This window comes from Narcine bancroftii, chromosome 1, assembly GCF_036971445.1.
Source record: "Narcine bancroftii isolate sNarBan1 chromosome 1, sNarBan1.hap1, whole genome shotgun sequence".
Classification (NCBI taxonomy): Eukaryota; Metazoa; Chordata; class Chondrichthyes; order Torpediniformes; family Narcinidae; genus Narcine; species Narcine bancroftii.
The window spans coordinates 293,984,853-294,945,501 of NC_091469.1; the positions used below are offsets into that span (position 1 = coordinate 293,984,853).

General features: G+C 41.5%; 4 protein-coding genes, 4 long non-coding RNA genes and 1 other non-coding gene across 23 annotated transcripts; 6 read left to right on the forward strand and 3 right to left on the reverse strand.

The window, feature by feature from the left end:
* Window positions 1–5,103: 5,103 nt before the first annotated feature.
* LOC138746542 (uncharacterized) lies at window positions 5,104–38,718 on the reverse strand. 2 transcript variants are annotated; one of them, XR_011347015.1, is made up of 5 exons: window positions 38,627–38,718; window positions 18,566–18,643; window positions 13,415–13,615; window positions 8,108–8,515; window positions 5,104–7,203 (listed from the first exon to the last, which is right to left on the reverse strand). It is a non-coding gene; the product is annotated as an uncharacterized lncRNA (long non-coding RNA). The 2 variants fall into 2 exon arrangements; XR_011347019.1 differs by lacking the exon at window positions 13,415–13,615.
* A 15,073-nt stretch (window positions 38,719–53,791) lies between these two features.
* LOC138751805 (uncharacterized) lies at window positions 53,792–72,466 on the forward strand. The gene is made up of 4 exons (XR_011350199.1): window positions 53,792–53,932; window positions 61,009–61,138; window positions 69,556–69,660; window positions 72,324–72,466. It is a non-coding gene; the product is annotated as an uncharacterized lncRNA (long non-coding RNA).
* A 32,550-nt stretch (window positions 72,467–105,016) lies between these two features.
* nav2a (neuron navigator 2a) lies at window positions 105,017–516,478 on the forward strand. Of its 10 annotated transcripts, XM_069904879.1 has the most exons (40): window positions 105,017–105,446; window positions 200,876–200,993; window positions 212,142–212,194; window positions 233,347–233,419; window positions 239,056–239,278; window positions 241,105–241,173; window positions 243,118–243,266; window positions 270,659–271,736; window positions 283,214–283,326; window positions 296,539–296,647; window positions 299,254–299,643; window positions 325,113–325,235; window positions 398,888–399,026; window positions 403,091–403,376; window positions 406,021–406,714; window positions 416,070–416,528; window positions 419,678–419,743; window positions 423,561–423,607; window positions 425,294–425,330; window positions 430,942–431,102; window positions 432,899–433,087; window positions 439,719–439,771; window positions 448,866–448,889; window positions 451,335–451,409; window positions 472,251–472,334; window positions 473,989–474,100; window positions 476,542–476,687; window positions 481,125–481,303; window positions 483,820–483,973; window positions 487,519–487,678; window positions 489,290–489,387; window positions 491,380–491,475; window positions 493,757–493,925; window positions 495,044–495,279; window positions 501,764–501,918; window positions 503,030–503,101; window positions 505,709–505,905; window positions 508,342–508,460; window positions 511,094–511,297; window positions 513,887–516,478. In XM_069904879.1, the coding sequence occupies exons 1-40, from the start codon at window positions 105,192–105,194 to the stop codon at window positions 514,010–514,012; spliced, it is 7,290 nt and encodes a 2,429-aa protein (XP_069760980.1). In that variant the 5' UTR covers window positions 105,017–105,191; the 3' UTR covers window positions 514,013–516,478. The 10 variants fall into 10 exon arrangements, with proteins under 10 accessions (XP_069760980.1, XP_069760925.1, XP_069760947.1 ...); XM_069904824.1 differs by lacking the exons at window positions 419,678–419,743; window positions 423,561–423,607 and having other exon boundaries at window positions 425,286–425,330; XM_069904846.1 differs by lacking the exons at window positions 419,678–419,743; window positions 423,561–423,607 and having other exon boundaries at window positions 425,286–425,330; window positions 511,094–511,316; window positions 513,887–513,976.
* Window positions 516,479–530,134: 13,656 nt separating this feature from the next.
* Window positions 530,135–541,481, reverse strand: LOC138751808 (homeobox protein DBX1-like). 2 transcript variants are annotated; one of them, XM_069914635.1, is made up of 5 exons: window positions 541,175–541,481; window positions 534,324–534,698; window positions 533,368–533,466; window positions 531,422–531,624; window positions 530,135–530,815 (listed from the first exon to the last, which is right to left on the reverse strand). In XM_069914635.1, the coding sequence occupies exons 2-5, from the start codon at window positions 534,694–534,696 to the stop codon at window positions 530,495–530,497; spliced, it is 996 nt and encodes a 331-aa protein (XP_069770736.1). In that variant the 5' UTR covers window positions 534,697–534,698; window positions 541,175–541,481; the 3' UTR covers window positions 530,135–530,494. The 2 variants fall into 2 exon arrangements, with proteins under 2 accessions (XP_069770736.1, XP_069770727.1); XM_069914626.1 differs by lacking the exon at window positions 541,175–541,481 and having other exon boundaries at window positions 534,324–534,921.
* LOC138751814 (uncharacterized) lies at window positions 541,171–607,911 on the forward strand. Its single transcript, XR_011350202.1, has 3 exons — window positions 541,171–541,859; window positions 543,640–543,732; window positions 607,657–607,911. It is a non-coding gene; the product is annotated as an uncharacterized lncRNA (long non-coding RNA).
* A 105,357-nt stretch (window positions 607,912–713,268) lies between these two features.
* htatip2 (HIV-1 Tat interactive protein 2) lies at window positions 713,269–730,241 on the forward strand. Its single transcript, XM_069904913.1, has 6 exons — window positions 713,269–713,445; window positions 715,565–715,754; window positions 717,045–717,152; window positions 724,693–724,830; window positions 726,917–726,978; window positions 728,970–730,241. Exons 1-6 carry the CDS (start codon window positions 713,312–713,314, stop codon window positions 729,193–729,195), a joined length of 858 nt encoding a protein of 285 aa, XP_069761014.1. The 5' UTR covers window positions 713,269–713,311; the 3' UTR covers window positions 729,196–730,241.
* A 1,214-nt stretch (window positions 730,242–731,455) lies between these two features.
* Window positions 731,456–927,004, forward strand: prmt3 (protein arginine methyltransferase 3). Of its 3 annotated transcripts, none has more exons than XM_069904895.1 (17): window positions 731,456–731,548; window positions 735,362–735,485; window positions 749,137–749,219; window positions 749,356–749,405; window positions 751,649–751,751; window positions 754,749–754,920; window positions 757,854–757,998; window positions 765,042–765,107; window positions 789,972–790,093; window positions 793,865–793,964; window positions 844,633–844,711; window positions 856,390–856,577; window positions 871,127–871,213; window positions 897,440–897,490; window positions 900,102–900,189; window positions 924,094–924,159; window positions 926,747–927,004. In XM_069904895.1, the coding sequence occupies exons 1-17, from the start codon at window positions 731,491–731,493 to the stop codon at window positions 926,854–926,856; spliced, it is 1,692 nt and encodes a 563-aa protein (XP_069760996.1). In that variant the 5' UTR covers window positions 731,456–731,490; the 3' UTR covers window positions 926,857–927,004. The 3 variants fall into 3 exon arrangements, with proteins under 3 accessions (XP_069760996.1, XP_069761001.1, XP_069761006.1); XM_069904905.1 differs by lacking the exon at window positions 731,456–731,548 and adding an exon at window positions 734,243–734,319; XM_069904900.1 differs by lacking the exon at window positions 924,094–924,159 and having other exon boundaries at window positions 731,457–731,548.
* On the forward strand, window positions 739,869–739,975 carry LOC138752082 (U6 spliceosomal RNA). Its single transcript, XR_011350354.1, has one exon. It is a non-coding gene; the product is annotated as a U6 spliceosomal RNA (small nuclear RNA).
* LOC138746630 (uncharacterized) lies at window positions 772,730–813,661 on the reverse strand. 2 transcript variants are annotated; one of them, XR_011347036.1, is made up of 4 exons: window positions 813,442–813,661; window positions 796,866–796,938; window positions 784,596–784,742; window positions 772,730–773,523 (listed from the first exon to the last, which is right to left on the reverse strand). It is a non-coding gene; the product is annotated as an uncharacterized lncRNA (long non-coding RNA). The 2 variants fall into 2 exon arrangements; XR_011347037.1 differs by lacking the exon at window positions 796,866–796,938.
* Window positions 927,005–960,649: the final 33,645 nt, after the last annotated feature.

Genomic DNA, 960,649 nt, shown 5'->3' on the forward strand with positions numbered 1-960,649 from the left:
TATTATTTACCCTTATCCTATTCATACTGGCTTTATTCATTACACATATATCCATACTAGCTTTCTTCATCTCTCATATTTTCTTATTAGTTTTACTCATCTCTCACACAGGTAAAACCCTCCCCACCATTGAGAACATCTACAGGGAATGCTGCCATTGGAGAGCAGCAGCAATCCTCAAGGATACATATCAGGAAAGAGGTCTCAGTGCCAGAAGACTTGTAGCGCCAGGTTCAGAGACAGCTGGTCCCCTCCACCATCAAACTCCTTAACAACAAATTCAATCAGAGACTCATTTAAGGACTCTTACTTGTGCACTTTATTGATTTTTCTCCCCTCTGTATTGTACAATCAGTTGTTTATATTTCTTTATACAATGCAGATGGTCTGCATCCCAGAATGCTAAAGGAAGTAGCCCATGAAATAGTGGATGCATTGTTGATAATTTTTCAAAACTCTTTAGATTCTGGAGTAGTTCCTGAGGACTGGAGGGTGGCTAATGTAACTTCACTTTTTAAAAAGGGAGGGAAAGAGAAATCAGGGAATTATAGACCGTTTAGCTTGACGTCGGTAGTGGGGAAAATGTTAGAGTCAGTTATTAAAGATGTGATTGCGGTACATCTGGAAAGTGGTGAATTCATTGGTCAGGGCCAGCATGGTTTTATGAAGGGAAAATCGTGTCTGACTCATCTTATTGAATTTTTTGAGGATGTAACTAGTAGAGTGGATAGGGGAGAACCAGTAGATGTGGTTTACCTGGATTTTCAGAAGGCTTTTGATAAGGTCCCACAAAGGAGATTACTATACAAACTTAAGGCACATGGTATAGGGGATATGGTATTGAGGTAGATAGAGAATTGGTTGACAGATAGGAAGCAAAGAGTAGGAATAAACGGGTACTTTTCGGAATAGCAGTCAGTTACTAGGGGGTACCACAAGGCTCAGTGCTGGGACCCCAGTTATTTATGATATATATTAATGATTTAGATGAGGAAATAGAAAACTTCCAAGTTTGCAGACGACACAAAGCTGGGTGGGATTGTAAGCTGTGTAGAGGCTGTTAAGGGTGAGCAGGGTGACTTGGACAGATTGGGTGAGTGGGCAAATGCATGGCAGATGCAATATAATGTGGATATGTGTGTGGTTATCCACTTTGGAGGAAAGAATGGGAGGGCTGAGTACTATCTTAATGGTATCCAATTAGGAAAAGGGGAGATGCAAAGAGACTTGGGTGTCGCTGTGCATCCGTTATTAAAAGTGGGCAGGCAGGTGCAGCAAGTAGTTACAAAAAGCGAATGGTATGTTGGCGTTCATATCAAGAGGATTCGAGTTCAGGAGTAGAGAGGTATTGATGCAGTTGTATAGGGCCTTGGTGAGACCTCACCTGGAGTATTGTGTTCCGTTTTGGTCTCATTATCTGAGGAAGGACATCATTGCCATGGAGAGAGTACCAGATTGATACCAGGGATGGCGGGTCTTGCATATGAAAAAAGGCTAGAACGACTGGGCTTGTACTCGCTGGAGTTTAGACGATTAAAAGGAGATTTAATAGAAACGTTCAAAATTCTTAAGGCATTTGACAGGCTAGATGCAGGAAGATTGTTCCCAATGTTGAGCAAGTCTAGAACCAGGGGTCACAGTTTAAGGATAAAGGGGAAGTCCTTTAGGACTGAGATGAGGAAGAATTTTTCCACTCAGAGGGTGGTGAATTTATGGAATTCTCTGCCACAGGAAGTGATTGAGGCCGATTCCATAGCTATATTTAAGAGAGAGTTAGATTTAGTACTTGTGACTAGGGGGATCAGGGGGTATGGAGAGAGAGCTGGAACAGGGTACTGAGTGGATGATCAGCAATCATCAAAATGAATGGCAGTGTAGGCTTGAAGGGCCAAATGGCCTACTCCTACACCTATTTTCTATGTTTCTATGTTTACACGTAAATGTAATTCCTTGAGTACCAATAAGTGTAATTCTGCCTCTCCTGCAGAAGAATCTCAAGGTTGTATGTGATGTCATGTTTGAATTCTGATAATAGGTTTCTTTTTCTATCTCAATGTTTCCTGGAAGACCTTGTGCTAATCTTGCTATTGGGAGGAGCTTGTGCTCTAAATGCACAATGTTCTGATTTCAGGAGCTGGGCAGTGAATTGTAACATTTTGTTATCACAAAAATTCGCAGATCAGATTTCCGAATCGTCTGTATATTGCTTAACAGCTGCAGCTCCTGATGAACTTGAGAACCATTTATTGTTGAAAACTGGTTGCTCAAATTGAATTTAATTTTGAATGTAGTTCGTATTCTCTTATATTTCTTTGGTCTTCATTATTTATTCTTCATAGAGTTTTGCACAGAAGCAGATCCTTTGGCCAAACTTGTCGGTGCCACCAGTAAATTAATTAGGAATGAAATAAGAGGCATTCTTCCAAATAATTGAGAAAGCTTCAGCAGACAATAAGGTACATTGTTCAAGTTCAAATTCAAGCTTATTATCATCTGATTGCAAAGGGCACCCCGATTAAATGGCGTTCTCTGATCCTCGGTGCAAAACATGCAGGCACTCATCCAGACATAACACACCTTCAAACAATACATTTGCAGGACAAATATACATCATAAAAATAGATAAATGATATTTAGGTGTATCTTGGAGTCTCGAATGATTAGGGTGAGCAGTTTCTTTGGTTGTTCGGCATTCTCACTGCCCGTGGGAAGAAGCCATTCCTCAGCCTGGTGGTGCTGGCTCCGATCCTCCTGTATCTCTTTCCCAATGGGTGTTGCTGATAGATGCTGTGTGCACAGTGGAAAAATACCTCATTGATTTTGTGCGCCCTCTTCAGACAACAGTCACGTCGATTGGTTTGGGGGGGCAAGGGAGGGAGACCCCACTGATCTCTCTACCACTCTTGTCATTTAAAAATTAGTCAAAGATGAGATTTTCCATTCCCAATGTTATGCTTAGCTCACTTTGCTTCTTTCATTGCATTTTCTACTGCTGCATGTTATCAGGCATCCATGAGATTACAGATCTCCATTGAAATCTGTAGCTGCAGCCTCTCAGGGAGACTATTGTGTCATACTAGGAACACCAGGTGCTGTAGGTTTCTGTGAGGGGCGCTGGACAAAGTCGTGACTCTCTGTCTGCCTTACAGTAGACAAAAGAATTACATGTACGTTACATTCTAAAAGTAGTATTATATGATAATAATGGAACCTTCAGCTTTACTCTTGAACTTCAAGCAAACCATAAGGGGGCATCTAACTTGAGCACAAACTCAAGGATCTGTTCAAAATTATTCAGTGCTGAACGTCCTGCCTATCAGAGGGAATCATCTTCTTTCACACTGTGATACGAACACACAGACTGGTTTAACTTTGGAAGCATCTGTGAGGATGTTGCTTCATTTTAATTGGATGTTGTAATGCAGCCAGAGTAGAATGGAAAACATTTCCGAGAGGTTCACTTAATCACATTTAAATTGGTGGGAATTATCTCCTATAATTATGATCCCGACTGCCTCAGTATTGTTGCTGATGTCCTTCCTCACCAGTTGCTTGCTGCCTCCGAACATTTGCCTTATGATGGTGGTTGTTATGTGCCAAGTCTATTCAGCTGTTTGTGGAGTGAGGGTCTTTGGATGTTTGTAGTTGAAAGAAGCTTTCAAGTACATACAGTAAAACCCCTGGTATCTGGAAATCAAACAGCTAGCAGCCTCAAGCAACTGGCAAAAATATTGGGGAAAATAAATTTAAAAATTAAAATAAATAAGAATGAAATAGGTAAAAATATGTACATTTAAAATTGTAAAAGTCTATGTTCTTTGAAGTAACACAAACCTTTGGTGAAGATGGGAACAAATATCCAGCCAGCGCAGTGCCTTGGTTGTGCTTTGCTCGTAGCAGCTGCTTGAATAAAGTTGGGTGAAACAGTAATGGCGTCGCCCAGGATAAAGGGCTGGTTGATGCCGCTCACCATTGGAGTGGCTCTCTTAAAGTGTCTCCTTATTCTTGATTAGTAAGAGTTGTCCCCAGTCTATAAACTTGGGGGGGGGGGGGGGGGGGTAATTATCTGTAATGTTACCAAGGATTTTATTGCATTATTGTTCAGTTACGGCTGCCCTCTTCTCTTTCTTCTCTCACTCTCATGCTCTCTTGATTCAAATGAACCATAAGCTGGTCTGTTTCTTCACTATGAGGCCAGACAGTGCTTTTATTCATTCCATTGCGGGCCCTCCATTATGAGAACTGTAATAGAGATACAACATAGCCTTCCATTAAGTTTCTCTGTTCATATCTGAACTTGAGTTCCAGGATAATGATTTTTTTGACAGAACTGATAATCTTGCTCTGCTATTGCATTTCTTTGCCAAATTTTTCAATTTTATTTCAACCCTCTGCATATTTCATGTGACAATGTCATGTGGCCAGATGCCAAAGAATAATTAAGCTAAACACGAAATTCTGCAGGTGCTGTGATTGCAGTTCACACAAAACTGCTGGAGAAACTCAGCGAGTCATGCAACAAAAAATACGTAGCTAACGTTTCAGGCCTGAGCCCTTCCTCGAAGTATGAACAAAAAGCAGGCGGGTGCCCGAATTAAATGGTGAAGGGAGGGGTCCGGGGCCACGGGCAGGAGGTCACAGGTGGATGAGGGTGGGAGGGCACAAGAGGGGAAAAAAATGCTGAGAAGTAATAGGAGGAGGATGTAGCTCTCTGAATGGAGAAAGGAGGTGTAGGTGGGGAATGGAAGGTTGGGGAGATCAGAGTGGGGAGCCGGAGAGTTGGCGAGGTCAGAGGGTGGAATTTGCAGATAGGGGAGGTCAGAGGAGGGGAGGTGGAGGTCAGAGGGGAGTTAAAGGGGAGATGAGAAGGACTGAGGACAAAGAATAATTACTTGATTTGACATGTGATATTCTTCCTTGTCCTGTGTGCAATTCACATTTTGCCAGCATTGGTTATGGCTGAAAGGAAATACTGGGTATGCTAAATGTTTAGTGATCACATGAATATATAAGGCAGTGAACAAATCTATTTGCAAATATTTTGCTGACTATAAAATTAGCATTTGCTGTCTCTTTAAAAAATTGCAACATTTATCATAAGCTTATACTTGTTTTAATTAAAACATTTTTTTACACAGCCGCTGTGTTCCAGGAACATTTTCCCAGAATGCATGCAGTGTACAGAGCTCGGAACGGGAATGAGGGTGCCATTCCCGTTCTGACACTTCACCTCCTTGACCCTTGTCAATTTCCCAGAATGCCTGCAGCCATTGTTGTCGAGTTGTCGGGTAAAATCACCCAAAGAATTTATTCTCATGAACACATCACAAAATTCATTGTTTTCCCGTATTGTTACAGTGCAAACATTCATCTAAACCACCTGACAAAATAAATGATAAAAAATAGTGCAAGAGCAAGTCAAAGTAAGGCAGTGTCTATGGTTCGTTGTTCATTCACAAACCTGATAGCAGAGGGAAGAAGTGCAGATGTTATTAAGACAGTTTTGAGGTTAGCCATTGAAAAAAAAATCAAAAGTTTCAATGATTCATTGTTCAATCAAAAAGATATTTGAGTGTGAATTATGTATTAATTAGCTTTTTTTTTAATAGGGTGGAAGGAAGTTCATCCCACTCAAATTTGGGGAAATGGACAAGTTGCAGATCAATACATTTCAGTGATGTAGCATGTACCCAGTAAGCCATATAAAAGTCACACGTATTTTTATTTGACAACTGCATTGAAACAGACTGTTGTGATTATAAAAGTGAAATTAAATGAGAGAAAATCAAAAGAACTGTCGCTTTGAAATATCCTAAAAGAACGTCTTCAGTTGGGAGATGAGGTGGGAAGTTTTAAACAGCATTCCATTCAAAGGGGCATCATCGTTGAATAACAGTGCTTTTCTTCTAGAAGGAGAAGCACTTTCCAGCTTAAAGCATAATTTAAATGTAATTGTTAAATCATTTGAGAAATGCTATTTAGCTTGACTACTAATTATCCTGGAAAACCATTGTGCATCATTAATGAATTTGAAAACAGATTCTAAACTACAGAACTAATAAATCCATAACAGGTTTGTCTTCATCGTGAAAAATAATTAAACTCTCAACAGGATATTTGATTTGAATTCTACAGCACACATTTGGTCAGACGTGTTTTATGAGTGATGGCAATTTGAAGAGCAACAAGTAACTACTTTCAACTGAGACAAAATAGGTATTTTATGCAGCGTTAGCCAATATTTACCTGTAAAACTGTCAAATATTGAAGGTATAAATAGATGACGTTCATAATTGTTCTTGATGTTACAGTGTTTCTTGAATCATCCTTTATCATTTTCAATTTAATAAAAAAGCACAATTTCTCAATTACTTTATCTATTGCAACTTAAGCTCAACTTCAAATACTAATTAATCGGCAATGACTAATTTCCTCAATCAGACAATCATTTTTCTGTTGAAACACTTGATTTGCCACCAGCTGTGTTGTTTAACAAGTTCTTAATGTCTACCCTATCCTCGCTGACAATTCACCAATATCTGCATTAACATTCGTAGAAAATGGAATGCCTCTGTGCAGAGTATGTGCAGAAAATGTCCAATACCTAATGCTGACCTTTCAAACTCGCACCCATGTCTCAAGGCATTTACTTCTATTGTTTCTTTTCATGGTTGCATGGAACATTTGGCTCCTAGAACACGTTCAAATTTACTGTCGGACATCACATACATCTTTGTACAACAGTGCGACGCTACAGTCGTGACATGGTTAGCACAACGCTATTACAGCGCCAGCCACCCGGGTTCGAACCTGTGAGAAATGCGTTCTTTCAGCCCGTGACCTGCGTCGGGTTCTTCCGGGTGCTCCGGTTTCTTCCTGCCTTCCAAAATGAATGGAATTTGTAAGTTCATTGGTGTATTAGGACAGCACAGACTCATTGGCCGGAAGGGCCTGGGATGATAAAATTAAAAATCGGGGGCATCAGGCAAGGAAGAAAATGTAGGTTCACTCTCTGTACTGAAAGATCTGCTAGCATTGACCTGACTCCTAACTTACGACATGTCCCGAACTCCTTTGAGCTCTGCGATGTTGTCAGATTTTCAATTGAGTGCTGGAGGAGCCCCATCTTCAAAATGTTGCTTTTGATAGCGGGCACACTTTGCTGCCAGTCAAAGCTGTCAGGTTTTTAAATGCTTCTGAATGCTATAACATTTGGAAACATAGGCAAACTGGTAAAACTGATGTAAAAGATTTGAAAGAAAAAAATTGTTCAAATTCAATTGATTGAAGCACTTTAACGTTAACATTAGTAAGACACGAAAGTCTGCAGACACCATGGTTGAAGTAAAAGCACAATGCTGGAGAAACTCAGCAGTTCAAACAATATACTTGGCGTAGCAGAGATAAAGATACATAACCAACATTTTGGGCTTGAGCCCATCATCAAGGTATGGAAAAATGTGGGCAGGCACCCAAACAAAATGGTGGCCTCCACCCCTTACCCACACCTTCACCATCTCCACTATTTTGTTCAAACCTTAATGAAGGGCTCAGGCTCAAAACGTTGGTTACAAAGTACGCTGAGTTTCTCTAGCATTGCGTTATAAAGCGTTTCGAGTTCCTCATGAAGACTAAATGTGCAGAGCCGATTTAATCTGGTATAATGAGGACAGGCTGGGAGAGGTTGGCCAGCTGCCAGTGAACCAGGGAGGGGTGAAGCATGACAGACAGATGCTGTTGATTGGCAGGTGCCAGGCAAATTGAGAGAGAGGCAAGTGGACCAAGAAGGGAGACAGGTGGGGGACGATGATTCAGACAAGCTGCTGTGGCTGAGAAGTTGAGATGAAAGCTGCTCTTATGAGAAGGAAAGGTATATGAGAGCGATTAGGGGGGAGGTAAAGGACAGATGGGACCAGATCAAAAGAAAGAGGGGGAATAATCCTGTTGAGGAAATGTGCACAGAAGATGGATCCAGGTAGGAAAAGGGTGAATATGGGTGGGGGTGGATGGGAAAGGGGACAAAAGTGGGGGAGAGGGAAATAACTCAGAAGAAAATTAAGTTATTGCTTGAAATTAGAAAATTCAATGTTTTGAAAACAAAATGTACCTTCTTGTTTTGCTTTCTTCTCTGTGGCCCTGCAATTGAAATAATTGGAGTTGTGGACCCAGTTCCAGTTCTAACCAGGCGAGGATTCTGAGAGCTGATTCCTCCCCGGTAAATAGTGGGGAACCTCGGCAAGGTGGGCAGTCTAGTGGTGAAGTTTCTTGACCAACATGGTGCCAGTTACCACCCAAGGAACTTCAACATGTGCACTGGAAGTCTAGATAGTTGACTTTGGGCCACAAAATCTGACTTTCTGGCTTTGTCCCAATAATCAATGTGGTTGAGAACTGACCAAGAAACTCAGCTGGAGAAATCAGCATGCTGTTTGATGGATGTTGCATCGCCAAACTTGCGGTGTTTTCCTCTCCAGATCTTCGAAGAAGTGCCATTTCCCTCCTCGTGAGATGCTCTCTGTGAAAATGATGGAGGAGTTAGTTGAGTGCTACAACAGGTTTGTATTGTAGTCAAAGGAATCCTTTTTATTGAAAATGGGCCACCCACTTCCTTCCATCTCCCTGTCCTTTCAAGAGGATGTCAATGTTTTAATCCGTCATGGGTTCCCAGTGGTTGTCATCATTCTGCAGTGGTCTGAAATTAACTGAACCAGTTTCAAGTTCTCGTTTGCAGCGAATAAGCACGTAGAAAAATCAGCTTTGTGAAATAAAGGGCAACTATTCTTGCATTGTTAATGTTGAAGACTTGCGAGAATGAAGGGGGAGTTACTTGACTTCCAGATGTCAAGCAAATGGATCTGAGCTGTGATAATATATCACATTCCCTTACACCTGTACCCATTGCGTTTTTGGATAGGAAGTTAGGTGAACAGAAAAGCAGTTTTCCCTGAATATTTCTCAGTTTACATCAGTGTGATTTTTGATATGAGTTTCTATATATTCTTCCAAGGAATAGATCACGTCAGCAATTCTCAAATCATCAACAAATACATCGTCACCTTAAAATTAATTTACAGCTAAGAATTGTTGACTTTTTTTCTGCTTATTTCATGCAAGATGATAGCTGCAATTTACACCATGTTTTGAGAAGATAAACATATTACTTGTCTTGATTAATTTGCCCCACTTGTATAAGGCAGCAAATCAAGCAGAAATGCTTAACTTTGAGATGCTTGCAGTTCAGAATGAAACATCTGGTTCCTTTCTCTTTTATCAGATGTCGGGGAAGAAAATGGAAAAATAACAGCGTTGAACACAGAAAGGCATTTTGGCATATTAAACTGATTTCTTCCAACAATGGCCCTCGATTTCAAACATGAAGCAAACCATTACATTTCCTCAGGAAATGATTTTTGGGTTTCCTGCAGCCCTTTCCCTGGATGTGGTTTTAGTAGATAGCAATTTTCCCTCTGTCTTAAGTACTTGGATTGAAGTCTGACTCCCGAGACTTGTGCATATAAATCGATGCTGACAACTCAGTTGTATTGAAGAAGTGCAACATTCTTGGTCATGGCGTCATTTCAGGAGATATTAAACCAAGCTCCCATCTGCTCGCTCAAGAGATTCATAAGAATCCCAAGACACTTTCAAAAATAATGGGAGGTATTCCCCATGTGATTTTCAATTGGAATGTTTAGCCCTGGCTGTGGGATCGCAGTCTCAGGATAAGAGACAGGACATTTGGGACTAAAATAAGGAGGAGAAGTTTCTTCATTCACAGAATGGTAAACGTGTGGAATTCACCCCTGCACAAAAGGCCTATATTTAGGAAGGAGATTTCTGGATACTAAAGGCACCAAGGTGCCTAGGACAAGGCTGGAGTATTCTATCAAATATTTTATTTATTAATTTTAAACCACCATATGAATTGCATTGCACAAGTTCAAAAATTTTATATAAAAAAAGTTACGAGGTATATGTAAAAAGAAAAACCCCTTCACCTAAGCCATCCACCCCCTCCCACCTCCCTCCCCTTCCCCATCAAAACCCTTGTGAAATAAAAAAAGCAATAGAGGAAAAGATTAGAAAGAGAGAATTAAAAAAAAGAAACAGAGAATACCAAGAGGATAAACATTTATAACCTAAATTCTGATAGGAGGTTAGCAAGAAGTGGGGCCTTCAGAGAGCTTTAAACATAGATACCCACATTTTGTAAATAAGGGTGCCATATTTTCCAGAACAGATGAAATTTTATTTCGCAGACTACAGGTAATACAACGGAATACAACCACTAAGTTCTGTGTGCCATCCTCCCATACCTAAATCTATATGGGACTTCCATGATATTGCTATACTTTTCCTCGAGAGAGAGGGAATCAGCCATGACTTCACTGAATGATGAAGCAGGCCTGACAGGCTGATGAGCCTGCTCCGGATTCTGGGTTTCTCTGTCAAACTTGTTGCCTGGAATACTTGAGGCAAGTTGTACAATGTATTCAAACGGAAATTAGACATTTTTGCAGGAGCATACTGTTTAGAGTTTCCCTGTAAAGTCTCAATTCCTTGTCAAGTACAGGTTTATTGTCATCTGATTGCGCAAGTACAACCCGACGAAACAGAGTTCCTCGGTCCTCTGTGCAAAACATGCAGACACACAACTAGACGTAACACACATACAATCAATACAATGCAGGGCAAGAGGACAAGTATTTCACCTGTACAAATACATTTTGTTTTTTGAGAGGCTCGGATAGTTAGTGTGAGTAGTTCCTTTGGTCGTTCAACATTCTCAAAGCCTGTAGGAAGAAGCTGTTCCTCAGCCTGGTGGTGTTGGCTCTGATAACTCCTGTATCTCTTCCCCAATGGGAGCAGCTAAAAGATGCTGTGTGCAGGCAGGAAGGGATCCCCAGACAACGATCCTGGTAGATCACCTCGTTGAGGAGGAGGGAGACTCCAGTGATCCTCTCAGCCACTCTTATAGTCCTTTGGATTGACCTCCGATCCATTTCTTTACACCAACCGTCCCACACCAAAGCCCTGGAGAAACTCAACGTTTTGGGTTGCTGATGGATCTTTACCTTTGCTACATAAAGGCACTGTTTGACCCGCTGAGTTTCTCCAGCACTTGTGTGGTTTTTTTCTTCACTGAACCACGGTGTCAACAGAATCCTGTGTTTTATCATGATTAGTGCAGCTCTGCTACAACGCCGGCAACCCGGTTTTGATTCCAAAGCTGTCTTTGAGGAGTTTGTGCATTCTCCCAATGTCCGTGTGGGTTTTCACTAAATGCTCAAGTTCCCTTCCACGTTCCAAAGGCGGATGGAGTGAGAAGATTAATTGGTCACGAGGCCATTGGGGCAGCATGGGCTGGGATGGCTGTCACTCTGCTGTATCCTTAAAATAATTTTTGAAAAATTAAAACTCATGGGAATTAACCACAATGTATTTTTTTGAATATTTTATTTTTGATTTTCCAAAGACTCATGCAAATCCAATAAACAAAGTATTTCATTCTCTTTCCATGTAATATGATATACAGAGTCCTTATTTCCTCTCCTTCCACCCTCCCCTCCCTATCCCTTAAATTATACAAACACCAAAATATAAAAATACAGACAGAAAAAAAACAAGCCACAATGTATTTTAAAATAATATTAGATCATAAGATATAGGAGCAGAAGTAGGCCATTTGGCCCATCGAGCCTGCCATTGCCATTTTATCATGAGCTAATTCATTCTCCCACTCAGCCCCACTCCCCTGCCTTCGCCCCATAACCTTTGATACCCAGACTTCGTGCATGCAAGGAAGCTGAAACAAATCCTTGTCCATCCTGCTGTTACCTCATGAACCCGGTGGTGGGATCCTAGCACTTCTCCTCGCAGTCCCTTCTTGCTGCTTTCGGAACCTGGTTACGAGGAACCTGTCTGACATCCCTGCCTTCTGGAGCCCAATGTGAATCGCTGCCTTCTCCTTGGGAACCTGGTGTTAATCATCGACCTCCTACCCATCAGGAACCTGGTGTAAATCACTGCTCCTCCTCCCATCACTGGGAAGCTTGCTCATCATCCTGCCATTCTCCTTCCCCTCTCAGCTTTAACCTATCTTCTCTAATTTTTAAATTTTATTCCTGGGAAAAAGGTTGACTGTTCGCCTTATTACTGCTCTTCATTATTTTCTGCACCTCAATCATTTATGATTTGGAGGAGGGGACCTTATTTATAACAATACATTTTCTGCCCTAGTTAACTGATAAAACTGTGTGGTACAGTTGCTGTAGAGAATTGGATCGGAGGTCAATCCACAGGACCATGAGGATAGCTGAGAGGATCACTGCAGTCTGCCTCCCCCCACCATCGACGTGATCTACCAGGATTGTTGTCTGAAGAGGGCACACAAAATCATTGAGGACCCCTTCCATCCTGCACACTGCATCTTTCAGCTCTTCCCGTCGGGGAAGGAGAAACAGGAGGATCAGGGCCATCACCACCAGCCTGAGAACCAGCTTCTTTCCTCGGGCAGTGAGAATGCTGAACAACCAAAGGAACTGCTTGCGTGAACCATCCGATACTTCCAATATTTGAATATTTGCTAGACAATAAATGTGTGTGTGTGTGTTCGTGTGTGCGTATGTACAGTCTGTGTACATATTTGACAAAAGACAAAGGAGGAAAAACCCAACACCCAACCCCAACCAACAAATTTTCCCCTGCAACCGCTGCAACCGTGTCTGCCTGTCCCGCATCAGACTTGTCAGCCACAAACAAGCCTGCAGCTGACGTGGACATTTACCCCTCCATAAATCTTCGTCCGCGAAGCCAAGCCAAAGATATTTGTCCTATGTATTGTCTGTCTGTATGCGTGTTTTGTCTGGTTGTGTGTCTGCATGTTCTGCACTGAGGACTGGAGAACACTCTTTCATTGGGTTATAGATTTCAGATTTGTTTTCAGAGTAAATACTTGATATCAATACAACCCTGAGATTCCTTTATCCAGCAGGCGAGACAGAATTACTACTTATTGGTAGTACAAAAAACTGTACTCAACATACATAAGTAAAAAATAAATGTAAATAATTGGACTGTGAAGTACGGAGAGCAAAAAAATTAATAAAGTGCAAAAGTAAAAGTACTTGTGGAAGCAGATGACAATAAACTTGAACCTGAAGTACCCACCAACTCGAAAGCTGGCTTGGTACTGGCTTTCAGCCCGTGCCGGTGATAACCCACCCCACTGATTTAGTATTGTCTTCTCCATCCTTATCTCTGATAGGTCTGTAACACTGAGTGAAACCACTTTCTGCTGCTTGGAAGGCAGGGAATGGAACATTTAAGTGGTTCTGACCACTTGGCTTTTGTGCAACTGTGGAGTGGTGGGAGTGGAATCCAGATTTCGGTGGTTAATTCCACATCCACTTACAGTTCATATTTGTACATTTTCTTTGCTTGGTTTAAAAGTACAGGCAAATGGTGAAGAGGATCGGAGGTCAATCTTCAGGACCTTGAGAGTGGCAGAGAGGATTAATGGAGTCTCCATCGACGAGATCTGCTGGGGTCATTGTCTGAAGTGGGTGTGCAAAATCATTGAGGACCCCTTCCACCCTACATCTTTCAGTTGCTCCTGTCAGGAAAGAGATACAGGAGGATCAGAGCCAGCACCACTAGGGTAATTTTTTTTTTGAATATTCATTTCACTTTCTGATGAATCTGGCCAGAGATTGGACTGTTGTGCAAAGTGTCATAGGAAAGCTTTGAAAACCACAAAAAATAATACATGACTTACTTTGTGAAGCATCTTTTGCATTCACAAAATAACTTTTCAAAGAGTTTAGCAGGTTGTGTGTCGTACTTTTAAAATTTAGACATTGTTAAAATGCACTCAGGAAACTTCCACAAAACTGGTAGGCCACTTGAGAGATAAATACCAACCAGGATGGCAGGGATAATCCTCTTTTTTTTCTTGTAAATCTGACACACTTAGCACAGGTTAGCAAAATGCTGTAACAGTGCCAGTGACCAGGGTTTGCATCCAGCACTGTCTGTGAGGAGTTTATACGTTCTCCCTGTGTCTGCATGGGTTTTCCCAACATGCTCTGGTTTCTTCCCACTCTTGAAAATATATGGGCATCTCTAAGGGTTTGAATGGGCAGCTCACTTTCCATTCAGCAGTGTTACTGCATGTGGAAAGAAGCTGTTTCTCATTTTAGCATTTGAGAAAAATTTGGACAGATAGGAGGGATATGGAATGGGTGCAGGTCAGTGGGAAGAGGCAGAACAACACACTGGAAGGGCCAAAGGGCCTATTTTCTATGCTTTTATGTTCTATAGTTCTCCTTACATTCACTACAATTGTTTTTCCTTCTTATTTCTCGACTGCAATGCTATTGGAATTACAACTGTTAAATTATACTCTGCGCTTTTGATTTATCTTGCACCACAGTCTGAACTGCAGTTGGCTTGCCTGGATAGCATGCAAAATAAAGTTTCTCACTGCATCCAGGTGCATGTGGCGATAAGCCATTCATTTCAATGAATGCTGACCTGAGAGAGGGAGAACCACATCTGAAGATGCCTTTCTCTCATACATTCCTCCAGGTCGAGTTGTTTCATGCAGCCTGGCCTTGAATAAGAGCAAGTGAAGGTGGACCACTTATTTGGCCGTTGTTATTCTCAAGAGAACATTGGCAAAGATTTGGCAAATGGTGTCACCTCTCTCTGATAAATTGGTGGTAGAAAGGAATTTTCAAGTTTGTTATAATGTAAGCACTTTTTTTATATATATATCTATATATATAGATATATATATAGATATATATATATAAAGTTGCTTGAAAGGGGCAGAGGTGAAATTGTAGGAAAGATGTGAAATATTACACCTGCTTCTCTGTGAAGAGTTTAGGGGATAGTCAAGCTTGTTTAGTCAGGTCCCTGTCCAAGGTTGTTTGTTTAGAGTTGTAAGCCTTTGAATTTGATTCTCAAAATCCATGTTGATAATTTAATTTCAGCCACCCAATGTGGCTCTGGCAAACATGCAGCATACTTCTGGCTGACTGACTTGTCTAAAGAGACTCCTGGCAGAGCATTAGGTCTGGGATTTGCACGCTTTTTCCATCCCTATTGAAATGCTTAAGATGCTTAACCATACATAGAAAATTAAATGAGCATTGTCCTTTAACCATTAAAGGATGAAGCTCACCATACTTTTGATACCCATGATAAAGTATTGATTTCTAAAGCTTGGCTCTGTTCGCACATCCAGAAATCTTCACAAATACCTGTCATGCAATAGTCCTTAATCTCAACTAAAATGTTTGGGGGAAAAAAATGTTATTTGCTAAAGTTTTCCGTGAAGTACAGTTCTGCATACCTCTGCGTGACCTTTTGAAGGAATTCCTATGAAAACAAGAGCAATTTGTTTTTGTTCATCGTGAGTCTCCATTAAATAATACACTTTTTCTTTTAACTGTTCACCATACTGGAAACAATTAGTTCTATTGGGTTGGGATGCTGCTTTCATGCATGGTGTTTCATCATTAGGAACTTTTTTCCTAAACTTTTGATGACTCTGGAAACTTTTCTCAAGCATCTTACACTTGATGATTTGAAAAAAAAATGAGCAAATGGGAATTATAAAATTAATGATTTGGATTGGGGAATAAATGGCTTTATGGCTAAATTTGTGGATGATACAAAGGTAGGTGAAGGGGCAGGTAGTTGTGAGGAAATGGAGAGACCGTGAGACTTGGATAGATTAGGAAAATGGGCCAAGAAGTTGCAAATGAAAATCAGTGTTGGAAAGTGTATGGTTATGCACTTTGGTAGCAGGAATGAAAGGACAGACTATTATTTGGATGGAGAGAAAATTCAGAAGGGCAAAAGGACTTGGGAGTCCTTGTACAGGATATGTGAAGGTTAAACTTTAGGTTTTGGTGGTGAAGAAGGAGAATGCAGTGTTGGCATTCATATCGAGATGAATAGGACTCAAGAGCATGGATGTGATGTTGGGCCATTATAAGCCATGGGTGATGCCTCATTTGGAGTATGGGATACAGTTTTTGGGTTCCTTATTTAAGAAAGGATGTGCTGGCATTGGAGCGAACTCAGGGAAGATTTACGAGAATGATTCCTGGAATGAAAGGATTAGCATATGAGGAATGTTTGATGACTCTTACAGTGTACTCTGTGGAGTTCAGAAGAATGAAGGGGGACCTCAAAGAAACAGTTTGAATGTTGAAAGGCCTGGACAGAATATTTGTAGCCAAGTTGCTTCCCATAGTAGGAGAGTCTAGTACAAGAGTGCACAACTTCAGGATTGAAAGGTGCCAATTTAAAGCAGAGATTTGATGAAATTGCTTCAGCCATAGAGCAGTGAACCTCTGGAATTTACTGCTACGGGCAGCTGTGAAGGCCAGGTCATTGGCTGTATTTAAATTTAAGGCAGAGATTAATAGCTATGTAAATAGTCAGGGTATCAAAGGTTATGGGAAGAAGGCCAGGGTGCGTGGCTGAGTTGGAGAATGTATCAACTCGTAATGGAATGGCAGAGGAGACTGAATAGCCTGGATAGCGCCTAAAATTTTATGGTCTCTTGAAATTAGCTGGCAAAATGCTACTTATTTCTTGGAACAAGTTGCAGGATTGAGGAAGTGATGCATTGTCAGAAGTATCTTTGTTGTATCTTCAGTCATGTTTCTCAATGAAGGTCATTTATTTCAGATCAAACATTTTAATTGTCTGCAGAATGCACTGCTAACACTCAGCAGGCCAGGCAGCATCTGTGGAAAGACAAACAGAATGAACTTTGCAAGGTTATGGTCCTTCATTGGATGAAGTTGACAAGCTCATCGCGGGTGCATGAGGCAGCCCCGAGGAAGAGTTGAGGGGTCTTGCAGCATGGATTGCTCCACAAAGCGAACACACAGGCAGGCATAGCTGGTACCCATCCGGGTACCCATGGCTACTCCTTTGATTTGGAGGAAGTGAGATGAGTTGAATAAGAAGTTGTTTAAGCTGAGGACAAGTTCAGCCAGGTGGAGGAGGGTGGTGATAGGGGGTGACTGGTCAGGTCTATGGTCCAGAAAGAAGTGAAGTGCTTTAAGACCTTCTGTATGGGGGATAGAGGTATAAAGGGAATGAACATCTATCGTGAAGATGAGGTGATCTAGTTTGGGGAATCTGAAGTCATTAAAGAGATGGAGGGCATGTGAAGTATCTTGGATGTAGGTGGGGAGGGATTGGACCAGGGGAGAAAAGATGAAACTAGTTTGGTGGGACATGAACAGGCAGAAACAATGGGTCTACTCGGGTAGTTGTGTTTGTGTATCTTGGGTAGGTGGTAGAAACAAGCATTTTAGGGATGGGGGACAATGAAGTTGGCAACCTTGGGGGGAGGTGACCAGAGATGATGAGGTTGGAGATGGTGTCCAGTGGGAGGGTTAGATAGGAGGAGATGTCTGAGAGCTGTCATCTGGCCTCAGCATGGTAGAGGTCAGTGCACCAGACCACCTTAGCACCACCCTTGTCTGCAGTTCTGCTGGTGAGGTTGGGATTGTTTCAGAGAGAGAGGAGGGCAAAGATTGGAATACGAGAGGGGGATGGTGAAGTTAAAACAGCTGATGTCTCATCGGCAGTTGTAAATAAAAAGGTCCAGAATAGGCAGCTGGCCTGAACGAGGTGTCCATGAGGAGGAAGGCTTAAAGTGAGTGAAGGGATCTGGAGTGAGGGAGTGGGGAGTCATGGTCATGGAAGTAAGTCCAGAGGTGGAGGAGATGGAACTCATTGTGGATAGAGAGGGATGAAGGAGAGGCCTCTGCTGAGAACTCAGCACTCCGTCTCAGAAAGGAGAAGGTCAGAGGGGATAGTAAAGACCAACCAGGAGTCTACCATCTCTGAGACCCAGTTAAATACTTTTACCCTTCCAATAGTCAGAATTTTAAAAAAATAATTGTCTTTGGTATTTTAAGTTTTAACCTGCCAAAAGGTCTTTGCTTCTGTAATGAGTAACCTTCGACATTGCAATATTTAAGGCATATATTTTTTGCTGCTTGCAGTTGTCTGATTTAGTCACCTTGGGGAATGCTGATGGTCATCTTTCTGATTCTTTAATCTTGACAAACAAAGATGTAGTCATCATGGCCAATGAAAGAGAAATGTTTAATCCAGAATCTCCATGTGTTCCAATGTAATCCTGCTTGGGAAGCTTGTCATTAAAATTATTTCAAATCCAAAGGGGCCTTTATTAATCTGTGAACCTCATTCAATGTGCCACTGTTATGCTGAAGATAGTTAGTTGTGACTCAGGTCATCAGAATGCAGCCTACTGAGGTTTTTTTTCCCCTTTTTATTAAATTTGTCTTTAATTTGAAATTTAGTCTCAAATTTATTACCATTATGAATGTGTGCTCTAAGTTATCATTTCAAATAATAGTGTGAGTTGGCAGTAAATAAGTGGTGTTCAATTAGCTTTCAGTGAGATAAAATTGGAAATATCATCCACTATTAAAAATACAAGAGCTCAGTGCCGCAATGGTAATAGATCAATAGCTAACATCAAATCAATTGTAAAACATACTGGAAGTCTTAAAGGTAGGTCTTTAACTGCAGCAGATTAGATCCACTCAGTTGAATGTATTTCCATTCTGTTCAGGGCCTGGGGAGAGAAGACAAGCAATAGGTACTCATGGCTAATTCAATAATTTGCTTGCTTATGGATCTAAATCAAACCGTGTTGGTAATGAGGACAGGGAGCTTCACTGATTAAGATGAATTAATTGGGCTGAATTTATGGGGCAGCAGACATTCCTGGAATACGAGCCCAAGGAAAACGTGTTGTTCTTTGCAATTTGGGATTGCATTCTTTCTGGACGAGATGTTAAAATGAAGTTTCCTCTGCTCTGTTCTTCTGTACCCACTTAAAGGTTCCCATGGCATGATTTTTATCATCGAATATTTGATTTTAAAACATTTATCACCAATCAATGTTATGAGAATAGACACTTTGATTTTTTATTAAAGCTGAGTGCATGAGCCTGAAGTGTGCAAATTGGATTCTGGTCTTTCCCACATTATCATATTGATGACACGTTTGTCGTTTTCCGAGAGCTGGAAGAGATGAGTCAGGGTGGGGCAATGAAAACCTGCGTTGCCCTTTCTACAAAGTGCAGAATTTTGATTTTTTTTCCTCAAATAGGCTAATCTTGGAGCAATTTTCTCATCGTGAACCCGGAGAAACATCCTGCTGAGACCCTTGCACGGAACAAGACTGCTCCATGTTGGCTGTGGATGATTTTTGTGTCAAAATGCCAAGCTGTTTGATCCAAATTCAAAGTGGTTTAACATTTCCCATCATTAGAAAGATTATGCTATAACTCTTCCAGAGCAATTATCCTGCTAATGTAGATTCTGTTTGTATTGATTTAAATCAAATTCAGCAGGGCATTGAGGGTCTCTTAAAACGGTGGTGGACATTTTACAGCCATTTCTCAGCGTAAAATTGTACATCATTTAATCACTCCTGAATGTAATAAACAATGGATCTTCTTTCATGAATCATTTAATCCTAATCTAATATCATAATGGTTTGCTCCCCAAAGCCCCTTCCCCAATGACAGGAAAATAGGAGCGTGAAGGTCCTGGAAATGGCAGTATTCTTCATGATGCTGCAATGACCATCCGTGGACGATTGATGAACAGTTTCCGTAAACCCAGCCCTTGGTTGCCAAGATACACATGAGGGTTAAACTGCTTAATCAGACATTAGATCAGCAGGCAAGTGAGAGAATTCTCTGTATTTCATTCCTTAAAAAGAGACTATTTATAAGCAATTATAATAATTATCACCCATTGTAAATCTCCTGCAATGAGCTGAATAATGTTATTTAAGAAAATAATTTTGACACATTGTTGGCTGAAATTTCAACTGAGGAAACTTTAAGTTCTGACTGCTTTGCTTGATGGTATTGGGAAAAAAAATATTTTAAACATACAGCACAGGAACAGGGCCCTCCGGCCGATAAACCCATATAACCCAAATACACCAATTACAGCCTCTCCCTGACTTATGACCTATACGACTTACAACCATCTGTACATACGACTGGAAAAAAAATACTGTATAAATAATGATAAATTAGCATCACCACCATCTATTGTTGAGAACTGGTGACGGGCTGTTGGGAGACTCTCGTAGCAGCCTACTGTCAGTCCCCACATTGGTCCCGCTGCCCCACTCTCTCCCGGTGGCCCACTGTCGATCCCCACACCGATCCCACCATCCTGCTCCTCTTGACAGCCCGCCTCCAGCCCCCACACTGGCCCCACCACGCTGCTCCCTCCCGACAGCCCACCACCAGCCCCTACACCGATGCCACAGCCCCCACATTGAATCCACCACCCCGTTCCCTCCCAGCACCAGCCCCTACACTGATGCCACCAGCCCGCTCCCTCCCGACAGCCCACCACCAGCCCCTACACCAATGCCACCAGCCTGCTCCTGCCTGGCACCAGCCCCTACATCAATGCCACAGCCCCTACACTGATCCCACCACCCCGTTCCCAATGGATGAATGATAAAACGGATACAGTGAATTTCCAACTCAAGTCATGTCGTGATATGACATGTCAGTCAGAATGGAACTAGGACGTATGTCAGGGAGTATCTGTAATCTACAAACTCCATGCAGTTTTGAAGGATGGGAGGTAACCAGAACACCTGGAGGAAGCCCATGCTGATATGAGTGGAAACTACAAGCTCCTTACAGACAACGCCATTTTGAACCAATGTCATTGGCGCTGCAGGAGTGTGCTAATCGCTCCACGAACCATGCCACCCTTTTTGAAGAATATTATTTTGATAATCATAGGACCATACAGCTGGCCCACGAGCTCCTGTTGCCCAATTACAACCAATTAACCTGCAACCCCCATACGTTTTGAAGGGTGGGAGCAAACCAACGCATACACATAGAGAGAATATACAGAGAGCACTGTTTCGAACGCAGATTGCTAGTGCTGTTAATAGGGTTGCGCTAACTGCTACGCTAACTGTTCCACAGTTGATTGTTGTAATATTTGTTGTAATAAATTGTAATAGTTGGTCATTTATTCTCTTTTTTTTGTGGGATCTGCTCACATGCTCTAAGTGTATTAAACACTTCCCATAAACATGAAAGAAAGTAATGATAAATGAAGCACTAATTCACTGCTATTGATCAGCAGCAAAACTCATTTCAAGACGTAGGAATCCAAAAACATAGAAATGCTGGAGGAACTCAGCAGGTCTCACCGTGTCCAAAGGAGGAAAAGATAATTGGATATGGATAGGTCAAAGGAGAGAGGAAATGTGAGAATTGACTGGGGTTGGGTTGTTTGGGGCTCTGTGGAAGCAGAGCTAAGGGACAGCAGGCAGGGAGAAAAGGGAAGAGATAGAGGGAAACTGCTGGAGGAATGGAGACATTGGAAAAGATGGTGGCGGGGGGAGGCCTTTAACAGAAACCGGAGACGTCGATGTTAATGCCATCTAGTTGGAGAATGATTATGAGGTGTTGTTCCTCCAATTTGCAGGTGGTCTCAGTCTGGGAGTGCATGAGGCCATGGACAGACATGTCGGCAAGTGAATAGCCCAGGGAATTGAAGTGGGGACCTACTGGGAGGTCGGCACGATTGCGGCAGACAGATCTGAGGTGCTTAATGAAGCGATCTCCCACTCTGTGCCCTGTCTCTCTGATGTAGAGACCACCACAGGAGCACTGAATGCAGAGGATGACCCCTGCAGATTCAAAAGTGCTTCACTTAGAAGGTCGGTTTGGGGCCCTGAATGGTGGTGAGGGAGGAGATGTGGCACAAGTGGAGCATCTCCTGTGGACGCAAGGGTAGGTGACAAGGAGGTATTTGGTGGGGAGAGAGGAGTGGACAAGGGACTCGGTGGGGGGGGGGGGGGGGGAGTGTGGTGCACTGGTCCCTGCAGAAGAAGGAGAGGGGAAGATGTGTTTGGTTGTGGGTAGGTGGCGGAAATGCCAGAGGTGATATGTTGGACACAGAAACTGGTGAGATGGTAGGTGAGGACAAGGGGAATCCTGTCCTTGTTATGTGTGGGGGCAGAGGGTCCCAGGGCAGATGGAGGATGTGTGGGTGAGGGTTGAGTTGATGGTAGTATAGGGAAAGCCATGTTGTTTGAAGAATGAGGACATCTCTGATGATCTGGCATGGAAGACCTTGACCTGGGAGCAGATGAGACAGAGGAATTGAGAGAAAGGAATGAAATACTTACAGGGGGCAGGGCGTGACGAGGTGTGTCGAAGTAGCTGTGGTAGTTCGTGGGTCTGCAGAAGATATCTGTCGAGAGTTTGTCTCCTGAGATGGAAACAGAGAAATCAAGGAAAGGGAGAGTGTTGCTAGATATGGACCAAGTAATTTTGAGGTTGGAGAGGAAGTTGGCAGCACTGTGGATAAAGTTGATGAGCTTATCATGGGTGCATGAGGTAGCACCAAAAGAGTCATTGATGTGGCAGAGGAAGAGTTGAGGGACCTTGCCTGTGTAGGCTTGTAGCATGGATTGCTCGACACAGCCAACAAAAGGGCATGCATAGTTGAAGCCTATACAGGTACCGATGGCAACTCCTTTGGCTTGGTCCTTGACAATATTACCCTTGTCCTTGCCTTCCACCCCACCAGCTTCAACATACCATCCTCTGCCATTTCCACAACCTACTACAAGATCCCACCACTAGACACATCTTCCCTGCTCCACCCCTCTCTGCCTTCTGCAGTGACCACTCCCTCGTCCACTCTTCCTTTACCTCAAATTGTCCTTTTGGCATCTATCCCTGCACCCGCACCTCCTTCTTCACCAACATTCACTTGTGAACCTGGAGGAGTCATCTGCTGCATTTGTGATCTCTATGTCAGAGAGACAGGGTGCAAACTGGGAGATCGCTTCGTTAAGCACCTCAACTCTCTCTGCCACAGTAGTGTGGATCTTCCAGTAGCCACCCATTTCAATTCCCCACTCCATTCCCTTGCTGACATGTCTGTCCATGGTCTCACCCACTGCCAAAATGAGACCACCTGCAAATTGGAGGAATAGCACCTCATATTCCATCTGGGCATCCTTCAACTGGATGGCATTAACACTGACTTCTCCAGTTTTTGTTTGACTTGCCCCCACCCTCATCTTACTTTATGTCTCTTTTCTTCTAGCACACACACCCTCTCTCTCTTCCCTTTCCCTTTTCCCTCTATCTCATTTCCCTCAGCTCTCTTTCCACCCTGAGCTTCGAAATTGAATGGTGTCTTCGGAGTCATGTTGATGCACAGCAGGTGAGGGCCAGTCAATTTTCACTTCTCTCCTGTGTCCCAACCATATCCAGTCAATGCCTTTTATCTTTTGGTCTCTTCTTCCCTCCTAGCCATTTAATTTGGGCACCTGCCTGGGTTTTACCAACCTTGAAGAAGGGCTGAGGCCCATAAAATGCTGTGAGACCTACTGAGTTCCTCCAGCATTTCTGCGATTTTTACTAAAATCACAGCGTCTGCAGACTTTCACTCTGTGATGTATGAATGACTGGCCTTTATATAAGGGTATACTATATCTTGTTGCCTGCTTTGAACAGTGTCATCTGTAAAGCACCCCAAATTGTGTCCACAGTGAAGGCATCTCAATGTGCAACACAGCTATCAACCAAACTCTTCACGATTTAACATCATGTGCAGAAGCTTTCAGGGTGTCACTGTTTTGAACCACTGAAACATGAACAAACCCGTTTCTCTTGGTTGCAAGGGAGAATAGAACGATTTATCACTCAGAGTAACTCAATCCAGTCTTGAAATATCGAGCTTTCAACATATTGCTTTTTTTCATTTGATTGCACTGACTAAATGAATAGATGTGTTATGAAACATCACCACAAGCATTTCAATTATATAAACCCAAGACTTGAAAGCAAGCCATCTCAAGAAAAGTGAAGAAATTAAACTCATGTTCAATTTTTGTAACATGTTCTCCTTCGAGCTGTTTCTGGTGCAGAAATGGAGTTCACCACATTTTATTGAGCTTATAAGTTTTGAGCTTCACAAATAAGTTTAACTGAATATTTTTATTATGGGTAATTTCTTCATTGAAGGTGAAGATTAACTAAAATAGTTAAGCAGTCATTAGAATCGATAAAAAGGGGATTAATCTCGTGTTTGCTTCGTGCCTCTTTGATTGGAGTGCTGGGCCCTCAACAAAGTTGTTCCTTCACCTTCTGTGCATCAACACACCTCCGAAAGCAATGGCCCATTTCAAAGCTCAGGATGTTTCCATACTTCACCAATTGTGTTAAGCCAGCGACCTCTTGTAATGTTATGATGAAAGGCGAATTGTCAAGATATGGGTTTCAAATGTAACTCTGCTCCTCCCTGCATCAAACAGATTTTGGATCAGATTTTCCATGCAGACTGCATATACTTGTGTAAAGTCCATACAATGTAAAAATCTACCTCCTATTGTTGGCCAATAAACATTTGGAATTTTCCATATATCTTGTGTAAAAGTTGACCCCAATCTCTCGCCTCGGCCATGGCTGCCCACAGGCCGGACCTTACGACACCTTGGTCGGGAACTTGTGCCTCAGCCCCAGTCCCGCCCCCTCCCCCCAACCCTTGGGAACTCCTTATCGCCTCAAATGCCAGTTTCCCACCCAGTCCCAGCCGCCCGCCCATTGGAGCTCACAGCGCCTCGAACGTGGACTTGCACCTCGGCGCCCACCCATAGGAACTCCCGACAGCTCTGATGTTTCTGATAATAGTGGACCCCATATATTTAACATCAAAAATGGTTACAAGATTTCGCTTTTACACAAGTATTTATGATCATTCACCATTTCTGAACCTCGTGCTGGTGAAGTATTTGTGCATCTTCTGATGCATTCTTTTGATTGGTGTGAGAGTAAAGGTGGAGTCCGTTGGCTGGGGCTTGCTAGAATGTGGTAGTAATCAGATTGTCATTTACATTGTATTGTGTACATATGCACTGAAATTATTTCTTGCTACAGTCTAACAGGTAATCTGCAAAGAAAATAGATCAACTACAGTAAATTGCAAAGAGATTGTAAACACAAGAAGATTGAGATAATATTTACCAGAGTGCAAAAAAAAGTGGTGCTACGATAGTGTAGCCAGTCCTAATGTGGTGCTGGAGCGGTCCATGATTAGTGTGACAGACAGAGGTTCAAGAGTCTGATAACTGTTGGAAAAAAGCTGTTTTTGAACCAGCAGGTGCTGGTTTTCAGGCTTCCGTCCCTCTGCCGAAGTTAGCAGCAAGCAGAAATTATGAGTGAAGGGAGAGAGACCTTTATGATGTTGGCTGCCTTCTTGCCTCACCTTGATATCTGATGGACCTGGATTTGTTTGCTGCTTCCTCCAGTCTTCTGTGCTCCTGGGCATTTGAATTCCCAAACCAGGGTGTGATGCAACCAGTCAGTTTTCTTTTCATAGTGCATCTGCAAAGGTTTGATGGACTACTTTGTTAAATCAAGTCTCCTCAGACTCCTTTCAAATTTGATGAGCCTCGATGTGATTCTGAAGTATGGGTTCCCAGGGATCGAAGGTACTCACCATCACCACCTTCGTCTCCTTTGAATGACTAAAATGTATTAATTCTGAGTTTGTAATTGGTACCTTGATGACTGGAAATTGATTCAGCATAAAATGTGCAATATTACCAGAACATGTAAACTTCACTTCTGAATATTCAATCATTTTTTTTAAATTAAATGCCAGAGTTTAGTGCATTGTTTAAGAATCACAGGTTTGAGAAACATTTTTTTTCCTGCTGATTTTGGGCAAGTTAAGATTCCAAGCATTAGCGATTCAGCACGATTTCATACTGTGATCACGAACCATGTTGAACAGATGAACTTAAGCATTCGTAAGTGGACGTCTCAATGTGAAACATTCATTCAGACTTGATTGGTTCAGATCATGGCAAACATGCCATTGTGAGGCAAATGTGAAAGGGAGATAAATCTCTGTGGGCAGCTCAATTTAAAAAGAGCTATTCTGTAGACCCTCCATGGAGCTTAAGGTTGGAATTAGATTGAGGAGGACCATGTGTGGTGGCTGCTTCCTTTTTTTTTTTTTTAAATTTTTTATTTTTCACACCATAAATCACAATAGCCATGATATACACTTTTTCTTTTCCACACATTTACAGTGACTTTTTTCTCCCTCCCCCCTCCCTCCTCCCAAGCCACCCCCCCACCCCCCCCCCCTCTCATCCATTTTAGGTATACAATCTAGGTTGCATTAATTCAGTTAGACAATGTTGTCATTCAACAAAAATACACCAGAAATTCTACTGAGTCCATTCTTTTCTTTTCTTCTCCTTCCATCAACTTAGGTAATGTTTGTTCCCGGTAGGTTTTCGCTATTGTATTTAATGTAAGGCTCCCATACTTGTTCGAATATTTCAATATTATTTCTTAAACTATATGTTATTTTTTCTAATGGAATACATTTATTCATTTCTATATACCATTGTTGTATTTTCAAATTATCTTCCAATTTCCAGGTTGACATAATACATTTTTTTGCTACGGCTAGGGCTATCTTGACAAATCTTTTTTGTGCATCTTCCAAGTCAATTCCAAATTCTTTATTTTTTATGTTACTTAGGAGAAAGATCTCTGGATTCTTTGGTATATTGTTTTCTGTTATTTTATTTAATATCTGATTGAGATCATCCCAAAATTTTTCTACTCTCTCACATGTCCAGATTGCATGAATTGTTGTTCCCCTTTCTTTTTTACATCGAAAACATCTATCAGATACTGTTGGGTCCCATTTATTTAACTTTTGCGGTGTAATGTATAGTCTGTGTAACCAATTATATTGTATCATACACAGCCTCGTATTTATTGTATTTCTCATCGTTCCAGAGCATAACTTCTCCCATGTTTCCTTTTTTATCTTTATATTTAAATCTTGTTCCCATTTTTGTTTAGTTTTACCATTTGTTTCCTCATTCTCCTTTTCTTGCAGTTTAATATACATATTTTTTATAAATCTTTTGATTAACATTGTATCTGTAATCACATATTCAAGGTTACTTCCCTCTGGTAAACTCAAGTTGCTTCCTAATTTATCTTTCAAGTAGGATCTCAGTTGGTAATATGCCAGCGCTGTATCTCCAGTTATATTGTACTTATCTCTCATTTGTTCAAAGGATAAGAATCTACTTCCTGAAAAACAATTTTCTATTCTTTTAATCCCTTTTTTTTCCCATTTTCTAAAGGCAAGGTTGTCTATTGTAAAAGGGAGTAGCTTATTTTGCGTCAATATTAGTTTTGGTATTTGGTAATTTATTTTATTTCTTTCTACATGAATCTTCTTCCATATATTGAGGAGATGGTGTAATACTGGAGAAGTTCTATGTTGTACCAATTTTTTGTCCCATTTATATAATATGTGTTCAGGTATCTTTTCCCCTATTTTATCTAATTCTAGTCTCGTCCAGTCTGGTTTTTCCCTTGTTTGATAAAAATCTGATAGGTACCTTAATTGTGCGGCTCTATAATAATTTTTGAAGTTTGGCAATTGTAAGCCTCCTTGTTTATACCATTCTGTTAATTTATCTAGTGCTATCCTCGGTTTCCCCCCTCTCCATAAAAATCTCCTTATTATTTTCTTTAACTCTTTGAAGAATTTTTCTGTCAGTTGTATTGGCAATGCCTGAAATAAGTATAGTATCCTTGGAAAAATGTTCATTTTAATACAGTTTATCCTTCCTATCAGTGTTAGTGGTAGCTCTTTCCAATGCTCTAAATCGTCCTGTAATTTTTTCATTAGTGGATTGTAATTGAGTTTATATAATTGGCCTAGATTTTTGTTTATTTGCACACCTAGGTATCTTATTGCCTGCGTTTGCCATCTGAATGGGGATTCCTCCTTAAATTTTGAGAAATCCGCGTTATTCATAGGCATTGCTTCACTTTTATTTACGTTTATCTTGTATCCCGACACTTCTCCATATTCCTTCAATTTCTTATATAGTTCTTTTATTGATAGTTCTGGTTCTGTTAAGTACACTATCACATCATCCGCAAACAGACTGATTTTATATTCCCTGTCTTTTATTTTTATTCCTTTTATATTATTATCTCTTCTTATCGATTCTGCTAGTGGTTCTATAGCTAGTGCAAACAATAATGGTGATAGTGGGCATCCCTGCCGCGTTGACCTGCTTAAGTTAAATTGCTTTGATACATGTCCATTTACTGTCACTTTCGCTAACGGTCCCTTATATAATGCTTTAATCCAATTAATATACTTCTCCGGTAAACTGAATTTTTGCAATACTTTGAACAAGTAATTCCATTCTACTCTGTCGAAGGCCTTCTCTGCGTCTAAAGCAACTGCTACTGCCGGTGCTTTATTTCCTTCTACTGCATGAATTAAGTTAATAAATTTACAAATATTGTCTGTTGTGCGTCTTTTTTTGATAAATCCAGTTTGGTCTAAATTTACCATTTTCGGTACCTGTTCTGCTAATCTGTTCGCTAATAGTTTAGCTATTATCTTATAATCTGTGTTTAGCAGAGATATTGGTCTATATGACGCTGGTGAGAGTGGATCTTTCCCTTGTTTTAGTATCACTGTAATTATTGCTGTTTTACATGAATCTGGTAAGTTTTGTGTCTCATCAATCTGGTTGATTACATCCAGGAGGGGCGGTATTATTAGGTCTTTAAATGTTTTTTAGAATTCTATTGGGAGTCCATCCTCTCCTGGTGTCTTATTATTTGGTAAATTTTTTATTATCTCTTGTATTTCTACTGTTCCAAATGGTTCTGTTAATTTATTTTGTTCCTCTATTTGTAGTTTTGGTAGTTCAATTTTAGTCAAAAATTCATCTATTTTCCCTTCTTTCCCTTCGTTTTCGGTTCGGTATAATTGTTCATAGAATTCTCTGAAGTTTTCCTTAATTTCTTTTGGATTATATGTAATTTGTTTGTCTTTTTTCCTTGTTGCCAATACCATTTTCTTAGTTTGCTCTGTCTTAAGCTGCCATGCTAAGATTTTGTGTGTTTTTTCACCTAGTTCATAATATTTCTGTTTTGTCTTCATTATATTCTTCTCCACCTTATATGTTTGTAATGTTTCATATTTTATTTTTTTATCCGCCAATTCTCTTCTTTTGGTTGTATCTTCCTTTATTGCTAATTTTTTTTTCTATGTTTATTATTTCCCTTTCCAACTGCTCTGTTTCCTGGTTATAGTCCTTCTTCATCTTGGTTGCATAACTTATTATTTGCCCTCTAATGAATGCTTTCATTGCGTCCCATAGTATAAACTTATCTTCCACTGATTCCGTATTTACTTCAAAGTACATTTTTAATTGTTTTTCAATAAATTCTCTAAAATCCTGTCTTTTAAGTAGCATGGGGTTTAATCTCCATCTATACATTCTTGGAGGGATGTCCTCTAGCTCTATTGCCAATAACAGGGGTGAGTGGTCCGATAATAGTCTAGCTTTATATTCCGTTTTCCTAACTCTCCCTTGAATGTGGGCTGATAACAGGAATAGGTCTATCCTTGAGTATGTTTTATGTCTAGTCGAGTAGTATGAGTATTCCTTTTCTTTTGGGTTTTGTTTCCTCCATATGTCCACAAGTTTCATTTCTTGCATTGATTTAATTATAAATTTGGTTACTTTGTTCTTCCTGTTAATTTTTTTCCCCGTTTTATCCATATTTGGATCCAAATTCAGATTGAAATCCCCTCCTATTAGTATGTTCCCTTGCGTATTAGCTACCTTCAAAAAGATATCTTGCATAAACTTTTGATCTTCTTCGTTAGGTGAATATATATTAAGTAGATTCCAAAGCTCTGAATATATCTGACATTTTATCATAACATATCTCCCTGCTGGATCTATTATTTCCTCTTCTATTTTAAATGGCACATTTTTGCTTATTAATATAGCCACTCCTCTTGCTTTTGAATTATACGATGCTGCTGTTACATGTCCTACCCAATCTCTCTTTAATTTCTTGTGCTCCAATTCAGTTAAGTGTGTTTCTTGGACAAATGCTATATCTATTTTTTCCTTTTTCAGTAAATTTAGTAGTTTCTTCCTTTTAATTTGGTTATGTATTCCATTAATATTTAGAGTCATATAGTTCAGCGTAGCCATTTTATATTTTGTTTATCTTCTCTTTCCATTTTTCCATCATTACCTTTCCTCCTTTTCCATTTCTGTTTTCTTATTTTCAACTCTTTACCAGACAACATTCCTACAACATCCAACATTTTCCTTATTCTCCTATTTCTATCTTCTTTATCCCCAATCTCCCCTTCCCCTCCTGAGTTGTCCTTTATCCCTTGTCGGACAACCACATCTCCCCTCTCCATTTGGATTTGCGAATCCACTCGCAAGCGTCAACTGATTTTGCAGTGACCGCTCTTTTCCCCCACCCAGCCCCCCCCAGAAAAGATTTCTTTTTATATGTCACAAAGGTCACTCTTTTAATTCCCTCCTTATTCTCTCTATTCCATTACCTTCTCTTATTAATTCTTGTCTATACTCTCTATGTTTTCCTCTAATTACAGATACTTTCACATATGCCCATTGTCTCTATTCACTCTTATACCTCTTTACCCGCATACATATCAATCGTGGTCATTTTTACCCTCCTTACCCTTCTTCATCCCTCAGTCTATTTTTGTCTTTACCCACATACATATCAATCGTGATAATTTTTGCTCTCATTACCCGTCTTCATCCCTCAGTCTATTTTTGTAATTGTTCTGCAAATTTTCGTGCTTCTTCTGGATCCGAGAATAGTCTGTTTTGTTGTCCTGGAATAAATATTTTCAATACCGCAGGATGCTTCAGTGTAAATTTATATCCTTTCTTCCATAAAATCGCTTTTGCTGTATTGAACTCTTTTCTCTTCTTTAGGAGTTCAAAGCTTATATCTGGATAAATGAAGATTTTTTGCCCTTTATACTCCAGTGGTTTGTTGCCCTCTCTTACTTTTTCCATTGTCTTCTCCAGTACCTTTTCTCTTGTAGTATATCTTAGGAATTTTACTACAATAGATCTTGGTTTTTGTTGTGGTTGTGGTTTAGGGGCCAATGCTCTATGTGCCCTTTCTATTTCCATTTCTTGCTGTAGTTCTGGACATCCTAGGGCCTTAGGGATCCACTCTTTTATAAACTCCCTCATATTCTTGCCTTCTTCATCTTCCTTAAGGCCCACTATCTTTATGTTATTTCTTCTGTTATAATTTTCCATTATATCTATTTTTTGGGCTAGTAATTCTTGTGTCTCTTTAGTTTTTTTATTAGATTCCTCCAATTTCTTTTTTAAGTCTTCTACCTCCATTTCTGCTGCTATTGCCCGTTCTTCCATCTTGTCCATTTTTTTCCCCATTTCTGTTAAGGTCATATCCATTTTATTTATTTTCTCTTCTGTGTTGTTTATTCTTCTTCTTAAATCATTGAATTCCTGTGTTTGCCATTCTTTAAATGACTCCATGTATCCTCTAACAAGAGCAAGTATATCCTTTACCTTGCCTTTCCCTTTATCTATTTCACTGTACTCTTCCTCTTCTTCTTCCTCTGGGTTGACCATCTGTTGTTTCTTTGCTGCCCTTTCCTCCTCTTCTTTCTTGTTTCCATTGTCTTCTGTGGTCTCTTCTTGCTGCAGGTGTTCTGCAGCTGTCGTTGCCAGCTGTGGAGATCGACTCCCCAGCTGGACCCCCCTCCCGTCGGTGTGTTTTTTTGCATGCGCATCGCGCATGCGCGACTCCTCGCGCATGCGCGGTTGCGCACTTTTACTCGGCTCTGTGAGCCATTGTTGTAGTTCTTTTTCTACCGACCTGAGGTAGTGGGGCCCTCTCTCCACAGCGGGCCTCTTCGGACAGGTAAGGCCTTCACCTTTTTCCTCCGTTGTCTTCTCTTCCTCTCTTCTTTCCGTTGATTTTGAATTTTCTCCTTTTGTCTCCATCTTCTTTCCACCTTTATACTCACTTTTCTTTAACTTGTATTTCTGTGCCTTTGTATTTTCTCTTGTTTTTCCCGACTTTTCTGGAGAGGGCTGGAGTTCACCGTCCGGCCACTACTCCATCACGTGACTCCTCCTTGGTGGCTGCTTCCTTAGGGTTGTTGGGCAGTAAGGATCATATCCGTTGTGTCTCTGAAATTGCCACTGTTACTTGGGAAGCAGATCTTTAGCGACTGGATGAAGGAGGTTGAGAATGACTTGACAATGGCTTTGAACCTATCTCTCAATCTCACACCTAAAGTCGACAATTGGCCAACCATGATCTGCTATTTGGTGAAGAGTTTCTCATTAAATCCAGCCAATATTAAATGTAAATTTTTTTAATATATATAGTGATTGCACATTATAATATACTTTCACCATTACATGTTTGTTAATTCTTTCAGACAGTCACCAAGCTGAGCTGTACATTAAGATCAGCCTCCGATGAACTGCACTGCGTATGTACCCAGTTAGGAATGAATATGCAATGAGGATTGTTTTCATTAGCTTTTACAGTCATCTCAGTCTCACAGAGATCTGGTCAGACAAGAAATGTTTATTTTCACTGTTACTCCTTCAAGACCCCTTTAACACAATTTAACACGAATAAAGTGACATTGGGATGTGGCCATGATTGCATGACTGGTTGGTTCCCTCCACATCACTTAAAACTTCAATGACACCATTTTTTGCCAAACACTAGGAAGTGATAGGTATAATCATAGAAGAAAAACATAGAACCTGACCGAATGTAACCCCTTGTTGTGCTGAAGCTCCTGTATTTCCTTTAATAAGCTGCTGGCTCAGACTTTTACCATCATGCTCCCAACAGCCACAAAGCCGAACTTGCATTGCTTGACAGATCAAAACAGGCGCAGTGCAGTTCATCGGAGGCTGAGCTTAATGTGCAGCTCAGCTGATTTAAAAATTTTATTTCAAACTATTAACATGATTTATCACACATTTTATTGGCTTTCTGTAGTGTTCAGCCTCAGTGTCAGCGATCTATTCTTCTCAGATCTCGCACTGCCGATTTCTTTACCTTATCCTGCTTATTTCAATGTTGATCTGAGATAGCTCTGAAAATAAGAATCACTACAGAATGAAAGAACCCTGTCTGGATTTAATATTTAAAATTTTTATATTAATTTTTTAAAAATTAATTTAGAGAGACAGCACAGTTGCAGTCTCTACTGCCCCACTCGTCCACGCTGCCCAAATACCCCAATTAACCTACAAACCTCTCTACATTTTTGGAGGGTGGGAGGAAACCAGAGCGCTGAGGGCAAACCCACGCAGACTAAGGGAGAATGTCCAAACAGTGCCAGATTTGAACCCAGGTCGCTGGAGCTGCAATCGTGTTGCGCTAACCATGCCGCCGTACCTAGTATGTACCCAGTTAGGAATGAATATGCAATGAGGATTGTTTTCATTAGCTTTTACAGTCATCATTGCTGATGAAACCAGTTGACATCACCACAGATGTGAAATGGACCACGTGCTCCCCCCTCATCCCCCGAGGAGCGTGAAATTAGTTTACGATCCACTTTTGATGATTACATTTGCAAGAATTTGAAATTCAATTAGTTACAAATTTCGTAATAATCTTAACAGATGTAGACATTTGGGGATTCTGTGACTGGGTAGGCTGTTGAATGACAAAGTTAAAACTAAAATTGGAGAGTAAGTCAGTTTTGAATTGACCAGTTAATGGTCGGCGGGCGCTGATAGAGTTGGTCCAACAGTCCAGGGTTTGTAAGTTGTGTCAAATTGTGACAGTGAATTTGGCAAACCTGGTCATTTCCTTGTCGGATATAAAAATAAAGATGCTGAAAACTGATAATGGCTTGAATTGTGACTCCCCTCCCTCCATTGTTGTGGTGGCTAGGAATGGGCAATAAATGATTGACTATCTGCATCAGCTAAATTTTGACGTACAGCACGGTAACAGGCCCTAGGCTGTGCCACCCAATTACACCTAATTGACCTACACCCCCCCCCCCGCCCCCACCCCAGTACATTTTTTAATGGTGGGATGAAACCAAAGCACGCAGGGAAAACCCATACACATGTGGGGAGAACATATAAACTCCTTACAGACATCAATGGATTTGAACCTGCTTCTGGTCGCTGGCACTTTAACAGCGTAGAGCTAATTGCTACGCTAACTGTGCCACCTTAGATTTTAAATTACAGTATATGAATATACATTGGAGCATACAAATTAGAAGCAGGAATAGACAATACGGGTCCTTGAGGCTGCTCAGGCATTCAATAAGATAATGACTTACTGCAATGTAATGACAACTCCACGTTTATGCATGGAACGGGTCAGAAAAGGAACAGCTTTCTGGCTGACAATATCCATACCAACCATGATATCACCTCAGATATCATACCACTGATCAGAACTGCTTGCATGTGGCCTGTGTCCCTCTGTTCTCCACCTTGTCATGTGCTCATTGAAAGTGCCTCTTAAATGTTGCTGTCATATCTGCTTCCAGCACCTCCTCTGGCAGTCCTTTCCAGCCACCAACCACACTCCATGGAAAGCAAAAATAAATGTGCCTTGCACATCTTTCAACTTTCAACCTCTCACCTATGCCCTCGAGTATTGACATGTCTAACCAAGGACAAAGACTATCTTCCCTACCTGTGCCTTGCATAACTTTTCAAACCTCTTAGGTTGTTCCACTGCCTCCGTTGCTCCAGAGAAAACAATCCTACTTAATCCGACCTCTCCTTTATATTGATGGCACTCCAATCCAGGCAGCATCCTAGTGAACCTCTTCGGTACCCTCTCCTTCGAAGCCACTGCATCCTTCCCACAATGCAAGGACCAGAGCTGCACTCAATGTGGCCAAGCTAAAACTTTACACAGCTGGACTTCTGCGTTCAATGTCCCATTTATTAAAGACAAACTTGTCTGAAATCTTCTTCATCTCTCTATCCACGTGTTGAGAGTTTCAAGGATTTGCACCCCAAAATTCCTCCGTACATCACTGCTGCTAAAGCCTTTACTATGTACTTTCTTGTATTTGACCTCCAAAAATGCAACATCTCACACTTGTCCAGATAGAGATAAGTTGGAAATTTAGATGGAGGTGGCCATTTGCCTGGCTATCTTTTACTCTGAGCTTATACAAATATATCTAATTTTGCTGAAGAAATATTTGATTTTCCTTTCAGTGGCCTTGGGGGCGAGAAAAAAAAATGACTACATTTGTGTGTAACTAGATGAAGTTTTAGTTTTTAACAGTGGCCCTTCATTCTCGATTCTTTCCCAAGAGGAATCATTCTCTCGACCCCTCAAAACATTTCAACAATGAATTGTCTAAAGTCCATTTAATACAAGCTTGATCTTCTTCATGAGACCATTTTGCCTGCCTCAATGTTGGTTCAGGAAATGCTTGAAATGTATTTATCAAAAAAAAGTGAACTATGTGTACCTACAATAACCACACCAGCAGTGCGAGTATAAGACAGCATTAATAAACTAATATGTACACTAAAAGGATTTGTCTCTCTGCAAGAAGAACCTGGAAGGCGAGACTGTAGCTCTGGACTGCAGCGCTGGACTGCTTTATAGACAAGGTCACCGGGATGACCCCTGGTGACCTAGTGATGTAATTACATATTGCCACACTATGTACAAGACCAGTTTTTAAATTTCATGTTATGTAAGTTTAATAATTAACAGCTGTAATGATCCTGAGTTATAAATTATTTTTCAGGCGGGTCATTAACATTTAATGAAGAAATGAATAGCACTTAATTCTTTTAGTTTGGATGCTGAATTAAAGTTTTCATTTTGTTTTGTTTCAAGCTTTGTTGAAAGTGGATTTTGTGTGGTGCTATTTGATTGTGGTGGTGAAATATACCACATTAATATTGCTTGTTCTGCAAATTGCAGAGGGCTGGTAAACCTCTGAAATCTGTTTTGGTTGTGAAATATTTAGAGACCTTCTTCCAATTTGTTTTTTTTCCTTATGCACTTGCAAAGCACGATGCCCTAGAGCAGGGGTGTCAAACTCAAATTCACGGAGGGCCAAAATTAAAAACTTGGACTAAGTCGAGGGCCGAACTAAATATTTATTGAAAATTTTCAACAACATCTGCATGTTTTCTCTTCTTTCAACATATGTAATGTTAAACTTTTTCTTATTAAAATAAATGTTTAATAATAGTTTTGGATAAACTCTTTCCAGAAGCATTAACAAATGAGAAATAAAATATTCAATAAATAATATTTCTCTATAGAGAATTTGTCAAATGTTGCTAGTGTGCTGTCGAATAGTAAAATCTGAGGGCTATTGAGAATGTGGGAGAATAACATGATTCCTGAAACAATCAAATGGGTGACTGATTGTGGGCATGAACTCTAGCAGGGTTATTTGCCATGCCCTTTTTCTATTGGTACAGATATCCTTTGATTTACACACTTTTCAAGTTTTATGCCTAATGAGCTTGTATCCAGGTGCAGGACCATTTTTAACCAGGAATATATTTATCACTGTGACATGAAACTATTGGAAGATCGTTTTATCCTGAGATTAAAGTTCATAATCCTTACTCAGGCCTGTGTGCGGGAGGGCGGGGTTTGCGGGCGATCGGGTTGGACAACGGCAGTGCGGGGGCATCGGCTCTCGCTGCAGGGTGGAATCTCGGCGGATCAGCGGCCCCGTCACCGTGAGTCGCGGGTTGGCCTGTGGCAGGGAGTGGGAGTGGGCAACGGTCCTGGCGAGGTCAGGCCCGAGGCCTCCGGTTCCGGGCGCTGGGAAGCGGCCTTGGCTTCCCCTGACACTGGCCAGGCCCCAAAACCAGAGTCCACGGTGAGACCCTGCAACGTAAACAGAGGAGGTGGGGGCGATTAGCGGGCTGACGCCAATGCATTCTGGGATTTATAGTATTAGCTGTGCATGCGCTATACTGGCGCAGCGGCCAGCGGGCCACCTCTAATACATTTTTGAAATGATCTTGCGGGCCAAATATAATTATATCACGGACCTAATTTGGCCTGCGGGCCAGAGTTTGACATGTGTGCCCTAGAGCATCACAGAATATTAATTTTAGTTATTGGCAATAGATGTGTGGTTTCAAACTTTGCTTCTGGGTCTAATTAAAAGATTAGATGCAAAGGATTTAGAACAGAGATCAGAAAGGTAATGATACTATGGAATGCTCTACCAGAATTGATAACTGCTGGAATGACTTTGTCATCTTTTAAGAGTAGATTACATGGGTTTTGATGGGAAAAGGGATAAGGTGATGTGGGAACAGTGCAGGCATTTGGGATTATTTTGGATTAGATTTACTCTTTATATGGAGGATAAACATGAACATAGATATATTGGCCGATGTGGTCTGTGCATTGTAATTTTTATTTGGTTTGTGTTAAAATTTACAGAACCTTCTGGCCTTTAGGCCATCAACAACAACATTGATACAGTAAAACCCCTAGTATCCGGCACCTATGTAAGATGCTGTATAAATGAATTTTCCAGTTGCCTGAGATTGCGAACTAACTGTGAGGGGGTGCCAATTTTAAACTTTCATCTTTTTTTACCTTTTTTTGTCATTGCCAGTTGTTTGAATCTTAGATAACTGGGATTTTACTGTGCTTTAGTAGATCTCTGGAGATGAGTTTCCTCGCCCTATATTGGATGACGAGGGGAAGAGTGAAATTGGAGGGTAACAGGCCTGAGTATTTAAGAGTTTCTTCTCGTACAGTGTTGCAGTATCACATGACTCCCTTAGATTAGGAGAGCAGAGAACTATGTAAACATATTGTGAAGCCAAGTTTTAAACAGAATTGCATTAACACAGGAGGCCCGATTAGACTGGCAAATGTACTCTATTCACAATCACAGCAACAGATTGATACAAATATGACTTCACGCAAATACATTTTTAAAGAATTTTTCAAGACAGGAAAGTTAATTACAGAAATGCAGGGGTTATGCAGTAGCCAGTTCATTCAAGAGATTATCATTCCTTAAAAAAATGTTAACATACATACCCACTACAAACTGGTACACTATCGTTGAGAATGCAGCTCCAGGTTCATAGCGGGGGTGGAGGGGGGGTAGGGAGTGCATTGAAGAGATTTGCTTTGATGTAACATTTATTGATGACACCATCAGACCAAAGACCATAAAAGTGAAGAGCCCAAATAAGCCATTCAGCCCATCAAGTCTGTCTTGCCATTTAATCATGAGTTGATCCATTTCCCCACTCAGCCCCACTGCCCGGCCTTCTCCCCATAACCTTTGATGCCCTGGCTTATCAAGAACCAGTCAATCTCTGCCTCTGCAGTGCCCTGGGGCATCAAATTCCACAGATTTACCACACTCTGGCTGAAGAAATTCCTCCACATCTCTGTTCTAAGTGGATGCCCTTCAATCCTGAAGTTGTGCCCACTTGTCCCAGACTCTCCCACCATGGAAAACAACCTTTCTACATCTACCCTGTCTATGCCTTTCAACATTCAAAAAGTTTCAATGAGATTCCCCCCCCCCAACCCCCATTCTCCTAAATTGCAAGTGTGATGACTTTGAAAAAAAGGACCACTCGACAACTTCAAGGTCAAAAGAACAACTTTACCTGGGGCAGCAAAACCATATATATTTGCAGAGGCTTGTTTTCTTCCTCTGTTGTTTTTCCTCTGCAACACACAGCATGGTCTCTAAGCTATATACAAGTCACACCGGAAGTAAAGATGACAAGAAGTCAAACCCTTCCCTTACTCCAGAACCAGCCTCACTTTCAAAACAGCTCACATTACAACACCAAGAGCTGTCAAAATGATCTTCACATGATACTGCCTTCATTTCCCAAATCATCCTTGTGAATCTCCTTAAGACTATCGACACTAGCCATTTGACAAGGGACATTTTGATTCTGCCCATTGTAATTTCACAGGGAAAAGCAATAATAGATCTGTCATTTGGTCCTCATTGAACTCACTGCGTAGACATTAAGTTATGGACAATTCTCAGGACATCCTGCTTCTGTTTTATCAACGAGAGTGAAACATGAAAAGTCTGTAGATGCTGTGATTGTAGTAAAACAAAAATGCTGGAGGAACTCAGCAATGTTGCAATTTGTTCCTTGACATTTTCTCCAGTTTTCTCCTTGTTTTTGTCTGGAAGAACAGATTTTTCTGTCCTTGTTGCCACTGAAAGCCCTCTGAATTTTATCACAAGGACTGAGGGATCCATTGTACCTTGTTCTTATCGACATTATCCGTTTTGTGCTGCCAAAACAGTGTTGCAGGACTTGAGCTTTCAGCATGTCTTCACATTTACTTTGTTTTGGCATTTGCAGACTTGCTTGGTCTTTCATGCTTTAATTTCACTCCAGAATTAGTGCTTTTGAAATTGAGCACTGATATAACTTTATAATAGGTTGTAAATGGAGCTTCTTGCACACTTACCCTCTCTCTGTCCACCGTCTGGGTCAGAATTGGCATCAATAAACCTGGGGGTCGCTTCTGGCAGCTGCAATTCTCTGAACTTTTTCCCTGCAACTTCCACAGAGTTTTAGACATACAGCACGGTAACAAGACCTTTCATCCCACAAGCCCATGCTGCCCAATTACACCCTATCGACCTACAACCACGCACATTTTTTTGAAGGTTGTAGTAAACGCGAGCACTCGGAGAAAACCCACGTGGACACGGGGAGAATTGTCCAAACTCCTTGCAGTCAGTGTGGGATTCGAATCCCGGTCCCGATCGCTGGCGCTGTAACAGTGTTGCCCTCACCTCAATACTAACCATGCTGCCCTTTTTTGACGGGTGTCACAACATTGATAACTGAGGATCAGCACTTTGAAGGTCGAAAAATAATTTGTTTTGACCCAATTGTTCCCATGGTATTTCCATTTGTGTTCCAAAATTCAAACAGGGCTGGCCACCAAGGTCGTGTATCAGGTTTTCCACATGTGCTGTGCTCTGTTATCACCTCACTCTCTCAAATCTGGAGAGTAGGAAAACATTGATATATTGTGGTCAAGGCTTAATCTGAGCAACAAACGTGGTATAAGCAGCTTAACAATGTGTCATATGACAGTCATTTAAGGTACTAGAAACACACCAACCTTCAGGTTGTCTTTTCCTAAGCAGTTAAACAGACGTATATCTTCCAAAATCTTGGCCTTAATTCTTCCTGAGTGAAATGCAGATGTCTGTTGTCGTAAAAACACAAAAATGCTGGAGGAACTCAGCAGGTCTCGTAGATTTATAACTGACGTTTTGGGCCTGAGCCCTTCTTCAAGGTGTGAGTAAAAAGCAGGCAGGTGTCTGAATTAAAAGGCTGGAGAGAAGGAAAGGAAGGGCACGGGGGAGGAGCCCAGACCAGCAGACAAAGGGTGATAATTGGACATAGATAGGAGGAAAGGTGAGAATTGATTGAGAGGGCTGGCTGGAGGAAAGGAGAAATCGGGAAAGGAGGAGTTGTGGGGGGGGGTGGTGGTATGGAAACCAGAGAAGTTGATGTTAGTGCCATCTGGGTGGAGGGTGCCCAGACAGAACACAAGGTGTTGTTCCTCCAATCTGCGGGTGGCCTCAGTCCAGCAGGCCATGAGACACGGACGGACACAAGGTTTCAATGTGGTTTGAGGTAAAGCTATGCCTGCAACTTGCTGATCCTGCAAGGACTCCAAAGGGCAATGCAAATCTGTGGAAAGGTGCATGGAATAAACAGTCCTGCGTTCTCACAATCGTAACGTCAATATGCGGTCACAGATTGAATGTGGAAGATTGAGAATTTCCACCATCCTTTCAAAATAGAAACTCTTATTCAATACAGTTGAGGATCATGAGGATCAGAGCCAGCACCACGTGGCTGAGAAACAGCTTCTTTCCACGGGCAGTGAGAATGCAGAACGACCAAAGGATCTGCTCACACTAACCATCTGAGACCCTCATATTTACGAAGCAATATTTAGTTATTTATTTATGTGTACATATAAATACATATATATGTGCATTTGTATTCTTTGTCTGTATGTGTGATATGTCTGGTTGTCTGTATGTGTGATATGTCTACAAGGGCGTGTTCAGAACCGGAGAACGCTGTTTCGTCTGGTTGTATTTGTGCAATCAGATGACAATAAACTTGGCTTGATGATTGTGTGCATTTTATCAGATCAGAGAGGAATCTTAAACTGGCAGCCTGCACTTGGATGCACACCACTGTGCACTAATCCCTACTTATGCTCATCTATCTGATTATTTCTAATAATATCCTTAGTCATTTTTTTTTCATCGTTATGGGATTTCAATGAGAGTTGATTGCCTGCAATTACTTCTCATGGAAACTTTCTCTCTGTCTGTCTGTCTGTCTGTCTGTCTGTCTCTCTCTCTCTCTGTTATATAACCATAAAACCATTTACGGTGCGGAAACAGGCCATGTCGGCCTTTTGAGTCCATACCGGTTCACTAGAACAACTCCACTAGCTCAAACCTCCCGCTCACCGCCAATTACTCTCCAACCTCTTCACCTCCATGTACACATCCAACCTTCTCTTAAATGACAGAAGGGACCCTGCCACAACTATCTCATTTGGTTGTGTGTTTCTCTTTCTTTCTCTCTCTCTCTCTCTCTCTCTCTCTCTCTCTCTCTCTCTCTCTCTCTCTCTCTCCTGAAATTAATTTTATTGTGATACACATTTTGCTTATCATCATCCATTTATTTATTTATCATTGATAAGAAATAAGATTTCCAGTGTTTATTTATTTTGCTGGACCTTTGTGATTAAAATTGCTTTCTACGTGCTGAAAGTGACACAGCATTTCATTTAGCTCACTCAGTGATGTCTTGGCATAAAGCTGCATAGCTGCACTCAATACTGAATGAATCAATATTGCTTATGGATTCAAAATTTTATGTGTGAATCTAAGGTCTAATTTAACATAAGCAAAACAGAGTGGGTCTCTCTGAAGGAAGTTATCTCTTACTCTTAACACTTGCCAGTACGGGAATAATAAATCCAGTATGGTGGCAATCCAAGGTTCTAAATTGGTCTTGAGGGATCCGTTGAGTTTATAATCCCACCTGACCTTCCACATGCTGCTTATCTGTGCATGTTATTTCCTGATAGCCTGTGGACTTGTGGGCAGGTTTGGAAAATCAGAAAATGCATTTGGCGTAGTGACTTTGACAACATCCCAAAGTGCTCACTCCAAATGAAATAGTTAAAGCCTGGACACCATTTGAATCTCAGGGATCTCTGTGTCCTCCTTCACTGTTCTCAACATCCTGCTCCAGGAATTGATTTTAACTGTTTGTGGCTCTCTTGTCTAAGGGTTACCCTCTTAGAATTATGGTTGTGGACACACCAATCAGGTTACCTTCCCAAACTGCAGTGGACTTGGGTCAAGTACACACTGTTCAACTTACGTCTGTGAGGTGAGGTGGATAAGTGGTCATTCTTGCAGTTCCTAAAATGATACCAGTTACGATTAATGATGAGCTGTTGATGACCTGATTTGGGGACTTCAGTACAAAGGTGTAGTGAACTGGGATTCACGAGACGTGTGCTGTACTAACGACTGGTCCTGCCTCCCGGCTCCTCCCCTGGGGGCCTGTATATAACCCTGGTTTCCCGCCTAAACCCAGAACCCCTCTGAAGCCTGTTCATGAACCCTACCTGTGTTGTAAACTAATCAAAGCGTTTGTTGTCCCTCCAGTCGAATGTGAGCTTTTATCTACGCTACAAAGGGCAGAGGCATTGTGATCATTGAGGCTTTCAAAATCCTGTCCGTGTGTCTATCACTCAACATTGCGACAGATGCTAAATCAAGATGTTCTCAAGCCTTCCCTCTTCTAATGAAGTCATTGAACTCGGCATTGAAGCCGTATCCTTAATATTCTTGTTGTCTTGCCGCTTCCTGTCATATGAACTGGGACTGTTTTAATTCTTTCTTTCTTACCTCTGTTTAAATTCTGCAAAAAATAACTCCAGAAAGTCTGCAGACTTTGTGATTGCAGATCAATACATGAAAATGTGAAAGAAACTCAGCAAGACAGGCAGCATTCCTGATGCGTCAAAGATATGAAACCAATGTTTCGTGCCTGAGCCCTCCTGCATAAAATGGTGAAGGGGGAGGAAAACAGGCCCACAGGCAAGAGGTCAGAGGTGGATATGGTTGGGAGGGCAGAAGAAAAAAAACGCTGGGAAGTGATAGGGGGAGGGGGGATAGAGCTCTCTGAATGGTAGGGGGTTGGGAGCTGGAGGAAAGGAGGCAGGGAGATCGGGAAAACGAGAGGCGGAGAGGGAGGGGCCTTTTACAGAAACCGGAGAGGTTGATGTTGATGCCATCTGGTTGGAGAGGGCCCAAATGGAATGTTAGGTGGTGTTCTTCCACTTTGTGAGTAGTCCAAAAGCAGGAGTCTTACCTTGATGTGTTTTTTTTTCATACGAGGGAAATAATTTTGCAGAACTCGTCAAAAAAAAACTCATGTGATGCTCAAAAAGAAAAAAACCTCCATATTCACTGTTTCCATCATGCATGGAATATCAGCACAGTCTTAGAAGGCCTGAAGGTGCTGCGAGGCAGGGAAAGATTGATGGGGGCAGAGGGAACGACTCCATCAGAATGTGGAAAGTGGAGGGAAGGGAAAGATACACCTGGTTGTCACATTGGGTTCAAGGCGTCAAGAAATATGGATCTGGTGAATTGGAAAGTATGACTGGGGTGAACTTTGCCTCGTTGGGAGAAGAGGAGGCGAGAACAGAAATTACTGCTGGAAGTGGATTGTTTGAGAGCCAATCATCTATATTTTCTGTGGATTGCTTGAGAGCCAGTGGGGCAATACCCTCTGTATTGTTTGCAGTTTGCAAGACATTTGGTTCAAATCAAACTAATAAAATAATATTGAGAATAAATAATGAATTAATGACTTTTAAAAAAATTTACACATACAGTAACAGGCTCTTCCAACCCATGCCCCCCAAATACACCACTTAACGTACAACTCCAGTATGTTTTGAAGGGTGGAGGAAATTGGAGCACCCAGGGGAAACCCACCCAGACACAGAGACACAAAGAATAATTATGTTATCAAATCTGATTATAATATACAGTATATTTCAGCGTATACCAGTACGTCGACTGACACATCGGTAGACCCCCTTTTTTAGCCTAATTTTAATGGATTTATGTTATATTCATTGTATAAGTCGACCTCCATTTTTCAGGCTGTCCGAGCCTCCCAGGAACAACCCCCAAAATTTTAAAATCGCAAGTAACAAAGCTGTAAATTAAGTAAGTAAAAAGCAACCCTCAGCCTACCAGGCAGCAGCGGCAACAGCAAGCTCGGGGTCCGAGGTAGGAGCGGTTAGGAAGGCGCCTAGCGGTGGGGAGGTGTCAGGTAGCGTCGGCAGTGCGGAGGTCGTTCCGGCATCGACTTACAGGCCGAATCGACGTCAATCTAGTTTTTTTTGTTGCTGAATTTAAGGTCTCAAAAGACCCCCTCAATTGAGAAATTTTTTAGGTTTTCACGACTCGACTTATATGCTGAAATATACGGTTCTTGCATTTAGATAGTCGCTTATTTTAAAATGGCACCAAAATTCTCCGTATCTCATAAGATCAGTTTTACTCTTCCCTTCTCAATTCCCCTTTTTAAATTTTCAACATTATCTGACTTGAAGAAAAAGCTATATTTAGGATAGAAAAAAAATGCAGAATATTTTTAGAGAAGGATAACTTTCCCATTTGTCATATTTAAATAACATTTTCAGTGAATAGTTTCTATTTGATCTTTAAGATTGTGTCATTGTGAGAAGTATTTATGGTAATATACCAACTCTGAATCAGTGAAGACAGCTAGTTTTAAACAGGAATATTCCTTGGAAATAAATGGATGCAATATTAGTGGAAGTTTTTGATTAAGTTGTGCTTTCATAATTGATTCCTGTGATTTATCTTAGCCAGTGAATTATCAAGAAGATCATTTTCCATTGAGATATAATGATGACCCCATTAGAGCTCAGATAATTTACCATTGTCTACCTTAATGCAATGACTACTTTTCATAGTCAAGTTCAACAAGCAACAGTTATTCTCTGGTATTGTACTTAACGATGAGTAATGGCCAACACATTGAGACACGAGGTATCATATCGAAACCCGATTACATCATCCCCTTTATTTCAATCTGCAGATTTCCCTCCACACCAATTAGGTTTTGGCGGAATAGAAGTTACAAAAATGAGTTGGTGTCCAGAGACTTGGACTATATCATCGGGAGGTAAAGTGACCATGAAGCCTACCAATTGAATCCTACCATTGACTGATCTAGCATGCACATGCCCCTAAGATCCACCAATATGTAGATGAGCGAGCCTCTCAATTGAAGAACAATTCAGGAGGAACAATGAATACTGACCTTGCATCCAGTAAATGAATAAATAAAATATCCGAGGCTGGGACCTGTGTCTGACATTTCTCTTTCCTAATCCAGGTGTGCCAACATTAACGAAAGGCTTATCTGTTCTTATCCTGGCTCAGGTCAGTTAAATAAGCACCATCTTGGATTCAAAGTTGGGCTGACTATTGATTTGGACAGCTCTGTTTTTCAAGTGGGTACAATCAGGGTGCTGCCTTGGGGAATTTTTCTTGGCTGTTTTGCCAGGTTTATTGTTTCCTTGACTGCAGACAAGTTCCACAGTTATGAATCCCACATGGCTGCTAGCAACTTGAGAAAGAACCATGGTTAATCTTTTTTCCGAGCAAGGCAATTTGGTGAAGTGATGATTCATTATATAAAAAAAAACACTAATGCAGTTCCTTTTCGTGTGAAAATGTGCAAGTTGCTGTAAAAAAATACTTCACGGTTTTCTTGTGTTTGTTGTACTGGAGCAAGTGAAAGCAGTAAAGGCGCAGATCAAAGCTGGGTGTTGAGGTTTGATTGCCACTTGATGATATCCAGGCTCACTGAATGGATTGTTTCAGTTCCTCTGTGATGTGCAAGGTTGGGAATAGAATTTGTAGAATGGTTCATTGATTGAACCACACCTTCGACCCAGCCCAAAAAGCCCATGATGCCCATTTTACCCAAGAAATAAACACGGCCTTCAAATATTTAAGTTGCCCTTAGAAAGCCAGATGCTGAATCATCAAACTCAAAAACTGCAGATGCAGAAATACTCAATATTAAGACACATTTATTTTGGGAACAGATGCTGTGGCCCATCATTCAACCATCTGCTCCAGTCTTTCTTGATGAAAGTTTCGCTGCTTACCAAATGGTATAAATGGGCCTTTGGAAGGAACCTTCCATGGTCATGCACAAACAGGTCCAGATTTCTGACAGTTTAATAGCAACAGAAATCATTGGTAAACACCCAGGAGTATTGAGACCTTGGGCTTCATGGGGGATAATACCGAGTAATAGGATTGCACATTTCATCAATCATCTTCAATATAAGAATATGTGATGCAAAGAAATAAGTAATAATAGGAATTATTTGCATTTTGTAGTGCCTGGCCAAATCAGACAGAGAATTGACGATGAGCACGGTTAGTGCAGTGAATAGCACAACGCTATTACAATAGACAATAGGAGCTGGAGTAGGCCCTTCGGCCCATCGAGCCAGCACCGCCATTTTACAGATCATGGCTGATCACTACCATCAGTACCCCTTTCCAGCCTTATCCCCATAACCCTTAACTCCTTTGCACTAATGACCCAGGTTCGAATCCGGCACTGTCTGTAAGGAGTTAGTACCTTCTCCTGTGTCACTGTGGGTTACCTCTGGGTGCTTTGGTTTCCTTCCACATTCCAAAGACATATGGGGTTAGTAGGGTAATTGGTCACATGGGTGTATTTGGGAAGCATGGGCTTGTGGGTCAGAAGGTTCTGTTACTGTGATGCATCTCTAAATTAAAAATAAAATTTAATTTTTTTTTAAATTAAGATATTTGAAGTAGAAGGACAGTGGAGGAAGACAAATCCTTGATGCTTGGGAGATTGAAGGACTTAGGATTTTGGAAGGTCCAGTCGATGGTAGGCAGTAAACAAGTGGATGATAATTTTCAATTTGTGGGGGGGGGGGGGGCGGGTATAAAGGGGCCCAATTCAGAATGCATCGATGCATGGACCATTCAGGGGTAGATATCTGATTGAAGAGATTTTAGCATGGGTTGAAGGGAGATAGACACCAATCTGGATGGTGAAGTATGGGCTTTCGCAAGGTGGCTGGTGACAGAATGATAATTCGTAAAGATGATGGGATGTTGGGCCTGCATTATGGTTATATAACCATATAACCATTTACGAAGCGGAAACAGGCCATGTTGGCCTTTCGAGTCCACACCGGTTCACTGATTTTGTGCGCCCTCTTCAGGCATTGGTCCCGGTAGATCTTCATTCAATAACGATGGACGAATTCACTGCAGGTGGAATCAGTCGTAGAAATGTTTGTGAAACGTGCGGTTCAATACTTCATAGCTCCTCTTCGAAAATTGAATATTCTGGTGCTTCCCCCATTTCACCCGCCACCTGGCTCCCCAACCCTGACATACCCTTGCAATCTCTTCTACATTGCATTGATCTTTTACTCTCTTCCTGAGAGTGCAGATTATTGCTGCACGTTAGGGTTAGGGTTTTACCCTTCACCCCATCCCACCCAAACCTCGAGTCCTTTTCCAAATACATTTGGGGCATGAAGATAAAATGTTAATGATTTCGAAGTACAAGGTACAGGTATATCCAACTTTATGAAAATAAAGTGTTGCTTCGGAACCTTTCGTAAGCCAAAATGGCATAAAGCAAAGAAGTGATTACCATTGATTTCTTTGGAAAAATTTTTTGAGCATTCCCAGACCCAAAAAATAGACCACCAAATCATACCAAATAGCACATGAAACCTAAAATAACATTAAAATATAGTAAAAGCATGAATAACATGATAAATACACAGCCTATATAAAGTAGAAATAATGTATGTATAGTGTAGATTCAATTCCCAGAATCGGGAAGACAGCGAGTTTTGACAACCCTGCCGGCTGCACACTGATAGCCCTATTGGCCGCTCTGTGACTGCACCACTGGCCACCCGCTGTCAGCCCGCCGGCCATCCTGTGATCATCCCCGCCAGCCACATGTTGATAGTACTGATGGCCGTGTGCTAATAGCCCTGACAGCCACCCTGTGACTGCCCCTGCCGGCCACATGCTGACAGCTCCACCGGCCGCTTTTTCGTAAAAGCGAAAATCCTTTTGTAAAAGCGAACACAGGTTTCTTCGTAAAAGCGAATTTACGTAAAGTGAGCATACCTGTACCATAAATCTCCCAGAAATATAAAATAATGATTAAATACCATTGCCATCAGTGAAGAAGTAGTACTGAACAAACTAATTTGGTTAAAAGCTGAGAAGGGCCTAGCCTGGATGGCTTGCATCCAAGGACCTAAAAAGTGGCTTCCACAATGGGGGATAAATTGTTAGTAATATTTCAAAAATCCATAAATTCTGGAGAGGTGTTTGAGGTTCTGAAAACAGCAAATGTAAACCCCCTTCCACTTCAATTCAAAAAAAAGGGGAGGCAAAGAATGGACAGCTCGCTGTTGACCAAATCGCCAATTTTAATGAAGTAAAGGCAGCACATTTGAAAAGCCATACCTAAATGGGCAAAGTCAGAATGGGTTCATTGAGGTGATATTATCAAACCGTGCATCTTGGCGCCTCACAGTTTGGCGGGCAGCAACCTCCTTTGAAGAAGACCGCAGAGCTCACCTCACTGACAAAAGGCAAAGGAGGAAAAACCCAACACCCAACCCCAACCCACCAATTTTCCCCTGCAACCGCTGCAACCGTGTCTGCCTGTCCCGCATCGGACTTGTCAGCCACCAACGAGCCTGCAGCTGACGTGGACATTTACCCCCTCCATAAATCTTCGTCCGCGAAGCCAAGCCAAAGAAGAATTAGATGGACAAAACTGGCAAATGGAATAATGTGTTGAAAATGAAAAGTTGTTCAGTTAAATGGAGAAAGGAACATTCGGAAGACTTGCGTACAAACTACAGAAAGCTGGCACACAAGCACAGCAGCTCAAAGGGGAGACTAATGAAACACTTGCCCAAACTTCAATGGGGTGGAGGTATAAATTTAAAAAATCAAACTGCAACATTTGTGATCACATATTGAGTACGATGAACAATGCATGAATTGTTAATATATTGAAAACGTTCAGGATCAAACTGCACATTTTGCATACTTATGAGAAGGACTTGAGAAATATATTTACATTTCTTATGATATTCCAGAATATTCCACTGTGTAGGAAATTGAATTCAGAGTCATATTGTGCAGATGTCATTTTGTATACAGTAAAGCCTCGTGAACGGCAATGGAGGAGCGTGGGCTTCCTTTCGAGAGGGCTTTTGATTTATCTCTTTTAAACAGTGCCATACAAATGTTTGCATTCACCCGAGAGAACAGATGGGACCTCAGTTAATTCCTCATCAAAAGATTGCAGCCTAGCTTGGAATATGTGGTCGAGTCTCCGAAGTGAAGCTTGAACCCTAAACCATTGGACTGAGGCGAGGGAGCTTGCAATAACACTATTATGTTGAACATTTAATGGTATTCATTATCTTTCCTCTGCATAAAGGCGACCTTAAGTCAGGAGTGCTTGGAGGTGTCTGCACTCTACCTGGAAATGGAGAAGGAGATTTTTAGCTTTGAATCTCAAGATCTCCAGTGTAGCATATAAGTGAGAGATGTGCAAAAATCTGTCAAATGTTCAGTTACTTCAGAGACTCTGTGACCTAAAGTTTGAAAAGGTGTTCCAGTAATATGAACACATTTGCTTTCACATAGTTCTGAATATTATTCTTGGGTGTTCTTTAAGCAATTCTGGTGGCTGAATTAGATGCTGTTGGGCTATTCACAGGAGGCACGTGCAACTACACCCATTTTTTTTGCACCAGTTGTGTAAAGGTTCTACTTCACTTTCTCTTTTTTTAAATTAAATTTTAACGTTTAAAAATTAAACGGACATGCAGCACAGTAAATAGGCCTTTTTGGCCCATGAGCCCATGCCACCCAATTACACCCTACACCATTGGTTCTCAATCTTTTTCTTTCCATTCATAGACCACTTTAAGTAATCCCTGTGCCATAAGTGCTCTGTAAGGGATTGCTTAAGGTGTTCTGTGAGTGGGAAGGGAAGGTTGAGAACCACTGCTCTTAGACCCAATTGTTTCTGAAATATTTTGCTTGAGAAAATTTGTCATTGGCCCAATTCCTTTGGAGTTATGATGCCATGCACATAATGAGTCAATTAGGTATGATTTCCCCCCCCCCCCACCCCCTAAAGCAATCCCTTACTAATCAAAGAGCACCTACGGCATAGGGAATACTTCAAGTGGTTTGTGCGTAGAAAGAAAAAGGTTAAGAACCACTGCCCGACACTCTGCAACCTACACCCCTGGCACCATTTGAACAGTGGGAGGAAACCAGAGCCCCCACAGGGAGAACGGACAAACTCCATAGAGTCATCGCAAGATTCGAACCCAGGTCTCGATCGCTGGTGCTGTAAAGGTGTTGCGCTAACAGTTCTGCCCATTTTCTCCCCGTGTACATAGTCCCTTCCATATTTTGCGCCAAAGTTTGTTGCTTCACAAATTCAAGCATCCCTCACATTGGTGATAGTTTTCTTAAAGCTCTGGTCCCGCAACTTTTGATGTCGAGCCAAATTGAGTACAGTGACTCATGTATCGATGGGAAGGGTCCAGAAGGGTGTGGGCCAAATCCAAGCAAATGGGACTAGCCCAGAATGCCAATTTGAGCATGGATGAGTTAAGATGAAGAGCGTGTTCCATGCTGTATGGCTCAATGAATAGTTATTTTTGAATATTTTATTTAAATTTCCATACAGACATCGCTATCCAGATACAGAAAAAAATGCCTCGTATATCTCAAATCAGAAATACATGGTATTATATACCCCCAAACCCTCCCTCCACTTCCATCCAAATAATAATAGCCCCAAAGAACGTTTAAAAAAAGAAAAAACAGAAAAAGATACAAGAAAAAGAAAGAAACACATCCAGTCATTAAAGTTTCAATGCATTTTACCTTTACAATATTGAACACATTCTAATTCCAAGGAGATCTTGTTCTTTGAGGTTTAGGAGATAGTTTTCGTAATGTGATGCTTCCAATATGAATAGTTAATTTTGTTGCATGATCCTTGTGGTGTTGCAAAGTTATTTCTAATAGTAAATGACAGGAACCTGATAAGATGAGCAGTGAACTAGCCTCGTGTACACTGCTGAACACTTCTGTTCACATGGATCCAAAGGCACAAGAGGTTAACAGAGTGCAGTTTAATCCACTGACATTTCCCCCTAATCACAAATGTGCAGCTGCCACTTATTCCTTGAGAGAGTTATGCCAGTGATTTTTTTTTCAGTGATAAATTACAGGGAAATCTGGAGGGGAAAAAAGCATTTTCGTTTTTGTTTTAACTCATAAACTTGATAAATGCAACACATGAACATCTGGATGTAGAAATAGTGCAGCAGGCTTGAAGCATGTTCCTTTCAAGACCTGTGGTGCTCGGCACTGATGGAGATTATGAAGGAGATGTTAACATACGACAGCACAGTACAAGCCCTTTGGTCCTCGATGTTGTGATGACCCATTTGTTCCTTGAAAAATTACTAAACCCTCCCCACCCTGTAACCCTCTATTTTTCTTCCATCCTTGTGGCCTGTCAAGGAATCTCTTAAATTTCCCTAATGTTTCAGCCGCCACTACTATCCCTGGCAAGAAAATCCAGGACTCACAACTCCGTGTGTACAAAACTTATCCCTGATGTCTCCCCTAAACTTCCCTTCCTTCACTTTGTTCACATGTCCTCTGGTGTTTGTTAATCCTGCCCTGGGAAAAAGATGCTGGCTGTCCACCCTGTCAATGCCTCTTATAATCTTGTAGACCTCTATTAAGTCTCCTCTCATCCTTCTACACTCCAAAGAGAAAAGTCCCATCTCTACTAACCTTGCCTCATAAAACTGGTTTCCCAAGCCAGGCAACATCCTGGTAAATCTCCTCTGCACCCTCTCCATAGCTTCTACATGTAATGAGGTGACCAGAACAGAACACATTACCCTAAGTGTGGTCTCACCAGAGGTTTGTAGAGTTTCAGCATACCTCTCCACTCCAGAATTGAATCCCCCATTAATGAAGCCCAGCATCCCATAGGCCATCTTATCTATCCTATCAATCTGTGCGGTGACCTTGAGGGATGTATGAATTTGGAACTTAAGGTAACCTCTGTTCATCCATACTCTTAAGTAATCGACCATTAACTCTGTACTCAGCCTTCTGGTTTGTCCTTCCAAAATTATTACGAAATTATTGAAATCAATGAATGAAAGAAAGTTAATATTTTCCCCCCTGCTTGCTGACCAATTTAAAGAAATGCCATAAATACAAAAAAATATGTATTTTGTAAATATGTGACTTATCTCTACATTTATAGTTTTTTGTCACATCTGTGAAGTTCGTTAGTGGTTTATTATTCAACAGAGATTACTTCATAGCAGACAGCTGCCAGTGAAACTGTTTTCATCTCCTATGCAATTGATTTTGAGATTTTATCGAAAATATCTTCTGTAAAATAATTTTGGAAATTTAACCACCATTTCAGAGGTTTAGCTGAGATCAAGACACATATTGGCAAAGCCATCCTTTTCAAAAGTTTTTTTATTCAAATCAGATTGTTTTCTGCAGATTGCACAATTTTTTTTTATGTTTGGTCATTCCTTGTGATCTGGGTGTTGACTCATTAATGATCAGTGCTTGGATTTTTTGGTGATAGACATACATGCAGACATACTGCATGGTAACAGGCCCTTCCATCCCACAACCCCATGCTGCCCAATTGAAGGATGGGAGGTAACCAGAGCATCCAGAGGAAATCCACACAGATGTGGCCAGAATGTACAAACTCCTTACAGACAACACCAGATTTGAACCCGGGTCATTGGCACCGTAATAGCATTGCACTAGCCACTACGCTAGCCGTGCCACCCCAGCTTTAACCCAGCGTAAACCAATAAAACATCCCCCGATTGTTTACTTAAGAAAAAAAATTGTTTTCTTCTATTATAGTGGTAAAATGCCAGCAGAATTTACATATTCATTCATTTTTCTTCAAGAAAACTCAGTTACAGATGACTGATTCTGTTTTGTTGGTTCGATATCTAGATCAATGACGGTCAGTGACAAACTTGTAGATGGTGTTAAAAATGAATGAGTTATGACTTTAAATATCTCTACATGTAGTTGCATGTATCTCTTCACTGAATGAAAATGCAATGATCAAAATATGTCAAATTTTGCCAAACACTAACAAAAATTGAACCAAGCATATAAACCCAGAAGTTGAAGGCCCCCGCCCAAAAAAATGGAGAATGTGAAAAAACTATCAATGTGAACATGACTCGGTCTTGCCTAGTTTTTGAGCCCAGATTGCATTTGTCTCAGTGGCCGAGATATCCAGTCCTCTCCCATCGCTCAAGCTGTTCTTCTCAGATGCTGAACTGAGCAGTTAGCGGAGAAAGACCGTGTTATGGGAGAGTTGTTCCGATTGTAAAGTAATGAATGTGCTGTTTTGTGATGAACTTTTAATGCTTGCATTCAATTTCCATGTTCTGTAAACCAATAACTGGATCTGCACTCTACAACATTGCAATGATTTCTGTTCCAGCACCCTTTGTGGTAAAATTAGTGGCACCCTGGTTTTGTGATTTTGGACCGAGATCCAAGATCGGAAGGGAATAAGCCGCTGGATTAATGATGCATGGAAAATGTGATTTGATACTTCCTTTGAAATTCCCTTGGACATCATTTGAAAGAGAAACTAAATGGTATTAAATAGCTTAAAGTAAGTTTTGTGCTTGCTTCAACATTGCCTCTTCTGACATATTGGTTTTCTTTTGAATTTGTGGTCAAATATAGTGGAAATTTCAACGTTTCCTCCAGACATTTTGTGAATGGGTACACTGTAGGCAGTTGATGTGTGGTTTTAAGAACATCTGTCTAAAAGCACATAAATATAGAAAACATTGCAGTAAATGTCCTCTTGAGGGTGACTAGACCCTTGAAGAAACTTTGGAATTTCTCCAGGATGTATTCTCAGAGGTACTGATGCACTTCTATCAAGGCCGGCTAATGCAGTATGGTTTATGCACTTCATTTTATCAGTCCATTAACCTCAAACATTCACTTAACAGACGGGGTTCGTCCTTATTACTTTCACATTTGAAGTTAGCAATAAAAACCGCCCTTTGACAATTGATACTTCTGGAACTGGCTTCACTCAATCCATTCTGTTTGCTGTTGTGCTTTCAAAGGGTAGGATGTCTTAACCCTTTCACTGATCAAAACTCCACATAGAAGAACAGAAGAACTAGAAGCAGAAGTTCCTTGAGCTTTCTCTGCCTTTGGTTCTCCATCTCACCTACCTTTCCATTGATTCATCCTTAAATTGGATATAGTTTATCCCACTTCTTGTCTTGCTACTCTGAAAAATATTTCTCAGTGTGTACTCTGTTAATCCATCTTAAAGCCTGGCATTTCAAAGAAATCTCCTCTCCCTTTTTAAAATTTCTTTATGGAATGCAGTTAGCAATGACATTATTTATTGTCCATCAGTAACGACACCAGAGGTGACTCAACTACCTTAAGTTCTATCTCCTAACTTAACCTGGTCTTAAATAAAATTATAGTTTATCCTCCTTTCAGACTTCTTTTTGTCCAAGATGAAATATTTTAAACTTTATCCGATGATCAAAGCTTATGTGTGTCTTGCTATATTTGTTAGTCTTTCGTCAAATGCTTCTTTTCAAAATGGCAGCAGGTAAAGTTGGACCATCGTTTTGAGAATACTATGGCTCTTTAGTGCTGGTGTCAACATCTTGGGTAAATGCTGTTGAGGAGCTAAATCTGTTAGCTTTGATGTCCATTGGTAGTTGATGCGATCCGTCATCTTTGCTGATTTTCTGGTGATGGTTCTTCATATCAACACTAATTATGGGCTTCACAGGTGGTGCCTGGGGATCTGCCTCATTATGATGCAAGGGGTCAATATCTGCTCATTTCGAAGCTCTGGCCAAGTTGACTATTTGCCAGCTCATCATCTTCGCTAGTTAGTGGCAATAAATTGCTCGGAATGTCAATGTTTTCCGTCATTATTTTGACCTTTGGATCTCTCCAGAAGAAACTATTGATAATAGCCTTCAGTTGCCTTTGGACTCACGTCCAAAGTATCAAGGACCTGAAGTCAATTGTTTCTCTCCCCACAGTTGCTACCTGACAAATATGCCAATAATTTTCAGATTTTATTTCAGATTTTTAGCATCCACGGTATGCAACCTAACAAGTTTTGTGTTAAGATTCTTGGTATAACAAAAAAATGACACTTAATCTCCTTTACTGCTTTCTATGAATTTGTTAGTTTTACACTATCTTTGAGAGATAATTAACATTGTGGGCACATTCAGAAATAACGAACACACTGTCCTGTAAATATCTTGTGCCTCATTCATATAGCCACAAAATTCCCTCTGTTACTCAAAGCATGTACTCACTCTTGTGATCTGAGCACAGGATTTCTGCATGGATTGTGCCAATGTGTAATGAATAGGATAAGCCATCCTGATGGAAGACTCTAGCTACAATACTGGCAATTAACTTTTCAAACAAAAAGAATTCAGGCAATTTCTTTTTTTTCATGCAGATGCTGCTTCTAATAAAGTCCAAGTTCAATTTAATATAAAAGAGAAATTGGCTGTATTTGAATTGATTTTATTTTGGAAAAGGGCAATGGACTCGGCTGATTTAATTTTTGACGTATGGCAAATATATTTGTGGTCTACTGTGAAACATCCCTTATGCTTTCAATAAATTCCAAATCCATTTACAGTGTATCTTAATTAATGCCCAGCTAAATTTCATTTATTTTTAGCATATATTGGTGATGCAAATTACATACGCATTAACACATCCTTCCTGTTTACTGAGGGAACAAAACACAAAATGTTCCAAATTCAACAGAATAAAAGCCAGAAAATGGATCGGATAAATTTGCATCTGTTGTTAAAAACAATTAAGTTTGGCAAATATGGAAAGCTGTTTTTAAGGAACCTAAAATGTTGATTTCATCCTGAGGTGAACACAATGACTGTGATTACTGGGGCGGCATGTTTAGCGGAGTGGTCAGCACAACTCTATTACAGCACCAGTGACCCAAGTTCGAACCTGGCACTGCCTTTAAGGACTTTGTATGTTCTTCCTGTGTCTGCATGGGTCTTTCCTGGGTGCTCTAGTTTCCTCCCACCCTTCAAAGCGTAGGTAACTTCGGGTGCAATGGGGAGGGATGAATTCAAATAGACAGAATTGGCTTCTACCATGCTGTAAATAAAAATAAAATCATGCATTTTTTTTCCCCAGTAATGTGACTTGAGATATCAGCTCCAAAATATTCTCCCAGCACTTGGAGAAGCTCTTTTATTGTTCAAAGAGCTACCTTCTTTTCCCCACACAGTGGTGTTTGTAAGAGTCTCCCACTAGGAACCTGGCTCCCAGCCTTTCTCTGAAGCCTGGGATTATCTCAACAGGTAGCTGGCTGCAGCAACCGAAGAGCCTTAGCAGCTGGTAAGGTCTTTCCCCAAGGTTCATGCCTATCAAATCTGTCTGCGTGTTTGGAACTACTAAATATTTCTGAATGTGTTTGTCACTCAGCAAGTGCAAAACAAAAGCACAAAGTTTAAAAATAGATGTTTTAATAACAAGAATATAAAGCAAATTAGCACATTAAAACTAAAATCAATTAAATCAAATAGATCATAAACAGCACTACTGACCTCCTTCCCAGGAGCCAATGTGAACCATTCATTTTGATATAAAAGTAGAAAATGCCAACAGTGCTCGGCGAGGCAGCTGTGAAAAGGGAAACAAGAGTTAACATTTCATCATGAAGACCCTCTCATCAGTACTGGGAAAGAGAGAAAAGAATCTGCAGGGAGGGGGGCGGGGGGGAGGGGAAATGTCTCTGCTCAGGTAATGCCAGTGGGACAATGGGGATACGCTGGAAATAAGGTTATCTGGGCAACGAGTGAGAATGTGGACAAAAAAGAGGAAGGCAGAGCAGGAAGACTTTCCCAGTTGGTCAAGTGAGACATGTTCTTCGATTCCAGAGATAAATGTACACAGAGGGATAAGTTAGAGTGAGATGGAGGATTAAAGTCAACTCTGCAATCTGAACACAGGTGTTCTGCAAAGTTGTTGCTCCAAGCAAACCCTATTGGTTTGTGGATCCCTGCATTGAAGGAGAGAACCTCATCTTCTGACTGGGCATGTTGCAGCCTTCTACACTCCATATTGAATCAACTTAGGGTAACCTGGTTTCTCTGCCTGTATCAGACGTCCAAAGCATGTGTTGTACAGCACAGGAGAAGACTCTTTGGCCCAAGCTGCCTGCACCAATCATGGTGCCAATCTAAGAGAATCCCACCTGACTACACAAGGCTCATGTCCCTGTACTCCAAACCTGTTCATGTTTCTGTTTAAATGCTTCATAAACTTGGGTATCATATCTGTTTCCTCCACCTCTCTTGGCAATGTATTCCAGCTACCTATCACTCTCTGTGATTAAAAAAAAACATCACAAATCTCCTTTAATTTTTTTCCCCCTTCTCACCTTAAATCAAAACCCTCTCATATTTGACATTACTGCCATGGGAAAAAAGACCTCTGACTATTTACAGCCATTCTCAACCATTATTCTGGCAATGGCCCCCTTAGGACTCTGCTCAAAGTTTATGGGCCCCCTTCCATAAAGCTCAGGTTTAGCTGGTTCATTCCATACTTTTCCCTTACCGATGACGTAAAAGAAATAAAAATGATTTTATGGTGCTGCAGCCCCCAGCGGAGCCACATGGTCCCTATCACAAATGGCTGATCTACACTATATTCCGCTCCTAATGTAAAACACATCGATTAGCCTCAGCCTCTGACACTCCACAAAACATCCAATCCAAGCACAGTGGGTCCAACCTCTGTCTTACTCTGTAATCCAGCCAACATCTTGGTGAACCTTTTCTGTCCCCTTCAGAGCTTTTAAATCCTTCCTGTAATGAAGTGATCAGAATTGAACCTACTACACTCGATGTGACCAAACCAAAATTTTGTCCAATTTCAATGCAACTTCCAACTTTTTTTCTTTTACAAATATTTTTATTGAATTTAACATATAAATCTGACATTTAAATTCTTCTAATAAAACAGATAACAGGTCATATCATATACATATCACAAATTAAATATAAATTGAATTGAAAACCTATCCATAATTATTTATTTAACAATATTTCTTTAAAAATAATTTTGGAGAGAAATTAAGTAAAACTACATTAGACCATCCCTTCATCTAAACAAAGGGTAAGGTCTGTCTAATATAATGATATGATCTATGACAACCATACACTAAAACTAACTTTAACCTATCCCCTCCCTCGAACCAAGGTTACCTTTGTAAAAAGTTGCAAAGAAACTAGACAGAGAATCTCAAGAACATCCAAATTTCTTAAAATTTCCAATCATGATTGTATTCTATGAATGGCCCCTACATCTTTATAAATTGAAATTTTCTATCTAATTTTCTCCAAGCTTAAATAGGACATTCCATCATGTAGCCACTGCGTATGAATAGGTGAAGAGTCATCTTTCCATTCATTAAAATTGTTCGTCTGGCTATCAACATAATAAATCTAAAACTTTCTCCTGGGTTGAAGAGAGACGTATATCCGGTTTACAAAATCAAATAAAGCCATTCAAGGGCATGGTTCTATTTTGATCTTAAAAATGGTTGATAAAGTTTGGAAAATATTTTCCAAAAATCTTCCTAAATTGAGACACTCCCAAAACATATGAATCAGTTTTATACTCAGCTTTTTATACTCAACTTTTATTCTCAGTGCCCTGACCAATGAAGGCAGATGCACAGTTCTTCACCACTTAATCCACATGCTTTTAGAAAGCAATGGGCTTGCACTCCTCAATCCCTCTGTATATTAGAGCCATCTACTCTATGCTACTTGTATTTGACCTCCCAAAGTGCAACACCTCACATTCATTTGGATAAAAATTCCATCTGCCATTTCTCCGCCCACGTTTGCAATTGGCCCACATCCTGCTGAATCCTTAGAAAACTATTCTCACAATCCACAACTCTTACCAATCTTTTGTCTTGCCTGCAAACTTATTCATCAGACCACCTACATTTTCATCCAAATCATTTATTTACATATATCCCAATTGGCACTGATCCGTGATGAACACAACTGGTCACAAACCTCCAATTGGAGATGCACCCCATCATCATTACATCCCAACATCTAAGATCATGCTAATTTTGAATCCAACCTATCAACTCATCGTGGATACAAAAGTTTTAATTTTTTGGATCAGCCTACCAAGAGGGACCTTGTCAAATGCTTTATGGAAGTCCATGTGGATAACGTCCATCTCGGTCATCATCTTTGTTAACTGCTCAAAAGAAACCTTTATCAAATTTGTGGGACATGATTTACCAAAGTCAACACTAAGAAGCAAATGTTACTTAATGGGTAAGCAGCATTCTTTTTTTTTTAATTTTTTATTTTTCATACCATAAATCACAGGTAAGCAGCATTCTCCAATCGACCTTTTTTCAGGACCCTCGTGTACCAGCCAATTTAACTATCCTGAATAAGTCCATAGCTTTCCAAATGTGTGTAAATCCCGACTCTGAGAGACCTCTCCCAATACTTTCCCAACCATTGATGCAAGATTCATCAGCCCCTAATTTCCTATATTATCCTGATTGCATTACTTCAACAAAGCAACATTGGCTATTGTTCAGTCTTAAACAACCCGTGGTGAAAAAGGGTTTAAAAATCTCTGCCAAGGCCCCAGCAATCTTTTTTTTTACAACGTGGTAGAACTTAATTCCCACTGTTGAAACTTTCGCTTCCCAATTAACCTACAACCCCAGTACTTTTTGCAGGGTGGAAGGAATACCAGCATTCCTAGAGGAAACCCACACAGACGTGGGGTGAACTTACAGACAGCGCCAGATTCAAATCTGGTTCACTGGTGCTGTAGTAGCTTAGCCCTAACTATTACGTGAACCATGCCTCCCAAGGTATCCTGAGGTAGATCTTATCCGGTCCTTTCATTCTATTCACCCATTGGGCTGCAGCATGCATGGGGAGTGGCTGGGTAGAAGATGCCACTGTAAACATGCCAGTGTTGGAAACCAGAATTTCCACAAGATGAACATTAGCATTGGGCTGGAAGAGTACCCCATTATAATGCTAACATATGCAAAAGACTTGGTCACAGAGTCAGTTTCAGAGTATGGAAGAGAGACCATATCCAAGCTCAGCCCATTATCCTGTGTTTGGCACATATCCCTCTAATCATGTACCTGTTTGAATATCTTTGCAAATTACAATTGTACCCACCTCTACCACTTCTACTGGCAGCTTGTTCCAAATGCCCAACAATGTCTGTGTGCAAAATATGCCCTTCAGGGCTCCTCTAAATCTTTCCCCTTGCACTGTATATCTATGCCCCATAGATTCTCCTACATTGTAAAACAGACTCATAAAGGGCACTGCATCTGTGCCCCTTATGATTTGATATCTCTTTAAGGACCTCCGCCTCCTTCACTTCAGTTGTGTACATTATTTGAAGAAGGAAACCTGCTGTTTCAAGCTCCAACCAGCAGGAAGGAATCCAGATCAGACTTTCCCCAGGTAGCTGCTTCACTGTATCTGCTGGGTAATTGTGCACTGGGTTCTCTCAGCTGCCTGCGGGCAATCTACATTTCTTGTGACATTGTTTAATCTTGTTTGATGGTTAAGCTGCACTGAAAAATGAGCAACTTTCTTGGATATTTTATTTTGTTTAATTTAGACAGACAATACAGTAACAGGCCCTTTCAGCTCATAAGCCTGTGCCGCCCAATTACAACCAACTACGATCCCTGTATGTTTTGAACGGTGGGAGGAAACCTGAGCACCAAGAGGAAATCCACGCAGATACGGTGAGAACGTACAAACTCCTTACAGACAGCGCCGGATTCGAGCCCCGGTTACTGGCCCTGTAAAAGCGTTGCATGAACCGCTAACCTAATTTTAATCTAATAAATATGAATATTAAAAATTTATCGATTTTAACTTCCCATGTGGTAAATTGGATCAGCAAGTTTGCAGATGACACTAAGATTGGAGATGCTGTGGACAGCGAAGAAGGGTTTTCAAAACATGCAGAGGGATCTGAACCAGCTGGAAAAATTGACTGAAAATTAGCAGATGGAATTTAATGCAGACAAACATGAAATGTTGCATTTTAGAAGGACAGACCAAAAAAAGGACACGGTAAATGGTAGGGCACCGAGGAGAGTGGTAGAACAGAGGGATCTTGGAATACAGATACATAATTCCCTAAAATTGGCATCACAATTAGATAGGGTTGTAAAGAGACCTTTTGACACATTGACCTTCATAAATCCAAGTATTGACTATGGGAGTTGGGATCGTATGGTAAAGTTCTAAAAGACATTGGCAAGGCCATATTTGGAGTATTCCGTGCAGTTTTGATCACCTAACTACAGGAAAGGTATCAATAAGATTGGAAAAAGTGCAGAGAAGATTTATTAGAATGTTGCCCAGACTTCAGGAACTGAGTTACAGGGAAAGGTTAAACAGGTTAGGACTTTATTCCATGGAGCATAGAAGAATACAGGGAAATTGATAGAGGGGATAGACAGTAAATGTAGGTAGGCTTTTTCCACTGAGGGTAAGTGAGATACAAACCAGAGGACATGGGTTAAGAGTGAAAGGGGAAAAGTTTAGGGGGAACACGTGGGGGAAGTTCTTCACACTGGGTGGAGTGTGGAATGAGCTGCCAGCTGAAGTGATGAATGCGGGCTCAGTTTTAACATTTAAGAAGAATTTGGACAAGAACATGGATGGGAGGGCTACGGACTGGCTGCAGGTCAGTGGGTTTAGGAACAAAAATGGTTTGGCACAGACTAGAAGGGCCGAAGAGGCCTGCTTCTCTGGTTCCCTGTGTTTAACAATTTTCTAACTGGAAAAACTATTTTTTTGTGGTTCCACTACCTTGGTCAGACACATTGTAATTCTTCCATAATTCACCTCTTTTAAAGACCAGAAGATAAATAAAACATTTTGTTTCAAAAACCAACCAAGGTCATTATTTTCCACCTTTTTAATGGTTTATTTGACAGCATTTGGAGTCATGGTTTTAATGGAAGTTGCTCTGGCAATGTCAAAGACAAAGGAAGCATTCTCAGCACTTTAATTATAAAGCTGGATAATAATTATATTTAGCAAACAGCATATCTCTGCTATGTTATTTCAAGCATAAGAGGACTGTAACCATCACAATGACTGGAGGAAGTATAGCGGGTAAAGAGGTGAATTTTTTTTTAATTTGCAGATTTGATTTTCAAATATATTTGACTCTGTGGGACAGTCAGAAGGATATATGATTCATGCAAGCTGCATGCTGTGCTATTTGAAGATTTCAATATTCTGATTTTCATTTTTAAAATCTATTTAATCTGCTTTGGTCCCTGTCTTACAATTCTGCAAAGCTCCTTAGCATGTAGTGTAAAGGCTATAGTTTGCTACTGAAAGTGGTAGATATATTCTGAATAATGAGAGAGCACTTGAGGCAAAGAAGGAGTCCGGAATGTGATACGTGGGTCATTTAATGTAGATTCTGGCAGCATTGGAGTGAACATTGATAAAACACACATGTAGCTTCCTAAGTATGAACAGCAAATACGTCGTTACAGGCTGAGTGTGTTTATCCTGTGAATGTGTAACAAGATTTTGCACATAGAAATGAAGAAACATTGGACCTTGTCACCAAAAATAAAGCGGGCCCAATAAAATCTTGGATGCATTTCGTGATGTCAACACTTGATTGGAGAAGAAGAGCATCATATTTACATGATCTGACTGTTTTGCATAGCAGCCGTACTAGCATTTCTGCCTTAAAGCACTCTCTTTACTTCAGTAACGTCAATTAAAGAGCTTAGTGTTACACCAGTCCCAATAAGAATTATCATGCACAACCTGAAGTAAATGTATCACCTTTAGAACCAATTAGCACACAACATGCTTTCTCTATATCCAGCAATTATTGTGTTGCATATTGGATATTGTCAAATCTTGGCTGCACCAGGCCACTGACTCTTTCTTGCTTCTGGGCTCAATTACCGCAGCTGTCTTAAAATGAAACAAATGGAGAGGGTGAAATCTGTGTCTGCCGGATTCAGGATTTTAAGGCACTGAAGTTGCATTGAAGGATTTTAAGGCTCTGAAGTTGCATTGAAGTCATTAGGTGAGAGGTCAGTGATGAGCAGGGAGTGTAACCTGCATTGTGCAGGCTGGTAATTGGTTATTTTAAGTTTGTCCATTTGACATGAACTTGTGTTGGAATACATTCTGAAACAATTGTGGTTTGATTGATGGAGCAATAAACAAACTGCTGGAGAACCACATCTGTGGAGGCAAAAGGAGAGCTGCTGTTTCGGATGGAGACCTGATGAAATGTTGACCATCATTTTGCCTCCTCCGATGCTGCTTGACTCGTGTTTCTCCCAGAAGTTAACTCTGGATTCTAGCATCTGCAGTCCCTTGTGACTGAAGTTGATGCTGCTTTCCATGGTAGACTATTCCGTTGCTTCTCAACCCAACTAAAATATTCCTGATCATATCTGTACTGAGGCAAGTTTGCCCTCTTTCCTTAGACTGGCTTGAACCTTTTGCCAAGTTAATTGAGAAAGATTTGGTTATAAGAGAAACGGCTATACCAGCAAGTGATGCCTCTCAGGCCAAAGCTTCCTTTCCAACACCACATAAAACTCCTTTCTCTTTCTTTGACAATAAGGGGTGCTTCAGGCAATTTCTACTGATGGCAAATCTGTCTGCCATAAGCAAATTCCGTGCAATTTTGCACTCTTTTTATTACATGACAATAAATGGATCTTGAATCTCAAAAGATTTTATAAAAATCATTCACTTAAAATATCTGTTTGCCATTTTTTTGTGAAAAGTGCATCATTTTCTGATTTTGAATTGCCAACCAACTACTTAATGGTTTAAAATACTTTTATTTTCTTGACCTTATTCATCTTGCTGTTCTGAAGTTTGTTAACATTCAATCGAATGCATTTCTGGATCTGGCCTTTGGCCTGGAATCACTGCCCGAGCTCTCTACCTGCCTGCATTCACCTGGGACAATGCAAAAGGGAGGCCACGCTTACCTGCCATGACTTAGAGTTGGAAGGAAAGCTCCAAATGAGACAGAGTGTTCTTGAGTTCTCGTACTGGCAGTGGGGGTCACAATCCAGGTCCATCGAATGCCTATGCATTTACTGCCTGATTCAGAACTGATGACCACAGTCAGGAAAGTTTGTCTCGTTATGTTCTATTCCATCACTGAGTCAATTAAAGACTTGTGAGTGACTGTGGAATTATACATTCAAGGGATGTTAAAGTTTGCATGAAATAAATTGATTTGCATTGCAAATTTACTAAATCGTAATCTCTGAATGTGAATTGTATCAATAAAGCAAACTATTGTTATGTTTAACATGTGGAACCAGAAACAGTTGAGGCCATTCATTTAAACATCATTCACATTGCATCGACTTTCCTTAGGTAAGATTGTCCTGTTGAAAAACTTTCAGTCCACCACATCATGGTCTTTGGCTCAAATTAAATCTTGCTCTGTGCTGATCATTTCCCTGCTCTGCTCTCTGAAACTTTGCTCCCATCATGCCGTTAAATTTGTAGGTATACCATTGCTCTGTAAATGTGAGCAGATTACAAAGTTAAGGGATTCACCGGATGCCAGAAAGAAGCATGCTGGCGGGAAAAATAATTACAGCAGATCCTGTTAATTGGAACTGAAAATAAGATGCTGGAAATAGTAAGCAAGTCAAGTAGTGGCTGTGGAGAAATAAACAAGTTACCAGCAGCTCGGTTAGTGTAGTGTTCAGAATAATGCTGTTACAGCGCCCAAGACCGGGACTGGAGTCCGAATCCCATGCTATCTGTGAGGTATTGGTAGGTCTACAGGGCTTTCTTCCAAGTGCTCCAGTTTCCTCGCACTGTTCAAAAACATATGGGGGGGCGGCAGGAAATTAAAGGTAAATTGGATGTAATTAGATGGCGTGGGCCAAAAGGGCCTGTTACCTTGTTGCATGGCGAAATTTAAAATGTTTCACATTGATGACCTTTCATGAGAATGGTTTGCCATAAAAAAAAAGCTACTATCAACATGAAAACATTTACTGTTCCTCTCTCCACAATTTCAACCTGACCTTTTGAGTAATTCTAGGGTCTTCTGTTTTTCTGCCCAAATGGAAGTCGATCTTTTCAGAGGCTCCCACAATGCAGTGGGGTCAGGGGTCAAAGGATTTTGAAGCAAATGTAATGAAGAAAAAGAACAACATGCTTATTAAGGCATTTCCTGTTAGCCATAAATTTAAAATTGAATTTAAAAAATGTTGACAATGATTTCCCGCTTTCTTGGTCATTATTATAGATTTAGTTCTTTTGTTAAAAGTGTTAACTCCCTAACTTGGTCATCTATCAGTTTTTGGGCCAATGGTCCTCTTCGATTTCTTTTCTTCCATTCTGAAGAGTGCCTCAACTTCAAGCACACTTTTGACATTCAATTCTTCAAGGCATCTTCCCAGCTGTGTGGGAATTCTTGCCCTTAGCATCTGTGAATGTCAGGAGCATGGTGGAATACTTTCCTGGACAAATGTGGCTCAAAAAGCTCGACATCCTCCAGGAAAATGCAGCCAGCTTGATTAATGCCCCAGTTGTTACTCCAGACCTTGACACCCTCCACCACTTGTGGTCGCAGTGTGTGCCATTTTCAAAATACACCTCACCAATACCGCTCCAGGAGCAATTCCCCAGAGTTGTTGCCCCTGTCACTAAAAAGGTTGCATTCTGCTCCGCTCCCTTCCTGCCTGAAGTGTAGATACATTGTGGTTCCTTCATCAAAGTTGGTCCTCCAACACTGGATGTGCCCTCAACATATGGATGTGCCATAGTTCATGAAGGTGACTCTCAACCACCTCCTCAAGAGAACTTTAAAGATAGAAACTGATACTGTGACCTTACAGGGGCACCCAGAACATAATATATGTCTGTGTATCCAACAATTTCAGTTCCTATGCATTCCCTGCCATTTCAGTTCATTTTTCTAGCATCTGTGATCTTTGTTTTTCATTCTTGACAATTGTTTTTGAAGGTTACTGATCAAAAAGTTAATAGCTTTTTGTGCTGTAGTTTGAAGCCACATTTTCCCCTTTCAAAGATATTTGGTTCTTGTAAATTTATCATAATAACTTGTCAATTTTTTACCAATTCCATAACCTACTGTTTGTTTAACATGTAAATTCATGATTGAAACAGCACGTTTTTGCACTATTGTAACTGTATAGATATTTATCTTTCCTTTTATATTTATCAATTTTCTTGCATGTGGTGCATTTTTTTAACTTATTTGTTTGTTGATGGGTTTTATTTATTTGTGCCTCATGTTGATGCTCTGTCCAGGCTTTAAATGGCCTGTTAAAAGAGCCAACGGTGTTTTTAATTAAAATCCTTCAATTGAGGGGTTTGCGCCGAAGATGGTGGCGCCTGTGCTGGGCATCGGCCACGAGGGGTTGCAGCCTCTGAGGGAACAGCGAACTAGCGCTGGGCACCAGAGATGGGGAGACCACTTCCCCTCCCCCCCACCCCAATTGAAAAAGAAAAAGAGAAGCATAGGAGGACGGCGACCATGGCAGTGGACCAGCGGGGGGGCGGGGTGCTCAGAGACTGAAGGGCCCCATGCAGGCTGTGGGCTACTGGCAACCTGCAGCCGAAGGACCCACACAGACTGGCTCGTGGGATTCTGATATCAGAATGGGGATTCAAGATGGGGCTGAGAGTAAGTAGGGCTCCCCAAGGTGCTTGAAGACTTTCCTGATTTTACTGGAGGTTTGGTTCTGGACTTTGGGTTGCCAATGCATCCAACAGCGGTCTGTGCAGCTGAAGATGCTGTGGGAGGGGTGGAGGCAAAGCTACTGGCATCAGTGTCTCTGAAGGATCTCTTTTTTTGCCTCTCTTTCCCTTATTGTATTTAAAGGGGCGACAACTAATACTATTAACCTTGAGGCAGGCAAAAATAATGTCGTCTAATATTACATTTTTTTTATTATTACATGACAATAAAGGAACCTAGAATCTTGGATCTTATTGCAGCAAGCAAGAATTTCATTCCATTTGTCCATTGTACTGATGAGATAAACCCTCCATCATCATCATTTTGTAATTGTATTTAATGTAGGATATTTATATGTCTGTATAACATGGTTCCACGTACAATATAAATTTACAACCATCATGCAATAATGGAAGTAGGATGCAGAAAGGTTAAGAAGAGTGTGGCACACCTGTGGCATCGGACACTGTATATATTGACCATTTTCCCATGTCCATGTTGATAGGCACAGTGAAAATCTCCCAGGTTACCTTGAACAGTCCTTCAGCAATGATGTGCCTCTTGTCACAAAAAGCAGATCTCACCTCTTGCAGCAGAAAAGAGATTGAATTGCGATAGTAGGGTTTCTAATTACAATTGTGTATTGATCCCACTACATCAGCCGGTAATCTTGGCTGGGAGGATCATTTGACTAGATTTGCAGCCAAGAACCTATTTCTTTGCAAAGTTTTGATTCAGAAGCGTATCGCTCCACATCGTATCCCACCACAGCCATCGGGGAAAACAAACTCAAGTAATTAAATAAATCTGGATCAGAAGCTTGTCTCAGCGACAGTAACCATCAAATTACAAACTTCTTATAAAAAAGACCCTTCTCGTTCATTCGTGTTTTTCAAGGGAGGACACCTGCCCTCCTAACCTGACCGACAGAGCCATCTCTCTGTTAACTCGGAACTGGTTCTTCAGTTTGGGGATACTGATGGCATTTCTACCAATTCTCATACTTTGCAGATGAATGAAAAGAAGATTAAGGTCATTCCACTTGCAAACTCCCGTAGGTAGCAATTTAATTTTTGAAGCAGTCTTTGGATCATTTGATTTTCTTCTACTTGGGACGTGATTGTGTTTTTGCTGCACTGCTTATAGTTTGAGGGCAAAATGATCTGATTTTATGTTTAATCTTAATACCTTTTTAAATGATTGTATGATACAACTTGCTGTCATTTAGTTGATTTTCAGAGAGGACTGCAAGTTATTGCATTTTGAATTGCTCAGCTAAATGATCTCTTTCTTTTCCATTTTAAATGCTTTAGGCTATATGAACAGTGCAATTTTGATGTTTTTATACAGGCCACATTGATTGCCACGTTTGCTTCTTAAACAAGTGACTGCACCCTGGAATAATTGGTTGTGCTTCACCCTGAGTTATCCTCAGTATGCCACACGCCATGAAAATGAATGGAGTCTTATCAGTCTTCCTGAAACCCTGCCAATATCATTGTCAATGATGTGGAGGAACAAAAAGAATCTTTTCAAACAGGAATAATTAACATGGACTGGCAGATTGCAATATATCCCATTTATCTTGCTCTCAAATGCCAGAGTGGCAACAACTCTTGTAGGAGAACACAGCATTGTGCAGTTGACAGACACTGTGAAAGGGCCCAGTGTTTCTCAGTCCCAAGACTGTTGAAATGCCTGCGATCCGTTGGCAAATCCAAAATGTTAAGAAACATGCATTAACGTCAGTGTTTGTGACTAAAGTTCTGAGTTCACTTAAACATTGTGAGGTTTTACTTTTTTTTCCTTTGTGTTTGCGATGATGTAATGCTGAGCATTTGATTTGTAGATGGCAATGTTACACATCTACAAATCCTTAGAAGGGACTTGTGGAAAACTGTCTGGGCGCAAACCTTGCATCTCATTCGTTTGATTGAAATTTCCAAGCCATTTTTGTGATATCTCCTTTTTTCCTCCTTATTATCCTCTCCAAGGATTGCTAATTGAGAGGAGAGGAAGTTTGGGTTTTCTCGATGTCCCTGGGCAAATCTTGTGAAGGAGTTGTCCAAAATTAATTGCTTTTTTGCATCCTGATCAGGTATAGTAAATGAACTTTCTCCATCAGTGGTTGGGTTCATTTTTGATTATTTTGATCTGGGTCCTTATTTGCACATTGTTGAGAGCCCATAACGCCAGTACTGAAGAAGTAAACATCGTCTAAACTTGGGGGATTTTTTTTTTCCCCTAGATCATGCCTTCAAAATGAGCACTGTTCAACCTGCTGTTTTCTCTGTTCCAAAACAAATTTGCCAAGTAGGATGTTTTGTTCAGTGCATCGATCTATTTCTCTGTTCTTCATTAGGCTTTGCTAAATGGAGATTAAGAATGACACCTGTTTCATTCCGTGTCTTATCAAAGGCATCTCATTGCTGTTTGGAAAACTCTGGCTATCATCAGCCTGCCTGATCGGAACATTAAATTGGAACCTTCTGATTTGCGCGTCTGACCTACAAGAATTGGAAGGTAATTTAGTGCATCATAGGGTTATTCTTTTTCAATATTTGTATTGAAATTCCACATTAAAAAAAGAGTATATAAGAATACATATTAAAAGTCAAAAAATAAAAAAAATACAGAAGACACTACATTCAGATCATACTATTTCATCCACAGTACCCCGCATTCTCAATCAAGCAGATTATATTCAGTTTTGTTTTATTCCCAAATGAAAATCTAATCCCACTCCCGCATTACCTGGGAGTTAAGACTAAAATGCCAGTGTCCCTTCATTCGTGAAACTAACTAATGATTCCAACATGATACCCCCACCCCTTCATTCTTTAACTTTTCAAGTAACCAATTCTCTTTGGAAAGTTACTGCTTCCATTCTCAAAGACAGAACACAATATCTTTTTGACTGAAGAGTATTTATTTAAATTTTTTTTCTGCTTGTCTTATTTTGCTCTTCGCCACGATCTAAGTCTGTCATCTGCCCAGGTATTGGGGGTGGATGGGAAAGGTTTTCAACCTTCTGATTCTTGACAAGATGGACCAGCTTTAATGTATCATTTTAGACAGTGAGTATTGATCAAGTACTTGCCCTCAAGGCAAAGGTAATTATAAGTCTCCTGTCATTGCACCTCGTCAAGGAAGGGAAAACAACCAGAGGCTTGTCACCTTCTACTTCCCAAAATATTTATCACCCTTAGTGTTGAGTGATTGGAAAGAAATGAGGAAAAGGGGAGAAAAATATCAGTTGTGTAATCATTTAGAGCACACATGTCAAACTCAGGCCCGCGTGCCATATTTGGCCCGTGATATAATTATATTTGGCCCGCAAGATCATATCAAATATGAATTAGAGCTGGCCCGCTGACCGCCACGCCAGTATAGCGCATGCACAGCTAATACTACAAATCCCAGAATGCTTTGCAAATGCATTGGCGCCGGCCCGTCAGCCCGCTAATCGCCCCCACCTCCTCTCTTTACTGTCATTAGCACCTGCGACCTGTCGCCCAACTCACATGTAATAAACCCCTTACGACAAATGGCCAAACGAAAGACAGAAAACAGAACCTTTCAAGACAGGTGGGAGGGAGACTATATGTTCATCATTTTAAAAGACAAACCTGTTTGTCGTTGAAGCAAGTTGTTATTTTTTTGACTTGTTGGCTTGTGAAAAAAAAAACATTGAAAAGGAGCTTAAAGGCTATAGAGAAATATTATTTATTTAATATTTTATTTCTCATTTGTTAATGCTTCTTCTGGAAAGTGTTTAACCAAAACTATTATTAAACATTTATTTTAATAAGAAAAAGTTTAACATTACATATGTTGAAAGAAGAGAAAACATGCAGATGTTGTTGAAAAATTTCAATAAATATTTAGTTTGGCCCACGGCTTAGTCCAAGTTTTTAATTTTGGCTCTCTATGAATCTGAGTTTGACACCCCTGATTTAGAGCTTTGAGAAGAGAGGAAATATCCTCCCTTGTATTTGTCCTCATTTCTTTGTTTGCCATTCAGTGTCATCTAAGGGTGAAATTAGATTGACTACCTCTGATATCAGGTCAGAGGATAGAATCCAGGTACCTGATCATCATTTTTGACAGTGGCCATCAAGAGAGAAATTGAAGTTTCTGGTTGCTTAGTCATGGACTTGCACCAGGCTGCAGACTGCTGGTGACTGGCTCCAAACTGGCTGAAGGGGTACCAGGTGTCAGAACTGGGATGCGAGAGGGTGCCGAGGACGCTGAAGGGTTCCTATTCGTATCGGACGTTCGGATTGGGAGCTTGGGTTGCCAGTGGTTTGGACTGGACTCTGTTTGTCTGAGGAGGGTGCAGGAGCACTTGGAAAATTCCACGGATGCTTGGTGATTCTGGGGAACTCTCTTTTGCTTCTCTTTCTCGGACTTTAAGAGGCACTTCAGGCAATTTCTGCTGATGCGCATCTGTCTGCCTTACAGCGGGCAAAAGCAATTTCATGCAATATGACACTATTTTTATTACATGACAATAAATTGAATCTTGAATCGATTTCCTCAACCACAGAGTATAAATCAGGGCAATGATTGGCTCAACCATATTCAGCTGCTTCAGTAATGACCTGCCCTCTGTCAAGATTGAGGATGTTGCTTGATGACTGCACAAAGCACAATTTTATTCTTGGGCAATTCATCAGACCATGTCATCATGCAACAAGACCCAAACTGTGACCCACCAGGTGTGACATGTATAAAAGGTGATTGTGACACATGATACCGGTCAATAATGATTTCCAGGAAAAGCTTGTCATCCTCCGCTCATGACATTCAACCACCATGACCAAATTTCTTATTATCAAAGTTTTACCAACAGGAATAAGGCAGTGGCTGCTTATCACCCAGTGACCACTCTTGAGATTCCATAGAGCCTTGATACTTCATTCTGTCTAATCAGTGCCATTGAAAACTCTTCACTCCCTGGATAAATACAATTCAAACAACACTCAGAGCTGATCTGGCATCTTTCTCTCCACCTTTATCTATTGGCACACCACTACTGAGTTGTGTGCACCATCCACAGTAATTTATGCCCAACCATTTGCTCCTCTCGGTCGCAAAGTTCAAAAAAAGTTAAAAGTTCAGATTAATTGTCAGAGTACGTAACATGACATCACATATAACCCTGAGATTCTTTTTTCCTGCAGTTGAGGCAGAATTACAGTTATTACGAGTGCAAAAAAATCTACACTCCAGAAAATACATGTGCCTGAAACCAAATAAAAGTGAACAACCTGACTGTGCAATACCGAGAGAAAAGGACATCAATAAAGCACATAAGATTCCTTAACTGAGTCCCTGAGTTTGTCGTTGGGGGTTCTGATGGTAGAGGGGCAGCAGCTGTTCCTGAACCTGCTGGTGTGAGTCTTGTGGCACCTATTTCCTGATGGTCGCAGCAAGAACAGAGTGTGCCGGGTGATGTGGATCCTTGATGATTGCAGCTCCTCTCCGACGGCAGTGTTCCCCATAGATGTTCTCGACGATAGGAGGGTTTTGCAAGGCTTTCCACTCAGGAATATTGGTGTCCACATACCAGACTGTGATGCAGCTGATCAGCACACTTTCCACCACACCTCTGTAGAAATTTGCCAGCATTTCCGATGTCATACTGAAGGTCCGCAAACTCCTGAGGAAGTAGAGATGCCGACGTGCTTTAGTCACGATGTCATTAGTGTGTTGGATCCTGGAAAGATCCTCCAAGATAGTAACTCCCAATTTCCTCTCCACTTCTGATTCTCCCAATGATTACTGGATCGTACACCTTTGGTTTTCCCTTCCTGAAGTTAACCTCCATGCTTTTGGTGACATTGAGTGTGAGGTTATTGTAGGTGCACCATTCAGCCAAGTTTTCAGTTTCCCTCCTGTATGTTGACTTGTCGCCCCTTTTTATATAACCCTCTACTGTGGCATGGTCAACAATTTTGTCAATGAAGTTTCCACCTCCCAAGCCCTCAGCCTCTGCCACGATGAAGGGCGTGGAAGCAGGTGCACAGGGACGTCCTCCAGGTTCCAAGCCCTGACAAGAATAGTTTCACCGTTTCTTCATTGGCACCTGATTTAAATTCTGACCACCTTTACTGGAAGGACTGCAGCTTTACAGAGGGAGGCTTTCCACCTCTTACTCAAAAGCAATTAGGGGATGGAGCTTACCTTACCCCTTCTACTCATAATAATCAGGAGTAAACCTCTGCAAATTGAGTAAGATTGAATCTACCTTCTTCCCACTTTCTTGTTGAGATCAGGAAATCACAGTGTTGGTTGTGAATTATGCTTCAAAATGTCCTGTCACATTTATTTACTCTCTGGAGTTTGATTTATTTATTTTCTACTCTCTACTTTCTAGAGAAATTATGTTGCATTCTCTGATTTATTATGGTGTGCATGTTTGCTTAAATTCTCCATTCCTGTCAACACATTCCATTTATTTACCTGATATTGCCATTTTAAACAATGATTGTTCTATGATTTGATATTAGTGCCTTCTGTTTACATTGCACATCCATGAAAAACGTCTTAAATGATGGGTTCTCCAGATGCAGTACTGAATGGAGTAAGACGGGTTTCATATTTCTGAATGTGCTGCAGCCCCATTGACTGCGGAGGATATCAGAACGTGGTTTGATTCTCAATGATCCTCAGTGAAAGGCAAGCCAGTGCAACAAGAGATAAGCTCTGTCAGCTTCCTCTTGAATACGTTGTCGCTTCATTTGTTTAGTTCATGGGGATGACGTGTTCATCAGAAAGGAAAGGCTGAGTATTTTGTATCATTTAAGAGCAATGCTCCTTTGGTGATGATTCAGCTGGCAAAAGGTGGCCACAGCTCGTATGAAATTGATGACTCAGTTATTCCGCAGGGCAGTAACATTAAATCTAATCTTGGCGATTACACACTGTGGTGGTTATTTTAATTTAGATCGCGAGTCGCTCTTACTGTCTGTGTAGCATTCTGACCAAACAATCAAATGACGTTTTTTCCGACAATTTCAAGTGAATGGATATTCAATATGTTATATTGAATGAGAAGCTATTGTCAACAAACCTATCAATTATTTGATGTTTTATAGTCATTCACAAAATTGACGATTGGATTTATGCTGAGTCATGATTAATTGCTCTTTCCCGTTAAATATCGAAATTAATAAAACAACAAAGTTGTTAAGTTGAAGAGGATGGTGAGTAAAGCTTGTTGAAAATAATTGAGAGGGGCAAAATTAAAAACAAAGGAAAACATGAGAAGGGCTAAATTGTCTTGTGCTTTCTCCTAACTGTGGAACACACGTTTTTATGAAGAGCAAAAATGTTCTAGGGTATTTTTTGATCCATTGAGATAACACTGCATTGATCCACACATTTATCTTGATGACAGGATATGGTCTGAAATACGAAGGCACAGGCTTTTTTTTATGCCCCTGCCCCACCTCACCTTCCAGGCTACCTTCACACGAGTGAATCTTCAGACTGGGAGCACTGGTTGCTTTACACGTGGCATGAAGCAATTTGTTACTGTGATACTCTTGAGCAGAAAAGCAGACACAAAACATAAAGGCTGTTCAACAGGCTTTATTCCACACAAACTTCCACAGAGCTGGCTGTGAAAGAAGCTGTACTGTCTCTGAGACTGACCTTGAGGGGCTGGATGTAGCTTATGTCCCGGAGGGTGATTGGCAGCCAACCAGGTGGGGCTTGGTCCATTCAGGTCGGCTGATTGACAGCCGGCCAGGTGTTGCCTTGTCCTCCGGTGCTTTTCCTGCAGGTACACAGGTTTTTCCCTGCAGTAGGCTAGTGGTGTATCACAACAGATACAATGACCTTTCCAAGCCAACCCTCCTTCCCACAGGGAAACATTAATCTTTCAGTGTGATTCGAGATCTCAGTGGAATAAGCAAAAGAATAAGTAAAAAGCAGGAAAGCTCAAAATGGAGGCAGTGCTGGCAGGGAGAGGAGTCCAGGGCAATGTTACAAGCCCAGAGGACCCCAAAACCCAGCAGCAATAGATAGACATCAAGACAAATGGTTACTTAAATAAAAGTTGCTTTTAATTATCTTTAAACATGAAAATATAATCACACTTTAACTTACCACTATTGACTTAACCTAATTTAACACCTTTCTAATTCTAAGTGCACGTGTATGTAATGTGTGTGTAAGTTCAGAAAAGTTCTTTGGTTCACGGTCCAATCTCACTTCTTATTCCTCCAAGTTCACTAGCTGCAGGCAATTCTTATACTGTGCACAGAACTTAACATTTATAAAGTTCACCCGGTTTTGGTGCTTGAAAGGTAAATGGTTACCACTCAGGAAGGTTCTTGTCGGTTTTCAGAGAGAAAGTTGTTGTTCATTTTTAATCAGCCACTTCAGTCCCTTGCTGACGAAACTTGCCCCTTCAGGGTTCTCCAGATGATAACCTCTTTCTTTTAAGTCAACACAGAGTTCCTTTTTGTTTCACTTATTCCAAATAAAACATTAGACAACCAGTCCTCTCCTCTTGCATGAACCACAAGGGCTCTGATCAAGCCATCTTCCAAATGAGCTTTCCACAAGCTTGCCAGCTTGTCCTGTTCCAGTCCCAGCTACTGTTACTGTAACACTGTAGAACTGGTCTGTGTGTGTGTCTCTCTCTTAGAGAGAAAGACTAGTTGACTCTCTCTGCTTGCAAAACCACATGACCCTCTTAGAACAGAAAGCTGTACTCCAGACAGAAGGCGGCTCCAACAAGATCTTTCATCTGTTGCCTTTTGTAAACAACAATCCATTAGTAATGTCTCTTGGACATTCTCCAAAGCACTTGCAAAAGCTGTGGAGCCCCAACATGTCTAGCATGGGGCAGAGCTCCAGTAACTTAAATAAGATCTGTTTTAAAGTGTTTGTATGCAACCTACACTAACAAACCTTTCCCAATTTATCTCCCAAAAACATATCTATATACTCTGTCACACCAACAAAAAGTGTTAATTTGATATGATAAGAGGAGAGGTGAGAATTAATTTTCGCTGTGTGAAAGGAGACAGAGGGGAAAAGGGAAAGGGCTAGTTGGGGAAAGGTGATGGGGTAAGAAGTAGGGGGTGGGGGGGTTTAACAAAAGCCAGTGAAGTTGTTGTTAATGGCATCCATTCGGAGGGTTCCCAGATGGAAGATGAAGTGTTGTTCCTCCAATTTGAGGCTGGTCTCAATTATGTATGAAACCACGAACAGACATGTCAGCAACGGGATGGAGAATTAAAATGTGTGGCCACTGGGAGATCCCCGCTATTGCGGCGGACAGAGCCGAGGTGCCGAACAAAGCAGTCTCCCAGTCTATTAAAGAACCAGCTGAACTCTGCAGTGTGCAATTAAATGCGGTCCCCATCAATGCCAATTCATTGTAGATGTTGGTTCATCATGCCTCTATTTTCATCAGCCCCCATTTCTGCTTGTGTGGACGCATGGCATTTAAAATTAAAACACACATTTTCTCCATTGAAATTGTGGCTTAGACTTACACAGTGATACCCTGCAGAACAAAGCATCTTCATTATCTCGAGAGACACCACTTGAATTCCGGATAACCGGGGTTTTACTGTATTTGTTTAAAGAGATGTCTTGTGAATCATTGTTGAGAATACTTGTTGAATCCTGAGGTCTTCCACTATGCACTGCTCGCCACTCAGAACAGAATGCACCCGTACATAGATAGCAGACTGGCTTCCACTGAAAGCTCAAAAGAGAACAAAATTAACAGAATAAAATGTGCCCTTCAGAGAACCCAAGTATTTGTCATAAATTGAAGCCATGTTCCTGAACCATAAATAACAAGGAATGTTAAAATGTAACATTTGTTTGGCATTAGAAAGACAAGAGCCACTGGCTTCGGGCAGTCAGGAGGAAGTACTGATGTTCATTGCTAGGGATCAGTAGAGTTGTCCTCTCTGTCAGGAAACAGTGAAATGACTATGAGCATCCAGGATTTCGCTCTGTATGGGTTTTATTGCAAGATACAGCATGCAACCAAACCCTTTGTCCCAGCAAGTCTTTGACAACTTACACCCATCCTATTTTTTAATCTTGCCACAATGTCATCAATTTCCCCTGTGGTTTCACCAAAGAATAGAGATATTTACATCACTTACTTGCATCACATTCAGCTAATCCCCAAGCACTTTTACAGTTGTTGAAGCATTTCAATTTGCCGACATTATAACAGTAAGTTCCCACAGCCTCAAGTCAAGTTTATTGTGATCTGATTGTACAAGTACAACCCGATGAAACAGCGTTCTTCGGTCCTCAGTGCAAAACACGCAGGCACACAACCAGACATAACACACCTCCAGACAAGTATTTCATCTATACAAATAAATATTGCCTCATGAATTTGAGAGTCTCAGATGGTTAGTGTGAGCAGTCCCTTTGGTCGTTCAGCATTCTCACTGGCTGTGGGAAGAAGCTGTTCCTCAACCTGGTGGTGCTGGCTCTGATCCTCCTGTATCTCTTTCCCAATGGGAGCAGCTGAAAGCTGCTGTGTGCAGGGTGGAAAAGGGCCTCCATGATTTTGTGCACCCTCTTCAGGCAACGATTCAATGTGGGGGGAGGATTGTGGTGGGGGGGAATAGAGATGGGGCTCCAGTGATCTGAGATGCGATCTTGACCCCCTGCTTTTCTTTAGTTTTGATAGCTAAGTATTGATCAGAGTGCTGGTGATAATTCCTTGGCTCTGAGGAAGGGTGAAGATGCTGCACTTTGGGCAACAAAATGATGCAGCTGGTAGTGCTGTGGTTTTACAGTTTCAATGACCTGGATTAAATCCAGGCCTCCAGTGTTGTCTGTGTGGAGTTCGTATGTTCTCCCTACGATGGTGTGGATTCCCACTGGGTGCTTCAATTTCCTTCAATGCCCAAAGACAAGCTGGTTCCTGGGTTAAATGGCCACTGTAGATTGCCCCTAGTATGTATTGAGTGGAAGAATCTGGGAGAAAATGTTTGAAAGAATAAAATATGGTCAGAGTAAGATAAGTGAAAATAGATGCCTTATGGTTGGCATGGACTCCATGGGCTGAATGGCCTGTTTCTGTCTGAATCTCATTTTGACACTAAATTATTTTAATCCAAGAGTTGTTACTTATGTTCTGTTCCTGTTGAACGTTAAGTGAGTGGATAAGGGTCTTACAGGCGGAGTACAATATTAGTAAATGTGAGATTATCGACTTTGGAAGGAAGAATGGAAGACCAGATTATTATTTAAATGGCAAGCAATTGCAGCAAGCTGCATTGCGGAAAGACTTGGGAGTGCTTATGCATGAATCATAAAAGGATGGTTTGCAGGTGCAGCAGGCTATCCAAAGAAGGGAAATGGAATGTTGGCCTTCATTACGAGGGGGATTGAATTTAGGAGCAGAGAGGTTATGCTGGAACTGTACAAGGTACTGGTGAAGCCACATCTGGAGTACCGCGTGCATTTGTGGTCTCCTTACTTCATGAAGGAGGCAGTACTGACGAGGTTCACCGGGTTGATTCCAGAGTTGAGTGGTTTAGGCTAAGAGAAGAGAATGAGTTCTTGGTGACTGTACCCACTTGAATTTGGGATTTTATCGAAACATAAAATCATAAACGGCATGGATAAGACAGAGGTAGGTAGCTTTCCTATTGGTGGGGGAGACTAGAACTAGGAGACATAGCCTCAAGATCCAGGGTAGTAGATTTAGGACAGAGATGAGGAGGAACTGCTTTTCCTAGAGGGTGGTGAATCTAAAGAATTCACTGCCCATTGAAGCAGTGGAGGTGATCTCTAAATATATTGAAGATAAGATTGGATAGATGTTTACAAAGTAAGGGAACTAAGAGGCAAGAAAGTGGAGATGAGCCTATCATCAGATCAGCCATGATCTCATTGAATGGCGGAGCAGGATTGATGGGTCAGATGGCCTGCTCTTATTCTTATTTCTTATGTTCTTTTGTTCTTATGAACTGATCTGATGGAGATACAGAAATTGAATGCTACTATGGGAAAAGTGCTTGAGGAGGGGTTGGCTCCCCTGAAATTGACCCAGCTCATTAGATCCTGCACCTGGCCTCATTGCCATCTGCATGGTTTCTACAGATGAATAAGATATGACTTGGTACCGATGAAGGGCAAGATGATCTGCCCTTCTGATATTCAGTGATTTTATGCTCCCGTAGAACTGGGGAGGAGGCAAAGAATGCACCAAGATTACACATCAATATCTGTACATTCTTGTGTAATTGTCAATTTGTTTGGACAAATTTAAAATTTGTGGTGGGGGGGGGGTTGAAGTTTACACAGGTCAAACTTTTTTGACTGCGGTAAGGACCAGTGACGTTCAAGACGTCAGGAACTTGGATGGCTGGGATTGTACTATAAGTCCATGCTTGGGGGCTCAGGAGCTCAGATGGGTGGGCGACTGGGGCCTCGGTGAGAGTCTGTGGCCAGGGCATCGGGAGCTTGAATGGGTGGGTAGTCATGGGAAGGGTTTGCGGTCAGCACCATGGGGGCTTGGGAGGGCAGGCAGCTGAGGTGAGGATCTGCGGTCAGGCATTGGGCGCTCCAGTGGGCGGGAAACCGGGTGAGGGTCCACGGTCGAGGTGTCGAGTCCTCAGTTGGTGCCAAAAAAAAGGGAGAGGGTGTTGACTTTTACACAGATCATACGAAACTGCGCAAATTTTGGGCCAAAAGATGGGGGAGTCGACTATTACTTGGTATTAACGATGGGCAAGGTGTGGAAGGATATGGGCTAAACACAAACAAATGGGACGAGCTTTGATGGACAACTTATTCGATGTGGATATTGGGCTGAAGTGCCTGTTTCTGTGATGTTAAACGTGATGACTCAAATGGTGCGTTTCATTCACATTGCGAATTGTCTTTTAACCAATGAAGTATTTTTAAAGTGTATGCACGATGGTGGTACAGTGAAACAGTCAGTAAATACAGAGCGATGTCTTGAAGCAGTGTGTGATTCATGCTTTCATAATTGCTTGTTTATTACTGATATTAATGCTGGGAATAATCAGATTTATTTTCAGAGTACCTGCATGACATCACAAATAGCCCTGAGATTCCTTTATCCTGCGAGCATAGCAGAGTTACCCCTAATTGATAGTGCAACAAAATAAATAGTATACTGCGTAAACAAATAAAAGAACATAAAACAGATAACGAATGTAAACAAGCTGACTAATGAACCAGCTTTCCTTCTTTCCATCTAATTATGGACTTCAGAAAGTGGAGGCTGAGAAACTATTGAGTTCCTGGGCTTCCACATATCAGAGGACCTTTCCTGGTGCCAGCACAAGGTAACTATTGTTACAAGCCCAAAGGACTCAAAACCAGCAGCAAAAGAAATGCAACAAAATTGGTTTTATTTTTTTAACACAGAATAATAAAATCAATTTCAAACATATCACATTAGGTGTGTGTGTGTGTGTGTGTGTGTGTGTGTGTGTGTGTGTGTGTGTGTGTGTGTGTGTGTGTGTGTGTGTGTGTGTGTGTGTGTGTGTGTGTGTTCAAGATGGATCTTGTCCAGTCATTTACTGTTCACTTCTCCAAGTTCACTGGAGTCAGGTAGCTTTCAGTATTGTGCACAGAATTAAACAGTCATTACATTCAACAGACTCTGGTGCCTTAGCCTAAGTTATTACCAGACAGAAATGTCTTTGGTGGGTGCAGAAAGATGTTAATTGGACACGTAAACTGATTTCCTTCAATATCAAGCAGTACGATACTCTTGGCAACCAGAAAGATTGCTTTTTCGATGGTCTTTAAAGGATTTCAATCAAGATTATTGTTTACCATTTTCAAAAAGTCGCATACCTTACACCAGTTGATTCTTTTCATTCTGAGAATTAACTTCATTAAGATTTTCCACTTTACAGGAAGAAGTGAATCTGTTGCATTGTTCAAGTGAACTGGCGTGGACTTGAAGGGCCGACGTGGCCTGTTTCCACGTCGTAAACAGTTATATGGTTATATGGTTATAAGAACTCTTGAGTTAACCTCTCATTAGGAATGTGTTGCCTCCTGACAATGAGGGGCTGCCCCAGTACTGTATTAAAGTACGAACCTCCAATAACGCAAAGCAACACTGCTGGATAGGTTTAATATTGCAAAGAAATATAGAGAATGGGTGAGCACTTTGTTACTTTAATTCATATTTGATTGAAGTGAACATTGATATTTGCAGTTCAGTGCAATTTCATGTTTGGATGGTGTAATCCATTAACCTAATGTTCATTCACATGCAGAGAGGTGTCAGTGATACTCGTATACTGTCAAAATGCATATTTCACCAGACCTGCAATGACCATCTAAATCACAATCATCTCTAATTCCAGCAGTGCTCCCTGTGCCATATTATACCTTGCTGCGTTCATCTTGTCCTTAATTTGCTCTTCAGAAAGTCACAAGTTCAGGTCCGGCTGCAGGACTTGTGGGCCCAGATCTTGGCTGACACAAATGTAATAGGGAGAGGGCTCTTTGTTCATTAAGGTGCAGACACTGCAGGTTTGTGCTGAAGTTGTTAAAGGGGTTAGCCTTGTCAATGCAAACCGCACCTTCACAGATTCCTGTCCTTTCATATTTAAATAAAACATAATTGTGAATGGCCTCATCTCCCCATGAATGGTGGGTGGGGAGATTTCTGTCTCATAAAACCATAACATTCATCTGTTGAAATCCAACAGTTTTCTTTGGGCGTACAACGTGGTAATAGGTCCTTCTGGCCCAAGAGCCCATGCTGCCCAATTACACCGAATTGACCTTCAACCCCTGTACATTTTGAAAGTTGGGAGGAACCGAAGCGCCTGGAGGAAATCCACCCAGATTTTGGGAGAACGTACCATCTCCTTACAGACAGCCCCAGATTCAAACCCCGGTCGCTGTAACAGCATTACACTAACCTCTATGTTAACTATGCCACCCATAATTTATTTTTGAATTAAGACATAGAGCATGGTAATCAGCCTTTCCGGCCCGAAACACTAATTAACCTACAGCCCCCGTAGATTTTGAAGGGTGGGAAGAAACCGGAGAACCTGGAGACAGAAGGAGAATAACAAACTCCTTAAAGACAGCACCATATTCGAACCCAGGTCGCTGGCACTGTAATAGCATTGTGCTAACTGTGCTGTCCTGGGTATCTCATTGCAAGCCAGGTCAAGAGATCAGTGCCTCACGAGTTGTTAATGAAGACAATGGGTTGGAGGAAATTTCTACTCATCCACTGTTGACTTTTGGCAAGGGGAGAGGTGTCGATGAGAAAAAGGATCAACCTCTTCAACAGATATGCAATAATTCGACAGGAGACTGTGTTGATTCCTCATTTACCTCATTGCAACGGAGGCACAACATCCAATAGCTCAGTCAAAGCTGACCGAGAGCCAGAGCTTGTGTTTGTCAATTATAACATGCAAGAAGGTTACACATGCAACTTCAGATTCAAAGACCACAATATCGCTCAAGGAAAATGAGGACCTAATGCTTTGACTGACAATAATGCTGCAAGTTTAAGGTTTTAATTTACTGACTGCATGGCTGCAAATAAATGGAATTAAGCCACTAAAATCAGGATGACAATAGAATTAATCATTATTGGAGAAATCTCCATCCTTCTATTAGGTCATGAGGCAAATGGCAGATGTTAGCTGACGAAGTCTTTCAGGAAGCAAAATCTGTTGCACTCATTCAATGAATCTGAAAGTGGTATATTTGGAGAACATGGCTAAAAAGAAAACTCTACCTATCAGCAACTTGAAAGATATTCTGGATTTACAAATTGTTCCCAGCATTGATTAGATTATGATAGTCATAGTCATGACTCAGTTATTTTCCATTTGAAGGAAGGAACGTAAGTGAGCTTGTTTGATAACACTATTGCTCTATCATCGGTCGGCAGTCAAGTACTGAAGTGTAGTGCAGATGAAATCCAGGTTTTGTGCATTAATGTCTCATGGAAGGTGAACAAAATGCAGCTGTTTCCTTTTTTTGTCAGTGGCTTATCTTTGAGGTTTTTATATTGCGATTCAAATTTTTTGCATATATCAGGGGATACATAGAAAATGGAACAGCTTCCGAGCACGAAGCAGTCCTGGGTCATGTGCAGCAGGAAGGTTTCCTCTAATCTGCACCAATAATGTGTCATATCAATTCCAGAAAGTCCACTTGACATTTCTTTTTCCTACCAGCTATCCTTGATAGTTCTTTCATCTGTATAATGAGCAACAAAATAAATGTGGAGAATTTTTGTGCTCTGGGCCCACACTTTAAAAAAAATAAATGGTTGATCATTTCAATGGAGACATCTACACAACAAAAATAGATTGTAGAATTTGCTGAACTCCAGCAACCGAAAACCAGAATAAAATGCCCTTCCCATTTCTTTGGGCTTGATGGAAACCAAATGTTATCGCTGCTTTTTTGACGTTGATGCTATCCGTTTACATTGCTGTGAACAACTGCCTTCCTAGTTTCTTAGCTAAAGTACTCCGGAGGTGAGGCTGTATCTGCAGAGCAAGCTAGAGATGAGGAAATGTGTTGAGTTATAAAATAGAAATGCCCAGGGTGCTCATGGGAATTTTATGCAAGCCAATCAAGGCATGTCATTTGTTCATCAAGGATTTTCAAGGCTTCTCCATGTAAAGGGTAAATTCCCAAACATTTAACTTGGTTCTGCATAGAAAACTTCAGAATTTAATGTTTGACTTCAGTCGCTTTCAGTTTGGCCTATTTTAAGAAGCAGAGTACAAATCATGGGATGTAGACACAAATCATGAGACATGGACACAAATCATGTGAGGCAGGCATCCTTGAAAATTAAGCCATCAGAATGATGAACCATTCTTACTTCTCCCAAATTAAGACAGAAATGATGAATCAATCAGTGGATCTCGAGTCATTCAAACTGGACAAAGGAAACAGATTTCTTTTCCTGAACCAGATGGATTTTTATGACTATCTGGCAGTTTCGCCATCATTGAAACTTCACTTAATTATTTAAATGTAAATTCTTGTGATGCTGCATTGATTTAAGCTGATGCGTCTGGATGAATCATCAAGCTTTTGCCATTCTTACCTATTGTCTTGACTGCTTTGTTTTAAGATTCAGGATTTCTTTGTCATCATGTACTCATGCACAAAATATAATAATGCACAAAATTTGGCTGCTGTAAAGAGACACAAAGAGGTGCCACTCACACAGACCAGTGCTTCTGACAATAAGAGGCGGAGAAGGGAAAGAGAGTCCCTTCAGGGACACCGAGTGCCTGTGACCTAGGAGCACGTGCTGCAGCTATCCCCTTTTATTGCAACTGATAGACTATGGATGCACATAACAAGTGGGTGTGTGGAGCCGTGATCGCCTGAACAAATTACTCCAAAAATGAGTTAAATCCTGTGCAGGCTTGCTAATGTAAATTTCAAATAAAACAAGGGTTGGAGCTCGGACATTTGTGAGCTTCTTGGATTGTGCAGGATCTGTGAAATACATGTGCTCATTACAGCTGAAGTCTGAAAATCCGGACTGCTCGGGGATTGGGTCAGGCCAGATTTTTGGATTTTCTGGATTCTTGGGCAGTACTTCCAAAATTCAAATTTAAGGAGGGATAGGTTAGACCTGAACAGATAAATGTTTATAGTTTATTCATTAGCAAATACAGCAGGCTTCATTTATCAAAACGAGCAGTTTTAAAGAAAAATAAAGTCAATACTTGACAAAAAACATGGCTGCTTGTGGCCGCTGTGATGTTTACAAAACCCGTGAATTTTAAAAAGTTTGAGGGTTTTCGAAAAGTCTGGATTCTCGTGTGTTCCAGATTCTGGCATCTGAATTTTTGGACTTCTACTGTTGTTGGCACTTCAAGTTTATGAGATGCTACAGAATTATTGGTGTCCTTGGCTTCACAGACTGCGTGGCTCATACAAAAGCCACAGGACCTTGGAAAAGCAGACAATGAAATGACAAACTGGTGACTTTTTCCCTTCCTGGTCAAATGTCACTCGTAACTGGAAAATTGCTACGTGTATTGACAGTTGTAACTTTTACACAAACAAAACATATAATTGCGTATTTTGTGATCTGGTAGTATATTTAATTTCATATCCATTTTGATCTTTTGTCAATTGTCTATTTAGTGTCTTCTAAATTTATGCTTGCACTTGAATGTGATGGACACCTTTACAAATGAAGTTTAGTTGCGACCTTAAAGACTTGATGTTTTTGTGCTTACAACTAGTATTTCAAACCAGAAGGCACCCACAGTTGAGAGGTCGGCCTTTGCTGCTCAAGCTGCGGATGTCTGTATTGTTTTAACGACATTTTAGCATGCTGCGCTGATTTGCCAGTCTTGACCACTTTCCCTGCAAGGTAACCTGTAGGGTTCAAATTCCAGTGCTGATGCCTCCTTGCTTCTTCAATGAATGCTTCAGAGCAATTGTGCAAATGTAGATGATGTGGTTTGAGATGGTGAGTCAGATGGATTTAATTAAATTGATTTTGAAAGCGCCTGTGGTTGACTTGGGGTGGAGTTGGGCTAGCTGTCGATCCAAGTTTATCAGTTTGCAGGAGAACTGAGCTCTGGAATGGAAATTGGATTGCAGTATAGTACTGTATTATGAATTCTAGCCCAGAAACAAAATATGACCTTTCCTTTATGTGACACATTTTTAACTTGAAAGCAGCCAATATTTCCCACAACTGTGTTGTTAAAATTGAAACATGGATCAGAAAATGAAAGCACTGAACAAATTATATTATTGCTACATATTTTAATATTGTTCAAGGTTTGAACCAGCATGCATGTATTGTTAATTTTGTTAAGTGTTATTGAAAGTTCAAAGTAAACACAAGTATCCCACTTGCATAAGAGAAAAATAATAATAAAATGAGATGGAATTCATGCATTTAGTGAGCCAATAAGATCCCTTCAGTCTCATTTCTTTGCTCTTTGCCCAGAATCTGGAAAATGATTCTCTCTGTAGTACCTTTCCAGTTCCCACTTGAAGGCTCTTATTGACTCTTTTTAATCCCCTCATAAGCAGTGAATTCTGTGTCATGGCTGCATTCTGCATTTTGTTTAAAAAAAACAATTCCATGTATCTTCTGCCCACAGTGTTAAATACATTACCCCTAAACCACCTCAATGGTGAATGGTGTTTTCTTCTTTCAGGTGAAAACTACAGTTCTCCCTCATCCCCTGTCTCCAGCACTATTTAGGCTCAGCTAGATAGACAATGGACGAGCAGTGCCAAGTTCAAGATCATGTGATCAATCTCCGGTAGACTTTTATCAGCTGACTCCAACTGTGTTCTCGACCTAAATACCGAGAAGATTTTGCAAGAATATGATTGACTGTTCTTACATTTGATTGTTCTTGTTAGGTCATACTATCTCTGGATCCCTTGTGGAAACATGATGGGGTTTAATGCTCATAACCACTTCATTTATGTCACCTCAAAAGCATTGAGGTGACATAAATGACTTTTGCCTGCAGATTACAATGGCACTCTCAACTTGAATCGTCATTGACCCTTTTCTGATTGTAGAATTCAGTGTTTACACGAAATTAAATAATTTTGAAGCCAACCTGTTGTGGGAATGTAAAAAATGTGGCACCCCATTCAAACAGATCAATATTGCACACGCAACCGTGTCAGAAAGTCTAAATAACATGATTTGTGGAAGTGGAATAAATATAGGTCAAGGTACATCTCCACTGCTCTTCTCAGTAATAGCATTTAGACTCAAGGAGACCAGGCTTGGAGTCACCATATACAAAAGGGAACCCATCCAGCCACGGGGCATAGTTTAGAGCTACGCTTGGAATGTCAAATTTGATTGTTGTATTGAAGTTTTTGGAGTTGGATCTCGAATCCTCCATCTCCAAGCCTAATTGAAGCAAGCCAAATCTGGGATGTACTGCGGGATGATGGAATCAGGATTTGTAATAAGTGAGGAGGTGTACATAGAAGTATTAATGCACAATGTAAATGTAAATGTTCTGACCTCTTTAGTGTTGTTCGTCACTATGAATTCTCAACAGCAATTATATATCAAACACTAAGAATTAACATCATCCATTATTGCCACTCCATCTATTTGCAGTACATTAAAAATCATAAGTATGAATTTAAAATAAAATCCTCTACAATCAAGAGACTTTCCCATAAAACCCCATCTAGCATTCCACACCAATAGGAGGTCCCACGTATTCATGAACAGAGGAGTCATAAATCAAGGTGGTCAAAACTTAATAATGCAAAAGAAAATACCGTGTCATTTAAAGTGTAAAATGCTACCCCATTATTACTCCCTGCAATTGGTTCTTTTGTTTTACATCTCCCAATTTTTTAGTTCCCACTTTTTCCATGTGTTGTGAGGGAAAATCACCTGTTTTATGAGCTCTGTGTATCTCCTCTTGCACAAATTGTGTTCGATTCTATGGCATAACTAAGTGATTCTTAACCTTTTTCTTCCCACTCACGTACCACTTTAAGTATTCCCTATGCCATAAGTGCTCTGTGATTAGTAAAGGATTGCTTAAGGTGGTATGTGGGTGGGATGGGAAGGTTGAGAATCACTGCTCTAGACCTAATTGTTACTGAAATATCTTGCTTGAGAAAAATTGTCATTGGCCCATGGAACCGTGCACATAACGAGTCAATTAGGTACGATTAAAACAGTGGTTTTCAACCTTTTTCTTTCCACTCATACCACCTTAAGCAATCCCTTACTCATCACAGAGCACCTATGGCACAGGGAATACTTAAGGTATGTGAGTGGAAAGAAAAAGGTTGAGAACCACTGGCGTAACTCGAAACTGAATCACATCAAAGGCTTTTGTAAAATGTGACGGCAGAATGTAATTCATTTAACTTCCCACCTTCTTCTGCTAATTCATCCAAAGCCTCCAATAATCTTGTCAATCATCAGGGGAACCCAAGGATGGCCGGGACGGAACTGCTGAAGATTGAAATTCACATAAATGGCATGTTCATGACAGATCAATCATGTCACCTAAACTGGCATGCCTGGAAGCTAAGATTTGTATTCTCATTTATAATGTGCTATAATGTTGCTTGTGACCTTGTGCGAGAAGGTTGAGCTTTCAGACTGTGTGGGGTTAATTGTGATGAAATGGCTGGGTATTTCATAAAATGGTCGGTGACTCCAAGGTTTACACTCATTCCTAATCAAACAGAGCCATCAAGAATTCATTGTTGTTCAAACACTTTAACTGACACTGTATTTTGTTTTGTATTAATTAGCTTTGTCCACCTTGATTTGTTACAATAAAACCCCTGAATCCGGCATCCATGTAGATTAGTAGATGGCAGATAAGTGAATTTGCTGGTTGCTTGAGATTGCATGTTATGTGATTGGCGAACTGAACAGCAGGGGTGCCAATTTTAAACATTCTTAATTTTATCTGATTTCTTTTCCACAATTTTTTTGCCGCTTGCTTGAGGCTGCCAATGCTTGAATTCCGGACAATGGGGATTTTAGTGTATATGAGTATGTGGGACCTCCTATTGGTGTGGATCATTGGATGGGGTTTTGTGGAAAAGTCTCTTGAATTTAACTGGTATGTAGATGCACCAATGAGAATTACTGAATTGAAAACAATCTGAAATGGATTAATTTTGTTACCCACCTTGTTGTCCACACCTGCGTACACAGTTTCCTGCTTTTCCACTTGATTCCCTGTCCTCTCTCATCTTTGCCTGCCTGCTTTCTGCCTCTCCAGCCAAGCTGCAAGGCACATTCACAGATCAGTAACCAATAATCATCATCTCTTCCAGAATGTCAGGAACACTCTTCCCTCCAGATAACAGACAAGAAGCATGAATAGGTCTATCGTAGCTTTGTCCCATTATTACTTGCTTAGCTCGAAATGCATTGAAGCACAAGGTTCTGAGCTCCGTTGATGGAGCAGATGGTGTGTGGGTTTCTTTTGCAGAGTGGGTGAATCTGTTAGTATCATTTTAGAATAGGGCACCTCCTATTTACAATGATGGTGAAGAGGAACTTCTCCAGCCAAGAGAGCTGTGGTGTCTGGGTCAGAATAGAAGGACATCCTTCCAGTACAGAGGTGGCCGTGGCAATGAATTCTGCAGATTCCCCACCTGAAGAAATTTCTCTTCACCACTCTTCTGGAAGGATGTCATTAAAGGTTGAGTAAGGGCGTCAAAGGTTGTGGGGAGAAGGCCGGAGAATGGAGTTGAGAGGAAAAATACCTCAGCCATGATTTGAATGGCAGAGCGATGGGCCAAATGACCAATTTCGGTTCCTCTGTCTTCTGGCCTCATGGTGTTGCTCCACCTGTTGATTTTAATTATGACATGTTTAAATTGGAGGGTTGCATTTTTAAATGACATCTTGAAATAAAATTGGGTTTGATTGTGTTCAGCTGAAATTGTTGCAAATCTGAATATCTTGGATTCATTATAAATGTTCCATTATGGATCATGGTTTATTTTAACAAGCCAGATTTTTTTTTGTGAAACTCAATAATGAGGAAGAATGAATAAAAAAAGACCAAACACTGCTATTTTTTTTATATACTGCCAATTTCCTAATGTTTTAGAGCAGGGGTGTCAAACTCAAATTCACGGAGGGCCAAAATTAAAAACTTGGACTAAGTCGAGGGCCGAACTAAATATTTATTGAAAATTTTCAACAACATCTGCATGTTTTCTCTTCTTTCAACATATGTAATGTTAAACTTTTTCTTATTAAAATAAGTGTTTAATAATAGTTTTGGATAAACTCTTTCCAGAAGCATTATATTCAATAAATAATATTTCTCTATAGAGGATTTGTCAAATGTTGCTAGTGTGCTGTCGAATAGTAAAATCTGAGGGCTATTGAGAATGTGGGAGAATAACATGATTCCTGAAACAATCAAATGGATGACTGATTGTGGGCATGAACTCTAGCAGGGTTATTTGCCATGCCCTTTTTCCATTGGTACAGATATCCTTTGATTTACACACTTTTCAAGTTTTATGCCTAATGAGCTTGTATCCAGGTGCAGGACCATTTTTAACCAGGAATATATTTATCACTGTGACATGAAACTATTGGAAGATCGTTTTATCCTGAGATTAAAGTTCATAATACTGACTCAGGCCTGTGTGCGGGAGGGCGGGGTTTGTGGGCGATCGGGTTGGACAACGACAGTGCGGGGGCATCGGCTCTCGCTGCAGGGCGGCATCTCGGCGGATCAGCGGCCCCGTCACCGTGAGTCGCAGGTCAGCCTGCGGCAGGGAGGGGGGTGGGCAACGGTCCTGGCGAGGTCAGGCCCAAGGCCTCCGGTTCCGGGCGCTGGGAAGCGGCCTTGGCTTCCCCTGACACCGGCCAGGCCCCAAAACCAGAGTCCACGGTGAGACCCTGCAACGTAAACAGAGGAGGTGGGGGCGATTAACGGGCTGATGCCAATGCATTCTGGGATTTATAGTATTAGCTGTGCATGCGCTATACTGGCGCGGCGGCCAGCGGGCCACCTCTAATACATTTTTGAAATGATCTTGCGGGCCAAATATAATTATATCGCGGACCAAATTTGGCCTGCGGGCCAGAGTTTGACATATGTGTTTTAGAGTGATTTATGTTGTAACTTTCTTCATCACATGTGTCGGCCAGAAATGAACGGAATACGGTGCATTTTCAATTTGTCTGAATTTTCCTCAAGATTTAGAAACTTGGAGAGGGTAACACTGCCTTGAGACTCTCACGCAGGATTAAAAATCCAATCATGCCGACAAGAATATGCAATATCGACTTCGTTCCTTCAAGCTGAAAGGGATTTTGTCTGTCCTTGAGGTCTCAAAACTGGACTGCCAGGCTGGGAAATAGTTCCTTCCCACTGGGTGTGGAATGTAATCCAGTATATTGTTATAATTGTTCTATTTTATTATTAGTTATTGTTATTTCAATAACTAACAAGTCTTCCCCTCTAAACACCCTGTCTTGGGTCATCAAGTGACTCCTATCCTCTGAGAAGGACACTGGGGGAGCCCAGGTCAGACACACACTCGCACCCGCCCTCCAACCAGCCACCTGACCTGTTCAAAACTCAGCACGCTGCGCTCTTCTCCCGCGGCTGGCCTTCAGCTCTCCTGATTGGTGGAGAGACCACGGCACCCTCTCCAAGAGCCGACCAGCATCCAGCGCATGGCCCTCGCGCTTCTGACACCTGTCCGTTTCCCAGTGCTGTTTCAGCGCTTCCCATGCAACGGGCAGTTTTCCCAGCGCTACACCCCGGCCTGAATATAAAACGGTCCCGCCTCCAGAACAACACACGTGCGCACTCACCCCCCCTGCCCGCCCCAGTGGACGCCTGAAACCACGGATAATACCGAAATCGATACACTATGAATTTTCCTATCCATACACATCTATGATAAAGTTTAATTAATAAATTAGGCACAATAAAAGATGAACAACAATAACTAATAATAAAATAGAACAATTATAACAATATACTGTATTACATTCTATAAATGTGTAAGAGTTCCTTGAACACAAGCCCTGCGCTACCACGACAGCTGAACTGAAAACCGAAACTAAGTGACTAATGGGTAGGTGGGTAGTATAGACAGCGTGGATCCACTGGACAAAGGGATGATTCACGTCCCAGGTGGATGAGTTCATCATGCAACTCAGAACAATTTAACATGTATGAATTGTTTATTTCTGGAACTTTTCATTTATTATTTTTGGACTACAGTTGACTGTGGGGGACAGAAACGGAGAAAAGCGAAGCCACAGTGTTGTGCGTGTGTATTATACACAGACGTACATACAAATATGTCTTGTGCGTGCATGTGGGTGCACCATGGTCTGGAGACATTCTGTTTCATCTGGTTGTGAATCTACAGTCCGAAGGATAATAAACTTAAACTTGAGCAAAGTGTCCGTTTTTCAGGTGCATCATCAAAAATATCCTGCCCAAAGGCCTCACAGCTTGGTACAGAAACTGCCCCAGACTGCAAGCATATTAAACGACTCATCTCACCTCAATGCACATTCTTCTTTCACCTCCCACCCCGCCACTTCATTGCACAAGCTTGAAAACACGGAGCTCCAAATTCAAGGACTGTTTCTTTGCTGCTACTACCCGACCTTTAAATGGATTTATTGTTCATAAAAGTTAACCATTTGCACTGCTCTCTCCATATCCTGCCTTGTGATTTTGGGACCTCCTCTCTTTGACTGACTGCAGCAGAGCACCCTGCATCTTTGCTTTGTTTTTTGCGATTTGCTGCACTTCAATATGGATGGATGGTAACTGGATAGCACGCAAAACAACATTTTTTCCCTGAATCTTGGTGCACATGAAAATAGATAATTCAATTCAAGCAGTGGTGTTCCCACACGACAAGCTCAGAAAGGCACCAGGCCTGGTTAGAGTGGGCTATTTGTATGACTGAAGCACCAGATCAGGGACCTTTTACCATAATTTTGTTGTCAATGCGTCTACTTTCCACCACTTGGTAAGCCCTTCTCTTACAGGTGTCCCAATGATGAGCTCTGTGGTTGCTCAATGACACAGAAGAAACGCTTGGAAGATAGGTCACTCAAACAGATGGACTCAGAGTAACACCAAAGTAGAAACAATAATCTTCAAGATGTTGGGTGAACTTTGGCCAAGGACATTGGGTCAAAGAGTTGGGCACTATGCCCCTGTGTGTCACAGCAGTTGGTCGAAATGGGTGAAATGGCAATGGATCAGCAACCAGTATATCTTCTGGTCATCTCTTTGAAGTTTGAGTCTCTGGTTACCACAGTAACAAAACAATCTTTTTATCATGTTCCTTCATTCAGTGATTTCTATTACCTGCCAGCTTGCGTGATCTCAGTGCAGTAAAACAAAGTTTACAATTTCTGCTCCATTTCCCTCATTTGCAGTTTGCGAAGCACAAGTGAATCACTTTGCTCAAGTTCAGGTTTATTATCATCTGACTGTACGTACACAACCAGACAAAGATTTCTCCAGAACATGGTGCACACACAATATACAGCACATAATTAACACATATATTTTGAGTGTGTGTGTGTGTGTGTGTGTGTGTGTGTGTGTGTGTGTGCACATTATTCTGGCTCTCCCTCATGGTTGAGGATGATAGTCTTCATTCCATTGATCTATTTATGAGCTCTCAAGTGGCTTATGAGTCCAATCTTGGAAAGTGGCCCACCGAGCGAGGCACCTGTGAGTATTTTTTTAATGAATGCTTCACGTTGTACTGCACAAAACACACAATACTTCACAAATCAACCAACTAATTCCAATCGTGTGAAAACCACAATGATTGGAGTTGATGGATTTGTTGCAGCCTTTGCAGCCAGTGTTCCCCTGCTCCACCATTGAGGTCTTGGTTGCATTGTTCTTTGTCAGGGACCTCACCTTTGACCTTACTACCACGGGTGGCCCTACCAGGAACATAGGTCCAGATGGCATCGATCTCAGGACCACACAAGCTTCTCTACCATGTATGTATATACACACACACATACATGCACGTATATAAATTATTTATTTGTTTCATTTGAAAAAGACCTGAGGTTACAGGACACTGTTCATCAATGTCATAGCCTGTGGGAAGAAGCTATTTCCCAGCCTGGCTGACCTGATTTTGATGCTCATGTGTCTTTTTCCTGAGGGCAGTAGGTAAAGATACTGTGTGATGGATGGAAAGGGTCCTCAATAATTCTTTGAGCCCCCTTTAAGCAATGCTCCTCAAATTCATCTCTGGAGAACAATGGCACCTCCAGCATTATGTTTATGAAAATGAATGTGCAAACCAGTCTGAACATCATGAAGATTTGGCCTGATATTCCACCACAAGATCATCTGAATTCCTTTAATGCTTTAAGCAATTAAGCAATTAATTGATGCATACACTCAATATTTTACTTGATACTTGAACAATTTTAGCTTGAATTTTCAGAATTCATGCTCCTTTGGCCTCTGAATTGTTGCTATCTCCAGTGGACAGGATTTACTCTGGTAACCAATATTTTTTAATGAATGATTCCCTGAACATTAACTTTTAATCCAGTTGAAGTGACTACTTCCATGAGCATACCTGATATTTGGTACTTGCCTTAAAATGTTGACGTTTGGTTGTGTGGTGCCATTTTGTTTATTTTTTGTGCAGTCCATTTTCAAGGAAAAAAATATGAAGTGAAGGAAAATTGGAGACAATGAAATTGGCAAACAAGGTCTGTGATTTTGCTTTTGGATCTGCCATGTATCGGCCCCACTTAGAAATTTTTATTCTTTTTTTTAAAGTATGGACATACAGAACAGAAACAGGCCCTTCTGCCCCTCAAGCTCTGAAGTGCCAGTTGATGAAGTAGACAAAGACAATGTGGTCAAACAATAATCATGGCTTTTATTAGCAGAAACTCATGGTACAATAATGAAAGACAATAGATGCATATACAGTTATATCCAAGGGGAGTGTCCTTAACAGTAGAGATAATGCACAGCCAATGTTAGAACAGCAAGGCTCGCTTGGCAGACATTCACCACAAGCTCGTGCCACCCAGTTACACCCGATTGACTTACAACCCTCCATACATTTTTCTGAAGGGTGGGAGGAAGGCGGAGCACCTGGAGGAGACCCACACAGTCACGGGGAGATTGTACAAACTCCTCACAGACAGTGCCAGATTTGAACCCAGGTCGCTGGCGCTGTGACAGAGTTGTGCTAACTGTGCAGCCCCAAAAGATGGAGCATTTGCTTTAAGACAAGACATCACGCGTGATGTTTGACCAAGCTTGCAGGGCTGTTCCATTCGTGTGCCACTCAGGGAGAAACAGCCTTTCATCTCATGTCTGGGGTCTCTTAATGCATCACTTGGAGAAGAGCTGCATGAACAAATCCCAGGTTTACTCTGGGAACCTGGTTCAGGTTTCTCCCCTTTAAGAAAGGTTCGTATCTGTTTCTTCCCTATTCTCAACCCCAGTTAGTGGAACTGTTATCTATTTTGTTGTGGATGCGTTGTGTAACCATTGGTTCAAGTCCCACACCCAGTCTAGGCTAGAAGTCTGAATCTGAAGTTCCAGCAAAGCATAAAAGAAGTGTGTGAGAATCAAAAAGCTGAAGACACTGGAAATCTGAAAAAAAAAGCAAAATGCAAGAATTGATGCACTGTTCAAGGTCTCTTTCTTTGCACGTTATTGCAATTTCAAGAAATATTAAGTATGTTGCACATTGCTTGACAGTTTTGTTGTTCTGGCTATCAATCCTTTTCAAACTCATGCAACCAAAAATGCATTGGTTTCTGCAGTGTATCACTTAGCTTTAAATTGCAGGCAACATTCAATAGCATAAAACTTCAAAGCAAATAAGTCATTTGTGGATGGAATGCCGTTGCTTTTTCAGAAATACACATCCTTTCATTTTTACATCTTGGAAGGTTGACTGACAGGTTTCTCCACGAATGGATTATATCAAAATCCTGGTGGGGAGGAAAGTGCATGTTGAAAGGAGGTTGAAGAAAAGCCCATGGAAGGAATTCAGATGATCTTGTGGTGGAATATCAGGCCAAATCTTCATGATGTTCAGACTGCTTTGCACATTCATTTTCATAAACATAATGCTGGAGGTGCCATTGTTCTCCAGAGATGATGTTCAGTGACACTGAAGCAGCACAAAGCTGTTTGGAAAATAATTTAGAATCTTGTCAACTGCATTGAACAGGCTGGTGAACATACATCACCAGGAAAATGCCTCGTCTCAATGGAAGAATGTATTCAGTGGTATGCTATTGGTGCTCTGTCATTAGTAAGAGATTACTTAAGGTGGTATGTGAGTGGAAAGAATAAGTTTGAAAACTACTGATCTATGCATGTTAATAATTGAAGACTACAAAGCTATTCCACAGCTTATGAAAGAAGGCAAACATTTATGTTCTTTGTAGTTCCAGCTTTGATTGTTTCCAACATTCTGCTGCTCTGATCCTGACATGAAGTGATTCAGACTGGCTCTTGATCTGGTGAAGACATCATCTGGTCTTGCCCCTCTGCATCTCCATAATCTCCTTCACCGCTGCATCCATTCAAAGCATCTGCCCTCATTGAATTCTTAGGCATAAATGTTTTGTTCTATCTTCAGCTGTCCCGTTCCTAATTTCTGGAATTAGTATTCTGTCTCTTTTTCATCCTTGCAGATCTCTGAAAATCAGTGTCTTTAACCAAGCTTTTTGTCGATTGAGGTTTTTACATAGAGCAGCCACCTTATTGCCCAACTCATGATCTATGTAAGAGGGGAACCGGAAAGGTGGATTCACAGTTCACGCCGAAAGTGGATCACTGAGTCCTTTTGCATAACGAGCAGACTACCCAGGGAAAAGGGGCGGGACGTCAAGCATAGCAGCGCTGCCCTCTACTGTGATCTAAAACATGCGCGCCGGGAAGTGAAGTCACTCTGAACACAATAACAGAGGCTGAACAGCAGGTACGAATGCTATCAGCCCAATTTGCAGACATGCTGGATGTGCCTTGCTCGTAAGAACCAGTTTGTTCCCGGGCTCGCAATTGGTTAAGTGCCGAGTTCGCAGATGGATAATTTTAAAATTTGCGAGCTTTGGTTGCAGGCTGAGGACGTTATTGTGACATCATCAGCCACAAGATTAACATCATCACCCTTTCGAGCCAGTTTCAGCACTCGTCAATTTATGCAGGAGGAGGTGCCACTTCGCTCCACCTCCGACATTAGGTCCCTAGGCGGAGAAAACACAGAGCAAAATGGACCCACAGATCCACCTTTTCTGCGTTCATGCAGGTAAGTGAAGGATATAAAAGCCAGAGGAAAGCTGGCTTGAGGGCTCGATGTAAAAGGGACTGATATCTCCAGGATCTCTTGATGTGGTTCAGTACAAATTTGATTTTTAAACCTCTCCTGTGCAATGCTTAAGAACCACTCCAACAACTTTTAGATCTACTGGGGGAATAAGACCAAAGAATGGTAGATGGAATTTAAATGTGAATGGATACATTTGGAAATCAAACCAGGGCAGGATTTCCATTGTAAATGTTAGCGCAGCAGTTAGCGAGACACAATTAAGTTGCCAGCAACCCAGGTTTGAATCCGGCGCTGTCCACAAGGAATTTGTATCTTCTCCCTATGTCTGCATGGGTTTCCTCCGGGTGCTCTGGATTCCTCTCGCCCTTCAAAATATACTGGGTTATAGGTTAATTGGGTGTAATTTGGCGGTGTGGGTTTTAAAGGCCAGAATTGGCTTCTGCTGTGTTGTAAATTTTTTTTATTAAAAATATATATATTTTTTAAAAGAATGGTTGGATCCTAAAGAATGTTTTGACCAGAAAGGCCCAGTTCCCGGAAAGTGATGAGACAGACAGTGTGAAGAGAAAAAGCCTTTGAGCATTTACCTTGCTCTGTTAGAGCATTGAGTGCAAGAGTGTGGATGTCAAGTTACAGCTGTACTTGATGTTCATGAGACCACATTTGGAGTGTTTCATGCAGTTTTGGCAGCCCAATTATCAGAAGGATGTCATTAAGCTGGGAAGAGTTCAGAAAAGATTCTCAAGTTGTTGCTGAGACTGGAGGGCTTGAGTTGTAAGGATAGGCTGGCACTTTTCTCCTTTGAGTCTAGGAGGGTGAGCTGTTACTTTATTGAGGTATATGATGATGAGCATAGATAAGTTAAAGTCAGAATCCTTTTCCCAGAGTCTAAAATAGATTTAAGGCGAAAGGAGAAAGATTAATTGGGACCCAAGGGGTACTTTTTACACAGTAGAGGATGGTAGGTATGTGGAATGAACTGTCAGAAAATGGAGAGCCAGTTACAATTGCAATGTTCAGGACATGCATGGGAAAGATTTAGAGTGCTATGGGCCAAATGCAGGCAAATGTGATTTAATTGGTAAACATGTTGGGCTCAAGAGGCTGTTCTTGTGCTCTTTAACTCTATGAATCTACAAAAAAAAAAGTTGTTTTTTTTTAAATTTAGAGGTACAGCACGGTAACTGGCCCTTCTGGCCTGTGCTGTCCAAACACAAACCCTTTACATTTTTGAGGTTTGAATTCAGGGTATCAATCAATAGTTGTAAATTTGACATGGTGTGTTTTGCCTCAAACAGGCATCTTTCATTATAGATGGGAAAGCAAGATTAACAGAAGATGTAATACGATTAAAAAGAAATGAGTTACTTGTGTGTTTCTCATGGATCCTGATCCAGAGGTGAAGTGCCATGGGCTGGATGTTCCTTTCCAGCCATTCTCATCCTTGCATGTCATATTAAATAGAAGATATCCTTGTGAATGTTATAACCACTGTCAGTTTGGGGCTATCTGCATTGCTGTTCACAGTTACTACTGCTGGCTTGTGAAACTATTTATTGTACTTGGTGATGCATGTGGGCTTGCGGGCTGTATTTATCTTGGAAGGCAGTCCTGCAGGTTCACTGTCCGCTGAAGGAGAGGTGGAAGATTGTGTCTGGCAGTTCCCGCCTGGCTCATTTTGACACAGACACTTTTATCCTTTGAGTCTATTTTCCACTATGCCATTTATTTTGGCTCACCTCAACTTTGGAATCAGGCTACAGAATTACACCTGCACTGTTAACATCAGAGTGAAGGCCAACTCTGCAGTACAAAGCAATATATTGTGTGGGCATGTCCTGATCTACAGTACCTGGAGAATTTTAACAATGCTACTGTTGTCAGGATGGTTTCCAATGAAGTTAAGTGTGGTCACCATTAACAATAATTGTCTGTACTCATGAGTATCAGTTTTTTAACCCTGAGTGGTCATGCAAGATAAAAGAGACAAATCATTTGATTTTTAACTCCATTTCCTTCAGAGATTGAAGAATGGACAGGTTGGCTGCTTTTATTTAAATTTCTTGAGTTAAGGTTTATTTATGTTCAAAGAAAAAACTGCAGACTTTGCCATAGGAGCAGAAAACCTGCAAAGCCAAGAAAATCCAATCACTCACTTCACTAAGAAAGCAGGGCGCTGCCTTGAACTATTTCATAATGAGTTGAGGGATTTGCATCTTGTACCTTTTAATTCCATCTCGATGGCATGATTCATCCGCAGCCCTGCCTCAGCCGAACTGCTGCTGGAACCCTCATTCGTTCCATTGCTAATTCTAAACTATTCCGATTCTTAGCCAGCTGCACCTGCCAGCAACTCGATTTGGTCCAAAACTCTTCTCCTCAGTCACCCTTCAATCGCTGGCAGTCCAGTAATGTTAACCAAAATGATAGTTCTTATTTTTGAATCAGCCCTCCGATATTACCTTTCTCCACCTCATAACTCAAAAAGATCTCAGTGTTCCTTCCATTCTGAAACCCTGATTTTAATCCCTCGTCTCTGAGTCCTCCAGGTTTTCTTATCAAGGTCCGAGCTATCATTTTCTTCCTAAATCTCTCAGCTGCCCTGACTTTCTCTTAATGGACGAATCTCCTTCAAACCCCAGTTTTTGAACAAACCTTTGGGCCAATGTCTGATGGCTTGGTGTCACACTTTGTTTCACAACTCTCCTGTCAAGTACTTTGGGATGTTGCCCTGTAGTAATGTTTTTTTTCAATGCAAGTTTTATTTGTTTTTGCCCACAGCCAGTAAGATCTGTGAGCAACTCTTGAAGTAAATGCACTCAGTGAAATTCAATAATATGGCACCGCCCCATTGGTTTGAAGGAAAATCAGTCAATCACTCACATTGCGGGAATGAAGTTTGAAGAATGATGTCATTGAGATTTACTTTTCCATTGGCTATTCTTTGCTATTGTGGAAGTTATATTTGTATCATACATTCTAACAACCAGACGAAAGAGATAGGAATTGTTGAAAGAAGAATGAGTAGCAACTACATCTGTTGGATGAGGGAGGAATGTTGGATAGCATTCCCAAAGAATTCTCTGCTGCTCTAAACTCTGTTGTTAGAATTCCTGCTTAACATTCAAAATCTCTTTGAAAGATCTGCCTCTCCCTCTATTTTTTTTTCATTGGTAACAGAAATTTAAAACATTTAAATGTGTGGTTAGTGTAGCGGTTAGCACAGCGCTGTTATAGCGCCAGCGATTGGGATTGGGGTTCAAATCCCTTGCACTCTGCAATAAGTTTATACTTTCTCTCCGTGTTCGTGTGGGCTTCCTCTGGTTTCCTCCAATAGTTCAAAAAGTACCGATGATGGAGATTAATTAGGTGTGATTGGGAGACACGGGCTCATGGGCCAAAAGGGCCTGTTATCATACTATAGGTTGAAATTTAAATTTAATTAAAAATTTTAATTCAAATGTATTTTATCATAAAAAGTTTGTAGAATGATATTTCCTTCATTAATCTCTTACTTCGCATTACTGAAGTAAAACATGGTAAATGTTGGAAGCTGAAATTAACTGGAAATCCATGTCAAGGAGCACATGTTTGAACTGACTGATAAGAAAGGACAATTGCTAAAAGAAGAAGAAGGAAAAGTAGTTCTGCTCAAAACACAGTAAATACTGGAGGATCTCAGCAAATTTCACAGCGTCCATAGGAGGTAAAGATATATTACTGATGTTTCAGGCCTGAACCCTTCCTTAAGGCATGAGTGAAAAAGACAGGCATCTGAATGAAAGGCTAGGGTAAAAAAAGAGGGAAGAATTGGTGGGGGGGAGGGGGCATCAAGACCAACGGACAAAGGTGTTAATCGTATATGATAAGAGGAAAGGTGAGAATTGATTTTGGCTCTGTGAAAAGAAACAGAGTGAAAAGGGAAAAGAGAGAGAGCGCGCACTAGAAGAAATTAGACAGGGGGAAGAAGATGTGGGGGGAGAGGGTGGTGGGGATTCTAACAGAAATCAGAAAAGTCGAGGTTAATGCCATCTGGATGGAGGGTGCCAGACGGAATATGAGGAGGTGTTCCTCCATTTTCTGGGTGGTCTCAGTCTGGCAGTGCATGAGACCATGGACAGACATGTTATCACAGTGCCTGAAGACCTTTGTACTTCACTCCAAAAGTAGTTCTGCTATTAGAAGGGATGAACTTATGTATGTACATCAGTCTTTTGACTTTAATAATATTACAAGAGCTCAATTGTATGTAGAGGTGTCCATAAGTCAGACGTTTGTAACCAGGGATGGCCTCTACTGAGTTTCTTGTGTGTTGTCCGATTCCCTTCGGCAGGTGAAGGGCTTTCCATCGTACTTCTGGTTTCGCTCTGAAAGTCAGAAGGTGCGCCCATTACTGAAAAATGCTCAACCTTTAACCAGCTCTGGGAGCCAGATTCGCATTGCATGTAAACAGTCCTCTTGGCCCATCAAGTCCTTGCCATCAAGCTTCACTTTGCACTGGTCCTATTTTATTTTGTCCACATCCCCATCAGCTCCCTCCTACAACCTACTTATAAGTACAGGTCAATTTGCAGTGGCCAGTTAACTATCAGCCTGTACGTCTTTACGATGTTGGAGAAAAGCAGAACAATTGAGGTAATCCACTGCAGTGACAGGGAGGACAGGCAAACTCCATGCAGACAGCATGATGTCAGGGTTGTGGAGCTGGCCCATATGTTTCTGGTCAGTGATGACCTTCAGGATGTTCATGCTCCTCAATGCCCAAGGAGGTCGTCAGACTCTTGATGGCAAGCATCATTGGATGGAGCAACTGTAATTTATTGCTTTTCAACATTTATTTCTTTTGATCTTGTACTGTATTGGCTTACAACATATTGGGCTGAATGTGGAATCTTCAGTGAACAGCCTTACTTTTGACCTCGTGATTGAAATAAGGTAATTGGAAGATTAATTCCCTGAACTGCTCCTACATTTGATGTGGTTGAGCTGAGATGATGGACTTCAAAATATCACTCCATCTTCCTTTACAGTGGAAAGTTTCCTCCTTGACTCAAAATGGGACCATGAAGTGTCCACAATGTCATTCACCTGATATGTAGGATAGTCCTCCTTACCTGCAATTCCCATGTTTTACTCATTCTAGAATGAATCTTTGACTTGTACAGCGCAGAAAGAGGACCTTTGACCCAACATGTCCATGCAGACTAGTTATCTGTGTTAAGGTTCAAAGGTGGAATTTATTGTCAGAGTACATGCATGACATCACATACAACCCCGAGATTCTTTTACTGCAGGTAAAGCAGAGTTTCTGATTATCAGTAACTGTAAATGTACTCAAGAAGGAAAAAAAATGCATGAAAAGGAAAGATTGTAAACAAAATAAAGAAATGCGATATCCTTTTGCAGGTATGGTGCTGAATGGACCCCAAACCAATTAATGCTGCATAAGTTATTAATAATAATAGTTAATAGTTCTCTAGCCTCGCTATATGTTGAGCAGTAAGTTGCTGGATTGGATTTGCCCTCATTTACACTGAACTGAGGCAAATTCCTACTTTTGTCAGGGAAACCAATGTTGGAGTTGTTTGGAACAGCCTCATTTGAGGTGTTATTCTTTCTGGAGCACAGACTTCAGCACCAAGTCTGGGAGGTTGTCAGGAGCAAATGAGCTTCCCTGCATCCCATGCTCTCAGCAGTTTCTTTATCACTTGAGCATGTTTGGTTGCCAGCTTGCCTTTTGCTCTCTCAGTCAATAGTCTTCCCCTTTAACAAAGAATGGGGAATCTCACAGAGCCGCCACCTTTTGTAAATTGTTTTTATTCTTTGGCCCCACCCATAATTCTGAGGGGTGGATGTACTGGTTAGTCGGCCAGAGTCCTGGGATCTCCTGTGCTCACCAGGTCTTGGAAGGACACAGAGTCCTTGCGCCCATGAGAGAAGCCATAAGTTCGACCCACTGGTTGAGAGAGTCCACAATCTCCACGTCGACCCCCAATATGCCTTTGTGGCATATCCGGATGGATGCAAGGACACTGCATCCATCCAGGACCTGGCGTGCGCAGGAGACCCCGGGGCTCCGGCCGACCAACCAGTACATCCATCCCCCACGATCATCCACCAGATACCATGTCACCCTACCCTAGGCTGCGCCCCAAATGTCTCAGTTCAGTTGCCAGACACCCCACCCACTGACAATGACCAGACTGTCCAGGAGTCAACAGCTGAGCAACAGCCGGAGTGATGGACAGGGAACCCACTTCACCCTGCCGGACTTCTTTTTAAAGGAGGGGGTGAATGTGGTGGAAGCACTGTTTGTACGTGCATGACTGGCCCACCCCCTGCTGATGGCACCTGTGGCTCCTCCCCCTTGAATGCCTTATTAAAGGCAGCAACCCCATAACCCCTCCCCAGGACAAGCTCGGGACAGCAACATGAGGCGTGCCTTCTGCTTATGGTAATAAAGGCCTATCAGTCAGGTAACTTTAGTCTTTGGAGTCATTGATAGTGCATCAGGGGAAACTTGCAGAGACGTCTGCTGCAAAATACAATGAGACCAATGAAAAAGTGCTCTTTGAGTTGAAGAATCACCGAGCTGAAGCATTTTCAAAATTGAAGGTAGATTCCTTGAACACTGAGAATAAACAGGAATAAGAAGAAATTTAGAGTTTGTTTTATGGTGATGCAGTTGGAATACTGTACAAGTTCAACAGTCTATTTATATAAAAGGACTGAAATGCCAAATAAGAGCAAGTCCAAAGCTATATTTGTCATAAAAATAACTTGGGCATCCAGTTCTAAATGAGTATCAAGTTGGGCCCACTGAAAGCTGCATCGGATTTTATCTGGTCACATTTTAATACAACTTGCTAAGCAGTTCCAGCTGATAACCCAAATGTCCTTTGTCAGACTGATCTGGGCATTTCCTTTTCACTGACACCCATTCAGAACGGATGATCGGCTGTCTGAATTCTGGAGCTAGAGTTGGTGGGTTGGATTGAGGCATTTCCATTTCACTTTCAATGCAGCATCCTCACCTCTTGTCTGGCTGATCAGTCTTGCCTTGATAGATGGATTGCCCCGTTCAGACTCCGTAATTATTCTCCCCTGCCACCCACTGAAGCTACGACTCGTCTAGGTTGTTGGGTTCATGCCAGAGTCTGAAGGCATCTGTGCCTGTGGCTAATATTGGTGCCATTATTTGTGTTGGCCTCAAGAAAAGAATGCCATCTTTAGCCAGGAATATTTAGCCCCTCCCTTCTTGCAGTGAAATTTTGTAGTCCTGATTTGAGAGAGCTGGGCCAATGAAAAGCTCCCGCTGCACCACTCAGACCCTTTGCTTTCTCCTGGACCCAACTGCAGCTTCACCAGCGCACTCACCAGAATGTGCTGATGTCAATGGATGAGCTCTCCCGGCTGGGCGTCCTCGCTTGACTCTCATTTCAAATCCCCGGACAGGAATCGGGCTGCGGCAGGCATTTGCCCCCCCCCCCCCCCCCACCCCCAACCGCTGCGCAGCTGTGCCTGCCTTTCAGGTGAGCTCCATCCACCGAAGTTCAGGTGTGCGGACCCCGGGAACGCAGCGAGACCCACTGCTTGCTCTCCGACGTGACTTGCAGCTGGTGTCCAGGCGGAGGAGATTCTTGTCGTGTGTCCCCCCCCCCCCCCCCCCCTCCATGCACTTTTCCAAGGGCATCGGTCATGAACATATCTGCATCCGGGCTGAGGCATTGAGGAGACCAGGCGTTCTGACCCGCACACTCGCACTCTGTACTTGATGCACCCGTGTGCTGAAGGGTCGCCGATAGCAGGATGTCTGTTGGACTGCAGTGATCCCCCCACCACCCCACAAGAAGGCGGAATGACTGGACAGTGATTGCAAAAAGAGAAACTGGGCGATCTCTCGGACTGGGCTTCTCTCCCCGTGGAAAATTACAGTGTGCAGTCTCTTCCTGCAGCCAGCAGCTAAAACACAGACATGTGCTGGAAAAAAAGGGAGGAGTGGATCTGACGGACCAACAGAAGGGGGGGGGGGGGAGAAAATAAAGTCCTGTTTGACAGAACGGTGGGGGAGACCATCCAACGTCCAGCACTGGAGGCTTGAGCGTTCTTTGCCCACTGTGCGGGCTGCTGGTCGATGAACGGCTTCCAGAGCACGTCGCTGCGCTGCCGCTGCCGGACCGAGTAAGGGCGAAGGCGCATCGAGGAGGGGAACAGAAAAGATGCCAGCGATTCTCGTGGCCTCGAAAATGAAGTCGGGACTGCCAAAGCCCGTTCACAGTGCCCCCCCGATCCCTCACGCCGCAGCCAGGGCTTCTCCGCAGCCTTGCCACCTGAAGCTTGGGGCCAGGGCGGAGGTGGCCAAGCCAGCCCATTGCAGCCAGGTGCCCCTCAAGCCTTCACGCGGACTGGACGCGGAATGGGAAGGGATCGTGCACGGGAAGCTGGTCTCTGTTGAAAACGGCTTTGACACTCAGGTCAGCATCGCTCTGACACCCCTCGGAGAAGCGCACTTGACAGGGAGGAGAACGTTGCGTTAAAATGCGTCGATACAGAGGGACATGCAATGTTGCCCGTCTTAATTTTGCAAATAGGGAAGCAGTGGTATCGCACCATCGGTCACATTTGGCCAGGTGCCTCACACTTCACTGTCAGTGGCACATTGTGAGATGACTGCTGGCTGGTCAGTGTGACATGTGGAGCTATGGTATGCAGGGTAGGTTGCTGGGCTCATGCCAGAGTCTGAAGGCATTTGTGCCTGTGGCTAATATTGGTGTTGGAATCTTCTTTCCAGATTCCCCCCCACTTCCCAAACAGGACTCGAACCAACCACTATTGAGACACGCTGTCACATTGAGAAAATGAATGTTCACTGTGACAGCAGGTTCGGTGAATGTGGACGAGACCAGTTAATGCTGCAAACAGCTTTAATGCTGCCTGGTTTAAATAAGAGCATGTCTTGAAATTTTGGCTGCGTTTATGCAATGCTGTCCCCTGAAATTGTTTAAGCTGAAATTGAGATCTTGTCAGATTTGTTCTGCAGTTTTATGTCGCCTTCTGCGGCTTTTCAAGGAAAGCTAAATTAGGTAATGTTTCATTTGGGTCTCGGAATAGTATCCAGCTAATGAGTGAGGTTGCTATGAGCTTTCATTTGTTGTAAAGCAGCATTGCCTATTTTGGGCAAATAATATTGAGAGAATGTTATATGATATGGAAAAGAAAACGAAGCTTTCTGTGTCTTTTAATCCACAAAATAAACTAGTGCAAGCTCAAAATCAAAAGAGCTTTTATGTTTCTCTCAAGTTTTAAAGACTAAAGGTACAAAACTGTTAATGCTGAGGAGAAAGTGTCTCCTTTGAAAATGTCCATTCCAAATTCCATTTTAAGATCATTTTGAGCTCTGTATATATTTAGACGAGGAATTGACAGATGCTTTTGCTGGGTTAAACCAGCCAATGGTGGAGGGGCATTAGGCTGTGCTGCGAAGAGCGAGTTCAAGGCTGGCACTTAGTCCAAAAGGAAGATAGCTGGTGGAGCTCACTGCAGTTGAAAGACAGCAGTTGAAATGTCTTCATTCTGGTGTGGGATGGATTGGGTGTCAAAAAAAAATGACTGAAGGTTGAAGATGCTAAATGAGCACAAAATATGGTGGAATTGTATGTGAGGAAATGGAAAATATATTTCAGAAAAAGCAGGCCCCTTCTCATTCAAACAGAATAGGGTGAAGAGGTGATGCGGTAGCATTCAGATACCCCTGTAAAGAAATCGAGAGGACTCTGTTGAAATTAATTTGCTTCAACTGGCAGAGAGGTTATAAATAAACCAGGGAACAAAGAACAAGATTACTGGAAAGAGATTTGTGACATTTGGATTTGTGAAATAGCTTTAGACCGTGAGGCCACAACATAAGCTGTCAGATGAAGTGGAAATTTACAAAAAATTTGGAATGGGTGGTTAAAAGAAAGATGAACAAAGGGATTTGGGATGAGAGGGAGAAAATAGAAGGATAGGCACCAAAACGGATTGACCGGGCCAAATGGCCTTTTTTCCGTTATAATTTCTTTGCAACATTTCTGTCCTGTGGCATGTACCCCAGCTGCAAAGCCACCCATCTGGTGTTTGCTACGTGGTTTCTGCGCATTGTAGGATCTGGACCATGCGGACCACCACTATGCAAGTTACAAGGTTGTTTAGGCAACTTGCCATCCTGTGCATGTAGCCAATTTATGGAATGTGTAGTTACAGTGGTTGAGTGTGTATTGCTTTGAACAATTCCGTTGGTTTATTCGACAGAAGCTTTTGCTTCTTGTGTTACTGGAGCCAGTTAGAATCACAGACTTGCTATGGCATAAAATAGAGGCCATTCGGCCCATTGTGGCTCTGGAAGCTCCAGACAGAGCAATCCTGTCATTCCATTTACCTGTTTTTTTTTCCACAGAGCCCTGAAAATTATTCTCTCTCTAGCACCTATGCAATTTTCTTTTGTAGATATAAATCGATTCTGTTTTCACCACTTCTACTAGTAGTCAATTTCAGATCACAACTCTTCTCTGATCATGTTTTAATGCACACCCTCTTTATATTTTATATCACAAATTTTACATCAGTCAATAGTTTTTGAACCCCACCTGTTTTCCCTCCATAAATCATTCATGATGTTGTTTTTCACCCATCTCTTTTTAGCTCCAAAGACATCTACCCTGCTTCTTCAGTCTATCCTTGCCCCAGAACCATTATCATAAAGCTATTCTGGAACTTTTCCAGTGCAATGCTCCTGGTCCACGTTGATGCTTTGGCTTTGGACACGGACCAGAGGAGGTTCAGCAGGTTGATTCCAGAGATGAGGGGGCTTAGCCTAAGAGGAGAGATTGAGTCGTCTGGGACTGTACTCACTGGAATATAGAAGAATGAGAGAGGATCTTATAGAAACGCATAAAATTAGGAAAGGCACAGGTAGATAGAGGTAGGTAAGTTGTTCCCAATGTTGTGGGGGAGACTAGAATTATGGGACATGGCCTCAAGATCCAGGGGAGTAAATCTACTTAGGATGAAGATGAAGAAAAACTGCTTTTCCCAGAGGGTGGTGAATCTGTGGAATTTTCTGCCCAGTGGAGGCGACCTCAGTAAATATATTGAAGATAAGGTTGGATGGATTTTTACAAAGTAAGGGAACTAAGGGATTATAGAGAAAAGGCAGGCAGGTAGATATGAGCCTATCATCAGATCAGTCCTGATCTCATTGAATGGCAGTGCAGAATTGATGGGCCGAATAACCTACTCTTGCTCTTATTTCTCATGTTCTTAGGCTAATAAAACACACTAATCCCTTTACCTCCTCAGAGGTTTGAGGAAATTTGGCATATTCACAATGTCCCTTATCAATTTTTACCGATGTACCATAAAAACTACCCTGTCAGGGTGTTTAACAGCTTGATATGGGAACTGCTCTGCCCAAGACCACAAGGAACGGCAGAGTCATGTGTGGTGATATGCTATTACACCACTAGGTCACCAGGGGCCACCACCTGACGACCTTGTATATATAAGCCGATCGGAGCTCATGCTCCTCCATTCTGACCAAGGCTTGCACAGAGGCAAGACCTCGCTGTATATATTAGTCAATTAAAACTAGCGTTTAACTTGCACTCTGTCTAGTGTGATTGATGCTAGTCGCCATCATCATGAACACAGTGGACAAACCAACCTTCCCTCTCCTCTATTGTCACCTCCCCCTTCCTCGGGAAAGCAACCAACAGACAGATGCAGATAATATTTATTGACATGCAATAAAACAGAAATGTAATATTACACAAAATTGACTTTAGTCTGCCATAAGGCAGATAAAGATTTGTCATAAGCATTAGCATTGCCCGGTGCCCCTTACAGTCAGAAAAAGATAAGCAAAAGAGAATCCCACCCCCAGAATTATTGAGTGTCCGTGGATTCTCCTCCATCGCTCCCATAGCCTCTGCAGCGGCACACGACTCTGGTTCAGTTCAAACCATTGGCAACCCAAGCTAGTATAGCTGAACATGTTCCAAAGCAGTCACCTTAATCTTCTCCTCTTCAGGCAGCAGGTATATGAATTGAAAACATGCGCCTCCTAGACAGTTTCTTTTATGCTGCTGTCAGACTTTTAAATGGATCTCTCACTTGTTAAAGATGATGGAGGTGCCCAGGAGACTGCAGATGCTGGAATCTGACACTAAACACAATATTGAAGGATTTCGGCCCAAAATCTTGGCCATTCTTTCTCTCTCACTGATGTTACTGAGTTCCCCCTGATGACTGTGTTGGAGTAAAAGATTATGTCTCATGCGACACTATATCCTGCATCTTCATGTCACCTGCACCTTTGTTTTCATTCTTGTCCTCCCTTTTATACCACTCACCTGGATAGCATGCAGTCCAAAGTCTTTCACTTGACGATAAACATTTCAATTCATCCATGTCCTTTCTAAATGTTGGTGTCCTGAGTTGGATGCAATATTCATTTTGTGGCTCATTCAGTGTTTCGTGTTGTTTTTTTTTTAATTTTTTATTTTTCACACCATAAATCACATTAACCATGGTACACACTTTTTCCTTTTCACACATATACAGTGCCATTTTCTCCCCCCCTCCCTCCTCCCATCCCACCCTCTCTACCTCCCCCCTCCCGTCCATTTAAGGTATAAAATCTAGGATACATTAAACCAGTCAGACAATGTTGTCATTCAATAAAAATACACCAGAAATTCTACTGAGTCCATTCTTTTCATTTCCTTTTCCTTCCGTTAACTTAGGTAATGATTGTCCCCGGTAGGTTTTCGCTATTGTATTTAATGTAAGGCTCCCATATTTGTTCAAATATTTCAATATTATTTCTTAAACTATATGTTATTTTTTCTAATGGAATACATTTATTCATTTCTATATACCATTGTTGTATTTTCAAATTATCTTCCAATTTCCAGGTTGACATAATACATTTTTTTGCTACGGCTAGAGCTATCTTAACAAATCTTTTTTGTGCATCCTCCAAATCAATTCCAAATTCTTTGTTTTTTATGTTACTTAGGAGGAAGATCTTTGGTATATTGTTTTCTGTTATTTTATTTAATATCTGATTTAGATCTTCCCAAAATTTTTCTACTTTCTCACATGTCCAGATTGCATGAATTGTTGTTCCCATTTCTTTTTTACATCGAAAACATCTATCAGATACTGTTGGGTCCCATTTATTTAACTTTTGAGGTGTAATGTATAGCCTGTGTATCCAGTTATATTGTATCATACGTAACCTTGTATTTATTGTATTTCTCATCGTTCCGGAGCATAACTTCTCCCATGTTTCCTTTTTTATCTTTATATTTAAATCTTGTTCCCATTTTTGTTTAGTTTTACCATTTGTTTCCTCATTCTCCTTTTCTTGCAGTTTAATATACATATTTGTTATAAATCTTTTGATTATCATTGTATCTGTAATCACATATTCAAGGTTACTTCCCTCTGGCAAACTCAAACTGCTTCCTAATTTATCCTTCAAGTAGGATCTCAATTGGTAATATGCCAGCGCTGTATCTTGAGTTATATTGTACTTATCTTTCATTTGTTCAAAGGATAAGAATCTATTTCCTGAAAAACAATTTTCTATTTTTTTAATCCCTTTTTTTTCCCATTCTCTAAAGGATAGGTTATCTATTGTAAAAGGGAGTAACTTGTTTTGTGTCAATATTAGTTTTGGTAATTGATAATTTGTTTTATTTCTTTCTACATGAATCTTCTTCCAAATATTGAGGAGATGATGTAATACTGGAGAACTTCTATGTTGTACCAATTTTTCATCCCATTTATATAATATGTATTCAGGTATCTTTTTCCCTATTTTATCTAATTCTAAACTCGTCCAATCTGGCTTTTCCCTTGTTTGATAAAAATCTGATAGGTATCTTAATTGTGCAGCTCTATAATAATTTTTAAAGTTTGGCAGTTGTAAGCCTCCTTGTTTATACCATTCTGTTAATTTATCTAGTGCTATCCTCGGTTTCCCCCCTCTCCATAAAAATTTCCTTATTATTTTCTTTAACTCCTTGAAGAATTTCTCTGTCAGTTGTATTGGCAATGCCTGAAATAAGTATAATATCCTTGGAAAAATGTTAATTTTAATACAGTTTATCCTTCCTATTAGTGTTAGTGGTAAATCTTTCCAATGCTCTAAATCGTCCTGTAATTTTTTCATTAGTGGATAATAATTGAGTTTATATAGTTGACCGAGATTTTTGTTTATTTGTACACCTAGGTATCTTATTGCTTGCATTTGCCATCTAAATGGTGATTCCTTCTTAAATTTTGAGAAATCCGCATTATTCATAGGCATTGCTTCACTTTTATTTACGTTTATCTTGTAACCCGACACTTCTCCATATTCCTTCAATTTCTTATATAATTCTTTTATTGATAGTTCTGGTTCTGTTAAGTATACTATAACATCATCCGCAAATAAACTGATTTTATATTCCTTGTCTTTTATTTTTATTCCTTTTATATTATTTTCTGTTCTTATCAATTCTGCTAGTAGTTCTATAGCTAACGCAAACAATAAAGGTGATAGTGGGCATCCCTGCCGTGTTGACCTGCTTAAGTTAAATTGCTTTGATACATGTCCATTTACTGTCACTTTCGCTAACGGTCCCTTATATAATGCTTTAATCCAATTAATATACTTCTCCGGTAAACTGAATTTTTGCAATACTTTGAACAAATAATTCCATTCTACTCTGTCAAAGGCCTTCTCTGCGTCTAAAGCAACTGCTACTGTAGGTGCTTTATTCCCTTCTACTGCATGAATTAAGTTAATAAATTTACAAATATTGTCTGTTGTGCGTCTTTTTTTGATAAATCCAGTTTGGTCTAAATTTACCATTTTCGGTACATACTCTGCTAATCTGTTTGCTAATAGTTTAGCTATTATCTTATAATCTGTGTTAAGTAAAGATATTGGTCTATATGACGCTGGTGAGAGTGGATCTTTCCCTTGCTTTAGTATTACTGTAGTTATTGCTGTTTTACATGAATCTGGTAAGCTTTGTGTTTTATCAATCTGGTTGATTACTTCCAGGAGGGGCGGAATTAATAAGTCCTTAAATGTTTTGTAGAATTCTATTGGGAATCCATCCTCTCCTGGTGTCTTATTATTTGGTAATTTTTTTATTATCTCTTGTATTTCTACTATTCCAAATGGCTCTGTTAAATTATTTTGTTCCTCTATTTGTAGTTTTGGTAGTTCAATTTTAGTCAGAAATTCATCTATTTTCCCTTCTTTCCCTTCGTTTTCAGTTCGGTATAATTGTTCATAGAATTCTCTAAAGTTTTCCTTAATTTCTTTTGGATTATATGTAATTTGTTTGTCTCTTTTCCTTGATGCCAATACCATTTTCTTAGCTTGTTCTGTCTTAAGCTGCCATACTAGGATTTTGTGCATTTTTTCACCTAGTTCCTAATATTAGTTGTATCTTCCTTCATTGCTAATTCTTTTTCTAAATTTACTATTTCCCTTTCCAACTGCTCTGTTTCCTGATTATAGTCCTTCTTCATCTTGGTTACATAACTTATTATTTGCCCTCTAATGAATGCTTTCATTGCATCCCATAGTATAAACTTATCTTCCACTGATTCCGTATTTATTTCAAAATACATTTTTATTTTTTTTTCAATAAATTCTCTAAAATCCTGCCTTTTAAGTAACATGGGGTTTAACCTCCATCTATACATTCTTGGAGGGATGTCCTCTAACTTTACAGTCAATATTAAGGGTGAATGGTCCGATAGTATTCTAGCTTTATATTCTGTTTTTCTTACTCTATCTTGCATACGACTGATAACAAAAATAGGTCTATTCTTGAGTATGTTTTATGTCTAGCCGAGTAATATGAATATTCCTTTTCCTTTGGGTGTTGTTTCCTCCATATATCCAAAAGTTGCATTTCTTCCATCGATTTAATTATAAATTTGGTTACTTTGTTCTTTCTGTTAATTTTTTTCCCAGTTTTGTCCATATTTGAATCCAAATTCAGGTTGAAATCCCCTCCTATTAATATGTTCCCTTGCGTATCTGCTACCTTCAAAAAGATATCTTGCAAAAACTTTTGATCTTCTTCGTTAGGTGAATATATATTGAGTAGATTCCAAAACACCGAATATATCCTACATTTTATCATTACATATCTCCCTGCTGGATCTATTATTTCCTCTTCTATTTTAAATGGCACATTTTTACTAATTAATATAGCTACTCCTCTTGCTTTTGAATTATACGATGCTGCTGTTACGTGTCCTACCCAATCTCTCTTTAATTTCTTGTGCTCCAATTCAGTTAAATGTGTTTCTTGCTCAAATGCAATATCAATTTTTTCTTTTTTTCAGTAAATTTAGCAGTTTCTTCCTTTTAATTTGGTTATGTATTCCATTAATATTTAAAGTCATATAGTTCAACGTAGCCATTTTATACTTTGTTTATCTTCCCTTTCCGTTTCTCCATCATTACCTTTCCTTCTTATCCATTTCTGTTTTCTTGTTTTGAACCCTTTATAAGACAACATTCCTAAAACATCAAACATTTTCCTTATTCTCCTATTTAAAACTTCTTTAGCCCCAATCTCCCCTTCCCCTCCTGAGTTGTCCTTTATCCCTTGTCGGACAACCACATCTCCCCTCTCCATTTGGATTTGCGAATTCACTCGCAAGCGTCAGCTGATTTTGCAGTGACCGCAACTCCTCCCCATCCAGCCCCCCCAGAAAAGATTTCACTTTTCATATGTAACAAAGGTCACTCTTTTAGTTCCCTCCTTATTCCCTCTATTCCATTTCCTTCCCTTATTAATTCTTGTCTATACTATCTATATTTTCCTCTAAATACGGATACATTCATGTATGCACATTATACATATACACACATATACCTCTTTACCCACATACATATAAATCGTGGTCATTTTTACTCATTACATATCTTCATCTCTCTGGTTGTTTTGTAGTTGTTCTGCAAATTTCCTTGCTTCCTCTGGATCCGAGAATAGTTTTTTTTTCCATAAGATCGTTTTCGATGTATTGAACTCCTTTCTCTTCTTCAGGAGTTCAAAACTTATGTGTCTTTTTAGTTCGCAGTCTTTTGTACTCTCGTTACACGTCTTCATCCCTCAGTCTATTTTGTAATTGTTCTGCAAATTTTCGTGCTTCCTCTGGATCCGAGAATAGTCTGTTTTGTTGTCCTGGAATAAATATTTTCAATACCACTGGATGCTTTAGCATAAATTTATACTTTCTTCCATAAAACCGCCTTTGCTGTATTGAACTCCTTTCTCTTCTTCAGGAGTTCAAAACTTATATCTGGATAAATGAAGATTTTTTGCCCTTTGTACTCCAGTGGCTTGTTGCCCTCTCTTACTTTTTCCATTGTCTTCTCCAGTACCTTTTCTCTTGTAGTATATCTTAGGAATTTTACTAAAATAGATCTTGGCTTTTGTTGTGGTTGTGGTTTAAAGGCCACTGCTCTATGTGCCCTTTCTATTTCCATTTCTTGCTGTAGTTCTGGACATCCTAGGATCCTGGGGATCCAATCTTTTATAAACTCTCTCATATTCTTGCCTTCTTCATCTTCCTTAAGGCCCACTATCTTTATGTTATTTCTTCTGTTATAATTTTCCATTATATCTATTTTCTGAGCTAACAGTTCTTGTGTCTCTATAACTTTTTTATTAGATTCCTCTAATTTCTTTTTTAAGTCCTCTACCTCAATTTCTACTGCTGCTTCCCGCTCTTCCATCTTGTCCATTCTCTTTCCCATTTCTGTTAAGGTCATATCTATTTTATTCATTTTCTCTTCAGTATTGTTTATTCTTCTTCTTAAATCATTAAATTCTTGCGCTTGCCATTCTTTAAATGACTCCATGTATTCTTTAATAAGAGAAAGTATATCCTTTATCTTGCCTTTCCCTTCTTCTTCTATTTCACTGTACTCTTCCTCTTCCTCTTCTTCTTCCTCTGGGTTGGCCATCTGTTGTTTCTTTGTTGCCCTTTTCTTCTCTTCTTTCTTGTTTTCGTTGTCTTCTATGTTCTCCTCTTGCTGCAGGTGTTCTGCAGCTGTCATTGCCGGCTGTGGAGATCGACTCCCCAGCTGGTCACCCCTCCCGTCGGTGTGTTTTTTTGCATGCGCGGTTGCGCACTTTTACTCGGCTCAGCGAGCCATTTTTGTAGTCCACTTTCTACCGACCTGAGGGAGCGGGTTTCTCTCTCCACCGCGGGCCTCTTCTCCTTCTTCTTCCGTTGTCTTCTCTTCCTCTCTTCTTACCGTTGATTTCGATTTTTCTTTTTTCGTCGCCATCTTCTTTCCACCTTTATACTCACTTTTCTTTAATTTTTATTTTTGTGCCTTTGTGTTTTCCTTTGTTTTTTCCGACTTTTCTGGAGAGGGCTGGAGTTCACCGTCCGGCCACTACTCCATCACGTGACTCCCCTCAGTGTTTCGTGTTGTTCAATCACATTCTACCAGCTATTTCAAGATCTCATCTGCTTGACCAAGCACTCTTTGAAAACACTTTGCCACTTCTGAAGATTTCTGCATGCAAACAACCAAACAGAATTGCTGCTCACATGGTGCACATGCATAATAAATGTACAATTTTAAAACGTAAGATTGTTGGTGCATTGTGGCGAAAGCTGCTTTTGCCTAATATGGGTAACAAGAAAACATCTTCAAAACCATTACTTGCTTGAGTTTTCTCCCATTGTATCAAAATGTTGTGACCATAAGAGTGGCAGAGAGGATCACTGGGGTCTCCCTCCACCCCCCACCCCCCACCCCATCAACGTGATCTACCAGGATCGTTGTCCGAAGAGGGCGCGCAGAATCATTGAGGACCCCTTTCAACCCACATACAGCGCTTTTCAGCTGCTCCTATCAGGGAAGAGGTACAGGAGGATTAGAGCCAGCACCACCAGGCTGAGGAATAGCTTCTTCCCACAGGGAGTGAGAATGCTGAACGACCAAAGGAACTGCTCACCCTAACCATCCGAGACTCTCGTATCTATAAAGCAATATTTCTTTATTTATTCGTGGATATGAATGTGTGTTATGTCTGGTTATGTCAGACAACAATAAACGTGACTTGACTTGCTACCTTTTACGTCACACTGGTGAATTTTAAACATGTATTTGCAAATGTGGTAACAGCAGTACATAAAACTGTAGATGTTGAGGCCATTTATGTGATAACTGGCCAGGGATCTTGCCTTCCAATATCAGTTTATTTGACTCTAGGTTCTCTGTTCCACCAACAAAAAGCAGGGTTTTTTTTTTAGAATTAGAATTAGATTTGTTCTTTCAGTGGAACATGTGAGGCTGAGGATGTTGCTCAGGATACTATTTTGTGTATCAGTTGCTGGTGAGTGCAGCTTGGATGAAACTTCCCCTAATCCTGCTCGCTGTGGACTTGTTTGCATGTCAAGCTGGTGGGGGTAGGTATTTTACTCATTCCTCTCACATGTTCTCTATCTTTCGAAAACCAGCATCTTTTATCTATCCGTAAGTTCCATCAGGTTGAACCATTTTTGCTTGTGTTAATTTGGGTAATGAATTATGGGATTTTAATCCAGAAATTAGGAAGCAGGGAGGTGCTCCACTTTGAAGACCATTTGAGTATATAACCATATAACAATTACAGTACGGAAACAGGCCATCTTGGCCCCTCTAGTCAGCACCGATCTAAGTGATCTCTTCTAGTCCCACCTATCCGCTCCCCATCCATAACCCTCCAATCCCCTCACATCCATGCACTTATCTAACCTTCTCTTAAATGACAAAACTGACCCTGCTGCAGTCACCTCTTCCGGAAGGTCATTCCACTCCGCCACCACTCTCTGAGTGAAGAAGCTTCCTCTCATGTTACTTCGAAACTCCTTAACATGACCCCTCGTTCCAATCTCACCTACCCTCAAGGGGAAGAGCCTATCACATCTACTCTGTCCACCCCCCTCATAATTTTAAATACCTCAATCAAATCCCCCCTCAACCTTCTACGCTCCAATGAATAAAGACCCAGTCTACTCAATCTTTCTTTGTATTCTAGATACTGCAATCCAGGCGGAGTTCCTCCTTTGCATTGCTACCTTTGGTTAAAAGTCATTGGTTTGGGAGTTAATTTCCAAAATGCTTTGGTGGGTTGATGCAGTGAACCTTGAATTGGACACACAGCAACCACGTGCAGGAAGTTAATGGAAAGTAATCCATTACTTTCCAGACTTGTGTGGAAGGGCTTGAGGGAATCACATCACACAGTATGAAGCCTCAGTCCTAACTCTTGCAATGAAGTATTTATTTGTCTGCTACAGCCTTGTTTTTAATTGATGGTGATTTGATATCCATGGTGCTGATGGGTCGGGGGGGTGGGGGGGGGGTGCGCGGTGTATGGTGTTGGACGGAGACTGGAAAGATGTGCAATGGTAATGACACTGAATGTTGAGATGGATGATTTTGGCAATGGTCATCGCCTGGTGCAGGCACAGCATCAGATGTAGTTATCACTTAGAGCAAAGATCGATTTTGCATTCATGCAAATTCAGAGCAAAATAAATATTTGTATGTCAAAAATTCTTTAATTGATTTGTAATTATGATCTCACAAGTTGCTTCCTGAAGCAGATTGGAAATTTCAAAATTGTTGCTAAAAATTGCACATTTTTGGATTTTTATACTGTGTGTAATTCTTCAATTATGATATTTCCTCAAAGGATGGGACATTGCAACTTGGAACTGTTTGGTAGAACAAGAATTTGCACTGGGCGTTAATGCACAATGAGAGTTTGTTGTAGACTTAGTTGAGAATGATGCCCAGAAGTGAATGCAGAATCCATGAACTGTGTTGTTTCCTCAAGCCAGCCACAAGGAATCAGAATAGATGTAGAATCAGAATATGTGTTGGGGATAGCTGTTTTTCGTGGATGAACAGAACTCCTGAGAAAAAGCAAACTCATTTTTTCTGATCCCTGTGACCTGTTGGGTAGTTTACATCAGTCCTGTCTGAGAAAGAGGATTGAACATACCTGTAACTGAAATCACAATTTTTAATGCCTCCACTTCCCTTTCAAATTAAACTTTTAAAGGTGTTTTTTAGCATTGTGATGAGTTTCCAAAGTGCTAGATTTCCTCTGTGCTGAATGAGACAGGGGTCAGTCAAGGCTGATTGCACATTTGATTGGAAACTAAGGACAGGACACTCTTGTTGTTAATAGCTTAAATCCATAAGTACAGATTGATCATTTTACAGATGGATAGTTTGCATCTCCTTTATATGGGCTCCCTCACATTTGTCATGTCAAAACTATTGTCTCAGAATTCAAACTCAGGAGGTAAAATTAGCCAAGGAATAAAGACATAACCATCTTTACAAATTTTCTGGCAATATCATGTTGTATAGAAAGGGTGGTGAATCAGCATTCAAGAGAGAGAAAACTTGGCTGAATGATGCACCACCAAAAACCTCACACTCAATGTCACCAAAACCCAGGAGCTGATTGATGACTTTAGGAAGGGAAAGCCAGAGGTGTACGATCGAGTGATCATTGGGGGGGATAAGAAGTGGAGAGGGGGAGAGCAAATTTAAGTGCCTGGGAGCCACTGTATAAGACGGTGGTTTTTCAAATTCCTCCCCTAAACCTCTCCCGCAACTATTCAGTAGATATCCAGGGGATGTTTTATATTCGCTGATGAAAGAACCCAAGACCTGAACTTAATGACTCAGTGGAAATATGGGACTTTCAGCAGTGGAGGTACCCCTCAGCACAGCCCCAAAATGTCAGCTGTTGTTTCTCCCTCAGATCCCTGAAATGGTATTCAATCTGCTGTCTTTTGTCTCTAAGACTGTCTGTGACGAAGCAACAGCTGATTCTTTGCCTCCAAACTCTCCTTTGATTGATTGCAAGTGGGTCAGAAGCAAGATCATAGACTGAAGGGAGCTTGTAGAATGGAGTCATGTGAACTAAGGTTTCAAGTCCATAATTCCCCGAAATTGCTGATGTAAGATGTTGAGCCTTGGTTAAAAAAGATAACGGTGTGCTTTTCAGGTTTCAATGGGATGCAAAAGAGAAAAAAGCTTGCTAAATCCAAAGTAAAGCAAGAAAGTCTGCAGACACCATGGTTGAAGTAAAAACACAGTGCTGGAGAAACTCAGCAGGTCAAACCGTGTACTTTATAGAGCAAAGATTAAGAGACATCACCAACATGTTGGGCTTGAGCCCTTCATCAAGGTATGAAAAATGTCAGCAGGCGACCAAACTAAAAGATAAGGAGGAGTGGGGAGGAGCACGGTCCCAAAGGCAGGAGCTAATAGGTGAAGGGAGGGAGGGCACAGCAGCAAGCAAGGGGAGGAGGGATGACTGGGTGAGTAGAGAAGGAAGTGGGGGTGGAGAGCTGAGGGAAAGAAGACGGGGAAAGAGAAGGGAGGTAGAAAGTAGACTAGGTTAACAGAAACCAGAGAAGTCTATGTTAATGCCTTCTGGATAGGGGGTTCCCAGTAGCAGAAAATCAGGTGTTCTTCCAATTTACAGGTGGTACATGAGGCTATGGACAAACGTGAGTCCGGGAGTGGGACACAAATGAAATGGTTTGCCACTGGGAGGTCCCTGTCACTGATGTGAATAGATCAAAGGTGCACAGTGAAGTGATCTCACAGTCTCCAATGTAGAGAAGGCCACAAAGAGAGCACCGAATGTGTAGATCACTTCTGCAGATATACAAATGAAGTATTTCTTCATTTGAAAGGCCTTTTTAGGGCCCCAGACTGTGGTGAGGGAGGAGGTGTGGGCACATATGGCATCTACTGCCATTTAGCAAGCAAAACCTGTTTTTACTTGCTAAATCAACGCAGTCATTGGTATTCCAAAACATTGAGTGTTTTGGTGGCACCAGAAAAGAATGGACATTGAAGCCATATGTGCTGCCTTTGTTCATTGTTCACTGGTTCATCATTTTAATTTTCCAGTGAAATGGAGCCAAGGTGTTGCCTGGATTGGAAATTATGCCCTATGATGCAAGGATAGCAGACTTTTCTCTTTAGAACAAAGAAGGATGAGAGGTGACTCAGTAGAGGTCTACAAGATTCTGAAAGGTCTAGATAAGCTAGACAGACCACTCCTTTTTTCCCAGGGCACCAGAGGTCATCTGTACAGTGATGGAGCAAAGTTTAGAGGGGACATTAGGGGTAAGTTTTTTAACAGAGAGAGTTGTGTGTGCCTGGAATGTATTGCCTGGGGTGGCAGTGGAGGCTGGAACAACAGAGGCATTTAAGAGACTCTTAGACAGTCAGAAGGATGAAAGAAAAATAGAGGTAGGAAGCGTTTTGGTTTTCTTTGGTTGGTACACGAAAACCAACAAGGTCGGGTCAGATACAGCAACGAGCTCTCTGAACCCTTCTCCATTAACAATGGCATGAAGCAAGGCTGTGTTCTCGCACCAACCCTCTTTTCAATCTTCTTCAGCATGATGCTGAACCAAGCCATGAAAGACCTCAACAATGAAGACGCTGTTTACATCCGGTACCGCACGGATGGCAGTCTCTTCAATCTGAGGCGCCTGCAAGCTCACACCAAGACACAAGAGAAACTTGTCCGTGAATTACTCTTTGCAGACGATGCCGCTTTAGTTGCCCATTCAGAGCCAGCTCTTCAGCGCTTGATGTCCTGTTTTGCGGAAACTGCCAAAATGTTTGGCCTGGAAGTCAGCCTGAAGAAAACGGAGGTCCTCCATCAGCCAGCTCCCCACCATGACTACCAGCCCCCCCACATCTCCATCGGGCACACAAAACTCAAAACGGTCAAGCAGTTTACCTATCTCAGCTGCTCCATTTCATCAGATGCAAGGATCGACAATGAGATAGACAACAGACTCTCCAAGGCAAATAGCACCTTTGGAAGACTACACAAAAGAGTTTGGAAAAACAACCAACTGAAAAACCTCACAAAGATTAGCGTATACAGAGCCGTTGTCATACCCACACTCCTGTTCGGCTCCGAATCATGGGTCCTCTACTGGCATCACCTACGGCTCCTAGAACGCTTCCACCAGCGTTGTCTCCGCTCCATCCTCAAAATTCATTGGAGCGACTTCATCCCTATCATCGAAGTACTCGAGATGGCAGAGGCCGACAGCATCGAGTCCACGCTGCTGAAGATCCAGCTGCGCTGGGTGGGTCACGTCTCCAGAATGGAGGACCATCGTCTTCCCAAGATCGTGTTATATGGCGAGCTCTCCACTGGCCACCGTGACAGAGGTGCACCAAAGAAGAGGTACAAGGACTGCCTAAAGAAATCTCTTGGTGCCTGCCACATTGACCAGGCTGATATCGCCTCAAACCGTGCATCTTGGAGTTCACAGTTTGGCGGGCAGCAACCTCCTTTGAAGAAGACCGCAGAGCCCACCTCACTGACAAAAGACAAAGGAGGAAAAACCCAACACCCAACCCCAACCAACCAATTTTCCCCTGCAACCGCTGCAACCGTGTCTGCCTGTCCCGCATCGGACTTGTCAGCCACAATCGAGCCTGCAGCTGACGTGGACTTTTACCCCCTCCATAAATCTTCGTCCGCGAAGCCAAGCCAAAGAAAGACATATGGGTTGGCACAACATCAAGGGGTGATGGGCCTGTACTGTGCTGTATTGTCCTATGTTCTGGCAGCATCTTTACCCTGAGTGACTTTAGAGCTTTGCCTCGAGGATTGGCTGATACAGAAGGTGTCATGCCCTCAAAAAGAACTGCAGACTTAATATCAATCATGGGCAAGTTACTGTAGGGGATTCTTAGAGATAAAATTTACTGATCAAGGAGAGTCAACATGGCTTTACTCATGGCAAATCCTGTCGCACAAACTTGATTAAGACGTTTCGGGAGGTGACCAAGAAGACGAATGATGGCAGGGTGGTAGACAATGACTGCGTGGACTTCAGGAAGATCTTTGACAAGATCCTGCATGGTAGACAAGACTGTAAGGCCAGATTGCATGGTACCCAGGATGAGATGGTCAATTAGATGCAGGATTGACTTGATAGTCGGAGACAGAGGGTTATCATGTAGAGTTGTTACTCAGATTGGAGACCCGTGACCTGCGGTGTACCTCTGGGATTGTCATCTAAATTAATATCTCAGATGACAATATAGTTAGCATGGTTGACAAGTTTGGGGATGACATTAAAATTGGTGTAATTGTGGACAATGAGGGAAGTTATCTAAGATTACAACAGTATCTTGATGAAATGGGAATGTGCAGCAAGGAATGGCAGATGGAATTTAACTTGGACAAATGTGTGGTATTGCACTAGTAGGTTAAATCAGGGCAGGGTTTCGGGTGAATGCTGAATCCCTGGGGAATGTTGTCGAACAAAGAGACTTGTGGGTACAGGTACATAATTCCATGATGAAGATGGATAGGCTGGTGAAGAAGGCATTTAGCTCGACTGCTTTCATGTCAGGGCATTGAATGCAGAAGTAGAAACGTCATGTTATAGGTCATTGGTGAGACCACACATGGAGTATTGTGTGCAGTTTGGTCTCCCAGCTGTATGGGAGATGTCTTGAAGCTGGAAAGGGTGCAGAAAAGATCAATAAAAATGCTGCCAGTTGGGGCAATAGGTGGGGACTTTTCTCCCTGCAGCGTGGGAGGCTAACAGGGGACCAAAGAGAGGTTATAAAGTCATGAGAGGCATAGAAAAGGTGAACAATTATGTTTTTTTTTCTCTCAGAGTGGGTGAACCCAAAACTAGAGAGGATAGATGTATGATGAGAGGGGAAAGATTTAAAAGGGACCTCAGAGGCACTTTCTTCACACTGAGGGTGGTGTGCAAATAGAACGAGCTGCTGGAGGAAGTGGTAATGGCAGAGATATTGTAACACATATAATAGTTTATGGTGGTAAATGGAGAGGAAAGATTTAGAGCGATATGGGCCAAACACACACATATGAGACTAGTATGGTTGACATGGACAAGAGGGGCCTGTTTCCATGCTGCAGAATGATGTCATTTTGAATGTGGGAAGAGATTAAGCAGGTTGAATTTTTTTTTGGATTTCTCTCTCAAAGAATTGAGACGGAAGATTTTGGAGACTCTGTGCTGAAAATTATATTTGCTAAAATGCATTCACCTCCATGTCCATTTCCACCTTATAACCAACTTACAGTGCATTCAAATAAATGGGTGAGTGTTGTATACTTGTCTCAATGTAATTTCACTCCACTATTGTTTGAGCATTGCAACACAACGAGAAAGACCATCTATTGTGATCCACATCGAGAGCTCCAGAGTGATTTCAGTTTGCATGTAACTTGATAACATATGTCTGCACAGTAACTCTCTGCCAGTGTTGCCTTGTACAATTCATTGGTTCATGAGCTTCGGCTCATCAGAGTACACATTTGCTCGATTATAAATAGCTTTAAATAATTTAACTTTAGGAATAGGATATTTTAATTAAATAAATCTTCTAGTTCCAAAGATGATTACATTTCTTTTGTCATTTGGATTTTGGTTATGTTGAAATACAACTTATCACTTTTACTGTTGGAACACTGAACCTCAGGTACTGTGGACTGAATAAAAGTGACAGAAGCGACATTGTTCAATTTGTATTCTTCATTGTTGAGCATTTCAATGGTGCATTTTTACATGTATTATTTTCTTCTGTATTTAATCCACTTTATTCATCAGAGAATTTACCCTCTTAGTTTTAATGTCTTATTTTACAGTATTTCTTTCCCATTGCTAATATCTTCCAGTATTTGCTGGGACACCCTTTGTAGCTTTTGCTTGTGGTACAGTTGAGGATCTGTTCACAATGTTGACTGGTCCTTTGACTTCTTCACTTCATCTACCTCAGGTTTAAATTCTGCCTTCCGTTTTGCTAAGTATTTGGAATTTTCAATTTGATTTTTCTTTAAAAACAGAGAACATCTGCTCATTTGACTACATTTTCAGCTGGGAACCAGTGGTTGGTAATTATGAAATGGAAGCTTGCTTAATCAACTCTGCAATGCCACACGTGGGTGTTCACTGCTACATCTTATCAAAGATAATTCAATTTTCCACTTCCAAAATTTCTGCTTTAATTATATTTGGAATTGAAGTGGACTGGCCAGATAAATACTGTGCCCACAAGAGAAGAATAGAGGCCGCGGGTCCTCTGATAAGGAGACAAACTATCTACAGACACTTCTTTGAACACACAGTTAGCTTGATGGAACCTCTTCCTACCCTTTCTCCTGTCAGGATTCTCTCAATTCTTCCATCTCCAACCCATCTCTTTTGCCTCTTTTTTGCCCTGATTGTGAAGGGCACTGGGCAATTTCTGTTGATGGCGAATGTTTATCTGCCTTTCAGCAGATTAAATGGAATTTTGTGTATATTACCTCTGTTTTATTTCATGCCAATAAAAGAATCTTTCATCTTGAATCTTCTCCCAGAATGAGGTCTTCCATTCCAGGACATCTTGCATGTTCTCCTTTTTCAGAAAATGTGGCTCCTGCTCTACTACTAATAACTCAGTCCTCATCTCCTCTACTTGCCACTTAGTAGCATTGGCCCCCCACCCCCAACAGATGCAACAAGGACAAGAGTTCATCTCGCCCAAACTTCCCGCTCCCTGTCATTCTCTGTAATTTCTCCCACTAAATCGCAATCCCATCACCAGATAGATTTTCCCTTCTCTGTTTTCCACAGGGATCACTCCCTCATCCACTCATATCTGCCAATTGCTCACTTGGTACTTAAAGGGGCAGAAAGATTCACTGATGGGCAGATGGTGAAAAAGACTCAAGGAATATAAACAGTGAGCAGTTATTACTTGTGGAATTTAAACCTAATCACAAAATAAATGTAGGGTAGATAATAAACATTAAGCATTTAAAATTATTGTAGAAACCTAGTGATTGGAAAATCTAAGCAGGAATATTAATAAAAGTTGCACAAGAAAGAAACATGCTTTTGTCAGTACATTAATTGCAAGGTATTTTTCTCCCAAAGCTAAACTTCGTTCATGGTAAGTTATTAACAAACTAAGTTCAATCTTTTCACATCCTCCTTGTTATAACCATACATTTCCATTGTTACATTTGTATCTATTTAGCACCAGGGTCACTTTCATGGCACCTTTTAGTTATTCCCCCTTCTGTTGTTTGAGGGACTTCCCCTTGGTCTCAGCCCCTCAATGTTCAGTAATGGAAGGGCTCTAAACTGTGGTCCTCCCCCTCTGTGCCCTTGTTTTGGTTGCACCAAGCTTCAGTGCGCCCGCAGTACGTATTTAATATAGGTACAATGCCATAAAGGAAATGGACTTGGAGTGGACAGTCATAGATTGTGTGACAGAGGAGGTACTGAGTTACAGAACTCTGGTTGACGCCCAACAGCTAAAGAAAGGTTTCATCAAACGTGTAAGTGACAAAATTACACAAAATCAGGGTTAACAAATCAATTTTACTAGTGAGAACCTTGAAAATAAATAAGAGATGCTTTGACAATGTTTTGAAAATTGCATAAAAAAGAAATTAGTCTCGGAAGACAGGAAGGTGGTGAATGTGACCTCCCTTTAGATAAGCCAGAACATCATGGAGCACTTAATTTTCACTCAGTAATCTTCACTCTGTTTTCACTGCTACTATCAGTAAAGAAGTCTAGGTGCCACAAAACTCATTCCACCAGGATTAGGAACAGTTGCTCCCCCTCCACCATCAGACTCTGAAACAAACTCAACCAGAGACTCATTTAAGGGCTCTTACTTTGCACATTATTTATTACTGAATTTTTTTTTCTGTAATGCACTGTTTGTCTCTCTTCTACGTGTATCTTTTTTTGACTACAGTTTTTGCACTATTGATGCATTACGTAGAAATTCTACCAGACCTGCAGGAAAAAAAAATCTCAGGGTTGTATGTGATTTCATGTATGTACTCTGACAATAAATCTGAACTTTGAACTTTGATAAGCTATGGGTCAGTAAGGTGAAATGGTTTTTCATTCAAAGAACATAGATTTCAGGCCTGCAATTCTATTGAAGGGTACCCAACCTTTTCATTCTTAATTTAGACATACAGGATGGTAACAGGCCATTTTGGCCCATGAGTCCATGCTGCCCAATTAACCTACATCCCCGGTATGTACTCATGGACCGAAATGGCCTGTTTCCATGTTGTATGTCTAAATTAAAAATTTTAAGTTTGGCCACCCCACATAATAATCTGACTTGAATGTAATTATCTGAAAAAAAACAATGAAATCTGATTGTCCACTATGTGATCATGTAACATAGTTTCAGAAACTCATTTGTGGTACTTGGTGCTCATGGTGTGTTTCGGTCAGAGGAGTTGTGTGTTATGTGTAACTGATGTCACTCTTGGATATTGCTATGATGAATAAGAAATGATACTGAATCAACACCAAGAGTTGGATTCAGCCTGTTTCTGCATGACTGAAAGAAGAGAACCACAAATGGGTACGGCATTAAATCTGTGAATTAAATTACCCCTTTTTACTTGGGTCCTGGGGGAAGGGGGTTTCAGTCCTCATAGTCACAAACTTTGTGTCAGTTCCAATGGCCAGTATCTCGTTGGTCATCGAAGTAGCAAGATACCTGGGCCATTGCCCTACCCCCTTCATTGCTTATCAATATGGCCACACTTTGTGAACAAAGTGTCCATTGGAGCCAATGCACCAACAGCAAAGTTGTGGTCTGAACAAGATTTCAGGCCTCTTGTTCATTTTGTGGGCAGAAATCCTGAGATTGCTAATCCACGATCTTTTGTATACTTGAAGGTTATGCTCCAAATTATCACAGAAACATTGCATGAAGATTCTTGGAAATGTTTTCATGCCTTGAGAAATTTCTAGGTGCTTGTAATGAGTCACTGTGGAGAACGATTTGAAGGATTAATAAAATAAAATGTAGCTGTGATACTTGTCAGGGTTTTCAAAAGTCTGTCTGACAAGACTCTCCAGATGTAAAAAAATAACCATTTTGGAGCAAATTGGGATTTCAACACATGGATAGAAAGTGAGAGCGGATGGGTGAGAGAAGAAAGCCAAAGTTTGGGTAAAAGTCCCAATTGTAGATTTAATACAAAATATGACAAGCAACATTCTCCCGTCCAAAATTTGATTGTGCCTAAAAATAGAAAGTTATCGAATTATCCAATAATTTAAATTGAGAAAGAACAACACAACTAGCAAACTACTAAAAGAGTTAAATTATCAAACAAAAATTAATAGATATCTAAATGATGATGACAAGAATTTAAGGAAAATGTGTGATTAATTGAAATTGTAGGTTAATTGCTAATTGAGATAAGGACTGTAAATGCGTGAAGGATGGCAAAGGTTGGCCAGTTTAACCAGATGTGTATAGTTTAGTTTCATTATACAGTGCAATTGTAAGATATATGATTTAAAATGTAAGGATATTCAAAAACTGAAAGGCAAGAAAAGCTGCAAAGCTGCAGAAGTCGTGTTGCCTGTGAAATACTTGTTACCAATGTAAAGTTGATTGCACATACAGTAAAACCCCTGGTATCCTTCACCTATGGGGATTGGTCGATGCTGGATAAGTGAATTTTCTGGTTGCTTGAGATTGTCAGGGGTTGTGATATAAAAAAAATGAAAATGCTGGAAACTGTCAGGAAGCCGCTTTAGAAAGAGAAACGATTAACATTTGAACTCAAAACATTTCTTCAGATCTCGGAGAGAGAAAATGTCACATAAAAGCAAGTGATGTTTGAGAAAGTATATAAATGCTGTCTGATTTGCTGAATATTTCCAGCAATTTGTGGTTTTATCTCAAAAACCTTTGAATGTTGGGGCAGATTTGAATCTGGGTCACTGGCGCTATGCTAACGATGCCGGTCCCTATCCAAGGATCTATTCATCTCTGGTGAAGTATTTGCCAAATAGTTCTGGAGCATTGTTACTATCTGCAACGATGTTAAATGAGATGTGGTTCAAAACGTGGTTGTTGAAGGAAGAACCAGCTGTGATTGCAGAAAGCATCAAACAGTAACAAGTTACATTTCTAATGCTGCTTTAACTTGGGCCAAAATGTAATTCAGTGCAGACTTCGAGTCTGATCCAACCAAATTGAAATAAAACTGTTTTCCCAGTTCTCCCACTTTTTGCCATTAATTATATCAACACTGCTGAGTAATTTTTTGGACTTTTCCAAAAGGCATTTAGTCACTAATCAATGATTTATGATGTATTGAGGGAACGGATTCCATTTTGAGTCGTGTGTTTGACAGAAATGTCCATCCGTTGTCTGATTGGCAGCAGGAAGAAGCTCATTATGCTGTAGGTGGATCCCAGTGTGACTGTTAGGAAGATGCAATGGGAGCATTGCAGTGTGTGATTCAGTGTATATTTAGCTCACAGGTTCCCCTGGCAACTCGTTTGTAGTGCTGGCAGTGTGTGAGCAGGCACGCCCTCTCCGTTATGTTTGTTGCTTATTAAAATTGTTGAGTGGGTCATTATGTTCTGCAAATGGTGCTGTTTAGTTGCAGTGCCGGTTGCTGTGGAGTTGGGGTCATGTATTGCAGCCAAATCTCTGGCCATTCAAATGAGCGACACGCAGAGCAAAGAGAACATCAGTGGCCTGCAGAAAAAGTAATGCTGAAAATCCTGGAGGCATGAAATCTCTTTCTGTATTGGACCTTGGGAATCATTCCAGAAAAACTGAGACCTGAGTGCTTGCTAAGTGAGGCCCTTCATTCCCTCCCACACCAACCACCCCAGCCTCCCACCTCCTTCAACAATTTGAGCACAGAATTTACTGAGAACCTGTCACTGCCATCCAAAGAGAATGCCGCGCTGTCAAGGCTGCTATTCTTCAATAAAATTTCTAACCAAGGCTCCATCTGCTCTCAGGTGAACGGAAAACGTGCCACTGTTTTTTTTTAAGCAGAGCTGCAGTTGGTATCATTTGTGTCATGACGAAAATCTGTCCCGAAGGCAGCATCATTAAAAATAAATACTTCCTGATTATCACATAGGTCCTGTGGGAGCTTGCTGTCAACAAATTGGTTGCCATTCTTCCATGTAACTTGAACACCTTCTTTGATGTGAAGCATTGGAGTCCTGAAAGAAATATTATGCCAATCAATTTTTTTTTAACTGATATTTTTCCACCATAAATAACTTCCTGCTTTATCCCTCATTTCTCTATCTTTCCCATTGTCTTTCCTCCCTCCTTTTCTAAACTCATCTCCTCTCCCTCTCCTTCTGCTTTAACGCCCCATGTCCCCTTGTGTTCATTATCTTTTCAGATGGATGATCGTTTAGTTAACCTCGATCCTTCAGCAGATGAACTGCATTTTCATGTTTTCAATCCCCCCCCCCCATTTAACCCTTAACATTTGTGAAGAGATGAAGAAATGCCTTGTCTCAATGGTTCCCAACATTATTGAATGAGTTGCTTATTTGCTCACACTCTGTAAAATGTGCCCCTTCCATAAATATCCATTAATATCACAGCCTCTTTTTAAGGACTTGGGGCTGTGATTGGAACTATTGAGATCACTTGAACTCCTAGTTTTAAAACTTTAATTTATTTTTTATGCTTAATTTTATATTTTAATATTTTTTTTGTGAATTTTTGAACTACATTAACTCAATTTCACTGAAGTGTTCTGGGCCCCTTTGACCTTCTGCATCAATAACCCTCACACCCAAGGATGGGATGCACAGAGCTGGTGCTGATGGTAGGACAGACCAGTCTATTCAGGGCACATGGTGATTGTGTAACAGAAGGTGAGGCAGAAAGCTGCCCTCTGCTTTCGTTTTGGTGCCATCGGGATACAGCTTGTAGAGTTCCAGTGACCTAGGTTCATTTCTGATCTCCAGTACTCTCCACGTGGAATTTTCACGTTCACCCTGTCATCGTGTAAGTTTCCTCTGGGTGCTCTGATCTATTCCCTCCTCCCAAAGACTTGTGGATCACTAAGTTAATTTAAAATTTTGAATTCAAATTTGAGTTTCACTTTGGTGTGCAGATGGGAGACGGAACCTAGTGATAACTGATGAGTATCTGGGGTGCATAAAATGGAATGAATGTAGATTGAATATAGCGTTTGTGCAAAGTCTGTGGAGACTCAGAAGGAGGTAGGGCCTGCTTCTGTGCTGTATGCTGTGGATGTAAATGTTTCAACTCACACAATTCTTTTAATATCCACTGTAAATTTTTATATCAACTTGAACTTGAACATACCTTGCCCTGAACATTTTACCAAAAGACAGGATCCCCAACAATATCACACTCCTTATCTACTGAAATTTCATGGCTTTGCTTTGCGATTGAAGATTTATGAAGGATCGTAGACACGGGCATGTCCTTCGTGCCTGCACAGTGGATTTTTTAGGTGGAGTTCAGGGTTCGCATTACTGGCCCCACCCTTTACACTCGGGATTTATCTGCCACGGCCTAGTAAGTTAGGGCGGTGACAGCCAGGTCCTCAGGACGTAGGTGTTACGTCAGAGTGTCCTTCTCCTAGATGAATGGCCTGACAAGGCTGACGAGCCCCTTCTGCCCGGGTTTGAAATCGACTGCAATAGAGCACTGGCAACAGCATATCTTTGCTGCCCTTGTTTAATGATTGGAAAATGTCCTGCCTTCTTCACAGTAACTGTGCAAAAAAATTGATAACCGCCCAGAGAATGAGTTGGCAAATGACCTCAGAGTTTGGCAGGTATTTGGAAAGAAGGGCACCTCAAATCATGAGATAGGGATAGGGGAATGGGAGAGTTCAGGGAGGAAATTTCGGGCATGATGCCCAAAGCCTTTAGTTCACTCCTTGACCCATAATATTCAAAAGCAGAGAGGCCATGATAGAATTGCATAAAATACAAATTAAACGACACCTTGAGTTTTCTGTACACTTCTGATCACTGGACTACAGGAAGGTTCAGATTTCAGTTTTATTATCACAGTACATACATGACACCACATACAATCCTGAGATCTTTTTCTTGCAAGCCAGCCGTAATTACATAATTGGAATACAGGGAGAGAGAAATCAATAAAGTGCAAAAGTAAGAGTTGTTAATTAAGTCCCTGATTGAGTTTATTGTTGAGGAGTCTGATGGTGGAGGGGTAGCAGTTGTTCCTGAACCTGGTGGTGAGTGTCTTGTGGCACCTAGGCCTCTTTCCTGATGGTAGCAGCGAGAACAGAGTGTGTGGTGGGTGGTGTGGAACCTTGATGATCGCTGCTGCTCTCTGATTGCAGCGTTCCCTGCAGATGTTCTCGATGGTGAGGAGGGGTTTGCCTGTGATGTCCTGGGCTGTGTCCACCACCTGGTTACCAGTAGAAATAGAACAATGGGGATTGATGCAGATGTTACTTGGGCTGGAATATTATAGTTAATGGAAGAGACTTCGTGCTGAATGTTTTATCCTCTGAAACAAGGAAGACAAAAGGGAAACTTAATTGAAGAATATAGTTTCAAAGATGTTTGACAGGAGCCTCTTGCTGGAGAAGCTTAGAGCCACAGGCAGTGACTTAAATCAGTGGTTCTCAACCTTTTTCTTTCCAGTCACATACCACTTTAAGAATTCCCTAAGCCATCGGTGCTCTCTGATTAGTAAGGGATTGCTTAAGGTGGGATGAGAGTGGAAAGAAAAAGTTTGAAAACCACTGTTTTAATCATACCTCATTGACTCGTTATGTGCACGGTTTCACAACTCCAAAGGAAATGAGCCAATGACAATATTTCTCCAGCAAAATATTTCAGTAACAATTGGGTCGAGAGCAGTGGTTCTCAACCTTCCCTTCCCACTCACATCCCTTACTAATCACAGAGGACCGATGGCATAGGGATTACTTAAAGTGGTGTGAGTGGAAACACTGACTTAAATGAGGAGGATTTGAGGAAAATTGAGGAATTTTTTTGCTCAGTAAGTGCTGATGGTCTGGAGTTCTCAATTGATGTTAGGGGGGAAATTCTCATCAAATTCAACAAGGAACTTGAGCATTTGTAGAGACACAATGTCAATTCAGAACTCATCATTGCTAACAATATCATTTATTGCCCATCCCTTATTGCCCTTAATAAGAAAGCAATGAACCTCTAGCTGAACTGCTATGATCCTGCTAGTGAATGTATTCCCCAGAATTGATGCAGCTGGTGTTTCATGTCTTAGAACCAGCAATGGCAATACCATATATATTTGTGTAAAAGTTAATAGCATGTATATGTTGTCCCCCTGATTTTTGACCCAGAAATTTGGTATTTTTCATATAATGAGTGTAAAAGTCAACCCAAATCTTTCAACTTCGCCCTTTGACACTTGCGACGCCTCAAACGTGGACTTCCCACCTGGTCCCGGCTACACACAGGCTGCCTCGAGCATGGCCCACCACCTATCAGAAAACCTCCCGATGCCTCCAACGATGCCGATATTTACACGGTCAAAAGAAGGATCCATGTAAATGATCAACCCCTTAAATTTAATGTTAAAAAATGGTCTACAAAATGTGACTTACAGAAGTATATATGGTATATTTATGAGTCATTTGACAGAGAAATGGGATGTGAAGAGCAGCTGGTTCACTTTTGGCTGATAGCAGTATGATGGGCTGAATGTGCTCCTCCTTTAATATGGATCACTATGGTTCTAACATGGAGTGAAAAGTTGAGCTTGGAATCCCTGGAGAAAGGCAAAGAGCTCCAGGAAGTTCCAAAGATCGAGAGGGAGTGGTGACATGGAAGGATCTGAGCATGTATGTTAGGATATTTTTCACTTTTCATTTTGACATAGAAGGAGGCCATTTAGTCTCCATCACATTCCTCCCATCAAATTTCCCTTTCATCTCTCCACACTCCCATCAATTCTAAGATCATCCACCCAACGGGCAATTCATACCTGACCTGTAGCACTCTGAGAACATCCATGTTGCAACAGGGAGAGCATACAAACTAAATACAGGCAACAGTGGAAGTGGGGATTGGCCCTCTGCTAGTGGAGCTGAAAGAGATTGCCGCTCGACCAGCTTGGCCACTGTTGTGTCTTGTAGGATTTTGATGCTTCTTTTCAAACTGTCAAGTGCTACACAAGACCAGCTTTTGACTTCAGTGGTGGAGGAGGAATTGTCGAGTCAAGTTTATTGTCATTTGATTGCACAAATACAATGTGATGAAACAGCATTCTCCGGTCCTAGGTACAAAACATGCAGACACACAACCAGACATAACACACGTCCAGATAAACAATATACATGCAGGACAAGTATTCATAGATACAAATCAATAAATAGAATTTCCAGAATATGAGTGTCTCAAATGGTCAGTCTGAGCAGTTCCTTTGGACGTTCAGCATTCCCCCCACCTGTGGGAAGAAGCTGTTCCTCAGCCTGGTGGTGTTGGCTCTAATACTCCTCTTTCTCTTTCCTGATGTAAGCAGCTGAAAGATGCTGTGTGCAGGGTGGAAAAGGTCCTCAGTGATTTTGCACGGCCTCTTCAGGCAATGATCCCGGTGGATCACCTTGATGGGAGAGAGGAAGTCTGCAGTGATCTTCTCTCACATTCTTATGGTCCAGTGGATTGTCCTCTGATCCATTTCTCTGCAGCAACCGTACCACACTGTGATGCAGGTAGCCAGGACACTCTCAATAGAGCTCCTGTAGAAGATTAATAGATTGTAGAAGGTCGGTAGGCTTGCCCACTTCAATCTTCTTAGAAAGTACAGTTGCTGTTGTGCCTTCTTGACAATTGGATGGCAATAAAACAATTCCTGGCAACATGGTCAGCGAACCAAACCATCAGCTGCTTTGCGATTACAAAGGAGGAATCTCAGACACTTGCATCTCTGACGAACTCCTTTTTAATATTCTATTTACATTTTTAAAACCAAACATGCAATCAATGAGAAAGTAAGAAAATATTTCAAATACGGAAAAGAGCTAGAATCCCTCATCCCACTCACCCCACCCTTCCAAAGAAAGGAAAAGAAAGAATTCGTAAAGAAAGAAGAAATCTGAAGAAAAAAGAAAGAAGGAAAGAAAGCAAAAGAGGGGTTGGTGGGGATCCGTCATCTATCCCACAGACTTCAAATTTCCATGACTTACCTAGATCTCGAGGGAACATTGATGCAGGTCTCGAGGGTGAGGGGGGGACAGCTAAGGATTTGCACCCACATATGGCTGCCATATTTTTAAAAACAGGTCATTCCTATTTCTTAGGTTGTAGGTAATCTTCTCAAGGGGAACATAACTATGCACCTCTGCATTCCAAGGAGCTAAACCTAAATGCGAATCAGACTTCCAAGTAACTGCTATGCATTTCTTGGCCACTGCCAATGCGACCTTGACAAATTCTGTTTGATATTTGGACAGCCTCACTTTAGGTCTTACACCCACTATATTTCCCCATTAAAAAACAATTCTGGGTTCTGTGAAAATTTAATTCATATAATTCGCTCCAGGAAATTCCTTAGATCCACCCAAAAGGGTGGGACATGACCAGGTTGAATGTAAAATGGTAGAATCATTGTTGGGCCCAGTTTGTCCCTTAAATAGGCTCTTTACTGAAAATAATTCATAAGATTGTATTATTAACAATACCACATTTAGTTTTTAATGGATCAAATTACATAAGTTTCCCCTGCTCATAACAGTCCAAAATCTTATTATCCATTGTTAAAAGTACAAACCTATTCTGAGTCAGGGGTGTTGTAGCTGTGGCCCTGGATGCAGAAAAATCATTTGATAGATTGGAATAGGATTTTTTTATTTAAAGTGCTGGAAAGATTTGGACTTGGGCAAATTTTTATAAATTGGATTTGGGCATTATACTATGAACCTAAAGCCAAGGCTGTGACTAATGGACAAATTTCTCCAGCATTCTCATTAACTAAATCTAGTCGACAAGGATGTCCATTATCTCTGGCTCAGATCAGGACTAAGTGGGGGGTGGGGGGGTGGGGGAAAGAGAGTGTTATCCCCAAAGACAAAGAGCTCCTTGAAACAGGTCTGTCTGAAGGAGAAAATATCAGCAGTGAGAATAACATCCCTTCACTCACATATAACAATCATAAACTGGGTTTTAGTTTATCTGACCTATAATATTTTGCAGTAATGTGCAAATTATTACTTCTACATGTTGTGGTGACTTGAAGTTTTGTCATAAGCAGATTAAAGCCTGTCAAATCTGCATGAGGTATCATATTTTGAAAATCCCTGAGCATTAAAGTGAAGTGTATTTTTTTTAAACCAGTGATCTGTCATTTCCTCAATGTGAAATCGACATGTGTGCCCACATTTAGATCTCTCTCCCGGCAATGACCATACCAATGGAAACCTTTTGGTATGTAGCAATTTAATTATGTGTCATGAGGAGAATAAATTTGCAAGTGATTGGATTAGAATTGTTCAAAGATATACAAGTATTCAAATCCATCTGAACAAGGACATCAGCTACATACTTATTATGGAAGAGAGAAGCAACCCTTTTTAATCCCCATCAAACAGAGCAGCTAGAAAGCTACTAAATCACATTCGGTGGCTGATGTTTTGGGGATAGCATTTAATGGATGGCAATTTTCCATTTTTCGTTCATCCAAATATCAACACCTCTTCGATGATGCACATCAATCAACTAAAAAAAATTTAAAATCATTAAAATCCACCTTGAGATGAATGGTTGTGGAAAACTATAAATGTGCGTGGACAGAAATTCAAGTTTATTATCATCTGACTGTACATGTACAACCCAACAGAAGAGTGTTTCTCTGAACCACAGTGTACACATAGTAATCACATATATACAGAAATATATAATTTAAAAATAACTATTAATATATTGGGATGATTTACTCAGTACGTCAATCTCACAGCCAGTGGGAAGAAAGTATTTCCTAGCATAGCAGTTCTGATTTGATACTCCTGGACATTCTCCTTGATGATAGTGGGTCAAGAATGCTGTGAACTGGATGGAAAGCATCCTCTATAATTCTTTGAGCCCAATTAAAGCAATGCATCCAGTAAATGACATCAATAGAGGTAAAGGATATCCCTGAAATCATCTTGGCTTTTTGATGATCCTCTGTATGGATGCTGGGCAGCTGCCATCCCATGCAGTGATGCAGCCAGACATGACACTCCAAATTGTGCTCCTCTAAAGTGTTGTCGAGATGGTGGGGGTGGGAGGGGGGGAGCCTTGCCTTGCCTTGCTCAACCTCCTTAGGAAGTGTAGGCACTGCTGTGCCTTTCTGTCTAACGAGGAGGTGTTGTGGGTCCAGGATATGTCATCCTTTACATACACACCAAGGAGCTTTGTGCTCTCACTCTCTTCCCAACAGAACTGTTGATGTGTAATGGAAAAGGTGACAAGGAAAGAGACAAACCATGACTGCAAGATTTTAATCATGTTCAGCATTGAATTTAACTCATGATTAAATAATAACTTCCTTCAGTTCTACATTTTGAGAATAGATTGTAATATATTAAAATAAAATTATGGAACTTATTACATTTGCTATCTTGGAAGCTACTAGTGTTGGACATACCCCAGGATATGATAACGGTACCACATTTTATATCAATCAGCTGCACCCGTGCTTGATACATTCTCAAGGAAATGATACTCTGGTTGTGAACTCAGGAATCCAATGACCAGTGAGGAAACCCTATCCTAAAACTCTTCTTATGGCCTTTGCTGGCCCATGCTGAGCTTTGTCGGCTGTCGTACAGGTTCGATGCCTCTGAATGCTTAGAAAGAGGGCAAAAAGCAATCAGTAATGGAAAACATCCAGAGTAGAACTTAAAACACGGTAAATAGATAGTGTTATAAATCAGAGAGACCTGGGCGTTCAGTTACGTAGTTCCAGGAAAATGGCAAATTGACTAGACAGGATGGTGAGAAAGGCATTAGAGATGCCTACATTCATTAGTGAGGTCCTGAGTTTAAAAGTTAGGACCTCGTGACACATAATGCCGCATAATGCTGGGCCAGTGTGTCATTTTACACAGCAAACTGGCATTCAGGGAACAAAAGAGGCGGGACTTGTGGCGTCAAGTGTGACATATAACATACACATCCTTTCCCGTCCTGATCCCGGCCTGCCGGCTCACCTTTTTGCACAGACGTTGATTCGGCGCTGGGGCTACCTCCACTGCTGGCTTAAAGGCAGGACTACAGTGATCTCCCCACCCCCACCCCCGATCGTGGCTTCTACACAGAAGGCGCGGCGCAATAAAGGCGCAATATTCCCGCTTCGAAGTGGCTGTGTAAAAGGGGCTAGTGGTTGAAGTAGTGTCACTGACTGCATTTAAGAGGAACCTTGATGAGTATTCGAATGACCTCAGCACAGAAGGCTAGAGGTCCAGTGCTGGCCTGTTTTTATGCCTTTTGACTTCATGACATTCAACTAAGATGGGTTTTTTTTAAAAAAGAATATGCCTTCTTTTGTATCCTCTTCCCCAATGCTCTATCCTCTCTGGTGAAATCAGCAAGAGTTCTGATGAGACTTGATGCAAGATCCAAAGGTCAATTCTCCAGTGTAAATTCAAGGGAATCTCCGCAGGATTGAGCTGTGCCACTCTCTTTGACAAGGACTCTAGCAATAGAGTGACTTAATAGGAATTATGTCCAGTATCATTGAGTAAGTTCCGGCTTTTTTATGTTCCACAATATATATGTTCGTACACTTGTTAGAAAATTGCTGCATTTAAATAGATAAATTAAAGCTAAATTTACCAAGTCAAAACCTGGCTCTCACTCTTTCCTCAGTTTCTTTTCAAAAATACCGGTTTCACTTCTGCAAACTCTCTGATGGGGTGTGTGACTGTACAGTATTGTGGAGCTTAGATGTAGCATTACTGCTAATTTATTTAAGCGCTCAAGTACTTGCCAAGTGTTGATTAATATTTCATAGTGGAATGAACTGGGACCCACGCAACTCCAAGTGCTTCAGTTATTAGATTCCATTGTTTCATGGATATTGACCCAGAAAGCTATTTATTGTCCGTTCTGGTGATTGTTGTCAGGATTAGTAACTGGTTGTAATTGTTGCTACTTGAGTGGATTCGTTTTTGGAGGAAGTCATTAAATAAAGCTGCCGCATAGCTTCATACGTAACCGTGAATTCTGCTGAGAATGACCCTTTATTTGCTCAGCTCCCTTGGGTATTGGCTGATGCCATCAGCAATTCCCCTCTTTTTTTCAGCCCATTTACCATATTACCATTTATAGGTTTCCCTTCAGAACACAGTGTTGTTTGAGAAAGGTAACTCCATAAAGGGACAGTGGTAATTTTAAGAACTTGAAGCATGGGCTGACGATACCGGTTCTTGAATTCAAATTGACATTGACTGATCCCTTGATCCATTCTCTTTGTGGTCAGGTCCCCATAAACTCAGGGCCTCTCTGTGTCCTGTGGTTGTCTTCAATGTTGATTTTCTTCTTGAGGCATCATCTCACACAGATGGGAGCCTATGATGGGTTTGGCTTGGTCTGCAGCCTTCTGCATTCCAGGGTACTTGAATTTCCAAATCAAGCAGTATGAGTGTCAGAGTTTATTTTCATATCCACAAATACAATGTTCAGATGCACCAATATTTTTACTTGTTGCATCCACATAGGTATGGAAGATACATGAGATTCAAGAGCCTGATAGCAGCTAAAAAAAATCTCTCTTGTATCTTTTTCTGTTCTTTTGTGAAATGCAGAACACAAAAAAAGTTGCTCGAATTCACTGATACTGTGGAGATCACAGAATAAACCATCCACATTCATTTTGTTGGGCTTTTGTATTCCAAAAGTGCATATGATTGAGGATATGCTCAAAGTCTCCTTGAGGACATCCTCATTAATGAGGAATCTCTGACCCCTTTTACACAGAAATTCCAGTAAATTGCTGTGTCAACAACCTGTTTTTAAGGACGGATTGGGTCAGAGTGTTTGCAATGAACCAAGAAAAAACAGTTCAGTGTGACCTTTTACATAGGGACCCAGCCTCCCGGTGCAAAAGGAGGCGGGACTTGCAGAGTTACATTGTTGGCGTCCTGGGAAGGCGGGTAAGCCTTTCACACAGGATACTACCTACCTACAATATTTATTTATTTACTTGCATGTATGAATATTTGTCCTGCGTATGTATTATTTGTTTGCATGTGTGCAATGGCTGGATGTGCTTCTCTGTGTTTTTGCACTGAGGACCGGAGAACGCTGTTTCATCAGGTAAGACCCTACCCCGACCCCATCCAGTGTTCGTCGCATTCATGCAGGTTAGTGAAGCGGTAAATAGGCAGTTAAGTACCGTATTTCAAGATAGTGTAAAAGGGCCTTCTGGCCCGGTGTCTGTTCAAAGTGGGGAAGGAGTTTTGGTATAGTATTGAGAACTTTGAAAGCATAGCACAGGACCGCACAGAAACACTGTGTCAGTGGTGGAAAGAGTAGACCACCTCACTAAATATCTGACATCCAGCACATCCTGCCTGCTCCATCTATGGTGATAATCTCAGCCACCTCAAAAATCACAGAATTGAAGTTGAAACAATCACGTTCAATTTTTGAAAGAACATTGTCAAGAAGAAACATATAAGGGCATCATAAGGGCTCAAGCTTTGCTGATTTGGATTGATGCAAACTTAAAATGTGATTACCACACTAGGAAGCTTCTCAATGAAAACTCACAGCTCATTCACGGCAGAGTGAATGACGACCTTGCCTGCCCAATGGTCAATTCTATCACCCTTTTCCTGCAGTGCGTCATTCACTGCTTATCTTGTAACGAGGGAGTAACGGCTCTGCAAGAGACTTGTGTTGTCAGCAGTGGGAGCAAAGCCATTTCAGCCAACACCTGCTGAGCCACCGCTGAAAAGGGCATGTTCGTGTCAAAGATTTACAAATGCAAGAAACATAAAGGTACAAATGGTGGCCGAATGAAACCTGGATCAAAGAGAGGAATCCAGATGAGGATAGCTTTTCCTGACTTTCAAGTGGACCCTAGAAGTTTGCTTTTAGTCTGAGATGAGTGCATTAAACTAGCTTTTAACTACACCCCATTTATAACTAATATTTTGGAGTAGCAAGAAGCATCACATGTAAAATTGACTTCCCATTCATGTCTTCGGGGAATTCATTCGAAATGTCAATGCACTGGACCAGAAAAGTGGCAGAGAGGATCACCTTACACCTCCCCACCCCATCCCGCCCCCACCCCCCTCACCACTGACATAATCAACGTCTGAAGAGGGCGCACAAAATCATTGGGGACTCCTTCCACCCCGCACACAGTATCTTTCAGCCACTCCCGTCAGGCTGAGGAATAGCTTTTTCCCGCGGGCAGTGAGAATGCTGAACGACCAAAGGAACTGCTCACACTGACCCTCTGGGATTCCCATATACATGAAACAATACTTATTTACTTGTGTGTATGAATATTTGTCCTGCGTATGTATTATTTATTTGCATGTGTGCAATGGCTGGATGTGTATCTGCGTGTTTTTGCACTGAGGACCAGAGAACGCTGTTTCATCAGGTTGGACTTTTGTGCAATCAGATGACAACAAACTTGGCTTGTGATCAATCTGAGGCTTCTGAGCTGCATCATGTTCAAAGCAGTACTCTGCTACTGTTATACTTTGACAGTGTTGTGGGTAGTGAATGTCCTCGACTCTGCTGCCTGTGTTCTGGCATCTCACTATATTGTCAGCAACCCCCTTATGCTCCACCTTGGTAGCTTGAGCGTAATGGTCACTGCCAGGTGACTTCAGAGGAACATCACCATTCCAACCTTAATATAAATCTATTTAGTAAAAACACAATGCTGGAGAAACCCAGGAGATCAAACGGTGTACTTTCTATAGCAAAGATAAAGCTGCATAGCTAACATTTCCGCCTTGACCCCTTCACCAGCCAGAATGCTTCTATACAAGTTTACACCTATACAAGTTTACAAGAGTCTTCGGTGATATACCAAATTGCATCAAACCCCTCACAAATATAGCCGCTGGCATGCCTGCTTCATGATTGCATCAACATGGAGGTTCCCCAGGTCAGATCCTCAGATATGTTGACACCCTGGAACTTGAAGCACTTTACCCTTTCCACTGCTGACCCCTCGATGAAGACAGTTTGTGATTTTCTGCTCTCCCCTTCCTGAAGCCCGCAATCATCTCCTTGATTTAGCTAACGTTGAGTTCAAGGTTGTTGTGGCAACCCTCATCTACCTGATGTATCTCCCTCCTATTTGCCGTCTGTGATTCTGCCAATGACCTGTGGTGTCATCGGCAAATTTGTAGGTGGCATTTGTATTTATGCCTTAGCCACATGGTCATGAGTGTGTGTTAATTAGCCAAGTTTCAAATTTAGTGTCTGCAAAAAATGTAAACATTCATTTTATATAAATGCTGACTTGGGGGACAGCCAATTTTGAGGCGTGTGATGTTACATAATTTTTCCAAAGTACGTCACTGTCTCCTTGCAAGGATATGCATTGGTCTGAACATATATGCATTGGTCCATGATTTGTCCATTGGTCTCAGATATGCATTGGTCTGAACATATATGCATTGGTCCATGATTTGTCCATTGGTCTCAGATATGCATTGGTCTGAACATATATTCATTGGTCCATGATTTGTCTTTTGGTCTCAGATATGCATTGGTCTGAACATATATTCATTGGTCCATGATTTGTCCATTGGTCTCAGATATGCATTGGTCTGAACATATATTCATTGGTCCATGATTTGTCCATTGGTCTCAGATATGCATTGGTCTGAACATATATTCATTGGTCCATGATTTGTCCATTGGTCTCAGATATGCATTGGTCTGATCCATGAACATATAAGAACACAAGAAAATTGGAGTAGGAACAAGCAACCAGGTACGTTGGGCCTGCCCTGCCCATGCTGGTCTGAACTCTTCTATTCCAGTTCCCCATTGTCTTTAATGACTCATTGTTCCAGAAACACTGAATCATTCCAGTGTTCCTCCTCCTATAAATATATCTAATGATCTGGCCTTCACCACTCACAGGAGACAAAAATTTTGCCACCTCACTTTTAAACGACCATCCTCTTATTTCACATCTGTGTCTTTTGTCTCCTGACAGTCCTACTGGTGGCATATCTCAACATCTACCCTGTTAAACCCCGTGAGGGTCTTGTATGTTTGGATAAGGTTGCCCTCCTTCTTCTGAACTCCGACAAATAGAAATGTATAAACGGTATTTGAAATTGTTGGCTCGCCATGAGGGGAGGGGGATCCATTTTGCAGTAATTACTGTTCTGCACCATTACAGTTAACCTAAATTGCACATCCAACTGTAAATCAAGATTTAATTCTGTGCAGCATGGTGGTTGGGGGAAGAGCTGACTGATGTGCAGTTCAGTTAGGTCAGTGCACACTTTTTTCTTCTTCTGCGCACTGGAAATTTTATATTTGTAGAACAGATTTTCCTTTTTTTTTCAGTATCTCAAGTCTGTAGACCTTAATTAGCGTGCTTTCCAGTATCGTCCATCATGGTCTTGCATGTTTTATATATAAATATATGCTATGGCAATGTAAAGTGTCAGCCAAAGGTCAATAAATTATGGTCAGTGTATAGGGATTTACGCTTGCAACTATGGGCTGCATGTTTCGGAAATTCTCCCTGCTTCAGAATCCTTGCGCTTTACAATGCCAGCAGAAATGTTCCAGCCACATGTGAAAGGTGCCACTGTCTCATCAGTGGATGTTCTAATCATCCGCCTGGATTCTCAAGGCCAATTCCTATGTCTCCCACATGAGAAACAAACAAAAAATTCCCTCTTCTTTACATTGCCAAGTTTGATATCTTGGTTAAAGTGGAAGAGTTAACAAGTCATGTGAAACAAATGAGCTTCTGTTCCCAAAGCTATTGCAAATGGCGTAAAGTTGGTGATGTTTTATTTAATCATTTTATACTCAATGTTAATTTTAAAGCTTGAGAAAAACTTTTGATCAGAAATGACAATTGGAACACTGCTTCCTACATTCTGCTTTCATGTGTTGAAAGATATTTTACACTTGAGCATGGCTTCAAAGCAAAGATTTTTGGTTTTCTATCCATAATATCAGGGAATTCTAATGTCAAGTGCTGGGTCATTGATCAGACAGTTGGCTAATGAAATGGTCATGGTGAAGTCGCATTAGACCTGATTTCTAGAACAGTGGACGTCATTTAGACTTTTTTTTGTGGAACCAATCTCATTTTATTTTAAGTGAGGTTTCCCAGTGCATAAGACATCTCAAGTAGAATAGTGGTATTCTTTAACAGAATTTTGTGATTTGTTCTGCTTCTTAATTGGAGGAAACAGAGGGACATTTAATTTTTTTCCAAATCTGTGTCTTGTACAAGATTTCAAAAGCACTCCTGGTTATAAAGTTCCTTGTAATGGCAACTAATTAAATTTACATTTTAAAGTTCGACATACCGCCCAAATACACCCACGTGGTCAATTAACTACTAACCCCTGTAGTTCTTTGGAACATGGGAGAAAACTGGAGCACCCGGAAGAAACCAATGCAGACACGGGGAGAACGTGCAAACTCCCTACAGACAGCGCCGGAGTTTAACCTATGTCACAAGCGCTGTAATAGCGTCGCGCTAACCGCTGCATGCCACCGCCTATACTAACCGTGCACTCCCAACGCTAACTGTGCCGGTAATTCAGAACAGAGTGGATATAAAAATGTCAGTGAATGATTTTCCTTTTTGTTTCATGCTCTCTGTGTGTTTAACACAATCCACTTCTCCAAGAAAAGGGGAGCTGATTTAAAAATAATTTTGTTTTTACTGCAAATAAGGCAGTAGGATTTGAAATAATTTCACACCATGGAAACACAAGAAATGCAGATTCTTTAAATTTAAATTTTAAAATTTAGACATGCAGCACTTTGGTCCATGAGCCCATACCGCCCAATTGCACCTGTTTGACCCACAACCCCCGGTACTTTTGGAATGGTGGGAGAAAACTGGAGCCCCCCCAGAAGAAACCCACATAGACACAGGGAGGATGTACAAACTCCTTACAGCCAGCATGGGATTTGAACCCTAGTCCCAATCACTGGTGCTGTAACAGTGTGGTAACTGCTACCCTAACCATGCTGCCCTGGAACTTTGTGCCAACAGAGAAAAGCTGAAGGAACTCACTGGTGCAGGTAGCATCCATGGAAAGAAATGGACAGTCACTACTTCAGGTTGGGACCCTTTTCTAACCCTTTATCTTGATGAATGGTAAAATCCTGCAACCTCCATGGATGTGGTCTGACCTGCTGTGTCCTCTTGTTTTTCTTCACTGATGTCAAACCTTCTCTGTCAAAATAGCAGCACTTTGTTTCACATAACCTCATAAGTGCTAATTACAGCCAGTGATGTAAATTAATTTAGCTTGTGTGAAATATCATTCCTTCTGCTTTAAAAATGAATATTATTTTTGCCTTTCCTATCAGGAACAATTCTCTAAATGGCTTCACTCTGGTGAGTTGTTGATGTTACCAGTTTTCAAGGTGGAAACTGGTGACCTCTTCCAGTTCGCCTGATACTTCCTGGAAGCTGCCTTTCTCTTCTGTGACTCACACAAAATAGTCCCTGCCTCACGGAGGTGTTCTGCTGCAGTAACTCTCGGACACGGTTTATATCTTGATCAGGATTTGGGCCCTGAGTATGACAGACTGAATACAGCAGTTGCTTGGGAGTTCACAAGCTTGGTTAAACCTGCATGGAGTAAAACACAAAAGTTTGCAGAAGTGGTGATTGTTGTAAAAACACAGAAATGCTGGAGGAACTCAGCCGGTCTCACAGTATCCATAGGAGGTTAAGATGATAGGTACTACCAGTAACCACAGAGACTAGGCTGAGGGAACAATAGGCTTTAATATACAGAAAAACCTTGCTGGCCTGGATCCAAGTATAGGAATGGAGGGAAGGGTGAGGTGGCTCGACCTTTATAGCCCAGGACCACGGGAGAGGAGTCATAGGGTATGAGTCATCAGTGGGCGGGCCAGTTCCATATATACATTAGTCAACAATAACTATATACAATGGAGGAAACATATCACTACAGCAGATATGTTGGGCCTGAGCCCTGTGCCCACTCCCATTCTGCCTCCTTTCTCTACCTAGTCTTTAATTCTGATGCCTGGCTGCTTTTTGATTATACCTTGAAGATGGGCTCGGTAATATATCTTTACCTTCTATGGACGCTGTGAGACTGGCTGAGTTCCATCAGCTTTTCTGTGTTTTTCAAATTGCATGGAAAAGATTTTAAAATGTGACACTGAAATATCAACAACTACTTTAGAGGCTATTTTTGTTGCCCATCATTGATGTGTATTTATACAATGGGAATTTGTTATGAGAAGTGTTGCAGATATGCTTTTGTGGCCAGGAAGATATAATTATCCCCCAGTAATTCACAGTGTATCTTTATCCTTTCTTCTTCAAAGGTAGCATGGGGGAAACTAATTCACAGTTGTCAGTTCCATGGGATTGAAATCATGAAGGAATTAGACACTTAAGGGAAAACAACATGTTTGACTCTGGGAAAAGAGTTCGGGAATGAGATTACAGGATGTTTTACGTGGGAGTTGGCTCAAACAGAATGGGTCAAATGCCTCCATCAAAGTCTCATAGTGATTCTATGATATTAATTATATGCTGCTATGGTCCATAAATAAGACCATAAGACATAGGAGCAGAAATAGGTTATTCAGCCCATTGAGTCTGCCCTGCCATTTAATCATGAGCTGATCCATTTCCTTACTTAGCTCCACTGCCCACCCTTCTCCCCAGAACCTGTGATGCCCTGGCTAAACAAGAACCTATCAATCTCTGCCTTAAATACACCCAATGGCCTGACCTCCACAACCACCTGTGACAACAAATTCCACAGATTTACCCCCCTCTGCTGAAGAGATTCCACTGCATTTTTAATCCTGAATCTGTTCCCTTTTGTCCTTGACTCTCTCTCCATGGGAAACAACCTTTCTACACCTCATCTGTCCACACCATTCAACATTTAAAAGGTTTCAACAAGATTTCCCCCTCATTCTCCTAAATTCCAACATGTGCAAGCCAAGAGCTGTCAAATGCTCCTCGTATGATCACTTTTTCATTCCCATAATCATCCTAGTGAACCTCCACTGAATGCTTTCCAATGTCAGCACATCCTTTCTGAAATGAGGAGCCTGCAACTGCTCTTAATACTCCATGAGGTCTGGCCAGTGCCTTATAAAGCCTCAACATCACATCCCAGCTCTTATGTTCTATTCCACTTTGAAATGCACACCAGCATTGCATTGCATTTACCTTCTTCACCACCGATTCAACCTGCAAGTTTACCTTCAGGCCATCCTGCACGAGGACTCCCAGGCCCATTTATTAATAAGTGTGCTATTATTTTCCTATTGACAATAGGTTTGGAAACAAAAGTGGTTGCATCACGAAGACAAATGAATTGCTCTGTTTGCTGGAGTGCAAACTCCAAGTTAAGCTCTGACTTCATGTGGCAATGGGGCAAATGGAGCTGATTATCAGTGCCAGGAGTACATTGCCCATCCTCACCACAAAACAATGAGCCAGACAGAAAAACGGTTTTGTTTCATTACATTTTATCATCCATCTGCAATAGTGCAACTTACATAACAGCCCAAGCAGAGCCCATAGCACTGCTCTGCAGGGTCCTACTGTCCAGTCCTGATGCCACTGTCTCCGTACAGGCATTAAATGGCCTGTTAAAGGAGCGGATGCAACCACTGAGGTCTTTTCCCAAGATGGTAGCACCTGTGCTGGGCAGTGTACCATGAGGGATTGCAGACTCCGGGGGAGCTGTGGACCAGCGCAGGACACCAGATATGGGGCAAACATACCCTGTTGAGAAGAGAGGCAAGGGAGATGACCCTATAGGGAAGGTGACCATGGCCGTGGACCAACAAGGGGCTCAGCAGTTGAAGGGCCCACACAGTCTGCATGCTGCTGGAGACCAGCTCGTGGGAACCAGATATCTGAACCGGAATTCAAGAAGGTGCTGAAGGTAAGAACGGCTCCAAAAGAGTCTCTGGCACTGAAGGCTTCCTGATTGTACTATAGGTTTGGATCTGGAGCTCTGGAGGTGAATCCATGGACACTCAGAACTCTCTTTTGCTTCTCTTTCTTCTATTCCCAGGAAATTCTCAGTGACTCTTTGTCTTACAGCAGGCAAAAGTTAAAGTACATCATGTGTATTACATTTTTATTTATTATTGTGTGATAATAAACATGGAAACATAGAAAATAGGTGTAGGAGTGGGCCATTTGGCCCTTCAAGCCTGATCATGGCTGATCAGTACCCATTTCCTGCTTTCACCCCAAACTCCCTAATCCCCTTGGCCACAAGGGCCAAATCTAACCTACACTTAAATATTGACAGGGAACCAGCCTCAACTACTTCCTGTGGCAAAGAATTCCACACATTTACCACTCTCTGAGAGAAGAAATTTTTCCTCATCTCAGTCCTAAAAAACTTCCCCCTTATCCTTAAACTATGGCCCCTGGTTCTGGTTTTTCCCAGCATTGGAAACAACCTTCCTGTGTCTAGTCTATCTTTCTTTTCTTTGGCTTGGCTTCGCGGACGAAGATTTATGGAGGGGGTAAAAGTCCACGTCAGCTGCAGGCTCGTTTGTGGCTGACAAGTCCGATGCGGGACAGGCAGACACGGTTGCAGCGGCTGCAGGGGAAAATTGGTTGGTTGGGGTTGGGTGTTGGGTTTTTCCTCCTTTGCCTTTTGTCAGTGAGGTGGGCTCTGCGGTCTTCTTCAAAGGAGGTTGCTGTCCGCCAAACTGTGAGGCGCCAAGATGCACGGTTTGAGGCGATATCAGCCCACTGGCGGTGGTCAATGTGGCAGGCACCAAGGCAGTCCTTGTACCTTTTCTTTGGTGCACCTCTGTCACGGTGGCCAGTGGAGAGCTCGCCATATAACACGATCTTGGGAAGGCGATGGTCCTCCATTCTGGAGACGTGACCCACCCAGCGCAGCTGGATCTTCAGCAGTGTGGACTCGACGCTGTCGACCTCTGCCATCTCGAGTACTTCGACGTTAGGGATGAAAGTGCTCCAATGGATGTTGAGGATGGAGCGGAGACAACGCTGGTGGAAGCGTTCTAGGAGCCGTAGGTGATGCCGGTAGAGGACCCATGATTCGGAGCCGAACAGGAGTGTGGGTATGACAACGGCTCTGTATACGCTTATCTTTGTGAGGATTTTCAGTTGGTTGTTTTTCCAGACTCTTTTGTGTAGTCTTCCAAAGGCGCTATTTGCCTTGGCGAGTCTGTTGTCTATCTCATTGTCGATCCTTGCATCTGATGAAATGGTGCAGCCGAGATAGGTAAACTGGTTGACCGTTTTGAATTTTGTGTGCCCGATGGAGATGTGGGGGGTAGTCATGGTGGGGAGCTGGCTGATGGAGGACCTCAGTCTTCTTCAGGCTGACTTCTAGGCCAAACATTTTGGCAGTTTCCGCAAAGCAGGACGTCAAGCGCTGAAGAGCTGGCTCTGAATGGGCAACTAAAGCGGCATCGTCTGCAAAGAGTAGTTCACGGACAAGTTTCTCTTGTGTCTTGGTGTGAGCTTGCAGGCGCCTCAAATTGAAGAGACTGCCATCCGTGCGGTACCGGATGTAAACAGCGTCTTCATTGTTGGGGTCTTTCATGGTCTATCTAAACCCTTAAGAATTTTATAAGTTTCTATAAGATCCCCCCTCAATCTTCTAAATTCCAGAGAATATAAGCCTAGTCTATCCAATCTTTCTTCATATGTGAGTCCCTCCATCCCCGATATCAGCTTAGTGAACCTTATCTGCACCCCCTCCATTGCGAGGATGTCCTTCCTCAGACCAAAACTGCATGCAGTACTTCAGGTGTGGTCTCACCAAGGCCCTGTACAGCTGCAGCAGGATCTCCTTACTCCTGTACTCAAATCCTCTTGCTATGAATGCCAACATACCATTCGCCTTCCTCACCGCCTGCTGCACCTGCTCACCCACCTTTGATGACTGATGCCCAGCAACAACCAAGTCTCTCTGCATCTCCCCTTTTCCTAAACAGTTACCATTTAAATAATAATCCTCTTTCCTGTTCTTACCTCCAAAATGGATAACCTCGCATTGATCCACATTATACTGCATCTGCCACGTCTTGGCCCACTCGCCTAACTTGTCCAAATCATCCTGCACTCTCTTAGCATCCTCCGCACAGCTAACCCTGCCACCCGACTTCGTATCATCTGCAAATTTCGAGATACTGCTATTTATTCCAACATCTAAGTCGTTGATATATATCGTAAACAACTGCGGCCACAGCACTGAGCCCTGCGGTACCCCACTAGTCAAGGAACCTTGAAACCTGATGTTCACAATATGTGGCAATGGATTGCAGATATTGTGAACAGTTGCGAGTCAAACTCAACATAATTGGTGCAGTCTCAGAACTTTAGCAAAACTTCATTTAAAATGAAAGGGATTGGATAATGTCTGCATTCTTTAGTTGCATAGTTATCTTTTTCAGATGCTTTTTGTCCTGCTTCTGTTCCTGTGACAGTAGACAAAAACAATTTAAATCAACCCTGCTCTTCACCTTTCACCACGTTCAGCAATGTAGTTTCTTTTTTCCGTAACTCATATGAACTCTACAGCCAATCTCTCAATTACTGTATGTTTTTTACATATAACTAATTTTTTTTTCTGTTGTCAATTGTCACACTTACCATCTGGAGTGGCCATTCACACAGCAATGACCAAAACTCCAAAATTCTAAATTTCGCCACGAGTTTAGACTAAATACCTGAGGAGCAGTATTTGCGTAGGCTGGACATGGGACACCACTGGGTCGACATCAACCGTGATATATAACCTACGTGCGACGTACAGCGTCACTGCGTCGACCCGAATCAACTGCGTCTGAAATATCCAGCAGACAGAAAAGCAAAATGGCTCTTGCTCCCCAGATGCTTTTTTTGCTAGCAGTGCGTATGTATAGCAGTATAGAAGCACACCTGAATTTCATGTATTCCATGCATGCCTTCATGTAGTGCAGACATTAGTCTGCAGGCAGCACATTGAAAAATCCCGCATTGCAACATCGTGCGCCTGACACATCACTGCCATTCATTAGCCCGTTGCTGCCGATCACCTGCAGTTGTGTTTAGACTGCAGGTGTTCTGCAATAATTTCTAGAGGGCCTGGAGGTAAAATGCCGGAATGGTGATGAGTCCTTATTCCCGTTCCGATCTTTTTACATAGACTGTGTTCTGGAATTTTGGACATAATTTTCTGGAGCATGGCGGCCTTGTAAAAAATCATTAATGATATATCACTGCTATCCACTGCACATGGCATGCACTCCCTTTGATGCTGCATCAAGATGCTTTCTTTCATTGCAATATTGCTTTCCCCTCCTGCAAAATTCAAAGGACAGAAAATCCTTGTGACAATAGGATTTTCAGGAACACCTTGATTAATAATGGCTTGCAGGGAGTGGAGTCAAGCATCAGGTTGAAAAGGCTGTGAATTAACGAGGGAGACAGATTAGTACTCATAATTCCCATGTTGGTCCTGATCTCTGTTGACCCATTGGGAAAGAAGCAGGTTAGCTGGTTATTGAGGCAAACCCAATGAACTGAATGTAGTACATCCACTTAAGCGATCTCACTGATGGAGAGTGGGTTGCTGGGAACTGACTTTGGTTAACCTGCGCCACCTGGTGTCTCATGTCATAAATGCAGCCAAATCAGATGTCCACTGATGTTACATGTTCCCCAGTTTATGGAAGATCTGACCAAAAGAAATCTGGCTTTAAGATAATTTTCCCATCAATATTTAAAGGATTTTTTTCAAGACAGGAAAATTAACTATACAAATGCAAACTGGTATCCATTAACAAATGGATACAGTACATGTTCCACGAGCTTAAATATAAATTTTTTACAGCACAGTAACAGCCCCTTTCAGCGTACGAGCCCATGCCGCCCAAATGCACCGAATTGACCTCTACCTCTGGTACTATTTTGAATGGTGGGAGGAAACTGGAGCACCTGGAGGAAACCCATGCAGACACAGGAAGAACATTCAAACTCCTTACAGACAGTGGTGGATTTGAACCACGGTCCCAGTCACTGGTGCTGTCATAGTTAACTGTGTCACCCTTTCCGGACAAGGTGAACAGAGAAGAGACTCAATGCAATGAAAGAATTATAGGAAGTATGGACAGGGTGAAACCTTAGGTGTAGCTCTGTAATCTAACAAATGAATACTATTTAATGACATGGGAGAATTTCATTTGATACTAGTTTCCAGACACCATGGCAAATGTAGAGAAGACTGTACAGAGATGGTTTGGGTAGGGCAGAAGAGTGGCTTTGAGGCTGACTGGAGTTAGTAGACTGGGCCACATTCAGGGACTCTGCAATGCACAGGAGACTGCAGATTCTGGAGTGAAACACAATCTTCTTGGGGTCAGGCAATATCATTAGGAGAAAAAGTACCAGTGATGACTGGTTGCATCATGGTTTGGTATGGGGACACCAATACCCCTGAGATGAAAGCCCTGCAAATGGTAATGAACACTGCCCAGGACAACACAGGCAAAACCCTCCCCACCATTGAGAACATCTACAGCTTATGTTGCCGTCAGAGAGCCCCAACAATGATCACCCAGCACACATTCTATTCTTACTACTGCCATCAGGAAAGAGGTGTAGGTGCCACAAGACTCGCACCATCAGGTTTAGGAACAGCTGCAACCCCTCCACTGTCAGACTCCTCAACAACAAACTCAATCAGGGATTTTTTAAGGAATCTTACTTGTGCACTTTATAGATTTTTTTCTCTCTGCATTGCACAGTCAGGGTGTTTACATTTCTTTATTTGTTTATATGTATACTTATCTTCTTGAATACAGTTTTTTTGCTCTACTAACAAGTGGTAATTCTGCCTTGCCCACAGGATAAAGAATCTCAAGGTTGCATGTGATGTAATATATGTACTCTGACAATAAATCTGTACTTTGAACTTTAGAAAAATAATGATCAACTTTACAAGCTTGAAACATTGACCATCTTTGTTCTCCCACTGATACTGCTTGACCTGCTGAGTTCCTGTAACAGATTGTGTTCAAGGAATTAGGGATGGATTGAATGAATGCGCCATAGATGTGACCAACTTCATGAGGAAATGTATGCATGAGTGTGTTTGTACAAGGCTATCCAGATGTATTTTATCCAGAAGCCATGGATTAACTAAATTATGTCTAATTTTTAAAAAAAATATAATTTTTAGATAGACTTTGCCAATCTGAAGAATGTCCAACCTCTTGGCATTGGTCGTTCACACATGAACGACAGAAACTCCAAATCTCCATTTCTTTATGCAAGTTTAGACAGCATGCAGGAAGTGCGTTAAGCAAAGAGGCGGGATTTGCAACGCCACTGCAGCAATGTCCTATTCATTACTCCGTTGTTCACAGTGCCTGCAGTTCACTTTAGACTGCAGGCGTTCAGGGAAATTGACAAGGGGACTAGGAGGTTAAATGTCAGAACGGAAATGGTACCCTCATTCCTGTTCTGAGCTTTTTACAAAGCACGCGTTCAGGGAAAATGAGAATATTTTCCTGGAACGCAGCGGCTGTGTAAATAACATCTAAGAGACAAGCCTTTACTTTCTGAGTGTGAGGAGACTTTGGCGTGTTGTTGAACACGGCATCAAAATTCCACAGGCGCACAGTAGAAAATATATGGACGGTTGCATCAGCGCCTGCTGTGGAATACAGAAAGTAGCAAACATAGCCAAGAACATCCTGGGCTCCAAGTTCCCAACCATTGAACACAAAGGCAGCCTACATTTCAAGCAACTTGGATGAAGGGCTCAAGCCCAAACATCAGTTCTGTATCTCTGCCTTTGCTACATAAAGGACACTGTTTGACCTGCTGAGTCTCTCCAGCATTGTGTGTTTTTATTACAAAAAACTCTCATCACCTCTGCTAATTGCTACCTTTGGGAAGAAGGTGCAAGAAACTGAAGTTCATCACGTTTAAGAACAGTTCTCTTTCTAATGGCTATCATGTTCTGTCTACCCTAATCATAAACTACTCTGGGACCACAAAAAGTCCTGTCTGCCTTATTGCACAGTTTCGTTTACTGAACATTTTCTCTTACACAATATGTAACTCTGAATATTCATTATCTCTTACATATTGGGATAATTTAAACAACCATTGGAGTTGTATTTCTTTAAAGAAGTTCCTGTTTGGCTGCAGTGTAAGAATTTCAATGAATATGTGCATTGTACTTGCGTGTTTGACAATAAACTAATTATGCATCTTGGCGCCTCACAGTTTGGCGGGCAGCAACCTCCTTTGAAGAAGACCGCAGAGCCCACCTCACTGACAAAAGGCAAAGGAGGAAAAACCCAACACCCAACCCCAACCAACCAATTTTCCCCTGCAACCGCTGCAATCGTGTCTGCCTGTCCCGCATCGGACTTGTCAGCCACAAACGAGCCTGCAGCTGACGTGGACTTTTTACCCCCTCCATAAATCTTCGTCCGCGAAGCCAAGCCAAAGAATTATCAACATCAGTTCCCAAACCCATTTCATTTGATTTTTTTTTTGTGAAACCTGGTGTTATGGATGAATCATTTGATGTGCTTGTAAAAACTGACAACATTAATATGAACAACAGGTCATTTTTTTATTATGTTAATAGTTAATGAATAGATTGGCAGTAGCTGGATACACCCACAGACATTTAACATAATTAAATATGGATTAAGAACACAATATTGCTGTGGGATTGAGGTAAGCAAAATCCTGCAGTCTGCATCTCAGTCACACCAAAGTCCCTGCTCTAATCACTACTGAACTCACTGATCTGCACTGACGGAGAAAAAAATTGCTTTATGGAGCGTTTTTAGGAACAGAACCCGGTCATAACCTGGGGACTGCCTATATGTGTTATGAATGAAGTATATTTTGAAATTAAAAATTGGAATCCAGATTACTCTAATTCTGCTCCACCCAGGATTTGTGAAAATTATGAAGTCATTTCAGGGGTGCATTGCAAAGTTTTACATTGAAAATTAATGCAGTTTTAAAAAATATTTTTGATTTTTCCATCCAAGTAATTACTGATCCAAGGTGGTGAATTGAAATATTGACTATTCCTTGGACCCTCCCCCCCCCCCCCCCCCACTGATAATTGCTTGATCTATTGGGTTCCTCCTGTCTTTAGGGTTATGCTCCAGATTTCAGCGTCTGCAGCTCTTGTGTCTTGCTGCTTCGATCAGATGGACTTCAGCTGATTTGTCAGAACAGGGTCACCTGCACAGCAGTTAGCACAATGTTGTTACGGTACCAGCAACCGGGTTTGAATCCGACACTGGCTGAATGGAGTTTGTTATGTTCTCCCTCGTGTCTGTGTGAGTTTGCTCCTATTTCCTCACAGCCTTCAAAAATGTGCCAGGGTTGTAGATCAATTGAGTGTAGCTGGGCAGCATGGGCTCATGGGGCAGCATGGGTTCGTGGGCCAGAAGGGTCTGTTACTTTGCTGTATGTCTAAAATATAGGAACAGAAGACTTCTAAAGCTTTTAATTAGATAATAGCTGGTGAAACTTAACTGTCTTCATAAACTTGTCCAACAGGAATCCATTCTTGAAATTTTCAATTATCTTCCGTTCAATTATATTTTGGTGGGAAGGATTTAAGATTTTCCAAACAGCATCACTTATTGGCTTGGTCTAATTTTTCATTGTGCACTGACTTACTAGACAAAATAATTTCCTGCAACCTGTTTCCAAGGTCTAAGGATATTTTTATCACCATCTACATAAATAAATAAAACTTGTTTCCTTCAGTTTGCCCATGAAGACACACAAAGAGTCTTGAATTGTCCAAAAGTGCTGACAATCCAGTACAAAACTGAAATCATGCCTCATCATCAGGGAAGAGTTGAAACAGAGCCCTGGCTCCTTTTCAGTTGGATGTTAAAGATCCAAGATGTTATTTAGTTGGTCAGGAAAGACTTCCTCTGTCCTGTGGCAATATTTAACATTCGAACCTGATTATCTCAAGCATACATGCATTGGTAGGACTGGATTCCGCCTTGCGATTATGTCCACATCTCAGCTGTAATCAATGGATTGTGATACCCTGATACTGGCTGTTTCTGTCAATTTGATCAGGAAACATTTTGGCTTTGACAAGTTATTGACCCCAACAAAGTTAAAATAATATCCAGGATTGAAAAGGCAAGCTTAATTGAGCCTGTAATTTAATTTTACTGATATTATTTCAGCCCATTAATGTGGTCAACCTCCCCCTCCATCACTTTTGTATAACAGTCAAGGAACGTTTGAGTTTTAACTTAGACACATGCAAGTTATTTCACCTTGGTAAGTTAAACAAAAGCAAGACTTAAGCAGTAAATGATAGGGCCTTTGGGAGGCATGGGTTAGCTTAGCGGTGAGTGCAATGTTATTAGAGCGCCAGCGACCCTTGTTCGAACCTAGCGGTGCCTGTAATGAGTTTGTATGTTCTCTCTATGACCTGTGTTGGTTTCTCCCAGGTGCTCCAGTTCCCTCCCACCCTCCAAAAACATACGGGGTTATTGTTGAACCCGTGGGCTAGTATCAATTAAAAGAGAGTATTACAGATCAGAGGGGGACAGCGACATCATTCCCCAAAAGTAGTGACATGGGTTAGATAGATTGGTGAGGAAGGCACTTGGGACACTTGTCTTCACCACTAAGGACACTGAGTGCAGGAGTAGGGACATCGTGTTACAACTGTACTAAACGTTGATGAAGCCACTCATTGTAAATATTTCTGATAACTGAATGCCAGGAAAGATGTTATTGAGCTGGAAAGGGTGCAGAAAAGATGAATGAATCTACAAACCCACAAAACCAGGTTTCACAAAACTCAAATGAAATTGGGACTGGTAGGTGGGAGAAGCTTGGACTTTCCTCTCTGGAGTGAAGGAGGCTGACCAGCGATCTTATCGAGGTGGATAACTTGTTATAGAAGTAGAGAACATGGATAAGGGAAATATCCATTGTCCTTGGAAGGGAAGTCTAAAATTATAGGCATAGATTTGTGGTGAGAATGGAAGGATTTACAGAAAGATGATAAGTGGGTGTGTAAAATGAGCTGTCAAAGGAAGTGGGTACAGTTGCAACTTGAAAAGACATTGAGACCATAATGTGGTGAAGGAAGGTTTAGTGGGACATTGGCCAAATGTGGTCCAATGGGACTGGCTGCAGCACACAACTTGGTCAGTATGGGCTGAGGTTCCAGGGTCTGTGCTGTGAAACTCTTTGACTCTGAGAGTGTTCATGTGTCATGCCAATTCACTGAAAATGGAAGTAAGAAAATGAGACAAGAAAGAGACGTTATTTTCCACCGAGTAAACCCCCAGTATCTGCACCTATGGGGATTGAGAGGTGCTGGATAAGTAAATTTTCTGGTTGCTTGAAATTGTGTGTTGCGCGATTGGTGAACTAACAGCTAGGGGGCACTGGTTTCATATTTTTTACTGATTTACTTTCCGCAATTTTTTTTGTCGGTTGATTGAATTCCGGATAATGGTGATTTTACTGTGCTACTACTTTTCCTGTTGTTCATTTGTGTGTTCTCTCATAAATACCACATCATCTTTGATAATGAGAATGTATCTGACAATACACAAATATGATTGTACAATGTACATTGCACATTGTCCACTGTCATGGATTTTGTGATAATGAAGGAATGGCAATATATTTCTGAGTGTAGCTTGCTGGGCAACTTCCATGCAGTGGTGTGCCCATGCTTTTGCTGCCTTCGCCCTTCTTGCTGGTCAGAGTGGTGGGCTTGCAAGGTGTTGACTGAGGCCTCTGAGTGAGACTATTCTCCAAGGACCAGAGGAGACGAAGAAGGGATATAACTGAGGTCTTAAAAATTATGAGGGGTCTTGCTGTGGTAGACTGCAGGAAACTTTCTCCATTTTAGATACCGGTATAACAAAAAGATGCAAATTTAGTGTAAGGGATAAGAGGTACTGAGGGGGCGATCTTTAGCCAGTGAGTACTGAGTACCTGGAATGAACTGCCTGAGCAACTGGATAAAGCTGGGTCACTGACCATATTTCAGAAGTGCCAAGATGAGCCTGGGCATAGAAGACATATGGCTGAATGTGAGGAGATGGGATTAAAATGGATCTGATGGGCTAAAAGGGTCATATCTTTGATGTACAATTCTGTGCCTCAGTTTATGGGAGACATCAGAGAGGTCAGGACAAACCCCCAGCCCATTCAAAGAAAGAAGACAACACCAATGTTTTCTGTCTCTGCAAGTTGCTGTTGTCTCTCTCTGAGTAAAGTTGAGCCATGTGCAGAGGGTCTTGGATTTAAAGTAGGGATGGCTTAAAAAAAAGTGGCCGCATTGCGTTTTGTTCTTTTAAGTGACATTAATGTCTCATTTACGCTCTTTAAACAGGACTGGCAGTATTCAGGCCTAACATGTCCTTGAAGCAGACTGTGTCAGGTCAGCAACAGGTTAACTGAAGCATACATTCCACCCAGTAACAACATACAGAAAGAAAAGAAGGAAAGCCAGCCCAGCCTCCATCCTGGCTGGCTGGATTGGTGATTGTTCCGTGAAGTGAGGAAGTGACTTGGCAACTCCTTCCCCAAGTCCTGAGGGTATTGGGGCGAGCTGATTATGCATCACCCACTCGTCGGGTAGAGTTTCGTCCAACAGATTGTTTCAACAACACAAAACACCTGTTCTTGTTTTCTTTTTGAAAACAATGGAAGCGTGCGAATTAGGAGTTTTCCACACCGAGTAATAATAAGGTAACTGTTGCCACATTTTCAGAGCCGGGGCTGCAACAAAGTGAATAAAAAAGGAGTTCCAAATTATACTTCCAAAACAAAGTTCAAAGTTGGAATACATAATGGCATCATATACAACCCTGAGGTTATTTTTCCTGCGGGCCAGGCAGAGTTTCGACATATCAGTGGTGCTAAACACTGTACTCAAGGAAAATATTCATTATGCAAGAGAGAAATGTAAACAAGGAAAGAATTGCAAACTCTGCAATACAGAAAATAAATATTCAAAAATCAATAATGTGCAAGGTAAGAGCCCTTAAATGAGTCCCTGATTGAGTTTGTGGTTGAGGAGTCTGATGATGGAGGGGTAGCAGCTGTTCCTAAACCTGGCGGTGAGAGTCTTATGGCACCTAGACCTCTTTCCTGATGGTAGTAACAAGAAGAGAGCGTGTGCTGGGTGATGTGGATCTTTAATGATCGCTGCTGCTCTCCGTCGGCAGTGTTCCCTGTAGATGTTCTCGATGGTGGGGAAAGTTTTGCCTGTGATGTCCTGTGCTGTGTCCACTACTTTTTGCAGAGCTTTCCGCTCAAAGATACCTGTACCCATGTACCGGGCCGTGATGCAGCCGGTCAGCACACTTTCCACAACACGTCTGTAGAAGTTTGCCAAGGTTTTTGATGCCAAACCATTCCTCTGAAAGTGGAGGTGTTGATGTGCTTTCTTCACGATGTGATTTGCTTGTGGGTTCAGGAAATAACCAAAGTGATTCCAAGGAATTAGAATTTGCTCACCCTGTCAACCTCTGAATCCAATGATCACTGGATTACACACCTCTGGTTTGTCGCTCCTACAGTCCACAACCAGCTCCTTGGTTTGGTGACATTGAGGGCGAGGTTGTTGTTATTAAAGAGGGAGAAATTCCATTTACTCTTTGACCATTGGTCACAGACTCAGCAGCAAAATACAGAAATGCTGGAGGAAGTCGGCCGGTCTCACATCATCCATCAGAGGTTAAAACATATTAATGACGCTTCAGGCCTGAGCCCTTCTTCAAGATAAAAACAAAAAGCAGCCATACATCTGAATTAAAGACTGAGGAGAGGAAAGGGAGAAGAATGGGAGGGGAAGGAGTCCAGACCAACAGATAAAAGGTGTCAATTGGATATGATAAGAGGAGAGATGAGAATTGATTTTGGCTATGTAAAAGGAGATAGAAAGAAAAGGGGGGGGGGGGAGAGAGATAGACAGACAGACAGAATAGAGGGAAGGAGACATGGGTAAGAAGATGGGGGGTGAGGGGGGTTTTAATGGAAACTGGAGAAGTCGATGTTAATGCCATCAGGTTGGGATGTATCATTGTGCACCAGAACCAGTCCCTCAGGCACACTAACTCCATGCGAATCATCTTTCAACTCATCCAAAACTGATTCCATTTTATTCTCCCCACATTCCCATGAACTCCTCCCAGATTCTACTGTTCCCCGACACATTACTTGTTTCGGTCAATTCACCCTTGCCAGCCTTCTTGGCTTTGGGGTGTGGGAGGAAACTGCAAGAGACTCTGCCGCAGATAAAAAGCAGAGAACATTGCCAGAAGAGGCAACGTCGGTGGGAAGAGCAACTGAGTTAATGTTTCAGGTTAAAGATCTTTCATCAGAATTGTCACAAGGGTAATATTTAGAGCTACACCAATAATGCGGCAGAGACCCAGATTTGAATTAGACACTGTCTGTAAGGAGTTTGTACATTCTCCCAATGTCTGCGTGGGTTTCCTCCGAGTATTCCGGTTTCCACCCACTTTCCAAAGACATATGAGGCTCGCAGGTTAATTGGTCACATGGGTATATTTGGGCAGCGTGGGCTTGTGGGCCAGAAGGGCCTGTTATCTCTAAATTAAATTTTAAAAATGAATTGACAGACGAGTTTGATATTGTGGCCATTCATTGGATCTCTGAGTAAAATGTAGAGGGAAATGGGTAGAGCTCATTTCCTGTAGATTTCAATGTCATAACACAGGCCTCGTGGTCACCGAAGGAAATATTGGAGGTGGCACAAGAGGTGACAAGCCAATCTTTTGCACATCAGTTGGCTGCTTTATCTCTCCCTCCTCCTGCCCAAGATGTTGCCTGAGGTCCAACTTGATCCAAAAGCCAACCGGAATATGATCGTGTGGCAGATATCTTCCTGCTTGTTGGGCGTCTGGAAAGAATGCTACAGGTTGGATTAGATCTGTGGAGAAACAAGAGTTAATATTCAAGGTCAGTGACTCTTCATCAGAATTACAAAAAAGTCCGTGATAATCATTCTGGTAATGTTGACAGATGGTCATTTGTCCTTCAGTGTCTCTTGCCTTCAATCTTCACAACAATTTTCCTCTTCCCATTGCTGACTTCCCAACTCTGAACAACTCTTTTTACACCTCTGATTCTTGCCTTAACTCTAATAATTTTCCTGTCCTCACTGTTGTCTTTGTCTGGTTCAATTCTTTCCGATATCCACAGTCTGTATTTCTGTACCTCACGGCTTCTCGTTGACCCCATTAGAAGACATGCTGGGTGTGTACATACATTAAATCATTTATATGGAGATGGGTTCAGTCCCTGTCTCAATGTTTTTATATGTGTTTCTGAAGATATTGGTGAATAGCTTGTCATCTCAATGAATAAAGGTACTGTTTTTATGAAATAACTTACAAATGACCAAAGAAACTGCTCACACTAACCATCTGAGACTCTCAGTTGTACAAAACAATATCTATTTATTTATCTATCTATTTATTTATTGTAATAGATAAAATACTTGATCTGCATATGTATTATTTGTCTGTATTTGTGTTATGTCTGTTTGTGTGTCTGCAGGTTTTTCACTGAGGACCGGAGAATGCTGTTTCGTCGGGTTGTACTTGTGCAATCAGATGACAATAAACTTGACTTGAACTTACAGTGTACAAAGCAGCATTTCTTGTCGTGGAAGTCACACTCACAGTTGGCATGTACGTTCTGGCCAAAGATTTGCAGAATGAATTCGAGGTTAAGATTTTAGAAGATTGTAGTGAGCCAGGGGAGAAGGAAATGTCATTTTTCCTCAAAAGGTTGGCTGCAGAAATCTGGTTGAAGTAGAAACTTTCTGAGACTGCAGACTGGTGAGTTGTGTCTTGACTCTTCTACATATCTAGGTTAGCTGCCTTGATTGTTTCAACTTCTGCTGAGACCCAATATCATGGCACTTTGGCTTCTCTGCAGAATTCTGAAATTCCCACACTGAACCCTGCAGACCATTGTTGGCTGAAAGGCGAGAACCATTGATATTTTGGGGTCAGAAGTCAATATACTTGACTTTACTGTGAGTGGCATATTTAGGAGTAACCTGCATTGTTGTATTTATATGCACTTGTGCTTGAATTAAGACAACAACTTGGGTTGAATTTGGCAAATCTAGTCAAGTTGCATGATGGCCCTTCTTACACTGCTCAGATCCTGTTTTCACTTGCATTGTCAAAATGCAGCTGACTCCGTCTGATTGGGAGTGAAACATGAAAGTCTTCAGACGCTGCGGTTGTCGTTAAAAACACAGAAATGCTGGAGGAACTCAGCAGGTCTCACAGCATCTAAGGGAGGTAAAGATAGGCAACCGACGTTTCGGGCCTGAGCCCTTCTTCAAGCTATGAGGAGAATTTCTTCAGGGCAGGCATTCCTTGAGGAGATTTTGCAGTGGAGCAACTGAATGGAGCGCAATACGTAAGTCTGCAGACACTGTGGCTGTAGTAAAAACACAGAAATGCTGGAGGAACTCGACAGGTCTCAGCTGTTTGGTGGGGAACTTGTAATGAGGTGCTGTGAGCATGTGCCTGCTTCCCTCCTCTTTCTGGGTGAGGGAGGATGTTTGCATGGTTGACTGCACTGTGACAGCTGTGCACTCCATCTAATTTTATCCTTTTTCTATTTTAACTGATGGATTGTGTTACAGCTGAGTGGCTTGCTAGGTCAATTCAGAGTTGCAAATATGGAGACAATATTGGCCGGACCCTCAGACTTTTTAAACAAAAACATTCAGTTATTTACAATATTACTAAATTCATATTCTTCCATCTCTTCTTCCTTGATGTAGGAATAGTTTCAAATTTTACATTCTCTTTCTTCAACACCAGCAATATTAGGCAGCTGATCCCAGCTTTTACATGTTACATTCCCCTCAAGTAAGAGAGCTTCGGTAGAGGAAATAAGCCCTTATTCCTGCTGATTCAATAAGCTTTGGTTTCCAAAGCAGGGTGTCCACTCTCACAAACTCCCATGAGCTAAGGTAATCATCTTCCATTGACTTGGAGCAGCGAAGATGCTAGGATGAAATTCTAAAACCATCCATCAATTTTTTGTTGTTGTTGTTCATCTCCTTTATAACTAAATACTCTGAAATCCAGACAATGTCCTGGTGGACCTCTTCTGCACCCACTCCAAAGCCTCCACATCCTTTCTGTAATGCGGTCACCTGAATACTACACCATACTTGTATAAAACCAAAATATATTCATCCCAAATACAAAGTTTTAACCAGTTGCTACATGAATTCTATGCTCAGGGCTCTGTCTGATGAAGGCAAACATTCCATGCTGCTTCTTTACTGCCTGACCTACTTGTGAAGCCAGTTTCAAAAAGCTATGGCAGCCCAAGATCCCTTTGGACAACAATGTTCCAAAAGATCCTTTTACTGAATACTTCCCTCTTCCATTTGACCTCCCAAAGTGCGTCACCTCACAGTTGTCCGGATTAAACTCCATCCGCCATTTTCTGCCCAGATCTGTGACTGTTCGATACCCTTTTGTATCCTTGGACCATATTCTTCACAATCCACCATCCGACAATTTTCATGTTAACAGCAAACTTCTAAATCAACCCACCAACACTTTTCTCCATGTCATGTATTGTAGAGCTCGTCGAAAGAACCAAAGACTTGTTGATCCAAACCAAAGCTTTTATTAGCAAAAGACAGGAGCTCTTCACAGGTGGCCGACCAGTCCGGAATGATCCTACCTGGCTAGGGACACAACCCTTTAAGGCCCAGACAGTAGGCGTGGCTAAGCTCTCAGCCAATCGCTGTAAGCACAGTCATTACACTCTAGATACTGTAACTAAATACATTGGTGATAGGTCTGTACTATCACATGTATATCGAGTCAGGTCAAGTTCATTGTCACCTGATTGCACAACTACAACCCGACGAAACAGCGTTCTCTGGATCTTGGTGCAAGACACGAAGACACACAACCAGGCAGAACACACAACCAGGCAGAACACACATACAGATAAACAATACATATGCAGAACAAGTATTCATATATGCAAATAAATAAGTAAATATTGTTTTGTAAAAATTAGAGTCTCCATTGGTCAGCATGAGCAGTTCCTTTGGTCGTTCAGCATTCTCACTGCCCGTGGGAAGAAGCTGTTCATCAGCCTGGTGGTGCTGGCTCTGATCCTCCTGTATCTCTTTCTCAATTGGAGCAGCTGAAAGATGCTGTGTGCAAGGTGGAAGGGATCCTCAATGATTTTCCATTTCTTTTCAGACAACATTCCTAGTAGATCACGAAGGGTATGAAGGGAGACTGCAGCGATCCTCTCTGCCACTCTTATGGTCCTGTGGATTGACCTCCAATCCACTTCTCTGCAGCAACTGTGCCACACTGTGATGCAGCCACTCAGGATCTTCTCGGAGCTCCTGTAGTACGTTGACATGATTGTGGTCGTTACCCTTGCCTGCTTCAGTCTTCTCAGGAAGTGCAGTGGCTGTTGAGCTTTCCTGACAAATGAGGAGATGTGTGTCCACAATAGGTCACTATTTTAATTGTAACAGTTGTAATATATACTAGTAATAATATTTGTTACTTGAGATAGTCAACATAGTTGCAACACATAAGAATTACAGTGCATGTGTTCATTGTACTTAGGTATATGACAGTAAATTCTCATCTGTATATCACAAACAACATAAAGCCTTCCACTACTTGTGATCCAAACTCTTGTGAACAGGTGATCAGTCCAGTCTTCTTAACATTGTATGTCTTTGAACTCACTCGGCACAATACAATGGGAGATCCGAGAATAAATCTTAAATCTTCAAGATTTTATTTCTGAAGAGCAATTTACTCAATGATTTTTTTTCTGAGTCAATCTTAAGAAACTAAGAAATTGCATGGATACCTTTAATGGTGCTAAATTGCAAGATTGTCTTTTAATTGTTTCTAACTTTGATCTTGAATTTTACACAGATGTGCAAGGCTGCAGGTCTCACTAAGGAGACAGAATGCAGTGTAAGTGGTGGTCCTTTAAATTACCCAGCATCATAGGAAATTGACTCAGTAAAAGCTGGTTGTCCCATGAGTCATTTTACAGACCACTGAAGATTAATTTCATGTGTCGCATTCCTGTTGACAATTGGTGCAGTTTTATGTTGGAAAAAGGATGGTCAGGCAAGCAAAGTTCCTGTCAAAAGTTGGCATCAAGTTTACTGTCATGCTTAAAGACTCACAGATATGGACTCAATGTTGCTGTCCTCTGGTCAATTTTAACATGCATGTTTTAAGAGTTGTGAGAGGGAATTTCTGGAGTATTAAATATTGCAAGTTACCTCTCCCCAGTTCCTCGCAGGGTGGGAAATAAGACTTTTACTCTATTAAAATCTTGGTTGGATGAACACATCCATCATTTGCTAATGCTGTCAAACAAAACTTAAACTGTGGTTGAGATAAACGGTATGAGGATTTGTGGTTTCCTACTGTATTTATAAATCGTAGTGAACGAGACTAAACAGGACTGCAGCAATACTGAAGGTTATGAATGTTCCGCTGTAATGCTTTCTCATCTCTAAAGCACAGTTCATGGTCAAAATTTCTTTCATAGTTTATTCAGGTAATGAAATACCAAGGCTAATTGACAATTTGCCAATCTCCGTGTCTGGCTAAACCATGTATTTAATCAAAGGGTGTATTTATGAATTATCCAAAGATGCATACCTTTGACAGCTTTAATACTTCCTACAGTACAAGTCGTGATATCTAAAAAGCCTCTTTTAAAGATTCTGCATTGTGCACTAGTATTTGTGTGCAATCTTCATGCTGGTGGCCAGATAACTCCAAAGAATTGTTCTTCCACCAGGTATAAAGGTAAATAGAGTCTCCAGTTTGGATTAGATTTATGGTGAGGATATTTCCAACCCAAAACTGGGTTCGTTAAGATGATATTTATTTACTCGAATTTCTTCTCACACTTACTTGCTTGTTCCTTCACATACAATCTGTGATGCATATGTTGAATTTTTGAATGTGGCCTTTTTTAACAATTCTGCTAGAAGAATATTTCTCGATATATTCATGAGTGGTAACTTGGCTCCAGGTTCAAGGGTAGGTGTGGTGAACTGGAAGAGGTGCAGCACCTTCCCCACTCTCCTTGCCAATAACAAGTTACCACGTAACCAGTGAAAGACCAAAGGCCTAGCTGAAGTGCCCTTCCAAAAGATAAGGTTGTATCCCTCCCTGCCACCATTTGAATAGTTATAGTGCCTGGTATACAAAACTATGAGGGACAGAGATACATTTAATGCAACTAGGCTTTTTCCACTGAGATTAGGTGAGATACAAACCAGAGGATGAAAGTTTAGGGGCAACATTAGGCAAAATCTTCTTCACACAAAAATAGTGGGAGTGTGGGAAATGCAGCCAGCTGGAGTGGCAAATTTGGGCTCAATTTTAACATTTAAGAAATTTTTTTACAGATATATTGATGGAAGGGCTATGGAGGGATATGGTCCAGTGGGTCTGAGCAGACTAGAAGGTCCAAAGGACTTCTTGTAATGTTCCATAGTTTATGGATGCTGTTTTACCCAATTTAAAATAATGACTTTAAGAAAACTGTAGGCTAAATATATTGATTGGCTTCTTGGGGGAAAAAAATTATATTCAAGAAACTTTAAAAAGTGTTAGTCAAGGTCTATGCAGCTGGAGTTGCTGGTCACTGTAAGTAGCATCTCATATTGATGTCTGATATGATGTGGGAACAGCTTAACTCTTGCACAATGTATTTTAAAATGAACAGTAACGATCATGAACACTTGATTTATTCTGAGTGGAACTTTGCGTTAAAAGGAATAACCACAAACAAATGGGGTTTAAATGCTGGTGAATAGGACAAGCCTAGAATAAAAACTTGTTGGGCATGGATGGGTTGAGTCAGAGGGCTTATTCTGTGATGTGTGACTCTAGGACTCTAAAGGCCCTTTTACACTGCCTTTGAAAGACGGTAATTAACCACCTTTTTACCGCTTCACTAACCTGTGTGAATGCGACGAACACTAGATGGGAGGTGGGGTCATCTTCATCCCTGTACTTACCCACCAAGGTAGGTAGTATCAGAGGTAGTATCCTGTGCGAAAGGCTTACCCGCCTTCTCGGGACGCCAACGCTGTAACGCTGCAGGTCCCACCTCCTTTTGCTCCGGGATGCTGGGTCCCTATGTAAAAGGTTACGCTGACCCAGGTTTTCCTGGTTCATTGTGAGCGACCCAATCTGACCTGGCTTTGAACACGGGCCGTTCACATGCTGATTTAGTGGGATCTCGGTATAAAAGGGGCTGAAATTAAGTAATCCTTTGTGCTGGTTCTGCTAATTGTGGCATTGGAGAAAACAAGGAAACTGAACTGGGTGGCACTGTTGGTGGTTGGCACAACACTGTGAGAGCACCAGTGATCGGACAGGGCTTTGAATCCCATGCTGACTGTTAAGGAGTTTTTACGTTCTCCCTGCATCTGCGCAAGCTTTGTGTCAATTGGGCGACACAGGCTCAATTTAAAAAATGTAAAAAAAGAACAGGAATTTCAGCCCATTACATCTCATTTTAATGTTTTTGTTCCAGGATTTGTACTCAGTCATCAGAAGCTTGTCACATTCCTAACTAAGTACATAATGATGCATGGCTTGAGTTAATTCAGGTGTTGATGTGCAATATGTTTAAATTTTTTTAAAATTTTAAATAAACAGACATACAGCATGGTAACTGGCCCTTCTGGCCCATGACCCCGTGCTGCCCAGTTACTTCCAATTAACCTGCAACCCCTGTATGTTTTGAAGGGTGGGAGGAAACTGGAGCACTCAGAGGAAACCCACACAGATATGGGGAGAACGTACAAACTCCTTACAGACAGCGCCAGATTTTAACCTGGATCTCTGTTGCTGTAACAGCGTTGCTCTAACTGCTCCAGTAACTACACCGCCTTGTATGGTACTTAAACTTACGATGTTTGAGCAATTTTTTAAATCCCTCTTTGACCATCATTGTTGCATTGCTCATTGTAAAAAGAGTGCATTGGGACAGAAATCAGGTTGGGTCTCCTGTACCAGAACCATGCAAAAATATTGAGTGCTTGTTCTACTTATTTTTGTAAATTATCTACTGAGGTCCAGATGTCATAAGCTTATTTTAAAAGGTTGTCTGTTTTTCACTTGGCCACACTTTTGCCAGTGAATGGTAAATTTGGTTGAGACACTATTCCATTCACAATCCATAGGCTCCTATTGAAGCGAATGCAACTAAAAAAAACACTGAAAATACTCAGCAGGTCAGGCAGCATCTGTAGTGAGCTTCAGGTTGATCCCTTTCATTGTAATGCAGAAACATTGCCAATAAAAAATGTTTTAAAGTGCAAAGAAAGGGACGAGAGGAGAGAACAAAAGAAAAAGTTGGTGTTCTGGGAGAGGGTTGGAGGGATGAAATAGCCAGAGGTCGGATAGTTTGACAGGAAGCAGGATGGTAATGGGGCAAGCAAGGAGCCAAGGGTCAGTCTGGAGAATGTATAGACGGCAGAGAAGCAATGTTGTGTGAGCAACCATTCCATCAAGTGATCTTCATCCAGTGCAGAGCGGACGGAGCACTGCATTGTTGGAAATTCCTGGTGTTTCATTGAGACAGAACGAGCTGCTTTACTCATTGAGCATAAAATATTTAAAATCACAATTATGAAGAAGAGATTGCATTTTCCCTGGTATTTTGTCTATTTACTTTTAAATTTTAAAAAATTTAGATGTACAGCATGGTAACAGGCCATTTCAGCCCACAAGACTGTGGTGCCGAATTTAAACCCAATTACCCTACACCTCCTGTGCATTTGAAACGGTGGGGGGAAACCAGAGGCCCCGGGGAAATCCCACGCAGACATGGGGAGGACACACAAACACCTTACAGACAACGTGAGATTCGAACCCCGGTCCCAATCGCTGGCACTGCAAAGGCATTGTGTTCACCACTACACCAACTGAGCCACCCAGCAGAGATTTTCTGATCATTATTATATTAACTCTTATGGAATCTCTCTATGTGCAATTTAGTTTGTTATTCTACTATGGTAATTATAACTTTGAAATATTTCATTTACTGTAAAGTATTTTGGGGTGCAGAGAGATAATGAAAGGTGCTGGACAAGTGCAAATGCATTGCATATCACAAGCACTTTACAATCTGTCAACAGCAGGTTGTAAGATTTTTAATTCTGAGAAAAATGTATAGATGTAGAAAATCAATTTCTTTCATCAGCTACCTCCATAAATGTTTGGTTGAATGAGTTAGCATGTATGTTAGATACTCTCTAACAAAATCGAATCCACGCTGCTGAAGATCAAACTGCGCTGGGTAGGTCACGTCTCCAGAATGGAGGACCATCGCCTTCCCAAGATCGTGTTATATGGCAAGCTCTCCACTGGCCACCGAGACAGAGGTGCACCAAAGAAGAGGTACAAGGACTGCCTAAAGAAAGCTCTTGGTGCCTGCCACATTGACCATCGCCAGTGGGCTGATATCGCCTCAAACCGTGCATCTTGGCGCCTCACAGTTCGGCGGGCAGCAACCTCCTTTGAAGAAGACCGCAGAGCCCACCTCACTGTCAAAAGACAAAGGAGGAAAAACCCAACATCCAACCCCAACCAACCAATTTTCCCTTGCAACCGCTGCAACCGTGTCTGCCTGTCCCGCATCGGACTTGTCAGCCACAAACGAGCCTGCAGCTGACTTGGACATTACCCCTCCATAAATCTTCGTCCGCGAAGCCAAGCCAAAGGAGAAGAACAAAATATGTAGTGTTAAAAGGAAAAGCAAGGATTAAATAAACTATTGCCAATCAAACCCTTTATTTTCAGATTTGATGCCTGTTTTTCTTCCACAGCCTCTTTCCTGCAGTTGATCAAGCAGCTGTTTGACACTGATTTTGTGATTCGAGAGATTTTCTTTCTCCCTCCTTCAAGTTGCAACTCTTGTTGGAATGTTCCATTGAAGTTTGAGTCATTCTATAACTTCACAAATGTGGCCTTTCTTAATTTTTAAGCCTGGGCAGTGAGTATGATCAGAGTCTTTGACCCTGAAAGTATCCAAATCTTTGCTACCTTTTCCCAAATTGAATTTATTCCCATTCACGCATCAACCCTGTGCGTGGGTTTTCTCCTGGGGCTCTAGTTTCCTCCCACCATTCAAAAAATGTACTGGCGTGTAGGTTAATTGGGTGTAAATTGGGCGCCATGGACTCAACGGCCGAAATGGCCTGTACCAAGCTGTATGTCTAAATTTTAAATTCTATAAAATTTGAAGTCATTTGCTTCTAATTTCACAACCTGAAATCTAAACAGATAATTTCTACACAAGGATACTGCCTGACCTGTTGAGTTCCTCAAGCATCTTATTTTTTGCTTAGCATCAATATTGCTAATATTCCATTAAAGGTTCCACAGCACGTTGTTCAGCAAGGGGCCATTTTTCAAAGCTTTTTAGACAGGTGGATGATGACAAGTTGAAGTTCATGACTGAGGAGTGATTTTGCTTTGATAGCCTTCATTCACTTTTTGAAAGCCCAGAGCATCACTGATGACCTTAATTCTGAATCTAACTGCAGAGATCCTGGAAGATGCAGCATGTTATAAGGAAGATAAATGGCAGGTGTTGACAGCTTTGCTGCTATTTCCAGGCCTAAATATCCTTTCTGTACGAAAATAAAAGTTGAGAATGTTGTTTTCCATTATGAAGGAACAGTGCAGTCAACAGCATAGGTCTGTCCTGAGATATTTCCCCATTGAATTGGTATGGATCCACAGATGGTGAGAAAAAAAATTTTGAGGTGCTAAGGGACATAGGAGTCCTCATGCAGGGTACCCTAAAGGTAGACCTCAAGGTTGAGTTGGTGGTGAAGGTGAATGCAATGTGGGCATTCATTTCTAGAGACATCACATACAAAGGCAGGGATGTAATGATGAGACTCTATAAAGCACCGGTGAAACCTCACTTGGAGTACTGTGGTACAGTCTTGGGTGCCATATTTGAAGTAAGGCATGCTGGCATAGGAGAGGGTTCAGAGATTTACTAGAATGATACCGGGAATAAAAGGTTAGTATTTGAGGAACGATTATCGGCTCTTGGATTGTACTCTTTGGATGGGGAACACAGAGGGATTTCGAATGCTGAAAGGCCTGGACAGAGTAGATGTAGCAAGGATGTTTCCCATGGATTCAGGGACAAGAGGGCATAATTTCAGGATAAAAGGGCATCAATTTAAAACAGAGATGCAGAAAACTTTCTTTAGCCGAAGTTTGTGGAACTTGCTGCTGCAGGCAGCTGTGGAAATGATGTTGTTGGGTGTATTTAAGGCAGAGATTGACAGGAATTTGATTGGTCAGGGGACGAGGGAGAAGGCTAGGGAGTGGGCCTGAGTGGGAAGATGGATCAGCTCATGATAGAATTGTGGAACAGACTCAATGGGCCTACTTCTGCTCCTATATCTTGTGATAAATAACAAACTGCTACAAACTATGTGTCAAAATAGACAATCAGCTCTGTCAGAAGACTAAGAGATCTCTCTGAATTAAATATTATTTCCTAGTTATATTTACTGACGCGCAGTAAATAACTCGAGAGTCACTGATTTACAGGCTTTTATTCACAATGGCCAGGGACCTCGTCCTGTGCCGTGACCCGGGCTTTCTGGGGAAGGGTCAAGGTGTTTGAGGCTTAATACAAGGTCAAAAGAAGGAGGGGCCACAGGTACAGTCATAGAACTGGGAAAGGGTCAAGGTGTTTGAGGCTTTATACAAGGTCAAAAGAGGGAGGGGCCACAGGTACAGTCATAGAATAGGGTGGAACCAGGTCATCAGGAATACAGCAGTTCACCACAGTGTCCAGTTGTGAATGAATTCTTAAATTACAATTGTGCAAAATTTTGTTTTTAATAACATGTGAATAATGATAGCTTAAAAAGTGGTTTGGATACTGATTCTTCAATGTAACCAAAATAATCGTGTCCTACTTTTACATCATGAACCCAGTGTGGTGGGGGTGGGGGGTGGGGGGGGGGCGGAGGGAAGGCTACACTCGAACTGTCCAGGAGCAGAAAGCCGGCTGCTTTCCCATGAAAACAATGAACTGCTACCAAACGGACATCCTTCTCAGTTTGCTGTTAATGGCCTTTGTGAAACAATGACTGTGCGGCTTGGATTCATTCATACAATTCAACCATCTGTTTCCCGTCACTTTTTTTTGTTGGCACTTTTGCTCTGTCATCTGACCACTGTTGACACGGGAATGCTATCCCATCAGGACACTGCAGCTCTGATGTTACATGCACCTCATGCATTAAATGATAGAATAAGTAAATAATGTGAATGCTAATCACTATTGATGACTAATTATGACACATTGAAGCAACTAATCCTCCTTGTCTAACTTCCTTTATCCAGCATTTTTTGTCAATGAATAAAATTTACATCATTCCACCATGAGTCTTTTGGAATGGAAAGGGATGAGAGGGGATATTAAATTTCACCCTCACACAAGTAACTTGAAATGACTAAAGCACAAAAGTCTGCAGACACCGTGATTGAAGTAGAAACACAATGCTGGAGAAATTCAGCAGGTCAAACAGTGTCCTTTATAATAGCAATAAATAACTCTATAAAGGTGCCTGGAAACTGTAATTTTTGGTCTCTGCACAGGTCTCCTTCTCTTTCACATATAAAGTCCTCACAATCCTGTAACTGCAGGGACATATTGATTGATGCTGCCTTTATCCTTCAAAGTCTTCAAGAGGCTTTGCCCTTTGTTTTTAAAACACTGGCTCTAATCTGTGCACAACAACTTTTTGACAGGGTGCCTGCTTGCATTGAGATAGCTCGTGCAAAATCTATTTTTTCCACTGTGTTCGTGCCTTCTGAACATTGGACAGCAGAACTAGGATTCTTGTATTCCTCAGGGAGAGGAATTGGCTGTGCGCCCTTTTCAAGCAATGAATTATTTTTATACCTTGAAGGGAATCTCATCGCTCTTTTCCAATTGTTCAGCACATGCTGTTTGGACAAGATTCTGTGCCATGGCAGTTGAAACTGAAAGGGAGTTTCCTCGATCTGCTGCAAAGCCAGATCCTCTGAAAAGACCGACAGCCCTAATGAGCTGGGGACACCAAATCTCAAAAAGGCTTTGTGCTCACTGGGGGAGGGGAAAGCTCCTTGACTTGGCTTCCCTCCTGCATCTCAGCAGCTGTCCTGCCATTGCTTCCCTGTAGGTTGTTCAGATTGGTAGCTCGTTCCTTTCACCCAGCAGCACCCCTCTCGGAGAATGACCCTCTGTGTGGAACAGTATGAATGGAAGGGAACGCCATTCTGCACATTTGGATGATGCCCGCGATTTGGAGCGACTCCGGATTTTAAATGGCGACCTTTGCCAGTCCCGGAGATCTGGGATCTGACACGTTAGGAAGCGAGCTGTGGTGTGCAGATGATGTCCGTGATGCTGTGGCGTTGGGAGCAGAATAATTTCACGATGAAACTGGTACATAGTTGTCAAACATTTGTGCAATGTTCTTAAATTGTCCAACATGCACCAAGGTGGTAACTTTTTTTTCTGTGTTGGGAAAATGTGTTTGATTTAAATTCAGGAACTCTAATGGCAATGCAACAGAGTTATGAATGAAAGAGCATTGTATTGTTGTAATATGCATCTAGCGAAAGATTTAGTGGTTGATTCACAAGAAAGTAAAATGAAGAATGGCTGTGTTTGAACAATTATAGAGAGGATCTTACCAAATGTTAAATGTGTTTCAAAGTTCTTTTCAACAAGTAAATAATAGTGGTTAAAAAAATCAGGTGTAATCCCAGCGCAGTATTATTCCAACTCAGAATCAGTGATCAGTAATACTTTTGAAATTACAATGATGTTCACAAATTGCAATTTTTCCCCCCCGCAATTGTTTGAAAATGCATCGAAGGTCGTAAAATGAAAGTGGTCACAAAGCGGAAGGTTACTCGGTTATCTGATTAGGCAATCATCTCCAGCTTTGTCAGGTCCCCCAGCTGACATCATCACAAAACGAGAAATCCCCTGCAGTTTCTCCACACTGAGAGTGTAGCAGTTTTGAAATGCGATGATTAGCCATTATTTACAATGGTAGTGCCAGCAATTGTGCCTAATTTTACTCGATAATGCTCAGTAAACTTTATATGGATAATCTTTTACTAAATAATTCTGATTTATTTGGGGAATTTCAATAAAAATAATCTTTATAATCAACTTTCAAATTCCTTTTGCTTATTCCTTGAAGAAGGGCTCAGGCCCGAAACGCCAGTAATATTTCTTTACCCCTTATGGACGCGGCTGTGTTCTTCCAGCATTTCTGTGTTTTTACCTCAATTGCAGGATCTGCAGACTTTCGAGTTTCACTCCAGTTCCTTCTAATTGCAATTGTTTTTTGAGCAGCTTCGCTTGTTTCCAGAAACCAGTCAAGTTTTGTTAGTAAAAACACAAAGCGGGGGGGGGGAAATTCCGCAGTGTACTTTACATTGCAAAGTTACATAACCAACCCTCCAGGCTTGAATTAAAAAGTCTTGCTCAGGTCGATCAGAATAAGTAGTGAACCATATTTGACTGAAGAACGTTGCATCAAATGCCAGGAAAAATATTCTTCCTTTATCCATCTCTCAGCCCTTTCACACTTGCATTCCACTAAATCGGCCGTTCAGTGTCCCGGGATAGGAATGACAGTTCAGCTTTTCACACTTGTCCACCCTTAACTGGGACACTGCATGTGTTCACACTTGCAAGGAGCCATCCCCAGGGTTAGGATGGTTTTACCTTCGACTGGTGACGTCATGATGCATCGAGCGATGGTGGACCTGGCCTAAATCCTGATCAATGTATTATGATCTTATATTCGAACAAAATTAATCATGCCTAATTATAACATAATTAAGCTTTATGTACAGCACACTATGAGCCCTTCAGCCCTTGTTATTGTGCCGATTTATATAAACTTTTATAAGGTACCAGGGGAAAGTACTAGCAATAAATAGCAATAGCGAACAATTTTTAAACCGGGTGGGAAAGTTGGTAGCACTGTCCCGTACAATTTATACAGTGTGGGAAAGTTGGTAGTGCTACAGTGCACAATATAGAAATACCATGGGAAAAAGCGATGACGAACCTGTGCACTATAGCGCTACCAACTTTCCCACACGGTTTAAAAATTGTCCGCTATTGCTATTTATTTCCTCTCTTTCTCTCTCTCTCTCTCCCGCTGCGACTTTCCCACAGCAAAATTTATACCTTCATTTTAATCTTTTCTTCCTTTACATTCCTGCACTCACGCAAAAACTTGGGTCATTTCTATCCCAAAATGCAAATGTCCATTCTGCACTTGCCCGATTGCAACGACGGCGTCTGCAGATTGTACTAGGGGTTGAGGCCGTCTATCCTCGGCGTGAGATGACTTCATCTCAAGCCAGCGTTGAGAAGATTTTGCTTTCACACCATATCCTTTTTAGGCCAATTGGCTGTTAATTCCTGGGACCACTTGCAAGTGTGAAAGGAGTTTATGTTTTTGGGAGCGCTGTGGCTTAAATTGCAGAAATGCAGGAACACACAAAACACTGCAGGTCAGGCAACAGCCGTGGAAGGCAAAAGATAGTCGAGGTTTCAAGCTAAAACCTTTCATCGGGAATAGCAGGAAATGGGCAAATGCCCAAACAACAAAAGGGTAGGGGGATTGAGGGGCCACAATTTTCAAACCCTTTCTGTATATTTTTTGCTTTCCTGCTCTTTGTAGGTGGTATCCCCGAGTGGAAACCCTGAAAAGAAGCTGTCATTAATTATTTCACTGAGGTGATCCTTTGCAATACTCCTTGCCGCTCTAATTCAGTGAAAATTGATGCATGAAATTACACTTCTTTTCGCATGACATTTGTATAATATTGTAAATTAAGTTTAAAAACTGGTCTGTTTAATTTTCCCAATTCCATGGATCGGATACCAGAAAGCAAGATTAAATGCAGGAATTAAAATGTATTTGATTTTGGAGAGGCCCTTTGCCCAACCAATTTATGCACAAACATGTCTGGCCTTAGTGATGATGATGGCTGTTTTTGGAGTATTGGGAGGAATGGGTTGGTTATAGTGAGCTTGTCCATTCTGCCCACTGCCAGACAGCCTTGCCTATAAATAAAGGACAAATCTACAAGTTATGCTTTTCCTTGGGTGATTCTGTTGAGCAGTAGTTGAATGAGCTATCTACTCACATTATAGGGAAAGGCTGGATAATCTGGATTTTTATTCCCACAAGTGTAGGAGACTGAGGGGGTGACCTTAGAGATGCTCATAAAGTCAAGAGGGGCATGGATAAAGAGAATGCTCAGAACAAAGGAAATGTATTCCTTCTAGATCCCTCAGAATTTATACACTTGCCATCTCTGCTTCACGATATCTGTTGCCATGGAAATATGCCCAGCCTTTCCATTCTTCCTTACAGCAGTTTTCCAGGACAGGCGTTATCCTCACTCATTTCCACTTTGGGGTGGGGGGTGGGGAGTGCATGGATATAAAATGTATTTTTTAATGCAGTCAGTAGGAGAAGTATGGAAGAAACCAACTAAATTTAACTGGTTCACAGGAAAAGGTGCACCCATAAACTTTGAGCAGAGTCTAAGTAAAAGGTTGAGAATGGCTGCAATACAGATTATCCTTTGTTAACCTGGAGACATCATCCAAAGGTTGCTCTCCTTTCCTTTTCACTTCTTAATATCCTTCCATTTATTTGAATATCTCTTTCCCTTTTTACGCCATCTTAAATGAATTACCTAACTCTTCTCCAATTCTCTGCCTAGCCAATCAGGCAATCCTGTTCCTTTTAAAGTCCAAAGCTTTCCTCCTCAGCTGTGTCTTGTTTACTTCTGGGTATGGCTGTGCCAGTAAATTCTTAGTTGGCCTTCCAGCTTTTACCCACTCGTACAAAAATTGTTTACTCCTGTAAGGACTCACACCTGGTCCCTTGTTTGCCTGCGTTGGCTTCTGGTATCCCATAATGCTGTTTGCATCATCCTTCCTCGTCTCTCTTTCTTTATTAAAGGTTCACCTCATAGCCTGAATACGCTTGAGATTGTCTGATCTCGGAAGCTAAGCAGGCTTAGGCCTGGTCAGTTCTTGGAGGGGAGACCACCGAGGAATACCAGGTGTTGTAGGTTTCTGCGAGGAGTGCTGGACAAAGAGAGCTCTCTGACAAAGTTAAAGAATTTCATGTATGTGAACCTTTACATTCAATCAGGCTTTGTGTATTCTTCATGTCTTCAGGTATATGATCCAAACCCTAGAATTCACTTTGCCTTTGTGATAGTACAGATTCTATCATCAACGTGTATATGTATTGATTGTAGTGTCGGATGACTGTGATTGGCTGAGAGCGTAGCCACACCTACTGGCAGGTCTTAAAGGGTTCCATTCTGGAATGGTCAACCTACATGTGATACGCTCCAGTCTTCTAGTTAATAAAAGCCTTGGTTTGGATCAACAAGCCTTTGATTCTTTCGTGCTCTACAGTCATTGCTTAATCAGAATCAGAATTTATTGCGATGAACATGTCATGAAATTCATGATTTTGTGGCAGCATGACAGTGCAAACATTTATATTAACCACCTTACAAAATAAATAAAATAGTGCAAGAAAAAAAATCAAAGTAAGGCCGTGTCTGTGGTTCATTGATCATTCAGGAATCCGACAGCAGAGGGGAGGAAGCTGTCCTTGTGCCGCTGAGTGCTTGTCTTCAGGCTCCTGTACCTTTTTCCACGATGGTAGCAGAGTGAAGAGGGCATGGCCTGGGTGGTGAGGGTCCTTGAGGATAGAGATTGCATTCTTAAGACATTGTTTCTTGTAGATGTCCTTGATGAATTGAAGACAAGGCCACTGATCTTAGAAGGTCCATCTTTAGACCCTCCCTTTGTGGGGAAGAATAGAAAAGGGGAGGAAAAAAAGAGAATACCAACATGTCAAGGCAACTGGCAGTTCTTGCACATAAAGCATAGAAATTTAGATGTAGCTACAGCAAGTAGTTGGGAAGGCAGTGAGATTGCTGACTCAATTTAATGGGGTTGGAACATAGAATTCTGTAGAGGGTGTTGGGGAGACCAAACTTGGAGTGTTATATTTGTTCTCTATTTGGAAAGATATCTTTGTGTTTGTGGCAACTTCGGCAGTTTGGAGAAGACTTGTGACTTGAGTTGGGACTGGAGACGTGGCTTGTGTGAAGCTTGGACGAATGAGAGATGATCAGTCTGAAAGTCGTAAGCCTTTAAAGGGCACATGCTGAGAAGGTGTTTCCCTTCATAGAGAAATACGTAAGTGGAAGACATAGGTTCAGAATAGAACTGTTCAAGATGAGGATGGTGTTGTTTCTTCCCTCATGCATTTTGAAGTTTTCTATCCCAGGGAGAGGTGTGTGTGTGTGTGTGTGTGTGTGTGTGTGTGTGTGTGTGTGTGTGTGTGTGTGTGTGTGTGTGTGTGTGTGTGTGTGTGTGTGTGTGTGTGTGTGTGTGTGTGTGTGTGTGTGTGTGCTATGTTATAAATAACCTAAATTCACATCAAACCGAAGCTTATTAATTGGCCCAAAATACTGGTTATTTCTCTTTGTCTTCTATGGACCTAACAAATTCCTCTAGCCCTTGTGTGTTTTTAGTGCAATCACAGTGTCTATCGACTTTCTAGTTTTTCTCTGTTCACAAAAATGCTATGTTGGCTGTCACACACTCGCACGCTTCATTCCTTTTGGTAGCTAACTCGAGAGGCGCTCTTCCCATTGTTTTGATGGTTGAGAAAATTCATAATTGATTTTCATCAGTGAAAATGTTTATATATATTTTGCTTTCATTAATACAGTTTTTAAAAAAACCCATATCCAGCACCTGTGGGTAGACAGCGAGTAAGTGAATTTTCCAGTCTGCGTGATTGGCAAACTGACCTCTAGGGGGTGCCAGCTTTAAACGTTCAGATTATTTATCTATTTTATTTCTTCTTCCAATGTTTTTGCCGGTTGCTTGAATGCTCGATAATGGAGATTTTACTGTATTCCTTCTTTTATCCACACTTGGTACTGTAAAAATGTCATTGAACACTACTGTGACCATTTTTTTAATAGTTGACCTTGCTTTGCATAAAAAGGGTAATATTTTGCATGTGCATGCATGTATTAACGTATGAGAACAGGAATACACGAGGAAAGTGCTCCCTTTACCAGCTGTCTCCTACCACACTGAAAAGGGTAACACGATGAAGATTGACAGAGCCCAATAAGGCTTTTGTGTCAAAATGATCCCAAATGAATTGTATGATCAGAGAATAACTACGTCCCACATGGGTTCCATGGACTAACAAGCAATTTTTCTCAGCAGATTACAAAACCAGGCCGAACAGATAGCAAAAGTATTTGAATGTAACTTAATTATAATTTTATTGTTTGGTTATGCGGAACAGATGTCTTATCTGGTTAGCAGTAAGAGGAGTCATGGTAATTGCCACTAATCTCTGCTCCAAGCCACTGTTTCCGTCGTTTGCCACCAGCGACGTTGCTGCAAAGAAAAGAAAACCTTTTCTTTTGCCTTTTTAAAATTTTCACATGGAGCATCTTTGAACATCTGCTCAGTTGCAAGTGAGAATTAGCAATAATTTAAATAAATTCAGGACTTGCGGCTGTGAAGTCAGTCAAGCGGCCTGGTAATCTGGAATGTTTATAATTTTATTTTAATTCTTCACTCTCAGTTTTTGTAATTATGTTTTCTTCCTTCTCTTTTACTCCATTTCCGGCTCCCCAAAACCTGCACCCAGCTTCACTGTGTGGACTCGGATCAAAATTAAAATCATTTTTTAACTTTCTTGTGGCCAGTAGCCTGCGATGGTTCACAACTGAATCAAATGTTGCACTTGGATGGGAAAAGGAAAATTTGCAGAAGCTGTAAGTCTGAAATGAAATGAAGAGGTTGAAAATGCTCAGTAGTTTTTATTAAGTTTAAATGTATCGCACGGTAAAAGTCCCTTTCAGCCCATGAGCTCATGCCACCCAATTGGCCGACAACTCCAGTATGTCTTGGAGGGTGGAGTAAACCGGAGCACCCAGAGGAAACCCAGGCAGACATGGGAAGAACATACAAACTCCTTACAGACAGCGCCAAATTCGAACCCTGGTCGCTGGTGCTGTAACAGCGTTGTGCTAACCATACCACATTAGTGAAGAGAAAAACACCATTAACTCTTTGGGTCAAAAGTGAGAAAAGTTGTGATAATGAAGTTGAAACGTATTTTAAAGGGGTGACGAGACCAGGTTAGCAACATTTCATCAGAACCTTCTGATTTTTGTCAGAAGCACCCATTTGTTAAATCCGTGTGGCTGGCACAATTCGCATGGCCATCTACCAATTTGCTGATGACACCATGGTTGACGGCAGAATCACAGACGGCAATGAAGAAGCGGAGAGGAGGGGTGCCACAACAACCTTGCACTCAACGTTAGCAACTGATTGTGGACCTCAGGAAGGGGAAACCAAGAGAACACAAACCAGTCCTCATCGAGGGGTCAGCAGGTGGAAAGGGGTCAAGAACTTCAAATACCCGGGTGTCAACATCTCTGAAGGTCTATCCTGGCACCTTCATGTTGATGCAGTGAGGAAGTAGGCTCGCCAGTGGCTAAACTTTGTGAGGAATTTGAGGAGATTCGGTACGTGATAAAAGACTCTTGCAAATTTGTACAGTGGAGACCATTCTGACTGGTTGCATCACTCTCTGCTATGGAGGTACCAATGCACAAGACAGGAAAAAGCAACCAAGGGTTGTGAACTCACCCAGTGCTATTATGGGCTATGCTCTCCATTCCATTAAGGACATTAACAAGAGGCAGTGTCTCAAGAAAGCAGCCTTTATCATCAAGGACTCTCACCACCCAGGCCATGCTCTCTTTTTAATGCTACCATCAGGAGGGAGGTACTGAATCCTCAAGAAGAAAACCAAACAGAACTAAAACAGCTTCTTCCCCTCCGCCATCAGACTCCTGAATGGACAATGAACCACACAGACGACCTCACTTTTTCTCTTCATTTGCACTTTTTTAATGTAATTTTTAGCAATATTTGTACCTGTAATGTGGCCGCAAAACAACAAATTTCACGACACATTCTCATGGCAATAAATTCTGATTCTGAATCTCTGAATCTTAAACTTTAGATAAGCCCTTCTCAATTTCTCCCAACTTTCACCATCTTGTCTCTCCTTCTCTTTAGATATTTTTCTGCTTCTATTCTTCATCTGCTAGCAGTTAATTTCCAGCCAGCATCCTTCTCCCTTCCTGTCTTCCTGGATAAAGCTAGTAACTCCCTGAGCTTCTGGCCGCTCCCTGCTAGCCAATATGTTCATCTCATTCATTTCCTATTACCTCATGTTCCTCTGCTCTCTGTAACATCAATTACACTCCTAACTGTGAACTGTTGCCCATGGAAATGATCTACCCTCAGTGCAATACTAATGTAGCTCCTCATCATGGCTATCTCTTAAGGTCAAGGATGATGGTCTTCGTTCCTCAAGTGGCTTATGAATCCAGTCTTTGAAAGTGGCCCACCGAGCGAAGACAACCTGTGCATGTTTAACGTGTACTTAATGTTTCACACCAAGAAGCACATGATACTTCATAAATCAACCAACTAGTTCCAATGGGATGAAAACCACAATGATTGCAGCTGATGGATTTGTTGCAGCCGTTGAGTTCGAAGTAACTTTGTCCGCCTTTTCCACCGTTGAGGTCTGGGTTGGGTTGTGCTTTGTCAGGGACCTCACCCTCGACCTCACCACCATGGGTGGCCCTACTAGGAGCATAGCTCCTGATGGCAATGCTCTCACGATCTCAGGGCCACACAATCTTCTCCACCATGACAAGGTGAGAATTCACGTAGCACCAGTGACAGGGGTTCGAATCTGCCACTGTCTGTACAGTGTTTGTATGTTCTCCCTGTATTCAATTGGACATGCTGTTGGTGCTCTGATTTCCTCCCATGTTCCAAAGACGTATGGAGTTAGTAAATCATTTGGATGTATTCGGGCAATGTGGGCTTGTGCGGTACAGTGCAGTATCTCTGAAAAAAAAACAATTTCTCTCGAATGGTATTAACCTCACTTCAGTCTTCACTGGGAACCATCTAAAACCCTGACAAACTGAAATGCAAATTGTTGGTGTTTTAGCCAATAGGATCCTTGCCCAGACTAGAAATGCTTTGACAAAGTAGTGGCCTTCTCAAGGCTTCCTCTAGCTCTGTTCATCTCTTGTAGTTGCTGATGAGGGCAGGACATGATTGAGATTTACAATGATATGCTACTCCTGGGCTAAATCTGCCAATCTTGCCCCCACTTCCATGCTTCTCACCAAATGCTCACTGGGTTCAGTTCCCCAATGAGGGGGTGTTCCCTTGTGTCGCTCACAGAGCCAGCAGTGTTCCTAAACCTTGGAAGTTCACCCAGCCCACTCTTCCATCATCTTAGAGGATCTGCTTCTCCTTCCATCCATACTCCCTCAGGGGCTCCTGTTGATTTCCAGAACCCTGCTGCCAAACCATTGTCTATAAGCATTCTTGTCCAGGAGAAAATGAGGTGATTTCTGAATTGTGAAAATGATGGTGTAACTAAACTTATGTCACATTTTATTTAAGAATCATGAGTCCAATTTCTCGGAACGCTTCAACAGTGTATCTCATTGCGATCTTTTTTTTAACCCAAAAATTGGGAGAATCTCTTTCCTTACTGGTTAAATAACTAAAGGAAGTAGTTTTTAAATAAATAATTAGCAGAGGAACTGAGGAGCAATTATTTCACAGAATGACTGTTGTAACCTGGAATGTTTTGCCTGACGAGGTGGTGGAAAAAGACTTGTTGGCAGTTTTAAAAGATGCAATTTGCAAGGATGTGGAAGATGGACATCGTTTTCAGGGTGCTGGTCCAAACACAATGGACAAAATGGCAAAATATAACTAATTAAATTGAACTTTTCCCATGTAGGGATGCCGCACGGGAATAGGCCTTCCTGGCCCATGCAAATTCACCATTCAAGTTACAAATTCTGTAGGTTCATAGAGGGTGGGAGAAAGCCGGACAACCCATTGAAAGCCCACACTGACACGGTGAGAATGTACCAGTTCCTCACAGGCAGCGCCGGATTCGAACCCGGGTGGCCAGCTTTGAAGTAGCATCGTGCTAACTGCCACACTAACTGTCATTAAACAAGAGTCTGCAGTCCTCTCAATTTAATCTGCACTTTTCATTAATTTTACTTTTAAATCGTTAGATTTCTGACAGAAAGCTTTGAAGCCCATTTGGTTTTGATCCATGCATAACTGCAGAATGTTTCAGCAATTACTTCTAACCACTGTTCACAGTTAGAACTTTGCATGGTAAAGGTAATTATCTGTAGAGAAATGTCATGGTTAATTGAGGTTTAGCTCCAAGCAATTCTTTGGTTGACTGCCCTCTTGCTGCACGAACTTTACCTTCACCATTTTCTTCAAATTACTTTGCAGAATAAATTACATCAATTTGTTATGTCGAGTGGCATCTTTTAATAGAAGTAACGTAAGCAAAGCCTAATCTGCGGACCAGTTGTTTGATTCTCCCCATGTCTGTGTGTATTTGTTTTGGGGTGTTCTGGTCCTCACCCCCCCACCATGTTACAAAGTCGATGGGTGGAATAAGATGTTTGAAATATTGAAAGATCATCTTAGTCTGTGTTTATCATACAGGGGCTGGATTTTGTGGTCAATGACAAAACAACAGGGCTCACCATTGACTCAAAGAAGAAAGCCCTTCGAAATCTTAATAGCATGGTAGCAGGCCCTTCCGTCCCGTGAGCTGTAATAGCACGATGTGAACCACTACACTAACCTTGCTGTCGTGAATTTCACCCTTGTTGATTCAGAATATCCCTAGGATGTTAATGCCATTGGCAAGGCCAGCTTTTATTGTCCATGGTTAAATGACTTTGAAATGACCATTTCAAAAGATAAATATTAGCCACATTACTGAGATGCAGTTTGATCAACTCAGGTAAGAATGGCAAATTTGCTTCTTATCAAGACATTAAGAAAACAGTTGGGAGTTTGCAACAATCTAATAATAAGGTAATGGTCCTAGCTGCATAATCCCAGATTTATTTAATTGAATTCATTTAAATTCTCCAGCTGCCATGGTGGGATTGGAACTCATAACTTTTAGTCATGGAATACTTACCTGTTGAATTGGGCAGAAAAGTTTCACATGAAGTGAGTAGTGATTGAGCCAAATGGTCAACAGGCAATAGTGGAAAAAAATGTGAGTGTGAACCAATGAGAGAAAAAAATAACATTGACAATTAGAAAACATTGTATCAAATTCACATTTTGAATTTGGATATACAGCACGGTAACAGGCTATTTTGGCCCACAAGCCCGTGCCGCCCAATTACACCCAATTAACCAACAACTCTCAGTACATTTCGAATGGTGGAAGGAAACTGGAGCCCCCAGGGAAAACCCACGCAGACGTGGGGAGAATGCACAAACTCCTTACAGACAGCGCGGGATTTGAACCCCATCCTGAACACTGGTGCTGTAACGGCATTTCATTAAATACTTCGCCAACCATGCCACCCTTGCCAATTCAGCCTTGTAAAAGGCATAAGAAAAAATTAGTTTCATACTTTGTGTTCAGAACAGTGATAGAGTCATCCAGCCTGGAAACAGGGCCAATGGCTCAGCTTGTCCATTCAGGCCATGTGTCCTACTTCTCCCCGCATTAGACCCATAACCCTCCAATCCCCTCCCATCCATGTAATTATCCAAGGATTTCTAAAAGGAACCTGCACCACTTTGTCTGGCAGCTTGTTCCATGTGCTCACCACCCTCTGAGTGAAGAATTGTCTCCTTGTGCACCTTCTAAATCCACCTCTCTCACCTTATATCATGTCCACTTGTCTTAGATTCTTCTGCTACAGAAGACAGACTGAATATTTTATTGTAATTTTTCCTAGACTCATATAGAACATTATTATATACATCATATGAATTGTATTTTAAAATTACAGAGTTTCATATGATTGCCCAAATCTCACCCCACCCCCACCCCCCACCCCCCAATTGCTAACATAAGAAAAGAAGGGATGTTTGAGCATGCCTTTGTTAATTAGACCATACCTTGATCTTTAGGAATTTCACATTATTAACTGACTATGTTATTTAAACTTTTTTGGGGAAGTTAATTATATCCTTTAAACCAGTATGTTTCAAATAAAGTTGATATAGTTTAACAAACACATCCTATGTCTTTCTAAGATTAGAAGTTATCTTTCCCAGGGGGGGTCACAACTTTGCTTTTCCATATTCTAGTGAGTAATAAGTAGGGGGGAGTTGGACTTCCATGTAACAGCGATACCTCTCCTGGCTACAATCCTCACGAATTTTATTTGATATTTTGATAGTTTTGTTCCAGTTACCATAAGATGCTCAATAAATGCAATTCTTGTTCTAATGGAAAATCCACTTCTATAACTTTTCTCAAAATTTCTGCCAAGTCATACCAAAAGGATTTTACTTTCACGCATAGCCAGGTTGAATGTATAAACGTTTCAAGCTCTACACCACACCTAAAACACAAGTCCAGAATTTCAGATTTTAAACTGTGCAATTTTTGTGGTGTAAGGTATAATTGGTGCATAAAATTGTATTGTACAAGTCTATACCTGACATTAGTAAATGATGTCATATTATCAGGGCACAATTTTGACCCATATTGTTCTTGAATCCTTTTCCTCGAGTGCGTCTCCCACCTTTCCCTCGGTTTGTGCAGGCCCAGTTTTGGGCTATTGCTCTACAATAGGAAATACATCTTAGATATAAATGTACTTTGGAAGAAGAGCCTGCAGGTCACTACACATTGGCAGGATCATGGCTGGTCCTAAACTCTCTCTTCAAAAATGATCTTAATTGAAGAGAACAGAAGAAAGTTCGAGTTGACAAATCACTTCTATTTTTTAGCTGTTCAAATGTCATAAATTGTCTTTGTTCATAACAATCCTTGATACACTTAATCCCTTTACACCATCAAGTGTCCAGGATTTTATTTCCTAATGTCATTGGTATTAATTTTGATGCAAGGGTGTTCAAACTATCACTATTCACCAGATCTATGTCCCTCATGATTTTATGGAGCTCAATAAGATCGTCTCTCAACTTCTAGGGAAAACTGGCCTAGATTTTCCAGTCTCTCATGATAACTCAAACTTTCTTTTTTTTTAAATTTAGACATACAACACGGTAACAGGCCATTTTGGCCCTCGAGCCCATGCTGCCCAATTACACCCAATTGATCTCCAACCATCACCCAGTACATTTTGAAGGGTAGAAGGAAACCAGAGTGCCTGGAGGAAACTCATGCAGATACGGGGAGAAAGCACAGACTCCTTACAGACAGCACCGGACTCCAAACCTGGTTCAGATTGCTGGCACTGTAATGGCATTGCACGAACTGCTATGTGAACTGTGCCTCCTGCCAACAACTTCCTAAACATCTGTATCCATTCCAACTTTTTACTTCAAAGCTCAAAGAATTGTGGTCACTGGAGCCAAAGTGTTCCCCCATGATACCTCAGTGACCTGACCAGCTTCACTCCCCAGTGCAAGGTGCAATATTGTCCCTTCTCTCATAGGCCTATGCACATTTCTGTTGAATGTTCACCTCGACATATTAAACAAAGTTGACTCCTTCCAATAGCTGAACACTTGGGTATTCCCAGTCAATGATGAGGAGGATGTTCTTTTGGCCAGATGTATTCTTTGACATCAACTGATGACTTGGAATTCTGTTGGAATATCAAATGTGAAAACTCCAGGAGATGGAGGACTCTTCACCTGTTGCAACCAAACTGCAGTGAAAACCATTAAAATGTCAACATTAAACAAGTTAACAAGTCTGGCTGTTGCGTTTTGAAATGTTGGCAGAGAGCCAACAAGGCAATCATTTGTATATGAACATTTAAAAAATCAAAAGGGTTTTGATGTCATAGAGTGGATTTCTGCACGTGAATTGAATTATGTGTGCAGTGTGTTGGGAATGATGTGGAGCCAGCTGTGTAATTTGGTGATGTTGACTCACACTGTAACGGAGCAAAGACAAAAGCCAAATTCAGAAACTTTGAAATAATATACTTAAATTTCAGAAGCGGTGTCTTATCAGGGTGTAGGTTTGTGGAAAATGTGATGATTTCCTCATGGCCAGAACAGAAATACAGATGGCATCACTTAATTTATATTATTAGACAGGGCACTGTATATATAAAGTCAAAGTCCCCTGTTGCCCTGGCATGCCTGTAGCTCCTCGTGTTATGGTTCTCAACAACCGGCACTAAGTGGAAACAGGGAACACGGGTTGGATGCAAAGCTTTGAAGCACCAGGCACTATTAGTTTCATGGACGAAATTAAGATCATAACTACTGTATATCCTGGCAAAACTATGTGCCATCTTGCAAAAGACTAGATGCCTGAAATTGATGTCAGCTGGCGCAGAGTCGGCACTCCATGTGCAGACCACCTGAACAATTGCAACATGGTTTTTGAAGGGCAATAAATGGAAAATATCCACTGTATTTTTCACTTACCCCCTTGTCATCCCTTTCTCTTTACATGTCCCAAAGGAAAATGGACATGTAACAATCTGGGATCTTTCATACTCTCAAGAAGCTCCTTGGCATTCTAAAATAAATTTACGCTGGAAGGGCAGTCCAAATTGTAAAGGAAGCAAAGGAGCAAGGAGATGGTAGAACAACAAATAAGTTACTGGACCAGCACCTGGAGTTTTCGATCACTGATCCCGGATCTGAGTTCAAATCTCATGACAGCTGTTGAGGAATTTAAAATCAATGAAATAAAACTGTAATTAAAAAAAAAGTCTGTCCTCATTGTGATACCAATTAATCTATTCGACTTCTAAAAATATTTTATTTTTTAATTTCAAAGACTCATATAAATCCAACAATAGGAGTATGTGAACATATGGAGTCTATTTTATCCCCTACTCTAATACAAAAAAGAAAAGATTATATAAATTAAACAAAAACAAAGAATAAAATATTATTAAAGTCAAGGGAATTTAAGAATATCCCAAAGAAACCTAAATTAAAAGGATAAGGAACTAAATGCAAGGGCCCATCTCCTGCGCCACGACCCAATTCACTGATCTCAAGCGTCACACTTCTGGCACGGTGAATCTATTAGATTTTAAATGAAAAGAATTATTCACACACAGTGGGTTACATGATGTAATGACCTATTTAAGCTTGGATAAAATGAGATATAACATTAAAGATAGAAAGTTTCAATTTGAAAAGATGTGGGGCCCATTCATAGAATATGATTATGATGGAAGATTTAAGAAATTCGAATGCTCCAGTGATTCTGACAGGCAGTCCTAGCTTCCAATCCCCACCTCACCCCCCCCCCACCCCTCCACCCCATTGACAGGTAGGTTCTGACACCCAATAGCACCCTCACATCCCTCCCCCCACCTTTGTCAGGTAGATCCTGGCATCCAATAGCCTCCGCCCCACCCCACAAACATTCTAATGCTCTGGAACTATGAGGAATATAATAAACACGAGGTTACGCATGATACAATATAATTGGTTACACAGGGTATAGACCACGCCCCAAAAGTTAAATAAATGGGATCCAACATTATCAAATAGATGTTTTCGCTGTAAGAAGGAAACGGGAATAACAATACATGCAACTTGGGCATGTGAGAAAGTGAAAAAGTTTTGGGAAGATCTAAATCAGGTAATAAAATCACAAAAAGTAACATGCCAAAAAATGCAGAGATCTTTATTCTAAGAAGTAAAGAATTAGGCCTCAAACTGGATGAAGCGCAAAAAAGATTTATTATGATAGCCTTAGCTGTAGCAAAAAAATGTATAATGTCAACTTGGAAATCAGAAGAGAGCCTGAGAGTACAGCAATGGTACATAGAAATGAATAAATGTATCTCACTGGAAAAAATAAAAAATAATTTAAAAAATAAAGTCACATTATTTGGGAACCGTACATGGAACACAACAGAGAGGGCCTACCGCAGACCTCCACCCCCTAAAATGATAAAATGATAAGAAGACAAAATGACTTGGTCCAGTGTGCAAAAGTAGATGTCACAATTTTCTTGTTTATTTTCATTGTGTGATGACATTGTTTAATGGGTTTATTGTATTGTATATATTGAACGTTTAATGGGTTTGGAGGGGGGTGGGAAGGGGGGAGGGAAGGTAGGGGGGGAAAAAAGGGAAGAAAATGCCACTGTGTATATTTAAGAGGAAAATGTTTGTATGTATTTTGATTGATATGGTTCACAGTGTGAAAAATTTAAAAAAAATTTAAAACATGCTAATACGCTCCTCTAACATTTGTTCTGGTGACGACCCTGGTTTCATCAACAGAGAGGAGGCCACATTGAAAGCACTAAATGCAGGATATGATCTTGGAAGAGGAGATTGTGAATCGTGGAAGGAGGAGATTTTGGAGTAGTTGTTGCACCTGCAATGGACACAGTGGGAAGTGCCTTGGACAGCAGGATGGGCGGGAAGGTAAAAGCAAATCAGTGAGTCATGCAAAGAATGGTCCCCGTGAAAATGAAAAATGGATGGAATGGGGAAGATGTGGCTGGTGGTGGGATTACATTACAGCATGGGCAATAAGGAATAGACAATAAATGCTGGCCTGTGACTGATATTCACATCCCATGAATGAATAAAAAAACAAAATCACATAAATTTTGGAAATACCAGATCAATGACTGATATTGCTTGAGCGAAGCTTTCCGATACCTCTTGATTTATATCTATCAGTCTTAAATGTCCACCTAAGAGAACATGCTGAACCTCAGATCATGCAAGTTTACGTAGCTGTATCAGGGTGGATTTGTCTTGCTGCGGAACTGTCTCAGTGCAGAGCTGTTTTGAAGTGGAGCTGTCTCAGAGCAGCGCTGTCCCATTACTGAGCAGTCCAAGTGCAGATCTCGCTCTGTGCAGAGCTATCTCTGTGTGGAACTATCTCAGTGCGGAGCTGTTTAAGTTTGGAGCTGATTCAGTGTGAGGTGTCTCAGTGCAGAGATGTCTCCATCACCAAGTATCTAAGCTTATATCTTGGAAAAGAAATTCAAAGATCCTGCCTTCAAGTTCAGAGGTGGCATGGCTACCCAGTGAACCACAGCAGGCACACTCATTTGTTCTGTCATCGCTTGCCCACTTTCTCCTTTGTTTGCTGCCCCCATGGGTCAGAGTATGGTCTTTGATTATCGGAGGGCATCACAGAAAAATCCATTGCTGTCCATGAGGTTGCATTTCATTGTGTTCAAACTATCTGAAAATCCATTAGGCTTGAACGACAATTCTAGTCACCATTTTACAGGAAGCATATAAGAGCATAATTGGAGGCACTGAAGGATCAATGGGGATGTTAGCATCATTAGATTTATTTTATGGAGAGATTAGTTGCACTACCTGATTTTCTTTAAAACAGAGGTGGTTGAGGTGATGCTTCATTAAGTTACCTATTTTCTAAAGTAAGAAAATTAACCAGGGCACATAGATTTAAAATAATTTGTGAAAGGAGAGATGCAGAGGGTCAGAGAGGCATAAACCATCATTGCATTTAAAATGTATTTGGGTTTTCACTTCCTGAGATATATTGTCAGCTGGGAAATCATGCCCAATTCAAATAGAAAGATAAAGAAGGAGGAAAAGCTATTTAAACAGAAGATGAAATGCTTATTTCACCTCAAATGCTTGAAAATAATGCACATCAGTTATACTGAAAAAAAACTATTAAAAGAAGCTCCATTATATGGCATTGATCCAGATCTATATTCAATTTGTTTGTGGGTTATAAATTCTCTCACAATGAAAATGAGGAATATGCTTAAAAATATACTGAAAGGTTGCCGCTGGGTTTGTTCTATGGCATACAGTTCTCTGTTATTTCTGCAACTCCTGAAGCAGACCGGTGCTTGTGCATGCCATGGTCTTGTAAAAACACACAGAAATGCTGGAGGAACTCAGCCAGTCTCGCAGCGTCCCCAGGAGGTAAAGGTTTATTACCGATGCTTTGGGCCTGAGCCCTTCCTCAAGGTAGAAGCGAAAACGGGAAGGCATCTGAATAAAGGCTGAAGACTGGCAGGGGGAGGAGTCCAGACCAACAGCTGCAAGGTGTTACTTGATTGTGTCTGACTTCTCATTGGATAAATGCATTGACCTCTTGGAGAGGCTTTGAAAAATATCTGAGATCATTCAAAGTAACCAAGTTGCTTTTTTTTATATTGTTGAGAATTCAGCAATACATTTTTATCACAATGTAATATCAAGGACAAACATTGAAAATTTAATTTCAACCTGGGATAATATTGCAGTTGGAAAACTTCACTAAAATAGCAAACTGAAATTAGACATGCTCAAATATGGCAATGATTTTATTCTGTAGCTTTTCAAAACTGACATTCTTTCACAAGTACTTCTTGGTCGATAAAAATGTGGTCTGTATCACGTTGGCTGGTAGCTGTTCAGGCCTCAATGAGTCTCGCGTGCGGTTAAACATGGAAGTCTGCGGTTCACTGGAGGTCAGATGGTGGGACTAATGTTTGTACACTGTGCTGCTGGGTCAACCATTGAGTCCTTTGACGCTTGAATGTGTTAGACTGCAGCACTTGATCGTGGAATCACCTTGCTCTGAAATTCATGGCAGACCAGAGAGGGTCTTTCAGTGAATTGATAGTTTCCCACAGTGGTGGTATTTCTCAGTGGTGCTCTGTACTGTTTGGAATGAACGTCTGCAGTCATCCCAGACCTTCTTGGCAAAGATGCATTCTTAAAGGACATAGGCAGCAGTGCAGCCGTGACTCCCTGAACAGAGGGTACAGACACACTTTGCACTAGTGGCCCCTAGCTTTGCCTTAGGGAGCATTGAAATAGTGGCCGATTCAATTCAATGCAGACATTAACTGTATGGATAAAGAAGAGAGCTTAGCACATGTACTTTAATATTTTTTACTACTTGTATTGCGGATCCAGTTAAACAGCTAAAAATGGTTTGAATCCTATTAAAGCAGTAAGATGTGTATAATGTTTAAGCAAATCAGTTGAAACAAGCACTTTTTCTATTGGTTTTCCTTTGCATTGTTTTCTCTACTGTTCTCGCCTGAGAATTGGCTGCCACTAATGTTGAGATTGTCCTTCAGAAGAACCTCAGAAATGCAGTGTGGTGGAAACCACAGGTCATTTAGTGTTCATGTGATAGTGTTCCCAAACATCAGACTGCTCTAGATTTCCAGGAACAGATTTCAGAAACATCAGCAAATTCGGTTAATTAGGAAATGGCTTTTCATGTGTGTGTTTTTTTTTAACAGGATCCTTTGTTTGCAATAGTGTTTATCAGAAAACGAGCGTTTTAATACATGTGAATACTTCAGAATGGATTATGTTGAACCGAGTTTACCAACCTCTCTCACGGCACATGGTTCATACTCAACCAGACTTGACTTCTTTCAAGGTGGAGGGTATAATGAACTGATTGGGAGACAATTAGCCCTTAGGCTTCAAGAAGTATTTCTGGCAATAAAGCACTTCCTGTTGGCCTCGGCGCTGTCATAGTGCAGGAATTGTAATTCACAGGTTGTGAACAAAGAACATGGACTTACTGTGGCCTGGACCTTTGTGAATCCATTCCCAACTTTCCCCACCGCAGGTGATTAATACCTTACCAAGCTCTGACATTTTGTCCCTGTTCACGTCCACTGATAAAACTGCTAGTCAACCTCAACCAATCAGGATTGGCAAATTTCCTCAAGACATTTTTTTCTACATTAGAATGCAAGAATTAGTTTCCAAAATTTAAATTTTGCAGTATGACACACTCACTTGCTTATCTTTTGTAACTGCTGTTTCAGTGACATGTTCAGGTTGTCGTGTGACATTTTGACAGGTGACTAATGTTTCTGGCCTGACTGAACAGAGTAGTTTCAATTACTTTCATCTTTGCATTTTTGATTCCTTGCATTGCACACTATATCTTAAAGTGTTTGTTTGATGATGGACAATCCTTTGATAATGCAAATAATTTATCATACAGTTATAGTTGATTGTTTTCCTGACTTAAAACTACAGTGGGATATTTTTCCCATATTTGCCAAGTTCATCACAACCTAGAAAGAGGGTATTTAGCCCAGTGAGTCCATGCTGCCTCGCAGAGCAATCCCGTTCACTCATTAATTTCCGCTGTAGTCGGTTCCCCCAACAAATTTCTCATCCACCTGAAATTAGGCGCAATTTTTCTGCAGCCAGTGAACCTACCATTCCTTGCATCTTTAGGAACCTGAGCGCCAGGAGGAAACTTGCTAGAGGTAGAACATACCAAGTTCACACAGATCCAGATGTCAGGATTGAACCTGGATCACTGGATCTCTAAGGCTCAAGGACTGCCAGCTAAATGGCAGTGCAACAATTTATCAAGCTATTCGTTCACTCTGCTGTTGCTTTAACTAAACTGTAGTACTGGGATTACACAGAATATTTGAATCTGTGGCTGGAAGGTAATGGATCTCTTTCTGAACTTTTGTGTGTTGTTGGAAACCTTGTGAATATTAGTGTACAAAGTGCAGTGGCAACTTCACTATGAGGTTGTTCCAAGGCTAGGTTTATGACTTGGAATACTCTTTAGTTGGTGTCTTGTTTTCCAAAGACCCACATTTTCACTTTGATGTGTTTAAATTGGCATTTGGCAAAGCTGAATTGTTTTTTTTAGAGCTTGTGTGAATGTACTTCACATGTTAATGTACCATGCTGGACTGTAAATTTTAGAAATGGACTTTCCAACAAAGCTGTGCAAAATTAAAGTTGTTTTCAGGTGCCAAAAGTGGGCTGAGATCAAATGAGGTGCACCTGGTGATTAGCTGAAGGGCTACCTTGGGGCGGGGTTTCTGTGTGCAGTGGATATTAATTTGAAAAGGCGATGTAGTGTTATGATGGAGAACTGTTCGGCTGTGTGGAAGGATTGTTCTGCGCTCTGTTTGGCTCCAGACTCCTGTGCCATTATAAATCACCAGATGTGCTGTAATAATAATATTATTATCTCCAGCAGTATCGGTTGAGCCTAACAATATTTAATGGCAGCAGATGAAACACCAGGGCTTCCAGCTTGCGACAGGAACATCTATTCTGTTGAAGATTATAAAATGGTAGGAGATTAAAACAAGTGATTTACATGCATTATTTAATAGATATAAATCAGTAGTGAGAAACAGGAAAGAGTGGAGGAAAGCAGCAAATGGCTGGATTTTTATGGAGCGAAGGGTCGTTTGAAAGATTGTGCCACAAATTTTCATTTGCACCATTGGAATTGGCACAGGTGCACACATAAAGCAATAAGATGCCCACCTGTTCAGGCCAGACCTGACCTTGGCAGAAGAGTGTGTGTTTTTTGTTTTCTTTGGGAAGGGAAGTGAGATTTTGAGCAGATGTTGCCAATGAGAAGGGATGGGAATGGCTGGCCCTCTTGTTTCTCTGCCAGCATTGGAAACGAACTCTCTTTGAAACGTCACCGATGTTTGGACTGAGGGAGGAGATCCTGGCTGCCCCTTCTAGTTGATGAAACTCTCGTGTTATTTCTGTTATTGTTTACACTGCAAGCAGCCAGATTGTCCTTTGAATGTTTGCAAGAAAATGAGGAAGGGGTGCAGTTTTACCCATTCTGTTAGGTGCTAAAAATGCTGTGAATCACCCTTCATCGAGATGGACCAGTTTCCTTCAATTAACTGCTTTGATTGACAAATTACGCTACATGCATAGAGTGCATATTGATAGCAGGAACTGAGGACTGAATACCATAAGAATGCATGAAATAAAATCCCTGTTTGCAATTCAATAAGATTTTTTGTCCAAAAATAGACTTTATTCATGATAAGTTATTTTGTAAAGAAACCTGTTCAAAGATTTTTCACATCCTTAATACATTGTTATATTTGCCCTCTATTTAGTGCTGTTGACCTTGTAGTCACTTCCCCCTCCGATATTTGAGGGACTTCCCCTCCGGTCACAGACTCTCAATGTCTGGTGGCAGAAGGACCCCAGACTGTGGTCCTCACTGAACAAAGCCCTTGCATTGGCTGCGCCAAGACTTGGTGCATCCCTCAGCACACGCTCCTGTAGCCTAGAGTGTGCCAGTCAGCAGCAATTCCGCACTGACATCAACTATCCAGAAAGATAATAACTTTTCTTTTATTTCTGTGCATCGATTCCCTTCATATCTAACATTCTACCATTCACAAGGCACAATCAGGGTGTGGGTCTGTGGCATAGCAAGTACCTAGCTACTTGTTTTATGCTCAGTGTGGATAAGTTTTGATGAGAATTTTACCCACTCACTGATTTCCCTCATACTCTGAAAGTGTAGTCAATGCAGAGAGAACAGCCGTGTGTGTTTGCCTTTAAAAGAACTTTAATTGTTTTCATGTCTTGTTGGCCTATTTAGGCTAAAATGTTTAACCTTCAATGGAACAAAAGCTAAGTGTAAAATTAGAAGCATTGATGGTGTTTTTAAAGAAATTCTGCAGCTCATGCTTGCATATTTTATTGAGGACAGTCAAATAGACTGGTCTTTGTAATATGAGATTTGTGGTATCAGTTGGCCAGTATGAGTAATGCCAGTAGAGTAATTGTAAATGAAAATGCTTTGTTCACAGCAAGTTATGATACAGAGAACACAACAGATTGTTTCAGAGTTTTGGCTGAGCACATCTTGTCCGCTTTACCATGCACTGATATGATTTGTGTTGAATCCTGCTTGCCATTTGGATGAGGGGCAAAAAAACTAATTTCCAGAGACGGGGCCTGCCACCTAAGATCAGATTGGTCTTTTGAGCTGGTAAGTGGCTTTTGAAACTCCCTCATGCTGGTTTCTAAACCTGCAGTGGCAAGGATGAGGTATATTACTCTGAACTGTCGCCCATTTATTTTTGATTCTCCTCAACCCTAGCTCTGTAAATTTTTCAAAAGAGATTAGGTTCCCTTCTCTCTGCCAGATCTAAAGATTATGCAAGGGAGGGCCGGCATCAGTCTGCTTTACTTTAAAACCTCCAAAAAAAAATCAACGTCTTGCAGATATGGTAGAATGAGGCAGCAGTTGTTTCATGGACGATATGCAGGCCAGGCATTTGATTAAGTTATACAGTATAGGCTTTATATGTATCATATAAGGAAATGTTCATCATTTAGAATCAGAATTTATTGTCATGAACGTGTCACGAAGTTCATTGTTTTGCGGCAGCGAATATCGGTAAAAAAAGATTACGTCAATTAATGAAAAAAAAATGAGAGAAAGTGAGGTAGTGTGTGTGGTTCATTGTCTGACGAAATCTGATGGCAGAAGGAAGAAACTGTCCTTGTGTTCATCTTCAGGCTCCTGTACCTCCTTCCCAATGGTAGAAATATGAAGAGGGCACAACCTGGGTGATGGGATTCCTTGGGGACAGAGGCTGCTTTCTTAAGACACCACCTTTTATAGATGTCCTCGATGAAGTGGAGCCTGATGCCTGTGATGGCTCTAGCCAAGTTCACAACTCTCGATAGTTTTTTTCTTGTTTAATGCCTTGGCGCCTCCATCCCAGACGGTGACTCAACCAGTTCGAACGCTCTCCACGGTACAGCATTAGAAGTATGGAAAAATCTTTGTTGACATACCAAATTTCCTTAAACTCTTCACAAAGTGTAGCAGCTTGCGAGCCTTCATCATGATTTAGAATATCACTGCCTATGGTTTTCCAATACCTTTTCCATGTTTTTTTTCACAATGTGGCTGAGGTATCACATGCAAATTGCAAAGCTGGATTTACAATATGTTCTTATCTTTGTTGAAAAGAGGAATGCTTATTTATGTACAGAATGAGATATTTTCCTAATGTTACAAAACTCCCTGTACAATTGAATTATTAGAGAAATATTTTTACTGTTGTGGAGTTGGGACATGGCGTCGTCAGTTTACATTGGCACCATCTCAAAAAACACAAATGCGATGAATGAAAAGTTTTTTAAAAAGCCAGATGGTGAAAATTTGAAGTAAAAACAGAAAATGTTCGAAACACTTAACAGGTCAGGTCGCATCTATGGAAAGAAAAAAACAGAAGTTAATAATTCTGACCAAAAATCAATGGATATGAATGGCTTGTTTGTCTGTTTATTTTCTGAATTGGGAATATGCTAACCAGCAGCTGAAGATGTGGGGCTTCCAAGCCCATATGACCAATTAACCCACTAACCCCCTTCGTCTTTCAACTTGAGATTCAGCACAGGACAACCCAGTCACCTTGACTAGTGCTGACAGATGAAGACCTTGCTCTACGGGTTATTTGCATCTGTGGGAGTGAGATTTCAACTCCAAGCCTCCAGAAGGTTTCCTCTTTATCAGTTCCTTCAATCTGCATTAAGATCTAAATCTGAGATTTCATCCCAGTCTGCATCTACCAATAAATCATTGGGAAACCTGGAATTACTCTATTAAAGGTTAAACACACATAGTTAAAATTTAGCTTGCTTCCAACCAAATGTGAACTCCTCTCTTCATCTCATTTTATAAAACTGTTAATAATGTAACATAGTCCTTGATCTAAACTGACAAAACAAGTGTTCTGTATTTAGTAAAGTTGTTCACAGTTCAGTCAGAAGATAAATAATCTTTCCGTTCATTGCCAGCTGTATTAGTTACACCAGGAGACTGATTTCAGAGGTAATCACAAATTTGTTAAATTGAGTGAAAAAGATACATTTCTAAAGCAATGGTGTTCTGATTGGATGAATAAGACTGACAAACTACTGCTCACCCAGCTGAAACAATGCGTTGTTACAATGTGTAGGAATGCTCTTCAGAAAACCGCAGATAATTGTGGTGCTGGAATGGCTTCAGGTTTACATTAGCAGGGGACTTCCATGGTTTCCAGAATAAATATAGGTGATGAATTACAAACCAGAGGAAGTGTATAGAGCTGATGCCAGGATTGAGGGAATGCCTCTGCAGCGAGCTTGGAGAAATTGGGATTCTCTCATTATCTTGTGGATGCAGAAATGGCAAAGGGAAGGTTTGGAGAAGGTGCTTGGAATGAGAAAATATTTTGATAAATTAGAAAGTTCCAAAGTCAGAAGGTCAGTTTAGGTCAACAGCAAAAGAACCAAAGTGAATATGAGAATGGATTATTTTGGATGCGGTGAGTTGATGAAGCATTAAATGAGAAGGAATTAACTCGCAAGTATCAAAGGGCAGTTATTTTGATGAAAGACCAATTTGCAGATGATTGTGCAGTGATGAACTCGCAGGATGATGGGACCAATTGAATTGCTACTGCAAGGAGCAATGTATCTCATGGCCTCTTATTGGACGCCACAGTTAGCATAGCAGTTAGCGCAACGCTGAGTTTGAATCCGGTGTGGTCAGTAAGAGGTTTGTACATTCTCCTCATGTCTGCATGGGTTTCCTCCCACCCTCCAAAAAACATATGGATAAATATATAGATTAATTTGGGTGTAATTGGGCTGCACGGGTTTAAATGGCTGGAATTGGCTTTTACCATGTTGTAATTAAATAAATGCGTGTCTTTCCTCCGGGTGCTCTGGTTTCCTCCCACCCTCCAAGGATCTACAGGGTTAGTAGGTTAATTGGTGCATTTGGGTGGCACAGGATCATGGTCCAGAAGGCCTGTTACAATGCTTTATCGCTAAATTAATTAAAAGATAAATTGTGTTTCAGATTCCATCATTGAGAAGTCTGACCTTTTGTTGGCAGTGCAGAACCGATGGGCAGATTATGCTAAAGACTCCAGCTACCTGTCCTAACCTCGGCCAGGTGCAGAAAGCCAACCTCATTAACTTGCCCCAATCCAGGAGTGAGGGAATGAGACAAAGCGAGATCCTAGTGGCATGCTGGCAGTGCCCCAACTCCTGTCAACGCCTTGCCACATTTTGTTTACAGTCAGAAAGTTAGAAAGTAAGTCTGGAACTGAATAGTGTGGGAGGTCCTGCATGCTGGCAATGGCCTCGGAGCTCCCATTCCAGTGCCAGCAGCTTCCAACCGAGGATGGTGGTGTGTCAGCACTGATTTCAAATTTTGCTTCCTTTGAGTTAAACAACATCATGTGCTGGCAGTCCAAATCTCATGGCCAATGAATCTCCCTCTGAAGCCAATAGGAGAGCAATCCACTTACTCCCACTGTACTGAACCTACTGATTATTCTGCAAACTCTTCCTTTTCAAAGGTATTAATTCCGTACTGAATCAGCTCTCAATGCCCTCTTATTCATGGTCACATGGATTGTGCACATTCACTGCATCACAAAAATCTTTTTGTCACTCATTCATGTAACTGTAAGTTAATATTATCTTGTTATTGACCTTTTTTACCTTTGCAAACGGTTGATTTTTATTTTTATCAAAGTCCTACGTAATCCCAAGCAACTTCTTTTGAATTCTGTCCTCACTGTTTTCGGCAGAAAAATATTTCCTGGATGTTCTTGGCATCTCTCTTTGGCATGCAGGTTAGTTTAGCTTATTGTCACATGTTCAGAGAAATGGCAAAAATGTACTTTTTGTATGCTGACTTGCAAAAACTTTGGCACTCTCCAGCGTCACATTGAATTTTAAAAACAGAAAGGGATCAAGGGTGTGGAGAGAAAGCAGGAATAGAAATCAGAGGTCAAATGATCAGCCATGACTGTATTGAATGATGGTGGAACAGGCTCCAAGGGTTGAATAGCCTTCTCCTGTTCCAAATTCTCCTCCTCCTTCTGTTTCTTAGCAAAAAGATGAATTAGGACACTGTTTTTGCACTTTAACATTGCAGCATGTCAGTATAATTTATGTTTTTTTTCCTAGAGCTCGCATGATTTTTCCGTTCTGAAGTGCCTCCCCACCTTCAAGGAGTAGCCAAAACTCCAAATACCCGTAACGCACCGTGTGTTTAGACAGAAGACCTGAAGTGTGGTATTTAAGGAGGCTGGACATCCTATTCCTTAGCCCGTTGTTCACAGATGACCTGCAGTTCAGTTTAGACTGCAGGTCATCTGTGAAAATAGCTAGAGATCGAGGAGGTAAAGTATCGGAACGGGAAGGAGTCCTTATTCCCGTTCCAATCTTTTTACGCAGACTGCGTCCCGGGAAATTGGGAATTATTTCCTTGTGTAAAAAACATGTACAGGTGAGAATTGCAGTGGCTAACAAGGCCCACGATTTGATTTTGAGCTGAGTTGTACAACGTGCTCAACTGTCACATTCACCTTTAGAATCCTATTGTGGTTTCGTCAGATGGCACTCTAGCACCCCACCTGATCAAAGCCCACTGTAAGAAAATGTGTTTTTTCGAGCGTCAGGGAAGAACAGCAATAAGATGGTGATGAAGTGAAATAGGAAGGGATGCTGTGACCTCAGTGTAAGACACAAAATCCTACGTCTGGCCCTTCTTCCCCCATATCTCCTCCCCCACCTTTTTGATTCAGGAGCCTGCCAGCTTTTTGCATATACCTTGACGAAGGGCTCAGGCCCGAAAGGTTGGTTATATCCGTTTGCTTCCTATAAACACTGTGTGACCTGCTGAGTTTCTCCAGCACCTGTGTGTATTGCACATAGTTGTGCGCCTTCCACGATGGAAAACTCGTTCTCGTGATAACATCACCAAGGTGTGCAATGAACACAGTAAACCCTGGAACATGTGGACTGCAACTCAGCTGCTCTCCACTCCTGACTTAAACTTATCACACATGAGCATTCTTTTTGAATGACAGACAAGTTATATAAAATGCCTGAAATAAAGCAAAACAGCCAGTTTGCACTTAAAATTTCCTCAGCCAACATTGCAAAAATGACAAGCGTGGCAGATTTCCAGATTGATTGAATGCATGTGGCCTGATGTAAAGTGCAAAATATTAATGATGCCAAAACATGAAATGATCTTGAATACAGAGAAAGCTCATTACTGCAAGCCCAAAAAGTCATTGTTGGAAAGAATTTATAACATGTTAATGAGACCCTCCTGCACATAAATGGGTGGGTGGTTTTTCAAAAGGCTGTGTGTGTGTGTGTGTGTGTGTGTGTGTGTGTGTGTGTGTGTGTGTGTGTGTGTGTGTGTGTGTGTGTGTGTGTGTGTGTGTGTGTGTGTGTGTGTGTGTGTGTGTGTGTGTGTTGTGTGTTGTGTGTGCCATCATCAAAGAATAAATAAGGTCTCAAATGAAACCTGAATAAATTTGACTGGAGTTATTGCGATAACATTTGCAGTTTTAATACGTGTACCATTTTCTGCAAAATAGGTTAAATCTGAGGTCGGGAAGTTGCGTATGGCCATTGTTTTCCCCATTGTATCAATGAGTAATCTCCATGTCTCAATTTGCCACCACTTTTTAAAGACTTCCTTTGGTTCTCTCACTGTTCTCAGAAGGCTGAGTGTGGTCACAGTGGTCGATGATCATGCAACATAATGATCGGAATGCGATGGGTTCACAATTTAAGTGCATTTCGGATAAATGTTCTGAAAATTCCACTTGGAGTTCAAGCTTTTAATTGAACCCTATTCATTACTTGTACATTTTTTTTTATTATTGAGCACACAATGTATTGAATTATTGAAAGAATGAAACATTGAACCTGATTTTGTTACAGATTTACACCGACTGGGCCAATCATTACCTGGCAAAATCTGGCCACAAGCGACTCATCAGAGACCTACAGCAGGACGTGACAGATGGGGTGCTGCTGGCTGAGATCATCCAGGTTGTGGGTATGTGCTGCCTTGTCTTTCGATTGGAAAGAAAATATAATTTTTACGTTTTGAAATTCAGCAAAGTGGCGCATCTTGTTTCACATGCTGCAGGGCTAAAAATGGAGTAAAAAGAGTGGTCCTACATGATGGGGCACTTTCAATGCGCAGGTTACAGAAGAAACTTTGGATCTTGCACTTTCCCACAAGCAAGAAAGGGATTTCCTGGCAGAGCTACTCGTCACACCAAGTCATAGCCTGACAGTAAACCAAATACTCTCCCCAAACTTCAGTCATTGCCACAAACATAAAACACCAATAGTAAGATGGGAGCCCGGATTATGATCTAAAACTTTTACATCCTTCTTTTCTGGTCCACAAATGAATAAATCTCTGTTCCAATACCTAATTACCTTGACACATCTCTGTGCATCCTTATAACTGGGGCAGTAGACCTCTGGATAAAATTCCAAGTCAAGTTTATTGTCACCTGATTGTACAAGTACCTCATTTACAAAAATCAAAGGGAGATGGAGGTATGGCCCTACCTAATTTTAGATTTTATTACTGGGCTGTTAATATTCATTATCTGACTTACTGGCTTTTTTTCATTCTGTCAAATTGGATCGTCCATTTTGGACAGATATAGAATTGAGATCGAGACAGCAGTTTTCAGTGGCCTCTTTATTGGTTACCTCTCTTCCATTTAGTTTTTCCAAAATCAATAAGGGTATATCTAATCCAAAACTTAAACACATATTGCAAAACTGGTTCCAATTTAGGAAATTTTTTAATAAAAAAAAACTTTGTTTTATCTATGCTATCTCTCATAATTATTTTTTTATGGCAAATATTCATTTTTTTAGATATTTACAGATTAGAAATTTCCTAAATACCATATTATCAGACTTTCTATTTGTATATCCACCAGATCCACTTGATAATATTTTTCAATCCTTCTCAGAAAGGATTAATTGGAATTATATATGATAGATTATTGAAATTACATCCAATACTTCATAATCATATTAAAAAGGCTTGGGAATTGGAATGTGCAAGATCCTTATCAAAGGATCTATGGGACAAGTTTCCTCAACATGTGCCCGACATTCATTAATCCAATTCAAAGTGGTGCATCATATTCACATGTCCAAAGTTAGAAGATAAGCTGCCTTGTATCTTTACAAATATTAATCTTTGGTTGTGACAGATGCAAATCTCATATTGCTACATTGACGCATATGTTTTGGTCTTGCCCTTCCTTAGAAATCTATTGGAAAGGAATGTTTAATATCTTTTGAATTGCATTTCAGATGGAGCCACGACCCAGTCCAATAACCGTTCTTTTTGTGGTTATTGAACCAGACATGGGGAGTTTTTTCTGTACCTGCGCAACAGGCTGTGACCTGCTCCACATAGTTGGCGAGAAGAGCCAAACAGAAAGACTCTAGACCTCCAATAGTGTTTCAGTGTTCTCTCATATTATTTTAGAAAAAAATTAGATATGTATTTGATTCATCGGTGAAATTTGAAGATACATGGCAATCTTTTATGTCTTATTTTCATTTGATATAAATGTTTTTAATGTGATTAGATGTACTCACTCTTCCAGATGAGATATAGTCCCATCTTTGTTTGTAGATTCACGGTATGAATCAAAAGCTACAAAATATATGTAACCCTCAGAATAAGATGCTTAGAAAATATTTTTGATATCTATTCTGTTTTCATCCAGTGTAGTGGAGGGTGGACTGAGTTTATACTGTTTGAAGTTTTTTCAGTTTTGTTCCCTTTTCTTCGTTGCACTGTATTTATTATAAAAACCAATGAAAAGGATTGAAAAAGAAAGATTGCACAAGTACAACCTGATGAAACAGCGTTCTCCGGTCCTCGGTGCAAAAACATGCAGACACACAACCAGATATAACACGCACACAAACAAATAATACATATGCAGGACAAGTATTATATCTATAAAAGTACAAATGAGAGTTTCAGATGGTTAGTGCGATCAGTTCCTTTGGTTGCTCAGCATTCTCACTGACCGTGGGGAAAAAGCTGTTCCTCAGCCTGGTGGAGCTGACGGGAGCAGCTGAAAGATGCTGTGTACAGAGTGGAAGGGGTCCTCAATGATTTTGCACGCCCTCTTCAGACAATGATCCTGGTAGATCACGTCGATGGGGGAAGGGAAACTCCAGTGATTCTCTCTGCTGCTCTTCTGGTCCTGTAGATTGACCTCTGATCCATTTCTTTTCAGCAACTGTACCACACTGTGATGCAGCCAGCCAGGATGCCCACTGTAGAGCTCCTATAGATATAATGATGGCTGGAGGCCTTGCCCACTTCAGTCTTTTCGGGAAGTGTAGTCACTGTTGCGCCTTCCTGACGAGTGAGATTCTGAGTGTCCACGATAGATCACAAATTAAGTGAACTTCAAGGAACTTGGTGCTTTCCACTCACTCTACTACAGAGCTGTTGATGTGTAGTGGAGGGTGGTCATTCCTGGACTTCCTGAAGACCACAATCATTTCCATCGTCTTGTCCTCGTTGATACTCAGGTAGTTATTCTCGCACCATTTCACAAGATTTTCTATCTCTTCTCTGTCGTGCGACTCATTGTTGTTGCTGATGAGGCCAATGACTGTTGCGTCAGCTACAAACTTGACACTGTTGGAGCTGGTGCTGGTAATGCAGTCGTGGATCAGTAGAGTGAAAAAGAGCACATAACCCTGAGGTGTGCCAGTGCTCAGCGTAAAAATGCTCAATATTCTGATACCGACTCAGACAGACTGTGGTCTTTCCACTAGGAAGTCCAGGATTCAATTACAGAGAAGGATATTGAGTCCCAGTAGGCCCTTTCAAGCTGCCCGGTTAGCATCCCACTCACATGGCAACTTGAAAGGGTCCAACCTGGTCAGCGTGGTCCAAATCCAACTGGGTCCCTGACCAACCTCAGAGGTAGTCTAAACCTAAATAGGTCGCGTCCACTGACTGCTTGAAAACAAAAATGGCCGACCCGGTTGCTCCGGTGATGTCAGCACACGCATATGTGTGTCACCAGGCTGCATCAACTGAAATGCACAGTCCTTACATCCTGCTGCTCCTCCAATGACTGCAGCATTCGCCTGACAGTGGAGGTCACAACAGTTCCCTGCTGTACTGCAGCACAGCAGAGTTGCTTAGCCAGCATCTGAAGATCGTCCCTGTTCCCGTTCACCATTTGGACTTTGATTCATCACTTCTGGTTGTACTTCTGGTAAGTGCGTGGCGCGCCATTTAACGCTTCATTGCGGGGGCGGGATCCCCCTTAAATCGCTGGGTTGGCGATTTAATGGGTCCATCCCCCTGTAGCTTAAAAGGTGCTGGAAGCACCTTTTGTCCCACTAATCACACCTGGGTCCCAGGAAGGCTCCCCAGGTGCTGCAGCTTAGAAGGACAACTTCTAGACCAGCCTCTGGGGAATGATCGTATTAAATGCTGAGCTGAAGTCAGTGAACAGCAGCCTGGCACATGAGGTGTGTATTTTCTCAATATTGAAAAGGATACAGCAAAAATCAGAAAAGCTGGCTGTGTAGCTTCAGAACTGACTGCAGGCTGCTGAGAGACCAATTCCTTGTGCGTCTCAGGAGTAAGACAGGGCAGCACTCCATGACTGAAGGCACAATTACATATGGCCGGTCTAAATGTGGTAATGAAATTGACTTGAAACCTTTCTTGATATTGGAATAGACTTTATTAAGAGTCCTATTTGCCCCCCAAGTCACACAATAGTAAGAGCAGAGCCAAGACAATGGACAAAAACTCTTACATCCTTCTTTTCGGATCCACAAGTGAATTCATTCCTGTCCAATACCTTACTGGCTTGCCACAACATCTCCTGATGGAAGGTGCAGTTGACCTCTATATAAAATTCACTTTATGGTGAGATTTCAGTGGCACAGTTGGTGTAGCGGTGAGGACTGTGCCTTTCCAGTGCCAGCAATTAGGACTGGTCTGGGGTTCGAATCCTGCGTTGTCTGTAAGGAGTTTGTACGTTCTCCCCGTGTCTGTGTGGGTTTACTCCAGGGGCCTCCGGTTTCCTCCCACCCTTCAAAAACATACCGGGGTGTAAGTTAATGGAGTGTAAATTGGGTGGCGCGGACTCGTAGGGCTGAATTGGCCTGTTACAGTGCTAACTTTCCGCTCACCTGGTGTAAATAGTCTTCATCTTGATCAGCCTTGTCTGTCTTCCACATTGCTCGATGGCGTTGTGATCTTAGGACCTGATGCCCTTTGATTGTGTGAAACAAAATGATGCAACATTGACTTTGGTCCCATCAGGAGTTCTACAACTTCGCTTTTGTTTCTTGGTGTAAAGCACCCAAACAGTCTTTCCTACTGGACTTAAGCCAAAATTTTTTCATGAGAATGTCATGTGACATCAATGCTAAATGCACGGATTCTTACCATATTGAAAATAATGCAATCTAAATTCTACCTCATATGTGCAACCATACAGAAGATCAAGAATTGCACTGCTTACCACTGGATATGTCAAAAATGTGTGAATGAAACAAGCTATCACAGTTTTCCCACACAATGTTTTAGCACTTTTTTGTTACCCACCAACTTTCTATCTCGTGATTTGGACTGTTTGCTTTGATGCCACAGTTCCTCCAACTTGAAGATAATATCAGAGTTCACTTGTTAAATGACTTACAGACAGTCAATTGTAACATACAGTAGTTTTGATCTTTAGACTTGTGACTTTGTCTTTTGAGAAAATATTTTGAAAGCAAGCAAATGCTGGAAGCTCTACACAAATACAAAATCGCAATTTCCCCTCAAATCTTTAAGAATTCAATTATCATTGAAAATGTGTTTATTGTCATGCGCATAAGTACAGTGCCCTCCGTAATATTTACGACAAAGGTATTATTTTTCTTTATTTGCCCTTGTGGTCCACAGTTTTAAATTTGTAATCAAACAATTCACATGCGATTAAAGTGCACATTCCAGATTTTATTCAAGGTTTTTTTTTTGTAAACATTTTGGTTTGACCATATAGCAATTACAACACTTGTTATACATCTTTCCCCCCCATTTCAGGGCACAATGATGTTTGGGACATTTGGCTTCACAGGTATTCCTCTGATATGTTTAATTGCTTCATTGGTGGATGTATAAGAGAGCTAGGCTTGCTTCTAAGCTTTTGATCACCTTTGGAGCCTGTTATTGCCCTCTTTCAACATGAACGCCATCCAGGTGCAAATGAAAGTCAAAAAAAAGCCATTATGAGGCTGAAAAACAAGAATAGAACAGTTAAGAGATTTCACCCAAACCTTAGGATTACCAAAATCAACTGTTTGGAACATCATTAACACTTTGGACTCCAGCTATTTTAAATTTTCCATAATATATATTCCGGACTGAGTCCATTGGTAAACTGGTAAACATAATATTGGTATATTATGAACACCAGTACGAAGCAACTGGTGGTTCAGTAGAAAACTAGTCCCAGAAAACGGGGTCTTGGAATATATGCACTTGTTTGTAGTCCCTGAAACCCCAGGACATGGAGTAAATGTGGTTGTTGGTCATCCCTGAAAACAGGGACATGGGGGTCCAAAGGGTTAAGAAAGAGAGCATACTGGAGAGCTCAGTGATGATGGGAAAGGGACTGGTCGGCCAAGGAAGACCCTCCACTGCTGATTTCAGAAGATTTCTCGTCATAATGAAGAAAAATCCCAGAATGTATGTCCGACATCAGAAATACTCTTCAGGAGGGAGGTGTGGATGTAGCAGTGACTACTGTCCACAAAACATAAATACAGAGGCTACACTGCAAGATGTAAACCACTAGTTAGCCACAGAAACAGGATGGCCAGATTACATTTTGCCAAGAAGTATTTAAAAGAGCCTGAAGAATTCTGGAAAAAGATCTTGTGGACAGATGAGACCAAGATTAACCTGTATCAGAGTGATGGCAAGAGCAAAATGCGGAGGCATAAAGGAACTGCCCAAGATCCAAAGTGTACCACCTCATCTGTGAAGCATGGTGGAGGGAATGTTATGGCCTGACCATGTATGGCGGCCATAGGTATTGGTGCATTTATCTTCATTGACGATGTAACTGCTGATGGCAGGAGCAAAATGAATTCTGAGCTGTATAGAATCATCTTATCTGCTCAAGTTTGAGCAAATGCCTCCAAACACATTGGACAGTGCTTCATTCTACAGCAGGACAATGTTTCCAAATATACTGCTAAAGCATTAAAGGAGTTTTTCAAAGCTAAAGAATTCAAAATTCTTGAATGGCTTAGTCAATCAGCCGATTTCAATCCAATTGTGTGTGCCTTCCACATTTTGAAGACAATACTGAAGGGGACAAGTCCCCAAAACAAGCAGGAGCTGAAGATGGCTGCAGTGGAGGCCTGACAGAGCAACACCAGAGAAGATACTCAGCACCTGGTGATGTCTATGAATCATAGACTTCAAGCAGACATTCCATGCAAGGGATATGGAACAAAGTGCTAAACAAGATTACATTAATATACTATGTTATATATATGTTATATACATCACTATGTCCCAAATATTATGGGGTCTTGAAATGAGGGGACTATGTCTATAATTTGCTGTAACTTCTACATGCTCAAAGTAAAATGATCAATTTAATCACATGTGAATTGTTTGATTACAATTTAAAACTGTGGAGCACAGGGGCAAATAAAGTTTTTTAAAAACTGTCTTTGTCCCAAATATTATGGAGGAAAACATTCTTGGTAATGATGCACTGAAATTCTTACTCATTGTGGCCAAACTGGTACTTTTTGTAAAACTAGTACCAACTATAATAGTAGACATCATATAATGGTCTTCTTTGGCTTGGCTTCGCGGACGAAGATTTATGGAGGGGTAATGTCCACGTCAGCTGCAGGCTCGTTTGTGGCTGACAAGTCCGATGCGGGACAGGCAGACACGGTTGCAGCGGTTGCAGGGGAAAATTGGTGGGTTGGGGTTGGGTGTTGGGTTTTTCCTCCTTTGTCTTTTGTCAGTGAGGTGGGATCTGCAGTCTTCTTCAAAGGAGGTTGCTGCCCGGCGAACTGTGAGACGCCAAGATGCACGGTTTGAGGTGATATCAGCCCACTGGCGGTGGTCAATGTGGCAGGCACCAAGAGATTTCTTTAGGCAGTCCTTGTACCTCTTCTTTGGTGCACCTCTGTCTCGGTGGCCAGTGGAGAGCTCGCCATATAACACGATCTTGGGAAGACGATGGTCCTCCATTCTGGAGACGTGACCTACCCAACGCAGTTGGATCTTCAGCAGCGTGGATTCGATGCTGTCGGCCTCTGCCATCTCGAGTTCTTCGATGTTGGTGATGAAGTTGCTCCACTGAATGTTGAGGATGGAGCAGAGACAACGCTGGTGGAAGCGTTCTAGGAGCCGTAGGTGATGCCGGTAGAGGACCCATGATTCGGAGCCGAACAGGAGTGTGGGTATGACAACGGCTCTGTATACGCTAATCTTTGTGAGGTTTTTCAGTTGGTTGTTTTTCAGACTCTTTTGTGTAGCCTTCCAAAGGCACTATTTGCCTTGGAGAGTCTGTTGTCTATCTCGTTGTCGATCCTTGCATCCGATGAAATGGTGCAGCCGAGATAGGTAAACTGGTTGACCGTTTTGAGTTTTGTGTGCCCGATGGAGATGTGGGGGGCTGGTAGTCATGGTGGGGAGCTGGCTGATGGAGGACCTCAGTTTTCTTCAGGCTGACTTCCAGGCCAAACATTTTGGCAGTTTCGGCAAAACAGGACATCAAGCGCTGAAGAGCTGGCTCTGAATGGGCAACTAAAGCAGCATCGTCTGCAAAGTGTAGTTCACGGATAAGTTGCTCGTGTCTTGGTGTGAGCTTGCAGGCGCCTCAGATTGAAGAGAATGCCATCCATGCGGTACCGGATGTAAACAGCGTCTTAGACATCATATAATGGTATTCATTAGGGAAAGCACTCTCCAAATGTGACAATACATTGAGACAATGCCAGCTCTCAGGGAACCAATCTCATTTACTGTATATCTTCTTCATTTCTTGAATCCCTGCAAAATATTCTCTCTCACACACTCCCAAGAACTGTCCCTGAGCCTCTTTGCCACATGCTTGAACTTTACAGCAGCCAATTAACCGACTAGAACACCTTTGGGATGTAAGAGGAAACCAGAGCCATTGAGGGAAGCACAGGCAGAGCATGCAGACTCTGCACGGAAAGTACCCAAGGAGTAAAGGCAAACTCTTTGAGCTGATGTTTACTGAAACCCACAAGCTCTTCAGCTCGGCATTTCCCACCATGCAGGCAGCACATTCAGCGTAGCAGTTAGCGCAACACTGTTACAGCGCGAACGATCCGTGTTGGAATCTGGCGCTGTCTGTAAGGAGTCTGTACATTCTCCCTATGTCTGCATGGATTTCCTGCGGGTGTTTCGGTTTCCTTCCATCTTTCAAAACGTATGGGGGGTTGTGGGTTAATTGGGTATAATTTTGTGGCCCAGCTCATGGACTGGAAGGGCCTGCTACCTTGCTGTAGGTCAAAAAAGATATTTACAGCCCTGACAGAACAACTAACAATAATAAATAACTGTTCACATCTTCTTGATTCTTCCTGAGAAGTGCTAACCGATGTCCAAAATAGCAGCCAGTTAGTTCTCATGTGATGTAGACCACAAAGCACATTTTAATGATGTTGCTTGAGCCCTGAGCACTGGAAAACCTCAGAGGGGTGTTCCCTGTTCCTAAGATGTTTTACATAGCACTTGAGGCACAGCTTAATGCAGAAGGACAGCATTTCTGAGATATTGTACTCCGACACTGGGATATAAATCAACATTATTTTGCTCAGGTCATTTGAGACTTGAAACCACAAATATGTGACACAAGAGGCAAGGATACCACCCACGAATACACAGCTGACACCTGTAAAATACATCAACAAGAGGATAAAATTGGTGTGTAGCCAATGGGTCAGCCTCACTCGTGCAGGGAGAGGGGGAAAAAAGGTGTAAAGTGAAAGCCTGACATCGTGAGGATGAGAGAATGGAAAAGAGAAACTAGGAAACTGATTTTATTGCAATACACAAAGTGCTGGAGAAGAAACTGAGCAGGTCACGCAGCGTCCACAGGAAGCAAAGGGATATAACTATCGTTTTGGGCCTGAGGCCTTCGTCAAAGATGTGAGCGAAAAGCAGGCGGCACATAAATAAAAAGACGAGGGATGGAGAGGAGAGGAGGGGGGAAAGGTGCAGGCCAACAGGCAAGAATTAAGAGGTCATAGATGGAGAGGGGTGGGAGGGCAGGAGAAAAAAGCCGAGAAATGATAGTTGGAGGGGGTAGGTCTCTGAATGGAGAGGGAAGGGGGTGGGGTGCTGGAGTGAAGTAAATAGAGGGATCAGGAAAGAAAAGCCACTTTCACACTTGCCAGTGATCCCAGGAATCAAACACCAATCGGCCTTAAAAGTGGCAAGTGTGAAAGCAAAATCTGCACATTGCTGGTGTCAGATGATGTCATCTCATGCCAGGGATTGCCAGCCTTGACCCCTAGTATCATGCCCGGAGTCTGCAAATGCCGGCGTTGAAATCAGGCAATCACTTCTCTCTTTTGCGTGCTGCGTCATCCAGGCACTTCCGATTAAAGGTAGAACAGACCAAACGCCGGGGATAGACCCTTGCAAGTGACCCGGTTGGGAGTGGTCTAGTGTGAAAGGTCAAACCCCCATTCCTATCCCTATGGCCGATTTAATGGGACACAAGTGTGAAAGGGGCTAGAGAGAGACAACTGAGGGGCCTTAATGCTGTCTGGAGAATGCCCAGATAGAATACTAGGTGATGTTCCTCCAATTTACATTTTTAAAATTTTATTTTATGTCTATACCCCTGCACATCATACGCAAAAAGGCAAAATGCTCTTGTTCTGAACGAATGCAACTAATGACTTACTACAAATAGGATGATAACTTGAATCTATCTTACAAAATTCCTGCAGCAGGGAATTCACTTTAGGAATTTCCACCATATTTTTCAATGTTAAGAAAATTAGAAGCACAAAGAAGTGATATTGCTAACCATTAAAAAGGAGTGTCATCATAAACATATTTTCTCTTCTTTGTGCTTTGAGAAACTCTTGGTAGCATTACTTTGCTCGAGGTGAAGTACACTGAGGTCATCATCCAGCTTCTACAAGCTCAGGGTACTGCAGCCCTCAGCCTTGTTCCTTAAATTTAAATTTTTAAAATGTAGACATACAGGCCTAGAGGAAACCCACACAGACACTGGGAAAATGCACAAACTCTTTACAGACAGCTCTGGATTCGAACCCCTGTCACTGATACTGTAACAGCATAGCGTTAACCCTGCCGCCTGTTATTAAATGTATGCAGAACTTCGCGTTTTACTTTAAAAAAAATAATTGTTAGGTGAGGTGAAAAGAAAACAAGGCTTTTACTTAAATATGGTGTGTCCCCTGGGGGTGGGTGGCTGCAATGCCCTGTTGAGAATGACTGCTTTATACGTTAAGCAGTTTTGTGGACTGTCAGTGGGCTGGATCATTATGGATAAGCGAGTGACAATGCAATGGGAAAAGAGTCAATAATTCTAATGATCCTTGAAATGACTAACAATGGGCAGTAGGTAAAAGTACAAAAGAAACTGCAAAGAGGAGAGAGAATGCAGCACTTTAACTCCAGCAGATAACTGGACTTACTACAGACATTTAATTTTATTTCTGTCTGGTCTCCGGAACTTGCTGCAGTTTTCTCTCTCTCTCTTTCTGGAGTGGTCGTGAAACTTGATCCTGCTCACGTCATCACGGTCAGCTTCACTCACCACTGACAGCAGTCGTGTGTTAGCAGACTGTCCTGAAAGAGCGAGAGAGAAGTGAGTGCAGAAAGGGTTAAAGAAGGCTGCCATACAAGTAGTCTGCTTTCAGAGAATGACCTTTCTCCTCAGCTGCTGTCGGGTGGGTAGGTACTCCCCAGCAGAAAGTTGTGCATGTTCCTGATGAGTGTTCTTTGCTGTGCTGCAGTTACTTGCTAATTGTTTGACACATTTCCAAGAGAAATTACTCAGCCGTTCCTTCAGACTGCTTGTAATTGGATGACTTATCTGCACTCAATATGCTACAAGTGTTATTTTCCTTATTATTTCAGCAAATGAAAAGATTGAAGATATCAATGGCTGTCCGAAGAATCGATCACAGATGGTAAGTAACCCGTTTTCCTCTTGAATTTCAGACATTGCACTCCAGGAGGGTTTATTTTCAGAATTAATTGACTGGAATGAGTTTCAAAATTATCCAACATTATTCAAAATAGGTGACAATCCACAAATGTGCTGGAGTGTTCAAAAGTGATGAATTGAGGTACTTAACACAGATAAAACAATTAGTTTTATGATTTGTTTGGATTATCATATGAATACTGCTAAGCACAGATTAAAATATCTTCTTGCGACCAGCACAAATACAGCACAGTGTGGCTGTCCTGGAGTAAAGCACAGAAAAAATGCTGGTGAGAAACAATAAAGTCTGCAGATGCTGTGATTATAGTACACAAAAGTGCTGGAGAAACTCAAGAGGTCCCGCAGTATCTATAGGAGGCAAAGATATGTAACCAATGCTTCGGGCCTGAGCCCTTTGACATGTGATTTACCAAAAGGACCAAATTATTGTGAAATTCTGCACAGGAAAGAATAACTCAGGGTTGTATGTGATGTCACTTTGAACTTTGAAGCAAAAATATAGTCACCTTCAATATAATTTTAAAGTTACAGCTATGGGTGGGTGATCATTGGTCAGTATAGATTCAGTGGGCCAAAGAGCCTGTTTCAGTGCTATATGACTCCACAATTCTTTTGTGGAGAACTCCAGTTCTTGACATGATGACTGGACCTTCCCTTGAAGCTGTCTTTCAGTACATTTGTTGAACCTTACATCCCAGAAAATGGCCAAATGAGCCTTCATGCCCATTCAGGTGAGAAAATTATGGCTTCAATCAACCCATTCATTCTGGGGCCCCAAGGGTTGTGGCAGATGAGATGTTCAATCCATTGAATTTTTAGTACAAGAGAAGCATCTGATCCAATCACACTGGAAGTCCACGAGCTCCATATTATAACTATATCCACGCTTGGCTTAAAATACTTTTCCAAACCGCCCCCCCCCCCCCCCCCCACCCATCCTGATGGTTCTACCTCTTCACCTTCTGATATCCGATTAAGTGTCCCTTTAACCTACTCTGTTGCAGAGTAAACAACCTCAGTCTCACCAACTCCAGCAACATTAGCACAGTATGTTGGATAATTACTCTCTTCCATAAGCATCTGATCAGTCTGCACTGCTAATTGGGAACTCACCTGCTGACTGCCCCTAGGTTATTCACCAGGCATTTTCAAGGAGTGAGTTATTTAAGGAAGAAGGAAAGAATTAAAATTCATCTCACACCTCTGGATGCAATTTCGATCAGTGCTTCAGAATTGAATCATTTGGTCCCCAAGCCACTCTCAGCTGATGATGAAGAAACCCCCATGATTCAGCATGGCCCAATCATTGTTCAGAACTCCTCATGATAGGACATGTCTGCACATTGGAAAAGGGCAAGATTAGGGGCTTTCCAAGCTGGTGCTGGAGTGACAGGGAACTGACAGGGTGAGCTGAGCTCCATTTTGTACTGGCTGAAACAAACGTGGAAAGGTTTCCTCTGAAACTATGTGATAGAGTCAGGGTGAGTACACGATAATTTCATGTTGGTGAACTGAGTAATGACAAAAGAAATTAAATAAATCAAGAATTTTTAAAAAGAGCACTTTAAATTTAATTTTTTAAAATGAAAATTTAGACATACAGCATAGTAACAGGCCCTTCCAGCTCACAAGCCTGTGCCGCCCAAATATCCCACATAGATGAAGAGAGATTTGAACCCGGCTCGCTGGCGCTGTATCAGCATTGCGCTAACCATGCTGTACACTTAAAATGCATTTATGGGATTGGAATAAACATGAATTACAAAGTGTCACATTTACTTAATTTTTGAGAATGTAACTAGAAAGTACCTGTTTGGCTGCAGCAAGTAAGAATTTTTGGTGCATCTGTACATTGTTCAATGAATATGACCAGAAACTGATTATCATCATCCAGTAAAATAGAAAATGAATAACCAAAGGATACACTATATCTGGACTTTCAGATTGCTTTGATAGAATCTCATATTGAAGGATAATGTGCAGAATTAAAGCAGATGAATTTGGGAGTAATATGCTAGAATTGGCAGCAGGCAATAAATGGAGTCTTGCTGAACGATCAGTGCTTGGGCCCAATTATTCACAACACACACCAATGATTTGGAGGAGGAACAAATAATAACATTTACAATGTTGCAGGAAGAGTCAAAGGTAATGGTGGTGGGGTGGGGAATATGGTTGGAGAAGGATGAAAAGGGGCTCCAGGGTGGTTCACATAAGGCGGATGTGGGAACTTTGGTTCCCAAGCAGAAAGACAGATTGTTCACCAAATTCTGACAGATTGGCAGAAGGGAAAATACAATGGGATGTTTGTAACTGAAAAACAAACAATCAGGTTTACAGTCAAGGAGTTAAGAAGGTAAATTCTATGTTTGGACTTTACTGGAAGAGGATTTAAGTCCAACAAGAGCAGAGATGCAGTAGTGTAGAGTCTTGGTGAGACCACACCTGGTGGTTTTTTTTTATTATGTGATTCTGATCTCTTCATCTAAGGAAGAATGTTCTTGGTGTGGAGGGCATGCCTTGAAGGTTTATTACACATATACTTGCATATAAGGAGCGAATAGATTGAGTTAGACTGTTTTCATGGGAGTTTAGAAGAATGAGAGAGGAATTTAATAACTACTTTTAAAATTCTACCAGACTGTGGAGTCAATGCAAGGCATAAAACATGAATGTTTGCAGACACCATGAATGAAATAAAAGCACAATGGTGGAGCAGCTCACCAGGTCAAATGGTGTTCCTTATATAGCAAAATAAAGAAATATATCCAATGTTTCAGACTTCAGCCCTTCATCCACTTATATTGATATATAACGTTGATATGTCTCTTTATCGGTGCTATATAAAGTACATGGGTGTAAAGGGTGGGGCCAGTACTGCACACACTGCACTCCACCTAAAAGCTCCTTTGCGCAGGCCTGAGGACAGGTCCACGTCCTCCCCCTCAAAAGATGCACACAAACTCAAGCTAGCATGTTGGAACATCAGAACCATGCTAGACAAGGCTGACAGCCACCGACCTGAACGTCGGTCTGCCCTTATCACACATGAACTCCTCAGACTCGACATCGGCATAGCCGCTCTCAGCGAAGTCCGCCTTGCAGATGTAGGCGGCCTCCAAGAACACGGCGCGGGCTTCACACTCTACTGGTCTGGCAAGCCTCAGGCTGAACGATGCCTATCTGGTGTTGGCTTCATGGTCAAGAATTCCATTGCCTCCAAACTTGAAAACCTCCCGACAGGCCACTCTGACCGGATCATGTCCATGCGACTCCCCCTTCAAAACAAGCGACGTATCACTCTCATCAGTGTCTATGCTCCAACCCTTCAGGCGGAACCAGCAGAAAAGGACAAGTTCTACACTGATCTGCACAACCTCATCCAACGCACCCCTACAGCCGACAAGGTTGTCATCCTTGGCGATTTCAACGCTCACGTCGGCAAAGACTCAGAAATCTGGCCAGGAATCCTTGGCAAGCATGGTGTCAGCAAGTGCAATGACAACGGACGCCTCCTGTTGGAACTCTGCGCAGAACAGCGGCTTGTCATTACTAACACCCTTTTCCAGCAGAGAGACAGCCTGAAGACTACCTGGATGTATCCCCGATCCAAACACTGGCACCTCCTGGACTACGTTCTGGTGCGAGGAAGAGACAAACGAGATGTGCTCCACACCAGGGTCATGCCCAGCGTGGAATGCCACACTGACCACCGGCTTGTTCGCTGCAAGCTCAACCTTCACTTCAAGCCAAAGTTCAAGAACAGTGGTGCCCCCAGAAAGAGGTTCAATGTTGGAAACTTGCAGTCAGATGTAGTGAGAGGAAACTTCCAGGCAAACCTCCAAGCAAGGCTCGAGGATGCAAACTGCCTCATGGACACGTCTCCTGAAACCCTCTGGGATCAGCTGAAAACGGCCATACTGCAATCCACTGAAGAGATACTGGGCTTCTCTTCCAGGAAAAACAAGGACTGGTTTGACGAAAACAACCAGGAAATCAAGGGGCTGCTGGCAAAGAAGCGAGCTGCCCACCAGGCTCACCTTGCAAAGCCTTCCTGGCCAGAGAAAAAAAAGAGCCTTCCGTCTCGCATGCAGCCACCTTCAGTGCAAACTCCGGGAGATCCAAAATGAGTGGTGGACTAGCCTCGCCAAACGAACCCAGCTCAGCGCGGACATTGGCGACTTCAGGGGTTTTTATGAGACACTAAAGGCTGTGTACGGCCCCTCACCCCAAGTCCAAAGCCCTCTGCACAGCTCAGACGGCGAAGTCCTCCTCAGCGACAAGATCTCCATCCTCAACCGATGGTCAGAACACTTCCAATCCTTTTTCAGTGCCAACTGCTCAGTCCAATAAAGTACACTCTTAGACAATGCAAAGCTGTTCCTGGTGGCTGGCAAGTCCAAGGCCAAGGTTGTGTCTTTAGGTTATCGAATACACTGTTGAGAACTGAGATTGGGAGAAATTTCTTCACCCATGAACCTGCATACTTCTCAACTGCAGGGCGCAGTGGGTGCTACGTTATTGAATACATTCACGAATCTGCAAGATATAGTTCTTGAAGCTAACTGGATTCCTGGGCATGGGCAGAAGGCAGGAGCCAAGTTCGTGTTGACTGATGCCGGGACCCATTTAATATTTTCCAAGTCATGTCAGAAGCAAAATAGTAGAGATGCTAGAAATCTGAAATAAAATAGAAAGTGCTTGAAAAGCTCTGCAGGTCAGGCAGCATCTGCAGAGAGAGAAATATTGTTAACATTTCAGGGAGGATGATCAGAGCTGATGGAAGGACATGGACCTGGACCTGAATTTGTTTCTGAGTCTAGAAGGTTATAAAATGCCGAATAGAAAGATGAAGCTTTAATGGAAGAGTGCAGGAGCTTGACAATAGAAGAGTGGGTTGGAAGAGCACAGCACATGGAACAGTGCAACATAGTACAGGTTCTTTGGCCCACAACATTGTGATGACCTAGGGAGCAGGTATTTAGGGGAAATCTACAAGTCTTTTTGTTTCAATGATGTTTGTAAAACAGTCTTGCAGAAACTACCCCCTCTTCATTTTTCAGAAAAGAATATATTGGTGCCATTCCCTACTCTAACTGATAGCTTGAAATTTCAATGGTCTTTGCTTCAAGTTCATTCCAGATCAAGTTCAAATTTATTGTCATACACGACATCACATACAACCCTGAGATTCTTGCAGGCCAGGCAGAGTTTGGTGGGTAGTCTATACTCAAGAAAAAAAGATACATATGCAAAGAAGAGAAATGTAAAAAAAAATGTAAACAAACTGCCTTCAAATACAGAAAAAAAATCAGAAATAAGTTGCGTTCAAAGTTAGAGCCCTTAAATGATTGATGGTTGTTTCAGAGTCTGATGGTGAAGGGGTAGCAACTGTTCCCGAACCTGGTGGCATGAGTCTTATCCCATTTTCCTGATGGGAGGAGTGAGAACAAAACATGTCTTGAGTGGTGTGGGTCCTTGATGATTGCTGCTGCTGTCAACTGGACCAGTAGATTGCCTCGATGGTGCGGGAGGGTTTTGCCTGTGATGTTCTGGGCTATGTGCACAATGTTTTGCAGGGCAGGGATATTGCTGGCCCCATTTCCAGGGCACAATGCAGCTGGTCCGCAGCTTAAAAGAACGACGGGAGATTTGATAGAGGTATACAGAATTATGAGCAGGCTTTTCCACCAAGGTTAGGTGAGACAAAAGCTTGAGTACATTTGTTGAGAGTGAAAGGTGAAATGTTTAAAAGGAACATTCGAGAGAGCTTCTTCAGGTGGAGAGTGGTGAGTGAATGGAATGAGCTGACTGCTGAAGTGAACGTGGGCTCAATTTTGATATTTAAGAAAAAATTGGAGAGGTACATGAATGGGAGGGGTATGGGGGGTCAGTGGTCCAGATGCAGGTCAATGAGATGAGACAGGCTAATTGTTCAGCACAGGCTAGATGGGAGAAAGGGCCTTTTTCTGTGCTGTCATGTTCTAAGGTTCTCACCCCCACAATCTACAGCTTATCTAGGTCAGTTCTTTCATGTGATACACTTCATCCCTTGCTTGCTAGTATAGCAAAGGGATGATTGCCTCTGCAGTACATGTGAAACATATGCATGCCCTCTCTCTTTTCTTCCTCTCTTATTTTCACTCTCCCTCATTCAAACATAAGCACACTCCATTTCTCTTTACTTATTCCTCCCTTGTCTCTTCCTTTCCCTTTATTTCTCCAGGCTGTTTCAGGTGGCCAGAATACCCCGATGTAAAGCCACGTATTCTACCCCTATACAACTCTCAGGGTACCCACCTGAAAGAGCAGGAAGCACCTCCGAGGCACACTTTCTAACCCTCCTCCGGGAGGGATATTTGCTGGAGCACTGAAGTCCCCCTAGGTACCTGAATGCAGCCGCCTGAAACTGGCTGCTAAGGGGCGGGCTGATGACGTCACAGTGACATTGTCAGCCCGAGACGCTTGGCGTGAATTTGGAAACACGATGTGCAGACAGGGTATCTCGTTCTGAACACTGAGAAAGGCTGAAACCATCATCAGTATATCTTGCCTGCTCTTGGTCCGCCATAATCCTGTGTTCCTTCTGCTTCTCCTTCGTCGTGCTTCAAATGACGTCACGTCAGTGGGCGGGAGTACAGCTACAGTGGACAGGAGCTGGAGTGCGTTCCGAGGTGCCTCCCATGCAGCTGTCCCTTTCAGCTGCCACCTGAACGACAATTACAAAGCTCTGCATCCGCTTCTGCAGGTGCTTTCTTGGCAGAGAATGCACCTGAAAGCAGCTTCTCTCTCATCTCTTTCACCTCTCACCTGATTCATTCTTTTCTGCCTCGTTGCAAACTGAACTGTTCCAAATTCAACATCTTTGCCAATGCCACCAGTGCATGGCTAACCTTTTTTTGAGATACCCATCAGTGACGCAGGCCATTTCGTTCAGACAAACTATTGGTACGTTCATAGTTCAGATCCTCACTGGTTATGCCACCCACATTAAACACTTCGGTGCCAGTTCAGTTGACTCATGAGCAGTAGATTAGAAATTTTGGAATGTTTCCTTAAAAGGCGCAAATGCCATTGGCTCGGTGGAATTTAACGTGGGTGGCATTTGCAGTTGTAGTATTTTTGAATGACTGTCTATAATTAAATTTTCTGAAATTTAATCCCTGCATTTGTGCTTATTTGAACAGTCAAGCTTTTGTAAACTGGAATGGAACTGCAGTTACTTGACTCCATTGCAGCGAAAGTGTGTGCTCATGCCTTGTGTGTTATTTAAAAACTCCATAATTGCCAGGGGCATGTTGAAGTATTTGATATAACACAATCAAGCACAAAAGTTTTTGCTTCCTATAACGTTCTTTCGAACAGCTGTAGAATGTGCAGCGAGGGAACGTTTTACCTAATTGCGATCAAATATTAGCAGAACATTCTAATCCTCCACAAGCAATGTGGAGCTGACACATCCTTCCTGGATGTAGGGTCTGTTCATTTCACTAATCACTGTTATTCACAACATTCTTTTAGCAAGCATTGCTCAATGTTTCTTGTATTAATTACGCTATGCGCCCATTGAGGAAATGCTTTAGAAAGCATTTTGTCACAGTAGAAATGTTAATGAAGTTAGTGTCAGAGAGGCCAAGGTTTAAAAATGCTAGGGTGACTTGCAGGTTTTTTTTTACATTTACACTGAGCACTATCCTCAATCCATTAACAAATAACGTAATGAAAATCTGCCATAATAAAAAGCATCACAGATCTTGCTTAATGCTGAATTGCTCTTCGGTGCTACAAGGTATCAGTCTGCGAATGGAGCTCATGTTTGGCCACAAACAAAAGAGGTAAAATATCCACTCTAACGGGGTTTATGACCTCTGCATAAACCCAAGACTGACTAGAAGGACAAGGGATGAAAAAAGTTTCAGAAGATTAAGTAAAAATGAATGTCAGAAGATGTAGAATTCACAAAGAACGAGCGTAATCATATTGTAAAGAGTTCAACAATTAGAAAGAATTAAAAGGCAAACCGAAACTTCAAATTATTGGAAGGAATTGTGAGGTTTGTTTGTCATAGATTGAAGAAGCCACACTGCAAAATAGTGAATTTAAAGGCTGAACAATGTTTCTCAAATTTCTAAGTTGTTTAATTCACTTTTTGGGATCTGGGCGTGGTACAAGGTCAGGATGTTCAGCCCATCTCAAATTATCCTTGATGTGAGTTGCTTGCTGGACCTGTACCATTACACTCAATCAGAGACTTTTGAAGGACTCTTACTTTTGCACTTGATTGATTGTTTTTTTGTACAGTCAGTTTGTTTACATTTCTTTCTTTATTTAGATGTGTATGTTGAAGTCAGGTTTTTTTTTACACTAGCAATTTATTAATTCTGCGAGGAAAAATAATATCAGGAATGTATATATAATGTCTTGTAAGTAATCTGACAATATTATCTGAAATCTGATCATTTCAGAGGACATTGCAGTCATTAGTCACTTTCAGGTGGCCAGAATACCCCAACGTCAAGCCACCTAAAATACCCAAATCCATCTGTTGGGAGGCCACCTGAAAGCAGAGAACTCTGACCAGAGGAGTACTTACCCAACCCTCCTTGGGCAGGTGTATTCTTCACTTTGGAGCACTCCCCCTAGGCACCTGAAAGCAGGCGGGACTACGGCCACAGTCGACAGGAGCCAGCGTTTGCTCCGCAGCGCCTCTCCCCACCGCGGACCTTTCAGGTGCCAGGACAGCACCTTCAGTGCTGTCACCTGAATGTCGCTTCGCACACACCCACAGCTGGCTCCGGAGCTGCATTCTCCCAGCTATTCCACCTGAAAGTGGCTACTCATGTTTTTTGCTCTGTTGTTTGAGGGACTTCCCCTCGGTCTCATTTGACCTCACCACAGCAATGATAGTGGGAAGGAGAGTTGAAACTTGGTCATTTTTTTTCTTAAGGAAACACAAGAAGGTGATGGAGCAGAATAATAACTGCAACATCCCCCTGAGAATACATATCTTTGATGAAAATGCAGTCATTTTGACAATTCTGTGAATTATGAGCTACTTTCGGGGAAGTTAGAGTCTGTCTCCAAAATTGCTTCTGCTAAAAGCTGGCATGAACTTGATGGATCAGAGTGTTGTCTTCTGTAGTGTAACAGTTCTATTAAATGTAATATAATGGCCATCCTTTCAAAGTATATTTGAAATCAGTGTTGTGGGAAAAATATTTGAAGGGGGTTTATGGAATTATTGTTAATAATTTTTAAATAAGCCTTCAGAAGGCATTAAAATGTAAACAGGAACAATGAAACATTGCTTTGCTATTTCCTACCGAAAATGCCTTTGCTGGCATCAAATTGATGTGGTAGAAAGGTTGTTTGAGCAGCTATTTGTCATCAGGCATTCTGCTTTATTTGTAATAGCACCAACAGAAGCCTATTTATAGGAGAGTAATGAGTTGCTGGTCACAGTTACATGACTCAGCCACAATGGTTAATGGCTTGTATCCCTTTTGCTGCTTGATTATCCTAATTCCTTCATTTCCACTGGCACTTGCAAATTATTCTGATTTACCAAGATACCGTATATGCCGGTGTATAACATAGTCCTGAATGTTAAAAACACTACACCAAAACCAGTGGTCATCTTATACGCCAAGTATAAAATCCAAACCTCAGCAAAAAAGTCTCAGTGCTCCCCCACACCTGGTATAAAATAGAAACCTTAAAAGTGAAGTCCCCAGTGCCAAGTTTAAAATCCAAATTTAACAGCAAAGTCTCAGCGCTTCCCTGCAGGGTCCATCTGCCCAGTCCGACTTCCGTCAGCTCTGTACCGGCTATAAATGGCCTGTTAAAGGAGCTGACAGTGGTTTAATTTAAAATATGCTAAAACAATTTAAACCTTTACTGGGTAATTTGATTTTAAAGTTTTGTGAAGTAATATATTAAATTACTCCACTGATCAGTGGTAAATGCCAGACATGGGGTGGTCTTATACAATGAGTTTACCTCAAAACCTACATTTCAGCTCGAAATTTGGGGGTCATCTTATACCGAGTCATCTTATATGCCGGCATATACGATAGATATATAAATATATAGATATATATCCATATATATAGATATAGATATAAATCTATATATGAAGCAGGTTGTATATAGATATACAACCTGCTCCAGGAGAATTCATTTGTAGGATTTTGAAGACTAGGGTAAATAATATTTAATGTGAATGGTGAATTAGCTGATGTGGCTGGTGTCATGTAACCATGAATACAGCAAACGAATAAGAAACACAAAAACAGCAGATGCTGGAATCTTTAGTGAACAAACAGAAGCTGGAGGGACTCCACAGATCAGATCAGGGAAATGATCAGTCTCATCAACAAAGGGTCCCAAGCTGAAGGATGAGTGCCTATTCTATCCATGGATGCTGCTTGACCTTTTGAGAGTCCTTCCATCTTCTCTCTCTTCAGAGCAAACCAATGCTTTGGTGTGGTGGGACTAACCCAGTAAAATTTCCATCTCAAATAAATTGGTCACTGTATACCTGGATGTTTTGAACAGATTTTTTTCTGAACCCTTTTTCCTCAGGGTGAACGAGAAAATATATACATTTACATGGAAGTTTAGCTAACAAAATCTGTCAATCATTCATCAAAGATTGCTGGTGAATATTGCATTTAAATTTTAATTTTGGAACTTTTATTTCATGCTTTTAGTATGTATTTTTGTGATTATCAGAGAATTTTGCTGTCCTCTCATTTATTTTCATTTGTGGCTTACCTGTTCAAAGATTAGCACCCTCAGAAACTATACTTTGGTAACAACGTAACAATAAATATTGAAAATCTTGACATTTGTAAATCAATGTGAGGCTAGAAATCCTCATGTGATTAAAAACATGCACTAATATAAAGAAGATCATAAGGATTTACTGAAAACACATCTTACCTACAAAGAAACTGTGAATTTATAGCACAGTCTTCCACCTCTGTAGCAATTCTTGGGAATAGTGACTTCAGTTCATGGAGCTGATTTATGTTTGAGTGTGCACAGCATGACTCTGATGGCCAGCGGAACATCTCTCAACAATGGTGGTGGGCAGCTGCCACAGGGAATGAGAGAGCATTCACCCATCTACCCCCTCCCTTGTTTGTGAAGTCATAGAATCAGGATCATTTCAGGACTTGTTTCACCAGTGGACATCTTGATAGTAATTCAATGATCGCAAACCCTTCAGATTTCTATTTGGGTGTGCATTGGGAATCCCACCATTTCTTTGGGTGAGGCAGTAGCGCTGTCAAATACAAGTTACACGCCAATTGCCATCACAGCTCCATTTTCAGAAATGTTCACATGTAAATTCGTCGTCTGCAGAGAGGACCAGGATTGAACTTACCAGCAAAGAATGACAATTGCTTTTAACAATTATTTTTGCCACTGAATTTTTGCACAGTGCTCTTCATCCTAGCATTTCTCGACATTCTTTGTTTAAACACCAGACCAAGTAGGGGGCAAATTTTTTTTCTTCGACTTCACCTTTAATGGTTTCTGAGATGTTGAGCAGGAGAGCAGGTGCATTTCTCAAAGCGTTTTTGCTGGTTCATGTGTCGGGCAACAGCTGAGATAGTAAACCCATCTCTAAATGCAATTACTGTTTAAGTTTTTATTTCCTTTGGAACCCACAGTGTCAATCACTTGTTCACTTGTGTGTGCACCTTACTTTCTGCCACTTTTGGCAGCTTCAAGATTGACTAGAAATCTTCATCTCTTTCTAATTTGGAAATGCAAAGTTTTTTTTTAATCATGGAAGAAAAAGGGAATTTTCTTTCCTATTTCATTGTTTGTGTTGTATTGGAACTTAGAACGGCCAATGAACATTTTTGAGTTAAGTTAATTGGGATATTTGGGCGGCACAGGCTTGTGGCCAAGAAGGGCCTGTGTTCATGCAGTATGTCCAAATTTAAAAAAAAATAAACAGCAGCGAACCAAATACAGTAAAACTTCTGGTATCTAGCACCATTGGAGATTGGTAAATGCTGGTTAAGTTTATTTTCTGATTGTTTGAGACTTATTTATACAATGCCTAACTAACACACCTGCCTTAAGAATAAACAGTTTAAAACATAAAGTATAAAATACTATACAATACTTATATTGAACAAACTTCACTTGCATGAATATATAAATCTTAAAGCATCTTATTGTATTTTCAGTCACTTTCTTTAAAACATTTAACCATCTTTGCTCCCCCTCCATGAAGCTACCTGCAAGACAAACAAATGAACAATAATATTATAGATAATTAATTAACACCCCCCCCCCTCCAATTTTACAGATAAATCTCTGACCAGGGCCACTCTTACTAAGCAGGGATAAGGAGCCACTTTATGACAGTCACCCCAACGGCGAGCGGCATCAACCAGCTCTTCGTTCTGGGCGACATCATTTGCTATTTCATACAACTTTATTCAAACAGCTGCTCCGAGCAAAGCCTAACCAAGGCCCTCCACTGGCTGAATAGTTGCTTCCATCTTCACCAAAGGTTTACGTGTTACTTCAGAGAACATTAACAAATTTAAACTAAGCATTTTTTACCTTTTATTTTATTCTTATTTATTTCAATTTTTAAAAATTTATTTTCCTCAATTTTTTTGCCAGTTGCTTGAGGTTGCCGGTTGCTTGAATTCTGGACAGTAGGGATTGTACTGGAGAAACTAAATGCATTTCAGAAATGTAGCTTTCATGAGCCCTCAAATATACCAGAAGAACTCCCATGCTGCACTTTGATCTTTGAGGCAATGCACAACCAACTGAGGGCAGATGGATTGAACAATCCAGACCTGATGTTGTCCCGATGAAGGTATTTGGCTCAAAATGTCAGTTATTCCTTTTCTCCCATGATACTGGTTGACTCACTGAGATCCTGTAGCAGATTGTGTTTGGCTTCAGAGTTAAATTTAGACATGTAGCATAATAACAGGCCCATTCAGCCCAATTACACCCAAATGACCCATATTTTGAACGGTTGGAGGAAACCGAAGCACATGAGGGAAACCCACGCAGACACGGGGAGGATGTACAGACTCCTCACAGACAGTGCCGGATTCAGACCCGGGTTGCTGGCTCTGTCTGGCATAGCGTTGTGCTAACCGTTACCCTAACCGTGTTGCCGCCATCGTCTCGAGCCATTTGCCTTGCTTAATTTGCAGTTGCTGTTGGCTGCTCAGGTGCACAGAAGGTAACCAGGATTACATCATGATTATGGCACTCAGTGTTGCCAGGAGACAAGTGCACAAATGGGAGGCTAAAACTTATGCATTGGTATCAAGCTTAGATTTATGCTGCAGTGCCTTGATGGTTTGATTTCTATAGCTGGTAAGTTTATTTATCCATTTATTTCCCAAGTGCTGTCCTTGAAATGCACCTGTACCAGTGCATGGCTCGAAATTCCAGCATTGAATAATTCTTCTTTCAGCCTTGGCATTCCACCAGAATAATTGTCCAATTCATGCACTGAAGCAATGACGTGCTGCAACTGACTGACCTGTGAAATGACGTGTGATACATTGCTTTGTTCTGGGCGGTCACTTGTAGATTGTGCCCTTTTTTTTCTCTATTGTGCCCTCACAGTGAATGATTCATGAAATTTGTTTGGGAACGTAGAGTAAATTGTATCTTTTGCTGACTGTTGTTTTCATGGCGGTGTCTGTTCTCAGCAAGTTCAAAGAGCAGCTGACCCTTCCACTCAATGGTTAGTATGGAGGTGGGGCAAAGGATCCATTCACGCGGGGAAAGAACCAGGTCAGACTTTCTTTAAGTGAGCTGAATGCAGCCTGTGTGACAGTGTGAATACTGTAAATGGGTTAGGAAGAACTGATGGGCTGGTGTTTCTCATCACTGTTTTGAGGCTTACAAAATGCCAACAACTCCAATGAAACAGTTGATGTAGCGGTTAGCACAACACCTTAACAGGACCAGCGATTGGGAATGGGGTTCAAATCCCATACTGTCTGTAAGGAGTTTGTACGTTCTCCCCGTGTCTGCGTGGGTTTTTCCCCAGGGACTCCGGTTTCCTCCCGCTGTTTGAAAATGTACTGGGGGTGTAGGTCAATCAGGTGTAATTAGGTGGCATGGACTCCTGGGCCGAAATGGCCTGTATCCGTGCTTTTGTCTAAGAAAAAAAGCCATTGAGCTGCGTTCTTTGATGCCATTATTTCAATCGAGTCTCATCCCTCCGGCTGGGATTAAGTCATGCGGGATAGAATCAGATCGTTTGGCCCTCCAGGCTGTCTTGGGTAAACTTATACCTCTCATTTTTGTTCGTTTTAGATTGGTCACAGTGTTTGAGCTACCGAAAGAAAAAGAGCAGTTCAGTTTGTACAAGTCTTTATTACTAAATCTAAAGCTGAATTCACACTACAACATGCAAGCCCTTCCCAATTATACTTATCAATGCCTGGACTGGTCCCAACTGCCAAAGCGAGGCGATGACTGTACACTTGTAGTAGGTTGTCTGGGCGCTGGTAGCAGCTTCTCCACCTCCCCGGTCCGGGACATTGGTTAGAATCTTGAAGTTCTTCTTCTTGCTGAGAAATGTTGCCACCTCTTGGAGAGTCTCAAACTTCAGCAGTGGGACCATGGCTTATATTACCCAAAAGTTGTTTACATCACATCTTATCTCTTTGAACAAATGATTTAATTATCTTCAAGGTCTCCTGACAGTCTGCAACCAACAAAAGACAACTGCATTTCTGGGCCTCATGGATAGTGTCTACTGATTCATATGCATCCCTGGGCCCCATATAGTGTAAATTTAGGTGTGTCCATTAATTCATATGCAACAAGCAGGTTCTCAGCCTTGCAGAAGCAAAGGCTGCAAAAGTAAGAAATACGGTTTAAATCTTCCATTACACAGGCCCATATATTCATTGCTTCATTTTAATGGCTGTTCCTTCAAAAGGCATGACTTCCCATGGTAATCAAGAGGTCCAGAAATGCTGGAAAACTGGAACAAGGTACAAGGTGCTGAAGGAATTCAACAGGTCAGGCAGCATCCAGGTAAGGAAATGGACGCATTACCATGGATGCGGCCTGATCTGCTGAGCTCCTCCAGCACTTTGTACCTTGTTCCCACCTTTTCTCGGTTCCACACTTCCCTGTGCCTTGGATCTATTCATTAGGAGACTGGATCACTGAGATTGCAGTATTTGTTTCAGCTGGAGACAATGGGTGCGGAGGGGGTGGTGAGGAGAAGTAACGTACGAGAGTACGGATTTTGTGTCTGAGGACAAAGGTCATGGCTTTGCTCTTGCTCTTGAATCCATCCAATATTAGAGTAATTGTCAACAGCTACCATTGAAAACCTTGTCCTTAGAATCATCAATGAAATCTAATATCAGGCAACGGATTTTCTTTATAAATTGAAAATTTCCATCAGAGTGCACTGTAAGATAGATTTTCAGATTTAGTCAGATGATTTTGAGCTTAAGACCATTGGCCAGAATTCTTTTTCTTTGGCTTGGCTTTGCGGACGAAGATTTATGGAGGGGGTAAAAAGTCCACGTCAGCTGCAGACTCGTTTGTGGCTGACAAGTCCGATGCGGGACAGGCAGACACGATTGCAGCGGTTGCAGGGGAAAATTGGTTGGTTGGGGATGGGTGTTGGGTTTTTCCTCCTTTGCCTTTTGTCAGTGAGGTAGGCTCTGCGGTCTTCTTCAAAGGAGTTTGCTGCCCGCCAAACTGTGAGGCGCCAAGATGCACGGTTTGAGGCGATATCAGCCCACTGGCGGTGGTCAATGTGGCAGGCACCAAGAGATTTCTTTAGGCAGTCCTTGTACCTTTTCTTTGGTGCACCTCTGTCACGGTGGCCGGTGGAGAGCTCGCCATATAACACGATCTTGGGAAGGCGATGGTCCTCCATTCTGGAGACGTGACCCATCCAGCGCAGCTGGATCTTCAGCAGCGTGGACTCGATGCTGTCGACCTCTGCCATCTCGAGTACTTCGACGTTAGGGATGTAAGCGCTCCAATGGATGTTGAGGATGGAGCGGAGACAACGCTGGTGGAAGCGTTCTAGGAGCCGTAGGTGGTGCCAGTAGAGGACCCATGATTCGGAGCCGAACAGGAGTGTGGGTATGACAACGGCTCTGTATACGCTTATCTTTGTGAGGTTTTTCAGTTGGTTGTTTTTCCAGACTCTTTTGTGTAGTCTTCCAAAGGCGCTATTTGCCTTGGCGAGTCTGTTGTCTATCTCATTGTCGATCCTTGCATCTGATGAAATGGTGCAGCCGAGATAGGTAAACTGGTTGACCGTTTTGAGTTTTGTGTGCCTGATGGAGATGTGGGGGGGCTGGTAATCATGGTGGGGAGCTGGCTGATGGAGGACCTCAGTTTTCTTCAGGCTGACTTCCAGGCCAAACATTTTGGCAGTTTCCGCAAAACAGGACGTCAAGCGCAGAATAGACAATAGACAATAGACAATAGGAGCTGGAGTAGGCCCTTCAGCCCGTCGAGCCAGCACCGCCATTTTACAGATCATGGCTGATCACTACCATCAGTACCCCTTTCCAGCCTTATCCCCATAACCCTTAACTCCTGAGTTCAAGCTCCACCTCGGGATTTGAATGCATTGGCCTGAGTTTTGGAGTTTTAATGACAGGGAATCAGGCAACTGTGCCCTGTGAAGTGGTAACTTCAAAGGTGGAGCAATCCCAAAGTCCTGCGGGTAATTCCCCTCTCTGGCATGTTCTTTCACAGCCTTCTCCAGCATAACATTCAGCTAGTATTCATTTCACAGGAATTTCAGCTGCTTCAGGGCTATAAAATTGTCCGAAGTGCTCGTTAAGTGAACTGCAAATGACTTTTCACTGGTTTAATGATGTGTTTATCATTTCCATTTAACATTTGATTTAGTCCTTATAAATCACTTTGTAATTTTGTGGATTAGAATTCCCATCGATGATTAATGATTAGATGAAAAGAAAGGATTTGTTAAAAGCATAATACATTTGTTTTGTGAGTTGTAGACTCGTCACTATGCAAAATCTTAAAATTGTTTTTAAGAATGTTCCTCTAACTTTATTTATTGATGATGAGAATTATTCAGTGTGATTAAGAACACACAGGAATGCTGGAGCAACTCAACCAGTCTCGCAGTTTCCACAAGAGGTAAAGATAGATTCCCGATGATTCAGGCCTGAGACCTTCTTCAAGGTATAAGCAAAAAGTTTTCAAGATTTAGTTTATTGTCATGTAATAAACCAGTGTCATTTTACACAAAATTGCTTTTACCTGATTAAAGGCGGACAGATTCACCATCGGCACAAATTGCCTGGTGCTTCTTACAGTCAGAGAAAGAGAAGCAAAAGAGAGTCCATCCAGAGTCACCGAGTGTCCGTAGATTCGCCTCCAGCGCTCCCGCAGCCTCCGCAGCCCTACAGAGTCCATTCCAAATCATTGGCAGTTCGAGCTCCTAATCCAAACCTCCGACACGGTCAGGAACCCTTCAGCACCTTTGGCACCTCCGCATCCCGGTTCCGATACCTGGTACCCCTTCAGCCAATTTCGAGCCAGTCTCCAGTAGTTTGCAGCCCCACACGAGCATCTCGAGAGCAGTCTCCATCAGCCCACAGCCCCCCATGGTGGGTTCCTCGCCTCGAGTCGCCAGCAGCCCACCTCATGTGGGGGGTCATTCAGTCTCAGAGCCCCCTCACTGGTCCGCCGCCGTGTCAACTGTCTTGTGGGACATATTCTCTGCTTTTCCTTCTCAGATGGGGGTGGGGGAGGGCGGGGTGGGGGGGTGGTTTCCACGTTTTCTGCAGCCCTGCATAGACGATGCTTTCCAAGTTCTAATATTTCCTAATTTCAAAACGTGTCGTCTTCAAAGAAACATAAGCGACGATATTTCGAATGACCATCTTATTTAATTCAATAAATCAAACTTCGTAGTTGCAGCTGTAAGTTGCTTTAATTTGTTGATATAATGAATAAACATTTTGCAAAACTTTGCAGATTTTTGTAACAATGAGTAAACAAAGCGTACTGCATATTGATAATGATATTCAACTTTAAACAAAATAAAATGGTTAAGATGAATTCAGAGAAAAGTATCTTGAGAACTCACAGCTCTGTCATGATTCATATATTATGACATAAGACCTCATAGTAACAATGGTAACACTATAAACAATTCTTTTCCTTCAAGGGATAGTCATAAAATTAATTACAAATCAAAAACACAAAATTTTAACCTTTATACCCCATGCTCCACTCCCCTGGAGTCAGCAATCCCTTGGGAATGCTGTCAATCATAGGTGCCGCCATCTAGGGCGCAGGCCCCGAGGTCATGGGGTTTTAAATAAAACTACCGTCGGCTCCTTTAACGGGCCGTTCAAAGCCTGTGCGGAGCTGACTGCAGTTCATTGGGTGGTTGGACCCCATGGTAGCACGATATCTCTGCTCCTTGCTCCCCTAACACCCTGGTGTTAATTGGATATGATAAGATGAAAGGAGAGAATTGTTTTTGGCTCTGTGAATGTATGCAGAGGGAAAAGGGAAGGGAGAGAGAGAGAGAAAATGAATTAGATGAAAGGAGACGGGGAATGAAGATGAGGGGGTTGTTTTAATGGAAATTGAAGTCAATGTTAATGCCATCTGATTGGCGGATTCCCAGAAGGAAGATGAGGTTTTGTTCCTCCAATTTTTGGGTGGTCTCAGTCTGGCAGTGCATGAGACCATGGACAGACATGACAGCAAGAGATTGGGATGGGGAATTGAAATGGGTGGCCACTGGAAGATTCATGCTACTGCGGCAGACAAAGCCGAGTTGCTCAATGAAGCCATCTCCCAGTCTGTGCCCAGTCTCTCTGGTGTAGAGGAGATCACAACGGGAACACTGGATTCAGTAGATGACCCCTGCGAAATCATAGTGAAGTGTTGGTTCACCTGGAAGGACGGGTGAGGGAGGAGCTCTTATTCAGTGTGATCAACCACTCAGATATTGATGATGTTGCCACTGCTCAATGCCAATCTTCCTTTGATTTTTCACCTGACTCCAATTGACATAGTCCCTGCCCCAGAGATCCCTGCGCCTCTCTGGGCTGCCCTGTCTGAGGTCAGCAGCAAGAGCTTTCACTTTGTCGCCGATCAAAAATCATGTCAATGATCCAGGCAGACCTTTCTGTAGAGTAATATGGAGTTCTGCATTGTGTCCTCTTTCATTTGGACTTTTTAAGCAATAACTCTGACTCGATGCTTGACAAAAGATCAGTTCATGATTGTCGGACACTGCTATACATGAATTAGCATCAATATATAGTCACTGTGTAACAATGACAATATTTCATATATAGGTGTGTAACAGTTGGATTTTGTGGACCAACTTTTAGGGTAAAATTTAGGGGGTCAACTATTACACACATACTACTTTTGACCATCGGAAGTACCTTCATCATTCGGGGCAACAGGAGCTTGGATGGGTGGGTAGGCGGTCGGAACCAGGCAATAAGTCTGCGTTCGAGGCATCAGGAGCTCAGATGTGCGAGTGGCTGGCCGGAACCTGGCGGCAAGTCTGAGCTTGTGTTTTTCCGGAACTTGGATGGGTGAGCCAGTGGCATTGGGGGTGGGAAGTCTGCATTGGGGCCATCAGCAGCTCGGATGGATGGGCGGCCGGAGAGATGGCATCGGGAGCTTAGATGGGGAGGTGGCCGGGGTGACGGGAACTTGGAAGGGAAATCGGCTGAGGCCAAGGCGAGAGAGGGCAGTTTTGGCGTTGGGAACTTGGGTGGACGGGTGGCCGAGACCAAAAATAGTGGGGGGAGGGGCGGGGTGGAAACTTTTACATGCGACATATGGAAAACCAGATTTTTGGGCTGCAATAGAGGGTCGACTTTTACACTGTTCTGACCATTACACGCATAGTTAATTCTGAAGTGTTGTGGGACGTTCTGACCACTAAAATTTATTATCATGTTATACCTGGTGCAGTGTAAAGGGTTCTTCTGCAAGCATTCCAACAGATCAACTGTGGCATTTATACAGCGCTTTAAAATGGAAGGATAGAAGCATAATTACAGAGCATGGTGTAATAATGAAACAAAAGATCAACTGGTACAAAGCAACAAGGTCCAGAATGGGCAACATGGTAAAATGTCAAAGCATGGGACTAATTAAAGGATAATTCAATTCAATCTCTGACTGCCCATTGCAGCCATGCCTACATTAAATAAATCATCCACAGGCATCTTCCTCACCTGAGAATTGGCCTGAAACAAATCACAGGGGACGGCCTGAGAAGATGATCACGTTATTGCCTGATCCAAATGGATTTGTGCTTTTGGTACAGAGGGATAAAATAGAGTGCATGTTTGACAGTGATTTTATCTGTCAAAGTTCCAACTACATCAGGCATTCCAAACTTCAAGTTGACATTAATTTCAAACATTTCTCTGATAGAATAGAGGAGCCCTGCTTTGGTTTTGAATGTGATGCAAGTATGTGTAAAAACAATTAAATGTTCAGATTTCCTTCAGGCAAATTTAGAATTACCAGTCATTTCAACATCCACACTTCAATTTGCTTCCTTGTGTTTCTTTTTTAAGAGTGGTGACTCCAGTTTTCCACTTCTATATTTCTGAGTGATCATCATTTACAGCTTCATGGAAGAAGGAAGAAGAATTGTGGGTAATAATGGGGAAAACCGCAGCAGTCCCTGAAACACCAAAGTGCTGGAGAATCTCAGCAGGTCACTTGTCGGCCATCAGAAGAAAAGGGTAACCAACATCTTGAGCCTGAGCCCTCCGACAGGAATCAGTAAAAACGGGTAGTCAGGCCTGCAACGTTTACCTTTGGATGCTGCGTGACATGTGGAGTTTCTGCAGTACTTTTTTTTTTGTTTTGCACTCGACCCAGCGTGTGGAGATTTTCTTGTTTAACAGCAGTACCTAAGGACATTTTCCCCCTTTTTGCTCGGTCGGTCATTTGTATGTGGAGAAAAATAGACATCTAATGAAGCAAATATTCAATTGTTATGGAAGGCCAAAATATGATTTGAAATGAATAAACTTGTTCAGTAAAACGGGATTTAAATGGTCATTTCTTTGTTTGTTTATATTTCTCTAGATTGAAAATATAGATGTGTGCCTGAGTTTCTTGGCTGCCAAAGGAGTGAATATACAGGGTCTTTCAGCAGAAGGTAAGAAATGATTCTCCATAATGGTCTCTGAGATGAATTATTAAGCAAAAGTTTGCTTCTGAATCTCGAGAATCCGCCCATTTCTTGCACTTGAAATTTTTCTTTACAATAACCTCAAGACTTGTGACAAGGCAGCAAGTGCGGTCCACGCAGCAGGTCTCAGTGGTTGGTTTAGCTCTCTTCCACAGCAAATGTTCAACACTCTCAGTAAAAACACAAAGCTGAGGAAACTCAGCAGGCCAAAAAGTACACTTTATATGGCAAAGATAAAGTTACATAACTAACATTTCCGGCTTAAGCCCTTCATCAAGGTATAAGCAAAATGCAGCCAGGCACCTGAACACATTGGTGGGGGGTGTTGGGTCAGGAAGAACAGCACAGAATGAGCAGGAGGTATAGATGGTCAAGGGAGGGAGGGCACACCAGCAAACAGGGGTGGGGGGGGAAGAGGGTGGCTCTGTGGATGGAGAGGGAAGGAGTTGAAGAGTTAGAGGAAAGGAGCGAGGGATAGGGAAGAGAGGAAGAACTGGGAGGTGTCCTATAGAAACTGGAGAAGTCAATGTTAATGCCATCTGGATGGAGAGTGTACAGACAGAATATTAGGTGTTGCTCCGCCAATTTACAGGGGGCTTTGGTTTGGCAGAACAGGAGGCCATGTCAGTGTGGGAGTGGGGCGCAGAATTGAAATGGTCGGCCACTGGGAGATCCCGGTCATTGTTGCAGACAGAGCGAAGGTGCTCAGTGAAGTGATCACCCAGTCTGCGTCCAGTCTCTCCGATGTAGAGAAGGCCACAAGTGGAGGACTGGATGCCATAGCTGTCTCCCATAGATTCATGAGGGAGCTCTTAGCTAACTATCCAAAATGCAACTGTTACTTTAAAAAAAAATTGACAACTCTCTACGGCAAGAACACCTCCGATGTAGAGAAGGCCACAAGTGGAGGACTGGATGCCATAGCTGTCTCCCATAGATTCATGAGGGAGCTCTTAGCTAACTATCCAAAATGCAACTGTTACTTTAAAAAAAAATTGACAACTCTCTACGGCAAGAACATAAACAAAATCGTAAATTTAACCAAACTTCAGGAGGCACGGTCAACATAGCAGCACAACGCTGATACTGCACCAACTATCCAGATTGTGTTTCGAATCCCGCACTGTCTAAGGAGTTTGTATGTTCTCACTGTGTCTGCGTGGGTTTTTGCCGAGGGCTCCGGTTTCCTCCCACCCTTCAAAACATACTGGGGGTTGTAGGTTAATTTGGGTGTAATTTGGTGGCCTCTTCTTTGAAAAGGTACAAGGACTGCTTAAAGAAATCTCTTGGTGTCTGCCACATTGACCACCGCCAGTGGGCTGATATCGCCTCCAACCGTGCATCTTGGCGCCTCACAGTTCGGTGGGCAGCATCCTCCTTTGAAGAAGACCGCAGAGCTCACCTCACTGACAAAAGACAAAGGAGGAAAAACCCAACACCCAACCCCAACCCACCAATTTTTTCTTGCAACCGCTGCAACCGTGCCTGCCTGTCCCGCATCAGACTTGTCAGTCACCAACTGACAGCAGACGTGGACTTACCCCTCCATAAATCTTCATCTGCAAAGCCAAGCCAAAGAAGAAGAAAAAGAATTTGGTGGCATTGGCTCATGGGTCGAAAGGGCCTGTTATTGTGCTGTATGTCTAAATGAAATTAAATTCCTAAATGCGACCTTATTAGTGCTGACTGATAACAGTAAAACCACTCCAGCCCATTGCACTATGCATTTTTCAATACCCCAGTGATTGAACAATGCTCGAAGTTTGTTTCCAATCCCAAATAACTATCTGGCAACAACAGCCATAGTTTGATGGAACCTTAGTTTTTCTCAAGTCAACGTCCAGCACCTTTACCCAGCAATGAATGATGTGCCACAATAAATCAGCGTAAACCTTGTCAGAACCTTTTCCAGTGTGGCACTGGAGGAGTCTGGAGAGATTTCCAACCCACTTGCTATTGAGAAAGCAGTAATTTGTACGATGATTTCTTGATTTAGAAACATTTGATTTGTGAACTTGTACTATTGAAACTGGAAGGTTCATTTGTAGTGCTTTTTTTTGGTATAATTAATAGTGTGTCACCCTCAGTGAACAAGTAAACACAGTATTGAGGTGCCCATCATACATTTCATTTTTTGATTCACAGCATTTCATTTTGAAAATGTGTTCCTGGAGTGTGCGTTTCGGTAAATCAAGGTTTGCCTGTAATTGCCACAGATTGAGAAATTCAAGATTCTTTTATTGTCAGGTTACAAAACAGGTATAATGTTACACAAAATTAACTTCAGTCTGCAAAAGATTCACCATCAGCTGAGATTGCCAAGCACCTGTTATAGTCAAAAAAAGAGAAGCCAAATAGAATCCTCGCGGTGTCACCGAGTGTCCATTGATTCGCAGCCTCCTCACCCACACCGACTGCAGTCCAAACTATCGGCATTTCAAGCTCCAGATCCGAACCTCTAACATGATCAGGAAGCCTTCAGCGCCCTTGGCACTCTCTTGAATCCCGGTTCCTGTTCAACTAGTCTCAGCCTGCTGCGAATCCTTTGACTGTAGTCGTCAGCAGCCCACAGCCTGCGTGGGTTCATTGCCTCAAGTTCCCAACGGCCCGCTACCTGTGTGTTCTTCCGCGGCAAAGGCCCTCACTGGTCCGCCTCATTGGTCACCATATCATAGGGTCGTCTCCTCTGCTTCTCCTTTTCAAAGTGGGGTGGGGGGGGGTTGGATGGTTTCCCTGTTACTGGTGCCCTGTTCCATCGTCTCCTTCCCAGACTCTGCAACCCCTCGAGGCCGCTACTGAATGTAGGCTCTGCCCAGACTCTGCGGTCACAGGATTTTAAAATGAACTGCTGCCAGCTTTTTTAACATGCCATTTAAAGTCTGTAGGGAGCCGTCAGTAGTTAGATGGGGCAGTAGAGCCCCGTGGAGGAGCGCTGTGACTCCTCACTTCCCTCAGGCCGCACCAGCAACAGCGTTGCCACTGCAGTACCTCTTACAACCTACTATTTTTTTTCAATTGTGATAGGTGAAAGGAGAACTTCGTGTGGAGAGTGGTGGGAGTGTGGAATGAGCTGCCAGATGAATTGGTAAATGCAGGCTCAATTTTGACATTTAAGATAAATTTGGACATGCACATGAATATAAAGGGTGCAGGTCAGTGGAACCATGCTGAATAATAGTTTGGTGCAGACGAGAAAGGCTGAGGGGCCTCTTTCTGTGCTGTGTGGTGGAAGGATAATTGGCCAATTTAAATTTCTTTGCATAGGTGGGTAGGAGGAAAACTTGGAATGGAGTGAAGTGTGTGAAGTGTAAGGTGGGAGGAGTTGATGGGTGTTTGAGAGAGAATAGAATAGGGGAGAGAATATATTCCAAGAACTGGTACAGACTTGGTCCAAATAGCTCTTTCTGTGATTTAAGGGAGGAGTTCATGGCAAATTTCCAATCTGTTGATTCTAGGAAAAGTATTCCATTTACCAGAGTTAAGAACCTCCACTTGGCCGATGGACTGTTCAGTCTCAGCTTGTGTGAGTTGCTTAATTTTGGTTAGCCTTGAACTGGTTTGAAAATAAAATATGCTTGAAATCTGAAATTGAGACGGAGATGACTAGAAAACTTGTGGTTGGTCAGAGAACCTGAACTTTATTTGTTGTTCCTGAATTCTTCTGTCAACCACTCGTGTTCCTTCAGGAAGCAATTATAAGTGGATAGGACCATGGAGATGGGTTGGCTGGTGGGGGGTGGGTGGGGGAATGGGGCGAGGTGACATGCTTAGTGCACTGGGGTAAAAAGAAATTATGGAAAGCGAGTCTTGCTTGTCATGTGCTGTATGTCTAAATTTAGAATTAAATTTTAAAAATTCAAATGATCACGCCCTTCTGGCCCATGAACGTGTACTGCCCAAATACATTAACCCAATTAACCTACTACCCCCCCACCCCCATATGTTTTGAAAGTCGATTGGTTCTCTTTTTTGTTCCAGTCGAGGGACGAAAACAAATGAACATTAAGGACACCTTTTGAGTGTGCATGTGGAGAATTATTTTAATAATTAAAGTTCAATTTTATCTGTTAAACAAAAAAATGCATGAAGTGTTTCCTGGGTATAAACCTGAGAAGCTGATGTGTCTTCAGGATAGATAACGGCTACAAATGGAAATAAGCAACTTCTGCTGTGAAATCTGTAAAACCACATGTCTTCATATACGTATGTAACCAATAATGCTAACTCTGAGTCCGGGTGGTTAATTTAAAACATGTCGTGCAAGTGGCACCCCCCACCCCCCCTCCCCGCCACGTCTCCTGAAGTAATATGGATTGTGAGTCTAATGTTTCCCAAAGAAAATGTTCTGCCCCATATTGCTAGACTCCCAAAAGCTTTTGTTATAATTTCTAATATTAAATATTATTCTGAATAAACAATTTTCACAATCTCTCAGAGTGCATAGATGAAGAAGCTGAACGAACTACTCCAGAAAATATATTCATTACCATATATATCAGATATATTAAGTATAATTTGAGTTAACTGACATAGTATCAGAAAATATCTGCTATAATTCCAGATGTGTTAAATAATAAGTTGTTTGATATATCAGAAAGATGAATTGCAGATATATCATAATTATCATTACCATCTGTGCCATTAATGGAAAGGTGTGTGTGGCAGAAAGTTAATGACTAGGTAAAGACACTGAATGAGGAAGGTACAGTGTGTTTTGTTTCATGTTTTAATTTTTCAATATCTGAGCATTGTTATCAAGTCCAGTATTTATCGTCCATATGGAAAAAAAATCAAACCATGTGAATAACAATTTATTTTCTCTTCATGTCATCTTGAATTGGGGCAGCAGAGTTTGAAAAATGGTGCAACATGATGCTTGTATCCAAGACTTCAAATCCACCTCCGAGTCAATTCAGATGGTGGAACGTATACACTCTGGGGCTCGTGGAGGTGACTGGGGAATAAAAAATATTGCTGAATTAAGAACTTGCGCCATCATTTATTTTCTGCTCGCGCAAGATTTTTGTTAGGGAACGTAGTATATGGATGGATGGATGTTTGAGAGAGATGACCAAAGGAACTGTTCACACGAACCATCTGAGATGCTCATAGTCCCGAAACAATATTTATTTATTTACATATTTGCAGCTAATAGTATTCATAGTTGCAAATGTATTGCTTGTCTGTATGTGTACGATGTCCAGTTGTGTGTCTGCTTGTATTGTGCCGAGGACGAGAGAACGCTGTTTCGTTACGTTATACTTGTGCACTCAGATGACAATAAACTTAACTTGGCTTGAAAATTTAGAGCAACTTCATTGACCAAAAAATGTGACAACTATATTGCTGTATCAGATAGAGAAATAAAATATAGAACCTCTGATTTGGAGAGACATTAAGTAAAAGAATAAAACTGTCATCTTACCCAAATAAGTAGGGGTTGATGACTTAACTGATATGGGTTGACTTGCAAACCAAATTTTTTAAAAGCTGCATCTCGGAGCATGTGACACACACACACACAAAAAATCTATTCAATTTTAACTAAAACAAAGGAGAGAATGAAGCTTGTGGGTGATGTGGCATATGGTGATCTGTTTCAGAAATCCGGAATGGAAATCTGAAGGCCATCTTGGGTCTCTTCTTTAACCTTTCCCGATACAAGCAACAACAACAGCAGGCACAGAAGCAGCAGCACCAGATTTCAGTTGGATGTCAGCAACAGGTGCTACAGCAGCATCAGGCACAGGGCTCTCCTTACACCCAACCTCACCACCAGGTGCAACAGCAGAGCCAGCAGAAGGCACAGTTGGAAATGCAATCAAGGTTTGCTTTGACTTTTTTACATTCATAAATAACAGCACTTCCGATGTAAAGTGTTACCGTTAAAGAAAAAAAACTGGGTGGGGGGGAGGAATTTCCAAGGAATGATCATGGCAGTCATGTTCACGCCAGTGTTTTTCCCAATTTTAGCTCATTTTCCAATAAACTCGGAATTCAGGAAACAAAAATAGTTTATATGTTGGACCTGAGCAGCATTTCACACTCAGAAATTTTGGATCTTTGCCAAGTCTATTGGTCAGAGTTGATTAACAACATCTGTGTTGCACTATCCCAGTGGAAGTTTTAAACGCACAGAACAGAGCACTGCACAAGAGAGAGGGCGATATTTGTTATTGTTGTGGGTGGTGAACTTGAAACGTGGCATCTCAGTGGGGTCTTGGTGATCTCTCTGGATCAACTTTGTATTAATGTGGTTTATTTTCTCAAGAAGTCGCAAAGGGAGGCATTGTACTGAAGTAATTTTCGTTCTTCCCTTATTGCTTTCAGGCTTGTTATGTGCAATAACAATTGCCTGGTGACCTGTTGCAGAACGGTCCCTCTAGTCATTTGGTGGGAGATGCACAAGCAAGATTTTAAAAATAATTTAATTTTCCAGATGTTTTCCAGCTCTGGGTCTACACCCATCTGTTCATGGGCATGTCCCTAATTGGGATCTCTTTTGGCCAAGCAAGGCTCCTGAGGAGTGAGGGCTTCTTAATTTGATTGGAGAGAAAATGGTATTAAAAACCAATTTGCTAACTCATGCTACAATCTGACAGTTTTGCTGTACATCTTTTCCGAATTTGCACCAGAATTTAACTCAAATGTGAACTCCGACTCATTCATGGGAGGATGTGTAATAGTCCAACACATTGTTATTAATTTTTGCCCTCAGAGCCTGTTGCTGGTACGTAAGGCAGCTTGTTTTGGATTTGACTTGATTTCCTTTATCGATGTATCTCAGCAATTGGGTCTCTTTGATTCGAAAGCAACATCGTAAATTTAATTTGAAAAAAACAGGCTCACTTGCCAGCAACCCGGATTTGAATCCAGCACTGTCTGTAAGGTTTGTACATTCTTCCCTTGTCTACATGAGTTTCCTACAGGTTTCCTCTCATGTTCCAAAGAAGTATGCGGTTAGTAAGTTAATTGGCCACATGGGTGGTTGCGGGTCACAGAACCATGTAAATCTATTATCCACATATGTTCCATTGTTTTCCTGACAACTTCTAATCTATTCATCTTCCAAAATAGTTATCCATTGTCCTGTGTAAATCTCCAACATTCTCTGTTTCCACTGTTTCTATGTGTAAACTATTCCACTATTTACTTATCTTATACCTCAGGAAGTTTTTATCTTATTATCTTTTACCTGAGGAAGTTTTAGCTTCATAGTGTAGTTACCATTACTTCTCTAAATTTGAATGACTTCAGCTTTATTTCAAATATGTTCTTAATATTGAAGATCATTTGGAATCACAGTTTTGCATTCCTTAGAAGAATTATATCCTAGTAATCCAACATAAATATCCCTGTATCATTGATCTTTCCTCTTGACCAATAACCAACATATATTTCCATCAAGATCGGACAGACTACTTCGTTCAAACTATGTTGAGAATTGAACTTGGTATTCTAATAGTAGTTGGATTTACGTTGACATTTTCTTCATCGCTTCTGAAGTCTTTCGAAGAGTTAGAAGAACTTGGAACTTTGGTGCATGGGAGTTCTACAAAGACTCATGTTGCATGTTCTCTGCTGTGACTGTGCTATCATGCTCTATCCTTTATTCATGATCATATTTTTCCTTCTTCTTCTCTGTCATACAGTGTATCATCCAGGTTACCATCCCAAAGCAAAAGCACAAGAATTGCGCCCACTCAGAGAAAGACCTCTAGGTCAGCTGGTCTTGCTTGTTTTTAGCCCACTGATCGCTTTTAACATTTGAGGTATCTTATGTGTCTGTAACTGCATGGCCAAGCCTTTGTGAGCTTCCTCAGTGGCAAGCGCACCTTAACCGCAGTGCTTGCTGGAATACAAACAGATATCCCTGCATCAACTCAACAGGTTGGGTAGCATTTGTGGAGGGAGAAACAGAATTAGCATTTGGGATGCTAGATCATTGACCTGAAATGTTAACCTGGTTCCTCTTTCTACAGACGCTGCCTGACTTGTGAACGTTTTCCTGCTTTTCTTGTTTTCTTGTTCAAATTTGTGGAATCTGCAATGTTTTGCTTTTGTCACAAAGCTTTATTGAGTCTGGCAATGAATATTCAGCTTTGCATTTTTTTTCATTAAGATCAAATTCCTTTCTTTTAATGTGTGTGGGATTTCTTTATTGTTTCTGCTGATAATCTTCACTGATTCTTTTCCAGCAATTGGTTCCTTGCTGGTGACCCTCCGGTACTTTAGCCAAGAAGCCATCTTTGCTAATTAATCCCCCAAGTGCATTTCACCCAGTTATCAGCTCAGGTTGTTATGTCCTCCACTGATGGTGAAACATTTAGCTGAGCAATTTAGTTAATTTGCTTTTGGAATGCAAAGTTGGTAAATTTGCAGAAATCTGAAAATGTCTCACAACAGGGATTAGAACAGTGTTTAATGCATGACTTGGCTCAGTAGGGTTTCGTTTTTGAATAGCAGTAAAACACTGTTCCAAAATATTCTCCTAATCCTTGATAGAGTCATGTTTCATGTTTTAATCCTGTTCTTAAAAAAATGAATATAAATGTTGAATTGGAAAAGTCTAGAAAAATGTCAGCATTAGCTGTTCTGCAAACAGAACCAAGAGCTTAAATGATTTGCCCTAAATTGGAGATTTGTAACCAACTACAATAGCCTGAAGAATATTAAAGAGTGGTGTTTTACAGTAGATCTCCAGTTGAAATTTTTGGGAGTATGCTGACCCGAACCTTTCACACTGGTTTTTTTGTAACTTTTAACCATCAAACTGTATGAAACATTTGAAAAATAAATTGCAGTAAAACTCCTATTATCCAGAATTCATGCAGTTGGCAGCCTCAAGCAACTGGCAACAAAATCTCAGAAAAATAAATAGGTAAAAAAAATACAGAAGTTTTACATTGGTGTGCCTTGCTGTTAGTTCGCCAATCACACAGCACACAATCTCAAGCAACCAGAAAATTCACTTAGCTGGCATCTACCAATCCCCTTAGGTGTTGGATACTAAGGGGTTTTACTATATTTATTGCATTTACCCAAATATGTGGGAGACAGATGTGAGTGTAAGTGACAATCCACTTTGGCTAGAATTCTGAAGTTAATGTGTGCTTGTTTTTTGCTGGATTTTGGACAATGGATAGAAGGACTGGAAATCTCCCATACAATATTTTGGTCAATAAAAGTTCTTTGGGACAATTAAATTAACGTTGGCATTTTGTAGATTCAACCCATTGATTCATTTGTATCGTTGGTCCACGAATGCCAAAAGGGTGGGTGGAGGGGACTTCCTTCATCTTATTTTCCATTGCGAGGATAGTGTGATCCAATAAAGATTCACCATTCACTGTAATGTGTTCACTTGATGAATTATTAATTAGACAGCGAATTGAGCAAGTTTTCAGAGCTAGGTTTGCATTCACAGTCCACATATGTGTCTCCTCAAACCTTTTAATTCCTTAATTTTAAAAGCTTATTTATCTCAATCAGTGTTCATGGCACTATGTGGATTTGCAACCTTTGAAATTTGTCTGACTTAAGAACAGGGAGCTCTGTGGTGTTGCCGTGTGTCATTTGTTGCCAAATCTTGTTTCTTGTCCTTCAGTCCAAAGTCAATGATTTTCATTTTGATTGGTTATCTCCTTCTATCTGCTTGGCTGCAGGCTTCCAGCACCCACCACGAGATTGTCAGCTGCAGGCAGTGAGACCAAGACTCGTGTGTCCACCAATGCCAACAACAGGCGCAGTCAGAGCTTCAACACCTTCGATAAATCCAAATCTGGTCACAACCCAGCAGCAAGCAATGAGAAAGGTATTGTCACAAGCTTCCTGATGTTCTCGGTGAAAATTTGACTTCATTTGCAGAAACCTCACTTCCTTTCAAGCTCCCAAATAGGAGGAAATCCGGGCAGATGCAGACGCTGATCTCTGCTGCTGAAGGTGTGTGCCTGAGTCTAAGGAAGGGTGTATAGGATAAATGAATGTCAAATCATAGAGGTGCATAACATATATAAAGGCCACTCAACCCCCATTGAGTATCTGCTAACCATTCATTATCAGCCCTGACATTCCCAAATTCTCCAATTTTTGCCACTCAGTCACATAAGAAGGTTCAATTCACATGGATATTTTTGAAAATGGGAGGAAGCTGGCACCCTCATATACCCAAAGGAGAACATGCAAACTCCACACAGACAGCAGCAGAGGTCATTAATACCCCTGGGTCACTGGAGCAGCCCACCCAGCTTCACCACAGTGACACCCATCATCCCAGCAAATGTAAATGCTTCTGTGCATGACTCGAAGATGAGTCTCAATCCTTCCCAATCACTTGGTCAGTGGAAGCCCCTCAACCAATGTTAATAATAATGTATTAGCTGGGTTAATTCTGTCTGTGGGATTCGATGGATCACTTGTCTGAAAATTGGTGGTGAATGAATGCTGAACTCCTCATCACCAATATTTCATTCCCTTTACACTGGACAGCAAGTTTTTCAAAAGGTTTTCTTCCTGAAATAAAATTGGGAATAACAATAGACAACTTCAAGCTGAACACAAAAAGCATTTCACATTCGCTGTGAGAAGATGGAGAAACATTGTGTTAGTTCAACTGACCTAAATATGTTTTGCGCTGAATTTCGTTTGAACTCAGCATCTGTTGCCTCTTGTGTCATTGTTCAAAAATAATTAGTCACACTGTCCTGGTGTAAATTTTCACCGTGTTTGTCACTGACTGCACTGAGATCAGCAGTGAAGACGTCCAAGTGCGAATGCAGAAAAGCACTTTTCAATGTCTTCTTGCACTTCATGGGTTTGTCTGCTTGAAGTAGACTTAGAATATGACAGGAAATCACAAAAAATAAGGTTATATCTAAAAACACGGTAGGTGATAGGAAAATTTTAAGGTGATTTTCGTGACCAGCAGCCCAAAATCCATAAAATACACCCAAAAGTGTTCAGGAAGCAAAATCTTTGTTGACAAGTGTTATTTGCATATTGGTGATCATTTATGAAAACTTTGGGGTGCTTTGAGGTTATAAAAGATTACTATCGTAATGAACCATGATGGATTTATGTCAGGGACACAGAAAAAACTGTGTTCCTTTGAGTACCAGGGAGTGATAGCAATGTGAGCTTGACAACATTCTGTTGTCAGATAATTTGCAAAACCCCAGCATTATCTGAATTATAGATATTTGGTTAAAGTCTCCAAGAATCCCCAATAATTAACTTTAAGAAGAGGTCCAGGGCTTCAGGAGAACAGGGGATATGTTTTGCATGAGCTGTTTTAAGGAAACAATTTGTAAGACTGCAATGAGCTGGATTTTTTTTTTAAATGCAGTGAGTTTTTTTTTTTAAAATTCAACATTCTTTGAAATTTTGGAGTTTAATTTTTTTCCAGTGAGAACTTACAGCAATGCACGTTCTGAACTTTGGACGTCTAAGTGGTAATCACTGATTTGTATCAATGGTTTCTCACAGATGAGGTTTCCATTTCACTGACACCAGCAGAGGGAGGTAGCGTGTGGAAAAACATAAATTCAGTCCATTCACTCAAACTGCTGAGTTTTCGTTTTGTTCCATCCCTTAATCTTCAGTCTTGGCGCAGCAGTCATCCATAAGACGGGGCTAGGACTCTTTTGCAAAAAATTCCCTTCAAATACAGAAGGACCTGCCTACTTGCCTTCTGAGAGTTAGCTTCCACCATCCTGTCATTGCCATCCAACCACCCCCCCCGCCCCCAATCACCCCACTGATTCTTTTATCCATTATTTAGATCTTTGACAATACTAACCTTCCTTTGCGACTGGTATAGGCAGTCTGTTGCAAAAGGTCAGAAAGAGAACTCTGGACAACAAACTTTTTCAAAAGGTTTGCTTCCTGAAAAAAAAATGGGGATTACAATAGACAACTTCAAGGTGAACACAAAGATAATTTCAGACTTGCTGTTTCATGTCGGAAGTTGGAGAAACATTAAATTTACTTTTATCAAATTTAGTTTGTTTAACTGTGTAATGATGTTGACACATTGCGTTAGTTCAATTGACCTAAAAATGTTTTTCTGCTGATTTCCGTTTGTGCTCAGTAACTGATGCCTCTCATGTCAGTGTCAAACAATAGTCAGATAGCACTGATGGATTCCAGTTGCCCTGATACCACTTTTACATGGTCACACTGTCCTGGTGAAACCTTTTACCATGTTCATCACTGACTGCACCAAGATCAGCAGGGAAGAAATCCAAGTGCAAATGTAGAAAATGAGTTTTCAATGTCGTGTTGCACTACATGGTTTTGTTTGCTTGAGGCATGTTAAGATTTTAAATTTTAAAATTAAATTATAAATTTAGACATGCAGAACAATTACAAGCCTTTTCAGCCCACAAGCCCGTTCCGCCCAATTTACACCCAATTAACCTACAACTGCCGTATGGTTCAAACGGTGGGAGGAAAATGGAGCCCCTGGGGAAAATCTATGCAGCCATGGAGAGAACATTCAAATGCCTTACGGACAATGTGGGATGGGAACCCTCTGTCTCAATTGCTGGTGCCGCCACAGCATTTTGCTAACCGCTAACCTTGCCGCCCTATGACAGGAAGTCACAAACATAGGTTAGATATAAAAACCGGTACGTGCTAGGAATCTTTTATGGTAATTTTCGTGATCAGCAGCCCCAAATCCATAAAATGCACCCAAAAGTATTCAGGAAGCAAAATTTTTGTTGTCCAATGTAATTACTGTCAATTCTTCTAAAAGAGGCAATCTTATATGAAAAGAAATTGTCGCATAGTGATGTGAAAGAAGGAGGTGTGACTATCCCTAAGAGAATCTTCTGTTCATTTAGTATCTCGGAATTGAGATGATCCTGGAACATTAAGATTGGAAGTTTTAAAGGTTGAAATTTTGGTGTGCAGTTTTGGAATGTGGTTGATGAGGCTGACGAGACCAAATCAGGAGTGCAGAACTACATCTGTGAGCGATGTTTCAGTGTACTAGAACAGCCTTTGAGCTTGTTCAAAAGGATGGTGGGTGCACATTCGATATATTTTTAAAAATCTGAAGCATGCTTCCTCCCATTCCTAAGTCCCAAAGTACTTCAACTTCAATCTTCATCCTTGGTAGAAGAAATAGATGGGCAGACTATTATTTGGATGGGGAGAAAGTTCAAAATTCCAAAGTTCAGAGAGACTTGGGAGTCCTCATGCGAGATACCCTAGAGCTTGACCTCCAGGTTGAAGAAGCCGAATGCAATGTTGGCATTCTTTTCTAGAGGAAAAGCAGGGGTGTAATATTGAGACTCTATAAAGCACTGGTGAGACCTCACTTGGAGTACTGTGTACAGTTTGGGCACCTTATTTGAAAAAATATGTGCTGCCATTGGAGTAGATTCAGAGAAGATTTACGAAAATGATACCAGGAATGAAATGGTTAGCACAAGAGGAATGTTTGTCTGCTCTTGGACTGTACTTGGAGTACAGAAGGATTGGGGGGGGACCTCATAGAGACATTTTGTATGTTGAAAGGCTTGGAGAGAGTAAATGTGGCCACCCCATGGTAGGGGAGTCTAGGACAAGAGGGCACAACTTTAGGATAAAAGGGCATCAACTTAAAACAGAGATGTGGAAAAAACCTTTTCATCAGAGGGTCTTGAGTCAGTGGAACTTGTTGCCACAGGCAGCCGTGGGTGTATTTAAGGCAGAGATTGACAGGTATTTTTGATTAGTCAGGACATCAAGGTTACGGGGAGAAAGCCGGAAAGTGGGGCTGAGTGGGAGGAAGGATTACAATGGCGGAGCAGACTCGATGGGCCAATGGGCCTCCTTCTTCTGCTCCTCCATCTTGTGATCTTGGCTAATTTCTTCTCCAAGGTTTCTGCTTATCAGATATGTTTGCTCAAACACTCATTAATTACTCATAAAGCCCGAGCAAAGCAGTTTGATCAATTGCGTTAATTATGTCGCCATTTTAATCTCATGCTACTTGATGGTTAAAATTGTACCATTGGGTACAAAGCCACATCTTCTGTTCACTTCAGTGAGAAATAATGCTGGCCGACATTGCTTGACGTGTTGAATGATTTCAGAAATTTTGGGGTTTTTTTCAAAGATTTTCAGAATTTTCTGTTTTTTTTTAATTCTCATTTTATATCAGTGAGAAGACTGCTTTGAAATTTAGATTTTTAAGCATTGTATTGATTTCTGCAATTTAGATCAACTTGTTTTTGTCTCAAGGTAAAGCAAATTTTGCAGCTGAAACATCAAGGCATTTTAATATTTCCCCTGAATAAAATGCTGGAGAAAATGTCCAACAACAGCTGGTTGGAGTTTTCTCATTCTTGGAACATGAACCTTCCAGAGTCAGCGGTGTACCTGACATATGAGCCGTGTGTTTGCCCATCGTCTTTTGGCTTTAATGAGATGAAACTGTTTTGTTATTGAAGCTTAATATTGCTGGCAACAGATGACATGATGGTTTATTGAGAAATGAAAGATTTATGTCAGCAGATTACCAAATATAACGTGATATGCAGACAAGTTTATATGATATACATGGAGAAAATTTTATCCCGTTAGAATAAATTGTTTGATCCCTGAGTTGCTTTTTTTTCAGCTAGAAGGATGACTCTATGGAGATTTATTCCTAAACATAAGGCCATAAGATCTTTTGAGGTGTAAAATGGTTGGGCCATTGAATCTTGGCTGTGTTCAGTTAATAATAAGTGCATGAATCAGATTTTACTCTCTGGAAATGAAGACAGAGCTTGCATTTTTTTCCTATCTCACATTTATTGAAATAATTATGAAGTGCAGTGTCAGAAGCAGAGCAGCCAATTAAGATTTCACTTTGACCTCAAATACACCAGCTCGGACGCCTCCGATCCTCTCTCCCTCCTCCTCTTCTTCAGTCTCCTTGCAGGTTTTGACAAGACAAATGGCAACATCTGGCTCCACTCTGGAGGACCCAAAGTAATTCACATGCAGTGAAATGGTATTTAGGTGTTGGCCACTGTTTTAAAAAAGGAGAAGCGGCTTCTAAATTACTCATTGCCTGTTCGAGGCGGATCAATGTCCAAATAATTAATCTTCACGATGATTATTAGGAATCAATATTGGTCAGGCCATAAGGGAAATCAACTGTGGTCTTCCTTAAAATACCAGGTACCAAAAGGGTGATCCATCCAGGAAGTATTCGTTCCAAAACCCCCTCAGAAGTACACTGGATGACAAGGCAGTGGTTTCTGGATCACAGTGCAATCTCACACCCTCTCATTCAAAAGTGCACTGTCCTATAATTTCTTGGAGGAGATTGAAGCATTGATCAAAATATGGGAAAATTGGGAAGGATAGCATGTTATTGTTTTAAACTCTATATCTGGACATAATAAAATTATTACATCATGAATATATTATGTTAGGCATCTGGCAAAAATAACCAGGTAAGTGCAAGAATCTCAATGACAGATATGTGGTGATGGAAGATTCATAAATCCCATTGGAAAACTGTGTCCAGTGATTTGAAAGGCACAGTTATGTGAATTTTGCTCCTCATTTCTGATGATTAAGGTTGTTAATTTGGGGTTTGTTAAATGGTTCAGAAAATCGCTCAATTTTCCAGCAAGATTTTAATCCCCTTGTCTCTTGGGAGTCCAACTGTAGCCTCCCCATTGCCTTTCAAACTAAAATTTTGTATTAACCAGAGGCAGAATCTAGTATCCAACTCAGTGACATGCCATACATTGTTCTTACACATTGAGGGTAGGCGAGAACTTCACTCCTTTATGCAAGATTCCTTCCCATTTTCTTGGAGATTTTGGCACAGAAGGTTATTTGAATGTTATCATTTATTATAGTAAAGCTCAAGTTCGCTAATAACCAATAAATCTCCCAATTTAAATGTTTGTTCATCTAATGAAAATGAAATCTCCATATTCATTGACCAATAGAAGTAATAGTTGATGTTGATCTCTTCAAACATAATTTTAATTTTACCATCCTTAATAAGGGGCGGCATGGTTAGCATGTTACAGCGCCGACAACCGAGACTGGGTTTCAAATCCCGTCTGTAAGGAGTTTGTACGTTCTCCCCATGTCTGTGTGGTTTTCCTCCGGGTGCTCTGGTTTCCTCCCACCATTCAAAATTTACCAGGGGATTATAAGTCAATTGGGAGTAATTGGGTGACACGGGCTCATGGACCGAAAGGGCCTGTTACTGTTCTGTATGTCTTTCTCAATAGTACTCTATCCTGGACTGGGTCTAATAAGTTTTTTTCATAACTTACCATGGTTTTAAATGGGTAGGAAATTCCATTCTGGCTTTGCCTGTAACATTCGCGATTTCTTGGGAACATGAGGTGAATCGACGGCAGATCTGAAATATCTGAGATATGTAATTCAGTGGATGATTACAATTGATGAAACAGGCAATTTAATCTCTCCCAGTGCACACATTAAATGTGACAGTTTTCAACGTCTCCACATTGTAAAGAAGCCAAGTGTTAAACAGATAAAGTGGGATGTTTAAGGTCACAAAATGTAAATTTTCTACTTCTAATGGATTGAGTCTTATCATAAACCAAGCATGGTCAGTGTGCTTTATGCTAATACAGGTTTCGGTGCTGCCATGAGTCCTGGCAGTCCGTTCCAGGCACCTACTGCTCTGTGTAAAAAAAAAATTACACCGCACATCTTCTCTCAATTTTCCCCTCTTGCATGTCCTCTATGATGTAATTCTTTGACCCCAGAAAATAGATTCTGACTGTTTGCCCTTTCAGTACCTCTCATAATTTTATAATCTTCTTTCAGGTTTCCTTTCAGCCTCTGATAATCCAGTGAAAACAACCCATTTTTGTCCACTGCAGAATTATCTTTGGATTATCTTTATATTTTGATAGCACCTTGTGGTTCGATGTTTGAAATATAAAAAAATCACGCACAGAAACACAAGTCAAATGTTATGCTGCGTTTTGAGATTTTGGCACTCTCAAAATTGTCCCTTATTCTTCAGGATTCTAATTGACCCACAATGAGTTTTGGTATTGTGTGCAATTCTTCAAGCATTATGTAGAGAGTAGGGTTTCCTCTCCGTTTTGTTCTTATTATGAATTCAGTTTGATGCGGAGAAAATTGCAATGATGGAAATTGAAATTCAACTGAGCTACAAAAAGAAAGAAAAAAAAAGCATTATGTAGAACACAGAACAGCTTAGATGCTGACACTTTGGCCCACTTTACAATGCAGAACATGATGCCCAAATTAAACTAAAAACTCTGCTGTCCTGCTCATGATACATATTCCTGTAAAACCCTGCAAATCATGTGTCTATCTCAAGATCAATAAAATGCTGCCATTGAATCTGCTTCTGCCATGAGTCCTGGCAGTCCGTTCCAGGCACCTACTGCTCTGTGTAAAAAAAAAATTACACCGCACATCTTCTCTCAATTTTCCCCTCTTGCATGTCCTCTATGATGTAATTCTTTGACCCCAGAAAATAGATTCTGACTGTTTGCCCTTTCAGTACCTCTCATAATTTTATAATCTTCTTTCAGGTTTCCTTTCAGCCTCTGATAATCCAGTGAAAACAACCCATTTTTGTCCAACCTCCCTCCAAAACTCATACCTTTCAATCCAGGCAAAGTCCTGATAAATCTCTTTTGCACCCCTTTCAAAGCCTGTACATCCATCTACCAATGGGTAACCAGAATTGCAAACAATGCAGTGTGGCTGTACCAGAGCAACATAACTTCCTTATTTTTATGCTCAGTGCCTCATCCAATGAAGGCACATATCATGTGCCTTTTTTTCAAACTACCCTATCAACTTGCAAGGAGCAACAGACCTGAACTCCCCAGGTCCTTCTCCACATCAATGCTTTCAAGAGTCCTGCCATTAACTGAATAGATTCCCTTTACACTTGGACAGGTATATGGATGGGAGGAGTAGGGAGGAATACAGTTCAGTTTCAGGTCACTGGGACGAGGTATAATAATAGTTCAGCATAGTCTAGATAGACTGAGGGGCCTGTTTCGGTGCTGTAAAGTTCTGTGGTTCTATTTTACCGCCCAAAGTGCATCACTCACACTTGTCTTGGTTAACATCCATCTGCCATTTCTCTGCCCATATCTGTAATTGATCCATACTCTTTTATTTTCTTTGATAACCCCAGCAATCATTATTTCATTTGCAATGTTACTAATTCACCCACCTGCTTTTTATGTTATGTTACTGCATTTGAAAGATCCTTTATCTGTGCTTGGTTAAAGAGTAAAACTGCTTCGTAAAGTGCTAGGGCAAATTGATGAAAAGTAAAGGGAAAGGTGTGCTCTCAAGTACAAGTCTTGAAGGTTTCATATTGACTAAACGAACCTTTACTGTGACGTCAGTTGTACACATTTCTGATCAAGTGTCAACAATAAATAAACCACAGAGAGATGAAATTTCATGGATTTGGAATTTACATCTCAATAATGAAAAAGACCTCAAACCCCCTAAGTGCTGAAATGAAGTATATTAAGGTGAGCCCTGAGGTAGCCCTTGGATTACATCTCTCCATCATCATGAAAGTTGCTTATTTCCCTCTTTGCCTTCTTTAAGACCAAATTAATTTTCCTGTTTAATTTTGCCACATTCCATAAAACCAAGCTTTAGAGCACCCCTCAATATTTCCTTTCACCCAGTGATCCAATTTTGATTTCCAGCTTTGTTACATTTGACTAAATTTGAGATGCTTTATAATTGCAAAAAGCTTACCTGTAACATCGAGAATTGTATGTCTTCCTCAAATTTAGCATGCATTTTGTTATATATTTTCTTTATAAAGTTTTACGACCTGAAAAAAATGTTTAACAATTGTGTATTAACAGATCTTTCATCAAGCTTTTTGGCAATAAACTGACAATGGAATTTCAAAGTAGAAATTTTATCTTTTTTATTCACGTATTTGCTATTTGTGGACCAGGGTCCTTAATCTAACTATAAAAATTTAATGAAGTGCATGAGAACTTTTATTTATAACCAGCTACATCCATTAAGATTTGTAATAGCCACAGCACATTATTTTATGTTTGATCTTGTACAAATAAAATATGAAGTGGTTCAGGTAGGGCAGCATGTTTAGTGCAGTGTTTAGCGCAACACTATTAGAGCTCCTGCGATTGGGACTAGGGCTCAAATTCTGCGCTGTTGTCAGGAGTTTGTACGTTCTCCCTATGTCTGCATGGGTTTCCTCTGGGCACTCCAGTTTTCTCCCACCCCTCAAAATGTACTGGGTGTGGGAGGTCAATTGGGTGTAATTGGGCGACACAGCCTCATGGGCCGAAAGGGCCTGTTAGTGTGCTGTGTCTAATTTTTAAAAAGAATTAAAGGTTTGAGCAAGTTAGCCCCACACTTGATGAAATATGGATGATCTTTTTGAAATGCAGGAGATTATGAGAGGGATTGGCAGGATGGATACTGAGAGGTTGACGCTCCTGATGGGATAAGTAATTGCAGAGTTTTAGATTAATCGATTCCCATTCATATCTGAGATGATGAAATTCTTCTCAAGCAGATTCATGAATCTTTGTTTCATGGAAACTCTTCATTTCCATTTGATTGGAGTCATAATGGTAGAAACATTTTTTGTTTATGTAACTTGTTTAGATTGTTATGAGCTGTTCTGATTTTAGGGTGTTTTCATCACCATGACAGATCCGTGTTAAACCGATATTATTGATGGAAAGGAAGGATACTGTGTGGTGAGGAAGATTTCTTTTCCATTCACCCATTCCCAAAGACTTTCAATGAAATACCTCTTGCCTCTGTCAAAGAGAAAGCTACTGATGGGTCTGTTTGAACAGCTGCATGCTTAATAAAATCATCACCTGCACTGATTGGCTGTCAGCAGAATAATGGCCTTTCACTCACAGAAGAGAGATTCTAAGCTGATCCAGTATTTAAATACTATATTTATAAGCAAGTAACGTGCGCACTATGTGTAAAAAGATGGTATTTAAATACTAGATCCCCAGGTACCCCCCTCCCCACATATTATATATGTGTGCGCACCGTGCAAGTACATTTTTACATGTTGAAAGAAGGCGCACAGCAGGCGTGGGAAATTCTCCCATTTTTGTTCATTGCTCATTCTCAAGTAGACAAGGAAATTCAGTCTTTAGAGCGGCGATATGTGGAAAGCTGGTCCTCTCAGAGACACTTTTTTCTGCAATGCTCCCACAACCTCAGCACCACCCAAATCCCTGTTCGATCCATCAGCAAACCGAGCTCCAGTTCCAAAGCTCTGACATGATCAGGAAGACTTCCACGTTCGAGGCACTTTTGGGAGCCTTCTTGCCCTTGGCACCCTTATGAGTCCTAGTTCTGTGAGTCCCTCGACCACACATAGCTGTCCACCTGCGTGGGCCTTTCATCTGCTGAGCCCCTCGCCGATCTGCTGCAGAGGTCACCATCCTGCAGGGTCCTCGAGCCACTGAGCCCCTCAGTGGTCCGGTGCCATAGTCACCGTCCTGTGGGGTCATCTCCACTGCTTCTCCTTCTCATGGAGGGGCCGGGGGAGTGTTTTCCTCATTTCTGGTGCCCTGTGCTGGTCTCCTGGAGAATACAACCCCTTGTTGGCTCCTGTCACGCACATCTTGGGCACAGATTATAAGATTCTGGGCACAGATTGCAGTATTTTAGTTTAAAAAAAACACACCGTTGGCTCATTTCATAGGCCATTTGAATCCTGTATGGAGCCATTGGCTTTAAGATCAGGCGGTTTCAGCGCTGCCGTTTTTTTTAAAATCATCCTTGCTTTTTTAATTCTATCCCCCTCAATATGAATGCTAGCATTGCATTTGCCTTCCTTATCACCAACTCTACATGCAAGTTAACATTTAGGGTAACTTGCATGAGGACACCCAAATCCCTTCGCACCCCCGATTTCTGAACTCATTGCTGTAATTCACATCGAAAGAACCAAAGACTTGTTGATCCAAACCAAGGCTTTTATTAACTAAAAGTCTGGAGCATATCACAAGTAGGTCGACCAGTCCAGAATGACTGGACCTGCCAGTAAATGTGGCTACACTCTCAGCCAATCACAGTCATCCTACACTACCATCTGAACATATGTACACATACACATTGGTGATAGAATCTGTACTATCACAATTGCCCATTCAGAAAATAATCTATGCTTTTATTCCTTCCATCAGCGGGCATGATCATACCCTTCACTGTATTCAATATGCCGTTTCACCGAGGGAAGCATTTAGAAGTGACCAAAATAAAAAAGCCTGTTATTTTGAAAAAAAATCTTGACTGCAAGTTGAAAAAGTAAAACTTTTTAAATATGTAACAATATTTTGAGGATTAGAATTTGTTGAAGGGGAAAGGATTTCCTCAATTTTACACCATCCAATGATCTTGCTGGAAACTAATCATCTCACCTGCTGGCATTCACTGTTTCAGCTCATGGAGTGAGCATTTATTCAGCTTCTTGGCCTTGCCAGAATTCAATTACTTTGACTTTCAAGCAGCACAATGGGGCTTTTAGCCTTGCTGCTACTAGAATTGCCTACATATGGTAAGATTTTCTTCAGGAAAGCAACTTGTTAAAAAAAAAAACCATTGTTCCTCCATCAATGCTGACAACTCCGGCTGTTTATGGCAGCACTCCATTCTTTCTCAAGTCTTCGCCAGAGTGTTTTCTACGTGTACCAGCAGGGGGCAAGTTTTAACGCAAATCCTGAATCTGGCTCAGGAAAAACTTTGAACAAAGGAGTTGTTAAACTATTCTTTCCCTCTTCTCCTGACTGCTGAACTGCAGTTCTTGAGAGCATTTTGTCTTGCCTCACCGATGATCTGTGAGCCCATAGGGTCAGCATACCATTCAGTTCTTTTCAACACATTTTCCTCAGGAATCATCAGAAAGGAGTCTTCCTTTTTTTCCCCACATTTCCCAGCTGAGGGTTTATGTGTAACCGCAGTGCCTCCTTTGTTATGTCCCGCCACTAACCGCAAATTCAGTTGGGATCCGGCATCTCTCTGTCATGCTACTTCATACCCTGAGGACAATAATTTCCTCCTCCTCAAGAAAGTTTGCATAGTTAAAAGTTTACACAAAAATGCTGGAGAAACTCAGCGAGTCACGCAGCGCTCTTCATGCAGCAAAGGGTTAAAGCTACATAACCACCATTTCGGCCCTGAGCCCTTCATCAGACTTTCTTGCTTAACCATGTAGTCGAAAGGTCTTTTGACGAAACCCCAGACCAACGTCCTTTCTGACCTCTCTCGTGCCACCATTTGGAAATCTCCAACCTACGATTCGCAATGGTTATCCATCTGGAGATGTAAATATATCCACTGAATCTGTGAGGTAGCTTTGTGCATTCAACGCCACTGAATTTTATTTGTAACAACATTGATCACACACTCCAGGAAATGAATTTTACCCCTGTTCTTTTAATCTAGTGCAGCAAGTGGATCAGAAGCAAACTGCTGGGGGATATCAGATCAGGAAGCAATTGTGGCAATAGAGGGATAGTCCACTTTTTGGGACAAGACCCCGGACCAGAAACATCGACGACCTCTCTGTCTCCTGTCTGACCCACTGAGCACCTCCAGCAGGTTGTTTTTGCTCCAGATTCCACCATCTGCAGCCTCTTGTGTGCCCATGTTACATCTTGAGGGAGTTTGGTGTGCTCAAACTGATGGTCTTTCCTTCTGCACCACGCCGTTGACTATGTTTCAAGCGCGTTGCAAGAAACTGCACATGCTGGATACCTGAACTCAGAAAATGCAGCAGACAATATCTGGAGAGGAAAAGAAAAGAGTTAAAGTTTCAGTTTGATGACCAAAATCAACAGCTCTAAGAATTTGAATATTTAAGCCACATCAGAGATAAGAGATCCACAAATCTGTTGCAAGGAATCCCACATAGACATGAGATGAACATATAAACTCCTTACAGACACCGCGGGTTCCGAATCCGAGTCGCTGGTGTTGTAACAGCGTCGCACTAATCACTATGCTAACCATGGTGTCCTCTTGAGTGGCTCAAAGGTGGCATGGTGGGGTTGATGTAGGATTGGTTGAAATAGGTCCGTGTGAACTCTGAGGGCTGAATGACCTGTTTCCATGCTATACCTTACCACGATCTTTGAACCTACTTTTCGATATTTTTTTGCCAGTTCCTGTTCTGTGGGGTAACCCCTGCCCTTTGCTTTCTATTTTCTCCTCACAGGACCGGTGAACTTCAAGCCTGTTGTGTTGAGGAACTGTGAAAAGGAGCCCAACCACTGTTGCCACTTGTTTGTGAATGAAAATATTACCAATGGCAATCCATGCCATTACACCGTTACAGGTTCAAATATTGCTATAAATTACAATTAAAAATAAATAAATTCTTGCAAAAAGAAGAGAAAGTGCAGTAGTGTCTGCCGTTCATTGTCCATTCAGAAATGTGATGGCAGAGGGGAAGAAGTTGTCCTTGAGCCACTGGGTATTCATCTTCAGGCTCCTGTACCTCCTTCCTGATGGTAGCAATGTGAAGAGGGTATGGCCAAGTTGGTGAGGGCTCTTGAGGATAGAGGCTGCTTTCTTAAGATACTGCTTCTTGTAGATGACCTTAATAGAATGAATACTAATGCTCATAATCGTGGTGGCCAAGTTCACAACTCTCTGTAGCCTTTTTCTGTCCTGTGCATTGGCACCTCCATACGACAGTGATGCAACCAGTCTGAATGGTCTCCCCCGTTCACCTGTAGAACTTTGTAAGAGTCTTTGGTGACATACCAAATCTCCTCAAACTCCTCATGAAGTACAGCCGTCACCAAGCCTTCCTCATGATTGCATCAACATGGAGGCCCCAGGACAGATCTTCAGAGATGCTGACAACCAGGAATTTGAAGTTCTTAACTCTTTTAAATGACACTTACATTCTCCCCAGTTTATAGAATGTAAATATTATTTCTCCTGAACTGCTTTCTGACCTCACTTCTGAATGACCAAATCACGAATTGCATCCTGAGGTTAAACAAGAAAATGTGCAGATGCTGGGTCGAGCGCAGTGCAGTGCACAAAAGCACTGGAGAAACTCAGCAGGTCACACTGCATCCAGGGGAAGTTGAAGGCTGTCAACATTTTGAGCCTGAGCCCATCTTTGGTGGATGGCTCTCACTCCAGTTATTCTGATATCTTCATTTAAAGGAAGTAAATGTGCACTTTTATGCTATTTTTCACCACTTTCATACGGGGATGCATTGTAGGAGAGGGAGGCCGTTGTCAGCTTTGCCCATTGAAGTAAAAGAAGTCAAGAAGAGGTGGCACATCATTGTTACAGTCCCAACACTTGAAGTGCTTTCGTGATGTTGACACTTTTCTAATGTAGGGATGCCTGGGGATATCGAACTCTCCACATGGACAAACTGTCAGCACCTTCCATCTCCTTTAGCCTTCTGATATAGCGCAGTATTCTCCAACACTAGTTGAATGCAAGGGCCAGCGTAACATTTCAAAGTGGCTTCTCTCCTTGGATATTGAAGCCTTTCTTTTCAAAACTAATTATTGCCCTTGCAAACTACCTTCTCACTGAAACAGCCTTGTTTTCCTCTCCGCAGGCACTGAATGAGCTGTTGCCTCTCAGATTTGAGCCCATTTCCCACGCTGCAGAATTTTTACAGATCAGATTTCTGTCCCTCCAAGTGATTAAAACAAATCCCATCCAAAGCTTTTTTAAACAATATTAAATTACATTATTTTACGTTTGCATAAAAATAATGAAAAGATTGGAATTACAGCTACCATTGAACCAATGAATGTGCTACGATATCCCATGAGCTCCCTTCTAAAGTAATGTATGGTAAAAATGATTTAATGGTGATGTTTCATGAAACCTTAAACCAGAACCATGGTGCAGAATTACCCCTCATCTTCCTCGACCTCTTGGGAGAACTTCTCATGGCTGATTGTATTGTCCTTTTACAGCACAGATTCTAAAACACTGCACATTTGTTGACGTTCCATTGAGATGCAGAGATGTAAGAAACAAGACACCAGTTTGTGCAGAATGCCACCCACCAAAAACAATCATGGCTCTGAGTAATGTTGAAGGAGTGAAATGTTGATATATTCTCAAGACTTGTGACGTGAGGCCTTCAGTGTCCGAAAGGCAGCTTCATAACTCCTTATTATCTGGCACATTTGGCAGGGCAACATTCCACCAACAATGCTTTGCATTACATGTGCATAAATCTCTGGAGTAAACCATAATATTAAGACACAAAAGGACGAATAGTGTCGGCGACCTAAGACTGATATTCTTGCTTTAAAGCAAGAGTGAATGTTAAACCTGCCAAGAGCAAGGATAAGGCAGAGAGGAGTTTTCAGGGTATGTTCCCACTTCAGAAGAATGCTAGGAGTCCAAGAGAAGACCAAGCATAGGGCCTGGCATTGGTCAGATGGCTGTTCTGGTGTGGTTGAACTCATGTCCCCAAAGTGCATTTAATCCTCCTGAACCAGCAGCAACTATTCTGCAAAACCACAATGCTGTAATAAACTCAGCATACGACTCCTCAACAATAAACTCAGTCAGGGACTCTTTTAAGGACTGTTACTTTTGCACTTCCTTGATTTTTTTCCTCTCTGTATTGCACAGTCGGTTTGTTTACATTTATTTATCTGTTTACATCTGTACAGTTTTTTTTGCACCATCAATAAGTGTTAATTCTGCCACAGAACAAAGAATCTCAGGGTTGTATATGATGTCATGCATGTACTCTGACAATAAATCTGAAATCTGAATCCTCGGATGAGGGGAAAGTTGGCCAGGGCATTTGCTCCCTTTCTATAGGTATCCTTTTGTATTCTTGAGATAAAGGTTAACATTCCAACCAACATTAGACTGTGAAATAAAGATTTGCATTATTTAATGTCTTCAAGAGATCCCAATGATCATAATTCTACAAATGGTGAAGTTTCATAAAGTGTTGTAGCATCATGAATAGTATCAGCTCTTTTAATTACTCTTTATAACTCTTCCGATATTTAAGTGTTTTCTATATCTGGAATGCTCATGCTGACCCAAGGATTTCTTCATGTAACAAAATACTCCAATCAACTATATTTTTATTCTGAAATGGAATACTTAAAGTTTTCCACATCAGGCTCCATCTACCACAGCCTTTTCCTCGCATTAAGTCTCTCAATGTACGCTGCAGTTATCACCTTCCATTCACATGATTTACGATTCCACCCATATCTTTAAAAAAACTCTTTCAAATCTTCCCAATTCAATTTAATTTGAGATGCAGTGAGAAGGTGGAACTCCACATGGTTAGCGTAGCAGTTTGTTCAATGCTGTTACAATGTCAGGACTAGGGTTTGACTAGCCATCTGTAAGGAGTTGTACATTCTTCATGTCTGCATGGCTTTCCTCTGAATGCTCTGGTTTCCTCCCACCCTTCAAAATGTATCAGGGTTGTAGGTTAATTGGGTGTAATTGGCAGCATTGGCATGTGCGCTCGTAAATCCAATGGAAGCCCCTTGAATATTACAGGTCACATTACCCGCTGATTAAGAATCCAATCACCTTAGCAATTCCCTACTCCAGCCAATAAGCTTTCTTCACTTCTGCTCTTTATTAATTTTGTTATTAGCCATTTGCTTATTGAATGTTTTCTGGAGGTCGATGCACATGACATCCATTGGCACTCCTATTGATACATTTTGTTGCCCAGATGATACTTCAAAGGAACTTTATTGGCTTTGATGCTGTTTGGAGTATTCTCTGACAAAAAGTCACCTCGATTAGTTAGACATGGATTACAACCTTGTGTTTATATCCCTAAACTAAATGCTTAATTAGTTACCCTCTTCCCAATAGATGCAAACATTCTTGTTTAACTTTTTATTCCCAACAGCTTCTTTTCATGACCCTCCTGTACAATCCCATTGGAACAATAGCCTGGTCGTTTACTAGCTTATCGCTCCTCCTTTTCAAATAATGGAAAGATAGTCTGTAGCAACCCATGGTTAAAGAGTACTTTGGAAGATCTTAATTAAGATATGAAACGTTTGCTCACTTGTTTCTTTTGGCTAAGTAACTCCAAGATCATTCTTATAGCAGTGATCAGAATCAGGGCATTTCACAATAGAAACGGTATTCGATAAAGATTGTGGAAGGAAAGTAAATTATTTACATAATTGGTTAGCATGGGGCCAAGAAAGAGTGTTGACAAATAAATCATGTTGAAGAGTTTATTTAAGTTAGTCAGAGATGATGATGATGAAGAGTTGGGGGTTCATGTGGGTGTGACAGACAAGGGAAAGGATGAGAGGTATTTGTCTCTCGTGCAGAAGTTAGATGGTGAAGCAATGTTTTTTTTTATCATTGCAACATGGTTAACGTGATAATGCACATTTCCAGTTTAAAGAGGGGTTGTCTCATGAAAACAGCCTCAATCTTCAAGGACCCCCACCACCCAGGCCATGCCCTCTTCACTCTGTAACCATTAGGATAAAGGTACAGGAGCCTGAAGACGAGCACTCAGCAGCACAGGGACAGCTTCTTCCCCTCTGCCTTCAGATTCTTGAATGAACAATGAACCACAGACACTGCCTCACTTGGACTTTTTCCTTTTCTTGGACTATTTTTGATCATTTTGTAAGGTGGTTTATATAATGTTTCCCCTGTGACGCTGCTGCAAAACAACAACTTTTGTGACATGTTCATGACAATAAATTCTGATTCTGAAAGTTGGTCCAGCATTTCCTAGTGTGACTGGCATTTGTGCATTTGGCATGAATTCCACATTGTTTAATTTCCTTTCCAAAGGAGGACTTCATGGGGATTAATGTAATGTTATGTGCTGTGCTGTTTGTGAAGCATTGCAGGGATTTTAAATTAAGTGATCCCAGGAAAGACCATAATTGGTTACACTGAAGACAAACAAATCTTCAGAACATAATTAGATTAGGAACATAATGGACCATCACTCTCATCATTAACTTCAAGCCTCCATCCCAGTCTCCCACCCCTCCACACATACAGATCTAGCCACAGTTCTCTGATCTCAGGAGCCCTGAAATCACCCCAGCCCAGCCTTCCCCAGCCCCGACTCTCCAAGGTCATCAATGGAACCCCAAATGTGGCAGCACTGAGGCACAACTAGTTGAGTGACTGGGTTAAAACCCTGACTTTGAATGTCATCCATATGGAGTTCCCATATTCTTCCTGTGGCAACATGGATTTCCCTGACGTAATCTAGTTTTGTCCCACATCCCAAAGCTGAATGGGTTGGCCAATATAAATTGCCCCGGAAAGGTTACAGCACTGTTACAGCACCAGCGATCGGGATCGGAGTTAGAATCCCGCGCTGTCTGGAAGGAGATGGTATGTTTTCTCTGTCTGCGTGGGTTTTCTCCGGGGGCTTGTTCCACCCTTCAAAAATGTACCGGGGTGATAGGGTGGTTGTAATTGGATGGCGTGGGCCGAAAAGGCCTGTTACTATGCTGTAAGAGAGTGGTATAATGTAGGAATGTTATTAGAAATTAGGGCAAATTGATTACAGGGAAAATAGTGGGAAAATTGGAATCTCCTTCATTAATGTTGTGGCTGAATTGAAATTGATTGCCATAAAGTTTGATTGCATTCTCTAGGCCCTTTTATAAGGTAAAAAAATCCAAATGTAAAGGTGGAGGTTCTCGGCCCTTGCGTCACAAACTTTACCTTCTTAAATGGTCCGTGAGCGCCTCCGAGGCGCCAATTCCGATACTTCTGCAGGCTTGTGTCAGAGGTGGAGCGAAGCGATCCACCTCTTTCCATAAACGGCCAACCACTGCAAGCAGCTGGGTAGGGGCGGCCTGAAAGATGTCGTGATGATCCCGTCAGCCCCGCGACCCAGAACTGTTTAGTGAACATATTGTGCCAGAGTATCGTAAAAATAGTATGGCCACTGCCACTATCCAATGCTGCACCTTCGGAGCCCCAGACTTGCTGCTCTGCTCCCATGTCCTCAATCTCGCAGTCGTGGCGGGTCAAGATCATGAAGCCTGGGCCGCAAAGGGATGGTGGCAGCAGCGGCACCACTGATGATGACTATTTTCACTGATGACTTGATATATCCAGAACCAAGAACTCACAAGTGAGTGAGAATAAAATATAAACTCTGTGAAAGTGGTTAATGGCTGACTTCTTTACCCATAATCCCACACGCAGCTGGAACCGCTCTGTGTTTCCCAGAGCAGTTTCAGCTGTGTGGGGGATTATTGGTAACAAAGTTGGCCATTGCTTGCCACGTATTTATGATGGGTGGCGCCACAGCAACAGTCATCCCTGGAGGATGCACCAAGGTGTTGTTCCTCACAAAAGTGATGCTGGAGCAGCCTTTTAGGGCTGCTTTATATAAAGGTAAATTAAAATTTTACTCCGAGGATGAAACCAGCCTTGAAGCCCTCCATAAAAAAACACCTTCTGATTATTTTATTAAATAAAACTTATTCCCCATTTTAACAATAAAAAATTACACTGGACAAATTTTTTTTTCAATCCGTTTGCTTCCTGAAATTTCAGATTTGCTGTATCATGTCGGAAGTTGGAGAAACATTAAATGAACTTTTATTGAATTTAGCATGTTCAATCGCATAATGATGCTGACACATTACGTTCGTTCCACTGACCAAAAAATGTTTTGCCGCTGATTTTCATTTGTACTCAGCATCTGATGCCTCTCACGTCAGTGTCCAAATATAGTCAGCCAGCATTGATGGATTCCTGTTGCTCTGATATTGCTTTTCCATGGTCTCAATGTCCTGGTGAAACCTTTTGCCATGCTTGTCACTGGCTGCACCAAGATCAGCAGGGAAGACGTCCAAGCGCGGACGCAGATAATGAATTTTCAATGACATGTTGCACTTCATCATTTTATATCCTTGAAGTCGACTTAAAATATGACAGGAAATCACAAAAATAGGTTATATCTAAAAAACTGCATGTGATATGAAAAATTTTGATGATTTTTGTGATCAGCAGCCCAAAATCCATAAAATACACCCAAAAGTGCTCGACCAAATCTTCATCGTGCAGTTATTACAGTGAATTGAGTCAGCAATATGGTTGATTTGACAGGTAACGTGAAATATAAATGGAGTACAATTTTTATATCCCATTAGTTATGGAAGAGGCCTCTTTCCATACCTTAAGGGAATATGAAACATGGAACTTCCACACCCACCTCCATCTTCCACTCTCGGAATCAGGGGTGTTAACGATCCACACACCAAACTTGAGCACATAATCTAAGGTGACACTTAGTGGGAGTGCTATTGAAAATGCTGTCATTGGGATGAAATATAAAGCTGAAGGTACTTCAATCGGATAAAAAGGATCCAGTAGAGCTATTTCAAGTTTTGTGAACCTGTTTGATCTTCTGTCAAGCTTTCTTCCTTCAAAGTAGCATCATCAGATTCAGATTATCTGTTTTTTTTAAAATTCATTTCTTGTCTGTGAGTTCTTTTGAAATTGGCTTCCACAAAAGTTTACATAACATTAATCACTGTACTTTGAAAGTAATTGGGTTTAAATGTTAAGTATATAAGAAGTCAGACCCATTGCTGCCAAATGGAGTGCTTCTGTTCTGAAAACATCATATAAAAAAACTTTAAATTTTTATATTTTTGTTTAATTTAGACAGGTAACATGGTAAGAGGCCCTTTCAGCCCATGTGCCTGTGTTGCCCAATGACACCCAATTGACCAACAGCCCCAGTACGTTTTGAACGATGGGAGGAAACTGGAACCCCTGGGGAAAACATACACAGACATGTGGATAACAATCAAACTCACAGTGCAGGGTACGAACTCCGGTCCCAATCACTGGCACTGCCACAGCATTGCGTGAACTGTGCCACCTTGTGTACGTCCAGGATTAGAGGAGAAAAATATCAGCTATTTTCCTCATTTCTTTGCACTGAAATTCACACGGATTGTGGATTTTCAGAGCAAGGAATTATTTGTGTCAACTGGACAGGAACATGGATGGAAGGGGATATGGAGGACTATGATCTGGGTGCAAGTCTGTGGGACTAAGTAGAATAATAGTTCGGCACAGGCTAGAAGGGCCAAAGGCCTGTTTCTGTGCTATAGCGTTCTATGGTTCCAGTAAAGACGGAAGCATTGTGTTGCGATGGCAATTTTACTACATCCACACTCAATCTCAGTTGCATCAGTTTGTTTGCCTTTTAGTGATTTAAAACATAAAAAGACATGTATATGGCTTCTTTTCGTTATTCTTGCATCTTCTTTTTAATCTCTCACAGCATTGGCTGAACCAACAATCCCTGCTGATTCACCAGCTAAAACATGCAAGCAAATTGTCACTTTCCTCAACCTGGGCTGCACATTGAAATGGCACCTAGGGATGACCATGAATATTCTTTCTTAAGGATATAAACCTTGTTGGGCCTCATTAAGAAGCCTTCTCCCAAACCCACAATAAACCTCCTTTTTTCCTCTCTTCACTTTGCTCTTTAATGTTGTGGCTCTTTTGAATTTGATTGCCTTGAAACCTTATTTATCAAGTTTGTTTGCATTCTCTAATTATCTCGTCAAATAAAGCTTGTTCCTCTGTTTTAAATAAATTCTTGTTACTTTCACTAAAATCAGCAAGGCAGAGCAGGTTTTCTCAGTATTATCAATTTCATTCACACAATTTTTATTAGCCATTAGTTAAAGCTTCATGATAAACATGCTGGATTAGCATGCCTATTGATTTGCACTCTGCAGGAATAGTGATTCCAACTGGGAGGGTACTCTGAGGGTGGAGTATCCAGTAAACAGGCAAGGCTGGAAGGGAATTAAGACTTGAATTTTCATTGTTTTTGAAGTTGAAGGAAGGTCTCAATTGACTTCTGTTGCCCAGTGACTGAAGGGAGGAATGAAATTGCAGCTGTAACATTTCCAAACTGGAACCTTGCACTTTGACCATTATGCTCAAACTCCTTCTCTTTTATGATGTCAATTTTACCCTTGAGTAACAAGATCAAAGATTTCAGCTTCTTAAAGAGGTTGGTACGGCAAAACGGCTTGAGCTTTCGGTTTGTTGCCAGTAATCACAAAGTATTTAGTTCTGTAGACGTAGCAAATTTTGTTGATGGAGACAATTCCTTTGTCCAAATGACCTTGTTCTGAATTCTCCACTTGTACCATCGGGATCAGCCAGTAACTGTCTCGTTCACTTAAAAGGACACAATGCCTGAAACCCACTATGTATCTTTGCGGAATTTGTTGAGGCAGCCTTGATTGTTGGAAGCTGATGAAGCGATCATCAATTTTCCCACAACTTCTGTTTGTGAGAGCTGGAAAGTTTTTTTTTTCTTAATTTATTATAGAGAAATCTTTGTCTCCAATGTGTCCTGTTCCTTGTTAATCCAGTTGGAGGCTTCATTCTAAAGCCATTTATGATCCTGCGCATTGATACCTTGAACATTGATTGTTCTAATTTTATGAGCTTGATTAGAAGTTTGAATTAGTCACCAGATGTTTTTGTACCCTAAATCTGGGTTCTTTATAAAAAAAATATTGCCCCATTTTGATGTTCTCAATAAAATTCATGATATTGAATACCTTGCAAGTCTGTTGAAATGAATTGGGAAACTGAACAGGCCACATCCTATTCAGCATTTGGGCTAAAGGACAAAATGGGAGGATTCAGTGAATTTCAGTTGTTTCAGGTGAAAATGTTAAATGTTTCCTCAATCTCCATTAGCAAAGTTAATTTGCTTCTGACCCTTGGGGACAAACCACTACTTTGTTACTTGAGAATTAGGATTTTGCTTTTTAACCCTGTAAGTGCCTGATATTTTTACCATGCTGTTTGTTTGATGTGATTTGTTTCTTTTTAGCTCCATTTGAAAGCGACCCAGAGTAAGTACTTCATAGGATCATGGAATAGTTGCAGCACAAAAGGCCATTCATCCCATTAAGTCCCTGTTGGCTCTTTGCATGATTAAAAGTTTCCATCACCCAGCCCCTTCTCTGTAGTTCTGAATTTCTCTTTCTATATGTTTATTTATTTCCCTCTTGCAGGCAGCATATTCCAGGTTTGAACCACATGTTGCATGATAAAGACCTTTCTCCTGTCACTTTTAATTCTCTTCTCTCTATTTTGTATCTGTGGTCTCCACTCCTTGATCCTGCCACCAACAGGAAACTCACACCCCTCATCATTTCATGCGTCAGCCTTCTCTTCAATAAAGAAAACAGTTCCAGCCTCTCCGATCTATCCTTTTAACCATAGTCCCTTGTCCTGTAAACTATTCCTATAAATCTCCTCTGGACTCTCTCGACTGCTTCCACATCCTATCAATAAAGAGGCAACCAGAACTGAACACATCCTCCAGCTAGACCAATGTCCTCCTATAAGAGTTCACAATGACCTCACTGTTAACACATTCTATGCTTGCATTAATATAGAATTATCTGTGGCTCGTGAACCAAATTCCACCTTTGTCCCCACATAAGCATAACGTCTACCTAAGTCCAGGTAAAGCATTGAGTGAGCAGTCTTCTGACTGTCACTGTGTTGAAGAGGTAATTAAGAGTTGACAATATTGGTGGTTCTGGAGATGTGTTATGTCCATACTGAGAAAGCATGGCAGATGTGCTTCCCTATGAATGGACATCAGTGAGCCAGGTGACACCTCAATCTGATAGCTTCATGCTGACAATCACTGATGTCAGCTTCTTTCAGATTTCTGTAATTATTTAAATGCGAGTGTTCCTTTTGCTATTTTAGGATTTGTTCTGATGAGTTTGGATGCTGGTCAAGTTTAATTTAACCAGTGCATCCCTGCTCATCAAGGAGCACTGAATTAGTGAAATTTCTGATTTCCTTGTCTGAAACATCTATTGCACTATTTCAGTATATTATTTCCAATCTGTGGATGAAATGATTATAACTTCCAAGAAAAATTATTCCTTCAATGTTGTTTTGGCAATTTGGTTTTCATGCACCCTTACATTTTTGTAGTAACTGGTATAATTTCTGAAGCCCGCTGTAATTAGTTTTGCACACCCTGCCTGCAGAATTTGATGTTGCCTTTCGTGGTTTCACCCCATCATATAATGATGTCATTAAGCAAGCATGGAATTTGGCCAGTGATCCCGTTGTTGTCGTTCAGTAAATTGTATCTACATAGGGGGGGGGGGGGGGGGGGGGGGGGTGGAGAGAGCGTCATACTATTTGGAACATCAGAGAACTCTGGCTTGGATCAAACAGCCCAGATTCATAATAAATGGCCACACAAGGTTTTGGCAGAGAAGCAGATCCTTCCCCATGGGCTTCTGTCAGTGCTGGAGACGCACAACTTGAGCTGCTGTTTCTTTTTGATTTGGGGAAGCTGTAAAAGCAGCCATTAGCCCAATTGTATGACTGCAAACTGAAACTATGAAGCAGTCCAAAATATTCCTCAACCTTCGCCCAATTCATAAAGAACAGGGCACAGCACCTGAGGCATGTGACTGTGACTGTACAAAATTCCATGATCATATGTGCTGCATGCTTCCAATAGTTCCTGGAAGAAATTTCATTCAAATATGACACCTCAAGTAAGTAAAAAGCTTGTATTAACGTTCGTTGCCTAACAATAGATGTATGATTTATGAAGCATATAATCCAGTAATTAGCCCCAGATTAAGTCATGATGTGTGCACAATATTTTCTTTAAATGGCTGTATAATCACTCAGTGTTACTTACTATTCCAGTAGTGACGAGTCTCACTGTTCTGAAATAGTTTTCAGTGCAAGTGGGTCAATTGTTTTTTGTGTGTGCATGATTGTAGGTTGTATTGACATAGCAGTAGCCGTTCAATATTAAGGAAGGTACCATTTATTATGGTGTGTTGTTACAGGATTTTGTGCGAGAGAGTAGGTGAGCAAAAAGCTGCAACTTGAAGTCCCCTCAAATTCTGGGGCCGAACCTGGACAAGTGGGGGTGGGGTGGGGGGGAACTCCAGACCCGTTGTACGTGTAGTCATGCCCAACACTTCATTATGATTTATCAAAGTGGTTTGCAAAGAGAGACGATGGTAATCATTCTTACTCTGAGAATTAAACTACTCCCAATTAACTTGGGGGAAATTGCAAATAATTGTATGAATCACTCTAAAAACATGATGCCTTATTGTCTCCTCTTCCAGTACGTGCCTGCTGTTTCATGAGACAATTTTTATCTTGAGGAAAATCTTCAGATAAAAATGTAGTTACAATATCTTGGCAACACAAGCAGGCTATAAGTGCTTCACAAAAGAAAGAGCTGCCTTTATATAGCACCTTTTCATACAGCTAGTGAGGTACTTCTGAAAACGTCTCATCTCTTGAAAACCAACAGTTTGGCACAGATCTGGAATAATCCAATTGAGTAAATGACAAATTCCCATCCCTGAAGATCATTGAGAACCAGATGGGGTTTTGCAGCAATCTGGAATTTATGTGGTTATTGTCACAGACTTAGAAGCCCCCCAAAAAGAGATCCTTGTTAATTGTAGACCTGCTTCAAACAATAAGACACTGGAAGAACTCAGCAGGTCAGGCAGCATCCATGAAGAGAAATGGAGAGTTAAGACCAGAATAGAAAAAGGAAATGTCAAACCTCAATGTGTTGGGGGAAGAGCTGGGAAGGGGCCAAGAGGTGAAAGGATACTGAAGTAAAGAAGATAGAGAGATAAGGGTGGGGAGGTGGGGGGAGGTCATTGGGAGGCAAAAGGTGTAGTTTGAGAGAAAAGTGAGAACGGGCACTGGTACACGGGACAGAGAGAAACCTGAAAGAGAGATGGTCAGTGTGAGACCTACTTCCTATTTGAAGATAGGCCACGAACTACCTCAAAGACTATTGAATTGGAACGGATGTCATTCCCAACCATGATATAACAAAAGAATAAAAGAATGTTTGTGGTCCCTCTAAAGGAGGGCATATTTAAAGTGATCCTGAATTTCAAATTGCCACAATTAAAAATGTGAGAATGATGAGATAATCTGATTTAAGAATGTTAATTGAGAGATTAAAGGCAGAGGGATAGTTAAGTGGGATAAATTTAGGAGAAAAGTGAGTCTGGGAGTGGATTAAGGACAGATGGAATCTGGAATACGTATCCAGAAATGTTGTTCCTCAAGTTTACGTTCAGCTTCAATCTGAGAATGGCCAAAGGATTTGAAATGGCTGGCAACAGGGAGTTCCATATGCCCTGCGGATGGAGAGCAAAGGCAGTCTTGTGATATTTTGGGTGTTCAATTCCCAATGTAATTGCTCATCCTCTTTCTACAGATGCTGTCAGACCAACTGCTGAGTATTTATCTGTCGGATATTAATCTTCCCAACAAGTCACCTCATCCTGAAGTGACCCAGATCCCAAACCTTTGGTGAATGCTCTTATCCTCGCAAATCCCATTTCCTGAATCTCGTGCAGTGACGACTCCATTCCCAACTCCTGCTCCCTCTCCCCCCCCCCACCACCCCAAAAAGATTCCGAACACCACCTTTGCGCCTTCCACAGGACCCTGAAACAGGCTTGTGTCAATTCCACTCACAGTTCTCCCACTTCAGCAGCCAAATCCATTCCAGAAGTGAAACCATTCTCACCACCTGACCCCTATGAGGACTTTTAACAGCCTGCTCACTCCCCCTACCCCCCCCCCCCACCCCACGCTGATCGATCATCTCCCCACCCCCTGGACTTGCTCTTCATTTGACAGCACGTTGGTAGGCTAACTCAGTTATGGCAAAGATTTAATCCGTGGGCACTGTAAAGTATGCAGCCGCTGAATATCATATGTCGTGCACTTGTAATGACATTGTAAACTCAGACTGCTTTGTCTAATGCCCAAAATGGTTAGAGTCACGCATTCATAAAGAGTGATATTTTAATTATTCTGCCTTTTCTTTGTGTGACCTCCTCATTAATAAACTAATCAAAAGCAATCTTGCAATAAATCTCAATTGTTGGTCAGCTTTCAAAGTGGTGTAATTATATAATTTAAAAACATTTTAAAAAAGCATTTTTTCATTCTTGAAAACTCTAGTGCCTCCAATCAGATGCAAGACTGTTGTATCCCGGATAAAACAAATGAAGAACATCAACTAAGTGCATTGCCTGTGTGTTTAAATACATGCAGCCTTACGTGAAGGGCACTGAAAGTTCAGTCGACTTGCTTCATTTATGGTTTTTCTGTTTCAGTTCCAGAACCAGCAGACAACACAGCTCAGCAGCCAGCAATGAATGAGAGTGCACAGTCTTCTGCAAGCAATTGTGCCAGCAGTATTGGCGGAGGTCCATCTGCCATTCCCCAGCCCAACTCTGCCAAGCCTTGGCGCAGCAAATCCCTCAATGCCAAGCACACTGCCACGTCTTCCATGTTATCCGTGAAGCAGCCCCAACAGGAGCCACCAAAACCGCCCGTTGAATCTCCTGCCAAGAACAGTGCCAATAACCAGAAGTCCATGCTGGAGAAATTGAAGTTGTTCAACAGCAAAGGTGGCTCCAAGGCTGGCGGAGCCAGCCTGGAGAACTCAGGTGCTCGCGATGGTAGCTGCGAGAGACTGGAACCCATTTCCAACTGCGCAGAACTTGCAGATGCAGAAGGGTCGGCCAAAAGCGTCGGTAGTGCTGCCCCTTCCTCGAACAGCCCAAAAATTGCACTAAAAGGCATTGCACAAAGGACCATCAGTCGAGCGCTGAGCAACAAGAAAAACTCGCCCAAGGGCAGTGAGAAGGATAAAGAGAAGCAGAAGGAGAAGGATAAAACGAAGGAGGTCTCCAAAAGGGCATCTGTGTCAGAGAAAATTGAGGCGGAAAAGGAGATCAAAGAGGAGGCACAGGTCACTGCTTCGGAAATGCCAAAAAAGTCCTCCAAGATCTCGAGCTTTATCCCAAAAGGAGGGAAGTTGAGCGGGGCCAAAAAAGAACTGGGCACACCTCAGCAGAGCGGTATACCAAAACCAGGGCCAAAAACCTCGACAGGGAAATCTACAAGTGCCCAAGCTCCTGTAAAGGATGGTGAAAGACCTCGCAGTGGAAAACTGGGGTCTGGAGTCGCACTGCAGAAGTCGCATTTGGATAGCAAGAATTCCAGTTCCAGTAGTTTAGCTTCCTCTGAAGGAAAGGGGGCTGGGGGGATACTCCCAGTGAACAGTACCAATGGACAGGCTGCCACTACAGCCAGCACAACCCAAACTACAGTCAGTGTCCAGCTACCTCACCCTCAGCAGCAATACAACCACCCCAACACTGCCACTGTCGCTCCCTTCATGTACAGGTACGTCTAATGGAATTTTGCCAGGTATGAGTCACTTCTTGTTTGATTTAAGCTGTTGTAGGCTACTGTCTGAGTTTTTAAGAGTAGTGTTGGACAATAAAAATCCTCACTCTAATGAGAGGACAGAAGGTATTTCGGAGTCACCATTAATGCAAAGTTTTTTTCAAATACTGGTAAATGTGCTGCGATTCAGATCCACAGTGTCTCATGGGTTCAGAGACCAAGATCCAATTCTTACCTCGAATGCTAACTCTATGGAGTTTTTGCATGTTCTCACCTGGATTACCTGCAGATTCTTCAGTTTCCTCCCTTCAGGTCTCAAAGAAGTGCAGTTTGGTTAATGGGTCACTCTAAACAGCCCTTGCATGGAATCTGGGGTGAATAAAATGGGGTGAGCATAGGTTAGTACAGATGGGTGATCAGTCCATAGTGCACATCAGTTTCTGTGCTATGTGACCCTGTGGCAAGTGAACAGAAATATAAAAGGCTCCTGGTGTGATGTGCACCATCACTTTGTTGGGTAAATGTATCTCACCCATCCTTTTAGCTTCAAGGAAGATTGCAATCAGTGGAATCAGGGAGAAGTGAAGGGGGCTCTCGAGCTGAAAATGTCAGTGAACTTTGAGCTTGTGGTGTGATTGAACGTGCTAGACAACGTGTGGGTGGGAGTGGAGGGTAATGAAACATTTGGAGGTTTGACTTTGCATGGTAACACTGTTGTTAATTTTGCAACCGCGTGGAATTTCTCCAGGGCAGAGGCCAGGCCAACTGGGAATTTTGCAGGCAAATTGGTCAATTCTCTTGTTTACAAAAATAAAAAACTTAAAGTTCAACTTGAATCAAATTTACAGTGAATATTTCATTTACAAGGTCAGAGAATTGTCAGAGACCGAAAATGACAGTGGCTTGATACTACTAAAGAGAAGGAACTGTGTAATGCTACAAATTCTCTGTGCTCAATTCTTCCTTGTATGGGATGGAACATGTTCTATTTAAATCAAAAAGCAGCAAATTTTTGCATAATGTTAACAATTGTTTATTCAGATCCTCAGTGGCATGAAATATATGATTAGTTTGGAACTACATTTCCTTAACTAACAGTGGCTCCTTGATATCATCTCTGTTGGTCAAGAAGAGTCAAGTAGACTCCAGACTATGCACAGGGTGAATGCAGCCAAGGTCACATTTACAGTGAGCTTGGGACAAAAAGACACTTTTTTTTTTCCTCATTATTTGCCCCTGTGCTCCACAGTTCTAAATTTTGATCAAACATTTCATGTGTGATTACAGTGCAACATTCCAGATTTTATTCAGGGTTATTTATGTAAATTTTGGTTTGACCATGTAGAAATTACAGCATTTTTTATGCATAGTTTTATCATTTCAGGGCACCATAATATTTGGGACATAGCAATGGTATGTTTAGTACCTTGTTGCAGATACCTTGCATGCAACGACTGGTTGATTCATAAACGTCACCAAGTGCTGAGTATCTTCACTGGTGATGCTCTGCCAGGCCTCCACTGAAGCCATCTTCAGCTCCTGCTTGTTTCCGGGGCTTTTTCTCTTCAGCATACGGATTTAAATCGGGTGACTGACTTGGCCATTCAAGAATTTTCCAGTTTTTAGCTTTGAAAAACTCCTTTGTTGCTTTATCAGTATGTTTGGGATCATTGTCTTACTGTAGGGTGAATTTCCATCCAATGAGTTTGGAGTTTGGAGGCATTTTCTTGAACTTGAACAGATAAGATGTTTCTAATTTTGCTTCTGCCATCAGCAGTTATATCATCAATGAAAATAAGTGCACCAGTGCCTGTGGCAGCCATACACCCCCACCACCATGTTTCACAGATGAGGTACCACGCTTTGGCTCTTGGACAGTTCCTTTATGCCTCCACACTTTGCTCTTGCCACCATTCTGATACAGGTTAATCTTGGTCTCATCTGTCCACAAAACCTTTCTCAAGAACTCTGCAGGCTCTTTTAAATACTTATTGGCGAAGGGTAATCTGGCCGTCCTGTTTCTGTGACTAACTAGTGATTTGCATCTTGCATTGTGGCCTCTGTATTTCTGTTTATGAAGTCTTCTGCAGAGAGTAGTCATTGACACGTCCACATCTGTCTCCTGAATTGTTTCTGATCCATCAGACTGACGTTTAGGGATTTTTCTTCATCAGCAGTGGAGATCTTCCTTATCCTACCACTCCCCTTGCAATTACTGAGCTCACTAGTATGCACTTTCTTCTTGATGATGTTCCACATGGTTGATTTTGGTAATCCTAAGATTTGGACTTTTTATTTCTTTTTTTTTCAGCCTCGTAATGACTTATTTGACTTTCTTTAGCACAGCTCTGGTGCTCCTGTTGAAAAATGGCAAATGCAAAGTGATCAAAAGCTTAGAACCAAGCCTAGCCCTTTTCTACCAGCATCAATGAAGCAATTTAACATATCTGAGTACTCACAAAAACCTGTGAAGCCAAATGTCCCAAACATTATGGTGCCCTGAAATGGAGAACTATGCAAAAAGTGCTGTAATTTCAAACCAAAATATATACAAATGACCTTGAAAAAAATCTGGAATGTGGACTTTGATCACATGTGAATTGTTTGATTACAAATTTAAACTATGGATCACAAGGACAAATAAAGGATTAAAAATTTTAGACATGCAGAATGGTAACAGGCCATTTCAGCCCACGAATCTTTGCCACCCAATTTACACCCAATTAAACTACAAACAGTGGGAGGAAACTGAAGCCCCCAGGAAAAACCCATGCAGAGGAGGAGAATGTATAAACTCCTGACAGTGTGGGATTCGAGCCCCGGTCACGTTCGCTGACACAGTAAAGGCATTGTGCTAGCCGCTACACCCATTGTGCCGTCAAGTGCCTGCTCTTGTCTCAAACATTCTAGAGGACACTGTATCTATTTGCTTCCAGCCAACATTTATAAGATTCTACTTCAACCTGGATGAGGTGGCTCGGTCAGCTTTTTTGGAAGGTAGTTGAGGGGGTGTGTCAACCTCCAAAAGGCACTGTCAGATGTGTGATGGAATATTCTCCTCTTGGTTGGATGGCTGCAACATCAGCAACACTCAAGAAGCTCGATGCCATCCAGAAAAATGCAACCTGCTTTATTGGAACAACCATTTTAAACGTTTGTTTCTTCTGGTGTACAGCAGGTGCAGGGCGTACCATCTCTTTTTTTTAATTTTTTAAATTTTTTATTTTTCACACCATAAATCACATTAACCATGATACACACTTTTTCCTTTTCACACATATACAGTGCCATTTTCTCCCCACCCCCTCCCTCCTCCCATCCCACCCTCCCTACCTCCCCCCTCCCGTCCATTTAAAGTACAAAATCTAGGATACATTAAACCAGTCAAACAATGTTGTCATTCAATAAAAATACACAAGAAATTCCACTGAGTCCATTCTTTTCATTTCCTTTTCCTTCCGTTAACTTAGGTAGTGATTGTCCCCGGTAGGTTTTCGCTATTGTGTTTCATGTAAGGCTCCCATATTTGTTCAAATATTTCAATATTATTTCTTAAACTATATGTTATTTTTTTCTAATGGAATACATTTATTCATTTCTATATACCATTGTTGTATTTTCAAATTATCTTCCAATTTCCAGGTTGACATAATACATTTTTTTGCTACGGCTAGAGCTATCTTAACAAATCATTTTTGTGCATCCTCCAAATCATTTCCAAATTCTTTGTTTTTTTATGTTACTTAGGAGGAAGATCTCTGGATTCTTTGGTATATTGTTTTCTGTTATTTTATTTAATATCTGATTTAGATCTTCCCAAAATTTTTCTACTTTCTCACATGTCCAGATTGCATGAATTGTTGTTCCCATTTCTTTTTTACATCGAAAACATCTATCAGATACTGTTGGGTCCCATTTATTCAACTTTTGAGGTGTAATGTATAGCCTGTGTATCCAGTTATATTGTATCATACGTAACCTCGTATTTATTATATTTCTCATCATTCCAGAACATAACTTCTCCCATGTTTCCTTTTTTATCTTTATATTTAAATCTTGTTCCCATTTTTGTTTAGTTTTACCATTTGTTTCCTCATTCTCCTTTTCTTGCAGTTTAATATACATATTTGTTATAAATCTTTTGATTATCATTGTATCTGTAATCACATATTCAAAGTTACTTCCCTCTGGCAAACTCAAACTGCTTCCTAATTTATCCTTCAAGTAGGATCTCAATTGGTAATATGCCAGCGCTGTATCTTGAGTTACAAAAACCCAACACCCAACCCCAATCAACCAATTTTCCCCTGCAACCGCTGCAACCGTGTCTGCCTGTCCCGCATCGGACTTGTCAGCCACAAACGAGCCTGCAGCTGACGTGGACATTTACCCCCTCCATAAATCTTCGTCCGCGAATCCAAGCCAAAGAAGAAAGAAGATCTTGAGTTATATTGTATTTATCTTTCATTTGTTCAAAGGATAATAATCTACTTCCAGAAAAACAATTTTCTATTCTTTTAATCCCTTTTTTCTCCCATTCTCTAAAGGAAAGGTTATCTATTGTAAAAGGGAGTAACTTGTTTTGCGTCAGTATTAGTGTTGGTAATTGATAATTTGTTTTATTCCTTTCTTCATGAATCTTCTTCCAAATATTGAGGAGATGATGTAATACTGGAGAACTTCTATGTTGTACCAATTTTTCATCCCATTTATATAATATGTGTTCAGGTATCTTTTCCCCTATTTTATCTAATTCTAATCTGGTCCAATCTGGCTTTTCCCTTGTTTGATAAAAATCTGATAGGTATCTTAATTGTGCGGCTCTATAATAATTTTTAAAGTTTGGCAGTTGTAAGCCTCCTTGTTTATACCATTCTGTTAATTTATCTAATGCCATCCTCGGTTTCCCCCCTTTCCATAAAAATTTCCTTATTATTTTCTTTAACTCCTTGAAGAATTTCTCTGTCAGTTGTATTGGCAATGCCTGAAATAGGTATAATATCCTTGGAAAAATGTTAATTTTAATACAGTTTATCCTTCCTATTAGTGTTAGTGGTAAATCTTTCCAATGCTCTAAATCGTCCTGTAATTTTTTCATTAGTGGATAATAATTGTGTTTATATAGTTGGCCGAGATTTTTATTTATTTGTACACCTAGGTATCTTATTGCTTGCATTTGCCATCTAAATGGTGATTCCTTCTTAAATTTTGAGAAATCCGCATTATTCATAGGCATTGCTTCACTTTTATTTACGTTGATCTTGTAACCCGACACTTCTCCATATTCCTTCAATTTCTTATATAATTCTTTCATTGATAGTTCTGGTTCTGTTAAGTATACTATAACATCATCCGCAAATAAACTGATTTTATATTCCTTGTCTTTTATTTTTATCCCTTTTATATTATTTTCTGTTCTTATCAATTCTGCTAGTGGTTCTATAGCTAACGCGAACAATAAAGGTGATAGTGGGCATCCCTGCCGTGTTGACCTGCTTAAGTTAAATTGCTTTGATACATGTCCATTTACTGTCACTTTCGCTAACGGTCCCTTATATAATGCTTTAATCCAATTAATATACTTCTTCGGTAAACTGAATTTTTGCAATACTTTGAACAAATAATTCCATTCCACTCTGTCAAAGGCCTTCTCTGCGGCTAAAGCAACTGCTACTGTTGGCGCTTTATTCCCTTCTACTGCATGAATTAAGTTAATAAATTTACAAATATTGTCTGCTGTGCATCTTTTTTTGATAAATCCAGTTTGGTCTAGATTTACCATTTTCGGTACATACTCTGCTAATCTGTTTGCTAATAGTTTAGCTATTATCTTATAATCTGTGTTAAGTAAAGATATTGGTCTATATGACGCTGGTGTGAGTGGATCTTTCCCTTGCTTTAGTATTACTGTAATTATTGCTGTTTTACATGAATCTGGTAAGCTTTGTGTTTTATCAATCTGGTTGATTACTTCCAGGAGGGGTGGAATTAATAAATCTTTAAATGTTTTATAGAATTCTATTGGAAATCCATCCTCTCCTGGTGTCTTATTATTTGGTAATTTTTTTATTATCTCTTGTATTTCTACTATTCCAAATGGCTCTGTTAATTTATTTTGTTCCTCTATTTGTAGTTTTGGTAGTTCAATTTTAGTTAGAAATTCATCTATTTTCCCTTCTTTCCCTTCGTTTTCAGTTCGGTATAATTGTTCATAGAATTCTCTAAAGTTTTCCTTAATTTCTTTTGGATTATATGTAATTTGTTTGTCTTTTTTCCTTGATGCCAATACCATTTTCTTAGCTTGTTCTGTCTTAAGCTGCCATGCTAGGATTTTGTGCGTTTTTTCACCTAGTTCCTAATATTTCTGTTTTGTCTTCATTATATTCTTCTCCACCTTATATGTTTGTAATGTTTCATATTTTAGTTTTTTATCCGCCAATTCTCTTCTTTTAGTTGTATCTTCCTTCATTGCTAATTCTTTTTCTATATTTACTATTTCCCTTTCCAACTGCTCTGTTTCCTGATTATAGTCCTTTTTCATCTTGGTTACATAACTTATTATTTGCCCTCTAATGAATGCTTTCATTGCATCCCATAGTATAAACTTATCTTTCACTGATTTCGTATTTATTTCAAAATACATTTTAATTTGTTTTTCAATAAATTCTCTAAAATCCTGCCTTTTAAGTAACATGGGGTTTAATCTCCATCTATACATTCTTGGAGGGATGTCCTCTAACTTTATTGTCAATATTAAGGGTGAATGGTCCGATAGTATTCTAGCTTTATATTCTGTTTTTCTTACTCTATCTTGCATACGAGCTGATAACAAAAATAGGTCTATTCTTGAGTGTGTTTTATGTCTAGCCGAGTAATATGAATATTCCTTTTCCTTTGGGTGTTGTTTCCTCCATATATCCAAAAGTTGCATTTCTTCCATCGATTTAATTATAAATTTGGTTACTTTGTTCTTTCTGTTAATTTTTTTCCCAGTTTTGTCCATATTTGAATCCAAATTCAGGTTGAAATCCCCTCCTATTAATATGTTCCCTTGTGTATCTGCTATCTTCAAAAAGATATCTTGCATAAACTTTTGATCTTCTTCGTTAGGTGAATATACATTGAGTAGATTCCAAAACTCCGAATATATCTGACATTTTATCATTACATATCTCCCTGCTGGATCTATTATTTCCTCTTCTATTTTAAATGGCACATTTTTACTAATTAATATAGCTTCTCCTCTTGCTTTTGAATTATGCGATGCTGCTGTTACGTGTCCTACCCAATCTCTCTTTAATTTCTTGTGCTCCAATTCAGTTAAATGTGTTTCTTGCACAAATGCTATATCAATTTTTTCTTTTTTCAGTAAATTTAGCAGTTTCTTCCTTTTAATTTGGTTATGTATTCCATTAATATTTAAAGTCATATAGTTCAACATAGCCATTTTATACTTTGTTTATCTTCCCTTTCCGTTTCTCCATCATTACCTTTCCTTCTTATCCATTTCTGTTTTCTTGTTTTGAACACTTTATAAGACAACATTCCTAAAACATCAAACATTTTCCTTATTCTCCTATTTAAAACTTCTTTAGCCCCTATCTCCCCTTCCCCTCCTGAGTTGTCCTTTATCCCTTGTTGGACAACCACATCTCCCCTCTCCATTTGGATTTGCGAATTCACTCGCAAGCGTCAGCTGATTTTGCAGTGACCGTAACTCCTCCCCACCCAGCCCCCCCAGAAAAGATTTCACTTTTCATATGTAACAAAGGTCACTCTTTTAATTCCCTCCTTATTCCCTCTATTCCATTTCCTTCCCTTATTAATTCTTGTCTATACTCTCTATATTTTCCTCTAAATATGGATACATTCATGTATGCACACTATACATATACACACATATACCTCTTTACCCACATACATATAAATCGTGGTCATTTTTACTCTTATTACATGTCTTCATCTCTCTGCTTGTTTTGTAGTTGTTCTGCAAATTTCCTTGCTTCCTCTGGATCCGAGAATAGTTTTTTTCCATAAGATCGTTTTCGCTGTATTGAACTCCTTCCTCTTCTTCAGGAGTTCAAAACTTATGTGTCTTTTTAGTTCGCAGTCTTTTGTACTCTCGTTACATGTCTTCATCTCTCAGTCTATTTTGTAATTGTTCTGCAAATTTTCATGCTTCCTCTGGATCCGAGAATAGTCTGTTTTGCTGTCCTGGAATAAATATTTTCAATACCGCTGGATGCTTTAGTATAAATTTATACCCTTTCTTCCATAAAATCGCCTTTGCTGTATTGAACTCCTTTCTCTTCTTCAGGAGTTCAAAACTTATATCTGGATAAATGAAGATTTTTCGCCCTTTGTACTCCAGTGGCTTGTTGTCCTCTCTTACTTTCTCCATTGTTTTCTCCAGTACCTTTTCTCTTGTAGTATATCTTAGGAATTTTACTAAAATAGATCTTGGCTTTTGTTGTGGTTGTGGTTTAAAGGCCAATGCTCTATGTGCCCTTTCTATTTCCATTTCTTGCTGTAGTTCTGGACATCCTAAGATCCTGGGGATCCAATCTTTTATAAACTCTCTCATATTCTTGCCTTCTTCATCTTCCTTAAGGCCCACTATCTTTATGTTATTTCTTCTTTTATAATTTTCCATTATATCTATTTTCTGAGCTAACAGTTCTTGTGTCTCTATAACTTTTTTATTAGATTCCTCTAATTTCTTTTTTAAGTCCTCTACCTCTATTTCTACTGCTGCTTCTCGTTCTTCCACCTTGTCCATTCTTTTTCCCATTTCTGATAAGGTCATATCTATTTTATTCACTTTCTCTTCTGTACTGTTTATTCTTCTTCTTAAATCATTAAATTCTTGTGCTTGCCATTCTTTAAATGACTCCATGTATTCTTTGATAAAAGAAAGTATATCCTTTATCTTGCCTTTCCCTCCTTCTTCTATTTCACTGTACTCTTCCTCTTCCTCTTCTTCTTCCTCTGGGTTGGCCATCTGTTGTTTCTTTGTTGTCCTTTTCTTCTCTTCTTTCTTGTTTTCGTTGTCTTCTATGTTCTCCTCTTGCTGCTGCTGTTCTGTAGCTGTCATTGCCGGCTGTGGAGATCGACTACCCAGCTGGTCACCCCTCCCGTCGGTATGTTTTTTTGCATGCGCGGTTGCGCACTTTTACTAGGCTCAGCGAGCCATTTTTGTAGTCCACTTTCTACCGACCTGAGGGAGCGGGTTTCTCTCTCCACCGCGGGCCTCTTCGAACAGGTAAGGCCTTCTCCTTCTTCTTCCGTTGTCTTCTTTTCCTTTCTTCTTACCGTTGGTTTTGATTTTTCTTTTTTCGTCGCCATCTTCTTTCCACCTTTATACTCACTTTACTTTAATTTTTATTTTTGTGCCTTTGTGTTTTCCTTTGTTTTTTCCGACTTTTCTGGAGAGGGCTGGAGTTCACCGTCCGGCCACTACTCCATCACGTGACTCCTGTACCCAGGGCGTACCATCTCAACTGCACTGCAGTTCCTCAACCAGCCTGCTCCACAAGCCCACACCCTTATCAGCAGGAAGGATAATGGCACGTTACCACCTCCATGTTATGCACCATTCTGACTTAGAAATACAGTTAAAAAAAATCCCTGTATCCGGAACCATTGGGGGATTGACAGATGCTGGATCAGTGAATTTGCCAGTTGCTTGAGATGGTGTGTGGCACGATTGGCAAACTGACCGCTAAGAAAAGCCAATTTTAAACTTTAGTATTTTTTAACCTGTATATTTTCCGCTATTTTTAAAATCGTTTGCTTGAGGCTTGTGGTTGCTTGAATCCAGATAATGGGAATTTTACTGTCTATCTCTGGTCCTGCTTCATTGTTGGGTCTGTATTCTGTAACTCCCTGTCTAACATCACCCAGGAAGGACTACAGAAGTATTGCAGTGGCTCAGGGTGGCATCCAACATGACCTGCTCAAAGACGATTAACCATGGCAAATAAATGTTGGCTTTGCCAACAATGAGCAGATTCTAAACATATATAATCTGAAGAGACAACCATGTAAGACTGAACAATGATAGCAGATTTCTCTCCCTTGAGGCCACAGTGAACCAGGTGGGTCTTTATGAGACCAAGAAGCTAGCTTTTCATTCCTGATCTCTTTGATTAATTCCCCACTGTCATATGACATGGAACAGGCCCTTCGGTTTTTCTCGTCCATTCCAACCAAGTTGGCATTTTAGTCTTGTCCCATTTGCTTGAACTTCCCCCATATACTTCCAAGCTCTTTCTGTCCATATCTGGTAATGGCAGTCCTTGATGTTTGGTTTCACAATTGAACATTGGGAACTTACAAGGTTAGGCAGCATCAAGCACAGTTCTCTGAGGTGAGCTACCTCAATTATTCGGGTGGGGTACTGGAGGAGAGCCATAATTGTAGCTGAAATTAGCCCAAATGGAATGAATTCAATTTTTACCTCAAAATGAAGTTGTCTTGCACTGAAGAATGCAGACTTGGCCAGTCAGGTTCAGCATTTATTGCCCATTCTAGAAATGTTGGTGGTGAGCCCCCCACCCCCCCTTCTCCAGCCACTGTAGTCCGAATGGTGAAAATGCTCCCAAATATTCTTGCCTAGGGAATTCCAGGATTTAGACCCAGTGTGATGAAAGAGCAATAATACTTATCTGCATCAGGGTGCTGTATGACATGGAAAGGAACCTCATGGGAGTAGGTTTCCATAAGCCTGCTGCCTTTGTCCTTCCACAGGTGATGGAAGTTATGATCTGGGAAGACAATGCTTTCAAGACATTATACCATGAAGCTGGCTGCAATCTCTTTTGTGCTGTGATGTGAGTGACTGGAGAAAGTACCCTTCCTCTCCAAGCCATTCTGCGAAGACTGTGGGCTGCACCAATGGTTCTCACGCAGGGAATAACCAGTTTGGAGTGGCTCCCAGTCCTCCCTGCAGCTGGCTGTCCTGACCTCATTATTTTCCTTTCATTGGTAAAGACAGAGAAAGGGACAGACTGTCCATGAGAGAACAGAGAAACAGTGCAAGAAACCTTGAGAAATTGTGGGTAAGGACCAACGGACAATTTGGGAAGAGTCACAATTGTCATATCATTCCACATACACAGAAACAAATTATGATGAAAGAGGAAGTGGATGGACCAAAGGAATAGTAACTGGAATAGAAATGTAATCAACTTGTGTTCACAAAGGTCAAATACCCTGTGTATTAGATGTTACTTTAAAATTGTTTCAGTTTAACTTATCTGCTGGTGACTATTAAAACTATTCAATCGATGGAATGTAGAAATATGAATTGTACTGTGTTGAAAGATTTTGCGTGCAAGCCACAGATTTACCGATGGTTCAGTGAATTTTTCTGTTTCGGTAAAATTCCTTCATGAGGGACCAATCAATTATGCAGACTCTCCGCTCTTCACTCCATTAAAGTAGGTTTATATTTGCAGTGCCTTGTTTTTTAGGTCACAGACAGACAATGAAGGAAATGTACTGACTGAATCTGGTACAGGGGGAGTGAACATGGAGACTGTTCTGTACAGTAAAAATGAACAAACCTGCATAGAAGATCTGCCTGGTAAGTAAACCCAGCTTTTACATCAACTGAAAAGGTGCAGTGTTAAATGGGGGAAAATAAAACAATAAAGCTTGTTGACTTGCAATTTCACTGTTGTATCCTTGTGTTTGCAAGCATCACCTTTGAAATTTTGACTCTTCAGTGCCATATATTAGAATCAGATTGTTTTTGAGAAGAGACGGACTTTTGTTTAAAAAAAAAACTTGACAAATTCAGCTTGATCGATGGTGTTTTTTTTTTAAAAAACATTTTTCTTGTTTGGCTAACCATGTTCATCAGAATATTGTCGAGTATGAAATTTTGCAATTTACCTCAGTCCGGACTGCATGTGTTTCACAACTCAAGCCCAATATTGAGAGAATTTTTAGAGATACTTTTTTTTCCAATTTTTGTTTCTTCCTGTTTTATTTGTATTTCTCAACATTAATTCAAAAAGAAACTCCTTTTCTAATTTTCCCCAGAGCTATTCTTCTTTGGCCACCTGCCCCAATCCTTTGGGAAAGAAGTAGAGTTGTGGGGAGAGTATCAATATTTGTGAAGCTCCTCGGGAGTGTACTGATATTTGGGACAACCAGCACCCCAAACAAAAATCTTCCCAAGACAAAAGCCAAAAGCTTTCTCACAGCAACAGATTTTGCCGTCGTATCTCCTGTTGCGCTTTCATTAAGCTGTGTAATTGTTGATTTTTGCCACTGGTTTGTTCTGAAAGGTTTGTTGGCCAGTTTTGGTGTCGTACAAAACTGAGTTTTATTCTAGAAATCATTGTAGAATGACTAACTAAAATTATGTCTGGCCTTACAATCTCTTTTTTATCATTTTCTGCCTTTCTATTGCCTGTGCAAGGCATTGGGTATTTGGATCCATTATAGACCACACTTTCCAAGTTCTTGTGTTTCCCAATTTCAAAACCTGCCATCTTCTAGGAAATGTGAGTGATGATGTTCCGAATTACTATCTTATTAATGCAATAAATCAAACTTTGTAGGTGAACCTTTAAGTAACTTTAATTCATTGATTAAAAAATAAATATTTTGCAACTTTGCATTGAGATTTTCATAACAATATTCAACTTTAAACTGATATAAAAAGAAATAGACAAAATAAGATTAATTAGGACTAATTCAAAGAAAAGTCTCCTCCATAATTCTTCGAAGAATGAGACGCAAACTTCCTGCACACCCGGATATTATGACATATGATGTCATAGCAACTATGGAAACACTACAAACAACAATTTCTTAAAGGGATAGGCACAAAATTAACTACGAATCAAAATCACAAGGTTTAACCTTGACATCCATTTCCTGGATCTCCATTGGTTTTCCCAGGATGTACATGTGCTCTGTAAGTTCAGAAGCATTGTTCTTACTTGAGCCTGGATATTCAGTTCTCAGTAGATATTTGCGTGTGGAGTATTCAATCTTTCTTTTAGAATCTTTCAAGAAATAAGGTTGTTCTGCGAAGATGATAGTGAACCTTCTTCTCAATCAACAAGACTACGGATTTCAGAATTAACCATTTTAGTGAAAATGAAAGACCGATTTCCTTCACCAAAAGCTGTGATGAACCAGATGGACTTTAACCAGATGATGCTGCACCATCACCTTGCTGACTTCACTTTTTAATTCCATATTAAGCTAATGATTTAAATGTAAATTCTTCCTATAAAAGTTCCTCAGGTGTCACGGTGGGTTGGACAAGTTTTCAGATGATTCGGTCAGGCCTTTGGATTACAAATTTAAATAACCACTACAATACTGTTCCTGCTGAACTCTCAGATTGAGGCTGGGATTGGCATGTTTACTTTCTTCCATGGGTCTCACTTCATCTCTCATTCTGAGCCACTGACGTTAATTGTGAGCCTTCCACTGACTCCGATGTGGATATCAGCTAACATGGAGCAGGCAGTGCCAGAACTGGCTGCTCTTCCAGCTTTGAATTCCAGCTGGTTATTGTCCATTTTTAATTATATTCTGGGATCATATTCATTAAAACAAAATTCACACGATTGAGCATTGTGATGGATGAGAAATAAGGTCAGACTTCATGGTGTAACTATGTATTGTGCTTCCCTTGTCTGCAGCCAAGTCAAGATAGCAGATCAAAGACACCTTTGACTGAACCAAATAGCTTTTAACTCCATTATATTTGTATATATATTCAATGTTTGAAGTAAATTATTAATGGATGGAACCATTGCATTAACAATATAAGCTTACAGCTCAATGTTAGAGTTGGTAAATGAAGGATCCAAAGGAAACCTCAGGATATTTTATGAGTACGTCCAATGTTTTTGCTAACTTTTTAAAAAAAAAAGAAATCCCATCGTGTTTATGAATTACTGCTGATCTGGCAACATTTTGTCACATTTGATCACTTCAAACTGAAATCCATCTGTGGAGAGAAATGAACTGTCAACATTTGGGACAGGTCATTTTTTTTTTAGAGCTAGCACCTTGACCCCCAATTTCGGTGCAGGTGTTCCTGCAATTCTAATCCATGAGAGGTTCCACGATGATAAAGGGACTGATGATATAATTCAAAGTAAGTATGGTGTGTGTCTGAGGGGAAACTGCAGGAGGTAGTCTTCCTATGTACCTGCTGCACTTGTTTGGTTTGGTCATGGATTGGAGTCAATATAGCAGAATAACAAACCACTGGTGAAGGGATCCCATGATGTGTAAATTGGCTGCTATGTTATCTATTTCTGCCACAGGCTGGGACCAATGTTACAGTAGGAATGTGAGCACTGTTATTGGTTGCTTCAGCTCGAAGTAAGGATATGGAATTCTTAATTAGCTCATGTTGCAGCAATGGCTCAAATGTGGTGGATAACCTAGTCTCCCTCTGGACTGCGAGGAACTCTGGTTTCATCACAGGCTGGGTTGCCCTGAATCCAGCACTTTGATGCTTTTTCACCCCCAACTTGTTTTGGGTACGGAAGGCCAACTTGGCTAACTGTCCTTCCCTTCCATTTGACCCACAAGAAGGTGTGCGTCACCCTCAACAACTTGGCCTTGAAGGGTGGTCACATCCTGTCTACGGCTGAACAGGGACTGGACCACGCTGATGATCTTGCACCAGTTCATTCTGGTCAAAGGTTTTTGATCTGTAATAATCATCTTGAAAATCAGAGATATTAATCACAGGGCAAATAAGGTGGCAAGGTTAGCGTAGTAGTTAGAGCAACACTATGCGGAAACTGCCAAAATGTTTGGCCTGGAAGTCAGCCTGAAGAAAACTGAGGTCCTCCATCAGCCAGCTCCCCACCATGACTACCAGCCCCCCCACATCTCCATCGGGCACACAAAACTCAAAACGGTCAACCAGTTTACCTATCTCGGCTGCACCATTTCATCGGATGCAAGGATCGACAATGAGATAGACAACAGACTCGCCAAGGCAAATAGCGCCTTTGGAAGACTACACAAAAGAGTCTGGAAAAACAACCAACTGAAAAACCTCACAAAGATAAGCGTATACAGAGCCGTTGTCATACCCACACTCCTGTTCGGCTCCGAATCATGGGTCCTCTACCGGCACCACCTACGGCTCCTAGAACGCTTCCACCAGCGTTGTCTCCGCTCCATCCTCAACATCCATTGGAGCGCTCACACCCCTAACGTCGAGGTACTCGAGATGGCAGAGGTCGACAGCATCGAGTCCACGCTGCTGAAGATCCAGCTGCGCTGGATGGGTCACGTCTCCAGAATGGAGGACCATCGCCTTCCCAAGATCGTATTATATGGCGAGCTCTCCACTGGCCACCGTGACAGAGGTGCACCAAAGAAAAGGTACAAGGACTGCCTAAAGAAATCTCTTGGTGCCTGCCACATTGACCACCGCCAGTGGGCTGATAACGCCTCAAACCGTGCATCTTGGCGCCTCACAGTTTGGCGGGCAGCAGCCTCCTTTGAAGAAGACCGCAGAGCCCACCTCACTGACAAAAGGCAAAGGAGGAAAAACCCAACACCCAACCCCAACCAACCAATTTTCCCTTGCAACCGCTGCAATCGTGTCTGCCTGTCCCGCATCGGACTGGTCAGCCACAAACGAACCTGCAGCTGACGTGGACTTTTTACCCCCTCCATAAATCTTCGTCCGCGAAGCCAAGCCAAAGAAAGATTACAGCACCGGCGACTGAGGTTTGAATTCGCAGCTGTCCGCGATGAGCTTGCATCTTCTCCCCGTGTATTCCTGGGTTTCCTCTGGGTGCTCCGGTTTTCTCCCACATTCCAAAATGGAAGGGGGTTGGAGGTTAATTGGGGTATTTGAGTGGCATGGACTTGTGGGCCAAAAGGACCTGTTACCGTGCTGTATGTCTAAATTTAAATTTAATTTTTTTTAAATTGTCTTAAACTCTTGGGAAAAGGTACAATCGTTCATTGAAAAGGTAAAAATCAAAAAAGTTCAAGACACCCCAATATACTAAAAGTATATTGAGGACATTAAGATAAAATAAAGAAAAATGAACAAACTACTTCACTGTATTTATCATTTCATTCAAGGATGATGATCTCATTTGAAATGATCAGAAGATGTGTACTACTAGATTTAAGGATAATTTCTGGACTTGTCAGCCACAAACGAGCCTGCAGCTGACATGGACATTTACCCCCTCCATAAATCTTCGTCCGCGAAGCCAAGCCAAAGAATATCAGACTATTAAACTGGCCATTCAATCATGAAATGATTTTGCCCTTGCACTAGTTTAACTGAACTTTTTTCTCTGTAACATTAAACTCTGCTCTTCAGTTTATTTTACACTACCTGTTGCATTCAAGACTAGATTGGCTTGCTTGCCTGGATAGCATGCAACAAAACCATTACGATGTAACACAGTGTAGACTATGGATGTTGGAGAGCAGAAGGGTGTATCAAGTCCCTTGGCTCAATAAACCGATGATCATCGATCAACCCAGGTACAGAGGTTTATGTGTGAAACACTACTATCTAACAGCAGTTTGTCTCTAACTTGAGCATTGAAATGTTTAGCCCTGGAAGTCGGAGAAGAGTTGATCTCACCCAGCATATATAACTCATACAATTTAAAATATGTTGGTGAACACCTGGGAAATAATTTCTGGAATCATATCCATGCTAGGCTTTTGAAAGTCTTACTAAAATAGAAGAAACGTCACTTGAATCATAAATTTGTTGAAGGCTATAAATCATGTGTAGTGAATGGGATTGGCACGAAAAGGTGCTTGATGGTAGGCATGGATAGTATGGGCCAAAAGGTCTGTTTCATCAGTCCATAACCCAATGATTCTTATCCCACAATTTCACTTGTGCCCCATTGGAAACAGAGGCAGGATTCACCCATACAGATCCTCCGACCTTGCTCCGCCGTTCGTTCAATAAGATCAGGTCTGATCCCGAGCCCATACTTCAATCCACTTCCGTTTTTGTCCAGAATACTGTTTTTTAATTCCATGTTTGTTCATTTGTGTCACTGAATTACTTAATTGAATTCCACAATTGTGCCCTTTAATTTGTTTATCCTATAGCTTTTTGAGTGTTACCATTCTTTGCCTTTCCAGACAGGGAATTTGGGGTTATTTTTTTTAAAGAGTACTTGACGAGCCCTTCAGATTTTGAGTCGTGTTTTGTTTTCTCCTGATGCCTTGGTTGATTCAGATTCAATGGGAATCCCTTCCCCCTCTTCAGCTTGGCTTTCACAACAATTGAACACTCTCAAGTTGGGATAGAGGAAGGCTCCAGCAGCAGGCTAGTGCCTCATGTCAAAAAAAAACTAACAATACCCTGTTCAGGCCAAGGTTTAGTGTCTGGAAACCTCACCTTTCACATTCAGTAATAAAAGCTGAATTCATGACAATTCATTGTGTAACTGAATTTTATTTGTGTAAAGTTGTGTTTGGATTTTGTCAAATATGACGTCAAACAGGGAAAATTGCAAACACAAAAGTCTGCAGACACCACGGTTGAAGTAAAAACAACACTGGAGAAACTCAGCAGGTCAAACGGTGTACTATATGTAGCAAAGATAAAAGATGCATAACCAACGTTTCGGGATTGAGCCCTTAATCACGGTGTGGAAAAATGTTGGCAAGCGTCCGAACAAAATGGTAGTGGGGGAAGGCAGGAGGTTAAAGGTAGATAAAGGGCACATCAGCAAAGGGGGGAGGAGGGATGGCTCTGTGGTTAGAGAAGGGTGGAGGAAAGAAGACGAAGGGAAAGGGAAGGGAACGAGAATAGAGAGAAAGCTAGCAGAAACTAAAGGTCGATGTTAATCCCTTCCATTTGGAGAGTGCCCAGATGGAAAATCAAGTCTTGTTCCTTCAATTCAAGGTGGGATCACACATGAGGACATGACAAACATATGAGCGTGGGAGTGGGACGCAGAATTGAAGTAGTTGGCCAATGGGAGATCCCAGACACTGATGCAGTCAGAGCGAAGGGTGCTCAGCAATCTTCCATTCTGTGCCCAGTCTCTCCGATGTAAAGAGCAGCATCAAAAGAGCACCAGACGCAGTAGATAACTCCCACGGATATATGTGAAGTGTCGCTTCATTTGAAAGGACTGTTGGGGCTCCGAATGGTGCTGAGGGAGGAGGTGTGGGCACAAGTGGGGCACTTCCTGCAGCTACAGTGGAGGGTGGGGAGGGATGAGTGGTTGAGGGTGTCATGGAGCGAGCAGTCCCGATGGAAGGCACAGGGGAGGAGAGGAGATTTGTCTAGTATAGGGATTTGTCTAGTATGTAGGTAGTGGAAATTGTGAAAGATGATGTGTGGATGTGGAGGCTGGTGGGGTAGTAGGTAAGGACAAGGGGAATCCTGTGCTTGTCACACCTGGGGGCAGAGGGGGCCAGGGCAGGTAATTTGGATATCTACTCTGTCCACTTTCCATGACTCATCACAGAATCACCTCTGTATTTGGGTTCATTGGTCACCTGGGTATATTTGGTAAAGATGGGAGCAAATATGCAGCCAGCGGAGTGCCTTTGCACATAGCAGCTTTTTGAATAAAGTTGTGTGAAACTTTATTCAAACAGTGTCGCCCAGGATGAAGAACTGGTTGATGCCACTTCCCGTTGGGGTGACTCTCTTAAAGTATCTAATTTGCCCTGCTTAGTAAGAGTTGCCCTGGTCAGCGGCTTAATCTGTAATCTTGGTGGTGGTGGGGGGGGGGGGGGGGTGGGTTGTTTAACTATAATGTTATTGATCGTCTTTCGGGCAGCTCTGAGGAGGTGGAGGAACTGACAGATGCCTTAATGTCGGTTAAATGTTTTCAAAGAATGTGTCTGAAGATAAAGTAAAATGCTTTAAGGTTTATGTATTCATGAGGCAAAGTTTGTTCAGAGTTAGTACAGTATTTTTGTCTTTTAAAATGTTTATTCTTAATGTAGGTGTATTAGTTGGGCATTGTCAAAATAAGTCTCAAGCAACCGGAGAATACACAAATCAGGCATCTACAAATTCCCATAGCTGCTGATACTAGAGGTTTTACAGGGGAATTGTAGCACTCGAGAATGTCTTTGTATTTACTTTGGTTCTTAAATATTGAAGAAATCCTGAAAGGATTTAATGGACGAGCATTTAGTAAGTTGTTAAAAGCAAATAATGGTGTTTTTTTTCGAAACCTTGCATAGATTTTACTTTTATTTCTGTTAATCTTCTCTGACTTTCTCCAATGAAGGCAAAATTGGCAATTTCCTCCACTTTCTGTGGCTTTCCTGATTTTTAGTCGGGACCTCTCCAGCCTAAATTAATGCATGGCGAGCCTTGATATTTTTAAAATTCTAGGCAGGTTAATATTCCCCAGAATCAAAAGAGTCTTAACTCTGAAACATACCCAATAAATTCACAGATCAAGTTTAATTGAGGAAACAAAGTGATTTACAGCCTGTTGCTGGAATCCAATTCTATGATCAAGGAGGAAAAAAAATAGTTTCTCTGGTGGGGGTTGGGGCTGGAGAAAGTGGGGAAGATACAATAAAAGCTGTGGTCATAGAATCTTCAATAGAGCAGGATTCAGTGCATCAAAGGTAGTGAATGGGTGTTTTGTAGTCTGGGCTTTAGCCAGCCCTTATTGTGTCGTTTCTAGCTGTTTATGCCATGGCAGTCTTTAGAGGAAGACAAATAAAAGTATGATAAAGAGAAACACCAGATGAATATTAAGAGGCTGAGGACTCAAAGTAGCCTTCAGTAATGACCAAAGTTTTGTCAATAAGTTGTCCTCTTGTGTGTCTGATCCAAGAGCACAACAGGCATCTTTCTGCCATCAGTCATTTTAAGTACCAGCCGAAAAAAAAAGAGAAAGGGAAACCAATCACTTCCAAGCAAAGTCTTCAGACCCAGCTGAAAAGTTGCTGCCGTCTTTAGCTGGAACCGGAGGCTGCAGAGAAAGATTGTACTTAGTCCAGTTGCAACCAGAAAAGCACGACAGGATAGGACTCCTTCTGAGGACAGAGGCACATTCAGTGCGAGTTGTTTGGTATTCAGCTGTTTTAAGGATCAACCTCAAGTTGCAGTAACCAGCCTTTGACCTGGACAAGTGTTCAGGAGAAAGAAGAAGAAGGCATATTGTTCTTCTGAGAATGGATCAACCCAATGACACAAATCGTTTTTCTACGTCAAAGCATCCAGGGGCTTACGGGATGAAATCCAGAACTAGCTCTCTGCTCTCATGGAGTTACAGCCATCCCAAGAAAGAATCAGAGCTGTATTATAAGCCAACTGGAGGAGTAAATGGGAACTCAGCAAGGTCTTCCATGGAGGTGAACCCATCCAAGGTTTCAAGAAGGACACTTGGTTCCGAGAACCGATATTTGGGCCGAGGCAAACCCGGATCCCGAGTGAGCAAGATTCCTGCATTCTGCGCAGTGAAAAGCATGACTCAAGACCAACGGACTAAACCAGGATTATGCCGGGCTACTCGAGAAAGAAGCTTGCCACTGGGTAGAAGTAATGAGTTGTGTCAGGTCCATGTACAGCATACATGTGTGTGGGAAAGCATCGCTCAGGTCAATGAGCAGACTCTACTGACAATGCTGGGCGTTTATCAGAACCTGAACAGTAAGTATATAACTGCTGGAAATCAAAGCTGGAACTTTAATTATCGATGAGCAACAAATGTTTGATCACATCTTATCAGCATTTAGTTCTGCAATGGGGTTTATGAACACAATTAATTTTTTTGAGGAGTAGGAGACATTGGGGCTCATTGGTGTCCAAGGACAGGTACATAAAGTTGGCCAAAAGGGAGGCTGGGCTTTACCTACAGAAGACTGAAGCATAATAAAACAATGCTCTAGCCACAAAGCACATTTTCAAACCACATACCAATCAACCTGAACATTTAAGGGCAGCTCCCTGTTATGTGGTCTAAGAGGGAGTGCAGGATAGATTTATCAGTTATGATACCCGGATTCCAAGGGTTAAATTATGGGAAGCAAGTGGTACAAACTTCAGTTATATTAAGCACAGTTATATTTGAAGGATAACTGGGAGATATGATCGAAAGAGAAAAGAAAGTTAATATGCTAGGATTGGCTCCCTCAGCAGCAATCAGGGATAAAACCTGGAACTTTGAGGAGAGAAGGGAGAAAAACAAAATGGGTGAATCCTGTCCAAATAATGTATGCACCATTTTTCTGTTAACTGGGGTTGAGGGATGCAGGACGGTCAGAACCTTGCAGTATAAAATCAGGAGGTAGACATGTGTAAGTTCGCAAACGGAATTCTGATGACTGCTTCCTCATTTAAAAAAAGATGTGTACATGCAGTCCAAGCAGGATACTGTAGGGTGTTTGTTCCTTTTCTTTTTCCCTTTGTTTCCAGCGAACATGAGAAATACAAGAAAAAGTAGATGATTTCACCCCGAGTGTTTTGCCATTCAATAAAATCCCAGCTGTTCTTTTACCTCTTTGCCACATCCCTGCATTAACCTTGATTCCTCCCATCTCTAAAAATCTATTAACCTCTATTTTCAATATTCTCAGTGCTGAGCCTCTGTTGTCTTGTTTAATGAACTCCCGACTCACTACATTCTGCCTGAAGGCATGCTTGTTCCTCTTTGGTCTTGATTGGCCAAACCTTTACTTCAAGTTCAAGAAACACCCCCAGGTGAAGGATCAGCTGCACATTTACGTTGACAAACCACATAAAATTGTATGTCACAGTACGATTGCATCTTATTCTTCTGAACTCAAGAAAATTATTGCCCCAATCCACTTCACCTCTATTCATGAAGCATCTCTGCCACCTCAAGGATCAATATCATGTACCTTCACTGCAATCTATCACAGGTTGGGAAGCTAGATCTAACCCACCGAATTTCAGATAGAGTCTCACAAAGGCACTACACAATTAGAACACCCCCACCTTTTACTCAAACATTCTTGTAATAGTGATCAGTCAATATTCACCTTCCCAACTATTTATGATGAACATGGTCATGAATTCAAACTTCATTGATCATCGTTCACCATCAAATCCTTGAATAGATATTTTGAAATATATTGCTCTATCAGTGTGATCATTAGGGCTCTTTCTTGCCGTTGATTTGATTTGACCTCCGTTGGAAAATGCATGCAGTTATGCAGAAAGGTGTGAACCTGATAGTAAAAGGTCCTTTGTTCGAATAGCATGTCTTGTCCCAGTTTCTTGGGAGTGACACATGAAATTTTGCTGACACTGTGACTGTAGTAAAAACACAGAAATGCTGGAGGAACCATGGGAAATAAAGATATATTTCCGACATTTTGGGCTTGAGTGCTTCTTCATGGCATAAGCAAAGAACAGGAAGGCGTCAGAATAAAAACAAGAGGGGTGGAGTCCAAGCCAAAGAAAGGCGTTAATTTGATACGATGAGAGGAGAGGTGAGAATTGATTCTGGCTCTGTGAAAGGGGCAGAGAGATCAGAGAGAGTGCACGCACGCATGAGTGGAAAGGCGACAGAGAGGAGAAGAGTGGGGGTGGGGTTTGATGGAAACCAGAGAAGTTGATGTTAATTCCATTCGGTAGAAGGGAGCCCAGATGGAAGATGAGTTGTTGTTCCTCCAATTTGCAGATGGTCTCAGTCTGGCAGTTTCTTTGGTCACATGTTAAAAATCGTCATTGCTGAGGTATTCGGTAACCATGTTGTATCGATGACAAATTACCCAGCAAGAGTTCTGAGCTTCATGAGGACAGAAACAAAATTTGTGGGTAATAAATATATTTCAATAATATTTAGCCATTCTTTGATGAACTAATAGAATACCAGTGTTTTTTTTAATATCTACAAATGCTGGAAATCTGAAATAAAAATGGAAATGCAGGAAACACTCAGCATCCATCCTCCCATGCAACCCCACTCCCCAGCTTTCTCCCCATATCCCATGATGCCCTGACTTATCAAATACCCATCAATCTCTGCATTAAATACACCAAATGACCTCACTTCCACAGCTGCCTGTGCCAACAAGTTCCACACACCATCTGACTACATTTTTTTTCCCTGCATCTCTCTTTAAAATTGATGCCTTTTATCCTGAAGTTGTGCCCTCTTGTCCTAGAATCCCCTACCATGGGGAAACATCCTTGCCACATCTACTCTAACCAGGCCTTTCAGCATTCGAAATGCCTCTGAGGTCCTCCCTTATCATTCTGTAATCCAACGGGTACAATCCAAGAGCCTTTCAATAGCTCCTCATATCCTAATCCTTTCATTCCTGGTGTCATGTTACTAGGAAAAGATTACAGAGAAAAGTGCAGGGAATAGTGAAATAGGTTGGGACTTTATTCCCTGGAGTGTAGAAGAATGAGGAGATATTTGGCAGAAGTATTTTAAATTCTGGGGGGGGGGGGGGGGTATAGACGAGTAAATGCAGGTAGGCTTTTTCAACTGTGAGTAGGTGAGATACATAGCAGAAGACATGGGTTAAGGGTGAAAGGGAAAAAGTTTAGAGGAAACATTGGTGGGGAATTTCTTCACCCAGAGAGTGGTGGAAGTGTGGAACCAGCTGCCAGATGAAGTGGTGAATGCAGGCTCAATTTTAACACTCAGGAAGAATTTGGACAGGTACATGGATGGGAAAGGTATGGAGGGCTGTGGACTGGGTCAGTGGGACAAGGCAGAAAAATAGTTTGGCACAGAGTAAAGGCCTGTTTCTGTTCTGTAATGTTCTAAGGTTAGGCAGAATCTGTGGATCAAGAAGTAGGTCCCATTTCAGGTCTGGGACTTTTCATCAGAACTGAGAAAGAGGGTGATTTAGTCCCTGAGTTTGTCTTGATGAAGATTACCAAGCATCCAGTTAACTGTCAATTTTGGTTAATTAACACGCTGCATGTTAGCAATAAGTCTGTGACTGAAACCAGAGGAGCGGTCAGATCACAAAGTCATGGAAAAGTCAGAAGAGGCTATTTGGCCCACTGAATCAGTATCAGTCCTGTGTGAGCAACCCCATTAGTTCCACTACCCCACCCTCTCCACGCAGCCCTGCCAATCATGAGGATACTTCTTCAACTGAATCTGCCTCCAATTAAGTCTTGCGACAGGGCCCTAACCTGGAACAGTGACTGACCATTTCTCTCCATGGATGCTCACTGACCTGCCGAGTCCAACAGTTTCTCATTGTTTACTCAAGATCCCAACATCCGCGTTTCTTGTGTTTCCCTTCACTGCAAACTTTTGTCAAGGGACGGCCACTTTGAAGAGGTTTTCCTCCAACCTCATGAAAATGACCAGACCCAAACTGTTGACTGACCATTTCTCTCCATGGACCTACTGAGTCCCTCCAGCTTCTCTTTGTTGAGGACCTCAGAGGCATTTCGAATGCTGAAAGGCCAGCATCTGTATCTGTTGTGTTTCTCCCATATTAAACCTGGTTGCATTCCAGACTTGATTCAAATGATGTGCAGTTTCACATGGGAACATCCCGTGAAGGGTGCTAATGCATTTTTGGAAGGTACTACAACACCAAGAAACAAAATAGTTTCTATTTGGTGTTTGTGTCTGTCTGTGTATAAAAATAAAATTCTGAAAATAATTTTCCAGGTGAGATGCTGTTGATTGAGATTCCATTTTGGAAGCCAACAGCTATCATCTTGCAAGCCTGCAGGTTCTTTTTAACTATAGAATTTTGAAAAACACAACCAGAGTTGATCTCAAGAAAATATAAAGTGAATTTCTCTCGAGTCCTGTGGAATTTCTATTTTCAGTGGGCTAGAGGGACTAAAAGTCAAATGTCATTTCTGATTCTGCAGCGGAGGACCCAGAGACTCGAAGATTGCGAACAGTGAAGAACATTGCCGACCTTCGCCAGAACCTGGAAGAGACCATGTCCAGTTTACGAGGGACACAGATCACACACAGGTATGAAATCTCTCTGTGAAAGGATTTGATCAAAGGCACGTGCCTCTCTTGGCTTCCCACGGTGTGGAGGCGCAGAGCAGGCAGCGAGCACAGAGTTCCGACTGTGAATCTTGATTACATCAGCAGTGCTTTGCTGGAATATTGCTGCAGACAGATCAAAAGCAGCTCTTTTCTCTCTGGCAAGGGAAGTAATTGAAAAGCTGCACATGCTCAAGAGCTTAGACATGGTGAGACTAAATTGTTAATAGGCATTTTAAATAAAATATAAGCATTTGACATGAATCATATGAGAACATAGGTTGTTCGAGGAAAAGGCAAATTACATCTTATCGCAGTAAGCACAGCAATTTGAGGGAGCTATCTTTAGAGATGGTTAAAATAAAGTGGAACAGGAAGAAAGAATTAGCATCTTGATGGTGCCTCTACATCCTCAGGATATTCCCAAGGATCTGACAGTTTTCAAATGTGGCCACCATTTTTACATTTGCAAGAGTTGTAGTCAGTGGCTTGCTGTTCCGACTTGTTGACTGAGGCATCATTATTGATTGATATTTGAGGGAGAACTGCACCACTTTTTTTTTCCAGATCCTTCCCCGGAATATATTACAGGCAAGCAGGAGTTTAATGCAGCATTTTATCCCAGGAATAAACCTCTGAACCGATGCTTGAACCCGCAGCTCCCTGACTTGTAGGCGAGGCCGAGTCAATTCCAGAGGCTAAATAGAATGTGACTGTTTAGGACATTGAGAGCTTCTGAACAGGGATTAATTTCCAAGCACAGTAAAACCTCTGCTGTCTGGAATTCAAGCAACTGGCAGCCTCAGCCAAAAGAAAATCGCAGAAAATAAATGGGTAAAAGGTACAGAAGTTTAAAGTTGGTGTGCCCCTCTGTTAGTTTGCCAATCATGCAACATGCAATCTCAAGCAACCGGAAAATTCACATATTCACCAACTACCAATCCCTATAGGTGATGGATACCAGGGGTTTTACTGTACTTGGGCTGTGTTCTGATTAAATTGGTCATGGTCAATAACCCTTCTATATAAAATCTAGACTAGATTGAGTCATTATTCAGAATATGATTTGGATTTGAACAATTTTCAAGTAAATCCATGAAATCGAAAGCAAACAATGAGCTGCTAGAACCCTCTAAATACATTTTTAAATTTTAGACATACATCGCAGTAACAGACCATTTCGGCCCACGAGCCGGTGGCACCCAATTACACTCAATTGACCTAAAACCCCGGTACAATTTTGAATGGTGGGAGGAAACCAGAGCCCCCGGGGAAAATCCAGGCAGACACCGGGAGAATGTGCAAACTCCTTACAGACAGCGCGGGATTCAAACCCCAGTCCCGGACGTTCTGTAACAGCGTTGCGCTGACTCTGCTGTCCAAACGTCAGATTGAAGGAACTGACCAAAGCTAGAAATTAAAATAGGAAATGATGGAAGCACTGAGCTGCTCAGGCAAAATCCATGGAAAGTGAATCATTAACATTTCAGATCTTGAGATCATTTTATCAGAACACAGATGCCGCTTGACCTTTTAAGTGTGTTCATTATTTTCTGTTTTTATATCCAATTTCCAGCATCAACAGATTTTTGATGTTCAAAAGTGAGATGTGTCTTTTTTCTCTTGGCTGAACTTCAGAAATGGTCACTCAATAAATAAAAATAAACTGTTCAATGCAGAAGGGTTTTTTTTTAGAGACACCTTCATTGACCTAAAACCAGAATGTGTGTCTCTCCTGGACTTTGATGTGTTTCTGCTGTCTTCTGTGGATAGCTCTAATGTAGTGATTTTTTTCAATTCTTTCCACTCACATCCCACCTTAAGTACTCCCTATGCCATAGGTGTTCTGGGATTATTAAGGTGGGATGTGAGTGGGAAGAAAAAGCTTGAAAACCTCTGTTTTAATTGTACCTCATTGACTCGTTATGTGTATGGTTTCAGAACTCCAAAGGAAATGGGCCAATGACAATTTTTCTCAAGCAAAATATTTCAGCAACAATTGGGTTGAGAGCAGTGGTTTTTAACCATTTTTTCCCCCCAACTCACAAACCACAGAGCACTGATGGCATAGGGATTGCTTAAGGTGGTATGGGAGTGGAAAGAAAAAGGTTGAGAACCACTGCTCTAACGGAATGCCTGTTTCTTCCTAATAATTAATGATTTATCATGTTTCAAGCAGGTTGTTCAACCACAAAGTCCAGGTTTTAGACCAATTTTGTTTTGTCTTCTTGCTTCTGGTGACACGACCCTTGCGAGCATCAAATGCTCTGCCAGATTCGGACCTGCGGACTCAGCCTTCCATGTGGAGCATTGTTCCCTGAATTATGCATTTGCTTTTCCTGAAATGGTCCTGCTGTGCTCTCTTTAATAGCAAGCTGGATTCTTTGTGCCTGTGGACTTCTTAGAGAGTCTGTGAGTTGGACTGTGAATCACTGTTAGCAAGTCAGCAGATGAAACAAACGTGTCTCTCTTGCACTTTCTGATGAACTTAAAATGTTTGTGAAGCTGCCCTTTTGACAGCAGCTTCTTTTTGCTCCAATTAAGTTTCATTGAATGGGTTTTTGTTGCTTTCACCTTTTTCTTTTTAGCACACTGGAAACGACATTCGATAGCAGTGTTACCACGGAGATCAGTGGCCGCAGTATACTCAGCATGACGGGCAGGCAAGCACCGTTGTCCTGGCGACTGGGCCAATCCAGTCCACGCCTGCAGGCAGGAGATGCACCGTCAATGGGAAATGGATATCCTCCGAGGGCCAACGCCAGCCGTTACATCCATCCCGAGTCGGGCCGCTACATGTACACCACACCTCTCAGGAGGCAGCTGGCATCGCGCAGCAGCAGCATGTGTCACTCCGATGTCCCCGACAAGAGTGGCGACGAGATGGATCTTGAGGGTGTGAACCTGGACGTTGCCGGGTATATGAGCGATGGCGACGTTCTGGGCAAGAACCTGCGGACGGATGAGATTGCGAGCGGGTAAGGAGGTCTGAGTGATCGATACATTTTCCCATGTTTTAGCTCATTTACAAATGAGCTGGGCAAAAGAGGATTTGTGTTCCCAAAGTCCTATTTGTGGCCTGCACAGACATTGTGGGCTGAATAGCCTTCTGCTTAGGCGTAAACTTATATTGATGGTCAAGAAGATGATTGGGGTTGCCTGCAATGAGAAGCTGAAGGGACTCAGTGTATCTGGCAGTGTCCTTGGATGGAAATAGCCAGTCAGCGTTTTGAGTTAGGACCCTTTATTGACACTAAGGAGACCCTTTATTGACACTAAGGAGATACCATAAATAAAGTTGGGGGGGGGTAGAGGAGAGGTAGGGAGGGGTTAAGAAGAAGGCGTGCGAGGGAGAAGGGGGTAGAGGGTTAGTGAAAGAGAATAGGAAAGAAGAGACGGAACAAAGTGTTCATCCCTTTGGGTTTATGTAGTGATTAAGAAGGAACAATTGCAACAGAATTAGAATATTCACAGCTTTTTTGTGAATGGCAATGGATTTCCTGTCAATCTTGTATTGTTTCCTGTATCGTCTTGACAAATTTCCTGAATTCTTAATGCTCAGTGATTTTTTTTCTCTATCAAACAGTTTTATAGAAACAATTGTCTTTTTGCAATCAGTGGCATCTGCTGGCCTAAAGTTTATAAATTCCAGATGCTGGGAAAATTATTCCATTTGATGTTTCAGTGAGCCACTGAACGTGCAAACACATTTATGTATTGCCCTCAATCCCAGCATCTGCAGGCTTTCTTGTTTAATAAAGATTAATTGGTCATTTGTTTTCCTGCTGTTTTCTCCATTCTACCAGTCATTTTTGTGTGCAGAATGAGGCAAGGTCTTTGAATGTGGCTGGAAGTGGAGTGTGGTTTTAGATCAGGTTGGTAAGAGCCAACCGACGCGTGGAATGTATTCAAGGCTGCCACCTCCTGGTAGGTAGTGCAAAGTTCTGTTGCATGACTGGCATCTCAGTCAGTTGTACCTGGACTATTCTCGTGGATTGTGAGCACAAATTCCTGCCGACTCTTTTGAAATTATACTGCCCACACAACTGGCTGAAAATGTGGCCGTCACTGCAATATGGAAAAAGTCATTCATTGGGAATAACCAGTGGGGGCTAAACTTTTCATTTTTTTATTACTGGTGGTTAAAATGAAAAAAAAACTTTTAATTTCCTTTCACTGTCATCATTCTATCAGAGGGGATGGGGAACAGACAAAAGGTCATTGTCATACAGTTGGTGTAGAGGTTAGTGCAATGCCTTAAAAGCGCCAGTGATTGGGAATGGACCTCGGTTCGAATCCCGCGCTGTCTGTAAAGCATTTGTACGTTCTCCCTGTGCCTGCATGGGACCGTGGGCCAAAATAGCCTGTTACTGTGATGCATGTCTAACAAAAAAAAAATGACATGAAGCAAAATTAAGAGATTGTTGAAGAAATAATTATGGTAAAGGCTGAACTTGGCTATATTTGTTATGATTACCAATTTCAATATCTAAAGAGTGAAAATTGATGCATCATATGAATGTTTTTACTGGTTGAAAATATCAATTTGGCTGAACACAAATAAAACTTTTAAAAAATACAAAGAGAAGCAGAACCAAGGAAAATAAAGCATTCAAGTCCAAATGTTTCAGTAATCCAAGAGTTCATTGGAATTATTGGATGAGGATAGTTCTAGAATTCATTGGAGAACATTAATTCTTGATGTAATGTCTTTTTGAAGTGAACTGACTGATATTGGCAATTCTTCTGGTGGATTGTTTGCAAACAACTACAATGCCAATTCAGCAAGTATTTAAGAGAACTAAAATAATGTTTTCATTTATTGGTAGGGAAATTGAGTACAAAAGTCCGAGATTAAGCTGCAGTTATGTCAGGCATTGGTTAGTCTTATGTACACTGTTGGTCTCCTTGTGCAAGGTAACATGGAGATGTTATGGACAACGTTTATTAGATTAATACCTGGAATGGGAGTTATGAAGAAAGATTGGATACGCTGGGCTTGTATACACTTGAATTCGGACATGACAGAGGGGACTTGGTTGAAGCATATATGATCCCAGGCATTAAAGAGGAGTTTTGATAGGATGGGTGTCGAGAGGATATTTATTCACGTGGAAAATCCAGAATCATCACTGTTAAAAATAAAGGGTTCCATGAGATAAAAATGCTTTCTCTCAGAGAGCTGGCAGTCTAGTTCCTTGAAGAGCTATTGGAGTGGAGTTTGACTATTTTAAAGGCATAAGTAGAGAGTGAACTATTATGAATATGTGCATTGATTGTCATACACATGAGTACATTGTACAGATACAGCAGAGACATTGTTACTGTGGATGGATGGGAATTTGGACTTTGCAGTCAGATCAGCCTTGGTCAAGTTTTTGTTTCTAATTATGTATAAAGACTAGTTTTGATTTGGATATCTAGCGTAGCCTCTGCATTTGCTTTGAAAAGCTGATCATATGAATTGAATCTTGCTCGCAATCTTGAAAATTTACCCTTAACAAAAGCCAGTAATTTCGAGATTAATACATGCATGTCTGCAATTATTTGAGTGCTTTGCTTCAGATTCTTTTAGTTTTAAAAAATGTTCTGAATTTTTTGTGGCTCGATTAAGTTTTAATAATGGTGGTGCTCTTTCATTGTCGGAAACATTCAAATATTTTGATACTTGTGTCGGTCAACTAAGTCCAGGATGGAACTCAGCTGTACATCCAAGTTTAGTTGGATAGTTTAATTTGACCTCCCCAAGGGGATTAACATGCAGGCAACCGGGGGAACAACCTGTGACAAGATAGTACTTTGCCACAGAGGACAAGGTGCTTTCTCCCAGCAAGCTCACACTGTGGGATACAAACTCATTCTAATGATCAGTGAGAAGCCCAGGCAATTTAAATTGAACAGCAGCTGATAAAATGTCACAGCTAAATGTTTAATTGACAAGCCAACCAATGGCATCAGTAGATGCTTTTGATATCTTTAAAATGAAAGAGCACCCCATTCACAAATTGAAACCGTAGCATTTCAGTCCCATTGATTTCTGGAAACTCAAGAACTCTGCCACATTTCATTCCGTCCTTACATATTCTCATTCTCATTCTCTTCATTTGATCTTTTCACCTCTGAATTTAAATACCAACCTCTGCGCATCAGCACATTCCTTTCCCTTGACCTCGTGCTCCATCCTAAAATATAGAGAATACTTTAAATGACTATGATTGCACAAACAGGTAACTTCACGTTGCCCAATATTGGAATGAAACATGGAGCTTCATTCTGAATTTACTTCTTTATCTCATTTCACCAAAGAATCACTCTGTAAGACAGCTTGCACTAACATGAGCTGAAAGTGTTAGAACCCAAAAAAAGTAGGGTTTATTTATTATTCAGCAATGTTGTTCCAGGTCATGGGAACATAAACTTGGCAGCCCCAGGTCACCTCTTCAAAGCAGTACTTTCCTGTCAAGAGCAGTGAATCACAGGTTGGATCCAGCAAAGCTATGCCATCAGCACTGCACTTTTACTGCAATACTATAAGGGGAAAATTGGTTTTATTCTGTGCTTGAATTAACCAGTCCTCTGAAGAAACATATTAATTTAATGCTTGACAACATGTGTTGCTGGATCAGTAAGGTTGAGCCAATACGAAGAGATAGAGCCAAGACTCGACTGCAGACACATTCTGAGCCCTCCTATATCCACAGGGTGGTTTTTATGATGGTCTCTTTTATGGACCTTGTCCAACACCACTGAAAGTGTCGTGCAGTTTGCTGTTTGTCTCAGGGATATTCAGTTGTTGTCCCAGTAATTTGCTGAAGGAGCCATTCTTCTGTGTGAACCTCCACTGTGTTACACGGTCTGTTGCACACAGTTGCAGCTCGATCAATGGGCTGTGATCAGAGGAGCAGAAAGTGTGGCCAATATTCAGCCTCCTGCCCTACCGCTGCTCTGTCTGAATATGATTAATTGACTAGAGCTATGTGATCAAACCTGGACCTCAGTGAACCATGTAAAACCACATCACTTGATATACTGAACTGCTCAGTTATTTAGGATAGGACCTTTGTACTGAATCAAAGCATTGTTCCAGCACAGGAGGCCGCTCAACTCATTGTGCTATTATAAGGACGGCAAACCTGTTAGTCCCAATTCCCCGTCCAATTTTTTTCTAAAAGCATTGTCATCTTCCAGCCCTCTTACAGACATTTTTCAATCATAACAACTGTCTGAGTGGAAAATGTTTGTTCACTCCCTTTTTCTGTTCAGCCCAGTCATTTATATTTGTATCCCCAGTCTTTGTACAAGACTCATATCTACCCTGTCTAACCCTGTTGTATCCTTGACCATCCCTATTAAATCTCCTCTCTGCCTCCACTGCCCCAAGGAAAACAACGCTAAACTCACCAGATGATATTTCCATCCCTGGTTCTTTTCTGCACCCTCTCCGACTCCTTTATTTGTGTTCCTTAAAATGGGGCAATCTGACCTGGATGCTATTCTCCTCTTGCAGCCAAAGCAGTAGTTTGTACAGACCCGACATGACTTCTTGTTGGGCTTCGTGCCTCCATAAATGACTCACCACGTCAACGTGTCCTTTCCCCTTCCGAGGATTGGTGCACGTACATCCTGCAAACACTTCTGTGGATTCATTCAGTGAAGAGAAAACCAAAAAGAATATAAAGGGCATTGTGGCAGAGTGCATTATTAGAAGCGGAATAGAAACACAGTATGTAATTGGCAAATATTCTGGAAATTCAATACTCATTGAATTGATTTAACAATGAAGGCAACATAGAGAGGTTTCCCAAGGGATCTGATAATTAATATTCCTTCATGGGAGATTTACAGCTAATGTAAAAGCTTCTGGGATTATTTAGGAAGTTGTAAATTGCACAGTAAATTGTCATGTTAAAAGGAAATAGGATAGATGTAGATATGAATCTGAGCACGCTGAGTGGACATCTGTAATGATCATGCTCTGAGTTCAGTTCCAAAGACAATGCCATGCACCAGAAAATCAGTGTACTTTTATCCCACCCACGAGCAGAGGTTGCAATCACTTTCAACCACCCTCTTCCATCATAGTTTATATGACCTTTCTCTTTCACATATTATCTAACCCAAAGAGATATCACTCTAGTTCCAGTCATGAATGCTGTAATGCCGCTTCATTCAAGAACCCTTAATCAGTGTAATCGGTTTCTCTAAAATTGCTTCACTCATTTGTAACTTTAAACATTCTTTAAATTTAGTTTGTTGCGGAAACAAAAAGATTTTTTTACGTCTTGCATTTTTTTATGTCACCCATTCCAATCTGCACCCAAGTCAAATATCCTGAGCCCCTTTTGCCAATCCAGCCTGTGTTGCAACCTGTCAGTATACTTTCCACAGTGCACCTGCAGAAGTTTGACAGAGTATTCAAGGACATGCCAAATCTCTTCAGACTCCTTGGAAAGTTGAGGCCTCGGTCAGCCATCTTCACCCTTGCCTCAATGTGCTGACTCCAGGAAAGGTCTTCTGATTTGTGTGTCCCAGGAACTTGAAGGCTCTGCCCCTTTTCACTTCTGACCCATCAATGCCGACGGGTGTGTGGTCTCTCAGCTTCTCCTTCCTAAAATCATCAGTAAACTCCCTGTTCTTGTTAATGGAATGCAGATGAGAAACGCAGCAGTTATTATAAAACTGGGGTGGAGGCAGTGAGGGAGCGAGAGTAATCGGCCAAGGCTTCAACTCTGAAGTATAATTCTTTTTTCCATTTTGGACACAATTTAATTTTCTGGAACATGGAGAATAAGCTTACACTTTTTTGTAAAGAAAAAAGACCGAAGATGGGATTTCCTTCATTTGCATCAAAGACACTGTGAACCAGACTTGAATTAGAGCATTGGTACTGAGACTAATTGTCTCCCTCTGGTGTCATCCTTTACCCAGCAGGCAACGTGAAAAACAGACCTCATTAGAGGGAAAAAAGGGATCAGTTACAGGGCAGGGCTACAGAGTAAATCAGACAGACACACTGGTTCAGTATTCTGCTTTACCCTGAAACATTCAAAAGCAGTTCACACTTTATTCTCCATTTAATCAGAAAACTTGCAACTGATCTCAGAAGATTTTCTTGTTTACTTGATCTCCAAGTGATTATACCCTGTTACATTTTAAAGCCATTAGTATGGTCAGCTTTTGGCTTGAGAAGCACCACAGATATTGGCCTTGGGAAAGATTTGGCAAAAGGTCATTCTTTGCTCCCACCATTTAATAATTGATTGATAACATTCTTGACAATACAGGGGCTGATTACTGAAGAGTTAAACAGAGGTGATGAGATATCGTAGAAACTAGAGGTGAGGGAGGGGGGCATGCAGTTGGGATTTATTTGGGAAGGGGGCTGGAATGTTCAATTCAAGCATTGATAACCCCTCACAAAGCAATGTGGAGCAAGGGAGCACCTGAGGGGCTTTTCTAGTTTAATTTGGTTGGAGAGTTGTATCCAAGGACAGAGGCATGAAATGAGCTTCTTTGGCAGTGATTTGTTACAGTAGCAGCGGGAAGTAAAGGAATATTTTGAGCATGTAGCTTTCGTATTACTGCGTTTGTCCAACAGCTATTAAGGTAACCTGTAATTGATTCATTGTTGGTTTTCGTGCAGTTGGATAATCATGTTGAGGAACTTTGGGGGACATCCGATGCGCTCTAGTATTTGCCAAAGCCCTTTCCTGCTCACGGTGTCGAAGGCTTTGGTGAGGTCAACAAAGGTGATGTAGAGTCCTTTGTTTTGTTCTCTACACTTTTCTTGGAGCTGTCTGAGGGCAAAGACCATGTCAGTGGTTCCTCTGTTAGCGCGAAAGCCGCACTGTGATTCTGGGAGAATATTCTCAGCGACACTAGGTATTATTCTATTTAGTAGAATCCTAGCGAAGATTTTGCCTGCAATGGAGAGCAACGTGATTCCCCTGCACGAAAACCAACAAGGTCGGGTCAGATACAGCAATGAGCTCTCTGAACCCTTCTCCATTAACAATGGCGTGAAGCAAGGCTGTGTTCTCGCACCAACCCTCTTTTCAATCTTCTTCAGCATGATGCTGAACCAAGCCATGAAAGACCCCAACAATGAAGACGCTGTTTACATCCGGTACCGCACGGATGGCAGTCTCTTCAATCTGAGGCGCCTGCAAGCTCACACCAAGACACAAGAGAAACTTGTCCGTGAACTACTCTTTGCAGATGATGCCGCTTTAGTTGCCCATTCAGAGCCAGCTCTTCAGCGCTTGACGTCCTGCTTTGCGGAAACTGCCAAAATGTTTGGCCTGGAAGTCAGCCTGAAGAAAACTGAGGTCCTCCATCAGCCAGCTCCCCACCATGACTTCCAGCCCCCCCACATCTCCATCGGGCACACAAAACTCAAAACGGTCAACCAGTTTACCTATCTCGGCTGCACCATTTCATCAGATGCAAGGATCGACAATGAGATAGACAACAGACTCGCCAAGGCAAATAGCGCCTTTGGAAGACTACACAAAAGAGTCTGGAAAAACAACCAACTGAAAAACCTCACAAAGATAAGCGTATACAGAGCCGTTGTCATACCCACACTCCTGTTCGGCTCCGAATCATGGGTCCTCTACCGGCACCACCTACGGCTCCTAGAACGCTTCCACCAGCGTTGTCTCCGCTCCATCCTCAACATCCATTGGAGCGCTCACACCCCTAACGTCGAGGTACTCGAGATGGCAGAGGTCGACAGCATCGAGTCCACGCTGCTGAAGATCCAGCTGCGCTGGATGGGTCACGTCTCCAGAATGGAGGACCATCGCCTTCCCAAGATCGTATTATATGGCGAGCTCTCCACTGGCCACCGTGACAGAGGTGCACCAAAGAAAAGGTACAAGGACTGCCTAAAGAAATCTCTTGGTGCCTGCCACATTGACCACCGCCAGTGGGCTGATAACGCCTCAAACCGTGCATCTTGGCGCCTCACAGTTTGGCGGGCAGCAGCCTCCTTTGAAGAAGACCGCAGAGCCCACCTCACTGACAAAAGGCAAAGGAGGAAAAACCCAACACCCAACCCCAACCAACCAATTTTCCCTTGCAACCGCTGCAATCGTGTCTGCCTGTCCCGCATCGGACTGGTCAGCCACAAACGAGCCTGCAGCTGACGTGGACTTTTTACCCCCTCCATAAATCTTCGTCCGCGAAGCCAAGCCAAAGAAAAGAATTGATTCATACGTTTTAGCTCAAACAAACTTTGAGAGTTTTATTTTTGAAAAAAAAATTTTGTTTTAAAATGTAATGTCATTTTAAAATTTGAGAAGCTATTTTTATGTGTTCCAATGCAGTATTTATGCTTGCATGATATTCCAAGTTTTTGTCGATGTAGAAGTTCGTCTTTAGTCAGATGTCTTGCAATCACCACAACTCTCTTGCACAAAAGTGGTTTTAGAAACAAAAAAAATGTCAGATGTGCTCATGATTTTGTATAGCTATTAAATGTCTATGTCTGCTCGCTTTTAACGGAGAAAGGGAATGATTTAGATTGCAACTTTCTTTGAAAAACAATACTGATGATTGCACATGTACACCCCTCCCTGAGGTCACCTGCCTCTGCGTGTGATTACAGATAGAAACTTGCTTCTCAATCCACTGGGAACAGTCTGTCAGGCACGAAAGGCAGTGTGCCTGTGAAGTTGGGGAAGTCAGGCTTGTGGCATTGTCAGAGGGAGGCCTTTAGTCACAGGGAGCTGCATCCCAGCTATGCGTGGATTCCAGCACTCATTAACTCGATTTAGTCAGCTCATTTCCGAGATAACCAATTGCTGGAGTCAATGCTCACAACTGCTCTTCAGTGACGGAAGTCGGTGTTCTGTGGCCACCTCATGAATGAATTCACCACCCGAGGTATGTCGCCGTAAACTTTACGGTTCTCTTTGAAGCTTTGCACATGAGGCTGAAAGATCAGGCTTGTGCCATTAACAAGTTAGGTTTGTGCTGTGTACTACTGCACACTCTGATTGGCAGTACTGCTGGAGGATAATTAAAGCCAAGATAGCAGAGCTGAGCATAACTGCATCTCTGAATCTTGTTCATTATGAGAGGCTTTCAAGCTTGTGGTGCACGTCTCAAAATATCTCACTGTGATGATTTCCACATGATTGTTCATGTAATTATTTGCTTCTCTGAATCTGGAAAGTTTGCCAAATTTTTTTTATTTGTTTTATTCCTAATTTTCTCCCCAGGCAATGAATAGCACTGTGGTATGCCTTCAATTGCCCTGCCTTGTCCCCAAGTGAAAAAAAGAACTTGTGTCTCTCAAGGACATTTAAATCCCTGCTAAGTTCCAAGTACTTCACAGGGAGTGAATTACCTTTCAACTTGCAGTTCCACAGAGAATAGCAGCTTGCTAATATACAGCAAGATCCCAAAAATGTGAAGGAAATTTAGTCTTGAATATTATGTTTCTGGAAATGGGGTTGAGACTGGAATTTTAGTCAGGACTCTGGGATAGCCACGAAGCCACTTCCTGTTATAACTACAGGAAATGCAAAACTTGACCCCACATCTCCCCCCTCATCTCCATCCAGGGCCTCAAACAGACCTTACAGGTGAGGCAAGAGCTTTAAAGGTTCAAAGTTCCTCTTGTTTAGAAATACATCCCAATAATGGGCCATTTTGGCCCATGAGCCCGTGCCGCGCAATTACACCCAATTAGCCGACAACCCCCTGTACGTTTCGAATGGTGGGAGGAAATCGGAGCACCTGGAAGAAACCCACACTAACACGGGAGAATGTACCAGCTCCTTATAGCCAGCGTGGGATTCGATCGCCGGCGCTGTAATGGCGTTGCACTAATCACTGTGCCAATAATGCTGCTCACATATTTCATGTAATTATACATAAAAATGTAATATACATGATATACTCCAACTTTTGTCTGCCATAAGGCAAACAAAGAGACATCATGAGCATTGTCTGGCAAGCAAAAGAAAGTCTCTTCAGAGACACTAGGTGTTTTTAATGGAGGGGATCGCTTTGAGGCACTTGCCTTTAGATAGAGAGGCCTAAAAGGCTGCTGCATCATCACTTTTAAGAAGAGCGGCGCCTGGTTGTGTCCTCCAGAGCTGACGGAGGCAGGGCGACATGCCGAGGCGTCGCCCGTCAAAATGATAGCATATATATGCGGTGAGCAAAGGCCGTCTTCGTTACCTACTGCATGGGGGGGGGGGGGTTATGGGTAACGAAGATGGCCATTGATCCTCCTTCTGCCCGGCGCTGCCCCTCCGGCAAGCCGAGGGACTCTGACCTCCAGCACTTAGGTGGTGTTACTGCTGCAATGACTGGGTCCTGGATCGCTGCCGTTTGCAGCGGCAGTACACTTATGGAGTGAAGCGAAGCGCTCCGCTCCATTGTGCGAACGGCCTGACGAAGGATCGGATTCGGCGTCTTGGAGCCATGCGCGGAGGATTTATGGAGGTAGATTCAATGATGTGAGGGCAGAGAATATCCACCTTTACGGTCACAATTTTTTTTCTCTATAAAAGGGCCTACTGAGTGTCCATTGATTTGCCTCCAGCTCTCCTGCAGTCTCTGCAGTTGCACAGACTCCTGTTCAAACCATTGGCAGCCTGCTCTCCAGATCCAAACTACCAATACGATCAGGACACCTTCAGCATCCAACGCCCTTCTTGCCATCAGCCCCCTTTCGAATCCCAGTTTCGATACCTGGTTCCCATGAGCCAGTCTCCAGCAGTCCGCAGCCTGTGTGAGTTCTTCAGCCGCATTGCCAACTGCCTGTAGACTCTGTAGGTTCTTCAGCCCCCTGAGTCCCTTGCTAGTCCATGGCCATGATTACTGTCCTGTAGATTCGTCTCCTATGCTTCTCCTTCTCACTGGGGGTGGGGGTGGGGGGGAGATCCGGTCCACTATTCCCCCAGAGTCTACAACCCCTCTGTCACCATTTTGAGTACAGACTCTGTGGTTTCAGGGTTTGTTTTAAAAAAAAGTCAGTTCCTTTAACAGGCAGTTTAAAGCCTGTACAGAGTAGTCAGGCAGTAAGATCTTGTGGAGCAGTGCTGTATCTCTGCTCTCCGCTCTCCTGGGTCCACACCAGTAGCAGCACTGCTGTTACAATAGCTCCGGCAGTGCCGCCTTTTTCACACATGCACATCATCGAACATAATCTATTGTTTTCAGTGTACTTGATGTATCCTCTGAATCAGTGAGACCAAACATTGATTGGGTGACCACTGCACCAAACACCTATGCTCTGCTTGTGGGTCTAAGCTCGAACTTCCTGCAGCCGACCATTTCAACACTCCCCCAACCATTCTGACACAGAATGTCTGTCCTTGCCCTCAACCGTCATCAGGGGTGAGATCGAACGTAAACTTGAAGAACAACATATCATATTTCTCCTGGACAGCCTGGAACCTAAGTTCATGATCATTATTCTTTCTAATTTTAGGTAACCCTATCTTCACCTGAGTCCACTTTTCCATCTTTATACTTTTCTTTCTAACCTTCCCTCTGGTCTCTCCCTCTAACCCTCTCCCACCTGTCCAGTGCCCTATCGCCTCTTGCCACCTCCACAGCTTCTTTTCTCCTTCATATACATAACATCATCACCTTTTTACTTAAGTCTTGAAAGAAGGTCCAGACTGGAAGCTGTCTGCCCATGGATGCTGCCTGATCCACTGACCTCTTTGTTTACTGAAGACTCCAGTATCTGGAACAGTGGTTCACAACCCTTTTCTTTCCACTCACATACCACTTCAAGTACTCCCTCTGCCATAGGTGCTCTGTGATTAGTAAGGGATTGCTTAAGGTGGGATGTGGGTGTAAAGAAAAAGTTTGAAAACCACTGTTTTAATTGCACCTCATTGACTCGTTATGTGCATGGTTTCATAACTCCAAAGGAAATGGGCCAATGACAAGTTTTCTCAAGCAAAATATTTCAGTAACTATTGGGTCTAGAGCAGTGGTTCTCAACCTTCCCTTCCAACTCCCATCCCACTTTAAGCAATCCCTTACTAATCACAGAGCACCAATGGCATAGGGATTACTTAAAGTGGGATGGGAGTGGAAAGAAAAAGATTGAGAACCACTGAATAGAGACTTCTTGTTTCTAGCATCTGGCATTTTTGTTACTGCCTTTCCATTTCATGTGCGTTTCACATTCAGATTTGTTTTAATTAATTTATGGAATATGAATGTCATGGGAAGACTATGACATTCATATTCCATAAATTAATTTTTAAACATCTGAATGTAATTAACTCTTGGCTTTGGCCATTTCACGTTGGATTGCTACAATGCCTGGGATCAAATGGGTGAGGAGTACCAGTACTTAAACCATTTCTGGTCCTCCCTGGTGGTAGAAATTGAGGAATTAGAAATTGCTGTTGTTGAAGCCTTGGCTGTGCACTTTGTAGATAGCACACATAATTCAACCACCGTACTATTGATGGAGGCAGTGATAGATTAGAGTTGAGCACAATATTCAAGGGGGCTACTTTATGCTGGATGGTATCATGTTTCTGAGTGTTGTCAGAGCTGCAGGGAAGCAGAGTATTCTATTGCATCCTGGACCATTGCCCTGCAGATAGTGCAAAGGGTTTGTGAGTCACAGAGGAGAGTCACTGGTCATAGGATATCCAGCCTTTCACCCATTCAAGAAATCGTCACTGACAATGCTCAAAAATCATCTCTTGTTCAGAACCTCGTGTAAAGCTGATGAGAATTTGGAGATGTGAGAGGGAAAAATAGAAAAGGAATTGTGAAATAGCCTAGTTTCCTGCTTTAAGTGTAGAAGAAAAGTGTTCCTGGTGGTTCTACCTCCACGTGCATGTTCCTGCATGATTCGTGCCTGGTGATTTGAGCAATGAGTAATTGATACAATTGTGCAATATTCTTCTGCACACACCTTCAGGCAGGGTAAATTCCGTCAGTACAAGTAGATCCCTGAAGCTACAGGCTGTGGAGCACATTTAGATGAGCAGGATGCAGAGGGAGTGTCCACTGAGTCAGTGTGAGTGGAAGTCAGAAGGGAGCAATCTATGGGCTCCAAAATGGCTCTCAGGACACCAAGGAGCAGATAAGCAGGTAGATTTGGGAATGGTGCGGGGAATACAGAGTTATAATTATGGGTAATTTCATCTTCCCTAATATTGATGGCACCTCCTGACTGCAAGAGGGATGGATGGGGCTGAATTTGTCAAGTATGTTCAAGGAAGATTTCTGACTCTGCATGTAGACTGGCCAATGAGAGGAGAGGCCGTACTGGATCTAGTTCTGGGTAATGAACCTGGTCAGGTGGCAGACCTCTCGGTGGGGCAGCATTTTGTTGAGAGTGACCACAGCTCCCTGAGCTACAACATAACTATGGAAAAGGATAAAAAACAAACAAAATGTGAAAATGCTTCACTGAGGGAAGGGCTAATTATGAATGGATGAGGCAGGAGCTACCGAGAGTAAATTGGAAACAGATGTTCATGGGTGAAAGTATAGAAGTAATATGGAAGAAGTTTTGGGACCACTTGTACTGTGTTTAGGATAGGTTTGTCCCATTGGGACAGGGAAAAGATGGTAGGAAAAGAGAATCGTGGCTGATGAAACAGTTAAGGCAACTGGTCAAGAGGAAGAAAGAAGTATACAGTGTATTAGATCTAGGAAGCAGGAAACAGGGAGAGCTCTTGAGAAGTTTATGGTAGCCAGGAAGGATCTTAAAAAAGAACTTGGGAGAGCTCGAAGGGGGCATGAGAAGGCCTTGGAATGTTGGATGAAGGAGAACCCCAAGGCGTTCTATGCATATATGAAGAACAGAAGGATGACAAGAATGAAGGTGGGGCTGCTAAGGGATAAAGGAGGCAACTTGTGCCTGGAGGCAGAGGAGTTTGGGGAGATCTTAACTGAATGCTTCAGTATTTACATGAGGAGAAGACCTTGATCAGAGTGAGGTTGGAATAGAATAGGCTTGTGTGCTGGCAAGAAGAAGTGTTGGATCTTCTTAAAAACATCAAGATTGGTAAATCCCCTAGGCCGAACACAATATACCCCAGATTGCTGTGGGAAGTGAGAGAAGAGATAGCTGGGGCAGTAGCTACAATCTTTGAGTCTTATTCAGCCGCAGAGGAGGTGCCAGAGGATTGAAAAATGGCAGATATAGTCCCCTTGTTTAAAAAAGGTAATAGGGAAAATCCTGGGAATTCTAGACCAGTGAGTCTTATGTCAATGGTGTGCAAACTGGGGGAGTCACGTGATGGAGTAGTGGCCGGTCAGGGAATTCCAGCCCTCTCCAGAAAAGTTTAAAAAAAACACACAAAGCACAAAGGTACAAGATTAAAATTTATAATAAAGTAAAAATAAAGGTGAGAAGAAAATGACAGCGAAGAGAGAAAAGTCGAAAACAATGGGAAGAAAAGAGGAAGAAAGAATGTCGGAAGAAGAAGGTGAAGGCCTTACCTGTCTGAAGAGGCCCGCCGCGGAGAGAGAAGCCCGCTCCCTCAGGTCAGTGGAAGTCCCGGGCTCGGGACTATAAAAAATGGCTCGCAGAGCCGAGTAAAAGTGCGCATGAAAAAAAACACACTGACGGGAGGGGGGAACAGCTGCGGAGTCGTTCTCCACAGCTGAGAGAGACACCTGCAGCACAGCAGCAGGTGCAGAACACAGACAATAACGACAACAAGAAAGAAGAGGGTAAAAAGAAAACAAGGAAACAACAGATGGTCAATCCAGAGGAAGAAGAAGAAGAAGAAGAAGAACAGAAAGAAGTGGAAGAAGAAGAGAAAGGCAAGACAATGGATGTATCTTTTTTTAAAGAATATATGGAATCAGTGAAAGAATGGCAATTACAAGAATTTAATGAGATAAAAAGAAGAATTAAGAATGCAGAAGAAAAAATGAATAAAATAGAAATGGCCATGTCAGAGATAGGAAAAAGAGTGGAAAATATGGAAGAATGAGAAACAATTGTAGAAATGGAAGTAGAGGAATTAAAAGAGAAATTAGAAGAATCTAATAAAAAAGTTAAAGAGGCACATGAGCTGTTAGCTCAGAAGATAGATATAATAGAAAACTATAATATAAGAAATAATATAAAGATAGTGGGCCTTAAGGAAGATGAAGAAGACAAGAATATGAGAGAATTTATAAAAAAATTGGATCCCCAGGGTCCTAGGAAGACCAGAATTACAGGAAGAAATGGAAATAGAGAGGGCACATAGAACTTTAGCCCCGAAACCACAACCGCAGCAAAAACCAAGATTCATTTTAGTAAAATTCTTAAGATATACAACAAGAGAAAATATATTGGAGAAAGCAATGAAGAAAGTAAGAGAAGACAAAAAGCCACTGGAATATAAAGGTCAAAAAAAAATTTTCTATCCAGACATAAGTTTTGAACTCCTGAAGAAGAGGAAGGAGTTCAATACACCAAAAACGATCTTATGGAAAAAAGGATACAAATTTATGTTAAAGTACCCAGCGGTACTTAAAATAGTTATTCCAGGGCAACAAAACAGACTATTCTCAGATCCAGAGGAAGCAAGGAAATTTGCACTACAACTACAAAACAAGCAGAGAGATGAAGACATGTAATGAGAGTAAAAATGACCACGAACTATATGTATGTGTGTAAAGGGGTATATGTGTGTATATATATAGTGTGTATACATGAATGTATCCGTATTTAGAGGAAAATATATAGAGTATAGACAAGAATTAATAAGGGAGGGAAAGGGAATAAGGGAAGAGGGAATTAAAAGAGTGACCTTTGTTACATATGAAAATTGAAATCTTTTCTGGGGGGGGCTGGGTGGGGAGGAGTTATGGTCACTACAAAATCAGTTGACGTTTGCGAGTGAATTCGCAAATCCAAATGGAGAGGGGAGATGTGGTTGCCCGACAAGGGATAAAGGGCAACTCAGGAAGGGGAGGGGAGAATGGGGTTAATGAAGTTTTAAATAGGAGAATAAGGAAAATGTTTGATGTTTTAGAAATGTTGTCTTATAAAGTGTTCAAAACAAGAAAGCAGAAATGGATAAGAAGGAAAGGTGATGATGGAGAAACGGAAAGGGAAGATAAACAAAGCATGAAATGGCTACGCTGAACTATATGACTGTAAATATTAACGGAATACATAACCAAATTAAAAGGAAGAAACTGCTAAATTTACTGAAAAAAGAAAAAATTGATATAGCATTTGAGCAAGAAACACATTTAACTGAATTGGAGCACAAGAAATTAAAGAGAGATTGGGTAGGACACGTAACAGCAGCGTCGTATAATTCAAAAGCAAGAGGAGTAGCTATATTAATTAGTAAAAATGTGCCAATTAAAATAGAAAAGGAAATAATAGATCCAGCAGGGAGATATGTAATGATAAAATGTCAGATATATTCAGAGTTTTGGAATCTACTCAATGTATATTCACCTAACGAAGAAGATCAAAAGTTTATGCAAGATATCTTTTTGAAGATAGCAGATACACAAGGGAACATATTAATAGGAGGGGATTTCAACCTGAATTTGGATTCAAATATGGACAAAACTGGGAAAAAAATTAACAGAAAGAACAAAGTAACCAAATTTATAATTAAATCGATGGAAGAAATGCAACTTTTGGATATATGGAGGAAACAACACCCAAATGAAAAAGAATATTCATATTACTCGGGTAGACATAAAACATACTCAAGAATAGACCTATTTTTGTTATCAGCTCGTATGCAAGATAGAGTAAGAAAAACAGAATATAAAGCTAGAATATAATCGGACCACTCACCCTTGACATTGACAATAGAGTTAGAGGACATCCCTCCAAGAATGTATAGATGGAGATTAAACTCCATGCTACTTAAAAGGCAGGATTTTAGAGAATTCATTGAAAGACAAATTAAAATGTATTTTGAAATAAATACGGAATCAGTGAAAGATAAGTTTATACTATGGGATGCAATGAAAGCGTTCATTAGAGGGCAAATAATAAGTTATGTAACCAAGATGAAGAAGGACTATAATCAGGAAACAGAGCAGTTGGAAAGGGAAATAGTAAATATAGAAAAAGAATTAGCAATGAAGGAAGATACAACTAAAAGAAGAGAATTGGCAGATAAAAAATAAAATATGAAACACTACAAACATATAAGGTGGAGAAGAATATAATGAAGACAAATGGTGTGCAAACTATTGGAAAGGATTCTTAAGGATAGGATCTATGACCATTTGAAGTACAGTCAACTCAAGGATAGTCAGCATGGCTTTGTGAAAGGAAGATTGTGCCTCACAATCCTAATTAAGTTTTTGAGGAGGTAACAAAAGAAATTGATGAGGGTAGGGCTGTTGATGTGGTCCACATGAATTTTAATCGGGCTATTGACAATTTGCCCCATAAGAAATTCATCCGGAAAGTCATGAGGCACGGGATCAGTGGAACCTTGGCGTGTGTATAAAAAAAATGGCTTGCAGGTAGAAAGCAGAGAATAGTAGTGGAAGGAAAGTATTCTTCCTGGAGGTCAGTGCCTAGTGGAGTAATGCAAGGATCTGTTCTGGGACCCCTGCTCTTTGTGATTGTTTTTAAATAAATGACCTGGATGAAGAGGTGGATGGATGGACCAGTAAGTTTGCAGAGTTGTGGATAGAGTTGAAGGTTGTCGAAGGTTACAAAAGGATATAGACAGGATGCAGAGTTAGGCAGAAAAGTGGCAGATGGAGTTCAATCCAGATAAGTGTGAGGTGATGCATTTTGGAAGGACAAACCAGACGGCTGAGTACAGTGTTAATGGTCAATTACAAGAGTGTGGATGAACAGAGAGACCTTGGGGTCCAAATCCATACATCCCTCAAGGTCACCACACAGGTAGATAGGATAGTTAAGAAGGCCTATGGGATGCTGAGCTTCTTTAATGAGGGATTGAGTTCAAGAGTAGAGAGGTCATGTTGCAACTCTACAAATCTCTGGTTAGACCACACTAAGAGTATTGTGTTCAATTTTGGTCACCTCATTATAGAAAGGATGTGTATGCTATGGAGAGGGTGCAGAGGAGATTTACCAGGATGTTGCCTGGATTGGAAAACAAGTCTAATGAGGCAGAGCTGGAACTTTTCTCTTTGGAGAATAGAAGGATGAGAGAAGACTTAATAGTGGTCTATAAGATTATGAGAGGCAGAAAAAGGGTGGACAGCCAGCACCTGTTTCCTAGGGCAGGATCAGTAACAGGATATATGTACAAAGCGAAGGGAGGGAAGTTTAGGGGAGACATCAGGAGTATGTGTTTTTTACACAGAGAGTTGGTGGGTACCTGGAATGCCTTGCCATGGATAGTGGTTGAAGCTGAAACATTAGGGACATTTCAGAGAATCTTAGATAGGCACATGGATGGACAGAAAATGGAGAGCTTAGTACTATTTTGAGGAATATATGGGTCAGCATAACATCGAGTGCCGAAGGGCCTGTACCGTGCTGCAGTGTTCTATGTTTTAGGATCGAGACTTTTTAGAATGAATAATAATTACTTTATCATGCAATATTGTATTCCTCTTCTTGAAGACTTTGAATTACTTGTGAATTTCTTCATGCACAATATGAGTGTACAGTTATTTAGCTAAACCTTTTTTTGATAGCACCGTTGAATAAGGTTGATGAAGCAATTGGACCCATTTTCAAGTATAACTCTATACAGTACTTGCATTCTGTGTGTTGTTGTCAACTGAACCTACTGAAATTAACCATGCAGAAGTATTGGTGCCAGAATCATGGTTGTGGGTACAATCATATCCTGATGAGTGATTTTAGTCAGGGGAGTTATTGCACAATGTAAACTATTCAGCTATTCAGGTTCCCAGGTTTAACCCTTTGAGTGTGGCATTGTTTATAGATCAAGAATGGTCCATTGGATTCCTTTGCCCTGTGTTCAGCCACATTGCAAATTAAGAACTATATCATGTAGTATCCCATTATTTAATTTCAATAGGAATAGAGAAGAAAGATAATTATTCTATCTGGCATTTTTCATTTAAAAGTTGGACATGGTCTTTTGAAGATGACTGATAATCACCAAGTTATCCATTGACCAGGTGGAGCTGATTGTGGATGTAGAGCAACCTATGGAAACATATCGAGGCAGCAAATAGTATTTTATTTCAGGGAGCTCTGTGTGGGTGTTAATTTCCTTATTACATCTGCTGCATCTATGCAAGCCCACAAGATATCCATTTGGAAACTCAGAGATTCAATTTTTGATGTTGGAAGTTAAGATCGGAAGGGTCAGGCATTTATTCCCTTGAGCCTGTTTCAGCCTTTGGTGAAATGAGGAGTGATCTGTGAGCTTGCTCCAAAGATCTCTGCTTTCATCTCCCCTCACCTCCACCCCATAGATCCTTGGTGATCTGGAATTGACAGAAATCTAATGACCTCAGATATAGAATTAACATTGGACCAAGCATCAATTGCCATGTGGGAAGAGTTCTAAATGTCAGCACTCTCCACAGGATTCCTTTCTATTTTTTCTTCTGAAAAGCCTGGCTCCAATTATTAGAGCATGGCCCCTTGTCTTAGACATAACAACCTATCAGTTTATGTTAATATCTTAAAACTTTTAACTCATCCCTTAAACCAATCATATTTAAGAGGAAACTATCTTTTGCGAAACAGCCTTGGAGTTCAGGTATCATTGAGGTAAATATCTGCAGTTCATCATTCAGGTAAATCTTTACAGTTCTCACTCAAAAGCCAATGTACCCTCCTTCAGATGTGGTGCTTGAAGCTTCTGCAGTTAACCAGACTTTGAGCTAATGCTCAGGCACAGAAGAGTGTGGAGGAACAAATTATTCTGGGAATTCAGATACAGAATTCCCTAAATGTGGCGTTACAGGTAAACAAGGTTGTGAAGAATACTTTTAGCATCTTGGCTTGCATAAATCAAAGTATTGAATGCAGGAATTGTGATGTTATGGTGAGGTTTTTCAAAGTGTTGGTGAGGCCAAATTTGGAGTATTGTGTGCAGTTCTGGTCACCTAGCTACAGTAAGATTGAAAGAGTGCAGAGAAGATTTACTAGGTTGCTGCCAGGTCTTCAGGAGTTGAATTACAAGAAAAGATTAAACAGGTTGGAACTTTATTCCTTGGAGCATAGAAGAATGAGGAGAGATTTGATAGAGGTTTACAAAATTATGAGGGGAATCGACAGAGTAAACGCGAGTAGGCTCTTTCCACTTATGTTGGGAAGGATAAATATGAAAGGACATGGATTTAGGGTGAAAGGTTTAGGGGAAACATTAGGAGGACCTACAACACAGTAACAGGCCATTTCGACCCACAGGCCTGTGTTGCTCAATTACACCCTATTGAGCTGCACCCCTGGTACATTTCAAACGATGGGAGGAAACTGGAGTCCCTGGGGAAAACCCACATAGACACAGGGAGATTGTAAAAGCTCCTTACAGACAGCGCAGAATTCGAACACTGGTCCCAGTCGCTGGTGCGATAAGACCGTTGCGCTAATCGCTACGCCAACTGTACTGCATGATTAGAATCTCTGATGATGCTAAAGGTTCTGATTTTTTTTAATGGATCAGTAATTTTAAAGTTATCAGTTGCCTTGGTGGAATTTGGACTCTGGCTCCCAGTTAAGCAGTCCAGGCATCTGGATTATCCACCTCATTGGATAACGTCTTTGTTGCCACATTGTTATCCAGAAAATGTGGCACCATCCAACAATGTATAAAAGAAACTTGATATTGACCAAATGATCTGGTAGTATAGGTTGTTGATCTACAGATAACCACCGCTAACTCCTGAGTAAGTAGAGGCACTGACCTGCTTTCTTCACAATGCTATTAGTATGTGGGTCCTGTAAAGATCATCCGAAATAGTGACTCCCAAGAACTTAAATTTGCTCACCTTATCCATCTCTGATCCCCCCAATGATGACCTGATTTGCGACGTTGGTGGGCAAAGGTTCAAGCCTACACTTAGTGGTTCTTCAGTCTACAGTAGATGACCATCTGACTGGAGAGGTAACATTAGTTCCAATGGGAAATGCATGGTGACTGTTCAGGCAAGCCTGCAAAACTCCAGATTATTCCTGCTTGATGTATTGATGTGGGGTCTGCAATTGCTTCTGAGTAACTAGAATGTAATCTTTAGACAAGCTGAGGCAAAGTTGCTAAGATTTGATGATGCTAAGTTGGCACTTTTGATTGTTTTTGTTTACTGTTTGAATTCCAGCAGTGGTTATTGCCATCCTGATTTTAGGTATAATAATCCTGTACCCATTTAAATCTTTTTTTCAATGCACAAAAGTGCTCAAGAAACTCAGCAAGTCGTGTGACATTCCTTATATAGCAAAAATATGTAACCAATATTTTGGCCTGAGTCCTTAATCAAGATATGAGCAAAAATCAGAGAGAATAAAATGGTGGGGGGAGAGGGGCAGGGGAGGAGTACCAGCTCACAGGCAAGAAGCAGTAGGTGGATATGGGTAAGGGCAGAAAAGAACAAGGCTGAGAATTGATTGGGGAGGGGATATTTCTCTGAATGGAGGGGGAAAGCAGTTGGGAAAGGAGATAGAAGGATAGAAAAAGAAAGAGAGTGAGGAGCCTGATGGAAACCAGAGTCGATGTTGATGCCATCTGGTTGAAGGTTGCCCAGAAAGAATATTAGGTGGTGTTTCTCCATTATGCATTTGGCCTCAGTTCAGCATGCGGCCATGGTCAGTCATGTCAGCATGAGAGTGGGGCGTGGAATTGAAATGATTGTACAGTATCCCATATCCGAAATGCTTGGGACCAGACATTCTTTGGTTTTTGGAACAAAAATTAAAAAAAACAAAAACAACACAGTCACATCAGCAGAATACTTGCATCAGTTCATATGTGTAACCAGAAATAATATTTAATACAAACCCAAAAAAAACCCTTGGTCTCTGCCGCTGGTCTCCGACTCTTCCCAACCACTGCCGATGGCCCCCACTCCTGCCGGGGAGCCCAAGGTGACTTCTTTGATGCAGACGGCACTGCACCCGATATTGAGAATGTAGTTGCCGTGGCCAACTCCGGCTGTAGCCGATGCTGAAAACTTGGACCCAGATCAGTTTGGCATCTTCTCAGCCAGAAGCAAAGATTTTGCTTATTTAAAAAAAATAACTGTTATAGTAATCAAACTGGCACCAACAGAGCGATAGAGCCCCTCATAGGGAAGTCAAGTGTTGAATTTTTTTTACACTTGTGACATAACGTTGGCGCTAAAAAAATGTTTGGTTTTTGGATATTTTTGGTTTTTGGAACTTTAGATATGGGGTACTCGACCTGTATTTGAAATTTTATGTATCATGGCTTCTGCTGACTCTCTTGTTTAACTCCATCTAAGTCTGACTTGAATGATGTTTGGAACTAAAGTATAAAGGTTAGTGACAGTGAAAACCCTCTATTCCTCTCTGGAGCCTGCAGGGAGTGTAGTCGGAGCAAAGATGTCGTCTTTGAGCACTTTTTCACATCGAGGAGTGACAGCAAATAACATATAGTTTAAGAAATAATATTGAAATATTCGAACAAGCATGGGAGCCTTACATTAAATACAATAGCGAAAACCTACCGGGGACAAACATTACCTAAGTTGATGGAAGGAGAAGGAAAGAAAAGAATGGACTCAGTAGAATTTCTGGAGTATTTTTGTTGAATGACAACATTGTCTGACTGGCTTAATGCAACCTAGATTGTATACCTAAAATGGATGAGAGTGGGGGGTGGGGGGGTGGCTTGGGAGGAGGGAGGGGGGGGGGAGAAAAAGTCACTGTATATATGTGAAAAAGAAAAAGTGTATATCATGGCTAATGTGATTTATGGTGTGAAAAAAAAAAGAGGAGTGACAGCATGAGGGCTAGGATTCCAAAACAATTCTCACAGATTATTCAAAGAAGGGGGAAGCGAGCTCGTGCTCACCAGGAACTACAGTCCAGTGATCCTGACAGCAAAACGAGAGAAAATTATTAAATCTATTGTTAAGGACGTGGTAATAGGGCACTTTGAAAATAATAATAGGATTGTGCAGAGATGACATGGACATCTGAGCAAGCAATCAAGTAAGACAAATCTTTTGTAATTTGTTTTGCAATTGCAGCCAGCAGAATAAATAAGGGCAAACCTGTGGATGTAGTACACTTGGAGTTTAAAAAGGTTTTTTTAAAAAGATGCCACTCAGTAGATTTGTTGTCAGAAGTGGAGGGCCCAGATTTTGTAATAATATACAAGTATCGACAGAAGATTGGTAAGGAATAGAGATCAGAGAGGAGGAGCCTTTGTGAAGGGTGCTTTGGAGAGAAAGATCTTTTTTTTAATTGAGTATTTCTACTTGACAGACCCTTGGATGCTGAAAAACCCTTGTCCCTTTGGGTTCTGTGAGATTATAAATGGCACTCCATCTCCATTGCCACATGAAAACTGAATTATTTGCCAGCTTTATGAGGCTGCCAGTTTCAGATGACATTCAACCTATTAAACCACGAGCCTCTGGGAAGGCAGAGTCATTTACCCCAGTACTGAAGGACATGCATTTAAAGGGAAAGGGGGGAAATTTTACACAAAGAGTGGTGGGTACCTGCTCTGGCTGCAAGAGATAGTGGTGAAAATAGACACAATTGTAGTGTTTCAGAGGCTGTTAGTCACATGAATAGAGCGATATGGATCATGAGCAGGGAGAAATTTAAATTGGCTTTGTTTTCAGGGGTCCTGTTCCTGTGTTGTATGATGGAACCTAGAAAATAGGACATTGCACCACAGTACAGGCCCTTCAGCCCATGATGTTATGCCTACCTATGTAAACCAACTCTGCAACAATCTAATAGTTTCCTACCTGCCACCCATAATCCTCCATTTTTCTTGCTGTTTTGTGTTCTAAGATGAGTATTGCAACCCTTGATATATAAAGTTCTGGAACAGCAGAATGTAAATATTCCTCCAAAGGGAACGTTAAAGCATTCAAGATGTGAACACAACCAAATTTATGTTCTATTCGTATCAATATGGCTGCCATACCCATTTTGCCCTGCTGTGGCACTGATTTGGAGGGAATTTTAAATTAGAATATGTCTTTTACTGCATTTAGTTCATGAGGTGGAGCTCTTCTGTGTTTCTTCTGTTTCTGAAGTTTATTGGCTTGTTATTAATTTTTTTATTTTTCACACTAAGAACCATACTGACCAAAATACATACAGACATTTTTCTCTTGAATATATACTGTCATTTTCTCCCCTTTTCCCCCCTCCCTTCCCTCCCTCCCTCACCCCCCTTCCCATTTATTCAAAGTTCAATCTATAAGATACATTAAATCCGTTAAACAATGTCGTCACTTAATAAAATAAACAAGAAATTTTTATCTTTTACTTTTATATACTGAGTCAGTTCATTTCGTTGTTTTCTCCTTCTGTCGTTTTAGGTGGTGGAGGTCCATGGTAGGATTTCTCTATTGTGCTTCATGTACGGTTCCCATATTTGTTCGAATATTGTGATGTTATTTCTTAAATTATATGTTATTTTTTCTAATGGAATACATTTATTTATTTCTATGTACCATTGTTGTATTCTCAAGTTGTCTTCTGATTTCCAGGTTGACATAATACATTTTTTTCAAGACATAATACAAGTTTATTGGCTTGTAATGTTTTAGTAATGCAATAATCTTGACTGTTGGCAGTTTGATATTCTAAGCTCGGACCCAGATCACTGGAATGAACTTGCAGACAAGGATCAGGACAGCACAGAGATAACAAAACCCGATCATGGAAGAGGAAGGATTGTGCTGTTCTGATGAACACACAAGAAAATGCCTTGTAAAAGTGGGAAAGAGAGATGGTAAATTAGTTGTGTCTAGGGAAAAGGAAACTCAATATCTAAACAAAAGTGAGAAGAAGAATGTTGCACTGCAAGAGATTAGTCAGTCAAACAATAATATAAATCTGGAATTTGAAATATATTGGGAAAGGACTAAATAAATAACAGATGAACAAAGAGATATAAGATCAATTCTTTGTGTGCAATCTCATGGAGATAACTGATGTGAGAGTTACTCATCTTGCTTCCAAATGGCATATTCAAGTGAAGAAGACATAATATAACGTGAAGGGTGGAAAGGATCCGCACTTGATTTTAAAGATCTTGCTCTTGTCCCTTCAAACTTCTTGATTAACTATGGCACACTGGAGGCACAAAGTCCACACAACATTGCCTGGTAACATGTTTGTCCCACAAGTTTTCATTGAGGGCATTGAAGTCATAATTCAGAAAGAAACAATGCCAGATGCACAGCTGCATATGGCTAATATCACATGGAAATAAACCAAATGTGGAGTCGCGCCAGTATCTGCTGCTCCCAGGATGCTAAGATCTTATTCCAGGGGACTGACTCGAGCATTCTGATCCATTGCAGTTAATCACAGCTGAAAACAACATGCCTCTCTGTTTTGTTGCAGATACTTGACGGATGGTGGGTTGGGACTCTATACTCGGCGACTTAACCGCTTGCCGGATGGAATGGCGGCTGTGAGAGAAAATGTCCAGCGTAATACATCTGTAGGCCTGGGTGACGCAGATAGGTAGGAACCTTATTGTTTCTGGATGAGGGACTATTGCGTCCAGCTGTACTTGTTCCTTGAAGACTCAATCCTCATTCTGTGAAAAGAATAACCTTCCTTGTGATTAATGTTGCCGTTTCTTTGTTCAGCAACTGCAGAGAAAATAGATAGTTTTCTGTACATTGATCAATGGCACTCGTTGTAAATGGAAGGGAGATACTGACCGGATAGCCATGGTGTGATTAAATAATCTGACAGACAAAAAGGGTTGAGAAGTCTTGACTTATTTGCATCAGAGAGGAGGGCTAAGAGTGCTTTATTGATGTTCATGTCTGAATTGAGGATTGGGGACTGAATGTTACCTGCTGAAAAATGATTTCCAGTCCAAATCACAGACTGCTTTGAAATTTGGCTAGAGTGCATCCTGGATGCAACAAACAAGAGTAATATTATGAAGAGCAAAACATCCAAACTTCAGATTACAATACAGCTGTTAAGAAGTGCAGTGACTGGAACTGTGCATCTATTGGGGCTGGATCGACAGATAATAACAGAACCCTTCCTGTCTTTTGTTCCTATGTAATCTAATGAATTTATCTTGCACCTGGGGAATAAGAGCCAGTGGTGGAGAAAAATATAAAGGCAGCTGATAAGCAAATTTCAAAGGATAGTTTACCAGGAATCCTTTATACATGGAGGCAGAATTGCAGATAAAGACATGAGAACCCCTTTTCTTTATTAAATCATAAAAAATCTGAAAGGATCCTCTTCCGAAATGAGTTCGACGTGTTTGAGTTTGGCCATACCTCTATCATAACTCTGCAATAGTTTTTATATGATGCTGTTATGATTTCTAAAGCTGTTATCGTACTTGAAGGCCACACAATATCAGATGGATTTGAATAAAGGCTGGATCTTCAGGTTTCCACTGCCTTAGTAAACAAACCATGGGGATAATCCTTTGCTTCAAATGCTTCACAGTGCTGCACAACTGACTTGATGTCTGTCATCAGAAACCTGACAATAAGCAAGTAAAATTTATTTAAGAGAGGGGGGGGAAAAAAAGACCTCGGCTCTTTAGTGAGGTTCATTTGTTGTAAATGAAATAAGAGGTTCTTCCTGTCTACTCTGTTCTGGCCTCTTACACTTTAATGCATCTCAATTAAGTCTCCCCTCAGCCCTTTTTGTTCCAAAGAAAGCAATCTTTCTTCATAACTATAATTCTCCTACCTCAGCAAAATCCTCTGTTCCATTTATAATGCTGCCATATCCTTCCTGGCTAAAAAAATGACCAAAGCTGGAAACAGTGCTCTAGTTCTGCATTAACAAGTGTTAAGTATCGAGCTGGCGTTTTGAACGGTGTCTCTGAGAGGAACCTTTTCACCTGAATTAATCTGTACTCTTTTTCATCATGTGGATAGGTAATTTGAAAAAATCTTCTGTGGCAAAAGGGATTGTGTTTGGACTGTAGTGCCATATTTTAACTCACAGCACCACACAGCTTATTTTGGTATCGGCACTTTGGAAAATACACCTTTTAGCTGGTAATGTGGTTATTGAAAGGCTTAAAAATTCATCCTGAAGTTTAAAAGAACATTAGACTGAGACTGAGTCATCTGTGAATGTTATTGTTCGTTTCAAAATTTCTGGATGCTCCAAACCAGTTTGCAACCACTGAGTACTTTTGAAGTACAGTAGGTTAGGGTTTTTAGACTGTAAGCATGTAACGGCACAATCAGCGAAATTTGCCGTTACACGGGCAGTCTAAAAGGGAAAGTGCAGGAATTTTTTTAGTCAATTCCTGCACCGCGATTTATCCTGCAGGACCCCAACAACTTTTCGGAGGAAGCCTGCAGTCTAAATTGCACCGCAAAACTCACCTCATCAATTGGACGTCCAGCTGATGACTCAGGCCACGTTGCTGCATACTTGAAGGGCCGACATGGCCTGCTTCCGTGCTGTAAACGGTTATATGGTTATGGTTATAAAGGCACTGGGACTAACGTGCACAGGAACTTAAGCAGTACAGTGTGAACGACCACAAGGTGAGTAATTATGTTAAATTTTTCACAGATTTTTTCAATATTGCTGGCTAAAAAAAACTCTAGTGATGTAATGTGGGAAACACAGCAGCTATTGAGGAGAGCAAACTGACGAAAAGATAATGCCAAGATAATGCTGTTGACGCATTCCTTTAGTTCAACTGACTGCAAAATGTTTTGCTGCTGATTTTCATTTGTACTCAACATCTGATGCCTCTCATGTCAGCATCCAGCAACAGTCAGCCAGCGTCGATGGATTCCAGTTGCCCTGGTTCCGCTTTTGCATGATCGCAACGACCTTGGAAACCTTTTACCATGTTCGTCACTGACGGCACCAAGATCAGCTGGGAAGAAGTCAAAGTGTGAAGGCAGAAAATGAATTTTCAAGGACATGTTGCATGCACTTCATGACAAAATAAGAAAGGAAATCATGAAAAGTTTTTTTCAGTACGTGATAGGAAAGTTTTACTGTGATTTTGTGATCAGTAACCCAAAATCCATAAAATATACCCAAAAGTGCTCAAGAAGCAAAATCTTTGTTGTCCAGTGTTATTTGTGTGTGGATTGATCATACTTTTTCACAGAAGTAATTTGTTTTTTGCATTACTTCTTAAAAATATACCCACATGATAATCTTGGGCAGAAAGCACAGATTTGTCCTCCTTTGCATGTGTTAAATGCATAATGCAAGTGATGCGTCAGGAAATAACTTTTCTGAGAGAAGCTCAACTGCCTTTTGCTCCCTTTGGGTACTGTGTGAGCTGCCGAGCTTCCTCAGCTCATTTGTGTAGTGCACTGGACCTCATCATCTCCAGAATTTCTTGTTTCCCAACAATTAATGCATACACCAGAGGAGGACCACTTACTCTTTGGAGAGTGACTGTGATAGAAGTTGCAAAAATTTGTACTCTTGATTTCTACAAGCTTTAATAAGCCAACAGTAGCAGCCTCCGCAGTGAATCAGAAGTGCACGTACATTAGATCCCGATGCTTGCCCTGGCACCAATCAGTGAGAGACTGCCGCTAAGATACCCTGAGCAAACCAGGTGAAATCCAGCTGAATCTCCCAAGCCTGAGAGCTATCCAATGGCAAGTTCCGAACATTCTTCATACAACTGCTGGAGAGAAGAGGACCAAGTTTAAGTACAAGGCTTCATCCAGTGTGTTCCGAGGTTTGACCATGAATGAGAATATTTTCGTTCATTTGGTTTCCAGATAGATCATTGTTAAATCCATCCCTTGAGCAGCTGCGCCATCCTGGTTCAAATTTTCCGACTGTGCCAAGTTAGCTGACCTTCACATGAACACTGAGACACAAGGTCCAAGAAGGAATACAATACTTCAGGGATCCGACCCTCCTCAACTCTTCATCTACTTTGGGAAGTACATGCATACGGCCATTTGGAGAAACCAGGATAGTTGCCATTTCCTCCATTATGCAAGAGGCTTCCAATATTTTGTTTTAAATGTGTGGAGTGTAGTGTGAAGTGTTTTATTTGACAGTCAACAGTGCCTCTGCATTCAGATGGTGGCCTGTGAACAAAGGTTCAATGACATGAATACCATAGAACTGAATGAGTTCTGGGTGATTGGAGGCAAAAATCTGGCTCTGAGAATCATTAATATTGCTGTGGACCATGTACTGACACAACATGAATGCTGATACATTGCCAACCATGTGAACTACTGCTTCAACTGGATTCAGGAGAGAGGAAGAATATTATAAGAATCCCCAAAATTTTCCATGGCTCGGCACTGAGAAAAATATCTGGAATAAAACATTGCATCTGGCAATGTGGGAGATGTCGATTTCATTTTCTTAACCAAATATTTTCTGAAGGCATGCTCTTCAAATCTGCCTTTAATTCTCTGTGTCACATTTAGTCATCTAGATAACCCAAGGTTGTCACCAAGTTTGGAAGTAAAAGAGGATTACGGAGAAACCAGACTCCTGCAAGTTGTGAATTAGTGAGATCACAGTGAAATGGAATAACTTTAAATAGAACCTTTTGAAGAAGACTTTTATGTTGAAGTTGGTGTTTGAAATAGAAATTTGGAAAAGTACTCCATTTAATTTCTAAAGTGTCATGTTCCTGCCTCCACCTTCTTTAATCCCAGCTAAAAACCACATTATAGCTTCTGAAGACTATCACTAACAACTTAATGTGTTGGTTTTGGCTATGTTTAAGTTGCTTTTACACTGTTCAATGATTTATGCTCAAAGCAGTGACTCTTCATCCAATGCTTTAACTTCAACTGAAAAATAAGTTTGCCTGGTTTAGCCCCCATTCCTTCATTTGAGAAGGTTTTGAGCTGGAATCCATTATTGAGGCTTTGGCATGAGAAAATTCCAGTCAGTGAGAAGTATCTCATGAAGTTGACATCATCATTGACTTTATTTTTGAGGTTTGACACAGCAGGGTGAGTAGGGGAAGTGATGGAAGTCACTTAAATTTCACATTGTGTCTCACCCTTCGTCCTGCGGTTCTTGGCCACATTTTCTATGGTGTGCCACATTGGTCCACATGTGGTTCCTTTCACTGCTGTGATACTGGGGAAGCAATGGACGCTGCACACCTGGAATTTCAAGTGCACTTGAATCTGAATGAAGTGTCAGGGTAATATCTCAACGTGGGCTGTAAACTGAGGAGGTACAAACCAGTCTTCTAATTGGCAGATTGTCTTGGTTGTTGGTCGGAGAGGACGGCGTGATTGTCCCCTCAGCTATTTACAACACAATTTAATTATTTTGGTGAAACAATACAGTGTAATGTTCTCATGCTTGTTAATATAGTGGCGGAAGGGAAAGTAAGCAGGATGTGAAGTCCGCCAAGTGAAAGGTTATGTGGAGAGTAAGCAAAAAGTGAGGGAGAGGAATTTGCAAAACCTTCTCTCTAATTTTCAGAGAACAAGAAATTGGAAGCACTGGGAATGTAGTACGCAGAGAGCAGAAAGCGATAGCTGACCATTAATGAGACAAATAGAAAGTTGATCATTACGAATAAAGGGTTAGTTAACAATGGGAAGATGTTTTGCTGTATTTGTATTGGGCTTCAGTAGTGAGACAGCAAGTAGAATAATTTGAGCAGCTTTGGTCTCTGTATCTGAAGAAGGAGGTTCTAGCTTTGGAGGTGATGCAATTTCAATTGACAGGACTGAATGTTAGAATGAGGTGTTGTCCGCTGAGGAGGAACTGTATGGTATTGGTCAAAGATTGCTCCAGTTAAGTGGTAATTCATTAATGTTTTTCAGACTGCAGTGTCGGGAAAAACAGAAAAAATTAACATAATTACTGCCCGTGTGGTTGTTCCCACTGGGCACCTTTTTAGACTGCAAGCCCCTGAGTACAACAGTCCTGGTGGTTGGGCGTTCAGTAGAGTGGATGACGGACAAGGAATTTTTCCAGTATGATTTACACTGCAGGCTTCCTCCAAAAAGCTGTAGTGGTCCTGCAGCTCAATAATGAAGACAATCTGGTGAGAGCTGGGACCAGAGTACCAGATCTGGTCTCAGGTTGGTGCTGGGAATTTCCAGTGGAAAGATGAGTCGCTGGTTGAGGTCTACAGGCAATTTCCAGTCTCAGGCTGTGTTCAGTTGGAGTGAGGAGGAGTGGTCCTGTCGAATGGAAGGTATTTGGCATGGAGGGTGTCTGGGTTCTGGGTGTTTGACATCAGGGCATTCAACTGCTAAAGCTGAAAGGAGATGAAAGAGACTGAAAAACGTACTGGTACATAAAATTAATTTAAAGCTTATTTGGTGACGGAACATTTATACTGTGAAAAATCTCTTAATTGCTAATGTACATTGGATACATCATTAGTTAAATCAGCCGTAAACTGACATTCTTTTTGTAAGACTAGCATTGCTTCATCTGCTGAGTTTATTGACAGGACATGACAGAAAATGCTGGAAGCTCTCAGTGCATCAGACAGCATCAATGAAGGTTTAAGCAGTCAGAGTTTCAGGTCATTGACTTTTCATCAGAACTGGGAAAACCAGAAAAAGTGTGTTCTAAGTTGCAAATAAAGAGAAGGGGAGAGAGAAAGAAGGGGAAATGAAGAAAGATGGGAAAGAGTGGCATGGTTAGTGCAGTGCTATTAGAGCACCACTGACCCGGGTTTGTACAAGGAGTTTGTACATCTCCCCTTGTGTGCATAGATTTCCTCCCACGTTGCAAAGACGTAAAGGCCAGTATGTTAACTGGTCATATGGGTGAATTGGGGCGGTGCAGGCTCATGGACAAGCAGGTCTTGTTATCATGCTGTATCTCCCAAGTTTAAGCATCTAAATATTTAAATCTAAATTGAGCTTATTTTCGAACAGAGTGAAAATAGACATAAAAGGCTGCGGACTAACATTGTCAAGGTAACTATCACATTGAACAGCAGCAGTTGGAGAAAGAAATTGTTCAAAGGAATTTATTTGCATATCTGGAACCTTATTCATTGTCTATCATACTAAACACACTATCTGTTTGTCATTGTTCTGTTTCAATGTTTAGGGGCTTTAACTTTCTATAACATGCAGTGATATAAGCCAGGAATTCATTTTGAGGCGATCATTGTTTTGCTGTTGCATACATGGAGATTTGAGTTTTAATCCTAAGAATTTTGCACCAGTGCTAAATTCCTTGGCAATGACTACATTTTCAAAGATTTTAGTCCTTCTTTAAACCTTTTGTATTACAGAGGTAGGAAGTGTTTTATAGGAGACTCATCACTTTGGTCACAGAATAGTTAAAACATCTTGTGTCCTTGCACCTTGCCCTGAGCAAGATCAGTTAATTTAACAGATCGGTGAGGGAGCTTGGGGCCTATCCTTCTCTTTTACCACATTTGTCGGTACATTTATAAACCAATCCATCAGAGGAAATGCTGCTGTTTGCCTCCAACTATTTTCAAAACCACTGTGACAACCTTCCTCTTCATTCTTGAGTTTTCAAACAGCTTTACTGTGAGCTTACATTTCTGGTGGAGGGGGGGGGGTCAAAGGCTTTTGGGAAAATCTATTTAAAAAAAAAATTCCATTCTTTCAAAATGAGATGTAAAGATATGATCAAACTAGAGAAATAAGAGAAGGAAAACAACAGTTTTTCAATCCATGTTAAACAAGAAAATTTGCAGACGCTGGGTCAAGGGCAACGCGTAAAGGTGGTGGAGAAATTTGGCAGGTTACGCAGCATACAGAGGAAGCAAAAGGGAACCAATGTTTCAGCCCTGAGCCCTTGTGTTGTGGAGCTGGTAATTCCCTGTCCCCATCATTGCCAGAACATTGCTTCCAATAAAACTAAACTGCAGGGTGTGTTTCTTCTTGAGGTCTCCCCCCCCACCCCCCAATCCTTTATGCATTTGAAGTATCTCAGGAAGCAATTAACAGTCCCTGCAGACCCAAATTGTCTTGTTGATGACTCCTTTTTCTTGCTGGCATAGTAATGTGTTTTAGCTTTTCATCCAAAAAGTGTTTTAAAAATAATTTTAAAAATTAAATTTTCCCTTCAAGCACTTATACCCAACAGCACAGAATGAGAATATTACTGCTTTGATTGAACTTCTGAGTTAATATTTGATTGAATTTCTGAGTTAATATTTTTCTGAGCAAAGGTTTCCCCCTAAAAGCTGAAATGAAGGGTTTCAGGGGGAAACTCCATCTTGAATTCTGTTGAGGACTCAGATTCCAGCAGATGTTAAACAACACATTCTGTAACAAGGCAATAGGACAGAGATTCAAAGTACAGGCAGTCACTGGGTTAAATACGAGTTTATTTAAATGGGAACAAGTACATGTTTAGCATCAGTTAGGCAAATTTTTTATCTCACTATATAGCATATTTAATGTATATTTTATCTTGCAATGCTTATAAAACACTTCCTAACACTAACTACTATACCTAAGCAAATCTAAGACGGATTTTTAATAAAAAACAGATTAGTGTCCTTCGGCCAGTCTTTGACGACCATATCAATGTCATAAAGTAAAATTAATAAATCACTTCAGTTTTATTGACAATTCAGCACCCACTTCATATGTCATTAAGTGCTGGAGGCTACTGTATAAGGATGATTTTGGCAAGTGGGTGGGAGGAGGGAGTAAATATGGATAATGTTCTGTTTAGTATTCACTATATTAAAAAAAAATCCATGATCAAACAGGAGAAGTGAACTCTTGGAAGTGACTAGAGGGTGGCCAGTATTCTCAAAATGGCACATTAGTAGCAGAAGAAAACAAAGAGGAAAACACTTAAAATTCAAGACACATCAGCAAATGCTATCATACAGAGTTTTAACAATACTAGTTTGGAGTACAAGTTTTCATATCTCACAAAGGTGCTGGCGACCAGAATTAGCAGACAAGAACTTTATTTGGGTGATTTACCACATGGAAAACTGGAGCCAATTTTTCTATCCAATTCAGAAGTTATCCAATCCAGAGAAGGGGGTGGGGGGGAGAGTGGTGGCAGCCAATTGACAATAGGTGCAGGAGTAGGCCATTCGGCCCTTCGAGCCAGAACCACCATTCACTGTGATCATGGCTGATCGTCCACAGTCAGTTCCCCGCTCCTGCCTTCTCCCCATATCCCTTGACTCCGCTATCTTTAAGAGATCCATCTAACTCTTCCTTGAAAGCATCTAGAGAATTGGCCTCCACTGTCTTCTGAGGCAGAGCATTCCACAGAACCATATCTCTCGAGGTGAGAAAGGTTTTCCTCAACTCTCTTCAAAGTGGCCTACTCCTTATTCTTAAACTGGACTCCCCCAATATCGGGAACATATTCCCTGTCTCTAGCGTGTTTCAATTAGATCCCCTCTCATCCTTCTAAATTCCAGTATATACAATCCCAATCACTCCAATCTTTCAACATATGATAGTTCTGCTACCCTGGGACTTAACCTCGAACCTACACTTCACTCCCTCAATAGCAAGAATGTCCTTCTTCAAACTTGGAGACCAAAACTGCACCCAATACTCCAGGTGTATTCTCACTAGGGCTCTGTACAACTACAGAAGGGCCTCTTTGCTCCTATATTCAACTCCAATTGTTATGAAGGCTAACGTGCCATTAGCTTTCTTCACTGCTTGCTATACCTGCATGCTTACTTTCAGTGACTGATGAATATGGACAGCTAGATCTCGTGGTACTTCCACTTTTCCTAACTTGACACCATTCAAATAGTAATTTGCCTTCCTGTTCTTGCCACCACATTAAACTGCATCTCCCCACTCACCAAACCTGTCCAAGTCACCCTGCATTCTCATAACATCCTCTTCACATTTCACACTGGCTCCCAGCTTTGTGTCACCTGCAAATTTGCTAATGTTGCTTTTAATCCCTTCATCTAAATCATTAATGTATATTATAAATAGCTGCGGTCCCAGCACTAATCACTGCCTACCATTCTGAAAGGGACCCATTAATCCCTATTCTTTGGAGCAGACCGGGTGGCGGCCTTGTCTGAGCAAGCAGGGGGGACCGCGTCAGAGTGGACAGGGTTGGGGCCCACTTTTGAATTCAAAATATCATTTATACTCAATCACACTCGAACTAGAAAAGTTTTTTTATTGTATATTTTATTTAAAATTACATACATTCAGAAACTATATTATAATACAACAGATATAAAAAAAGAGCAAATTGATTACATACGTGATGGTTTTCACCCCAATCCAAAAAACCTTCCCTCCGACCCAACCAACCACCCCATTCAAAGAAACAATATACAAACTGAAAAAATAAAACTTTATAGGTATAAAAAGAAATGGAGAAAGAAAAGAGATCTTGGATTGTGGAGAGAGATGTCGTCCAGTACAAATCATCTGTGGACTAGAGGGATAAGAAGGAGATCACTACAAATTTAATTCCATTATTTGAATGTACAGGTGCCAAATTTCTAAAAACATAGAGTATTTATTTCCTAAATTATAAATAACTTATTTTGTATAAAGGAATACCACTTTGAATTTCAGCATGCCATCTTGGCATAGTTAAAGATGTATCAGATTTCCAAGTAATTACAATACATTTTCTTGCTTCCGCTAATTGAACAAATTTCAGTTAATACATTGATGGTCTAAATTTAGGACTTGTACCTTCAATATTTCCTCATAAAAATAAATCGGGACTTTGCGGAAAAGCAATTTCTGTAACTTGTTCCAAAATGTTACATAAAGCTGCCCAAAAAAAGGTCTCACATTGGGACAAGACCACGTTGAATGCATAAAAGATCCTACTTATTTTACCACACTTAAACCACTGGTCTGATGAATCTGATTTCAATCTATTCAACTTCTGTGATGCAAGATATAATTGAAGAAAAAAATTGTATTGAACTACTCTACATCTTACATTAATAGTGTTAGTCTAGCAATCCCTTCATAAATTTTCCCACATTTGTTGGTGTATTATAATATTCAAGTCTGTTTCCCATCACTGTCTACATCTATGTAATCCTAGTTTAAGAGTTCCTGCTTGTAACCATGAATATATCAAAGAAGTGAATTTTTTAACAATCCCACTCCTAATAAGAAGTTCTACCTCAAATACAACTAGACAGAAACATGGCTGGTCCAAGCTTATCCCTCAAATATGCTCTTAACTGAAAATAACAAAAAAGTATTATGTGGTCTAGCATATTTGTTTCTCATTTGCTCAAATTACATTAATTAACCTCGTTCATAACAATCTTCAACATTAACAATCCATTTACGAAACCATATATTCAAGATATCTCTTGAAAAAGCTAAAAGAGGGTTAATCAATGGCATTTTAGGTGATATAGACCCTCCTTTGAACCGGAGTTTGACACCATTCTACTTCCAGTTGGCTCGCTGGTTCATAACTATGGGTTGTTCGTAAATTGGACATCTCCGTGAATGAGATAGGCTTGAAAATTCAGAAGGAGTCACATGATTAGCAGCCCATTGCTTGTCACTCTTAACATCCACTCTGTCCATCACCTGTGATTGCTGTATACCATTTCCATGGTCATCTCACTACTTGCGGGGAAAACTCTATGGGCTGAATAGCCTATTTCTGCTCCAATGTCTTATGGTTTATCCCAAATTGTATCTCCAAAACCTTGAGAGATCAGTCACCACAGAGGACACAGGCACCAAATGCAGAGTATGCAGGCCCCCTTCCTGATGTTGCACCATCCTGACTTGGAAATAGAACATCATTCCTTCATTGGTGCTGGGTCCAAATCCTGGAACTTCCTGTCCAAAAGGATTATGGGAATATCATCCCCATTTGGTCAGCAGCAGGAAAAGAAGGTGATTCACCACTATCTTCTCAAGGGCAATTTAAGGTGAGTAAATATATATTTGCTTTGCCAGGAATCCCCATCGCCTGAAAAATAAGTAAAAATTCAAATTCTTATCATACTGACATTAATATGTATTTATTCCAAGGTTTGGCTCTTTTAGGGTTGTATCTCAATCTCAATGAGACTGCCTACTATCTGACCAACAGAGTGCTGCTAAAATTTACTTGCTCCTTTTACTTTGGCTCTTCCTTTTAATTTTTAAAAAAGTTTAGACATACAGCATGGTAACAGACCCTTTTGGCCCACGAGCTTATGCCGCCCAATTGACCAACACTCCTGTACATTTTCGAGATTGGGAGGAGACTGGAGCATCTGGATAAACCCACGCAGACACGGGGAGAATGTACAAACCCTTTACAGAAAGCGCAGGATTCGAACCTTAGTTCCTGGTTCTGCAACAGCATTGCACTAACCGCACAGCTATTTTGGAAAATAGATTGTCAAGTTTGTAATCATCATTTTGTTTTCTTTGAGACTTGATTCAGGCTTTCTATTTTGTGCATCCTTGCATCTGTGATGGCTCAGTGTAGCTGTTCTTTTTCAGCTTTCAGGGACACAGTCCACCCTTAGCTCTGTACATGTTAAATCAGGAGTTCGATCAAAAGATCAAGGCAGCAGTCGTTCTGTTTTGTGATGCTGAGTGTCATTGCCTCAGGGAAAACTTCTGGTTTTAAAATATTTTAAAAACAATTTTTAGAAAAAAAGCCTTTGCTTAAAGGAATTAATTTTAGATTCGTTTGAAATATGAATAGTAAATTTAAAGTCATCTGTGCCCACAAATGGATTGAATCAGTAGATTGATTATCAATAGCTTTTGCAGTAAATTATCTATGTAAGGCTCCCCCAGGATTTGTTTGTGATGATCATATTCTACCTTTCTGTCAGAATTCATTAATCACTGCCAGGTTTTGTGTATTTTTTCACACATAACTCTATTAGCATAATATTCAGACCTTACAAGTTGCAGTCCCCTCCAGCATCTCAAACGTGTGAGCGAGACAGAATTAATTTAATGGTTGAGGGACAGGTTAATGGAAACATTGGGAAATCACAGCTGAGTTCACTTCTTGAAGCAGCAATGGAAGCCTGTCTTCCATGCGACTCACCTTTTCTGTGGCATGTTGGGTCCTGGTTGAATTGGAAGAGTAAGATGGGAGTTTGCAGCTGATGTAACAACAGCTGTTTGCACTGTGAAGTGGAACAGTTGTGAGCAGGATCCAGAAAATAAACTGATGCTGCGCAGAATTTAGTGATTAAAAGTAGACAAGTTTGAATCAGGGAAAGATGGGCTGCAAAACCGAAACCACCTCGGATCCAATTTGAAATTGTCATCAAACCATTCCCAAACAATTCAATTGTATATTGTTTGATTGTGCCTTTAAAAAAAAATCTTTTTTTTCCCCTAAAGTGTAAGATATTTATCTCTGCAGCCTCTGCATCGGAGAGACTGGACGTAGACTGGGAGATTGCTTCGCTGAATACCTTTGCTTTGTCCTGATCAATGACAGCAGGGATCTCCCAGTGGCCAACCATTTCAATTCTGTGCCCCACTCCCTCGCTGACATGTCTGTCCATGGCTTCGTTTACTGTCAAGCCAAAGCCACCCATAAATTGAAGGAGCAGCACCTAGTTTTCCGTCTCTGCACTCACCAACTGAATGGCATTAACATCGACTTCTCTGGTTTCTGAAGGTCTCCTATCTTGTTTTCTTTCTTCTGGATCTCCACCCCCATCCTTCTTCATTCTCAGAGCCTTCCCCCCTCCCCCTGTATGCTGGTGTGTGTGCCCTCCCTCCCATATCCACCTATTATCTCCTGCCTGTGGGAACGTCCTCCTCCCCCTGCCCCTCCCCCTACACCTGTCTACCTTGATGAAGGGCTCAATCTGAAAACTTTGATTATGTCTCTTTATCTTTGTTATATAAAGTACGCTGTTTAACCTGCTGAGTTTCTCTAGCATTGCGTTATTACTTGAGTCACAGTGTCTGCAGACTTTCCTGGTTTAAATCAAGATATTGATGACTTTTTGCGATAGTCCCCCATGCAATCACTGCAGCTGTGCTGCATTACTGTGACTGGGCACCGACCTCCTGTGCATTGAAAGCGCCAATGTGAAACAACACTGCCTCAACAGGACTGCCAACATCAAGAAGAACCCCCATCACCCTGGTTACAGTCACTTCTCACTGTTTCCTTCAGGCAGAAGGCACAGAAGGTCCAGTACCTCGAGTTTCAAGAACAGTTTTTTATCCAGCCATAGATTAAAAATGCCCCCATTAGAATATTTTCATTTGCCTCTGCCAATCGAAGGGAAATGTCCTGAATAAATTTTTCATCATCATAATTTGGAATGTAGACATTCACTAGGGTCCAGGGTTCTGAATATATCTGACAGTGCACCATGACGAATCTTCCAATTTTGCCTGTAATCATCCTCTGCACCTGCAACTCTTCCCCACTAGAATAGCTACCCCACCTTGTCTTTGAGCCAAATGATGAGGATGTGACCTGACCCACCAATCCCCTTTTTAACTTTTGATTTTTGTACCAGGCTAACCCTCTCTAACCATTAGCTCTATCTGTAACTGTGAATATTTATCCATCTGTTGATATTTATTATCTCTTTTTCCATCTTGCATTTGTAGTTGGTGTACCTGTTTGGCTGCAGCAAGTAAGAATTTCAGCGTATTTATACATTGTTCCTATGTATTTACATTGAACATTGAGATCCCTTTGGAACATTATATGGAACTTGGACTCTAATCCAAATGAGTGTCTATTGCTGGCTACTTTGGACTGACACAGACTGAGTAGCATGGAAATGATCTGAACTAGCTGCCAGATGAGAAAATGACTTCCCCTTCCCTTCTGCACGACCTCATCTTGAACCAATCACCTGTCTGAGTGCCCGTGTTCCCTGGTGCTGCAAAACCATCATCTGCTCAAACCCACTGTGCGCTTTCTCTCTCCGCCGGAGGTTCTTTGCCCTTACGGCTAAAGACGTACCTTCCTGAATGTGCCGTGGCCGGCTCTGAGGTGCCAATTCCAACCCTTCTCGGGGAAGGATGATAGGCAGAAGGCTGCGATCGGCCACCTAACCTGAAAATGGCTGGTTAGGGGCGGGCTGATGATGCTATCAGCCCGCGACCCCATTCAGCCATCTTCCTCCAAGGTAAGGGCAGTGGGAGCCATCAGGGGGCAGCTGGTGCGGGGCTGAGACACTTTGGCCTTCGGGCCGCTCTCTGCGGCTCAAAGTGCGGCAGAGCAATAGTAGTCTTCCCTACCCATAATCCCCCACACAGCTGGAACTGTTCTGGGAACCACAGAGTGGTTCCAGCTGCTGGGGGATTCTGGGTAAGGAAGATGGCCATTTCTCTGCCACGTATTTAATGGGTGATGCTATGGCACCAATTTCCCCACCTCCATCAGCTTCAGAGGGTGCTAAGAGGAGCCTCCTTTTAGGGCTGTTATCCGCTCTTGTAGCCGGTCTCCAGGCAGAGGCCTGACATGAAATGGCCTTCTCTCTCTCTCTCTCTCTCTCTCTCTCTCTCTCTCTCCTGATTTCACCATCTCTACTGTCTCCCCTCCCTCATCCGCATACCAGTGAGACAGTAGATGGCAACTTCTCATGATAGTCCTCAGAAAGCCAGCTGGATGGCATATTTGCAGATAGTGCAGTGCGTAATGCAGTCCTTAATTTCCAATGAGGACCAACAACCCCACTGCTAACCCCTTCCAACTCATACAATGGCTCTTCCAGACATGAATTGTAATTGGAAACACGGAAGCAGTCCAATCAATGATTTCCACCTGATTCGTTCTTGTTTAATCTCCACATTTTATAAATTGCATCATTAATTCCTGCATTTTGAGAAAAAAATGTAATTGTCCTTGTCAGTGTGGGTATGTCTGAACAGCTGTTTTGATTATTTCCCCCTCCCCCACACCCACACACAGAAATTGAAACCTGACTCCATGTGCCTTTCCCAATGACACTGTAATTCAACCAGCCAAGCCAGAATGTCTTGAAAAAGAATACTATTGCCTGGGGTCCGTGTGAGTATAAAGAAATCTTATTTCCAATGCCAAACCTAATTAAAACCTCTTAAAGCAGAGAGAGTGGACTAAACAGGTTCCTAAGTAGGGTTCACCTTTCCTAGCAAAACGTCCGAGCACAATCCTCTGGTAAAGTGGTATTCTGTGTGGTCCGTTTATTATTGCTGTTGAGAACTTAGCCTCTTTTAGGTGGCCAGAATACCCCGATGTAAAGCCGCATATTCTACCCAAATGTGACTGTCGGGAGGCCACGTGGAAGAGCCTGAGAGGTATAATCTCCGCAAGGAAACGGCTACTAGGGGGCGGGCTGATGACAATCAGCCGGTGACCCAAATCCCCGCGCCTGACAGCCCCAATTCTCGTGCCTGACAGCCCCGCTGCCCCTGCCCCGACATCCCGCACCAGCCGCCCCTACCCTGACTCCCACGCTGACAGGAGCCAGAGTTCGCTCCAAGGCGCCTCTCCTGCAGCTGTCCCTTTCAGGTGGACAGCGCAGCACTTTCAGAGCTGCCACCTGAAAGACCATTCCACTGAGCTGTATCTGTTTCTGCAGGCGCATTCTTGGCAGAGAATGCACCTGAAAGTGGCTCAACAACAAAACAGCAGTAAAACACTGAGCAAGTGGCCACCTTGTGAAAGTAGAAACACACAGAAATACTTGAGCAACTCAGATAGTCCCACAGCATAGGAGGTAAAGATATATAACCGCTGTGTTGGGCCTGAGCCCTTCATCAAGGTTCTTCAAGACTGCCTGAGCACCTCCAGCATTTCTGTGTGCTTTTACTACAATCTCAGTTCTTTTCGTGTTTCCCACCTTTTGAAAGACCTTGCAGTCAAGGAAAGGGAATGTATTCAGTCTGGTGATTAATCACATATGGTGAAGCCAATTAATTAAGATACTCCTCTGTACTGCCTTTGAATTATTTGCTTCACACAATTCAAGCACTTCCATCAGGAGATTACACTTCAAAAATAGTTAAAACACTTTGGGGAATCTAATATTGTGAATGGCAATGTATAGAGGTAATTTCTTCAAGGGTATTTGTCCATTTGAAGAAATGATCCCAGATTTAACATCTGTGCTGTGCTGAAAGGTGATCTGAGGTGAATTCATTTGGAGAGAGGAAACAAATCTGGATAAGAACAAGGTTAGCCTTGACTGTCTTGTATTCTGTTGTACTGATGGGTCTGTGACACTGGTAAAAGGAGACAAAGAGCCTACTGTACGAGCTTCCAGCACCCATGAAACCACATAAATCAAGGGTCAGAAGCTCCAGGAAAGGAAAAGATTAACAAGAAGCAAAAAAAAACTGGAGGTTTTCTTTTGAATGAAAAAAGCATATAAATTCATAACTCTATTTAGTCATAAGTAGATTTATAATACTGTGTATAAATTATAAACACACACGCATATGTGGGAGAGCAGAGGAGACAAAAGCTGAGGTTATGGGGGAGGGGGAAGCTCTCCTAATGGAAGGGAAGGGGGTGGGGAGCTGAAGGAAAGGAGATAGAGGGATGGGGAAAGACAGGGAGAGGGGAGAGAGTCAGACAAGACAGATGGATGACCCAACAGAAAATGGAGAAGTCAATATTAATACTCCGGTTGGAGAGGGCCCAGACAGAATATGAGGTGTTGTACCTCCAATTTGCAGATAGCTTCAGCTTGGTTAAGCAGAATTTGTAGTATTGTGACAACAAACTGGTAGTTACCACAACTGAGACGTCTTTTTAAAAAAATTGCAGACGAACTTGAAGTCCTTCAAATTTATATTTCTCCACCTGTAAAAGTTGGATTTCAACTTGGGTCTGCCATGGTGGGGGACCTTACTGAGATTTACAAAATCATTTGAGGCATGTTTAACATAAATAGGCTATCTTTTTCCCAGGGAAAGATTTCAAGATTCTTTTACTGTCATGTAAAAAAACAAAAACCATGGTATTACATTAAATTTCCTTTTGTCTACAAAACACACAACATTTGCCATCAGCTCAAATTGCCCAGCACTCCTTACAGTCTGAGAAAGAGAAGCGAAAGAGAGATCCCCCCCCCCCCACCCCCCGAGTCGGTGAGTGTCCGTGGATTTGCCTCCAGCACTCCTGCAGCCACACAGCCTTCAGTCCAAACCATTGGCGACCCAAACTCCAGATCCGAACCTCCGAAAAGATCAGCGAGCCCTCAGTACCCTCGCAACCCTCTCGCATCCTGGTTCTGATACCTTGTCCCCTTTCAGCCAGTCTCCAGCAGTCCACAGCGTGGTGCGAGTCTCTTGACTACAGTCACCAGCAGCCTGTGTGTTCTTCAACCTCCGAGCTCTCGCTGGTCTGTCACCTGAAACTACAGGGCATAGTATTTAAGATGAAGGGAGTGAGATTAAACATGGAACACTACAGCACATTACAGGCCCTTTGGCCCTTGATGTTGTGCCAAATTGAGAGACACCTTTTCCACACAAGAAGGTGGGAGGGAAATGAAATGAGCTGCCAGAGAAAGTAATGGGCACAGGTACAACTGTAATGTTTATAAACAGTTAGAAAAGTACACAGATAGGAAAGGTTCAGAGGGATATGGGACAAGCTTGGCAGATAACTTGGTTGGCATGGACAAGTGGGCTGAAGAGTTTGCTTCCATGTTGCAAAACTTTATGGCTCCATAAAAGTCACTGATTTCAGCAGAAAAATATGGAATCTCTGAGACCAGCAGGTCAGAGGAAAAACAAAACCATGGTATTACATGGAATTTCCTTTTGTCTACCATAAAGATTTGCCATCTGCACAAATTACCCAGTGCCCCTTACAGTCTGAGAAAGAGAAGCAAAAGAGAGTTCCCCCTTCCCACCCCCCCCCCCCCCCCAGAGTCGGTGAGTGTCCAACTCAGGATTCGTGAGGAAAATGCTCATAATTCCAAAGAATTACAAAGCACTTGGTAAGGTGGAGTGTGGAAACGAATTAGATAGCAAAAATCATCAATAGGATTTGATTAAAAATTGAGAAATCAACAATTTGGGGTAGCACGTTTGGTTGGCACAACCAGCAATTTGGGTTCGAATCCGGTGTTCTGTAAGGAGTTTGTCTGTTCTCCACTTGTCAGCACGGGTTTCCTCCAGGTGCTCCGGTCGGTTTCCTCCCAAATTCCAAAGAGTGTGGGGTGAGAACATTGACTGATCACATCGGTGTATTTGGGTGACGCAGGCTCATGGGCTAGAAGGGCCTGTCACCGTACTACATCTCTAAAATTAAAAAGAAATGAACACCTGGCTCTATGGTGTGATGCCAAAAGCCTCAGCCAGAATTTAAATGATTGATTATATTTTTCCCATCAATCTTCGGAATCGCAACAGCCTTCTGGCCAGGTATTGTTGTGGAGTTTGAAGTCAATGGGATTAATTATATGTATGTAATGTACATTTTGCAACTATCTGCCATTCACTGCATTTTGTTTCAGAGAACCCTGCTTTGCTGTAGTTTTATTCATGGATGTCAATTTATTTGCTGTAGTTAAATGATTCTTTGCTGAGTAAAAATATCTCCGTAAACTAAATAGTGTGTTGCACAAGTTTATTTTGCACATGTCGCCCCTCACTCTCAATTTGTTAGGTACTTTTAAACTGCAGCACCTGCGTAGCCCTCCTGGGACCTGGGAGCAATTAGTGGGGCAGGGGGATTGACCTATTAAATCACCAACCCGGCGATTTAAGGCGGATCAACTCTGTTGTGCTGCAGTACAGCAGGGAACTGTTGTGACCACCCCTGTCAGGCGAATGCTGCAGTCATTGGAGGAGCAGCAGGATGTAAGGACTGCGCATTTCAGTCGATGCAGCCTGGTGACACACATATGCGTGTGCTGACATCACCGGAGCAACCGGGTCGGCCATTTTTGTTTCAAGCTACCGGTGTTAAGTTTAACTGGGTTCCCTGATTACCTCTGAGTTAGGTCAGGGACCTAGTTGGATTTGGACCATGCTGACTGAGTCGGACCCTTTCAAGCTGCCACGTGAGTGGAGCGCTAATGGGGCACATTGCCCGGTTAACCCCATTTTACCCGGCACCTTGAAAGGGCCAATTGAGTGATGTCCTGAATACAGATTCAGTCATAACATTCACTGTCGCTCAAGCACAAAAATAATGTGGAGCATCAGAAAGGAAGGGCACAATAGAAATCCAGTAATTTTCCTTTTTTTTAATTTGGAGATACAGCACAGTAACAAAGCCCCTGTTGCCCAAATGCACCAATGAAACTATAAGCCCTGTACATTTTGAAACTCCTTCCAGATGGCGACAGATCCAAAACGGGTCACTAGCATGGTAATAGCCTTGCACTAAATGTACCCCACCCAAATTCATTTGCAGGGTGAAACATGGAGTATAGAGCAGTTCATTTTCACCTTGTATATATCTTTGGCTTGGCTTCGCGGACGAAGATTTATGGAGGGGGTAAAAAGTCCACGTCAGCTGCAGGCTCGTTTGTGGCTGACAAGTCCGATGCGGGACAGGCAGACACGGTTGCAGCGGTTGCAGGGGAAAATTGGTTGGTTGGGGTTGGGTGTTGGGTTTTTCCTCCTTTGCCTTTTGTCAGTGAGGTGGGCTCTGCTTCAAAGGAGGTTGCTTCCCGCCAAACTGTGAGGCGCCAAGATGCACGGTTTGAGGCGTTATCAGCCCACTGGCGGTGGTCAATGTGGCAGGCACCAAGAGATTTCTTTAGGCAGTCCTTGTACCTTTTCTTTGGTGCACCTCTGTCACGGTGGCCAGTGGAGAGCTCGCCATATAACACGATCTTGGGAAGGCGATGGTCCTCCATTCTGGAGATGTGACCCACCCAGCGCAGCTGGATCTTCAGCAGCGTGGACTCGATGCTGTCGACCTCTGCCATCTCGAGTACTTCGACGTTAGGGATGAAAGCGCTCCAATGGATGTTGAGGATGGAGCGGAGACAACGCTGGTGGAAGCGTTCTAGGAGCCGTAGGTGGTGCCGGTAGAGGACCCATGATTCGGAGCCGAACAGGAGTGTGGGTATGACAACGGCTCTGTATACGCTTATCTTTGTGAGGTTTTTCAGTTGGTTGTTTTTCCAGACTCTTTTGTGTAGTCTTCCAAAGGCGCTATTTGCCTTGGCGAGTCTGTTGTCTATCTCATTGTCGATCCTTGCATCTGATGAAATGGTGCAGCCGAGATAGGTAAACTGGTTGACCGTTTTGAGTTTTGTGTGCCCGATGGAGATGTGGGGGGGCTGCTAGTCATGGTGGGGAGCTGGCTGATGGAGGACCTCAGTTTTCTTCAGGCTGACTTCCAGGCCAAACATTTTGGCAGTTTCCGCAAAGCAGGACGTCAAGCGCTGAAGAGCTGGCTTCTGGAAATACCAGTTCTCAGTATGCATGCATAGTGAAATATTCAGCAGAAGAAGCAAAGCAGATAATTTGATCCCTCCTGTCACCTGATCACAACTGACCCAGTGACCAAGAATTCTCCTCAGCCTTTAGCCAGAACAGACTCAAAGAAGCAAATCTAATTGACAAGGTCTCCATATGAATAGCTTAAAAATTACAAATGCAAAATCAAACAATGCTCGTGGTCAGCATTCAGATTGGAGCTGAAGACTGTAATTGAGTCCATGTCCCTGGGCTAGGGAGGGCCTAAATCGTGTGGGTCTGTTTGGCCTGGTGGACATGATTGTGTTCAGCCAAGTTAAGCTGCATATTTGAACACTAGCTGTTTAAACTCAAACAGCCCTAGCTGAGGCACATACAGGCTATTTGAATCTCAGGGCTTAGGCCTAAAACATTCATTACATCCTCCTGTGGATGCTGTGTTTTTACTACAATCACAGCATTTGTGGGAGGCACCCCATTCGGTAGCTCCACTGTGAAATCTCTTGGAGGGATGCCTACCCTGAAAAAGTTCTCCTCCTCTCTTCAAAGGGAATTGTGTGAGGGCCTATATCACTGCTTCCCTCTTCCCTCCCTGCTGCTCTCAAAGCTCTACGACCATGTACTCACCCGGGTTCACTTCGACACCAATGTATCCTTTCTGGCTACTTGCCTCTGCTGTCATTTTGTACCATGTGGTTTCCAGCTCTGTTTCCAGGCCTCCCAGTTTGGCCCTCACAAGGATTCTATCCATGTCCAATTATCACCTTTTGCCTGTGCTCCTCCTCCCCATGGCTTTTAATGCAATTCACCTGCCTTTTGCTCATACCTTGACGAAGGGCTCAGGCCCAAAAATTAGTTGTATATCTTTACCTCCGATGGACGCTGCGTGATCTGCCGAGTTCCTTCAGCACTTTTGGGTTGTCACTACAATGACAGCTTCTGCAGACTTTCATGTTTCACTTTTCCATATTTAGTTGGGTTCTTGCTGATGATCTGCTCTCCAACTCCCTTCCATTGGACACGTACAGCAAGCTTTGAGAGCCTTCCTCACTGTCCACTGCACCTCACATATAGCCATATAACCGTTTACAGCACAGAAACAGGCCATGTCGGCCCTTCAAGTCCGTACCGGTTCACTTGAACAACTCCACTAGCTCCCCCACAAACTCCTGAGGAAGTAGAGGCTTTCTTCATGAGGCCATTGGTGTGTTGGTTCCAGGAAAGATCTCCCGAGATACATACATAATTCAACTTCGGCCTTTGTGTTATCTGCAAACTTTTCTGATCCAATTTATCACCTTCTCATCCAGATCATCGCTATCAATGGCAAATATGAACCTGTGCACTAGTCACAAGGCATCTCGTCAGAGAGGCTACCACTTTTTTCTGTGCTGTAACGTTCAATGTTTTTTAAAAAATTTAGAATGATTCTGTGATTCTGGTTTGAAAGGAAAAATACAATCATTTCAATCTGGCTGAGGCTTTTGGCATCATGCCAGAGAACCGAGTTTTTATTTTATTTAGAGACCGAGCGCGTGACAGGTCCTTCTGGCCCCTGAGCCCGTGCCATCGAATTACAGCCAAATGACCAATTAACCTACAAATCCTATTTGTCTTTTGGAATGTGGGAGGGAAAAGGAGCACCTGGAGCAAATTCACGCAGACGCGGGAAGAACGTACAAACTCCTTTCAGACAGACCAGATTTGAACCCTGGTTACTGGCACAGTAAGAGCGTTATACTTGACGTGCTTAATCCAATTTACTACCTCATCCTGGATACCAAGTGACTGAACCTTCTTGACGAACCTCCCATGCAGTTCCTTGTCAAATGCCTTATGAAAGTCTATGTAGACAACATCTACTGCCTTTCCTGCATCCCCAAAAATTTCTAAAAGATTGGTTAGAGATGACCTGCCATGTGCAAATCAGTCCCTGTCTATCCAAATACTTACATATCCATACTTTAAGCATACCATCCAATAGTTTACCCACAACTGATGTCACGCTGACCAGCCTATAATTTCTCCAATCCTCTGGCACCTCATCCGTGGCTAAGGACATTTCAAATACATCTTTCAGGGCCCTTGCAGTTTCTGCACTAGTATCCCTCGAGGTCCAATGGAATATCTTCTCAGGCCCTGGGTATTTTGTCCATCCTTATTTGCCAGAAGGTAACAAGCATCCCCCCTTCCCCTTGTAATCTTAGGTTCCATGACCTGACTGCTGTTTGCCTCATTTCTAGCGACCCTGTGCCCATCTCCTGAAGATATACAAATGCAAAAAATCCATTAAAGATTCCCCCCCCACCTCTTTTGCTCACTCTATTCTTCAAGAGGACTAATTTTGTCTATGGCTATCCTTTTGCTTTTCCCTTGGATTTGTTCCTTATCTCATACCTGTCTCCCCTGACTGATTTTTCTGAAGTTTTTGGGGATGAATCAAGTTAGGATGAGAGAAATGATGAGCAAATGACATCTATTTCAATTACTTTGTGCCCATTAATCCTGACATTAGATGGAGAAACAAGAGATGGCAGATGCTGGAATCAAAAGCAAACTGCTGGAGGAACTCAATGGGTCAAGTAGCATCCATGGAGGAAAATAGAATTCTGGCCAGATTCCTGCCTGACCCGCTATGTTTCTCCAGCAGTTTACTTTTCTTTCATCCCTGAAGTTAAGATGTGCACCACTCCAGGATTGTCTTATAGTTCTAGGAACTAAGGATGAACCTGACTGCAATTCCTGAGATATTAAAACAAAGTCAATTTCGTTTTTCTTTTTCAACTCTAAATCTAATGGACAAATCTAATGCCTTTTTAATTCGGTGGGATTGTGCGAGTTGGAAGTGTCAGGAAAAACATTCACCCAATTTGGCCACTCGAAGTCACTGAAGTTTACTGAGAGTCATAATATCATTGCAGCGGAGGGAGGTCCTTGTATCTATTGAAACTCTGCTGACTTCCAGCAGAGAAATCCCAAAGGTTCCATTCCCTATATCCTTCCCACAGCCCTCCCTGCAACTTGATTTTTCACTAGTACCCTGTGAAGACACCGATCCAGGGTGTGACAGTCACAATCTGGTATTCCTCTGTTCCTGGTCTTTATTTCAATTTTAAATTTTAATTTAATTTAATTTAATTAAAATGTTATTTAATTTTTTCAGCCCATGCTGCTCAAATACAGCCTTTTGATGTGCACAGTATCTCTGAAAACAAAGGAGGGGTTCTCTTCTGGTTAGTCTGGTCCTGGAAAGGACCAACATCAATGCAAGTTAGATTCAATACAAAGCTGGAAAGATACCCTTGATGCCTGATTCCCATCCTGCTACCTCATTGCTCATTGTATTCTGAATGAGTTCACTTTATCTTGGGTCAAACTCAGTGGCTCAAACAAAGCTTGATGTTTCCAAAATGCTCAATCCAAATTTAGAGATGCAAGTTTCTCAGATAATAAATGGGGAAATCACTTTGCTCTTCAGATATGAAGCTCAATAATTTTAGATAGGCTATCATTCCAACGCAAGCATGCATAGCAATTTGTCTCAGATTGTTAGCAAAGAGCTGAGTGTTTTGTTAAAATTTATATTGTTGGAATCATTTTGTAATGCAGACTTGATAAATGTATAATGGATCCAACAGCATAATTGAAATGCATCAACCTCTGCAACTTTCCTGACATACGAGTGTTCTGACAAGTATTATTTTGCTGCTGGGACACACCGAGGGAAAATATCTGTGTGTTCAGCAACATTTGGAAAGAATGAACTGCAAAGTAAATAGGTATTTACTGGGTTAATAACCTTCATTTCAGTTTTGCAACATTGTGGACTTCCACAGTTGTTTTTTGCAATTGCATAGACAAACAGAGCTAAGAACTTTGCACTTCTGATTGACTTGTGTTACTTCATGGATATTGTGAAGTGGTGCCTGGGAATGGATTCCTGCTGTTGGCTGGAACAGACTGCAGGAGTGGCTTTGTTTGCTATGTACAGTGCCCGAGGGCTTGCTGATTGGGCAGGGTTTATGTATAACTTCTCACTTGAAACAAGTGAACAGAAAGGAGCCCTCTGAACAAAGCTGTCTGATCCGGCTGCACTGAATTAATGGGATGCTATGCATGAGACCGTCAGGCTTTCTTTCAACTGGGGAGGCAACAGGGCAGGGTGTCTCGTAATATTAGGCAGCTCCCAAGGGGTGGGAGCACAAGGTTTCTCTGTGCTGAACCAGCGCTGAAGACTGAACCAGATGTTTTGGTGAAGGAATAGAGGAAGGCTTCATTATGACAAGGTTTTTTTTGCGAAATGTGTCAAGACAGTGGGTAGTGTCTGATTACATTGCCGAAGCCAAGTGGTGACTTATACTTTTGGAAGTTATGGAGGCTGGTGGGGTTTAGAAGCAGCACAGGGACTTTACATTTAGCACTCGGTGCAAGGAAATGAGCAGAAAGTATCTAGTGCTCACAGACAGTAACTGAGAGCATGCTGAAAACCCAAGCTACAAAGACCTTCCAACCTGCTTGTGCTGCGTGTACCAGTTCTCTTCCTGCACCTCACTTAAAGGAGAGCTGCAGGTAAGCCATCAATGTCAATATTTTAATTGTTTCAAATAAGTAATTTCCCCCTCCCTTGGAAAGAAAAACTCTGAATTGTTAAAACATAAATTTCACCATTCTAATTTTTTTTAAAAATTGCCCAAGTGTTTCTCTTTTTAATTGTTCAGTGAAGTTCCTTGGCAGAGGGAGCTGATGAAATCAAATCATTCTGCCATTTGGCCTTTAGTTCAAACGAATGTGACAATAATGATTACTATGTTGGTTTGTGCGAGCTTTATTCAACTCTTAAAGGAGCCTGTTTGTTCTCTGTCCTGCAGTATATAATAGAGCCACCAGTGCAACCTGCAGTAAGCTTCAAACGGTTTACACCTGTATTAGCTCTTAGCTGCATCCTACAGCTATGGAACAACCTTGTGTTCTCCCTCCATGCAAACATTTAGAGAAATATTTGGAGGCTTCCTTTGATCATTCTGTTCTGAACTGTATATCTGGTTGAATTGTTGATTATCCATGTTAATTCACCCACCATCTGGTTGAATTGATGATTATCCATGTTAATTCACCCACCAGGGGAGTATGTTTTCAATAAGTATCAAATAAGGTTCAGGATTTGTTGAACAAATGTATTATTTATCAATAACACTGATTAAATTAAGTGATTTGCAGGTTTTAACGTTATTTTTCTGCCTTGAAGTCTTACTCTGTGAGGAACACGTTTTACTAAGCTAAATGATCAATTAGGATTAAGTTGGCATTTTTAACATCCGACTGTCTGTGCTGTGCGAGAAACAGGTTTTCTGGGTTTTCGGTTGCAGGTGAAAAAGACTAAAGTGGTTGAATGAAGGTAGTAATCAGTGACGAGAGTATGTGACCGGATGACCAAGCTAAGCTGATGGAGCATAAAGAGTTACTTTATGACACTGGGAGTGTCAAAGGAACTAAGCTTTTGTGAGTTGGATCCAAGGAGCACTTGTAACCTATGTAATGTGCAAACTCAACGTTAAAAATGCTGCTTTTGCTGAAAACGGAACAAATTCATGAAGGACAGGTGTGTACACGGAAGGTTGGGTAACTTGCTTTAGTCTCCATTGGTTGACTTTTCCCTGTTGGACTTCCACTGAGAGCAATATCAGCGACAGTCTTCTTTCATCTCATTTTGACAAAAGGTCATTGACCCGAAATTCTAACTGTTCTTGCTGCCGAAGCGGTCTGATTCACTGAATGTTTCCAGCATTTTGTTTCAAGTTTCCAGAATCTGTGCCCTTTTTTGATTTTCGATTAATGACTGTCTTGCTGGACCCTTGTGGGCAGTCTTGTCAAAAAAGTGATCTGTTTAAAAGCAAGGGTCATTCATTTCTACAGTGCAGTTCACTAATGATATTTCCGATTATGTGTCTGAGCTGCATAATAGATTCCAATTGCTGTTTCAGGATGAGTCTACGAGAACTTGCATTTGTTTTCTGTCTAGTTTTTCCTGAAGTATAACCTGATTAAGGTCAGTGCGTGAAGACAAATGTTAATGGATTTGTTCACCATATTTAATTCTCATGATTCAACTTCCTTATATTTTGCATCATAAAGCTGAAGAGAATTAACAAATTCAACTGAAATAATGCAGTGCTGCAAGTTATTAAAAGGCAGGTGATCAAATGTAAGACTAAAGAAGTAGGTTTTATGCAGGAAAGTAAGTTTATTTGCGGTTCAGGTAGGTGAAGCCTCATGGTTGAGCACTTCGGTTCAGGAATACTCAAGAAATTATATTGGAGGAGCACTTTTTTGAAGGTTGTAGGTCTGGAGGAGAGCGAAATGGAGGGGGGGGGGAGATGGAGGGTCAGAATTTTAAAATTGATGGAGACACGAGAGACTGCAGATACTGAAAGTTGGGGTGAAAATCGAGGTGTGGCGTGGAGAAGAGTCGTTTGACCCTTAGTGTTGACATTCCATGACCCTGCAGAGATGGCACCTGGCTCCTCCTTTTTCCCGCATTTTAAATTTGCTTCAATAGATGGGCAAATAGATTGAATCGGTGTTGAAGGAAGTCAGGGCAAGGCAGCAGAGATTTAAGTAATTTCTGTTTCACTTGATAATTCGGTGTGTTAATTATGCTTAAAAATTGAACATGTTATTGTCAATAAAATGTGAATTAAACCCAGGACTCTGAATCATAAAAATGTTAGCATTTAGAATCAGGATTTATTGTCATGAACAAGTCATTAAATTTGGTGTTTTGTGGCAACATCATATTGCAGACATACATATTATAACCATCTTACAATATGACTATAAAAATAAAATAATAAAAACAATAACATGGCTCGAAAAGTAAGGCAGTGTTTTTGGCTCATTGATTATTCAGGAATCTGATGGCAGCGGGGAAGAAGCTGTCCTTGTGCCGCTGAGTGCTTGTCTTTTTTCCCCAATGGTAGCAAAGTGAAGAGGGCATGGCCTGGGTGGTGGGGGGGTCTTTGAGGCTACTTTTTTAAGACACCACCTCGTGTAGATGTCATTGATGGAGTGAAGTCTGGTACCTGTGATGTCATAGGCCGAGTTAACTACCCTCTGGAGTTTATTCTTGTCCTGAGAGTTGGCGCCTCCATACCAGATAGTGATGCAACCAGCCAGAATGCTCTCCACGGCACACCTGTAAACGTTTACAAGAGTCTTCAGTGACATACCAAACCTCTTCAGATACCTCACAAAGTATAGTTGCTGGCCTCTAAGAAAACCTCTAAGACACAGTAGCAGGTGTGTTTTTATGTGCCTTAAAAGAAGTTGTGAAATGTTACAGAGGACACAGGAAGAAGATAGGTTTGTTTGAACTCATTTCAATGGGTGAATGTAATCATTAACTAGGTTGCTGGTAAATATTCTTTGATTGCTAATTTAGGTACGGAATTGTGAGCCAATGGGAAGTTTTATGAAGTTTTTGGTGGGTTTTTAAAGGTTTAAGTTTGAATCATGATAGCTCTCATTTTCCACAATCTGCAACGCTATTACAGTGCCAGTGACCTGAGTTGGTACATTCTCCCCATGTCTGTATGGGTTTCTTCCGGGTGCTCCAGTTTCCTCCCACCTTCCAAATGTATACAGAGTTTATAGGTTAATATTTGGGCACCATTAGATCATGGGCTGAAATGTGCTGTATGTCTTAAAAAAAAGTTGTGTTCACTATGTTAACAATTTTCTGTTTTTCACAAACCATGTTAGACATTCCTGTCTTTCCACCCAATAAGCATGATTACATGCCTTTGATTTGGCTTCAGATCTTAGCTGAATGTAAATGACCTTCTCAGGTGAGGTGACCAGCATGCACAAATCCATTTATTTACATACTGACATGCCCATATATTCATGAGTATGATTGCATGACACTACTGCAGTCCCCCTGGCAAGATTAGTCTCCCAGTAATGATGGATGGGGAGTCCCAGGATCCAGACATGGTATCGATGAAAGATGGTGTGTCACTGGAGAGAAACCTTCAGCAAGTGATCTCCCACTTGCCCATGTCACTCGTCCAACTTGGGACTTCGAGGTAACATGTCATATTTTCACAGCAATGCCTTTGACCTGTTTTGTTAATAAGGTTACACTTCCTTGATCATGGCATTGATACATGAAAACCTCATGAGGTTTTGTTTCCCAAAACAAATTTTAAATATCTTTTCACCTGAATGCCTTTCGTTTGTTATCGTTGAGTGAATATCCTGTGGCTGGACTTAATGTCTGAAGAACTGAATGTTTATGCGAAATCTCTGCATTATTTGGGAGGAAAGTCCTGCATTGGCCAAAAGCCTAGAAATTTGGCCCAGTCAGATTTATGATTGATGGTACCAGTGGCAAGAAAATAATAATTTACTAGAAAATGCTGAATGCTAGAACAGTCCCAGATTGAGGCGGAACTGACTCATATCCTGAAACCTATTGCTGTTCTTTCTTTTATGATGCGATGCACAATGCTAATAAGCCTTTAAATTAATATTACCAAACAAAGTAAAGTCAAAGCTGAAGTTCAGATTTATTGACAGGGTACATACATCACATCATATACAGCCCTGAGATTCTTTTTCCTGCTTCATTGACCATGAAGTGTTTTGCAATGACTTTAAGTCAGGCATTAATGAAAGTTTATGCACTTGCCCTTTAGAACGTTAACATCCAGGGAATAGATTTAGTTAATTTTCACCAAAAGGAAAACAGGATATATGCGGCTGTTCTGATGAAGTTGGCTTCAACTGTGCAAACAATCCCACACTCATGAATGAAACAACGCATTGGGAAAGGAAGGTAACTTCAAACCAAGGGGGTGGAGGAATCAGTCAGTCTTTGGCTATTAGAATTCATGGATTGAATATCCCTGAAGAAGTGTAATAAAATGATTTGTATTCACTTGTTGGGCCACTAATGTCTGCTCTCACCTCCCCACCCCAGTAGATTTGACGATAGATGTCAGTTGTAGGACTTCCTGTTTAATATTAATTTAATACTTGCATTGGAATTTGTAAAAGGTTTTGTAGCCAAGTAGTTGGCTTACTGGAATAATGGGTGGAATTCTGCATTATTAATCTTGGGAATTTAAATTCCACTGATTAAATAATTACAGATTTACATTTAAAAATTCTGGTTGCTTCTGCCGCCCGCTCGCCAATGTCTGTTCCCTGGAGAACAAAATGGACCTCATCTGACTCCAGAGATCTGAGTAGCGTGAGTACAGGGATTGGTGTGCTTTGATCTTCGCTGAAACACGGCTCAGTGACGGGGTCTCGGACACCGCAATTCATCTGGGTGGGCTCACTTTCTTTCGGGCTGACAGAGATGCTGCTCCGTGTGGTAAAGTCCGTGTTGGTGGCTTGTGCGTTTACATCAACATGGAACAGTGTAAGGACTCTATTAGTCTCTGATCACTGCTCAACGCTGGTGGAATTTGTGACGGTCAGATATAGACCATTTTATCTACCGCCGGAATTTACCACGATCCTCATAGTTGGAGTGCACATACACCCCTCTCCCCCGGCACTAACGCGATCTGGGAATAGTATGGAACTTTAAGTGAACTGCAGACTGCACACCATGATGGACTGTTTATTATCACTGGGGACTTCAACCAGGTGAACCTTAAGTCAGGGCTACATAAATTCCATCACTATGTGCACTTTGCTACAAGAGGGGCAAACAGGTTGGAACTTGTGTTTACAAACATTTCTGACACTTAACAGGTCGAGTGTTTCTAAGACCATTACACTGAGCACAGGAACCACCACCCCCCCCCTCCACCACCCCAGGATGCATGCTTAGTCTACTGTTGTTCACAGTTTGAACCACATCATCAAGTTTGCTGACTATACGACCGCAGTGGGCCTTATCAGCAAGAATGATGAGTCAGCGTTCAGAGATGAGATGCAGTTACTAATAGACTGGTACAGAGCCAACAACCTGCATCTAAATGTTAATAAAACAAAAGAGACAGTTGTCGACTTCAGGACCATTGATGACTCTACCAGTGAGGTCGTCAAGAGAACCAAGTTTCATGGTGTGCACTTGGCGGAGAATCTCACCTGGTCCCTCAACACCAGGACAATAGCCAAGAAAGCTCAGCAGTGCCTCTACTTCCTGTGAAAGCTGAGGAAAGTTGAGCTCCCACCCTCCATCCTCACTACATACTTCAGAGGATGTATTGAGAGCATTCTGACCAATTGCATCACCTCCTGGTTTTGAAACTGTACCACCTCATACCGTAAGACCCTGCAGAGGATAGTGGATTCAGCAGAGAAGATCATTGGGTTCTCTCTTCCTACCATGATGGACACCTACAACGCACAATGTATGCAGAAGGCAAATAACATTGTGGAAGGACTTCTCACATCCTGTAAAGGTTAAAACCTTGTGTTTTTGATTCTTAGTTGATTTTGTGCTATCTCTTCAAGAAAGACTATTGTTTGTAGTGTTACCATAGTGACTATGTTGTAATATCCGCGAAGACTATGAGCTTGCATCTCACTCTTCGACGAACTATAAAGAGAACGTGAGCTCGAGATCATTTTCTTCGAATTCATTTTATTTCTTGTATATCTTTTTAAAGTTGAATATCATTATATCTTTAAATACAATATATGTTTTGTTTATTCATCATTATGAAAATATTAATGCGAAGTTATGCAAAATGTTTATCCATTTTATGGATGAATTAAAGCCACATAAAGCTGCATGTACAGTTTGGTTTATTGGATTAATGAGATAATAATTCGGAATATCGTCCCGACTTTTCCTTGAAGATGACACAGTTTGAAATTAGGATATATTGGAACTTGGAAAGTGTCATCTATACACTCATCTTGTAAACGTTTCACCCTTCTGCCATCTGTAAAGAGGTACTGTAGTATTCGCGCCCATACATCCAGATTGTGCAACAGTATTTTCCCCCTAGTCATCAGGCTCCTCAATTCCTAGAACGTCTGTGTATAGGTTTATCATAGTATAGTATTATGACTTAATATTTAACTTCTATTTATGTAAATTTGCTTTCTGATTCTGGAGAAACGCTATCTCGTTTTTTCTGCGCATTTAATTAGTAGTTATGGTATGATAAAGGTGAGTTGACTTGGCCCCAGTCATGGTCACTGTGAACCCACCAGTCTGTGGTCAAAAACTATCTGATTTACTCATGTCTTTCTCGGAAGGATATAAGCCATTCCGGATCAAGGGTATTGATATTATTTTCCTCCACAGATGCTGCCTTATCTGCTACGTTCCCTCAACAGTTCATTTGTTGCTCAGATTTCAGCATCTTCAGTCACTCCTACAACTTACCTGGTTTGGCATCACCACCAAAAAAAGATGTTTATTGCAGCACACAAATGTGCTGGAGAAACTCAGCAGGTCGTGCATAGAAACTAAAGGTCAGACTTTGTGTAATACACTAGACACCAGCATCTGCATATTTCATGTTTGCCTCAATGTGGTTGAATGCAGTTCAGACACAATTAAGAAAGGACGATGAAATGTTGGGATTTCCAATGATGTCCATGTGCCATGAATGCATAATAAAATACTCAGTATAAACCAATAATTACATGAAGAACTGAAATTCATTAATGAAGGGATTCTTTGTATTTGGGAGGAAGAAAATTCAGATCTACATTGTTAAAATTATGCGTGTGTAATAAATAAATGCATCAAATCTCCTCGCTTGTCAAGAAGGTCCAACAGCAACCGCACTTCCTGAGAAGACTAAAGCAGGAAATCTCACTGGCCACCATTATGTCAACTTCTATAGGTGCTCTATCAAGAGTGTCCTGCCGGCTGGATCGCAGTCTGGTATGGTTGCAGCAAAGAAGTGGATTGGAGGTCAATCCACAGGACCATAAGAGAGGCAGAGAAGATCACTGAAGTCACCCTTCCTCCTCCACCATCCACGAAATCAACGTCATCTACCGAAGAGGAAAATCATTGAGGACCCCTTCCACCCTGCACACAGCATCCTTCAGCTGCTCCTGTTGGGAAAAAGATACAGCCGTATCAGAGCCAGTACCACCACCTCTTCCCACCAGCAGTAAGAATGCTGAACGAGCAAAGGAACTGCTTACATTAACTCTCTGAGACTCTAATATGAACAAAACAATATTTACTTATTTATTTGTATAGATGAAATACTTGCCCTCCATATGTATTGTTTGTCTGAATGTCTGTTACGTCTGGCTGTGTGTGTGTGTGTGTGTGTGTGTGTGTGTGTGTGTGTGTGTGTGTGTGTGTGTGTGTGTGTGTGTGTGTGTGTGTAACACTGTTTCGTTGGGTTGTACTTGTGCGATCAGGTGACAATAAACTTAACTTGAAATCTGTAAGGTTTATTTGTCTGTACACTTATTGTATTTGGTCTGTCGAATATCTTTACAAACCTGGTCGCCTGTTAAAAATCATTGCTTTATCATGTAAACCTCCATAGAACTGTACAAAGGGATTATTTAATTGTCAATACCTCATGACATGCACCTGTCAGCTCCAAGTGTTGGCAAAATCTGCACTCAACAGCACTTTTAGTCATCACAACAGTGCCTCCTTTGTTGTGGTGTGATAGCATTAGAGTTCACCTTGACTATTTCCTTGTAGTAGCAGTATCCTGTTGAAGGAGAGGCACAGCTGTTGGCAATTTTTGTGTGTATGTTGTCTGCTTTCACCGCCAAATTGAACGTGGCCATATTAGGAAGACCACAGAATGCAAATGTGACCAATATAATGATCAGACTGTCCATCTTCCAAAAGAAATCTGCTTGGTTTCGAAGTGCTTGTGGCCAATTGTCATCACCATACCGGTGGAGCAGAGGAGAGTCGAAAAGAGGGTTGCGGGAGGGTGAATGGCGATCCATTTGAAAGGATATATAATAACCAGAAATAAAGTAAAATATCTGAGTGAGGAGTTATGGCTTTGTCTTCAGAGGGTTTGTGAGTACATTAACTCAACAATTAATAAGGTACTTTGAATGGTGACTAGAAGAAAATGGCAGCCCTGCCGCTGGTGCAGACCCGGGAGAGCAGGGAGCAGAGACACAGCCCTGCTCCCAAGGCTTCAACTGCCTGATCCTAATGCTGACGGCACCTTACAGGTTTTGAACAGCCTGTTAAAGATGCTGACGATTTTTAAAAATCCTGCAACTGTGGGATCTGAGCCCAAGATGGCGGCACCTCTGCTCCGCGGCAGCCACGAGGGGATGTAGTTTTCCGTCACTAGGGGAGCAGCAGATCAGTGCAAGGCACCAGCAGCTGGAACACCCCCTTTCTACCCCCCCCTCCCCCCCCCGGCCCCCCACCAACACTGCTGAGAAGGAGAAGTAGAGGAAATGCTCCCTCAGGATGATGACCATAGCAGTGGACCACTGAGGGACTCAGCGGCTGAAGGGCCCACGCACGCGATGGGTGACTTGCAGTCGGGGGGGGGGGGGACCCACACGGGCTGCAAGCTGCTGGAGACTGGGTTATGGGAGTCAAGTATTGGAGCTGGGATTCAAGAGGGTGCTAAGGGCAAGAAGTACTCCAAAAGGGCCTTGGGCACTGAAGACTTCCTGATCGTGTCAGAGGTTTGGATCTGGAGCCTGGGGTTGCAATGGATCAAACAGGAGACTGTGCGGCTGGAGAGCTCTGGTCGTGTATTCGTGGACATGCAGTGTCTCACAAGGGACTCTTTTTCGCTTCTCTTTCTGTAAGGGGCTACTGGGAGATACTAATGGCGACTCTGTCTGCCTCACCAGAGGCAGAAGGCTATTTATGTAAAGGTACATTTTCTGTACTATTACATGACAATAAAAGATTCTTGAGCTGGTGAAACTTCCAATTATTTCAATGGTGTTTATGCCAGCTTCACATGAATATATGCCAATATCCTGCTGTGGACACAATGTTAATATTAATGACTCTGTGTTTTTATTTTAATATATTCTAGCATCACACCTCAGGGGAAAGGTTTGGCAGCTTTTGACTATTGCTGCTTTCGAAACCTCCTGCTAGAGAATGGCATTACAAACCGTGCTTTCACCAAAAAGGGAGTCAAACCTCCAAAGCACAGGGACTGTTGCAAGCCCAGATGTTACTTCCTTTCCACATTTGTCCCTTCAGTTTGAAATTTTGAGTCAGAACATTTGTAGCAGCAACAAAAATTTTATTGTGTACAATTTGAATGAAAGCAGAACAAAAGATAAAAGGAACATAGAAACATTTTTTGTGAGTATCTTATTCCAACTTGCTCGCCCTTGTTTATTGGCTGACAATCTCTCCCTGCTAATGCATACCAAAGGCGATGAGCTAATCATTTGGAATATGGTATAGTTTTTCCATCTGCTGTACATAGGCTTTCCGTGTTAACAAAATGATCCACAAATTCTCCAGTGACATTTGCGGTAATCCTTATCATTATAATATTTGTCTCATGTTTAGATAAATATAATAAAACTCTCTGTGCCATTTTAGTTTTCATAAACATTCTTAGTGTTTATTTTAAGATCTGAGCCGACTGCAATTCGCTCCACAACCGATGCATTATCACGGTCTCCACTCAACTCTCGATCACCTCAAACACAGCTATACGGCTTCTATTCATCGACGACAGCTCGGCCTTCAATATCATTATTCCCTCAGTGCTGGTCAAGAAGCTACAAACTCTGTGCCCCAGTAACCCCTCTGCAACTGGATCCTTGACTTTTTCATCAGAAGGCCACAGTCAGTATGAATTGGAAACAACTTCTCCTCCTCACTGATGATCAACACAGGCACACCCAAAGGATGCGTGCTTAGCCCACTGCTCTACCCGTTATACACCCATGGCTGTCTGGCCAGGCACAATTCCAATGCTATCTACAAATATGCCGATGACACCACAGTTGTTGGCGGAATCACAAACGGCAATGAGGAAGTGTACAGGAGGGAAATAGATCAGCTCATTGAATGGTGTAACAACAGCAGGCAGTAAGGGGAACACGACCCATTCCTGATCGAATGCTCAGTAGTGGAGAGGGTCAAGAAATTAAAATTCCTGGGTGTCAACATCTCTGAGGATCTGTCCTGGAGCCTCCACGTTGATGTAATCACAAAGAAGACTGACCAGCGGCTATACATTTGAGGTGTCTGAGGATATTTGGTATGTCACCAAAGACTTGTAACCTTCTACAGGTGTTCCATAGAGAGCATTCTGGCTGGTTGCATCACTCCCTGTTATGAAGGGGCCAACTCTCTGGACAAGAATAAACTCCAGAGGGTTGTTAACTCGGCCTGCAAAATCACAAGCACCACTCCATCAAGGACATCTACATGAGGTGGTGTCTTAAAAAAGCAGCATTTATCCTCAAAGACCCCCCACCACCCAGGCCATGCCCTCTTCACTCTACTACCATTGGGGAAAAGGTACAGGAACCTAAAAACGAGCACTCAGCGGCACAAAGACAGCTTCTTCCCCGCTGCCATCAGATTCCTGATAATCAATAAACCAAAGACACTGCCTTACTTTTTGTGCACAATTATTTTAATTTTTTTATAGTAATGTTGTAAGATGATTATAATATGAACGTTTGCACTGTGATGTTGATGCAAAGCACTGAATTTCATGACTGGTTCTAATGCCAGATGATTTTGTTTTCTGAAGGGCAAAACTAGTGCTATAAAGCTTTTCGATTTCAATATGTTGGAAATATTTTTACTGCAGTTTGGTTCGAGGCATGAACAAAAACTGTCTAAACAATGCTGCAGATGATACATATTGCCTACATTTCTAACTTCTTTGCTTGGAACATTGTGTAGAAATTCATCTCAGATTGACGGTGCAAAATGTGCTCTCAGCCAGTGCAAGCACTTTGTCCTCTGGACTTCAGTTCCATGGCATTGTCACTATATTTCATGCTGTTGGTCAGGAATGAAATTCTGAGGCAAACTCTTCACCTGGAATATTCTCACTGTCACTGAAATGGTATTCTGTTTTAGACATTCTTCTTGGTCACTGAAATTTTATTCCAGAGGAGGACCACCATCCATCTCACCACTGTTGCATTTGAGACGAGGACCACCTTCTGTGTCAGTGAAGTTGTATTCCAGATGGATAATGTAGTCTGGAAATTTTAGCCCATCGAAAGGTTGTCTGTCTTTGTGAATATTGCAACAGGGCACCCTTATCTCTTTTGGCCCTGCTCCAATTTCAGTGGAAACTGAACAGGGATGCAGATTTTCTTGAACCAATCTGTGCCGTCCCTTGGTCTATACCAACCCTGAATTTGGGATGGTCATGGCCGTTGACTCAACTGGGCCAATGAATGGGTTGCATTGAATGTTAGAAGCACTTTGCTGATGTTAGAAATGGGACAAATGCGATAGGAAGGGAGTTGAATGTATACCTTGAATTGTAGGGAGGGGAAGATTCTCAATCTTCTCACTGATGCACATACACTCACAGATTTTGACATTTCTTGTGTTATTTTTATAATTGTGCTATCTTGTTTTTATTGCCTCTTCATTCATTTACCAAAATGTAGCAATTTTCAGACAATAATTAAGGCGGCACTTTAGTGTCGCGGTTAGTGCAATGCTGTTACAGCGCCTGAGATTGGGACTTGGGTTGGAAACCGTGCTGTTTGTAAGGATTTTGAACGTTCTGCCCATGTCTGTGATGGTTTCCTCCGGGTGTTCTGGTTTCCACCCACTGTTCGAAACCAACTAGGGATCAATTGAGTGTAATTGAGCGGTGTGGCCCTGTTACCTTGCTATATATATAATTTTTTTTAAAAAGGCAAGATCTGTTCCTTGTAAGCAAGTAATGGGGATACTTACTCAAGTTTTATACTGGCCTCTTGGCTGTACAGCATGAACCTATGTAGTCTTTGGGGACATGAAATTGGACAACCATGATGTATTGTATGACATTCTGTGTAGCCTAATCTCAAGTAATCAATATTGAGCAGGCTGTGCATGAATTTTCTGAAACAAAAGCTTATTGATTGCATTAAAATTTGAAACATGAGAAAAATGAATGAAATGATCCACAATGTAAAAATGCTTGTCATGTTCAGGTGTAACCTAAATGGAAACAATTTACAATGCCTCCTGGTCTCAAAGATGGTGGTATGATTATTTTCCAACTAAAATCATCCAGAATGATTTTTACTGGATTTTAGCAGCAAAAATAATATCCAATATCACAATTGCATGTTTTATTTCTGTATTTGTCAGAATTGTTTCTTGTTGGGGGACTCTTGACTCACAATTGATGACAAATTCTAATTTAAACTTTGTAACAAAGGGTCAAATTTCCTCAAGATTCAAACTTGCATTTCTAATATAGGTTGCAGGTGCAGCAAGTTATTAAGAAGGCAAATGGAATGTTGGCCTTCATCGCTAGAGGAATTGAATTCAGGAGTAGGGAGGTAATGTTGCAACTGTATAAGGTACTGGTGAGACCGCACCTGGAGTACTGTGTCCAGTTCTGGTCTCCATATTTGAGGAAGGATATACTGGCTTTGGAGACGGTCCAGAGGAGGTTTACTAGGTTGATCTCTGGGATGAAGGGGTTGACTTATGATGAAAGATTGAATCATCTAGGATTGTATTTGCTCGAGTTCAGAAGAATGAGAGGAGATCTTATAGAAACATATAGAATTATGAAGGGTATGGATAGGATAGATGTAGGAAGGTTTTTTGAGCTGGCCGGGGAAACTAAAACGAGAGGACACAGTCTCAAGATTCGGGGGAGTAGATTTAGGATGAGGAAAAATAATTTTTCCCAGAGAGTAGTGAATGTTTGGAATTCTCTAACCAGTGAAGTGGTTGAGGCTGCCTCATTAAACATATTTAAAATTCGGTTAGATAAATTTTTACATGATAGAGGAATTAGGGGATATGGGGAGAAGGCAGGCAGGTGGAGTTAGGTCATAAATTAGATCACCCATGATCGTATTGAATGACGGAGCAGGCTCGATGGGCCATTTTTGGCCTACTCCTGTTCCTACTTCCTATGTTCCTATGTTTCACTGCATCTGGTGCTTAAACCATTGCCCCACACTTTTTGGTTGGTTGCTTTCCCAAGCACAGTTTCCAATGTGTAATCCAATTTCATTGATCGAATGTGGGTTATTGTGCCACATTGTGGAGAATCTGAGGAAGGAAAAAAAATTACAGGAGCCTGAAGATGAGCATCTAGCAGCACAAGGGCAGCTTCTTCCCATCTGATATCTGTATGGACAATGACAAACCTCTCTTTCTCCTATTTTGTTGCACTACTTGAAATGTAATTTCTAGCAATATTTGCTCTGTGATGCTGCCGCAAAACAATGAATTTCATGACATGCTCATGACCATAAATTTTGATTCTGAATGTTCATTCTGAATCTGTTCCTTCGCTTCTGAGCCTAAGCACTTTGCGGCAGAGTTTACTTGGTTGTGATCAAGGATAGTAATTACAAATCTCCTCTCACACAGTCTTTTTTTCCACTTGGCATAACAATTGCCGCCTTCCCCTATCATCAAGGCTCTAGAATGTCACCAATGGCCAGTGGCTCAACAGGATCATAAACACTGCAGCTACAAGAGTAGGTCACAGGCTGAACAAGCAACACTGAGAGATTCACTCTTTAATCCCACAAAACCTTTTTACCATCCACAGGGCACATCATGAGTTTGATGGAATGCCTGGATGATTACTGAAACTCCAACTTCACTGAAGAAGGTTGATTCCGTCCAGTAGAAAGCAACCTGTTTGATGGGTTCCCTTCTCACGCTCCTCTCCAATTTGTTACCTCTGAAATAAATTTTGTGTCCAGCTGACCAGACCATAATCAAACTGCCTAAATTTGTCAACCACAAGGCCAAATTGTAAAAAATGTTCATTTTGTACTTCTTCATTTAGGCCAAAACAAGGAACAAATAACATATAGCCTTAGAAAGTAATGGGTGACAAGCCTTACAGATGCAAAACTCCTATCAGCTATGACGCTTCCTGCCACTTTGCCAAATTTGGGTCCAATTTTCCACTCTACTTTGGACCTAAGGGGCTTTTAGTCTTTTGACAACCTGGAAAATGGAACATTACAACCCAAAAACTGGCCCATTGACTCTGTGCTGAACCAAAATTCTGCCTAGTCCCAATGACTTGCAGTCAGGCCACAGCCCTCCATGCCCCATATGGGTTGACAGGAATGTGGGGAAGATAAAATGGGAGGTGTATGGGATTCGTGCAAATGGGTTTTGATGGCAAGCAGAATCAGAATTTGAGTTTATTGTCATGAACCTGAAATTTATTGTTTTGCAGCAGCTTCACTAGTGCAAGAAAATAGGAGAAAGTCAGGTAGTGACCGAGCGCTGAAGGGCCTGTTCCTGTGCATATCTCTGAATCCATTAATCTTTGGATAATTAATGAGGATTAAGTTACAGTTAGGAGGAGAAGAGGGTGTGAGTGTTGCTGACAATGCGAGGAAAGGATGGAGAGCTTATAAAGACAGATTGAGGCAGACGATGAGTGTGTGAACGATTAACTGAATGGAAATGGAAAATCAAAGGTTGTTATTTGCAGCTAACTTGAGAGCAGGGGGATGCACTACAATATAGGATTCCTTCTCGGAGGCCCACAGTACACCCGATGGGGAAATTGCAACTACGTAAGCTCATTAGGCCTTTGTTCGGATGAAATTACATCACCAAGTCCAGTTTAATGCCAAGTTCCAATGCATTGGGACACCTGGAAAGGAAGTCAGATCTGTAAATCAGAGCTCTTTGGAAGAAGCTTCTGAAACTGTGAAACTCATCCTACCATACAAACCTGTCAGGCCTCACTTTTTCAAAATTGATTGCCTGTCCTCCCATTCTATTAATTTTTCATGAACATCATGTCCTAGTAACAGTAATTTTGTCTCAACTAATTAAATACTGCCTTGATGTACAATTAGAGTTCAACCCAAAATGACACCTAAATTAATCTTCGGGTTCATGACTGCATGTTTCTACAAGAACGTTTTGTCTCTTCTCATTATTTTTTTCTCGCTTTCTCTTTAGTTCTGCGACTTAGCTGAATGGTAATTTGTTCAGGATGTGAGTGAATCTGGCACGTTCCATATTTATTTAATTACTTCATTCAAATCCCCTTAGCTGTGTTGGTGGAATTTGAACTCAAGTCTCTCAATCTACTGGTCTGACAACTAGGTGCGGGTCCCCAGTAACTTCACGACTGTGTTCATGTACCCCATGTCTTGGTGACTGATCTGTCTGTGCTTTGGATTAACACATCCTCCAGTCCTCTCACTTTCTCACCTCCTGCAATATCTGGGACTTTCCCTTTTCCACAAACTTTGCTGTTCTGAGGCTTTTCTTTCAAATCTCCTTTTTTACTCATTTTTCTTGCTTCCTTCCAATGTCGGAGGCCATTCATCCCACTGAGTCTATCCTGGCACTCATGGTCTTCCCTTCTGTCCTTTCCCCTCACTTAATTTTCTCTCACTTGTTCATCAGCACTCTTCCAATTTTTAAAAATTATTTACAACATGCTAAAAGCCGATTCTGGCTATTTTAAACCTGTGTTGTCCAATTACACCCAAATTAAACTACAACCCCGTACGTTTTGAAGGGTGGGAGGAAACCGAAGCAGCAGGAGGAAACCCACCGAGACTTGCGAGAACGTAGACTCCTTACAGACAGCTGGATTTGAATCCAGTCGCTGGTGCTCTCATAGCGCAGCACAACACTAACCTTGCATGCACCTGCAAGAGGGACAAATTTAGTGGTCAATGTATTATAGGCAGATGCTGCCAGTGAACCCTTTATCGAGATCAGTACTACAGATCGTAATAATGAATTCATCGTCATACACTGAGGTACAGTGAACACACGAACCAAAGTTCTTATTTTCTGCAGCCATACAGATACTTTGTAGAAAAACAGCAACTCTAATCATACTTTCCAAAGATGTAAATGATCGTTGGTTAATTAGTCATATGGGTGTACATCGGAGGCCTCAGGCTCAAGTGTCAGCAGGGCTTGTTGCTGCGATGCCTCTCTAAATTAAAATAAATATGGATTAAATTACAAAAAGAGATAATATAAAATATATAACCATATAACCGTTTACAGCACGGAAACAGGCCATATCGGCCCTTCAGGTCCGTACCGGTTCACTTGAACAACTCCACTAGCTCCTCCGCAAACTCCTGAGGAAGTAGAGGCTTTCTTCATGATGCCATTGGTGTATTGGTTCCAGGAAAGATCTTCCGTGATATTTGCAGGACTTTCTGCAGTTTGCAAATTGATTCCCATTTTTCCAGATTATACATTAATAGTATTTAATTGGCAACAAAACACTTGGCCATATCAGGAGATTGTAAAAGGGCATTATACAAATTTAAGCTATAGTGTCACCTATTTCTACAACATGGAAACTTATCCCTGCTGACAAAGTCTCATCTGCCCATATCCCTCTAAACATTTTCGATCCATGTACCTGGCTTTTAAACATTACAATTGTTCCTGCTTTTACTATAGATAATAAATATTCACAATTACAGTCATGTAAGAAAAAAGCGACGTCTGTATAGTGCAGATGGTCTTTTTGTGGTGTTGTAGTGATGTCTCTCTTGAATGTGCAACAAGGCTATTTGATGGGGCCATCCATTACTTATAGATGGCTTGCTTGCTGGTCGACTTCACCTTGATCTGACCAGTGTCAGAGGCTTTGCCCAGTAGCTTCAAGTTGCAAAAGGATATGCTGTGGTGGGACATATTGCTGAATTAAGGCCTGATTACAAATCTGTTGCTCCCTGACGTGGATGCATTTTGAACTTCAGCAATGCAGTATGACTTGGGAGAATTAACTGAGATGGGCAAACTGCTGAAGCCTGAGGAGGAAGATGGAGGAGAGCAGAACTCTCAGCTGGAGGCCAAGTTTGCTTTCAGTGATCAAGGAACCATCTGCCTACCTAAACCTTGCCAGCAAATAATGTGCCAGGCATTTGTGGTCCCATAGTGAGCAATGAGAAGCTGAGGGTACTCATTGGTCAGACAACATCCTTGGGTAGGAATGATCAGTAAATATTTTGGGTTGGGACTCTTGACAGGGGAAGCTATAAAATATATCAAAGGGGAAAGTAAAAGGAAGGGAGAAAAGCTGGGGAGGGGCTAAAAGGTGGTTGGAAGTTGGACAGGAGGTGGTCGGGAGTAAGACGATGTGATCAGGAGTTGGTCAAGGTGGACGGGAGTTGCACAGAAGGTGGTTGGGAGTAAGACAGGAGGTGGTTGGGAGTAAGACAGGAGGTGGTCGGGAGTTGGACAGGAGGTGGAAGGGAATTTGACAGAAAGTGTTCGGGAGTTGAATAGAAAGTGGTTGGGAGTTAGCCAGGAGGTGGTCAGGAGTTTGAGAGGAGATGGTAGGGAGTTGGACAGAAGGTGGTTGAGGTGAAGAGATGATTGGCCATAGAGACTACTGGGGGATTATGGGGAAGGGATGTTGAGAGAAAAGTAAGAACAGGAATAGGTAAAGAAGAAATAGAAACAGTAGAAGCAGGTAGAGGTGGGGCTCACTCAAACTTAAAACAATTTATGTTCATGCCTTTGGGTTTAACGCTGTCCAGAGGATTATGATTTATTATTCTTAAAATATAGGCTTGGCCTCACCCCGGCAATGGATGAGACCAAGGATGGTCATGTCTGTGCGGGAATGCTGAGGGGAATTGAAGTTGTAAGCCACTGTTCGAGCTGAGGCCCACAGATAGAGCAAAGGTGCTCAGTTTGGTAGTCTCTCGACTGCCCCTCCCTAGCTTCTCCCCCATAGTTATTACTGGATATCACCCCTACTGGCTTCAATCCCATCCCAAAATGTTGACTGACCATTCCCACCCATGGACGCTGCATGACCTTCTGAGTGCCTCAAACTTGAAGATTGAAGGGTCTTCCCTTAGAAGAGAGATGCAAAGGAATTTCTTCAGCCAAAGGGTGGTAAATCTGTCAAATTTGTCACTGCAGATGGTTGTGGAGGCCAGGTCGTTAAGTGAATTTAAAAAGAGAGATTGATCAACCAGGGCATGAAAGGCTATGGGGAGAAGGCAGGGCTAAGTGGGAAATGGTGGTGCAGACTCGATGGGCTCAATAGTCTATTTCTGCTTCTTCTGGTAACCTTTTATTGATTGCTCAAGGTTCCAGCATCCACAAGTTTTATGTTTCCCTGGTTGTGGTTCCACAACCTGAATCTCACTGAAATCTGCCATCCACTGCAATTGCACCTGCAATATGAGATTAGAGCAAGGTCTGCATTGCATCCTAGTGTCAAGGTGATCTTGGGAATAAAATTTAACTACATTAATGAATCATATTGTGCCTTAAGGGAATGCTAGCTTTGGGAGGAGCAGTAATCATCAAGGATCCACACCACCCAGCACTCGCTCCTGCCATCAGAAAAGAGGTATCGGTGCCCAAGGCTCACACCACCAGGTTCAGGAACAGCTGCTACCCCTTCACCATCAGACTCCTCAACAACAAATTCAATCAGGGACTCATTTAACGACTCTTATTTTTGCACTTTATTGGTTATTTTTTCTATCTCTGTATTGCTCACTTTGCATTTCTTTATTTTGTTTACATTGAGTAGTTTTTTTTTTGCACTGCCGGTAAGTGGTAATTCTGCCTGGCCCACAAGAGAAAGAATCTCAGGGTTGTGATGTCATGTATGTATGTACTCTGACCAGGGATTCTGTACTCTGATAAGGTATGGCAGGCATGGCAGGGAGGCCCCCTCCCCCTCCTTCCCCCCCCCCCCCCCCCCCGCCATAGCATTGTCCCGGACATTCAAGGAACAGGTACCTGTTAACTCCCCATCCTCCTTCCTCATCTTATCATTCGCTCTCAATTATTACAATGCCAAATACAACATGGCGGCCCCCAAGGCCAATTCTCGCGAGCCTTCTTGTCGCTGTTTATTTTGAAGCATTGACCACCCCTGCCATAGGTGCTATTTTAGAAACATAGAAACATAGAAGATAGGAGCAGGAGTAGGTCATTCGACCCTTCGAGCCTGCTCCACCATTCAACGAGATCATGGCTGATCTTAAAGTTCAGTACCCCGTCCCCGCCTTCTCTCCGTAACCTTTAATACCCTTATACTGAAGAAATATATCTAATTCCCTCTTAAATATATTTAATGAACCTGCCTCTACTGTGGAGATATGCCGCGGGCTCTGAAAAATAAATCTGAAATCTAAAATTCAACTAACCAGCATTTAGTATTATCATAATGCCAATCTTCCTTTGCTTGCAGTGTTACCCTGGCAGTTGCTGTACAGAATTGCATAAAATGCTTTGAAGCCTTCACAAACTAGCATTAGAGGAGAAAGTGTATCCTGAAGGTAGAACTTACATAAACAGGACTGCAGAAAGAATGAAAAACAAGAGTGAAAATCAGAATGCTGCACAACTTAAAATTGAAACACTGCTTAACTGAGAGCAAATAAAGATCACAAACCATGAAAGCATAGGGGATGAGTGAAGAGGACTTGAAGTGTTCTGTATCTGTTGGATCAGACTGATACCATTATCTGACCAATGTTTGTTCAGCAGTTCTTTATTATGATCATCAATAATCAATGTTTCTGGCAGCTGTAAGCACCAAAAATCCCATCATGTGCTTGGAATTTGAAACAAATTCTTTTTATATTGAAGTAGCAGCAACACTGAAATATAAGAAGCAGACAGACTTTGCTCATTAGCTGTCCTTCTAATGTTCAGTTTGTGAATTCGTCATTGAGAAGATGGATATGTATTCCTGTTGAAAGTGTTTTTGCAGTCGGTGGCATGAAACTCAAACCAAAAACTTAAGAGTGTATTGACCCACATTTCTTTTGATTGGCAGGCGTGAGCATGAATATTCTGTATCAACTAACTCTTAAGTAGTGTGATGTGCCAGCTTACGGTGGAGAAACTTTGCCAAGCCTATGCTGTTGTGTGGTGCAAATTGCCTTGGCACTGACTCAGACACTATCTCACAGTAGCCCACATATTAATGTGTCCTACCCTGTATCATTTGACATGCTGTTGATTAAAACCTCAGTGAGTGATGGGATCCGTACGTTAAGTGCATTGGTGTTCCTGGTCAGTTGCGCAGACTTACTTGCGGCAATTCTCACTTTTAAGGAGTTTGACATTCGATTTGAAATAGTGAGCAGCATTTTGGAAAATCCTTCAACTGTTTGGGGAAAAGTTTTAACGCAATCCAGACAAAGTAGTTCATGATGATCTCGTAATTACCCCTCCATAAATCTTTGTCCGCGAAGCCAAGCCAAAGAAAGAAGAAGTAATGTACAGGGCTGAATTGATAACCAGAGTCCTGACTTTGTATCTCATTTTTAAAGTAAATACAGTTAATCTGGAATTAAAACAAAAGCATCTGGTCTGAGTAATGATGAATCCCACATTATCCGATTAAAGCAGCAGGTAGTGCAGCTGTTCCACAGCTCCAGCGACCTGACCTCATGTTGTTTGTGTGGACTTGAAACTCCTCCAAGCTAATATATTGCATTCACTGGTCTACTCTGCACTGGAGAACCCAAACTCGGATGAGGTGGAGCACATCTGTCAGTCCTTGGGGGTGATCCCAAGCTTCCTGCTGCCTGCCACTTGAGTTCCTCATCCCTCTCCCACTCTGACCTTTTGCTTGCGAGGAATTTAGAGAACCCCTTAATTGGGCAAGGCACAGAAGGATGCGGTCCTAATGCAGACAAGTGGATTGGTTTAGATTGGCAAAAAGGATAGCATGGACTTGTGGGCCAAAGGGCCTGTTTCTGTGCTGTCTGGCTCTATGACTTTCAGCCTGTGACTTCCTGCATTGTTACAGTGAGGTCCATGGCAAAGTTTGAGGAATGGCATCTCATCTGCCATCTGGGCAGTGTACAGTCTTCAGCACTTGATCTTTAATTTTACAACTTCAGGTAACTTGATTTCTTTATCTATATCAGTTGACCATCTGTGATATTGGCTCAACTTGTTTGTTTTTCTTTCTCTCTCTGGAAGTGGAGGGCATAACCAGCCTGGCCTGCTGAGCAATTTGCAATTCCTACATTCCTTCGTGCTCACTCTCTTAACTGCTCCAATTCGCTCATTGATCAGAAAACTTTGTTTACAGCTTACCCCATGGACACCACTGATTTTATTTGACCAGAGACATCCTCCTCCCCCCCCCCCTCCCCGCCACCCCCCTCCCAACCACAGGGTAATAAGCTTTCTTTCTCTTCCTTGAGGAAGGGCTCAGGCCCAAAATGTCAGTAATATATCTTTACCTCCTAGGGACGTTGCAGGACCAGCTGAATTTCTCCAGCAACTTTGTGTTTTGACAGTAATCACTGTGTTTGCAGATTTTCATGCTTCACTTCTCTTTCTCTTCCCTTCAGTTCTGTCCAGAAGCATTGACTCTGTTTCTCTTCCCTCTGATGCAGCTGACCACTTCCACCATTTTTTGTTTCTACTGTCTATGTTGAATTGTGCCTTCTCTTGGTGACCTTGTGGGCCTCCCAAATGTGCTCTGATTTTTCTCCCACATCCCAACTTGGTTGCAGGTTAATTGGCTGCTGGAAATTGGACCTAATGCGGGTGGGTGGTCAGAATATGAGTGAGGTTTTTTTAATGGGCAATATGAAAGATTGGGTTGCAGGGAAGTAAGTGGAGAAATGAGACGGATGATATTGCCCTGAGTCTGCAGACGTCGCATTATACTAAAAGCACACTGAAATGCTGGAAGAACTCAGCAGGTCTCGCAGCATCCATGGGAGATAAAGATATATAGCCAACGTTTTGGGCCTAAGCCCATTTACAAGGGATAAGCAAAAAGCAGGCAGGCATCTGAAGTGCTGGTGTAAACAAGATAGACTCTGGTGAGAGGAAATATATATGTGATCATCCTGTAAGTTATACGACTGCCTTTTGACTTGCAGTTGAATAATGACAATACAAATTGTCCAAATACAAATAAGTTACGATCTTTTTTTAAAAAATTTTTTATTTTTCACACCATAAACTACATTAACCATGATACATACTTTTTCCTTTTCAAATATAAGTTACGATCTTTAAAGCATAACTTATAACATCCTGTCACCAGCAGCAGAGTTCATATTTCACCTTGTTAGGCTTCATCAGAACAAATCTGCTGATCACGCATTTCATCCGCAGCCCTGATGGGGAGTGAAGAAGCTTCGTGCTGGTTTATTAGAGAGAGAGAGAGAGAGAAAGCAAAGTGGGAGAAGTACTGGTGTAGCAAAGGAGAGCATCAACTTCAAGCTTTCACTTTGCATGTTTCTACCGCCCAGCTTGCGTCAGCTTATGTGCTTTGTTTGCCACATCAACATCTTTTAACAGCTGACCTGTTGCAAGCAGATACTGTGACCTCTTGCTTTTTCAGAGCTTCAGGGAATTGAGTTTTAGATTCCTTCCCAGAGGAGTTTCAAATGCTCCTCCTCATGCCTGAGCATGAAATTCAACCTGTGATGCTCTTGAGCTGTTGCAAATATGTAACTGGAAGAGTTGGGTCGCAGTTCCATTGAAAAAGTGCATCCTAACTACAAGCTTGACTGATCAGCATGCGGAATTGAAGCAGCAACCTTTCCTGTTCCCACCTGCTGAGCTGGAACATGGTGAACTGCTCTGGCCAGGAGTCATGGGTGTACGGTATAGTTAACCTTTAACAGAATTAAGCATTTCTACGAGAGTTTGTTTAATCTTGCGCAGTGTCGCTTGAAGCTGAATATGGCAAGTGAATTGCATTTATCTGAAGTGCCTTTTTTTTCAAAGAACCTTGATTTACCAGAAGGTTTTTGTCATTGGTATGCAAACTGTGCTGTACTCTGTTGAAACTAAAGGCTTCCTGAAGAGTTATTAAATCTGCTTACGGCACAAGCGGATTTTCTTGACCTGTCAGATTTATGAAATAATAGTCAATATCGCCAACAAGTTGAAACTAATTTTGTCAAAGCAGCTGTACTGGTGGTTGAAAACATTTCCCAGTAAAACCCCTGGTATCTGACACTTACAGGGATTGGTAGATGCCGGATTAGTGAATTTTCCAGTTTCTTGAGATTGAGTGTTGCGTGATTGGTGAACTAACAATGAGGTGCACAATTATAAACTATGTTTTTTTTACCCATTTATTTTCCACAATTTTTTTTTGCCAGTTGGTTGAGCTTGCCGGTTGCTTGAATTCTGGATAACAGAATGTACTTGAGAATTGCAAACCTTTGGTGGAAGTGGGTCAACCTGGGTTGCTTTTACAAGAAGCCAGCATGGTTTTGATGGACTGAATATTTTACGGAATAATGAACCATAGAAATAGCCCCAGGGGCCCTGCAGTCCACGATGACTATTCCGGGTCAATTTTAACATTTAAGAAAAATTTGGACAGCTACATGGGTGGGAGGGGATATGGTCTGGGTGTAAGTCATTGGGACAGGCAGAATTATGGTTCAGCTCAGAGTAGAAGACCCAAGGGACCTATTTCCCATTCCTTTTGAGCTGGAACCTTACTGTAAATATTTTTTGAGTTAAGTTTATTATCACCTGATTGCACAGTACAACCCATTAAAACAACATTCTCCAGTCCTCAGTGCAAAACATGCAGACACACAACCTGACATAATGTACATACAGGCTAACAATACACAGGCAGGAAAAGTATTCATAGATACAAATAAATAAATAAATAAACATTGCTTCATGAATTTGAGAGCCTCAGATGGTGAGTGTGAGCAGTTCCTTTAGTCGTTCAGCATTCTCACTGCCTATTTGAAGAAGCTGTTCCTCAGCCTGGTGGTGCTGGCTCTGATACCTCTTCTGTACCTCTTTTCCGACGGGAGCAGCTGAAAGGTGCTGTGTGCGGGGTGGAAGGGATCCTTAATGATTTTGCGCTCCCTAATCAGGTGATCCCTGTTGATCACACCAATGGGGTTGGGGGTGGGTGGGGGGGGGGGCAAGAGAAGGAGACTCCAGTGATCTTCTCTGCCACTCCTTATGGTCCTTTGGATTGACCTCTGATCCATTTCAGTGTCCTTTTCTTCAGTGTCCTCCAGCATTACTTATAAATGTGTGACTCAGAGTACTTATGCAATATTTTCACCAAATCCATCGCATATTTATGTGAGGAATGCTCAAGAGACCAAAGATTCTGCTGAGAATTTATTGCTTATGTTAATGGCTGGAAAATCAAAAATAAAAGTGGAGGTGGCAGAATCTGCACTTGAAATTTGAAGAAACCATTTATCCAGTGCTCCGTTACAATTGTAAGTTCATTTGAAAAATAATTTATCGGCTCCACGGTTGCTGCGAGACATTCTCAAGGCTCCCAACATCAGTGCTGGAGAAACGCAGGGACTTTCCATTTGGCAAAGGGAAGACGGTCTTGCCAGTGCGTCAGGAAAAACGGACGCCGGTGAAGAATCTGAAAGCAGAGTAAACAGAGGCAATGACATTTTATAGCTATGTGCTAAAAATTTGTAAGGGATATAATTTGGAATGCAGTCTATGCAGCGGAAAAGGATCTCCATCCTTTCTCTACTAATAAGGGAAATCTTAGGAGAAAATTCTACAGTTGGAGGTAAAATATAGTTCAAATACCAAACAGATTGCACTGAGCTTGGCTCGTGGAACCAAAAATCCAATGTATGTGTCTTGCCCATACCCAGCATCTGCATTTGAGACCTTCTTTGCAAACTAAAATTACAATGAATAAACTGTCAATACTGAATGCTGAGTTGTAGACTCCACTGCTTTTTGTCAAGTTTGTTGACCTCCTGTTGGAAGAAAGTTTGACTGGACATTGCTAATATGGGGATTTCTGGAATCCATGCTTTGTTACAGTCTTTGTGTGACTGATGCTTAGTTTGGCGGCATCTGTAATATGAGCAGGTAAGGCCTAATGTCCCCTTTTCTTGTATGAGCTTTGTGGCTGTCGATACTGTTGCCAGAGCCAGCTTTGTTGCAGTGTGATCTGTGCCCTTTTTTTGTGCAGAGGGTTTTATATAAGCTCTGGTTACATTCAGGGAGACAAGCTGTGAGAAACTGTGGCAGATACAATAATTCCCCAGGCACAGTACTCATGTTGCCTGTGTCGATTTTCAACTTTGATCTTTTGGTTGTGTTTAATACTTTATTTAAATAGATCGAGAGGTAAATGAGTTTTGGTTTTGGAAGTAGCTGCCTTTTCTGAAGCTTTTCCTGCTGACTCAATCCAAATATCTAATCAAGAGGTTTCGGTGAATTGCTGCAAACTGTTTTTGAGTTTGGAATGAAAAGCTCTGGGACTTCCTGAGGAAATGCAAGGCACCATTGGAGCTGTAAGCTTGTTTGTTTGCTCTTTTTCTCTTCGTAGAGGCTGAATTGTTCTGGGCATTACCCAACTTTTGTTCATACCCAGGAGAGAGATCGAAAGTCCTCTGGCTGGCAGATAAAGCTCTCAAGTCATGCAATTACACTGGACATTAGACTTTTTTAAACTGTTTCCTTCCTGAAAAAAAAGAGCGATTATGATGGACAACTTCAAGCTGAACACAAAGATAATTTCAGATTTTATGTATCTCATAGGAAGTTGAAGAAGCATATGAACTTTTATGGAATTTAGCATGTTCAAACGCTGACACATTGCGTTATTCAACTGACCTAAAAATGTTTTGCCTCTGATTTTTGTTTGTACTCAGCATCTGATGCCTCTCATGTCAGTGTCAAACAATAGTCAGCCAGCACTGATGGATTCCAGATGCCCTGATTCCACTTTTCCATGGTTGCAATGTCTTCGTGAAATCTTTCACCATGTTTGTCACTGACAGCACCCAGATCAGCAGGGAAGAAGTCCAAGTGCAAATTCAGAAAATGAATTTACAATAACATGTGGCACTTCATGGTTTTATGGACTTGAAGTAATTCTACTTAGTGACAGGAAATCCCAAAAATAGCTTACAAATAAAAAGCAGTACGTAATAAGAAAATTTTAAGGTGATTTTTGTAACCAGCAGCCCAAAAATGCATAAAGTACAACTAAAGTGTTCCTGAAGCAAATTTTTAATTGTCCAATGTTATTTGATTTACTTTATGAATCATACTTAGTGCACACTGGGATTTGACTTGAATCATGGAAAAGTAAGGTTGTTTTGGGCTCTTTGGTCCTTATTGCATTTGTAACTCAAACAAGAAAAATGGAGACCTCCTCCAGAAGCTTGTTGATGAATGATGGAAAGGTTTACATATCAAAAGAGAGAAGAGTCTGCAGATGCTGTGATTGTAGTGAAAATGCAGAAATGCTGGAGGAGCTCAGCAGATCTTGCAGTGTCCATAGGATATAAAGATATATTACCTCGAGTTGGTTGTACATCGTTATCTCAAATGGATGCTGCGAGACCTGCTGAGTTCCTCCAGCATTTCTGTGTTTTCATTACTTATCAAAAGCTCAGGATGGCCAGAAGCATTTTTTTCTTCAATCAACATTTTGCACCTGATGTGTGAACAGGTGGAAATACCAGAGCCCATTGTCTTGATCTATGCAAGTGTAGTGAGAGGGTTAAAAGGAACAACATTGTGTTTGAGCTTGATGAATGACATTGGCCACTCACACACTGGTAGGCCTTCCTTGGAGAACAGAAGCCACCACTGGTGTTAGTGAAAGTGCTTAATCTTACCAGCACTGTTCACCTCCAACCACTCCTCCTGAGCTTACGGCAACCATAGTCACCCACATTGCTCCCCCTTTGGCATCCATTTCTACCCCATATCATCCTCCCTGTGGCACCTATGGCATGCCTGCCTGATCCTCTCCAGTACAGTACTCAAATGGGTGAGGAACAGTCTGAGAATCTTCATCATGTGTTTGCACTTCCAACACACCCCCACCCCAACCCCCACCAATGTCACCACAACCCCCCCCCACCCACTGCCAAACTAAGCTTATCTGTGACTGATGGTTCTTGTCATGACCAATTTTGTAGAAATTGGGAAAGCCATCTTCATTGAACGTAATGCAATAGAATTTAACAAACAGGAGACGTGAGTTCCCCATGTGGCACCACCTGACAGTGTTGTGGTCTACAGACTTTTGACCTGAGCCCAAGAAAATGGGCATTTTTGATAGTTATGGTCTTGAGAACATTTGGATGTTTTATTGGATGTGAATCTCTCTAGGAAATAATGATACTTGTGGAAGCTGATGGGATGATGTTTAAGAGATCAAGAGATCTTAATAGGAGGAAAGAGATCAGTAGAAGTTTGGGGTGAGGACCTTGGAAGCTGAAACATTGTTGACTGATACTTGGAGGAATGATTAAAAAGCCAAAGTCTCAGATATTCTAGTCCCTGGGGAGATTACAGAGAGGGAAGGTAGCACAGGTAAACATGGATTTGCTTAACCAGGAATCTGGATCGATTACCAAACACAATTCGAAGGGGGCCAGCAGAGATTTTGTGGACCTCAATTTTATGGAGACAGAGAGTGAGGGAGTTCAAAGAGGATTGGGTTGGATTCATTAGGCCTGATACAGCAAAGGTTGAGCGAGAGGCAGCCACCATATTGATTTATGGATGGAAATACTTCTTTGGCTTGGTGGATGCCTTGCTTCCACTCCAGTTGAGGTGGTTTAAAAAGGTTACTGTAAAGCAGGAGTGCTTGATGGAGCAGTTAGGTGGCTACTTTGCGAGGTGGTTTGCTTTAGCCGTTTTAGGCAATGGATCATTGTGTGCCTGGAAGTGCGGAATTTTTGATGGTACGTGTCAATGTCATAAAAGACATCCGTGGCACAGAAAGATGAATGCTTTGGATGCACTGGAGCAGAAATGGAGCGCAAGAACTGGAGATCTGCAAGTGACTAAATGGGAACTCAATTCCGACAGGAGGCAAACAAGAGAGAGGGCACATCCTGGAAAACTGGAGCAATACTACACAAGAACCTGCAGGAACACAGCAGGCCAGGCAGCATCCACAGAAGGCAAAAGATCGTCTATATTTTAGGTTAAAATCCTTGATCGAGAATAGCAAGAAACCGGCACAGAGTGCGGGTAAAGGTGAGGTGTACAGGCTGGAAGGTGAATGGGGGGAGGGGGGAAGCCAGAAACTAGGTGGTGATAGGTTGAAGAAGATGCACTCTGATAGGAGGATGGAAGGGAAGGGGTTGAGAAGCTGCAGGATGGAAGTTGTGGGTGACAGACAGAGAGGGTGGGGAATGGGAAAGAGAAGGAAAAGAGAAAGAGTAATGGGGCCAGAGAAATGAAGGAAAGCAAGGCAGGGAGAGGGGGTTAGTTACCGGAAAGTGGAGTTTGAAAAGTTGATGGTTATGGCAACTGGTTGGAGATTGCCATGATGGAATATAAGGTGCAGTTCCTCCAATTTGCATATGGCCTCAACCAGGCGGAACATGAGGCCATGGTCAGACACATTGGAATGGAAGTGGAATTAAAATGTAGCAGACGGAGCAAAGGTGCTCAGCAAATCAATTTCTCCAGTCTGCTTCTGGTTCCTCCCCCCCCCCCCCCCACCCCCAATGTAGAAGAGGCCATAGCAGGAGGACTGAGCGCAGTAACTGATCTCCACAGATTCGCAGGTGAAATGTTGCTTCACTTGGAAGGACTGATTGGGATGCTGAATGATGGGTGATGAGGGAAGATATGCAGCCGTAGTACTTGGTTCTGTCACAGGGGGAGGTGATTGGTTGGAAACCACCTATGGAGAAGGGAGCTGCAGAGACAGGGATCCCAGTGGAAAGCAGAGAGGAGAGGGGGAGATGAGCCTTCTGGTTAGTTTCCACAAAAAAAGGTTTTGTTTGTGAAAGTGTGCATCTTGAGAAAGAGAAAAAATGTTCACGTGTTTGTGTGTATATCTCAGTTTTCGTGTGTGAGCATGGAATACTTATGCAAAACTGTATTGCACTTTGCATAAACAATTTGAGGAAAATATTTTGAAATTTCTGCAAAAATTTGTTCAGGACAAACACATCTTCTTCCCACAATTTGCAATGATTCCTGTCACACTGAAAATTAAAACATGAAAAATAAAATGAATTTGCTAGACATATAACTGCGGGCAACTTAATTTGAATGTAAACCTGTTAGGAGTTGGTCATTGTGAGGTCCTCAGGGTGTTCTATTAAACTACTGGCACACACCTTTAGTCAATTTGCATTCAAATTGTGATCATTAGATTGCATTTGTTCACTGCTCCCATTCTTTGGCAGGAAAATCCTGAATGTTCAGGTGCATCCATAACCTCCAGCTGATGCATCATATGGGGAAGGGATATGTCCTTGACTTCCCACCACCCACAAGAACCCCCAACTCCTCAGCGCTTGCTCACCCCTGAGTGACTCTTCCACTCTTCCCCCAACATTAACCCCAACCCCTTGGGCATGCCATGCTGGAGAATTTATTCATGTATCTGACTTTGTGTTCAATATGCATTTGTTGCATTTTAATATAACAGCTATTTTTTAACCTTTCATAATATATTACTCTGAACTGGGTCCATGGGTAAACCTTCACAGTACGAACCAGCTGGTTGGGTATAAAACCAATCCCTGAAAACAGGGACACGGAGAATATGCACTTGTTGGTAGACCTGCAAAACCGGGACACGGAGTCCAGAGGGTTAAGTGTACATTATGACAGGTAACTGTTTATTTGCCCTTCTGCCCACTGGATATAAACTGGCTATCAAATCACATTTGCCATTGTTTGGTAAGTTGACTCTATGCCTAAAGAGTTTCAAATGCTTATTGAAATACTAAATGCTATGAGAGTACCATTATCTGCTACCTCCCCAGGTGGTACATTCTGGATTTCAACCAGACCTTGGGTGGAAAAATTCTTGATCAAGTCTCCTACCCTTACATTAGACCTGCACTCTCTGCATGAAGAGATATCTGATGAGGGGAAAGGTTTCTTACCATCTACTTATCTCTGCCTCGTATGATTTTAGGCATCATGTTGGGGTCTTGCTTCATCTTTTGCTCTTTTGTAAACAATCCCAACCTATCTAGCCCCTGATGCTACATTCTGTGCATCTCCTTGGCAATATTTCCAGTGAAATCACATCCTTCCCATAAATGTGTTGACAACACTCACAGATGGCACTCCATTGGCTTGGCTTCGCGGACGAAGATTTATGGAGGGGGTAAATGTCCACGTCAGCTGCAGGCTCGTTTGTGGCTGACAAGTCCGATGCGGGACAGGCAGACACGGTTGCAGCGGTTGCAGGGGAAAATTGGTGGGTTGGGGTTGGGTGTTGGGTTTTTCCTCTTTTGCCTTTTGTCAGTGAGGTGGGCTCTGCGGTCTTCTTCAAAGGAGGTTGCTGCCCGCCGAACTGTGAGGCGTCAAGATGCACGGTTTGAGGCGATATCAGCCCACTGGCGGTGGTCAATGGGGCAGGCACCAAGAGATTTCTTTAGGCAGTCCTTGTACTTCTTCTTTGGTGCACCTCTGTCACGGAGGCCAGTGGAGAGCTCGCCATATAACACGATCTTGGGAAGGCGATGGTCCTCCATTCTGGAGACGTGACCCACCCAGCGCAGCTGGATCTTCAGCAGCATGGACTCGATGCTGTCGACCTCTGCCATCTTGAGCACTTCGACGTTAGGGATGAAAGCGCTCCAATGAATGTTGAGGATGGAGCGGAGACAACGCTGGTGGAAGCGTTCTAGGAGCCGCAGGTGATGCCGGTAGAGGACCCATGATTCGGAGCCGAACAGGAGTGTGGGTATGACAACGGCTCTGTATACGCTTATCTTTGTGAGGTTTTTCAGTTGGTTGTTTTTCCAGACTCTTTTGTGTAGTCTTCCAAAGGCGCTATTTGCCTTGGCGAGTCTGTTAAGTCCTTGCTCTCATGTCCTGTGCCATGGCTAATGAGGGCAAGTATTCAGCATGGTTTCTTAACCATCTTGTCAACCTGAGTAGTTGCCTTGTTCCCTCTGGTACTCCCTTGGGTCTTACAGTTAGCCTCAGCATTCTCCAAAATGAAACACAAAAGATTCACAAGAATTATCAGGAGAAGGCTGAATAGATCTGGGACTTTTTCCCCTGGAGCAATGGAGGCTAAGTTTGGGGAGGTGCTGTGGACAATGGAGCATAATGTTAAAATCACAAATGGAATTCTCTGTGTGATTCCCTCAGTTGTCATCTTGAGGTTGAGAAAGATGGTACAAAAAGGAAGACTTTGTTTTCTTTCCAAGTCCTCTAAAGGCACACAACCACTGAATAAGAACTGTGGGATAAGGGATGAGAGAATCTGTTCAAAATGACCTGCTGGTGAAAACTGGTGGCTGTTTTCCATTTCCTGTTTACTTTTAATCACAGTCCCGGTGGACCAATGACCTCCCTCTGGACCCTGATTTTCTTTGGAAGGCTTTGTGGCTGATACCTTGGGCAAAGATTGGCTGACTCTCAGTCAAGCAGAAATGCCAGGAAGTATTAGACAAGGGAACAATTTAGCAGAAGGTTCCGTTTATGATTATAATGTTATTTTCTGTACAAATGATCCCACTTTCCCACCCTCCTTTGAAAGATGCTATCACCTAAGGAAAGTGAACTACCAGTAAGTAGCCTCTTTTAAACTGCAGCACCTAGGTAGCCCTCCTGGGACCCAGGTGCAATTACTGGGGAAAGGGTGCTGGAAGGGGCATTGACCCATTAAATCGCCAACCCAGCGATTTAAGAAGGATCCCGCCCCCGCAATGGCGCATCAAGTACTCACCGGAAGTACAACCGGATGTTCAGATGCTGACTTCCCGGTGATACACACACGCAAACGCTGACATCTCTGGAATAAGTGGGTCGGCCATTTTCGTTTTCAAATTGCCTGTGGACACGGCCTGGGTAAGTTTAATTAGGTTCGCTGACTACCTCTGAGGTAGGTCAGGGACCCGTTTGGATTCTGACAGGATGAACCTGGTCAGACCCTTTCTAACTGCCGCGTAACTGGGGCACTAACAGGGAAAATTGCCCAGTTAACCCCATTTTACAGTTTGAAAGGGCCTAGTATTTACCCTTTAGCAATGGAGGTATGTATGAAGAGTTAAGAATGCTTGCATTTAAATCGACAATTCTTTTGTCGATTGTGCCTTCAAGGATTTATGTTTGCAAAATTTTCCACACTTCATAAAACTTTCCTAAAATATTTGAAGGGTGGTGTGATAGTATTTCAAAGGCTCCATTGCATCAGGATGCTTGTGTTTGCTGAATTGTGCTTGATTGCCAGTGAAGAGCTTTCAGCTTCTATCCATCAAAGTTAGTTACTGGGCACTGCAACTATTGTGCCAGAAATATTCATTGCAAGTAAAATTTGAAAGGACTGGGGAGGGAGAGAAAAATCTCTGAAGCTGTTTCACATCTGTGAGAAAACTATTTGTATGCAAATTCACAGTGGGTGGCTTTTTAATGTTTGTTTAAATACATATCTAAACTAGTCACACCATGTCAGGATGGGCCTTCTGTTATTTGAAGCCTAATATTGAGTTGAATACTTCAGTAATGTACTGAAAGATTGTCCACGAAGCCAGGAAAAAAATTCAAAATGCTGCTAACGAAAAGAATCTGAAGTGAAAATGGCAGGTGAGAAATTCTTCTGCATAGCTCAGTGTTTTTTAAATGTTCCCAATCCACGTGGCATTAATTGCTCACTGTGTTTGGTATCCTGTGCATATAAGTCATTAAGATATACGATTCCATCATGATTCATTCTCCCACTCAGACCCACTCCCCTGCCTTCTCCCCATAACCTTTTACACCCTCACTATTCAGATACCCTCTCTGTCTCTGCCTTCAATATGCCCAATGGCCTGGCCTCCACAGCTGCCTGTAGTAACAAATTCCAGAGTTTCTCCGCTCTCTGTTTCAATCCTGATGTTGTGCCCTCTTGTCCTAGACCGCCTACCATGGGAAACAACTTTGCCAATTACTTCCACTCTGTCCAGGTCCTTCAACAATTAAAATACTTCAACGAAGTCACTCCTCCGTCTTCTGGACTCCAAAGAGTACAATCCAAGAGCCCTCAAACATTTCTCATATGCTAATACCTTATGACAGGAATCATTCTTGTGAATTTTCTCTGAACCCTCTCCAATGCCAGCACATCCTTTCTTAAATAAGAAGCACAAAATTGGACCCCATACTCTGTGAGGCCTCACCAGTACCATAGAAAATCTCAACATTACATCCTTGTTCGAGTATCCTATTCCTCTCGATATGAATGCCGACATTGCCATTTGCCTTCCTCACCACCTGGATGTTAAACTTTGCAGTGGTTCTCAACTTTTTTCTTTCCACTCACATACCTCTTTTAAGTATTCCCTATGCTCTCAGTGCTCTGTGATTAGTAAGGGATTACTTAAAGTGGTATGTGAGTGGAAAGAAAAAGTTTGAAAACCACTGTTTTAATCGTACCTCATTGACTCGTTATGTGCATGGTTTCATAACTCCAAAGGAAATGGGCCAATGACAATTTTTCTCAAGCAAAATATTTCAGTATCAATTGAGTCTAGAGCAGTGATTCCCTTCCCATTCACATCCCACCTTAAGCAATCCCTTACCAATCACCAAGCATCGATGGCATAGGGATTACTTAAAGTGGTATGTGAGTGGAAAGAAACAAGGCTGAGAACCACTGCGTTACACAGTGTATCTATTTGTGTATCTTCTGCCCTATTCACTGCCCTCCCATTCTGGTTCCCATACCCCTGCCAAGGTCGTGCAAACCCTCCCCAACAGCTTTAGCAAACCTACCCACCAAAATATTAGTCCAAGTTCCATTCAGGCACAACCTATCCTTTTTGTAGAGGTCAGACCTTCCCCAGAAGACATCCTAGTGATCCGCGAATCTGAACCCCTGCTCCTGCACCAACTCGTCAGCCATGCATTCCTCTGCCACAACTTCCTATTCCTGCCATCACTGTTACGTGGCACAAGCAGTAATCCAGAGATTACCACCCTTGAGGTCCTGCATTTTAGCTTCCTTCCTAACTCCTACATTCCCTCTTCAGGACCTCATCCCATTTCCTTTCTCTGACTTTGCACATACGACAAGCTTGCAGAAGGAGGATTCACAACCTTCAAATCATCCCCCACACCTACCCACCTCCACACACATTTTTCTGACTTCATTTTTCCCAGGAGTCATTCAAACATTTTATTCTCCATGACCTAAAATTTTCTCCCTGTTTGGCCTCTTAACTTTTGTCTGTAAGCAAGGACCTATCTTTTGCCTTGTGGCTTATGCTCAGTCGAACATTGCTTGAGTTAACCCATGTGTAAAATATGTGTTAACCGGTTTATTGGATCTTTGTTAAGATGGTGAATGATTTCCAGGCCAGTAAAGCCTGGAAGCAGTCAACAGGTCAGGCAGTATCTGCAGAGCAAGGTGGAGAATAAACTGGATTAATCAACTGGCAGAATGCAAGTTACAATGATCACTGTTTGGAACTTCTTTGCTTCTTGACTTATTCCTCCTTCCCTCTTTACCTTCCTTCCTTCCCTCCCTACCATATCCTAACCATGTGATGTGGAAGTTTGGTTCAAATCCCACTCCACAGTCTTGAATCCAAAAGTTTATATTCAAGATTTAGGGAGTTACATGAAAGAGGCTGCAGATGCTGAAATCTGGAGCAAAACACTGATGGAGAAACTCAGTGGATCAGCCAGTGCAGGGAAATGGACAGTCGATGTTTCGGGCACAGATTGAAAGAGCAGAGCGTAGATGGTCTTCATGAAGAGGTGATGGAAATTCATGGTCTCATTTCCAACATTAGGTCACTGACTGTATTTTAAAAGTGACTCCATTGCCTTTGAGGTGTTCCAGAGACGTAACATCTAAATGCAAGGGTATTATTTTAATTTTATCCAAGCTTTTAGTCCAAGAACCTCCTTGTCTGAGAACAGAAAATGGTGGGAAAACTCAGCAGGCCAGGCAGCATCTGTGGAATGAGAACCAATTAATTTCTTTTTCCAAAAATATCCTTTATTCACAATAAATTATTTACAAACAAAAAAGCATTCAAGATTTTTTTCTATTCATAGCGTCAGTCATATCTATACATTCTCATCAATGTACATTATTCTCTCAATACCCTGTTACCTCCACAGTGGCATTTTGTCATTTCTACCCCCTCTATTGGTCGAGGGGCTTCCCCTCGGTTTCAGCCCCTCAGTGCCTGCTAATGGGAGGATGCTAGACTGTGGCCCTTCCCCACTGAGCCCTCACTTTGGCCTCAGTGCATCCTTCAGCAGCCTGGAATCTGCAAGTCGGGAACATTCCTGGACCAACATCTCAGTATGCTGTAAGATCAACAGGTTTTGCACAGACCAACATGTATCTTTCACCAAATTGATGGTCTTCCAGCTGTTCTGGATGTCGGACTTTGAGTGTGTCCCGGGAACATCCCGAAGAACAGAATCCTCTGTCATGCTTTTATGTTTCAGGTCTGGAACCCTTCCCTGCAACTGAGAAAGAAGGCCCTTTCATTCTAGGCCTCCACCTGGAGGCCAGCTATAATTGCGGAGGGAAAAAAAGAAATGTACCTTTCATGAAGCAGTTACTGCTCTTGTATCGCATTCATGTTGAGAGGCGCTTCTTTGCGCCCTCCAGAGCCTATGGAGGTGTGGCGACTGGTGCCATAGTGCCGTCTGTCATAAATACGTGGCAGAGTTATGGCCGTCTTCCTGACCCATCATCCCCCACGCAGCTGGAACTGCTCCGTTTTTCCAAGAACAATTCTTGCTGTGTGGGGGATGATGGGTTGGGAAGACGGCCATTGCTCTGCCGTGTTTTGAACCGCTGCAGAGTGGCCACAAAGGATGAAGCAGCCTGGTGAGGTGCCAGAGCTACTGGCGGTACTGTTACATCCCGCACAGGCTGTCTCTGACAGCTGCCACTGGCCACCCCTGCCCTGATAGCCCCCACCGGCCTCTCCTACCCTGATGGCTCCCACCAACCACCCCTGCCCTGATGGCTCCCGCTGGCCCCTCTGCCCTGAGGGGGGTCATGGAGGGAGAGGGTAGATGGGTCGCTGGCTGACAGCATCATCAGCCGGCCCCCTAATCAGCTGCTTGCGGTGGCTGTTCATTCATGTGAGACAGCAGAATTCAGCGCTCCGCCAATGATCCTTCCCTGAGAGGGATTGTAGTCGGCTCCTTGGAGATGGCCGCAGCGTATTGATAGAGGTAAGAGCCTCGACGTAAGGGCAGAGAATCTCCACCTTTACAGTCGGGCTTTTTCACTGCATGAACGGGCCTTCTAGAAGCGAGTTAGTCAAGGTAGCAGAGAAAATGAATGGAATAAAAGAGATTTCCTTGATACGTTGAAACAATGGGGCAGTAAATATCCCAGTCAGCCTCTGTGTGCAATGCTGCTGATTTTGAAGAGTTCTGTGTAAAGTTGTTTCATCTGACTAGAAAGAAAACAATGAAGGAACCGATACAAATGGAAAGAAAGAGAGATTAATCTGAGAGTATGTCAGTTTTGCCTGCTATTGTTATTTTTTCCCTCTTCCATGCTTGCGTAGTTGGACTCTTCAAGGTGACACAGACTAAAGCAGTATTAAGTTTAATCTGATTTTAACCACCCTAATGTTTTGCATTTGGTTCCATTGATCACCTTCCCCACCTACTTCTGCTACCTTTTCTGGACTAAACCTATTTCTCTTTCTGAATCTATAGTCTTCAACCTGAAACATTAACTATTTCATTTCCCCTGGACCCTGTCTGGTCTGCTGAGTTTTTCCAGTATTTTCTATTTTTATTTCCAATTTGGAGCATTGACAGTTTTTAATTTTTTTTGAATCTTCTTCTGCAGCTGATACTGAATTTTGGTGCAGTTCTACAATGCCAACATTGAGAAGTTTAAAAAGGCATACACACCTCCAAAATTTTCTGGCCACTGTCTAAGGCAAAGGATCGGTCTGAGTCAACAATGATTCAGTGAATCGTTAATTTATATTAATGATTTAGATGGCAATCTTGTTAACTTGCTTCGTAAATTTGCAGATGACCCCAAGATTGGTGGTGAAGTGAATGATGGGGAAGGATATCTAAGAATTAGAGAGCATAGGTTTAAGATGTGAGGGGACGATTTAGCAGGGATCAGAGAGGAATCTGTAGAAGTGGGCACAGTCACAACATTCAAAAAGATTTGGACAGATTCATGGATAGGAGGGGCTTTGTGGGATATGGACCAAGTGAAGCAAATAGGATTGGCTCAGAAAGCCAAAAATTGGTCAACAGAGACTTTTTGGGCCTGAGGGCCTGTTCCATGCCATGACTCTATTATGCTTTTTTACTTAAAAATAATGTTATTTTTCCGTAGTCAATTTTCACACTTGCCTTCTGGAGTGGCCGTTCACACGGATATCACCGCATGTTTAGACTAAGTACCGTACGTGCAGTACTTATGTAGGCTGGGCGTGGGTCGGCATCGCCCGTTACATCGTATTCATTAGCCCATCGTTGCGGACTGCCGGCTGAACAGTTTAGACTGCAAGCAGTCCGCAATAATGACTAGGGGGTGCAGCAAGTAAAATTTTGGAACAGGAATGAGTTACTCGTTTCCGTTCTGATCTTTTTACTCAGACTGCGTTCCATGAATTTGGGAATCATTCCCTGGAACGCAGAAGCTGTGGTAAAATAAATGTAACAGTGAAAAAACCAAATGCCCTATCTACCTCCTTCGTAAAGGGATTTGGTTTTGTGTCCTTGTTTAATGCGTTCATGCTTTCACCTTGCCTTCAGCAATGTGTCATGAAAATATATTAATGCTAGATGGGTTTATGTTCCAGTTGTGCTTGTATTTATAAATAATTAATAGTAATGTCTGAAGCACCTTTAACACGATGGAGCCTGCCAAAATGTTTTTAAATCAATCAAGTACTTTTGAAGTGTGAAAAGTCAACAGTCGAGATCCTATAAATATCAGTGAATTGAGAATGACTTTTCATGTTGGTTGATGGAAAAAAATTTGGCCCAGACATCAGGAGAATTTATTTTTAGAATCGTACCTCAGGAACGTTTATGTATATATCCAGGAATGCAGAGACTGTCTCAGTTTACATCTCATCTTTGATGATGAGATTTCCTCTCAGTAATGCACTGTGTATGGCCAGGAGGGCACGTTCAAGTTCACGATGTCAGGATTGAACCCACAGTCTCCTGACCAAATAGAAGAACGCTTCAACTGAAATTTCTCCCATAGTGTTGAGGCTCCTACAGATATCAGGGGTATGTGAAATTGGAAAATTAATAGATGCCACAGATGCTTAGAAAATCATCTTTGATTGTCAGTACAATCCACTTGCAAAATCCTTTGACTCAAGTGAAGCTGAATTTCAGAAACTGGATATTTCATCATGTTGCTTCTAATACAGGAACTTAAACTTTTATCTGAAAATCGAAACCTCAGAAAACCGATTTTTTTCTATGGATGTCGTCTGCACACAAAAGCTCGCGCTTGGCGCCAAACATGACCTGACATTGCTCCAACCAGTCAGATGTGCTGGGAGCCCGAGGTGACTTCCTTGATGCGGATGGCTGCCGATCTCCGACACCTTCCAACCGCTGCCACCACCAGTTCCTGACGATAGTTCCTGCTCCTGCCCGGGAGACCGATGACACTGGAAGAAGGCTTTAAAAAGACTCCAACCTGAAGACAATGGTCGCTATATTTTCAGGTGTTTTGCTTAGTTTGAGCCAGTTAATGCTTGAAGTTTTACTGCATGTTTCACTTGAAAGTAAAAAGTATGCTAGTGATTTTATGGTCTATATTTATCTCACTTCATTTACCACCCCCACCGTCCGGTGCCACTGCAACCCTTTCCCCCACCCCCCTACCCCCATCCAGAGTCCTCCGTCCAGCAAGCCATCTAGTTGGAGTGTGTCTTTGTTTTGCAGGAATCTGAAATCAACATATTTACTTAACTTACCACTGTTACTATTTTATTCTATTATCCGAAAAATTCTGAATTCCAAAAAGTGTCTAGTCCAAAGGGTTTCGTATACAAGATTATGTACCTGTACTTGCAAAGTCATGGAGTTTGACAACAGGGAAATCATTCTTTCGGCCCAACTTGTCCAAGCAGACCAAGTTATCTACCTCCTCTCGTCCCATTTGTTTGCTCTTTCCTCTAAATCTTTCTTGCATCATTTAAACACTGCAAATGTACAGTAGAAGTCCGAAAAAATGGGTCGGTCTGGATTTCTGGATTGTCCATTTTCTCGGGCATTGCTTTTAGAATTCAAATTTGAGGAGGAATAAAGAAGAGACAAAACAGGTAAATTTTGATCATTTATTTAAGTGTATTGAATGCTTGACAATATGTTTAAAAATGAACATTGTAAAAGACAAACACTGTATACAAAAGAAAGTGGATTACTACATATTAATTATTTATTTTTAATTTATTAACAAAACATTTTCATATAAAATACAAAGTACAAAAAATATATTCGCTCATTCATTTTCGTGACTTCCATTACGTCTGCTAAACTGCTTCTGGTCACTTGTTGCCATTGTCCATCTGTGATACTCGTTCACGCGTGTAAGGACACAAAAGCTTGCTAAATGTATAAAGTGAGAGTTTTCAAAAAGTCTGGATTCTCAGGTGGTCCGATTCTGGCATCTGAATTTTTGGATTTCGACTGTACCTACCTCCATACTTCCTCAGTGTTAAAAAAGATGCCTCTCAGTCCCTTGTAAATTTTCCACTCATACCTTAAATCTAAACAGTGTTCTATTACATGAAATTACTTTTGCCTGCTGTAAGGCAGACAGATTCACCATCTGCAGAAATTGCCTGAAGTGCCTCTTACAATCAGAGAAAGAGAAGCAAAAGAGAGATTCCCCCCACAAGAGTCACTGAGTGTCCATAGATTCACCGCCAGTGATTTCGCAGGCTCTACAACCACACAGAGTCCGGTCCAAACTATTGGCAATCCGAGCTCCTGATCCGAACCTCTGACACAATCAGGAACCCATCAGTACCCCCTCCCATCCCAGTTCCGATGCCTGGTACCCCTTCAGCCAGTTTTGAGCCAGTCTCCAGCAGTTTGCAGCCGGGAGCAAGTTCCCTGACATCAGTCTTCAGCAGCCCACTGCCTCTGTGGGTTTCACCTCTTGAGTCGCCAGCAGCCCGCCATATGCATGGGTCTTTCAGCTGCAGAGCCCCTTCACTGGTCCACCACTGAGGTTGCCGCCCTGTGGGTCGCCTCCTCTGCTTCTCGTCTGAGAAGGAGAAGCAGAGGAGCCCTGCGCCAGTCCTCTGCTTCCTTGGAGTATGCAACCCTTCGTGGTTGCTGCCATCTTGGGTGCAAACCCATGGTTGCGGGATTTTAAATAAAATTAATGTCGGCTCCTTTAATGGGCCGTTCCAAGCCTGTGTGGAGCTGACGGCTATTGACCAGGTGGTTGGACCCTGTGGGAGGACTGCATATCTGCTTCTTGCTCTCCACGGGTCCGCACCAGTGGAAGGCTTCAGTAGAGCCGTCATTTTTCTCATGTTTAGACTCCTCTCTTCTGGGGAAAAAAAACCTCTGATTATTTACCTTATCTGTGCTCCTCACGATTTTATAAACCTCTATATGTTCCCCACTAGCCTCCTAAGCTCCAGGGAGAAAAGTTCCAGCCTCTTCTTATAACTTAACTTGTCAGTCAGGGTCATGTATTTTGTGAATCTTTTGTGCATCCTTTCCAGCTTCATGATATCGTTCCTATATCTGGGTGGTCAGATCTGTACTAATCTTAAAATGCAGTCTCACCAGTGTATTATACAGCTGTGCTAAAAAGTCCCAGCTCCAATGCTCTTTTGTTCTGCTGAAGAAGGGCCAGCCTATCCAACCTCCTGCAAGAACTCAAGCTGTCTGGTCTCAGCAACATCCTGGTGAATCTCCTCTGCACCCTCTCCTTTTTAGTTATGCCTTTCCTATTACTGGGCAACCAGAAATGCATGCACTTTCCAAAATGTTGTCTCCTCCATGCCTTATGAGGTGCCAACAATACCCTGCCCAATGAAGGTAAGTGTGCCAAGCACTTCCTTCAAAATGCGCTTTGCCTTTTATTGATCCTTCTAGGGCCTTGCCTTACACCGCCTTGGTTTACATCAGAGTGCAATACCTCGCATTTGTGCAAGTTAAATTCCATCTGCCATTCCTTCGTCCACTTTCCCAGTTCATTCAGATCCCATTGTAGTCTCAGATAACCTCCTTCACTGTTTGCCATACCATGAGTTTTCATCTGCAAACTTACCAAGCCAACAAATCATGAGACAATCTTTGTAGTGTTTTGCAAAGAATTTGCACCATTTTAACTTGAATGCAGTTTTCAAATCCAGCTCGTGATGTATCATTCTTGAACCCTTTGGTGTTTGTAGTGTTTTTTATTTAAATTTAGCGATACAGCACGGTAACCAGCCCACATTGCCCAAATACCCTTATAAACCTACCACTCCCTTACATTTTGGAGTGTGGGAGCACCTGAAGGAACCCATGCACACATGGGGAGAATGTTTTAACTCCTTAAAGCAGTCCCAGATTTGAACCCGGGATGCTAGCACTGTAATAGCGTTGCGTTAATTGCTATGGTAAACATGTTTAAAGTATAACTCAAAAGCACATCCGCACCTGCAAGATCCTCAAGTTTAATTCAGGCTGGAATGTGAACCATAAGATATCTAAGTAGCTTTACTGACAAAATTAATTTCAGCTGAAATGCACATTTATTTTAAAATGTCTGAAATGGCAACTTTGTGGGATGATCATTTCAGCTACTAAAAGAAAGAGAACGGTTTGTTTTTCAGTGTGTTTGTTTCCACATGACTTCATGGAACTCCTGGGACCTTTTCCTCACTGTTCACTGCAGGTGCAACCTCGGCACAAAATCCCCTGCAGCTGACACTGATTTGGAGCCTGGCTGTAACTGAAGATTTCCTGTTTCAAAAACCACATCCACTGGAAATGTGCCCAGTAAAAAAACAGTGGATGTCAATGCTAAGTACTCCATTCTCTTGAAGGTTCCTGTCCTTTGGAAAATTAACTGCTGAGATTTTATCGCAGGCCTCCACCATCTGGCATTGCATTCGAGGCATAAAAGTTGGCTGGTGCCAATTATATTCACACTTGAAACTACAATTACAGATTCAGGTTGAATTGGCTGAGTAAAGGTTGATTGGGGAGTTCCACGCAGTTAACAACTTTACTGGAAGCCTTCAATAGCAATTAGATGAATAAATGTGTTAGTTAATGTGAGAAAAAGTTTTACCCATGGTTTGGTGACTCTAACATCATGCAATCTGTAATATTGTAGGAATCTATTTTTAAATTTAGACATACAGCATGGTAACAGTCCCTTCAGCATCCAATTACAACCTGTTGACCTGCAAATTGACCCAGTACGTTTTGAAGGATGGGAGGAAACCGGAGCACCCAGAGGAAACCAATGCAGACAACGGGAGAACATACAAACTCCTTGCAGACAGTGCTCAATTCGAACCTTGGTCACTGACACTGCAACAGTGTTGCGCTGACCACAATCCTTACTGGTCTGCCCCAACGCTTACTGTGCCAGCCCAGCGCTAACTGTGAAAACATTTTTGCATCCTTCTCTCTGCCTCCCAGTGATTTAAGCACACCATTACAGAATAATTTAAGGAACAGAAGCAGAAATTAGTTTGCAACCCTCTCTAGTTCTCTGCTTCTATCAGGGAGAAGTAATGAGAATTTATTACATGAGTAGAAAGATTTGTGGACGACACATCTCAAAACATGAGTTCAGAGTCAACATTGCAGCTGGCGAACATATCTTCAAGTAGTTAAATCAATCTCGTTTCTGTAAAAAGATGCCAGTTTCAGTCATGGTGATTATGAATTATGAGATTGGTGTTTAGAAACCCATTGATTTACTGAGGTAATTCAGAATGGGACATCTGTCATCTAGTGGGTTAACTACAACTGCCTCCTTAGCACAGAGCCAGTTTAGGGAGAGGGGACAATAATAGATGGCATTGTTGGCCGACCCGTTTCAAATTCACTTCCTGACATCTCCATTTCCCTCGGTTTCCTCTCTGGCAACAAAAAAAATCCATTGATTTCAGTCTTCACTGATTGCACAAGTATTTCAGCCGACTTGAGAAGAGAGTTGCAATGACTCTTGGCCCACTGAGTGAAGAATCTATTTAATCATTCACTAGAATGGAGGCAACATTTATGACCTGTTAGCTATTTTTTTCTTGCATTCAGTTATTTGCTGGGCCATTTCATTGGGCAGGTTCGAGAGCTGTGGATCCTGAGTCTCAGCTAAACCAGCTGGTGTCCTGCCCTATGGGAAAAAAGGCTGGGATCTTAGTGGTTCAGTGACAACAGTTAGCCGACACAGCTTTCTAACCTACCTCAGTCTTTCTCAGCCACCACTGTTTTAAATAACCCATCACCATATTCTGAGACTGTGACGATTATGTAAGAACACCACGCTGGCGAAACTCTGGTCAAACAGTAAAAGCATAAAATAAAGATACATAACCAATATTTTGGGCCTGAGCTCTTCATCGAAGTATGAACAAAATGAATGCAGGGGCCTGAACAAAATGGTGGCGGGGGATGGGGGAGGAGCACACTTCCACAGGCAGGAGGTAATAGGTTGATGAGGGAGGGAGGATACATCAGCAAACAGGGGGAGGGGGGATGGCTCTGTGAATGGAGAGGGAAGGGGGAATAGAGAGATAGAGGGAATGGGAAGGGAGGGAGAAAAGGGAGTAGGCTAGCATAAGCCGATGTTAATGCCATCCTGTGGAGAATGCCCAGATCGAAAATTAGGTGTTGGATACCAATACAGAAAATTATGCATTGTGTGTTTTACTCCTTACTGCTTACTACATTATGATGTTCTTGATCTCCAGTCTGGAGAAAAGCCTCCTAGAACCTTTCTGGGGAGGTACTCTGAAAATGATGAAATGCAAGAAACGCAGTGGAAGTAGGCCACATGACTCCATTACCTCATGTTGACTTGATCATAAACTTCACTGGTTTCCTTGCAATTCTTGAATCCCATTTGGTCTAAAAAGCTCTTTCTCAGCAGAGGTTACCATGTAAGGGGTTTTGTGTTCTGGACTTTTGTGCCTGCGCACTGCGTTGTGAAACTGGGGAGTGACCGGAGGTCAAATGCCCAGATATTGACCTCTTGCTCATCCCCTGCACTCAGGGGATATACTGCTGAGCTGAGGGACTGGATGCAGTTTCCATCTGACCCCCCCCACCCCCAACAATACACCAGCCACAAAGAGTGTGTCTTGACTTGGATAGCGTCACCCACCTTCATTTAGCCCATAAACTGAGGAAATTTTTTGTTCACTTTTCTTCACTTTGTCTTTGTTTTAATTGAATCAATTTTGCAGGCCTTTAAATATACTTTTAAATTTTAGGATGGTTTAAAAAAAATTGTGATATTTTGTTGACTTAAAGGACTTCTGAAAACCTGAGATACCGCAAGGTCTTTGGGGAAGGAGTTGGTTAGTGGGTGTTTCTGTCAGTGGTTGCTGCCTTGCTGCAGTTCATGTCTGGCTTGGTTTGTGGATGGGGATTTAGACATCGCTGCTGAGCCTCCACTTATAACTGGCTGCACCTCCTGAAAGGGCCAAGGTGGTGGCACTGCCAGTGCTCTGGGTAAAACAAGCTTAGCTTAGCCAAGATTCAGCGTGGGCAGCAACTGTGACACATTCTGCTTCTCTATTTTCCTGCCAGAGTGGATTACTTCACATTTCCCCACATTATACTTAATTTGCCTGGCTTTTTGTCCACTCACAACCAATTCATCTCCTTTGCATTCTCCTCACAATTTGCTTTCACGTTGATTAGATATTGTCGGCAAACTCATTGTGGACCTCAGGAGGGGGAAATCAGGAGAACCTGAACCAGTCTTCATTGAGGGATCAGCAGTGGAAAGGAGGTCAAGAACTTCAAGTCCCTGGGTGTCAACATCTCTGAAGATCTAACCTGGGTCCTTCATGTTGATGCAATCATGAAGAAGACTCACCAGTGGCTAAACTTTGTGAGGAGTTTGAGGAGACCAAAGACTTGCATATTTCTACAGGTGTACTGTTGACAGCATTCTTACTGGTTGCATCACTGAAAAGAGGTGCCAAGGCACAGGACAGCGAAAAAAAAAAACACAAGACATGGAGACTTATGAACTCAACCGGAGCCATCAGAAGTCTCTGCTCCATCCAAGACATCTACAAGAGGCAGTGTCTGAAGAAAGCAGCCTCTATCCTCAAGGCTTTTCACCACCTTCTTCCATCAGGAAGGAGGTCCAGGAGCCCAAAGACAAACACCCAATAGTACAGCTTCTTCCCCTCCACCATCAGATTTCGGAATCGACAATGAAACCACAAACACGACCTCACTTTCTCTTCTTTTACGCTATTTTGCTGCAGAAAGACAATGGATTTCGTGGACACTCAATTCTGATTCAAAAATCTGCTCACCTTGACATGAAAATAGTTGTGTCCTAGCGCAGATTTCTTTGACACCCACAGGTTACAGGTTGCCAACTACAAAATAGCCCTTAAATCATGGAAACAATGATCTATTAAACCTTTTCTATGACACCTTATTGAATGTTGTTAAGGAATCCAAATGCACTGCATCAACTGGTTCCCCTTAATACACTATTTTGATAATGTCCTCAAAACACTTCCAATGAATTTGCTGTAAACATGTCGGTTTTTCCACTCACAGTTGCAATGGTGGACTTTCCCGCTTTCTATTCCCCCATCTTTTTTAATATCAGCGTAATGTATGTTGTTTCCAACTCAACTGGGGCCTAGAATTTTGGAGATGGAATTGTTATATATTTCAGTGGGATTCCCTCAGATGCCTCAGGGAGATGCACAAGAAGTGTGATCCATTCAATGCATCTGAGCAACCCAATTCCCCCGATCATTGAGCATGACGATAGTATTAGAATGAATCTGTGCTCACTTAGAAATATCACTTATTCATTATACTCTTGGGCCTGGATTCTGAACACCATACCTCATATATTTTAAAAGAGACAAGCTCGTGCTGTGTTGGGAACCTGTTGTACTCCTATAGCAATGAGGTAGTTGTTAGGATCACGCTGGAATTAAATCCAATGTAAACATGCAATGGATGTCTGAAAGGAGGGGCTATGAGCTGGGCTGAGTGATGTGAATGGATCAATACTGAGGCACAGAGTTCAGCTCAATTCCATGACCTGCTTGGTGAATGTAAGCCATTGCTAGGATCTGTCAGCACTTGCTCCTTGTCCTATCCAGATCCTGCGATCTCTCATCACCTCCTGCTGGAGGTGACGGAAGCTCCTCTCTTGCTCTCTCCTTGCCTGGGTACACAGCTCTCCCCTCTGCCTGGAGATACCTCCGTGATAAGAAGCATGTTCGCTGGTGACCACTGTTGAGCTTGAGGAGAAATCGCTGGGCCAGGTAAACAAAAAAATGGCAGTGCCGTGGGGCTGCTGTAAGGGTAGAGCTGCTACTGGTGTGGATCCCCGGGGAGTGGGGAGCAAAGTCTGAGTGGTTTCCACAGGGTCAAACTGCCCAGCATGATTGCCATCGGCTCTGTATAGGTTTTAAAGGAACCATCAGTGGTTTATTTTAAAATCTGCGCCCAAAATGGCAGCGCCTATGATTGACAGTAGCCACGAGGGGTGTGAGTGGAAAGACAATCCCCAGTTTGAGAAGCAAAAGCAGAGGAGACAACCCACGAGACGTTGACCAGTGAGGTGCTCCCAGGCTTGAAGAACACACGGACAGCGAGCTGTTGATGACTCAAGGGGAGGAACCCACGTAAGATGCGGGCTGCTGTTTACTGCCATTGAAGGATTCCCAACAAGCTGGAGACTGGCTGAAGGGGTTCCAGATGTTGGAACCAAGATGTGAGAGGGTACTAGAGGTTTCCTTATTGGGTTGGGGTGGGGGGTGCATTGGAGCTCAGGCATGGGGAGGGAGATCATTGACCCTTTCCGGCACAACAGCGTGGATCTCCCATTGGTCACCCATTTTGATTTCCTGTCCAATTCCCTTGCTGATATGTCTGTCCATGGTCTCATGCACTGCCAAAATAAGACCACCCGCAAATTGAAGAAACAACACCTTCTTCTGTCTGGGTGTCCTTTAACTGTATGGCATTAACATCAACATCAAACCCCCCCCCCCCTTACTTATTTGCCCCATTGCCTTTCTCCTAACTCTGTGTGTGTCTCTCTCTCTCTCTCTTTCTCTCTCCCTCTCTCTCTCTCTCTCTCTCGCTCTCTCTCACTCCCCTTTTCCCTCTATCTTCTTTCAAAGAGCCGAAATCAATTCTTGCTTCTCTTATCATATCCAAATAGCAGCTTTTGTTGATCTGGACTCCTCCCCTGGCCAGTCTTGTCTTTATTCTGCCACCTTCCTGTTCTTTGCTTATTCCTTGAAGAAGGGCTCAGGCCTGAAACGTCAGTAATCTATCTTTGCCTCCTATGGACACTGAGAGACCAGCTGAGTTCCTCCAGCATTTCTATGTGTTTATATCAACAAATTCTGAGCCTGGACAGTTGTGCTGAATTTTCGGAGGTGGTGCACAGCACACACTGACAGAGTTGCATCACACATTTAATGCAGGTGATCGGGGTTGAATTTCTGGGCACTAAGGATACACGTAACTAATTTTCAGGGCCACTTTGCAGCCTCGTTTGCTCCTGATCCGCATTTCTTTTGCATTTGTCAACTGCTCGTTATTGAACGCAATCTTCATGTGAAAAGATGATGGAAGAGCCGAGCTCAGATGTGCTGGGCTTGTTTAGCTCTGGTTGTCGAGATTGCTGTTCTCATCAGTGTTTATTTCCTGTTTATTTTTCCCTTCAGCTGGGATGACAGCAGTTCCGTCAGCAGTGGAATTAGCGACACAATAGACAACCTCAGCACTGACGACATCAACACGAGTTCTTCCATCAGCTCGTATGCCAACACACCAGCCACCTCCCGCAAAAACCCAGATAACCAGGTAAAATGTCGATGGCAAATCAGCCAGATTAATTCCTGTATTCACCTGCTCAGAAGGGTAGAGATCTCCATGTTGGGTACCATACAACAAAAGCAGTGTGTAAGATCCGGTTTAATTGTCCGATCACCTTCATAAGTTACTGATGCTTGTTTCTTAAAGGAGTGATTTTAACTACAATTGGAAGACGTATTTAAATGATCTTTCTTTTGAACACATTTTGTTTCTTGACCACTAATTTAGGAAGGTGACCAGTGCCTTCCTTGGCCAATGTGCCTTTCAAGAATGGACTTCAAGGGCTTAAAAATAATGACAAATTAAAAAGTAATTATGCTTTGCTGCCTGTGAATAGCAATGGTTACCATCTGGGCCCAGTGGGAGTGAATGCAGTCTGTTCATCAGTAGAAAGGGCATGGTGGTTTGGTTCCCTTCTGATGTTCACAGCTCTATTTCTTTCTCCCACCCCTCTCAGCCACCACCTTCCAATAGAAGACTGATAGTGACCATTTGATGCCTTTCTTTATAATTGATTACATTCAGGGCTAGTGCCAGACTATTTTGCACCTTCGGCAAGGCCAAATACTTGCACCGCCCAAAAAGAATCGACAACTTCGATTTTCAAAAACGTACGTTTTGAGGAAAAAATAAAAAGCACAAAACTTGAAACGGCTAAATTTATTTTAAGTTGCAATAATAATTAATACAGCTATCTTTGATTATCTTTCTCAAATACAAAAGAAAATATTTTGGAGTCAGGACTCAGACATCAGGAGCTCCAGTGCAGGATGAGGGAAGGGTTCAGAGTCAGGTGTTGGGAGCTCCCAGCTCCAGTGACTGGAGCTCCCAACTCTGAAGGCTGAACCCTCCCCTTGGCGTTTGGCCTACAGGTGCACACCAGAGTTCCCGACACCGACTCCAAACCCTCCCCTCGGCAGTCGGCCTGCAGGCGCATGCTGGAGCTTCCAATGCCTGACTCTGAACCCTCCCCTCGGCCTACTTGAACTGTGGGGCACAATTTGCACAATTCAACAGCGCCCCTCTGAGGTCTGCGCTCTAGGCGGCTGCCAGTTGGCCTAATGGTAGCGCTGGCCCTGATTACACTGCCTCAACACGGATATACACTTACTATTTAAGTGACTAGTTATGCAAGCTTAACTAGTTGTTATGCTTGCTTTTATCATGACACAAAGAGGCTTTTACGCCACAATTTTGCGCCAGCTTGCTCAATCTTCTTCCCCTGTAGCCCTGCACATTATTTCTCTAGCACACATACCCATCAATCCTACTTAGATTCTTTAATTTACAATAGCTAGTTAACCTACCAGTATGACAATTGGATGCAGGGCAAACCCCGCACAGCCCTGGTAAAAGTAAAGGTTCCATTATTGTCACGTAATACTACATTTGGAATCATGAAATTTTTCAACTTTTTTTGTCTACCCTAAGGAAGACGGAGAGTCGCCACTTTGTCCAGCGCCCCTCACAGAAACCTACAGCGTCTGGTGTTCAGAGGCAGTCTCCCCCCCAAGTTCTGACCAGCCCTGTGCTGCTTAGCTTCTGAGATCAGACCATCCCCGGGTATTTTCAGGCTATTAGGTGCAGAACACCCAAACTGCACCATTCGGGGCAGCAAACTGTCCTTTTAGGTGAAGCAACATTTCACAAATGAACCTGCAGGGGTCGTCTACTGCATCTGATGCTCTCATTCTGGTCTCTTCTCCATCAGAGAGACTTGGTGCGGGGAGGGAGATAGATCATTGACCCTTTCCGGAGCCACAGTGTGGATCTCCCATTGGTCACCCATTTTGATTCCCCATCCCATTCCCGTGTTGATATGCACAAGAACAGCAGCCCAGGATTGAACTGGGTCTCTGACCTCAAAGGCACTGTTTTACTCTGCTCACAGAATCATTTGCCCCGTTTCCTGATATTGAACCTTCCATTTTCTCATCTTTTCTTCTTCTGCTTGGAGTGACTTTGGATACAAATAACAGTTCATGTCCTCTTGCTCTCCATTTATCCAAATCATTGGTCAGATTCCATGGCTACATTGTGATGAACTTGGTGAGCATAGCATTTTCCTTTTTAAACAGTAAAAGTAAATTTAAGTTAAATACTCAAATAAATTTACTGGTAATTATAATTTAGACGTACAGCACAAACCCATGCCACCCAAATACCCCAATTAACACACAAGTCCCATATGTTTTGAAGGGTGGGATGAAACCGGAGCACCCAGAGGAAACCCACGCAGACACAGGGAGAACGTGCAAACTCCTTACGGACAACGCCAGATTCGAACATTGGTTGTTGGCTCTGTAATAGCTTTGTGCTAACCGCTACACTAAGCATACCACCCTCTAGTTTTCATTTTTCTTTGCATTATTAGCATTCCAATAATTTGTTCCTGTTACAATTAAGTACAGGGTGGGATACTGCAAAAATTATAATGGCAACATTGAAAATGTTTGTATTTCTGCCATGTTAAAGTTTTGTTCCAATGACAGTTTTGCAAAATCTAGAACATACTTACTCTCGTCTGGACGGAGGCAGGAATGAACGAGCACAACAAATGTTGACTCCTTGTTTGGCAAAAAGGGAATTTGGAAAGGATCAGTGGATATATAATATTGCTCTAACTAGCAATGAAGGAATTAATTGATGCAATCAACCATAAACCAGGAACCAACAAACTTTTATCTATGATGGATTAAAAGTGTCACCACGTTTTGAAAGCCAGTGTATGGAAAGCAGCCAGCTTCAATCTTTATAGCTTTGAACATAGAGCATCTTTGAGTTCTCACAGTAATTAAATAGGCATTTGTTATTAATTCACACTTCACACTGGTGGTATTTTATGCTGAAGAGTTGAAAAGCCTGTGGACTTACACAAAGGGTTTACCCGAAAAATATTTTCTAATGTGCCATTCTTTCCTCTTGGCTCTTGGGGACAAGGTGCAATTCCACCCACATTGCTGGTCATCTGGAAATGACTTTTTTTGAATGATTGTCCATTATGATTATTTGGAGCAGTGGAGGGTTTAATCTGGGGTCATACAATATTGGCAATGTCCTAAAAATTACTTGAAGAATACTATTTCATTGTCATGGAAACAGACTTGTACAGCACACTAGTCTGTCCTGCCCATCAGTTCTATGCTAACCTCTTTGCCAATTTACACTAATCCCAGTTGCACATAATAGCTTGGTATGCTTTGGTTATCTAAGTGTCAGCCTAAATTATCTTAAAAACCTTTATTTATTTCAGATTCCACCACCACATCTGGCAACGACTTCTGTATGTCAGCCAGTCTCTTTGGTAAAAAATCTTTCCCCTCGTAGCCCCATTTGAATCTCCTTCCTCTCTCAGGCTTGTTTTTGATACCCCTCCAGCATGGTTAAAAAGATTTTGACGATCGACCCTATTTATGCCTCTTATAATCAAAATCAAAATTTATTGTCATGAAATCCATTGTTTTGTAGCAGCGTCACAGGGCAAACATTTATATATAAAACCACTTGATAAAATAAATAAAAATAGTAAAAGATGGGGTAAAAGGTAGTGTTTGTGGTTCATTTGACCTCTTCACTCCAGAGAAAACAAGCCCAGCATATCCAATCTCTCCCCAGAGTAATGTCCTCCTATCCACCCAACATCCTGGGGATTCTCCTCTGCAATCTGTCCAGTGGTACCACTTTCTTCCTTTTGTGCGGTGGCTGGAACTGCACACAATACTCCAAGTGTGGTCGAACCAATGTCGCAACAAAACTTTTACATTCTGTGGCCTAACCTATTAAGGCAATCATGCTATCTCTTCTTCACCACCTGTTTCCACTTTTGGGGAACTAAGGGCTTGAACCCCAATGTCCTTCTGGACATCAACATTCCTTGCCATTTACTGTGTACAACCCACCCTAACTTGACTTCTCAAAGTGCATCACCTCGCTCTTGTCAGTATTCCACCTGCCAAAACTCTGCCCAATTTTTTATCTGATCCATAGCCTTAGATACACTTTGCGATCCATAATATCACTGACTTCCATGTAATAGGTTGCTGTTTCTCCAGCTACAGACAGATGCTGAGAAGCATTCAGACAGGAACTCCACTTGGTCTGGTGAAGAGCTGAAAAGATCTGACGGTGGATCGGACAGCGGAATAAAGATGGATTCCAGCTCAAAGTGGAGACGAAACCCATCAGATGTCTCCGACGAGTCAGAAAAAAGCAGTTCAAATAGGAAGACAACAGTTATTTCCCAAACAGGATCGTGGCGTCGAGGGATGACAGCTCAGGTTGGAATCACCGCACCAAGGGCAAAGACATCCACAAACACACTCAAAGGGCATGGTGCAGGTGAGCAGAAATTACCTCCTGGTTTTCAAAATTTATCATATTCAGGTTTACTGTCATGAACATGTGTCATGAAATTTGTTGTTTTGCAGTGGAGGTATTGTGCATTACAGGTGCAAAGTTGCTATAAATTACAGTTCCATAAATACATTATTTAAAAATAAAGAGAAAAAAAGTGAGGATTTGAAAGTGCCAGGATTTTGATTCGGGAACATTGAAAGAACAGTGATTCATTTCCAAGACAGTATGGATGTGCAACATGTTAATTTGCAAGAGAATCTGAGGTGGTGATCCACTGATGAACCCCAAAAGCTATTGTCCTCCTTGGTGGGAGAGAATTTTCAAATATGGGAGCTCCTGCCAAGAAGTGGCTTAGACAAATAAAAGGGCGGCACGGTTGGCATAGCGGTTAGCGCAATGCCTTTACAGCACCAGCGATCGGGACCAGAGTTCAAATCCCACACTGCCTGTAAGGAGTTTATACATTCATGGGTTTTCCCTGGGGACTCCAGTTTCTTACCATAATTCGGAGTGTACCGGGGGCTGCAGATTAATTGGATGTAAATAAGGTGGCACGAATTCGTCGCTGAAGTGGCTGTATGTCTCAATCTAAAATTTAAATGAAAACTGCTGTGGATTCTGTGGAGTCAGAGTTGATGTCGAGTTTAAATTTGGGAGAAGATTTACTTCAGAGAAATTGGTTTATTCCAGATGAGCTGACGATTTAAATGTTTTTGTAAAATTATATTCAATTGTTGGCATGGAATGTGATGGGAAAGAAGAAATGCTGAGTCGAGATTAACAATTATGAGGTTCCACCACAGAGAATTTAAGCCCTTTTAATGATCTGTTGTTTCACTTGTCAGATTGTTTCTGTGGACGTAGGTTCAAGCAAGATAGAGGCTCGAGGAACTACCCTCAATTTCGGAAGATTTCAAACACTGACGTTTCACAAACATCTGCAAATGTATCTAATTTCTCGAATCATGATGCGATTGGTGTCACTGTCATTTACTAAAGTTCACCATTGTGTGTATTTGCACACACGTTTTTACATTAATGGCAAATCATATTTCGCAAACATAAAAAAAAACCTTCTGAGAAGCACAGCACATAATTAAATGCTTCGCTCTTACTTTCTGGCACATCAATAAATGCACCAAACAGCCCCAAAAGAAAATGGGTGAATTAACTCACAAGAGAGCCACTGAGGACAATTCGATGTAGAATGTAACATAAATTGAATTATGTGATTTCACGGTCATTCAAGATTTTGATAAATATTCTCTGCTTTCAGAAAGGTGTATTTCGTATTGCAATAAAAATGAACTTTTAATAATACGGTATTTATTGGCTAACACAGCATAATTTATTGTTTCCTTCCACGTTTCATCCTCAGTGCCACTGCAGTGAGCGATTTCACTTGCTTCTACACATGCCACTATCTAGCCAGTTTGTAGTCTTGTGTTCCCACAGGAGAAGGCAGATAGCCAGATGCTTCAGTTTGCTGGAGGAAACAGGTTGAGCAGCATCAGTGGGGAGAAAAAAAAATTGTCAATGTTTTAGGCAAGATCCTTTCAGCAAAACGCACTGATCTAAGTCTTAATGAAGGCTTTGCCTTCTGTTGTCTGCCTGATACAACAGCATACAAAGCTCATATTTGGTTATTCAGATCATTACGTCAAGCCCCCTGGAAATTATTTGAGCATGTGGGTTGTTGTCGGTCTTGAGTCCGCTGGTTTAGAATCTTTAGAAAATGAAGCTTAAATTGAGTAAGCTGCTACATTTTACTTCTGAGTTGGTTTTTTTAAATCATAAAATTATAGGATGGATGTGGTTTTTAATATTGGGGTTTGTATGGATGCACGTGTTCATTTGGTTCTTAAGTGTCGTGACCCAAGGATGTCCAGTTATGCAAACTTCACTTTTGAGGCCGGAATTTGAGCTAGACCTGAGAACAGTTTAGCTCAAGGTGGATTTGTGGAGCAGACTCGATGGACCAAATGGCCTATTTCTGTTCCTTTATCTTGTGATCAGAAAAGAAAATAAGGAGAAGCTGGTTGGGGATAAAAGAAAACTTTAAAACTGGTAGAATTGGGTGGGGATGGGAAGCCATAATGTTAAATGGTTCAAGCAGATGCTTGACCTGACTGGAACACACTGACATGCAATAGGCAACCAATCCACACTCAAGGCTTTTGTTTCATGCTGGATGCACAGAAAGGTGGCACACAGAGAATGAACATTGCAGACCTACTGATGATTGTGGCCCTGCTTGCCGTTATCAAGGTGATACCTCACCCGTTTACACTAATCTTAATTTTGGTTTTCCACACATTCTCATCGACTTCCCGAGACTTTCATGGAACCCTTTGAATGTTTATCAGGCTTGCTTTTGCTGAGTTCTTGTGTATTTTACAAGAAAAAATCCCCTAGTTTTGGGGGGGGGGGGGTTAAGGGAATCGTTGTTCCAGTGTTGTCTGGTGTGGAAATCAAATAGGCACTCACAAATATACAGGAACCCCAAGTCAAAGTGAATAATTTAGTGAAAAACGATACTCAGAAGAAATGTGACATTATCTGAAGAAGAATTTTACTCTGATATTGATGTATTTCTGCACTGAAGTTTTGTGTGTTTTTTTTGCAGCAAAAACTGACGACGCGAAGGTGTCGGAAAAGGGCAGGTTATCTCCGAAGTCCACAAACGTCCATCGGTCTCCTTCAGATGTGGGCCGCAGCAGTGGAGATGAAGGGAAGAAACCTCCTTCCAGTGCTGCACGCTCAACTGGAGGGACGAACACGTTTGGTTTCAAGAAGCATGGAGGCTCTTCGGGAGGTATCACCATGATAACGGCAAGCGGGGCCACAATCACCAGTGGGTCTGCAACCCTCGGCAAGATCCCTAAGTCATCAGGCCTTGTAGGCCGAGCATCCAGTCGGAAAGCCAGTGTAGATGGCTCCCAGAACACAGAGGAGAACTACCTGATCCTGAATGCACGCACAAACTTGCAGTACCGAAGTCTGCCTCGACCCAGCAAATCAAATAGCCGGGGGACTGGGAACCGATCTAGTACCAGCAGCATAGATTCTAATATCAGCAGTAAATCGGTAGGTCTTCCCGTTTCAAAGCTGAAAGAGCCATCCAAGATGGCCTCGGGCAACACGGTGCCTCCATTACCGAACCAGACTGATAAAGAGAAGGGTGTATTGACTGACACAGAGAGCGTGACTTCATCAAACTCAGTCAAAGCAAATTCTTCACAGATGGCAACGAATAGCTCTCAGAGTACTCGACAACAAGGATCAAAATATCCTGACATAGCTTCCCCCACCTTACGCAGGCAAGTAATATTTCATGGTGTGAACTTGTGTATGTATGCAATAAGTTCCATTTGCTTTTATTTTGTTATTTACATGGTTTCATCTGTCAAGCATATGGATGAATTTAAAGTGGAGAGTTATGTGGGAGGAAAGGTCCCCACAATATTGTGGGCCAAAAGGCCTGTACTGTGCTCCATTGTTCTATGTTCTAAATGCTGGCAGCCTTAACTGGGCTGTCCAGCAGCTCCTTGGCACATTTCAGTTCCATCTAAGTACAATTCAGGGTGAGATGGCATAACTGATACAAGGAAATATGTTTGCTCTTTCTTGTCACGTATGCAACCAATGTATGGTCAGTCAGAATCAGAATTTATTGTTATGAACATGTCATGAAATGTGTTGTTTTGGGGCAGCATCACAGTGTGAACATTTACATAAGCCACATTACAAAATAAATAAAAATAATTCAAGAAAAAGACAAAGTGAGGTCATGTCGATAGTTCATTGTTCTGATGGCAGAGGGGAAGGAGCAGTCTTTTTGCTGCTGAGTGCTTGTCTTCAATCTCCTGTATCTTTTCCCCAATGGTAGCAGAGTGAAGAGGGCATGGCCTGGGTGGTGGAGGTCCTTGAGGATAGAGGCTACTTTCTTCAGACACCACCTCTTGCAGATTTGTCCTCGATGGAGTGAAGACTAAAATGACAGATGCTGGAATCTTGAGCAAAGGGGCAGTGGTTTCAGGAAGAATCAGGAGCCTTTCCCTCAATAACTGACCATTTCCGCCTGTGGATGGTACTGGATCCTGTGAAATCCTCCAGCTTCTCATTGTTTGTGCAGTCTATGGTTAGTGCCTGGTCCAAGCTCATGCAGACAATACCGGAAAAAAATACCATCTTGTTGCAATAATGTAACCATCTATAAATATTAATATAACTCCTATATTTTGAAAACATAATTCGATAGAAACTGAACTCATTCTTTGAAATAAATCACAAAAATCTCCAGACACTGTGGTTGAAGTAAAAAAAAACACAAAATGCTGGAGAAGCTCAGCAGGTCAGTGTCCTTTATGTAGCAAAGGTAAGGACACAGAACCAACATTTCGGGCTTAAACCCTTCATCAATGTAGGAGAAAATGCCGGCAAGTGTCCGAACAAAAGAGTTGGGGGGGGGGGGGGGTGGGTAGCAAAGCCAGGAGATGATAGGTGGAGAAAGGAGGAAGGGAACATCAGCAATGAGGGGGAGGAGGGATACTGGGTGGGTGGAAGAATTGGACCTACGGGACAGGAGGAGGGGAAAGAAAAGACAAGCAGGCTCAGGAATTCTTTGAACTCGTGCTCATGATTTCATTGCAAAGAGTGAATCAATTTGGCGAAGAATAGGTTGTTTACATTCAGCAGATCAATCTTGAGGATCATTCATCTAAATTTAGCTTTTGGTGATATTTAAAGAAAACACTTCATATGTGACTGAAAGTTAACTCCTTGGACACCATGTCCCTGTTTATGTGTACTCCAGACTGGATCCAACTACAGATATAGGTACAGGTCCAGGTCAGGTATAAAATCAGTCCTGGAAAATGAGGACACAGAGTATGTGTGCTTGTTGGTAGTCCTTGTAGTTCGTCCCTTTAGGTTAAAAATGGCCAGAGTCCAAAGGGTTAAATTTTGTATGATAACATTCCACTGACTGTTTCATTATATTGAAGTATCAAGTTGGTGTAACAGGCTGCATTTTCCTTAAAAAAATGTTTGTTAAACCAGGGTAATTTGGTCAGGTAACTAGATTGCAATTTGATTGAAGTGTTGGTGCTATTTTTGTTAACAGATAATGTTAGAAATTTCTCTGGGTTCCTTGGACTTAATCTCTGATATAGCCTGACTGTGTCTTGTATTCTGCTTTACAAATTAGTTGCATCAACTTGAGTGCAACCCATATCTGAAATGGAGTGGAGTGTGCGGATACTACTAACACCATGTGATGGCTATGGCTGTATATATTTCCTCAATAGGGTTCCAAAAATGAAAAGGTGCTCTATTTAACATTGTCTTTTAGAGTCCCAATACTATAAATTTGAAATTATTTACTAACCTAAGTTAAAGAATCTAAATTAAAACCCACAAAGATGAAAACTTACTGCTTCAAGATTTAATTTCAGTGAATTTAAAATGTAAAAGTATACTTTGACAATTAATTTTTAATTGAAAGAATAGCATTTGCAACCTAGTGCAGATTGAATTTGGATCTGACCCAATTCCTCATCCAATCTTTAAAGCAGGAGAGTTGTCTCTTACCTGTCTGAACTCCATCTGTTATGTTCAGTGAGCAAGTGGTATATGTGATTTGCAGATGGACACGCGCGATGGCCAAAATTCCAATGATGTGCCCGTAAGTTTGAAGGCTTGTGAATAATGCGTATTCTTGATAGATGAGAGCGTCATCTTTTCTGATCATTTTACTTGTGACTCCTCAGTGGGGGGGGGGAAGAGTTGGAACTTGCAGAATTCAATGCATCATGCAAATTTAAACTCCCAAATTTGAAAAGAAACATGATGAATTCTGTCTACAGCATCTTGATAGTCTACCTTTGAGTTCAGCTTGACTATAAGTGAAATTCTATGTGATCCCTGGTTGCTTTGTGCAAAATAAAATTAATTTCAGAGAGACACAAGGATACATACGTTTGGGGATGGCAAACAAAGCAAGAGAATAGACAATCAATGGAAGGATACTGAGAATGGTCAAGGATCAGAAGGATTTTGGTCCAGGTCCACAGATTTTTTTTAAATTCATTCAAAGAATGTGGGCTTTACAGGCTGAGCCAGCAATTATTTACTTGACCCTAATTGCCTTTGCTTGAATCACTGCAGTCCACAAACTGTGGGTTTGTATTTGGGAGGGAATTCCATGATTTAATCCAGTGACACTTGTCGACTGCAGGACAAGTAGAGAAAAAAATATCAAGCTAGCATTTGGATACGTTCCTCAATAAGGAGACAAAGAATATAAGAATCAGGAGATATTGCTTGAAATGTATGAAGCACTAATGAGGCCAGATTTTTGCATTATGTTCTGTTGCCATGCTGCAGGAGTGGCAACAGATCACTGGAGATGATGCAGAAGACATTTTTTTAAATGATGGCAGAGCTGGAGAAATTTAGTTAAAGGCAAGATGAGCTTAATTGGGGATCTTCCTTCAAAACCCAGGAGGATGAGAGAACATTTAATTGGGGCATATAATAATGAGAAGTTGCGCATATAATAATGAGAAGTTGCGACGAGGAAAAAGAATGGTTTGCTTCCCTCAGCAGAAATCAATGTCTGACTCAGCTTAGTCTTTAACAATGAAAACTGTATTTATAATCTTTTACTTTGCTTGCTTTCTTTCTTTTTGTATTTAGATCCTTTATTTATAACACATGAAACTTGTTATCTTCCTCTTTATTGTTCTATAAAGTCTTTAAGTAACATTATAAGTAGTTGATTCAAAATAACAAAATATTAACGGTATTTAATGATATTTAATGTCGATCACCAAAATTCAACATCTTAATGATCTTCAACAATCTTTAATGTTCTTTTAGGATGCTTAACTTTCTTTAACGATGCTTAAAGGATACTTAAACATTGTTCAGTGTTATTAAATGCTTTTTTAACGGTGAACAGAAATTGTTGACACCGAATTCACCCTCTTCGGATCTCCAACTGACCCCTCACGCGGGGGAAGCTATATTTAAACTCCCACATGCTCCTTTGTGCACATGCTGGCCCCGACTCCAATGGTTCACTGCTGGGGTCAAACCAAGCCAACCAACCAACCATCCTTCCATCCTTTCTCTTCCTTCCTTCTTCCCTCCCACTATTTACTTAAATATCTTTTTTTCTAATGATCTTTTCCTCTTCTACATTGTTATGTGTTGGATGTTTCATGTACTGAGGAGCTGCATCAGGAAGACTTTCATTTTACATTGCACTTCTGTGCATAATAATGAACTTCATTCCACAATGAGAAGGATAAGATGTGCATTTCATATTAGTGACAAAGAATCAGTGGGGGTGGGTTGTGGAACATCTTTTCACCTGAAAATGACAGGAAGCATATAGTTGAAAAGGTGTTGTAAAGGAAACGTGCATTCCCATCTGACTGAGCCTTCAACCTGTGGACAAACAACTAGTGAGATCTGTTTGGAGGAGCCTGCACACACAAATCCTGGATAATAAACAATGGCATCAAATGGAAATAGCATGCATTTATTGAAAGCCATGTAACTCCGGTCCATATGAAATCATAAAATATTTTTAAAAAATTTATGTAAATCCGTTGGAGAGAAGGATGGAAGAAACCAACTAAACATGCCTGCTTCACAGGGAGGGGCTCATAAATTTTGAGCAGAGTCTTCAGGGGGCCATAGGAAAAGAATGGTTGAGAATGGCTGTCCGGAGGACAAGAGGGCATAACTTAAGGATAAAGAGGCGTCAATTTAAAACAGATGCGGAAAATTTCTTTTGCCAGAGGGTAATGAGTCTGTGGAATTTTTTGCCACAGGCTTTGGAATTGAGGCAGTTGGATGTATTTAAGGCAGAGATTGACAGGTATTTGATTAGTCAGGACTTTAAAGGTTACAGGGAGTGGGAGGATGATTGAAACACAGAAATCTGCAGATGATGTGATTGTTGTTAAAAAATACACCAAAATGCTGCACCAGTCTTGCTGGTCCATCAGAGTTAAAGATCAGTCTCCTATGGACACTGCAAGATCAGCTGAGTACCTCCAGCATTTTGGTGTGTTTTTACTGAGTGGGAGGATAGATCAGCTCATGATTAGAAGAATGGTGGAGAAGACTTGATGAGCCGTGGGCATCCTTCTGCTCCTATATCATGTGATCTTGCAAAATGCATGTTGAATTTTTAAAATACAGTTCCATCGACTCCAAACAGAATTCAACACCAATTTTTTTTATTAGATTATGCATTTTGTACATGCGACAAATGATGAATTTCTTCTCCAAACAGATGAATGAACAATTAAGTATTATTTGAACTCACAAGGTATGCTTGGAAGAGGTATGGAGCCACTGATGTGAGAAATTCAAATTCAAATCCAAAGGGAATTAAAAAAAAAATCAGCCCCTGGGATTTGTTTCTTAACTATAATCCCAGCACCAAAATGCCTAACAAGCTGTCATCGGTCAAAGTCCTGATGGGAAAGTACAGTGCAAGTAATTAAGAAGAGTAATTTGATCACTGATTTTAAATCATTTTGAAAGTAAGACTGATTCTAAATGTCTTCATGATGAAAATTACCCTTACCGACCTTCAATATTGCCACATAAATATTTGTCATTTAATATCTTCAGTGCACATGGAAGGAATAATATTGAATCACTATTTAATATTAATATAGTCCAGCTCTTCCATTCATTACCATTGTCTCATGTTTTTCATTCAGATGTTGCACTTATTTTGACTGTGAATCTGCAGATATTTTTCTGAGCTACCTGTTCACTTTGTGCAGTGTCTCATCCGCTTCCATTATGCGGTCATTCTATATTTTCTCATATTTTTACATTTGTTTCGTCAATTTTCATTTTGCCTCTTTGAAAAAAAAACTGACCATTCTCCACCAATGTTTTGTCCCGATTTTGAGAGTTGTCTCAATTTTATGCTTGCATTTAAGGATTAGAAGCAGTCATTGGCCAAACTGGCCCCCCCTACCATGAAAAAGCCCCTCCCTGGGAATTAGGCAGTGAATTTATCTATGTCCTTTAATATACCTCCATAAGGTATGTCTGGGGTCCCCTGTTTACAACTCAGCCATCTTCCGTTCCAGGCACAATATCCTCTTCAATCTTTTCTGCACCCTTCAACTCAAGTACAGCACGTCTTCCAAGAATTTAAGAATATTCACTAAAACGTTTACAATTAAAATGACTTTGATTTCAGTTATTTGCTTGTTGTCCTTTAGCTGTTTGTGGGAACTGGCTGAGCATGGATTAAAAACTGGGTTTCCTATCATATCAATGATTGGGCTTCAAGAGTATTTCATTAGTTGCAAAGCCCTTTGGAATTGAATTGAAATTTTTATTGCATTGTGTGCAAAGTGAAAATATTTGTTTTGCATGCTATCCAGGGAAGTTCCAGGTTCCTTTTATTGTCACGTAATAATACATAAAAATGTAATTTACGTGATATACTTCGACATTTGTCTGCAGTAAGGCAAATAAAAGAATCGTCATGGGCATTGTCCGATGCCCCTAACAATAAGAAAAAGAGAAGCAAAAAGAGGTCCTTTGGAGAGAGTGAGTCTGTGCGGACCGCCCATCCTAAGTCTAAGAGATGGTGCAAGGATAAAACAATAAGATGACTGAGAGACGGTCGAGGTAACACAATGCAAAGGCAACAATGTTTGTGGGATCAAGAGATCATCCTTAACAATGGAGAGATCAGTTCAAGCATCTGATGAATGCAGAGAAAAAAAGCTCCCCTTGAATCTGGTGGTGTGTGTTTTCAAATTCATGCATCTCCTGCTCAACAAGTAGGAGAGGGTATGACCTGTTGGCTGCTTTCCAAGGCACTATAAGAGGAGCTGGTTTGTGAGATGACCTGAGGTGACGTCAAAATTCTCTCTCTTACAATCTTTTTATTGATTTTATAATAATAAAACGTAAGCACATAGTGTATATGGCATATATAATAAATACAGAAATTAACATAACACTTGATACAAAGCTATTATAATCAGTCCCCATATTACTAATCACCAAGGGTGCAGAGCACACCAGAGCAGTGCTCCAGCACCTCAATGAGGCTGCTCCGGGCACCTCCTTGTCACCGTTTTTCAGGAGCTCTGGCACCAAAAAAATTAGCACTGCACACCTGCTCATCACATCTAAACACTGAATGAAAGAACAGTATGAAATATTTTATTATAATATACATCTATCCCCACTACCTAGACCGGAGTTGTGTGGCAAGAAGATTAATACTCTGCTTCAGAGAAAGAAAGTGCGAAAAAAAGGACATAAAGTTATCATGGAACTTGTTGGTGTTCCTAGAAATTCTGAAAATAGTTCACAAATGGTCCCACGTATTTTGAAAATTCATGTTCGCATCAGTTACAGAGCATCGGATTTTCTCATAATTTCACATCACCATTGACCATGAGCAACAGCCTTCTACCCAAGTCGTATTACACGTCTTGCCATAAGGGATGTAAAATATATTATTTTGACATTCAGTCCACAATTCTTTGCAGTTTTTTGAGGTTTTGTGGTGGGCTGAGGTAGTAGCAAGCAAGCACAAAACTCAGAAGACTGCTCAACTGGCTTTGGTTCAGGTAAAATGAACAGCAGTTCATGCTTCAGTGGCTCCTGTGCGAATGGCTCAGGTCTATATTCGGGTCAGCTGATTGACAGCCGGCCAGATGGAGTCAGCCCTTAGGTGGTATTCCTGCAGGTACAGAGATCGCCCCCTGCAGTAGGCTGGTGGTCGTACCACCACAGATATTGCGCAGAGCAGTTCCTGTACCAAGCTGACACGATACTTTCTGCGATGCATCTGAAAACAATTGGAGAAAGACATTGGGGTCATGCCAAATTTCCTTGGATTTCTGAGGAATTAGAGGCATTAAAATGCACTTTCTTGGCCTTAGCATCAAAGTATTTGAACCAGGGTGAATTGTTTGTGATATTTATGCCAAAGCACTTAAAGCTGTTTGTAATCTCCACCTCATTACCATCAATACAAGCGGGGCATGTGCTCCTCTCCATTTTCTGAAGTCGAAGACCAGCTCCTTGGTCTCTCTGTCATTGAGGGAGAAGCTGTTGTCCTTACCCTGCCTCTAGGCTCTCAATGCCATTCCTTCACTCCATCTTGCCATTGTTTGACATCCAGTCTATGATGGTGGTGTCATCTGCAAACTTAAAAATGGAATTAGACCAGTATTTAGTCATGAGTGTATTGGGGTTATAGTAAGGGGCTGAGTGTGCAAGCTTTTGGGGTGCCATTGTTGAGGTTTTAATTTAATTTAGAGATACAGCATAGTAACAGGTTCATTCGGCCCATGAACCCGCGCTGCCCAATTACACCAACAAACTGACAATCCCCTGTACATTTTTGGAGGATGGGAGGAACCCAGAGTGTGCAGAGGAAACCCTCACAGACATATGAAAAATTGACAAACTCCTTGGAGGCAGCACTGGATTTGAACCCAAGTCGACTGGCGGTGTAATAGCATTGTGCCAACCGCTACACAAACCATGCCGTGGCAGAGGAGGTATCATTGATCACTGTATGGGGGAGAATGGAATCTCAAGGTTGTATGTGATGTACTGCAATAATAAATCTGAAATCTAATCAATCCTCATTCATTGTAGTCTGCATGTCAAGAGATTATCTACAATATGTCCATGAGTTTATTTGGGGCTCTGGTGTTGAAGGTTGAGCTCAAGTCATGAATGAACATCAGAAATAGTTGCAGGGGTTAGTCATTTAGTCCCTCAAAACTGCTTATTTTCTTTTTATCGTTTATATATTTATCTTTTCATGATATTTTCATGACCGATCTTTTAACCAAGCACTACATTCTTTACATGTGCTTTTACATCTTAATTGCTTTAAAATCCTCAAAATTTCCTATCGTCTTGGATTCAACTTAGTGACTGAACTTGCACATGATTTTCTCATCTGTGAGCCTTCCCAGTCCCCATTAGATGAAGACACACCATCCAAGGAAATAACATCCTTGCAATGATCCTGTCAAACCTCTTGACAATTTTGAATGCTTCAGGGCACTATATGAATTTATGTTTTACACCTTTTTGGAATAAAGACATTTCCCCAGAAATGAAAGACTGAAATTACATAATGCTTCCTTTATCTTACAACGATAAAGCCAACCTTTCCAAAAATTGACTTCAACCACAATCCTTAATCAAGATTCCACATGTGATGTACTGTATGCTACAGTCTAAGGCAAAGATAAAAACGATTAAAAAAAATCCTTTATGCATTTGTGGATTAATTTAACACTTGTACCATTATCTCAGTTAAATTACCTTGATGAAAAGACCTTCACTTCATCTGTCACCACTTCTTTAAAATAATAATGGATCGAGAGGATTAGGTATTATGTTCTGTCTAGACGTCAGAGAAAACGAGCATGTCTTTGAGAAAAGAGAGTATTTAATCATTTTTAACAAAGGGCAGGTTTGGAAAATGTCAAATTCTACATAGGCACTTTTCAGCTGGTGTCATTTGGTAAACTGATTTTTTTCCACCCTTGCCATGCCTCCAGCTATTTGTTCTTGAGAAACAATAGTGTATTGTTGTTGAAATTAAAGATACCACTTAAAGTCTTTTGCATTTCTGTTCGACAGACTGTTCGGGGTCAAGCCAAGTGCGAAGCAATCGCCTGTCACAACAGCTGAAAACATGAAGAACTCTACAGTCATTTCTAATCCCCATGCCTCCATGAGCCAGCAGGGTAGCCTGGAATCTCCCCCCTCATGTTTAGGTAGTGGAGGAAGCAGCCCACTTTATAACAAGACCACAGACATGATACAGTCCCCCCTGGCTTCCAGTCCAGCCTCACTTCATTCCAATGGCACACCCTGGGGCACCAGTCTAACCAGCTCCTCCACCATTAGCAAGGAAGGCCCAGGTTACCAGTCAATAAACAGTCTGCACACCAGCTGTGAATCCATTGACGTGTCTCTTGGCAGCGGAGGTGGGATCAGTCATCACAACTCAACTGGGGGCTTGATCCCTTCCTCCAAAGATGATTCACTTGCTTCGTTTGCGAGGACCAACAGCGTGAAGACAACTTTGCCGGAGAGGTAGGAAGTGAAGCACTGTCACGTTGTACATTTCTATTGGCTGCTAATTTCTCCAGGGATTTCATTTAATGAATGCTGTTGTGATTATGTCATTCAAATAAAAAAAAGCTGGTAAAATGTGGGACAAAAGTTTACGGTAGGTTGCCATTGTTGGTACGTGCAATTGAGAAAAACGGAAAGGTATGCAGTGGGGAAATTCGAGGCAGTTGTCAGAGTAGGCTATTAGTTCAGCACAGCACTGTGGGCCAAAGGGGCTGTATTGTGCTGTAGATTTCTATGTTCTAAGCTAAATTGGTTCAGTCCATTTGGCGTTAGTTATAGGTCCCATCCAAAAGATCAGTTAAATCATTTAGTATTGTACAGCAACTTGTGAAAGCACAGAGTCGGCAGTATTGACCAAAATTCCTACCAGTGAGATCAAAATATCACTGTAATACGACATACAGTAAAAACCCTGGTATCCAGCACCTATGGGGATTGGTGGATGCCGGATAAGTGTATTTTCCAGTTGCTTGAGATTGTATGATTGGTGAACTAACAGTGAAATGCACCAATTTTAAACTTATGTATTTTTTACTTATTTATTTTCCACGCTTTTTGGTGGCTGCTTGAGGCTGCCGGTTGCTTGAATTCCAAACAACAGGGGTTTTACTGTATGGGTTTATCTTGAGCTTTTGACCTTTTGTGTGCACAATGATATTCTGAGCTCGTAATAATAATTCTTGAACATATCAGTCACTGTGAGAGTGAATAGATGTCTCACAGTTTGGAAGCAAGTGGAATGGACAGGGCTTCTGTCCTCGATGAATGAAACAGAAGACGAACGATGGTTGGTGTAGTGGTTAGCGCAACGCCTTTACAGCACCAGTGATCGGGACCAGGTTTTGAATCCCACACTGTCTTTAAGAAGTTTGTACGTTCTTCCCAAGTCTGTGTGGGTTTTCTCCGGAGGTTCTGGTTTCCTCCCACTGTTCAAAATGTGTCAGGGGTGTAGGTTAATGGGGTGTAAATTGGGTGGCACCGATTTGTGGGCCAAAAATGGCCTTTTACCGTGCTGCATGTCTAAAAAAACAAACCTAAAGTTTTGTCTGTACTTTTTGCAATTAATTATTAATCTTCAGATCAGGTCTTGGTCTGGAATTTTATCCCTTGCAGACAGAATGTGTCAAAAGTCAATTATGGGTATCCAATCACATGAAACTCAACTTCCAAATGAGACAAAGCAGCAGAGAAAGAATATCTTCATTGCTCTCACACACTGCTAGTCTAGTGATGGAGATTTTGGGAATGACAAATCGTTGGTCAGAGTGAAACCTGCTGGTTGAATCACCATGGGATGTTTCATGATCCTTTCCAAGACAGGCCTCTATCTGATTAAGTCTCTCTTGATTAGGTTCTAAATGAGGTGAACTATTCCAGAGGGTTGAATCTCCTGAATATACTATGATTTTACAGTCTGTTTCTATCAATTGCAGTCATAAATCAAATGAATGAAATGTCACATAAACATTTCCTTATCTTATCACTGCTTGGAAACTTATTCTTGAATTGAATTTTGGTAGCAGAGTGCACAGTTTAGCATGGCCGGGGAATCTTCAGCTACACACTTCACATGTGTTCCCATCTGGAACAAAATATTCTCCCACGTAAAATTTTTCAACGAAATTCCCTTAGTTAATTTGCTGAAGTTACCAACAGTTTGATTTCAACTAAATGAGCAACCACATAGAAATCAAGACGGCAGCAGTTTCAGCATTACATTCAGGGCCGAAGGGCCTGTACTGTGCTGAAGTGTTCATTGTTCTCAGTTCGTGCTGCTCCTATGTACCTCCACGAACCTGGGTTTGATTCTGATCCCAGATGTTGCCTGTCTTTCTTGCTGTGACCACATAAATGCTTCATCTATCTCCTGGGAAGTGCAGAGACAGACTGGAGGTAAATTGACTACTGTCAATTGCCATTGGAGTAAGTGGAAAGCAGAGAACGAGGGACAGGTGAGAGGGATTAGGTTTACACAGGAATTAGTAAGGACATGAGACTGGTGCAATGCAAGTGGGGAAATGAGCCAAGTGGCCTAGGTTGAAAGAAAATATGTAATAAAATAATATAGCTTTAAAAAACTTTACCGTAATTTTCATTATCAGCTTGGTTGCATATCAAGAATTAAAAACAAAAATTTAAACACAAATATGTGGGTTCCTAAGGAAATTGATGTTAAAATTGCTAATTGCATTGGCATGATGTTACTTCTGGGCTGTGTCCAGAGTTCGACCAGGCTCCCAGTGTTTAACAGAGCTTGTTGATACTACTTCGGCCATGGACAGAATTCACCAGTCTGAAGTGTGTGATTACTTTTGGGCTGCCTCTTTTATTCTTCCACTCACTACTGCTCCAATAAAGCAAGAATTTGGTAACTAATGTTGTACTCACAGATGCACTTCTGCCTAGGCAGAAAATTATCAAGAAGGGATTGGCAAGGAAATTAAGGCCTCCCTCTGCACCACATGTTCTGACAATCTCCTGCGTGCCTGTGCAGTATTGTCAGGCCGTACGGATCCACCAACGCGCACCTTGCTCCAGTGTGGCCTGACATCACCCCTCCATGTAATGACAAACCATTGCCATTGCTTGTATGATATCAAGTCCAACTCTTTCCCCCTTCTGACCACATCACTGTGACTCCAAACTGCCTTTCTTGATGTATGTCTTTAGCCAGGCCAAATCTGTGTTTCCATCAAGTACCCACATTCTAGAATTCCCATGAACATTGTGTTCCTGGCACACCTTGATGCAAAAAGCTACAGCTTCCACGTATGAGGCAATAAATGAGAAACTCTCTGACTGATCATTAGCTCAATAAGATCCATATGTCATATTTCTCCCTTTGAACAATTTGTTTCTATATTTGCATTGTTCTTTCCCACAATAAATTTTCATTCATTTACAGATTTATTTTTGTCTTACTTGTTCTAAAACTTGTGTTGATGGAAATTTAAATGAACCAAGCATCTAATTTTGCTGTCATAGTAGATGAACTTATTTTTCAGAGCTGCTAACATTAGATTTTTTTTCTCACACCTTCCTTATCCAAGTGCTAATCTGTCTTTTCTCTCTTTGTTTTTCTCTGTACTCTTCGATTTCGGCTGTAGCCCTCTCTCTTCCCCAACTGCTAGCCCCAAATTCAACAGAAATACCTTACCAAGGAAACAAGACAGGTAATGCTCTCAGTCTGAATCAGATAATTAATTCAATCAAAGGCATCCCTGTCCTCAAGGATCATCTGGGAGTATAATGAACTTCTGGACAAATTTTTCTCTGAATGCAATTTTTAAAATTAACTTGTGTCTCTGAATGCAATTTTTAAAATTAAATTGTTTGGTCCTGAACTATTCGAACCTCACATTGATCCTTTGAAATTTTGAGATGTATGGTATTTCAGATATTTCCCAAAGAGACTGTTAACTTTCAAATAGATCTTAAATTCTGCAATATTTATGTGGAAAGAAGAGAGGAACCTTTCTACAAAAATGATCCTTATAGCCTGAGTTGAACTTACTTGGTGCTATAATACATATTTTACATAAACCTCCAGTCCAGTATGATAGAGGTTAAGGCAAAAAGCGTGTCCGTTGTTCCAATCCCTAGTCAATTTGTAGTTTTTCACCTGGATCAACGATAAGGGCCTGGATTGACTGATTGGATGTTTACCCATAATTCCCCAATAGTCTGCATCCCCGATATCTTCTGATTGCTGACTACTGACAGGCTTAGGCTTGCCTAACTCCCAACTCCACACTACTATTTTTGCAACACAGTCATCACCTCTGTACAAAATGTCCCAACTTTGGTTTCACAAGTGTTTGATGTGGATCACCCCTTGGTGATGCTTCTCATCTGCATCCTTGTTTGGGGTGGGGGGGGTGATGTCATTGGATCTCGTTGTCAATCACCTGGAGGGAACGAGGAGTTTGAAAAAAAATCGTTAAATAATTTTTTAAAATGCTTTTGAAAATTACAACCTGCTCGTGTCTTTTAATCGTTTGCCACACACTTGGCCTGAGAACCACTAAGGGTGCCGCTGAGGTATTAATGTAAATATTACCATTGGCCACCAAGCTTCAACAAACCCCAAGAAATGTCTAGTCATGCCGAACATCTTGGTAAGCCTGGTTCGCTGAATGACGTGGTGACAAGTCATCAAATGCTCATGGGACTAACTGCACTTCCAAGTGGCACACTTTCAGCCAAGAAACAGCTATTTGGATGATAGCTGCCTAAACAATCATCAAGACAGCCCCACCAATCTGGCTTCCTTCAAAATGGAAATAAAGGCAAACCCTGCAAGTCTAATAATTTAGCCCATAACAAAATCAACAGGAGAGGGTGAATCAGTAAAGTCTGCAGATGCTGTGATTGCAATTAATACACAAAAGTGCTGAGGAACTCAGCAGCACCCAGAGGAGGAAAAACTTTAGAACCAAGGTTTTGGGTCTGAGCCCTTCGTCAAAGAACGAGCACAAAAACAGGCAAACACCTGAATGAAAAGGTGGGAGAGGAGGAAAGAAGATGCAGGCGGCAAGTACAGGCCAACTGCTAAGAGGCCGTAGGTAGACGTGGATAGGAAGGCGGGAGAGAAAAGCTGAGATTTTTATTAGGGAAGGGATCAGTTCTCAGAATGCAGAGCTGGGCAAAAGGAGACAGAGGGAGAGGGAAAAAGAGAGAGAGAATGGTGGGAGGGTCCAAAGAGAAACTGGAGAGGCTGATATTAAGCTGACCAGACGGTGGTGTTCTTCCAATTTGTAGATGGTCGCAGTAGGTCAGTGCACGAGACAATGAACAGTGGGGATGGGGCTGCGAATTGAAATGGGGTGCCGCTGTAATAGTGGGGATGTCATAGCGGTACCCCATTTCAAAACGCAGCCCAATCTCCACTGTTCATTGTCACTTGCACTGACCTACTGCCAACATCTGCTCAGTGCAGTGAATCCCTACCCTGCGTCCAGTCTCTCTGATGTAGCGGAGGCCACTAGATGACCACTGCAGATTCACTTGTAGGGCTGCTTGGAGAGCCAAATGGTTTAGAGGGAGGAGGTGTGGGTGGGAGAGTAGCATTTCATGTGATCATAGTGACAGGTGCCATTGGCCTGTGTTCCTTCACCAGCCCTTCTTCCTTCCTCCCTCTACTTTTTTTTATTCAGGCGCCGACCTGCTTTTTGCTCATACCTTGACAAAGGGCTCAGGCCTGAAACATTGGTGACGTATCTTTGCCTCCTATGGATGCTGCAGGCCCTGCTGAATTTCTCCAGCACTTCTGTGTAAAATCAACAAGATCTTCTGTTTCCCCCTCTTACCCATTGCCTCTTATCGAGAACACTCTCAGCTGTTCACCTGCATCATAAAACACTGAAAAACAAGACTTGAGTATTACTGATCCATGAAGATATGACACAGAATGGATGAATGAATTCAGGAAAGAGGGAAAACAGCAACAGGAAGGGGTCAATGAAATGAAATTGTTGGGGATACAGTAGAGGTGGGGGGGGGAGAGTAGGATAATACCCTTCATTCAAAATATGCCCTGGACGGCTCACCAAATAATAAATTCCTTCTGATCTTTTAAAGTTGAAAAATTTCAAAAAGAATATCGGGAATTAAAATAGAATTCGCGTGTTCCTCACAATACTTCCTATTAATAATGATTAATCTCAGGTGATCCTTGATACATGGTGCAATGGCATTCAAGGCTTTGGTTAATAACATATCACAGTGGTGTGCTACTGAGTGGATACAATTACGCATGTCGTTGCAATTGCCATCGAAATATTCTGGTGCACAGTCAAAATCAGCGTGCGAACTATATTCAGTTCTCTTGAGGACAAGTTGAAGGCTGGATTCTTTCAGTGTTGAAGGTTCATGACACGGAAGGAATACATTCACTGCATTTGAACTAAAAGTTGAACAGAGAAGCCGAGAAATTCAGGATTGGTTCTATGAAGTTGTGCTGACATGCCCTTCTCCAAGGCGTTGATTTCAGTGGAGAGGTACATTGTATTGTCACTGCGCCATGGAATGTTCACCACTCCCAATCAGAAATAAATGCCAAGAATTGTTAACCTTTGGACAAGAACATGTTTTTCCCCTTTATTTGCTTGGGTCCTCTGTTTAAATTGTTTTCCTCATCTCTTTCCTTGACACCCAAAATGCCAACAATGATCCCCCCCCACCCAAATAGAGACTTGCTTGACTGTGCTTTTGCGTTTTGATTCTTGATTTCTGTCCTCACTTTTTTTCTCTCTTCACTCCAACTTTGTGTTTCCTCCTGATAAATTATTGCCCCTTGTGCACAAGCGATGGAACATCAGCACAGCTACAGTTAGAAAAAGTTGCTTCTAAATGCCATTAACAATTCTTGACATGTTGACCAAGATGCTCACTGTTCTTGGCTTAAAGCTTCAAAGCTTCAAAGCTAACAACATCTTAAAATTCCTACTTAGTTTTTTTTTGTTATTCATAATCCCCCTTTTTTTCCACAGCCCTCAGGAGATTATTTTCTATTGCTTTGAAAGTTTGGAAGATCCCTTTGAGTGCCTGAGTTACCATGTTCATTGTTTGAGGAGAAGGATGAACTAATAGAGCTGTAGGCTTGTTAATTCATGTGATGCCAGCAGAGAATGATGTAATTATAATGACATGCACTTTTTAATAGACACTGCACTCTACTGCAGTTGGGCAAAGAAAAATGTTTACGACTTACTTTTCAATTGTGATAGGACTCTTTAATTTTATATGCTTCCCTGTCACCGTGACATTTGAACATTCAGAAGTAAACAGGTGCTATTTTTGAAATATTATTCACTATTTTGGTTTGCATTTAATTGAGAAAGCTGCACTTCCTTTTCATCAATTTTAAAAATATTTAGTCTTGGATGACTGACTTGTAAATAAAGTGTGAATTGTACACGTATCGAGCAGCACTAACATTTTCTCATGCAGAATTGTTCGCCGTGACTTGCCGATATTTATTTGCATCAGTTCCATGTCTATGTTGATGGTGTCCTATTTATGCCACAGTGACATCAATTGATCTTTCCTGTTAGAAACATTTCAAAGCCCAAATAATTTCAGACATAAAGATCAATCAGGAATATTAGATTTGATCCAATGCCCATTATTAGAAGAAGTTTGTCGCTGGATCTTTCAAAATTAAAAAACAAGGTTTCCTCAGAGCAGTCAGATGGAATCCTTTTGGTAGCAGAGTTGTCCTGGGTCCTTAATGGATATGTAATGGCTATTATGAGCAAAACCTCTTTCAACAAATGCTTTAGAAACCATATTCAGTGGCTGACATAATAAAAATCACCACAGGTCTAATTATGAAGCCTAATTGATGAACTAGACCATTAAATTCGCATTTGGATCATTGTTACTTCATAAATGCAACAATACATTTCAAATGTTATATTTTAAACCATTCCCTTAACCACAGAAGTGGCTTAGTAATGATGTTTACATTGACCACGATCTCTGTTATTCCTTTGAAAATGTCAATTCGTTTAAGTAAATGCCCAGTAAGTGCTGCGTGTATATTTACCTTAACATGGTGTTAAATTATCTTGAGCAACACTGCAAATAAAATGCATTGCGTCAATTCAACGAATTACACCAGGAAACGAACCATATGATATTGACCAGAGCATCTGTCATTTACACTTTGTTAATAATAGATGAAAATAATTTCATTGCTAATCAGGGAAATTTTGGGGTCTTTTTTAAGGATTTCTATGTTTTTAGTCTGCGGCCAGTGACCAGTTGAAAAAAAAATATCTCTGAAATACAGTAAAACCCCTGATATTCCAGCACTACAGGGATTGATAGATGCTGGATAAGAGAGCTTTCCGGTTGCTTGAGATTCATTTTACAATGCCTAACTGCATTAAGAATAAACAGTTTTTAAAAAAAAAACCTTAATATATTTACACTGAACAAACTTCCCTTGCATAAATATATAAACTTTAAAGCATTTTACTTAATTTTCAGTCACATTCTTTGAAAACGTTTAACCGTCACTGCATCTGCAGGTTCCTCCCCCTCCACGGAGCCACTCGAAAGATGAACAATAGCATCATAATTAACCTCTTCCCCCAATTTAAAGATAAAGTCTTACTAATATACTTAATAATATATTAATAAAGACTCCTGCTAAGCAAAGATAAGGAGACACTTTAAGAGTTACCCCAAATGGCGAGTTTCATCCTGGGTGACATTTTATTATTCAAACCTTATTCAAACAGCTGCTATGAACAAAGCACAACCAAGGCACTCCGCCGGCTGAATATTTGTTCCCATCTTCACCAGAGGTTCATGTGTTACATCAGAGCACATTTATTTTTAAAATTTTCAATGTGTATTTAATTTTTTTTAGTTAATGCCATGCAAGCAAAAAAATTATTTATTTCACCGCCTTTTTTTTGCCGGTGGTTTGAGGCTGCTGTTCGCTTGAATTCTGGATAACAGAGGTTTTACTGCACTAGAAAATTTGCAGCATGCACTTCATTCTTAGGTATATTTAAAATGATAACTTCTCGTTACCATTTTGTTTTCTCATAGCATATGGGACATTCAATTGATGAACAAATAATGTACTTATATGTCCAAGAGGTTATAAAGTTTCTACATTTTTTTCTATGTCGTACTAAAGTACAATTAACATAATTAACATCCTATTTTGTACTTAGCTTTCTTCTCACTCTCCCACAGTGATCCACAACTTGATAGGAATACCTTGCCTAAGAAAGGATTCAGGTATTGGTACTTACCTCATGGATATTGGTATTGGTACTTCCCTCTTGTGGCTGTGACACTAAGCACCTTGTTTTTTTTTCATGGCTGTTGGTGTGGGTGACATATAGCTGTTTTTTTTTTCCATGTGAGCTTTCTGATCATCTGCATTTTGCCTTTTTGCTTTAATTGTGCTCTCTCCCAGGCTGGATTTTGGAACATGCTTCAAGCTGCTGCGCTTTTTTTTTGCTTTACCCAATGTTTGTTTTGTGAGCATGATCAGAGGTGCTTTTACTGGCATGGCTGAGGTGGCTTGTATGGAGGCCTGGGCGCTGATAAGCTTTCTTACCATCAATTAACTCCTCGTTGCCTGAAGCTCTTTCCAGTGCAATGGTAACAAAGGATAAAAATTCAGTAGTGCAACAGCTCTACCTCATTATTTTTCCAGAGGGGCAATTTGTACTCAATCAGTAATCAAAGAAGTAGCTTGTGCATAAAACAGCAAAAAAATTATATTTCAGTGTAACTTTCCTGACTTTTAGTTTATTCTCCCCGCCCCAAACCCCCGATTGGTTTGAAAGAAGAGATCCTGTGTGAACGCCTGTATTATCTTTGATCCACTGAACAATTTTCAAGAAGTTGAATACATTTTTTCAATTTGAATTTAGGTCTGCCTCCTGATTCACAATGGATTCAAGTTCCTTTATTGTTAATAAATATAATTCACAAAATTTGTTCATTTTCGTTTGCACGTAAAGGCACACACAGAGACGCCAGTAGCCTGCTTCCCTGCCAAGAAGAGAATGAGAAGCAGGAGAGAGTCCCCACAGAGAAATCTAGTGTCCGTGAGGGCCCCACCACCTCCTCTGACGTCACTGCTTCCTGCACTCCCGTAACCCCCGTCGCCACGTGGCCTCCTCCCCAGGGGTGGAGCGCTAATTTTTTTTAAGGCGCCGGATCTCACCACAAAATGGTGGCGGGGATGGCCAATGCTTCAAAATAAACAGCGACAAGGAGGTCTCACGAGAACTAGCCTTGGTGGCTGCCATGTTGTATTTGGCGTTGCATAATTGAGAGTGAATGCTGGGACGAGGAAGGGAAACGAGTGTAGCGGTTGTGGAAGAATCAGGTTCCTTGTCTGTCACAAAAAGTGCTCAGCGGGTGGGGTTGGGGGGGTGCCATGACACCGATCCTGCTTGCATTTAATATACGGCCGTTGTTGAATTCCCCACTAATTAAAAAAATTCCCCACTTGTTTATTTTGCCTTTTTTTTGTGGAGGTGCTCGAGCGGCTCTCTGGTGAGCTCTGGCAGCCCTGCACCCCTGCTCCTCTCTATTCCAGCAGTGAACCCAAGCTCCAGGCATCCACATCATTCTCCTCAGCCCATGGTTTCAAAGCCCTAAGGGACCCCTGCTCACCATTGACACCCCCCCCCCACCCCATGAATCCATAGTCCTGACACCTGGCTCCTGTGAGCTAGTCTGCAGCAGCCAACCTGATGTGTACTTCAGCTGCTGATCACTGCTGTGGTCTCCTAAGCTCTCGGGTCCTCTGCCGGGCTTCTTCTCGGCAGGGTCGCATTCTCCAGGTACCCACCACCCTTGTGGTCCTTGCTGACGAGCATGGGCGCCGCCACCGTGGACACAGACCTCCATGGGTTGGTCATTATTTAAATAAACACCACTGGCCCCATATTTCAGACAGTTTAAACCTGTACGCAGTTATCATAGTGACCGGGCAGTAGAACTCTACAGAGAAGCACTGGAAGACTCACCTCCTCTCCCAGTTCGTACCAGGTCTACACCAGCAGCATCACTCAAGTTAATACAGCTGTAGCAGCACCGCCATCTTCATTTAAATTGTTTAAATTGCATTTTCTTAATGTTTTTAAGCCATCAATAAATCATTTTTTTTTAAGGTTCCAAGAACCTGCCCATAAATAACTTTAAAGCAATTTTCCAATACAATCATTATTTTACAATCGGTTTTGAGATCCAAGTATTTATAGAAGGGAATAAGGTCCTTGGGGATATCATTGTTGCCTCCCAAAGGTCTCCATATCAGGCAGACACACGAGCTTTCATCCCACAATCCAGCCAAGTCTAATTTGAGAGCTAAATAGGGCAGCATGTGAGGCAATGATTAAGTTCCAGATTTAACATTCAGAAATGTAAGTTCAGATGACAATTGGTGCACTTAAATTATATTATAAAATAAAACTGGAATCAAGAGCTAATATTGACCATGTCATTAAAAAGCCTTCTGGCTCAGTCGGGAATCTACCACCTTCACCTGATTTTGATGGCCTGTGATCACAGATCGGCACCAATGCGGTCAAGTCTTAGCTCATCAAACTGGCCACTCTCTCCCCCCCCCCCCCCAGAGCAACTTGGAATGGCCTAGCCAGAAATGGCCTCAGTTGATGGGCAAGCTAAAATGTGTGAGCTTTCTTCACCGGCTTCTGTTCTAAATGTCCACGTCTTCCACCCTGAAGCCATCGTTTGTTGCTGCCATGCATCTGTGGATGTTACTGATCTAAATGTCAATACATTTTTCTGGGTTTAGGCTGAGGCAGGGAGTTTGGGCTGATTGTCACTTTAGTTCATTCATAATTCTGGCCCTCATTGCAAATCTACATTCAAGCATTGTTCGCAGGGACTGAGTCAGAGGGCCCAATATCGGCACGGGAAATGTGTGTTATCATCTCTTGAATGTGTTTTTGAATTAGCAGCAGATTTAATGAGAAATTTTATGTCCTCACCATTATCCTTACTCCAAATTTTAAAGTACTCAAAAGTTTTCTAAGGTAATCTTTAAAAAAAAATCTTGCCTGCATGATGAAACAACCTTAATCTGTGGCAATAACCTCTTCAAATGAAGCACCTCAGTCTAACAAGTGAATTTTCAGGCACCAAGATGTTAAATTAATTAACTTGTTCATGAGCGACACTGGGGCACATTATACTGTGACTGTGCGTATTCAAGGATGCATGTTGCATGTGCCAACATCTAAAGCAATTGTGTGTACCTGCATTATTATTTTGTATGTTTGTTAGAACTTTGAGTTTGTTACAGCACATATGTTGTGATAAAAGAATCCAAATTTGAACAAGTGACTTAAGAAGATACAAAGATAAAGGAATCAGAAGCTTGGTGAAATTAACAGCTTTGAAGAGTTTGTTTAAGAGTGGTGGAGAGTGGAGGTGCTGAAGGATGGAGTCCCAGTGCAATGTCCTTAGCAACTAATGGAACACTGCTAATCTGACAGAGATGTACACGAGGCCAGGATTTTACAAGAATCATACTATATAAGCAGATCTTCTGTCCTGCCCAGGGTGAACGTGACAAAACTGTCTAAATTTACCATGTTATGTTTGCCGTTTCTTCCTCCCTCTTCTCCAGCTCTCCTTTGTCCTTTTAATAAAGTGATCTTGATATGATAAAATCCTTTGTTCCTTCTCTGTTCCACCTCAAAGAGGTGAGGAGAGTAGATGACCAGTTTATGGATCAAAAGAAAGCACCTTTCATGAACCTCTGAACACTCCAAAATCAATACTGTGCTTTCTGGAGTACAATAAGTGTTGGTATGTTGGAAACTAGTCAGACCATTTGAACGTAAAGGGCAGCACGGTTGGCATAGCAATTAACGCAACACTTGGGTTTGAATCCCGCCCTGTCTGTAAGGAATTTGTATGTTCTTCCCACCATGTCTGTGTGGGTTTCCCCCCGGGGTTTCCGGTTCCCTCGCCTCATTCAAAATGTACTGGGGCTGTAGGTTAATGGGGTGCCAAAATGGCCTGTTACATCGCTGAATGTTTAATTTTTTTTTAAATGAAAAAAAGTAACCTGCTCCTCAATCTGCTTCACATATGAACCAGTGCCTCTGCTCTTTGAAACATTTTCACAAGTGCTCTTATATCTAGCTGAGGGATTAGAAGGATCCTTCGCTGAGTCTCTCAGCCAAAAGATGAAATTACACCTTGGAGGTGTGGACAAGTTCATTAGGTCCTTTAGATATCAAAACATATCACTTGACATTTAAATTTCTTTATGGTATTTAACACCAAAATAAATGTTTTCGTACCATACCGAATTTATTTGGTACAGTAGCAATTAGAAATGACCTGAGATTCCTTCTTAGACTCAGTAAAGAATTTGTTTCTTGCAGTCTTTCAGGAGGCAGAATTAAAAATATGGCAATTTATTGGTTAATATCTATGGACATTTGGCTAATACATTTTTTTAGACAGTGATATGATAAAGAATTTTGATTCAGTTATCTCTAATTAATGTTTGTAAATTGAAATGTGCTTTTAAAAAATATTTATGTGAGGCCTTTCTGATAAATACCATTTATACCACTCTGCATTACTTAGTAAAATTATAATGTGAATTATAATGAGCTGTAATACAGAAGAGATCAATTTGACCTCCAGAGCAATCTAAAACCCGTACTTTTATCCTGCTCTCCCATTCCCATTTAAATTCCCCGCCTTATTCCCTTGCTGACATGTCTGACCATGGTCTCATGCATGACCAGATCGAGACCACCTACAAATTGGAGGTACAACACCTCATATTCTGTCTGGGCACCCTCCAACCACATGCATTAACTTCGACGTCCCCAGTTTCTGTGAGGCCAAACTCCCCATCTCTCTCCTTATCTTTATGTTTCCCTTCCTCCAGCTCCCCACCCTTACCTCTCTCTTGCCCTATCCCTCTGTTTCTTTTCCCCCAGCTCTGCATTCACAGAGCTAGCCTCATCCCCCGATCAGTTCTTAACTTTTTTCTCCTTTCCTTCTAAGCACGTCCAACTATGGGATCTCGGCTGTTGGCTTGTGCTCCTCCCCCCGCCCCTTATTCCCACAACCCCCCCACCTTTTTATTCAGATGCTTTCCTGTTCTTTGCTCATGAAGATTGGCTTGAACCTTGGACACTATGGGGCCAGTTGAGTTTCTCTTGCACCTTTGTGTTTTAACTCCCATTCCCCATTGTCTTTTATCTACCTCATCTGGCGAAAAGAGGAATCCTGAAATAAGTGCGAGTGAAGCTGTATTCCCCATATGTCATTGTGACTGCTGCTGAGAGACCGAGATCATTCATTCTGCAAAGAAAAGGGGCCAGAATCTGCTAAAGCAACTGATTAGGCCATGATTTAGCTCTCCCATTATCCATTGACATTTTTTTGCATGAAACTGCAGGAACTCCAAACGAACAGTCAAAATGGGCTCAGTCAGTGATCAACATACAAATCACATTGCACTCATGGCTGCACAGCTCTATCTCTGATAATCTCACATGTTTTACCAATTTTTTTTTAACATGGCTGTTTATCTAATATTATTTAAATGTTAAGGAAGAATCTATTTGAAACACCCAGAAGAAGAAAGTCCCATGATCTGATCAATCCATTGGCATTAGGTCTTTCATCCTTTACAAAAGTTACAGATTTAACAAAGCTAACAAGTTTATTTTGGAGTTGCGCAACAACTCTAGGTTATTTGTAAAGAACTTTGTCACACATGACATTGCCTGTAATCGCCTCTTACTACAAAGCACGTGCTGACAGTGAGAAGCCCACAGGCTCATAGTCCTAATGTATGGTTTTGTGATCATAATTGATGTTTCCACAGGTACACTCCTTCATCTCAACCACGAAGTAATGACGAGACGAAAGAGTGGCTGCGTTCCCACTCTGCAGGTGGGCTGCAGGAGAACAACAGCAGTTCGCCATTTTCTCCCGGATCTAGTATCACTTCACCCTCTGGAACGAGGTTTAACTTTTCCCAATTAGGTAAGAGTTTCAACTAAAAACAAATAGACTTCCATCTCTTTCATTGTCATCCAGGATTTTGATCATGTCTTTGGATTGGTAAAATGTAACTGAAAACTTGAGACTTGGAATTACTCAATGAGGTGGAATGAACCAATGCAACAAGATTTATTCTTACCCATTTTCCTGAAGCATTTGAATGGCTGTCATTCAGCAGGTTTAAGTATGGAATGGATAGTGGTTGCCCCAGTCACAGAGAAATACAGGATGGAAACACATATGTGCTTTTTGCTTTTTCTATCCTCATTTTCTCTTTGGCACCTATATCCGTATTCCCAACACCATCCTCTCACCCTTCCTATCTGTCTGTCATCTTTCACTCTTCCCGAGTTCACCAATCCCTAACTGGTCCCCTGTCTCCCCTCCTTGCACTGACTCTCTTCTCTCTATGCAGTCAGTCTTGATGAAGGGTTTCGACCTGAAATGTTGATGTCCCTTTTCCCTCACTGATGCCAGCAAATTGCTTTTTGCTCCAGATTCCAGCATTATTTGTGTATCTTGTGGCGCTCTAGTTTGCTTCCACCTGATCAACCCCATAAAACAAATAAAAATGAAGAAGGTTGTTGAAAAGTCCATGATATTGAGTCTCAGATATATCTGTTATTCCAAACCTCAAAATTAAAGCAGTAATTCAAATAGGAAATATCTTTCTTTCTCTTTAAAATATTTTTATTGAGTTTAACACAAACCCTTTACACAGGGTAAACTAATGATAACATAAATCAAATCATATCATATGCATGTCACAAATCAATTGTAAATGAGAAGTATAACCATATTATTACAAAATTTATTTCATTCAGGACATAAAATTCTATAATTATAATAATTAAACAATTAAATCATAACTCGTACTACATCCAAAAATAATATTGAATACAAAAATTATACAAGTAATATACTTAAAATACTTCACTGATGTGATTATATTGTTCTGTGATATGATCCAAAATCTGTAGATATATCTCAAACTCACTGCACATTCGGACTTTTTGACAGGAACAAATTGTGACAGCCTTAATTTACACTTGGTGCGTGTCATAAGACATAGGAGCAGAAATAAGTTATTCAGCCCATCGAGATTGCCCCACCATTCAATCATGAGCTGATCCATATCCCCACCCAGCCCCACTGCCCACCCTTCTCCCCATCACCTTTGATGCCCTGGCTAAATAAGAACCTGTCAGTCTCTGCCTTAAATAAACCCAATGACCTGACCTCCACAACTTCCTGTGGCAATCAGTTCCACAGATTTACCACTGCCTGGCTAAGAAAATTCCTCCACATTTCTGTTCTGTCCTTCAATCATGAAGTTGTGTAGACTTGTCCGAGGCACCATGGAAAACAACCGTTCTACATCTACTCTGTCCATGCCTTTCAACATTCAAAATGTTTCAAAGGGGATCTCCCTCATTTGCCTAAATTCCAACAAATACAGGCTGAGTTGTCAAACGCTTCTCATATGATAACCGATCACAACCCTGCGCTTATATTCTTTACCTCTTGAAATGAGTGCCTGCATTGCATTTGCCTTCTTCACCTCCAACTCAACCTACAAGTTTACTTTTAGGCTATCCTGCACGAGGGCTCCCATGACTCTTTGTATCTGGGTATTTTCAATTTTCTCCCCATTTAAAAAATTGTCTGCTCATTTATTTCACCAAAGTGCATGACTGTGCACTTTCTGACATGTTTTATTTGTCATTTCTCTGCCCATTGTCCTAATCTGTCAAATAAACAGACTTTCTTATCAACAGCGAGTCCGACCACTGCAGCCCAGATGAGCTTCTCAAATCCCAGCATGCTACGATGTCACAGTGTATCCAATCAGGATGGGTCACATGATCCGTACAGCGATTCCAGATTTCGGAACAGTTCCATGTCCTTGGATGAGAAGCATAGGACGATGAGCCGGTCCGGATCATTCCGGGATGGATTTGAGGAAGGTTAGTACCTGTGCATTGTACTTCATTAAAGGAATGTGGACATTTCAAAACACAAGATGTCTTGATCAATGAATCCAGCCACTGGAAATATTTGTGATTCCACAGGCCATCAGTAGAGTCACTTAAGTAGATAATATTCACATCAATTGTGATAAAACTGAAATATTTAGGCCTTTATAAAGAGACAAGTCATATTTACCAAGTGCAGGATGTTAAAAAAGATGCCTTCTCCAGATTCAGAGGCTGTAAAAACTTTGAAAGTATTTTGACAGGCCTCAGAATCAGAATTTATGGCCATGAGCATGTCACAAAATTCATTGCATTCACAGTGCAAATATTTATATAAACCACCGTATAAAATAAGTAAAACGAGTGCACAAAAAAGTAAATGACAAAGTTAGGCAATGTCTGTGGTTCATTGTTCAGTTTGGAATCTCATGGCAGAGGGGAAGAAGCTGTCCTGGCGCTGCTGAGTCTACATCTTCAGGCTCCTGTACCTTTTTCCTCATGGTAGTAGATGAAGAGGGCCTGGGCTGGGTGAGGGAGGTCCTTAAGGATAGAGGCTGCTTTCTTAAGACAGCTCCTCTTGTAAATGTCCTCGATGGAGTGATACTGCTGCCCATGATGTCCAGGCCAAGTTAACAACCCCTCTGGAGTTTTTCCTTGTCCTGAGCATAGGCACCTCCCTACCTGACAGTGATGCAACCAACCAGAACTCTCTCTGTGATACATCTGGAGAAGTTTTCAAGAGTCTTCGGTAATATACCAAATCTCTTCAAACTCCTCACCAAGTATAGATGCTGGCGAGCCTTCCTCATAATTGGATCAACGTGGAAGTTCCAGGACAGATCCTTGGAGATGTTGACACCCAGGAATTTGAAGTTCTTGACCCTCATTTGGAAGATTCAAGAGTACCCTCTGATAACATCACACCTCAAGCTTGAGATCCTCCTGTTGGATCAGCAAACCTTGTTGCATCCTCCATAGCAGCTGAATTGGGAAGAGCAAGGAGGTCTCTTGGTTTGATTCAATAACAGGATGGTGAATAGTAGAAGAACTGGGGAGACCCCAAGTGGGCATCATGCTTTTTCAATTTTTCCATGCTTTACTTTCTTCCCTTTTCTCTATTTAATATGAGAGTGTCAACAGCAAAGTCAACATTTAATATCTGCCATTAATTATCCTTGGGAACACTCTGGTGAGTTGCCGTCTCAAACTGCTGCTGCTTGTATTATGAAGACATTGTTGCGGTTTCACAGGGCAAGGAGTTTCAGGATTTTAACCACTGATGGTGGCTTCCCCATCAAACTTCAGCTGTGCCTGAGAGTCTGCAATAAAGATGACAGGGCACTGCAATAAAGATGACAGGGCACTGCTTACCTTTAAGCTGGACAATAGCCTGCTGGAATGGGGATGAGGATAACCAATGGCTGGAATCCCATTTGGCCTCTGTGCCCATGGGCAAGATAGGACTCAGAGGTCTGGCACTGTGAGATGAGGGTTTGGGTGTTGGGTGGAATTGGAATGAGCCCAATCATCAGTGGTGGATGGTTGGTAGGTGATTGTCATGGAGGTTAGTGCAAAGCAAAGTGGAGTCAGATAGAAGCCCAAAGGATGAAATTTAAATGGTCAAATTTCAGATATATTGTCAAAGTACATACATGACATGACATACAACTCTGAGATTCTTTTTTCTGCAGGCCTGGCAGAATCACCACTAATTAGTAGTGCAAAAAACTGTACTCAAGAAGATATTTGTAAACAAATAGAGAAATGTAACAAAACTGCAATACAGAGAGGAAAAAAAAATAAATGTAGTGCAAAAGTAAGAGTCCTTCAATGAGCCCCTGATTGAGTTTACTGTTGAGGAGTCTAATGGTGTGGAGATAGCAACTGTTCCGGAATCTGGTGGTGCGGTTTTGTGGCACCTACACTTCTTTCCTGATGGTAGCAGTGAGAACAGAGTGTGTGCTGGGTGATGTGGATCCATGATGATTGTAGCTGCCCTCTGACAGCAACGTTCCCCGTTGATATTCTCAATGGTGGGGAGGGTGTTGCCTGTGATGTGCTGGTCTGTGCATCTTTTGCAGGGATGGTAGGAGCCTCATCTACTGCTGTATTAGAAAGACCATACTGTCCCAGGAGTGCTCAATGACAGGTCCTCTTTGTACAAAATAGATTATGTTCTCCTGTGTGCCGGAGTAGTAGAATGGGTCATGCCTGGCATAGAGATGGACATTCCGACGTGCAGTCGAACAATCAAAAAATGGTTGTTGCTGTGTTTTGCACAGAAGAAAATTATGTTTAAGTTGCATAATGTTGGGAAAAGGTGCAATTTTCCAGTTCAGTTTCTGAGCAAATTTGATTTTGTCATGTTGACCAGGTTAAACAATTAAGTTACATCTTTTAAAACTAGTCTGATTTGACAAATTGACATTTTCATTGCAGTACTTCACCAGTCATTTTTAGCAACTGTCACTGTGTGAGCTTTCCTTTCATCTGATCCTTTGAACCTTTTCTCCGCACCCCTCTCCCAAAAAATTCAGGCTGACTTAATAATTCGAGGCAGTGCCCACATGCTGAGAAGTCGAAGCTGGCCAATCAGGGGCTAGCTACTGTACAGATTGTATAGAACCGGCAAGAACAAACCTTATGGTGCATCAAATCTGTGCTAAACTATTAGATTGCTTTGTCCCACTGATCTTCAACAGACCATGGTCCTCCATACTCCTCCTATCCATGTGCCTACTTCAGCTGGCAGCTCGTTCCACACTCTCACCACTCCGCGTGAAGTTCCCCCAAATGTTCCCCCTCAACAACTTATCTTTCACCTCTGTCCTCTCGTTCTTGTCTCACCAAACCTCAGTGGAAAATGGCTGGTGGCATTTACTAGATATTCCACATAATTTTATACTCCTCAATTAAATCTCCCCTTGTTCTTTTGCGCTCCAGAGACTAAAACCCTAACCTGTTTAATGTTTTCATGAAACTCAGTTCATCACATCCCAGCAACACCCAAGTAAATCTTCTCTGCACTCTTCCAATCTTATTGGTATTTTTCCTGAAGTTAGATGACTAAAGCTGCACAAAATACAGGTACACAATCCTTCATCTGGACATCTAAAATCTGGAAAGCTCCAAAATCCAACAAGTGGGGAGAGAGGCAGCAGCGCAAGTCGGGCGGGTGAGAAACCGGCAGTGCGAGTCGGGCGGGCGAGGAGGTGGGGAGACCTGCAGCGTGAGTTGGGCGGGCAAAGGGGGAGGACCAGCAGCGCAAGTCTGGTGGCCGAGAAACCAGCAGCACGAGTCAGGCGGGCGAAGGGGGGTGGGGGAGATGGCAGGGCGACTGGAAAGGGGTGGGGGTGGATACGGCAGCACAATTCGGGTGGGCTTAAATCTGGCTTTCCGAAATCTGGAAAAATCCAAAATTTGGAACCTACTGTCCCCCAAGGGTTCCAGATAAAGGATTGTGTACCTGTACTCCAAATTTAGCCTCACTAATGTCTCGTGCATCGTCACCATAACATTCCAACTCCTATACTCAATAATTAGATTTTGAAGGCCAGCGGACCAAAAGCTCTCTTCATGATCCCATCAATCTGTGATGCTTTGAGGCACATTTATATGTTTATCCAGATCACTCTGTTCTGCTGCCTTCCTCAGGGCCCTACCATTCTGTTTTAGTGATACTGAAACAGGGTTTTGCCAAATCCTGATACTGTTGTTGAATTCTACTCAGTGCAAGGTGTTCAATTTTGAGTTTCTCAGTACAGCATTGTCTGATTTCCTTTTGACTTTTGTCAGTTTCACTATTCTTTTTTCATGTGGCCTCATTGCTGGAAAAATTTCAAACACTTAAGGGAACTTCCACCACAGAAAATGCACGCTTCCAGCTGCTGGGAGTGTTGCTGGTGAGGAAATGGATGTTGCAAAGATAAAAGGAAGTTTGGTGTGTTGTAGGGTCGAGGGAAATTCGACATGCTCGGGAAAGAGACCTGTTCTTCGTGGAGCAGCCTCAGAGATCCTCAATGGCAAGAAGCTAGTGTGAACTTTCTGTGAATGCTTGCGCTTGAGGGCTGTTTGTAATGCAGGGATGACCCTGTAGCAGTTATTCTGGACTAGAGAAGGGGAATCCGCCCTTGAATATGGTACCTTGCGCTTGGGTGATTTGCATAATGCAGCAACAAGCTCCGATCTATGAGATGCGACAGAAATCAGCTGAGAGTGACCCTGAGGCAAGGAGTGGCCAGTGATCCTAACATCAATAGTCAGACCCGTTCCAACAGACGTGGCTTTAGGTGGTTTCATGTGGAGCCTCTGCCTTGAGGCCCACTAAATTCACGGAGAAAAATTCGGACACCCTTTCGTGGGGCAGCCCTGCAAGGCTGCTCTTGCGCTGCTTTCATGAAGACACCAAAAGGCAGTCGACGTTACACTCTTCAGGTGCGCTGAGGATGCTAAGGATCATTAGATGATTGAAAGTCGAGCGAGTACTATTCTGCAAAATCCAAACATGAGAAAAATAGAGATGCCTATAACCTTGAAAAGAATCTTTTGCGCTTAATAGTTTTTGTTCAGAGTTCATGCACAATATTCTTGGTAACTAAAGGGCTGACAGCATGTGAAATTACACCTCATTATCTTTATCAATCCAAATGAAGGGCAATGAAAACCAATGATGCCATTTAGCTGCTATTAAATCAAACCTTTGAAAGCAATTAGTTATTGAATTATTTGTAGAGTTGCTTTTCAAATTTAAATATTGCCTAACTGCTACATCCCTGCAAAGATCAGCAACTCAACCCAGACCCCTTCCAGCATCTATGGTTCAGCAGTTCTTCGAAGTGACATAGTTGGTCATTCAGTTCAAGTTCAATTTTATTATCAAATGATTCTTCATATACAACCAGATGAAACAGCGTGTCTCCAGATCACACACAATGCATAGCACATAATAATTACATATATACATGAAGATATCATTTAAAATAAATATAAAAATATTTTGGAATGTCTTACTCCGTAAGAGGATACCGTTCATCATTCTCACAGCCTGCGGGTAGAAGCTGTATCCCAGCCTGATAGTCCTAATTTTGGCGTTCCTACACCTCCTATTTGATGGTAGTGGGCCAAAGATGCTGTGTGCTGGATGGAAAGGATTCTCAATAATTTTTTGAGCCCTGTTTCAGCCACACACTCAGTGAATGTCATCGTTAGGAGGAAAGTGAGACCCCAGTGATATTCTCGGCCATTTTAACGAGTTGGCACGAGGAAATCAGAAGGATTAACATGGATTGGAGGAGTAGAACTGGTTGGTGATTCATAACATTTCGGCCACTCCCTTCAAATAGTTTTACTAGGACTATAAACAATGTTAACAGATAATTGGAAAAAAAACTTTCAACAATATTCTGGACCCCATTCTTCAGTAGAACAAAGAAGGACTTAAATTGACTTAATCAAAACTATTTTAAAAATAAGGCCAACTTTGAATTTTGCCATCAGCTGGCAAGCTACAAAATTTTCAGATCGAGAAGTTGATCGTAGAATTATTGTGCTTGGACTGGAGTGAAAGACCCAGCTACTGATTATAGAGTGATAAAAATAGGAAATGTGCAAAATGACTGAATTTAGAACAACTGGCTAAATTGCTGGATATCATTTGGCAATTGCAGAGGTGTGCGCAAAAGCGACTCTCCAGTTTTGAAAGACACACTGCAGGTATTTTAGTTTACTTAAGACATGCTGAGGTCTTCTGTTGTTCCATATTTCAGCATCTGCCATCACTTTTGTGTTCTGTATCATTTACATAGATCTGCATCAATCTTATTTTGATCTCCACCCATCCAAATTGTGCCGCTAATTTTTGATGATCGGGGTGAGCAACCTGTAGCTGATAGCTTGGTAACATTTCTTGAATTCTTCATGGCGGGTTCTGTTTCTGTATGTCATTATTTTTTGTTGAAAAGATCAGACTAAATTATTCTTCATTTAAGTGAAACCTGTGACTAAATATTGGATAGACTTGGGTTATACTCATTGGAATTTGGAAGAATGAGAGGGGACCTTATTGAGACATTCTGACAGGACAAGACAGGTTAGATGCAGGAAGAATGTCCCTGAAGGTGGGCAAATCCAGAACAAAGGCTCATAGTCCAAGGATAAAGTGGAAGCCATTTAGGAATGAGTGGAGGAGAAACCTCTTCGCTCAGAGTGTGGTGAACGAGTGCAGCCCCTACCACAAAAAGTTGTTGAGATTATTTCATAAGATATATTCAAAAGGGTGTTAGATATGGCCCTTATAGCCAAAGGAATCAAGGGGTATAGAGAGAAAGCAGGAATAGGGTACTGAAGTCATATGATCAGCCATGATCTTATAGAGGTGCAGTCTTGAAGATCCTATGAAACATTCGGCATGGTTATTTTAGCATCACAGTTAATGTTACAGCGCCGGGTTTGAATCCGATGGTGTCTGTAAGGAGTTTGTACGTTTTCCCTGTGTCTGCGTGGGTTGCTGGCAGGTGTTCTGGTTTCTTTTCACCATTCAGAATTGTTTCTCTCATCGGCCTGGCCTCATCTGACTAATAATTTTCTTTTTTCTTTCTCTTTTGGCCCGTTAATCTTGTGACAGTTCATGGGTCATCTCTATCCTTGGTCTCCAGCACATCGTCCATTTACTCAACAGTAAGTAGCTCCAGTTTAATCATATTTTTTTCCCTTGCGTCTTCAGACTTATTTAAGTAAAGATGTTTGAAGTAAATGCAATTGCCTAGAGGTTTATGTTGGATGATACAGGGCACCTCTGCTTTGAGGGCCGTGCTGTGTAATGGATAGAGATTACCTTTGCATCTAAAATTTTGCTTGATTAAATTCAACATCATGATTTTGGAGTGAGAGCATAACACACTGAATCTCGTAAATACGAGTCCACACAAAATACTGGAGAAGTTGGATTCTTGAGCAAAGAAGACTATTGCCAAGAAGGGTCGCATCCCAAAACATTGACTACTACCCTTTTCACTCTGCACGGATGCTGTCTGATCAGCTTCTCTTTGTTTGCTGGTATGTATGAGGTGAATTTAGCATAATTGATGAGATGAAATTTTAGGTAATAATCTTTGGGCTTTATCGACATATGAATCATATTTTGATACTTTCTATTTCTCCAAATCATAGTGCCATTATAATTTAAATTACTCTTGAAAGTACAGTGCAGCTTTAAATTGGTGTTCAGCCAACTTTCTTCATTGTACACACCCTGCCTTTAAACTGGAGGCAGAAACAAAACTTAAGCACTAACAAGGTATCATTATAAATTTATTTCTGAAATACAACTTTTCACCTTGATATTGGCTGGAACTTGGAAAGCTACTTTTTTTTCCTAAGTTTTTCAAGCAATGCATTGGTTAGTGTAATGGTTACCTGCAGCCTCAGCATCCTGGGTTCAAATCTGCCACTGTCTGTGAGGAGTTTGCATGCTCTCCTTGTGAACTACGTGGGTTTCCTCTGGGTGCTTCGGTTTCCTCCCACCCTCCAAAAAGGACTGGGGGTGGGGGGAGTCTAATTGGTGTACTTGGGCAGCATGGGCTTGTGGGCTAAAACAGCCTGTTACTGCGCTGCAGATCTAAAACAAAAATTGTTGGCTGAATATGTTGTGTAAAATGCATTAATTATTATTGCAAGATAAAGTGCCATGTTTCTGAAATAGCCATCAGTTTGAAGCTGAAAAATAAGTGAGGATTTGGTTATCTTTTATAAACTGTAATTTAAAATGGTTTTGGCAAGAATTGAGCTGCTTTCTGCTATTAGTAATGTTGCACTGCAAGGGCTAACCATTTGCCAAAAACTGAAACTGGAGAAAACTTACAGGAAGCTTTTTCTGTGCTGTGGTTCTTGACTGGAGCAGTTGTTTTGGAAAAACAGATTGTTACGTCATGAGCTTACACCAGAGGCATTTGATTTTGCTTTGCGTATTCAAGTATATCAACTCGTGTCGACACCCATAATGTCATTTTTATCTGTTAGTTACGTGGAGGTTGTGTGTATACTTAAAGTCACTTGCAAGAACACAGTGCTCTCAAGGTGTGAAGAAATCTGATAGCTCGGGTAGCGCCTGCTGCCTTTTGTCCTTCAGAATATTTTTGACTACATTAGTGACAATTTCCAATCAAGCAGGGTCCAGTATGATGACAGCATTAACACTCACCAGGGCTCCCGGGGCCCAGGAACTGATGGTAGGTGATGGGCTCCCGGGGCCCGGGAACTGATGGTAGGTGATGGGCTCCCGGGGCCCGGGAACTGATGGTAGGTGATTGCTGGAATGTTCAGCGATTGTGATAATGCTGCAATGAAAGTGTTTATATTTGTGGCAGGAGGGAAAGGTTCTGTGACTGTACATGTTCCTTCAAAGGAGATTTGGTTTGTAATTGTGTGGTTCAAGTCATTTGTGGGATGAAGGAGTTGTCTCAGGAAAGATTGACTAAATTGGGCCTGGACTGAAGTTTTCAAGAATGAGACAGGATATCTTAATGAAACATCGGATTCAGAGAGTTTGGCAGGATGAGTGTAATCTTTGGGCAGGTTTACAATCTAGAATTAGACTGGACAATGTCAAGATTTTAAAAAATCATGAATTTAAAGTGAGGAGGAATTTCTTCTCTCAGGCTTGTGAATCTTTAGGCACTTTTACACAGCCACTGAACCACAGAAAATTTCAGGGAAGTTTCTGCTCTGGGTGAGAGTGTAAGATGGTTGGGACACAACTTTAATGCAAACTCCATCCCATCATTTTTCCACTTACACCCTACGCGTTTTTACGGAGCGGCTGCAGTGTAAATTGACCGCAGCCACTCGGTAAGAAATAAGTCTAATGATTACGACGTTCCCCCTCGACAAACTCCTCAACACATTAAGGCTGTGTAAAAGTGCCCTACATGTGCCCCTGTGTAAACGACTACGTCAGGACGTACCAGAGGTAAGGATGCTATTTTTTCCCCCCCGGAGTAACAGAGAAGTGAAGAATTTGGGGGATCAGGCATGGAAGCAGAAGAGAGGCTGACATTTGAATCGGGTGACTTCATGCAATAATGGGGCGGGGTTTTCCACAAGAGTCTGAGGTTGGCAGAATCTTGAGCAACAAACAAACTGCAGGAGGAACTGAGTGGATCAAGCAGCGCCTTTGGAGAGAAAGTCCTTGTGGAGCATTTCGACCGAAAACATCAACCATTGATTTTCCTCTACACATGCTGCTTAACCTGCTACATTCATGTTCATTATCATCTGATGGTACATATAGAACCTGACAAAACAGTGTCTCTCCTGACTAGGGTGCACGCAGAAAAACACACAATACACAGTACATAAAGATCACATAAATAATCAAAATAATATTTATAAATAGTTCGTCCGACATTTTTTTAAATAAGCAATTATGATGTTAGAATTCCAGCAGGTCATTCAATTTATGGTGCTGTACATCTCTTGTAGCTGAATGGGATTGGGCACATTACACTAGCAAGGTATTTGCTCTGATTTCTCTGTGAAAGCAACAAGCTTTTGCATGTAACAACAACCATTTTGTCATTAATTGACAAAAGATCTTACACAGATGAGGCTTATCAATGGTTGCAAATGGTGGTTCGCTGGAGGGTTGAGACATTCTTTATCTTTGTACCTTTGGCCTTGCGCACAATTGAACATTGCTGCTGAGGTGCTTTGCACTTGCTTGAGTTACATGGAGTGGTTGGATAGGCCTGATCTTTATTTCCTTTTTTAAAGTAAAAAAATCTCAATGTAAAGGCAGAGATTATTCTCTGCCCTCATGTCAGAAAACTTACCTTCATAAATGGACCGTGAGCGACTGCAAGGCGGCGACTCCAGTCCCTCTCCACCTCACTGCATAAAGGTACATCCGCTGCAAGCAGCTGGCTAGGGGTGGGCTGATGACATTGTTGGGCTGCAAACCATCTCACTTTTCTCTCTCTCTCTCCCACTCACTCACCCCTCTCCCTCCACAAGCCCCTCAGGGCAGGGGCGGCTGATGGGGACCTTCAGGGCCATCAGGGAATTGCGGGGCCGGCGGGGGCTGTAAGGGAGTGGCCGGGGTGGGGTGTGACAGCCCTGCTGGCCACTCCGGCCTCCAGCACCTCACCGGGCTGCTTCGGCCTTCAGGGCCACTTGTGGACCCGGCAGCAGACCAATGGCTGTCTTCCCTACCCATAATCCCCCACGCAGCTGGAACTGTTCAGGGAAATGCAGAGCGGTTCTAGCTGCATGAGGGATTATAGGTAGGGAAGACAGCCATTGCTCTGCCGTGAATTTATGATGGGCAGCACCAGGGCAACAGTCACCCTGCCTAAATAGCTCCGGACGATGCATCAAGGCGCTGCTCTGCATAAAAGCAGCGCTGGAGCAGCCTTTTAGAGCTGCTCCATAAACAGGTAAGTTTAACATTTTAATCCACGTTTGAAGTCGGCCTTGAAGCAGAAGGCCCAGCGTAAAATCAGCCCTTGATTCTAGGAGGCTGAGGAGTGATCTTAATGAACATTAAGATGGCCACTGATAAAATTAATTCTCGCAGTCCTTTACATTGACGATTCAATAATTAGCAGAGGTTTAACGTGAGAGGAAAGTAGTTTAAGAGAGACAACTTTTTCATTGAGAGGGTAGTCTGAATCTTCAGGATCTACTAGAAGAAGCTATATAATATATATAAAATATAGGTAACATTCAAAAGATATTTGATAGATATATGGATAGGAAATAGTTTAATTAACAGATCAATATTGAATATGAGGAACAACAAATATACAAAATTGCAGGGGAAACTCAACAGGTTAATGCAGTGTCCAGTGTCCATAAGAGGCAAATATATAACAACATTTTGGGCCTGAACCCTCCATCAAGATAGGAGCAGAAAGCAGACAGGTGCCTGATTAAAAAGGTGTGATGTTTCTTTAATTGTAATAAAGAAACTTGGGTTCTTTTTAACCAACTATACTTTATTAGCTGTAGAACTCATGACCATGTGGAAACATCCATCTTGAATCTCCAGAGCTACCACCAACAACTCGCTCTAGTGATCAGGAGTATCACTATCACTACAAAAGGGAGGGGAGGAGGAAAGAAGAGGCAGAGGAAGGAGCTCAGGCCAACAGCCAAGAGGCCAGAGGGGGACGTCAATAGGAGGGGAGGAGAGAAAAGCTGAAAACTGATCGGGGGAGGGGGTGGCTTTGTGAAGGCATAGCTAGAGGAAAGGGGGCAGAGGGGTAGAGAAAGGAAGCGAGACCAGGGATGGGGAATCTGGAGGAAAGGAGACAGGGTTAGAGAGGAAGAGAGACAGGAGTGGGGTGGGGGGGGGGGGGGGTGGGGGGTTGGCATTTAAACAGAAACTGGAGAAGTCATGTTAATGCCATCTGGTTGGAAGCTACTCAGACAGAATATGAGGTGTTGTTGCTCTATGATGTGGGTGGTCTCAATCAGGTAATGCATGAGACCATGGACAAACATGTTGACGTGGGAATGGAGCTGGCTTCACTCCATTCAGCACAGCGTCTGCAGACTTTCTGGTTTCGAACAATGACTTGTATGTTGTTAAATTGTTGTTGACTGAAAATTGATACCTGTTTCGGTTCAGCTTTGAAATAAATGTTATTATCAAGTGCTTAAAGGCATTTTGGGTGATATGTAGAAAAATAATCTGCTCTGGGTTTGTAATTGTTGTTGACACCTGATCTAAGTAATGAGTTGTGAACTGTCTCCTTGTCTGGATTGTTCATTCAGTGATACAGTGTGCATTTGTATCAGGTTGTCTGAATGTCTTCTGCATAAAGGACCTGCATTCATTAGGAACAGAAGTTAACTGGAGCCCCTTTCACACTTGCATCCCAGTAAATCAGCCATTCAGTGTTCTGGGATAGGAATGGGGCTTTTCACACTAGACCACTCCTAACTGGGACACTGAAGACTTTCGCACTTGCAAGGGTTTGGTCTGTTCTACCTTTAATAGGAAGTACCTGCAATGCAATTGGCTGCTTCACACTTGCCTGATCTCAACACCAGCGCCTGCAGATGATAGAGAATGTACTAGGGTTTGAGGCCGGAAATCCCCAGTGTGAGATGACTTATCTGACGCCGGTCTTGAGCAGATTTTGCTTTCACAGTTGCCACTTTAAAGGCCAATTGGCGTTCGATTCCTGGCATCACTGGCAAGTGTGAAAGGGGCTTGGGTTTGCTATAAAGCAGTCAACCCCTATTTCCTCCTGAATTCTGAAGAAATTGCCTTGAATTTGCTGACTGGTTTTGAGCTCCTGTCTTTACCACTGCTGCTTATCTAATGGGGTCACTTGGTAATTTGATAAAGCTGCCCTTGGCAAAATCAAAAACAAGTGAGAAGTATTTTCTTAGTCTTTGTTCATCCCACAATGAATATTGAATACTGTTCAGAATTGTTTGCCGACATTTGCATCACGTGATTGTCTCTGGCACTTTAGATACCCCAAGTACCTGTGTTTGTTTTTCTCTTACCATTCAAGTGAAAACAAGTCAGTAAAAGTTAATCTACTAACATAACTGACAATCAAAACAGATTAGTAAAGTTAATCGACAAACATGACTGGCAATTTCAAGCACTGTTTAATAAATGACTTGGTGACTGGGATCCATGCTACAGAATTGGTTCAGTGTGCTCGTGTTGACAGTGCAGCTGCCCTACTAATTGTACTGGTGTAGTGTAGTCCAGTTAAATGTACAGGGTCTGGTTGGTGAGATCCCAGGATCATTTATTTTTCTAAGGAGAGGTCTGTTCTTGAGTCATGGAATGGTATTGGCACAGAAGGAGGCCATTCAGTGCATCATGTCCTTGCCACCTCTCTGGTTCCATCTTTCTCTGCAGCTTTGCATACTTCTTCTTTATGTGCCAAAGTGGAACCTTCCTCTAACACATCTGCCGATAGTACATTACAATTTTGATCACATAGATAATGTGCAATGTACACATGCACCAAAACTCCCACTTGCTGTCGCAGAACATTCTTGCAAAGAAAAACTATAATAATTAAATTAAAAGAGGGTAAATATATTAGATATAAATATTCACAGTAATTCTGGTACAAGAAAAGTGACTTGCAAAAGTGCTGTCAGAGCAGCCTATGATTAATGTTCCAAAATAAGATTTTCCTCACGTCAGTGTTGACTCCAGATGTTTTTAATATCTGTGATGTCAACCTTTCCACCAAAGAGAACAACCTCCTCCTTACTGTTTGTCCTGAACCTCTTATCTCTTATCTCCTCTCCAAAGAACATAGTCCCAAGCTTTCTAATCCAAGTAGCCACTCAACCCAGGAACCATTCTCATAAATCTTTTCTGAACCCTCTTCTCACCTTCATAAAACGTAGCGACTATAAGTGAATTGAGTACTCAAGATCAATATTTGATTGAAAAAAACTCAGCATGACTTTCTTACTTTTCTTCTCTATTGTTAAAGCCGACAGTTGTCTGTGACTCATTTACTGATTTCTCCTGCTGTCCCACCATGTTCAGTGATTGTGCAGGCCCAGCTAGGATCCCAGTCTGTTGCATCTGTTTTAGAACCGCAGCCTTCATTTCATATGGTCTCTCTTCTTTCTTCCTTCCAAGATGCATTAACTCACATTTCATGCATTCAACTTAACCTGCAGTGCGCCTGCCAGCTTATTAATATTCCGCTGCAATTTATCACCATCTGCTTTGCAGTTCACATTACTGCCAACTATAATGTTATCTGAAAATTCAGAAATTGTGGCTTGTGTCCCCAAGACTAGATTATCAAAAAGGATGAAAAACAACATTGGCTGTAACAGCACTTTAGGGGATACCAGTGTGTAAAACAACTATTTCATACAATCCTCTGTTATCTATTAGTTGGCCATCTTCATACAATCAAATGTTCCTTCAACCTCAGAACCCTTGAGCCTGCTTTGCCATTCAAGAAGGTCATGGATGCTCCGATTTTGACCCGCAGCACTTTCCTGCCTGTTCAAAATAACCCTTGCGTCCTCCATATTCCAAGAATGTATCTTGGTCTTAAATATACAGTAAAGCCCCTGTTATCCGGAATCCAAGCAGCTGGCAGCCTCAAGCATCTGGGAATAAAATTGCGGAAAATAAATGGGTTAAAAAAAATGGATGTTTAAAATTGGTTAGCCTGTCCATCATTCAGCATCCAATCTCAAGCAACTGGAAAATTCACTTATCTGGCATCTACCAATCCCCATAGGTGCCGCATACCAGGGGTTTTACTGTATTCATTGACAGGCATGCTGGTCTTATGGCACCTCGAAGAGGACAAAAAAAGAAAATACACTTTGCCTATATGGCGCTCACAACAATCAAGGAATCTTGAATCTTGCTCTGCAGTTGGAAATTTCTGAAGATTTGCGACCCTCTGAAAGAATAAATCCTTCCTTATCCTGCCTGAAATGGATGGCCCCTTTCGTCTGAAGCTTGCCCCTGGTTTCGATTCCAAAAAAAGAAAAAAGATCCTCTCAGAGTCGAGCTACCTCTCTGAAGCTTATATTTTCATGCTGTATCTTGAATGGAATTTTTAAACCAAATGTGTAATGGTCGACAGGTTTGTTTGAATGAATTTATGAGGAAGAATTGCATTTTTAAAATATATTCCAAAGTAATGATACAAGTTGCTCTCTTTCATGAGACCAGTAAGGTATTTTTTTCCACAGTAAATGGAGGCAGCCTAAAGAACTTCCCATCTTCGCTGACCCTCTTCACTAGAGGTCAGGGAAGAGAACATGATCTACAGTTTAAATGAAACCTAACCCAAATATCATGCCATTGCACATTAAACTCTAATTGCATTCAGAAATTGCATTCAGAAATTGCATGTCACCCTGCACCTTGTGTTGTAAATTTAATTCCTGCTCTGTTGGCCATTTGCATTGAGTAAAAGTGGTACTGCAAAGAGCAAACTTCCTTCAGCTTGATTCAAATGCATTGAAAATAGAACTGAAGCATCCAAGATTGGAGGGAAACATTCTTCCCCTTTGCATCCATTGGAAGAGGCTGGTAGGCAGTTTTAAAACACTGATCTTAAATTCCAGGACTCCAACTAATTTGAATGAACAGTCATGAAACAAAGGCTTTCGGTTGTACTCCAGAGAACGTGGCAGTGCAGAGACAAGTCATGTGTGGTATTGCTACAGGGGGAAGAGACAATGCCTTTGCACTGCCAACTGTATTGGTTAAGGAAGGACTGTGTTAAATCATGAAAAGTTGATGGGATTGCCACTGAACTCAAACACCTGAGCTCGCTGGGCTCTTATGTAGAACACAAAAGTGCTGGAGAAACTAAGCAGGTCTTGCAGCATCTCTGGACACCAAAAGGTAGTCGACGTTACACCCTTCAGGTGCGCTGAGGATGCTAAGGATCAGCAGATGATTGAAATTCGAGCGAGTACTCTTCTGCAAAATCCAAACATAAGAAAAATAGGGATGCCTATAACCTTGAAAAGACACGATATTCTTGGTAACTAAAGGGCTGACAGCATGTGAAATCACACCTCATTATCTTAATCAATCCAAATGAAGGACAACGAAAACCAATGATGCCATTTAGCTGCTATTAAATCAGACCTTTGAAAGCAATGAGTTATTGAATTATTTGTAGAGTTGCTTTTCAAATTTAACTATTGCCTAACTGCATGTATAATAAACAGAATATTTATATTTGCATCTCTATGGGAGAGAAAAAAATAACTTTGTTACTCTTGCTTTCATTTTTAGCCTGAGGAAAAGTCCCAGTCAGAGGTAAGAGTACTTTCAACTTGATTCAAACATTTCAAATTGTTCAATATTCATTGTGCATGAATCATTCCTGCATGCTTGAGCCAATCTGGGTCAGAGCACAACATTTGCACAAAGTTAGTCTTGTGTCAGTGCTTTCACAAATATTAGGGAGATCAAGCAAATACAGTAATGAGAATGATGAGTTTCTTGTCAAACACAGTGGATAATGTACATTTGCACCAAAATTCTTGCCGCAGGTGAACACATACTTGTACAGAAAAACTAAAAATAGTAAACTGATTTAATTAAATTAAACGAGACAATAAATACACGTTAGATAATAAATATTCACATTAAATTAGTGTACCAGTAGAGGTTCAAATAGAATGAATATTTAGATTTTTAAATAAATATTTACCTAAAGTATCCACAGAAACATTTGGGACATATATGGGAAAGATGTTCTTTATGGGTTGGCATAACATCATGGGCTGATGGGCCCGTACTGAGCTGTAATGTTCTATGTTAAGCATTCCCCCTCTCACCTTAAAGGTGTGAACATTGACAACAACACGTTATTTTCCGTCTGGGCTCCCTCCAGCCAGATCGACTTCACTGCTTTCCACTTAACCTGCTTGCCTTTTCTTCCCCTCCCCCATTTCCTGCCTTTCTAGTTCTTTCACCTACAAAGCCCTGCCTTTCCACCCCACACCTCCTCCTCAATGCTGCTGTCCCTTTACTCTCATCTCCACCTTCCATCTCCTGCCCGGCCTTCCCCCCCCCCCCCCCCCGCCCCACTCTTTTATTCTGACACTCACCAGAATTTTCTTATACTTTGATGAAGGCCTCAAGCCTGAAATGTCAGTCACATATCTCTGCCTTTGCTACATAAAGGACACTGTTTGACCTGCTGAGTTTTTCCACTGTTGTGTGTTTTTACTTCACCCACGGTGTCCATAGGATTCTGTGGTTTACCACTTTAAAGGTATGCTCTCCAGTATTTGACTTTTCCACTTTGGGGAAAAGACTCCTGTCTACCCTATCCAAGCCTCTCACAGTGTTGTCTATTGCTGTTGCAGCTGTTAGCCTCTGATGTTTCAGAGGAAACCATCTGTTTATCCAACCATTTTTACAGTCAAGCCCATAATCCAGCCAATGTCCTAGTGAATCTCTTCTGCATCCTCTCCAAAACCTCCACATCCTTGCATAATCCAGTGACCAGAACTGTATATAATGCTCCAAATATAGTCTCTCCAAAGTTAAGCAAGACTGCACATGCTGGGATCTCGTGCAGTACACAAAAGTGCTGGGGAAATTCAACAAGTCATGCAGCAATCCGTGGAAAGAAAAAGGCAGTTGGCGTTTTGGGCCTGAGCTTTTGTTTAGGTGTACTGAAAATCTGGCAGATGCCTGCATAAGGAGGTGGGGAGGGGAATGGGGAGGGGAAGGGGAGGATCACATGCGAGTAGATGAATAAAGGGGGGGGGGGGAGTGAATTGAAAGTTTCTGAGAGATGATAGAGGGAAGGAGCAGAGGCTGAGAAAGATTCGGTCTGATAAGAGGAAAGGAAGGGAGGGGACGGGGAGCTGGCAGAATGGAGTTAGAGGGATGAGGGAAAGCAAGAGAATCCTGGGAGATGGGGGTGGGGTTGGAATGTTGCATGAGTTCTTGGCTTTTACTCTCACTGTCCTAATTGATGAAGGCAAGTGTGTTGCACATCTTCTTTATACCCTATCTACTTATGTTGCCACTTTCAGGGAGCTATGGACTGGCAGACTTAACGTGCCGATGTATATCAATGTTCCTGGGAGTCTTGTATCCAATACATGGAGATATCCCACTGTTGGAAGAGTTTGAAGTTTAGACGTTAGCAAGAATGAAAATTGAACTTGTCCCAAGACGCAACTTTTTTTTCTTAACCGGGTTAAGTTTAGGCCACCAGAAGATCTTCAGCATCTCGGAGAATTATGACACAAGGAACAACTGTGCAGGATAGATATTAATTTGAGGATATGAATTTAAATCATGAGTGGAAGGGAGAGGTTAGAAAAACATCAATAGAGGGTTAGCATCATATTCTAAATTTATTTCGGAAAGCAATGAGTTGTTTGAAAAAGAAATATGTGAAATAATCAAGATAGTTGATTATACAGTGTCTCAAGTGGTGATAACGTTGGATGAAGTGGACAGACTAAATGCCTGACTTCAGTTATCACCAAAGTACAGTGAAAATCCATTTGACACGTATTAAATTTTCAAAGCAATGTCTTGATGCAGTTAAGTTAAAATCGGAGATTGATATGTCTTGTTGAAGAAAAAGATTTTGTGGGTTTAAGGGTACACAGTTCAATAACAGATTGGCCCCAATTTCGCTGAATGACATGTGTCTCTCATGACTGTATGGTTTACTCCTGTTTCAATTTCCTCTGCACAAGTTGGCAATTCTTTTGTCCTTATGGCTTGCAGATTCGCAAACTTCGCCGAGAGCTGGATGTTTCCCAGGAGAAAGTAGCGGCACTGACAACGCAGCTATCTGCAAATGTAAGTAGCATTAATAGGGTGGGATGAGGAAGGGCTAAGCAATTTAACGTAGCTAGCATTGAAAAGAGAACTTGGATTACTGAACAGTTATGCGCCGAAGAGAATGCCAAAGCGGGGAGGGCCCATGCAGAAGCGAGGAGAACGTGCAGGCTCCTTATGGACAGCACTGGATGTGGGCACGGGTCACTGGTGCTGTAGTGGTGTCGCATTAACCGCTAGGCTAGATGTAGATTAATTTCAGATTCCTCACTGTATCCAATCTGCCACACTCCTTATCATGGACAGCATGGTAAGCGCAACGCGGTTCCAGTGCCAGTGAGTTGGGTTTGAATCCAGAGCTGTTTGTAATGAGTTCTCCCTATGCCTGTGTGAGTTTTCTCCGGGTGTTCTGGTTTCCTCCACCCACCACAGGGGTTATAGGTTATCTGATACATTTTAGGGGGCATGGGCTCGTGAGCTGGAAGGATCTGTTACTGTGCTGTATGTCTAAATTTAAATGTTGATACTGAGCAGAAATTCATTTTGGCATGACTTGGTTCTTCTCACATTCAAGTTTGCGGTGTAGGTTTGAATGTTTGTGGTGATTTTGATATTGACTGACATTGTGTTAAATTGTGTGAACATTTTATTAAGTTCTTTTTATCGATTGAATAATACTTTTTAATCAAGTTCAAATTTTTTAAAAAAATTATATTCTGATTAAAATTATAAATATTCTAGAATGCGATAAGAAGTAGTTTAGAAAATATTTCTGTAAATAAAGCATGATATTTTATCCTTCATTCAAAGTGCGTGTTTCTACTGGGACACCTCGCATCACCGCAAATTTTTGTCCCCCACATCACCTCGTATTTTACGACTACCCGAACTGTTTCTACTGAGCAATAAATTCGCGGTGATGCGGAGCGATGCGAGGTGACCAGGAAGTCGCGTATTTTAAGGTCACATATCAGAATCGCTGAAGATCAAATGTCCAGTTGATACTGTCCAACATATTCCAACAAAGAAACGAAAAAGTTATTATAGCGACAGACAAGCTTGATATTTGTCCAGGGAAATTACTCCAATTTAACGATACACAAAGGAACAGCGGAGGCGATATGAACGCAGTATAGCTAGCTAGTAGGTAGCTTGTGCAGTATATATACGCAATAAAATAATGCGCTGTGCCAGTGCATGCATGCAATGATCAATTGAAAAGCGCGGGCGAAAAATCGAGACTTCCGGTACACCGCGAATTTGTTACTCACTGTGTTTCTACTGAAAAATCGTCCCTCGCATCACTGCGCATCGACCACCTCAAAAGGTGGACGACGGAGCACCTCACATCACCGCACATCGGCCACTACCCGATGTGTTCCTACTGAGGAAAAATGTGCATCACCGCGCATCACCTTGCATTGCCCCGAACTTTCATCACTCAGTAGAAACATGGCCAAAGTGTGAGAGTCACCTAACTCAACTCTCTTCAGAAACCTGTTCTGAATAAATGTATGATAAGATGAGCAATTTTGTAGAACATGCAGTCCACTATTGCTCAGAGAAATCTCAATCCTCCCTTTGATAGACAGTCGTTCTTGTTATGTTGTTTGACTTCTTGGGCCATCTCCAGATATATTCTCTGTTTCCCTCGTTACCTGCGAGGAAGTGACTGAGTGAGCTGGCCTCTTTGATGATCCTTCCCCTTTTGTGAGGAGTCTCTGGCCTTTCAGAATCAGAATTTATTGTCACGAACATGTTACAAAATTTGTTGATTTGAAGCAACATTCTTTGGCTTGGCTTCGCGGACGAAGATTTTTGGAGGGGGTAAAAAGTCCACGTCAGCTGCAGGCTCGTTTGTGGCTGACAAGTCCGATGCGGGACAGGCAGACACGATTGCAGCGGTTGCAAGGGAAAATTGGTTGGTTGGGGTTGGGTGTTGGGTTTTTCCTCCTTTGCCTTTTGTCAGTGAGGTAGGCTCTGCGGTCTTCTTCAAAGGAGGTTGCTGCCCGCCAAACTGTGAGGCGCCAAGATGCACAGTTTGAGGCGTTATCAGCCCACTGGCGGTGGTCAATGTGGCAGGCACCAAGAGATTTCTTTAGGCAGTCTCAAATATTGCTATAAATTACATTTTAAACATAAATAAATCAATTAGTGCAAAAGACGAGAAAGTGAGTTCGTGTCTATGCTTCATTGTCCATTCAGAAATCTGATGGAAGAGGGGAAGAAGCTGAACAAGCTGTTTTTGTACTGGTGGGTGTGCGTCTTGAGGCTCCTGTATCTCCTTCCTGATGGTAGCAGTGAGAAGAGGGCGATGAGGGTCCATGAGAATAGAAGCTGCTTTCTTTTTTTTAATTTTTTTTTAAATTTTTCACACTATGAACCATATTAATCAAAATACACACAAACATTTCCCTCTTGAATATACACAGTGTCATTTTCTCCCCTTTTTTCCCCCTTTCTTCTCTCCCTCCTTCCCACCCCCCTCCAACCCATTAAACGGTCAACATATACAATACAATAAACCCATGAAACAATGTCATCACACAATGAAAATAAACAAGAAAATTGTTTCATCTACTTTTGCACACTGGGTCAGTTCATTTCGTCTTCTTCCCATTCTATCATTTTAGGGGGTGGAGGTCCACGGTAGGCCCTCTCTGTCGTGTTCCATGTACGGTTTCCAAATTTGTTCAAATAATGTGACTTTATTTTTTAAATTATATGTTATTTTTTCCAACGAATACATTTATTAATTTCCATGTACCATTGCTGTACTCTTAGTCTCTCTTCTGATTTCCAGCTTGACATTATACATTTTTTTGCTACAGCTAAGGCTATCATAATAAATCTTTTTTGCGCTTCATCCAGTTTAAGGCCTAATTGTTTACTTCTTATATTACTTAGAAGAAAGATCTCTGGATTATTTGGTATGTGGCTTTTTGTGATTTTATTTAATATCTGATTTAGATCTTCTGAACAATTTTTCACTTTCTCACATGCCCAAATTGAATGTACTGTTGTTCCCGTTTCCTTCTTGCAGCAAAAACATCTATCTGATAATGTTGGATCCCATTTATTTTACTTTTGGGGCGTGATATATAGCCTGTGTAACCAATTATATTGTATCATGCGTAACCTCATATTTATTATATTTCCCATAGTTCAAAAGTATAACTTTTCCCATATTTCATTTTTTATCTTTATGTTTAGATCTTTCTCCCACTTTTGTTTGGGTTTATAGCTTATTTCATCATTTTCTTTCTCTTGCAGCTTGATGTACATGTTTGTTATAAATCTTTTAATTATCATTGTGTCTGTAATCACATATTCAAAGCTGCTTCCTTCTGGTAATCTCAGTATGCTTCCCAATTTGTCCTTCATTTGTTCAAATGATAATAAATTATTTCCCAAAAAACAATTTTCTGTTCTTTTACTCCCTTTTCTCTCCCATTCTCTAAAGGAAAGGTTATCTATTGTGAAAGGGATTAGTTGATTTTGCGTCAATAATAATTTTGGTAGTTAGTAATTTGTTTTTTTCCCTTTCTACATGAATTTTCATCCAAATGTTGAGCAGATGGTACAGAACTGGTGAACTTCTATATTGCACCAGTTTTTCATCCCACTTAATAAAGTATATGTTCTGGTACCTTTTCCCCTGTTTTATCAAGCTCTATCCTGGTCTAATCTGGTTCTTCCTTTGTTTGATAAAAATCTGATAGATATCTTAATTGTGCTGCTATATAATAATTCTTAAAGTTTGGTAGCTGCAAACCACCTTGTATGTACCATTCTGTTAATTTATCTAGCGCTATCCTCGGTTTCCCCCCTTTCCATAAGAATTTCCTTATTATTTTCTTTAGTTCATTGAAGAATTTCTCTGTTAAGGGAATTGGTAATGATTGAAATAGGTATTGTATCCTTGGGAAGATATTCATTTTAATGCAATTTACCCTTCCTATCAGTGTTAGTGGTAAATCTTTCCAATGTTCTAAGTCATCTTGTAATTTCTTCATTAATGGCTGATAAGTTCATTTGTATAGATGGCCTAGATTATTATCTAGTCTAATACCTAGGTATCGGATTGCTTGTGTTTGCCATTTAAATGGTGATTCTTTTTTAAACTTTGTGAAATCCGCATTATTCATTGGCATTGCTTCACTTTTATTTGCATTGATCTTGTACCCCGATATTTCTCCATATTTCTTCAATTTCTTATTTAATTCTTTTATTGATATTTCTGGTTTTGTTAAGTATACTATGATGTCATCTGCAAATAGACTGATTTTATATTCCTTCTCTTTTAACTTTATCCCTTTTATTTTATTTTCTGTTCTTATCAGTTCTGTCAAGGGTTCTATTGTAAAGCGAACAGTGAGGGTGATAGTGAACATCGCTGCCTAGTTGACCTGCTTTAATTTAAATTGGTTCGATATATAATCCATTTACTGTCACCATCACTATTGGACCCTTATATAATGCTTTAATCGAATTAAAATATTTCTCTGGTCGGTTAAACCTCTGTAATACTTTGAATAAATAATTCCATTCTACCCTGTCAAAGGCTTTCTCTGCATCTAAACAGAAGGAAACAGCTTTGAATATGTGATTACAGACACAATGATAAAAAAATTATAACAGCCACAGTTGGCATCTTATTTCCTTGTACTGCATGGATTAAGTTAATGAACTTACAAACATTGTCCGTTGTTCGTCTTTTCTTAATAAATCCAGTTTGATCAAATTTTACTATTTTTGGTGCACATTCGGCCAATCCGTTTGCTAATACTTTTGCTATTATCTTATAATCCGAGTTAAGTAGAGATACTGGTCTATTCGATGCTGGTGTTAGTGAATCTTTTCCCGTCTTTGGTATTACTGTAATTGTTTCTGTTTTACATGAATCTGGCAAGTTTTGTGTTTCTTCTATCTGGTTCATTACTTACAGGAGAGGAGGAATTAGTAACTCTTGAAATGTTTTATAGAATTCTATTGGGAGTCTGTCCTCCCCAGGCATTTTATTGTTCGGTAGCTTTTTTAATTTTAATATATCTTGTATTTCCTCTATTTCAAATGGTTTTATCAATTTATTTTGCTCCTCTTCTTGCAATTTCGGTAGTTAAATTTTAGCTAGAAACTCATCTATTTTGTCTTCTTTCCCTTCGTTCGCAGTTCGGTATAATTGCTTGTAGAATTCCTTAAAGTTTTCATTGATCTCTGTTGGGTTATATGTAATTTGTTTGTCCTTTTTCCTTGATGCCAATACCGTTCTTTTAGCTTGTTCTGTTTTAAGCTGCCAAGCTAGTATTTGGTGCGTTTTTTCTCCTAGCTCATAATACTTCTGCTTTATTTTCATTCTGTTCTTCTCCACCTTATACGTTTGTAATGTTTCGTATTTTATTTTTTAGTACACCAATTCTCTTTTTGTTGTATCTTCCTTTGTTTCTAATTCTTTTTCTGTACTTACTATTTCCCTTTCCATCTGTTCTATTTCCTGATTGTAGTCCTTTTTCATCTTGGTTACATAACTTATTATCTGCCCTCTGATGAAGGCTTTCATTGCATCCCATAATATAAATTTGTCTTTCACTGATTCCCTATTTATTTCAAAATACATTTTAATTTGGCGCTCAATAAATTCTCTAAAATCCTGTCTTTTAAGTAGCATGGAGTTTAATCTCCATCTATATGTTCTTGGTGGGATGTCCTCCAGTTCTATTGCTAATAACAGGGGTGAATGATCAGATAACAATCTAGCTTTATATTCCATGTTCCTAACTCTCCCTTGGATATGGGCTGACAACAGGAACAGGTCAATCCTTGAGTATGTTTTATGCCTATTCGAATAATATGAGTATTCCTTCTCCTTTGGGTGTTGTCTCCTCCATATATACAAAAGTTGCATTTCCTGCATTGATTTAACCATAAATTTGGCTTCTCTGTTCTTTATGGTAGTCTTTTGTCCAGTTTTATCCATCTTTGAATCCAAATTAAGTTTAAAATTCCCTTTTATCAATATATTCCCCCTGCGTTTCTACAATCTTCAAAAAAATATCTTGCATAAATTTTTGATCCTCTTCATTAGGTGCATATATATTGACCAAATTCCTGGGTTCTGAGTATATCTGACATGACTCATGATCCCTGAAAACAAAAGCACAGGTAAATAAGACATCTGGGATACCTGCTTCAATCAACCATGGCAGAACATATAAAGAGCTGATGATACAATTGTATGAAGCAGTAATTTGACTGCAGCTGGAGTACTGCCTTCAGTTTTATCCACCACATGACAGGATAAGTGTTATTGCATTTGAGAAGGTATAGAGGAGATTTGACTGGGGGGGGGGGGGGGGGATTGGATCGTCTGAGCTTCCTTTCCTCAGAGTGGAGAAGGCTGAGGGAAGACCTGACCAAAGTGAGAGGCCTTAATTTTGGAGATGGTGCGAAATTTTCCCACAGCAGAGATGTCTATAATATCAGGTATTAAAGAGATTTAGAGGGGACACGAGGAAGTATTTTCTCAGAGCAGGCTATGAAATCTGAAATAGCCTGCCTGAGGCGTGAAGCATCTGATAGATAAACAAAATATCAAGGCGTAGAAAGGGACAGATGTTGGGCCAAAGAACCTGCTTTTGTGCTGTGTCATTGTCTGAATCTGCAAATAAACAAGTGATAACTAGATGAGCCACACGTATCTGTATTGTGAAGCTGTACAGCAAATTAGTCAGCTGATCAAGTCCGTTATAACTTCTGGCCTCCAAAAAGAGTAAAGAATTTTATTACCAATTCAACCTCGAGAGAAGCAAACCAGCAAAGGTCATCTTCCAAATTAATTAAAACCCATTCGGCACTTCATTCCATTTTTTTTTGGACCATGCTTTCTCTATAGAAATGCCAACAAGGTTAATTGAATTTTTTGACAGATCTTAAAACATGCACTCTATGGTGAGAAAAGGTGACAGTTGGAAAATATACTGTTTGGCTGATTACTGAATCTGTTGTAACTGGGTGAATTCTCATTCTTGCTCACCAATAAATCAAAGGGCAACTGTTGGCAGTCAGAGGTTAAGAAGAGTAATTTGTAAATGATTTAGTATATCTAAATTAACAGCTGTACAAACACAATATTGCAGGATTGGGTGTCAGACTTCCCAAGAGTTATTTTTGGCGTTCTCTGCCTTCGCCTCAGGAGTTGTCTGCTCCCACCTGAGCTGGTGCTAAGTGAAGCCAAGCATGCTGTTTTGTATCAAAAATTGCCAATTACAGAAATCTCACATTGTGTTACAATTTAATTGGGATTGTTCTGCTTTTACACGTACAGTATTAAAATAATTCCCAAATTTTTTTTCTATTGTTCACTATTTTGGGAACTGCATCCAATTCTGAAAAGAGTCAAATAACTGTTGGATTGTTTTGGCTAATGAACAAGTGGTTAGTTTGGTCTTTAGCCAAGCATTGAAACTAATTAGGTTTTAAAAAGATCAAATTGCTATCCTTGGACAGTTACAGCACAGAACTGGAACAGTTCAAGAGGAGGAACCGCTAATATTCCATCTGGGCACTCTCCAACTGAATGGTATTAACATCGACCTCTGGTTTCTGCTAGCCTACTCCCTGTTCTCCATCCTTCTGTCTTCTTTCCTCCAGTTCTCCATCCCTTTCCCTCTCCATTCACAGAACCTTCCCCTCTCCTCCTGTTTACTGGTGTGCCCTCTCTCCCATATCCACCTATCCCGTCCTGCCTGTGGGGCTGTGCACCTGCCGCTGCCCCTCACCATTTTGTTTGGGCCACTGCCTACATTTTACTGAAACCTTGATGAAAGGCTGAAGCCTGAAACTTCAGATAGGTACCTTTATATTTGTGATTAAAAAGTACACCATTTGACCTGCTGTATTTCTCCAACATTGTGTTTTTAGTTCAAGTTTTAAGGTTTTTTTTGGGGTCACAAAATGCCTCGGAGTTCTTTTGCGAAGAGATCAACAGATTATTTGCAACCTTCATACAGCTCTGCATAGAGCACAATTACAGAGTATAAGATTGTAATGAAGCAAAAAATTAATGAGCACCATCTGAGGGCAGTATAGCCCTGTGGTGGGGTTCATTCAGGAGCCTGATAGCTGCAGGGAAGAAACTGTCTTTAAGCCTGTTGGTGCATTTTTCACACTCTTTAGTCAGTGGGAGCAGGGAGAGAGAATGTGCCCAGGGTGTGATGGCCCTTCGCATTACAGTTATGAGCACACATCCAAGAAGAATTCATTTAAAAGCCTCCCAAAATTGCAGAGCAGTGTTTTTTTTAAAATTTTCCTCCTCAAATGATAAATTACAATCAAAATTGGGTAACTTGGAAATCAGGTGAGTTTGGTTTTGTCCTCATGGTGGTTGAAATGGTGAGCCAGTTAAATCAGTGATGAGGAAAGTTTCCTTGTGTCCATTCTAAAGGACTGGGTGGAGGTGTGTACGTCTCCCACATCGGGAGCACAATGAAGCTGCTTCATGGGGCCCGGAACCTGGGTTCAATCCTGGAGTCTGAAGTGAATGGACATCCTCTAACTCTGGGTTTCCTCTAGGTTCTCTGGTTTCCTCCCACATCTCACACATTTGTGGGTAAGTTCACTTGGCTGATTTAAATTGCTCTACCCGTGTAGTGAGTTGGGAGAAACTGAGAGGAGTTGATGGACGCAGAATTAAATGAGATTGGTATAGGTTTGGTGTAAATGGGTGCTTGATGTTCAGCACACATTCGACAGGCTGAAGTGTAGAAGGTGGTGTTTATAGGCTAACTAGAAAATATAAATTATGAGAAAACCAGCACAGATTTTCCTCTAGGCAATAAAGTCACAGACTTCCAGAGAACGGGCTGGGAAAGAGAAACAAGTTTTGAGCCAAGGAACATTCCAAACAGAAAATTAGAATCAATAATCTCTTCTGCCCAAATCATCTCGAAGTAATTACAGTACCCCTGGCCTCTATCATGTCTTTAGCCCAAAGACGCTAAATGCCTTGCTGACCGATTCCACTGCTTGTCAAATGGGCTCCCATTCATAAATCAGCTTCCCACCCAAATGCAGCTGATTGACTCCAGTACTTGTCAGACACGATGTAGCTGTCAAAAACTATAGGATGTGCATAGCCACGCTGAAGGCAACAACAGGCAGTGAAAAGGCCCGACTGTAAAGGCAGAAATTCCCCGCCCTTACGTCAGGAGACTTACCTCTATGAATGCGCCATGGCTGGCTCCAAGGCGCCGACTGCAATCTCTCTCAGGGAAGGATCATCTCCGCCACCTCACATGAATGAACAGCCGCTGCAAGCTGAATCTGTTCTAGGAAACACAGCCATTCCAGCTGCATGGGGGATTATAGGTAGGGAAGCCGTCCATTGCTCTGCCGCATGTTTATGGCAGGTGGCGCCACGGAACCAGTCACCTTGGCTCTGGAGGGCACTATGAGGTGTTGCTCAACATGAATGCGACCCAGGAGCAGCCTTTTAGGGCTAGCCCATGAAAGGTAAGTTTATGTTTTCCCTCTGCGCATGTAGAAGCTTCAGGTGGAGGCCTGGCACGAAAGGGCCTAACAAGACCGAGGCTTCACAGACCTTCACCCTAGCACCGTCCCTCCCTATCGTTGGTATCAATGGTTTTCTGTTTAGGGTGGAACCAGCAAGTGTAAATGAATGACTGAAACTGACACATACAGAGCTTGGAAGTCACTGTATATTGGAGACATGCTTTCCAGGCGGCTTCTAATTTTATATGCTACAAATTCATCTCTTTTATTATATCATGTACTTGTAAAAAGCCGATTGATGTCAACCATTTCCCTGTCTTTGAAAATGTGCAAATACTGACTGTAACATCTCAACTTGTAACAATACTTTCAGAGACACCTCTCTAATTTGTATTCAAGAATGGTCCTTGAATATTGTACCCCTCGTCTGCGTTCTTTGAATGGGATTCAACAGTATTAATGAGGTGACCTTGTCTACCTGCCTCTAATACTGCTCATTCCCGCTGGTGTGATTCAATAAATTCAGTGTTTTGTACTTTGTGGTTCTGCTGTACATTTTATACTTTGACGGGGAGCGCAGCTGTAACAGGACACAATTTTGTGCTGTACAACAATAGAGATCTTTGCTCCATTAAAGCTTTAATTGGGCAAATTGCTATATGAGTCCGTTGGTGTATTTGTATATGTTAGGTTAAAGATTGATATGGTTAATTTATTGCTTTGCCAGCACCTGTGGAGCTATTTGTGTTATGAGAGAGGTTAGAGAATGCTTCCTATCACCCGCATCTAAGTGCTGTTTATGTACATTCGATCTTCTGGGTTCTGCCTGAAGGAGTCTAACAATGCCTGGAGCACTGTCTGTTCAAACTGGTACTTTTTTGTCTGGATGTGGGGGTGTGAAGAGGGGTGAGCAATGTCAGAGGTTCGGGAGAGTGGGTTGGGGGTACCCACATGCAAGAGTTCCAGGAAAGGAGGAGAATAACGAAGTTGTAAAACCTTTACTCTCCTCTGATTCTGAGGAGAGGCCTGCCAGGACAGCAGAGCTCTCCATGCTTGACTTGCAGGAGAGCTATTTGAGTGGGATTTCTATGACTGAAGTTTTCAGCAACGTGAAAAAAAATAATTTGTTCGGCACCCACAGCAAGCTTCACAGACTGGAGGCAAAACTCTTTGGTTTGAACTTACCAGAGACGATGTTACAGACAGCTTTGAAGCCTTTTGTTTGACATGAAATCCTTTGTTATTTCTTTGGGGCTGAGCTCTCTGTGGAACTGAAATGTCCTTTGCCAGCTCTGCCAATGGTGATGCCAGTACACTGTCCTGGCCCAGCCTCAACCAGTACCCCTCAGTGCAAAGGAGGATCAACAGGCTCTATCGTGATCAGTTCAAAGGACATTGCAGCCTTTCTGAAGAATATCCAAGCCCAAATTCATTTGCAAATGTGAACGAGGTGAGACTATTTATTTAACCTGAGCTGAATTGCCTATTAACTGTTTTTTTTTCCTGGAGTGAAACTCTGTACAGTAAAATCCCTGGTACCCAGGATCTATGGGGATTGTTAGATGCCAGATAAGTGAAGTTTCCAGTTGCTTGAGACTGCCTGTTGCGCGACTGGTGAACTCAAGGCGAGGTGCACCAATTTTAAACTTTCATTTTTTTAAACCTATTTATTTTCTGCAATTTTTTTCCCTGGTTTCTTGAGGCTGCTGGTTGCTTGAATTCCGGATAACGAGGGTTTTGCCGTATTTGTTTCAAAGACGATAGTTCTGTGACCACGTAGATTGGCCTGTCGTGAAATGACTCATTTTTGTTCACGAACTGAAGGAAACAGCACAAACTTATCACCACGTGTTGATTTTTAATTTTTGACACCTTCTATTTTGAAGTGGAATATATCTTGACAAGTACGATTTGTCACAGTGCCACCCCTTGCTTCAGCGAAAATTACAAAATAGGTCATTAAACAAAAATTGGTGCTGAATTTAGGTATTACACAGTTCAAATTATGCAGTAATAAAAAGATCAACACTGCTCTATGGCAGTGTTCCCCAGACTAAACAAGTAATTGTATTAGATTGGAGAATTCCTGAGAGTGTTCTTGTGTCATGGTTTATTTTGTGATAAATCATTGTTAAAATGTTTTTATTTGACATGTAGAGGAAGTAATTATTTTTCAAAAGAATCCTGTCTTGAGGATAATATTTTTGGACCAAGTATCAAAAAGGTAATTGAGCTAAAGCAAACAGAGGGATGGGTTAACAGAGGACTCGTTTTAGCGACATCATTCAGACTGCTTCATCGAGGAGACTGTGTCACTTGCATGAAGATGGATGTGATTAGAGAATCTGGTAGCGTTGTGCCACTGAGGGAGAAAGTTTGATTGTGTTGCAGGGAACAACAAAACCATGAACGAAAATGTACCAGGGAGATCAGAATAAAACTCCAGAGCCGACAAGCTATCATTGCTTTCTGAGTGAGCTATTCAGAAATGGAGGTCCATAGTGGAGTTGTTAGTGCCACACTGTTACGGTGCCAGCAACCCGGGGCCATGGTTCAAATCCTGGGGCTGTTTATAAGAAGTTTGTATGTTCTCCCCGTGTCTGTGTGGGTTTCAGGACTCCGGTTTCCACTCACGTTCAAAAGATGGACACGGTTAGAATACACCTATCATCACATAGGTGTATTTTGGCAACGTGATCATGGGCCAGAAGGACCTGTTACAATACTGTATCTCTAAATTTAACTAAAATTAAAAAGTGTTTGGAAATTGGCCACATTAATTAAAAATTTTAAAATCTAGGCATTAGGCTCTTTCTGCCCATGAGCCCGTGCCGCCCAATTACACCCAGTTGACCTACAACCCCTGGCCCGGTTTGAACAGCGAGAGGAAACTAGAGCACCCGGAGGAAACCCACACAGACACAGGGAGAATGTATGACTCCTTACAGACAGTGCTGGATTCAAACACCAGTTGCTGGCTCTGTGACACCATTGCACTAACCACTTTAAAAGTCTTGCTTCTGCCACACATTGCACTGTCTTGGACATGTACACCTACACAATGGAAAAGAAATCAACACATACCTTTGCAGAATAGTGATGTCCATGCGAAAATGGAAACATCATCATGAGCTGCCCAGGATCGATTTTTCAGTGGAACAATATTTCCACTGAATTTCGCTGAAATTTTAATGCGTCCATCTATCTGGATAAAGAGCACCATCCTTGTGTTTACAGATACCCGAGTATCATCCCCATTTTCTGCCCTTTTGTTAAGTTGTGAAAGTATGTTTTTGCAGTCAGTTGATGACAAATAACATAACAAGACTGTTGTCAGAAATTTGAATTTTTTCTTAGCAGTCGTAATGAATTACAGTAAAATCCCCAGTATCCGGCACCTATGGGGATTGGTAGATACCGGATAAGTGAATTTTCCGGTTGTTTGACTTTGCATGTTGTGTGATTGGTAAACTAACCACGGGGCGGGTGGGGGGGGGGGGGGTGATTTTAAATTTTTACCAATTTATTTTGCCCAATTTTTTTGTCAGATGCTGAGGCTGCCAGTTGCTTAAATTCCGGATAACAGGGATTTTACTGTATCTGTCTACATTGCTAGCAACATCTTGCCATTTATTCAGTTAGCAGCTCTTGAACCTTTTACATGACTGTCTCTATTTATTGCCTAGTGTAATGTCTGGGTCATTATTTGGGATAAAGTTATTATTGTTGGTTCTTTGTGGAGCTTCACCTGCCTGGTTGTTCGGTGACGACCAAGTTTTAAGGTTCTTTTTATTGTTACATAAAAATGATATAATTCAACTTTTGTCTGCCATAAAGCAAACAAAGGTGGGCCTTGGGTGGCCAGGTGCCCTAGCAGTAAGAGAAAGAGAAACAAAAGAGAGTCCCTTCAGAGACACTGAGGGTCTGTGGATTTGTCTCCAGCGCTCTCGCAGGCTTACCAACTCATGTTCAGTCCATTGGCCACCAGAGCTCCAGGTCCAAACCTCCGATGCGATCAGGAAGTCTTCAGCATCCATGGCACTTTGGATGCCCTTCTTGCCTTCAGTAACCTCTCGAGTTCTGGTTCCGGTCACCTGGTTCACACGAGCCCTTCACCAGCACCGCACACCATTGTGAGTGAGTCCTTCTACCACAAATTCACCAACATCCTGCAGCCTATAACTTGAACATTAGCTGCTCAGGAATTTCAAACTTTAGAAATTCAGAGGAATTGGACCCCAAAATCATATCAAAACCCTTGCCCCGGCATTCCTGGCTGCTTCCATTTTAATTTTCATTGGTGTCATCGACTTTTCTCATTACCTACAATTTCCACTATTAAATACTTTTCCGTTTAAATTATATTAAAATTTAATTAAACATGCAGCATGGTAACTGGCCCTTTCCAGCCCACAAGCCCGTTGCGTCCAGTTGCACCTAATTAGCCTACAACCCCATATGTTTTGAAGGGGTTGTCACTTTGCTGTCACTTCCATTTGTCGCTCCGTCATTTGCTCAGTTTCACTCTCTAAAAAGCCAAACACGAGTCATTTATGGCTTGAACTAAAGAAGAAAAGGAAACATGAATTACACCCATTGCGAGAATGATCCCAGGGATGAAAGGGGATCGTTTGATGGCTTGTACTCACTAGAGTTTGGATTGAATGAGGTGGGAATCTCATTGATAAATAACCAAATATTAAAAGGGCTGGACCGAGTGGTGATGGAGACCATGTTTCTAATAATGGGAGAGTCCAGGATCAGAGCCTCAGAATAAAAGAGCATCCCCTTAGAAGAAAGATGAGGAGAAATTTCTTCAGCCAGAGGGCGGTGAATCTGTTGAATACATTGCCATAGATGGCTGTGGAACCTGTCATTGTCCAGATTCAGGGCTGATGTTGAAAAGTTCTTGATCAGTCAGGTCATCAATGGCAATTGCACGAAGGCAGGAAATTCAGGTTGAAAAGAATATCCCAGCCACGATTCAAATGGTGGAGCAGATTTGATGGGCTGAATGGCCTAGTCTGCTTCTCTCATGGTCTTATTTGTAAAAGCAACCCTTTCTTTGCGCATTGAAGAATATTAAAAATGGAGCCAAATAAAGTCATTGGGTGATACGGTTCGCGTCGCAGTTAGTGCGATGCAATTATAGTGACAGTGGCCCGAGTTTGAATCTGATGCTGTCTGTTTGTACGTTCTCCCCGTGTCTGCACCTCTGGGTGCTCCAGTTTCTTCCCAACCTTCAAAATATACGGGGGTTGTATGTTAACTTAGGTGTAATTGGACGGTACAAGCTCCAATGGCTGGAATCTACCTTCTTGTAAATAAATGTAAAAGAGGAAACCATAAAATGAAATGCTTTCAAAATTCCTGTTTTATTGCTTTATACATCTGACATAGTGTTGGTTGAAATAACAAATTGGGGTCTCTAAATTAACCTGCCTAGTGCTGGGCCATTGATAAAGTGGATTATTTAGCTCCACAATTCGATTGAGCAAACTATAGCAATTCATAGTTGTTATTTGACAAGGAAACTGTCTTGTTCATACTTCAATCCTGCTTCCCATGTCAGCTGAAAATCAATGAGTACTTTGAAATTGTCCTTTTCAGTGTTTGATAAACTGTCTTTTCTTGGTGGAGTTCATCCACATCCGTGCTCATCAGCAGGTTTAATCAGCAAGTTTTTCTTTCTGTTTGTCACAAGAACGGCAGTGACAGCCCATAATAGATGCAGGAGATTTGATTGGTATCAGAATAGACACAATGGTGGTTTTGTTTTGACACCCTGCAGTCTTACTGATTTAATCTTTCTGCAGTATTTGTTTTATTTTTCATGTTCAATCAATGAGCTGGTCCATCGGGATAACTCATGCAATTAAATTTTGTGTTTAGAAACATAATCGGATCACTAAATCAACAGTACTTTGTGTTCCACAGAGGTTGAACTGGAAATTGATGCGTATAAAGATGATCCAAATTATACTCACAAGCAGACATAAAATCAAAGTGGTGCCAGCAAAGCAGAATCCCGCAGCAATTCCCAAATCTGAATTGATACAATAAGCTTGATGTTTTATCATAAGTTCTACCTCTCTCCATGTTCCAAAGGCACCACCAGATGTTTCAAGGACAGTTTAAAGACAAAGTGTGTTTTAATCCATTCATCGCATTTGAATTTTTGCAAAACAAAGCACAGTATCAAAATGTGTTCATTTTAATCAAAATCACCTCCTTTATATATAGAACATTGAAATCTACAGCATAGCACAGGCCCTTCAGCCGACAGTGTTGTGCTGACCTAATAGCCTACTCTACCAATGGCTGAAGATTTTCTCTCATCGTCTCGTAAAAGGTCCTGTTGTAGCCCATCACATTCAGTGTAAAGAACCTATCTCTTACATTTGTGCTTTCTCCCAAGCACCTTAAAAGTATGCCCCCTGGTGTTAGCCATTTCAGCCAGAGGCTACCCACATGACCCACATGCACCTCTAACTAATCACCTCTCATTCTCCGTCACTCTAAGCAGAAAAGACCAAGTTCACTCAAACTGCCCTTATAAGGCATGCTCTCCAATCCAGCCAGCATCCTTGCTATAATATGCATATCTTTCCTGTAATGAGGTGACCAGAAATGAATGCAGTATTCCAACTGGGGTCTGATGAAAGTCTTAAAGAGCTGCAGCTCTTACCTCATTGATGCCATGTTTATTGAAGGGTAATACATCCTGATGTATCAGGATGAACGTAAATCATATGAATGTAGGAGTGTGCAACCTGTGTAGAATGGTGGACATTTTCTAAGGAAGGAGGCTATTTGGCCCATTGTGTTTGTGCTGGTGAGAAAAAAGATTCATAATCTATTCCACACTACAGAAATTGATCTGTTCTTATTTTTATGAACTCATCATGTCCATTTTTAATCTCTTCCCCCATATGGCTCTTTCATGTATTAAATTCTTAACCTAACCACCTTCTAGACATTAAAAAAATCCTGTATCCCCCCCCCCCCCCCCACCCTTCGTCCTTCCACCACATACTACCAATTCATGATTGCTTGGTTTTAACCTCTCACTGAGGGAAGCAAGTCAAGCTTATTTCCTCTGGCTGGGTATTTCATGAGCCTGCCAAGAGGGACCTTGTGAAAATTGCCGGTCACCGGACACACTCATACCCATCACACTCTCTTCTCCCTGATGGGAAAGCATAAGAGTGTGAAAGCGCACACACCAACAGACTTAAAGACAGGGTCTTCCTTGCAGCTGTCAGGCTCCCAAATGAACCCCGAATCACATTGTTCCTGCTCTATGCTGATTGGTTTTCCATTTTATTGTAATCATACATTCTGTAAATTGTGCTCTTTACATGCCTGTATGGAGGTTGGAGATAACGTGTTAGTGTGTTGCAGAAGATCTCTGTCACTGCACTTGCTCTGGGGAAAATAAACATAAAAATTTTGTTGAAAGTGTGACAGATTATGTTGTTTTTGTATTGTATATAGAAATGTTTTTGGGAGATAAATTGGGGCAGGTTTTTTTTAAGTGTAGGTCACATACAAACACTTTAAAACAGATCTTATTTAAAATACTGGAGCTTCCTCATCCAAGACATGTCGGCCCCAGGGCCTTTGCAAAAGCTTTGGAGAGTACCCAAGAGACTTCACTAATGGATTGTTATTTACAAAAAGGCAACAGATGAAAGAACTTGTCAGAACTGCAGATTGTTGAACTTGCTGTTCTAGGAAGGTAATGTGGTTTTGCAAGCAGAGAGAGTTAAACAGGTTTTCTCTGAGAGAGAGAGACAGAGAGAAAGAGACAGAGATCAGTTCTGCAGTTTTACAGTCAGCAGCAGTGGCTGGGACTGGAACAGGACAAGATGGCAAGCTTGTGGAAACCCCATTTGGAAAACTGGTTGTGAGTGCTTAGTTCAGCCTGGTCAAAACCCTTGTGGTTCAGGCAAGAGGAGAGGACTGGCTTCCAAATGTTTCACTTGAAATAAGAGAAACAAAAAAGAACTCTCTGGTGACCTGAAAGAAAGAGGTTATCATCTGGAGAACCCTGAGTGGTCAAGTTTCTTTGGCAAGACACTGAAGTGGCTGATTAAAAAGGAATCAGTTGTGGGAGTCCGGCGAACAACAAATCTCTTTCTGAAAACCGACAAGAACCTTCCTGAGCAGTAACCATTTACTTTTCAAACACCAAAGGCTGATGAACTTTATAAATGTTAAATCCTGTGCACAGTATAAGAATTGCCTGCAACCAGTGAACTTGGAGGAATGAAAAGTGAGATTGGACTGTGAATCAAAGAACTTTTCTGAACTTATACACACATTACCTGCATGTGTGCTTAGAATTAGAAGGAGGTTAAGTTAGAATAGTTAAGTCAATAGTGGTAAGTTAAAGTGTGATTCTATTTTCGTGTTTAAAGATAATTAAAAGCAACTTTTGTTTAAGAACAATTTGTCTTGGTGAATATCTATTGCTGCTTGGTTTTGGGGTCCTCTTGGCTCGTAACAAAAGCCACATGAACTACAATACTGGCCTCAGTGACCCCTCTTTTTACTTCCCTAAAAAAATTCATTCCTGTTAATGGTGGTAAAATGCAGGATGGTAAGGAAAATTGGCTCATCTTTCAAAATTAAAAAGTTGAAAGTTAATGCATTTTTAATTAATTCACCGTCCGTGAATTGCCAGTGTTCTCTAGTTGTTGCGGTTAATTCTCGTAACCTCCTCTGGACCCTCTCCAATGCCAACACACCCTTCCTCAGATCTGAGGTGCAGAACTGTTCACGATACTCCAAATGAGGTCTGACCAACACCTTGTAAATCCTCAGCGTTGCATCTTTGCTTTTATGTGGCAGTCCTCCCGAAATGAACGCAAACTTAGCATTTGCCATGTCATTGCAATGTCTACACGCAAGGCCCTCTAAGAGCCCTGATAGTTAGAGTTTCATTGTTCCATTTCCCCCATTTAGAATATGCCAAGGAAGGTGTAATGGAGATGAGAGGAGATCATAATAATGAGAGAAGGTGTGCAATTGCATCAGTCAATATACATCATTTTATTTGATCTGCGTGGCATTCAATTATCATTCTGATGTTATCTTAATGAACAAAAGAATTGTTGAAAAGGTGGGCCAATATGTTTAAAATTAGGGATGTCTCAGATTTGCTCAGCTTGTCTCCGACCACCCATGGTGACTGATTGTTGGTAATATTGCAGTTCCTATTTGTCTCAGTTGCGGGCTAATCGAAAATATTCAAAGAGAATTCCTGTGGGCACTCTTGGCTGTCAAAACTGTCAAAAACATGGATATTTCTGATTTTTTTTCCTGACAACTGAAACATTCAAAGCCCATTGAATGCCCTTAAAGCTATTCAAATAGAAAAATAACACTAAATTGTATTGGGGAAAAAAAGCATGAAGGACCATTCAAAATATATGAATAAACCTAAGTATGTATCAACTAAAAATTCAAATACTGGTCTAGTCGTTCGCCCCTCTATAAGTCGATAGAAATCTGCACCAGCAGGCCCAACCCAAAACTAGCTGTTCCAGTAAATTAACTTCTAGAGGAGGGGGCAAATCTGTGCAACTTACACATGCTTGTTGGAATTCTGTGTGGGGCCTGAGTTGTCATCAGTTCCCCAGGTAACTCCAGAAATTCCACCTCAGGCCAGTATTTCAGTCTGACAACAGTAAAAGCTCACAGTGTACGTTGAACGTGGTGTGGTACCATCAATTTCACGGAATCCTGAATGAAGATGTTTAGTTTTCTCTTGTAGGGTGGCCATCATCTTTTCAGAGCAAGGCCATGATAAGAGGAATTGGAGGGCTAATGCTTTCATGCTATTTTGTGAGCAATACTTTCCTGTTTCCACTGTGTGGGAGGTCTCAAAGTTTCCCAGTATTGTGTAATTTAGGTTAATTTGATGAAATGTTGTTTTTGATTCAGTGTTTAAGATTATTGCATTGCCATTGAATAATCATTGAATTTCATCATAAAAACAAAGAAAACCAGTTGGAATATGTTTTTTCTTATTTCACAAAGCAAGGCAGTTATTTGGTACCTGCATCATATAATTAGTTGTTGGAGTGTATTGTTTTGCATTAGTGCTGTGGGCTATTTTAGTTACAGATTGAATCAGTTTTTAGATCTGACATTATAGTGGGTTCATCCTTTCTCTTGTCCTCCACCATTTCAAAATGATTTAAATGCGTCAATTTTTTTTTGCACTTTTAGACATCATGCCATTCCACCATGAGCTGATCCTTGAAGAAGGACTCAGGCTCAAAACATTGGTAATATATTTATCTCCTGTGACGCTGCGAGGCCGGCTGAGTTCCTCCAGCATTTATGTGTGTTTTTACTGCGATCACAGTGTTTCATTCTCCCACTCAGTCCCCATAACTTTTGATACCCTGACCGTATCATATGCCCCTATGTGGTTGCAACAAGTGAAAATTTTGGTGCATTTATACATTGAATTGATGTATATAACAATAAACTCTGATAGTAATTTTATCTACCATTTATAAAAAATGGAAAACCTTCATATAAAGATGATCATATAAAGTAATGATCATCAATGCTAAATACAAGGCAATGTTAGGTCTGTTTCTCAAAATGGATCAGTCTTGAAATTAAAAAAAATCACACGATTAAGATGGCACAGTTTGAGGCGGCTAAGTTGGCGTAGCAGTTAGCGCTGCGCTGTTGCCATGCCAGCGACCAGGATAGGGGGTCAAGTTCGGCACTGTGTGTAAGTAGTTTGTACATTCTACCTGTGTCGGCGTGGGTTTCCTCCGGGTGTTCCGGTTTCCTCCCACCCTTCAAAACGTACCGGGAGGGGGTGGGTGGTTGTAGGTCAGTTGGGTGTAATTAGGTGGCTTGGGCTCGTGGGTCGAAAGGGCAAATTACCGTTCTGTATGTCTTAATTTTAAATTTTAAAACCTTTAATTAAAAAAAAAATTAATTTGAGAATTCCCAAGATTTAAAGACAATATTAATGGTCTTTTTATTGTGTCAGGTCAAGTGCGCCTGTTGATGTTGAAAAGATAGAGGTATTGCCACTGTTTGTATGAACCGTGTAACATCCATATGACTGGTTTGTATTCATTCAATGCACAAGAATAATTTCACAGGTATCAGCAAACAAATCACATTAATCTGATTGAGGACAAAAGAAGGCCAGCTGATTGAAACCACGGTGCTTAAGTTTCATGACCCTTCAGAGTGATTAGGCACCAAAATAAGTACACATATTGAATTCAGTGCAGAGCACTTGGATACACCTGACCGCAACCATCAGTTTTCAGTACTTTATTGGACATTATATGTGCTTTTTCCTCACAGGCTCATCTTGTTGCAGCCTTTGAGCAAAGTTTAGCAAACATGACAGGAAGGTTACAGAGTTTGACGATGACTGCAGAACAGAAGGTGAGTGACTTCCAGCTGCGCTATTACTGGTGCTGTCATGTGTTCACCTACATTGGTCTCGTAATGGTAAAATGACTAGATTGGGGACTCGGGTTTTGACCTATTAATCCGGAGTTATGATTTCAAATATTTTCTGGAGCTGGGTGGTTCAAGTGATTTGAAGTAAAGCACTTGTATCAGTCAATAAAGCATGAAACTACTGGATAGTTGTAATGAGGTCTGTGAATTATTAATTTCCTTCAGGAAGGAAATAAACTGCTTATCCATTCTGCCCCATATGACACCAACTTGGTTGATTCTAACTCCCTCCTCAGAGGAGCAATAATTGATTCACAGAAAATGTCACAATTGCCTGAATAAATAGATATTTTAAAAAATTGGTCAAATTTTGGCAAAGGGAGGTTATTGGGACCAGGAGTAGATTGGGAAATTACATTGCGGAGACCACCCTAATTAAGAATGACTAATGAAAATTTTAGGAAGATAAAAGAATTGCTGTTTCTCTGGTCATTTTCATGCTGCTCATTGTGGAAGTTTGCTGAGTGCAAAAGAGTTGCTCCCAATAACCACGAATCAGAATGTTCTGAGCACTAGATCCATTTAGGAGACGACCAGGGCTGAGTCTTCGCTGCAGTGAAGGGGAAGTGCTGCGCTGTTGGAAGTGCCGTACTCCAGACCGACACCCCGGGCAACTCATTGCTGTCGATCAGTTTCACTATCCGAAATAACGTCTTGGATATCCAGATATTTATAAGTTTGAATGTCACAAGATCTAGGAACAGAAGTAGGCCCATCCAGCCTGCTCTGCCATTCTATCATAAGCTGATCAAGTAGATTTGAACAATGAAAAAAATATGGTTAAAGTGCATGGAAAAAATATAAATCATTTGACTCATAAATATAAAGTAAACTAAAAATGAACACCACAATCTTAACCAAAATGTACATCATTAAGTAAATTTGGCAATATCACCCAATTGAATAGAATTGTTTTTTTTCTGTTGATCCCAGGTGCCTGAAGCAATAATTTACCCTCAATCGTCATCAGTTAAAAAATATTAATGGTCCATGTTGGGGATTATTGTGCAGAATTTGCTCTCCACTACATTGTGAAGCTTCACTGACTGTACATCTCTTTGGGACACTCTCAAAGGAAAGAAAGTTATTTTCAATGCATTTTACTCTAAATCTTGCAGAAATGACTACTATTCAAGTGTATTTCACTGGAACTCGATATAACAGTCTTTATATAAATCCAGTTCTTTCCTTGAGAGTTTAAATCCATTAATAATAATAATAATAACAATCCCCTGAAAACAGTAAAATCCCCGTTATCCAGAATTCAAGTAACAGGCAAAAAAAAAAATATTGAAGTTTAAAATTGTTGGGCCTTAGCTGTTCTTTTGCCAATGCACGCAACGTGCAATCTCAGGCAACCGACAAATTCACTTTTCCAGTATCTACTGATCCCCATGGGTGCCGGCTACTAGGGGTTTGCTGTAATGCATCATTTTATGGTGTACTCTGGCTTCTCGAAACAAATCAAAGCGAATTTCAGAAGTGGAGTGCAGTGTGCATTTTGGGCTCAGTGGTGCTTCTTCCCCCCCACTGTATTTTATGATTTGCAACAATTGCTATTTTTTCCAATATTCAGGACTCTGAACTGAATGAATTGAGGAAGACCATTGAACTGCTGAAGAAGCAAAATGCAGCTGCCCAGGCTGCAATCAACGGAGTGATCAACACACCTGAACTTTCCTGTAAAGGTAGGGAACCAAACATATTTCTCGTATCTGGCACCAGTTCTATGCTTCTTACATAACTAGTTTGGAGACAATTATGCAGTATGATTTTCCATCCTCAGTAGATGGGAACTGATAAAGATGGCTGATTAAGTCACAACTAGTACAACTAAATATAGATTGTAAAAAAAAAATTCAAAAGGAAAGTCAAACAGCTTATCCAACACACGCACATAGTTTATCTGCAGTAAAAGCACAAGGCTGGAGAAACTCAGCAGATCAACCAGTGTACTTTATATAGCAAAGATAAAGAGACATAACCAATGTTTTGGGCTTGAGGCCTTAATCAATGTATGGAAAAATGTTGGCAGGAGCCCGAACAAAATGGTAGGGAGGAAGGGGAAGGGAGAGGAGCACAATCCCAAAGGCAGAAGGTAATAGGCGAGAGAGGGAGGGCACAGCAGTAAGAAGAGGGAGGGGGGATGGCGCTCTGAGTGGAGAGGGAAGGAGGGGGGGGGAAGACGACAAGAGAAAAGAGAGAAAACAGAGAGCGGGTGAGCATAAAACTGGAGAAGTTGATGTTATTGCCATGATAGTTTATCTGTGCTCTGTTTTAGCACACAACCTGTATCTCCGGTTTATCGCGCAGTGGAAAATGATTGTCATTCACAATATTTTACCCAGAATTTTTCTTCCACAATAAGCCTCCCATTTGCACAAGTGAATTTGTCAGTTTTATTCAAGTTTAAGTTTTAAGTTTATTTGTCACTTTAAATTTCCTGCTGCTTTAAAATCAGGCATCCTTCAAGGCATTGAAAGCAATATTTGGAGATAAACTTATATCCACACATGACTTTTATCTGTCAGCCAGTACTCCTCCCGCTGCCCCTTGCTCCCTCCTCTCCTCTCAACTAACCCCTTCCCCACCCCTTTAGTCGGCTCCTGCCTGTTTTCACTTCGACCTGACAAAGGGCCCAGTCCCAAAACTTTTGTTTCCTTTTGGTTCCTCTGGCCTGCTGAGTTTCTCCAGCACTTTGGTACATTGCACTTGACCCTGACATCTGTCAGTCCCACTTAGCTTCCGTGTGGATGGCAAGCAGCCAAATGCAGCTGCTGTGTGGGCTTCACAGGCTTGGCAGCTCAAAGGCCTCATCTCAGACAGCCACTTTCCAGGAACCAGTAATTGGAAGCGTGCTTCATGAGGGTGTGATGGTGAGAAGGCCCCCCCACAAGACATGGATGTTGACGGCTTTGAGTTGACGGAAGCAGGGGTTGAGTAGATGATATATGGATGCTGCGCCTCAAGTTCAGGTTGCCTGGTGAACATCATGCAGGGTGGCAGAGGCGGACGAGCGGACAGCAGAGGCGGCGAGATTCCTAGCCACTCGATGTCTCTGAAGAGACTAATTTTTTGCTTCTCCTTGTTTCAATAATGGCATCTGAGCTTGGTGACTTTGTTTGCCCTTGTAGCGCCAATGAAGGAAAGCATTTCACCATATCTTCTGTCTATCTTGTTGAGGGGCATGGCCAGTTAATGAAACAGTGGCAAAGGCTTCCCTCCTCTTCACTGCTTCACTTATTGGAGATGTTGGTTGTTCTAGTGTGCAGGAACTGCTGGCTAATCTATCTGCATAATTATTATTGGGCCAAATACCATATTTTCTTTTCCAAGGAATGCATTTGAAGGTCAAGAAAACAATTTATTGTCACAATTTCAATGCACAATCTAATAGGTACCAGAACCAAGATTTATTTGTGCTATGACTTTGCAGGCAGCAGGTGTTAAATTTGTTAATTTTATTTGTTGCAAGGATGATTCTTTTTAAAATTTAGAGCTATACCATGGTAACAGGCCTTTCTAACCTGCAAGCCTGTGCCACCCATGTGACCAATTAACCGAATGACACTGTATGCTTTGGAAGGCAGGAGGAAACCGGAGCACCCAGAGGAAACCTTTGTGGATGGGTTGGAACCCGACCGGGTCACTGGCACTGTCACAGCATTGCACTAACTGCTACGCTGATCGTGCCACCCGACTTGCCCATCTCAAGCTGCCCCAATATTGAATCCTGAATATTTTCCTTGCTATTGAGGATAAAATGTGGGTCTGGATATGAATGTAGAACAGGATAAGTTTGAATGCGTTATTTGCTGCAAGATATTGGAGAACTGGACAGGTTTTCCAGGCAATCAAGCTCTTTCACAGTTACCAACAACAAAAACTTTTTCTTCCCAATTTAATTAAGAACTAAATTCAGCTGCTGTTGTTAAATTTGTGCATGGCTCTTGATCAACAGAATGGATTTTTGAATGACGTCAAGTAACTATACCTCTGTGCAACGACACTTGTTTCAATGAATTCAATCTAATTTGTCAGTCAACAGCAGTTGTGTGTGCTGTGTGGAACTGGACCAAAGGAATTGTATGGATGAAGTTTTAAGATCACTGCAATTTCTTCACACCAGGAAATGGAACAGCCCAGTCAACAGATCTGAGAATTCGTCGCCAGCATTCCTCAGACAGTGTGTCCAGTATTAACAGTGCCACCAGCCATTCCAGTGTTGGCAGTAGTGCAGAGGTCGACTCCAAGAAAAAGAAGAAAAAGAACTGGGTAAATTTCAATATCTTAACCTTTTAAATCAAGTTTTAGCCTACAGTGCTCTGTACAGAATTATGTGCTTTGGGCCAATTTTGGAAATTGGAGGCATCTGGTATTCCCATCTGAGACAACATAAAATCAGAATATAATCTGGGTTTATTATAATTGTAATGTTCAACAAAAAGTTATGATTTCATTGGTTCATGTTTGAAAGACATTTTTCATTCGGATTTTGCTGCGTGAGGTGTTTCCTCAAGATGATGGTCTTATTCCTTAGTGTAAAAAGCTTTTTTTTGTGCTTCTGAGCGGCATTATGTTTATTTGTTCCTGGCTGGTGGTTGATAAATTGAGACACACAGGCATGATTAGTGAAAGCAAGAAGGCAAGTTAAATTCATTATTGTCGGTTCTGGGTTGTTGGCGATGTGTTGCTCAGGAGTTGGCAAGAATATAAATCTGTGAGATCTGGTGAAAATTGTTTCCCACAAAATTATAGTGAACTGAAAATTAATTCATAATTTAGATACACATAGGTGGCCTGCAAAATGCATTTTGCTCATCAAGTTTTATGAATTGCTATAGATTATGAAACCATTTAAATTTTTCCTTCATTATTACATTTGGTTTAAAAATAGAAGGACGCAACAGGTCAGAGGTCATCTATGGAAAGCAAACAACCCCCATGAAGGCTGAAACTCAGATGAAGGGCGGCTGGTCCTGAAATATTAAAACTAATGATGTCTGACCTGTTGAGTGTTTCCAAACATTTTTTTTATTATTTCAGATTTCCAGCACATTTGGTTTTTTTAAAATTTGCAATCACTTTTGCTTTGCTTAGTGCAATATCAAGCAAGTACTCTTGTGCTGTTATTCCCCCATATTAGTCAAAGAAAGTTGGTGAGTTCAACCATTGAAGTGCCTCGGGTCCCCCTCCCGAGAGTGATCCGCTTATGTTCTGATTTTTCAGTACTCTATTGTAATGGGTGGAAAAGAGGAACTACTTTCCTGTGACAGTACTTCATGTTTGTAATTCACACTATTCAGTTTGAAAGTTTATTTGGCCTGGTTCAGCAGTGGGTGGAAGTTCTGCCCCCAACAAAGAAAGGTGGCATTTTCAGCTGAACATTTAATTGAAGCAGAAAACTGTCTGTTGGCGAATGTAGGTTAAAATGGCCAATTTAAAATAAATCCGATCGTACACTAAGTGGAAAGTAACACACACAAATCCACTTTGTCTCTACAAGTAATGGTTGGATTGAGTGCTCGCTCATCCTTTGCTATCTATATACAACTTGTTTTGGTGTGCAGGGACGAGAGAAGACCTTGTACCAGGACGTGAGAGATACATTTACCTTTGCTCTTTAGATTACATCTGAAATTTCAAATAGCTGATGTGACATTGTAACTGTGAACATCAGCATTTAGCCAGTGGTTCTCAACCTTTTTCTTTCCACTCATATACCACTTTAAATATTCCCTATGCCATAGGTGCTCTGTGATTAATAAGGGATTGCTTTAAAAGCACTGTTTTAATCGTACCTCATTGACTCGTTATGTGCACAATTTCATAACTCCAAAGGAAATGGGCCAATGACAATTTTTCTCAAGCAAAATATTTCAGTAACAATTGGGTCTGGAGCAGTGATTCTCAACCTTCCCTTCCCATCACATACCACCTTAAGCAATCCCTTACTAATCACAGAGCACCAATGGCATAGGGATTACTTAAGGTGGTATGTGAATGGAAAGAAAAAGGTTGAGAACCATTAATTTAGACTCATGCCTCAAAAGAGGTTTAACTGTAAAAAAAAGATTATATTTTGTTCTATCTTGCTGTACATTGTTTAGTTCAGATCCAGCCTGTGTATAAACTGAACATCAATGCTTGCAGTAATAACTAAAATATAACTTTTAGTTGTCAGTAACATTCTTTTGATGTTTGTATTTTAAAACTATTTTAATCTTCTGGAAGAGTAGCTCTGACCAATTGAAATAATGGTCACAATCTGTGATTCTACTTCTACTTCGAACAGCAAATCCCAAGTTCATTTTGCTCCCCTTGACAATTTGTTTAAAACTTAGAGCTGCCCTTTCAACTTTTCTGTGAAGAAATGCCAAAAACTAAATCTCAAATTTTCACAGCAGCATGGAAATTCAGTCTTCTGTTGGTCTCACTTGCTTTATCACAAAGAGTCACCTCTTACCGTTGGCATTTCTTTACCAAATAATCTTTTACTTTGTTCAAAATTAAAATCAGTTTGTTGTTTTCTCTTCTCTCTCCTTGTGCTTGCACACTTCATGGCAGGTATATGAGGTAAGTATAAACTTGTGCTTGCAGATCACCTTAAATAAACACCACAATATTCCCTTGCCATCAGCACATAAATGAGCAAACAGTTTAATGGAAAGAGTCTGCTTGCTTCCATGCGATGCACTATTCCACTCAACATTAATGTGGTGGTAAATTTACTGCAGCATGTCTTGATTATTACTTGATCACTTAGGACAAGTACTTCACACTCGTGGCTTTAGCAATATTAAGGGAATTGCAGTGTTCGATGGCACTTGGTGCACCTCTTATCCCAAACTCTATGTGGTGGTACGATGGGATATTGAAGCAAGAGGGTGTTTCTCCACAGGCAGGCAATGGGAGGGAAGAATTGGCAGTCAGGTTTTCTTGAAAAGGGAGGAAATAGATTACAGTGTTACCTCTGTTTTGTAGTTCTTTTTTTTCATGGCATCCAAAGGTCCAATTTACACGATGAGTACAGAAGGACAGAGGAAAAGCCGAGAGTAGGCTTCTGGTTGTTGATGCAAAATGAATCCAAGCTACAATAAATAATATTGGTCAAAAATTTGTTTAAGTCTTTGCAGGTTGTCAGGTTTTTGTTCCTCTCCTAAAGGTAACAGCGAAGTGGAGATTTTGATGAAGAGTTGATTTTCAGTGGCATACTCCGTTCACTTGGAGGAGGCAAGGAGAGAAAATAGCTGAGTCATTGTTTGGCTGCATGGCCTTTTTTTTAAATCTGCCCATCAGGATGAAACCTTTAATGGAAGCAGATGGTCATACATGTCCTGATCCCTGTGCAAACGGAATTAAGCAGAAGGTCTATTCATTAGCTTTGTTGCAACAATGATTTATTGGACTCTCATCTATAAAATCATGAATCAACTAAGTCCACGAATCCCAGTCTCAATAATATGCAGACCAGAAATTCACAATTTTCCGAATGTTTATATGCAGCACCAAAAAAAAGAGTACAACTCACGTCGGAAGGTTCCATCTCTATATTAGATAACCGATCTTGTGTGTAACTGCAAAATTGTTGCATTCATAGATGTCCTGAGTAAAAAAGTATTTGAATTACATTTAGCTTTTAAGAGTTGTGAAAGTTATGCCAACTTTCCACAGCCTCTGTAAAGTGTGCCTCCGCACCCTCTGCAGTTGATTTATGGTCCCGTTTATTCAAATGTCAACATTTCAGTTCTACTTGTCTTTTTCGTTCTTGTCCTCATTATGTTGTGCTTATTTGTTTGACTGATGAGTAACGAGATTCAATTGAGTGCAAACTATTTCATTTTGCGCTTTACCAATGATTTAATCAGCATATTCAAAGAAAATATAGAAATATCTGCAAAATAGTTTTAAAGGAAAACTGCACCATGGTACACTTTAGTAATGGAACAAGTCACTGAAATAACCAATATGATCATTTCATATCAGGTTCAAAGAAGATAAGCTAGAATATTTCCAGAGGGAAGTTCTTGCAAACTTGGTTTTTTGCATTGTTTCCTGTGCAATTAGACTGAGGGCCATCACATTGTAGATATTGTCACTTTTAATGTCGCATCATGCCTGGTTTCGAAATCCCGGTGATGCCTCAGACATGGTTAGTTGGAGCACATTGTCACGATTCTGCAGAGACGTTCGTCCCAAATGCAGTTGGAAATTATCTTGGGGGAATGCCTCGGACCTGTGTTATTTTCTCTTTCTGCTGATCATCTCACAGGGTTAAGGCCAAAGTTTGCTACCAAGGTAGAATTGCTGCCAATTCTAGCTGTGTATGATGGTGTCAACCATAAGAGGCTGTAGGGCACTCTGGGTTCAAAGGACAGCTACAAGCTGAAATATGCTGAAAGATTGATCCCCGTTGGTTCTATTGATTGCATTACACAGTTTTATCAGCATGTTCTGTGCCATTTCCTTCATTTGAATGAATTTGAGAGGCAAAGATCAGTGTAGTTTTTCACTCTGGTATGGTACTCTTGGAGCTAACTACTGGGATGAATTTTCTTGGCCTAAGTTTTCAATCAATGAACTAAGGATTTGTGAATCATTGTGAATTGTTCATGAATTTTAATTTATTAATGAGAAGCATGTAGAATTTATTTGAAAATATTTTTAGACATTAATTTATTTTAACAGCTCATAAATATTTGTGTTATTTAGTTAAGAAGTTCCTTCAAGCAAGCTTTCGGAAAAAAGAAGTCTCCAAAGTCTGCTTCATCTCATTCAGACATTGAAGAAATGAACACACCTGATTCATCCTTACCTTCCTCTCCCAAGTTTCCTCATAATGGATCGACTCCATCCACCCCTGTGATGAGAACGTCGCACTCCAATTCGCTGTATGTCAATATTTTATTTACAACCAAAGGATGAATCTGGTGTAATGGGCACTTTATGTTCAGGCTTAATGCATGGGAAATGTCCGTGGTTAACTGTAATTGATGTAAGTGACAGACATAGCTAGCAGTGTATATGTTGACCAGGTTAGGAAGTTAATGTCAGCTTTGTGGCCTCATTATTTGTGGTAAGAATAACTGATTTTATTATGGAGCAAATTAGACTGTAAATTCTGTTAGGTTCATCTGGAGAATCGAGACGTTGCTGTGGGAGCTGTGTTCTCTTTCTCCAGCACCTTCCTCTACTTGATTTTTTTAATCAATAGACAAAATATTGAAATCCATGAAAAGGTTTGAATTTATTGTACTCATCCAATAACTTAAGAAACATACTAGACAAAGTAAAGGATGGTGCATTTATATGCAAATGAATTTTTACATTTGTGTTAAGTCAATCAGTCCATAAAACTCTCTCTGGGACTGAAAATTTTATTTCACAACTTACCTTTTTTAAATGAATTATTATTGAAAATGTTATTAATTGAAATCACAATTTTTTTTATCACTTTCCTCATTATTTTCTGCAAATGGTTTTAGAATAAATCTTATGCACTTCCTGGATCAAATTCCACAGAGTGGACACCGAATGGCGTCTGTAAATGCACGTTAAAGGGTCAGTGTGTGGCCAATAAACTACGTTTTATTGTAGGCACAATGCTGTGAAATTATCACTCGAGAGATGTAATCCTTGGCTCTAAACATACCTAAAACCTTTGGTACAAGATCTGTAAAGAATTCTTTTTCGCAATGTTGATGGGATCTGAGGATTCTTATTTCGTTTCAGCTCACTTCTCAGAAATATTCCCACTGAAAGTGCCTTTCACCATTCAAAATTCTATGCCATTTTGACAGCCATTTAAACAGTCTGCAACATTGCAAGTAATTACAGGTAGTTCTCGACTTCCAACCTACGCGAGTTACGTCCACCCGCACATAAAACCAAAATTTAAAAAAAACATTAAAACTTCTGTACAAGGTCATATTTTATATTAAAAGAACTGTATACAGCAGTCCCCGCTCCCGGCAGGAGCCCCAAGTCCCCGTTCACTGTTGGCAGCCCAAGGTCCCCATTCCCTGACTTACAACCAATCCCAAGTCACAACAGTCCTTTGGTCCCCATTATGGTCGTAAGTCGAGGACTACCTGTAATAGCTCAAACCTTTCCATTTTTTAACATTAATGAATGGTTCCAGCAAAACATAATTGTCACCCCCTTGAGGTTGTCTCCTCATTCAGTAAGATATGGCTGACTTGTGACCAAGTCCCATTTATCTATTTTAACCCCATATGCTCTTGTATCTTGGATTAACAGCATGTATTAATGAAAGGAATATTTTTGTCTATCCATGCAAAAGTGTAGGTTCTGTATTAATCATAAACATAAACAAAATTTAAAATCACCTTTGTTTGAGAACATCTCCAGGATCATTTAATGAGTCAGTGTACTCATTGTACTTTAAACCAGACATTCAGGGAGAAATTTCCCACAATAATCAGCCATTAATTTGCTCCCAAAAACCAGGGACTTAATGGCAGCTATTTATTCATTGCCATTTATCTATCTGTATGTTTATATCTGTTTGCTCATCTATCCATTTATCTGTCTATTTGTGTATGTATCCATCTATCTATTTGTGTATCTATCTATTCATGCATCTGTTTATCTGCTTTATTGATTTTCCTTTCAGTCTATGTATTCATTTATTATTCACTGATTAAATCGTGAATGTTTTTTTAGACTGCAATGTTGGGAAAATCGCTGAAAACATTGCCCATGTGGTCATTCACACTGGACGCCTTTTTAGACTGCAAGCACCTGAGTGCAACAGTCCCAGTGGTTGGACATGCAGTAGAGTGAAGGGCAGACAACAAATTTTTACCGTACGATTGACACTGCAGGCTTGCTTAAAAAAGCTGTCAGGGTCCTGCAGGATAAATCACGGTGCAGGAATTGACTCCAAATTCCTGCACGATCCTTTTTCGACTGCCCGTGGAGTGACAAAATTCCTCGATTGTGCCATTACATGCCTGCAGTCTAAAAATCATAATGGCAATATTCCTCAGTGTGGCCTTTTTAAAAGTGCGTCAAGAGCGGTCGGAAGTTGTCCACATTTCACTGTCCATGACATTTGCCGAATAAGAGAAACAAGCTGGGTTACCTGTTTCATTACCATATCAGTATCACGATTCAATGCAGAATAATAGAACAATGGGAAAATATAGTGTTTTTTTGTTTCATTTTTGAAAGAAAGAAAGCAAGAAGCAATTGGATTACTTCTAATCATTAACTTTATTTTAAAATGTGAACCAAAGGAAAATAGTAATTGTAAACATCTGAAAGGAGAGCCATAACCATGGGTTCCTGGTTTCTAATTCAATCTAACCGAGCAAATAGAAATTTCTGGCTCTTGACATCTTCCTCCCTTGTCCACCCCCCCCCCCCCCCCCCCCCCATGTAGCATTTCAGAATGCATCGACGGTGAAGCTGAGACTATCATGCAACTCCGCAGCGAGCTGAGAGAGAAGGAGATGAAGTTGACGGACATTCGGCTCGAGGCACTGAGCTCCGCCCACCAACTGGACCAGTTGCGCGAGGCAATGAACAGGATGCAGGTGAGCTGGCTTGCCTTCTGCCGCATTGATGCAACTCTCTGAGGTTTGCCTTTATTTGAATTAACTTAGCAAAATATAACAGAGGAATTCAGTTGTGGCCGCTGATGTTCAGCGTGAACTTAAAAAACGGCTGCAGACACATGCAGCATTGTAACAGCCCATTCAGCCCATTGGCTCCTGCCACTTCTGGGCATTGATCAGTGAACAATGGGCCATTTATTCTTCACTCTTTAAACATGACTTCAATTCAGTCAAACATCCACAAAGGGCCACATTTAGAATGGATGACCTGAGGGCAAATTACTCCACTGCATTTTCCAAGAAGCTTCAGTTCTCTTGACTGTTGTTTGATCATTGCTGGCAGTCTAAGGGCTACCTTTGCAGTATTTCTATGTTCTTCATCAAAAATACCTTAACATCTTGGATTCTTCATGCTCTCCTGCAAGGCTGTAAGAGTGAAGCGTGCGCTCTCTCTCTCTCCTTCTCATCTCTCCCTCCCCCCCCCCCAGTCTTTCTCCCTCTCTGTCCCCATCTTGTATACTTTCTATCTCTTACTCTCTTTCTCCCTTTCTCTTTCAGTTTCACAGGAAGAAATCTCTCTTGCTGTGTTTTTGTGTCCTGTTAATTACCTGCAGGGTGTGTCAAGTCCCATAGGGTGGCCAGGCTTATCCTGAGATGATTGCTATTGATAGGCTATTTCGCACAATCCGTGTCAAAATATGGTCCAATCTACTCCGATGTATGCATTTTTTGTAACCAAACACTAAAGGGGATCCTAACATCTCCATGGTACACCTGTAGAAATTTGCAAGAGTCTTGGGTGACCTTCCAAATCTCCTGAAACTACTCATGAATATAACCACTGACAAGCCTTCCTCGTGATTATCGACATGAAGGCCCCAGGACAGATCCTCAGAGAAGTTGATACCCAGGAACTTAAAGTTCTTAACCCTTTCTATTGTTGATCCTTAATGAGGACTGATTTGCGTCCTCCTGGTTTTCCCTTCCTGAAGTCCACAATCAGCTCCTTCGTTTTGTTTATGTTTAGAGCAGGATTGTTACTGTGGAACCACTCAACAAGCTGATCTATATCCCTCCTGTACATTTCCTTACTGCCATCTGTGATTCTACCAACAGCTGATATAATCAGCAAACTTGTAGATGGCATTTGAATTTGTTATTGCTTTAGATTCTACTTTTCTACTTATGAAAACAATTTTACCCAGTGATCATTTTTAAAAGATAAAATGTTTTGATTTTCAGATTGGGACTGCACACCTTGTTCTCTCCTGGATTAGTTTGAAGTAGTGTATTCAACCTATCTGCCCCTCTGCTTTGCCACTTAACATATTTCTGGAAAATGGTCTCTCCATCATCGTCCTTCTTGAAAGAAAAATCTAAAGTTTTTGGATTTGATCTTGTCACCTCATCTGCTTCACGACACTCATGCTTCCAGCAGTTAATAAATGGATGGGCAATTTTGTAATGTCATCCATCACCTTGGGACATCCCAACTTTTTTTTAATGTTTTAACCCAAACTCACTGTCCTTCACATTTATACTACTTTATCATCGGATTGTAACAGTGTTCTCTAGTCCACAACGCAAAAACAGTGCAGCTACACGTACAGACATAATACACATACAGACAAATGGTTCAATACACAGGACCTATGTACATGTCTTAAATACCTAATGGCATATTAAAAATGAATATTATTAATAAAAAGTATAGTCATGAGGAAATTGTTTTAGCATTACAGCAATCATTCATGAATCTCACTGCTGATAGGAAGAAGCTGTTCCTTGGCCTGGTGCTTCTGGCTCTAATATCTGTTCCCTGATGGAAGTGAGCCCTCTTTAAACAACGATCCCCATAAATCACATCAAAGGGGCAGAGGGAGACAAGTGAATTTTTTGGGGAGGGAATAGTTATTTGGGACTTACTCTTTGTCAAATTCAAAGTTTTCATAAATGCGAGTCAGGGAAACTGTATGTCAAAATTCCGATTTTATTGGTGACTTTGAATCTGTCGTGCAACAAAGACAGAAATATGAACAGCAAAAAATACAGGCTGTGAATCACAGCTCCAGAGTAACCACTAGAATAATTTGCAATTATACTATCAGTTTCTAATGTAATCTTTTAAAAGAAGCTCAAATATTAATGTTGTTTTTACTGTTGAGCCTGCATCTGCTCCAGCTATGCATACCTCAAGCTGCCTCAGGGAAGCAACGGCAGTATGTTGTAGCTCAGCCAACCTTCCCTGCCCAGTCATGCATGGAACTCATTCCAAAATGGAAAGATGCCCTTGCTGTAAGGTCATCTGAGAGTTGTCTGTGTGAAATTGTTTGGCCAGAGGACATTTCAAAAGCCTCATCTATTCAGTGGAGACCCAGATGTGCCTGCAGCTGCATTTTAATGGGAAGAGAGGAGAAACTGAGATTTGTTCTCCAGCCAAGAGCATTCCACAGAAGAATGCAAAATAACAGGACATCTGCACATCCATTATTTGAAAAATCAGAAAGCAAGCAAAATGGTTGCTGGATCAAGGTTTACACTTAACGTGGGAATACTTGCAAGATTACTTCCTATCGTCAATTACTCATTTAAGATTGATGGTCAGCTGAAGGAGAAGTTATTCGGAACTCAAAGTCACTCTTACGAAGCAAAATATTTTATTTCTTAATCTTTCTTAAAGTTTACCAATCATTGCTGAAAAACTGTTTGTTGTTCTTTGAGCAGTTTATTCTTCTATGCAAACCACAATGGGGAAACAGAACTCCGAAATCACTCAGTTGTATGCATGGTTAACAGCATTTACAATTTAGGCATGAATAGCATTAACATCTAAAAGTTTCAGGGCAAGGGAAAAGATTTCCTTATTGCTCCATGAAAGTAACCCAATCAGCCTTCATGTGTGCTCTGTCTAGATATATGTTTGCATGTTTTTACACCGAGGACAGAAGAATGCCATTTCATCCAGTTGTACTTTACAATTATATGATAATAACAAACTCAAACTTGTTTGATAAGATATATTCAAACGTTTGTGCACCTCCCTTATTGTTCCATGATTTTATGTATATTAAAAATTATTGCCTCATTTCTTAGTTCATAGGTTCCTGTGACCAAAAATGTCCTGATTTTTTTTTTAAAGCATTCCATTTTTTACTGAGTTAATAATGTTCATTTTGCTGATGTTGTCATGAGTTCTGTATCATGGTCTCACTTTTGATTTTCCCTTTGCAATGCAGAATTGCATGGTAATCTGGCTAATTCTTCTAAACCAAGTAAGAACCTGTTGATGACTGGAGGTTTTGTACTCCTCTGAACATAGCCCTAGTTTCAGAAGCAATAGATGTGCAATTTGCTAATTGTTACGACAAGTCAAAGCATTAAACAACTTGTCACGTGAAACATTGCTGGCAGCTAGAGCAAGGAATTAGAGCCGGTGTTCAGGACAGGGCTTTTTTACGTGATCTATAATGTGTAGAAAAAAGAACCTCCACTTTCTTTCATCCCTGAATTATTTTCTCTTCAAGACCGAAATTGAAAAGCTGAAAGCTGAGAATGACCGGCTGAAGTCTGAGACTCAAGGTACCTGCAGTCGGACGCAATCACAGCTCTCCATCTCTTCATCCCCTCAACAGTCGCTTGGCCTCTCTCAGCACAGTCTTAACCTGACAGAGTCCAGCAGCCTTGGTGAGGAACTCAAAATCATTTTTACTGTAACTGCATTAAATTGTGGATTGCTAGAAGCCCATTGATGGAGACTTTGGTGGCTTCAAATTAAACCATCTGCCGAAGTCCTTGAATATTGTGGAGTAACTCTTCAACTTTCCATTGATTAAGTACCAATATTTTCAGGTGGTGCTTGATTACCACCCTCTGGGCAGTTCTCTGCACAGAAAATTGAAAGTCCTTGAAATCAATTGGCATGCCAAAATGTGAAATATTTTGATACTCTATGTATAACTTACATTTTATTAAATCAGATCAGGACATGGAAATCCAGCACTGTCTGTAAGGAGTTTGTCAGTTCTCCCTGAAACCTGCATGGGTTACTTCCAGTTGCTCTGGTTTCCTCCCATCCTCCAAAAACGTACGGGGAGTTGGTAGCTTAATTGGGTATAATTGGGCAACACAAGTTTCAATGGCCTGAATTGGCTACATCTGTGTTATAAACTAATTTTAATTATTACTTGAATCAGTGGGTTAACTGTGCCATTGAGACTGCATTTACCACTCCAGATACATTTGTTTTTATAGAGAATCCTTGGCAATGTTTGGAGTCCAATTAAAGTTTTCCAGCTTTACCTGGAATAGCAGTAATATATAAAAAGTGATTAAGCAGACGAGGCCATTACCCTCAAATGAGTTTAGAATCGTATTAGGCATCCTGTTGAAATAAAAAAAATTATACTTGCTTGACATGTGGATGCAAGAGGATATTTTTCTTTATCATGCTGTCAGGACTTGGCATCACAGCCGCAAAGTAAAGGGTCAGTCAATCAGGCGTGGTTAGCGCAATGCTATTATAGCGCCAGTGACCTGGGTTCAAAATCAGCACTGCCTGTAAGGAGTTTATACGTTCTCCCTGTGCCTGCATGGGTTTCCTCCAGGTGCTCCAGTTTCCTCCCACCACCCCAACCCCAACCAAAAATGTACAGGGGTTTGCATTTGGTGTATTTAGGTTGCAAGGGCTCATGGGCTGGAAGGGCCTATTACCATGTTGTATGACTAAATTAATGTGGACAGAAAAATAATTCTTCCCATTTCTCTCTCCAAGATGGCAGTGTAGGTTTACTCACTGAGTTTGTTTAGACAGTTTTATGGCTATTTTGTAATTAAAAGAAATTCAGCCTAAGATGAGAAAAATGGCATGATGGCAAAAGGTCAACCGTGATCTTGTTCTTTCTTTGCTTTTTACAATTTTTTTAATTGGTATTTAATATATAAACAATTGAACAATGTCCAATACACTTAAAAATATAGAAAGAAAGATTCAAATATGAACATATTTCAAAAGAGTGATCAAGTGGGGCAGCTATGAGGCCCCAACTGGCCTGCATCTGATTCATGTTCTCAGTCATGTTCCATTTAGTCATTGCAACTGTAAACATGTACTTGTTTATCTTTCCTTTTATATTTATGATCTCTTTTTCTGTCTCATGGCATGCTGTGATAATTTACTACTATTGTTGGAGGTGCCTCTGACATACCTTGTGTGGCTGCAGCAAGTAAGAATGTTGGTGCATTATGTACCAATAAACTCTCATACTCCCATTTCTAATTATTGTTCGTCTTGTGCAGATATGCTGCTTGATGACAATGCAGATAGCTCAACCAGGAAAGAAGGCAGACACGTGAAAATTGTAGTCTGCTTGCAGGAAGAGATGAGGTGGAAGGAGGTATGTTCAAAGCATCTAATTGCATGGCCGATGGCACTCCAAATCACACACAACTGGAAAGGGACACTGAAAGGTTGCAATGAGCAAGTTTACTTGGGAGCACCCAGGTCACCAAAAAAATGTTCAAAGCCAAAATGGGAGTAACATTTTCAGGATCAGAACTTATCGTCATGACTTGTGTCAAAAATTTGTTCTTTTGCGCAGGTGCAAAGATTGCTTTAAATTATATTTTTAGAAAGAAATAAATCCCGGCAAAGGAAGAGAAAGAGTGAGGTAGTGCTGTTATTCATTGTCCATTCAGCAATCTGATGGCAGAGGGGAAGAAGCTGTTTCTGTACCATTTGGTGTTCATCTTCAGGCTCCAGTACTGCCTTCCAGATGGTAATTCTTTTTGATTGTTGAGGGGCATGCATTTAAACTGTTATGAATCATAGACTGCCTTGCGGCATTCAAAGATACTAAATGTCAGCCACTTATTGTGGCACTGGAGTCATTTTTCAACTGTTTCAGATAAGCATGGCTAGTTGACATTCCTCAAGGGCGTTTGTAAACCAGTTGGACCTTTTATAATAATCTGGAGATTTTGTTGTGTTCATCCAGGGGTAGCATGGTTAGCAAAGTAGCTGTTACAGTGCTAGCAACTCAGGTTCGAATCCTGGACTGTCTATAAGGATTTTGTATGTTCCTTCAAATGATCTGGTTTCCTCTCACCTGTTCAAAACACACAGGAGTTGAGGGTTAATTTATGCATGTAGAGGCTCGTGGGCCAAAAGGGCCTGTTACTATGCTGTACGTCTAAATTAAAAATAGATTGATCTCGTACAACTATTAGACAATGAAGAAGTTGTCTAGGATTATGATAGGATGCAGATCAACTGGGACTGTGGCCGAGGAAATGGTAGGTAGAATTTAACTTGGACAAGTGCAAAATTATGCATTTTGCGAAGTTAAGTCGGAGCAGAACATACACAGTGAATGGCTGGGCCCTGAGGAATGTTGTTGAACAGAGATCTTTGGGTACAAGTGCAAAGTTCGCTGAAAATGGAACACGGGTACAGAACGTGGTGAGCAAAGGTATATGGCCTGCTTGACTTCATCAGTGAGGCATTGAGTATAAGAGTTAGGACATAATATTATGGTTGTACAAAACATTAGTTCGACTGCACTTGGAGTATTGTGTGAAATTCTCATCACTGCATGTAGGAAAGATATGATTAAAGTACCAATAGAAAAGGTTCATCGGCTCAGAGTCTAAATTGGAGGGCTTGAGTTGTAAGGAGGAATTGGAGGGGTTTGGTCTGTTTTCCCTGAGGAGAAGGAGGTTAAGAGGTGTCATGAGAGGCGAAACGAGGATAGATTGCCAATTACTGTTTCCCATGGTCGGAGTGTTTAAAACTAGGCATAGGTTGAAGGGTAGAGGGAGAGGGAAGTTGGTGTCTTGAATTGGCTGCCAGAGGACGTGATGGAAGCAGAAACAGTGACAACATTTACAAGGCATCTGGTCAGGTGTCTGAATGAGCAGAGCACAGACAGAAATGGAATTAGTGCAGACGAGTGGGATTAGGATAAAGAGGCAATACATTTGGCACAGATGCAGTGGGCTTTACAACGGTATGACTGTCAATTTGGCAACCAGCTTGGATCCCCTCAGAAACAGGGATCTTCGCTTTCTAGTTTCCTGCTGTTCTTGAGATCAATGAGTATTTGAAATGTAAGGCATTCCTTGGGGAAACGTGTTCATGCAGACGAAAGATGAGGTATGGAATAAGCTGCCAGCTGAACTGGTGAATGTGGGCTCAGTTTTGGTCAGTGATCTAAATGGGAGAGGTCTGCCTTATAGCAGATGAAAGCAAGTTTTGTGTAATATTGCACTGTCCTTATTTCATGACAATAAATTAAATCTTGAATCTTGGATGTGGAATGGGTCCATGTCAATGGATTGACTTCATTGTACGTCACTCCACCAAATTTCTATTTCTCAACTTATCGTAGGAATCTCGGATCCGGCAGTACATAGTTGGGTGCATTGGCGTCAGCGGTAAAACAAAATGGGATGTTTTGGATGGAGTTGTGCGCCGTCTGTTCAAGGTGAGAGAAAATAAGATCAAATATGCAACAGCTACTTCATTTTTGGAAGCTATGTCAGAGCACTACGTCACAGTGAAATGCTTCAGTGTATGAGGAATAATTTTTTTTTAATTGAGCATGTACGCTACAGCTAGACACTGAGCAAAATATTAGGATTCAGTTTGGAATGGCACAGCTGGTGTAGCAGTTAGCGCAATGCCCTTACAGTGTCAGTGATCGGGACCAGGATTCAAAAAGGTGTAAGGAATTTGTACATTCTCCCTGTGACTGTGTGGATTTTCCATGGGGTCTCCACTGTCTGAAATGTACCGGAGGTATAGGTTAATTGGGTGTAAATTGGGAGGCATGGACTGAAATGTCTGTATGTCTAAATTTAAAATAAATAAAATTGACATTAAAAAAAAATTAAAACTACAATTCATCTTGATTTCTGTACTTTCATCTGTCAACTTTAAGTCATTCCCAGGTGGTGCTTTGATAGGTCTGTCCAGGTTACAGCTTCCCCTTTCTGTTCTTGCTATTCCTTCCTATCCTCCTCTCTCCAACTTCTGATTCCCTGCAGGCACTGGCTGATCCTTCACAGTAATTCAGTGCATGGCAGCAGCCATTCAACTTTGGGGGACACCACTGATGTGTTTGGGAAGGGAATGATCTGTGTCTGCCTACAGCTTTAAGAGTCTTGATACATCCCAGAGGACTATACTGCCAATTACAGATGTGAGGTCATCATTTAAAAAATAAGGAAATGTGATAGCCTCCACGTACACAATGAGCTCTGGCAAACATCAGGATGACAACAAGCAGAGAAACTGTTTGTCATGATTTTGGGAGAATGGACCAGCACAAGGTGAGGCCCTTCTACCCACAATGTTTGCGCTGAATCTGACGCCCAGTGGAAAGGAGGGGCGGATCAATAGAAAATAGTGCCTATGGCAGTGGTGGCCACCCTCTCACAAGAGCAGACCTTGTTCTATTTGACTTCGGCCTTTGAATAAGTTGAGAGTGAATGGGAGGACGGACTGAGCGTAGAAGAAAAATATATGTGTTCTTTGTACCTTTGGTAGTGCCATCCTGCCCCGTCCAGTGCCCCCTTCACCCCCAACCCCCCTCCCCCGCCCTTCCCGCACCAGGATTCCATGCCTGGGGATCAATGAGGGATCAAGTATTCCATGAAAGGGTCGATGGTCTAAAATGTTTGGGGACCCCTGATCTAGAGGCCTCTATTATTGTATCTGCTTCCTCCACACCCTGGCATCCCATTCCAGGCACCTACCATTCCCTGTGTAAAACACTTGCCTTGCACATCTCCCACCTTAAATGCATGCCCTCCAGTCTTTGACATTTTTACTCTGGGGAAAGATTCTGACCATCTGTCCTATTGATTCTTATCACTGCTCATCCATTAAACAGCTCAAGGATCCACACCACCCAACACATGCTCTGTTTTTGCTGCTACCATCAGTAAAGAGGTCTAGGTACCACAAGACTCAGACCACCAGATTCAGGAACAGCTACTACTCCTCCACCATCAGACTTCTCAATGACAAACTCAATCAGGGGCTCGTTTAAGGACTCTTACTTTACACTTTATTGATTTTTTTTCACTCTTCTCGCTCTGTATTGCAGTTGTTTACTTTTCTTTTATTTGTTTATGTGCATGTTCAGTGCAGTTTTTTTGCACCAGCAGTAAGTGGTAATTCTGCTATACCGGAAGGAAAAGGAATCTCAGGGTTGTATGTGATGTCATATATGTACTCTGACAATAAATCTGAACTTTGAACTTTCTTTTACATCCACTCGAGAGAACCCAACATGGCACTGTCCACTGTGCCAGACACAGAATATGTCCCCTTGCAGCAGAATTTTGTGACCATGTCTCTGGAATGCAGCTTGAACCTTCTGACCCCCACAAGGACCGCAACAGCAGATAATGGTAGCTGTGGTCTTCATTGACACCCATGTCTACCAACTTTTCTTGCTTACCAGATGAGTACAGATCATCAATTAAAATTTGCACTATTTGGTTGATCTAAAAACAATGCTTTTGGAGAAGAACGATGCAGAAGTTTATACTTGTTAAAAGCTTATGGTGCACATAGTTATGATGTGGCATATTGCCAATCTGACAAGCATGGTCCTACATTTTGTTGAAAAATGCAATTTTGTTACACTCGTCTGACTAAAATACCCTCCCTTTTATTGATTCCACCAACACCAACCACTAAGTCTCATTCAGAATGCAAGCTTGTGTGTTTTAACTCAGTTACGCTCTTTCTCACAGGAGTATATTATCCATGTGGATCCAGTAAGCCAGTTGGGGCTAAACTCTGACAGTGTCCTGGGCTACAGCATTGGTGACATAATTCGCATTAATAACGTGGACACGCCTGAGTTGCTGCCGTGTGGCTACTTAGTAGGAGAAAGCAATACAATTACAATGTCGCTGAAAGGTATGAATGTTATTTGCCATGGAGGTTTCAGTCCTCTTTTATTTCGTTTTCAAGAAAGTAGATCGTGAAACAGAGCCAGAGATAAATAACAACCCACAGATGATAGCTCAGGTTTAGAACATCAAACATCAGGGTGGCACAGTTGGCGTAGCGGTTAGCGCTTTGCCTTTACAGCACCAGCGATTGGGACCAGAGTTCGAATCCCCACTGTCTGTAAGGAATTTGTACTTTCTTCCCATGTCTGCGTGGGATTTCCTCGGGGCTCCGGTTTCCTCCCAGTGTTTAAAACATACTGGGAATGTACGTTAATTGGCTGTAAAATGGGCTGCCAGACGCATGGGCCAAAATGCCCTGTTACCGTGCTGTATATATGTATGTATTACAGCACAGTACAGGGCCTTAGACCCACAATGTTGTGCTGACCTAAATATATTGACTCAAAAGAGTAACTAAACCCTCTTTAACTCATAACTTTCTATTTTCCTTTCATCCATGTGCCTAAGATTCTCTTAAATGCCCTTAATGTTCCAGCCTCCCCCACCAACCCTGGCAATATATTCCAGGCACCCACAACTCTCTGTAAAAAAAAAAATGTACTCCTGATGTCTCCCCTATACTTTCCTCCTTTCACTGAACTGAAGGAGAATGAGTAAATTAAAAAAAAAATATGGACCAGATTAATTGTATGTCTCCTGGTCCATTGCATCTTTAAGGGGGTCATGCACCTCCTTTGGAAAGGGAAGGAGAAGGAGAGTTAGGTAGGCAGATAGGTGATAAAGAAGTTATGTTTCTTGTTTGACCTTGAACATCATTTAGAAATCATAATGATACAAATTTCGATGTGTGCTCATAAAAGGTGTAAAACTTGTCAGTGTGAAATTAATGTTTAACAGCTCAAATGTGTTCAGATCAAAAAGATGTGAAGATCTCAAGTGCCCTGACGATAGTGTGTGTCACATTTCTTTGAGTTGATCTTCAGAGCTATTGTGGACCTGAAAAAAATAGAATGGATGAAAAGTGGTAAAGCGCAAAATGAAAGTAATTTTTCTTTTGTAAATGAGAGTTTGCTTTGTTCATTTTCTTCCATGACATTTTGTCCATTCTTTTACTTCATGCAGGTTTGCCAGAGCACAGTTTTGATTCTCTTGTGTTTGAAACACTGATTCCAAAGCCTATTCTGCAACGCTACGTCTCCCTGCTGACAGACCATCGCCGCATCATTCTATCAGGACCAAGTGGTACAGGGAAAACCTTCCTGGCCAACCGGCTCGCTGAATACATCGTGCTCAGGGAAGGGCGAGAGCTGGCAGACGGGGTGATTGCAACCTTTAATGTGGATCACAAATCCAGCAAGGTGAGGAAATAGTTGGATACTTAACACTTGTGGACTGTTGTGAGCAAGGGAAATTCTCTTAGGGACCTAGCCCACCATTAAAAAAATATATTAATCATGTATAGCATCTGGCAATGTAGTTAGGCAGGGGTTTGAGTTTTTCTCCTTTTTATTGTTTTTTTCTCTTTTTGCTTTGTTATTAATTCTTTTTTATATACATGGCACTTGGAATACAAATTATGGATATGATTTACAACTTATGTATGTTTTTGTTACATTGAATAGTTTATTAATTCTATATAATTATCCATATCATTTTATTGAATTTTATTATCTGTATAAGTCCTGTATTAAAATTAATTAAAATATTTTAAAAAGAAAAGGGACATAGCCTCTAGATTCAGGGTAGTAAATTTAGATGTGAAGGAACTGCTTTTCCCAGAGGGTGGTGAATCTGTGGAATTTGCTGCCCATTGAAGAGTGGAGGCAACCTCAATAAATAAATTTAAAACAAGGTTGGATAGATTTTTGCATAGTACGGGAATTAAGGCAGGTAGATGAAGATGAGCTGATCATCAGATAAACCATTGAATGGTGGACAAGCTCAACAGGCCAGATGGCCTGCTCTTTCTCCTTGTTCATGAAGAAGGTGAAGATTTATATCATGAAAACAAACTGGTCTGTGCAGTGCTCAAACGCCACACAAGCCTTCTTTTACCTTACTTCATCTCACATTATCTGCATTCCCTTCGATTTATTCTCCCTCCTGAACTCAACTGAATTTCCTCTTACAGACTTAAGGCCATAAGAGGGAGCAGAAATAGACTATTCACCCCACTTAATCATGAGCTGATCCATTTTCCCACTTAGCCCACCTGCCTGGCCTTCTCCTTTGATGCCTTGACTAATCAATAACCTATCAATCGCTCCCTTAAAGACACCCACATAACCTGGCCTCCATAATCGCTAGAAGCAACAAATTCCACAGATTTACCAGCCTCTGGCTAAAGAATTTCTTCTGTATCTCTGTAATAAGCAGACACCCTTCAATCCTATAGTTGTGCCTTCTTGTCCTAGGTTCTCCCACCATGGGAAACAACACTTTCTCATGTACTCTGTCCATGCATTTCAACTTTGTTGTTTGCCTGAAATGCACTTTTGACATTCTAACCACTCTTGTAGTAATGAAGTTTCTCCAGAATCATTGAATGGTGTTTACAGTGACACATTCTTTTGTTCAACATCAATAGTGGAGGACTTGCATTCACATGGAAGTGTCTTTTCTGCATTAGCCCTATCTGGAGCCCTTTTTACATAGAGAAGCCGCCTTATTGCCCATCTCATGATCTATGTAAAAGGGAAATCTGAAAGGTGAATACAGCGTTCTCTCTGCTAAGTTCTTTTATATAGGGATCTGACTTCTCAGGGCAAAAAGAGCAGGACGTGATTCACAGTGGCGCCACCCTCTGCTATGAACATACGCGCCAGGAAGTGAATCACTTTTATTATGGTCTTGACCAAGTCCACAATCATTGACAATGAGTTTTGTTAGGATTGGCTGTTAAAAAACACATTTGCATTTATAAAAACGCTTTGCTTGACCTCATTATGCCCATTGCCCATTTCAGCCATTGGAGCACCCATTGGCGGAGCAATTCATGTTATTGTTTTTTTCTCTATGTAGTGCATGTTGAAAGAATCAAAGGCTTGTTGATCCAAACCAAGGCTTTTATTAACTAGAAGACTGGAGCGTATCACATGTAGGTCAACCAGTCCAGAATGATCTGGGTCTGGCTAGGAGCAACCCTTTAAGACCTGCCAGTAGGCATGGCTACATTCTCAGCCAATCACAGTCATCCTACACTACCATCTGTACATATACACATTGGTGATAGAATCTGTACTATCACATTCACCCTTTCTTTGAGAACTGACCCCAAGGTAAATGGAGGGCTGTAAAAAAAAAAAACGGTGGGGGAGCTGGTGGGAGGTTAGGGGCTGTAATGGTTGGGGGGCCTGACGCCGTGGTGCTGGGATTGGGGTCGCTGGAGTCATGTAACTGGCGGGCTCGTTGGGTGCAGCCACTGCCTCCCTCAATTCCCCAACGGCATTGTCGGTAGGCTGGCCTGAGCTGGTGGGGTGGTGCTGATCCCTCTGTTCAAGCACGTGACCTAGGGGAGAAGGATTTGGAGGAGGTTGGGTTGGGAGCAATGCTGGGTCTGATCCAGCTTGGGCTAGGTCCCTCACCGAGACTGGGTCTTCCCGCCTGTCCGGGTACTCAATGTAGGCATAATGAGGGTTCACATGGAGCAGCGTCACTCAGTCAACCAAAGGGTCATTCTTTGAGTACCGGACGTGGCGTCGCAGGAGGACAGGTCCGGGAACCATGAGCCACGCCGGCGTGGTTGTTTCCAATTTGGATTTCCTTTCATGGGGGGGGGGGGGGAGGTGGCATTGGTCACAGTGCATAGGAGGGAGCAGATGGAGTGTCGGGCGCTAGTGAGCACGTCCTGCCAGCGAGCGGTGGGGACGCCTTTGGGCCGGAGGGAAAGCGTAACCACTTTCCAGACGGTGGCATTCTCTCTTTCGACCTGCCCATTACCGTGTGGGTTATAGCTGGTGGTTCTGCTCGAACCAATACCACGCTCCAGGAGGTACTGCCGCAGCTCAGTGCTCATAAACGAGGACCCCCCCCGGTCACTGTGGATGTAACTGGGGTACCCGAAGATGGCGAAGATGCTGCGCAAGGCCTCTATGACTGAGGAGGTGGTCATGTCCGAGCAGGGCACAGCGAACGGGAAGCGAGAATACTACTCGTTGATCACTGTAAGAATGTAGGTGTTACGGTTGGTCGACGGTAGGGACCCCTTGAAGTCCACGCTGAGACGTTCAAAGGGCCAGGTGGCTTTGGTGACATGGGTGTTCTCTGGACGGAAGAAGTGGGGCTTGCACTCTGCGCACATTGGGCAGGCTCGAGTCATGGAGCGAATCTCCTTGACCGTGTAGGGCAGGTTGCGAGCCTTAACGAAGTGCGTGAACCTAGTGACCCCTGGATGACAGAGTTCCTCGTGGAATCTCTGCAGCCTGTCCAGTTGGCACAAGTCCCCCTGGAGAGCACGTCTGGCGGGTCGTTAAGTTTACCAGGCCAGTACAGTATGTCGTAATTGAAGGTGGAGAGTTCGATTCTCCACCTAGCGATCTTGTTGTTCTTGATCTTACCTCAGTGGGTGCTGCTAAACATGAACGAGACCGTGCGTTGGTCGGTCAGCAGTGTAAAAAGCGCCTGCCAATGAGGTAGTTCGTCCAACAAAATATTGCTTCGACTATGGCCTGGCCCTCCTTCTCGACAGAGGAGTGTCGGCTCTCACGGCCTGGAGGGTCCTGGAGAAGAAGGCTACTGGCTGACCAGCCTGGTTCATAGTGGCCACCAGTGCAAAATCGGATACATCGCTCTCTACTTGGAACCGAATGGACTCGTCTATGGCATGCAGCATTGCAGCAGCAATGTCCAATTTTATGCAGTCGAAGACCGCTCTGACTTCGGTTGACAGGGGGAAGGAGATGGTCTTGATAAGTGGCCATGACTTGTCAGCATAGTGTATAACTCATTGGGCGTAGTACGAAAAGAAGCCCAGGCAGCATCTGAGTGCCTTTTGGGTGTTGGGGAGTGGGGGTGGCAAGTCCATGAGGGGATGCATGCGGTCAGGGTCCGGCATTACCACCCCGTTCTCCACCACGCAACCTAGAATTGCGAGCCGAGTGGTCCTGAAGACACACTTGTCGAAATTGTAGATAAGTTCAGCCAAATCACAGTCTGAAAAAGTTCCTCAAGGTTGGCATCATGATCCTGCGTGTCATGTCCACAGATGGTGGCGTTGTCCAGATATGGGAAAGTAGCTGTTAGCCCGTTCTGGTCTACCATCTGGTCCATTTCCCGCTGGAAAACCGTGACACCATTCGTGACCCCAAATGGTACCCTGAGGAATTGATACAGCCGCCCATTCGCTTTGAAGACTGTGAAAAGTCGGTCATCTCAGCGAATCGGGAGATGGTGATAGGCCAAATGTAAGTCAATGGTGGAGAACACACGGTATTGGGCGATCTGATTCACCGCATCCAGAAGCATGAGGCAGTTGACTGTCTGGTTGTAGTCAACCACCATCTGCGGCGTCTCCCCGTTTTTAACAACCACCACCTGACCGTCCTCCACCATGGCAGGGACAGGGAGTTGTAGGTAAGCTTCGAAACACCTCACCCAGTGCTTATAGTCATTCGGAGCTGTAGCCAACTGAGGTCAATGTTGAGGCGTTCTGGTCGCAGCATATGCTCCATCCCTTGAAAACTTTCTAGTTAATAAAATTGTAGTGCACGTTGAAAGAATCAAAGGCTTGTTGATTCAAACCAAGGCTTTTATTAACTAGAAGACTGGAGTGTATCACATGTAGGTCGACCAGTCCAGAATGATCTGGGTCTGGCTAGAAACAACCCTTTAAGACCTGACAGTAGGCTTGGCTACGCTCTCTGCCAATCACAACCATCCAATACTACAATATATACATATACACATTGGTGATAGAATCCATACTATCACATTCTATAAAGTTGATTTCATTTCTCTTTGAGGGCTCACAGTGCAATATTTTCATTCACTCAACAATGTGCCAGTTTTAATTGGGCCTTAAGTTCAGCACCTCACGGGGAATCTGTCCCGGCAGCTGACAGAAGCATCTGTTGCCGACCAGTTTACCATGAGCTAGGGTCTCACATCTGCAATAAAGCCTGGTTCTTACAGATTCCTTTTTTAAAATGACACCCCGTTCTCTTATACTTGCAACGTTTAAATGCTTTAACCTAATTTTCACATGAGCTGTTCAAGTTTCACTTTCTGATGCAGTTTAGTTTTCAGTTAAATGCGCATTGCACACCTCGTGAGAAATTGGTTGATTTAAAACATTTACTTATGTGAAAGAAGGGAAATAAACTTGTCTGCAGACAAATCCCTGTGGTGTGGCACCATTGCAGAGCAGGCAACCTCGGTCATCTCCTCCCTTCCTCCACACATCCTTGCTCGGTTTAAAGTAGTGGCCGTTGCCCCCCCCCCCCCCCCAACCCCATCCCTAAGGCACTGCAGAAATGGGATCCGTGGTCAGAGAGACAAGGCGTTCTGAATTAAGGCTGGTCGTGTTCGCTCTCGAACTAATAAGCCTGGAAGAGATGTGCATTGAACCAATGGAGAGACATCTTATAGATGCAAGAAACCCAGGTTTCACAAACAATGAGCTGATCATTAAACATATCTAATTGCTGGCCAGATAATATTTTGAGGACCATAAATCATTGTTGACAATTTAAGATGTAAAAGTCATTCATGAATTTATGATTATGCTTTTGCTACATATTACAGCAATCCAATAATTCTTTGCACCAGAATGACTATTAGTAACTTTGAAAGACTTCGTGGACCATAGTAACTACTTGTAGAAAGTTACAGATTTCTTTTATCCATTTGGCAAATGTGGCAAATGACATTCTCATATGATGAACAGAGAAACCCAAAACATAGCCTTCAATTGCAAGTGCAGGCAGTACCCAGGTTCCATTCCTGAAAATTGTCTGGAAACCGATTTATGAGTCAATCAGATACAAACAAATTCTCAGCAAGCAAAAATGAATGAATGGGCCACAAGAAATAAAAAAGACATTCAGTCATTTGGAAGATGCGTCATAAACAAGCCAGAGCGCAGCAAGGGAAACAAAATTCCAACAAGGCGTTTCTTTACAATCAAATCACAGTTTAAACATTTGGATGCTTTCCCATCCAGGTGTCGATTATTAATGTTATTTTCAGAATAGATTATTCAATGTTTGATTTAGATTTAGACATACAGCACGGTGACCAGCCTTTCTGGCTGACAAGCCCGTGCCACCCATTTACACCCAATTGATTATGTTTTGAAAGGTGGGAGGAAACACACACAGACATGGGGAGAACGTACAAAGTCCTTACTGACAGCGCTGGATACGAACTTGGATCATTAGCACGTTGCAGCATTTCACTAACCGCTACACTAACAGCGCTGCCCTTAAATTTTAAACTTTGAGCACTCTGTGACAAAGATCTGTGGTCAAATACAGTTGACTGGTTTGCTTTCACAGAGATGTCACTTATTTGTAAGTATTTGGAGTCCAATGGATGTACTTGTTAGATATTCATCAGTCAGATCTTCCGTAACTCAGGGAACCCCTGTTGATATTTCTAATTAAACGGAAGATACCGGAGAAACTGACAGCATCTGTGGAGTGAGTTAATGATGACCATTTCAGAATGACAGTTTTTGCTGACAGTAGCCTTTTCCTTTCCACAAACTCTGCCAAACCTCTTGAATGTTTCCAATATGCTTTCTTTCATATTAGTTTCTTCGCTTCTGTTGCATTTTGTGAGGTATTTGTGTTGTGCAATCAGGTCAAGTGTACAGACTGACATATTAAGTATTCTCTTCTTCAGGAGCTCCGTCAGTATCTTTCAAACCTAGCGGATCAATGTAATAGCGAAGCCAATGCAGTGGACATGCCGAGTGTGATCATCTTAGACAACTTACATCACGTTGGTTCCCTTGGCGAGATCTTCAACGGTCTTTTGAACTGCAAGTACCACAAATGGTAATAGGATTTTGTTTTAATTGTTGCCCGATATATGGTACTACTGATTCAAGTGTGGAGATTCATGTCAGGGAACCATTCTCTTGGTGTGAGAGTGTCTTCTGCAGAGTTCAAGTGGAAGTATGATTTAGTAGTTTATCACAACCAATTGTGCCTGTTGCTTAGACTTCAGTACAGTTTTCTGGGGCACTCAGGAGTCAAATAATTAGCTGATTTTAATGCTTTTTTCCCGCCCTCTTTCTAAGCAATTCATGCCTTCTCGCTCTGTATTGGCACCCATTAGTATCGTATAAGTCAGTGAAGAATATAAAAGAAGGTGAGTGGCCAATTGTGGAGACAATCCAATATTATTATTAGACCAGCAACATGAGGCTTTACAGTCTTTGGCAGTACTGAATATCCACTGGGCTGACTGAGCTAAATGCCCAAAGTTAGCAGAGTGGGAAAAAAATGTTCTATATTTACTAAACCTGCCAGGGTGTGTTCTGGTACTTCTCAGCAATTTTTACTAAACAAATAAAAGAGTAAATTTGGATTTCTAAGTATATAATGCTCCAAAATGCTTCCCAGGGTGGTTATATAGTTTTCTGAGCAGCGCAGTAACCAACTTGCACACAACAAAGGAAACACTAACGCCCAAGAGACACTTGATCAATTTATTAGAACTCTTGATTCAGAGATATGTCAGAAGGGACAGGGGAAAGAATGTCACCACTCACTTTTAGATTGTGCTTTGGAGGGTGTCTAAGCTGCAGAAATGGCCTCTGTTTTCCTGACTTAATGTGAGCCTTGCTGGATTTATACCTTTCATCAGGTTTCTAAAGAATGAGTTAACACTTGTTTGCATTGACTGTTTGGTCTTGACTCAGGTATAGGCTGCTTCAGAAAAGAATTAAGAGTCAACTCAGAATGTACAGGGACAAATAATGTCAATTAATCTTTTTTTTCCCCTGAAGTTATTCACTGAATCAATTAAGTTTTTTTTTATCGTAACTTGAAACATTTTGGTAAATTTTGCCGACACAGGACCTTGTTTATTCATCTTCTCGATCTCTGATCTGAATTCAAATGTTTCTCCATGTAATTACTAATACTGAAATTTTTTTTTCAGCCCTTACATTATTGGCACAATGAACCAGGCAACGTCATCCACACCTAATCTCCAACTTCATCACAACTTCAGGTATTGTCTGAGCCTGTTCCCTCCTGGAACTTCTTGCATTTTTGATCAACCTTTGAGTTCTTATTTCTTTTGCGCAACTTAAATAAGCTTCAGACTTTCATTTTAGCAACTATTACCTTGACCAGCTTCTACATTTAAGTGTCCAAACTGTCTTTTTGAGGCTTTTCCTATTGATTAAGCATATTAACAGCAGTTGATTGTCCAAAGGTGTTTCAGTCAGGAATCTTGATTGTGAAATTTAATTAACCCAGGGCAGTGAATCAAATGGACTTTAATGTTTTGCCATTATAATAATTGGGGTATATAGATATTTTGACATTTTTTATGTTATTTATTGAATTGATTGGACCAAATTCTGGTCAGCAACTGGACAACTTGCTGTGTTGCAAGTTCCCCAGAGAGTTGAGGAATCTTAAGTTGATAGAGATCTTGTTAGACCACAGCTCAAGTAAGACCCCGAATGTCTGGCAACTATCATATTATCAAAGTCAATCCCAACGATCTCTCACAGAAGTATTATGCATAATTAATTTAAAAACAAACATGCACAAAGTAACTCATGAAGATCAGAGCCTAAATGAAGAAAATGGAAGCTGAAATAAACATTTAAAAGATCACTTTTAAATCCCAATTTTTAAGTATTCACATGAAGGGATTAAAATATACAACCCATCTGGTGGTGGAACAACTCAGGGGGTCGAGCAGTAGCAGTGGGAGAAACAGACTTTGATGATTTCAACATCGTGAACATTCCAACGCCTGCAGCCAGTAATGATTTGGAAGAGGGAACCGAGTGCAATGCATCTTAAGTCTGCAGATGACACGAAATTGAGTGGAAAAGCAAATGATGCAGAGGATGCGGAGAGTTGCCAAGAGATATCGACTCATGAAGTGAGTGGGCAGATGGGATAAAATGTTGGTAAATGTGAGGAGGTTATCTACTTTGGAAGAGAAATACGGTGGATCGGGTTATTATTTCAATTGTGACATTGTGTCCAGAGACTTGGGAATGCTTGTGAATAGATCGCAAAAAAGTTGGCATCCAGGGGCATCAGGTGATTGAGGAAGGCAAAAAGAATGTTGGCCTTCATTGCCAGAGGGACTGAACAAGAGCAGGGCGGTTCTGCAACTGATCAGGGCAATGGTGAGGCTGGACCTGGAGTATTGTGAGGAGTTCCAGTTTCCTTGAGAAAGAATCTACTGGCTTTGGCAGCAGTGCAGAAGAGGTTCAGCAGGTTGATTCTGAAGGTGAGGGGGTTAGCCCATATGGAGTGATTCAGTCACTACTGAAATTTAGAAGAATGATAGGAGATCAATAAGGTAGAGGGTTGGAAGGTTGTTTCCAATGGTAAGTGAGACGAGAACTAGGGGACATATAACTATATAACTGATTACGACGTGGAAACAGGCCATGTCGGCCCTTCAAGTCCACGCCGGTTCACTTGAACAATGCAACAGATTCACTTCTTCCTGTAAAGTGGTAACCTCAAGATTTTGGGGAGATGAGGAGGAGATGGTTTTCCCAAAGAGTTCTCACTGCTTGAGGAAGCAGTTACGGTTATAAGATTACGGTTAAATAGATTTTTCACAGTAGGTGAATGAAGGGTCATGGGGATAAGGCAAGTAGGCAGAGCTGAGTCTACAACCTGATCAGCCATGATTTTATTGACAGATCAGGCTCAGTGGGTCAGATGTCATTCTCCTATTCCTATTTTATACTTTCTTATGTGTGTACACAGCCATAAGCTTGTGCTTTTGGAGCCAGACATATCATTACCAATTTCTTTAATCTCATAACAAAGCCCAGGATATTTTACTGCACTCGTGAAAGTATAAACCCCATAGAATAGGAGATCCTTGATTCTCGTGAAGAATGCTCCAAACCAGCCATTCTCAACGGAGGCCTTCGGCACCTCTGAGGCTCACAGCACACATTGAACTAAAAGTCTCGTTTTCCTTTCTCCTCACGTGACCTACATATTTTTAAAGTTTTTTTTTACGTAGTCATTAGGAGAGAAGTAAGGAAGAAACCAACTAAGTTTGACTACTTCACGGGGAAGGGGGCCTATAAATTTTCAGCAGAATCTTGGCGGGTGGGGGGGGGGGTGGGGTATGGTGCGGAGAACAGAGCTAAAAGAAGATCGAGAATGGCTGCTCCAAACAATGCTTGGGCGTCACAAACAAAATTCCAGGATTTCCATGTTAATCTGTGCTTATGGGAAAATCCAGAAGATTGCTCTAATTTTTGGGGTAGTAATGGCATACAGCTTTACTGTTGCAAACTATGGGTAGATATTTGCTTCAGCCAGCGAGTGGACCCAGTGATGGGTTAGGTTTACACATAGTCTGCACATTGTGGAAGGTAATGTGGAGTTTCTTTGGTGTTATTTTTCTTAGTATTACACATTTTGCATGCCTTGCTTTCAGAGGCTTGTTGAATGAGCAGTGGGTGGTATTTCAAAGCACTCATGGTGAATGCAGAAGGTAACCTCCATATTTTTAGGATCAGACACTCAGTGATTTGATGTTAAAACATGGAACCGCAGGATTAGCGCCACACCCTGCGCAAATGAAAAACTCCAAATTAACATCCTTTTTCTGTTACAGGTGGGTTCTGTGTGCTAACCACACTGAACCGGTTAAAGGTTTCTTAGGCCGCTACCTTCGTCGGAAACTGATAGAAACTGAGATTAGTACAAGAACAAGAAACACGGAACTAGTCAGGATCATTGACTGGATCCCCAAGGTCTGGCACCACTTGAACAGATTCCTGGAGGCTCACAGTTCATCTGATGTTACCATTGGTAATTATACCCAAATGGAATGAGAAAAAAAAACTTTTTAAGAGCATCACAGTCATATCTTCTTCACAAAGTCTTTCCAAATTAAAACCAGATATTCTCAAAGACATTTTTAATGTTAATGGTCTGAATATTTTTGCCTAATATCAGAGACAATAAAAAGAATACCAAAGGCAGGGAAAACATTTTTTAAAAATCGCTCAGCATCTACTCCACTGTTTCAGTAATTAATAGAATCCAACACTGAGATCTAATATATTTTTGCAAGGCATCATGTTGCCTTATGGATTATATTTGCTGATCCATGCAATGTGTGTCAAACCATTCACCTGCAGATGGGTTCAGGACATGTGTGTGTTTCCCATTGCACAAGACTCAGGTTGGCAGGTCATAAATGTATTGAGATTCTCCGGAGTGCTTGCTGATGGAATTTGTATGTCACACATTGAATGAAGGGTGGCAATTTCATCAAGAATCATGTGAAGTGTGCCCTGTCACATTCTCTTGAGGTGACTGGAAAAGAATCCATCATTTATTATATTTTTCTCTTAATCACTCCTTAATTTCGTGCAGAATTCCATGTCCAATGGAGGCAATGATGATCAGCAATGAGTATTTGGAATGCTTTATTTTGAACTGGTTCATTGTTCAGGGTGTGTTGCAGTTGAGGTTTTTAATAACCCTGTCGATGCTGATTCAGGCATGTTTACTGCACAAAATGCAGGAGAAAGAAAATCTGGCCAACTTGTGTCCAATTAATCTTTTGTTGATAACAGTATGAGATAAAATATTGTGGACTGCTTTGTTCCATCCAACGCCGACCCTCCAATGACTTTCTTATTGATGGCCATTTCCCTCCACAATTCATCACAGCCTTGTTCCAAACGTGGACCAAAGAGCTGAATTCTGTTGATGAGGTTAGACTGACTTTAATATCAAGGCATTTGGTTGTGCGTGGCATTAAACATCCCTGATAAAACTAGTCAAAAGGGATTAAGAGAGAAACACCCCAATGACTGGAGGCACTGCATCCATGCAACAAAATGATTGTGATTGTTGGAGGTCAGTTGTCCCAACAATCGATTTTCTGGTCAATGTCCAAGGTGCAACCATCTTCAGCTCTTTTATCAATAGCCTTCTTTTCATCATAAAATCAGAAGACTGGGTGTTCATTAATGGTTGCACAACTGCTATTGAAGCAGTCTATAACTGCACACAGCAAAACCCAGACAATATCCATGTATTGGATGATAATGGAAAGTAACATTCATGCGACGAATGTGCCAGGAAAGGGCTGTCTCCAACACACGAGAATTAAATCATCAACCTTTCATATTCAAGTCATTATCACTGCCAAATTCCCCCATCAACATCTTTGGGACAACAAACTTAACTGGACCAGCCAAATAAATATAATAAAATCCCCATTATCCAGAATTCAAGCAACCAGCAAAAGAAAATTTGAAATAAATAAATGAATGCAATTAAAATTAAATAAGAATTTTAAAAAATTTGGCAAAAATGAGGGAAAACATTCAGCCACCAGAGCTGCCCGGTCATGCCCTGCCCGTAACGGCTATTTGAATAGTTTCAATAAAGTTGTCTTTGAATAAAATGGTGCCACCCAGGATGAAGAGCTGGCCGATGCCGCTCGCCGCTGGGGTGACTCTCCCCAAGTGTCTCCCTATCCCTGCCTACTAAGAGTCTTTATTCATCTGTTAAGTATATTAGTAAGGCTTTATCTGTAAACTTGGGGGAGGGAGGTTAATTATGATGGCGGCACAATTGGCGTAGGGATTAGCGCATCGCTGTTATGCATCAGTGACTGGAGTCCTAATTTAAATTATACGAATTACCTGATTAAAGTGAACTTTACAGAATGAGGGACCACAATATTGATTTTTTTTTTCAAATTACATTTTGCATTGTCTTTATCTTTTAAACTGTTTATTCTTAATGCAGGTGTATTAGTTAGGCATTGTGTCTAAGGCAACCATAAAATTCACATATACGGTATCCACTAACCCCAGAGGCGTTGGATACCGGGGATTGTACTGTATTGCATCAGAGCAGGTTAGGGACTGGATGTCCTCCCTTGAGTAAGTAGCCTCCTGACACACGAAAGCCTTCCCACGCAAGTTAGGAGTGCGATGTAATGCTCTACACTTACCTGGATGCCCTTAAGAATGTCTCACGCCATCCAGGACCTAAGCCACAAATCACAATAAATAGACATAGCACTGATGAATGACAAAGTCTCAAAATGAGGGTCATTGGCAAAATCACCAGCTGACCACTTATTAAAGTAAATAATTCATTTTTTTTACTGAGAGAATGGTTAAATGGAAGCTACTGTTATTTCAAAAAGAAACTGAGATTTTGTAAAATCCATTGGTGAAAATACTAATCAAACTTTCAATATAATGCCTTGTTGTTTAGGTCCTCGTCTTTTCCTGTCCTGTCCAATGGACGTTGATGGTTCAAGGGTTTGGTTTACAGATTTGTGGAACTATTCCATTATCCCTTATCTACTGGAAGCAGTGAGAGAAGGACTACAGGTACTTTGTTCTTTTCCCCCCAAAATACAAGCAGATCTTTTGATGAACGGTTATTAAATTTTTCATGATTGCAAAATAGCCCTAGACACTGTCATTACTTGCCTCCAATGAGTGAATAACAGAAGCACAATGTGGAAACTCGTCCCCTGCTGTTTGCACAAGATAGGTTGCAAGATCGGCTTTTCAATTTCAGTACCATTTCGAGTCTCACGAAGGCACACATTTAATGGCATCAGCACACCCTTTTGTTCAACTGAGAAAGCCAAAATTCTGCAGGTGCTGAATATCCAAAATAAAACTGGAAATGTTCAGCAGGTTTCACAGCATCTGGGGACAAGGAGTGATGGAGAGAGAAATTGGGAGGATTTTTTAAGTTGATGGTACTAGAAATTTAAAAAAGGTTTTCGAGGAAATGAGGGAGTAAAAGTTTGTCTGGTACAATGAGAAATAGGATGACGATTAGAAAAGGGACTGGGTAAATGATGATGGGAAGGAATTAATGAGAAACAAATAGCAGGCGTAAAGAAGAGAGACAAATTAAAGTTATTTGAACAGAAAAATAGTGAATGCTCACAATGTGAATTAGACACAGAAGCCCTTCTAATCCATGCAAGTCCCATTCCCCTCCTTATTTTCTAGTAACTTATTTTCTCTCACATGCCTGTGAACATTACACAAAGGAGAATTTACAGTAACCGGTTAATTTACCAACAGTCTTTGGGCTGCTGGAAGAAACAATAGAACCCAAGGGACCAACTTTCTTAGGGGGAAGATCTATCACAGTTGTACAGTGAGAACCACATGATGTGTGGACCTTTTCTTTATAATAATTTTATTGAATATTATATAATAGTACATGCATACATAAAGGAATGATGCATAAAACTAATACAAACTGTAATAGAGCAGGCAAGCACAATTCATGGCTCATAACTGCTCAAGAGCTGTAGAGATACTGCGAGCAACCAGGGTTCAAAGTTGGCGCTGTCTGTAAGGAATTTGTACGTTCTCTGTGTCTGTGTGGGTTTCTTTCAGGTGCTCCCGTTTCCTCCCACCTTTCAAAAATGTACCATCAATTGGGTGTAATTTGGCGGCACGGGCTCGTAAGCCGAAAGGGCCTGTTACCATGTTGTTTGTGTAAATTCAAATTAAGATGGAGAAGGGCAGTCAGAGTGGCACTGGGCCAGGAACACATTGAAGTCCAGCAAAATTGGCATGCAGAGCGCATCACCTCCAAATTATTTGCCTGCCCACCTAAATGTCTTAACACCTCACACCCCACCTCTGCCAGAGTCAACACATCCCCCTCTGGCCTCGTAAACATGTCAGGACCCACAGAACCAGAATGGAAACAAATTAACATCATCACAAAGGATTACTTAAGAAGGAGAAGACATTTCAGAAATTATTGTTCAGTTTAAGTTCATTCTAGTTATTGTCTCTGTATTAGGATTACTTCGAGTGTAAGAGTTGGGAAGATATGGTTTAGCTGTATTAAGGTTAGGCTGCTCTAGGATTACATCTCTGGTCACCCCATTATGGGAAGGATGTGAAGGCTTTGGGACAAGACACAGAAGAGAGGTCTGGAGGCTGAGGAGAGGTTTGTAAAATATGCAAAGCAAATATGTATTTTTTTTTCCCCAAGATGGAATTGTCAAATACAAGAGGACATTTATTTAAGCTAAGAGAGAGGAAGATTAAGGGAATGCGTGCAGAATTTTTTTTAACATAGAGAGTGGTGGATGCCTGCAATTGGCTGTCAGGTCTAATGGTTGACGCAGATACATAGCAGAATGACTGGAATAAACCACAAAAGTCTGCAGACACCGTGATTGAAGTAAAAACAATGCTGAAGAGAGTCTGCAGGTCAAGCAGTGTGCTTTACTTAGCAAAGTCAACAATACATAACCAATGTTTCAGGATTGAGCCCTTCCAACAAGGTATGAGCAAAATATGGGCAGGTGCCTGACAAAATGGTAGAGGGGAAAGGGCAGGGGTAGGATCACAGTCTGGAGGCAAATGGTGGTTAAGGGAGGGTAGGCAAACAAGGGGAGGGGTGGTGGCTGTTATGGAGAGCTGGAAGAAAGAAGGGTTGGAGTATGGAGGGAAAATGGGGAACAGGCTGGTAGAAACCAGAGAAGTTAATGCCATCTGGTTGGATGGAACACTACGTGTTGCTCCTCCAATTTACAGGTGACTTTGGTTCGGCACTGCATGAGGCCATGTCGACGTGGGAGTGGGGCACAGAATTGAAATAGTCAGTCACTGGGAGATCCCTGTCACTGATGCGGACAGAGCAAGGGTGCTCACTGAAGTGATCTCCCGGTCTGCTTCCAGTCTCTCCGATGTAGAGAAGGACACAACAGGAGCACTGGATGCAGTAGATGACTCCCACAGATTTACAGAGAGGCTTATTGGAAGATGGAAGGGTATGTGTCATATGCAACAATTGAAATTTAGTTCAATTTGAGCAGCATGTTCAGTGCAGGCGTTGTGACATAAGGAGCCTCTTCCTGTGTGGTTCTGTTCTATCTTTTTACTTCCAAGATTGTTTGAAGGGTTGGCCATCTGAAGTCAGTTTTTGGAGATTTTTTTTTTCACTGATTGATGAAATGCTTTTTCTTGTCTTATAGCTGTATGGAAGAAGAGCTCCTTGGGAGGACCCAGCCAAGTGGGTGATGGAAACATATCCATGGCTTGCCACTCCACAGCAGCACGAGTGGCCCCCTCTGCTGCAACTGAGGCCTGAGGATGTCGGCTTTGATGGCTTTGTTCTCGCCCGAAATGGAGGTTCCAGTAAACAGGCTCAACAGAGCGACGCTGAGGGAGACCCACTTGTGAGTTGGTAAAATTCTTGTGAGTCTATAATTTAGTTCCAGTAATTACAGCAATGCAAAATTTTGAACCTGCTGGATTCTAATGAAAGGCTTATTTTGCATCAGCCCTGAGATGTTGAGAAAATATGCTTCGCAAGGCCTTAACATTGCAGGTTAGGGGAGAATAAAACATCAACATATACATGCACAGCCAGTCTGTGACCACCCCCAAATCGCAGGAACAGCCCCTTATATTCCGTCTGGGCACTATCCAACCAGATGACATTGGAATCAACTTTTTTGGTTTCCGTTAGCAATCCCATCTCTTCCCCTATCCCTGTCTCCTTTTCTCAAGCTCTATCTTTTCCTTTCCTCCAACTACACATTTACGTAGTAACCCACTCCCCGATCAATTCTGACTGTTCCTCTCCTGTCCTCCAATGTCCAATTGTGGCCTTTTGCCTGTTGGCCTGTTCTCCTCCCCAGTTCCTTCCTCCCCTGTTCTTCCCTCCTCCCCTTGACCTTTCTTCCCTCCTCCCCCTGTTCCTACAAGGGTCCAAGTCACACTGGTGTACAAGCCCTCTGTTTAAGTCCCTTCAAAAAAGGTCCAGGAATGAGTTCTCTAACTAATTACTATTGAAGCTGACTTGAAAGATAGAATATAACCATCCGAACATGCTCCCTCTGGATCACAGTTTTTTTTTCCAAAAGGATTGCTTCCTGAAAAAATATTGTGGATTATGACAGACAACTTCAAGATCATTTCAGATTTTCTCTGTCACGTAGGAAGTTGGAGAAACTCTATTGAATCTAGCATAATGATGCTGACACATTGTGTTTGTTCAACTCGCCTAAAAATGTTTTGCCGCTGATTTTCATTTGTACTCAGCATCTGATGCCTCTGGTGTCAGGGTCCAACAGTAGTCGGCCAACATTGATGGATTCCAGTTGCCCTGATACTGCTTTTCCATGGTTGCAATATCCTGGTGAAACCTTTCACCATGTTCGTCGCTGACTGCGCCAAGATCAGCAGGGAAGAAGTCCAAGTGTGAATGCAGAAAATTAATTTTCAATGACACTTAATAATTTTGTATGCTTGGAGCATCATTGAAAATTTGACAGGATGTCACAAAAATAAGTTATATGTAAAAAACAGTACATGATAGGGAAATTTTTAAGGTGATTTATGTGATCAGCAGCCCAAAATCTATAAAATACACTATGTTCAGGAACCAAAATCTTTGTTCTCCAGTATTAGTTATCAAGGACCAGATTAGCACATGAAGCAGAATATTATGTTGAACAATAGTAATCACTTGGATCTGATCTCCCGAGTGCAAAGGCACCATGTTAAAATGCAGTGCGTACTCCAAACTTCAAAATCTTGAAGCAGACTAACTTGTAAATGTAAATTTTGACTTAGATATGGACACATTGAGCAAGAGCTTGTTATAGTTAAGATCATAAGATCAAAGAACAGAAGTAGGCCATTCAGCCCATCGAGTCTGCTCTGCAACTCCACCCTGAGTTAAAGCATTCTCACATCCAGTTCCAAATTCCATCCTTTTCCCCATATCCCTTGAAACCCTGACTAATTAGATACCTATCAATCTCCTCCTTAAACTCTCCTAATGATCGGACATCCACAGCTGTATGTAGCAATGAATTCCACAAATCCACGACCCTCTGGCTAAAGAAATTTCTCCTCATCTCTCTTTTAACTGTGCCCTCTTGTCCTGGATTCATGGATTCACCCACCAAGAGGAAACATCTTATTCACATCTACTCTGTCCAATCCTTTCAGCATTCGAAATCTTTCTATGAGATCCCCTCTCATTCTTCTTTTACTCCAATGAATACAGTCCAAGAGCCAATAAATGTTCCTCAGATGTTACCCCTTGCATTCCAGGAATCATCCTAGTAAATTTTCTCTGTATTCTCTACAACATCATTACATCCCTTCTAAGATAAGGGCCCCAAAACTGCACACAGTACTCCAAATGAGGTCTCACCAGTGCTCCATAGAGCCTCCTCAACACCTCCTTACTCTGGAACACTATTCCTCTTGAAATGAATTGCCAACATAGCATTTACTTTCTTTACCGCTGATCCAATCTGGTGGTTAACCTTTCGGTTATCCTGCACGAGGACCCCCAAGTCCCTTTGCACTTCTGAATTTCCATTTTTCTCCCCATCCAAATAATAATCCGCCTGTTTATTTCCTCTTCCAAAAATGTACAGCCTGTACATTTCTCCACATTGTATCTCGTCTGCCATTTCTTTGCCCTCTCTCCTCAGCTGTTCCAAGTCTTCTCTGCAACCTTTTGGCTTCTTCAACACTTCCTACTCCACCACCTATCTTGGTGTCATCTGCAAACTTTCGCCACAAATCCATTTAATCCATAATTAAAATCATCAATATACAAGCTTAGATTCTACTGTTAAAGAACAGAGTAATTGCTAACTGAATTATGTTGTGCAAAATGTGATTCCAAACCACAGCAACTGGCAGCTTTTCTTTCTATTTTAACTCCCCAGAGCTTCAGTCTTCAGTTGGTACCTGATATATGAAAGGATCCCCATTTCTTGTTTTGTTTCCCCCTTTTGCAGATGAATATGTTAATGAGGCTGCAAGAAGCTGCAAATTACTCCAGCCCCCACAGTTACGACAGTGACTCAAATAGCAACAGCCATCATGATGACATTCTTGATTCTTCTCTGGAGTCCACGCTTTAGATCAAGAAGTTCTGCCAAAATATTCCGTCACTTCTGTCCACTGTTTCTCTGGACACTTCTGTTGAAGGTGAGGACTTAGAAGAGAAATGAAAACTGACCAATAACTTTTGCTCGCTTTGTTGGACAGAAGCTTTGGTTTATATAAAAAAAATGATGGGGCTTCAAGTACAAGACACTTTAATTCAATTTTAAATATTGTAGCTCTAGTGGGTGCAGGTAACCCTAGGGAGACTAAATTTGGGGTTTTTACCCTGTCTGTTTTGTTATATAAATGAGAACTGCACTATTTCTTCATATCATTGCTGGGGGCAGTTGTGTCAAGCCAATGAGGAAATGTTGTACGCTGCATATCTAATTAGTATGTCCTGATTTTAAAAGATATGGACCTGACATAATTGTGCCATGTACTGCCCTGAAAATATGTATCCTATTGCTGCTCTCAGCCAGTCAGCAGACACTGGACATTTCAACCAACTCTTTCAATAATGGAGAACGAGGGAGAGGTGGGGGAGGGGTGGGTTGGTCGGGAAGGGGTGGTGGATGCAGATTCCCCCCTCCCCCCTACTCCACGGAAGGCGGTTTTGGTGCTATGTACCCAGCCGTGTTGCTCTTTTGAAGTTGGCTGGTTTCGAAAGATAAGCCGGCACAAGATTTCTGGTCTCGATTTCACCCACAATCCATGCGCATCGAGCACCCAGGAAAATGCTCGAGGTGTTTCGCCGACTGCCAGCCGTCAAAAGCATGGGGCGGTACTTTCCAAGACCATGAGAAGCAAGCTCGGGGAACACATGGTTGAGCCAGAAATCAATGCTGATGGTCCCCATTTTCTCCTCGTCTCAACACACACACACACACACACACACACACACACACACACACACACACACACACACACACACACACACACACACACACACACACACACACACACACACACACACACAGTCACTAAGGCTTGTCTCCTCACCAGGACTAGTAACACCTCCAATGGAGTTGCACTTTTTCTTTGCAAAGAAAAGCTGGATTGAGCTGTACCTCAGCGAAGAACCGCAATCCTTTAGCCAAATCCACGCAAGCCTTTTTTTTTTACAACAACTGGTGCTGGAAATAAAAGATGCCTTACTCCCGCTCTCTCTTTTGTACTGGTTTTCCAGTTGCTTTTCTTTGATATTTATTTTGTATTGTTTCTGGAAAAATAAACAGGGCTGGAATTTCATCTCAAAACGTTAATAAAAGTCTAATTATTTTTAGTCAGTGTTGTTTCAAATGATAATCGAGTCATAATGTTATAAGCAAAACAAACAAGGAGGAAAATCAATGATTTCTCGGTTCATGATCGGCCTGCAGTTCACTGTGTTTTGTTTTGTGAGGGTGAATCTGCCAACATTAAAACACGAGACTGTAGAGTGTGATCTTTAATCCGGTAGATAATGCTGTCAATGCAACAAAGAAAAATCTTGTTAGACACTACAAAAATAATGATGTATAAATACTGAAATTATCCAGTGACTAAATAATAGATTTTAAATTGGAGTACTTGTTGTGCAGTGCTGTTGTCCCCTGCTTTTATGTGATGTATTAACATACAATCTGGTGTTGATACACTTCGACTGATCAATGTGTTTCTCAATACCTCAATGGGTTTGTTATGCTGCCATTATCCTGTTGTTACTGTATTCTAATCCAAATCTCTCCATTGTTGCATTGAAACTGTGGTGAAACAGTTCAGCTCAGAAGGGGTGAAAGGAAAGTGTGGCCCAACGCTCAAGGAACTGCTTCTGAGTGTGATTTTTCTTCCTTTGAACATGTAATTATTTTAAAAAATGCTTCCATAGATCCCTCCCCCCACCTTCACCTCCTTTCACATCAACTGTGTCTGGTTGTTTCATGGTGTTCTAAGTTTAAGATGCTATGCAATGTTCATGCTAATTCTTAACGGGAGCCAAAAAAAAAATTGTTTTTTTTTCCAAACTGCCAACAATTGTATAGGCTGAAAGAGAATTGTAAATGGCTTTTGCTTAATTTCTAGGTGGTGTCTTCTGTAAATTTTGGGGAAATTTGTTCAGTGATGAAACGCCAATCATAGTGTAATAATTATTGTTCCAAACCCATATTTGTTACGTGATAATTTTCACACGCTTGTTAAATGGAAAACAATTTGTAGGATTTAGTGATTTAAATGTTTTGAATGTGTTTAATATGATGTACATTTTTTCATTGTAACATAAATTATAAATAATTGATTACAGTGATGCATTTTGATGAATTTTCTAGCCATTTTTAAAACACTAGGAAATGAGTATTTTGTGTACTGTATGATGTGTCATCCATTTGAATCATGTTCTGGTCACTCATTGGATTCAATACAGCCTAAACAAGACCATGTCTCATTGGAGGAATAAATCTAGTTATTGTGCCGGTTTTAAATTATTCCTGATTCAATAAAATGAATGCTTATTTATTCAACCTTTTGCTTCCTTGCTACCTTTTCTCCCAAACAATGGTGAAGTGGAATAAGGTGCAATGATATTTGAATTTGGCGCGCTCTTGTTTCTTGGCACGTTACTCCTGGCCGACCCTGAAATGCAGTCCAGCATAGATGTTTCAGGAATTACAAGTTCAAGTAACGACGTAGAGTGAGAATATTTGCTGTGCGAGCAGTCCAGCTAATCAACCATGCATATTACACACAGCAAAAACATTACCCTCCTCCCTCCCCCCCCCCCCCCCAATCCGCAGTTTGGCTTTCTGCAGTCCGAAAGTAGATCATATTCAGATTGACTGCCATCTTATTGCAGTGCCTGTGTTCAAGTAAACTTCTTTTAATATTGTTATAATTGTTCTATTTTATTATTGGTTATTGTTGTTAATTTTATTGTGCCTAATTGATAAATTAAACTTTATCATAGATGTCTATGCATAGGAAAAAACATAGTAGGGTTTGGTACTATCCACAGTTTCAGGCATCCGCTGGAGGTCTTGGAACATATCCCCCACGGATAAGGGGGGACTACTGTACTGAGTTACAGGGAAAGATCAGTTAGAACAAAACAAACTCCCCCTTATTTTACTTGTGTGAAATCATTCAAATGCACGAATGAAGCTCGCACACTGAAGAACTTGAAGGTCAGCATGCTCTGTACTTGGCAAGAAATACTAAATTAGGACAATGAGGCGGTTGCTGAGCGATTGGGTTTACCAGATGAAATTAATTGAATTGTTCCATGAGATGTGTACCAAGATGCAGTAAAAAGCTTTGTTTTGCGTGCTCTTCAAGCAAGCCAACTTCTACCTGGTTCAGCAGGTAGTCCAAGAATAAAACATACTGTCACAATAAAACAAAAGTGAATTCCATTATCTAGGTGTGCCTTGACTGAGTCCTGGCTGTGGAGGAATGGGATGCAGTTCATGATCACACAGTGAGCATTTATTGTTAGTGTGAGAAAGTGGTGTTGTAATGCAGGTGTAAGGATCTTTGCTTGTGAATGTTGAGAGTCTATGACCTCTCAGCTTGTTCACTGAGGCAAGCAGAAGGATAGATCTTGCTTCATGCCTGTCTGTACTGAGATTGGATCTGTGGATCTATTGTGGTCCTTTTGGTTAGGATTAAGGCCTTGCAAAGCATGTTTGAGGAGACACAGGCTCTCCCAACTGATAAAGTCAATGGGGTTAATGTGTCCAATAAAGGCCATGTTTAACTGGAGGATGGTGACTGTGGAAATTTTATTCAAGCAATGCAACAGGGTAAATCAGCTAATTACAGGACCAGTGAGTTTAACATCAGTGCAAAGGATTTTAAAAATTCTGAAGGACAGGATTAATTCACAATTGCTTTATTGATGGGATGTTCTGACTGATGAATGTGACTGAATTTTTCAAAGTGATTCCAATGAAGATTGAGTAGAAGTCCAAAAATCTGGATTCCAGAAATCCAGACCATCCGAGAATCTGGTCTTTTTGAAAAGTCTCAGCATTTTTAAATTTAGCGGCCTTTTGTGTGTGAGAGTGCACCCTTAAGTGGCGCATATACACAGCGGCAACAAGCGACCATGCTTTTTGTCAAGAGTTAACCTTTTGTTTTAATTGGTCGTTCTGATAAATGAAGCATGCAGTATTTGCTAATGAATAAACTAAAAAACTTACCTGTTTATCTCTTCTTTATTCCTCCTTAAATTTGAATTTGAAAAGTACTGCTCGAGAATCCAGAAAATCCAAAAGTCCAGACTGACCCAAACCCAAGCAGTTCAAATTTTCAGACTTATGCTGTACTGCTGTTGACACAGTCAATGTGGACTACAGTGAAGCCTTTGATAAAATCCCTATAGGCAACTGGTTCAAAGAGTCGGTGTGAATGTGGTCCAGGGCAGTGTAAGGAATTGGATCTGAAATTTGAGTTGGTGATAAGAGGCAGAAGGTGATGGTTGAAGATTGCTTTTTCCAACACACTTCACAACTTCTTAACCACCCAGGCTCCGGACTGCTGGAGACTGGCTGAAGGGCTACCAGAACTGGGATTTGAGAGGATGCCGAGGGCGCTGAAGGGTTCCCAATCGTGTCAGAGGTTCAGATCTGGTGATGGTTTGGACTGGACTCTCTGTGGCTGCCGGGGGCAAATCTGTGGGCACGCGGCGACTCTGGGGGGAACTCTCTTTTGCTTCTCTTTCTCTGACCAAGAGGCACTTCAGGCAATTTCTACCAATAGCGAATCCGTCTGCCTTGACAGCAGATGAAAACAAAGTTTGTGTCTTATTACACTGTTATTATTACATGACAATAAATTGAATCTTGAATTTGTGTGGCCACATTGAGGGATCCATCAAATTCTACGAAATCTCCTTTGGACAGTTCATTCAACCTGAGAATATATGGACCCCTCTTTCAGTCTCTTATTCTTTTGTTGATCACTTTAATTTTTTTCCCCCACTGAAATCGGCTCCTTATATATTCATGCAGAACCCTTCATGATTTTGAGAATGGTGATTTTTTTTTAAGTACTGGATTTTCCTTATGATTTTCCTGACCATGTGGTCTGGCTTTATTTTGTTGAGTGAAGAGTGGGAGCAGAATGTTTGTTTTAAAATAGCACACTGAAATTGGGAGTAAAGACTCGAACTTGAATGAAGAAAGTTGGAGAATAATTTAGCATATGCTGCAAAGTAAGTTATATTCTCCAGGTAGCAATTCACCAACCTTTGCTTGAAAGTTGAGCTAAACGCTGATTGAGCTGGAATAGTTTTGCCAACATTTATTATTGTGCTGCATTTTTTGTAATTCATGTCAATGTCCACTAGATGCCAGTCAATACATAAAAAATTGCATTGTTAATAGCATCGAAGCACAAGGTTTGTGAATTTCCTCTCATGAAACATGCTTTTTTTTTAAAATTTAGACATACAGTATGGCAAAAGGCCCTTCTGGCCCATAAGCCCGTGCCGCCCAAATATCCCAATTAACCTACAACCTCTCCCCAGTACATTTTGAAGGGCGGGGAGGAAACCGGAGCGCCCAGAGGAAACCCATGCAGACACGGGGAGAACGTCCAAACTCCTGACAGAGAGCGCCGGATTCAAACCTGGGTCTCTGACCTTGTGATTGCGTTGCGCTAACCGTTTTGCTAACTGTGCCACCCTTTGATGTAATTTGATAACAATCCTTTGTTCGATGCACCAAATTCTCTAGCATTTTGCATCCTGTAAGATCTGATAATAAATCAGAATCCAGAATTGGTCACTTCACGTGTGAATCTGCAGGGGTCATTCACTGCATTTGATGCCTTTTCTACGTCAGGGAGACTGGACGCAGACAGGGAGATAGTTTTTCTGAGTACCGTTGCTCTGTCCACTGTGACAGCGAGGACCTCCCAGTGGCCAACCACTTCATTTCCACACACCATCACCTCACTAACGTAACTGTCTACAGCCTCACATACTTAGTGCCAAGCCTAGCCCACTCACCCATTGGAGGAACAGCATCTTGTATTCCATCTCAACACACTAACCAGATGGAATTAACATCAACTTCTCCAATTTCCATTATCCCCCTCATCTTCTCTCCTTCTCCCTCTGTCTCCTTTCCTCCAGCTCCCTCCCCTTTCCCTTCCCTCTCTTATCAGAAGCCCACCCTCTTCCTCTATAACCTCAGCATTTTTTTCCTCTTCAACCCTCCCTCTTACCTGTTGGTGCTCTCCCCCTGTCCCATCCTCCCTCCTCTCCTCCCTTCCCCCCCCCCCCCCACCTTTTCTTCAGATATCTACCTGTTTTATTCTTCAGATTCCTGACAAAGGTCTCAGGCCTGAGAAGTTGACTGCCTTTTACTTCCTACAAGGCTGCTTGACCTGCTGAGTTTCTCCAGCATTTTGTGTATTGAACTTAACCCCAAGTATCTGCAGATGTTCTTATTTAACTGGAATTCTTCTCTGTGTGTCTCCACGTGTTCAAAGAACTTGAGATAATAAATAAAGGCCATCTTCAAAAGACTAAAATGAATGGAGGATTATCACTTCCCCAAATTTTAATTGGGCGATTAACGTACAAAATTTACTTTTAGATAAGTTGGTGAATCGATCTTCTTGGGTAGATGGAACTGAAGTTTTCCAAAAAAACTTCTATGTTGGCAATTTTAGGATTTTTTTAACCATTTTCCTTTCCTAAATTGACACACAATCTGTTAATGAGAAACAGGTTGAGAATATGGGCACAATATAGAAAATTCTTTGGGTTTAGTAGTTTTCTCTCTGGCTAGTCCCATTATAGATTATCATCTTTTTCAGCTGTCTCTGCTGGATGTAGGTTTTGAGGAAGGGTGTAGATTAGGTATCCAAAGTTATAAGGATCTTTTTATTTAGATAATTTTGCTTCTTTTGAACAATTATCAGCTAAATTTAATCTTTCTAAACATTTTTTGGATATTTACAAATTAGGCATTTTGTTAAGTCCAAGCTTTCTGATTTTCCTCAAATACTAATATCCTTGATGTAATTTTTAACTTAGTTTTTTTTTCATTGTGGATTAATGCCATATATTTATAATGATTTATTGATTTAAGATCAGCCTCAGTGGTTGGGATTAAGAATGATTGGGAACATAACATTTGCAGATGAAGATTGGTCTCTACTCTCAGCTTGACCAACGTCATTTTAAGGCTGTTAGTCTGATGCTGCCCCAGCTTCTACCCCCGCCGGTTTGTTGTCCTGGGAGTCGCTTTAGCGATCTCTGTCCGTGTCTGCTGCCGCGTGATGTGCCAGCCTGATCGCTGCAATTGCGGGCCTCCACAATTTATTGATTTAAGATCAGCCTCAGTGGCTGGGATTAAGAACGATTGGGAATATAAAGTTTTCAGATAATGATTCCTCACTTTGTGCAAGGTATTGCTTATTACAATTTAAGGTGGTCCACAGAGCACATATGTCTAAACTTCAATTATCTCATTTTTTTGCAGATACTGATCCACTATGTGAGAAGTGTAAACTTTTTGAAGCTTCACTGATCCATATATTTTGGGAGTGCCCACATTTAGAGAAATTTTGGGAAGGCATTTTCCAAACTTTATCAATGATTTTTAAGATTAATTTAGAATCTTGTCTGTTAATTACTTTGTTTGGTTTTTCACATGATCCAGATATACTTCTGTCTGGATCTCAAGAGAAAGTTTTAGCCTTTACCACGCTGATAGGCAGATGAGCAATTTTATTGAATTGAAAGATGACTCTTCTACCCATACACAGTGGTTACATGATGTAATGACCTATTTAAGCTTGGAGAAAATTGGGTACAATATTAAAGATAAAAAGTTTCAATTTGTAAAGATGTGGGGCCAATTCATATGCCCCTTTCTCACTTGCAAGTGGTCCCAGAAATTAACGGCCATTCAGCCTAAAAGGGCCGAGTGTGAATGGAAAATCTCAACACCAGCGTGAGATGACATCATCTCACGATGGGGATAGATGGCCTTGACCCCCTAGTACAATCAGGCAAATGTAGAATGGACATTTGCATTCTGGAATAGAAATTACCCAAGTTTTTTTGCGTGAGTAAGGAATGTGAAGGAAAAAAAATTAAAATGAAGGTATAAACTTTGCTGTGGGAAAGTCACAGCTCGAGAGAGAGGAAATAAATAGCAATAGCGGATATTTTTTAAAGACCATGAGAAAAGCAATGGGGGACCTGACTTCCCAGAATGCCATGCAGCAGAGAACCCCCTCCATGAGTGCTCCGTGCATGCAGCCGTGCATACAGCCCTTTTTCGGACGCATGGGATTCTGGGAGAGCACGTCTTCCGTCACTTTTTCCCATAGTATTTATAAATTGTGCGCAATAGCGCTACCAATGATCCCATGCTCTTTAAATTGTGCATGATAGTGCTACCAACTTGTCCACACTGTTTAAAAATTGTCTGCTATTGCTACCACTTTCACACGGTTCCTTATAAAGGTTTATATAGGTTCTCACATCAACAACAGGGGCTGAAGGGCTGTGCTGTGCTATACATAAAGCTTAATTACATAATTGTTCAAGTATAAGATCATAATACAGTGATCAAGATTTAGGGCGGGTCCACCATCACTCGATGCGCCATGACATCACCGGTAGAAGGTAGAACAGTGCTAACCCCGGGGATGGCTCCTTGCAAGTGTGAACACATGCAATGTCACGTTAAGAGTGGTCAAATGTGAACAGAAAAAAAAACTCAATTCCTATCCGGGACACTGAACAGCTGATTTAGTGGGATGCAAGTGTAAAAGGGGCTCTAGAACACTAACGTGATTGGAAGAATTAAGAATTTTGAATGTTCCGGAGATTCTCTGCCCGACATCTGGAGATCACCATCAGATCCCCATTTTCCCTTTGTTAAAAACAAGGTATCCTTGATTAGAGGGAGTGGGTCAATTAGATTTAGTTTCAAGGTTTTTTGTTTGTTTTCTTTTTTTCTTTTTATTATTTATTTGGCTTAACTTGGCAAATATGGGTTAATTCAATAACTTTTCACATATGGATTAAGGAACTGTCTAATGTAGTTCCATCCATTTTTTTTGTATTTGTGTGTATATATACATATATATGAGATGACTTGCTCTATGTTTTCTTTAAAATTTCTATATTAAACTCAATTTAAAAAATTTGAAAATCATCCATTAAAACATTTCCTTGTTAATCCCTTGCTGGTGAGGATAGAGTCTACAAAAAGGAATGGAGGAAGGAAGGTTGGAGTGGATGGTTGAGGCTTGGAGAAAATGACTGTGGTTAAGACGATTGGCATCAGCCAGAGCAAAGATGAACAGCAAGGAAGAAGGCAAGGATGGTGATGGGGAAAGCAGAAAGAAACTGGGGGAGACAAAGGAGAAGTCTGTGGTGGAGATGGAAGATCAGGATACGGCAGATGAGATCAGGAGCAGGCCAAGAATGATATTGACTGGAAGTTGGGAACAGACTGCATGGGGCAATCGTGGAGTGGTGGTTGTATCAAATGAGACTAAAATCAGTCACTGCTTTGGTCTTTGACAGCAGCCTCGCGATAAGCAATTCCTTCAACGATCATTGGAAGAAGCTATTCACTTACATTGAAATCAACTGTTGTTCAAGCCCCTGAATAATTAGTGAGTCGTGATTGACGCAGATGTCAATCTTGCATTCTCTGTCAATTTTCACTGCAACAGGTTTTTCAAGAGATGGGTCAAATGATAATCAAATTTACATGCATGTAGTAAGTTTGCATGATCAGGATTTGGTAAAGATTTGCTTACACAGTGCACAAAATTGTTATGGTATGCAACAGTCTCAAATTGTGGTTTATGTTCTGCACTTCCTTGACAGGATGCATTTACACTGAACCTGACAGAATTCTTCCAAAATAAAATAATGCAAGTGTTGAAAATCTAAAAAAAAATCTGAAATAGTCTTTCCAATAATAATAATAATAATAACAATTTACAGCACGGAAACAGGCCATTAGGCCCTTCTAGTCCGCACCGAACCAAACACCCCTGTCTAGTCCCACCTCCCTGCACAATGCCCATAACCCTCCATCTTCTTCTCATCCATATACATCCTAACATAATAACAACCATGTTGGAGGAAAAAAAGTGTGAGACTGGATAACTGGGAGAGTTTTAGAAGGCAGGAAAGGATGACTTAAGAAATATATATACCTGTACAGGGAGAAAATGGGGGATGAGAATGGCTTGGGAAAAAGGCAAAAAAACCAGTTAGCGTTTTTGTTAGCCAACACTATTACAGCGCCAATGAACCAGGTTCCAATCCATCACTATCTGTAAGGAGTCTACACTTTTTCCCCTTGTCCACGTGGGCTTCCTGCGTGTGTCCCTATTTCCTGGAGAGCTCATGGATCTCTAAATTACATTTCAAAAACCACTAGAGGGCAATGTTGCATTGATATTACTTAAAGACTTCAGAAAGTTTGGTCATATTCTTTGCTTCCAAACAAGCTTTGATAGCCATGGTACATCCCAATGTGGTACTGGTATATCCTGCGTGTTGAAACTAAAGTGTCCCTTTGAAACCGTTCATAAGCTGAAATGGCATAAAGTGAAGCCCCATTCACTACTATTGGAGGCTATTTTCATAAAAGCAGAAACCCATTCAAACCCCATTCAAATCCTTTCATGAAAGCGAACATGGCTTTCTTTGTAAAAGCGCATTTTTGTAATTCAAGTATTCACAAAGCAGGGTATGCCTGTTACTCCCTTTAAATAGGCTGTATTTCAACTTGACAAATATTAATGTTTTTATTTAAGCAGCATCCATGAATTCCAAAGAATACAAAGACTTTAAGTCTCCTGAACATCAGGCCGCTCAAATAATCCAGGTAAGAAGCATCCATCAATCAAACTCTGTGACTTCAGCTTTGTGGTCCACATTGGCTGGGTTAACACTTATAGTATGAACAGGTCTAACATAAGAGAGCTAGAACATTGAACTTTACAGCACAATACAGATCCTTGAGATACAATGTTTTGCAGACCCATTTACACCTACCAAAAAAAAACCTGAAACTCTTCCTACCTTGTAAGCATCTATTTTTCTTTCATCCATGTGCCTTTCTCGGAGTCTCTTAAACGCCCCCATTGTTCCAGTCTCCACTAGCACCCATGGCAAAGCATTCCAGGCTTACAACTCTGTATAAAAAAATACCCCTGATTTCCCACCTAAACTGTCCTCCCTCTGCTGTGTACAGATCTCTGGTGCTTCCACCTTGAGAAAAAGGAGCTGATACCTCTCAGAATTTTGCAGACCTTTATTAAGTCACTTCTCATCCTTCTTTGCTCCAAGGAGAAAAGCCCCAGCTCTGCTAGCCTTGCCTCATAAGACATATTTTCCCAACCAGGCAACATCCTGTTAAATCGCTGCACTCTTTCCATAGCTACCACATCTTTCCTGTAATGAGGTGACCAGAACTGACACAGTATTCTAAGTGTGGTCTCACCAGAGATTTATAAAGCTACATTTATAGAGCTGTTGGTTTCTTTCTCAGAGTTGATAGTTGACTTTTATGCTATCACTAACTGCATATTTTGGAATTGCAATATTGTGCCAAGCAGCAAAGAGAGCTAGACCCAGTCAAGAAAAATTGAAGGCATATCTACCAAGAGAATCCACCCATTTCATTTCACCGGTCTTTTATTGATGAACAAGGAGCACTCAGTCGATGGGTCTGTGTAGAGTGGGAATCAATTATTTTCATCAGCCAAACAATGGAATTAACATTACCTTGATGAGCATGTGCACAGAAAAATTCTACTTGATTTCAGTAAAGCCTACCTCAGTGCATTTGTGCTAGGCCTGATCGTGTGCATTTGTGCTAGGCCTGATCATGTGCTAGGCCTGATTAGTGCATTTGTGCTAGGCCTGATCTTGTGCTAGGCCTGATCGTGTGCTAGACCTGATCAGTGCATTTGTGCTAGGCCTGATCGTGTGCTAGGCCTGATCAGTGCATTTGTGCTAGGCCTGATTGTATGCTAGGCCTGATCAGTGAATTTGTGCTAGGCCTGATCGTGTGCTAGGCCTGATCGTGTGCTAGGCCTGATCAGTGTATTTGTGCTAGGCCTGATCGTGTGCTAGGCCTGATCAGTGCATTTGTGCTAGACCTGATTGTGTGCTAGGCCTGATCAGTGAATTTGTGCTAGGCCTGATCGTGTGCTAGGCCTGATCAGTGCATTTGTGCTAGGCCTGACCGTTGAAGCAGACAATGAGAGAGTACATTGGCAATTGTTAATTTAATGATATCAGCATCAATAGCCCGACAGCTCTGCTTGTAATAATTGGGGCAGGGAACATTAGATTTCTAAGTATGCAGTGGTTCTATCAGGTTCAGGTATAGCACCGAGTCCAGTGGCACCATCAATTGTAGAGGAGATCAAAAGAGAACAATCGAACAAATCCAAAGTTGTTTCAGTATACTTACGTTAGCCTCCATTGGAGATGGGCAGTTGGGTGCTGAAGCAGCTTCTGATAGAAGTCAAATCAGAAAAGTAAAAAAAGGTGATGTCAAATTCTTTTAAAGCTCATTCCAAGTGTTGACCATCACAGGAAAGAGGGAACAAACCCTATTTGTTGACCTCTACCTTTTTCCATTGTAACAATGGCTGATGATCCATGTCTTGAAGGCGGTGGGATAAACAGAAACCAAATTTAAGCCAATCTTTTCCTGGGAGGACTCAGAGCTCAGTGTGTGGGCACAATGTCTTCAGCATTCAGGTTTGATTCAAACCTCAGCAACTGAATAAATGATAGCTTTTGTTTGGTTGTGAGGTCAGTGTTAGCTTGGATATTCTTCAAACTTTTTCTTTCCACTCACATCCCATCTTAAGTAATCCCTATTCCATAGGTGCTCTGTGATTAGTAAGGAATTACTTAAGGTGGGATGTGAGTGGGAAGGGATGGTTGAGAATCACTGATCTAGACCCAATTGTGATTGAAATATTTTGCTTGAGGAAAAATTGTCATTGGCCCATTTCCTTTGGAGTTATGAAATGGTGCACATAACGAGTCAATGAGGTATGATTAAAACTGTCATTTTCAAACTTTTTCTTTCCACCCACAGACCACCTTAAGTAATCCCTCACTAGTCACAGAGAACTTATGGCATAAGGATTACTTAAGGAGGTCTGTGAATGGAAAGAAAATGTTTGAAAACTTCTGGTCTAAACCCAGACAACAATGACGATCATTCCAAAACAATTTTTTGTTCTATTAATGCTCATTGTTCAGTATTTTGTTCACACTTAATGTAGTTACAGAAGTGGATGAGCCAAGGAATTAATCAAGAATGTCGCTGAATACTGGTTATTCCATTAATGTTGCTTGAAGTAGGATTAGTCAAATAAGTAAGTTGAGAATGATGCATAAAAATTGTAAAATATCTGTGAACATCTCTGTTCACCAGGAATCAAAACTAAAACCTTTTGTTTCCAGAGACGAGAGGCCAAATCAAAGCTGCTGAAAAGGCCAAATTCTAAATTACTTGCTGTTAAGAATAAAGAATAATTGGGAGGATGTTTCTTTAATTCTATTATATTTCTACCAATGTGGATTGTGAGGGAAAATCAAATGTTTCTTTCTTTTGTAAAGTATTTCTATTTAGGGGTCAGACTGAAACAAAATCTTATTGTCGAGTAAGGTTTATTGTCATCGGATTGTACAAGTACAAGTTCTCCGGTCCTCAGTACAAAACACACAAACACATCCAGACAAATGAAACATATGTAGGACATGTTTTATCTATAAAAATGAGAGTCTCGGATGGTCAGTGTGAGCAGTTCCTTTGGTCATTCAGCATTCTCACTGCCTGTGGGAAGAAACTGTTCCTCAGCCTGGTGGTGCTGGCTCTAAGACCCCTGTGTTTCTTTCCCTATGGGAGCAGTTGAAAGATGCTGTGTGCAGGGTGCAAGGGGTCCTCAATGATTTTGTGCTCCTTCTTCAGACGGTAATCCCTGTAGATCACATCAATGGAGGGAGACTCCGGTGATCTTCTCTGCTACACTTATGGTCTTGTGGATTGGCCTCTAATCCATTTCTCTGCAGCAACTGTATCACACTGTGATGTAGCTGGCCAGAACGCTCTCGATAGTACTTCATTATGTTGACATAATGGTGGCCGGTAGCCTTACCTGCTTCAGTCATCTCAGGAAGTACAGTCGTTGTTGTGCCTTCCTGACAAGCGAGGAGATTTTGAAGGTCCACGGTAGGACACTAGTTAAGTGAACTCCAAGAAACTTGGTGCTCTCCACACTCTCCAATACAGAATTGTTGATGGTCAGTAGAGGGTGGTCATCCTGGTCCTCCGGAAGTCCATGATCGTGTCCTTTGACTTGCCCATGTTGAGGCTCAGAAGGAAGATAAAAGAAACCTTATGCATTTGATTTGTTGCATCCGAACACACAATGAAGCAGTCATTCTTGTAATATTGAAAAAAAGAAATTAGCCCACAGCTCCCAGAGACAGCAATGACCAAACAACATTTGTTTTCGCATCAGAAATAACTCCATGATTAGTAATGGCAGTCTGGCACAAAATGAAGAATTTTTTTTTCCTTTTATTAAAAAAAAGATATTATCCAGAGGCTTGAAGTAATGTTAGAGGAAGCCATTAATCGACTTGGTCAGATTCCCAATATCAATCTTTCTTGTTCTCCAAAATCACTCAAGCTTGACTCAGATGTTTTTCAGGGGTATCACGAGCAATGGTTGTGATGAGTAATCAGCTTCTCCCAATGGTGATCCAGTTTCTCATCTTGGCAAAGGTCTTCACTATTGGATTGAATTGGAACTTGTGACTCTTAGAAAGCAGCCATGATCTGAGATCAACGATTCTCTGAACTTTGACCCAAGGTATGAGTGGTTATCATGGCAGTTAGGACAATGCTTTCGTAGCTCCTGTGACTGAGAGTGGGGTCGAAACCCGTGCTGTCTGTAAGGAGTTTGTTCGCTTTCTCTCCCCGTGCCTGCGTGGGTTTCCTCCTGGTGCTCCAATTTCCTACCACTGTTCAAAATGTACCAGTTGTTGGACATTTGGGTGTAATTGGGCAGCATGGGCTTGTGGGGCAAAAGGGCCTGATACCCTGCTGTATGTCTAAATTTAAATTTAAAATGTAAATACACTTGAGATTACAACTTGTGCTTCTTTCCAAACCTTCACCATCACCATGCAACACATCAAATCTTACATTGGATTGCACAATGTCAGATCTGGCTCAGTAATTCATGCCTGAAATGTATTCCTACCTGAAACCCCTCAAGTCCTGTTGATATTGAGCATGGAATAGTCTTGCTGTGGAGGGGCAGATGTTCATTGAAAGGTTATTGCCGCCTTTCAATGTTCAAAAAATGCCCCAGGTCAGTCATGAGCTCACTAGAGTGATCTGTTTTTTGGGACAGGGAGCCACACCTCAACTTGTAAAGGTGGTCTCAGGGCCAGTGGTCATTACATAATTAATAAATAGGCCCAGCAACATCCTTTGGATGCCACATAATAAACCCAACCTGGATCTGGAAGACAAATACCTGTGCAGAGTTTATGCACATTGTTTGACAGAACACTAAACGATTGAGCAGAATACCTAATTCGTTTTTATTCTGACAGTTGACCACAAGATCTCCTTTGAGGTTGATGTCGTCGAAAACCAGAGCAGTACACAATATGGAGTAAATCTCAGATTTGTAAACTGAGCAACATCTTCCTCTGGTCGACTGGGAGAGAAAGGACAGTGACAGTGACAAACTCCAAGAAAAACACAATGCTGGCATCGCAATAGACATGGCGCACACTGCAATCTTGATGGTGCTGGAAAGAGATAAAAGGGTCAAACAAATGCAAATTTGTTCCATTAAAGTGTCAACTTAAAATAGTCAAAATGTTATTTCTTGAAGTGAAAGCCCAAGGCGGATGGAGAGATCCCAAGGGTGTGATGCGGTCCAGCTGTAGAAGGAAGAAGTTAGTTTACTTGCATTGGCCATGATATCTGGGTTGGGTGGGATGGGATGGGTGGGGGGGGGGGGGGTGGTTTCATGACCTGGATTCTTCGAGACTGTCTCTTCCTCTCAGCAAATAATTTTACAAAATGTCTGACAAACACAATTTTCATATTTTTAAGCACATCTCATAATGCCCACATTTTATTTGGTATTATACAAAACATTTAAGGTATAAACATGATGCATCTATGCACTGCAGAATACAAAAGGAAAATCAATTCTTCATAAGTTATGACAAGTCTACTTTTGCAAGATAAGTCATTAAAACTGCAAGCTTTTCATTAGAATCTAATCAAACTATACGTATAGTCATTCAATAATACTCTTGGTATAAAATATTCATACAACTCACATCATTTGTACAAAACCTGTGTCCAGATCACTGAAGCTGCGCAAAGCCAGCCTCAACTGGTCAGTGTTAAGTCCCGTCTGTTTCCCTCGTACTTTGCAAGCAGTAAAACATTGTCCTTTCACAAAATGATCCGGAGCAGACAAGTTTATGAAACGGTTATTTCTTCCTCCTCGTCCTCCTCCTCGGAGAAGAACGTGTGTTGGTGCGAGATGAGGCAAAGGTGCGTGTCCACGCTCTTGTACTCTGGTGAATGGCATATGGACGATTTGGGGCTGTCTCTGCACCCCGTCTCCTCCTCGTCTCCCGAGTGGAGGCTGCAGGGAGACGACTTGCCCACGTCGCTGAGATCGGGATGTGGGTTTAACTTTGTGGGCAAGGTCTGCTCTCGGCAACCGCCGGCAGACAGCAGTTCCCTCTCTTTCGAATTTCTCCATTTCATTCTTCGGTTCTGAAACCAAATCTTCACCTGTTTGGTGGGTGGGTGGGGGGGGGGGGGGGGGTGGAAAGTTACATTTCAAAAGTTATATCGGGAGATCAGACAAGGGTAGTTCGAAGCAGAGTCATTCCTCGCTGTTAAATCAGCTCGATCAAAACTCATTAGAACAGTCTGTCAATTATTATATCACGAAAACTGTCCATTTTTTTTAACCCACCGAATCCTTGCCGACGATCATTCCCAAAGGGAATCAAAGTCAAAGGCGGCCACGATGGTAACGTTTAACGGGCAGATACATCATGGATTCGACAGAGATGGGCCGAACCAGCGATTTGGACGAGCTTTCGTAGACTGCACATGTTGGAAGCAATCTGCTGGATGAGCTTAGCAGGTCGACCAGCATCAGTGGGAGGCTTGATGAACCTGAAACGTCGACCCAGTGATGCTGCTCGCCCCTGCTAGATTGCTTTCAGCTTGGATAGCATGAGCAAGCTGGGCCGAAAGGCTCGTTTCCGTGTTCTCTGACTCTCTGTTTGGACCGGTTGTCCGCGAATTCGATTTTTATCCTCCCCCCAAGTTCTACCGTATCCAAGAAGGGGAGAACCACTTGACGGATTCGTGCAAAAGATGAATTACCTGCGAGTCTTTCAGCCCCAACTTGGCTGCCAGTTTGCGTCTGTCTGGCTTGCTGATGTATTTCTGCTTCTGAAACATCTTCTCCAACGCTTTCCGCTGCACATCCGAGAAAACTGCTCGACGAAGCATTCCTCGCCTGGGCTTTCCCCGAGCTGCAAGTGGCCAAGAGAAGGTGCCAGGTATGGGAACCACAGAGGAAGAAGCTGAACGGAAAAGAGTGGGTTAGCGGGTTTCACCTTGGGAAAGGACATACACAGAGGATATTGGAGATGTCACAGTATTAAATCACTGACATCGCACACTTACTTTGTCGACGCGGGTACGTATATAGACAACCCGCAAAGTCTGCAGACACCGTGGTTGAAGTAGTAACACAAAGCTGGAGAAACTCAACAGGTCAAAGAATGTACCTTATGCATTAAGGATAAAGATACATAACCAATGTTGGCGTATATAACGAAACCTTGATAATGTATCTTTGCTACTCTGCTCAGTTTGGTCACTTATATTTGAAATCACTAGAGGTGATATTTTAAAGTATTTCCAGCAATTTTGTTGCACCTTATAACTTGGACACTGACATAATTGGAAATGTTTGAGAAAATAACTTTACTGGCAGTGAAGAGCAGACGCTGAGCACTTTCGCTGGTTCCAAATGGCCTGGTTTATATATAAAAAAAGGAGACAGAAATTCTAATGAAGCGTGAATGGTAATTGTGTAGTAATGAACTAACAGAAAAAGACTGAGGACAGCCAGGCTGCTAAAGCCATATATTATTGGAACAAAAGCAATTTACACATTCACAAACTTAACAGAAACTGCATGCCAAGATCATTGTGCGAATACTGATTACTGCAGGCTTTCTCCCCTCTCTCAAAACATTTTCATCAAATGGAGATGAAAAGCCATTTAGAAAGCTCAAACACTCCAAGTTGTTTTTTTGTTGAAACTTTCAGCTTGTGAATAAAGGCGGTAAAGGTCTAATTGTCGCTGGTTTAGACCAATCCTGGTTTCATAACGTTAAGCTGTTTGAGACGTGTCAATTAAACGAGGAAAGCTGTCACAGGCTAGTGAAATCGAAATGCTTTATCGGCAACAAAGGTGAATGGGGGCGGGGAGGCCTCTGAGAAATGGAATATTAGTTTTCTTTTTTAAAAAAACAATTGAGCAAAGTTTTTTTTTTAAAATCCACTGCGTGACTGTGACTGTGTGGCTGACTGTGTGACTGCGACTCCGTGACTGTGACTGAGTGACTGTGCACCGAGACTGGCAGTTCGGTCATTGGAAACTCTTCTGTACATGTTGTCAGGCACTGGAGGATAATTTTTATATCAAGACAGCTTCAAGGACGGCTGTGGGACTGGGGAGGGAGGATGTTGGATGGGGAAGGAGAGGTTGGGAATATGTTGTCGAGGGGAGTGGCTAGGGTGGGCTTTTGGGGAGGGGGAAGAGTCGTGGGGAGGGGACGTCGGGTGGTGTTTGGGGGGGGGGTGGTCTTAGGGAGGGGGAGTTGCTTGGTGTTTGGGAGGGGAGGCTTGGACCCGGTGCTAACACTGTGTGTGGCTGCTGAAGATGAAGCAGCGATCGGTCACGGTGCTCGTCGCTTTGTCGGGAACCAGTGAGGAACTGCGGGTCTCTGTGGGAAAACTGCATCCGAGCAGGGAAGCGAACAGCTCTTCTGAGAATGGACCCGCCTCGAACTTAGTGCGTGACAATCTCTGCTAATTTGTAGATCATGGACTCGGAGCAGAATGTCAACCGTCACAGCTTGTGCTAAATAGGGCATCAAATAACCGAGACTGATTTCGAACCGTTGTACTTCTAACAACCTCTGAACTACAATCTAACCCCCGGGACAGGCTGCAAAATATTGATTAAATATGCGTGAAACAAGAGGAAGGACGAGCGGGGCGGGCGCGCTGCGGCGGGATGCCAGGAGCCCTACCTGGGAAGTAGGAGGAGCGGAGGAAAGGCTGGAAGGAGCCCTCGAAGTAAGGGAAGAAAGCCTTGGGCGAAATTCCTTGCATCAGAGGGTGGGACGTCTCTGGAAGAGAGGAGAAGGAAATTAGGAACTTGCACAGTTAACTACAGACAGTTGACAGCGTGTTTACTTTGTTGACAATGGATACATAAAGAATAAAATCTGCAACACAAATGAGCACGATAATTTCCCATGACCTGGATAAATATTTTATAGGGTAATTTACACCCGTCTCCCATTTAAATGACCATTAAATATTCTACGTATTTAACTTTGTTTATATATAAATACACTATATATATATATATATATATATATATACACACACTATATATTAAATATAACTATTTATATTGTGCACCTAAGTGATGCGTGTATCTGTATGTATAGATGTGTTTAACTAACACTATTACCTATTCTAGATAGTCTCATTTTGTACGTAGGTAACGGTATGTTTCAATAATTGAAAGTTGTATGGCGTCTAGATAATGGTTTGGCTTATTTGGACCAGAAATTTTACTTCGACAGCTCGATAATCGTTGGTTTTATGCAGTTGATCACGCAATAAACTACCTCTCGATCGTACTTGGGTAGCTTTATATTGTACTGGGTCGGTTACAAATAGAATTCAAGTCACCTCACGCCCACAAACTTTACTCTAGTAGAAGAATTAAGGCGGATTGAACAAGGAATATGAACGAAGGAAGTTTTCGGAAAATGATGCATCAATTATTTGAAGTTTCTTATGCCTACATTTTACTCGAAACGCTTTTATTCTGTTTAAGATATTACGGTAAAAAGATAAATTATTTTTAAAAGTTGAAGAGGACGTTTGTAGTTCGCACTTCGTCTACGACGCACAGATCTACGATGTGGTTGCATTGCTTTACTGCGTGGCATTTAAGGAAGAAGACACTCACCAGTTCTTGGGGTTGACGAGAGGATGGCGTGCACACCAAACTTTAGGTAACTGGAATCGTTGCTTGTCGAGATGGAGGTGTGAGGGGAGCATATTCCACTCGTGACAGAGCTAGTCGTGCAGACTTGTTCTGCTGTCACCGGGCTTGGGGTTGTGGTGGGTTCGGAAGCTGATGGAGACAGCGCGGCTGACACGGATCGGGGCAGGTAGCTGGCAGGCCGACTGATCTTCAGCAGATCCTCCACCAGGAAACTGGCTCCCACTGCGTGCGAGGAGAAAGCTGACTGCAAGTTCTGGGGGAGAGTGAGAGTTGGGGTTGGCCTTAAGAGCCCCGGGTACATGGCCGAAGGAGCAATCACACTTGGGAACATCATATCTGCAGCGGTGAGAGAAAGAGAAGAGGGGGGAGAGAGAAAAGAGCGAAAGAGAGAGAGAGAAAGGGAGGGAAGTCCCAATCAATCCTATTCAGCAGAGCTTTTTACCCCTACTTCACTTTCAGTGAGAGATCCAACTCGCACCTCCAGCACTTTTCTACCATCGCCCCCTCCTGCCTGATGTGTTTTATAGCGGACAGCCTGGGTAAGTCTTTTCAGATGTGACAGCTCTGACAATGAAGTTCAACAAAGTTCTCCACATGAGCTCCTTTCACTTGGAGCTTCTGGTTCGCTGATTGGTCCATTAGAGCAATTTATGATTGGATTAGACTTCATAAGCAAGCAATTACAATGGAGCTTCAACAAAGAAGGTGTAGCCATTAATTCGGAATACCGACCGCCTCTTTTGAATACACTGCCGAAGGATTTGAGCTTGTTTTGTTTGGGTGCAATACACACAGGCTAATTAAAAGACAATTTTCCAAGTTTCCAATGACATTTTCCTCGTTTGAAAGGAATTATGAAAAGAAAGCACTAAATTTATTTGATACCCCCGCTGCGCCAACAAAACTGGTCAATAAATATTCATATCTGACACCATAATCTCCTTGTGAAAGGCATCTTGGGCTGGCAGAGTGAGACATTTAAACAGCAGATTGTCCTCGTCCATTGGAAGCAAATTATATTTATATAAAATGCAATTTTCAGTCGAAGATATCACTAATTGAAACATAATAAAGTCTATTGCTCGATCTTAACCTCGAAAACTCTCCAAAGGCTTAATCGACGAGAAACTCGTTTTATTGATCGCTTTCGATCAATAAATAAGCTGGTCCATTAGTTAAGACTAATTCGGATTGGTATAAGATAAAGCGGAATATAGAGTCCCTTGCAGACTGAGAAGCTGTAGACACGGTATACCTGCATTAGTCAACAGTTCAAAAAATAAACTGCTGGAACTGTCTGAAAAACTGACAGTTTTTAAAAAGTATTTTTACAGCATAATTATTGTTCAGTGTTCCCTGGGTGCCTACCGAGACATATTCCGTTAATACGCTTTTAAAAGGAGCCTTCGGTCTTTCTAACAGAGAACAAAACCTCGCCTAGAATCGATCACATTGGTCTTTAACGCAATAACAGATGTGCAGAATATTAAGTTCAACAAAATAAAAACGTACACTAGTTTATTCTTAATATGCGTCGGAAAATGGGCAACAGCCACGTTATCCCATTAACCGCGTCAACAGCATCAACTGTCACAATCAGCTGTATTTTTTTATTTATTCGACACAATGCTTCAAAAATCGTATTAGCCGACGTTCAGCAGCTTTACTTCGACATTAAATACGTTTTCCCCCCTCTCGCTGTTCAGCGTTCTGCATCAGCTGTAGATTATCCTTACGTTGCTCCCTCTTAACACACAGACAAAGGTGCATCCGCGCTTTAAACCCTTCGAGAAGCAAACATTGCGTCTCAACTTCAGCAGTGGAACTTGGAAGAGATACTAATTTACGTTAAAATGGAAAAGGCATGTAAAAATAATTGCCACCACATTCTCATTTGAAAATCCCGTTATTTTTCGATACGCAAATAGATATTTCATCATATTAAACTTTCCTTTAAAAAAAATGATGTGGGCAAAGCTTGACTGAGGCAGATTCTGAATAGAGGACTGAGGATTTAGACAGTCCGAAACTTGGACACACGATCAAAAACAGCTTTAAATCCTGTTAAAATCGGAAACGAGATTTTCGTTCATGAAAAATACAAAACTGTATTTTGCATATTGTTTGCGATGGACAAGTTTATCCTGGTTTCCAGGAGAATGGATTGTTCTTGCTGCTTTAACAACTGGGAATGTTGCATAGTTAGTGAACAATTTCACAGTTCAGCCTAGAAATCAGTGTGATTTCAGGAGATGTTGTTTCTAATATGCATCCAGATTTGCATTGGAATTTCAGATAATGTGATATCGAGTAATGTTAGACGAGTCGAACAAGGTAAAACTCGCTCCACGAGCATGAAATAAGTTTTTTTTTAAAAAAGCTATCAGGCAATTAACAATTGCATTAATGCTGATTATGTGCTATGGCCGCGTTGTTTAAAGCCAGCCTTAAAAACGACTGGTTTACAACAAATTGTGGGGTGTGAGTGTGTGTGTGTGAGTGAGTGAGAGAGAGAGAGAGAGAGAGAGAGATGCATGTTCCCGCTCTTGAAACTTTTTAATCGCTGTTCATTTACAAGCATCAAATGCCAGATCAGGCACAGTGATCTTGCAAAAACTTTTATTCAATAAATAAACTCAGAAGAACTCATAATTACCCGGAAACCAAGTAATGAAATAAATGGAACAAGGGTATTGGTCTGAAGCGACCAGCTCGCGCCGTTTTGAACAATAATTTATTTTTGTCGCCACTTCTTATTGTATCATGTGAAGAATTCGCTGTCGATTTGCCTCCTTTCTCTGCTCACGGCCAATCATCTGCTTCGATCCCCTGACATTCCATTCAATTGGCGACAACTTGATGACTGAAGTCAAATTAAGTTGGAGCAAGATGCATGCATGAGATTCGGGTGACCTATAATCCTGGAATGATCAGGACCGTCCCTCAGTGGGAAGATTGTTCGTAAGCAGAGAGAGGGCAAAACGGCATCGAATCCTTCAGGTGGTTAAATAATGAAGCCTTGATGAAGGGATCAACCCCAAAACATTGGTTATGTATCTTTGTTACGTCAAATACACCGTTTGACCTGCCGAGTTCTCCAGCTTTGTGCTTTTACTGAGACAAAAAAAAACGTCTGATTGAATGTGCAAAACGGCACACAAGGAGAGTTAAAGATCAATACTCTTCCCAAATTTGTCCGATAATTTTGTTTTCCAGTAATTATTGCTTCTGGTGTGTTGATTTACTCCGCCTTATACCTTATGCCTGTGCACAGGACAACTGCTAGCAATTTCTTTGCACTAAATCAGGATAACGACATTAACTGGGGGGTTGGGTCAAGCCCATGCTGTGACACACGTGGATGTCGATGCTCTGCGGTAAGAGCCTGTGCCACACTCTTGACACAACTTCCAAAACAAAAATCCCGCATCTCTATAAGGAAGGGGGGGGGGGGGGGGGACACCAAACAAGCATTCAAAGCAAAATAAAGCATAAGTAGCAATGAAATTTGACTGAGATTTATTTTGGACAGATTTTTGAAGGTTCCCTTTAGAAGTTCGTGGTCCCTGATCAGATCTGTGACTAATGTTGTTTGACCTATGCTCGTCCTTTTTGTTCGCTGTGCCATTCATTTTGAGGGTAGTTATCTCCATTTTTTTTTATAAAAGAAAAAAAGTCATTCGGTTTCTTTGTAGGGCTGAACAGAGGTTTTTTTTTTAAAAAGAGAGAAGAGTTTACGGAAGAGACATTTTCTTTAAAATTCAGGCCGTTGGATTTAATCCCCATGAAATTGTCTCGCAGGCGCATGGTCAAAACAGCACCGTCTATTTACATATCCATTAAACTGAAGAGGTCGGATTCACCTAACGGGACTTTAGTATGATAATTTTTAAAATAAATAAATCACCTCGGCGTTAAACCGTGACCAAGCTGCAAGATGAAAAGTATATTAAAACTGGCAGTCTCTCGGCGCTGGGGAAGAAGAGAAAGTTACTTTGCAGCTTGGTCGTCCAAGGCAGAAATCTTCCTTTGAGATGATCTCGAACTGACCCAGTGCCCGTGTTGTGATATTTTTTTCCATTCCTCACATCTAGAATTTCATCGTTTACGATAATGCTTGGAAACGGATATAGAGGTGATCAAGTTGGTCGAATTTTGATTTGGTGCAAATAAAACCTGGAGGAGTATTCTAAAAAGAAAATGCTTTATTGTGATTTACACCCAAATAGCGTCAAATCCTTGAATCTCGTTTCATTTGTTCGTTTCGAGCTCGATGATCTAATCCGCCTCTAAACGGACCCAATAATTTCCTGCATTATCGACTTTCCCCACCCACCCGGCCTTTGGTGGCCCCCCAGTCTATTCGAGTGCTTTAAGGTTTGCTCCGTGGAATCGAACTCACCGTCACATCATACATTAAACCACCTTGGGGGAAAAAACACACACACAAATGCTGGAGAAACTCAGCAGGTCAAGCAGTAGCAAAAGTAAAGATACAGAACCAACGTTTCGGGCTTGAGCCCTTCATCACTTCACCACGGTGTCAACAGAATCCTCTCTTTTAACCTTGTTAATTCTCGGAGACTTGTCTGCGGGACAAGTCCCGCCACAATCCATTGGGCTGTCAAGTGTCACCCAAATCTTGCAGAATTTCTGGTTAAATCTTATCCTCGCTCTTAACAACTCTAAACTACTGATCAAAGTGGGAAATAGTTTCCGAGTGATTGAACGGCCTCGTTTATACGATCTAATAAGAAACCCACCCCTCCCCAATAGCCCTTTAGGAAACCTTTCGCGGTGACAAACTTTTCTTTAATTCCATCTGCCCTGTCGAAATGGGAGGGGAATTCGCCTGATCAGCAAACGGCGTCTGAGTGTCCCATTGTCAACAGGATCTTGCAGCCAACTCAAGAGACCTGCTTCTCTGGTGATGAGACACAATGGGGGTAAAAGTCCGAGCAGTTCACAGCGCGGACTGCCTTACCTGTATAATAAAACAAATAATCTATCCCACAGAAAAGGCTATCTTTCTACAGCCATGTATAAAACGAAGATGTTTTTTTAAAAAAAGACATACGTTAATATAGTAACTGTTGTGTTGTCAACATTCTTGACCATAAATGGAATCGAGAGGTATTGTACAATTTTATAATTTATTTTGAAAACAACGTATTATCTGTATATGTTTATTTTGTGGATCATTCCCGGTCAATTTGACGCAATGAGTGAAGCTGGGAGAAGATAAGGTATATAAATATTAAACTTGATACTTCTCGCCTTGCCAAATTACGCAGGCATCTTTTCCCCTCTGCGCTCTCGTCAAGATCCCCACTCTTTTTTGCACAAAAAAAAACAGTGAACCACCTGTCAGACTGCAGCACAATAAGTCCGACCAATAGGGCTTTTCATGCATGTGTAATATATTTGTTCGCCCATTCACTTAATGAAGCTGATAAATGTGAAGGAAACAATCGTCAAGTTAATCTATTTAGTAAAATGTTTTAAGACTTTCAGGCTATGTTAAGAAGATAGTGTTGCCCACATTTTCATTCAAATGCGCCGTCCCCGTGCGTGTCTTTCAGTGCCAAAGGACAACATTCTTGCGAATATAATTTATTATAAATGTGCTTTTAATGGGTTTAATTCGCACGGCCAGCTGTTTTGCGCTATTTGGTAAGCAGAAAACAAACGCGGAGGGATAGAAAGCTAGTTAAAATTAGTTTCGGTCACTGAGGCTAAGCCATATTTCCTGCAAACCATCTGCTTGATTGACACAATAGAAGGATTTTCGGGGGAAGGAATGAAAGCTGAGGGTCCAACAGTTTGTATTTTCTTCATTTCATTGTGAAGGTAAAGGCCATTTAACTGGAGAGGTCTTTACCTTTGCGCCACAGCTATTGGTCTCAGGGCAGGGCAGCGCATATTACACGTTTCCTTCGCAACACCCCATCTTTATTTGTGGTTTAGATCTATTTCAGGTCTTCGAATGTCTGATACAGTCTTAAATCACCGCAGTTCTACTGAAAGTACCAAACCATGCCACTGAACGTGATCTGAAGCAATGATCGGTGACCAATAAGCTTAATTGGCGTTTTAATGGGTGTACTTAGCAGCCTCTGATGGAAATAATCGGTGAAAACTTTGTTAAATTGCGGGTAAATCTTTGCGGAGTAAATGAACGATTCACTCTGATAAGCTGTTGCTTCCCTGCGGAGGCATTCATTGAAAATGTATCCATATTGGACTTTTCACGACCTCAGGACGCCCCAACCTAATTGGAGACTGGTCTCCATTGTAATGCTTGAAAGAGAACAGCCAATTTGCGCATAGCTTAGTCCCATAAACAACATCGCGGCGATAACGCAGATAATCCATCAGGGTTAACGCTGGCAAATGTTGGTAAGGAGACCAAGGAAAGCCTTCACCTTGTCCTGCTCCATAGTGCCAGAAAATCTGTAATGATCATTTTGGAGGCTGGCAGGTTTCAGTCCATGATTCTGTGACTCGAAAAGGAGGTCTCTCTCGGCACAGGGAGTTCTGCCCAGAGCACTGGAGAGAAGAGGACATTGACGCTGCGCTCACGTCTTTGGACTGGAATTTGAACGCAAAGGCGGGGTGGTGGCGGGGGTCAAACTGTTTATTTCACCCCCCCCCCCCACCAAAATGTTGAGCCGTGCAATTAATTTAGCAGCATCAAGTCACTGTGGGTTATTGTCTTTTCACGGATTGACCTGTGATTCTTTGATTTTTAACTATCAAAACTGTTAAAGTGGGGTCCTTTCCACCCCCCCCCCCATTAAAAAATTACTTACCAGAGCACGGAATTAGTTCAAAGACGTCTGAAAACAAGTCGAGGTGGATAGATTTCGTTTGGAGAGCCTGAATGTTCCTAACACTGCGTGGATGGCGATGAGGGGAGGTTCCAAAGACTGGGTATTGAGCGGACAGAACCGAGAGATGAAATTTGTACTTGTAACATCAATAGCAGTGTTTGCTTCTGTGCGGAATTTTGGATAAACCTGAAAAGCGAGTCGACTTGGCGGCTTCCTCTACCTTCTAAGGACAACCTCAAAGGCAATATTTGTAACACTTGTTGGGGATACTGGACGGGTGTCAAATCATCCATTGGGCGATTTCAATTCACACCATCGGCTGTTTTCATTTTCGTCACCAGTTTAAGCTGCAGCCAAGATTACTCAAATTCTAAAACAAGCATTTAAATAACCCTCTCTATTTGTGAGAACAAAACAGTGATTTCATTGCCCAGGCAGCCCGCCTGAACCAACAAAATTCCATCGAGTTAAATTCTATTAGTCCATTAAAGCCACGTTGTCGTTCTGTGCCAATATCGCAGCTCGGTGACTTCACGCAACGGTGGGCATTTCTTCTCCGCGCTAACGAAATCCCAAACCCTTGTTTATAAACAGGTTTGCACACACAAACGGTCGCTGGAACATGAATTTATGCGTTCAAATCTCCTCTTTGTGCGGTTCTGAGGTAATTGGTTAAGTGCTTGATATGAACTTATTTTCCATTTTGCCATTTTTTTCTTTCTGTCGAGAGAATTGGGTGTTGTTAAAGGGACAATGACATTCGGAGCCTGGTTAACGGCGCCGCATAATTCCCCCAGGAAAAGGAGGCACTTTTGTCTTGGAAACGGCATGAGAGGTTTTTTCCCCCCCCTGAAAAGTCTAACGTCTCTGGCCAGCTGTAACCCTGAGGGAGGTGGGAGGTTGGGGGGGGGGTGGGGGGGAAGAGGAGAGAAACCAATTGATTGATTCAAGGTGGCTGTAAAGGGTCTTCTCAGAACCAGTTAGTCAAACCAGGTACTTTGGACAATATAAAATTATGTATCTATGTAATGTTTTTTAAAAAAAACTATCCAATATTACACAATTCGGGATTATGACGCCTATTTAGAGATTTTTTTAACTTGAGATTGGAAACTTCTTGTCTGTGGGGAAGGGCAGAAGGTGTTGGTTTAATGTTATTATTTATGTTCTGAAGTTCAGGTGTTTAACTCAATAAATATTTAATTCGACTTATTAATGTGATGCGATTGTGTAAAGCACCCCACTTCCGCTCCAGATGGAGATACTATGTTCCATTTGGAAATGATACTTTCCCCATCTCCTGCAACCTCTAATTGTTTCACACTTGCTTGTGACTTTGACGCTCTGTGAGAAGTCCCAGCGCTGTTGTGTTAAAACAGAAATGCTGGAGGAACTCAGTCGGTCTCACAGCGTCCATGAGCCCCCCCTCCCCCCTTCCCCCTTCCCCCCTTCCCCCTTCCCCCTCCCCCCTCCCCCCTCCCCCCTCCCCCCTTCCCCCTCCCCCCTCCCCCCTTCCCCCTCCCCCCCTCTCCTCCTCCCCCCCCATAGGTGCTCTGTGATTAGTAAGGAATTATCTAAAGTGGTCTTTGAGTTAAGAAAAACTGTAATTGGAGGTTTCTTTACCTCCTCTGGACGCAGCAAGACCAGCTGAGTTCCGCACGTCTCCCTCCACCTCCCCCCTCCCCAAGCGAACTCCCACCCCCAAGTGCTATGGTTTTCCTGGTCAGCCAACTCAGCTGTTGGGAAGATTTCCTTTTAACGCCACCAAACTATCGGCTGAATTGGGCTTCCGATGGTCATCCAGCGCGATGATGAATAGACCATTGGCTTTCAAAATGCAGCCTCTTCGACCTCGACCACTGCTACCTGAACATCGCTTCCATAAACATGAATCTTGCAACCAGCCTCCTAGGCGCGCCAGTCAATAGTACTTGCTCAAAACTCTTAAGGTGCGGGAGCCGGGAAGGGTGGTTGGAGAAGAGAGAACACTTTCACGAATGGGCAAGGGGACTCCCACTGCCATGTAACCGCTAAAAAGTGACCATTTGAAATGAGAAATGTGGAGGTATAATCCAATGGGCTGGTCCTTTCGTTGAATTTATTGGGAAATAGTTCCAGGACCGCATTCACTGTGTTGCACATGATTGTTGCCTGGATTAGAAAATAGGTCTTTGAAGCAAGGTTAGCAGAGCTCGGGCTTTTCTATTTGGAGAGAAGAAGAATGAGAGGTCACTTAATTGTAGTTTCAATCACAAGACATTCCTCCTCCACAATTGTTCCTTTTCGGTAATCTGAATTAAAATATCCAGCTCCATGAAAGTCGGTAAGATAAGCATCAGTCCACGGCTGACCTCCATTCAGCTGGATAGTTAAGACAAGATTTAATATTTTGCTGAGCAACAAAATAATCATTCCTAATTCATTCTCTTTAACAAAATCAACAGGTGATTGGTGTTCATGTAACTACACAATGCAGGTCAAACAGTGTCCTTTATGTAGCAAAGATAAAGATACAGAACCAACGTTGAAGGCTTAAGGTATGGACAAAATGTGAGCAGGCACCTGGTGGGTGGGCAGGCACCTGGTGGGTGGGCAGGCACCTGGTGGGTGGGCAGGCACCTGGTGGGTGGGCAGGCACCTGGTGGGTGGGCAGGCACCTGGTGGGTGGGCAGGCACCTGGTGGGTGGGCAGGCACCTGGTGGGTGGGCAGGCACCTGGTGGGTGGGCAGGCACCTGGTGGGTGGGCAGGCACCTGGTGGGTGGGCAGGCACCTGGTGGGTGGGCAGGCACCTGGTGGGTGGGCAGGCACCTGGTGGGTGGGCAGGCACCTGGTGGGTGGGCAGGCACCTGGTGGGTGGGCAGGCACCTGGTGGGTGGGCAGGCACCTGGTGGGTGGGAGGGGCACTGTCCCATGCAGGAGGGAAAGCACACAACAGGGAGAGGAGGATGGCCTGTGAATGGAGAGGGAAGGGATGGAGAGCTGGAGAAAAGAAAGACAGGGGGCTGGAGAAGAGGCAGGAAGAATGGAAGAGTAAGCTAGCAGAAATCAGAGAAATTGATGTTAATGCCAGCTGGCTGGAGAGTGTTGCTTCTCCAATTTATGGGTGGCCTTGGTTTGACAGTATCTGAGGCCAAGGACAGATATATCAGCGTGGGAGATGGGTGCAGAATTGAATTGGTAGGCCACTGGGAGAAACCTATCACTGATGTGGACAGAGCAAAGGTGCTCAGCGAAGCGATCTCCCAGCCTGCGTCCAATCTGTCTGATGTAGAGAAGGCCACATTCGCAGGGAGTACAGTGAAAGTAACATTTATGAGAAAATAATGAGAGCAGATCAATTGCCAAGAATATCTTGTTGTGAGCATTTTGCTTTTAATACAAATCATGTTTGTTGTTTGTTTTCCACAGTTTTGTTGGTGTGGGTATATAACTTTATTTTTGAAACATCAACTGCAAAAAAGACATGGCTGACTTTAGATTGTGTCTGCTACATATTTGCATTGTTTTGGATAAAGTGGATACTTGTTGAGTTGGTTCCACTGTCACCAGCCTTGGAACCAGAAAACCTGATTAATGTGCTCCTTGGTCCTGGAAATGTTCAATCATAAAACATAATGAATGGGAATTTAAATTTCAGGATTATTTTGAGACTTTGTACATCATTTAAAATAGAACAGGTAGTTATTTGAGGAATAGCCACTGTATTTTAAAAGAGCACACAAGTTTGGTTTGGCAACAGGTATGGTAGAGAAAAAGGAGAAAGAGCTTGCAAGAAGAGGATAGTCTCATATATTTTCTCCTCAATTAAGCCTTCAGTAGTGAGAAGTATTGGCAGTACAGGAATGCCAGGAGCTGCAGCGAACATCATTTGGAAAACATGCTGCATTAAATTCTGCCACAAAATTCTTTTATCCCTTAGTGATGCATATCACTGAAATGAAGAGGTCAATTTTATTCCACTCTAAGACGGATGTTGGCAGTGACATAAAATACTGTGCTGGTTAGTCTCCAAAATGACATGTGAGAAGGTTATGAATAGAGCAGGGTCATGATGCCATTACGTTTGCACTGAAATAGCTATCACATTTGCAGAACTTGATTTGGTTCTCAAGGAGATGATGAGAGCCTGCAAGTGGAGGGTGTGATAGTACAGATTCTATCACCAATGTGTGTATGTACAGATTGTAGTGTAGGATGACTGTGATTGGCTGAGAGTGTAGTCACACCTACTGGCAGGTCTTAAAGGATTGCTCCTCGCCAGACCAGGTCATTCTAGACTGGTCAACCTACTTGTGATATGCTCCAGTCTTTTAGTTAATAAAAGCCTTGGTTTGGATCAACAAGTCTTTGGTTCTTTTGACACACTACAGAGGGCAATCGACATGCTAATGATCATGAGAGATCCCTGCCTCAACCAGCCAAAAAGTAAAATGCTACCAGGATTATCCATAATATGGTGAAAGGGTTGCTTCAAATTTTCCATGGAATTGAGTGTTCATTGTGAACCCTATGCAGTGTCAAAGACTGATGATGTAGGTACTGGCTGACTTCAGAGTCAGGTGAAATGTTACTATTTGAATTATCCTGCTGTTAGGATATGACTACAAAGCAGCAGCTAATTTCCATCAAATCGACAGTATTAATCAAGCATATTTAACAGATTTCATTGTCATAGAACAGAGAACATTGCAGCACAGTACAGCCCTTTGTTGCATGATGTTGTGCTCAGCTATAGAAACCTAATCAAAAACAAGACCTTCCCTACCTCCTAAGTGTGGTCAAACCGGAATTTTATAGAGCTGCAAAGTTACCTCTTGATACTTCAACCCAATCCCCCAACTAATAATGGCCACATACGATAAGCCTTCTCAACTCCCCTATCAAACTGAATGGTAACCTTGTGAGATCTATGGATTTGGACCCCAAAATCCCTCTGTATTCCCACACAGTTAAGAATCCTGCCATTAACCCTGTACTCTGCCTTCAAGCTTGACCTTCCAAAATGCATCACTTCACACTTAAAGGGATTGAACTATATTTTCTACTTTTTTCTTTCATCCATGTACTTGTCAAAAAGTCTTTTAAATATCCTATTGCACCAGCCACCACCACACCTGGTGATGCATTCCAGGCATCCACAACTCTCTGTGTTTATTTTTAAAAAAAATCACCTTACCCCTGACACCTCCCCTAAACTTTTCTTTCCCTCATTTTATACAGATGTTCTCGTGTTTACTTCTCTCACCCCGGGGGAAAAGAAAAGGTGCTGACTGTCCTCCCTATCTCTGCATCACATAATGTTGTAGATTTCAATTAAGTGACCTCTCTTTCTTCTTCACTCTAAAGAGTGAAGCTCTGCTAACCTTGCTTCTTAGACCTAGCTTCTAAGACCTATTTTCTAATCCAGGCAACATCCTGATGTATCTCCTCTGCACCCTCTCGATGGCTTCCACATCCTTCCTATAATGAGGTGATCAGAACTAAACATAATATTTCAAGTGTGGTCAAACTGGAATTTTACAGAGCTGCAAAGTTACCTCTTGATACTTCAACCCAATCCCCCAACTAATAAGCCTTCTCAACTCCCCTATCAAACTGAGTGGTAACCTTGTGAGATCTATGGATTTGGACCTCAAAGTCCCTCTGTACTTCCACACAGTTAAGAATCCTGCCATTAACCCTGTACTCTCTGCCTTCAAGCTTGACCTTCCAAAATGCATCACTTCACACTAATAGGGATTGAACTATATTTTCTACTTTTCCACCCAACTCTGCATGCTGCCTTTCTCCTGTTGTAGCCACCAACAAACTGTTACACTATCCACAACAGATCCAAACTTCATGTCATATTGGGCTGTGGTGTAAAATGTCCAATATCAATCCAGCCAATCTCATGAGAATTGCTCTTCATTTGACTTTTCATGGAAACAGAATGGATCCAGATGAGTCAATATCCATCCCATTGACTTTCACTTGGCCCCATTTCATTTTGGTATAAATTGGTCTCAAACTGATGAGAGGAAGTGTGTTTATTTGCTCCTGTGCTCAGATTGTTATATTGAAGAAGCACTGTGGTCAAACTATACATTTTGGTTTGCAGAAGATTAAGATTTATTTCAATTTCTTTTTTCCCAGTTTGAGACAAAAATGAATAAATAATGAGCACAAATCAAAATGAACAAGTGCTAGAAAAAGTAAAATGAAAAAGAGGCACAAAGTACTCTAACAGAAGCTCAGCAAAGATTGAAGGATATTAAGTCTGAAATTTGCCATTTGTAATATCTTCCAGAGCTGATGATGATCAGCTTGCATCAAAGTTTGGACTCCTACAATGGGAGTTTAGATGCCTTCAGTGTTGATTAGGGTACTGATGTTGATAGGGCTTCAAGACTGGCATCACACCTGCATTCTTTTCTTCACCCAAAGTGCAGGAATGGTGAGATGCAGTGCCAGAAGATTGGGTCATTTCAAAGGAGAGTCACCCATCTTTGTTCACCCAGAACAACAGCATGCCTCGACACAAATCATACACATACAGTCACCCTGATGCCACAAAATAAGCAGAGGCGAAATGGCTGCAGTCTGTCACAAAGGAAGCAGCAGAGCTCTCCTCACTAAATGTGTGGACCTGTGTGAGCTTGCCTACCTCCATGGAAGCCCAGCAGCTCAAACTGAAGCCAGCAGCAATGCATGATATCAGAGTGCAAGATGATCACAAAAAAAGCCTCAATGTTCTCCTGTCAATTCTGCACATCGTTGCAGTAAAGTGAAATAGTTGATAATAGAAGTCCAAATATTAGTCATCAGATTAGGAGATGTGGCTAGACTGATGCCAACCAGTCAGATATTAGGACCATAAAAACATGGCCTGCTTCTGTGCTGTAACCTTCTCTTCTAGTCTGTGCCAAACTATTATTCTAGCTAGTCCCATTGACCTGCACCCAGTCTATATTGCTCCATGCACACTCTCTGAGTCAAGAAGTCCCCTTCATATTTCCCTTATTGGTGATAAGAATGCAGGAAATAATAATTGCAAGTAGATTGGCAGATTTGGGATGGGAATTGTGACATCGAGTGAAAAATGAATGGATGAGTTGCTTAGAGCTTTGGCTACTTGGAGTACTGGAGCTCAATCCTTCCTCCTTTCCAGCTGCTTTTCCAAATTCTCATGCTCCTCTTGTTAAAGTGGATCTGAGATTGTTTGATAAATAGATAAGAATAGAACTGCAAACATTTTTTGATTCACTTTGCAATGTATGAGAACTTTGTTGCCACTGCCACAAACAGCTAGTCTCACCCCAAGAGTGTCTGCCATGTGGCTCACAGGTTGCATATTCATGCAGAAAAATATTCAGTTTTTCCAGAACATTTGAACAGACTTCTCCAGACAATATACACGTTTCTTAGAATTCTCTTGGGATTTATTAACCTGGGTGGTGCCCCTTACCCAAAGGTTAATAGTATCTGACTGTCTTGGCCAAATATGGAGTTGTTGATGTTCTTCATAATCAGCTTTAACCTTGCTAAACATACCATGGAATGTTCCCCGATATACTATTTGGGTTACGACTTTAAAACTTCAGTTCTCACTCTTGGAACCCTTGTGACCCAGATAAGAATTGATCCCTCTGCATCATTATGTCATGCAACAACTGGTAAGATGCAGTGCTGGACACTTCCTGAATGAACCAGGCAGACTGCTTTATTATATGTCTGTGAGCACAAGTTTTATTGTGGCCACTAAAATAATGTAAGAGAGAACATTCCATGGTATGCTTTGATAATTCAGGAAGGCTGGGGAAAAAAAACTTCTTATTGGGTAAGGTAGCAAAAGCATTCCTTGATTAGCGAATCCCAAGAGAATTCTAAGGAATATGTACTTATGTGGAGCAGTCTGTTCGAATGTTCTAGCAACCTAGGGGTCTAAAGGGATAAAAGACATGATTTGTAAGCCATGAAGAGTCTCTCTTGGGGTAAGATTAGGTGCTTCTTGCTGTAATGGAGTTAAATTTAAATTAAGACATACAGCACGATAACAAGCCATTTCGGCCCATGAGTCCGTGCCACCTAATTTACAACTAATTAACCTACACCTCTGGTATGTTTTTGAACGGTTGGAGGAAACAGGAGTCCCTGGAGAAAACTCACACAGACACAAGGAGAACATATAGACAACACGGGATTTGAACTCCAGCCCCGATCGCTGGCGCTATAATGACATTACGCTAACCGCTACGTCAAACCTGCCGCCCACGTTCTCACGCTTTGCAAAGTGATTAAAAGTCTGTTTATGCAGCTGTATTCGTGTTTGGTTTCAAACAACGAAAGGTTCACTTTATCGCGTCTGGTGCTATTTGTGTGCCAGTTTGGCGGGCCCATTACAGGAAGGATGTCGAGGCTTTGGAAAGGGTGCGGAAGAGACTTAGTGGGATGTTGCCTGGATTAGAGCAGGGGAGAGGTTAGACAAACCTTGGTTATTTTCTCCAAAGTGTCAGAGGCCGAAGGGAGGCCTGATAGAAGTTTATGAAATTATGAGAGGCAACGATAGGGTATACAGCCAGAATCTTTTTCCCAGGATAAAACTCGAGGACTTGTATTTATGGTAACAGGGGGAGGGGTTAAAAGGGATGTGCAGGGCATTTTTTATACAGGGAGTGGTAGACACCTAGAATGGGCTGCCAGGAGTTGTCACGGAAACAGGCACACTAGTAGTATTTAAGAAGCCTCAAGATAGACTCAGAAATATACAGGGAATTGAAGGCTATAGATCATGTGAGAGCAAAAGAGATTTGGTTTAATTTGGTGTCTTGTTCGGGCCAGGCATAGTGGGCTGATGGGTCTGCTCCTGCACTAAACTGTTTTATGTTCAATGCCAACATTATTCATTGTAGATATTCCCCTGATATTCAGAGTCCTGACAAGAGTCAATATATTGTGGCTTGATGGGATGTCTGCTCCCAGTCAGGAACCAGCTGAATGTCAGGTCGACATGGAGGACTGGCTCAAGGCGAATAAGTATTGGCTATAATCAGAAAGATGAGCATGCAACATGACTTCTGAGAGTGGAACCCATGTTCTGGGACTGGACACCCTTTGTAAGGAGATGGGCATCAGGAAAATGACTGGGAGCATGTGAGTAATTTGGGAGTGATCTATTGAACATTAGCAAAACCCAACATTTCTTGATCTGTTGCGGCATTCTGTCCATTTGGAATTGTGTGCAAGTATATATGTAGAATGCCTGTCACCTTACCAGTTCAATTGTGCACAAATGCCACAAAATCCAAAAATCTATTTAATCCTATTTGGTTCTCCTGCTCATGCTACTGACCTATGACTGCATCGTCAGATCCAGCTCCAACAGTGTCATCAAATTTGAAGATGAAACAACAGTCGTCGGCCTCATCATCACAATGTTGAGTCGTGCTATAGAGAAGAGGTGGAAAATCTCGTGATATTGTGCAAAAGTAACAACCTAAGTCTTAACATGATCAAGACGAAGGAGATGTTCGTGGACTTCAGCATGACTAGGAATGACCACCCTCCACTCCACATCAATAACTCAAAAGTGGAGAGAGTAGAAAGCACAGGGTTCCTTGGAGCTTTCTTAAATAGTGACTATTGACACAATATCTCCTCACTTGTAAGAAAGGTGCAACAGTGACTGCACTTTCTGAGAAGACAGAAGCAGACAAGGCAACCGGCCACCATCATGTCAACCTTCTACAGGATCTCTATCGAGGGCATCCTGGTCATCTGCATCACAGTGTGATATGGTTGCTGCAGAGAAATGGATCAGAGGTCAATCCACAGGACTTTAAGAGAGGCAGAGAGGATCACTGGGGTTTATTGGGGATCTACAGGGATCAGTATCTGAATAGGGTGTGAAAATCATCGAGAACCCCTTCAACACCGCACACAGCAACTTTCAGCTGCTCCTGTCAAGAGAGAGATAGAGGAGGATCAGAGCCAGCACCACCAGGCTGAGGAACAGCTTCTTCCCATGAGCAGTGAGAATGCTGAATGACCAAAGGAACTGCTCATCCTAACCATTCGAGACTCATATTTATGAAACAATATTTAATTGTATGTATGAATACTTGTCCCGCATATAATATTATTTGTCTGGATGTGTGTTATGTCTGGTTGTGTGCCTGCATGTTTTTCACTGAGGACAGGAGAATCTTGTTTCATCAGGTTGGACTTGTGCAATCAGATAATAATAAACTAGACTTAAATTGAACTAGGCTTAGAGTTAAACCCTTGCAATGTGAAGTGGCCATTACAAACAACTAGATTGCCAGTTAATTTTTAAATCAAAAGCAAAAATATGAAAAAATAGGACACCCAGACTGTGTGATATGGATTTAAAGAGAGGAGTGGAGAAGGTTTAAAGGAGTACGGTGCAAGGTTTTCAAATGCCTGGATTGAACTGCCAGGAGGAATGGTGGAAACAGGCATATTTGCAGCATTTACAAGGCTTCTAGATCAAAACCTGAATATTCAGGGATATTAAACATGAACAGACAGAAACAATGTAGCATTATGTTTAGCACAAACATAGTATGTCAAAGGACCTGGGGTTTACTGCTCTATGGTTTGTAGAAATTAAACAAAAACATTATCTTAGAGTTTCAAATCCTGAAAAAAAAATCATCAGACACAAGGATTTGAAGAGAGATCCAGATCGTCTTAAGCTTTGATCATACCCAGTCTGCTCGTCACTGGTCTGGTGTCCAGCTCAACTGAGGAATGGATGGGAGGAATATTTCTGAAACCGTCTTTAAATATTCTGAAGGCAGATGTGGAGAAATATTAATAAGAAATGAAATGAATGGGTAGATGGGAGTTTGGAGTTGAAGTGACCATCACATCAGCCACAATCTTATTAAAGGTCTCAGAAAGCGAAGTGGCTTTCTCTTATCCAAAGTTGTATGTTCATAGATCATAAGTAAAAGCACACGGAAATGCTGGAGGAACTCACAGCGCCCACAGGAGGTAAAGATATATTACAGATATTTCAGGCCTGAGCCCTTCAAGGCATAAGGAAAAAACAGGAAGAAATCCAGATAAAGACTGGAGAGAGAAAGGGGAAAGATTGGGAGGGGGAGAAGTGCACAGTAACCCTGAAAGACTGAGGGATCGCAGTTGGTGCCTTGGAGCTGGCCATAGAGGTAAGTCTCCCGACGTAAGGGCAGAAAATCTCCACCTTTACAGTCGGGCTTTTTCCACTGCATGAAAGGGCCTACTGTTGAACGACTGTTTGATCTCGGGTCCTGATAATACTGATTAAGATATGGTAATCTTGTTAAAACACTGTTAAGTATGGTAAAAACTGATTGAGTTAACCCATTGAAATATTCCAAAGACACTTGCTGTTGAAAGATTCATTGGACAATTCTTTCTATCGAAAAATTCATTAGCCACTGAATGAGGAATGTGAAAACAATCAGGCCAGCTTATCTGTTTTCAACAGCAAAAATGTCAAGTCAAGTTTATTATCATCTGATTGCATCAGTGCAATCTGACGAAACACTGTTCTCTGGTCCTCAGTGCTAAACATGCAGGCATATAGACAAACAATATGTATGCACGACTGGTATTCATATATGCAAATACATAAATATAGTTTTGGAAATGTGAGCTTTTCAGATGGTTAGTGTGAGCAGTTCCTTTGGTCGTTCAGCATTCTCACTGTCTGTGGGAAGAAGCTGTTCCTCAGCCTGGTGGTGCTGGCTCTGATCTGCCCGTATCACTTCCCCAATTGGAGCAGCTGAAAGACGCTGTGTGCAGGGTGGAAGGGGTCCACAATGATTTTATGTGCCCTCTTTAGAGACTGATCCCAGTAGATCACGCTGATATAGGGAGAGAGTCTCCAGTGATCCTCTCTGCCACCCTTATGGTCCTGTGGATTGACCTCTGATCTATTTCTCTGCAGCAACTGTTCAAAACATGAACTTCGAACCACTGAAATTTAGAGTTCTGGTAATGGTTTCGGCTACTGCAGGCTCTTGTGATGACGTGTAAATAAATTCTTTTTTTAAAAATTTTTTATTTTTCACACCATAAATCGCATTAACCATGATACACACTTTTTCCTTTTCACACATATACAGTGCCATTTTCTCCCCCCCCCCTCCCATCCCACCCTCCCTACCTCCCCCCTCCCGTCCATTTAAGGTATAAACTCTAGGATACATTAAACCAGTCAGACAATGTTGTCATTCAATAAAAATACACCAGAAATTCCACTGAGTCCATTCTTTTCATTTCCTTTTCCTTCCGTTAACTTAGGTAGTGATTGTCCCCGGTAGGTTTTCGCTATTGTGTTTAATGTAGGGCTCCCATATTTGTTCAAATATTTCAATATTATTTCTTAAACTATATGTTATTTTTTCCAATGGAATACATTTATTCATTTCTATATACCATTGTTGTATTTTCAAATTATCTTCCAATTTCCAGGTTGACATAATACATTTTTTTGCTACGGCTAGAGCTATCTTAACAAATCTTTTTTGTGCATCCTCCAAATCAATTCCAAATTCTTTGTTTTTTATGTTACTTAGGAGGAAGATCTCTGGATTGTTTGGTATTGTTTTCTGTTATTTTATTTAATATCTGATTGAGATCTTCCCAAAATTTTTCTACTTTCTCACATGTCCAGATTGCATGAATTGTTGTTCCCATTTCTTTTTTACATCGAAAACATCTATCAGATACTGTTGGGTCCCATTTATTTAACTTTTTTTTTTTTTTTTTTTAAATTTTTTTATTTTTCACACCATAAATCACATTAGCCATGATATACACTATTTCTTTTCACACATATACAGTGACTTTTTCTCCCCCTCCCCCCTTTCCTCCCAAACCACCCCCCCACCCCCCCCTCTCATCCATTTTAGGTATACAATCTAGGTTGCATTAAGCCAGTCAGACAATGTTGTCATTCAACAAAATTACACCAGAAATTCTACTGAGTCCATTCTTTTCTTTCCTTCTCCTTCCATCAACTTAGGTAATGTTTGTCCCCGGTAGGTTTTCGCTATTGTATTTAATGTAAGGCTCCTATACTTGTTCGAATATTTCAATGTTATTTCTTAACCAATATGTTATTTTTTCTAATGGAATACATTTATTCATTTAAATTTGGTAGTTTCTTCCTTTTAATTTGGTTATGTATTCCATTAATATTTAAAGACATATAGTTCAGCGTAGCCCTTTTATATTTTGTTTATCTTCTCTTTCCGTTTTTCCATCATTACCTTTCCTCCTTTTCCATTTCTGTTTTCTTATTTTCAACTCTTTATAAGACAACATTCCTACAACATCTAACATTTTCCTTATTCTCCTATTTCTATCTTATTTATCCCCAATCTCCCCTTCACCTCCTGAGTTGTCCTTTATCCCTTGTCGGACAACCACATCTCCCCTCTCCATTTGGATTTGCGAATCCACTCGCAAGCGTCAACTGATTTTGCAGTGACCGCTATTTCCCCCCACCCCGCCTCCCCCAGAAAAGATTTCACTTTTCATATGTCACAAAGGTCCCTCTTTTAATTCCCTCCTTATTCTCTCTATTCCATTACCTTCCCTTATTAATTCTTGTCTATACTATCCATATTTTCCTCTAAGTACAGATACATTCATGTATGCTCATTGTCTCTATTCACTCTTATACCTCTTTACCTGCATACATATCAATCGTGATCATTTTTACTCTCATTACCCGTCTTCATCCCTCAGTCTATTTTTGTCTTTACCCACATACATATCAGTCGTGATCATTTTAACTCTCATTACCCGTCTTCCTCCCTCAGTCTATTTTTGTAATTGTTCTGCAAATTTTCGTGCTTCTTCTGGATCCGCGAATAGTCTGTTTTGTTGTCCTGGAATAAATATTTTCAATACCGCTGGATGCTTTAGTATAAATTTATACCCTTTCTTCCATAAAATCGCCTTTGCTGTATTGAACTCTTTTCTCTTCTTTAGGAGTTCAAAACTTATATCTGGATAAATGAAGATTTTTTGCCCTTTATACTCCAGTGGTTTGTTGCCCTCTCTTACTTTTTCCATTGTCTTCTCCAGTACCTTTTCTCTTGTAGTATATCTTAGGAATTTTACTACAATAGATCTTGGTTTTTGTTGTGGTTGTGGTTTAGAGGCCAATACTCTATGTGCCCTTTCTATTTCCATTTCATGCTGTAGTTCTGGACATCCTAGGGTCTTAGGGATCCACTCTTTTATAAACTCCCTCATATTCTTGCCTTCTTCATCTTCCTTAAGGCCCACTATCTTTATGTTATTTCTTCTGTTATGGTTTTCCATTGTATCTATTTTTTGAGCTAGTAGTTCTTGTGTCTCTAGTTTTTTTATTAGATTTCTCCAATTTCTTTTTTAAGTCTTCTACCTCCATTTCTGCTGCTACTGCCCGCTCTTCCATCTTGTCCATTTTTTTTCCCATTTCTGTTAAGGTCATCTCCATTTTAATTATTTTCTCCTCTGTGTTGTTTATTCTTTTTCTTAAATCCTTAAATTCCTGTGTTTGCCATTCTTTAAATGATTCCATGTATCCTCTAATAAGAGCAAGTATATCCTTTACCTTGCCTCTCTTTTCTTCTTCTATTTCACCATACTCTTCCTCTTCTTCTTCCTCTGGGTTGACCATCTGTTGTTTCTTTGGTGCCCTTTCCTCCTCTTCTATCTTGTTTCTATTGTCTTCTGTGGTCTCTTCTTGCTGCAGGTGTTCTGCAGCTGTCGTTGCCGGCTGTGGAGATCGACTCCCCAGCTGGTCCCCCCTCCCGTCGGTGTGTTTTTTTTCATGCGCGGTTGCGCACTTTTGTTCGGCTCTGCGAGCCATTTTTGTAGTCCATTATTTACCGACCTGAGGGAGCGGGTTTCTCTCTCCGCAGCGGGCCTCTTCGGACAGGTAAGGCCTTCACCTTTTCCCTCCTTTGTCTTCTCTTCCTCTCTTCTTACCGTTGCTTTCGACTTTTCTTTTTTTGTCGCCATCTTCTTTCCACCTTTATACTCACTTTTCTGTAACTTTTATTTCTGTGCCTTTGTGTTTTCTCTTGTTTTTCCCGACTTTTCTGGAGAGGGCTGGAGTTCACCGTCCGGCCACTACTCCATCGCGTGACTCCTCCATTTATTTAACTTTTGAGGTGTAATGTATAGCCTGTGTATCCAGTTATATTGTATCATACGTAACCTCGTATTTATTGTATTTCTCATCGTCCCAGAGCATAACTTCTCCCATGTTTCCTTTTTTATCTTTATATTTAAATCTTGTTCCCATTTTTGTTTAGTTTTACCATTTGTTTCCTCATTCTCCTTTTCTTGCAGTTTAATATACATATTTGTTATAAATCTTTTGATTATCATTGTATCTGTAATCACATATTCAAAGTTACTTCCCTCTGGCAAACTCAAACTGCTTTCTAATTTATCCTTCAAGTAGGATCTCAACTGGTAGTATGCCAGCGCTGTATCTTGAGCTATATTGTATTTATCTTTCATTTGTTCAAAGGATAAGAATCTATTTCCTGAAAAACAATTTTCTATTCTTTTAATCCCTTTTTTCTCCCATTCTCTAAAGGAAAGGTTATCTATTGTAAAAGGGAATAACTTGTTTTGCATCAATATTAGTTTTGGCAATTGATAATTTGTTTTATTTCTTTCTACATGAATCTTCTTCCAAATATTGAGTAGATGATGTAATACTGGAGAACTTCTGTGTTGTACCAATTTTTCATCCCATTTATATAATATGTGTTCAGGTATCTTTTCCCCTATTTTATCTAATTCTAACCTAGTCCAATCTGGCTTTTCCCTTGTTTGATAAAAATCTGATAGGTATCTTAATTGTGCGGCTCTGTAATAATTTTTAAAGTTTGGCAGTTGTAAGCCTCCTTGTTTATACCATTCTGTTAATTTATCTAGTGCTATCCTCGGTTTCCCCCCTTTCCATAAAAATTTCCTTATTATTTTCTTTAACTCCTTGAAGAATTTCTCTGTCAGTTGTATTGGCAATGCCTGAAATAGGTATAATATCCTTGGAAAAATGTTCATTTTAATACAGTTTATCCTTCCTATTAGTGTTAGTGGTAAATCTTTCCAATGCTCTAAATCGTCCTGTAATTTTTTCATTAGTGGATAATAATTGAGTTTATATAGTTGGCCGAGATTTTAGTTTATTTGTACACCTAGGTATCTTATTGCTTGCATTTGCCATCTAAATGGTGATTCCTTCTTAAATTTTGAGAAATCCGCATTATTCATAGGCATTGCTTCACTTTTATTTACGTTGATCTTGTAACCCGACACTTCTCCATATTCCTTCAATTTCTTATATAATTCTTTTATTGATAGTTCTGGTTCTGTTAAGTATACTATAACATCATCCGCAAATAAACTGATTTTATATTCCTTGTCTTTTATTTTTATCCCTTTTATATTATTTTCTGTTCTTATCAATTCTGCTAGTGGTTCTATAGCTAACGCAAAAAATAAAGGTGATAGTGGGCATCCCTGCCGTGTTGACCTGCTTAAGTTAAATTGCTTTGATACATGTCCACTTACTGTCACTTTCGCCAATGGTCCCTTATATAATGCTTTAATCCAATTAATATACTTCTCCGGTAAACTGAATTTTTGCAATACTTTGAACAAATAATTCCATTCTACTCTGTCAAAGGCCTTCTCTGCGTCTAAAGCAACTGCTACTGTTGGTGCTTTATTCCCTTCTACTGCATGAATTAAGTTAATAAATTTACAAATATTGTCTGTTGTGCGTCTTTTTTTGATAAATCCAGTTTGGTCTAGATTTACTATTTTCAGTACATACTCTGCTAATCTGTTTGCTAATAGTTTAGCTATTATCTTATAATCTGTGTTAAGTAAAGATATTGGTCTATATGACGCTGGTGTGAGTGGATCATTCCCTTGCTTTAGTATTACTGTAATTATTGCTGTTTTACATGAATCTGGTCAGCTTTGTGTTTTATCAATTTGGTTGATTACTTACAGGAGGGGTGGAATTAATAAGTCTTTAAATGTTTTATAAAATTCTATTGGGAATCCATCCTCTCCTGGTGTCTTATTATTTGGTAATTTTTTTATTATCTCTTGTATTTCTACTATTCCAAATGGCTCTGTTAATTTATTTTGTTCCTCTATTTGTAGTTTTGGTAGTTCAATTTTAGTTAGAAATTCACCTATTTTCCCTTCTTTCCCTTCGTTTTCAGTTCGGTATAATTGTTCATAGAATTCTCTAAAGTTTTCCTTAATTTCTTTTTGATTATATGTGATTTGTTTGTCTTTTTTCCTTGATGCCAATACCATTTTCTTAGCTTGTTCTGTCTTAAGCTGCCATGCTAGGATTTTGTGCGTTTTTTCACCTAGTTCATAATATTTCTGTTTTGTCTTCATTATATTCTTCTCCACCTTATATGTTTGTAGTGTTTCATATTTTATTTTTTTTATCCGCCAATTCTCTTCTTTTAGTTGTATCTTCCTTCATTGCTAATTCTTTTTCTATATTTACTATTTCCCTTTCCAACTGCTCTGTTTCCTGATTATAGTCCTTCTTCATCTTGGTTACATAACTTATTATTTGCCCTCTAATGAATGCTTTCATTGCATCCCATAGTATAAACTTATCTTCCACTGATTTCGTATTTATTTCAAAATACATTTTAATTTGTTTTTCAATAAATTCTCTAAAATCCTACCTTTTAAGTAACATGGGGTTTAATCTCCATCTATACATTCTTGGAGGGATGTCCTCTAACTTTACTGTCAATATTAAGGGTGAATGGTCCGATAGTATTCTAGCTTTATATTCTGTTTTTTTTACTCTATCTTGCATACGAGCTGATAACAAAAATAGGTATATTCTTGAGTATGTTTTATGTCTAGCCGAGTAATATGAATACTCCTTTTCCTTTGGGTGTTGTTTCCTCCATATATCCAAAAGTTGCATTTCTTCCATCGATTTAATTATAAATTTGGTTACTTTGTTCTTTCTGTTAATTTTTTTCCCAGTTTTGTCCATATTTGAATCCAAATTCAGGTTGAAATCCCCTCCTATTAATATGTTCCCTTGCTATCTTCAAAAAGATATCTTGCATAAACTTTTGATCTTCTTCGTTAGGTGAATATACATTGAGTAGATTCCAAAACTCCGAATATATCTGACATTTTATCATTACATATCTCCCTGCTGGATCTATTATTTCCTCTTCTATTTTAAATGGCACATTTTTACTAATTAATATAGCTACTCCTCTTGCTTTTGAATTATACGATGCTGCTGTTACGTGTCCTACCCAATCTCTCTTTAATTTCTTGTGCTCCAATTCAGTTAAATGTGTTTCTTGCACAAATGCTATATCAATTTTTTCTTTTTTCAGTAAATTTAGCAGTTTCTTCCTTTTAATTTGGTTATGTATTCCATTAATATTTAAAGTCATATAGTTCAACGTAGCCATATTATACTTTGTTTATCTTCCCTTTCCGTTTCTCGATCATTACCTTTCCTTCTTATCCATTTCTGTTTTCTTGTTTTGAACCCTTTATAAGACAACATTCCTAGAACATCAAACATTTTCCTTATTCTCCTATTTAAAACTTCTTTAGCCCCAATCCCCCCTTCCCCTCCTGAGTTGTCCTTTATCCCTTGTCGGACAACCACATCTCCCCTCTCCATTTGGATTTGCGAATTCACTCGCAAGCGTCAGCTGATTTTGCAGTGACCGTAACTCCTCCCCACCCAGCCCCCCCAGAAAAGATTTCACTTTTCATATGTAACAAAGGTCACTCTTTTAATTCGCTCCTTATTCCCTCTATTCCATTTCCTTCCCTTATTAATTCTTGTCTATACTATCTATATTTTCCTCTAAATACGGATACATTCATGTATGCTCATTATACATATACACACATATACCTCTTTACCCACATACATATAAATCATGGTCACTTTTACTCTTATTACATGTCTTCATCTCTCTGTTTGTTTTGTAGTTGTTCTGCAAATTTCCTTGCTTCCTCTGGATCCGAGAATAGTTTTTTTCCATAAGATCGTTTTCGATGTATTGAACTCCTTCCTCTTCTTCAGGAGTTCAAAACTTATGTGTCTTTTTAGTTCGCAGTCTTTTGTACTCTCGTTACACGTCTTCATCTCTCTGTCTATTTTGTAACTGTTCTGCAAATTTTCGTGCTTCCTCTGGATCCGAGAATAGTCTGTTTTGCTGTCCTGAAATAAATATTTTCAATACCGCTGGATGCTTTAGTATAAATTTATACCCTTTCTTCCATAAAATCGCCTTTGCTGTATTGAACTCCTTTCTCTTCTTCAGGAGTTCAAAACTTATATCTGGATAAATGAAGATTTTTTGCCCTTTGTACTCCAGTGGCTTGTTGCCCTCTCTTACTTTTTCCATTGTTTTCTCCAGTACCTTTTCTCTTGTAGTATATCTTAGGAATTTTACTACAATAGATCTTGGCTTTTGTTGTGGTTGTGGTTTAAAGGCCAATGCTCTATGTGCCCTTTCTATTTCCATTTCTTGCTGTAGTTCTGGACATCCTAGGATCCTAGGGATCCAATCTTTTATAAACTCTCTCATATTCTTGCCTTCTTCATCTTCCTTAAGGCCCACTATCTTTATGTTATTTCTTCTGTTATAATTTTCCATTATATCTATTTTCTGAGCTAACAGTTCTTGTGTCTCTTTAACTTTTTTATTAGATTCCTCTAATTTCTTTTTTAAGTCCTCTACCTCAATTTCTACTGCTGCTTCCCGCTCTTCCATCTTGTCCATTCTTTTTCCCATTTCTGTTAAGGTCATATCTATTTTATTCATTTTCTCTTCTGTATTGTTTATTCTTCTTCTTAAATCATTAAATTCTTGCGCTTGCCATTCTTTAAATGACTCCATGTATTCTTTAATAAGAGAAAGTATATCCTTTGTCTTGCCTTTCCCTTCTTCTTCTATTTCACTGTACTCTTCCTCTTCCTCTTCTTCTTCCTCTGGGTTGGCCATCTGTTGTTTCTTTGTTGTCCTTCTCTTCTTTCTTGTTTTCGTTGTCTTCTATATTCTCCTCTTGCTGCAGGTGTTCTTCAGCTGTCATTGCCGGCTGTGGAGATCGACTCCCCAGCTGGTCACCCCTCCCGTCGGTGTGTTTTTTTGCATGCGCATCGCGCATGCGCGAGGAGTCGCGCATGCGCACTTTTACTAGGCTCAGCGAGCCATTTTTGTAGTCCACTTTCTACCGACCTGAGGGAGCGGGTTTCTCTCTCCACCGCGGGCCTCTTCGAACAGGTAAGGCCTTCTCCTTCTTCTTCCGTTGTCTTCTTTTCCTTTCTTCTTACCGTTGGTTTTGATTTTTCTTTTTTTCGTCGCCATCTTCTTTCCACCTTTATACTCACTTTACTTTAATTTTTATTTTTGTGCCTTTGTGTTTTCCTTTGTTTTTTCCGACTTTTCTGGAGAGGGCTGGAGTTCACCGTCCGGCCACTACTCCATCACGTGACTCCTCCCGTGTAAATCAATTCTTGAAACAAACCTTGAAGTCTCCATCTTTAGGTTAATTTCAGAGACAAAGACAACTTTTTATTCAGTGCCATTTGTCAATACCAAACCTCTTTTGTTTGATTCAATGTATTCATGGAACATTACTGCATGGAAACAGGCCCTTTGGCCCATCAACTTGCACTGACCATCAACCACCCCTTCACACTAATGTTGCATCATTTCATTTTATATTCTCCCTACACCAGTGGTTCTCAAACTTTTTAGGTTTTAGGGCAATCTGACTTCTGGTCTAACATGCCATGGCCCACGAGTGGCAATGACTGAGCAATATTTTCAAGTCAAAGGCAGTTCTATAAGAAACACCTCTTTATCTCATTACAAGCAGTAAGAAGACAGAAGACACAATCTGTGTGAATCTCTCTTGTGCGGGGGTCCGATAGGAACTGTGACTGAGTGCTGAGCGCCCAAGCTGCTTATATCGATAGGCGGCCAGCTGACCTTACTGACCTCAGTGGCAGATTGCTTGCCAGCCCATCCAAGGTCATCCAGGAGGACCAAGACATGACCTTGGACCTACCCCGGTGGGTAGACGCGCTGTGGCCCACTGGTTGGGAACCACTGCCCTGCACCATCACCAACATAATGAACGGGCATCATGTGGGGTTACAGCTCGGCCAAATGCGCCTCTGCAGAAATCCACGCGAGAACACTGCAACAGAGTAACACCGGAGGCATTAAACATCGAGAACATCGCACCTCCAGGTTTGCAACCCCAGGTTCAGGAATGGCTGCTCCCCCTCCACCATCAGACTCTTCGACAACAAACTCAATCAGGGACTCATTTAAGGACTCTTACTTTTGCACGTTATTGATTTTTTTTTTCACTCTCTCTATTGCACAGTCAGCTTGTTTACAGTTCTTTATTTGTTTACACGTGTACATTGAGTCAGTTTTATTTGCACTGCCAATGAGAGCCTCGCCTGCAGGAAATACATCTCAGGGGTGTACGTGATGTCATGTACTCTGACAATAAATCTGAATCTGAAATCTCATTCCGTTTCACGCCTACATTTTGGATAGGCAAAGTGTAATGGATATATTTTTCATTTGATGTGTTGCAATGCATTATGATTAAGCACTTAATTAATGTTCATTGAGGATCAAGTCGGTTGTGAGAAGGAGCACATTTATAATTGGAACCCAGCAATTTAAAATAATTTTTGGGGGCTGAATTCAGGTTTATAGGTCCAAGGAGCTCACCTATCATTTTGTATTGCAGCTATTGAAGTTTCCAATAGTGTTTTTTTTAAATCTCTTATTTCCAATTTGTAGAGCCAGAGTTGTATAGACCTTTTAGGTCACCACTTTTCTGCCGATCATTGTGCCCATGCCAATTCTATTTGCCTGAATTAATTCCATCAATACTGACCAGGTCCCTATTAAATACTGTTACCGTTCTTGTCTCTGCCGCCTCCACTGGCAGCTCATTCCAGATATTACCTACTCCCTGTGTGAAGGATTTACCTCTCAGATCCCCTTTCAAGCTCCTCCTCTCACCTTCAACCTATGCCGTCTGGTTTTAGACATCCCTACGATGGGAAACATCTAGTCTCTCCACCCGATCCATTTCCTTGGAGTTAGGCACTGCACCGAGTGAGATCCTTGCCACCACAGTAAAAATTGTTATCCTCGTAGATCATTTGAAAGAAATATAAAACACAGATTAATTTAGGCTGCAGTGCAGAGTGAAATACTGTCACATTCTGCTGAGATTTTATTAACAGTTTGCAAAGAGAGCAAGGTCAAAATGATTCAAAACAAAGAGATAAATAATCTTTCTCTTAATTAGTTCAAGATTAGTCACAGGGCTCACTGTAAAACAAAGCAGTCAAACTTATATTCATCTCTCATTTGATCTGAGCGAACAGTCATGACCGCGGTGGCGTGCTGAAAGTTTGCGAACGCTTTTCCCCTCTGCACCTGGCAGATTGTTTAGCTGAGCTTTGTAAATGCCACAGGGTTCAAAATTATGTCTGCTGAAACCAGGGTCTGAGGTGTGATCACTGAAAAGAACCTTACGTGGCTGTCAGTATTAGTTTAGCTCGAGGTTGGTTTCATAACAAACTGGAGCTTGGGCCTGCTGCTGACCTTTGGACATGCTAACCTGAAGCTTTGTTTGGCTGATAGCATGAGGGGGCACGGAAAGGGAAAAACAGATCTCAACAACATTCAATGGATCAAAAAAAAAAGAAAAGCTGAGCCGTTTTCTATCAATATAGCCCTTTAAACCCTAACGCTTGTCTGTTTCTAAGGGAACATAATGCTGTATTTGGTAAGCCGTTTTGCAACTTAGATCCATGAATACAATATTTTGCTTTGTTTGAGGCAGATTTGGGGATAAAGAAGAAGTGGCAAAGCACCTTGTCAAATAGAACCCATTGATAGAGGTTGATGGTTGAGCGTGGGTGCATGAGGTGGTAGCGTTGGCACTTGTTTATATAGGAGGAGTTGTCACTTGTTAGTAAGAGACTTGAATAAGGGACGCCAGCGTCTGCTGACTGGGCTGGTATTGATGTGACTTAGCTGGGTAATCAAGTTGAAAGTGAGCCCAGTATTTATGTCAGTTCTAATTTCGTCAAATGACTATTATGTGTTGCTGCCCTGCAGGAGGCTCTTATCAAACATTGCCGAGGAGTTGCTTGGTGAAGAAAAAATAGGCTCCGTTTGATAGTCCTCTCATAAAAGAGCACCTCCATTAATCACTTTCTACTGAACCATTTTAAAATATTCTTGGCTTCAACCTTTAAGTAGCCTTACAAGTGAAAGCATGCTTGGGAAACATGCTGGGGGAGGGGACTCCCAAGCATACAGCGTCAGTGCAATACTGCTGTCAAAAATCATGAAAGGTTTCAGACAGCAAACAAAAGAAAGTTTAATTAATTTTCTGAGTGTATCCATTCCAATTACTGGGAACGATTTCCTTTTAAAGATGGTAATTTGCCATTTTGAAAGCTGTCATCAGTCTGACCTGGCTAATACTTTTCCTTGCAACATTACTGGGTTATGTGGACTTTATCTCATCTGTTTGCAAGAACGCACTCTGTGCAAGTGGCCAAAATCATTATGGTGAATACACTGCAAAAAAGGAGTTTTGTAAAGTGATCAGCATTCTCTGTCAAGAAGTTCTTAGTGTCCTCTTTCAACATGAATGCAGAAAGGCCAGTGCTTAGTTCTGCTGCTCCACTGTGGAGGTGCTGTTGGCTTTATGATCTATTTGCTCACAGGATGCTTTTGCCCATCTCAGTTACTTTAGACATACAACATGGTAACAGGCCCTTCTGCCCCACGAGCCTGTGCCAGCCAATTAACCTACTGATTCCATATGTTTTGGAGGGTGGGAGGAAACCCATGCAGTCACGAAGATCATGTACAAACTCCTTACAGATAGCGCTAGATTCGTGTTGCTGGCTCTGTAACAGCGTTGCACGGATCACTAGGCTGACCATACTGCCCTAATGAGGTCTGATGTGAATGAGAAAATTATAGTTGGTCTTGGGTAAACCTCCTCCCATTTCACTGTATGATCTTGTCACCTGCTGCTTGGTCCTATTTACAATCTCACTCATATGGGAACAAAAGTTACATCGAAGTATAAAAGGCATCTTGAAAACTGGAAGTTCAAGTGCAATTTTTCTTTTGATCACTAATAATAGAAGTGTAATTTAGTTGCATATGTGCTATCTTACTCTACGCCAAGAGTTAGTTCCATAACGGAGCTGAATTTCAGAGACATTCTTGAACACATTTTAAAGAACCATTTTTTTTCACTACTAATGAGCATAAATTATAAATTTCATCCCCAGTTTTCTTTGGTCCAAATATTAACTTGGTCTTAGCTCCATCCTGGTTTCTACCTACCCTTTTCTTCCCCCCCCCCCCCCCCCCCACTTGCTGAGTATTTCAGCTGCAAATGTTTTCATACAGATTTGCAACATCAGCATGCCTTTGCTTTTTACTGGCTTTTTGATTTTAGTCTTCTGTGCACTCAAATAATGGGACAGCAAATCAAGGTCTGATATGAGGAGTTTTAATGAAGAATGACTTGCATTTAATCAGCATCTTTGACAATCAAATGATATCATGAAGCTGATAAATATCTTTGAAATGCAGCTATTGGTGAATGGATTATGATGGAAAGGTAGTATTATGTTATGGTCACGTAGTACTATGTTTAGAATGTAACATACGTGAAATTCTTTAACATTGTCTACCGTAAGGAAGACAGAGAGTCATCACTTTGTCCAGCGCCCCCTCACAGAAATTAGGCCCCAGCGAGGAACAAACTCGTGACCCATGGTTTACAAGATTAGTGCTCTATCCCCGAGCTGTTGGAGCATCTTTGCTTGAATATATCGGAGTGATTACATATTCTGAAAGTGTTGGTTATCAATGAATTGTAACAGATGCTATGCTTTTCCTTAATGTTCAAATGTTGTTCTGAATAAAAGGTTTCTGAGGAAGATACCATCAAAGCCCTGAAGCCTGGGATTACAACTGTTCTTTGGGGAAATGAAGATTATATGAAAAGAGTGGCATTAGACTGATATCATTGCACCAGAATCTATGTTAAAACAGTCTGTTGATCCAAGCACACGTCCTGTAAAATAAGACCTCATGCAGAGACCCACTCTGCTCTCTGGCAAAATTAGTTCGAAGAAAGGCAAAACCGTTGATGCTGGATTCTTGAGCGAAAAAGTGAGAAGCTGGAAGAACATAGTGGGTCAGGCAGCATTAATGGAGATAAATGGACAGTAAGTGTTTCGGTTGGCACCCTTTCTCAAGATTAGGATGGGAAGGGGAGATATCAAGCAGTCCAGGCAGTTGTGGGGAAGGCCTTGGAGGGGGTTAGGAGCTAGCTGAACAGGTAAATTTTGTGCTTGTACAATTGTTTGCTCCAATGTGTTTACCTATATTTAGTCATCATTTAGTGTCACAAGACAGATTATTATGTTTATGGTGGCTTGCTGAATGTAGGTTTGTCACCCGAGTTTCCAACAGAACAACAGGAAGTATATTTCACACACGGCCTATATTGTTCTTAGACAATGCTGGGTTATGGAAGACATGAAGGTTCTAAAGGAGGGTAATTGACCTGAAATAATAAATTTGAAAAAATGTAGACATACAATACAGCACAGTAATGGGCCTTTCTGGCTTACAAGCCCATGCCGCCCAATTATACCCAATTGACCTACAACCCCTGAATGTTTTAAACAATGCGAGGATATTGAAGCATCCAGAGGAATCCCGCACAATCATGGGGAGAGAGTACAAACTCCTTACAGAGAGCACTAGATTCGAACACCGGTCACTGGCACTGTAACAGCGTTGCTTGCGCTAACTGCTATTTCGTTAAATGAGACCGTCAGCATTAACTTGTGCTACAGTGCGATAAGCTGTGGCTCTTTCAGTTGCTAGAGTATTTGGTACCAAGCACGACTACCCAATTGATGGAAATCAAGAATTTATAATAATTCTTTACTCTTTCCATTGTAAACGTTGGAAACACTCTTTTGCTGAATGTTGCTAATATTTATGGTTTTATTCCAGCTTCTGAAGGATTTTTGATTTTCTAAGGATATCTGTTTTTAGCATTCCACGAGGAGGATAGAAGCAAATGTTTAAAGATAAGCTGTCAATGACATCCATTACATTGTTGGACTTTAAGATCACTGCAGATTTGGATTTTCAAGACACAGATGTCAGGCTGGGAAGTCTGCCACTGTACTGCTGTCAGGTTCAACCCAGAGCAAATAAAATAATATCCAGTCAGATGAATGAAAGGCAAGAGATTTTTTAAAAATGGTATGTGCACTCCCTCAGATCAAGGCATTGCTGGCCTTGTGTGTCGCTGCATGTTCCTGAGGTCTGTGCAATGCTTTAGGCCTTATGGTGAACTTACCAGCCTTAGCGCTGTGTTCAGGGTTGCAGGATTTGGACCCAGCAACAGCGAAAGGGAAGCGATGTATTTCTAAGTCTGTGTGGAGGGGAATCTGCAAGGAGTGGTGTCACATGCATTTGATGTCTTTGTTCCTTCCAGAGGTCAAGGGGTTAGGAGGTAGTCCAATTGAATAATGATGGTGTGTTTTGCAGATGGTATGCTCATGGTGGTTAGGAACCAAGGTTTCCTTGTCTGGGATGGTGTTAAACTTCCTGAGTGTTATTGGAGCTCTATTCCCCCATGAAAAGCAGGGTGCTGTGAAGATTTTAAAAATGGTGGAAATTCTCGAGAGTATCAGGGGCTGAGTCACTTATTCCTGATATCTGGGCGTGACTTGTTCTTGTAAACATGGTGTTTTTAGGTGGCTGTCCCAACAAAGTCTCTGTCCAACAGTAACCCACCAGATGGAAGATTTGACAATGGCAATACCAATGAATGCCAAAGATAAGTGGTTGGACTCTCCATTTGAAATAATTTTTGTGTGGCATTTTTGATTTGCAAATGTTGCTTGTCATTTGTTGGCTGATGCTTGTATATTGCCTGGGCATTGCTGCTTGCCGGCACGCACAATTTCATTTGCTGAAGAGTTTTGAGAATTAAATTGATTATCGTGCTATCACCCCTGCTCCTCACCGCAAGATGGAAGCAAAATAATTCACGGGGCAGCTGAAGATGGTTGGATCCAGGATGCTGTTCTGCAGAACTCTTATGGTGACAACAAGGATCGAGACAACTGACCCAGCAATCACAATCATCTTCCTTTGGGTGAGGTGTGGCTACAACTACAGGGACACTCAATTCCAATGATTTCAGTTTTATCAAGCTCCTTGATGCCTACTTGGTTTAAAGTCAACCACTCTCCCCTCCCCTCTGAAACCATGTTTGTACTAAGACTATGATGAGGTTTGGAGCTCAAGCTGATCATCGGCGAGCAGGTTAGTGGTAAGCAAGTGCCAGTAGATGACACTGTTGTCAACGTCTTCCACGATTTTGCTGATAAATATTTGACTGATTTTGCTTCAGTTCACTGGATTGGATTTGTGAATGGGACTTACTGGGTAATTTTCCACATCGTGAGCTGGATGCCACCATTATAATTTGTCCTGAAGTATTTCGGCTAGAGGCACAGATAGTTTTGAAGCACGTTAGTTCTTTGTGCTGACATTGGAATGTTTGTCTGATCCTCTATCCTTTGCTATATCCAGTGCTTTGTATAATCACTTAATGTGGAGTGAATCTATTTGGCTGAAGACTGGCTTCTGTGATGAAAGGGATATCAGGAGGAAGCAGAAATGGATCAACTACTCAGTATCATTGTTGCAAATGCTTCATTTTTGCATTTAGCATTCACATACTGAGTAACCAATGAGGATGGGGATGTTCTTGAAGCCTTCTCTTCCCACTGTCCCCCATGCACAACCAGATATGGCAGGGCTGCAGTGTTTTGCTCTGGCCTATTGGTTGTGATTCCATCTGTGGCTATTTGTAGAGCTGAGCGTGCACGTTGCAGCTTTGTTGCATGCTTACCAGTTGCCACAACAAATTTTTAAATTTGCCAGGTGCTGTTCCCAATATGCTCTTCTGTACTCTTCATGCAACCAGGCCAGTAGGGCTGCTATGAAGCCCCCACCAGAATATATTCTGTTCTCTTCATATATTCCGACCTGTAACAAAATTTAACATTCTGCAGCTATCAGGATGGAATAGTAAGCCTGGACTTCTGGTTTCAAGTAATTTAACACTTGCTGGATGAAAACGAGTCTCTACATTTGAATTAATTACAATAAAATCCCTAGAATCTGGCACCTACTGTGGATGCTGGATATGCAAATTTTCCAGTTGCTTGAGACACACTCTTAATGCCTAACTAATACACTTATATTTAGAATAAACAGTTTGAAAGATAAAAGACAGTGTAAAATGATAAGTAATTTGAAAAAAATCAGTATTTGTAGTTCTTTATTATGTAAAATTCAATCAGGTAATTCCCATAACATACAAAATTTAAATTCAAACTTTGATTGCTGCCCCTGCCCATGCAACCATCATAATTAACTCCCTCCCCCAAGTTTACAGATAAAACCTTACTAGTATACTTAATAATATACTAAGAAAGTTTGGCATGCAGAGTTTTGCCGCCAGCCTTCCAGACTTCTGGGGGGATTCCATCCATACCTGCTGCTTTGCCACTTTTCAGTTGTTCGATTGCCTTATATGTCTCATCCAGGGTGGGAACCTCATCCAGCTCTAGCCTTAGGGGCTGTTGAGGGAGCTGGAGCAGGGCGGAATCTTGGACTGAGCGGTTGGCACTGAAAAGAGATTGGAAGTGTTCTGACCATCGGTTGAGGATGGAGATCTTGTCGCTGAGGAGGACTTTGCCGTCTGAGCTGCGCAGCGGGCTTTGGACTTGGGGTGAGGGGCCGTACACAGCCTTTAGAGCCTCGTAGAAACCCCTGAAGTCGCCAATGTCCGCGCTGAGCTGGGTTCGTTTGGCGAGGCTAGTCCACCACTCATTTTGGATCTCCCGGAGTTTGCGCTGAAGATGGCTGCATGCGCGACGGAAGGCTTGTTTCTTCTCGGGACAGGACGGCTTTGTAAGGTGAGCCTGGTGGGCAGCTCGCTTCTTTGCCAGCAGCTCCTGGATTTCCTGGCTGTTTTCGTCAAACCAGTCCTTGTTTTTCCTGGAGGAGAAGCCCAGTACCTCTTCAGTGGATTGCAGTATGTTAGTCTTCAACTGATCCCAGAGGGTTTCAGGGGACGGGTCCATGAGGCGGGTTGCATCGTCGAGCTTTGCTTTGAGGTTTGCCTGGAAGTTTCCTCTCGCTTCGTCTGACTGCAGGTTTCCAACATTGAACCTCTTTCTTGGGGCTTTATTGTTCCTGGGCTTTGGCTTGAAGTGAAGGTTGAGCTTGCAGCGAACCAGCCGGTGGTCAGTGTGGCATTCTGCATGCCAAACTGCATGAGTTTTTCAAGCTTTGTTGGGACCAAGGTAAACTGCCTCAGGATCTTCGTGATGCCACCATCATCACCCTGTACAAAAACAAAGGCGAGAAATCAGACTGCTCAAACTACAGGGGAATCACGTTGCTCTCCATTGCAGGCAAAATCTTCGCTAGGATTCTACTAAATAGAATAATACCTCGTGTCGCCGAGAATATTCTCCCAGAATCACAGTGTGGCTTTCGCGCAAACAGAGGAACTACTGACATGGTCTTTGCCCTCAGACAGCTCCAAGAAAAGTGCAGAGAACAAAACAAAGGACTCTACATCACCTTTGTTGACCTCACCAAAGCCTTCGACACCGTGAGCAGGAAAGGGCTTTGGCAAATACTAGAGCGCATCGGATGTCCCCCAAAGTTCCTCAACATGATTATCCAACTGCACGAAAACCAACAAGGTCGGGTCAGATACAGCAATGAGCTCTCTGAACCCTTCTCCATTAACAATGGCGTGAAGCAAGGCTATGTTCTCGCACCAACCCTCTTTTCAATCTTCTTCAGCATGATGCTGAACCAAGCCATGAAAGACCCCAACAATGAAGACGCTGTTTACATCCGGTACCGCACGGATGGCAGTCTCTTCAATCTGATGCGCCTGCAAGCTCACACCAAGACACAAGAGAAACTTGTCCGTGAACTACTCTTTGCAGACGATGCCGCTTTAGTTGCCCATTCAGAGCCAGCTCTTCAGCGCTTGACGTCCTGCTTTGCGGAAACTGCCAAAATGTTTGGCCTGGAAGTCAGCCTGAAGAAAACTGAGGTCCTCCATCAGCCAGCTCCCCACCATGATTACCAGCCCCCCCCACATCTCCATCGGGCACACAAAACTCAAAACGGTCAACCAGTTTACCTATCTCGGCTGCACCATTTCATCAGATGCAAGGATCGACAATGAGATAGACAACAGACTCGCCAAGGCAAATAGCGCCTTTGGAAGACTACACAAAAGAGTCTGGAAAAACCTCACAAAGATAAGCGTATACAGAGCCGTTGTCATACCCACACTCCTGTTCGGCTCCGAATCATGGGTCCTCTACCGGCACCACCTACGGCTCCTAGAACGCTTCCACCAGCGTTGTCTCCGCTCCATCCTCAACATCCATTGGAGCGCTTACATCCCTAACGTCGAAGTACTCGAGATGGCAGAGGTTGACAACATCGAGTCCACGCTGCTGAAGATCCAGCTGCGCTGGATGGGTCACGTCTCCAGAATGGAGGACCATCGCCTTCCCAAGATCGTGTTATATGGCGAGCTCTCCACTGGCCACCGTGACAGAGGTGCACCAAAGAAAAGGTACAAGGACTGCCTAAAGAAATCTCTTGGTGCCTGCCACATTGACCACCGCCAGTGGGCTGATAACGCCTCAAACCGTGCATCTTGGCGCCTCACAGTTTGGCGGGCAGCAACCTCCTTTGAAGAAGACCGCAGAGCCCACCTCACTGACAAAAGGCAAAGGAGGAAAAACCCAACACCCAACCCCAACCAACCAATTTTCCCCTGCAACCGCTGCAATCGTGTCTGCCTGTCCCGCATCGGACTTGTCAGCCACAAACGAGCCTGCAGCTGACGTGGACTTTTTACCCCCTCCATAAATCTTCGTCCGCGAAGCCAAGCCAAAGAAGAAAGAAAGATACTAAGAAAGATAAAGACTCTTGCTGGTCAGGGATAGGGAGACACTTTGGGAGAGGTGCCCTAGTAGCGAGTGGCACTGGTCGGTTCTTCACTTTGGGCAATCCCATTTTATTCACGCACGACTTTATTCACTCTTTATTCAAACAACGAGTAAAACACGACCAAGGCACTGCATTGACTGAATGTTTGCTCTCACCTTCAGCAAGGTTTTATGGGTTACTTCGCAGAGCATTTACTTTTACAATTTCAAAATTTTATTTAAATTTTTATTTATTCTTATTTATATTTTTTTCTTTTGTTGGTTGCTTAAGTTCTGGATACTATATTTAGCTAGTTTGAATGACTGAACTGATTTTTAGTCTGTGGGTGAGCTTGTGAACTTTTAAAATGCACAGTATTTATTTTTTGTTTCCAGCTTGTTACAATGCTTGAAAATACTAAAATGTTTACAATGACCAGTTGTCCCGGACGATCACACCCACAGTCTGGGTTCCTGTACGTTAACTTCGTTGGAACAAACAGCAGGGGAATGAGGCAGTGAGTTAAGGCAACAGAGACTTTGGCCCATTAAGTAACTGAAGCCCCATATTAATTCCTGTACTCCCCACCAGTTCTAGCTTGCTAACCTGAAAATGACCTATTTGCTTTCTGTTGGCCAATCCTCTATCCATGCTTAGAGGTTACCCCTCCCAATGCCATAGCTTGTATCTTATGCAGTAACTTTTCATTAGGCATCCTATCAAGCACATTTTATGTATCCAAATCCATTCTACAGAGTGGGTTGTCTTGTCCACAAAACTTATTATCTCCTCGAAACTCTCATAAATTTATGAAGCATGATTACCATTTAAGGAAAACGCATCGACTCTGCTTGTCCAGATTATGATTTTCTAAATGTCCTGCACGTACTTCCTTCATGTTGGGCTACAGCATTTTTCTGATGACTGTAGTTTCAGGGTTATCTGCGTGCTGCCCCTTTCCTGTTTTAAATCGGGACATGGTTTGTGGATTTTTCCACCTTGTTGATTCTATGGAAGTTTGGAAGATCCCAGCCAGTGAATCTATTATTTCTACCATTGCTTATTTTATAAGTTTGCAGCCATCAGGTCTGGGTGACCTGTCAGCTTTTAGACCCATTAATTTTCCTCCTGTTCTCAACTGATGAAGCCAGTTTTTCTGTCATTCTTTGGATGCTTTCAGTGCCTTCTGTTTTGAAGACAGATGCAAAATATTAGTTCAGAGTTGCTGCATTTCCTTATTTCTCTTTATTAATTTTAGTCTCCTCTCTCTCAGAGTTCAACATTTCCTTTCTCTATCTTTTTGGAAGCATCTGTTACCCTCTTGCAATGGTTCCCAAAGGGTTAAATGGATCCCCATTAATTTTCGTGCTCTGTAACCAAGATTTCCTGATAAACAAGAACCTATTAATTTTCAAATGATTTTAAAATGTCTGTGGAAAATGTTAGCCCACAAATATCTTAGTCCAGCTTCCAAAAGCTTCCGGAAATTGACAATATTCCACGGAGAGCAGGCCACTGGCCGGGCCACATCCATGCATACATAACAGGTCCGTTCGGCCCACAAGCCTGTGCTGCCCATTTACACCCAATTGACCAAAAAAACCCTGTACTTTTTTTTAAGGGTGGGAGGAAACCAGAGCTCCCAGGAAAAACCTACACAGGAAGAATGTATAAACTTCTCATAGACAGTGCCAGATTTGAACCCATGTCCCTATTGATGGTGCTATTACAGCGTTGTGCAAACAGCTATGCTAACCGTGTCACCCAAAGATCCCAATGGATTCTGACACCTTCAGGAAATCAGGACCAGAGATCAAGGAGGTGATGTAAACCAGGGGTGGGGAGACCAGTCGCTGTCTCCAAATGGACTTCCTCCCCTCGCTCCCTTCAAAGTGTGGTTGCTCTTTGCTAGCACTCGAATGACATTCAAAAGAAAGTTTTTCATTGCATCTCAGTACATGTGGCAAGTCTAAAATTTATGTCTCAATAAGGTCTTTCAATCCACCGGAACCATAAAGTCAAGGAAATACAATCAAGATCAATTGCAGTCCAGGTTACAGGAATAAAACACCAACAGGTGTCTCTACCATTTTGATAGGCACTTCCAGACCTCCAACATCTTCCAGGTGAAAGGAAATCCCTAACACCCTGTAATCTGTGCACCAGCCACTTTAAATCCTTACAACCTCCAGGTCGACGTTAAAAATCCTTTTCATGCAAGGGCAGAAGAGGTTTTGCTCATTCAGATCCAATTTTTTTCCAGCTGAAGTATTTCTCAAAGGGACAACTTTTTCTTTATCATCATTCTGTTCATGCAACTTTGCTTGCTGCAATTTGGCAGCCAGGCTTCTTACATGTCAGCAGTACTTCAGAAATATGTAATTGAATGCAATGTGCATTAGAGTGTCTTGAAGACCCCAGTTTATCGTAAGCATGAAGCTGATGTCTCTGAGGCAAACAACACTTGAAAGTTTAGAGTTTCTTTATTAACATGAATTTTGTGTGTCTCCTGTACTGAATACAGTCTAGAGTTCTTGCAATGGCTGCACAAGGTTCAGGGAAGTCCTGGAGCAGGAGAATGAGTGATAAGAAAGTCGTAGGTTTGGGAAAAAACAAGCATTGGATGCAAATTTGTAGGATTGCTGACCCTACCCTTTCAAAATTTGTTGCAATATCAACAAATCACTGAGGAGCAGTGCCCAGTGACCACATCTTCAAAGATGCTTTATTAATTGTAAATTGCTTTAGGATATCTTTAGGGTGTAAATACTGGCACATAAATGTCAGGTATGTACTTTGATATCTTCCAGAATTAGGTTGAATAAACTTTGTCCTCTTCAGTACATATTTTGTCAAGTTAAAAATTGTTCGTCTATTCTTCCAGGCTGCGAGCTACAATGAGCAAGAGAAAACACTGATCCGGGCAGTATTAGAAATCAACACCAAACAATGAGCAACATACATTTTGTACAAAAATATCTCATTAGTACAAACTGGATTAACTGGTTAACAGAACCATTCACAATTCTGACAGCCCCTCTTAGAGTGTTCCTCGAAGCATAGTTTCTGATGGTACATATGTCAGATTTATTTCTTACAGAGTTCCTATTCTTCGGCTGCACAAAAGAATCTAGGTGAATGGAAGACTGAAGACCCCCAAAAGGGTCAAATAATTTCTTTGCAGTTGATAGGCAATCGAAATGTTACAAGTTTTTAAAAACATCCAGCAGTAAAAAAAATGGTAATAACTTCAAACTCTTGTCTTTGATTTGATACTTTTCTGAAATGAAGTTTCACATCAACACTGAGATTTAAAATGACACCTGTTAAAGCATTTATATTAGTATTTTTTAAAATCTGTTCCTTTGCATATCATGTTTTCTACTTTTCAAGGAAAATCCACTTGTCCATAAACAACTCTTCCCTTCCATTTATATAAAGTGTTTCCTTTTTATTAACCATAGTTGTCTTTATGTAATGACACAAAAAAATTATAATTTTAAGTTACCTTTCATTTTAATTTTGCACTTTTACATTGAATGCTTGCTGTTAATTAAAGTTGAGAGAATGTTGAGAACCAAATCGAGTGCAAGTGAATGAGGTGTGATGAGAAGCACGTTATCTAAACTCGATACGAAAACATCTACAAACCCCTGCCTTTGTCAGCCAGGCAGTGGTACAGTTTAAAACAAAACAAGAAAAAGGCCGTATACATTAGGATAAAATTGAATTAACCTTGGGATATGGTTAATTTTCATAGCTTAATTCTTTTGGTTATTGTGGTTCATACTGAATTGAGTCATGTTTAATTGTTTGCATATCCCACAATATCAATCAACTGTGAGCATCAAAATTAATTGGGAATAAGTTGCACTTCACTCTTCAGGATTTTGTTTTCTGGAGAACAAATTTCATGGGTTTAAAATACACTCTATAAACCTCAGACAAATGAAGAAAAAATAAATCTCTTAATTTTTCAAAGCCTTATTTATTTCATCAGTGATATCCCATGATGTCCAGTGCTATGTTTTATAATTTTATTGCCTCCAGCAAAGACTAGCAAAATAAGAATAAGTCTGATCTTGCAAATAAGAGTCTCAAAAATTAGGCCTAGCCTAATTTTTTTTAGACAAATATGTATGGCCCTGGTTGTATTTCCTTCCCACTATCCTCTTTTTATGTCCTTCCAAAAATACATTGAAAATTGACTTTCATGAGAATGTTTTCAGTATTATGTTCATTTGCACAGTCCAATTTGAAGTTACGTTCAGATGGTAATGAACAGGTATATTAATTCAGTTGATGGAACTTTTCCAATTCAACCAAAAATGAAATGTTCTCATTGTCATTGGTAGATCATCAGGTAGCTGACACCTATAAAGCATTCATTGACAAATATGCAATTGTTCATTGTCCACAGATAGAGGTAGGAATCTTCATTGCTGGTGGAAGAAGAATTCTATTGCCAAAAGCTCACAGGATTTGTTTTAGGTCCTGCTTGTGTGTGGTTGCTCTTGATTCGGTCCTGAATCAAACCACCAGCAGGAGAGGTGGGTAAGTCTCAGCTTGGGAACAGTGGTCATGGTAATATGGAACCATTTTCTTTAGTGTTGGATTTGTTCCAGAGCGAAAAATCTCCATGCAAACAGGGTTTAAGATTTATGACCCGAGTCCAAATAAAACTGGCTACTGAGGGAGCCAAATGGGTCTAAAGTGGAAGAATTGACAAATGCTGTTTGGGGAAATTAACTTGAATAGGACAGCTGTTGGAAAAGAGACACAAAAATAATCTCTTCGCAAGAAGTCAGTGGAAACCTTTGATCCATCCTTAATGCCAAAGCACCAGAAACAAGTTCTTTCATAGATAACACATGATGCAATAGTCTTTTTAGACAGATTGTTCACATTTTGTATGAAGGTCAATATGAATTAGTTAAAGGGCAAACACTGGAGTCTGTGCTTTCATGACATGTGAACCTTTGGCATTGCAAACATATCTTTCATTGTGCCTGCCAATAAAAAAGGACAAGGGCAGAAATGAGCAGAAAGCTGGGAGGTATTTGGTTACTAAGTCAAAAATAAAACATTTGGAAAACCAGTGATTAACATTATCAACTTATTTGCATTTTTTGCCTTTCACGATTTGGAAAGCATTGGAATAGTTTGGTCAGAAAGATAAAAACATGATAAAAGGCAGAATACTCAACAGTTAATGCCAATCTTATAACCAGAAATAATATCTTTTCATGGATTCATATTAACTCTTGCCTCATATTCCTCTATTATTGGATAACCCTGATGTCACCATTTTGTCAAACTCTGGCAGGTGAAAGCGAGGCTCCTAAGTGCTCCAATTAGATACCTGGGGTTGTGGTCCTTGGGCTGGGGGCTGGGGGCCGGGGGCCTGGGGCCTGTGGGTGGGCCTAGGAGGTGGGCAGGATGGGAGAGAACCCTGGGAGTGGGGTGGGTGGGGAGGGAAGGGAGAGCCCAGGGCATGTGGGAGAGAGGGATTGCCTGGAAGAGAGCCCCTGGGGTGGAAGACTATGTCATAAAGGGTCAGAAGCAAAGGCTGGCAAGAGGAGAACTCTGAATCTGTCAGAAAAGAGGCAGGGACAGGGTACTGAGAGTGGGAGATTAGTCATGATCTAAATGAAAGGCAGTGCTGGCTCAATGGGCTAAATGGCCTACTCCAGCACCTATTGTCTATACCCATGAGATATTGGGATAGTGATTGTATTGAAGAAATTGGTGAGTTACATCCAACATCAGTGCTGATTGCAGTGGGGAGGAAAATTAACATTTTAATCTTGGCATCATGACTTTTTACTGGTTTTCCAGCCTGTTTTCTAATCTGGCTTCACAAGCCTGAAAGGAGATACTACCGTCTCTGTTATGCATCATCCCCATCCTCAGAAAACCCTAACCCTACAGTGCTTTTCATACCTTTCTTTCCACTCACATACTACTTTAAGTAATCCCTATGCCATCAATGTTCTGTGATTTGTAAGGGTTTACTTAAGGTGATAAGTGAACCACTGCTCGACACCCAATTGTTACTGAAATATTTTGCTTGAGAAAAATTGTCATTGGCCTTTGGAGTAATGAAACTGTGCACATGATGAGTCAATTAGGTACGATTAAAACAGTGGTTTTCAAACTTTTTCTTTCCATTCACGTACCACCTTAAGTAATCCCTTCCTGATCACAGCATTTATGGCATACGGATTAGTTGAGATGGTATGTGAGTGGGAAGAAAAAGTTTGAAAACCACTGCCCTACAACATCCAACCATTTGCAAATGTAAACAAATCCCCCCCCCCTCCCTAATTGATTCCAGAGTTCTCCAATTGCACCCACTGGCAGCAATGTCGTTTTCCAATAATGCTCATTTTCTGCTCATGAAGCCCATTCTCACCCAATTAACCTACCAACCTCATACATTTTGTTTGGAAGGTGGGAGGAAACTGGAGCATCGGGGAAAACCTACACAGATCATGGGGAGAATGTGCAAACTCCTCACAGACAGCGACAGAATTGATACTGGGTTGTTGGTGCCGTATTTACATTGTGCTAACTGCTAGGCTAACTCTGAAAAAGTTTTATTTAAAAAAAATGCATACACCAATTGAAACACAATGTTACTCAACCCAGTGCTGACAGATATTTTAATTTATTGCCGCAAATGGTTTCTTCTTAGGCATAATCAACACTTCAATAGCTGTTGGGCCCCAATCTCTGGAAATTCTTCCCGAAAACTTATCATTCTTGATCCTAGTCTAAAGATTCTTTTTAAAATCCTGTTCCATTAATTTGTTTTCTCCCTGATGATTGCCTTTTTGGTCGATTTATGCCTGCAGACATCACTATAAAATAGGAACAGAAAGAAATGTGATCTTGTGTATTATTGATCATTTATATCCCAAAATAGAATTTGCATTCCTTACAATTTAGAAAAGTACAATTTTTATAATCTCAGTGAACTCATTCTATTTGATTTAAGTCAAGTGCTGAATACGTGACCATTGCTAAAGAAACATCATCAAAGTATGCCTTCAAATAACAGTGTTTTGGTTAATCAGGCAACTGTTAAGTCAAGGCAATTTGTGACTCTACCTTGATTGCGCAGTGCACTCTCTCATCAACACAGTGGGCCATCAACACAAAAGTGTTTGCAGGTGGATTACCTTACACTCTAATGAAAAACAAATATTACTGGAAATACTCCAAGTCGGGCAGCATTGGCAGAAAACCAATTAGAAAGTTTCAGCTGAATCAACTTTTAGCTGATCATAGAACATTAATTACACAGACGGAGGCTATTTGGTTCATCCAGGTCTATGCTAATTGAAATGGAGCTGCCCAACCCAATCCCATCTTCCAGCGCTTGATCCATAGCACTGTAGGTTATTGCCCTTCAAACACACACACCTGGACATTTTTTTTTAACTGCAATGGATTTTTCTGCCTCTCCCACTCTTTCAAATAGTGAATTCTCCATTACACCTCATGAAAAACACTCCTCATCTCTGCATGCTAATCCTTCCACCAATTACTTAAAAATAAATGCCACTAGACTTTGGACCCCTTCATGAAAGGAAATAAGAACTCTCTACTTTTATTTGTGCACAGTTATACACACTTCAATTGCTATTTCCCTAACCTATCTCACCTTTTATTTAAATATTTTTTAGATACATAGCAGGATAACTGGTCCTTCCAGCCCATGAGACTCTGCCACCCAATGTACACTCAATTAACCTATAACCCCTGTGCGTTGGGTGGGAGGAAACCTAGGCAGACAAAGACAACGCCGGATTCAAACCCGGTCACTGGTCCTGTAATAACTGCTACAGTAGCCGTGCCAGCCCTTCATTGCTCCACCTTTCCTCATTGCTGAAGTTTCAGTCCTGGCAACATCCTTTTGATTCACGCAGCATTGGTTTACAACTGTGCATCTTGAAAGCTGGTAACCTTTAAATTTCACAGAGCAATTTCCTCAGTGATCAAATGGCACAGGTTGACAACATAAACAAATCTTTTCCCCAAACGGAATTTAGAATGGCAAGATTTAAAAATCTACAGTCCAAGTATTAAAAAATTTACAAATGAAAACATGAATTGTTAATTTCAGTTGGATGGTTAGGCTTGAGAAAGAGATTTGAGGACATTTTAAGGATGTTTTGAGAATATTATAAATTCCAGCAATGAATGGAATGTACTTCACTGTCCTTAAGATGAGATTTTGAGTAAGAATCTGTTCTCATGCATTTTACAGGATATTAAATGGCAAAACCAATCATTATAAAATGTTTTTGGTGTAAAGATTATCCCAAAAATATCACATCACAGTAATTTCATTTTATTTATTTTGTTAGGTGGTTTGTATAAATATTTACATCGTAACACTGCCGCAAAACAACAAATTTCGTGACTTGTTCATGGTAATAAGTTCTGTTTCTGATTCTGATATACAGTGGCAATGTTGCAAACCTGATAATCTAGAGGTCCAGAATAATGCATCAGGAAAGTTAATTCACATCTTACCAGGGTGGCTAAAAGCTCTGGTTATGAAGTATGAGATGTTGGTGTTTATAATGGTGGCTATTGAATTGTTTTAGAAATCTGCCTCATTAATTCATGGTTTAAATGTGATCCAACTTATTTTAACCCACCACAATGTAGTTGTCTCATCACAGATTTGCCAAGGGAAGGTTAGGGAAAGTAATACATTCCCAAATGCTCGGGACAGGAGAGAAACCTTATGATTCAAGATCTGGGGGTTGAACAGGTTTTAAAAAAAGAGAACGTGCCTATTGGATAAGTATTCCAAAAAATAACTCCCGAGACGCTGAAGGCTCTGCTGGCGGACCAGAGACAAAAGAAGGGATTAAGCTTGACCTGTTGTGTTGCACTCTGTGCTGGGACAGTTTTCTTGCTGCAGAATCAATTGGCAATAACATTTATTTAATTTTACAACATTATCATGAAAATGTTACATTTACGTATTAGCCAATAGAAAATATGTCATATAGATATATTTTGCAACTTTCATGCATATCTTTACAATTGAATCCCCCAGTGGTGCTGTTCATGGTAAATTGACTGACATGATATATTCTTATCACAGGAATTTTATGCCATACAATGCAAGGCATATTATCCAACTGTTCAAATGCATCTGTGCTTAATTGGGCCTTTCTCCTTGCGTCACAACGTCTCATTCAGAAATTGCACGTAGTTGATAAAGGGTTAGTTGCTGCCAGAGAAGGAACTCTATTGCACAGGAAGTTATCATTGTTCTCTCTTGAACATAGAAAAGTGCAGGGCCTTTGGCCCATGATTTTGTACTAACCCATAAAAATTTACCAAAAGGATATTAAACCTTCCCTACCTCATCCATGTGCCTGTCTGAGTTTATTAAACGTCCCTATTGTTCCAGACTCTACCACCACTCTTTCAATGCATTCCAGATACCCACTAGTCTCAGTGTAAAGAAAAAACTACCAGTGAAGTCTCCCCTAAACATTCCTTCCTTCACTTTGTATAAATGTCCTCTGGTGTTTGCTACTCCTGCCCTGGGAAAAGATGCTGGCTGCCTCCCTTATCTATGCCTCTTGTAATCTTGTAGATCTGTATTAAGTCTCCTCTCCTCCTTCTTCACTCCAAAGAGAAATGCCCTGGCTCTGTTGGCATCTATTTTTAAACATATATTTAAACTCTTTGGGTGTAATATCTTTTTACATTTCTAAGGCATTCAAATTTTGTGTTGAATGCTTGTTGCCTGTCCATTTTTAGTGCAATTGCTGCAGTTACTTTAGCTGTTCAATAGGTCAGGTAACTTCTTTAGAGAAAAAGAAACATTTATTTTTCAGACTGATGGCCTATCACTGGAGCCATACACACACACATTAATTTTGTTATATTGAGTGTAATGATAGAGTGCTAGTAACCATCCTGACTACTAGAGGGAGGCGGACACTAATTTGTTGGCAGCTAAGGTTGGATTCAAGATGGATGCCTCCACATGGTCTTGAGTCTACAGCTAATAAAATAACCCAAGTTTATTTATTACATCATGTGGTACCAGGAGTGTGCAGAGTGTGTTCCAGTGCGATAGCAGCAGAGATAGGGAGAGTGTAAATATTCCTAATGCTTTAAATTGGACTGGAAATGTCGACCATTAGTGAAGGTATTTTCAAACAAAGACTCATGCTATACCTGCAACTGAACTTGATAGCAAACCTGATGCATGGAAGATTGTACTGCTACTTACTGTGGTGGGACATCAAGTCCTAGAGGTTTTCAATACATTTGTTTTTGCTGAGGCAGGAGACCAGGGGAAGTTCAACAAGGTTATCAAGATGTTTGGTGAACACTGTTCATCAAAGAAAAATGCAACATTCGAATATGTGTTATCCTCGCACACACAACTGCAGGGAGTGAGCTTTGATACTTAATTTTAACAGTCTTGAAATTAAAAGCAAGGACATGTAATTTTGGATCGCTGCAAGATTCAATGATCCGCGATCAAATTGTGTTCAGGATTATTGATAAGAAAGTGAGAGAGAGAGAGAGGTTGCTGCAAGAGACCAAGCTTACCCAAGTTGGAGCTGTGAGGATATTGCCATGCAGATTTAACTCTGCAGCACGTGAAAAAGTTTGGTGAGAGTGCAAAAGCCAGTGAAAATGAAGGCATAGTCATAGCCACAGTGTCAGGGCAGACATATAAACAAAAAGACGAGACCTAGGAAACAACAAAAAGATGGGGAGACATTCAAGAGCAAACGATGTGGCGCTCAACGTGCACCAAAATGATGCCCAGCCTTTGGAAAAGTCTGTAATAAGTGCAAAAGGCAGAATCACAATGCAAAGCAATGCTTTTCCAAAGGGACACAAAAGAGAAGTGAAAGCTTGCATGCTGTACACACTATAGAAGAAACTCAGTGATGCACTCTTGTTGGCATGGTAGTGCAGAAAGACTGTAAACCAACAGACATGGAACAGCCAAGTATGAGCAGAGTTGAGCATGATAAGTGGACTGTGTCATTTCATACAAATGAAGAAAGTATTCCTTTCAAGCTGGACACAGGAACAAAGGTCAGTTTGATCTGTGAGCACAACGTCAGGACAATGAAGATAAAGCCATACATTCATGCAAATCCTGTACAGCTCAAAGCCTGCAATGGACAAAGCATCGACACGAAAGATACATGAAAACTTAGGGTGAAAGTTAAAGGTAAAGAGCACCACCTCAGGATCACAGTAGTCCCAGATGGTCATGAATCACTGCTTGAAGACAAAGCATGTGAAAACTTAAGCCTAGTTAAGAGGGTGTACAAACCAAGGAAACCTATTGTGTTAGCTGATGCATTATCCAAGGCAACGTCGCAGAGTGAAACACTCAATGGGAGTTTCGCAGAGACAGATGTGAATCTCCATGTGAACCTGACCACTGAATCTCTTCCTGTAACTCACATGAAATCCAAACAGATTGCAGCTGAAATGAAAAGGACACAGTTCTACAGTAGGTCATGAAGAATCTGAATGAAGGATGGCCTAGAGGTGAATGTCAGAGCTGTGCTGAGCATTGTCAATGGGCTTCTATTCAGAAGGAGCAGATTTATCATTCCTCAATCACTGCAACAAGAGATGCTGAAAAGGGTGCATGAGGGGTACCTTGGAATGGGAAAAATGCAAGAGGAGGACCAGAACTGCTGTTTATTGACCAGAGATAAATGCTGACATTGACAAGATGGTTTCCTGCTGTCAGACCTGTTTGAAACATCACACAAAGGAGACAAAGGAACCCATGATATAACTGACTTACCAGCAGACCATGGCAAAAAGTTGGGTCTGATCTGTTCCATATGGATGGAAAGAATTGCTTTCTGGTTATTGATTATTTATCAAACCATCCAGAGATTGCACTGCTTCCTAATATATCAGCTGCTTGTGTGATCAAATATATGAAATCGATCTTTGCAAGACATAGAATTCCTCAAATTGTCCACAGTGACAATGGACCATGCTACAGGTGTAAAGAATTCCAGAACATTGCAGAAGAGCATGATTTTCGACATATGACTTCATTTTCTGCATCCACAGTCAAACAATAAAGCAGAGAAAGGAGTTCACATTGATAAACAGTGGCTCATGAAAGCACAAGGCAGTGGCTCAGATCCTTATCTAGCTCTACTGAGAGAGTTTTGCCACTTGAACATGGCATGTCATCCGCTGAGATTCTGATGGAACATAGACTACGCTCCATGCTTCCCTACTTTGCAGACGCAAACAAGAATAGAGATGTCGAACGGAAACAAAAGCATCTGCAATGGAGACAAAAAGCAAACTGTGACAAGTCAGCAGGAAGTTTAGGGCCACTGGCACAACATGACACAGGGAGACTCAGAGATTCCAACATTTGGGACCAAAAGGCCACTGTTCTGGAGGAAATAAATCCAAGATCCTACACTGTCAGAACAGAGGATGGTCAAATACTGAGGAGGAATCGAAAGAGCCTGCTGAAAACAGAAGAGACATTGCAGGAACAGACAATTGAAGAAGATCCAGAATGCACAGTAACAGAGGAAACACCACCAGGGCTCGACAGTAGGGGACCAGCAGAGCTGCCACAAGCACCTGTGTTAAGAAGATCCACATGCGTTATCAAAGCACACGACAGATTGAATCTCTAAAAGAAAAGGACTGAACACTTAAAAAAGTTTGTTCTGCTAATGTTGTGTTTACGTTTGTGTTAATTTTAAATTGAAATGAATAGTGTACTAGTGTGTCTTTTGGTAAGATTAAACATTTGAAGGAAAGGAGATGTCATGATAGAGTGCAAGTGATCCTCCTGACCACCAGAGGGAGTTGGAGTCTAGTTGGAGCTTTGGTTGGATTCAAGATGCATGCCTCTATAGCTAATAAAATAAAGTTGTTTTAAAAGAACCCAAGTTTCTTTCTTACAATATAAGAGGAAGCCTTTGCTTAACTTCTGACACATTCTATCACAGACTTTTAATTTTTCCCAACAGCATTTTAAAACTTAGTTCTTAAATTTAAATTTTTAAATTTAGACATTCAGCAAGGCAGCATGAGCCCGTTCCGCCCAATTATACCCAATTGACATACCACACAACCGGTACATTTTGAAGGGCGGGAAGAAACCAGAACACCCAGAGGAAATGCACACAGACACAGGAAAAACATGCAAACAAACAGTGCCAGATTCCAACTACAGTAGCTGGCTCTGAAACAGGATTGTATTAACCACTACACTAACCATGTCGTCCAGTTTAAATTTATTTGTAACAAATACCTCTGAGAACAGACTAACAGGTTATCTCTAACATCCATACAGTCATATAAAGAGCATAATTTACAGAGGATAGGGTTGCAATGAACAGGAAGATAAATGAGCATCTTGGTGGCTGCAGGGAAGAAACTGTCTTTATGCCTGTTGGTGCATCCTTTCAGCCTTTTCTCAGATGGGAGGAGGGAGAAGAGTGTGTGTCCAGATTGAGGTGAGTCTTTCACGATGTTGGCTGCCTTTTCTAGACAGCAGGGGATGTGGAAGCCCATGGAGGGGAGAGAAATGTGCATTATTTTCTGAGCTGCGTTCAGTAGCTTCTTCCGATCTTGAGCAGATCAGCTCCCGCACCTCGCTGTGGCACAACCAGCAAGCATGATCTTTTTTAAAATTTTTTTTTATTTTTCACTCTGTGAACCATATCAATCAAAATACATACAAACATTTCTCTCTTAAATATACACAGTGGCATTTTCTCCCCTTTTTTCCCCCCCTACCTTCCCACCCCCCTCCAAACCCATTAAATGTTCAACATATACAATACAATAAAACCATTAAACAATCTCATCACACAATGAAAAATAAACAAGAAAAATGTGTCATCTACTTTTACACACTGGGTCAGTTCATTTCGTCTTCTTCTCATCCTATCATTTTAAGGGGTGGAGGTCCGAGGCAAGCCCTCTCTGTTATCCTCCATGTACGGTTCCTAAATTTGTTCAAATAATGTGACTTTATTTTTTAAATTATATGTTACTTTTTCCAATGGAATACATTTATTCATTTCCATGTACCATTGCTGTACTCTCAGGCTCTCTTCTGATTTCCAAGTTGACATTATACATTTTTTTACTACAGCTAAGGCTATCATAATAAATCTTTTTTGCACTTCATCCAGTTTGAGGCCTAATTCTTCTTAGAAGAAAGATCTTTGGATTTTTTGGTATGTCAGCAAGCATGATCTTGATGGTGCATCTGTCGAAATTGTTGAGGGACAAGTGGAGCACGCTGAATTTTCTTTACCTTCTCTGAAATTCAAGGCGTTGTCATGTCAGTATGCTTGTAACTTTTTCCTCTTCAAGTGAGAGATCATTAACCCTCTGGACTCTGTGTCCCTGTTTTAAGGGACTACCAACAAGTGCATATACTTTGCGCCCCAGTTTTCATGGATCACCAACAAGCTCGTGATTCTCCATGTCCCCATTTTTTGGGACTGGTTTTATATCCAGCCACCAGCTGGTTCATTTTGAAGTTTACCCACTCACCCAATCCAGAGTATATTTATGAAAGGTTAAAAAGGCCAGAGTCCAAAGGGTTAACTAAGTGTTAACACAGTCTCCTGACTGATGGTGCCTGACCTGCTGAGAATTTCTGGTTTAAAAAAAAAATTCCTGTCCATTTTATGTGTCACGATTTTTCCATTGGGACTATTTGTCGTATTGACTAAAGCATTTCAACCCTTCACAATTTATAATTTCCAAACACTCCGCGATAAAACTTTCAATGCTCCCAACACCAGGTGGTGCTGCTTCTTCAGACTTGTTCTCAATTTTTACAATCTCTATACCTTCAGGTAACATTTTCTTTATTGGTTCTGTCATTTAAGTTTTGGTTTGTCTTGTTTTCCCTGATGTTTGTTCCCGAGAGGTTTTAGCTCTTCAACGAGCTCCTTTGACTGACCATGACTTGGACATAGAGCCATTTTCAGATGATCAACATCCATCTTCCACTCCCCACAACTGTGGGGAAACCGCAGACTGACCATTCTGCCTATTGATCAAGCTCATCCGCTGCCCTCTTTTGACCCGAATCTTCTGGTTTTCCAGCGCAAGACTGAGATGCTGCCAGTTTCAGTACCACCCCTGTTGTCCAACGACAGCTCTACAAGTGAGAAGCAATGAGGAAAGGGGAGAGTTTACGTGAAGCTGAGGATAAAAGAAACACAATTGGCTGGGTTCAGGAACAGCTGCTCCACCTCCACCATTCGACTCCTCAATGACAAACTCAATCAGAGACTTACTTAAGGACTCTTACTTTTGCCCTTTATTGATAGTTTCCTCTGTATTGTACAGGTAGTTTGTTTACATTTCTTTATTTGTTTACATGTATACATACCTTCTAGAGTACAGTTTGTTTGCACTATCAATAAGTGGTAATTCTGCCTCGCCTGCATGAAAAAGGATCTCAGGGTTATATATGGTGTCATGAATGTACTCTGACAATAAATCTGAACTCTTTCTGAAACTACGGCAGAGGAGCTTTAGCATGACAGCTAAATTGGATAAAGGAATGAGAGATAGTCAAATCTGACAAGTAAGGATGAAGAGGTGATGTGGAAGGATAAAGGAATGAGAGATAGTCAAATCTGACAAGTAAGGATGAAGAGGTGATGTGGAAGGATAAGCAAGATGAAATCAGACAAAGGAATGAGAGATAGTCAAATCTGACAAGTAAGGATGAAGAGGTGATGTGGAAGGATAAGCAAGATGAAATTGGATAAAGGAATGAGAGATAGTCAAATCTGACAAGTAAGGATGAAGAGGTGATGTGGAAGGATAAAGGAATGAGAGATAGTCAAATCTGACAAGTAAGGATGAAGAGGTGATGTGGAAGGATAAAGGAATGAGAGATAGTCAAATCTGACAAGTAAGGATGAAGAGGTGATGTGGAAGGATAAGCAAGATGAAATCAGACAAAGGAATGAGAGATAGTCAAATCTGACAAGTAAGGATGAAGAGGTGATGTGGAAGGATAAGCAAGATGAAATCAGACAAAGGAATGAGAGATAGTCAAATCTGACAAGTAAGGATGAAGAGGTGATGTGGAAGGATAAGCAAGATGAAATTGGATAAAGGAATGAGAGATAGTCAAATCTGACAAGTAGGGATGAAGAGGTGATGTGGAAGGATAAAGGAATGAGAGATAGTCAAATCTGACAAGTAAGGATGAAGAGGTGATGTGGAAGGATAAGCAAGATGAAATCGGATAAAGGAATGAGAGATAGTCAAATCTGACAAGTAAGGATGAAGAGGTGATGTGGAAGGATAAGCAAGATGAAATCAGACAAAGGAATGAGAGATAGTCAAATCTGACAAGTAAGGATGAAGAGGTGATGTGGAAGGATAAGCAAGATGAAATCGGATAAAGGAATGAGAGATAGTCAAATCTGACAAGTAAGGATGAAGAGGTGATGTGGAAGGATAAGCAAGATGAAATTGGATAAAGGAATGAGAGATAGTCAAATCTGACAAGTAGGGATGAAGAGATGATGTGGAAGGATAAAGGAATGAGAGATAGTCAAATCTGACAAGTAGGGATAAAGAGGTGATGTGGAAGGATAAGCAAGATGAAATAAATGCAATCAGATGGATGTTGGAGGGAACTCAATCCAATGAACCCCATTCTATAATTCTATTTTTTTGCTGTCTTCAATGAAGGGGTTGGAATTCGGCACTGTCTATAAGGAGTTTGTATGTTTTCCCTGTGTCTTTGTGGGTTTATTCTAGGTGCTCTGGTTTTTTCCCACCCTTCAGAAGATACCAAGGGTTGCAGATCAATTGAGTGTAATTGGGTGTCACAGGCTCGTTGGCCGAAAAGGGCCTGTTATTGTGCTCTATGCCTTTAAAAAAACACACACATTTTCCTGGTTGAACTAACATGTTGTATAAAGTGTGGGTTGAAAGGAAAGGTTTAATTTTTTATTATATTGATGTTCAATTATGTTATTGATCAGTGACATTTAGATGAATAAGAAGTTTCAATTTCAAAACAAGGCATAGAGAGGAAAGCAAAATGAGAAGGAAACTATCAATTTGGAAACGAGACAAAATTTTTACTTGTAAATTCACAGCAGATCATCTGGTATGTCTATCTGGAATCTAAATCTACTATTTGTGATTGCAAAACTATTTGTCCATGTATAATTTTGTCAGTTGTCTCAATTTAACAAACCTTCAATTGAAGTGCATGTAGTTTACCAAAGTCATCAAAAAGATAATAAATGGAGATATCTTTAATCTACTTCACCTTCTGTAAAACCAACAGCTGTCTTTGTTAAGTCCTCTCTGATTTTGAGCTACATTTCAATCCAGAGAGTAACATACATGTCATATGGTAAAGAAAGATCCAGAAGTTGAAGTGACATTGATTACCCCTTGATGTCTTCTTGCATGTAATTCTGTATTTATTTCAATCTCTTTTTGCATTTCATTGATAGACAAACATTTTTTACTTCAGTTTAATCAAAAAATTTGTATTGTTTAGCAAGAATTTGCAATTGGGTGAAGAACATATTAAGTAAAAATTAATATGGTTTTCTGGTGCAGAGTTCAAATTGCAAGGTTTCTCTTTGACATAATCTATCTGTACAGTGGATTATATGATACATGGCATTCTTTTGAATGTATAAAATAGCTAGTACCCCCAAGAAAGAACCACCTATTTTTGTTCTACTGGAACTGGAAGGCTGATGCTTATCATTTATCTCCACTTGCTCTATTCGAATGGAATTTTTCATTAGCCCCTTTCAGAGGTTAAATATCAGCTGCATTAGTGTTGATGACATAACATGATTGTTTTCCTTAATTCATCAGTGTTCCTTAATAAATGTTCATAACACTGGATTCTTTGTGATTACTTTGTTACCAAGTTGTGTATTTATGGGTTAATTTTATCAACTGACCTCAATCTATTAGTTCAGACCAACAGTTTACAATTCCAGTAAATAAAAGATACGTCACTGTGTAATGGCAATAACCAAATATGGTGAATTGTTAGCTCATCATTATGCAGGCAACGCACAACAAAGTATCTTTCAAAACCTTTACATATGGAGCTCTAATAAATAACCACAGATTAGAACAACTGGCCAGATATAGAATTCTATGGGTTATTAGTAACTTTTTTTTTGCTTTGACTTCAAGTGAGTAATCTTCTTTCATCTTTTTTTTACACACACAGTGCCACATCAGGGAACATCAGTCTGAGTTTCCCTGCATATGCCTGAGTGATGCTGAGCATTATATAGGGCAAGATACCTGCTGGCTTTTTTGGGTGTGAAAAGCAGTGTGTGCCTTCAGGCTTTTTTTTCCCCTTTTTTTTTGTTTGGGCAGGAATAATCAAAGAAGTTAATTCCACTTTCCAACTGTGTTCTTCGTTTCTCGATGAGTTCGGAAAAGCTTTGGTCAGTTTAGGATCCAGCTAACTCTGTTTGAAGCCAAGGCAGAAATTGATCTTCTTTTTGAAATGCAGAATTAACCCATTTTTAATCTCTCATCATACAGTATATACTCTGGACTGGGTCCCAGGGTAAACTACAGTACATACACCAATACAAACCATCAGGCGGCTGGGTATGAAACCAATCCTAGGGACACAGAGTGTGTGCACTGGTTGGCAGTCACTGAAAACGGGGTCATGGAGTCCAAAGAGTTAAAGTTGGATGGGTCGCAATGTTTTAGCTCTGATAACTTTATTTTTTGTTTGTTACTAGTGATGTTCTATGATCATTTTGTTTCTTATGCTTCGAAGAATTATGGAATCGTAACATGGACAACTTAGATCAAAATCAGTTTTTGCCTTTGATTTTGTGCAAAAGTTTGTCCTAATTTGTTTTTGCCACATTTGAAATGTTGCAGTTAGGATGGACATCATTGACCAAATTTACCTCAGTGATCAAACTTTCCTGATTATGCGAGAGAAGCCTGAGAATGGTAGTGGATGATTGCTTCTTAGACTGGAGGCCTGTGCCTCAGGGATCGGTGCTGGGACCATTGTTATTTGTTGTCTATATCAATGATCTGGATGATAATGTAGTAAATTGGATGAGCAAGTTTGCAGGTGACACAAAGACTGGAGACGTTGTGGACTGCAAGGAAGGCTTTCAAAGCTTGCAGAGGGATCTGGTCCAGCTGGAAAAATGGGCTGAAAAATGGCAGATGGAACTTAATGAAGACAAGTGTGGGGTGTTGCATTTTAGAATGACAAACCAGGAAAGGACATACATGGTTAATGGTAGGGCTCTGAGGTGTGCGGTAGAATAGAGAGATATGGGAATACAGATACATAATTCCCTGAAAGTGGTGCCACAAGTAGACAGGATTGTAAAGAGAGTTTTTGGCACATTGGCCTTCATAAATCAAAATATTGAGTATAGGAGTTGGGATGTTAGGGTGAAGTTGTAGAAGACATTGGTGAGGCCAAATTTGGAGTATTGTGTGCAGTTTTGGTTAACTAACGACAGGTACAGGAAATTTATCAATATGATTGAAAGAGTGCATAGAAGATTTACTAGAATTTGTCTGGACCTCAGGATCTGAGTTGCAGGAAAAGTTTAAGTAGCTTAACTTTATTCCTGGAGCATTGAAGAATGAGGGGAGATTTGATAGAGGTATTTAAAATTATGAGGTTTATAGACAAAGTAAATGTTGGTAGGCTTTTCCATTGAGGGTAGGTGAGATACAAACCAGAGGACATGGGTTAAGGGTGAAAGGGGAAAAGTTTAGGGAAAACATGGGAGGGAACTTCTTCACACAGAGAGTGGTGGGAGTGTGGAACGAGTTGGTCATGGGAGTAGTGAATGTGGGCTCAATTTTAATATTTAAGAGAATTTGGACAGGTACATGGATGGAAGGGGTATGGAGAGCTATGAACTGGGTGCAGGTAAGTGGAACTAGACAGAATAATAATTCAGCACAGACTAGAAAGACTAAATGGCCTGTATCTGTGCTGTAATGTTCTAGAGTTAGGAAAGTTAGGAAAAGTTGGAGGGACTCAATGGATCAAGAGGGATCATGGAAAGAAATGGTAAGTAGTTTTTATTTAAAAAATCAGGGCTTTTTATCAAGCCTGAACTGGGAAGGAGCGATATCAAGCATAAAAAGGGGGAAAGAGGGCCATGTGGAGTCAAAGTGATATAAGATATTGGACAAAGGTGAAGAGACCACTTCGGAAAGAGTGGGACTGAGAAAAGTAGAATGAAAGCAGGTAAAGGACATATGGAAATAGTTTGTGTGAAGACAACCATAATTTAGAGAATGTAACATTGGGTTCTAGGTTACCAAGTAGGAGTATATTATCTTGTTCCTCAAGTTTCCGTTTGACATCCAAGCGATAGTTGATGACAGACACATCTGCATGGGAATGGTGAAGAGAAATAAAGTGGCTGTGAATTGGGAGTTCAGGCCAGTGGACGGAGAGATGATGCCCGATCAAGTGGTCACTTAATCTGCATTTGGTCTCACTGATGTAGAGGAGACTGTAGAGCTCATCGAAAGAATCAAAGACTTGTTGATCCAAACCAAGGCTTTTATTAGCAAAAGACAGGAGCTCTTCACAGGTGGCCGACCAGTCCATAATGGGCCGACCATTCCAGAATGATCTGACCTGGCTAGGGACACAACCCTTTAAGGCCCAAACAGTAGGCGTGGCTTAGCTCTTAGCCAATCGCTGTAAGCACAGTCTAGATACTGTAACTATATACACTATATACATTGGTGATAGATCTGTACTATCACAGAGACCACACAGTGAATGCAGTGGATGAGGTTGAACAATTTAATGTCAGATGTTTGAAGTAAAATGACAATGGTTGGATGGTACACATTTATTTCTTTGGAAGCATTTCTTTTCATTACATAATGTTGTAGCTCAAATGGGTTGCTGCTCAACCAACCATGACAATTTACATTCGGATACAAAAATAAAATACAGATGCTGGAAATATGAAATTTAGAAAAAAAAAGAGACACTGAAAGTACTCAGCAGTTCAGGCTGGATCCATGGAGAGAGAAATAGGGCAAAGACTTTTCATCAGAATTGAAAACATTTAGAAATCAGCAATAAACAAAGTTTTGGGGGAAATTCAGTGGACTGAGCAACATTGGCGGGAGGAAAAGAATGGCTGATGTTTTGGGTTGGAACTCTTCATCAAGACAGGGTGTCACATGAAGGGTGCCAACCGAAAATATCAATCACTTTCTCCTTCTGAAGCCAGTCAACCCACTGAGTTCCTCTGGCAGTTTACCCTTTGATCCAGATTCCAGTCTCTGAAGTTTTAGTGTCTCTTAAAGTCAAGCACACATTAGATTGTATAGAAGGGGATGGACGGGGACATCTCCTCATGACATCAAGAGAGATTGAATGGGACAAGCGGCGTTGGTGCAGGTTGATAAAGGGTGATGAAGGCTTGTTAAGCACAGCCAATCTGTTTGGAGATGAAATGTATGAAGGAGATGAATGAAAATAGAGGAGAAGAGGAATGTGAAACACCAGAAATATGAAGCAAGTCACTCCCAATGATGGAAATATGAAAGTACTCAGCGCATCAGGCAGCCGATGGGAAAAAAAGAGTTAAGGCTTCAGGGCAGTGATAGAACTGAGGTCATCAACCAGAAATATTAATTCTATTTCTCTCACTGCAGGCAATGCCCTACCTGCTATTTCCAACATTGCCTGTCCTTATTTATGTGACATCTTCCTTTTCTAATGATGTAACTGTCTGCTCATCAGCAAGCTGTCTGAGCTCATCAGTCATCTTTTATTGAAGCCCACTCTAACCTTCAATGCTCTTCTGGTAAGCTGGCTGCCAGCAAATCTTTAGCAATATCAAGCCTTCCACTTGTCACAAGAAGGGCTGTCCACAAATATACTTCAAGAGCCATTTAAGTCCTGTCTCTTATTTGCAAACATTCAAAAACTATTAAAAATACTCTTTTAAATGCTTCTCAAATGAAAAAGAAACAGTACAATTATCCAAAATGGTTGGGACCGGGTCTATTTCAGATAAACAATATTTTTGGATAACTGGTCACCTGTAGCAATAGTAAATCACTTGTAACTGTGTTTAAACAACAACAATCAACAAGGGAAGGCTTTTAAAGCATAAAATAATGTTTAATTCTCACCAAAAAAAGACAAATCCAACACTAGAAACTCAAAATTCTACTCAGAGGTTTTTCTGAAATTCCAACATTTCTTCAACCTGTGACATTAGTTTGGCTTTGAAAAAAATTCTGATTGTTTCGGATATCTTCATTTATCTGAGGTTTTGCAGAGACGAAATATTGTCACTTTGGGTTCGTATTTTTTCGGATAAATGAGGATTTCTGATTTTTCTGAAATCTTCAAATACGCAGAAAAATTTTCAGAGCTGAACAGACGTCACTTCCGGGTCCAAAAAAAATCTCAGGTAACTGAGGATTTTGGATAATCCAATTTTGGATAATCGGAGTTGTACTGTACTAATGATAAAATTATGTGCCTATGAACTGAAATTCTGACTTGCTGCAGGCAAACAAGTACTTTGTAAAAAAAAAGTCCAATAGTTTACTGAATTTGAAAAAGGCAATAAATACAAAAGAAAAATAGAGAATAGTCACAGTTTAAACACAGTTACAAGTGATTTACTATTGCTACAGGTATTTTTAAAAGTGACCAGTTATCCAAAAATATTGTTTATCTGAAATAGACCCGGTCCCAACCATTTTGGATAATTGTTATTGTACTGTTTCTTTTTCATTTGAGAAGCATTTAAAAGAGTATTTTTAATAGTTTTTGAATGTGGGGAAAAAAAGGTCATTCAACGGGGTATGAGCAGGCAGGTACCTGAACAAAACAGTGGTGGAGAGGGGGGCAGGGGGAGGATCACAGACAGACCAATGTTGCCTTCAGTGTGCGCAAAAATCTTACGTTGTGCAAAATGTTTTTTCCCTGTGACAAAAATTTGTGCGCGCTAAATGCTTGTGCAAATGTCAACTGGAAATTGTTTCAAGATAATTTTGGCTCATGGTGAATAAAACTGTATTGGCATGTTTTAATGTACAAGAATGATTAACTACTTGTTTAACCGACGAACTAGTTAACAGAAACAGCGAGCTGAGAGATGATTTTCAAATAAGTATAATTATGAATTATTACCTTATTTTAGGTCACTAACCTTTTGTCTGCACATTAATTTCCTTTTGTGTGCTGGTTGCAAAACGTGTGTGCATGCGTGCACAGCTTAGAGGGAACAGCAGAGCAGACTATCTTTTATGGCGTTGGAGCAGTCTATGATTAATGTAACAAGAAGTTCAAGAGGCTGATGGCTGTTGGAAAGAAACTGTTCTTGAACCTAGAGGTGCTGGTCAGGCTTCCTTTCCTTAGACATATTGCACAGTAACAGGACCTTGAACCGGTGCTGCTGAATTAGACCCAATTGACCAACACCCCGGTATGCATTTTGAATGGTGGGAAGAAACCAGAGTGCATGGTGGAAACCCGTGCAGACATAGGGAGAATGTACAAACTCTCTACAGACAGTGCCAGATTCGAACCTCCGTCACTGATGCTGTATCTGCTAAAATAACCATGCCGCTTCGGTCGGGAACAATTCAATCAGGGAAAGATCAATAGCTTGTATTTGTGCAAATTTCTGCACCTTTCTTTGAGTGGAAGTTAACAAATTTGCTGGTGTCATCGAGTCATGCAACATGAATCAGGCCTTTGTCCATGCTGGGTTTTCTGGACTGGTCCCATTTGCCTAACCAGGGGAGCTGGGCTTGTGGGCTGGAAAGACCTGTTACCATGCTGTATCTCTTTGTTTTTTTTTAATCACCACCTATTCCCATGCAAACCTGCAGATTCCTTAGATGGATTCCCTGGGAGGTTGCACTGCTCAAGAAAGTTGATCAGCTGTATGGAGCTTTGCCTGTGTCAGAAGTCTCAAATTTCCAGCAATTTCTTTGTAAAGTCCAGAGACCTAAGCACAAATATCTAGGACTTCACCTCAATGCTGTGCAAGGTGTGTTATCCTTCAGATGACGTGTTGAATTGAGGCTCTTTGCTCCCTTTGGGTGAATGTATAAGATAACTGAAAAATATCTTGAAATGATGCCACCTCCAGCAACATTTGCTCTTAAGCAATATCACTGGGGAATTTAAAGGTCACCTGAGCAGTATGCATGCAGGAATATGCCGCGGACAAATGCAGAGTCTCCTGTATTATAAAAGCATTTTATCGACTGTAACACACATTGAATCAACCTGAGGCTGCGAAAGCCATGGATTCATACAATATGAAAACCTATGGGAATATATGGCTTTACCTTGCTTTCTTGACCAATTGATATTGGATTCATTTAGCCTTCTTTTCTTTCTTCCATGATCAATTCATGATAAATTTCATTGAAATGTAGCAAAACTATTTCCCTAAAATGTAAATATTTTCTGAATGCATACTGCAGAATCAACTCAAGAATGAGGTTAGTATTTATACACACCTGTTTCATCTTGTATTTCATTGATGGATTTTTGTCACCACAATGGTGAGAACAGGAGTAATATTTGCCGATATTACATGTTGAGAATGGCAGCATCTAGTTGATTTAGGCTGACACATTTATGTTATTTGGAATGACGACAGAAAAGGCCAGAAACACTCAGTAGGTCAGGCAGCATTTGAATTTCTGGTAGTGGGACTCCAACCTAAAACATTAACTCTGTCTGATATGCTGAGTGTTTTCACATTTCTCTCCTCTTCCTAAGGTTTAAAATGACACGTGTAAATTTTTACATTGAATATTGCAGGTTTTTCTGTTTTTATTTCAGATTTGATGAATCTGCAGTTCCTTTTGAATGGCCTGCAGCCTTTTTCACGCACTCGAGGGAAATCATTGAATAGGTAGTTTGATGCACAAAACTGCTGGAGAAACTCAGCAGCTCCCACAGCATTCCAGTGTTCATCAAGACATGAGCAGGCAGGCACCTCTACAAAACAGTGGTGGGGGGGTGGGGGTGGGGAGGATCACAGGGGGAAAGGAGGCAGAGAAATAGGGAAAGAGTGAGTCATGGGAGGGGCCCAATGAAAACCAGAGAAGTTATGTTAATGCTATCTAGTTGGAGAGCACCCAGATGACTTGCATGAAATCAGTCTCAGTCATTTCCAGCAGCATTATCTGCAGGATTGATTGACAAGGGATATGCCTAATCATCTCCACTCTGCCAGTCTAAATGCTGGTTGGTTAAATGCAAATTTACAATGAAATGTATCTATCTTCTAACTCAGTGTTTAACCTGTAGTCCATGGATTTGTTATGGATGGTCTGCCATAACAGGCTGAAGATAAATATCACTGATATTATAAGCAATAAATCTGTAAATCAGGGTTCTAAATTTGACAATGAAACAAAACAAGAATCCTGTGGATGGTCTGGGAAGGGGGTTCATCTTGTCAACATCCCAGCCTCTCTCCACCTTGATGGCTTATCAGTTTGTTAATAGTGGTCTGCTGTGAGAAAAAGGTGGTCTGTTAGTGGAAAAAAAAGTTTAGAGCCACTGTTTTGAATCATTTGTTTTCAGCTTCTGTCTTGACCTCATGTCCATGTGCAGAGTTCAGTTTAGTATCCAAATAGACAATGGTGCTTTTTCCTTCGTGGTTTGCCATTTCTGAGAATTATTTAAGATGATTAGTTTTGATTGCATCAGAGCTGTCAGGTAAAGGGGATGTCTGTGCTCCATTGTATCCCTGCTAGTCTCTTTCCATTTTGGATCATATAAGGGTACACCTGGGTCAGAGGAGTCTGATTGCCATTCATCTTAACCAGACAGAATGTTGACCAGCTTATCACCAGACAACCGTAAAATGTTAATTACGAAGCTTGTTAACCAATCACCACAGGTGACCACAGTTAGTTGCTTGAGCATGTACTACACATTGATAGTCAGGCTATGAAGGGAGTTTACTCTGTATTCAGTCAAGGAAATAAATCCTGCTGATGGGTGAATATTCTTTACTTTATCCTGGAAAAATTTGATTTAATGTGCAGGTTTTGTATGTTCTAGTTTAATAGAGGCATCACATGGCATTGACAAATAATTTCCAGATTTTAATTAATGGCCTCTCTTTGGTGAGAAATTATTAAAATAAAACAAGCAGTTTTCTAACAAGCAGTTTAATGCATAAAAAACAGTTTCTGTCAAATATCTTTAACTCAGATGAACACAGCATTGTTGAGAGTAAAATGAGATTCACTCCTTAAACTTTAAAAAGATACCAGCGTTGGAAATTTTTAATATGATTTCGAGTTTACCATGTTCAATTTCATGTTCTAAACTTTGAACTATAAAATGGATGTTGATGGATATGATAATGAAGGAAAGGGAAGTTATACAAGCTCATTGTACTAAACTTTTAAAAATGGCCCTCTTAGGATAATTTTCTGAACAAGAATCACTGGTAAATAAAAGGAACAATGGTGGTGAAGGTGTAGATATAACATGGAGCAAGGAAAGATAGATGAGGTTAAAGGCTTTGGATCATCTTTTTAGCCTTCATGAAGGGAGCAGCCACATTGCTTCTGTGGCATTTGCTCCTGTTCTCAATTGGCCAAGTCCGGGGGCAGAAAGGTCTCAAACATTCAGTCAGGACCTTTTGAACTCTGACCACTCTATAAAGATCTCCTTTGAATGGCGCAGTTCATTCACCAGTCCCTTAGACAGGACTGATACTAAATTAAGGCTGTAAAACCAATTGGCTACTGTCTTTGTCCATCTCCCTCTGTTGTCTCATTCTAAACAGGAGGCCCAATGGGATCTTCCTCCCGTTTCAAATGGCAATAAAATGGAGTGCAGACCAGATAAAATATCTGGTTGTTTTTTTTTCTCTCCAAGTGAATTCAGCGGGTACACTTACTCTCTGTCAAAATCCACACAGGGAAAGCCTCCAAGGATGGCTTTGCACAAAACCCATCCATGAGTGAAGGGGGAGCTGAACGCCTGGCCTTTCCAGCTGTCTGTCAATGAATGGCTTTTCCGAAGCGCTGAATGGTCTCTGTCTTCTTGCATACAATGTAGGTGTAACTGCAGTGAGTGCAAATAACAGAAATACTCACTTGAAGGGGAAGAGCTCAACCTTTTAAGTGTTTTTCATTTTCAGTCAGTCATGAAATCTTCCCCCTTTCAGCTGAAAGGAGAGAAACTATATTGGGGGGTGGGGAATTGTAAAAGAACTCCTAAAACTGAGTAGAGCTATTTTCCAATATGGAATTTTGTTTTGTGCTCAGAGTATTAAACCTACACTGATCATCTGTTTAAAAAGTGGACTTTCATTCCTTTCTCCTGAGGGTTTGCAAATTATTTACTTCGGTTCACAATAGCAGAGTCTGTGGTGACCATATACAAACTGGAAAACTTGCGAGAGAATTTATCTGCTGGTGATTAGAGGTAGGGGAAACGGGGTGGGGGGGGGGGGCTGCTTGTCACTGCAGTAATTAAGTAGATTAGGGAATAGTTTGGAAAGTTTACTCAGTGCAATAATATTCTCTTGGCAATTTTGATGGCAGGCTTTCAGCTCCTATTTGCATAGCTTGCTTGTGGCTTTGGTGGGGGGGTGCTTTTCCGCAACTGAGCACAATAGGGTTAGTTGCGGGACTTTCCGTGGTAATAAACTCTTGCTGGGTCACAGCAAATCTGAGCCTTCTAGGACTACGGACACACAAAAGATTTGTGGGGGGAAATTGTAAAAAAGGAAGCCCTTTTTTTTCTCCTTGCCTGAATGCAATGTGCAGATTAAAAGTTTCATTTGAGATTTTGCTGTATTCATAATACCTCTGCTCTGAATGGGCTCAAGTAAAAGCCCACAGTGGTAGCGTGCCCTTTTATTCTCGCACATTTTCAGGCACAGGTTATTTTGCACTTGAAAGAGGTGAATGAAGGAAACGTGGGATTTTGACAGCTGATATCAGCCTCCAAGCCCCTTGATGGGGATTTTCTAATTAACCCCGAGGGCCCATCAGGTGACCCAACTGCAGTGATTACCGTTGAAGAGGCCAAGAAGTTGGATTTTGTTTTTCTGTTTCTGGAGCTATAAAGCCTAAATTGAGAGAGCGAGTGTTGAGGTAGGAGTGGGAAAACATTTTCTACGTCCATGTGTGCTTGCATCTTTGTAAATAAATAGGCATAGATTTTGAGGAAACAAGGCATCACATTCCATCTGAGAATCCAAAAACCCACACTCAATTTTCCAACTTCAACTCAAATTCATTGCACTTTCTACCTGTCTTTTACTTGCTTTTCTTTACAAATCCCCCACTCAGATAGGGTCTCCTACCCTATCCGGTCTCTCCTATCTTCTTTTGTCCAGTATCCTATTACCTCTTGGCCCCTTCACAGCCATGGTGCACAACACCCCCATTAAAAAAAATTGTTTGATGTCTCTCCTTCCCCATCCTAGTGTCGAGAAAGGAACCAACCTGAAACGTTGACTGATTATTTTTCTCCATCGACGCTGCCTGAATTGAAGATTTCCTCCAGCTTCTCATTGTTTGCTTAAGATTCCATCAAATGAGTTCTTCTATTTCTCCAGTTCACAAATGAATTAGCCACCAAATGACTGGCCTAGGGTCCAGTATTATGGGATGTGTTCACATGCACATCCTGCAGCAGAACGGTGCTATGTGAGATTCAAATTTATTGCCCGAGTACATACTTGGCATCACATACAAACCTGAGATTCTTTTTCTGCAGGCAGGGCAGAATTACCACTCATGGACAGTATAAAACAAAGACTGTACACCATGTACACATGTTAACAAATAACTGTAAACAAACTGTTCAATACAGAGAGGAAGAAAAATAAAATGCAAAAGTAAGAGTCTTTAAATGAGTCCCTGATTGAGTTTGTTGTTGAGGAATCTGAATGGTGGAGGGGGAGCAGCTGTTACTGAACCTGGTAATCCTTAACATGTTCCTGAACATGATAAATTAGCAGAGGTTGGCACCCATGTGGATGTATGAAACAAGCATTTGTCCTCAGCATTGGTATATGACGGGGTGCGATGCCGGTTTAAGATCCCGTTTGCAAAATTTGGTTGTGCATGACCATAATGTGTGTCGTTCAGGTTCCTTGCGCTTAGAGGTGAGGCTGGAGGCAGTTTTGAAAGTGAAGTTTGGACCTCCAGGAAATCTGTCTGGAATTCCGCAAGGAATTTGAGCGTTCCCCTTGTGTCTGCTTGGGTTTACTCCACCCTTCAAACACACGTGGGGTTCATAGGTTAATTGGTGTATCTGGGCAGCACAGGTTCGTGGCCTATACCAGTCTATTATTGTGCTGTATCTCTAAATCTTACAGAAAGGTGTACTTGGAGACCCTACAGCCTCTTCGGTCTACCCTGCCATTTAAAATGATAACAATGATTCTGACCTCGACCTCAACTCCTCTCCTGACCCTGTTCTACATCGCCTTCAATTTCCAGATCTTGCAAATAATTATCTACTTTCCCTTTAAATACTTTTAATGATCCAGCCTCCATAACCTTTTGGGATAAAGAATTTCAGATATTTACCCAGGACCACTTGAAGAAATTCCTGTACACCTCAGTTATAAGTGACTGCCTCTGGTAAATAAATCCCCACATTCAAAACGCTCCCACTGGTGAAAGCATCCCGACATCTGCCATGCCTCCTTCAGATCATTTTTCTTGCTAAGATCACCCTTCCTTCTACTAAATAAAGAATGTAGATGCCAATTGTCACCCCTTTCTTTGATTATATCCCTCAGTTTGAACATTACCTCATAACCAAGTGATCACTTTTAAAACTTGCGAAAGGAACTGCTACAGTTCAACCCTTTAAGAGTTAAAGCTGGTACGTAATCTTGTTTGAATGGTCCAATCCTTTCGAATTTAATTCACTGCAGTTTTTTAAAAACTCATTTCATTCTGCTAAGTTAGTTAATAGGTGCCTTTTGGATTGGCTGAAGTTGATTTCCCATTTACTGCTCTGCTCAAATTTCTTTGAATGAACTGGGACACATAAATGTGAGCATACCGTATCCTAAAAGCTGGAAGACTGTAATTAGCCAGTGACTAACTGTGTGTGTTTAAGCATACTTGTTAATGTTTGCGAAGAAAAGTAAAGATGTGGAATACCACATTTTTTAACGCACCCTGTTTGAATGTCATTTTACAACATGTGGCTTCTGTCTAGCTCCAGTGCTGTTGAAATCTTGACTCCTCTCATTGAAATTCTCCCTGGGGTCACTGTGCTTTATTCCTTTGCCAGTCCTCCAGTGAAGAATTTCACCTGCTGAAAACTGCCACCAGAATGCTCACAGATGCAGACTAAAAACCAATTTGTTTTGTTCCCCCCTCTTTTGACTCCATGAACGGACTGTAATTTTATCAATTTTTCATGCCTTTAGTTTTCATGAATGCTTGACATTTCCACATCTAAGCATTGACAATGAGGAATTTCATGGCTGAAGGTTTCATGAATAATGCCCTCTGCTTTAAAAAAAAGGGGAAACATATTGCTCACATGATAAATTGGTGAGTTTTACAGTATCAGTTGCATTGGAAAAGCCAAGTGCGATGGAAAACTTTGAGTGGGAACTGCTTGTCATTGCGTGCCTTAATTCCAGAATTTCATATCTTTTTATCTGAGAGAATTTAAAGACAGCAATATTTGTGCTGATTGTGAAATATTGATCAAATACAAAAGTCACACAGTTGGTGACTTCATCTCCAACATCGAAGTACTCGAGCTGGCAGAGTCCGCAAGCATCGAATCCACGCTGCTGAAGATCCAGCTGCGCTGGGTGGGTCATGTCTCCAGAATGGAGGACCATCACCTTCCCAAGATCGTGTTATATGGCGAGCTCTCCACTGGCCACTGAGACAGAGGTGCACCAAAGAAGAGGTACAAGGACTGCTTAAAGAAATCTCTTGGTGCCTGCCACAGTGACCACCGCCAGTGGGCTGATATCGCCTCCAACCATGCATCTTGGTTCCTCACAGTTCGGCGGGCAGCAACCTCCTTTGAAGAAGACCGCAGAGCCCACCTCACTGACAAAAGACAAAGGAGGAAAAACCCAACACCTAACCCCAACCAACCAATTTTCCCTTGCAACCACTGCAACCGTGCCTGCTTGTCCCGCATTGGACTTGTCAGTCACCAACGAGCCTGCAGCACATGTGGACATACCCCTCCATAAATCTTCATCCGCGAAGCCAAGCCAAAGAAAAAAGAAGAAAGATCAAATACAAACTTGCTATACTTTTACCATGCATTACAGGAATGATGTGGAAACTTTGGAGAGGGTACAGAGGAGATCTACCAGGTTGTTGCCTGGATTGGAAAACGTGCCTTATGAGGGAAGGTTAACAGAGCTAGGGCTTTTCTCCTTGGAGTGAGGAAGGGTAAGAGGTGACTTATTAGAGGTCTACAAGATTATGAGAGGCAAAGAAAAGGTGGAGAGCCTGAATCTTTTCCCCAGGACAATAGGAGCAAATGGCAGGGGACACTTTTACAGGTATAAGGTGAGGAGAGGAAAGTTTAAGGGAGACGTCAGGGGTATATTTTTTCCACATTGCCAGGGGTGGTGGTGCAGACTGGTACAATGGGGACATTTAGAAAAACTCTGACACAGTAACATGGATGAGAGAAAAATTGAGTGTTTTGCATGAGAGGTAGGGATGGTTTAGATTGTTGAGTAAGTTTATATAGGTCAGTACAACATTGTGGGCCAAAGGGCCTGTAATGTAATGTTCTATGTTCTAGTGATGGACTGCTGCAGCAGTAAGCAGACACAAAACTCGAGAAAGGCTGTACAACAGGCTTTATTCAGTTAAAGGTCTCTGTTACAGTGGTAGCTGTACTGGTGGCTCCTGAGTGACTGGCTCGGGCTGGCTCAGGATCATATCCCGGGCGGTTGATTGACAGCCGGCCAGGTGTGGTCTGTCCTTCAGTGATCTTCCTGCAGGTACAGAGATCGCCCCCTGCAGTAGGCTAGTGGTGTATCACCACAGTTCTTAAAATTAACAACTTCAAAATGTAACAAAATGGAGAGAAATCGGTGCATTTTGGTTGGTTAGTTTGCTCTAAATTGCGAAGTGTGTCTTCAAATTTAATGAATCACAACATATTGACACAAAATTAACAGTGAATAGCAGAAAGCATCACAAAGAATTGTTAACCTCATTCTTTTTCTCTTCCATGAGCTCAATTTTACAAAATATGTACTTATTTCACATTTACATCTGTTGGACAATATGCAAAATAGCTCAGACTTCAGATGATGAAGCATCTAATTTCTCTTGACAATCTCAGTGTAATTGACTAAAAAGTGTTAGAATGGACCATATTTGTTCACCTCTTGGAGCATGCAATCTTACAATCAAGTTATCTTAATTCTTGGGCTGTGCCAAATAAAATCATAGTTATCTTACTGTTCAGAGTGCAAATGTGTAATAAAAATAGGAAATTCGATCTGGAAGCCATGATTTACTTTGTGAAGAAGTCAAGAATTCAAAGTTGTCAATATAAGATCATCAGTGATAAGTTTTGGGAATTTGGATTGAAGCTCTTTGCACAGAAATGTGGAACCTTTTTCCACAGCAATAACAAAGATAGAGTAAGTAGAGCTGCTGGTCTCCAACTTCAGTGACCTCTGGTGCTGTCTGTGTGGAGTTTGCACACTCTCCTGGTGATTAGATGGGAATAAGAAAAATGTAAAAATGGGATGGATGTTTATGGTCAGCTCAGACTCCGAGGGACGAGGGCCTCTGACTGATAACCCCATAGGAGGAAGAAAGAACTAAAATGATATCATGCTGGCAATATGAACCTTTTCACCCACTCATCCTGTAAACATCTGGGAGCAGTATTAGGGGAGAGAGATTTTACTTCTGGCTTGTCTGAACTGGAGGAACACAGTGACCTGGAAATTTACTGGAAAATGGAGAGCCACAGTGAAAAGATGAGATGGAAGAGATGCGTGAAAGTGGCAGGGTTGGGAGTGGGGAGAAAGGAAAGAATGAGGTTGCAAGGCTGAAGGTCTCAACTAATAAAAGGGATAACAATCACTTGCCTTGATGAGAACTTGCCAGTCCCATTAAAAGAGTGGAGCAGCACCTGCCTGTCCCTTTCTGTTTCCAGAACACCAGCACGTAACTTGGATGTATGAGTAAACCACTCTCAACACCAATCCACCTCATTCACTCCTATTTCAGGTGTTTAAGGGTTGATTATGTCGATGTTTAAATTAATGCATTAAAATTGTTAGGGAGTGGCCGAAAGTTGATATCATTTTCTATTTATAGACATTTATATTGTTAATATCCAATACTTTCATATCTTGTTTTCCAACCAAGGAAACCATTATTTACACAAGATGTTGAACCTTCAATTTGCAGGCACTTCATTCAAAAGTGACCATCCTGTAACAATGCCCTCAACAGCAGAATAATAGACATGACATGATGCCCCTCGTCCTTTGAATCCATGAAATCTAGTGTATCACACAAACATATCATGGTCTTTGACACATAACAATATCTTTGAGTACATAAAATTGCAATTTGCACTGGCATTTTAAAGGTCATTGGTTTCCTTGGTGCTGAAATCATGGATTTGAAGCTAGTATATACTTAAACACAAGCAATTATTTGTAATTCGCAACATAGAATGGCTCTGGTTAAATAGAGGATAAAAAAAATAAATGTGCTGCCTCTTTGGATATAGAAAGTACTGAATATATAAGATAATAAAAGTTTAAAATGAACTTGGTATGACACTAGCTATAGTGTGCAATTGGGGAATTCTCCCTCTCTCCAAAGTGAAGGTTGTGATTGTCAGAAGAGTTTTCTCTTACATCAGTCTTGTTTGGATGTTCATGAAAAGGGCGGCATGGTTAGCGTAGCAGTTCCCGCAACACTATTACAGCACCAGCGACCCAGGTTCCAATACGGTGCTGCTTGTAATGAGTTTGTACCTTCTCCCCGTGTCGGCGTGGGTTTCCTCTGTGCTCCGGTTTCCTCTCATCCTTCACAAAACGCATGGAGGTTGTAGGTTGATTGGTGTATTTGGGCGGCGTGGATTCGTTGGCCGAAAGGGTCCGTTATTGAGCTGTGCGTCTCAATTTAAAATATAAAGAACATCTCGAATTAAAATAACTATTGTTTTGAATGCAGTTTGTTTTGATAACCATACATTATTTCTTGCAGTCTAATGTTTGGCTCCTTCTAATCCTGTGAACACCCACGGTGAGTTTCACAGGGAGAGTCAGTTCCAGTCTTCATCCCAGCCGCATCTCACCAAACGTTAATTTTATTTTCTCTCTGTATTGCATAGTCAATTTGCTTACATTTTTTTTTACATGTGTATATATTTTCTTGAGAACAGTTATTTGCACTGCCAATAAGTGGCAATTCTTCTTCATCTTCAGGTAAAAGAATCTCAGGGCTGTATGATGCATGTACTCTGACAATAAACCTGAACTTTGGATGCCCTTTAAAATGCACCTCATGGTTTTGGTCGAACATCTCCTTCTGTGACTTGGTATAAAATCATATTGATGAATACTTTTCTGAAGAACAGTGAGGCATTGTATTATTGTAGAGATGCAATGTCATTCAGATTGGTTTGGTTGCTGGAACATGATGTCATCAAAAGGTAGTTGAAACAATGTTTGAAAATAGCTTTGGAATTTCAATGAAATAAGACTATGATCTGGAAATCCAGCAATTTATTTTAATTTTTAATTTAATTTAGACATGCAGCGACCCTGGTTTAAATATAGCGTTGTCTGTAAGGAGTTTGTACCTGCTCCCCATGGGGCCTTCTAACCCATGAACCCATGCCACCCAATTGACCTGCAATCCTGGTACATTTTGAAGGGTGGGAGGAAACCCATGCAAACATGAGGAGAATGTACAAACTTCTTACAGAAGTATTTTTCTTCCAGAAATGGTTATATTTATTTCTTTTAATTGTTCCAGCATGGATAAATGCATTTGATTTACATCGATGAAATCTTTTCGCAGCATCCATCTCTTCAAGTTCCCAGACATCAGTGCATTCTTACAAGTTAGTAATGTACTGAATTCTGAGTTTCATCCCAGATTTGCTCACCTGGCCTGAACTTAACCAGATCATTGCAAGCTACAAGCCCAGTTTCCTGTAATTTAACCACCCTACTTTTTTTCAGGAGCTGCATTGTCCACATTGCTCTCACCCTCCAAATTCTGGAAAGGTTCACGATCATGCAAACAGGAATGTCGTATCTTGGCAGGAACTATGAATTTGAAGAGCACTGTGCCAAATGACAGTGAGCTCATCAATCCAGTCAACAGATGAATTTAAAGATCACTTCGGGTCAAAGAAAAATCACAACTGAGAATTTAAATGGAAAGCCAGACAAATAAATTCCAACCAAAACAATTTTTGGTCTTTGTATTTTAAAGGAGCATAGTTCCGTGATTACTTTTCTTTACTTTTAATTTTAGTTCTATATTATTTGAAATAAGATCTGTTCTGTGACCCTTCAATCATTCCACAGCAACTATCAGAGTTCAGCAAAAGATGTAAGATTCAAAGATAAAAGTGGATGTTGAGCTTGATTTTATTGTTGAATGCTTGCAGGGAACTAATACATCCAACATTCGGCAAGAAGTTGGAAATTGTTTTGCCAATATTCTTCTGACGTGCAATGATTTGGTCAGGATCCACCCACTTCAAAAACTCCCATTATGATGACTTGGTAGTGAGCTCAATAATTGAATGCGGAGAGCAGGGAGGGGGATTGAAATGTGCTTTTAATGGCTTGCGTTGAATGTGTCAGTCAGCAGAGAGGCTTATCAATTCTTTGCGGCAGGCATATCTGTTGTAATTATTTTTACACCAGTAGAGACACATTTCATCTATACAGCACGCTTTTGTGTGCTGCTTTACATTTAGAAACAGATTTAAGTATTAAGTGTCTAATGTCTGGGCGAAGGCTTCCTTTCCAGAATTTGTAATACTGACCAGAACAGACTGCATTACACTCTCCAAATGGTGCGGTTTTGCATTTGAATGTCCGAATTATCCTGGTTTCTTGGAGACAGGCACAACATCAACATCTTAAATCCTGAAAATATTGTTAGCCTCATTGAATACTTCTGATCCAAACATATGTGTAATTATTCTGTAACTCCCAGTGAAATGTGATTTCTTGGGTTAGCTGGTGGATTTTCATCATATTGTTCATCAATAATTGTTTCTTTCTGACACTTCTTAAAAAGGTAACAATCGAGACTGTGTCCACCACCTACATATTGACAATTTTTCCCCCTTCTCTTTCTGAAAGTGCTTGATTTGTTTGAGGGGCACAGCATGGTCATGAAAGACAACTTAAGATAGGATGTATTGAGCAGAGACCCTCAGAAAATGGACCTAATGTCACGTATAATAGACTTCTAGCAAGTCATGTATAAGTAATTAGAATCTGCAGTTGTTGTGAGGCCTGTTATTGGCAACGGATGCATAGAACTAGTTGCCACAAAGAACCCAGTGTGGTCAAACAGAGCTAGTTCCAACCCCAGTACCGAGTTGACATGGCACTAGTATTAAGTCATTATTATCCCCGCAGTCTTACAGGCAAAATTATTACTTCGCCTTTGATAAATCTGGTCCCTTGGTACTTGATATTCAAAAGGGATTGAGCAAAGAAGAAACTGAAAAGTTATTGGCAGGGTCATAGAAAATATGGATTTTTATTAAGATACAAATGTTTCTTGTGCACTGCAAAGAAATATGGGAAAGTGACAGATTTTCTTTTCTTTGTTTATTGACCTTGACCCCAGGGTCCTTGAGCCCCAGTGAGAACTTAAGCAAGCTTAGATCAAGGAAGGATTTTAAAATTGAATTTATTCGGTTCAACAAAACCTTCCATGAGGGGATTTAGTCTGAACAAGCTGTTGCCAGGTTGGAATCTTCTTAACTCCTTCAAGACTGGTAATGTTGGATATATTTTATACTTGTCAACTTGCTTGCTGGATAAGTATCTTGTTGCCAGGAGTTTTCTTACTTGAGTGAAAGATGGATTGATGAGAACAGTCTCAAACCAAATCTTTTGCAAAATCACAAAGTTTGAGTGGAATAGGAATAGTTTAACTGGAATGTGTCTAATAAAGAGATCATTCCCAGACTTTTAAGGGTTTAATTGGACATTCAGTATCTTTTGTGATCATAGTTCTGTAAATATCTATAACTTCCTAAAGCAAGTTCAACTTGGTGGAGATTCTGATTGGGGAAAATCCACATCTTGGGGGGATAAAATTATACTTAACATTTTGTGAAATGTACTTGAGTGATTTTTTTTTGCTGAAAACAATTTATCATTGACACAGTGATCTACTTTTGTGCAACGTAGTTTGCATCCGTTCATGAAAAGTACTTAGCCGAAATAAAATATAGCGACACATCAGATGCAGTATTTTGTGTTCTATTTGGTAGATGTACTTGTGATATGCATAAAGAACTTTGGACGTGCAGGGAATTTCATGGGCAGAATAGATGTAGTGAAACTATCATCATGACACTGTGCCTCTGTCAACCACCATTTCAACCTTAGCTATTTCCAAAAAAAAGTAGCCTAGTTGGATTTTGCTGGTATTCACATATGAATTTGATTCAGTGGGCACACTCTTAGTTTACAGATTCTTTCAGCTGTTCAAAGTAAAACTTTTTTAAACTTTCTGTATCATTTAAGGTAATTAACAAAAGAATCAGAAAGGATGAAGAGTTTTGTTTATTGTGGGAAATTTCTACAGTCTGGAACTGACTGCAGAGAAGCGCAGTGGAAGCAAATTTAGACATTTTAAAGGGAAATTAAACAAGGATAAGAGTCATGGAGAAAAGGGGAGAGGGTCTCACTGGTTTGTCCTTTCAAAGAACTGGTTCAAGTGCCCTCATCAAATAACCTCATTCAGTGGTGTCCGATCCTTCACTTTTTTTGCATTAAAATTCCATTTTTTATTAATATCACTAACTAGCATCAATGATGTAAATTACAAGATCATTCATACTTTGAACATGAACCTTGGTGAAACCAACATAAGAACACCATTTTTTTTCCCCCCTCACTCATCTCCTCAAAACAAAATGTGTTGGGCCTTGGAAACGTCATAAATAAATCTATGCTGTAGTTTCGGCAGTAGCAGCAATGTGTTTGGAGAACTGTGTTTTTTTTTGAAACTTTATTTATTAATTTTAACATATGAAGAAAGTAAGTAATTCACGTACAGAAAAAGTACAAAATAAAGTAATACAAGTACAAAGTAACATAGTTAATACAATACCAATCTTGGCATCTCCCCCTAACAACTAAAAACTAAGACTAAAAAAAACTATTTTTAACCCCTAAACCCACCCCCCCACCCCCACGATAAAGAGTGAAGAATTAATACTATTCGTTTGGAGAATTGTGTGCACTTTTGGTTGTCCCATTATATGTGGAGGCTTTGGAAAGGGTACAGAAGAGATTTACCAGGATGTGTTCTGGATTAGAGCATATGAGCTATGGGGAGCTGTTGGACAAACTTGGGTTGTTTTCTCTGGAGCATTGGAGGCTGAGGGGAAAACTAACATGTTTATAAAATTATGAGTGGTATGGATAAATAGATTTGACTTTATTGTCATTAGCTAAGTACAGATACAAAGCCAATGAAATGCAATGAGCATCTAACCAGAAGTATTGTATAAAAGCAAGAGCTCCTGCAAACAAGTATAAAAATACTGACAGCACAATATGGGTCCAATGCTGCTCAGTGCTGTGAGGTAAGTTTCGGCAGGGTAACAGCCTCAGGAAAGAAGCTCTACCCAAGCCAGTTGGTTTTGGAGAGGAGGCTCCTGTGTCACCTACCAGATGGAAGGAGAATGAGAAGTCCATCACTAGGGTGAGATGCATCCTTGATAATGCTTTTTGCGTTTCTGATCGATGTTCTCAATAGTGGGTCATTGGGTACTGATAATCCGCTGGGCAGACGGGGTAGGGTAGACAGAATCTTTTTGTATCAAATACTTTAGTAGATGTGTTCAAAGTGAAGGGAAGGGGGATAGTTTGGAGGAAATGTGCAGAGAGTGGTAGATGCTTGGAATGGGCTGCCCAAGGAAGAAATTATAGTGGGATTTAAGAGATTTCTAGATGGATAATTAATCAGGGAATGGAGGGATATGTATCACACGCAAGCAAAAGTGATGCGATTCAGTTTGGTCACCAGGTTTGGTGCAGTCGTAGTAAGTCAAAGGCTCCCTTCCAGTGCTATACTGCCTCATGTTACATCATCCAGGATAACACTTGCATGCAGACCTTGGGGAGTATTGCTGCTTTTCTATCAAGCTCCTTAACTCGACCCATCAATGTCTGATATGTTCAGCCTCATACAATAATTTGCAGAAAGAACAAAAATTTCTCTTGCTATTCTTCACACCAGAACCATAAAGAGAACATCTGAAGTTGAAATGATACAAGCAGAATCAGAATCAGAATTTATTGTCATGAAATTTCATTGTTTTGCAGCAGCGTCACAGGGCAAATATTGCCATAAAGTTACATTGGCAAATATTGCCATAAAGTTACATTGGCAAATATTGCCATAAAGTTACATTGGCAAATATTGCCATAAAGTTACATTGGCAAATATTGCCATAAAGTTACATTGGCAAATATTGCCATAAAGTTACATTGGCAAATATTGCCATAAAGTTACATTGGCAAATATTGCCATAAAGTTACATTGGCAAATATTGCCATAAAGTTACATTGGCAAATATTGCCATAAAGTTACATTGGCAAATATTGCCATAAAGTTACATTGGCAAATATTGCCATAAAGTTACATTGGCAAATATTGCCATAAAGTTACATTGGCAAATATTGCCATAAAGTTACATTGGCAAATATTGCCATAAAGTTACATTGGCAAATATTGCCATAAAGTTACATTGGCAAATATTGCCATAAAGTTACATTGGCAAATATTGCCATAAAGTTACATTGGCAAATATTGCCATAAAGTTACATTGGCAAATATTGCCATAAAGTTACATTGGCAAATATTGCCATAAAGTTACATTGAAAAATAAAGAAATTAATACAAAAATAAAAGAGTCTGTGGTTCATTGTTCAGAAATCTGATGGCAGAGGGGAAAAAGCTGTCCCATCAAATTGGAGTCACATCTGTGGCTGCAGAAGCACCTGTGTATTCCCCTCACCATTGAGACCCCCAAAAATGATAGCATTCCTGTTCCATTTTCATTGTTTGGGTGAGCCATGAGTGCCACTATTTGGCTGGACTCCTCAGGAACATTCACCACACCATTTTCCAATGTGGAGCACCAGTTTTGGAGTGAGATTCACTCTGACATTTTCCTGCTTCCTGTCTTCAGTTGGATTGGCTGTGGGCAATTCAGGTTTTCAATGGCTGTGCTCACCTTTGGTTTGCATTGACCAGGGTTTGGTTGGGTTTACTTTTCATTTGGATTGGCTGTGGCCTGATCTGGTAACATTTGGATTGGCTGCAGCCTGGTCTGGTAACATTTGGATTAGCTGCGGCCTGATCTGCTAACATTTGGTTTGGCTGTGGCCTGGTCTGGTAATATTTGGATTGGCTGTGGTCAGGTCATGTTTGGATTATATAAAAGTATAATAAAATAGGAGCAGAAGTAGGCCTTCCTCACCTTTGTAAATGATCATGTTTGATTTTTTTTTTCCTCAGACCTCACCTCCTTTTCTGCACCAATAGCCTTTAAATCTCTGATCTTTCAAATTGATTCTCATCATCTTCTTTTAATACCCACAAAGGCGTAGGTTCCACCATTCTCGTGTTGACAATTCCAGATACTCATGTAAATATCAAGTCCCGACACAGTTTTAAGTAACCATCCTCTAATCTTGTAATATTGGAAACATCTAAACATCTTACCTATTGTAAACCCTAACTTGCATGTTTCAGCAAGATCACAGCGTTTTCTTCTAAACTCCAAACATGAATTCAAATTTCTTTAGCCACTGGTGATGTGACATTGTTCTCTTTCCAGGAATGAGCCTAACCACTGAATTTGGGGTCTTGTCAGTTCTGATCAGGTCAGATTCAGACTGCATTCTAATTCTATACCTGAGCAGTTCCTTTGCTCTATGAGTTGGAACCCAGTCTACAATATCACCAGCTTGCTTATATTAGTGAGCAAAATTTCTAGTTCTGGATTGATACTATTTAATTCAATGCATTTTCATTGATTGAATATTCTACCTTACAGTGAAGTGAATCTCTTGATTACTGATCTTTTTAAAATCCCAAGAATTCATCCTCCTTTTTCCTGCTTATTCAGAAACAGAATCAGGTCATGAAATGTGAAGAATTACTACAGATCACAATTCCATAAAAACAAGGTTTTAAAAAAATAAGCTAGTGTAAAACGAGAAAAAATATCCAAAGGTTTATTGTCTGTTCAGGAAACTGATGCTGGATGAATTGAGCGTGCAAACTCAGGCTCCTGCCTTGATGAAAAGGGCATGGCCTGTGTGGTGAGGGGTCTTGATGATAGATGCTGCTTTCTTGATGTATCGCCTCTTAAAGATGTTCTGAATGGAGTGAAGACTAATTCCCATGATGGCGTTGGCTGAGTTTACGACTGTCTGTAACTTATTCCTGTCTTGTGCATTGCTACTTCCATATCTCACAGTGATGTAACCAGTCAGAATGTTCTCCACCTAAAGAAATTTGCAAGAGTCTTTGATGACCTACCAATTCATTTTCATGTTTGTATGATCAGGTTGAATCTAATTTTTATTTAATATTTTAATCCCAGTGATAGGTTTGTGACAGAAACCTCTCTATTACTCTGTTTTGTTTTTGATGCTCCTCATTGTACAAGATCATCAGATGTAAGAGCAGAAGTAGCCCCGTGGCCCATTGAGTCTGCTCCATCATTCTAATCATGGGCTGATCCATCCATCCATCCACACAGTCCCATTCCCCGGCCTACTTCCTGTAACCTTTAATGCCCTGACTACTCAAATATCTGTCAATCTCTGCCTTAAATACATCCAACAATCTCACTTCCGCAGCTGCCTGTGGCAACAAGATCCACAGGTTCACGACCCTCTGACTAAAGACATTTTTCTGCATCTCTGTTCTAAATTGAGACCCTTTTATCCTGATGTTATGCCCTACCATGGGGCCATTCTTGCCACATCTACTCTGACCAGGCCTTACAGCATTCAAAATCGATCAAGAAGATAAAATGGCAATTTTGAAGATTATCGTTGAAGTCGTTGGCCACAGGATCCTTCACATTTTAAGAACTGAGCTTCTAACACAAAGATCTATGATGAGTAGGCATTCATCATTTTAATGTGACAAGAAACCCAACTTTGACATCTCTTAGGGGTGGAACGGATAGTGTAGTGGTTAGCGCCGGCAACCCAGGTACCAATCCGGCGCTGTCTGTAAGGAGTTAGTAAGTTTGAGTGGGTTTTCTCTGAGTGCTTCAGTTTCCTCCAAAATGTGTGGGTGGGGGGGGCAGGGGGTTGTCGATTAATTGGGTGACATAGGTTCATTGGCCAGAAATGCCTGTTAATCTAAATTTAAAAAAAAGAAAAACTAAAAAACAAAATATATTTGATTCTTAACAGGACAAATCTAGCAAAGACAAAATCAGCCATGTTAGATCTGTTGCTTTAGATTGTTTCCCACTGCCTAACCTTGCCATTCTCAACCCCTTCTTGACCTTACTTGCCTTTCCTGGATGTGGAGCATTATCTGAACTCACCATCTGCAACTGAAAGACTTCAAGAGGCAACTGGGCCCCAGCCTCTGCTGAGCACACTCTTGGAATTCCTTGACAATTGTTGACTGATCACCTTTTTAACCATCAAAGATGTTGAAAATTGTTCTTTTAAAAGGTTTTTAAAAATTCAACGCCTGATTAATTAAGTTAAAACACCTCAGACTATTGACAATTAAGTGAACTCACTATAAAACACTGCGTTTTCTCTTCTTCTCTCTTTGGCTTGGCTTCGCGGACGAAGATTTATGGAGGGGGTAAAAGTCCACGTCAGCTGCAGGCTCGTTTGTGGCTGACAAGTCCGATGCTGGACAGGCAGACACGGTTGCAGCGGCTGCAGGGGAAAATTGGTTGGTTGGGGTTGGGTGTTGGGTTTTTCCTCCTTTGCCTTTTGTCAGTGAGGTGGGCTCTGCGGTCTTCTTCAAAGGAGGTTGCTGCCCGCCAAACTGTGAGGCGCCAAGATGCACGGTTTGAGGCGATATCAGCCCACTGGCGGTGGTCAATGTGGCAAGCACCAAGAGATTTCTTTAGGCAGTCCTTGTACCTTTTCTTTGGTGCACCTCTGTCACGGTGGCCAGTGGAGGGCTCGCCATATAACACGATCTTGGGAAGGCGATGGTCCTCCATTCTGGAGACGTGACCCACCCAGCGCAGCTGGATCTTCAGCAGCGTGGACTCGATGCTGTCGACCTCTGCCATCTCGAGTACTTCGACGTTAGGGATGAAAGCGCTCCAATGGATGTTGAGGATGGAGCGGAGACAACGCTGGTGGAAGCGTTCTAGGAGCCGTAGGTGATGCCGGTAGAGGACCCATGATTCGGAGCCGAACAGGAGTGTGGGTATGACAACGGCTCTGTATACGCTTATCTTTGTGAGGTTTTTCAGTTGGTTGTTTTTCCTGACTCTTTTGTGTAGTTTTCCAAAGGCGCTATTTGCCTTGGCGAGTCTGTTGTCTATCTCATTGTCGATCCTTGCATCTGATGAAATGGTGCAGCCGAGATAGGTAAACTGGTTGACCGTTTTGAGTTTTGTGTGCCCGATGGAGATGTGGGGGGGCTGCTAGTCATGGTGGGGAGCTGGCTGATGGAGGACCTCAGTTTTCTTCAGGCTGACTTCCAGGCCAAACATTTTGGCAGTTTCCGCAAAGCAGGACGTCAAGCGCTGAAGAGCTGGCTCTGAATGGGCAACTAAAGCGGCATCGTCTGCAAAGAGTAGTTCACGGACAAGTTTCTCTTGTGTCTTGGTGTGAGCTTGCAGGCGCCTCAGATTGAAGAGACTGCCATCCGTGCGGTACCAGATGTAAACAGCGTCTTCACTGTTGAGGTCTTTCATGGTTCAGCATCATGCTGAAGAAGATTGAAAAGAGGGTTGGTGCGAGAACACAGCCTTGCTTCATGCCATTGTTAATGGAGAAGGGTTCAGAGAGCTCATTGCTGTATCTGACCCGACCTTGTTGGTTTTCGTGCAGTTGGATAATCATGTTGAGGAACTTTGGGGGACATCCGATGCGCTCTAGTATTTGCCAAAGCCCTTTCCTGCTCACGGTGTCGAAGGCTTTGGTGAGGTCAACAAAGGTGATGTAGAGTCCTTTGTTTTGTTCTCTGCACTTTTCTTGGAGCTGTCTGAGGGCAAAGACCATGTCAGTAGTTCCTCTGTTTGCGCGAAAGCCGCACTGTGATTCTGGGAGAATATTCTCGGTGACACTAGGTATTATTCTATTTAGTAGAATCCTAGCGAAGTTTTTGCCTGCAATGGAGAGCAGCGTGATTCCCCTGTAGTTTGAGCAGTCTGATTTCTCGCCTTTGTTTTTGTACAGGGTGATGATGGTGGCATCACGAAGGTCCTGAGGCAGTTTTCCTTGGTCCCAACAAAGCTTGAAAAACTCATGCAGTTTGGCATGCATAGTTTTGGCGCCAGCCTTCCAGACCTCTGGGGGGATTCCATCCATACCTGCTGCTTTGCCACTTTTCAGTTGTTCGATTGCCTTATATGTCTCATCCTGGGTGAGGACCTCATCCAGCTCTAGCCTTAGGGGCTGTTGAGGGAGCTGGAGCACGGCGGAATCTTGGACTGAGCGGTTGGCACTGAAAAGAGATTGGAAGTGTTCTGACCCCTTCAAAACAAGCGTTGCATCACCCTCATCAGTGTCTATGCTCCAACCCTCCAGGCAGAACCAGCAGAAAAGGACAAGTTCTACAATGACCTGCGCAACCTCATCCAACGCACCCCTACAGCCGACAAGGTTGTCATCCTTGGCGACTTCAACGCTCGCGTCGGCAAAGACTCAGAAACCTGGCCAGGAATCCTGGGCAAGCATGGCGTCGGCAAGTGCAACGACAATGGGCGCCTCCTGTTGGAGCTCTGCGCAGAACAGCGGCTTGTCATTACAAACACCCTTTTTCAGCAGAGGGACAGCCTTAAGACTACCTGGATGCATCCCCGATCCAAACACTGGCACCTCCTGGACTACATCCTGGTGCGAGAAAGTGACAAACGAAATGTGCTCCACACCAGGGTCATGCCCAGCGCGGAATGCCACACTGACCACCGGCTGCTTCGCTGCAAGCTCAACCTTCACTTCAAGCCAAAGCCCAGGAACAGTAAAGCCCCCAGAAAGAGGTTCAATGTTGGAAACCTGCAGTCAGACGAAGCGAGAGGAAACTTCCAGGCAAAACTCAAAGCAAAGCTCAACGATGCAACCCGCCTCACGGACCCGTCCCCTGAAACCCTCTGGGATCAGTTGAAGACTACCATACTGCAATCCACTGAAGAGGTACTGGGCTTCTCCTCCAGGAAAAACAAGGACTGGTTCGACAAAAACAGCCAGGAAATCCAGGAGCTGCTGGAAAAGAAGCGAGCTGCCCACCAGGCTCACCTTACAAAGCCGTCCTGTCCAGAGAAGAAACAAGCCTTCCGTCGCGCATGCAGCCATCTTCAGCGCAAACTCCGGGAGATCCAAAATGAGTGGTGGACTAGCCTCGCCAAACGAACCCAGCTCAGCGCGGACATTGGCGACTTCAGGGGTTTCTACGAGGCTCTAAAGGCTGTGTACGGCCCCTCACCCCAAGTCCAAAGCCCACTGCGCAGCTCAGACGGCAAAGTCCTCCTCAGCGATAAGATCTCCAACACTGCGTTTTAATACAGAAATATCTAACGTGTCTTGCTTGTGAAATGATCAATATCACTTAGTTGCCTGCAAAACCACTGACATTTATTAATTTAGACATTTTGACATGCATACAGCACAGTAAGGGGCCCTTTTGACTCTCGTGCCCATGTCACCCAATTACACACAATTGTCCTGGAACCAGTATGTTTTAAAGGGTGGGAGGAAATCAAAGCATCTGGAGGAAACCCATGCAGAAACAGGGAGAATGTACAAACTTCTTACTGGCGGTGTTGTATTCGAACCCGGGCCGCTGGCACTGTAATAGCTATAATAACTTGTCTTGTTATCTTTTCAGTTTGTAAAGGTTAGCAATACAAAATGAAAAAAAAACTTAAGGGTGGATCTTCCAACATAAGATTTTACGAAGTTGCCACTGACCCATCTGACTTGTGAATTTGAGGATTTATTTGGTTTCAGTATAATCAATTGCTATGTTGAAAGGCCCAGAAAGCCTTTCGATTCCCAGAAAGCTTGACTTAGTCCGTGATTTTTACCTCCTGTTCTAAATTTGGTCTGTTTATGTGAAGATCCCTATTTGCATTACAAAGACTATTGCAGATGATAGGTTATTGGTTCTTTCTTCTTTATTGGATATGTATTAAAGCTATATTGAGAAATAATGCACTGACAAATCATGTTTCTTCTCAAAAGCCAACACCTTGCTTGAACATAATCCTCATTTGAAAACACAAAGTTGTAATCAGTATTGTTCAGACAACATTTTGCCTGCTTCACTGCATCAAATCTTAAGAAATGCTCCAGAAGACGTGATACATCAGTGTTATAATGGGGTGGAGGGGTTACTGTAACATAGCCTTTCCAAGTGGTGTGGAAAATCTGATTTGTAAAATAACGCACTATTTTTATGCTAATAAATGCTTTTCTATCCAAGCTGTTTATACAGCCAGTAATTCTCATAGATGTGAGCTTTGTTAACAGCTTTGGCAGGAAGTCTTTATTACCATAGACTGTGTACAGGAGACATAATAGCAGACAGTGGAATAGTGAGCTGTGACCACAAGGGAAGGGGACCTGGTACTGAATAATCTTGATGTTATAAATTATTCAACAGAAGTCGAATAATTTAGCTTGGTGCCCCACATTTACTCATTGCATGTCAGTTTGTGTGTGCAACTGAAGTCGCAAGTTGACCCAAACCTCATTTTTTTCTTGCGATCTCACCTGGCCCAGATAATGGTACAGTGACATTCAAAGAGTGTGCATAAAGGGTGGTTTCTCCAACCTTGGTCAAGAAGAAATACAGCAAGATAACGTTTTTTCCAAGAGAAATAATGAGAGAAATGTTGGCTTTTTTATGTAGTTACAATGGTCATTTGTAGTTATTGACAGAGAAATAGCCTCCAAGTCTTATCGTTCAGATCCACAGTCATTCTCTGATGTTTCATTTCTATCTAATTCAGTGCGAGGAGGTACAACTTCACATCACAGAATCACAAAAACCTTTGACATAGAAGAATACTATCTGAGAAGTCATCCCTGCAACAGCTGAAAATTGGATTTTAGATCAGCCATTTGCAATGTGGCACATATGGCTTCCCTTGGGGCCATGACACATTTATCAGGGGCCACAGACTGAAATCATAAAATATGTTTTTTATGTAGTTGGTAGGAGAGAAGAACGGAAGAAACCAATTAAGTTTGACTACTTCATAGGGAAGAGGGCCCATAAACATTGAGCAGAGACCTAAGGGGGCCATGGCCAAAAAAAGTTTGAGAATGAACGGTCTAGATTCCGCTTTCTGTGCAGATTACAAAACTACTGCTCATTCTTGTCAACTCCAGGCCAACTTTCCTTAATTTTTTGTCAGATGAAAATTGCACGTGGCAGGAATTGGACCATAAGATGTATATAAATATCCTCACAATTTTCCCATGGATAGAATAATTCATCATATCGGTATTTTTTTAATCACAAAATGAATGGGGGAGACACCTCTTTGCTGTTCAAACAAAATTTTAAATTCAGGCTTGATACTATTTGGTAGGAGGAAGCAAAGTCTGTTGTTGCTTTTCATATTAACATTGTGTGATAGTACAGATTCTATCACCAATGTGTATATGTACAGATGGTAGTGTAGGTTGACTGTGATTGGCTGAGAGTGTAGCCACACCTACTGGCAGGTCTTAAAGGATTGCTTCTAGCCAGACCAGGTCATTCTGGACTGGTCGACCTACTTGTGATATGCTCCAGTCTTTTAGTTAATAAAAGCCTTGGTTTGGATCAACAAGTCTTTGGTTCTTTCGATGTACATTAAACATTGCAAATAAATTGAATGCTCAGTGTAGATTGTTCTGGTTTAAGGTGATGGGGGCAAAGATTTAAGAGGGTCCTGAGAGGCAACTTTTACACACAGAGGATGGTCTATAATTGAAACTAACTTGCAGGGAGAACTGCAGAAGTGGGAACAATTACAATGTTCAAAAGATATTGGAAGATGTATGGATAGGAAGGGGTTGGAATGATGGGGGCAAAATGTAGGCAAATGGGACTAGCTCAGAATGTCAACATAAATGGCATGGATGAATTGAGCTGTGGAGTGACTATTCCAAGAAAATGCAGGATAGATAACTTAGTGTTATGAATAATGTTGTTCCTCAACCTATACAACTGAATAAGATTATCCGCACATTATTGTTTCAATTTGTGAAAGCTTGCTGTATGCAAATTCAAGGCTCCTATTATTGTCATATAATAATCCATAAAATATATGTATACTTCAACATTTGTCTGCTGTAAGGCAAGCAAAGTGTCGCTATGAGTATTGCCTGGACCCCCTAACAATAAGAGAAAGAGAAGCAAAAGAGAGTCCCTTCGGAGTCACTGAGTGTCTGTGGATTCACCTCCAGTACTCCTGCAGCCGTTTAGATTCCTGGTAAAACCTTTGGCAGCTCAATCTCCACGTCTAAACCTCTGATATGATCAGGAAGCCTGAGGTCCTTTGGGAGCCCTTTTTTGCCCTCGGCACCCTCTCGAATCCTGGTCCATTACCTGGTTCTCATGAGCCATGTGTGGGGCCTTCGACCTCTGATCCTCTTGCTGATTCGCTGCTGTGGTCAGCTTCCTGTAGGGTCATATCCCATGCTTCTCCTTCTCAATGAGGGGCTTTCTCCCCGAATGGTTGGTGGATTGCTGCAATTGAGCAAATAACACAATTGGACATTTTTAATCAACCGGCCTCCGAGGATAAATATCTCAAATTTATGACAATTTGAATGAGCTTGGAATGGTGAATTTCTATTGAAGTGGGGCTGCGCCTTGATTAAATCAAGTTCTTCCAGGGCTATTGGCTGCCAAGAGTGAGATGTAAATGGTTCAGTTCCCTTTCTAAATAATAATAGATCTCTTAAACAACTGGAGTCAGCCGTGGTGAGAGCAAATGCTTGGATATTGGGAGGAGATTAAGTTTTGACTCCAAACTTCTGGGAATGAATTTTGCTTGTAGGATATTCAGTGTGAAAAGAAAATTTAGCATTTATATCATGAAGGGATAAAAACCTGGGAACATGATTTTTTGTGAATTATTTCAGATCTCCTCCGAACTTTTATTTTTTATTAAATTTTAGAGATACAGCACGATAACAGGCTGACGAGCCCGCGCTCCCCATATAGACCCAAGAGAACACCTTGAAGAGGGTCTCAGATCCGTAATGTTGGTTATATATCCTTACCTCCTAGAAACACTGTGAGACCTGCTGAGTTCCTCCACCTACTAATGCTGTATATATTTGGAATATGGGAGGAAACCAGAGTACCTGGAGGAAACCCATGCAGACACTGGGAAAACACAAACTCCATAATATATAGGAGCAGAAATGTGCCATTCAGCCCATTGAATCTTCCCCACCATTTAATCATGAGCTGATCCATTTTCCCAATCAGCCCCATTGCCCAGCCTTCTCCCCATAACCTTTGACGCAATGGCTAATTAAGAACCCATCAATCTCTGTCTTAGGAGCAGCATGGTTGGTGTAGCGGTTAGCGCCATGCCATTACAGCACCAGTGGTCGGGACAGTGGTTCGAATCCCGCACAGTCTGTAAGGAGGTTTATATGTTCACTCTGTGCTTGCGTGAGTTTTTCCCAGGAGCTCCAGTTTCCTCCAACCATTTGAAACATACAGGGGATATAGGTTAATTGACTGTAAATTAGGTGGCGCAGTCTCATGGGCCAAAATGGCCTATTACTGTGCTGGTACCCCCTCCATAAATCTTCGTCCGCGAAGCCAAGCCAAAGAAAAGAAAGAAGAAGCATATAAATAAAAATCTACCGCCCTCTGGGTAAAGAGATTGCTCTGCATCTTTGTTCTAAGTGGACACCCTTCAATGCTAAAGTTGTGTCCTCTCCCACTATGATAATCAACCTTTTTACATCTACTCTGTCCATGCCTTTCATTGGTGTTTCCACAAGATCCCACCTCATTCTCCTCTCCTAAATTCCAACGAGTACAGGCCAAGTGTTGTTAAATTTTCCTCGTATGATAACCTCCTCTGAATTCCTTGCAGACAGTGCCGGATTTGAATCTGGGTCTCTAGCACTGTAGTAGGGTCGTGCTAACCCTTTGTGTGGGATCACTCACGTTAAATTGCAGAGCATATCACCCATCTTGTGAACCATTAAAGTTGCCTGAGTGGAGATATGTTACCAAATGTGTGCAGCCACCTTGGATCCAGAACGTGAACCAGTAATGATCCCCTGCAGCTTGAATAAGGTTTCAACTGTCTGCTTCCATGTAAAAACAGAGATTTTTAGTATCTTTCTTTTGTTATCCGAGCTGTTGCACTGTCGGAATCTTGATGCATTGGAAAGAGGAAGCATTCATTCTAATTCTGCAAAGTGGGTGAAAGTCAGTTTAAAATCTGTTCTTAATGAATTCCACTTCTTACTTGGGATAAGTGAAATATAAATTTCAGTTGTTGTTTTGGGACAATAATGAAAGGTGTTTTGTTTCATTTTCACTCCCAGAGATTACTGTGGTACCAGTGGTGTCACTCAGTAACTCATGGTGTCTCCTCCACCCCCCCCCCCCCCCCCACCACCCAACAGACCTTCTCCTGGACCAGACCATACAGAATCCTTAGTAATGTTTTTTAAAAAACTAACATTAGTCTTAAATCTTAATTCCCGTATATCACTGAATGTAATGGCAATAGTAGTGAGATAAATGACTGGCAAAATTAAAATTACAATATCATACTATTTCATTCTCAAAAAAGTTATTGAAATCGGTTCACAAATACAAATACCACAATATTGTAGCTGAAACACCAGTAAATTTTTAAAAAAGCAGCGACTATAAAAACACCAGCAACAACGAAAACTACAACGCGTGCTTGTAGTGTGTGCAGACGAAACCACGGGATTCAAAGCGTCATTGTAATTGGGTAATAATGACTGGAGTGAATTAGAAGGTTCAAAAAGCAAATTAGCGTTGAGTTTAGCCATGTAGGTATATGTAAGATGCATGTAAGCCGGACTTACGAAAAATGATTTTGTTGTTATAACTAACTGCAGGGATATTTTTATAAAAAAGTAATAAATTTCTGCTGAAACACTGCACAAAAAATTGATGTTCAGTCACTTTGGTGTCATCAAGTGCGGTCCGCAACCCCCCCACCCCTCTAGTGATGCCATTTGGAAGTGCATCCTGGATAAACAAATGTTATTGAAATTAGCGGAGATATTGACCACTTCTGTCAGAATGAAAGGTGATCCTGAAATATATTCCAACAAAACACCTGAAGAGGAAAGGTCTTTCTTTATTTACCAATATTGCGGGATATTTTCTGACATCAAACAAAGGAAGAATTAATAATTTGTAGGAGTTATTATTATTTTTGACATTGCTGCAAAAATAAACATTGAACTTTCTAATTAATTTCTTAAAATCGGCCTCCCTTTCAGATAAGGGGGCTTGTAAGAAAACTTAATTTTATTTACTAATCCAAAATTTTTAAAAATCATTTTGGCTGATATTAATTTTAACTCTGACCCAACTGATCTTGGCCTTTTTCTGTGTAAAGTAATTAAAAAATTAACTTTGTGACCTTTAGCAAAAATGCAATAAAAAATTTTTCAGCAAGGGTAATTGTTGACAGACTGGTATCTTTACATTCAAGGGTTAATGGAGAGTGCATTTTGTTCAAGATGACTGAGGAAGCAGACCAGAATGACTTTCAGATTAGCTGTAACAGATGGAGGGGTCACAGTTGAACAACTTTACCCAGCAACAGAAGGACGATGTTCAAGTGGAGTTCATTGCTTGTAACGGATAGTGTCAATCAACTGTAGTTTGGACCTTCAGTTAACAGGCAGTCAGGTCTCAGACATGGTGTCATTCAAAGATTTAAAAACTGCATTGTGAGGCAAAGCCTGAAGTCTATCTGGTCTCTGTCAAAGCATAAATTATACAAAGCAGTTCCAGTGAGCATCAAAGAACTCTGCATCTTATGAGTATTGCAGGTAAACAACAACCAAGGGTACTGTTTTAACAATCTGAAATACTTTCTATTATTTATATCATTTCTTGACTGAAAAATTCAGATGCACATCTAACAATATATTAACAGTGACCACACTTCCATTGGCTGAGAAGCACTTTGAGATGTACACAGTATATATTAAAAAAACCACAAAATAAATGCTTATTTTTCCTTTCTTTCTCGCGTAAATACTTATTTTCCTGAAAAAAATAGATGATGGATGGTATATTTGTACCTATTACATTTCTTGTCAATGGAATAGAATTCTATTTTTTATAGAAAAATGATGTTTCTAACAATGGGAGAGTCTGGGACCAGAGGGCACAGCCTCAGAATAAAAGAACATCCCTTTAGAACAGAGATGAGAAGAAATTTATTCAGCCAGAGATTCAGATTTCAGATTTATGGTGGATTTACAGAGGATGGTGAATCTGAGGAATTTATTGCCACAGACGGCTGTGGAGGTCAAGTTATTTAGTAGATTTAAAGCAAAGACTGATAGGTTCAGAATTACTAAGGGTGTGAAAGGTTACGGGCAGAAGGAAAGATAGAGAGGAAAAATATATCAGTCAAGATTTGAATGGTGGAGCAACTTGATGGGCTGAATGGCCTAATTCTGCTCCTATTGCTTATGGTTAACTAATTTTCTTTTAAACTTGTAAAATTAATTTTGAATATTTGAATGATTCATGTCAATTTGAAAAATAATTGTCTTTCTACTTGCTGGTTATTTCTTTCAATCTTATTTAAAGCACGTGAATAAAAGCAGCAAAGAGAAGCTCAGGGATGGAAACTAATCTGTTTTTGGTGGAAGAGACTTTAATTAAAGAATTGAATTAAAATCTTTTTTTTTGGAGGTCTTTTGATGATGCCCATGGGCAGGAGGGAAAGGTGAGACGTGAAGGAGCAGAGGAAAATCAAGGCGACCAAAAGTTCTAGCAGACTGTGATCAGCCTTCACTCCCAGCAGATACAAGATGGAGGCATTGATTGCTTAGGCTGCAAGACATTACTGAATTAAGAGGCCTCCCTGAAACTCCTCCCCCCTCCCCCCCCAACCCCACCACAATCAACATGATGCACTGGGATTGTTGTCTGAAGAGGGCACACAAAATCATTGCGGACCCCCTTCCAGCCTGCACACAGCATCTTTCAGCTTGTCCTGTCAGGAAAGATATACAGGAGTAGCAGAGCCAGCACCACCAGGCTGAGGAACAGCTTCTTCCCACTAACCATCTAACCATCCAAGACTCTCATATTCATGAAACAATATTGATTGAGTTATTTGTATAGATGAATGGATACTTGTCCTGTATATGTATTGTTTGTCTGCATGTATGTGTGTTATGTCTGGATGTATGTCTGCATGTTTGTACCAAGGACCGGAGAATGCTGTTTCGCCGGGTTGTACTTGTGAAATCAGACGACAATAAACTTGACTAGTTTTCAGAAGAAGCTTGCTAAATCATTTCCTCTGATGCAGGAAAATAAAATTCGTCCGACACTCTGATCTAATACCAGATTATTCACCAATAATCATCTGAAAGAATCCAAATGATACCTTCTAATTTCATATCCAATTTGCAACATCATTTGCATTGAACATAATTTAATAAATAAACCTCGAATTCAGTATCTGAAATTGCTTATGGCAACTGTTTCCGGTGGAATTCAGGATTTCCTGATTTACCTTATGAGACCAAGGAACTTGCTTCCATATATTTTGTCTGAGCAGGGCATTGTCTCACCTGAAGAAAACATTTGGACCCATCTCCTGCTACACCATTTTTAGACCAGACTTCACAATGTCTCTTGGGCACCCCCAGTACACAGGACTAATCCTTGGCATATATGACACGGACTGTGGATTACCATCTTTCTCTGAATGATACCTGGCAGGTTGTTGACATGAATTATGATGTTTACTTGATTCTGGTCCTATTGGGAATTGTGTAGAGCATGTATTCTCACATTTACACCATTTCAAATGTCATTTTGGGGTAGGGGTAGAATTCCAAGGCAACTATCTAAAGGTGATATCAGATTGGTTACTCCCTCCACATCCCCTCCCCACCCCTGGCTCCAATATGTTCCTCCTGATATTTCTCAGAAGTATTAGGGATCAGAATGTGGGAAGAATCTCTTTTCCTGCATCAAAGACAATGGTTTAGCAAGCTTCTTCTGAAAAGTGATATACTATATATACATACACCTTTATGAAAGGCTCAAGCCTGAAATATTGGTTATCTTTATCTTTGCTGTTTAAATAGTTTGACCGGCTAAGTTTCTCCAGCATTGTGTTTTTACTAATAAAACAGAATGTAATAGTACACGAAATTGCAGACAAAGATTTGCTCGGCACCTCTTACAGTCCGAGAGATGCAAAAGAGAGACCCCAGAGTCACCGAACATCCATGGATTCACCTCTAGTGCTTCTGCAGCCGCTCAAGATTCCAGTTCAGTTCAAACCATTGGGACCCAGAGCACAGATCCTAACCTCGAACATGATATCATTGGACATTTATTAGTTCCTCACAAGAAATAGCCAAAAAAATCATAAAAATGACATCATGAACAAAAATGACATCATTGAATCTCAACCTTAAAATTGTGCCAAATGGTTTGAATTTACAAGCTTTGTGGAGTCCAATATTGTGCTTTGGTTTCTAGCACTGCATATTATGCCAGAAGCTTTTATTAGATCATGTATAACAGTTGTGAAACAATAGTTGGGGAAAGTTTCCCATCCCTAGCCATACAGAGGACTGACTTCAATGCTCTATTTTTTATTTATTTGTCGTGTGTTGTTGCAGCCTTTCGAGAAATGGTTTTAATTCTAAGTTATTGTGGACATTCAGTCACTTCAGACTTTTCAACAATCACCCGTCAGAACTGAAAGCAAACTGCTATAATATATAATTTTTTCTTTTTGCTGGCAAAGTGCAGATGCAGGACTGGAAGGCTTGCATTACAAAGCAAGGCTAGAACCATTTTCCTTTGAGTGTAGAAAGCTGAAGGGTCACCTTATGGAGATATTTAAAAAAATCATAGGGGCATAGATAATGTGAATATCATAGTTTTCTCCAGGGTCTCAAACTAGAGGGTGTTGGCTTAAGGGAAGGGAAGAACATTGAAAAGGCAGCTGAGGAATGACTTTTATTTACACAGATGGTGGTACATATATAGAATGAGCTGTTAGAGGAAGAGATGAACATAATGATGACATTAGACTGATATATGGATAGGAAAGGATTAGAATGATCTAGGTCAAGTGGTGGCAAATGATTTGTTGACTTCAGGAAAGCCAGAGGTATGCAATCCAGTGATCATTGGGGGCTCAGAAGTGGAGAGCATGAGCAAATTTAAGTTCTTGGGGGTTACTATATCAGAGGATCGTTCCTGGACCCAAAACACCAATGGCATAATTAAGAAAGCATTTCAGTTATTCTACTTCCTCAAGAGTTTGCGGAGATTTGGTATGACACCAGAAACCCTGGAAAATTTCTACAGAGGTGTGGTGAAAAGTGTGCTGGCTGGCTGCATCACGGTCTGGTATGGGGAATGCCAATACCTCTGAGCTTAAAGCCCTCCAAAAGGTAGTGGACACAGCCCAGGACATCACAGGCAAAACCCTCCCTACTGTATGAGTACATCCATAGAGAACAATGATGTCAGAGAGCAGCAGCAATCACCAAAGAACCTCACTACCCAGCACATACTCTGTTCTCACTGCTGCCATCAGGAAAGAGGTCTATGTGCCACAAAACTCACACCACCAGGTTCAAGAACAGTTGCTACCCCTCCACTATCAGACTCCTCAATGACAAACTCAGTCAGAGTCTCATTTAAGGACTCTTATTTATGTATTTTATTGATTTTCTTTTTGTTCTCTACATTTGCACAGTCAATATTTTTTTAACGTTCGTTATCTGTTTACATGTTTACGTTGTGTACAGTTTATTCTGCCTTGCCTGCAGGAAAAAGGAATCTCAGGGTTAAATGGGATATCATGTATGTACTCTGACAATAAATCTGAATCTGAAGTGAGACCAGCTTAGAAAGGAAACTGTCAGCTGGATGAGTTAGGCTAAAGGGCCTGTTTCCATGCTGTATAGCTCTATGTGACTCTGATGTATCCTAACATTTGTAATTGTAGCTTGAAGTGAATGAACTATAAAATTGGTGCTATGAACCACAGGTTATCTGGGATGAAGTATATGTTAATATGTTTCCCTTTTTTTGAGTTTGAAGGAGAAAGGATGGTTAACATTTAGCTTCTGGCACAGCTGAAGAGGATCAAATAGCACCTGATGTGACTCCTTAATCCAGCAGCCATGACACTTTGTCAATTCAGTATCTGTCAAAACTGATCACATTAATGATGTGTGACTGTCCCAAAACATTTTGACAAATGAAGTCAAACACGAGTGCATTTCACTAGCAGCAGGTCAGTTGCATTGCATTCACTTGTTTACACTGGATTTTTTTTAAAATTGTGCACTAAAGCACAACCTATTTTAAGTCTTCAGCCTTGAATGAATTAGCATTACTTAGTGATTATATATTACATTAGATGTATAGCAAAGGTATCATTCATTTTGAGCAGAAATAAAATCATTTTATATTTGTGAGCAATTTTTTTTTCCTCCAATATTTAGTGTTTACCCATACTTGAGAATAACCTCTTGCTTTTATCTGGATGGTGAACGTTCACAACACATGTGGGCTTTGCATCTAAAGTTTTTAAACAGCTGTTTTCCCAAGTGCAAGATGTTATTCAGTACATAATTTCATCACCGTCATATCAATCACAGTTTGGTCAACTAAAATAACATGAAGTAGAAATTTGTTCTCTTGCTCCTTTATGTCCAATGTACTCACTTTAATTGGAATCAGTGGAATTAAAAATGGAAGTTGGCACAGACACTAAAGTGTTGAGTGTTTATTGGAAGTGATCAAGGGTGAATTATCTAAACACAAAAAGAGTTTTATCAAATTCCCAATAAACTGCTGATCTTGTAACTTAAATATTTAAATCCAAACTGACGATTATTCTGACTCGTGCAGTATAGACCATGGCTGCTCCATTGAGAAGGTACTGAACTAGACCCCAGCACTGCACATTGCTTGTTTACCTCTTACTCTGTCTGGTATTCCTTTGCAACTATTTAATATTGAATTCAAGTGTTCTTGATTCAAAAGCCATTTAGAAATACATCAGGATGCAGTTTAAAGTGATGGGTAGAAGATACAGAAATCATGTGAAAGGAGTGGGGGGGAAAGCCTTTTTCTCCAGAGCGTGCTTCTCATTTGGGTTTTGTGTGTAAGTGTAGTGTATGTTCAAAAGAGAGGTGGATGCAAGCTTGATGAAAAATATTTTACAGGAGTTACAGGAAAAGAGTGGGGAACCAGGCTAAATGGATTGCTCTGAAGGGTATTGCGACAGGATCTGAATGATATTTTTCTATGGTGTAAAATTCAATTATTCAAATCCAGGTTTCTAATTAGGAATGCATTCCAAATTTGTTTTCAAATTCTTGCCACCTGGTACTTTCACAGGCGTTCAGATGTTCACTTTTATAATTCATTTGCCAGCCTGTTACTGATGATGGTGGTTCTTGCAGTATTTTGTACTTTGTATTTATCAGGCACATTCCAAACCCATTAACCAACCAAGGCAAGAGACTGAAGTCAAGGATCTGATAAAGCCTTGTGACATTGGTTGGAAGCTCACTGCTCTCCATTGATAAATCCAACATTTTTTTCAATGTCAGACCACACCACAAATTCAACGCTCAAGTCTTAAATGTGAAACTTTCCATCATCGCTGCTTGAGTGATAAATTCTAAAGATATAGCTGGTAAAATCTAATTAATAATAAGAGATCATTGATGAGATGATTTTTTTCTCTCATTCTGATCACAACCTCATTTACATTGTACAAAGTAGATGGAAATTGTGATATTTTTATTGAAAAATGATACTGAATTTAACTAAACTGATGCCATGTGCACATTTCAGTTCCACATTTTCATCTCCAACATACATTCTTGATATGATTCTTTGCTGTTCACAGTGTTTCACATGGGGCAACCTTTCATCTTTATTAACATCGTTAGGGATGCGGTAGATTTTTGTGGAAGTTACGTGTCCAATTACTTGTCAAAGCAAACTCATTCCTCGCATTGGAGAATCTGTGAAAATTTGATTAAACCAAGAAGTGTGGTTTGCGAAGCAAGGCTAATGTTTAGCTTAGCTGTTCTTTTTGTTCACTCTAATTTGGGCAATGTAGCTGTGTGAGCTCCTCAATCATTACCTCATTAAACACAGCCTGTCACTGATGTTTACAAGTCATGCTGTATTGGCATGAGGATGATTAGCAAAAATGCCTTCAGAAAGCTGGTTCTCAGAGTTTAGTCAGTGGCTTGAAAACTAATCCAGTTAGCCCATTCACGGTACCTAAAGAGAGGAAATACTTAAAGGTCCGATATTTGTGATGATATCTCAATTCCTTGAAAGCTACAGAAAGCATCAGTGAGTTAATTGTTGCGCATAATTCATTTGGCATTAATGTGCAACAAAGCCCTGAATATAAAATTCAAAGCAGCAGTGGGCGAGATATTGATGGCAGGCATGGTCAGTGTAGCGGCTAGCGCCAACATTGTGACAGCGCCAGCGACTGGGGTTCGAATGCCGCACTGTCTGTAAGGGGTTTGTGCATTCTCGCCGTACCTGTGTGGGTTTCCACCGGGTGCTCCTGTTTCCTTCTCACTGTTCAAAATGCATTGGGGTTGTAAGTCAATTGGGTGGCATGGGATCATGGGCTGGAAGGGCCTGTTACCGTGCTGTATGTCTAAATTTAAACTCCTTCCATTGAGGTCATAGAAATTTACAGCACTGAAAAGAGCCCATTTGGTCCATTACGTCCTTGTTAGCTGACAAAGTTGTACAGATTAATTCCACTTCCCAGCTCTCTATCCATTATCTTAAAGGTTGCAACTTTTCCTGTTCTTATCCCAACATTTTAAATATATCAAGTGTTTCAGCCTCTGCTGTAATAACACAGCAACATCTGGACCATAAATACTTTGAAATTTTTGTTTAAATTCTATTCTACCCTTTGGCTAATTAACTATATGCCCCAGTTATTGTCCTCCCAGCTAGAAAAAACAGGCCTTTCCAACACCTTGTCAAGAGGCTCAGAATTTAATGCACTGTATGTAAATCTCTCTTGGGCATCTTGTTGCAAGAAAACAGCCCAGCAAATACATTGTTACTTCTGAAATTCTGAAAATTACCAGGCCTGCAACTTTCTTGTAAATTACTCCTGTCTTGTCAGGTCCTCCAGCAGCTGAATGGAGTGGGTCTGACACAAAGCATGATGGGATTTGGTCAGTAGGTTATTTGTGCATCATTGCTCCTTGAATGCACAGTTGGTAACATATTCTATCATTTTGGTGATAATTAAGAATAAACAAATTGATGGTAATTAGCCAGAATGGATCTGTTCAGCTTTTAGTGTGCAGGACGTAACTGGGGCTATTATCCATATTGGTGGTTAGCTATCACTATTGTAACTTTTCTGGGACAAATGGCTATTCTGCAGTGGAGGCTGTCAGTCCTACTGCCAGGAGTGGTCATGCCCCATATCCAATTATGTATTCTCTGCCAATTCTTCAAATCTTATGATTTAGGATTCAAATTTGCTTCATTCTGCCTTCTCCGATGGGAAAGATCTGAGAATCTTCCTGGTGATTTCTGGCTGACTGTGGTTGCAAAAGCCTCTGTCTTTTCTTCAGCATTCCCATGCTGGGCCCTGCCTTTCCTGAGGATGGGGCATTCAAAAAAGAAAACTGAGAAATGGAAATGGGGAAAAGGAGAAAGGTGGTGGTGAGGAAGTGGAAATTAGATGTAAGCAAAGTATGAAATGGCAAAGTTGAACTATATGACTATAAATATTAACAGAATACAAAACCAAATCAAAAGGAAGAGGCTATTAAATTAACTGAAAAAATAAAAAAAATAGATATAGCATTCGTGCAGGAAACGCATCTAACTGAAGTGAAACACAAGAAATTAAGGAGAGACTGGGTAGGGCACGTAATGGCAGCATCATATAATTCAAAAGCCAGAGGTGTAGCTATATTAATCAATAAAAATGTACTAATCAAAATATAGGAGGAAATAATAGATATATAATGGAGATATGTAACGATAAAATGTCAAATATATTCAGAACTCTGGAATTTGGTCAATATATATGCACCTAATGAAGAGGATCATGATATTCTTTTGAAAATTGTAGATACACAGTGATATTGATAGGAGGGGACTTTAACCTTAATTTGGATTCAAAGATGGATAAAACTGAACAAAAGACTAGCAGAAAGAACAAAGTAGCCAAATTTATGGTTAAATCAATGCAGGAAATGCAATTTTTGGATATATGGAGGAGACAACACCCAAAGGAGAAGGAATACTCATATTATTCGAGTAGGCATAAAACATACTCAAGGATTGACCTGTTCCTGTTGTCAGCCCATATCCAAGGGAGAGTTAGGAAAATGGAATATAAAGCTAGATTGTTATCGGATCACTCACCCCTGTTATTAGCAATAGAACTGGAGGACATCACACCAAGAACATATAGATGGAGATTAAACTCCATGCTACTTAAAAGACAGGATTTTAGAGAATTTATTGAGCGCCAAATTAAAATGTACTTTGAAATAAATACGGAATCAGTGAAAGACAAATTTATATTATGGGAAGCAATGAAAGCCTTCATCAGAGAGCAGATAATAAGTTATGTAACTAAGATGAAAAAGGACTACAATCGGGAAATAAAACAGCTGGAAAGGGAAATAGTAAGTACAGAAAAAGAACTAGCAACAAGGGAAGATACAACAAAAAGAAGAGAATTGGTGGACTAAAAAATAAAATACGAAACACTACAAACGTATAAGGTGGAGAAGAACATAATGAAAATAAAGCAGAAGTATTACGAGCTAGGAGAAAAAATGCACAAAATACTAGCTTGGCAGCTTAAAACAGAACAAGCTAAAAGAACGGTATTGGCATCATGGAAAAAGGACAAGCAAATTACATATAACCCAACAGAGATCAATGAAAACTTTAAGGAATTCTACAAGCAATTCTACTGAACTGAGAACGAAGGGAAAGAAGACAAAATAAATGAGTTTCTAGCTAAAATTGAACTACCGAAATTGCAAGAAGAGGAGCAAAACAAATAGATAAAACCATTTGAAATAGAGGAAATACAAGATATATTAAAATTAAAAAAACTACCAAACAATAAAATGCCTGGAGAGGACGGACTCCCAATAGAATTCTATAAAACATTTCAAGAGTTACTAATTCCTCCTCTCCTGGAAGTAATGAACCAGATAGAAGAAACACAAAACTTGCTAGATTCATGTAAAACAGCAATAATTACAGTAATACCAAAGACGGGGAAAGATCCACTAACACCAGCATCATATAGACCAATATCTCTACTTAACTCAGATTATAAGATAATAGCAAAACTATTAGCAAACAGATTGGCTGACTGTGTACCAAAAATAGTAAAACTAGATCAAATTGGATTTATTAAGAAAAGATGAACAACGGACAATGTTTGTAAGTTCATTAACTTAATCCATGTAGTACAAGGAAATAAGACGCCAACAGTGGCAGTTGTTTTAGATGCAGAGAAAGCCTTTGACAGGGTACAATGGAATTATTTACTGAAAGTATTACAGAGGTTCAACCTACCAGAGAAATATATTTATTGGATGAAAGCATTATATAAGGGTCCAATGGCGAAGGTGACAGTAAATGGATATATATCGAACCAATTTAAATTAAGCAGGTCAACTAGGCAGGGATGTCCACTATCTCTCTCACTGTTCACTTTAGCAATAGAACCCTTGGCAGAACTGATAAGAACAGAAAATAAAATAAAAGGGATAAAAATAAAAATGAAGGAATATAAAATCAGTCTATTTGCAGATGACATCATAGTATACTTAATAGAACCAGAAATATCAATAAAAGAACTACATAAGAAATTGAAGGTATATGGAGAAATATCGGGATACAAGATCAATACAAATAAAAGTGAAGCAATGCCAATGAATAATGCAGATTTCACCATTTAAATGACAAACACAAGCAATCCGATACCTAGGTATTAGACTAGATAAAAATCTAGGCCATCTATACAAATTAAATTATCAGCCATTAATGAAGAAATTACAAGATGACTTAGAACATTAGAAAGATTTACCACTAACACTGATAGGAAGGGTAAATTGCATTAAAATGAATATCTTCCCAAGGATACAATACCTATTTCAATCGCTACCAATTCCCTTAACAGAGAAATTCTTCAATGAACTAAAGAAAATAATAAGGACATTCTTATGGAAAGGGGGAGATACCGAGGATAGTGCTAGATAAATTAACAGAATGGTACAAACAAGTTGATATGCAGCTACCAAACTTTAAGAATTATTATAGAGCAGCACAATTAAGATATCTATCAGATTTTTATTAAACAAGGGAAAAACTAAATTGGACCAGGATTGAGCTAGATAAAATAGGGGAGAAGGTACCAGAATATATACTTTATAAGTGCGATGAAAAACTGGTGCAATATAGAAGTTCACCAGGACTGCACCATCTGCTCAACATTTGGAAGAAGATTCACGTAGAAAGGAAAAAAAACAAATTACCAACTGCCAAAATTATTATTGACGCAAAATCAACTAATCCCTTTCACAATAGATAACTTTTCCTTTAGAGAATGGGAGAGAAAAGGGATTAAAAGAATATAAAATAGTTTTTTGGGAAATAATTTATTATCATTTGAACAAATGAAGTACAAATATGGAATAACTCACAGTACAATGTTTGCATACCACCAACTGAAAACCTACTGAAAGGACAAATTGGGAAGCAGAATGAGATTACCAGAAGGAAGCAGCTTTGAATATGTGATTACAGACACAATGATAATTAAAAGATTTATAACAAACATGTACATCAAGCTGCAAGAGAAAGAAAATGATGAAATAAGCTATAAACCCAAACAAAAGTGGGAAAAAGATCTAAATATAAAGATAAAATATGAAATATGGGAAAAGCTGCTCCGGAACTATGAGAAATATAATAAACACAAGGTTACGCCTAATGCAATATAATTGGTTATGCAGGCTATATATCATGCCCCAAAAGTTAAATAAATGGGACCCAACAGTATCAGATAGATGTTTTCCCTGTAAGAAGGAAACGGGAACAACAGTACATGCAATTTGGGCATGTGAAAAAGTGAAAAAGTTTTGGGAAGATCTAAATTAGGTATTAAATAAAATCACAAAAAGCCACATACCAAAAAATCCAGATATCTTTCTTCTAAGTAATATAAGAAGTAAAGAATTAGGCCTCAAACTGGATGAAGCGCAAAAAAGAATTATATGATAGCCTTAGCTGTAGCAAAAAAATATATAATGTCAACTTGGAAATTAGAAGAGAGCCTGAGAATACAGCAATGGTACATGGAAATGAATAAATGTATTCCAATAGAAAAAATAACATATAATTTAAAAAATAAAGTCACATTATTTGAATAAATTTGTTTAGTCGGTTTATTGTATTGTCTTGTATACGTTGAACATTTAATGGGTTTGGAGGGGGGTGGTAAGGAGGGAGGGAAGCGAGGGGGAAAAAAGGGGAGAAAATGACACTGTGTATATTCAAGAGGGAAATGTTTGTGTGTATTTTGATTAATATGGTTCATAGTGTGAAAAATAAAAAAAATTTAAAAAAAGGAATTTTTCCACATCTCTATTTTAAATTGTCGCCCTTTAATCCTGAATTGTTACAACTATCAAGTGGCCTTGTTGTCCACATGACTCATTTTCAAGACTTGTTAATATAATTAATAATTTGTTTTGGTGTATTCCCAATAAATACATTCCAGCTTGAATATAATATCCATCCAATATAAACTGTGCTTTATAACGATTTAAGTTACTCCAAAGTTTAAAAACATTTTATGTTTTTTTTTAAAAAAAACCTTGAACAACGATATCAGATGCATACTGAACAGTTCCACATGTGACTGTGAAAGGTAAGTTGCCTGTTGATCAGACCTCACCTGATGCAAAGTCTTTGAGGAAGTAGTACTGTAAAACTCCTGTTATCCAGAATTCAAGCAACTGGCAAAAAATCACGGAAAATAAATAGGTAAAAAATGTGAGTGTTTTAAATTGGTGTGCCTCGCTCTTATTTCACCAATCAAGCAACACACAGTCTTTCAGTTATTTAGCATCTACCAATACCTATAAATCCGCCCAAAAATAAATAAAGAGCTAAGGATGAGGAGAAATTTCTTCGCTGAAGATGGTGGTGAAATGCTGAATTTTTCTACCCCAAGATGATCTGAAATGTCAGTCCTTTAGTTCATTCAAATCAGAGATTGATACATTCCTGAAAGTTAAGAGATTCAAAGGATACAGCCAGAGTGTAGGAAAATAACTTTGAGATAGAAATCAGCCATGACATCAAGGAATGGTGGAGCAGACTCAGGTAGCTTCTCCCTGTCTCTGTTATGTTGTTATTTTAAAAGACTGAATCTATAGATCAATGGTTCTCAACTTTTTTATTTCCATTCACATACCACTTTAAGTATTCCCTATGCCATAGGTGCTCTGTGATTAGTAAGGTTTTGCTTAAGGTGGGATGAGGGTGGAAATACAAAGTATGAAAACCACTATTTTAATCGTATCTAATTGACTCATTATGTGCATGGTTTCATAACTCCAAAGGAAATGGGCCAGTGCCAATGATTCTCAAGCAAAATATTTCAGTGACATTTGAGTCTAGAGCAGTGATTCTCAACCTTCCCTTCCCACTCACATGCCACCTTAAGTGATCCCTTACTAATCACAGAGCACTGATGGCATAGAAATTACTTAAAATGGTATGTGAGTGGAAAGAAAAAGGTTGAGAACCACTGATCTAGATGATAACTTGAGAAGAAAGCTCACAAAAAAAAAATGAGAGTAATTTAGGATATGATACCCATTTAAGTTTTGGAGATTTCCCTTGAGAATATAAAACAACATAGTATGCACCAAAATATCTCAAAGTTCAAAGTTCAGATTTATTTTCAGGGTACATACATGACATCACATACAACCCTGAGATTCTTTTATCCTGCGGGCGAGGCAGAACTACTACTTATTGGTAGTGTAAAAAACTGTTCTCAAGAAGATACATGTACATGTAAACAAATAAATAAATGTAAACAAACTGACTGTGCAATACTGAGAGTAAAAAATAAATAAAGTGCACAAGTAAGAGTCCTTAAATGAGTGCCTGATTGAGTTTGCTGTTGAGGAGTCTGAAATTAGAGGGGTAGCACATGCTCCTGAACATGGTGGTGCAAGTCTTGTGACTCCTGAACCTCTTTCCTGATGCTAGGAGCAAGCACAGAGCGTGTGCTGGGTGATGTAGATCCATTGGCAGCATACCCAATAGATGTTCTTGATGTTGCAGTGAGTTTTTCCTGTGATGTCCTGGGCTGTATCCACTATCTTCTTCACGGTTTTCCACTCAGGGGTATTGACGTCCCCATACCAGACCGTGGTGCACCCAGTCAGCACATTTTCCACCACGCATCTCATATCGCTAAATCCTAATTGTTTCACAAATGTTATTTTTGCAAATAAAACACCTGTTAATTATAAATTGATGATTTGGTTAGCGAGTTAGTAAGTTTGCAAATGACATCAAATTTAGTGGTATAGTGGGGGGGAGGAGTCACGCGATGGAGTAGTGGCCGGACGGTGAACTCCAGCCCTCTCCAGAAAAGTCGGGAAAAACAAGAGAAAACACAAAGGCACAGAAATAAAAGTTACAGAAAAGTGAGTATAAAGGTGGAAAGAAGATGGCGACAAAAAAAGAAAAGTCGAAAGCAACGGTAAGAAGAGAGGAAGAGAAGACAAAGGAGGAAAAAGGTGAAGGCCTTACCTGTCCGAAGAGGCCCGCTGCGGAGAGAGAAACCCGCTCCCTCAGGTCGGTAAATAATGGACTACAAAAATGGCTCGCAGAGCCGAGTAAAAGTGCGCAACCGCGCATGCGCGAAACTTCGCGCATGCGCGATGCGAATGAAAAAAAACACACCGACGGGAGGGGGGACCAGCTGGGGAGTCGATCTCCACAGCCGGCAACGACAGCTGCAGAACACCTGCAGCAAGAAGAGACCACAGAAGACAACAGAAACAAGAAAGAAGAGGAGGAAAGGGCAACAAAGAAACAACAGATGGCCAACCCAGAGGAAGAAGAAGAGGAAGAGTATGGTGAAATAGAAGAAGAAAAGAGAGGCAAGGTAAAGGATATACTTGCTCTTATTAGAGGATACATGGAATCATTTAAAGAATGGCAAACACAGGAATTTAAGGATTTAAGAAAAAGAATAAACAACACAGAAGAGAAAATAAATAAAATGGAGATGACCTTAACAGAAATGGGAAAGAAAATGGACAAGGTGGAAGAGCGGGCAGTAGCAGCAGAAATGGAGGTAGAAGACTTAAAAAAGAAATTGGAGAAATCTAATAAAAAAACTAAAGAGACACAAGAACTACTAGCTCAAAAAATAGATACAATGGAAAACCATAACAGAAGAAATAACATAAAGATAGTGGGCCTTAAGGAAGATGAAGAAGGCAAGAATATGAGGGAGTTTATAAAAGAGTGGATCCCTAAGACCCTAGGATGTCCAGAACTACAGCAAGAATTGGAAATAGAAAGGGCACATAGAGTATTGGCCTCTAAACCACAACCACAACAAAAACCAAGATCTATTGTAGTAAAATTCCTAAGATATACTACAAGAGAAAAGGTACTGGAGAAGACAATGGAAAAAGTAAGAGAGGGCAACAAACCACTGGAGTATAAAGGGCAAAAAATCTTCATTTATCCAGATATAAGTTTTGAACTCCTAAAGAAGAGAAAAGAGTTCAATACAGCAAAGGCGATTTTATGGAAGAAAGGGTATAAATTTATACTAAAGCATCCAGCGGTATTGAAAATATTTATTCCAGGACAACAAAACAGACTATTCTCGGATCCAGAAGAAGCACGAAAATTTGCAGAACAATTACAAAAATAGACTGAGGGAGGAAGACGGGTAATGAGAGTTAAGATGATCACAATTGATATGTATGTGGGTAAAGACAAAAATAGACTGAGGGATGAAGACGGGTAATGAGAGTAAAAATGATCACGATTGATATGTATGCGGGTAAAGAGGTATAAGAGTGAATAGAGACAAGGAGCATACGTGAATGTATCTGTACTTAGAGGAAAATATAGATAGTATAGACAAGAATTAATAAGGGAAGGTAATGGAATAGAGAGAATAAGGAGGGAATTAAAAGAGTGACCTTTGTGACATATGAAAAGTGAAATCTTTTCTGGGGGAGGCGGGGTGGGGGGAAATAGCGGTCACTGCAAAATCAGTTGACGCTTGCGAGTGGATTCGCAAATCCAAATGGAGAGGGGAGATGTGGTTGTCCGACAAGGGATAAAGGACAACTCAGGAGGTGAATGGGAGATTGGGAATAAATAAGATAGAAATAGGAGAATAAGGAAAATGTTGGATGTTGTAGGAATGTTGTCTTATAAAGAGTTGAAAATAAGAAAACAGAAATGGAAAAGGAGGAAAGGTAATGATGGAAAAACGGAAAGAGAAGATAAACAAAATATAAAAGGGCTACGCTGAGCTATATGTCTTTAAATATTAATGGAATACATAACCAAATTAAAAGGAATAAACTACCAAATTTAAATGAATAAATGTATTCCATTAGAAAAAATAACATATTGGTTAAGAAATAATATTGAAATATTCGAACAAGTATAGGAGCCTTACATTAAATACAATAGCGAAAACCTACCGGGGACAAACATTACCTAAGTTGATGGAAGGAGAAGGAAAGAAAAGAATGGACTCAGTAGAATTTCTGGTGTAATTTTGTTGAATGACAACATTGTCTGACTGGATTAATGCAACCTAGATTGTATACCTAAAATGGATGAGAGGGGGGGTGGGGGGGTGGTTTGGGAGGAAAGGGGGGGCGGAGAAAAAGTCACTGTATATGTGTGAAAAAGAAATTGTGTATATCATGGCTAATGTGATTTATGGTGTGAAAAATAAAAAAAAAATTAAAAAAAAAAAAAAAAATTAGTGGTATAGTGGACAGTGAAGAAGTTTATCTTAAATTACAACAGGATCGAGATGAACAAGGAAAAAGGGTCAAGGAGTGGCAGATGGAATTTAACCTGGACAAGTGTGAGGTGTTGCACTTTAGTAGGTCAAACAGGGCAGAATTTGCCTTGTGAATACTAGTGATTTTGGAGTGCATTGTAGTTCAAAGAAACTTGCGTTTGTTCGTGATCCTTGAAAGTAGGGACACAATTAGATAGGGTGGTGAAAATGATGTTTGGTATGATTGACTTCATCAGACAGGACATTGAGTACAGGGGAAGGGAGGGATGTCATGTTACATTTGTACAAGACATTGGTGAAATTACATTTGGATTATTGTATGCAGTTTTGGTTACCCGGCAATAGAAAAAATACCATTGAGCTTGAAAAAGGAAAGAGTAGTGAGAATGTTACTGGGACTGGTAGGCCTGAATTAAGGAGAGGCTGGATAGGCTGGGATGTTTCAGCCTGGAGAGTAGGAGTTTAAGGAGGGGACCTTATTGAGGCTTATAAAATTGTGAGGGGTATAGATAAGGGTAGGGTCAGATAAGGGTAGGGGAATCTAAAAGTAGAGGGTATAGATTTAAGGTGAGTGGGGAATGATTTAAAAGGGACACCTCATTCACATAGAGGATGGTGGGTTATGGGACCAGCTGTGAGAGGAAGTGCTTGTAATGCTATTTATACAGGAACATGGATAGCAAAGGTTTAGAGGGCTGTGGGACAAATGCAGGCAAATGGGACACAGTTGGCTAGTGCAGACGATTTGTGCTGAAGAGCCTGGTTCCATGGTGTTCTTGCACTGACCAGCCTGTACATTAATACCATAGTTAGGTGGCTGATTGTTAACTCCCCTCTGAAAAGGTTTTGATGGCCACTTGTAGATTAAGGAAAATAATGAGCATTGATCTTGCAAGCAATGGTGGTACCCTGTCAATGAATGCAGAAGATTTGTGATTCTTTTACTTCTTGTCAAAGACTGGTTATGTACAGTAGAGTACATCTTGAGGAAAACAGGCTGGTTATTCAGCATGATAAGTGTATGACAGTGTTTGATTCTCTTCCCTTCTCTTCTCCTCTAAATCTATCAGTAGTTAACCTCTGTCCCCTCTTCCTACATGATTGTCTGACTTCCTCTGAAACGTTTCAACCATTCCTTGTTCCATGTTCTGAATTCCATGACTAGGCACTCTTTGGGGCATGGAAATTTCTTATGAATTTCTTTAAATCTACCTCATTATGATGGCCTTTAGTCATGTTCTTCTCTCTTCTTTGGAGGGGAACGGAATCTCTGCATCCACCCTCTCCAAATCCTGCATCATGTTAAGGATGTTGATTAGATCAGCCCTCCAGATAAAAGAGACCCAATCTGTGGATTACTCCCTGAGGTGTACACCATTAAATGTTTTCTTTTGTGATACATCAGTCCTCACTTTTCTCTCTGAGGAAATTTGCCTCTCTGACCATCTTGCTCCTCTCTGACTAGTAGGGTGGATGCACTGTGAAGATATTACCTGCTCAGTAAATGACACAGGTGATAACCTGTAAACAGGTATCCTTTTAAATGACCATAGAATTCCAAGGACCACAAGCACTTAAATATGTCACTGATTGGCATTTGATGATGTAGGGTACCAGGGCTTAGTTCTCTTCCACAACTATAAAACCCTAGTTAGACCAGTCTTAGAATATTGTTTTCAGTTCTGGTTGCCTCATTAAAGGAGGGATGTGGAAGCTTTGGAGAGGGCTATGCTGAGGTGATTTACCAGGATGCAAGAAAAGTGAAGGATTATGGGTGTGAAGTAGGGAAGGGTTTGTGGTAAAATATGATGACAGAGGTCAGCACAACAATGAGAGCCAAAGGGTCTGTACTGTGCTGCAATGTTCTGTCTTCTAACCTGCCCACAGCAAGAGCCAAGCAAAATCTGGTCATGAGGCCTGCAGTTGCACAACTATCCCACCCTGCTAACCCAACAGAGTTTGCACTGGCCACCCTGGTTTCAGGCCTAACGGTAGTAAAAGGCAGCGCGGAAGAAGCCAGAAGAGGTTGTCATTGCATCTTTCTGTTGCCAGTTTCTTGATTTTGAACTGAAGAAAGTGGCTTGAATCAACAAGAATCAAATGAAGAGTGAATATACATGAGCTTCCTCAGAATAAGTCAAGGCCAATGAATATATTTCATTCAGTAACTAAGATAAAAGCTATTAGAAACATGTACTGTATGTTCCTTTTGGGGTTATAAAGGGCAGGAATATTCTGTTGAACCACAACATGTCAGTGTTTACCACAGTTAATATGAAAATGTTCTTCTCCAATGCACTCAGCTTGTGACTGAGGGATCTAATTTATTTTCAATTTATCTTTTTTTTGGGCAAAACATCTATCTTATCATCTCAAAGTTGAATGGTTTACAAAATAGTCTTTTTCTCTGTTGTCCTTTGTCTCAGGTTTTCCACAGTTTTGGGTTGAATATTAAACATCGGCATTTGTATCAGCCAAAATATTTGGTTGCTCCACCCTCCCGGTGGATGGGACTCGATAGAGACAGCTTCAACAAAAAAGTCTGGTGGGATTGCTTTTGGTTCCAGACAAGAGTAATCCAAATGCAATCTATCTGGAACCGAAGGTTCAAATAGGGAGCTTAAATGTGGGTTACCTTGTGAAGGTTTTGTTCCATGCTGTGTCTGGGATGCATAATGATGCATATGCATGGATGATGTAATCATATGCATGGATGATGTAATCATATGCATGGATGATGTAATCATTGGTTGCACTGTCCATATGTCAGTCTGAGGGGAGAGAAAAGTCTGTTTAAATTCACGTCCTGTGTAAACAAGGAAACGAATCGTGAAAATTAATTAATTAGGATCACACTGATCCAATTCATAAAATAGATTCCCTTTGTGAATGAGGCTGTGGAGCAGAAAAGGGTTCTTGAGATAGCTTGGGTATGGCCTTTGTAGATGACACAATGCCGTATTTGCAATTCTTTAAAAAGCTCACTGTTTTCACCTGAAATGAAAGAAGTTAGGGTATCTTGGCACAAATGGAGCATTTCCAAACAATTCATGGCCCAATCAAAAATCTGCTGAAGCTGGCCATTTGCTTCACCTGCTGGAGAAAATGCATTGGTCAAAGGATGGGTCCTTTTCTTTCTCTCTCTCTCTCTGTGGCTCTGGTTTTGTCTATATGTTGTAAGGAGGGGTGGAGCTGTTCGTCTTTGATTACGAACAGGGATGCATTCAACAGCATCCTCTCGCTGGGCTGAGAGCTGTTCACGTCCCCGGAAAATTCAGTGGGAGAAAAAGTTTATGGAAGCGAGTAGGAGTTTATTCACGAGTGTCTGCTGCTTTTCAGAGTCATGACTGAGTGTCTATAAGGGGGCAATCAAGCATAGGGTGGGAATTATCTCTACTGGTTGCTTACCTGTGACAGCTCTTCAAGTGCAGCTAAGAGGTTCATTCATAGCAATAGAACAATAGTTGAAGGGGACAGACAATTCTGAGGAGTCTATCATTCTGTATGGTGTTATCTTTAGCACTGAATAAACCAAAGTTCTCCCTTTCTGCCCCATAGTCAGAACCAATGGCACTTTCAACTTCCTTTCAGCACTTTTTAACAGGTTCACAAGGGCACGAAGTGCAGTATATAAAAAAAAGATAATAACCTCAGCCGGCTGTGGGCAACAGCTCAATGGAAGTGAACCGCCAGCCTTGTGAAAGAATAAATAAAGTACAGATTTTGGGGGTTTTTTTTAGCTTTTAACTCCAACCAAAAAAAAAGCATTTATTTCAAATGCACAGAAACAAAACAAGAAGCAGAAAGTTCCTGGTCTTAAAGAGAATGAATTTGTAACTCGGTCTGTAATCGGAGTCAGAAAATGTTCAGAAAACTGCTGATTGCAATCTTTGATCTTTTTCCAAGAATAAAACGTGAACGGTAAAAATTGAAAGGTTGGCTTGCTTTTTGTTGTCTTGCCCATTCCAAGCAAATTTTAGAGGTTTTTTTTCCCACTCAAGAGAGATGCAGGATTGACAAAGACTCCTATTGTTTTCCCACGTTGGTAAACACTATCTCCTAGGTTTGAATCCCAGCAGAGGAGCTGAAACAGTGAAAGGCTGAAATGCTGGTCACTCACTTTTGGCTGGTTTGTACGTTGGTGTACAATTCTACTTCTCCAACTGGAATCAGTGCAAATTAAATGCTGACAAGCCAAACAGCTCCAATACCATTGTTTTCACATGAAATAAACCATTTTTGATGAGAGGATCGTTTTTGAGCACTGTTTTTTTTCAATGAAATGTATATAAAATAGGACTCTCTTCACAGGACCTGGAGTGAAGTGCAGTTTTAATCAATAACGAAGTTTATGGTAGTTGTTGTTGGATCCCTATCTTTGCTCTAATTGCTTACTCTTTTCTATCTAATTAAATTAAAGTGCTCTACCTAATTACCGATGTAACTTCTCTGCCATAAGAATGTCAACTGATACTCAATACCAATGATTTCAATGGTGTGCATGCTCAGTGATTTAAGTGACAGTTTAAACAGTTCCTACCCTCTTGGCCACCAGAGTTTACATCACAGACACAGGGCCCTGGCCTGTGGGAAAGAGGAAACCATGACTTATCTGAACATATGGTTTCTTAATTCAAGTTAAAATGTCTGAACCCTGTTGCATCTGGTGCCGTTTTAGTTTGTTAAAAATGCCACACAAGGCTGTGACTAAAGGAGAAGAAATCGAGAAAAAAAATACAGTTATTAAACACTCAAGAGCAGTTTTGCGGCTCATTAACCAGTGGCTTCCGTGACTAATTAGGGTTTTGTCACCAATGCTGGGTCATTATACCTTAATTTTTTTGCATGGCTATTCAGCCGTCACGGAGGGAAAATGAAGAAGAGGAATAACTCCTGGAATCAGTCAGGCTAAAGCACCAGGCGCCCCCCCAAAAAAAAAGTCAGTGCCCTAAACTGATGAAATGATAATTTTCTACAAAAGGCAGCAGAGTGTTAGTGGATTAAAACGATGCTCCTTTATACAAGAGCAAAGAGCTTCATTGACCAATCGAAGGCAACATTCTGGGTGGAAGATAATTAACTTTGAAGTTAGCCATCCAAACATAATGTTGTTACTTGACTATTGTTAATTGTCTGGCCTCCTCAACTCCGATTTAACTCATCCTTGAAAATGGCAGAGAAATGTGTCACATATTAAAGAAAAAGGTCTTGGCTCTGCCTTTTCCTTTTGCAACTCTTGGGACCCTCTGGTCTTGGTTAATTTCCATTTCTCCCCCCCCCCCCCCCAAAAGAGAGACAGAAAATTGGGAACAGCATGTAGAACCACAGACTTGACTCAGCGGATCCTGTGTAACTAAATGGACCCATGGGGTGAGGGAAACACTGGTGTCAATCACAGGCACAGACTCCACAAAAGCTAGTAATTGGCGTTGGTCCACCTTTCACTTCTGTCCTGCTGAGACTGTAGCCCAAGGCCCAGCCTTTAGCTCCATCGCTAACAAGTAAACAATTTATCAGGGGAAGGACTCCTGCAGGTTCCCCCATCATGCACTCCATTCAAGGCCATCCTACCCCCTCCCCTCCCAGCACCACCACACACAAAATTTACGTATACCGTGCAATTTGTGGCAGACGCACCATGTAACAACAAATTTACAACAGGCAAACCATGAAAATGGCTGTGTCAATATAACGACAAACTGCGGCAGCACAACAGCTGACACGACTGCAGGGAACCCATCAGAAGGTCATTCCACAGCCTCATCTACCAACTCAGTCATTGCTGGCAACTGTGGTTTGTTCAAAAGCTTTTTTTACATTTGAAGCAGGTCCTTTGTTTCCACGAGTTCTGAGATTGCGTTCTTCTCCTTTATCGGAGCATTTTGTTCAATAGGTGTTGGTGGTGTGTTAGTAATTGTTGATGTTGTCGACTCTCTTGTTCACAGTCAAAAGTTCTGTTGCAAGTTTTGGTGGCAAATATAATACCATTAAAATTCACTGTGAGAAGCCCTGAGGTTAATATGAACATAAAAAAGGAACAAGCACATTTTGTCCTTTGACACAGTGGCTTGGAAATAACAATGAATTTATTAATTCCAACAATCCTATTGTCACCATATTTGTGATTTGATCACTGTGAAGCGGTAATGTGACAATGTCAGTTATTGCTCCATGTCAAGAAAAATAAGATTGCTGTGGAGTATGCCTACGTCAGTCAGCATAACATCGTGTATCAAAGGGCATCCACTGTACTGTAATGCTCTACATTCTATGTAACGGTTTTAATATGTAATTATGGCATGGTTAGCACAATGCTGTTATAGCGTCAGTGATCGGGGCTGGGGTTCAAATCCCGCGTTGCCTGTAAGGAGCTTGTACTTTCTCATCGTGTCTGTGTGGGTTATCCCCGGAGGCTCTGGTCTCCTTCCACCATTCGAAATGTACCGGGGTGGGGGTGGGGGAGGGGGGTGTTGTAGGTCAATTGGGCAAAATTGGGCAGTACGGACTCGTGGGCCGAAAGGGCCTGTTACCGTGCAGTATGTCTACATTTAAATTTAGGCCATGGTTCTGGCACGGTATTTGGAAAGTGATTCACATCACAGTTCCACCATTTGCTTCACAGCTGCTGGAAGAAGGGAGGAAACATTAGGGGAAACATTAGGGGTAAATGCTTGGAATGTCTTGCCAGGGGTGGTGGTGGGGCATTTAAGAGAATCTTAGACAGGCGCGTGGATGAAAGAAAAATAGAGGGTTACGAAGTAGGAAGGGCTCAGTACTTTGTTTTGGCAGGAATTTATGGGTTGGCACAACATCGGGGGACGAAGGGCCTATACTGTGCTTTAGTGTTCTATGTTGTCTATTTAACTGATGTGATGCCAAAGTATTTCTAAGCTTGTTTTCAAGTGACTATTTTGCTTGGATATCACTTACACCTGAGGGTGCATTTTAAATGTTCCCGAGCAGGGGAACCAACTCACTAACTCTGAGCGCCACCCTTTTAATTTTTAGGACAAAACAAACACTTCTTACCACCTGTTTTTTCATAACGTGAAATGTTAATACTTTGGGTAACAGAAACTCTTCCTGTTGGTGCTCATTCACAAGGCTGTCTTTTGGCTGACCTTGCAGTGACCTAGAAACAAGTCCCCTGGTCGGATGGCTCTGCATTGGGGAAAAAGAAGCTAGAGTTGTGCATTGTACCAAGGTGTGTTTCCTTTGGATGTCACAGAACACTTCACAATGAATGTTAGGCAAACACAGAATCAGAATTTGATTCATGATCATGTCATGAAATTTGCTGTTTTACAGCAGCATTGGAAGTGCTATAAACTGCATTTCAAAAAGAAATAAATAATGCGAGAAAAGAGGAGAAAGTGAAGTCATGTCTGTGGTTCATTGTCCATTCAAAAATCTGATGGCAGAGGGGAAGACGCTGCCCTTGTGCTGCTCGTCGAAAGGCAACAGTATTTTCCAAAATGCCGCCTCCCTTCCACAGCCTCTGAATACAGCAGCTCAAAATTCTCCTGAGAATTCTCCCTGATGTCCTGCACAGGGAAACAAGGCAGAGATCCTGCTCCCTTCCATCGGTAAGTTTCAGAACGCCGCAGGGGTCCTCGGCTTTCTGATGAAGCTCTTTCATTGGAGAGCAGGAGCTGGCGGAGGTTCGACAGCCTTGAGTGCTGGGGAAAGGTGCAGTTGAATCCTGGGCTGGATCCCTTTGGGCAGAATCCGTGAGCTCATTCACTTGAATGGAAATGTTAGGCTTGAGCAAGAAGTGGGAAAATCCAATCACTTTTTAATTTGTAAAAACACAAAATTGCTGGAGGAACTCAGCTGGTCTCGCAGTGTCCATTGGTGATATGAGCTCCTACCTTGAAGAAGGGATCAGGCCCACAACTTTGGTTATATATTTTACTTCCTATAGTTGCTGTGAGACTGGCTGAGTTCCTCCAGCAATTTTGTGTTTTTACGACAATTACAACATCTGCAGAGTTTCATGTTTTCATGTTTTAGAACACTTTTAATATTTTTACACTCAAAAGCAGAGGTTTTCAAACTTTTTTATTTCCACTCACATACTACCTGAAGTAATCTCCGTGCCATAGGTGCTCTGTGATTAGTACGAGATTACTTCAGGTGGTATGTGAGTGGAAAGAAAAAATTTGAAAATCACTGTTTTAATTGTACCTCATTGATTCGTTATGTGCATGGTTTCATAACTCCAAATGAAATGGGTCAATGATAATATTTCTCTAACAAAATATTTCAGTAACAATTGAATCTAGAGCAGTGGTTCTCAACCTTCCCTTCCCACTCACATACCACCTGAAGGAATCCCTTACTAATCACAGAGCACTTATGGGATAGGGATTCCTTCAGGTAGTATGTGAGTGGAAAGAAAAAGTTGGAAAACCACTGCTCTAAAGAAATGTTAAAAGCTACAATTTTTAAATATTATTTATTTCACTGTTAATAACTTTTAAAAGTTAAAAGTTAACTGTTAAAGTTAAAAGTTCCTGGGTTTCAGAGGGATTCAGAAACATCGAAGTGGTGGATGTTTGAACAGTGGAAAGAAGTTGTGCAGAGATTCTCTGCCTGAACATCTCCCTGTTCTAGTTGGAGATGGTTGCAAAAGTTCAGCCGATCAAGAAGATAGTTATGGCATCAGGCGAATGGTCCTTCAACAGATCTATGATTCCTGATGTAATTCGTCACAGTGCTGAATTAGCGACAGCAATGGCATAACACAGGTAGCTCATGCATAGGTTCACGGGTGCAAGGAGATTGATGCACTTCTGATTAGTTCCTGGATTTCTTAAACTGATGGTCATTTACAAGGTCGGGTGAGATACAGCAATGAGCTCTCTGAACCCTTCTCCATTAACAATGGTGTGAAGCAAGGCTGCGTCCTCGCACCAACCCTCTTTTCAATCTTCTTCAGAATGATGCTGAACCAAGCCCTGAAAGACCTCAACAATGAAGACGCTGTTTACATCCGGTACCGCACGGATGGCAGTCTCTTCAATCTGAGGCTCCTGCAAGCTCACACCAAGACACAAGAGCAACTTGTCCGTGAACTACTCTTTGCAGACGATGCCGCTTTAGTTGCCCATTCAGAGCCAGCTCTTCAGCGCTTGACGTCCTGTTTTGCGGAAACTGCCAAAATGTTTGGCCTGGAAGTCAGCCTGAAGAAAACTGAGGTCCTCCATCAGCCAGCTCCCCACCATGACTAGCAGCCCCCCCCACATCTCCATCGGGCACACAAAACTCAAAACGGTCAACCAGTTTACCTATCTCGGCTGCAGATGCAAGGATCGACAACGAGATAGATGACAGACTCGCCAAGGCAAATAGCGCCTTTGGAAGACTACACAAAAGAGTCTGGAAAAACAACCAACTGAAAAACCTCACAAAGATAAGCATATACAGAGCCGTTGTCATACCCACACTCCTGTTCGGCTCCGAATCATGGGTCCTCTACCGGCATCACCTACGGCTCCTAGAACGCTTCCACCAGCGTTGTCTCCGCTCCATCCTCAACATTCATTGGAGCGACTTCATCCCTAACATCGAAGTACTCGAGATGGCAGAGGCCGACAGCATCGAATCCACACTGTTGAAGATCCAACTGCGCTGGGTAGGTCATGTCTCCAGAATGGAGGACCATCGCCTTCTCAAGATCATGTTCTATGGCGAGCTCTCCACTGGCCACCGTGACAGAGGTGCACCAAAGAAAAGGTACAAGGACTGCCTAAAGAAATCTCTTGGTGCCTGCCACATTGACTACTGCCAGTGGGCTGATCTCGCCTCAAACCGTGCATCTTGGCACCTCACCGTTCGGCGGGCAGCAACCTCCTTTGAAGAAGACTGCAGAGCCCACCTCACTGACAAAAGACAAAGGAGGAAAAACCCAACCCCCAACCCACTAATTTTCCCCTGCAACCGCTGCAACCGTGTCTGCCTGTCCCGCATTGGACTTGTCAGCCACAAACGAACCTGCAGCTGACGTGTACATGTACCCCTCCATAAATCTTCGTCTGCGAAGCCAAGCCAAAGAAGGAGTAGTATGGAGGGTCATGTGACCTTTATGGCAGTAACCTAATTGGAGGTCACCACACTTGCCAATCAATGTCAAGCCCACCCACAGGTGAGCACGTGCCTTGCAATTGGCTCCTTTGAATACCTTGCTATATTTGGGCATATCTCCTGCCACCTGTGATATAAAGCTCACCACAAGGATCAGTTCTCTCTCTCTCTCTCTTTTCCCCCAGGAACAAACCTGAGCTCCACTCCAGGTTGTGAGCCATGGCCCAATGATGGAGAATTTGTAAAGCCCTGGGACTTATGGAGGTGCATGCCCAGAAACACTTCTGTGCCTGTTTTGAAATGATTTTCCGAACTAATCGGGATGCCATACCTGCACCAGATCAAAGGGTGATGGGCACTCTTTGTTGTGTCTTTCCACTGTATTTAATGGTTCGCGATTAGTAGAGAGAGTTGGTTGTTATGTCCGATGCGAGTGTATTGAGAGTACTTTGTCTGGTTTTGTGAGCGCATGCGTGTGCTAGATTCCTATGGCAACTCTCTCCGTGGGTAAATAATATCTTCGCTATGATCGAATTGTGCTCAGACTCGTTGCGTCTCGGACCCTCCAACCTTGTATCCCTCCTCACATTTGGCTGCTGAATGATTTCTACAGGGTACTAATTAAGGCGAAAGATTCTTGGTGTTTCCAGACCTCTGGATTTGTAAAATCTGTAGGCATTGATGGGAGAGGAGTGCAAGGAGTTTTTGTGGTGTGCTGTTAGACAGAAACAGACACACACAAGGTATAGACTGAACAACAGGCTTTAATCCACAAAAACCTCCACAGAGCCAGGCTGGCTGTGGCTGCAGCAACTCAGTGTGAGGCCTCGGGAGGCCGGCACAGGTTTATATCCCGAGGGAGGGGGGGTGGTGATTGACACCCGACCGGGTGGGGCTTGATCCATTCAGGCCGACTGATTGGCTGCAGGCCAGGTGTTGTCCTGTCCCCTTACACTCCTGCAGTTACAGAGGTTGCCCCCTGCAGTAGGCTGGTGGTGTACCACCACAGTTTTAAGTTGACTTCAAGCCTGCTATAACAACACTCAGAAGTGCCCGTTTCGGTGGGCATTTCTCTTGGAGTAACAGGGAGAGGGCTCATGGAATGAGAGCATGCTTTGCGAAGAGGAAGAAAATGAAGAGAATTGCTCAAGACAGAAGGACAAGGATCTTCCGGGAGCAAATTTCTTGCGTGACTGAAATCACAGTATCAGGACTTTCAACATCTGCTTTCTCAATCATATTTTTAACATCAGTATTCACCAATCTCCACTTGTCTCTCCAAGCCTGGGTTCAAGGATGCCCTGCACTGTTGCCTCAGGGAGCTCACAGCTGCCTTCTATTCCAAGAATCACCTTTGCAAACAGCAGAACGCAAAGTGAGGATACACGTTGGGTGAACTTCCCGATGGTGCAGAATGCTTCTGGTTTTCTCTTTGGATGTGCCAAAATGTCACCTTGAAGGTGCATCGTATTCAGTGATGTCACATTTCAGATGTCCACTGCGTGACCGTTCACAGCACAACCTATTGATCGATGCTCGGTAGCAAGTCTCCCACAAGTCAAAAGGTGTCTTAAGGATGATGAGGCCTTGTTGAATGTGTTACTCCTGCGGACGACTGCCTACAGAAAAAGCCATGCTGCCAACGAGTTTGGTAGAGCAGATGCAGACATTTCTTAAATAAAGATCCTGCTATCATGAGAGTCATAGATGCATAGAGTAATACAACAGGAAAACTGAGTCCAGCTGACTGGTGGGCACCCATCCATATTATCCCATTTTCCACCATTGGCCAATAGCCTTCACCACCTAGGCAAGTCAAGTACTGATTTAGGCATCTCCGAAATGCTGGTTGCAAAACAGCATCTGTTAATCTCTTCAGAAGTGCATTCAGGTGTTTTCAGGAGCCGAGTGTTTTTATTTAAAGTCCTGCAACCAGATTCAGCATCAGAACAAATGTAATGAGGGGGGGAGCATTAGAGTAACTGTGGGGGTGCACAAACTAACGTTCATAAACTCACTCAACAGGGGAGGGGGGGAACAGGTGTTATACCTGCCATGAATCTACTCCGTGCGGCGCCGTCACACTTTCCCTCTCCCTCCGACGTAACAGACAAATGCGTGTGCTTATATCGGATGGACGTTAGTTCTGCGATTGGGGGGGGCAATGCCCCCCTTTGCCGGCCACTCTTGCAGCTGCAGAGGTCTGTGCCTAAGATAACAGCGTCTATGCTCAGTAGTGGTTGCAGAATTCAGGGCAGCAGCAGACTAGAGCAGGGCACCAGAAATAGGGAGAACACTCACTTGTTGAGGAGAAGGAGAGGAGATGGCCCTGCAGGACGGTGACCACAGCAGTGGACCAGTGAGGGGCTCAGGAAGTGAGGAAGCCACACAGGCTGAGGGCGACTTGAGGTCGGGGGACCCACACAGGCTGGAGACTGGCTCATGGGAACTAGTGTTTCGGAACTGGGATTTGAGAGGGTGCTGAAGGCAAGAAGGGCCTCAGGTGCCCTTCTTGGGTGATTTGGATGTGGAGCTCATGTTGCCAGTGAATTGAACAGGGGCAGCAGGAGCACTGGAGGTGAATCCACGACACTCTGTCACTCAGAAGGGACTCTCTTTTGCTTCTCTTTCTATCCCTACTGAAAGGGCCACTGGGCGAAATTAACGGCAACTCTTTGACAGCTTTACAGCAGGCAGAAGGCAATTTCATGTAATAATACATGTTCCGTACTAAGGTCCCCCTCAGGTTCCCTTTAAATCTCTCATCCTTTGTCTGAAAGCTAGGTACCCTTGTGGAGTATAATGTGAAAGTTTATGGTCATATGCACACATGCACTAACATGCTTTCCTTCTGCAGCAGGTACATAAGATACACAACTACAATAATATAAACTAAACGACCACAATATGAGGCATAAAATGAAATAATAAATATAAAAGCTGAGATCAATAAATATTGATGGTGGCAGATGTGCAATAAAAAGTGATGTTTCAAGAGTGCAGACAGATCTTATGGTGGTCCTGAATTAGGGTAGTTCAGGGAGGCTGGGTCTGCCACTTTCTTCCACTTGAATTTCCAAACCAGGCTACTCAGTAAACTTTCCACCACAGAGATTCAATGGAACACTCAACATCATCCCAAAGTTCATCAGGCTTCATGGAAAGTTCCGGCACTGGTGTGCCTTCCTCTCGGTTGCTATGATGTGCTGGCTCCCAGAGAGTACCTCTGATAGGTGGGCTCCCAGGTACCCGAAGGGGACTGGGCCACTCCACTCCTTCCCGGCCAATGAAGACAGCTGTGTAGTTCCCTTCCTGAACTCCACATTAAGTTCAGTGGTCTTGCTGTCATTGAGAGCAGGATTGTTGCTCTGGGACTGCACCACCCTATCCTCTATATTTTTGTTCACCCGAAGGAGGTGTCCAATACTTGCCTGTCACATAGAGAGTTTTACAGTCAAGATTCCCATGACTATCATCTAATCCAGCCACATGACCGATTAGCACAAGCCCAAACCTCAGTCTGCCAAATGTGCCCAACACAACAGTTGTTGGCTTCATTAGGAATGATGATGAGGGTCACTACAGAGAAGAGGTGGAAAATCTCATGATATGGTGCAAGAATAACAACATGAGTCTCAATGAGCACAAGAGAAAGGAGATGATCATGGACTTCAGGAGAACCATGAACAACCACCCTTCACTATTCATCAATAACTCAATATTGGAGAGAGTAGAGAGGAGCAAGTTCCCCAGAATCCACTTAACAGTGACCAAGCCCTGACACACGACATCTCCTCACTTGTCAGGAAGGCGCACTTCCTGGGAAGGCTAAGGTGGGCAAGGCTACCGGCCACCATCCTGTCAACTTTCTACCGGAGCTCTATCGAGAGCGTCCTGGCCGGCTGTGTCACAGTGCGGTATGGTTGTAACAGAGGTCAATTCACAGGACCTCAAGAGTGGCAGAGAGTGTCACTAAAATCTCCTCTCCCTATTGGCATTATCTACTGAGATCATTGTTTCAAGAGGGCGCACAAAATCTTTGAGGATCCCTTCCATCCTGTCAGCTTTCTACCAGAGCTCTATCGAGATGCTGTGATTATAGTCAAAACACAGAAATACTGGAGGAACTCAGTCGATCTCACAGGGTCCATAGGAGGTAAAGATATCTTATCAATGTTTCGGCCTGAGCCCTTCCTCAAGGTGTATAAATAAAGTCAGGCATCTGAATTAAAGGTTGGGGAAAGAAAGGGGGAAGATTGGGAGGGGAAGGAGTACAGAAGACCAACAGACAAAAGGTGTTAATTGAATGCAAGAGGAAAGGTGAGGATTGATTTTGACTCTGTGGAAGGAGATAGGGAAAAGGGAAGAGAGAGACAGTGCTAGAGGAAAGGAGATGGGAAGGAGATGTTATTATTGGTGATAACAGTTGAAGACTGATGATTGGTGAGAGGATGGGATTACTTTGAGCATGGTTGAGGCTGACACGAAATATTTGAGTGAAGATGCACTCACTGTCCATGACCACTGATGTTGCAAGATAGGATCTTCTGCTGCTCTGCATTCAGATCTTCGGTTCTTGGTGTTTGTCTCTGGGGCTAAGTCCTCCCATTGCCTTTGCAGCAGGTGCACAGGGATGCTTGTGTACCATGTACATGGAAGAACCATTTGCAATTGAAGAAATGCAAGATTGTATTCTGTTCCCCCATTGATCTCATTCAGTAAGGTTGCAGGAAGCTGTGGACTCCATTCTCACACTCTGTTGGGACACATAAGTTCAACCAAGTCACATTTACATGTACACTTGCTCCCATTGGTTCCTGAAAGAAAGATACATCTCCCTTTAAGAAGTACAACTGGCCTTAACCAGCGCAGGCTTGTTTCAGCAAGTGCTCCTAAAATGAGTCTATCGTACTAACAACAGCACAGTTAGCATTAGCTGGACGTTACAATGGAGTTGAATAGCCGACACCACATTCACATGCAGGCTGTACCAGTTTAATTCTACGTCATGGATATTGAGCCAACTTCTCACCCTTAGCCATTATTTATGCGTCTGAGCAGGCTCACGAGCTGCTAATGTGCTGCCAGCGGCAAAGTGGTGCAGTCTGACATCCAACATACAGAATGGCTTCTTGGCAAGCAATCAGGGAGTGAACAACATTTTCAAGAAAAAGAGCAGACACAATGAGGAAAAGATTATGATAAAGATATGGTCAATCCAAGCACATTTAAAATAAAGGATGCACCTCTGTAAAAACAAGTTTGCAAGCAAGTCTTCCATGTGAGGATCAATGCTAAAATGGACCAATGCTTCTGCATTGACCATTTTACTGCGGTGGTGCTGGTAGTTGCAATACTTTGTACTGGGCCAGCAGGTGCATATAAATGATTACAGTCCTGAAACTTTATTTTGTCAACAAGCAATGCAATTTCCTGCACTCCTGGTCCCAATAAGAGTTACGACTGTGCATATTGCACACAATGATTTTGTTGCATTGACAAGAGTCTGGGTAAAGAAGACGTGCACGGGGAATGTTTCAAACATTTGTGTGCCATTTAAGAGGCTTTTTTTTCTTGTGTCTGGCTCTGTGGTTCTTAATGGGGACTGACACTAATAGGGTTAATGTAAAATATGCCATTCTACTTACAAAAAAAAAGATATTTGCATTGGCTTTAATCTCATTTGCTGAGCTGAAAGACTGACAGTCAAAAGTCAGCGATCTTTTATGCATCTGCTGTGTACCAGAGAATTTATGCTGCAATCAATATTCTCAATAAGTTTAGATAAAGCTGATCATTATCCATGGGAGCATTATGCCAGGGAGTAGCAGCATAAAAGTGATCGGCCATATTCAATGAAAGAATAGAAAGCAGCTTTATTAACAAATGATTTATCAAAATGAAAAGATCTGTTTAACACCCCCAACCAAAAAACAACAATGAATAGGCAAGAGAGAATAAAGGAAAGATTCATTCCGCAAAGGGAATTTCTGCGACTTTGTGACTTTACAAAACATTGAGTAAATTCGAAGGCAGATCAAAGGTCAGCTGTCTTGAAGCAGAACAGTTGTGAGGGAGGGGAGCAGTGGCAGGTTGGGACAGGGTAGACCAGTGGTGCCCCTTATTCCTGACAGGGCCCTGCTTAGACAGGCCACCTGCTCCTCCATTCTTCCAGGTCCAACCGATCATGACAGTGTGTGCAGACAGCCATTAACTTCAATACTCCTGACACATGGCACCAGACGGTGCTGGATGAGTTAAGAAAAGAGAAATTAAGTGGTCAATAATGAGGAAGGTCAAGAGGAGCTCTTTACCAGTAAATGATGGCAATAGACCAGAAAATTCTATCAAAGCCCATGAATTAGACTCTTTTGTGCTCTGAGGTGGAAAATGTGAGATAGAAACAAATTATAACTGGTGTCGACAGAACAAAACAGTGACTATTGTGCAACTTGCCAAAGTTTTTTTTTACAGAAGTTGTTGCTGGTGTACAGCTGAGCCAGAAATAACTGGTGCATTGCTCCAAAATATTTTATGTCTTAATATCTTAACCAAAAACAAAGAGTGGAATTCACTTTAAAAATTAATTTGATAAGAACTGTATGACATTTCTGACAAGCGCGCAATGCAGTGATGACTGCAGAAACACCATGGTGCAAATAACGAGCGTCTTCCCCATCCACAAGAGAACAAACCGTCGAAAATCTTCTCAAGGCTGGAACCCATTCAGAGGTAATTTTTTTTTGTAATAACAATCATAATTAGAATGTTCAAAATAACAATATCCCTAATTTGCACTGAGATTTCTATTTTTCCCAATTAAACTGCACCAGAGCATAAATGAAAGCATGTTTCAAATCACATACAGATTGCATCAGATGGATTCCAAAACTGATAAAAAATTAAATGATTGAAGCAATTATCATTCAATAAAGGTTGGCTGTTTATAAAATATATTCATCAAGTTTTAGGTAAAATGGTGAATAATAAACAATATAGTTAAATTTATCATTTCAGTTTTTAAATATTCAGTAGTTGTGGGTCAGGAGTACTTGGATTGAATGTAAAATTGTAGCTTTGCTTGTTCCAAGTAATTATTGACAGTTTAATTAAATATTGGGTGAATCAACACACTGCATTATTTCCATGCTAATTCTTCATTTCCAGTTCATGATTCCCATCAGAAGGCTCTGTTCTGATGTAAAGTTTTAACATATAAAATGTATGGAACACATATTCTGTCCAGGTTAGATAATGATGATATTGATTCTTCTTCAATCCTGGCTGTAATTCACATTAATTTTGCTCACCAAGTACGATTATACAGCAAAACCCCTGGTATCTGGCACCTGTGGGGATTTGTAGATGCCAGATAAGTGAATTTTCTGGTTACTTGAGATTGCATATTGCGTAATTGGCAAACTAACAGTGAGGCGCACCAATTTTAAACTTGTTTTCCTGATTTTCTTTTGCAGGTTGCTTGAATTTCAGATTGCAGGGGTTTTACTGTAAAATGAAATCTTGATGAGCAAGATTGTACTTGTCCACCATTTAAATACCCCACTTGTGCTACCCATCACCTACTGATTCAGAAGGACTGACTAAGCAGACCATTCAAACCTGAGACTGGTATTTTCTGCTACGAAAGGCCCTTAATCTATTTTATTTTAAATTTCCAACTGGAAATGAGCATTTATAAATCATTTGAAATTATTTAAAATCTTCAATTTATAAAATACCTCAAGTTCCTTGAAGATCAAGATTAAATAAAATAAAGCACTGATTTGAGTTGTTTCATCATTTAGGGTCCAAAATCAGCTCCCCTCTTCGTAAAACTGAGGGACTGCATGTGAACTGCATCTGGCCTTTGGTTCATTTTATCACTGCATGCTCTGGACTCTGTAACAGAGTGGAAGTCAGAGGCACCAGCCTTTGAACTCGAGCTTTTTTAAAATTTAATTTTACCAATACAGCATATAGGTAGAAGCAGTGGTGGATTAACCATTAGGCTGATTAGGCTGAAGCCTAGGAGCCTGGAAGGTAAGGAGACCTGTCACAACCACTGGTACACCACGTAACCACTTGTCAATATTGGCTCATGATAGTCCTGGGTCTACTCGTCAATCAAGGCTTGTGGAAGTACCACATTCACCTGTCAACCACCACAGGGTCTCAGTCCCATCTATCAATTCAGGCTCCACAGGTCCCAATTCTATCTGTCAATCAATGCTTGCATTTGTACGTGCGCGCGAGTCTGAGGTCTGCGACCTGCAGCAGAGCTCGGCTCATGCAGTGTCGCTCACGGAGGGTTTACTTTTATATACTCTCCCTTCTCTTGTGTTATTTTGTATCGAGACTTTTTATTAGAACAAATATTATTTATCCTTTTGTAACTAACAGACATTTCAAATAATTCAGGGCTAGCAGACAAATTCTATCAGTAAAGGTTTGTTTGATTTTATTGAAGCCAAAAAAGTGGCAGAGCCCACTACTCAGCACTTTGAAATGAACCAAAAATGCTTGGATTTTTAAATGTAACTCTGGAATTGGGTCAAGAAATGGAAGTTTAATGTTGTTCATATCATGTTTAGAATTCAGCTAAATACAGATTGTTATTCAAATTCTTTTAAATTTCAATTTTCTAAAAAAAAATTGACATATACCACGGTAACGGGTCTTTCCGGCTCCCGAGCCCATGCTGCCCAAATATTCCAATTAACCTACAGGCCCTGTACATTTTTGAAAGGTAGGAGGAAACTGGAACATGCAGAGGAAACCCATGCAGACAAGGGAAGATTGTACAAATTCCTGACAGACTGCGCCAGATTGGAACCCCAGTCGCTTGCGCTCTAATAGCGCTGCACTAACTGTGCCATTGTACTGGGACAAAATTCATTTCTTTTCCTGTGTGCCATGAGATTGTTAAGAAGTTCTGGCAAGTTTACACATGGTTCTGATGTTGAAAAGAGATAATTTAATGCATTCAGTTTGCATCCCTATTTACCCTTCACACAAATAAGTGATCATAAGCCTGTTTTTTTAAAAATCCTTTTCTCTCCTTTAACTATCTTCCACTCATCCAATGTTACCCTGAATATTAACCCACTTTCCACCTCAACTGCTAAATCCTGAAATGAATTACATCGGCTTACATCTAACTCACAGTGTTGTAATCTTTTATCTTCCATTTATGGCCTATTGTTCTTGGCCACTCATTTAACTTTGCTTCATCAACATGGACAGCTGCCTTTTAATATCCTTATTGCCATTATTTTCAGCAAATAACTCTTTTGCTGATTCTTTCAGCAAAATTAGGGGAGCCTGAGCAAAGCTCCAGAGATTCCCTGGACGACGTCAATGATGGTATCGTGGTTCTGCATTACTGCTGTGTCTTTCTCAGAATATCTATAAAGAATACACATGCAGCCTTATCCTTCTTTCCTTTCACAATGAGAAATTGGTTGCCTAATTGTGAAAATACAGAGCAAAAGGTGATCATTAATGAAAAATAGAAACTCGTTTATTATGCAGGACAACAGATGAAAAAAACTGGAAGAGTTGTCAATGTTCTGAACAATGGGATTTTTTTTTAAAAAACAGGTGCTCCGAAAAATGGGTTTCATGGCCCAATTACTGAGGGTTCTCAGACCAGCTGCAGTTCAGTTTGATGCTTCATGTGGATCCGAATGGGATAAAGATACTGAATTTAAAGCCAGAAATACATTTGTGTAGAAATGACTTCACTTTTGCAACTGATGTGCAGAACATATGGCAATGTTTTGCCGAAAGGCAAGATGTAACAACTACACACTTTCCCACATCATGTGGATTTTCACATCACTCCCATTTAGTTTTTTTTGGCAAGCACTCAGAATTGCCTCACTGATCTGCAATTCCTTTGAAACTTAACCATAACTGTGAAGCCAATTTCTGGCTTGATACATCTTCATTGAACTTGGTTATCTGCACATCTGTCCCGTTTCATACAATGGCAGCAATGCTTTTACTGAAATTTGTTTGAAGGGATACAAATTACAGGATAGGCATCACATGCTTAAGAAAAGGAATCGGGAGGAGACCACATGCCCCTTAAGGCAGCTCTGCTCTTCAGTATTATAGTTAGTTCACTTAGAGTTAGCATTTAAGCCACTGTCACGGTGAAAAGCTCAATTTTGCATATTACCCAGGAATAATATAAGACTCATTCCTGATTGATCCCCGTTACTTATTGCTCTAAACTCCATCACTCTTAACCTTGATTATCCACAAAGAATAAGCAATGAAGAAGAATTCTCAAAACTCTACAACCCTCTTTATGATGACGTTGCTCTTACTTTGCTTCTCTTTTTCAGAAGCCGGTCGTCTCTTTTTAATCTATATCAATTGAAACTTGATGTGCATTTTAACAGTAAATGTCTCTTTTATGGTTGTAAAATGGGCAAATGGGATGAGTATAGAGGGCAAAAAGGTCAAGATGGGCTGACGGATCCATTTCTGTGCTGTACAACTTCCACAACTCTGTGACTCTGTATGAACCCATTTCCCTTCTCATTGAAGCTGCCTCCTCTACTTACCTGGCTACGTGTGTATGTGCATATATACATACATATAAATAATTGTAAAAAAATATATATTTAGAAATACACTCACACATATCTATCTATCTATTTATCTATCTATCTATATAAAATCTGATGTATTTTTGGTTCTTCTGATATTCCCCCTTCATCTCTGTTTCCAAGTTCTTGGTTCCCTCCCCAATAGGTACAGTACATCTCCCCTTTTGCACTGATATTCCCTCATGATCTTAAATGGTTTCATCAGATCACCTTGCAACTTTCTCTGAGGCAGGAGACTTTATCTGAGGCAGAACAATTCCAGTTTATCCATCTTACTAAAGACTTTATTCCTGGAGTGATTTTGATTTTAATCCTGGAGTAATTTTAATTTCTTCTGCACCTCACAAAAGCCTTTACCTCCACTAGCCAGATCCCCAAATAGGAATACAATTTCAAATAAAATGCAGATCAAGCTGCAGTTGACTGTTCCTCCTGGCACATTGCCTGAAACTATAAATCAGAATTTATTATCATGAACATGTCATGAAGTTTGTTGTTTTGCGGCAGCGTCACAGTGCAAACATTGCTGTAAAATTACATTTCAAAATAAATAAATAGTGCAAGAAGAGAAAGTGAGGTAGTGGCTGGTTCATTGTTCATTTAGAAATCTGATGGCAGAGGGGAAGAAGCTGTCCTTGTGCCGCTGGGTGCTCGACTTCAGGCTCCTGTACCTCTTTCCCGATGTTAGAGGTGTGAAGAGGGGACGGCCTGGGTAGTCAGAGGCTGCTTTCTAAAGACACTGCCTCTGATAGATGTCCTCAATGGAGTGAAGACTGATGGCCCTGATGTCGCTTGCTGAGTGAACAGCAATCTGAATTGTTTTCCTGTCCTGTGCATTGGCAGCTCCATACTAGACAGTGATGCAATCAGACAGAATGCTCTCCACAGTACAACTGTAGAAATTTTTGAGAGTCTTTGATGACACACCAAATTTCCTCAAGAAGTAAAATGATTGGCATTTTGCTTGCAGTTTCCACATCTTCCGTTTATGCCAAGGCAATTTACAGAAATGAAATGCTATAGGTATTGTAATGTTAGAGCAGGTTTTCGTGGAGAAGCTCCTCCCAAAACAGCGATGTGATTTAATAACTGGGTAAGTTGTTTTGTAGCATTGAGTTAAGTAAGGATGAATACTGGAAGGAGAGTACCAGTTACTTTTTTATGTCCATTTGTAAGAGGGCTTTGTTAAATATCTTATTCAAGCTTAAAACAGAGATGAAGCATTTTTTCTCTCTCTCTGATGGTCTCACTTAGAATACAGTGGAAGCAGATTTGTTCCTTCGTTTTAAGGCAGAAGTGAATAAATATTCGATAAGCAGGTCAAAGGTTAGGTGCAGTGGGCAGGGATGGGTTGAGCTTACCTTCATATCAGCTGTGATCTTATTGCATCGCAGTGTAGACTTGAGATGTCGAGTGCCACTCGTTTGAAAGTTCAGGTGCATGCTGGTCCAACTCTCTCAGCCTTTCAGCGTCACCCTGGTCTTTTGTGCTCAAATCTCTGGAATAGACTTGGACACACAGCCCTCAGCTTAAAATGATTTGAAGATATCGATGTATGAGGTGCTGGGTCAAGAAGGCAGCCAACATCATGACAGACCCCTATCACCCTGGTCACAATCTCTTCTTGCTGCTGCTTCAGGCAGAGGCACAGAAGCCTGAAGCCAGAAGCATCTCCAGGCTCAAGAACAGTTTTTTTCCTCCCGATCAGGATTTAAAAACTCCCATTTCTACCCTAACCGTAATCTACTAAGGGATTACCAAAAGATCTGTAGGGTCTCTTGAAACCACTTTTTTTGCTTGCACTCGTTGCAAATGTGAAGATTTATCTATCCTTTTATATGCATAACTTTTTCTCCTTTAATCTTTTTATTAATTTTCCACACAAAATAGAAAAAATCCAGAATAATATACAGAAACATGAAAAAAGTAATCTACATTGTCCTTGAATATAGCAATCATGCACTTTCAAATGAATTCAATATTGACAGTTACATTGAGAAAGGAAATAAACAGGTAATGCATAAAACAAAAAAAAATCTAACTCTGATGGAAAAATAGGATTTTTAAAAAATACAATAAACAAAAACAACTGGTCAATCCATTCTAAGAGTAATTTCAAAGTAAGTAGAAAAGTCATTCTTCCTGAGTAAACACAATGCACTTGGTGGGGGGTTGGGGGTGGGGAAACAAACTGGAAATAGTTCAATTTTGTTTATTAGTTGGAGTCATGCAAAAATATTGAATAAATGGTTGCCGTTTTTCTCAAAGTTAAAGGTAGCATTAAATGTCCGACTTCTAATTTTTTTTCTAAAACTAAGCGAAAGCCATTGAAGTAAAAGTAGGTGGATTGGAATCTTTCCATTTGAGTCAGATGGCTCTCCTTGTCATCCTTGTTGAAAAGGCTACTATCCTTTGGGCTGAAGCAGGTGCAAAGCCTGATCCCAATAATGTGATCCCCAAAGTAGCTGTGAGTAAGTCTGGCTGTAAATCTCGGTCCAACACCTCAGCTCATGTTTCAAAAACACCTTCCCAGAAATTATCTAACTTTGTACAGGACCAAGACATACGAGTCAAAGTGGCCTCTTCAGATTTACCCCGATCACAAGTAGGACTTATATTAGAAAAAATACAGGCCAATCTGTCCATATGGGCCCTTTGCTCTACCTTGAACTGAATCAAAGAGTGACAGGCACAAATTGAAATATTGACAAGTTGAAAAATTCTTTCCCATAAATCATCAGGAAGTATCTGCTCAAATTCCAGTTCCCAAGCACCTTTAATTTTATCATTGGATAAAGGATGTAAATTAAGCAAACTGTTATAAATATTAGCGATTAATCCTTTTCAGGAAGGATTTAATTGAAGAAGAGTATCAATCAAATTAGTGGAAAAGGCAAATGGAAAATTTGGCAGAAAACTCATTTGAAAATATCTAAGAAGATGTGTCTTAGGCAAATGGAGCTTTTCTGCTAATTGATTAAGTAACCTCAAACAATTTCCTTCAAACCTATCAAGAAAGGTTATTTATTCCTTTATCTTTCCAAAGGGCAAAAGCTTGGTTCGATGATGTCTCCAAAAAAATAATTGGAATAAATTTGACTAGACAGAACAAAATTATATAAATCAAAAAACTTATGAAATTGAAACCAAATCCTTAATGTATGTCAGAGAATTGGATTAAAATCTTGTTTGTATTCTTTAGATAATGCAAAGGGGAGAGAAATACCCAACAGAGAAGTTAAGGAGTATCCTCTAACTGAATTCTTCTCCAATTCCACCCGTAAAAGGAATCATGCTCCAAAACGTAATGTATCATATATTAATTGCCCAGAAATAAAACCTGAAATTTGGTAATGCCATAACACCATCTTTTTTCATTTTCTGTAGTTATGGTTTGGTGATCTGAAGACTTTTATTATTCCATATATAAGATGATATTTTAGAATCTAATTTGTCAAAGAATACTTTAGGGACAAAAGCTGGGATAGCTTGAAATGTTTATAAGAACTTCGGTAAGGTTACCATTTTAATTACATTAATTCGACCTAATAATGACGTCAATGGTGAGCATTTTGATAACATTTGTTTCGCATAATCAATCAAAGGGAGATGGTTATATTTGTATAAATCCTTATAGTTCTTTGTAATTTTTATTCTGAGATATGAGATATTACATATTACCTTATTACCTTTTTTTGCTGTGATGGGTTATTATGATAATTTAACCTGTACTATTGTTATTGATGATTCTTACATATATGTTTGGCTGCAGCAAGAAAGAATTTTGATGCATCTGAACACTGTACTCTTATATATGACAATAAACTCTCATTACATTAAAATGGAGAGTTTTACATGTTGGGGCAGGGCTGACAGATGGTCACTGGATCTGCATGTTTACGATCTCAAACAAAAGCAGTACAACTCTCGTCTGTGCACATTCAAAGACAAACACATTTACATTCTTTCCATTTTTCAGTGGGACCAGTTTTACTCAGACTTTTTGATGGGCCTGCACTTTCTTTTTTAGTATTTCTTGGATTCTTTGAACTCCACCAGCCCTGCGGACAGACATTGCTGCTTGCCCTACCCAATGCTGAGACATTAAACCGTCCGATACTGTGAAAGGCTTCGTGGAATAAATGAAACCGATGGAAGAAAGAGCTAAAAGGAAAGAAATCAAAGGATATTTGAAAACATCTGCCGAAATGGGTCAACTAAGGAGAAGGTTGAAGAAACACTGCTGAACAGGTGTGAAGGGATTAAAGGATTAACTCAATGATCAGGGCTATTCAAATGCTGATGTACTCAAAGGGACAATGCTCAAGGAAGTCCCATCCAGGCCAGGTGTGAAAATTATATTGTATAATTGGCTTCCTCTTGGTGAACAGCAGGGCCTTAATCATAATAATGGCCAAATTATATAAAAGGTTGATGTGTTAACATCTTGATGATGCATTGCTCAAAATCACATTTCCACGCATCGGAATAAACATCATGTGCAGCTAAAAACACAATGCTGGAGAAACCATTAATACTTTTTAGACTACAATGTCAGGAAAATCACTGCAAAGAATTTCATAATTACTGCCCGTGTGGTCATTCACCTTTTTAGACTGCAAGTACTTGAGCGCAAGTGGTTGGACATGCAGTAGAGTGGAAGACTGTCAACAAATTTTTCCAGTACGATTTACACTGCAGGCTTCCTCCAAAAAGTTATAGGGGTCCTGCAGGATAAATCGAGGTGCAGGAATTGACTCCAAATTCCTGCACATTCCTTTTCAGACTGCCCGTGTAGTGGCAAAATTCCTTGATTGTGCCACTACGTGCCTGCTGTCGAAAAACCATAATTGACTTGCTTCAACTCCGGTATCTGCAGGCTTCAGTGTTTCACATCATGTGCAGCTAAAGGGCTCTAGTTTGAAAAGGAAAAGGACAATAATGGCAACGGGCTACTTAACCAGAAAAAATTCAAAAACTCACTCTGGCCAGATTCATAATGAGTTCTGATCAAAAATTCCTGACTCTGAATGAGGTACATTTTGAGAATTTTGCTAAAACTGTATAGTGATCTGTTCCACTGAATCTAAGTGTATGCCTTTGACACAGTGTGCTAAACCTTGGTGAGGGGTGAGGCCTGAAACGCTGCTAATATATTTTTACCTCCCACATGTGCTGGGAGACTGACTGAGTTTCTCCAGCATCAATTTGTTTTTACTACAAACACGGCATCTGCAGACTTCATGCAAAACATAAAGCTGGCTTTACCATTTCCTTGCTCTGCTTCCAAAATTTGATTCTGGAGTTTAACATACAGTCTCTACAATAATGTTCAATAATTGTGGATGAACATATCCCATATAATTGAGAAGGGGAGGGGGCGTGAGGAGAACCTGAATTATGAGGGAATAGATCAAGTAGATTTTGAGACAACATTACCTCTGAGCAGGGATCTCTATAACCCAGAGAGCACAACTACTTTGAAGGAGAGATGAAGATTTGGAAGGAATTTTAGGAAGATTTTTTTCAACCAGGTAATGATTGAAATCTGGAATCCATTGCCTGAGGACATGATAGAATCAGACACTCTCACAAGACTTAAGAACTATTTAGAGCACACATGTCAAACTCAGGCCCGCCAAATTTGGCCTGTGATATAATTATATTTGGCCCGCAAGATCATATCAAATATGTATTAGAGCTGGCCCGCTGGCCGCCGCGCCAGTATAGCGCATGCACAGCTAATACTACAAATCCCAGAATGCTTTGCAAATGTGTTGGCGCCGGCCTGTCAGCCCGCTAATCGCCCCCACCTCCTCTGTTTATATTCATTAGCATCTGCGACTTGTCGCCCAACTCACATGTAATAAACCCCTTACGAAAAATGGCCAAACGAAAGACAGAAAACAGGACCTTTCAGAGGCAAACTCTGACTCCAGAGTTTGATGAACTTGCATCTAAGTATCTGGTTTAGACCCAGGTGCATCAGAGTAGATCACAGTGTAGCAAGCTAAGCTTGGATTAATATTTTCTTTGGTTAACTTTGGACTGTTCATAGTTGAAAGATTGGATTTTCATTGAAGCAAGTTGTTATTTTTTTTGACTTGTTGGCTTGTGAAAAAAATGCATTTAAAAGGAGCTTAAAGGCTATAGAGAAATATTATTTATTGAATATTTTATCTCATTTGTTAATGCTTCTTCTGGAAAGAGTTTAACCAAAACTATTATTAAACATTTATTTTAATAAGAAAAAGTTTAACATTACGTATGTTGAAAGAAGAGAAAACATGCAGATGTTGTTGCAAATTTTCAATAAATATTTAGTTTGGCCCACGACTTAGTCCAAGTTTTTAATTTTGGCTCTCTGTGAATTTGAGTTTGACACCCCTGATTTAGAGGATGACTGGAAATGCCATGGCATAGAAGGGTATGGTCCTCATGCTGGAAAGAAGGTTTAGGGGATGGTTAGTATTCACAAGACTGGAAGAAGGGCCTGTTTCCTTCCTGTATAACAAAAGGAAAAGTTGGGATTGTGATTGAAATATTGTTTGTTTATTTTTGCTGATAATTCCTCTTCCATCTAATTACCAACATACTTTACACAGCCCACATTACCGTCACATCTTGTATGGGTCAAAATGGGATATTTAGAAACAGATCATAAGAATAAAACAATGGTATAACGTGGTCAGGATTACTTTGAGTCGACAATACGGTGAGATTAGGGCAAAGAGTAAAAGAACGGGTCAAGAATACAAATGAACCAATCACAGGACAGTGGTCCAGTGGCTAGTAATCTTACACAAGATGTTGAAGTGGTAAAGTGGACCTTTGGATGATTAAACACAAATACAGCTGCACAAACACATTTTTAATCACTTTGCAAAGTGTGAGAACTCCGCTACAGAAAGAAACACTGCCACAAACAGCTAGTCTCACCCTAAGAAAGTCTGCCTCGTGGCTAACAAGTCATATATCCATGTAGTCAGAACCTCTAGTTTCCCAGAACATTCAAACAGACTGCTCAATAAAGTTCATATGTCTCAGAATTCTCTTTGGATTCATTATATCGGGTCATGTCCCTTACCCAATGGTTAATACTCATTTACAGCTTTGCCAAATAAGGAAGTCATATCAGCCCTTGCTTTGTTGAATTGAACACAAAAGATGGAATGCAGTTAGTTTCTCTCTCCCAGTCAACGTATTAAAACATACATTCACAGTTAAGCCTCATACTGTGAACTTCACTTTAAACCAGGACATCAGACATTACTGAATGAGTGTAGAACTTTCTATTCATAAGTGGCACAGCAAGCAAGTAAAATGTTCCATTTGGAACTCTGGTCTTTTGAGGAGGTGGATGGGAATGTAGTAGCAAGGAAGCTGGCAGTCAGAGGCTATACTGTAGAGTGGTTTGTCGGCAATCAAAATGAGGGATGGGGTGACATGCAGTATCAAGGCTGGAGGGGAGATAGGCAATCAGAATTTTCAATGGCTCACCATTGGCATAAGTAAAGAATGAGATTGAAGCCAGAAATTGCAACAGCACCAAGTTGCCAGTAGATAGCAAGAGATGCCTGGACAAGGTGATGGAGAAGGGTCAGCAGGAGGTGGAATATTCTGGTGTACACGTTGGGCCTGCGGACGGTAAAAGCAGTGCAACTTATATAGGTTTGTGTGACCACACCGGGAGCTGCACACAGGTTTTGTCCCATTGCCTAAAAAGGGTTGCATTGGAGATGGTCCAAAGGAGGTTTACTGGGATAGCACCTGGGATGTGAGGATTGTCAAGAGAAGTGAAATCATTTAGGTCTATATTCCTTGGAGTTTAGAAGAAGGATTGATCTGAAGGGGGATTGATAGAATAGGTCAGGGGTGGGGAAACTTTTTTAAAAAAACTTACATTCCACCTTAAGCAATCTCTAAGTGCTCGGTGATTAGTAAAGGATTGCTTAAGGTGGTATGTGAATGGAAAGAAACAGGTTTGAAAACCACTGTTTTAATCGTACCTAATTGACTCGTTATGTGCACAGTTTCATAATGAGCCAATGGCAATTTTTCTCAAGCAAAGTATTTCAGTAACAATTGGGTCTAGACCAGTGATTCTCAACCTTCCCTGCCCTCTCACATACCACCTCAAGCAATCCCTTACCAATCACAGAGCACATATGGCATAGGGAATACTTAAGGTGGAATGTGAGTTTTAAGAAAAAAGTTGCCCACCCCTGGAATAGGCAGATGTTGAGATGTTTTTTGCAATGGAAAAGTCATAAAAATGGGATGTGGCCATAAAATAAGAGGCTGGGGTGTGTAGAAAAACTGAGGAGTGCAGAAAAACTGAGGAGTGCAGAAATTTCTTCTCTCAGAGGGCAGTGGAGAGCAAGTCCCAAGGTATCTTTTAAGATGGAGATGGGTAAATGTTTGAAAGATTAAGGATTTGAAAGTTCTGGGAAATTATTACAGAAGAGGAGTTGAGGCTGGCCTAGATAAGTCATGGTGACACTGAATGGGAGAGCAGGCTTGAGGGACCTCATGCCTTCTTCCCGCTCCTATTAGATCTTCTTTTGCTCCTTTTCTCTTGTGTCATCAACATGCTTGCCCTATTCTCTATGTGACCACTCACTTACGCCACTCACTATTTCTACCATTTGCTTCCTTCACAGTTCAATCGATTCTGAGTTGGTCAATGAGGTCATGTGGGGACTGCAGATTCTTCCATCAGCTGGAAAATACATGGTATATGGGGCAGGTGGATGGAGAGTTTTATGCAAGCCTGAAGTCTTGATCTTCAAATACACCCATCCTCAAGTGACTCTTGAGGGTTGTGGCAAATTTCAACACCCATACTTGTCTTCACCTCTTGTATGAAATAGATGTCATCTCATTTCTTCCTTCTTCCTTGTGGCTTTTGTATGCAGTTCCCAGGGGAGCACACAGAGTCAGAAGACCACCAAACCAGCGAAAGATGCACTTTGGCCCATTGGTTTTTCATCTCTTTCAGAAATGTCAATGCGGGAATGCTGCCGACCAGCACACTGCAGGCTGCAGGGGCACGTGCTGAGGGATGCACTGAGGCTTGGTGCAGCCAGCATGAGGGTGCTGTGGGGAAGGACCACAGTCTCGAGTTCTTAACGGGCATTGAGGGGCTGAGAACGAGGGGAAGCCCCCCCCCCCCAACAGAGGGTTGAATAATGACAAGGTACCACAATGGTGGCAATACTGCTAAATAGAAAATGAATGTAACAATATGATGGGAAATTATGGACATGAAGCTAAGAGTGAGAAGAGGCTTTGAACAGTTGTCTTTAAATAATTTATTTTAAATAAAGTCTATTTTTCCTGTTTTAAATAAATGCTCCCAACATTCTGAAACATTTTACACCAAGTAGTTCTAATAAAATATTGCTGTTATACTGCTTTTAAAACATGTTAGGTACATTGCATAAAGCTGTACACCATGTCTGGCAATGAAATATAATAACACAATAATTTCTTTTAATGGATTTGGTGAGGGATACACTTTGGCCTCAACGCTTGGAGAACATTTTTGTTCTTCTTTGAACAATATTGTGAGTGATTAAGTGGGATTTCTATGTTAACATGAAAGACAGAAACTCCAATGACCCAACACTTCTTCAGTTGAGTACTATCAGCCCTACTGCCATGTGAAGTGGGTTTAAATAGCAATCAGTTGATTGAGATGTGCGTGTGGGTAAGGCAAAGCTAATGCTTCGTTTTTTTTTCATCTCAATATTTCATTTGGAAATGTAAAATCCAATGCAGCCTGTCCAAAATGTGGCAGAATAAAACAAGTTCACATGAAAAAAAAACACCAAAGATAGTTCCTGTGGCATCTCAGATTTGAATCCCTGGTATATTATCCCAAACATTAGACAAATGTAGCTACCCTCCTGTAACAGATCATTTCTGGAATTCCGATAAACTGTATAATTGTCTCAGGCCCAGTAACTAGACCAGCTGTGTAAATAGTCAGGGGTAAACCAGCATCAAATTTATTCAGCTTCCGTAAATCTGAAGAGAATTCTATTTCTTTCAAAAGAATTATAATCTTTCAATTTTCTTTTGAGTGGAAGGCGGTGGTTTTGATGCCAGATCTGTCGGTCTCAAAGTAGAGAATGAACAATAAAGGGAGAAAAGGCCTCCAGAAGTGTTTATGGATTTCAATTATCTCTTGCTTTCTCTCCCAGGATTGAGATCGGTCTGATTGAGTTGCCCTCAAGAGGCCCTTGAGACAAGACTGCAGTTTTTACCCACTGTCCTCCAGTGGGTAAATTGTCTTCTCCCATAATTTGCTCAGTGTGCAGGGTGTGAAGAGGTAGCCAAGACAAAGCCGATCGACTAAACAAAAGCAAGGAGCCAAACGGAGGCAAAATTGGAAATCCAATGCCCAACTCTAGAGCAAACAGAAAAAAAACCCGAATGGAACTGCGATTTCTCCTCCCATCCAATTACTGTTATCTAGTAGAGAGAATATGGTTGAAATGGTTCACACAAATTCTAATGCCTTTAATCCTTTCCATACATATAAACCTCACATTCACTTTCATTACTTCATTACCAAACCACCCAGGCAGCTTGAGTGCTGGAATGGGCCCCACCATCTGTGAAACCTGACTCCTTTACGTTTAATCAGCTAATGAGGGATATGTAAATGAAAAGCTTATGGGATTACTGCTTGTCCAACAGCAGTCCACCCCACAGTGATTCAGCACTAATACAGGTGTTAGCAAACCAGCATTAGCCACTGGCTAATTGAGTTCCATTCACGCTGTGATTGTACACTCAGGCCTTCTATTTGTAACAGTGTTCAGGCACAGCAAGAACCCAGTTTGGTACTGTGGTGGGTCCTTTTGCAGTAGGCATCTTGCGATGGGAGTATGACTCCAGCCCTGTGGAGATTTCTGCTTGAATCATCACTCAAAACAAAGTGTCCATATCATTAAAAGCGAATGCTCACCTCAGTGTTAATTACTTAGGAATTCAATCATCTGTGTTACACTTTCCCTTTTCACTAGTTAAAGCTGAGAAGACATGGAGAAAAAAGTCCCTTGGGTTTTTGTGAGATTTATGCCTTAATCAACACACAAAACTATTTCAGTTCTGCAAACAGACTAACAACATAAATTCAGACCACTGTGAGACTGTAATAAAATTTAATTGCACTCATTAGAATTGAGAGTATTTCTAAGATCTTTTCCATTAAACAATTTGGGTCTAAAGGTTAATTAAGCAATGGGACTGCAATGAATATGAATCACTGAGAAACAGCCCAATTTATTTTGTTCTGTTGCACATTAAATCTTTGAAAGATTGTCCAGTTTTAAAAGTTTATTCAAACAACTTGAAATCTGGCTCATTCTGCTGAGATGGAACGATGTCCCTCCCACACGTACACAATGGTTATTGGATTTGATGGTGTCCCTTTCTCTAGAGAAAATTAGATGTTCAACCACCTCAGCGAGTACTAAATTTTCTTCTCTTTGGGGTTATTTTTACCTATTTTCAAAATGTATAGATCAATTATTTTTGGTCCTTATTTTTTCTTTGTCTCCTCTCTCTTTTTGAACATTATCAAAATTATTAGAAGACACCCGATTTTGTCAGGAATTGCTCAGGTTGGGGTTAGAAATTAAATTGGTGATAGATTTTTTTTAAACCTTTCTTTTTATTTGTCAGGAACATGGATCATATGTATCTTGATTGTTTATTAATTGTAATTCTATATTAACGTTACTTGATCATTATATCATATGTAGCTTTGCAACCTGATATTTCTTTTCAAAAGCCAATAAAAGTATTGAAAAAGAAAGAAATCTGAATATAAAACTGAAATGGTAGGGAGAGACAAAATAGACCATGTGGCAGCAAAGAATATCTTTTCAAGTGTCCTCTGCCTTATAAGTTGTGCACAAGTCATGGGAGTGTTGCGGGAAGGCACGGTTTGCGCAACGCTTTTACAGCAGCAGCAACCTGGGTTTGAATCTGGTGCAGTTTGTAAGGAATTTGTACATTCTCCCCATATCTGCATGGGTTTTCTCCGGTTTCAAAATGTACCGGAACAAAGGTCAATTGGGTGGCATGGGCTCGTGGGCCAGAAGGGCCTGTGGTTCATTGTTCATTCAAGAATTGTCTGGCAGTGCTGTATGTATAAATTTAAATTTAAAAAATTTAAATTCTGCTGGATCTGATATACGAACACAGAGATAAACATCAGTTGACTTGAAATAAAGTCAAATTACCTTGAACTTCTCAAACATGAATATCAGAAGTTACTCTTGAACTACAATTGACATGTAACATTCTCAGTAACTTTTATGGGCATCGCAAGGAAATTCTGGTCCTAAAAGTGTTTTGCTTCAAGTGATATATCTGATCATCATTTTTATTTTATACTGGCTTGGATCTATTAAGGGTTTAGTGATTTCAGAGGTAAACAACGTTGCCACCTGTTAAGAGAGGGGAAATAAATGGAAGATGTTCATATAAGATCAAATTTAATTTTTAAAATTTAGACAAACAACACAGAAAATACCCATCATAATTTTATATACCTCTCTCAAATCTCCTCTCATTCTTCTATAACGTCCAGACCTGTTTAACCTTTCCCTGTAACTCAGTTCTTCAAGCCCAGGAAATATCCTAGTAAATCTTCTCTGCACTCTTTCAATTGTATTTCTATCTTTCCTGTAGTAAGGCAACCGAAACTGCACACAATTCTCCAAATTTAGCCTCACCAATGTCTTGTAAATCTTGAAACTGGCAATCTACCTCGCCTTCACAGATCCTGGAGTTGTCTCCTCTAAGCGTCTGAGCCCTGGACTCCCTACGACAAGAAAAACTCCACCAACAATGGCTCCACAAAATGGGTCTCCAACTTCATTGGAAGGACAAGTGAACCAACTTCAAGCCAACAAAAATGCATTGCTGAGACTCAGTTGGGCAGGTCATGTCTTTCCTAAGACCCACATTAAACTGCCAAATGTAAAGATGGAACACTCTTCCCAAGTGCCGATTGGGAGATTAAAAAATTATCCACAAGAGTCAAGATATTTCTATTGCTCTCCTACAGAAAAGCATCTTGAAATCATCTATGCTCATTTGAATGAGTAGTCAGGGTTGCAGATAAGAACCCCATTCAAAAGGAAACAATTTCAACAGCCCAGTCCTGCCTCGATCCTGAAAAAGGCAAGCATGCTATGAAATGAGCCGTGGCAGATCATGCATCAACAAGTAAAACCGAAGCATCTGGAAAACAAGTTGTTTCTGCTCATAATTCAATGGGATGTTCGTTTGAGCTGGTTTCATTTACGAGTGTACTTATTCACTATTGGTTTCACCAGATTATCCCAAGAACCACGAAAAATGCGTTGTATTTACAAAAATCACACTGCAATCAAAACAAATCAATTTGTTGCCCAATGATCTCCACAGAATATGCAGTGCACTAGAATAGGATTTGAAAGATCGCACTTAAAATCTGAATGTTTGAAGTTTCTCACCATCTGTTGGTTTTATTCATTCCAGAAGCATTCTTATTTTTTAATTTATCTTTCACTGAAGCTGATTTCACATCTGTTTAATGTAAGTGTTTGAAACACCCCATGCCGTACAACAGCAAGAGCAGCTGTTAACTGCAAATTGCACCCATGTCCATGTTTCCATCCTGACCACAAGACAGCTATAATTCCAATGAACTCCGAGGTGGAACACCACCTTCAACAGTACAAGCTGGGTCATCCACGACTCAAGATCTCAAGACGTAGGCCCATCGGCCCATTGAGTCTGCTCTGCTGTTCTAATCATGAGCTGATCCTTCCTCCCACTCAGCCCCACTCCCCGGCTTTCTCCTCGCAACCCTTGTTGCCCTGACCTGTCAATCTCTGCCTTAAATACACCCAACGACCTCACTTCCGCAGCCCCCTGTGGCAACAAGTTCCACAGACTCACGACCCTCTGACTAAAGAAATGTTTCCGTATCTCATTTTAAATTGAAGGAAAGCTATTGATAATCATCATTTGCGAATCCTTTTGGAAAACGCAGCATTCCAGTGGAAATCTTTAAATGTGGTAATGAAAGTCCCTTACCACATTTCCATCAGCTGCTGGAAAGGGATTGAGTGTGGTGGTACACCACCGGCCTACTGCAGGGGGAAACCTCTGTACCTGCAGGAGTGTAAGGGGACAGGACAACACCTGGCCGGCTGCCAATCAGTCGGCCTGAATGGATCAAGCCCCACCCGGTCAGGTGTCAATCACCCTTCGGGATATAAGCCTGCGCCGGCCTCCCGAGGCCTCACACAGAGTTGCTGTAGCCACAGCCAGCCTGGCTCTGTGGAAGTCTTTGTAGATTAAAGCCTGTTGGACAGTCTTTACCTTGTGTGTGTCTGATTCTGTCTAACAGCGCAGCACATTGAGGTAGAGAGATTATATAGATTGTATAGATTTTCTTCTTTCTATAAATTTCAGCAGCAAGAAAAGGCTTAAAAAGAATTTTTAATGGGAAAGTACTAGAGTCTGTTAAAGAAAGTGCAGCTCCAAGACCTGAGAATCAAGACCTTGCTGTCCTCGAAACTCTTGCGAGAGATATGTCTTGCTGAAGTCTGCAGAATAGTCACGAACAGACTGTAGAAAGGCTGTAAAACTATAATAAAAAGGCTTGTGCCCACCTGCGAATGGACTTCCTTGCAGAAAGACCCTGATGCAAGTGACAACGGGGCTTCTCGTGTAACAGAGCACCCACTTTGCAGAGCTAATAGAGTTGTGTGGTACTCGCATTGTTTGTCACACACTTTATTTATATTTGATCTAAGTTAACATCACGAGGCATGATGCAAGCACCTTGACTTTGTATCAAAATTAAGAGGGTAAAAAGGATTGCAACAACTACAGAGATATCTCATTTTTAAGCACAGCAGGGAAATTTTTTCAAGAGCCACTTGCTACATCAGCAAGTGCCTGCGAGTTGTGTTTCTTGAATCTCAACATGGGTTCAGATCTGGAAGATAATATTTGATTTTTCCTGGTCAACTCCAAGAAAGGTGCAGTGAAAGGGAGAGGGACATTGGCAATTGTACATTGCCCTCGAGGATTTTATCAAGGTATGTTGTGATTCAAGATTCCTTTATTGTCATGTAATAGTACAGAACATGTAAAATCACACAAAATTGCCTTCTGCCTGCCATAAGGCAGACCAAGAGTCTCTACGACTGTTCCCCGCTGTCCCTCACAGAACGAGGGAAAGGGAAGCAAGAGAGTCCTTCAGAGTAACTGAGCGTCCGTGGATTTGCCTCCAGCGCACCCGCAGCCTCTGCAGCCGCACAGACTCCTGTTCGAACCATCGGCGACGCGAGCTCCAGATCTAAACCTCCGACACGATCAGGAAGCCTTCAGTGCACAATGCCATTCGGGACCCCTTCTTGCCCTTTCAAGTCCTGGCTCCGATACTTGCTTCCCATAAGCCAGTCTACAGCAGCCCGCAGCACGTGCTGGTCTCCTGACCATGGGTCCTTCAGCCAGTGGATCTGCCGCCATGGGCACTGTCCTGTAGGGTCGTCTCCTCTGCTTCTCCTCATTGACGGGTGGTGGAGGGGGGGGGGTGTTGGGGAAAGGGGGTGTTCTCCCTGTTTTTGGTGCCCTGCACTGGTCCACTCCTAACCAGAGTCTGCAACCCCTCGTGGTCGCTGCTGATTACAGGCGCCACCATCTTGGGCACAGACCCTGCAGTTGCAGGATTTTAAAATAAATCAGTCAGCTACTTTAACATGCCATTTAAAGCCTGCAATGAACCGTCCACATTAGAACTAGGCAGTCCCAAAACATCTGCAACACATCTTTGCCTCCTAGGAATACTGAAAATACCAGCCGAGTTCTTCCAGCATTTGTGTGTGGTTTTCCACAATCATAATGTCTGCAGACTTTTGTGTTTCTCTCAGCTGAACCCTACACAGGAGCTGGGCTGATTCAGCGAAGGTCACTTTTTTACAGTAGATCAAATGTTTACCAATTCTGTTAAATCTTATTTAATCTTTCATGGCAAAATGTTCAGTTTGATAGGTCTGCCTCCAATAGCTTTGCAATAAAAAGTGAAGTAAGGAGGTTTTTACCTCTACTTTTGTTCGAATACTAAATCCACGGACACTCAGTTACTCAGAAGGGACTCTCTTGCTTCCCTTTTCCTCGTTCTGTGAGGGAACTCCACTCTTTGAAGAACATGAAACCACTCGAGGTGAAAGCTCAAGGCAGAATGATGTTCATCACGGTGCCTTTATGTGTTGAAGATCAACTGTCATAACATATGGAGGTTTTAAGAGTCCACAAAGAAAAGACGTACTGTCTCACAAGGACCATCAATCATTCTAAATGAGAACAAGTTTGATGCAGTTCAGAATTTTAGCTATCAAAATTCTGCAGAGAAAGAACTCGGAAAAGCTGCTTCAATCTTTGTAGCAGTCTGACTGAAACAGAGTGGAACTACTCTGATCTCAAAGGACGGCAATGATGAGTGTAACGCTGTTACAGCACCAGCGACCCGGGTTCGAATCGGGTGCTGGGTGAGAGGAGTTTGTATGTTCTCCCCATGTCTGCGTGGGTTTCATCCAGGTGCTCCAGTTTCCTCCCACACTCCTAAAACGTATGGGGTTTGTTGGTTAATTGGGATATTTGGGCATCACAAGCTCATGGGTCGAAAGGGCCTGTTACCGTGTTGTATCTCAAAATTTTAAAATAAATAAAAATGCCAAACCAAAGGTTAGTACACAAATCTTGTATAGTTAGCTTGTTCAGCTATAGAACATAGAACAATACAGCACAGTACAGGCCCTTCGGCCCTCAATGTTGTGCTGACCCATATATTCTTTTCTAAAAATAAAGTACTAAACTCTCCCTACCCCATAACCCTCTATTTTTATTTTATTTACATGTATGTCTAAGAGTGTCTTAAATGCCCTCAATGTTTCAGCCTCCATCACCTTCCCCACCAAGGCATTCCAATCACCCATAACTCTGTGTTAAAAATCTTAACCCTGATGTCTCCCCTATACTTCCCTCCCTTAATTTTGTACACATGTCCCCTGGTGTTTGCTGATCCTGCATGGGAAACAGGCGCTGGCTTCCCACCCTATCTATGCCTCTCATAATCTTATAGACCTCTATCAAGTCTCCTCTCATCCTTCAATGCTCTAAAGAGAAAAAAATCTGCTAACCTTGCCTGGGGAAAAAATGGACCATCTACTCAACATGAGGAGCAATGGCTAAACTGAGGTGTTTCAGTAGAACTTCATTTCATACCCAGGGACATACGATCCAAGGAACAACAAGAGGAAACAATGCTTCGCCATAAGGATGCATGCAATTGGAAAATGGAGGCATTTAAAGTTGTTCCTGATCAATGGGAATTCAAGCAACAGATTGGAATTATTTTTGCTACTCTTTTACGCAAGACATCAAAAGTCCATTTCAGGAAGCAATAAGCAGATAGATTCCAACCTTGCTCTTCCCATTGATCGTCCAAATATCAGATTTAACAATGCAAGCCATTTATTTATGCCTCAGAATGCAATGGCTACTAAATTTTGCTGACACAAAGATGTCAACACATTTTTCATCAGTCATTCCTTAGTTTACTTTAAATTGAATGCAATGTTAAATACAGTACGTTTCCGATTATCCGAAATGCTTGGGACCGGATGTTTTTCGGTTAACTGGATTTTTCAGATAACTGAGAAATGGGTTTAAGCAGGCCCAGTAGCAATCGAAGAATACTTACATCAGCGGTTAAACAACAAGAAAAAACAACGGAAGGATTTTCAAACATGAATGTTTAATTCTTACCAAAAAAAACCAATGTGGTCTCTGCCTACAAAATAAGATACATGGATAAATTTAAGAAACTTTCAAAACTTTGAATAATGAAAAATTTCAGTTAAGTGGTTTTCAGATAATCGGAAATGTACTATTACCAACATGTGAGCAGAAGAACAAACAAATTTGAGAGGGAGGGCAAAAATTTCCCCCTCAAACCTACTTCACCATTTAAGTTAGGTCATAAATTAGATCAGCCATGATCTTATTGAATGGCGGAGCAGGCTTGATGGGCCATTTTTGGCCTACTCCTGATCCTAAAAAGATCAAGGCTGATCTGATTGTAACGTCAACTCTGCATCCCACCAACACTGCTCCCCCACCCCCATCACCACATCACCATTCTTATTAAGAATCTATCCACTTCTGCCTTAAAGTATTCAGAGTCTGCTTTCACTGCCCTTTGTCTGAACTACTCTCAATGTTTTAGAATCCTTTCTTAAATAAGAAAACCAATACTGTACACAGTTCTCCAGATGCAGTCTCAGCAATGCTGTCAGTAATTAAACCTAATCTTTCTGCTTTTGTATTCAATTCCCCTCACACAAAAAAAACAGTAACGTTCTGTTAGCTTTCCAGATTATTTGCTGTTATTGCATACGAGCCGTTTACAGTTCACCGCTTGGTACCCAAATCCCTTTGCAACAAGATAAACCTTTTATGCTTCCTGTCAAAATGGACCACATTGAATTTTCCAAAATTATACTCCATTTGTCTGAAGGGAGGAAAATACAGGACATCTATAACATAACAGATAATATAAAAGAGATAGCTGACAAAATGAAATGGAATTGAGTATGGACAATGATTCAATAAGATTATAACTCACTTGATCTTGGGTTTAGATCATTTTCTGGTCTGTTTCCCATCATCATTTAGCCCCACGTTGACCAAAACTCTACCTCAACCTTTAATATTCTAAAGAGCCTTCAGAGCTCTCTGGGTGATTCACAATCCTCTGAGGTAATAAATTCTTCCTCATCTCCACTTTATTCTGAGAGCATGCTCCCTAGTTCCATGTTCCACTCAAAGGATAAGTTTTGAAACATAGAAACTAGGTGCAGGAGTTAGGCCATTTGGCCCTTCAAGTCTAACCACCATTCATTTTGATCATGGCTGATCATCTATTCAGTACCCAGTACCTGCCTTCTCCCCATACCCCTGATCCCCTTAGCCACAAGGGCCAAATCTAACTCCCTCTTAAATGTAGATAAGGGACCAGCTTCAACTACTTCCTGTGGCAAAGAATTCCACAGATTTACCACATGCTGAGACAATTTTTTTTTCTCATCTCAGTCCCCCTATCCTTAAACTGTGACCCCTGGTTTTGGTTTTCCCCAACATCGGGAACAACCTTTCTGCATCTAGCCTGTCCAATCCCTTAAGAATTTTATATGTTTCTGCAAGATCCCCCCCTCAATCTTCTAAATTCCAGTGAGTATAAGCCTAGTCTATCCAGCCTTTCTTCATATGTAAGTCCGACTATCCCTGGTATCAATCTAGTGAACCTTCTTTGCATTCCCTCTATGGCAAAGATGTCTTTCCTCAGATAAGGAGACCCAAACTGTAGGTGTGGTCTCACCAAGGCCCTGTATAGCTGCAGTAGAACCTCTCTGCTCCTCTACTCAAATCCTCTTGCTATGAATGCCAACATACTTCCCTCACTGTCTGCCATACCTGCATGCCCACTTTCAATGATTGATGCACAGCCACACCCAGGTCTCCTTGCATCTCTCCTATTCCTAATCAGACACCATTTAGGTAATAATCTTCTCTCCTGTTTTCATGTTCTCATTGTATACCTTGTCAATCTCTAACGAGGTCATATGTTTCAATAAGATCTCTTCTCATTCTTCTCGTCTCCAATGAGTAAAACCCCAAAGCTGCTCAATCTTTGAGAAAAACATTACATATAAGATAATGAGGGACATAGATAGGGTGGACAGCCAGCATCTTTTATCCTGAGGCAACAATAGCCAATACCAGAGGACATCTGTTTAATGTGAGTGCAGCAAAGTTTAGGGGAGGTGTTAGAGGTGAGAATTTTATACAGTGAATGATGATTGCCTAGATTGTTGTGGAGTAGGTTCATATAGGTCAGCACAACATCATGGGCCAAAGGGCTTGTACAGTGCTGTAATTCTATGTCAAGACCCCTCTTTAATTCCAGAACTCAACCACCAAACCTCTAATTGCTTTCTGAGCAGGTATGGTCCTCTTTAAATCGGGAGACCAAAATTGGATGTATGATTCCTGCTCTGGTCTCAGCAACGTCCTGCTTTTGTAGTCTATCCTCCTTGCAATTCATTTACTTTCCATAACACTCACTGTTCATGCATGCCAACTATTTGTGATGATTGTACAAGGACACCCAGATCCCTCTGGAATATGGAATTTACTATTCTTCCCAACAAAGTGAATGGCATGCAGTTGGTGCAATGCTATTACAGCACCAGGCTCCAGGGTTTGAATCTGCTGCAGTCTGTAAGTAGTTTTTACGCTCTCTCCATGCCTACAAGTGTTTCCTCTGGATGCTCAGGCTTCCTCCCACTGTTCAAAATGTACCAGAATTGGAGGTCAATAGGGGGTAATTGGACAGCACTGTAAGAGGCCAAACGGGCCTGCGACAGTGCAGCATGTCTAGATTTAATTAAATTAATAAATAATCAGACTTCATGCAACTTTTCCCATTTTATTTTTGCCCACACATTCAACCTATCAATGCAACTCTTCAAGTTCTTTGTGCTCTCGTCAAAATTTGTTTTTTTCCCCCTCCTCTCTTTGCACAGTCAGCAAAATTGACTGCAAGGTATGACTGGAAGTCATTAATAGAGAAATTATGACTTTCCATTTCTATCTGGAATGTTGCCTAACCCACTGAGTTCCTCCGAAAGAATGTGGTTTTCTCTCAGCACATTCAAACCTATTTGATGATAGACAAAGGCCTTGCAAAAACCTTTATTACCAATTATAATTTATTGGGTTGACCTGATATTAACAGTTTCATATCACATATGTTGAAACTATTTAAAACTGTATTTTACTCTATGTTATTTTTTAATTTCAGATTTAAGAGGCTTCCAGTGAAAATAAATAATTTTCATCTTTGATTTTACCTTTTTCGATTATATGAACATAATCCTCCATTTTACTCATTAACAGTTTCCTCCTTGAAGAATGTTTACAAAATGTCATTTCAGCTACAATTGTGGTGTTGTTCCCAGTTCTAGACATCACATGTTCAGAAGAACGTGAAAGCTTTGGAGGGGTTGGAGAAGAGATTCACTGAAATGACTCTTGGGATAAGGGCCGATCGATGTGAATAAACTGGGGTTGTTTCTCAGTTCACAGAGGAGTTTGCAAGGCTTTGAAGGAGGTATTTCAAATCATACAATGAATAAACATGGAGAGATGATTTTGCTATGAGATGAGTGGTTAGCAAGTACATTGGGGGGAACAAAATAGCATGAGAAAGAAAAATCAACTGGGGGGTGATTAGGGTTATAATGGACTGCCAAGGTGAGCCCTGAAGGCAGCATGAATGAAGAAATTCAAAAGGGAGCTGTGTCTAAATTAAATTAATTTTTTTTTAAATTTACATACAGCATGGTAGTAGACCATTTTGGCCCACAAGTCTGTGCCACCAAATTTACACCCAATTAACCTACATCCCCGGTTCAGTGGGAAGGAAACAGGAGCCTCTGGGGAAACCCCACGCAGACATGGGGAGAACGTTCAAACTCCTTACAGACAGCGCAGGATACGAACCCTGGTCTTGATCACCAGTGCTGTAAAGGCGTTGCGCAAATTGCTACAACAAACGTGCCATTCATTCTTCTGAATGAAAAAAAAATTGCAAGGCTGTTGTGAGACAGAATGGAGAGGAATCTGCCAAACTATTCCTATGTAGAGCCCAGAAAGATATAATGGTCTCTTTTGGTGTTATAACCGTTCTGTGATATTATGAATTTAAATTTAGACATACAGCACAGTAATGGGCCCTTCTAGCCTCATGAGCCCATGCTGCCAAAATGGCCCAGTTAACTTGACAACACCCAGACTTTTAGGATACTGGAGCAGAGGAAACCCACACACACAAGGGGAGAACATAGAAACATGTCAGACAGCACCGGATTCAAAACCCAGTTGCTGGCATGTAATACTAACAACTTATCGAACCATGCCACTCATTTTGGTCATTATTTCTGGTCTAAAGCTTTGGTTCATCATGTTGCTCTTACCCAGGTGCACACAAGGACTATTGACAGCTCTCTATTCAGTCGTCTCAGCTTTTCAACCTGATTTGGATGAAAGGCAAATGCTTTCTTCACATTAGCTTTCAAACAAGGATTGAGGATTGAGGCAGCCAGTTTATATTTACTGTTGGGATTAGATGATAACACCAGCCATGACCTTTCTGTCATAACTATACATTCTAAGAGATGTTTTCATGGTTGTTTTGAAATGAGTGGAGTTATAAATGCACGTGCATTGCACATTTGTTTGTTGATTTATTCAACTGGGGTAAAAATTCTCAGTGCGTGAAAAGAACACACTGACAGAATTGGGAAAGGTCAAAGGTTGAATATCTTGATTGACTATTTTTAAGCTGTAGGCAGTTGGCAATCAAAACTGTGTGGTTCTTGTGGAATTAGTGTGGCCATTTATGTAATAATATTGAGTTAATGCTTATCCAATCCCTCTCAGATGGGCCATTTAACACTTCTGTCGTGTAACATTTAATTTATTTTGCTTTTTTTGTGAAACAACCACTGGATTTAAGTAAGCCAGTTTAAAAAAAAATTAAATTGAGATAAACTGCACAGTAACAGAACCCACTGCCAACCCCAGCATCTGAAGACTTTCCTGTTCAACTCTAATCTCTTAGGAGAATAAAGTTTCTACCCCTCTCTATCAATGGACAAGATTTGAAATCTCTATGATATTCCCCAAGGAATAGACTTATATTCACCCTTTTCTCAATCATTTTGCTAACTTGGTAAAAGCAACTAACAACATCAGGGGACTTCACCCATGTAAACTGATGGCATCCACATTCTACTTTCTGTCTCTGTTACTCCACTTACCAACTCTGTGCAGGTATCTCCAAAACTTAGCACTGCCCCTCCACTGCCCCTCTGCTCCTCTATCTTTCCACCATCACCATTCACTCCCAGTGACACCCAATAGTTCCCCACGTCTCACTCTCCAGCTCTGCCTCTACACTGTATCATTTGCCCCCATTTTCTAGCTAGAATTTTCTAGAAATCAGAAATTGGGGGATTGATGTAAACAAAGCTACTTGGCATCATTAAACATTTCTAAAGGACAGGCAGGCATTGACCTCACCCCTTGTCATCAGGAAGAGCAAACCAGGCAATTCTGATGGGAGATCATAGACGTGAAATGCTAATATTGTTTCTCTCTCCCCAAAACCTGTGTGACCTGCTAACTAACTGCAATATTTTTTGCTTTAACTTCAGTCAACACTGTGTGTTTTTTTCCCCAGTGAACCTTGCACTGCTTTCTGCCTGTAACATCTAACAATTCCCTCTCAGAAGAGAAGATTGAAAATTCAGACATAAACATACTGTATGATAAGTCTTTAGAGGCAGCAAATTTCAGATCATGACATCTAACTGCACTCCTGATTTTCTTGCCATTCACCTCAAATTTGTTCTTCAGCGATTTAACCCTTCCACCAATGCAAAGAGTTTTTTTTTACAATTAGCCTCGACCTTAACAATTTCAAGCAGTTCTATTAAAGCATGACAGTTTGCAGACACCATGATTGGAGTAAAAACACAATGCTAGTGAAACTCAGCAGGTCAAACCGTGTATTTTATATTGCAAAGATAGATACATAGCTAACGTTTCACACTTGAGCCCTTTTCGTTCTATGGGCTCTGCGAGACCTGCTGAATTCCTTCAGCATTTTTGCATTTTTATTACGATCACAGTGTCTGCAGACTTTCCTGTTTAACAACATAGTAATGAGTTTATTGTCATATACATTGTACAATGTATGTGTGGACCAAAATTGTTGCTGCAGCCAAACAGGTTGTTTGTAAAACAGTAACAATTACTATAGTATGCATATCGAATTAAAAAGAAACAAAATATGGGTAATAAATATTCACATTTACCCTTCTGTAAAAATCTAATTGGGCTGCAGCTTCTATCTTTTGTTTTAAATTTTTTATTTTTCACACTATAAACCACATTGATCAAGACACATACATTTTCCTTTTCAAATATATACAGTGTCGTTTTCTCCCCACCCCTCCCTCTTCCCATCCCACCCTCCCTACCTCCCCTCCCATTCATTTAAAGTTCAAAATCTAAGATACATTAAACCTGTCAAACAATGTTGTCACTCAATAAAAATAAACAAGAAATTCCACTGAGTCAATTCTTTTCATTCCCTTCTCCTTCTGTCATTTTAGGTGGTAGATGTCCCCGGTAGGTTTTCTCTATTGTGTTTCATGTATGGCTCCCATATTTGTTCAAATATTGTAATATTATTTCTTAAATTATATGTTATTTTTTCTAATGGAATACATTTATTCATTTCTATATACCATTGTGGTATTCTCAAATTATCTTCTAATTTCCAGGCTGACATAATATATTTTTTTGCTACATCTAGGGCTATCCTAACAAATCTATTTTGTGCACCATCCAAATCAAGTCCAAATTCTTTGTTTTTTATATTACTTAGGAGGAAGATCTCTGGGTTTTTTGGTATATTGCTATTTGTGATTTTATTTAATATCTGGTTTAGATCTTCCCAAAATTTTTTCACTTTCTCACATGTCCAGATTGCATGAATTGTTGTTCCCATTTCCTTTTTACAGCGAAAACATCTGTCAGATACTGTTGGGTCCCATTTATTTAACTTTTGAGGTATAATATATAGCCTGTGTATCCAGTTATATTGTATCATACGTAACCTCGTATTTATTGTATTTCTCATAGTTCCTGAGCATAACTTCTCCCATGTTTCCTTCTTTATCTTTATGTTTAGATCTTGTTCCCATTTTTGTTTAGTTTTACCATTTGTTTCCTCATTCTCCTTTTCTTGTAGTTTAATATACATGTTTGTTATAAACTTTTTGATTATCATTGTGTCTGTAATCACATATTCAAAATTACTTCCCTCTGGTAACCTCAGACTGCTTCCCAATTTGTCCTTCAAGTAGGATTTCAGTTGGTAGTATGCCAACACTGTATCGTGAGTTATATTATATTTATCCTTCATTTGTTCAAAAGATAATAATTTATTTCCTGAAAAGCAATTTTCTATTCTTTTGATTCCTTTTTTCTCCCATTCTCTAAAGGAAAGGTTATCTATTGTAAAAGGGATTATCTGATTTTGCATCAGTATTAGTTGGTAATTTGTTTTATTCCTTTCTACATGAATCTTCTTCCAAATATTGAGCAGATGATGTAATACTGGAGAATTCCTACATTGTACCAATTTTTCATCCCATTTATATAATATATGTTCGGGTATCTTCTCCCCTATTTTATCTAGTTCTAATCTAGTCCAATCTGGCTGTTCCCTTGTTTGATAAAAATCTGATAGGTATCTTAATTGTGCGGCTCTATAATAATTTTTAAAGTTTGGCAGTTGTAAGCCTCCTTGTTTATACCATTCTGTTAATTTATCTAGTGCTATCCTCGGTTTCCCCCCTTTCCATAAAAATTTCCTTATTATTTTCTTTAACTCCTTGAAGAATTTCTCCATCAAGTGTATTGGCAATGCCTGAAATAGATATTGTATCCTTGGGAAAATGTTCATTTTAATACAGTTTATCCTTCCTATTAGTGTTAGTGGTAAGTCTTTTCAATGCTCTAAGTCAGGGGTGTCAAACTCAAATTCACGGAGGGCCAAAATTAAAAACTTGGACTAAGTCGAGGGCCGAACTAAATATTTATTGAAAATTTTGAACAACATCTGCATGTTTTCTCTTCTTTCAACATATGTAATGTTAAACTTTAGGATATAACTTTAGGAGGATAATATTACAGGTCAGGAGTAGGTAGCTCAAGTTCACCCTTTGCTTGACCTGAGGGAAACATATTTGGTCCCTGTGGAGATGTAGTCAGCATTCACAGGCTGTGCCAATTTTGGCCTGCATCAGGACTCAGCATTTCCTGCTCACTCCTCAGGCTCTAGGCCTCTATTCACCCTCGACCCACCATCCCTCTACCTGACCAGTCCTTTACCCAACCTCTACTCACCCCTCACTCCACTCGCTCTGCCTCTACCCACCCCATCCTATATACACCCCTCTACTGTCTCTCCCCTCAACCTGTTCCTCCCTCTACCCATCTCTCACCCTCTAATCACCCCTCCCATACTCGCCCTGCCCCTCCCCTTTTACCTCTTCCCTATCCACCCCTCCTTCTACTCATTCCTCCCTCTAACTGCCCCTCACACCACCATAACTTCCCCTGCCCATTACTCCTCACCTACACCCTCTGCCCACCCCTGCTTACCCACCCACTCAGGCCCAGCGCGCTGCCGATCAGCCTTTGCAGACAGCCACCATCTCTCTCTTCACGTGCAGGGCCGAACCAGCCGTCCCTGGGGTCCCCGCAGGTGCAAGCGCTGAAGGCCGTGGCGACCGGGAGAAGTGCGCTCGCGCTGTGGAAGGGCCGTCCGGTGCCAGTCGCGCGAGGCTCGCATTGCCTGGGGGCCGTGCGCAGCCTGCCATGCCCGTCGCGCCGACAGGAAATCACAGGTGCTCGCCCATCCGCCGCACCGCTCGACAGGTGGGAGAAGTGACTGGTTGTGCGGGGAGCCCAGAGTTTGACAAGTGTGCTCTAAGTCGTCCTGTAATTTTTTCATTTGTGGATAATAATTGAGTTTATATAGATGGCCGAGGTTTTTATTTATTTGTATACCTAGGTATCGTATTGCTTGCATTTGCCATCTGAATGGTGATTCTTTCTTAAATTTTGAGAAATCCGCATTATTCATTGGCATTGCTTCACTGTTATTTGCGTTAATCTTGTATTCCGACACTTCTCCTTATTCCTTCAATTTCTTATGTAATTCTTTTATTGATATTTCTGGTTCTGTTAAGTATACTATAAAGTCATCTGCAAATAAACTGATTTTATATTCCTTGTCTTTTATTTTTATCCTTTTTATTTTATTTTCTGTTCTTATCTAGTGGTTCTATGGCTAACGCGAACAATAAGGGCGATAGTGGGCATCCCTGCCTTGTTGATCTGCTTAATTTAAATTGTTTTGATATATATCCATTTACTGTCACTTTCGCCAATGGCCCCTTATATAATGCTTTAATCCAATTAATATATTTCTCTGGTAAACTGAATTTTTGTAGTACTTCGAATAAATAATTCCATTCTACTCTGTCAAAGGCCTTCTCTGCGTCTAAAGCAACCGCTACTGTTGGAGCTTTATTTCCTTCTACTGCATGAATTAAGTTAATAAATTTACAAATATTGTCTGTTGTGCGTCTTTTTTTAATAAATCCAGTTTGGTCTAGATTTACTATTTTTGGTACATAGTTGGCTAATCTGTTTGCTAATAGTTTAGCTATTATCTTATAATCTGTGTTAAGTAAAGATATTGGTATATATGACGCTGGTGCGAGTGGGTCTTTCCCTCTCTTTGGTATAACTGTAATTATTGCTGTTTTGCACGAATCTGGTAAGCTTTGTGTTTTATCAATCTGGTTGATTACTTCCAGGAGGGGAGGAATTAATAAATCTTTAAATGTTTTATAGAATTCTATTGGGAATCCATCCTCTCCTGATGTTTTATTATTTGGTAGTTTTTTTATTATCTCTTGTATTTCTACTATTTCAAATGGTTCTATTAATTTATTTTGTTCCTCTATTTGTAATTTTGGTAGTTCAATTTTAGTTAAAATTCATCTATTTTGTCTTCTTTCCCTTCGTTTTCAGTTTGGTATAATTGTTCGTAGAATTCTCTAAGTTTTCATTAATCTCCGTTGGATTATATGTGATTTGTTTGTCTTTTTTCCTTGATGCCAATACCATTCTCTTAGTTTGTTCTGTCTTAAGCAGCCATGCTAGAATTTTGTGCGTTTTTTCCCCTAGTTCATAATATTTCTGTTTTGTCTTCATTATGTTCTTCTCCACCTTATATGTTTGTAATGTTTCATATTTTATTTTTTTATCTGCCAATTCTCTTCTCTTAGTTGTGTCTTCCTTCATTGCTAATTCTTTTTCTATATTTGCTATTTCCCTTTCCAACTGCTCTGTTTCCTGATTGTAGTCCTTCTTCATCTTGGTTACATAACTTATTATTTGCCCTCTGATGAACGCTTTCATTGCGTCCCATAGTATAAACTTATCTTTCACTGATTCCGCATTTATTTCAAAGTACATTTTAATTTGTCTTTCAATTAATTCTCTAAAATCCTGCCTTTTAAGTAGCATGGAGTTTAATCTCCATCTATATATTCTTGGAGGGATGTCCTCTAACTCTATTGTCAATATCAGGGGTGAGTGGTCCGATAATATTCTAGCTTTATATTCTGTTTTTCTAACTCTGTCTTGCATGCGAGCTGATAACAGGAATAGGTCTATTCTTGAGTATGTTTTATGTCTACACGAATAATATGAATATTCCTTTTCCTTTGGGTGTTGTTTCCTCCATATATCCAAAAGTTGCATTTCTTGCATCGATTTAATTATAAATTTGGTTACTTTGTTCTTTCTGTTAATTTTTTCCCCAGTTTTATCCGTTTGAATCCAAATTAAGGTTGAAATCCCCTCCTATTAGTATGTTCCCTTGCGTGCCTGCTATCTTCAAAAAAATATCTTGCATAAATTTTTGATCTTCTTTGTTAGGTGAATATACATTCAGCAGGTATGGATGGAATCCCCCCAGAAGTCTGGAAGGCTGGCGGCAAAACTCTGCATGCCAAACTGCATGAGTTTTTCAAGCTTTGTTGGGACCAAGGTAAACTGCCTCAGGATCTTCGTGATGCCACCATCATCACCCTGTACAAAAACAAAGGCGAGAAATCAGACTGCTCAAACTACAGGGGAATCACGTTGCTCTCCATTGCAGGCAAAATCTTCGCTAGGATTCTACTAAATAGAATAATACCTAGTGTCGCCGAGAATATTCTCCCAGAATCACAGTGCGGCTTTCGCGCAAACAGAGGAACTACTGACATGGTCTTTGCCCTCAGACAGCTCCAAGAAAAATGCAGAGAACAAAACAAAGGACTCTACATCACCTTTGTTGACCTCACCAAAGCCTTCGACACCGTGAGCAGGAAAGGGCTTTGGCAAATACTAGAGCGCATCGGATGTCCCCCAAAGTTCCTCAACATGATTATCCAACTGCACGAAAACCAACAAGGTCGGGTCAGATACAGCAATGAGCTCTCTGAACCCTTCTCCATTAACAATGGCATGAAGCAAGGCTGTGTTCTCGCACCAACCCTCTTTTCAATCTTCTTCAGCATGATGCTGAACCAAGCCATGAAAGACCCCAACAATGAAGACGCTGTTTACATCCGGTACCGCACGGATGGCAGTCTCTTCAATCTGAGGCGCCTGCAAGCTCACACCAAGACACAAGAGAAACTTGTGCGTGAACTACTCTTTGCAGACGATGCCGCTTTAGTTGCCCATTCAGAGCCAGCTCTTCAGCGCTTGACGTCCTGCTTTGCGGAAACTGCCAAAATGTTTGGCCTGGAAGTCAGCCTGAAGAAAACTGAGGTCCTCCATCAGCCAGCTCCCCACCATGATTACCAGCCCCCCCACATCTCCATCGGGCACACAAAACTCAAAACGGTCAACCAGTTTACCTATCTCGGCTGCACCATTTCATCAGATGCAAGGATCGACAATGAGATAGACAACAGACTCGCCAAGGCAAATAGCGCCTTTGGAAGACTACACAAAAGAGTCTGGAAAAACAACCAACTGAAAAACCTCACAAAGATAAGCGTATACAGAGCCGTTGTCATACCCACACTCCTGTTCGGCTCCGAATCATGGGTCCTCTACCGGCACCACCTACGGCTCCTAGAACGCTTCCACCAGCATTGTCTCCGCTCCATCCTCAACATCCATTGGAGCGCTTACATCCCTAACGTCGAAGTACTCGAGATGGCAGAGGTCGACAGCATCGAGTCCACGCTGCTGAAGATCCAGCTGCGCTGGGTGGGTCACGTCTCCAGAATGGAGGACCATCGCCTTCCCAAGATCGTGTTATATGGCGAGCTCTCCACTGGCCACCGTGACAGAGGTGCACCAAAGAAAAGGTACAAGGACTGCCTAAAGAAATCTCTTGGTGCCTGCCACATTGACCACCGCCAGTGGGCTGATATCGCCTCAAACCGTGCATCTTGGCGCCTCACAGTTTGGTGGGCAGCAACCTCCTTTGAAGAAGACCGCAGAGCCTACCTCACTGACAAAAGGCAAAGGAGGAAAAACCCAACACCCAACCCCAACCCACCAATTTTCCCCTGCAACCGCTGCAATCGTGTCTGCCTGTCCCGCATCGGACTTGTCAGCCACAAACGAGCCTGCAGCTGACGTGGACTTTTTACCCCCTCCATAAATCTTCGTCCGCGAAGCCAAGCCAAAGAAGATACATTGAGTAAATTCCAAAACTCCGAATATATCTGACATTTTATCATTACATATCTCCCTGCTGGATCTATTATTTCCTCTTCTATTTTAATTGGTACATTTTTGCTGATTAATATAGCTACTCCTCTAGCTTTTGAATTATATGACGCTGCTGTTACATGTCCTATCCAATCTCTCTTTAATTTCTTGTGTTCCATTTCAGTTAAGTGTGTTTCTTGCACAAATGCTATATCAATTTTTTATTTTTTCAGTAAATTTAGCAGTTTCTTCCTTTTGATTTGGTTATGTATTCCGTTAATATTTAAAGTCATATAATTCAACATAGCCATTTCATACTTTGTTTATCTTTCCTTTCCACTTCCTCATCATCACCTTTCCTTCTTATCCATTTCTGCTTTCTTGTTTTGAACACTTTATAAGATAACATTTCTAAAACATCAAACATTTCCCTTATTCTCCTATCTAAAATTTCTTTAACCCCACTTTCCCCTCCCCTTCCTGAGTTGCCCTTTATCCCTTGTCGGGCAACCACATCTCCCCTCTCCATTTGGATTTGCGAATTCACTCACAAGCGTCAACTGATTTCACAGTGACCGTAAGTCCTCCCCACCCAGAATATTTTAATTTTCATATATAACAAAGGTCACTCTCTTAATTCCCTCCTTACTTCCTCTCTTCCCTTTCTTTCCCTTATTAATTCTTATCTATACTCTATATATTTTCTTTTAAATACGGATACACTCATGTACACACATATATACATTCACACACACACACATATATATATATATATATATTATATATATATATATATATTTATATTTCTTTGGCTTGGCTTCGCGGACGAAGATTTATGGAGGGGGTAAAAAGTCCACGTCAGCTGCAGGCTCGTTTGTGGCTGACAAGTCCGATGTGGGACAGGCAGACACGATTGCAGCGGTTACAAGGGAAAATTGGTTGGTTGGGGTTGGGTGTTGGGTTTTTCCTCCTTTGCCTTTTGTCAGTGAGGTGGGCTCTGCGGTCTTCTTCAAAGGAGGTTGTATATATACCCATATACACACATACATATAGTTCGTGGTCATTTTTGCTCTCGTTACATGTCTTCATCTCTCTGTCTGTTTTGTAGTTGTTCTGCAAATTTTCGTGCTTCCTTCGGATCCGAGAATAGTCTGTTTTGCTGCCCTGGAATAACTATTTTAAGTACCGCTGGGTACTTTAGCATAAATTTATATCCTTTTTTCCATAGGATCGCTTTTGCTGTATTAAACTCCTTTCTCTTCTTCAGGAGTTCAAAACTTATGTCTGGATAGAAAAAAATTTTTTGACCTTTGTATTCCAGTGGCTTTTTGTCTTCTCTTATTTTCTTCATTGCTTTCTCCAATACATTTTCTCTTGTTGTATATCTTAGGAATTTTACTAAAATGGATCTTGGTTTTTGTTGTAGCTGTGGTTTAGGGGCTAATGTTCTATGTGCCCTTTCTATTTCCATTTCTTCCTGTAATTCTGGTCTTCCTAGGACCCTGGGGATCCAATCTTTTATAAATTCTCTCATATTCTTGCCTTCTTCATCTTCCTTAAGGTCCACTATCTTTATATTATTTCTTCTATTATAATTTTCCATTATATCTATCTTCTGAGCTAACAGCTCTTGTGTCTCTTTAACTTTTTTATTAGATTCTTCTAATTTCTTTTTTAAGTCCTCTACTTCCATTTCTACGGCTGTTTCTCGTTCTTCCACCTTGTCCACTCTTTTTCCTATATCTGACATGACTATCTCTAATCTATTCATTTTTTTCTTCTGCACTTTTAATTCTTCTTTTTATTTCACTAAATTCTTGTGATTGCCATTCTTTTACTGATTCCATATATTCTTTAAAAAAAATATCCATTGTCTTGCCCTTCCCTTCTTCTTCCATTTCTCTATGTTCTTCTTCTTCTTCTTCCTCTGGGTTGGTCATCTGTTGTTTCCTTGATTTCTTTTTACTCTCTTCTTTCTTGTTCTCGTTGTTTTCTATGTTCTCTTCTTCTTGTTGTGCTGTAGCTGTCATTCTCAGCTGTGGAGATCGACTCCTCAGCTGGTCCCCCCTCCCGTCAGTGTTTTTTTTGTCATGCGCGGTTGCGCACTTTTGCTTGGCTCCACGAGCTATTTTTGTAGTCCCGAACTCGGGACTTCGACTGACCTTAGGGAGCAGGCTTCTCTCTCCACAGCGGGCCTCCTCGGACAGGTAAAGCCTTCACCTTCTTCTTCCGATGTCTTTTCTTCTTCTCTTCTTCCCGTTGCTTTCGACTTTTCTTTCTTCGCTGCCATTTTCTTCCCACCTTTATTTTCACTTTATTTTAGTTTTTGTGTTTGTGCCTTTGTTTTTTCTCTGTTTTTTTTAAACTTTTCCGGAGAGGGCTGGAGTTCCCCGACCGGCCACTACTCCATCACGTGACTCCTCGGGCTGCAGCTTCTTGAGGGCTTTAATTTCCTTCTCATTTACCAAAATGAGTTGAAACTGTGCTTGAGAGCAGGGACTTCTGAAATGTTGCTGAACATCTCTAATCCTATATCTCCACTGGCAAGGTAAATGAACCCCTGGTTAACAAAAGACAGAGAGGCGCAGACCAGAAAGAAAGAGGAGGCACAAAATCAGTGAACCGGTGCGGACTCGAAAGGCCAACATGGCCTGTTTCCACTCCGTATATGGTTATATATATCAGATACAGACAGGTTCAAGAGAGTTTCTTGCAGAGTATGAGGAATGTAAGAGCATAGTGAAGAGGGAAATGAGGAGGGATAAAAGAGCTTTTGAGATGGCTTCAGGAGACAGTGATCCAAAAATATATTAGAAATATGTTGAGAGAAAGAGGGTTAAGAGGAAATGAATAGGTCCTTTAAAGGACCAGGATGCGTGTCTCTGTGAAGAGTCAAAGAAGATGGGTAAGATCTTGAAAGAATGTTTTGTGAATGTCTTTACTGTGGAGCAGGATAAGCAGGAGTGGGAGGTGAGGGGGGTAACTAAAGGTCATCTTGGCATGTCTGCACCAGTTATAAAGAGGTATTAGCAGTCTTAGATTGTATCAATGTGGATAAATTTCTGGGTTCAGATCAGGTACATCTCAGAACATCATGGGAAGGCAGGAAGAAAATTGCTGGGGCCTTGACAGTCATTTGTAAGTCATTGCTGAAGATAGGAGAAGCTCTGAAGAACTGGAAGACGGCAAACGTGGTGCCGTTATTTAAAATGGCTGCAAGGAAAATCCAGGTAACCACAGACCTGTTATTTCAAACATAAGTGGTAGCGAAACTGTTGGAGAAAATTCTGAGAGACAGAATCTTTCAACATTTGGATGGTCTGGGGAAAAATACAGAGAGTCAGCATAGAATAGTGTTTGGGAAATCATTTCACGCAAACTTGATAGAGGTTTTTGAAGAGGTGACAAAGAGGGTAGCTAGGCCATAGATGTTACTTAAGTAAAAACACAATGCTGGAGAAACTCAGCAGATCAAACATCATACTTTAAGTAGCAAAGATAAAGATGCATAACCAACAGTTCGGGCTTGAGTCCTTCATCAAGGTATGAATAAAATGTGAGCAGGTGCCTGGACAAAATGATGGAGGTGGAGGGGAAGGGTGAGGAGCACAGTCCCACAGGCAGGACATTATTGATGGTACAGGGAGTGAGGGCACACCAGCAAACATGTGGAGGGAGGATGGCTCTGTCAATGGAGAGGGAAGGGGATGGAGAGCTGAAGGAAAGAAGACAGAGGGATGGGGAAGAACCGGAAAAGTCGATGTTAATGACATCTGGCTGGAGAGTGCCCAGATGAAAAATTAAGTATTGCTCTTCCAATTTATGGGTGGTCTTGGTTCAACAGGACATGAGGCCATGGACGGACATGTCAGCATGGGAGTGGGGCGCAGAATTGAAATGGTTGGCCACATAGAATTTAGGAAACCATTTGATCATACATGGTAGAATGGTGTGGAAGGTTAAGGCATATGGGATAGAAGGCCAGTTAGCCAGTCAGATTTTTAAAAAAAGTTATAGAGGGCTCATTTTCAGACTAGAAGTCTGTGGTCAGTGGAGTGCTTTAGGGTTCAGTACTGGGACCATTACTTTTAGTGATATACATAAGTCATTTGGTCAAGGGTATTTATGGCAAGACTAGTAAAAAATCATGGACAGTAAAAAATAAAAATAGCTAGATTTACAATGGGATCTAGATCAGATGGGGAACTTAGCTAAGGAATGGCAGATGTAGCTCAACTTGGACAAGTAAAAGGTATTTCATATGGGTAAATCAAACCAGGCCAGGGCTTGCTCTATTAATAGCAGGACCCAAAAGAATGTTTTTTGAGTAGAGAGACCAAGGAGTAATGGTACATAGTCTTTAAAGAATGGTAGTACATTCAGACAGAGCAGAGAAGAAAGGATTTTGGATGCTTGCCTTCAGCAGTCGGGCCATCGTAAATATTGGGGTCATATTGAATTTATATGATATTTGTGACACCACACTTGGAGTATTGTGTGCAATTTTGGTCAACTGTCTCTGTGAAGGATACAAAAAGTTGGAAAGGGTACAAAGGAGGTTTATGAAGTTGTTGGAAGATTAGGAGAGTTGAGTTATTGTGACAGACTGGACAAACTATGCCTGTTTTCCTTCAAGTGTGGGTGAGGAAATCTTACTGAGGACAAAAAAAAAAGTCAGGAAGGGCGTAGATGAGGTGAATGGTGACAGTCTGTTTCCAAGAGTGGGAGAATTTCAGATGAGCGAGCATAAATGTAAGGTGAATGGGATAGGGTTTAGAAGGGACACGAGGGGACAGAGGGTGGTAGGCACATGGAATGAGTTGCTAGACGAATGGTGGAGGCAGGTACGTTAGCTTCCTTTCGGAAACATGGATAATTACATGGATGGGAGGGTATTGAGGAGTTTGGGTGTAATGCAGGTAAGCGGGACTAAAACATTGTTTGTCATGGACAAACTGGTTCATGACTCTATGACTCTAAAGATATTCCCATGTACAGCCAGATCCATCTGTTCTTGTATCTCCTTCATATTTTTCTCTATATATTGGTTTTCCCCATTTCATTTTCAATTCTCTGCATAACACTTCATCTGCAGTATGGCTCCCATTTGACAAAGTTTTGATATTCTCACTTCATTCTGTATTTGTTTGCTTTTACCAATTTTATTCTTAAATAAACTGCTAAGAAAACTTATTCAGATAATAACTCCAATTTGTAAGTCCATTGCCTTGCATGATACTGGCCTTTCTGGCCGAGGACGGACCCTGATCACTTTCTCCGGAGACGCTAGAACTGGCCACTGAGCCACAGGGAGACAAGATTATCCATTATCCTCTGTCCCCGTCAATTTCCATCATTCCCTTCGGTGGAGAACAGGTTGAGCTGAAGGACTCCCACCCTACTCCAGCAGCTAGCTCACAGCCTTTCAGAAATCCAAGGGAGCATAATTGTCACCGTGCATGGTATAGATTGCGAGCAAAAATAAGATCATGTAACGGCAATACTGCTTGTAAGAGTTTTCAGCGATGTGCACTTGGTGATGGAAAGATCATTTTAAAAAAGAAGCCAGAAGTAATGATAAAGTAACAGTGACCAATGAGTCTAAAAGAGGTACACCTTCTCATTAAAGTGTTTAGGAGACACTACAAAGCTCAACATTGCAGAATATGAACATGACCTCAACGTTGAACCCTCCTCAAGCTGTAAATTTTGCCAGCTGGACATAACCTTTAATGAAGAAGTAAAAGACTAGATTGAGAAGTTAGGAAGGACTCACTGTTTCCATGCTGGAATACTAATGATAGTTATTAATGGGGCCTGACAGAACAATCTGTTTCACATTGTCCTGTAAGAGGCAGCGACTGATTGCATTCACTGGCTTTAGGTGATAGGAGACAGATTGGTGTAAATGAGACCCTGCTGCGAGGTGGTCTGTGTACAGATGATCCCCTCACTCAAAAGCAAGGATTAGATTAATTAGTGTGACTCTTTCCCTTCAAAGGCAACTAAGAAAGGATTTATCATATTGAATGGGATTTCATAAAAATCAGTGCTGTTTGGTCATCTGGCTTTTAAAGTAATTGTGATGTTTACTATATAATTCAGATACTACACTTTTCTCGGAAAGTTTGAATTTAATTGTAATATTTAAAATTTAGTTTGAATTAAATATTTTTCCACTTAAATTATTTATTAGTTATTTTGTTTCTTTGAATTGAGAAAATTGGACCAAAGATCAATGATGCGACCAAACCTGCAACAGATTTTTTATTATCAACAGTGAAGTGAAAGTAATTGTGACTTGGGGTGATATTGCAGCAGCTGCCTCATTATTGTTTTCTGCAGATTTTTTTTTGGCATTCGTTGACATAGCACAATGGCTGTAGGCTGTTGTGGGAAGGAATACATGGAAGAATTAGAAAAAAGCCCAACTTTGTCCATCTTTCTCATTACCAGGTGACTTGTGCTGAGGGATACAAGTGAACAAATCCTGGGAAAAAGGTCATGTCCAATCACATCCACTGAAAGCTATCAACATTCACTCAAAACTTTTAAATTTGGACATACAGCATAGTAACAGGCCCCTCCAGCCCACAAGCCTGTGCCCCCCACTCATGCACGAACTTCCTCCCATATGTTTTTGAAGAAAACTGAAGCACTCGGAGGAAACCCATGCAGACAAGAGGAGAACGTACAAACTCCTCACAGGATTCTCATCCAGGTCACTAGCACTGCATTAGTATTGCGCAAACCACGAGGCATCCGTGCCAACCCATTGAAATAGCCAGATGTGCCAATGGCCATTGGGGTCTGCATCTCAGCAAGAGTCAGCACCTTTAGGAGAAGAGGGAAAGAATAACCCAAGGGTGAAGATATTATCTGACAGCACGGGTGGATTATCGCATAATGATTGTTACAGGAAGTGGATGGCCAACACTGAAATGCTGACAAAAATTTAAAAATTCTCATATTTGAAATACATTGCTTGATCCTGACACAAATTTGAATGAAAATCACAAAAATACAGATGTTGGTAATCTCAAATAACAATAGAAAATGTTAGAAACACTCTGTAGGTGAATTGACATCTGTATAAAGAGAAGCAGATCGACTCATTTTAGTTGTCAAATATTCCTCAATGGTATAGCCTCTGGAAATCTTGATGCTACACACATAATTGTTAACAAGTACTGATTCCCAGTTTTAGTTTTAGGAAGGGGGCCCACACAATCCAGGATAACTCTCGTGAAAGGTTCCCCAACCACAGGAATAGGTTGCAAAGGAGCTACCAGAGAACCCTGGCTGGTGGAGTGGTAGCAGCTATTCCTGAACCTGGTGGTGCGAGCCTTGTGGCACCTATACCTCTTTTCTGATGGTAGTAGCGAGAACAGAGCGTGTGCTGGGTGATGTGGATCCTTGTCGATTGCTGCTGCTCTCCGACGGCAGCGTTCCCTGCAGATGTTCTCTATGGAAGGGAGGGTTTTACCTGTGATGACCTGGGCTGTGTCCACTAACCTTTTCAGGATTTCAGCTCAGGCATATGGTGTCCCATAACCAGACCATAATTCAGCCAGTCAGCACACACTCCATCACACATCTGTAAACATTTTCCAGGGTTCCTGACGTCATACCAAACCTCCACAAACTCCTGAGGAAGTAAAGCTGCTGATGTGCTTTCTTCTTAGAATACTTAGCAATTCAGGCCATACCTGTGAAGAGAGAACCAGAGTTTGAATTTGCCACACATTGATCTATTCCCATCATCATCTATGTTGCTCTGGTCTCCTGCCTATCCTAGAATTCCTTGATGAAGTAATTCTAGGTTAGGCTGGAGACCAAAATAACATTTGTTGATGAAGGGCTCAAGCCCAAAATGTTGGTTACATATCTTTATCTTTGCTACATACTGTTTGACCAGCTGAGTTTATCCAGCGTTATGTTTTAACTTCAACCACGGTGTCTGCAGACATTCGTGTTTTGCTAGAATTCTGTTGGTTCACTCCGTCCCACTTCCTTCTGTGCAACTTAAAATGCTTCTTTTCCTCATTTTTATTTCATCTCTGTTTTATTCCCTCTCTATTCACCCAGCCATCCCTTCTCCCCATCTGCAGTAAAACACAAAAAGTCTGCAGACACCATGGTTGAAGTAAAAACGCAATGCTGGAGGAACTCAGCCGGTCAAATAGTGTACTTTATGTGGCAAAGATAAAGATTCATAACCAATTTTCTGGCTTCAGCCCTTCATCGAGGTATGGAAAACGGTCAGCAGGCACCTAAAAGGCGGGGTGGGGGGGGGGGGGGAGGAGCATGGTCGCAAATGCAGGAGGAGGAAGGGCAAAGCATCAAGAAGGGGTAGGAGGGAAGGGGGTGGAGACCTGAGGGAAAGAAGACAGGGAGAAGGGAAGGGAGGGGGAAAGGAGAGCAGAGGTCAGAAGAAACCCAATAAGTTGATGTTGATGCCGTCCGGATGGAGAGAGAAAATCAAGTGTTGTTTCTACAAATTATGGCTGATCTTGGTGGATAAGTATGTGAGGCCATGGCAAGACATGTGAGTATGGGAATGGGAGAGAGAGAACTGAAATTGTTGGCCTCTAGGAGGTCCCTGTCACTGGTGCGAACAGAGAGAAGGCGCTCATCCAAGCGATCTCCAAGTCTGCATCCTGTCTCTCTGATGTTGAGAAGGCCTCAAAGGGAACACCAGATCCTCTCATGTGGAGAAGGACACAAAGGATTGATTCACTGCATCTGGTGTTCCCTTTGAGGTCTTCAAGATGCAGACTGGGGGATCACCTGGCTGAGCAGTTTCACTATCCGCACCAGAGTGACCTCCCAGTGGCCAAACATTTCAGTTCTGCGTCCCACTCCCATACTCACATGGCCTCATGTACTACCCCACCAAAAATTGGAGGAATACCTGATTTTCCATCTGGGCGCCCTCCTGTTTCTGCTAACCTGCTCTCCTTTCCCCCTCCCTTCTCTTCTCCCTGTGTTCTTTCCCTCAACTCTTCACCCCCGTCCCTCTCTATTCACCCAGCCATCCCTTCTCCCCTGACTTGCTGCTGTGCCCTCCCTCCCTTCTTCACCTAACACCTCCTGCCTTTGCGAACACTTTTCCCCCTTACCTTGATGAGGCCTCAAACCCGAAATGTTGGTTCTGTATATTTACCTTTGCTATATAAAGAGCACTGTTTGACCTGCTGAGTTTCTCCAGCGTTGTGTATTGACTTCTGGCATCTGCAGATTTTTACTTCCTTCGAGTTTTTTGAAGGATAGTGTTTCCTTCAGCAGTTCATTGAAAGCCACTATCTGTGTTCAAAATTATGATGATCATTCAACACAATTCATCCCTTGATGTTCATATTTTTAATTTCTCCTCTCTGTCAGAGGAAATATTTGACCATTTCTTTATCACTGCTGACGTTGAATAGTAGAAGCTGCATTTTTCACAGCATTGGGATATTTCAGTGAAATGAATAAGGAACACTTGGTGTATAATATCAGAAACATGACAGCCAATGTAAATAATCTGGCAACCAGCAGAGAGATTAGAGATGCATGTCTTCAGCATTTTTTTCCAATTTGATATCATTCCAATTAGCCTCCAAAGCTAGCATGGAAAGATAGTTTCAACAGAGCCATGATCACTCTCTCATACAGATGAATACAATTCTTTCTGCATCACTTGGTATCAATGTAATGCAATGACAAGATATCTCTTTTCTTAATCAGCACTACATCTGAAAAAAAAAACCCAACCTCATCAAATAAGTACTTGGAATTGGATCCAATTCTGATGAAAACTTGCAATGACACTTTGTTCTACTTTCCTTGAGCATGTCATTGCAAGTGAAATTTTGCGAGCGGATACATTCGCACCCATATCGTAATTATATTTTGCTCAATTGGTCAGAGAACTCAGGACATTTATTGACTTTGCTGGTCAGGCATGTATTTTTAAAAATAGAAACAAAATTGCAGAGGTTGGAAATCTGAGAGTAAAACCAAAAGATATTTGAACCATCCAGCAGGTCAGCCAGCATCTGTGAAAAGCAAAATAAGAATGAACATCTCAGGTCAGGGAATTGGAAAAGGTTTACAAAATAAAGATAATTTTACATTGTGAAGAAAATGGATGAAAAGGACAAAGATTTGTTAGTATCATATTTCTAATTTTTTTTTTTGCTTGCCTTTTACTAATTATAATTTTCAAGGGGGGGGTGGGTACTGTTAGTGTAGTGGTTGACACCACACTATTGCAGAACAGCCGACCAGCTTTTGAATCCGGTGCTGTCTGTAAGGAGTTTGTACCTTTGCCCCATGTCTGCATGGGTTTCCTCTGGGTGCTCCAGTTTCCTCTCACATTCCAAAGTAGTGCAGGGTTAGAAGATTAATCAGTCGCATGGGTGCATTTGGGTGGCAGGAGCAGGCGGGTAATAAGAGCCTGTTACTGTGCTGTATCGCTAATTTAAAAAAAAATGAAATTGTTGAATGTTTCAGTCGCAGCATGAAGCTACTGTTTTCGGAATCAAGAGGCCTAGCAAGAGTGCAAATTCCCTTACCAAAGCTGGTGAATTTGGGTAGCGCGGTGGCACAGCCTGACAGCACCAGAGCCTTGAGTTCTATCTCAGACCTCAGATACGGGTGCTCTGGCTTTATTCATCGCTTAATTGTTCATTATAAATTGTCCTTAGTGCAAGAGATAAATAGAACGTGGGGTGTGGGGGTGAGTTCAAATTCAATTTCAAGCCAAGTTTATTGTTACCTGATAGCACAAGTACAACCCGAAGAAACAACGTTCTCTGGTCCTCAGTGCAAAGCACGCAGAAGTACAACCAGACATAACACACATACAGACAAACAATATGTATGGAAGACACGCATCATATATACAAATAAATAAATAAATGTCGTTTCATAAATATGAGAGCCCTGGATGGTTAGTATGAGCAGTTCCTTTTGTCGTCCAGCGTTCTCACTGCCTGTGGGAAGAAACGGTCTCTCAGCCAAGTGGTGTTGGATCTGATACTCCTATATCAGATACTTCTCTGATACTCCTGAGTTGATGGAAATGTGGGGAGTATAAAAATGAAAGTAGCATTCATGTTAATGGATGGTTGATGGCCATCAAGGACTCGATGGAATGAAGGTCCCATTTCTAGGCTGCACTCTAGGTTAACTCAGTTAATAAATCTGGGGTTAAAAAGCTAAGATCAGTAATAATAGCAATGAAATTGCTGGATTGTCAAAAAATACATTAAGTTGACGAATGCTGTTCAAGGAGGGAAACCTACCTTCATGGCCCCAATTAACCTGATTTGAAGGATGAGAGGAATCCGGAGCACCAAGAGGAAGCCCATACAGACATGAGGAGAACGTACAAACTCCTTATAGATAGAGCCAGAGTCAAACCTGGGTTTCTGGTGTTTTAATAGCTTTGTGCCAACCACCTCAGTAACCATGTAGCTTATATGTAACTTCAGACCAACTGTGGTTATGTAACACTTAAACCTCCCATAAAAATGTTCTTGTTAACCATTCATTTCAAGGAAGAGAAAGGGTGGCTAGTAAGTGGATTGTGACAGTGAAGTCCAGTTAAGCAAGGAAAGCTGAAAATGCTGAGGTCCTCTGTAGAGTTCTACTGCCCCAATCCAACTACCAACAGCTCCGGACATGCTTTAAACGGCCGTTAAAGGAGCTGACAGTGGTTTAATTTAAAATCCTGTAACCGTGGGATCTGGGCCAAAGATGGTGGCACCTGTGTTCGGCTAGCAGCTTCAAAGGGTTACAGACTCTGGGAAAGCAGAGGACTGGCACAGGGCACCAGAAAACGAAGAAACCACCACCCCCTCCTGTTTGAGAAGGAGAAGCAGAGAAGACAATCCAACCCAGTGGACCAGTGAGGGGCTCAGCAGCTAAAGAATACACAGGCAGTGGATTATTGGTGACTGTAGGCGAGGAACCCGTGCATTCTGAGGGCAACTGGCAGCTGTGGTCGAGGGACTCACACTAGACTGTGGACTGCTGGAGACTGGCTGAAAGGCACCAGGTATAGGAACTGGGATGCAAGAGGGTGCTGAGGGCACTGGTGGTTTCCTGATCATGTCGGGTGTTCAGATCTGGAGCTTGGATTGCTAATGGCTTGGACTGAAAATAGAGGCTGGTGAGCACTGGAGGCAAATCCACATGCACTCTGAAGGGCCTCTCGCTTGCTACTCTTTGGCCTTAGGGGATGCCAAGCAATTTCTGTTAATGTTGAATCTTTGTCTACCTTACAGCAGACTAAAGGCAATTTTGTACAATATCACATCTGTTTTATTGCATGTCAATAAAAGAATCTTGAATCTAGTGAGTACAATACACAAAAATGCTAGAGAAACATTTTTGTGCATACAGCATGGTAACAGGCCCAGTCCACGAGCCCATGTTGCCTAATTACTCCCAAATGACCTACAACCCCAGAACACTTTGAAGGGTGGGAGGAAACTGGAGCACCCGGACAAAACCTACGCAGACAAGGAAAGAACATACAAACTCCCTGCAGACAACGCCGGATTCGAACCACGGTCACTGACGCTGTAACAGTGTTGTAACAACCGCTACGCCAACCGTCCCTTCCGTGAAGTCCACATCCTGTAAGTAAGTGAATAAAAATTGGAGTAAAGGTGGCAACGTTTTGTTAAACCTGCCTGCAGCTCTCAAGCAGGTGATGATAGAAAAGCATTTTACTATTATCTCAAAGCTCATTCCAGACCTATCACCTCTGCCACCTGGAAGGAAGTGGTGCTATCTGTAATTTCTCCTCCACATTGAACACTATTTTGATTTGGAATATACAGTAAAATCCCAGTCATATGGAATTCAAGCAACTGGAAAAACAATTGCAGAAAATAAATAGATAAAAAATATGAATGTTTAAAATTGGCACAACCAAGCATTCAGACCGCGAATCATACCACACACAATCTCAAGCAACTGAAAAATTCACTTGTCTGGCATCCACCAATCTTCATAGGTGCTGGATACCAGGGGTTTTTCTGTATTGTTGATTCTTCACTGTTGGTGAGTCAAGATCTTGGTACTCCCTGGCCAACATCATGGTGAGTGTCCATGCACTACAAGAACTACAGCTGAACAACTTGGGGACTCACCACCACCTCCATTCCTGGGTCATCAGGGATGGGCCAATAAATAGTGGCCTTGCTGCTGATGCCACCTAGAATCACAAAGCCGCTACAGCAGGGAAGGCCATTTGGCCTATCAAGTCAAGGGAGAGCAATCTGTCACTTCCATTCTCTCTGCTCTTCCCTTTAGGCCTTGCAAAAAACTTTCTCACAAGTGGCTGTCTAAATCTCCTTTGTAGGTACTGATTAATTATGTTTTTGTCCATCCTATGGACAGTTAATTCCAAATCTTGACCACTCGCCAAGTAAAATTTTTATTTTGCGTCCATTCTGTCTAATTTTTGGCAATTACTATTGAAATGGACAACATGGTTTGCGTAGCAGTTGGCGTGATACTGTTTCAGTGCCAGTGACTGGGGGTTGAATCTGGAGCTATCTGTGGGGTGTTTGCACAGTCTCCCTGTGTCTTTGTGGGTTTCCACCAGATTCTCTTGTTTCCTCCCACCCTTCAAAACATACAGGGGTTTTAGGTCAAATGGTTGTAATTGGGGGGCTTGGGCTCAAAAGAGTCATAGATACAGTAAATCCAAATAGGCTTTTTTTTTTCACTCAGGTGAGATACAAACCATAGGAAATGGGTTAAGGTGAAAGGGAGAAGCTTAAGGGGACATTAGGAGAAATTTCACCAGAGAGGGAGTAGTGGGAGTGTGGAATGAGCTGTCAGCTGAAGGGGTGAATGTGGTCTAAATTTTAACATTTTTGGACAGGTTCATGGATAGGAGGGGTATGGAGGGATAAGGGCTTGGCGCAGGTCAGGGGACCAGGCAGAATAACAGTTCAGCACAGATTAGAAGGGTCAAATGGCCTGTTTTCCATTCTGTACTGTTCTGTGGTTCCATGACAGTCAAAGGAAGAGGCACAAATGTGTTTAAAACATGCTTGAAGAAATGTATCTTTCCCATTGACTTTGAGCAACCTCTGACCTGTGATTGCTCAAAGCAATAAGGACGACTTGGGATGGCATTGAGATCTTGAGTATCATGGGCAGAGATCATGCAGAAACAACAAAATGAATCTCCCCTCCCTGCCCAGTCTGTTGGCCACTAGGTGCCCCATTTGTATAATGACAGTGATTCCACATTGACCTCATTAGACACCTCAGAACCCATAAAATTGGAGTGGAAACAAAGTAAGTCATCCTCTACCCCAAGGGACTGCCTTCGGAGAAGAAGACAGCGTCACATCAATGTGACATTGTATAAGTTGAAGCAAGTGTTTCCTTTATAAGTATCTGACGTTCCCCCCCTAATCTTTCCTCTACTCACCTTAAACATTTGTCTTCTGGTGTTTGTTATTGTTGCAAAGTTGCTTGAAGGTATTTTTTTTTAACAATGTAAACAAGTTCAGGTTTACGGTGAGAGAGGAGCACCAGGTTTCCCAATGATGGTAAGAAAAAGAAGCAAGCTGTGGCATAGCTATCTTGCTGGTGATTTTTGTTGGGTGATTACAACTGATTTGAACACCCCAGAGGACTCTGCAGGTCTTCGTTGACTAATGTTATTCACCTGAGATGGTAGGCGAGGACTTAATGGGATGTTAAGAAACGTGGTGAAGAAAGCACGTCAGCGCCTCTTCCTCAGCAGTTTGATATCGGAAACCCTGGCAAATTTCTACAGTGTGCTGACCAGCCAGTCTGGTATGTGGGCACCGATACCCCTGAACGTAAAACACTGAAAAATGACACAGCCCAGAACATCACAGGCAAAACCCTTCCCACGATTGAGAACACTGACAGGGAACATTGCCTCGGAGAGCAGCAGCAATCACCAGCACATTCTCTGTTCCCATCAGAAAAGAGGTGTAGGTGCCATAAGACTTGCACCACCAGGTTCAGGAGCAGCTACTATCCCTCCACCATCAGACTCCTCACCAACAAACTCAATCAGGGATTTATTTAAGGACTCTTACTTGTGCACTTTATTGATTTTTTCAATTCTTTCTGTACTGCAGTCAGTTTGTTTACATTTCTTTCTTTATTTTACATGTGTACATAGGGTCGTTTTTTTTGCATTTTGAATAAGTGGTAATTCTGCTTCACTCAAAGAAAAAAGAATCTCAGGGTTGTATGTGATGTCATGTATGTACTCAGACAATAAATCTGAAATCTGAACCACAACCTTGAAGCTCAGAGGAGATGATACGACCACTGAGCCGAAGATGGCAGTCGCATTTCTGTGCCACCTGTGAGCCCTCAGAATATCCCCAAGCGTTCCACAGACAATGATCTAACTCCTGCGGTAACATTGTCAACAAAAATGTTCCTTAAATAATCAGACGCACCAGTGGGTTGAGGATGTAAATGAGAAGTTAACAAGAGACTCTGTATCTGGAACTGAACAGATTGCTGCAGTTGGATGAAAAGCCTTAGTAAACTAAATATAAATTTATGCCAAGGAAACAGACTAATGACATATTACTTTAATTAATTTTGTCACATCTCTCATAAGATGATGAGGAAATTGATACCCATATTTCGAGAAAAAACATTTTACTGGGGTGAAAAGCCCAATGCAGTCAATACACATAGTGATGGAGAAACTCAGCAGATCAATGATAGACAATTTACATTTTAAATTCAGACACATAGCATGGTAACAGGCCCTTTCAGCCCTCGAGCCCATGCTGCTCAATTACACCCAATTGACCTACAAACCCCTCTGGTACGTTTTGAAGGATGGGAGGACACTGGAGTACCTGGTAGAATCCCATGCAGACACTGGGAGAATGTACAAACTCTTTTCAGACAGCACCAGATTCAAACCCTGGTCACTGGTGCTGTAACAGCGTTGTGCTAATCACTCTGCTAACCGTGCTGGACTACACTAACCGTGCCGCCCTATCTAGGAATTAATATATTTTAATGCACTGTTCAAAGTTAATTTATTTCAGATTATTTGCTAGAAGGAAGTGCCAAAATATAAATGCAGCGTAACTTGTATCCCAGAACTGGTATCCCAGTTGTGAAGAAAGTTGAAGAATAAATTCTTTCTATCTTTATACCAGCAGCAGCTTTATAATTTACTTTCCAGAATTTCCCTGTACATTCATAGATCAGTCTTGCATGAGTTCATTTCCACTGAAGTGCCTGTACTGACAATAACCACACTAGCAGTGCGAGTATAAGACAGCTTTAATAAACTAATATGTACACTAAGAGGTCTTGTCTCTCTGCAAGACGAACCTGAAAGGCGAGACTGTAGTTCTGGACTGCTTTATATACAAGGTCATTGGGATGACCCCTGGTGACCTAGTGATGTAATTACATATCGCCACAGTGCTGACCTTGTGTGTCCGTCTTCAAGACTCTCTTGGAGATCTGCCGATGTTAAAAGCAGGTTCGGGACCTGCCTGCCCAGTGTGTAGCCAAGCCTGCCCTCTAGAGAGGGACTAATGGAATTACAAGATAATTTTTCTGGCAGCCAGAGAACGTTAAAAAAAACTAAAGATAAGTGAATCGGAAAGATTAGGAGGGTTATGGGCTAAATGCAGGTAAATGGGACTTCATCGGGTAGACATATTGTTCGGCATGGACTTTGGCTGAAGGGTCTGTTTCTCTGCTGTCAGATCGTGTGAAAGAAAGTGCCTGTTCCCTGTAGGTAGAAAGAGAGAATCAGAATCAGGTTTATGGTGGTGAGCATGTGTTACGAATTTTGTGGTTTTGCAGCAGCAATAATCATGCATTACAGGTGAAAAATTGCTATAAATTATAATTCTGTAAAAGCAAGTTTTAAACAATAAATAATTAGTGCAAAAAAGAGAAAAATGTGAGGTAGTGCCTGTGATTTATTGTTCATTCAGAAATCTGATGGCAGAAGGGTGTTTGTCTTCAGGCACCCTGATGGTGGCAGAGTGGATAGAGGGTGCTTCCTTAAGACAGAACTTCTTACAGATTCACAAGTGAAGTGTTGCTTCACTCAGAAGGGCGATAAAGGGCACGTATGAAGCATCTCCTGCAGTCACAAGGATAGGGGCCAAGGGGACAATTGGTGGGGAGGGAGGAGTGGACAAGGGAGTTACAGAGGGAAGGTGGAGAGGGGAGAGGAGGGGAATATGTGTCTAGTTTTGGGATCACGTAGAAGTTGGCGATAATTGTGGAAGAGGATATGTTGGACGTGGAGGCCCGTGGAGTGGTAGGTGAGGACAAGGGGAATCCTATCCTTGTTGCATGTGGGGGCAGAGGGAAAAGGGCAGATGTGAGGGTAATGGAGGATATAAGGGTGAGGGGTGAGTAGATAGTCCAAAACAAAAGCAGTGTGGCCAATGAGAAATAAGGTCAAATCAAGGGAATCTCCAAGATTTCAAAAACATACCAGGGTGTAGTTTAATGGGGTGTAATTTGGGTAGCACGGACTGGTCGGGCCAAATTGACCGGTTACAGTGCTGTATGTCTACCTCAGGCAATATGTCTGTGAGTATGGTGGCATCAAGTTGAAGGCACTGAGTTTGCAGATGGACTCCTAGACTATTGATCAGATTCATCGTGGATGTTGGCGATTCGAACTAATTAAATGATATTTATTTTAAAAATTAAATTTCAAAATGGCAATGATAACCAGGGAATCCACCAGGCATTATCCACATCCCGAGACTGATTAATTTTTTAAAAATCATGAATATTTATGGACTGAGGGCAATTGTGAAATCTACTGAATTAAATCTGTGGCCAATGACATTTTGGTGTAAATATAAAAGCAAACGTTTTGATAAATATGAAGCAGAATTCACTTCACTGCAATGCATTTTGATTGACTAGTGAAGACACTAAAATGAATGCCAGTCGGCATGCTTTCTGGAATTCCCAGGATACATGTTGTTGACTACACTCTCACTCTCTGTCTCCAGAAGATGAATGTATAACATTTGAAGGCATTAATTAACAAGAGAGGTTAATCAGCAAATAATGCCAAATGGCCACAGCCACGCTCGTTTTGCAGAACAAAGCATGGCACCTGAGTCACACTTTCCAGGCTGGATGTTATGCTCCTATGTCATGAGGTTTACCTGTTAAGTACTCGGCTCAGTGCCTGTGAGTTTACCAAACAGACTGTGTGGAGACACGTGAGCATCATTTAGCCAGCATCGCCCAGAATCAGAGCTAGGCTGCGAGCACCTTGAGCCTACCCTGTAACTTAATCAGAAACTGAATTTATTGTCATGAACATGTCACAAAATTTGTTGTTTTGTGGCAGCGTCACAGTGCAACCATTTATTTAAACCCCTTACAAAATAAATAAAAATAGTGCAAGAAAAGCAAACTGTCAAAATAAGGTCGTGTCTGTGGTTCATTGATCATTTAGGAATCTGACGGCAGCGGGGAAGAAGCTGCCCTTGTGGCGCTGAGTACTCATCTTCGGGCTCCTGTACCGTATTTTCTTGATGGTGGCAGAGTGAAGAGGGCATGGTCTGGGTGGCGAGGGGTCCTTGAGAATAGGGGCTGCTTTCTTTTTAAAATATTTTTATTGAGTTTAACATAAACACTTTACACAAGATGTACTCAGCCATATCATATACACGCCACATATCGAGTGTAAATTAGAAGCAGAACCATAATTATTACATATCTTATTTCATTCAGGACAACAATTCTAGAATTATAATAATTAAACAATTAAATCATAACTCATACTACATCCAAAAATAATATTGAATACAAAAATTATACAAATAATACTCAGAAAATTCCCTTATATAAGATATTTTATACTTCTCTGATGTGATCGTGTTGTTCTGTGATATGATCCGTAATCTGTAATTTAAACCCCCCCTTCACTTGTTTGTTATAATAGTTTAAAAAAAAGATTTTTTTCTCCTTACTAATCTATCCCCTCCGTCTAAACAAGATTATCACTGGGGGATCAGAGGTGGAGAGGGTGAGCAAATTTTTCTTGGGAGTGATTATCTTGGAAGATCTTTCCTGGACCCATCACAATAATGGCATCGTGAAGAAAGCACATCGGCGCCTCTACTTCCTCAGGAATTTGCGGAGGTTTGGTACAACAGAAACCCTGGCAAATTTCTGCAAAAGTGTGCTGACCGGTTGTATCATGGTCTCGTATGGGGACACCAATACCCTGAGTGCAAAAGGTAGTGGACACTTACCCACCATGGAGAAAAATCTATGGGGAACACTGCCATCAGAGAGCAGCAGCGATCATCAAGGATCCACACCATCCAGAACACGCTCTGTTCTCGCTGCTGCCATCAGGAAAGAGGTGCCACAAGACTCACACCAGCAGGATCAGGAACAACTGCTACCATCAGATTCCTCAACAACAAACTGTGGTGTTATGTATATACTGCAATGTATGAGTGGCTGTCCCCCTCACACTGATAACTTGCTCCCTAGTAGCTCCTCCCCTTGTGACCTGGCCATGAAAGGTCAACCTCCCTCCCCACCTCCATCTATTCATTCGAGCATATGGAGTCAGGCCAGCTACAATCTGAAGTGTATTAAAGCCTATCGCCTCCCTATCAGTCTTTGGAGTAACTAATAGAGCGTATCACAAACTCAGTTAAGGACTTAATAAAGGGGACTCTTACTTTAGCATTTTATTGATTTTTTTCATTTCTCTATTGAACAGTAATTTTGTTTATATTTCTTTATTTGTTAATATGTGTATGTTGTGTACAGTTTTCTTTGCACTAGCAATTTAGAGACACTCGATTCATTGTTTGTAGTGATTGGTGAGTGATGTGACTTCCGAGGGGTGAAATATTATATATGGATTGTGGAGGATCATGTGACCTTCATGTCTGAAACCAATTCGGAAGTCGCATCACCTGCCAATCAGGTTGGACTCCGGCCATCCATTAGTGCACACCTTACCGCTGGCTAATTTAAATGATTCAGTGTCTTCATTGGCCAGACACCCAGCTCAGAACAGAATAAACATCAATGCATACCACATTTCTTTCTTCCTGCCTCTTGATCCAAGTCCCGGACATCGCTCCATGTCAGGTCGCTACTATGGATATCGGTGGAGTAGTTGTGGGTAAGGTGTGCACTACACCGAGTTGAGCTGTAGTACTGCAATGGATCAGTGCTTGCAGAGAGCTGCACCCCCAGTGGTACAAGGAATCGGGAATGTGTTTGAAAGTCCCTGTCTGTGACATGTGGACATGTGCAGGAGAGTGTGGTAGGCGAAGCAGCCACCTGTATTGGAGTCCCTTGTGTCAATGTGCCTGCTTGCATTTTTATTATAGTTCTTGTACTGTGTAGAAGATAGGCAGACACTGGTATCGGAGTCCGACCTAATATAGCTATTAAGTAGTGGAGTAATTAAGTATCATTTGACATCTTCCCCTGTTTTGCTTCCCGAGTATTCAATAAAGTGACCTTTGGTTGTAACATTTGTGTCCAGACTCAGTGTGAACTCACTGAACTTGATACTTCTCAGTGTTCAAAATAGTAATTCTGTCTTGCCCGTGGGAAAAAGGATCTCAGGGTTGTAGATGTCAGGTATGACAATAAATCTGAATCTGAAGGAGCTGGTCTTTTGCAGTGTAGTTGTAGTTCCCATCAGCGTGTCCTCCAGTACAGGGGGCAGCACAGTCGCAGTTCCAATGGGCGTGTCCTCCAGCACAGGGGGCAGCACAGTCGCAGTTCCCATCGGCGTGTCCTCCAGCACAGGGGGCAGCACCACCGTCAGTGGACGAGGCGGAAATGGCAGCTCCGAAAGCTCCAGCAATGAATTGGGGTAACGCGACGCTCCTGATCCTCGGCATTTTAGTGCTGCCGTTGGCGTGGTTGCTTCACAACTTGGAGAATTCTGAAGCAGGAACTTCGCTGAGTGATAGGTAACAGGGAAGGGTTCAGGGTCTCTGCTTCTTTCCCTCTGTCATCAGACTGAATGAACAATGAGCCACACTGCACTATTTTTATATATTGTGTCAGGTGGTTTATATGAATGTTTGCTCTGTGATAATACTGCTGCAAAACAAATTCTGATTCAGGTCACACAGGGTGGGGCTCAGGCATTCTTTGATGCACTGGGCCTGTCCAACCACAGTCAATGCCCCACATGGGGCATATCTATGTTGTGAAAACTGATTTAAAAACACAAACTCTTTGAGGACAAATGTATTGGGTGTGTTCAATTTCTTTTATTTCAAGGACTCCATGGAAAAATGTGGTTTCCTGTCCCTCACCAGGTCCTGGGGACACCTGGTAAGAGGACTTCTTTAAATGAGTCAGGCTATATGGTGACGGAGTAGATAGATATATTTTTGGGAGATAAATTGGGAAAGGTTTGTGAGAGTAGGTCACATACAAACACTTTAAAACCAATCTATTTGAAGTACTGGAGCTCTGCTAATGCGAGACATATCGGTGCCTCACAGCCTTTGCAAGAGCTTTGGAGAGTGCCCAAGAGACTCATAACAATAACCATATAACCATTTACAGCACGGAAACAGGTCATGTCGGCCCTCAACTCCGTACAGGTTCACTTGAACAACTCCACTAGCTCCTCCGCAAACTCCTGAGGAAGTAGAGGCTTTCTTCATGATGCCATTGGTGTGTTGGTTCCAGGAAAGATCTTCCGAGATAGTGACTCCCAAGAACCTACATAAGGGGGAATTTTTTTTTAGGACTGAGATGAGGAAAAATTTCTTCTCAGAGAGTGGTAAATGCGTGGAATTCTTTGCCACAGGAAGTAGTTGAGGCCGCTTCCCTGTCAATATTTAAGTGTAGGTTAGATTTGGCCCTTGTGGCCAAGGGGGTACAATTACAGGCCCAGAACTTTCGGACCAATTTGTCTGCGCCAGCCAGATTGTCTGCCCGAGATGGTAGCATTTGCCTGCATTCAGCGTTTCCTGGACTTGTAATCTGTACGGTGGAGGGGGAAGTTTTTCCAGTGCCACTTGGAATTATTTCCAATCACTGCAATTATTTTTAATCAGACCTTGTATCGTGTTTGGCAGATGCTACCTTTTGTTTTCCTTCCTGGGGAAACTTGGCAGCAAGTATGGCAGACAGAACTGGGGTCTGACGGTGAACAAAATTGACTGATAAGAGACCTCAAGTATCGTTTCACAGTCTTTATTTCACATGATGTATAATTGGAGAGCAGTCTTCCCTGCTTATCGACTCGAAAATCTACTTCTACAAGCACATATATTTATACAGACACAAACAAGCTGTTAAATAGGATTAAATCATAAATAAACCCATTGAAAACAATATCAAGACCTTTATTACAATTTCTGTATGTTAAAGTTTTAGTTTTGTCCAATTTGAAGAAGAATGCTTGAACAACCACTGTTAACGTCTTTGACTATGGCTAAGGCTACAACAGCTTCTAAATAATGTCTTGCTGAATAGCTGCTATATTATAATGGGATGTCTGCCAATTATGTTAGTAACAGAGTCAATCCTTTCTTCATAAAATTTCTTCCACGCTGACGTTACCCGTGCACATTCAGGAGGGTACTAAGAACCTTGAGTTACTTCATTAGGAAGGGCGAAAGCTGAGGATAAATGGTTGAAGGACATCGGAAACCCTGGCAAATTTCTACAGATGTGTGGTGGAAGATTTTTTTCCCCCCCCCTCCCCCTCTGTATTGCACTGCCAGATTGTTTAATTTCTTTACTTGTTTACATGTGTACGTTGAATGGTTTTTTGCACTGACAATAAGTGGTAATTCTGCCTTGCCTGAAGAAAAAAGAATATCAGGGTTGTATGTGATGATGTGTATGTACACTGACGATAAATCTGAATCTGAGTGCACTGCCTACAGTATTTCCATCTACCTGTGGTCCTGTGTTGGTCTTTCTCAGTGAGCTCAGAGATTGTGGAACTGGGTTGAAAGCAAAATGTTCGTTCACAGTGAAAACTCACTATCCAGTTCATTTTAAGATAATATACTTGTTATAATTGCAGAAAGTTGATGTTTATCATTTATTGTTGCATTCCAGAATGTCCCAAGATATTCATGAACTCCGAGAAATGTATAGAACACTCAATAAATCTTGCTTTATTCTTGGAGCCTCGGGGGAAACAGGAAAAGTGCTCCTGGAGGAGGTTTTGAAAAGTCAGCTCTTTTCCAAGGTCACTTTGATCAGTAGGAGGAAGCTAACCTTTGAAGATGCGATGTATGAAAATGTGGTAAGTTTTAACGATGTTATCCTGGTATGGAAGGTTACAATTTACTGTGATGAAGAATAACATTTTGAGATAGGTACAAAAGAGAAACTAATCAATGATTCAAACACATTTAAAATCAATGTTGTTAAACATTAAGGCAATTTCTGAAAGTCCTGAGGCTTTCAATATCTATTTAATAGATTCCAAAATGCATGATTGCCAATCATATATTTGGAAAGCATTGTCCTTGTAAAATTGGGCCATGCTATGCAAAGCTAGCACTCCCAATTACTGTACTTGACAATGATCCAAATAACATAACCGTGATTGAGGGAAGAGAATATGATTGGGACAAGTAGAGCTGGGAAGTTTAAAAGGCTGAGATGGTTGAAACCACTGACTTAAGTGGAGCAGGTTGTGTTAAGAGCCATGTGATTTCAGTGACCCACAGGAGTGAGGTGTGTAAATAATCTGAAAATTGAAACCATTAAAAAAAAATTTTGCTCAGGAACTGAAAAGATAATAACGGACATTGATTTTTCTCCTTTAAAAAATAAGTTATCAACTCTGCAGTTTTCTAGTGCAGCAGCAAAACTGCTGCCTAATGGATCACTCCTGTGTGGTCAGGAGCAGACTCTTGTTATTTGACAGGCATTGGGCTCTGAACAGCTGAGGTGTTGTTCTTCCTTCAAAACCCAACCCAAGCAGGGACAGCAAAGATCTGATGGCAATCTTTTGAGCCCTTTATTTTTGACTCTAGTGGCAACATTGAATGAGTCAAAAACTAGCTGTTATCTCAGACTTCGGGTGCAGGCAGTGAAGAATGATCTGTGAAAATTCAGCTGAAAAAAGGGGCACAGGAAATACTGCATTCCTTCTATACAACATTTCAAAGTGATGGTCCTCAATAAAGACACCTTTCTCAACACCAGAAAATAAGTTATTTTTGTTTCTAACCGATGGTCGGTGCAATGCTGTTACAGTGCCAGCATCGGGGGTTTGTATTTGGCGCTGTCTGGAAGGAGTTTGTTCGTTCTCCTCGTGTTTGCATGGGTTTCCTCCAGGTGCTCTTGTTTCTTCCCACCATTAAAAATGTACCAGTGGGGTAGCTCAATTGGTTGTAATTAGTCAGCATGGCTTGTGAGCCAAAAGGGCATGTTCGAAATTTAAAAATTTAAATTTAAAATTTTTACCCCCTAGCTATTGTGGAAATTATTTTTAATTTATGGTTTATGGATTTAAAATGTCTTTTTTAGCTTTTTAAAAATATATTCTATACCTGAGTGATTTTATGTTATGTATTTAAAACAGATCCAAGAAATTGTGGATTTTGAAAAACTGGATGACTATTCATCTGCTTTCCAAGGACACGATGTAGGATTCTGCTGCTTAGGAACAACCAGGGGCAAAGCTGGTGTGGTAAAGAGAAGTTTTTTATTTACAAGTGTGCGATGTTTGCTGGCACTGATACAACTTTGCAATTGAGGCTTTATTTTTCACATCAGGCAGATATTGTGGCTCCTTCAGGTGACTGCAAGTTGGCCAACTTGTGGAATTGGAAAATTCCAGAGTTAGTTCATCGAATCAGTCATGGCTCTATGTAAAGTCTGCATTCTCTATTGCTCGAGACTGATACATGTTTTAATTTAAGAAAAAAAAACAATGTGTTATATTCTGCAAGAAAGAACAGCCACTGTGTTTGCATTATCTCGTTCAGGCTTATTTTCACATGTACCAGAATGCAGTAATAAAGCTTGTTTTGCAAGTAGTCCAGCTAAATACCTCGTACAACGTACAGCAAGTAAGACACAGCACAGAAGTTTCAGAGAGAAGGCCAGCTGGTATTGAATAAAGGCAACAATTTTTTATGATTGTTGAGCTTCACTGAAGAGTCTGATAACAGCAGGCAAGAAATTGTCCAAGAATGTAATGCTGCTTGATCTTGCATCTGTGAATCATCTTCTGGATGGGATGAGGGTGAGGAGTATGTGGCCGTTCTTTTACAATATTGTCTGCTTTTCCAAGGAGTCAGTGGATGAGATGGGGGGTTGCCTGATGGCCTGAGCCACATTCACAGCACTGTATGATTTCTTGTAGTCTTGGATGACACAGTGCATGTGCCATGTAGCAAGGCACCCTGACAGGATACTTTTAGAGGTGCATCTGTAGAAGTTGTTAAGAGATGGATGCAGGGGCAGGTGGTGTTGGGGAAGCGGGGGCAGGTGGTGTTGGGGAAGCGGGGGCAGGTGGTGTTGGGGAAGCGGGGGCAGGTGGTGTTGGGGAAGCGGGGGCAGGTGGTGTTGGGGAAGCGGGGGCAGGTGGTGTTGGGGAAGCGGGGGCAGGTGGTGTTGGGGAAGCGGGGGCAGGTGGTGTTGGGGAAGCGGGGGCAGGTGGTGTTGGGGAAGCGGGGGCAGGTGGTGTTGGGGAAGCGGGGGCAGGTGGTGTTGGGGAAGCGGGGGCAGGTGGTGTTGGGGAAGCGGGGGCAGGTGGTGTTGGGGAAGCGGGGGCAGGTGGTGTTGGGGAAGCGGGGGCAGGTGGTGTTGGGGAAGCGGGGGCAGGTGGTGTTGGGGAAGCGGGGGCAGGTGGTGTTGGGGAAGCGGGGGCAGGTGGTGTTGGGGAAGCAGGGGCAGGTGGTGTTGGGGAAGCAGGGGCAGGTGGTGTTGGGGAAGCAGGGGCAGGTGGTGTTGGGGAAGCAGGGAGTCTGCAGAGGGACTTGGGTTGGGCGAATGCAGCATGGGGAAGTGTATGGTCATGCACTTTGGTAGAACAAATGAAGCCATAGACCATTTTCTAAATGGGGAGAAAATTCAGAAAGTAAAGGGATTTGGGAGCCTTGGTGTAGGATTCTCTAAAGGTTAACTTGCAGGTTAAGTCAGTAATAAGGAAGACAGATGTTATGTTTTATTCGTTTTGAGAGGACGAGAATATAAAATTCAAGATGTAATGCTGAGGCTTTATAAGGAGTTGTCAGATCATATTTAGAATATTGAGAGCAGGTTTGGGCTCTATATCTTGGGAAGGATGTGCTTGTGCTGGAGTGGATCCAGAGATAATTTATGTATAATTTAAGAGGGGAACGAGAGAATTAACCCTTTGGACTCCATGTCCCAGTTTTCTGGGATGACCAACAAACACACATATTTAGTGTCCCAGTTTTCCAGGAGCAATTTTATACCGAACCACCAGCTGGTTTGGACTGTAGTTTACCCATGGACCCAGTTCGGAGTATATATTATGAAAGGTTAAAAATGGCTAGAGTCCAAAGGGTTATATTTGAATAGCATTTGATGGCTTTGGGCCAGTACTCGCTGGCATTCCAAAGAAAGAAGGGAGATCTTGTAAAACATATCAAATATTGAAAGGGCTGGATAGAGTGGATGTGGAGAAGAGGTTTCCAGTCGTGAGAATCTGGGACCAGAGGGCATAGACTCAGGGTTATAATATGCCCGTTTAGAACAGAGATGAGCAGAAATCTCTTCAGGCTGAGGGTGGCGAATCTGTGGTGACCAAGCCATCGGGTATTTTCAAAATGAGGTTGATCGGATCTTAATTGGTTAGGGCATCAAAAGGTTATGGGGAGAAGGCAGGAGAATGGAAAGAAAAAAGTACGTCTGCCATGATTTGAATGGGGGAGCAGACTCGATGGGTAGAATGGCTCAACTCTGCTCCCAATGTTGATGATCTGGTGAATGCCAAGTTTCCCCAGACTGTTCTTCTTCAACTGTTTTTAAAATAGAATATTATTTAATCATACGGTAACATACTTTAAATGTGTTTGGTAACAGTTTATAAAAGTCTTGAGATCCTCTTGAATTGTAGAGGATTAAGAAATAATGACAGTTGTCCAAACTGCTCATCAGCTTCTGTTAGTTCTAATGCAGTGTAATGCTCAAATTAAGAGGATTTTCTGGAGTTTAAAGCTTCCTATTTATTTAATAGGATACGGATTTAGAAAGGAAATCTAAATCTGCAAAATGCTCTTGAAGGAATTAGTGGTTTGACTTCAAATCTTTAAATTTGGGATTTATTGCCATGAGCATTTTAGTTAACTGGACAATTCCGGAGTTTGGCTGCACCTGAGTGATGAAGGAATAAATGGGCAGGCGGATGAAAATTGACTTTGGAGCAATTAACCGGGGATTAAACCAATAATTGCCCGAGTCTGTGCTACCTGGTATTTCAGGTTTAGCTTTTAGTGTTCCAGAATAACCATTTGGCTCAATTTGTGTGCCCAGGTGTTGTGTTTTCCCCTACTCAATTCCATCTACATGTCCTTCCACTTCTTCATATTTGCTTTGTTTTTTCTTAAAGGCTTCCCAATTTCAGCATTAACATTGACTTCTCTGGCTTTCGTTACCCCACTTCTAATGCCCAGCGCATGCGCGCTCTCTCTCCCCCCCCCCCTTCCCTTTTTCCCTCTGTCTCCTTTCACACAGTCAAAATCAATTCTCATCTCTCCCTTCATCATATCCAATTAACACCTTTTTGTTGGTCTGGACTCTTCCCCCAACTGGCACTCTTTTCTCTCTTCTGAGGGTTCCTGTTTTTTTGCCTTTTCCTTGAAGAAAGGGCTTAGGCCCGAAACATCGGCAATGGATGCTGCTGAGTTCCTCCAGCATTTTGGTGTGCTTTTACCACTTTCGACAAAGTTCAAGAGCATTTTCTTCAAGAGAGAGTCAGTCAAAATCTTTCTCTTAGGTATGTTTCTATCAGCATAGAACCTCTGGGCATTCTATTTACCATTTAGACTCAGAACAGTTTTAAGGGAGATGGTGGGTTCTTCCTCAGCATAAATATTGCTCTTTCAGAGAGTCAGTACATACTTAAAGGCCCACATAACCATTTTAAAATCCCTAGACTGTTATGTCTGGACCCAAGAAGGCGGTGCCTATGATCAGCAACTGCCATGAGGGGTTTCAGACTCTGGGGAAATGGAGGGCTGGCACAGGGCACCAAAAGATGAGGAGACCGCCCCCTTACAACCCACTTGAGAAAGAGAAGCAGAGGAGATGGCCAACGGGTCGGTGACCTTGATAGCAGACCAATAACGGGCTCTGAGGCTGAAGAACACCCAAGCAGCGGGCTGTTGGTGGCTCGAGGTGAGGAACCCACGTAGGATGCGGGCGACTGCGGCCTTGGGACTTGCACCGGGCTGCGGACTGCTGGAGGCTGGCTCGAGACTGGCTGAAGGGGTGGCACATGTCAAACAGGATGCCAGAGGGTGCTGGAGGCTTCCTGATTGTGCCAAAGGTGTGCATCTGGAGCTTGGGGTTCTGATGATTTGGACTAAAGGCTGTGTGGTTGCTGGAGCGCTGAAGGCGAAGCCATGGACATTCATGGACTCTGGGGTGGGGAGGGGGAACTCTCTTGCTTCTCTTTCTCTGGTTGTAAGGGGTTTTGGTCAATTTTTTGCTGATAGCAAATCCTTGTCTGCTTTAGGGTAGACTACAGAAAATTTTGTGCAATATCACATTCTCTCTTTCATTGCATGACAAATTCTTGAATCTTGAAATAACCTTCTAACGATACTGTGCCTAGAAAGCTACCTTTGATTGGTTGCACGAATCACACTCACAGCATGTTGTTCACATCCTCTGAAATTTGATTCAACTGACTTCAAAGAAACTGAATTTGTGGAGGCAAAGGGACAACACACAAATGTCACTCCGATATATTGTGTTCAGATTTAATGACAATGGATACATTTGTGGGAAATTATACTTAATTATTTCATCTGTTCTCTGACATTTTATCCACATCATCACTGGTTACTTAATAAATTTAAATTAAAAAAAAAATTAGACATACAGTAAGGCCATTTTGCCCCACGAGTCTGTGCCACCCAATTTACACCCCAATAACCTACACCTTGGTACCTTTTTGAACATTGGGAGGAAACAGAGCCCCTGGAAAAAGCCCATGCAGACACCGGGGGGCGGGGGGCAACGACTTACAAACTGCTTAAAGACACCATGGAATTTGAATCCCGGTCCGGTCCTGATTGCTGGCGGTGTAAAGGGTTTGCGCTAACTGCTATGCCAACTGTGCCATTTTCTGTTTTAGTTCAATTTGTTTTAATTTTCTTTGCATATATTTATACCTTGAAGAATAAAACTGAAACTTATTTACTACAAAGTTCAGACGTCCTTTTGGTGAGGTTGCGTTTGTGCACAGCTCACTTTGACTTGACTGATTCTCTTCATGAAATTTTCCATTGCAAAGTAATTTTTTAAGTCACCTAGGGAACCGACTGCAAGCTTTTCTGTGTTTGAAAATGTTGTGGTTAATTCTATTGGCTGCTAAATAACAATATTTTACTTTGTCTGGGGTGAATTCATTAAAAAAAAAAGCAGCAAGGCAACTTGTCAACTAGAAGCCATTGAGAGGGGATGATGGTTGAGCGTGGGTGTTAGGGATAGTGGCGTGGGCTCGCTTCACGGGTAAGGAGCTGCTGTGTGTTTGCAATACTTTTGATAAAAGGACACCAGCTTCTATTGGCTGGGTTGGTATTGATGTGGTTTCACTGTGTAATTGGATTTAAAGTGAGCTCATAGTATTTGTGTCAGTTTAGATTTTATCAGGTAATCATTGAGGACTTCTGTCAACTGCCGCCTGAGAACATTGACCAAGAACTCAAGGCAACGAAATCAAACATCATTTAATGCGTGGGTCAAATTAATGTATTTTCTGCAGTTTTTAAGCTCTAAGTTCTGTTCCATGTGGATCTGTTTGTCTAGCCTTTCAAATAAGCTGTAGGCATTTGGGCTTCTCCGTGGATTGTCACCTTATTGTGGTGGAGAAGCTTGTGTGGTCATGTGATCCTGAGAATGATGCCTTTTGGAGCTCAGCTCCTGGTCAGGTCACCCATGGCGGTAAGGTCGAAGGTGAGGTCCCTGACAAAGAACAATCCAACTAAGTCTTCAACAGTGGAACAGGCGGACGAAGTTACCCTGAACTCAATCGCTGTGAAGGCGGACGAAGGCTGCAACAAATCCAACAGCTCCATTCGTCGTGGATTCCATTGCCATTGGAATTGGTTGATTTGTCAAGTGTTGTGTGCTTGGAATGCCACATCAAGTACACGATAAACAAATACATGCAAAGGTGTCTTGGCTCTGTGGGAAATGGAGCGAAGGCCATCATCCTTGACTATGAGGATTTGCTACAATGAGGCATATGGGCCAGTGGGGGGGTAAGTGGGGTGTCTTTATTTATTTTTCACATACACAGCATGGTAAGAGGCCATTTCGGCCCACAAGTCTGTGCCGCCATATTTACACCCCATTAATCTACACCCCCCCCTCCCCAGTGGGAGGAAATCGAAGCCCGGAAGAAAACCCACACAGACACAGGGAGAACTAACAAACTCTTTACAGACAGCGCGGGATTTGAACTATGGCTCTTTCCCGATCGCAGGTGCTGTAAAGTCGTTCCTCTAACCATTGCACAGAACTAAGATAAATTCAACTGAAGTCAGTTTGGCACCAAATGTCATTCAACAGCATCATTATGAAAACAATAATTAATGTGGGAGGTAACTTTTTATTTCAGATCATCCTAATTGTAATGTGATATTTGCCCAACTGTTTTGGACTAATTCATGGTTTACAGATAAAAGCTACACTTTTATTTTCTCTTCGTTTTTCAATAAATTTCATGACCTTGGTCCAAGATAACCCTTTGGCCAATGTTGACGGTCAGTTTATTGAAAAGAAGGTTTTGAAAACTGGATGGGGAGGGAGATGTTTGAGGTGTTCAATTATTTTGGTTCTGTGCACACTTGAATTCATTGAGTTTAAGGAGAATTTTGCTGTTATGCCTCCATTCAGCTTTTTCGTGATTAGTTTAATAAAATTGTTGTTTGAAAGCATTTTATCATATTGAAACCAAGTGAGCTCAATGCTATATCAGAGGATGTGACAAATTATCATATTCTGCAAGATCTTTTGAAGGTATTCAAAAGGACAAGAGCCCTAGTGGACTGGAATTCTTGTAACCATAGAATATCACAGCACAAAAACAGGCTCTTTGACTCATCTCATCTGTGCCAAATTGTTATTCTGCCTAGTCCCACTGACCAGCACCTGGACCACATCCCTCCATATCCTTCCCATCCATGTACCTATCTAAATTTTTCTTAAATATCAAAATAGAGCCCACATTCACACTTTAGCTGGCAGCTTGTTCCACACGCTGACCACTCTCTGCAAGAAGTTCCCTCTAATGTTCCCTTTAAGTATAATCACCTTTCACCCTTAACCCATGTCCTAATTCTTGTCTCACCCAACATCAGTGGAAAAGTCTGCTTGCATTTACTCTATTTGAATCCCTCCTAATTTTATATACCTTTATTGAATTTAAAATGTTTAAATTTAAATTTAGATAATAGCATAGTAACAGGCCGTTTCGGCCACAAGCCTGTGCCACCCGATTAACCTACAACCTCCTGTGCATTTCAAAGAGAGGGAGGAAACCAGAGCCCCTGGAGAAAGCCCACACAGACACGAGGAGAACATAAAAAACTCCTGTGGGATTCGAACCCTGGTCCTGATCACTGGCGCTTCTACGGAGTTGCGCTAACCGCTACGCCAACCGTGCCGCCTGTCAGCTGGCAGCTATAAACCTTCCCTCATTCCTCTACGCTCCAGGGAATAAAGTGCTAACCTGTTTAACCTTTCCCTGTTACTCTGTTCCTCACTTCCTGGCATTAAATTTTCTCTTTCATTCCTTCATCATTGCTGCAGTCATTATAGTTGACCTGTTTCATCAATCTTTGATACTCTTTTATCTTAACGTGCATTTACAACATGGTCTCTTTCAAGAGCGTGGTGCTTTTCTTGTGCCTAAATGCAAATGTTGTACTTTGGAAAAAGTTCAGTGCAAGACATAATTCTTGCTCAATAGAATGCATTATTGTCATTGCAGACTCATTACAGATATGACTTTCCTTGGTTTGCAGGAGGGTTTTATTCGTGTGGACTATGATTATGTATTAAAGTCGGCTCAGCTTGCAAAAGCCGGAGGATGCACACATTTTACCTTGCAGAGTTCAAAAGGAGCAGATAAGAGCAGTTCAATGCTGTATCCAAAAATCAAGGTAAGAAAATCTAGAGTCTGCTATTAATTTTGGTGTGAACGTGAGTTACAAAGCTGTCAATGACCTGGTGATTTTGTTCTGATTTTCTGATGTTTCCATCAAAGCACCTGATTGATGTCACCTTTGCATAAGGTGACATATTCACCTTTATGACTTGAACGACATTCACACTATGCCCAGGATCTCAGGTGGGGTAATAACATGCAGCTATTGAGGTGAAAAGCCAGGATCAAAATATATTTGGCATGCTTTTATGTGCAATTCTGGTCGCCCCATTACAGGAAGGATGTGGAGGCTTTGGAAATGGTACAGAAGAGATTTACCAGGATGCTGATTTGTGAAGGAGCTGAACAGGTCAGACAACATCCATGAGTGAAAATGGTCCGTTAACATTTTGGGTTGGCACCCTTTGTTGAGACTAATGTTTTTTTTTAAAAAAAAAGGTAATATTATGTATATGAAAGGGGGAACTAGGCTAGTAAGGGACCAAGATGTGATAGGGTATTGAACAGAAGGTGAGAGAAGTGGCGAAGTATTGGGATGGGGTGGAGGAAGTTAAAGAAAAATACTGGTGTAGGCAAAAAGATGAAATCAGTGCCACAAGATTAAGGTTAACGCAACACTGGTTTGAATCTGGCACTGTCTAAGGAGTTTGTATTTTCTACCCAGTTCTGTGTGGGTTTCTAGGTTAATTGGGTGTATGTGGATGACATGGACTGGAAGGGCCTGCTCACATGCTGTATGTCTAAATTTTAAAAAAAATGTTCATCCCAGTTGTACATTGTGAAAACATGAAGTTTCACACAATTATACCTTTTTGAGACTGGGCTTTCACATTTCATATACAAGTAAATGTTGCTTTTAATTCAGGGGAGATCATACCAATGGCTATTCAGTTTCCCAAGCCTTTTACACAATACATTTTGGACAGTTTCACTGCCTGGTGAATTTTCCTGGGGTTGTTTCCATCCCCATAATAGACTTTCTCAACAATAAAATCGATTTTATGTCTTTCAATGACTCTGAAATGGTTCCAAGTTGCACCAATCATGATGTGAAAGAGTGCTAACTGAGGAAGTTGTTGGTCAGGAATAAAGTCTTCTTGAAATCTTAGTCATATACAGGATTGCTCATTCATGAATCCTGATCTTATTTTCAAAAGAGAGTGGGATAGTTGCCCCTTAAGATTCTTAAATTAAAAAAAAATTATTTCCAACACGGTAGAAGCCGATTCTGGCCATTTAAACTTGTGCTACTCAATTACACCCAAATTAACTTAAAATCCTGTATGTTTTGGTGGGTGGGAGGAAACTGAGATACTGGGGAAAACCCACAAAGACACAGGGAGAATGTATAAATTCCTTTCAGACAGCAGCGTATTTGAATCCAGGACTCTGGTCCTGTAAGAGCGTCACTCTAACTGTGTGGCCCACTGTGATAAGTCACTATTTATTCTAATAGTGATCTGATTTGGTTGTATTTGGGTTTTGTTTGAGAAACTACGTTGAGTGCTTTTCTATAGCATTTATAATGAGGTCTTTTGCACCATTATGAAGAGTGCGTAGGGCAGAAAGTGTTTCTTTTTCACATTTTATGTGCTCTTTGATCAGCCAAATGTTACCTCTGGTTGTGTGGTGAAGTCTTCTAGAGTGATGCCAGAATATCACCAGAGCATTTCAATTTAAGACAGAAGAAATAAATGAGTAAAATGCAAGTGAGTAATAATGTCAGGAAATTATTCTTCATGCAAAGTGTAATTCATCTTCAGGTAGCACAGACTAAATCTTAAGTTGTAGGTACAATATGATGCGGTTGTGCAGAAATCAAACTTCAACATGAATGGAGACCAAAAATGACACACTATTTCCAAGTGAAGTTTGTTCAAAGTCCAGTATAATCTCTGCTGCACCTCCTTAATTTTGAATGTCTCGTTTGCAGTTTACTTGAAGACTACCTGCAGAATTTGTTTCAACTTAATTTGGTGACTCAGGCCAATTGCCCTTGTCTTTTAATTAAAATGAACAACTTTGGATAGGTTGTGAAAAGTTTTGAAAATTTAATTTGGGCAAATTGTTCTTCTGATTAGGGTCAAGTGGAAGCTGCAGTTGAGGAATTGAACTTTGACAGATACAGCATCTTTCGCCCTGGGTAAGGACATTACCTTGAAGTCATCTGTTAATTTGTTTGTCATCCCAACATTTTGGCATGACCCAGCACGTGACTTGTCATTTTTTAATAATTATTTTAGATTTATTTCTTTTGGTCAAATTTCCACTCGTGGTTCTGACTGCCACTTCTGCTCACTTTAATATTGTCATTTTGTGTTTGCTTTGTTTCGGTTTACCATTTGTTCTCTTTCTCTGTTCGTAATTTGGTGATCACATTCCCTTACCACCTCATTTTAATAGCTACAGTGGTTTAAAATATGTTAATTAAATGCTAATTTTTCCCTCTATTGTCTTCAGAGTTGATCTTGTTCATATTAAGCTGTTTTTCCCCTTCAGTCTTATTTTTTTTCAAGATTTCGATGAGTGTATCCACTCATCGCATCCAATTTTCAATTCTCCACAGGCTGTCGACTCTTATTCAATGTCTCATGATCCCTGTCCTACAAATATAGGTCCTCAACAGGGGTTCGGTGCTACATTTTTAGGTGCCAAAAACAGTGATTAAGGAGGTGCCCGGAGCAGTGCTCCGGTGAGCTCCAGCAACACTGTATCCCTGGTCCTCAACCTGCCCTCTCTGGGAATCACATCTTCAACTCATCAGAGAAATTATTAGTATCAGAAACTAAATATTTAATGGTGAAGATGCCTATTATTTACTACAGATACCAGTGTGAATTTTTTTTTTTCTGTATTTCACAATGAGCAGGCAATTATTTAAAGTCATAGATACAGCACTGGAATGGCAAACAACTCCTTGTGAATCATTAAGCCACCAATTACATTGATCCCATTTTCTTTTATTCTCCCATCAACCTCCCCCAGAATCTCGTGCTTACCCATGGACTGGGGACAATTTACAGCAGTCAGTTCACCTATCAAGCCACATGTCTTTGGGAGGTGGGAGGAAGAATAAACAGATCTCAAAGATGGCACCTGAGGTTAGGTGGAACCCAGGTCCCTGGGGCTGTGATGTACTGGCTGGCTCTCACAGCTGCACCACTGCTCTACACGAGTCAAATGATTCAATTTGAAATCCAAGCTGTTACTTTATTTTTGCTGACTTTCATATTTTGTATTTTGCCTTTTACCTCGTCATTTGTTTTTCTGCAGATCACTGAGTAATGGAATTCTGAGCTATAGAGGCATTTCTTATCAACCTTCCTTTCCTGCTGATCTTTACTGGGGTGGGAGTGGATGATGAGAGAAAACAAATGAAATCACCAATGGTGGGCTTTTGATTTACGTATTGACATTGGCAGATGAGACAGAGTCCAAATTCTGGAACTGCCATCAAGTGTAAACTGAGTTGCTCTTGTTCACCACTCTCAGGATAAAAGGACATTCTTTCAAAAGACAAAATTGCAGAGAAGAATGTTTGAAAACCACCGTTTTAATCGTACTCAATTGACTCGTTATGTGCACAGTTTCATCACTCCAAAGGAAATGGGCCAATGACAATTTTTCTCAAGCAAAATATTTCAGTAACAATTGGGTCCAGAGCAGTGATTCTCAACCTTCATTTCCCACTCACATCCCACCTTAAGTGATCCCTTACTAATCATAGAGCACCGATGGCATCAGGATTACTTAAAGTGGGACGTGAATGGAACGAGAAAGGTTGAGAACCACTGATGTCTATAAGAATGGTGATAAATGCCAGTCAAGGTTTTCAATGGGGCAGTAGAATTATATGTAGGGGAGCAGGGACTTAATTTAAGAGGACATAGGGCACACCAGTTTGTGGGAATGCTGTGGGAATAATATTATTTCATTGTTTACATCCTTGTGAGTTTATTCCTCACCAAAAAAAAAATCAACAACATCCCTCAGTACTTCACTGCAGTAACAGGCTGGATATTTGAGCCCAGGTCTCTGATGAGACTTTATCCTAAACTTTCTGACTCTGGCAAGTATGAGCTGGCAAGGTGTTTCTAATCTATTTCTCTTTTTCTAATTTTCTGCTCAAAATAGAGTTTTGATGTGCGACAGACAAGAATCAAGACCCATGGAATGGATGGCAAGAAAAGTCCTTGTGCCTGTGGCGTACATGTTTCCAATGACAATAACAATCCCTGTTTTGGTGGTTGCAAAGGCCATGTTGAACAATGTTGTACTCCCATTTGACAAGAAAATTGAATTGTTTCACAATAAGGATGTACATGAGATGGGTAAACTTGGAGAAACCAAAATGAAATAGCAACATTTGGGTTTTATTACTTAAGATTTTTTTTTCATATGATTCACCCTTCTGATCTTCTGAGTGATTTGCCTTGTTTGGAGAGGGTGAATAGGGGTAAGGGAAGCAATTCGCATCTCTGTTTGAACATTGCTGTGAAAGAAGTGTGAGATTGGAGGAAATTGAGTGTTCCTTTCAGTCATGATGCTTTTCATTTGTTCATTCCATTTTCCAACAGTGACAAGCCTGTGATCTTGTAATTCTTGAGCTGTACAGCATGGAATGAAGAACTTCAGTTCACTGAATCTCTGCTCACCATCAAACACCCATTTATACTTCCACATTGCTGTCAATCCCCCGTCCAGATTCTATCGTTCAGCCACAGACTAAGGGCAATTTGCAGTGGCCAATGAACCTATCAACACATTTGTTTGGCATGTGAGAGAAAACCAATGTGGTTACAGGGAGAATGTGCAAATTCAGATTGAACCCGGGTTATTGGAGCTGTGATCCAGCAACTTGGTAGAATAAGAGGGAAGATGTGAACTGGTTGATCGATCCCTCTGACAGGTTGATGTTGAACAATATCACCAGATAAATTTTTGTCCAAGACATGAGGGGAATTATTTCATTGTGTTTCCATCAGGTTTATCTCTTGTTTACTGATGTGAAATTGTGAAGATGCTATCACTGATGCTCAAGGATGTGTTTGGACCTGTATCTTTAGCAATTTTTTATTTGATGTAAGTAGATCCTCTGAGTACCTTCGGAAATCTAAGCAGAATGTTTGCCCTGCAGCAGTTTTTGAAAACTTGTCGAATTCCCCCATTCCAATATTACAAATAACCTTTTATTACATTATATTTTAATGGATTTTTTTCCATAAAAGGAACAAAGACGGGTGGAAATAGAAAAGCTCAAGGAACGAATCTTGAAACTAATTGCAAAGAAGGCTTTAATACATGTTGAATGTTGTGATTCTTCTCGGGACAGAAAATTCTGTACATTTATGGATGGCTCTAAATTTTATAATTAACAACCATTAAATGGTCATATTTTAAATCTAATTGACTGCTGAAGTTAAGTTTTTTTAAAAATGACAAATTAATTTAAACACTTGTAGATTAAAAAAAACCTCAAGTCTGATGTGTGAAAAATGTAAATTTCCTGCCCCTTCTTTCAAAATTTATGTCCTCTCGATGAAGACAACTCTGCTAATGGAAAATGCTTCTCACTATCTTCCCCTATCTATATCCTTTATTTTGTTTATGTCAATTCGGTCCTTTCTCTGACCCAAGGAAACAACTCCACTCTATCCAATCTCTCCATACCAGGTAACGACATATTGATGAATCTTCTTGGTATTCTCTCTAGTGCCTTCACATCTTTCCAATATTACTCCAGCCAAACACATGTTCATGTGGCTTTACCTTAAACACTCTGCATTTATATTCTATGACCTGACTAATGAATGCAAATATTTCATAGACCTTCCTAACCAATTTACATTCCTGTGATCTTTCCTTCAGGCAATATTGGACATCTGCACCAAAGTCACAATTTCCTAGGTTCCTGCTAATTTATTTTCCATCCCAGTCTTTCCAAAATACTGCCCCAGACTTAATATTACAGCAACATAAACATCCTTGAAGTTTCTTTGTTCGAGAACCCACGTCAATTCCGTTAACAGATGTGGTAGTGTGATCATAAAGGTGATTTAGGAAAGCGAGCTAATGTTAGTAGAATTCGACATTTTAAACAGATGTTCGAGCAATACAGAAACAGATGGCAGGTCGTGTTGATTATAAAGCTGGAAGCAGAGTTTGATTTCATTATTTCAGCAATATTTCACTGTCGTGAGGAAATCCTTCTCCCTACCTTGCATCTCACTCAGAGCAGCCCCGGCAGCGAAGCCCAGATCGCTGTTGGCCCCAAGGTGCAGAGACCAGGGCGTCCTGAATAATCGGCTTCACGCCGGAGCAAGTCGGCCAGCAACGCCGCGGATGCCGCACCTTCCAACCCCAAGCGGAGCCAAATTTCATCCAAGGGGCCCGGGTGGGAGGCGACGACGACCTTCGACCCTGTGCCAATAGCTGGGACTAAACGTTCCCCTGAAAGGGAAAGTAAAACGCGAGGGTCTGCAGGCGCAGTGTTGGCACGAACGGGGATTTCCTATTCGGTCCGCTGTACTCGGTTAATAAAACGACATGCATCGAGAGAGCTTTAGCGGGAACTCGTGCGAATAAAAACCTCTAGCTACATCAATAGATACTTCCTATTTCCTCCAAAAGAACCAGCCCACTGACCTGGAAGTGGATGAGGAGCGTGACGGCTTCTGACAGACCTTTTGGATTGAGCATGGCTACCAGGCGAGGTAAACGCGTGGGGGGAAAGAATGAATGAATGAAATGGAACGCGGTGTGTCAATGTGCAGCCGCGCGCGGGGCTGGCGTATTGCCCATCCCCCGGGTGCCCCGGACCCTCTCTCTCCGCTGCTGAACTGCTTGCTCACCCCCTCCTCGTTCTCTTGAACGATTCGCCACTGCAAATTTCTGGATTAATAATTCCCGGCCGACTGCAAAAATTAAAAAGAAAAGCCCCCCCTCTTTTTCGCGACCATTACATTTCAGCTGCAGAAAGAAAATAAAACTGCGGACGCTGGGGTAGAACGCAGATGCACTAAAGTGTCAGGGGAACTTTGCGTGACCTGCTGAGTTTCTCTGGCACTTTTGTGCATGAAGGCCGAGTTATTCAGCAGAAATGGAGGGTGCTGATTTTGCATGCAGGACAATGTTGGAATCCTACTTGGTGGGAGCAAGAGGTGTGTTCGTGTCAGAACTCATGGATTAAATAAATGTTTCCACGTGCATGATAAACATCAAGAGTCCTGAGCACAGATATCAGACAGACCTTGGTGATAAGGGTCATATAAGGTGCAATGATGTGGAAGGGTCTCAATTAAGGCACCCTCCCCCACCTCCAGTTTAAATTCCAGAAGGAATATTTTGGAGGATCAAGAACCAAGGCCAACTGATGCCCTAAATGCAGCCCAACAATGGAAGGGTCTTCCATTATACAACGGACAAGACATTAAGACTAAATAAGACCTGAATGTGAAATAATAGATTAAAAATTCAGTTTTCTTCCAGGCCAGTCCTCATAACTATATTACATTTAATGAGTGTGCATTTTTATTTATATATATATATATATATATATATATACATATGTATATAGATCTATAGATATATATATGTATATAGATCTATAGATATATAGATCTATATATATAAATAAATATGTGTGTGTGTATATATATATGTATGTGTGTATATATGTGTGTGTATGTATATATATATGTGTGTATACATGTGTGTATACATGTGTGTATGTGTGTGTATATATGTGTATATACATGTGTGTATGTGTGTGTATATATGTGTGTGTATGTGTGTGTATATATGTGTGTGTTTATGTATGTATGTGTGTATATATGTGTATATATCTGTGTATATGCACGTGTGTGTTTGTGTATGGGTATATGTGTGTGTATATGTGTGTGTATTTATGTGTGTGTTTACGTGTATGTACATGTATGTGTGTATGTACATGTATGTACATATATGCGTATATGTACATGTATGTGTGTATGTATATGTATGTGTGTATATGTATGCATGCATGCATGTGTATATATATATATGTGTGTATGTATCTGTATATGTATGTGCATGTATGTATGTGAGTGTATATATAGTTATCCTTTCATTTATTGTGGGGGCCCCCTTTTTGTGGGGCCCTCGTTAAGTTGCACCCTGGCAAATCCGGCACTGGAAAAATATTATGTGGTGACCCCTTCCCTTAGTGCCCTAAGAACATGCTTATTTTGCTTAATGGTTAATCCAGGCCTGGGTGGGGATGTGGCGATTATAAACTACAAGACCTAGGAGCATATTGGCTAATGTATTTTTACTTTCAACCCCATTCTTCTGCCTTCTCTTTATAGCCTTCAACACGTGTGTCATCAAGAACCCATCAACCTCTGCCTTAATCTGCCCAGTGACTTGGCCTCAACAGCTGTCAATGGCAACGAATTCCATAAACTCATCACTCCCTGGCTGAATAAATTTCCTCCTTTTATTGGGCAATACATTTAGCATAGAGGTTAGCACCAGTGACTGGAGTTTGAATCCAGCGCAGTCTGTAAGGAGAATATACCTTCCCCCTGTGTCTGCGTGGGTTTTCCGGGTGCCTCGATTTCCTCCCACCCGTCAAAATATACAGGAGTTGTAGATTAATGGGATGTAATTGGGCGGCACGGGCTTGTGGCTGAAAGGACCTGTATACCTAAATTTAAAATTGTCGCTCCAAAGGTTCATATGTGTAAGCTTTGAGGTTTCTAATTTGTGGCAGTCCCTGCATAGTTTAAACTATTTTGCGCACCTTGATGGAGTTGGTGGGGGGAGGGCGGGCAGTGGGGTTGGACCATGGAGTGAGCTAAGATGAATGTGATTGGTTCATGCAGTGAGCTGGTGAAGTTAAATGTGAATAGGTGTAAATGAATTGTGTAATTGTGTATTAGCTCCAAATGAGGTTGAAAGTTATTATGGAGTTTCAGTCAACCCCAGACCTATCTGGGTTTACTCTCTTATCTGTGATGCTTTCAATAGCAGGTGCAGCAAAAAAAAAATCTTATCAGCATATTGGCTCTGAATGCAATTCTCTTGCTGTTTCCTCTGAGATTTGTATGACATTCAACTGTGAGGTCTGTTTCTGCCTCCATCCCCCACCCATTTGGGAGGGGGAACCCCACTACAGGGTGAATGAACATGCAACCTCCACACAGACAGCATACGAGGTGAGAATCAAATCTGTAGTGCTAGAGTTGTGGACAACTGAAGCACATGTAGCACCATGTTGCTCAGTTATGTTGGAGCAGTAGAAGGGGCCATATGACTTCCTACTGCACCTCTTGTGTTCGAGAGATACTGTGGTGAAACTCTTGGTAGTGTGAATTAATTAATTTGAGTTTATTTTCCTTTCCAGAATCACCATGTACTGAAATTTTTGCTTGATACAGCAACTAAAGCACATAAAATTCTCAAACAACAAGCCTAAATTAAATTGTCACATAAGTGAAAAAGGGTAAATATAAGAAGCTGCATAAATATTCACATTTACAGTTAATGTTTTTTTAAAAAAGTGATATATCAGGACAGGAAGCCATTGGATTTCCACCATTCAACATGATCAGAGCTGATCATATGACCTCAGTACCCTATTCCAGTTTTCTCCATATCCCTTCATCCCTTTAGCTATAAGTGCCACATCCTGCTCCCTTTTGAATATATCTAATGAAATAGCCTCAACAACTTTCTGTGGTAGGGAGTTCTATGTTCACATGCAACTCTCTCTACTCAGCTCAGTCCAAAAAGGGCTTAACCCTTATCCTGAAATGGTGAACCCTTGTTCTGTACTTTCCAAGCATTTCTTCCCACATCGAATCGATCTGGTCCTTTCAGGATTTTGTGTCTCAGTGAGATTCTCTTTCATTCTTCCAAATTCCATTGACCCTAACCCTAGTCTATCCGCTCTTTCTTCCTGCGTCAGTCCTGTCATCCAGAAATCAGTCTAGTGAATCTTCACAGCACACCCCAAATGGCAAGAATGTCCTTCCTGCAATGAGGAGGTTAAAACTGCACATATTACTCAAGGTGTGGCATCACCGAGGCCCCACACAACTGCAGCCGAATGTCCCTACGTTGGCAATATAGCTTTGCTTTTTATGGATGCTGAAAGACCAGCTGAGTTCCTCCAGGATTTCGGTGTATTATTACTATATCTAAGCTCTTAAACATATCAACAAATTCTGTTCTGATTCTCCTTCAAATCCAGTCCAGTGATTTAGCGTTTTGCCACCCCTCATGATGTACTTTTTCTTTTCTTCGATAGTCAGGTTTGGGCTGATAATACTCATGTGAAACATCCTGCAAATCTCTCTCCTAATTAAGATGCAACAGGATCAAATGTTATTACTGATATAACAAATGGATATCCTGGTGCTTTTGGATGCTTTTTTTTTGGTGGCTGGATTTCGTATTTCAAAGGCTGAGTTAATTTTCTGTGGTCTTCCATTTGATTCAACGTTTAACCTTTGTCAAAGCCCTTCTTGTTTCTATCCTGACAGACAAAGGGGACGATACAGATGAGATGCCTGATCTGTTGGACGTTGATGATGACATGTGGTGCAACTGGGATGAAGAAGAGTACAGTAAAAGTGAATTGCAAGTATGCTGTCTATTTTGTGAAAGGTGAGCAAGTGTCTGTGAATCTAATGTTTTACAGCATTGAATGAATCAGCTATTCATTGAAATTGAACTGGCATAAAAGTTGCAGTTCCAGCTGACTAGATGTTGCAAAGAAAATGGTATGAACAAAATCTGTTAGCAACTCCTGGAGAAATCAAGATTTGAGATTTAGTTGTCATGTAATAATGCAGAACATTTAATACAACATTTCCTTCTGCCTGCTGTAATGCAGACAAGGATTTGCCATTAGTATTGCCTGGTGCCCCTTGCAATGAGAGAGAATCAAGCAAGAGAGAATCCCTTCAGCGGCACTGAGTGTCCATGGATTTGCCTCCAGTGTTTTGCAACTGCACAGACCCCTGTTCAATCCATCGGCAACCTGAGCTCCACTTCCAAAGGTCCATCACAATCAGTGCCTGGGGCCCTTCAGAAGCCCTTCTTGGCCTCAGCATCCTTACAAATTCTGGTTCCGTGAGCCCCTCAACTGTAAGTTGCTGACTAACTGCAGCCAGAGTGGGTCCTTCAGCCACTGAGCCCCTTGCTGGTCTGCTGCTGTGGATTCGTCGTTGCTGTTTGCAATTCTCTGCTCCCCCACCAGGAGCATAGTTGCAACCCTTTCTGTGCGCTCACTGTCAGTCAAAAGCAATCGCCCCTTTCACACCACTGATTCTGTGTGGGTTAACCGGCTAATTTAGTGGGTCCGTTCCTGGTAATCATGCAGTGTGAGACGTTGCAACCTGGCAGGGTGAGTTAAATTCAACTGGGCTCTGACACTTGGTCGGGGCAAGTGTCAGAGCCTGGCCAAGTTAACTCACTTATCGCCTTCTGCCTGTGTGAAAGCACAACCTGCTCTTGCCTTGTCACCGCTGGAGGCGGGACCCCCCCCCCCTTAAAATGCTGGGTTTTCTCAGTTACCAGGTAAATCATCGTGCAGGGGGAAAGGCTCCAGAGTGCAGGATGCCAGGTAAGTTTTCCCGCTTCCTAGGAGGGTTGGCTGTGAATGAGAGCAGAACTCGAGGACATGGCCTAAAAATTTGAGGGAGCAGGTTTAGCCCAGAGATGAATGAACCTGTGGCATTCTCTCCCCAAGGAAGCAGTGGAGGTTTAATAATTGAATATATTTAAAATACAAGTTTTTGCAAAATGGGAGAAATAAAGGTGATGGGGAAAAGTCTACGAGCAGATCAGCCATAATCTTATTAAATGGCAGAGCATGTTAGATGGGTTAAATGGCCTATTACTCCCTTATCCGTTCATATGTTCTGATATTTGCAATTTGCTTGTGCTATTAACAATTTATGCCAATTTTATACTTCCTTGAATATTGTGTAGCTGAATTTTTAATGGTGTGCAACTCAACCACTGATTAATTCCATCTTCTGAAGGCAGTTGTCTATGAACCTTAAGAGAATTTAAGAGTTAATCAAGACTAAGGAAACAAATTAAATAAATATCAATACAAGTACGAGCTAAGGGCATGTTGCTGGCTGTAGGATCATTTCTAGCCCCCTTGTATTAATTTCTGTTAACTGTTCGCTTTTGATGTCAAAGAAGTTGTGGAGGGAGGTTGGGCTTGATCAACTACTTTTTGGATTCCCTGTCAACTGCTAGATTATTATTATCAGGTGAAGTTTGGAACTGATCATCAATACAATTTCCTTACATGAAATGATCCACTGCTTGATCATCAGCTAATTGGCCGAAGGCAATTCGGTTTATCCAATAATTCATATTTTTTATGTACGTACACATTCTGTAGACCTTCAGAAGTGTAGGCACATTGTTCACTGGTTCCAATTTATCCATGCCTCACCTCATTAAGCTTTTAGTTTTGTCATTGTTGTGGAATAAATAATACAGGTACACAATCCTTTATCCAGAACCCTTGGGGGACAGTGTGTTCCGAATTTTGGATTTTTCCGGATAACGGAAAGCCAGATTTAAACCCACCTGAATCGTACTGCCTTATCCACCCCCACCCCCGTCTAGTCGTGCTGCCGTCTCCCCCCCCCTCCCCCTTGCCGGCCCGAATCGCGCTGCTGGTCCCCCCCCCTCGCCCACCCGACTTGCACTGCCAGTCTCCCCCCCACTCACCCGCCCAACTCACACTGCCGGTCTCTCCCCGCCCACCCGACACGCGCTGCCATCTCTCTCCCCACTTGCCGGATTTTGGAGCTTTCCGGAGTTTAGATGTCCGGATAAAGGATTGTGTACCTGTATAAATCCCTTTTATTTGAATTTTTCTTGGAAGCTGCAGTCGGATTTCCAGCAATAATTGCGGACTTTGCTCAGGATATCTTTGTCCGTAACTTGCACGTGTTTGTGTGGCAGGATGAGTTACTCTGAGCAGTCGTATGCTCCCCTCAGTTTTCAGCTCCTTTGTACAGCTTATGCCCTTTCTCTCTTGTTTTTGAGAGCTCCTTGTTAGGGTTTTATTTTTAACGGTTGTCTGAAATAAACCAGCATGTTTTCCCGGTCTCAGTCCCTCATCTGATCATATTTGGGATTCAGAACAATGATGTTTGGTACTCAGCCCAGTGAATCTTTCCCTGTAGACTTCTTGGTTATCACCCCAAAAAAAGACCTAATTATTCTGACTGGGTTTCCTGTCCGTCAATGAGTTTTCAATCCATCCCACTTCAATATCACCATTGTGTTGTGTTTTAACTTATTTTAATATTTTAAGTGGGATTTTATCAAGAGCTTTTGAAAATCTGAATACACCATGTCCACTGGTTTTCCCTTATTTATTATACCACCCCATAAAATGGGCTAGCCAAGCACTATTTGCATTCCAGGGAATCATGTTCACATTGTCTGATCATGTCAACATTTTCTAAGTGACCTGCTAACTTACTGTTTATTTTACCTCCTGCTGATATTAGGACTAAATAAGTCAAGTTACCAGTTTCCTTTTTTTTCCCCAAAAAATTAACTTTAAATTTAGACATACAGCGTGGTAACAGGCCCATGAGCCCATGCTGCCCAATCATATCCAATTGACTGACAACCTTGATACGTTTTTTGAATGGTGTGAGGAAACTTGAACCTCCGGAGGAAACTCACACAGACATGGAGAACGTGCAATCTCCTTTCAGGCAGCCCCAGTCGCTGGTGCTGCAACAGCATGTGATAACCGTGCTGCCCAATGGGGTTATTTCACTCCCTCTGATCTGTGACAACAATTTCATAATCTGTAGAATTCTGAAAGATTAGAATGAATGTATCCACTGCTTCCACAGTTACTTCCTTTGGCACTCTGGATTGCAAAATATCAGCTCCTGGATTTGTCAACATTAAGTGGCATTAATTTTGCATAAATATTTTCTTACTGATTCCAGTTTGCTTGAGTACCTCACCTTTGTCAGATTTGCTGACACATCTGCAATGTTCTCTGAAAGGAGAACCAAACTGTTTGTTTAATTGTTCTGCCATTGCACCGATCCCTGTATGAATTCTCCTGTTGACCGGGGAACTTAATGGTTCCACTAATTTTTTTTTCTTGTATGTTTGTAGAAGCTTTTAAAGTCCAGTTTAATATCACTGTTGCACTCTATTTTAGTTGTTATTTTTCCCACACTGCTGAAAGATAAACTCCTTGGGTTTCTTGTTTTGTTTAGCAATCTTGTGTGACTCCTCTTTGGATCTAATGCTCCCCTTCTGTTGTTTTTTCTGTTGGTTTTTCTTTTGTAATTTTATGCCAGCAAGAACTGTTCTAGTTTCAGTTACTGTTTCGTAAATGTTAGCAATAGCCTATTCACTGCCAGGCCTTTTAATGAAGCTCCACAATTTATTATACCCAATTTTCTTATCGTACCTTCATAGTTTCCTTTGTTTACAGGAAGGATTCTAGTTTTGAATTTGATGACTTTACTTTCCATCTTAATGAAGAATTCTGTCATGTTGTAGTCACTCTTCCCCCAGTATAAATGCATGCCAAGATGATTATGCAATTATTTCCTGTTGCATGATATCCAGTCTAGGTTTGCTCTTCCCCAATTGACTACTCATCTTTCTAGTCAAAAAATCACCTATAGACACTCCATGAATTGCTGATGTGATTTGACCACTCCATGTGCATGTAAACTTGGTCTCTAACTAAGTTATACCCTTGCTCCGTGCATCTGTCATTTTGTAGTTGGTTCCACTGTTGTTTGGAGGATTGTAGAGAACTTCTTTCAATGCCGCCTTGGTGCTCTCTGGCTCTACCCAGACCTGTTCCGTGACATCTTCATTTTCTAATTTAATATCCTTCCTTTTTCATTGAATTCATGTTTTGCAAACACTTTCACCCCCATCTCCTGTTGCTTTTTGCTCATCCTTCCAAAAACAGCTAACATCCTTGGATTTTGAGGTCTCAACTGTGACTATTTAACAAGCACATCTGTGCTCGCTTCGGCAGCACATATGCTAAAATTGGAACGATACAGAGAAGATTAGCATGGCCCCTGCGCAAGGATGACATGCAAATTCGTGAAGCGTTCCATATTTTTTTAAAATAAAAAAAACCAAGCACATCTTTGTAATTACAGTCTTATCCACTTACACCATTCGCTGTTACCTTCTCTGCTTTCTGTGCATGTTTCACTCGTTTGATACTGCACACTTATTTTTGTGCTGTTTTAAACCCTATAACATCTCTACCTTTTATTCCAGACATATTAATTTTTTATTTATTTGGCACAATTGACCTATTTGTTCTCTTCCTAATATTTTAACATAGAACATAGAACACTGTAGCACAGTACAGGCCTTTCGGCCCTCAATGTTGTGCAGACCTATATATTCCAAACAAATAAAACCCCTATCTCTTAACCCTCTATTTTCCATCCATCCATGCTTTTGATTAAGAGTCGCTGAAATTTCCCTTTTGTTCCAGCCTCCACCGTCACTCCTGGCAATGGATTCCTGACATCCACAACTCTCTGTGTAAAAACATTTACCCCGATGTCTCTCCTAAATTTTCCCCCCTTCACTTTGTACAGATGTCTTCTGGTCTTTGCTACTCCGGCCTTGCAAAAAAAGGAGCTGACTGTCTATCTTATCTATGCTTTTCAGAACCTCTATTAAGTTTCCTTTCATCCTTCTACGCTTCAAAGTAAAAACGCTTTAGTTCTGTTAACCTTGCCTCATAAGACATTTTCCAATCCAGGCAACATCCTAATAAATCTCCTCTGCACCCTCTCCATTGCTTTCACATCCTTCCTATAATGAGGTGACCAGAACTGAATACAATTCTCTAAGTGAGGTCTCACCAGAGATTTGTAGAGTTGCAACATGACCTTTCTACTCCTGAACCCAATCCCCTCATTAATGAAGCCCAGCATCCCATAGGCCTTCTTAACTATCCTATCAACCTGTGCGGTGATCTTGAGTGATGCGTGGATTTGGACTCTAAGGTCCCTCTGTTCCTCCACACTGTTAAGTATCCGACCATCATCCGAGGTCCTGTAGCTGTGAGGATTGTTTGTCTTTGTCGGTATGTAGGTGGTTTTTGGAAGTCTGTATTTTTGTATTTGTATAACTTAAGGGGCAGGGAGGGGAGGGTGTACAGAGGGGGAAATAAGGACTCTGTAAATTATATAACGTGGAAAGAGAATGCAAAATTCTGTTTATTGGACACATGAGTCTTTGAAAAGTTAAAAAATAAAATATTCAAAAAAAACATAACCCTGTACTCAGCCTTCTGGTTTGTCCTTCCAAAATGCATCACCTCACACTTATCCAGATTGAACTCCATCTGCCACTTTTCTGCCCAACTCTGCATCCTGTCTATATCCTTTTGTAACCTATGACAACTTCCAGCTCCATCCACAACTCCAACCTTTGTATCATCTGCAAACTTATTTAACCATCCTTCTACTTTTTCATCTAGGTTTTTTACAAAGAGCAGGGGGTCCCAGAACAGATCCTGTGGATGTCCACAAGTCACTGACATCCAGGCAAAATATTTCTGTCCATGACAACTCGCTTCTTTCTACATGCAAGCTAATTTTTAATCCACACAGCCAAGGTTCCATGGATCCTACTCCTCGTGATTTTCTGAATGAGTCTTTCATTGGTGGCCTTGTAAGATGCCTTCTTAAAATCTATATAGACCACATCTGCTGCCCTACCCTTATCAATTTCTTTTGTTACCTCTTCAAAAAGCTCAATTAGGCTCATGAGGCATTACTTTCCCCTAATAATCCCCTGATTATCATTGAATAGACTGTACTTCTCCAAATGTTGATAGATCCCCTCCAATAGTTTGCACACCACTGATGCAAGAGCCACCTCTCTAAAATTCCCAGGATTCTCCCTATATTACCTCATTTAAACAAGAGACTATATTTTCTGTTCTCCAATCCTCTGGCACCTCCCCTGTGGCCAAGGAGGGCTATCTCTTCCCTCACTTCCCACAGCAGCCTGGGGAATACTGCATCCGGCCCAAGGGACATCAATCTTAATGTTTTCAAGAAAATCCAACATTTTCTCTTCCCTAATCTCAATAGTGTCCAGCACACAAGTCTGTTCTATTCTAATGTCACCCCGATAAGAAGCATTCATTTAGCACCTCTCCAACCTCCTCCGCCCCCAGGCACATGTTTCCTCCTTTATTGGTCCACCTTCATTCTCATCATCCTTATGTTCTCTACAAATGCAGAGAACACCTGGGGTTCTCCTTAATTCTACACACCAAGGCCTTCTCATGCCCCCTTCGAGTTCTACTGTCCTTTCTTAAGTTCCTTCCTGGCTACCATATAATTATCATGAGCCTTTCCTGTTTCCTAAATCTCATATATGCTTCCTTTTCCCTTTTAACCAACTGCTTCACCTGCTTTGTCAACCATGGTTTCCTTTTTTTCCACCTTTTCCCTGTTTCACTGGGACAAATATATCTGGAATCCAGCACATGGTCCCTAAGCACCCTTCACATTTACTTCTGTGGTTCCTCCCAGGAAAATCTGTTCCAATTTACTCTCCCTAGTTCTTGCCTTAATCATCATAATTAGCCCTTCCCCAATTGAACACATTCCCATTTTATCTGCTTTTATCATTTCAAAATCTGCATACTTATCTGTTCCTCAGTGTCCCAAAGGCTCTTTTCTTGGCTGTGACTGTGATGATAAAAATATTTGAAGCCATGCTCTTTTGCAATCTGGTTATCCACATTCCAATCATTTTTTTTTTGTTCTTCCTTGTTTGTCTCTTGCATTCTTTATTTCCCTGCAATGGGACCACCTTTTCCCCTTCCATCTGATCATTTCACCATCATTATCTTGCAGAATCAGAGCCACTAATGAAAATTAACTCCCCACCCCCATTTGTCTTTTTCTCATTTTATTGATTTCAGACCATTTTAAGATAGATATTTTGCTCTTGTTTTTAATCATTTCTTTCTCCTGTCTTGTTAAAGATGATTATTATGTTCTCCTGGGGATCTATAACTTCCATCTGTTGTACATTTTCTGGGTCATTAATGAATTCTCGAGTGTGGTGATCACTTTCTCTCTCTCCAAGTCTTCCTTGACGTAGCTGCACAAGTGAAGCATGACTACCCCTTGAAGCAGTCAAGTATTACAATTCCCATTTGTGACTGGGAGCCACTTTGATGCTCTGCATTTATGTTTGTATGAGTGAATCCACCATGTAAATGAAAGTTCCTTCTGTTTATAGTTTTTCTTTGTAGGACAATGTCAGCTTAGACTTTATAAGCCTTGATTTCAGTCAGGGAATAGTTGGATTTTCAGCTTTCTTTTTTCAATGGTCATTTTTTTCCAGAGGTCAGCACGAGCTAACAATCAGTTCAGATTTAATGTCAGATGCATGTATGACGTCACATGCAACCCTAAGATTCCTTTTCCCGTGGGCCAGACAGAATTTCCACTTAGCGATGTTGAAAATAAAAAGTACTCCAGAAACGATATGTGCAAAGAGAGAAATGTAAACAAAGAAAGAAGTGCAAACAAATTGCAATACAGAAAATAAACATTCACCAATGTTCAAAATAAAAAATTTCAAATGAGACTCTGATTGAGTTTTGTTGTTGAGGGGTCTGATGGTGGAGGGGGAGCTGGTGTTCCTGAACCTGGTGAGGTGAGTCTTGTGGGACCTGTACCTCATTCCCGATGGGAGCAGCAAGAATAGAACATGTTCTAGGTAGTGTAGATCCTGGATGATTGCTGCTGCTCTCTGATGGCTGCTTTCTCTGATGTACTGGGCTTGCATCCAATACCTTTTTGCAGGGCTTTCCACTCAGAGGTTTTGGCACCCCCATACCAGATCGTGATGCAGCCCGTCGGCAAATTTTTCACAACACGTCTGTAGAAGATGCCAAGGTTTTTAATGTCATACCAAGCTTTCTCGGGAAGTAGAGGCACTGACATGCTTTCTTCATGATGACAGTCACGTGTTGTGTTCAGGAAAGGTCCTATGAAATAGTGACTCCCAGGAATTTAAATTTTCTCACCTTCTCCACCTCTGATCCTCCAATGACCACTGGATTGTACACCTCTTTGTTTTCCCCTCCTTAAGTCTACAATCAACTCCTTGGTTTTGGTGACCTTGAGTGCAAGGCTGTTGTTAGTACACCATTCAGCCAAGTTTTAAATCTCCCTCCTGTGTGCTGACTTATTGCCCCGTTTTATACAACCCACCACTGTGACATCATCAGCAAATTTGTAGATGGTGTTATTGTCGCACCAAACTACGCAGTTGCAGGTGTAAAGTGAGTAGAGCAGGGGGCTAAGAATGCAGCCCTGTGGTACTCTGGTACTGATAGAGATTGTGGAGGAGATGTTCTTTACCATTCTTCACTGATTGGGGTCTGGAGATGATGAAGTCCAGGATCCAATTCTACATTAGGGTGTTGAGGCCCAGGACTTGGAGTTTGCTGATCAGTTTTGAGGAGATGATTATGTTGAATGCCGAACTGTAGTTGATAAAGAGCATTCTGATGTATGCATCTTTGCTGTCCAGGAGTTCCAAGTCAGTGAGATGGCATCTGCCTTGGACCTGTTGCTGTGGTGGTCAAATTGGAATGGTCTGTGTTGCCACTCGGGCATGAACTGATATGCTTCAAAACCAGCCTCTCAAAGCATTTCATCATAGTGGTCAGTATTCACTTAGGCTGGTTACTACACTCTTCTTAGGCTCAGGAATTGAGGTTAGGGATTGAGACCTGTTTGAAACAGGTGGATAACATGCCTTGCCAAAGTGAAATGTTGAAGATGTCTATAAATACATTGCCAAGTTGGTCAGCACAAGTTTTCAGTACTTGGCTGGGTACTATGTCCGGACCACTCTCCTTGGATTCACTCTCCTGAAGGCAGCCTGCATGTCAACCTTGGATACTGACAAAAGAGCATCATCAGGGGACCTGGGGTGTGCAGGGGATCTTCTTTGTTCTGCTGGTGAAATCGGGTTTAGAACCCAATTCAGCCTCAAGAACAAGGAAGAACCACCACTGAACACTCCCACATCACCTGATGATGTTCTCCTCTCCATAACCCAGGATGATGTGCAGGCTGTCTTCAGCAGGGTGAATCTGAAGAAAGCATCTGGTCCGGATGGAGTACCCTGTCGAGTATCAAAATTGTGTGCTGAACAACTAGCCGAAGTATTCACAGGTATCTTCAACATCTCACTCCGGCAGACCGTGGTACCCACCTGTTTCAAACAGGTTTCAATCATACTGGTGCCCACAACGGGAAAAAAAGAAGAAAAGTCACTGGAAAAGAAAGAAGGCGGCCTTATCTGCACGAAGGAACAGGGAGCCATGGTGGCGAAGAGCACCTGATCTCCGAGGTTGGTGCCGGCCCTGCGGAGTCGCAAACCCCCGACCAGTGGACTGCAAAAGTGCACAACTGCGCAATCAAATGTAAAAGAAAATACTGACGGGAGGGGGGCTCAGCTGAGGAGCGGGCATACACGGCGCGACCAGCTGAGGGACGCCCGACACCAGGCTCTCAGCTGGAAGATGGGGAAGGTGGCAGGAGAGGGAGTGAGGAACCAGACAAGGAAGAAAGTCAACGGGGTGAACGGCAAGAGGAGCAGCAGCAGGAGGCCCGACAGATGAGCAGCCCAGGAGGGGAGGATCACCAACAAGAGGCCCAGCAAGAAGTAGCCTGACAAAGTGATACAAGCAACTCATCAGGAGAATCAGAAGAGACAGAGATACGAAGAAGAGAAGAAGAAGATACAAACATAGGTACAAACACAGAAGAAGACCAAGATCTTCACAGAGAAATGGAAGGTAAAACAGATGGACAGAATATAGATAAAGCCTTTTTTGAAGAACAAATGAGAGCATTAAAAGAATGGTTATCATGAGAATTTAGTGCAATTAAAAGAAAAATGAAAAGAACAGAAGATAAAATACTAAGTTTAGAACTGGTCATGACAGAAATAGGGAAAAGAATAGAGAATGGTGGAAGAGTGGGAAACGGCTGTAGAAATGGAAGTAAATGACGAGGAAAATTGGAAGAAAGTGGCAAAAAAAATTAAAGAGACACAAGAGTTGTTATCTCAGAAAATTGGTACAAAATTGAAACAACAAAAAAATAGTGGGCCTGAAGGAGGGTGAAGATGGCTCAGGCATGAAGGAATTTATAAAAGGATGGATCCCGAAGGTCCTAGGAATGTCAGAAATTCAGGAAGAAATGGAAATAGAAAGGGCACACAGAACACTAGCTCCAAAACCGCAGACACGTCAAAAACCAAGATCCATCTTCGTAAAATTTTTGAGATATACGACAAGAGAAAATATATTGGAGCGGCAAGGAATAAAGTTAGAGAAGATAATAAACCATTGGAATACAAGGGTCAAAAAATATTTTTTGACCCAGATATAAGTTTTGAACTCTTAAAGAAGAGGAAAGAGTTTAATACAGCAAAATCGATTCTATGGAAAAAAGGTTATAAATTCATGTTAAGACATCCAGTCATGCTTAAAATATTTATACCCGGGGAGCAAAACAGACTGTTCTCAGATCCGGAGGAAGCACAAGAATTTGCAGAGCGTTTGCAGGACAGAAGGAAAGATGAAGAGATGTAATAAGAATGAAGAATGTTGATAAAGTATATATAAAGATGTAAAAACAATGTATATGTAAAGAACTAAAGAGGGAAAAGAGAGGGGAAGGAAGGAAGTAAGGGGATTAAAAAAGGGAGAGCTTTGTTATATGTGTAAAACAAAAAGTATTTTCGGGGGGGGTTGTGGGGGGAGAGAATAACTATCACTGTGAAATCAGTTGATGCTTGCGAGCAAGATCGCAACCTATATGGAAAGGGAAGTTGTGGTTGCCCGGCAAGGGATGAGGGGCAATTCAGAGGGGGGGGGGTGGCATTTGGGGTTAAGGTAATATTGGGTGTGGGAATTGTTGGAGTATTTTATGTTTTAAATGTGTTGTCATACATTGAGTTTAGAAAGGGAAAACTAAGAGATGAAAATGGGAAAAGGGGGATGGTGGTGGTGAGGAAGCAGAAAAGAGGTGTAAACAAGATATAAGATGGCCATGTTGAACTATATGATTATAAACATTAATGGAATACATAACCAAATTAAAAGGAAGAGGCTATTAAATTTACTGAGAAAAGAAAAAAATAGATATAGCATTTGTACAGGAAACGCATCTAACTGAAGTGGAACATAATAAATTAAAGAGAGACTGGGTAGGACACGTAGCGGCAGCATCATATAATTCAAAAGCTAGAGGTGTAGCCATATTCGTTAACAATAAACACAAGGTTACGCACGATACAGTATAATTGGTTACACAGGTTATATATCACTCCTCAAAAATTAAAAGAATGGGATCCAACATTATCAGATGGATGTTTTCGCTGTAAGAAGGAAATGGGAACAACAATACATGTAATTTGGGCATGTGTGAAAGTGAATACGTTTTGGGAAGAACTAAATCAGATATTAAATAAAATCACAAAAAATAACATACCAAAAAATCCAGAGATCTTTCTTTTAGTGACAGAAGAAGAAATTAATTAGGTCTCAAATTGGATAAAGCGCAAAAAAGATTCATTATGATAGCCTTAGCAGTAGCAAAAAAGTATATAAAGTTAACTTGGAAAATGGAAGAGAGCCTGAGAATACAGCAATGATACATGGAAATGAATAAATGTATTCCATTGGAAAAAAATTACATATAATTAAAAAAAAATAAAGTCACATTATTTGAACAAATTTGGGAACCAAACATGGAACATAACAAACATGGAACATAACAGAGAGAGCTTACCTCGGACTTCCACCTTCAGTGTGTAAAAACAGATGATGCATTTTTCTTGTTTATTTTTCATTATGTGAAGACATTTTTTTATGGTTTTATTGTATTGTATTTGTTGAATATTTATTGGTTTTGGAGGGGGATGGGAAGGGGGGAGGGAGGGTAGGGGGGAAAAAAAGGGAGAAAATGCCACTGTGTATATTTAATGAGAAACATTTGTATATAGTTTGGTTGATATGGTTCACAGCGTGAAAAATAAAAAAAATTATTAAAAAAAAGTGTGGTAATCTGCCTAAATGACTATTGACCAGTGGCACTCGCATCCACAGTGATGAAGTTTTTTGGAAGGCTGGTGTTAAAGCATATCTGCTCCTGTTTGAGAGGCAACACAGACCATTCCAATTTGCCTATCACAGCAACAAGTCTACGGTGGATGCCACCTCAGTGGCTCTACTCAAAGCCCTGGATCACCTGGACAGCAAAGATGCATATATCAGGATGCTCTTTAAAGGTTACGGATCAGCATTTAACACTATCATCCATTAAAAATTGATCAGTAAAATCCAAGACCTGAGACTCAACACCCCACTGTGTAATTGGATCCTGGATTTTCTCACCAACAGATCACAATCGGTGAGGATTGGTAAGAATATTTCCTCCACAATCTCCATCAGTACCAGAGCACAACAGGGCTACATTCTTAGTCCCCTGCTCTACTTGTGTTACACCTACGACTGTGTGGCTCAGTACTCATTTACAAATCGCTGATGATATAACGGTAGCAGATTGTATACGAAAAAAAAAATGTGATGAGTCAGCCTAGAGGAGGGAGATTGAAAACTTGGCTGAATGGTGCACCAGCAACAGCCTTGCACTCAATGTCACCAAAACCAAGGAGCTGATTGTTGACTTCTGGCTCTTGTGCAGTTGTGAAATGACATCTTGTTGGAGGTTTAGATCTGGAGCTTGGGTTGCCGATGGTTTGAACGGGAGACTGCAACTGCCTAGCCTGTGGGAACACTGCAGCTGACTCCACAGATTCTCATTGTCTCTGAAGGGACACTCCTCTCTCGCTTCTCTTTCTCCTATTGTCAGGGGCACTGGGCAATACTCATGGCGTCTCTTGGTTTGCTTTTTGGCGGACGAACGTTGAAATACATCATGTATTTTGCATTTTGAATTGTGTGACAATGAAAGTACTCAGTGCCCTGACTGATGAAGTCAAATGTGCTAAATGGCTTCTTCACCACCCTGTACACTTACGCCGCCACTTTCGTGGAAACTCTGTACCAATGCCCCTCTGTTATCTCGTTCTTGCTCTTGCACTGACCTGGATCAGAATGTGGGCAGTGAGTTTTGGCCTTTGTTTTCAGATTTCAGTGTAAAGAGTAGATAATTGGATTGTTTGTCTTTTCTTCTCTATGCAGGTTATTCTGTTCTGCTCAAGATACCTTTAGTCACTGTGTAACAGAGCATCAGTTTGATATTAACCAAATGGTCTGCAATCATGGTAAGGAACTTGGGCAGATCACGTCCTCATATTTTTCAAATTTCTTGAATGTTTGCAAATTAATGTTTAGTTTACTCTGATGTTTTCATATGATGTCTGTTAACCTTAAGAAAGCTCTTTTTTTTTTGTTATTCAGGTCTTGATTATTATGGGTACATCAAGCTTGTCAACTTTATTAGACTCACGGTAAGTTTTGTGAAATTAATTTTCTGCCTATTATAATCTCAGAAATTATTTCTCTTGGAGGGTCCTCCCAAATTTTTACACAAAGTTTTATGTTAATGAATTTAAATTCTCACTTGCTTCAAGTGAACAAGAACTTCATGGAAAAAAGGACCGCAATCGCAGCCATTAAATAAAAAATAGATAATAAATTATATATGGGGGAGGTGGGGGGAAGTAACAAAAACATAGTGCAGATGATCCTTTTGTGGAGACGATGCAATCCATGGTTAGAGTAAGAAGTGGAGGTTCAAGATCCACATAGCCTTAGGAAAGAAACTATTCTCAAACCTTGAGGTGCTGGTCTTCAGACTTCTGTATCTTCTGCCCGAAGATAGGAATGAGAAGAGGTAGTGTCTAAGGTAATGGGGGGGGGGGGGGTCCTTTTTGATGTTGGCTGTCTTCTTGAGGCATTACCTCACAAAGTTGTTTTCAGTAGATGGGAGGTTGACGGTGAATCACATAAACCATCCGAGACTCTAATATTCACTAAACAATGCTTACTTATTTATTTTTGTATACAGTAAAATCCCAATTATTCGGCACTCAATCAACCGGAAAATCAAACAACTGGCAAAAATGCCGAGGAAATAAAATAGGTACATTTTACAATAAACAGAAGTTTTAAATAAAAGTTTAAAATTGCTAAAGTAAATGTTCTCCAAAGCAACACCCAACCTGTTGAAGATGGGAGCAATCATTCAGCCAGCGGAGCGCCCCGGTCATGCTCCGCCCGCAGCAGCTGTTTGAATAAAGTTCCATTTAAATAAAATGGCGGCATCCAGGATGAAGAGGCAGTTGATGCCTCTCAATGCAGGGGCGACTCTCCCAAAGTGCCTCTCTATCCCTGCCAAGTAAGAGTATTTGTTTTTATTAGTATCTTATTAAGTATGTTGGTAAGGCTTTATTTGTAAACTTAGGGGAAGCGGGGGATGGGGGGGGATTAATTATGGCGGCGACGTGCTGCACCGCTTGCAAATTGGGTTCGAAATTAAAGGAAGGTATGCTGAGGGGTCTGACTGTGACATCTGCGTGGACGAGAGTTAGGTTGTGTCGAGGGTCTGACTGGGACACTGGTGTGGAGGTGAGTCAGGTTGTCAGTGCAAGGGGAGGGGTTTAATTATTATGGCGGCGTGGTTAGCATAATGGTTAGCACAATGCTGTTACAGTGCCAGCGACGGGTTCGAATTTAAATTTTGTAAATTGCAGGAATTAGCAGATTAAGGTGAATGTGACATAATTAAAGACTACAATGCTAACTCTTTTTTTCAAATTACTTTACATTTTGCACTGTTTTTAGTCTTTTAAAAGTTGTATTCTTAATTCAGGTGTCTTGGGCATCGGAAGAGTGAGTCTCAGTCAACCAGAAAATGTGGATATCTAACACCTGCAATCCCCGTAGATGCTAGAATATGGGGATTTTAACACACACACACTGCTACTTTATTGAGTTGTGCAATTGGATGATAATAAACTTGAACACGACTTCAATTGAACACTCATCCAAAAGCTGTCCACAACTATTTTGATATTTGGGGATATGAAAACTGACAGGAATAGGATCTAAACAGAGCTGCCATAAAAGAGTATAAGTGAATCAATGAAAAATAATATTTTCAACGTGTTACTTGAATTATGATATTTGAAGGCTGGAGGGAAATGTTAACAACTTTGTGAGACATCTTAATTTTATTTATACAGTTCACTTTGAACCTCATCCTTTAATTTAAACTGCACAGTGGGCCTCTTGCTCTTGGCCCCTATACTATTTTGACAGGTCTCAAATCTTTTGCATCCTGCTGGCCAATGGGACCTCTCATTCATAGCCATTCCAAGAAGCAGAGAGCTGTCCCCTGAGGACAGACTAGGCTTCACGAGGCCCAGTCATTTGCAAGTTTGCACGTTTCAGTTTATCTTACATAACAGAATAGATTTCATAAATTAAAAATGAAACATTTGTTATTTGAGTTTCTCGATGGCTTCATGGCAATAGCAACTTGTCTTTCATGTTACATTTCTCCTTGTGGCAAGGGTAAGTTTGAAGACTAACTTTGTTAGAGCAAAATGCTGAGCAGAATTGAGCAAGGGTAACACCTATGAAATATGATTTAAAGCAAGTAATATTTAATATTTTAAATCCGCTTTCAGAATTTTAAAATGTTCTCATGCTGTTCGATAAAGAATAATAATATTTCTCTTTTGCACAGAATCCTTCTGCAGAATTTTTCAAGTCAATTCGATGTGAAGTTCCCTGGGATAAAGACGAGTACATGAAACCATCCTCAGTTGATGATCCTTTACTCCAGTTTGGTACATTTAATTTTGTTTCTTTCGGTCTACAACATAATTGACGGATTGGCTTCCTTACGGAACATTGTCAACAGAGTCTGCTGTGATGATTTTAATACATTTAACTTGTTTTTCCATCATTCTGATTTTGGTGGATAATCAGACAAAAAGTTCTTGTAATTTGTTTCATAGTGGCATTTCTAGTTACTAGCTTTGTAATGACTCGGTGGCACATTGCAGATAGATACATGGGTTTATCTCGCTTCACGATAAATGCAAAATCTTCCTTCTACTCTGGCTGAAAATTTCTGTTTTCTTCTTCATAACTTTTGCTTCTTCCCATTTGATGACACTGCCGTCCTGCACAAAATTTTCACAGACACTTGTAACAAAGTCAAAGTGAAAAGGAACAATAAGCTCCAACAAACAGAATGCAACCAATCTCTACAGTGCGTAGTATCACTCCTCTAATTTCACTGGCCACAACACAGCCACATAATCATCAAAACTATCATTGTGAGCACTGGCTTGTACGATTCCTGTCTCACCCAACATATTTCCACGAGCCTCACATTATATGGCAAAGAGCCGCATGTGGCCCACGAGCTGCGGTTTGGGCACCCCTGACATGATGTTTCTCAATCGCAGAAGTTTTAGATTGAATAGGGTCTTTTGTGAGGGGCCTCATTAAAAACCATTTGGAAAAGATTGTAATTTAAATTTGTGAAAAATGTGGAAAAATTGACACCTGTTGATGACTTGATAATGATGTGAATAAGTGTTCATTTCACCTGGGTTTACCACAGACTCCTTGGATCAGATTTGAATTTTTGTGAGTGCATAAAATGAAGGGGTGAAGAGAAACATAAAAGATTGAAGTGAGTTGATCGAGTTGGAGAGAAACTTCCTCTGCTCGCAGAGAAGTACATTGGATATTACCTGTAAGATTAGAGCTGGGTGAGTCAGTTGTCCTGGCACGAAACTACTCTTGTCAGTTGTTGGGCTGGCGGTCACAACAAATGGCACCCCAGATTGTCCAGGGAACCTGAAACAATCAGATGATAAAGTGGTTAGCGCAAAACTATTACAGCACCAGCGACCCTGGTTCAAATCTGGTGCTGTCTGCAAGGTGCTTGTGTGGGTTTTCTCCAGGTGGCTCTGGTTTCCTCCCATTGTGCAAAAGCGTACTGGGATAGGAGGTTAATTTGGATGTAATTGGGAAGCACAGGTTGAGATCGGCTTCTACCATGCTGTAGATACAAATAAATAAATAGGATTGGCTTGAACTTAAGGATGGAGTCTAATGAATGTTGTTGAGATCATATTGAGAATTCTGAGCTCAACTTCATGTCTTTGTTCTCTTTTGTGCATGTTGTCATTGAAACATTTTATTCTCAATTCATCCCTTGCCTTGAGTACAATTGACAAAGAAATGAGATTTAACTCCTTTCCCATTCATACTCTCTTATAAGTATGAACTACATCATACAATAAATACATTTTGTAAACTGAACAAATTCTTGCACTAATTCTGGACCCCAATGTAATAATTTTCAATGTGTGCCCACAAGCTGAAAGAGCATCTTGGAGCATCCATTTACATTGGTGAATATAATTACATCCTCCACTAAAAGTGGTGTATAAACCTGTTTTCTGAAATTGCTGTTCATTATCCCATCCAGAATTCTGGCAAACATTGCAGAATCACAAAACTGTTACAACACACCGACTAGGCCAATTGTTCCATCGAGTCTGAATCATCTTCTACATAAGTGCTGTCCAGTTGATGCTGCTCTCACCCAATAACCCTGCAAATTCTTTCCTTTCAGTGCATTTTCAGCTTCCTTTTGAGTGCTATAATTGAACCTGCCATCCCAAGTACTCTTGACAGTGCATCTCAGACCCAATTGACATGTCCGTGCATTAAAAAAAAAAGTCACCTTTTCCCTGTCTGTCCTGTGTAGCTTGAACCCCTGTTGCTCAATCCTCGGTCCAGCGAGCACTGACAGTCAGTGGCTTTGTTACAGTGACTTTTGTTGACATGGTAGCAGTGTCGCCACACAACCTGGTGCTAAAGTTGAAAATGTGAGCAACACATAATCTGCCGCAGGAACTCAGTGGGAGTGAAGGAATGGTCAATGTTTCGGTTGGGAGCCCTTCATCAAGACTCCAGCAGATTGCTTGGTGTTCCACATTCCAGCATCCTGAATGTCTCTTGAAAATATGAACATGGTGTTTTTTAGTCGGAGCAATGATGAATGTGCATTCCTTTCCATCAGTCCCATATCAGTGGTACCACCAGTGGAGATACAACTTTCTACCATTTCCTGATCCATCATTCCAGTGAACCAGGAGACTGCAAATAGGAAGTTAACATGCGTGTTTAACAAAAAAAAAACAGGTTTAATTAGAACACATGGGTAAAACATGAAAGTCTGGAGAAACTCAGCAGGTCAAACAGTGTCCTTTATACAGCAAAGATAAAGATACATAATCAACGTTTTTGGCTTGAGCCCTTCATCAAGGTACAAGCAAGTGCCTGAATAAAAAGACCAGCTACCTACATTTTGCTCACACTTGATGAAGGGCTCAAGCCCGAAACATTGGATGTGCAACTCTATCTTTGCTATGCACTGTTGACCTGCTGAGTTTCTCCAGCATTGCGTGTTTAATTAGAACATACTGGAATCAGGGAAAGGGAAAAAAAAGGATAAAGCACAAGTGCCATTCCTATAATAAGTCAATAATATATATAGTTGTAAATTTAATGACAAATGTTCAATTTTTTCTGCAATAAAAGTTCTGTTAGTGGTCTGGGAAGGGGCTTGAGCTCACCAGACCTCCACTTGTAGTTTTGTTACAAGTGGTCTGTGGTAAGCAAAGGAATTTTGGTTGTGACCTCGGTGAAAAATGACATGCATGATGTAGGACTCTGGCCTGAAATGTCGACTCGCTTTCCATGGATGCTGCATGGCCTGAGTTTGTGCATTGTTCATTTGGCACTCATTCCCTTTGCAGATATTGATGAGATCTGGGAGGGTGTGAAGAAGCAACCAGGTTCATCGGAGAAGGCTAATAGTGAAGGACAGGCCCAAGCCCTCCTCTCACAGCGCTTGGAGGAAGCAGAGAAGAGGGCAGAGAAAGCCGAAGTAGCGATTGAAAGGATCATGGAAGATTTGCAAAAAATGAGGTGTGGATTTTATTTTTTTATTCAAAGTTCATCTGAAAACGTATGTGCAGGGAAGGTACAAAGGAAACTTGGTCAATAATTTGAACTTGTGGTTCTGTAGAATTGTAAATATAAATTTAAACATACAGCATGGTAACAGGCCATTTTGGCCCATGAGCCTTTGCTGCCCAATTGATCCTCAACCCCCCCCACCCCCAGTAGGTTTCAAACAGTGAGAGGAAACTGGAGCCCCCGGGGAGAGCATACAAACACCTTACAGACCGCGCATATTAGCGGGATTTGAACCCTGGTCCCAATTGCTGACGCTGTAACAGCATTGCACTAACTGCTATGCTAACCATGGCACCCATAAGTAAAAGTAATTAAATATTAAAAGTTAATTTATCTTTAATGCTGCTGGTTTTAATAAGGCGGCACCATTAGCAGGCAAGTCAAATATGTATTTAAAATTAATATACCAGCAGCTTTAAATTAAGATGAACCTGTACTCTCTGAAGAACAATTGTTGGATAAGCTATTTTAAAGAGACCTAATTTACAAATATAATGAGTTGAAGCTTGATTTTAAAAAGTAAAATAGTTGTTTGAATTTGCTTTCTGTAGAGATCTGTTTTAATAAACATTTTTTGGGTTTCTTTATTCATTTGTGGCATGGATATGATTGAAGGTTGTGGTGTATCTGATATGAATTTCACAAAGGCCCATAAGAGCATTCAGTTTTTCTCTCTCAAATCTGTCAGATGTACTAAAAGTCAAGTATTAACCATGAGCTGTGCTGCCAACCAGGCATTTCTCCTGTACTAGGACAGATGACACTGTGCTGCTAAAAGGAATAAGTATTTAATGATAAATGAAAAAAGAAACGGAAGGGAGAATCCCATCGACAACTTGGAAATCTGAGTGACCTATTACATGCTTAAAAACTAATCAAAGAATATTGAATTTCTTAAAGCGAAGTGACAGAAGAATGTGTTAACCAAATTGGTAGAACAGAAAGATATAGCGGATATTCAAAATCTGAATCAAAGCAGTAATTGTTGATATCGCAGCAGGCCAGACAGGTTTTTCGGAGAGAGAAGCAGGGCCCATGATGAGAGTGGGTGTAGAACCTGCAAATGGCATAGTTCTTGTGTTTCTGGGCTCAAGGAATGTCACATCTCGACATTTAGGGGCAGCATGGTTGGCGAGGCAGTTCGCGTGGTGCTGTAACAGCACCAGCGAGCAGGACTGGGGTTCCAATGCCACGCTATCTGTCAGGAGTTTGTACGTTCTGCCCATGTCTGCATGCGTTTTCCCACTGTTTGAAGCATCTCGAATGTTGTAGGTTAATTGGGTGGCATGGACTTGTGTGGCATGGACTTGGGGGCCGAAATGGCCTGTTACCCTGCTGTGCATCTAAATTTAAAAAAAATTAACTGGTTAAACTGCGAGGTTATAAGTTGGGTTAGATCCAAAACCTCTGCTGTGCGATGTTATTCAGGCAAAGTATGGCAAAGTGCGATCAAACTGGTGTTTCAAGTTCCAATGAGTTGTGCCTCTGCTAGAGTTGCCCAGCAGTTTCTGTCGCTGATTCTGTCTTGGCAAGTCTTTTTTTTTGCCTGACTTGGTTCTGTTGATAATATTCATGCCTCAAAGCAGGTTGTGGATTGAAGTCCCACTCTGTTGAGGTGGAAGTTGAAATATAAACAGCCACTGTGGTAGGTAACAGAGGGTATACTGCGCACTTAGAGGGTCGAGTTGGTATCTCTCAGGCGAAACACCAAAGCTTGGTGGCACCTTCCTCTGGGGTGGATGTGAAAGCACCCACTGTTTGACAGAAGAGCAGTGGATTTGCCATTCTTATTTCTCAACAAACACCTGTGTGCAGATATCTGGTCATAATCACACTGCAGTTTGTGGAAACCAACTCTGTGTTCGCTAAATCCACTATTTCCTGAATTACAACCGAGACCAGGCTTCTAAAAGCAGACAATTGGCCTTAAAATGCTGTTTGATGTACTGATTATGGAAAAGCCCTTTGCAGTCAAGGATCTCCATTCTATCTGTCCATGACAGACAACCCATACATGCCAAAAAAGAAATGACTGGTCTTGCATTCGGGATACACACTGCAATGAATCCCCGGTGTCAGGTCAACACTCAGTTCCCAGGAACTGCGAGCTCCTGCAATCTCAATAAATACCTTTTTTATTATATTATGTTTTTAGATATAAAGCATACAAATAACATCAGGGATACAAAATCACCACTCTTAAGGATAATTAAAGATGAGTAACCCTAATCCAAATCTGCCCACTGTTCATTTCAAAGCATTTTCGGTTGGAGCTCAACCGCAATGAATGCCAGCCTTTTGTTTCTGTGAAGCCTGTGCAGTTGTAATTGTTCAAGGTTCATTTTATTGTAATAATATGTTAAAAATATCACATGCATGACATATTTTTGCCTGAAGCAAAGCAGAGTCGCCATTAGTATTGGAGCTGCTAAATTGTATAGGGAATTAGTATAGGAACTGCTGAATTGAGTCCCTCTTGTGGCTGCTCTGCTTGGAAGGTTAGAACTGAACCTCCCGTACATCTGCGTCACACCTGAGCATTCCTGCCAGCCAGGGAAGATGTTGGTTCCCACCTCCCCTGGAGCTTTGGCAGCAAAACTTATGTGGGGCTGTACATTGCCACTGCATTTCAAAGCAGCTGTTGCATTGCAGTGAGAACTCTGAACAGCTGCTTTACTTTCAAATAAAATTTGCAAATCCTTTGTGCCGCAATCCTGTGGGCTGGATAATAATTGGTCAGGAAATGTGTAATTTCGGTTGCAAGACAGCAGAGGGAGTCAGAGCACAAAATAGCTTTGAAGTCTTATTGGAAAATTCCATTGTTGTAGAATGGCTGTGGTTCAGTGAGTGTGCCTCAAGGGTGTGTTTTAAATTGATTACAGACAATATGTGCAGGATTTCGTGATAAATGCAGATGCCAGAACTGGTACATCAACCACAAATGCAATAGCAGACCTGCGAGAAGAGGAGGAAAGCATCTACTTCAGTTCTTATGGGCATTATGGCATTCATGAAGAGATGCTGAAGGTGAGGTTACGATCCCATAAGATTATATCTTCAGAGAGGAACATTTTTTTTCCCTCATCCTGCTTTTGCTTTTCTAATCCATACCATGTTGTTCACAGTACTCCTTCCAAAGTGCCTTTGAACCTTTATATTTCAGAATTAACCTCTGACACTGGTGAGGCTGAATGGGCACTAAGGCGTAATTGAAGCATCACGCCAGAGACCTTCAAATCTGAAATGTGCTGGAAATAAAGTTGAAATACTTGGCAGGACAGGCAGCATCAGTGGAGACAGAAACTGATTATTGTGTTGCGTTAACGATCCTTCATTAGGTAAACGTAAAACACAGAAATGCTGAATGAACTCGGCAGGTCTTGCACCGTCCATGGGAGGTTCATGGCTGACTTTCTGATCTTGAGCCCTTCTCAAAGGTATGAACAGAAAGTAGGCAGGTGCCTAAATTTAAAAATAAATTTGTGGGAAATTGGAGAAAAGCTTAAAGCTTAAATTTAGACATACAGCATGGTGACAGGCCCTTTAAGCCCATGCGCCCGTGCAGTCCAATTAACACCCAAATGACTTACAACCCCAGTATGTTATTGAACGGTGGGAGGAAACTGGAGCACCCAGTGGAAACCCATGGAAAATGTACCAACTCCTTACAGTCAGTGCAGGATTCGAACCCCAGTCTCTGGCCAGGTAACAGTGTTGCACTAACCATACCGCCTTTGTCAATTTTTGAGTAGATATCGTTGGTGTTTGGCAGGAGTGTGTGCATGGAGGAAATTAATTTTAAAAGTATTTTGGAGGCAGAAGGACAAGAACAGACCTGGAGTTTGGTCCAGAGTTCCGATATTTCTGCTTTCAAGCATGAGTCCCTCTCCGGAGTAAGGCAAACCTCTGGACATTGACTGGTGAAAGATGCACAAGGCCCCAATGATTGGGCTGCATCTCAGTAGGTGATTACAATCTGTCAATGTCAGCAAGAATCAGGAGATGACTGCAGCACCTTCAAAGAATTTGGAGGAGACGCTGTAGGTAGGATACTGGAATCGAACTGGACACGCAGAGGAAATCCTGGAGGGGTCTCTGCTAGGTTCTGAAATTCAAAGAATGCAGCCATTGGATCTAGAAAGGGGCCTTGGTTGGGTGGGTGGGGGGGGGGGTGTCACAGCTTAGTTGGGTGTAGTCCAGAGAGGGCACTGGGATGGATCACTACGAGGTCAAGAGGTTCAGTCAATGCAGAAAGAGTAACCAGAGAAGGCTGAGGAGAAGGTCCCGGTTAGGACCAACTGGGATTGGGGGAAGTTGTTGTTTAGCAAGCATTGCTGGTGTAAAGCAGCCATCGAAACCTTTCCTCAGAATTCCATTAGCTTCACAAGCTGATGAATGGACAAAGGAGATTTGTCAGGGTTGGGGAAAAATGGATGGGAGGAGAGAGAAGAGACTGAGATCGTCAGGAGAGGGAGAGGGGCTGGAGATGAGAGAAAGAGGGGGAGCACCTGGTGAAGAGAAAGGAGGAGGGAGCTTAGGTGAGAGGGAAGATATCAGGGTGGGAGGGGAATGGAAAGCAAGGTGATGTGGGGGTGGGGAAGACAGGGTGAGAGGTGCTTGGATGGATGAAGGAATGGGAATAAGGAGGAGCAGTAGTCAAAAGTTTAAGCCTGAACCGCCAACATTCAGTTCCAAATTGTAAATGTTGATAACAGTAAAAGGTCCCTACTCCAATGCTTCCAATCATGAAAGCAACCCTTCACCATCACTCTGACCAAGCCCATTTTAGATCTAGTTTTCCCAATAGTCTCCATTCACAGACCTTTCATTATCTGGCTTCTGCTTTCTGTCCATCTTGAAGAAAGACCCCATATTTGTTGTCCTTCAGTCATCTGGCTCTTCCCGTGTTTAGAACAAAGCAGGAAAAAGGTGTTTGAGGTAGATTGCTGATGGTGAAATGTGCTCGGGAGGCCTTTAGGCTAACTCCTGCTATTTCTTCCATTACCTCCGAGTCTCTTCTTAGCCCCTTTCACACTTACATCCCAGTAAATTGGCCGTTCAGTGTCCCAGGATAGGAATGGGGGGGGGGGGGGGTTTGGTCTTTCACGCTAGACCACTCCTAACTGGGACACTAAATACTTTCACACTTGCAAGGGTTTATCCCTAGAGTTTGGCCTGTCTACCTTTAATCAGAAGTGTCTGGAACATTGCTGCCCATTTCACACATGCCTGATTTCAACGCCAGCATCTGCAGACTGAGGTCGAGGCCTGAAATCGCCGGCGTGAGATGACGTCATCTCACGCCGGCGTTGAGCAGATTTTGCTTTCACGCTTGCCACTTTAAAGGCCGATTGGCGCTCGAATCCTGGGATTACTGGCAAGTGTGAAAGGGGCTCCAGACTTGCCCTTGGCTTATTTCCATTTTTCATCCATCTGCATCTGCTTCAAGTTCTATCGACGCCAATAGCACCCAACATTACCTTGTCACCAGCTCACTGGACCCTCTTTTATTGAATTCTTTGACCCCAAGATTTCTATTGGCTAGGAAGATAGAGAGGTTTGAGATAAAGGCAGATTGGGGGGGGGGGGGGGGGGGTTGGAAAATAAAGCAAACCAAAACTGCAGGTGCTGTAAATCTGAAATAAAATGCTACAAATTCTAAGCACTTGAGTTTTAACTGTAGTTCTCTCTCCGTGGAAGCATCCTGACCAGCTGAGTATTTGCAGCATTTTATGATTTCCTTAAAGACATGGCAAAGCAGATCAGCCAAAGTCTTTTTGAACAATGCAAGAGGAGCTAAATGGTCCTCAAGTGTTCCTCAATGGCAAAATGTATTTTTTTCCCCCACATCCTGAGCTTTGCAGAAGAAATGAAATAGCTTTTTCCTTAGAGTTTTCAAATTGAAAAGCAAATGACTGCAGTGAAGTACTGGTGCCTGCGATTGCATCGAGGAATCCAGTTGATTAAACTCAGGCAGAGCTGTATATTGAGGACACAGACTGGGCAAAACCTGCTCACTTTCGCTGAGCCAATGCATCAGCCAACTGGTCAACATTCTCATTCTTTGGGAGATCTGACCAAGGCTCGACATCAAATAACATTCCTGTCAGATTTTATTTTGATAATAATGTGCTGGGGGCATTCAAATTTCAGCTGTGCTCTCTGCTGTCTATTTGAAACATGACTCCTGAAATAGCCATGCCTACTTCATTTTAATTGTTAAGATACCATGTTGTCAAAAATATCAGCTGTCTCGGAGGAATGGATATCCTTCATTTGCTGTGCCTTACCTTTCCAGTTGTCTCCTTGGGGATTCTCCTCCAGAGAGAGTTGCAGAGAACCTCTTTCATTCCTCCCTCTGTGTTTTCCTTCTGCACTCGAGCCGTGTGACCATGTTTCCTTGACACAATTGTTCTCTTTTAGGGCAGCATCCTAACGTGGACATTGTTTTCAGTTGAATCAATACTTATTATACAATTTTAATTTCAGCCATGACGAAGGCTGGTCAGGATGGTAATTCTGGGCTTTGATGGGTTGCAGGAATGTTGGTTTCTTTGCCCCTTGGATTTCCAGGTTTACCTGAAGTTCTTTCCCCAGTTCAGTGAAGTATTTTGGGCTAATTTGACATCAAGGAGATACTTGGCAGGGATTGCACATCAAAGAAATGCTTGTGTAAAGATAGGTAATGAGTCAGCAGACAGGAGGGAGATTGAAAACTTAGCTGAATGGTGCACCAACAAGAACCTCGCACTCAATGTCACCAAAACCAAAGAGCTGATTGTTGACTTCAGGAAGGGAAAACCAGAGATGTACAATCCAGTGATCATCGGACAATCAGAGACGGAGTGAGTGAGCAAATTTAAATTCTCAGGAGTCACTATCTCAGAGGATCTTTCCTGGACTAACACTCTCCCTGGCAAATTTCTACAGATGAGTGCTGGAAAGAGTGCTAACTGGCTGCATCACAGTATAGGGACACCAATACCCTGGAGCATAAAACTCTCCAAAAGGTAGTGGACGCAGCCCAGGACTTCCCACTATTGAGGACATTTACAGAGAGCTGCAGAAATCATCAAGGATCCCCACCATCTAGCACACACTCTGTTCTCACTGCTACCGTCAGGAAAGAGGTATAGGTGCCATAAGACTCACACCACCAGGTTCAGGAACAGTTGCTACCCCTCCTCCATCAGACTCCTCAACAACAAACTCAATCAGGGACTTGTTTAAGGACTTTTACTTTTGCACTTGATTAAAAAAAAATTCTCTCTGTATTGCATAGTCTGTTTGTTTATATACATTATCTGTTTACAGTTCTTGTTTACATACATATGCTCTTGTTTTGGGAAGGGTTGTGCTTGTCATGTGACAGCACTTCCCCCCTACCTAGTTGGAGGACACACCACCTGCCAATCAAAGTTTGGTTCCGCCCCACTCATTAGTGCACACCTTGCTGTTGGGACCATGTAAATTACCTGAACTGGACTCTCCAGCCTGCCTGCACGTGTCCTTGGGCCATTGGCTGTTGTAATTGGATTAATCCTCCTGGCACTGAGCCATTGGATCCCTAAATGATCTGGGCTTGTCTCTCCAGCACTCTAAAGGTACCATGTGCTCATTGTTCTCTCTCTTTGCCGGTTTGGGACCACCCTGCTTCACTCCAGGCCTAGAAATGTGGAAGGGTGCTGGAGAAACTGTTGGTAAGATGTGCACTGTTAAAAGGGTTGGGAGCGTTTAATTGGTGTCCCTTGTAGCAGAGAGCCATGCCAGCACTGAGTCAAGGGGTGGTGGGGCATCAGAGTAATTTTTCATTGTATGTACCAGTTCATTGTAAAAGTGAGTGTGTGTATTTTGTTGCCCTGCTATCTCTTTCCCATAGCTGCTGTAAACTTGTGTGTGTGTGTGTGTGTGTGTGTGTGTGTGTGTGTGTGTGTGTGTGTGTGTGTGTGTGTGTGTGTGTGTGTGTGTGTGTGTGCTGCATCAGTTGCCATTTCCCACACTTGCCTTCTATAAATAAAATCCTTCGCCATCAAAACTGTGTTCAGAATCCTTGCCTTTGAGACCTACCAAACCTGTTTCCTCACTCACAACAGCTCTGTCGAGTTTTTATTTTGCACTACCGATAATAAGTGGTAATTCTGCCTCTCCTGCGGGAAAAAGAATCTCAGTGTTGTATGTAACATCATGTATGTATTGTGATGTTAAATCTAAATCTAATCTAAAATTATAGATGCACATTTTGAAATGTACTTTTCCTCTCAGGCCAAACTCAGGTGAGACAACTGTAACTAAAGTCCTCATTATCATCATTGAGTTCATGCTTGCAAAAAATAACGAAGGAAAGAAAAGAGACAAGAAAATCTCTGGGGTCTATAGCAGAGCACAAAAGTACTGGAGAAACTCAGCAGGTCACACAGCATCCATTGGAAGGAAAAGGGAGTTGATGTTTCAGGCCTGAGCCTTTTTTCAAGAGTATTTAAATAACAAGGCGGGGGTGGAGAGTGCGGGGGGGGTGGGGTTGGAGTTGGGGAAGGAAAAGCAGCACAGGCTAAGTCTGGGTGTTTACAGGGTCATAGAGGTTAAGTGCAGTGGCGGGGGTGGGGGGGGGAGAGCAGTGAGAGAGGCTCTCAGAGAACTCCCTCCAAAGAGAGAACGAGAACCTCTTTAGGGTAGGTATCCCTCAAAGAGACTGCAGTGGAGTAGCAAAATGGAGGTAAACCAGATGGTGGGGTCCAGTGCAGAACACAGAGTTCCTGGAGAAACTCAGCAGATCATGCAGTACTCGTAGGAAGCAAAAGGCAGTTGATGTTTCGGACCTGAGCCCTTCTTAACGAGCGGCGGAAATCAGACAGATGTCTGAATTAAGAGGTGGGGTGGGGTAGGGCAGAGGATGGGGAAGAGCTGATAGCCAATCAATGATTGCTGAATGCAAACTCCACTAAATTCATGGACCGTTCTCCAGGTGAGCCCCTGAATGGTTTCAGTGGGTCATTCCTCGTGCTGTGAAATATCATGGCATCAGTTGTAGAAATTTCATGCTGCAGTTTCTTATAGAATAAATCAATTTTGGCATAACTTGACATTCATGCTCTGGCCTTGTGCGCATTGTTAGTTGTGGGACATTTATTTGCAAAACTGTTAAATTTCCAATGCTTCATTGTCACCTGAGGCAGGATGGAGCTTTTGTCTGTGTTTGGTAGAATGACAAATCTATGCCTGAGGTTGTGATTAGCTTCCCATTCTTTAAATGCATCTTGAGTAAAATGAATTGGTATCTGGAATTCAAGCAACTGGCAGAAAAGATTAAGGAAAATTAATTTAAAAATAAATAAATAAATAAGAATAAAATAATCAGTAAAGGTTAAAATTGTAAATGATCTCTGAAGTAACACATAAACCTTTGGTGAAGATGGGAGCAAATATTCAGCCAGGGGAGGGAGGGCCTTGGTTGTGCTTTGGTCATATCAGCTCTTTAAATAAAGTGTGAATGAAGTTGTGTTTGAATAAAATGATGTCACCAGGTTGAAGATCTGGTTGATGCAGCTCTCATTGGGGTGACTCTTAGTGTGTCTTTTATCTCTTTTTAGATAGAGTCGTCCTGTCAGAGGTTTTATCTGTAAACTTAGAGGAGCAGGGGGTTAATTAACTATAATGTTATTGTTTGTGTCTTTTGGACAGCTCCATGGAGGGGGAGAAACCTGCAGATGCAGCAATGGTTAAATGTTTTCAATGAATGTGACTGAAAATAAAGTAAAATGCTTTACAGTTTATATATTCATGCAAGTAGAGTTTGTTCAGTGTAAGTAGAGTGTGCCATTTTTGTCTTTTATCGTTTTAACTGTTTATTCTTAATGTAGGTGGATTAGTTAGGCATTGTAGGAGTAAGTCTCTAGCAACCAGGACATTTCACTTATCCGGCATAGGTGTCAGATACCAGGGGTTTAACTGTATTGCCATATATTTATTATCAGGAAGAAAAACAATTTACAAATATTTTGTCAATCCTTTTATATGCTGCTATTTAAAATGCACTGTTTGAATGTACTGTTTGTTTGATTATAAATTTGCAGGACAAAGTGCGGACGGAAAGCTACAGGGATTTCATGTACTCCAACTCGCATATTTTCAAGGACAAGGTAAGAGCAGGTGGACCAGTGGTAATAGCAGGTGTAGGCTCAGTTACTGGCCTCTTGAGGTAGATGATTATTGGCAGCAGAACTTTTTTTCTGGAAGGATTTAATTGAATCGTCCCAGAGTTTATTGCACATTAGTTTTTTTTCCCCTCTCTGTGCTTAGAAACTGGAGGGTGCTGATCACGCAAGTGCAGATCATTGGTGCCATTGTGTTGTATGGGATCTCATAACTGTTATCAGCTCCGCAGAACGGGACAGCTGGGAAAGCAATTTTGAGCTGTTCATTTGCACGTTGCTTGTTAAACGTTGAAAGAACACAGAAATGCAAGGATGCCCAGGGGCGTGTCCATTGGCTGACCAGAGTTTTTGAAATATCATTTTGCTCCCATTCTTTTATTATGGTATCTGTGATTTTTTTTTCCCATCTTGAACTTGTGGACATTGTGCCCGAATTGAACCCTCTTCCCAGGGGGCAGTGGCTGCACGTATTATCTCGTCTTTTGTGAAGAATTTAAACACGGCCCCTTCATTGAACTGGACTCTGTTCCTTGGCTACACATAATGTTTTAATTTATTCATGCTTCATGTAATGCTTGTTAGAATTTCAGGCTTGAATCTGAGTTGACCTCAACATTTCCATTTTTTTTTTTGTAGCTTAGGAGTCTACGATTTCATTCACATTGTCTTTTTAAAAAAAAATTCAAGCTTGTGTGCTCCACTTCCCTTGGACTGAACCAGCACTTTCTCAAAGCTTGCTGTTACTGGCCCAGCTACTCATTCTTTAATCTGGTTCTTGACCCTTTGTGATGAGTTGTTGTTGAAATGTTTGTTGCTGTCATTCTGCAGTCTTCTATTGTTTTCACTTCCTCGAACCATGGAGCATTAATTTACAGCACAGGAACAGGCCCTTCAGCCCTACTAGTCTGTGATGAACTTCTTTTCTGCCTCGTCCCACTGACCTGCACCAGCCCACAGTCCTCCATACCCCTCCCATCCATGTACCTGGCCAAATTTTTCTCGAGCTTGCATTCACCACTTCAGCTCGTTCCAGACTTCCACCACTCTGTGTGAAGAAGTTCCCCCTAAACTTTTCCCCTTTCACCCTTAACCCATGTCCTCTGGTTTGTATCTCTCCACCCCTCAGTGAAAAAAGCCTACCTACATTTACTCTGTCTATACCACTCATAATTTTAAATGCCTCCAAGGAAAAAAAAAATTCCTAACCTGTTTAACCTTTACCCGTAACTCAGTTCCTGAAGTTTGGGGCAACATCCAAGTATATCTTCTCTGCACTCTTTCTATCTTATTGATATCTTTCCTGTAGTTAGGTGACCAAAACTGCTTCTTGTTCTCTTCTTATTCTCTTATTGTTAGAGACGCCAGCATTACTAATGGCAACTCTTTGTTTGCCTTAGAGCAGGCAAAAGTTGAAGTACATCATGTGCAGTATATTACACAATATTGTATGATTATGTGACAATAAAAGGTGTAACGACACTGATTTGCCTCAGCTTACAAACAATTAAAGAATATGTTCACTAGTTTCTCTCAGCACTCCATGAAATCGACTTCCTTTTTATTATTCACTAGACTCAACATTGCATTCTTCAATTCCACAAACACCACCCAGCTAAACTTCTCTGACCTTTTCACTGCCACTCCTGACACTCTCGCTCTCCTCTGACGAAGGTAAGAACATGACCGTGACAAAGCAACCTCGAATCTTTCTTCCTGATCATCTCTGTTTTGGTGTTTGTTCATATTGAACCCTGTATTTGATTATCAACTATGGCTGTATCTGATCTTTTCCATACTTTAAATGAAGGTTTGTTTCTGTCTCTTCTTGCTTTAACTTGAACTGGACCGTCACAGCCCATCACAAACCTCTGAGCATTTCCTCATCCATTCTGATGAAGCTCCTCCTACAGCGGTGGTTTCATTTTTTTGACTGACACCTGCATTGTTCGGGAGCCTTCCTCAAGCATGTTCTCTTCTCCTTTGACTTGGAGGGTCCATTCCCATTTTCTCTGTCCGCTGTGTCTGCCACCCCTTTGAAGAAATCCTGTATATTTATCGGATGTGAATTTCCAATGGGTGGCCAGGCGACGCAGCAACTGAAGCCATTATCCAACAGCTCCGGCAGCCGTGGTTTTATCCAGAACTATAGTGCTGTTGGCATACAGTACACAAAAGTGCTGGAGAAACTCAGCAGGTCATGTAGCATCCACAGGATGTTGGCATTTTGGGCCTGGGCCCTTCTTTGGGAATGTTGAAAATCTGGCAGATGCCTGAAGGAGAAGGGGAGAAGGGGAGAAGGGGAGAAGGGGAGAAGGGGAGAAGGGGAGAAGGGGAGAAGGGGAGAAGGGGAGAAGGGGAGAGGGGAGAGGGGAGAGGGGAGAGGGGAGAGGGGAGAGGGGGAGGAGTGCAGGCTGACAGGGAAGAGATAATAGATACAGGTGGGAGGGCAAAAGAGAAAGAAGCTGAGACATGAGCGCTCTTCGAATGCTCTTTGGATGGAGTTTGCCTAATCTTCCTCTGAGTATGTGGGTCTCCTGCAGGTTCTTCATTTTCTTACCACATTCCAAGTGGGTTGATGAGGTGACTTGCCCGCTGTAAATTGGTTCTAATGTATACATAACTGGTAGAATCTCAGGGGAGCTGGTGGGAATGTGGAGAGAATAAAACTGCGATTGGCTCTTCAAAGCTCTTGCAAAAGCCAATATGTCTAGCATTAGTAGAGCTCCAGTATTTCAAATAAGATCGGTTTTAAAGTGTTTGTTTGTGACCTACTCTAATAAATCTTTCCCAATTTATCTCCCAAAAACATACCTATATACTCTGTCACACGCCCAATCAACCTACGATCCCTGATTCATTTCGAATGTTGGGAGGAAACCGGAGCACTCCTCCTCCCAACCCCGATGAAAATAGTATATGGATTGCTTAAGGTGAATTTAGGGGGGCAGTTTGAAAACCACGATTGTATTTCATGACTGTATTTCAGACTTTGGATAATTTATCCGGCTCCTAATTATGTATTAATAAATTATGACTGATGGAAATATTGGAAAATATCCCAACTAGGCAAGTGCTGATTCATTTATTATAAATGACTTGGAACCTTCTACCAGACCAAATGTCATTTCAAGCCAGAATGTATTCTCAATAGTTTTGCTTATTTTTCCTTAAAAATAACTAAGAAATGATTGGTTGGGATATGGCTTGTATATGTCACATTATTTGTTCTTGGAATAGTGGAAGATCTCCATTTATTGGCCACTGCAGGTTTTATTGTCCTGTGTGAATGCAGTTTATGGCCTCTATTGAGCAACCTGCTACACTGATTTATTATTTGTTTGGAATAATTCAGTGTGGAAATAGCTTTCGATATAGAACAGTGTAGTGCCTGAATGGAAAACAAATAAAACTGCAGACACTAGGATTGGAAACATAAACGGAGAATGCTGAGAGAAATCAGTCAGTCAAGCAGCGTTTGTGGAAAGAGAAATCAGTTAACATTTCAGGTCAGACACCCTTGGAATTGATGGAAGACAGGATGGTTCATAGTTTTCAAAGCAGAGCTGGGGGAAGAAGTGTGATGTTAGACAGAAAATGTAAAGATACAGGTTAGGAAAGATCAGATGGTGATGAGGAATGATATTTTCGACATAAATATTTCACACTTTTGTTTTGAAGATGCCCAAGGTACTTGAACAGATGGAAATTCTTGAAGATGTCGTAGGTATTGTGAAAATATGCTTTGTAAAAATCAATGGACTCAGATGACCAAATGCATTTGAGTCATATTTTACACAAAACTGATGCCAATAGCATAATTACTCCTCCAGATGCATCCTGATTCTGTGGAATAGAATATTTCTTTCTCTCTGTGGTTCCAGGGTTGTCCTAGACAAGGAACATAATCTGAAACTCTATGACTTTGTCTCCATTAGTTTCCAATCCCTGCCTGCTTCACTTGGACTTGAGATATGAGTGGCAAGTACATCAAATTTGAATCTGTTGGTTACCCCTCCCTTTACTCCTTCAACCCCACTCCAGCCCCAAATACACTGCAATTTTCCTGACGATTGAATGAGGCCTTACACTTGTTCTCTCGATTTCCCCTCCTGACATAGCTCAGAATTATTCAGATCCTCACCCAACATTGTTTATTACTCACCGATCTCTCCATTTCATGTCATTAGGGAAGCCCTTAACTTGACTCCACCTTCTGGAGTTGCCATCCCAAACGCCAGTGCATTATACGTTTCTTAGATCATTGCACGTTATTGTTATTCACTTTTGTGACCAGCACTCCTTGTTCACATCCTTCCCTGACCACTCTTTTGCAAACTTGGTCTTCCTCAGACTGAACATTCTGTTTGATCTTGAACTTCATAAAGCGTGCTTTGGCAATAATGCCTGGCTTCCAATTGACAACACTGTTGTAACCACATCTTCATTATCTCCTGTAACACTTGCCTTGCTGATATTAATTATAAATTGCCAACCTACTGCATGTATCATCTCTTACCTTATGCCCTACCCTGCCCTTAGCATGCTTCTCATTGAATTGTGCCTTCTCCTGAACATCCCCTTTTCATTGTACATCACATCCGTAATTCCTGTCATGCTATCAGTGAGGATCCCTTTACACCCATGGTTCGTGTGCCGTGGCCGAGCAAGCTGGGACGTGGCAGCGAGGTCCTTGGGTCGTAGGTTTTATATCGGAGTGGCCTTCTCCTATGCACGTTTCTTACCCGGGCTGGAGGGGCCTGCCTCCCCTCCTAGGTCGGTCCATACTGCCCAGACCGGGGCCGAGGCCGCCGCAGCTCTCCCTGTGCCTGGACTGGGGCCGCCGCCTCCCACTCTCTGCCCGGATCGGGGCCTCCGCCTGCCTCACTCGACCGAGGCCGGGGCCGCCGTCTCCCCCTTGCTCCTGCCCGGATCGGGGCCGCCGCCGCCTACCCTTCGCCCGGACCGGGGCCGGGGCCGCTGCTGCTCTCTCTGTGCCCAGACTGGGGCCGCCGCCTCCCACTCTCTGCCCTTTGGAAGACTACACAAAAGAGTCTGGAAAAACAACCAACTGAAAAACCTCACAAAGATAAGCGTATACAGAGCCGTTGTCATACCCACACTCCCGTTCGGCTCCGAATCATGGGTCCTCTACCGGCATCACCTACGGCTCCTAGAACGCTTCCACCAGCGTTGTCTCCGCTCCATCCTCAACATCCATTGGAGCGCTTTCATTCCTAACGTTGAAGTACTCGAGATGGCAGAGGTCGACAGCATCGAGTCCACGCTGCTGAAGATCCAGCTGCGCTGGGTGGGTCACGTCTCCAGAATGGAGGACCATCGCCTTCCCAAGATCGTGTTATATGGCGAGCTCTCCACTGGCCACCGTGACAGAGGTGCACCAAAGAAAAGGTACAAGGACTGCCTAAAGAAATCTCTTGGTGCCTGCCACATTGACCACCGCCAGTTGGCTGATATCGCCTCAAACCGTGCATCTTGGCGCCTCACAGTTTGGCGGGCAGCAACCTCCTTTGAAGAAGACTGCAGAGCCCACCTCACTGACAAAAGGCAAAGGAGGAAAAACCCAACACCCAACCCCAACCAACCAATTTTCCCCTGCAGCCGCTGCAACCGTGTCTGCCTGTCCCGCATCGGACTTGTCAGCCACAAACGAGCCTGCAGCTGACGTGGACCTTTACCCCCTCCATAAATCTTCGTCCGTGAAGCCAAGCCAAAGAAGAATCAGTGAGGATGGAGCCTTTAGTCTATAGCACTTCATTCATAAACAGCCGCAACACCACATTTAGTTGGAGAGCAGCTTTTTCGGTGCAATAAATATGGGGGTTTGATTTCAAAACCAGTGTGTTCATTAGTGCCAGGGTTTATTTGCTGGGAACATTGACAACTATCTTCTCCCCTGCCTGCCATTATAAGTATGTATCTTGGGGAGATAAGATTTCACTTTGAGACACTTTTTCCATTTTGAAGAACTCCGGAGTTTATCTTTACACAAATGTGGCACGTTCGGCAAAATGAAAAGGTTTGTGAAATTGCTTTTAGGATTGTGCAGGTGCTTGTATAAGCGATTGGATGTTTCTAAAATACCTTGAGGTTGTTTTCTGCTGGCAGCAGATGTTCTCCACAAGCCAATTACTATGATGGACCTTTCCAATGTGATGTAATGCAACTTGGACAGTAAGCTGCGGGTACACAGAGATGGCAAGGGGTGATGAAGAGATGGAGAAGAGAGGCCTAAACCTCAGCAAGAAGCAAAATGTGTGATGTCCATGCAGTAGTGTGAACATCTTCACTGGAATAGAATACCCACTTCATCTACCTGCCCTTCAAGAAATCCAGGCTGAATTTGGATAGTGTGGGCTAATTTTCATAGATCCTTGTGGTGAGGCCTGCAGAGGTACTGACAACAAAGCAGGTGCATGGAAATTAGAGGGCAGTTCTAACTTAGTATGTTGCTTTGGAACCAGTGCATGCAGTGCACACCAATCCTTTGTTCTGTTTTCAGGAGCTATATTGTTATAGCTTCATTAATCTCCACAAGCCTCTTTCAGACTTTCTTTGACCAAGCTTCTGATTGCACTTAAACCACAAGATACTGGAGCAGAAATGGACCATTTGGCCTGTCAGGTCCACTCCACAAATCCATCATGAGCTGATCCATCCTCCCACTCAGCTCCAGTACCCAGTTTTCTCCCCATAACCTTTTGATACCCTGACAGTTCAGATGATTATCAATCACTGCTAATATGCCATTTATATAGTTCAGGGGAATCAAAGGTTTATAAAGATCAATGGGCATGCATTTGAGGTAAGGAAGGATTAGATTGTTGTGGGGTACGTGTAGATGGGTCAGAACATCATTGGGCCAAAGAACTTGTATTGTGTTGTAATGTTCCATATCCGTGGTTCTCATCCTTTTTCTTTAATCACATACCACCTTAGGTAATCCTTATTTATGTTAGTGGCCCCCAAAATCGAGACAGTGATTGGCAGAATTAATGAATGCATATTTTTGTTGCACCTTGCAATGTTGCAAGAGGGTTTCCTTCATCAGCTTTATATTTAATATACAGTAGAAGCCCAAAAATCTGGATGCCAGAAGCCCAGACCACCTGAGAATCTGGACTTTTCAAAAATTCTTAAACTTTAAAAATTTAGCAGGCTTTTGTGTGTATGTGTGCACGAGCATGTGTAAACACTGCAGATGCACAGCGACACAAGCAACCAGGGTTTTTGTCAAGTATCGACTTTAGTTTTTAAAACTGTTCGTCTTGATAAATGAAGCATGCTGCATTTGCTAATGAATAAACCATCAAAATTGAACTATTTATCTCTTCTTTATTCCTCCCTAAATTTGAATTTTAAAAACATTGCCCGAGAATCTGGAATATAGGTATCCGAAAATCTAGACCGAACCAATCCCTGAGCTGTTCGAATTTTTGGACTTCTACTGTATTATCTATGTTAGCTGAGAATTCAATTTGTGTAAAACAATTACTTGAATTATTTATTGAAAATGTCTGTCAAAATGCTCCCTAGCCCAAAGCATTTCCAGTTCAATGGTTGAAGTGCCAGTGACGATGTGGACAAACAATAATCATGGCTTTTATTAGCAGAAACTCATGGTACGATAATGAAAGACAATAGATGCAGATACAGTTATATCCAAGGGGAGTGACTTAACAGTAGAGATAATGCACAGCCATTGTTAGTTCAGCAAGGCTCGCCAGAGGGGAGACAGGCAACTTGGCTGACATTCATCACAGTCTCCCCCCCAGCAGAAGAAGGGTTAAAATCAAAAGGACAGCTGCTAGGAAAGACTGAAGCAAGCAATACATGGATACCATGTTTGGCCTTGAGATACTCTAACAGCCAAATTACGCCAATATCTAGCAAGCAATCAAAATATAATGAGATGTTTTATGAATATGTCAGCCTATCAGGTTGTTTACGAATTCTGGTGCTTTGTCTCAAAACAGGTGGCTCCTTTGCAACCTTGGGAACTGGTACAGGTCCTGGGTCTGTAGTGTGGGAAGGACTGGCTTCTGGACCTGCTCCAGAATCGCCAGCGTGAGGCAGTGGAGCCTCAGCATGGTCATCTGAAAGCTTACTAGGGGTCACAGGCTGGTGGGTTGAGTTCAACCTCTCAGGCTCACTCTGAGTAGGTGTGCGAGGAAGGGGCAAACCAGGCAAGGCCAGATCTCTTAGGGGTACAGTGTCAGTATTCCCGTCTGTGAATTTAACATGAGCGTAGTTGGGGTTAGTATGCAGTAGCTGAACTGGTTGGACTTGGGGGTCTGTTTTATTCGCCAGAGTGTGGCTCTTCAGCATCACGGTTCCAGGCTCAGATAAACAGGCTGGCTAGTCCATCACAGTTCCTGATTTCCTAGGAAAGGCAAACATACTTTCATGAGTTGTTTGGTTTGTTGCAGTACACAATAAAGACCGAATTGAATGTAGCGCCTCAGGTAACAGGGTAACCATATGTTTTCAAAGCAAAATTAGCAGTTTTCCAGACTAGCATTAGCCCTTTCAACCTGCCCATTGCCCTGTGGGTTGTAGCTCGTGGTACGGCTGGTGGCAATCCCCTTTCGTAGCAGGGCTCGCTGCAGTTCAACACTCATGAATGCTAAGCCTCTATCGGTATGAATGTAATTGGGAAAACCAAAAATGCTGAAAATTCTGTCAAGTGACTTCATGACAGACGCTGACGAGACTTCAGGGTAGGGTATTGCAAAGGGAAACCTGGAATATTCGTCAATTACAGTAAGGAAATATACATTTTTGTTGTAAGGTAACAGCTCTTTAAAATCTTTTTTTTTAAACTTTAAGATTTTATAACATGAATAACATAGGATTACATTAAAAAAAATTAAGAATAAAATAATAAAATTACAATACAGTATCAGTAATCTAAATAAACTATACTCTCCCCAATAATTATTACACATTAATAACCCAACTCAAATTAGTCCAACCCCCCCTTTTCCCCCAAAAATAAAGAGTGAAGAATTAATAAAGTTAATAATATATGTGAGAAAAAAACCCACTTACAAAAAAACAAAAACATAACCGATTAAAATACTAACATAAAGAAAAGTAATTAATACTAAGATATCAGACTTAAGTTAAATCAAACATAAATGCATATATTTAACAAACGGACTTAATATGAAACATATATTTAACTCAAACTTAATATAAAAAAATTAGTAAAGTTAGTAACATTATCTATCAAAAATTCTTAAACAATAATTAATTCTTAAAAAAAATTGTAGCATGAAAAAAAGAAAAAAAAAACTTTCTCTATAGAGATAAACCTTCACCAAATATCAACTAACTTCACATCTATCATCATATTAGTCACATAAGCCACCATCTTAAAACAAAATTCAAACCTAATTAAGCATTGTACAATTCAATTTTAGTACTCTTCCACCATTTTTCCCTTTTACTCTTGAATAGTTATCCAATAAAAGCTCCAATACCACATTTAAATATCCCGAATCATTACGTTAAAATTCAGATATCCAAATAATAAAAACACAACTACAGCGAAATCTATAACTTCAACAAATGGAGCATAAACCACAAACAAAATTCAAGCCTCATTAAGAATTGTACAATTCAATTTATAACTTTCACCATTATTCCCTTCGTTCTATAACTAAAATAGCAAAATAATATACACCAGAATTACCACTCCTTTCACCTTAAAGTTAAAGAAAAAATATAAAAAAAAATTATCCATCCCATTCACATTTAAATTTCAAATATTCCTTATCTACTGAATAAACTTTACAAAAAAAACCACATCAATTTTTAGTTTTTTAAACAATCAAATACTTTCTTATGCTTTTTAAAAAATATTTATTTAAACAAAAAAAACCCCCCTTCACTCTTTAATCTAATAATACAAAAAAAAAGGAAAAAAAAACGGGTAGGAGGTTAAAAATACCCCCTCCCGTCTAAACCGCGCAATGCGGTAACTCCCAAGAAAAATGGGTGTGAGATAACTCACACGTAGCAGATGACTTTCAGGAAATAGTGCCTATCCAGTTCTCTCCCCCAACTCTCACTTCATCTTAAACTAACATCATTATTTAATATCCTTTTTTTAAAAAAAAATTAGAAAAAAAAAGGACAACTCTTCTTTTAATCAGCTCCAACTGCCGAGTCACCATTACAACCATTCCTTCTTGGAGCACGGCTCTTTTCTTCCATCTCTTGCCTCCTTAGAGATTGTGGCGGATTATGTCTCTGTTGAAACTGAGTAATTGGCAGCTCTTGAGCAAATGCTATAACTTCCTTTGGAGAATCAAAGAACTTTGGCAACCATCTTGAAAAACCTTCAAAACAGCTGGTTTTGAAGGCAACTCAGGTTGCCTTGTAACCTTTCTTCCACAACAACTCTTTAGCAGGATTGAATTCCCGTCGTTGGAACATAACTTCTTGACTCAAATCCGCATAGAAGAAAACTCGATTATTTTGAATCATCAAGGGTGATTTTCTCTGTTGTGCATTTCTAATAGCCACTCGTAAAATTATTTCTCTGTCATAATAATTCAAGCAACGAACCAAAACAGGTCTTGGACTTTGACCTGAAATAGGTCTTCTACGCAAGGCTCTGTGAGCACGTTCCAGTATTATACCTTCCGGGAAATGTTCTTGACCCAGCACCTGCGGAATCCATTCAGTAAAAAATTTTCTTGGGTCTGGTCCCTCCGTACCTTCTGGCAAACCAATAATCTTTATATTGTTCCGTCTGGATTGGTTTTCCAAATAATCAATCTTTTTCACCAAATTTTTATTTTGAGTTTGTAAGTCTTCGACCATTTAGGTCAAATCAAAAACTTGATGATCCTGTATTTCGTCTATATCTTCTTCACACAAATTAAATTTATCTCTCACTTCAAGGTTAAAAGCTCCAAACTCAGCCATCTGTTGAGAATGTATTTTCACCAGAGTATTAAACCTAGTACCAAGTTCAGTCATAATCTTGGATAATCCCTGCATTGTATAAGATAATTTAGATTCAAGATTCACAAAAATCTTTTCAATTGGAAGAGATTTTGGCTCAACAAATTCCTGTTTCTTCTGCATAACCAAAGGATCTTCTGTTCCTTCCTTCATTCTGGTTGCCTTCCTTGTAGTATGACTACGTGTGGAAACCCCAGCCACAGCCTCTCCAGCAATCACTGGAGGACGCTGGCCGGGGTTTTCCCCAGTCCATAATGTATTAAGTTCTCCCAGTACATCAAGTTGTATAGGTTTTTCTATCTCAAGAGATGCAGTTTGCAGTGCCACCTCTACAGTTGACAAATGCCTTTGAGTAACTCTTTGTTCTAAAGGTTGTTTGGCGCCCTCTTTAGGGGGCTCTACCGATGTAACATAGAGCTCTACATCGAACACTGTACCTCTCTCCTGGGATCCATTTCACTCTGAGTCCCAGTGTCTTTCCTGTAGGTAGGCTCCAAAACTTGAACTTTTGGAAAATGTAGTTTTTTGATGATCTGTTGTTTTTTTTTGCTCTTTTCCACCAATTGTATCATCATAAGTTAAATTAACAGTGTCATGATAATGAATATGTATGAGATGTACCGGAAGTCACGTGGTATGAGAGAGAGACAAGAGCACAAGCAGGAGAACAAAGGAAACTGGAAAATAAAGACACTGAGAAGTTTACCTGATAAAACTTGGGTTTGATGTTTTATTAACTTCACATTTCGGGCCACAAATGTGACATTGGCAACGAGGATCTGATAAGCTTGAAGAAAATTAAAGACTAAAGAAGATTACAGAGGATTACAGACAACTTCAAGGTGATAAGAATTTTCTCTTTGACTCAGTACTTTTGGGGCTGGAATATTTCTTCATGACTGGGGCAGACGGTGACTTTCTAACACATAGTGGAATTGCTCATTTTGACCCAACGGGTGATGCAAGCACTGTAAGTGTGAAGTGGAAGGCATGGCTGGAAGAATTTGAATCCTACGCCGACATTCGTGGCCTATTTCTAGATACCGGTACAGTTGAACAAAAAGTGCAGAGGAGGGCGTTACTTCTTTTCACTGCTGGTCCTGCAGTTCGGGAAACATTTAAGACACTTTTGAATACTGGAAGAAAGGATGAATACCAGAAAGCAGTAGATGCATTAAATGCACACTATGTGGTGACACCGAATGCTACATTTCAACGCCATTTGTTTCGGAGAACGAGACAAGAAGATGGCCAGACAATTGCTCAGTACATGACGAGACTACACCAGCTAGCTGTTGGATGCAATTACATGCCAGCTGATTTGGACAACCAATTATTGGATCAAGTCATACAGCACTGCAGATCAGATAAACTCAGAAGACGTCTACCGGAAAGAGGGAGTGAGTTGGGACTCACCGATGCTTTAGCCATTGCTGCTGCATTAGAGGCTGTTGAAGGGCAATTTCATACCATGACCCTGAAAGACAACTCAAGCCAGCAAATTAAGAGGCTCTCACATCGCCATAACCAGCCAAGATATACGTTGACACAGGACGTGGAGTGTTATCGATGTGGAAACCGAGGTCACTTTGGAAAAGACTCATATTGCCCGGCCAAAGTCAAAGTTTGCAGAAAGTGTGGAGGTAAGGACCACTTTGCAAAGAAGTGCAAAAGCAAGTCCAATGCAGACCAGAAGAGGAAGAGTACAACTTCCAAAGGCAAAGGCTGGGGGAAAGGAAAGTATCCTGGAAAGAAAAATACCATTCGCCAGATAGACGGTGATGATGATGATTCCCAGGAGAGACAGAGTTGTTACCAATTTACGTTGAATGAAGTACATCATGAGAAGGTCCCAGTGATCATTGGTGGAGTGACAGTGCAGGTGATTGTAGACTCAGACAGTGACAGTAATGTGATTGATCGACATTTATGGGAGAAGTTGAAAAGGAAAAAGATCATCTGTATCTCAAAGAAGTGTTCCAAGAAACTGTATCCCTACACAGCAACCAAACCATTGCAGACCATTGGATGTTTTACTGCAACTGTTGAAGCTGGAGATAAGTACAATGAAGCAGAGTTTATGGTCATAGAAGAGAGGGGAGAACCATTGCTGAGTAGAAGCACAGCGCAAGACCTAGCAATACTTCATATTGGAGCTTGTGTCAATTCAATTCAGTCATAGGAGGATATGAAGCAAGAATTCCCCGCAGTCCTCCAAGGAGTAGGAAAGCTGAAAGGTCGACAATTGAAGCTAGCGGTAGATGAAACGGTCAAACCCAAGGCACAACCAATGCGCCGAACTCCGTTTGGACTTCGTGGGAAAGTCGAAGCCAAAATTAAAGAATTGATCGAACAAGACATTATTGAACCGGTGGAACATTCGACACAATGGGTCAGTCCCGTAGTGATTGTGCCCAAACCAAAGGGTGACATAAGACTATGTGTTGACATGAGAATGGCCAATGAAGCTATAATTAGAGAACGACACCCTATACCAACAGTGGAGGAAATACTTCAAGAACTAACTACCAGCAAGGTATTCTCAAAAATTGATCTGAAATGGGGCTATCATCAATTAGAGCTGGATCCAGGTTCCCGAGATGTAACAACATTTGTGACTCACTGTGGATTGTATCGTTACAAGAGACTATCATTTGGAATTAATGCAGCTTCGGAGATCTACCAGTATGAAATCCATCAAGTGATTCAAGGCATTCCTGGAGTTGCCAACATTTCTGACGACATCATAGTCCATGCACCAACGAAGGAAGAGCATGACAAACAGTTGAGGCGTGTACTATCTAGACTACAGGAGGCAGGCCTTACCATGAATGGAAACAAGTGCCAGTTCGGTGTGTCAGAAATGGACTTCATGGGACACAGACTTACACGGGAAGGACTAAACCCCGCAGAGGCCAAGGTGAAAGCTATTGAAGAGGCACGTGCACCTCAGAATGCAACAGAGGTGAGGAGTTTCCTGGGATTGGTCAATTTTTGTGCAAAGTTCATTCCTAATTTCGCTACAGTGGCAGAACCACTAAGGAAACTAACCAGGAAAGGTGTACCATTTCATTTTGGATCTGAGCAGAAGAAAGCGTTCACAGCGCTGAAGCAAAGCCTGACAGATGCAAAAACTCTTGGATATTACGATCCGGCGGCATCAACCAAAGTCATAGCGGATGCCAGCCCGGTTGGTTTAGGAGCCGTGTTGGTCCAGATGCATGATGGAGGACCAAGAATCATTGCCTATGCCAGCAGATCGTTATCAGGTGTGCAAAGAAGATACTCTCAGACAGAGAAAGAAGCACTCGGACTTGTATGAGCCTGTGAGAGGTTGCATGCATATTTATACGGCATTGAATTTGAACTCATCACAGATCATAAGCCATTAGAGGTGATCTATGCACCTAGATCCAAACCATGCGCCAGAATAGAGAGATGGGTACTCAGACTACAACCCTAAAAATATAAAGTAATCCACATTGCAGGGAAAGCAAACATTGCAGATCCGCTGTCCAGATTCGTGAAGGATGGTGGTCCACAATCCAAGTCAGAATTGGGAACAGAAACAGAGATCTTTGTATGCTTCGTAGCTATTCAGTCGACACCGAAAGCTGTGACTACGAAGGAGGTCGAGAGAGAATCCGACCGTGATCCACAACTCAGGGAAGTAAGAGAATGCATACAGAGTGGACAATGGGACAAGTGTACTCACAAGGCTTACATTCCCATTAGAGACGAACTTTGTTGCATCGGACAGTGTGTATTAAGAGGTTGCAGATTGGTGATAGCGCAAAGATTGAGACCGAAGATCGTATCCTTAGCGCATGAAGGACTCCTAAGTATTGTTGGTACCAAGCAAAACCTCAGGACCAAGGTATGGTGGCCAGGTTGTGATAAAGATGCAGAGAAATTTGTTAAAACTTGTCACGGATGTCAAATCACAAGTAGGAGTAATCCGCCAGAACCGATCCGGAGTACGCAACTCCCGACAGGACCATGGATCGACGTAGCTGTTGATTTTCTTGGACCTTTACCGACGGGTGAATCAATTATGGTAGTGATAGATTACTACAGCAGATACTATGAGTACGTGGTGTTGAAGTCCACAACCACTGAAAAAACAATACAAGCATTAGCAGAGATATTCGCAAGATATGGATTACCTGTTACATTATACTCTGACAATGGTCCACAATTCATTTCAGAGACATTTGCGGAATACGTGAGGACCACAGGTATCCACCATCATAAAGTAACTCTGAAATGGCCGCAAGCCAACGGAGAAGTAGAGAGACAAAATCAGTCCATTGAAAAACGATTGAGGATTGCACACGCAGAAGGACAAAATTGGCGAGAAGCATTGCTATCTTATGTGGCTGTCTATCGAGCAACGCCTCATGCAACCACTGGAAAAAGTCCTGCAGAAGCATTTTTTGGGAGAAAAGTCCGCACAAAAATGCCAGAAATAAAGGAAATCCGAGATGACCAGGAGATGAGGGACCACGATGCAGAAAAGAAAGGTGCAGCAAAGCTGTACACAGATTCGAAACGTGGAGCCAAGTACTCAGACATCATGCCAGGAGATAATGTTCTAGTGAGGCATGAAACTGGTGGTAAGCTAGACACACCTTATTACCATCAACCCTATACTGTCGTATCCAGAAGTGGCAGTATGGTGACAGTCAAGTCTCCGACTGGAGTCCTGTATAAGAGAAATGTATCAGGTGTAAAAAGGTACCAGTCCAGAGATACATCGAGCGAAGAGGTTGAAAGGCCAATACGAGATGCTGAAACTGAGAAACCTGATGATGTTCCAGAGGCAGTTACCAGCACTCCTGATGAAGTGACTAGAGCGCCAGAAACACCCGAAGCCGTGGCGAGCAGTATTTCCGACGCTGAGAGTAAACAACCTAGAAGTGACGACCATATCGCAGACAGGCCGAAACGAAACCGGAAAGCGCCCAAACGATACGAAGACTTTGTGCTATAGTTTTAATAAGAACTTTGGGAAGGTAATTTAATCTTATATCATAAAGTGCATGTATGAGTGCTGTAGGAAGTAAACTTTATGTAGTTGAGTTATAGTATTACCATTAGTTACAATGTTTGTAGGTTTCTGAGGGATATTGGTAAGTGAAGGTAAAGTTTATTTCTGATTAAAGGAAGGATGTCACGATAATGAATATGTATGAGATGTACCGGAAGTCACGTGGTATGAGAGAGAGATAAGAGCACAAGCAGGAGAACAAAGGAAACTGGAAAATAAAGACACTGAGAAGTTTACCTGATAAAACTTGGGTTTGATGTTTTCTTAACTTCACATTTTGGGCCACAAATGTGACAAACAGCACTGAAATTATCTAAACTTTTAAAGAATTTTAACGGACATTTCTAGACAAAACAATAAGATAGAGTCAGGAGAGGACTGGAAGGTACGTCTGATCCTTACGCCATCTTGCCACACCCCCAGCTCTTTAAAATCTAAGCTAATCCTCTCAAAAGGTTGGGTTGCCTTGATGAGAGTGGCCTCTGGAGCTTTGAAGTATTGTGGTTTGCATTCTGCGCAAACAGGACAGCTTTTAGTTAGTTTCCTGACTTCTTCCAGAGAGTAAGGAAGGTTGTTAGTCCTTGTGTAGCGGAAGAACCTCGTGATTCCTGGGTGGCACAGTCTGCTATGGATCTCTTTTAGACCCTCCAACTGGGCACCAGCAGCAGATCGTGACAATGCGTCAGAGGGATCATTTAACCTGCCCGGTCTGTACTGGATCTCATAATTATAAGTTGAGAGTTCTATTCGCCAGTGTGCCATCTTATCGTTCTTGATTTTACTTTTGTGTTTAGTACTGAACATGTAGGCTACAGATTTCTGATCAGTGACAAGAGTAAATTTTCTGCCAGCTAGAAAGTGTCTCCAGTAGCAAACAGCTTCAATAATAGCCTGGGCTTCTTTTTCAATGGCAGGATGTTTAAGTTCAGGTTTTTGTAACATGCGGGAGAAGAATGCCACAGGTCTGCCCTTTTGATTAAAGGTTCCTGCCAAGGCACAATCTGAGGCATCAGTTTCCACTTGGAATGTGACATCCTCGTCAATGGACGAGAGTGCAGCTTTGGCAATATCAGCTTTAATTCTCTCGAAAGCCTTCAAGGCCATTGGAGAGAGAGGAAAAGATTTAGTGTCAAACAGAGGGTGTGCCTTCGTGGCGTAGTCCCAAACCCATTTGCAGTAGTAGGAAAAGAATCCCATACACCTTTTAAGGGCTTTTGCTGAGTTTGGGGGTGGTAACTTCTTAAGGGGGCCATTCTTTCTGGGTCGGGGCGGATTTTGCCCTTGCGGACAATGTTGCCCAGAATGGGTTGCTCTGTCGCGTTGAACACACATTTGCCCTCGTTAAATGTAAGGTTGAGTTCTTTAGCTGTTGCTAAAGTTGTTGTCGTGCTCAGCCTGTGTTTTCCCACAGATTATCCAGATAGGGAAACATACCCTGTAACTCATACGTCCTAACAATCTTATCCATTTCCCTCTGAAACACGGACATACCATTAATGACTCCATAAGGTACCCTTTTAAACTGGTATAACCCCCATCAGCCTCAAAGGCTGTATAGGGTAGTTCTTTTTTTTTAAAATGGGAATTTGGTGGTAAGCTGCTTTGAGGTCGATGGTGGAGTAAACTTTGTATTGCGCTATTTGATTCATCATTGATGCGTGGCAGGGGTTAGGCCTCCAGGTTAGTGTAACGGTTGATTATCTGGCTGTAGTCAATAGCCAGTCGTTTCTTAGTGTGATTTTTCACAACTACCACCTGGGCTCGCTTGGACTCTTACTGGGTTCAATTACTCCCTCTTTAAGCAATCTCAGGATCTCAGCTTTGATAAACTCACGATCCTCTTTGCTGTAAGAACGGCTCTTAGTGGCATTCGGCCGACACTCAGGGGATAAATCACTGAAAAGGAAGGGAGCTTTGATCTTTAAGGTGGACAGACTGCAGTAACTAGTGCGGGGGATGGTAAGTGTGGGTAGAGGCCCACCAAAATTTAACACTACACTGTTCATCTGAGAGTAAATATCTAACCCCAGTACCACAAGGGAGCAGAGCTCTGGCATAATAAAGAGCCACACATAAAGAGCCAGGCAATGTCCCTGCAAATTTAAAGTAACTATACTTGTCCCGTACAGTTTTTGTAAGTTCACTACAAGCCATCGATATCTCTGCAAATTTAAGGCTCTGGCAATTCTGTCATGGATATAGCTGTCAGCACTCCCCGAGTCTGTTAGACAATCAAGAGTCTCACCATTCACCTCCCCCTTCATACTCGACCATTCCAGTCTGTAACATCCCCCAAGCTTTGGAGTCAATTGAGCTATCACAGGGGATCTCTCCTCGTCATCACTTGAAGTCGATTCAGCCTGCTCGTCTGAAGATTCCCCCTTTTCACAGTTGTCTTCCATTCCTGCAGCTCCGGAGCACTTTTTGCCTTGCACGCTTTAGCAAAGTGGCCGAGTTTCCCACAATAGCTGCATGTAGCAAATCGAGCCAGGCACTTCTGTCTGGGGTGCCAGCTCTTATCAGAGAAGTAGCATTTTTCAGGAGTTCACCTTTTTCTTTCCTTTGGGGTTCCAGCACTCCCGGATGTTTCATTTTCAGTTTCTAGCATTACACTGGACCGCATGGCACTTATCAGTGTTTTGGCTAGAGTGACTGCCCGGTTGTAGGTTAAGGGCTCCGTCTCCAGCAGCCTCTGTCGGATGTAACTGGAGTCAATCCCGTTGACTAAAGCATCCAGCTTCAAGGCATTGCGGTGTTGTTGCACATTGACTGCCCTGACATCACTTTCATTTGCCAGTGAGTCGAGAGCCAGTGCATAGGCAGCATCACTTTCCCTGGGTTTCTGACGTCTAGTCAGCAACTGGTGTCGAGCAAGCACCACATTCCGTGGCCCTGCATAGTTAGCAGTCAGACGTTCCCGGGCTATAGCCAGAGTGGTAGCTCCTTGCGTTACGGTGAAAGGGACCTCACCCAGCAGAGAGCTCAGGTGGCCCCACTGTATCGCCTCATCGACCACGCTGTTTTGAGCCATGTTGTAATCGAAACAAGCAATCCAGTGGTTGAAAATTTCTCTGGCCCTCGGGGCAGACTGGTCGATTATCAGCCGCTCTGGCTTGAGGGCTGCATCCATTTCTGCTAATAAAATTGAAATGCCAGTTGAGGAAGTAGAGAAAGACGATGTGGTCAAATAATAATCATGGCTTTTATTAGCAAAAACTCATGGTACAATAATGTAAGACAATAGGTGCAGATACAGTTAATCCCAAGGGGAGTGTCCTTAACAGTGGAGATAATGCACAGCCAATGTTAGTACAGCAAGGCTCGCCAGAGGGGAGACAGGCAGCTTGGCAGACATTCACCACAATGGTGAACGTGTTATTTTGAGAATTTTTTTACTTCTAAAATGTGCTTTAAAAATTCATCCTTACCTGCTACACTGGAAGGAGCTGAATCAACTTTGCATTGATGGCATTTCCCAGGCAGAGGCCACGTATGAATGGAGCTTCTGATAAAAGTCGACCCATCACCGAAAACGTGATTCCACATGATTAGTTTCATCAATGGTCCCCTATTTGCTTTCATCAGAAATATCAAAGGAAGTTTAGCAGCAAGATCAAAAAATTATGGTAATACATCATATTATTCTGTTAACACTGATCAAATCCTTCAGCTTAACATAATTTGAGTGATTCCGTTCTTGAATTTTTAACAATATGTAAATTTTGGGTCAATGACCAATTTATATCAACCATGCATGAAAATGGGCAGATATAAGCAATAGATTAAATGACTGTACTGCATAATGCACGGAGATGATTTTGTATTTGATGTTGTTGATGTTTTCTGGGTCCTGCTTTACACAAGGTGAAGCATTGTTGTGGGGGAGGGGGTACGATAAAACTGATGACTGCTTTTTGAAGCTGCTTCATTGTTTGAATAAAAATAGATATAATGCCTGTAATTAATTTATTGTAACTGCAGTGCATTGTTAAGCTGTGTTTAATGATCAATGTGGGTCATGTGATAAAGTACCAAGTCATTACTTCTGTTAGCAGATACAATTTTAGAATTTATTTTGGAGGTGGTGAAGAAACAAAATTACATTTTTTTCCAAAAACAATCAAGAAACTGTGAAATTCATGGTCAATTTTAAATTTAGTTTTCATGAAGCATTATCTATTATGCATATTTAAAGACTACATCACAAAGCTTTTGCTTGGACCTACGGATCGAAATTTGCACAAGCTGCCCAGTTTGGGAAAAACAGGTTGCCTTTACAGCGTCAACAATCAGGTCCAGGGTTCAAATCCCGCGCTCTCTGTAAGGAGTTTGTACGTTCTCCCCGTGTCTGCATGGGTTTCTGGTTTCCTCCCACTGTTCGAAACATCCTGGGGGTTGTAGGTTAATGGGTATAGTTGTGCTTCTGGGCAGAAATGGCTTGTTCCCATGCTGTATGTTTTAATATATAAAAATAAAAAGAATTAAAGTTATTATGTTCTTGGAGAACAATTCTGAAAGAAACTGAACAGATAATTTAAAAGAAATTGTCAAAAATTGATTTTACAAGCATCAGCTGATATTTTCAATCTTTTTGTTTGAGGTCAAGGAGAAAAAAATACACATTTCATAATACACTCATTTAAAAAATTTTCATTATTGGGAATTGGGTATTGCCAGCAATGATCATCCGTTCCTTATTGCCTTTGAACTGACTGGGAGACTCTGAGACGGGCACATTGATGCAAGAAATATGAAGATTTACAGACTGTGAGGGAGCAAAGAGTGAGGTTGATCATTGAGTAGGTTTATATAGGTCAGCATGATATTGTGGGCTGAAGGTCCTGTCCTGTTCTATATTCTTGTTGGGCTGTTTCAGCAATGATTGAGAATCATTGCGACTCCAGAACTGCAGTGCACTCGGTAAGAAGGGCAGATTTACAGCTCTGAGGGATGTCAGAATTTCTTGTCATGAACAAGACATAAAATTCATTTTGTGGCAGAATCACGGATGACAGAGAGCCTTCTTCATGACTGCATTGACGTGAAGACTCCAAGACAGATCCTCAGAGATATTGACACCCAGGAATTTCAAGTTCTTGACCCTCTCCACTGCTGATCCCTTGATGAGGACTGGTTCGTGTTCTCCTGATTTCCTCCTGGTCCATAACTGATATTAATGAACCCTTGGGTTTGGAATCAAAGGATCTAAAATATCCAGGTGCAGCTTACTCAGAATTCTTGGACAACTTGCAGCTCATCACAACACCTTTTGGGCTTTCAGGGTGACACTAAATGCTAACCTGCCAGTTATGACTGCATCGCATAAATGGAAATAGATATATCATGGGCTTAATGTGATAAGTGCTCAGAGGTGAGGCTAAGCTGTGTGGGCATGTCTAACCATGGGATGCAACATTGCAAGAAATTCAATGATTGCTCTGTGGGAGATTTTCTGCCTGCTTCGGGGTGCTGGGAAAAGTGATTGGCCCTCTCTTGATCTCTGTCTTATCAGCTTTACTGAAACAGATCGAACTTCGTCTGATATCTGCCAAACGAGAACAGCAGTGTGCAACCAAGGAACAGCTTGATGTTCTCATTGAGCAGAATAATGCCACTTGGGTGTAGCTTGGCATTGTGGATTGAAATCTAGCTGTCACTTGGGAAACAGAGAATTGGAGTATTGCAAAACCCTTATATCTGGAATTCAAGTAACTGGCAAAAAAAATTGCAGAAAATAAACGGGTGAAATGTATGGAAGTTTAAAATTGGCGTGCCTTATAGTTATTGCACCAATCAAGCAATAGATATTCTCAGGCAACAGGAAAATACACATATCCAGCATTCACCAATCCCCATAGATGCTGGAGACCAGATGTTTTTACTGTAAATGGGCCTTTTTCAGGTAGGAAGGATGTAACTCATGGAGGATCCCATGGTTTGGTTCTTGGCCCCCTGCTGTAATGACCTGGAGGAAGGAATGAATTGTAAGGTTTCCAAGTTTGTAGCGGACACAAATGGTGACATGGTTGGCATAGTGGTTAGCGCAATGTCTTTACAGTGCCAGTGATCGGGATCTGGGTTCAAATCCCACGTTGTCTGTAAGGAGTTTGTACTTTCTCCCTGTGTCTTTGGGGATTTTTCCTGGGGGCTCCGGTTTCTTCCCAATGTTCAAAACTTACTGGGGTTGTAAGTCAATATGTGTAAATTGGGGTGGAACGGACTCGTGAGCCGAAATATATGTCTAAGTTAAAGGAGTAAGTGGAAGGGAGTGTTGTGATTCAACAGTGGGATATAGATAGATTGAATAATTGGGTGAAAACTTGGCAAATGGAGTTTAATGTGAGGAAGCGAGTGTCATGCAAGAGGAATAAAGAAGCAAAATATTATCTAAAAGTAGAGAGGCTCCAGATGAAAGATGTTCTGAGGGATTTGGGTCACGCATGTCAAACTATGGACAGTTTTGGTTCATTTATCTGAAGGATAAAGCACCATTGGGGCAGAACAAGGGCGATTCGCCAAGCTAAATTTAAATTTTAAGTTTTATTTACAGCATTGGTAGAAGCCATTTCTGGTCATTTAAACTCATGTCATCCAATTACACTCAAATTAAACTCTAACTCTGTATGTTTTGGAGGGTGGGATTAAAGCAAGGCATCCGGGGAAAACCCATGCAAGTCACGGAGAGAATGTACAAACTCATTACAGACAGCACTGGATTCAAACCCAGGTCACTGACCCTGTAAGTGCTGCACTAATCCTGCCATTAATTCCTGGGATGGCAAGTAGCCCTATCTAGAGAGGCTTGATCATTTGGGTTTGCCTTCCTTGCTCTTCAGAAGAATAAGGAAATCTTAGTCGAACAAATAAAATCCAAAGGGTGAACAAACAAGGGAATGGAGCTGCAAATTATGGGATGGGCCATTGAAATCTGAGGACATTTCTTATCTTGGAAGGCAATGAATCTGGAATTCTCTGTTTCTGAGGTGGATAGAGGTCAGATCAACATTTAAGATGGAGGTGGATGAATACTTGAAACAATGAGGAGTAATGAGGACTGGTATAGAGGAGGAGTTTTGGCCAGCATCGATCACCACGATTCAGGGCAGACATAAGGACATGAAAGACTTGCTCCTCAAGTTTGTTCTGTTTCACTTTTCATGTTTTTTTTTAATACTCTCTGTGGACACAAAATTACTCACCCTGAGCAGCCTTGGAGTTTGCAGGAATGAACGGAAGTTGCATGCAAGCAGTTATCAGAGCCCCAGCGGATGCTACACAGGAACTCTTGCCACAGCCCTTGAACACCTTTCACTGTGAGCTGGGCCATTCTTGGATTGTGCACAGAGCTGACTCGAAGAAGAACGGCAGAGACCAGTGTCCTGCGATTCAGCCAGGTCGGCTCCAGTTCCTAGAGATTGAATCAACACGCTGACTGGCTTCCTCCACATTGTGTGCGCCATTGTACATCCTGTTCCGGAGAGGTCACCTGGCATGCAGATTCGGACACTGAGGACCCATCATCATGACGGTAGTGGCCCTCCTTCTACCACAGCCTCTCTAGCCACTTGTTTCCCCTCCTCACCATTCCCACACTTCCAGTTAGGCAAAGACATTGTCTTAAATTTAGACATCCAACCCACGAGCCCATGCCACCCAAATACCCCAATTAACCTACAACCCCTGTATGTTTTTGAAAGGTGGGAGGAAATTGGATCACCCAGAGGAAACCAACGCAGACACATGGAGAGCTCCTTTCGGGCAGTGCCGGATCTGAACTCTGGTCATTGGCGCTCTAATAGCGTTGAACTAACCATGCCGCACCCCCCCCAGAATGTATTCAGGTCAAGCCTCGCGTGAGTCATCGAAAAGATCTGTAGGCTCTGATTTGAAAGCGGCAGCCTCAGCGGGGTATTACATTGTTGTATCAAGAAACTTACTTGCTTAACTTGAGGGACCCAGGTTATTATTTTTCAGTGTGTACATTGGCTAGGTCAAGCTGATACTAGAGAGGAATGTTAATGAAAGGCATAGTACAGAGCACCTAAGCTCTTGTGCCGCTGTGTTTGAGAGATAGGGAGCTCGACTGAGCTTTTGCACTCGCCGAGGGGAATCGGGGAAGTCAGGTGATAGCTCATGGAGATTCAAGGACCAGTGGTTGCCCACAGATGGCTCAGCTTTGTGGGACAGTTGTCTTGAAGGATACAGTGGCCAGTACGTTGAGAAATGCTGCCACCTTGACCTCCAGAAAAAGCAAGTGAGACAATCCAGGCACGAGAAGTTGGGGAAATGCATGCATCTCTGTCGGGAGAGACTTTGGAAACCTGACCTTAGGAACTTGGTCCCAATGAGAGAGGGTACAAAGCATTGTCTCCTGAGACTTCGAGATCAGGCTGTCTCCAGATGGACATACCTATGTCTCATACCCGCATGCAACCGACTCCCCCCACTGAGTCGCCTGCATGCCTTTCCTGATGTTTCCAATGATGGAGCCATTTGTGTTCCGACTGAGGCAGTTGTTGACTTCATTGCTGAACAGTTAAAATGCTGCAGAAGACATCACATTGTAATTATGAACATGTCCTGTGGACCTGACGGTACAAGTAGAAAGTCTTAAAAATTGTGAATAAAACAAGAATGTAGTTTTCCATTAGATGTTCCTGAGAATTTTCCACAGTGGAGACTGTGTGGGGCAATTTTAGTCGGTAGTAACATAATGATGCATTCCAATTATTTTTTGAGTTCATTCTTTCAGGCTGCAGAGGCTGCTCCATTGATTGCATGATGTTTTTCATCATAACTTCCAGGTTATCTTAGATGTTGGATGTGGGACTGGAATTCTGTCCATGTTTGCTGCCAGAGCTGGGGCCAAGCGCGTGATTGGAGTTGACCAGTCTGAGATCATTTACCAAGCCATGGATATCGTCAGGTAAAAGGAGGAAGAAATGCCCCCCACCCCCACTGTTTCCATGGGCTCCCATTGTTCTTAAAATTGCCGTTTTAATGAGACGATTCTTCTTTTGCTCTGGGAGTCTGGCAGAAGACTGATTGGGGATGCTGGGAGAAGGAGATAACAGAAAAGGGCAGAGATAAGCATCGTGCACAGGAGATAAGTTTTACCAGCCTGACTAATTATTCTGTAACATGATTATGGCATATTCATTAAGACGGATAAGCTGCATGGCAGGGCAGAGAATCATTAAATTTAAGAAATTGCTTTGCTGATTGGGTTTCTGTGTTTGGAGCAGCAGTTTCACATTAAACAGGACTGGGAGAAGAGACGCAACACAAGATTCTGCACCAGTGTGTGAGCTCATTGTTCTTGCCAAAGGCATTGGCTGCTTAATTAATAAGCTTGCTGGTGAAATGAGATTCATTGACTAAGAATAGCGAGTTTCATTTTAAAATGGCACTGGGTTACTCTCAGATTAGCTAGATGCAGCAGTCAAGTGCACTCCCAGACATGGTGTTGGATAAAAATGTGTGGTCTTTGCATTTTTGCTTTTTCTTTCTTCTGATCCCAATAGTGGGAAACAAAAGTGCAGCCATTTTGTCAGAGTCAAATGGTCTCCTCCTGCACTGTGAAATTTCTGAGCACAGCGACATGGTGCTTTGTTTCAAAGACTGGGCTCATCTGTCTCCTGCCTTGGATGGTAACGCTTTGAACCCCATTAACCATTTGCTATTGGTTCATGTCTTTGTCCAGTAATTCTGGCGTTGTCTGTTTTTCTGACATCCCTATTCTATTGGCGACAGCTGTTAAAGATTCCCTTTGGAGTACTTTCGTTGTAACTTCTCGGTGTTATTGGACTCTTGGGCTGATCTCCTTTACATTATTTTCTTAAAGTGCAACAGCTCCCAGGCCTCTGCAAGTTCTTCTGTGGTAGTAAACACCAGGAGATGCACGGGGTTTGCATTACATGATGGTAAATTTTTAATTCGGGATTAAAAAAAAATATAAAACTTAAAACAGCATGGTGGGGGTTGATAATAGCTTTAAATTTACCTCAGCGACATCGTTCTTGGAAATGGGGAAGAGAAGAATCACAAAATTATTTAAGATAAAAATATACTTGTGAAGTGCCATTGATCTCACGGTTGATGATACTTTCAGAGTAAGGAGTCTCAGCTAATGCGCCACAAAAGGTAGATTTTAGCAGTGGACCTCAAATGGAGCAAAGAATGAGACCACTGATGCTATGAGCCTTCTGCTTCTTTGAAGGGGCTATCCATTGAATCCTATTCCAGCCTTTTCCCCTCATCCCTGGCTCATGAACATTCAGAGTGGATGTGTACTCAGGGTAGCGTTGACAACATTGGACTCCAAGCCAGTCCTGGTGTCAATGGGGAAAGATGCACATCACCTCACAGGTCACCCACCTGCTCCCCCATCAATGACCGATCCCACAGATCGCACATTGACCTCAAGTGCTTACAAAATAGAGGTGGAAGCAAGTAATGTAATACACAAAAAAAGGTGGAGAAACTCAGCAGGTCACGCAGCATCGATAGGAAGTAAAGGTTCTCCCCATGTCTGCGTGGATTTTCTCCGGGGGCTCCTGTTTCCTCCCACCCTTCAAAAACATACTGGGGTGTAGGTAAATGGGTTGTGAACTCGACTCATAGGGCAGAATTGGCCTGTTATGGTGCTGTATGTCTAAATTAAATTAACATTTCGGGCCTGAGGTGGTTACCCTTTCCTTCCTGTACGTGCTGCATGACCTGCTGAGTTTCTCCTCAACCCCAGTGTCTGCAGTCTCTCCCTTCCCCCATTTAACTCGGAAGCAAGTCATCCTGAATCCTGATACAACTAGTTCATGTTTTTTTTTACCAAAATCAAACTCTATCTGCACATTTACACAAACAATATAAAGGGATGATTTTTAATATCACTGCCAACATTTTAGCTTCAAAGCACATCAATAAAACAAATGAATGCGTGGGACGGCACTGATTGCTTTCTCGGTTGGGTTGTAAAGAACCTCAGGAACTTCAGCTATAAAAGGCACCAAATGTGTTTCTTTAGCTCCCAAACAATAAAGAGATAAAAATTTTCAAGAAGTCCCATCTGAATTTTCATCATTGTACCCGGGATTGTGGAACATTTCAGGGTGACCTACTAATTTTTATATTTGCCTCCGCTCAGGCAGAGAGATGTTCGTGTGGGCTGTCAAGCTGAAGAAAAATGCCTTTCAATTTAAAGAATGGAAATTATTTCCTATGGAAATTGCACCATAAATTTTCAGTGTGTTGCCCTGTGCATACCATATGACCAAGGTTGCCTATGGTTTGACTCAAACTTCTAGAAAAGCTGGTTCATCTGCTTTTTCTCCTCACCTCAATATATGCAAAGCTATTGTCTCGTGTCTGGATGTTTACACCTAGACCAAATAAAATTCCCCTTTCCTCACTAATGTGTGTGTGTCTCTCTCTCTCTCTCTCTCTCTCTCTCTCTCTCTCTCTCGCCATCAGACATATTTTACTCCTTTTCTCTTATCAGCTCACCTTCAGACTAAATGTAGGCCCCGTGTCCAGGGTAAGTGTAAATGAGGTTTAGATGGCAGAATATGGCTGTGAGAGTGAAGTGCTCTGGGCTGGGAGAGTCATTTGGAGCGAGGCGAATTTGGAAGTTGATTAGATCAGATACAATGGGTACAAATTCACCCTCCGTTGTATTCAATGTGGTAAAGTGCACATTGAACTCCAGCTATAGTTTGGTTCCTGGAATTTAGCGGAATATCTGATATTTAATTTTGGATTAATAGGGTAGGCACAGGCATGAGCATTTCAGTGGAACAGGAGACAATATCAAATGGGTGAAATACCCATTCCTCAGAGATTGATAGTGTTGCAGGGGAGTAGAATGGGGAGATCTCATAACAGAGTAAAATTCCTGTTATCTGGAAAATAAATGGGTAAAAAATATGGATGTTTAAAATTAGCACAGCTCACCATTAGTTTTCAATGCATGCAGTCGTAAGCAACTGAAAAACTCACAAATCTGGTATATACACCAATCCCCGTAGGTACTGTAAACCAGGCGTTTTACTGTATCTGGTGGCTGGTTCAGATATAATTCCAAATTATTGGTATCATGTTCTCCGTGTGAACCAGGCAACCAGAGTTTAAATGATCTGTGGGCTCTCACAAAGGCCATATCTGAAGAGAGCAAGTGTTTGCCTGAGTTATAAACTATTTTGCAATTGTGATGAGATTTAGCTCAGTTAGGTTTCCCTTTTCCTGAAGAACATTGGCTGTTTGACCTCGTGTCTGCCCCTTGAACTTGATTTCTGTCTGCTGAAGCAGTGTGAAACTCCCAGTTACTTTCAGCACATTCTAAGTACAAGTTGTAAAATCCACCATGAAATTTAGAAGCTGGCTTACAGGGGCCAACAAAACTGTGCGAGAGGAGTGAAACATGAAAGGCTGCAGACACTGTGAATGAAATAAAAACATAATGCTGGAGGAACTCAGCAGGTCAAACAGCTTACCGTACTTTATATCGCAAAGATAAAGAGACGTACCCAATGATTCGGGCTTGAGCAAGGTATGTACTTTGCACTTCAATATCAACAATACTCTGCAATCAGTTGCCAATTCCAGGTAATTGGATTGCTGGACTCGTATATCGTGTAACATTGTGTACTAGATCAAATAAGATTTTTTTTAAATTACAAGATTGTGTTATTTCTACTGCTAGGGAAAATAAACTGGATGGTGTTGTGACACTGATCAGAGGAAGGATTGAGGATGTGGAACTTCCCGTTGATAAGGTGGACGTTATTGTGTCTGAGTGGATGGTAAGTTCCGAATCAGGATTTATTGTCATGAACGTGTCATGAAATTCGTTGTCTTGCGGCAACTTCACAGGGTAAAAGTTTATACAAATCACATTACAAAATAAATAGAAAATAGTGCAAGAAAAGGACAAAGTAAGGTAGTGTCTGTGGTTCATTGTTCATTCAGGAATCTGATGGCAGTTATTTATTTGTTTATTTTTAGTCCTTTCCAGATTTGTCTTTTAATTGCATCCTTTCTTTCCATGCTGCTCTTGACTGTTGATTTCTTTCTTTCTGTAAGTGCTAAATGTTACGTTTCAACCAACACTGCTTGCAATAAATCAATTAGACATTGCACTCAATGTTGGGTGCTTATTTTGTGACATGTGATTGCAGTTTCTCAGCAATGAATTGCCACAGAGTAAATTTGATATGTTGAGAATAGGAAAGGAACTGTGTCAAGGAGACTTTTTATTTTATTTGGAAAGGTGTTATCCAATATTAGAAACTCTCCACATATGTTATTGGAGCACCGGGACAATTTTCTCCTCGGCCACAGGTTTCAGTAATCTGAGTTGATGTGACTTGATCCTTTTGTACAGAATTCAACATTTACTTTGCACGGATTGGTGAATGGGAGATAATCTACATCATCTCTTAGAGGCAACATCCTTCTCATATTTTCTGAGAAATTGCGATGGATTATGCAGTTTTCTCTAGTTGGGAAGAGAGATCCAGTTGAGACTGAAGATGAGAACTTTGTATATTTCCTTTAAATATGATCTTAAAATGCCCATGAGAAGGGGTTGGTAAGCCATGCCTTGATCCACCTCAGGCCTTCACATGTACGTGTACTTCTACAGAACCTTTGGGAAAGGGACCAGAATCTGGACCCTGCCACAAAGAAGGGAAAACACACTGAATGTGCAAGTCAGGATGATGAGTGATTTGGAACAGAACTTGAAGGTGATGGCATTCCAATTAACTAACTCTTTCTGTCTTTCTTGGCTGGATTTTAGAGTGCAGGTTTGGGAGATGTTGTCGATGATAACACGGTAGCTACAATGCCCACTGGTGATGAAGGGTTTGAACATTGATGGGATGCTTGGCAAGCGGGCTGTACGTCTGCCAGAAGTGCTGAGCATTTCAACACACATCTGACCTGTGGTTTGTGAATGATGGGAAGACTGTGCAGAGTCATTATATAACTTACTCACTCAGAAGAAGCCAGTTCCTGACCAGCTTTTGTAGCTCTCATATGTCTTGATGAAGTCAAAGGTTCCCTTTACTGTCATGTGTTAATACAAATAAATGCAATGTACATGATATACTTCACCCTTTTGCCTGCCTGCTGTGAAGGCAAGTGAAGAGTCACCAATAGCACCACCTGGTACCCCCAGTAATAGAGAAAGAGTAGCAAGAGAGAGTCCCTTCAGAGATGCTGAGTATCTGCGGATTTGCCTCCCGCAGCCTCACAGTTCCCTGTTCAATCCATTGGCAACCGGAGCTCCGGATCCAGCAATACTGATTATTTGGAGCTTTCCAACTGATCAGCCAACCAGCTTAAGAAGTGACAAAGCAATTGGGCAGCAATGGCTTGGAGAGGGGAGAGGTTGGACCAACCCAGCCTTGATTTAACATTCCTTCACTCTCAACATCAAGGAAATGAAAATAATTGGGTGGTGCTATAATGAATAAAGAGGCATTTGGTTTTGCAAATTTCTTCTGACTGTCAGAGAGACCAGATGAGCTTGGGGCTTGAGAGGGCACCAAGGTAAAACATTGTTTTGGGGAAACAGGTAAGGGAGGCAAAATGGCTTGCAAAGGGGTGAGGATCAGTCTGGAGGGAAGTGCATGGATGGGCAGAGGGAACAGATCCATGAGCAAAGGGTGGATGTGATGGTATAGAAAAGGGGGTGGAAGATGGTCTGCAGTGGCAAGTGAATGTCCCGGACCAGAGATTGGACTGATTTTCATGCTGTACAATAGAAGGCATTATGTAAGAATGGAGAGAAAAGATGAGTCTGATGGAGAGATTTACATAATTGGAGAAATCATGACAGAAATGCATTGATCTGGTGAGGACTATGGAAATGTGTATTGTCTGGGGAAGGGGAGTATGGATGTTTGCATGGAAAAGCACACTATGCAGTTTTCCTGTACTGATGAGCTTCATTGCAATGTCGGAACAGTTGGAAAGTCACAATCCAATGCAGTAGAGGCACATTCATTATCTATATGACAATGCAGCAGTATCTGAGATTTGTAATATTACTGGTCTGAACAAAATCTTTTGATTTTTATTTTTCCAATCGTAATATTTTCTCTCAGCTCTAAATCACTGCAATTCAATGAACTGTATCAAAATTAAGTTCCTTTGAAAGTCTTTGTGCAAGAATGAGATTTTGGTAATATCTGTAGAAATTAGACCAGGCATGAGAAAATGCTAATTAATAGTGAGCGACTGTTTACTTGTTATTATTTCTCTCTATTTAGTTTGAAAGCAAAGGGCGCATAAAGCCATTAAGATAATAGATTACTTTGTGAATTGTGTCACACCACCGAGTGTGCATTAACATGAAACATTCTGCGTTCCTGGTGCTCCTGAGGTGAATTGTTTTGCTGCATTATGTTGTGGAACAGATTCAGCAGGGAGTGTGGTACTCGTAATCAACAGAATAGCCACCACTTCCATTTATATTATGCTTTTATCACATGAAGGAGGGGAGGGAGAGAGGTGTAGATTGGGCATTACAGAGACTAGGATCATGGTAAATTATGGCAGAACGACAATCAATTGAGTAGGTGTTGCACATTTCCTAATCCGAGCAGGGCAATGACTTAATAAAAACATATATTTTGCACTTATCTCTTTGCAATATTCTTATGTTCAAGTACAGTAAAACCCTAGGTATCCATCACCTTTGGGGATTGGTAGATGCCGGGTAAGTGCACTTTCCTGTTGCTCGAGACTGACAATGCCAAACCAATACACCTACATTCGGAATAAACAGTTTAAAATACAAAAGACAAAAAAACTTTAATTCTTACATTGAACAAACTTCACTTGCATGAATATATAAACCTTAAAGTATTTTACTTTATTTTCAGTCTCATTCTTTGAAACCATTTAACTGTCGCTGCATCTGCAGGTTCCTCCCCCTCCACAGAGCTGCCCGAAATTATAGATAATTAACTCCCCTCCCTTAAGTTAACAGATAAAGCCTCTCACCAGGGCGACTCTTACTATGCAGGAATAAGGAGACATTTGAAGAGAGTCACCCCAACAATGAGTGGCATTGACCAGCTCTTCATCCTGGACGAAGTCATTGCTGTTTCCAAATAGCTGCTATGAGCAAAGCATGACCAAGGCCCTCCGCTGGCTGAATATTTGCTCCCATTTTCAACAAAGGTTTATGTGTTACTTCAGAGAATATTTACTTTTACAATTTTAAACTTAAGTATTTGTACCTATTATTTTAAACTTAGTTGTTTTAATTTTTCAATTTCCTCTTTTTTTCCCTGCTGGTTGCTTGAGGCTGTAGGTTGCTTGAATTCCAGATATTAGCAGTTTTACTGTATCGTATTTTTTCTCCATATGAACCAAACTTCTTTTTGGCACCGACATGACGTCACTAGTTTAAAAAAAATTATCACCCAACTTGCTCATGTGAATCTCTGATTCTCTGTTGGTGCCAGCTTGGTAAAAATGGAGCTCATAACCAGCTGGAAAGACAGACACTGAATGGCTGGATGTTGGTTCAGAGAATCAGGCTGGAATCTCGAGCCATCAGTGAGCGACTGGAGGAAGTCAGTGGATCAGGCAGCGTGTGCAGAGAAATTGTCCTCGTTTCAGTTAACTCCCTCCCCTCTCTCTTTCCATTTTTTCTTTACCCTCCACTGTACTTGGTTTTCTGCTGTCTGGCATCATCAAGGAGAGCAGGCTCCCGGGCTGGAGTGGGGCCTTGGTGGAGAGGTGTTGGGGATTGGCAACGGCAGTTGGGAGGTGTCTGGGATCTGTGGTTATTGGGGAGGGGGGGGGGGAGTGGTGGTGGGAGAGAGTCAGGACCAGTGGTGGTTAATGCCATTGTGCTGTTTTTGGGTTTTTTTGGTTTTGTTCTGAGAACCAAAAAAACCCAATAATTGAAAACCGTCCGGTCCAAGTTTTTCGGATATGGGGAAATGTACTGTACTTGCTTTGAATTTCAGAAATTGACTGATTAGCACTCAGCAAGTAACTTAACTAACAGTTCAAAATAACATAACCCAATTATTTGTGTTTAATGTAAGAGTTAAAACTTACCTTTCACGTTTCATTGAGGAATGACTTGTATATTAACAATAAAAGCATTTCTTGACTGCAATTTATTGGCTTTATCTTGAGCGTAATCTTTGATTTTTGTCATCTTTTTGATTGATGGAGCACCCTGATTACTGTTTCTAAGTGAAAATCTCTGGTAGTGGAATATTCTTGCAACTTGTGTAAGGAACCTGAGAGTGTTTTGCTTGCTTTTTGTAATTATTCAAATTAATAATCAGTCACAAAAGCTAATGCGTATGGCCTGTCCCTTAATTGCCCCATTTCTGGATAGCTTGTCAGGCCATTTCAGAGGGGATTAAAAAATTAACCACATTGTTGTGCATCTGGGACTGGATATAGGCCAGTCTGATGAAGACAGTATGTTGCCTCTCGTGAAGGGCATTATAGAGCCAGAAGAATTTTATGACAGTCTGTGAGCTTCATGGCCATAATTGCTTTTTTTTTTCAATATTTTTATTAACATTGAAATTTCAAGTAAAAAAAATACAGAGTACATAGGTTTAAAGTCAAAAAGATACATTACACTTAAATCATATAATTTAATCCAAGGTCCCCACATTCTCAAGCAAATTACATTGGATTAATGTTTTATTATATTAAAAAAAATCGAAACCTTCTACCAAAGGAAAGGAAGATAGAACTCTTGTGAGTGAAAAATGACCTAATTTGTCCACTTTATACTTTTTTTCAATTTGTATATTGATTTTTTTTTGTGGGATAGAGAGAGGTTGGGTGGAAGGGAGGGAGAGGTTTTGGGGAGGGGTGAAAACCATCATGTAATCAATTTGTTCTTTTTTTTATATCTATTACTATAATAATTGTAGTTGCTGCATGTATGGTGTATTAAATAAAATATTTTTAAACATTAGTCAACACTTCTACCTTCATGTCAAAGATTGTGAATGTCATGTAGCCATTGAACACGAGTAGGTGGAGCAATGTCCCTCCATCTAAGCCATACCGCCACCTAGCCAGAAGAAAAATAAAAGCTAATACCTGCCGTTAAAGTTATACCACTCTCTCCAACGATACCAAATAAAGCAGTTAAGGGATTAGGTTTAAAATTAACTTTAAAAAGTGCAGAGGAAGTTTAAAATACTTTGTTCCAATATTTCTCAAACATATGAATTAATGAACCATCTCCATTGTTGCATTTATCACAGCAATAATTGCTGAAAATAACTTTTAATTCCAGATGTATCTAATTAACAATATTTAAGTTCCCCATCTGCCATGGTGGATTTCAAACTTGTGTCTCCAGATCATTAGTTTAGGCCTCTAGATACTATTCCAGTTCTTTAATTACTAATGTAATAATGCTTTGCGATTCCCTATTTTAAGGGAGAATTATTCATCATCTCTGAAAGCAAACTTTTATCATTTTATTTTGGTCTAAAACCTGGCAGAAGAATTGACTAATGTATTTCATCAAAGTTGTCCTTTTGTGTCTGGCACAGAAGATCCCAGTCCAAAGTATAAAATTCGAGACTGATATTCCAGCCTAGTTTTGAGAGAATGTTGCAGTTGACCTCATGGTACGGGGACCGACATGATGAATGGTGGGGAGTGTTGTAGAACAGAGAGACCTTGGGGTGGGGGACTGACACAGTGAATGGTGGCGAAGAGGTAAGGATTTAAATGCTTCTGGGTTTCATGTTCAAGTTCAACTTTCAAGATTTATTTTGTTGTCATGTTATAAAACATTAAAAATTAACATGCATGATATGCTGACATTGGAAGGGTTCAGATGAATGATTCTGGGTTACCATATGAGGAGCGTTTGACAGCTCATGGCCTGTATTCATTGGAATTTACAAGAATGAAATGGTATCTCCTCAAAACATGTCTAATGTTGAAAGGTGTGGACAGAATAGATTTAGAAAGGATGTTTCCCATGCTGGGAGAGTCTAGGACAAGTGGGCACAACTTCATGATCGAAGGGCGTCTGCTTAGAACAGAGATGCAGAGGAATTTCTTCAGCCAGAGGGTGATGAATCTGTGGAATTTGTTGCCACAGGCAGTTGTGGAGGCCAGTTCATTGGGTGTATTTAAGGCAGAGATTCTTGATTAGCCAAGGGCATTGAAGGTTATGGGGAGAAGGCTGGGCAGTGGGGCTGAGTGGGGGGGAAAATGGATCAGCTCATGACTAAATGGCAGGGCAGACTCGATGGGCTGAATAGCCTATTCTGCTCCTGTGTCTTTTGGATTTATTGGAGTACTGTCTTTTGAACGAGTTCATATCCAGACATCCTATGTCATCTCACCTGTATTCTATACACAATTTTGAATATTTCTACTGAATATTTATTCCTCATTCAATGATGTTCAGAATCAGACAACCTTGATGTCAGCATGCTGATGTTTGGGGCTGCTTGGTGTGTTTGAAGAAAATGTTTTTTTTCTGATTTGATTTTTGGAATCTGGGCATCATTGACAGGGCCAGCATGTATCTTCTGTTCCTAAATCGCCTTCCTGAGCTTCAGCATTTCTCTCATAAAGGAACTCCCACATTGGGGATTGAGCTTCAGGATGACTCTTCCATGTCCATCATATCTTAGGTCTCAGAAGTTGAGGCTTTGAAATGCTGTTGGTGGAGACTTAATGTATTGCTGCTGTGTGTGAGGACAAAGGGAGAGGGTATTTAATCTTGGTGGTGATGTTAAAACCCCTGATGTCTGCCACCTATGGGGATTGGTGAATGCCCAATAAGCTGCTTGAGATAGCTTGTGTCTGATTGGTGAGCTAACCTCAAGGTGCGCCGATTTTAAACCTGTATTTTAAAAAAAATCTATTTCCACAATTTTTTTAATTGAAAGTTGTTCTAAGAGATCAGATGTATAGTTATTTGGATAGCCAGGAACTGATTATGGATCGTCAACATGGCTTTGTGCGCAGTAGGTCGTGTTTAAGCAATCTTGTAGAATTTTTCGAGGAGCTTACCAGGAAAGTTAACGAAGGAAAAGTTGTGGATGTTGTCTACGTAAGGCCTTTGACGAGGTCCCACATGTCAGGAAGGTTCAGATGCTAGATATTCATGGTGAAGTAGTGAATGGGATTTGATAATGGCTGGGCGGGAGAAGCCAGAGAGCAGTGGTGGATGATTGCTTCTCAGGCTGAAGGCCTGTGACTAGTGGTGTGTCTCAGGGATCAGTGCTGGGACCATTATTGGTTGCCGTCTATATCAATGATCTGGATGATAAAAGGTAAATTGGGTCAATAACTTTGTAGATGACACTAACATTGGAGGCATGGACAGCGAAGAAGGTTTTCAAAGCTTGCAGAGGGATCTGGACCAGCTGTAAAAATGGGCTGAAAACTGGCAGATGGAATTTAATGCAGACAAGTGTGAGGTGTCACGTTTTGGAAGGGGAAACCAAGAAAAGATAGGTAACTGAGGTCTGCAGTAGAACAGAGAGATCTGGGAAAACAGATACATAATTCCCTGAAAGTGGTGTCATAGGTGGATAGGGTTGTAAAGAGACATTTTGGCATATTGGCCTTCATAAATCAAAGTATTGAGTACAGGAGTTGGGATGTTATGTTAAAGTTATGCAAGACATTGATGAGGCCAAATTTGGAGTGTTTGCAGTTTTGGTCACCCAACTACAGGAAAGATATCAATAAGTTTGAAGGAGTGCAGAGAAGATGCACTAGGATGTTGCCCAGACTTCAAGATCTGAGTAACAGGGAAAGGTTAAAAAGGTTAGGATTTTTTTCCTGGAGCACAGAAGAATGAGGGGAGATTTGATAGAGGTATTTAAAATTGAGGGAAATTGACAGAGAAAATGTAAATAGGCTTTTTCCACGGAGTGTAGGTGAGATACAAACCAGAGGACATGGGTTAAGGTTGAAAGGGGAAAGGTTTAGAGGGAACATCAGGGGGAACTTCTTCACACAGAATGGTGGGAGTGTGGAATGAGCTGCCAGCTGAAGTGATGAATGAAGTGGTGAATTTTAGCATTTAAGAAGAATTTGAACAGGTACATGGATGGGAGAGGTATGGAGGCTATGGGCTGGGTGCGGTTCATTGGGACTAGGCAAGAAAAATGATTTGGTATAGTCAAGAAGGGCCGAAGGGGCCTGTTCTGTACTGTAATGTTCTATGGTTCTATGGATGCTTGAATTCCTGATAGCAGCGGAATAAGATGTTTAGTCACGGAGCTCAAATGAGTGTTGTCAGGCAAACAAGGTGAAGTCCGAGCAGAACCAAGTGGGAAAAGTGGCCAGAAAATTTAGGTCTTCTTCATTTGACCTATAGTCTCGAAGCATCAGTTATTCAAATGTGAATCTTTCCATCAAGTTCTTGTCCAACATTTCCAGCAAGGAGCCTCTCCCTCCAGGGTAATGCTCAGACAGGGAATCCTGCATCAATCAGAATGACTTCCAGTTTTATTAAGTCAAGTATCTACTTTTTACAGAGGGCACTTTACTGTAATGCAATAAAATACATAAATGTTTGGAAGTTTCGGTGTAATAGATTTAAAGTTGAGTCACTGCAGACCTTTGAGAAATAAATGGTAGAGAGAGCAGTGTTCTTGGGTACGGGGTTGCAATGTAGAAATTTTAGTTGTTTATGGAATGTAATTATTTCTTACTTGGTTGACATTGATCACCTTTTCCCGGTTGACCTTGAGAAGGTGGTGATATAATTTGAATTTAGTTACAGCGCAGTAACAGGCCCTTTCTGGCCCACGAGCCCGTGCCACCCAAATGCACCAATTAACCTCCAACCCTGTGCATTTTTAGAGGGTGGGAGGAAACTGGAGCACCCGGAGGAAGCCTGCACAGACATATGGAGAATGTACAACCTTGCATGCAGCGCTGGATTCGAACTCTGGCACTGTAATAGCGTTGCGTTAACCGCTAAACTAACTGATGTTGAGCAATCTTCTGGAGCCGCTGGAATCCATCACTGAATCACTGAAAAATTATGACAGAGAAGGAGGGCATGTAGCCCAATGAGTCCAGCTGATTCAAGGTTTTTTTTTATTGTCATCTAATAATACATTAAAAGTAACATATGATAAACAACAACTTTTGCCTGCTGTAAGGCAGACAAATAGTTGCCATTAGTATTGCAGTACGGGAGAAAGGGAAGCAAAAGAGAGTTCCTTCAGCAACACAGAACTGTATCTGGATTCGACTGCAGCCTCTGCATCCGCAGTCTCCTGTTTGATTCATTGGCAACCTGAGCTCCCGACACAATCAGGAAGCCTTTAGCACCCAAGAGCTTTCAGGAGCTGCTCTTGCTCTCTGTGCAAAAGCCAGTTCCTCTCCTCCTCTGCCCACAGGCAACCATGCCTTTCCAATGCTTTTCATTTAATTAAATAATCAACCTAACACTACCCATAATTCAACTAATGGAATCTATACTCTTTCTCGTCATAAGTGAAGTAAACTATAATTTTTGGCAGCAGTTAGCACAACGCTATTACAGCACCAGTGACCCAGGTTTGAATCTGGCGCTCTCTGTAAGGAGTTTGCATTTTCTCCCCATGTCTGCATGGGTTGCCTCCAAGTGTCCTGCTTTCCTCCCACTCCAAAAACGTACGGGGTTGTTGGTTAATTGATCACATGGGTGTATTTGAGCAGTGTGGGCTTGTGGTCCAGAAAGGCCTGTAATCTCAAAATTAAATTAAAATTCAATTGCAAAATGTTGTTTTAAAAAATATGAGAGAATTTGAGTAAAGTTGGATTTCCATAAGTCGGGCCAATTGTCCTCTGGGTGTCCTCATTAATCTCCGTTTGATCACCACAATTAAATCTGTCTTAACTATTCTGCCTTGACAGTTCATCCCTGAATCTCAACATGCTGCATTCAAAAGAAAGAATTTTTCAAAGTTGAAAGGTGTCAAAAGTCCCAATGAACCCTCAAGAACTTTTCACCCAAATCCTTGTTTGGCCAAGTCCTGCTTGCTCAAGAACGTAAAACATTACAGCCTGGTGCAAGCCCGTTGACCCACGATGTTGTGCCGAGCAATTAAAATATTTTAGACATACAGCATGGTAACAGGCCATTTCAACCCACAAATCCGTGCCACCCATTTTACACCCCATTAACTTACACTGCCGCTACTTTTTGAGTGGTGGGAGGAAACTGGAGTCCCTGGGGAAAACCCATGCAGACACGGGAGAACGTACAAATTCCTTATACAGTGTGAGATTCGAACCCCGGTCCCGATCGCTGGCACAATAAAAGCATTGTGCTAACCACTCCGCTAACAATGCCGCACTCTCAACAATTTAAACCTTCCCTATCTCATATCAATAACCCTCTATTTTTCTTGCATTCTGTCTAAGAGTCTTTTAAATGTCCCTATTTTACCAGCCTCCATCACCAGCCTTGGCGATGCATTCCAGGCACCCACTTCTTTTGGGATCTTCATTTTGTTGACTGATTTTCACTCCACACCAAGACCATCGTTTATTGCCCCCACTCGGGGCCCACTTTTGAAATTCAGGTCGTCTCACTCTGATTTGTTACATTGCTCCCAATTCTGACTTTTGTTCAAGAGAGTAAGCCACAAATTCCATCACCTTAATCCAGTATAAGACCAGGTTACTTTTTCTTTCATATTTACTGCAGTTTCTGACTAGTTTCAGTCTTCATGTTTAATTTCAATTCCTCACCCCACTCCCATGCTCACGTCTTGTCCATGGCTTCATGTACCACCCCACTAAGACCACCCATCAATTGGAGGAACAACACTTGATTTTCCACCTGGGCACTCTCCAACCGAACAGCATTAACATCGACTTTTCTGATTTCTGCTAGGCTACTCTTCCTTTCCCTTTCCCTTCTTTCCTCCACCTCTCCACACCCTTCCCTTTCCATTCACAGAGACATATCCCCTCCCCCTGTTTGCTCATTTGCCCTCCCTTATCCACTGATTACTTCCTGCCTTTGGGATAGTGCTGCCCCGCCCCACCATTTTGTTCAGGTGCCTACCAACAGTTTTTCATACCTTGATGAAGGGTTGAAGCCTGAAACATTGGTTATTTATCTTTATATTTGCTATATAAAGTACACTGGTTGACCAGCTGAGTTACTCCAGCATTGCATTTTTACCTCATGTTTAACAAATCATGGCACTGGCTTTCTGCCCTGCGTTGCTTGCTAATGTGTATCCTGCATGGTTACACAGTTCAGAAAGACCGCACTTGGAAAAGATTAAATTGCAGGGAAAATTTATGGGACAATGGCAAAGACTGGGCTGAATGGTTTTGTACCACGGCAGAAATTGCTGACCCAACAATGTGTGTTTCATGGGAGAGAACCCAAGGCCAGAAGTTAGCTCAGTCTTATCAGCTGCACTCCTGTCATTTTGGATGATTCACTAGGGCAGCAGCAATGACTTCATCTTCTCAGCTCTCTTAAAGAAATGAACCAAGGTAGCAATCTGTACACGGCCACCAGAGGCAACTGCTTTGATTTAATATAACCAAAGTTCCTAAATCTTTCTTCTTTTCATCATCCTGCACTCAGGTCATTGAGTGGATTTCTCAACTTCAAAAAAAATCTTCCCCACAAGCTCTTATTGTGAGACAGCTGCTTGCATACAAATGAAGAAAGAATGTCTAGGATGTCCTTAAGCATTTCACAGCCAATTAAATCCTTTGGCATTGTATTTCTATTCGGAATTTTCTCAACCCAGTAGCTGATATAAACACAACAAAAAATATGAAAACATGATAATGACCAAAAAAATATTGTTATGGTGATGTTTGTGTTGATATAAACATTGCTTCTTGGACATTGAGTGGAATACATTGTTAATTTGCCTTGGAAAACTATAAAATCTAAACAGCTGCTGCTCATCCATGTTCAGACTCATTCAGGGACTCATTTAAGGACTCTTATTTTTTGCACGTTATTTTTAAAAATTCCCTCTATTGTACAGTCAGTTCTGCAGGGGTTATCGACTGCATCTGGCGCTCCCATTGTGGTCTCTGCCTCGGAAAGACTTGGCGCAGGCTGGGAGATCGCTTTGTTGAGCACCTCGGCTCTGTCTGCCGCAATAGCATGGAGCTCCCAGTGGCCACCCATTTCAATTCACCATCCTATTACCTTGCTGACATGTCTGTCCATGATCTTGTGCACTGCCAAACTGACACCACCCGTAAATTGGAGGAACAATACCCTGACCTCCCGACTGAGTACCCTCTAACCAGGTGGCATTAATATTGACTTTTGGGCATTTGTTAAAGCACTCCCTGCCCTGGTCCCCTTCCCCCAGCTCTGTGTCTCTCCCTTTTCCCTGTCTGCTTTCACACAGAACATAATCAATTCTCACCTTTCTCCTTATCATATCTAATTACATTTTGTTTGTCTGCCTGGATCCCCCCCCCCCCCCCCACCCCGAGCCAGCATTGTCTGTATTCTGAGTCTTCCGATTTCTTGCTCATTCTGATTTTTCCTTGAGGAAGGGCTCAGTCCTGAAACGTTGGCGATATATCTTTGTCTCCTATAGGCGCTGAAAAACCAACCGAGTCCCTCTAGTATTTTGGTGTGTTTTTACTACAATCACATTTTCTGCTCACTTTCCAGTTTCACTCTGTTTAAATTTCTTTATCTGTTTACATTTCCTTATTTGTTTACACGTGTATGTTGTGGTAATTCTGCCTGGCCTGCAGAAAAAAGAATCTCAGGGTTGTATGTGATGTCATGAATGAACTCTGACAATGAATCTGATCATCATCACAAAATGAACTCTTCTTGAATGTTAAAGTAACTGTTAGTGAACAGCAAGGTTGGCGTAGCGGTTAGTGCAGTGCCTTTACAGTGCCAGCAATTGGGACCGAGGTTTGAATCCTGCGCTGTCTGTCGGGTGTCCATACGCTCTCCCTGTGTCTGCGTGGATTTTCCCTGGGGGCTTGTCTTGGGTAAACTTATACCTCTCATTTTGTAGACACACACACCGAGAGCAGTTCAGTTTATACAAATGTTTATTACAAATTCAAAAGCTGATTTCACACTACAATATGCAAGCCCTTCCCAACTATACTTATCAATGCTTGGACTGGTCCCAACTGCCGAAGCAAGGCAACGACTGCACACTTGTAGTAGGTTGTCAGGGTGCCGGTAGCAGCTTCTCCACCTCCCCTGACCGGGACGTTGGCTGGACTCTAGAAGTTCTTCTTCTTGCTGAGAGATGTTGCCACCTCTCGGAGAGTCTCTCTTCAGCAGCGGGACCATGGCTTATATTACCCAAAAACTGCTTACCCAAGCACCTATTCCCAGCACAGCAAGAAAGATGAGCAAGCAAGCTAGCATGCTAGTGTTCTATCGAAAAACATAATTTTCAGCTTATCACTTTGAATACAATGGTTTATTATGCATCAAGGCTAGGCCTCTGACAGTCTGTGATCAAAACAAGCAGGAAGATTAAATGTTCTTGGTACACAGATCTTAACAGCATCTCTGGCCCCTCGGTGGAATTTAGCTTATGTCTGCTGATTCTAAAACACAAGCTGGTTCTCAGCCTTGCAAAACCAAGAGCAGCAAATTTAAAAAAACAGGTTAGAATCTTCCATTACAGGGCTCTGGTTTCCTCCCACCGTTGGAAATGTACTGGGGATGGAGGTTAGGTTGTAAATTGGGTGGCACGGACTCGTGGGCTGAAATGGCTGTATGTCTAAATTTAAAAGTAATCTGAGCCAAGTGATGCGAGGGGCACGCTACTGAAAAGTTTGAATGTGAGCTTCTTAAAACCTGGGGTGGTGGTGGGGGGGGGGGGGGGGGGGTTTAATTTGTAAATTCATGTCATATCTCCAGTTCAAATGACCTTCTTTCTCAGATGCAGCATGCAAATAAGGGACCAATCGGCCCACCCCAATAGACGTAAAAGATCCCAAGAGACACAGGAAGCTGAATATACTGGAACCTGGACCAAATAAAGGGAAGGTGGAGGGACCCAGGTGGTCGGTCCATGTCCACAGAGAGAATTAGCCAGTCTGATCCAGCCGTTGACCATTCAGTTGTCTTCATGGATCCTGCTTGATTCACGGACTCCTTCCAGCCTCTCATCATTTAACTTTTTAAATTTGATTGACAGATACATCATGTAACAGGTGCCTCCAGCCCGCAAACCCCATGCTGCCTTAAATATCCCAATCAACCGACATACTCCGCATTTGCTTGGAGGGTAGAAGGAAGCCGTGGAAACCCACACATATAGTTGTCAGTGGTGTCCTGGCCGATATTTTCTGCCTCATTTCCTCCATCCCAAAAAACATAATCAGGTGTAAAACCATTTGAGGATGACTGATATTGTGAAAAGCTCAAACAGAACAGAAGAAATAGGGGCAGAATTACTCCTTGAGCCACTTCCATCCTTGGTACCACTTACTTACCTATCACCATACTTGTTAACTCCCCTCAAGTCCAAAAATATATCTCAGCTTAGTTCAGTAACTGCATTTCCACAGCTCTCTGAAAATTCTAGAGATTCACAGACCTCAGCAAAGAAATTTCCCCCTTCCCCCAATCTCCAACTTAAAATGGAAAATCTTTAATTGTGAAGATATTCCCTGGAATCCAACTCATTATCGCACAATTTTTAATAATATCTTCCAAACGCTCAACCCATTCAATTGACTCTCCCAAAGTAGGGATATTTCCTTCCTTTAATCAGTCCAAAACTGAATCCACCACTCCATGTAGTCTCCTCCACTTTGGAGAAATGAGACATAATGGCATCTGTTCTCACTATGAAGGAGTGACCCTGAACGTGAGATTGAGACAGAGTTAAGTTCAAATCGGTTGCCTCAATTGATCCAAAAAGAGCAATCAAAGGATTGGGTATCAGATTCACATTGACAACTAAAGATAAAGTATGAAAGATATCGTCCCAAAATGTGGAAAGAAAGGAACAAGACCAAAACACATGCAACAAAGCACGTTCTTCAGCCCTACACCTGTCACATTTTGAAGAAATGTTAGAATAAAATTTAGCCAATTAAGCTTTAGAAAAGTAGGCTCAATGTACCTCCTTAAATTGTAAAGGGGGGAGGGGTGGGTTGCCACTTTAATTCACTATCCCATTCCACTCTGACCATTAGCCTCCACTAAGACAGTCATTTCATCTCCAAATTTCTTACTCTTAAAGTGAATGTAAAATTCTATCACATTGAGTTTGAAGAGTTTGCTATGACCTCATTGATTAATCTCGCCACATCACGCATACATAAAAAAGCCTGGCAAATAAGGCAACCCACCCCTCCCCCCCTTTACAATTTAAGGAGGTACATTGAGCCTACTTTTATAAAGCTTAATTGGATAAATTTTATTCTAACATTTCTTCGAAATGTGACAGGTGTAGGGCTGAAGAATGTGCTTTGTTGCATGTGTTTTGTTCTTGTTCCTTTCCACATTTTGGGACGATATCTTTCGTACCTTATCTTTAGTTATTAAAGTGAATCTGATACCCAATCCTTTGATTGCTCTTTTTGGATCAATTGAGGCAACCGACTTGAACTTAACTCTTTCTCAATCCCACGTAGTTTCTTTTGCTTTCCTTATTGCTAGATGAGCAATACTGATGAGATGGAAAGAAGTTGTCCCGACTAATTATACTCAAAAGCTATCTGATATGATGGCATGTCTAACTTTTGTTACAGAGTTTTGTGTTGTGTATTGGCCTATGTGTTGTGTGGTTTTATGTTAAAAAGTGACAGTTTGCCTTCAAGAGCCAAGGTGAAGGTGGACTGCTGAGAGAGTGGGAGATGGACTGAGCACATGCAGAAAATGAAAAAAATTTCTAGACTTGGATGATAAACCACCACTGGGGGAGCTGTGGAGTGGAAGAAGGCCCAGAGCATGAGTCATGGTCTGGAGGATAGTTTAGAATGTTGGGATTTCAAAAAAGATGAACGTTCCGAAGGCAGCCAAAAAGATCTGGACCAAGCCAATGGTTCCTCTCTCCGCAAGAAACACAAGACAACTTTGAATTTTGTGCTCTCTCTCTCTCTCCCAAAGATCTTTTGGCTTCAGTTTACCAAACAAAATGAATTTTGTTTATGATCTTTGCTTCGGTTGAGATCGAAGTTTTGTGAGTCTTGTGTGTTTTGTATTTGTTTTGTGTGGGCTGGTTGGAAATATAACTTGTATTTTAATTCCATACATTATATTTATTAGTTTTACACTGTTATAGAAATTTGCATAGTAACCAGTGGGCATTGTTATAAAAGGGGGGGGATTTTGAATTTAAGTTTGAAGGTAAATTTTTTTGTTAATAAAGTAATCGTTAATCTTTACCCCTGTGTGACATGCTGCCTTTGTGGTTGCTGGTTTGATCTTGTAACACTTTGGCGGAAAAAAATCAGATGTTCTTCTAATGTAACGGAGTTGAACTTGACTATAAGATCACTTAGATCTTGCTTTGTGAGTTTGTGTTTTCTTATAATGGTTGTGAAATTATTATAACTCCTGAAGGGAAGTGGGTGGAATTTGTAGTATAGTATTTACTTTTTAAACAAAATCTTTTTCAATTTGCCAAATTTTACAATATCTAATTTATATGTAATAATTTTTATCTTTTGTATAATCCCTTTTGTATATTATTTTTGATTTATGGCTATTATTTGTGTACTATTATTGTAAAAATAAAAATACTGAAAAAGAAAATATGAAGATAGGTGGAGGAGCAAGTTGTGTTGAGGAAACCAGGAGGACTTGGGCAGGTTAGGAGATCAGGCAGAGAAGTGACAAATGAAATATAGTGTCATAAAGTATACGGCCATGCGCTTGGTTAGAAAAATTAAACAGGCAGACTATTCTCTAAATGGGGAGAAAATTGAAAATTCCAAGATACAAGAGACCTGGGAGCCCTCACTTGGCTCAGATACCCTGATGGTAAATTTGCAGGTTAGGTCAGTATTGAAGAAGGCAAATGCAATGCTGGGTTTCATTTCAAGAGGAAAAGAATATAAAAGAATATAAAAGCAGGCATGTGCTGCGAAAGCTTTATAAGACACTGGTGAGAGCTTTCAGAGTATTGTGAGTAGTTTTGGGCTCCTCATTTAAGAAAGGATGTGCTTATGTCAGAGAGAGTTCAGGGGAAGTTCACGAAAATGATTCCAGGAATGAAAGGGTTTTCATTATGAGGAACGTTTGACGGCTCATGGTACTCATTGGCATTTAGGAGAATGTGGGGGGTGGGGGGAGGGAAATACTTTGAATGTTAAAAGGCACCGACAGAGTAGATGTAGAAAGGTTGTTTCCCATGATGGGAGAATACAGGACAAGAGGGCATAACGTCAGAATTGAAGGGCGTCCACTTAGAACAGAGTTGCGGAGAAATTTCTTTAGCCAAAGGATGAAGAATCTGAAATTTGTTGCCACAGGCCAAGTCATTGGGTGCATTTGCAGCAGAGATTGATAGGTTCTTGATGAGCCAGGGCATCAGTTATGGAGAGAAGGCCAGGGAATGGGACTGATCGGGAGAATGAGTCAGCTGATGATTGAATGGTAGGGCAGACTTGATGGGCTGAATAGCCTCGTTCTGCTCCTATGTCTTATGGGTTTAGTCATCAGGATTCAATATAGCATTTAACAAATTCAGAAAATCCTTCTTGCTCCTCTTTCTTCACAGATGTGGCTGGACCATTATTTCAATTTACTTTTTTTCTTCCAGAATTCAGCAGAATGAGAGGGGATTTTGTAGAAATGTATAAAATTATGAAAGGAATAGGTAAGATAGAGGTAGGCAATTTTTTTTTCCACTGGTCGGTGAGATGAGAAGTAGGGGACATGGCCTCAAGATTTAGGGTAGTAGATTTGGGATGGAGATGAGGAGGAACTGCTTTTCCCAGAGAGTAGTGAATCCATGGAATTCTCTGGTCAAGGAACCAGTTGAGGCTATCTCAATAAATATATTTAAGACAAGATTGGATGGATTTTTGCATAGTAGGGGAATTGAGGGATATGGGGAAAAGGCAGGTTGGTGGAGATGAGCCTATCAACTGATCAGCCTTATTGAATAGTGGAATAGACTCGATGGGTCGAATGACCTACTCCTGCTCTTTTTTCATGTTCTTATTTTATGGTGGTAATTGTTACCCCAACAACTTTGATCTGCACCCCAACCAGGCTTTTCCTTTGCTCTCTACCCGACTCCTCTGAGCAAATTAAAACCTGCTTGCTTGTATTCTGCAGAAGGGTTCTTTCCCTGAAACATTGACTCTGTTTCTCTTCCTTTGAACACAGTTTGACCTGCTGAGTGTTCCTCACGTATTCTGCTTTTGTTTCAGATTTGCAGCATCTGCCAGTTTTTAGCTCTGGGTTATTGTTCCCATGTCACTTCCCTGCACAATCACTTTATCCATTGACTTAAATTTATAATCTTTTCTTCACTGGACAACACCCTGTCCTTCTGCTGCCACAACTCCTCCACCCTTGATTATTTATTTTAAAGACCCATTGAATTAAAACTCTTCAGACAACAGCCTTCATTAATTTATAACCATTGGTACAGTTTTCAGACAGTGGTTTGAGATTATCTTCTTTCTTTGGCTTGGCTTCGCGGACGAAGATTTATGGAGGGGGTAAAAGTCCACGTCAGCTGCAGGCTCGATTGTGGCTGACAAGTCCGATGCGGGACAGGCAGACACGGTTGCAGCGGTTGCAGGGGAAAATTGGTGGGTTGGGGTTGGGTGTTGGGTTTTTCCTCCTTTGTCTTTTGCTGTTCATTTCAATTTAAGTTGATTGACATTAGCAACTTGCACCTAGCCAAGTGATTGGTTTAGTTTATAGATGGCAAAATCTGTCCTTTCGAATGGTGCGATATTGAAAATCTTTCGGAGAAGCTGAATATTCTGTGATTCACCCTGACGTCAACTAGAAATATAAAGGTTTTAATTTGACCAGTGGTTTCAATGCATTGTAAATTCTGCCAAGGACACAGGATTCGTACAAAGCTAAATGGAGTCTAACCATTATTGCATGTCTATGCTATCACAATTTTTAATCCTGTGAGGAGCTGCTTAAACAATCAACTTGGACGTGTGCATTTATGTCAGTTACTTCCCCTGAAGAACATATTTGAAAAACGTTTGCAAAGGATTAGTTTTTGTTCGCGGGGACTGCCAGATATCAGTCATTGCCAGTCAAGCTTGAATACTTATCAGCTCAAAGTTCCGGTACATTTGCCCTGCAAAAAAAAAATGTCAGGCTCTTACTCTGATTATTGTAGACACCGACACTGCAATGGAGTTCCTTCCGCAGAGGCTGATAAGTCCTCATTCTTCATCTTGACAAACTGCAGAAGGCAGAATTGCTGACTAAGCTCACATTCGGATCCAAGCCACGTTTTGGAGTAAATGTACATCTGGCGTGCATCTGTTACTACTCGAATGGAAAGGATTTGTCGCGTTCCCGCTTCCTTTTCCCCCTCTGAGGTTATTCATCCTGTGACTTTAATTTACATTTTTCAATGCGTGTCATTTCCTTAAAATTCAACCAGACTGATGAGATTTCATTTTTGTTGGTCGTTTCAAAAGAGGAAGTTGGGAGATAATATGCATCTAGAAAATGGAGTCCAAAGAGCCAGAATGCTCCAGGGTTTACCGACAGAGCTTTTGCTGGACTCTTCTAAATTCATGGCTGTGATCTGACTGCAAGATTGATCAGATTTTATGCTAAAGGGTGGCTCAAGCAACAGTTATAATTTGGTGGATTTTATTCCTTAAATTCAGTGGCATTTTCGACACAATGTACATTGCAAACTGGATCAAGTTCAAAAATGCAGGGCTTTCAAGTGAGCCAGGATGTCAATGTGCATGCTGGCACTGCCTGTATGGATGGCCTGTGTGGTGAGGAAGCATTTTTCCACCAATTTCCGTCAGCACAAGTTCCTGGAAGTTTTCTTGTGCTCTGCTATTCACTGGTCAAAGTCAACCAAGTACCTACAAATTTCACGAAACCTGTTGGGTTTTCCCGTTCACTGAAAGAGGCTGAATGTGGAATTATATAGAAGTCTCCTGTCAATGGTTAGTTTAAGTGCCTGCATTACCATGCAATTGAAACCAAAAAAAATCTCATTGCTGTGTATTGTCCTTACACATTTATAAAAATGTATTTTTCTCTTGTATCTCTTTTAGTCCAGCTGCACCCTCTTTTGTCTCTACATTAATTTAAATGTAGACATACAGCATGGTAACAGGCCTTTATGGCCTATGGCTCCGTGCCCCCCAAAGTCACCAATTGACCAACAACATCCTGAATGTTTTGAAGTGTGGAGGAAACCGGAGCACCCAGAGGAAACTCATGATGTGGGGAGAACGTACTAACTCCTTACAGATTCGAACTAGGTCGCTGGCTTTGGAATAACGCCATGATTACCGTGCTGCCCATACCTGACTTGTCACTGATAAACTCTTGTCTCTTACTTGTTGATAGGAATGTGGGAAGAGTAAAGTGGGTCAGGATAGGACTGAACGTGCTTCATGGTCAGCATGGACTCGGTGTGCCAAAGATCTGGTTTCTAACCTATTCCTCCCGATGACTCTCTCACCATATTCTCCTCAAAAACTTCCTTTTCTCTTGTTGACATTGTCTATACCATTCCTTCCCTGTCCCTCTTTTTCTGCCTAGCTGTTTTCCTCTTCATCAAGGGTCAAGCTGACTGCAGGAGTAGAAAGATTTTTAGATTCTGAGGAAATCCAAGGGAGCATGATTGTTCGAAGCAGATCACTGTCAGGTAAAACTGAATGAGCTCTTTTTTTCCTTGACATTTTAAGCCTTGATTCACTTTTGGTGCATTATTTTCCTCTCTGAATGGCAACAGATTCAGAATTCAATGAGTCGTTTTCTGGCTTAAAACAAATGTGAATTCTGCTTAAATTGAAGAGCAGGGCTGAGCTACATTGGGAGAAGGGACCATCCATGCGAAAACCTGAAAGAGGAATGTTCTGGTAGCCACTTAGATTAATGAGGCTTTCACAATAATGAGAAGCTCTAAGGTACATTCCCTGTTCTGTTGAAAGTATTTTTTTTCGGAACAAAGTTAATTCATTGATTTTAGTACTGAGATCTGTTTATGTCCTCATTTATTTGAGTTGGCTATAACCTTATCAAAATTGATGTATTTACCCTTGAATAAATGTACTTGATTGTTTCATTCATGTTACATGACATGAAAGTAATGTGCTCCAATTAGTCATGAAGGTAATTTCTATTATTGGACAGGCAGGTCCAAAAGCTGAAATGAGGTTTGTACTGTGTTAATGCGGAACCATCTGGATCTCTGCTTAGCTCCTAAGATGAGAGATTAAAGATAGGAAATAAAAGAAAATCAGTCAACCTTGTGCAATATACCCAATAAAGGGCCCAGGCCCGTAACATTGGTTACCCAGTGCTTCCTATGGATGCTGCATGACCTGCTAAGTTTCTCCAGCGCGTTTGTGTGAAGCACTCGACCCCAGCATCTGCAGACCTTGTTTAACACTAAAGTCAATGTTCTTGCTCTTGACAGCTGATTGCCAGCTCATATTGTAAACGTCTCTGGACGTTGAGCGGTACACAGTGCATACTGACATCAGTGACCGGAACTGACAATTCTGACATTGTGAGCTCAGTTCCCATCCTGGTAAAGGCTTGGAATTTACAAAATCTTGTGATTTATTATAAGCTAACAGTAAAAAGTTGTCAAATTCAGGTAAAAATTCTATGACATCATTGACATCAACACTGCAGTTAAAGAGAAGCAACAAGGATCCACACCACCCAGGACACACTCTGTTCTTGCTGCTGCCATCAGGAAAGAGATCTTGGTGCCACAAGACTCACACCACTAGGTTCAGGAACAACTGCTCCCCCTCCACCATCAGACTCCTCAACAACAAACTCAATCAGGGATTCATTTAAGAATGTTTACTTTTACACTTTATTGATTTAAAAAAAAATTCTCTCTGCGTTTCAGTCTGTTTGTTTACATTTCCTTATCTGGGTACATATCTTTATTTGTTCATGTGCATGTTGTGTACAGTTTTTTTGGCTTTGCCAATAAGTGGTAATTCTGCCTTGCCCGCAAGAAAAAAGAATCTCAGGGTTGTACGTGGTGTCATGTATTTACTCTGACAATAAACCTGGCATCTGATTTTTTTTTTCCACTTTCATTTAGTTCTGCCATTGTAGGACCGGGATCCTACTCTCAAAATAAGCCTGACTTCCCACTATACAGGATCAGATGATTATGGCTCCTTCAGTTAGACCACCAAAATAGAGACGGAATCAGAGGTCTCAGAAAGAAGTAGGATTCTGTGGTTCTGTGCAGTGTTTTATGGGTCAATTCTGGGTGCAGCTCAAAGGGACGAGGCAGAATAATAGTTTGGCATGGACTAGGGCCAAAGGGCCTGTTTCTGTGCTCCAGCATGCTATGGTTCCATGTCTGTGCTTTGCTTGAGAGTGAAAAGCAAACATTCCCTCCACAGCAAATTTTGAATTGGCCGTATTCATTGTATAATTCTGTACATTCTTACAGTGATTTTCTTTTTAAAAGCAGGGAAGACCTGTTGTGGACTAAATTTGTAAATGCATTTCCTTACATTCTCAAATAACTTGGCTGGAAGAGAGGAAAAGCAGCAAAATCATTATTGAAGTATCCAAATGAAAGAATTATTAATGCAGGTTGCTTTCAACTGATCTTTTAGTTCATCGTTGATGTGGAATGGAGCAGGTTTTAAAACGCAGTTGTACAATGGCTCGTAATGTACGGTGATCCATCTCGGAAACAGATGTGTTCAGGTTAAAATGGGCCTGGAATCTAATCTTGCCATAAAATCTAACTGTAGTGAAGTGGTATTGATGATGGGAGCAAAAGGGTATTGCTGAAAGATTATTCTGATCATCACCCTGAACACCCACCTGCCTGACTGTTCAGCAGGAGAGCCACCAGCAAGAATGAGGGAACTTTCTAGAGGGCAAGAACCAAATGAATGTTTAAAGGAAAATGGGGAAATGATCAATAAACTTGAGGGATCCAGTTGAGGAGGTTTTTAGATAATTACAGGTGATACAGTGCAGTTTGGATCCATTTATGGTAAGGAAGATGGATAAATGATCTGTGTAAGCCTGAGTCATGTTAGGTTGAACAAAAGTTCCTTGTGTTTTCCTGTGCACTTGTTTGTACATCAGTTCCATTTCTGTCACTTGCACCCAGTTCAAAATCTGAAGCTTTAATCATTCATTTAAATATCATCCAAAATGGCCTTTGAATCTAAAATAAAGATAGATAATGCTGGGGTATTCAGCAAGGCGGGCAGCATCTGTGGAGAGAGAATGTGGTTTAAAATCTCAGATCCTTCATCAGAAAACGGCATTCAGTTTCACACCGATAAATAAGTCCTTCTCAAGTTTAAAATCACATGTGATTTGTGAACATTAGTTTAACTCATCACAAATTTGATACTCATGTTTTATTCTGTGGAATAGAGTTTTTATTCATAATCTCTCTCTGGTGATGAGGTAACTATATCTGAAATGCTACATTGAACAGTTCATATTCATTTTAATTTCAATATTTTTTCCTCAGCCAAATAGTGTCATTTTTTGCTGATCAGCAGGAACATGGAGAGCTTTTGGCAGAAGTGAATTCTATCTGTTAATGTTACTAATGAAATGAGTTTGCTCACAAGCAGAAACCACAATCATTTTGTCTTCCTTTTGGCCTCAGATGTTTTTGCAAAGAGAACATTTGTATGTACTTCAGAAGTGTAGACTTCCTCGACCAAAAAAAAACACTCCTAACCGAAGTTGTAACAGGAAACACAATGAATGGATGAATTTAGAGGCCATTCATGTTTTGTGATTTTTCTTTCCTACCCCCCTGTTTATTTCATTTTGCTTCCTACTGCAACAGATCAATTTTATTTAACACACAGTCTGATTTGGAAAAATAGTGAAGATGAGAATTAGGAGATAGATATACTCTAATTTGTTACATGGTTGGCATAGTGGTTAACGCAATGCCTTTACAGTGCCAGCAATTGGCCATGTTTGCGTGGGTTTGAAACATACCAGGGGTATAGGTTAATTGGGTGTAAATTGGGCGGCGTGGACTCATGGGCCGAAACGGCCTGTTGCCATGCTGAATGTCTAAATTAAATTAAAATTAACCATTTTTTTTAGGATAACTGAAAAAATATTACAGAAAGTACTTCCTATCATGTTCCATAGTACCAACCCTTTTGACTAAGTGTGTGGCAAATCAGGTACTCTTTTAGTCACGATTCCTTTTGGACCTGGAAAGATCCCCTGAGATAGTGACTACCAAGAACTTAAAATTTTCTCCACCTCTGATCCCACAGTGATGACCAGATCATACATCTCTAGTTTTCCCATCTTGAAGTTTTTGGTGACATTGAGTGCAAGGTTGTTGTTGGTGCACCATTTGGCCAAGTTTTCAATCTCCCTTCTGTATGCTGACTTATCACCTCTTTTTATATAACTCTCTACCTAGGTATTGTCAGTGAATTTGTAGCTAGTGTTGTTGTCATTCTGAGACACACAGTCATAGGTGTATAGGAAGTAGTGCAGGGAGCTAAGAATGCAGCCCCCTTACATTGAAAGACCAAGTCAAAAGGAGTAAGTGCAACATTATTGGTGTGAGGTTTGTTCAGTTGCCTGATAGTAAAGAATCTGTCTTTGAATCACGCTCTTGAATCTTCCTTCCAAAGGGAGGAGGTAGAAAAGAGTGTGTCCAGGGTGGGATGAGCCCTTTAGTCTGTTGGCTGCTTCTCTGAGCATCAGGAGGTGTCAGTGGAGTCAGTGGAGGGAAGGGAAGTTTATGCAAAGATCTGGGGTGCGTTCGCAACTCTCTGCAGCTTCTTGCAGTCGTGGGTGAGTCAGCTCCCGTTTCAAGCAGTGATGCCTCCTGACAGTCGATGGTGTGTTTCTTGAAGGTGTTGGAGGATGCCAGCGACGTGCCAAATTTCCTCATGCTCTGGAGGAAACAGAGGCATTGGTGCCCCTTCTTGGCTGTTACGTCAGTGTATTTGGCCCAAGACAGGTCAATGGAGATGTTTACTCTCAGCAGCATTGCTGTCTACAACATCTCCCTCAGTGCCATTGCTGACAATTGGGGAACCCTACTCGTATTCTTTGACCAGCTCCTTAGTCTTGCTGACATTGAGTAAGGGGCTGGTGTCCTGTCAACAAGCCATTAGGCCCTCTGTCACTTTTCTGAATTCCATCTCATTGCCTGCAATGGTAGTGTAATCCATGAACTGACTGATGGAGTCATAATTGCACAGAGTATGTACCCTTGCAGGGCACTGTTGTCGAAGGTGATCATGGAAGAGGTACTGCCTCCAATCCTCATGGCTTTCAGACTGCCGAAGAGGATCCAGTTGTTGAATCCCCCTCTGTAACCATATCTTCGGAACTATGCAGCTGAAGGCATTGTTCTCTTTTCTTGTAATTGCACCTGTCTCTCTTGATCTCTTCCCTTAAGATGCTGTGTAGGCAGAGGAACACCTATGTAATGGGGTGTACTGAGTACTGTGGCCAGTACCAATGTCTCCTTATGCCCTGCCAGGAGCTCTGGGGAAGCAGGGCCTGGCTTGGAGATGATTTTCCAGTCTCTGAAGAAAGGCTACCTACTCCCGCAGCAATTCTGTGCCACAGGCATTGGTCTGGAAACCACAGTGACATGTCTGTTGAGAAGTCTCTGCTAACTGCAGAGCATGGGAAATACATTCCGGACTTCCACATTCATGCACTGCAACACGGAATACAGCAACCCACTGGGGGGGAAGGGTATGTGGCCACTTGAATGTGTTCTCTGTTCTTCATTAAGGTAACCTCATTAGGGATTTTATTTCAAAGTTTATTAATGCTTTCAACAAATTAATACTGTTTCATGCAGTTAAAATTGTATGATTTCTAAATGTTTTATATAATTATAATTCAATGCATTTGTAAGCGTTGATTATGGTTGCTCACTGACCAACCTTCCAGAGACTAAACAGTGTGGTTAACAGATAGGAAAGGATTTGAAGGATAAGGATCAAACAAAGGCAGGTAAGTGGATCTAAGTTAGCTGGGCACCTTGGTCAGCATGGATGGTTGGGGCTGAAAGACTGGATTCCATGCCATCTAACTCTACAGCAAGGGCAACCTGTGACCTCATCATTGTCGGCAGCCAGGTGCTTCAAAGCCATTGCAGCAGGGATCCGTCTGTAAACCCGGGGACCCAGTCTTTGCCCTCAAGAATTATGAGTGGAACCATGATGAAGGCAACTGGTCAGACTGCGTCAAGAATATTGTGTGCTGATCTGGTGTCCTTACTGCTGGAAGAATGTATAGTAAAACCTCTGGTATCCAGAATTCAAGTAACCAGCAGCCTCAAGCAGTCAGCAAAAACAAATTGAGGAAAATAAATTTAAAAAAAATTTAAAATAAATGAGAAAAAAATAATCGGTAAAAAAATACACAACTTTAAAAGTGTGAAAGTAAATGTTCTCTGAAGTTACACATAAGTCTTTGTTGAAGATGGGAGCAAATATTCAGCCTGCAGAGCGCCCTGATTGCTGTGTGAATAAAGATTGAATAAAGTTGTGTTTGAATAAAATGGCGTTGCCCAGGGTGAATGCCACTTGCCGTTGGGGTGACTCTCTTCAGGTGTCTCCTTATTCCTGCTTAGGAAGAGTCACCCCAGTCAGAGTCTTTATCTGTAAACTTGTTTGGGGGGAGGGGTATTAAATTTCAATTGCTCATCATTTGGGCAGCTCCATGGAGGGGGAGGAACCTGCAGATGAAATGACGGTTAAATATTTTCAAAGAATGTGACTGAAAATGAAGTAAAATGCTTTAAGGTTTATATATTCATGCAAGTGAAGTTTGTTCATTGTTAGCACAGTGCAGTATTTTTGCCTTTTGTCTTGTAAACTTTTTGTTCTTAATGCAGATATATTAGTTACACATTGTAAGAGTAAGTCTCAAGCAACTGGAAAATACATTTACCCAGCTTCTACCAAATCAGCAGAGATGCCGGATACCAGAGGTTTTGCTGTCCTGTGGAAATGATTGAATCTTGGACCGGTGGGCTTGTCATATAGGGAGGGGTGAAGCGACAGTATCTTCAGTTGAGAATAATGAGAGGTAAACTCATTGAAATATACAGTTTCACAAGTTGAGATGAAACTCGAGGTTTCCTTCAGATTTGATGTCTGGAAGGAAATGAGATGCAACTTCAACGTGAGGGTCAGGCACCTCAGAGCATCTGCACCCTACTGGCTCTGAAAACTCAGATTGTATGTATATTCAAGATGGAGAATAATAGATGTTTGGAAAGTGCAGGAGTTGAGGGCTGCAAGGTCAGTGTGGAAAAGATCCCGTGAGCCGAAAGATCGGCCATGACCTTGATGAATGATAGAGGATGCATGAGGGACGGAGTGACCTATTTGTGTGTCAAGTTATTATGTTCTCAGTAACTGGGGGAGTGCCAGTCAGCTCCCCACCTCGCCATTTCAATGAGCTGTTTGGGTATGTGCCAGTAGCTGGAAGAAATTGACCTGGAACTTCTGCTCAGAGCCCATGAGATTGCACGAGGAAGTTCAAAAAACTATGTTTTAAATAGCTTTGTTCAAATTCACAACATTGTGGACTGAAGGGCCTGTACTTTGCTGTCAAATTCTATGTTCCATTTTGGAGATCTTTTTAATAGTGTTGGGGAGATGGACATTGCTGGGGAAATAGCCCAAATTTCCACCAGGTTTTATGTAAAACTCTATGGAGTACAGATGAATAAAAGTGGCCTTCTCTTCATTCAGCAGAAAAGTTTACTCTTATCTATTGATAATTCCATGTTGTGCAGTAATTTTGCGTTCTGGGATGTTCAAGTTCATGCTCGCATGGTGGACAATTGGCTGGCGTTGTGCCTTCATTGTTGTGCTACATGTGCTTCCTGTTAACTTGTTTCATGTCAACAATTTTGGAAAATTTTTCTGTCTTTGAAACATTAAAATTTTAAATTTAAGTCGGATGTACAGTGCAGTAACAGGCCCTGTTCTGGTAGAGGTATTGAGTCTGGAGGGCTACATTTAAGGTCGGAGATTGAGAAGGGGTTAGAGAAGAAGATTATTCCCAATTAACCTACAACCCCATATGTTTTGAAGTGTGCAAGGAAACCCATGCAGACATGGAGAGGACATCCAAACTCCTTATAGACAGCATTGGATATTGGTAGGAAAATAATGTCTGGAGGAGCATTTCCCCAATCTTTCAACCTCATTACTTCTGGAATTAGTCACACAGTAGGGAAAGATCCCACCAATCCTACGTCAGCCATCAACTACTGCATGAGACCAATGCTATTTCTCAGTACTTCAGATGTTGCGTTTTAATTTAATTTTTTAAAATTTAGTCATATATCATGGAAACGGGCCCTTTTGGTCCACGAGTCCGTGCCACCCAATTGACCTACAACTCCTGGTGCATTTTGAAGGGTGGGAGGAAACCAGAGCCCTCTGGGAAAACCCACGCAGAGAGCGTATAAACTCGCTAACAGACAGCGTGATATTCAAACCCCAGTCCTGATCGCTAGTGTGCAGCAACGTTGCGCTAACCGTTCTGCCTGCTCTTTGAAGTACTTCTTAAATCTTGTGAGTCCACCTGCTTCCATCACCCCCTCAGATGGTATACTTGAGACTTTAACCATGCTTTGAGAGAAAAACTTATTTTCTAACCTCTTCTCAATCTCCTTCCTCTCATCTTAAAGGTAGCCCTCCGGTCTAGATACTTCTGCTAAGGGAAAAGTTCTCTCTCTATTTATCCTACGGATGTACTCATCATTTTGCTTCCTTTAATCAGGTCCCCCCTCTGCAATTTTTTTGTTGCTCAGAAGAAAACAAATCCAACCTTTCCAGCTGAAACGCTCTCGACCAAGCATCTTCCCAGAGAATCTCCTCTCCAATTTAATCACGTCCTTCTTTTGGTGTGATGAACAGAACTGCACTAAGCACTCCAGTTGTAGTCCAATTAGTACTTGATATATTTGTCCCAAATCCTCCCGACTCATTTTTTTGCCCTGGCTCATGAAGGCAAGAATCCAATAAGCCGTCTGAAGTACTTTTATCTACCTATTTTGTTCAGAATCCATGGGACTGTCATTTATTGTTTACATCGAAAATTACAGCACACGATGTTGCGTTGACTTATACCAACCTACTCAGCCATTTAAACCTTCCCCAACTAACACCCAGAATCTCTATTTTTCTTGCATTCATCGTTTAAGTGTCCTGACTATGCCAGCCCCCAACAATGCATTTCAGGCACCCACTATCTATGTTTAAAAAAAAACTTACCCCTGATAGCTCACTTTATTCAGATGTCCTCTGGTTATTGCTAACCTTCATTAGTCCTTCCAAATTATTGCACCTCAAGTGTTGGAGGAATACATTCCACCTGTCATTTCTTTGCCATTTCCGCTAACTGATCAATGTGTGTGCTCAATGATTACCCTCCATAAAACCACCAAACCTTGTGTCATCTGTGAACTTGATTACATACTTACATCCTTTTGTGTATGGAAAAAATTGAGAGGAACTCAGCACTGATCCCTGTAGCGACTCAGGATTTGAATCCCAAACTAAACTCTCAACTTAGTAAGGCCTTTTACAAGATCCCACATGGGAGGTTAGTCAGGAAAGTTCAGACATGGTGAGGTAGTAAATTGGATTTGACATTAGCTCTCCGGGAGAAGCCAGAGAGTAGTGGTGGATGATGCTTCTCAGATTGGAGGCCTGTGACTAGTGGTGTGCCTCAGGGATCGGTGCTGGGACCATTGTTGTTTGACATCTATATCAATGATTTGGATAATGATGCGATAAATTTGATCAGCAAGATTGCAGATGACACAAAGTTTGCAGGCATTGTGGACAGCAAGGAAGGCTGTCAAAGCTTGGAGAGGGATCTGGACCAGCTGGAAAAATGGGCTGAAAAATGGCCGATGGAATTTAATGCAGACAAGTGTGAGGTGTCGCATTTTGGAAGGACAAACCAAGAGACCTACATGGTAAATGGTAGGGAACTGAGGAGTGCAGAAGAACAGAGGGATCTGGGATTAGAGATAAATAATTCCCTGAAAGTGGCATCACAGGTGGATAGGGTGTAAAGAGAGCTTTTGGCACAATGGCCTTATAAATCAAAATATTGATTATAGGAGTTAGGATGTTATAGTAAAGTTGTATAAGACATTAGTAAGACCTGAAATGGAGAACTGTGTGCAGTTTTCGACACCTAATGACAGGAAAGATATCAGTAAGATTGAAAGAGTAGGATGTTGTCAGGACTTCAGGAACTGATTTCCATGAAAAAGTTAAACAGGATGGGACTTTATTCCCTGAAGCAAAGAAGAATATTTAGAGATTTGATAGAGGTATTTAAAATTATTAGGAGTAGAGACAGAGTAAATGCAAGAAGACGTTTTCCAATGAGGTTAGGTAAGATACAAACCAGAGGATATGGGTTAAGGGTGAAATGGGAAAAGTTTAGAGTGAACATGAGGGGGAATGTCTTCACACTGGGAGTGGTGGGTGTGGAACGAGCTGCCTATTTTCTTTTGTGCCCTCCTTTCCTATTCCACCTATTGTCTCTTGCCTGTAGGCCTGAGCTCCCAGGAAATAAAATACACAGTTGTTGACTATATGGTTGAAACAAAATACCCAAAACACTTGATGGTAATTTTCAGCTGACTCTTATTGTCCGCTCTTGGAATGCCTGGCGGCATCAGCGCTGATGCAGTCTTGGCGTTGTTCCTCAGTTTCCTGCTGCTTGCTCCTTGTTTGTCTGGAGGCCTGTACACTGATGCAGGCCTGGTGTTGTTGTTCTGTTTCTCACTGGCTTCCCCTTGCCTGTCTGGAGGCCTGAGCACTGAGACGGGTGTATCGCTGCTGTTTTGTTTCCTGTTGCCTGTTCCTTGTTTGTCAGGAAGCATCAACAGTGAGGCAAGACTGTCCCTCTGCTGTTTCTTCCTTTCTCCTTTGTCTAACTCTACGGGCTTGTGAAGAGCTTCTGCCAACGTTGCTTTGCTTTTATGGGTCCATACTGAACTGTTTTTGGCCACTTGTTTTTATTCTGAATGTACATCGATGCACAACACTGTAACTAATTGAGGTCTCCCTGATGCAAGTTCAATTTTTTTTTGGAACATCTGAACTTCATTTGACCATTCAATGTGGTCATGACATTCAACATCAATTGTTACCCCTACTGAACCTCCTTGGACATTTCTAGAATGCTCCACATTTGATTTGCATGGAGAACAGACAAACAAACAGACATAGATGCACAAATATATATTAGATGTAAAACCCTCTGCAGCTGTTCCAATCCACTGACGTGGTTGGGAAGCGCTGGATATTTCCCATTCCTGGCTATCACAAGGGCCTCCAGCATAAGACCACCTTTGGGAATACAGCAGGAAAGTGCTGATTATAACTTCAGGGCCCGTGAATTTTTTGTGAAGGTCCCAGTTACTCGTAGTTTGGTGGGGGGAAATGGCAGCATAGATGTAGGTAAGTGGCCAAAAATCCCCCACCAAATCTGGGCCAGTAAGTCCAAGATTGTGCTGCTGCACTTCCTATCAGGCAGTGAAACAGTTGGTGTTTGATGTTCCTTGCAATAAATATGTGTCCTCAAATACTGCAGACAGTTAAAAAATATTTTCTCCCCTGGTTTGCCTACTTACGAAGCACTCTCACAAAAGAAGCAGCTTCGTACCGAGGCTATTAATAAGTACTTTTATAAACTAAACAGATTGAGTCGATCTCATGTATCACTGCCATCCTGCTGACCTACATTGTGCTTTGATTTATTTTTCCCCTCTTATCTTCTAAACCCACCTTGGTTTTGCTCTGGCTTTACAACCTCTCTTCTTCTTAAACATATTTATCACTGAGTCTTGCCTGAATTGCATCCTCTCTCCTTTGACCATTTCATGATATCTGCAGGACATTCCCCTCTTTCTATTCTTTTCCTGTTTCTGGCCTAAATCTCAGCTGTTCCTTGTGCTGGTGTACATTTTTTGATGCACTTAAATGTTGCTGTTGAGTTTTTTTATTGATGAATGTCAAGGGATCTGGACTCCATCATGTTTTGTTCCCCAGATCACAAGTGTCTGACTTTTAACAGGATTTGCGCTTTCTGGCATATTTGCCAAGCTGCAAACCCCTGGTGTCCGGCACCTATCGGGTTTGGTAGATGACGGGGAAGTGAATTTTCCGGTAGCTTGAGATTGCGTGTTGCGTGATTGGCAAACTGACCACTTCGGAGGGAGGGTACCAATATTAAACTTTAGTATTTTGTTACCTCTTTATTTACTGCGATTTTTTTTTTTTTGATTTTTTTTTGCCGATAACAACAGGAATAATTCCATCTTCCACCACAATCCATCCTCGTACCGATCGTGCATTCCACAGTGACTTCCAAGTTTGTTGGCACCTAATTGGCAAACGAGTTCAGATTTGGATTATCTTCATTGTCCAAGAAAGACAGGAGACGTTGTTCAGTCATTAATGATTCAGTGAGACGTGTGTTTTGTTGGTTGCATTTCATAGCTGTTAAGGACAGGTGAAGTCACTTAACGAGAACAAGGAGGAAGCATGGAAGGAGATTCAAAGGGTAGGGGGGGATTCTAGCCTCTGTTGAGTTTACAGAGGGACAGCGTTTGAAAAAATGTCTTTTTCAGGGAGATCTTCATAGAGATCTCCCTGAAACAATAAATTCTGATTCTGAGAACTGTTGTATGTTAACAGACATAGCTGGACCAAACTTTGCCAGAGGCAAGAGTACTGTTGAATTTTTTTTCCCTCTGGATCTTTCCATGATGTTGGTCTTTCCAGGAAGTTGTTGAATGCCATGCTATAATAAGGTTAATATGGATGATGAATTTATTGTCATATGCATTGTACAATGTATAAATTCATACATTGCTGCAGCCGATCAGGTACCTGTGAAGAAAAACTTATCATTGTAAACTAAATAATGGAGACGATAAATATATGTATTCCTCGTAATCATAGTGCAAAAATAAAAATGACATGCAATAGAATGAACAGTTGTTTTGTCAGGTCATGGCAATCTATGAAATGCATACTAAGGAGAGTCATATAGGTTTTAGAAAGAAACACCTTGAACCGAAAGGTGCAGGTTTTGTACTTCTGCCTTAAGGTAGCAGATGAGAGGTTGTGACTAGGGTAAAGGGGGAGGGGCCCTTTATGATGTTGGCTGCCTTCATGAGGCAGCGCATCACATAGATCTCTGCAGTGGATGGGAGGCAATGGACCTGGCTATGTTTGCTACCTTCTGCAGTATTCTGGGTTCCTGGGCACTTGAATTCCCAAATTGAGTTTTGAGGTAACCAGACAGTATACTTTCCACAGTGCATCTGCAGACGTTTGGTAGCATATCCAACAAAGAGCTAAATCTCCTCCGACTCCCTGGGAAGTTGGTGTGTCTTCTTCACGGTTGTCTTTATTTTCATGTACACAAAATGCACAATACTTGTTTTCCTTATTGCTGCATTGGAGAATAAAAAGGCACTGTGCTCGGGAACAATTTAATTCAGTGGTTCTCAACCTCTTTCTTTCCACTCACATCCCACTTTAGGTATTCCCTATGCCATTGGTGCTCTGTGATTAGTAAGGGATTGCTTAAGGTGGGATGTGAGTGAGAAGGGAAGGTTGAGAAATACTGCTCTAGACCCAATTGTTACTGAAATATTTTGCTTGAGAAAAATTGTCATTGGCTCATTTCCTTTGGAGTAATGAAACTGTGCTCATAACGAGTCAGTTAGGTATGATTAAAACAGAGGTATTCAAACTTTCTTTCCACCCATATACCACTTCATGCAATCCCTTACTAATCACAGAGCACCTATGGCATAGGAAATACTTAAAGTGGTATGTGAGTGAAAAGAAAAATGTTGAGAACTACTGATTTATCTTAAATGTAAGTGATTCAACTCTTCATTCCCCAAAGCTTTCTCATCATCTGTAAAAGGCAAGTCAGGAGTATGGGGGAATACCTGCAGCTTATTTTAATGAGTTGTTCCAACAGCACTCAGTGCGTGACATCTTCCAGGAACAGATAACCATCTTCATTGGAAGTCTGTCCTACTTTTGAGGTCTGTTACTTCCTCTATCATCTCCAGGTACAAAATGAGGAGCAGTTAGTTTCCTTGATCATACTAAAACTACATGCCAAACCCATAATCAAGAAGAAAGGGATGAAACATTTGGGGCATTTAAGAGACTCTTACACAGGCACATTGATGGAAGAGAAGTAGAAGGTTATGGGATAGGGATGGTTTAGTACTTTTTAAAAAAGGAATATATGGGTTAGCACCACATTGAGGGCTGAAGGGCCTGTACTGTGCTGTCGTGTTTTATATTCTATTATTATTCTAGCGAAAGGTTTCACATTGCCCCTGTCAACCTGGACACAGGGGGAAGAGGGAGATGGAGAGAGAGAAAAAACATTTTTATCCCTCATTGTGATATATTTTCTTAGTTTAGAACAATTTGTTGAATTGTAAGAACAAAGAAAGCATTGGTTCGTTTAAACATTCCCTCAGGTTTAGTTCCAGGGATAGCGGATTTTTTAAAAACATGAGTTGAAACTAAACAGTGCAAAATTTGAAATTTTACAGGGTACATAAAGCTACACAAAGAAGATTATATTTGATTTCTAGACAGATGAATAGAATGTGGCAGACACATGGCAGAATAAATATGGTGCAGAAAAGAAATGAGGGAACACGTTTTAATCAGGAAAACAATCAGAGGCCGTGCAAACTATAAACAGGATGCAAGTGTTTGAGCAATATTGAACACTATTGGAAGTATAGGATTTGTGAATTAAGCATTTAGGATCCTAAATTTAAATTTCATCCTGTATCCCTGCAAATACACCACAATGAACCCAGAATGTTTTGAAGGGTGGGAGGAAACCGGAGCACCCAGAGGAAACCCACGCAGACCTGGGCTGAACGTACAAACTCCTTAGAGCGAGCGCCAGATTTGAACCTGGGTCACTGGCAATGTTAACCATATGGTAAATGAAAGAGACTGCAGATGCGGAAAACTGAAGCAACACCCAAAATCTGAAGGAACTCAGCGGTGTAGATTGCATCAAAGAAGTTGGAGCATATTGGTCATTGTTTCTTGGGGTGAGTGAAGTTTTGTTGGCTGGGAGCATGATCCAAGTTCTATTGGAAAATAAAGAGAAATAATTTCCAGTGTCGAAGAGATCAATAACCAGGTTTAAGGTGATTGCAGAAGAATATGTGGTTAGGATTTGGGCTGCACTGCCTGATAATATACCAATTCAGAGGAGGTTAATAAATTAGGTAAATACTGAATGAAAGACAATAGCAAGGAGATGGGGAAGCCAGGGTTATTGGAATTAACAGGTGCATTTTGAAGGGGAACAGAAGAGAACCAACACTAACTTGATGAACAATATGATCTTCTTTGCCTTTGCCATTTTTTTTGTCATTGTCATGAGTTGGGGAACTTGGAAGGAAAATGAGCTGAGCCTTGTTGCTACTCAGCCTTGATGAAAGCAAGTAGCAATTGAATTGGAGGCAGAGAGGGTGTCAATGAAACACTGCAGAGGCCAGGATACAAGAGATCATTTGGTGGCGCAAAGATAAGAGGGTAGAGTTTCATAAAGGGAAGGTAGGATGGGGAATGGGAAATGGAAAAGTGGTGGGGCGTGGAGAACAAGGCCTGAGGGATGGTGTTCAATCCAGGACAAACTAGCAAAGGCCATAGCTTTCCAAGATTCACTTTTTCCAAAGGTCAATGAAGCTGATGTCATTCTTCCCTTGGACATTCCACTCACTGTTTTCTAGTTTAATAAAAAGAGAAAGTAAAATAATCATAATTTTACAGCATGGAAACAGGTCATTCAGCCCGACTTGTCTATACCAACTGAGGTGTCTACCGAAAACTAGTCTAATTTGCCTGCTGTAAATCCATGTCCTTCTAAACCTTTCCAAGTATTTGTCCAAATGTCCTTTAAATGTAACAATTGTACCCACCTTAACTATTGCCTCTGGCATCTTGTTCCATTTACCAACAACAGCTTATGTGTAAAATGTCATTTTAAAGATTCAAAATTCAATTTATTATCATAGTAATTAAACAGTGTGATATTACATGAAATTTCTTTTTGCCTGCTGCAAGGCTGACAGACAGATTCACCACCAGAAGGAATTGTCTAAGTGCCTCTTACATTTCTTACAGTCAGAGAAGCAGAAGAGTCCTCTGCAGCACCTGCAACCACACAGAGGCCAATCCAAACTATTCGCAACCCAAGCTCTAGATCCGAACCTTCGACATGGTCAGGAGCTTGGCTCCCCCCTCACATCCCGATTCCGATACCTGGCACCTCTCCAGCCAGTTTGGGCCAGTCTTCAGCAGTCCTTAGCCTGGCGCGAGTCTCCCGACAGCAGACTCCAGCAGTCCAGAGCTCCACAGGTTCCTCGCCTCAAGTCTCCAGCAACCCAGGTCCCTCAGCCTCAGACCCCTTCACTGGTCTGCCGCTGTGGTAACCATCCTGTGGATCATCTCCTCTGCTTCTCCTTCTCAAATGGTTGGGGTGGGGGGGGGGGGGGAGGAGAGATCTTCCCATCCTCTCGTGCCCTGCTCCAGTCCTCTGCTTCCCCGGAGTCCACAACCCCTCGCAGCTAGTTAATAGGTGCCGCCATCTGGACGTGGACCCCGCGGACTTGGGATCTCAAATAAAACCCCCTGTCGGCTCCCTCAACAGGCCATTCAAACCCCGCGTGGAGTCGACGGCATTTGATTGGGCAGCTGAACCCGGTGGGTCCACACCTGGGGCAGTGCTGCCACTACAGCGGCTCCAGCAGCACCGCCATTTTGTATATTTAAATCTTTCCCCTCTTATCTTGTGAGAGGGATGCATTAATATGTGCAGGAAGTGAAGCAGTTGAGAGGAAGACTAGAAAGAACTGTAAGAAATCTTCACAGAGAGATAAAGTGTCCATGTTCTTCATCCTGTCATCTGCAGTGCCCTGGGAGTGTGTATTAAACTTTGCTTCTCAAATGCTTTTGAAAAACTGTGATTGATTCTGACAAATGCTTATCTGGTTTGATTGAATATTGGGAGTGGTTTTTATTGTTTGTGGTGGAATCTCTGCTTGCAAAATGTTTTGTTTTACTTTTTACTTTTTTTCTTGTAAATGTGGAACCTTCTGTATGTCAGTCTTCATGCCTCCTGCTAATCAGCCAGTCTGCCTGACATCCCTCAGCTTTTAAACATGGTTATTTTTCAGTCAATAGAAGGTGGTTTGACTCAAAGATGAGGAGCAAATGATGGGGAGATCGTCATAGTCTCTGCAGTTGCAAAATGAGCAGATTTTTTTTTTAAATAGTCAGATGTGAGAAGGTGATTAAATTGGCTTTACTGCTCTGTTTGAGGTCTTGGTTCAGCGACTGAAATCATCCTGGAAGGAAACAAGATTCTTTTATTTTGTACAGGACTCTTTCTGATTTCCTGCTCAGTGAGGCAACTGAACTATTGGTTTGCTCATCTTGCAATTGGCTAGCTCGGCTTCTGAATCACCAGACATTGGGCCAGTATGATGAGCCATGGTATGACAGGTCTTCGATGACCTGTCAACAACTGGATTGGGTCTTCTACATCTGGGTTCAATCAATCAACCGCATTTGGTGTATGCTCGTTAATCGTTGATATTGTGTAATAGTCGACACCCCTTTTCTTGGCCAAAATTATTGGTTGTTTTTTTATGACCCATGTAAAAGTCAAATCCCCCCTCATTTTTATCCCCTACTGCCTACAAATCCAAGCTCCTGATGCTCTGACTGCGATTTGTCACCTGGTCATGTCCATCTGAGCTCCCAATGCCTTGAACAATGCAGGTACTTAACGAAGGCAAAGTTTGACCTGTGTAAAAATCAAGCACCATCACCCGCCATTTTTGGCCTGAAAAAGTGGTGCAGAAAATTTGATGATTACGCAATTGTATAAGGTAATTATTGAAATCCATCTTTCATTTATTATTCGGTCGTTCAATGTGGAGAATTGGATGTCATTTTTCTTTGGAGGAAATCACTGGCTTTTAATTTTGCTATTTTATTTAAAGCTACTTGTTCAATGCCCCTGCTTCTTTAATGCTCTCTTTGCCTCGGGTGGCTTGAAAGTAACTAATGTAGCACAGATATACAAATGCTGCTTTGTAGCTGTAGAGACTCAAGTTCAATCCTGACCTTTTTTGCTGTCTGTCCGGAGTTTGAACATTCTCCCTGTTACCTCGTGGATTTTTTCCAAGTGTTCATTTCCAAAGACATAATGGGTTAGCTGGCAACTGTTCGTTGCTTCAAGTGTTCAATGTGTGGCAAAATAGATGGGAATGTGGGGATTAAAAAGTTACAGGCGAAATTAGTGGGGAATGGGATTATTCTGTGAGCCAGCAGAGACTTAATGGGCTCAAATGGTTTCCTTCTACGCCAGAAGGAAATTTGGCAACTACGAGCTTGTTGGGTGAAATCCACCAAGTCATCAGCGAAACAGTTTCACTTTGTCGGACTAGTTTGATGAATATTCCCATCCCCTTAAATGTGGAGCATTTTTATTTGTTAGAAATAAATGGGAAAATAAGTTAAATGGAAGATGAGGTTTGCAAATTTGATAATAATGTTAGCAGCAATTGTAGCAAGGAATAATGAGGGCAAAATCTGGATGCTGGAAATCTGAAAGGCAAATATTTCCAGCTTTTCATCTTTTTTTTCCTGATACAAAAGTGAGCCACAGTTAATAATAGTGCACTTACTTCACAGTGTATGGATTTCTTTGCCTTGCACCATTATTTTGATATCAAATTTTAAAAGTAGCCTGTTTGAGATGAGAGGAGGAATCTATTAGGTTGGGTTGGATACTATTTGGTACATTTTGAAATATCAGTAGAGTACACCGAAAAAAAAAATACCCACAGTTCTTATGCTTATTTTTGTATGTTTTCGCAAATAATTTGGGGACTATGTGGAACTTCTTGGTTTTGCTCTGGATGTTTTGAATAAATATTCGCCAAGATTTTCTTTTGCTTTGGTAGATCTTTGCCATTTCTCTACAAAGGAAACTTATCTTCATAGGTGTAGTTTGCGAAGATTGCAAGCAATGCTCCCATTTATCGCCCGTGCCTAATTGACACTGAAGAGATGGTTAATCAATGAATCCAGAGTCTCATCACCCAGATAGGATTAGGATGAAATGTTTCTGCCACAAAGGACATTACTGAACATGATGGACTTTTCGGACAGACCTGTAATTTCACAGTCACGTTATTGAAATGAGTATTATGGTTGAAATTCTATATCTTATTGTATCAATTCCCCTGCTGTCATGGTGGTATTGGAACTTGTGTCTTCAAATTAGTAGTACTGAGTGTGAGTCAATTAAATTGGTCATGATTCGTCCATACCAATTAACACATCTTATGAATTTGTTTTTAAATCTTAAATTGTAAGTGAACCTTTCTCTCAATTATAATCTAATCTGATAAATGTCCAAATGAATTGTGTTCCTTCAACTTACATTTATGTGTGAATACCGTGGTTTCTAACGTGTCCGTGACATGCAAATTAAATTTTATTTCTTGTAACATCACACTCACCTTTTGTACTTTTAGGGTAATATAGTTGGAGTATTTACTGATAGGTTAAATATATGGCCTCTAAAATGTTCAGTAAACAATCAACGTACTTATTACCCCTGATGCGTTCGCAGCAGTTCATCAGAATTCGTCATTCAGCATATCCATCACATCTCAAAAATCACAAGTGATTTTTCAACAAGGACTGAATTCCTCAATGCAAATTGAATTGTATGGCATTGGAGCTTCATTAAAATTCCAAAGTTTGTTCTCATTTGACATTTGATTTAAAAAAAAAATTACATTGTATAATGCTGCATTAAATACAAATTTAAATCCAGTTTGCAATGAAATTCTCCTTTTTATTCTGTGGCTGCTGCAGAGGTAAAAGCGTTTTGAGGAGCGGGGGGGGGGGGGATCATCCCTTTGATCTTTGCCTTCAAAACTAGTACTGTGTTGTCAAATCCATTCGTTGCGTTAGTTTTGCAACTGGCAAGATGCTTTCCCTTTTTGCTACTGGCAAGATGCTTTCCCTACTCTGTGGAGCACTGAACATTAAAGGGCAGTGGGAAAATGTGCAGTGTGATATCTTATACTGCAGTGTCGTTGTGGAGTTGGATTGGTGGCACTTTATTTTTGATGATGTATGATAAAATTTCGGGTAATTGTGTACCTCTGATGAGTAACATGGAAATGTGAGGTATTCCAGACATGGAGCATAAAGTTGATAGCTGTGTCATACCTGTTAAAATGTCTTTCTCCAACCATAAGAGTAGATTTTATTAGTCCTACACCTTACAACAATGTGTGGACAAATTTAACATTCTCTAGGTCTGATTTGATGAGCCAGAATACACGCAAGGCCCTTAACATGCTACGTGACAGGTATAATTTACTAGCCAGCTGGCACCCCTAAAGGTGAGGCAGTGGCCTGTGAAATTACATTCTAAATTACTCTGCAGATGAGCCCAGCACACAAGTGCAGAGATCTGATTGTTCAGATATCCGTTATAAATTGCACAGTTCAGCACCAAGGACAGCGCTCATCACTGTTGTAACAAACAGCAAAGAGATGGGGTTGGGTTGTATTAATACAAGAAATGTCAGTGTGGAGAAAGGTCAGTGAAAGGATAATGGCCAATAGAAAATAATGAAGCTGTGCCAAGTTCCTGGGAAAGAGAAACTGATTGCACGTTGTCCTTTTTTCATGACTGAGGCAAAAGCCCCACTGAATGAACATAAAACTATTGGTGATGGTGAGGTTGAAATTGATAGCTGGGAATAAAAGCTTATCTAATTCACTAATGTTCTTTAGAGAAGGATATTTGATAACCTTACCTGGTTTGGCTTCAACCTGACTGCATATCTACCATTCTACCATTTGAGTGATAACCTCCCCAATCTCCCTGAAATTAAGTAGGAAGCCATTCATTATGACGGACAATTAACTCTGATTTTGACAGCAAAGTCTGCATCTTGTAAAAAAATTAATGAAAATTTAAAGGCACTTGCGTGGTTTGGTTTTATTTTGTTGTATGGAGCCCTGATGTGCATGTACTTTGTAACCTAAATGACCTTCATGGAAAACATTGCATCTCAACATTTTGAATAACTGGAGTTGATGTGAGTTGTGCACTTTGTTGATTTTTTTTTTTCTTTTGATCCTGGTATGAGAAAGGCAGTAAAAACAACATGTGCAAGTATTTAATTTATTTTGTGATTAAATTAGTATCAGGGAAAAAAAATATTTAATTTGCAGTTTAGTACTTTTTATGACGTCTTTTTTGTATTTGGAATTAATTTTTTTTAATGCATAACTTCATGAGATTTGCTTCTCTTGCCTTTCTTGCAGCTCACACCAAAACCATAGATCTGTTGATTATTGATGGGATTTAATTTGGCAGTATTTATGCACTTGATCATAATTGGCATAAGGTGCAGAAGTAAAGAGTATTTCAGAGAATCATAGAGTTCTACAGCACAGGCTCTGGCCCTTCGGCCCAACTTATCCCTGCCAACCAAGTTGCTAGTTGAGTGAGGCAACTTGCTGCTCTTTGCCTAACTCTAACCCCCTTCCTGTCCTTGCACTCATCCAAATGTCTTCTATATGTTGTTTATTCCCATTTCATGTGTTTGTTTTGCCTTTTGCACACCAAGTACCCCAATTGGTTTGGAGAATAGAGTTCATGGACAGAACTGGATCACTCAGCCTCTAGAGTAGTGGTTCTCAACCTTCCCCCGCCCCCCCACTCAAATACCACCATAGAATGCCATAGGTGCTCTGTGGTTAGTAAGGGATTACTTAAGGTGCTATGTGAATGGGGGTGGGGGGGGGCGAAGTTGAGAACCACTGCCCTAGAGTCTTTCATTTAGATTAAATTAGATCTGCACTTGAACAACGTTTTCTTTTCTTTGATCCATTTCCCTGGATTTAACAATCTCAGCACTGAGATCCTCAACATCTATGCCTTTTCTCACAAAAATGTCTGGTGACACTTGTAACCATTTTAAATCCAACATTTCCAAGCCTTGTGCCTTATTTTCTGGATTCCCTACAAGATTTCACTGAAGAAAACCTGAATTAAATACCTTAATCAGATAATCCCCAGACTTTTCAAATTTTGAAGGAACATAAGACAATAACCATAACCATATAACCATTTATGGAAGTTAAAGAAATTTTAATATTTGTAGTGATTGTACTAAGATGTGAATGCCACATCAGCTGGAGTCTGTTCAGGGCATTCTGAATCATAATTAATTGTCATGAACGAGTCCCGAAATTCATTGTTTTGCGGCAGCGTCACAGTGCAAACATTTATATAAATTACCGTACAAAAATAAATAAAAATAGTGCTGGGAAAAGTAAAAAAAAAAGGCAGGATCTTTGGTTTATAGGTCATTCAAGAATCTGATGGCGGCGGTGTGAGTGCTCATCTTCAGGCTCCTGCACTTTTTTTCCCGATGGTAGCAAAGTGAAGAGGGCATGGCCTGGGTGGTGGGGGTCCTTGAGGATAGAGACTGCTTCCTTAAGCCACTCTCTCTTGTAGACGTCCTCCAAGGATCTATGATCTTGATAGATCTCAATGTTCTTGAGCTGAGTCCTAAATGACTCACTTCTATATACCAAACCTTGTGGACTGAAGTCGCCATCCTTTCATCCTTTCTGGTACCTTTATACCCATCCATTCAGTTTACCATTGTGTTCATTGATATGTTAATGTGCCTTGCAATCCAGCAAAGCACATCCGGAGTCTCACTACAAATATGTCATCATATGGGTCCCAGTTTGATTCTGATGAGTCAGCTTCGGCTCATCGTCAGTGTCCCACAGTAAATCATCCTCCATATCATCCATTGCAGTAGAGATACTGCACTTTGAAAGATTTTATTACGGACTCGACTTTCACTTTATCCCGTGCATTGAGCAGAAAGTCACACAGCACATCAAGTGATGAAGCGCGCAGAGCCCCACTTTTTTAAACGGGTGAAGACGGAAGCTAACAACAGACTGAACCGTGAATTGCTTTGTGACGGTGCTTCACCCACCTACCGGCCACACCCTCCAGCTCAGTCAACACACATACAGTACCAACCAGTATGTTTGGTTGGCTGGGGGGAGGGTCGATTTATCCCACCGATATGAACTAAAACCATGAAATTCAGACTGAAATTGGGGTCTTGTTCTATCTGAAGGTTGCTTTATCCACCGAAATATAAGATACATGTTTTGTGTTTCATTGACGTGCCAGTAGAATGATTCAATGGGAGATATGATTGTGGATGAGTTCTCTGTTGCACCATTTTTCATCGTCTTGACAAGTGAAACTTCCATTGCCAATTGACAGGGACAACCAAAATAACTGTGGGATTGTTAACAGATTCCCAGCTCTGGGAAAGGTTTGGCAAAATTAATCCAAAAAACATTTAGATGTGAATTCATGTTGCAGACAAACAAAAAGTTTTACATGCCAAGACATACATTTTGGAAAAGCGTTTACAGTTTAGCGGTTTGATTATTCAGTTGTATGTTACTTTGAAATTATGATCAAAATATTGGTAAAGCTTACATATTGAGAGTCATTTGATGAAAAAGTTATTGAATTTGAAAAGTTACTGAGCTAATTCCATTCCAAATGATTCATTTTAGTTGTATCCACTTGCAATGTCATTGGAGGGGAGCTAGCTGAAGTGTGTGGAGTTTTCCAGGATCTGCACATGTTCTCAGCGCCTGTCCATCTGGGCCAATGGCTTTAAGGGGGTTCAATCTGTGGAAGGTCAACATGACTTTAGCGCAATGACCATGGGTGTATTGCCACATGAAGCAGTTGAGGTGGATGTCTGTAACTCACTGGCTCCCTATTTGTAACGAGTGTAGAATGCATTAACCTTATCTGGGAATGTTGCGCCATTGTATGCTCTGCTGTCCGGCTTTGCCGTGAACTCTGTGATAGTATGAATGCTCTGCCATCATCGCCAGGTCTCCGTGATGTTCTCATGGGACTTGAGCCGAGTGCACTACTGCCTCTTGGCTTTCATGGTCTTCCGAAGATTGTGCTTGGATTTCTTGTCATCTTTAGGTTCGGGATCAGCAGGTGTAGAAGTCAGGGTAGAGGCAGCTAAAGGAAGTGACATCTTCTGGCACCGTTCATCTTTATGTCATTTGCAAACCACCACACAGGTGCCTGGACCTTCCAAAAACACTCAAGGAGCTCTACTCCATCTGGAACAGAGCAATTGCCTTCTCCCACTGCCTTTGCAGAGGGTGTCAATGGGTGTTGCTGAGGCCAGACGTCTCTCCATATCCTGCACTTGGTTGAATGCCTGCTCATTATCTTCCCTGTTCACTTCAGTTCCATGGCTCTTGGTGATGGCTGTTGCCACTGGAGTGAACTAAACAAACTGGCTCTAGATCAAGGTGGTTTCAGCTGGTCCTGAGCTGATAAGCTACTCATTGCTGCAGTGAGTGTACACTAGGGATTGATATCAATCTAATCAGCAGACAGCAGAGATTGGATATACTGGATCAAATAGGCATACAGCACAATCTCTATATTTATTTGCTGTGACGATCCAAATGACCATATCATGTAGGATGACCCTGGAATTTCCACCTAAAATGCAGGTTTTGAGCAATGCCCTTTGTATTCAGATGACATCCCAAATCTGGCAAATACCGCTGACCAGTGGATGCTGTTAAAAACAAATCACAATATTGTAATACCCAATTACCCTGTTAAGGTTTTAATTTTATGAGCATATTTTAAAACAAATTGCCGTCGGCTCCTGTATCAAGCCGTTTAAGGTCTGTGCAGAGCTGACAGCAGTTGGACTGGGCGGATAGACCCCACAGGGGAGTGCTGGGACTTAGTTAATAAACCGACAGGGTGCGCATAAAATTGGATCAGAGCCGGCAGGAAGATGGCAGTGTACAAGATGATCCTGATTTTAAAGTGATAGTTTTAACTTTTAATGATTGTTCTGTATGCCAGCATGTATGGTGCTCCCCCTTAAGGGCCACTGTATATCCACCACCTACGGCTCCTAGAACGCTTCCACCAGCGTTGTCTCCGCTCCATCCTCAACATCCATTGGAGCGCTCACACCCCTAACGTCGAGGTACTCGAGATGGCAGAGGTCGACAGCATCGAGTCCACGCTGCTGAAGATCCAGCTGCGCTGGATGGGTCACGTCTCCAGAATGGAGGACCATCGCCTTCCCAAGATCGTATTATATGGCGAGCTCTCCACTGGCCACCGTGACAGAGGTGCACCAAAGAAAAGGTACAAGGACTGCCTAAAGAAATCTCTTGGTGCCTGCCACATTGACCACCGCCAGTGGGCTGATAACGCCTCAAACCGTGCATCTTGGCGCCTAACAGTTTGGCGGGCAGCAGCCTCCTTTGAAGAAGACCGCAGAGCCCACCTCACTGAAAAAAGGCAAAGGAGGAAAAACCCAACACCCAACCCCAACCAACCAATTTTCCCTTGCAACCGCTGCAATCGTGTCTGCCTGTCCCGCATCGGACTGGTCAGCCACAAACGAGCCTGCAGCTGACGTGGACTTTTTTACCCCCTCCATAAATCTTCGTCCGCGAAGCCAAGCCAAAGAAGATATCCATCATTGGGGTGATTGGTTGGGCCTGCACTGAACTTAAAACATGGATACTTGGTAAGGATCTGTTATTGAAAAATCTTTATATTTTTCAAAGTCTTTAAGGAAAGTAAGTTCTTGAATTCATCTAGCACCACATCAGAAAGTCCCTTGAGTTGTTTAAGGTGCAAAAATACCTTTGAAGTGTAGTCACTGTGATAATGCAAGAATTAGGGGGCTCTTTGCACAAGAAGCTCCCCCACAAGTGACAAAGTGATAATCAATAGATAATCTGCTGTGGCAATGTTGAGAATTAAATGCAACATGGGAAACCCCCTGCTGTGCGATACCACTGACACTGGCGCATGTGGCAAAGGATCAAGACCACAACAGATCCCAAGTCAACCTTGGGGGTCAAAGACACCTTCCTTCCAGACAGACTGAACATCTATGAATAGCCACACTGAGGTGAATAGACTCCAATCCAAGGTGAGCCCTCACAAGGCAGTTGGACCAGACAAACACATCTGGTCAGGTACTTAAGGACTGCGCAGACCAACTGATGGAGGTTCTCACATCACTGCACCAGTACATCGTCCTTATAGGTTTCAAGGCAGCCACCATCATCCCAGTACCAAAGAGAGCGACGGTAACTGACCTCAATGACTATCACCCTGTGGCAGTAACCTCCACCATTAGGAAATGCTTTGAGTGTCTTGTGATGGAACAAATCACAGTGCGCCTCCCGGAGACACTGGATCCATTTCAAATCACCTATAAAAGGAATCATTTCACTGATGATGCTGTAGCCTTGTCTCTTCGCTCTGCCCTGACCCACCTGGAGAACGACGCCTCATATTCTAAGCTGCTGTTCATCAATTTCAGCTCAGCATTTAATACAATCATTCCCCAATGGCTGGAGGAGAAGCTGTCCTCACTGAGACTCAACACCCCTCTCCATAAGTGGATTCTGGACATCCTAACAGAAACACCACAATCTGTCTCGGTCAATAGCAGAATGTTGAGCACTGTCATGCTGAACACTGACGCACGTCAGGTATGTGTACTTAGCCCACCCCTGTTGGCGCTACTGACCCACGACTGCAATGCCAGATCCAGCTCCAACAGAGTCATCAAGTTTGTAGATGACGCAACAGTATGATGAGTCTCAATGTGAATAAGACAAAGGAGATGATTGTGGACTTCAGGAGGAGTAGGGATGACCACCCTCCACTGCACATCAATAACTCTGTAGTGAAGAGATAAATTGCTTGGAGTCCACTTAAGTAGTAACCTATCCTAGATACACAACTTCTCACTTGACAAGAAGATGTTAACAGCAACTGCACATCCTGAGAACACTGAAGCGGGCAAGGCTACCAGCCACCACCCTGTCAACTTTCTACAGGAGCTCTATCAAGAGCATCACAGTGGCTGGCTGCATCACCATGTGGTATGTTTGCTGAAGAGCATTGGATTGGAGGTCCCTATATCCTAAGTGCTCTGTGATTAGTAAGGGATTACCTAAGGTGGTATGGGGGTGGAAAGAAAAAAGTTTGAAAACCACTCTTTTAATCGTACCTCATTGACTCATTATGTGCACGGTTTCATAACTCCAAAAGAAATGGGCCAATGACAATTTTTCTCATGCAGAATATTTCAGCAACAATTGAGTCTAGAGCAGTGATTCTCAACCTTCCCTTCCCACTCCCATACCACCTTAAGCAATCCCTTACTCATCAGGAACCACCAATGGCATAGGGATTACATAAAGTGGTATGTGAGTGGAAAGATAAAGGTTGAGAACCACTGGATTAAAGAAATAATCAAAGCTGATAAACTGGTTAATCAATGCTTTTACTTTAAAATTCACAACTGTTATCAGCTCCTTTCATTGTCTTGCCACTCACTACATCTATAATCTCCTTCTTCACACTAGCAGATAGAATTTTTATGTGGATGTGAACCTCACTGGCTATGCCAACATTGACTGTCCGTCCCCAAATGCGTCTGGGGTGGTGGTAAACCACTTTCATGAATCATATTGTTAGGCAATGAGTACCATGGTTGGATCCAATCATGATCAATGAATGCTTTCAGGGAAGTGTGCGATTTGGAGGGGAACCAGCACAGTTGTGATTCAGTGCACCTGAAGCCTTTGTTCTTGGGGAAGAAGTCACAGATTACCAAGGTACCGGAGGATCCTGGCCAAGTAATTTCAGTGCATTTTACAGACTGTACACAACGAGAAAGATGTACACCATAAGTAAATGGCATGCTTTGTCCCAAATGAAGACCAGGAGGTGGAGCCATCTTGGCAATCCATCATGTTATGCATGGCTTGCGCAACAATGTTACAGCTCCAGCGACCAGGGTTCAAATCTGGCGCTGTCTGCAAGGAGTTTGTAAATTATCCCTGTGTCTGCATGGGTTTCCTCCGGATGCTCTGGTTTTCTCCCACCCTTCAAAACACACTGGGGTTTTTGGTCCATTGGGCATAATTGGGCAGCACAGGCTTGTAAGCCAAAAGGGCCTGTTTCCACGCTGTATAAATATCTAAACTTAAAATTTAAATTTAAAAATTGTAAATTTATGTTACTGAATTGTGCCTTGTAAATGGTGAAAACATTCTGGGCAGCAGAATTCAGTCACTTAGATCAAGATGCTCTTGAAGCATCCTATTTTATTCTTTCTGGGTTCAGTCTCACTGTGCCTCCTTTTACCACATTTTACCATTATGTCAAGGGTAGTCGATCTCTCACCTCTGGAATTGACCTCTTTGATCCTTCTGGAGTCAACTGATTTTGGCCATAATTAGCTCAGTTGGATTTGTCCCATTTTCTTGTGAGCAGTATGTAGTAAACTGTCTCTAGACAACTTAACCAGATGCATGCCCAGTTTTGGAATGCAAGTCATCAATATTGTTTGGTCCAATATCCAAACTGCATTCTCTCATAAGATAATTCCTTCGTTTCATTCATTTATTTGGCATGGAGGAGCACTGATTCATTGGCTAACAACATGAACAACCCTTCATACAGAATGGTAATAATCCTCAATTCAGACTATTTACTTTGTGATACTAAAATCTTATCCTTTGTATAAATGAACCATGATTAATTAATAGGTGATGATTGTGATGGCTTTTTTTGGGCCATGTTTGCTCTTATGCCATGAGATTTATTAGGTCCCAGAGTTGTGCTTGAGTTCTCCCAAGGTTACTCTCTCACCCACATCCCGCTTTAGTAGATCTGTGCTGACAGTGTAACTAAATGATGCCCAGGGAATGTACTGGTGGAGTTTCAGCACACCGTTGATAAATTTTGATTCTGTGAGCATAATAGTATCAGCTGTTTGCTGGTAGAGGTCGAGTACCCCTTATCCGAAGTTCTGAAATCCGAAAAGCTCCAAAATTCATGACATTTTGAGCGCCAACACGACGCCACACGACCCACCATCGTCATTGCCAGACCTACATGCATTACTCACTGTGTTTATTGCCATCCAGCAGAATTTCTAGTATTTGGTGCTGCATTTATCATCTTTTGTAAGCAGAGATCAAGTTCTTTTTTGGTAAACCCATTATTCCAAAATCCGAATAAATCCAAAATCTGAAACTCTTCTGGTCCCATGCATTTCAGATACAGGGTACTTGACCTGTATGGTCTTTGGTGGTACGATTTTCATAATGGATAGTGGAACACTATTACAGCACCTGCAATCCGTGTTCAAACCGGGCGCGGTCTTTAAAGGAGTTTATACATTCTCTCCATTTGTCTGCGTGGGTTTCTTCTGGGTGCTGCAGTTCCCTCGCACCCTTCTGAAATGTACGGGGTTTGGTTTCTTTAGGTGGCATGGGCTTGTGGGCCGGAAGGGCCTGTTCCCATCCTGAATGTCTACATTTGCAGAAGCTTGAGAGGAGGACAATGCAAGGTCGATTGGGCTGGGATCACGTTTGCCACGTTCAGTGCCTGACTCAGTGCTGGCTGCCTGTGTCCTTTTGATAGTCTGGTGATAATTAAAAAGCAGAGTCAACTACTGAAATGAATTGAGAGAGGCACTGAGGTCTGAGTAGCGACGCACGATGATTTCCTCCTCTACGGGGCAGTGGCAGAACTGGTGGACGTGACTACCTGGCATTTATGGTCATCGATTCTATGATGAGTCCTTCCATGATGAGATTTTTAACCGAATTTAATTTTCATACCTATCATGATGGGATGTGAATAAACCTCTCGAGATTGTTTTTCCACATCACCTTTCTTCCAATTTTGGCTTCTAAAATTTAATCACTCCACTGTTATCAATCCTCATGTCATCTGACAAGGTTCCAAGCACTGGAATTGCATCCCTAAACCTCTCTGGCTGTACCTTTTAAGATGTTCCCTGAAACCGACCTCTTCGACCGAGTTTTTGAGCATCACATTTCTGTGACCGTGTCAAATTGTATCTGGTAGCTTCTGAGAAAAGCTGTGCAACAGTTTGCAACATTGAGGTGTTGACTTGGAGGAAGGTTCTGTTTGGAAATATTCTCGTTGCTAGGATGGATGTCAGTCACTGGCTTTCACTGGATAAACTGTCAACATTTTCTAGTTACCTTGCTATTTGTTAACCTATTTTACCTCCTTTTTTAATGCAGGGCTATTTTTTGCTGTTCGAATCCATGCTGGACTCAGTCTTATATGCACGGGACACGTATTTGATGGAAGATGGTGCAGGTGAGTGCTTGGGAGAGGAATAAAAAAAACATTACACAAGGAAAATATATCATGGAACATGTAGAGATTAAAGAGGAGGAGGTGGTTGCTGCCTTACAGTGAATAAAGGTAGATAAATACTCTGGGCCTGACATGATATTCCCTCAGACCTTAAGGGAGACTAGTGTAGAAGTTGTAGGGGCCCTGGCAGAAATATTTAAAATGTCGCTCACCACAGGTGAGGTGCCACAGATTGAAGGGCAGCTCATGTTGTTCTGTTTAAAAAAAAATATAAGAAAGGCTCCAAAAGTAAACCAGGAAATTTCAGGTTGTTGAGCCAGAGATCAGTAGTAGGTAAATTATTGGAGGGTGTTTTAAGAGATTGGATTTACAAGTATTAGGACAGTCAAGGGCTGATTGGGCTTTGTGTTTAACGAATCTTATAGAGTTTTTCAAAGAGATTACCAGGAAAGTTGACGAAGGAAAGGCTGTGAATATTGTCTCCATGGACTTCAGTAAGGCCTTTGACAAGGTCTCACAAAGGAGGTTAGTTCAGAAGGTTCAGACACCAGGTATCCATAGAGAGGTTGCAAACTGGATTCTATTTGGCTGAATGAGAGAAGACTGAGATGGTAGTGGGTGATTGCTTATCAGACTGGAGGCCTGTGATTAGTGGTGTGCCTCGAGAATCAGTGCTGAGTCCATTGTTGTTTGTTGTCTGTATCAATGATCTGGATGATAATGTCATAAACTGCTTCAGCAAATTTGCTGATTAGAAGCATTGTAGACAGCAAGGAATGCTTTCAAAGCTTGCAGAAGGATCTGGACCAGCTGGAAAAATGGGCCAGAAAATGACAGATGGAATTTAATGCAGACAGCTGTAAGGTGTTTAATTTTGGAAGGATAAACCAAGGTAGGACGTGGAGGAACAAAGGGATCTGGGAATACAGATATATAATTCCCTGAAAGCAGTGTCACAGGTAGACAGGGTTGTAAAGAAAGCTTTTGGCATCTTGGCTTTCATAAATCAAAATATTGAGCATAGGAGTTGGGATGTTATGGTGAGATTGTATAAGACATCAGTGAGGGCAAATTTGGAGTATTGTGTACAGTTCTGGTTGCCGAACTACAAGAAGGATATCAGTAAGTTTGAAAGAGTGCAAAGATGATTTATTAGGATGTGGCTCGGTCTTCAGGAGTTGAGTTACAGGAAAAAATTAAACAGGTTAGGACTTTATTCCTTGGAGCATAGAAGAATAAGAGGAGATTTGATATAGGGTTACAAAATAATGAGGGGTTTAGACAGAGTAAATTATAGAAGGCTCTTTCCGATTAGATTATGAGAGATAAATACAAGAGGACATGGCTTTAGGGTGAAGGGGGAAAGGTTTAGGGGAAACATTAGGGGGAATTCTTCACTCAGAAAGTGGTGGGAGTGTGGTACAGGCTGCCATCTGATGTGGTGAATGTGGGCTCAAGAATAAATTGGATAGATGCATGGATGCAAGAGGTCTGGAGGGTTATGGAATGGCTACAGGTCAATGGGACTAGAAGGGCTGAATGGCCTGTTTTCTGTGCTGTAGTTTCTCTGGTTCTAAGGTTCTAAAAGTCTCGAAAGCCATATATGTGTGCTCTTCTGGTAATGTGACATGCACTGCTGAGCCATTTTCCACTAGAAATGAAATACACCCCCATTAACACCAGCTTGCAGGCATTCATTTACTTTATTGGCTTTCAAGAGGAGGCCATGTTGAGTGTCACTTTTGGAGATCTCATGGAATGCCTGCAATTTTTATTCTAAATGCTTACAAAAACTAATTAATAATAGTTGTCTTGTTAGTTTATACAATGGAAAAGGTTTTAGTGTTGACTTTTATCTTTCAAGGAATAAATAGCCTGCTTTGAGGATTATTAGCATGTCGTATAAAAGGTTGTTCATGTTGTTATGTAGTAAGGGAATAATCCTTCTGACTATACATGAATACCAACTAATTATGACCTTAAATTCTCCACCAGTATTGATATAAGATTTAAAAAAGAAGACTTTCATTGATGATCACAATATCATCATTAACAAGATCAAAGACCAGGGTGTGTGTGTGTGTGTGTGTGGGGGGGGGGGGGGTGGTGAGGAGGGGGAGGTGACGTGAGGGCACGGAATGTGAGGGAAAGTATCTTTGCTCTGAGACCATTTGTGACCTGGAATTTGCCTCCTAATGGAATGGTGCTTTCAAAAGGGAATTGTATGGATATTTGAGAGGGAACAACTTTCAAGGTTGTTGGGAAGAATTAAGGATGTTTTCTGATGGGATTGCTCAACATGAAGTTGTCAATTAACTCAATGGGCCAAATAGCCTCCTACACTGTAACATTTTGTATGCTTCTGAGCTTAATGGCACCGCTGTGAAGTGCAATCAATATTCGAGGATCTGCAATATCCATTCATGCATTTGGAATAAAGAACTGGTAACTTGTTCCAGTCATGTAAAAGGAGAGGTACACAGATGACCCTCTCTCTGAGGCTGACATCAGAACATCATTCAAGGGGTAAACCCTTGCAAGGCAACTGGTCCTGATGGCATACCTGGCAGGGTATTGAAAATCTGCACCAAACAACTAGCCAGAATGTTCACAGACATTTTCAATCTCTCTCTGCTGCTGTCAGAGCTTCAAAAGGCTCTTCAAATCAGCCCTGTGCCCAAGAAGAACACAGTGACCATCATCATCCAGTCACACTAACATCCATGGTGATGAAATGCTTTGAGAGGATGGTTGTGGCCAGAATTAACACCTACCTAAGTAAAGGACTTCAATTCATACCATCATGATGTCTCCACAGCAGAAGCAATATCGCTGGTTTTGGATCACCTGGAGAACAGCAACTCATACACACGGCTGCTCTTCATGGACTATAGCTCAGCAATTATTCCCTCAGTGCTGTTTAACAACCTCCAAACACTGGGCCTCTGCATCCCCCCCCCCCCAGCCCCCGCAACTGGATCCTTGACTTTCTCCTCAAAAGACCACAGTCAGTACGAATTGGAAACAACGTCACCTTCTCACTGACGATCAACAAAGGCGCACCTCAAGGATGCGTGCTAAGCCCACTGTACACCCACAACTGTGTGGCTTGGCACAATTCAAATTCTATCTGCTAATTTACTGATGATACCATGGTTTTCGACAGAATATCAGATGGCAATGAAGAAGTGTACAGGAGGGAGATAGATCAGCTCGTTGAATGGTGTCACAAAAACAACCTTGCGCTCTACATAAGCAAAACCAAGGAGATAACTGTGGACTTCAGGAGGAAATCAGAACACATCGAGGGCTCAGTAGTGGAGAGTGTCAAGAACTTCAAATTCCTGGGTGTCAACCTCTCTGAGGATCTGTCCTGAAGGCTCCATGTCGATGCAATCACGAAGAAGGTTCGCCAACGACTACATTTTGTGAGGAGTTTGATAAGATTCGGTATGTCACTGAAGAGTCTTGAAAATATATACAGGTGTACTGTGGAGAGCATTATAGCTGTCTGGTACGCAGGTGTCAACCAGGACAAGAAAAACTCCAGTGTTGTTAATTTAGCCTGTGACATCAGGGGCAAGAGTCTTGACTCCAACTATGAGAGGCGGTGTCTTAAAAATGGAGCATCTATCTTCAAGTACCCCACTGCCCAGGCCATGCCCTCTTCACTCTGCTACCATCAGGAAAAAGGTACAGGAGCCTGAAGACGAGCACAAGGACAGCTTCTTGCCCTCTGCCATCAGATTCCTGAATGATCAGTGAACCAAAGACACTAACTTACTTTATATTTTTTTTCCTTTTCTTGCTATTTTTATTTATTTTGTAATGGGGTTTATAGAAATATTTGCAGTTTGATGTTGCCGCAAAACAATGAATTTTGTAGCATGTTCATAACAATAAATTCTGATTCACATTAGCAACCCCATCAATCATATTAAGTCAGCCCATCTTCAGAATAACGCTTTGGTGCCTCTGACACACACCTCGGTGAGGAAATGGAATCTTGGTTTAGTGTCTCACCTGTCAGGCTGCATCTCCGGAAGTACCAGCCTCTGCGGGTTCCTCGCCTCGAATGACCAGCAGCCTCCTCTGCTGCATTGGAAAGACAGCCAAGGTTTCTGAGCCTAAGATTCTGGAGTGCAGTTTGCACATTCAGATCCAGTAGTCACCTCTGTGAGATGTGGCTGCTCGGAAGCATGTTAATGTATGCATTGCGGTTCAACTGACTTTTCAGTCTGTGTTTCTTGTTGATGATAGTGAAGACATTGAATGCTGAAATCTGTACTGTGATTCACACAACGAACGGCTTCAAAAAATGAAATCGTACTGAGGGCTTTTGCTTTTGCTTTCTCGGCAACAGATTAATCAGTAAGCTCCTCAATGTAACTGTAAAAACGCAATGCTGGAGAAAGAAATGCCACTGGTGTGGACCCACGGAGAGCAAGAAGTGGAGATACAGTACTCCCATGGAGTCCAACAGCCCAGCTGCCTGCCGTCAGCTCCGCACAAGCGCCTCTGATCGGCAGCAGCCACGAGGGGTTGCAGGGGAGCGGAGGACTGGTGCAGGGCACCAGAAAACATGGACACCACCCCCCCCCCCACCCCCCCCCCCCCACCACCGTCTGAGAAGGAGAAGCAGAGGAGACAACCCACGGGACGGTGATCATGGCAGCGGACCAGAGAGGCGGGGACCCACACTCGCAGGAGGCTGCTGGTGACTCAAGGCGAGGAACCCACAGAGGCTGTGGGCTGCTGGAGACTGGTGTCGGGGGGACCGGCGCCAGGCTGCAAACTACTGGAGATTGGCTGAAGGGGTACCAGGTATCAGAACTGGGATGCGAGGGGGTACCGAAGGCGCTGAAGGATTCCTGATCGTGTTGGAGTTTCATATCTGGAGCTCGGGTTGCCAATAGTTTGAACTGGACTCTGTGTGGTTGTGGGTGCGCTGGAGGAGAATCATGGACACACAATGACTCTAAGGGGACTCTCTTCTGCTTTTCTTTCTCTTGACTGGAAGAGGTGCTTCAGACATTTCTACTTTAAAGCAGGCAAAAGCAATTCCGTGTAATATGACACTGTTTTATTACATGACAATAAATCAAATCTTGAAACTCAGCAGGCCTAACAGTATACTTTATGTAGCAAAGATAGATACATAACCAACATTTTGAACTTGAGCCTTTCATACCTTGATGAAGGGCTCAAGCCTGAAACGTCTTTGCTGCATGAAGTAGCCTGTTTGACCTGCAGAGTTTCTCTGGCATTGTATTTTTACTTCAATCTGGTGTCTGCAAGCTTTACTTAATGTCACCATGTTGGGTAAAAAAAATAACTACAATACTAGGAAACAATACCTTGTGAGAGCAGTGGCATCAAAAGTTTTACACAGAGCAGGGATTGGAGAGTCTAATTACAATATTTTCTCCAGTTTATTGATTAAGGTCAGATATTGCCACTTGGATTCTCAACGCTCCTTGCATAAAAGTGTTTTTTTTAGGTTGATTTGTTTAAAAAGAGACATTTTCCTATAAAAGCGGATGGAGAAGAGAAATCATCGGTCGTACACTAAGCTTGCTGTCGTTTGCACAGAAAATGGTATATGTTCTTTGCCATTTTTTCTGATCTCTCAGGTGTGAGAAAAGCATGATGCAAACAGACTACGTCTCAAGCTAAAATTACAAATGTATTTACGACAATAGCAAAATGTATATTGAACCAAATTAAATCAAGAGAATAAAAATGTCAGTGTAGAATTAACATCCAGTAGTTGAACATTTATGCACAGTAAAAAAAAATCTTCTCTTGAATATTAATAAATTCTTTCAATCTCCCACACCCACCCATACACTCACCACCCCCCCCCCCCCCCCACACACACACACACACACACACACACACACACACACACACACACACACACAGTTGACGGGCATGGGCCACCAGCATGTTCATTTGTTCTTTTTTCATCTGATGGTTGTGGATGGAGAAACCTCATGTGCCCAAACTAAACAATAGAGGCCGATCACAAGACCTTTAAAAGGCTCAGAACTTTTATCACCTAGTTTCACATTTTGAGCAGAACATGATCCATTTTCAGTGACTAAAACATAGACCATACCAGAATTGTACAGGCCCTTCAGCCCATGATGTTGTGCCAATCTGTATAAACCTCCTCAACAATCTAAACCTTTCCTTCTTCACACCCATAGCCCTCTATTTTTCTTGCATCTATGTGCTTGTCTAAGAGTCTTTAAAATGTCCCAATAGTGTTCAGCCTCCGCCCCACCCCTGGCAATACATTCCAGTCTCTTGTGTGCAAAAACAATTACCCATGATTTCTCCCCTAAACTTTCCTTCCCACATCTTGAATAGATGTCCTTATGTATTTGCCACTGTTTCCCCCAGGAAATGGTGCTGGCTGTCCACACAATCCGATACCTCTCATTAGTTAGAACTAATTCAGATTTTGTAAATTCCTGTGTTTTTCACAAGTTCAGGTTTCTCATTCCAGGACCCCCACCTATTCTGGAGGCAGGTAAGGCCATGCGTGCAGCTGGTCCACTTGAAGATCGTGACTTTGCTCACTCTGTGGGCAATTCTGAACCACAAGATACCCGACAAACTGGAGGTACAAACTGGAGCTTCATAGTTCTAAGCCTTCATGGGTACAAACTGGAGCTTCATAGTTCTAAGCCTTCCTGGGCTCGCCAACTACTAATTACCAATTAATCTTAACCCTTCCTCCACTCCCAATGATTAATGCTACCCATCAGACTGCTATTTATACCCTATCTCACAACCAAACACCCCTACCTACCCTTCCTCCACCCACCATCCATTTACTGATCTTCTTTCTCCCCACTAATAATCAATCCTATCCTCTAGTCTACTCATTCTAACTCCACACAACCATCTAATCCTCCTCAACCATGACCAGTAAGGCCACTGAACATTTGCCCTTTTTCTGGTATCCTACCCTCTCCTCCAATTTACAAACTTTCTCCCATAAAGGATCTCAGGCATCCGACCTTTTCCTCATTCCTTTGCACATGAATAACCAGCCAGCTCTGCCTTTCTGACATTAAACTCACTGACAAACTCCTTTCTTTCACCCCCCCCCACCCCCCACCCCGACCCCCACCATTCCCATCCTTTCTTCTCTGGTGCTTCCCTCCCCATGATTGGCCTAATTCCTTCCTTCATTTGACCCAAAACAATGTCTGGAAGCACCAACACCTATTCACTTGCATACAACATGCTGGAATCTGTACACCACTCAATTTCTCAAACAGCAGCTGTTACTCAATGTTGAATGTGCAGACCAATTTCCTGGTGCACATTTTTGAATGAGACAATTATTCTGTATTTATTTCAGTCTGGAAGTTCAGTGCAGTTTTCCTTCTTCCCGTGCCTCATTCCCCCTTTTATTTGACTCATTTGTCAGTCCAGCCCCAAAGCAGAGGTCAGATGTGCCAATGCGCATGGCTGATTCTGCCTACAGATCCAAATCCAGCTGAGCAATGATCAGCTGGCGTTTCTCCAAGGAAGCAGGTTCATCAGCTTGATTCAGACATTTGGCTATTCCATCCCCAGAAGGGGCCCATCAGCTTCTCAGTCGATTCACAAATCTGAATTAAATTTTGAATTGAACTTTTTTGTTGTCTTGTGTTCCAAGATCTAGCGAAAATCTTTTTTTGCCTGCTATCCAGACAAGTCAGTCCATACTTAATGGTAAAGAAATGTGCAAGGTTTAATTTATTAAGTGTAGGTGTAGTGTTATTGGGACAAAGTGTAGGATTCAGAGAAAAGTGTAGCATTTGGAGAAAAGTACAGTTTAACAATGCGGGGACATTATCTTTTGAGCATTCCATTGTGGTGTCTGATAACAGTACGAAAGAAACTATCCTTGAATCTGGAGGTTTGTGTTTTCAATCTCATGTCAACTCGGTCATGGAAGTGGGGAGGGGGGTGGGGGGAGAAGAGTAACTGAGGTGAGATGGGTCTTTCAATATTGTGTGTAATTTTGCCAAGGCAAAACAACGTGCTCCAAGGGGTTAGTGCCATCACTTGAAGTGCAGTGGTTCAAGAAAGCAGTTTTCTGAAAGGCAATTAGGTCAACAAATCTTTGCCAATGTGTATCCACATCAGGTCAATGAATTTGGGGGAAACAAAACAAAAAAAAGCTCACCATTCATGGAAGTCCATGTTTCCAGTTTATGGTATAGAGATCATTCTTTTTCAATGAGGGCCACAGACATTGAAGTAAAAGCCTTGTTTTCATTTCACCTCACGTAACCTAAGCATTTTAAAATGTCTTTTTTATGTAATTGGTAGGAGAGAAGTGCAGAAGAAACCAAAAATTGGCTGCTTCACAGGAAAGGGGGCGGGAGCAGGGGGGGGGGCATAACTTTGAGCAGAGTCCTAGTGGTGGGGTTGCTCCTAGCCGAAGAAAGATTAAGGATAGCTGGTATAGGGTCATGCAGCACAGAAGTAGACCCTTCAGCCCAACTTGTCCATGCTGACCATGTTGTAATTCTGGGTTGGTCCCGTTTGGTTCTTCAGTTCTCTTCCTATCCAAACATTTGTGTTTTGAACATCATCATCGTGCCAGAATGTTGTATTTGTATGTAGCCTCAGGATAAAAAAAAGTCCTCTTTTGTATGTGTAAAATGGGACTAATTTAACTGAATTTCAGAAGCAGCCTTCAACTGCATCACATATTAAGTGCGTGCATTTAAAGGTTTGCGTATCTTTCAAGTTAAATGCTCTTCAGGCATAAATTTACTGATGAAATGTGCAGTCTGAGATCATCCACAGCCATACTTCCATTCTCATTTGCTGTATTTTCAAAAAAAGTTGTTTCCCTCCCCCACCTCTGTGTCTCTAGGAGAAGATGTTATTTTGATTTGCAGCGTAAACATGTGGTGGATTGAGGCTGGTTTCAATGCACTGCCCTGTTGTCGGTATGTAACTGGTAAGGAAAATGTCCTTAATTGGAACACTTTTTCTTAAATACAACTGTAGTCAGCCTGCAGCCATCGATTTTTCAAATAAAATTTTATTGGAGACTGAAAGGATATCACATGGATATTGTGAATTCTCCCACTCAAATTCATCAGTGAATCTTGGCTAATTAATGAGGCAGCTTTGCTTGAAAGCCCTGTTGTGACAGGGCAGTACTTCATTTTTATTTCTGAAGGCAATTTTTGATTGGTGGAAACTGTAATCGTTGTGAGACATTGCTGGGCTCTGACCTGTTAATTTTACATCGCTGCTCTCTCACCGAGTTTCAGATGAAAGCTACAACAATTAGGCTTGGGTGAGCTTGGCTGAGGTCTTTCCTTTTATTCACCTTTTCTCTTTAATCTGCTTGAAACATGCGCTGATTCCTAACTCGAAACCCATGTGCATAAATGCGAGAAAATACCATACAATTCCACTCAAGAGGCCCTACTTGATGGATGCATCCAAAATGCACCAAGGCACAGGAGGCAGAAAGAGATTTTTAAAAGTTATGTACATGTTGCTGAAGCAGAGTGGATTGGAATAACCCTTTGTAGTTCTCGGCATTCAGCCTTTCGGAATGAAACAGAGTCGATCCAATATCTCCGACTAGCCATGTGAGCTGCAGTGAGAAATGAAGTAGCCCTGGGCAGCGAATCGAGAAGGTCGCAGATGTCATTGCTGTGGCTCTTCACAAGCAGCCAGAGAGCACTTGCTCCCTGTCCAATCAGCACTTCGTTAATTTAACCTGCATGCAGTAATAATTATTCAATTACCTCACTAATAAGAAAAGAATGAACTGACAAATATGTTGTGTTGGAAAGTTTAAAGGACATTGATGTGGAAGCAGGAAGGTGATTGATTGTGCCTTATCTGCTTTCAAAGTCCATTTTCAATTATAATCTCAAGTTGGGTTTTGTAAGGCTACAGGGATACCAGAGCAGCATAAATTTCTATTGAATATCCCACGCTTTTCAAGAACAAAACCTACAGCTGATTGGCTAAGGAAGGACTGCAATACACCTTGAGAGAGCCTATTGCAAATTCAGGCCTGTTTGGGACCAGATTTACTTTGCATACTAACATCTTTGATGTGAATATATTTTTAAAAATGCTTCAGTGACTTTTTTAAGCATGGCTAATTATATATCCTGAGTCTGTGAGGAGGGGGGGGGGGTGTGGGAGGGGCAGGGTGGGTGTGGAAGAGGATGTGAGTGGGAGGGGCAGAGTTGGCGTGGAAGGGGAAAGGAGGGAGGATGTGAGGTGGGGGGAGGGAAGGAGAGGAGGATGTGCAGGAGGGGCACAGTGGTCATGGGGAGTAGGATTGTGGGGCGGAGAGGAGGACTGGTTGTGGAGGTGAGGAGGGGATGTGGAAGTGAGGAGAGTGGGCAAGGCTGAGTCTGGAGGGGCAGGGAGGAGGGAAACAGGTGGAATGAGTAGGGAGGGGAGTGAGTGGAGAAGGGAGCAGAGTGAGCTCACAGAAGGGAGGCAGGTAAGTATGGGGAGGGGAGAGTGGGTGAGTACCTGGTTGTGGAGGAAATATCAGAGATTTTCAGAGAAGAATCAGGAAGTTAAAAGCTGGTAAAAAGAAACAGAGAATTTTGCAAGTGTGTCAAGGAATGAGTCAAGGATTCTGAAGGCAGAGTACTGGTACCAGGAGAAGATTAATGGAGGAGTGGGGTCAGGGTGGTGACATGAATGGTGCAGGAAGAGATCAAAGTTACTGCAAGGGCTTCGGCAGGGCATAAAGACTGATCTCCAGGGGTTCAAGGACCATCACTATAGATTAAATAAAAAATAAAGCATGAACTTTGGTTATGGATTCCCAATTACAGCTCAGGTAAAAATGCTCTTCAAAGTTCAGATTTATTGTCAGAGTACATGCATGACGTCACATACAAACTTGAGATTCTTTTCTTGCGGGTGAGGCAGAATTCCCACTGGTAGGGGGAAAAGCTCAGCATTCACATATACTGTAAACATAAAGAAATGTGAACAAACTGTGTAATACAGAGAGAAAATAAATCAATAAAGTGCAAAATTAAGCGTCCTTCACTGAATCTCTGATTGAGTTTGTTGTTGAGGAGTCAGATGGTGAAGTGGTCGTAGCTGTTCTTTAATCTAGTGGTGTGAGTCTTGTGGCACCGAGATCTCTTTCCTGATGGTAACAGCAAGAACAGAGCATGTCCTGGGTGGTGTGGATCCTTGATGATTGCTGCTTTTCTCTGACGACAGCATTCGATTGTGGGGAGGGTTTTGCCAGTGATATCCTGGGCTGCGTCCACTACCTTTTGCAGAGCTTTCTGGTCGGGGTCCCCATATGAAACTGTCATCCATGCTGGGTCAGAACTGCTCCAGTGCTTGAGGCTGCATAGTCCGTGTTCTGTGTGGAAGGGTTGTTCATTTACCCCTGTGATAACACAGTGAATGTATGAGGGCATTCATGCGTACCTGCTGGATTTTAATTGAGTTTCTTAAAGAGTCCCATTGTGCAGATCAATGGGATGAGACAGAACAATAGTTCACCACAGGCTCGATGGGATGAAGGGCCTGTTTCTGTGCTGTAGTGTCCTGGTTCCAAGAGTTGCATGTGCATCTGTTTTTTTTTTAAGAAAAGACACTACACAAGGTACCTTTTCACCCAAAGCCAAATTAACAATGATTTCTTTTAGTGTACCCTGATGTCTGCAGCATTAGCCTTGTGGCAGTGGGAGACCGGAAGAAGCATGATGAACGTGTTGCTTTCTGGGATGACGTGTACGGCTTTAAGATGTCCTGCATGAAGAAGGTGGTGATCCCAGAAGCTGTGGTGGAGGTGCTGAATCCTGATACCCTCATTTCAGAGGGCTGCGTTATCAAGGTACATAATCATTGACCAGCCCAAGGCAAACGAGTCAATGAAATTGCCATCAAAGCAGTCATACAAAATGGCACTGTATATATTTGAAAAGGAAAAAGTATGTCTCATGGTTAATGTGGTTTATGGTGTGAAAAATAAAAAATTAAAAAAGCAGTCATACAAATTTGGAATTGGAGCAAAGGAAGCTGAGGGGGTGGGGAATCTTATTCAAGATTCCTTTATTGTCATGCAATAAAGACAGTGTAATATTACACGGAATTTGCTTTCATCTGCCGTAAGCCATTCAGATTAGCCGCCGGCAGAAATTGCCTGAAGGAGAAGCCAAAGTGAGTCCGTGGATTTGCCTCCAGCAATGCCGCAGCCAACACAGAATTCGGTCCAATCGTAAAATTATGAAGGACGTAGATAAGGTAAATAGTTAAAATCTTATTTAGAGGAACCCAAGACTGGAGGGCAGATTTTTAAAGTGTGAGAGGAAGGATTGAAAAGGAATACCCATTTCACTCGGGTGGCACAAGCTAATAAAGGAAGTGGTAGAGCGAGTACCATTGTAACATTTAAAAGACATTGAGACAGGGACATGGATTAGAGGGATAAAAGGGAGAATTTTTTTTAATTAAAAAAAAAGACGTATTTCACGCAGAGTGGTGAGATTGTGGAACGAGCTGCTAGCTGAAGTGAATACCATCTCGATTTTCACATACAAGAAAAAAAAAATGGATAGCTACGTGGAATGGAGGAGTATGGAGAGCTATGAATTGAGTGAGTGGGACAAGACAGAAAAATAGTTCGCCATGCACTAGGTGGACTAAAGGGCCTGTTTCTCTGCTATGGTTCTGTGAAATGGGCTAAATATAGACAAATGGAATTAACTTGAGTCGACAACTTGGTCAGCTCTACTTGGGCTAAAGGTCCTGCTTACAGCAGTGATTCTCAATCCTGTTTACCCCACTCACATACCACCTTATGTAATCCCTTACTAACCCCAGAGCACCGATGGCATCCTTTGCCATAGGTGCTCCATGGTTAGCAAGGGATTACTTAAGATGGTATGTGATTGGTGGGGGGAGGGGGGGAAGTGGAGAACCACTGGTTTACACAGAACATAGGACATTACAGTACAGGCTCTTCAGCCCATGACATTGGGCTAACCAATGTGAACTACTCCACAACAACAACCGAATTTTACCCCTACCTCACATCCATAACCCTCTACTTTCCTGTTTCCATGCTGTATAGCTGACTCTAAATGAGCATAGTTTGAATCACAAATAATATTTGTGATTCACAAATAACATCATAACATCATAAAATAATTTTTTTCAAAATATAAACTTATTTACAATATTTTTTTTTAAAAAGGAAACCATTCAAAATTTTTTTTCTTGTCCTGAGTGTCATATCCACACATTTCCATCAATGTCCATTGTTCCATACATTCCGTATTGTGCACCCCTTGCCATCACTCTGGTACCTTCTCGTTACTTTCCCCTCTGTTGTTTACGGGACTTCCCCTCGGTGTCAGTCCTTCGATGCCTGGAGACGCAAGGACTCTGGACTGTGATCTTTTCCTGCAGCAATCTCGCTGAGCCAAGCCTCAGTGCATCAGCACGTCCTCCTTCAACCTGGAATGTGCAAATAACGCTGGACCACAAATTTATTGAAGAGGCTAGCTTCCTGAAAAAAAACTGGGGATTGTGATAGACAACTAGCTGAACACAAAGAAAATTTCAGATTTTGCTGTATCAAGTAGGAAGTTGGACAAACATTAATTAACTTTCATTGCATTTAGCATGTTTAATCACATAATGATGTTGACATGTGTTCGTTCAACTGACCTGAAAATGTTTTGCTGCTGATTTTTGTTTGTACTCAACATCTGATGCCTTTCATGTCAGTATCCAACAATAGTCGGTCAGCATTGATGGATTCCAGTTTCCCTGAAAACGCTTTTCCATGGTCGCAATGTCCTGGAGAAACCTTTCACCATGTTCGTCACTGACTGCACCAAGGTCAGCAGGGAAGACGTCCATGTGCGAATGTAGAAAATTAATTTTCAATGACATGTTGAACGTCATGGTTCTGTATGCTTGAAGTAGACTTAAAATCTGACAAGAGATCACAAAGTTTGTATTATATCTAAAAGACAGTATATGATATGAAAATTGTAAGATGATTTTTGTGATCATCAGCCCAAAATCCATAAAATACACCCAAAAATGTTCAGGAAGCAAAATCTTCATTGTCCACTGTAGTTAATGTTGAGTGAGCAAAATCTGGCTGAAACTCAGTACAAAACTTTAACATAAATGGCCAAGAGTTCACGTTTTGTGTATTGTATGGTGAGCTGTCATCTTTATGTGTGGGTTGTGGCATAACAGATAACAGAAATACTGTTGGATAAACAGTTCTCTGCACATACATCTATGAAGCATAAAAATGGAAATTGATTCATGCTTGCCACAGCATTGTTCAATGTTGAGGCCCAGCTGAGATTACCGCAAGACTTCTGGAAAATACTGCAGTGCTGCATTTTTTTAAAAATGGATTGGATAAATGGAGCCTTAATAACATTATTTCACTTTCAGTTTTTGCTGGAAGATACTCATTGATAAACTGAAGTTGAAAAGTAAACACTTGGTACTACAATTATTAAGTTGAATGATCAGAGACAATTTCTGATTGTTAATTTTCAATACCACTAATAAATCCTGCCTTTAAATTTAAAAATTGAATTGCACAATTCAATTTTTATGAATTGAAAATTGACAAATTTTCAATTGGAATTTGACAATTTCAATTAAGAACACCAGACAATGAATTTCAGACCGTACAAATTTACTACAGAAAAATCTCTCTCTCTCTCTCTCTCTCTCTCTCTCTCTGCTGGTACTTCAGATGTTTACCTTCATATGTTTCCTCTTGTTATTGATTCTCCTGCCAGTTTTCCATGAGTCGCATTTCTGGGACTTGGGTTCGATTGTGACCTCAGGTTCTGCCTGTGCATGACTTCCCACTATCTCTCTATGATTGCATGGATTTTGTTTTCTCCAGGTACAGAAACATGTTGGTAGGTTAATTGGCTGCTGTTAATTATCACTAAGTGCAGATTAATTGCAGAAGGAATCAAAGGGTAGTTGATGGGCATGTTTGAATAAGAATAACTTGCAGGGAAACAAAAATACACTGTATAGAGAAGGAGAATGGAACTAATGAGACTGCCTTACTGAAGATCCAGCCAAGGTTGAATAGAGCTTTTCATACAGTTATAAGTGTAATATGAGAATAAAAATTAAACAACGGGACAAAACAAATCAAAATGAGCATAGCCTGCCTGATTCCACAAACCCATTCTTCCATTTACTGAAATCGTAGTGTATCCCTCCCTCCCCTGCATGTTCTTTCCACGCTATTCCCTTGGTATCAGGACATTTATTGACCATGGCAGTCCACAACCATCTGGATTAAAGAATTGCCCAAAATTTACATTTTTGGGGGGGTGAGAAAATGTTTCCTCTTTGTTGTCTTAAATAGCTGATTATTTTGTGACTGCAACTCAAAGTTTCTGTCCCTCTCCAGCCTAATTTATTCAAAGTCTTTTTGAATTGTGCAAGGGTCAAATGGGTCACTTCCATTTCTAACCAGAAATGCTCAGTAATTTTTTTAAAAATTGAGACATCCAGCACAGTAACAGGCCCTTTGGCTCATGTGCTGCCCAAGCACCCACAATCCCCACAAGTTTTGAAAGGTAGGAAGAAATCTGAGCACACAGAGGAGACCCATGCAGACATGGGGAGAACGTACAAACTCCTTTCAGGCAGCGCTGGATTTGAACCTAAGCCGCTGGCACTGTAATCTTCTTTGGCTTGGCTTTGCGGACGAAGATTTATGGAGGGGGTAAATGTCCACGTCAGCTGCAGGCTCGTTTGTGGCTGACAAGTCCGATGCGGGACAGGCAGACACGGTTGCAGCGGTTGCAGGGGAAAATTGGTTGGTTGGGGTTGGGTGTTGGGTTTTTCCTCCTTTGCCTTTTGTCAGTGAGGTGGGCTCTGCGGTCTTCTTCAAAGGAGGTTGCTGCCTGCCAAACTGTGAGGCACCAAGATGCACGGTTTGAGGCGATATCAGCCCACTGGTGGTGGTCAATGTGGCAGGCACCAAGAGATTTCTTTAGGCAGTCCTTGTACCTTTTCTTTGGTGCACCTCTGTCACGGTGGCCAGTGGAGAGCTCGCCATATAACACGATCTTGGGAAGGCGATGGTCCTCCATTCTGGAGACGTGACCCACCCAGCGCAGCTGGATCTTCAGCAGCGTGGACTCGATGCTGTCAACCTCTGCCATCTCGAGTACTTCGACGTTAGGGATGAAAGCGCTCCAATGAATGTTGAGGATGGAGCGGAGAGCTCCATTGATAGCATTGAGCTAACCGCTACGCGAACCATGCAGCGTTCAGGCAGTATTTATGGAGATGGAAACAGCCAGTAATTTCTGTCAAAGACCTCAGAAAATTTTCTGACTTGATTCATACTTAAAGAACTTTTTGTTTTTATGTTAAATAACTCTCATTCGGTTGATTTCTTTGCCTTTATGATGGAAATAATGTGCCTCTGCTTTCTCCCCACTGCCTCTGTCTGGGTGAGGTTAATCTGTAAATGGTATTGCAGTGGGTGTCCCAAGGATTCCAAAATAAATAAGCAGATACCATGGTTGAAGCAAAAACACAATGCTGAAGAAACTCATTTTGTGTGTCCATAGGAGTTATATACAGCATTCCCGTCGTGGCCTTCCCTGCATCAGAGAGACTGGGCGTAAACTGGAGATCGCTTCGCTGAGCTCCTTTGCTCTGTCTGCATCAGTGACTGGGACCTCCCAGTGGCCAGCCACTTCAGTTCTGCGCCCCACTCCCATCTCCCATGCTGTCATGTCTGTTCATGGCCTTGTGTACTATCCCACCGAGATCACCTGTAAATTGGAGGAGCAACCATTTGGGCCCCCTTCAACCAGATGGCTTTAACATCAACCTCCAGTTTCTACTCTCCATTCGACTTCCCTTATCTGTTGTCTTCTTTCCTCCAGCTCTGCACCCCCTTCCCTCTCCCTTCACAGAGCCACCCCTCTTCCTCCTGTTTGCTGGTGCGTCCTCCCTCCCTTACCCTCCTATTACCTCCTGCCTTTGAAACTGTGCTCCTCCCTCCTCCCTACCCCTCCACCATTTTGTTCGGGCACCTGCCTACATTTGTTCATACCTTGATGAGAGGTTCAAGCCCAAAGCGTTGGTTCTGTACCTTTATCTTTGATGTGGAAAGTAGACTATTTGACCTGCTGAGTTTCTCTTGCATTGTGTTTTTACTCCATGATACATAAACAAAGTCACGTGACTCCTGTTTACTCTGATTTATTCAACAAAAAACTAATTGCAGAAAATGACAGTTTGAAAAAGATGTCGGAAGAATAGGTGCATTTCCAGCATCAGGTAGGTCGGTCCTTTTCTGAGAGAGCAAAAACCACGACTTTGACATTGAATTGAACTTTGATGAAAGCTTAGTAAACAAGGATAATTCTCAGCAGAATTTGGCTTTGCTCTCATCCCAAAGGGCTACGTGCGCTAAACTGTTGAATGCTTTCAAGGCAGAGACCGATGGAGTTTGAACTCTAAGGGAATAAAATAGTTCTGGGGATTGACCAGGAACTTAGTGCCGAGGTAGATAATCTTAACTCAAAAGGATTATATTGTTGAGAAGTGAATGGGAAATTACCACGTAACCTCTGAGTTGTTGGTACAGGTAATGTTGATTGAAAGAGGAATGGTGGCAGAATACTTGGGATAAATTATAAGTATATTTTGGATCTTTGTTACCATGACTCAGAGCATGGATGAAGCAGGTTGATTTTCATGCAAATATGGTTGATGAAAGGGATTAAGTTTTAATTTCCACAAATGGAATTGGTAGATGCCGGATGGGTGAATTTTCTGATGGCATGAGACTGCTAGTTGCATGAATGGCAAACTAACGGTGAGGGACGCCAAATTTTAAACTTCCGGATTTTAGTTTTCCACGATTTTTTTGTTTTTTGAGATTGCTTGAGGTTGCCATTTGCTTGAATTCCGGCTCACAGCGGCTTTGATTGTGTCACAAAGTTATGGGAAGAAGAAGAAGAAGGAGAAGCAGACGTGTGCTTGTTTGTAACTGAACCGAAGACTGAGTTAGATTGAAAACGCAGGTTATGAAGACCAGATTGACTATAACTAAATTGCTGCTGGAAACCAAGTGGGGAAGAAATAGGGGCATTGGTCTCAGGGTGGTTTATTGCATATGCTATTTCATACTCTGACATGCATGCACATTTAATGAACAATGGTTTTATAATGGATGAAGCATCAGTCAGTGACATTAAGATGAGGCTCTTCCACGTTTACTTGCTCAAATGTACACAGACAGGAATGTCATTTATATTCCATGCAAGTAGGCAGTCCTCAAAGCGTCCAAAAATAACAAATAAAATATATATTGTTAAGTTCTATTTATTCATTTTAATCATGGCACAGAACTGTCAGAGCTGCTGAAGCAGCTGAATAGTGCGGAGATTGATGTCAAGCTCTTTCCTTTCACTGTTGTGAAAGCAGTCAACCACACCGAGGGCCTTTAGGGAATGTTTCACAGTTCTGTGAAATCTAATTTCATTAGGTTAAACATCAAATGAAGGCAATTAAAGAAAAAAAAACAACCCGTAATTCTCATTTAATATGTAAATAAAATGAATCTGAACTGAGATGAGTGGTGGGTTATTTCTGAAGGGAAGCTATACGAATAAGATTTCCAGATTTCCGAACAGGTTCACTTTGTGTTGGATTGTGTCTCTTTTGTTTTTAACCATGAGGTGGCTGCAATTACACTTAGCACACAAACTTGCAGGCTGCAGAAGGACATTCAGCCCATCTTGCCAATGCTAGGCCATTGAAAGGAACAAAATGGTCTCATCATGTCTGTTTCCCTGAAGCCCTACTGTGTTTTTTTTTTTTAACTTTTGCATTGCGTCTGGATACTTCTGTCAATATGTCAGGCAGAGAGTTCCAAACAGTCACCTTTTCTGGTTCCTTTTGCAGATTATATTTGACCCTCCTCACACCCATGACAAACAATTCATCCCTATCAAAATCCTTCAATTTAATTAAATCTGCACAGAACATTTTGCGAGAAATCTTGGCCTTTCCAGACCCTTCGCCTCTCATTAACCATATAACCATATTCTTGGTGCTGTTGGGGTAAATCCTCTCCAATGCTTTGAAATTGCTCCCAACGTTCTGGGTGTCACACTCTACCTGAGACATCAACTTTGTTTTAGAAATCTTCATTTCTGACCCACCGCTGGTGTGAGCGAGAACTAGCAACCGCATCATGCACTGCACTGCCTGCCAAAGCTGCTGATGAACATCTCATAGGGGCTCAGTGAGTTTCACTTGCTGGCTATCGGGGGAATGGTAATGAAACCTGATCATTTGTTAGATTTCAGGTAATTAAGATATATGCTTTGAAATGTACTTAACAGTTTATATTTTTTTAAATATTCCTTTGTATTTTATTGTTGACTGTCTCCAGCTCAGCACCGTTGATGTGGACGGGTGAGTGAGCTTTACCCCTCCTCTGGAGGGCAGCATGGTTGGCGTAGCAGTTAGCGCCAACGCCTTTACAGCACCAACGATGGGGACCGGACCGGTGTTCGAATCCCACACTGTCTGTAAGGAGTTTGTACATTCTCCCCACGACTGCGTGGGTTTTCTCCCACCATTCAAAGCATACCGAGGGTTAATTGGGCAGCACAGACTTGTAGGCTGAATTGCCTGTTACCGTGTTGTATATCTAAATTTTTAAAAAAATTAACCTTAAGTCTGTTACCGGCTCTTTGGTCTTGCTGACATTGAGAGAGTGGTTGTTGTCCTGGCACCTCGCGTCCCATTATCTTGTTTATGCTCCAATTCATTGTTCATTTGCTGTGTATAACTACGCAGTTGCAGATGTACAAACAGAATCCCAGAGGACTGTGTACACAGCCTTGTACACAGCCTTAGCTGCCCCAGTCTTGAGACCGATCCTGGAGGAGTGCTGTCACCTGTCCTCGCTGATTGAGGACTGCAGAATAGAAAGTCTTGGATCCATTTGCAGAGAGGGGTGCAGAGACTAAGGTCACGTTGCCTGGAAATTTGTTTACTTGGTACTCTTGTGTTAAAAGCAACTGCTAGTTGTGTGACTGGCAAACTAACGGTGAGGGACGCCAAATTTTAAACTTCCGGATTTGAGTTTTCCACGATTTTATTTTGTTTTTTGAGATTGCTTGAGGCTGCCATTTGCTTGAATTCCGGCTCGCAGCGGCTTTGATTGTGTCACAAAGTTATGGGAAGAAGAAGAAGAAGCAGACGTGTGCTTGTTTGTACAAGAGAAAAAAAAAGCTATTTGCTTCAATTAAAGAATAGTCTGACATTGATGTCCTTGTTGTCAGGGTCCAGGCCTGAGCATTAGACTGGGGAGAAGGCATCTGCTGTGGACCTCTTATGGGGCTATGTGAACTAGTGGCTGATCAACCTCTCAAAACACTGTGTGATGGTGGATATTCATATAGCCGCGTCACTGCATTCTTTGGCACTGGGATGATGGTGGCCTTCTTGAAACAGGTGGAGAGAGGTTGAAGATATCTGTGAATGAAGAAAGTAGTTGGTCTTCACAGTCATGGAGTAAACATCTAGGGCTTCTGCCTGGTCCAATTAATTTCTGCAGGTTCACTCTCTGGAAGGCCGATCTAACATCTGCGGCAGTGACCGTGGTTATGGATTTTGCTCGAGGAAGAAGGGATGTGTTCTACTAGCTCGCTGGCTTCTTCCTTGAGATCATCCAGAAGGAATGCACTGTTGTTTGTTTGTCCAGCTTTGCTTTGTAGATAGTGGAGGCAAGCATGCATGCCCCTCCATAAATTCTCGTGAGGCTCGTCTGCGACTCGAGTTAAGTTCAGTGTTGCCTCCTGGCATCCCTGACTGCCTTGCATGGGCCGTATTTGACTTCCTTGCATGAGGATGAATCGCCTGATGTGTGCCACATTTTTGCCCTTCAGAAGTGAATGTACTTCACCGTTCAGCCATGGTTTTGGGTTGGGAGCACGCGGATCGTCCTCTTGGGCGTGCAATCCTCTGCACACTTATTGATGAAGTCCATGATGGTGATGGTGCACTCATTAAGAGTGGGTTGCAGAACCCTTGAATACAGACCAGCTCACTCAAAGCAGTTGCATTGGATGTCATCTGCCTCCTTGGCTAGCACGACTTTTACCACTGGACCCTCATGTTCCGCTTCTGCTCGTAGGCAGGTAGAAGTAGCATTGAGTGGTGGTCTGATTTTCCAAAGTGTGGTTGAGGGTCAGAGCAGTAGGCAGTTTTGATAGATGTGCAGCTGTGGTTGAGGATGACTGGTGGAATAGGTGATTTTCTGGTAAATTTTTGGCAGTCTGCTCTTGGTTGAAGTCTCCGGCTAAGACAAACACAGCTTCTGGGGTGTTTCATTTCAAGGCTTATGAAAAAGGTGAATAATTTATCCAGTTCTGGTTTCATGTTCGCCTGGGGTTGGATGTAGATTACTGTCAGCATTGCTATGGTAAGTTCCCATGCCAGGTAGTAGAATTTCTGAGTATCAAAAATATTAAATTTCATTCACAGCTTGAACAGATGGTTTTGATGTTCTTCAGTAGTCAGGAAGAAACCTTATCAATAGTCCCATTGAGTATAGATTTACTGGAAAGCAGTCTGTTCTACATGACTTGAAAGAGGATAAACTGTCCCATAAATCCAACAGATGATGACAAGCCTGGAATTCCCCATGACAAAACCCAGTAACTTCACCATCCAATCTTATCTGACGGAGAGTTCACAGCTGAAGTCATGGGTAAGAGCTTGACTTTTCCCCCACTGTCTGACATTCGCAAGTCACATCCAGCACTGTACTCGGGTATCATATCAGGTATCGTGAAAAAAACACGTCAGCATCTCTACTTCCACAGGAGTTTGCAGATGTTTGGCATGAGACCAGAAACCTTGGCAAAGTTCTACTGAGAAGTGGTGGCAAGTGTGCTGATCGGCTGCATCATTGTCTGGTATGGGGACTCCAATACCTCTAAGAGGAAAAGGTAGTGGACACAGCCCAGGGCATCACGGGTAAAACCTTCCCCACCATTGAGAAAATTACAGGGAACGCTGCCGTCAGAGAGCAGCAGTAAGCATCAAGGATCCACACCACCCAGCACACACTCTGTTCTCGCTGTTGCCATAAGGAAAGAAGAATAGGTGCCACAAGACTCTCACCAGGTTCAGGAACAGCTGCTACCCCTTCACCATCAGACCCATCAACAACAAACTCAATCAGGGACTTGTTTAAGGACTCTTGCGTGTGGACTTTACTGTATTGTAGTTAGTTTATTTACATTCGTTATCTGTACCAATTAGTAGTAATTCTGCTGTGCCTGCAGGAAAAATGAATCTCATTTTCACAAATCTCATTTGTGATGTCATGTATGTACTTGACAATAAATCTGAATCTGAATCTAAGGTTCTTGAATCCACTGTGATACCAGCCCCCGGCCCGTCCAAGAGACCAGACTGGGCCTGTACCCAGATATGGGAACTAGAGACTAGTCTGGGTCCCAGGACACATTCTTGGCTGGACAAAACTCACTGACACTAATTGCAATTTTAAGGATCCTTTATCATTGAACTTTAAACTCTGCTCTTTGAACTCTGCTGTACTTTTCTCCCCAGATGTTACTCTTGTCCATGGATGTGACCTTGAGGGATTCCTAGATGAAGCCTATCCTATATTTATAGGGGCATAATGTTTCCAGCTGCAAATCCAAAGGAATGAGAAATATTTGCCCTCTGAGTATAAACCGGCTAGAGCCAAACTTTTAATTAAAGCAAATAGCTTTTTTTTTCTCTCTAAAAAGGCTGGATTGACACCTTTAGAACGTTATAATAAATTTTAGGAATAGCAGACTTTCGTGTATTACACCTATCCCTTCGTGTTAGAATACAACTTAGGAATTTTTTCTTGAACCCTACTGTAAAGTAATGAGTGTTGCTAAAGGGATGAAAGCTGGACTTTCAGGGTAAGGTTATACTATAGGTTTTATTGGAATAAATAGCATGTCGAAAAATCTGCTCCAAAAGTTCGAGTACAACTTTTTGTTTTTTTAAAAAAATGTCCGACTTACATTTGGTGTAACGATTAGCGCTACGCCTTTACAGCGCCAGCAATTGGAACCGGGGTTTGATTCCCGCATTATCTGTAAAGGCGTTTGTACATTCTCCCCATGTCTGCTTGGGTTTTCCCCGAGGCCTTTGGTTTCCTCCCACCATTCAAAACATACCGGGGAGGGTGGGTAGGTTAATTGGGTGTAAAATTGGCCAGCACAGACCCGAGAGCCAAAATAACCTGTTACCATGCTGCATCTCTCAAAAAATATTTATTAAATTTACTCAATCGGGGAACTTGTTCTTCTATTTGCAAAATGTATGTGCATCAAATTGCTTTTCCTCCAAGCTTTATAAAATTGAATCATTTAGTCCATATCAGAACATCGCGTTCTTGTGATTTTTTTTTTAAAGAGTTCTGCACTCAGCTCTGGAACATTGAACTGCTAAAACTTTTTTTTAAGAGTTTGCAGTTGATCATTTGGCAGTGCTTCTCATGTCCTTGTTTTGCAGCCATCATGAATTGTGAGCTTTGCACATGAATTAATTTTACCTGCAGCAAAATCCATCTTCATGTACCATCCATAGCATGAAGTTTATGGCTCTGAAGGTGATTCAACCCATCTGCGTTCACTAGCAGCCTTTAAAAACTCTCCAGATCATCCCATTCCAGCCTTATCTCCATTGCCCATGGAATTTAAATTTTATTGAAATAAACATGCCACAAAATTTATGGTTTTGCAGCAGCAAGATAGTGCAAATGTGGCTATGAAATTGCATTTAAAAGTAAATGCAGTGCTCTCCATTATGTATGGAACAGAGGCACATTTTTCCTTTATTTGTCCTTGTGCTCCACAGTATTAAATTTGTCATCTAACAATGCACGTGTGTTGAAAATGCACATTCAAAGTTATTTGCATTCATTTTGATTTGACCATGTAGAAATTACACCACCATTGTTCCCTCATTTCAGGCGACCATAACATTTAGGACATTTGGCTTCACAGGTGTTTGTGAGTACTCACATATATTTAATTGCTTCACTGGTGCAGGTATAAGAAAGCCAGGCTTGCTTCTATGCTTTTGATCACCTTTGGAGTCTGTAGTTGCCATTTTTCAGTATGAGGATCAAAGTGGTGCCAATGGAAGTCAAAGCAGCTAACAATAAAGCGGGAAGAGACGTCGCCCAAGTCCAAGGATGACCAAAATCAACTGTTTGGAACAAAGAGCCTTCTGGTGAACTCATTGCAAAGGGGCGGGTATTCCAAGGAAGATCCTCCACTGCTGACAGAAAAAATTTCATCATAATGAAGAAAAAGCCTCAAACGTGTCTGACAGAACAGAAACCCTCTTGAGGAGGCAGGTCAATGACCACTGTCCTCAGAAGACTTCATGAACAGAAATATAGAGGCTACACTGAAAGATGCATACCATTAGCCACAGAAAGGATGGCCAGATTGCAGTTTGCCAAGAAATATTTAAAAAGAGTCTGCAGAATTCTGGAAAAAGGTCTTGTGGACAGATGAGACCAAGATTAACCTGTATCAGAGTGATGGCAAGAGCAAAGTGTGGAGGTGTAAAGGATTACCCAAGATCCAAAGCTTACCACCTTTGCCATAGTTTGCATCCAACGAGTACAGTTATATTTGTCAACCTTATCTAAAGCTGTCAAAATCTTGAACAGCAATGCACAAAGGTGCTGGAACAACTCAGCAAATCACAGAGCATCTATTGGAAGTAAAGGGTAACCAACATTTTGGGCCTGAGCCATTCATCAAGGTTCCAGCAAAAAGTAGGCGAGTGCTTGAAAACGTTTGGGGAGAGGAGAGAGGAATGGGCAGGGGGAGGAGTTTAGGCTGACAGGTAGGAGGTCATAGGTGGATATGGGTGGGGAGGTAGGAGAAAAAATCCAAGTGATGGGAAGAGGAGGTAGCTCTCTGAATGGAGAGGGAAGTGAGTGGGGAGCTGGACGAAAGGAGACAAAGGGATGGGGAAAGAGAGGCTCGGGACAGCAGTTTAACGGAAACTGGAGGTCGGTGTTAATACTGTCTGGTTGGAGAGTGCCCAGATGGAATATTACGTGCCATTCTTCCAATTTGCCGGTGGCCTCGGAATGACAGTGCATGAGACCATGGATAAAAAGGTCGGTGTGGACATGTCTTGTACAGCTCTGTCAAATCTCCCCTCAACATCCTTTGTTCCAAGGAGATGAATTCGTGTTTCTCCAACATAATCTCCCAGCTAAAGTACATGAAACCATTCTGGTAAATTTCCCCTGTATTGTCTCAAGCACTTGCATGTTCTTCATGAAGTATTAATGTTGTTAATTTATCTAAAAGTGCCTCAAAGGGGAGCAGATGATTGTGACTCTTCTCTATGCTTTTGGATGAACTCTGCAGCATGTTAAATTTGTTTTTTTGTTTTATTGACATGAAATGATTTCTCTTTCTAAGAATTCGTTTTTGGCAAAATTGGTACATTGCAAATCTCAGTACAAAACAAAAAGTAGAAAAATTATATCACATTGATTAAATATACTTCTAAGATAAGTGCCTCAAAATTCCTCCTCTTCCAGGTGACACTGGTGATTTCATGGCTTAGTAACATGTTTTTACTTTGAAATTCAGTTCAATTGTCGTCACAAGAATAACTTTGGAGGCCAAAATTCCCAATTGAAGTTGAACTTCTCGGCACCATAATATTTTTGCTGGATTAAAATAAATGATGAACACCAACAGTATCTCAAACACTTCATGTATGATGATGTGTAAATTCCTTAATTCCTCAGCCAAGATGTCACTATTGTGTGCCAAGACCAATCTGCGTTGAACAAGCTGGCTTATGCAGAAATGTTCAATCCAGTCCAAAATGTTCAATCCAGTCCAAACTGTTCAATCCAGTCCAAACTGTTCAATCCAGTCCAAACTGTTCAATCCAGTCCAAACTGTTCAATCCAGTCCAAAATGTTCAATCCAGTCCAAAATGTTCAATCCAGTCCAAAATGTTCAATCCAGTCCAAAATGTTCAATCCAGTCCAAAATGTTCAATCCAGTCCAAAATGTTCAATCCAGTCCAAAATGTTCAATCCAGTCCAAAATGTTCAATCCAGTCCAAAATGTTCAATCCAGTCCAAAATGTTCAATCCAGTCCAAAATGTTAGTTATATAGTTCCTGAATGCCATACTTATGAATGCAATATATGTGGTGTGTCAAAATAGGATATGCAATGCTTAATTTATTGCAGCATAACAAGGTTTGTGAATTCTGATACCCTGGTATATTAACTAATGGTTTTCTGGAAAATGTTGTGGGTTTTTTTTCCAGATGATAGACTGTAATACTGTTGGAATCTCAGATTTGAATTTCACCTCGGAATTCTCGCTGGAGATAACCAAGGATCACGAGTGTGTGGTGAGTTGGTGAACTTTAACTGAGAAAAATCTGACCAATAAAATCAGGACTTGATTAAGTAAATATGATTTTTTTTTAAATTGAAAATAACGGTCTCCTTTGTTTATTGGATAGTTGTAATTTACCGGTCAAGTCCATTTGTTAATTGCTTTCCAACTGTACCTGCAAGGGCCATGCATCAAATAGATGGGGAAAGGGGAGCCATACATCTTTCCTCTTAATATATGAGGGTTTATGGGTGTGCTCACGTTCACATGTTACATGATGTTAAAGACACATGCAGTTACTGGATCAACTTATGAGTCCATTGACAACAATTCTTTACATTCTGTAATTGCTTGAGTTATTTCCTTCCTACTTATTGAAAAATGTAGTTAATAAATTGAACCATTGTGCAGTACATTTTTTACAATGTCTGTTGCAGATTGTTCACTTTCATATCTGTCAACGTATCTGGCAATGATTTGAACAAGGTCATAGTTAATCCTCACCATGGATTTTACTCTTCCAACAAATGTGATACAATTTTTCTATAATTTCACAATGTGTGAGAGGTGCATTCATAATCTCTCATCCAAAGTGGTTGTTGTTTAAGACAAAGGTTTACACTTTGAACCAAAGTATAATTGCAAAGCTAGTTTTTGCTTCTCAGTGGCTGTGTAACGTCCTTAATGTCTCACCATTGTAGAGCGTGGACAGAATGTTGTAAAATTCTGGTTTTAATCATTGAAATTACTTATTTGCTTTTGAAAGGGTAAAATGAAGGAAAATTCTGCTCTTACTTTTTTCATGAAATTTTGTGATGCCTCAACTAAGGCAAGCATGTCCATTGCCTCTTCACCAACCCATCCACCTGTGTCACCATTTTGGGGAACTATGAATGCAACCCAAAAGTTCTCTGTGATCAACACTCACAAGCTTCCTGTCTGTGTTTGGCTTCCCAAAATGCATGAGCTCACATTTGTCTGGGTTAATGCCTTACTTAGCCTGTGATTTTCCTTTTAACAAGGGACCTCTAGAATGTGGCTGGAGCACTTGAGTTACATTAAACTTGCACAGAGTAAGAACTGAAAGGGGAGAGCATCCAACCCAATCTTGTTACTTCATCAGATGTAGGAAGAGAGATCAATTTGTGCATAATGATGGTCTTGGCCCTCACTCCAGCCCTTAAGCCAATGCCTTTCAGATACAAGGTGTTTCATCCTTTTGTGCTGCGGAAATCTCCTTTCCAGAATAAGGTCAACCATGTGTCCTTATAATGAGCTAAAAATTGTAAAGGAACTTGGTCAGGGAATGGATGTTGAAAGGAATAGATTATGTAAGTCCAGGTATGTTACTTTGCACGTGCTCTGGAGCATAAAAGAAATGAGCGAGCAAATCTTGATAGGAAACCTTACAGCCTCATGTTGCATACACAGACATGACTGTGTTTGTGTGAAGTAAAGCAATTTTCATAAATTGTGGTGATAGACAGAAAATGTGTTGAAAGTGACTTGCAGGTCATGCAGTGTCTCGGGAGAGAGAAAAACACAGTTATTGTTCAAATGAGATGTTTTCAAATGGATTCTATTCTTGTAAGTTGACACTTTTAAAGGGAAACATTGATGAGTAGGTTAAATCATGATAAAGTATAGACAAAGACATTGAAAAGTTCCTGAATTTTTGAGACCTCTCAATTATGATTTTTACACAGAAATAAAGAAAAAATTATGTAAAAAAAAAAAAAAAAAAAAATCTGCATGCTTACCTCTGGAGTTGGTTGTTTACCCAGGAAGAAATCTTACACTGCCTTCCTGTGTTGTCGAGTTTGTTGGAGGGTGAACGTCATATTCATTAGCCCAGTTTCCTACGAAGTGCCTGCGGTCAATTTAGACTGCAGCCGCACCATAAAAATGTGTAGGGGTTTTGGAAAAATGACGGGATGGAATGTAGCAAATTGCTTCTCAGTGGCTGTGTAAAAAATGCCTAATGTCTCACCATTGTAGAGCGCTGACAGAATATTGTAAAATTCCAGTTTTGATCATTGAAATTACTTGTTTACCTTTGAAAGGGTAGAATGCAGGAAGACCCTCCTCAGCAACTTTTTTTCATGAAATTTATGATAAAGTGGATTTTGAAAAGTTTGTCAAATTATAAATTCAATAGCATAAAAACCTTTTTTTGCCCTATGCTCTGTTTTAGTCTATTTAGTATTTTGGAATAAATGTGAGAAATGAAGCCAAGGGAGCAGAAATTCCAACATTGGGCATATCATTGAGGCTTGAACTGCTTTTGATCTCCCGCATTCCATGAAATTTCATAAAGTAATCACATCCACATTCGCAGATGTACCGATAAAATGTAAAAAAGTAAAACATTAAAATCTGCAGACACTGGGCAAGTGCCCCAACAAAATGGTAGGGAGTCGGGATGCCTGCTGACATTTTTCCATACCTTGGGGAAGGACTCAAGCGAATATTTTTTACCTTTGCTGTATAAAGTACACTGTTTGACCTGCTGAGTTTCTCCAGCGTTATTTTTACAGCTAAAATTTGCTTTGTGATGCCCATTTATTTTTGCACATAAATACCACTTACTTATCAGCAATTGAGGCCACAGAGAATTGCAGATGGTTTTAGGATGAATGCTTGCATTGTACATCAATCCTACTTAATTCATGACCATTATTGTACTAGAGATCATGATTAGATTATGATGTGTCAATTGAATTTCCATTATTGATAACTTGTTCTCTTTTTAATGGAATTGATAATTTATCATCTTTGTGATGTATACTGTAATGGATAAAAATGCTTTTGTAAGCTTCCCAGTGGGAAACAACGTCTTAAAAGCCTGGGCAAAGGGCTCAGGCTTCCTATAGATGCTGCATGACCTGCTGAGTTTCTCCAGTACATTTATGTGTATTTTATCATTTAGTCCACTTTCATTTTGTCTTTGAGGCCTCATTGATCTATTGAAACTTCCTGATTCCAGAGCTGGCACAAGGGGCCATATTCTATATCCTTTTCTTATGGAGAAGGGGTCCTGTTTGTTGAATTGAACAAAATGGATTTATTATACTAACTGCTTGGGAGCTCTACGAAATCTGTCCTATAAATGTACAGGTGAACAGAAATGGGAAAGTTATCGAAACAAGTTCCAACCGTCATTGTTTCAAAATATTAATTACATCTGAATCAGTATTTGCAACCTAAATAAAATCAACTTCCCATTCATCATTCCTAATTCATGTCCACTGGACAGTGAAGGGATTGAATTTTTGTCTGATTCAAAAACCACATTCACTTATGCATGGAAGGTGGCTATTCAAGTCAAAGCAGAATTGCAGTACAGCCACTGTTCTCCCCAACATTTCCTACAGATCCTACCACTCATCTACACACTATAGGAAATTCGCAATAACCGGTTCTCAACCTGCATATCTTTGGGATATGGGCGGAAGAGGAGCCCCACTTGTTCACAGGAGAATTGCAGACCTCGCACAAACAAAACCAGAGGTCAGGATTGAACTGTGACGCAATAGTTCTACTAGCTGTGGCATTGGGCTGCCCTATGCATTGACCTCTCTCAATCTCCTGACTGGGATTGGGATTCATTTGATTCAGTCGGGAGATTGAAGTTGGTATCATTAGTGCGGTTCACGAACAACGTCACATACATACCTACCTTCCTTATTTATCTGCATGGAGTTTAAAGCCAATATGAGTGAAATATGGAAGCCTGCAGATGCTGTGATTGGAATAAAAACCCACAGAAATGCTTGAGGAACTCAGCTGGTCTCGAAGCACCCAGAGGAGGTATACATTTCTGACATTTTCAGCCTGAGGCCTTCCGTCAGCATATAAGCAAAATGCAGGCAGGTGTCTGAATAAAGACTGGGTGGAGAGAAAGGGGGGAAGAACGGAAAGGTGTGGAGTCCAGACCAACAGACAAAAGGTATGGTGAGAGGAAAGGTGAGAATTGATTTTGGCTCTATTAAAGGAAACATGGAAGGAGGAGTCAGAAAAGGAAACCGGGGACGAAGATGGGATACGTTGGGGTGGGGGCTAACGGAAGCCGGAAATATCAATGTTAATGCCATCTGGTTGGAGGGTGCCCAGACGGAAGATGAGGTGTGTTCCTCCAATTTGCAGGTGGTCTCAGTGCACGAGACCAGACCATGGGCAGATATGTTGGCAAGTGAATGGGAGGGGAACTTTAAATGAATGGCCACTGGTAATGCCACCCTATTGCAGCAGAAAGAGCCAAGATGCTCAATGGAGCGATCCCCCAGTCTGCACCCAGCCTCTCCAATGTAGAGGAGACCACAACAGGAACACCGGATGCAGTAGGTGACCCCTGCAGATTCACAAGTGAAGTCTTGCTTCTCTTGGAAGGACTGTTTTTGGTCACGAATAGTGGTGAGGGAGGACGTGTGGGTGCAAGTGGAGCATCTGCTGCAGTCACAGGTGTAGGTGCCAGGGGGCTAATTGGTGGGGAGGCAGGAGAGGATGAGGGAGTAACAGAGGGAGCGATCTCTGTAGAAGGCTAACAGGATAGGAGAGCAGAATATGTGTCTGGTAGGAGGTATCACATAGTAGATGGAGGAAATGGTAGAGGTGGATATATTGGATATGAAAGCTGGTGGGGTGGTAGGTGAGGACAAGGGAATCCTGTCCTTGTTACACGAAGGGTGGGGGGTGGGGTCAGGGCAGATGTGAGCATATGCTGGTGAGGGCTGAGTTGATGGTGAGAGAGGATAAGTCATGTTGTTTGAAAAAGGCGGACATCTCTGATGATCTGGCACTGAAGACCTCATCCTTGGAACAGATGCGACAGAAACGGAGGAATTGAGAGAAAGGAATGGAATCCTTACAGGGGACAGGGTGAGAAGAGGTGTAGTCGAAGGAGCCGTGGGAGTTGGTGGGTTCGTAGAATATGTCTGTGGAGACTTTGTTTCCCGAGATAGAAACCGAGAGATTGAGAAAAGTGAGAGTGTTGCTTGAGATTATCCAAGGGAATAATTTCTGCTTAATTTGATTTTTTTTTTCCTCGCAGTGTGAATTTGAGCATTCTTGATTGGTTGTGATAGGTGAAATAAGCCCATTAAAAAATCCAGCACCAATGCATAAGAGATCTTCTGCCTTCTCTAAAGCAACAAGGGTAGAATATAACAATAGTTCATTTTCCCTTGCATTTTGAATAGTTGTTTACCTTTGATGTGACACTTGCAAGAGTATGACCTTGAAGTAGGTTTTTTTAAAAAAATGATTGTTTTATCTCATTTCTCCTGCCTCTGACTTGCTTTATTGGATTAATCAAATTCCCTTCACAGCTTGGATATTTCAGATGGAAATGTGCCTTGGGCTCATTTGAATTTGTTATAAGCTTGAGGAGATCCAGTTACTCTTAAGTCATGGAGAATCTGTGTCATTTTCAAGGCACAGAGCAATGAGTTTCTGTAGAAAATGGCTGCAATGTAAATATCGCATCAAGGTGTAACAAGACTTGAGCAGACCTTTGAGGTTGGTTGTGCATGAGAAAGTATTGCCTGGAATTTCATTCCCTATTCACTGCACCGGACAGGCTGGACAGTGGCACAGGCACATTGAACTCTGCCTCGATATTTTTTTCCATTGACATCAATTAAATTAATTTTCCAAATACAAATGGATGCATGGCCACAAGTCGGCATTTAACTCAATGGAGAGTGAATGAATTTTAGGGATAAACACCTTTCTCCTGAAAAATGGCACACCATTTTTTATTTTTTTTTTGCAGAAAAAAATCCTTTCTTTGCTGTCTTTAGATTTTGGCTTGTGACAACAGTAGAACACCATGATACAAATTGAGCTAAATACCTTGGACCTCATTGCCCAAAAATAAGTGACTATAGTCTGTGCTAATATTGTGCTTTAAATACACAAGGACGATCGGATGACTCATCAGAAAAAAATGAAAGGAAAGCCAAAAATTGAACTATTTGGAGAAGTGAAGCAAAAGTATTTAGGGTCATGGAAATGAGTTGAATGGTGCAAATCAGTCATGATCTTACTGGATATAGAATATGCCTGTGAGACTAAATGGTCTAATCCTGCTGTTGGATTTCACCATGTTTTTCTGGGAATCTTAAAGGAGAAAATATGTAGCTCCTTAGCAAAGGCATTGTGTATTCAAGACATGACATGGAGGTTTTCAGTTGCACCCCAAATGCTTCTTCTCTGTTTTGATTTATCATGAGCCAGATGTTCCCAAGGACACTGGGCACCTTTTTCTCTGTCCACCAGGTAACCTCCCTTGAATAGTGTGTCCGTTGGGCACGACCAGTGTTGCTGACTGAAAGTAACTATAGCCCCAGAGATGGGGATGCTGTCATTGATCCTTTCGCCTTGTCATGAATTTGGAGGAGCTTGTAGAGACGTCGATGGTGTTTATCCAATGCCTTGAGATTTGTGAGGCAGGTGGTCCAAGTGTCTGAAGCATATGGGTGGGCAAGAAGCACTGCTGCTTAGTAGACCATGAATGGAAGTCTATGACCCACCCGCTGTGTGGATCTTAAATGTGGAAGATGGAATAGGGCTATTTTTAATTGGAAGACATTATTTTTCAGAGAAATATGTAGCAAGAATCATCTCCAAACCACTTCCAAGAAGTTTGCAAACCTGAGATTATGGAGCATATAAGAAGAGGATTGAATACTGTCCCTGTTAACAAAAGCATAAGCTTTGCAAATGGTGCAACAGTCTGCACTGCATGTGTACAAAACAACAGCATCAATTAGAATTCTTCATGAAGGTGACCATTAGTTTGCAGTGCTCTCTCCTGCACGTTTTGTCTCTCCTGATGTTGACTTCATCCTTCTGTGAGATGTTGTCACGACTTCACAAAGTGGAAATTGGATGAATTTGTTTGCTCCTATGTTTTGGCCAAGTCCATTGTCTCAGGAGTGCAATTTGTAAAGGCAAAGTCATGGAAGAGCCAGGTGCCGCCTATTTTAAACAAGGGACCTCTGTCGACAATGGCCACTTTCTGATGAATGGTGTGCAAAGTTGCTTTGAAGGTGAAGTGAGTGTATGGAACAGGAGTAAGTCTGCTCCACCCTTGAATAAAATCAGAGCTGACCTAGTCTTCATCTCAGCCCTACTTCTCTGCCCTCATCCCCATAACTCAATTTTAGATCAAATGCCTTGAATATATGGGTAAAGTCAACTGAAGAACTATGATCTCCTCATGTCAATCTCAAATGTGCAAGCCCTCATTTTGAAACTGCATCCCCAAATTCTAGATAGTTCCATGGGGGAGGGGGGGTGGGGTTGGGAGCATTCATTTTGTCAAGTCCTTTCTTAATCTTAAATGTGGAAATTAAATTATCCTTCATTCTTCCAATCCCCACTGATTGTGGACCTAAATCTCTTCAAAACTCAATACTTCATTTCAGGAATCAACCAGTGAACCTTTGCTGCACCGTCTCCAGTCCATTAAAAGCCATAACCAGAAGTGCAGGCCATACTCGCAGCACTTGGCAAAGTTCCATGAAAACTTCCCTGTTTTTGTTCTCCATATCCATGCGTTAAAGACCAAAATCCCATCTTAGACAACTGTGAGCAGTGTAGAGAGATCTGAGAGCTATTTGGGACCGTGTCCATTGGACACTCAAAGCTGCTGCACATGTTGATAGTGTAGTTCAGAAGGCATATGGCATATTGGCCTTCATTAACCATGGGTTCAAGTTCAGGTATATCAGACCTTGGTAAGAACCAACTTGAATATTGTGTTCATTTCGGGTCATCTCACAGGAAGGATGTGGATGCAGAAGAGAGGGTGCAGAGGAGATTTACAAGGCTGTTGCCTGGATTGGAGAGGATGCCTTATGAGGATAGATGGGGTGGATTTAGTCTTTTTCCCTTGGAGTGACAGAAGATGATGCGTGACCTGATCGAGGTGTACAAGATGATGAGAAGTACTGGCCAGAGACTTTCTCCCATAGCTAGAATGGCTAACATGAGGAGGTATAGTTTTCAAGTGCTTAGGAGTAAGTACGGGGGAGGGAGGGGGGATGTAAGAGGAATGTTTTTCTCATAGAGAGTGGTGGGTGCATGCAGTGCTCTGCTCTCAACTGTGGTGGAGGCTGGTACAATAAGATCTTTAAGAAACCATTGGATAGGCACATGATACTGAGAAAAATTGAAAGTTATACAGAATCAAGGCTGTTGTTAGAGTAGGTTATTAGGTTGGCACAACACTATGGGCAGAAGGGCTTGTACTGTGCTGTAGATTTCTATGTTCCCTTTAATTGGTACATCTGCATACCCATTGCCTGCGTTTCACGCACAAGTGCTCCCTGATTCTTTAGCACCAAACTTGTACTGCTATTAGCATAGCAGTTAGCGCAATGATATTACGGCAGCTGCAGCCTGGGTTGCTGGTAATAAGTTCAAAACTGACAGATAACTGACGTAGGCTGAGAATTTGAGCACAAGTTAGGAAATAATTTGGCGATTTCAATGTTTCTCTTGCTAGTTCTATTATAAAGAACTGTAGTGGCAGCTACAGTGCTCCTGAAAGAACACACAACCAGCTGAGTTAAGCTCAGTGAGCAGAACTGATTTATTGCAGGCTGCTGCGCTGGACTTATACTCTCAGCCCGGACCTGGCTGAGAACCGCGCTGGGGGACTCTGACGTCACCCGGGCGTCACGTGGTCCCCCAGCGTGGGCTTCTGAGCCCTGTGCTGAGAAGGGGGAATTCCCCCGACGGCGCCATTTTGGCCGGCTGCCCCGCCACGTGGATTACAAGCGGGGCCGGTTCGCCTGCCTAGTGGTGTGCTGTCACACAGCTCCCCCAGAACTGGTGCCAATGTCCTTTTTAGCTGGGCAGCCTCACTTCTTGGGCTGGGCCACAATCACTGGTTCAGTGGGGTCAAGGTACGTTGGCTTCAGCCTGTCCACAGTAAATAGTTCCCGCCTGCCGCCAATGTCCAGCATGAACATAGACCCTGAACGCTGGGCAACCTTGTACAGCTCCTCGTAAGGTCTCTGCAGTGGTGCCGCGGGTGGGCCCCACCGAATAAAAACTTACTCTGCGGAAAGCAGCTCACTGGGGACGTGAGATGGCCGTGTGCCATGTCTGGGTGGGGGTGGGAAGGAGTCCAAGCGGGCCCGGAGGTGGGGAAGCAGCTCTTGCGACAACCGCTGGGGGTTGTGAGGCACGTTGATGAACTCACCAGGAAGTGCCACCAGAGCACTGTAGACCAGCTCAGCTGATGATGCCTGCAGATCCTCCTTGGGCGTGGAGCAGATGCCCAGGAGCACCCAAGGCAGTTCATCCACCCAGTCGGTACCGGTGAGGCGGGCCATAAATGCCGACTTAAGGTGGCGGTGCAGACAATCGACCAGCCCATTGGCCTGCGGGTAATAGGCTGTGGTGTGGTGTAGCTCGATCCCCAACCCGTTGGCGAGCTGTGACCAGAGCACAGAGGTGAACTGGGTGCCACGATCGCTGGTGAGGTGATTCGGAACGCCAAACCGGGTGACCCAACCATGCAACAGTGCTCGAGAGCAGGAGTCCATGGAGGCGTCCAGCATCGGGATCGCCTCGGGCCAACGAGTGGTGCAGTCCACCACCGTGAACAGGTAACGGTTGCCCCGGGAAATGGGTAAGGGCCCAACTATGTCCATGTGAATATGACTGAACCGTTCCCAGACGTGCTCCTACTTGCACGGGCGCTCTGGTGTGCCTGTGTACCTTGGACATTTGGCAATGGGTGCTTGTTCTGGCCAAGCCTGCAATCTCCTTCCATCAGACGAACCCCTCTGCCACCATCCGGACCGTGGACCTGATGGATGGGTGCGAAAGGTCGTGGATGTGAGGGAAGACTTGCTTGCGCCACTGCTGGGGAACTACTGGCCACAGGGTGCCCATGGAGACATCGCACAGGATGGTGCTTCTGCCGCTTGGAGTCGGGAGGTCTCAGAACTGCAGGCCCATGATGGCAGTCCTGAAGGCTCGCGTCTCCTCGTCGGACTTCTGGTCCCGGGTGAGCTGGTCAAAGTCTAGGCCGGGCGTCAGTGCGCAGATGGTCGGTCGCGAGAGTGCATCGGTGACCATGTTGTCCTTCCCTGCCTTGTGCCGAATGTCAGTGGTAAACTCCGACATGAAGGAGAGGTGACGCTGCTGGCGGGCCGACCAAGGGTCCTTTGCCATTGCGAGTGCCAAGGTGAGGGGTTTGTAGTCAGTGAAGATGGTAAAAGTCCTCCCCGCCAAGAAATAGTTGAAATGCCGCACCACCAGGTACATGCCCAGTAACTAATGGTCAAAAGTGCTATACCTGCGCTCTGGTGGGCAGAGAAGCCGGCTGAATAATGCCAGCTGCTTCCATTGTCCGTTCACCTGCTGCTCCAGGATGGCACCGACGGCTGTGGCAGAGACATCAATGGAGAGCGCCATATGCAGGTTAGTGTGCAGGTGGGTGAGTATGGTCATCTTCATGAGCGTGTCCTTGGTGGCCTCGAATGCACTGCAGGCCTCTGGGGTCCAAATGAATGATTTGTGCTTGGCTGCGATGAGGGCGAATAGCAGCAGCATGATGCGCGCAGCTCCCGGGTTGAATCGGTTGTGGAAATTGACCATACCTGCAAACTCCTGCAGCCCCTTGAGATTATCCGGATGTGGGAACTCCTTGATAGCGGCGACCTTCGTAGCATCAGGCGTGGCTCCCTCGGCCGTGATGGTATGCCCAGGAACTGCATGGACACTTTCCCAAACTGGCACTCGGCTGGGTTGATGGTGAGGCAGAAGTTGGCCAGCCGGGAGAAGAGGGTGCGCAGGTGGGCCTTGTGTTTCCCCCGATCCCTGCTGGCAACGAGGATGTCGTCTCAGTAAATGAAGATGAAATCCAGATCCCTGCCCACTAAGTCTGAGGCGTTGGAAGGTCTGAGCAGCATTCTTTAGCCCGAACAGCATGCAAAGGAATTCAAACAAGCCGAAGGGAGTGATGATGGCCATCTTGGGTATGTCCTCAGGGTGTACCCGGATTTGGTGATACCTGCGCACCAGGTCAACCTTGGAGAAAACCCTGACACCATGCAGGTTGCCCGTTAAGTACTGGATGTGATGGATGGGGTAACGGTCAGGAACTGTCGCCTCGTTGAGTTGTCGATAGTTTCCGCAGGGGCGCCAGCCGGCGGAGGCTTTTGGGACCAGGTGGAGCGGCGAGGTCCACGGGCTGTCAGACTGCCGAATGATCCCCAGCTCCAACAGATGCGAAAACTCCTCCTTTGCCACCTGGAGCTTGTCAGGCGGGAACCGGCATGCCTTGGCGTGAACCGGTGGGCCCTGGGTGGGGATGTGGTGGAACACCCCATGGCGTGGCGAGGCAGCGGAGAACTGTGGCTTGAGGAGGGTTAGAATCTCGACCAGGATTCGCTGGAACTCATCTCTGGGCGTGCTGATTGTGGCCATCTGTGGCTGCTATGTGCGGGAGGCATCAAGGTGAACGGCCTGGAAAGTATGGGCGTCCACCAGGTGCCTACCCCGAATGTCCACAAGAAGCCCGTGGGTGAGGAGGAAGTTGGCACTCAGGATGACGGTTGGAAGGGACGAGATGGTGAGCCTCCACGAGAACTTTCGTCGGCCAATCTGGAAGTGGACTGTCTTGTCTCCATACGTCCGGATCTCTGTTGCGTTGCCCACACGGAGGGGAGGTCCTTGAGGTCGGTTCCTGGACTTGATGGCCGTGGCCGGGATGACGCTGATCTGGGCCCCAGTGTCGATGAGGAACCGCTGGCCGCTGACTGAGTCCCGCAGGTAGAGGAGGTTGTGTCCTTGGCCAGCTGCCACAGCCATTAACAGCGGCCGGTCAGCTCGTTTCCCTGGAACGAGCAGGGCTGATGACACTTCCGGGCTTTGGCTCCCCAGCACCGGTGGTAGCACCCGAGCAGCACGCTGGCACCTGAATAGTCCGACGGATCCGGTGAGCACTCGCTTAATGGTCTCTATTTGTCTTCAGCTGGTGGGTGCTGAACGAGGTGCCGCACGCGTTTGGCGGTGGCCTGGTCTAAGGCAGCGACCACATGGTAGAATTTAGTCATGTCGGATGAAATCTGGCGGAGGTGAAACTAAGCCTCCGCGTGGCTGAACCAGGTCTCCAGCTCCTGAACCCAGAATTCAGGCAGCTTGACGGCTATAGCACTGATCCCAAGTTCGCTCATGATGGGTTCAAAGACGTTTGAACCAGTCGGGGGTCACCAATTGTAGCAGCAGCTACACTGCTAATGAAGGAACACACAACCAGATGGGTTGAGCTCAGTGAGAAGAGCTGGTTTATTGCAGACTGCTGGGCTGGACTTGTACTCCCAGCCCAGACCTGGCTGAGAACTGCACTAGGAGGCGCTGACATCACCCGGGCATCACGTGGTCCCCCAGTGTGGGCTTCTGAGCCCTGTGCTGAGAAGAAGGGAAAACCCCCGACAGCACCATTTTGGCTGGCTGCCCCACCGCCTAGTGGTGTGGTGCCACAGAACCATCTTTTTTCAACCATCTATCTTAGATTCAAGTTTCAAGGAGTGGGTTAGATTGGGTATAAAAGTTTTAGGGATCTGTACATTTGAGGTAATTTTGCTTCATTTGAACAACTAACAGTTGAATTCAACCTTCCTAACATGCATTTTTTTTAGATACCTTCAAATTAGGCATTTTGCTCAGTCTAAACTTTCTAAATTTTCTCAGATTCCTGAAACCAGTATCCTTGATTTCCATTTTGTTATAAACATTTTCTCATGGTGGATCGATAGCAATTATTTATGATAAATTGATGGATCTAAGAACATGTTCAGGGAGAGGAATTAAGAATGAATAAGAACAGGATTTGTATAGATCAATTCTAGATGAAGACTGGGATACCTCGCTTGATCTGATTAATAATACTTCATTCTGTGCACAACATTGTTTAATACAATTTAAAGTGGTAAATAGAATACATATGTCCAAAGTTAAATGATCTTGTTTTTATTCTGTTGTTAATCCACTCTGTGATAAATGTAAAATCTTTTGAGGTTATTCTGATTTGTATGTTTGGGAATGTCCAAAACTATAAAAATTTTGGGGACAATTCTTCCAAACTTCATCAGAGATTCGAAGGATTAAATTGGAACTGAGCTCTTTTATTGTTTTGCTTGGTTATTCTTTAGAGAAAAAATATTTCCATGAATTTAATTTTAAAAAGAATAGTAGCTTTTACTTCATTAATAGTCAGACGAACAATTCTGATGAAATGGAAAGATAGTTTAGCACCAATTCATGTGCAATGGGTGCAGGATATTATGTCTTGCTTGAGCTTGGAGAAAAGGAGATATAACATTAAAGAGATCAAGATTGAATTTGACAAGATTTGGGGGCCCATTTATGGACTATTAGAATTTGAATACAGAGGTGGATATGCTCTGGGGGTTTCCTGGTCGATGCCCGGGAGCTGAGACTCGATTCTTTACATATTATTTGCTGGTGAACATGATTAGTGGGAGGGGTAGGATTAGAATGTTTTTTCTTCCTTATTTTATTTTTATTTTCCATTATAAGTAGAGGAGATCAGTTCAATTAGAAAACCAACAATGAATATGCTGTAATATTAGAATATGAGGTGAAGTTTTTATAAGGGAATTTTTACTTTATTCAAGTATTGTGTATAAGACAATGTATAAATGACTTAGAATTCATATTCTGCATTGCATTGTATAAAAGTTACATTGCAACATGTAGACAATATATATAACATAATATTTCTCTCTATCAAATCAATAAAAATATTTTAAAAAGATAAAAAGTTTGTACATTCTCCCCATGTCTGTGTGAGTTTTTCCCAGGTGCTCCGGTTTCCTCCCACCCTCCAAAACTTGTGGAGTTGTAGGTTAATTTGGGTGTAATTTGGGTGTAATGTCCCGCATCGGACTTGTCAGCCACAAACGAACCTGCAGCTGACGTGGACTTTTTACCCCCTCCATAAATCTTCGTCCGCGAAGCCAAGCCAAAGAAGAATTGGGTGGTGTACATTTAAATGGCTGGAATCAGCTTTAGCTGCACTGCAAGTAAAATGTGAAAATTTTATTTGCTTTGCCATTCTTTCTGCTGATATCGATAACCCCACATTATATTGCCACCTTACCCACTCAATTAACCTATCTATGTCCCTTCACAGGCTTGTTGTGTCATCCGACGATCTTGCAAACCCAGTTATTTTCATTGCTGAATTTCTGATGAGACGTCCTTGTACTTGGTCTGTTCATCAAAGTCATTGTGCAGAGTTGAGGCTCCAACAGTGATTCCTGACACCCCTCTAGTTACTGATTCCAAGTTTTAAAAAAATCAGGCTAATTTTTCTGTTCGTTAGTGAGGTAATTTTCTTTGCCAATGTATTCCCCCCCCCCCATCTTCCAATCAACACCCCCTGTGCACTTGTGTGTTCAGTGGTTGAAGAGATGTCAATCCCCAGAACGTAGTCCCATTTAACCTGGTGATGTGGTGAAGGATTTGTTCGCATTATTTTCTTCCCAACCTACCTCTGATCTTAATGGCATTATCAAATTAAGATGTGAACTAAATTAGTTGGCTTTTCTGAAAGGAGGGAGGAACTACCTCCCAGATCAGAGTATCTGAATAGTTTGGGAATGACGTGCCACTTTCTGACAGAGATGGGAGCTGAGGAAAGAAACCATAGGGGGGGCAGGGAGGTTGGGGGGGTCATTGAACAGGAGGAGCAAAGTATGCCAACCAATGAATGTGTTACCTCAGCCATTCTCAACCTTTATTTTGGCTATGCCCCCCCCCCCCCCAGTACTCTTCGCAAAGTTGATGGGCCCCCCTCCCTGTGAAGCAGTTAAGTTTTTGTTTCTTCTGTACTTCTCTCCAAACAACTACACAAAAAAAACATTAAAATATTTATGTCAGGTGAAGTGAAAAGAAAGCAAGGCCTTTTCTTCAATGTGCTAGGGCCCCCGTTGAGAATGGCTGGTCCAGGTTCCATCTCTGACTGCTGGTGTTGTGTGATGTTTTGCACATTCCACCACTTGGATTTCCTCCCACACCCGAATGATCAGAATCAGAATTTATTGTCATGGGCAAGTCGCAAAATTCATTGTTTAGTGGCAGCGACACAGCGCAAAACACTGATGCCCTAGTTGATAGATTTACTGATGCCTGCAAAATGCTCCGAGTGCAGGGGTGAGTGGGAGGGTCTAGGGAGATTTGCTGGAAATACAGGGAGAATAAAATATGATTTTGTATCAACAGGTACTTGATGTTCCGCGTGGACTTGATGGGCCAGTGAACCCATCTCGTTGCTGTCGGACAGACTCGCTGGGAGCATTTTAAATATTGACATACTGCAGTCAGATTTTAAATACTCCAGGGAGAATGATATTCTATGAAATTGCCGGCCTACGCCTGGCCTGAGGAACAGCTTGAAACACGTGCCTCTTTTGTTTCGTGATAGTTCTTAAAATTTTCAGGGCTTGAACGCATCTGTGCTTTAGTGAGCCATTTTCATCTCACTGCAACTGCCGCAGTATTACTCATTTCAGAGAGGCGACAGCCCAACTTTCCACAGCTGAGTGGAATATTCACTAAAATTTCAGCCATCAATGCAGTGTGCTTTGCACACAAGATTGGGTCTAAACCTCCTGCACAGTCTGTGAGTGTTTAATCTCTACGCTTGGATAAACTCCATCAAAAGCACATTATCCTCCCACTCTTGTGACCAGCTGCCTAATTGTATCGGGTCCGAACACACACTGTCGAAGCATGATAGGAGTAAAGAGGGAGGAAGAAAAAGAGATAAATGAAATTGCGGGGATGATGGAAATGATGATGATAATTATTAATGCTTTCACTGCGTTGAGCGCTGGCTGTCATTCCCTTTGCTGGCTTCTTGATATTAATGAGGCCTGCCTGTATGCCCATCTACTTCCCTCGGATCTACTTTGGCTCCTCATGTGCTGAATAGCTGACAGCTTCCAGCATTTTGTCTGACAGGGTGCAGGTTAAAAATGCTAATTAAGTGAGCAACCCCCCACAGTTTGCCAACCCTCCTTTGCAAAGGAATACAGTTTGATTGCTTCGGGGATATTTTGGGTCAGCTCTCAACAGCTTGGACAATTTGATATTTGTTTCAGTCAGAAGTCCCACTACTTTAGAGCGCCATGTTGAAAGATTTTGCATTGACTACGTGCAGGTTAAATCAGCCACTGAGTTCAGGAGACTTGCATCTGTTAATGTCCGAATTTGCTGGCCGATTTGCACATTAATAAGGATGTGCCTGGTTAACACAGTTATTTCTCCAGCAAGATTTCTCCCATTGCCATGACTGAGGTGAATGAATTACTTGGCATATCTGCCGACAGAATCAGCAAGTATGAGGGAGCGTCAAAAGACAATAAATGATGAAGTGTTCTACCCATGCAACTGATTCAAGAGCCGAGGGAAAACCTTGTCAAATGCTGCATCAATAATTAATCTATTAAAATAACTTCATTGATTTGCAAATTAATGAAAAAATGTCTTGTTTGTAATTGTCGTCTGCAGTGCTCCAATTGTCCGGACTGGTTGCATGGTAATTGCTCATTTCTTGATGGCGGGGAAGGTAAATAATGCTGTTTTCACTTTGCCAGAATGATTTGGATATAAAGGTCCGATTTGGGATGGGAGGACAGAGTGTGTCGAAGCCTGGAAACATTGGAAAGCAATGAACGTAGCTCCATCGTTAGAATTGCTGACATGATAAAGATGATCGACATTACTTAGAGTGTGTACAGTGGATTATTGATTACAGTGAAAAAAGTGACAAGTTCATCCAGACAACTGTTCCTAAAAGTCTCAGAGGTCCCCGTAAACACCACGTGATTTAGCTTGGCTATTATTAGGTTTGCTTATTTTCCCCCAAGAGAGCATGGCCCTCCAGGAGTATTCAGGCATGATGCACTGGACCTAAGTGGATTCTGCTCAGCGGGCAAGCTGGTCTTTTCCCACCCTCCACCTCTCCTTTTGCAACAGGATGTGGTTATCTTAAGACTGTGTGAATTCTGCCAGGCATTTCACTCCTTCAAAAGCAGGTACAACTAAAAATCAGAAGAAATGAGAACAGACTAGTTTGTTCAAATTCTCTCCATCTGAAAGCCCTGCAAATAGGAGTCTCAAATGCCAGTTTAAATGATAATGGCCTCTTGAGAATTCCACGTGATTTTGGTAAGGAAATTGTCATACCAAGCTGATACCCTTTCTAAGACGCATAATGTCCAGTCACACATTATGCTTGGGTGGCCATTCTATATATATTCAGTATGTTTGCATTTGTTGTTTTTGCAATACCTTTTGAATCATATATATATATATATATATATATATATGAAAACCAACAAGGTCGGGTCAGATACAGCAATGAGCTCTCTGAACCCTTCTCCATTAACAATGGCGTGAAGCAAGGCTGTGTTCTCGCACCAACCCTCTTTTCAATCTTCTTCAGCATGATGCTGAACCAAGCCATGAAAGACCCCAACAATGAAGACGCTGTTTACATCCGGTACCGCACGGATGGCAGTCTCTTCAATCTGAGGCGCCTGCAAGCTCACACCAAGACACAAGAGAAACTTGTCCGTGAACTACTCTTTGCAGATGATGCCGCTTTAGTTGCCCATTCAGAGCCAGCTCTTCAGCGCTTGACGTCCTGCTTTGCGGAAACTGCCAAAATGTTTGGCCTGGAAGTCAGCCTGAAGAAAACTGAGGTCCTCCATCAGCCAGCTCCCCACCATGACTACCAGCCCCCCCACATCTCCATCGGGCACACAAAACTCAAAACGGTCAACCAGTTTACCTATCTCGGCTGCACCATTTCATCAGATGCAAGGATCGACAATGAGATAGACAACAGACTCGCCAAGGCAAATAGCGCCTTTGGAAGACTACACAAAAGAGTCTGGAAAAACAACCAACTGAAAAACCTCACAAAGATAAGCGTATACAGAGCCGTTGTCATACCCACACTCCTGTTCGGCTCCGAATCATGGGTCCTCTACCGGCACCACCTACGGCTCCTAGAACGCTTCCACCAGCGTTGTCTCCGCTCCATCCTCAACATCCATTGGAGCGCTCACACCCCTAACGTCGAGGTACTCGAGATGGCAGAGGTCGACAGCATCGAGTCCACGCTGCTGAAGATCCAGCTGCGCTGGATGGGTCACGTCTCCAGAATGGAGGACCATCGCCTTCCCAAGATCGTATTATATGGCGAGCTCTCCACTGGCCACCGTGACAGAGGTGCACCAAAGAAAAGGTACAAGGACTGCCTAAAGAAATCTCTTGGTGCCTGCCACATTGACCACCGCCAGTGGGCTGATAACGCCTCAAACCGTGCATCTTGGCGCCTCACAGTTTGGCGGGCAGCAGCCTCCTTTGAAGAAGACCGCAGAGCCCACCTCACTGACAAAAGGAAAAGGAGGAAAAACCCAACACCCAACCCCAACCAACCAATTTTCCCTTGCAACCGCTGCAATCGTGTCTGCCTGTCCCGCATCGGACTGGTCAGCCACAAACGAGCCTGCAGCTGACGTGGACTTTTTACCCCCTCCATAAATCTTCGTCCGCGAAGCCAAGCCAAAGAAAGATAATATATATTATATATATATGTAAACAGCGTCTTCATTGTTGGGGTCTTTCATGATTTGGTTCAGCATCATGCTGAAGAAGATTGAAAAGAGGGTTGGTGCGAGAACACAGCCTTGCTTCACGCCATTGTTAATGGAGAAGGGTTCAGAGAGCTCATTGCTGTATCTGACCCGACCTTGTTGGTTTTCGTACGGATGGCAGTCTCTTCAATCTGAGGCGCCTGCAAGCTCACACCAAGACACAAGAGAAACTTGTCCGTGAACTACTCTTTGCAGACGATGCCGCTTTAGTTGCCCATTCAGAGCCAGCTCTTCAGCGCTTGACGTCCTGCTTTGCGGAAACTGCCAAAATGTTTGGCCTGGAAGTCAGCCTGAAGAAAACTGAGGTCCTCCATCAGCCAGCTCCCCACCATGACTACCAGCCCCCCCACATCTCCATCGGGCACACAAAACTCAAAACGGTCAACCAGTTTACCTATCTCGGCTGCACCATTTCATCAGATGCAAGGATCGACAACGAGATAGACAACAGACTCGCCAAGGCAAATAGCGCCTTTGGAAGACTACACAAAAGAGTCTGGAAAAACAACCAACTGAAAAACCTCACAAAGATAAGCGTATACAGAGCCGTTGTCATACCCACACTCCTGTTCGGCTCCGAATCATGGGTCCTCTACCGGCACCACCTACGGCTCCTAGAACGCTTCCACCAGCGTTGTCTCCGCTCCATCCTCAACATCCATTGGAGCGCTTTCATCCCTAACGTCGAAGTACTCGAGATGGCAGAGGTCGACAGCATCGAGTCCACGCTGCTGAAGATCCAGCTGCGCTGGATGGGTCACGTCTCCAGAATGGAGGACCATCGCCTTCCCAAGATCGTGTTATATGGCGAGCTCTCCACTGGCCACCGTGACAGAGGTGCACCAAAGAAAAGGTACAAGGACTGCCTAAAGAAATCTCTTGGTGCCTGCCACATTGACCACCGCCAGTGGGCTGATGTCGCCTCAAACCGTGCATCTTGGCGCCTCACAGTTTGGCGGGCAGCAACCTCCTTTGAAGAAGACCGCAGAGCCCACCTCACTGACAAAAGGCAAAGGAGGAAAAACCCAACACCCAACCCCAACCAACCAATTTTCCCCTGCAGCCGCTGCAACCGTGTCTGCCTGTCCCGCATCGGACTGGTCAGCCACAAACGAGCCTGCAGCTGACGTGGACATTTACCCCCCTCCATTAATCTTCGTCCTCTTCTTTCTTTCTTTGGCTTGGCTTCGCGGACGAAGATTAATGGAGGGGTAATGTCCACGTCAGCTGCAGGCTCGTTTGTGGCTGACAAGTCCGATGCGGGACAGGCAGACACGGTTGCAGCGGCTGCAGGGGAAAATTGGTTGGTTGGGGTTGGGTGTTGGGTTTTTCCTCCTTTGCCTTTTGTCAGTGAGGTGGGCTCTGCGGTCTTCTTCAAAGGAGGTTGCTGCCCGCCAAACTGTGAGGCGCCAAGATGCACGATTTGAGGCGACATCAGCCCACTGGCGGTGGTCAATGTGGCAGGCACCAAGAGATTTCTTTAGGCAGTCCTTGTACCTTTTCTTTGGTGCACCTCTGTCACGGTGGCCAGTGGAGAGCTCGCCATATAACACGATCTTGGGAAGGCGATGGTCCTCCATTCTGGAGATGTGACCCACCCAGCACAGCTGGATCTTCAGCAGCGTGGACTCGATGCTGTCGACCTCTGCCATCTCGAGTACTTCGACGTTAGGGATGAAAGCGCTCCAATGGATGTTGAGGATGGAGCGGAGACAACGCTGGTGGAAGCGTTCTGGGAGCCGTAGGTGGTGCCGGTAGAGGACCCATGATTCGGAGCCGAACAGGAGTGTGGGTATGACAACGGCTCTGTATACGCTTATCTTTGTGAGGTTTTTCAGTTGGTTGTTTTTCCAGACTCTTTTGTGTAGTCTTCCAAAGGCGCTATTTGCCTTGGCGAGTCTGTTGTCTATCTCGTTGTCGATCCTTGCATCTGATGAAATGGTGCAGCCGAGATAGGTAAACTGGTTGACCGTTTTGAGTTTTGTGTGCCCGATGGAGATGTGGGGGGGCTGGTAGTCATGGTGGGGAGCTGGCTGATGGAGGACCTCAGTTTTCTTCAGGCTGACTTCCAGGCCAAACATTTTGGCAGTTTCCACAAAACAGTGTGTGTGTGTGTGTGTGTGTGTGTGTGTGTGTGTGTGTGTGTGTATATATATAAATATATATATATATATATATATATATATATATATACACATGTATAAAGTAACCTATGACCATGTCCTCCTTTGGAATGGCCACCTAGAGCAAGGTATCAATGATGCGAGTGTGTTTTCAGCAAGTCTCTACCATATTCCATTGGTGCACTTTCAACAGAAATCACTATTAAGAAACAATGCTACGAAATGCTAAGCAAAGTCAGCTGAACAGCAATGGCCAATAGAGATTAATGGAGACCTTGTTGCGAAGAGGTGTGCAACAAACAATTACTCGTTTGGTGTCTGCAATGTAGTGCAGGTTTCCTTTTGCCCAATCTAATTTCATTGTAGTATTGTTTTGATTTTTAATAAGTTGATTCATTCTGGTGAAGAAATGCTGGAGGAGCTGAGCTGGTCTTGCAGCATCCATAGGAAGTGAAGTTATGTTACCAACATTTCTCTGCCTGAGCCCTTCTTCAAGGAATCAGCAAAGAACAGGCTTCACACAACTTTATTCAAACAGCTGCTATGAGCAAAGCATGACCAAGGCCCTCCCTCCGCTGGCTGAACATTTGTTCCCATCTCCACCAAAGGTTTATGTGTTACTTCAGAGAACATTTACTTTTGCAATTTTTCTTTAATTGATTTTCCTCAATTTTTTTTTGCTTGAGCCTGCTGGTTGCTTGAATTCTAGATACCAGGTTTTTATTGTATATTTTTCCTCTTAAAATATTTTTAATTATTTACATTTACTTAACTGCTTGTAAATGGCAATCAGAGACATGTTAAACTGTTTAATGGACTTTGAAAACTGGCAAGCTGTCAAAAGCTGCCTGAGTGTCCCAAGATGGGCCCAATCCTGTTTTTATCTTGGACCCCACTTCACTTTTCTGGATGCCTCAATTGTGTTGAGTGCATCAACCCATTCAGAGGCAAGTTGGGTGTGATAGTGGGTCGGTGTATCCAGGTAAGTGGTCCAGTGACATACTTCTTCATAGCTTTGGGGATGTGGAGTTCAAATGTGATCTCCAGTGATGTCTGTGTTCAATTTGTACATCTCCAGACCATATATGGGTTTTTCCTGGTTCTTCCCACATCCTGAAAATGCTGGAGCAACTAAGCAGGTCAAATAGCATACTTTACCTAGCAACTATAATGATACATTACCAACATTTTGGGTTTGAGCCCTTCATCAAGGTATGAGCAAAATGAGGGCAGGCACCTGAACAAAATAGAAGGGGGGGAGGGGGCAGGGAGAAGAGCACAGTCTCACAGGCAGGAAGTAATTGCTGAATGAGGGAACAAGGGAATACCAGCAAACAGGGAGAGGGAGAATGGCTGTGATGGAGAGATAAGGGAGTGAGGAGAGGGAGAGCGGGGAGTGGGCCAGCAGAAACCAGAGAAGTTAATGCCATCCAGTTGGAGAGTGCCCAGACAGATTATGGGGCATTGCTCCAGTTTATTGGTGGCCTTGGCTTGACGGTATACGAGGCTATGGATAGACGTGTCAGCACGGGACTGGGGTGCAGAATTGAAATGGTTGGCCACTGGGAGATCCCTGTTATTGATGTGGGCAGAGCGATCTCCCAATCTGCATCCAGTCTCTCTGATGTGGAGACGGTCACAAAGGGAGCACTGGATGCAGCAGATCACTCCAACGGATACACAAGTGAAGTGTTGCATCACTTGGAAGGCCCGAAAATGTGGTTGGTTAAATACTTTAGAGTATAGGCAGTCCCCAGGTTACGAACGAGTTCCGTTACCTGGGTCTGTCCATAAGCCGAATTTGTACGTAAGGTGAAACAGATACTTACGGTTCTTATTGAGCGTTTGTGAGGTAACTATGCACATTTATGCACATGCGCGAATTGGGTAACAGCCTGTTCCTAAGTACGAGTTGTTTGTAACCCAGACACTTGTAGCCCGGAGACTGCCTGTCTGTGAAATTGTAAAGAAAATATATGAGGGGCTTAATTTAATTTTATTTAATTTAGACATACAGCACGGTAACAAGCCTTTTGGCTCAAGAGCTTGTGCCACCCATTTACACCCAGTTGACCTCCAACCCCAGTATGTTTTTGAATGGTGGGAGCAAACTGGAGTACCCAGAGGAAACCCACACAGACGCGGTGAGAACTCCTTACAGACAGTGCGGGATTTGGACCCTGGTTCTGATCGCCAGCGCTGTAACAGCGTTGCACTAACCGCTACACTAACTGTGAAGCTACACTAACCGTGCCAGATTGATGGGCTTGGGAGAGAGGGAAAATTGCAGGAGTGCAGGCAAAATGGGACTGATGGGATTGCTCCCTTGGGAGCTGGCATGGACATAATGGGTAGAAAGGCCTCCATCTGTGCAGCTACTAAGATAAAACAAGAGCATTCGGGCCTGATAGCATCATGTCACAACACATAGCCAGAGGGCGTCTGTGGTACAACAGTAAAATGGTTTCTGTGTACATTGGGACAGTTCTGAAAGCTTTTGTCATGGATGCAAATTTGTTTCCTGCCAGAAAATAATGTGCAATTTGCTCACTACTGTTTGTGCTCTCTGAAGCACCTGGATGTTGTAATTGCCTCATGGCCATTCCTCAGACTGCACAAAATTCCATAGCCTCAAGCACGAAGGTCATTTTTGATTGATGTTCTTCCTCGAACTTGCTTATATAATGAGACCAATCTGATGAGAGAAATCAAAAGAGCATTTTTCCTGTTTATATGATTTATTTTGCGCATTCGATCCCAGAATATATATATATATATATATATATTTTTTTTTTAACAATGACCATCTTGAAACTGGTGCACGTGCTTTTGTACTATTTGTGACGTGTGCTTGGTGATCCTGAAAGGTGACAACATGGTATTTTCTTCATCGAACACATTAAATTTGATACAGCGGAGCTCAGCAGAGAATCCCAGGATAAATGACCCATTTAAAATTTAAATTTCTCATGTTTCCACATCCTGAATTAATTCTACTTTTTGCATTTTCAAATGTATCAAAGACAGTGCTGTTTGATTTAAAATCTAACGACTTGGAACTTCAAAGAAAATGGAATATTTATGAAGGCTGGGCTAAGTCCTGATATCCAACAAAAAGTATGGTCACTGAAGTTCATGTTTTAAAAAAATTGTTAGTTTTTTTGGGTTTCTTGTTGGTTCCTCGCAGAAGGTGGCAGGTGGCTTGTTTTTTTTTGAGATGGGAATTCATCTGTTTTAATTTTTCTGGAAGATTAACAAGACTGTTTAGTAACCGCTGCAGCTGTTGGCTTGTAAAGATTTTAATTTATTTGTCCTTGACCCATGCTGTTTGCCTTGACGAGGTATTTATTAGGAACAAAAGACCAAATTATCCCCAAAATTGCAATGCCTCCCATCTAGTTTCCCGTTTGCTTTTTTGTTAGCCTTCAGCTGCTGTTGTTTATCAAGGATTTCTTAATAGTTACTGTATCCCGGATTAAGTTACCCAGAAACAAGAAAGGCAATCATAGTTATGGTGAGATAACTCCAGTCTATTGACCTTGCTCTCCAGGGAGCTTTGGAAGTGAAAGTGTAGTCACTTGCCTCCCATTTTCCTCATTTAACACTTACCAAGAGAGGCTGTCAGAGCAAGAGATGGCTGCACACGATAGATTGCAGTGGTAGCCAGCAACCAAAGGACATGATCCGAGTGAAGATGGCATGTAGCTTCATGGAGGAAGAGGAGAGCATGTATTGATCGCCGCAGTTCTGTAACCGAGAATAATTGGTGCTTCTTGGGTGCGATTAGAATTCATCAGCCCTTGTCATATAATTTTGTTCAATTGTGTTGCACAAACCTTGTTCAATCTGACTTGCCAATGTCAATATGCACTGATTAGCATTAATCTGTTCTGGAGGTGAATTAACAGGCTCTGCCATAATTAAAAAGAAAAAATCCCCTGGAGCCAAGTGTTAATTTATAACAATTATATGAAGTGCAGGGCTTGACCAGGAACCAGACAAGATTTCATCTCCTCTGCTATATTCAATGCAGCATTACAGTCCATATTATTTATTTATCTATTTTTGACCCAAAATCTGTATGGAACGATGGTAAGCTTGCTGCAGAGAAATGGATCGGAAGTCAATCCATAGGACCATACAAGTGGCAGAGAGGATCTCTGGAGTCTCCCATCCCCCATTGTCATGATCTACCAGGATCGCTGTCTGAATGAGACGTGCAAAATCATTGAGTACCCCTTCCACCCTGCACATAGCAGCTTTCAGCTACTCCTGTTGGGAGAGAGATACTGGAGTGTCAGAGCCAGCACAGTGAGAATGCTGAATGACCAAAGAAACTGCTCACACTAACCATCCGAGACTCCACTATGCTCAAAACAATATTAATTTATCTGTATATATAAATACTTGTCCTGCATATTTATAGTGTGTCTGTATGTGTATGTGTTATGCCTGGTGGGTATGTCTACATGTTTTGCACCGAGGACTGGAGAATTCGGTTTCGTTGAGTTCAACTTAGATGATAATAAACTTGACTGCATGTTCAATCTGATTGATTTTAAAGATATAAATAACTTATCCACTGAATTCAACCAAAAGCAGCGAAACAGCAGCAGAAATATTCACACTCACCCAAAATGTCTTGCACACTGGCAGGGCAACCTTGCTTTCCCAAAAATAGCCAACCAGCTCGGCATTTGGGCCAGTCCCATATGCCTGCATTTAGTCTATTTTCTTCTAATTTATTGACCTATAAACTCTTACCCTTTGGCCAAAGCTACTTGGTTCAGTGAAATCCAACCAAATGGACTTTTTACGCAGCTTTGATTAAAGATTATGCAAAATCCTTCCTTTGAAATACTTTTGGCTTCCCAGTTGTCCTTCATCCATATTCTGCTGCATCGTTCCTCAGTTCTGGAATTCCCTCACTAAACCACTTTGTTCTCCCTCATTAAACCATTTTGCTCACTTCTATCTCTAACGTGGTCCTTTGAGACCATCTCCTTGGCCAAGCTTTTGGCCACCTAACCTCTCAGCTTTTTTGCATTGAATGTCATATTGTTGAGTACTGTCTCACAATGCCTTGTTGCGTTGAAACTTTCATTTAAACTCGGGTTCTTCTTATTAAACCGGAGAGTTTCTCTGTGAGGATGTTATTCTGCAGAGTTGTGGAGTTATTTCTCTTAGTATTGGTAAAAATGTCAGACAAATGGTTCAAGATACTGCACAATATTTGTCACAAATGTTTTTTTTTGCAGTGAAGGAATAATGTGACAAAATCACTCAATGAAAATTGTGGCAACAATAAATCATGAATGTCTTGGTTCTGCTGTAACATTATTCAGAGGACTCTCCACATTTATGTTTTTGTGATTTTATGTTTTGCTTTTATTTCAGGCAATTTCTGGCTACTTTGATGTTTCGTTTGAGAAGAATTGCAGCACTAAGGTAAAGACTTCCAACAGCAGGGCTCTGTTCAAAGCATATACTGTACAATTATCAGAGAATAAAATGCTTGCTAACTTAATTGCAAAGCTGTTTTGCCCGAAAGCATATAATGTAGTACAGAAGGGGGGCCACTCAGCATATTTCTTCCTGTGGCAGCTCACTTCTCTATATGTTCCCTGTAGCCCCACATATGTTTACTTTCCAAGACCATAAAGTGCCTGCCATAATGTTTTTTTTTTCCCTTTATTTGCCCCTATTCTCCACAGTTTTAAATTTATAATCAAACAATTCACATGCGATTAAAGTCCACATTCCAGATTTTATTCAGGTTATTTGTATGCATTTAGTTACCACGCTGCTGAAGATCCAGCTGCGATGGATGGGTCACGTCTCCAGAATGGAGGACCATCGCCTTCCCAAGATCGTGTTATATGGCGAGCTCTCCACTGGCCACCGTGACAGAGGTGCACCAAAGAAAAGGTACAAGGACTGCCTAAAGAAATCTCTTGGTGCCTGCCACATTGACCACCGCCAGTGGGCTGATAACGCCTCAAACCGTGCATCTTGGCGCCTCACAGTTTGGCGGGCAGCAACCTCCTTTGAAGAAGACCGCAGAGCCCACCTCACTGACAAAAGGCTAAGGAGGAAAAACCCAACACCCAACCCCAACCAACCAATTTTCCCCTGCAACCGCTGCAATCGTGTCTGCCTGTCCCGCATCGGACTTGTCAGCCACAAACGAGCCTGCAGCTGACGTGGACTTTTTACCCCCTCCATAAATCTTCGTCCGCGAAGCCAAGCCAAAGAAAAGAAGTTAGGCCATGTAGAAATTACAGTACTTTTTTTTTAAACAATGTCCCCCCACTTCAGGGCATCATGTTTGAGACATTTGGCTGTTTGTGATTAGTTGAGTATGTTTAATTGCTTCATTGTTGCAGGTATGAGAGCCAGGCTTGCTTCTAAGCTTTTAATCGCCTTTGGAGTCTGTCATTGCCATTTCTCAACGTGAGGACCTGAATTGTACTGATGAAAGTCAAAGTCATTATGAGACTGAAAAACAAGAAAGAAACAGTAAGAGACACCACCAAGCCTTAGGATTACCAAAATTAAATATTCGGAACATTGTTAAGAAGAAAGAGCACACTGGTGAACTCAGTAAATCAGAAAGCAACTGGTCGGCCAAGGAAGACCTTCACTTCTGATGATGAAAGAATTCTTATCGTAATGAAGAAAAATCCCCAAGCACCCGTCCAACAGATCAGAAACACTCATCAAGACGTAGGTGTGGATGTGTCAATGACTCCTGTCCACTGAAGACTTCATGAATAGAAATGCAGAGGCTACACTGCAAGATGTAAACCACTAGTTTGCCATAGAAAACAGGATGGCCAGATTATAGTTTGTCAAGAAGCATTTAAAAGAGCCTGCAGAATTTTGGAAAAAGGCCTTGTGGACAGATGAGACCAAGATGAACCTGTATCAGAGAGATGGAAAAAGCAAAGTGTAGAGGCATAAAGGAACTGCCCAAGATCAAATGGAAACCACGGTGAAACACGGTGGTTGTGGTGTAATGGCTTTGCATGTATGGCTGCCACAGGTACCGACATACCTACCTTCATTAATGGCAGTAGCAAAATGAATTTAGCTGCTTGTTCGAGCAAATCCCTCCAAACTTCATCCTACATCAAGACAATGATCCCAAACGTATTGCTAAAGCAACAAAGGAGGTTTTCAAACCTAAAAACTGGAAAATTCTTGAATGGCCAATTTAGTCACCTGATCTAAATCCAATTGGGCATGCCTTCCATATGCTGAAAGGAGTTAAGCCCCCGAAACAAGCAGGAGCTGAAGATGGCTGCAGTAGAAGCCTGGTAGAGCATCACCAGAGAAGATACTTAGTACCTGGTAATGTTTATGAATCATAGACTTCAAGGAGTAATTGAATGCAAGGGATATGGAAGAAAGTGCTAACCGTGAGTACATACCATTGACCCAAATATTATGGTCCCCTGAAATGAGGAGACTATATATAAACACTGCTGTCACTCTACATGGTTCAACCAAAAATGTGCACAAATAACCTTGAATAAAATCTGGAATGCACACTTTAATCACATGTGAATTACTTGATTATAAATTTAAAACTGTGGAGCACAGGGGGAAATCAAGAAAAAAAAAGTGTCTTTGTCCCAAACATTATGAAGGCACTGTATGTCCATTGAAAGTCAATATTGAATCTGCTTCCACACTCCTTGTAAGCAATGTATTTCAGTGCATCATAACTTGTTTCTTTGAAAAGAAAATGCCACATCACTTTCCAAAACATATGGCTGGAAACTCAAGAATGTTGTTGTTATTTCTCTCCCTATTGTTTCTTTATTATAAGATGCTGAAGCGTTAGGATTGAGATTAAATCTTTGGCAAACTTCAAACAAAGCAAAACTCCTGCCAAAACTGGATTTACAGAGCTGATCCACTCCAAAGGTCCTTCTATCATATCTGGTCAGATTGTTGTGGGAGGCATGTGGCTGAGATTTCACAGGGTGCTGGTCATGTACACTTCTTTTGAAATATTGTCTTTCACCAGATACCTTTGTTTATTGGTTTCCAGGTATTGTTCTCCTCTGGTCCAAGAAGCACCAAAACTCACTGGAAACAAACCGTATTTCTTCTAGAGCACCCAATCGCAGTAAAAAAAGGTAACTCGTTTGTGCAGCATTTACCTTGACACAAAATTGAGGCCTTGACAAGTGAACCTAGCTTTGGATAGCTAATTGTTCTCGTTATGATGACACAAATCCAAATGTTAAGATGTATTTAGTAACCACTTTGTTTTAAAATGGTATAGTAATTAAACTGGACAACAAAGATTTTGCTTCCTGAATGCTTTTGGATGTATTTTATGGATTTTGGTCATCTGATCTTGAAAATCACCTTAAAAGTTTCTAATCTTCTTCCTTTTTATTTAGATATAACCTACTTTTGAGATTTCCAGTCATATTTTAAGTCTACTAGTATATTGCCCACAAGGCAAGCTGTTTTCATCAGTCCAAGCATGCCTAGGCATGCACTCAGTACAGGTGATATGTCAATGTTGTCTTAGGGCTGGGCATGGTTAGTCAAGATAAATGCTTCTTCTTTGGCTTGGCTTCGTGGACGAAGATTTATGGAGGGGGTAAAAGTCCACGTCAGCTGCAGGCTCGTTTGTGGCTGACAAGTCCGATGCGGGACAGGCAGACACGGTTGCAGCGGCTGCAGGGGAAAATTGGTGGGTTGGGGTTGGGTGTTGGGTTTTTCCTCCTTTGCCTTTTGTCAATGAGGTGGGCTCTGCGGTCTTCTTCAAAGGAGGTTGCTGCCCGCCAAACTGTGAGGCGCCAAGATGCACAGTTTGAGGCGAGATCAGCCCATTGGCGGTGGTCAATGTGGCAGGCACCAAGAGATTTCTTTAGGCAGTCCTTGTACCTTTTCTTTGGTGCACCTCTGTCACGGTGGCCAGTGGAGAGCTCGCCATATAACACGATCTTGGGAAGGCAATGGTCCTCCATTCTGGAGATGTGACCCATCCAGCGCAGCTGGATCTTCAGCAGCGTGGACTCGATGCTGTTGACCTCTGCCATCTCGAGTACTTCGACGTTAGGGATGAAAGCGCTCCAATGGATGTTGAGGATGGAGCGGAGACAATGCTGGTGGAAGCGTTCTAGGAGCTGTAGGTGATGCCGGTAGAGGACCCATGATTCGGAGCCGAACAGGAGTGTGGGTATGACAACGGCTCTGTATACGCTTATCTTTGTGAGGTTTTTCAGTTGGTTGTTTTTCCAGACTCTTTTGTGTAGTCTTCCAAAGGCGCTATTTGCCTTGGCGAGTCTGCAGACAGGCGATAAAAGCAGTTCACATATACAGATGCTGTGCATTACATTCCTATGGATTGAATGCATGTAGATGCACATATTCTTCAGGCAATTGCATAGTGAGTGTACTTAACAATAACATTTACTGTCTTCAGGAAGATTCAATGCAGCAGAATCGCAACAGTTGTGATACATTCTGTTACATTTGTGGCGTGTATATGCTCGGGGTTCAAAGATGCAGCATGACTGCACTTATTAAGAAAGCCGATGAACTCTACTTTGGTTGTAAAATTGGTGACCAAGACAAACCCTGGGTTCCTTACACTTGCTATGCCACATGTTCAGCCAACCTGAGAACTTGGCTCAGCATCATTAGGCAATTAAACATGTTAAATTCAATAAAAGTTCATTTAATGTTTCTCCAACTTCCTACGTGATACAGCAAATCTGAAATTATCTTTGTGTTCCGCTTGAAGTTGTCCATCATAATCAATTTTTTTTTCGGAAGCAAAGGTTTTGAAAAAAAAAATGTCCAATGTTATTGTGTTCATTATTAAGCAACACGATGATATGAAATTAATGGTTAATTTGGCTCGCAGATTTGATGACTTTTATGTTTGCCAAGTTGAAAACTGATGGCAGGATGAGTTCAGAGATTAACCTGTGTTTCTACCAGTGGACAGATCGGGCCAGCTGCCCTCCACTTTGGGGTTTACCACAAAAAGTCTCTGCATTGCATCAAATAAATTACATCTGTAGAAGTTTACATGCTGTGTTCCCTCGATTCTCAGGTGTAACCTGCAGGGAAAGTGCCATTGTCTTTTTGAGACTCACCAAATGCATCAGAGATAAACATATCTGATATCAGGCAGATCTCATCTGGTTAAATGAAGGTAAAAAGCTGACGAAACAGCAATAATTTAAAATGATGTGACCTAAATTTGGCAAAATATAATTAATGATCCATGTGTTTTAATTAAATTTCAAGCATCAGATTTTTACTTCCTTTAATGTCTTGCTTTGATTCAAATTGTTTTGGTCTTTCCCGCATGGTGATGTAAAAATATAAAAGTACACTAATTAAACCTTCTTGATTTCATGACCTTGATGAATATGGGTGTGGGGCCGAGAGGAATCTTTCCCTTCAGGACCCTTTCACTTTCAACTCCATTGCATCCGTGAAATTACTTGGATGTTTTCAGTCCCCGTTAGTTTTCTTCAGTCATTAGTTTTCTTTCTTTGGCTGAGGAATAATCTCCAACTTGTTCATTTTTGGGGATTCAGGCTCAGAAATCCTTAGAAATCAAGAGTTCTATCAAGCTTAATTGTTTATATTCAGGTTAAAATTTGGCTTGCGTCAAGATGTGTAACTGTAGAAGGAGGCTGTTCCCCGTGAGAACCTTATGGAGCTTGGTGACAGGTACCAGTCAGAAATTCAAATGGTTGCAGAAGATTTGTTTGAAATGGATCAGTGGATGTATTGGTTAAAAATAATTATTTTCATAATTCATCCATAAAACTGACAACACATGCTTCCTAATCTATTGATAATTAAAATCAGAATTTTTTTTTAGACTTGGGAAAAATAGTCATGACTCAAATGTTGGCTGTCCATTTTTCTCCATGAACGCTGCTTTACCCGCTGGTCCTTCCAGCTTCTTTTTTTGCTGAAGATTCCAGCATTGCATTTTCCAGTTTTTAGGGCCATTTTGGCCCACTGGTCCGTGCTGCCCAATTTGCACCCAGTTATAACCTAGTCCCCCGGTATGTTTCGAACAATGGGAAGAAACCGTAGTTCCTGGGGAAAACCCATGCAGACACTGGGAGAAACTCATTATAGACAGAACGGGATTCGAACCCTAGTCTGGGTCGCTGGTGCTATAAAGGCATTACTGCTACACCAATCGTTCTGCCCCTGATTATTTGGGCATGCCCACAGATTTTAAGATAAGTAAACAAACCTTCAATGGCACCTAAACTTATCCTAATGTGTAAAAGGTGAGGCTTTACATGTTAGTAGAGGTAGGACTTGTTTGCAGCACAGGTTTCAAATCACATGTTCCACTTCAACTGAAGCATGTTGTTGCAAGATATAAATATTAAATACCATATACGTCAGTGTATAAGCCGGTATTGAATGTTAAAAATATCACCCCAAAACCAGGGTTGTCTTATACGCCAAGAATAAAATCCAAACCTTTACACTCGAAGTCTCAGCACCTGCCCCCGCAGGGTCCATCCACTAAGTCCGACTGCCATCGGCTCTGTTCATGCTTGAAATGGCCTGTTAAAGGAGCCGATGATGGTTTATTTTTAAATATGCTAATATAATTTAAGCCTTTATTGGGTAATTTGCTTTTAAAATGTTGTGACAGCATCACTCCACTTGTCAGTGGTAAGTGCCAGACGGAGTAGTCTTATACAGTGAGTATAGCTCGAAAACCTACATTTTAAGTGGAAATTCTGGGGGTCATCTTATAGATGAGTCATGTTATATGCCGGCATTTACAGTAACTGTTGGCAATGCTGGATTGAAGCAATTGGGCCAATATTATTATGTTCTGAACAGTGACATACTTGCAGCACTTTATGGAAACCAGGTGTCACGTGCACCATTGTTTAACAATTTGTGCTATTGTTCTTCACTGTTGGCAGAACTTCAATTCCCCTGGGCTCCCCATCACCAGTACATCGCTGTTTTCCTTCTCTAACTTTTTTCTCTCCTTCCCCCCCCCCGCCCTTCCTGATGGTCTCTTCCTCTACCTGTCTATCCACTTCTCACACCTGTCCTTTCGCCTCTGGCTTCCTCCCGAAGCTTCTTTCACCTCTTAACCAAGTCGAGGCTGGGGGGAAGAGCCTGAATTGTTGACTGACCATTTCTCCAAGTGGATGCTGTCTGACCTGCTCAAGATTGGAGCATCTACAGCTTTTGTGTTTCTCACGAGTTAATCATTGTTCGTTTGGTTGTGAGGGAAGGTGCAGGGATAGCTTGAACTTGTATCAACCCAAGATCACAAAAATTAAAAATGTAACCTGCTTCATTATAATACGGTATATATTAGTGTAATTACAACAGGCTTACAGAAACTATAAAAAAATGTATGCAGTATTAATATACAATTACTTCATCCAAATCAGTTAATTGGAATTAAGTAAGATCTCTGTTTTTGTCACTTTCTTTTGTCAGACATTGAAAAATCCATGAACACATTTTAAGCAGTATTTTGTCTTCCCCTCTTTTATAAATGGCCTGTTCAAGTTATAATTGTAAGGCTGGCTTTAAAATGATCCTTGTGTTTTGCAAGTATACTTTTCCATTCGAAAGCACAGATCTGATATGAAATTATCTTGTGACATTTGGCATTAAATTGAGATTTTATATCCTTCATTGCCTTTCGGTACATTCAGTGTGTCTACTGATTCCTTGCATTTGGCAAGATCTCAACAGCTGTAGGTGCAGTGTTCTCTTTTTAAACTATCTTTTATCTGTTGATACTTTAGCAGAACATTTTGTGCAAAACTCTCCAACAGCCTTTGTCATTCTGGGAGAATGAGAGAGGCTATTTGCTGCCCTGCTGTGTAAATTTAACATTCCACTGTTGTCTTTTTAATGAATTTCAATTCTCTATTAATCTGCATATGGCAACAGAGTAGAGAGTACTAATCGCAGAAGATGTACAATAAGAGTGGGTGATGCAGCTAAGCTCCAGTAATAGTACACTTGTTCGTCCGGAAGCCCCAGAGCTGGATAAAAATCATCAGTCAATGGTGGATCATGATGACATTGACAAATTGGTCTTCTCAGTTCCAATAATATGCAGGTCCTGTGAAATCCAGTTAGGAGGATACCTTCTGGAAATGTACTCGGCAGTCAGATTATTTTCTTTGTAGCCAGTGCATTTAACCACGATTGTGTGTTTTTTAAAATTCAGTATTTTCCCATTAATTCAAATTGAAGGCCGGAAGATAAATGTCCTTTCTTTTCCAGTTCTGGTAATCCCTCACTCACACTGTCAGGTCCTGAAAGGGGAAACTTCTTTTTAATTGAATGCATTTATTGCATTTTAACACTTCACCTCTGTTTCAACTTCGACAGATTGTTATTTCCCCTCCTCCCCACCCCTCGGTTTTTTTTTATTTCTAATTTTTCCTTCTCACTCTATGAAAGTTTACCCTTGAGTGCCCTTCACTTGCCAGGCCTCATCAATCAATGCACAAAACTCTTGCTCAAAGGGCTAGCAATGTGAGGTTTGATTTTCCCCCCCACCCCCCCCCCCCCCCCACCTCTCGGAAGGATTTTGATATTTGCTGACTTGTGTTTAATCAGTACTTTTGAAATTCAACATCAGTTCTGCATGGATGCAGTGATCACGGTAGAAGATTGCGAGTCGCATCCTTGCAGCTTGTGCACTGCAGCAAATTTGATGCGGCAAATCTTTTCAGCTGAGGATTATTCCTAGAACAAGGCTGCAGCAATCGGGATTACTGATTACACATGCTCATTCCAGCCTGGGCTGCAAAGCAGTTTGATCACTTCAAAGGGCAGTGTAACACTCTAAATTTGTATCTGTTGCAGAAATCAAATCAGGGCTTACTGGGGTATTTCATAAGAGGCGAACCATTCAATGGCATGGTTCTACTTTTGTGACAGTTCGTCACAAGATGCTCTTATTGACCTAATGCAATTTTTTAATTTAAAAAATAATTTAGACTTACAGCACGGTAACAGATCCTTCTGGCCCACGAGCCCACACCAACCAGATACACCAATTAACCTACAAACTCAATACTTCTTTGGAAGGTGCGAGGAAACCAGAGTACCTGGGGGAAATCCACACAGTCGGGGGAGAACTTTTGAACTCCTTGCGCTGGATTCCAACTCGGGTCGCCAGCGCTGTCATAGTGTGGCGCTAACCATGCCGCCTTTCCCATGCAGAATAAGTGAACCACAGTGATGACCTTAAAATGTCGGTAATTTCTGATATTTCATTGTGACGTAGAGTCTTTTCGGCCCATTGTGTCTGCGCTGTTTTTCAGAATGTGTCCATCAATCATGTTACCCCACTTATTTCCCTGTAACCTATACTCTCTCAGGTTATTCGCCTCTAGTACTCAACCCGAAATGTCGACAATTCCTTTCCGCTCATAGATTCTGCTCAACTCGCTGAGTCCCTGTGATTCCCCTGGTGCCAGTGTTGGCATCTGATAATAATTTACAATAATCAATGTATTTAGCATGTGAAGGGTCTCACAGAGTCAAGAGGAAATATTAAAAATTAGAAATGAGGCAGGAGTTGAAATCATAATCTGTCAAAGTTGAAAATTAGCTGTTAAAATGCTGCAAATGGAAGTATGGAAGGTCCCACTTGAAGGGTCTGACAGTGACTGAGGGATCTCAGGAGCTGGCGAGGAAGGTGCGTTTATCTTCTGCAGAACTCTGGCTTCCAACTTGAATTAAGGGGAAGAGAGTGGATAAAAAACTACATTCTTGGGTCAGTGTACATCTGGGATGAGGGAGGAAGCTGAAGAATCCAAGGGACATGTGCGCACACTGGAAGAATGGCAAACTCCACACCGACACTGGAAGAACGTGCAGGGCGTACTCATTAAGACTACATGTGCATCTGTGGCCTTTGAAAACATTGCCATTGAATGCAAAAATTTATATTTGCACATGGATGATCGTTAAATAGTTTGGCTAAGTTGCTTTGGTGACTAACATTGGAAAAGCCCAGGTTTGAGCTTTGCTTGCCTCTCTCTTCTGGCTTACCCAACTCAGCAGAAATTCGGCTGTGCCTGCCACCTTTGCAGTGACATAACCTCCCAAAAATAAAACCTTGAGATAATTTAGAAAGAAGCCTCACCTGAAGCTCAACCATCCGTAATTATGGCTACTCACCCACAGCTGCCTGGTTCTCATCTCTTGAGAAAAGACTCATCTCCCTTTCTACCAAGCTTTTCATTTTGGACTCCATGTCTCAGTTTTCCAGGACATCCAACATGCACACATGCGCCGTGTCCTGGATTTTACCCTTGGATCCAGTCCATATGATGAAAGGTTAATAATAGCTAGAGTCCAAAGGGTTAACACAAGCCAAGTTCAGTGAATAAAAATTTCTTTCTAATAGTTTTCTAAGGATGAACATGACCAAAACATGTGTGTCTCATCAGTCATTATGTGGACTTCACAAGCTAGAAATGGATGGATCTCTCCCCATCTATTGCATGTCAATCTGATCAGCATGGTGTGACGCGCACCTCTCGTATGGGCCACCTTTGCCACTCATTGAATGAGTATCTTGTGCACTTTTAGTTGTAGCATCCACTGTGATGTTAGAAGGCCTACAGTTTAGCCTGAAGATGTTTAGCCAGATCTAATGATTTCAGCAATGATGCCTTTTATTTCTTCAGTCAGGTAGCCATATCGTGGTGCTCGTGTACATAGGTTTGTTCAAAAATGGATATTGAACTGTGGGTTTTGGATGAAGTTGTTGCCTTTTGGCCAATGTAAATCATGACTGGAAGGGATTCATTTAATGCTGCAAAAAAATTAGAATCTGCTGAAGGAACTCAACAGATTGAGCAGCTGCGATGGGAGCAAATAATTGTGAACATCAAGGCTAAGATGGTCAGTGCAGTTCAGTTTGGGTAAAACCAGTTTTGGATTTCTGGAGAATTTTTTTTTCTGTTGCCAGGAGTTCATTTGCAGTTGAGGAAAATCTTGCAGATGCTGGAAATCTGAAATAAAGCTGAGAATGCCAGAAATGCTCAGGTGGTCGAAAAATCATCCAAGGAGAGAAACAGAATGAATGTTTCAGGTCGAAGACTCTTCATTAGAACTGGATTAGTGGTTCTGATTGAAGCACAGATACTACCTGATATTCTGACTATTTCCAACAATTTATGTCATGATTAATAAGTTTGCAAAACAGTACTGAAATTGGCGAATAGTAAAGAAGGTTGCAACATGATCCAGATGAATGGAAGAATAATGGGACGGAATTTAATTCGCGCAAGTGTGAGGTGTTGCACTTTGGTAGGTCAAACCAAGGTAGCACATAGTCAGTTACTGGAGGAACTCTGGTGAGTGTTTATAGAACAAATAAATTTGGGGGAATACTCTCGGTACACAAGTTACAGGGTGGTGAAGATGCTTGCCTTCATCACTCAAGCTTTTGAGCACAGGAGCAAGGATGTCAAGTTACAACTGAACAAGATAGTGATGAGACCACATGGAGTATTGCACACAGATTCGTCACCCAGCAATATGAAAGATATCACTAAGCCGTAGAAGGTGCAGAAAAAAATTGTGAGAATGTTGCCAGAACTGATAGGCTTTGAATAGGAAGGAGAGACAGAGCAGGCTGGGACTTTTCTACCTTTTCTACCTGTAAAGTACAACTTTACAGAAGCTTATAAAATCACGAAGGGCATAGATCAGGCATTTACCTCAGTTAAGGGAATCTAAAACGAAAGATTTAAAAGGGATCTGATGGGCTCTTGCTGCAGAGGGAGATGAATATGGGCTGTCCCTGGGTTATGAGCATCTGACTTACGGACAACTCATGCTGAAAAACTACATGTGGCTTCATAAGTCCAAAAAAGAATGCCGTCCACCATTTTGAGCTGGATCACATTGCCGTTGATGATCAAAATCAGCATAACATGCCTGATAGCCTGTAATTCAGTGCAAAAAAAGCCTTAAAGCCTTTTCAGTTATTTAAAAGATGGACGTGCAACAAATTCCAACTTACCCACCAAAGAACAGATCTGTTTGTTACCCAAGGAGTGCCTGTATATGGAATTAGCTGCCAGAGGAACATTCAAAAAACATTAAGATAGGAAATGTTTGTAGGGATATGAGTTGATTGCAGGCAAACACAACCAGCTTGGTTGACATGGACATGTTGGGCCAAGAGTCTGCTTCTGTGCTATAGAACCTCTCTGACTGTTTACTGCCCACTTGCAGTTTACGCTTTCTTTTTGTTTCCAAAATCTCTGTTGAATAAAAAGTGCCGTTGTACATATTTAATCTTCACCTCATGTCCTGAAGTACAAATGTATCGGTGACTGTTTTCGTGTCCAAAATTCATTTCCCAAGACTGAAGTTTGAAAACAGTATCCAATGTGCAGTTGCCATACTCCCATGTACTTAACACAAATGATCAAAGACTTATTCTTCCCCTGAGGTTATTTTCTCACTTATGATAAGCCGGTGACTATCTATAATCATTGCTCTTTCATTAATCATGAGCTTTCAAGTGGATCAGTCTGATTTTTCCATGTAAAATTCAATTGTAGCAATTTAACTTGGCCACAAAAGTGGCCAACATTGATAATTGTGTTTAATGCAGTGAAATGATCCGTGATCCACTTTGTTGTGTTGGCACTGATCCAGAGTTTGAAGCCAAGCTGCATATTTCCAAATGCCACCTCCAAGTTCATTGATAGTGGTCAAAATAAACATCTGGTCAGTGAACATCGGCCTCGTTAGCTGATCTCTGACATAAGTGGAAATGAGTCCAAACAAAGTTGAGAATGCCTCAAGCTGTTTCTTGACCTTCACTGAGTTGGAATAAATATGTCAAACCATTTGCTGAAATAAATTCTGGAGCTGATACTGAATTCAACTTTACATGCCATTGATTTGTGGATTAACAGTTTTTAAGTTAGTGTGTCTCAGTGATGCTCAGACTTTTTTGCAGGAGGTAAGGAATACAAATACTGACTCAAATCTAATAACCGTCACTTAATCTTTGACAAAAACTATTAATGAATATTAAGGGTGACATGGTGGTTAATGCAGGGCTGTTAAAGCGGCCGGCACTGGGGTTCAGATTCTGCGCTGTCCATAAGGAGTTTGTACATTCTCTCCACATCTGTGAATGTACCAGCGGTGTAAGTCAGTTGGGTATCATTGGGTGGTAAGGGCTAGTGGGCTGAAAGGGCCTGTTACTGTGCTGAATATCTAAATTTAAATTTAACCCCATATTTAACAAAAAAATGTTTTCTGCATTTGTGTTAAGAATGATGGAATATTCAAGTGGTATCCCCTTAACAGAGGTGTATAAGACTACACAGAGATGGGAGTCAGGCTGAAATATAAGAATTGGTGAACAAAACTGGTCCAATTTATGTCGGGACAGTATGACAAGCACAATTATTGTAAGATATAGACTAGTGCAATATAATTATTTGCCCAGTTGTATCTCATGATGTAAAATTTAAATAGTCAGATGTTTTGGATGTGGTGAGGAGAAAGGAACCTTTTTGCATACAACCTGGTCATGTCCCAAGGTGAGGCCCTTCTGGGTGGATCTAGGGACGTTCCTGGAGCAAATTATAGGAATTCAATTTCCACCGAACCCAGAATTATTTTTAATGGGGAAAATAGTGGGTGTAAGACCTAAAATGAGGCAGTCCAAATATCAAACAGAATTTGTCAGGATCGCAGTGGCCAGGCAATGTATAGTGGTTACTTGGAAGTCTGATTCCCATCTTGGTTTAGCTCCTTGGAATGTGGAGGTGCATAGTTGTGTTCCCCTCGAGAAGATTACCTACAACCTAAGAAATAGGAATGACCTGTTTTTAAAAATACGGCAGCCATATTTACAAAATGTGGGTGCAAATATTTAGCCGTTTTTCCCCCCCCCCCACCCCCACCGCCCTTGAGACCTGCATCAATATCCCCTCGAGATCAAGGTAAGTCGTGGAAATTTGAAGCCTCTGGAGTAGATGGAGGATCCCTGACAATCCCTCTTTCTTTTTTCTTCTTTCTCTTTCTTTTCTGTTTCTTTTATTCTTAGTTTTTTTTTCCTTTGGATTTCTTTCTTCTTTACAATTTCTCTCTTTTCCTTTCTTTGGGAAGATGTAGGTGGGTGGGACGAGGGATTATGGTCATCATGTATGGTAGATCACCCGCTCTTTTCTGTATTTTAAATAATCTCTTTTTCTCGTTGATTGCATGTATGGCTTTAAAAAATGTAAATAAAATAAATATTAAAAAAAAAAGAATGATAGAATAAAATGCCAATGAACCAGAAACATAGTTTTGAGAAACCTTTGTGTTGTGCCTGTCAAGGCATCAGCTGTCTGATAAACCTTTGTGTTGTGCCTGTCAAGGCATCAGCTGTCTGATGAACACAGGTGGCTCTGAATTTCTGTGCTCCATTGGTCAATTTCCAATCATTTAGATTTCGACTTGCAGTCTTCCCTAAGCATACAGACATGAGCGATGACGGGGTCAGATATTATTCAATCAAGTCATTAAACAGAATCATACTGTAATTCATTTTACAATTAAATGGCAAAATGTATCATTCATGGCACAGTGGATTCAGAAGAATGGCAGCTTGTGTTCTGCTAGCAATATTCCTCTGCATCTAATGGGATTATTTGAAGAAGAATGGCTGAAATGGAGACTGGGGAAGCAGAATTGCTGGCAGTGGAGGCAGTGTTACTGCCTCAAAGCCTCATCCTTGAAATGAAAGTCACGTTTGACAAATCCATTTTGTCTTTTTGAGATGCATATGGGTGATCCTTTTTGACTTGCAGAATTCAAAAGGAATGACACGAGATATTATTGATCAAAATTAGAGTACGTTGCTTTGGACATGGTACACTTATATGGTTTGAGACTTGTTTTAAAATTGAAAAACAGGGAGGAGAAATAAAAGGGCTATGTTTGAGTTGAGAGGATATGACCACTGTGGCCTTGATGCCTTGGACACTCACAATCTCCCCCAATGATTTCAGTGAGGGAAGCAATTGTTATGTGTCCAAATCTGTGGAAGGTTCGAAGATGCGCAGCAATGTGGGCCATGACCAGGTGTCTTTTGGAGGGTGAGGGAGGAATTGTACAGGTTCAGTGAATGAATGAGTTCATGGGAGGAGCAATTTGTGTTGATTATTCATTTTAGTTGAAAAATAATCAAATTTCAGGTTACTTTTTTTTAACCATTGGGTGATCGTTGTTGTTGGGAAGGATCTTGATACCTTTGCACATGAATCACTAAGTTATTGTGCAGTACAGCAATTACAAAGGCAAGTAGTATGTTGTCCTTTATTACACAAGGGTTAAATATTAGGGCAGTAATGTCTAGCTCCAGTTATATAGGTCTCCTGAGAGTAAGCATCTGGATGATTAAGTGTCGGGGGACTGATCTTTCTATCAAAGATAAGATATATTTGTGAGAAGGGAATGCAGCAAAGGTTCACCAGGTTTACTGATGCTATGTGGTTTTTGACGTGCTCGTTCTGGGGAAATGATCTTCTCTCTTCACCCTATCACTGTCCCTTACCGTATTGTCAACCTCCATCGTTCTCTGATTCAAATTTCTGATTCCTGTTTGAATTTACACATTTCCAAAGAGGATGGTAAATGCAATCGCAATCATGCACTTCTTTGTTGCAATGACGTCAGCTAAATGCTCACTGCAAATAAAGAACAGAGTGGTTTAAATGTGCACAAAATTCAACTCTTTTAGAAATTTAATGTGAATTGTCATTTTATTGCAGCAGAATTTCTGTCACTTTTCCTCCAATTTCTCTCACTAATTGAAGCATTGATTAAATTGGGTAATCCTACCTGAAAAAATATTGATCCAAACCTGATGCATGGTCTTGACCGAAGCATCGACAACTCTTTCCCACCACTCCCTCCCAAACAGATGATGTCTGACTCACTGAGTTTCTCCAGCAGTTTGTTCTTTGCTCCAGATTCAAGCATCTGCCATCTCTTGTGTGTGTGTTTCTCCCCCTCTTGATTCAAACCTGAGCTTTTCAATAGATTCCGGTGGAAAAACCATCAATTTGACAGGATTGTAAGCCAAATCATCTCAATACAAATACGAAAAAAGAAGCCGGTGAAGTATTTGATTTAGTTGATAACGTGCTTGATGTCTTTACAATATTTTTATTTTGGTGTGTGTGTGTGTGTGTATGTGGTGTGTGTGCATGCTCATGGGTAATAACAAGAATATATATCCAACAAAGTAAACATACATTAACAAATTGCTGTAAACAACCTCTGAAAGAAACCAAAAAAAAAATGTATATAGAAAAAAGCTATTCTATAATCTAACCCTTCCCTTGTGAAGTTTAGATGAGATATATTTGTTCCATGAATGATGTGCTGGATGTCGAAATTTAATTTCATTTAATTTTTTTAAAAACCCATCATGTTTGTTTGAATTGCTCTGTGGCATTCAGAAGAGTTAAATGTGGAAGTTTCTATTAGTCAGAGATAATTACTTTGAACCTCATTGGAATTTGCTGGTTAGAGCTATGTCAGAGGATTTAAAAGCTCTTTTTAAAATTTAGATGTACAACCTGGTACAGGCCCTTCTGGCCTATGCCACCCAATTACACCCACTTGGCCTATAACCCCCCATACATTTTGAAGGGTGGGAGAAAACTGGAGCACCCAGGGAGATTGTGCAAACTCCTTTCGCACAGTGTGGGATTTGAACCGGGTTTGCTGGCACCGTAACAGCCTCATGCTAACCACTACCCTATCCCTGCTGCCCTCGCTAACCATGCTGCCTGTAGAACATTACAAGCAGCACCATTCCTTCTGCCCACAATGTTGTGCCGACTTGTATCAACCTATTCAACAATCTAAACCTTCCCTATTTTCTTGTACCTATGTGTCTGCCTTTTAAATGTCTCTATGGTAACAGCCTCCACTACCACACCTGACATTGAATTCCAGACACTCTCTGCATAAAAAGAAAACATCCTTGATGACTCCCCTAAACTTTCTTCCCCTCACCTTATACAGATATCCTCTGGTGTATGCTACTGCCGCCTTGGGAAAAAGGTGCTGGCTGTTCACCGTAGGCTTGTATTAAGCCACCTCTCATTCTTATTTAGTAATTATATAGAATGATTTAATAATTGTTTCCACTTTTAAAAATGAAAACAATTTTCATTTGTCTCCACCAGCTATTCACTGTAATTAAAATTCAGCCTCAGTCCATGCATCTGTTTTATTTTTCCTGACTAAATCAGAAATAAAATATTGTAGGAAGATGCGACGTTGAAAAGCAGATGATGAACATGATTAACCAAATGTTTCACTCAAGTGTGTCAGAATCATTTTAATTTGAAAAATAATTATAAGAACCTAAAAAGAGAGAATGAAAATGAAGCAATAATTTTCAGATTTTGGATTTCAAATTTATTATCAGACTACATACGTGGCATCTCATGCAACACTGAGATTCATTTTCCTGTGAGCGAGGCAGAATTACCACTAATAGGGAGTGGGAAAATAAACTGACATTCACAAGTAAACAAATAAAGAAATGTAAACAATCTGACTGTACAATACAATGGGGAAGAAAAAAATCAATAAATTGCAAAAGTAAGAGTCCTTAAATGAGTCCCTGATTGAATCTCATGGTGGAGGGTAGCAGCTGTTCTTGATCCTGGCATTGTGAGTCTTTTGGCTCATGGAGATTGTGGAGGAGATGGTCTTGCCAATCCTCACAATCTTCTGGAGGTGAAGAAATCCAGGATCCCATTAGACTAGTGGTTCTCCACCTTTTTCTTTCCACTCACATCCCACTTTATGTAATCCCTATGCCATCAGTGCTCTGTGATTAGTAAGGGATTGTTTAAGGTGGGATGTGAGTCAGAAGGGAAGGTTGAGAATCACTGTTCTAGACCCAATTGTTACTGAAATATTTTGCTTGAGAAAAATTGTTGTTGGCCCATTTCCTTTGGAGTTGTGAAACCTTGCACATAATGAGTGGTTTTCAAACTTTTTCTTTCCACCCACATCCCACCTTAAGCAATCCCTTACTAATCACAGAGCACCTATGGCATAAAGGACATAAAGTGGTACGTGAGTGGAAAGAAAAAGGTTGAGAACCACTGAATTAGACAGTGGGGTAGTTAGTCCCATGTCTTGGAGTTTGCTGATCAGTTTTGGGGGGGGAATGATGGTGTTAACCGTGTCTGCCTGTCCCGCATCGGACTTGTCAGCCACAAACGAGCCTGCAGCTGACGTGGACATTTACCCCTCCATAAATCTTCGTCCACGAAGCCAAGCCAAAGAAAGAAGTCGATAAAGAGCATGCATTAATAATTACAAACATATACATCAAAGCAATCTTAATTCAAACAATATAAATTTACAACTAATTAGATGCACAAATAAATTAACTGAAAATTATGCTTTGATTTTTACTGAATTTGTTTTAATTTGTTTAGTTTAGAAATGTATGCACTGAAGTAAGATTTTACCTACTGCTGGTTTTAGCATTTGATGATTCAATTCCTGAAGGAAGAATATTGCATAAATTATTAAAATTCATTTGCTGTATTTCATGGCATATAAGACCCATTTTTTCCCAAAAAATGACCCAATAGTATGGTGCATGCATCTTTGCTGACCAGGTGATCCATGGCTTTGAGTCAATTCCGAATTGGAATGGATCCATGTCGCCTCTCAGACAGGAGCTGATATGCTTCAACAGCAGCTTTCCAAAACACTTCATCACTGTGGAGGCGAGTGCCACTGGTCAATGGTCATTTAGGCAGATTACCACACTCTTCTTGGGCACCGGTATGATTGATACCTGTTTGAAACAGGTGGGTACTACCCCCTGCCAGATTGAGATGTTGAAGATATCGTGAATATATTAGCAAGTTGGTCAGCATAGATTTTTAATACTTGGCCGGGTGCTCCATCCAGATTCACTCTCCTGCAGTCAGCCCGCACATCATCCTTGGAGAGGATCATCAGTGGACATGGGAATGTGCAGTGGTGGTTTCTATTGGGCCATAACTTGACTTTCATGGTAACTTAGGTTTCATTGTTCTTGAAGAAAATACACTCAATAATCAAAAATCAGGCAGCGTCTGTGGAAAGAGAACCCTCGCAATCTGCTGAGAGATTTAGTTGATCTGGTTTGTTCTGTGCTGAATCTTCCTGCACTGTTGTTGTTTACCCTGGCAGAGTTTCTGAAGGACAATGTAGATTGCAGGGGGGAGTAAATGCAGATGCCAAAGCAACTTATCGGATTTTCACCACAGGACCGTAATCTCAGACAACAGAGCTTTATATGAATTGACTGTGGTTCGACTTAATAATCACAAACATATACATCAAAGCAAACTTAATTCAAACAATATAAATTTACAACTAATTAGATTTACAAATAAATTAACTGAAAATTATAAGCTTTGATTTTTACTGAATTTGTTTTAATTTGTTTAGTTTAGAAATGTTTGCACTGAAGTAAGATTTTACCTACTGCTGGTTTTAGCATTTGATGATTCAATTCCTGAAGGAAGAATATTGCATAAATTATTAAAATTCATTTACTGTATTTCATGGCAAATAAGACCCACTTTTTCCCAAAAAAAATGACCCAACAATATCCTCCGGGTCTTGTATGTAAAGTTGAAATTAAAGTGATAACGGTGAGTAATGTCGACAGTGATCGTCATTGCTACGTGGCTCACTAGCATCACCACCATCTATTGTTGCAGGCTATCGAGGGGAGTGTGATGGTGGCGGGCTATCGGGAGACTCTCTCGTCGGCCCACTGTCAGTCCCTGCTCTGAGTGTATAACGAGTAGAGCAGTGGGCTAACCATGCATCTTTGGAGTGCACCTGTGTTAATAATCAGTGAGGAAGAAATGTTGTATCCAATTCCTACTGACTGTGTTTTCCAATGAGAAAGTCAAGGATCCAGTTGCAGAGGGGGATATAGAGGCCTAGAGTTTGTAGCTTCTTGACCAGCACTGAGGGAATAATGGTATTGAAGGCTGAGCTGTAGTCAATGAAGAGCAGCTGTAGGTATGAATTGCTGTTTTCGAGGTGATCCAGAGCTGAGTGGAGACCCAGGGATATTGCATCTGCTGTGGAGCAATTGTGACAATAAGCAAATTGCAGAGAGTCCAGATCTTTGCTTAGATACATGTTAATTCTGGTCATAACCAGCCTCTCAAAGCATTTGATCACAGTCGGAGTTAGTGCTACTGGGCGATAGTCATTGAGTCAGCTCACACTACTCTTCTTGGGAAGGGATGATTGTTGCCCTTTTGAAGCAGGTGGGAACCTCTGACTGCAGCAATGAGAGGTTTAAAATGTTCGCGAACACTCCAGCTAGTTGGTTGGTGCAAGCTTTCAGTATCCTGCCAGGTACGCCGTCGGGGCCCGACACCTTGCGAGGGTTCACCCTCTTGAATGATGTTCTGATGTCGCCCTCAGAGACAGATATCACAGGGTCCTCAGCTTTTTCAGTGATTCTAGTAGGCACTATTTGGTTCTTCTTCTCAAAGCAATAACTCTGGATCTGCAGATGCCACCTGACCTGCTGGAAATTTCTTGCATTTTCTGTTTTAATTTCTGATTTTTAGCACCTGCTGCATTTGTTGCAGTGAGAATATTGTAGCATCACATTTCTCACCCTGCACATGATAGACATGATGAGGTGATATTAACATCATTGGATATCTAAAATGTTTGCAGCAAATATGTATTGTCATCTCAGTTGCACAAAAATATTTTCATATTTCTTTTAATTACTATATGCTTTTTAATATAGTTTTTCAATAAAATCTTCAGATCTCAGACTTTGTAAATTATCTTGGTGCAGCATTAATTAACAAATCTCAATTATGTATTACTTTGATTGTCTAAACTGCCAATTTTCTTCACAAAATTGAAGGGATTAAATTGAGGAGCAGGGAGGTTATATGAGGTATTGAGTGAAGCTGCATCTGGAGTACCACATACTGGTCTCACTACTTGAGGAAGTATGTTCTGGCTTTGGAGGCAGTGTAGAGGAAGTTCACCAGGTTGATTCCAGAGATGAGGGTGTTAGCTTATGAGAAGAGATTGAGGCATCTGGGACTGTACTTGCTGGAATTTAGAAGAATGAGAGGGGATCTTATAGAAACATATAAAATTATGAAAGGCCTAGATAAGATGGAGGTAGGTAAGTTGTGGTGGGGGAAACTAGAACTAGGAGACATAGCCTCAAGATTCAGGGTGGTAGATTTAGAACGGAGATGAGGGGGATCTGTTTTTTTTACCCCAGAGGATGGGGAATCTATGAAATTTGCACCCCATTGAAGGAGATGAGATGACCCCAGTGAATATATTTACTACAAGATTAGATAGATCTTTATATAGTAAGGGAATTAAGGGATATGAGAAAAGGCAGGTAGGTTGAGATAAGCCTATCATCAGATCGCAAGGCAGGCTCGACAGGCCGGATGGCCGACCCCTGCTCCTATTTCTTATGGTCTAATCCGAATATAATTTCATTCTCTCATGGTTGTTCTGTTTGGGAGTTCCCCTTCAGATTATTCTCCTTGTCCCTTCACTCTTAAATAATGTTCTGGGTGCCAGTGGTTTACAGTTGTCACATGGAGTTCCTCAAAAAGTTAGGACTAATCTCTGTGGAATTTTGAAGAGATGTATATTACTGAAACATACAAGATTATGAGGATGAGGGTAAAGGGGTGGGGATTTTCAGGGTAAATGCTTGAAGGATCTTACCTCTAATGAAGGAATTCGAACAAAGGAGCGTGAACACAAAGAGTGTGCATGTTATGTGTGAAGTGAGAAGGAATTTATTCTCCAGGAGGATTGGCATTTGATGCCCAGCAAGATGAATAATTAAATATTTTCCAGGCTGAGACAGATTTTTGTGAGAACCCACAGGAATGGGAATACTTATTCATTCATTGGATACGAATAACCACAACAGCTGTGGTAACATTTACCCATGAACTCACGAAGTGGTGAGGAGTTCACCTTCACTGGTTAAGTCTGGAGTAACATAAGGTCAGCTTAAGTAAGGGTAGTAGATTTCCTTCCCTGAACTGCATTAGTGAACAAGATGTGTTTCTCCATCAATCCATTTGTTTCAGCACCTGAACAGGCCCTTCAGCCCATGTGTCTCTGATGAGCATGATGTGGATGTCCAAATCAAACTAAAACTACTGCTTGCACGTGATAGATATTTCCCTGACCCCTTCATTGTCATGAGTCTATCTAAAGCTTAAGTGTCACCATTGTATCTCCTTCCACTCCTGCTCCTGACAGCCCATTCCAGGCACCCATCACTCTCTGTGTCAAGAAAAAAAAAATGCCCTTAGACTTCCTGCCACCTACCTCAAACATGTCCTCTAATGCCCCTTCCATCAAGATCAGCTTTTCTTAAGTTTCAAATTTGTTTAATTATTTAAATTTGAGATCACCAATAGCCATTATTGGGTTTCAAACTCGCCATCGTGGGACAGTCCTGCAGAACTCTTTCTGCTAATCTAGAAATATATTATGGGTTCATAGCATTAGGCAAGAAACTAAGGTTGAGTCCAGTGATCAAATTAGCTATGATCTTGATTAATGGCAGTTTGGGATTGAGAGGAAGTATGGTCTCATCCTGATCCAGAGTATTATGTTCTTATTGTGTGAGCCTGCAAGCTAATTGTTGAGCGGGGCACACACACACGGTGGATATCATAGCAAGAATGTAATTGGAACATAGAGCAGAGAAATATTCAGTTCAATACAGGAGGTTCTTCAGCCCACACTGTTGTGCCCATCTGATAACGTACTCTAACAACTGCCTAGAATTTCCCAACTACATAACCCTCAGTTTTTCTCTGTTCCATGTACTATCTAATAGTCTCTTGAAAGATCCTATTGTGCTTGCCTCCGTCACCATTGCCGGCAGCGCAATCTCGGCACCCAACACTCACTTACCACTTGCATCCCTCCGGTACTTACACCCAAGCACTTTAAAGCTAGACCCCCTGGTGTTAGTCATTTCATCCCTGGGAAAAAGCCTTTGGCCATCTACACAATCAATGCCTCTCATCATCTTGTAGACTTCTATCAGGTCACTCTTCATCCTCCGTCGCTCCACGGAGAAAAGACCACGTTCACTCATCCTTCAGTGGTAGATTTTTCAATGTTATGATCATGGATAAAGAGTAAATTAATTGACAACCAACGTAATTAAATTGATAACCAAATGTTTCAGTTTTGAGACGTTAAAGCCACTTATCAGCATTGAACAACTATTTTAAAATGGAGACCTGAGAGCTTGCAAATTGTGCGGGTTTGCAAGCTCTCATTATATTTATGTAAATATGCTCTGTGGTCCTGGAGAAACGCTATCTCGTCTTTACCGTGCGAGCATGGTATGAAGGATAAATAAAGGTTCCTTGACTTGAGAATGAAAAATGTGTGCATGTTTCATGAGGAGATTATCATTATGTGACATGAGCAATGGGACTGGGTAACTGTTGTCATTTAAGAATAATTCACTCTGCCACAGGCAACATTTAATCTCTCCTCTTGATATTATTTAAGATTTAACTTTTACATTGATGGTAATGAAGATATTCCGCAATGTGCACCTTCCAGCTGCCAGTTTGAAAAGAAGCTTAAAATCTTTGAAGGCAAACCATTCCTCTATTCTTTCCCACCTCACCATTCGTCCAAGAAGAGTAAACAGTCGTAGAGTGAAAGAAGAGCAGATGCTATGATTGTTGTTAATCTATAAAAGTGCTGGAGAAACTCGGCAGGCCCCCTCAGCCTCTATGCCCTCTTGGCTCTTGGCCTGTGATTTCCCACCTGCCCTTTCTTTCCTCCTCCCCCTACTTTTTTTATACAGGCATTTGCCTGCTTTTTGCTGATACCCTGACGAAAGGCATAGGCGGGGATCATTGGTTTCTATGAACGCTGCAGGAATTGCTGATTTTCTCCAGCACTTCTGTGTATTAATTAGCAGTGGTGGAGTCATTTTGGGGTAGAAATTATTCTCTAATCCTTGAGGATAATCAGACAAGTTCCAAGAGAACACAGTAACTGGAGACTCATAAAAATCAAAGTTAAACGAGAAAGCTGTGTGTGGATTGTGCACCTTATTTGTTTTTACCTGCTTTTGCATCATTGTAGATTCTGGTAGCACTCATTTCCTTTTCTTGACAGTGCTCACTGCCTAGTATGTCTAAGCAGTTTGTAAAAGGACTGCCCAGGACTAAGCTTCTAGAATTGTAAAAGGACTGCCCAGGACTAAGCTTCTAGAATTGTAAAAGGACTGCCCAGGACTAAGCTTCTAGAATTTATGTTCTTGGGAGTCACTATCTTGGAGAATCTTACAAGGACCCAACACACTGATGGCATCATGAAGAAAGCACGTCAGTGCCTCTACTTCCTCAGGACTTTGCGGAGGTTTGGTACGACACCTGAAACCCTGGCAAATTTCTACAGATGTGTGGTGCAAAATATGTTGACCACCTGTATCATGGTCTGGTAGGGGGGGGCACCAAACCAGTGAGTATAAAGCCTTGCAAAAGGTAGTGAACATCTCCCAGGACATGACAGGCAAAACCCTTCCCACCCTCGAGAACATCTACAGGGATTGCTGCATTTGGAGAGCAGCAGAAATCATCAAGGATCCACCAACCCAGCACATGGTCTGTTCTCACTGCATCAGGAAAGAGGTCTAGGTGCCACAAGACTCGCACCGCCAGATTCAGGAACAGCTATTACCCCTCCACCATCAGACTCAACAACAAACCCAATCAGGGACTCATTTAAGATCTCTTACTGTAGCACTTTATTGATTTTTTTCCCCCAATCTCTGTATTGCACAGTCAGTATGTTTACATTTCTTTATTTGTTTATACCTGTGCATTCTTTTGCACTACCAATAAGTTGTAATTCTGCCTCGTCTGCAGGAAAAAGAATCTCAGGGTTGTGTGATGTCATATATGTTCTTCTTTCTTTCTTTGGCTTGGCTTCGCGGATGAAGATTTATGGAGGGGTAATGTCCACGTCAGCTGCAGGCTCGTTTATGGCTGACAAGTCCGATGCGGGACAGGCAGACACGGTTGCAGCGGTTGCAAGGGAAAATTATTTGGTTGGGATGTACTCTGACAATAAATCTGAATGGGAATGTCTAAACTGGTAAGAATAACTATTTGAAAAAGGTCCCTGCATTGTTTTTGATATAATATGGCCACATTGAGGAACCCATCACTTTTGAAGGTTGGCAAAGAATGTGCATCATAAAACCTCGCAGCTTTGGTCATTTGGGTAGCTACTCACCCGAAAAGAGGAATCGTGAAATTCAGAAAATGGTAAAATATTTGCCAGTCTTTCTGTGCATATTAATATTCAGTGAGATATTGTACCTAAAATACAAAGCTGCATTAAATCCCAAATCAAACTAACCATGATTATTTTAAAATCTTAATATTTTTCTTGCATCTCATTATGAAGACATTAATTCCACATTGATGCACCCGAAACTTCAGTGATGAACATCAACATGAGAGCATCCTGCTGAGTCCAATCCGCAGCTGCATGTTTTCAGTTTTGTGATCCATTCCAATTCGCCTATCGTAGCAACAGGTGGATGCCATCTCAATGGCTCTACTCAAAGCCATGGAACACCTGGACTGCAAAGATGCAAACAGCAGGATGTACTTTATCAACTAAGTTCAGCATTCAACACCATCATCTCCTCAGAATTGATAGGTAAACTCCAAGACCTTGTTGTCAACACCCCACACGGGATCCTGGATTTCCTCACTTGCAGACCGCAATCAATGAACATTGGTAAGAACATCTCCTCCACAATCTCCATCAGTGCCAGAGCACCACAGGGCTGCATTCTTAGCCCCCTGTTCTACTCACTGTGCACCTCTAACTGTGTGTCTCACTATGACAACAACATGATCTGAAGATTTGCTGACGATAGCATGGTAGTGGGTTGTATAAAAAGGGGTGATGTTTCAGCATAGAGGAGGGAGATTGAAAACTTGGCTAAATGGTGCACCAACAACAACCTTGCACTCAATATTACCAAACCCAAGTAGCTGATTGTTGACTTCAGGAAGGGAAAACCAGAGGTGTACAATCCAGTGATCATTGGGGGTTCAGAGGTGGAGAGGGTGATAATAATCCAAATCTCAAAAACTGCAGTGGCTGGAAATCCAAAATTGAAGCAAGAAATGCTGGGCAGGTCAATCAGTGTCTTTGGAGTGAGAAAAGAGCCTACCTTCCCAATTGGTGCCTTTCCCTCAGATTTGAGAGATTGCCGACTTTGTGGGTATTCCTGGCTATCTGATCCCAATTTCAGGTTTATTGTCAGAGTACATAAAACCCTGAGATTATTTTTCTTGTGCATGGTAGTGCAAAAAAAAACTATACACAACCTACACATGAAAACAAATAAAAGAAATGTAAAAAAAAGACTGCAATACCGAGAAGAGGGAAAAAATCAATAAAGTGCAGAGGTAAGAGTCCTTAATTGAGTCTCTGATTGAGCTTGTGGTTGAGAATTTGATGGTGGAGGAGTAGCAGCTGTTCTTGAACCAGGTGGTGTGTATCTTGTGGTATCTATGGTGGTAGCAGGGAGAATAGAGCTGGATGGCATGGATCCTTGATGATGGCTGCTGCTCTCTGATGACAACATTTCCTGTAGACGTTCTCGATGATGGGGAGGGTTTTTTCCTGTGATGTCCTGGACTGTGTCCGCTACCTTTTGCTAGACTTTTGGTGTAAAAAGAGAGAAAGGGAAGGGAGATTGATCAGCGACTCTGGTCAATTAGATTTGCAATCTGGAGAGTGGAATTGGAATGAGATCCTTGACCTTGATACAGTGAGAACTATAACTTCATTCTCCAAGATTTTGTACAGATAAAGTCCCTGCCATTTCATTGAACAGTTTTTGTAAGTTCTAAGTTTGTTTGAAATCTATCTTTTCCCAGCAACTATTGATCCACATTCAATATTTCTTGGCACGTATCCGATTGTAGGAGAGTGTATGCAATGCTGTAAGTAAAAATTATATTTAATTAATTTAATTATTTATCTGCTGGTGTGCGGAAATGTTTCAAAAGGCAGTTTTCTGGCACCAGAGTCTTTGCTGCTTCAGTAATTTCCGATATTTTAGCTGGCAGAAAGCAAAAATATTGCAGAATCGAATATTTATCCTTGCATGGTCCATCATTAATTGATTCATTTTCATGCCTCCAAATTACACTTCCAAGTAACATTTCGCAGCTCTTAGTTTTTATAAAACCAGTGATTCATTAAAAAAAAATGAAGCCGCCAAAAAGAGTCGTTGAAAGGAGTCATTCATTATCCGATGATAATTTAGCAATTATTTCAGTTGGCTCTTATTTATTTTGTTTTCCCCGTATGAATCTAATGGCCATCTGTTTATAAGCAATAGTAGTGCCATATAATTTGCTTGCGTGAGTTTGCATCTGATTTTTCATTTCAAATAAAACAGGAGAGTGGAGTGATATGAGAGAAATCTTACACAGTGCATTGAGTTAAAATTTATAATTGTCTTAAATGATTTTTATGCATTGCATGTAGATTTGTGCCAGATGGTAATTTACCCATTCAACATTTCGCTTTCTATAATCTGCAGTAACTCTGGTACAAGAGGTTCCAGTGCAATGTTCTTCCATTGTTACATGGGGCAAATAGAAGCATGACAATGTATATTAAGGCTGAGTTTAAGGTGTGAAGGAATACCGAAAAGGGCTCAAGCCTGAAGCTTTGTTTATGTATCTTTACCTTTGCTACATAAAGGACACTGTTTGACCTGCTGAGCTTCTCCAGCATTCTGTGTTTTTAACTAATAAGTCATGTGGAGCACCCATTCTCAATGGTCCCTGGGGGCCACATCACAGCCTTGTTTTCTTTTCGCCTCACGTATCATAAATATTTTTAAATGTTTTTATGCAGTCAGTGAGAGAGGAGTACAGAACGAAGCCAAAACCTGACTGCTTCACAGGGAAGAGGGTCCTGTAAATTTTGAGCAGAGTCGTAAGGGAACCAGAGCCAAAAAAAAAACGGTTGAGAATGGCTGGTGTGGGGGACACTTGGAGTGTCACAAACTCTGAAAGGTCGCAGAGCAGAGAAATAAAGTAGCTTTAAAAAAAGGCTCCATTCATTGTGACAACATTTCGCCAAGATTGTCTGGGATGGAGTATTTCAGTGATGAGGGAGAGACTGGAGAAGCGAGAGTGGAGGAGGCTTTGGGGAGACATGACTAAGGGATATAAATTACGAAGAGTATGGACAATGTAGACAGAGGACATTTTTTTCCCCATTTCAGCATTTTGAGCTTCGACCTTTGAAAGTTTTTGAAGGATGGCAAGAGAAAGCAATGAATGGAGTGAACTAGATGTGGATCAGGGTTCCAGGAGAAAATAGAGTTATCTACTTCCTGTTTGACATTGGTTTGTTAAATAACAGCCTCATAAAGTTTGCACTGCATCACAGAACTGAGGGAAACTTTGTAAAGTCATAAAATGTAATTAGGAAAGTAAAGTACATTAAAGAAATTTTCACCATTATCCCTTGATGTTTGCAAATGATCAAGAAGACACCCCTGGGTGAGAGGTTGTCTTATGGAATTAGTCTCAAATGAACTAGAAATGAATATTGAAAATGACAACCAAAGTTGTAATTGTGTTGGCACTGTGGTGCGCATCTCGAGTATCCTGGCTTTGATCCAAACCTGGGTACTAACTGCATGAAAGTTGCCAATTATCTGCTTGTAACTGGGGGAGGAGGTACCTGAGGTCACAGGCTGCCAAGAGATTAATAGGTTCTCGATGAGCCATGGCATCAAAGGTTATGGGAAGAAGGCTGGGCAGTGAGGCTGAGTGGGAAAATGGATCCGTTCATGATCAAATCTCGAATGACTGAATAGCCTATTTATGCTCCTATCTCATGGTCTTATGAAGAAGCATTACTTGTCAGTGCTGTATCTCAAAACCGAGTTAACCTCAAGAAGGTGGGTGCGCACAAAGGCTTTGAGCTGAGAGAAGCAATGATATTGCATGGCATTCAAGGCCAGCACATGAAGGTTGTGATGCTACAGTCAAGTGACACGGGAGTTTGGAAAGCCAACAAAATGGTTGAAGTAGTCATCCTGTGACTTGTGATACTGCTAGTGGTATCAATAAGATTTGTTCACGATGGGCTGAGATCTATTATGACTTGTGGGATAAAGCTCCTCCAAAGTCAAGATTGTTGTTGCACGTTTATTGCCCCGGTGCCGATGAAATTTTGTAGGGCATGTGGCAAATTAATCAATCACAGTCTTAAAATGAAGCATTGTTAGAGACCATGTCCATCATTAAACATGGCTAACACCTGTTCTGAGCAAAAGCTGTGATATCACTCAGGAAGTAGAAATGTAATTTTTCAACTCCACCAATGCAAACCCCTGTTAGAAACCTAATCGTTCTTGCATGTATCTTCTTCCTTGGACCATCAGTGATATATTTTATATGGTAGCTGTTCAAAAATAATCCTTTTTTGAAGAGGCTACAATTAGATTTGTTTATGTACATTGAAGTTTTTGATATTAATTAAATGTGTTTCTTTTGGGTTCAGGTGATGTCTTGCGTGGAAAGATTGGGTGCTGCAAGAATAGGAAGGATCCTCGATCGTTAATTATAACAATATTAATCAACAACACAAAGCAAACATACAGCCTTCAGTGAAGTTCTGTTATCTGCTTCGACCTGTTCATTGTGTTACAACAGATTTGGCTCTCGAAGATCCATTTGACTTATCCAAATGAAGTGTAATCTAAAAGATTCTGTGGTCATCACTTTATATTCCATAAATAAAGCCACTGAATAACTTGAACACTGTGTCAGTTATGGTCAGTTTATAAATATCACATTAATTCTGGTCTTATTGATTGCACTTTCAATCTCAGCAGACCTCTTCAATGTTACTTAGGGGTATTTTACCACCATGAAAAATGTAGTGATGGCATAAGATGCTTTTCATGTTTTCCACTGGATAATTATTTCTCTTGCTTTATTCCAGGGGAGTCAGTCCATAATCCATGACTGTTCAGAGTCAGAACGCAGTGAATCTTCTGAGTTTTAGCACAACTCCTGATGTAAATTCAAAGCAAAATTGCACGTTATGAAGATCAAAAACCTGTTGTGCTGGAAATCTGAAACAAAAATTGACCACGGAAGCACTCAGAAAGTCAAGTGATGATGGTGGGAAGGATTTAGGTAAAAGACCTTTTCAGAATTTGGCTAACAGTTCAAGTCAGAAGTAGTCATCAGAATGGGATAGGACAACTACTTTGCAGAATCTGTGCATTCAAACGACAGGGCGACATTGAGCGTCTAATTGCCATCCATTTTCATTCTCCAGTCCACTCCCTCTCTGTCCTATCTGTCAGTGGCTGCAGTATTTTAACAGAGGCCGACACAGTTTGAGGAGCAGAACCATTCTTTCTTCTCAGCAAATTACAGCCTTCCAACCTCAATATTGAATTCAAAACAGTGAATTTCTCAATTTGACTTAGACCGGGTCTTTGCGTCTGTAGGATATTTATTTTTCATGCTGGCAAGTTTTGCTCTGTTAAATTGCAATCTCTGATGAGTATTTCCAACAGCTTTCAATCTCACAGCTTTTATATTACTTTGTGTTCCCTCTCTAACTTCAGTCATTAATCAAGTTCAACCATTAGTTTATCACCACAGCAAACTCTGGTCTCATCCTATCAGAGATATTCCTTTTTCCACACCTTCTCCTTCCTCTGCAACTTGAAACAAACTTGATTTTTTTTTACTTTCCCAGTTTTGAGGAAGAGTCTTCAACCTGATATATTAACTCGATTTCTCTGGGCGCTACCCAACCTGCTGAGTGTTTGCATCATTTTCTCCTTTTGGTTCATTTTCATCATCAGTTACTTTGGGGAAATATGTTCCAAGAAAGGAATAATGTGTGTGTTTAAATAAATAAATAAATAAATAAATAGATAGATCTGGGCAATTTACCAATGACATTGCCAATTTAATTTTCATGTCATGTCAATTTTTGTCAAACCTTTATTGTGCTGTGAGCTTCACAATTTTATTTCCATTGCATCTGAGTCACACCATTTAAAACAGTTCAGTAAACCTAGTAACAAATTGAACATGCATCTATTAGCAAAGGATTTTAATCTGGAAGCACTTGTTTCATTTTATTTTTCTTCGAAGGGAGAAGTTTGTAAAACTAAATGGTTTTGCCTCTGATGTTCGTCCCTCAAACTAATGACTTACAGAAACAAGGACTGATGGAAATGAGGTCATTTACAGGACATGAATGTTACAGGACAGTAGAGGCTCAAAGTTCTGCTGCCAATCTGGACAGACTATGGTCTTTCCATTTGGAAATCTATAATCTAGTTACAGAGAGAGGTGAGGATGGCTTCTTCAGAAGCTCCTGGGATATGATCATATTAAAATGCCGAACTGAAGTCAATGAACAGCAGCCTAGCGTGTGAGGCGTCATTCTCCAGGTGGTACCTAGGACGGAGTAGAAGGTCACTGTTGCTTCTGTAGGCAAATTAAAATGGGTACAATGTCTCTGAGAGGTGCGCTTTGATGTCTTCCATCATCTGATGCTCGAAGCATTTAATGGTGGTGGTCGGTGCCACTGAGTGGCAGTCATTGAGCCCTGCTTTGATACTGGGATAACGGTGGCTGCCTTGAAATCTGCGGCGACGATGGACTGCTGCAATAACGTGTTGAAGGTATCGGTAATGAGCTCTATCGGTTAGTCTGCACAGTCCTTCAGAACCCAATGGGGTATGTGATCTGGTCCCGCTGCCTTGTTTGGGTTCACCTTGGATGGTGTCCTCCTCACCTCAGCTGCGGCTATTCAAGATGACCGTTCTTCAGGAGGAGACGGAGCTTTCTTCATCGTCAGCCTGCTTTTCTCGTTGAACTGTGCATAGAAGATGTTCAGTCTGTCCGGAAGAGAGGTGTCTTTGTCTTTGACTCGCAAGGTTGTCTTGTGGTCTGTCGTAGTTTGGTCCCTTTCCACATGCACATTTTGTCACTGTTGTCACAGAGCTGACTGGATCTTCTGTGCGCACGAACACTTTGCCTTCTGGATTGCACGGGAGAGTTAAACTCTGGCTGATCTTAGTGCCACCTCATCTCCTCTCCTGAAGGCAGTATTACAACCTCTGCATCCAACTATAGATTCTGGTTAGCTCTTGTTGTAAAGCTTTTGATCTCGGTGACATCCTCAGTGCTCTTGCTGATGTAGCCAGTCACTGAGCTCATGTACTCCTCATACGTTGACATGACCATTGTAAGTTGCTGCCTCCCTGAAACAGCTCCAGTCCATGGTCTCAACCGCTGTGCCCACCTCCACCCCACCCCCTGGCCACATCCTGATCTCCCTGTGAACTGGCTTTGGTCATTTCACCTGCAATCTTTATGCTGGGATTATCAGCACTGACTAACCAAGATGGAGGTGAGGGGCAGCCTTGTATGCAACGGGGACTTGGGTGTACACCTGATCTTGGGTATTCTCTGGTGATGAAGTTGACATGCTGTCAAAACCATGATGGAACAGGTTTCAGGTTGCCACGATTGAAGTTGCCAGCTACAATCATGACACCATCAGGGTGGGAAAACTGGGCTTCACAGATGGCACCGTAAAGCTCCTTCATGATTAATTTACCAAAGGCAGAAGGCAAACTGCAGTAACCAGCATAGCCAAGAATTCCCTGGGCAGGTAGAAGGAAGGATCTGTATTTCACCATCAGCTACTCTACTGAGCAGAAGGTCTTTACAGCAGAGACATTTGTGCACAAGTTCGCACTGATGTAAATGTTCAGTCCCCCATCTCGAGTCTTGCCAGAAGCAGCAGAAGCTCTGTCTGCCCTGAAGGAGATAAGGCCATCAGGCTGGATGTCAGAGTTTAGAATGGAGTCCTGGAGCCATTTTTCTGTAATCAACAGAGCCCAGCAGCCCTGCGGTTCTCTGTGGTTCAGAGGCAGCCTCAGGTAATCCATCTTCTTCTCTGGCGATCTTACATTTGCGAGTCAGATTCTCAGGAGAGTAGATCTGAACAGGTTAACTCGCAGACTAACCCCGATGCTGGTCCGCCTTCCGCACTTCTGCCTTCTCGCTCAGTGCTTTTGATGGCCTCCCACGTTTCTCCAGCGATTCGCTCTGCAGTTTGCTGCAGTCTGGCTTCAATAAATTAAAACTGCTCAGTAACTGACCAATCCAATCCTCAAGTTTGTAAGTATTTCCCATTTTCTCGAGGATTACATGTCCACGCTGCTGAAGATCCAGCTGCGCTGGATGGGTCACGTCTCCAGAATGGAGGACCATCGCCTTCCCAAGATCGTATTATATGGCGAGCTCTCCACTGGCCACCGTGACAGAGGTGCACCAAAGAAAAGGTACAAGGACTGCCTAAAGAAATCTCTTGGTGCCTGCCACATTGACCACCGCCAGTGGGCTGATAACGCCTCAAACCGTGCATCTTGGCGCCTCACAGTTTGGCGGGCAGCAACCTCCTTTGAAGAAGACCGCAGAGCCCACCTCACTGACAAAAGGCAAAGGAGGAAAAACCCAACACCCAACCCCAACCAACCAATTTTCCCTTGCAACCGCTGCAATCGTGTCTGCCTGTCCCGCATCGGACTTGTCAGCCACAAACGAGCCTGCAGCTGACGTGGACTTTTTACCCCCTCCATAAATCTTCGTCCGCGAAGCCAAGCCAAAGAAGACATGATTATACACTCAAAGTAATGGGTTGGGGGTTCCACAACCTTGTGCACCGCCATTTTAATTTTGGCCTGCATGTGATTAGAACCCACAGTTCAACTTCACTTGTCCCTCTAAAATGGACCAGCAAGTCATCCATTTGCACTGCATTTGTGTGTGTTATGGAAGGATCATTAAACACAGACCAATGGTATCTAGTATTCGGAGAGGTTTAAGAAAGTATCTTAAGCCCCTTTCACGCTTGACAGTGATCCCAGGTATCGAACGCCAATCGGCTTTTAAAGTGGCAAGTGTGAAAGCAAAATCTGCTCAACGCCGGTGTCAGACGACGGTATCTCACGCTGGGGATTGCCGGCCTTGCGCCCAAGTTCAATCCATGGCACTTGCAGACGCCAGTGTTGAGATCAGGCAAACGTGAAACGGGCAATTGCATTGCAGCCGCTTCCGATTAAGGGTAGAACAGACCAAATGCTTTGCAAGTGTGAAAGTGTGCAGCGTCCCGGTTAGGAGTGGCCTAGTGTGAAAGGCCAAACCCCCCCCCCCCCCCATTCCTATCCCAGGACACTGAATGGCCGATTTACTGGGATGCAAATGTGAAAGGGGCTTTAGGGTGGTATTTTGATTGTATTTCGTGTGGTGAAGCAAAAATATGTATTAACTGAAGATGTTACAATAAAACAGCACAAAGCCTAAGATTTGTCATTACTCCCTTTCAGTTTCTACTTTGTGCCTTTTGCACAAACACAAGAGGATATATGGGTAGCAATTGGCTGTTGCTGTAGCTGGATCAAAAGCATGGTCAAGGGAACATAACTCAAGGGAAAAAAACAAATTAAGGTAATAGAAAAACACACTGAAGGAGCACGCTGTGATGGGCTGTGTTTTGATTGCCGTCATAGTCTCATTATATACAAGCGTTTTGAGTGATAGTAACTGCATTTTGTCTTTTAATGTCTTCATTATATAAAAAAAAAGACATTGCATTTTTAATAAAGTCCCACTGCAGTGTAGCATCACACAGGGAGTTCCTACAGTGAGCCTGTCAGATCATGAGAGAAGCCAAATAGAACTGTGTAATTGCCTCTCAAAATGCCCATTTTGAGCTTTCGTTATGACTCTTGAAATTAATATAAAGAATTGGTTAAAAAATAACCGGAGCAAATATGACAGTGGAAGAATTTACATGCATGAATATGCTCTTGGCAGTGACACTTTATTAGATAGAATCAGTTTAAAATTTGAGAACAAAAGTCTAATGTAATTTTAATTTTATGCTTGAACTTTGCATTGAAACCTCTGTCTTAATGAGAATACAGTTTAATATTGACCCTATTAAGCAGGTCAAGCTTGATCTAGACCTGATCTTAATTAACGCAACTCGGTTATGATGTCTATTTCAAGACTGCAATTGGCCGTCTTCGAACTAAGCCGACTTCTGCCATGAAGCTAATAATATTGTACTGAAAATGTGGTCTCTGCCATGGCTGCTCTGCCGCCACCTCTCTCTTCAACGTATATGGGGATAATTTTGGTGGTCCATGCAATGTATCCCAGCATGAATGGGTATGGTCAAGAATGCAGGGGGAAATCAAGCATTTTGAAATGGGAAAAAAAAAATTTTAAAAGAGGAAAGAATAGTAAACATGAATTTGTTGAAAACCATCCCTTTGTAGATCAGTGTTTTTTAAACTGCCCCCTTAAACTCATATTCCACCTTAAGTAATCCCTTACTAATCACAGAGCACATATGGCATAGGGATTGCTTAAGGTGGTACATGAGTGGAAAGAAAAAGTTTGAAAACCACTGTTTTAATCATACCTAAATGACTCGTTATATGTACGGCTTCATAACTCCAAAGGAAATGGGCAAATGACAATTTTTCTCAAACAACATATTTCAGTAACAATTGGGTCCAGAGCAGTGGTTCTCAGCCTTTTTTTCCCCACTCACCTACCACCTTAAGCAATCCCTTACTAATCACAGAGCACGTGGCAGAGGGATTGCTTAAGGTGAAATGTGAGTTTAGGGGCGCAGTTTGAAAACCACTGATCTACATCACTGAGCTGTTCGCTTCTGGGAATAATGATGTGAGCCTGCAATCGTTATTGAGAGGAACAGGAACATGGAAATGGGCTGATGTGGTTCTGCATCGAAGCTTTCTCACTGCATTGGTGCAGTGTAGTTCACCAGCCCTTATACTCATTGTGCCTTTTGACATTTAGCAAAGAGCTTGTTTTTTTTTCCATCAAGTGAGGACGAAAGGCTGTTTTGCTATTTTGTAGCTGCATGAATTTTGTGATTCAGTAAGCACGAATAACTTTTTACCATTTCTGAATTTGACGGCAGTGTTTGACTTATTTGAAGTCACCATAAGTTCAGCCTTGTAACTTCTGTGATAATAAGGCTCTCAGGTTTTAAGACAAATTATTTTAAAAATGGAGTAGTTAGTCAATTGAGATAAATTCAGCTCAACTAACTAAGATAGTACCACAGATGATGTTGCAGTATCCATTTCCTAGAATGAGCATTCATTTTTATTGTGTAATTATAAATCAGGCAGTAAAGCTACATCTTTGATTGTGAGCATCAGGAGATCGGATGGAATGCTGTGGCCATCAGAACTGGTTGGCATTGTTAATTTTATCTCTGTAAAATCTCACCAATGACACAGATGGTGATAAAGTGAGTGCATGTGTAAATTTTAGAAATTTTCAATGATGTTTTATGCTTTCTAAGTAGGTCATTTCGTCCCTTGCGCTTGCTCTGCCATTTGATAAGATCCTCATCGCCTCATTCCTGAATTAATTTCATATCCTAATATCCAAAAATCTCTCAGTATTATAAATATATTCAGCAGCTGAGCATTTGCAGCTCCATTGGGTAAAAACAATCAAAGGTTTATACTGACTGCAAATTACTGTCCTGAATGGCTGACATCTTATTTTGAGGCAACGATGCTGGTTCCAGCTATTCCATTAACTGTGTCTTACGCCTGTAACACTTTGTACAGTTTTATGCATTGCAATGAAGTTGCTTCTCATTCTTCAGAGTGTCCCTCCTGATACGACGATGCCCACTTTCCGGGAATCAATTGAGTGAAATTTCGCTGCACACTTTATTACATGCATATTCTTCATTGAGACCAGACCTCCGGAGGGTATCTACAGACACTCTCACTTGGGTGCAATGTATTCACAGTAAGATGTTTACTTTCACTATTGTACTGTAATCCCCTTGTAGGGAAGGCCAGCACATTATTTGTCTTTTTTTTTGCCTGCTCCTAGGAGTTTAACTTCTGGGGATTTATGGAGAAGCACAAGCCTTCTGAGCACCAACTTGCCTTGTAAAAAAAAACTTTTACTGTTTATCTTTACCAAACTTGAGAAGGATAAATTTGCAACAGGAAGAAAAGATGCAGCAAAAAGATTTGCATTTCTGATTAATTTGGTAAGTTCGCTGGCTCAGATGGAATGTACCCAATGTTGTCAAAGAAGCAAAGACTGGAATAGCAGAGACAATGATCATAACTTTTCCATTAAGATTCAAGATTTAGTTTATTGTCAGATAATAAAGGCAGTGCAATATTACATATCTGTCAGAAGGCAGATTTGCCATTGGCAGAAATTGCCTGAAGTGCCTCTTATGGTCAGAGAAAGAAAAGGAAAAGAGAGTCCCCTCAGAGCCACCGAGTGTCCATGGATTCGCTTCCGCAGCCTCTGCAGCTACACAGAGTCCAGTCCAAACCATCAGCAGCCTGAGCTCCAGGTCCAAACCTGCAACACAATCGGGAACCCTTCAACACCCTTGGCACCCTCTCTCATCCAAGTTCCAATGCCTAGTACTCCCTTGAGCCAGCACTGAGCCCATCTCCAGCAGTCCACGGCCCCATTGTTTATTTGTTTTTCAATAATTCGAGATATGTGAGAGAAATGAATCAATGGACCACAAGCTGTTTAAGCGAGGTGAAGAAGTTATTGGTCCACTATTAGCGACAAATTAAGTCTTTATTTTGGGGTTAATCCCGATTTCCAGCCTGTTTTCTTTAAAGAAGATAAATTGTGTGTGAATAATTTGCTTGAACATAAGGTTAAAAACAGAACTTTGATTGATGTGGTGATAGATAATATATTTATAGACACTGAGAAGATGTAACTCCCTTCTTATGCTGTACTTTTCTGTTACATACAATGAAGCACTGCTTTCTCCCATTCTATAGTTATCTACACAGTTGAATTGGAGTACTGACCAATACAGAAAAAAGGAATTCTTGATTGGCTTTTGCATTTGGAACTGACTTGTCCTCAATCATTTTTAAGTTGCAGATATGCACAGGGCAAGCATTCCTCAGAAGGTCTTGATGAGTCACCTTTGAGGATAGCTGCAGTCCATTAGGTTAAGATATTTTCCGAGTGCTATTAAATTAGGTGTTCATCACCAACATCGAAGTACTCAAGCTGGCAGAATCCGCAAGCATCGAATCCACGCTGCTGAAGACCCAACTGCGCTGGGTGGGGCACGTCTTCAGAATGGAGGACCATCGCCTTCCCAAGATCGTGTTATATGGCGAGCTCTCCACCGGCCACCGAGACAGAGGTGCACCAAAGAAGAGGTACAAGGACTGCTTAAAGAAATCTCTTGGTGCCTGCCACACTGACCACCACCAGTGGGCTGATCTCACCTCCAATTGTGCATCTTGGCGCCTCACAGTTCGGCGGGCAGCAACCTGCAGCAGACGTGGACATACCCCTCCATAAATCTTCATCCGCGAAGCCAAGCCAAAGAAGAAGAAAGAAGAGAAGACAGAATGAAGAAGCTGCAATATATTCCTAAATATATTGCAGGAGTCAAATTTACACCCAGAGATAATTCCTTGTGCTTGCTATCCTTTGTGTGTAGATAATAGAGGGGATGCTTCTGGCATCTGAGTAACTGTGGTATGTTTGTTAGAAAGTGAGGTTGAAAGGCTGTTTTGCAATTTTGTAGCTGCATGAATTTTGTTTTTGTATTTATTTTATATTGTCCTGGGTTTAGTGATTCCACATATCCTGCACCAGCAATAAACAAGGTGAATCCTTTACGATTTCTGAATTTCACATGTTTGAAGTTACGACAAGATCAGCCTTGTAGCCACCGCAATAATAAGACTCATTATCCCTTGTATGCACCTTAATTTATTCAAAGGTGAAGAGAATAAGTGATAGATGAGTTACCAGTCAAGCAGGCTGCTTTGTCTTTGATGATGTCAAGCAAGTGAATACTCACCTGTATCTTGCAGTTTGAGGAAAGAATTTGGTGACTCAGCAGAGGGTCCACTTGCTGCAAGATATCCAGCCTCACATCTGTTATAAATAGAGTATTTGTACTGCTGGTGCATGTAATCTTCTGGTTGATGGTGTTTCCCTAAACTGTTTATACCAGTGAACTCAGCAACAGGAATGTGTTCAATGGCACGATGAGGTGGTTAGGCCCCCTCTGGTGGGAAATGTTTATGGTATTCTCTTTTCCTTTTCTTTCTCTGACCGTAAGAGGCACTTCAGGCAATTTCTGCCAATGGCGAATCTGCCTTCCGACAGATATGTAATATTGCACTGCCTTTATTATCTGTCTCACACTTGTGTGGACCTGAATGCTGACCAAGTCTTGCTGAGTTCTGGTATGGACTGCCAGTTTTGATATCAAGGGCAGTCTTCTCTCACTTGCATCTGACTTTCAAACCTCTGCTCACCAAGATTAACGTGAGTTCAGTAACTGGGGGAAAAAAAATCAAAACTGAGTATGTTATTTTTGAATAGCATTGACAATGCCTTCTGTTATTTGGCTATTAACTACCATCCCATCAGTATACTTTCTATTACTTGGTCCATCTGCCTATCTTCTGTGGAGATAAAAAGACTAAAATGGGCAATTTTCCACCGCAGTTAAATGATTAAAATAGTCATTCTTTCTGGTGCTCATACTTGTAAAATTACAAAAAAATGGCCATACTATTGAAGCAGCCTGCATTGAAGGTGTATGATTTCTGCAGATAAAGATTGTAATATTCAATAGGTACTTGTAAATAACATCTTGAATTGAATGTGCAGTAGGTTCCAGACCCTGGGGAGGTTTATTTATTTATTTATGATCGACTAGATTGATGTCATCCACATGTTCTAAGTAGACTACAAATGCATTTGTAATTATTTAATGGTTTCTCTTTTTTAAAAAAAAAACGTGTTTCGGAAATGCTGTATGGCAAGTAACAAAAGCAGCAAGAATGATCAGTTGTCAAGCCTGGCATGAGCTTTTCTGTTAGTTTCAGGTCCACTTTGGAGTCCTTACCTTTCATTCTCTGCCATTCTTGTCATGAAATAGCACTGAAGCAACAGTCAATACCCACATCACGCATCCTGGAAAACAAATGACCTTACTGAGATGTTTAATGAATGTTATCTCGATGTTGTTTCCTGCCAGACCAAATATGAATGGTTCCTGAAAAATTATATGTGAAGGTGTAAAATGAACATAAGATCAATTTTATTTTGATTATATAAAATTGCAAGATAATAGAGATAAAAGCAAAGACTAAAATCATTTGCACAACCTTGGTATGTACCATAGTATTTTATAGGCAGTTAAGTGATTTTTATAAATGGGGATAAGTCAGCAAGTTTTCACACAAGGCAGGACACACAAGAAAATTAGCTCTTCAAAATTGTTCTACAAGAAGAGCCAACAGCTTCCATTTACTGCCTCAGCAATGCAGCTCTCCCTCAGTACTGCAGTGGGACCTGAAATGACAGACTTTTGACTGCATGGCTACCAAATGAATCATCACTGAAGCATTAAGGAGAGATAAAATCCCAAAATATAGCATTAAAATTTTCAAATCAAAGATCAGTGAACAGGCAAATAAAACCTACCCTTTGGTGAGCATACTCAATTATATGATGCGATGCCTCCGTCTGAGCTATATATTGTCATTGTTTGTTAGCCATAACTGAACATTGATGTAACGAGAAATTGCTACCAACTGTCAATTGGGAGAAGGCAACGTGTTTCAAAAGTTAGGTGCAAATTCAGACATGACAAGAAGCCTCAGATTTTATGAAGTTAGGGTGGGAATTTAAAAGCAAAACAGAATAAGAAGAGCACAGGAAATCAAAGATCACAGATAGAAATTTCAAAAGGAATATGAGTTGGCAATGGTAGATCCTGTAATCACAGTTTTTGAGACGCTAACTCAACCAGTCCAGAAAAGCATGGAGAAGATTTCGACAAGGAAGAAATATCTGAGAGGGCATTTGTGTATTAATTGAGAGTAGGGTTAAGATAGCCAATAAAATAGAAATTGATGAGAATGCAATAAATAAGAGAACATTTTATTTCTTAAGTAACAATTCCAGATTATCATCCTTTGTTTTGTTCACTCGTATGTTACTAAAAATGTATTGATCTGTTTCTATCAGCTATTTTATATATATTGAGCCCCCTTCACACTTGCATCCCACTAAATTGGCCATTCAGTGGAGTTTTGGCTTTTCACACTTGACCACTCCTATCTGGAAGTTGCAAGGAGCCATCCCCCGGGGTTAGGACTGTTCTACCTTCCATTGGTGCAATTACCCATTTCACACTTGCAACGCTGGCATCTGTAGGTGCCAAGGATTGTGCTAGGGGTCGAGGCAGTCAATCTTTGGCATGAGATAACATCATCTGGCACCGGCATTGAGCTGATTTTGCTTTCACACTTGGCACTTTAAAGGCCGATTGGCGTTCGATTCCTTGGATCACATGCAAGTGTGAAAGGGGCTATAGGCATACAGCACAGTATCAGGCCTTCACGGGCCATGAGCCGATGCCACTCAATTACACCCAATTGACCTACAATCCCTGGTATGTTTTGAAAAGTGGGAGAAAACCAGAAACTCTGGGGAAAACCCACACAGACATGGGGAGAACATACAAACTCATTACAGACAGCACAGTCCTGATTGCTAGCACTGTAACAGTGTTGCTCTAATCTTGCCACCCCTACGCTAACCATGCCACCATCAATGGCCCTTTAAAAATTAATAACTTACCTGAACTTTGTGAATGTTGAAACTGTAGAAGTGCAACATACAGCTGGGACAAATTGGCTACTTTCATAACTGCTAGGCATGTAAAACAAAAAGAAATCCCTATATGTGGATGGCATCGGCGTCTTTTGTTCAGGCACATGATCAGTCTGCAGATTGATCAGTATTTGTGGCCAGTTTGAGTCAGCATCGGGTGCCAGGGTAAAATGGAACAAGAGTGAGCCAATGCTCTTCTGTAGCTGGTCTGATCAGTCCACCATCCTCTTCACAGTCAGATCGGATTATCTGAAGGTGTTGGGGATCTGATTTGGAGGGGCTGAGGCTTGCAGCAAGAATTGAAGCAGATCGCAAAGGTTCACTAGGAATTTGGTCTGTGGGCTTAGTGATAACAGGGAAAAAACTGGACGTAAGGTGCGAGATCCTCTCAAGACTGCTGTACGTGATGTGGGTGTGGGCCATCTGGCTGTGTGTGGAACCAAAGTACAAGGGAAGCTGGTGCAGCCATGTGCTGAGGTTCTACATCTCCCCGATGTTGCAAAGGATGGCCTGGTCCCATTACCACTCAATATCCCAGTCATCTGGACCTTGCCACACCACCTATCCTTTGTGGAAAAGTTTGTCCAGAGCAATATCTTTGACCTCAAGGCTGTCAGGCATTGGTCAGCACAGAATGTCCTGTAGAATCTGAGAGACGAGGACTCGATGGACGCAATTGGGTGGTTGTTTGTTATCCCTGGCCCTAACCCTAGCTGGTGGTCAAATTCACCCTGTACAACCAGAACATCACCCACCACTCACATTGTCCTTGAGATGACAGTGGTGGAGTGGAGACAGTTGCCCACCCCTTTGCTGAATGCAGATGTGCTAAGAGCATGTAGCGAAGGGTGCAAGGGTTCTTGTCATGGTTCATTACCAGCAGCAAGCATGAAAGGATCCTCTGATCTATGGCTTGTTCCCAGGAATCAGACATCCAGAACTGATGGAAGGCCATCAACCTGTTGGTCTTTCAGCACACACCGATGTCAGTGAGGGAATGCTACCAGCTGGCACATTCCAGGCTGCAGAAGTACATGCTGAGGGACACACTGAGGCTTGGTGCAGCCAACGATAGGCGCTGTGGGGAAGGACCACAGTCGAGACCTCCCATTACAGGGAACTGAGGGGCTGAGACCGAGGGGAAGACCCTCAAAAAACAGAGGGGGCAAAGGCATCAAGGTGCCAAGGAACAGTGATGGGAATATATGGGTATGAAAGTAAGGCTGGGAACAGACTTTCCTTTCATAAATAATTTATGGTGAATTAACTTTATTTTTGGAAAAAATATGGAACATAAATGAAGTAAGTATTAACAACAAGTCACAGTAAATAAATGGGGAAAATGAGAAATAGATATTAATTCTGTAAAGTTTAAATGACTACATCTCCAGCAGATAAAGTCCATGCCTTGCTCCCTCCATTCTGTGAGCAGCAGTGTCAATAATGTTCATGTGGACTGGAGTAATTTGCCACAGCATCTTTGGCAGCAAGAAGTCAGTGATATTGCATTTCCTTCTTAGTTACAGGATGATAAAATTACGTAGCTTGCTGGGCCACTTCGGAGGCCAGTTAAGAGAAAGCCACCTTGGCGTGGGGACGGAAGCATCAATAAATCTCTACAATTAAGAGATCCTCTTCATGACATTAATAGACCAGATGAGTTCACATGGCAATTCCCTGGCTTCTCTATTTAACCCTCATCCAAAACCGGGATAAATTGATTATTTGGGTGTTATTGCTTTTGCAGCTTATTCTATGTATGGTATTTCAAAAATAGTACTTGATTTGTTTTCTCTAGGACTGAATTGGTCAGTCATTCCTTGCTGAGGCAGAGAAAGATAAGCTGACATTTTAGCTATGCACAGTTGTTACACCTGAAACATCTGGTTTCACCCCTTTCCGAGCTGTTCGTTATTCCGACAGATTTTCGGATTCTGTCTTGTATTTTGTTGCATTTGTTACATCTTGGCAGAGAAAGATAAGCTGACATTTTAGCTATGCACAGTTGTTACACCTGAAACATCTGGTTTCACCCCTTTCCGAGCTGTTCGTTATTCCGACAGATTTTCGGATTCTGTCTTGTATTTTGTTGCATTTGTTACATCTTTTGCCAAGGTTTAAGGAGGTGATGGGCTCCTTGCCTGTGTGACTATCTCCAGGAACTGCGAACCTGATCCAAGTCAATGATCCCGACCTCACCGGTGTCTCCCATTCAGCAGGCAAGGTGAGTTCACACTTTTTCAAGTTTCTCAGAGCAAGCCGGAAAGGGAGGAGAAATGGCATGGTCCTCTCCAGAAACTCAGCCCAGGCACACTTCCTAGATTGAAGCCTCCAGAGTTCCTTCCTCCCAAAGGAAAATCAACAGGAGGGAAGTTAAGAGCACTGGAATCAGATATAACCTGCTCCCCATACTCTGCAGGCTATTTTCAGCTGGGAAAACACAGCTGGCATTTTGAGCATGGGACTGAAAGAGCCATGGAAAGTTATAATTCATTAAATGCCAATGGATGCAAATTGAAGACAGTCATCCATAAAATGCAAGAAGTAAATCACAAAAATCTGTAGACACTGTGGTTGAAGTTAAAACACAAAATGCTGAAAAAGCTCAGTAGATTAAACAGTGTCCTGCAAAGACAAAGATACATAACCGACATTGCAGGCTTGACCCTTCATCAAAGAATGAGAAAATGCCGGTAAGCGTCTGAGCAAAAGAGTGGGGGGTGGTGGCAAAGGCAGGAGGGAGGGGACAGCAGCAATGAGAGGGAGGAAATGTCTGCCTTCTTCCACAAATGCACCTTCCCCTCCACCACTATCAGCCCTCACCTGATCTCGTCCATTTCCCGCTCATCTGCCCTGGCCCCTTCTGCCCCCAAACGCAACAAACATAAACCCCTTTTCCTCTGGCATCCCAGTTATTTGGCCGTGCAATGTCCCAGGATAGGAAGCCCTTTGTGCCATTTATACTGAGCCACTCTTAACTGGGACACTAATTGCTTTTCCATTGAGCACGCTTACCCCCGGGGATCGGAATGTTCTACCTTCAGCTGGAAACTGGTGATTTTCTGCAGTCCCTTTTCCACTAGTTTTATCAGTGAACACTGGGGATGTGAGTAGGGGTAGAGGTGGTTAATCTGCACGTGAAATTACATAATTTGATGTCAGTGTCAGACAGTTTTCCTTTTCCATTGGACTCTGCCCAAGTAAATTTCCAGTTAATTGCTGGGACAGGGTGCCAATGGAAAAGAGGCTATAGAATCCCTCTCTATAGAATCCCTACTACTCCACCAGTCTCCACATTCAATACATTATCCACAGTAATTTCCAGCACATACTACAGGATCCCACTATAACACACATTTTTCCTTCTCCTCTCTCAGCCTTCCTTAGGGATCGCTCCCTCTGCGATTCCCTTGTGCATTCATCCCTCCCTACCCATGGCACCTTCCCCTGAGCTCACAGGAGGTGCAGAATTTGCACTCACACCTCCTCCCTTACCACAGTCCGGGGCCACAAACAAGTTAAGCAACACTTGTACACTTAGTTACTGCATCCAGTACTCCCTGTGTGGCATTCTCTACATTGGAGAGACCGGCCACAGATTGGGAGATCGCTTTGCTGAGCATCTCCTCTCTGTTCGCAACAACAGCAACCCAGTGGTCAACCATTTCCATTCCGAGTCCCACACTCACGTCTGTCCATGGCCTTGTGTACTGTCCCAACCAGTCCACCCGCAAATTAGAGGAAAAGTACCTGCATTAACATTCACTTTACTGCTTTCCACTAAACCTGCTCGCCTTTTCTTTCCCCTCCCCTTTCCTGTCTTTCCAGCCATCCTTTTTCCCCCTCATTGCTGCTCTCCCCTCCCTCCTTACTCCACCTATCATCTCCTGCGTTTGCCACACCCTTCCCCCAAACCCTGCCCCCCAATCTTTTGTTCAGAAGCCTGTCAGCATTTTCTTATACTTTAAGGAAGGGCTCAAGCCCAAAACGTTGGTCCTGTATCTTTACCTTTGCAACATGAAGGGCACTGTTTGACCTGCTGAGCTTCTCCAGCATTTTGTGCTTTTACGTCAATAAAAGGCACATGAATAACGTTGATTTAGAAACAGTTTCCTTCTGCCATTAGGATCCAAGAGCTCTCCCTGCTTCCACAGCAAACCACACAGGATAGCAATATTTTCACACGTGTTTCTTGTGGACTATCTGGCACAACATTCCTCTCTTAAAGGATCATTTGTTATTTACTGTATTAAACAGTATTTCCATCCAATGCCATCTGTTCCTGGCACAAAAAAAGTGTAAATATGCATTTAGGCATGAAACGACATTAAAACAAGTCAATGATAAAGGCCTCACTGGATCGTTCTATCAGCTGTCTGCTCACATCTATTTCAAGCAGCAAATCCTCAATCAAGCCACTTCTCAAAGACATTAAAATGAAGGGCAAAGTTAAGACACATCAACAACGTCCATTAAGAACTACCTCTTGAGAATTGAAAACCATTGCAGTGGATCATCACATTCCTTTTTTGTGAGGAGATTGAGGGGATTCAGTATGTCACCAAAGACTCTCAAAAGCTTCTACAGGTGTACTGTGGAGAACATTCTGGCTGGTACAGACGTGCCAATGCTCAGGACAATAAAAAATTCCAGAGGGCCGTTAACTCAGCCTGCATCATCACAGGCACCAGACTTCTCTCCAATGAGGACATCTACATGAGGCAGTGTTTTAGGAAAGCAGCCACCACCACCCAGGCCATTACCCTCTTCACTCTGCTGCCATTGGGAGAAAAAGGTACAGGAGCCTAAAGACGAGCACTCAGTAGCACAAGGTCATCTTCTTCCCCTATGTCATTAGATTTTTTTTGTTGAATATTTTATTCTGAGAATTTTCAATCAACATGCAGTCAAGACGAAGAATAATTTTAAAAAATCAATGCCCATAATATTAACAATATAATACAACTATCGATCCACATGTCGATATTAAAGAAAACAAGAAAAAAGAAGTCAACGTGTGATTCAATTATTATAAAGAAAAAAAATTACAATAATACTACAAAAATGCACATTCAATGTCCGTGTTGAACAAAATGGAGAAAAAATATAGGGAGAGATGATAGAGAGAAAGAAGAACAAAATAAGAGTAACCCTCCCACGCCCACCTCCACTCCCCAAGAAACAAGCAGAAAAAGGATTAAGTAAGAAATAAGAAAAAATAATGGATTGGCCTCACTTAAGATAAATCCCACTCCCATCAAGGGACAAATAACCTGATTTATCTCAGGAAGAGACAGGAGTGGGGGGGATTCATTAAAGATTTACCCCAATGTACCTTAGGTAGGAATTCCATATTCTTAAGAATACATCCTACCTGTTTCTGAGGATCTAGATGATCTTCTCCAGGGGAACACAATGATGCATTTCTATCTTGCAGCCGGCTATACCTAGTTGGGAATCAGATTTCCAAGTAACTGCGATGTATTCCCTGGCCACTGCTAATGTGAGCTTCGTGAATTATAATTGATATTTTGATGCCTCATTTTAGGTCTTTCGTCTTCTAAATTCCCCAATAAAAATAATTCAGCTGCTTGAGGGTATTGAATTCCAGTAATTTTTTTTCCAGGAAATTACCCAAATTTTCCCAGAAAGGGCATCACCAGGTTGAATGCAAGAAAGTACCTATTTTTTGACCACATCAAAAAATTGGTCTGATATTTCTGATTTGAATGTATGTAACTTTTGTGGAGTAAGGTATAGTTGATGCAAGAAGTTATATTGCACCAGCCGATATCTTACATTAATCCTGTTAATCATGCTATCCTGACATAAATCAGACCATCAAAATGGATGAATTTCTGAACCCAAATCTGATTCCCACCTTTGTCTTGATTTATCAAGCTCTTCTTTTGGTTTTCCCATCTGAAATAAGGAATACATTTTTGAAATATATTATTTTGTTCTCCCCTTTCAAACCAGAGTCTCTATTTTGCTATACTGCGGTAAGATTAGTGCTGGACATAATCTGTCCCTTAAATAAGATCTTAATTGATGATAACAGAAAAAAAAAAGATTTAAAGCTCCATATTTATTCCTAAATTGCTCAAATGTCAAAATTTTCCCTCTCTGGGACCAAGTTTCCAAGATTTTATTATCATCCGTTTATGAAATTAACACATTTTGAGCCAGGATAAAAGAACCCCCCATCCCCAATTTCACCATTAATTTTATTCCACATTGTAATTATATGCTTTAATGGTGGGGGGGGGGGGGGGGGGGACTTCTTCAGGGCCAGATAATAATTTAGATTTCCACTTGTATACAAGGTTTTCAGCTATCCTCTCACCAACCTTATACAACTCTAATTTTACCCATGAAGACTTGTCTCCTCTGTCATAGAGGGAGGTGACAAACTTCAATTGGGTTGCCCAAAAATATTTTTTTACATCTGGGAGTGTTATTCCTTCAATTCATAACTCTGAGTTAATTTATCAGTAGAGATTCAGGAAGGCTTACCTTTGCACAGAAGCTTCCTGATGCATTTATTAAGGATTTGAAAGAATCTCTGAGGTATAGGAAGAGGAAAACTTTGAAGAAAAATAAGTACTCCTGGCAGCACATTCATTTTAATACAGTTGACCTTTCCAACCAAACTCATTGGGAGGGTCACCTATTTATTAAGATCATCCTCAATTTTCCGAAGCAAGGAAAGATCATTCAACTTGTATAAATTCTGCAGGTTGTTATCTACATTGATATCTAAATAGTTAATCCCTTTGAGCGACCACTTATATTGAGAATTTCTCTTAATTTGTTCAAAATTTCCATCCAAAATGTGGCATAACTTTGCTCGTCCCATTTGGCTTTATAACCCAATATAATACAAAAATCTTTCAATTTAGACTGCAATTTTTGTAATAAGTTAACTGGTTTTGTCAGATGTATCATAACATCATCAGCAAATAAATTGATTTTATGTTCTTCCTAAAACTCTTTAATCCTGAAACCCTTTATGACTGGATCTAGATGGATGGATTCCACTAATGGTTCAATAGCCAGGAGGAAAAGAGCTGGAGATAATGGACAACATTGTTCACTAGATATGGATAGTGGAAATGCTTATGAAATTTTAAGATTAGGTATCAATTTATCTTTAGGTTTAGAATATAGAGCTCTAACCCAATTAATAAACGTTTGTCTTGGTCCAAATTTTCCAGCTCTTTAAATAAAAAGTCCCACTCCAATCAATCAAAAGCTTTCTCAGCAACACTCAAGTCATCTCTTGTTTGCACCAGATGTATAATACTGAGCAATCTACATATATTGTCTGCTGATTGACTCCCCTGCACAAAGCCAGAATGATCAACATTGATTAATTTAGGCAAATAAATTGCCAAGGCTTTGGCAATAATCATATCGTCCATATACAAAAGTGATATGGGTCTATAAGCAAATGTTTTGGAAATCACCATAATAACTGGTGTCAAAAAGAACTCAGAGAATGTGGGTCACCACTGCCTGATATAATAGCTCCATAAACAGAGGTATTATTAAACCTTTAAATTCTTTATAAAATTCTGGTGTCAATTCATCTGCTCCCTGAGATTTATTAATTTGCAAGGACGCCAACACTTCCCCATTCTCAATTTGAGTTAACGGAGTGTTTAACCCCCTCCTTTTCTTCTAAATTCAAATTTGGGAGATCCAATTGTGACAGGAAACTCTCAATTTCATTCAAATCCCCCATCTATTGAGATTTATATAAATTAACATAAAATTGCTTGAAAGCTTCATTTTAATCCTCAGGTTTGTAAGAGATCCTGTCCAAGTCAAGCTTAATCACATTTATTGTTCTGGAGGCTTGTTCTGTTTTCAACTGCTAGAAGAGGACCTTATGGGCTCCCCCCCCAGTTCATAGTATTTCTATTTAGATCTTGTTAACATTTTTTTTCCCCATTAAGCTATTTTATTAATTAATGTCTATGTTTATCCTCAGAGCCCATTGGTTGAAGGTCTTTTTCCTGCCATCAGGTTCTTGAATGAATAATGAACCGCAGGTGTTGCCTTAATTTGACTTTTTTGTTTTCTTCCACTATTTTTATTTATTTTGTAAGGTGGTTTATATGAATATCTGCACCGCGATTCTGCCGCCAAACAACGAATCTCCTGTCATGGTCATGACGATACTGATTCTGATTCGCAGAAACGAATTTGGACCCGAAACTTTGGATGTATTTCTCTTCCCGTGGATGCTGCGTGGCTTGCTGAGGTTCTCCTGCCCACTGGACTCCAGTATCTGCCTATTTTCTTGTTTAACTGTCACGTCAATCATTTCCACAGATTTGGATGCATCAAAGGGCTCTGCTGCGCTAAGGACGGGAAGGAATTTCAGAGTAAAAAATGCAAGTTCCCCCACCTCTCCACCCTGCGCACCGCCTCCTTTTCCCTCGATGCTTATGGACATGTGCAGGCCAAGGTCCAATGTACCAGGCACTCATGGATGAAAATACGATCATGCGTATTTGGGAGGTGTGCAGCTGCTCAGGGGAGTGTGATTAATGTTATCGTTGATTATTGAAATTTACACCATTGGTGCCTCAAACCCGTGGCACATAGATATTCTCTCTTGCCATCTTCCCAATAGGATCTCACGGAAAAAGACTGAAGGAAACATTTCCTGTATTACTTCTATGAGGGATATGGAGTCTCGTTTTTGACTTGGTTTCACAATGTTTGGAAGACAAAATTAATTCTTTTTATTAATACAGATGGGGCCGTGACTCGAAATTGTCATCGTGCTCTGTCCCGACTTTGGAATCACAACAATCCACGTGGAAATCCCGAGAAAAGACACGGCTGTAAATGTGAAAATCCACTGCAACTGACTTATATACAAACGTGTCTCCACAACTTAGTGAGTTGACTTCATTTCATCCCATTGAAATCTGGAAACGATAACTTCTGCCGGTAAAGTTTGTGTCTGTGCCATTTAAGACGTGAAGGGTAACGTTAAAAGAAAGTATTTGACTTTTTCTCCGACTGAGTTCCAATAATACTTGGAATGGCTAAAAAAACATGGCTTTTCTCTCGATACCGTGCCCTAATGGGATTAACGAGCCATATCCCTCTTTTGTGTGATTCGGATTTGGCTTTGTTTGAACAAGTAGAGGTACTGAGGGAAATAATTTTGAAGTGTTTGGTTGTTTTGAGCGGACTTCTTGTCTATCTTAAGCGTGGCCTCAGTAGCCCCGATTTATGAGTCTATTTGTGCATGCATATTGACATAAAATATCCAAAAGGAGCCCTTGGATTCTTTTGCAATTGCTCTGGATCAGCATGTGCGCAGAAACCAAACACTCATGATCAAGGAAGACACCGCCTGCATTGTAACCGACAGCTGGCTGCCCCAAACCTGACCAATCCCACAAGGAAGGCGACCAAGAACTTGAGGGAGCAGCGTTTTAAGAAACTCGAGCCCTAATCCTGGTGCCAACGTTATTCATTTGCGACGGTTTGATTAATAATGTTGCCGGTCCCTCTGCTTTTATCCAAAGAGCTCGTGAAGGCCGAGGAAACGAGTCTCTCGGCGTTACACATGTCAATGGAATCACAACCTCCAAACGGGTGGCAGAATCAGTATTTGGATCTCAACAGATAAGATTCAAGCAATCGTATGAATCGTGTGTCCAGGTCCGTTGGGGATTTTGTCTCCGAGAAACCTCAATCTCAACTATTTTTATTTGACCTTAAAAAAAGTCCCAATAAGATATGAAACAGCAAGTAAACCAAGATACAGACACGATCGTAGTATATAAGAATGTAAAATAAATAATATTCAGTTTTCTGCTACCCTCTCTCCACGTTTACGTTCATTCAATATATATTTAAATTAAAATGCTTCCCCATGCACCTTGATGTTGAACATTGTAACATGCACATTCCAAATTGGAACGTGAAAAAAGTGGGTTGAATGCATAGTGTCAGAAATAAAACTTCTCACACATGAGTCTCTTTAAAACTGATGACACGACAAGCTTTATTTACAAGTCTGCAGAGTTGGACTCAACTGGTTTCTCACCAGTTAAGCCCCGATACATACAGTGCATTGATTTTTATACCTTTATTATTTGCCCTTCCCCTTCTTATTAATACTGTTTTAATTGGTTAGTATTACAAAAACATTCTAAGTATAACTGCATTATTAATTATCACGTTCGTTACGTACGCTGTGAACTCTACATTCACTGAATTCTGTTTCTCACACTTCTTATCAATCCTTTGTCTCCTGCATGTCTCTCACTATGACCATGAAAAGATAGGTTTAAAAAAACATATTCAGCAGCTCCTTCTGTCCTTGACTGCTAGTAAACTCTCTGTCCGTTCTGGCTTCCCTGTTTATGATTAATCATCACATTTTAACTTAAGTCTTTTTAACCTAAATACTCTATATCACAATCCACCCCTTTCTCTCTTTAAAATGTGTTGAATATATGTATAGATATGAATGGGGATTCTAAGCTAGGGAAGAGAAATGTTTTATGATACATTAATCTCACGCTGAAATAAAAGTCTTACAGGGTCTCCCATTCCCCCTGGTTGCATAGCTTGTTCGACCATGGAAATCACCAGGCTGCGTAGACAGGGAATAATACAGGGCAAAATAAGTAGGAGGAATAAAATACCTCCGATGACCCACAAGAAGGTACGCCACCAGGTTCCTCCAAACCATTTGTCCATCCAATTAAATTGTGGGAAAGGATGCCAGGTTTGAACCGGTACATGGGACAATGTACGAATATTATCAGCGATTTTACGAATGGCTTTTCCATTATCATCAATCTGTAAGCAGCAGTTAGTCAAATTAAGTTTGCCACATACACCTCCTTCCGTGGCTAGGAGATAGTCTAGGGCTAGACGGTTCTGATATATAGCAGAGCGCATTTGACCTTGCTGGGATGCAAGTAATTGCAGGGCTATAGCTGTTTGATTTGTAACAATTTCAAGCACTGCTTGTAAGCGAATTATGCGATTTAACATATATATAGGAGTACGATAACCCCAAGATCCATCTTGAGCCCATGTAGCGGGACCATAATATTGAATTATGCGCTCTGGAGGCCAATCATCTCTCCATTCTCCCAAATGTACCGTGGTAGAGCGGGGTTCACGATGTAATGTATCAAAGACCTTCACGCCTAATTTATGACCGTGATCGTGGGGTAGAAGGAAAAATTCTGGGCGGATTATTCCTAGGAAACAAGTTCCACTCCACTGTGAGGGAAGACGAGTATAAGCTTTATTACCACATACCCAGAATAATCCATTTGGGGATACTTCATACCCCCTTTCCCAAACTCTTTTAAGAACAGGATTTTATTGGTATGGTCCTGTGATGGTGGAAGTGGTACAATTCCAAAACTGAATACTGCTATTAGACAGGGGTAGGCAATTAGTTTTAAAAACAGTGGATAAGAACCAAGTCTGAGGTTTAGGAAACCAAGTGAAAACACCAGGCGAAATGCGAATCCATACAGCCTTGCAGGGATTTTCTCCTACTGGGTATTTGCCGGCTCGTGAGAGACAATAAAAACCAGAGGGGACATTAGAGAGAGACCAGGTTTCTCTTGATCTCGTTCGGTTAGTTGTCCAAATGCGGGAAATCATGGTCAATGAATTGAGAGGTTCTCCCCACCAAGGCCATTGTTCTGACATCCGTGGACCCCCGCAGACCCAACAATTAGTTACATTAAAAGTTCCTGCAATTTTAGTTGCCAGATCTACAAAAAGGTTATCTCCCCCAATTACATTACCGAAACTTACATGGTTATTTGGATGGACTCGAACTAAGTCCGGCTGTCTTAAAGGGACAGGCAATTTCGAGTGTGGAGTGTAACTTCTCATTGGAACAGTACGTTGGTGTATGCAAAACCAGAGTCCATCAGGGCATGGTGGGCTTGAGTCACCTTTCCAACCGTTAAGAGGGAAAGGAGTGGTATTAGGAATCTGTATATAATGACCCATATTATTTCCTTCTTTTTCCACACAAGGGGTATATGGATGTTGGGTGGTATTTTCTGCCCAACATTTCTCAGGAACTGAGGTATGGGAAATGAAATTACCTTCCTTTCTTCCCCAAATGTGGTCCTGAAACAGGACCACTGTATCTCTGCATTTCTTACATTTCACACCTGATAAAGACATAGGCAAACTAAGAAAAATCAAAGAACATAACAATAACATTGTGAATTAAGTCTTTTTGCGAAATCGTAAGGTAAGAGGTTTTTCTCCAGGAATACAAGTCCAATCTGAGTTCGTATCAGGGTCCTGTGGCGCCTCTACAGGTCCCTTAAATCTGGATGCGTGTGTCCACCCCTTCTCTCTTGTTCGTGCTGCAGCTTCTGTAGTTAAGAGAACTTGGTATGGACCTTCCCACTGGGGCTGAAGTTTTTCAGTCTTCCAGGTCTTGATAAGAATCCAGTCTCCTGGTTCCACTTTGTGTAAAGAAAAGTCTAGAGGCGGTGTTTGTGCCAATAGTCCTCTCTTTCGTAAATCTGTAAGAGAGCGTGACAGTGCCTGTAAATAGTTCCTAACAAATATATCCCCTTCCCCCAAGGTGGGACACCCCTCAACTGTACTCCAGAAGGGAAGCCCAAACATCATTTCATAAGGGGACAGCCCTACATCTTTTCGTGGGGCAGTACGAATTCTCAATAAGGCTAGGGGCAGACACTTTATCCAAGGCATTTTAGTTTCCACCATTAACTTTGTCAATTGGATTTTTAGTGTTCCATTCATACGCTCGACCTTCCCTGAGCTTTGTGGATGCCAAGGGGTATGTAATTTCCAAGAGACCTGTAATGCATCACAAATCAATTGCTGGATTTTTGAAGAAAAATGTGGACCCCTGTCTGAGTCTATAGAATCCATTATACCATATCTGGGGATTATCTGCTCTAGGAGGAGGCGAGCTACTGTAGAGGCTGTAGTATTTATTGTTGGGAAGGCTTCTACCCATCGGGTAAAGTGATCTATTATCACCAACAGATATTTCCATCTTTGAACTTGAGGTAACTCTGTGAAGTCGATCTGGATACGTTGAAAAGGGCGTATGGCTAATGGTTGACCTCCCATGGTCCCTGTCCTCATTATCTTATTAATTTTTGTGCATAGGTAACAATTTTGCACCTCTTGTTGGGCCAAGGTGTAGATTCCCTTACACACATATTCTCGAAGCACTGTGTCACATAAGGCTTGGGTGCCCCAGTGGCTCTGTTGATGCAGGTGTTTTAAAATATTGCGAGTTATTTCTTTATTTAGAACAATTCTTCCATCTGGTGTTTTCCATGTTCCATCAGGTAACTGGCTTGCGCCCAGCTGATCCATGTTCTTTTCTTCTTTAGCAGTGAAAATGGGAGCTGTCTTTATGCCTTGCCTTATTGGGATTAAAGTCAGCAAACGGACTTCTTGTTGCATGGCTGCTCTTTTGGCTTCTTCATCAGCCAGTCTGTTTCCAATTGCTGTCGGGTTATCTCCCCTTTGATGGCTTGGTATGTAGACCACTGCTATTTCTTGGGGTAATGTTAAGGCTTCTAGAGTCAGAGTAATCATCTGTTCGTGTGCCAATTCCTTTCCTCTTGATGTAATTAGACCACGCTCCTTCCAGATCTTACCAAAGGTATGCACTACTCCGTATGCGTATTTGGAATCTGTGTAAATCGTTCCAATTTTCTTTGCCAGTATTTTAAGGGCTCTCTGCAAGGCATATAGTTCACAGGATTGTGCTGACCAGCTTCCGGGTAGTCTCGTGGATTCTACTACTTTCCAAGTATTTCCTTCTATTATAGCATACCCATTTCTTCTCATTCCGTCAACACATCTGGCGGAGCCATCAATGTAGAATTCATATCCTTCTCCCAGCGGAGTATCGCAAAGGTCTTCTCGGGTCTTGGTCTGAAGATCTGTCAACTCGACACAGTCATGCTCCACCTCTTTCTCTGTTTCACTGCCGTATAAAAATTGAGCTGGGTTGCAGCTATTAATTTTTGCAAACTGTAAATCTTCTCCAACCATTAAAATGGTTTCATACTTTAATATGCGAGAATCAGTCAGCCATCGATGGGCAGTTTGTGTTAATAAAACACTCACAGAATGGGAGGTGTACACAGTCATCTTTCCTCCAAAAGTAAGTTTACGTGCTTCCTCTACCAACAGAGCAGCAGCCGCTACTCCCTGGATACACGTCGGCCATCCGCGAGACACTGGGTCCATCATTTTGGAAAGGAAAGCTACTGGGTGTCGCTGACCGCCTTTTTCTTGTGTTAAAACTCCCACAGCTGTTCCTTGGTTATGAGTGACAAATAGCTGGAAGGGCTGTTTTAAAGAGGGCAGAGTGAGCACTGGGGCTCGTGTTAGGCGATGTTTCAAGTCCTCGAACCATCCCTCCTCCTCCTGGGTCCATTTCAATGGATAGTCATTTTCATTTGTCAGTTTATCATACATAAACTTCACCAAAACTGAGTAGTCCTCTATCCATAACCTACAGTATCCTAAGAGTCCCAGGAATTGTCTTATTTCCTTCTTATTACGGGGTAAAGGCATTCTAGTGATTCCCGCAATTCGTTCAGGGGTAATCCGTTTCTGTCCTTTACTTATCTGGTGTCCCAGATATATCACAGTTTTCTCAACAAACTGTAACTTGTTTCTGGACACTCGTAGACCCTTTTTCCCCAGATAATTCAAGAGTCTAATGGTCTCTCTCCTCATTTCTTGTTCCTTGGGTCCTGATAATAGTAAATCATCCACATACTGCATTAGTTGGGAATCATCAGATTGTGGATAGTCCATCAGGATTTGTTCTAGCATTTGTCCAAACAGGTTTGGAGATTCAGTGAACCCTTGGGGCAATACAGTCCACCGAAACTGTCTCCGTCTACCTGTCCATGGATTTTCCCATTCAAACGCAAACATATCTCTACTTTCCTCTTCTAACGGACAAGTCCAGAAGGCATCCTTCAAGTCGATAACACTAAACCACTCATGGTCTGGGGGAATCCGACTCATAATAGTATAGGGATTAGGCACCACTGGGTGGCGGGTCTGAACAATAGCATTCAAACTTCTTAGATCCTGAACTAGGCGATAGGATCCATCTGACTTTTTTACTGGGAGTATAGGGGTGTTATAAGGTGACATGCATTCTTCTAATAGTCCGTCTCGTATTAAAGTCTCAATTACCGGCTGTAGCCCTTTTCTCCCTTCCAAAGAAATAGGATACTGACGTTTCCTTACCGGCTGATGACCTGGTATTAATGTGACATGTAAAGGTGGGATGTCCAGACCTCCTCGATTTCCCTCCTTATACCAGACTCTCTCGTCAATCTGCCGTTCATCCTCTTCCTTTAAAGCGCAGAGGTGGACTCGCACTTCTCCGTCCACAGGGAGAGCACCCAAACCTAGGAGAGCCTGTAAGTCCCTTCCTAGGAGGTTAAATCCAGCCGAAGGTAATAACAAGAGGTCTTGTACCCCTTCTCTTTCTTCCAGTTTCACTGTTACTTGGGGAATTATTGATACCATTCTGGGAGCTCCTTCTATCCCAGAAATTGTCAAATTACTTTTTATAGGCTCAGTTCCGATTGGCACAGTTATTACACTACTTCGTTCCGCTCCTGTGTCCACCATAAACACCACCTCTTCTCCCTTGGGACCAATTTTTAGTTTTACCAGGGGTTCCCTCTTATATTTGGTCCCTAACATTTGGAACCCCTGACACCCCTAATCTTCTTCCATAAGTTCGAGGGCACGCAATTCCCTCTTGTATCGGGGGCATTCCCTCTTAAAGTGTCCTTCCTCATTGCAGTAATAGCACTTAACGAATCTCCGGGGTCTTCCCTCTCTTGGATATTTTGGATTGTTTAGAGGAAGGTTTTGTTTTCTTTCCCCTCTGGATTCAGCATTCATCTGTCGGATAGTCTGTACCATAACCTTTGTCGCCTTCTTTTGATCTTCTTCTTCTCTCTGCACATATACTTTTTGTGCCTTTTTTAACAGTTCACTTAGGGGTTTTTCACTCCAGTCCTCCTCCTTTTCTAGTTTCTTTCTAATGTCTTGCCATGATTTGGAAACAAATTCAATTCGAATAAGCTGTTCACCCATTGGTGTACTAGGGTCCACACCAGCATACTGTTGGACATTCTTTCTCACCCTCTCCAAAAAATCAGTAGGGGACTCGTCTTTCCCCTGGTGGTTCCCAAATGCCTTGGTAAAATTGTGACCCTTTGGCACAGCCTCCCGTATCCCTTTAATTGTCCACTCTCTATATTGTCTCATACTTGCCAATCCCTCGGGTGTTCGTTTGTCCCACCTGGGTTCATTTAGGGGATATTTTTGTTCATGGGGTCTAGGGTCCCCAGGTTGTTCATATTCCCACATGAGGAGGGCAGCCCGTCGAATCATCTGCCTCTCCTGGGGTGAAAATAATGTTCCCATTATTGCCTGCATCTCTTCCCACGTATATGTGTTTGGTCCCAAGAATTGGTCAAGCTGTTCAGCCAGTCCTATAGGATCTTCCAATAACTTTTTCATTTCTTTCTTAAATCCCCGCACCTCTGTACTAGTTAGGGGAACATTCACATATCCCGTTCCCTCTCCCGGTCCTCCCATAGGAACTTCTCTCAGGGGATTTAGGTTTATTGAAAACTTTGATGGTCCTGGACCAGTCTGGGATCTTGTCCAGGGTCGGTTTACCGGTGGAAGTTTAGGGTCCGACTCCCTTAATTCATCCTTTTTATCCCGGCCCCCTTCGGGGCAATCAGATTCATCACCTTTCCCCTCCGGTAATAAGCTTTCCTCGGGCGCAGTAGGCACCGGGGGAATATAAGGAGGGGGAAGGTTGTCCAGAGGTTCCCATTTCTTTTCTCCTGCCACTCTCAATTTAAAACATTCTGTTAAGGATCCTGGCCAGGGAACCCAACAAAATGCATATGCTGACTCTTCTTGATTCACCTTTGGTCTCGAATTTACATATATGTTTAATGCTTGTCTAACCCAATCCTCATCAGATCCAAATTTCGGCCACCAGACCGAGGAACCTTTAATAGGTTGTTTTGACCAAAGGAGACAATATTGGACCATCTTTTTCTTGTTTTTGTCCCGATATCTATTACTATCCCAATTTTCAAACATTCTCCCCAAAGGGCTGTCAAGGGGTACTCCCAGGAATTGTCCTGAATTTTCAGACGAGCCCTTAGATTTTGATCCTCCCATTTTCCCACCTAGATCTGTTTATCGTTGCTGAGGACCCTCTCGCTCTGGACCCTACTCCCTTCCTCTCAGACGCCTCGTCGGAGGTGCTGTCCCTCCTTCGGTTACCGCTGAGGTTTTCCTGGGGTTGACCCCTCTCTTCTCGGCACTTCGTCGGAGGTGCTGTCCCTCCTTCGGTTACCGCCGAGGTTTCCCTGGGGTCTATCCTAGAGTCCCGCGACAGGGTCCTCACACCACGACAAAAGATCTATACTTAATCTATTCCGTTAGGTTTTTATCCAAACAGGTGTATCCCGTTACACCTGTTACCCAATCCCCACACCACAATCGTAAGTCGTCACTTACCGGTGTCTTCCCGGGGATTGAACCGTCACCCTTCTCCTCTCCGTCTTGTCGTGTCACCCTGTCCGGATACCACTCGCTCAAGCCGCCCGAAGCGACGAGCAAGGGACTAGGAGCCGCTGAACTCAGCGGGGTGCACCGCCTCCGATGTCCCTCTTCTCGCCTCCCCTCACGGCCGGAGTGCAGATCCCGGACGAGCCCCCATTTGTCAGAAATAAAACTTCTCACACATGAGTCTCTTTAAAACTGATGACACGACAAGCTTTATTTACAAGTCTGCAGAGTTGGACTCAACTGGTTTCTCACCAGTTAAGCCCCGATACATACAGTGCATTGATTTTTATACCTTTATTATTTGCCCTTCCCCTTCTTATTAATACTGTTTTAATTGGTTAGTATTACAAAAACATTCTAAGTATAACTGCATTATTAATTATCACGTTCGTTACGTACGCTGTGAACTCTACATTCACTGAATTCTGTTTCTCACACTTCTTATCAATCCTTTGTCTCCTGCATGTCTCTCACTATGACCATGAAAAGATAGGTTTAAAAAAACATATTCAGCAGCTCCTTCTGTCCTTGACTGCTAGTAAACTCTCTGTCCGTTCTGGCTTCCCTGTTTATGATTAATCATCACATTTTAACTTAAGTCTTTTTAACCTAAATACTCTATATCACACATAGGGTACATTTTGAAAGTGGTGGAGAAATAAGGCAATGCTACACTTCCCTCCCCGGGAGGCATTTTTTTTCTTGATGATCGTAAACACCCACAAATGGAGAAGCGGTTGGCAGATTTTTGAATGTGGAAAACGGGAAATAGGTCTCGGATTTGCCAGTGTCTTCGTTTTCTTTTCGAACACAGAATCACACACGGCTTTTGTTGTCAGATCTGTAAAGATCTGTTCAGTAAAGCCGCATGCGGCTAATGCTATTGCTTTGTGTTAACTCTGTTATAGTAATCGAGATGTTTGCTGCCTTACGAAATTGTCTTTCAATCTAACGGTAGTGGAATGTGTAATATTTGCTGACACCCTCAAATGAAATTGAATTTCTTCCGTCGGTTAGACACTTGCAGACTCGTTCCATATTCCTCCACAGATTACCCCTGGCGCTAAAAACCCCTTTCAGATCGCTTGCGCGGACGGGGTCACCTGGTGAAAGATCACAGCACAAATTCAATCACTATTATTCATCTTTGACAAAGCAATTAAGACCAGTCAACGTTTTTGGAATCGACTCTCAAGCGGCCAAGTGGGTGACGGCCCTCGTTCTTGGTCTCCGTCAGCGGCAAGGTGTTCAAAGTCGTTAAAAATAGATTGCCAATGGATGCACCTGGGGAGGTGGGGTGGGGAGGATGCGCCCACGGGCTGTCACTGGCAACGCATGAGCAGTCTGAAGTGAAGTAAAACAAGAAAGTCTGTGTACATCATGGGTGAAGTTCAAACACAATGCTGGAGGGAGTCAGCTGGTCAAACTCAGGCCAGGTTATGTATCTTGATATTTGCGACACTATTTGACCAGCTGAGTTTCTGTAGCACCGTGCTTTAAAATAGAAGTGAGTGCCCATCTTATTTTAAGGCGTGCATTCGTTCATTGCTGAATATCTTAGTTTTATATAAACAAATTTGACATTTTAAACGACTGAAGTCCCCAGAACAAAAATCCAACTCATCGTAATTAACCAAAATTGTGTGTACATCAGACGCGATATTAACATATTTGAACGGTGATATTCCTGTCATCGTACTTAATTGAAACTAACACGCGAGAACTTAGAGAGTGGTCTGTTTGGAATGTGTGCATTGCAAAGCAGTTGGTTTCATGATGGGACGCATTGCAGCAATCCGGCAGTTTGAGGAGAGGGCGGGGTTCAGCGAGTGGGAACGTTGTCCGATGAGTCAGAGCTCGATGAACTGTTGTCATAAAACAATACAAATCAATTGCAGCTTCAACATCCAACATGTTCTCATGGCGCCCACTCAAAGTTGGGGGGGGGGGCGGGGGGGGCAGCATTTTGGTTTGGACTTGGTGTCACGTTTTACTCCAGCAAGACTTTAAAAGTTTGGCAGGATGGTTTTTTTTCCGTCTCACTCAAATGATCGCACTTGCAAAGCCGCTGCATTTATGACAAACACGTGACTGGGTGCTCTGGGTTGCGAACCGAGTGGCGACAAGAGGCCGGTCCTGCCGGGAAGGGTTGGTGGGGTGAATTGGGAACGGTTGGGGTAAGGGTGCGGACATGGCAATTGTGCGCCGCTGGGCTGGTTGATCATCTCATTACAATATTGCAGACGTAAGATTTCCTTTGTATTTGGAACAAAGTGCTGATCAGAACAGTGAAGCTTTGCTTAAACTTCTGACGTTGCAATGTCCCGTTCTCTTTCCTCATATCGATCGGTCCCCAGTTAATGCCGGTGCACAATATACATTCACCAGGACCCAAAAACATGCATTCACGGGATCAAACTTGTGACGATCGATCGGCAGAGTTTGAAATTAATCAATTTGACCGATCTCACTTTAGTACAGAACGGGACGTGTTATGCATGGCAGTGGGATGGGTGCATTGCGTCAAAGATTAGATAGACCATGGTTGAAGAGCGGTCGCTATAAAATCGAACTCTCGATAAACTGGCCAAACCAACCCATTTGATATTGCAATTCCCTTCTGACATATAAGAAAATAAATCACACATGGTGTGAGAATCCACCCAGTGCCCGAGCATTGGTGCAGTCATACCTCCATGTAAAACTTGTTTTATTTTTAAAAGCCGCAGTAAAACATCTATTTTTACACTTGGCATTTGATCAGCGGACCGCTGAATCTGACGTAGGTCGGACGCACCCAAAGTTATTCTTCTGAATCATTATCCCCACTAACTTAAACCCTCTTCTAATACAAGAAATAGCAAGACGTAATAAACCTTGAAATAACCCCCCCCCCCTTTCCATTTACACGAAAACAATTAAAACATGTTTTAATATTGAGGGTGGGATCTTAGACGTTGATTCATTTTAACACACGATGTAAAGTTACTACGCGCTGTTAGTAACCAACGTTGTTTGGCATGAGATTTAACAGCTATAATACGAAGTGGTTATAACTGCTTAATTGTGAGTAATGAATTTGTACTCCGTGTCCCCTAAGTTAATTAATTCGGTAATACGAGTCATTCCAAGCACGCAATCTTTGGAACATTTGCGTACTTGAGTGACAGCTCGCTAACGTTTGCGCCTTTTGTTGTATGTTTAAAATCAGAATCTAGGGGTAATGATTTATCAAGCACTTATTATCCAGAAAATGTCAGACGAAGGGCACCTTGGTATTTACTGACGCACACCCAATCTGCACCGGAACGTATAGAAAGCGCTTGCTCGGAGCTGAGCGAAAATCATTCTAAGTGGTGATTCCCACTGCTTTTCCCCACTTCAAATCTGCTGGATCGCAAAAAAAAAGATGGTGAGTGACATTTGCTTCTCTTTTAAACTTATTTCTCGATTTGGTTAATATTTAAATGGTCTTAAGGATGGGGAAATCGTTCCGGCTGGGATTCGAATTGCAGTAGTTTTCTAAAAAAAAATTGTTAGGGCCAACTTGGAGATTTCCTGCAGAGGACAGTGGAGTTGTCCATGGTGCTGAACCTGTCACCAAATCGAAAGCGACCGCGCGAATATTTTTGTTGTTGAATTCATCGAAAAGTTGAGAGGATACCAAGGTGACGGAGCTTTACTCCACCATACCACAGAGAAAATATGAATTAAAACCTGGAGCTTTTTTGATTCACTTCACATTCTGTAAGATATGACCAAATATTTACTAGGGTCCCGCTTCATGACAGGAAGAGCCGATTTAAAACAAAACTGATATATTTAATCGCTCTCTTCTCCAGAAGGGAACAAAAATAAAACACTACTTTGAAATTTTCTGTTGTACCACGGGGACTGAGGTTACTGAGCTTCGGGCAGTGACAACGCGGAGCATTCCCGAGAAAATAACCTAACGCGGGGTCTGAGTGACAGGAAACAAATGGGGCGTTAAATTAAA

What these genes read in the sequence shown, in the direction of transcription:
- LOC138751808 (XM_069914635.1), bottom strand. Translation starts at nt 534,696, where the DNA reads ATGATGTTCCCAAGTGTGATTGCTCCTTCGGCCATGTACCCGGGGCTC. An exon ending in CTCGTCAACCCCAAGAACTG is followed by an intron (nt 533,467 to 534,323) that starts GTGAGTGTCTTC and finishes CCTCTCTTCCAG; the next exon opens with AGACGTCCCACCCTCTGATG. An exon ending in CCGCTCCTCCTACTTCCCAG is followed by an intron (nt 531,625 to 533,367) that starts GTAGGGCTCCTG and finishes TTTTCCGTTCAG; the next exon opens with CTTCTTCCTCTGTGGTTCCC.
- htatip2 (XM_069904913.1), top strand. Translation starts at nt 713,312, where the DNA reads ATGGCAGCTCCGAAAGCTCCAGCAATGAATTGGGGTAACGCGACGCTC. An exon ending in GGAACTTCGCTGAGTGATAG is followed by an intron (nt 713,446 to 715,564) that starts GTAACAGGGAAG and finishes GTTGCATTCCAG; the next exon opens with AATGTCCCAAGATATTCATG. An exon ending in TGCTGTATCCAAAAATCAAG is followed by an intron (nt 724,831 to 726,916) that starts GTAAGAAAATCT and finishes TCTTCTGATTAG; the next exon opens with GGTCAAGTGGAAGCTGCAGT.
- prmt3 (XM_069904895.1), top strand. Translation starts at nt 731,491, where the DNA reads ATGAGGAGCGTGACGGCTTCTGACAGACCTTTTGGATTGAGCATGGCT. An exon ending in GAAGATTTGCAAAAAATGAG is followed by an intron (nt 754,921 to 757,853) that starts GTGTGGATTTTA and finishes AATTGATTACAG; the next exon opens with ACAATATGTGCAGGATTTCG. An exon ending in TTCATGAAGAGATGCTGAAG is followed by an intron (nt 757,999 to 765,041) that starts GTGAGGTTACGA and finishes ATAAATTTGCAG; the next exon opens with GACAAAGTGCGGACGGAAAG.
- nav2a (XM_069904879.1), top strand. Translation starts at nt 105,192, where the DNA reads ATGCCAGCGATTCTCGTGGCCTCGAAAATGAAGTCGGGACTGCCAAAG. An exon ending in ACTCAAAGGGCATGGTGCAG is followed by an intron (nt 403,377 to 406,020) that starts GTGAGCAGAAAT and finishes TTTTTTTTGCAG; the next exon opens with CAAAAACTGACGACGCGAAG. An exon ending in ACCTGAACTTTCCTGTAAAG is followed by an intron (nt 474,101 to 476,541) that starts GTAGGGAACCAA and finishes TCTTCACACCAG; the next exon opens with GAAATGGAACAGCCCAGTCA.